The sequence below is a fragment of the Myxocyprinus asiaticus genome, chromosome 7, assembly GCF_019703515.2.
Source record: "Myxocyprinus asiaticus isolate MX2 ecotype Aquarium Trade chromosome 7, UBuf_Myxa_2, whole genome shotgun sequence".
NCBI classification, from domain to species: Eukaryota; Metazoa; Chordata; class Actinopteri; order Cypriniformes; family Catostomidae; genus Myxocyprinus; species Myxocyprinus asiaticus.
The window spans coordinates 28,253,558-29,406,990 of record NC_059350.1 but is presented as its reverse complement, the minus strand read 5'-3'; the positions used below and the strand labels follow the sequence as shown (position 1 = coordinate 29,406,990).

Here is a 1,153,433-nt window from a genome sequence, read left to right as displayed (position 1 = left end):
CGAACACTGCCTCCATGAGGGTCGCGCCCAGACACGAAGACAGCGATCATGACCATCCAAAGTTGAGAGATAACGAATGCAACCAGGAATAACACAAAATCGGAAAGGCATCTTTAAAAAGACGTTCCGTGTGTGCAGCTCTTTTAGAGAAATATACTCTTTTAAAGAAATAAACTCTTTCAGAAAATATACTCTCTTATTTCTGCCGAAGCGCCCAGGGGTGTTCTCTGCAGTGCACCAGTGCAGAGGAGGGAGAAGCCCCTGAAATGCACCGTCAGATCCAGCAGAGGTGAATGAACAGTAATAATTCAGCTCAGTGAGCATGACCGTTCGGATCCGAAGAGAAAATCTGAATGAGTGGTTGCATACCAGCTCCTTTTATACCCGTATGTCCGGGGGAGTGGCATGCAAATACCACTCGCCAATTTTCATTGGCCTTTTATCAAAGACCAGAGGTGTCTCGGGCTCCCAATAGTGACCCTAGTGTCTCCACATCGACACAACGTTGAGTGAGTGACAGATAGGGAATGTCATGGTTACTTGTGTAACCTCTGTTCCCTGATGGAGCAGCCAGGGAACCAAAAACCACTAAAAATAATGGACCAAAAACCTCTAAAAATAAGATGCTAAAATATAATTTGACTCTCAATGGATATACTGTTACGTCGACTTCTACAGTGAAGAAATTACATGTTATATTTGATACCAATCTTTCCTTTTAAAATCAAATTTCCAATGCTTGTATAACAGCATTCTTCCACCTCAGAAATACTGCTAAGTTACGACACAAGCTCTCTGAGACAGATGCCTCGAATTTGGGCTGGTGCACTGTGTGCAATGGGCAAGCAGTACTGGGGCTCTGGACAGGGCCCCGCCTTCAGTGGCACATCAACTGCCTAGAGTTGCTGGCAGTATCGCTGGCCCTGCTGAGGCTTTGGCCATTGATTCAGGGCAAGCACGTATTGGTCCGGACGGACAACACAGGCACTGTGGCGTACATAAACCACCAGGGCGGCGTACGCTCAATTCATATGCCTTCAACTCACCCGCCGCCTCCTCCTTTGGAGTCAGCAGAGCCACTCACCTCCCGGACATCCTCAACTGTGCAGCAGACGCACTCTCATGGCAGGTAGCGCTCCGCGGAGAGTGAAGACTCCACCCTCGTGCAGTTCTGCTAATTTGGGAGAGATTTGGGGAGGCGCAGGTGGACCTATTTACCTCCCGAGAGTCCTCTCACTGCCCTCTTTGGTACTCCCTGTCCGAGACTCCCCTCTGCACAAGTATGCGTTTCCCCCAGTGAGCCTCGTTGTACAGACGTTGTGCAAAGTCAGGGAGGACGGGTAACAAGTCCTGATGGTTGTGCCATACTGGCCCAACCAGACTTGGTTTTCAGACTTGATGCTCCTGGCAGTAGCCCCTCCCTGGCACATTCCCCTTAGGCAGGACATTCTCACTCAGGGGCAGGGCACGCTCCAGCACCCGTGGCCAGACCTCTGAAATCTCCACGTCTTGCTCCTGGATGGGATGCTGAGGACCTAGCAGGCCTTCCGCCAGCGGTGGTAGACATGATCACTCAAGCCAGAGCCCCCTCCACAAGGCGGCTGTACTCTCTGAAGTGGCATCTCTTCATGAATTGGTGTTCTTCCCACGGGGAAGATCCACGGAGATGCGCAGTCGGGTCTGTGTTGTCCTTCTTACATGAGGGGCTGGAAAGGCAGCTGTCTCCCTCTACCCTGAAGGTGTTCGTGGCTGCTATAGCAGCATATACACCGGATGGGAGACCCTCTCGGCAGCATGACCTGATCACCAGGTTCCTCAAAGGCGCAAGGAGATTGAATCCCCCTAGACCGCACTTGATTCCCTCTTGGGATCTCTCTGTGGTCCTACCTGCCTTACAGAGAGCCCCCTTTGAGCCCCTGGAGAAGGCCGAGCTCAGCACTTTGTCGCTGAAGACGGCCCTACTGGTGGTGCTCACTACTATCAAGAGGGTTGGGGACCTGCAGGCGCTCTCTGTCACCGGCACACTCTCACGTGATCTTGAGACCCCGGCCCTGTTATGTGCCCAAAGTTCCCAACACTCCCTTCAAGGATCAGGTGGTGAACCTGCAAGCGCTCCCTTCAGAGGAGGAAGACCCGGCCTTCTCGTTGCTGTGTCCAGTTTACGCCATGCACATCTATCTGAACCGCACACTCTTTGTCTGTTTTGGAGGGCAGCAGAAGGGGAAAGCTCTCTCCAAACAGAGGATGTCCCATTGGATTGCGGATGCCATTTCTCTGGCTTACCAATCACAAGAACTGCCATGCCCTTTGGGAGTCCGGGTGCATTCCATCAGAGGTGTTGCGTCCTCCTGGGCACTGGCGAGGGGTGCCTCTCTAGCAGGCATATGCAGAGCAGCGGGTTGGGCTACACCCAATACATTGCGAGGTTCTACAACCTGCGCATAGAACCAGTTTTACGAGGTAACAACAGGTAGGCTGGGCAGCCGGTCAGGTGTATTGCTTGCATTGTGCCTTTCCCCTTTTAAGGTGATAATGTGCGCTATCTTGTCCTCAACAGTTCCCCGCAACTGGTGAACACTGGACGCCTCTTTAATTCTTTAAGCACTATTCGGTGGCGAATGGTGTAGGAGTAACAACACCAGGCCCAGTACTCATGGTATGCCCCTTTTCAGGTGAGCCCGTGTACTTGGGCTCAGTGCTCCATATGTGGTGATTCCCCCTTGGTAATCCCATATGATGCATTTCCACAGCTCGGTTTCCCCTCTGGTGAACACTGTGTTTCCCCTCGTCAGAGCTCTGCTCTGCCTCGGCCACTGTTGTTGTGTAACCTCTCCGTAGATAGGGTCCTCCCCAGTGGCATCTTTCCATATGTGTACTTCCCCGTCGGTAAGTCCATGTGACGTATTCTCCACATGTTAACCTCCCTCTGGTAGGATGTGGTCTCCGTAGTGCTCTCCCTCCTGGAGAGGGAAGAGCACTTCCCTAGCATTATCCTAGCAGGTGCTCGGTGGGAATTGCTTAATACAAAAATCAGGAAAAGCCACCACCTGTAGCTTCCTCGGGTAAGTGCCTCCTCCCACCCTTATCAGGACCAGGGAGACGCCTTCCCTAACTCGCTGGAAGGTCACGACTTGGTCGAGCGCTCGCTGTGAGGCACACAGCAGCCTGCCCATGTCTGCTCCTCCGTACCTCGTAACACAGTTCAGTGCCTGCGGCATTTCATATAGGAACCCCTAGTGTCACTACATCAACACAACGTCAAGTGAGTGACAGACAAGGAATGTCTTGGATACTGATGTAACCTCTGTTCCCTGATGGAGGGAACGAGATGTTGTGTCCCTCCTGCCGCAGCGCTGAACCGACTGCTGACATGGCCAGGACTCTCTCTCGACTCCTCAGCACAACTCTGGATGAGTGGTGCAAGCCATCTCCTTTTATACCCATATGTCCGGGGCGGAGAGTGGCATGCAAATTCCACTCGCCAATTTTCATTGGCCTTTTCTGAATAAAGCAAAGGTGATTGGGGCTCTCAAGAGCGAACCCCTAGTGTCACTACATTGACACAACGTCTCGTTTCCTCCATCAGGGAACAGAGATTACATCAGTAACCAAGACATTTCAGTTGGTGTGGGGTTCTTCTTCTCAAATGCAGTGTTTTGTTGTTGTTGTTTGTTAGTTTGTTTGTTTTTTGCCAAACTCTACTTTTCTGGCTTCCCATGTAAATAAGATTAGTGCAGTCTCTTTGTAATGGTTGATTTGTGCACTTTTTTCTATTGACTGTTGCTGGAGCTGCCCGTAGATCCCTTGATAACTGGGATTTTTTTTAAACTTGAAGCATTTTGTTCTCTGCACTTGGACTATATTTGGTGGAATGGCCTGACCTGTTCAGATTCCTAGTGGTAAAACCATGTTCATTTGTAGAGTATCTTAGCTCATCATAAAGCTCACAAATGGCTTTAAATCCTTTTCCAGACTCATTAACATTAAAAACTTTACTCCCTAGAGCCTTAGGCAGCTCTTTTGATCTTGGCATGATGGCACAATGTATTTAAATAACTATTGAGGTGTAAATGGCACTTAAATCTATTTTAAGGCATTTTATGTAGCAATAAATGTTTTTTACTTTTTCCCACAAAAAAGTATTTTTATGTATTTCTGTCAAACTTATTATGAAATGTAAATTTCTAATTTTATTTGTTAAATTATATTTCCATTATCCATCAATATTGTTGACATGGCAGTCTTATATATATATATATATATATATATATATATATATATATATATATGTCTTAGTATGTTTAAAAAGACTAAACTTTTCATGGGGTGTCCTTACTTTTCCACAGCACTATGTATTTACTGTATACCTATGACAAAGGTTTGTGTTTAGATACTGTACATACATATAGAGCCTAATGGTTTCTGAGAACATGCTGCATAAATACAAAACAGCCTTCACTTATTTGTCGATAGTCACACTGTAATAGTGTGAAGCTTGTAATAAATGCTTTAAAATGTCACTCCCTACTGGTCTACTGTCTTTTACTACCACAACCCTGATACTATGGAACTGTTAACTCAGTTAATAACAATAAATACCAATAAAATAGCACTGGTGCAGTAAATGTGTGCTTTAGAAACATGGCCATTGGTTAAATAATGGAATAAAGGACTCAAGATGGCGCCGAGTATGGCTGCTGCGTTGCGAGCTCCGACACAACATAGCAATGGTTTGTTTGTTTTGTTTACAATTCTTATGTTTTTTTTGTCTTGGATGTTGTCTGCCTTATTGTCTACGACAGACAAACACTTTTGGACATTGGTTCAGCGATCTCACACCGAAAACCGGACTTCACATTCCTCAATGCCGACCCGCTGTTTACAAACACGCAAGCGGAGCCCTTTGTCTGGGCAGCACGGCCGCGGAAACGCAGGAGGAAAAGGGGAAACAGAGCCGGCGTTCTCATCAGAGTAAGACGCCGCGCAAATCGACCCCCGCTACCCACTATTCTACTGGCAAATTTTCAGTCTCTGGATAACAAGCTCTGCGAGCTGAAAGCGCGGATCTCTTTCCAACGAGAGACGAGGGACTGCTGCATTATCTGCCTTACGGAAACTTGGATGTCTGCGGAGATTCCAGACTCAGCCATTGAACCCACGGGGTTCTCCATGCTCCGAGCGGACAGAGCGAAAGACCTCTCAGGTAAAACTAGAGGAGGTGGTGTATGTTTTATGATCAACAAATCCTGGTGTGATCAGAGGAACGTACATTCCATCAAGTCTTTCTGTTCTCCTGATCTGGAATTTCTTATGCTTCTGTGTCGACCATTCTGGCTACCGAGGGAATTCACAGCGGTCATTATCACTGCTGTGTACATTCCCCCACAAGCCGACACAGAGGAACTCAAGGAACTGTATGGGAGCATAAGTGAGCAGGAAACCGCGCACCCTGAGGCCGCGTTCATTGTGACCGGGGACTTTAATAAAGCCAGTTTAAAATCAGTCGCACCAAAATATCACCAGCACATTAGTTTCAACACACGAGGGGACCGGGTTTTGGACCATTGCTACTCTCCGTTCCGGGATGGCTACAAATCCCTTTCCCGCCCACCATTTGGCAAATCGGACCACTCTTCCATTCTGCTTCTGCCCGCTTACAGGCAGAAATTGAAACAGGAAGCACCCACCCTCAGAACGATCCAGTGCTGGTCGGACCAATCAGACTCTACGCTACAAGACTGTTTTGATCGCACGGACTGGGAGATGTTCCGGTCCGCCTCTGATGACGACATCGAGCTTTACGCTGATAGCGTAATGTGTTTCATCAGAACGTGTGTAGAGGAAGTGATTCCGACCAGAACTGTGCGAATCTATCCGAATCAGAAGCCGTGGATCAATAGCGATGTTCGCGCAGCACTTAATGTGCGGACCTCCGCTTTTAATTCCAGGAACGCGGAGGAGCATAAACAAGCCAGTTATGCCCTCCGAAAAACTATCAAAACAGCAAAACGCCAGTACAGGAGCAAGATTGAAGGACAGTTTAACACCACCAACTCTAGAAGCATGTGGCAGGGAATTAACATCATCACGGACTTTAAAGGGAATAAAAACTCCGCCATGAACACCGCTGCCTCTCTACCGGATGAGCTAAATACTTTTTATGCTCGTTTCGAGGGAAATAACACCGCCCTCGCGGAGAGAGCTCTCGCGGCTGAAGCTACAGAGGTTAGTTCACTCTCCGTCTCTGTAGCGGATGTAACCCGATCCTTCCGACGGGTGAATATCCGCAAAGCCGCGGGTCCAGACGGCATTCCGGGCCGCGTCATCAGAGCGTGCGCGAACCAGCTGGCTGGTGTTTTTACGGACATTTTCAACCTTTCCCTCTCTTTGTCTGTAGTCCCCACATGCTTTAAAACATCCACCATTGTGCCTGTTCCAAAACAATCAAAAATAACGTGTTTAAATGACTGGCGTCCTGTTGCTCTGACCCCCATCATCAGCAAATGTTTTGAGAGACTAATCAGAGATTACATCTGCTCTGTATTACCACTCAATCTTGACCCGCTGCAGTTTGCATACCGCAACAACCGCTCCACTGATGATGCCATTGCATCTACAATACACACTGCTCTCTCCCACTTGGAAAAAAAGAACACTTATGTGAGAATGTTGTTTGTAGACTACAGCTCAGCATTCAACACCATAGTGCCCTCCAAGCTAGATGAGAAACTCCGGGCTCTGGGCTTAAACAGCTCGATGTGCAGCTGGATCCTGGACTTCCTGTCAAGCAGACGCCAGGTGGTTAGAATAGGCAGCAACATCTCCTCATCACTGACCCTCAACACTGGAGCCCCACAGGGCTGTGTTCTCAGCCCACTACTGTATTCCCTGTACACACATGACTGTGTGGCAACACATAACTCCAATGCCATCATTAAGTTTGCTGATGACACGACGGTGGTAGGTCTGATCACTGACAATGATGAAACAGCCTACAGAGAGGAGGTGCACACTCTGACATGCTGGTGTCAGGAGCACAACCTCTCCCTCAACGTCAGTAAGACAAAGGAGCTTGTGGTGGACTTCAGAAGAAAAGACAGAGAACACAGTCCAATCACCATCAATGGAGCACCAGTGGAGAGAGTCAGCAGCTTCAAGTTCCTGGGTGTCCACATCACTGAGGAACTCACATGGTCCGTCCACACTGAAGTCGTTGTGAAGAAGGCTCATCAGCGCCTCTTCTTCCTGAGACGGCTGAGGAAGTTTGGAATGAACCGCCACATCCTCACACGGTTCTACACCTGCACTGTGGAGAGCATCCTGACTGGCTGTATCTCCGCCTGGTACGGCAATAGCACCGCCCACAACCGCAAAGCACTGCAAAGGGTGGTGCGAACTGCCAAACACATCATCGGAGGTGAGCTTCCCTCCCTCCAGGAAATATATACAAGGCGGTGTGTGAAAAAAGCTCGGAGGATCATCAGAGACTCCAGCCACCCGAGCCATGGGCTGTTCTCACTGCTACCATCAGGTAGGCGGTATCGCAGCATCAGGACCCGCACTAGCCAACTCCATGACAGCTTCAAGCAATCAGACTTCTGAACTCTTGATCTCCCACGATCAAAATACATCAGCCCTGCACTTTATTACTCTTTTATCTCACACCGGACTGTCATAAATTATATTACTGTTATTATATTATGTCTCTCTTAACAACTGACTATCAACCGACAGCCTGAATGTCAATACAGTACAATACTGTACATTCTATATATATATATATATATATATATATATATATATATATATATATACTTTTTTTATATATTTTTTAATTTTTATTGAATAATGTGTATCTATATAGTATCTATATAGTAAAAAAAAAAAAAAAAAAAAAAACAGCATATTGTATACTGTACAGTGTATGTTATTATTTGTATATTGTTGAGTGTAATTATGTGTATAACAGATGTTTAAATTGTGTTGTATTAATTTGATGTTTTAAGTTGTGTAATTATGTATAACAGATGTTTAAATTGTGTTGTGTTAATTTGATGTTTTAAGTTGAGTGTAATTATGTATATAACAGATGCTTAAATTGTGTTGTGTTAATTTGATGTTTTAAGTTGAGTGTAATTATGTATAACAGATGTTTAAATTGTGTTGTGTTAATTTGATGTTATTGTAAATTGGTATATGTCTCATCACTGTCACGACTGCTATGTTGATCGGAACTGCACCCAAGAATTTCACACACCATTGCACTTGTGTATATGGCTGTGTGACAATAAAGTGATTTGATTTGATTTGATTTGATTTAATGCAACCAAAGCATTAAACACTTTAACCCACTTGGTACAAGGAGAGATTAAAATAGTCTGAGTACCTGAGTATAGTTGCCCCTTTTTTTCAAATACACAAAGAAAACGTTAACAATTTAAAAAGAAGGAAACTAAAAAACAAAAAACAGGACAAACAACAAACTGAAATCAAAGCCACTCCAAAGAGCTGAGTGTTGTTTTGGTGTGTTAAAGGGGTCATGGGATGAGGAATCAAATTTTCCTTGATCTTTTAACATATAAGAGTTCACATAAAACATACTGTAAGTTTTAGAACTCACAACATCCTCAATGCAAAAAATAAAATAAAATTTTTTTTTATTGAAACCAAGCTGCATAAACACCTCTTTGTCTGCTTCCATGACTTAATGACTTCACACGGGGGCTCCTTAATGCATGACTGCCTCCACAGCAAGACAACAGCTCCTACTTTTACATAATCGCACCCATGGTCCGCCCACTGACGTTCAGTTGGAAAGGTGAAGAGGAGAGAGCAGGTCATATAGACCTACTATTCTGGCACACCAAAGAGAACTTGCACAGGGCAGCTACTTCTGCCCATCTGGACTGTGTTTAATTATTTTTCTAACATGCACTAGGTGTCTCATGCCACTGTGTCAAGTTACTCTTAAAGGGGTTATGTTTTTTGCACCAAAACAGTCACAGTTTAGTAATACTGTATATGATCATTTTCCACCCTGTTTTTGGCCCACTGTCTGAAACACTTTGTTTTGGCCTAAGCGCCTCTTTAAAACTTCAATGTAAACGCACACTGTTTGTGATGAACTGGCCATGGAGATGGTGTTAGGATCCATGTGCTGGAAGTTAATTAGAACACAAGCAAACAATCCAAATCGACAGGCAAATAGAGATAGTCGTTATGCAGGCGACTTAATTCAATAAACCAAAAAGACAGTCCAACAAGGCAAACAAAACAAAGGGGTATCCAAAAAACAGAAAATCCAGGAATCAGGCAAAGGTCATAGCAAATAAACAATCAGCAATGGCAATGGAAAAAAGCTCGATAAGGCAGGGTAAGCTGGCAATACTTCACAACGTGACAGTGGAAACAGCATGGTATTTATATAGTTCAGACAGGAAGTAACCAATGAAGAAACGGTACAGAGTTAGTATTCGGGAGAGGGCTCCCTCTGGTGGTTGGTAGGAGGGGTAACAACCTCGGATGTTACACTGTTATGATTGGCTAACATCATGCAGCCCCTCAAATTCAGCAAACTCAGTCGGAAGTGAATGAATCTCGATATTATAAAATAAAATTGCAGGGCTTACACATAATGCACATCCAACACATTTCATCTGAATATATTAAACTGTTCATCTCAAGCACAACTGTTAACACAGCACCATAAACTATCAAACAGTCATGACATTTTAAATATTCATGAATGAAATGGTTTACTTACATTTTAGAAGTGTTTTAACTGCCCAATCCTTCAATAACAGTTCCTTTGCAAAGCTTGAATCATATTATTACAGTTCACAAGCAATCCATGTTGACATGAGCCAAAAAAACGAACACATCATAGCCCAAAGAATGGTGAAATGACACACACACATACTGTAGGCACACTAAGATGAACCACCGGAAACACACCAAAATGGTCAAAGACGTCCATCTTCAAAGACGTCTTATGTTTACATACACCAACAACTGAAAATAGCGCAGATGGCCAAAAGAACGCGTCCATGACAGAGGCAGCAACTGAATGAGAGAATTGCTTCTCCCTTTCAGAGTTGTAACTTGGTCAAAGAGCCTGTGTAGTTTGTTTATATACAAAATAATTCAAAATAGTCCAGATGGTTCCCCTTAGGTGTTATGTTAGGAATAGTTAGCCACACAAGGCCTGCTCTCTTGACTTGAACTGTGCGCCAGTGGGCGGGGCCAAGGGTGCGATGATGCATGTTGTGGGATGTGTAAATACAAATGAGCAATGTTTCGTGATGTCACGAACAGACAGATTTCAAAACAAGATATTTCAGCAGGGTGGTAACTATAAATGCTCTTTTTAGACTGGGGAGGAAGTTTTGAGTTCTGAAATTTATAGTATGTTTTTATAGTACAGTTACCTCTTAAATGTCTAAATATCAAGGAATATTTGATACTCCATTTCATGATCCCTTTAAAAGGTGACCCCTTTCTGTTTCATTCTGCTGTACTGCATCTTGCTGTTTTGAGAACAAACACGTCCTGGATGTGTTCTTGCACTCATCTGCCCTACTTTTAATTGCTGGTCTATGTAAAAATGGACGAAATGGACGTCTTAGATCGATTTTATGTGTTTCTGGCGATGTGTGCCATGGATTAAGAGCGGAACAAGTTCAGTTTATAAAAACGCATCTCGTTCTGCTCCATTCCACTGCTGCCTTTGGCTGCGAGAATCGTATCCCATCCTGTTCATAAACAGACACAGAAGATGTGAGATGTTGTGGCTGTGAGAACCGCATCTTGTCTTGTGTGAAAACAGACATGGAAGATATGAGATGTTGTGGATGCGAAGACCAGTTTCTCAACTTTGGCCTCTGTTGAAACAGCCTAACATTTGGAAAGAGCACCTGAAGTTTAACAGTTCCTGATCATGTCAGATGCAGGATTATGTGTGTGTGGCACATTTATCAAAGGATTGTATAGGTGTTCGGATCATTTCAGCATGTATTATATGTGGTTTTGACTCAGTCAGCGTGGATTACTTATGAACCAGTCACATTATGATTCAAGCTTTGCAAAGGAATGGTTATAGAAAGATGGGGCAGTTTAAAACACTATTTGGCCCGACTCTTCAAAACGAACATTTCTGTAGGGTTTGACTGATGGACACTTCGCTGTCAAGTGGACCAGAACCGGACCATACCTCATAAATCTGCAGGTTTGCCAAGTGTAATGTTCAATAAACCAGTTACAACTGCAAGGTTCTATAAACAAAAACGTGACATCTCTTAATCTGGAGGGTAAACCCTTCAAAGGGATTAGTACATTGGGATAAACCCTTAAAGAGGATGTTTTGTAGGACTAAGAACAATGAGTGGTACAGTCACTAAGACATTGGACTGTCCACAGAAATTCTTAAAACCATACCTAGAGACATGTTAAAGTTTTTTAAATTAACATTTTTTATTGATTCATACAGTAAATAAAGAAAAGCAAAACATATATACATAGAATCAACATTTAAACCCCACAATTACCCCTCCCAATCCCCAACCCCACCCTGACCCTCAACAAACATTCCTGTGGTCACACATGAGTATATACACACAAAAAAAGCAAATAAACATACAAAAATACATCATGATGGCACCGCTGGTCAGGCTCCATTGGCACGGCTTTCGAACAACACTGCCGAGCATTCATCTAGCAAATCTCAGCTCTCTCCCTAATAAAACGGACAACTACATCTCCTCACCCGCACAATCAAGGACTTTTCAAACTCTGCTGCCTTGTGCTTCACAGAAACCTGGCTGAGTGAAGCCATTCCGTACAGCGCGTTACATCTGCCGGGCTTTCAGCTGTTCAGAGCAGATCGCATCGCGGAGTTAACGGGGAAAAAGAGAGGCAGTGGAACATGCTTTTGTATCAATGAAAGTTGGTGTACAGATGTAACAAAGTTAAAGAGGATTTGCTGTCCTAATTTGGAAGCGCTCTTTATTAACTGTAAGTCTTTCTACTCGCCACGGGAGTTTTCCTCGTTTATTCTGGTGAGTGTGTATATCGCGCCAAACGCGTGTTTGAACACAGTGCTGCAACAGCTGACTGATCAAATCACAGACACAGAACAACAATACCCGGACTCAATTATTATTATTCTTGGGGATTTTAACAAAGCATACCTCACATGTGAACTGCCCAAATACAAACAGCACATTACATGCCCAACCAGAGACAGAAATATACTGGATCACTGCTACACAACAATAAAGGATGCATATCGCTCTGTTCCTAGAGCAGCTTTGGGACTATCTGATCACTGTCTGGTTCATCTTCTTCCAACTTACAGACAGAAATTAAAATCTGCTAAGCCTGTATTAAGGACTGTAAAGAGATGGACCAATGAAGCAGAGCTGGAACTACAAGCCTGCTTTGACTGCACTGATTGGAGTGTTTTTGAGGCTGCAGACACCAATCTGTACGAGCTCACAGATACTGTTACATCATATATCAGTTTTTGTGAGGATATGTGCATTCCTACTAGGACTTATTTAACATTTAACAATGACAAACCATGGTTTACAGTGGAACTCAGGCAGCTTCGTCAGGCCAAAGAGGATGCTTACAGAGTCGTCAGGCACAGGAACAGTTTTTTCCCTCAGGCTATCCATCTCATGAACAGTTAAATTGCCCCATTGAGAAATAACTATGTGCAATACACAGTTTAGTCTTTCTTATATTTATCCAACACATCCAACCTCTTCTGCCATTTCAGTCCTCTGAAAAAAAAAAAAAAAAAAAAAAACATTTGCACTGTACATAACAGATTGTATTAGATTTGCACAACCCATGTGTATGTGTGTATGTATGTATGTGTGTGTCTGTACGTATGTGTATAATTATTTTTTTATTTTTTATTATTATCTATGTCTTGCTGCTGTTTTTGTATTGTTTTTGTATGGTTGTACACTGGAAGCTCCTGTCACCAAGACAAATTCCTTGTATGTGTAAGCATACTTGGCAATAAAGCTCATTCTGATTCTGAATTTTATATATATATATATATATATATATATATATATATATATATATATATATATATATATATATATATATACACACTATATTGCCAAAAGTATTCGTTCATCTGCCTTTAGATTCATATGAACTTAAGTGACATCCCATTCTTAATCCATAGGGTTTAATATGACGTCGGCCCAGCCTTTGCAGCTATAACAGCTTCAACTATTCTAGGAAGGCTTTCCACAAGGTTTAGGAGTGTGTTTATGGGAATTTTTGACCATTCTTCCAGAAGTGCATTTGTGAGGTCAGACACTGATGTTGGACGAGAAGGCCTGGCTTGCAGTCTTCGCTCTAATTCATCTCTAAGGTGCTCTGTCGGGTTGAGGTCAGGACTCTGTGCAGGCCAGTCAAGTTCTTCCACACCAAACTCGCTCATCCATGTCTTTATGGACCTTGCTTTGTGGACTGGTGCGCAGTCATGTTGGAACAGGAAGGGGCCATCCCCAAACTGTTCCCACAAAGTTGGGAGCATGGAATTGTCCAAAATCTCTTGGTATGCTGAAGCATTCAGAGTTCCTTTCACTGGAACTAAGGGGCCAAGCCCAGCTCCTGAAAAACAACCCCACACCATAATCCCCCCTCCACCAAACTTCACAGTCAGCACAATGCAGTCAGACAAGTACCGTTCTCCTGGCAACTGCCAAACCCAGACTCATCCATCAGATTGCCAGATGGAGAAGCGCGATTCGTCACTCCAGAGAACGCATCTCCACTGCTCTACAGTCCAGTGGCGGCGTGCTTTACACCACTGCATCCGACGCTTTGCATTGCACTTGGTGATGTATGGCTTGGATGCAGCTGCTCGGCCATGGAAACCCATTCCATGAAGCTCTCTACGCACTGTTCTTGAGCTAATCTGAAGGCCACATGAACTTTGGAGGTCTGTAGCGTTTGACTCTGCAGAAAGTTGGCGACCTCTGCGCACTATGCGCCTCAGCATCCGCTGACCCCGCTCTGTCATTTTACGTGGCCTACCACTTCGTGGCTGAGTTGCTGTCATTCCCAATCGCTTCCACTTTGTTATAATACCACTGACAGTTGACTGTGGAATATTTAGGAAATTTCACGACTGGACTTGTTGCACAGGTGGCATCCTATCACAGTACCACGCTGGAATTCACTGAGCTCCTGAGAGCGGCCCATTCTTTCACAAATGTTTGTAGAAGCAGTCTGCATGCCTAGGTGCTTCATTTTATACACCTGTGGCCATGGAAGTGATTGGAACACCTGAATTCAATTATTTGGATGGGTGAGCGAATACTTTTGGCAATATAGTGTGTATATATATATATATATATATATATATATATATATATATATATATATAATCATCACACACATTTATACCTATACCTCTCTCTCCACTGCCCTTCTACGAGAGCCCTCCAAAAACTCCAAATAGTTGCCCCATTTCACAACAAACAAATCTAAGTTACCCAGTCTTATAAATGATACTTCCTCAAAAGCTGCCACCCTCCCCATCTCCGTGCACCACTCTTGAAATGGGGGTGCTCCAGCCGACCTCCATCCCCTTAAAATAATTTGCCTGGCGATCATTACACTGGTCAGAACCCAATTTTTTATGTGTTTATTCACCACATCGATGACCGCCCCATCGCCCAAAACACAGAGTCTGGGACAAAATGAAATCCAAGTGCCCAATAAAACACATAAAACTCTGAACCTTCAACCAAAATTCTTGAATCTTAACATACCACCAAAAAACATAGGTTGTGTCTCTATCTTCTGATTGGCATCACCAGCAGGTGGGTGTGTCTTTAAGACCAAGCCTATACAATCTAGAGTGGGTCCAATAGAATCGATGTAAAATCTTGAATTGCATAAGGTGCACCCTTGCATCTCTAGGTGCAGACTTGACGTTTTTTAGAATCCTAGCCCACACTCCATCCTCCAATACAAAGTTTAAATCTTTCTCCCATAATCGCTTGATAGAAGTTAAAGCTCCGTCCCCCAGACTCTGAATTAGCAGAGACTAATACACTGATGCCTCATGACCTTTTCCAAAAGCAGTAATCACCATTCCCAGAATATCTGCCGCTTTAGGGGGGGTGTATGCTACTCCCAAAAATAGTACAGAGCAGGTGGCACAGCTGTAAATACCTATAAAACTGAGATCTGGGAATCCCAAAATGTTGAACCAAATTTTCAAAAGATCCCAACACTCAACACCCGCCACCACCCCTGGCAAATCATCCTCCTTTCTTTTTGCAGCTGCTAATGGTTCCAGGGCAAGACAAAACAATAATGGGGAAAGAGTGCAACCCTGCCAGGTGCCCCTATCCAGAGTAAAATAATCTGAAAATATAGCTGCAAGCAGCAATGATGGGCCCAAGCACCGAGGGTCCATTTCCACTCGGTGTCTTTCGGAAAACAATGCATGATGGACACAGCAACAACTCAACATTAATGTAAACTTGGACCCTAATCATACAATGTGTAATAGATATATGCCATCATTCCAGTCTGACTGCAACTTAAATGTAATTTAATCCGTTGACATGACAACATTATTAAAGCTATCAAGCATCCCTTCAAAATTTTCCATCAGCAGTGTCTAAACAATTTTGAAGCAATTTGGGTAAATGTTAGATAACTTTTTAAAAGTCTGTTTTAAGTGCCTCACTTTTGCTGCCAGTTGGTGGCGCTATGACTGTGACCCACAATAGCCACATCCATGTGATTAGCCCCCAAGAAAAAACATACAACTCAATTTTGATCTAAATTACACAATGCACGCAGAAGATAAGAGACACTTCCTGTTTCCTTATTTTTGCCATTAATTTAGTGAATCGCCATAGCAACATCGTTTGATATTTCAAAATCTGTTCGCAGTTTAGCATCTTCGATATCTTGGCATAATGTTGTCTTAATGTGGTGACAGTCTCATTGAATCACCTAGGAGTATTTAAACATTCAGAGAATTCAGAGAATCTATCTATCTATCTATCTATCTATCTATCTATCTATCTATCAATTTTTAATTTTAATTTTAATTTTTTTTGCTAACTGATTAATTTGACATTTTTGCTATAATTTAATATAATTATTTATTGGAAAAAATATGTAGATCTAAAGATTATATTGTAATGAAGTTATTTACCATTTTTATTTATCCATAAAACGGCTTTAAATTAAATTAACAAATGTAATTCATGGCATTAGGTGTTAAGATAGACTAGGTACATTTTAATATGAGCACAGAAGTCATTTAGGCTTGTAATTTCGTTGCAATTCTGTTGTTTTTCTCTGTTCACTGTCAAAATGAATGAAGTATATTAACTTTGAGTCTGCATTTGTTACTCATACACACAAATGTTTATATAGCCTCTAAATTAATGTTGGGCAAATGAGGACATAAATTAGGTTAGAATACTGCATGTTTGCCATTAGAATCATTATTCAAAGCATAAATTACCAACTGGTTACCAACAAACAACTATTTGTCACGGTTCCAGCAATTCTGCCAGCTCATACTGTTGTTTGTTTTTCTCTCTCCCTCGTGTCTCACAGGTGGAGCCGGCACGTGATCACCATTTCCATGGGATGGTGATCGATCTCGGGGAGATGCTGATCACAGCAATGATTTACTCGCCCGTTACTATCTGCTTCACTTTGATTGTGCTCCCTACTTATTCCTCGTTTGTCACCTCATTATTTGCCCATATATTGTTCACGGTCATGTTAACTGTGCTCTCTTGTGTAGTTGGAGCATGCTCATTTGTCTGTTGGTTGCTCTTCTGTAGAGGTGCGGTTACCTTCCTGTTTTCCGTCGACCTCGCCAGTTCTGTGCCCAGTTCATGTGGAGAAGGATTCCTCGGTCTCTGCCCACGTCTCGGGACTATATCATCTGGGCTTTGCTTTGCACCACACCAGCTTCAACAGACTCTCTTCGGATTGTTCCTGACTTCCACAAAGCACACATTTATCATACGAACACACCCTTCACTAGCCCAATGCGGCTCAATTTCAACGTTCTGCAGCCGGCGCCAGGTGCGCCTTATCTTGACATTAAGAACTTTGTTAATAAAACCATTCAACCATCATCTCTGCTTTTGGGTCCTTTGTCCCCCCCCGTGACACTATTGATCCACAAACTTGCCACAACGTTGTCATGATGGATTGGCACCGTTCCAAAGTTACATTGTGGCAACGAATACAGGAATTTCACTTTTCTGGTTGTCACAACGTAATCAGTTACATTGCCACAACTAAAGTTTGGTCATCAAATTAGTCTAGTGGTTACTTTTTGCGTCTAGTTTTTAGAGGTTCTGGTTTCTGATTCACCCAATTATAAAGTGTTACTGTAATAAACCAAGATTGCATCTGTATGTCAGTGGATGGGTGTTACACTTTAAAAATAAAATGCAATAAAAGATGCGGGGAGACAAGAGTAGCGGAAACACAGACAAATTTATTGACCGTTCTACCTTTGAAAGTAAAAGAAAAAAAAATTTGCACGAGAGCATCGGTAACCAAGATGGCACAGCTCACAGCCATGAAACACTCGGTTTATATAGGAAGGAAACACACCAGTGCTCTCCATTAACAATCAGCTCACCTGGTTACCCCACACCTGAGAGTGATTAAGAGAGAGAGAGAGAGACATAAAGACAAAACACACGCTCTACATACACACAAACAATACGGCGGAGAAGGCAGTCACAATGGAGGACATATTTCGCTTTTCTATTTCCTGGAAAAGAGCGTGAGCTGCAGAAAAAACTGCTGACACTATAACAGCTACAACAAACTTTTATCATAAATTCAAAATAACACATTCCAGCGCCGGATCAACAAACAAAACATACACAGATCAGATGAACCAGAAACTCCAAATCAAGAACTGGAGATGTTTAACACATGAAATGAGAAATATAGTTAACTGAAGAACGTAGTTACACATACTTCATATACATAACGTTTGAAAGAGGGATCTCTTCTAGACAGGACATGAAAAATCTTCTCAAGTGTTATTTTGGGATTCATTCAACAATGTTTCTTGGCTGCCCTCTACTGGACATTTCTTGTAATTGGCACTCAGAACTGGGTTAGAAATATGGCAAGATTTTCTAGTATTTTTGCATTTCAGTTGATATTTTTATTATATTTTAATTATATAAAAAATGAGAAATATGTTTATTAACAATAAACTTGAAAATTCAAGCATGCCAAATACCTCAAAACATGTGAATATACACAAAAAGGAATGATGACGTTTATTGCATTGCCATGGCAACAGTATTTAAGATATCAAGAATCCCTTCAGAATTTTTAATCTGCACTGTCTTGTCATTATTCTAAACTTTTTTGAAGCAATTCAGGTTAACATAATAGGGATATTTCAAGTCTGTTAAAAGTGACACACTTCCTTCCGCCAGTTGGTGGCGCTACGACCATGACCCACAATAGCCACAACAATGTGATCAGCCTACATGGACAAACATTTGGCTCAATTTTGATGTAAAACTCACCATGCAAACAGAAGATATGAGACATTTCCTTATTCCAATTTTTTTACATTATTTTATCACGTCGCCCTGGCAACACCGTTCAATATATCAAAAATCCTTTCACAATTTAGCATTGTCAATGTCTTGGCATGATGTCGCCTACATTTGGTACCTGTAACCTGAAATCCCTGGGAGGAGTATTTCAAATTCCAGAGCATGCATTTTTCAAACAATCCAGAATGGCCAACTTCCTTTTGGGCAGAGCTTATGACTGTCAGCGCTAAGTTGTCCGGCTTGATGAGATCTATATGTGTACAAAGTTTGGTGACTGTAGCTCAAAAGGGATGTGCTACAGAGCCCCCCGAACATGCCCATGTTCTAGCCTGTGCTATGGAGCCCCCCTGCAAGGCCTCCCCTGCAACTTTGCCAAGCCCTAATGGCCAACAACTCTGATGTGTGTGCAAACTTTCATGAGTTTTCACACATGTTATGTACCCCAAAAGTACAAAAAACCTTGAAAAGAAGAATAACGAGGGGTCCCCCTGTCACAGGGGGACGTAGGGCCCTCGCAAAATGTAGCCAGGGCAAACTGGCAAACGTGTGAGATGTGTCCTGAGCAGGAGTCAGAGTGCTTGGAATGTCAATAAGAAATTAGAGATTCATCAAAGGAACTTGATGAGCATGTTGATATAATTCCTGATCTATCCATTCAAAATGAAAGAAGCAATTGATTTTAATCTAGTTTGAATGTCTTGTGTAGATCAGATGCTCTCAATCTACTTAGGTCTCTGAACTCCAAACAAAAATATATTTTCTATCAAGTAAGACAGTGGTGCTTAGAGAAAGTTAGTGGTAAAAAGCCAGAGTCTTTCCATGTATTTGTTACTGGAGGTACAGGAACATGAAAGTCACATTTAATCAGAGCTATTCATTATGAAGCGGCCAGATTATTATCCCAAACTGCAACTGCACCAGACAAAGTTTATGTTCTATTGACAGCACCTACTGGAATTGCTGCTTTCAACTTGGGTGCCAAGACCGTCCATAGTACATTTTCAGTCGGGACAGATGTAAAATTGCCTTACACACCTTTAGGAGAAGAAAAATAAATACAATGCATGTGGTATTTATTGACCTGTATGTACTGATTATAGATTAAATTTATATGGTAAACCACAGCCTACTAGCCTATGTCCATGGTAGGCTTAGACAAATAAAGCAGACAGGTGACTACTCTCCATTTGGTAAAGTTAGTATAATTGCTGTGGGAGATTTTTTCCAATTGCCACCTGTGAGAGGAAAACCACTGTATTTGCAAAATGCTCCATTGGATTTGTTTAACAGCACATTTGCACTGTCAGAATTAACAATCATTGTTAGACAAAAAGACTCAGCTTTTGCGTAAATATTGAATGATTGCGCAAGAGATCTCCACTATCACTTAATGACTTAAATATGCTCAAAAGTAGGGAAACTGGTCAAACCTCTACCGCTTTACACATTTCCCAACAAATATGCAAGTGGAAGAGCATAACAACAAACAGATAATTGCATATTGCCCAGACCACATTTGTGTAGAGGCTCAGGATTTTGAGAAAATCAACAAACTGGACAAATGCAACTTAAAAAGGGACACTTTTCCAAAGTATTTAATTCCTGTTTACCAGAAATATTTCTATTAGGTAAAGGTGTGCAAATCATGTTAATTAAGAATATTGATGTCGCTGATGGGCTTGTGAATGGTGTCTGTGGTACTGTAACAGACATGGCCCTTAATACAAACAACACAATTGTGAATGTAGTATTTGTTCAGTTTGATGATGATAAAATTGGGAACACCACTAGAAAGCGTACACCACCACCTAGAAACATCATGAATTCCACTCCAATTATTTTAGAGAAAGAGCGAGTTAACAGCAAGGGTGGGTTGCATAAGCAGTTCCCATTAAAGTTGGCATGTGCTTGCACTGTACACAAATTGCAAGTGTGGTGAACATCAGTTAAGATGGCATTCCAGGGACCAGTTTATGGCAGGTCCCATCTCTAACTGTCAGTGTGGAAGAAGATGTACCTCGCTGATCCTTGGTGAATGAACATAAACAAATGTTCAGCAACATCAGATAAGATGCTAAGACAACTGCCAGACACCTCTTACAGGGCAGAAAGGGGGACCTTCTGCTTCACCAAACTCATTTCTAAGTTTTGGCAAGAACTGCCATAAATTCCTTCAGGACCTCCCGGATGCAGCAGCAGTGAAGAGCCACAGAGATCTATTCTATAGGTTTGGAGGCCTTAAATTAATATAAACTGCAACACAACCACTCCATCTTCATGCAAAGCACAGTTTATGTTAATGGTTATTGACTGTTAACACAACAGTTCATGGGACAGACCTATTAACAGATAAACAAATGCATGGACGATGACTTAACTGTTTCTTATCGTGTTTGCTATCTGTTCCATACGATGCCTTTAATAATTTGAAGAGGTTTGGTAAAGAAATAATGCATGGGTAAAACGTTAAAGACTCTGTTTTAACACTGTACTTTATGCTATGCAAATGAGTTCCATACTAGGGTGGGCAAAACTGTGGCTATTTCAGACACCAGTGGCCAATCACACTCCAGGATCGGAAAGGCACCAGATTTCAGTCACCTCCTCATCAGAAAGGGATAAATATGTCCCTCGGGAAGACACACCCTTGTCCTGCATTTCCAACTCGACGGGGAAGGAGACATTAGCAGACACACCACGTCGTGAGTTTCTGACCTGATGAGGAAAGAGGCTACAAGATAGTTGAGGTTAAGCTTTTGCGAGCAAAACCTTTTATATTGCTTTATTGCTATATTGCTGCACTCTAGCTGAAAAAGGGCCCCAGCATTGAGGGACCTTATCTGACCCTTACAGCCTCTCCAGCAGCGCAGCCCAGTCCACAAAAGACCTCTGCATCGGCAGACATTGCCTGTCCCACACGGCTCCTCAGTGATGCAGCCAGCCTGCAAAGGACCCTGTGAAGATTCAACTGACCCAGCTGCCCAGTCCACTCTTTAAGGACCCTCTTGGCACAACCAAAGTTCAGCATCCTACAGCCCAGCGTGGCAATGACTACTAGATCACAACTCTGCGCCCTTCCACTGCACGTTACCCGCATTGCCAGTGGAAGACGTCTCTATTGCTGGACTGATCACCAGACTGTGTGGAACATAAATATATACTTTCTAGAGATCTTGGCATTAGTTTATACCTGCAGCATATGTTTTTCTAACTTGCTTAGATAACAGTTAACTGGGGTCAGCTTGTTACAAATAATAGGTATATTATTTGTTTAATGATAAATAAGCAGTATTTATCACCATTTTGCCAGAGCCATTAGGTGGTTTCTCATAAGGAGCATTCCCATACAATTCTCTCCCATTGCTATATTCAGTTCAACAGGATTGCATTTATCCACTCTGTGTTCAAATCATTTATTTGTTTTATTGTTTAATTCAGTACTTTCCTTTTTGGTTATAGGTTTATTATCCTTTAGCAGTGCATCTTCGTTATTAGCATTATTAATCGTTGTGGTATTTACTCTTGCATATCTATTGTTAATAAATTTCATTAATTTTATTACAACTGTGTCTTCATTGTGTTGATGACCAAAGACTCTACTAGTTGTCCAGACTCTCACAAATCCTTCAGATAAATCAGCTGACCAACTCCCTCTAGTTTACATTAATTCTAAATTATTGAACAGCTCTTTTGGGAGTGTTCTTAAATTGTTAAGATAGTATTCTTAACTGGTGCTCTGTATTGCAAAGGGGGAGGGGTCATCTGATACACTCATAACCACACCTTAAGTGACATGTGATCAAAAATCACTACATCATCTGTGAATTGAGTAGAAATCACTACACAAGGATTAACTGTCAATGAAGCAGTCATAGCACTAAAAAAGATTTTTGCAGCTGGACAGGCATATGTTGCTTTAAGACGAGTCAAGACTTTAAGTGGGTTGATCATTCAAGATTTTGCTGATAAAGCAATTTATTGCAAAAACAACATCCAAGAATGTATCAACACAATGCCACAGTTTGAATTTTATAATATTTCAACACATAACACCAACAAATCTTTTTCAATTTTCCTAATGAATGTTCAGGGTTTACACTGCCATTTGCTAGATTTAACGGCTTCAATCCAATCCTATAATTATAGCTGTATAGCTGTAACAGAAACATGGCTGCCTGCAAACATGTCAAGTGAATCCACTTGCATTGAAGGCTACCACTTTCACAGTGCTCCACGTTGTTTTGCTTACAGTATAGACAACCCTCTGTTAAACTCAGTTCAACACCAAAAACATGGTGGTGTTGGCATATACTGTAAAACTAATAATGATTACAATATTTTCGACATTCCCAATGTTAACAGAGAGTGCATAATATGTCAGCTCAACAAACTTGATATAATCATAGTTGTCATTTACAGGCCAACACAATATCGCTTATCTTTGTTTCAAAATTGTATTACCAAACTCTGCAATACATTAAACAATATGTCAGATAATATCTTTTTAATTGGTGATTGTAACCATGATGAATCTACATTGATGGCAAACCTAGGCTATGTTCAGTGTGTCAAAGAACCTACCACTGAAAATGGAACATTGATTGATCATGTGTACAAGAAAATGACATCTAAATATACTACCATTGCACGAGTTATGCCAGTATATTTCAGTACACATGAAGCAATTCATTGTACATTTTCACAAACATAACCATGTTTCTATAACATATAAAATTGTGTAACTGAATACAGCATCTGCCTCGTAATTGCCATGTTGTGTAATTAGGAATGGCCCATTTGTAACCATGCACAATTTGAAGCTGATCAGACCAAGTTATATCCACTTCCTGGCCGACTTCCTGTTGGGCAGGGCTTAAGACTGTCAGCACGAAGTAGTCCGGCTTGATGAGTTCTATATATGTACCGAGTTTAGAGACTATAGCTGAAGAAAGGTGTGCTACAGAGCATCCCAAAAATTCATATTTTAAAGGGGGCAAAACCAATGTGAACTTTTGCCCAGCCATAATGGTTAACAGCTCTGATATGTGTGCGAAATGTCATGTAAATTTAAGCATTCCAAGTGCCTCAAAACACACCTAATATATAAAGAAAGGAATAATAACATTCAATGTGTTGCCATGGCAACCTTATAAAATAAATCCTTACCAATTTCACATCAGCATTGTCCTGACATTATTTTAAATAAGTTTAAACAGTTCAGGTAAAAATTAGAGTGCTATTCTAAAGTCTGTAAAAAGTGCTACACTTCTTGCTGCCAGTCGGTGGCAGTATGACCGTGCCCCACAATAGTCACATCCATGTGATCAGCCCACATATATAAATATAAATCACAATTTTGATCTAAATCACACAATGCACTCCAAAGATTTGAGCACTTCATGTTTCTCATTTTTCACCATAAATTTATCGCCTCGCCATGGCAACACCGTTCGATATATAAAAAATCCATCGCAATTTAGCATCTTCAGTGTCTTGGCATGATGTTGGCCACGTTTGGTGTCTATCACATAAATCCTCTAGGAGGAGTATTTCAAATTCCAGAGCATGCATTTTACAAACAAACCAAAATGGCCGATGGGATATATGTCTGTCATGGTGAGAACAATGTCCTCACCAAAACTTGTTAATATCAGACAAACTCTGTGGCAACCACAGCGATAAACTCATTCAAAATGTTAGGGGGTGCTATGGAGTCCACTGGCCACACCCAAGACAAATGACAAAAGAATTATAAAATCTTGCCAAACTTTGATGGGTGTGCCAAGTTTCAATAGTTTTTAAACATGTAATATGCATTTACGAACTAGGGGGCGCTGTGGAACCGATGAGGCACATCTATGCTGAGTTGCAATATCAAATCAAAAGATGTCCTCAGACAAATGTGTGTGTAAACTTTCATAAGTTTTCAGCCATCGTAAGCCCTTCAAAACACCACGGGAAAATGTGAAAATCCCACATTTCATCCAACATGGCTGACTTCCTGTTGTCTAACATGATGAGAGCAGTAACCATACCAAATTTTGTGCACATCTGTGCAACTTCATCCCAACCATTGCCTGCGTTTGGAGCCGCTGTAGAGCTCCTCGACCACACCCAAGCCTAAACACTACATAATTTTTTGATTTTACACATGTCTGATTTGTGTGCCAAGTTTCTTCAGTTTTCAAGCATGATGAATGCCTTATAAATGGCTGAATGTGTTAAAAATAAAAATAATTATAATAAATATAGATGCGAGCAGCAATGACAGGCCCAAGCACCATGGGTCCATTTCCACCCGTTGGCTTTCGGAAAACAATGCAAGTTGGACACAGCAACAACTCAACATTAATGTAAACTTGGACCCTAATCATACAATGAGTAATAGATATATGCCACCATTCCAGTTTGACTACAACTTCACAAAATTTTCCATCAGCAGTGTCTAAACAATTTAAGCAATTTGGGTAAATGTAAGATAACTTTTTCAAAGTCCATTGTAAGTGCCACACTTCCTGCTGCCAGTTGGTGGCGCTATGACCATGACCCACAATAGCCACATCCATGTGATTAGCCCCCAAGAAAAAACATACAACTCAATTTTAATCTAAATCACACAATGCACGCAGAAGATAAGAGACACTTCCTGTTTGCCTATTTTTGCCATTAATTTAGTGAATCGCCATGGCAACACCGTTCGATATTTAAAAATCTGTTCACAATTTAGCATTTTCGATGTCTTGGCATAATGTTGTCTAAATGTGGTGACAGTCTCATGAATCACCATTCAGAGAATCAATCAATCAATCTTTCTATCTATATATCTCAATTTTTAATTGTTATTTAGCTAATTAAGTTAATTGCTAACTGATTAATTTGACATTTTTTGCTATAATTTATTATAATTATTTAATGAAAAAATATGTAGATCTAAAGATTATATTGTAATGAAGTTATTAACCATTTTTATTTATCCATAAACCAGCTTTAAATTAAATTAACAAATGTAATTCATGGCATTAGGTGTTAAGATAGTCTAAGTAGATTTTAACATGAGCACAGAAGTCATTTAGGCCTGTAATTTCATTGCAATTCTGTTGTTGCATTTTTTTTCTCTGTTCACTGTCAACATAAATGAAGTACATTAACTTTGAGACTGCGTTCGTTATTCATACGCACAACTGTTTAAATAACCTCTAAATTAATGTTGGGTAAATGAGGACATAAATTAGGTTAGAATACTGCATGTTCACTATAGAATAAATATTCAAAGCATAAATTGCCAACTGGTTACCAACAAACAACTATTTGTCATGGTTCCGGCATTTGTGCCGGCTCATACTGTTGTTTGTTTTTCTTGTCTTGTGTCTCACAGGTGAAGCCAGCACGCGATCAGCGTTTTCATGGGAACGGTGATCAATCTCAGGGAGATGCTGATCACAGCAATTATTTATTCGCCCATTACCATCTGCTTCACACTGAGTGCACTTCCTACTTGTGTGTCACCTCGTTATTTGCCCGTTTATTGTTCACTGTCATGTTAACTGTGCTCTCTTGTGTAGTTGGAGCATGCTCGTGTGTCTGTTGGTTGCCCTTCTGTAGAGGTGTGGTTACCTTCCTGTTTGCCGTCACCCTTGCCAACTCTGTGCCCAGTTCATGTGGAGGAGGATTCCTCTGACTCTGCCCGCGTCTCGGGGACAATATCATCTGGGCTTTGCTTCGCAACACACCAGCTTCAACAGACTCTTTTTGGATTGTTCCTGACTTCCACAAAGCACACACTTATCATACGAACACACCCTTCACTAGCCCATTGCGGCTCACTGGATTTCAGCCTTCTGCAGCTGGTGCCAGGTGCACCTTATCTTGACATTGAGAACTTTGTTAATAAAACCATTCAACTGTCATCTCTGCTTTTGTGTCCTTTGTCCCCCCGTGACACTATTGATCCACGACCTTGCCACAGCGTTGTCATGACGGACTGGCACCATTCCAAAGTTATGTTGTGGCAACAAATACAGGAATTACACTTTTCCGGTTGTCACAACGTAGTCAGTTACATTGCCACATCTAAATTTTGGTCATCAAATTATGTTGTATGTAGGAAATGGCCACGTAATTTGGCTAGCTGGAATTACAAAATGGCTGAATTTGCTGCTGCTTTTCTCAAATTTTGCAATGCAATTTGCTGTATTTTGGGGGGTTGTTTTGCAGTGAAATCTTACAAATCATCATTATATACCTCTGTAATTGAGTTAATTACATTTTAAATGCAATTACATGTAAATAGTTTGGTGCATAATAACTGAATATGCAGTTAGCAACCAAAAAAAAAAAAGAAAAGAAAAAAATGCACACATAAATATCATACATTTAGGTGAAAGCTGTGGGTATTGAAAGACCCTTAATTATTTTTGTATTATAATTATCTGCCTCAGAGAATGCAATAAAACTTATCTAAGTTTAAAATAGACGTACAATAAATCTGTAAGCTAAAAGCACAAATGAGGATTCAATAATTAGGCCTGTTGCCATTATTACATTGTCTGATATTTAAATCTGGTACATGGCCATATACAGCCACGGCCTGTGCATTTTAAGTCTGATTTTTCACGATGAATAAGACACCGTATGCCCATCATACATTATGTGGCAGTCAACTAATAATACCAAATGACATTTTAAAAACATGTCCATGCACGAAAGCCAGAACCAAGGAGGTCTAGCTCTCTAATTATATTTGTGATTTAAATTTTGCTTGCAATACATTTTATTTCATCAGCGTACATGGTTACTTTTCAAAACTTGATCCGACACTGAATACTCAAGCAGCCTAATTTACACTTAGAAAACTCCTGATGTTGCTATAACAATGCAAAAAGCACCAATTTGCTTGAAGTGAAAATCAGCCCTCCTTTCCTGTTTAATATCAATTGCACGATCATGCAGAACGTCTCAGGTTTGTAAATCCATAAGGATCTCTTTCTCAAAGGCAATACCAGAAGTGACAGCCGACTCATCAGCAAGGTCTTGCGCTCTTTGCTTTCAAATTACGTACATCACTTAAAGCGTGATTGCATCACTCAAGGCCTGGACTGGGACATATCCTAAAGACCACACCCACAAGAACAAATATTCAATCTGATTGGCTGATGAATCAGACAATCTGACTTTAGATGCCTATTCACTTACACTGTTGAGGGATTCTGTGGAATTCTGAAGACCTGACGGGGTGGAGCTCAGACTCACGTGCTTCTTCAGATAAGGATCATGGCTTCGGGCATGCGATTTATGAAACAGTTGTCACACTTTGCTTGTAAGCATCGAGGAATAAATTCTGATTGGATACATTTTTTGCTATTCGTTTGTAGATAAATTAGGAGTGGAAAGCGACTGAAAATACATAGGGGAAAAGGTCATTGAGAATGAAAGGATGAAAAAATATTTAATTATTAGGCATGTTACGCCAGCAGAGAAGGCTTTGCTGGCCCTGAGAAATCACCACTGTATGAATTTAAATGTGTGCATATATGGCCCATATACCAACAAATACAATTAGAGTTCATATATTTGAGCATTTATGTACACATTTAAATTCCACAAGTGTTTAAAAAAACATGTTACTTATATGAAAATTGTAATTTTTGTCATATTGTCATATTCTGTATACTGCATATATCTGTTGTACTGTATATAATTTATATTTTTATATCAGTAAAAACATTTATGAACACTAGTGTTCAGCATATATTGCCATTTTCAGATTCTTCAAATTCTAATCACATTTTATTAAACAACTAATGGGGATTTTAAGTGAATGTTAGGGATTCTTTGTATAAACGTGGGTTTTTGTGTCCCATTCGCAGCACGCAGGGTGAAGATTAAATGCTAGCTGTGATGTATATGTGTTGTCTCCGGTCCCGTGAAAGTTTAGAAGGATTTTGATAGTGACAGCACAACATGGAGGAGACACTTACACTGTTACTATATACAGGTGCATCTCAATAAATTAGAATGTCGTGGAAAAGTTCATTTATTTCAGTAATTCAACTCAAATTATGAAACTCGTGTATTAAATAAATTCAGTGCACACAGACTGAAGTAGTTTAAGTCTTTGGTTCTTTTAATTGTGATGATTTTGGCTCACATTTAACAAAAACCCACCAATTCACTATCTCAAAAAATTAGAATACATCATAAGACCAATAAAAAAATTTTTTTAGTGAATTGTTGGCCTTCTGGAAAGTATGTTCATTTACTGTATATGTACTCAATACTTGGTAGGGGCTCCTTTTGCTTTAATTACTGCCTCAGTTCAGCGTGGCATGGAGGTGATCAGTTTGTGGCACTGCTGAGGTGGTATGGAAGCCCAGGTTTCTTTGACAGTGGCCTTCAGCTCATCTGCATTTTTTGGTCTCTTGTTTCTCATTTTCCTCTTGACAATACCCCATAGATTCTCTATGGGGTTCAGGTCTGGTGAGTTTGCTGGCCAGTCAAGCACACCAACACCATGGTCATTTAACCAACTTTTGGTGCTTTTGGCAGTGTGGGCAGGTGCCAAATCCTGCTGGAAAATGAAATCAGCATCTTTAAAAAGCTGGTCAGCAGAAGGAAGCATGAAGTGCTTCAAAATTTCTTGGTAAACGGGTGCAGTGACTTTGGTTTTCAAAAAACACAATGGACCAAGACCAGCAGATGACATTGCACCCCAAATCATCACAGACTGTGGAAACTTAACACTGGACTTAAAGCAACTTGGGCTATGAGCTTCTCCACCCTTCTTCCAGACTCTAGGACCTTGGTTTCCAAATGAAATACAAAACTTGCTCTCATCTGAAAAGAGGACTTTGGACCACTGGGCAACAGTCCAGTTCTTCTTCTCCTTAGCCCAGGTAAGACGCCTCTGACGTTGTCTGTGGTTCAGGAGTGGCTTAACAAGAGGAATACAACAGCTGTAGCCAAATTCCTTGACACGTCTGTGTGTGGTGGCTTTAGATGCCTTGACCCCAGCCTCAGTCTATTCCTTGTGAAGTTCACCCAAATTCTTGAATCGATTTTGCTTGACAGTCCTCATAAGGCTGCAGTTCTCTCGGTTGGTTGTGCATCTTTTTCTTCCACACTTTTTCCTTCCACTCAACTTTCTGTTAACATGCTTGGATACAGCACTCTGTGAACAGCCAGCTTCTTTGGCAATGAATGTTTGTGGCTTACCCTCCTTGTGAAGGGTGTCAATGATTGTCTTCTGGACAACTGTCAGATCAGCAGTCTTCCCCATGATTGTGTAGCCTAGTGAACCAAACTGAGAGACCATTTTGAAGGCTCAGGAAACCTTTGCAGGTGTTTTGAGTTGATTAGCTGATTGGCATGTCACCATATTCTAATTTTTTGAGATAGTGAATTGGTGGGTTTTTGTTAAATGTGAGCCAAAATCATAACAATTAAAATAACCAAAGACTTAAACTACTTCAGTCTGTGTGCACTGAATTTATTTAATACACGAGTTTCACAATTTGAGTTGAATTACTGAAATAAATGAACTTTTCCACGACATTCTAATTTTTTGAGATGCACCTGTAGATGATACAAACGGCAACTGTGCATTTGGATTTGGAATGCTTCAAGCTTTTCAAGCATTTGTTTTGCCGATGTCAAACATGAAGGAAAGTGATGGGAATCCTTCAGATTTATGATATATAATTTATTTATTTTTTTTCTGAAAATTTGCGAGAATTAAAAAATAATCGGTTTGTGTCTAGAAGGGAACGCTCTTTCATCAACTCGCACATGCGCAGTCTGTTATGTATAGTCTGTGTAACTGCGTTCATCAGTTAACTGTGTTTATCAAAAGAACGACGTGTAAAGTTATAGATCAGTTTAAGATGGCTACCAAAATAACAACAGCATGCTCATGAAACACAGCGTTTGAAGTTGCACAGCAACGATGAGCGCTAGTAAAAGATTATATGGTCTGCTTTGATAAAAAGTCATTCTTGATGATCAATTCAAGCTCTAAAATAAATATTTAACATAATAAATTTGATAACTTAATCTCTATTGTGCCATTGTCAGTCATGAGATATTGTAAGTCAGTGGAGAAGTACACCAATCAGCGCCAGTGTTCTGACAATCTGTGCTACCTGCTCAGGATGCGCTACCAGCAGTAAAAACAGTGATATGTAAAGTTAAAACATGGGTAGCACATGTCGGGAGGCACAGGAGAACCTGTCAGTATGTACTAAAACAGCATGAAATGTGTTAAAAACCTAGGTAGCACATCTTGTCAGGCAGATAATACCCATTAGATAGTGTGATATGGTGTAAGGCTGTATTAAGCCCTAACCCAAACCCTAACCCCAACCCTAAAACTATGCAAATATAGTGTTGGTAGCACACCCTGATAGGTAGCATATATTTTCAGGACACCGGTAAAAGGAGTCTGACTGGGTGGTTGTTACAAACCCCTAGTAATTTAAAAGATATATGTAGAAGGGGAAGGTAACATAAAAAGGATTCGTGCAACTTTGATATGGAAAAACCATAAGTATTTATTAAACACCCATAGTCATAAGAAAACCAAGAGAGAAAAAACAAGTATCATAACGAAAGGTAAGGAAGATTAACATAACACCAAACTCGACACAGCATAAACTAAACAAACAATTGGAAACAAAATACCTTAATTTCTCGAACATATGAGGATGAATCAAAGTAGAAAAATTAACAATTAAACAAATGTTGAATGTAATAATAAATAAATTATAAAACACTACTGAGAAAAGGACTTCTGTGCTGAACTGGTTAAAATATCTTCTCCCCTCTTTCATGCTCTGCTTCAGTGTATTGTTTCAATCAGTGTAGCTCAGAGGAGCAAACGAGTCACATGTGCACAAAGGTAGACCTAGGAGAACACACGCTCAGAAAGAAAAAGAGGGAGAGCGAGAGCGAGTGAAAGAGAGAGAGAGAGAGAGAGAGAGAGAGAGAGAGAGAGAGAGAGAGAGAAACTCCACTCCATTGTCAAGGACCGAAACAGTGGTCTAGTGGTAATTAGTTAACATGAATTAACAATGAACAATACTTTTACAGCATTTATTCATATTAGTTAGTGTTAATTAAAACATATACTAATAATATTTTTAATCAAAAGTTGTATTAGTTAACATTAGTTAATGCACTATGAACTAAAATGAACTAACATTGAACAATTGTATTTTTATTAACTAACATTAACTAAGATTAATAGATTCTGTAAAAAATATATTGTTCATTGTTTGTTCATTATACCTAATGCATTAACCAATGTTAACAAATGGAACCTTATTGTAAAGTGTTACTCATTCAACAATGGAGCTTGGCTGTCCTCTACTGGACATTTCTGGTACTGCGTTTGATCAAGTTCAACTCAGAACTGGGTTAGACATAGACATGGTATCAGGGATTCACCTGACTCTCCCGCCACACACACACAACCTTCCCTCTCTCCCGAATACTAATCACCTGCACCTGCCTTCCATCACCACGTCAATCAGCTCCACTACATAAGCCCCACTCACTCCTCACTCGATGTCTGGTCTCCCATGGAATATAGACCCACTTACCTGTGACTTACCTGTTCTCCTGAAATTCTCCAAGTTTCCTCTCCAACGTCATTCCAGCGATCTCTCCAAGTTTCCTCTCTAACGTCATTCCAGCGATCTCTCCAAGTTTCCTCTCCAATGTCTACTTCAACTTGTTTGTATGTCATCTCAAGGATAATCACTCCCTACATCAACACGAACTATCATCGGGTTTCTGTTCATCACACCAGCTCAATTCTGCATGTTTGTCACTCACCTGTTTCCCTATTTGTGTTTGTTCAATAAATACCTTCCTTCGGGTTCAAACACCATCATCGAGTCTGGGTTTCCGTAACACATGGCTTTGATTTTCTAGTATTTTAAAATTTCAGTTGATATTTTTATTATATTTATTTATATAAAAAGTTTGTGCAGTACATTTTCATTACATTAAACTTATATAGCTTTTTTATTTCACTTTAAAAACTGCTTTCACTTACACAATAAACTGCTATGGCAACAGTATTTAAGATATCAAATATCCCTTTACAGATTTACATCAGCAGTGTCTTGACATTATTCTAAAGAATTTTGAAGAAATTCATGTAAGCACAAGAGGGCTATTTCAATGTCTGTTAAAATTGCCTTATTTCTTGCTGCCAGTTGGTGGTGCTATGACCATGACCCTAATAGCTGCATACATGTGATCAGCCCCCATTACCAAACATACAGCTGAATTTTCATCAAAATCATACAATGCACACAGAAGATATAAGGAACTTCCTGTTTCACATTTGTGCCCTTAATTTATTGCGTCGCCATGGTAACACCATTCAATATATCAAAAATCAGTTTGCAATTTAGAATCTTCAATGTCTTGGAGTGACTTATTGCCTAAGATTGGTGCCAGTCACATGAATCCCATAGGAGGATTATTCAAAAGTTCAGGGCTTGTGATTTTAAAAAATGCACATTCAATCAAAATGTCTGACTTCCTGTTGGGTGGAGCAAATGACTGTAATTTTGAAAGTTATCCAGCTTGATGAGACCAATATATGTAGTAAGTTTGGTGACCGTAGAGAAACTGACCCCTCTACTTTTAACAAAAGATGGTGCTACAGATCTCCCCAGCCACGTCCATGTGTTAACTTTTGCCCAGGCCTAATGGCCGACAACTCTGATGTGTGTGCAAAATATCATGAAAATTCAAGCATGACAAGTACCTCAAAAACATGTGAATATATATAAAAATGAATAATGACATTTAATGCGGTGCCATGGCAACACTATTTAAGATATCAAGAATCCCTTCAGAATTTTAAATCTGCACTGTCTTGACATTATTCTAAATTTTTTGGAAGTAATTCAGGTAAATATAAAAGGGATATTTCAAATCTGTTAAAAGTGCCACACTTCCTTCCGCCAGTTGGTGGCACTACAATCGTGACCCACAATAGCCACATCAATGTGATCAGCCCGCAAGGCCAAACATACGGCTCAATTTTGATGTAAATCACACGATGCATGCAGAAGATATGAAACACTTCCTGTATCCCATTTTTTTACATTAATTTATTGCGTCGCTATGGCAACACCATTTGATATATCAAAAATCCATTTGAAATTTAGCATCATCAATGTCTTGGCATGATGTCGCCCACATATGGTACCTGTAACATGAACCCACTAGGTGGAGTATTTCAAATTCCAGAGTATGCATTTTTCAAACAATCCAAAATATCCCACTTCCTGTTGGCCGGAGCTTATGACTGTCAGCGCGAAAGTTGTCCCACGAACATGCCCATCTTCTAGGTGGTGCTACAGAACCCCCCCCTGCAGCTTTGCCCAGCCCTAATGGCCGACAACTCTGATGTGTGTGCAAACTTTCAAGAGTTTTCATGCATGTTAAGTACCCCAAAAGTACAGTAAACCTTGAAAAGAAGAAGAATCCTTAAAAGAACAATAGGGTCTCCGTACTTTAAGTGCTTGGGCCCTAATAATCCTTAGAAGAACAATAGAGCCTCGCACTTTCAGTGCTTGGGCCCAATAATAATAATAATAATAATAATAATAACAATCCTTAGAAGAACAATAGGGCTTCCGCACTTTCAGTGCTTGGGCCCTAATTAATCCATTAATTTGTACCACTACCAGGTGTCTATAAAGTAACTTAATCCAACCAATAAAAGTATTCCCAAACCCGTACATTCCCAAAATCTTAAAAAGATAATCCCATTCTGCCATATCAAATGCCTTTTCAGCGTCAAGAGATGGCAGTGACAGGAGTCTGATCATTCACCACTGACCACATGATATTGATGAAATGCCTAATGTTATCAGAAGAGCTACAGCCCCGAATAAACCCCACCTGATCTATATGTATAAGAGATGTCATAACCTTAATCGGTTAGCCAAAAATATTTACAATATTTTAACGTCTAGCTGGATCAGGGAAATTGGACGGTAATTCTTAACTTAACTGTATCTTTCTCCTTGTTAAGAATCACACTGATCCGGGCTTGCATCATGGTTGGCGGAAGCTTTCCATTCTTTAATGATTTAATGAGCCCCCGCGTCTGGTGTCTGGTGTTTCTATACAAATTTTGTGAGACAGAATTACACAACAAAAGATAATCTATAAGACAAACTCCAGCCAATAGGTGGAATAAACACTAAGAACGTGTAGATTCATCCACATAATTGTCCCGAAGGTGTGTTCCTCCACAAAACAAACTCCAGCCTCTAGGTGGAACCAGCACAAAAATAAATAAATAAAATAAACATAAATAAAAATTTAAAAAAGTCAAACTAATGTTCAGTGAGCTGGCCCATTCAACTGCTACATGAGTGCAACAAATGACCTAATCACTCCAATGTGTTGCAAGAAATACTCCACAAAACAAACTCCAGCCAATAGGAGGCATAAGCACAAAGAACGTGCAGATTCATCCACAACACTGTGAACACTGAAAGAGTGTTATTCCACAAAACAAAGTCCAGCCACTAGGCGGAACCAGCAAAAAAAGAAACAAAAATGGCGCTCAGTTCCTCAAACAATCAAGTGAATGTTCAGTGAGTCAGGGCCACTTGGCTGCAACGTGAGTACCACAAAACCTACTCACTCCATTGACTTTATGAAGGACAATGCTTGCTGTGGGCATGTGAATGTTTTACGGCCTTCCTTAGCATCTATTCTCAATTTGGCTGGGAACATCAGTGCAAAAGTGAACTTCCACTGATGTAAGAGTTTCTTGCATTCTTGTTTCTCTCTTGTCGAATTCGCAAAGTCTGGGAACAAGAAAATGCTGTGTTTTTTCCAAGAAAGCCTTCCTTCACTCCTCGCCTCGTGTAACACGAGATCTTTATCGGATGATCTCAGAAAGTTGGCCAGAATTGATCAGGCCTGTCTCCCTCCCAAACCCTGTGAGCTCACTCGATTTCCAGCTTATGGCCTGTTATTTCGAGCAGACTCTGAAAGAGCCCGTCCAGGAATTCCACCATATTCTGACCCTCTGCTCCCTCAGGAATTCCAACAATATGGACGTTATTCCACCAACTACGATTCTCCATATCCTCCAGCTTCTCCCAGACGCGCTCCAAATCCATTTTGGTCACTAGCGGGTTAGCAGCTAATTCCCTCTCCGATGTATCCAGATAATCAATCCGTCTCTTGATATCCCCCACTCTTGTAACCACCTCAGTGAATTTCATCTCCATGGCAGTGATTGACTGACGTATTACAGCAAGATCCTCCAAGTCAGCAACGACCTTCGTCAGCATTGCCGACACGTTCAACAATTCATGCCAAATTTCCTTCACTTCTCTGACCAAGTCTGCGGCCTTGTCAGTGGCGTCAGCTTGAGCACGTAAGTGTCTTTTAATGTCTCCAGAGCCTGAGGATTTTGAATTCTTTGACATACTGTCTTCCTAGAACAGTTATGGAACAGGGTGTATCGAATCTTAATGGTTTTATGACAATAATAGTGTTAAAACTAGCAAAGTGTGCAGAGCTCACCATTCACACGTCCGAACCTCGCATGGCGTCGTCACGTGACTCCCGACATTTTCAAGTTTTAAAATTTTAGGAATCATTCTGTTTTCATTTTCAAATAAGTCATTTTAAAACATGTAATCAAACTATTATTTGGATGATTGGATCATAGTCAGTGCTGCCTGAAAGTCATTATTTGTAAAAACAAACAAATAAACAAACAACCTCTGCATTATAAATTTGACACGGGACTATTAGTTTTTCTGAATGAACATTTTTAATCAGTATTAGAATTCAAAACTCACTGATGTGTTACATATGTACAATTTGACACTTGTATATACTGTATATGTGTGTGTGTGTGGGGGGGGGGGCGGGTTTGGGTGCTTTACGAGGACATTTGTTTAGGTTACAAACTGGTAATTACAAGGGTATTATGCTATAAATGTGGTTTATGAGGATATTTCTAGTGTTTCCATTATTAAAATTGCTTAAATAAACATACTAAACTATGTTTTTTTGAAAATGTAAAAATGCAGAAAGGTTTTTGTGAGGGTTAGGTTTAAGGGTAGGGTTAGGGGATAGAATCTATAGTTCGTACAGTATAAAAATCATTATGTCTATGGAGAGTCCTCATAAGCCAGCCAGCAGTCCCCATGAGGGAAATGGCTTATTAAACATACTAAACAATGTTTTTTTTTTATTTTGTTATTTAAAAATGCAAAATGGTTTCTGTGAGGGTTAGGTTTAGGGGTAGGGTTAGGTTCCCTGTCTGTCACTCACTCGACGTGGTGTCGATGTCACTAGGGGTTGGCTCTTGAGAGCCCCAATCATCTTTGCTTTATTCAGAAAAGGCCAATGAAAATTGGCGAGTGGAATTTGCATGCCACTCTCCTCCCCGGACATACGGGTATAAAAGGAGATGGCGTGCACCACTTATTCAGACTTGTTCTTCTGAGCCAAGCGCACATTTGTGTTCGGCCCGTCACCACGCTATTTGCTTCTAGAATTACGGCGTGTATCAGCGGTCACCCTCGCACGATCAAGTGTTGTGCTTCCCTGGGCGCTTCGGCGGAGTCCACAGGTGTAAAAAAGAGTATATTCAAGAGAGTATATTTTCTCTAAAAGAGCTTGCACAAACAATTGCCCTCTTTTTAAAGATGTCCTTTCGCCTTTGTGCTACTGGGTGTGGCCGTTATCTCTCCCCACCAGATGGCCACGAAATCTGTCTCGAGTGCTTGGGTCACCAGCACACCGAGGCAGCTTTTGTGGAGGAGTCATGTTCTCACTGTGACAACATGCCCATGAGAACGTTGAGATCATGGCTCTCTTCCTTCTTCGTGAAGAAGAGAGCCACCGCGGCTGCTTCCTGACCCGGTCCGTCTTGGGAGAAGGGCATTCGCATCCTCAATTATCTCGATGACTGGCTGAACCTAGCTCACACGCAAGATCCATTGTGTGCACACAGGTACCTTGTGCTTCAGCACCTCGACCGACTGGGGCTTCAGGTCAACTGGGAAAAGAGCAAGCTCTCCTCTGCACAGAGCATCTCTTTTCTCGGTATGGAGTTGGACTCGGTCACCATGATGGCACGCCTTACAAACGAGCATGCACAGTCGGTGCTGGCCTGCCTGAAAACCTTCAGGCGGAGGGTAGCGGTGCCATTGAAACAATTTCAGAGGCTCCTGGGGCATATGGCATCCTCGGTGGCAGTACTACCCCTCGGGTTGATTCATATGAGACCGCTCCAGCACTGGCTACAGACTTGAGTCCCGAGGTGGGCATGGCGCCACGGCACCCAGTGTGTGACTATCATGCTAAGTTGCCGCCATACTTTCAGCCCTTGGTCAGATCTGGCATTTCTATGGGCATGAGTTCCCTTAAAGCTGGTCTCGAGGCACGTCGTGGTCATGACAGATGTCTCGAATTCGGGCTGGGGCACCGAGTGCAACGGGCAGGCAATATTGGGGCTCTGGAAAGGGTCCCACCTGCAATGGCACATCAACTGCCTAGAGCTGCTGGCAGTATCACTAGCCCTGCGGAGGCTTCGGCCATTGATTCAGGGCAAGCATGTGTTGGTCCGGACAGACAACACAGCGACCGTGGCATACATAAAACACCAGGGCAGTGTACGCTCGCGTCGCATGTTGCAACTCACCCACCGCCTCCTCCTTTGGAGTCAGACACGATCACTCAGGCCAGAGCCCCCTCCACGAGGCGGATGAATGCCCTGAATTCACATCTCTTCGCAAATTGGTGCTCTTCCCACGGGGAAGATCCACAGAGATATGCGGTCAGGTCTGTGTTGTATTTCCTACAGGAAGGGCTGTCTCCCTCCACCCTGAAGGTGTACGTGGCTGCTATAACAGCGTATCACGATACACTGGATGGGAGACCCTCACAGCAGCACGTCCTGATCAACAGGATCCTCAAGGGCGTGAGGAGATTGAATCCTCCTAGGCCGCACCTGATTCCCTCTTAGGATCTCTCTGTGGTCCTACCTGCCCTACAGAGAGCCCCCTTTGAGCCCCTGGAGCAGGCCAAGCTCAGCACTTTGTCACTGAAGACGGCCCTCCTGGTGGCGCTCACCTCTATCAAGAGGGTTGGGGACCTGCAGGCACTTTCTGTCACCAGCGAATGCCTAGAGTTTAGGGTGGCACACTCTCACGTGATCTTGAGACCCTGGCCCGGTTACGTGCCCAAAGTTCCCACCACTCCCTTTCGGGATCAGGTGGTGAACCAGAAAGCACTCCCTTCAGAGGAGGAAGACTGTGTCATTGCTGTGTCCAGTTCGCACCCTGCGCATCTATCTTGACTGCACACAGAGCTTTAGATGATCGGTGCAGCTCTTTGTCTGTTTTGGAGGGCAGCAGAAGGGGAAAGCTGTCTCCAAACAGAGGCTGGCCCATTTGATTGTGGATGCCATTTCTTTGGCTTACCAATCACAAGACCTGCCGTGCCCCTTGGGAGTCCGGGCGCACTCCACTAGAGGTGTTGCGTCCTCCTGGGCACTGGCGAGGGGCGCCTCTCTAACAGACATATGCAGAGCAGCGGGTTGGGCTACACCCAATACCTTTGCGAGGTTCTACAACTTGCGCATAGAACCGTTTTTGACCTGAGTGTTACGGGGTAACAACAGGTAGGCCGGGCAACCGGTCGGGTGTATCGCTTGCATTAGCACCTTTCCCCTTTCAAGGTGATAATGTTCGCTATCTTGTCCACAACATTTCCCCGCAACTGGTGAACACTGGACACCTCGTTAATTTCTTAAGCACTGTTTGGTGATGAACTTGGTGGAGGAGTAACACTACCAGGCCCAGTACTCGTGGTATGCCCCTTATCAGGTGAGCCCGTGTACTTGGGCTCAGTGCTCCATACATGGTGATTATATCTAATATTAAAAGTGACTGATAGCTCTTTGATCTTATCTGCTGGTGGAATCCCCAAACTGCAAATGCAGGAACTGAGCTTATACTTTGCGTCGAGAATAGATGTGGTTCACAGACGTCTTAGTGCAATTCCCTATATATCTGCAAATTGTGTTTGCACCACTGCATTAACATAAAATACACCAACAGTTTGCACACATACTGTTATCAACTTTTTCCTGACTTCTACATGGGCGGAGCCATTGCAGCAATAGACTTTCTCTTAGATGCGCCGCACTTCCGCTTAGTTGATGTTATCAGATAGACGTTACTGGTGATGCCGAGCAGCGGAGGCTCTGGAGGAATACACTGATCAGCCACAACATTAAAACCGCTGACAGGTGAAGTGAATAACATTGATTATATCATTACAATGGCACCTGTCAAGGGGTGGGATATATTAGGCAGCAAGTGAACAGTCAGTTCTTGAATTTCATGTGTTGGAAGCAGGAAAATGGGAAGCGTAAGAATCTGAGCGACTTTGACAAGGGCCAAATTGCTGAAAACTTAATGCTGGCCATGACAGAAAGGTGTCAGAACATACAGTGCATCGCAGCTTGCTGAATATGGGGCTGCATAGCCACAGACCGTTCATAGTGCCGAAAGCGCCTACAATGGGCACGTGAGCGTCAGAACTGGACCATGCAATAGAAGCAGGTGGCCTGGTCTGATGAATCACGTTTTCTTTTAGATCATGTGGATGGCCGGATGCATGTGCGTCGTTTACCTGGGGAAGAGATGGCAGCAGGATGTACCATGGGAAGAAGGCAAGCCTGCGGAGGCAGTGTGATGCTCTGGGCAATGTTCTGCTGGGAAAACTTGGGTCCTGGCATTCATGTGGATGTTACTTTGACACATACCACCTACCTAAAGATTGTTGCAGACCACGTACACCCCTTCATGGCAACGGTATTCCCTTATGGCAGTGACCTCTTTCAGCAGGATAATGCGCCCTGCCATACTGCACACATTGTTAAGCAATTGTTTGAGGATTATGACAAAGAGTTCAAGGTGTTGACTTGGCCTCCAAATTCCCCAGATCTCAATCCGATTGAGCATTATGGGATGTGCTAGACCAACAAGTCCAATCCATGGAGGTCCCACCTTGCAATAGGACTTAAAGGATCTGCTGCTAATGTCTTGATGCCAGATACCACAGGACACCTTCAGAGGTCTTATGGAGTCCATGCCTCGATGGGTCAAAGCTGTTTTGGCAGCACAAGGGGGCCCTACATGATATTAGGCAAGGGGATTTAATGTTGTGGTTGATCGGCATATGTGCTGTTAGAGGGTGTTATAACAACTACAGGTGGCTTTAAACCTACTGGAAAATGAATGTTGCAACGATAAGGCCCCCCAAAAACTGCCACTTTCTGAAACATTGCGGGTTGCACCAGATGTAATAAGCAGAGGCTGCTTTAACCTAATTCTCCATCACTTGCCTATTTTTTTTAAAACATTGATGGATAATTCCAAATGCTGTCTGTCATTTTGGCAGATAACAAAGATAAAAAACATTTAATCCAAGCTTCTCATTTTTGTTTTAATCATCTTTATGAGGTTTGTATCTCATGTCACACTGTGAGTGTATGTGACAGCAATTTCTCAGCAGTCTGCGTGAGAAGGCGGCACTTGTGAAAACAGAAATCATGCAAAGGTATGTCCATTAAATCTGAAGATTTTTAAATGGAACCTATGGTGTCCATATGTCCTCTTTTCGCAGACATGTCCTCTTTTTGAACCTAAAAAAGCATCCGTTCCTTTTTTTTCTTGATTCCATAAATGTCCAGGATTTAGGTGTTTTCATATTGCAGTGCTCAACAAAAAACCTGATGAAATCTAACGCATTATTTATATGGATCCTCTCACTCTCTGCGTGATGTACGTCTGTCTCTCTCTCTTTCACACACACACATACAGGGTGCATGCAGAGAGTGCTAGAGCCCAGTGGAGTAACTTTACCATGTAAATGTGTGTGATTGTGTACTTAACCATTTGGGGGCCAAGTAGGATCAGTGACCTGCGTATCCAACTGAGGCATGGGAGCCTCCTGCACTTGTGTACTATGGCCCGATGCAAGTCCCAACTGAACTGTGATTGGACCGGAGGTTGTGTAGGTACACTGCCATTCAAAAGTTTGGGGTCACTTGACTGAAATGTTTCTCATGATCTTAAAAACCTTTTGATCTGAAGGCATATGCTTAAATGTTTGAAATGAGTTTTGTAGACAAAAATATAATTGTGCCAACATATTAATTTATTTCATTACATAACTAAAATTGTACTGAACTGAACTGCTTGTTCATCTGTCTCTGATGGCGGGCAACAGAAGCTCTGACACCCTTGAGGGGTTTTTGGGGGCAAGGGGGGCTATAATCCAAGTCTTCAGAAGACATATGATAGCTTCATGTGAGGAACAGACCCAAATTGATTTGTTTATTCAGTGATCATCATCGTCCCCATCTTCTGTAGGGTTAATGTGGGGTTTGGAGCTCAAAAATATCTATAAAATAGTAAAAATAATTTTGAATTTTGACCAGCACCTCCTCCATTTCACACTTTTTTTTTAAACCTTTCTTTTTTGTTCTTTTCTGGACAGATGGAAAACATTCTGCATCTTTTACTTATTAGATGTCCTGCATGGCAGTTTCATCTTTGCTGATCTGTAGAATTGTGTGCAAAATATGAATCAATACATTTTTCTAATGAGATATTTTGATGCAGTTTAATCATAAATGTTATCCAAAGCCACTTACAACTGATGAATGCAGTATTAGGAACCAAATAAAAGTATTAGGAACCCCCAGCAAACTCACATATTAACAGTTCTAATGCACATGCATACATACTCAAATCTTTATATTCTGTAACAAGCAACATCAGTAACAAATGGATACTGTATGGCAAAAGTGTGGATGGCCAGATGGTTGGCACAATTTAAACTCTGGATATTCATCGTCACTGAACATTTTTTAAAAGGGGGAAATACATTATTTGGGTGACAATTTTGATGGAAATTTCACCCATTACACCTGTATAGGTTAGACTCTTGAGGCCTCAGTTCATTAAATGTGATTAGTATATAGCTATCAGAACCAGTTCTTTGTTTTTTTAATTTCTCAAAAGTAGCAAGAATTGTAATGTGAACTACAAAAGCCCAGTTACTGATGTACTCTTGCCTGTTAGCTGCTAAAATTTGACTGTGCATAAGGAAACTGCTGAACATGCAAATAATTACTCCTAATGACCTCTATTTTGAGACATGGGCTTACTGTATATTTCACAACAGCAGAGTGTGACTTGAGAGGGAAAACACAATTAAAGAGTTTGTTATTTGTCATGGCCACTTGTTTGTTCAAGGGAATTCAAATATACATATAGTATAGTATTGTGCAAATTTTAGGCTAAGTCTTCAGTTGTGAGGAATGTTGTATAGTGAGGATGTTTAGTTATCAATGAACATCATACAAAATGCAGTAAACATAAAAAATAAATAAAAAATTAAACCAATATTTGGTGTGACCTCCCTTTGCCTTTAAAACAGCACCTATTCTCCCAGGTACACTTGTGCACAGTTTTGTTGTTGGCAGGTGGTTTGTTCCAAGCATCTTGGAGAACTTACCACAGTTCTTCATGTAATCCCAGGCTGACTCAATGTTGAGATCAAGGCTCTATGGGGGGCATACCATTTATTGTAGGACTCCTTGTTCTACTTCGATTCTAGTTTATTTGCAAAAGGAATATTTGGAATTCAAAATGTATATTTCCTATTGACACACTAAAGCATATACTGTATATAGATATAAAGTCACCGTCTGAAGACAAATGTTTTTGTAAAACATCTAATGTGCCTACTGTATTACAAATAAATCCATAAGCAAATTATGAAAACCTTTTTTGTCAGCACCTATCAACTAATTTAAAACTGCACCATGTATGAATTTTTGGTTAAAAATGAACAAATTGCTATTACTGATTGAGTACCTAAACAATCAGTGTTCAAAATAATGTCCTTACCTTATCCCGATTCACTACATTAAGCCTATAAAAATTATTTTTATTTTGAGCTGTCGGGTCGGATTTGGTGTGAAATCGCTGGTCTATGTTGTTCATCCTTGTGTCATTATGTTGTGTCTGTAAACAAAGGAAAGAAGTACTGACCGTCACATGTTTATGTATGACTTCTGAAATTTACTTCTTGTAATTGTTACATTGCATATTTAAGCATATTATTTTCATGTTTAATAAAGTATATTTTATCCCCATTGTAACAGGTAAAGGTCGGGCAAGGAGGAGGCGGGAACCAGCTGAACCATCAAAATAATATTTAATGAAAAGTTAAAAAGACACAAACATAAACACACATGGCAGCTGGGTGTGTCTCTCTCTCTCCCGAACTGCCATATCCGGCTCGGCTTTATCCCTCTCCTCGGCTGATTAGCCCGTTTGGGCTAATCCCTCCTCCTCGTCACACCCATCATAATTGAATACTCATTTTATGTTTTTAGTTTACGGTGATACTATTGTAGTATTATGGTTCACTTGCATTATCAAGTGAGGTTGTACAATATAATATAAAAATAATAGAGTCTTCCACTGAAATTGTATCAGCCATAACATGAGTTTCACTTCTTAAATTTAAAAGTGTAGTACAATAGAAACATTTATAGTAGATAAAACACTTTAAAAATCATATTAAAATACACTGGAAACTGGTGTTGGTTGAGGAGAGTACCCTGTTCTCAATGTAAAAGCGCTTTGAGTGTAGTGTAAAAAAAGCGCTATAAGTGTAAAATTCATGAATTCATATGTAAATAATAGTGTTTTTATCTTCATCAAAGCAAGTAATATTTAAGTTTTAAATGTTTAATTATATAACATAATATAAACATGAAAATAGCATGTTATGACTCTGGTTCTGAATAACTCCAGTCATGATCACACACATGCAATGTCAAGTGAAGCTCAAATCATGAGATTCATCCACCAGAAGAGCAGTGCTGAAACACGACTGACGTAATATGTTCTTCTGCAAATTGCTTGCAGTTTTAACTAAATTTAAATAAAGCTGAGGCTGCGGCCTACCATCTGTGTACCTCAGCAGAAATTGAGATTCATCTGACCAAGCTATGTTTTTCCAGTCTTTAACTGTCCAGTTTTGGTGAGCCTGTGCCCACTGCAGCCTCAGCTTTCTGTTCTTGGCTGACTGAAGTGGAACCCGACATGGTCTTCTGCTGTTGTAGCCCAGTTGCCTCAAGTTTTGACATGTTGTGCATTCTGATATGCTATTCTGCTCACTGTAATTGTACAGAGTGGTTATCTGAGTTGCCGTAGCATTTCTGTCAGCTCGAACCAGTTTGGCCATTCTCTGTTGAGCTTTCTCATCAACAAGGCATTTAAGTCTGCAGAACTGCTGCTCACTGGATGTTTTTTTTATTTTTGGCATCATTCTGAGTAAACTCAAGGGACTGTTGTGTGTGAAAATTAGCAGTTACAGCCCGTCTGGCACCAACAATCATGCCACTGTCGAAATCAATGAGATCACATTATTCCCCATTCTGATGGATGATGTGAACATTAATTTGAAGCTCCTATATTCGCATGAATAAGTAGGTGTACAGGTGTACCTAATAAAGTGGATGGTGAGTGTATATGAATGACATGAAAAATGATGTTTTAAATATCAAAATATTTATTAATACTTAAAATATGTCTCTCTTTTTGGTCAACTTTAGTCAATTTTACATTTACACTGTTTTTGGAACTCATTAAAAAATATGTTTTCTTTTTATATTATATTATATTATATTATATTATATTATATTATTGTGATGAGGAGGAGGGCGTGGCTGGGCCGTGATGGAGCACGGCCGGCATTGAATCAGCTGATCAGCGGGAGAGCGAGATAAGGGGCAGCCGGATATGGTGGTTCGAGAAAGAGAGATGCACACAGCCGTGTTGGTGTCTGTGTTTTTTTACGTTTGTTTATGTTGAGTTTTATCATTAAACTTTATGTTGACTGTTCAGCCGGTTCCCGCCTCCTCCTTGCCCGTCCTTATCTGTTACAGTGGTGCCAAAACCAGGGAGACAGGAGCAGCCATAGCCGTCTGTCTGGGGATGGAACCACGGCCATCTACCGAGAAGGGGAGGAGTGGTTCCGTCCGCCAGCGGCCCGGAGGACTCGCTGCCATCAGCCGGGGGAGGAGCGAGCTGGTGTTCACCAGAGGGCGGAGGAGCGGTTGAGGACCAGGCAACAGCACATCCAGCAGCCGGCGAGCAAGTTCTTTTCTCTCTCTCTCTCTGTGTGTCTCCACTTACCCTTTCCCTCTTGCCCCGCCTCCCCTCGTCTCTCCCCCCAGGTTCACAGGAGGCGGGGTGGACCACCGGCTGACAGAACGGCCAAGGGCAGCGTCTCCCCCCCAGAGATGGGGGGGAGTTAGTCAGACCGGTGGCGCCCCGGCCTGAATTGGGTGGGGGAGGAGTGTGACAAGGAGGAGGGCATGGCCGGGCCATGATGGATCATGTCCACCACTGAATCAGCTGATCAGCGGGTGAGCGAGATAAGGGGCAGCCGGAGACGCCAGTTCAAGAGAGAGAGAGAGACACACGCGGCCGCATTACATATGTGTCTGTGTTTGTTTACGTTTGTTTTATGTTGAGTTTTATCATTAAACTTTACGTTGACTGTTCAGATGTTTCCCGCCTCCTCCCTGCCCGTCCTTACCTGTTACAGTTATACAGTGGCATGCAAAATTTTGGGCACCCCTGGTCAAAATTTTTGTTGCTGTGAATAGTTAAGTGTGTAGAAGATGAACTGATCTCCAAAAAGCATAAAGTTAAAGATGATACATTCTTTTCAACATTTTAAGCAATATTAGTGTATTATTTTATTTTGTAAAATTTTAGAGTGAAAAAAGGAAAGGAGCACCATGCAAAAGTTTGGGCAACCCAAGAGATTTGAGCTCTCAGATAACTTTTACCAAGGTCTCAGATCTTAATTAGCTTGTTAGGGCTATGGCTAGTTCACAGTCATCATTTGGAAAGGCCAGGTGATGCAAATTTCAAAGCTTTATACATACTCTTGACTCCTCAAATCTTGTCCCAACAATCAGCAGCCATGGGCTCCTCTAAGCAGCTGCCTAGCACTCTGAAAAGTAAAATAATTGATGCCCACAAAGCAGGAGAAGGCTATAAGAAGATAGCAAAGCGTTTTCAGGTAGCCATTTCCTCAGTTCATAATGTAATTAAGAAATGGCAGTTAACAGGAACGGTGGAGTTCAAGTTGAGGTCTGGTAGACCAAGAAAACTTTCAGAGAGAACTCCTCGTAGGATTGATAGAAAGGCAAATCAAAACCCCTATTTGACTGCAAAAGACCTTAAGGAATATTTAACAGACTCTGGAGTAGTGGTGCACTGTTCTACTGTGCAGCGACACCTGCACAAATATGACCTTCATGGAAGAGTCATGAGAAGAAACCTTTCCTGCATCCTCACCACAAATTTCAGCATCAAAAGTTTGCAAATGAACATCTAAACAAGCCTGATGCATTTTGGAAACAAGTCCTGCAGACTGATGAAATTAAAATATAACTTTTTGGCCGTAATGAGCAAAGGTATGTTTGGAGAAAAAAGGGTGCAGAATTTCATGAAAAGAACACCTCTCCAACTGTTAAGCACAGGGGTGGATCGATCATGCTTTGGGCTTGTGTTGATGCCAGTGGCACAGGGGAACATTTCATTGGTAGAGGAAAGAATGGATTAAATTAAATACCAGCAAATTCTGGAAGCAAACATCATACCATCTGTAAAAAAGCTGAAGATGAAAAGAGGATTGCTTCTACAACAGGATAATGATCCTAAACACACCTCAAAATCCAGAAAACATTCTGCAATCCAGAAAAAAGGGTGCAGAATTTCATGAAAAGAACACCTCTCCAACTGTTAAGCACAGGGGTGGATCGATCATGCTTTGGGCTTGTGTTGATGCCAGTGACACAGGGGAACATTTCATTGGTAGAGGAAAGAATGGATTAAATTAAATACCAGCAAATTCTGGAAGCAAACATCACACCATCTGTAAAAAAGCTGAAGATGAAAAGAGGATTGCTTCTACAACAGGATAATGATCCTAAACACACCTCAAAATCCACAATGGACTACCTCAAGAGGCGTTTGTTGAAGGTTTTGCCATGGCCCTCACAGTCCCCCGACCTAAACATCATCAAAAATCTGTGGATAGACCTCAAAAGATCAGTGCATGCAAGACGGCCCAAGAATCTCACAGAACTAGAAGCCTTTTGCAAGGAAGAATGGGCGAATATCCCTCAAACAAAAATTTAAAGACACTTAGCTGGCTACAAAAAGCTTTTACAATCTGTGATACTTGCCAGGGGGTGTTACTAAGGACTGACCATGCAGGGTGCCCAAACTTTTGCTTTGGGCCCTTTTCCTTTTTTTTTTTTTTTTTTTTAAACTGTAAAACATGAATATAAAAAAGTAAAATTGCTTAAAATATTAAAGAAATGTGTTATCTTTAACTTTAAGCCTTTTGGAAATCAGGCCATCTTTTGCTCGCTGGGCTATTCACAGCAACAGAAATTTTGAACAGGGGTGCCCAAACTTTTACATGCCACTGTATTATGTAATAGTAAAATATGTCTGTTCTAATTTCTTCACTTTTCATTTTAATGCTCTTTGATTAAACCACAAGCCCTAATTTCTCAAGAAGCAAAACTTTTCTTAATTTTATCACTGAGTAAGACTGTGTCTCCTCTTCTGTGTCACTGTGTGTCATTAACACTGCGTATAACTCATTTCTGCTTTGAATCTTATGTGCAAAAATAAAAGGACAAAAAAATATATATATTAATTCTGTCATATACCTGCATATTCCCCACTTCTCTAGCCATACAATCTAACCTCTCAATTGTTTTTAATGAACAATGTAAGAACAGCAATGAATATAGACATGATGTTGGTGCTTTTTTTGTGTGCATCCCAATGTAGCAGCTTTTTTCTGTCTATCATGACAATCCCTAATCCTTTATCTATATATTTTTTTTTTTTATAAACATGAAATGCATTTATTTGGATTTCAATAGAATACTATGTATGAGTGCTCTGGCTGATCTATTTATTTGTTGTAGTACGAAGGAAGGGCAGCCTTGTGAATGGACTCAGAGCAGACCAGATGGAAACAGAAAAGACCAGACATGAGACTGAAGAAAGTTTGATACTTGCATAAATCAGTACCACTCAGCAGACAGAGACTCCACTCACCAAACGGAAGAATGGAGATCAGTCACCTGAGGTCTTTTTTTCTCAGCAGCTCAATGGGGACACCAACTGGAGATATTTCAAGCACAGCCCAGAGGTCTACCCAATGAAACAACAAGGGGAGAATTGTTCCAGCCCAGCTAACATTCAGGGGATATTTGATCAAAATATGTATGAAATGAATGGAGAGATGAAGCATGTGCTCAGTGAACAGACATTTGACTTTCACAAACCTAAAAAGCACTGCACTGATTCAGATATGAATGGAGATGAAAACCTGGGGCTTTGGGATAAAAGAGAGGCAGGAGTGGAGCACCGATTAGAGGAATTCTCCAAGCACAACAAGCCCGGGGATTCTGAGTTAAAACTTAAAAATAGAAACTGTAATTTTCCCAATGGAGATATCTTCTCACTATCTAGGAACAAGCAGGTTACAGTGCCCAGTGGTGCTACAATGGCCCCACCTTCAGAGAAGGGTACAACTGGTGACCTGTTAGAAAAAACTTTGTCTCAGTATTACCCAGAACACATTTCTATTGCTCCTCAAACCTACTCATCTAAAGTAGATCAGGTCACCAGCAACCTGTCTGAGCAGGCAATTCCTTCACCTTCATTTACCTCAGGTTTTCCTGTTTCACAACAAACATCTGTCTCTGAGCCACTTGCCAAAGCAATCCTTGAGGTGCAAGGCAGCAATGGCTACAACCCAGAATGTACAGTGAATAGACACTCTATTAGCTTTGCAACTGAGCAAAAGAAGCCTACTGAGATGGGAACACATTCACTGAGTCAAGCGGGTTTGGAGTCCAATGTCACATCACAAACAGGCATCAATGGTAGTACACAGATTCAGAATGATAGAGAAGACCTTTCAAATGACACTGAGTGTTTAAGCATGTTCTCTAAGTACAACAGTGATTTCAACCAGGAGTCTTACAAATTTCCCCCAATGATGGCAGGTGCCTCCTTTTCAACTGATAAGGATCCTATGTTTAATGTATTAAGCAGCCCAGCCAGCCCTCAGGCACAAAGCACTCAGACAGGTCAGCAGAATCTACAGTTTAAGATACCACAGAAAATGCAAATGGTTGGAAGCATCCAGGGCGATAGAGATTCTTTACTGCAGCAACAGACTTTTGAGCCTCAAACAGTAGACAACAGGATAATGTCCCAGGCCTTTTCAGCAGCTCATCGGAATCAGTGCAGTGAGCAAGATAATACTCCACATCCAGGTAAAAAAAAGTCAATGTCAAAGAGTATAGATCACTCATCTCAGATGGACTGGATTGATTTAAACTCAGCTTCAACACCACAGCAACCTACCAACCACCCTCACATATGGGATTTTTTACTTACACAAGCCCAAATGCAGCACGATACCATCCAACAGGGTCATAGTAATCTAATAAATTCTGTACACTCAAACAGCTTCCAGTATCAAAATTTCAGTAAGCCCAGCTTTGCCTCGCATGAAATTCAGACACAAGAATGTTACAAATATTCCCCACCCAGTACACAACTTCCCCACAGTTCTAGCCCTGTATGTCAACAGAGAAATTCTGGTTTGCATGGTCACATTAACATGCAATTTAACAAAACCCAGCAATAATGCAAAAATGATAAAGAAGTGGACCAGATTCGAACCCCAGGCTTGTTCTCTGAGCCACCACCTGTTGAGCCTCATCGGCAGACCACCAGCACATACCCCAATCAGCTCCCTCAGGATGTGCAGAGAATACAAGCAGCTCCACAATCACAAGACACTTCCCAGAGCCAGGTAGATGCACCACTCTTGAAAAGGCTTAAAACTGAGGGCTTTCTTAATTCAGAATCCCAGATGTTACCTCTAGCTAACAAAACAACAGAACAAACTCAGTCTAGTCCAATTATGAGATCAAGCTCTACATTTCCAGACTCTTCTAAGTCAAATGTACAGCCTTTGTCAAATGAAATGGAAGCTAAGCTTAGTGATGCAATACAGATCCAAAAGAACCTCCAGCAGAACATACAGTACTCTCAAAACACCAGTAAGCAAGTGAACTACCAGCAACCTATCCAACACAGGGTACACAATCATTTAGAATTATCCCAGAATCTGGATTCACAGTCACAACAAGTTCCAAATGGTCTACAGATACCTCAAGCAGATTTACAGAGATGTGCAGCCTTGCGAATGCACCTTCTACAGAGGCAGGAGAGGCAAGGCCTTAACTACATCAGGCCAAGTATGCAGGACATGAAAAGTGAAAACTATGCAAGTTTAGAGGCCCCAGCTCAACTGCCAACCCTTCAAGTGCAGCAGCAAGATCGAGACAAAACCAAATTCAAGCCTCTGCTAGTAACGCAGGAGTGTCCTTCTTCAGTCTGTGAACAAAGCCAACGGAGGAGCATTCTAGCTACCTTGGAACAGCAGTTACAACAGTATCAGCTCTCACCTGTGTTTGAAAGAAAGCCTTTGGTAATCAAGTCACCCAATAAGGTGAAAGTCGAGATGGCTGGGGGAGTGACAGTGCTCTCCACAAGTGCTGAGTGGAATATTAAGGACCAGTGCAAACCACAAGACTTCACCCCACCTAAAAAAAATGGGTTACAAAGCTTTCTGGAGTCCCCCATGAAGCTGCTTGATACACCAATAAAAAACATGCTGAATACACCCGTGAAAACACAGTATGATATCCCATCATGTCACTGTGATGGTAAGAGGTTTTACACAGCTCTTATTAGTCTAGTTTATACAAATCTAAACATTTCCACAGTTGTTTACCATATTTTCCGGAATATAAGACAACTCTTGTGTCATCTGAAAGGTCCTTCAACTTACTGTCCAAAGAGACTTATACTGTATATTGTAATTGATGCCACCCTTACAAAAAATCTAAACTAGCTGCAAATTTGCCACTCATTATTTTCACATGCAAATGAGCTTTTGATTCGCCAGCAAATGTTTGCCAGAAGTTTGCAGCTCTTCGCCAGTAGTGGTGAACTTCCGGCAAACCTTTGGTAACAATGGACAATTTGCCCCAAGTTTGCCACAAAGCTCATTTGCATGTGAAAATTATCAGTGGTGAATTTGAGGCAAGTTTGCTGCAAATTTGCCATGAAATCTCAATTTCCGTAAGGGCAGGCAAATACACTGCACATTAAAGCACATATGCTTACACACAAACATATGAAAAACTACCGTCATATATTCTCTCTGTAGAGGTCCGTAGAGCACAATCTATTCAAAGCATTATTCCTATACAAAGTATTTTATGCAACCAGTTTAAATATTATTTCCACCATAGCATTATTGTGCATACAAACAGGATTACTCTAAGACCGCTGTCACACGCAACATTATTGTGCATGTCAACTGTGCTTCCCTCATTATCCACGATTTATCACTATTTGCGCAGAGATAGGATAGCTAATCACATGCTAGATTCAACCAGGCTTCCCTCAATATTGTGGTGTAGATCACAAAACGTATGCAGCCTATTCAAAATTTTACATAGATTGTTCTACATTACAGTGCTTTGATGGAAGTCAAACATCTCAAACGGCTAGACAGCCTTGAAATTATAAACAGCGCTGACAAGAAAAAGGGGGAAACAACACCGAGGCATGTGCTAACATAAATTACAAGATTTTTCAATCATTTTTCAATCATCACCCTTACTAAAATGTATCAAATTGTTTTCTGTAATAACATTAACTGGCATTATGAGAGGAATGTTACATATTCGTATGAAATCTATTAGACTTTTGTGAAACTATGAAAGTTGTATTTAAAATTTCTAAATGTGTTTAGGCTATTAATTTTTACATAACAAATATTATAATTTATTTTTCAGAAAGACTATCTACATTGACCTAACCACAGTAATGTGGAACCATCAATGGTCTTCCCTGTGGTTATGGCCTTATTATTACAAATGCCACTGTTAAACAATGGAAGAACAATGGTAAACTTTCATAGGGGCAAGCCCTGTACAATTTTGAAATAAAGGGGTATAAAGTCTGGACTTCCATGAATTATTGAAAAAGTTTCCTCCTGTTCTATGCTACACCTGTTCTGGCTGGTCATGTTTGCTTTCAGATATTCCAAGAGATGACTTAAATCGTTAGGCCTGTGTCTTGCTTAACTTATGTCCTTCTCATTCAAATAAAATGTTCAAATAAATGCATTTATTGTTAAAGTCTCCAGTTACCTTTATCACTTTTCGTGAAGTGGAGGATTTTGGCTAGAGAAAATGATGAGTGACTAATGACTTTGAAGCACCACTAGCCACAGTGGCTGGTGAGCCAAAAAGTTAATGTCAAGCCCTGATTACAACCCAGTGCAAAAATGCATATGTCTTGTCACTCTACTGTATGAACAAATAATTATTTTAACAAAAAGAACACAACAGCAAGCAATATTTGAATGTTAAGGCATGATTTTCAGTGATGTTTTAAAATGAACCTGCTGGAGGACATTAAGACATTTAAGACATAACAGACATTACAGCATAATTTTCTGTAATGCTGGTTTGAAACAATGTGTATTGTAAAAAGCACTATACAAATAAAAATGACTTTTTAAAATATTGTTTCACTCACAGACTAAATATTGAGTAAAAGCTATTTGCACTGTATGTTAAATCTGAGTTTCACATATTATAAACAAATAAACATGTTCTAAGATTTTTATGAAACATCAAAAATATGTAAAATGGTTGCACACATGATAAAAACGAGACTACAAATACAATGTGATATGATCTTGATATCCTTCAGGGAGTGACTTGACAAGCTAAGTAGCTAGAGGAAATCAGCTACTCCTGGGTCCTACTGCCGTCGGATGCAACCTTTGTCAGACTATCAGTGCAACTTATACACAGTTGCGACTGCTTTTGTTTGTTTGTTTGTTTTTTCTCAACAACACAATTTTGACCTGGTGTAACTTATTTTCCAGAAAATATGGTAAACATTAGAAGTGCACATCCATGTTTGTTGATGTGTTATTCAGAAGATGGCATTTTAATAATATTTAAAAGTAATAATTTAATATTTTAATTCAGTTAATTCTGTGTTATTATTAATGACATCAAATCATGTCAACAGTAGTTATTCCTACCATTTAACAGTTTTAATAATGAATATCTCCTCCAAAATGCACAACACCATTCTAATGTTATATTCTGTAACATACAGAGCAAATCAGTGAAAGGGATGAAGGCCCATATTATACTCACTTAGGATCAGCCCCAACTATTGCAGGTATCCGCAAAGTTATGGAGAAAAGGTATGATATTAAAAAACTCATATCATGCTCAAAGTGAATTTTCCTTCATAACCTACTCTCTCAGTACAACAGGTGAATTTTACATTATATTTCCCCTGACAGGTCTGGACTGACCGGAGGTGCTATTAGGATTGAGAAAGTTGTTTATACAGGCAAGGAAGGCAAAAGCACACAGGGCTGCCCCATCGCCAAATGGGTATAGGCAATTTTTTAATCCTTTAGGTTCTCTTTTTGAGTGCATTACATGTGTATTGCTTCTCTTTATCTTAGCAGTTCTGGTTAATCAAAGCATGCATGTTTTTCTTATCCGCAGCATCTTCTATGGAAAAAAAAAATTACATGAAAGAAATCACAAACTACTGTGAACTATGTGAACTGTTTTGTGTAGGTAATACGGAGGGCAAGTGTGGATGAGAAACTCCTGGTCTTGGTGCGAGAGCGGGTTGGTCACTCATGCGAGGCATCCTGTATAGTGGTGGTCATCTTGATTTGGGAAGGCATTCCAACCAACCTGGCTGACAGTCTCTACTCAGAACTCAGTGGTACTCTAACAAAGCATGGCGCCCTAACCAACCGCAGATGTGCTCTCAATGAGGAGTAAGGACAAGTGCTTGATATTGCTTTTCACAGAAAAAATGGACATTCACTTGCCCAAACTCATTATTATTATATTATCAGTGGCAGTGCCTTTCAAAAGTGATGAAGCACAAACTATTGTTTTTTGGTATCTGCAGTGTTGCTCCCAAAAGCTGCTCAGACTGATATAAAAAAGCCAGGCTTCCAGGCAGAGCAAAAATACATTGATTGAAAGCCCAAAGTTTAATAGGCAATCAGATGCCGATCCAATTTAAACAGCAGTCATGAAGCTCCCGTAGAATCTAGGAGAATCATAGTGTCCAGGCAGGACCCAAAATGTTGTGTTTAGAGACTCTCGTCCAAAGAACATTGTTTTTTGCGCTATTGATTTGAATGGTACAGGTATCTGCCGTAGACACCGTGCTTCATTGGGGCTCAAAAGGCCATGCACCCACAGATTTCTATTGACATATTCATGTAGAAAAAACTAAAATGTTGCTACAATAAATTACAATACACACAAAGAGTGACATGTAATTTATATAGATTATTTGTACATATATTAAACTTGTCATTGCCGCATTTCTTGTGAAATTTTAGGGGAAGCTGTATTTCCCCATATAGTCTTAAAGTAATCTCCACTGCATACTATTGTCAGTTCAGATTGAATCCAAGCAACGAGTCCATTATGGCCTATTTGGTCATTAATGACTTTGGTTAATAAAGATTCACATCATGCTAAACATGTCCCCAGGACACACACAGAAATCCTGAATATTCTAAGATATGTTTACAAAAGATTATTTATATCTTCCAACTTCGTCATCCTCAGGAGAACATGTGCATGTCAGGGTTTTGAGCCTGATGCCTGTGGAGCCTCTTTCTCATTTGGTTGTTCCTGGAGCATGTACTATAATGGCTGCAAATTTGCAAGGAGTAAAGTCCCTCGAAAGTTTAAACTTCTTGGGGATGATCCCAACGAGGTGAGATGCTCAAACACAAACATAGGACTGATTTAATTATCACAAGATAGCACTATGATTTGTTTAAAGGGCATAAGAAATTAGAGCTAACGTAAGTATTTTGATTCCCTTACAGGAGGAGAAACTGGAACAAAACCTCCAGGGTCTTGCAACTTTGATGGCCCCATTGTATAGAAAAATGGCACCCGATGCTTACTGCAATCAGGTATACATTGAAATTTACATCAGCTCTCTTTTTTGGTCACTTACTATTATCAACAATATATACAGTTATGTGATTATTTTGAAATCCTTAAACATCAGCATTAAAAAAAAATGTAAGCTTTCTTACATGTAAATAGAATACTTTGTAGCAGGAATGTTTCATTGAACATATCTAAATATGTTACTTTTATGTTTATTATTTGTCATTTATCTTAGTCAAGTGCAACAATTCACAGCATCTAAATTTAAGTGGAAATTAAACCAAAAGAGTTTGGGGGCATTTTGCTGTATTTCAATCATAGGACAAAAGTATGAACACGTAAAAAATGAAAACTATAGAACTGTTTGCAAATCGAAGATTATGATATTTTGTTCAAACTTTTAAAAATAAAATGAGAGCAAGCATTGCCAACAAAACAAGAACTGCTTAGAGACTCAACATAAATTCATAGATATTTATTCTTACAAGGAATGTTTCAGGTTTAATACAAGTTAAACTCTACTGACAGCATTTGTGGCATAATGTTGATTACCACAGAAAATTATTTTGACCAATATGGAGTTCAGTCAGGCACATATAATGAAAATAAATTGGTCCAATACACAAACCATTAAAATACATACTGTTTCAAAAGTATAGCCACAATACTTAAACAAATACAGTACTTGCAAACATGACCCTAGTGTAATAAAGTCACTTACTAACTTATTCTGTGTAAAGTTATCCAGTATTTCAAACAGGAATGTGGCCAAAGCTGAATACCTTATATTCAGCATAACAAATTCTACCGAATAATAGAAAAAAAATATTCATAAGACTGATTATCCAACAAACAAGCACTATGATGAAGCTATATTTTTAATAAACATCTAAAATGACAAAACAATGATGAGTCAGTGAAGATAATATGATTATAGTGTAAACTTTATGAATGTAAATGCGCAATCATTGATCTCAAATCAGATGCCAGCGTTGCAAGATACTCTATCATACACATTTTCCACTTTTTGAAATTTCTGTGTTATGTTTAAAACCTTTCGAGTGAGATATACGTGAACCTGCTTCTGAGATTCTCACCCGCTCCTCAAGCAGGTGAGCAGGCAGTGTGTGAGGTGAGGGAGGGGTTAAAGGAATATTCCGCGTTGAATACAAGTTAAACTCAATCGACAGCATTTGTGACAAAATACTGATTACCACAAAAACATTTTTTTTGATCCTTTAAAAAAACAAAAAAACAAAATCAAGGTACTTATAGAAGTGAATGGGGCCAATCCGTAATCGTTAAAATACTCACTGTTTCAAAAGTTTAGCCACAAGATGTAAGCAATATGCGTTACCATGATTTTAGTGTGATAAAATCACTTACTAACCTTTTCTGTCAATTCCTAGCCAATTTTTACAACTTTGTTGTCATGACAACATAATGTCAACAAACCTTAAAACCCTAAAATGACTGAAAAAATTACAATTTAAACAATTTTACAGCTCAAATAATGCATGAGTTTTAACAGAAAAATTATTGTAAGTGCTTTTCTAAATGTCACGATCAGAGAATGAGGCTCAGGACCCAAACGCAGATTGATAATAAATCCTGACACAGACTGAAACCGAACCAGACAGGAAGTCAGAATCCAGACACCGTGCTCCCGACATGAAACAAGATGGACCGTAGAGTGCACGGCAGGGAATACAACCATACACAAGACAGACATAGGACGATGATGCCACTGTCCTGCCAAACAAAAACTCAGATTGACAGAGTGACAGGACCTTGACAGTACTCCCCTCCCGGCGTCCCAAAACAGGAACATCAAACAAAACACCTCCAGGAACGCTGGCAGCGACTGCGGAACAGCCTCCGTGGAACAGCCTCCGTGGCCGGGAGCATTGGCAGCGACTGGGGAGCAGGAGCCCTTCTCCTCCTCCTCTTCTGGGTGGCCAGGAGCACTGTTGTGGGACCGAAGAAGCTGGCACTGGGACAGCCGAGGCTTCAGGCGCTGGCTCTGCCTCTGGGATGGACGAGGCTTCAGACACCGACTCTGGGACAGACGAGGCTTCAGGTGCTGGCTCTGGGACGGATGAGGCTTCAGGAACTGGCTCATTGACCGTGTAAGACCTGGGCGCTGGCTCATTGACCGTGGCATGCGTGGGCGCTGGCTCATTGACCGTAGCAGGCGTGGGTGCTGGCTCATTGACCATGGCAGGCATGGGCGCTGACTCATTGACTGTGGCCGTGGACACTGGCAGCAGCAGGGGAATGGCCTCCGTGGCTGTGGGCACTGGCAGCAGCAGGGGAATGGCCTCCGTGGCCATGGATGCTGGCAGTGACTGAGGAGTAGGTGCCCTCCTCCTCCTCTTCTGGGCGGCGAGGGGCACTGCTGCTGTAGCAGCCTCCACCTCCTGGTGGTCAGCAGCAGTGGGCTCGGCTGAGGCATCCACTTCCATGTTCGGGGTGCCCTCGTCCTCGGGTTGTGATGAAAATTGGAAGTCCTCCGAGGCACAGGCCGTGATGTTCTCCTCCCATTTAAGAGCAAGCCTGTCTGCCTCTGGAAACTCCGCATCCTCACCCATTTCTGGGACAATGGATCTAATGGGCTTGTTCAGACCTGCCCAAAAGAGGTCAATAAGGCAGGTCTGATCATATCCCAGACCCGGGGACAATGATACAAATTCAAGGGCATACCCCACACAGACTTATCATCCTGCCATAGCCTGAAAAGCTGCTTAACTAGCGATGCGCGTTGGCGGCCAGTTGAAAGAACATCTCAGCTAGGTCCATCTTGGCCAGTTTGTAATATCACGATCAGAGAATGAGGCTCAGGACCCAAATTCAGAGTGAAAATAAATCCCAAAAAAGACAGAAACCGATCAGGGAATTTATTCAAACAAAAGGGGGAAAAAACAAACATAAACTACCCCGAAGGAGAAAAACACAAAGTAAATAATCCAGGCAGGGGAAACAGGGAAAAGGACCAACCGGACTGGGCTATGGGAATCAGGGTAGAAGGAAACAGACCGACTGACAGGACTGACATGAGATAAACAGACTGGAAACATGATGAACTGGCACTGGACAGCAAACACGAGGAGACTAAAACAGGGAGAGAAATAAACAGGTTAGCAAGACAGAGCAGGTGTGACTAATAATCTAATAATGGGCAAACAAGGAGGCGGGGTATGACGTAAAACAGAGAGACATGCGGCAATACAGAATCAAAACAAACCCACGTACTCTCACAAGACAACAAAACAGCTTAATGGCATGAGCGCACATCGCAAAGACAATAAGGCAATAGACGCCCATGCCAATCGACAAACAAGACAAGAGAATGCGTAGCAATGCCAAACAAAGCGATGCCACGCATTCTCACACTAAACAAAACCTGAGTGTACATCAAGAGGCAAACGCCATGCTATGCACTCAACAGGCGACAAAAAAAAAAAAAACAGGACACCTGTGCGAGAGTTCAGCCACACACACACACACACACACACACACACACACACACCCGACACCTTAGACCAAAGTGACCGAACCTCAGCACAACATGAAGACAGCTTGCAACCCGGGCACACAACGCAACGTAAGCGTGATGCTAGGCGCACCTGTGTTCGCGAAAAACAGACAAACTATTGATGCAAGTGCATGCTGCCAAGATGACATAAGCGCAATGCACCCACATCAATAACAGACAGACATGGAGCACAAGTGTCTGGATCCTGACCCAGACCGAAACCGAACCAGACATGAAGTCAGGATCCAGACACCGTGCTCCCGACATGAAACAAGACGGACCGAAGAGCACATGGTTTCGGTTGTATTCCCTGCCATGGTCCCGTCAGACAAAAACCCAGACTGACAGAGTGACAGGACGTGACAATAAAATTATTTTATTATTATTATTAGAATTAAACTTCACATTTCTGCCAAAACTCTGCTAGATGCTAAAATATAATTTGCCCCTCAAATGGATAAACAGTTAAGTTGTCTTCTACAGTTCAGAACTTGGTTGTTAGGTTTGTTAGCAATCTGTCCTTTGAAAATCACATCTCCAATGTTTGAAGAACAGCATTCTTTCACCTCAGAAATATTCAATGAAACAGCTCAATGCGGTTTTCAATGACAGACATTACAGCAAAATTTTCTGTAAAGCTGCTTTGAAAATATGTGTATTGTGAAAAGCGCTATACAAATAAAAATGACTGACCTGACTTCCCTGATAGCACATGTACATCACTCAGACATCTATTTGATGTGTGTTTTCATCTGGAAGATGTATTTTTTAGAATGTTTGCTCATCTGCAATACGTCTATAAGACGTTTGCTCTCGGATTTCAAACGGACATTCAGCAGATGTCTTTGAGATGTTTATGATTTAGAATGAATGTAAATCTGATCTTTGTAAGATGTTTATCAGATGTTAATTAGAATGTGATGCTTTCCAGATGAAACGCTCTTAAACAGACATCTTGGAGATGTACGTGTTTTATCTGGATTGACTTGGGATAGATATTGTGGTAATGATTTGGCTGGCGATATAAAATGAAGCAATATTATTGCAATGATTTAACGCACATATTATTTGGTTTAAATTGTTTCCGAGTTGGGAGGAGACATAAACTTTCAACATGGCAGAGGAGAGTACGATAGGTTTTATTAATTTTTGTAAATGCTGCAACCTTTAATCACTTTTACACAGAGAAAATAGCATATGTTTGACCAAAATTCCCTTATCGTCAGCAAGCTGGCTAAAATCTTAAAATGTATTATGTAACTCTTACTTGAGTTCCTCAAGAAATGATGATTGAACCTGGCATCCTCAATGTTTCCTATTCTCTCTGACAACAAAGCACTTGAATGTGATGTACTCATAATTACAACTTCAGAACTGGGAAGTAGGATAATTTCGATAGCATGTGAAGGCATCATAAGACGCAGATTTTTATGCTGAAATACCATGAGTAAAAGTGACATACCTGTTTGGTGAATTTGCCCCAAAATGTCTTATATCTACTGATATTTGACAGGTGGAGCATGAACACAGAGCTCCTGATTGTCGTCTGGGCCTAATAGAAGGACGTCCATTTTCTGGAGTGACAGCCTGTCTAGACTTCTGTGCCCATGCTCACAGAGACCTGCACAACATGCAGGGAGGCAGTACTGTGGTAAGAATAAAAATTTTTCAGTGATTATTAAGACTGATACATTATTAGTTGTCAGTACCTTCTTATGACAAGCATTCACCAAAGCAATCCGCTGAATTAATGATTACAACCCTATGCAAATTAGACATTAATTGTGCTTTATACTCTGATGGTAGAGAACAAAAGGTGGCTAGAATAAAGTAGTGTCTACAATATCACAAAATAAACACACTAAGTCTTCCTCCCTTTTCTCCTATCGTAGGTCTGCACGCTAACACGAGAGGACAATCGCGAGATTGGAAAAATTCCTGATGATGAGCAACTGCATGTGCTTCCCTTATACAAGGCTTCATCCAGTGATGAGTTTGGCAGTGCTGAGGCTCAGCTGGAGAAGACCAAGGATGGTGCCATTCAGATGCTCAGAGCCTTTCGTCGACAGGTACGTATGCTGCCAGAGCCTGCTAAGTCATGCCAGCAGAAGAAGCTGGACGCCAAGAAAGCTGCCACTAACAAGCCAACCCACCCCAACACACCGAATTCCAAAATGGACAACACCCAGCAAGCAAAGGAGAAACAAAGTGCTTATGAGAATCCAGGCCAGAACACACCTGTAAAAGGTATAGAAGCAAGGCCTTAAAACTTACAGTATATATAAAACTAAGACTCAGAAAATTTTGAAAGTTGGGGAAAAGGCTAATACATAAAAAGAATAACTATAAATATTAAAGGATGTGACTGAGTAATGCAACATATTCCAATGTTTATAAAAAAAAATGTAACACCAAGAGTTTACATTTTTATACAATGTTCCCATTCTTCATATATTTCATCCAGGCCCAGGTAACATGAAAATTATTGCGGACTCTGGGCAGTCCTCAGATGTTCATGCAGTCCATCCGCCTCAGCAGCGGCACCAGCAGCCAACATGTACCAATCCTGCTCCTACTTACACTGGCCCAGCATTCTCTAGATTCTCAAATCCACCAGGATCCTTGCCAAACAGTTTTAAACCAGCAAAACTGCATCCTCAAACACCTTCCTCTGCCAGTCCTTTTCCCGCTTTACACGTTTCCAACTCTTACATCAATGTGTCTTGTTCATCCACACCATTTTCAGGGTCTTATACACCCAACACCCTTTACACAGGTTACCAGTGTAATGGGGGAGGGCCCATGGACAACTACCACCCTTACTACTCTTCCAATCTAAAGCATAATTATATGTGTCATCCCCAAATAAATTCATTGCACTCAGAGCAGCAGTACAGTGCACCTCAACATTATGGGGTCAACTATCCACCACACTATGGAGAGCCTAGCCTGGCAGTCAAGGGTTATAGCACTTGTATCATGAGACCTGGAATGCACTCTATGGGACATTACCCAGGTTATAACCCTAGTATGCCACCTGATGCCTTCTCCAGGCCTCCCTCAGCCCATTCACATTTAGACTATGAAGCTGTTGGTAAAAGCAGCCAGTTTGAAACTTACCCCAAGCCTCATATGTCCCTGAATCCTCAGATGTTTTCTCCAAATCTAAATACATTAAGTATGCAAAGTAATAAAGATTCTGAGATAAACTCACATGGAGCAAATGGTACCTCTCAGGTGTTTCATCCTTTGGGCAATGAATTCTTCAACCCGAACCAACCTCCAGAGTTGAGGCATTCCACTGATAATGCCTTTAATCCCCTCGTCAAACAGGAACCATGTTCGCAGACTTTAGAGCAAAAAGAAAAGGAAGATATGTGGTCTGACAGTGAACACAACTTCCTTGACTCTGAAATTGGAGGGGTGGCAGTGGCACCTAGTCATGGATCAATCATTATTGAGTGTGCTAAACGTGAGCTCCATGCAACTACGCCACTCAAGAAGCCTGACCGCAACCATCCCACACGTATCTCTCTGGTCTTCTATCAACACAAGAACCTCAATGAGGCAAAACATGGACTGGCTCTGTGGGAGGCCAAAATGGCAGAGAAAGCCCGGGAGAAAGAGGAGGATGCTGAGAAGCAGGGTGCTGAAAACACATCCAGCAAAAGCAGTGGAAAGAAGGTGAAACGAGAACATACAGAACTTTTGGAAACCTCAGAGCCTCCATCTAAGCGATTCCTCCTCATGCTTACTGGACGGTCAATGTCATGCACTACCAATACATACGTAAGCACAACTCCCTGTGCCTTTACCAAGGTGACTGGGCCTTACAGTAATTTCCTGTGAAAACCTACATAGGTTCAGAGCATTCACAGAAATGGTGCTACAGAATAGTGTTGCTGACCTTAGTGCCACTGGCCATATAACCCAGAATGCTTGTTCAGTTTGTGTGAGGTTACTGACAATAGACTAGTAAGATCCAGTTTCACATTTTGTAGAAAGGCATAGCAGATATAGATCAATGGAATTTTACACATCGGGCTTGTCAGCTTTTAAGAGGTCAAGCTGTACTGTTTGACCAATTGGAAGTTTTTATTTATTATTTTATTACTTTCTTATGATAACACACTGTTGTTCTTCCATGGTGCTTATAGTCCAAAAAATCTGGACAAATTACTGGAAACAAAGTACGAAGTACTGGCTACTCATGGTGCTAGAGAATGTTTTGAAAGCAGATGTCTTTTCAAATGCATTTCTTTACAAGTACACAACAAAACACCTTGTTAGTATAATATTTACACAATTATTTTATTATTTTGATAACTTATTGATGTTTAAAAATGAGAAAGTAAGACAATATGTTAGCCAAATAAACTAGCTTAATTAGTGTTTTTAGAAGCACTTTTTTTTTAATAGTGAGGATTTTATAATAGTCCGCCAATCTGAAGAACCAGACATTTTTGAATGCCACTCAATTATTGAGTTAGGCTTAATCCTCTACACTGAAGTCTCATTTTAATTTCAAAATGTGGAAAACATGTGGAAAAATTCATGATGAATTCCATTGTTTGACAGTTGAACATAATGTACAAAACCTTTTTTACAGAATTTCTCTGGTGCTCTAACAATTTCACAAATACTTTATACTTATATTTATATACTGTATATTGAGCCATATATATTGTAACCATTATGTTCTTGAAATTTCAGAATGCTGGACCGCAGATCTATAACAAGATGACTTTCTTTCTTCTGTGAAAAATTAAAGGAGATAATTCAATAATAATTTAATCCAGTTCTGTTGGCTGAATTCAAAACAGTGGTGGTAGACAGTAACTCACCATTTTATAAAACACCCAAAGGTGTCATAAAAGTAGTCCATGCATCATATTTCAACAAGTCATTTGTTCTTGTGTGCCTCGAGACCACCATTTGCTAATGAGACGTGCAAGGTTTGATGTTATGAATGTTGCCATCTTACTGGATTCAGCATTGTTTACATAGTTTATGTAATGATTTCATTTAATTTGAGAGTGAAAAACAATTTAAATTACGGTCTTTTCATCATACAAAATAATAATTTGCTTTCAGGAGACTTGGAATATGATATATTTGACTTTTATGGCACTTTTTGGTGCTTTATTAAATGAGTCATTGTCTACTGCCATTGTACTGAATTCAATCAACAAGAGAATTTTCATTTTTGGGTAACCTTTTCTTTTAAGAGTCTAGGGGAAATGACGGTCAATATTATCTCCTCAAAGCATTTATCAAGTAACACATAAGAGGGTTACCTGTACATCTGTATCACTGTTTCAAAGACAGCTGGCTCGGCTTGCTGTGGAGGTTCTTAGCTGTATAAGTTGAGATTTGTACAGTAAATGATACTGTATATTATACAGTAAATCAATTATTTTCTTTCTGGAATGTATGCTTGTAATTTGGTTTAATTAAGAAGATAACTTTTTCTTTGGGTTTGAATTGATCTTATTTGAAATGGTGCTGCTTGACCTGCTATAAATAGAGTATAATGTGAGAAGGGTGGTGAAAATGCTTATGAATTATGTAAATAATCTACTTATCATATACCTCAAATCTAGTTTGGCAATAGAATTATAATACCAAGGTGTTTCTTTTCTTTTATTTCCAAACACTTTGTAAGCAAATATGACACATACCATCAGGCCATCGTTCAATCTTGATATACAAGAAAGTATAACTTGAACTTCAAGTTTCAATGGAATTGTAAAATCAGGGATATGTTAGCTAATTTCTTTCACTTGTGTTATTGTTGTCTTCTCTAATTCAGGTATCAGCCTTTGCATCTTAAATCCTAATGAATTATGGAATTGTATATACCACACACAAATCTAACTTTGTGAGAAAAATAAAATGACCCTCATTTTTGTATGGTTTTCAAGTGGAATGCTGATAAACCTTTCATGAAGTAGTTTGAACATATGTTAACATGCACTGAGTTAATGAAAGAGAAAGTGGCATTGACATAAAACATTGCTTTTGCTTTTTGCTGAAAGATTAGACCAAGTCAGTTAAAATATTTAATTCACATTAAGGTGCTTGTGTAAAGTTAGAGGCTAAAGGAATTTACAGCCATTAAACATAAGTCAACGCCTTTTATTCTCCCCTGTCTATTCAAATAAATTAGATGTTTGATGAGTCATTATTGGTAATAAATTAAAAACAACTCATTCCACTCTGACATTTAACAAAATGAAAGCACTTCAATTTATTTTTCAGCAAAAAATATGTAAATTCGAAATAGATAGGTTATTGTAAATGCATTATGCCATGTTGAATATATCACATGCATTGCAGAAATCCTTTCTTCTTCATTCTAAGTCCAGCTTTTGTTATGTACAAATTTCCTTTGTTGGTTAAATGTACCATTACCACACACGTCTATTAGTAGTGTAATTTATTAGTATCACAGACAGCAATAAAACCTTTTTCTTGTTGGTTTTCGGTTTACCAGAGAGCGGTTTTAACCAAACAGAAAAGTTTACTATATACCAGGTTTCCTGTTAAAAAATACTTTTATGTATTGACTAGTTATGGAAGAAGTTTCCAGTTTTGTAGGTTCAATTAGATGTTAAGTTTCAGTGTACAGGACCCTTCGTAAGTTGTGTATGAAGCAAGAGAAAGGAGTGATTAGGATATAGCAGGTAAAAAGAATAGCCATACTTGAAGTTTCCTGAGTGTTTCTGAGTGTAGCCAACTTTACTTGAATGACTTTCTGACTTCAACTAATGTACTGTGGTGCACAACATACATTAAGCTATAGCAGCCATTAGACACTAAAGGCTTAAATGTTCTTTTTTTCTGCCTTGTTTGTATTGCTTCCCTTGTACCCTTAAAGTTTGTTATGCTTAAATGTTGAATTAAGTATGGCTTTGAATACTTAAGTACTGTTATGTGCTGAAGAGCTGAATGCAGTTTATTTGAAAGCAGTGTGTTATATCATTCCTAATATTGCTGAAATGTGGGTGTTTTTAATAAAATTTATATTTATTTCAAGCATTTACATTGTCCTTTTTTACTTTTACAAATAACTTGCATGGATTTTAAGCATTTTTATTAGTTTTTTTTATTTATTTTTTTTATAAAAACATATAATTATTAAAATAATTAATGCTTATAATTAATACATTTAAAAATACATTCCACTTTTAGTGCCTTCAGAAAGTATCCAGGCATATGATTTCAAAATGAATTCTTAATCAACACACAATAGTATACCACATAATAATGCAATTAAAAGTTAATTATTATAGAGGGGGGAAAAAGTCATTTTCTGTGGTGGGAATATTTCTGATGCCAACACATTTCCACATAGGTAAAGCACTATGTAGTTTTTCACCAGTTATGACACTTGGTATCCTTGTTCAAATTCCAAATTATAGATCTGGTGGTTCCAGTTTTCTTTTGTTTGTCAGTTACAGAAGCCTTGGACCCTTTTCACATTTCACAGTGGGATATAATTCACTAGTGGTAAATGAGAGACCACAGCAAAACATTATTTTTGCATTCCCATTTGCTCCAATAGCAAAATAAAAAATACCTATATGATTCAACAATGTTTGAGAAGAGGAAAACAATAGGTGGATTACAGCAGTCAGAAGACAGAAAGATCTGTCACGAAAAGAAATGTGACAAAATTAACTGTCACTAGTCTAGTTTCCATCCACTTTTCGTGCTATTTTGTTATCGGCAAAGTGAAAATGCGTAAAGATTTTTTTGGGAAATTTGCCGTCTTCTGCCTGTTTCCATTCAAATGGCCTTTTATCAATAAAAATTGTGTGCATGATGACGTCATGCCTAAAAAAAATACTTTGTTGCATAAGTTTTGGTTTAGCGCAAAAGAAATCTACCCTGAAGCCGTTTCCATACAGAAATGTGTGTTTATCGCTAATTCGCCTCCCAGATTCTAGATCCCCTTCAATTTGCTTATCGAGCAAACAGGTCTGTGGATGATGCAGTCAACATGGGATTGCATCATATCCTGCAACATCTGGACAGACCAGGGACATATGCAAGGATCATTTTTGTGGACTTCAGTTCAGCTTTCAACACCATCATCCCAGCTATACTCCAGAATAATTTACACCAACTCTCTGTTCCCATGTCTATCTGTCAGTGGATTACTAGCTTTCTGACAGACAGGCAGCAGCTTGTGAGACAGGGGAAACTCACTTCCAATGCTTACAATCAGCACTGGTGCCCCCCAGGTATGTGTGCTCTCCCCACTACTCTTCTCCCTCTACACCAATGACTGCATCGCCAAGGACCCCTCTGTCAAGCCTCCTGAAGTTTGCAGACGACACCACTGTCATCGGCCTCATCCGAGATGACGATGAGTCTGCATACAAAAGGGAGGATGAACAGCTGGCTGTCTGGTGCAGTCAAAACAATCTTGAGCTGAACATGCTCAAAACGGTGGAGATGATTGTGGACTTTAGGAGGAACACCCCAACACTGACCCCCCTCACCATTCTAAACAGCACTGTGGCAGCAGTGGAGTCATTCAGGTTCCTGGGCACTACCATCTCACAGGACCTGAAGTGGGAGACCCACATTGACTCCATTGTTAAAAAGGCCCAGCAGAGGTTGTACTTCCTTCACCAGCTTAGGAAGTTCAACCTGCCACAGGCACTGCTGATACAGTTCTACTCAGCAGTCCTTGAGTCTGTCCTCTGCACTTCAATAACTGTCTGGTTTGGTTCAGCTACGAAATCAGACATCAGAAGACTACAAAGGACAGTTCGGACTGCTGAGAGGATTATTGCTTGCCCCCTTTTTTTCCCACAGGCTGTCCATCTCATGAACAGTTAAATTGCCCCATTGAGCAATAACTATGTGCAATACACAGTTTAGTCTTTTTTTATATTTATCCAACACATCCAGCCTCTTCTGCCATTTCAGTCCTCTGAAAAAAAACAAAAAACATTTGCACTGTACGTAACAGATTTGTATTTTGCACTGTACATAACAGATAACAGATTTGTATTAGATTTGCACTACGTATGTGTAGGGCTTTACTGGTTGTTGAGATCAGTGTTACTATCAGAAATAATTAATAATTATTTCTTTAGTTATTAATTAATATTTAAATTAATTAATTGAATCTAACTCATTAAAACCTCATATGGGGCTCCAGTAAATGTAGTGCGCAACATTTAGGGGCGGGTTTGGTTATTAGCAATAATTATCAAAGACAATTATTAATTATTAAAATCAATAGAACATTGATGAGAATCAATGTTAGCTTTTCTAATCCTTTAAATCAACAATTATCAAAGATAATTGTTAATTGTTAACATCGATGAAACATTAATTAAAATTAACACTAGCTTATTGATCATTCAAATTCAACAATCATCAAAGATAATGATCAATTATCAAAAATCTATAGAATATTAATAAGGATTAACACTGACCGGGCGCCACCCTGGAATCAGGTACTAATAAACAGATAGTATAACAGTCTCAATATTAGATTGTTTTCTTAGGAAAATCAACATCCGAAGAATATCGATTTTCGGAAAAAAACAATGAATGAAGGCTTGAATCCGAGCACTGTCATCCCGTCAGCATGACACAGGAGTATGCAAAACAAACCAAAACACTTCTCTTTGTAATATAACAAAGTTTATTTATGCGGCAATATCAATTAATAATTAATACAATGCAGTCAATAAACTTACAGTGACTACAAACTAAACAGTGATATGATTAGATATGGAAATCAAAATAATCCTACAACACATGAGGGTGTGGGTGTGAGACTGAGTGTGTGTGTGTGTGTGTGTGTGTGTGTGTGTGTGTGTATGTGTGTGTGTGTGTGTGTGTGGTTAGTATGAGAGAGAGAATAAAGTGACAGCCCTAAAGCTGATTTCGCGATCGTGGGAGAGAAAGCAGCTGTTAGTTTATCGCTCAGAGACGTGGTGGACGGCTCGTAAACAGTCCCGCATTCTTTGACTCTTTAATGGATGAACTCAGTTTACCAGTCTCACCCGCGATGGCGAAATGGCACAACAGTCCAAATTTGGTTGGACCACAATACAGCAAAACAAATTTGTGATAATTAATACCCTGAGTATTAATAATGAGCGGACATGGCGGTCCATAAAATGTACAAGCAAAAAACAAAATTGAAATAACACACTATATTATTCTATCTCTGCCCAGACGTAAACCTCTTACTTGAATCGCATTAGGATGCAGAATGTGTGTTCATCCGTCCTTTAATTCATGAATGTTTGTGACCCCTCACAAACATTCTGGCACACATTTTTGGCTCGTAGATAGCTTCGTGCTAAAGCTCAGCTTTGTCCCTAAGCTATCGTACAAGCGGATACACACGGTAACTGGTAGACGCCATTGACTGGTTTCTCTCCGCCCACATTCACGGTCATATTCCCTGGCCGGAAGTCTCGCGTGACATACTCTCCACGAGAGTCACGTCCGCCATTTTGTGCGCGTCCCTCCTTACACACACACAGACACACACACTCGCTCTCTCACACACACACACCCTCATGTGTTATAGGATTATTTTGATTTCCATATCTAATCATATCACTGTTTAGTTTGTAGTTGTAAGTCGGAAGTTTATTGACTGCATTGTATTAATTATTAATTGATATTACTGCATAAATAAACTTTGATTATATTACAAAGAGAGGTGTTTTGGTTTGGTTTTTTGCATACGCCTGTGTCATGCTGACGGGATGTCAGTGCTCGAATTCAAGCCTTCATTCATTGTTTTTTTCTGAAAATTGATATTCTTTGGATGTCAATTTTCCTAAGAAAACAATCTAATATTGATACTGTTATACTATCTGGTTATTAGTCCCTGATTCCAGGGTGGTGTCTCGTCAATGTTAATCCTTATTAATATTCTGTTGATTTTTGATAATTGATCATTATCTTTGATAATTGTTGAATTTGAATGATCAATAAGTTAGTGTTAATTTTAATTAATGTTTCATCGATGTTAACCATTAAGGATTATCTTTGATAATTGTTGATTTAAAGGATTAAAAAAGCTAACATTGATTCTCATCAATGTTCTATTGATTTTAATAATTAATAATTGTCTTTGATAATGATTAATTATTGCTAATAACCAAACCTGCTCCTAAACATAGCACACTACATTTACTGGAGCCCCATATGAGGTTTTAATGAGTTAGATTCAATTAATTAATTTAAATATTAATTAATAACTAAATAAATAATTAACAATTATTTCTGATACTAACGCTGATGTAAACAACCAGTAAAGCCCTACATAATAATTGGTGCCCCGTGTGAGGAATCAGTCGGTTTGAAACGCAAGGTGGCATGACTGAAAACTGACTGAGGAGGGCAACTATAAGGAGGGGCACCTGCATCCAACCAGCGGGCGGCTGGAGGAGCTTGAAAAGTGTCTTGGAGTACGAAGTCAGAGACTGTACCACCAGGGGCAGCTCGGCTCCTAGCGGGTGTCCCTAGGTTTTCTCAGGGGCACATTTCTACATGTAGCGCTAAAGAGGAGGCCCTCTTCTATGTCAGATGTTGTGCTGTGCATTTCAGCTGCGCTTACCTGATCTGACTCTACTCTTAGCTGGGCAGCTTGAAGCTGCCTGCGCAGGGTTTCGTTTTCCTCCTGCATCCAGGCATTATCTTCCTTTTACCTGGACCTTCTCAGCTTGGGTGCACCTAACGTCTTGGTGCAGGCTGATATTTTCCCTCTGCACCGCTTGGTAGCTGCTCTGCAGCTGGGCGAGCTGGGCCTGGTGCTCTGCGGTTTGCAGTTGGGTTCTGCGGTGATGAAGAAGGAACATTTAGCCCACCAGGTCCGGGATTGTGCGCTTTGGCTTCCCGACCGGGTTGTTGACATAATCAACTAGTTCCCGCAATGCTTCATCACAACGACTAATATTGTAGCTGTTAAGGTTATCTCTCTCCTCTACAGAGAGACGGAGGACAGCAGCGACCACATCTTGCAGTGCTGGGTCGACTAACCTCTGTGGAGCTTCAGCTCCAGTCACGCGGGGCGATTGGTTACTCATTTTACTGGGGCAGTAAAAATTCTTGCAACACAGTGGCTCTGATAGCTTGTTGTTTTACAGTTTCTATAATGCTAACACGAACGCACAGGTGAGAGGCTTCGACCTGTGGCTTACGGGCTACTGTTATGTAATGTGCAAATTTCACTGCGTTCTCTCTTTGGTGGACGTCGATGAAGTGACTTGGCACCTCTCTGTAACATTTAGATGAAAGCGTTAGGAGTTAAATAACAACAACAGCAGGTTTTAAGCAGACTATAGTGAATTTACCAACCCCTAATTCACTCTTAAGAGCACTTTCACACCACACTGGCTTATGTTTGGCAAGTTGAGAAGTAAATTGTCAAACAGAACCAAACTTTGAAGTAATGATTCAAGTTATTAGTTTGGATTTTTATGCATACACACTGTGACAGAACTGGCATGTAGGATGCCTCACATGGGGCACCAATTATTATGTAGGGCTTTACTGATTGTTTAGATCAGTGTTACTATCAGAAATAATTGGTAATTATTTATTTAGTTATTAATTAAAATTTAAATTAATTAATTGAATCTAACTCATTAAAATCTCATATGGGGCTCCAGTAAATGTAGTGCGCTACGTTTAGGAGCGGGTTTGGTTATTAGCAATAATTAATAATGATCAAAGACAATTATTAATTATTAAAATCAATAGAACATTGATGAGAATCAATGTTAGCTTTTTTTAATCCTTTAAAACAACAATTATCAAAGATAATCGTTAATGGTTAACATCAATGAAACATTAATTAAAATTAACACTAGCTTATTGATCATTCAGATTCAACAATCATCAAAGATAATGATCAATTATCAAAAATCAATAGAATATTAATAAGGATTAACATTGACGGGGCACCACCCTGGAATCAGGAACTAATAACCAGATAGTATAACAGTCTCAATATTAGATTGTTTGCTTAGGAAAATCGACATCTGAAGAATATCGATTTTTGGGAAAAAACAATGAATGAAGGCTTGAATCCGAGCTCTGACATCCCTTACACACACACACACTCACTCTCTCACACACACCCTCATGTGTTATAGGTTTATTTTGATTTCCATATCTAATCATAACACTGTTTAGTTTGTAGTTGTAAGTCGGAAGTTTATTGACTGCATTGTATTAATTATTAATTGATATTACTGCATAAATAAACTTCGTTTATATTACAAAGAGAAGTGTTTTGGTTTGTTTTGCTTATGCCTGTATCATGCTGACGGGATGTCAGTGCTCGGATTCAAGCCTTCATTCATTGTTTTTTTTCCGAAAATCGATGTGCCACTCACACAATATCAGGGCAATCTGATGTTGAATTTCAAAATTAAAGCCCTCTAAAATGTAATATATATGCTGTGTTCCTTCTACATTCAAATAGATATTAAAAGGAAACTCCCTGTTTCCAAAGAACAGTTTCACTTCGGAGTGATAGTACACCACCCCAAAGTGCCACTCACACAATGTCAGGGCAGTCTGATGTTGAATTTCAAACTTAAAGCCCTCTAAAATGTCATATACAACATGTGTTTCTATAAATTCAGATAGATATTTAAAGGAAACTCCCTGTTTCCAAATAACACTTTCACTTCAGAGTGATAGTACACCATCTCAGAGTGCTACTCACACAATGTCAGGGCAGTTTGATGTTGAATTTCAAAATGAAAGCCCTCTAAAATGTCATATACAAGATGTGTTTTCTATCAATTCAGATAGATGTTTAAAGGAAACTCCCTATTTCCAAAGAACAGGTTCACTTCAGAGTGGTAGTACACCACCTCAGAGTGTCACTCACACAATGTCAGGGCAGACTGATGTTGAATTTAAAAATTAAAGCCCTCTAAAATGTCATATATAAGATGTGTTCCATCTACATTCTACGTTCAAATTATTTCCTTATAATTTTCATTACATAAATGCAGTCAACCTCACAGTATTTCTGGTGGATCCTGCAAAAAGTTCCAAAGAGGAAGCTGATTCCAACCTTGCAACAAAAAGATTCAGGTGTTCATTCATTTAATCAATTAGTATTACATCCTTTAGAACTGTGGCTATTTGGTGTACCATGTGTGCAGTTGCGCAGCACTGAAGAATTTTTTCCCACCCTCCCAATTAGGAGGGCCCCACCTATGTCCATTTTACCACATGAACGTGCTGGAGTTTTTCATGGTGCTTCTAGTGCTAGTGCAACTGATAAGCCATATGTGGCATCAGGTTGGGATCCATTTGGTGGTGCTAGGGACCATTCCATCAGGGGCTTGTCATCTTCCAAGGGCCTCCAGAGAGTGTTGTCAGTAGAGGATATATGCACAGCAGCATCTTGGTCTTCCTCATTCTCATTCGTCTGCTTTTATCTGTGAGATGCTTCTCAGCCCATGATGACCCATTCGCTCTTGGGTGCGCTTGGAGAGGACTAGAGATGGTCAGCGGCTGTTACACTGGCCCCTCCATTACTGTGTAGTGGTGTACACTTTCTGTGAATAGTTGCTATTTTTCATATGTTGTTCGGTTCTGTTCTGTTGTTGTGGTGCATATTATCACCCACACTGTTCTACTGACAGTTACAGCTTGTAACCTTTTAAAAATATACAGTGCTGTAATAGTTTTTAAGTGATGGCTGTTGCCCATTAACACTCTGTGGAGAGCGGGGCAGGCTGAGCGACGATTGTGCGGAGCGAGTTGTTCCGCCCAGCTGTTGGTGATTGCGATGTTGGCGGGTGGGGGATAAAGCCGCGACGAGAGCTGCAGTCGAGAGAGACTCCGGGAGAGAGAGAGATACAACGAAGCTGTGTGTGTGTGTGTGTTTATGTGGAGCTGAAAAGCACCTCATTACTGTGTGTCCCTGCTGCTGAAAAGCAGTGGTGTTGAATGTCTTTGTTACACTGAAAAGTGCTGACAATAAAGTGTCATGCTAGATGTTTGACCAGCTCCCACCTCCTTCAGAAAGTCCACTTCCTTACACACTCCTAATGGAGCCACTGAGCCAGTGGGATATTTGCCTACATCCAGCTTCAGCCTTTATCCCAGTAGCGACAGCCCTAAAGGAGGGATCCCAACATGAAATATAATGTGACATACAATCTGTGACTTCTGATTCAATGAGTGCAGGCAGAGCCTGTTAGGGTAGGGGCCCCACCTGCTTTTTGGGGCGTTGAATTTAAGGCTTTGCTTCGGGGAGCAGAACTATCTCGTCACAGCACTTATGTTCAAGGTGTGGACGTTGGTAGGGCCCTCATCAGGAGGGTGGTAAACAAAAGTTTTCAGTGATGAGCATGCACATATAAACCCAATAGCTACACCTACACTCAAGGAATTTAGACATATAGTTGGTCTATCATGTTTTTTTTTTGTTTGTTTTTTTTAATGTATTAACAGTTTTTATTGATTCCATACATAAATCATACAAACATAAAATACGGAATCAATTATATACATTAAATCCCTCCCCCCGAACATTCCCCCACACCCCCACCTGACACAAACACGCACTACATTGGTCACCAACAATTAAAAAATAAAAAATAATCCCTCGCGCGCCCCATCAGGCTGATTGGGACCGGGTGTGTCTCATTCCAGCCCGGCCCCGCCCTCCTCGGCTCTACACTCCTCCCGGCGTTGCCTCAGGCCGGGGAGCCCCCGGCATGACGTACATGACGTCCCTGGGGGGGGGGGGGGGTGGTGTGCCTTATGCCCCGACTGCCGGCGGGTCCTCCCCGCCTTCCTCAACCTGGGAGGAGACAGGAGGGAAAAACAACAACACAAAATGGCGAGGGAAAGGCCAACACGGAGCGACAGAGAGAGAGAGAGAGAGAGGAGAGAGAGAAAAAGAAACTCGCCAGTTCTCTGATGCGCCGTCGCGTGGTCCTCGATCACTACTCCACCCTCTCAGGCGGACTGCAGCCGCTCCTCCCCGGGCGGACCGGAGTCAGACCTCCGACCCCCAGCGGACAGAATGCCCCTCCGCGTTCCCGGCGTCCCGTGGGGACTCTCCTCTGCCCCTGGCAGCGGCCCTACCACTCCAGGCGGTCGGGGAGTCGCTTCCCTCCTCCCCCCGCGGACGGCAGTCTTCTCTCGACCCCTCCGCGTTCCCGGGGGACGGCAGGGCACTCCTCCGCCCCCGGCAGCGGCTCCCTCGCTCCAGGCGGTCGGGGAGTCCCGTCCCCACTCGCCTCGCGGACGGCGGCCGTTCCCCGCGTCCGGGTGGTTGGGCTACTCCGTCCCCCGTCGGACGGCAGCGGCGCTCCCCTGGGTGGACGGCAGTGTCGAGGATCCTGCGACGGGAATCCCTCCTCCTTCCCGGGTTTCGGCACTAGTGTAAGGGGGTTTCGAGGAAAGGAGGAGGCGAGAACCGGCTTGACAACTTAAATAATAATTTATTAACCAAAAACACAACCAAAAACACACAACTAAAAACACAGCACAGCTGTCTGTAATTCTCTCTCTCTCGAACTGTCGTCCCCGGCCGCCTTTATCCCTCGCGCGCCCCATCAGGCTGATTGGGACCGGGTGTGTCTCATTCCAGTCCGGCCCCGCCCTCCTCGGCTCTACACACCTCCTCGAACGTTGCCACCCCGCCCATCTCCCCGCACCACTCCCCAAACGAGGGTGCCCGAGCCGACTTCCATCCCCTGAAGATAATTCATCTGCCAATCATGACTCTGGCTAGGACCCAACTTTTTAAATATCCATCCCCAATGTTTATTACGGACCCATCGCCCAGGATACAGAGTCTGGGGCAAAATGAAAATTGAGTGTCTAATAACCCCCCTCACAATCCACTCTGACCAGCAGAAAGGGGACTTATTAATACATAATTTTGGGTTCCGCCAACATTTAAATAAATGTCCAAATTAAACACTCTGGACACTTTCGTCCATACCGCGTGCAAATGCGAGATAAGGGGGTGTGACTTAACTTCTCCAGATAGCTTAGTAGAAAGGCTTTGCAATGGCGAAATGGGGCAAGGACTTCCTGTTCAATACAAAACCAGGGAGGGGCTCTCTCAGGTGGAAGCGACCAATGAGCCAAATGTCTGAGACCGAATGCATAATAATAAAACAAAATCTTGGGTAGGCCTAGCCCACCTTTGTCAATCGGCCTATGTAACACTGAAATGTAATCTGGGACGTTTACCATTCCAAATGAAGGACTTTGCTATTGTATCAAATTGCTTGAAATAAGAGATGGGGACATCTACAGGGAGAGAATGTAACAGGTAGTTGAATTTTGGAATACAATTCATTTTAATAACATTAACCTTCAAAATCATAGATAAATGTAATGAAGCCCACCTATACACATCACTCGAAAATCTTTTTATTAAAGGGTAAAAATTAACTCTAACTAAATCACACAAATTTGCTGGAAATAAAATGCCCAAATACTTAATGCCCTGTTTGGGCCACTGGAAGGTGCCTGGTTGAAAAGCTGTTACTGGGCAGTACACTGTCAGAACCAAAGCTTCAGATATAGACCAATTGACTCTGTATTCTGAGAACTTAGAGAAGGAATTAATAATCCTGTGGAGGCAAGGCATAGATCTAGTGGGGTTGGAGACGAATAATAAAATATAATCTGCATAAAGCAAAAGCTTATGCGCCATACCTCCCGCCACCACCCCTGGAAAATCATCCTCCTTTCTTATCGCGGCTGCTAATGGTTCCAGGGCAAGACAGAACAATAATGGGGAAAGAGGGCAACCCTGCCAGATGCCTCTGTCCAGAGTAAAATAATCTGAAATTAATCTATTTGTTGATACCGCCGTAACAGGGTGTCTACAAAGTATCTTAATCCATCCAATAAAAGTATTCCTGAACCCGTATATTTCCAAAACCTTAAAAAGATAATCCCATTCTACCATATCAAATGCCTTTTTCTACCATATCAAGTGAGATGGCAGCAACCGGAGTCCGATCATTCGCCACTGACCACATGATATTGATGAAATGCCTAATGTTATCAGAAGAGCTACGGCCTGAATAAACCCCACCTGATCTATATGTATAAGAGATGTCATAACTTTACTTAATCGGTTAGCCAAATTTTTGACAACATTTTTACATCTGGTTGGATCAGGGAAATTGGATGGTAACTCTTACACTCGCTTGGATCTTTGTCATTTTTAAGAAGCAGACTGAATCCGGGCTTGTGTCATGGTTGGCAGAAGCTTTCCATTCTTTAATGATTCCATATAAACTTCTAACTAAAGTGGAGCCAGTTCTGTAGCATAAGATCTCAAATATTCAGCGGCAAATCCGTCTGGCCCCGGAGCCTTGCCTGTAGGTAAAGACTTTCTCTGTTTATATATCTAGCCAAAAGCTTCCCTGCTTTGTCCCCCGACGCAAAGTATGACTGTCTTGCCCTGAATAGCCATTACTCCACCTTCCATGACAAAATAGTATTATATCTGTATTTCAATTGGGTGAAATCTCTGAGGCCATCAGATGACATTCGGCACTTCAGCTCTGCCTCGGCACTTTTAATATTCCCTTCCAACTCCACAAGTTCTTGTGCTTTAGATTTTTTGATGAATGAGGCATTCTGTATGAGCCGACCCCTAAGAACCACCTTAAGTGCCTCCCAAGCCACGCCCACAGAGGATATTGAGGACCAGTTGGTCTCCATATAAACATTGATTTCAGTCTTTAACGTTTGTTGGAAATCAGGATTTTGCAAAAGGGATACATTAAAGCGATGATTTCTTTATCTCCGTATGTGGCAACATCTCTAAACTCACCAGGGCATGATCTGAGACTAAAATGTTTCCAATTGAGCAATCAAGAACAGATGAAATGAGAGACTTAGATATAAAAAAAATATCTATTCTAGAATAAATCTTATGGACTAATGAAAAAAATGTATAGTCCCTCCCAGATGGGTTCAAAAGTCTCCAAATATCTGTAAGACCAAGATATTTACACATCCTGTGAAGCGTCATTGTTGCTCTAGGGGGCTTACACACTTTTGCTTTTTTGATAAAGGACTGAGTCCATCATAAGATTAAAGTCTCCTCCCAATATTATATCATGAGGGGTGCCAGCAACTTGCAACATCCCTTCAAGATCTATAAAAAAGCCCTGATCATCAGCGTTAGGTGTGTATATATTAGCCAAATTCAATCTTTACCCCTGATTTTCTGCTAAAACAATAATGACTCTTCCTAATTTATCTTTAATCTGTTTGAGACATTTGGATTGTAGAGGTTTACTTATCAATGTAATGACTTCCCTGCTCTTACATGAGCCAGCACTAAAGAAAACATGTCCACCTCATATCTTCCCAAATTTCAGCTTCCGGTGATTCCATGAACAATGCCTGGACATGGACGCCAAGGACCTAGAACAGGCCAGGGCAGACAGCTGGAATTGCAGTATGTGCCCTTAAATCCCTCTGTGTTCCCTCCTCGTTGATATATATATATATATATATATATATATATATATATATGTGTGTTTGTGTGTGTGTGTGTGTGTGTGTGTGTGTGTGCCTTTATGTATATACATATATATTTATGTATATACATAATACATTTTTTAACTATTTTTATACCATTTATATTTTTTGAGATGCTCAGTTTTAATATTTATTTAATATTTATTATTTTATTTATCTTGTTTTTATTGTGTTGTGAAACTCTTTGTAACACCTCTTTTGAAAAGTGCTATGCAAATAGAAATTAGTTATTTATTATAAATATAATTTCATAAAAATGCACTCAGCACCTAGTTCACTGTGATTCAACAGATGGTTGCTGAAAAACAAAAATCTAAATTTCAAGAGTGCAAGACAGCAGTACAAAATTATCACTCTTTATTGCCACTCGGATGTTGCAGGTTTCATCATTGCTCCTTTTGGGCAAACAGTTGGCAATACAGTTCACTCTGTAGTGATTTCGATCACTCTGACATGTGACACATATAACGCATAATATTGACATACTCCACCTCCTATCTGAGTCCCTGTAATAATAAAGAATATTGTTGGAGTATAACAAACAACATGGGGTTAGGTATGAAAATAATTGAAGTTATAGAAAACACATATGATATTTTATAGGGCTTTCATTTTGAAATTCAACACCAGACTGCCCTGACATTGTGTGAGTGGCACTTTGAGGTGGTATACTATCACACTGAAATGAAATTCCTCTTTGGAAACAGGGAGTTTCCTTTAAATATCTATTTGAATTTATAGAAAACAGAGCATGTATATGATATTTTATAGGGTTTTAATTTTGAAATTCAATATTAGACTGTCCTGACATTGTGTGAGTGGCACTCGGAGATGGTGTATTATCACTCTGAAATGAAATTGTTCTTTGGAAACAGGGAGTTTCCTTTAAATATCTATCTGAATTTACAGAAAACACATCTTATATATGATATTTTATAGGGCTTTAATTTTGAAATTCAATATTAGACTGTCCTGACATTGTGTGAGTGGCACTCTGAGATGGTGTATTATCACTCTGAAATGAAATTGTTCTTTGGAAACAGGGAGTTTCCTTTAAATATCTATCTGAATTTACAGAAAACACATCTTATATATGATATTTTATAGGGTTTTAATTTTGAAATTCAATATTAGACTGTCCTGACATTGTGTGAGTGGCACCCTGAGATGGTGTACTATCATTCTGAGGTGAAATTTTTCTTTGGAAACAGGGAGTTTCCATTAAATATCTATCTGAATTTATAGAAAACAGAGTATGTATATGACATTTTAGAGGGCTTTAATTTTGAAATTCAACATCAGACTGCCCTGACATTGTGTGAGTGGCATTCTGAGGTGGTGTACTATCACTGAAGTGAAATTGTTCTTTGGATACAGGGAGTTTCCTTTAAATATCTATCTGAAGTTATAGAAAACACATTTTATATATGATATTTTATAGGGCTTTAATTTTGAAATTCAATATTAGACTGTCCTGACATTGTGTGAGTGGCACTCTGAGATGGTGTATTATCACTCTGAAATGGAAATAGGGAGTTTCCTTTAAATATCTATCTGAAGTTATAGAAAACACATCTTATATATTATATTTTATAGGGCTTTAATTTTGAAATTCAATATTAGACTGTCCTAACATTGTGTGAGTGGCACTCTGAGATGGTGTACTGTCATTCTGAGGTGAAATTTTTCTTTGGAAACAGGGAGTTTCCTTTAAATATCTATCTGAATTTATAGAAAACATATCTTATATATGACTGTAACAGACCTTAGTTCTGTTAACATGGTTTATAGTATGATGTCATAGCAATTCTGTCCACTAGGGGCTCTAAGCTGCTCTCCTCTAGCATAAAACCAGGTAAAGTAGAGAGGAAGAGAGGTTAGCTTCAAAAAGATACCTGTAATGGAGGAAAACAAGGCTACAATGTTGGCTCAAACATTTGCTAAAGCTTATAGCATTGATTCAACAAATTAAGAATATATATGGAAATACTTGCAAGAAAAAGCAACATTTTAATAGTAGTTTGGATGACGAGTTTAATTATTTTGAGTTAAAAACAGCTATTAATAACACAAAGAATACAACACAAGGTAAAGATATGATAAGTTATAAAATCTTAAAGAAATTATCACCAAAAGCATTAGAAACATTATTGGACTTATATAATTATATATGGAATATGGTGTCCTTCCTAAGCAATGGAAAACTGCAATTGTGCTCCCTCTAGCTAAGCCTGGAAAGATACAACAAAACCTAGTATTTATAGACCCATCACTCTTACCTCTACGCTATGTAAAGTAATGGAAAAAAATGATTGTGAGGCGACTGAATTACACTTTGGAGAAAAGGGAAGTGTTATCAATGTTTCAGAGTGGTTTTAGGAAAAGTAGGTCTACAGTAGATCCTTTGGTATTGTTTGAAAATGAAGTTAAAAAAAGCTTTTGTAATGAAAGAGTACATGATTGCAGTCTTCTTTGATATAGAAAAGGCTTATGACACTTTGTGGAGGGAAGGTTTGCTAATTAAACGGAATAAAATTGGAATAGGTGGCAAATTTTATAACTGGGTTTTAGACTTTTTATTCGAACGCACTTTTCAGATTAAAATGGGAGAAGAACTATCAGCTCCTTATAACATTCTAAATGGAACTCCGCAGGGTAGTGCAATTAGCCCAATATTGTTTAATTTAATGATTAATGATGTTTCTGATAAAATTAAAAAAAACAGGAATAGGATTAGCTCTTTATGCAGATGACGGAGCATTATGGAAGAGAGGCCGTAATATTAAAAATGTAGTTAAAGTCATACAGGAGTCAATTAAAGAAGCAGAGGAATGGTCACTGGATTGGGGTCTAAAGTTTTCAGTCTCAAAAACACAATACATGTTATTCACAAAGAACAAGAGGACTGAACATTTAGATCTGAAGTTGTATGATCAAACATTGGAAAGAGTACCCGTTTTTAAATATCTTGGTTTATGGTTTGATGAAAAATTAACATGAAAATTGCATATAAGTAAAACTGAATCAAAGTGTAAAAAGATCATAAATTGCATGCGTACGGTTGCTAGTCACAATGGGGGAGCTAGTCATAGTGCATTGTTGTGCATATATCAAGCATTGATTCGTTCTTGCTTTGATTATGGATGCATTGTAAATGAGTCGGCAACCAAGTCTTTACTGAAAAAACTAGATGTTATTCAATCCAGAGGATTAAGAATATGTTGTGGAGCAGTTAAAACATCCCCTGTAGATTCAATTGGGGTAGAAATGGGAGAGATGCCTTTAGATCTTAGAAGGGAAAAATTGGTAGTGACATACTGGGTGAATCTTCAACAATCAACGAATAATCATCTTACTCGCAAAGTATTGGAGGAGTGCTGGGAATATTCATATGACGGAGGACATAGTTTTGGATGGAAGAGTAGAATGTGGGCTAAGGAATGTGGCATGGACAATAAGATCTTCTGTCCTAATGTGCCGCTTACTGATGCTCCACCATGGAGAGTCCCTGAACTGCTTGTAGATTTGAGCTTACCAGACAAGTCCAAAAATGAATACATTGGAAACGAGGTTAATGCTATTTTAAATAACAAATTTTATTCAATTTTACAAATATTTGCAGATGGTTCTAAGGAACCTCTCAGTCAAAAGGTTGGAATAGGTTTATATATTCCAAAATTTAAAAAACAAATTAGTTTGAAATTGCCCGATGAGTTATCTGTGTATACTGCAGAGTTAATTGCTATAATAATAGGACTACAGTGGGTTGAACAAGTCAGACCAAACAAAGTAGTAATATGCTCAGATTCTTCTTCAGCTTTAATTAGTATAATACATGCAAGATCAGACAGAGAAGATTTATTAATGGAAGTATATTTATCATTATACAGACCGAAAGAGGCTGGGATAGTGGTGTATTTTTGTTGGGTACCAGCACATGTTGGGGAATCTGGTAATGAAGTTGCTGATAAACTAGCAAAAAAAGCACTAGACAAGAGGGAGGTGGATGTTAAAGTACCTATGGGGAAAAAGGAAGCAAAATCAATTCTAAAGAAAAAGTTAAGGAATAAATGGCAAATTAGATGGGACAGTAGTAACACAGGGAGATGGTGTTATAGTATTACACAGACAGTAGGGAGGATAAAATGCCAGGGAGGAAATAGAAAAGAAGACGTATTGCTAGATTAAGACTGGGACACACAGGGTTGAAATCAACACTGGCACTTATGGGTTTGCATGAAAATGGATTATGCGATGTGTGTGGTGTATCTGAAAATGTATGTCATGTGCTTTTTATGTGTAGTAAATATAATGTATATCGTGATATATTATTTGGTCACTTTATGAATCGGGAGGACAGAATGAAGTATGAGGATATTTTAGGAAAAGGTTCAATGGACAGACAGGTATACAGAGCACTAATTAAATTTATATATGACTCAGGTCTAGGGTCTAGAATATAATATGTGTGGATGGAAATACTCTACCTAATCTGGAGCATGAAGAGCTAATTGTGAATGTTAGAGGAGCTGAACACGCAGCGCTAGTATGAGCATGCACTCTGATTGGTCCACGAATTGGGAAGGAGTATGAAACATCCATAGAGATTTTAAACTTCAGACTCATCACCCATGCAAGTTTAATTTTACATCCAGTACATTAGGTGGCGATAATGCTTCTAAAGAGTTGATCGCCATTAAACAAGAAGAAGAAGGAGGAGGAGGAGGAAGAGAGGTTGTTTGGATAGAAGGAAACATGGCTTTCTAGAAGACGTTATCACCAATGCTGAGAGTCCAGATTGAGAAACATATGTGTTTCAAGCTCAGTCAATGACTCTTTAATATTGGTAGTTTTAGTGCTACTAATATGTTCATTGAGTGGATTGTTTGGGATCAATCGCTCAAGGTTACAACCTTTGTTTATTTGGGAGCATGTGGTGGATTGTTATCGTTTGGGCTATCGTTTGACGTTCATGGGACTGTATTTCATCACCATCATCAGTGGACATTTGTGCTTTCTCATTGGACAATGGTCAGATAAGGTTTTTCTTCTAATTTATTATTCTCAACTCTAGCTATGATGTTTATTTCTCTGTCAAATGGTTTCATTCATATGGGTTTCTAAGTCTGTTTATTGTTAATGCTGCATCAGTGGTCATCATCATCTGTTTTGATATCATTTTCTATTATTCTCAAAGGTGTCATGCTCATATACCTCATCTGGTCATTTTGGATTTGAGTACAAACGTTATTAGTGATTGATTAAATAATACACTGTTGTAATCATCAATATGAATGTGTTTAAATGATGTATCTTTAATGGTGTACAATGCTTAGTGGAAAAACTGAGGTGACAAAATAATGCTTGGTATAAGACTTGTTTTCTCTCAAACTCAAAAATAGTGATTGATTAAATAATATAATGTTGTAATCACCAAGATGTTTTCAACAATGACGACGTAATATGGGGTAAATAATATTATCATTATTAAAGTAAAAATAAAATGTAGTATTACCATGTTAAGGAGCTGTGGTGTGTTCCAATTCACAATGATGTTTATCCTTTGATTCAAGATGGCGCCGCGGATGACCGCCTCGATATGTAGCTCTTCAGTTCTTTTGTTTGTTTGTTTGTCCTGTGTTTAGTAATATTTTTCCAGTCAGTTTTACCAGGGATGAACTGCTGAACGTTCGGCAGCATATACCAGACAACCTTTTCCCGGTTTTTGAATATTCAGACGTTTTGCCTGACATTTTAGTTGGAGGCGCGGCTATGTTGTTTAAACACACTATGAGACGCAGGTGAGGGAGACGAGCAGGCGCGCTGGTCAGGCTCCGTCGGCACGGCTTTCGAACAGTGCTGCCGAGTATTTATCTAGTGAATCTCTGCACTCTTCCTAACAAAACGGACAATCTATATCTCCTCACCCGCACAAACAAGGACTTTTCAAACTCTGCTGCCTTGTGCTTCGCAGAAACCTGGCTGAGTGAAGCCATTCCGGACAGCGCGTTACATCTGCCGGGCTTTCAACTGTTCAGAGCGGATCGCATCGCGGAGTTAACGGGCGATGGAACATGCTTTTACTGCATGATCTGATGACTGATCCCAACAATGAAAGTTGGTGTACAGATGTAACAACGTTAAAGAGGATGTGCTGTCCTAATTTGGAAGCACTCTTTATTAACTGTAAGCCATTCTACTCACCGCGGCGGTTTTCCTCGTTTATTCTGGTGAGTGTGTATATCGTGCCAAACGCGTGTATGAACACAGCGCTACAACAGCTGACTGATCAAATCACAGACACAGAACAACAATACCCGGACTCAGTTATTATTATTCTTGGGGATTTTAACAAAGCAAATCTCACATGTGAACTGCCCAAATACAAACAGCACATTACATGCCCCACCAGAGACAGGAACATACTGGATCATTGCTACACAACAATAAAGGATGCATATTGCTCTGTCCCTAGAGCAGCTTTGGGACTCTCTGATCACTGTCTGGTTCATCTTCCAACCTACAGGCAGAAATTAAAATCAGCCAAGCCAGTAGTAAGGACTGTAAAGAGATAGACCAATGTAGCAGAGCGGGAACTACAAGCCTGCTTTGATTGCATGGATTGGAGTGTTTTTGAGGCTGCAGACACCAATCTGGATGAGCTCACAGATACTGTTACATCATATATCAGTTTCTGTAAGGATATGTGCATTCCTACTAGGACTTATTTAAAGTTCAACAACAACAAACCGTGGTTTACAGCAGAGCTCAGGCAGCTTCGTCAGGCCAAAGAGGATGCTTACGGGGTGTGGATATAGTCTTGTACATCAGGCCAGGAACACACTGAACAAGGAAGATATTCTGAGAAGCTGAAAAACAAGTTTTCAGCTAACGACCCTGCATCAGTGTGGAGTGGCATGAAACAACTTACAAATTACAGGACTCCTACCCCCAACCCTGTGTTCTTCTACAGATTTGAAAGGCCCAATCAAACACCCCACACCCACTCTGACCTTCACTTCACACAAACACCAACACCTCCTGCAACCCCCCCCCCCCCCCCCTGCTACTCAACCTGCACTTAAGATCTGTGAAGATGATGTGAACCGGGACTTTCAGAAACAAAAGACGAGGAAAGCTTCAGGCCCAGATGGTGTCTCACCAGCGTGTCTTCGATCCTGTGCTAACCAGCTGGCCCCCATCTTCACACAGATCTTCAATAGATCACTGGAGCAGTGTGAAGTCCCATGCTGCTTCAAACGTTCCACTATCATCCCCACCCAAAAGAAAACAAAAATCACAGGACTTAATGACTACAGACCTGTTGCCCTGACGTCTGTGGTCATGAAGTCATTTGAGAGACTGGTGTTGGCCCACCTGAAGGACATCACTGGACCCTTTCTAGATCCCCTTTAATTTGCTTATCGAGCAAACAGGTCTGTGGATGATGCAGTCAACATGGGATTGCATCATATCCTGCAACATCTGGACAGACCAGGTACATATGCAGGGATCCTTTTTGTGGACTTCAGTTCAGCTTTCAATACCATCATCCCAGCTATTCTCCGGACTAAATTACACCAACTCTCTGTTCCCACATCAATGTGACAGTGGATTACCAGCTTTCTGACAGACAGGCAGCAGCTTGTGAGACAGGGGAAATTCACTTCCAGCACCTGTACAATCAGCACTGGTGCCCCTCAGGGATGTGTGCTCTCCCCACTACTCTTCTCCATCTACACCAACGAGTGCATCACCAAGGACCCCTCTGTCAAGCTCCTGAAGTTTGCAGACGACACCACTGTCATCGGCCTCATCCGAGATGATGATGAGTCTGCATACAGAAAGGAGGTTAAACAGCTGGCTGTCTGGTGCAGTCAAAACAAACTTGAGCTGAACACACTCAAAACGGTGGAAATGATTGTGGACTTTAGGAGGAACCCCCCAACACTGTTCCCCCTCACCATTCTAAACAGCACTGTGGCAGCAGTGGAGCCATTCAGGTTCCTGGGCACTACCATCTCACACACATTGACTCCACTGTGAAAAAGTCCCAGCAGAGGTTGTACTTCCTTTGCCAGTTGAGGAAATTCAACCTGCCACAGGAGCTGCTGATACAGTTCTACTCAGCAGTCATTGAGTCTGTCCTCTGCACTTCAATAACTGTCTGATTTGGTTCAGCTACGAAATCAGATATCAGAAGAATACAAAGGACAGTTCGGACTGCGGATTATTGGTTGCCCCCTGCCCCTCCCCCCCCCCCCCCTTCAAGAACTATACACTTCCGATGTGAGGAAAAAGGCTGGAAAAATCATTCTGGACCCCACTCACCCTGCCCATTACCTTTTTGAACTGTTGCCTTCTGGCCGACGCTTCAGAGCTCTGAGCACCAGAACCGTCAGGCACAGGAACAGTTTTTTCCCCCAGGCTATCCATCTCATGAACAGTTAAAACTGCCCCTTTGAGCAATAATTAATGTGCAATACACAGATTAGTCTTTTTATGTTATCCAACACATCCAACCTCTTCTGGCATCGTGTTCATAAGTTGTTTCATGCCACTCCACACTGATGCAGGGTCGTTAGCTGAAAACTTGTTTCAATATTGATCTATTATTTTTATTCAATTTTAATTATTTTTTAAAAGTCTTGTTGCTGTTTTTGTATTGTTGTGTACTGGAAGCTCCTGTTACCAAGACAAATTCCTTGTATGTGTAAGCATACTTGGCAATAAAGCTGATTCTGAAGTTTAAACAGGAAGCTTCAGATTACCCCTCTCACATAGTCTCTGAGGACAAAAAGGCTTATATCGATGATTATTTAAAAAAAAGAGGGTATTAAACTCGATCCTGAAAAGATCTATCACAACCCAGCTCAGAGGTCTATCAACAAATTGTTGCTGAATAGTCTGTGGGGTTGTTTTTCAATTAGGGAGAACCTAACCACTTCTAAGCTTTTGAAAGACCCAGAAGACTTTGCTCACATCATAATCGTATTATGTTAAATATTTCACATTTGTGTCTGACGAAGTTGCTCTGGTACAGTATCGACACGCTGATGGTGCTATGTATGCCACACATGACTTGAATATATTTCTGGGGGCCTTTACAACAGCACATGCCCGGTTAGAGTTGTATAGCCTTATGGACAAGCTGGGGGACAGATTATTGTATAGCGACACAGACAGCGTTATCTCTAGAGAAGGTGACTGGGAACCACCTCTGGGGCCTTATTTAGGAGAGCTGACTGATGAAATAGGCATTGATGATTACATCACAGAGTTTTGCTCAGGAGGCCCTAAAACAGATGGATATCGCAGTGCGAAAGGTAAAGCATGCATGAAAGCAAAGGGTATAACGTTGAATGCAGAAAATTCCATAGCCATTAGATTAGACACTTTGGTCTTGTTGACAGCTATGTAAAATCACATGACACCAGACACATCCTAGCCTACACAGACAACATTGTGAGAAATAAAAAGAACTTCACTTTACAAAACAAGTCAGTTGTTAAAAAGTTTCAAGTGGTGTATAATGAAAGGCATCTACTCTCTGATTATACAACGCTACCATATTGCTACTAATCATTTTTTAAATCACCACAGGGTGCGGGGGGTTGATGGTTTTGATTTTAGACTTCAACATCCTTTTTCATGTGTAATAAGTGGACCTTCAAATTCTGGAAAGTCTTATTTTGTAAAAAATGTTGTTGGAAATGTTGTGGCTTCTGCCACCTCTGTGAAACATCACTCTTGAAGTCTTGGGGTTTTGATGCCAGAAGATAGACTTTATTATCAGAGATAAAAAAGCCGAGTTGTTCCCATCACAACAACAACAACAACAACAACAACAACTACAAAATGGTTTGCACCTGCTTATATATATATCATCTACCAAGGAGTGGCCAATACATTCTATACATGTCACCATTCCTATTCTTTGACTCCAATCTGTTTATTTTAAGAAGTGGACAGGAGACACCTGTGGAGGAACCTCAACATATATTTTCTCAGCAGTCATGAGAGCAGTTTACTATATGTGAGCACATTCCTTTCATACAGAGGCTTCTCCACACACACACTAAGATTCATGTTTGACCATCAGAAATAATTGTAAATGAAATGGCTTTATTAACATTGATTATACTTTGATTAATTTATACTCAACCTGATAAAAATATTCTACATTATCGCCCCTCTGAGACTTACATAAGTCTCACCTTCACTGTCCTTATTCAGAGTGCAGTTTCATAATTCAGTATCCTCAGTTATGCTTTCTAGCGACTTAGTTAAGTCACACAGCTTCACCACCAATGACCAGATTATGCAACCGCACTCCGGTGGAGATTTCCGAATCAAACGTCTCCATCCAAGTTTGATTAAGAATGTAGTACAATTTTCTGTCTCATTATTCCTTCATTCAATAAATGAAACCTATAAGCATGTTATACTGTAAGCATGAGCGTGCAATTGGTTCAGCCTTGTCTTTGGTTGTCACAGTTATGTAGAGTATATCAAACATAAAACAAAATATTCATCATATTCTTTTTTGTAGTGTAGATATCTTCAACCCAGATACTTAGCGCATCATAGAGGGTCACCCTTTGGGGAGAGGTTAGGCTAGGGTATGGCTCGTTATTCATCTCCTAATACATATCTTCACTGGAGGAATCAATTTCCTCACAATCTGGTATTTCTGTCCATCCAGAGTAGGTGTCATTGCATTGGACCGTTCACATTGATCAATGTCATCTGCTTCACTGTTGCACGGATCAAGAATGATTTTACTAATGGTATCACACAACAAAATATTATTCCTTCCACAAGGATTGTTATTCCAATCATTATATTAATTTTAGCCAATCGTGTACCCCATTTCTTAAAGAATTCTATTTAAATTGTTATAAACAAACAAGACAAGCAATGTTAATATTTAGTCACCAACATGTTTTTCCATTCTTCATTAATATTAAAATGTGCATGAGTTCAATAAAAGCATAAGTAAAAGTAATAAATCCTTTTTCAATCTTAATCCTTCAACATACAAACATTCCCAGGTTTGTTTAATATTACTTAAATAAGTCAGGCACTCCTTTGTCTGCAAAATTTCTCAAAACTTTACACCTAAAACCAATCTATAAATAATTTTCTACACAGGGTATGATCCCCTGATGGCACAGTGACAGAATGCTTGGTATTTAACACTGTGATAAGTTGTTTTAGTAAAGCAGTTATTAAAATGCAGCCGGGTTGAGTGGAACTCACAGTTTTAGGCAGGTTTTTTCTAGACCTCCCGTTTGATGCTTCTGACCTAAAAGCATCCATCCACTTCCTTAAACCCATCTCATGCATTCTTGGGCAGGCTAACAAGGGCGGTGATGCCCTGCCTTAGGTTGCCCCCCCTTCTTGCCATTGGAGAGTCTTACCCGTCATTGGGTCATCACCTCATGCCACTAGTCTCGATACCGCTCAGTCCTATTAGCCAATTATTAACAATTTGGTATCAGTAAACAGATATTTTCTTTTGTTTCAGGGAGTATCACCTGAGAACAGTCACAGCCAATGGAACCATCAACAACTGCTTAAATATGGAGACAATTCAAAACATGGTCAAATTCAAAAAGCATTATTCAAAATTTAACAATTTATTAAAATTGTCCAAATTAAAAGTAAAATAACAATGCTAAAATTGAACTTATTACAGATAATTAATTTCCATTCAGGTTGTATTTCTTCTCCTTTAGCAAACATCACAAAAGACCATGTATCATGGTGGGGACTAACATCAGAACAAAACAAAATAAAGGTAGCCTCTGTCAAACTTCTAGGAAGCTTAATTTAAAAACATCACCTTAATTCAATAATAGTCTCTAGATTGTTTTGAACCTACATCCATTCTTTCAGATTAACGTTCAACTGAATCTCTTGTCTTTAGTATAAACCCTTAACTTCAAATTGCCCTCTGAATATATAAAATCATTAATCATGATGAGGAAAGCTGTTTGAACCTCTCCTTCATATCACTGTATCTAACATTATTATCAAATTACATCATTTTCCACATACAGTAAGATAAAATCAAAAGAAAATAAAACAATTTAGAGATGTGCCTTTAGCACACTTCAAAAACTTATACTGAGAGTGAGAGAGAGGGCGGGGAAGGAATTCGGAGGGGGACATTCCACTCCTTCGCACTGTTTCTATTCTCATTACAGCTATTCCTTCTTTTTCATTTTAGATAATTTAAGTGATTCTTCAACAGTGAAAATAGTGATAATTATACAACACCTATCTTGTAGTCCTGTCATCTTATTGCTAAGTCAATTAACTCTCTTATGATTACTTTCTCCCTTTTCTTAGTCTGTCTCAGGAGAAGGAACTTTCATTCTATCTAATGAAGCAACACAAATCACCTTTTTAAACAAAAAGAAAAGTAATTAAAAATTTTAAACAAAATAAAGTAGTAATGAGGCACAGTGGAAATTCAAATAAAGCTTTTTCTTGTGTTTTGAAATAATTGCTCAGTAAAATACACTACATCCTTTTAATTTCTCATGACTCTTATTTTTTTATATCCTAATGTTTATCATCATTTAACAATAAGATTTTTCATTTATTATTCTCTTATACTTCTCAGCATTTCCTGACAATTATTCAGTTAAATAGTAGAGACAAACATCATTGTGCAGAAACTGTATGCCTCTAAAGTGATAATTTCATGGATTCATCTCAAAATAGAAATAGTTTACTAGAAAAATACACTCAATCAACTCTTTGTAGCACCCACTAACCATTTTCTTTAAAGTGAGGGTACTCTCTGGAAAATTTGGGGGGTAACCAATCCAATAGGTAACTCTAACTTTGCCATCAAGTTTGTAATATTTAATCAATGAATCAGCTGTTAGATGCTGGATTTAAATTTAGACCCTCAGAAAAATTTAGACATGGGTCTTGAACCCATGGATGGCAATCTGGAAGTACAAGACTGAAATCAACTTATCCAGATAAATTTGAATCCACATTTGAAATGTTAAATCAGTATTGATTGCCAGCAATCATGAGAGTGGGAGGGCCAATCAGATAATAGCCCACATCATTTTCAGTCTTTTATCCTTCTGACTTCCTCCTGCAGTATTAATAACTTCAATAAATCATCTGGCCCAGCCATCTGCAATGGTGAGAGACTGGTTCCAGAATGAGTTAATGAAACAACATACACAATGATGACAACAGAATGGGTAAAACATAGTATCAAAGACACTGTCAGAATAGACGCATGTATATGAAGTTATTAACATTCATAGTTGAGGAATTTACGATGTTCAATTTAATCTTAACGTTTCTCCATGGGTTTCACCTGCTACCCATGACCAATTTTTCCTTAGCATTTATCAATAATTTTTTACAAATACGTCACAGATATTTCTTAAGTCTTCAAATCAGAACTTCTAGCACGAATAACATTATTTTATGCATGTCCAAAAGGAAAAAACTTTTGTTAAATATCAGAGAATCTGAGCAAAATTGTTTACAACGTTTGCTTAGTTCTGCCTCCTTATTGGAGGTTGGGACTTTATTTTCCATTTTATCTGGCATGATTGGTCACAGAACAAACCCAAGGAAAAAGCATCACAATATTGGCAAGGGTGCCACACATAAAGATCAGAAAACAAGTATTAAGGGCACACCTTCAGCAAATTGGAATTGCAGAGAACATGAAATGATCCAAATCATTCTTAATTTTCTTTCCTTTAATTTTAGTCTCAACCACAGCCATAAAATGCTGAACTTGTTTAGCTGAATATTGAATGTAAGTTGAATTATTTTTTAGAAAGTCAATGATTGATACAGGAAAACGGATAAAATCAGGACTATTACCGAAACTGTCAAATAGAAATGCTGCACCATCCTTATTTATGTAAATAGCCAACCAGTGTTCACTGGGGAGGTGTGAAGGATGTGTTGATTATGGCTGTCGTGGGTAGTGTTCTTAACGGATCGTTCGGTAAATGATCACATGGTAGTACACCAAGAAAATGTGTGTTTTGTGAGATTCTGTCTATAATAGCCGTAAGCTGTATGGTGTTCATGTTTCAATTAATAGTAGTCAACAAGCACCTGCCTTCAGTTAGAAACATCAATAATGTTGTCAAAAACAGCATAAACAATCAGATTAATGGTTCTTGTGAGCGGCTGTCTGAACCGCACTTCTAGTCTGATATTCCCAGACTTAACAAGCGAGATGTGTTGCCCACAATCTTCGTCTGGAACCATAAAGGGTATACCCCTGCAGAAAATCTTCTCTGTCGATTACCAAAACCTGTTTTTTTAGATGTCTTCCAGACAAAAGCGCAAGTTGGTAAAATTCTCGCACGGCGGTGCCTGCTCCAAAGTCAGGTTGTAATGGTTTGGCGGGGTGTTGCTGAACATCCACATAAACAGCTAGAAATTCTAGATCGGAATGTTTAAATGCAAAAGGGTTTTTGTCGTATGCCACTATAAACTCATCATTATCGACCATACCCAGTATGATAGATTTGGGCAACATCCAAAGAACAGGTTTTCCTGGTTTGATACACGACCCCCTGCAGCGATGGAGAAATTTTTCAGGCAAACCCTATCAATGGGGTACTTGGCTGAGGTTGAGAGCAATGCTTGAGCGTGCCCCAGCCTCACAGCTGGTAATACAAATACTTTTTTGACAAACAGGGATGCTGACAAAATATTTAGTTTGTATGCTATAGCATCACTTCTCATTAGACAAAATTCATCTTTGCCTCATGTCAACCAGATTTTAATGTCCACATCATTAAGCATTAGTTTTGAGACCATTCAGGATCAAACAAACATGTATGCTGGAGCTGACTGGGGTGGTCCACTTCACAACCATAGCACAACTCTTTTAACTTTATATCGACGAGATGATTGAATGACCACGATGACTGCTTTTATCAAATTGAACCCCTTTACACCAATAATGCCGACCGTGTCGTCGTCTCCCTTAAGGGTTGCAGCATCTGGAAGTGGGCAGCCTGATCCATGAGTTATGAACGTTAGATTGCAGTAGCCAAGTTCCATACAAAATATGTCAAACCAGTTGCTGATATCTGGGGTCCCTACAGGGACATCATCCCCTGCCGAAGTAGGCACGCCTTTGGGTGATGCGCTGGGTCAAGGGAGGTTTGTAGTAACATCTTGAGACATGTTGGTTTGAATGCTGACAGTCACCACCAACTTTTAATGCTTATAGTAGGTGGGCAGTGTTATATGGACACTCCTATGGACCCTCACACACATCTCAAGCTCAAACAGCTTTACCTTAATTCGACTGTATTGGTCATATTCGTCACACCATTTAAACGGTTGGTCTGTCTTTGAAAAAATATCATTCAGGATAGGAACATCATTCCACTGAAACAAATTTCATGTGGAAACATTCATTGTGCTCTGCCTCGGGGAAAGGCCAGACTCTGTCACTGAGACCCAGTTTGTCCTCGCTGGTAAGTATGTAGACATAGTCATCCGGCCTCTTGTTGGTGTGATCGCCAAACACACGGTATCTTGGAAATGGGGGTGTTGAACTGTCCCACTCTGCAACGAATAACTGTTCATCTCTAGAGTCATTCAGGTCCCTCCAAACACATTTGTAAAATAAACCTCAGTCCTTTTTTGTGAAATACAGAAAAGGGTCTTCATCCCATGTATAACGATCAAATGCCCCTGTTGTATAACTTCGTACACACACAAATGCCTGCTGTCTAGGTGAAATTCATCAGATTTCCTTGGTCAAACTTGGTCAGACATGGACCATGTCTTCTCCTCGGAGCATGATATAATACATCAGTCATTTCTATATCATTTACCACCATTTTTGTTTAGGAGTGCTGGGAGCAGAAAGCGAAAATCACAAAAAGAAAATGCTTGTTGAATAGTTTTGCAATGAACAACACAAACTCTTTTAAATACACAGATGGCACGGCTACAGCGTGGGAATATCATAACAGCTGACCAAACACATCATACCATATCCTGTACAACAGCCGAAGGGAAGGAGAGGAAGCAAAGGTCAAATGCCAGAATACACCTGTTAGGTCATAAATCATAGGGTCATCAATCATGTTTTGACACTTACTGAATCATATTTTCTTCTGAAATTTTATAGGGCTTTAATTTTGGAATTCAACATCAGTCTGCCTGACATTGTGTGAGTTAGACTCTGAGGTGATGTACTGTCATTCAGAAATGAAATTGTTCTTTGGAAACAGGGAGTTTCCTTTAAATATCTATCTAAATTTATAGATAACATCTTATATATGATATTTTATAGGGCTTTAATTTTGAAATTCAACATCAGACTGCCTGACATTGAGTGAGTGACACTGTGAGGTGGTGTACTATCACTATGAAGTGAAATTGTTCTTTGGAAACAGGGAGTTTCCTTTAAATATCTATCTGAAGTTATAGAAAACATATCTTATGACATTTTAGAGGGCTTTAATTTTGAAATTCAATATCAGACTGCCCTGACATTGTGTGAGTGGTACTCTGGGGTGGTTTACTATCACTCTGAAATTAAATTGTTATTTGTAAACAGGGAGTTTCCTTTAAATATCTATCTGTTTTGTTTACAATTCTTATGTTTTTTGTCTTTGTTGTCTGCCTTATTGTCAACGACCGACAAACACTTTTGGACATTGGTTCTGCAATTACACACCGTAAACCAGACTTCAAATTCCTCGATGCCGACCCGTTGTTTACAAACACAGCAGAGCCCTTTGTCTGGGCTGCCCGACCGCGGAAACGCAAAAGGAAAAGGGGAAACCGAGCCGGCGTTCTCATCAGAGTAAGACGTGGCACAAATCGACCCCCGCTACCCAGTATTCTACTGGCAAATGTTCAGTCTCTGGATAGCGAGCTGAGAGCACGGATCTCTTTCCAACGAGAGACGAGGGACTGCTGCATTATCTGCCTTACAGAAACTTGGATGTCTACAGAGATTCCAGACTCAGCCATCGAACCCATGGGGTTCTCAGTGCACCGAGCGGACAGAGCAAAAGACCTCTCAGGTAAAAGCAGATGTGGTGGTGTATGTTTAATGATCAACAAATCCTTGAGCGATCAGAGGAACGTACATTCTATCAAGTCTTTGTGCTCTCCTGATCTGAAATTTCACATGCTTCTGTGTCGACCATTCTGGCTACCGAGGAAATTCACAGCGTCATTATCACTGCTGTGTACATCCCGCTACAAGCCAACACAGACCGGGCACTCAAGGAACTGTACAGGATTATAAGCAAGCAGGAAACCGCACACCCTGAGGCCGCATTCATTGTGACCAAGGACTTTAACAAAGCCAATCTCAAATCAGTTGCACCAAAATACCACCAACACATCAGTTTTAACACATGAGGGGACCGGGTTTTGGACCATTGCTACTCTCCCTTCCAGGATGGCTACAAATCCCTCTCCCGCCCACCATTTGGCAAATCGGACCACACTTCCATTCTGCTTCTGCCCGCTTACAGGCAGAAACTGAAACAGGAACCACCCACCCTCAGAACGATCCAGTGCTGGTCGGACCAGTCAGATTCTGTGCTAAAGGACTGTTTTGATCACACGGACTGGGAGATGTTCCGGTCTGCCTCTGATGATGACATCGAGCTTTACGCTGATAGCATAACATGTTTCATCAGAAAGTGCGCAGAGGACGTCATTCCGACCAAAACAATACGGATCTACCCAAACCAGAAACCTTGGATTAATAGCAATCTTCGCGTGGCACTTGATGCGCGGACCTCCTCTTTTAATTCTGGGAATGCGGAGGAGCATAAACAAGCCAGTTATGCCCTCCGAAAAACTATCAGAACAGCAAAACATCAGTACAGGAACAAGATTGAAGGACAGTTCAACACCACCAACTCTAGAAGCATGTGGCAGGGATTTAACATCATCACGGACTTTAAACGGAATAAAAACTCTGCCGTGAACACCGCTGCCTCTCTCCCGGATGAGCTAAATATTTTTATGCTCATTTTGAAGGAAATAACACCGCTCTCGCGCCGAAGCTACAGAGGTTAGTTCACTCTCCGTCTCTGTAGCGGATGTAAACCGATCCTTCCGACGGGTGAATATCCGCAAAGCCGCGGGTCTAGACGGCATTCCGGGCCGCGTCATCAGAGCATGCGCAAACCAACTGGCTGGTGTTTTTACAGATATTTTCAACCTTTCCCTCTCTTTGTCTGTAGTCCCCACATGCTTTAAAATGTCCACCATTGTGCCTGTTCCAAAGCAATCCAAAATCACTTGCTTAATGACTGGCGTCCTGTTGCTCTGACCCCCATCATCAGCAAATTCTTTGAGAGACTAATCAGAGATTACATCTGCTCTGTGCTGCCTTCCTCACTTGACCCATTGCAGTTTGCTTACCGCAACATCCGCTCCACTGATGATGCCATTGCATCTACAATACACACTGCTCTCTCCCACCTGGAAAAAAACAACACTTATGTGAGAATGCTGTTTGAAGACTACAGCTCAGCATTCAACACCATAGTGCCCTCCAAGCTTGATGAGAAACTCCGGGCTTAAACAGCTCGCTGTGCAGCTGGATCCTGGACTTCCTGTCAAGCAGATGCCAGGTGGTTAGAATGGGCAGCAACATCTCCTCATCACTGACCCTCAACACTGGAGCCCCGCAGGTCTGTGTTCTCAGCCCACTATTGTATTCCCTGTACACACATGACTGTGTGGCAACACACAACTCCAATGCCATCATTAAGTTTGCTGATGATACGACGGTGGTAGGTCTGATCACTGACAATGATGAAACAGCCTACAGAGAGGAGGTGCACACTCTGACACACTGGTGTCAGGAGCACAACCTCTCCCTCAACGTCAGTAAGACTAAGGAGCTTGTGGTGGACTTCAGGAGAAGAGATAGAGAACACAGTCCCATCACCATCAATGGAGCACCAGTGGAGAGAGTCAGCAGCTTCAAGTTCCTGGGTGTCCACATCACTGAGGAACTAACATGGTCCATCCACACTGAAGCTGTTGTGAAGAAGGCTCATCAGCACCTCTTCTTCCTGAGATGGCTGAGGAAGTTTGGAATGAACTGCCACATCCTCACACGGTTCTACACCTGCACTGTAGAGAGCATCCTGTCTGGCTGCATCTCTGCCTGGTACGGCAATAGCACAGTCCACAACCACAAAGCCCGGTGCGAACTGCCAGACACATCATCAGAGGTGAGCTTCCCTCCCTCCAGGACATATATACCAGGTGGTGTGTGAAAAAAGCTCGGAGGATCATCATAGACTCCAGCCTCCCGAGCCATGGGCTGTTCTCACTGCTACCATCAGGCAGGCCGTATCGCAGCATCAGGACCCACACCAGCCGACTACATGACAGCTTCTTCCCCCAAGCAATCAGACTTTTGAACTCTTGATCTCCCACGATCAAATACATCATCACTGCACTTTATTACTCTTATATCTCACACCGGACTGTCATAAATTATATTATTATTATATTATATTATCTCTTAACAACTTACTATCAACCAGCAGCCTGAATGTCAATACAGTACAATACAACCTACTGTACATTCTATGTATACTATATATACTTTTTTTTATTGTATAATGTGTATTCTATATTGTGTGTATTGTATACTGTACATTGTATGTTATTATTTGTATATTGTGTTGTGTGTAATTGTGTATATTAGATTTTAAATTGTGTTGTAAATCTGATGATTATTGTAAATTGGTATATGTCTTTATCACTGTCACGACTACTATGTTGCTCGGAACTGCACCCAAGAATTTCACACACTATTGCACTTGTGTATATGGTTGTGTGACAATAAAAGTGATTTGATTTTGATTTGGATGCATAATTCTGTGGTTACATTTATTCTTGTCTGTGTTAGAATCAATAAAAAATGTTAATAACAAAAAAACAAAACAAAAAAAAAAAAAAACACTGGAAGTACCAGAGGATAAGACACCACAAAATGAAGAAAGACTCGACAAGCACCACAGTGCTTAGCAGCAAGAGCAAGACTCAAATGGTGGTTTAAAAACCCGCTGTCTGCTCCAACACCACCACATAGCACTCCAGGCTACTGGAAATGTCTGAGAGTTCCTCTGGCACCATGGGACGTATCATATGCTGAGTAATTTGCTGATATTGTTTAATCACTGAAGTATGCTAACCTACTGAAATAAGTCTAATCACTGATGTACTCTACATAATGCAAGGCTAAATCTGCACACACATGCTTTTGTACAAAAAGTTGATTTGTTTTTGATTGATGTCACCCCCAAGAAAGAACTTAGTTAGGGAGATGGAATCTTTTACTCCCTCCTAGCCAAATGTGGGGGGAGATGTTTGGTCTTATTTCTCCTCTGGAGTGCAGTTCCATAAGATCAGTCATTGTTAGAGGAATATGTAACTTATATTAGTCACTTGGTAGGAATGAAAGAGACTGACTTATGAGGTTGCACTCTGGGTAAGGGCAATAGAGGTGAGACTTTTAATAATTCTCAAAGGAGGGAATATATAGTATATTTTTATATGTCAAACATAGAAAAAGTGCTTGTATAGAATAGTTTGAGCATTATTTTAATTCAGGAAAATAAGGATGAGACTGTAAGGTCTTCATGACCTTGCTGAGAGACTTGGGCACTCAGCCATGACATAAAAGTACTAGGGAGAGAATAGTCTTCAAAGCACTGAATGGCACAGACAATAGTCAAAGTTATTGTTTACTTTCATAATAAATGAATTTAAAAGGTTATTTTTAAGAACAGACTAACTGCCAGAATTCCACCATTAAAAAGGAGTCAGAGAGTCTGTGAAATAATGGTAGCGAACAAGGAGAGTGGAGAGGCATGCTTATTGGTTAAGATAACAGGAGGGGTGTGCTTGTGAGGTAATGTGTGATAACAGAAGTGTATAAACAAGTAAGCTTTGAATGAGAAGATCAGACGATACAGCTGGCGTCTTGGCTTTGTTGTTTTGCTCAATAAAGTCTAACCTTTGACGTCTGGAACCCCTGACTTCGAGAGTTTTCTTACTGAGAGGGAAAGAGACTTCAATATTTCACAACAGCAGCTTTTAGTGCCTGTCTGTAGCTACAGACATTATCCTTCCAAGCACCGCAAAATACCTCTAATTTTGTATTCTTCCACTTGTGCTCCATTTTCCAAGCTGCTCTCTTGAGAGTATGAGTGTGATCATTGTACCATGGTGCAGGGCTTTTTTCTTTAATCGAAGGGACACTATCAAGAGTGCTAAGAGAAGACGGTATTTATATTTTGTTATTTCATGAAGTTCTTCTAGACTTTGGAGCGTATTGAGTGTATGAGATAGATCTGTAAGATTATTAGTGAAGCTATCTTTAGTGGTCGAAAGAATAGTTCTACCTGAACGATAGCATGGTGTAGATTGAGTAACATTAACTGATCTCAGCATACAAGAAACAAGGTAATGATCTGAGATTTCATCACTCTGCGGAAGAATTTCTATAGTACCAACATCAACTCCATATGACAGAATGGAGTATCTATCGTATGATTATGGCGATGAGTTGGTCCTGTCACATTTTGTCTGACTCCAAGAGAGTTGAGAATATTGATAAATGCTAATCCCAATGTGTCATTTTTATTATCTATGTGAATGTTGAAGTCACCAACAATTAAACTCTATCTACAGTAACTACAAGATCTGATAAAAAACAATTAACAAAATCACCAAGGAAATCTGAATAAGGCCCGGGTGATCTATATACTGTAGCAAGGGCAAAAGACGACAGAGTTTTTTATTTATTTATATCTAACGGTGTCACATTGGACTGTCATGAAATATATTCTCTCTTAACAACACACTGGCAACTGACTATCAACCGACAGCCTGAATGTCAATACAGTACAATACAACCTACTGTATATTTTATATATACTATTTTTTTATTGTATAATGTGTATTATACATTGTGTGTATTGTATACCGTACATTGTATGTTATTATTTGTATACTGTGTTGTGTGTAATTATGTGTATATTAGATTTTAAATTGTGTTGTGTAAATCTGATGTTTATTGTAAATTGGTATATGTCTCATCACTGTCACGACTGCTATGTTGCTCGGAACTGCACCCAAGAATTTCACACACTATTGCACTTGTGTATATGGTTGTGTGACAATATTAGTATTTTTTTTATTTTTATTGATTTGATATTTATAAGGCTTTAATTTTGAAATTCAACATCAGACTCCCCTGACATTGTGTGAGTGACACTGAGAGGTGATGTACTATCACTCTGAAATTAAATTGTTCTTTGGAAACAGGGAGTTATATCTATCTGAATTTATAGAAAACACAGCTTATATATGATATTTATAAGGCTTTAATTTTGAAATTCAACATCAGACTGCCCTGACATTGTGTATGTGGCTTTCTGAGGGGGTGTACTGTCACTCTGATGTTAAATTATTCTTTGGAAACAGGGAGTTTCCATTAAATATTTACCTGAATTTACAGAAAACAGAGCATGTATATGACATTTTATAGGGCTTTAATTTTGAAATTCAACATCAGATTGCCTGACATTGTGTGAGTGACACTGTGAGGTGGTGTACTATAACTATGAAGTGAAATTGTTCTTTGGAAACGGACTTTCCTTTAAATATCTATCTGAATTTATAGAAAACGCATCTTATGACATTTATAGGGCTTTAATTTTGAAATTCAACATCAAACTACCCTGACATTGTGTAAGTGGCTTTCTAAGGGGGTGTACCATCACTCCGAAGTGAAATTGTTCTTTAGAAATAGGGAATTTGCATTAAATATGTATCTGAATTGATAGAAAACAGATCATTTATATTACATTTTAGAGGGCTTTAATTTTGAAATTCAACATCAGACTTCCCTGATATTCTGTGAGTGACACTCTGAGGTGGTTTACTATCACTCTGAAGTGAGATTGTTCTTTGGAAACAGGGAGTTATATTTATCTGATTATATAGAAAACACAGCATGTATATGACATTTTAGAGGGCTTTAATTTTGAATTTCAAAATCAGAATGCCCTGACATTGTGTGAGTGGTACTCTGGAGTGGTTTACTATCATTCTGAAGTGAAATTGTTTTTTGGAAACAGGGAGTTTCCTTAAAATATCTATCTGAATTTATAGAAAACACATCTTATGACATTTATAGGGCTTTAATTTTGAATTTCAACATCAGACTGCCCTGACATTATGTAAGTGGCTTTCTAAGGGGGTGTACTATCACTCTGAAATGAAATTGTTCATTGGAAACAAGGATTTTCCTTTAAATATCTGAATTTATAGAAAACACGCCATGTACATGATGTTTTACAGGGCTTTAATTTTGGAATTTAACATCAGACTCCCCTGACATTGTGTGAGTGATTCTCTGGGGTGGTTTACTATCACTCTGAAGTGAAATTGTTTTTTTGTAAACAGGAAGTTTCCTTTAAATATCTATCTGAATTAATAGAAACCAGCATGTATATGACATTTTAGAGGGCTTTAAATTTGAAATTCAACATCAGACTGCAATGACATTGTATAAGTGGCTTTCTGTGGGGGTGTACTATCACTACGAATTGAAATTGTTCTTTAGAAACAGGGAGTTTACATTAATTATTTGTCTGAATTTACAGAAAGCGGAGCATGTATGTGACATTTTAGAGGGCTTTAAATTTGAAATTCAACATCAGACTGCAATGACATTGTATAAGTGGCTTTCTGTGGGGGTGTACTATCACTACGAATTGAAATTGTTCTTTAGAAACAGGGAGTTTACATTAATTATTTGTCTGAATTTACAGAAAGCGGAGCATGTATGTGACATTTTAGAGGACTTTAATTTTGAAATTCAACATCAGACTGCCTCGACATTGTATGAATGGCACTCTGAGGTCATGTACTATCACTCTGAAGTGAAATTGTTCCTTGAAAACAGGGAATTTCCTTTATATATCTATTTGAAGCTATAGAAAACACATCATATATGATATTTTATAGGCCGTAAGTTTTGAAATTCAACATCAGACTGCCCTGACATTGTGTAAGTGGCACTCCTGAGGTGGTGTACTATCACTCTGAAATGATATTGTTTTTTGTAAACAGGGAGTTTCCTTTAAATATATATCTGATTTTATAGAAAACACAGCATGTATATGTCATTTTAGAGGGCTTTAATTTTGAAATTCAACATCAGACTGTCCTGACATTGTGTGATCGGCACACTGAGGTGGTGTAATATCACTATGAAATTAAATTGTTCTTTGGAAACTTGGATTTTCCATGAAATATCTATCTGAAATTATAGAAAACACATCTTATATATGACATTTTAGAGGGCTTTAATTTTGAAATTCAACATCAGACTGCCCTGACATTGTGTGTGTGACACTTTGAGTTGGTGTACTATCATTCTGTGGTGAAATTGTTCTTTGGAACAGGGAGTTTCCTTTAAATATATATCTGAAGTTACAGAAAACACATCATATGTGATATTTTATAGGCCGTAAGTTTTGCAATTCAACATCAGACTGCCCTGACATTGTGTAAGTGGCACTCTGAGGTGGTGTGAAATCACTCTGAAATGAAATTGTTTTTTGTAAACAGGGAGTTTCATTTAAATATCTATCTAAATTTACAGAAAACATAGCATGTATATGACATTTTAGAGGGCTTTAATTTTGAAATTCAACATCAGAGTGCCCTAACTTTGTGTTAGTGGTACTCTGGTGTGTTTTAATATCATTATGAAGTGAAATTGTTTTTTGAAAACAGGGAGTTTCCTTTAAATATCTATCTGAATTTACAGAAAACAGAGCATTTATATGATATTTTAGAGGGCTTTAATTTTGAAATTCAACATCAGACTGCCCTGACATTGTGCGATTGGCACTCTGAGGTGGTGTACTATCACTCTGAAATTAAATTGTTCTTTGGAAACAGGTAGTTTCCTTTAAATATCTATCTGAATTTATAGAAAACAAATCTTATGACATTTATAGGGCTTTAATTTTGAAATTCAACAAAAGACTGCCCTGACATTGTGTGAGTGGCTTTCTGAGGGGGTGTACTATCACTTCAAAGTGAAATTGTTCTTTGGAAACAGGGAATTTCCATTAAATATATATCTGAATTTATAGAAAAAAATCTTATATATGATATTTTATAGGGTTTTAATTATGAAATTCAACATCAGACTACCCTGGTATTGTGTGAGTGATACCGTGAGGTGGTGTACTATCACTCTGAAGTGAAATTGTTCTTTGGAAATAGGGAGTTTCCTTTAAATAACTATCAGAAGTTATAGAAAACATTTTATATATGATATTTTATAGGGCTTTAATTTTTAAATTCAACATCAGACTGCCCTGATATTCTGTGAGTGGTACTCTGAGGGGGTGTACAATCACTCTGAAGTTAAATTGTTCTTTGGAAACAGGGAGTTTCCTTTAAATATCTATCTGAATTGATAGAAAACACAGCATGTATATGACAATTTAGAGGGCTTTAATTTTAAAATTCAAAATCAGACTGTCCTGACATTGTGTAAGTGGCTTTCTGAGGAGGTGTACTATCACTCCGAAGTGAAATTATTCTTTGGAAACAGGGAGTTTCCATTAAATATTTATATGAATTTACAGAAAACAGAGCATGTATATGACATTTTAGTGGGCTTTATGGTTGTGTGACAATATTAGTATTTTTTTATTTTTTTTTCTTGATTTGATATTTATAAGGCTTTAATCTTGAAATTCAACATCAGACTGCCCTGACATTGTGTGAGTGGCACTCTGAGATGGTATACTATCACTCTGAAATGAAATTGTTCTTTGGAAACAGGGAGTTATATCTATCTGAATTTATAGAGAAAACAGCATGTGTAAGACATTTTAGAGGGCTTTAATTTTGAAATTCAACATCAGACTGCCTGAAATTGTGTGAGTGTCACTGTGAACTGCTGTACTATCACTATGAAGTGAAAATGTTATTTGGAAACAGAAAATACAGCATGTATATGACAATTTAGAGGGCTTTAATTTTGAAATTCAACATCAGACTGCCCTGACATTGTGTGAGTGACACTCTGAGGTGGAGTATTATCACTCTGAAATGAAAATATTCTTTAGAAACAGGGAGTTTCCTTAAAATATCCATCTGAATATATAGAAAACACATCATTTGACATTTATAGGGCTTTAATTTTGAAATTCAACATCAGACTGCCGTGACATTGTGGAGTGATACTCTGGGGTCATTTCAAATAATTCTGAAGTGAAATTGTTTTTTGGAAACAGGGAGTTTCCTTTAAATATCTATCTGAATTTATAGAAAACATCTTATATATGATATTTTATAGGGCTTTGATTTTGAAATTCAACATCAGACTGCCCTGACATTAAGTGAGTGACACTAAGAGGTGGTGTACTATCATTCTGAAGTGAAATTGTTCTTTGGAAATAGGGAGTTTCATTTAAAATTTATCTTAATTTGCAGAAAAGAGAGAAGGTATTTGACATTTTAGAGGGCTTTAATTTTGAAATTCAACATCAGACTGCAGTGACATTGTGGAGTGATACTCTGAGGTGGTGTACTATCACTCTGAAATGAAAATGTTCTTTGGAAACAGGGAGTTTCCTTTAAATATCTTTCTGAACTGATAGAAAAAACAACATGTATATGATATTTTAGAGGGCTTTAGTTTTGGAATTCAACATCAGACTGCCCTGACATTGTGTGATGGTACTCTGGGGTGGTTTACTCTCATTCTGAAGTGAAATTATTTTTTGGAAACAGGAAGTTTCCTTTAAATATCTTCCTGAATTTATAGAAAACACATATGACATGTATAGGGCTTTAATTTTGAAATTCAACATCAGACTGCCATGACATTGTAGAATGATACTCTGGGGTCATTTCAAATAATTCTGAAGTGAAATTGTTTTTTGGAAAGGGGAGTTTCCTTTAAATATCTATCTGAATTTATAGAAAACATCTTATATATGATATATTAAAGGGCTTTAATTTTGAAATTCAACATCAGACTGCCCAGACATTGTGAGTGGTACTCTGAGGTCGTGTACTATCACTCTGAAGTGAAATTGTTCTTTGGAAACAGGGAGTTTCCATTAAATATTTATCTTAATTTACAAAAAACAGAGCATGTATATGACATTTTACAGTGCTTTAAGTTTGGAATTCAACATCAGACTGCCCTGACATTGTGTGAGTTGTACTCTGGGGTGGTTTACTATCATTCTGAAGTGAAATTGTTCTTTAGAAACAGGGAGTTTCCATTAATTATTTATCTGAATTTAAAGAAATAAGAGCATGTATATGACATTTTAGAGGACTTACATTTTGAAATTCAACATCAGACTGCCTGACATTGTGTGAGTGGCACTGTGAGGTGGTGTATTATCTTTCTGAGTTGAAATTGTTCTTTGGAAACAGGGAGTTTCCTTTAAATATCTATCTGAAGTTATAGAAAACTTCTTATTTATGATATTTTATAGGGCTTTAATTTTGAAATTCAACATCAGACTGCCCTGATATTGTGTGCCAATCCCCCGGACATACAGGTATAAAAGGAGCTGGTATGCAACCACTCATTCAGGTTTTGTGCTGAAGAGCCAAGACCAGGACCCGGCCATTTCAGTGGGTAGTTCAGCATTGTGGCAAGAGGGACACAACATCTCGTTCCCTCCATCAGGGAACGGAGGTTACAAAAGTAACCATGATGTTCCCTATCTGTCACTCACACGACGTTGTGCCGATGTAGTGACTCTAGAGGTCCCTATACAAAACACCACAACTAGCTGAACTGTGTTATGTGAACTGGCGGTGTGAGACAGGCAGACCGCTGTGTGCCTCATAGCCAGCGCATCAGGCCGTCACGTAACCTCCCCCAACGCTCTTATGAGCATCGAACAGTCCTTTGGGAACAAGTCGACTGCCCAACAATAGGGACAGGCTAGCCAGGCCGAGGCCTGTTTTCCTCTTTTCTCCCGAAAAAAGTGGAATTTGTTAACCGACTGGGGGCCATAAGTGTCTAGGTCGTGGGGTGTCCCTCCCAAGGGGAAGACACCGCGGGACCACACCCCGCCCAAAAAGTGGGGGGGGGGGGGGTGGGGGGGGTATTTTGAGTGGAATACGTCACATGGTCTTACCGAGTCTTGTCGGAAGTATGTCATGTGAAGAGGTCCCATGGTAGGTCCTACCCGAAGGGGGAGAAGTTTCTACAAAGCATGGCGACCGGGGCCAAGGAAGATGGAGTTTACTGACAGGGAAACAATTTTGTGGAAGATATCATATGTGGAGCACTTACCTCAGTACAGGGACTTATTAGCACACATACTGGGCCAGCAGCGAGTTTCTCCACAAACTCTACTGCCAGAGGGCTAAGGAGGAAAGTCATCCAGGGATCACAGTCTGTGAACACGACTGGGATTCAAGAGCACACGTCTTCTCCTCAAGGGAGGGGAAAGGCGCTATGCGCAAGCGGTACAGCTGGCCAGGAACTTACCTGCTCGTGCCTGACAATACATGAGATGAGACCGGCTCAACCCGGAGATTGTAGGACCTCGCAAAGGTGTTGGGTGCTGCCCTGCCCGCTGCTCTGCAGATGTCTGCCAAAGAGGGGCCACTGGCCAGGGCCCAGGAGGCTGCCACACTCCTGGTAGAGTGGGCTCGTAACCCCACAGGGGGTGGCACATCCTGAGCCTGATATGCCATCGCGATGGCGTCAATGGCCCAGTGGGCGATCCTCTGTTTGTAGACAGCGCTTCCTTTCCGCTGTCCACCAAAGCAGACAAAGATCTGCTCGGAGCTTCTAAAGCCCTGCGTGCTATCCAAATAGATGCGTAAAGCTCGCACCGGACACAGCAACGCCAAGGCTGGGTCTGCCTCCTCCTGGGGCAGCACTTGCAGGTTCATCACCTGATCCCTAAAAGGGGTCATGGGAACCCTGGGCACATAGGTCAGGGTCTCAGGACCATGTGAGAGTAACCCGGACCGAACTCCAGGCACGATTCACTGACAGAGAACACCTGAAGGTCCCCTACCCTCTTGATGAAAGTGAGCGCAGTCAGCAGGGCAGCCTTCAAAGAGAGTGCCTTAAGCTCAGCTGACTCCAAGGGCTCAAAAAGAGCTCCCCGTAGACCCCGAAGTACTACAGAGAGGTCCCACAAGGGGACGAGGTGGGGTCTGGAGAGATTCAACCTCCTAGCCCCTCTCAGGAACCTGATGATCAAGTAGTGCTTCCCCAAGTACTTACCATCTACTGCATCGTGATGAGCCGAAATAGCGGCTACATACATCTTCAAGGTGGAGGGGGACAGCCCCTCCAGCCTCTCCTGCAGGAAGGAAAGCACCGATCCGACTGCGCATCTCTGGGGGTCTTCGCGTCGGGAAGAACACCACTTAGTGAACAGACGCCGCACCTCGTAGAGTGAGCCCTTGCCTGAGTGATCGTGTCTACCACCGTGGGTGGTAGGCCACTTAGGTCTTCCGCATCCCATCCAAGGTCCAGACGTGGAGATTCTAGAGGTCTGGTCATGGGTGCCAGATGGTGCCCGTCCCTGAGAAAGAAGGTCCTTCCTCAGGGGAATTCACCGGGGGAGGGCTGTCGCAAGGAGCATGAGATCTGAGAACCACATCTGGGTGGGCCATTAGGGTGCTACTAGGACGATCTGCTCCTCATCCCCCCCGACCTTGCACAGGGTCTGTGCAAGTAGGCTCACTGGGGGAAATGTGTATTTGCGTAGTCCAGGGGGCCGGCTGTGTGCCAGCGCATCTATACCGAGGGGTGCCTCGGTCAGGGCGTACCAGAGCGGGCAGTGGGAGGATTCCCCGGAAGCAAACAGGTCTACCTGTGCTCGACCGAATAGACTCCCCTGAGGGTAACCTGACATGACAGTGTGTCTGCTGCGGCGTTGAGGTCGCCCGAGATGTGAGTGGCTCGTAGCGACTTGAGGCACTGCTGACTCCAGAGGAGGAGACGGCGGGTGAGTTGTGACATGCAAAGGGAGCGTAGACCGCCTTGGCGATTGATGTACACTACTGTTGCTGTTTTGTCTGTCCGGACCAACATGTGCTTGCCCTGGATCAACGGCCAGAACCTCCGCAGGGTGAGCAGTACTGCCAACCACTCTAGGCAGTTGATGTGCCAATGCAGCCTATCCAAGAGCCTATCCTGCCCATTGCATACGGCGCCCCAGCCCATCTTGGAGGCATCTATTGTAAGCACGACGCGCCTGGAGACCTGCTCTAGGGGAACTGTTGCCTGTAGAAATGCAAGGTCGGTCCAAGGAGCGAAGAGGCAGCGACAGATTGGCGTGATGGTCATGTGATGTGTCCCGTGGCACCATGCCCATCTCAGAACTCGAGTCCGATGCCAGTGCTGAATCGGTCTCATATGCATCAACACGAGCGGTGTGGCCGCCATATGCCCCAGGAGCCTCTGAAAAAGTTTCAGTGGAACCGCTGTCCTCCATCTGAATGCCTCCAGACTCGTTTGTGAGGTGCGCTGTCATTGAGACTGAGTCCAACTCCAAACTGAGAGATGCTCTGAACCAGGGAGAGCTTTTCCCAGATGACCCGAAGCCCCAGTCGGCTGAGGTGCCGGAGCACGAGGTCCCTGTGTGTGCACAGCAACTCTCGAGAGTGAGCTAGGATTAGCCAGTCGTCGAGATAGTTGAGGATGCGGATGCCCACTTCCCTTAGTGGGGCAAGGGCTGCCTCTGCGACCTTCGTGAAGACGCGAGGGGACAAGGACAGGCCGAAGGGGAGGACCTTGTACTGGTATGCCTGGCCTTCGAAGGCAAACCGCAGGAAGGGTCTGTGTTGAGGTAAGACCAAGACGTGGAAGTACGCATCCTTCAGGTCTACCGCCACAAACCAATCTTGATGCCGGACGCTCGCTAGAATGCGTTTTTGTAGCATCTTGAATGGGAGTCTGTGCAAAGCCCGGTTCAGTACTCGCAGGTCCAGGATTGGTCACAACCCACCGCCTTTCTTCGGTAAGTGAGGCCTTAATTACCTCGTCAAGCTCCTCCAGGGTTATCTCAGAATCAAGAGAATTTTTTTTGCTCAGTCGTCAATTTAGGAAGTTCTAATGGTTCCACAAAATTTCTAATATCTTTCAAATCAAATCAAATCACTTTTATTGTCACACAACCATATACACAAGTGCAATGGTGTGTGAAATTCTTAGGTGCAGTTCCGATCAACATAGCAGTCATGACAGTGATGAGACATACCAATTTACAATAACATGAAATTAACACAACACAATTTAAAGTCTAATATACACAATTACACACATATACAAATAATAACATACACTGTACAGTATACAATACACACAATATAGATACACATTATTCAATAAAAAAAGTATATATAGTATATATAGAATGTACAGTAGGTTGTATTGTACTGTATTGACATTTAGGCTGTCGGTTGATGGTAAGTTATTAAGAGAGAATATAATATAATAATAATATAATTTATGACAGTCTGGTGTGAGATATAAGAGTAATAAAGTGCAGTGCTGATGTATTTTGATCGTGGGAGATCAAGAGTTCAAAAGTCTGATTGCTTGGGGGAAGAAACTATCATGGAGTCGGCTGGTGCGGGTCCTGATGCTGCGATACGGCCTGCCTGATGGTAGCAGTGAGAACAGTCCATGGCTCGGGTGGCTGGAGTCTCTGATGATCCTCTGAGCTTTTTTCACACACCGCCTGGTATATATGTCCTGGAGGGAGGGAAGCTCACCTCCGATGTTGTGTCTGGCAGTTCGCACCACCCTTTGCAGTGCTTTGCGGTTGTGGACTGTGCTATTGCCGTACCAGGCGGAGATGCAGCCAGTCTGGATGCTCTCTACAGTGCAGGTGTAGAAACGTGTGAGGATGTGGCGGTTCATTCCAAACTTCCTCAGCCGTCTCAGGAAGAAGAGGCGCTGATGAGCCTTCTTCACAACGACTTCAGTATGGATGGACCATGTGAGTTCCTCAGTGATGTGGATACCCAGGAACTTGAAGCTGCTGACTCTCTCCACTGGTGCTCCGTTGATGGTGATGAGACTGTGTTCTCTGTCTTTTCTTCTGAAGTCCACTACAAGCTCCTTTGTCTCACTGACGTTGAGGGAGAGGTTGAGCTCCTGACACCAGTGTGTCAGAGTGTGCACCTCCTCTCTGTAGGCTGTTTCATCATTGTCAGTGATCAGACCTACCACCGTCGTGTCATCAGCAAACTTCATGATGGCATTGGAGCTATGTGTTGCCACACAGTCGTGTGTGTACAAGGAATACAAGAGTGGGCTGAGAACACAGCCCTGTGGGGCTCCAGTATTGAGGGTCAGTGATGAGGAGATGTTGCTACCTATTCTAACCACCTGGCGTCTGCTTGACAGGAAGTCCAGGATCCAGCTGCACAGCGAGCTGTTTAAGCCCAGAGCCCGGAGTTTCTCATCTAGCTTGGAGGGCACTATGGAGTTGAATGCTGAGCTGTAGTCTACAAACAACATTCTCACATAAGTGTTCTTTTTTCCTGGTGGGAGAGAGCAGTGTGTATTGTAGATGCAATGGCATCATCAGTGGAGCGGTTGTTGTGGTAAGCAAACTGCAATGGGTCTAGAGAGAGAGGCAGCACAGAGCAGATGTAATCTCTGATTAGTCTCTCAAAGCATTTGCTGATGATGGGGGTCAGAGCAACAGAATGCCAGTCATTTAAGCAAGTGATTTTTGATTGCTTTGGAACAGGCACAATGGTGGATGTTTTAAAGTATGTGGGGACTACAGACAAAGAGAGGGAAATGTTGAAAATGTCCATAAAAACACCAGCCAGCTGGTTCATGCATGCTCTGATGACGCAGCCCGGAATGCCGTCTGGGCCCGCGGCTTTGTGGATATTCACCCGTCGGAAGGATTGGGTTACATCCGCTACAGAGACGGAGAGTGAACTAACCTCTGTAGCTTCGGCCGCGAGAGCTCTCTCCACGAGGGCGGAGTTATTTCCCTCAAAACGAGCATAAAAAGTATTTAGCTCATCCGGGAGAGAGGCAGCGGTGTTCATGGCGGAGTTTTTATTCCCTTTAAAGCCCGTGATGATGTTAATTCCCTGCCACATGCTTCTAGAGTTGGTGGTGTTAAACTGTCATTCAATCTTGTTCCTGTACTAGTGTTTTGCTGTTCTGATAGTTTTTCAGAGGGCATAACTGGCTTGTTTATGCTCCTCCATGTTCTCGGAATTAAAAGCGGAGGTCCGCACATTAAGTGCCGCGCGAACATCGCTATTAATCCGTGGCTTCTGGTTCGGATAGATCTGTGTTGTTCTGGTTGGAACGAAGTCCTCTGTGCACTTTCTGATGAAACACATTATGCTATCAGCGTAAAGCTTGATGTCGTCATCAGAGGCGGACCGGAACATCTCCCAGTCCATGTGATAAAAACAGTCTTGTAGCGTAGAGTCTGATTGGTCCGACCAGCACTGGATCGTTCTGAGGGTGGGTGCTTCCTGTTTCAGTTTCTGCCTGTAAGTGGGCAGAAGCAGAATGGAAGAGTGGTCCGATTTGGTCGGACCACTCTTTACAAGTCCGGGAACAAGAAAATATTGTGATTCTTCCAAGAAACCTTTCCTTTGCTCCTCGCCTGGTGCAACACGAGATCTTTATCGGATGATCTCAGAAATTTGGCCAAAATTGATCGGGGCCTGTCTCCCTCAGCAGATCTGCGAGCAGGGGAGCTGTTATGTCTAGCAAACTTGGGAAGAGCTCATCCAGGAATTTCACCATATCTCTGGCCTCTTCAAGCTCAGGAATTCCAACAATCCGTATATTGTTCCTTCGATTCCTATTTTCGAGATCTTCCAATTTTTCCAAAATGTATTCCAAGTCTATTTTAGACGCGGGCAGATTAGCGGATAATTCCCTTTCTGATGACTCCGGATAATCGATCTGTCTCTCAACTTCTGCCACTCTTGTGACCAACTCAGAGAATTTTGTTTCCATCACCATAATCAATTGATGTATTACAGCGAGATCCTCCAAGTCAACCTTCATCAGCATCACCGAGATGTTGGACAGTTGACGCTGTATTGCTTCTCCCGACGAGTCTTCCAAATCGAGTCCCCGGCTTGCAGGGGGCACGTAAGTGTCTTTTAATGTCTCCAGAGTCTGAGGATTTTGACTTCTTTGCCATGTTTACCTCAAAGAGCAAATATGTAACTGGGTGTATCGAATCTCACTGGATTAAACATGAAAATAATTAAAAACTAGCAAAGTGCGCAGAGCCAGTCGCTCACACGTCTGCTTCTCGCATGGCATCACATGACCTCGTCAAGATAGAACTCTTTAAAGGCACTATTAACATCAATGGCTGAGCTAAAAATGTCACCACCAGAGAATGGTAGAAAAAGACTCTCTCTGCTTTATATATCTAGCCAAAAGCTTCCCTGCTTTGTCCCCCGACTCAAAGTATGAATGTCTTGCCCTGAATAACCAAAACTCCACTTTCCGTGACAAAATAGTATTATATCTGTATTTCAATCAGGTCAATTCTCTGAGGCCATCAGATGACATTTGGTGCTTCAGTTCTGCCTCTGCACTCTTAATATTCCCTTCCAACTCCACGAGTTCTCGTGCTTTGGATTTTTTGGTGAATGAGGCATACTGTATGATCTGACCCCTACACAGGAAAAATGGCAGAGTAGTTTTTCCAGAGTTAATTTTTTTCCCCTAAAAAATAGTTGATTTTGCTCTATTTTGAGTGTACAGAGTAAAATGTGTCAGTAGAGCGGGAGCGAAATTAAAGAGTAACTGTGACTCCTCCCCAAAATTATCCTCGCAAAGTTTAGTTTATCCGCCATTACTGTTCGTCACGGCCATCGCGATCGCTGCCGTTTGTGGGTTTAGAAGAGAAGGTGCGCTTCTACTGGATGTTAAAGTAAGTAAAGTTTCAAAGTCTTATTCATTTTCATAATATTCGCCTCTGTTTTGAGATCATTTTGCCACGTTTTTTGAATATTATAGAGATAGCTTTCTTATGTTAACTTGATGCGAAGTTTAACGTGAACGTTAGTGCTCGACACAATGCTAGCTAATGAGGAAAAATCACTAATCACTTGTTAGATGCTGTGGTGCACCAAAACTTTACTAAAACCTACTTTAGCTAATTTAATGTTAGCTTCACTGTGGAGGCAAACACATATCCTAACCTTAATTTAAGCTGGCCTCAAGAACTAAGTTAAGCAAAGTTATATTGAAAGCAAAAAGCTAACATATAGATTACATGAACATTAACTGACAACAGTGAAACTAGCTAGCTGCCTATCAAATGTTTGTCCACTAAACTATTGTGACCAGCGGCTCGAGTTGTGCACCACATGTACTTGACTCTGTAAAGAGTTAAGTTAACGTTAGCCTTAATTGGATTGCTGGAGGCAATTTTTATGTGGGTGAGCATTGAGCACCATGCCTTAACAGAACTATTTAGTTATTACAAATTAAAAACACATTAGTGAACAAAGATAATTCATGTTGTGTAGTGCACTAATGCCTGTTTGGTAACACTTTAGAATACTGTTCCGTCATTAATGAATAATGGGAAACACAGGAACAAATAACCCACTAGTAATGACTCAAGTATTACCAAATCCTTCAGAAGGAATTACTAATTATTTTGATCAGTATTCTAAAGTGAAAAGCATGATAACTCGCTAATATTGACTGAAGTCACTGTAAACTTTTGAGTCTTTTGTAAGGTTTTGGATAGTAATGACTCAAGTGTTACCCTACTACATCCTTCAGAAGGAACTACTTATTATTTGGATCAGTATTATAAAGTGAAAAGCATGATAACCCCCTAGTAATGACTGAAGTTTTTGAGATTTTAGTAAGATTTTGAATAGTAATTCCTTCAGATGAATTTGGTAATACTTGAGTCATTACTAGTGGGTTACCATTACCTTATATTATACATTATTCACATTAATTACGAACCTGTATACAGTAGTTCTTAGTAGTCCTCTGGGAGGTATGAAAAAATAGTTATTGAGTAGCTAATAGTGAACTACCTCATTCAACTGAACGCTATTTCTTACTAATTCGTTAATCAGAATTTCTTGTTAGTTAATAGTAGTTACTAGAATGTTAATAGTGCATTACTCATTTGTTCCTGTGTAGTTATTCATTAATGACCGAACAGTATTCTAAAGGGTTACCGAATGTTCTTTTTTTCATCTGATCGTGAGTGTTATCGCCTTATGTTTAACTTTGTCTTTTTGGTTCCTTCAGGATGCAAACCAACAATGTTGTCAGAGTGAAGTTCAAAGATAGCAAGAAATATATTTTTTCTCCAACACCTTTTACATTTCAGATGTTTTTGGAATGTGGTGAGAAATAACAAACTTTAACATTGTTAAAATCTTTAATAATTTTCCCTCTGAAAAATTAGTTTTTAATAGTAATAAAATAAGTGTATGATTGTGAATTTTGCCAATGGTTTGTCTCCCTTCAGTTGCCAAGAAATTTGATCTTCCTACAATGGACGTTAAAGTCTTTGATTACTCGAAGACAGAAGTTGATGAGGAAGCATTTGAATATCTGCTGACAGGACCAGACCTTGGTGTCTTAGAAATTTTCATCCCAGGCACAGCAAGTTTTGATGGTAAATTGTTTGACATGCTTATTAAGTTTTGTGTTTATTCTCAGCAATATTCACCAATTCACTGATATGCACAGGCTAATATGTCTATTGGACTAATTCTTAATAGCTGTGTAGCATGCTATCAAAGTAGTATGAACGGATAATCAGACCATTGATATGGTTTATATTGAAGATTCTTTAAGCTCAAGCTCATTAGGAGATGCTGGGGGCACATCAGAGTCTGATGACACAGCAATGTTGATTAGAAGTCCTCCTGAAAAAATCGAGCTGAGGAACGTCGTCTTGCCCAAGTAAGGATCACCAATCTTGCCTCTGAATTACATCTACAGGTGCATCTCAATAAATTAGAATGTCGTGGAAAAGTTCATTTATTTCAGTAATTCAACTCAGATTGTGAAACTTGTGTATTAAATAAATTCAGTGCACACAGACTGAAGTAGTTTAAGTCTTTGGTTCTTTTAATTGTGATGATTTTGGCTCACATTTAACAAAAACCCACCAATTCACTATCTCAAAGAATTAGAATACATCATAAGACCAATAAAAAAAACATTTTTAGTGAATTGTTGGCCTTCTGGAAAGTATGTTCATTTACTGTATATGTACTCAATACTTGGTAGGGGATCCTTTTGCTTTAATTACTGCCTCAATTCAGCGTGGCATGGAGGTGATCAGTTTGTGGCACTGCTGAGGTGGTATGGAAGCCCAGGTTTCTTTGACAGTGGCCTTCAGCTCATCTGCATTTTTTGGTCTCTTGTTTCTCATTTTCCTCTTGACAATACCCCATAGATTCTCTATGGGGTTCAGGTCTGGTGAGTTTGCTGGCCAGTCAAGCACACCAACACCATGGTCATTTAACCAACTTTTGGTGCTTTTGGCAGTGTGGGCAGGTGCCAAATCCTGCTGGAAAATGAAATCAGCATCTTTAAAAAGCTGGTCAGCAGAAGGAAGCCTGAAGTGCTCCAAAATTTCTTGGTAAACGGGTGCAGTGGCTTTGGTTTTCAAAAAACACAATGGACCAACACCAGCAGATGACATTGCACCCCAAATCATCACAGACTGTGGAAACTTAACACTGGACTTCAAGCAACTTGGGCTATGAGCTTCTCCACCCTTCCTCCAGACTCTAGGACCTTGGTTTCCAAATGAAATACAAAACTTGCTCTCATCTGAAAAGAGGACTTTGGAACACTGGGCAACAGTCCAGTTCTTCTTCTCCTTAGCCCAGGTAAGACGCCTCTGACGTTGTCTGTGGTTCAGGAGTGGCTTAACAAGAGGAATACGACAACTGTAGCCAAATTCCTTGACATGTCTGTGTGTGGTGGCTCTTGATGCCTTGACCCCAGCCTCAGTCCATTCCTTGTGAAGTTCACCCAAATTCTTGAATCGATTTTGCTTGACAATCATAATGCTGCGGTTCTCTTGGTTGGTTGTGCATCTTTTTCTTCCACACTTTTTCCTTCCACTCAACTTTCTGTTTACATGCTTGGATACAGCACTCTGTGAACAGCCAGCTTCTTTGGCAATGAATGTTTGTGGCTTACCCTCCTTGTGAAGGGTATCAATGATTGTCTTCTGGACAACTGTCAGATCAGCAGTCTTCCCCATGATTGTGTAGCCTAGTGAATCAAACTGAGAGACCATTTTGAAGGCTCAGGGAACCTTTGCAGGTGTTTTGAGTTGATTAGCTGATTGGCATGTCACCATATTCTAATTTTTTGAGATAGTGAATTGGTGGGTTTTTGTTAAATGTGAGCCAAAATCATCACAATTAAAAGAACCAAAGACTTAAACTACTTCAATCTGTGTGCACTGAATTTATTTAATACACGAGTTTCACAATTTGAGTTGAATTACTGAAATAAATGAACTTTTCCACGACATTCTAATTTATTGAGATGCACCTGTATATAGAATTACTTAAATAGTAAAGATATTTGGAACTATATACATTTGTCAGTTGTTAATTTCTCATCTCTGCTCAATATTAAATCATTTCCCTCTCCAGATGGTCGAAGATATCCTAAAGAGCAGCCCTGGAGGCGAGAAGGTCATAAATGAATATGCTCGCACTAAAGTCTGTCAGATGGCAGAAGACGTGACATGGTGAAAATCTTGGTAGCACATTTGACAAATGAACATGGGTAGGTTGTTCATACAGTAATTTGTAAATTGATGTTTATGATGTTATGGGTTGTAATTGGTTTATGTTTTTGTGTGTAGAACAAGCCCTTCCCGACGTTTGAAGGAAGAATACGCGAAGGGAATCATCTCCCTATTCCCATACTTGGCTGACGCCAGGAGCAAACTTGGTTATGTAAGTAGCTTTTGCCTGTCAATCTTTTTGATTTACAGGAGGAGGATATACTCTGTATATTGCAGAGTAAAGATTATCTACATTATAATTGATATGGCATTTATTTCCTTAGTCGTGTAATGTATAACAACTAGCTCTGTGTATTGTTCTGGTCATAGGAGCATTATTACAATGCAGAAGATGGAAGTGGATATTTGGCATGGAGAATTAAAACGCTGCAGAAAGAAGGATCAGAGGGACGGATGAAATGCCCACGGCAACCACAGACAGGTGCAATATTTGATGTTTAGTCCGTGCTTTTATTAGCTTGGCTGCAAGGCTTGAATAACTTTTTTTTTTTTTTCAAATGAACATACAACTTGATTATTTTACTCATCTTAACATTTGCAACTTGTCTTTGAAGTATTCTTTTGTTCCAAATTGGTCTGTCATTAAGTCATATTGTGAATGAGGTCAAGTGTTACATAGTATCTCTACAAAATATAAGCGCTGTTCTTTTTAAATGCAAACATGCTTTGCATAATCACCAACGTTGGGCAAATTTAAATGTCACTCTAGGATATATGCATGTTTTCCATGTTATTTCCTGTCATGTATCTAGTGTTGGTATGAATATGTTGTGCTTTGGAAAGAAAAGGGACTACAAATGTGGTTTTCATATTGTCTTAAACACTTTCAGGTGGGCCAACTGCTGACAGGGATCCCTACAAAGAAGACAGCTGGTTGAATGATGAACGTCAGTGTCAGGAAGCAATTGCCCTGATGAAGCATACAGCTGATGAGGCAGTGGTAAAGGAAAAGATGAGGTTAACACTGGCCTATCGCCAGAAGATGTTGCACGACCCTAAAGAGGCATCTGATATTCTATCCATTTTCCCGCGATTCATGAATATACCAGGCTTGGTATGTGAGACTTCAATTCTTTAAACAAACATACAAATATGAAATCAAGTGCTATTGTTGTTCTGCAGTAACACAGACTCGTTAGGTAAACAAAGTGAGTTCCTAATGTGGTACCTACTTTAATTATCTTTGTTATTTTGTACAGATTGATCAAGATTTTGGACTTCTATTTGGTGATGCAACCTCTGCAAAGTTGTTGGAGAAGTGGTCTACCAACATAAAACCACAGGTTATTGCACAGAGCCGTGGCCTCACACAGACTAATGAGCTCCAAGACCTCATCCAAAATGCTGAAGCCACTGAAGTTGAAGAAGGTAACTATTGTGCTATACCCTAAATTGTTTTAGAGGAAGTTATGCATTCATGAAAAGCATAGCTTTATTCAGATATATAGAGTTTAAATTTTGATCACAACTTTACCCATTAGACATGCATGATTCATATGCAAGTTATGCAACACAGACTTGCAATGGGTAAACTGTCAGAATGATAATTACCTGTTTCTCTAACATTTCTACCCTGATCTTTTCTCAAAGGCCTAGTACAGGAGTTGCAGATTTACAGTTTGAAATTGTTTTCATTTGGGACGCATGGTTGACATGTTGTAGATAAAGTTTAACTGTATGACCGCATTTCAGTATCTGTAGAGGTTTCACCTTAATTCATCCACACATCTGTTGTTATCAAGACTTGGTCATGAATGTGCTGTTAATACTGAATCTGTGTGCAGTATAAACTAAAGTACTGGAGTGGTTAATGTATTTATACCAGCACATCATCCAAGTTGAAGTTAAGTCAAGTTAAAATGAGTAGGAGGGTATGTTCAACCCCTTCTACCTAAAAACCAAACCTAAAAGCCTATTTTTTATTATTTTTTTGTTTATTTTGTTTTCCGTGTCTCCAGGTTGGGACAGCGATATGTCTTCCATTCTGATGCTGGTTCACCTTTTGCCACCCTCAAGTCAAGGCCGCAAAAGACCGGGAAAAATCTCAGCTAGACAAGCATGTGATTGTCTTGTGAAATTCGTCAAGGTGAAGCTACTGATGAAGCTGATCAAATGACACTAGTTCATAATGTCGTGTTACTATGTGACCTTGAACTTGCTTACTTCTCATACAGGTTCTTAAAGATCACCTGTCCTTTAAATGATTGTTCTTGTGCTATTCTTTTCTACTTAACACATACTTAGTAACAATCTGTTGGAAGTATGTAATAGAGAAACTTTGGTGGAAGACATCACTGTATCTTTATTCATGCTGTATATTGACTTTATCTATTAAGTCACATTGGCACTAATGTGTTTTCATTCTTTTACAGACCGGAACCAGTATCCAAGGGCACTTGGATAGCATTGGAGAGAGTCTCCAGCCATATCTACTTGTTGTTGGGCCGAAGAGAAGTAGGGTCCAGTCTTGTTTTATTGTAATTGGCCAACATGCTCTACCCTGTAAGGCCTCTAATTCACTGGCCTGTGTTGATGAGCTTTTCAAAGCTCACTTTGTCTTTGGCACCTCATACTGTCAGGAACTGACCAATGTGTATAGCTTTCTGCAAACCACTGTCTATGACATAGATGTTGAAACCACCAAGGTGAATCCCAGAGTGGCTGAGTTGAGAGCTAGAATGCTCCAGTGAGCAGATGAATTGTTTCATTTGTAAAAGGGGGCATGCTAGTGCCAGTGCCCTTATAAGGCACTTTAAGTTAGTTCATGGCCTTTGTCCAGGAAAAAGTCTGAAGTTAAAATGTGCTCAAAGAGGTTGTTCACATGTTTACCATAGTTTTTCTGGATTACGAAAGCATCTCAGCAAGTGTTGTGCAATTGAGAGTTCACACACCAATTATGGTGAAAGCTTATCCACCACCAACTCCATTTCAGTAGGGGATGTAGGTGTTTTACCAAATCAAAATTCACCTTGTGAGTCTGTACTCTTAAAAACAAATATAGTAAACAGTTGTGCAACAGTGGTAGCTGAACTTAAAGTTGCTGGTGTCGCAGAGACAACTATTAACTATGTTGTTAGTGCTCTAGAAGAAGTGATTGGAGACGTTCATAGTCAAACTCAAGAATCTGTGAAAAACAGCCTATCTTTAGAGGAGCCCATAAAGAGTGCTGTTGAGTCTCAAATTGATCAGTGTTTTGAAAAAATGCAAAATCCTTTTGTGGCACTGCGAGCAAGAGAATGCAGTACTTTTCAGAGAAATGGGGAAAAATAGATCCTGTTGAATATGTTCTCGGAACAAGATTTGCTACACGGCATAACAGAACAACTGGAACTTATGCCCAAACCATTGTTAAGGATAAATTTGTATATATACCAATTCTTGAGACATTACAGTCCATTTATAAGCACCCTAACATTAAAGATATGATGACGAGAGATTCACAACAAAGACCAAATTGTCTTTATGACATACACGATGGAGAATTCTTTAAGAATCATGCGCGCTTCTCAAAACAAAGACATGCAGTTCAGATCCAGCTTTTTTTTGATGAATTTGAATGCTCAAACCCCCTTGGATCAAAACAAGGAATACATAAGTTAGGAGCTATCTATTTTACCCTTAGAAATATTTCCCCTAAATACAACTCGAGTTTACTAAATATCCATTTAGTTGCTTTATTTCATGCACAAGATATCAAAATTTATGGGTTTGATAAAATACTAGGGCCGCTTGTCCGGGATATCTCAACACTGGAAACCAATGGAATTCAGATTCCTTTATTTGATCATACAGTTTATGGAAACATTGTCCAAGTTACTGGTGACAACCTTGGTGTCCATTCTTTATTTGGTTTTGTGGAATCGTTTAGTGCTAGGTACTGTTGCCGCTTTTGCCTACTAGAGAAAGAAGACTTTCAGACAGAGTTCAGTGAAGATAGTCCAAAGATGTCAGTGCGAACTAAAGAACTTCATGCTGAACACTGTCAGAATATGCAGAGCAATCCCAGTCTACCTTATGTAATGGGAGTAAAAAAGTCTTGCCTTTTAAATTCTTTGCAATATTTCCACACCACTGCAAATTTTTCGGTTGATATCATGCGTGATATATTAGAGGGGGTTGCACAATATGAGATGAAATTACTTATTCAGCACCTGATTGACAATTACACCACATCAGCAGAAGTACACAGACGAATTCAAAGTTTTAATTATGGCTTCATGGAACAAAACAACAAACCTCCTGGTGTAGCATTAAGAGAGGTTTCCAATGACCTGGGCTTAAATGCCACTCAGAGCTGGTGTTTACTGTGTCATCTACCCATTATATTTGGAGATCTTGTGCGTCCTAATGATCAACACTGGTATTTGTTCATTTTATTGCTTCAGATAGTCAATATAGTGTTTTCTTCAGTTATATCCACTGGTATCACCATTTATTTGAAACACCTGATTGCAGAGCACCACAGTTTGTTTAAGCATTTGTTTCCTGATACGTACTTGTTGCCAAAGCATCATTTTATGGTGCATTACCCCAGTTGTATGCAGAAAATTGGACCACTGCTACATTGTTGGTGCATGCGTTACAAAGCGAAGCATAACTTTTTTAAAAAGCAGTTGAAAAGCTTTAAAAACATAATGAAAACATTAGCAAAGAAACACCAGTGCCAAATGGCTTACATTTGGCAAACATTTGATCCAAATGACATGAAATTAGGTCCTGGGAAAATGGCCCCCTTGAATGAAATGGAAGTTGGTGCTGAGATGGCTGAGAAACTTAATGTACCTATGTGGACTAAGGTCCTAAATGTGAAATGGGTCAAGCGCTGTGGAAATACTTATCAGTTAGGGTTAGCGGTTTGTGTTCAAGTTCAGAATGACATGCCTGTATTTCATGTAATCCAGAATATTGTTATCAAAGATGAGCAGGTCCTTTTGATAACAACTGCACTGAAAACGTTTTGTTTAGCTGAACATATCCATGCTTACAAAGTTGCACATACCACAGAAGCACCTTCTGTTTTGGAGATTAAGGATATTTTGCACCACAAGTTGTTTGACATTCTGATGTCTTATGGTTGTGATTCTGATTTGTATATTGTACCATATTGTTTCATGTAATTCTTCTTCGTCTTCTCTCTTACATTATCACTATCACAATTTTTTTTTATTTTTTTTTTAGTTTTATTGTTTTCATTATTTATTTTTTTATGATCACAAGCGAATTAAGTGTAAGTGTAATATTGTTTAAACAGGTGCTTGAAAAATAAAATTGTGAGACATGAGTATACAGTTTGTTGTTGATTTTATTTTCAGACTGAAAAGCAAGTTTTTCATTTATATTTTAGGGCTTTTTGAGGGTAAAACATGAATGTTGTAATTCAGAAGAATAACTCTGGATAGAGTTATTCTTTGTAGTTCACTCATAATTGATGATAAACAACTCTAGAGGGGAAGTAAATTGTGGCAGAGTAAATTTGAAGATCCTCTGAACAGAGTTAAAAAATTGCAGAGTCAGTTTCTTTTAGCTCTGAACTGAGTAAAATTGTACGAGAGTTGATTTAAAAAAACACTAGAGTCAAATATCACAGGAAAGAGTCAAATATTATCACTAAATTGAGCATAATTAACTCTGGAAAAACGGTTCTATCAAAAGAGTAACTTTTACTCTTTTCAGAGAGGGACCAAATGTTATCTGGCATAGAGTAAAATTTTCTTCAATTTGAGTAAATTTTACTCTGACAAATTTACTGTGTAAGAACTGCTTTAAGTGCCTCCCAAACCACGCCCACAGAAAATACTGAGGATCAGTTGGTCTCCATATAAACATTGATTTCAGTCTTTATCATTTGTTGGAAATCAGGACTTTGCAAAAGGGATACATTAAAGCGCCAACTATATGATTTCTTTTTCTCCGTATGTGGCAACATCTCTAAAATCACCAGGGCATGTTCTGAGACTAAGATGTTTCCAATTGAGCAATCCACAACAGATGAAATGAGGGACTTAGATATAAAAAAAATCTATTCTAGAATAAATCTTATGGACTTATGAAAATGTATAGTCTCTACCAGATGGGTTCAAAAGTTGCCAGATATCTGCAAGACCAAGATTTTTACACATCCTGTGAAGCGTCAATGTTGCTCTAGGGGGCTTACACACTTTTGCTTCACTATGATCAAGGACCATCAAAAGATTAAAGTCTCCTCTCAATATTATATCATGAGGCACGTAAATATTAGCCAAAACCAACATTTGCCCTAGAATTTCTGCTAAAACAATAATGATTCTCCCTAATTTATCTTTAATCTGTTTGAGAGATTTGAATTGTAGATGCTTACTTATCAATGTAATGACTCCCCTGCTCTTACTTGAGCCAGCACTAAAGGAAATATGTCCACCCCATATCTTCCCAAATTTTTCAGCTTCCTGTGAGGAAAGATGTGTTTCTTGAAGAAACACAATCACATCTCTTATGCTTAAGAAAATAAATAAACTTCCTTCTTTTGCCCCAACCCATTCACATTCTATGTGGAGAAAGATAACACACTCATATTAACATTTGACATTTTGATATAATAGACAAAATCAATTGTGTGTCAAAAACAAGATAGTACAGACCACATTCCAACATTAGTGCAACAATCAAACCCCGAACCCCCCCCCCCCCCCGAACCAAACAAACAGAAAAAAGTCAAACATGCGCATTAACTCTGTGCACGACAGTGCCTACCGGCTTCAGTCCCTCTAAACTCAAAAGGTCCATGTACGCGTACGAGAGCCCCCGCGACAACTTTGCCATCGGGTTGCTTCTGCACAAATTTTGTGAGGCAAAATTACATAACAGAAAATACTTTGTAAAACAAACCCCAGCCAATAGGTAGAATAAACACAAAGCACATCTCGAAGGTGTGTTCCTCCACAAAACAAATTCCAACCAATATAAAGCCGTTCAGTTTCCTCGGACAGACAAACAAGTGTTCAGTGAGCCAGCTGTTTATGAGTGCAGCAGATGATGTAATAATTCCAATGTCCCGCAAAAATACTCCACAAAACAAACTCCAGCCAACAGGAGGCATAAGCACATGGAATGAACAGATTCATCCACAACTGTCCCAAAGCAGTGTTATTCCACAAAAAAACTCCAACCGCTAGGTGGATCCAGCACAAAAAGAAACAAAACAGGCATCCTTGGATGGTCAAGAGTCAAATTCACTCGGAGGCCGCATAAAAAAATACACCATGACTTACTCAGTGAGGCCGGAAACATCAGTGCAAAAGCGATCTTCCGTTGATGCAAGAGTTTCTTACACTCCTTGAAATGATCGCGTTTCTCTTATCAAATTCGCAAAGTACGGGAACAAGAAAATATTGTGATTCTTCCAAGAAAGCTTTCCTTTGCTCCTCGCCACACACAACACAAGATCTTTATCGGATTATCTCAAAAATTTGGCCAGAATTGATCAGGGCCTGTTTCCCTCAGCAGATCTGCAAGCCAGGACTCTGTAAGCTCGCTTGATTTCCAGTTTATGGCCTGTTATGTTGAGCAGACTCAGGAAGATCTCATCTAGAAATTTCACCATATCTCTGCCTTTTTTATGCTCAGGAATTCCAACAGTCCGTACGTTATTTCTTTGGCTCCTATTTTCGATCTTCCAATTTTTCCAAAATTTTTTCCAAGTCTATTTTGGTCATGAGCGGATTAGTGGATAATTCCCTTTCCGATGACTGCAGATAATTGATCCGTTTCTCAACATCTGCCACTCTTGTAACCAACTCCACGAATTTTGGAATTTTGTTTCCATCACCGTAATCGATCGATGTATTACAGTGAGATCCTCCAAGTCGGCAACAATCTTCGTCAGCATCACAGACACGTTGGACAGTTGACGCTGGATTTCTTCTCCCGCCGCACCATCCAAATCGAGTCTCCGGTCCGCAGACCCCTCAGAGGTTTCAGCTTGAGCACGTAAGTGTCTTTTAATGTATCCAGAGCTCGAGGATTTTGACTTTGCCATATTTATCTCAAAGAACAGATATGTAACTGGGTGTATCAAATCTCACCAGATTATAACATGAAAATAATTAAAAAACTGGCAAAGTGCACAGAGCTCGTCGCTCACATGTCTGCTCCTCGCATGGCGTCACGTGACCTCCACTTCCAGTGTTTTTAATGTTTAAACATGCATGCTATATTTAATTTAAAAGTAATTTACTTGGTTAATAGTACCTTCAGAAATGATTCAAACAATAAATGATATTCAAGGAGTACATAACTTGATTAAACAATGAACATCATAAATTGAATGATTAAAAGAAAAGGATAAATTACTTAAGAAAAATTCAAAAAGTAAAAGAGTAATAACTTCAGGAAGGGGCATATGCTAAAATAATAAACATAACACCCTCTATCCTCCTGCTTACTCTATCCATTCTAAAGTACTATCTAATTTTGTTATAAAAGAAAATACAATGAGTATGCTGACTCCCTTTCTATCCAAAAACAATAGAAAAGTGAAAATAAAGAGTCAGAAATAAAAGGCTCCCCTTCCCTTCCACGTTTTGTGTAACAAAGTTTTACATTATTTTGTCCAGTGCATCCAGTCCAGGACCTATGGAGTACACAGTGGCCCCAATGTCATTTCCAGATGGTTTTACTGACACTGTGTTGTCATATGTTAATATTAGGTCAAGTTAAATCTGAGTTGGCTCCTTTAAGATTTCGCTGCATACTGATGATGTCATCAATGTTAGACCAGCTTCAGTCAGTTGTTATGGGAAGTTTGTCTGTTTATGTCTGTTTATTTCACATATATATATATATATATATATATATATATATATATATATATATATATATATATATACATATATATGTATGCTGATCATACATGTGGTTATTTTATGTGCGCTCATATTTATGAGATACTTTCTTTCTTCAAACCATTTAGATTCATACATTTGTAACTTGTATCATATTCCTTTTTTCTGTTTTACCCTACTTCCAGTCATCCATTAAATGAAGTGAACTCGGTATATGCTTCAGTGTGGTGATTGGTAGAGGAGTTATCTGTCTGTCAACTTATGTAAGGAGCACTGGGGTGACAGAACAGTAAAACAACACCTTCATTGCAGACTGATCTACAGCAGTGAAGGTCAGAGTGTGTTCTGAGTCAAACAAGCAGACATTCTGAAGATAAGCTCCCTCTACATTATGGAAGATTCAAAGCTACCAACTCAAAGCAGCTTAGTGACTTGGTCTAATCAGTCAACAATATCTTAATGCTCAAAGGGGTCGAAAAGGAAATGCAGATAAAAATGCAACGGGCATGCTTGAAAGAGCATTTTTAGAGGCACAGTTAGCAGTTTTGGATGTTGAAAGAGAAGCCGCGGTGGCAGTAGCTAAGGCTGAAGCTCTGACAGCATTAAGTTGTGACAAAGAACCAAGCTGTAAATCCAACAGTCATCACAATTCTAGTTCTCACGTTTCTGCTCAAAGAACTAAAGAGTATGTAAGAGATCAAGCTAGACTACAAACTAACGCTCAGCGCAGTCCATCGGTGGATTTGGAAGATTTGTGGCTACCACCTCTGCCAGCAGAACTTTTTCAAGAGAGTCAGCCACAACTGCAGCCATACGTAGAGTCTTGACACAGATAAAGACTTCAGTCATTACGAGGTCTCAAAGAATGTTACTGACACTGAAGCATATCTCCCAGACAAACATTCTGTAAGATTGTCACAATAATTATCTGCATCACTTCCGGGAAAGTCAAAGAACTCTGCGAGAACCAACGTCATAAAACTATCACACAGAGGAGCATCTCCACCTGAGAAAACACACCCCACTGATTGGGGACCATAAAACACAAATCACACTCACATCTGCTGTCTCTCTCTCTCACCTTAGGTCACTTTAAGGACACTAAAAACTAAGTTATGACTTATCCTGTTCTGTAATGTAAAAGGTTTTCTGATCATACATGTTTGGTATCATTCAAGAGGTCTCAGTGCAACTGGTAAAACAGTCTCATTCCTTTTCAGCAAAGTCAAATCACAAGTAAGATTTAAGAACTTAATAAAATACAGTATCCTATCCGGGGCATGCCCCTCCCAAGTCTCACACAGAGACCAGATGCTGTATGCAGATTAGGTGTATTCTTTGTAAACATCAAACAACCTACTCAATCAAAGGTTGACTTACAACTCCCTAAATTATAAACCAAATCCTAAATAACATCAAACACACACATCTGAAATAACAATGGAATCGTTTGGTACTTAAGGAGGGATGGCAGAGAAGCTCGGGGATTCTGCAAATCAGATCTCCCATGCTTCATCGTTTGCATGTAGTTTTTTTCACTACCAGGTAATTGCAATTTGTATTTCTTATGTTTGGTAAATGTTTGAATGGAATACAACTTTAAATATATTATTATGTTTGGTTCACTGATAGCTTTGAATTTGATTTATTATTTTAATTGGATTGTTTGAATATATTACTATTACCTGGTAAATAAATTGTTATTATGATTCATTCTGAAGGACTGTTTTCTAGTATATTTCTTGTTAACTACAAATCTATGGTCAGAGTTGGCTTAATTAAGCTACTTCAGAAGTAACCCATTAGTTAAGTATGTAAGAGGCTAAACGGTAAACCGAGAATCTATAATAGATCTTAGCCAAGTAGAATTAAATGGGAATACTCAATGTAGGACCGAGAACCTGTAAAACAGGACTTAATTGACTGGGGTTAAACGGTAAACCGAGAATCTATAATAGAACTTAGCCAAGTAGAATTAAATGGGAATACTAAATGTAGGACGGAGAACCTGTAAAACAGGACTTAATTGACTGGGGTTAAACGGTAAACCGAGAATCTATTATAGAACTTAGCCAAGTAGAATTAAATGGGAATACTAAATGTAGGACCGAGAACCTGTAAAACAGGACTTAATTGACTGGGGTTAAACGGTAAACCGAGAATCTATTATAGAACTTAGCCAAAAAAGACTAAATGGATAAAGCTGAGAACCTATATGGACTTAGTCTAAAACTTACTAATATCTGAAACTGATGAATTTGTAGTTGAAAGGACCTGTGTCTGACCAGCACAGGACCCAAATAACATTGAAGTAACAAATGCAGTCTAGAAGAGAGAATTACTAAAATTCAGAGCATAGATACATCAATGAGGTTTTTCATAATTGGAGTCAGATGAAATAAAGAAAATAATTAATGATAAGATTAATAAAAAACATGGAACTCAAATCAAATAATCAAAGTATTATTTAATGTCACGCACGATAAGACAGAACACGCAAGAGACCTTCAGCCTACCGTCCTTGGGCCAGTGGGTGACTTCCCCCTTACAATTCTGAGGAAGCAACCAGATATGCGCTCTACCCTGATGGGTACGATATTAGACCATCACAGAGCGTAAAACTTTTTCCCTCTGTCAAGTATAGACAGGATCCTTACCCACCGCACTAGAGGAGGACATGTGAACTACATGGGATGGGCAGTGATGTTCACCTGCTTAACCATTAGAGCTGTCCATATCGAGGTAATAGAGTCTATGGATACATCTTGCTTCATAAATGCCTTGAGACACTTCATTGCCATTCGTGGTCCAGTAAAGCAAATACTCTCAGATCGAGGGACTAATTTCATGGGAGCATGAAGAGAATTGAACATTCCTTCCAACTTGGATGAAGCTAAGGTGACTAAATTTCTCATGGAACAAGGATGCTCTTGGATTTTTATCCCTCCCCATGCTTCCCACATGGGTGGAGTGTGGGAACGGATGATCGGGATTACCCCAAAGATCTTGGACTCCATGATACTTCAGCTGGGGCCGTCAAGAATCACGCATGAGGTTCTCACAACTTTTATGGCAGAGGTAATGGCAATAATAAATTCCAGACCGTTGGTACCCATTTCTATGGACCCTGAGGATCCCCTCATACTCACCCCCTCAACTTTACTTACTCAAAAGTATGGTCCTCCCGGTGAGTTTGACCGTACTGACCTCTACCTGAGACAGTGGAAACAGGTCCAAAATTTGGCATGCACTTTCTGGGACAGGTGGCAGAAACAATACCTCTCCACACTACACCCTAGGAAGAAGTGGCAACTGAAAAGGCAAGACATCACAAAGGGCAATGTGGTTCTCATGAAAGACAGTCAGTCCAAACGTAACCAGTGGCCTTTAGGACACATTACTAAAGTGTTCCCAAGTGAGGATGGAAATGTACGAAAGGTTGAAATCAAAGTTGTGGACAAGGAAGAGCCAAAGTTGTTCATCAGGCCCATAACTGGAGTGGTGATGCTCATTCCCTCAGACTAAATCAGAGACTGATTTATTTCTCCTTTTGTTTTAGTTATTATAGAATTTGGTATCTCACAATACCAAAATATGACAGTGTTGTCATATGTTAATATTAGGTCAAGTCAAATGTGTGTTGGCTCACATACTGATGATGTCATCAACGTTAGACCAGCTTCAGCCAGTTGTTATAGGAAGATATCAGGCTCTCATGCAGCTCTTCTCATCCTAATTCATCTGCTACATTTCATGTCTTTTGGAGGTATCGTTGATTTGTAAATTCATGTTAAGAAGTTATTTAACTATATTTGATAGTATTTTGTGTTCAGTGTAAGATTTCATTTTAGTCTGAAACTATCTTTCAGTCCTATTAGCATGCATTCAGACATGTTATCTATGATGTAATCGCCTGTCATTAAGCATTTATCTGATGCAATTTGATTTGTTTACTATACAATTGAAAGCACTAACGTTTCAGATGCCTATTTCACATATATATGTATGCTGAACATACATATGGTTATTTTATGTGCACTCATATTTATGAGATACTTTCTTTCTTCAAAGCATTTAGATTCGTACATTTGTAACTTGTATCATATTCCTTTTTTCAGTTTTACCCTACTTCTAGTCATCCATTAAACAAAGTGAACTGGGTATCTGCTTCAGCGTGGTGATTGGTAAAGGAGTTATCTGTCTGTCAACTTGTGCAAGGTGCACTGCACTGGGGTGACAGAACAGACACATTGATCATCTGTTTGGCTGCAGCATTTGCCAGCATTGATCTGAGGAGTGGCACAACACAACAAAACAGCAACACATAAGTAATAACAGCTACAGCTATTTTTACTCCCACTTTAGTAAGCCATTCTTACCAAATAGTTTGTCAAACCAGTTTCCAATATGCTGGTCTCTTCCCGCATTGGCAGTCACCTCTGAAGGATCCATCAGGAGCTGTATTATTTAGGATATACAAACATTACAAAACCCCCTCCTTTTTCCGCCAGCAGCCAATTTAGTGCATGTCTATTTTACCATGCCATTTTACTTATAGGTCCTAGTTGTTCTCTTAAGGCCTTCAATGCTTCATCAGTGTAATTAATGAATCTTTGCTGATTGTAATAAATGTAATTAATCCATTCTGTATTCTCATTAACCGGTATATAGACTCAAAGCCTGATTTTACTTGATCTCTAGCTTTAAATTTATGAGGTATTCCTCTTGGTTGACGAATTGCATCTAAGTATACATCAGGGTCTGGCTGGTATGCTCTTTTTTTCTGTACAGTTTCTCTATGTTCATCCAGGTTTTCAGATTCTTTTAGGTTCCAGTCTAATATTATTTCTTGCACTAATCTTACTCTGGTACACCTTTGGGTAATGTAGCCCACAATCGTCTTCCTCCACAGATCCAAAAGTAGTCTGCTATGGCTACTGTTTGTTCCTCAAATGTTCTTATCCTAGGAAAAACTAGAGTTTGGTTTTCACAATTTAAATGGCATCCTGGAGCTTTGTGGCTGTTGCAAATGGGGCTTCTTTTAATGTGAAATTTTGGGGACCAATATCCCTGTCCTTTTATTTTTCTAATTAACTCCCCCCTTGCGCAATGGTCAAAACCATGCACATCTGAGATTAGAATAGTAAGGAGTGTTGTTGGAGCAATCATGTGTCCTTCATGTGATCGCCATATACCATTTACATCTCTGCTGGCTGTTACACATTTATACAGTTTCTGTTCCACCTTCTCTCTTTCAGCTGGTCATCCAGACCCAACTTGCTTCAGTGATGGTAACAACATGACTATTTCAATTTATATGCATAAAGCACACTGTAATCACCTCATATGGTTACATATTTTATATTAACTAACAATCATTACTTTCTGCATTAATTTGATTAGTATATTAAATGATTTGTTTGGTTCGGGGGGGAGGGGGGGTTCGGGGTTTGATTGTTGCACTAATGTTGGAATGTGGTCTGTACAATCTTGTTTTTGACACAATTTATTTTTTCTATTATATCAAAATGTCAAATGTTAATATGAGTGGATTGTCTCTCTCCACGTGGAATGTGAATGGGTTGGGGCACCCTATAAAAAGAAGGAAGGTTATTTATTTTCTTAAGCTTAAGAAATGTAATATAGTGTTTCTTCAAGAAACACATCTTTCCTCACAGGAAGCTGAGAAATTTGGGAAGATATGGGCATGTTTTCTTTAGTGCTGGCTCAAGTAAGAGCAGGGGAGTCATTAAGTAAACATCTACAATTCAAATGTCTCAAACAGATTAAAGATAAATTAGGGAGAATCGTTATTGTTTTAGCAGAAATTCAGGGGCAAAGGTTGGTTTTGGCTAATATTTATGCGCCTAATGTTGATATCAGGGCTTTTTTATTGATCTTGAAGGGATGTTGCAAACCGCTGGCACCCCTCATGATATAATATTGGGAGGAGACTTTAATCTTTTGATGGACTCAGTCCTTGATCATAGTGAAGCAAAAGTGTGTAAGCACCCCAAGCAACATTGATGCTTCACAGGACGTGTAAAAATCTTGGTCTTGCAGATATTTGGCAACTTTTGAACCCATCTGGTAGGGACTATACATTTTTTCATCAGTCCATAATATTTATTCTAAAATAGATTTTTATATATATATATATCCAAATCCCTCATTTCATCTGCTGTTGATTGCTCAGTTGGAAACATCTTAGTCTCAGATCATGCCTTGGTGAGTTTAGAGATGTTGCCACATACGGAGAAAAAGAAATCATATAGTTGGCGCTTTAATGTATCCCTTTTGCAAAATCCTGATTTCCAACAAATGTTAAAGATTGAAATGTTTCCAACTGGTTCTCAGTATCTTCTGTGGGCATGGCTTGAGAGGCACTTAAGGCAGTTCTTAGAGGTCGGATCATACAGTATGCCTCATTTACCAAAAAATCCAAAGCACGAGAATTCGTGGAGTTGGAAGGGAATATTAAATGTGTAGAGCCAGAGCTGATGCGCCAAATGTCATCTTGATGGCCTCAGAGAATTGACCCGATTGAGATACAGATATAATACTATTTTGTCGTAAAAAGTGGAGTTTTGGTTATTCAGGGTAAGACAGTCATACTTTGAGTCGGGGGACAAAGCAGGGAAGCTTTTAGCTAGATATATACAGCAGAAAGAGTCTTTTTCTACCATTCCCTGGTTCCACTTTTGTTAGAAGTTTATATGGAATCATTAAAGAATGGAAAGCTTCCCCCAACCATGACACAAGCCCGGATCAGTCTGATTCTTAAAAAAGGACAAAGATCCAAGCGAGTGTAAAAGTTACCGTCCAATTTCCCTGATTCAGCTATATGTTAAAATGTTGTCAAATATTCTGGCTAACTGATTAAGTAAAGTTATGACTTCTCTTATACATATAGATCAGGTGGTGTTTATTTGGGGCCGTAGCTCTTCTGATAACATTAGGCGTTTCATCAATATCATGTGGTCAGTGGCGAATGATCAGACTCCGATCGCTGCCATCTCACTTGACGCCGAAAAGGCGTTCGATATGGTAGAATGGGATTATCTTTTTAAGATTTTAGAAATATATGGGTTTGGAAATCCTTTTATAGGATGGATTAAGTTACATTATAGACACCCTGTAGTGGCGGTATAAAAAAATGAATTAATTTCATTGCTTTATGCAGATTATATTTTATTATTCATCTCCAACCCTACTAGATCTATGCCTTGCCTCCACAGAATTATCAATTCCTTTTCTAAATTTTTGGGATACAAAGTTAATTGGTCTAAATCCGAAGCTTTGGCTCTGACTGCGTACTGTCCAGTAACAGCTTTTCAGCCAGCCGCTTTTCATTGGCCCAAACAGGGCATTAAGTATTTGTGTATTTTATTCCCAGCAAATTTAAGTGATTTAGTCAGAGTTAATTTTGACCCTTTAATAAAGATTTTTTCGAGCGATGTGAGCAGGTGGGCTTCATTACATTCATCGATGATTGGGAAAGTTAATGTTATTAAAATGAATTGTATTCCAAAATTTAACTACCTGCTACAATCTCTCCCTGTAGATGTCCCCCTCTCTTATTTCAAACAATTTGATAGCATAGCAAAGTCCTTTATTTGGAATGGTAAGTATCTCAGGTTACATTTCAATAAGTTACATAGGCCGATTGACAAAAGTGGGCTAGGCCTACCCAAGATTGTGTTTTATTATTATGTGTTTGGTCTTAGAAATTTGGCTCATTGGTCACTTCCACCTGAGAGAGCCCCTCCCTGGTTTCGTATTGAACAAGAAGTCCTTGTCCCTATTTTGCCATTGCAAAGCCTTTCGATCAAACTAACCGGAGAAGTTAAGTCACACCCCTTTATTTCACATTTGCACGTGGTTTGGACAAAAGTTTCCAGAGTGTTTAATTCTGACATTTATTTAAATGTTGCTTCAAGCATATGGCTGAACCCTAAATTACATATTAATAAATCCCCTTTCTGTTGGTCAGAGTGGATTGGGAGGAGGGTTACTACACTAAAACATTTTTTATTGATTCATATATTAACAAATAAATGCAAGAACATTTACAAACAGAATCAATATTTAACCCCCTTTATTACTATTACTATATAATCTAGAGGGGGTCCAGTAAAATCTATGTAAAATCTTAAATTGCATAAGGCGAACCCTTGCATCTCTAGATGCAGACTTGACATATTTTAGAATCCTAGTCCATACTCCTTCCTCCAATACCAAATTTAAATCTTTCTCCCATAATCTCTTGAAAGAAGTTAAAGCTACATCCCCCAGACTCTGAATTAGCAGGGAGTAATACACTGATGCCTCATGACCTTTTCCAAAAGCAGTAATCACCTCTCCCAAAGCATCAGCCATGTGTGCTACTCCCAAAAACGGTACAGAGCATATGGCGTTGCTGTAAATACCTATAAAACTGAGATCTGGGAATCCCAAAATGATGACCCAAATTCTCAAAAGATCTCAACACTCCACTCTCATACAGGTCTCCGAGTGTAGTAACCCCCCTCACAATCCACTGTGACCAACAGAAAGGGGACTTATTGCTACATAATTTGGGGTTCAGCCATATACTTGAGGCAACATTTAAATAAATGTCCGAATTAAATACTGTGGCCACTCTTGTCCAAATCACATGCAAATGTGAAATAACGGGGTGTGATTTAGCTTCTCCAGTTAGTTTGATCGAAAGGCTTTGCAATGGTGAAACAGGGGCAAGGACTTCCTGTTCAATGAAAAAACCAGGGAGGGTCTCTCTCTCAGGTGGAAGAGACCAATGAGCCAAATGTCTAAGACTGAATGCATAATAACAAAACAAAATCTTGGGTAGGCCTAGTCCACCCTTGTCAATCGGCCTATGTAATTTATTGAAATGTAACCTGGGACGTTTTCCATTCCAAATAAAGGACTTCGCTATGCTATTAAATTGTTTGAAGTAAGAGAGGGGGACATCTAAAGGGAGAGACTGTAGCAGGTGGTTGAATTTTGGAATAGAATTCATTTTAATAACATTAACCTTCCCAATCATAGATAAATGTAATGAAGCCCACCTGCCCACATCGCTTGAAAACCTTTTAATTAAAGGGTCAAAATTAACTAACTAAATCACATAAATTTGCTGGGAATAAAATGCCCAAATACTTTATGCCCTGTTTGGGCCAATGAAAGGTGCCTGGTTGAAAAGCCATCACTGGGCAGTACGCTATCAGCGCCAAAGCTTCGGATTTAGACCAATTAACTCTGTATCCCGAAAATGTAGAAAAGGAATTAATAATTCTGTGGAGGCAAGGCGCAGATCTAATGGGGTCGGAGACGAATAATAAAATATAATCTGCGTAAAGCAGAAGTTTATGCGCCACACCTCCTGCCACCACCCCTGGAAAATCACCATCCTTTCTTATCGTGGCTGCTAATGGTTCAAGGGCAAGACAGAACAATAATGGGGAAAGAGGGCATCCCTGCCGGGTGCCCCTATCCAGAGTAAAATAATCTGAAATTAATCCATTTGTTTGATCAGCTGCTACAGGGTGTCTATAAAGTAACTTAATCCATCCAATAAAAGTATTCCCGAACCCATATATATCCAAAATCTTAAAAAGATAATCCCATTCTAACATATCAAACGCCTTTTCGGCATCAAGTGCGATGGCAGCGACTGGAGATTGTTCATTCGCTACTGACCACATGATATTGATGAGATGCCTAATGTTATCAGAAAACCCTGAATAAATCCCACCTGATCTATATGTATAAGAGGTGTCATAACTTTACTTAATCGGTTAGCCAGAATTTTTGACAACATTTTTACATCTAACTGGATCAGGAAAATTGGATGGTAACTTTTACAGTCACTTGGATCTTTGTCCTTTTTAAGAATCAGACTGATCCAGGCTTGTGTCATGGTTGGCGGAAGCTTTCCATTCTTAAACTCAGCAGCAAAACCGTCAGGCCCTGGAGCCTTGCCTGTAGGTAAGGCCTTAATAACCTCGCCAAGCTCCTCCAAGGTTATCTCAGAATCAAAATAATTTTTTTGCTCAATCATCAGTTTAGGGAGATCTAATGGTTCCACTTCATCAGTAGACGAAGACATGGAACTATACAGCTCAAAGCAGAATTCTTTAAAAGCATTATTAATATCAATGGCCGAGGTAAATATTTCACCACAAGCAGATTTCACTGAGTGAATGGTAGAAAAAGACTCTTTCTGCTGTATATATCTAGCCAAAAGTTTATTATATCTGTATTTCAATCGAGTCAATTCTCTGAGGCCATCGGATGACAAATGGCGCTTTAGCTCTGCTTCTGTATTTTTAATATTTCCTTCCAACTCCACGAGTTCTCATGCTTTGGATTTTTTGATGAATGAGGCATACTGTATGATCCGGCCCCTAAGAACCGCCTTAAGTGCCTCCCAAGCCACGCCCACAGAGGATACTGAGGACCAACTGGTCTCCATATAAACACTGATTTCAGTCTTTAACATTTGTTGGAATTCAGGATTTTGCAAAAGGGACACATTAAGGTGCCAACTATATGATTTATTTTTCTCCGTATGTGGCACCACCTCTAAACTCACCAGGGCATGATCTGAGACTAAGATATTTCCAATTGAGCAATCCACAACAGATGAAATGAGGGATTTGGATATAAAAAAAAAAATCTATTCTAGAATAAATCTTATGGACTGATAAAAATTTTTTTTATAGTCTCTACCAGATGGGTTCAAAAGTCTCCAAATATCTGTAAGACCAAGATTTTTACACATCCTGTGAAGCGTCAATGTTGCTCTAGGGGGTTTACACACTTTTGCTTCACTATGATCAAGCACTGAGTCCATCAAAAGATTAAAGTCTCCTCCCAATATTATATCATGAGGGGTGCCAGCGGTTTGCAACATCACTTCAAGATCAATAAAAAAGCCCTGATCATAAGTGTTAGGCACATAAATATTAGCCAAAATCAACCTTTGCCCCTGAATTTCAGCTAAAACAAAAATGACTCTTCCTAATTTAATCTGTTTGAGACATTTGAATTGTAGATTTTTATTTACCAATATAATGACTCCCTTGCTCTTACTTGAGCCAGCACTAGAGAAAACATGCCCACCCCATATCTTCCCAAATTTTTCAGCTTCCTGCGGGGAAAGATGCGTTTCTTGAAGAAACACTATATCATATTTCTTACGTTTAAGAAAATAAATAACCTTCCTTCTTTTTATGGGGTGCCCCAACCTATTTACATTCCATGTGGAGAGAGATAGTACACTCATATTAACATTTGACATTCTGACATAGTTGTAAAAAAGAAAGAAGGATATAATTTTCTATCCGTTCCGGAGCGGAACTTCAATAAATTGCCCTTGAAGGTCTCTGCGTTGTTCTGTCTTTTCTGAGCGCTGAAGTAAATCAATTATTGTTAATTCACACATTTAATTCCGTTATTCATTTTATCTGACTCCAATTTTATATTAATCTGACTCCAATTTTAAATTGACCTCTAATTTATATTTAAGCTCAAATTAATTTCTGATCATTCTTTTAATTTAACATTTTTAGGTTATTGATTACTCTTAATCCTCTTCTATTCATTGTCCTTTTGATCTTTGGAGACTTACGCCAGCCGTTATTAAATTACGTAAACCTCCAGAAAATGGATAGCCAGTTCCGTTCTTAGTCAGCGGTTGTAGGGTTAACTAATATCGTCTGGTTTGGCTTTTCTCATAACCAGACGATATTGCCGCTTAGTCACGTACATACAACTTGCAAAGACGGGCGGTGAGCAGTGACAGAGTCTTTAAATGGCTTTCTCCTACCCGGTTGTCCTGAGTGGTTTCTCCTATATTAAAGCTCTAGTATGGTCTACCCTGGTCTACTGAAATTCAAATCCTACCCGGCTGTCCTAGGTGGTTGTCCTACCTGGTTGTCCTAGGTGGTTGTCCTGAGTGGTTTAAATTCAAACTGAGAGTCTTTAAATGGCTTCCTCCTATATTAAAGCTCCAGTAATGATTTCAGAGGAATTCAGAATAAATCAAATAATAACAATTTATTTGTCAGGTAGGATATAAAACATTGTTGCAGAAATTCAAATCAAAGCCAATTTCACATGATCAGAATAAACAAGCATTACTAAAAATAAAAGACAAGTCAAAGAAACATACCTGACAAAACTACATGCAGCGGTACAGCATGGGAGATCTGTATACAGATTCCCAGAGCTTCATGCCAACTTTCCTTAAATATCTAGACAGAATAAACACTGTGTACCAAATGGTATTATCCTTTGAACAGTGAGGATTTGGGGGTGAATGGGTTCTTGACTTCCTGGGGTTTAACCTTGTTAACATACAGGAGATAATTTCAATTGTATGTCAAGGAGGGGGAGACACCTCCAGAATTATGCAGTATTTGGCAAAGACCTTATAACTTTGTTACCATTGGTTTTATCAACATGGGAAAGAGACCACTATACCAGTCGCACAGAGACCTCTTAAATGATAACAAACACATACAGTTGCATTCTTTGTTTTCATGGTATTTGTTATATTTATACATATAAATCTTGTGTCTTTTGTGTTGGTCCAGAGCTGATGAAGGTGAGAAGGGGGAGAGAGAAGGGGGGGCAGCAAGGTGATTTGCAATTTATCACACTGTGGTGATATTCAGGTGTAGATTTCAGCTTTTGTGAGAGAGTTCTATGACGTTGATTCTCGCAGAGTTCTTTGACTTTTACCGGAAATGGCGCCTTTTGGTTGTAGACATTCTGGTGCCAGCCTTACAGTTTCCTCCGCTTGGCCCCTGGGGACAATTCCAGAAGAGTCCCTGTGGGGTCATTGTGTCTTTTTTTTTATTTTTTATCTCAGTTGCTGAAGTGTGTGCAGTTGTAATGTGCTAAGAGCCAGAGCAACTTCAGTTGACCTTCTCATGGATCGGATGAGGTACCGGAAGTAACAGCACTGGCCCAGTGTAAAAGTGAAGATTAGAGCACAGCCCACCGCGCATCCATGGATTATCCAGTCCCACCAGGTGTAGGCGTATTGTGCAGAGCAGGTGGAAGAGCTGGACAGGATTTTTGCAGTCTTTTGGGCTAGGTTATCCTCCACCTGTGCTTGAGCAAGGTGGTACTCAGTTTGTTGGATGATTCTTTGTGCCAGTTCCACTGTGTCAACCACAGCTTGGGTGCTTTGCTCATAGAAGGTGTCATCCCAACATGGCGAAGCCTCTGCGTCCAGTGGTGCTCTCTGCAGAATGCTTATCTGTCCCATGGAAAAGTCCTCCGTTACTTCAAAACAAAAAGAGTGATTGGCAGAGCAGGACAATCCCCCGTAGGTGAAGGAATTCATTTCACTGACTACACACCATTGTGTATGAGATACCTGAATGGTATTAGAATGACCATGCAGCGACTGAACATTTATGAGTTTAGTGTCATTTGGGAAAAAAAGGTTGTAAGGTGTTACATGTACAAACAACATAGTTATGAGTTTCATGACAGCAAGTGCGACTAGTAAATAAGGTCTCAGTACCCCTCAAGGTCATGTACCCAGTAAGGTGGTCCCATTTGATGATATGATCATTCACTACTATACCAATAGAGCGTATGGTAGTGGAATTTGGAAATACTTGGTCTGGATGGATTAAAGGAAAGGTGGCAAAAAACCCAAGACAACCAATGCATTTATTTCAAGTATACATCATAATGGTGGTTAATAACTCAGAATAATTGATATTTTTCATTTTGTCTGAAGCATGCCATCTGATAAAATCTAAGATTTCTATTAGATCATTTAGAACATGTCTAGGTCTAAAATTTCTTGTCTAGCAGCAGTAAATAAATCTTGTGCATATGATCTGCAGGCTAAGTCACGTTCGATGGTATGGGTCTGATTGAACAATGTGTGGCTGACCAACAGAAGTGCCTGCGCTTCTGATCTAACCGCTTTGATTATATTTTCATTGCTATTGGTGATATGTTGGAAGCCAGTGGCCACCTGGTCTGCCATCCATGTTGGAAATTGAGATTGTTTAGTTATTTTGAAGGTGTTGACTATAGAATTGACTGAACCGAAGAGGCCTGCAATATTTCCAAGCAGATCTCGTTTGGAACGGGTGTATGGTATTTTTACAGCAAGTCTGTCTTTGTAATCAGAAATTAAATCATCGATGTCATCATAACCGTTATAATGTTTTGTATAGGCAGATAGAATACTGGATATGTTGTAAGTTACATAAGTCATCACCAAATTTACATCATGAAACAAAGTCTTATTAATGTTCCCTTTGATAAGTCCACCAGGAGGAATTGGGTATAGCTTTGGGCATTGCTTTGGTTTACTACACCCACAGGTGGTTAAATTAAAACAGTGATTGGCAGTCCATGAACAGTTTTGTGGGCTAGTGAAACTGTTTTCACTAGCTTTACATTTTCCTACACAATTAATTCCTTCCTTTCGGCTAGTCCAGATGAAGGTTTTTGGTTTATTGTCATAGGGTTTGTATAATGTTAAATTGAATTTATATTCTGTGTAATTTATGTGTGTGGTGTTTAGTGTTTCTGTGTGAGTGCACCTATATGTGGCAGGTTCCAAATTGTTAACAAAAAAGCAGATTTTAGGGTTTATATGCCGTCATTGTTTTTTCATATAAAGTGCGCAGCCCACCTTCTTTAGCCCCTGGATATTCCTTTAGTTCATACCAGGCAGTGATATTGTGTTGGGATGGCCATGCTGGTGTGTGTGTTGACATGTTTATGTATGCGGGATGGGTGGAACCTAATTTACAACAGATTTGTGGTGTGCAATTTTGTTCCGGTGCTACTCCGGGAGGCCATGTAACTATTTCTTTGGGTGTAATAAGAATTTGAGAGGTGTATGGCCCCTTCGTATATTTCTATACCCATCTGCCGCATCCTAATGTGTGTGTGAGCAATACCCGTTGACCCAGCTTGATGCAGGTGGGTCCGGACACCTTTTGGCATCTGTCCCTCACGAGACTGCAACCTGAAATGGGAACAACCACAGAGAGAAAACAGTTAATGTTGAACCTTTAATTAATTTGCATTTAGACATGTGGTACTTTATTTTCCTCTGATGGTCACAGCCAAACTGTTACAGACAGCTTTAGTCTCATACTGTATGGCTCGTGCCATCAGGGGGAAGATGCATTTTGCTTTACAAAAACATGTACCATTACAATGTCTAATGCAAATTTAGTTTCAGAGATCAAATTAGACTGAGCATCTTTGGTGAGATCTGAATTACTGCTGATATTTTAGTGCAGTTTGAAGTGTGTAGCACCTTAAGCTGTTCTTGCAGTTGAGCCTGCAGAGTCTGCTGTTGTGAGCAATTCCCTTCCTTACATTAGCTCAAATGAGCTGATGCCCATAGCTTTATTTATTTATTTTTTATTGTTCTCAACACAGCTCTGTGGTCAAAGAATCAGTTCACCTCTTTTTGGTGATGTTTTGTCTGCTTAACATTTTCTAAGGGTGATATTCACACGTTTGATCATCTATGATCTCTGTGGTCTGTCAGGGTTGTGAAATTTCTGTCTGATGTTTAGCATTTTACTCATGTTTTTCATAATTTGCCCAGTGAAATGGGTTACCTGATCAGACTCGATTTGGACGGGCACACCCCAAAGCAGGATGATTTGGTTGGCCATCACCCGTGCCACAGTGTTTGCAGTGTTATTGCGGGTGGTAATTGCTTCCACCCGCTTTGAGAATTTATCAATGATCACTAAGCAATAACGATATCCCCCTTTGGCACTGGGGAGTGGACCAACGAAATCCAACTGTAAGGATTCTTCAAGGCTTGTAAGGTTGTTCGGTTGGCAGTGTCATTACAAATATACATGGCCATGCATGGCCATTATAATATAATGCATATTATAATGTGATTATAATACAATTATATTATATTAAAAATAGTATAAATTAAAATAATTTTATTACTGGTCTCTGGAGGTTTTCTAGAATGAGATATTTGTCATCTCGCTGCTCTTTTGAGAATACATGCCTTTTGATTTGGCCCTGTATCAGATGCAGGATCATGTGCATTGAATGCACAGGTCAGGCTGAAAGCCTTTGGACATGCTGCTGTAAACACCCAATGACTGCAGGCACATACTTACATGGGTCAAATTTCTGCTCAAGCTGCAGAGCTTTTGCGATTACAATATGAAATTGAATGCAATTTTCTCATTTTCTTGAGTTAAGATGTCATTAGGTTTATTCTCATGCGAATCTATTTGAATATGAAAAGGGGGCTGGGCAAAGTCAGAGGTGATGCAAGGCGCAAAGAGTATTCTTGAATTTTAAAGTCTTAATGAAGTTCTTCAATCTTTTTAAAGTTACTGAAGGTTAATGTTAACTGTGTAAAACTACTGAGAATTTGGTAATTGTGTAAAACTACTGAGAGTTTGGTGATTGTGTAAAATTACTGAGAGTTTGGTAATTGTGTAAAATTACTGATAGTCACATGGAATTAATAATAGCACAGTGTGCCATATCAGAGACAAACGTATCCGACATAGTAACACATTCAGCTTGAAACAGATGAACAATTTCAAGAGAAACGTGATTACAGTTATTTCAACTTTACACAAGAGGAAAAGTCTAGAATGTCTGAAGCATTTACAACCTCTAACCTAAGTGTTTCTTGTAACACTTACAGCAGAAACAGTAAAGTGTTTTCAGAAATAAACAGCATTAACTTATGTGTACATGCAGTATCACAAACAACTATCATCACCTGTGTTCTATGATAACAAATTAGCATAGTTTCAAATGTAAAAATAGGTTGATATAGTACTTTTTACTGATTTATAAATTAGTGACATTTCTTTTGTTACTATTTATTTTTTTCATTACATCACTCTGTTTTCCCTGAAATTAAAAATCTTTGTACATGGGGACCCATTATAAAATATTTACTGTTCATCTTCAGCTCTTCTCGACCTTCATATTCGAACCATTCTGCAAAGTGAAATCGTCTTTGCCAAGAAGTGCCATTTGTCCATTGTGATAAAGAAATATAATCAAATATTAAAAGATATCTGAAATAAATGTCTCCGTGTTATGAATTCAGCATTACAAGATGATAATGAAAGAGTTATATCTCATACAAATATAGAGTTGTGAAATGTACCTTCAGAAGATAAGTTTTGACAAGAGAAAGAAGAATATCAATATAATTACTTAATAAAACATTTAATGTCTTTTTGCTTCACAAATTTCTACCCACAAAATGAGACACAGAAGATCTCCACTGTCATATAATAGTTCTAAAAATAAATATCAGATAGCACTCACCAAACCTTTTCTTCATGTGCTTCTCAATTACAGAGCTGATAAATAGTTCTATTAGGGAAGCAGCTTTTCCTGATAGTTTAATATTTGTTATTATCGCACAAATTTATTTTAACCTCCTGGTGACCACTTTGTCCCCAAATATCATCCAGGACAGACAATCATGCCCACCAATTTTGTTTACGATTATAGTTAAACTTGTCTAAAAGCACTTGACTTTGTGCTTTTTCCCCATAATAACCAAATCGTTGTAGGGTTTTAACTTCGCTACCTTTGTAATAGTATGAAAACTGACATGAGCTTTGTCACTTAAACACTTGTATTTTGAAGTACGTTAATTGAAATAAAGTACAGAAACATTATATATCATGTTACTGAAAAAAACAATATTGCAATTTGTGATAACTGTTATATTTATGTCATATGAAAAAAAAAACTTGCTCATTCGATTCCATATAACACCTGATAAATAAATAGTAGGTAATGGTGTGCTCATGCTGATAATATAAGACAGTAATGAAAATTAAATATCTTTGTACATGGGAACCCATTTATTGTTCATTTTCAGCTCTCCTCGACCTTCTTATTCGAACAAGGTGAAATCGTCTTTGCCAAGAAGTGCCATTTGTCCATTGTGATAAAGTAATATAATCAAATATTAAGCGATACCTGACATAAATGTGTCCATGTTATGAATTCAGCATTTCAAGACGATAATGAAAGAGTTATATAACTCATACAAATATATAGTTGTGAAATGTACCTTCAGAAGATGTTTTGTCAAGAGAAAGAAGAATATCAATGTAATTACTTAATAAAACATTTAATGTCTTTTTGCTTCACAAATTTCTACACACAAAATGAGACACAGAATAGTTCTAAATAGTTGAATAATTCTTAAATAAATATCAGATACCACTCACCAAACAATTTCTTCATGTGCTCCTCAATTACAGAGCTTATAAATAGTTCTATTAGGGAAGCAGTTTTTCCTTATAGTTTAAAATTTGTTATTATCGCACCAATTTATTTTAACCAACTGGTGACCACTTTGTCCCCAAATATCATCCAGATCAGACAATCATGCCCACCAATTTTGTTTACGATTATCGTTAAACTTGTCTAAAAGCACTTGACTTTGTGCTTTTTCCCCATAATAACCAAATGGTTGTAGGGTTTTAACTTCGCTACCTTTGTAATAGTATGAAAACTGACATGAGCTTTGTCACTTAAACACTTGTATTTTGAAGTACGTTAATTGAAATAAAGTACAGAAACATTATATATCATGTTACTGAAAAAAACAATATTGCAATTTGTGATAACTGTTATATTTATGTCATATGAAAAAAAAACTTGCTCATTTGATTCCATATAACACCTGATAAATAAATAAGAGGTAATGGTGTGCTCATGCTGATAATATAAGACAGTAATGAAAATTAAATATCTTTGTACATGGGAATAAATTAATAAATGTCTCCATGTTATGAATTCAGCATTTCAAGACGATAATGAAAGAGTTATTTAACTCATACAAATATATAGTTGTGAAATGTGCCTTCAGAAGATAAGTTCTGACAAGAGAAAGAAGAATATCAATGTAATTACTTAAAATTTTTAATGTTTTTTTGCTTCACAAATTACTACCCACAAAATGAGACACAGAAGATCTCCACTGTCATTTAATTGTTCAAAAATAAATATCAGTTAGCACTCACCAAACAATTTCTTCATGTGCTCCTCAATTACAGAGCTGATAAATAGTTCTATTAGGGAAGCAGCTTTTCCTGATAGTTTAAAATTTGTTATTATCGCACCAATTTATTTGAACCTCCTGGTGACCACTTTGTCCACAAATATTATCCAGGACAGACAAAAATGCCCACCTAGTTTCGTGACAATTGGTTAACGATAAATATGTCTAAAAGCATTTGACTTCATGTTTGGATCCCCTAATAATCAAATGGTTGTATGGTATTACCTTCTCTAACTTTGTAATTTGAAAACAGACATGAGCTTTGACACTTAAACAAATGTATATTGAAGCACGCTAATTGAAATGAAGTACAGAAACATTATAAATAATGTTACTGAAAAAAACAATATTGCAATTTGTGATAACTGTTATATTTATGTCATATAAAAAAAAAAACTTGCTCATTTGATTCCATACACCAGATAAATAAATAGTAGGTAATGGTGTGCTCATGCTGATAAGACAGTAATGAAAATTTAAAATCTTTGTACATGGGAACCCATTTATTGTTCATCTTCAGCTCTCCTCGACCTTCTTATTCGAACAAGGTGAAATCGTCTTTGCCAAGAAGTGCAATTTGTCCATTGTGATAAAGAAATATAAGCAAATATTAAACGATACCTGAAATAAATGTCTCCATGTTATGAATTCAGCATTACAAGATGATAATGAAAGAGTTATATCTCATACAAATATACAGTTGTGAAATGTTCCTTCAGAAGATAAGTTTTGACAAGAGAAAGAAGAATATCAATGTAATTACTTAATAAAACATTTAATGTCTTTTTTCTTCACAAAAATCTACCCACAAAATGAGACACAGAAGATCTCCACTGTCACTTAATAGTTCTAAAATAAATATCAGATCGCACTCACCAAACAATTTCTTCATGTGCTCCTCAATTACAGAGCTGATAAATAGTTCTAATAGGGAAGCAGCTTTTCCTGATAGTTTAAAATGTGTTATTATCGCACCAATTTATTTTAAGCTCCTGGTGACCACTTTGTCTCCAAATATTATCCAGGACAGACAAACATGCCCACCAAATTTTGTTTACGATTGATTAACGTTAAACTTGTCTAAAAGCACTTGACTTTGTGCTTGTTTCCCCATAATAACCAAATGGTTGTAGGGTTTTAACTTCTCTACCTTTGTAATTATATGAAAACTGACATGAACTTTGTCACTTAAACACTTGTGTTTTGATGTACGTTAATTGAAATAAAGTACAGACACATTATAAATAATGTTACTGCAAAAAACAATATTGCAGTTTGTGATAACTGTTATATTTATGTCATATGAAAAAAAAAAACTTGCTCAATGGATTCCTTATAACACCTGATAAATAAATAGTAGGTAATGGTGTGCTCATGCTGATAATATAAGACAGTAATGAAAATTAAATATCTTTGTACATGGGAACCCATTTATTGTTCATCTTCAGCTCTTCTCGAACTGCTTATTCGAACAAGGTGAAATCGTCAGTGCCAAGCAGTGCCATTTGTCCATTTTGATGAAGTTATATAATCAAATTTTAAGCGATACCTGAAATAAATGTCTCCATGTTATTATTTCAGCATTTCTAAGAAGATTATGAAAGAGTTATATAACTCATACAAATATACAGTTGTGAAATGTACCTTCAGAAGATACGTTTTCACAAGAGAAAGAAGATTATCAATGTAATTACTTAATAAACCATTTAATGTCTTTTTGCTTCACAAATTTCTGCCTCACAAAATGTTACACAGAAGATCTCCACTTTCATTTAATTGTTCAAAAATAAATATCAGATAGCACTCACCAAACAATTTCTTCATGTGCTCCTCAATTACAGAGCTGATAAATAGTTTTAATAGGGAATCAGCTTTTCCTGATAGTTTTAAATGTGTTATTATCGCACCAATTTATTTGAACCTCCTGGTGACCACTTTGTCCCCAAATATTATCCAGGACAGACAAACATGCCCACCAATTTTGTTTACGATTATCGTTAAACTTGTCTAAAAGCACTTGACTTTGTGCTTTTTCCCCATAATAACCAAATGGTTGTAGGGTTTTAACTTCTCTACCTTTGTAATTATATGAAAACTGACATGAACTTTGTCACTTAAACACTTGTGTTTTGATGTACGTTAATTGAAATAAAGTACAGACACATTATAAATAATGTTACTGAAAAAAACAATATTGCAATTTGTGATAACTGTTATATTTATGTCATATGAAAAAAAAACTTGCTCAATGGATTCCTTATAACACCTGATAAATAAATAGTAGGTAATGGTGTGCTCATGCTGATAATATAAGACAGTAATGAAAATTAAATATCTTTGTACATGGGAACCCATTTATTGTTCATCTTCAGCTCTTCTCGAACTGCTTATTCGAACAAGGTGAAATCGTCAGGCCAAGCAGTGCCATTTGTCCATTTTGATGAAATATAATCAAATTTTAAGCGATACCTGAAATAAATGTCTCCATGTTATTATTTCAGCATTTTAAGAAGATTATGAAAGTTATATAACTCATACAAATATACAGTTGTGAAATGTACCTTCAGAAGATACGTTTTCACAAGAGAAAGAAGATTATCAATGTAATTACTTAATAAACCATTTAATGTCTTTTTGCTTCACAAATTTCTCCTCACAAAATGTTACACAGAAGATCTCCACTTTCATTTAATTGTTCAAAAATAAATATCAGATAGCACTCACCAAACAATTTCTTCATGTGCTCCTCAATTACAGAGCTGATAAATAGTTTTAATAGGGAATCAGCTTTTCCTGATAGTTTTAAATGTGTTATTATCGCACCAATTTATTTGAACCTCCTGGTGACCACTTTGTCCCCAAATATTATCCAGGACAGACAAACATGCCCACCAATTTTGTTTACGATTATCGTTAAACTTGTCTAAAAGCAATTGACTTTGTGCTTTTTCCCCATAATAACCAAATGGTTGTAGGGTTTTAACTTCTCTACCTTTGTAATTATATGAAAACTGACATGAGCTTTGTCACTTAAACACTTGTGTTTTGAAGTACGTTAATTGAAATAAAGTACAGAAACATTATAAACAATGTTACTGAAAAAAACAATATTGCAATTTGTGATAACTGTTATATTTATGTCAAATGAAAAAAAAACACTTGCTCAATGGATTCCATATAACACCTGATAAATAAATAGTAGGTAATGGTGTGCTCATGCTGAAAATATAAGACAGTAATGAAAATTAAATATCTTTGTATAAGGGAACCCATTTATTGTTCATCTTCAGCTCTCCTCGACCTTATTCGAACAAGGTGAAATCGTCTTTGCCAAGAAGTGCCATTTGTCCATTGTGATAAAGAAATATAATCAAATATTAAGCGATACCTGACATAAATGTCTCCATGTTTTGAATTCAGCATTTTATGAAGATAATGAATGAGTTATATAACTCATACAAATATACAGTTGTGAAATGGACCTTTAGAAGATACTTTCTGACAAGAGAAATAAGAATATCAATGTATTTACTTAAAATTTTTAATGTCTTTTTGCTTCACAAATTACTACCCACAAAATGAGACACAGAAGATCTCCACTGTCATTTAATTGTTCAAAAATAAATATCAGTTCGCACTCACCAAACAAGTTCTTCATGTGCTCCTCAATTACAGAGCTGATAAATAGTTCTATTAGGGAAGCAGCTTTTCCTGATAGTTTAAAATTTGTTATTATCACACCAATTTATTTGAACCTCCTGGTGACCACTTTGACCCCAAATATTATCCAAGACAGACAAACATACCCACCAATTTCGTTTACGATTATCGTTAAACTTGTCTACAAGCATTTGACTTTGTTTTTTTTTCCCCATAATAACCAAATGGTTGTAGGGTTTTAACTTAGCTACCTTTGAAATAATATGAAAACTGACATGAGCTTTGTCACTTAAACACTTGTATTTTGAAGTACGTTAATTGAAATAAAGTACAGAAACATTATAAACAATGTTACTGAAAAAAACAATATTGCAATTTGTGATAACTGTTATATTTCTGTCATATGAAAAAAAAACTTGCTCATTTGATTCCATATAACACCTGATAAATAAATAGTAGGTAATGGTGTGCTCATGCTGATAATATAAGACTGTAATGAATATTAAAAATCTTTGTACATGGGTACCCATTTATTGTTCATCTTCAGCTCTTCCCAAACTGCTTATTCGAACAAGGTGAAATCGTCAGGCCAAGCAGTGCCATTTGTCCATTTTGATAAAGAAATATAATCAAATTTTAAGCGATACCTGACATAAATGTCTCCATGTTATTATTTCAGCATTTTAAGAAGATAATGAAAGAGTTATATAACTCATACAAATATACAGTTGTGAAATGTACCTTCAGAAGATACGTTTTCACAAGAGAAAGAAGATTATCAATGTAATTACTTAATAAACCATTTAATGTCTTTTTGCTTCACAAATTTCTCCTCACAAAATGTTACACAGAAGATCTCCACTGTCATTTAATTGTTCAAAAATAAATATCAGATAGCACTCACCAAACAATTTCTTCATGTGCTCCTCAATTACAGAGCTGATAAATAGTTTTAATAGGGAATCAGCTTTTCCTGATAGTTTTAAATGTGTTATTATCGCACCAATTTATTTGAACCTCCTGGTGACCACTTTGTCCCCAAATATTATCCAGGACAGACAAACATGCCCACCAATTTTGTTTACGATTATCGTTAAACTTGTCTAAAAGCAATTGACTTTGTGCTTTTTCCCCATAATAACCAAATGGTTGTAGGGTTTTAACTTCTCTACCTTTGTAATTATATGAAAACTGACATGAGCTTTGTCACTTAAACACTTGTGTTTTGAAGTACGTTAATTGAAATAAAGTACAGAAACATTATAAACAATGTTACTGAAAAAAACAATATTGCAATTTGTGATAACTGTTATATTTATGTCAAATGAAAAAAAACACTTGCGCAATGGATTCCATATAACACCTGATAAATAAATAGTAGGTAATGGTGTGCTCATGCTGATAATATAAGACTGTAATGAATATTAAAAATCTTTGTACATGGGTACCCATTTATTGTTCATCTTCAGCTCTTCCCGAACTGCTTATTCGAACAAGGTGAAATCGTCAGGACAAGCAGTGCCATTTGTCCATTTTGATAAAGAAATATAATCAAATTTTAAGCGATACCTGACATAAATGTCTCCATGTTATTATTTCAGCATTTTAAGAAGATTATGAAAGAGTTATATAACTCATACAAATATACAGTTGTGAAATGTACCTTCAGAAGATACGTTTTCACAAGAGAAAGAAGATTATCAATTTAATTACTTAATAAACCATTTAATGTCTTTTTGCTTCACAAATTTCTCCCCACAAAATGTTACACAGAAGATCTCCACTGTCATTTAATTGTTCAAAAATAAATATCAGATAGCACTCACCAAACAATTTCTTCATGTGCTCCTCAATTACAGAGCTGATAAATAGTTCTAATAGGGAAGCAGCTTTTCCTGATAGTTTAAAATGTGTTATTATCGCACCAATTTATTTTAAGCTCCTGGTGACCACTTTGTCCCCAAATATTATCCAGGACAGACAAACATGCCCACCAATTTTGTTTACGATTATCGTTAAACTTGTCTAAAAGCACTTGACTTTGTGCTTTTTCCCCATAATAACCAAATGGTTGTAGGGTTTTAACTTCTCTACCTTTGTAATTATATGAAAACTGACATGAACTTTGTCACTTAAACACTTGTGTTTTGATGTACGTTAATTGAAATAAAGTACAGACACATTATAAATAATGTTACTGAAAAAAACAATATTGCAATTTGTGATAACTGTTATATTTATGTCATATGAAAAAAAAAACTTGCTCAATGGATTCCTTATAACACCTGATAAATAAATAGTAGGTAATGGTGTGCTCATGCTGATAATATAAGACAGTAATGAAAATTAAATATCTTTGTACATGGGAACCCATTTATTGTTCATCTTCAGCTCTTCTCGAACTGCTTATTCGAACAAGGTGAAATCGTCAGGCCAAGCAGTGCCATTTGTCCATTTTGATGAAATATAATCAAATTTTAAGCGATACCTGAAATAAATGTCTCCATGTTATTATTTCAGCATTTTAAGAAGATTATGAAAGTTATATAACTCATACAAATATACAGTTGTGAAATGTACCTTCAGAAGATACGTTTTCACAAGAGAAAGAAGATTATCAATGTAATTACTTAATAAACCATTTAATGTCTTTTTGCTTCACAAATTTCTCCTCACAAAATGTTACACAGAAGATCTCCACTTTCATTTAATTGTTCAAAAATAAATATCAGATAGCACTCACCAAACAATTTCTTCATGTGCTCCTCAATTACAGAGCTGATAAATAGTTTTAATAGGGAATCAGCTTTTCCTGATAGTTTTAAATGTGTTATTATCGCACCAATTTATTTGAACCTCCTGGTGACCACTTTGTCCCCAAATATTATCCAGGACAGACAAACATGCCCACCAATTTTGTTTACGATTATCGTTAAACTTGTCTAAAAGCAATTGACTTTGTGCTTTTTCCCCATAATAACCAAATGGTTGTAGGGTTTTAACTTCTCTACCTTTGTAATTATATGAAAACTGACATGAGCTTTGTCACTTAAACACTTGTGTTTTGAAGTACGTTAATTGAAATAAAGTACAGAAACATTATAAACAATGTTACTGAAAAAAACAATATTGCAATTTGTGATAACTGTTATATTTATGTCAAATGAAAAAAAAACACTTGCTCAATGGATTCCATATAACACCTGATAAATAAATAGTAGGTAATGGTGTGCTCATGCTGAAAATATAAGACAGTAATGAAAATTAAATATCTTTGTATAAGGGAACCCATTTATTGTTCATCTTCAGCTCTCCTCGACCTTATTCGAACAAGGTGAAATCGTCTTTGCCAAGAAGTGCCATTTGTCCATTGTGATAAAGAAATATAATCAAATATTAAGCGATACCTGACATAAATGTCTCCATGTTTTGAATTCAGCATTTTATGAAGATAATGAATGAGTTATATAACTCATACAAATATACAGTTGTGAAATGGACCTTTAGAAGATACTTTCTGACAAGAGAAATAAGAATATCAATGTATTTACTTAAAATTTTTAATGTCTTTTTGCTTCACAAATTACTACCCACAAAATGAGACACAGAAGATCTCCACTGTCATTTAATTGTTCAAAAATAAATATCAGTTAGCACTCACCAAACAAGTTCTTCATGTGCTCCTCAATTACAGAGCTGATAAATAGTTCTATTAGGGAAGCAGCTTTTCCTGATAGTTTAAAATTTGTTATTATCAAACCAATTTATTTGAACCTCCTGGTGACCACTTTGACCCCAAATATTATCCAAGACAGACAAACATACCCACCAATTTCGTTTACGATTATCGTTAAACTTGTCTACAAGCATTTGACTTTGTTTTTTTTCCCCATAATAACCAAATGGTTGTAGGGTTTTAACTTAGCTACCTTTGAAATAATATGAAAACTGACATGAGCTTTGTCACTTAAACACTTGTATTTTGAAGTACGTTAATTGAAATAAAGTACAGAAACATTATAAACAATGTTACTGAAAAAAACAATATTGCAATTTGTGATAACTGTTATATTTCTGTCATATGAAAAAAAAACTTGCTCATTTGATTCCATATAACACCTGATAAATAAATAGTAGGTAATGGTGTGCTCATGCTGATAATATAAGACTGTAATGAATATTAAAAATCTTTGTACATGGGTACCCATTTATTGTTCATCTTCAGCTCTTCCCGAAATGCTTATTCGAACAAGGTGAAATCGTCAGGCCAAGCAGTGCCATTTGTCCATTTTGATAAAGAAATATAATCAAATTTTAAGCGATACCTGACATAAATGTCTCCATGTTATTATTTCAGCATTTTAAGAAGATAATGAAAGAGTTATATAACTCATACAAATATACAGTTGTGAAATGTACCTTCAGAAGATACGTTTTCACAAGAGAAAGAAGATTATCAATGTAATTACTTAATAAACCATTTAATGTCTTTTTGCTTCACAAATTTCTCCTCACAAAATGTTACACAGAAGATCTCCACTGTCATTTAATTGTTCAAAAATAAATATCAGATAGCACTCACCAAACAATTTCTTCATGTGCTCCTCAATTACAGAGCTGATAAATAGTTTTAATAGGGAATCAGCTTTTCCTGATAGTTTTAAATGTGTTATTATCGCACCAATTTATTTGAACCTCCTGGTGACCACTTTGTCCCCAAATATTATCCAGGACAGACAAACATGCCCACCAATTTTGTTTACGATTATCGTTAAACTTGTCTAAAAGCAATTGACTTTGTGCTTTTTCCCCATAATAACCAAATGGTTGTAGGGTTTTAACTTCTCTACCTTTGTAATTATATGAAAACTGACATGAGCTTTGTCACTTAAACACTTGTGTTTTGAAGTACGTTAATTGAAATAAAGTACAGAAACATTATAAACAATGTTACTGAAAAAAACAATATTGCAATTTGTGATAACTGTTATATTTATGTCAAATGAAAAAAAAACACTTGCGCAATGGATTCCATATAACACCTGATAAATAAATAGTAGGTAATGGTGTGCTCATGCTGATAATATAAGACTGTAATGAATATTAAAAATCTTTGTACATGGGTACCCATTTATTGTTCATCTTCAGCTCTTCCCGAACTGCTTATTCGAACAAGGTGAAATCGTCAGGACAAGCAGTGCCATTTGTCCATTTTGATAAAGAAATATAATCAAATTTTAAGCGATACCTGACATAAATGTCTCCATGTTATTATTTCAGCATTTTAAGAAGATTATGAAGAGTTATATAACTCATACAAATATACAGTTGTGAAATGTACCTTCAGAAGATACGTTTTCACAAGAGAAAGAAGATTATCAATTTAATTACTTAATAAACCATTTAATGTCTTTTTGCTTCACAAATTTCTCCCCACAAAATGTTACACAGAAGATCTCCACTGTCATTTAATTGTTCAAAAATAAATATCAGATAGCACTCACCAAACAATTTCTTCATGTGCTCCTCAATTACAGAGCTGATAAATAGTTCTAATAGGGAAGCAGCTTTTCCTGATAGTTTAAAATGTGTTATTATCGCACCAATTTATTTTAAGCTCCTGGTGACCACTTTGTCCCCAAATATTATCCAGGACAGACAAACATGCCCACCAATTTTGTTTACGATTATCGTTAAACTTGTCTAAAAGCACTTGACTTTGTGCTTTTTCCCCATAATAACCAAATGGTTGTAGGGTTTTAACTTCTCTACCTTTGTAATTATATGAAAACTGACATGAACTTTGTCACTTAAACACTTGTGTTTTGATGTACGTTAATTGAAATAAAGTACAGACACATTATAAATAATGTTACTGAAAAAAACAATATTGCAATTTGTGATAACTGTTATATTTATGTCATATGAAAAAAAAACTTGCTCAATGGATTCCTTATAACACCTGATAAATAAATAGTAGGTAATGGTGTGCTCATGCTGATAATATAAGACAGTAATGAAAATTAAATATCTTTGTACATGGGAACCCATTTATTTTTCATCTTCAGCTCTTCTCGAACTGCTTATTCGAACAAGGTGAAATCGTCAGGCCAAGCAGTGCCATTTGTCCATTTTGATAGAAATATAATCAAATTTTAAGCGATACCTGAAATAAATGTCTCCATGTTATTATTTCAGCATTTTAAGAAGATTATGAAAGTTATATAACTCATACAAATATACAGTTGTGAAATGTACCTTCAGAAGATACGTTTTCACAAGAGAAAGAAGATTATCAATGTAATTACTTAATAAACCATTTAATGTCTTTTTGCTTCACAAATTTCTCCTCACAAAATGTTACACAGAAGATCTCCACTTTCATTTAATTGTTCAAAAATAAATATCAGATAGCACTCACCAAACAATTTCTTCATGTGCTCCTCAATTACAGAGCTGATAAATAGTTTTAATAGGGAATCAGCTTTTCCTGATAGTTTTAAATGTGTTATTATCGCACCAATTTATTTGAACCTCCTGGTGACCACTTTGTCCCCAAATATTATCCAGGACAGACAAACATGCCCACCAATTTTGTTTACGATTATCGTTAAACTTGTCTAAAAGCAATTGACTTTGTGCTTTTTCCCCATAATAACCAAATGGTTGTAGGGTTTTAACTTCTCTACCTTTGTAATTATATGAAAACTGACATGAGCTTTGTCACTTAAACACTTGTGTTTTGAAGTACGTTAATTGAAATAAAGTACAGAAACATTATAAACAATGTTACTGAAAAAAACAATATTGCAATTTGTGATAACTGTTATATTTATGTCAAATGAAAAAAAAACACTTGCTCAATGGATTCCATATAACACCTGATAAATAAATAGTAGGTAATGGTGTGCTCATGCTGAAAATATAAGACAGTAATGAAAATTAAATATCTTTGTATAAGGGAACCCATTTATTGTTCATCTTCAGCTCTCCTCGACTCTTATTCGAACAAGGTGAAATCGTCTTTGCCAAGAAGTGCCATTTGTCCATTGTGATAAAGAAATATAATCAAATATTAAGCGATACCTGACATAAATGTCTCCATGTTTTGAATTCAGCATTTTATGAAGATAATGAATGAGTTATATAACTCATACAAATATACAGTTGTGAAATGGACCTTTAGAAGATACTTTCTGACAAGAGAAATAAGAATATCAATGTATTTACTTAAAATTTTTAATGTCTTTTTGCTTCACAAATTACTACCCACAAAATGAGACACAGAAGATCTCCACTGTCATTTAATTGTTCAAAAATAAATATCAGTTAGCACTCACCAAACAAGTTCTTCATGTGCTCCTCAATTACAGAGCTGATAAATAGTTCTATTAGGGAAGCAGCTTTTCCTGATAGTTTAAAATTTGTTATTATCACACCAATTTATTTGAACCTCCTGGTGACCACTTTGACCCCAAATATTATCCAAGACAGACAAACATACCCACCAATTTCGTTTACGATTATCGTTAAACTTGTCTACAAGCATTTGACTTTGTTTTTTTTCCCCATAATAACCAAATGGTTGTAGGGTTTTAACTTAGCTACCTTTGAAATAATATGAAAACTGACATGAGCTTTGTCACTTAAACACTTGTATTTTGAAGTACGTTAATTGAAATAAAGTACAGAAACATTATAAACAATGTTACTGAAAAAAACAATATTGCAATTTGTGATAACTGTTATATTTCTGTCATATGAAAAAAAAACTTGCTCATTTGATTCCATATAACACCTGATAAATAAATAGTAGGTAATGGTGTGCTCATGCTGATAATATAAGACTGTAATGAATATTAAAAATCTTTGTACATGGGTACCCATTTATTGTTCATCTTCAGCTCTTCCCGAACTGCTTATTCGAACAAGGTGAAATCGTCAGGCCAAGCAGTGCCATTTGTCCATTTTGATAAAGAAATATAATCAAATTTTAAGCGATACCTGACATAAATGTCTCCATGTTATTATTTCAGCATTTTAAGAAGATAATGAAAGAGTTATATAACTCATACAAATATACAGTTGTGAAATGTACCTTCAGAAGATACGTTTTCACAAGAGAAAGAAGATTATCAATGTAATTACTTAATAAACCATTTAATGTCTTTTTGCTTCACAAATTTCTCCTCACAAAATGTTACACAGAAGATCTCCACTGTCATTTAATTGTTCAAAAATAAATATCAGATAGCACTCACCAAACAATTTCTTCATGTGCTCCTCAATTACAGAGCTGATAAATAGTTTTAATAGGGAATCAGCTTTTCCTGATAGTTTTAAATGTGTTATTATCGCACCAATTTATTTGAACCTCCTGGTGACCACTTTGTCCCCAAATATTATCCAGGACAGACAAACATGCCCACCAATTTTGTTTACGATTATCGTTAAACTTGTCTAAAAGCAATTGACTTTGTGCTTTTTCCCCATAATAACCAAATGGTTGTAGGGTTTTAACTTCTCTACCTTTGTAATTATATGAAAACTGACATGAGCTTTGTCACTTAAACACTTGTGTTTTGAAGTACGTTAATTGAAATAAAGTACAGAAACATTATAAACAATGTTACTGAAAAAAACAATATTGCAATTTGTGATAACTGTTATATTTATGTCAAATGAAAAAAAAACACTTGCTCAATGGATTCCATATAACACCTGATAAATAAATAGTAGGTAATGGTGTGCTCATGCTGATAATATAAGACTGTAATGAATATTAAAAATCTTTGTACATGGGTACCCATTTATTGTTCATCTTCAGCTCTTCCCGAACTAATTATTCGAACAAGGTGAAATCGTCAGGCCAAGCAGTGCCATTTGTCCATTTTGATAAAGAAATATAATCAAATTTTAAGCGATACCTGACATAAATGTCTCCATGTTATTATTTCAGCATTTTAAGAAGATAATGAAAGAGTTATATAACTCATACAAATATACAGTTGTGAAATGTACCTTCAGAAGATACGTTTTCACAAGAGAAAGAAGATTATCAATGTAATTACTTAATAAACCATTTAATGTCTTTTTGCTTCACAAATTTCTCCTCACAAAATGTTACACAGAAGATCTCCACTGTCATTTAATTGTTCAAAAATAAATATCAGATAGCACTCACCAAACAATTTCTTCATGTGCTCCTCAATTACAGAGCTGATAAATAGTTTTAATAGGGAATCAGCTTTTCCTGATAGTTTTAAATGTGTTATTATCGCACCAATTTATTTGAACCTCCTGGTGACCACTTTGTCCCCAAATATTATCCAGGACAGACAAACATGCCCACCAATTTTGTTTACGATTATCGTTAAACTTGTTTAAAAGCACTTGACTTTGTGCTTTTTCCCCATAATAACCAAATGGTTGTAGGGTTTTAACTTCTCTACCTTTGTAATTATATGAAAACTGACATGAACTTTGTCACTTAAACACTTGTGTTTTGATGTACGTTAATTGAAATAAAGTACAGACACATTATAAATAATGTTACTGAAAAAAACAATATTGCAATTTGTGATAACTGTTATATTTATGTCATATGAAAAAAAAAACTTGCTCAATGGATTCCTTATAACACCTGATAAATAAATAGTAGGTAATGGTGTGCTCATGCTGATAATATAAGACAGTAATGAAAATTAAATATCTTTGTACATGGGAACCCATTTATTTTTCATCTTCAGCTCTTCTCGAACTGCTTATTCGAACAAGGTGAAATCGTCAGGCCAAGCAGTGCCATTTGTCCATTTTGATAAAGAAATATAATCAAATTTTAAGCGATACCTGAAATAAATGTCTCCATGTTATTATTTCAGCATTTTAAGAAGATTATGAAAGAGTTATATAACTCATACAAATATACAGTTGTGAAATGTACCTTCAGAAGATACGTTTTCACAAGAGAAAGAAGATTATCAATGTAATTACTTAATAAACCATTTAATGTCTTTTTGCTTCACAAATTTCTCCTCACAAAATGTTACACAGAAGATCTCCACTTTCATTTAATTGTTCAAAAATAAATATCAGATAGCACTCACCAAACAATTTCTTCATGTGCTCCTCAATTACAGAGCTGATAAATAGTTTTAATAGGGAATCAGCTTTTCCTGATAGTTTTAAATGTGTAGTTATATATAGTTTATAGTTATAAACACTTGTGTTTTGATGTACGTTAATTGAAATAAAGTACAGACACATTATAAATAATGTTACTGAAAAAAACAATATTGCAATTTGTGATAACTGTTATATTTATGTCAAATGAAAAAAAAACACTTGCTCAATGGATTCCATATAACACCTGATAAATAAATAGTAGGTAATGGTGTGCTCATGCTGAAAATATAAGACAGTAATGAAAATTAAATATCTTTGTATAAGGGAACCCATTTATTGTTCATCTTCAGCTCTCCTCGACTCTTATTCGAACAAGGTGAAATCGTCTTTGCCAAGAAGTGCCATTTGTCCATTGTGATAAAGAAATATAATCAAATATTAAGCGATACCTGACATAAATGTCTCCATGTTTTGAATTCAGCATTTTATGAAGATAATGAATGAGTTATATAACTCATACAAATATACAGTTGTGAAATGGACCTTTAGAAGATACGTTTCTGACAAGAGAAATAAGAATATCAATGTATTTACTTAAAATTTTTAATGTCTTTTTGCTTCACAAATTACTACCCACAAAATGAGACACAGAAGATCTCCACTGTCATTTAATTGTTCAAAAATAAATATCAGATAGCACTCACCAAACAAGATCTTCATGTGCTCCTCAATTACAGAGCTGATAAATAGTTCTATTAGGGAAGCAGCTTTTCCTGATAGTTTAAAATTTGTTATTATCGCACCAATTTATTGGAACCTCCTAGTGACCACTTTGACCCCAAATATTATCCAGGACAGACAAACATACCTACCAATTCTGTTTACGATTATCGTTAACCTTGTCTACAAGCATTTGACATTGTTTTTTTTCCCCATAATAATCAAATGTTTGTAGGGTTTTAACTTCTCTACCTTTGTAATTATATGAAAACTGACATGAGCTTTGTCACTTAAACACTTGTATTTTGAAGTACGTTAATTGAAATAAAGTACAGAAACATTATAAACAATGTTACTGAAAAAAACAATATTGCAATTTGTGATAACTGTTATATTTCTGTCTTATGAAAAAAAAACTTGCTCATTTGATTCCATATAACACCTGATAAATAAATAGTAGGTAATGGTGTGCTCATGCTGATAATATAAGACTGTAATGAATATTAAAAATCTTTGTACATGGGTACCCATTTATTGTTCATCTTCAGCTCTTCCCGAACTGCTTATTCGAACAAGGTGAAATCGTCAGGCCAAGCAGTGCCATTTGTCCATTTTGATAAAGAAATATAATCAAATTTTAAGCGATACCTGACATAAATGTCTCCATGTTATTATTTCAGCATTTTAAGAAGATAATGAAAGAGTTATATAACTCATACAAATATACAGTTGTGAAATGTACCTTCAGAAGATACGTTTTCACAAGAGAAAGAAGATTATCAATGTAATTACTTAATAAACCATTTAATGTCTTTTTGCTTCACAAATTTCTCCTCACAAAATGTTACACAGAAGATCTCCACTGTCATTTAATTGTTCAAAAATAAATATCAGATAGCACTCACCAAACAATTTCTTCATGTGCTCCTCAATTACAGAGCTGATAAATAGTTTTAATAGGGAATCAGCTTTTCCTGATAGTTTTAAATGTGTTATTATCGCACCAATTTATTTGAACCTCCTGGTGACCACTTTGTCCCCAAATATTATCCAGGACAGACAAACATGCCCACCAATTTTGTTTACGATTATCGTTAAACTTGTCTAAAAGCAATTGACTTTGTGCTTTTTCCCCATAATAACCAAATGGTTGTAGGGTTTTAACTTCTCTACCTTTGTAATTATATGAAAACTGACATGAGCTTTGTCACTTAAACACTTGTGTTTTGAAGTACGTTAATTGAAATAAAGTACAGAAACATTATAAACAATGTTACTGAAAAAAACAATATTGCAATTTGTGATAACTGTTATATTTATGTCAAATGAAAAAAAAACACTTGCTCAATGGATTCCATATAACACCTGATAAATAAATAGTAGGTAATGGTGTGCTCATGCTGATAATATAAGACTGTAATGAATATTAAAAATCTTTGTACATGGGTACCCATTTATTGTTCATCTTCAGCTCTTCCCGAACTGCTTATTCGAACAAGGTGAAATCGTCAGGCCAAGCAGTGCCATTTGTCCATTTTGATAAAGAAATATAATCAAATTTTAAGCGATACCTGACATAAATGTCTCCATGTTATTATTTCAGCATTTTAAGAAGATAATGAAAGAGTTATATAACTCATACAAATATACAGTTGTGAAATGTACCTTCAGAAGATACGTTTTCACAAGAGAAAGAAGATTATCAATGTAATTACTTAATAAACCATTTAATGTCTTTTTGCTTCACAAATTTCTCCTCACAAAATGTTACACAGAAGATCTCCACTGTCATTTAATTGTTCAAAAATAAATATCAGATAGCACTCACCAAACAATTTCTTCATGTGCTCCTCAATTACAGAGCTGATAAATAGTTTTAATAGGGAATCAGCTTTTCCTGATAGTTTTAAATGTGTTATTATCGCACCAATTTATTTGAACCTCCTGGTGACCACTTTGTCCCCAAATATTATCCAGGACAGACAAACATGCCCACCAATTTTGTTTACGATTATCGTTAAACTTGTCTAAAAGCAATTGACTTTGTGCTTTTTCCCCATAATAACCAAATGGTTGTAGGGTTTTAACTTCTCTACCTTTGTAATTATATGAAAACTGACATGAGCTTTGTCACTTAAACACTTGTGTTTTGAAGTACGTTAATTGAAATAAAGTACAGAAACATTATAAACAATGTTACTGAAAAAAACAATATTGCAATTTGTGATAACTGTTATATTTATGTCAAATGAAAAAAAACACTTGCTCAATGGATTCCATATAACACCTGATAAATAAATAGTAGGTAATGGTGTGCTCATGCTGATAATATAAGACTGTAATGAATATTAAAAATCTTTGTACATGGGTACCCATTTATTGTTCATCTTCAGCTCTTCCCGAACTGCTTATTCGAACAAGGTGAAATCGTCAGGCCAAGCAGTGCCATTTGTCCATTTTGATAAAGAAATATAATCAAATTTTAAGCGATACCTGACATAAATGTCTCCATGTTATTATTTCAGCATTTTAAGAAGATAATGAAAGAGTTATATAACTCATACAAATATACAGTTGTGAAATGTACCTTCAGAAGATACGTTTTCACAAGAGAAAGAAGATTATCAATGTAATTACTTAATAAACCATTTAATGTCTTTTTGCTTCACAAATTTCTCCTCACAAAATGTTACACAGAAGATCTCCACTGTCATTTAATTGTTCAAAAATAAATATCAGATAGCACTCACCAAACAATTTCTTCATGTGCTCCTCAATTACAGAGCTGATAAATAGTTTTAATAGGGAATCAGCTTTTCCTTATAGTTTTAAATGTGTTATTATCGCACCAATTTATTTGAACCTCCTGGTGACCATTTTGTCCCCAAATATTATCCAGGACAGACAAACATGCCCACCAATTTTGTTTACGATTATCGTTAAACTTGTCTAAAAGCAATTGACTTTGTGCTTTTTCCCCATAATAACCAAATGGTTGTAGGGTTTTAACTTCTCTACCTTTGTAATTATATGAAAACTGACATGAGCTTTGTCACTTAAACACTTGTGTTTTGAAGTACGTTAATTGAAATAAAGTACAGAAACATTATAAACAATGTTACTGAAAAAAACAATATTGCAATTTGTGATAACTGTTATATTTATGTCAAATGAAAAAAAAACACTTGCTCAATGGATTCCATATAACACCTGATAAATAAATAGTAGTTAATGGTGTGCTCATGCTGAAAATATAAGACAGTAATGAAAATTAAATATCTTTGTATAAGGGAACCCATTTATTGTTCATCTTCAGCTCTCCTCGACCTTCTTATTCGAACAAGGTGAAATCGTCTTTGCCAAGAAGTGCCATTTGTCCATTGTGATAAAGAAATATAATCAAATATTAAGCGATACCTGACATAAATGTCTCCATGTTATGAATTCAGCATTTTAAGATGATAATGAAAGAAATGAATAACTCATACAAATAAAGAGTTGTGAAATGTACCTTTAGAAGATAGGTTCTGACAAGAGAAAGAAGAATATCAATGTAATTACTTACAATTTTTAATGTCTTTTTGCTTCACAAATTACTACCCACAAAATGAGACAAAAAAGATCTCCACTGTCATTTAATTGTTCAAAAATTAATATCAGTTAGCAGTCACCAAACAATTTCTTCATGTGCTCCTCAATTACAGAGCTGATAAATAGTTCTAATAGGGATGCAGCTTTTCCTGATAGTTTAAAATTTGTTATTATAGCACCAATTAATTTTAACCTCCTGGTGACCACTTTGTCCCCAAATATTATCCGGGACAGACAAACATGCCCACCAATTTTGTTTACGATTATCGTTAAACTTGTATAAAAGCACTTGACTTTGTGCTTTTTCCCCATAATAACCAAATGGTTGTAGGGTTTTAACTTCTCTACCTTTGTAATTATATGAAAACTGACATGAGCTTTGTCACTTAAACACCTGTATTTTGAAGTACGTTAATTGAAATAAAGTACAGAAACATTATAAATAATGTTACTGAGAAAAACAATATTGCAATTTGTGATAACTGTTAGATTTCGGTCATATGAAAAAAAACTTGCTCATTTGATTCCATATAACACCTGATAAATAAATAGTAGGTAATGGTGGGTTCATGCTGATAATATAAGACAGTAATGAAAATTATATATCTTTGTACATGGGAACCCATTCATTATTCATCTTCAGCTCTCCTCGACCTTCTTACTCGAACAAGGTGAAATCGTCTTTGCCAAGAAGTGCCATTTGTCCATTGTGATAAAGAAATATAATCAAATATTAAACGATACCTGACATAAATGTCTCCATGTTATGAATTCAGCATTTTAAGATGATAATGAAAGAGTTATATAACTCATACAAATATACAGTTGTGAAATGTATTCAGAAGATACGTTTTCACAAGAGAAAGAAGATTATCAATGTAATTAATTAATAAACCATTTAATGTCTTTTTGCTTCACAAATTTCTGCCCACAAAATGAGACACAGAAGATCTCCACTGTCATTTAATTGTTCAAAAATAAATATTAGATATCATTCACCAAACAATTTCTTCATGTGCTCCTCAATTACAGAGCTGATAAATAGTTCTATTAGGGAAGCAGCTTTTCCTGATAGTTTAAAATTTGTTATTATCGCACCAATTTATTTTAACCTCCTGGTGACCACATTGTCCCCAAATATTATCCAGGACAGACAAACATGCCCACCAATTTTGTTTACGATTATGGTTAAACTTGTCTAAAAGCACTTGACTTTGTGCTTTTTCCCCATAATAACCAAATGGTTGTAGGGTTTTAACTTCTCTACCTTTGTAATTATATGAAAACTGACATGAGCTTTGTCACTTAAACACTTGTATTTTGAAGTACGTTAATTGAAATAAAGTACAGAAACATTATAAATAATGTTACTGAAAAAAAACAATATTGCAATTTGTGATAACTGTTAGATTTCTGTCATATGAAAAACAAACTTGCTCATTTGATTCCATATAACACCTGATAAATAAATAGTAGGTAATTGTGTGCTCATGCTGATAATATAAGACAGTAATGAAAATTAAAAATCTTTGTATATGGGAACCCATTTATTGTTCATCTTCAGCTCTTCTCGAACTTCTTATTCGAACAAGGTGAAATCGTCAGGCCAAGCAGTGCCATTTGTCCATTGTGATAAAGAAATATAATCAAATATTAAGCGATACCTGACATAAATGTCTCCATGTTATGAATTCAGCATTTTAAGATGATAATGAAAGAGTTATATAACTCATACAAATATACAGTTGTGAAATGTACCTTTAGAAGATACGTTCTGACAAGAGAAAGAAGAATATCAATGTAATTACTTAAAACTTTTTAATGTCTTTTTGCTTCACAAATTACTACCCACAAAATGAGACACAAAAGATCTCCACTGTCATTTAATTGTTCAAAAATAAATATCAGATAGCACTCACCAAACAATTTCTTCATGTGCTCCTCAATTACAGAGCTGATAAATAGTTCTAATAGGGAAGCAGCTTTTCCTGATAGTTTAAAATTTGTTATTATCGCACCAATTAATTTTAACCTCCTGGTGACCACTTTGTCCCCAAATATTATCCAGGACAGACAAACATGCCCACCAATTTTGTTTACGATTATCGTTAAACTTGTCTAAAAGCACTTGACTTTGTGCTTTTTCCCCATAATAACCAAATGGTTGTAGGGTTTTAACTTCTCTACCTTTGTAATTATATGAAAACTGACATGAGCTTTGTCACTTAAACACCTGTATTTTGAAGTACGTTAATTGAAATAAAGTACAGAAACATTATAAATAATGTTACTGAGAAAAACAATATTGCAATTTGTGATAACTGTTAGATTTCTGTCATATGAAAAAAAAACTTGCTCATTTGATTCCATATAACACCTGATAAATAAATAGTAGGTAATGGTGTGCTCATGCTGATAATATAAGACAGTAATGAAAATTAAATATCTTTGTACATGGGAACCCATTTATTATTCATCTTCAGCTCTCCTCGACCTTCTTACTCGAACTAGGTGAAATCGTCTTTGCCAAGAAGTGCCATTTGTCCATTGTGATAAAGAAATATAATCAAATATTAAACGATACCTGACATAAATGTCTCCATGTTTTGAATTGAGCATTTTAAGATGATAATAAAAGAGTTATATAACTCATACAAATATACAGTTGTGAAATGTACCTTCAGAAGATACGTTTTCACAAGAGAAAGAAGATTATCAATGTAATTACTTAAACCATTTAATGTCTTTTTGCTTCACAAATATCTGCCCACAAAATGAGACACAGAAGATCTCCACTGTCATTTAATTGTTCAAAAATAAATATCAGATAGCACTCACCAAACAATTTCTTCATGTGCTCCTCAATTACAGAGCTGATAAATAGTTCTAATAGGGAAGCAGCTTTTCCTGATAGTTTAAAATTTGTTATTATCGCACCAATTAATTTTAACCTCCTTGTGACCACTTTGTCCCCAAATATTATCCAGGAAAGACAAACATGCCCACCAATTTTGTTTACGGTTATGGTTAAACTTGTCTAAAAGCACTTGACTTTGTGCTTTTTCCCCATAATAACCAAATGGTTGTAGGGTTTTAACTTTACCTTTGTAATTATATGAAAACTGACATGAGCTTTGTCACTTAAACACTTGTATTTTTAAGTACGTTAATTGAAATAAAGTACAGAAACATTATAAATAATGTTACTGAAAAAAACAATATTGCAATTTGTGATAACTGTTAGATTTCTGTCATATGGAAAAAAAACTTGCTCATTTGATTCCATATAACACCTGATAAATAAATAGTAGGTAATGGTGTGCTCATGCTGATAATATAAGACAGTAATGAAAATTAAATATCTTTGTACATGGGAACCCATTTATTGTTCATCTTCAGCTCTCCTCTACCTTCTTATTCGAACAAGGTGAAATCGTCTTTGCCAAGAAGTGCCATTTGTCCATTGTGATAAAGAAATATAATCAAATATTAAGCGATACCTGACATAAATGTCTCCATGTTATGAATTCAGCATTTTAAGATGATAATGAAAGAGTTATATAACTCATACAAATATACAGTTGTGAAATGTACCTTCAGAAGATACGTTTTTACAAGAGAAAGAAGATTATCAATGTAATTACTTAATAAACCATTTAAAGTCTTTTTGCTTCAAAAATATCTGCCCACAAAATGAGACACAGAAGATCTCCACTGTCATTTAATTGTTCAAAAATAAATATCAGATAGCACTCACCAAACAATTTCTTCATGTGCTCCTCAATTACAGAGCTGATAAATAGTTCTAATAGGGAAGCAGCTTTTCCTGATAGTTTAAAATTTGTTATTATCGCACCAATTTATTTGAACCTCCTGGTGACCACTTTGTCCCCAAATATTATCCAGGACAAACAAACATGCCCACCAATTTTGTTTACGATTATCGTTAAACTTGTCTAAAAGCACTTGACTTTGTGCTTTTTCCCCATAATAACCAAATGGTTGTAGGGTTTTAACTTCTCTACCTTTGTAATTATATGAAATCTGACATGAGCTTTGTCACTTAAACACTTGTATTTTGAAGTACGTTAATTGAAATAAAGTACAGAAACATTATAAATAATGTTACTGAAAAATAAATTATTGCAATTTGTGATAACTGTTAGATTTCTGTCATATGAAAAAAAAAACTTGCTCATTTGATTCCATATATCACCTGATAAATAAATAGTAGGTAATGGTGTGCTCATGCTGATAATATAAGACAGTAATGAAAATTAAATATCTTTGTACATGGGAACCCATTTATTGTTCATCTTCAGCTCTCCTCGACCTTCTTATTCGAACAAGGTGAAATCGTCTTTGCCAAGAAGTGCCATTTGTCCATTGTGATAAAGAAATATAATCAAATATTAAGCGATACCTGACATAAATGTCTCCATGTTATGAATTCAGCATTTTAAGATGATAATGAAAGAGTTATATAACTCATACAAATATACAGTTGTGAAATGTACCTTCAGAAGATACGTTTTCACAAGAGAAAGAAGATTATCAATGTAATTACTTAATAAACCATTTAAAGTCTTTTTGATTCACAAATATCTGCCCACAAAATGAGACACAGAAGATCTCCACTGTCATTTAATTGTTCAAAAATAAATATCAGATAGCACTCACCAAACAATTTCTTCATGTTCTCCTCAATTACAGAGCTGATAAATAGTTCTAATAGGGAAGCAGCTTTTCCTGATAGTTTAAAATTTATTATCGCACCAATTTATTTTAACCTCCTGGTGACCACTTTGTCCCCAAATATTATCCAGGACCAACAAACATGCCCACCAATTTTGTTAATGATTATGGTTAAACTTGTCTAAAAGCAATTGACTTTGTGCTTTTTCCCCATAATAACCAAATGGTTGTAGGGTTTTAACTTCTCTACCTTTGTAATTATATGAAATCTGACATGAGCTTTGTCACTTAAACACTTGTATTTTGAAGTACGTTAATTGAAATAAAGTACAGAAACATTATAAATAATGTTACTGAAAAATAAATTATTGCAATTTGTGATAACTGTTATATTTCTGTCATATGAAAAAAAAACTTGCTCATTTGATTCCATATATCACCTGATAAATAAATAGTAGGTAATGTTGTGCTCATGCTGATAATATAAGACAGTAATGAAAATTAAATATCTTTGTACATGGGAACCCATTTATTGTTCATCTTCAGCTCTCCTCGACCTTCTTATTCGAACAAGGTGAAATCGTCTTTGCCAAGAAGTGCCATTTGTCCATTGTGATAAAGAAATATAATCAAATATTAAGCGATACCTGACATAAATGTCTCCATGTTATGAATTCAGCATTTTAAGATGATAATGAAAGAGTTATATAACTCATACAAATATACAGTTGTGAAATGTACCTTCAGAAGATACGTTTTCACAAGAGAAAGAAGATTATCAATGTAATTACTTAATAAACCATTTAAAGTCTTTTTGCTTCACAAATATCTGCCCACAAAATGAGACACAGAAGATCTCCACTGTCATTTAATTGTTCAAAAATAAATATCAGATAGCACTCACCAAACAATTTCTTCATGTGCTCCTCAATTACAGAGCTGATAAATAGTTCTAATAGGGAAGCAGCTTTTCCTGATAGTTTAAAATTTGTTATTATCGCACCAATTTATTTGAACCTCCTGGTGACCACTTTGTCCCCAAATATTATCCAGGACAAACAAACATGCCCACCAATTTTGTTAATGATTATGGTTAAACTTGTCTAAAAGCACTTGACTTTGTGCTTTTTCCCCATAATAACCAAATGGTTGTAGGGTTTTAACTTCTCTACCTTTGTAATTATATGAAAACTGACATGAGCTTTGTCACTTAAACACTTGTGTTTTGAAGTACGTTAATTGAAATAAAGTACAGAAACATTATAAACAATGTTACTGAAAAAAACAATATTGCAATTTGTGATAACTGTTATATTTATGTCAAATGAAAAAAAAACACTTGCTCAATGGATTCCATATAACACCTGATAAATAAATAGTAGGTAATGGTGTGCTCATGCTGATAATATAAGACTGTAATGAATATTAAAAATCTTTGTACATGGGTACCCATTTATTGTTCATCTTCAGCTCTTCCCGAACTGCTTATTCGAACAAGGTGAAATCGTCTTTGCCAAGAAGTGCCATTTGTCCATTGTGATAAAGAAATATAATCAAATATTAAGCGATACCTGACATAAATGTCTCCATGTTTTGATTTCAGCATTTTAAGAAGATAATGAAAGAGTTATATAACTCATACAAATATACAGTTGTGAAATGTACCTTCAGAAGATACGTTTTCACAAGAGAAAGAAGATTATCAATGTAATTACTTAATAAACCATTTAATGTCTTTTTGCTTCACAAATTTCTCCTCACAAAATGTTACACAGAAGATCTCCACTGTCATTTAATTGTTCAAAAATAAATATCAGATAGCACTCACCAAACAATTTCTTCATGTGCTCCTCAATTACAGAGCTGATAAATAGTTTTAATAGGGAATCAGCTTTTCCTGATAGTTTTAAATGTGTTATTATCGCACCAATTTATTTGAACCTCCTGGTGACCACTTTGTCCCCAAATATTATCCAGGACAGACAAACATGCCCACCAATTTTGTTTACGATTATCGTTAAACTTGTCTAAAAGCAATTGACTTTGTGCTTTTTCCCCATAATAACCAAATGGTTGTAGGGTTTTAACTTCTCTACCTTTGTAATTATATGAAAACTGACATGAGCTTTGTCACTTAAACACTTGTGTTTTGAAGTACGTTAATTGAAATAAAGTACAGAAACATTATAAACAATGTTACTGAAAAAAACAATATTGCAATTTGTGATAACTGTTATATTTATGTCAAATGAAAAAAAACACTTGCTCAATGGATTCCATATAACACCTGATAAATAAATAGTAGGTAATGGTGTGCTCATGCTGATAATATAAGACTGTAATGAATATTAAAAATCTTTGTACATGGGTACCCATTTATTGTTCATCTTCAGCTCTTCCCGAACTGCTTATTCGAACAAGGTGAAATCGTCAGGCCAAGCAGTGCCATTTGTCCATTTTGATAAAGAAATATAATCAAATTTTAAGCGATACCTGACATAAATGTCTCCATGTTATTATTTCAGCATTTTAAGAAGATAATGAAAGAGTTATATAACTCATACAAATATACAGTTGTGAAATGTACCTTCAGAAGATACGTTTTCACAAGAGAAAGAAGATTATCAATGTAATTACTTAATAAACCATTTAATGTCTTTTTGCTTCACAAATTTCTCCTCACAAAATGTTACACAGAAGATCTCCACTGTCATTTAATTGTTCAAAAATAAATATCAGATAGCACTCACCAAACAATTTCTTCATGTGCTCCTCAATTACAGAGCTGATAAATAGTTTTAATAGGGAATCAGCTTTTCCTGATAGTTTTAAATGTGTTATTATCGCACCAATTTATTTGAACCTCCTGGTGACCATTTTGTCCCCAAATATTATCCAGGACAGACAAACATGCCCACCAATTTTGTTTACGATTATCGTTAAACTTGTCTAAAAGCAATTGACTTTGTGCTTTTTCCCCATAATAACCAAATGGTTGTAGGGTTTTAACTTCTCTACCTTTGTAATTATATGAAAACTGACATGAGCTTTGTCACTTAAACACTTGTGTTTTGAAGTACGTTAATTGAAATAAAGTACAGAAACATTATAAACAATGTTACTGAAAAAAACAATATTGCAATTTGTGATAACTGTTATATTTATGTCAAATGAAAAAAAAACACTTGCTCAATGGATTCCATATAACACCTGATAAATAAATAGTAGTTAATGGTGTGCTCATGCTGAAAATATAAGACAGTAATGAAAATTAAATATCTTTGTATAAGGGAACCCATTTATTGTTTATCTTCAGCTCTCCTCGACCTTATTCGAACAAGGTGAAATCGTCTTTGCCAAGAAGTGCCATTTGTCCATTGTGATAAAGAAATATAATCAAATATTAAGCGATACCTGACATAAATGTCTCCATGTTTTGAATTCAGCATTTTATGAAGATAATGAATGAGTTATATAACTCATACAAATATACAGTTGTGAAATGTACCTTCAGAAGATACTTTCTGACAAGAGAAAGAAGAATATCAATGTATTTACTTAAAATTTTTAATGTCTTTTTGCTTCACAAATTACTACCCACAAAATGAGACACAGAAGATCTCCATTGTCATTTAATTGTTCAAAAATAAATATCAGATAGCACTCACCAAACAATTTCTTCATGTTCTCCTCAATTACAGAGCTGATAAATAGTTCTAATAGGGAAGCAGCTTTTCCTGATAGTTTAAAATTTATTATCGCACCAATTTATTTTAACCTCCTGGTGACCACTTTGTCCCCAAATATTATCCAGGACCAACAAACATGCCCACCAATTTTGTTAATGATTATGGTTAAACGTCTAAAAGCAATTGACTTTGTGCTTTTTCCCCATAATAACCAAATGATTGTAGGGTTTTAACTTCTCTACCTTTGTAATTATATGTAAACTGACATGAGCTTTGTCACTTAAACACTTGTATTTTGAAGTACGTTAATTGAAATAAAGTACAGAAACATTATAAATAATGTTACTGAAAAATAAATTATTGCAATTTGTGATAACTGTTATATTTCTGTCATATGAAAAAAAAACTTGCTCATTTGATTCCATATATCACCTGATAAATAAATAGTAGGTAATGGTGTGCTCATGCTGATAATATAAGACAGTAATGAAAATTAAATATCTTTGTACATGGGAACCCATTTATTGTTAATCTTCAGCTCTCCTCGACCTTCTTATTCGAACAAGGTGAAATCGTCTTTGCCAAGAAGTGCCATTTGTCCATTGTGATAAAGAAATATAATCAAATATTAAGGGATACCTGACATAAATGTCTCCATGTTATGAATTCAGCATTTTAAGATGATAATGAAAGAGTTATATAACTCATACAAATATACAGTTGTGAAATGTACCTTCAGAAGATACGTTTTCACAAGAGAAAGAAGATTATCAATGTAATTACTTAATAAACCATTTGATGTCTTTTTGCTTCACAAATATCTGCCCACAAAATGAGACACAGAAGCTCTCCACTGTCATTTAATTGTTCAAAAATAAATATCAGATAGCACTCACCAAACAATTTCTTCATGTGCTCCTCAATTACAGAGCTGATAAATAGTTCTAATAGGGAAGCAGCTTTTCCTGATAGTTTAAAATTTATTATTATCGCACCAATTTATTTGAACCTCCTGGTGACCACTTTGTCCCCAAATATTATCCAGGACAAACAAACATGCCCACCAATTTTGTTTACGATTATGGTTAAACTTGTCTAAAAGCACTTGACTTTGTGCTTTTTCCCCATAATAACCAAATGGTTGTAGGGTTTTAACTTCTCTACCTTTGTAATTATATGAAAACTGACATGAGCTTTGTCACTTAAACACTTGTATTTTGAAGTACGTTAATTGAAATAAAGTACAGAAACATTATAAATAATGTTACTGAAAAATAAATTATTGCAATTTGTGATAACTGTTAGATTTCTGTCATATGAAAAAAAAACTTGCTCATTTGATTCCATATATCACCTGATAAATAAATAGTAGGTAATGGTGTGCTCATGCTGATAATATAAGACAGTAATGAAAATTAAATATCTTTGTCCATGGGAACCCATTTATTATTCATCTTCAGCTCTCCTCGACCTTCTTATTCGAACAAGGTGAAATCGTCTTTGCCAAGAAGTGCCATTTGTCCATTGTGATAAAGAAATATAATCAAATATTAAGCGATACCTGACATAAATGTCTCCATGTTATGAGTTCAGCATTTTAAGTTGATAATGAAAGAAATGAATAACTCATACAAATAAACAGTTGTGAAATGTACCTTTAGAAGATACGTTCTGACAAGAGAAAGAAGAATATCAATGTAATTAATTTAAAATTTTTAATGTCTTTTTGCTTCACAAATTACTACCCACAAAATGAGACACAAAAGATCTCCACTGTCATTTAATTGTTCAAAAATAAATATCAGATAGCACTCACCAAACAATTTCTTCATGTGCTCCTCAATTACAGAGCTGATAAATAGTTCTAATAGGGAAGCAGCTTTTCCTGATAGTTTAAAATTTGTTATTATCGCACCAATTTATTTGAACCTCCTGGTGACCACTTTGTCCCCAAATATTATCCAGGACAAACAAACATGCCCACCAATTTTGTTTACGATTATGGTTAAACTTGTCTAAAAGCACTTGACTTTGTGCTTTTTCCCCATAATAACCAAATGGTTGTAGGGTTTTAACTTCTCTACCTTTGTAATTATATGAAAACTGACATGAGCTTTGTCACTTAAACACTTGTATTTTGAAGTACGTTAATTGAAATAAAGTACAGAAACATTATAAATAATGTTACTGAAAAAAACAATATTGCAATTTGTGATAACTGTTAGATTTCTGTCATATGGAAAAAAAACTTGCTCATTTGATTCCATATAACACCTGATAAATAAATAGTAGGTAATGGTGTGCTCATGCTGATAATATAAGACAGTAATGAAAATTAAAAATCTTTGTACATGGGAACCCATTTATTGTTCATCTTCAGCTCTCCTCGACCTTCTTATTCGAACAAGGTGAAATCGTCTTTGCCAAGAAGTGCCATTTGTCCATTGTGATAAAGAAATATAATCAAATATTAAGCGATACCTGACATAAATGTCTCCATGTTATGAATTCAGCATTTTAAGATGATAATGAAAGAGTTATATAACTCATACAAATAAACAGTTGTGAAATGTACCTTCAGAAGATACGTTTTCACAAGAGAAAGAAGATTATCAATGTAATTACTTAATAAACCATTTAAAGTATTTTTGCTTCACAAATATCTGCCCACAAAATGAGACACAGAAGATCTCCACTGTCATTTAATTGTTCAAAAATAAATATCAGATAGCACTCACCAAACAATTTCTTCATGTGCTCCTCAATACAGAGCTGATAAATAGTTCTAATAGGGAAGCAGCTTTTCCTGATAGTTTAAAATTTGTTATTATCGCACCAATTTATTTGAACCTCCTGGTGACCATTTTTTCCCAAAATATTATCCAGGACAGACAAACATGCCCACCAATTTTGTTTACGATTATCGTTAAACTTGTCTAAAAGCACTTGACTTTGTGCTTTTTCCCCATAATAACCAAATGGTTGTAGGGTTTTAACTTCTCTACCTTTGTAATTATATGAAAACTGACATGAGCTTTGTCACTTAAACACTTGTATTTTGAAGTACTTTAATTGAAATAAAGTACAGAAACATTATAAATAATGTTACTGAAAAAAACAATATTGCAATTTGTGATAACTGTTAGATTTCTGTCATATGGAAAAAAAACTTGCTCATTTGATTCCATATAACACCTGATAAATAAATAGTAGGTAATGGTGTGCTCATGCTGATAATATAAGACAGTAATGAAAATTAAATATCTTTGTACATGGGAACCCATTTATTGTTCATCTTCAGCTCTCCTTGACCTTCTTATTCGAACAAGGTGAAATCGTCTTTGCTAAGAAGTGCCATTTGTCCATTGTGATAAAGAAATATAATCAAATATTAAGCGATATCTGACATAAATGTCTCTATGTTATGAATTCAGCATTTTAAGATGATAATGAAAGAGTTATATAACTCATACAAATATACAGTTGTGAAATGTACCTTCAGAAGATACGTTTTCACAAGAGAAAGAAGATTATCAATGTAATTACTTAATAAACCATTTAAAGTCTTTTTCTTCACAAATATCTGCCCACAAAATGAGACACAGAAGATCTCCACTGTCATTTAATTGTTCAAAAATAAATATCAGATAGCACTCTCCAAACAATTTCTTCATGTGCTCCTCAATTACAGAGCTGATAAATAGTTCTAATAGGGAAGCAGCTTTTCCTGATAGTTTAAAATTTGTTATTATCGCACCAATTTATTTGAACCTCCTGGTGACCATTTTTTCCCAAAATATTATCCAGGACAGACAAACATGCCCACCAATTTTGTTTACGATTATCGTTAAACTTGTCTAAAAGCACTTGACTTTGTGCTTTTTCCCCATAATAACCAAATGGTTGTAGGGTTTTAACTTCTCTACCTTTTTAATTATATGAAAACTGACATGAGCTTTGTCACTTAAACACTTGTATTTTGAAGTACGTTAATTGAAATAAAGTACAGAAACATTATAAATAATGTTACTGAAAAATAAATTATTGCAATTTGTGAAAACTGTTAGATTTCTGTCATATGAAAAAAAAACTTGCTCATTTGATTCCATATATCACCTGATAAATAAATAGTAGGTAATGGTATGCTCATGCTGATAATATAAGACAGTAATGAAAATTAAATATCTTTGTACATGGGAACCCATTTATTGTTCATCTTCAGCTCTCCTTGACCTTCTTATTCGAACAAGGTGAAATCGTCTTTGCTAAGAAGTGCCATTTGTCCATTGTGATAAAGAAATATAATCAAATATTAAGCGATATCTGACATAAATGTCTCTATGTTATGAATTCAGCATTTTAAGATGATAATGAAAGAGTTATATAACTCATACAAATAAACAGTTGTGATATGTACCTTCAGAAGATACGTTTTCACAAGAGAAAGAAGATTATCAATGTAATTACTTAATAAACCATTTAATGTCTTTTTGCTTCACAAATTACTACCCACAAAATGAGACACAAAAGATCTCCACTGTCATTTAATTGTTCAAAAATAAATATCAGATAGCACTCACCAAACAATTTCTTCATGTGCTCCTCATTTACAGAGCTGATAAATAGTTCTAATAGGGAAGCAGCTTTTCCTGATAGTTTAAAATTTGTTATTATCGCACCAATTTATTTTAACCTCCTGGTGACCACTTTGTCCCCAAATATTATCCAGGATAAACAAACATGCCCATCAATTTTGTTTACGATTATGGTTAAACTTGTCTAAAAGCACTTGACTTTGTGCTTTTTCCCCATAATAACCAAATGGTTGTAGGGTTTTAACTTCTCTACCTTTGTAATTATATGAAAACTGACATGAGCTTTGTCACTTAAACACTTGTATTTTGAAGTACGTTAATTGAAATAAAGTACAGAAACATTATAAATAATGTTACTGAAAAATAAATTATTGCAATTTGTGAAAACTGTTAGATTTCTGTCATATGAAAAAAAAACTTGCTCATTTGATTCCATATATCACCTGATAAATAAATAGTAGGTAATGGTATGCTCATGCTGATAATATAAGACAGTAATGAAAATTAAATATCTTTGTACATGGGAACCCATTTATTGTTCATCTTCAGCTCTCCTTGACCTTCTTATTCGAACAAGGTGAAATCGTCTTTGCTAAGAAGTGCCATTTGTCCATTGTGATAAAGAAATATAATCAAATATTAAGCGATATCTGACATAAATGTCTCTATGTTATGAATTCAGCATTTTAAGATGATAATGAAAGAGTTATATAACTCATACAAATAAACAGTTGTGATATGTACCTTCAGAAGATACGTTTTCACAAGAGAAAGAAGATTATCAATGTAATTACTTAATAAACCATTTAATGTCTTTTTGCTTCACAAATTACTACCCACAAAATGAGACACAAAAGATCTCCACTGTCATTTAATTGTTCAAAAATAAATATCAGATAGCACTCACCAAACAATTTCTTCATGTGCTCCTCATTTACAGAGCTGATAAATAGTTCTAATAGGGAAGCAGCTTTTCCTGATAGTTTAAAATTTGTTATTATCGCACCAATTTATTTGAACCTCCTGGTGACCACTTTGTCCCCAAATATTATCCAGGACAAACAAACATGCCCACCAATTTTGTTTACGATTATGGTTAAACTTGTCTAAAAGCACTTGACTTTGTGCTTTTTCCCCATAATAACCAAATGGTTGTAGGGTTTTACCTTCTCTACCTTTGTAATTATATGAAAACTGACATGAGCTTTGTCACTTAAACACTTGTATTTTGAAGTACGTTAATTGAAATAAAGTACAGAAACATTATAAATAATGTTACTGAAAAATAAATTATTGCAATTTGTGATAACTGTTAGATTTCTGTCATATGAAAAAAAAAACTTGCTCATTTGATTCCATATATCACCTGATAAATAAATAGTAGGTAATGGTGTGCTCATGCTGATAATATAAGACAGTAATGAAAATTAAATATCTTTGTACATGGGAACCCATTTATTGTTCATCTTCAGCTCTCCTAGACCTTCTTATTCGAACAAGGTGAAATCGTCTTTGCCAAGAAGTGCCATTTGTCCATTGTGATAAAGAAATATAATCAAATATTAAGCGATACCTGACATAAATGTCTCTATGTTATGAATTCAGCATTTTAAGATGATAATGAAAGAGTTATATAATTCATACAAATAAACAGTTGTGATATGTACCTTCAGAAGATACGTTTTCACAAGAGAAAGAAGATTATCAATGTAATTACTTAATAAACCATTTAAAGTCTTTTTCTTCACAAATATCTGCCCACAAAATGAGACACAGAAGATCTCCACTGTCATTTAATTGTTCAAAAATAAATATCAGATAGCACTCTCCAAACAATTTCTTCATGTGCTCCTCAATTACAGAGCTGATAAATAGTTCTAATAGGGAAGCAGCTTTTCCTGATAGTTTAAAATTTATTATCGCACCAATTTATTTTAACCTCCTGGTGACCACTTTGTCCCCAAATATTATCCAGGACAAACAAACATGCCCACCAATTTTGTTTACGATTATCGTTAAACTTGTCTAAAAGCACTTGACTTTGTGCTTTTTCCCCATAATAACCAAATGGTTGTAGGGTTTTACCTTCTCTACCTTTGTAATTATATGAAAACTGACATGAGCTTTGTCACTTAAACACTTGTATTTTGAAGTACGTTAATTGAAATAAAGTACAGAAACATTATAAATAATGTTACTGAAAAATAAATTATTGCAATTTGTGATAACTGTTAGATTTCTGTCATATGAAAAAAAAAACTTGCTCATTTGATTCCATATATCACCTGATAAATAAATAGTAGGTAATGGTGTGCTCATGCTGATAATATAAGACAGTAATGAAAATTAAATATCTTTGTACATGGGAACCCATTTATTGTTCATCTTCAGCTCTCCTAGACCTTCTTATTCGAACAAGGTGAAATCGTCTTTGCCAAGAAGTGCCATTTGTCCATTGTGATAAAGAAATATAATCAAATATTAAGCGATACCTGACATAAATGTCTCTATGTTATGAATTCAGCATTTTAAGATGATAATGAAAGAGTTATATAACTCATACAAATATACAGTTGTGAAATGTACCTTCAGAAGATACGTTTTCACAAGAGAAAGAAGATTATCAATGTAATTACTTAATAAACCATTTAAAGTCTTTTTCTTCACAAATATCTGCCCACAAAATGAGACACAGAAGATCTCCACTGTCATTTAATTGTTCAAAAATAAATATCAGATAGCACTCTCCAAACAATTTCTTCATGTGCTCCTCAATTACAGAGCTGATAAATAGTTCTAATAGGGAAGCAGCTTTTCCTGATAGTTTAAAATTTATTATCGCACCAATTTATTTTAACCTCCTGGTGACCACTTTGTCCCCAAATATTATCCAGGACAAACAAACATGCCCACCAATTTTGTTTACGATTATGGTTAAACTTGTCTAAAAGCACTTGACTTTGTGCTTTTTCCCCATAATAACCAAATGGTTGTAGGGTTTTAACTTCTCTACCTTTGTAATTATATGAAAACTGACATGAGCTTTGTCACTTAAACACTTGTATTTTGAAGTACGTTAATTGAAATAAAGTACAGAAACATTATAAATAATGTTACTGAAAAATAAATTATTGCAATTTGTGATAACTGTTAGATTTCTGTCATATGAAAAAAAAACTTGCTCATTTGATTCCATATATCACCTGATAAATAAATAGTAGGTAATGGTGTGCTCATGCTGATAATATAAGACAGTAATGAAAATTAAATATCTTTGTACATGGGAACCCATTTATTGTTCATCTTCAGCTCTCCTCGACCTTCTTATTCGAACAAGGTGAAATCGTCTATGCCAAGAAGTGCCATTTGTCCATTGTGATAAAGAAATATAATCAAATATTAAGCGATACCTGACATAAATGTCTCCATGTTATGAATTCAGCATTTTAAGATGATAATGAAAGAGTTATATAACTCATACAAATAAACAGTTGTGATATGTACCTTCAGAAGATACGTTTTCACAAGAGAAAGAAGATTATCAATGTAATTACTTAATAAACCATTTAAAGTCTTTTTGCTTCACAAATTACTACCCACAAAATGAGACACAAAAGATCTCCACTGTCATTTAATTGTTCAAAAATAAATATCAGATAGCACTCACCAAACAATTTCTTCATGTGCTCCTCAATTACAGAGCTGATAAATAGTTCTAATAGGGAAGCAGCTTTTCCTGATAGTTTAAAATTTGTTATTATCGCACCAATTTATTTTAACCTCCTGGTGACCACTTTGTCCCCAAATATTATCCAGGACAAACAAACATGCCCACCAATTTTGTTTACGATTATGGTTAAACTTGTCTAAAAGCACTTGACTTTGTGCTTTTTCCCCATAATAACCAAATGGTTGTAGGGTTTTAACTTCTCTACCTTTGTAATTATATGAAAACTGACATGAGCTTTGTCACTTAAACACTTGTATTTTGAAGTACGTTAATTGAAATAAAGTACAGAAACATTATAAATAATGTTACTGAAAAATAAATTATTGCAATTTGTGATAACTGTTAGATTTCTGTCATATGAAAAAAAAACTTGCTCATTTGATTCCATATATCACCTGATAAATAAATAGTAGGTAATGGTGTGCTCATGCTGATAATATAAGACAGTAATGAAAATTAAATATCTTTGTACATGGGAACCCATTTATTGTTCATCTTCAGCTCTCCTCGACCTTCTTATTCGAACAAGGTGAAATCGTCTTTGCCAAGAAGTGCCATTTGTCCATTGTGATAAAGAAATATAATCAAATATTAAGCGATACCTGACATAAATGTCTCTATGTTATGAATTCAGCATTTTAAGATGATAATGAAAGAGTTATATAACTCATACAAATATACAGTTGTGAAATGTACCTTCAGAAGATACGTTTTCACAAGAGAAAGAAGATTATCAATGTAATTACTTAATAAACCATTTAAAGTCTTTTTGCTTCACAAATATCTGCCCACAAAATGAGACACAGAAGATCTCCACTGTCATTTAATTGTTCAAAAATAAATATCAGATAGCACTCTCCAAACAATTTCTTCATGTGCTCCTCAATTACAGAGCTGATAAATAGTTCTAATAGGGAAGCAGCTTTTCCTGATAGTTTAAAATTTATTATCGCACCAATTTATTTTAACCTCCTGGTGACCACTTTGTCCCCAAATATTATCCAGGACAAACAAACATGCCCACCAATTTTGTTTACGATTATGGTTAAACTTGTCTAAAAGCACTTGACTTTGTGCTTTTTCCCCATAATAACCAAATGGTTGTAGGGTTTTAACTTCTCTACCTTTGTAATTATATGAAAACTGACATGAGCTTTGTCACTTAAACACTTGTATTTTGAAGTACGTTAATTGAAATAAAGTACAGAAACATTATAAATAATGTTACTGAAAAATAAATTATTGCAATTTGTGATAACTGTTAGATTTCTGTCATATGAAAAAAAAACTTGCTCATTTGATTCCATATATCACCTGATAAATAAATAGTAGGTAATGGTGTGCTCATGCTGATAATATAAGACAGTAATGAAAATTAAATATCTTTGTACATGGGAACCCATTTATTGTTCATCTTCAGCTCTCCTCGACCTTCTTATTCGAACAAGGTGAAATCGTCTTTGCCAAGAAGTGCCATTTGTCCATTGTGATAAAGAAATATAATCAAATATTAAGCGATACCTGACATAAATGTCTCCATGTTATGAATTCAGCATTTTAAGATGATAATGAAAGAGTTATATAACTCATACAAATAAACAGTTGTGATATGTACCTTCAGAAGATACGTTTTCACAAGAGAAAGAAGATTATCAATGTAATTACTTAATAAACCATTTAATGTCTTTTTGCTTCACAAATTACTACCCACAAAATGAGACACAAAAGATCTCCACTGTCATTTAATTGTTCAAAAATAAATATCAGATAGCACTCTCCAAACAATTTCTTCATGTGCTCCTCAATTACAGAGCTGATAAATAGTTCTAATAGGGAAGCAGCTTTTCCTGATAGTTTAAAATTTATTATCGCACCAATTTATTTTAACCTCCTGGTGACCACTTTGTCCCCAAATATTATCCAGGACAAACAAACATGCCCACCAATTTTGTTTACGATTATGGTTAAACTTGTCTAAAAGCACTTGACTTTGTGCTTTTTCCCCATAATAACCAAATGGTTGTAGGGTTTTAACTTCTCTACCTTTGTAATTATATGAAAACTGACATGAGCTTTGTCACTTAAACACTTGTATTTTGAAGTACGTTAATTGAAATAAAGTTTAGAAACATTATAAATAATGTTACTGAAAAATAAATTATTGCAATTTGTGATAACTGTTAGATTTCTGTCATATGAAAAAAAAACTTGCTCATTTGATTCCATATATCACCTGATAAATAAATAGTAGGTAATGGTGTGCTCATGCTGATAATATAAGACAGTAATGAAAATTAAATATCTTTGTACATGGGAACCCATTTATTTTTCATCTTCAGCTCTCCTCGACCTTCTTATTCGAACAAGGTGAAATCGTCTTTGCCAAGTGCCATTTGTCCATTGTGATAAAGAAATATAATCAAATATTAAGCGATACCTGACATAAATGTCTCCATGTTATGAATTCAGCATTTTAAGATGATAATGAAAGAGATGATATAACTCATACAAATAAACAGTTGTGAAATGTACCTTTAGAAGATACGTTCTGACAAGAGAAAGAAGAATATCAATGTAATTACTTAATAAATTATTTAATGTCTTTTTGCTTCACAAATTATCTACCCACAAAATGAGACACAAAAGATCTCCACTGTCATTTAATTGTTCAAAAATAAATATCAGATAGCACTCTATCAAACAATTTCTTCATGTGCTCCTCAATTACAGAGCTGATAAATAGTTCTAATAGGGAAGCAGCTTTTCCTGATAGTTTAAAATTTATTATCGCACCAATTTATTTTAACCTCCTGGTGACCACTTTGTCCCCAAATATTATCCAGGACAAACAAACATGCCCACCAATTTTGTTTACGATTATGGTTAAACTTGTCTAAAAGCACTTGACTTTGTGCTTTTTCCCCATAATAACCAAATGGTTGTAGGGTTTTAACTTCTCTACCTTTGTAATTATATGAAAACTGACATGAGCTTTGTCACTTAAACACTTGTATTTTGAAGTACGTTAATTGAAATAAAGTACAGAAACATTATAAATAATGTTACTGAAAAATAAATTATTGCAATTTGTGATAACTGTTAGATTTCTGTCATATGAAAAAAAAAACTTGCTCATTTGATTCCATATATCACCTGATAAATAAATAGTAGGTAATGGTGTGCTCATGCTGATAATATAAGACAGTAATGAAAATTAAATATCTTTGTACATGGGAACCCATTTATTGTTCATCTTCAGCTCTCCTCGACCTTCTTATTCGAACAAGGTGAAATCGTCTTTGCCAAGAAGTGCCATTTGTCCATTGTGATAAAGAAATATAATCAAATATTAAGCGATACCTGACATAAATGTCTCCATGTTATGAATTCAGCATTTTAAGTTGATAATGAAAGAAATGAATAACTCATACAAATAAACAGTTGTGAAATGTACCTTTAGAAGATACGTTCTGACAAGAGAAAGAAGAATATCAATGTAATTACTTAAAATTTTTAATGTCTTTTTGCTTCACAAATTACTACCCACAAAATGAGACACAAAAGATCTCCACTGTCATTTAATTGTTCAAAAATAAATATCAGATAGCACTCACCAAACAATTTCTTCATGTGCTCCTCAATTACAGAGCTGATAAATAGTTCTAATAGGGAAGCAGCTTTTCCTGATAGTTTAAAATTTATTATCGCACCAATTTATTTGAACCTCCTGGTGACCACTTTGTCCCCAAATATTATCCAGGACAGACAAACATGCCCACCAATTTTGTTTACGACTATCGTTAAACTTGTCTAAAAGCACTTGACTTTGTGCTTTTTCCCCATAATAACCAAATGGTTGTAGGGTTTTAACTTCTCTACCTTTGTAATTATATGAAATCTGAAATGAGCTTTGTCACTTAAACACTTGTATTTTGAAGTACGTTAATTGAAATAAAGTACAGAAACATTATAAATAATGTTACTGAAAAATAAATTATTGCAATTTGTGATAACTGTTAGATTTCTGTCATATGAAAAAAAAAAACTTGCTCATTTGATTCCATATATCACCTGATAAATAAATAGTAGGTAATGGTGTGCTCATGCTGATAATATAAGACAGTAATGAAAATTAAATATCTTTGTACATGGGAACCCATTTATTGTTCATCTTCAGCTCTCCTCGACCTTCTTATTCGAACAAGGTGAAATCGTCTTTGCCAAGAAGTGCCATTTGTCCATTGTGATAAAGAAATATAATCAAATATTAAGCGATACCTGACATAAATGTCTCCATGTTATGAATTCAGCATTTTAAGATGATAATGAAAGAAATGAATAACTCATACAAATAAACAGTTGTGAAATGTACCTTTAGAAGATACGTTCTGACAAGAGAAAGAAGAATATCAATGTAATTACTTAAAATTTTTAATGTCTTTTTGCTTCACAAATTACTACCCACAAAATGAGACACAAAAGATCTCCACTGTCATTTAATTGTTCAAAAATAAATATCAGATAGCACTCACCAAACAATTTCTTCATGTGCTCCTCAATTACAGAGCTGATAAATAGTTCTAATAGGGAAGCAGCTTTTCCTGATAGTTTAAAATTTATTATCGCACCAATTTATTTTAACCTCCTGGTGACCACTTTGTCCCCAAATATTATCCAGGATAAACAAACATGCCCATCAATTTTGTTTACGATTATGGTTAAACTTGTCTAAAAGCACTTGACTTTGTGCTTTTTCCCCATAATAACCAAATGGTTGTAGGGTTTTAACTTCTCTACCTTTTTAATTATATGAAAACTGACATGAGCTTTGTCACTTAAACACTTGTATTTTGAAGTACGTTAATTGAAATAAAGTACAGAAACATTATAAATAATGTTACTGAAAAATAAATTATTGCAATTTGTGATAACTGTTAGATTTCTGTCATATGAAAAAAAAACTTGCTCATTTGATTCCATATATCACCTGATAAATAAATAGTAGGTAATGGTGTGCTCATGCTGATAATATAAGACAGTAATGAAAATTAAATATCTTTGTACATGGGAACCCATTTATTGTTCATCTTCAGCTCTCCTCGACCTTCTTATTCGAACAAGGTGAAATCGTCTTTGCCAAGAAGTGCCATTTGTCCATTGTGATAAAGAAATATAATCAAATATTAAGCGATACCTGACATAAATGTCTCTATGTTATGAATTCAGCATTTTAAGATGATAATGAAAGAGTTATATAACTCATACAAATATACAGTTGTGAAATGTACCTTCAGAAGATACGTTTTCACAAGAGAAAGAAGATTATCAATGTAATTACTTAATAAACCATTTAAAGTCTTTTTGCTTCACAAATATCTGCCCACAAAATGAGACACAGAAGATCTCCACTGTCATTTAATTGTTCAAAAATAAATATCAGATAGCACTCTCCAAACAATTTCTTCATGTGCTCCTCAATTACAGAGCTGATAAATAGTTCTAATAGGGAAGCAGCTTTTCCTGATAGTTTAAAATTTATTATCGCACCAATTTATTTTAACCTCCTGGTGACCACTTTGTCCCCAAATATTATCCAGGACAAACAAACATGCCCACCAATTTTGTTTACGATTATGGTTAAACTTGTCTAAAAGCACTTGACTTTGTGCTTTTTCCCCATAATAACCAAATGGTTGTAGGGTTTTAACTTCTCTACCTTTGTAATTATATGAAAACTGACATGAGCTTTGTCACTTAAACACTTGTATTTTGAAGTACGTTAATTGAAATAAAGTACAGAAACATTATAAATAATGTTACTGAAAAATAAATTATTGCAATTTGTGATAACTGTTAGATTTCTGTCATATGAAAAAAAAACTTGCTCATTTGATTCCATATATCACCTGATAAATAAATAGTAGGTAATGGTGTGCTCATGCTGATAATATTATAAGACAGTAATGAAAATTAAATATCTTTGTACATGGGAACCCATTTATTGTTCATCTTCAGCTCTCCTCGACCTTCTTATTCGAACAAGGTGAAATCGTCTTTGCCAAGTGCCATTTGTCCATTGTGATAAAGAAATATAATCAAATATTAAGCGATACCTGACATAAATGTCTCCATGTTATGAATTCAGCATTTTAAGTTGATAATGAAAGAAATGAATAACTCATACAAATAAACAGTTGTGAAATGTACCTTTAGAAGATACGTTCTGACAAGAGAAAGAAGAATATCAATGTAATTACTTAAAATTTTTAATGTCTTTTTGCTTCACAAATTACTACCCACAAAATGAGACACAAAAGATCTCCACTGTCATTTAATTGTTCAAAAATAAATATCAGATAGCACTCACCAAACAATTTCTTCATGTGCTCCTCAATTACAGAGCTGATAAATAGTTCTAATAGGGAAGCAGCTTTTCCTGATAGTTTAAAATTTGTTATCGCACCAATTAATTTTAACCTCCTGGTGACCACTTTGTCCCCAAATATTATCCAGGACAGACAAACATGCCCACCAATTTTGTTTACGATTATCGTTAAACTTGTCTAAAAGCACTTGACTTTGTGCTTTTTCCCCATAATAACTAAATGGTTGTAGGGTTTTAACTTCTCTACCTTTGTAATTATATGAAATCTGACATGAGCTTTGTCACTTAAACACTTGTATTTTGAAGTACGTTAATTGAAATAAAGTACAGAAACATTATAAATAATGTTACTGAAAAATAAATTATTGCAATTTGTGATAACTGTTAGATTTCTGTCATATGAAAAAAAAACTTGCTCATTTGATTCCATATATCACCTGATAAATAAATAGTAGGTAATGGTGTGCTCATGCTGATAATATAAGACAGTAATGAAAATTAAATATCTTTGTACATGGGAACCCATTTATTGTTCATCTTCAGCTCTCCTCGACCTTCTTATTCGAACAAGGTGAAATCGTCTTTGCCAAGAAGTGCCATTTGTCCATTGTGATAAAGAAATATAATCAAATATTAAGCGATACCTGACATAAATGTCTCTATTTTATGAATTCAGCATTTTAAGATGATAATGAAAGAGTTATATAACTCATACAAATATACAGTTGTGAAATGTACCTTCAGAAGATACGTTTTCACAAGAGAAAGAAGATTATCAATGTAATTACTTAATAAACCATTTAAAGTATTTTTGCTTCACAAATATCTGCCCACAAAATGAGACACAGAAGATCTCCACTGTCATTTAATTGTTCAAAAATAAATATCAGATAGCACTCACCAAACAATTTCTCACCAAACAATTTCTTCATGTGCTCCTCAATTACAGAGCTGATAAATAGTTCTAATAGGGAAGCAGCTTTTCCTGATAGTTTAAAATTTGTTATTATCGCACCAATTTATTTGAACCTCCTGGTGACCACTTTGTCCCCAAATATTATCCAGGACAGACAAACATGCCCACCAATTTTGTTTACGATTATCGTTAAACTTGTCTAAAAGCACTTGACTTTGTGCTTTTTCCCCATAATAACCAAATGGTTGTAGGGTTTTAACTTCTCTACCTTTGTAATTATATGAAATCTGACATGAGCTTTGTCACTTAAACACTTGTATTTTGAAGTACGTTAATTGAAATAAAGTACAGAAACATTATAAATAATGTTACTGAAAAATAAATTATTGCAATTTGTGATAACTGTTAGATTTCTGTCATATGAAAAAAAAACTTGCTCATTTGATTCCATATATCACCTGATAAATAAATAGTAGGTAATGGTGTGCTCATGCTGATAATATAAGACAGTAATGAAAATTAAATATCTTTGTACATGGGAACCCATTTATTGTTCATCTTCAGCTCTCCTCGACCTTCTTATTCGAACAAGGTGAAATCGTCTTTGCCAAGAAGTGCCATTTGTCCATTGTGATAAAGAAATATAATCAAATATTAAGCGATACCTGACATAAATGTCTCCATGTTATGAATTCAGCATTTTAAGTTGATAATGAAAGAAATGAATAACTCATACAAATAAACAGTTGTGAAATGTACCTTTAGAAGATACGTTCTGACAAGAAAAAGAAGAATATCAATGTAATTACTTAAAAATTTTTAATGTCTTTTTGCTTCACAAATTACTACCCACAAAATGAGACACAAAAGATCTCCACTGTCATTTAATTGTTCAAAAATAAATATCAGATAGCACTCACCAAACAATTTCTTCATGTGCTCCTCAATTACAGAGCTGATAAATAGTTCTAATAGGGAAGCAGCTTTTCCTGATAGTTTAAAATTTATTATCGCACCAATTTATTTGAACCTCCTGGTGACCACTTTGTCCCCAAATATTATCCAGGACAGACAAACATGCCCACCAATTTTGTTTACGACTATCGTTAAACTTGTCTAAAAGCACTTGACTTTGTGCTTTTTCCCCATAATAACCAAATGGTTGTAGGGTTTTAACTTCTCTACCTTTTTAATTATATGAAAACTGACATGAGCTTTGTCACTTAAACACTTGTATTTTGAAGTACGTTAATTGAAATAAAGTACAGAAACATTATAAATAATGTTACTGAAAAATAAATTATTGCAATTTGTGATAACTGTTAGATTTCTGTCATATGAAAAAAAAACTTGCTCATTTGATTCCATATAACACCTGATAAATAAATAGTAGGTAATGGTGTGCTCATGCTGATAATATAAGACAGTAATGAAAATTAAATATCTTTGTACATGGGAACCCATTTATTGTTCATCTTCAGCTCTCCTCGACCTTCTTATTCGAACAAGGTGAAATCGTCTTTGCCAAGAAGTGCCATTTGTCCATTGTGATAAAGAAATATAATCAAATATTAAGCGATACCTGACATAAATGTCTCTATGTTATGAATTCAGCATTTTAAGATGATAATGAAAGAGTTATATAACTCATACAAATATACAGTTGTGAAATGTACCTTCAGAAGATACGTTTTCACAAGAGAAAGAAGATTATCAATGTAATTACTTAAAATTTTTAATGTCTTTTTGCTTCACAAATTACTACCCACAAAATGAGACACAAAAGATCTCCACAATTGTTCAAAAATAAATATCAGTTAGCAGTCACCAAACAATTTCTTCATGTGCTCCTCAATTACAGAGCTAATAAATAGTTCTATTAGGGAAGCAGCTTTTCCTGATAGTTTAAAATTTGTTATTATCCCACCAATTTATTTTAACCTCCTGGTGACCACTTTGTCCCCAAATATTATCCAGGACAGACAAACATGCCCACCAATTTTGTTTACGATTATGGTTAAACTTGTCTAAAAGCACTTGACTTTGTGCTTTTTCCCCATAATAACCAAATGGTTGTAGGGTTTTAACTTCTCTACCTTTGTAATTATATGAAAACTGACATGAGCTTTGTCACTTAAACACTTGTATTTTGAAGTACGTTAATTGAAATAAAGTACAGAAACATTATAAATAATGTTACTGAAAAATAAATTATTGCAATTTGTGATAACTGTTAGATTTCTGTCATATGAAAAAAAAACTTGCTCATTTGATTCCATATATCACCTGATAAATAAATAGTAGGTAATGGTGTGCTCATGCTGATAATATAAAACAGTAATGAAAATTAAATATCTTTGTACATGGGAACCCATTTATTGTTCATCTTCAGCTCTCCTCGACCTTCTTATTCGAACAAGGTGAAATCGTCTTTGTCAAGAAGTGCCATTTGTCCATTGTGATAAAGAAATATAATCAAATATCAAGCGATACCTGACATAAATGTCTCCATGTTATGAATTCAGCATTTTAAGATGATAATGAAAGAGTTATATAACTCATACAAATATACAGTTGTGAAATGTACCTTCAGAAGATACGTTTTCACAAGAGAAAGAAGATTATCAATGTAATTACTTAATAAACCATTTAAAGTCTTTTTGCTTCACAAATATCTGCCCACAAAATGAGACACAAAAGATCTCCACTGTCATTTAATTGTTCAAAAATAAATATCAGTTAGCAGTCACCAAACAATTTCTTCATGTGCTCCTCAATTACAGAGCTAATAAATAGTTCTATTAGGGAAGCAGCTTTTCCTGATAGTTTAAAATTTGTTATTATCCCACCAATTTATTTTAACCTCCTGGTGACCACTTTGTCCCCAAATATTATCCAGGACAGACAAACATGCCCACCAATTTTGTTTACGATTATGGTTAAACTTGTCTAAAAGCACTTGACTTTGTGCTTTTTCCCCATAATAACCAAATGGTTGTAGGGTTTTAACTTCTCTACCTTTGTAATTATATGAAAACTGACATGAGCTTTGTCACTTAAACACTTGTATTTTGAAGTACGTTAATTGAAATAAAGTACAGAAACATTATAAATAATGTTACTGAAAAATAAATTATTGCAATTTGTGATAACTGTTAGATTTCTGTCATATGAAAAAAAAACTTGCTCATTTGATTCCATATATCACCTGATAAATAAATAGTAGGTAATGGTGTGCTCATGCTGATAATATAAAACAGTAATGAAAATTAAATATCTTTGTACATGGGAACCCATTTATTGTTCATCTTCAGCTCTCCTCGACCTTCTTATTCGAACAAGGTGAAATCGTCTTTGTCAAGAAGTGCCATTTGTCCATTGTGATAAAGAAATATAATCAAATATCAAGCGATACCTGACATAAATGTCTCCATGTTATGAATTCAGCATTTTAAGATGATAATGAAAGAGTTATATAACTCATACAAATATACAGTTGTGAAATGTACCTTCAGAAGATACGTTTTCACAAGAGAAAGAAGATTATCAATGTAATTACTTAATAAACCATTTAAAGTCTTTTTGCTTCACAAATATACTGCCCACAAAATGAGACACAAAAGATCTCCACTGTCATTTAATTGTTCAAAAATAAATATCAGTTAGCAGTCACCAAACAATTTCTTCATGTGCTCCTCAATTACAGAGCTAATAAATAGTTCTATTAGGGAAGCAGCTTTTCCTGATAGTTTAAAATTTGTTATTATCCCACCAATTTATTTTAACCTCCTGGTGACCACTTTGTCCCCAAATATTATCCAGGACAGACAAACATGCCCACCAATTTTGTTTACGATTATGGTTAAACTTGTCTAAAAGCACTTGACTTTGTGCTTTTTCCCCATAATAACCAAATGGTTGTAGGGTTTTAACTTCTCTACCTTTGTAATTATATGAAAACTGACATGAGCTTTGTCACTTAAACACTTGTATTTTGAAGTACGTTAATTGAAATAAAGTACAGAAACATTATAAATAATGTTACTGAAAAATAAATTATTGCAATTTGTGATAACTGTTAGATTTCTGTCATATGAAAAAAAAACTTGCTCATTTGATTCCATATAACACCTGATAAATAAATAGTAGGTAATGGTGTGCTCATGCTGATAATATAAAACAGTAATGAAAATTAAATATCTTTGCACATGGGAACCCATTTATTGTTCATCTTCAGCTCTCCTCGACCTTCTTATTCGAACAAGGTGAAATCGTCTTTGTCAAGAAGTGCCATTTGTCCATTGTGATAAAGAAATAAAATCAAATATCAAGCGATACCTGACATAAATGTCTCCATGTTATGAATTCAGCATTTTAAGATGATAATGAAAGAAATGAATAACTCATACAATTAAACAGTTGTGAAATGTACCTTTAGAAGATACGTTCTGACAAGAGAAAGAAGAATATCAATGTAATTACTTAAAATTTTTAATGTCTTTTTGCTTCACAAATTACTACCCACAAAATGAGACACAAAAGATCTCCACTGTCATTTAATTGTTCAAAAATAAATATCAGTTAGCAGTCACCAAACAATTTCTTCATGTGCTCCTCAATTACAGAGCTGATAAATAGTTCTATTAGGGAAGCAGCTTTTCCTGATAGTTTAAAATTTGTTATTATCCCACCAATTTATTTTAACCTCCTGGTGACCACTTTGTCCCCAAATATTATCCAGGACAGACAAACATGCCCACCAATTTTGTTTACGATTATGGTTAAACTTGTCTAAAAGCACTTGACTTTGTGCTTTTTCCCCATAATAACCAAATGGTTGTAGGGTTTTAACTTCTCTACCTTTGTAATTATATGAAAACTGACATGAGCTTTGTCACTTAAACACTTGTATTTTGAAGTACGTTAATTGAAATAAAGTACAGAAACATTATAAATAATGTTACTGAAAAAAACAATATTGCAATTTGTGATAACTGTTAGATTTCTGTCATATGGAAAAAAAACTTGCTCATTTGATTCCATATAACACCTGATAAATAAATAGTAGGTAATGGTGTGCTCATGCTGATAATATAAAACAGTAATGAAAATTAAATATCTTTGCACATGGGAACCCATTTATTGTTCATCTTCAGCTCTCCTCGACCTTCTTATTCGAACAAGGTGAAATCGTCTTTGTCAAGAAGTGCCATTTGTCCATTGTGATAAAGAAATATAATCAAATATCAAGCGATACCTGACATAAATGTCTCCATGTTATGAATTCAGCATTTTAAGATGATAATGAAAGAGTTATATAACTCATACAAATATACAGTTGTGAAATGTACCTTCAGAAGATACGTTTTCACAAGAGAAAGAAGATTATCAATGTAATTACTTAATAAACCATTTAATGTCTTTTTGCTTCACAAATTTCTGCCCACAAAATGAGACACAGAAGATCTCCACTGTCATTTAATTGTTCAAAAATAAATATCAGATAGCACTCACCAAACAATTTCTTCATGTGCTCCTCAATTACAGAGCTGATAAATAGTTCTAATAGGGAAACAGCTTTTCCTGATAGTTTAAAATTTGTTATTATCGCACCAATTAATTTTAACCTCCTGGTGACCACTTTGTCCCCAAATATTATCCAGGACAGACAAACATGCCCACCAATTTTGTTTACGATTATGGTTAAACTTGTCTAAAAGCACTTGACTTTGTGCTTTTTCCCCATAATAACCAAATGGTTGTAGGGTTTTAACTTCTCTACCTTTGTAATTATATGAAAACTGACATGAGCTTTGTCACTTAAACACTTGTATTTTGAAGTACGTTAATTGAAATAAAGTACAGAAACATTATAAATAATGTTACTGAAAAAAACAATATTGCAATTTGTGATAACTGTTAGATTTCTGTCATATGGAAAAAAAACTTGCTCATTTGATTCCATATAACACCTGATAAATAAATAGTAGGTAATGGTGTGCTCATGCTGATAATATAAGACAGTAATGAAAATTAAAAATCTTTGTACATGGGAACCCATTTATTGTTCATCTTCAGCTCTCCTCGACCTTCTTATTCGAACAAGGTGAAATCGTCTTTGCCAAGAAGTGCCATTTGTCCATTGTGATAAAGAAATATAATCAAATATTAAGCGATACCTGACATAAATGTCTCCATGTTATGAATTCAGCATTTTAAGATGATAATGAAAGAGTTATATAACTCATACAAATATACAGTTGTGAAATGTACCTTCAGAAGATACGTTTTCACAAGAGAAAGAAGATTATCAATGTAATTACTTAATAAACCATTTAAAGTCTTTTTGCTTCACAAATATCTACCCACAAAATGAGACACAGAAGATCTCCACTGTCATTTAATTGTTCAAAAATAAATATCAGATAGCACTCACCAAACAATTTCTTCATGTGCTCCTCAATTACAGAGCTGATAAATAGTTCTAATAGGGAAGCAGCTTTTCCTGATAGTTTAAAATTTGTTATTATCGCACCAATTTATTTTAACCTCCTGGTGACCACTTTGTCCCCAAATATTATCCAGGACAAACAAACATGCCCACCAATTTTGTTTACGATTATGGTTAAACTTGTCTAAAAGCACTTGACTTTGTGCTTTTTCCCCATAATAACCAAATGGTTGTAGGGTTTTAACTTCTCTACCTTTGTAATTATATGAAAACTGACATGAGCTTTGTCACTTAAACACTTGTATTTTGAAGTACGTTAATTGAAATAAAGTACAGAAACATTATAAATAATGTTACTGAAAAATACAATTATTGCAATTTGTGATAACTGTTAGATTTCTGTCATATGGAAAAAAAACTTGCTCATTTGATTCCATATAACACCTGATAAATAAATAGTAGGTAATGGTGTGCTCATGCTGATAATATAAGACAGTAATGAAAATTAAATATCTTTGTACATGGGAACCCATTTATTGTTCATCTTCAGCTCTCCTCGACCTTCTTATTCGAACAAGGTGAAATCGTCTTTGCCAAGAAGTGCCATTTGTCCATTGTGATAAAGAAATATAATCAAATATTAAGCGATACCTGACATAAATGTCTCCATGTTATGAATTCAGCATTTTAAGATGATAATGAAAGAGTTATATAACTCATACAAATAAACAGTTGTGAAATGTACCTTCAGACGATACGTTTTCACAAGAGAAAGAAGATTATCAATGTAATTACTTAATAAACCATTTAAAGTCTTTTTGCTTCACAAATATCTGCCCACAAACTGAGACACAGAAGATCTCCACTGTCATTTAATTGTTCAAAAATAAATATCAGTTAGCAGTCACCAAACAATTTCTTCATGTGCTCCTCAATTACAGAGCTAATAAATAGTTCTATTAGGGAAGCAGCTTTTCCTGATAGTTTAAAATTTGTTATTATCCCACCAATTTATTTTAACCTCCTGGTGACCACTTTGTCCCCAAATATTATCCAGGACAGACAAACATGCCCACCAATTTTGTTTACGATTATGGTTAAACTTGTCTAAAAGCACTTGACTTTGTGCTTTTTCCCCATAATAACCAAATGGTTGTAGGGTTTTAACTTCTCTACCTTTGTAATTATATGAAAACTGACATGAGCTTTGTCACTTAAACACTTGTATTTTGAAGTACGTTAATTGAAATAAAGTACAGAAACATTATAAATAATGTTACTGAAAAATAAATTATTGCAATTTGTGATAACTGTTAGATTTCTGTCATATGAAAAAAAAACTTGCTCATTTGATTCCATATATCACCTGATAAATAAATAGTAGGTAATGGTGTGCTCATGCTGATAATATAAAACAGTAATGAAAATTAAATATCTTTGTACATGGGAACCCATTTATTGTTCATCTTCAGCTCTCCTCGACCTTCTTATTCGAACAAGGTGAAATCGTCTTTGTCAAGAAGTGCCATTTGTCCATTGTGATAAAGAAATATAATCAAATATCAAGCGATACCTGACATAAATGTCTCCATGTTATGAATTCAGCATTTTAAGATGATAATGAAAGAGTTATATAACTCATACAAATATACAGTTGTGAAATGTACCTTCAGAAGATACGTTTTCACAAGAGAAAGAAGATTATCAATGTAATTACTTAATAAACCATTTAAAGTCTTTTTGCTTCACAAATATCTGCCCACAAAATGAGACACAAAAGATCTCCACTGTCATTTAATTGTTCAAAAATAAATATCAGTTAGCAGTCACCAAACAATTTCTTCATGTGCTCCTCAATTACAGAGCTAATAAATAGTTCTATTAGGGAAGCAGCTTTTCCTGATAGTTTAAAATTTGTTATTATCCCACCAATTTATTTTAACCTCCTGGTGACCACTTTGTCCCCAAATATTATCCAGGACAGACAAACATGCCCACCAATTTTGTTTACGATTATGGTTAAACTTGTCTAAAAGCACTTGACTTTGTGCTTTTTCCCCATAATAACCAAATGGTTGTAGGGTTTTAACTTCTCTACCTTTGTAATTATATGAAAACTGACATGAGCTTTGTCACTTAAACACTTGTATTTTGAAGTACGTTAATTGAAATAAAGTACAGAAACATTATAAATAATGTTACTGAAAAATAAATTATTGCAATTTGTGATAACTGTTAGATTTCTGTCATATGAAAAAAAAACTTGCTCATTTGATTCCATATATCACCTGATAAATAAATAGTAGGTAATGGTGTGCTCATGCTGATAATATAAAACAGTAATGAAAATTAAATATCTTTGTACATGGGAACCCATTTATTGTTCATCTTCAGCTCTCCTCGACCTTCTTATTCGAACAAGGTGAAATCGTCTTTGTCAAGAAGTGCCATTTGTCCATTGTGATAAAGAAATATAATCAAATATCAAGCGATACCTGACATAAATGTGTCCATGTTATGAATTCAGCATTTTAAGATGATAATGGAAGAAATGAATAACTCATACAAATAAACAGTTGTGAAATGTACCTTTAGAAGATACGTTCTGACAAGAGAAAGAAGAATATCAATGTAATTACTTAAAATTTTTAATGTCTTTTTGCTTCACAAATTACTACCCACAAAATGAGACACAAAAGATCTCCACTGTCATTTAATTGTTCAAAAATAAATATCAGTTAGCAGTCACCAAACAATTTCTTCATGTGCTCCTCAATTACAGAGCTAATAAATAGTTCTATTAGGGAAGCAGCTTTTCCTGATAGTTTAAAATTTGTTATTATCCCACCAATTTATTTTAACCTCCTGGTGACCACTTTGTCCCCAAATATTATCCAGGACAGACAAACATGCCCACCAATTTTGTTTACGATTATGGTTAAACTTGTCTAAAAGCACTTGACTTTGTGCTTTTTCCCCATAATAACCAAATGGTTGTAGGGTTTTAACTTCTCTACCTTTGTAATTATATGAAAACTGACATGAGCTTTGTCACTTAAACACTTGTATTTTGAAGTACGTTAATTGAAATAAAGTACAGAAACATTATAAATAATGTTACTGAAAAATACAATTATTGCAATTTGTGATAACTGTTAGATTTCTGTCATATGAAAAAAAAACTTGCTCATTTGATTCCATATATCACCTGATAAATAAATAGTAGGTAATGGTGTGCTCATGCTGATAATATAAGACAGTAATGAAAATTAAATATCTTTGTACATGGGAACCCATTTATTGTTCATCTTCAGCTCTCCTCGACCTTCTTATTCGAACAAGGTGAAATCGTCTTTGTCAAGAAGTGCCATTTGTCCATTGTGATAAAGAAATATAATCAAATATCAAGCGATACCTGACATAAATGTCTCCATGTTATGAATTCAGCATTTTAAGATGATAATGAAAGAAATGATATAACTCATACAAATAAACAGTTGTGAAATGTACCTTCAGAAGATACGTTCTGACAAGAGAAAGAAGATTATCAATGTAATTACTTAATAAATTATTTAATGTCTTTTTGCTTCACAAATTATCTACCCACAAAATGAGACACAAAAGATCTCCACTGTCATTTAATTGTTCAAAAATAAATATCAGTTAGCACTCACCAAACAATTTCTTCATGTGCTCCTCAATTACAGAGCTAATAAATAGTTCTATTAGGGAAGCAGCTTTTCCTGATAGTTTAAAATTTGTTATTATCCCACCAATTTATTTTAACCTCCTGGTGACCACTTTGTCCCCAAATATTATCCAGGACAAACAAACATGCCCACCAATTTTGTTTACGATTATGGTTAAACTTGTCTAAAAGCACTTGACTTTGTGCTTTTTCCCCATAATAACCAAATGGTTGTAGGGTTTTAACTTCTCTACCTTTGTAATTATATGAAAACTGACATGAGCTTTGTCACTTAAACACTTGTATTTTGAAGTACGTTAATTGAAATAAAGTACAGAAACATTATAAATAATGTTACTGAAAAAAACAATATTGCAATTTGTGATAACTGTTAGATTTCTGTCATATGGAAAAAAAACTTGCTCATTTGATTCCATATAACACCTGATAAATAAATAGTAGGTAATGGTGTGCTCATGCTGATAATATAAGACAGTAATGAAAATTAAAAATCTTTGTACATGGGAACCCATTTATTGTTCATCTTCAGCTCTCCTCGACCTTCTTATTCGAACAAGGTGAAATCGTCTTTGCCAAGAAGTGCCATTTGTCCATTGTGATAAAGAAATATAATCAAATATTAAGCGATACCTGACATAAATGTCTCCATGTTATGAATTCAGCATTTTAAGATGATAATGAAAGAGTTATATAACTCATACAAATAAACAGTTGTGAAATGTACCTTCAGACGATACGTTTTCACAAGAGAAAGAAGATTATCAATGTAATTACTTAATAAACCATTTAAAGTCTTTTTGCTTCACAAATATCTGCCCACAAACTGAGACACAGAAGATCTCCACTGTCATTTAAATGTTCAAAAATAAATATCAGATAGCACTCACCTAACAATTTCTTCATGTGCTCCTCAATTACAGAGCTGATAAATAGTTCTAATAGGGAAGCAGCTTTTCCTGAGAGTTTAAAATTTGTTATTATCGCACCAATTTATTTGAACCTCCTGGTGACCACTTTGTCCCCAAATATTATCCAGGACAGACAAACATGCCCACCAATTTTGTTTACGATTATGGTTAAACTTGTCTAAAAGCACTTGACTTTGTGCTTTTTCCCCATAATAACCAAATGGTTGTAGGGTTTTAACTTCTCTACCTTTGTAATTATATGAAAACTGACATGAGCTTTGTCACTTAAACACTTGTATTTTGAAGTACTTTAAATGAAATAAAGTACAGAAACATTATAAATAATGTTACTGATAAAAACAATATTGCAATTTGTGATAACTGTTAGATTTCTGTCATATGGAAAAAAAACTTGCTCATTTGATTCCATATAACACCTGATAAATAAATAGTAGGTAATGGTGTGCTCATGCTGATAATATAAGACAGTAATGAAAATTAAATATCTTTGTACATGGGAACCCATTTATTGTTCATCTTCAGCTCTCCTCGACCTTCTTATTCGAACAAGGTGAAATCGTCTTAGTCAAGAAGTGCCATTTGTCCATTGTCATAAAGAAATATAATCAAATATTAAGCGATACCTGACATAAATGTCTCCATGTTATGAATTCAGCATTTTAAGATGATAATGAAAGAAATGAATAACTCATACAAATAAACAGTTGTGAAATGTACCTTTAGAAGATACGTTCTGACAAGAGAAAGAAGAATATCAATGTAATTACTTAAAATTTTTAATGTCTTTTTGCTTCACAAATTACTACCCACAAAATGAGACACAAAAGATCTCCACTGTCATTTAATTGTTCAAAAATAAATATCAGTTAGCAGTCACCAAACAATTTCTTCATGTGCTCCTCAATTACAGAGCTGATAAATAGTTCTAATAGGGAAGCAGCTTTTCCTGATAGTTTAAAATTTGTTATTATCGCACCAATTTATTTGAACCTCCTGGTGACCACTTTGTCCCCAAATATTATCCAGGACAGACAAACATGCCCACCAATTTTGTTTACGATTATGGTTAAACTTGTCTAAAAGCACTTGACTTTGTGCTTTTTCCCCATAATAACCAAATGGTTGTAGGGTTTTAACTTCTCTACCTTTGTAATTATATGAAAACTGACATGAGCTTTGTCACTTAAACACTTGTATTTTGAAGTACTTTAATTGAAATAAAGTACAGAAACATTATAAATAATGTTACTGATAAAAACAATATTGCAATTTGTGATAACTGTTAGATTTCTGTCATATGGAAAAAAAACTTGCTCATTTGATTCCATATAACACCTGATAAATAAATAGTAGGTAATGGTGTGCTCATGCTGATAATATAAGACAGTAATGAAAATTAAAAATCTTTGTACATGGGAACCCATTTATTGTTCATCTTCAGCTCTTCTCGACCTTCTTATTCGAACAAGGTGAAATCGTCAGGCCAAGCTGTGCCATTTGTCCATTTTGATAAAGAAATATAATCAAATATTAAGCGATACCTGACATAAATGTCTCCATGTTATGAATTCAGCATTTTAAGATGATAATGAAAGAGTTATATAACTCATACAAATATACAGTTGTGAAATGTACCTTCAGAAGATACGTTTTTACAAGAGAAAGAAGATTATCAATGTAATTACTTAATAAACCATTTAATGTCTTTTTGCTTCACAAATTTCTGCCCACAAAATGAGACACAAAAGATCTCCACTGTCATTTAATTGTTCAAAAATAAATATCAGTTAGCAGTCACCAAACAATTTCTTCATGTGCTCCTCAATTACAGAGCTGATAAATAGTTCTAATAGGGAAGCAGCTTTTCCTGAGAGTTTAAAATTTGTTATTATCGCACCAATTTATTTGAACCTCCTGGTGACCACTTTGTCCCCAAATATTATCCAGGACAGACAAACATGCCCACCAAGTTTCGTGACAATTGGTTAACGTTAAATTTGTCGAAAAGCATTTGAGGTCATGCTTGGATCCCCTAATAATCAAATGGTTGTATGGTTTTAACTTCTCTACCTTTGTAATTTGAAAACTGACATGAGCTTTGACACTTAAACAATTGCATTTTAAGTACGTTAATTGAAATAAAGTACAGAAACATTACAAATAATGTTATTGCAAAAAACATGATTGCAATTTGTGATAACTGTTAGATTTCTGTCATATGGAAAAAAAACTTGCTCATTTGATTCCATATAACACCTGATAAATAAATAGTAGGTAATGGTGTGCTCATGCTGATAATATAAGACAGTAATGAAAATTAAAAATCTTTGTACATGGGAACCCATTTATTGTTCATCTTCAGCTCTTCTCGAACTTCTTATTCGAACAAGGTGAAATCGTCAGGCCAAGCAGTGCCATTTGTCCATTTTGATAAAGAAATATAATCAAATATTAAGCGATACCTGACATAAATGTCTCCATGATATGAATTCAGCATTTTAAGATGATAATGAAAGAGTTATATAACTCATACAAATATACAGTTGTGAAATGTACCTTCAGAAGATACGTTTTTACAAGAGAAAGAAGATTATCAATGTAATTACTTAATAAACCATTTAATGTCTTTTTGCTTCACAAATTTCTGCCCTCAAAATGAGACACAAAAGATCTCCACTGTCATTTAATTGTTCAAAAATAAATATCAGTTAGCAGTCACCAAACAATTTCTTCATGTGCTCCTCAATTACAGAGCTGATAAATAGTTCTAATAGGGAAGCAGCTTTTCCTGAGAGTTTAAAATTTGTTATTATCGCACCAATTTATTTTAACCTCCTGGTGACCACTTTGTCCCCAAATATTATCCAGGACAGACAAACATGCCCACCAATTTTGTTTACGATTATGGTTAAACTTGTCTAAAAGCACTTGACTTTGTGCTTTTTCCCCATAATAACCAAATGGTTGTAGGGTTTTAACTTCTCTACCTTTGTAATTATATGAAAACTGACATGAGCTTTGTCACTTAAACACTTGTATTTTGAAGTACGTTAATTGAAATAAAGTACAGAAACATTACAAATAATGTTATTGCAAAAAACATGATTGCAATTTGTGATAACTGTTATATTTATGTCATATGAAAAAAAAAAACTTGCTCATTTGATTCCATATAACACCAGTTAAATATATAGTACGTAATGCTGTGCTCATGCTGATAATATAAGACAGTAATGAAAATTAAAAATCTTTGTACATGGGAACCCATTTATTGTTCATCTTCAGCTCTTCTCGACCTTCTTATTCGAACAAGGTGAAATCGTCATGGCCAAGCAGTGCCATTTGTCCATTGTGATAAAGAAATATAATCAAATATTAAGCGATACCTGAAAGAAATGTCTCCATGTTATGAATTCAGCATTTCAAGACGATAATGAAAGAGTTATATAACTCATACAAATATATAGTTGTGAAATGTACCTTCAGAAGATAAGTTTTGACAAGAGAAAGAAGAATATCAATGTAATTACTTAATAAATCTTTTAATGTCTTTTTGCTTCACAAATTTCTACCCACAAAATGAGACACTGAAGATCTCCACTGTCATTTAATAGTTCTAAAATAAATATCTGATAACACTCACCAAACAATTTCTTCTTGTGCTCCTCAATTACAGAGCTGATAAATAGTTCTATTAGGGAAGCAGCTTTTCCTGAGAGTTTAAAATTTGTTATTATCGCACCAATTTATTTTAACCTCCTGGTGACCACTTTGTCCCCAAATATTATCCAGGACAGACAAACATGCCCACCAAGTTTCGTGACAATTGGTTAACGTTAAATTTGTCGAAAAGCATTTGAGGTCATGCTTGGATCCCCTAATAATCAAATGGTTGTATGGTTTTAACTTCTCTACCTTTGTAATTTGAAAACTGACATGAGCTTTGACACTTAAACAATTGCATTTTAAGTACGTTAATTGAAATAAAGTACAGAAACATTACAAATAATGTTATTGCAAAAAACATGATTGCAATTTGTGATAACTGTTATATTTATGTCATATGAAAAAAAAACTTGCTCATTTGATTCCATATAACACCAGTTAAATATATAGTACGTAATGCTGTGCTCATGCTGATAATATAAGACAGTAATGAAAAATAAAAATCTTTGTACATGGGAACCCATTTATTGTTCATCTTCAGCTCTTCTCGACCTTCTTATTCGAACAAGGTGAAATCGTCTTTGCCAAGAAGTGCCATTTGTCCATTGTGATAAAGAAATATAATCAAATATTAAGCGATACCTGAAAGAAATGTCTCTATGTTATGAACTCAGCGTTTCAAGGTGATAATGAAAGATTTATACAACTCATACAAATATAAAGAGTTGTGAAATTTTACCTTCAGATGATACGTTTTGAGTTGAGAAAGAGGAATACCAATGTAATTACTTAAAACATTTATTGTCTTTCTTGCTTCACAAATTTCTACCCTCAAACTGAGACACACAAGATCTCCACTGTCATTTAATAGTTCTGAAATAAATATCAGATACCACTCACCAAACAATTTCTTCATGTGCTCCCCAATTACACAGTTGATAAATAGTTCTATTAGGGAAGGAGCTTTTCCTGATAGTTTAAAAGCTGTCATTATCGCACCAATTTTTTTTACCTCCTGATTACCACTTTGTCCCCAATTGTTACCCAGGCCAGACAATCATGCCCAAGAAGCTTCATGACAATTGATTATCGTTAAACTTATCTAAAAGCAGCTGACTTTGTGCTTGGACCCCCTAATAACCAAATGGTTGTAAGGTTTTAACTTCTCTACCTTTGTAATATGAAAACTTACATGAGCTTTGACACTTAAACACTTGTATTTTGAAGTATGTTAATTGAAATAAAATACAGAAACATTACAAATAATGTTACTGCAAAAAACATGATTGCAATTTGTGATTACTGTTATATTTATGTCATATGTATAAAACACTTGCTCATTTGATGTATAAAACACTTGCTCACAGCAACGCCTCAGACTGCTCCTCGCCATGTCACAGCCACGCATGAGCCTGCTCCACGCCATGTCACAGCTACACCTGAGCCTGCTCCACGCCATGTCACAGCTACGCCTGAGCCTGCTCCATGCCGTGTCACAGCCACACCTGAGCCTGCTCCATGCTATGTCATAACCACATCTGAGCTATTGGACCTGGAGATGGTTCCCGCCCTTGTACCCACTCTTAGTTCTCCTAATCAGGAGAGGGGAACTTTCGACCCTCCGACCCCACCTAGACTTCGCTTTGGCCTGTCAATCCCTCGACATCACCTCGGCTCTACGTTCCCTCGGCTCCACTGCGGTCCTTCAGCCTGTTGGCTTTACCGGGGCCCCTCTACCCTCCAGCTCTGCCTTGGCTCTCCAATCCTCTGACTATGCCTCATCCCTCCGATCCGTCTGCTCTGCCGGGGACCTCCTTCCCTATGGCTCCACCTTGATCCTCAGTCCCACCAGCTCTGCCTAAGGCTTCCGATCCCCCAGCTCCACCTTGCTCCTCCGAGCCTCCGCCCTCTCCTTGGTCCTCCCTGCCTCCGGCTCCACCCTGGCCCTTCAAGTCTTTGGCTACTCTCCGGGTATCCAGTGCTCCATGGCTCCACCCCTCGAGTCTCTCACGGCTCTGCCTTCCATGGCTCCGCCCCTCGAGCCTCTCATGGCTCCACCCCCCACGGGCTCCACCCTGATCCCATGCTCCACGCCCTGCCAAGCCATGCCTCAAGATCCCCCCCCCAGCTCCCTATTGAACTTTGAAAATTATGCTATGTTTTATGTGTTTTGTTCATGTGTTGGGGCGTCAGGAGCTGCCCCTTAGTGGGGGGATATGTCGTGTATTTTGTTGATTCATGTTTTTCATGTCTTTTTATTTTGAAAAGTTTAGTTCCTGTTTCATGTCATGTGGTTCCTTTGTTATGTGATTTCATGTTTCCCTCCAGGTTCATGTGTCTTGTTTTCATTGGTTTATTGTTTGATTATCTTGTTATCAGTTCTGTCTGTACATTGGTTCCCTCATCTTTGTTTTACCCCTTGTCCATGTATTTAAGCCCTCATGTTTACTTTGTCAGGTATTGTGTTTGTGTAGCGTAGTCTAGTCTAGTCAAGTCTATGTCAAGTCGTTTATGTTTGTTTTGGTTTGGATTCATGTTTTGGAGATCACTTATGTAAATATACTGCACTTGGGTTCATCTTTACTTCATCGTCAACGTCTTCATCATCGTCATTGCCAGCACCAATGTTACAGATGCCATATAATACCAGATAAATAAATAGTAGGTAATGGTGTGCTCATGCTGATAATATAAGTCAGTAATGAAAATTAAAAATCTTTGTACATGGGAACCCATTAGAACCCATTTATTGTTCATCATCATCGGCTTCATGTGCTCCCCAATTACACAGTTGATAAATAGTTCTATTAGGGAAGCAGCTTTTCCTGATAGTTTAAAAGCTGTCATTATCGCGCCAATTTTTAAGGGAGGAGATCAGTCTGAGCTAGCCAACTATAGACCAATTAGTATCCTTCCAGTAATATCAAAAGTGATTGAAAAAGTGGTGGCTAAACAGTTAATAGACCATTTGAATTATGGTCAGCATTCTCTTAATACAATGCAGTTTGGTTTCAGATCACATCATTCAACAGAAACAGCTCTTTGCTATTTTGTTGAACAGTTGAAATGCATGTTGGATAAAGAAGGGGTGGTAGGAACCATATTTATAAATTTGAAAAATTCATTTGATACAGTGAATCACAGTGTACTGTTATCTAAAATATCAACTCATCAGAAAAAACATAAAATGGGTGCCATCATATTTGAACAATACACAATACTGTACAAAAATTAAAGGATAAATATCGTAATCTTTAGAATGTTCTATCAGTGTCCCCCAAGGATACATTTTAGGCCCTCTCTTATATAGTATTTATATTAATGATATATAAAGTTAATATCCAGATGTATGCAGACGTTACAGTAATTTATGTACATGCTAATTCTAAACAACAAGCTGCATCTTTACTTATAGGGGCTATGGAGAAAATAGCAGATTGGATGACTCATTCATGCTTGACATTGAATTTGTCCAAAACTTTTTGTATGATGTTTTTTTTTTTTTTTCTATTAGAAGAAGCAATTCCCCTCCTCCTAAAATTATTGTAAAAGGGCAGAGGGTGTAAAAGGGCAGAGGGTGCAGGATTAACGATTGCTAGTCTGATTAGGTCAAACGTTGTAAAGCATGTTAAATATTTAGGTGTGGTTGTTGATAGTAGGTTAACCTTCAAAAAACATTACAAAAATATCAAAAATAATTAAGTATAATCTTGCTCAGTTTAGATTTATAAGAAATCAAATGAGTACAGATGCAGCAAAACTGTACATGCACTCAGTGATACTCTCACATTTTTTATACTGTATCACAACCTGGTATCAGACAAATAGTGCATCAATGCAATCTCTTAATAATCTGTGTAAGCAAGCGCTGAAAATAATGGATAAAAAATCTAACTCTCATCATTACTGTAATATAGTTAAAAAGTATAATCATTTGAAAATGTTCTGTTTATGGCAAATGTTGGCTTATTGTATAAGACCATTCACAATCTAGCTAGCACCACAACCTCTTAAAGCTACACTATGTAACTTTTGGCTCTCTAGCGGTTATAAAATAAAACTGCATGCGTCTTGTGGAAGAACATTGTTTTGGTTGTGCTTCGGCTCTGCACCTCTGAGTGGATGAGTGTGGTTCAAGGCACATGGATACAGGACATCTTATCAAAGTGAATAGACAAATAATTAACGAAAGAAAGGAAAAGACAGATATCCGAAAATCATGTCATCTGAGCAGGTAAGTGCCATATCTTATGCTGTTAGGCAACGTTCATTAACATTAAACATAACGATTGCTAGTCTGATTAGGTCAAACGTTGTAAAGTTTTTATTACTGCAGGATATTCTGGCCAAATAGACCACAGTAGTAACTAATTTATAGATTGTCATTGTTACCAACCAGTGGTGAGCATAATTTCAAGACTCACCTGTCCTTGGCAAGCCTAGGACTAAAGTATTTATACAAATCATTGCCGTTATAAAGAAAAATACACACGTGGGTTAGCAAGTGAACATTTCTGCACTGATTACAGTATAATTATTGTTTTAGTGTGTGATTACACAACTATACCTAAAACATATCAATATCTTACCTCTTGTACTGATGAAGTATTTGTTTTTTTTTTAAATGGTGTTGGGAGTGCTGATAGTGTCCTTCCTAATCAAACTAGTTTTTAAAAAAAATAAATACATTTTTTTTTATGTATGGTGTTGTATTGTATCTGTTTTTCAAAGTGTAAGGTTTTGATTTACTACAACTGATTGTCATTTCTTATGTCTGTAACCTGCACATCATTAGTGGCCTCCGCCCAGGGACTGCAGATGAAAATTAGCTTTTAGCTACACTTGTGGCCAAAAGTTTGGAATAATGTACAGATTTTGCTTTTATGGAAAGATATTGGTACTTTTATTTACCAAAATGGCAATCAACTGATCACAATGTATAGTCAGGACATTAATAATGTGAAAAATTACTATTACAATTAAAAAACAAAAAAATGAATCTTCTTAAACTACTTCAAAGAGTTCTCATAAAAAAATCCTCCACATGCAGCAATGACAGATTTGCAGATCCTTGGCAATCTAGCTGTGAGTTTGTCCAGATACTCAGGTGACATTTCACCCCACGCATCCTGTAGCACTTGCCATAGATGTGACTGTCTTGTCGGGCACTTCTCACACACCTTACAGTCTAGCTGTATCCCACAAAAGCTCAATGGGGTTAAGATCCATGACACTCTTTTCCAATTATCTTTTGTCCAATGTCTGTTTCAAAAGTGGCTTCTTCTTTGCAGTTCTTCCCATTAGGTCTGCACCCCTGAGTCTTCTCTTTAATGTACATGAAACTGGTGTTGCGCTTGTAGAATTCAATGAAGCTGTCAGCTGAGGGCATGTGAGGCGTCTATTTCTCAAACTAGAGACTCTGATGTACTTATCCTCTTGTTTAGTTGTACATCTGGCCTTCTCTTTCTGTCCTTGTTAGAGCCAGTTACAGGTGCATCTCAATAAATTAGAATGTCGTGGAAAAGTTCATTTATTTCAGTAATTCAACTCAAATTGTGAAACTCGTGTATTAAATAAATTCAATGCACACAGACTGAAGTAGTTTAAGTCTTTGGTTTTTTAATTGTGATGATTTTGGCTCACATTTAACAAAAACCCACCAATTCACTATCTCAACAAATTAGAATACATCATAAGACCAATAAAAAAAACATTTTTAGTGAATTGTTGGCCTTCTGGAAAGTATGTTCATTTACTGTATATGTACTCAATACTTGGTAGGGGCTCCTTTTTCTTTAATTACTGCCTCAATTCGGCGTGGCATGGAGGTGATCAGTTTGTGGCACTGCTGAGGTGGTATGGAAGCCCAGGTTTCTTTGACAGTGGCCTTCAGCTCATCTGCCTTTTTTGGTCTCTTGTTTCTCATTTTCCTCTTGACAATACCCCATAGATTCTCTATGGGGTTCAGGTCTGGTGAGTTTGCTGGCCAGTCAAGCACACCAACACCATGGTCATTTAACCAACTTTTAGTGCTTTTGGCAGTGTGGGCAGGTGCCAAATCCTGCTGGAAAATGAAATCAGCATCTTTAAAAAGCTGGTCAGCAGAAGGAAGCCTGAAGTGCTCCAAAATTTCTTGGTAAACGGGTGCAGTGGCTTTGGTTTTCAAAAAACACAATGGACCAACACCAGCAGATGACATTGCACCTCAAATCATCACAGACTGTGGAAACTTAACACTGGACTTCAAGCAACTTGGGCTATGAGCTTCTCCACCCTTCCTCCAGACTCTAGGACCTTGGTTTCCAAATGAAATACAAAACTTGCTCTCATCTGAAAAGAGGACTTTGGACCACTGGGCAACAGTCCAGTTCTACTTCTCCTTAGCCCAGGTAAGACGCCTCTGACGTTGTCTGTGGTTCAGGAGTGGCTTAACAAGAGGAATATGACAACTGTAGCCAAATTCCTTGACACGTCTGTGTGTGGTGGCTCTTGATGCCTTGACCCCAGCCTCAGTCCATTCCTTGTGAAGTTCACCCAAATTCTTGAATCGATTTTGCTTGACAATCCTCATAAGGCTGCGGTTCTCTCGGTTGTGCATCTTTTTCTTCCACACTTTTTCCTTCCACTCAACTTTCTGTTAACATGCTTGGATACAGCACTCTGTGAACAGCCAGTTTCTTTGGCAATGAATGTTTGTGGCTTACCCTCCTTGTGAAGGGTGTCAATGATTGTCTTCTGGACAACTGTCAGATCAGCAGTCTTCCCCATGATTGTGTAGCCTAGTGAACCAACCTGAGAGACCATTTTGAAGGCTCAGGAAAACTTTACAGGTGTTTTGAGTTGATTAGCTGATTGGCATGTCACCATATTCTAATTTTTTGAGATAGTGAATTGGTGGGTTTTTGTTAAATGTGAGCCAAAATCATCACAATTAAAAGAACCAAAGACTTAAACTACTTCAGTCTATGTGCATTGAATTTATTTAATACACGAGTTTCACAATTTGAGTTGAATTACTGAAATAAATGAACTTTTCCATGACATTCTAATTTATTGAGATGCACCTGTATCCTTTGTCTTTGAAGACTGTAGTGTACACCTTTGTATGAAATTTTTTGGCAATTTCAAGCATCGTATAGCCTTCATTCCTCAAAACAATGATTGACTGATGAATTTCTAGAGAAAGCTCCTTCTTTTTTGCCATTTTTGACCTAATATTGACCTTAAGACATGCCAATCTTTTGCATACTGTGGCAACTCAAAAACAAACACAAAGACAATGTTAAGCTTCATTTAACCAAATAGCTTTCAGCTGTGTTGATATAATGGCAAGTGATTTTTTAGTACCAAATTAGCAATTTAGCATGATTACTCAAGAATAAGGTGTTGGAGTGACGGCTGCTGGAAATGAGGCCTGTCTAGATTTGATCAAAAATTACTTTTTTCATATAGTGATGGTGCTGTTTTTTACATCAGTAATGTCCTGACCATACTTTGTGATCAGTTGAATGCCACTTTGGTGAATTAAAGTACCAATTTCCTTCCGAAACAGCACGATCTGTACATCTTCTGGCTGCCAGTGTATATCTGGTACAATATATGTATTGTGCATTGTCCCTGCCAAATAAACAATCAATAATAATAAATAAATAAATAATATGATTAATATTTCTTCCCCTCTTCCATATGGCCCCATCATCTGCATATAATGCAGTTGCTGTTCCTGGAACTACCTCTTCAAATATGTCATTTATCATTATGTTAAATAATAAAGGGCTGATAACACTGCCCTGTGGCACACAACATTCTACATCATATTTTTCTGATATTGCAGATCCCACCTTTAATCTAAATGTTCTCTTATTCAAAAACTGTGATATCCAGTTATACTTTCTTCCTTCAATCCCCATTTTCTGTAGTTTAACAAGTAACCCCTTCCTCCACACTGTATTATATGCTTTTTCTATGTCAAAGTACACTACTGCCACTGTTTCTTTCATACTAAATACCTTTTCTATTTCATTATTGATTCTTGTTAGTGTATCTAATGTTGACCCTTTCCTGAAGCCTCATTAATAATATCTAATCAATCCTTTTGATTCTAGGAAATATGACAACCTATGTACTATAATCTTTTCCATCACTTTGCATAAATTGGATGTAAGTGCAATTGGTCTATTATTCCTGGGACTTGAAAGTTCTTACCCTGGCTTAAAAATGGAATTATCAGAGTATTTTATCAACTTTTTCGTATTTTGCCTTCTTTCCATATCCTGTTATAGAGGTTTGCTATCTTTTTCTGAGCCTCTGTTGACATGTGTTTAACATATTGTAGCATAACTGATCCTCTCCTGGTGCTGAGTTCCTACATCCATTTAGTGCTATCTTGAATTCAGACATATTAAACTCCATATGCAGTGTTCCATCTGCTGGAAACATCTGTGAATTTTGTATCTGGATATCTGCTTGTCAGTTTTTCTCTTGTTGTATACTCACTATTATTGTTTAGTTTATACACTTCCGCAAAACACTTACCTACAATATCGGCCTTTTCTCTGTCATGTACATAATATTTTTGATCCTCTGTGACTACTGGTATACCTGTATGTTTCCCTCTTCCACTTATCTTTTCTAATTGCAGGCTTTTGCAGTTTAATAATTACTTTGTCACGTAGTGCCCGGCTTTTTTAGACTGAAATGCTACTGTCATCACACAGAAATACTTAAAAATAAAAACTGTCAAAATAAAAGCTCAATATAAATGAAAAAACCAAGTATGACAGAAATATATCACTACTGTAAAGTTGTGTAATATTCACCATTATTGTATTACTACTACTAATAAATCAATGGTAATAGTATTATATTTAAGCAATATCTCACATCTGTGATGCTCTGTTATGCAGCACTTTATTTGATAAAATATTACTCCATGTTACACCGAGACAAGGTGTAGAACCCAAATGCAGTTTATTGCACAACTCAGGAGTAAACAGAGAAACACAGGGAAAACTACAGATTAAATCAGGATTCTAATTAACAAAGAAAACCGATAACCAACTGGCAAATAACTCACAAACAGAGGATTCAAGGAGGCACTGAACACACTAAAAGAGGATCCAAAGAAGACTAGACAATGACTGAGGGAAAGTGGTGAGACTTTATAGTGTTCTGAGTGATGGTTTGATGGGGAGCAGGTGGACGTAATTAATAATCAGGAGAGTGAGAGGAGTTTGGAGGAGCAGAGGCTGACAGGGGCATGACACTCCAATGCTATATTTTGGATTGTGCTGTGAGGTTCTGTATATAAGCACTTCATTTGCTAAAAAAATAATACAATATTAAGTTGAAACTGTATTGTTATATTTTAATTTGATTAAAGTTTTAATTCATTTATTTAAACAATTTTTATGACAAAATTGAAATAAACTGCTGATATGGAGTTCAGAAAAAAAAACAAAAAACAGGAAACAAACAGGTATCGGACTCTGTATTGGCGAGTATCAGAAAGAAAGTATAGGTACACGTACTCGTTATCAAAAATTTTTTATCAGTACATCCCTATTTTTTATTTATTTTTTGACGACCATTGATGACCACTGAATGTGTTGTGTGCACAGCTGAGTGTTGTTAAACTCACCTCTGAGTTGAGCGCAGAGAGTGATCTGATGATCAAAATCAGACAGAGGGCCAGATAAAGATGATTGGCAGGCCGGATTTGGACAGAGAGCTAACAAATGAGTAGCCCTGCTATACATCACTTGGAAGGAAATGTGTATTTCCGTAAGAGGAGTATGATTATGCCCCATGAATTGAAACTAGTGCAGTGGCGAATACATTGTGGGAGGGCTGGATTTAGAGGGGGCTGGGGTGGCCTTTACCCCCTTAAATTATCCCCTCTGAATCTTAAAGATCGGTTTTTATTTCCTCATTTCGGCACCCAATCAGGTAGCGCTTTCCTCATAAATCTTTCTTGAAAATGGACTACTCCGCTTGCATGCTGAAAACACAGTAAAGTGTAGAGTACATGTTAACCTGCTGAGACCCGAGCTTGACTGTTGTGTGCATTTTCCATTCCCCTTTTTAATTTGTAACTAGTAGCCCCTAAAAAACATGCAAAAAAATTTTTTTTTTAGACCAAATACTTTTCCTAAAAATTGATGTTCACACAAGTTGTGAAATTTTAAATAATAACAAGCTATAGAAAGTCAGATTTTTTTTTTTTATCAAGTTGTTCATTATGCTTCCAGGAGTGTTCGTTATTCATGTTTTTGAGATGTTACAGACATTACATCAAAAATTAGCATAAATAATTATGATTCAAAGTCATGGGTAGCATCATCCAATCACTGCCAACCACATTAAAATACAATTGTATTAAAAATGTTTAATGTACTGATTACAATTGTTCCATGTCAGCCAAACATGTTGAGTGGTCCAAACACCATCTGCAGCCTGAAACGTCCTGGTTACTTTCATAACCTCTGTTCCCTGATGGAGGGAACGAGACGTTATGTCAATGTAGTGACACTAGGGTTCACTCTTGGGAGCCCCAACCACCTCTGCTTTTTTTTTAAAAAGGCCAATGAGAATTGGCGAGTGGAATTTGCATGCCACTCCCCCGGACATATGGGTATAAAAGGAGCTGGTATGCAACCACTCATTCAGGTTTTGTGCTGTGGAGCCGAGGCCAGGTCCCGGCCATTTCAGCGGGTAGTTCAGCATTGTGGCAAGTGGGACACAACGTCCTGTTCCCTCCATCAGGGAACGGAGGTTACGAAAGTAACCAGGACGTTCCCTATCTGTCACTCACTCGACGTTGTGTCGATGTAGTAACACTAGGGGTCCCTTTACAAAATGCCACAACTAGCTGAACTGTGTTACGTGAACTGGTGGTGTGTGACGGGCAGACCGCTGTGTGCCTCGTAGCCAGCACACCAGGCCATCGCGTAACCTCCCCCAACGCTCTTATGAGCGTCGAACGGTCCATCAGGAACAAGTCGACTGCCCAACGATAGGGACAGGCTAGCCCTGCCGAGGCCTCTTTCCCTGTCTTTTCTCCCCAAAAAGAGTGGAATTTGTTAACCGACTGGGAGCCATAAGTATCTGCGTTGGAAGACACTGTGGAGACCACACCCCGCCCAAAAATGGGGGGGTATTTTGAGTGGAATACGTCACATGGTCTTACCGAGTCTTGTCAGAAGTATGTCATGTGGAGAGGTCCCATGGTAGGTCCTACCCGAAGGGGTAGGAGTTTCTACAGAGCATGGCGACTGGGGGCAGAGGGGCCTTTGCCCAAGGAAGATGCAGTTTGCTGACAGGGAAACGATTTTGCAGAAGATATCACATGGGGTCGCCTTTGGGGAACCAGCACATATGGAGCACCTACCTCAGTACAGGGGCTCATTAGTGCACGTACAGGGCCGGCAGCGAGTTTCTCCGCAAACTCAACTGCCAGAGGGCTAAGGAGGAAAGTCATCCAGGGATCACAGTCTGTGAACACGACTGGGAGTCAAGAGCGCACGTCTTCACCTCAAGGGAGGGAAAGGCGCTATGCACAAATGGTACAACCGGCCAGCTGTCCCAGAACTTACCTGCTCTGTGCCTGCCAATACCCGGGACAAGACCGGCTCAACCTGGAGATTGTAGAACCTTGCAAAGGTGTTGGGTGTTGCCCAGCCCACTGCTCTGCAGATGTCTGCCAAAGAGGCGCCACTGGCCAGGGCCCAGTAGGCCGCCACACTCCTGGTGGAGTGGGATCATAACCCTGCAGGGGGTGGCATGTTCTGAGCCTGATATGCCATCGTGATGGCATCAATGACCCAGTGGGCGATCCTCTGTTTGGAGACAGCGCTTCCTTTCCGCTGTCCACCAAAGCAGACAAAGAGCTGCTCGGAGCTTCTAAGGCTCTGCGTGCGATCCAAATAGATGCGTAAAGCTCGCACCGGTCACAGGAATGCCAAGGCTGGGTCTGCCTCCTCCTGGGGCAGCGCTAGCAGGTTCACCACCTGATCCCTAAAAGGGGTCATGGGAACCTTGGGCACATAGCCCAGTTGGGGTCTCAGGATCACATGAGAGTAACCCGGACCATACTCCAGGCACGATTCGCTAACAGAGAATGCCTGCAGGTCCCCTACCCTTTTGATGGAAGTGAGCGCAGTCAGGAGAGCAGTCTTCAAAGAGAGTGCCTTAAGCTCAGCTGACTCCAAGCGCTCAAAAGGAGCTCCCTGTAGCCCCTGAAGGACTACAGAGAGGTCCCATGAGGGGATGAGGCACGGTCTGGAGGGATTCAACCTCCTGGTGCCTCTCAGGAACCTGATGATCAAGTCATGCTTCCCCAAGTACTTACCATCTACTGCATCTTGATGAGCCGAAATAGTGGCTACATACACCTTCAGGGTGGAGGGGGACAGCCGCCCCTCCAGCCTCTCCTGCAGGAAGGAAAGCACCAATCTGACTGCGCATCACTGGGGGTCTTCGCGTCGGGAAGAACACCACTTAGTGAACAGACGGCACTTCAAGGCATACAGGCGCCTCATAGAGGGTGCCCTAGCCTGAGTGATCGTGTCTACCACCACGGGTGGTTGGCCACTTTGGTCTTCCACATCCTGTCCAAGGGCCAGACATGGAGATTCCAGAGGTCTGGTCACGGGTGCCAGATGGTGTCCCGTCCCTGAGAAAGAAGGTCCCTCCTCAGGGGAATTCGCCAGAGGGGGGCTGTCGTGAGGAGCGTGAGATCCGAGAACCATGTCTGGGCGGGCCAGTAGGGTGCTACTAGGATTATCTGCTCCTCGTCCTCCCTGACATTGCACAGGGTCTGTGCAAGTTGGCTCACAGGGGGAAACATATTTGCGTAGTCCAGGGGGCCAGCTGTGTGCCAGCGCATCTATACCGAGAGGTGCCTCGGTCATGGCTTACCAAAGCGGGCAGTGGGAGGATTCCCAGGAAGCAAACAGGTCTACCTGTGCTCGACCAAATCGACTCCAAATCAGCTGGACCACCTGAGGGTGGAGTCTCCACTCTCCCCTGAGGGTAACTTGATGTGACAGCGTGTCCGCTGTGGTGCTGAGGTCACCTGGAATGTGAGTGGCTCATAGTAACTTGAGGCACTGCTGACTCCAGAGGAGGAGACGGTGGGCGAATTGTGACATGCAATGGGAGCATAGACCACCTTGACGGTTGATGTACGCTACCGTAGCTGTGTTGTCCGTCCGAAACAACACGTGCTTGCCCTGGATCAATGGCCGGAACCTCTGCAGGGCGAACAGTACTGCCAACAACTCTAGGCAGTTGATGTGCCAACGCAGCCGCGGGCCAGTCCAGGAGCCGGCAGCTGTGTGCCCATTGCATATGGCACCCCAGCCCGTCTTGGAGGCATCTGTTGCAACCACGACGCACCTGGAGACCTGCTCTAGGGGAACCCCTGCCCACAGAAATGCAAGGTCGGTCCAAGGACTGAAGAGGCGGCGACAGATCGGCGTGATGGCCACGCAATGTGTCCCGTGGCACCATGCCCATCTCGGGACTCGAGTCTGAAGCCAGTGCAGAAGCGGTCTCATATGCATCAACCCGAGCGGTGTGGCCACCGCTGAGGATGCCATATGCCCCAGGAGCCTCTGAAAAAGTTTCAGTGGAACCGCTGTCCTCTGTCTGAACACCTTCAGACAGTTCAGCACCGACTGCGCATGCTCGTTCGTGAGGTGCGCTGTCATCGAGACTGAGTCCAACTCCCAACCGAGAAAAGAGATGCTCTGAACCGGGGAGAGTTTGCTCTTTTTCCAGTTGACCCGAAGCCCCAGTTGGCTGAGGTGCCGGAGCATGAGGTCCCTGTGTGCGCACAGCAACTCTCGAGGGTGAGCTAGGATTAGCCAGTCATCAAGATAGTTGAGGATGCAGACGCCCACTTCCCTTAGCGGGGCAAGGGCTGCCTCTGCGACCTTCATGAAGACGCGAGGGTACAAGGACAGGCCAAAGGGGAGGACCTTGTACTGGTATGCCTGGCCTTCAGAGGCAAACCACAGGAAGGGTCTGTGTCAAGGTAAGACCAAGACATGGAAGTACGCGTCCTTCAGGTCTACCGCCACGAACCAATCTTGATGCCGGACACTCGCTATAATGCGTTTTTGTGTCAGAATCTTGAACGGGAGTCTGTGCAAAGCCTGGTTCAGTACTCGCAGGTCCAGGATTGGTCGCAACCCACCGCCTTTCTTCGGTACGATGAAGTAAGGGCTGTAGAACCCTTTCTTCATCTCGGCTGGAGGGACAGGCTCTATCGCACCCTTGCGCAGAAGGGTAGCGATCTCCGCATGCAAGGTAGCGGCGTTCTCACCCTTCACCGAACCTTGGCAGGTGCCTGGTGAACTGAATCGCATAGCTGAGTCGGACGGTCCGGGTCAGCCATCGCGATGGGTTGGAAAGCGCGAGCCAAGCGCCCAAACTCTGGGCAAGGGGGACCAAGGGAATTATCATGTCGGACGTACCGGCGGGTGGGGCCTCATGGCGGGGCGGATCTCGAGGTGCCACGTCGAGGGGATTCGAGCCCCGTGGCTGTGCTGAGTCCAGTGACATCGAAGCACTTACCTGACTCCTGCCGCCCACCGTAAGATTGGCTGAGGAGGGGGGAGGAGGAGTCTCGTCCCCGTAGTCCACCGGAACCAATCCCGTGTGGGCATGTTTGTGCCACAGCTGGGCACACAGGGGCATGGGGTTCGCCGCTGGGGCACCAAACCTGCAAAGATGGGATGGTGGACGGTGGTCATGATGACGGCCGTGTGCACCAGACATGTGACCCAGGAACAAGAAAAACACTCTTTTGTTGAATTTTTGGGTACCGCAGCCTCTTGGACATGCGGTGAAATTAAATGAAAATGAAACAAAAGATTCTCCTCCTGGCCCTCCACCGGGGGATGGAGTGGTCTGCTCATCAGCTCCAGAGAAGCGGGTCTCCTCATCCCTGGGTTGCCTGTCTCAGGGGCACTTCAAAGCCTTCCTCGGGTTCTTAGCGGCCGACCATGAGACGTGTGGCGTCTGCTTCCTGTGTTGGGCTCCACACCGGGGCCGGGCCAAAGGGGCGGGCTGAGGCGGAGCCGGTGTTGTTGCTGCAGGAGGATGCCCTTGGCAATGAGCAGACGGGGTGCGGGGTCTTGAGCCATGCCGGGGCAGGATGTGTTGTATGGCCTCCGTGTGCTGCTTCACTGCTGAGAACTGCTGGGCAAAGTCCTCGACGGTGTTGCCGAACAGGCCAACCTGGGAGATGGGGGTGTCAAGGAACTGTGCCTTGTCAGCCTCTCACATCTCAACCAAGTTGAGCCAAAGGTGGCGCTCCTGGACCATCAGGGTGGACATCGCCTGCCTGAGAGACCTTCGTTGCCCGGAGAGCGAGGTCGGTCACCGAGCACAGTTCCTGCATCAATCCCGGGTCAGAACTACCCTCGTGCAGTTCTTTTAGCGCCTTGGCTTGATGTACTTGCAGGAGAGCCATGGTGTGCAAGGCGGAGGCGGCTTGTCCAGCGGCACCGTAGGCCTTAGACGTCAGGGATGGCATAAACCTACAGGCCCTGGACGGGAGCTTCGGGCGCCCGCGCCAGGTGGTGACCCTCTGCGGACACAAGTGCAGCACCTTATCCACCTGGGGGATCACGAATACCCCCTGGCCACTCCACCATCGAGGTTAGTGAGAGCGGGGGAGCCGCAAGACCGGGACCGGGCAGTAAAAGGTGCCTCCCATGATCTTGTCAGCTCCTCGTGCACTTCCGGGAAGAAAGGAACAGGGGTGGGGCATGGCGGTGGGCGGTGACCCGAGCCCAGGAACCAATCGTCGAGCCACGAGGGTTCGGGTGAAAGTGGAGGGTTCCATTCTAGCCCGACACTCGCGGCAGCCCGGGAAAGCATGTCCGTCATTTCTGCGTCGGCCTGGGACTGGGCGACCATTCTCAAAGGAGGAAGCCCATTCGAAGCCTCTGCGTCCAACTGGACAAGCCTGATCTCTGATGCTGCGCTCGATAACTCGTCTTCTTCCCGGGCTCCGAACAAGAGGTCAAACTCACCCTGAGACGAGCCGGCGATCTCGTCCGAGCACCCGACTGGGGCAAACGAGTGTGCTGGGGAATGGGAGGTCCGTGGGGGATACCCAGCAGAGGTGGTCCCATTGATGTCCCCAAATTGCCCCAAGTGCTAACCGGCATGGCTTCATACCCGTAGGTAGAAGGACCGAGGTGGGGAGCCGCTGGGGTGGCTTGCTTTCTTACGAATGCAAGTCGTGACCGCAACGTTGCCATGGTCATGTTCTCGCAATGAGGACAAGACCCATCCACAAACGATGTCTCCGCGTGGGCAGCGCCCAGACATGTAAGACAGCTATCGTGGCCGTCAGAAGTGGAGAGATAATGACCGCAACCTGGAATGACACACAAACGGAAAGGCATCTTTAAAAAGACGTTCCATGTGTGCCGCTCTTTTAGAAAGAAAATATACTCTTTTTAGAATATACTCTTTTAGTTGTTTCTGCCGAAGAGCCCAGGGGCGTTCTCTGTACTCCATGGGTGCAGAGGGGGAGAAGCCGCTGAAATGCGCCGTAGAATCCAGCAGATGAGGTGAATGAACTTCGCGGATGAATTCAGCTTCAATGAGTAGAATCGCTCGGCTCCGAAGAGAAAATCTGAATGAGTGGTTGCATACCAGCTCCTTTTACATCCGTATATCCGGGGGAGTGGCATGCAAATTCCACTCGCCAATTCTCATTGGCCTTTTTTCAAAAAAGCAGAGGTGTTTGGGGCTCCCAAGAGTGACCCCTAGTGTCACTACATCGACACAACATCGAGTGAGTGACAGATAGGGAACTGAACTTTTAAGCAGACTTTAGGGGTAATGCACTTGATACATAGGAAAGCTATAGGATGCTCCCTTGATTTAACCTCCAGTGTGCTGTCTGTCTGCACTGGTCTCAGAAGAGTTTGAAATGCACCTTATTTTCATCACAACTCAGTATACAGCCTCTGAAAGCAACATTTTCCAGCTTTTGGATGCATCCATTGATTCTCAATGTGATAATGCATAGTGAATATAGGATATTTTAAGGAAAATTAACCTATAGTCCATGTACATGGTTATTGTGTTTAACAGCATGCCATATCATGATAAATCAATAACATTTTTAAAATGGCATATCGGATGAAACTAGAGACTCCACTCTTTTGACTAAAGCAGGTTTTAATGTAAAAACGTATGAGGTTTTTTACCAGCTGTAGTTTTGTTGCCATTTCTCCCAAAGAAAACTGAGATCACCGCCATGTTGTTTTGTCACATGACTCGGTGCGTCAAATGTTTAACCCTGTAATGACAGCCTAGAGTCTCTTGAAATGAGATTAGTTGGTTTAAATGAAATGAAATAATGGAGAGCCTATATCGAAGCCCATTTGCATAGCTTAAAACCTTAATCCACGCTAAGAATACTCGTGAGAGCGCAAGTAGTATGTGAGTATAGTGAGTCTCGCGAGAGTTTCGCAGCCCTAGGGTTATCATCTTAGAAATGACCGAAAACTAACTTTAATTGGTGTGCGCAACTGAAATTTTTTCCATGTGTTATGGTTGCAAAGAGAGAGATTCATGTATTTTGCCAAAGAAAAAATGTATTTTGCCAAAGAAAAAAATAATAGAAAAGACATTGCAATAGCTCAGCTACTCTGACTGACAGACGGCTTCTTTTTGTGTGCATGTGCTTTGAGAGCGCTCACGGTAATGCAAACACCTGCATGACAAAATACACTTGCAAATGCCTGTCTTTGAGAGGTATTAATAGAAACACAGTAAGTAATGTGTAGAAAATCCTAATGACTCTGAGCTAATTGAAGCCCCACCCACTACCAACAGCTAATTAAATGGCAGGAGAGTGTGTGAGCATGGCAGCAACTCTTTGTCCATCCATAGTGGGACCATCATTGTTGGTATCTTGTTGTATGAATGACATAAAAACAACTTCAATGCCACCAGTAAACAGATTCAACAAACAACCAACAACTAATAAAGGGCTTTGAAAGATTTCAGATCATGTTTTTTAATCAATAGCCCATTGTGTTGGCAGCCTAACCTCCTTATCAGGGCAGTCCCAATATTTTTCTATGGTCCTTCCAAAAAATGGATGACTGAAAACTTTCAGAGTTGAGATGAGGCAGTTAAGGCAGTTGATGGATTTGAACAAAGAGGTGAGAGATATGAGAATAGCAGATGTGTGATCATTTTCTCACTCACACACCAAAAGTAGTAGCTATCCGGTTCAGACCTTCTCTGTTTTGCAGCTATCGGCAGCATTACAACTCTCAATCCCCACCTTGCGGCCTCAGCCCTTGATCCATTACCCTCGGCTGGAGGTCAGATACTGGTGCAGCCTCAGCTCTTGATCCAGCCACAGCTCTCAGGCCCTGGACCTTAGCTTAGTTCCTGTTGGCACAGAGAAGCCATGCCTTACCCTCTGCTGGTGGTCAGATTCTGGTGCAGCCTCAGTCCTTGCATTCTATCTCAACCCCTGCTTGCACAGAGAAGCCAGCTCAATCCTTGGACCTTGGACGAATTTGCTGCATTTTTTGGGGTTGTTTTGTAGTGAAAACTCACAAATCATCATTATATGCCTCTGTAATCATGTTAATTACATTTTAAATGTATAAGTGCATAATAACTGACTATGCAGTTAGCAACCCAAAAAAAAAAAAAAAAGCTGTGGGTATTGAAAGACCATCAATTATTTTTGTATTATAATTTTCTGCCTCAGAAAATGCAATAAAACGTATCTAAGTTTAAAATAGGCGTACAATAAATCTGTAAGCTAAAAACACAAATAAGGATTCAATAGTAAGGCCTGTTGCCATTATTACATTGTCTGATATTTAAATTTAGTATATGGCCATATACAGCTCGTGCATTTTAAGTCTAGGCCTTCAGTGTGATTCATGCCATTAAGAAAACACAGTTTCACAATGAATAAGACACCGTATGCCCATCATACATTATGTGGCAGTCAACTAATAATATCAATTGACAATTTAAAAACACGTCCACGAACGAAAGCCGGAACCAAGGAGGTCTAATACCAAGGAAAAGCTCTCTAATAATATTTGCGATTAAAATTTTGCTTGCAATAAATTTTGTTTCGTCAGGGTACACAGTTACTTTTCAAAACTTGATCCAACACTGAATGCTCAAGCAGCCTAATTTACACTTAGAAAACTACTGATGTTGCTATAACAATGCAAAAAGCACTTACCAATTTGCTTGAAGTGAAAATCAGTCCTACTTTCCTGTTTAATTAATCAATCGCACAATCATGCAGAAGATCTCAGGTTTTTAAATCCATAAGGATCTCTTTCTCAATGGCAATACCAGCAGTGATGACAGCCAACTCGTCAGCAAGATCTCGTGCTCTTCACTTTCAAATTACGTACATCACTTAAAGCATGATTGTGTCACTCAACACCAGCTAGTAGGCCTAGATTGGGAAATATCCTAAAGACCACACTCACAAGAACAAATAAATCAATCTGACTTTAGATGCCTATTCACTGCAGTGTTGAGGGATTCTGTGGAAATTCTGAAGACCTGATGGGGTGGAGCTCAGACTCACATGCTGCTTGGGCTAACGAGCATGACTGATTGCATATATCTACTGCATATAATTGACATTTTTATATCAGTAAAAACATTTATAAACACTTACTTTCAGCATACAAGTGTTCAGCATATATTGCCATTTTTAGATTTGTAGCCTACTGTATTAATAGCACTTCAAATTCTAATCACATTTTATTACACAACAATTACGATTTTAAGTGAATGTTACGGATTCTTTGTATAAATGCGGGTTTGTGTCTCAATCGCTACAGAGCCCCCCCCCCCCCCCCGTTTTCACGCATGCTCTGTGCCACAAAAGTACAGAAAACCTTGAAAAGATGCTTAATAATAAGAAACATAATCTTTAAAAGAACAATAGTTCCTCGCACTTTCAGTGCTTGGGCCCTAATAATGCTTATTAAACATTAAGGGTAAAGTATTTTCTCTTAATTTCAGTCACATTTTATAACTTTGAACGTTCTTCATAACAAATCTATTCACTCCACTTAAGAAAAACAATATGTTTTTTGGGTGCCTTTAGCCCCTGCAACAGGTGGGTTTTTTACCCCAAATACAATCCTTTCACTTATTGTACAGTTATTAAAAAAGCTCTTTTGATTTAATCTGCTTGAACAAAACTGAAAATGACTAATAATTATTTTGTCTCTAAATATATGTGATAATTTCACGGATTCTCATTAGCTACATAAATTTGCAACATTTTGAAAATGATAAAATATGAGATTAAATTACCTTAAAATCAAATTTTGGACATTGCACACAATCATCTCATGGATTAGGAATATTTTGCAGTGCAGGTGTTTCGGAAAGTACTGTGGTCATTTTTTTGCTGTTGAGTGTTTTCTGAGAAAATAAAATCAAAAGTGCCTTTTAACCCGGGGGTTTGTTCCCTACAATTTTTCTGGAAATGTGTTAATTCTTAAAGTAAAACTGAGAGACAGATGCTTTGACACAAACACTATTTAATTTATACAGACTGTGTATAGTTAACAAAGTGGAATACAGTAATGTCTATATGAATATTTTTAATGTTTTCTTCATTCAGTATGATTTTTTATTGGAAAGCCCAATTTGTTTGACATGTTCCCTATCTGTCTCTCACTCGACGTTGTGTCGATGTAGTGACACTAGGGGTCACTCTTGGGAGCCCGAGACACCTCTGGTCTTTGATTAAAGGCCAATGAATATTGGCGAGTGATATTTGCATACCACTCCCCCGGACATACGGGTATAAATGGAGCTGGTATGCAACCACTCATTCAGATATTCTCTTCGGAGCCGAACGGTCATGCTCACTGAGCTGAATTCCCAAGACTGTTCATTCACCTCTGCTGGATCTGACGGCGCATTTCAGCGGCTTCTCCCCCCTCTGCACTGGTGCACTGCAGAGAATGCCCCTGGGCACTTCGGCAGAAATAAGAGTATATTTCTCTAAAAGAGTACATTTCTCTAAAAGAGCGGCACACACGGAACGTCTTTTTAAAGATGCGTATTTTTAAAGATGCCTTTCCGATTATGTGTTATTCCTGGTTGTGCTCGTTATCTCTCGCCTTCTGACGGTCATGATCACTGTCTTTCATGTCTGGGTACTGCTCACGCGGAGACAGCGTTCGTGGATGGTCATGTTCTCATTGCGAGGACATGTCCATGGCAACGATGCGGTCGCGGCTCACCTTCGTAAGAAAGCAAGCCACACCAGAGGCTCCCCGCCTCGGTCCTTTTACCCACGGGTATGAGGCCAGTGCGGCTGGCACTGGGGGCGATTTGGGGACCCCAATGGGACCGCCTCTGCCGGGTATCCCCCCGCGGACCTCCCGTTTCCCAGCACGCTCATCTGCCCCGATCGGGCTTCCGGATGAGTCCGTCGGCTCGTCTCATGGCAAGTTTGACCTCTTATTCGGAGCCCGTGAAAGTGATGAGCTCTCGAGCACAGCATCGGAGAGCGGGCTCATCCAATCGGACGCGGAAGCCTCAGCTGGGCTCCACCCTTCGGGGATGATTGCCCAGTCACAGGCTGACACGGAGATGATGACATGCTTTCCCGGGCAGCCGCGAGCGTCGGCTAGAGTGGAACCCTCCGCTCTTCTCTGAACTCTTGCAGCTCCATGCTTGGTTCCTGGGCTCGTGGTGCCGCTCAAAGCCACGCCCCACCCCCGTTCCTTTCTTCCCGGAAGTGCACGAAGAGCTGACAAGGTCGTGGGAGGCACTTTTTTACTGCCCAGTCCCGATCTTTTCAGCTTCCCTGCCCTCACTACCCTCGATGGTGGGGCGGCCAAGGGCTATTCGGCAATCCCCCGGTTGATAAAGGCACTCGCGGTGCACCTATGCCCGCAGAGCACCGTCACCTGGTGCAGGTGCCCAAAGCCCCAGTCCAAGGCCTGTAAGTTTACGTTGTCTCTGACGGCCAAGGCCTATGGTGCCGCCAGACAAGCCGCCTCCACCCTGCACGCCATGGCTCTCCTGCAATTCCACCAAAGTGCTAAAGGAACTGCACGAGGGTAGTTCCACCCCGGGATTGATGCAGGAACTGCGCTCAGCAACCGACCTCGCTCTCCGAGCGATGGAGGTCATGGCGCGGTCTCTTGGGTGGACGATGTCCACATTAGTGGTCCAGGAGCGCCACCTTTGGCTCAACCTGGTCAAGATGGGTGAGGCCGACAGGACACGATTCCTTGATGCCACCATCTCCCAGGCTGGCCTATTCGGCGACACCGTCAAGGACTTTGCCCAGCAGTTCTCGATGGTGGAGCAGTAGACGGAGGCTATCCGGCATATCCTGCCCCGGCGCGGCTCAAGATCCCGCACCCCGTCTACTCGTCGCCAAGGGCGTCCCCCTGCGGTGACTGCACCAGCTCCGCTGCAGCCCACCCCTTCGGCGTGGAGCCCACCACAGGAAGCAGACACCACCCGTCTCGTGGTCGCCCAGAACCCGTGAAAGGCTTCAAAGTGCCCGCTGCTCTGGAGCTGGTAAGCAGACCTCTCCATCTTTTTGTTACCTTTGCATTTAATTGTGCTGCATGCCCAAGTGGCTGCAGTATTCAAGAATTCAGCAAGAGTGGTTTCCTTGTTCCCTGGGTCATGTATCCGGTGTGCACAGCCGTCATCACGACCACCGTCCACCACTCTATTTGGCAGGTTTGGCGCTCCAGCGGCGGTCTCCCACCCCTGAGTGCCCAGCTGCGGCACAAATCCGCCCCCGATGTGACAGTCTCCACAGGTCACGAGGACAGGCCTCTTCCTCCCCTGTCCCAGGCTGTTCCGGGGGTGGTCACAAGGATCCAGGTAAGTGCTTCAATGTCCACCGCTGTTCTCCAACTGAATGCCTTCAGACAGTTCAGCACTGACTGTGTGCGCTCGTTCATGAGGCGCGCTGTCATCGAGAATGAGTCCAACTCCAAACCGACAAAAGAGAAGTCTCGTCCCCGTAGTCCACTGGACACAATCCCGTGTGGCTGTGTTTGTGCCACAGCTGGGTGCACAGGGGCGGGGGGACCGCTGCTGGAGCGCCATACCTGCAAAGATGGGACGGTGGATGGTGGTCGTGACATGTGAGCCAGGGAACAAGAAAACTGCTCTTTTGTTGAATTTTTGGGTACCGCAGCCTCTTGGACATGCGGTGAAATAAAAAAAATGAAACAAAAGATTCTCCTCCCGGCCCTTCACTGGGGGATGGAGTGGTCTGCTCACCAGCTCCAGAGAAGCGGGTCTCCTTTCCCCTGGGTTGCCCGCCTTGGGTTCTTGGCAGCCGGCCATGAGACGGGTGGCATCTGCTTCCTGTGCTGGGCTCCACACCGTGGCCGGGCCATGGGGGTGGGCTGCAGAGGAGCCGGTGTTGTAGTTGCAGGAGAACGCCCTTGGCGACGAGCAGACGGGGTCTTGAGCTGCGCCGGGGTAGGATGTGTTGTATGGCCTCCATCTGCTGCTTCACCACTGAGAACTGCTGGGAAAAATCCTCATGCACTTCTGGGAAGAAAGCAACGGGGGCCACGGCCATGCCCCGAGCCCAGGAACCAATTGTCGAGCCACGAGGGTTCAGGGGAGAGTAGAGGGTTCCACTCTAGCCCGACACTCGCGGCCGCCCGGGAAAGCATGTCCGTCATTTCCGCGTTGACCTGGGACTGGGCGACCATTCCTGAAGGAGGAATCCCAGACGAAAACTCTGCGTCCGACTGGATGAGTCCAATCTCCGATGCTGTGCTCGATAACTCGTCTTCTTCCCGGCTCCGAATGAGAGGTCGAACTCACCCTGGGACGAGCCGGCAATCTCGTCCAAGTGCCTGACCGGGGTAAGCGAGCGTGCTGGAGAATGGGAGGTCCGTGGGGGAATACCCGGCGGTGGTGGTCCCATTGAGGTCCCCAAATTGCCCCCAGTGCTAACCAGAACAGCCTCATACCCGTAGGTAGAAGGACCGAGGTGGGGAGCCGCTGGGGTGGCTTGCTTTCTTACGAATGCAAGCCGTGACCGCAACGTTGCCATGGTCATGTTCTCGCAATGAGGACAAGACCCATCCACAAACGATGTCTCCGCGTGGGCAGCGCCCAGACATGTAAGACAGCTATCGTGGCCGTCAGAAGTGGAGAGATAATGACCGCAACCTGGAATGACACACAAACGGAAAGGCATCTTTAAAAAGACGTTCCATGTGTGCCGCTCTTTTAGAAAGAAAATATACTCTTTTTAGAATATACTCTTTTAGTTGTTTCTGCCGAAGTGCCCAGGGGCGTTCTCTGTACTCCATGGGTGCAGAGGGGGATAAGCCGCTGAAATGCACCGTAGAATCCAGCAGATGAGGTGAATGAACTTCGCGGATGAATTCAGCTTCAATGAATAGAACCACTCGGCTCCAAAGAGAAAATCTGAATGAGTGGTTGCATACTAGCTCCTTTTATACCCATATGTCCAGGGGAGTGGCATGCAAATTCCACTCGCCAATTCTCATTGGCCTTTCTAAAAAAAAGCAGAGGTGTTTGGGGCTCCCAAGAGTGACCCCTAGTGTCACTACATCGACACAATGTTGAGTGAGTGACAGATAGGGAACTACTCATTAAATATATATATATATATATATATATATATATATATATATATATATATATATATATATATATATATATATATATATACATATATATAAAAAGGGGGTAGTATTCAAGTGTATGAAACTTCACTGATGGGCAAACTTAACAAGTTCAGCTTTCACTCTATCAGGAAGAAATCCGACTGCCTGACGGGCTATTTCAAGATTTTTATTGGTGTTGAGCCGCAGGTATTTTCATGAAACAAGGCAAAAGTAATCATTTACTCGAGCCTCTGTAAATCAGTGTCCAAGTCAGTGTGTTGTTGTTGTTGTTTGTCACTTCTCCACAGGTGAGAGATTAAGCGTTTGACAAGGAGGAAAAATTTTCCATTGCCTTGAGAAAGCTGTGAGACAGCTGGTGAAAAAACATCAATTTTTACCTGCTCTACACTCAGGTATGAAGACAATGCAATGTTTGTTTTTAAAGTTTACAACTTTGATTTGTTTTGGTATATCTGAGACCTGAATTTTCCCAACAGGAACAACAGTAAAGCAAATGAACAATTCCCCAGCTGTTCACATCATATGTTGTTTTTCATACGTCTCTTTAAATTACAGATGACATCCATTGCGGATCAGAATGCACTGGGCCTAGAAGCTATTATGAAGAATCCAGACAAAATAGACACAAATTACTTTCAGCAAAAGAGGAATGACAATGACCCATACAAACAATTTGTAAGTGATGTTTCCCCTCATCAAAAGAGGTACTTGCAGAAACAATGGAGTAAAATGTAGTAAGTTCACTTCATGAACAATCCTCTTTAACAAACCTTTAACTGAACAAAGTTTTTCTTTCAAATAATCCCTTTAGAACCATGCCTAAGAACATTGCTTGACCAAGCACAACTTGTTATTATGATAGGGCACCTCAGATGAGCTCTTAAAATGTCTTAATCTGCAAAAATGATGTGCCTGGGGAAAAGTTTGGAGGGTGGAAAGAAATTTTACCCATTTACCAAACCAAAAGGTCAAAAGGAGAGATGTGGAATGTGGAGAAAAGAGTACTAGCTACCAATTTACACTTGTTAATACAGTAAATGCTGATGTTAACTGTACAATGTAAAGTTTGTATTTCTTTCTCAGTGTTTACTCATGAATGTTCATACCTCGAATGCATACTGTAGTGTAGACCTTTAACTGTCTGCTTCGGTCTGAAAGTGATGATGAACTTGTTCACAAATGAAAAAGAACTTCACACTGTCTTACAAATGTAGCGTTTATAATTCCATTGCTGCCTTTAACCACTGAAGTACACGTCATGTTGATGATGTTTTCTCGCTCTGTGCTGGCATGTCTGATTTACAATCTTCACAGTTTTTCTCACTTTAATTGCCTAACTTAACTATTTCATTTAAGGAACACAGCAGATAAAAATGCTTTGCAGTGTCACTATTTCAGCCAAATTAAGAATAATATTCATTTGGTTTATGAGCATATTTTGCCAAAAATGGTGACATCCATAGTAATCTTCCATTCTATGGGACTTAAAGCAAAGCTTGTCTGAGCAAGCAGCACTAAACAATGTGGGCAAAACATAGCGAAGGATCAACTGCATTTCACAAGCAGTTTAATTTTGGTGTCAAACAGTTAGAAACAATTTAAAAACAATTTAAAAAAAGAAAGATCAGTGGTGACTGAGAAGTACTGTGATGAAAGAACAGAGCACAATATGAGCTCAGAGTCCTCACCACACTGTAAATACTATTAGTAATCTTAAATTGTAAACAAATAGTTTACTCAACTTAAGCTTCAGTTTTTACTATTCTTTACTATATAATTAAGTTACCGTTAAATCCTCTCTCTAAATCTCTAAATACTAAAGTTGTCATTATTAAAACATTTAAGTGGTCCTAATTAAATAGTACTTGTAATGTCACATTTTGGAATCATAACTCAAATATATACATTCTTTAAACTTTGGCATCGAGTACTACTAACTCAAAATTATCAAGTACAAAATTGTGGCTGTGTGGAATACCTATAAGCCCTTGCGCTTGAATAAATTATGTATGTTTGTTTAAAACAAGGGAACTTATGTAGAAAAAGAATACTTTTTTTGGTTAAACATGTACACTGGTGTCCAAACGTTTGGAATAATGTACAGATTTTGCTCTTATGGATAGGAATTGGTACTTTTATTCACCAAAGTGGCATTCAACTGATCACAATGTATAGTCAGGACATTAATAACGTGAAAAGTTTGTATTACAATTGAAAAAAATGTTCAGAACTTCTTAAACTACTCCAAAGAGTTCTCATCAAAAATTCCTCCATGTGCAGCAATGACATCTTTGCAGATCCTTGTCATTCTAGCTGTCAGTTTGTCCAGATATTCAGATGACATTTCACCCCATGCTTCTTGGGGTGAAATGTCTTGTCGGGCACTTCTCACGCACCTCACAGTCTAGCTGATCCCACAAAAGCTCAATGGGGTTAAGATCCATAACACTCTTTTCCAATTATCTGTTGTCCAATCTGTATCTTTGTTTCTTTGCCCACTCTAACCTTTTCTTTTTCTTTTTCTGTTTCAAAAGTAGCTTTTTCTTTGCAATTCTTCCCATAAGGCCTGCACCCCTGAGTCTTCTCTTTACTGTTGTACATGAAACTGGTGTTGAGCGGGTAGAATTCAACGAAGCTGTCAGCTGAGGATGTTGTGAGGCGTTTTTCTCAAACTAGAGACTCTGATATACTTATCCTCTTGTTTAGTTGTACATCTGGCCTTCCACCTCTCTTTCTGTCTTGGTTAGAGCCAGTTGTCCTTTGTCTTTGAAGACTGTAGTGTACACTATTGTATGATATCTTCAGTTGTTTGGCAATTTCAAGCATTGTATAGCCTTCATTCCTCAAAACAATGATTGACTGATGAGTTTCTAGAGAAAGCTCTTTCTTTTTTGCCATTTTTGACCTAATATTGACCTTAAGACATGCCAGTCTATTGCATACTGTGGCAACTCAAAAACAAAACAAAGACAATGTTAAGCTTCATTTAACTAAAGTGATTTTCTAGTACCAAATTAGCAATTTAGCATGATTACTCAAGGATAAGGTGTTGAAGTGATGGCTGCTGGAAATGGTTTGTGATCAAACTATACTTTATGATCAGTTGAATGCCAATTTGGTGAATTAAAGTACCAATTTCCTTCCGAAACAGCAAAATCTGTAGATTATTCCAAACTTTTGGCTGCCAGTGTTTTAATTATTATGACTATTAGTGCTGTTTTGTTGTAGCTGGTTGATATTGTTGTGAAATCACCATGAGGGTGAAGTGTTACCTCTGGTGAGCTTGGAGCCTGTTAATTTTAAGCTGTTCTTCTTTACTCAAATGTACTTTACAAAAGTGCAGATTTATGTGCACTAAGAAGTACTGAGTAGAATTTAATATGCTTTATGGCTAGTCCAGTCCAGTCATAAGTTCCTTTACACTGTATAATACATGTTATAACCCAATTTAAATAATTTAATCTACACAACAATGAATCATCTTTTTTTTTTTTTTTTTTTTGCAGGCTTTTAATGACAGAGTTAGTGGAGAGGAGACAGGAAAAGACAGGGGAGAAGAATGGGATTGGGAAAGGACCTCACGAGCCAGGATTCAAACTCGGGTCACCTGCAATACACCAGCACCACATGTCATGAGCACAGCCTGCTAGGCTACAGCTCTGACATGATTAGTCATCTTTAATCACAGATGAGTTAAGTTCACTTCTAACTAGTTAATGTTACTTAAACAATTATGTTCAGTTTACTTGAGCCAAATAAGTATATTTACTTAGAAAAAGCATGCAAACCAATTGCCTTGAAAAATCTAAGTGAGGTCAACTAATTGGATTTTACAGTGCAAAATGGCCAACATTAAAATTTCAATTAAATGTTTGTATTTGCAAAAAACAAAAACAAAAAACAAAACAAAACAAAAAAACCACATCCAGGTCCAAAGAGATTACCAGGCCCTTAATGCCCAGCTGCTTGAAGAGCTGCACTGCTTCAACCAAGATGTCAGGAAGATCCTCACTAACTGCTTGGTCTTTATAGTGAAATTAATTAGAGAGCTGATGGATGCAGCCCGACCACCTGTTCACCAGCTACCGGTGAGTTAAAGATGACAGTCCAAAAACAATCACGGGTGGAATTTTGTCTAAAGCAACTGACAGAGAACTTGTTTCAGGTACAATCCCACTAGAAACCTCAGGGATAAATGTCTTGCCCAATGGCAAAATTGTGATTTTAGAACTTCTCAAGTTACTGCTAATGTATCTCTGTCTGGACCCAAATCTGCAACTTTTGTGTCATTCTTAATGACACATTGTCTCCTAAGCAAAAAACAACTGCAGGTATGCAAGTATAGTTTCTCAGGGAAACTAAAACAGAAAAAAACACAAAAGTCCCCATTCATGACATCATAATAGTTAGTTTCACCATTTAGACTTTCAGTTCCTGAAAGTAAATGTCACAATCCAGCCATAAATATGCAAATACATATAAAACATAGTGCAGTTGTTATGTTTAATGTCTTATTATACCATTGTACCATTACAGTGGTTGCTGCATCTAGGTTCCCTTGTCAAACTTTATTGAAGTGCAAAACTCTATCATGGAGGAGTTGAGCAACCTAGCATTTGTCAAGGAAAATTCCCAAAAACTGATGGAACGAAAAGTCAGCTTTGAGAAACGGGACAGAAAAATGGTAAGATTTTAAATTATTAAACTAATAAATATATTTGGTGTACATGTAGTGCCATTAAAGTAATAGTTCACCCAAAAATTTACATTCTCTCATCATTTACTCACCCTCATGCCATCCCACATGTGTATGACTTTCTTCTGAAGAAAACAAACAAATATTTTAAGAATAATATCTCAGCTCTGTATGTCCATACAATGCAAGTGAATGGTGACAAAAACTTTGAAGCTTCAAATAGCATGTAAAGGCAGCATAAAAGTAATCCATAAAACTCTGGTGTTTTAATCCATGTTTTCTGAACAGATCCAATCAGTTTAGGGTGAAAACAGACCAAAATGTAACTCCTATTTAACAATAAATCTCGACATCAGCAGTATCCTTGGCGATCATGATTTCAAGTTCGTTTACACTTCCTAGCGCCATCTAGTGCTCTGTGCAGGCGTCGAGCACTAGGAAGTGTAATCGAGCTTGAAATCAAAATGTACAGTGAAAAAAAGAGTTACATTTTGGTCTGTTCTCACCAAAAATCAATTTGATTACTTCAATGGATTAAAACACTAGAGTCATATGGATTGCTTTTATGTTGCCTTTATGTGCTTTATAGCTTCAAAGTTTTTGTCACCATTCACTTGCATTGTATGGACCTACAGAGCTGATCATTTCTTCTAAAAATCTTTGTTTGTGTTGTGCAGAAGAAAGTCATACACATGTGGGATGGATAAGGGTGAGTAAATGATGAGAGAATTTTCATTTTTGGGTGAACTATCCCTTTTAGGTCCCAGTGCAGAGAATGCATTAAACAGGAACAGTAGTATGCATAGTTTCAGTCAGTACAGCAGTTCAGACAGTATGCCCCCTCTGTCTGGACCACAGGACGAGCAGGACCAGACTGAGGAACAGCACCTAAGACACATGAAGAGTGTGTGTGTGTGTTGTACACTAGCCTTATTTAGTTCTATAGGATATAAAGGTGTCCAGTGTACAGGGATTGACTGGGACTAAAAATCAGCCCAGGACCTATACAGGTCTATCACTACTTCCCTGCAGATCACTATTCCCCTATTGGATACACAGCACCATCTACTGGTTATGACCTGGATATATTTTTAGGAGGACAAACTATGTAATTAAGAGACAAACTGGGTTCCTTATCTGTCACTCACTCAACGTTGTGTCGATGTCACTCTTGGGTGCCCCAAGCACCTCTGCTTTTTTGAAAAAAGGCCAATGAGAATTGGTGAGTGGAATTCGCATGCCACTCCCCCAGACATACGGGTATAAAAGGAGCTGGTATGCAACCACTCATTCAGATTTTCTCTTCAGAGCCGAGCGGTTGTATTCAGTGCACTGAATTCAATTCCCTCCAAAGACACACCTCAAAACTGCTGGATTTATGGTGCATTTCAGCAGCTTCTCCCCCTCTGCACCCGTGGAGTGCAGAGAATGCCCCTGGGCGCTTCGGCAGAGCAAAAATAAGAGAGTATATTCTAAAAGAGTATATTTTAATTCACAATCATGACATCAATGGGACCACCTCCGCCGGGTATCCCCCCACGGACCTCCCATTCCCCAGCACGCTCGCTTGCCCCGATCGGGCTCTTGCACGAGACCGCCGACTCGTCTCAGCGCAAGTTCGACTTCTCGTTCGGAGCTCGGGAAGACGATGAGTTATCGAGCGCAGCATCGGAGAGTGGGCTGCCCAGTCTCACGCCGATGCAGAAATGATGGACATGCTTTCCCGGGCGGCCGTGAGAGTTGGGCTAGAGTGGAACCCTCCACTCTCCCCTGAACCCTCGTGGCTCGATGATTGGTTCCTGGGCTTGGGGCGCCGCCCACAGCCATGCCCCACCCCCATTCCTTTCTTTCCAGAAGTGCATGAGGAGCTGACGAGATAGTGGGAGGCACCTTTTACTGCCCGGTCCCGGTCTTTCAGCTCCCCCACTCTCACTTCCCTCGATGGTGGAGTGGCCAGGGGGTATTTGGTGATCCCCCAGGTGGATAAGGCGCTCGCGGTGCACTTGTGTCCGCAGAGCGCCGCCACCTGGCGCGGGCGCCAGAAGCTCCCATCCAGGGCCTGTAGGTTTACGTCGTCCCTGACGACTGTGGCCTGCGGTGCCACTGGACAAGCCACCTCCGCCCTGCATGCCATGGCTCTCCTGCAAGTACACCAAGCCAAGGCGCTAAAAGAACTGCACAAGGGTAGTTCTGACCCAGGATTGATGCAGGAACTGCGCTCGGTGACTGACCTCACTCTCCGGGCGATGAAGGTCACAGTGCGGTCTCTCGGGCAGGCGATGTCCAGGAGCACCACCTTTGGCTCAACTTGGTCGAGATGGGAGAGGTGGACAAGGCACGGTTCCTTGACGCCCCCATTTCCCAGGTTGGCCTGTTTGGCGACACCATCGAGGACTTTGCCCAGCAGTTCTCGATGGTGAAGAAGCAGACGGAGGCCTTACAACATATCCTGCCCCGGCGCGACTTAAGACCCCACACTCTCGTCACCAAGGGCGTCCTCCTGCAGCAACAACACCGGCTCCGCCGCAGCCCGCCCCCATGGCCTCCGCAGGAAGCAGACGCCACCCGTCTCGCGGCCGTCCGCTAAGAACCCAAGTAAGGCTTCGAAGTGCCCCCCGAGACAGGCAACCCAGGGGCGAGGAGACCCACTTCTCTGGGGCTGGTCGACAGACCACTCCATTCCCCAGTGGAGGGCCGGGAGAAGAATCTTTTGTCGCTGCATGCCCAGGAGGCTGCAGCACCCAAAAGCCTGACAAAAGAATGGTCAGCACGGCCATCGTCACGACCACCGTCCACCATCCCATTTTGGCAGGTATTGCGCTCCAGCGGCGGACCCCCCGCCTCTGTGGGCCTAGCTGTGGCACAAACACGCCCACATGGGATTGGTTCCAGTGGACTACGGGGATGAGATTCCTCCTCCCCCCTCCTCGGCCAATCTTATGGTGGGAGGCAGGATGCAGGTAAGTGCTTCGATGTCCCTGGACTCAGCACGGCCATGGGGCTCGAGTCACCATGATGTGGTACCTCGAGATATGCCCCGCCATGAGGCCCCAGCCCCAGTACGTCCGATGTGATCGTTTCCTTGGTCCCCCTCGCCCGGAGTTTGGGCGCATGGCTCGCGCTTTCCAACCCGTCGCGATGGCTAACCCGGACCATCCGACTCGGCTATGCGATTCAGTTCGCCAGGTGCCCGCCCAGGTCCAGCGGCATCCACTTCGCATCAGTGAAGGGCGAGAACGCCGCTACCTTGCATGCGGAAATGACTACCCTTCTGCGCAAGGGCGCGATAGAGCCTGTCCCTCCAGCCGAGATGAAGAAAGGGTTCTACAGCCCTTACTTCAATGTACTAAAGAAAGGTGGTGGGTTGCAGCCAATCCTGGACTTGCGAGTACTGAACCGGGCTTTGCACAGACTCCCGTCCAAGATGCTGATGCAACAATGCACTCTAATGAGCGTCCAGCATCAAGATTGGTTTGCAGCGGTAGACCTGAAGGACGCGTACTACCACATTTTCGTCTTACCTCGACACAGACCCTTCCTGCGGTTTGCCTTCGAAAGGCAGGCATACCAGTACAAGGTCCTCCCCTTCGGCCTGTCCTTGTCCCCCCGTGTCTTCACAAAGTTCGCAGAGGCAGCCCTTGCCCCGCTAAGGGAAGTGGGCGTCCGCATCCTCAACTATCTCGACAACTGGCTAATCCTAGCTCACTCTCGAGAGTTGCTGTGCACACACAGGGACCTCATGCTCTGACACCTTAGCTGACTGGGGCTTCGGGTCAACTGGGAAAAGAGCAAGCTCTCCCCAGTTCAGAGCATCTCTTTTCTCGGTTTGGAGTTGGACTCAGTCTTGATGACAGCGCACCTCACGAACGAGAGAGCGCAGTCGGTGCTGAACTGTCTGAAGGTGTTCAGGACCGTGTCTGAATACGGAGGACAGCAGTTCCACTGAAACTTTTTCAGAGGCTCCTAGGGCATATGGCATCCTCAGCGGCAGCCACACCGCTTGGGTTGATGCATATGAGACAGCTTCAGCACTGGCTCCAGACTTGAGTCCTGAGATGGGCATGGTGCTGCGGGACACATCGCATGACCATCAAGCTGATCTGTCGCCGCCTCTTCAGCCCTTGGACTGACCTTGCATTTCTATGGGCAGGGGTTCCCCTAGAGCAGGTCTCCAGGCACGTTGTGGTTACAACAGACGCCTCCAAGATGGGCTGGGGCACCGGAGGCAACGGGCACACAGCCACCGGCTCCTGGGCTGGCCCTCGGCTGCGTTTGCACATCAACTGCCTAGAGTTGTTGGCAGTACTCCTCGCCCTGCAGAGGTTCCGGCCGTTGATCCAGGGCAAGCACGTGTTGGTCCGGATGGATAACACAGCGATGGTAGCATACATCAACTGTCAAGGCAGTCTACACTCCCATTGTATGTCACAACTCACCCGCCATCTCCCCCTCTGGAGTCAGCAGAGCCTCAAGTCGCTACGAGCCACTCACATCCCGGGCGACCTCAACACCGCAGCGGACGTGCTGTCACATCAGGTTACCCTCAGGGGAGAGTGGAGACTCCACCCTCAGGTGGTCCAGCTGATTTGGAGTCGATTTGGTGGAGCACAGGTAGACTTGTTTGCTTCCTGGGAATCCTCCCAATGCCCGCTTTGGTACGCCCTGACCGAGGCACCTCTCGGTGTAGATGCGCTGGCACACAGCTGACCCCCTGGACTATGCAAATATGCGTTTCACCCAGTGATCCTACTTGCACAGACCCTGTACAAGGTCAGGGAGTACGAGGCACAGGTCGTCCTAGTAGCAACCTACTGGCCCACCCAGACATGGTTCTCAAATCTCACGCTCCTCGTGACAGCCCCCCCCCTGACAAATCCCCTGAGGAAGGACCTTCTTTCTCAGGGACGGGGCACCATCTGGCACCCGCGACCAGACCTCTGGAATCTCCACGTCTGGCCCCTGGATGGGACGTGGAAGACCTAAATGGCCTACCACCCGCGATCCACCCCTACCACCCCTGGTAGACACGATCACTCAGGCTAGAGCTCCCTCTATGAGGCGCCTGTATGCCTTGAAGTAAAGTCTGTAAACTAAGTGGTGTTCTTCCCAACGCAAAGACCCCCAGAGATGCGCAGTCGGATCGGTGCTTTCCTTCCTGCAGGAGAGGCTGGAGGGGAGGCTGTCCCCCTCCACCTTGAAGGTGTATATAGCCGCTATTTCGGCTCATCACGATGCAGTAGATGGTATGTACTTGGGGAAGCACAACTTGATCATCAGGTTTCTGAGAGGTGCTAGGAGGTTGAATCCCTCCAGACTGAGCCTCGTCCTCTCGTCGGACCTCTCTGTAGTCCTTCGGGGTCTACAGGGAGCTCCCTTTGAGCCCTTGGAGTCAGCTGAGCTTAAGGCACTGTCTTTGAAGGCTACCTTCCTAACTGCGCTCACTCCATCAAAAGGGTAGGGGACCTGTAGGCGTTCCCTGTCAGCGAATCGTGCCTGGAGTTCATTCCGGGTTACTCTCACGTGACTGCGCTATGTGCCCAAGGTTCCCACGACCCCTTTTAGGGATCAGGTGGTGAACCTGCAAAGCCCAGGAGGAGGCAGACCCAGCCTTGGCGTTGCTGTGTCTGGTGCGAGCTTTACGCATCTATTTGGATCGCACGCAGAGCCTTAGAAGCTCCGAGCAGCTCTTTGTCTGCTCCATCCCCAGATTCAACCCTAATCTACAGATTATGTGAAACTTTATTAGTGGTTTAGGTTAAGCTTTTCCAGTTTTGAAATTTACAATAATAAGTAATAGCACAAATTAATAAATATACACCACATAATACAGTATACAGCTTTTCCAAGGATCTTTTCTCATCTTCTTTCTTGGTCTTCTCTGCGCTGCTTGGTTTATTGCTGCTGGTGGTGGATGATGATGATGATGAACTGGAGGAGGACTTGGAGTCTTGTTTGGTCCTTTTTGATGACTCTTTGTTCACTTCAGATTCCTAATGAGTTGTACATTACAAGCAGTTATGCATATATACACCAATCGGTAACAACATTAAAACCACCTGCCTAATATTGTGTAGGTCCCCCTCGTGCCAACAAAACAGCACCAACCCACATCTCAGAATAGCATTCTGAGATGCTTTTTTTCTCACCACAATTGTACAGAGCGGTTATCTGAGTTACCGTAGACTCTGTCAGTTCAAACCAGTCTGGCCATTCTCTGATGACCTCTCTCATCAACAAGGCATTTCCATCCACAGAACTGCTGCTCACTGGATGCTTTTTGTTTTTGGCACCATTCTGAGTAAATTCCATAGACGGTTAAAGAAAAATGGCACCAACATTGAAACATTTCAGTGGTGACAATAGTCTTATGTATCATAGCAATTGTTATTGATGATAAAAGCTGCAGCCCTGTCTTTGGATGCCAGGGTTGGGTTGGTTCTTGTAATTTGTTTTTTTGCCATCTTGAAATTTTCAGTTGTTGTGAAGTTTAACTTTATTGTGACCACCCTTTGGTGCCACACCAATATTGTACAGGTACATTGCTCATGTTTTGTTTTGTTGTTTTAATTCTGTTTGTTGCTGTTTAAAGCACTTTTAATGGTGCTTTGCACATTGTTAAATGAATTGTTGTCATGTCAGTGTTTTAGTCTGTTAAACTGTTTAAAGCACACAAAAGCCATTGAATGCACTTTTATGAATCCATTTACATGAGGTAAAATAAACATGTTCAATTTGTATATATTGTGGTGGATTTATTTGATCATGTTGCTGTATTAGCTGTTTGAATAGTTATTTTATCACATTAGAATACTACATTGGTCTGGTGATGGATAACAGTCATTATTGTATTTTAGCATTGTTTTAGAGTGGAAGAAAATACATGTATATTTACCAGAAAATGTAGGCTACTATAGTGACTATACAGAATTTTACATTTCAGCTTTGAAGAAACTGTCCAAAGAAATGGTACAGATTTGATAATTAGAATTTTCAATGGTGAAGAAATGTTCTGCAAATGCTACTGAGGATATGCTGTAGTTTTACAGAAATTTCTGCTTAATGATTTGACGGAAGTGTCCATGAATGATAGAGAGGATATACTGTTAATCTACTGAATTATCTGTTTTAGGAATAAGAGAAGTGTCCATGAATGGTACAGATAATATTCTGTAAATCTACAGAATCATCTGTTTTTGGATTAACAAAAGTGTCTGTGAATGGTACAGAGTATATACTGTAAATCTACAGAATTTCCATTTTAGGGTTGAAGGAAATGTCAGTAAACTTAATGGAAAATATAATGGTAATTGACTGCCAGGACATTATCAGATTTTCTACGGATTTTTTACTTACAGTGAAATTCATTTAGATTATGACATTATTAACAGTTACCAGAGAGTAAAGTTGATTTTAAATCATCAGTGCCTTTATCACACTGCTTAATGGATTGCACATGCAGCTCTCATTTAAAGTTTCATAAATTATAATTAATTAAATGTGACTCATTTAACATTCTTTGATGTTTAAGATATAATAATAATAAATACAAGGCACAAATTTCCCAATGCGTTGAGCTTAATTTTTATCTGAAACATTTCTTTTGTTTTAAAGCATTGGACTTTTTAATGTTCATATTATAATTTTTATTTTATTTTTGTACTTTTTAGCAAAGAAATGGTGATGAAGAAGCCCAGTCCCCTGCTGGTAGGGCGTTAGTTTGTTAGACAGTATTACACACTGCTTAATAAAGCACCAGACTTCCTGCACAAGTATGCTGCTGAAAATATTAATTCCCTATCTGTCACTCACTTGATGTTGTGTCGATGTAGTGACACTAGGGGTCACACTTGGGAGCCCCAAACACCTCTGCTTTTTGAAAATAGGCCAGTGGGAATTGGCAAGTGGAATTTGCATGCCACTCCCCTGGACATACGGTTATAAAAGGAGCTGGCATGCAACCACTCATTCAGATTTTCTCTTTGGAGCCGATCGGTTCTATTCATTGAGCTGAATTCATCTGCTGAGTTCATTCACCTCATCTGCTGGATTTACGGCGCATTTCAGTGGCTTCTCCCCCTCTGCACCCGTGGAGTGCAGAGAACATCCCTGGGCACTTCGGCAGAACAACAACAACAAAAAAAAGAGTATATTCTAAAAAAAAAAAGAGTATATTTTCACTTCTAAAAGAGAGGCACACAAGGAATGTCTTTTTAAAGATGCCTTTCCGCTTGTGTGTTATTCCTGGACCACCAGAGTGGATATTGCCTGCCCGAGAGACCACGCCGTGAGCAGAGGTGTTTGGGGCTCCCAAGAGTGACCCCTAGTGTCACTGCATCGACACAATGTCTTGTTCCCTCCATCAGGGAATGGAGGTTATGAAAGTTACCAGGACGGTTCTTCAAGACATTCTATGCGTAACTGTTCTTTTCTCATGATTCAGATTTTATGGGCGAAATTCAGCCTATGTCCACAGTGGACTGGAATCCAAAGGAAAGCTATCAGAAGCAGTCTATGGGCAAAATGTAAGTCTTAATTTTGGTCAAGTGATCAGTTAAAACCTGTGAAAATATAAGGATTATAAAGATAAACACCCGCATCTGTTGTCCTTCTGTTAAGGAGATCCATAACAAGGTTATGTCCTTGCAATTCAGTGAGTGCCACACAAAAATTCGGCATGTGAATGCCCATGACACTCTGATTGATGGTGTTGTTGTCCAGGTGATGGGAGAACCTTCCGATAATGGACAGCCCATGAGGAAGTTGCTGCAGACATTTGTGTTGGCCTCAGAGGTGTGTGAGAAATAACATGCCATTGTACTTTCCAATTAGGGATGTCCCTATACTGATACTGGTATTGGAATCAGATCCAATACTGCACTCATGTACTTGTAGTACTTGTGCTCATAAAAATGCTCTGATACAAAAACCAGTACCATCTGATGTACGAATGTCTTTGTGTAAACATTCAGCTCACAAATTAAAATCATGTAATTACCTGGACTTTATGTTTCTAAATGAGACTTGGTTAGATAAAAGCTGCAGTGCAACAGTCCTCAATAAATCAGCCCCTCCAAACTTTACTTTTATGAGTGTCTGCAGAGCTGTTAGGAGAGGTGGAGGATTAGCGGCAATATTTAAAGATGTCTTTCTTCAATTAACATTTTTTATTGATTCATAGACATCACAAAGATAAAAAACACAACATATATACATTGAATCACATTTAACATTTAACCCCCACTCTTAACACACCCCCAAAAAACATGGGTTGTGTCTCCATCTTCTGATTGGCATCGCCAGCAGGTGTGACTTTAAGACCAAGCCTAAACAATCTAGAGGGGTTCCAATAGAATCTATGTAAAATCTTGAATTGCATAAGGCACACCCTTGCATCTCTAGATACAGACTTAAAATTTTTTCGAATCCTAGCCCACACTCCCTCTTCCAATACCAAGTTTAAATCTCTCCCATAATCTCTTGATAGACGTTAAAGCTCTAACCCCCAGACTCTGAATTAGCAGGGAGTAATACACTGATGCATCACGATGCCTCATGACCTTTGCCAAAAGCAGTAATCACCTCTCCCAGAGTATCTGCTGCTTTAGGGGTGTGTGTGCTACTCCCAAAAACAATATAGAGCAGGTGGCACAGCTGTAAATACCTAAAGAACTGAGATCTGGGAATCCCAAAATGTTGAACCAAATTTTCAAAAGATCTCAACACTCCACTCTCAAATAGGTCACCGAGTGTAGTAACCCCCCTCACAATCCACTCTGACCAGTAGAAAGGGGACTTATTGGTAAATAATTTAGGGTTCAGGCATATGCTAGAGGCAACATTTAAATAAATGTCCGAATTAAACACTCTGGACACTTTTGTCCATACCGCATGCAAATGTGAGATAACGGGGTGTAACTTAACTTCTCCGGTTAGTTTGATAGAAAGGCTTTGCAATGGTGAAATAGGTGCAAGAACTTCCTGTTCAATACAAAACCAAGGGGGGGCTATCTCAGGCGGAAGCGACCAATGAGCCAAATGTCTGAGACCGAATGCATAATAATAAAACAAAATCTTGTGTAGGCCTAGCCCACCTTTGTCAATTGGCCTATGCAACTTACTGAAATTCAATCTAGGATGCTTACCATTCCAAATGAATGACTTCATTATGCTATCAAACTGCTTGAAATAAGAGAGGGGGACATTTAAAGGGAGAGACTGTAGCAGGTAGTTGAATTTTGGAATACAATTCATTTGAATAACATTAACCTTCCCAATCATAGATAAATGTAATGAAGCCCACCTGCCCACATCGCTCGAAAACCTTTTTATTAAAGGGTCAAAATTAACTCTAAATCACACACATTTGCTAGGAATAAAATACCCAAATACTTAATATCCTGTTTGAGCCACTGAAAGGCACCCGGCTGAAAAGCCGTTACCGTGCAGTACGCTGTTAGAGCCAAAGTTTCGGATTTAGACCAATTGACTCTGTATCCTGAGAACTTAAAAGAAAGAGAAGAGAAGAGAAAAGGAATTAATAATTCTATGGAGGCAAGGCATAATGGGGTCGGAGACGAATAATAAAATATCATCTGCGTAAAGCAAAGCTTATGCACCACACCTCCCGCCACCACCCCTGAAAAATCATCTTCCCTTCTTATTGTGGCTGCTAACGGTTCCAGGGCAAGACAGAACAATAATGGGGAAAGAAGGCAACCCTGTCGGGTGCCCCTATCCAGAGTAAAATCATCTGAAATTAATCCATTTGTTTGTACCGCCGCTACCGGGTGTCTATAAAGTAACTAAATCCATCCAATAAAAGTATTCCCGAACCCATATATTTCCAAAATCTTAAAAAGATAATCCCATTCTACCATATCAAACGCCTTTTCGGTGTCAAGTGAGATGCCCGCGACTGGAGTCATTCGCCACTGACCACATAATATTGATGAAACGCCTAATGTTATCAGAGCCTTAATTACCTCGCCAAGCTCCTCCAAGTTTATCTCAGAATCAAGAGAATTTTTTTGCTCATTCATCAATTTAGGGAGTTCTAATGGTTCCACAAATTTCTAATGTCTTCATCAGTAGACGAAGACGTGGAACTATAGAGATCAAGATAGAATTCTTTAAAAGTATTATTAATATCAATGGCTGAGGTAAATATTTCACCACCAACAGATTTCACTGAGGGAATGGTAGAAAAAGACTCTCTCTGCTTATCTAGCCAAAAGCTTCCCTGCTTTGTCCCCTTACTCAAAATATGACTATGCCCTGAATAGCCAAAACTCCACCTTCCGTGACAAAATAGTATTATATCTGTATTTCAATTGGGTCAATTCTCTGAGGCCATCAGACGACATTCGGCACTTCAGCTCTGCCTCGGCACTTTTAATATTTCCTTCCAACTCCACAAGTTCTCGTGCTTTGGATTTTTTGATGAATGAGGCATACTGTATAATCTGACCCCTAAGAACTGCCTTAAGTGCCTCCCATGTCATGCCCACAGAGGATACTGAGGACCAGTTGGTCTCCATTTAGACACTGATTTCAGCCTTTAGCATTTGTTGGAATTCAGGATTTTGCAAAAGGTATACATTAAAGCGACAACTATATGATTTCTTTTTCTCCGTATGTGGCAACACCTCTAAACTCACCAGGGTGTGATCTGAGACTAAAATGTTTCCAATTCAACAATCAACAACAATGAAATGAGGGAAAAAAATCTATTCTAGTATAAATCTTATGGACTGTTGAAAAACATTTATAGTCCCTACCAGATGGGTTCAAAAGTCTCCAAATATCTGTAAGACCAAGATTTTTACACATCCTGTGAGGTGTCACTGTTGCTCTAGGGGGCTTGCACACTTTTGCTTCACTGTGATCAAGAACTGAGTCCATCAATAGATTAAAGTCTCCTCCCAATATTATATCATGAGGGGTGCCAGTGGCTTGCAACATCCCTTCAAGATCTATAAAAAAGCCCTGATCATCAGCGTTAAGTGCGTAAATATTAGCCAAAATCAACCTTTGCCCCTGAATTTCTGCTAAAACAATAATGACTCTTCCTAATTTATCTTTAATCTGTTTGAGAAATTTGAATTGTAGATGCTTACTTATCAATGTAATGACTCCTCTTACTTGAGCCAGCACTAAAGAAAAAAGTCCACCCCATATCTTCCCAAATTTTTCAGCTTCCTGTGGGGAAAATACGTTTCTTGAAGAAACACTATATCATATATCTTATGTTTAAGAAAATAAATAACCTTCCTTCTTTTTATGGGGTGCCCCATCCCATTCACATTCCACATAGAGAGAGACAATGCACTCATATTAACATTTGACATTTTGACATATTAGAGAAAATAGATTGTGTGTCAAAAATACAATTATAACGACCACATTCCAACATTAGTGCAACAATCAAACCCTGAACTTCCCCCCGAACAAAAAAAGAAAAAGAAAAAGAAAAACGTGCGCATTAACCCTGTGCATGACAGCGCCAACTGGCGTCCATCCCTCTAAACTCAAACAGTCCATGTATGCCTACGAGAGCCCCCCGTCGGATTGCTGAAGTCCGGTGTTTCTATACAAATTTTGTGAGACAGAATTACACAACAGAAAATAATCTATAAAACAAACTCCAGCCAATATGAGGCATAAGCACAAAGAGCATGTAGATTCATCCACATAACTGTCCCAAAGGTGTGTTCCTCCACAAAACAAGCTTCAGCCACTAGCTGAACCAGCACATAAAAGAAACAAAAAGGCGCTCAGCGTCCTTGGACAGTCAATGAATGTTCAATGAACCACAAATAACTTACTCAGTCATTGACTTTATGAAGGACATTGCTTGCTGTGGGCATGTAAATATTTTGTGGCCATCCTTAGTATCTATTCTCAGTTTTGGCCGGGAACATCAGTGCAAAAGTAACCTTCTGTTTATGTAAGAGATTGCATTCCTTGAATCGATCACGTTTCTCTTGTCGAATTCGCAAATCTGGGAACAAGAAAATGTTGTGGTTCTTCCAAGAAAGCCTTCCTTTACTCCTCGCCTCGCGTAACACGAGATCTTTATCGGATGATCTCGGAAATTTGGCCAGAATTGATCGGGGCCTGTCTCCCTCCGTGGATCTCCGAGCCGAATCTCTGTGAGCTCGCTTGATTTCCAGCTTATGGCCTGTTATGTCCAGCAGACTCGGGAAGAGCCTGTGTAGGAATTTCACCATATCTTGGCCTTCTTCGTCCTCAGGAATTCCAACAATTCGGACGTTGTTTCAACAGTTACTATTCTCCAAGTCTTCCAACTTTTCCCAGATGCGCTCCAAGTCTGCCTTGGTCGCTAGCGGGTTAGCAGCTAATTCCCTCTCCGAAGACTCCAGATAATCGATCCGTTTCTCAACATCCGCCACTCTTGTAACCATCTCAGTGAATTTTGTCTCCATGGCAGTGATCGATCGACGTATAACAGCAAGAACCTTCGTCAGTATTGCCGACACGTTCATCAATTGATGCCGAATCTCTTTCACTTCACTGTCCAAATTGACTTCCAGGGTTGCGGCCTGCTGCTCAAGGACTTCAGCTTGAACACGTAAGTGTCTTTTAATATCTCCAGAGCCCGATGATTTTGAATTCTTTGACATATTGTCTTCCTAGAACTGTTAAGAATCAGGGTATATCGAATCTCACCAGTTTATGACACAAAAGGTATTAAAACTAGCAAAGTGCGCAGAGCTCGCCGTTCACATGTCCGAACCTCGCATGGCGCCATGCAACTCCTCCTAAAGATGTCTTTCAGTGCAAGCAAGTGTCACTTGGTGATTACTTGACCTTTTAATATCTAAGTATTGTACTAAAAGGTGCTCTACGCATTCTATTTATAATTATTTATAGGCCTCCAATATACTCTCTTGGATTTGTTAATGATTTGACAGAACTGTCATCAACAACTTCCTCTGAATTTTACTGTTTTGTTATTGCAGGGGATTTCAACATTCATATAGATAATCCTGAACACAACACTGCCAAATAACTCAAAACAGTTTTAAATACTTTTGATCTGACTCAACATGTAGATAGACTCACACACAATCACGGACACACTCTTGATCTGCTCATTAGCAAGGGTCTGAACATTTCGTCCACTGTTTTTAAGGACATTGCGCTATCAGACCATTTCTGTATTTTCTTTGAAATATTGATTTCTCCTGCCACTTAAGTTAGATCTGTCTCTGTCAAAAAGAGGTACATAAATGAGAACACTAGTGTGCAATTTATCAAGGTTACATCTTTGAAGCCGAGTATATCTGCAGACTGTGTTGATGATCTCCTCGATAACTTCAACTCAAAAGTTAAAAATGCTATTGATGGCATTGCTCCTGTAAAGGTCCGGATGATCACTGGCAGGCATAAAGCACCTTGGAGAAACACAACAGCAGTGAAAAACATTAAAAGGAATGCAGGAAAGCAGAACAAATGTGGTGGAAAACACAACTTGAAGTCCATAATAATATATATAAAGACAGCCTTCATGTTTTCAATTTGGAATTAGGGACAGCTATGATCAATGATATTAGAATGGTGATCAGCTCGTCTTCATGTTGCACTGAGGTCAGACAGCACCCACCACAAAAATTTCAGAAATTAGTCACAATGTCCAATTTTGAGGAATTTGACAGCAAAACCCTGGAAGAAATAGTACAGCATCTTAAAACTTCAACCTGCTGTCTTTATACACTCCCCACAACATTTTTCAAAAATGTGTTTAACTGTCTGAAAAAAGATCTTTTAGAAATAGTAAATGCGTCGCTCCATTCAGGCACATTTCCAAAGTCCCTGAAAACTGCAGTTGTCAAGCCCCTTCTTAAAAAGAACAATCTAGATAACTCAATATTGAACAACAACAGACCAATTTCAAATCTTCCTTTCATAGGCAAAATCATTGAAAAGTCTGTTTTCAATCAGCTGAACAAATTCTTAATGGCTACTTGGACAATTTACAGTCTGGTTTCCAACCGCATCATAGCACAGAGATCATAAAGATCCTAAATGATATTTGGCTAAATACTGATTCAGGCAAAATATCAGTGCTGGTATTATTAGATCTCAGCGCTGCTTTTGACACTGTTGACCGCAACATTCTCCTAGACAGATTGGAAAACTGGGTAGGGCTCTCTGGGAGGTCCTCAGCTGGTTCAGGTCATATCTAGAAGGTAGGGGTTACTATATGAACATAGGCAACTATGAATCTGAGTGAACATTCATGATGTGCGGAGTCTCACAAGGCTCAATTCTTGCACCGCTCTTGTTCAACCTGTGTATGCACCCACTAGGCCAAATTATGAAAAAGAAACAAATTGCATACCATAGATATGCAGATGATACCCTATCACCAAATGACTGCAGCCCCATAGACTCTCTGTGCCAGTGCATTGATGAAATTAACAGCTGGATGTGCCAAAACTTCCCAAAATGACTATTAGACCTGCAGCTCATTCAGAATGCCACTACCATGATTCTCACCCAAACCAAAAAATCTGAGCATATTACTCCAGTCCTCAGGTGTTTACACTGGCTTCCAGTTACATTTAGAATTGATTTTAAAGTACTATTACTCGCTTATAAATTGCTCAATAGCCTAGGACCTAAATACATTTCAGATATGCTTGTTGAATATAAACCTAACAGACCTCTCAGATCATTAGGATCAAGTCAGTTAGACATACAGAGGGTTCATTCAAAACAGTGTGAGACTGCATTTAGCTATTATGCACCCGCAGCTGGAACCAGCTTCCAGAAGAGGTTAGATGTGCCCCAAAAGTAGCCACATTTAAATCCAGACTGAAAACACTTCTGTTTAGCTGTACATTTTCTGACTAAGCATTGTGCTGCACTTATTGATTTCACTGAATAATTTTGCTTTTGTCTTTCATTTTAATTCTTCTATTGTATTATTTTATTTTATTTTTATATAACTTTTTCTCAATGTGTGTATTACTTTTTTATTCTTATTTCATGTTCTTAATAGTTTTTATTTTTAAATTTTATTTTATTTTTATGTATCTTGTATTTTCTTTCAAATTTATATGTAAAGCACTTTGAATTGCCATTGTTATGAAATGTGCTATATAAATAAACTTGCCTTGCCTTGCCTAATGTCCTAGTGTGATTTTTAAACCACAAAGGCTGCGATTTAATGAGATAAATATGTAGTTTGCATGTGCTGCACAAAGAAAATAGATCTTGTTCAAAGAATTTTAAATGTGAAACCGGCTGCTCATACCAAGGAGCTCTAAAACACCATAATGCAGGTGACAGTGAGCAGAGCGCTTATTCACTATGTAGCATGCAGCACATACATACTACATTAGGGCTGTCACGATTACTCGATTTAATTCAGTTACTCGATTAAAAAAATTCCTTGATTACAAAATTGCTAAATCGACAAATCAAAAATAAGGGGGAAGTGATGCGGTCCATGGACGAGAATCCAAACACATAACAAGAGTTGTCAGCTGTGTGAGAAAACATTATTTTGATGTGAAAAACAATGCAGTCAACCATAACATCACTTCAGCAATGCAACAGCACTTGAAAAGATGACATCCAGTTTTCACAGACCTGCCGGACACAACATGGTAAGTTCATTGCATGCGAGTTGCGGTGCTGCGCGTCCAGATGTGCGAGAGAAGTTGAGCCTTTAGTTTCTTTGCAGGACACGCTGAACTCAGCAAAAAATAAAAATAAAAATAACACATTGGAATGCACTTTAAACCTATTTATCTACACAATAATTTGCAATATAGGCTTTTATGAAGCAACATAAAATCATGTAATGAATAAGACATATTAACATGGTTGCATATTAACATACAAATGGAAAGAGATTCACAAATATAAAGTTGGTTAAGAAATAAATTGAATAAGACTGACAAATAAATGTAAGGAGTTTCACAAAAATGAAGTTAATTCACAAATAAAAAGAATGAGATTTATAAATATATGTTAGGAGTTTCACAAAAATAAAATGAGATTTGCAAACAAAATAAAAATTTCCAAATGTATTTTTTAACTCACAAACACAACGCTGTCCATCATTCATTTGTGAATCATGCGCATTTATCTGTGGATTTTGAAACAAATCTAGCGTCAAGATGTGCACACAAATTTACAAATAGATGGACTCCTGATTTTGCCAAGTGGTTGTTGTCCTGAGACCAACATTTTGTATGATAGCCCTGGGACAACAACTGCCTCAGCCAGTCAACGTTTGTGATGTCATCACGCAGAGCCCTGCTCCCCTGCCGATTCCTGAAAAAAAACCAAAAAAAACAAAACGCTCTGCAAAAACGTGCAAGTTACAAGGTGAGACCAACATCAAAGTTGTCATCTTTTCTTATTAGTTTACACAACTCTGCTACTACTGCTTTATTATTATGATGATAATAAAATGCATATTTGCTTTTTAGATTAGTATTTTTCCACCATGGAAGTAAGGTAACATTAGTTTGCATAGGTGAGTTAAGAGTTAACCAGGTTGATAACAGCCAAAACTGATAAGCATTGCTAACTTTCTGGCTCAAACTGAAACAATCTGAAAGTAATATTTAGATGTTGATATTTTTTATAGCGTGCCTAGGGGTATGCAAAACAAACCAAAGTACTTCTCTTTGTAATATAACAGTTTATTTATGCAGTAATATCAATTAATAATTAATGCAATGCAGTCAATAAACTTCCGACTTACAACTACGAACTAAACAGTGATATGATTAGATATGGAAACTAAAATAATCCTATAACACATAAGGTGTGTGTGTGTGTGTGTGTGTGTGTGTGGTTAGTACGAGAGAGAGAGAGAGAATTAAGTGACGGCCCCAAAGCCGATTTAGCGATCGTGGGAGAGAAAGCAGCTGTTAGTTTATCACTCAGAGACGCGGTGGACGGCTCGTAAACCGTTCCGTGTTCTGTGATTCTTTAATGGATAAACTCAGTTTGCCGGTCTCACCCGCGATGGCGGAAATGCACAACAGTCCACTATGGTTGAACCACAATACAGCAAATCAAATTCGTGATAATTAATACCCTGAGTATTAATAATGAGCGGACATGGCGGTCCGTAAACTGTACAAGCAAAAACTTGATACACAAGAATAACTCACTATAATATTCTATCTCTGCCCAGACGTAAACTTGAATCACATGAGGATGCAGAATGTGTGTTCATCCGTCCTTTAACTCAGACTCGGTTCCTTGAGGCTCGGGTGATGACGGGAGGCCGTTTCCTAGCTCTGTCGGCGGGCGGTACGGCTGCTGATTCTCGGCGGGCTGGCGGAGAAATCAGAAATGTCGACTTGATTGAAGATGGAAGAGAAATCTTTAATCTCTTCACTTCTGCAGGCAAACGGATGAAGATGCGGATTGCTCGGCGGTCTCCTTCGGATCTGTTAGATGAGCTATGTCTATACACGGCGAACAAAGTTGCTGGAAGCAAATCCCGGAAGCATTTCAGAGGTATTTCTACTCCTGATGATGTCATGGTTGAGGGACGTTCTGTTGTGTGCCTCATCCAATAGGAGTTGAGAGTTCGATCCTTTAGTGAGCAAGGCTTCATGGGATTTGTAGTTTTGGACTCCCTTTGTTTGATTTTGGCGCGGTTTTTATCAGTAAGATTTACGACTTGGTATGTGGGGGCATGAGTTAGGTTTTACGACTGTGTTAGGCCTGCCTTTGTCTTCTATCTGAATACATGAGGCCCAACACTGCTTTATTCTGTTACATGATGTTGTCCTCAGACCATCATTTCAATGTTGACCTCAAGTCATCACTGCTTCATTCTCTGTTACATGATGTTGACCTCAAGTCATCACTGCTTTATTCTCTGTTACATGATGTAGTCCTCAGACCATCATATCAATGTTGACCAAGTCATCACTGCTTTATTCTCTGTTACATGATGTTGTCCTCAGATCATCATATCAATGTTGACCTCAAGTCATCGCTGCTGTATTCTCTGTTACATGATGTTGTCTTCAGACCATCATATCAATGTTGACCTCAAGTCAACGTTACTTTATTCCCTGATGGGGTGCCTCTACAGTATTACAAAGATGTGTGATAATGTGATAATGCTGTGATAATGACCTTAAACTATTTTAGAATATGTTGTCCCCAATAATCCTGGTTACTTTCATAACCTCTGTTCCCTGATGGAGGGAACGAGACGTTGTGTCGATGTAGTGACACTAGGGGTCGCTCTTGGGAGCCCCAAACACCTCTAATCATTGAGAAAAGGCCAATGGGAATTGGCGAGTGGAATTTGCATGCCACTCCCCCGGACCTATGGGTATAAAAGGAGCTGGCTCGCAACCACTCATTCAGGTTTTATGCTTAGGAGCCGATACAGGGTCCCGGCCATTTCAGCGGGTAGTTCAGTGTTGTGGCAGGAGGGACACAACGTCTCGTTCCCTCCATCAGGGAACGGAGGTTACGAAAGTAACCAGGATGTTCCCTATCTGTCACTCACTCGATGTTGTGTCAATGCAGTGATACTAGGGGTCACTATACAAAACGCTACAACTAGCTGAACTGTGTTACGTGGACTGGTGGTGCGAGACAGGCAAACCATTGTGGCCAGCGCACCTGGCCATCACGTAACCTCCCCCAACGCACCTCGGGGACAGGTCAACTGCCCAAAATGGGGACAGGCCGCCCCAAAAAAAGAGTGGAAATCGTTCAGCTGGGGGCCATAAGCGTCCGCGTTGGGGGGGTGTCCTTTCCCAAGGGGAACACACCTCGGAGACCACACCCTGCCCAAAGGGGAGGTAATTGTGTGGAAATACGTCACATGGTCTTACCGAGTCTTGTCGGCAGTATCGCATGTGGAGAAAGTCCCCGTGGTAGGTCCTACCCAGAGGGGACGGAGCTCTACAAACAGGGCGACCGGTGGCAGACAGGACTCTGCCTAAGGATGACGTGGGTTTACCAATGGGGAAACCATATCGCAGAAGATACATCACATGGGGTTATTTACAGGCAACCAGTGCATGTGGAGCACCTACCCCAGTACAGGGCCGGCATCTAATTTCTCCGCGAATTCGCCTGCCACAGGGCTAAGGAGGAAGGACATCCAGGGTCCACAGTCTCGTGAACTCGGCTGGGGGGTAAAAAGCGCACGTCTCCCCCTCCAGGAGGGGAAAGGTGCTGTGCGCAATCAGTACACCCAGCCAGTTGTCTTACCTGTTCATACCTAACAACACACGGGATGAAACCGGCTCAACCTGTAGATTGTAGAATCTCACGAAGGTACTGGGTGTTGCCCAGCCCGCTGCTCTACAGATGTCTGCTAAAGAGGCGCCATTGGTCGGGGCCCAGGAGGCCACCACACTCCTGGTGGAGTGTGCTCGAAGCCCCAAGGGGGGCGGCATGTCCTGGGCATGGTATGCCAAAGCGATGGTGTCAACGACCCAGTGGGCGATCCTCTGTTTGGAGACAGCGTTTCCTTTCCGCTGTCCTCCGAAACAGACAAAAAGCTGCTCAGAGCATCTAAGGCTCTGTGTGCGATCCAAGTAGATGCGCAAAGCACGTACTGAACACAGCAATGACAAGGCTGGGTCTGCCTCCTCCTGGGGCAGCTTCGCTTGCAGGTTCACCACCTGATCCCTAAACGGGGTCGTGAGAACCTTGGGCACATAGCCCGGTCGGGGTCTCAGGATCATGTGAGAGTACTCCGGACCGAAATCCAGGCAGGTGTTGCTGACAAAGAACGCCTGCAGGTCCCCAACCTTCTTGATGGACGTGAGCGCAGTCAGGAGGGCAGTCTCCAATGGGAGCGCCTTTAGCTCAACTCACTCTAGGGGCTCAAACAGGGCTCTCCGCAGGCCTCGCAGGACCACAGAGAGTTCCCATGAGGGAATGAGGTGCGATCTGGGAGGATTCAGCCTCCTCGCACCTCTAATGAACCTGATGATCAGGACGCGAACCGTCCTTGTGATCCGTCACAACTGCTTGGCCGTGGGTGTGTGTGTGCCGCAGCACAAATATTTACATGTAATTGCATTTAAAATGTAATTAACACAATTACAGAGGTATATAATGATGATTTGTGAGTTTTCACTGCAAAACAACCCCCAAAAATACAGCAAATCGCATTGCAAAATTTGAAAATAGCAGCAGCAAATTCAGCCATTTTGTAATTCCAGCTTGCCAAATTACGTGGCCATTTCGTAAATACAGCGTAATTTGATGACCAAACTTTAGTTGTGGCAATGTAACTGATTACGTTGTGACAACCGGAAAAGTGAAATTCCTGTATTCGTTGCCACAACGTAACTTTGGAACTGTGCCAGTCCATCATGACAATGTTGTGGCAAGGTCGTAGATCAATAGTGTCACTGGGGGGACAAAGGACCCAAAAGCAGAGATGACGGTTCAATGGTTTTATTAACAAAGTTTTCAATGTCAAGATAAGGCACACTTTGCGCCGGCTGCAGAAGGCTGAAATCCAGCGAGCCGCAATGGGCTAGTTCGTATGATAAGTGTGTGCTTTGTGGAAGTCAGGAACAGAACGAAGAGAATCCGTTGAAGCTGGTGTGTTGCGAAGCAAAGCCCAGATGATATAGTCCCCGACGGCAAACAGGAAGGTAACCGCACCTCCACAGAGGGGCAACCAACAGACACACGAGCATGCTCCAACTACACAAGAGAGCACAGTTAACATGACAGTGAACAATGAACGGGCAAATAACGAGGTGACACACAAGGAATGCAATCGGAGTGAAGCAGATGTTATCGGGTGAGTAAATCATTGCTGTGATCAGCATCTCCCCGAGATCGATCACTGTTACCATGGAAACGCTGATCACGTGCCGGCTCCACCTGTGAGACATGAGGGAGAGAGAAAAACAAACAACAGTATGAGCCAGCACAAATGCCGGAACCATGACAAATAGTTGTTTGTTGGTAACAAGTTGGTAATTTATGTTTTGAATAATTATTCTATGGCTGAACATGCAGTATTCTAAACTAATTTATGTCCTCATTTACCCTACATTAATTTAGAGGCTATTTAAACAGTTATGTGTATGAATAACGAATGCAGACTCAAAGTTAATGTACTTCATTTATTTTGACAGTGAACAGAGGAAAAAAATGCATCAACAGAATTACAAGCCTAAATGACTTCTGTGCTCATATTAAGATCTTAGACTATTTTAACACCTAATGCTATGAATTACATTCCTTAATTTAATTTTAAGCTGGTTTATGGATAAATAAAAATGGTAAATAACTTTAGATCTACATATTTTTTCCAATAAATAATTATATTAAATTATAGCAAAAATGTCAAATTAATCAGCTAGCAAAATATTTTAAATTACAATAAAAAAATTAGATAGATTGATTGATTCTCTGAATGGTGATTCATGAGATTGTCACCACATTTGGACAACATTATGCCAAGACATCGAAGATGCTAAATTGCAAACAGATTTTTAAATATCAAATGGTGTTGCCATGGCGATTCACTAAATTAATGGCAAAAATAGGTAGATAGGTAGTGTCTCATCTTCTGCGTGCATTGTGTGATTTAGATTAAAATTGAGTTGTATGTTTTTTCTTGGGGGCTAATCACATGGATGTGGCTATTGTGGGTCACAGTCATAGCACCAACAACTGGCAGCAGGAAGTGTGGCACTTACAACAGACTTTGAAAAAGTCCTCTTACATTTACCCAAATTGCTTAAATTGTTTAGATACTGCTGATGGAAAATTTTGTGAAGTTGTAATCAAACTGGAATGGTGGCATATATCTTTTACTCATTGTATGATTAGGGACCAAGTTTACATTAATGTTGAGTTGTTGTTGTGTCCACCTTGCATTGTTTTCCGAAAGCCAACGGGTGGAAATGGACCCATGGTGCTTGGGCCCGTCATTGCTGCTTGCAGCTATATTTATTATTATTTTTATTTTTATTTTTAGGGCCCGATCACCGAAGATGCAGGCCGAGAGGCCTGCACCGGAGGTGCTAAAGCCCTATTGTTTTTGGAATGTTTTTCACAATTATTATTATTATTATTATTATTATTATTATTATTATTATTAGGGCCCAAGCACTGAAAGTGAAGACCCTATTGTTCTAAGGATTATTATTATTATTATTTTTATTATTATTTAAGGTTTTCTGTACTTTTGGGGTACATAACGTGTGAAAACGTCATGGTTACTTGTGTAACTACCGTTCCCTGATGGAGGGAACGAGACGTTGTGTCGATGTAGTGACACTAGGGCTCACTCTTGGGAGCCCGAGACACCTCTGGTCTTTGATAAAAGGCCAATGAAAATTGGCGAGTAGTATTTGCATGCCACTCCCCCAAACATACGGGTATAAAAGGAGCTGGTATGCAACCACTCATTCAGGTTTTATGCTGAGGAGCCGATATAAGGTCCGGCCATTTCAGTGGGTAGTTCAGCGTTGTGGCAGGAGGGACACAACGTCTCGTTCCCTCCATCAGGGAACGGAGGTTACACAAGTAAAAATGATGTTCTCTATCTGTCACTCACTCGACATTGTGTCGATGTAGTGACACTAGGGGTCCCTATACGAAACGCCACAATTGGCTGAACTGTGTTACGTGAATTGGCGGTGTGTGGTGGGCAGACTACTGTGTGCCTCATAGCCAGCACACCAGGTCGACACGTAACCTCCCCCAACATATTTATGAGTGTCGAATGGCCCTTTTTGGGGATAAGTCGACTACCCAAAAGATAGAGACAGGCTTAACCCAGTCGTGGCCTCTTTTCCCCTTCTTTTTTTTCCACTCCCTAAACAAGAAGGGGGATTATCCGACTGGGCCTTCCCAAGGGGAAGACACCATGGAGACCACACCTCGCCCAAAGAGAGGGGGGATATTTAAGTGGAAAAATACGTCACATGGTCTTTCCAACCATGTGGGAAGTCTTCAAGGTAGATCCTGCCCAATGGGGGAGGAGTTACTACAAACATGGAGACTGAGGCAGAGGGGTTCTGCCCAAGGAAGACGCAGTTTGCTAACAGGGAAACAAATTAGCGGAAGATATATAATCGCATGGGGTTAGCCTTACAGGGAACCACCACATGCGGAGCACCTACCCAAGAACAGGGCTCTTAGTTATCGCATGTACTGGGCTGGCAGCGAGTTTCTCTGAAAACTCGACTGCCACAGGGTTCGGAGGAAGTCAACCAGGGAACAAAGTTTGTGAACACTACTGGGAATTAATGGCGCACATCTTGAGCTCCAAAGGAGGTGGAAAGCGCTGTGTGCAAGCGATACACCCGGCTAGCTATCCCGGGCTTATCCGCTTGTGTTGCGTGCCACTACCTGGGACGAAACCGGTTCCACCTGGAGGTTGTAGAACCTTGCACAGGTGTTGGGTGTTGCCCAGCCTGCTGCTCTGCAAATGTCTGTTAGAGAGGCACCCCTGGCCAGGGCCCAGGGAGCCGCTACACCCCTGGTAGAATGGGCTTGTAGCCCTAACGGGGGTGGCATGTCCTAGGCGACATATGCCAGTCATGGCGTCAATGAGCCAGTGGGCGATCCTCTGCTTGGAGACAGCGCTTCCTTTCCGCTGTGCACCAAAGCAGACAAAGAGCTGCTCAGAGTTTCTAAAGCTCGGCGTGTGATCCAAATAGATGCGTAAAGCGTGCACCGGACACAGCGACGACAGGGCTGGGTCTGCCTCCTCCTGGGGCAGCGCTTGCAGGTTCACCACCTGGTCCCTAAAGGGGTGGTGGGAACCTTGGGCACATAGCCCGGTCAAGGCCTCAGGATCACGTGAGAGTAACCTGGACCGAGCACCAGGCACGTTTTGCTGACAGAGAATGCTTACAGGTCACCTACCCCCTTGATGGAAGTGAGCGCAGTCAGGAGGACAGTCTTCAAGGAGAGAGCCTTAAGCTTGGCTGACTGCAAAGGCTCAAAGGGGGCTCTCTGTGGACCCTGAAGAACTACAGAGAGGTCCGATGAGGGAATGAGGCATGGTCTGGAGGGATTCAGCCTCCTGGCGCCTCTTAGGAACCTGATGATCAGGTCGGGCTTCCCTAAGGCCTTACCGTCGACTGCATCATGGTGTGCTGCTATGGTGGCAACGTACACCTTCAGGGTGGAAGGGGACAGCCTCCTTTCCAACCTCTCCTGCAGGAAGGAAAGCACTGATCCGACTGCGCATCTCTGGGGGTCTTCCCGATGGGAAGATCACCACTTAGTGAACAGACGCCACTTAAAGGCATACAGGCGCCTCGTAGAGGGGGCCCTAGCCTGAGTGATTGTGTCTACCACCTCAGTACCGTCCAGGGGCCAGACATGGAGATTCCAGAGGTCTGGGCGTGGGTGCCAGATGGTGTCCCATCCCTGAGAAAGAAGGTCCTTCCTCAGGGGAATTCACCAGGGGGGAGCTGTCGCGAGGAGCGTGAGGTCTGAGCACCACGTCTGGGTTGGCCAGTAGGGTGCTACCAGGACAACCTGCTCCTTGTCCTCCCTGACCTTGCACAGGGTCTGTGCAAGCAGGCTCACTGGGGGAAATGTATATTAGCGCATGCCAGGGGGCCAGCTGTGTGCCAGCATGTCTATGCTGAGGGGGGCCTCGGTCAGGACGTACCAGAGCAGGCAGTGGGGAGGATTCTTGGGAGGCGAACAGGTGCACCTGTGCCTTGTCGAATCGACTCCAAATCAACTGGACCACCTGAGGGTGGAGTCTCCACTCTCCCCTGAGGGTAACCTGTCATGACAGCATGTCCGCTGTAGTGTTGAGGTTGCCCGGGATGTGAGTAGCTTGCAGCGACTTGAAGTGCTGCTGACTCCAGAGGAGGAGACGGCGGGCACGTTGTGACATACAACGAGAGCGCAGAATGCCTTGGCAGTTGACATACGCTACCGTTGTCATGTTATCTGTCTGAACTAACACGTGCTTGCCCTGGATCAATGGCCGAAACCTCCACAGGGCGAGCAGAATTGCCAACAACTCAAGGCAGTTGATGTGCCAATGCAGTTGCGGACCCGTCCAGAGGTGAAGCCGAAATGTGCTGTCAGATCCAGCAGAGGTGAATGAACAGTAGTATTCAGCTCAGTGAGCATGACCGTTCGGCTCCGAAGAGAAAATCTGAATGAGTGGTTGCATACCAGCTCCTTTTATACCCGTATGTCCGGGGGAGTGGCATGCAAATACCACTCGCCAATTTTCATTGGCTTTTATCAAAGACCAGAGGTGTCTCGGGCTCCCAAGAGTGACCCCTAGTGTCACTACATCGACACAATGTCGAGTGAGTGACAGATAGGGAAATCTTGAAAGTTTGCACACACATCAGAGTCGCTGGCCATTATGGCTAAGCAAAGTTGCTGGGGGGGTCATGCAGGGAGGGTCATTGCAGCACCACCTAGAACATGGGCCTGTTCGGGGGGCTCTGTAGCACATTCCTTTTGAGCTACAGTCACCAAACTTTTTACACATATAGATCTCATCAAGCCGGACAACTTTCGTACTGACAGTCATAAGTTCTGCCCAAAAAGAAGTTGGCCATTTTGGATTGTTTGAAAAATGTATGCTGTGGAATTTGATATACTCCTCATAAGGATTTCATGTTACAGGTACCAAATGTGGGCGACATCATGCCAAGACTGTGACGATGCTAAATTGTGAAAGGATTTTTGATATATCGAACGGTGTTGCCATGGCGACGCGATAAATTAACGTAAAAAATTTTAATAATGAAATGTCTCATATCTTCTGCGTGCAGAAAATTAAAAACATCAAAACTGAGCCAAATGTTTGTTCTTGCAGGCTGATCACATTGATGTGGCTATTGTGGGTCACGGTCATGGCTCCACCAACTGGCAGAAGGAAGTGTCACTTTTAACAGACTTTGAAATATCCCTATTATGTTAACCTTAATTGCTTCAAAAAATATTTGAATAATGTCAAGACAGAGCAGATTTAAAATTCTGAAGGGATTCTTGATATCTTAAATACTGTTGCCATGGCAATGCATTAAATGTCATCATTCCTTTTTCTGCATATTCACAGGTTTTGAGGTATTTGACATGCTTGGATTTTAAAGTTTATTGTTAATAAACATATTTCTTAATTTTTATATAAATAAAATATCAAAAATATCAACTGAAATATAAAAATAATAGAAAACTATGTCATAATGTGTATATGTAATGAGTGGCAATTACAAGAAATGTAATTAATAATAATTAATTAATAATTAATTAATTAATAATAATAATAATTTTCTTTATTTATCACACATTATACATTTTTGCACATATACGGTGAAATTCTTCTTTTTCACATATCCCAGCTAGGCTGGGGTCAGAGTGCAGGGTCAGCCATGATACGGCGCCCCTGGAGCAGATAGGGTTAAGGGCCTTGCTCAAGGGCCCAACAGTGGCATCTTGGCAGTGCTGGGGCTTGAACCCCCGACCTTCTGATCAGTAACCCCTACCAGTGTCCAATAGAGGGCCAATAGAGGGCATCCAAGCTCCATGAATGATTCCCAAAATAACACAGAGATGATTTTTGGTGTCTTGTCTAGAAGGGATCCCTCTTTCGTCCATTATGTACATGAAGTATGTGTAACTATGTTCTTCAGTTAACTATATTTCTCATTTCATGTGTTAAACATCTCCAGTTCTTGAGTTGGAGTTTCTGTTTAATCTGATCTGTGTATGTTTTGATTGCCGATCCAGCGCTGGAATGTTATTTTGAATTTATGATAAATGTTTGTTGTGGCTGTTCAGAGTCATTTAGTGTCAGCAGTTTTTTCTGCAGCTCGCGCTCTTTTCGAGGAAATAGAAAAGTGAAATATGTCCCGCATTGTGATTACCTTCTCGGCCGTATTGTTTGTGTGTATGTAGAGTGTGTTTTCTCTCTCTCTCTCTCTCTCTCTCTCTCTCTCTCTCTCTCTCTCTCTCTCTCTCTCTCTCTCTCTCTCTCTCTCTCTCTCTCTCTCTCTCTCTCTCTCTCTCTCTCTTAATTGCTCTGAGGTGTGGGGTAACCAGGTGATCTGATTGTTAATGTGCAGCGCCGGCACACAGTGTGTTTCCTTCCTATATAAACTGTATAAGTGTTTCATGGCTGGGTTGTGCGATGGGCGTTCGTAAGCTGTGCCATCTTGGTGATCTCGCGCTCTCGTGTTGATATGGCAACAAGTAAACAAATGAAGTTTCGTCTTACCAGCATGTGTGGAAACGTTTAAATCACGTGTGTGACAACTAACCCCGCGTTTGAGTTTGAGCTCTTTTCCAGTCGAATCCCATAGAAAAATGCAATCAAATGTGTCCCCACACAATATATATATATATCAACTGAGGTGCGGATGCAGTCTTTGTTAATTAAAACATATAGTTTTATATGGACTGATTAGAACCTTTAACCTCTTATGCAATGAGCAAATTAATTACCACTAGACTACTCAGTCGGACTCCTTTTACCAGCGCTGATTTATGTACTTCTCCACTGACATACAATATCTCATGACCGACAATAGCACACATAGATATGAAGTTATCAAATGTATTATGTTATTATGGGATTCCCATCTCTTTCCTTTATGTTTGACAGCGGCAAATCAAATGCTTAAAGTCTGAAGCAGTCGCAACATTTCCAAATATACAGCAGTTGTTTGTATAATCTACATATTAACTGTGTATCCTTCTAAACATTCGCGGCACCGCAGACAGCACACATTCATCACAGCTCGAGTTTTATCTTCACCCTGCGTGCTGAGAATGAGACACAAAAACCCGCATTTATACAAAGAATCCCTAAAATTCACTTAAAATCCCCATTAGTTGTGTAATGAAATGTAATTGGAAGCGGGGCACAAACTAACACTTTTTGGTTTTCTTACGTTTGTGTAAATGTACTTGGGGTTCGATGTATTTTTCTTTGTTCACATTAATTTCACACGTACACAAGTACACGTGTACTTTTTTCACAATCTACCTCGAAAAAAAGAAAGTGAAACGGCGGGCACGTTGTAACAGGAGGGGCACATTGTAACAAGATTATATAACAGCTTAAATCCCCCCTCTAACAACTGTATCTGATCTAATTAAAAAGCCTAGAAGATAAACTAAATTTTCATGAAAATAAAAGCCATTTATTAACTTTATAATAATTTTAACACGACAGTAAATACACAACAAAGCCACAGCACTTACCGAAATAATGCATGGATTGATGACAAAACACGGGGAATTATGTAAATTACATATCTGACTGCATGGAATTGCATATAGTTTTTTGGAATTGGGGCACATCGTAATGCAGTGTTACAACGTGCCCCGTCGGCGCAACTGGGATTTAAACCTGGCTGATCACTTCTGCTGGCTATCTGAGAATTAAAAGACTATGTAAGATGCTAGCTAAAAGATTGGAGATTAAAATTATCCCAAGTTTGCCTAATTTTAAATAAACAGTAAAAACAGAGATGAAAATGTACTTTGATGTGAATTTTTACTTTTGCTACTTTAAAATGAACTTTTGGCGATACCTTCCAAAGTTTGTTTTTTTATTTTTCTGCAATTTTTTTTTATCTACAGTGTTGATAATGGCAACAAGTAAACAAATGAAGTTTATTTTACCAGCGTGTGTGGAAATGTTTAAACCACGTGTTTGACAACTAACCCCTCTAGGCTACAAATCTGAAAATGGCAATATATGCTGAACACTTGTATGCTGAAAGTAAGTGTTCATAAATATTTTTACTGCTATAAAAATGTCAATTATATACAATAAATATATGCAATATACAAAATATGACAGTATGACAAAAATGACAATTTTCATATATGTAACATGTTTTTTAAACACTTGTGGAATTTAAATGTGTACATAAATGCTCAAATATATTAACTCTAATAGTATTTGTTCGCAGTGGTGATTTCTCAGGCCAATCAGATTTATTTGTTTGTTCTTGTGGGTGTGGTCTTGTGCACTTATTCTTGTGGGTGTGGGTGTGCACTTATTTTGACAGTGCACAGAGAAATAAATGCAACAACAGAATTGCAACGAAATTACAAGCCTAAATGACTTCTGTGCTCATATTAAAATCTGCTTAGACTACCTTAACACCTAATGCCATGATTTACATTTCTTAATTTAATTTAAAGCTGGTTTATGGATAAATAAAAATGGTAAATAATTTCATTGCAATATCATCTTCAGATCTACATTTTTTTTTTCAATAAATAATTACATTAAATTATAGCAAAAATGTCAAATTAATCAGTTAGCAAAACATTTTAAATTACAATTTAAAAATAGATAGATTGATTGATTCTCTGAATGGTGATTCATGAGACTGTCACCACATTTAGACAACATTATCCCAAGACATCGAAGATGCTAAATTGCGAACAGATTTGTAAATATCGAACGGTGTTGACATGAAGATTCACTAAATTAATGGCAAAAATAAGCAAACAGGAAGTATCTCATATCTACCGCCTGCATTGTGTGATTTAGATCAAAATTGAGTTGTATGTTTTTTCTTGGGGGCTAATCACATGGACATGGCTATTGTGGGTCACGGTCTTAGCGCCACCAACTGGCAGCAGGAAGACTTTGAAAAAGTTCTCTTACATTTACCCAAATTGCTTAAATTGTTTAGACACTGCTGATGGAAAATTTTGAAGGGATGCTTGATAGCTTTAATAGTGTTGTCATGGCAGTGGATTAAATTACATGAAGTTGTAGTTAAACTGGAATGGTGGCTTATATCTATTACACATTGTATGTTTAGGGTCAAAGTTTACATTAATGTTGAGTTGTTGCTGTGTCCATCATGCTTTGTTTTCCAAAAGCCACCGAGTGGAAATGGACCCATGGTGCTTGGGCCTATCATCGCTGCTTGCAGCTATATTTATTATTATTATTATTATTATTTTTAACGCATTCACCCATTTATAATGCATTCATCATCCTTGAAAACACAAGAAACTTGGCACGCACATCAGACCTGTGTAAAATAAAAAAGTTATGTAGTGTTTAGGCTTGGGTGTGGTCAAGGAGCTCTACAGCGCCTCCAAACGCAGGCAATGGTTGGGATGAAGTTGCTCAGATGTGCACAAGATTTGGTATGGTTACTGCTCTCATCATGTTAGACAAAATTCACTTGGTTGTATTTGACTGCACCTAACAGGAAGTCAGCCATGTTGGATGGAATGTGGGATTTTCAAATTTTCCCACAGTGTTTTGAGGGGCTTACGATGGCTGAAAACGTATGAAAGTTTACACATATATTTGTCTTAGGACATCTTTTGATTTGATATTGCAATTCAGCATATACGTGCCTCATCAGTTCCACAGCACCCCCTAGTTCGTAAATGCATATTATATGTTTCGAAACTATTGAAACTTGGCACACCTGTCAAAGTTTGGCAAGATTTTATCATTCTTTTGTCATTTGTCTTGGGTGTGGCCAGTGGACTCCGTAGCACCCCTTAACATTTCAAATGAGTTTATCACTGTGGTTGCCACGGAGTTTGTCTGATATTCACAAGTATTGGTGAGGGCATTGTTCTCACCATGACAGACATATCTCCCATTGGCTTGTAATAGCACTTTTTACAGACTTTGGAATAACACTCTCATTTTTACCTGAATTGCTTCAAACTTGTTTAAAATAATGTAAGGACAATGCTGATGTGAAATTGGTAAGGATTTATTGATATCTTTTATAATGTTGCCATGGCAACACATTGAATGTTATTATTTCTTTATATATTAGGTGTGTTTTGAGGCACTTGGAATGCTTACATTTACATGACATTCGGCACACACATCAGAGTTCTTAACCATTAGGGCTGGGCAAAAGTTCACATTCGGGGGGCTCTGTTTTGCCCCCTTTAAAATATGCATTTTTGGGATGCTCTGTAGCACACCTTTTTTCAGCTACATTCTCTAAACTCGGTACATGTATAGATCTCATCAAGCTGGACAACTTCGCGCTGACAGTCTTAAGCTCTGCCCAACAGAAAGTCGGCCAGGAAGTGGGTATAACTTGGTCATGCTTGGTCTGATCAGCTTCAAATTGTGCATGGTTACCAATGGGGCAAACAATTTTATATATTATAGAAACACGGTTATGCTTGTGAACATGTACAATTAATTGCTTCATGTGTACTGAAATATACTGGCATAAATTGTGCAATGGTAGTATATTTAGATGTCATTTTCTTGTACACATGATCAATCAATGTTCCATTTTCAGTGGTAGGTTCTTTGACACACTGAACATGGCCTAGGTTTGCCATCAGTGTAGACATTGTGTGTTTCAATTCAACATGGTTCCAATCACCAATTAAAAAGATATTACCTGACATATTGTTTAATGTATTGCAGAGTTTGGTAATATATTTTTGAAACAAAGATAAGCGATATTGTGGTGGCCTGTAAATAACAACTATGATTATATCAAGTTTGTTGAGTTGACATATTATGCACTCTGTTAACATTGGGAATGTTCAAAATATTGTGATCATTATTAGTTCCACAGTATATGTCAACACCACCATGTTTTTGGTGTTGAATTGAGTTTAACAGAGGGTTGTTTGTACTGTAAGCAAAACAATGTGGTGCACTGTGAAAGTGGTAGCGTTCAATGCAAGTGGATTCACTTGATATGTTTGCATGCAGCCATGTCTCTGTTACAGCTATACAGCTATTATTATAGGATTGGATTGAAGCTGTTAAATCTAGCAAATGGCAGTGTAAACCCTGAACATTCATTAGGAAAATTGAAAAAGATTTGTTGGTGTTTTGTGGTGAAATATTATAAAGTTCAAACTGTGGCATTGTGTTGATACATTTTTGGATGTTGTTTTTGCAATAAATTGCTTTGTCAGCAAAATCTTGAATGATCAACCCATTTAAAGTCTTGACTCGACTTAAAGCAACATATGCCTGTCCAGCTGCAAAAATCTTTTTAGTGATATGACTGCTTCATTGACAGTTAATCCTTGCACTTTGTGTACAGTGCAAGCCCATGCCAAATTTAACGAGAACTGCTTACACAAACCACCCTTGCTGTTATCTTGCTCTTCCTCTAAAGTAATTGTAGTGGAATTCATGATGTTTCTAGGTGGTGGTGTAAGCTTTCTAGTGGTATTTCCAACTTTATCATCATCAAACTGAACAAATACTACATTCACAATTGTGTTGTTTGTATTAAGGCCCATGTCTGTTACAGTACCACAGACACCATTTCCAAGCCCATCTGCGACATCAATATTCTTAATTAACATGACTCATGCACCTTTACCTAATAGAAACTTTTCCGGTAAACAGGAATTAAATACTTTGGAAAAATTTCCCTTTTTAAGTTGCATTTGTCCAGTTTGTTGATTTTTCTCAAAATCCTGAGCCGCTACACAAATGTGGTCTGGGCAATATGCAGTTATCTGTTTGATGTTATGCTCTTCCAAAATGTGTAAAGCGGAAGAGGTTTGCCCAGTTTCCCTACATATTTAATTAATTAAGTGATAGTGGGGAACTCTTGCTATGTGTACGCAATCTATTCAATATCTCCGCAAAAGCTGAGTATTTTTATCTAACAATGATTGTTAATTCTGACAGTGCAAATGTGCTGTTCCACAAATCCAGTGGAGCATTTTGCAAATACAATGGTTTTCCTCTCTCAGGTGGCAATTGAAAACATCTCCCACAGCAATTATACTAACTTTACCAAATGGAGAGTAGTCATCTGTCTGCTTTATTTGTCTAAGCCTACCATTGACATAGGCTAGTAGGCTGTGGTTTACCATAGAAATTTCATCTATAATCAGTATATGCAAGTCACTAAATACCACATGTATTGTCTTTACTTTTTCTTCTCCTAAAGGTGTGTAAGGCAATTTTACATCTGTCCCGATTAAAAATGTACTATGGATGGTTTAGCACCCAAGATGAAAGCAGCAATTCCAGTAGGTGCTGTCAAAAGAACAGAAACTTTGTCTGGTGCAGTTGCAACTTGGGATAATAATCTGGTCACTTCATAATGAATAGCTCTGATTAAATGTGACTTTCCTGTTCCTGCACCTCCAGTAACAAATACATTGAAAGGTTCTGGCTTTTTACCTCTAACTTTCTCTAAGCACCACTGTCTTGATAGAAAATTTATTTTTGTTTGGAGTTCAGAGACCTAAGTAGATTGAGAGCATCTGATCTACACAATACATTCAAAATAGATTCAAATCGATTGCTTCTTTCATTTTGAATGGATAGATCAGGAATTATATCAACATGCTCATCAAGTTCTTTTGATGAATCTAGAGCCACCTAGAAGATGTTCGGGGGGCTCTGTAGCACATCCCTTTTGAGTTAAAGTCACCAAACTTTGTACATGTATAGATCTCATCAAGTCAGACAACTTTTGCGCTGACAGTTATAAGCTCCGCCCAACAAGTAGTCAGACATTTTGGATTGTTTGAAAAATGCATGCTCTGGAATTTGAAATACTCCTCCGAGGGATTTCATGTTACAGGTACCAAATGTGGGAGACATCATACCAAGACATTGACGATGCTAAATTGCGAACAGATTTTTGATATATCGAATGGTGTTGCCATGGCAACACGATAAATAAACATCAAAACATTAAGTGTCTCATATCTTCTGCATGTATTGTGTGATTTACATCAAAATTGAGCCAAATGTTTGGCCTTGTGGGCTGATCACATTGATGTGGTTATTGTGGATCATGTTCGTAGCGCCACCAACTGGCGGAAGTGTGGCATGTTAAACAGACTTTGAAATATCCCTCTTATGTTTACCTGAATTGCTTCAATTTTTTAGAATAATGTCAAGATAGTGCAGATTTAAAATTCTGAAGGGATGTTTTATATCTTACACAGTGTTGCCATGGCAACGCATTAAATGTCATTATTCCTTTTTATGTATATTCACATGTTTTTGAGGTACTTGGCATGCTTGAATTTTCATGATATTTTGCACACACATCAGAGTTGTTGGCCATTAGGACTGGACAAAAGTTAACACATGGGTGTATCTGGGGAGCTCTGTAGCACCACCTTTTGACAAAAGTGGTGGGGTAAGTTTCTTCTACGGTCACCAAACTTGCTACATATATTGTTCTCATCAAGCTGGACAATTTTTGAAATTACAGTCATTAGCTCCACCCAACAGGAAATTGGTTATTTTGGATTGAATGTGTATTTTCTTTTAAATTGCAGGCCCTGAACTTTTGAATACTTCTCATAGGGGATTCATGTGACTGGCACCAAACTTAGGCAATATTATTCATTAAAGATGCTAAATTGCGAACAGATTTTTGATATTTTGAATGGTGTTGCTATGGAAATAAATGTGAAACAGGAAGTTCCTTATAACTTCTGTGTGCTCTGTATGATTTTGATGAAAATTCAACTGTATGTTTTGTAGTGGGGGCTGATCACATTTATTATTGTGTTCTCATGAATTGCTTCAGAATTCTTTAGAATAATGTCAAGACACTGCTGATGTAAAATTGTAATGGGATATTTGATATCTTAAATACTGTTGCCATTGCAATTTATTGTGCAAGTGAAAACAGTTTTTTGAGTGAAATAAAAAGTTATAGAAGTCTAAGTTTATTGTAATGAAAATGTACTGCACATATATTTTATTTTTTATATAATAAAAATGTCAACTGAAGTGTAAAAATACTAGAACATCAAAGCCAGATCTGTTTCAAATTTTAGGTAGAGTGCCAAAGTGCTCAGACGCAGTACCAGAAATGCTCCATTGATGAATGATTCCTAAAAGTGTACATCTGCACAATTATCTGAGTAAACTAGGCAGGAATTGGCATAAAAACACAATATGAATTTGAGAACAATAATACAAAAAGATCAGTTATATGAAAGCTTTTTCTAAAGACAGGACAAGTAGTTTTTTGTTCATAAAATGCCATAAAGTTTGGACAGTAGATATAAAGTAATAAAAACCTGATATTATAGATTAAAAAAAAATCTAATATTTTAGAAGATGATAAAACATCACGGTTGTTTAAGCCAATGAGCATTAAGCTGTGTCGTCAGCAAGTAATTTCCTATCGTGCTTGCATTAGCTCCGCCCAACAGGATGTTGGCCATCTTGGATTAAATGTGCATTTTTTTTAAATTGCAGGCCCTGAACTTTTAAATACTCCTAGAGGATTTACAATTCTCACCAAATTTGGTCAACATGATGCCAAGACATTGAAGATGCTAAATTGTGAATGGATTTTTGATATCTTGAACTGTGTAGCCATGGCTAGGCAATACATTTATGGCAAAAAAAAAAAAAAAAAGGGAAATAGGAAGTGTTTCATATCTTCTGTGTCCATTGACAGATTTAGATCAAACTTGTGCAGTATGTTTGGTCATGTCATCTAATCGCATTGATGTGGCTATTGTGGGTCACGGTCATAGCGCCACTAACTGACAACAGGAAGTGTGACACTTTGTGTGACTTTGAAATAGTCCTCTTATGTTTACCCTCTCAAATGCATGCACCCACTATGCTTTGTTTCCTAGAGCCACCAGGTGGCGATGATGCCGTAGTGCTTGGGCCTGTTATCGCTGCTTGCAGCTATATATATCTATATCTATATCTATATCTATATATATATATATATATATATATATATATATATATATATATATATATATATATATATATATATTTATATAATTTTTTTTTTTTTTTTACTTTCAAATAACATTTTTCTTTTGTTATTTGGGTACATTTCATCAATCATTTTCTGTCTCTGTTCTCAGCTAACTCTGTCTCAGCGGGACAGCTCTTATGTGGAGGTCTGTTCTCAGTGGACTCCCTGTCAAACTGGTGTGCTGCTGTGGCTGTGGCTCTGGCTCATGTGCTGCAGGATATCCTCACCCAGAAAGAGTAGCTGCAGTTGGCCACCTGTCTGGGCAAGCCACCCATTTCACTTCTGCAACAGTGCACCAACATCCTATCCCAGGTACTTAACTTCAAATTGCCTGGATCCATGACTGTTTACTTGTTAGCTTTTTGAGGTTTAATGCTCTGGACTCAAGGACTGGCTGCATAAAAGCATTTTAAAGTCAAGAGCATTGAACCTTTGAGGTAACTCTTTTTGCCTTAGTATTTCAACCTTATCTGCCTTCTTTCGAACACTCCTTTTGAAAAAGGAACTCCAAACTCATATGGGAATGGTAGCTTGTAGTTGTTACTGATTTTTCTAAATGAAATGTGCTGTGATTTTTGCAGGGTGATAAGCTCAACCGGAGGGTGAGTATCTGTGTGTGGGTTATTTAGTGTGATGGTGTGGCTTGTCCTCAGCAGGGTGGCCCTTCATTTTCCATGTTGGGGGTTCATTAGCTTTTTGTGTACCTTCTGCTTGCTATTTCTGCCCTGTTGTGTTCCCTTACTGACCCTGGCAACCCTAGCTTGGACATTTTGATTTTTACTGCTGACCGCATGCTGTGGTTTTTCAGGCTTGTTCTAAAACAGAGACATTTCTGACTTCATCAGGAAAACCCCTTTTAGATGACTGCTAAGTCCAAGACAGTAAATAATCACTCCTTTCACATGAACAAAAAAGACAAAATCAATGTTTCCAATTACTTTTTACTGCATTCCTCTTTTGCTATTTACAAATAAGATCCAGATTGGTCTTATAAACCTAGTTATCTTTTTTTTTCATATTCAAACCATTTATCCTCTCCCAACAACTCTATACTCTATCCCATTTCTTTTAAAATGATTATTAGATTATGCCTTTTTTTTTTAATTTTCCCCAAAACCCACCATTCACTTGTTACCCCTTTAAGAGGCTGTTGCTTTTGTTGGATTCGAAAATATGTTATAAATGAGAAGGTAGTACTTGTGGGGCATTGTGATTTGAACAATAAAACTTTTTCAATGCTCTTTGAAAGGGACAATGAAAGTTGTTCAGCTATAATCATTTGATGTAATGTGCTCATATGATCCGTTCATAATCACAAATAATATTTTTTTCTTTTTAACTACGGTCACTTTATGAGATTACAATTTACGATAACATACAACTTTTAGTTATTATAAGATTATGAAATGCATTACAGACCACAACGATATGAGTAAATCACTTGCATATGTGATTAAATTGCGCGGCTAGTACATATTCAGATTTTCCAGTGATTTAGCTGAGTAAATCTGATTTGGCTGCAGTGGGTCTGGAGCTGTCTGGAGCCATGATATGCCATAGTTACAGTTACATTGCAATGAACCACGTCAACTCTAATTTTGGTTAAACTTTTCCATGGACTGTTTTCACAACAATCTCCATTTTACAGCATGGCTACAGACCAGTGTAACGCCTGTTGGACGTCTATTAGAAGGTAAAAGTGTTGCAAAACTTTGAACGCATGTAGATTTGAATTTGAGAACTTCTACAATAAATATTTGTACAAGTCAATACACATTATGCAAGTAAAAGTTTCCTTTTGGCTCTTTCCGTGTGTCCCAAGATGAAATGCACGCACTTTCATTCCATGTCTCTTAATATCCTTTCTGTTAAAATACGCTAGCTACCACCCCTGGAGTTCACTAGTTCGAATCCCAGGGCGTGCTGAGTGACTCCAGCCAGGTCTCGTAAGCAACCTAAATTGGCCCGGTTGCTAGGGAGGGTAGAGTCACATGGGGTAATCTCCTCGTGGTCGCTATAATGTGGTTTGTTCTCGGTGGGGCGTATGGTGAATTAAGCGTGGTTGCCGCGGTGGATGGCGTGAAGCCTCCACACGCTCTATGTCTCCGTGGCAACGCGCTCAACAAGCCACGTGATAAGATGAGCGGGTTGACTGTCTCAGATGTGGAGGCAACTGGGATTCGTCCTCCGCCACCCGGACTGAGGCGAATCACTATGCATCCATGAGGACTTAGAGCGCATTGGGAATTGGGCATTCCAAATTGGGAGAAAAAAGGGAACCCCCCCATCCCCCCCCCCTTTCTGTTATTTACAGTCAGTTGTTGAATAAAAAGTAAAAGAGAAATATACATTTTAATCACACATTGCATGGATGAGGTAAAAACAACTCTGTACCTTCTCTTTCATGTCTTTAATGTGCGCCGTAAATACTTGCTAGCGGAAGCTCATGCAAACATTCTCTTAAATAGACATCACCAATTTAGAACTTGTTATACCAAAGTCTTTCTAGCAAGTCGGTCTATTGACAGGAAGCTATTTTTAGTCATGAACAGTGTTGGGTAAGTTACTTCCAAAAAAAAGTAATCTGCTACTGATTACTATTTATTTCTCTAAAAAAAAAACTTTACTGATTACTTCATGTGGAAAGTAATCAGATTACTAATTTACTTTTGAAGTTACTTTCTAAAACCAATCAAACCTGCGAAATAAACAAACGTGACACTAATAGCTCTTTTAGTACTTTAAAATTGACTGAAAACAATAACAAAATTACAGCAACATGACAAAGACAGCAACTTGGCTAAAGAGATCCAATGCATTTCTAAAAATGCAACTTAATTTTCTTATCTCAAATATGCTGTAGTAGTATCTTCAGGTGTGTGTGTGTCCGCTATCTACAACCTTCTTAGCTGTGTGTGGCATGTATGCGTACAGTATGCTTGTTTACCTGTGTTTGTGTTTGTGTGAAAGACAGAAAAAGAATACTAATGAACTGATAACATTTCTGAAAACACATTTGCAAACAACTTTGATAGTAAAACCATTGTGTATTTGAATGCTTGTTTCTTTTTGGTGTGCATATACAGGTTTGCTTGTGTGTTGCATCATGCATGTGTATGTGTGCATGTACAGTATGTCTGTTTGTGTGTGTACATGTGCAGCATATGTGTGTTTACACAACTTTACAGTGTGTGAATTATTTCTGCCTCCCTGCTTATGCTCAGACAAATTGAGTATCCTTTATCACTTGCGCATCTGTCACGCTATTGCATTGTGTTTGTGTTTTATTGTGTACAGTACATAAAAAACCATAAAAGAGCCGTTTGCTTAGCAATGTTTTTTTCAAGACGCTGTTCTGCAAATGTTTCCACCTTGTGAGTGATATATCACTCTGTCTGATGGGAATGAGCACTGTTTTCCATAAACGCCCGAAGCCGATCCCCTCTCCTCCCATGGCAGCTGCAGAGGGACACATGAGGGAGGCACGCGAGGATGGGGTAGAGCATGGAGATTTGAGAAGCATTTGTCGCTGGCCCAGTCTTATGTCCCTCTCTCCTCCAGCCAGGGCTGGGAGCATGCTGACACAGCACTCGCTGAGATTGATTGTGAGCGTATGAAAACTTGAAACACTTCGCTTTGTTTTTAATTTGAACACACAACTACACTCCGCTGCATCCATAGTAACGTCGCTCGCTCATCTGCCATCGCCTCTGTGTCTTCTATGCCATGGTGGTTTGTTAGAGCACATGCTCATTAGCTGACACAGCAACACGCATAAAAGTACTAACATAGGAACACAATACATTTTAATAGTAACACGTTACATTACTGTGTTACCACTAAATATAATTAGATTACAGTAACTACTAATTACTTTGTAACGCGTTACACCCAACAATGGTCATTAAAGTGCAGGTCCTATATAGTTGAATGAGGAAAGACCAAAATCTCCAAAATGGTTGGCCAAGATTACGATCAAAGAAAACATTTCAAATCAGCAATAAAATCTGACAGCACTGGACTTCTTTTCTATTTTAAGTTAATAGAATTTGCCCGTCTCTGCTAAATAGCAGTCTTTCTAGCAAGTCAGTCCAATGTCAGCCATCTTTGGAACACTCCCGGGAGGCTATTTCCAGTCATGACAGTGCAGCTCCTACCTACTTGAATGGGGAAACACAGAAATCTCAAAAACAGTTTGTCAAGATTATGATCAAAGAACATATTTCAAATCAACAGTAAAATCTGACAACACTGGAATCATAATTTGTGCTGCTTTACCTCAGATTACGCAAAAAAAAAAAAAAAAAGAATTTCCCCGCTTGTATAGCTAATGCGCATGCGCGTTGATTGACAGGCAATGTCTGTATCTAAAATGTGATTGGCTTTTACCTGTAAGGCGTGACTTCCTTTCTACATTCGTTGACCGTTGGTCGTTCCAATTTCTCCCATTCATTTTAATAGAAGTGGCCTGTCTCTGCTAAATAGTCTCTGTAAATAGTCTTTGGTTATACATATCAATGTAAACTCAATGTAAATCGTACAAGTGCATATAAACAAATGTAACAAAATGTAGTAAGTGTAAAATTTGTAAATTATAAATATTTAAAGGCACAGTATTACATTATGAATTTTTTTACTTAAACATTTTAAATATTAAAGAATTTACAAATAAACTGTTGAAGCATTTTGATAAACAAAAAGTTGCATAGTTTTGGTATAGTACATTTATTTTTGTAATATAATTTTAAAATAATTGTGTAATATGTGTAATTCTGTTTTCATTATTAGGTTCCAACCTTTTGAATATTTTGTTAAAAATGTGTATGAGGAGTTTTCCGGGGACGCCATGCGAGAAGCAGACTTGTGAGACACGAGCTCTGCGAACTTTGCTAGTTTTTTAAAATTATTTTCATGTTATAATCTGGTGAGATTCAATACACCCAGATAAATATTTGCTCTTTGAGGTAAACATGGCAAAGAAGTCAAAATCCTCAGACTCTGGAGACATTAAAAGATACTTACGTGTTCAAGCTGAGGCCTCTGGCAGGACTGCGAGACGGGGACTCGATTTGGACGGCACGTCGGTAGATGAAATGCAGCATCAACTGTCCAACATCTCGGTGATGTTGACGAAGGTTGTTGCTGACTTGGAAGATCTCGCTGTAATACGTCAATCGATTACGGCGCTGGAAACAAAATTCTCTGAGTTGTTTACAAGAGTGACAGAAGTTGAAAAACGAATCGATTATCTTGAGTCATCGGAAAGGGATTTATCCGCTAATCTGCCCGTGTCCAAAACAGATTTGGAATTAATTTCGGAAAAACTGGAATATTTTGAAAATATGAGCCGAAGGAATAACAAACGAATTGTTGGAATTCCTGAGCATGAAGAGGGCAGAGATATGGTGAAATTCCTGGACGAGCTCTTCCCGAGTCTGCTCGACATAACAGGCCAGAAGCTGGAAATCGAGTGAGCTCACAGAGTCCCTGCTCGCAGATCTGCTGAGGGAGACAGGCCCCGATCGATTTTGGCCAAATTTCTGAGATCATCCGATAAAGATCTCGTGTTGCGCCAGGCGAGGAGCAAAGGAAAGCTTTCTTGGAAGAACCATAATATTTTCTTGTTCCCGGACTTTGCGAATTCAACAAGAGAAACGCAATCGGTTCAAGGAATGTAAGAAACTCTTACACCAACAGAAGATCACTTTTGCACTGATGTTCCTGGCCAAACTGAGAATAGAAACGAAGAATGGTCGCGAAGTATTTACATGTCCAAAACAATACATTGGAGTGAGTAAGCCATTTGATGTTTCTTATATTAGTGGACTGACTCGCGGTTCAGGCACTCTATTATCTGAGGAAGCTGGGTGCCATTTTTGTTTCTTTTTGCACTGGCTCCGCCAAGCGGCTGGAGTTTGTTTTGTGGCATGACTCCAAGAAACTTTTGCATTGACGGAAGATCTTTTTTACACTGAAGTTTCCGGCCAGATCGAGAATGGACACTTTGGATGACCGCAAAATATCTACATGCTCACATAAAGGACGTCTTTTATAAAGTTGACGGGCTGAGTAAGTTATGGTGTATTTTTCTTTTTTTTTTCTTTTTTTTTTTTTGTGGCCTTCGAGTTAGTTTGGCTCTTGATCATCCGAGGAGCTGGGATGCTGGTTTTGTTTTTCATGCTGGCTCCGCCTAGCAGCTGGAGCTTGTTCTGTTGAATATCACTCCTTTGGAACAGCTGTGGATAAATCTGTTTGTTCTTCGTGCTTATTCTTCATGCTGGCTGGAGTCTGTTTTGTTGAGTATTTTTACGGGACATTGGAATGATTATGTCATCTGCTGAACTCATAACAGCTGGCTCACTGAACAATTGCTTGTCTGTCCGAGGAAACTGAACGGCTTTATATCAGCTGGAGTTTATTTTGTGGAGGAACACACCTTTGAGATGGTTCTGTGAATGAGTCTACATGTTTTTTCTGTTATTCTGCCTGTTGGCTGGGGTCTGTTTTTCTGTTATGTAATTTTGCCTTACAAAATTTGTATTGAAGCACCGGACTTGAGCAATCTGATGGCAAAGATGTCGCGGGAGCTCTCGTAGGCGTACATGGACTCTTTGAGTTTTAAGGGATTGACACCAGTTGGCGTTGTCGTGCGCGGGGTTAATGCGCACGTTTTTCTTTTTTCTGTTTGTTTTGATTGGGGGGAAGTTCAGGGTTTGATTGTTGCATTAATGGGGAATGTGGTCTGTGTAATCTTGTTTTTGACACAATTTATTTATTTTTATTATATCAATATGTCAAATGTTAATATGAATAAGTTGTCTCCACTTGGAATGTGAATGGGTTGGGGCACCCCATAAAAAGAAGGAAGGTTATTTCTTTTCTTAAACGTAAGAAATATGATATAGTGTACTTCAAGAAACACATCTTTCCCCGCAGGAAGCTGAAAAATTTGGGAAGATATGGGGTGGACATGTTTTCTTTAGTGTTGGCTCAAGTAAGAGCAGGGGAGTCATTATATTGATTAATAAACATCTACAATTCAAATTTCTCATACAGATTAAAGATAAATTAGGAAGAGTCATTATTGTTTTAGCTGAAATTCAGACTTTAAACTTTTGATGGACTCAGTCCTTGATCATAGTGAAGCAAAAGTGTGTAAGCCCCCTAGAGCAATGGTGACACTTCACAGGATGTGTACAAATCTTGGTCTTGCAGATATTTGGCGACTTTTGAACCCATCTGGTAGGGACTATAAATTTTTTTCCATCAGTCCATAAGATTTATTCTAGAATAGATTTATTTTTGGTATCTAAGGCCCTCATTTCATCTGTTGCGGATTGCTCAGTTGGAAACATCTTAGTCTCAGATCACGCCCTGGTGAGTTTGGGGATGTTGCCACATACGGAGAAAAATAAATCATATAGTTGGCGCTTTAATGTATCCCTTTTGCAAAATCCTGATTTCCAACAAGAACAAAATCAATGTTTATATGGAGACCAACTGGTCCTCAGTATCCTCTGTGGGCGTGGCTTGGGAGGCACTTAAGGCAGTTCTTAGGGGTCGGATCATACAGTATGCCTCATTCACCAAAAAATCCAAAGCACGGAACTTGTGGAGTTGGAAGAGAATATTAAAAGTGCAGAGGCAGAGCTGAAGTGCAGAATGTCGTCTGATGAATTGAAATAGATTGAAATACAGATATAATGCTATTTTGTCACGGAAAGTGGAGTTTTGGTTATTCAGGGCAAGACAGTCATTCTTTGAGTCAGGGGACAAAGCAGGGAAGCTTTTGGCTAGATATACAAAGCAGAGAGAGTCTTTTTCTACTATTCCCTCAGTGAATCTGCTGGTGGTGAAATATTTACCTCGGCCACTGATATTAATAATGCTTCTAAAGAATTCTATATTGATCTTTATAGTTCTACGTCTTCGTCTACTGATGAAGATATTAGAAACTTTGTGGAACCATTAAAACTTTCTAAACTGACGATTAAGCAAAGAAATTGTTTTGATTCTGAGATAACCTTGGAGGAACTTGACGAGGTAATTAAGGCCTTACCTACAGGCAAAGCTCCGGGGCCAGATGGTTTTGCTGATGAATTTTTTAGATCTTATGCTACAGAACTGGCTCCACTTTTGTTAGAAGTTTATACAGAATCATTAAAGAATGGAAAGCTTCCTCCAACCATGACACAAGCCCAGATCAGTCTGATTCTTAAAAAGGACAAAGATCCGTGTGTGTGTAAAAGTTACCGTCCAATTTCCCTGATCCAGCTAGATGTAAAAATTTTGTCCAAAATTTTGGCTAATCATTTAAGTAAGGTTATGACATCTCTTATACATATAGATCAGGTGGGGTTTATTCTGGGCCGCAGGTCTTCTGATAGGATGGAGCTTTAGCTTCTATCAGGAGATTATGGGAAAAAGATTTGAATTTGGTATTGGAGGAAGAAGTGTGGACTAGGATTCTAAAAAATGTCAAGTCTGCATCTAGAAATGCAAGGGTTTGCCTTATGCAATTTAAGATTCTACATTTTACTGGACCCCCTGTAGATTATATAGGCTTGGTCTTAAAGACACACCCAACTGCTGGCATTGTCAATCAGAAGTTGGAGACACAACTCATGCTTTTTGGGGGTGTGTTAAGAATCAAGATTTTTGGATGAAGGTGCAGAGCTCTTTGTTTGACGTTTTGGGCACTCAAGTTTTGCTTCGCCCCAGACTTTGTATTTTGGGCGATGGATCTGTCATATATTTGGGGGACAAATTTATAAAAAATTGGGTTTTAACAAATGTTATGATTGGCAGACAAGTCATTTTAAGGAGTTGGAAGTCCAACGGAGTGCCTTCATTTCTAGAGTGGTGTACAGAGATGGGGAGGGTGGGAGAGTTTGAAGAAGGGGTATCTAGAGGATTGGGTAATTTGGACTTGTTTATGGGAAAGTGGGGCAAATATTTAGCATTTCTGGAGGGCTCTCGGGGAGGGACAGTGGAGAGAGAGATGTAGAGGTTATGTGTGTGAATTATTATATTTTATTAATTATTTTATTTTTTAATATTTGTTTTTGTGTGTCTATAATTATGTGGAACCACTGGGATGAAATATATATGATATATATGTTCTTAACATTCCAGGATTAACATCTACATACTTTTAGAATGTCCTTTTTTAAATTTATTTATATATATATATATATTTTAATTATGTATTGCTTTTATTTCTTTAAATTCTATAAACTATGGTTTAAGTAAACTGTAGTTTCAGTAGATACTGTTCACAGTCTGAATGGTATCTTGTTTTATCTTTGGAGGTTTTGTTTAGACTCCATTCACATTGAGGCACTTCAGATTTTTGTTTTATTAATGGGAAGTTGTTGATCTAATCTAAAGTCATCTGTTTTTCCTGCTGTCATTTTATCCTCAAAAACTAATTAACCCTAGATATGTGCATACCTTTTAGCATATTCCAACCTCCACCTCCGGTTCCTTCTGCTTGGCTCACAGATGTTGAAAAACATTTGGTTATTTCACCCACTTGACACCATTATCAAACTTTTTTTTAAATTTATACTTATTCTTATCTGCAGACTAATTAGTAAGGAGAAAAAAACTTTGGTTATACAGTTTCATGTAAGGTCAACTGTAAAAGTCCAAATGCTCAGCTATATAAAAAAGATTTGGTGGACCTTGGAAATGTTGTCTAAAATGGCTTGATGAAAGTTTTACAAAGTTAAGTTAGCCTTAAAGTAGCCTAGTTCCTCTATCAACTAATGTGCCCATTTCATAGTTAGCTCAGTGTAAATCGATGTATTGTGACAGTATGTCTGTGTGTTTGATTAAGACTCTAATTGTGTGTTTGTGTATTTTCTGTGTACAGGGCAGTAGGGTACAGACAAAGGTGGGCCTTCTTATGCTGCTCTGCACCTGGATCAGTAACTGTCCAATTGCTGTCATGCACTTCCTGCACAATCAAGACAATGTTCCCTTTGTATCCTTTTGTCCAGATTAGAGGATAATAGACTTGTCCATGATTTTGATGGAAATAAATTCATAGTAAGCATTTTATAGTAAACTTTAGCTTCAGGTGAGTCCTGTAGAGTTACCTGTTTGTCAGAGGACTAATGTGTGAGTTCTACGTTCTTACCTGGAAGTGCACAGCTGACAGGTCATATCTCAGAAAACCTGGGTGAGTAGGAGTGTCTGATTCAGGGTCTGTGTGCTGTGTTATTGGGGATTTGTATCTACTATAATGACAACAGCTTAGAGAATTACACAAGGTATTTTCATACTGTATTCTTTCTCTCTCTTTTTCAGTCTTAATAAACTAGCAGTTAAGACCAGCTTTATCCATCATTTACTGATAAAGGAAAGCCTGGCTATAGGTCTGTTGTGTCCGACTATTGAACTCGGACACCTGTGCTGAAGCTTTTGCAAAAGATCTGACTACATAGCACAAAAGTGCTGCTGTCGGCCATCTTGGTTCTGGAAGTATTTTTCCCATTTGTTTCTTTCATAGGTATTTTATAAAAGAGTTCTAAGCCATGAACTAAACCAACCAGTTCCAAGGTGAATCATGCCATTACAAACTTTGGTTAAAAGCAAAAAAGTATTTGAATATCAGACAAAAAGACAAAGGACTTTCATGAGGGCATGTACAGTCCCATGAAGCATTGCAAGTGACGTAATTGAATTTGAAAACTATGGACAAATAAAGACTAATTGATTTAAAGTTGTTGATTAGAAGTATAGAAACTATATATTTTAATTTTATTGCAAAATAATCAGATATTTATAAATGTATAAGTAGTTTGAGAGTGTAATATGAGAGTTTGATTGCATTATTCACAGTACATCATGCGAATGGGCCCTCGCTGCAGCGCTCATTTGGCGTGGTTTGTTAGTCACAATTCTGTAACTGGTAGAGCATTTCTGTTTAGGATCATGGCTAATTTAGTTCTTTACCAGGAATTCCGGTTTCTGAAAAATTTGGTTGATATAAAATGGACTAATGGCTTCAACAGGAGCATATACCATCGAAGCTCATGGTGGGTCTGTCCTTGAAGGTTTAGAAGTAATCGTTAGAAATGTATTCAGCTATGGAAAAAAAATAAATGGGATTTATTTTCTTCTGGAACCCAACTGTTGAACACTATTCCAAACTGTCTTTAGAGAGCAGAAAAAACTGGAGCCTATATTATGTGAAATTGTGTACCTGTGTAATTGGGTAAATTTACAGTGTTAAACATATCTAATTATTCTCATAAATTAGCAGCTCTACTTATAACATATGCCCCATTATTGACAGTTGTGTGTCTTTCTATCTATCACTGTTTCACATTATATTTTTATTTTCCTCTCTATAGAGAAAAGCTGAAGCAGTTGATTGAGAAGCGCATCGGAAAGGAAAACTTTGTGGAGAAGTTGGGCTTCATAACCAAATATGAACTGTATTCCAGTGCTGCTCAGAAACCTCAGCCAACATTTTCCACACCAGAACACATGCTGTTTGATCATGAATTCACCAAACTTGTCAAAGAGTTAGAGGGTCAGTGTTGGAGTCCTGGACACAAACAAAGACCCAGGTTCCCTGGTATTAACATCTATCTCGGGTGATAACATGTGGACAGAACTAAATACAGGGGGAAACAGGATGCATTTTATCTGGAGACGCAATGTGATTCAATCACTCAAACCACCTTAAGAGGTAGTCAGGGGCACATGTATTTTATATATTATACCGTATGTACAAAGCTTGGCCCAAAAAAAGTTGCATACTCTAATATTTCATTGGACCGCTTTTAGCTTTGATTACGGCACGCATTCTTCGTGACATTGTTTCGACAAACTTATGCAACGTCACAACATTTATTTCCATACGGAGTTGCATTAATTTTTGTGCAAAATCTTGTATTAATGACAGGAGAGACGAACCACCCCATAAAGTCTTCTCCAGCACATCCCAAAGACTTTCATTGGGGTTAAGGTCAGAACTCTGTGGTGGCCAATTCATGTGTGAAAATGATTTCTCATGCTCCCTGAACCACCCTTTCACAATTTGAGCCCGAAGAATCTTGGCATTGTTATCATGGAATATGCTCGTGCCATCAGGGAAGACATTTATTTATGGGATAACCTAGTCATTCAGTACATTCAGGTAATCAGCTATCGCCGTACAATTTTGCTGAGCCTAGACCTGACCAATTGAAGCAACCCCAGATCATAAAAGTGCCTCCAGAGGCTTATACAGTGTGCATTATGCACGATGGGTGCATCACTTCATGTGCTTCCCTTCTTACCCTGATGCGTCCATCGCTTTGGAACAGGGTAAATCTGGACTCATCAGACCATATGACATTGCTCCACAGTCCAATCTCTATGCTCCCTAGCGAAGTCATTTTTTCCCCGATTAGCCTCACTAACAAACGGCTTTCTTGTGGCCACACAGCTGTTTAGTCCCAAAGTTCTTGTCACACTGTGACAATGCTCTTACTTTCACAGTAAACAGCCGTGAGTTGTACTGTCTATTTTTTACGATGTGACTTCAAGCATTTTAGTGATCTCCGATCATGATCATTCAAGATTTTTTCAAGATTTTTTCCCAACCACATTTCTTCCATGAAGCTGACGGTTCACCACTTTCCTTCCAGATTTTAATAATGCGTTGGACAATTCTTAACCCCATTCCAGTGGGGTTTCAGCAACCTCCTGCATCAAGCAGAGAAAACCAGTTGTTTTCTTTGTTTGATGCAGGCCAATAATTTGCCCCTTCTGATACACAATAACATTTTTTCCACGACCATGGGATATGTCTTCCGACATGGTTGTTTAAAAATTGAGAAGCTACACACTGCATCATTTAAGGTTAAAAGAATTGTTGCCAGCTGAAACATATTAATCATTGCAATAATGATCCAATCATAGGCTCTTAAGTATCTGCATCCAAACGGCTACTTTTTTTTGGCCAGGCAGTGTGAATGTATTGTTTTGTATGTATGTATGTTGTAAATGCTTATGCGTCCCAGACAAATTCAATGACCACCTACTCGTGTAACATCATTACTATTGTGCCAAAACAAGGGTAAGTTTGCCAAGTATGGTTTTAAAAAGAAAGCAACATTTAAAGAAGACTTCACAGAACATTTTAATTGTTCCCGAAATCAACATGCAGTGGCAATACTGACATATTAAATGATGTACATAGTCAAAAACGATAAGATACCCACCCCTCAATCAGAAGTGAATACTGCAAACAGAGCACCTGAGACAGATGTTAACAGATGTATTTCAGACACATGTAATAAACTTAATTGTACTGTACCTTTAAAGGGTTAGTTCACCCAAAAATGAAAATTCTCTCATCATTTACTCACCCTCATGCCATCCCAGATTTGTATGACTTTCCTTCTGCAGAACACAAACAAAGATTTTTAGAAGAATATCTCAGCTCTGTAGGGCTTTACTGGTTGTTTAGATCAGTGTTACTATCAGAAATAATTAATTATTTCTGTAGTTATTAATTAATATTTAAATAATTAAAACTCATTAAAACCTCATATGGGGCTCCAGTAAATGTAGTGTGCTACGTTTAGGAGCAAGTTTGGTTATTAGCAATAATTAATAATTATCAAAGATAATTACTAATTATTAAAATCAATAGCTTTTTAAAATCCTTTAAATCAACAATTATCAAAGATAATCGTTAATTGTTAACATCGATGAAACATTAATTAAAATTAACACTAGCTTATTGATCATTCAAATTCAGTCATCAAAGATAATTATCAATTATCAAAAATCAATAGAATATTAATAAGGATTAACATTGACGGGGCACCACCCTGGAATTAGGGACTAATAACCAAATAGTAAAACAGTCTCAATATTAGATTGTTTTCTTAGGAAAATCGGCATCTGAAGAATATCGATTTTCGGGGAAAAAAAAACAATGAGTGAAGGTTTGAATCCGAACACTGACATCCCGTCAGCATGACACAGGCGTATGCAAAACAAACCAAAACACTTCTCTTTGTAATATAAACAAAGTTTATTTATGCAGTAATATCAATTTATAATTAATACAATGCAGTCAATAAACTTCCGATTTACAACTACAAATTAAACAGTGATATGATTAGATATGGAAATAAAATAATTCTATAACACATAAGGTGTGTGTGTGACAGTGTGTGTGTGTGTCAGTGTGTGTGTAAGGAGGGACGTGCACGAAATAGCGGACGTGACTCTCGTGGAGAGTATGTCACACGAGATTTCCGGCCAGGGAATATGACCGCGAATGGGGGTGGAGATGGCGTCTACCAGTTACCACATATATATCCGCTTGTACGATAGCTTAGGGACAAAGCTAGGCTTTAGCATTTAAGCTATCTACGAGCCAAAATGTTTGTGAGGGGTCGCATGCCTGCATGTGTGTGTGTGTAATTAGTACGAGAGAGAGAGAGAAGTGACAGCCCTAAAGCTGATTTCATGATCTTGGGAGAGAAAGCAGCTGCTCATAAACAGTCCCGCGTTATTTGACTCTTTAATGGATGAACTCAGTTGCTGTCTCACCCGCGATGGTGAAATTGCACAACAATCCAATTTGGTTGGACCACAATAAAGCAAAACAAAATCGTGATAATTAATACCCTGAGTATTAATAATGAGCGGACATGGCGATCCGTAAACTGTACAAGCAAAAACCTTGAAACACAAGAATAACACACTATAATATTCTATCTCTGCCCAGACGTAAACCTCTTACTTGAATCGCATGAGGACACAGGTAGAATGTGTTTTCCTCCGTCCTTTAACTCTGACCCAGGCTCGGGTGATGACGGGAGGTAAACCATCATTTTATCCAAACAGCCTTTTTAGCAAAGTAGGTAGCAAAGTAGGTTCAGTATTTTAAAGGCATTAAATAAAAATCTGTTTAATAATAATGAAGGGATGTTTCCCACAGTTTTTCACAAGGGAGAATGAAATTTAATTATTTTCATTGATATGCACTTTATATTTAAATTCTATATACAATAATACATAGAAGCTTAATAAAAAGCATTGTTTATCTTATATTTTTACTAAAGCCAAGCATACACTACATGACTCGCAGTTGGTGCCCTACGACGTGTTTTTCGATGTGTTGGTGCAAACAAAGTACAGTACTGTAGTGTATCAGCTACATGACCATTCGTCCCCAACTGAGGCCATGTTTACACTTGGCTTATGCAAGCGATTAACAAGCAAGACATCACCGTTACACCTGGTCGTCTCTTTTGACCACTTGTGTTTGGATTTCGAAGGGATAGTCTCTCATTTCATGAGGATATACATAAATCATTATGTCTATATATTACTGCATGATGATAAATCACAAAAAAGTAAAAGATGGTGCACATTTTCTCGTAATTATTTGCAAACATGACGTTTAGAGCAGAATTATTTTAGTGCAGTACATGTAACTTAGCTTCTAATGTGCGTGCTTCTCATATCTGTGTCCCTATTGTGCATGTTCATGCATTTGCTTTTTTAAATTTTCCAATTGTATGCTTATTTCCCTTTAAATCAGCATGTAACCGGTGAAAAACCGGCCATTACAGCTGCCTTAAGCGTTTTCCTGTTTCAAACGGATCGCCCAAAATGCATCTTAAAATTAAGATAACGAAATTCATTCACAAACTCGCGCAGTTCATTTTTTAACATGTCAACAAACATGAAAGAATGGCTCGCTCCAGTTTTTACACATATTTGAGCTAATTTGCAAAAAAACAGCTGAAAAAAATAAAGATCGCAGATAGGAAGATGTGGGTGAAGTTTTATTTTATTTTATAATTCTTTTTTGTCTTCTGCTTCCTAATACCTTGCCATCCTCTTGCGCTCTCTCTCAATTTAATTTGCTGTGGCTCATTGTCTCTCGCTCGTAGGGACGGTGCGCTTACCTGGCGACAAGACATCTAGATATCAAGTTGTTTTGAAAATTGTTGTAGCATCTGGGACTCATCTCAGCATGTTGCAGTAGTGCGCACACAACAAGACTGTTCATCGTGAGATCTGAGACTTCTCGTCGCAAACCAGTCGCTGACTCAAAACATTAAAGGAGACGAGCTTGAGTTGTGCAGTATACACTAGGCTTAAAACATCTGTTTATTTACATTAACCATCAGAACTATCTGATTTATTAGAATGAATCTGGCTTTTCAGTGCTACATATGAGAGAGTGCTGTTTATGAGGGTGCACTTAATTATTGCCTCAGCTCATTTGGCTGTATGTTTGCGCACACAATATAAGGACACATTAAAACCAGTGATGTAGTCTTTTGTCGGGCTATACCATCACTCTTTTTCTTTTTCTTTTTTTTTCTTCTTTTTTTTAAAGGGAACTAGTTAATGGAAAAGCTACCCTATTTTCAAATTAACTGAATATTATGGAAAAATGTAGTCAAGTTAGTGGTGTCACTACTGAGTTTTTTAATCCCTAAGGCTGCAAACCTGTGTTGATAACTCACATCTCACCTGAGAACACCATCCCTACAGTGAAGAAAGGTGGTGGTCATGGCATCATGCTTTGACAATGCTTCTTTAAGGCAGGATGAGGGAGATTCAAAGACAGAAGGAAATAGATTGGATAACAGACAATCCTCATGCTCCAATGTGCAAGTGCATTGAGCTTGTGAAATGTGGCCACGGAGAATTGGCTAAGAGTCTTACCTAAAGGAGTTGTAATTGCTGCCATATGTGGCCCTACCACTTATGTTTAAAGTTAGTCTCAGCAAACTGAGTTATCCGTGTCGGCTGCTCACTTTTTACACATGTTCTATTAACGTTGACTGTGGACTGATGGGTTGTTCATATTCTCAGCCTCAGGCAGCATGCCCACAGACCTCCCACAGTCCATGCTCTAACCAGGCTAGAGGTTTTAGTCAAAGGCCTGGCTACACAAGACTATGTTGTTCATGGCTGTGATGCCAGCTGGTTTGCCTCTTTTAGTAATCCTGAACTGTGTCTGACATAACACTAATGTTGCACTCAGTAACGGTCTGACCATTGTCAGACCGTTACAAAGCGATGTATATTTTATTTTACCCCTGCTTTAGGGTACTTATCCTGAGGTCCACAAGTCCCTGTTTGCAGATCCAGGCCTGTCTCTATGAAAATCCCATGCTTTATATACAGTACTGTACAAACATCTTAGGGTCATAAGATGTTTCTCAAAAACATTTGTCTTAAGATGGTTATTTATTTCTTCAGCTTTAGTGTGTCAATAGGAAATATACATTTTAGACTCCCAAACATTCCTTTTGCAAATAGAACAGAATAAAAGAACAGGGAGCCCTCCAACAGATGGCATGGTCCCCACAGAGCCCCCCACTGAACATAGAGTCAGTCTGGGATTACATGAAGAGACAGAAGCAATTGAGACAGCCTAAATAGCTAGAAGAACTGTGGCGAATTCTCCAAAAGCTTCGAACATCCTACAGTGCTGTTAAAAATGATTTGCCCCATCCTGATTTCTTCTGTTTTTGTGTATATCTCTGTTGTAGCCCATTCGCCTCAATATTCAATGTGTTGTATGTTCAGAAATGCTTTTCTGCATAGCACTGTTGTAATGCATGTTTATTTGGGTTACTGTCACATTCCTGTCAGCTTGGACCAGTCTGACCATCCTCTGACCTCTGTCATTAACAAGCCGTTTTCGCCCACAGAACTGCTGCTCGCTGGATGTTTTTTTGCACCATTCTCTTTACACTCTAGAGACTGTTCCACGTGAAAATCCCAGGAGATCAGCAGTTACAGAAATACTCGAACCAGCCCGTCTGGCACCAACAATAATGCCATGGTCTAAATCACTGAGATCACATTTTTTCCCCATTCTGATGGTTGATGTGAACATTAACTGAAGCTCTTGACCAATATCTGCATGATTTTATTCATTACATTGCTACCACATGATTGGCTGATTAGATAATCGCATGAATAAGTAGGGGTACCTAATAAAGTGGCCAGTGAGTATATATCAACAGGAAATTATGCTTCCCTAGCCCCTTTCTGAGACCCTCCAGTGGTCTCTGGTAGACTCTACAGTGGCATTTCTTTCAGACAATCTATAAACTTCCCACTTTTGATTGACAGCTATATTTTTGTAATCAAATGGCTAATATTATAAATATTAAATATTGCTACCATTATAATTGCCATAGATAATGTATTCAATTTGTGTCTGCCAGAGAAGAATGGGTTCTCCTGCTGAGCACTGGCTCTTCCAAAGGTTTCTTCCTCTGTAGGGATCCAAGAGGGGTAATTATTTTTATATTTGGGTACATGGGCTGGGTGATTTGTTCATTTTCTCTTTCCACTCTTTTATCCTCCTTTGCAGGATTCTCAAATAAAGGAGCTGAAGGAACAAGTATCATCGCTGTCGTCTCAGGATGAAAAGATTCAGAGTTCCCTAACACAGCAACTCTCTCAGATCCAGCAGCACAAAGACCAGTACAACATTCTTAAACTCAAACTAGGTACTAAGACTAAGATAAATATCAGTAAAAAAGTTTACTTTCTTTTGTACACCTGTATGGATGCAGAGTGACAAAGTCTTGAATCGTATAAAGTAACACTTTAATACAATAGCATGACTTTACTAAGTCTTTAACAATATACTGTATCCAAAGTTCATAGACATTTAAATATTAAATGAAAACATGAATAGTACTTCAATGACATCTGAATGTACAGTGGTGATCTGCTAAGCATTATAATAAAATAATGTTTGCTGATGTTCATGATTGTCATTATTTGACGAGATTTTGAAGAACTCCATAATAAGTTACTCTATTTATTCTATTCGAAAATCTTATTCTAAACCACTCTTGCCTTCAGTTGTCTGTTAAAATTGCCCCTCTTTCCTTTATGTTCTGTAGGTAAAGATAATCAACAGACAGGTAATCAGGCAGAGGCAGCCCATGTGAATGGCCTGCAGCCAGAAGAGCTGGGCCAGCTCAAAGAACAGCTTGAGGAACTACAGAGACAAAACCAACTTCTTGCAGAGAAGGACACTCTAATTACCAGCATGGTATGTGTGCGTTCAGTCCTTCAAACCCCCACCCCAAATGTTTGTACTATTAGTATTCTAGTGTCCTCGCCTTGTACAGATGTGTCATGAAATAGTGTGGTATATTTGGATGTATTTTGTCTTTGCCACACAGAATGCTGAGAGTGTATCATCAGCAGAAGAGTCAACTTCAGAGAGCACAGAAATACTTAAGATAAAGTTTCATCCTTTCCTTTCATTATGCTCTGTACCTGATCACCAGTTTTGTTTCTGTGGTTGGTTGCAGGAGGTGGAGACACTGAAAGCTCAGTTGCAGAGCCAGACAGCAGATATCACACAACTGCAGACTGAAAGGCAGGAGCTTCTCAGAAGTTCTGAGACCACGGTGAGCGAGTTACACTTATTGATCAGTGTAGAGATTGTGTTTCATTAATGACACTACAGTCCAGCACACTGCAGTCTTAGACGGCACTTCCACAAACTTCCCGCAAACTGTTTGTTGTATATTTTGTCCAAAAATAGCGAGAGCTTTCTCAAAATCGCAAGCTTCAATGCGGTTGGCTTGTAAGCAGTGTCAGAATGCCTTTTTTTTTTTCTTTTTATGTGAAGCTATTTCTATTAATGTGTGTATTAAAATAAGTTCAGTTTTGTCTGTCTTTCAGGCTGCAGTCCTAGTCTCTGGAGATGATAGTACCTACACAGAGAAGATAGCAGAGTTGGAGAGCAGACTTTCCACTCAGACTACCAAGACACAAAAACTCAAGGTGTCTTGCTCTGGAGGATGGGTTGCCTTCTTGTCCTTCATTTAATTCCTGTTATTAATTTACATTTTGCCTTTTTTGTTTAACCCAATTGCTGATCTTTCCTTTTTTTAATTGCTCATACTCACTGTTTCTTAGGAAGAGTTAAAAACTCTTTTGGAAAGCTGGGAATCAATGGAGAGAGACCTTGCTTCAACCACAAGCACTGCAGCTATCCTGCAGGCAGAAAAGGGCAAGTTGCAGCAGGAGGTGCAGGAGTCTATGAAGGAGCAGGATGATCTTCTCATGCTACTTGCTGACCAGGATCAGAAGATTCTGAACCTCAAACAAAGGCTTAAGAGTGATACATTCCTCACTGAACCCCAAAACCTTACAATTCATTAATTTATTGTTTCACAGGCTTTTATCAAATATTCTTTTGTGGTTTTGTGTTTTTAGCTATTTTTACATTTGTTCTGCTTATTCTTGGTTTTGATTTTTCACTTTTACCCTGCAGATTGAAGATGAGGATGATCTGGACATGAGGGACCAGTTTGATGAAGATGAGGAGGAGGAGGATGAGGAAGAGTGTGATGAATAAAAAGTATTGACATGAGTGGAAGTGAAGGAATGCTAATAACATAAACCTCTCACTTAAATGCTTAGAGAAAGAGACAAGGCTTGGGACTGTAGAGCGGATCTTCTGATTATCAAACAATTCACTATTCTTTCCTTTCTCCAAACCAATCTCTTAGTTTTTAAAATGTATTTCTCTGTTTGCAAACAATTCAAGGATTACATTTACCCACCTAATTGAACTGGACATATCTAATTTCAGAGAAACATGAAATGGCAATTTATATTATATTTATAATTTAATAATCCATCCCTAGGATAATAAACACAGGTGAATCCTTTCTTTTCTATCAGAATTCCTAGTGCTTATGTCCTGATCACACACCGATGTTTGTGATTCCATCTGGATAGCTCTTTGCACTAAAGATGGAGAAGAGAAAATAAAAAAAATATTAGCTCCTCTTTTGCATTACCAACTGCAAAACCACAGAGTATGTTCAATCTGCTTTTGCCAGGCATTATGGAACTGATGAGTGTCTTTATCATGTATTTTGTATAGTAAGACTTGCCTTCTGTGCTCAGATGCACAGTAATAAACTCTTCTGAACATCTCATTCAAGTTTTGTTCACCTCCACTTGCTGTTTGGCAATGCAGGTCAGATGCCATTAAAGGGATAATTCACCCAAAAATGAAAATTCTATCATCACTCACCCTCATGCCATCCTAAACTTGTATGACTTTTTTTTTCTGCAGAACACAAACAAAGATTTTAGAAGAATATATCGGCTCCTTTGGTCCTTGTAATGCAAGTAAATGATGGCCAGAAATCTGAAGGTCCAAAAAGCAGATAAAAGCAGCATTAAAGTAATCCATAAGACTCCAGTGTTTATATCCATATCTTTAAAAGTGATATAAGTGTGGGTAAGAAACAGATCAATATTTAAGTCCTTTTATATATATATATATATATATATATATATATATATATAATTTATTTATTTTTTTATTTTTTTATTTTATTTTATTTCTGTAAATTTCTTTTGAAGATATGGATGGCAGTGTGTAACAGCAAGAGTGATACTGCTTTTTGATGAGACATGGTTGTGAGAGAATTTTGGGGGTTAAGCATGATAGAAGCATGATAGAATGGGAAATGTTTATTTAAAAAAAAATGTGTCTTGCTCTGTGAAGCAAGAATGTCTGGGACATGATACGTCTGACAATATGAGGAACTGTGAGCAGCCACGGCTGGATTTGTAGCTGTTTTTATACATTTACATTTGACAACAAAAAAAAAGTCAGGAACTGTCTACTGCTTAGACAGATGCTGCGTCCCAATTCTCATACTTACACTATGCCCTTAAAGGGTGCAGTGTTTTTGTAATGGGAAAAGTGGCTACTTTTTAGTGTATCAAAAAACAGTGCAAGTATTGGGACATACTATAACCTAATAAAATCGCGTCTTGAAATTAAGACCCTTCAGTCACATTTGTTACGTGTCACCGTACACAGAGCCTGTCTGAGGGGGGATTCTACACACTTAGCCTAAAACAGCACAATGCAGTGTATGGCAGGAACTCCGTGCCAAAACCCAAGCGTCTGACTGAACGTTTTGTGCTATGAGCATCTTACACAGAATATGAGCTACTTATGACGTCATGTGACGACCTGACGTGACGTCAATGTCTTGAAATTAGCAGGTTTTTAACTAGGTAAGGAGCCTAGCTGCTGTTTAAAGACTAATGGACAATACAGGCACTAGATGTAGATATGTTATACCTAAAAACAGGGTTGGGGAGTAACAGCATACATGGTGTAGTGGGCTAAAGCACTGAACTGGTAAGTAAAAGGTTGTTGGTTCAATCCCCACAGCCACCACCATTGTGTCCTTGAGCAAGGCACTTAACTCCAGGTTGCTCCAGGGGGATTGTCCCTGTAATAAGGGCACTGTAAATTGCTTTGGATAAAAGTGTCTGCCAAATGCATAAATGTAAATGTAATGGGATTATGTATTTGAAATACAAAATATCAGTAATTGTATTCCACTACAGTTACAATTTAAATCATTGGTAAGTAGAATAAAGTTACATTCAAAAAGTACTTTGATTACTGAAGAGATTACTTTGCATTTTATTGTCATTTGTTTCATTTAATATTTAGTCCTTTCAGATGGAAAACATTTATACATATAAATGATGTGATCCAAAGTGCATTTGAACAGCGGTGAAACACTTTCTTATGATGTGTTACATTCATATGAGGAGACAGAGAAGTTTGGAGCTGAAGAAATAGAAATAAACCTAGTGTCAACTGTCAGCTTTACACTAAGCTAAAATGCTGTTTCTAGCCATTTTACATGCACGTTACCAGGCATGATCATATTTTATTTCAAGAAAATTCACGTTGGATCAGAATTTCTTTTTTTCTAGAAAGACCTTTGATATTAGGGCAAAAATCTAATTCTTGATAATTTTTTTATTGTTTTCTTGAAAAAATATCTAAAAATCCTTAAAAACAAAATTGATTTATCTTGTTTTAGAAGCAACACTGCATAAGATATTTAGGTTTTTCAGAGAATGTATTTTTAACGTGTATTTTGTCTTACTGTACTGGCAATTTTGAGTTTTTATAGTCAAAAGAAGTGAAAAAATCTACCAGTACTGAAGAAGTAATCCAAAGTATTTAGAATATGTTACTGACCTTGAATAATCTAACGGAATACATTACAAATTACATTTTACAGCATGTATTCTGTAATCTGTAGTGGAATACATTTCAAAAGTAACCCTCCCAACCCTGCCTACTCAACCATATTTCCTGCATCCTGCTGTACATCCCTCAATAAGCATTTAGAGAAAGGTGTTGTAGGCTATTCTAAGTCATTCATCACAGTCATGAGTGATGAACTGATAGCTATAAAAAAACATACCACATGTCTATCATGACTTTCTCTGATAATTTTGAAAGAAACTTATCATTTAACATATTCCATGACAGAAGGATCTAAAGTTCTGTTTTCATTTTTCAAAGGCAAGGTGTGTTTGTGAGTCTGTGTGTGTGTGCTTGTGAGTTACTTAAATAGAGCAAGCACTGTACATACTAAGTCTTAATTCATTTCTATTTTTTTTATATTATTTTATTCATACATATATCATTTATATATAATAATTTTTTACTAATTTTTCATATTGTTATTTGTCAAATTCTTTAATTTTATGTTGTGTGCTATATTGTCTCAAGTTAGCGACAAAGAGTTTCAATTTCAAGGTCTTCAGTGTCATGGCATGATGTGAAGTAATTGTCCATTGACTTTGCATGGTATAGTAACACTTGTTGAATTAGTGCTGAATTAGTGGTCAGACAAAGTAGACTGAGCATTGAGAAAGATGCAATTAAGATTATTCAATAAACTCTGCTAATTTTTACCATCACTTCGTCTCCTGCCTTCTGCTGTATTCCCCCTGCTGACTCTTGGGCTGGAAGGAGAGTGAGTTAACGTAACAAGCTCTTGATGTTGACTGGTTTTGGATAGACAGAACTCTGATATATAGATATCTTCTGATGGAGAGAGGTCTTATGAACACTGCCTCATGTTTTCATATTCTAAGCACTAAGGATTTACTTAAAATTAAGAAATAAATAGATAACATTTAAAATGCAAATAACATTTTCCCATCTGAATCCATACATTAATTTCAAGATTTTCAAATTGCAGGTTCTGCCTACTGTACAATGTTCACATTCCATATAAAACACTCCGAATGAATACATTGTTGATTATTGTTATTTGCACAGACACCGGTATTCATATTGATAATTATACATCTCAAATTGATGCCTATCAATCCATCATTCTTTATATTGGTCTTGTCACTCCAAATAACAGTGTGCCAGAAGCTTTGAGGCGTGTCAAGGTGTTATTGGGCATATTGCAACCGGGCTTTTTTGTGGCATTGGCAACTCGACCATGCAGCTCATTTTTGTTCAAGTATCGTCGTATTGCGCTCCTTGAAACAACCACACCGTCCAGAGCAGCCTGTATTTCTCCTGAGGTTACCTGTGGGGTTTTCTTTGTATCCCGAACAATTCTTCTGGCAGTTGTGGCTGAAATCTTTCTTGGTCTACCTGATCTTGGCTTGGTATCAAGAGATCCCCGAATTTTCCACTTCTTGATAAGTGATGCAACTTTGAATTTTTCCTCTTTTTCACCCAATTTGGAATGCCCAATTCCCAATGTGCTTTTAAGTCCTTGTGATCATGTAGTGATTTGCCTCAATCTGGGTGGCAGAGGACGAATCCCAGCTGCCTCCGCGTCTAAGACCGCCAACCCATGCATCTTATCACATGGCTGATGTTGAGCGCATAGCCATGGAGACATAGCGTGTGTGGAGGCTTCACGCCATCCACCGCGGCAACCACGGTCAACTCACCATGCGCCCCACCAAGAACGAACCACATTATAGCGACCATGAGGAGGTTACCCCATGTGACTCTACCCTCCCTTGCAACCAGGCCAATTTGGTTGCTTAGGAGACCTGGCTGGTGTCACTCAGCATGCCCTGGGATTCAAACTAGCGAACTAGCAAACTCCAGGGGTGGTAGCCAGCGTCTTTTACCACTGAGCTACCGAGGCCCCCGAATTTTCCACTTCTTAATAAGTGATTGAACAGTACTGACTGGCATTTTCAAGGCTTTGGATATCTTTTTATATCCTTTTCCATCTTTATAATGTTCCATTTCCTTGTTACGCAGGTCTTTTGACAGTTCTTTTCTGCTCCCCATGGCTCAGTATCTAGCCTGTTCAGTGCATCCACTTGAGGGCTAACAAACTCATTGACTGTTTATACACAGACACTAATTGCAATTTAAAAAGCCACAGGTGTGGGAAATTAACCTTTAATTGCCATTTAAACCTGTGTGTGTCACCTTGTGTGTCTGTAACAAGGCCAAACACTCAAGGGTATGTAAACTTTTGATCAGGGCCATTTGGGTGATTTCTGTTACCATTATGATTTAAAAAGGAGCCAAACAACTATGTGATAATAAATGGCTTCATATGATCACCATCCTTAAATAAAAGACAGTTTGTTTTTTTGCATGATCAGTCATATTTTCAAAATCAATGCCAAAATTTCACAATTTCTGCCAGGGTATGCAAATTTTTGAGCACAACTGTATCATTCAAAAATCATATAGTTCATGGAATAATTGTTTAGTCTGCTTTGCTACTTACTCAATAGTCTAAAACAAAGCATAGCAGAATAATATTTCTTCAAACGGATCTGGGTATCAACCGCCATTGGTTAGTGGATCACAAGGTACACCATCTTATGCCATTACTCGGAGTCAGCTGTCATTTCAGAGGTCTTGAAGTTTTAAAGTACCACAGATGGCAGATATTCTCCATACATCTTTATCTACAATCAAAAGACGATTAAGGTAAGTTGTGATTGTATTACATACACTGTAAAAAGTGGAAACCTGCAATGTTTACTTGCTCTTTATTCATGATCTAACCCATAAAATTTGTTTTGTTGGCGTAACAATGTATTGAGGCTGATTCAGTCATGTTAAGTCATATTTTTGAGTTTAAGAAAATTAATAAATTTTAATTTTACTGAGGTCGGGTGATGCCATGCAAGGAGCAGACGTGTGAGCGACGAGCTCTGCGCACTTTGCTGAATTTTCGATTATTCTCATGTTATAATCTGGTGAAATGTTATACACCCAGTTACACATTTGCCCTTTGTTGCAAAACATGGCAAAGAAGTCAAAATCCTCGGGCTCTGGAGACATTAAGAGACACTTACGTGTTCAGGATGAAAGCCCCGACAGGCCTACAGACCAGAGACTCGATTTGGATGGCGCGGCGGGAGAAGGAATCCAGCGTCAGTTGTCCAACATGTCGGTGATGTTGACGAAGATTCTTGCTGACTTGGACGATCTCGCTGTAATACGTCGTTCGATTACGGCGATGGAAATAAAATTCTCTGAGTTAGGTACAAGAGTAACTGATGTTGAAAAAGAATCGATTTTCTGGAATCTTCGGAGAGGGAATTATCCGCTAATCCACCCGTGACAAAAGTTGATTTGGAACATCTCCTTGAAAAGCTTGAAGATCTTGAAAATAGAAGCCGCAGGAATAACGTTCGAATTGTTGGAATTCCTGAGCATGAGGAGGGCAGAGATATGGTGAAATTCCTAAACGAGTTTTTCCCCGAGTCTGCTCGACATAACAGGCCACAAGCTGGAAATCGAGCAAGCTCACAGAGTCCCAGCTCACAGATCTGCTGAGGGAGACAGGCCCAGACCGATTCTGGCCAGATTTCTGAGATCATCTGATAAAGATCTTGTGTTGCGCCAGGCGAGCAAAGGGAAGCTTTCTTGGAAGAACCACAAGAGAGAAACGTGACCGGTTCAAGGAATGTAAGAAACTCTTACATCAGAAAAAGTTCTCGTTCGCTCTGACATTTCCGGCCAAACTGAGAATAGAAACGAAGGTCGGTCGCAAAGTATTTACATGTCCAAATCAGGCAATATCTTTTATAGAATCAATGTCTGAGTAAACCATTGGATGTTTCTCATGTGAGTGGGTCTGACTCGCTGTACTTACTCTTGAGGAAGCTGGGCGACATTTTGGGTTTTTTGCGTTGGCTCCGCCGAGCGGCTGGAGCTTGTTTTGTGAATAACACTTTTCCTTAAAGAAACTTTTGCATTGATGAAAGATTACTTTTGCATTGAAGTTCCCGGACAGATTGAGAGTGGACACTACGGATGACCGCAAATTATCTACATGCTCACACAAAGGATGTCTTTTATAAAGGTGACAGATTGTGTAAGTCATGGTATATACTTTTATGCAGCCTCCGAGTGAACTGACGCGATCATCCGGGGAACCGGGATGCCGGTTTTGTTTATTTTGTATTGGTTCCACCTAGCGGCTAGAGCTTGTTCTATTGAATAACACTCCTTTGGAACAGCTGTGGATTAATCTGTTCGTTCTTCATGCTTATTCCTCCTGCTGGCTGTAGTTTGTTTTGTTGAGTTTTTTTTTACGTGACATTGGAATGATTACGTCATCTGCTGAACTCATAACAGCCGGCTCACTAAAGATTCGTTTGTTCGTTTTATATCAGCTGGAATTTGTTTTGTGGAAGATCACACCTTTGAGACAGTTCTGTGAATGAATCTACACATTCTTTGTGTTCATTCTTCCTATTGACTGGGTTTATTTCACAAAGTATTTTTATGTAATTAAAATGTTATGTTATGTAATTTTGCCTCACAAATTTGTCCAACATTATTTTGTAGTATCAAACTTTTGTTTCTAGACTACTGCTTTGACTATAGTCAAAAAATATTTCAAAAGTATTTTTCCAGAAGTACTAAACATTTTATTTACAGTCAATAGCATAAGTTTACACATCTCTTTCATAATTTATATAAATATTAGAGATATGAGATAACATTTTAATGTACTGTAGCAATGCCCTTTATAAGCTGCATAATAGATATGTATGTAAATCCCACAAATACATATTAGACAGGGAAAGTATAGAGGAGACAGGAAATGATGGGAGAAGAGTGGGCATGGAATCAGGAAAGGACCTCACAAGCTGGGATTTGAACTCAGGTCACCTGTGATTCATCTGCACCATGTCAGAGCATTGCCCACAAGGCTACAGCTCAGATGACATCCACTTGTTTTTTAATGTAGTGTGTTGCCTTACTGAGAATCAATGAATGTTTGCACATTTTGAAATAGTTATGTTTCAGTGCCTTAATTGTCTTTAGTGGACAAGTAATTTTTGAGAAGAGCTACAGTTTGCAGAAGGTGCTGGGAAACCAAAGAATATGCAGTAACTTAAGGATTTTTGTGGTCAGATACAATGCTCAGGACAAATCAGGGACTTTTACACAACTATCTTAAAAGACAAACAGTCACTGATCATCAAGGAAGCAACACACAAAATTAAGAATCAAAGGGATATAAACCTTTGAACAGGATAATTTGTGTAAATGCAGTTATTTTGTTTTCTGTAAGATACAGTAGGTAAATATCTATCAAAGCTTCATCAGGGCAGTAATAAGTAAAATGCAAATTTTAAGATTGCCCTTTTCAAATGATTTTACAAGAGAAATGTAAACTTTTGTTTTATTTCAATTTTATGTGATGCAAAAACTAAATATTCAAGTGTGTGGATCAGATTAGAGGACCGGAACTAGCTGTTGTATAAATATTGTTTTACTGACAAAAAATTGTTAACCTGTGTGCATGTAGTAAAATGAAAATTTATTCATTTTATTAAACTCAAAAATATGACTTAACATGACTGAATCAGCCTCAATACATTGTTACACCAACAGAACAAATTGTATGGGTTAGATCATGAGTAAAGAGCAAGTAAACATTGCAGGTTACCACTTTTTACAGTGTATGTAATACAATCACAACTTACCTTAATTGTCTTTTGATTGTAGATAAAGATGTGTGGAGAATATCTGCCATCTGTGGTACTGTAAAACTTCAAGACCTCTGAAATGACAGCTGACTCCGAGTAATGGCATAAGATGGTGCACCTTGTGATCCACTAACCAATGACAGTCGATACCCAGATCCATCTGAAGAAATATTATTCTACTATCCTTTGTTTTAGATTATTGAGTAAGTAGCAAAGTAAACTAAACAATTATTCCATTAACTATATGATTTTTGAATTATATTATGATTGTCTCAATAATTACTATTCAGAACAACCTCAACAACAACAACAAAAAAAAGCATTTTTATTTTAATCTTTGAATGAGTTTCATTTCAGTGTGATGTCGTTTAATCTGCAGCCTGAGCATTTATAAACCAACCCCTTGTCCACTCCAGACTCCTATGCATGGTTTCAATTCTGAAAATGTAAAAATAGTTATGAGAATGAGTACATCAATGCTTTTCCAATACTTGCAACACATACTCAACTATTCAGGAATTTGGAATCACTAAGAATGTTTTTCACGTTTTGAAAGAATTTGCTATTTTAGTTAGCTTGCAAAGTTTGTGAAAACCAATAGCCAGTTTAGTTAGTCACCTAGCTGTTAAAACTGAACTCAAACCATGAGTCAAATTCTGTGTGAGTAGTTGAATAAACAGTTTTGAACAGCGGAGACAAAATCCTTAGCTATTAAGTGATGACAGAAGGACATCAGGTCGTGGATTATGTGTCAACAAAAGTCAGGTGCAGTCATTTAATGTGTGTTTGCACAGTGAAACAAAATAAATCGTTGCTGTTAATGATTTGAATCCTCTGACTTGCCAGATCCCTCAAACGCGATAGAGGAGGAGTTATGTACATAAGCAAATAAATGCGCTAATTAAGTTACGTGAGGAGCTAAAATAACACGCGTTAACTTAACGCGTGACGGCGTACGGCGTTTATGTAATATGGAAAGCCAAGAGGGTCAGCATTCACGGGTTTTGTATAGCCGTATTAAGCTTTGAAACGTCGTTTTCTAAACGCCGTAAGGCGTTAAGTAAACGGCGTTAGGCGTTACATAAACGCCGTATGCGTCACACGTTAAGTTAACGCGCGTTATTTTAGCACCTCACGTAACTTAATTAGCGCATTCATTTGCTCCTGTACATAACACACTTGCCGTAGATCCCTCAAACACGACAGAGGAAGAGTTATATACATAAATTAATGCGCTAATTAAGTTACGTGCGGCGCTAAAATAACGCGCGTTAACTTAACGCGTGACAGCATACGGCGTTTATGTAAAGCCGTATGCGGGGTTCTCCGTGCACCGAGCGGACAGAGCGAAAGACCTCTCAGGTAAAAGCAGAGGTGGTGGTGTATGCTTTATGATCAACAAATCCTGGTGTGTTCAGAGGAACGTACATTCTATCAAGTCTTTCTGCTCTCCTGATCTGGAATTTCTCATGCTTCTGTGTCGACCATTCTGGCTACCGAGAGAATTCACAGCGGTCATTATCACAGCTGTGTACATCCACCCACAAGCCGACACAGACCAGGCAATCAAGGAACTGTATGGGAGAATAAGTGAGCAGGAAACCGCGCACCCTGAGGCCGCGTTCATTGTGACCGGGGACTTCCATAAAGCCAGTTTCAAATCAGTCGCACCAAAATACCACCAGCACATTAGTTTCAACACACGAGGGGACCGGGATTTGGACCATTGCTGCTGTCCCTTCCGGGATGGCTACAAATCCCTCCCCCACCCACCATTTGGCAAATCGGACCACTCTTCCATTCTGCTTCTGCCCGCTTACAGGCAGAAACTGAAACAGGAAGCACCCACCCTCAGAACAATCCAGTGCTGGTCGGACCAATCAGACTCTATGCTACAGGACTGTTTTGATCACATGGACTGGGAGATGTTCCGGTCTGCCTCTGATGACGACATCGAGCTTTACGCTGACAGCGTAATGTGTTTCATCAAAAATTGCGTGGAGGATGTAGTCCCGACCAGAACAACATGGATCTATCCGAACCAGAAGCCATGGATAAATAGCGATGTTCGCGTGGCACTTAATGTGTGGACCTCCGCTTTCAATTCCGGGAACGCGGAGGAGCATAAACAAGCCGGTCTGACTGACCAATAATACACATAAAGAGCTCATAAATAACTCATGTAAAGACTACAGTCACAGCACAAACACACAGGTTAGCCATATATATAACTTCAGCTATTGAACATATACATCTGTAAAATGCTTTACACACCTCCGTCATTAAATCAGAAAACATGGCATTTAATATTTCATGTCAATATAAAGATAACATGTTGAATGTGGTGTAGGGTCTAGCTTACTCTTTAACCTAGCTACTGTAACAATGAAAAAATGTTTTCACATTCACATGGAAATTTGGGATAAATTAAACGTTAGATTAGATGAACATACCTCTCAAATAACAGCTTTCTTTTTGACCACAAATCGACGTCGTCAACTCATTGGAAGTTGGAGGTAGACGCTAGCTCGTGTCAGTTTCGTGCTTCTGACTGACCATTATACTCCATACCTGGCGCCCGCTGCCCGCGACCTGCGGCACCTGCCTGGCCACCCGCGGCCTGCCCCTCCCCCCACTGATCAAAGATCAGCTCACACAGCTTCGGTCCCTCCACTACTATAATGGTCAGAAATATAAAACTGACCCTGGGTCAGTGTGGCTCTAAATCAACAAATGACCTGAGATGTCATCTTTGATTGACAGGTGTTTCTATTGGTTCTTCGTTTTTGTGTTGATGAACATGATGAACTACCAATCAGTCCTGGGGTGGCCACAGAGTGGCCAATGAGATTTCAGGGGTAGCCCAGGCCACCACAGGCCACCCCCTAAAATTGCCACTGCTGATGATGCCATAGGCAGCAACATCTCCTCATCACTGACCCTCAACACTGGAGCCCCACAGGGCTGTGTTCTCAGCCCACTCTTGTATTCCTTGTACACACATGACTGTGTGGCAACACACAGCTCCAATGCCGTCATTAAGTTTGCTGATGACACGATGGTGGTAGGTCTGATCACTGACAAAGATGAAACAACCTACAGAGAGGAGGTGCACACTCTAACATACTGGTGTCAGGAGCACAACCTCTCCCTCAACGTCAGTAAGACAAAGGAGCTTGTGGTGGACTTCAGAAGAAAAGACAGAGAACACAGTCCCATCACCATCAATGGAGCACCAGTGGAGAGAGTCAGTAGCTTCAAGTTCCTGGGTGTCCACATCACTGAGAAACTCACATGGTCCATCCACACTGAAGTCATTGTGAAGAAGGCTTATCAGCGCCTCTTCTTCCTGAGACGGCTGAGGAAGTTTGGAATGAACCGCCACATCCTCACACGGTTCTACACCTGCACTGTAGAGAGCATCCTGACTGGCTGCATCTCTGCCTGGTATGGCAATAGCACAGCCCACAACCGCAAAGCCCTGAAAAGGGTGGTGCGAACTGCCAGACACATCATCGGAGGTGAGCTTCCCTCCCTCCAGGAAATATATACAAGGCGGTGTGTGAATAAAGCTCGGAGGATCATCAGAGACTCCAGCCACCCGAGCCATGGGCTGTTCTCACTGCTACCATCAGGCAGGCGATATCTCAGCATCAGGACCCGCACCAGCCAACTCCATGATAGCTTCTTCCCCCAAGCAATCAGACATTTGAACTCTTGATCTCCCACGATCAAAATACATCAGCACAGCACTGCACTGCACTCTTATATCTCACACCGGACTGTCATAAATTATATTATTATTATATATATTCTCTCTTAACAACTCACTATCAACCGACAGCCTGAATGTCAATACAGTACAATACAACCTACTGTACATTCTATATATACTACATATACTTTTTATTTTTTTATTTTTATTGAATAATGTGTATCTATATTGTGCGTATTGTATACTGTACAGTGTATGTTATTATTTGTATATTGTTGTGTGTAATTATGTGTATATTAGACTTTAAATTGTGCTGTGGTAATTTGATGTTATTGTAAATTGGTATATGTCTCATCACTGTCACGACTGCTATGTTGATCGGAACTGCACCCAAGAATTTCACACACCATTGCACTTGTGTATATGACTGTGTGACAATAAAAGTGATTTTTGATTTGATTTGATTTGAAACACTTCAAGTGATCATTGTGTAATTTGATTAAAAATTAAATAATTAAATAACTAAATAATAATTGTATTTAGAATCCCTGTGAGCAAGCTGAAGGCGACTGTGGCAAGGAACACAAAACTCCATAAGATGTTGGTTAAAAAAAACAGGCTCACTGTGTGGCCAGTTCCCCTCTGGCTAAACAACATGAATATATTGCCATTATTAGTTATTTGTGTGCAGTGCAAGTCATGGTTTAAAAAAAATGTAATTAAGTAAGCGTTAAGTTCCAGTGTTTTATGAACTTTAAGATTAATGACTAATGTCTTTAAAGTCCATCCTGGTTTAACTGCAGTTCACATAGATGCATTGTCCTTTGTTAGTTGGCTGATGAAGGCTTTTGTTGGCAATTAATAGATAGTCTATGTATTCCATTTCAAGAGTTTAGTCCATCAATATACAAAGGTGATGCAGGCAGAGATCAGTGTGGTGCATCGCAGTCAAACGGCAGGTTATTTCGGTGAGGTTTGGTGGGGTCCATCCTATGTCCAAGGTTCAGGCAGTTACATATGAAGTATCTGATGTCTTATAGTTGGAGTTGGCATCAGTTCATCCTCTGAAGTCAAAAGACTGAAGTGATGTCTGGCTAGCACCAGCTGTAGTTTGTCATCATCACTCAGCGACACAGCAGTGGAGTCCGACACCAAGCAGGAACGGAGCTGGATCTGGCCGGCTCTGGTAACCTTGGGATATGAATCCCGAGGTTGAGACATGGAAACAAATAGAATAATATTAGCGTAGATGCCATTCAATTTTATGCAGTGTTGTAGATCATGATAGATGTTTCTGGTCCTAACTAAAGCAGCCTAATTGTGAGTTGATGGATAAATTAGGTGTATGCCTGGCTAAATAGATGAGTCTTTAGTCTAGGCTTAAACTGAGTGAGTGTGTCTGCATCCCGAACAGTGTTAGGGAGACTATTCCATAGTTTAGGAGCAAAATATGAAAAGGATCTACCCTCTTTTTGTGGATTTTGATATTCTTGGAATTATTAACAAGCCAGAATTTTGTGATCGTAATGAACATGACAGAATATAGTATGTCAGAGGGTCACTTAAGTACTGTGGAGCTAGACCATTCAAAGCTTTGTATGTAGCTAACAAAATCTTAAAATTAATATGAAATTTAACAGGTAGCTAATGTAACAATGACAAAAATTGAGCTAATATGATCATATTTCTTGGTTGTAGTCAGCACTCTGGCAGCTGCATTTTGAACCAATTGAAGTTTTTTTTTTATTGAACTTGCTGGACATCCTCCCAGTAATGCATTCTTCTTTTCTTTTCTTCTTTGATCCCTAGTCAACGATAGGACGGGGTTTCCTCCGGAGCCCATACGCTACTGTGGGTGCCGCTGGATTTCAGACTTCACTCAGAACACTTTCCCATGCTTTTCGATCCATGGCAATTGCCTTGGCATCACAGACGGTGGACCGCCGGTTTTTCAGGTCTTCTTCAATTTGTTTTGACCATCTCTTCTTGGGCACTGCTCTTGGACGTTTTTGCCAGAGAAGCTGGTACGGTTTCCTGGTGATGCTCATTCTGCAGATGTGCCTGAACCATCTCAGTCTTCTTAGTTGGATTGCTTCCTCTACCGTTGCCTGGTGGTCGCATCTTATTTGGATGGTTTCATTTCGGATGCGGTCGCGGAGGGAGATACTAAGGATCATGTTTCTGACCTGTATAAAAGGCGTATTTTGGTCTTAACGAAGATGTTGGCCCTTTTCCATAGGCACCATTTGAGTGAAATGAATGCCGTGGTTGCTTGGCTGATTCTGCCATGGATATCAGTTGAAGACATCACTTTCTTCTCCTACACCATGGATCCTAGGTACTTGAATTTATGAACCTGTTCGATCTGGGCTCCGTCGAGGTGGACATTGGCCAGCGACCCATCCGTTGTTAAAACTTTGGTCTTGTCTGCGTTGATTTTGAGGCCATACGGTTCGGTGATGCGGGCGATGCTAGAAAGAATGTCAGTAGCTTCGACATCGGTATCGGCGAAGATCGCGCTGTCGTCGGCAAACATCAAATTGGTCACGTAAGTGTTCTCATCACACTGAACTCCATGCCTTTCCTTGAATGCTTTTCTCATGACAGCATCAATCACGGTGTTGAAGAGCAGAGGAGAGCCGACATCTCCTTGGCAGACTCCGGTTTGGATGGGAAACTCCTCTGACTTTTCAGGAGTCGAATGATCTTGTCGGGGACATGCTCGGTCTCCAATGCTCTCCATAGGGCTGGCCAGTGGACACAGTCGAACGCAGACTTGAAGCCTATAAAGCGTACCAATGATGGTATGCTTCCCACATCTAATCCTTTCTTCCATCAGTTGACGAATGCATCACAGCATCCACGGTTCGGCCTAAATCCCACATGTTCTTCTCGACTGGTCTGTTCACGATGTTTCTGCAGCCTGGATTGTATGATCTTCATAAAAGCTTTGCTGGTAATGGACAGGAGGCTGATGCCACGGTAGTTTTTGCACTCCTGATTATCGCCTTTCTTCAGTATTGGCACTATCATGGCATTTTTCCAAGCAGATGGTATTTGTTCGGAGTGCTAGATAAGTTACAAGAGTGCATGAAGTCGGTGCAGCAGGACATCTCCTCCTGCCTTGATCGCCTCGGCGGTGACCTGATCGACTTCGGGTGCCTTTCCGTTCTTCAGTGATCTGACGGCGGTTTTCACTTCGTCAACTGTAGGCTCGTCATCGAGGAATGGATTCACTGGTGGGTTGATAGGTGGTGGCTCTGCTGGTGGTCCTTGAGGTGGATCGTGATTGTATAGTTCTTGGAAAAATTCTTTCCACCAATGCAGGCATTCGCTGGGAGACCTCACAAAGGTTTCTGATTCAAAGAGGCCACAAAGTTCACAGTTAGGCATTACAATAATCTAGTCTTGAGATCATGAACGCATGAATTAGTTTTTCGGCATCAGCAACAGAGAGCATGTGTCGTAACTTAGCAATATTTCTGAGGTGGAAGAATGCTGTTCTACAAACATTGGAAATTTGTTTTTCAAAGGACAGATTGGTATCAAATATAACACCTAATTTCTTTGCTGTAGAAGATGACATAACAGTACATCCACAGTCATTTGTAACTCAAATGATATTTTAGCTGCTTATTATTGAGGTTTTTGGTCCTATTATTAGTACCTCTGTTTTGTCGTAATTGAGTGGAAGGAAGTTTCTGGCCATCCAATCTTTGATTTCATTGATAAACTCGGCTAATTTGGAGAATTGTGAATTTTCGTTGGGTTTAGAAGAAATATAAAGTTGGGTATCGTTGACATAACAATGAAATCTCATGGTTACTGGTGTAACCTCTGTTCCCTGATTGAGGGAACGAGATGTTGGTGTCGATGTAGTGACACTAGGGGTCACTCTTGGGAGCCCGAGACACCTCTGGTCTTTGATAAAAGGCCAATGAAAATTGGCGAGTGGTATTTGCATGCCACTCCCCCGGACATACGGGTATAAAAGGAGCTGGTATGCAACCACTCATTCAGGTTTTACGCTGAGGAGCCGATATAAGGTCCGGCCATTTCAGCGGGTAGTTCAGCGTTGTGGCAGGAGGGACCAACGTCTCGTTCCCTCCATCAGGGAACGGAGGTTACACCAGTAACCATGACGTTCCCTATCTGTCACTCACTCGACGTTGGTGTCGATGTAGTGACACTAGGGGTCCCTATACAAAACGCCACAAGGCTGAACGGTGTTACGTGAACTGGCGGTGTGTGGTGGGCAGACTTGCTGTGTGCCTCATAGCCAGCACACCAGGTCGACACGTAACCTCCCCCAACACAGTTATGAGTGTCAAATGGCCCTTTTGGGGACAAGTCGACTACCCAAAGACAGAGACAGGCTTAACCCAGTCGTGGCCTCTTTTCTCCTTCTCTTTTTCCACTCCCTAAAACAGAAGGGGGATTATCCGACTGGGCCGCCAGGTCTAGTCGGGGGGTGTCCCTCCCAAGGGGAGGACACCGCGGAGACCACACCTTGCCCCAAGAGAGGGGGGGATATTTTTAATTGGAAAAATACGTCACATGGTGTTTCCAACCAAGTGGAGAGCCTTCAAAGTAGATCCTGCCCAATGGGGGAGGATTTACTACAAACATGGAGACTACAAACATGGAGATTCTCCTCCTAGGAGATTCATGTGAACTTAGGCAATATTATGCCAAGACATTCTTTAAAATAATGTCAAGACACTGCTGATGTAAAATTTTAAAGGGATATTTGATATCTTAAATACTGTTGCAATTGCAAGTGAAAGCAGTTTTTAAAGTGAAATAAAAAGCTATAGAAGTCTAAGTTTATTGAATGAAAATGTACTGCACAAACTTTTTATTTTTTATATAAATAAAATATAATAAAAATATCAACAGAAGTGTTAAAATACTAGAAAATCAAAGCCATATGTCTAACCTAGTTCTGAGTGGCAATTACCAGAAATGTTCAATAGAGGGCAGCCAAGCTCCATTATTGAATGATTCCCAACCTAACACTTCTCAGTCAAGAATGGGTGGTGAGCGCTTCTTGTGGCTGCGAGTTCATGAGTTTGCACTATTTTCCAATTGAATCCCAAAGAAAAATGCAAACAAATGTGTCCCCACTCAGTATATACATCCACTGAGGTGCAGATGCAATCTTTGTTAATTAAAACATATAGTTTTATATGGACGGATTAGAACGTTTAACCTCTTATGCAATGGGTGAATTAGTTACCACTAGACCACCCAGCCAGACTCTTTTATACCAGCGCTGATTGGTGTACTTCTCCACTGACATACAATATATCATGACCGACAAAAGCACACACAGAGATAAAGTTATCAAATGTATTATGTCCCATCGCTTTCCTTCATGTTTGACAGCGGCCAAACAAATGCTTGAAAAGCCTGAAGCAGTCGCAACAACCAAATGCACAGCTGCCGTTTGTATCATCTCCATAATAACAGTGTAGCGTCTCCTCCATGTTGTGCATTCACTATCAAAATCCTTCTAAACTTTCACGGGACCACAGACAGCACACATACATCAATGCTAGCATTTAATCTTCACATTGCATGCTGAGAATGAGATACAAAAACCCACATTTATACAAAGAATCCCTAACATTCACTTAAAATCCCCATTAGTTGTGTAATAAAATGTGATTAGAATTTGAAGTGCTATTAATACAGTAGGCTACGAATCTGAAAATGGCAATATATGCTGAACACTTGTATGCTGAAAGTAAGTGTTCATAAATGTTTTTACTGATATAAAAATGTCAATTATATCAGTAGATATATGCAATATACAGAATATGACAATATGACAAAAATGACAATTTTCATATATGTAACGTTTTTTTAAACATTTGTGGAATTTAAATGTGTACATAAATGCTCAAATATATGAACTCTATTTGTATTTGTTGGTATATGGCCATATACCGGATTTAAATATCAGACAATGTAATAATGGCAACAGGCCTAATTATTGAATCCTCATTTGTGTTTTTAGCTTACAGATTTATTGTATGTCTAATTTAAACTTAGATAAGTTTTACTGTATTCTCTGAGGCAGAAAATTATAATACAAAAATAATTTCCACAGCTTTCACCGAAATGTATGCTATTTTTGTGTGCATTTTTTTATTTTTTTTTATTTTTTTTTGGCAAACTGCATATTTAGTTATTATGCACTAAAATATTTACATGTAACTGCATTTAAAATGTAATTAACGCAATTACAGAGGTATATAATGATGATTTGTGAGTTTTCACTGCAAAACAACCCCAAAAAATGCAGCAAATTGTATTGCAAATTTTAAGAAAAGCAGCAACAAATTCAGCCATTTTGTAATTCCAGCTAGCCAAATTACATGGCCATTTCCTATCTACACCGTAATTTGATGACTAAACTTTAGTTGTGGTAATGTAACAGATTACATTGTGACAACCGGAAAAGTGAAATTCCTGTATTCGTTGCCACAACTTAACTTTGGAATGGTGCCAGTCCGTCATGATGATGTTGTGGCAAGGTCGTGGATCAATAGTGTCATGGGGGGACAAAGGACCCAAAATCAGAGATGACGGTTCAATGGTTTTATTAACTAAGTTCTTAATGTCAAGATAAGGCGCACCTGACAGAAGGCTGAAATCCAGTGAGCCGCAATGGGCTAGTGAAAGGTGTGTTCATATTATAAGTGTGTGCTTTGTGGAAGTCAGGAACAATCCAAAGAGAGTCCATTGAAGCTGGTGTGTTGCGAAGCAATGCCCAGATGATATTGTCCCCGAGATGCAGGCAGAGACCAAGGAATCCTCCTCCACATGAACTGGGCACAGAACTGGCAAGGGTGACAGCAAACAGGAAGGTAAACACACCTCTACAGAGGGGCAACCAACAGACACACGAGCATGCTTCAACTACACAAGAGAGCACAGTTAACATGACAGTGAACAATAAACTGGCAAATAACGAGGTGACACAAGGAATAAGCAGGGAGTACAATCAGAGTGAAGCAGATGGTAACGGGCAAGTAAATCATTGCTGTGATCAGCATCTCCCCGAGATCTATCAGCGTTTCCAAGGGAACGGCATGCTGGCTCCACTTGTGAGACAAACCGGAACCATGACAAATAGTTGTTTGTTGGTAACCGGTTGGTAATTTATGCTTTGAATAATTATTCTATGGGCGAACATGCAGTATTCTAACCTATGTCCTCATTTGCCCAGCATTAATTTAGAGGCTATTTAAACAGTTGTGCATATGAATAATGAATGCAGACTCAAAGTTAATGTACTTCATTTATTTTGACAGTGCACAGAGAAAAAAAATTAAACAACAGAATTGCAATGAAATTACAAGCCTAAATGACTTCTGTGCTCATATTAAAATCTACTTAGTCTATCTTAACACCTAATGCCATGAATTACATTTGTTAATTTAAATCCAGTTTATGGATAAATAACTTAATTACAATATAGTCTTTAGAGCTACATATTTTTCAATTAATAATTATATTCAGTTATAGCAAAAATGTCAAATGAATCAGTTAGCAAAAATTTTTTAATTACAATTAAAAATTGATAGATAGATAGATAGATAGATAGATAGATAGATAGATAGATAGATAGATAGATAGATAGATTGTTCTTCTAAGGATTGTTATTATTATAAGGGCCCAAGCACTGAAAGTGTGAAGACCCTATTGTTCTTCTAAGGATTATTAGGGCCCAAGCACTGAAAATGCGAGGCCCTATTGTTCTTCTAAAGATTCTTATTAGGGCCCAAGCACTGAAAGTGCGAAGACCCTATTGTTCTTCTAAAGATTCTTATTAGGGCCCAAGCACTGAAAGTGCGAAGACCCTATTGTTCTTCTAAAGATTCTTATTAGGGCCCAAGCACTGAAAGTGCGAAGACCCTATTGTTCTTCTAAGGATTATTATTATTTTTATTTTTATTATTAGGGCCTGAGCACCAAAGGTGCAGGACAAGAGGCCTGCACTGGAGGTGCTAAAGCCCTATTGTTTTTGGAATGTTTTTTTCACAGTTATTATTATTAGGGTCCAAGCACTGAAAGTGCAGAGGCCCTATTGTTCTTCTAAGGATTATTATTATTTTTAGGGCCCAAGCACTGAAAGTATTGAGAGTCTATTGTTCTTCTAAGGATTATTATTATTATTATTTTTATTATTATTATTATTATTATTATTCTTTTCAAGGTTTTCAGTACTTTTGGGGTACATAAAATGCGTGAAAACTCTTGAAAGTTTGCACACACATCAGAGGCTATTGTGGGTCACGGTTGTAGCACCACCAACTGGTGGAAGGAAGTGTGTCCCTTTTAACAGACTTTGAAATATCCCTATTATGTTATAATATCCCAACCTGAATTGCTTCAAAAAAAAATTTTGAATAATGTCAAGACAGTGCAGATTTTTTCTTTTTTGTGTGTGAGTGTAGATTTTTCCCCCTTTTTCTCCCAATTTGGAATGCTCAATTCCCAATGTGCTTTTAAGTCCTCATGGTTACCTCAATCCAGGTGGCGGAGGACGAATCCCAGTTGCCTCTGTGTCTGAGACGTCAACCCACGCATCTTATCACGTGGCTTGTTGAGCGTGTTGCCACGGAGACATAGCGCGTGTGGAGGCTTCACGCCATCCACTGCAGCATCCATGCTCAACTCACCACGCGCCCCACTGAGAACGAAACACATTATAGCGACCACGAGGAGGTTACCCCATGTGACTCTACCCTCCCTTGCAACCGGGCCAATTTGGTTGCTTAGGAGACCTGGCTGGAGTCACTCAGCACGCCCTGAGATTCAAACTAGCTCCAGGGGTGGTAGCCAGTGTCTTTTACCACTGAGCTACCCAGGCCCCCTAAGACAGTGCAGATTTAATATTCTGAAGGGATTCTTGATATCTTAAATACTGTTCCCATGGCAATGCATTAAATGTCATCATTCATTTTTGTGTATATTCACATGTTTTTAGGTATTTCCCATTCTTTAATTTTCAAGTTTATTGTTAATAAACATTTCTTATCTTTTATATAAATAAAATATAATAAAAAATATCAAATGAAATGTAAAAATACTAGAAAATACTGCCATTTGTCTCTGCTCAGGTCTGAGTGGCAATTACAAAAAATTTCCAATAGAGGTCAGCCAAGCTCCATTGTTGAATGATTCCAAAAGATTCAGTGACACTCTCCTTTCAGGCCTGGTTCTATTGGGGTGCTTGAGGGTGCTAAATACAGCTTTACTTACTCACAGCACCCTCAATTGCAGACCAGGGCAAACTACTGCCTGCAGGTCGAATTATCATGAACGTTTTTTATTAGATCTTTCATTTATCTGGCTTTGGGACCTATGGTGCATCCACAAGCTTGTGATATGCTCAGGGTTGCCAGATAATAGTGCAAAACACCCCAAGCATAGATTTATACTTGCACAAATAGTAAATATTTCACCTTTTGTCATACTTAATTTATGCAATCTGGCAACCTTGCATGCGAGTGCGGTCTCCCTCTCTCATCTTTGAAAAATAAATAAATAAAATACTTAGCCCTCAATAGTGCAATATTATGCTCAAAGAAAAGTGTGACGCAGCCACTCCGTGTCCATTTGTGAGGCTGCATGTGCTGTTTAGTGCCAAGTCTGTGAGCAAACCTTTTCAATGAGGAACTTTAGTAAAATCCCAACAGATCTTCGCATCATTCGCACACGGAGGGGACACGCGAGCAAAACCAAGTGAGAGGAATACTTTGTTCTTTGTGTTATTTGTGAAATTCTGAAGTCCCTCACACCTGTATGCAAATGTTACTCTGGCAGTAATCATTTATCAGTGTCATGCAGCCTGTTTTATTCAAGTTATGTGCTCAATGGGATGCCAAACAACAGGGTACCCGCGGGTCCTTAAAATGTCTTATAAAGTCTTAAATTTACTTTTTAAAATTTAAGGCCATAAAAAGTCTTAAATATCTTAAATAAATTACAAGAAGTCTTACATTTCGTTTGCTGAGGTCTTAAATTTTGGGGCGTGAATAGAAGACATGCAAAAAACAGCAGAATCTGCGCTAGTCATAATCATCTCTCTCTCTCTCTCTCTCTCTCTCTCTCTCTCTCTCTCTCTCTCTCTCTCATTTAGCAGCTGCTTGAGTTTAGTTTGAGCGCACACAGGGAAGCGCATTTTAACTGAATTTACGATGTTACACATGAATAAACCTTCAGAAACCCGTTAGTCAGAAAATGCCGTTATTATGTGTCTCAGTAAGCAAGCGATACGACAACACTGTCGCTCCTGCTTATAATCGACAAAGCTGTCAACATCGCAATTTGCAAGCACGCGAGGTTGGAGTGTCTTTTGACGCCTTTCAAATCATGGTGCTTCCTCATTTCACATTACCTTTGACAAGAATTATAAAGCTAACAGAACTACTCATCTGCAGAGTTACACCTGTTATATCTCTCATCTTATATCTCTCATCTCATGTTACGTGCCGTTCACATGCTTGAACGCGTTTGTTGTTGCCCTAAAATTACACGCAGCAAAAGAGCAAAACGTTTGTGTCTAAACTCGAGACGTTTAACAGTTTAAGCTATTTTAAACTTGACATGGCGTCTAAAAACACAAACAAGCCATCAAAGACGTCTATCTAGCGCACGTTTACATTGAAATCATTTATAAAACATCGCAGACGGCGCATATTTGTTTATATGAGCCAATTATTATCCAGTTTATTTCCTCATTTCAAACATCATTCAAATAGAACATACATATTACACAGGAGAAAAGGATCCTCATTACCATGGTTAGGTCAATGTAGCTAGTCTAATAGTAATAATAAATTATATTATTTATTAAGTACTAGCCAAAACACATTTTGAAACTTTAACTACAAATGCCACTGCTGAAATAAAAATGAGGTCTAATAGATTCTACCTATAGATTATTTCATATGAAACTATAACATTTTGTCGAAATATAACAGTTACTCAGGTAAAATCGTGAAACAATTATGTAAAGGTGATGAGGTGTAATTAATTTTTTATTTTATTTTTTATTATTAGCACATAGCACAGTGTTGCTCTTTCCTCCTCAATGCTGTTTGGCATGTCTGGGCTGCCTACTGTTTGAAAGGTTTACTTGACTTCCTCCGTAACGCTTTAAACTAGAAAAGTCTCACTAGAATTGAAATGGGTCTCATCAGTTTTGGGGTCTGCGCAGTGTGCACCACAATATCAAGGGAAGCCAGGTTGTTGAACGCGTGTGCCAGAGAGCAGAGCAGATCATGAGCGTGAGCTAGTTCCATTACACTCGCGCGAAAGCTTTAATCGGACCGCGAAAAATATTGTAGCGCGGATGAGAAGCCTTTAGCTGAATGCTACATTTTCATTACATTTGCCTGGGTAGTCCTAAATGGGCTATCACTTGGACAGTCGCCATAAAAATCTTCAACTGGAGAACCATGGCATTGTTCTTTCCCTGCGGTCCGCGACCCAGTCCGAATAGACGTGACCCACTTTTGGGCCACGACCCACCAGCTGAGAAACACTGCACTAGACCAATCAGTCATGTTCTTGATTAAATTGCTGATCTATGTGTTCATCTACTGACTAACAAAATCCCAAGACTGATAGTGGCAGATGTAGAGATAAAATGACCATATTATGTGAAATATCTATTTGAGTGATTGAGTAGGTCATTAAGAACGACTGTTTATCAAAATAGGTGATTTAAAAGAATCTCTTATTGTGCATAAAATAATTATATTTATGACTTTCGCAGCACTGCCACCCAAGGTACAGTTTTCCTATAGTTTATTTTTATTTAGAACTAACTTTATGTTCCCTTTCAAATGGCTTATTCCAGCTGTTAAAAAGTTGATAGGCCTACAGGGTTTTATTAGCAGAATAACATTGGATATGCATACTCTCTCCATCCATGGGTACACTTAAAAAAAATTGTCCTGCATAATGTGAAGGTTATTCCAGATTGCCAGTTTTATGTCAAGCTAAGGAACATTTAGAATTTGTTGATGTGTTTAATAGACAATGTCTTGGTACTCTGGAGATGTATTTTTTTTTTTTTTTTTTTTTTTTTTTGTGTTGGCAAATCAGTAGCAGAATTGTTACTAAGTGATTCCTGTGGAAATGCAGCTGTATCACAAATTCATGGATATTTATAATTTGATTGTAACTCCAATTAATGAACTAGTATTTGTTGCAATGAAGCTTGGTACCTTAATCCATAAGATCTACGCATGGATGCTTGCTTTGATGTTGCCATCCCTCATAGTATATAGTACATAGTACAAACTCTAATTGTATTTTTTTTGTATATGGCCATATACCAGATTTAAATATCAGAAAATGTAAATATTGCAACATTCCTAATTATTTAATTCTCATTTGTCTTTTTAGTTGACAGATTTATTGTACATCTATTTTAACCTTAGATACGTTTTCTTGCATTACCTAACTGCACCGTAATTTGATGACCAAACTTTCGTTGTGGCAATGTATTTGATTACGTTGTGACAACCGGAAAAGTGAAGTTCCTATATTCGTAGCCACAACCGGTGCCAGTCCATCATTACGACCTTGTGGCAACATCGAGGAACAATAGTTGTTTGTTGGTTACCAGTTGGTAATTTTTGCTTTTAATGATTATTCTGTGGGCGGACATGCAGTAGTGTAACCTAATTTATGTTCTTATTTTCCCCAAATAATTTAAAGGTGTAACACTTAAAGATGGGATAGGAGGAAACTTGACAAACACATAGAAATTTAATAACACTTTTCAGCGTCCAAAGAAACAAAAACACGCACTGCTTTTCAGCCAGCTGCGTCACATCCTAAAGACACACGGACAAGTTTCTTACACCTCTTTCCCGTCTGCCGCTGTCTCTTCTCCTTAAATACTCCGACCTCCCCTCGCTAGAATGCGAGACAGGCGCGCAAGTGGAAGTCATTCGCCACTTATCTTCCTGGCCTCGCTCTGCACAGACGCCGCTCGGCTCCGCCCTGCTCACCACAAAAGGCTATTTAAACAGTTGTGTATGAATAACAAATATAGACTCATGGTGCGTTCAGAGCGTCAAATCGACCGGAAGTCATTCATTTTCTATATCAGCCAACGTCTCTCGGCGGCGAGAAGCGGCGCGTCTTGGGTGTTGTGGGCATCAGAGGAAAGTTCAAGTGCGGGCAACATTATGGTAATGAGCTTTGACGCGGTTCGGCGGCAACCTTTTGGAATATAGAAGTGCTCCGCTCTAGCGAAGTCTAGCGAACACAACAGTGTAAACTTTGGTTCCTACCAGACAATAGTTCCAAAGACTAAATGGAGGAGAAACTAATTATTGCCGTGGCGGGTTTTCCCATAATATACGATCTGTCCCTGTTTGCTTACAGGAATATAAATAATAAAAAAAATAAAAATAAAACGATGCGTGGACAAAGGTGTCTGAAATTGTTGGTGTGCCAGGTGAGTCGATGAAGTGGATATTATGGTTTATGAAATATTATATATAATATATTGCATGCTAATTTTGGCACCATAGCATGCAAAACCATGCTGCCTGATCAATCGGTAACACATTTATACCATCAGCGTTTGTCTTTTTATATTTAATTACTTTCTGCCATCGATCGATTTCTTACTTCACATTTAAAAATTTCACGAGGATATACGCTACTTGTGATAGGTTGGCAAAAAAAACAAAAAAAAAAAAACCGGTCGATTGTCTGGATGTTTTGCGGCCCCTTTAAATATAGTTCACAAAACCAAGCATGCCGAACGAACGTTACCGCATATTTCAACTACGTCAGAGCCAGTGGCGATTTTAGGGGGTGGCCTGTGGTGGCCTGGGCCACCCCTGAAAGCTCATTGGCCACTCTGCGGCTACCCCAGGACTGATTGGTAGTTCATCATGTTCATCAACACAAGAACGAAGAACCAATAGAAACACCTGTCAATCAAAGATGACATCTCAGGTCATTTGTTGATTTAGAGCCACACTGACCAAGGGTCAGTTTTATATTTCCGACCATTATAGTAGTGGGGGGACTGAAGCTGTGTGAGCTGATCTTTGATCAGTGGGGGGAGGGGCAGGCCGCGGGTGGCCAGGCAGGTGCCGCAGGTCGCGGGCAGCGGGCGCCAGGTATGGAGTATAATGGTCAGTCAGAAGCACGAAACTGACACGAGCTAGCGTCTACCTCCAACTTCCAATGAGCTGACGACGTCGATTTGTGGTCAAAAAGAAAGCTGTTATTTGAGAGGTATGTTCATCTAATCTAACGTTTAATTTATCCCGAATTTCCATGTGAATGTGAAAACATTTTTTCATTGTTACAGTAGCTAGGTTAAAGAGTAAGCTAGACCCTACACCACATTCAACATGTTATCTTTATATTGACATGAAATATTAAATGCCATGTTTTCTGATTTAATGACGGAGGTGTGTAAAGCGTTTTACAGATGTATATGTTCAATAGCTTAAGTTATATATATGGCTATAACCTGTGTGTTTGTGCTGTGACTGTACTTTAAGTCTTTACATGAGTTATTTATGAGCTCTTTATGTGTATTATTGGTCAGTCAGACCAATAAAATCTTCAAAGTTTTTACACCTTATTTGACATTTTAAATATGTAGTGGCAGGGCAAATTGCACTTAAATGATGCAAATGATTTGACTAACTATTTTATTTGGTAATATTCAAAGTAATTGAAGCTATCAGAACAAGTGGAAAATAAACCTGAGTAGACACTGTAAGTTTAGTTTTTTACTGTATTCAGAGCTCAATCTGCAATTTTGGGGTTTCCAGACAGACACCTAGAAGCCCTCGTAGCCAATTTCACACACTGATTTGTACCCAATTTAACAATATTTCTGCTGGACAGTGCAATTATAGCTAATAAATGAATGAATAATTGATTGAATGATTGATTGAATTGCGCCTCAATCAGTTATCACCTGTACTTTTGACATGTATCTTTTTATGATTATACAGTATACCTAATGTTATACGCAGATTAATTCTTTACAATGAGAATAGCTCTTAAAAATGTGTAACTGACTTTTCCTAACAATTACTGATTTAAAAATGGATGTTGTGTTAAAATAACCAGAGATTCCCAGAAACTGTAATGGGTTGAAATAGAACAGGAATAGAAAACTGTCAAATGTCAAAACAACAGTCTGATATTGAATACAAACAATTCAGTTAATGCTAACATGAGTTTAAGAATTCATTTATTCTACATGTGTAGATGTTGAAGCAAAGCAATGCGATATTTACACATTTTGATCATGTGCCATTCATAAAGGTTCTCCTGGTATTGCCACCCCACACTAGGTCTGTGTCCCATCTTGGCCACCCCAGTAAAAATGTCCTGGATACGCCACTGCTCTTGGAGGGGGCATTTTTGCTCAGCCAATGTGTCTGTGATTTTTTTATTTTATTTTTGATCGTCATTTATGTAAAAACCATAAGTCGGATCAGCTAGAAAAGATATAGCAACAAACTTCAGAACAGTCCCAAGGTCTGTGGTGCTTGTAGCATTAAAGCTCTAGGGGGAGTAGCAGTTGAAAATTTTAGTCTCAGAAGAATAAGAATTATAATAATAAGTTTAAATAGCATAACAGTATGTTGGCTTTGTCAAGCCAACATAATAAGCTTATGTAGTAGAACAGTATGTTGGCTTTTTCAAGCCAACATAATTAAATTATAGCAAAAATGTCAAATTAATCAGTTAGCAAAACATTAACAATTACAATTAAAAATGGATAGATACTGTAGATAGATTCTCTGAATAGAGATTTTTTAAATATCGAATGGTGTTGCCATTACTAAATTAATGGCAAAAATAAGGAAACAGGAAGTGTCTTGTATGTTCTGTATGCACTGTGTGATTTAGATCAAAATAGAGTTGTATGTTTTTTCTTGGGGGCTAATCACATGGATATGGCTATTGTGGGTCACTGCCATAGTGCCACCAATTGGCAGCAGGAAGTGTGGCACTTACAACAGACTTTGAAATAGTCCTCTTTTACCCAAATTGCTTCAAAATTGTTTAGACACTGCTAATGGAAATTTTGAAGGGATGCTTGATAGCTTTAATAGTGTTGTCATGGTTCAATTACATGAAGTTGTAGTCAAACCGGAATGGTGGCATATATCTATTACACATTGTAGTTTAGATTAATGTTGAGTTGTTGCTGTGTCTATCATGCATTGTTTTCCGAAAGCCACCGAGTGGAAATGACCCATGGTGCTTGGGCCCATCATCTCTGCTTGCAGCTATATTTATTATTATTATTATTAATTTTATTTTTTAACGCATTCACCCATTTATAAGGCATTCATCATGCTTGAAAACTCAAGAAACTTGGCACACACATCAGACCTGCATAAAATCAAAAAATTATGTTGTGTTTAGGCTTGGGTGTGGTCGAGGAGCTCTACAGCGCCTCCAAACGCAGGCAATGGTTGGGATGAAGTTGCTCAGATGTGCACAAGATTTGGTATGGTTACTGCTCTCATCATGTTAGACAAAGTTCACTTGGTTGTATTTGACTCCGCCCAACAGGAAGTCAGCCATGTTGGATGGAATGTGGGATTTTCACATATTTCCACTGTGTTTTGAAGGGCTTACGATGGCTGAAAACTTATGAAAGTTTACACACACATCTTTTGATTTAATATTGCAATTCAGCATAGATGTGCCTCATCGGTTCCACAGCACCCCCTAGTTCGTAAATGCTTATTACTTTTTTCAAAACTCTTGAAACTTGGCACACCCGTCAAAGTTTGGCAAGATTTTAGAATTGTTTTGCCATTTGTCATGGGTGTGGCCAGTGGACTCCATAGCGCCCCCTAACATTTTGAGTTAGTTTATCACTGTGGTTGCCACAGAGTTGTCTGATATTCACAAGTTTTAGTGAGGACATGTTCTCACCATGACAGACATATTTCCCATTGGCTTGTATTAGCTCTGTCCAACAGAAAGTCAGACATTTTGGTTTGTTTGAAAAATGCATGCTCTGGAATTTGAAACACTCCTCCTAGGGATTTCATGTTACAGGTGCGCGACACCATGCCAAGACATTGACGATGCTAAATTGCGAAAGGATTTTTGATATATCGAACGGTGTTACCATGGTGACGCGATAAATTAACGTAAAAAAATTGGAATAAGGAAATGTCTCGTATCTTGTGCGTGCAGAAAATTAAAAATATCAGTTAATATTTGTTCTTGCAGGCTGATCACATTAATGTGGCTATTGTGGGTCACGGTCATATTGCCACCAGCTGGTGGAAGGAAGTATGTCACTTTTAACAGACTTTGAAATATCCCTCTTATTTTTTACCTGAATTGCTTAAAAAAAAAATGGAATAATGTCAAGACAGTGCAGATTTAAAATTCTGAAAGGATTCTTGATATCTTAAATACTGTTGCCATGGCAATGCATTAAATGTCATCATTCATTTTTGTGTATATTCACATGTTTTGAGGTATTTGCCATGTTTTAATTTTCAAGTTTATTGTTAATAAACATATTTCTTATTTTTTATATAAATAAAATGTAAAAATACTAGAAAATCAAAGCTCTCTCTCTCTCTCTTCTCTCTCTCTCTCTCTCTCTCTCTCTCTCTCTCTCTCTCTCTCTCTCTCTCTCTCATATATATATATATATATATATATATATATATATATATATATATATATATATATATATACATACAGGTGCATCTCAATAAATTAGAATGTCATGGAAAAGTTCATTTATTTCAGTAATTCAACTCAAATTGTGAAACTTGTGTATTAAATAAATTCAATGCACACAGACTGAAGTAGTTTAAGTCTTTGGTTCTTTAAATTGTGATGATTTTGGCTCACATTTAACAAAAACCCACCAATTCACTATCTCAAAAAATTAGAATACATCATAAGACCAATAAAAAAAACATTTTTAGTGAATTGTTGGCCTTATGGAAAGTATGTTCATTTACTGTATATGTACTCAATACTTGGTAGGGGCTCCTTTTGCTTTAATTACTGCCTCAATTCGGCGTGGCATGGAGGTGATCAGTTTGTGGCACTGCTGAGGTGGTATGGAAGCCCAGGTTTCTTTGACAGTGGCCTTCCGCTCATCTGCATTTTTTGGTCTCTTGTTTCTCATTTTCCTCTTGACAATACCCCATAGATTCTCTATGGGGTTCAGGTCTGGTGAGTTTGCTGGCCAGTCAAGCACACCAACACCATGGTCATTTAACCAACTTTTGGTGCTTTTGGCAGTGTGGGCAGGTGCCAAATCCTGCTGGAAAATGAAATCAGCATCTTTAAAAAGCTGGTCAGCAGAAGGAGGCATGAAGTGCCCCAAAATTTCTTGGTAAATGGGTGCAGTGACTTTGGTTTTCAAAAAACACAATGGACCAACACCAGCAGATGACATTGCACCCCAAATCATCACAGACTGTGGAAACTTAACACTGGTCTTCAAGCAACTTGGGCTATGAGATTCTCCACCCTTCCTCCAGACTCTAGGACCTTGGTTTCCAAATGAAATACAAAACTTGCTCTCATCTGAAAAGAGGACTTTGGACCACTGGGCAACAGTCCAGTTCTTCTTCTCTTTAGCCCAGGTAAGACGCCTCTGACATTGTCTGTGGTTCAGGAGTGGCTTAACAAGAGGAATACGACAACTGTAGCCAAATTCCTTGACACGTCTGTGTGTGGTGGCTCTTGATGCCTTGACCCCAGCCTCAGTCCATTCCTTGTGAAGTTCACCCAAATTCTTGAATCGATTTTGCTTGACAGTCCTCATAAGGCTGCGGTTCTCTCGGTTGGTTGTGCATCTTTTTCTTCCACACTTTTTCCTTCCACTCAACTTTCTGTTAACATGCTTGGATACAGCACTCTGTGAACAGCCAGCTTCTTTGGCAATGAATGTTTGTGGCTTACCCTCCTTGTGAAGGGTGTCAATGATTGTCTTCTGGACAACTGTCAGATCAGTCTTCCCCATGATTGTGTAGCCTAGTGAACCAAACTGAGAGACCATTTTGAAGGCTCAGGAAACCTTTGCAGGTGTTTTGAGTTGATTAGCTGTTTGGCATGTCACCATATTCTAATTTTTTGAGATAGTGAATTGGTGGGTTTTTGTTAAATGTGAGCCAAAATCATCACAATTAAAAGAACCAAAGACTTAAACTACTTCAGTCTGTGTGCATTTAATTGATTTAATACACGAGTTTCACAATTTGAGTTGAATTACTGAAATAAATGAACTTTTCCATGACATTCTAATTTATTGAGATGCACCTGTATATATATGTGTGTGTGTGTGTGTGTGTGTGTGTGTGTGTGTGTGTGTGTGTGTTATATATTGTCTTATCCTGTATTCTATATATACTTCATTTTCTATTCAAATAAAAAAAAATGTATTCAATTTTTAATTATTTTTTATTATTATCTATGTCTTGTTGCTGTTTTGTATTGTTGTGCACTGTAAGCTCCTGTCACCAAGACAAATTCCTTGTATGTGTAAGCATAACTGGAAATAAAGCTGATTCTGATTCTGATCCTATTTGTCTAACCCAGTGCTGAGTGGCAATTATAAGAAATGTCCAATAGAGGTCAGCCAAGCTCCATTGTTGAATGATTCCCAAACACTGTCAGATGACTAGATGGGAACCCTCGTTTGTCAACTTCTCGCACATGGGCAGTCTGTTATGTTTGTCTAAGCAGTGGCGATTTCTCGGGGCCAGCAAAGCCTTATTTTTCATCCTTTCATTTCTCAATCACCTTTTTGGCTATGTATTTTTAATCGCTTTCCACTCTTAAATAATCTACAAACAAATAGAGAAAAACGAAAAGTTTATCTAGTCAGAATTTATTCCTTGATGCTTATGTAACAGGTGTTATATTTATTTATTAATTTCACACAAAATCTCTCTTTTTGTTATTATCATTTGTTATATTTATATAATTATTTTGTATTCTGGAAATTCTTTTAATATTTCATTTAATTTATTCTTTTAATATTGATTTCTTTTATTTGAGATGTCATGTTTCTATGGTTATATGGTACTTTTTCAGTATTGTTAAAAATGGCGCGTGGCTCCTTTAAGACTTATGTTCCGGTTCCGGTTGCTCTCCTTCAGTTCGCGGTAAGCGTGACTGAAGAGAGGTTAGTTGTGCTGAAGCTCCGTCTAAAAAGTTTGATATGAGTTTTGTTTATTGTAATAAAACATGTAATTTTGTTCTTAAATTCAATTTACTCTTATTTAAACATGTATGAAGTTTGTGTGAATGATATGGAGCATGTATTTTTGGAGAGAGTTCATTAAGCATGAGTGTGCAAGCTCTGTGGCTAAAATAATGCTTTTCACGGACAGGCTGGTGTTCCAGTTGTGAGAGAAGGCCACAGATTTGAGCTTATTTTGATAAATTTGTTTCTTTATTCATGCAGAATAAAATCTGGCCTGAGTAATTCCTGTTGCCCGGTCTTGTTCATTTATCCACACAACGCAGAGCTAAACGAAGGCCGGTCACATTGGTGCCGTGACTTTTATTTGATGCAAGTCATCGTGGATCCTCCTTGATCAACGTCAGCTTGGTCGCTGGGGTTTGCTGCATTCAAACGTCCTAATTCTGCCTGTACCTGTGTAAGAAAAAAAAAAAAAGGTTGGACATTAGACTGTACATAATTCAGAAAAAAGGTTGAAAGTTCATATTTACAGAAGAGAGAAAAGAAAAAGGTTGAATTTGTAATACCATTTTGTTTGATTATTTGGTTGCTATGATCATTATCTGTTCTAATTTACTTATGTTGATCTGTAAAACTCAAAATGTCAAAAAATAGTGAGAAGACAAGTTACTCTCCTAATGATGGGTTTGAATTGGGTTTTGCCAGGGGGCGTATCTTTGGTGAACTTGAACAGACACCACTCAGAAGGACAGTTAATATTGGTTCTCCTGATTTCTGTTCTACCCGTAACCCCGGTAGAGTACATAATACTGAATCAGAAAAGTGTGAAGGTGCTGCTTCAGACAACCGAGACTACAGTAACACTGACTTAAGTAGTTTAATCACACAGCTTGCTCAACAAATAGGGCAGTCAGTATCTGATCAGCTGAAAAAAAGCAGTGAAAAAAATGAGTGTCCTGATATTCAAACGCAGAGCATAGGGACGAGCCAGGTTCTCGTGGAGTCACCTTCTCTAAATTTGACTGGTATGAAGTTGGTGATGAAGCCTGATGTTAAGGCACCTCCTTGTTTCAGAGGGGATGGATCTGACAAATTATCAGTACACGAATGGGAAGAATTCATGGATGTTTATTTGAGGAAGAAAGGTGTTCCTTTAGCTGAACAAGCCGATGAGATCATGTCGAACTTAATGGGGAGAGCTAAAGATGTAATCAAGATAGCACTACGCAGCAATCCATCACTGAAGCCTAAAACAAACCCAAGGATTGTCACAGACATACTCAAACAGCACTTCAGCGAATTGTCATATTCATCTATGCCGCTTGCTGACTTCTATGGCACTTTACCTGTAGCAGGAGAGAATGCAATGGAATATTGGATTCGGCTTAATAAAGCTGTTGATGTAGCTGACGAGTGTTTGAGAAGACAGGGCAGAAGTATTGAAGATCCTACCCGTGAGGTGACACAAATGTTTGTTAAGCATTGCCCTGACCAATCTCTTTCTGCTATCTTGAAGTTCAAGTCTGCTGATAGGTGGACGGCGGCTGAAATACAAGAACGTCTTGATGAATATCAAGCTGAGAAAAGAGCACAAATGAAGGCACAGTCTAACCATTCTGCCTTTACGAAGACTGTAGTTACCAATGCCCAAATGTCAAATTTAGGTGATGGAACATCTGGGAATGTGCCGAAAGTATCAGCAGGTCAAGGTGGGCTGTCAGTTACACCATCAGTTCAGACAAGTGACAGCTGTACTCAGTCCCTTATCAGTTTGCTCGATCGTGTGCTGAAGCATAACATGCAAACCCCCTCTGTACCTGTAGATTCATTTAGGCATGGGAATGCGAGCAGGAAGTTTTGCAAAGTGTGCAGAGGCATGGACCATTCTACAGTTGCACATTGTAGAAGAGATGGTTTATGCTTGTTTTGTTTTGAACATGGACACAGAAAAAGAGAGTGTCCGAAGTGGAGTAGTCATGACAGTCTGGAGGTAAACTACTCGCCACGAGGAGCTGGTCCTTTAAACCATTAGACCCACATTTGGAGAGGGGATGTGTGGGTGAGGATCAAACCCTCATAAGTGATCTGGAACAGCAGAATGAGAATGCATGTCATACAGCATCTGATGGTACTTGCGTGATATACGCACAAAACATGCAGAAAATAAAGGCTTTTGATGATCTTTTCTATACTTCTGTGATTGTAAATGACCAGTTCCACATGAGAGGAATGCTTGACACTGGCTCTATGTCTTGTACTCTTAGTGAGACAGCTGAACAAAAGTTGTTGGCTGAAAATGTTGTCTTGGACAAAAGATCACTACCTGAGAATATCATTCTTGTCGGTGTTGGGGGTAAGACCGCACAGCCAAAATGTTTGTACGAAGTTAGTATGAAAGTGAATGGCATCAGCTGTCGAGTTCCAATTCTTGTTGTTCCAGGACAACATGATGGTTTAATTCTTGGCACCAACTTGATCAAGCATATTGTGAATCAAATGAAGAACACAGATGAGTATTGGGACTTCATATCGCAAAGCGCTACACAGTTATCACCGGATGGTGAACACTTTTTGGATGTGATGTCAAATCTCACTCGCTGGCGACATGATGAGATCCCTAGCAAAATCGGAACAATAAAGCTTCATCATGCTGTCACTCTTGCTGCTAGACAAGAACATTTAGTGTGGGGAAGACTGCCCAGCGACACTTTATTGTCCCTCGGGAGTACCATTCTTGTTGAACCAACTACCTGTATGCCAAGAAACATCATGGTAGCTCGTGTGATAACATCTATGTGGGGTGATAGGTGGGTACCTATGAAAATAACCAATTTGTCAGACCAACCTGTCACGCTAAGAAAGAATCGGAAATTGGCAGATGTTTCACCTTGTTTGGCTGTTGACGATTTCCCAGTTTTGCAGGGCACTGGAAAGATAAAGGAGGTTAGTTCAGAGATGCAAGCTTCTCCAAATTATACTTCAAATTTGAGACTGCAAGATGTTGGGTTAAGTGAAATTGACATTGATCTCTGCAAAGTTACTGATGCATCCAAAGAGAAACTTGTACAGTTATTGGTGAATTACAATGATGTGTTTTCAAAGCATCCCTTAGACTGTGGTGAGGCTAAGGAGTTTGAACACCGTATCCGACTTACAGATGAGAGGCCTTTCCGGTTGCCATATCGAAGGATCCCTCCTGCTCATTACCAGAAGCTGCGTCAGGTGTTAATTGAGATGGAGGAGCAAGGGATAATTAGAAAATCGGTAAGCGAATATGCATCGCCTTTGGTGCTTGTGTGGAAAAAGGATGGAAACCTCCGCATCTGTATGGACTTCAGGTGGCTTAATGCGAGGACACTCAAGGATGCTCACCCACTCCCTCATCAGTCCGACTGTCTCGCTGCTTTAGGAGGTAACAATTACTTCAGCACCTTGGACTTAACCTCCGGATTCTACAATTTGCCTATGCATGAACAAGACAAAAAATACACCGCGTTCATTACTCCTATGGGACTACATGAGTATAACCGCATGCCACAAGGCTTGTGCAACAGTCCAGCTTCGTTCATGCGGATGATGCTTAGCATTTTTGGGGATATGAACTTTAGCAGTCTGCTCTGCTATTTGGATGATTTACTTGTGTTTGCACCCACGGAGCAAGAGGCTTTAAGCAGGTTGGAAATGGTTTTTCAGCGGCTTAGGTTATATCACCTGAAACTGAGTCCCAAAAAATGTCATTTCTTGCGTGATTCAGTGAGATTCTTGGGTCATATTATTTCTGGCCATGGCATCTCAGTGGACAGACATGCATTTGGATAATTTGTTTTCACATCAATCTACACTCCATACCCCATAGTGACAAAGCAAAAACCAGATTTTTGATCACTTTGAAAATGTATAAAAAATAAAAATAAAAAAATGAAATATCACATTGACATAAGTATTTAGACCCTTTGCTATGACACTTGAAATTTAGCTTGAAACTTTGCAAATTTATTAAAAAGAAAAAAATGGAAATTCTTCTCTACAGATCCTCTCAAGCTCTGTCAGGTTAGATGGGGACCGTCGGTGGACAGCCATTTTCAGGTCTCTCCAGAGATGTTCAATTGGGTTCAAGTCCAGGCTCTGGCTGGGCCACTCAAGGACATTCACAGAGTTGTCCCTAAGCCAATTTTGTATTGTCTTGGCTGTGTGCTTAGGGTTATTGTCCTGTTGGAAGGTGAACCGTTGACCCAGTCTGAGGTCCTGAGTGCTCTGGACCAGGTTTTCATTAAGGATATCTCTGTATTTTGCTGCGTTCAGCTTTCCTTCGACTCTGACCAGTCTTCCAGTCCCTGTCACTGAAAAACACCCCCATAGCATGATGCTACCACCACCATGCTTCACTGTTGGGATGGAATTGCGCAAGTGATGAGCGGTGCCTGATTTCCTCCAGACATGATGCTTGGAATTGAGGCCAAACTAAATCTTCGTTTAATCAGACCAGAAAATCTTGTTTCTCACAGTCTGAGAGTCCTTTAGATGCTTTTTTTTATGCTTGTTTTGCAAGGCCATAAAGCCCAGATCAGTGGAGTGTTGCAGTGATGGTTGTCCTTCTGCAAGTTTCTCCCATATCCACACATGATCTCTGGAGCTCAACCAGAGTGACCATCAGGTTTTTGGTCACCTCTCTTACCAAGGCCCTTCTCCAACGATTGCTCAGTTTGGCCGGGCGGCCAGCTCTAGGAAGAGACCTGGTTGTTCCAAACTTCCATTTAAGAATTATGGAGGCCACTGTGGTAACCTTCAATGCAGCCAAACATTTTTTATAGCCTTCTCCAGATCTGTGCCTTGACACAATCCTGTGTCTGAATTCTGCAGGCAGTTCTTTTGACCTAATGGCTTTGGTTTTTCCTCTGATATGCATTTTCAGCTGTGAGACCTTATACAGACAGGTGTGTGACTTTCCAAATCATGTCCAATCAGTTGAATTTGCCACTTTAATCAAGTGTAGAAACATTTCAAAGATGATCCAGAGAAATGGGATGCACCTGAGTTACATTTGTCATAGCAAAGGGTCTGAATACTTATGTCAATGTGATATTTCAGTTTTTTCCTTTTAATACATTTCCAAAGTTATCAAAATCAGTTTTTTGCTTTGTCATTATGGGGTATGGAGTGTAGATTGATGTGAAAACAAATTATTTAAAGCATTTTAACATAAGGCTGCAACATAACAAAATGTGAAGAAAAAAATGAAGGGGTCTGAATACTTTCTGAATGCACTGTATCCCAAGGTTAAGACAGGGAAACAAATAGAATAATATTAGCGTAGATGCCATTCACTTTAAAAACAGGATTATAGAATATGATAAGTTTTTCCAGTTCCAGCAGCTGATGGATAAATTAGGTTTATGCCTGGCTGAAAAGATGATCTTTAGTCTAGACTTAAACATGGAGAGTGTGTCTTAGTCCCGAACCATGTTAGGAAGACTATTTCATAGTTTAGGAGCCAAAAAGGAAAAGGATCTACCTTCTTTTGTGGATTTTGATATTCTAGGTATTATTAACAGGCCAGAATTTTGTGATCGTAGTGAACATGATGGAATATAGTGTGATACAAGGTCACTTAAGTACTGTGGAGCTAAACCCTTCAAAGCTTTATAAGATTTTTTAAATGAATAAGAAATTTCACAGGTAGCCAATGTAGCGACGATAAAATTGGGCTGATATGAACATATCAGCACTCTTGCTTCTGCATTTTGATCCTATTGAAGTTTTTTATTTTTTTACTTGCAGGACATCCTCCCAGTAATGCATTACAATAATCTAGTCTTGAGGTCATGAACGCATGAATTAGTTTTTTGCCATTAAAGACAGAGAGCATATGTTGTAACTTAGCAATATTTCTGAGATGGAAGAATGCTGTTCTACAAACACTGGAAATGTGATTTTCAAAGGACAGATTGCTATCAAATATAACACCTAAGTTCTTCGCTGTAGAGGATGACGTGACAGTACATCCACTGAGAGTCAAATTATATTTAAGTGGCTTATTTTTAGAGGTTTTTGGTCCAATAATTAGAACCTGTTTTGTCGGAATCGAGTAGAAGGAAATTTCTAGCCATCCAATCTTTGATATCATCGATAGACTCTGCTAACTTGGAGAATTGTGAAATTTCGTGAGGTTTCAAGGAAATATAAAGTTGGGTATTGTCTGCATAACAGTGAAAACTAATTCCACGATTCCTGATAATGTCTCCCAGGGGAAGCATATATAAAGAGAAAAGCAGAGGCCCTAAAACTGATCCTTGTGTCACTCCATACTTAACTTTATTTTGATCTGACAATTCCTCGTTTACACAGACAAAGTGGAAAATCCAGTAAGAGGTAAGCGCCTTCAGTTTGAGTAATTAATCAGTCTGTTGTGTCTCTCAGTTGTGATGAGCCTTTATGCTGAAGTTATTAATTTAAAGCCGTTTAAAGCTATTTCCTAGCTTTAATAGTGTAGTAGTAATATGAGCGATCACGGAGACTGTTGACTATAAACATTGAGTGACGCTGACTCACTTCAAGTCACCAACTGGCTTATATTACACACAAAAATGATACCTTTTGATCTAGCCACCTGCTGGCAAAAATATGTAGTGCCAAAAAAATGTATGTAAAGAGACAAACAGTAGCTCTTAACACATTTGCATTGCTCTTACACTTTAGTTTAGAATGGCACGAACACAAGCGGAGTAATACACACAGTGAAGAGTCCGAGTGCTGATGGTGTGAGACCATCAGTACTCATGGAACGTCTCTCGTCCAATCAGATTCGAGGACCGGAACTAACGGTTGTATATCACAAAAATAAAACATGAACATCGGAGGGCATATTGAATGATACAGTACAACTTTTATGAATGTATTGTCTCGTGTAATGACTTCTGAACAAACCGTCACCTAATGTTATGTTACCCCAGGAAAGTTAGGACTTTAAAATTTGCTAGAAAAAATTTACTCTATAGAGGAGCATACCGCTAAAATTATAAATACATTATTAATATTTGCAGAATAATATATATATGCATTATATTTTTACTTACATGTGATTGATTTTAATATAGCCTACTGTTTGAATAAATCTCCTAATTCTGTCAAATGTCAAAAAATAGTTTGAAATTTTTATGACAGTCACAGTTTAAATTATTAAATCTAAACAATGATTCGAAACGTAATAATTATATAATCAGAAACCTGAGACTTTCTTTAATTCAGTGCACAAAGCACAAAATGTGTTTCTGGGTCAAAGCGACTCAAAATGATGGAGCAGGTCACAATCACAAAATTATTACATATTTATGAAAATACAGCTCTGGAAAAAATTATCAGTTTCTCTGGATTTACTATTTATAGGTATGTGTTGGAGTAAAATGAAAATTTGTACTCAAACGCATACCTATAAATAGTAAATAATTTTCTCTTATTTTTTCCAGAGCTGTATTTCAGTTCAAAATGTAGACTTACAGGCATATATTTCTCTTAATGTAATAACCTATTAAATTTAGCAAAAATATCTATATATATTATTATGTTTTGTGCTCATAACGTTATTATGTTGAGAGAAAAGTATTATATTATACACATTGTTTCATTTATGCATTGTGTGCTGTTACATTACATTAAATTATTAAAGAAAATTATTACATTATGAACATTTATTAAATTTAATTTATTACATAATGCTTTGTTATTACATTATGAGTTGCTACGTGCTCGTCTGTCCGCTGTCGCACAGGAGGAAACTCCACATGCTGTTGTTCAACAGCAAAGAGTAGTAATCGCTGAATCGCCAGAGCACCACATGGAGTAGAAGAAAAACTCAGATCCACCCGCTGTGAAGAGTGCAAATCTTGACAGTGATTCTAGCAGAGAAAATCAACTTGACGTGCAGAGTACAAGTGAGTTATCACTACCCTGAAGGAATTACCCTGAACATTCAGATGAGATAATGTTGTGTGTTGCCGTATATATGCCCGATGACTTGCATGAAGGAGGGGGAGCACAAAGTGCTATTTACCAATTAAAATTTGTGTGATTTTAAAGAGTTTCAGAGATCGGTTACACTTGCGAAGATAATCCTTAGCGTAAGCAATGACGCAGCATCGAAATTACCGACTTCAAAGGAAACTGTTAAATTTTTCCGATCTGCTCAATAGAGAACTCATTTGCTTGTCTTGTTTGTTTTGCAAACTTGTCAAGTGGTTATTTCTTCTCATACATTGATGGGCAGTGGGCGGACCAGCTCAAAAGGTGCGTTGAGCCACCTACCATACACGGGTAAAATTGCTTGTCGATTAGCGCCACCTATTAAAAAGGTGTAAATGTGCTAACGGTGAACGTTCACATCACTTTATTAGGTACAACTGTACACCTACTGATTCATGCGATTTATCTAATCAGCCAATCGTGTGGCACCAGTGCAATGCATAAAATCATGCAGATACAGGTCAGGAGCTTCAGTTAATGTTCACATCAACCATCAGAATGGTGAAAAATTTAATCTCAGTGATTTTGACTGTGGCATGATTTTTGGTGTCAGATGGGCTGATATTCTGGAATTTTCACACACAGCAGTCTCTAGAGTTTACTCAGAATGGTGCCAAAAACAAAAAACAGCCAGTGAGCAGCAGTTCTGTGAATGAAAATGCCTTATTAATGAGAGAGGTCAATAGAGAATGGCCAGACTGGTTCGAGCTGACAGAATAACTCAGATAACCCCTAACAACTGTAGTGAGCAGAACAGCATCTCAGAATGCACAATATGTCAAACCTCGAGGAGAATGGGCTTTAACAGTAGAAGACCATGTCAGGTTCCACTTCTGTCAGCCAAGAACAGAAAGCTGAGGTTGCAGTGGGCACATGCTCACCAAAACTGGACAGTTAAGGACTGGGAAAACATAGCCTGGTCTGATGAATCTCAATTTCTGCTGAGGTACACAGATAATAAGCCCATTGCAGCCTCAGCTTTCTGTTCTTGGCTGACAGAAGTGGAACCCGACATGGTCTTCTGCTGTTGTAGCCCATCCGCCTTAAGGTCCAATGTTTTGTGTATTCCAAGATGCTATTCTGCTTACTACAATTGAAATGGCAAATTGTTTTTTTTGTTTGTTTGTTTGTTTTATTTAAAAAAATTGAATTCTTGTAAAGAGTAAGGGTGTACCCCGATGTACTGGCCAAATTCCCCCCATTGGCCCTTATCTACCATGGCCTCGTAATAATCCCCATCCTTGAATAGGCTACATCACTCTACTGTCCTCTCCATCAATAGCTGGTGTGTGGTGAGCGTACTGGTGCACTATGGCTGCCGTCGCATCATCCAGGTGAATGCTGCACACCGATGGTGGTTGAGGAGATTCCCCTATACTTTGTAAAGTGCTTTGAGTGCCTAGAAAAGTGCTATATAAATGTAATGAATAATTATTATTATTACAATCGTACAAGGGGTTATCGTAGCCTTTCTCTCAGCTCGAACCATTCTGGCCATTCTCTGTTGACATCTCTCATCAACAAAGCATTTATGTCCGCAGAACTGCCGCTCACTGGATGATTTTTGTTTTTGGCACCATTCTGAGTAAACTCTATAGATTGTTGTGCATGAAAATCCCAGATCAGCTGTTACAGAAATACTCAAACCAGTCTGTCTGGCACCAAAAATTATGCCACAGTTGAAATCACTGAGATAAAAATTTTTTCCCTATTCTGGTGGTTGATGTGAACATTAACTGAAGCTCCTGACCCATATATGCTTGATTTTATACATTATACCGCTGCCACATGACTGGCTGATTAGATAATCGCATGAATAGGTAGATGTACAGGTGTACCTAATAAAGTGGCCGGTGAGTGTATATATATTGTTATGATTAAGTGCCCCAGTCTAGATTGGGGTACACCATAAAGGTAAAGGAGTCCTTTATGAATAAAGGAATCCTGGAGTCCCGTCTCCTGCTCTCAAACACACACTGAAATAGATATCAAAATAATGATTTGTTTATTTACAAAGGAAAGGGGAGCAGCAGAAACTTCAGGAGGGGGAAAGGCCAAAACAATATACAAAACTATCTATAGGGGAAAGTCTTACCTGACGTTTAAAAAGAAAAATTAAATAAACAAGTCAAGTAATTTTTATTTGTATAGCGCTTTTCAGAACACACATCATTTCAAAGCAGCTTTACAGGAAATCATGCATTAACAAAAAAATGAAACTAATATCTAAATGTCTTAGAGTGATAATTGTGTAGTTTGATTAAATATGATTTTAAATTGTGTATAAAAATTAAATAATTAATAATTGTTAACAAAAAACAACAAAGGCTTGCCTCCCTCACTGGCAATACACAGGAGAAAAAGTAGTTAAAATGAACTGGTACACACCTCCCTACAAAAGCTCCCAATAGTAGCTAACAACTTTAAGTGATACAACAATACCAGTTAACATCTTTATACGAAGCTTAATAGCTATACAGCAAGTCACGAGACACAAGTAGCTCAGCACGTCTGAGACAGGAGAGGGGAGTCAGAGAATTGCGTTTCCCAGCAGCTTTTATCCCCACTGCTCACAGCCAGACCAATCCAGGCACCTCTCATTAGTGGTCTCACCTGGTAGTTATTAGAGTGATAGAGCTAGTGAAAGAGTAGGAAACATTCCCACCCCAAAATACACAACCAAAACAAATTATATAAAAAGCCCACTTGAATACGTCTTAGGATGTAACACCTCGCCACTGAAAAAGAAACAAAAAAATGTGTTTGTAGCTACAACAGCAAAAGGTTTACTACCCCCAGGACCTGTCAGTTGTCAGCACTGTGGGCTCTGGACAGCGCATCTGCAACAATGTTCTCTGCACCCTTTCGATGGCAGATGTACAGGTTAAACTCTTGAACTATGAGAGACCAATGCATCAAGCGTTGATTAGAGTTACAAAGACAAATGGGTTATGGTCAGTGTATACAACAATTGGAAATGAACTACCACCCAAGTAGGGCTGCACAATTAATCGAAAAACTAATCACAATTACGGCTGTCACGATTATGTAACCGTGAAAACTGATGATTACAGTGTTCAATTTAAGTCTGCTCCTGTTGTGTCAATGGTTTCTATTTACATCGTGTTTTTGCAGTGGCTGAGTATTCTAACCAATAACTAACATGTCCATTGAGCAGTGAAATGGCAATGGACAATCAGAGCCGCTTAAATTAGTCCACCGTCCTATCAGTAATGTCAACTGATCCTAATGCGCAAGTTTTTAACCATTTGAATGTCCAGATGCTTGCTTTATGTTCCACCTCTGTTCGCGGTGGCACACGAAAATTAATATTGAAGAAACATCACCTGACACTTGAAAAGAAGCTGTAGAACAAGAGCGAAAAGCACTTTGGAATTATTTTGGATTCATTGCATATTGCACTGCTCGCTTTGAATGTAGATTTAAAAATACACTGCAAATGAGCAACACTACAAAACTAAAATGCTCCCGTTCTAATCAAGGCATAGACATGGTGTAAATAATTGATTTATTATGCTGATTAGACAGCTTTGTTTTAAATGAGAGCACTCGCAAGAGTGCAGAACTTTGTGTGGAGCGTCATTGAGCTTGTGTCGAAATGCAGGTCTCAAACAGTGTAAACCTGCAGTGAGTGACAGCAGTCATTGTAATAGGAGAGTTTGTCGCGTTGCTCGATTTCTGTGTACAATTTATTAAAAATGTAATAACAGTTTTGTTTTGTCATGGTAATAAGTAGGCCAATGTCAATTTGATTTGTACAAAATAGCAATAAAGTAATTCAGCTTAAATGTTCTAAGTTTGTTTTGGAGGTGTAGTCAACATAAAAAATATGGCATGAATAGCATATTTCAGGAATCACCATCATTGTTATCACGTCTGCTCTAATAAGACCCATTTGCCACAAAGCTGGTATTAGTAGATTTAACATTTTCACAAATCGCACAAACTCCGATCGCAAATGACTGTTTTTAATTTCCAAAGTGCAACCACTGAGGCCAAAAATGATCTAATGATTATCTTACACAAGATCACCATTGAAGATCTAATGGGATGAATGGTCCCCTGCTTCGCCACCAAAGGGCTTACTGAACGCAGTAAGTAACTTGGTCAATTTAAATCGGCTGTTAATACGTTTTAATATTGAATATGTCATATTATTTACTGTACGTGGACTAATAATTTAAGCAATAATTTAGCAATCATTTTATTTATTCTATACCATACATATCCATTTAAAATGATGTTTATTTGGCCTGACATTAACAAACATTATTACAATATTTAATGCTTAAAAAATGCTTAAAAGAAACTGGAGCGCAGCTCATATTCACCAATGAAATCTGCTACTCTGAAGAACCACACGGTTGCTTACTTTGTAATGTCAAAGTAATTTAATATTTTAATCGACATTAATAATTGCGATTACAATATCAAGGGCAATAATCGACAATTATGATTTTTGCTATAATCGTGTAGCCCAACACCCAAGTATATTTCGGAATGCTGAAGAGCCATCAACAGGGTAAGGGCTTCCTTTGTGATGGTGTTATACCTGCACTGGCACTGGGATGTTTTTTTTAACTTAGCAAATTGGGTGATCAACATTGGTTTCACTCTCTTGCAATAGGACTGCTCCAGCTCCAGTACTAGCTATACAACCTTGCATCAACCTCCAACTTACACAGATGAGAAAAGTTAGGCATGGCCAGTACTGGAGCATTACACAGCAGATCCTTGGCTATGTTGGAGGCATGCTCACACACAGGTGTCCACCTAAATACCTGGGAGGCACTGAGGAGGTCAGTTAAAGGTGAAAAAATGGTTGCACAATTACGACAAACCCCCCAATAATGTCCGGTCATCCCCAAGAAGTGACGCAACTCACGCTTATTCACTGGTGTGAGGAACTCAACAATGGCAGAGACTTTTGCATCCACTGGACGTACCTGACCTTGGCCAACCTGTTTACCCAGGTAGGTGACTGTAGCTTTTGCAAATTCACACTTGGCCAAATTCAGTGTCAATGAAGCTCTTGCAAATCGAGAAAACGCAGCCTGTAGCATTTCTACATGTTCTTCCCAACTGGATTAATAGACAACAACATGGTCTAAATATGCTTCGCACTTCTGCACTTCATAAAACTACCACCCAAGTAGGGCTGCACAATTAATCGAAAAAAGGCACTGAAAGGTAGCAGGGGCATTGCGCATACCGAAGGCCAAAACGGAGTACTGCTGGAAGGTGTCAGGTGTAACAAAAGCAGATATTTCTGAAGCAAGTAAGAGGGACTTGCCAGTATCCTTTTAAAAGATCTAGCTTTGTTACCAATTTTGCCCACTCGGTCAATGCAGTCTTCCATTCGTGGTAGTGGAAATGAGTCAGGCCTCGTAACTGCATTAACTCTGCGATAGTCAGTACAAAAACGGAAGGACAAACCAGACTTCGGAACTAGCATACAGGGCGAACTCCACGCACTCTGACTGGGAACAGCAAGTTTGTTCTGCAACATATACTTAACTTTAGCTCTCATAATTTTATGTTTTCTTGGACTGACTCTATTCGGGTGTTGTTTTATGGGAAGGGATTCACCAACATTGAAGTCATGACAGATTGCATTGGTTTGGGTTGGAATGTCAGAAAAGAGAGTGGAGTGACTTTCAATCAGTGTTACAAGGTCATTCCTCTGAGGTTGAGCTAAATGACTCAGGTGTGACTCCAGATTGTTAAGGATGACAGAGTTTTGCAGACACATGCACGAAAGATTTTTGTAACTGACTCATCGTCCTCACAGGAGAGAGACTGTAATGCAGCAACAGAAATGGGCTTGGCAGGGATAGATTCATCTCTGGGGTGGTAAGCCTTCAACATATTGTAGCAAACACAAGATTTTCTCATACGATCAGGGGTGCGAATTACATAATTTGTGCCACTTAGTTTCTTAACAATAGCATACGGTCCTGTAAACTTTGCTTGAAGTGCAAAACCAGGCACAGAGAGCAGAACTAATACAGAATCACCAGGTTGAAACTAACGCGCAACACTTTTGTGGTCAAACTGGGTTTTCATCAGAGTTTGCGAGGTTGCCAGGTTTGCCTTGCTACTTCACAAACATTTTGCAGATGTTCATGGAAATAGTTCACATACTCTGACACAGAAGTGAGTGAAGAGTCGGCAGTAAGAAGCTGTTCACTTAGTACTTTCAGGGGACCTCGAACAGTATGACCAAATACTAGTTTGACAAGGCTGAACCCAAGGACTCCTGAACAGTTTCTTGGATCGCAAACAGAAGCAAGGGAAGTCTATCAGCCCAGTCTTTGCCGGTTTCCACACAAAGAGTATGCAGCATAGACTTGAGCGTTTGGTGAAACTGCTTCAAAGCTCCTTGAGACTGAGGATGATAGTCACTAGACATTTGGTGAGTTAAAGATATTACCTTAAATACCTGCAAACAATTTGGAGGTAAAATTAGTGCCCTGATCCGTTTGGATCACATGTGGTAAGCCAAATACAGAACAAAATTTAATGAGCTCTTTAGTGATGGCTTTTGCTTTAAGGTTTTGCAGCGGTACATCCTTGGGGAAGCGTGTGGCAGCACACATAAGTGTAAGAATATACTGGTGACCAGATTTCGATCTAGGAACTGGGCCAACACAGTCCAAGATGAGTCCTTCAGACGACTCCCCCATAACTGTAATGGGTTGCAAGGGGGCTGGTTGAATGACTTGATTCGGTTTACCTGCGAGTTGACACGCATGGCATGAATGACAGTACTTTAAGATGGCTGCTCTTAAGCCAGGCCAATAAAAATACTTGGCTACATGCTGAAAAGTTTTGTTAATGCCTAAATGACCAGAAAGAACGGGATCATGGGCGAGTTTAAGAAATGCCAGACGCTAACCTGTAGGCAGCACAATTTTATAAGTTGGACTTAACTCAGCTTCTCTAGCAGCTTGAGACATCCATTTACGCATCAGAATGCCTCTATCCCAAAAATAGCCAACACCTACTTCATCGACACTATCCACAGTCCTCACAGCAGCCTCAACACAGCAAGCTAAGGAGGGATCAGATTTTTACGCAGCACCAAGCTGTTCTCTGCCTATTTTCAGAGAAGGGTCTCCTTTAACGGTATATCCAAGGTCTGCCTCAACATTTTTGTCTACAGATAGACCAAGCTCGACAGGGGGGCCTGAGGAAGTGAGAAATGAGTCAGAATGGTCAATCACATCTTCATAGAAGGGAAACACCTGGGCATATCCACCTAACCGCAACAAATGGGTTAGGAAATACTCTGCCACCTGCTAGATCATTTCCCAGAATAAGGCTCAATCCCTCCACCGGCAGTTTAGAGTGCACACCCACCTTCACTGGCCCAGAGACCAGGTCAGAGTTTAAGAAAACTGATTGGACTGGAACCTTAACACAGCCCAGTTCAATGCCATAAATTAATACATCAGTTTCTGTGTATGTCTCGCTTGAAAGGGGCATGGAATTCTCAAGAATATAGGATTGCGCAGCACCTGTATCTCTTAGAATTGAGAAGTTTTGCAGCGGAGTTAGGGGAAATAGAAACACTACCCTTCAATACAAAGGGATCAAACACAGAGGAATCAGACAAATCATGATCCTCCACACTAGGCAAAGGAATGAGAACAGCATTCGCAATGCTTTTAGTTTTAGAGGCAGCATTCTTTTGTTTCCACGCCTTATAGTCAGAGATGAGGTTACTGGGATAAAGGCAGTAAAAACAAATGCGTTTATCCTCGGAGCATTTAGGTTCATCCTGGCATTTAGTTGAATGCAGCTCACTTTATAAATATATTACACACAAACACTTTTAGGTATGTCACATGTCTGGTGTCCTGGGCATTATTTATTTTTTATTTTTCAGAGAATTCGCACAATTTGTAAATGAGGGCAAATCTGTGACTGTAGTGTAAATAGTAAGATAAGCAATCTCACTGCTCCAAACATGCACAGGGGTGTCATCATGCACCTATTTTTTGAGGGGGCTGAATTTAGGGTCATACAGCACAACTGCTAGTGTGTTATTGCTTATATACAACAGTTCAACGAAAAAGTAATTAAAACAATGAGGAAAAACTAAGGACTGTCACAAAAGAAAACGCACTTGTGTATGGAAATATTTTCTTACACCACAGATCAGAATCAGCCGTTGCTAGTTCAAAAGATGTGCCCAAGCCTCCGTTACTAATTCAAAAACATCACTTTAGAACTAGTAACGGCGGCTTGGGCTGTTTCTAACAAGTTATTGGAGAAAGAAGGGTGTGTGTGTTTCTTTTGAGAGAAAGGGAGACCAAGAGCAATTAAGCATGTGCGATTACCTCTGTCTGTCGCGCCTCCCAAGCAGAGATAAACATTAAAGATATAGCTGTTAACTCTATTCCTCATCTTTAGTGTTAGTCAGCTTGCTGAAGATATTTTTCTCTGTGTAAAAAATAATTGTTTGAGCGGGGTCTTCCCTGAGTATTGCTGATCTTTTTCCCCAAACCATGTCCTGCAGTCATGATTAAACCCTCAGAAATCAGATTTTCATTGGTCATCTCAATCACAGTCACATGTGAATAGTTCAGACTCCAAAAAGATAGTGAATGGATATGATGCCAACCAACAGTAAGATAAGCCTGCCGGTAGTTTTCAAAAAGGGCGTGGCTTGCGAAAAAAATGTCACACGTATTTCACAGTAGCCGGTTCATTTCTCTCCTCTGCCATGTTGAATGTTTACATCTGAATTCTGCTCCCAACATGGAAACTCCGGTAGGTAAGCACCTTGAGTATGTGCGATTACTTTGTCTGTTGTGTCTCTTAGCTGTGATAATGCTGAAGCTGTAGTTCCCAGTTGTAGTCTAGAAGTAATCCGTGCGATCATGGAGTGAGGCAATTGCTGATGACTTCAAAGAAACTGCTCCTTGACTGGCAGCGCTGATTCAAATGAACATCTGTTCAGCTCGCTCATAACACATAAAAATGGTCTTTTGTCACCACCTGATGGCTACAATTTGTAATGTCACAGGGAAAAATGAAAAGACACATCTAGACACATCTGCACTGCTTTTATATTTTAGTTTAGAATCAGATTCAAGGACTGGATCTAACTGTTGTATATTATTTATATATATATATATATACACACACACACACACACACACACACACTACCGGTCAAAAGTTTTGAAACACTTACTCATTCTTTATTATATATATATATATTTTTTTTTTTTCACATTTTAGAATAATAGTAAAGTCATCAAAACTATGGAATAACAAATGGAACTATGGGAATTATGTTGTAACTAAACAAAATCCAAAATAAATCAAAACTGTGTTATATTTTAGCATCTTCAAAGTAGTCACCCTTTGCCTAGAATTTGCAGACATGTACTCTTGACATTTTCTCAACCACCTTCTTGAGTTATCACCCTGGGATGCTTTTTAAAACAGTATTGAAGGAGTTCCCATCTATGTTGGGCACTTATTGGCTGCTTTTCTTTATTATTTGGTCCAAATCATCAATTTCAAAAACCTTTTTTTTTTTTTTTTTTTTTTTATTAAATTAGTTTTATAATGAAATAAATTAATATGGTGGCACAAGTTTATTTTTGTCTACAAAACTAATTTCAAACATTTAAGCATACGCCTTCAGATCAAAAGATTAAGATCATGAGAAACATTTCACATATATATATATATATATATATATACACATATATACACAAGCGCACACACACACACACTGTTACAACCCGTCCAGTGGTCACTCTAATGGGTCACAACAAGAGGGAAAAGAAAAATAAACAAAAGAAACTTAACTCAAAATATTAACTCAAATATACAGGTGCATCTCAATAAATTAGAATGTCGTGGAAAAGTTCATTTATTTCAGTAATTCAACTCAAATTGTGAATCTCGTGTATTAAATAAATTCAATGCACACAGACTGAAGTAGTTTAAGTCTTTGGTTCTTTTAATTGTGATGATTTTGGCTCACATTTAACAAAAACCCACCAATTCACTATCTCAAAAAATTAGAATACATCATAAGACCAATAAAAAAAAACATTTTTAGTGAATTGTTGGCCTTCTGGAAAGTATGTTCATTTACTGTATATGTACTCAATACTTGGTAGGGGCTCCTTTTGCTTTAATTACTGCCTCAATTCGGCGTGGCATGGAGGTGATCAGTTTGTGGCACTGCCGAGGTGGTATGGAAGCCCAGGTTTCTTTGACAGTGGCCTTCAGCTCATCTGCATTTTTTGGTCTCTTGTTTCTCATTTTCCTCTTGACAATACCCCATAGATTCTCTATGGGGTTCAGGTCTGGTGAGTTTGCTGGCCAGTCAAGCACACCAACACCATGGTCATTTAACCAACTTTTGGTGCTTTTGGCAGTGTGGGCAGGTGCCAAATCCTGCTGGAAAATGAAATCAGCATCTTTAAAAAGCTGGTCAGCAGAAGGAAGCATGAAGTGCTCCAAAATTTCTTGGTAAACGGGTGCAGTGACTTTGGTTTTCAAAAACACAATGGACCAACACCAGCAGACGACATTGCACCCCAAATCATCACAGACTGTGGAAACTTAACACTGGACTTCAAGCAACTTGGGCTATGAGCTTCTCCACCCTTCCTCCAGACTCTAGGACCTTGGTTTCCAAATGAAATACAAAACTTGCTCTCATCTGAAAAGAGGACTTTGGACCACTGGGCAACAGTCCAGTTCTTCTTCTCCTTAGCCCAGGTAAGACGCCTCTGATGTTGTCTGTGGTTCAGGAGTGGCTTAACAAGAGGAATACGACAACTGTAGCCAAATTCCTTGACACGTCTGTGTGTGGTGGCTCTTGATGCCTTGACCCCAGCCTCAGTCCATTCCTTGTGAAGTTCACCCAAATTCTTGAATCGATTTTGCTTGACAATCATAAGGCTGCGGTTCTCTCAGTTGGTTGTGCATCTTTTTCTTCCACACTTTTGCCTTCCACTCAACTTTCCGTTAACATGCTTGGATACAGCACTCTGTGAACAGCCAGCTTCTTTGGCAATGAATGTTTGTGGCTTACCCTCCTTGTGAAGAGTGTCAATTATTGTCTTCTGGACAACTGTCAGATCAGCAGTCTTCCCCATGATTGTGTAGCCTAGTGAACCAAACTGAGAGACCATTTTGAAGGCTCAGGAAACCTTTGCAGGTGTTTTGAGTTGATTAGCTGATTGGCATGTCACCATATTCTAATTTTTTGAGATAGTGAATTGGTGGGTTTTTGTTAAATGTGAGCCAAAATCATCACAATTAAAAGAACCAAAGACTTAAACTACTTCAGTCTGTGTGCATTGAATTTATTTAATACATGATTTTCACAATTTGAGTTGAATTACTGAAATAAATGAACTTTTCCACGACATTCTAATTTATTGAGATGCACCTGTAGTTCTTAAAAGGTGTCATGTTTCCATGACACCCACTAAAGAGTCCAAATAAAGATAGAGGCAAACTTCTACCTCTGAGAGGAAAGAAATCAGAATTCACAGAATTTTCAAGAAAGTAAAATGTGTGGAGAACAGTCTGATTAGCTGCTACAACCTCAACATCTACTCTGCCTGCTATGCACAAAAGAACAGGCTATTATGCCCTGCATACTCAGCAGCACACCTGCTGAAAATGATTAGTTGATCAGCTTGATTAGGGCACAAGGGAGTGTCAAGAGTATTTGGAGGTTGATCAAGTCTCCAACCACTCACACTCACCACCAACCCCCAAACTAACCAAAACACAGGCAAACTCGTAACAATACATACATTTACACACACTCTACCATTCAAAAGTTTGGAATCACTAAGACATTTTTGTTTTTAAAAGAAATGTATGCGTCTGTTCTCCACGGATGGATCAAATTGATAAAAAAAAAAGAAAAAAAGTGACAAACATTAGTAATGTTGACAGTTGTTATTACTGTTTGAAATAACTTTTATGTTTTTATTGATTTTTAAATTTAATGTTCACCTGTGATGTCAAAGCCCCATCTCAGGGGCGCAACTACACATTTGTTGAGGGGTATGCAACATCAATGTTGGCGCAGCGCAGCCCTCGTGGCTATTGCTTTAGTTAACATTGGCCTCTAATTGTGTTTCTTATCTCTTCTGCATGGTCAGTTTTCCAACAGTTCACAAAATAATATACACAGAAATTATTTATCATCTTTTCCCCACTGATTTGGCTATTCAGGCTGCAGTCTCTTTTGAGTTTATGTGCTCAAATGCAGTGCTGCGATGGTTTTGTCACGCTATATATACTCCCAGCACAGATGCAAAAATACAAATACAATTCAATATGTCTAACTGAACCTCATATGAAACTCCCAAAAATATTAAATGCATTTAAAAAAAAAAAAAAAAAAAAAAGTATAAATAATCAAATTTAGTAATGAAACCAAGTCATCTTGTCCCGTTTAAAATCTACTTACCTATTTTCATAAATTGACAGTTTAATTACAGTGTCAGAAGCATGTGAATGTGATGAAATATTGGAGAGAGAGAGATGACAGAAATGTCCCTATTTATGAAAGTGTCCATGGTGCGAGCGATCGGACGTGCTCGCACTACTTCTCATTCTGGAGCTGTACAAGGAGGGGGGAGCAGGCTTCCAATGATTTTCTCTGCACACAACGTGCAGTTTTTACTTGCGATAATGCAAAGCCGACCCAAACAGACAGAGAATGAAATCACATTGAATTCACAAGTTATTATAAAAGGTGTAGTCTAGGGCAAGTAGCAGCTCGAATTACTCACTGAATATGCTGGCTTCATTCACGTTTTGCCTTCCTCAAAGTTGTCAAAATGTTCTTTTACCATAATCAAGCTCCTAATTAGAGCTCTGAAGAGTATACAACAAAAAAAAAAAAAAGTCAGATCAAACATTTACACGCTATTTAATTTGTGTGAAGACTTTGATTTCAGCAGATCTTGCTCACGTTTGAATGGCCGTTGTTGATAACGGAAGTACGTTTACCCTGCGAGGGGCACCCACGGAAGTGAGAAACACAGAATTGTGAAAAAGGCCTATGGATCTCTAGAGAGTTGCTGCATCCCAATCCGCACCCTATCCACACTAAATAGTATCCGAGATTAGAATTAGTGTGTCCCAAATCGTAGTATGTTGAAAGAAGCATCCTTATGTTACCCGCATGGTTTACTATTTCCGGTAGATTTTCGAAGTGTGGATCGGTGAACACTTTTTCGGTTAATGTTGCCCACAATACTTTGCACAATGGAGGGCAGAGTTGAGATGGTTTGCAATTGAACAAACATGCCGGATGATGGCACTGCATCCTAAGGACCTGCATCCTCTGTTTTCAAGTGTAAGAACTTAAACAGAACTTATTAAATAGTAACAAAATATTTTTATTGTCATGTAGGTTGATTGGTAGAATGCTGTGAGTGAAATGATTAGTTTGTTTACCTTAGGGTCAGATGAGGAGACTGAACGCCTCATCCAATAGCGCATTGCCAACAACTCGCTTTTCACCCGCAAGAGAAATGCTGCTCTTAAAGGATTTGAGTGAGAACATTTCCAGCTTATGTTCCTCAGCATGTTCCTTTTATATGTACTGTTCTAAATATGTAATAGACATAATCCAGTACGCTCTAGCCGTTGGGGTGGGGTTTAGCAGCTCCAGTACTGAACAAAATGCATTCAAAACTGGACCAGAGTTGAGGTGTGTCCCTCGAGCATCCCTTGAGCTGAACTTGAGCATCCAATAGGCATGCAATATGGGACATCCCAGCTAACAGAACAGTTGACAATCCAAAAATTTGTTCATACATTAATTTAGTAATCCACTTAATAATAGTAAAATGTTTTATGCTTAGGCTATATGGCCTTGTTTATCTTTAGTTTTAGTCAATTTAACAACTTCGTTGCCATGAAATCATAATGCTGTAAAACCTTTAAATAATGATTTAAATAACTTTACAGCTCAAATAAAACACAAATTTTAACAGAAGAATTAATGTTTTTATAAAATTATATGCTTCACATTTCTGCCTTTAAATCCTCCAAAAATTGGCTTCTGTTCACTTCCTTTTGTTTCTTTTTGTTTTCCCACACCTGTTACAGGATCTTAAGTGTCCACAGTCAGTGGTCAGCACAGAGGGAGGGGAATCCACAGCAGCATCCTGGAAGTGGTATGGGGTGATAGACGCTGCATTAGGATCCAAGCCATCCATCACTCCACCACTGCTAATCCAGTCTGGCAGCCAGGATGTTGCTGTTGATACCTCTCCCTCTGATGCTGGTCCATTGGAAGAAACGTCAATATTTTATGTAGTGTTTAAAATATTATTTAAAGTAATATTATATTATTTTATTTATTAATGCAGATATCTAAAACCAAGAATAATGATTTTTAATGCTATTAAAGTCAAATATGAATTTATTGTTATGTTTAATCTAGTGTGTGAGTTTTCAGAACTTTATTACAGGGGAAAGTTGAGATGGATGATGGGAACTCATGGTTCCTTATTTGTCACTCACTCGACGTTGTTGTCGATGTAGTGACACTAGGGGTCACTCTTGGGAGCCCGAGACACCTCTGGTCTTTGATAAAAGGCCAATGAAAATTGGCGAGTGGTATTTGCATGCCACTCCCCCGAACATACGGGTATAAAAAGAGCTGGTATGCAACCACTCATTCAGATTTTCTCTTCGGAGCCGAACGGTCATGCTCAGTGAGCTGAATACTACTGTTCATTCACCTCTGCTGGATCTGACGGCGCATTTCAGCGGCTTCTCCCTCCTCTGCACTGGTGCACTGCAGAGAACGCCCCTGGGCGCTTCGGCAGAAAAACTAGAGAGTATATTTTCTGAAAGAGCATTTTTCCCCTCTAAAAGAGTATATATTTCTCTAAAAGAGCGCACACACAGAACGTCTTTTTAAAGACGTGTCTTTTTAAAGATGCTTTTCCGATTGTGTGTTATTCCTGGTTTTGCTCGTTATCTCTCGCCTTCTAATGGTCACAATCACTGTCTTTCGTGTCTGGGCACTGCTCATGCGGAGACAGCGTTCGTGGATGGTCATGTTCTCATTACGAGAATATGTCCATGGCAACGTTGCGGTCGTGGCTCAACTTCGTAAGAAAGTGAGCCACCCCAGAGGCTCCCGCCTCGGTCCTTTTACCCACGGGTTTGAGGCCAGCGTGGCTAACACTGGGGGGCGATTTGGGGACCCCAATGGGACCGCCTCCGCTGGGTATCCCCCCGTGGACCTCCCATTCTCCAGCACGCTCGTCTGCCCCGATCGGGCTTCCGGGTGAGTCCGCCGGCTCGTCTCACGGCGAGTTCGACCTCTTATTCGGAGCCCGCAAAAGTGATGAGCTCTCGAGCGCAGCATCGGAGAGCGGGCTCGTCCAGTCGGAAGCCTCAGCTGGGCTCCTCCCTTCGGGTCGATCGCCCAGTCACAGGCTGACGCGGAGATGACGACATGCTTTCCCGGGCAGCTGCGAGCATCGGTTAGAGTGGATTCACCAGCCCTTCCCTGAACCCTCGCGGCTCGGTGATTGGTTCCTGGGCTCGCGGCGCCGCTCAAAGCCACGCCACGCCCCAGTTCCTTTCTTCCCGGAAGTGCATGAAGAGCTGACAAGGTCGCGGGAGGCACTTTTTACTGCCCGGTCCCGATCTTTTCAGCTTCCCTGCCCTCACTACCCTCAATGGTGGGGCGGCCAAGGGTTATTCGTCAATCCCCCGGTGGATAAAGGCGCTCGCGGTGCACCTATGCCCGCAGGGCGACACCACCTGGCGTGGGTGCCCAAAGCCCCAGTCCAAGGCCTGTAGGTTTATGTCGTCTCTGATGGCCAAGGCCTACGGTGCCGCTGGACAAGCCACCTCCGCCCTGCACGCCATGGCTCTCCTGCAAGTCCGCCAAGGCGCTAAAGGAACTGCACGAGGGTAGTTCCACCCCGGGATTGATGTAGGAACTGCGCTCGGCGACCAACCTCGCTCTCCGAGCGACGGAGGTCACGGCGCGGTCTCTCGGGCGGACGATGGCCACACTAGTGGTCCAGGAGCGCCACCTTTGGCTCAACCTGGTCGAGATGGGTGAGGCCGACAAGACACGATTCCTTGCTGCCCCCATTTCCCAGGCGGGCCTATTCGGCGACACCGTCGAGGACTTTGCCCAGCAGTTCTCGATGGTAGAGCAGTAGATGGATGCTAGCTGGCATATCCTGCCCCGGCGCGGCTCAAGATCCCACACCCCGTCTACTCATCACCAAGGACGTCCCCCTGCGGTGACTGCACCGGCTCTGCCGCAGCCCGCCCCTTCGGCCCGGCCCCGGCGTGGAGCCCACTGCAGGAAGCAGATGCCACCCATCTCACGGCCGCCCAGAACCCATGAAAGGCTTCAAAGCACCCTTGAGACGGGCAACCCAGGGACAACGAAACCCGCTGCTCTGGAGCTGGTAAGCAGATCTTCATCTTTTTGTTACTTTTTGCATTTAATTGCGCTGCATGCCCAAGTGGCTGCAGTACTCAAGAGCTCAGCAAGAGTGGTTTCCTTGTTCCCTGGGTCACGTATCCGGTGTGTACGGCTGGCATCACGACCACCGTCCACCACTCCATTTGGCAGGTTGGCGCTCCAGCGGCGGCCTCCCACCCCTGAGCGCCCAGCTGTGGCACAAATCCGCCCCCGATGTGACAGTCTCTATGGGTCATGAGGACAGGCTGTTCCGGGGGTGGTCACAAGGAGCCAGGTAAATGCTTCGATGTCCTTAGACTCAGCACAGCCACGATGTGGTGTGGCACCTCGAGCTCCGCCCCACCACGAGACCCCACCTGCCGGTACATCCGATGACGTTGTCCCTTTGGTCCCCCTTGCGCGGAACTTGGACGCATGGCTTGCGCCTTCCAATCCGTCACGAGGGCTGGTCCGGACCGTCCGACTCGGCTGCGCGATTCACTTCGCCAGGCATCCGCCCAGGTTCAGCGGTGTCCACTTCACCTTAGTGAAAGACGAAAATGCTGCTACCTTGCGCAGAGATCGCTACCCTCCTATGGAAGGACGCGATAGAACCTGTCCCTCCAGCCGAGATGAAGAAAGGGTTTTACAGCCCCTACTTCATCGTACCGAAAAAAGACGGTGGGTTGCGGCCAATCTTGGACCTGCGAGTACGGAACCGGGCTTTACACAGACTCCCATTCAAGATGCTGACGCAAAGACACATTCTAACGAGCGTCCGGCATCAAGATTGGTTCGTGGCGGTAGACCTGAAGGATGCGTACTTTTCACGTCTCGATCCTTTTCGACACAGACCCTTCCTGCGGTTCGCGTTCGAGGGTCAGGCGTATCAGTACAAAGTCCTCCCTTTCGGCCTGTCCCTGTCTCCTCGCATCTTTACAAAGATCGCAGAGGCTGCCCTTGCCCCGTTAAGGGAGGTGGGCATTCACATTCTCAACTATCTCGACGACTGGCTAATCCTAGCTCACTCTCGAGACGTATTATGTGCACACAGGGACCTGGTGCTCTCACACCTCAGCTGACTAGGGCTTCGGGTCAACTGGGAAAAGAGCAAGCTCCTCCTGGTTCAGAGCATCTCTTTTCTCGGTTTGGAGTTGGACTCAGTTTCCTTGATGGCGCGCCTTACGAACAAGCGCGCCCAGTCAGTGCTGGCCTGTTTGAAGGCGTTCAAACAGAAAACAGCAATTCCACTGAAACTTTTTCAGAGGCTCCTGGGGCATATGGCATCCTCGGCGGTGGCCACCCCGCTCGGGTTGATGCATATGAGGCCACTTCAGCACTGGCTCCAGACTCGAGTCCCGAGATGGGCATGGCACCACGGGACACACCGCGTGGCCATTACATCGGTCTGTCACTGTCTTTTCAGCCCTTGGACCGACCTCTCATTTCTACGAGCAGGTGTTCCCCTAGAACTGGTCCCCAGGCGCGTCGTGGTCACAACAGACGCCTCAAACGGGCTGGGGTGCTGTTTGCAATGGGCACGCAGCCGCCGGCCTCTGGACGGGTCCGCGACTGCATTGGCACATCAACTGTCTCGAGTTACTGGCAATTCTGCTCACACTGCGGAGGTTTCAGCCGTTGATCCAGGGCAAGCACGTGTTAGTTCAGACAGACAACACGACAACGGTAGCATATGTCAACCGCCAAGGTGGGTTGCGCTCTCGTTGTATGTCACAACTCACCCGCCGTCTCCTCCTCTGGAGTCAGCAGCACCTCAAGTCGCTGCAAGCCACTCACATCCCGGACAACCTCAACACTACGGCGGACGCGCCGTCACAACAGGTTATCCTCAAGGGAGAGTGGAGACTCCACCTTCAGGTGGTCCAGCTGATTTGGAGTCTATTCGACAGGCACAGGTGCACCTGTTCACCTCCCAAGAATCCTCCCCACTGCCTGCTCTGGTACGCCCTGACCGAGGCCTTCCTCGGCATAGACGCGCTGGCACACAACTGGTCCCCTGGCATTCGCAAATATGTGTTTTCCCCCAGTGAGCCTGCTTGCACAGACCCTGTGCAAGGTCAGGGAGGATGAGGAGAAGGTCGTCCTGGTAAGCACCCTACTGGCCCACCCAGACGTGGTGCTCGGACCTCGCGACGGCTCCCCCCGGGCAAATTCCCCTGAGGAAGGACCTTCTTTTTCAGGGAAGGGGCACCATCCGGCACCCGCGCCCAGACCTCTGGAATCTCCATGTCTGGCCCCTGGACGGGACACGGAAGACCTAAGCTGTCTCCCACCTGCGATGGTAGACACGTTCACTCAGGCTAGGGCTCCCTCTATGAGGCGCCTATATGCCTTTAAGTGGCGTCTGTTCACTAAGTGGGTTCTTCCCATCGGGAAGACCCCCAGAGATGCGCAGTCAGATCAGTGCTTTCCTTCCTGCAAGAGAGGTTGGAAGGGAGGCTGTCCCCTTCCACCTTGAAGGTGTACATTGCTGCCATAGCAGCACACCACGACGCAGTCGACAGTAAGTCCTTAGGGAAGCATGATCTGATCACCAGGTTCCTAAGAGGCACCAGGAGGCTGAATCCCTCCAGGCCGTGCCTCGTTCCCTCATCAGACCTCTGTAGTTCTTCAGGGTCTACAGAGAGCCCCCTTTGAGCTTTGCAGTCAGCCGAGCTTAAGGCACTCTCCTTGAAGACTGCCCTCCTGACTGCGCTCACTTCCATCAAGAGGGTAGGTGACCTGCAAGCGTTCTCTGTCAGCGAAACGTGCCTGGAGTTCGGTCCAGGTTACTCTCACGTGATCCTGAGACCCTGACCGGGCTATATGCCCAAGGTTCCCACCACTCCTTTAGGGACTAGGTGGTGAACCTGCAAGTGCTGCCCCAGGAGGAGACAGACCCAGCCCTGTCGTCGCTGTGTCCGGTGCGTGCTTTACGCATCTATTTGGATCGCACGCAGAGCTTTAGAATCTCTGAGCAGCTCTTTGTCTGCTTTTGGTGCACAGCGGAAAGGAAGCGCTGTCTCCAAGCAGAGGATCGCCCACTGGCTCGTTGACGCCATAACTATGGCATATCTCGCCCAAAACATGCCACACCCAGTAGGGCTACGAGCCCATTCTACCCGTGGTGTAGCGGCTTCTTGGGCCTTGGCCAGGGGTGCCTCTCTAACAGACATTTGCAGAGCAGCAGGCTGGGCAACACCCAACACCTTTGCAAGGTTCTACAACCTCCGGGTGGAACCGGTTTCATCCCAGGTAGTGGCACGCAACAAGCGGATAAGCCCGGGATAGCCAGCCGGGTGTATCGTTTGCACATAGCACCTTCCACCTCCTTTTGAGCTGAAGATGTGCGCTGTTAATTCCCAGTAGTGTTCACAAAATTTGTTCCCTGGTTGACTTCCTCCGAGCCCTGTGGCAGTCGAGTTTTCGGAGAGACTCGCTGCCGACCCAGTACACACACTAAATAATAGCCCGGTTCTGGGATAGGTGCTCCGCATGTGGCGGTTCCCTGTAAGGCTAACCCCATGCGATCTATATCTTCTGCTAATTCGTTTCCCTGCTGGCAAACTGTGTCTTCCTTGGGCAGAGCCCCTCTGCCCCAGTCTCCATGTTGTAGTAACTCCTCCCCCATTGGGCAGGATCTACCTTGAAGGCTCTCCACATGGTTGGAAAGACCATGTGACATATACTTCCACTTAAATATCCCCCCCTCTCTTGGGGCGAGGTGTGGTCTCCGCGGTGTCCTCCCCTTGGGAGGGACACCCCCCAACTAGAACTGGTGGCCCAGTCGGATAATCCCCCTTCTTTTTTAGGGAGTGGAAAAAGAGAAGGGGAAAAGAGGCCACGACTGGGTTAAGCCTGTTTCTATCTTTGGGTAGTCGACTTGTCCCCAAAAAGGGCCGTTCGACACTCATAACTGTGTTGGGGGAGGTTACGTGTCGACCTGGTGTGCTGGCTATGAGGCACACAGCAAGTCTGCCCACCACACACCGCCAGTTCACGTAACACCGTTCAGCCTTGTGGCGTTTTGTATAGGGACCCCTAGTGTCACTAAATCGACACCAATGTTGAGTGAGTGACAGATAGGGAACATCATGGTTACTGGTGTAACCTCCGTTCCCTGATGGAGGGAACGAGACGTTGGTCCCTCCTGCCACAACGCTGAACTACCCGCTGAAATGGCCGGACCTTATATCGGCTCCTCAGCGTAAAACCTGAATGAGTGTTGCATACCAGCTCCTTTTATACCCGTATGTTCGGGGGAGTGGCATGCAAATACCACTCGCCAATTTTCATTGGCCTTTTATCAAAGACCAGAGGTGCCTCGGGCTCCTAAGAGTGACCCCTAGTGTCACTACATCGACACCAACATCTCGTTCCCTCCATCAGGGAACGGAGGTTACACCAGTAATCATGACGTTGTTTTACTGCTAAGCAGTTCTCATGTTCCATTAGAGCGGGAACGTGGATACCAGGTGCGGAAACTGCTGCTACCAGATGGTTCCTCATGACATCACCACACACCACTTCTCTGGGTTCGGCATTGTCGTCGTCGTTGACACCATCCACATCTGCTTCAATGATGTCACCGATGGCAAAGCACATGTTATGTAAAATTACACAGCATGTCACAACAATGAAGTTTGGGCTCACCTCAAGAACTCCCACCTTGTTTTTTACTTGCCAAAGGCCCTCTCAATGACACACCTGGGCCTGGAATGGTGCCTGTTGTAGCGGGCCCCAACTGGGGATGCAACAGGCTCCTGATAGGGGGACATGATGGTGATGGGGAATGTCAGGCAGGGGTACCCCCCATCTCCTAGGAGGCACTTGCTCTCAGGTGTGTACAGCTGCTTGCTGTGAATGGTGCTGCTCTTAAGGGCCCTTGCATCGTGCACAGAACCAGGGAAGCCAACACAAACATCCAAGAATTTTCCCTGGTGGTCACACACAGCCTGGAGTTGCACAGAGTAAAACAATTTTCTGCTGAAATAGCAAGCTGCGTTGACTGCTGGGGGCTTTATGCGGATGTGGCAGCCATCAATTGCTCCGACTGCCACACTGAAAGCAGGAGAGCCTGCCAGCCTGGCAAATGCTGCACCCACCTCCTCTAGCGCCTCACACTGAGGAAGCTGAACAAGAATTTCTTGCCAGGCTAGAAAATAATAATGAGATCCAGTAGTGTCATGCAAATGTATGTGGTTCTCTCTTGTCATGTGCTATTGTTTTGTCATTTCTAATACTAGATTTATACAAGTAACTTAACAACTTTATTTTATTATTCATATATTCTTTTAATTATATTACTAAATTATTTTATAAGCCAAAAGGTAACTCTTAAAAAAAAATTCCTATCCAAGTAATTCTGTGTATAAATACACTATATTGCCAAAAGTATTCGCTCACCCATCCAAATAATTGAATTCAGGTGTTCCAATCACTTCCATGGACACAGGTGTATAAAATGAAGCACCTAGGCATGCAGACTGCTTCTACAAACATTTGTGAAAGAATGGGCCGCTCTCAGGAGCTCAGTGAATTCCAGCGTGGTACTGTGATAGGATGCCACCTGTGCAACAAGTCCAGTCGTGAAATTTCCTCACTACTAAATATTCCACAGTCAACTGTCAGTGGTATTATAACAAAGTGAAAGCGATTGGGAATGACAGCAACTCAGCCACGAAGTGGTAGGCCACGTAAAATGACAGAGCGGGGTCAGCGGATGCTGAGGCGCATACTGCGCAGAGGTCGCCAACTTTCTGCAGAGTCAATCGCTACAGGCCTCCAAAGTTCATGTGGCCTTCAGATTAGCTCAAGAACAGTGCGTAGAGAGCTTCATGGAATGGGTTTCCATGGCCAAGCAGCTGCATCCAAGCCATACATCACCTAGTGCAATGCAAAGCGTCGGATGCAGTGGTGTAAAGCACGCTGACACTGGACTCTAGAGCAGTGGAGACACGTTCTCTGGAGTGACGAATCACGCTTCTCCATCTGGCAATCTGATGGACGAGTCTGGGTTTGGCGGTTGCCAGGAGAACGGTACTTGTCTGACTGCATTGTGCCAACTGTGAAGTTTGGTGGAGGGGGGATTATGGTGTGGGGTTGTTTTTCAGGAGCTGGGCTTGGCCCCTTAGTTCCAGTGAAAGGAACTCTGAATGCTTCAGCATACCAAGAGATTTTGGACAATTCCATGCTCCCAACTTTGTGGGAACAGTTTAAGGATGGCCCCTTCCTGTTCCAACATGACTGCACACCAGTGCACAAAGCAAGGTCCATAAAGACATGGATGAGTGAGTTTGGTGTGGAAGAACTTGACTGGCCTGCACAGAGTCCTGACCTCAACCCGATAGAGCACCTTTGGGATGAATTAGAGCGAAGACTGCGAGCCAGGCCTTCTCGTCCAACATCAGTGTCTGACCTCACAAATGCGCTTCTGGAAGAATGGTCAAAAATTCCCATAAACACACTCCTAAACCTTGTGGAAAGCCTTCCCAGAAGAGTTGAAGCTGTTATAGCTGCAAAGGGTGGGCCGACGTCATATTAAACCCTATGGATTAAGAATGGGATGTCACTTAAGTTCATATGCGTCTAAAGGCAGATGAGCGAATACTTTTGGCAATATAGTGTATGTGTATATATATATATATATATATATATATATATATATATGTGTGTGTGTGTGTGTGTGTGTGTGTGTGTGTGAGTGTGTGTGTGTGTACAGTATATACTATACACACACACACACATATACTGTATATGTATACATATACAGTATATGTTTGTGTGTGTGTGTGTGTGTATGTGTGTATATATATATATATATATATATATATATATATATATATATATATATATATATATATATATATATATATATACTGGTAGTGTATGTGTATATATATATATATATATATATACACACACACACATACACTACCGGTCAAAAGTTTTGAAACACTCGACTAAAATGTTTCTCATGATCTTAAAATTTTTTTGATCTGAAGGCATATGCTTAAATGTTTGAAATTAGTTTTGTAGACAAAAATATAATTGTGCCACCATATTAATTTATTTCATTATAAAACTAAAATTTTATAAAAAAAAAAAAAGTTTTTGAAATCGATGACTTGGACCAAGTAAAAGAAAAGCAGCCAATAAGAGCCCAACATAGATGTTTGGCTCCTTTTTAAATCATAATGATAACAGAAATCATCCAAATGGCCCTGATCAAAAGTTTACATACCCTTGAATGTTTGAAACAACCACACCATCTTTCTCCAGAGCGACCTGTATTTCTCCTGAGGTTACCTGTGGGTTATTCTTTGTATCCTGAACAGTTCTTCTGGCAGTTGTGGCTGAAATCTTTCTTGGTCTACCTGACCTTGGCTTGGTATCAAGAGATCCCTGAATTTTCCACTTCTTAATAAGTTATGAGAAACAGGGTTGGGCAAGACAGAGCGAGACAATGGCAACAAAGATTGATGAACTCGAAGAGACTAGAAACTCGTAACTGAGCTCCGGTTCAAGAGCCGAATCAGAGGGGTCCAATAAACGTTCAAGAGCCGAATCAGAGTAGTCCAATAAAAATGAGAACAAAGGCTAATAAAACAAATAAAAAATCTGTTAGGGTCGCTGTAATAAAAACAATGACAAACACAGACGATGAAGTGACAACAATCAGCCGGCCACTAACCTGTGAAGAATGCACTAATCATAAAGAGGTGGTAGGAATAATGCCAAGGAAAGGTCCGTTTCAACCATACTGGGATTCATTGATGTTACAAGCTTCCATTTATAAACTGGAAGTGAGGGATGTTTAGCAAATAGCTCTACTCACCATCCCAGAGGAGCTCAGACCTAATCTGACTCAGGAATTTAAATCTGGGACCATTCTAAATAGGCTAGATTATGAAACAGATGAGGATATTTATGAACGACTGAAACAGACATTGTTGGAATTACAGGGGACAACACCCGCAGAGTGGGAGAAAATCATAGGAATGAGGCAGGCAAACAAAGAATCATTTGAGACATATGCCGAACGAATGTGGATCACGTTTAAAGAGCATTCAGGTCTAGAAGACGCAACCCACAATGAAGAGGTTCTATTACAGCTCATAAAAAACAAAGCAGGCCAGCCAATCCAGCAAGCTCTGCTAAACGGTGTAGATCCAGCAGAAAACACATTCAGGTCATTAGTTCAGTGGGGCTCAAAAATAGAGAGCAGATGGAAATCAAAATCTCGCTCAATCGCATCAAATCAATGGGTAGCAGAAGTAAAAGGTTCAATAAGACAAACAGACCCAAAAGAAACTGAAAAATATTGTTTTTTATTGCAAAACTAATACCCATCTCACAAGGAACAGCCATAGAAAACACGATAAGCAAATTCATTCAAAACAAGACTCCGAATTGATTAAGGGTTTTGAGAAATTACTGACTGGAAATCAAGAACAAAACAGACCTGATGACAAACTACGTGCTGATTTGATCGCCGTATTAGAAAAACATAATCACCAATAGGGGTGCGTGGCCTCCATAGCTGTTGGGAGCATAATCATGAGCGGAAACCGGATAAAAATAAGAGCTAACCTAGGAGGCCGGTTAACTAATATTCTTATTGATACTGGCGCAACGTGTTCCTGTACAGATATTGCACTACCCCTAACCAACGAAACAATTCAGATCAAAGGCATCCGTGATATGCTAATGATAGCAACAAAAACACAGCCAACTCGACTTGATTTAGGTGTGGTGGTACTAGAAGAGTCCTTTTGGTACCAACCAAATGACAGCGAAGGAACTGTACTGGGAATGGACATCATGAAAAAACATGGCTTTGTAATTCATTGTTTTGAAAAACAAATTGAATTAAAAACAAACAAAACGGTAAAAATGCGTTTATCACACAATAAAGCCAGCATCATGTCCATCTCCACTACAGATCCAATTCAACAGCTAATTCAAAAACACAGCAGCATTTGGGCTAATCATGAACATGACTGCGGCCTGATTGACTTTGTCATGTGCATTGAAGGGGAACCCCATCCCCCACAAAAACAATGCATCAAATCAGAAGCAGAATCTGCCGTTCATGAAATAGAGAAACAACTGGAAGTCAGTGGGGTAGTTCGGCGGTGTAGTTCAACAACAAATTCTCCATGTCTTCCAGTACCAAAACCAAATGGTAAATGGCGTTTTTGTATTGATTATCAGCATCTCAACAAAGTATTGCCCACGGCTACAGCCATAGTGGCAAATCCGTCAACTTTGCTTTCACAAATCTCAACAAAAGCGTCGTGGTTTATTGTCCTCGACATTAAGAACGGCTTTTGGTCCATTAAAGTGAGACACGAAGATCAATGGAAATTAGCCTTTACGGTAAACCAGATTCAGTACACATGGGGAAGGATGCCGCAGGGTCTCCACAACAGCCCAGCCATTTTTCACAGAGCGGTGGAGTACACACTCATACCATTGTTAGATGCAGGCAACGTAATCCACTATGTCGATGACATTAATTTCAACAGAGGGGTCAATGGATGAACATTTACAACTTGCTGACGAGGTGTTATTGACACTTGGTAAAACCAAGTTTTTAAACTAAACAAAGAGAATGCTCAAATCGCGCAGAGAGAAGTGCAATATTCGGGCTACACAATAACTAAAAGTCATCGCGCATTGACAGGCGGAAATGCATAGCCGAACTACCCTGACCACACACACTGAATGCATTACAAAAAGTTCTAGGAACAGCGAACTATTTAAGAGACTTTATTCCTGATTTTGCAAACACAACTGCACTGCTGTACTCGCTCGAAAAAGGGAAAACAAAGCCTTCCGATGTTCTAGAATGGACAGAAGAGCATGAGCAAGCTTTTACAAGTTTAAAACAAAACTTGTGCGCTGCACCCGCCCTGGGTTTGCCCAACCCATCAAAATCATTCCATATACAAGTAGATGTTCATGAAAATATGCTAAGCTGAGTGCTAGATCAAGAGCATGGAGAGAAATTGCGTCCGATTGCCTATTACAGCCGAAAGAAATCTCCTGTCGAACAGGGATTCGATCCATGCACGCAGCATGTTCATTGGATTTTAACCACAACAGAACCTATTGTGGGTTTCCAACCTGTTGTTGTGCATACAATGCACACGCCAGTGCAAATGTTGCTGCAGGGCCGAATTAAAGGGGTATCATCACAACGATTAGCAAGGTGGTTAGCAGACATACAAGCACGCGATGTAACCACGGTTAACACTCATATTTTACCGCACCTATTAGGGGACGTGGAGGGCCACCCACACACATGCCAAGCAAAACCAGAAACGCAGGGTCCGGTTCATGACCAAAAACTCCTGAACCAGACCAGGTCCATACAGGGTGTGCAGTGTGGACTCCTAATCCTCTCAATTCAGATGCTGACCAATTGTTACTCAAATTACCCGCAAACATGTCTGCACAAGAAGCAGAACTCATTGCGTCAGGACACATCACAAATCGCTGTGTGTGTTTACTGATAGCAGATATGCGTTTGGTGTAGTGCATGATTTTATGGCTCATTGGCAATTACGCAAGTATCTAACATCCGCCGGGACACCGATAAAACATTTTAATATAATCATCTCGATTTGGCAAGCGATCAAAACACATGATTCCCCGATCTCAGTTGTTTAAGTGTGTGCGCACATTAACTAAAACCCAGACGAACATGAACAAAAATAACAACATTGTTGACAAGCTAGCAAAATTAGCAGCTATAAAAGGGGATGAATGGCAGCCCGATATGCTAATTGCACCTGCTGTGAGTGTGGTTCAGGCTACTCCCATCGACTTAAAACAGTATCAACAGGAACAGTGGATCTCTGATGGAGAGCTTGCACCGCAATTAAAGCAGGATCAATTAATCAATGTCACAGAGGGCATGATTTTAAGAGATGGGAAATACGTTGTCCCAGAGGCCCTCCAGAAACCAGTGATAAAACTATACCACGATTATGCACACGTATCAGCTCCCAAAACACAACAGCTGATACAACAGAATTTCTGGTGGCCGAGAATGGCATCAGACATTGAAAGATGGTGCAATACATGCATCGTATGTGCCACCATCAACCAAGGTAGACCTGGTCGAAATAAACTCTGCAGACCAGACCCACCAAAAGGACCTCGGCAATTATTACAGCTAGATTTTATTGGTCCACTACCCAGTGCCAAAGTGGGGTATCGCTATTGCCTAGTGATAGTTGACAAATTCTCTAAATGGGTTGAAGCAATTCCCACTCGCAATAACAGTGCAAACACAGTGGCACGAGTGATAGCGAACCATATCCTCCCACTCTGGGGGGGCGCCAATACAGATCGAATCAGATCAAGGAACACACTTCACTGGACAGATAATGAAACACATATGCAAAATGCTGAACATCAAGCAAAAATGTCATGTTCCATACAGGCCACAAAGCTCTGGAATGGTTGAGCGTGTGAATCGCACCATCAAAGAGAACATATCGAAACAGATCACGCAGCATGATAACAGGTGGACTGACGCGTTGCCTACAGTTCTGACAGTCTTGTGAGCAACCCCGTCCAAAGCCACGGGTATCAGCCTGTTCGAGCTGATGACTGGACGAGTCATGAAGCTCCCCATAGACCCAGAAATCACCCCAGCAGACCTGGGGCCCCTTGTGCTCGCATCTCAGCAGACTGTGTTGAAACAATTACAAGAAAGGCTGAAAGTGTTACATACACAAGCCACCTTGAAACAGTAACAGTCAGACCTGATTAATGATGCACAGTTCAGTCCAACCTCTGAAGTGAAATTTACTGAAGGTGACATGATAATGGTGCATGTCTTTGTGAAGCAAGGCGCATTCACACCCAGGTGGCATGGACCATACGAAATCAAAGCTGTATGCAACAGCTGTGTGGCCACAACCGTAAAAGGGAAACTAAGATGATACCACATGTCTCAATGTAAATTGTTCAAAGGGCCACAAAAAGACTAACTGTGTTCTTTTTCTCTGTCTCAGGACCACCACAGCGATTCCATGGAGACCGCACACAAGACAGGTGTCCGGGCCCACCTGCATCAAGCTGGGCCAAAGGGTATTGCTCATGCACACACTGAAATGTGGGAGATGGGTGTGGAAATACTCAAAGGGGCCTCTCACACCTCAAATTACCATTACACCAAGAGAAATAGTTACATGGCCTCCCGGTGTAACACCGGAATCAAACTGTGCACCACAAATCTGTTGTAAATTAGGTTCCACCCATCTCCCGACCATGAACATCTTAACACACACTCAACACACAGCGTGGCCATCCCAACACAACATCACTGCCTGGTATCAATGAAAAAAATATCCAGGGGCTACAGATGGTGGGTTGCGCACCCTATGTGTAAAGAACAATGACGGCATAGACCCAAAAATATGTTATTTTGTCAACAATTTGGAACCTGCTACATATAGGTGCACTGACACAGAAACAATAAACACCACACACATTAGCTACACAGAATACCTATTCAACTTAACACTATACAAACCCTTTGACAACAAACCAAAAGCTTTTGTTTGGACTAGCCAAAAGGAAGGAACTTATTGTGTGGGAAAATGCAAACATAGCATAGACAATTTCACTGACCCACACAACTGCTCATGGACTGTTAATCATTGTTTCAATTTAACCACCTGTGGGTATAGCAAGCCAAAACAATGCCCAAAGCTTTACCCTATTCCTCCTGGTGGACTTATTAAGGGAAATGTCAACAAAACTCTAATGTATGATGTAAATTTGGTTATGACTCATGTAACATACAACATTTCAAATATATTATCTGCTTATGTAAAATATTGCAATGATGATAAAAAAACATATGCATGGCTACAGACACGAATCAATGATTTAATCTCTGATTACAAAAGGCAGACTTGCCATCCAAATACCACCTGTACGTACTAAACGGGACCTGCCTGGAAATATAGCAGGCCTCTTTGGTTCAGTAAATTCAATAGCCAACACATACAAGATAAACAGTCAATCACAATTTTCAACGTGGTTGGCTAACCAGGTAGCCACCGGTTTCCAACACATCACAAATAGTAATGAAAATATCATAAAAGCGGTCAGATCAGAGGCGCAGGCGCTTCTACTGATCAGTCATGCATTGTTCAATCTGACCCGTACTATCGAACGTGAAGTAGCCTGCAGACCATATGCACAAGATTTATTTACTGCTGCAAGACAAGAAATTTTAGATCTACACCTGTACAAGATATCTAGGCATGTTCTAAATGATCTTATGGAAATTTTGGACCTGTGCAGGTGGCTTGCATCAGAAAAAATAAAAGGCATTAATTATTCTGAATTATTATCCACTGTAATGATGTATACTGGTGCTGAATGTTCTGGTTGCCTTGGATTCCTTGCCACCTTTCCTTTAATCCATCCAGATCAAGTTTTTCCAAATTCCACTACTATATGCCCTATTGGCATGGTAATGAAAGATCAGCTAGTCAAATGGGATCACCTTACTGGTTACATGACGGTGAAGGGCACTGAGACCTTGTTTACCAGTCGCACATGTTGTCATGAAACGCATAACTATGTTATTTGCACATGTAACACATTACAACCTTTTTCTTCCAATGACACTAAGCTTATAAAAGTTCAGTCATTACATGGTCATTCTGATGCAATCCAGGTGTCCCATACTCAGTGGTGTGTCATCAGTGAGATGAGTTCCTTCTCGTATGGAGGACTGACCTGTCCTGCCAATCACTCCTTTTGCCTGGAGGTAACAGAGGACTTTTCTATGGGTCAGATCAACATCCTAGGGAGGATACCCCTGGACACTGAAGTTTCCCCATGGTGGGATGACACATTCTACGAGCACAGTGCACAAGCTGTGGCAGACACAATGGACTTGGCACAAAGAATGATTCTGCAGACGGAATACCACCTCAACCAGGCACAGATAGAAACAAATCTGGCCAAAAAGACTGCACAGATCCTCTCCAGTTCCTCTACATCAAATAAAAAAAAATCAAATCACTTTATTGTCACACAGCCATATACACAAGTGCAATGGTGTGTGAAATTCTTGGGTGCAGTTCCGATCAACATAGCAGTCGTGACAGTGATGAGACATATACCAATTTACAATAACATCAAATTAACACAACGCAATTTAAACATCTGTTATACATAATTAAACTCAACTTAAAACATCAAATTAACACAACACAATTTAAGCATCTGTTATACACATAATTACACTCAACTTAAAACATCAAATTAACACAACACAATTTAAACATCTGTTATACATAATTACACAACTTAAAACATCAAATTAACACAACACAATTTAAACATCTGTTATACACATAATTACACTCAACAATATACAAATAATAACATACACTGTACAGTATACAATATGCTGTTTTAGTTTTTTTTTGTTTTTTACTATATAGATACTATATAGATACACATTATTCAATAAAAATTACAAATTAAAATATATATAAAAAATATATATATATATATATATGTATATATATATATATATATATATATATATATATTAGAATGTACAGTATTGTACTGTATTGACATTCAGGCTGTCGGTTGATAGTCAGTTGTTAAGAGAGACATAATATAATAACAGTAATATAATTTATGACAGTCCGGTGTGAGATAAGAGAGTAATAAAGTGCAGGGCTGATGTATTTTGATCGTGGGAGATCAAGAGTTCAGAAGTCTGATTGCTTGGGGGAAGAAGCTATCATGGAGTCGGCTGGTGCGGGTCCTGATGCTGCGATACCGCCTACCTGATGGTAGCAGTGAGAACAGCCCATGGCTCGGGTGGCTGGAGTCTCTGATGATCCTCCGAGCTTTTTTCACACACCGCCTTGTATATATTTCCTGGAAGGAGGGAAGCTCACCTCCGATGATGTGTTTGGCAGTTCGCACCACCCTTTGCAGTGCTTTGCGGTTGTGGGCGGTGCTATTGCCGTACCAGGCGGAGATACAGCCAGTCAGGATGCTCTCCACAGTGCAGGTGTAGAACCGTGTGAGGATGTGGCGGTTCATTCCAAACTTCCTCAGCCGTCTCAGGAAGAAGAGGCACCGATGAGCCTTCTTCACAACGACTTCAGTGTGGACGGACCATGTGAGTTCCTCAGTGATGTGGACACCCAGGAACTTGAATCTGCTGACTCTCTCCACTGGTGCTCCATTGATGGTGATTGGACTGTGTTCTCTGTCTTTTCTTCTGAAGTCCACCACAAGCTCCTTTGTCTTACTGACGTTGAGGGAGAGGTTGTGCTCCTGACACCAGTGTGTCAGAGTGTGCACCTCCTCTCTGTAGGCTGTTTCATCATTGTCAGTGATCAGACCTACCACCGTCGTGTCATCAGCAAACTTAATGATGGCATTGGAGTTATGTGTTGCCACACAGTCATGTGTGTACAGGGAATACAGTAGTGGGCTGAGAACACAGCCCTGCGGGGCTCCAGTGTTGAGGGTCAGTGATGAGGAGATGTTGCTGCCTATTCTAACCACCTGGCGTCTGCTTGACAGGAAGTCCAGGATCCAGCTGCACAGCGAGCTGTTTAAGCCCAGAGCCCGGAGTTTCTCATCTAGCTTGGAGGGCACTATGGTGTTGAATGCTGAGCTGTAGTCTACAAACAACATTCTCACATAAGTGTTCTTTTTTTCCAGGTGGGAGAGAGCAGTGTGTATTGTAGATGCAATGGCATCATCAGTGGAGCGGTTGTTGCGGTATGCAAACTGCAGCAGGTCAAGATTGAGTGGTAATACAGAGCAGATGTAATCTCTGATTAGTCTCTCAAAACATTTGCTGATGATGGGGGTCAGAGCAACAGGACGCCAATCATTTAAACAAGTTATTTTTGATTGTTTTGGAACAGGCACAATGGTGGATGTTTTAAAGCATGTGGGGACTACAGACAAAGAGAGGGAAAGGTTGAAAATGTCCGTAAAAACACCAGCCAGCTGGTTCGCGCACACTCTGATGACGCGGCCCGGAATGCCGTCTGGACCCGCGGCTTTGCGGATATTCACCCGTCGGAAGGATCGGGTTACATCCACTACAGAGACGGAGAGTGAACTAACCTCTGTAGCTTCGGCCGTGAGAGCTCTCTCCACGAGGGCGGTGTTATTTCCCTCGAAACGAGCATAAAAAGTATTTAGCTCATCCGGTAGAGAGGCAGCGGTGTTCATGGCGGAGTTTTTATTCCCTTTAAAGTCCGTGATGATGTTAATTCCCTGCCACATGCTTCTAGAGTTGGTGGTGTTAAATTGTCCTTCAATCTTGCTCCTGTACTGGCGTTTTGCTGTTTTGATAGTTTTTCGGAGGGCATAACTGGCTTGTTTATGCTCCTCCGCGTTCCCGGAATTAAAAGCGGAGGTCCGCACATTAAGTGCCGCGCGAACATCGCTATTGATCCACGGCTTCTGATTCGGATAGATTCGCACAGTTCTGGTCGGAATCACTTCCTCTACGCACGTTCTGATGAAACACATTACGCTATCAGCGTAAAGCTCGATGTCGTCATCAGAGGCGGACCGGAACATCTCCCAGTCCGTGCGATCAAAACAGTCTTGTAGCGTAGAGTCTGATTGGTCCGACCAGCACTGGATCGTTCTGAGGGTGGGTGCTTCCTGTTTCAGTTTCTGCCTGTAAGCGGGCAGAAGCAGAATGGAAGAGTGGTCCGATTTGCCAAATGGTGGGCGGGGGAGGGATTTGTAGTCATCCCGGAACGGAGAGTAGCAATGGTCCAAAACCCGGTCCCCTCGTGTGTTGAAACTAATGTGCTGGTGATATTTTGGTGCGACTGATTTTAAACTGGCTTTATTAAAGTCCCCGGTCACAATGAACGCGGCCTCAGGGTGCGCGGTTTCCTGCTCACTTATACTCCCATACAGTTCCTTGAGTGCCCGGTCTGTGTCGGCTTGTGGGGGGATGTACACAGCAGTGATAATGACCGCTGTGAATTCCCTCGGTAGCCAGAATGGTCGACACAGAAGCATAAGAAATTCCAGATCAGGAGAACAGACAGACTTGATGGAATGTACGTTCCTCTGATCACACCAGGATTTGTTGATCATAAAACATACACCACCTCCTCTAGTTTTACCTGAGAGGTCTTTCGCTCTGTCCGCTCGGAGCATGGAGAACCCCGTGGGTTCAATGGCTGAGTCTGGAATCTCCGCAGACATCCAAGTTTCCGTAAGGCAGATAATGCAGCAGTCCCTCGTCTCTCGTTGGAAAGAGATCCGCGCTTTCAGCTCGCAGAGCTTGTTATCCAGAGACTGAACATTTGCCAGTAGAATAGTGGGTAGCGGGGGTCGATTTGCGCGGCGTCTTACTCTGATGAGAACGCCAGCTCTGTTTCCCCTTTTCCTCCTGCGTTTCCGCGGCCATGCTGCCCAGACAAAGGGCTCCACTTGCGTGTTTGTAAACAGCGGGTCGGCATTGAGGATGCTCAGCATTGTATGCTTACACATGGTGGGACTGGGTATTCTGGGGATGTGCAATTGGCAGCGCCTTCATTTTCACCTTCACACTGTTCCAGTGTTGCTATTTCAGATGCCACATCAGATCCTTACGAACATCAACCAACTGGCTCTCAGCCCACTGCATCTGCACACGCTTCAACGACTAAGATAAAAAAAAATGTGACTAAGACCCAGCAGACATTTTACAATGACCCCACCTGGATGTTTCTGGAACTGTCCCTGGGGGGCCAAGCGGAGGAGCTGTAAGACTGGCACAAAATTGTTTGCATCACTTCCGGGAAAGTCAAAGAACTCTGCGAGAACCAACGTCATAAAACTCTCACACAGAGGAGCATCTCCACTTGAGAAAGCACACCCCACTGATTGGGGACCATAAAACGCAAATCACACTCACATCTGCTCTCTCACCTCAGATCACTTTAAGGACACCAAAAACTAAGTTATGACTTATCCTGTTCTGTAATGTAAAAGGTTTTCTGATCATACATGTTTGGTATCATTCAAGAGGTCTCAGTGCAACTGGTAAAATGGTCTAATTCCCTTTCAGCAGAGTCAAATCACAAGTAAGATTTAAGAACTTAGTAAATATGCTGTATTCTATCCAGGGCATGCCCCTCCCAAGTCCCACACAGAGACCAGATGCTGTACGCAGATTAGGTGCATTCTTTTTAAACATCAAACAACCTACTCAATCAAAGGTCGACTTACAACTCCCTAAATTGTAAACCTAATCCTAAATAACATCAAACATACACATCTGAAAAAACAATAGAATCGTTTGGTACTTAAGGAAGGATGGCAGAGGAGCTCAGGGAATCTGTAAGCCAGATCTCCCATGCTTTGCCGTTTGCATGTAGTTTTTCTCTACCAGGTATTTCTTATTATTGATAAATGTTTGACTCTGTGTCTCTGTAGCCAGATGATCCACACAGTAAACATTGTGTGTAGTTTTTTTCTCTACCAGGTAATTGCAATTTGTTTTTCTTATGTTTGGTAAATGTTTGAATGGAATGCAACTTTAATTATATTATTATGCTTGGTTCATTGATAGCTTTGAATTTGATTTAATATTTTAATTGGATTGTTTGAATATATTACTATTACCTGGTAAATAAATTATTATGATTCATTCTGAAGGACTGTTTTCAAGTATATTTCTTATTAACTACAAATCTATGGTCAAAGTTGGCTTAACTAAGCTACTTCAGAAGTAACCCATTAGTTAAGTATGTAAAAAGCTAAACGGCAAACCGAGAAACTATAATAGAACTTAGCCAAGTAGAATTAAACGGGAATATTAAGAGTAGGACCGAGAATCTGTAAAACAGAACTTAACTGACTGGGGCTAAACAGTGAGTCGAGAATCTATATGAACTTAGCCAAATCAGACTAAACGGATAAAGCCGAGAATCTATAAGGACTTAGTCTAAAACTTACTAATATCTGAAACTGATGAATTTGTAGTTAAAGGACCTGTGTCCGGCCGGAACAGGACCCAAATAACATTGAAATAACTAATGTAGTCTAGAAGAGAGAATTACTAAAATTCAGAGCATAGATACATCAACAAGGTTTTTCATAATTGGAGTCAGATGAAATAAAGAAAAGAATTAATGATAAGATTAATAAAACATGGAACTCAAATCAAATAATCAAAGTATTATTTAATGTCGCGCACGATAAGACAGAACACACAGGAGACCTTCAACCACGCCATTAGATACCGTCCTTGGACCAGTGGTTGACTTCCACCTTACACCATGTCAAGGTTGCGGTCGCGGCTTTCCTTCTTCTGAGGGAAAGCCACTCTTTGGGGAGTTCAATGGCCACGGTCTCACCGGATAATTCCCCACGGACCTCCCAGCACACTCATTTGCTCCCGTCCGGTTCCGAAATAAGAGCAGCCCACCTCATGGCCGGCTTCACATCTCTTTCGGGGCCCGCGAGCAGGATGAGTCTTCGATTGCTGCATCGGAGAGCGCACTGGTGATGTTGGATGCCGAGGACTCAACTGGGCTGCCACCTTTGGGTCTGCCCGCCCAGTCTGAGGCCGACGCAGAGCTGACCGCCATGCTTGCCCGGGCCGCCGCAAGTATCGGGTTGGACTGGAACCCTCCAGCCTCCCCTGAGTGCTCGCGGCTTGATGATTGGTTCCTGGGTTCAGGGTGCCGCTCACGGTCTCAACGATAGCGCGCCTCACAAGCGAGCATGCGCAGTTGGTGCTGAACTGCCTGAAGTCATTCAGGCGGAGGACAGCGGTTCCACTGAAACACTTTCAGAGGCTTCTGGGGCATATGGCTTCCTCAGCGGCAGTCATGGCGCTCGGGTTGATGCATATGAGACAGCTTCAGCACTGGCTTCAGCACACATCGCGTAGCTATCACGCTACTCTGCCAACACTTATTCAGCCCTTGGACAGACCTTGCATTTCTACGGGCAGGAGTTTCCCTACAGCAAGTGTCCAGGCATGTCGTGGTCACCACAGACGACTCCAAACTGGGCTAGGGCGCCGTATGCAACAGGCATGCAGTCGCTGGTTTCTGGTCAGGACCGCGCCTGGGTTGGCACATCAACTGCCTAGAGTTGCTAGCTGTACTACTCGCCCTGCGGAGGCTATTGCCATTGATCCAGGGCAAGCATGTGTTGGTCCAGTCTGACAACACAGCGACAGTAGCATATATAAATTGCCGAGGCGGCGTACGCTCTCATCGCATGTTGCAACTCGCCTGCCATCTCCTCCTCTGGAGTCAGCAGCAGCTGAGGTCAAGGCAGGCAATGCTCAGCGGAGAGTGGAGACTCCACCCCCAGGTGGTCCAGCTGATTTGGAGTCGATCCGGCAAAGCACAGGTAGACCTGTTTGCTTCCCAGGAATCCTCCCACTGCCTGCTCTGGTATTCCCTGACGGGAGCCCCCCTTGGGACAGACACGCTGGCACACAGCTGGCCCCGGGGGCTGTGCAAATACGCATTCCCCCAGAGAGCCTTCTTGCACAGACCCTGTGCAAGGTCAGGGAGGACGAGGCCCACTCAGACTTGGTTCTCGGACCTCACGCTCCTCGTGACAGCACCTCCCTGGCGGATTCCCCTGAGGAAGGACCTTCTTTCTCAGGGATGGGGCACCCTCTGGCATCTGCACCCAGACCTCTGGAATCTCCATGTCCGGCCCTGGACGGGACGCAGAAGGTCTAAGCGGTCTACCACCAGCAGTCGTAGACACGATCACGGATGACAGAGCTCCCTCTACCAGGCAGCTTTATGCCCTAAAGTGGTGCTTATTCATGAATTAGTGTTCTTCCCGAGCCCCAGAGATGCGCAATCGGGTCAGTGCTCTCATTTCTGCAGGAGAAGCTGGAGGGGCAGCTGTCCCCCTCCACCTTGAAGGTTTATGTAGCTGCTATAGCAGCTCACCACGACGCAGTCGATGGTAAGTCCCTTGGACAGCATGACCTGATCATCAGGTTCCTCAAAGGCGCCCGGAGGCTTAATCCTCCCAGGTCATGCCTCTTCCCCTCATGGGATCTCACCGTGGTCCTCCTGGGCCTTTGGAGAGCCCCATTTGAGCTGCTAGAGTCAGTCGAGCTGAAAGCCCTCTCCTTAAAGACAGCCCTCCTGATTGTGCTCACCTCCATCAAGAGGGTGGGGGACCTGCAAGCGTTCTCTGTCAGCGACACTTGCCTGAAGTTCTGTCCGGCAGATTCTCATGTGATCCTGAGACCCCAACCGGCTATGTGCCCAAGGTTCCCATGACCCCCTTCAGGGATCAGGTGGTGAACCTCCAAGCGCTGCCCCGGGAGGAGGCAGACCCAGCCCTGTCGTTGCTGTGTCCGATACGTGCTTTGCACACCTACTTGGATCGCACGCAGAGGTTTAGACGCTCTGAGCAGCTCTTTGTCTGCTTTGGTGGACAGCGGAAAGGGAACACCATCTCCAAACAAAGGCTTGCCCACTGGATTGTGGACGCCATTGCATTGGCCTACCAGACCCAGGCCGTTCCCGCCCCCTTGCGGATTCGAGCACACTCTACAAAGAGTGTGGCGTCCTCGTGGGCACTGGCCAACGGCACCTCTCTAACATCTGCAGAGCAGCGGGCTGGGCAACACCCAATACTATCGCAAGATTTTATAATCTCCGGGTTGAGCCGGTTTCGTCCCGTGTTCTTTCAGGTACGAACAGATAGAGTCCGGTAATACAGAACAGCTGGCCGGGTGTATCACTTGCGTATAGCGCCTTTCCCCTCCCCTGAGGCAAAAACGTGCACTTTTATCCCCAGTCGAGTTGACAAAGTCGTGGGCCCTGGATGTCTTTCCTCCCTAGCCCTATGGTTCGCGAACTCGGTGGAGGAGTTCGCAGCCAGCCCCACTACGGAGTCTAATATACCCTGTACTGGGATAGGTGCTCCACAGGTGCCGATAACTCCGGTAAGCCCTGTGATGTATATTCCGCGGTACGGTCTCCCTGTCGGCAGACCCGCGTCTCCCTTGGGCAGAGTTCTCTCTGCCCCCGGTCGCTGTGTTTGTAGAGCTACCCCCCCCCTTTTTTCGTGGCAAGACCTACCACCATGCCTCTTCCATGTGCGGCTGCTGAGCCCATGTGTCGTATTGCCACATGCTGACCTCCCCTTTTGGGCAGGATGTGGTCTCTGCAGGGTCTTTTCCCCCTGAAAGAATAGGAAACGAAAAGAACACCTTCCCCGATGCGTATGATAGCATTAGATGGCCCCAGCTGAATCTAATACTCTGTGGAGAGAAAACACAGAGAGAAAAGGCCGCGGCTGGCACGGCCTGCTCCCATGCTAGTTACGTCGCTCCCCCCCCCAGGGATGTGGGGAACTACATGACATCTTTTGGGGCATTGGGGGAGGTTACGTGCAGTCTGATGCACCTGCTATTACGCACGCAGCAGTTTGCTTGCACCTGCATCGGCAGTTCACGTAAAACACGGTTCAGCTGTTGTGGCGTTTTTCCATAGGGACCCCTAGTGTCACTACATCGACACAACGTCGAGTGAGTGACAGAAGGGGAACGTCTCGGTTACTGTTGTAACCTCCGTTCCCTGATGGAGGGAACGAGACTTTGTGTCCCTCTTGCCACAACGCTGTACTAGCCGCTGAAATGGCCGGGACCATGTCTCGGCTCCTCAGCACAAAACCTGAATGAATCCTGCATTCTAGCTCCCTTTTATACCCGTATGTCCGAGGGAGTGGCATGCAAATTCCACTTGCCAATTCTCATTGGCCTTTTCTCAAAGATCTGAGGTGATCGGGGCTCTCAAGAGCAACCCCTAGTGTCACTACATCGGAGGTTACGACAGTAACCGAGATGTTTTTTTTGCATGATCAGTCATATTTTCAAAATCAATGCCAAAATTTCACAATTTCTGCCAGGGTATGCAAATTTGAGCACAACTGTAAATATGTATATATATATATGTATATACACAATCAACATTTATATATATATATATATATATATATATATATATATATATATATATATAAAATCATAATCACTTAAAACTATACTACACTACTCTCTCCACGTTCCACCCGAGAGCCCTCCAAAATCTCCAAATACCTGCCCCATTTCCGGACAAACAAATCCAAGACACCCCATCTTCCCAATGACATCTCCTCATAATTTTGAATTGCATAAAATGCACCCTTGCATCTCTAGATGCAGACTTAACATTTTTAAGTATCCTAGCCCACACTCCCTCCTCCAATACCAAGTTGTAATCTTTCTCCCATACTCTCTTGAGAGAAGTTAAATCTCCGTCCCCCAAACTTTGAATTTACAGGGAGTAATACGCTGATGCCTCATGACCTTTTCCAAAAGCAATAATCACCTCTCCCAGAGTATCTGCCGCTTTAGGGGGGTGTGTGCTACTTCCAAAAACAGTACAAAGCAGGTGGCGCAGTTGTTAATACCTATAGAACTGAGACCTGGGGATCCCAAAATGTTGAACCAAATTTTCAAAAGATTTCAACACTCCACTCTCATATAGGTCACAGAGTGTAGCAACCCCCCTCACAATCCACTCTGACCAGCAGAAAGGGGACTTACCAATACACAATCTTTGGTTCTGCCATATGCTCGAGGCAACATTTAAATAAATGTCAGATTTAAACATTCTGGACACTTTCGTCCATGCTGAGTGTAAATGTGAAATAACGGGGTGTAACTTAACTTCTCCGATTAGTTTGATAGAGAGGCTTTGCAATGGCGAAATAGGGGCAAGAACTTCCAGTTCAATAACAAACCAGGGAGGGGCTCTCTCAGGTGGAAGTGACCAATGAGCCAAATGTCTGAGACTGAACGCATAGTAATAAAACAAAGTCTTGAGTAGGCCTAGCCCACCTTTGTCAATCGGCCTATGTAATGTATTGAAATGCAATCTGGGATGCTTACCATTCCAAATGAAGGACTTCGCTATGCTATCAAATTGCTTGAAATAAGAGAGTGGACATCTACAGGGAGAGATTGTGGCAGGTAATTTTGGAATACAATTAATTTTAATAACATTAACCTTCCCAATCATCGATAAATGTAATGAAGCCCACCTGCCCACATCGCTCGAAAAACTTTTTATTAAAGGGTCAAAATTAACACTAAACTAAATCAGACAATTTTGCTGGGAATAAAATCCCCAAATACTTAATGCCCTGTCTGGGCCACTGGAAGGCACCCGGCTGGACAGTACGCTGTCAGAGCCAAAGCTTCGGATTTAGACCAGTTGACTTTGTATCCTGAGAACTTGGAAAAGGAATTAATAATTCTGTGGTGACAAGGCATAGATCTAGTAGGGTCAGAGACAAATAATAAAATATCATCTGTGTAAAGCAGAAGCTTATGCACCACACCTCCCGCCATCACCCCTGGAAAATCATCCTCCTTTCTTATCGCGGCTGCTAATGGTTCCAGGGCAAGACAGAACAATAACGGGGAAAGAGGGCAACCCTGCTGAGTGCCCCTATTCAGAGTAAAATAATCTGTAATAAATCCATTTGTTTGTACCGCTGCTACAGGGTGTCTATAAAGTAAATTAATCCAACCAATAAATGTACTCCCGAACCCATACATTTCCAAAATCTTAAAACGATAATCCCATTCTACCATATCAAACGCTTTCTCGTGAGATGGCAGCGACCGGAGACTGATCATTTGCCACTGACCACATGATATTGATGAAACACCTAATGTTATCAGAAGAGCTAAGGCCCCGAATAAACCCCACCTGATCTATGTGTATAAGAGATGTCATAATGTAATCGGTTAGCCAAAATTTTTACATCTAGCTGGATCAGGGAAATTGGACTGTAACTTTTACACTCGCTTGGATCTTTGTCCTTTTTAAGAATCAAACTGATCCGGGCTTGTGTCATTGTTGGGGGAAGCTTTCCATTCTTTAATGATTCCATATAAACTTCTAACAAAACTGGAGCCAATTCTGTAGCATAAGATCTAAAAAATTCAGCAGCAAAACCATCTGGCCCCGGAGCCTTGCCTGTCCTTGCCTCAAGCTCCTCCAAGGTTATCTCAGAATCAAGAGAATTTTTTTTTGCTCAGTCGTCAGTTTAGGGAGTTCTAATGGTTCCACAAAGTTTCTAATATCTTCATCAGCAGATGAAGATGTGGAACTATAAAGATCAAGGTAGAACTCTTTAAAGGCATTATTAGTATCAATGGCCGAGGTAAAAATTTCACCACCAGCAAATTTCACTGAGGGAATGGTAGAAAAAGTCTCTCTCTGCTTTATATATCTAACCAAAAGCTTCCCTGCTTTGTCCCCCGACTCAAAGTATGACTGTCTTGCCCTGAATAACCAAAACTCCACTTTCCACAACAAAATAATATTATATCTGTATTTCAATCGGGTAAATTCTCTGAGGCCATCAGACGACATTTGGCGCTTCAGCTCTGCCTCTGCACTTTTAATATTCCCTTCCAACTCCACGAGTTCTCGTGCCTTGGATCTCTTGATGAATGAGGCATACTGGATGATCCGGCCCCTAAGAACCGCCTTAAGTGCCTCCCAACCCACGCCCACAGAAGATACTGAAGACCAGTTGGTCTCCATATAAACACTGATTTCAGTCTTTAACATTTGTTGGAAATGAAGATTTTGCAAAAGGGATACATTAAAGTGCCAACTATATGATTTATTTTTCTCCGTATGTTGCAACACTTCTGTTCTGTGATCTGAGACTAAGATGTTTCCAATTGAACAATCAACAACAGATGAAATGAGGGACTTAGATATATATATAAAAAACAATCTATTCTAGAATAAATCTTATGGACTGATGAAAAAATGTATAGTCCCTACCAGATGGGTTCAAAAGTCGCCAAATATCTGCAAGACCAAGATTTTTACACATCCTGTGAAGCATCAATGTTGCTCTAGGGGGCTTACACACTTTTGCTTCACTATGATCAAGGACTGAGTCCATCAAAAGATTAAAGTCTCCTCCCAATATTATATTGTGAGGGGTGCCAGCGGCTTGCAACATCCCTTTGAGATCAATAAAAAAGCCCTGATCATCAACGTTAGGTGCGAAAATATTAGTCAAAACCAATCTTTGCCCCTGAAATTCTGTTAAAACAATAATGATTCTCCCTAATTTATCTTTGATCTGTTTGAGAATTGTAGATGTTTATTTATCAATATAGTGACTCCCCTGCTCTTACTTGAGCCAGCACTAAAGAAAACATGTCCACCCCATATCTTCCCAAATTGTTCAGCTTCCTGTGGGGAGAGATGTGTTTCTTGAAGAAACACTATATCATGTTTCTTACGTTTAAAAAAATAAATAACCTTCCTTCTTTTTATGGGGTGCCCCAACCCATTCACACTCCACGTGGAGAAAGATAACCCACTCATATTAACATTTGACATTTTGATATAATAGAAAAAATAAATTGTGTGTCAAAAATAAGATTATACAGACCACATTCCAAAAGTAGTGTAACAATCAAACCCTGAACCAAACAAACAGAAAAAAGAAAAACATGCGTATTAACCCCGCGCATGACAGAGCCAACCGGCGTCAATCCCTCTGAGCTCAAAAGGTCCATGTACACCTATGAAAGCCCTCGCAACAACTTTGCCATCAGATTGCTTGCACAAATTTTGTAAGGCAAAATTACATAACAGATAAATTTGTAAAACAAACCCCAGCCAATAGGCAGAGTAAACACAAAGAACATGTTGATTCTGTAGGGCTTTACTGGTTGCTTAGATCAGTGTTACTATCAGAAATAATTAATAATTATTTCTTTAGTTATTAATTCATATTTAAATTAATTAATTGAATCTAACTCATTAAAACCTCATATGGGGCTCCAGTAAATGTAGTGTGCTACGTTTAGGAGCAAGTTTGGTTATTAGCAATAATTAATAATTAACAAAGATAATTATTAATTATTAAAATCAATAGAACATTGATGAGAATCAATGTTAGCTTTTATTTAATCCTTTAAATCAACAATTATCAAAGATAATCGTTAATTGTTAACATTGATGAAGCATTAATTAAAATTAACACTAGCTTATTCATCATTTAGATTCAACAATCATCAAAGATAATTATCAATTATCAAAAATCAACAGAATATTAATAAGGATTAACATTGATGGGGCACCACCCTGGAATCAGGGACTAATAACCAGATAGTAAAACAGTCTCAATATTTGATTGTTTTCTTAGGAAAATCGACATCCGAAGAATATCGATTTTCGGGAAAAAAACAATGAATGAAAGCTTGAATCCGAGCACTGACATCCCGTCAGCATGACACAGGCATATGCAAAACAAACCAAAACACTTCTCTTTGTAAAATAAACAAAGTTTATTTATGCAGTAATATCAATTAATAATTCATACAATGCAGTCAATAAACTTCCGACTTACAACTACAAAATAAACAGTGATATGATTAGATAGAGAAACTAAAATAATCCTATAACACATAAGGTGTGTGTGTGACTGTGTGTGTGTGTGTGTGTAAGGAGGGACGCACACAAAATGGCGGACGTGACTCTCGTGGAGAGTGTCACGTGAGACTTCCGGCCAGGGAATATGACCGCGAATGGGCGCGGAGAGAAACCAGTCAATGCCGTCTACCCGTTACCGTATCCGCTTGTACGATAGCTTAGGGACAAAGCTGGGCTTTAGCATTAAGCTATCTACAAGCCAAAAATGTGTGCCAGAATGTTTGTGAGGGGTTGCGTGCGTGTGTGTGTGGTTAGTACGAGAGAGAGAGAGAGAATAAAGTGACGGCCCTAAAGCCGATTTTGCGATCATGGGAGAGAAAGCAGCTGTTAGTTTATCGCTCAGAGACAAGGTGGACGGCTCGTAAAAGTCCCGCGTTCTTTGACTCTTTAATGGATAACTCAGTTTGCCGGTTTCACCAGCAATGGTGAAAATGCACAACAGTCCAATTTGGTTGGACCACAATACAGCAAAACAAATTTGTAATAATTAATACCCTGAGTATTAATAATGAGCGGACATGGCTGTCCGTAAACTGTACAAGCATAAACCTTGAAACACAAGAATAACACACTATAATATTCTATCTCTGCCCAGACGTAAACCTCTTACTTGAATCCCATGAGGATGCAAAATGTGTGTTCATCTGTCCTTTAAATCCGACACAGTTTCTTGAGGCTCCTGTGATGAAGGGAGGCCATTTCCTTGCTCTGTTGGCGGGCACGGCTGTTGATTCTCGGCGGGCTGGCGGAGAACTCAGAAATGTCGACTTGATTGAAGATGGAAGAGAAATCATTAATCTCTTCACTTCTGCAGGCAAACGGATGAAGATGTGGATTGCTCAGCAGTCTCCTTCGGATCCGTTAGAGTGTTCGGTTGAACACAGAGTAATCTCAACTCGTCCAGCGAGATGGAGATTGTATGGCCACAGTTTCAAGTCGGACGTTACTTCCTTGTGCCACGAGGTTGCACCTGAGAGCAGCGATGAGCTACATCTATACCCGGTGAACAAAGTTGCTGGAAGCAAATCCTGGAAGCATTTCAGAGGTATTTCTACTCCTGATGATGTCATGGTTTGAGGGATGTTCTGTTGTGTGCCTCATCCAATAGGAGTTGAGAGTTCGATCCTTTAGTGAGCAAGGCTTCATGGGATTTGTAGTCTGTTTTGGACTCCCTTTGTTTGATTTTGGCACGATTTTTATCAGTAAGATTTATGACTTGGTGTGTGGGGGCTGAGTTAGGTTTTACGACTGTGTAAGGCCTGCCTTTGTCTTCTATCTGAATACATGAGGCCCAACATTCCCCCCTTTGGTCTGAAGAGTTGGTCATTGTCCAGCATCTTTAGAACAACTGAAGTGCCGAACAGTTCTTGTCGGTTCACAGTAACCTGTGGGTTACGCCATCCATGTATTCCTGATAGGAAAGAAAATGGTTGCACAGTCCATACAGTTCATTAGAGTTCACAGAGGCTTTATTGTCTGGACAGAGATTGAGGCACATCTGGGCATAGAACTTCTAGCTAAATCTAAAACTACATTCATCACACATAAACATTTCAAGTTATTGGAAGGCACAGCATTAACCATAGCACAATCCTTTGTTGTTCTTTGGCCTTAACACAAAATCAAAGTAGAACCTGACATTGGTTACTAGGAACAAAATGTTAGAGGAAAGGAGGGTTAAAGGTTAAAAGGCTTATCCTTGGAAATGATGGGGTTAACCTGTGGGATGGGCTCAGACTGGTGTGTAAAACGCGGCTGTATGAGAAGTGAGTCCAGTCTGGCCTGTAGGTGTTGAGTGTACCTGTACATGGCGTGTACAATGATGATCTAACCACTAAGGAGGAGCCAGAGGGCAACCAAACTGATAGGGTGTTCTCGGTAAGATGACAATCTGCTTATGTGACTAGGAAATATAGTGGTCAAGCCAGTCGGTTTGAGACTGAACTTCACTAATTTCATCCCTTCAGCCTGAAGCTGCTGTCGAAGGGTGTCACCAATGGTAAGGCTGTGACCTCTAAATGCGTCCATGATCTCAATTTCTGCGTCATGTTTGTCGACGTTGAGATGATGGAGGACAATATCATCAATGTGCACGGTGGCCCCTTGGGGAACCATTAACAACACCGTTTGGTTTGGTAGCCTTAGTTTAGTAGCTGTATCATGGCAGTCGTATGACATTGGGACTTCGGTGGCTGGTGTGTTAATGAGCCAGCGATTGCTTGCTCGCTCTACCTTTGTCTCTATTCCTTCATCTTTGATGTACATGCTACAATGACACTTGTTCAGGGAGATAGTTAGTCACCTCTCTAACAAAGGGGTTGCGTTTTGACAAACCCAATGAATGTACTTTGTCTTGGTACACATGTTTAGGTTAGGGATAAGGTAGAGTGTGGGGTCCTCATCATGGTAGGCGAGTGTTGGTGTTTTTAGGTGAATGTGTGCATTACCTCTCTGAAAACCAACATCAAATACAGACTTTAGTCTATATGTATTTTGCATATGATGGTAGATTGAGGATAAATCCTATTTTGAGGTTCTGAGGATTTACATGGATTGGAATTTCAATGCCAAAACTATATGCCATGTGTATCTGTGAAGGTTGCACAACGGAGATAGTAGCAGATCTAAGGATTTGTTCGATAAGGTCTAAGGAGACCAGGTAAGCTGGAATCCTTCCACCACTCAGACTGTTGACTGAGGAGCTAATTTCCTTGAGGTCCTGCATTAGATCTCTAACGATACACGCATAAGTTGTTTTCTCTGACAAAGCCCGTAAAGCGTGCAAAGTGTTATTGATAAGAACGGATTGCAAATTTACAGTGACTATAGTACCCTGAAGGGTTTTACCCAGGCCCTGTAATTGTTCTTATTGGAGTCGTTGTCTCTGCTGGATTTTTGGACGATGGCGACATGTGCATCTGAAGCTGGCGAACTGTTTTCTGGACCAAGTGGTCTCGGTATGTCAACCTGAGCCCACATGTGTCCACGACGGCAGTCAATGAGCGAAGCCAATCGGTTCAGTAGGTCCTGCCCAACTAACAGTGGTTCCGTATTAATGGGACATATGTAAACAGGGTCTATTAGCATCATCCCTTGAAAGGTGTCAATCCAGGCCTGTTTTGTGATAGACGACCTATCTTGCGTGTAGCTTGTGATGCTTACGTTGCAGGTCTCTGTCTATAACGGTTTGTCAAGGAAGAGCTTTGCTCTAGCCACCTCTGCAAAGGTGTTGGAACCCATTAGACTATTTCGGAACCGGTGTCGAGTAGTGTGTGGGAGCTGAATGACCCATGTGTCAGGCATTGCCCTTACGGTACAGATCGCCCAATAAGATCAGAAAAGGAGGGTGTGGCATGTTAGGAGTGACTGTTTTGGGGAGCAACTTGGACCCTGTTCCCCTTTTCTCGACCTACAAAGTAAACTTTGGCCTTAATAGGAGGGGGTACATCGTGTAGTCATACTGACGGGGTTTCAGTGCCATGTTCCTTTGAGGAGGTCAGCGGACCTGGTGAACAATGGAGCACGTCAAGTTTAGTTACTAACTCAGTCAGGCGTCTCCTTATATCCTCCATTTCCTCTCTCAAATCTTGTTCTCTGAGGGGATTTGAAACCTTGCCTACCCACTCACCTTCTTGTTTGGGTTTTCGTTTGAACCGCGCCTTTCCTTTCGGCCGCTGAACGTTTTGTCGTTTAGGCCTGCCGTGACCCTGGGGGTGTGTCTGGTTAACACCACCCTGGTTCTGTTGCCTACCCTGCTGGCGGGGTGATCGGCACCTCTGGGATCCGGTTCTAGCATTCACCTTAACGCGAGGCATTTTGTTGCCTTCAAGCGCTAGGTCTGCATATGAGGCTTGGATCCCCAGGGCTCTGGCGTCGCCTTCGTGCCCTCGGGCAGGGCGCACGCGTCTCCCTTCTAATTTCCTGCATGGTGGGGTTGCCCATTCTGCAGTGCATCGTGACTTCATATCGCACGCACTCGTGGAGTTTGTAAAGGAAAAGAGACTTGAAAGCTCGTTCCTCCTCCAGACCTGGTGCATTACTTCCTTGGAAGTACGTGGTTCTCAGGCATCTATAATACTCATGCAGAGGCTCATGCCTCTTCTGGGTGATGGCGAAAGCAGCTATGGTAGCGGAGGCTTCGTCAATATACAGCGAATACTCCTCGCGTAGGGCTTTACACAGAACTGAGTAGTGGTTTCGTGTACCACACGTGTACCTGGCTAATGGGATCTTCGAGCCGCTTACACCACTCTGGGCTTGAAAATAATTGTCCCCCCTCCGTGGTGTGGAAACAGTTGGTTTGAAATGCACGGTGGTGTGACTGAAAACTGACTGTGGAGGGCAACTGTAAGGAGGGGCACCTGCTTCCAACCAGCGGGCCGCTGGAGGAGCTTGAAAGGTGTCTTGGAGGACGAAGTCAGAGACTGTACCACTAGGGGCAGCTCGGCTCCTAGCGTGTGTCCCTGGGTTTCTCAGGGGCACATTCCTACGCATATTGCTAAAGAGGGGGCCCTCTTCTATGTCAGATGTCGTGCGGTGAGTTTCAGCTGCACTTACCTGATCTGACTCTACTTTTAGCTGGGCAGCTTGAAGCTGCCTGCGCAGGGTTTCATTTTCCTCCTGCATCCAGGCATTATCTTCCTGTGCCTGGACTTTCTCAGCTTGGGTGCACCTAATTTCTTGGTGCAGGCTGAGATTTTTCCTATGCACCGCTTGGTAGCTGCTCTGCAGCTGGGCGAGCTGGGCCTGGTGCTCGGCGGTTTGCAGTTGGGTTCTGCGGTGATGGAGAAGGAACATTTGGCCCACTAGGTCCAGGATTGTGCGCATTGGCTTCCCGACCGGGTTGTTGACATAATCAACTAGTTCCTGCAATGCTTCATCACAACGACTACTATTGTAGCCGTTAAGGTTATCTCTCTCCTCTACGGAGAGACAGAGGACAGCAGCGACCACATCTTGCAGTGCTGGGTTGACTAACCTCTGTGGAGCTTCAGCTCCAGTCACGCGGGGCGATTGGTGACTCATTTTACTGGGGCAGTAAAAATTCTTGTGACAGTGGCTCTGATAGCTTGTTGTTTTAGTTGCTATAATGCTAACACGAAAGCACAGGTGAGAGGCTTCGACCTGTGGCTTACGGTCTACTGTTACGTAATGTGCAAATTTCACTGCGTTCTCTCTTTGGTGGACGTCAATGAAGTGACTTGGCACCTCTCTGTAACATTTAGATATAAGCATTAGGAGTTAAATAACAACAACAGCAGGTTTTAAGCAGACTATCGTAAATTTACCAACCCCTATTTCACTCTTAAGAGCACTTTCACACCACACTGGCTTATGTTTGGCAAGTTGTGAGAAGTCAATTGTCAAACAGAAGCAAACTTTGAAGTAATGATTCAAGTTATTACTTTGGATTCTTATGCATACACACTGTGACAGAACTGGCAAGTAGGATGCCTCACACGGAGCACCAATTATTATGTAGGGCTTTACTGGTTGTTTAGATCAGTGTTACTATCAGAAATAATTAATAATTATTTCTTTAGTTATTAATTCATATTTAAATTAATTAATTGAATCTAACTCATTAAAACCTCATATGGGGCTCCAGTAAATGTAGTGTGCTATGTTTAGGAGCAAGTTTGGTTATTAGCAATAATTAACAATTATCAAAGATAATTATTAATTATTGAAATCAATAGAACATTGATGAGAATCAATGTTAGCTTTTATTTAATCCTTTAAATCAACAATTATCAAAGATAATCGTTAATTGTTAACATCAATGAAACATTAATTAAAATTAACACTAGCTTGTTGATCATTCAAATTCAACAATCATCAAAGATAATGATCAATTATCAAAAATCAACAGAATATTAATAAGGATTAACATTGACGGGGCACCACCCTGGAATCAGGGACTAATAACCAGATAGTAAAACAGTCTCAATATTTGATTGTTTTCTTAGGAAAATCGACATCCGAATAATATCAATTTTCGGGAGAAAAAACAATGAATGAAGGCTTGAATCCGAGCACTGACATCCCGTCAGCATGACACAGGCATATGCAAAACAAACCAAAACACTTCTCTTTGTAATATAAACAAAGTTTATTTATACAGTAAAGTACAAAATATATTTTGAATGTCCCTAGATCTGTAGCCTACATACAAAAAGCCAGTATTGGAAAAAGGTTGTTGTTGTGGACGTTGGTGAATGAATGCATGAGGAGACAATAGAAAATTAGACAAAAAGCATCAAAATAGATCAGACCAGGATTGCCATTGGTACGCTTTATAAAGAAGCTGAAAAGGAGGCTGCCCACCTGAGGAGGCAAATCCATCAAAGAAGAGCCAGGATGCAGTGGAGGATGGAGAGGAGACGTGCCATATTAGCATCTCTCTAGCTTTGTACATTTGTCTAATCATTATGCTTTTTTGTTAACCTGTCTACGCATTTATATGTAGACTTGATAGTTTACATTGTACACCTAAATAAAAACGAATGCAGTTTAATATTGTATAAAGTCTTTAATGTTTTAGAGAGTTATTTATTTATTTTTTGTGTCAGCTATAGTTTGTGGTGCTGTTGAACTGTACTGGGTTATACTGAGTCTATCCGCATTCATATAAATGGGATGGACAAACACCTCTCAAAAACAGATTACCTAAAAAACTTAACCTCAGCAAGGCTATAATGTTAACATTTATTGCAGGGCTGTTGTATTAGACAACATTAGATTTATAATAAACTGGCAAGTACAGGGGAGGTTTGACAGTTAATAATACTGAAATGGATTAGCCTACATTCCACATACATACCTTGGTCTTCTTGGTACTCAAACTTCAAGAGGTTGATTTTTAGTCTGACAGGCTTTGTACAGTTAGGTGCACAAACATAACTGTACATTAATGCAAGAAGTACCTGTGCCTCATCTGTGTCACATACATCATTAGTCATTGACCAGGACAGACTTAAACACAAACAGGACATTTCAAGTCTATGATACAGTAATATGCATCCTCAATAAAATGGGTGGAGCAAGAACACATCTGGGGATTTGGACTGTACTTGGCTAGATGTGCACTTTGAATTGGAATAGTACTTGGGCTGCGACTGATGACGTTTCACAAGTCCACATGAACACAAGTACAGACAAGAACGTATACTGAGAAATGCCTACAGTTTACAAACAAACGCTCTGCCCCGCCCCTTCCGGGTTCTTTTGGTAGCCCAGAAAAGAACTGCTGTCTATGGGTGCTTTGCTCAAATTGCATTGAAACTGCCCAAAAACTGCTGTTTGTGGGGTTGGAACACCCTATTTTCCCCGGAGAGTGGAGTTTCTTTAAATTTCCACCAGATCGTTGCATCAGGAAAAACACAGGATTTTACATAAATTAGGCACTCTATTAGTGTTACTAATTCTGCTCTATTAGACACAATTGACCCACAGCAGCTGTTGGTTGATATTAACTTTTACGATGAAATTACGTAAATTCTGATTGCAGACTGCTTTTTGTCTCCAAAGTGCTGTCACTGTGACAAATATGAGGTCAAATATGATCTAACAATGATCTTAACTGATCAAGACCACCATATAGGATATACCAGGAGGAAGGTCACGTTTCCACCACCGCAGCACATGGACTACTTTTTGTGAAAGGATAAGTGAATAAGAATGTCATACAGCGAAAATGAAGTCTTTGAACAATATTATTTACTGCATTCAAAAAATGCAATCAAAAACAGCTGTTATAAATTTTTGATATGGAAAATGATCATATTGAAGTAAGAATATTATTATTTATTGTATGTGGGTTAATAATTTAAGCAGTAAAGACACATATTGCATGTCTAGTGGTAGCTTTTCTTTTTATATATCACATTTCTTAGGCTTTAGAAGCGTGTTAAACATGAAAGGATGTGTATTCATCAACCTGTTACATGTCAGACATAATCATTCAGGCTCATTGAAACAAGTTTAAACTTGTTTTGCTGATATTTCAGAAAAGAACCCACATAATTTCTTCACTGTAAACCATAGATAAACCATTTATAATAACTTTTATTAACATTAAAAGACATCATTAGCGTGGTTTCCTGCAGTGTGATGTAAGAGTAATTTCATCTATATGGTAGGATGCATTTTCAGGGAAGCGTAAATTAATTGAGGAAAAAATAAATCAAAGGGGAGGGTAAATGGAATTTTGTAATTTATATTATAACTGATCATCATGATGGCGCCGCGGATGGCCGCCTCGGTGTGGAGCGCTCCTATTGTTTTGTTGTTTTTGTTTGTTTGTCCTGTGTTTAGTAGTCTTTTTCGTTTTACCAGAGACGAACTGCTGAACATTCGACAGCATATACCAGACAATCTTTTCCCAGTTTTTGAATATTCAGATGTTTTGCTGGACATTTTAGTTGGAGGCGCGGCTGTGTTGTTCAAGAGACGCAGGCGAGGGAGACGAGCAGGCGTGCTGGTCAAGCTCCGTCGGCGCGGTTTTCGAACAGCGCTGCCAAGTATTCAATCTCTGCTCTCTTCCTAACAAAATGGACGAACTACATCTCCTCACCCACACAAACAAGGACTTTTCAACCTCTGCTGCCTTGTGCTTCACAGAAACCTGGCTGAGTGAAGCCATTCCGAACAGCGCATTACATCTGCCAGGCTTTCAGCTGTTCAGAGCGGATCGCATTGCGGAGTTAATGGAGAAAACAAGAGGCGGTGGAACATGCTTTTACATCAATGAAAGTTGGTGTACAGATGTAACAATGTTAAAGAAGATGTGCTATCCTAATTTGGAAGCGCTCTTTATTAACTTTAAGCCTTTCTACTCGCTGGGGGAGTTTTCCTGGTGAGTGTTTACATCACGCCAAATGCGTGTTTGGATGCTGCACTGCAACAGCTGGCTGATCAAATCACAGACACAACAACAATACCCAGACTCAGTTATTATTATTCTTGGGGATTTTAACAAAGCAAACCTCATACGTGAATTGCCCAAATACAGACAGCACATTACATGCCCCACCAGAGACAGAACTATACTGGATCACTGCTACACAACAATAAAGGATGCATATCGCTCACTCTTTGATCACTGTCTGGTTCATCTTCTTCCAAACTACAGACAGAAACTAAAATATGCTAAACCTGTAGTAAGGACTATAAGGACTGATTGTCTTGTACAATCAGGCCAGGAACACACTGAATAAGGAAATCAGAGCGGCTAAAAGAAGATACTCTGAGAAGCTAAAAAACAAGTTTTCAGCTAACGACCCTGCATCAGTGTGGAGTGGCATGAAACAACTTATGAATTACAGGACTCCTACCCCCAACCCTGTGGTGGACCAACAACTGGCTGATGACCTGAATGTGTTCTACTGTAGATTTGAAAGGCCCAGTCTCACACCCGCTCTGACCTTCATTTCACATAAACACCAACACCTCCTGCAACCCCCCTCCTGCTACTCAACCTGCACTTAAGATCGGTGAAGATGAAGTGTTCCATGCCTTTCGAAAAAAAAAGATAAGGAAAGCACAGGGACCAGATGGCATTTCACCTGCATGTCTTAGATCCTGTGCTAACCAGCTGGCAATCATCTTCACACTGATTTTCAATAGATCACTGGAGCAGTGTGAAGTTCCCTGCTGCTTCAAATGCTCAATCATCATTCCTGTCCCAAAGAAACCAAAAATCACAGGACGTAATGACTACAGACCTGTCACCCTGACGTCTGTGGTCATGAAGTCATTTGAGAGACTGCTGTTGGCCCATCTGAAGGACATCACTGGACCCCCTCTAGATCCCCTTCAATTTGCTTATCAAGCAAACAGGTCTGTGGATGATGCAGTCAACATGGGATTGCATCATGTCCTGCAACATCTGGACAGACCAGGGACATATGCAAGGATCCTTTTTGTGGACTTCAGTTCGGCTTTCAACACCATCATCCCAGCTATTCTCCAGATTAAATTCCACCAACTCTCTGTTCCCACGTCTATCAGTCAGTGGATTTCCAGTTTCTGATGGACAGGCAGCAGCTTGTGAGACAAGGGAAATTCACTTCCAGCACCTGTACAATCAGCACTGGTGCCCCCTAGGGATGTGTGCTCTCCCCACTACTCTTCTCCCTCTACACTAATGACTGCATCGCCAAGGACCCCTCTGTCAAGCTCCTGAAGTTTGCAGACAACACCATTGTCATCTGCCTCATCCGAGATGACGATGAGTCTGCATACAGAAGGGAGGTTAAACAGCTGGCTGTCTGGTGCAGTCAAAACAACCTTGAGCTGAATACACTCGAAACGGTGGAGATGATTGTGGACTTTAGGAGGAACACCCCAACATTGTCCCCCCTCACCATTCTAAACAGCACTGTGACAGCAGTGGAGTCATTTAGGATCCTGGGCACTACCATCTCACAGGACCTGAAGTGGGAGACCCACACTGACTCCATTGCAAAAAAGGCCCAGCAGAGGTTGTACTTCCTTCGCCAGTTGAGGAAGTTCAACCTGCCACAGGCGCTGCTGATACAGTTCTACTCAGCAGTCATTGAGTCTGTCCTCTGCACTTCTATAACTGTCTGGTTTGGTTCAGCTCCGAAATCGGATATCAGAAGAATACAAAGGACAGTTCGGAATGCTGAGAGGATTATTGGTTGTCCCCTGCCCTCCCTTAAAGAACTATACACTTCCAGAGTGAGGAAAAAGGCTGGAAAAATCACTCTGGACCCCACTCACCCTGCCCACTACCTTTCTGAACTGTTGCCTTCTGGCCGACGCTTCAGAGCTCTGAGCACCAGAACCGTCAGGCACAGGAACAGTTTTTCCCCCAGGCTATCCATCTCATGAACAGTTAAAACTGCCCCATTGAGCAATAATTAATGTGCAGTACACAGCTTAGTCTTTTTATATTATCCAACACATCCAACCTCTTCTGCCATTACATTCCCTTGCACTGTATATAACCAATTTGTATTTAAATTTGCACTACATATATGTATATATATATATATGTGTATGTGTATATATATATATATATATATATATATATATGTATATATGTGTGTGTATATGTATAGTGTGTGTGTGCACATATATATTGTCTATTGTGTATTCTATATATATATTTTTCTTTTCAAAATGTATTTATTCAATTTGTAATTATTTTTAAAAAAAGTTTTGTTACTGTTTTGTATTGTGTACTGAAAGCTCCTGTCACCAAGACAAATTCCTTTTATGTGTAAGCATACTTGGCAATAAAGCTCATTCTGATTCTGATATAAATTACATAAGAAATAATTCATGAAGGGATGTAGAAATGAGATGTGAGGAATCTGTTGTGTACATTGACGACTTAAGTGTGTACTGTTTACAAAAAAAGTACACAATTTTAGGACATAGTATAAGTAGGCGAATTAGAATGCAGCCAGTGTCAGATTCCATATTTGGACAATCCACGTGTCACGTGTTCGGTGGAGGGTCAAAAACAGAACCAGAGCGCACATACACAGACTGCGCACAAGAGGGCGCTCAAAGCACATTTTTGGAGTGATGGAATAAGTTGGCAAAGTGGGTCATAAGGGACATAGTTGATAAATGTTCTATATTTTTTTTTTTTTTTTTTTTTTGCATTCATAGTTTTCCGTTATTCTGTTTTTATGTTCAATAAAACACATGCATTACGGTTTGGAGAGGTTATTTGGACACTTTGATAAAAGTCCACCATTGTTCCATATTCTAAACTTTGGATTACTTTGTCCTATCCACAAAATATTTTGTCCTGGTACAGTTGACATGTTGGAGAACACCACCAAAAGCTTCTTAAATTTTGAAAGGTTTTCTAAAAATTGATATCATGCAATTGACATTTTTTGCAAAAAAAATAAATAGTTACTTTTGGGTATGCGATTTTAGTGGAAAACCATCAAAATGCCTTTAGGGTGTACGGGGTTAACTTCAAGCCTGTGATAAACTTCAAGCCTACCAATCTCTCTTTGGCCACTGTTTTCTTATTTTTTCATTTTCAATCTTTCTTTTTCTGTTCTGCACCCCAGGCCAGAACACGTTCCCCCTCTGACCATTTTTTTTCAAGTTACAGTCAATCGTCAGCAGACAGAGAGTGGAGTGGTAGCTATGAAGGTACTTCATTTATTAAAATGTATTTTTTTTTTTTTACCCATTTAAAATGCTAAGAAATTAAGTAAAATAAAATTCAAAAAATAAATAATAAAATAAAATAAATACTTTCATTATTGTTTTAAATTGTGCTTATGGTTATTTGCAAGGTATTATAGGAGATTTAAAAAGTAAGATTTTGACAATTTCTGACAATGGCAAACAAGTAAAGGGTATGAGCAAAATAACTTTGGATTGTAAATTGTTAGAAATAAGTATTATGGATGGATAACCCACATTTTGAACTGGTGAGCTGTTAGAAAAGTTTAATGGTAAAAATCAGTGACAAATGTTCTACAAACCAATTACATGTTTGGGAAGTGCTACAGATAGCATTGGATTAAACTTAACCAGAATATCTTGAACTGATTGCTAGAATGCCAGAGGTTTCATTGTTGCAAGCAAATTTAACAAACACCCACTGTTATGATTGACTAATATCATGCAGCCCCTCAAATTCAGCAAACTCATTCAGAAGAGAATGAACATGCCCCTCAACATTATAGAACAAAAAAGGCAGGGTTTACACATAATGCACATCCAACACATTGCATCCAAATATATTAAACTGTTAATCTCAAGCACAACTGTTAACACTCAGCACCATAAACCATCAAACAGCCATGACATTTAAAATATTCATGAATGAAACTATTTACTTGTGTTTTTGATAGGGTCCAGTGTTTTTAACTGCCCCATCCTTCAATAACAGTTCCTTTGCAAAGCTTAAATTATATGTCCGGTTTCACAAGCGATCCACAACGACATGAGCTGAAAAAAACATGCACATAAAGTCCAGAGCGGTGAAACTAGACGCACAAACATACATACAATATAATCCTGCACTGAGGCGCACATCGCTGGAAACACATCAAAACGGTCAAAGACTCCCATCTTAGTACGTTTACATACACCGATGAGCCAAAACATTATGACCACTCACAGGTGAAGCGAATAACGTTTATCATCTAACAAGGCCACATAGAATTGCCTTTCAGAGTTGTAACTTGACACAGTGTCTTTTAAAAGCGTAATGAGATATGTATCAAGATTCAAAGATGTCTGTCTAGTGCATGAATATATTCAAAAATAATCCAAAACAGTCCAGATGTGTCCCCTTTGGTGACCTGTGCACCAGTGGGCGGGTCCAAGGCACCCTTGAAGCATGTTCTGGGATGTGCAAATACAAATGAGCAATGTTTTGTAGCATCAAGAACAGACAGATTTCAAAATGAGACCTTTCAGCAGGGTGGCAACTATAAATGCTCTTTTTAGACTGGGAAGGAAGTTGAGTTAAAACTTTCAGTATGCTTTTATAGTAAAGTTACCTCTTATATGTCTATATATCAAGGAAAATTTGATTCTCCATTTCATGACCCCTTTAAAGCATCCTTGGTGAAATATCTTTTTCCTTAAAAAAAAAATATATATATATATATATATATATAAAATAAAAAATAATAATAATAATTCAGAGTGATTCCAAACTTTCAAATGGTAGTGTACATGAGTTATATTGTATGCTTCCTAGCAATCATACAATCTTCACTCCTGCTTTATGATTCTGGGCCAGAATTTGGTACTTTATGAAAATACATAGGTCCTTAATTGGCCATAAAGCCATTCTCTTTTTCTGTCTTATGCTGATTGTTGAGACAAAAAACAGATACATAGGAGAACAAGTAAAGCACAAAATGTTATTTTATTTACAAAGTTTCTTTTCATCTTACACAAAGTAAAAATGTAGCTACAACCTTGATTTGCACCACAAGCTGCCACACTAAAATTATGGCTAGCTTGTTACACAGCTGCTATAGCAATCTTATTGGGAATTTTGGAAAAAACTAAAGGGGGAGAAAATGTCAAAAAAGGGGTGCAAAAAAATAAAATAATTCAACAAAATATTAAAAGCACGGACCCAAAACTAAATACCTGTCCCCAAAGTCCTCACAGGTTTTGAAACACAAATGGGCAGGGGGTTGACAGTGAACTTGTGGAATGCTGAGTAAGCCAATGATTCAGAAGGTTCTCATTCAACTTGTAGGCTCCATTTGAACAGCTCCACATGCTCCACTCATCTGGTGAAGTCTTGCCCCCACAAGGAGATGTGCATGGGTAAAGGAGGAGTTGTGGAGGGGTAGTAAGGTTGATTGGATAGCTAAGTTTTTGAAAAGGAGGGGGAAGGAAAGAGTAACAAGGGTTGTTTATTGGCTCTTAATCATCCTCCTCATCATCCTCATCTTCATCTTCTCGTTTTCTCTTTTCACCCTTTCCTCCTTGCTCTTCTTTTAAGAAAACCATTGTTAGACTTTTAATCACTTAGACACCAAGGGAACCAAACTAAAAGTCATAACATCAGAAAAAAAGAGGCCTTATTTCAATTTGTTAAAAATTACCTTCATCATCATCGTCATCATCATCGTCATCATCTACCTCTCCATCCTGGCCAAAGTCTTCCTCCTAAAACCAACAGGCCCATGCTGATGAATCTGTTTTCTGTGTTCTTAGTTTCCATAAGTGACAGACAGTGCTGGGAAAATTACTTTGGCAATGTAATATGGTACAGATTATAAATTATGACTTTATTGTTATCAGTTTATTAATCTTTTAGATATCAGATTTTTTAGGTAATATAATGTGATTACTTTTTGATTACTTATTGGATATTTTGATTAAAATAATTTAAAAGTACCAATTAACACACTTTTCATTAAACATTATTAAAAACACAAAAACAAATATACAGAACCTCCAAGTGCTTCTTAAGATTAGTTATGGAGTTTTTAAAGGGATCAAATTTTTGTAATGCAAAGATTGCAGTGCTCAGTCATTTTCCCCTGTGAAGTTATTTCTGTGCGTGGTTATAGGAGGAACAGAACAACACTGTCTTCAATGTAGTGCTACCTGGTCAATCAATTTAGTGTCAATCATGTAATCCATAAAAAAAGTAATTGTAATCTGATTATGCACATTATAAATTGTAGTACATTCCAATTACAAGTACTCAATTTTTTTAATTTTATGTAATCCAGATTACATGTAATCTATTGCTACCCAGCACTGGTGGCAGATTAGAGAGATAACCCCTTACCTCATCCTCTCCACTGGCATCCTCGTCATCCTCCTCTCCTTCAACCTCATCTTCATCATCATCATCATCATCTTCCTCTTCATCAAATTCCTCCTCTCCATCCTCATCCTCTTCTTCTGCATTGAAAGTAATATTAATTAATACGATTCCCCCCAAAATTCTCAATAACTATTTATGAACATTGAAACTGCAAGCTGGGTACTCTCACCCTCATCATCATCGACTCCATCAGCTTCCCCATCAGAGTCTGATGCTTCTTGGTCATCTATATCATAGCCATCCAGGTATGCGAGTTGTGGAAGAAGCTTGAAGACACTTTCCCGGTAGTCATTCAAGTTTGTGACTTCACAATTGAAAAGGTCAAGACTCTTCAAATGGTCAAGTTTTTTCTGCCAAAGAGAACAGATTGGTCACAAGTATTCATAATTTTTATTTCCATCACAATTGTTGTCGACAAGTGGAGCTTATAAAATATTTGTTGTACAATTAGACTGTTGTAAAGATAATGTGTAAAACCATGACATATGTAGGGATCCATGCGAGGAATAATGTACAAACCAAGGGTTCCAGTGTACTGATGTCTTTCAGTTTGTTTCCACTCAGATTTAGATGTGTGAGATTGGACAGTTTTTCAGCTAAAATATCAAGGCCACCAGAGATTCTGTTGTCACTGAGTTCCAACTAAATAAATAAAAAAAACATTCCATATCAGAACAGAAATAAGACTATTGTTGGACACTACACGTGCTTAACACAGACAAGGAAAAGCTATGTGATTACCTTTTTAAGTTTTCCAAGTTTAGGAAGGTTGGAAACTGAAAGTAGACCAACATTTATCAAGCTTAGAAATTCAAGATTAACAAATTCTACTGTGAGGCCTTCAATTTTCCCTTCATTTGATCTGCAGTTGTCCAGGACAAGTTCTCGTACCTAAAAAGAACCAAGAGAGAAAAACATTTAAATACTATAGCTACTATGTTAAAAACTTAATCAGCTATAATATTACTATACTTTTAATAAAACTTGGACATGTGTATTGTGTTTACAGTCAGGGGGGTTTGACACCTTGGTCAACATGGACATGAAAAGATATGCTGACAAAATATTATTGAAAAGGTTGCTCAACTGAAAAAACACGAATTCTGGTTTTATTTGTTTTAAAAACTCTTCTTTATAAGGCGTGGCGTAGATTTTTGGACGTTTTGATGCGCCATAGTTTGTTCGTCTATATCTTTGGCTCGAAACCATTATTATAAATTAATTTAAATTAGAGTCTGCTGCTGTTGTTGTGTGGCACTATGGTTGAGACTGTCGTAGCGAGTCACCAATGAGAAGAGTAGATTACAAGTCGACAACATGGATATAATCCGAAGACAACACCGTCTTCAGTGAGATTCTGCCTGACAAACTACAAAAGGATGTCATTTTAAAGCTTTTGTAAAATGGAAGCGAAATGTCAATAGCGTATTCCTGCTGCGAAAGGCGAAAGACGAAGACAGAGCGGAAATTAGTGAGACAAAAATGGAGAGTTTCTCGCTCTCTCATGACAACATGGCGCCTCATCAGATACACTATATTCACACTTATCTTCACATTAAACAAAATGCAGACGCCGAGTTCGAAAACTCGACAATACACTATTGTTCTGCTTTACACTGTGTTTACTTGATTTTATAACAGCTCTAAAACATTTTCACTGGATATTCCAGCCACACTAGCACATGTAGCTTCTTTTTACTAGGTTGTTCGTACGGACTTTTCGCAATTTGTGCTACAATTGTTATATTTCTAAAATCCTCAAGGCGAGTATATACAGAATGAGTGTTCGTTTAGTCAGTAGTGGCGCGTGGGGTGTAATGGTAAGTGATGGCGGGAATCCTCGTCTCATAGCAGCGAGTAACAATATAACGAATACAACGTAACACTCGTATACGTATTTTTAATATTACCACTTTGAGATTTTGCAGTTTTATATACATTTAATTCAGTGTTACTTTTTAATTGTCTTTTCTTGATTGTAAACCACAAACCGTCGGTCACCATTAAGAAGCAAATTCGTAATGGGACTGTATATTAATCAAGCTATGTTTTTACTTATTTTGGTTTAAACCAGTGCTATTTTTACTCTTCACAAACAATGCAGAAAAAAGCCACGCTGAAAGGCGACGGTTCAGAAATGTGACCGGATTAAAAAAATTGTTGGCGTTTGACTTTCTTTAGGAGTATTTTAAGGCTATTATTTGATCTTTTAAGTGCGGTGTAATAAAAGGGCGCCTCATGTTGGCAACAAACATGGCTTCCACGGTGAAATAAACCATCCCATCCATATCCAACCACACCGATGTTAAAATGAGCAAATATTAAGCATATGACCATACTAATCATGAATACACATCCAGCACGGGGGCTTAAAATGCTGCAATAACTCCTTCAGCTTTCCAAACTAACTACTTATCTTATATAGTCTAAATTATATTTACATAAAAAACAGATGAACATTAATGATGTGAATTTGCACGCATACTTTCCCTTCCAGCTCTGTGGCAGAGGCATTACCCATGTGCTTACCAATAAACTACTCACAGGTCAGTTGAAGTAAAAGTAGCACGGCTAGCATGGCTCGGCACAAAACTAAAGGTTTGGCTAAAAATCGCTTACATCAGATGGTGTCCTGTTCCTCAGTTCCAAATGAATCCTCTTTTTCATATCCATGTCGCCCCGCAAAAGTTGGACTCTTGCCTCTTGGGTTCTGTAGGAATTTCTGTTCAACTCAAAGAGGTAGAAAGATGCCTTAATGGAGGAAGAATTTGGGACTGTAGAATGATCTGAGCCCAGCGCCAAGTTGGTCTGGGAGCAGAAACCATGGAGGGAAACGGCACTGAAACAAATATATACTCAATAGCGCCATCTCTGGCCAACGACGCCCATTGCAGTCTCACAAACACATGAGAAACGCCATTTAACTACTGCATTAGAGTTTGTGACATGAAAGGTTTGCACTCGTATTTTGTCTCAATTTACGTAAATTGTACTATGTTGGAAATATCACTTGTAATTATTTTATGCAGTTTATTGCTTGGTCAATGAAAAATGGTATTATGGCAATTGAATATAGAATCATGCAAATTAATTTCATATTGGGGACTTGAATTAGACCAGTACAGAATCCTGTTTTTCTATCTGGTTTGCAATGTGTTGATCATTATTTTTGGCATATCTGTATTAAAATGTGTCAGTATCTACATTTTATTTTCCTTGTTACATCAGTATTTACACTATCTTGAATTTTATTTAAATGATTAAAAATGTATATTTCACTTATATTTAATGGTTAATTTACTTCAAAAAATGTAATATGTTTATTAGGCTAGTTGAAAATAGTTTGCAAAAAGACATACCATAATGTTTCCTATTTGTTTCAATAAAGACATTGTTGCATGTTTGTGTTGTATGTTCCCTATAATGTATGCTTTATGTAGCCTGCCTTTGTACACGTCCCAAAACAGTTAGCCCAGTCCTGAAATAAAATACTTTAATACATTTGGTTCAATATTAGGTTTATTATTTAGAGGTTTATTCTTTTTTTAGGACTACACATTTTGTTTATACTTACCAATATATATATAATTTTAAATTATTAATACAGTAAATATTACAATATAGTATATATATATATTTGCATATATATATATATGGTTATAAACATTGTGTGCTGTTAATAAAAAAAGTACATAATTGGAAAACTTGCCAGAAGATGGCATCATTTTGTTTCTTTAAACCTGTCTTTGTCATTTCTCTTATAGCCTTCAAAGCAAAGTCTATAAAAGCTGAATGAAACCAATGGTGGACAAAAGTTAAATTAAAGAGAAATTCCAAGAAGTTAGCTAAAACAATTACAAAAGCATCTGCAAAGGGTCAGTGCTTGAATGGCAACAACATGTTTTAAATGTTTAAAGGGAAACCATTTTAGAAAAATAACATGATTTGCCAAACTGAAGAAGAACAGTGGTCAAAGGTTACCTACAGCAATAGACATTAAATAGTATAGTGCTAAATAGCATAAAATACAGCCTCAGAAAATACCACAGAATTAAATCAGGACCTGTGAGAACCTCACAATTTCAGTGTAACACTTCTCAGTGGAAGGAGGAGGCGAGAAGCAGATTTCCTGGTTCAGGTAAGCGTTTTATTCTCCTCACTGCAGCAAATACACTCATTCAGGGCTCTTACACTGTTCAATGACTCACTCTAAAAATACACAAACTACTTAACAAAAATAAACTCTCAACTCAATAATAAACTCTTGGCTTCACAATTGGCTCTCTGGTGCCCAGGCTCTCTCTCTCATCTACCTGCGGTGTGGCTCTATTTATGCCGCTCTCCCCGTCCTCACTGAAATTAGAGACAGGTGTTAGACATAATTTAACTCAGGTGTAAGCACCCTAACTGCTTTCTCTCTCTCCGGAGAGATGCCTGACCACGTCCCCGCTGCCACATATCCCCACCGGCATCCGGCCTGCCTACCATCACCCCCCCCCCCATTCCTGGAAAGGAAGTCAGCGACAGCCATCTGCGCTCCTGGTCTGTGGACCACCTTGAACTTAAACGGCTGAAGAGCCAGATACCAACGGGTGATCCGGGCATTGGTATCTTTCATGCGGTGGAGCCACTGGAGTGGGGCCTGATCGGAACAGAGGGAAGGCCCGCCCCAACAGGTAGTATAGGAGAGTGAGGACCGCCCACTTGATGGCAAGACACTCCTTTCCCGGTTTTAACTTGCGTGAACGCCCGCTGACACTGCTCCGTCCACTGGACCGGGTTTGGAGCTCCCTTTTTAGTGAGATCAGTCAGCGGGCTGGTGACGTCCGAATAATTAGGTATGAACCTTCTATAATAGCCAGCCAGCCCCAGGAACTGTCTCACCCCCTTTTTGGTCTTGGGCCTAGGGCAGGTCGCAATCGCCGCTGTCTTGTCAATTTGGGGACGCACCTGCCCATGGCCCAAGTGGAACCCCAGATACCGTACCTCCACCCGCCCAATCGCGCACTTCTTTGGGTTCGCTGTGAGTCCCGCTCGGCGCAGCGATCTCAGAACCGCCCTCAGATGTTGCATGTGCTGCTGCCAATCACTGCTATAAATGATGATGTCATCTAAATAGGCAGCGGCGTAAGCTGAATGCGGTCTAAGGATTCGGTCCATGAGACGCTGAAACGCAGCCGGGGCTCCAAACAAACCGAACGGAAGTGTCACAAATTGGTGTAATCCAAACGGTGTGGAGAAGGCGGTTTTCTCACGGGAAATTGGTGTCAAGGGGATCTGCCAATAACCCTTCGTCAAATCCAATGTCGAATAAAATTGAGCAGTGCCCAACCGATCGAGCAACTCATCAACGCGAGGCATTGGATACGCATCAAATTTAGACACCACGTTGACTTTCCTATAATCCACACAGAACCGTACAGACCCGTCGCTCTTAGGCACTAGAACAACTGGGCTGGACCAATCGCTGTGGGATTCTTCTATCACCCCCATATCGAGCATTGCATCCAATTCTTCCCGAATGATTTTCTTCTTGTGTTCGGGTAATCGATAGGGGCGGCTACGTACCACGACCCCCGGCTCAGTCTCGATGTGGTGATGGATGAGGTTTGTACGTCCCGGTAGAGGGGAGAACACATCCGCAAACTCCTGTTGCAACCTAGCAACCTCCGCGAGTTGACTCAGTGAGAGGTGGTCTCCGCAAGTGACCGGGGTGAACTGTTCATGTTTTGAACTCATATCCGGTCTGAGCTCTGCCTTCTCGGGAACTACCATAGCCAACGTCACGGGAACCACCTCCCTCCACAATTTCAGGAGATTGAGTTTATATATTTGATGTGCGCCCCCTCTATCGGTTCGTTTAACCTCATAATCGAGATCTCCCACTCGTCGTGTGACCTCAAAGGGTCCTTGCCACTTGGCGAGTAATTTAGAGCTCGATGTGGGAAGCAATACAAGCACTTTATCTCCCGGTGCAAATTCCCTTAGCTGAGTTCCCCTGTCATACAGTCGGCGCTGTCGTTCTTGAGCTTGGAGCAAATTCTCCTGTGTTAGCTGCCCCAAAGTGTGGTTTTGCTCTAAGATCAAGAACGTATTGAATTTCATTTTTACTGTTTGAAGGTCCCTCCTCCCAGGCCTCTCGCAATACATCAAGCACACCGCGTGGGCGTCACCCATACAGCAGCTCGAATGGGGAGAAGCCAGTGGAGGCTTGCGGGACCTCTCGTACTGCAAATAACAGGGGGTTGAGCCATTTATCCCAATTTCTAGCATCGTCATGCACGACTTACGAATCATGTTTTTGAGGGTTTATTAAATCGTTCCACCAGGCCATCGTTTGAGGATGGTATATGCTGGTGCGAATCGATTTAATACTTAACAACTCATACAGTTCGCGTAGTGTCTGTGACATAAACGTTGTGCCCTGATCGGTGAGGATTTCTTTCGGAATCCCCACCCGGGAGATTATTTTGAAGAGTGCCTCCGCAACACTGCGTGCTGAGATGTTGCGAAGGGGCACTGCTTCTGGATATCGCATTGCATAGTCCACTAGGACCAATACAAAGCGATGTCCACGTGTTGACCATTCTAATGGCCCGACGAGGTCCATCCCAATTCTCTCAAAGGGGACCTCGATCAAAGGGAGAGGGCGCAATGGCGCTTTTGTGGTGGCCGGTGGGTTAACCAGCTGGCATTCGCGGCATGCCGCACACCACCTGCAGACGTCGCCGCCAATGCCCGGCCAATAGAAACGGGCTATTAGACGGTTCAGTGTTTTCCTTTCTCCTAAGTGACCCGCGATGGGATTATAATGAGCCGCCTGGAATACCATTTCCCGACGGCTCCTTGGAATCAAAAGTTGGGTTGTATACTCTTTAGTCTGAGCGCGTCCTGTGTCACTCTATACAACCGCTCATTTATAATCACAAAATAGGGGTATGAAAGGGCGATGTCTGGCTGGAGTCATTGACCATCGATGACTCTCACTTGGCCGAAGGTGTGTTTGAGGGTTTCGTCTCGCGACTGCTCCAAAGGGAAATCCCCCTCAGGGAATTCCCTGAGAAGGGGAGGGGCTGCAGCCTCTCCCCCTCTCTCGTATTATGACATGGAGCTGTTGAGGACGGCCCTGGCTCCGCCTCCCCTGCCAGAGCATCGCACATTGCACATCTCCCTAACTTCATACAAGACCCATCCGTGCAAATTCCCTTTAATAAAACTCTAATATCAGGCCAATCAGTCCCCAAAATCAGCGGATGGGTGAGGCAGGAACTAACCGCGGCCTCCACTCTATGCTTTTTCCCCCGGAATTTAATCGTCAGGGTCACCACCGGATACACCGGATACCGTTTTAGTTGTGTCCAATGCTTCGGGTTGAACCAAGCATTGGTGGATAGTGGTTTGATTACACCCGGTGTCCACCAACGCTTGGTGAGTACCCCCCTTGACACTTACCGGTATCCGGTACGCTCCAGCTCGGTCGGGGGCAGCCTGTGGGAGGTCAGAGACCCACACCACCATCCCCAGCTCCATCAGAGGGCACTGATCCCGGAAGTGGTCCGGGTCCCCACACCTCCAGCAGGCTGGCCCAGGCGCTACGCCCACACTTGCGTTGGCAGGGCATCGGGATAGGGGAAGGTGTTGGCTCCCACACCCGGGGAACTGGTCTCAGTGGCTGAAGTCCTCCTCGTCTGCATGGGGCAGGAACGGGACCTGGAGAGAGAGCAGAACGAGAGGAGATAGGGGAGGGGAATGAGATAGGGGGAAGAGAGAGAGAGTGGGAGGGCTCTTCCTCCCTCGGGATCGCCGCCATGTGGTCCTCCGCAAGCCGGATGGCTTCCTCCAGCGACGCCGGGCGGTGGCACTGGACCCACTCTGCCATCCCTTTTGGCAGTTGATGTATTAATTGCTCCAGTACCACCTGGTCGATGATCCCGTCGACCCCGCTAGCAACCATCTTCGGCAGGCGTCGCGGAGCCGTTGGGCGAAGGCAAACGGGCGGTCGGAGTTCTCCAGCTTCAGGCTCTGGAAGAGTTGACGACTTTCTTCCGGACTCCGACCAACCTGTTGCAGGATGGCTTTCTTTAAGTCTCCGTAAGCCAGGAGGCTCATCGTTGGTAGTTGTTGAGCCACGAGCTGGGCTTCCCCGGACAGCAGCGGTATGAGTCGGGCCTCACAATTGGCTCTCTGGTGCCCAGGCTCTTTCTCTCGTCTACCTGCGGTGTGGCTCTATTTATGCGGCTCTACCCGTGCTCACTGAAATTAGAGACAGGTTTTAGACATAATTTAACTCAGGTGTAAGCGCCCTTACCGCTTTCTCTCTCGCCGGTTGCCACATTCAACAAAACTGTCACGCCAACATGGTGGAAGATTCGTAATTGTATGGGTAACCATCTTTCACAACGGTAAAGGAATATGAGGCTGTTTTACACAAAGAGGAGCATAACATGGTGCAAACCCTGTTCTTTCACCATGTTCTAGGAGGATAACAACACAACATTCACTGTGAAACAAAAGGTAAACCTTCCATGGCCTTCATGAGATGAAGCATCTTTGTGTGACGATTTAATCCCACAAAGAACTAGAAGCTTTTCTTCATGAATAATAGTGCAATAGATACAATTCAGGACTTATAAAACAACATTGTAAAAACGGCTTCCTAAGGCAAAGGGTGACCCTGCTTATTAGTTTCTTGATATTAAAATATTGTTCATTGTGTCTGTAATTGTATTATGATGATGGTAACATCATTTAAGCATGGATGGAGAGAGAAATTAACATTTACTTTAAATGTTATGAAACAAAATGTAATGAAACAAAAAGGTTGGGGAATGGGGGGAACTCTCATTACTGTCAGAGATAAACAGCGATTGCCTACACTAATATTTTATTCACTAACTCCAGAGATGTTCAAGAGGAGGTGACAGTATCTACATGGTGGGACAGCAGACCTCAGTGTGTTTCGAAAAGTTTTTGAACACACCCAGAAAATGAGCAGCACAGATAAAATGGTTGTTTGACTGGTCTGAGAGGGCAGGCATCTTGCTGTTCTTTTGGGTATTCAAATTGCATGGAAATACAGAAGACAAAAATGCATTTAATGTCAGATTCTGTGTATGTGTGTTTTTTATCAATTAAAAAATACAGCTTATTGTGGGAGGTATAGTTTGAAGTCTTTACTTATTTTAACAGTACTGTACTGTACTGCGGTGTGTCTTTAAAATACAAGTCTAAGAATCAAAGAGGCAGAGTTTGTGGGTTCATTCATTTATGTCAATAAAGGAAGTGTGCTGGATGCATGATTATGCATGCAGATCATAGTCTTTAGTGTCAACAGTAACTGACCCATACTTAGGCTACATCTCATCAGAAAAACCTTGCCCAACTGCTATGTTATTAAGTTACTTAACATAGTTAAAGTTAGTTCTTCATATGGACAAATAGTTCAGGATTTTATATACCATAATAGCATTTCTAGTCTTTGCCAATCTACACCTGCTGACCTCATTTAAACTTAATGTTGACCTTTATTGGTTAAGCATTTTTTTGTTTGTTTTTTTGTTTTTTTTTAACAGATCTTTTGACTACATGTTGGTCTATTGGCTCTAATCTCTCCTGATAGCAGACAAACAGTCACATAAACCCACACAAATATATCAAAACACAAATGCCATCAGGGCTGAGAGCCAGCAGCATGACCTCTTTTTTACTTCTGTGCCAATTTCTCCACCTTTGCAAATAAGATAAGAGCACAACTGCAAGAACTCTCCCAGCACTATGGAAATGTTTAACTAGATAATTATTCTCTTAGGGCAAGAAAAGTGAATGGGCTCAATTTCTTTCTGTCCTATCATTTCAATACTTCTATTTCATGTTATAGGGCAACAAAATGGAAGAGACATTGGAGAACGAGAGCATACCATCTGAATTAAAAGCTTCTGATGAAGGTATGACTTTTGAATCAAAGTTTTAGAAATGAATCACTATGAAAACAGCCTGATGGCCTGAATTTGTTCATTTAGATTTTGTGTTTTCAAAAGATGAAATGATAAACATTTTGATATCAGATGAAGAGTAGAAAACTGTGTTCTTACATGCATAATTTGTTGAAGCCTGTTCCTTTTCATGTGTAGTTCTTTATTCTGTTGGACTTTTAATTAAAGTCAGGTTTTTGTGCTTGTTTATATGGCTTTGATGAGTTAGATATTTATAAGACTTTAGGACATTGTTGCAATAAACAGGGTGTGATTCTTTTCATATGTCAGCACATCTACCTTTCCTCTGAGAAAACAGCCATTCAAACCTTGCACTGAGCACCTGTTAGATACATGTATGACTGAAAAAGACAATGCTGTATACTTTTATTTGGTGCTATTTAAATGCTTTACTGCAATACCTGCTGTATTAAGATAGCAGACAAATAGCAAAGGACTGAGTGGTTTGTTTATGTAGTAGGTGGAAGTCGGCTACGGCTGAGAGACAGAGACCTGCTAAAGAAACTGAAGGCTGAGGCAGAGGAAAAGGCAACCAACAAGTGGGTTTATGGGTAAAGATAGTATTGAGATGGAAAAGGCTAATGAGCACTGATTATTTATCAGTTCAATCACATTGTTGTACTGACGGATGCATAAATTAGGTATTCTAAAGTTTAATGACGTATTCTGTATAATATACTACTAACTTTGACTGCAGGGCACAAAGCATTAAAAGAGCAAGAAAGAGGACCAGCGGTACCCCAGGAAGGAAAGGTCAACCAAGAAAAGAGCAGCCCAAAGTAGAGGAGCAGGCCATACCAGAAGATCTCAGTCTGGTTCAGGAAACAGACCCTTCCACTGCCACACTTCCCAACACTCTACCTATATTGCCCAAGGTACCTGAGACAGTGACCCTACAAACTGAGCCACAACCAGAGTTGGTGCCTCTGGAAAGAATGAGTGATACACCTCTTGAGGGGTTTCTGATCGAGGATCTGGGGCCTGATGAGGAGGAAGACAAACCAACACTTCAAAAAAGGCTGATTGATACAGTTAAATGCAGAAATGCCCTTACAAGTTTCAAATGAACTATTTTTGTGTAACCAACCAAGTGTATGTTGGTTTTCAGGTTATCTGCCTGAAGAGAGTCAAGTCTCTATCCCAGTGTTTCCTCCAGTTACGGCAATCCATGCATTTCCTGCAGCACCTGCTCCTCCTTATCCAGACAGCTTACCTGAGAGTTTACTTTGAGTCTCTTATGAGTGTCACTGTGCTGAAGAAAGCATGGAGACTAACTTAAGTGAATAGCCAAATTATATTTATTTCAACAACAAAACAAGAACAAATGTATATTTATTCAAATTATTTCTTCTTTTTTTGTGTGTGTATATTTGCCACTCATCAATACTCTGTCAAAAGAAAACAATCCAGACATATTGCTTAATAAAAAATAAAAACAGAAAACAACTGAATGTGTGTAAAATATTGTATTTGTGTGCCCCATGGTGACTGTAAATTGACTCACACATTGCAAAAGTGATGTTTTTCTATGACAAATCTTTATTTAAAACTATTTAAAATTAAATGGGTTTTATATTTTGTATATTTTATATTTTTATATATATAAAATTATAAAAATATATATATATATATATATATATATATATATATATATATATATATATATATATATATATTTTGTATATTTTATATTTTATATTTCACTTCTAAAACCATTTTCCTCTCACTTCAAATATCTGGATCAACATTTTATTTGTAAAATTTGGAAAGAAATAAAAAAGTACTCCACAACAAAATCATTCACCAATTTAACATAATTAAAGGTATAGTTCACCCAAAAATGAAAACGATCTCATCATATACTCACCCTCACGCCATCCCAGATATGTATGACTTTCTTTCTTTAAAAAAAAAAAAAAAAAAAAAAATTCTCAGCTCTGTAGGTCCATTCACTGCAATTGAATGGTGGCCAGAACTTTGAAGCTTCAAAAAGCATATAAAGACAGCATAAAAGTAATCAATATCACTCCAGTGGTAAAATCCATAACTTCAGAAGCTATATGATAGGTGTGGGTGAGAAGCAGATCAATATTTAAGTCATTTTTTACCATGAATCTCCACTTTTACTTCCACATTCTTCTTTTGTTTTTGGCAATTTCTTCCACCTATGGGGCAGAGAGTAGAATTGATAGTAAAAAAAAAAAAAAAAAAGGACTTAAATATTTATCTGTTACTCGCCCACACCTATCATATCGCTCCTGAAGATATGAATTTATAGAGATATTCTTGTAAAAATATTTGTGTTCAGAAGAAGGAAGTCATACTCAATTGGCATGGCATAAGGTTGAGTAAATGATGAGAGAATTTTCATTTTTGGGTAAACTATATTTTTAACTATTCAGAAAGTAACAAACACTAAAAATGATAAAATAGTTTAACTACGAAACTCTAGTAATCCTGTCCTTAGCAAAAAAGCGAGGAAACTGTATTCTAATCTGCAGAAAGTAACTAATATACACTCACTGAGCACTTTATTAGGAACACCTGCACATCTAATTATTCATGCAATTATCTAATCAGCTAATCATGTGGCAGCATTCCAATGCATAAAATCATGCAGATACGGGTCAAAAATTGTGATCTCAGTGATTTAGACTGTGGCATGATTGTTGGTTCCAGACAGGCTGGTTTGAGTATTTCTGTAACTGCTGATCTCCTGGAATTTTCACACACAACAGTCTCTAGAGTTTACTCAGAATGGTGCCAAAAACAAAAAAACATCCAATGAGTGTCAGTTCTGCATATGGAAAGGCCTTGATGATGAAAGAGGTCAACGGAGAATGGCCAGACTGGTTCGAGCTGACAGAAAGGAGTACTTAAGTGGTTATGATCCAAATATTGCTGTAAATCTTCTTTTGTTTTTCAAAATGGTGAGTATATGTTTTTCCTGGATGCCTTAACTGAAAGAATGGTTCAAGCATAAGGAAATGTGAAATGAGACTTCAATTTTGGTCTGTTTCTCACCCAAACCAATTGTATGGCTTCTGAAGATTTACAACTCAAGTCGTATGGATTACTTTTTATGCTACCTTTATGTCCATTTTTGGAGCTTAAAAGTTTTGATCCCCATTGACTTTATTTGTATGAAAGAAAATAGGTCACATAGATTTGGAACAGCATACGGGTGAGTAAATAAGGAGAGAATTGTCATTTTTGGGTGAACTATTCCTTTATATCAGAGCCCTGGCACATCCAATCTCTTTAACTTGACTGCCATTCTGGTCAGAGAGCCATTTCCTGTTCTATTGTTGTAGACAAGCAACGGACCAAGGCTGTTTTAGTCTGTATTCAATCAATAAGAAGAAATATGTCATGGTTTCTTCTTATTGAAAACACTGACATTAAAGTGTTTTCAGACAAAGAGAGACCACCATAAGAAAGACAAATTCAGGGTTTTTTACCTAAACCTCACACAACATCAGTGAGTTCTGAACTCTGCATGGGTTTGACTCTCACGACCTCTGCAAAGCCATTTCCAAACCAGCAGGTGATGTCAGCTGTATCCAGAGTGAAGAAGATCAGACGGTCTTGACAACGTGTGTGGTGATACACTGAATCTAGGTCAGCTGAGAGAATGCCGCAGATAGCTGACGCTGCCTCATCAGGTCCTTTCAAGAACTGGAACCTTGGCATTTTGCTGTCTATTAAATCAAAACTTGATTAGATAAATGACAACTACCTCCATTGGAAAAAACAAATGTATCAGTGAGGTGTACTCTATGGTCTTACAGATAACAAATGTTCACTGCACATAAAGCAGTATTGTGTGGTATGCAAAAGTTCAATTCAAATGACCAAAATAATAATGGATAAATTCCTGTGAACGCATGCATCCAAAATAAAAAGTTATTAAAAATCTTAAAATTCTTTTAACTGTTTAATGTTTGTTTATTCTGCACTGACAATAACACATGCAAATTCATTTAATGTGTGAAAAGCATTTATACAAAGCTTATTGGCTGCACTTACATCTAATCTTAGTATGCGTGAGAAACTCGAATACCTGTACTGTCGCATGGAACAAACTCTAGAAGTTCTTTTTCAGCATTCACAGTAAGGTGGTTTTCACACTGGGCACGTTTGCTGTGGTCCGAACTGTTCCCGGCGCCCACCGCAGTGTTGGTCTGGTTTCACACTCACTTGATTCTATCGAACCCCGGTTCATTTGCATTCATCTTACATCATCACAAACACGCATGTAGAACACAACGCGACTCATACTTTTTGTTATTTTGGTGCCGTTATGCACAGCAGAGTGAACGACATCTGCGTATATGTGGGCTTCATGGCTTAACTCATCAGATGTCCAGGGGAAGGCTGACAGCTGTTGAGGAGACAGCTGATTGCAAGGAATTCATTTGCATCTTTGTTTACACTGCAAGCTTATGCTCGTGTCCAAGGTGAAGTTATCGCCACTGTCATCTCCTATTATACCCTATATTTATTAGTCGAAACTAATGATGTCGTCATTGGCTAAAACGCATGCGCAGGTTACTTTACTTCCTGAACGAGTGCGCACCCGAGTCCGAGTTGCTTTCACATTCACACGAATTGCGTTACAGTTCCACTGCAACCGAACTCAGACCACCTCCTACAGGTAGTCTCGGGTTCGGTACTATGGTGCACTCCCTGGTCCGCATAACAGCTTTCACATTACCAATTTTTCATGCGAACCGTGCTCTGTTTCAAACTAAACTTCCAGTGTGAAAGCACACATCTAGGTTACTGATAGGGGGTGCCCTGACCCAGGCAGTAATAGTGCTGTAATACTCCTGTCCATAACTGAGCCTGGATGAACTGACAGGGGCTGTGTCTGTAAAACAGCACTCAGAAGCACCCTTGTTTTTGTCCTCAGCTGAATTTTCAAGGAAGAGCTGCCCTTTTTGAGGTAATCTTTCACCTCTGCTGGCACATCAGTCACATCTCTGGATCCAGACCTCTGTGACCAAGAGAAATCTGAGTCACTGACTGGACTTGTTTTTGGGCAAAGCTGTGAAGAAGGCTCAAATGATGTCTGTAAGATTTCTGGTTCTTCATCTAGCTCCATCTCCTGGGCAATCAGAGGGTTTGTGCATGATGTTGTTAGTCTGTGTTCACTATCTGTATTGTCTGTCTTTGTTTTAGGAGAATCGTAGTCTGGAATATATGGTTTGATGTCCAAGACAGGTGTTCCAGCGATAATTTCGACCCCTGACAAGTGGAGTCTATCCCCTTGAAAATCAAATTACCAGGGATTATTACAAATTGTATATCTAAAATGTTATAGTCAAAGGATCTTTCCTATCTTTCCACATGACTTGGAAAAACATTTAAATTGTTCACCCAAAAATGATAACTCGCTCATCGTTTAATCACCCTTATGCTGTCTCAAACTTGTATGACTTTCTTTCTTCTGTGGAACACTGTGACAAGGTTCTTGTACTCTCTCAAGGAGGAAGCGGGGGCCAGGTGAACAATGCTTTTCAGCGTAAGTCAAACGGTTTGCTTTTCAGCCCACATAAAAATGCGCACACACACACACACACACACACACAAGTTCAGGCTCAGTTCTCTCTTCCCCCCTCCGGCGGTCTGGATTGCCCTTTAAATCCCTCTCTGCTCTCACTGCAAACATAAAACAGCTGTTAGAGGTGATTTCCCACAGGTGTCAATCCTTACCGTACTCACTCCCTGGCCTCGCTCTCCACAGACGTCGCTCAGCCATGCCCCCATCACCACAAACACAAACAAAGATTTTTTTGAAGGAATTATGTTGTATGGACAAGAACACATAAGTCAATGGGGTCCAAAACTTTCAAGCTTCAAAAAGGACATAAAGGAAACATAAAATTCGAGTGGTTTAATCCATGTCTTCTGAAGCAATACAATCACTTTGGGTGAGAAAATTAAAGTCCTTATTCACTATTAATCTTGAAATCCGGCCCAATTGGAACACAGTGCAGGCTTCAAGATGGTGATTCTTTGATGTTGCACATGGTTGGCAGGTCCTCATCTCTGGTACCACACACAAATGAGATGTTGCATTTTTATTTTCTAGTGTTTATCATCAACCTTTTGGTGACTGCAGTACATTTTCAAGCTGAAAATTCCATTCTTTTAACTTGCATCTCTATTTCCTAAATAGCCCAGGTGGGTGTGAAAACTGCGAACCTGGCAACACTGTGTCTGGTTCATGTAGAGCACTCTGCGGATGCCTCAAGCATGTGGAAGTGTGTGAAAGAGCTTCTCTCATGAATGCACTAAGGAGACTGCGGATTTCAAGATTTATAGTGAATAAGGACTTAAATGTTGTTGTTTTTCACCCAAAGTGATCGTATCGCTTCAGAAGACATGGATTAAACCACTCTTGTGTGGATTACTTTTAACATTGCCTTCATGTCCTTTTTGGAGCTAAAAACGTTTGGACCCCAGTGACTTACGTTGTATGGACAAGAAAATACATAATACATCCTTCAAATTATCTTAATTTGTGTTCTGTAGAGGAAAGAAAATCATACGAGCTTGAGACGGCATGAGGGTGAGTAAAAGATAAGAGAATTATCATTTTTGGGTGAACTATCCCTTTAAGTGCAGCTCTGTCCTGTTCTGAAAGGTGTCTTTTTTTCTTCTTCCAATTAAATTTTTTTTTTTTTATGAAAAAAATACACAACAGAGAAAAACACAACACATACACATCGAATCAACATTTAACATTTAAACCCCACTAATATCCCTCCCCAATCACCAACCCCACCCTGACCCCCAACAAACACCCCTGTGGTCACACATAATAATACACACACAATATGTTTTAAAAATAAATAAAAAAAATATATAATAAACATATATAATTAAACTAAACTTCTCTCTCCTGATCCCCTCCCCGAGAGTCCCCCAAAAACGCTAAATAATTACCCCATTTCTTAACAAACAAGTCCTCAAACCCCAGACTTCTACTTGTCACCTCCTCAAAGGCTGCCACCCTCCCCAGCTCCACACACCACTCCGGAAATTATGGCGCTCCGTCCGACTTCCATCCCCTTAAAATAATTTGTCTGCCAATCATAATACTGGTCAGAACCCAATTTTTTTATAGGTTTATCCCCCAAATTTATGACTGCCCCATCACCCAAAATACAGAGTCTGGGGCAAAGTAAAATCTGAGTGCCCAAAATGTCACACATACAACTCTGAACCTTCAACCAAAATTCTTGAATCTTAACACACCCCCAAAAAACATGGGTTGTGTCTCAATCTTCTGATTGGCATCGCCAGCAGGTGGGTGTGTCTTTAAGACCAAGCCTATACAATCTAGAGGGGGTCCAACAGAATCTATGTAAAATCTTGAATTGCATAAGGTGAACCCTTGCATCTCTAGATGCAGACTAGACATTTTTTTTAGAATCCTAGCCCCTACTCCCTCCTTCAATACCAAATTTAAATCTTTCTCCCATAATCTATTGAGAGAAGTTGAAGCTCCATCCCCCAGACACTGAATTAGCAGGGAGTAATACACTGATGCCTCATGACCTTTTCCAAAAGCAGTAATCACCTCTCCCAGAGTATCTGCCACTTTAAGGGGGTGTGTGCTACTCCCAAAAACAATACAGAGCATGTGGCACAGCTGTAAATACCTATAGAACTGAGATCTGGGAATCCCAAAATGCTGAACCAAATTTTCAAAAGATCTCAACACTCCACTCTCATACAGGTCACAGAGTGTAATAACCCCCCTCACAATCCACTGAAAGGCATCTTTAAAAAAAAAAAACACTGCAGAATAGAGCTAAAGGGGCAAAGTACAACAGTTCTGTTGGGGCTATGAATTCCTTTTAGACTTTTACCCCAAATTCCAGGAAACAACCATTGTAACACACATTCCTCAGGACTAAAAGAATGGTGTAGGTGAGTCACGTGACTCCATGCGAGGATCGGACGTGTGAACGGTGAGCTCTACGCACTTTGCTAGCTTTAATACCTTTTAATGACATAAACCGGTGAGATTCGATACACTCTGTTCCATAACTGTTCTAGGAGGACAATATGTCACAGAATTCAAAATCCTCTGACTCTGGAGACATTAAAAGACACTTATGTGCTCAGGCTGACACCCCTGAGCAGGCCGCGGACCAGGGAGTCGATTTGGTCGGAGAGTAGCGGGAAATGTGGCGAGAGATGTTGAACATGTCGGCAATGTTAACGAAGGTCGTTCCTGACTTGGAGGATCTTGCTGGGATACGTCGATCGATCACTGCCATGGAGGTGAAATTTACTGATGTGGTCACAAGAGTGGGGAATGTCGAGAAACGGATCGATTATTTGGAGTCATCGGAGAGGGAATTATCTGCTAATCCGCTAGCGACCAAGGTGGATTTGGAGCGTATCTGGGAGAAGTTGGAGGACATGGAAAACCATAGCCGGCGGAATAACATCCGTATCATGGGAGTCCCGGAGGGAGTGGAGGGACAGAATATGGTGGAATTCCTGGACAGGCTCTTTCTGAGTCTGCTCAACATAGCAGGCCATAAGCTGGAAATCGAGCGAGCTCACAGGGTTCCGGCTCAGCGATCCACTGAGGGAGACAGGTCCGATCGATTTTGGCCAGATTTCTGAGATCATCCGATAAAGATCTTGTGTTACATGAGGCGAGGAGTAAAAGAAGGCTTTCTTAGAAGAACCACAGCATTTTCTTGTTCCCAGACTTTGTGAACTTGACAATAGAGAAACGTGATTGATTCAAGGAATGCAACATTTACATCAACGGAAGGTCACTTTTGCACTGATATTCCCGGCCAAATTGAGAATAGTTGCTAAGGAGGTCCGTAAAACATTCACTTTCCCACAGCAAGCAATGTCCTTCATAAAGTCAATGGAGTGAGTGGGTCATGTTGTGGTGCTCACGTTGTGGCCGGGTGGACCGGCTCATTGAACATTCGCTTTACTGTTTGAAGATTCTGCGCGCTCTTTTTATGCTGGTTCTGCCTAGTGGCTGGAGTTTATTTTGTAGAGCAACACACCTTCGGGATGGCTTTGTGGATGAATCTTCACGCTCTTTGTGCTTATTCCGCCTATCGGCTGGAGTTTATTTTGTGGAGTACTTCTGGCAAAGTCATTGGAGTGAGTAATTCATTTGCTTACACTCACATTACAGCCGAATGGGCCAGCTCACTGAACATCCACTTGACAGTTTGAGGAACCTGCACGTTTTTTTTTGTGCTGATGCCACCTATCGGCTGGAGTTTATTCTGTGGAGTATTTCTTGCAAAGTCATTGGAGTAAGTAATTTACTTTTATTCATGTTGTTGCCGAATGGACCGGCTCACTGAACATTCGTTTGACGAATCTGCGCTTTCTTTTTGTGATGATTCCACCTAGCGGCTGTAGTTTATTTTGTAGAATAACACGCCTTCAGGACAGTTTTATGGATGAATCTACACGCTCTTTGTGTTTATTCTGCCCATTGGCCAGAGTTTGTTTTATATATTATCTTTTGCTGTGTAATTCTGTCTCATAAAATGTGTATAGAGACACCGGACTTAAGCAATCCGACGGCAAAGTTGTCGTGGGGATTCTTGTAGGTGTACATGGACTGTTTGAGTTTGGAGGGATGAGTGGCAGTTAGTGCTGTCGTGCGTGGTGTTAATGCGCACGTTTTTCTTTTTTCTTTCTTTTTTTATTCTAAGGGATGTTCAGGGTTTGATTGTTACACTAATGTTGGAATGTGGTCTTTATAATCTTGTCTTTGACACATGATCTATTTTTTCTTATATGTCAAAATGTCAAATGTTAATATGAGTGGATTGTCTCTCTCCATGTGGAATGTGAATGGTTTGGGGCACCCCATAAAAAGAAGGAAGGTTATTTCTCTTCTTAAGCGTAAGAAATATGATATAGCGTTTCTTCAAGAAATGCACCTTTCTCCGCAGAAAGCTGAAAAATTTACAAAGATATGGGGTGGGCATTTTTTTATAGTGCTGGCTTGAGTAAGAGCAGGGGAGTCATTACACTGATAAGTAAACATCTACAATTCAAATGTCTCAAACAGAGTAAACATAAATTAGGAAGAGTCATTATTGTTTTAGCTGAAATTCAGGGACAAAATCTTATTTTGTCTAATATTTATGCACCTAACGTCGATGATCAGGGCTTTTTTATAGATCTTGAAGGGATGTTGCAAGCCGCTGGCACCCCTCATGATATAATATTGGGAGGAGACTTTAATCTTTTGATGGACTCACTTGATCATAGTGAAGCAAAAGTGTGCAAGCCCCCTAGAGCAACAATGACGCTTCACAGGATGTGTAAAAATTTTGGTCTTACAGATATTTGGAGACTTTTGAACCCATCTGGGAGGGACTTTTCATCAGTCCATAAGATTTACTCTAGAATAGATTATTTTTTATATCTAAGTCCCTCATTTCATCAGCTGTTGATTACTCAGTTGGAAACATTTTAGTCTAGTCGTGGCAGATCGAAACAACAATCAAAGCACAGTTGAGTCAAAGATGTCTCGGAGGCGCAAAGTTCTGATTCCAAAAATAGACTTTTATTAAAAAGTAACAAAGCTGAGGTGTTCCATGGAGCATCTAAAATTACACTTCAGAATCATGCATTTTTTTTATACAGTTTCTGTTCCCCCTAATCTCTTTGAGTGATGGCCTCTTCATCCAAATAAAATCATCTTAGTTTTGTCATCACCGTCTCCCTTCTAGCTGGTCATCCTGACCCAACTTGCTTCAGTAGTGGCAAAAGCATGACTATTTCATTTCATATGCATAAAACACACTGAAATCACTTCATATGGTTACATATTTTATTTTAACTAACAATCATTACTTTCTGCCAGTGGCGATTTTAGGGGTTGGCCTGTGGTGGCCTGGGCCACCCCTGAAATTTCATTGGCTACTCTGTGGCCACCCCAGGACTGATTGGTAGTTCATCATGTTCATCAACACAAGAACGAAGAACCAATAGAAACACCTGTCAATCAAAGATGACATCTCAGGTCATTTGTTGATTTAGAGCCACACTGACCCAGGGTCAGTTTTATATTTCTGACCATTATAGTATTGGAGGGACTGAAGCTGTGTGAGCTGATCTTTGATCAGTGGGGGGAGGGGCAGGCCGCGGGTGGCCAGGCAGGTGCCGCAGGTCGCGGGCAGCGGGCGCCAGGTCTGGAGTATAATGCACGTCAGAAGCACGAAACTGACACGAGCTAGCGTCTGCCTCCAACTTCCAATGAGTTGACGGCGTCGATTTGTGGTCAAAAAGAAAGCTGTTATTTGAGAGGTATGTTCATCTAATCTAACGTTTAATTTATCCCGAATTTCCATGTGAATGTGAAAACATTTTTTCATTGTTACAGTAGCTAGGTTAAAGAGTAAGCTAGACCCTACACAACATTCAACATGTTATCTTTATATTGACATGAAATATTAAATGCCATGTTTTCTGATTTAATGACGGAGGTGTGTAAAGCGTTTTACAGATGTATATGTTCAATAGCTTAAGTTATATATATGGCTATAACCTGTGTGTTTGTGCTGTGACTGTACTTTAAGTCTTTACATGAGTTATTTATGAGCTCTTTATGTGTATTATTGGTCAGTCAGACCAATAAAATCTTCAAAGTTTTTACACCTTATTTGACATTTTAAATATGTAGTGGCAGGGCAAATTGCACTTAAATGATGCAAATGATTTGACTAACTATTTTATTTGGTAATATTCAAAGTAATTGAAGCTATCAGAACAAGTGGAAAATAAACCTGAGTAGACACTGTAAGTTTAGTTTTTTACTGTATTCAGAGCTCAATCTGCAATTTTGGGGTTTCCAGACAGACACCTAGAAGCCCTCGTAGCCAATTTCACACACTGATTTGTACCCAATTTAACAATATTTCTGCTGGACAGTGCAGTTATAGCTAATAAATGAATGAATAATTGATTGAATGATTGATTGAATTGCGCCTCAATCAGTTATCACCTTTACTTTTGACATGTATCTTTTTATGATTATACAGTATACCTAATGTTATACGCAGATTAATTCTCTACAATGAGAATAGCTCTTAAAAATGTGTAACTGACTTTTCCTAACAATTACTGATTTAAAAATGGATTTTATGTTAAAATAACCAGAGATTCCAGAAACTGTAATAGGCTGAAATAGAACAGGAATAGAAAACTGTCAAATGTCAAAACAACAGTCTGATATTGAATACAAACAATTCAGTGAATGCTAACATGAGTTTAAGAATTCATTTATTCTACATGTGTAGATGTTGAAGCAAAGCAATGTGATATTTACACATTTTGATCATGTGCCATTCATAAAGGTTCTCCTGGTATTGCCACCCCACACTAGGTCTGTGTCCCATCTTGGCCACCCCAGTAAAAATGTCCTGGATACGCCATTGCTTTCTGCATTAATTTGATTAGTATATTAAATTATTTCCCTTATTACAGTCATTGGTTACACATATTCCTGTAAGATGGGAAATGTGTACACACCCACATACATTCATTTCATCTCGTTTTTAGCACTAATTAACAAACATATATCCTCTGCCTCTTTCAGGCAGGTACCAGACAGTGCCTGGCTCTGTTCTAATTAAAACATTAGATCATCCTTTTAGTATCAACACACATCTTTTCTGGGTCATTAACAGAAAGGGTCATACAGAGAGATACAGAGAGAGGCTGTAATTCTCCATAGAGAAGTTAAGTTGTAGTTTTTCATTGATTTGCACTTTTGACTGAGTAAATGATAATTAAATCAATAAATGAATGATTAAATATCTAACACATTGAATAACATTCATAATGCAGTTATTCATAGTACATTGATTACACATTGTCATTTTTAGATCATTGCATATTACATACATATTAATTCAGTTATCAGAAATGGATTAACTGAATGATTAAATAAAAATATTCCATAGTCTCAGATCACGCCCTGGTGTGTTTAGAGGTGTTGCCACATATGAAGAAAAGGAAATCATATATTTGGTACTTTAATGTATCCCTCTTGCAAAATCCTGAATTTCAACAAATGCTAAAAGCTGAAATCAATGTCTATATGGAGACCAACTTGTCCTCAGTATCCTCTTGGGAGGCATTTAAGGTGGTTCTTAGGGGCCGGATCATACAGTATGCCGCTTTCACCAAAAAATCCAAAGCACAAGAACTCGTGGAATTGGAAGGGAATATTAAAAGTGCCGAGGCACTCAGAGAATTGACCTGATTGAAATACAGATATAATACTACTTTGTCACGGAAGGTGGAGTTTTGGCTATTCAGAGCAAGACAGTCATTCTTTGAGTCGGGGGACAAAGCAGGAAAACATCTGGCTAGATATATAAAACAGAGAGAGTCTTTTTCTACCATTCCCTCAGTGAAATCTGCTTGTGGTGAAATATTTACCTAGGACACTGATATTAATAAGGCTTTAAAAGAATTGCATCTTGATCTTTATAGTTCCACATCTTTGTCTACTGAAGAGGATATTAGAAACTTTGTGGAACCATTAGAACTTCCTAAACTGTCGGCTGAGCAAAGCAATTCTCTTGATTCGAAGATAACCATGGAGCAGCTTGGTGAGGTAATTAAGGCCTTGCTTATAGGCAAGGCTCCGGGCCAGACGGATTTGCCGCTGAATTTTTTAGATCTTATGCTACAGAACTGGCTCCACGCTTGCTAGAAGTTTATACGGAATCATTAAAGAATGGAAAGCTTCCGGCAACAATGACACAAGCCCGGATCAGACTGATTCTTAAAAAGGACAAAGATCCAAGCGAGTTACCGTCCAATTTCCCTGATGCAGCTAGACGTTAAAATATTGTCAAAAATGTTGGCTAACCGATTTAGTAAAGTTATGATATCTCTTATACATATAGATCAGGTGGGATTTATTCAGGGCCGTAGCTCTTCTGATAACATTAGGCGTTTCATCAATATCATGTGGCAGTGGCGAATGATCAGACTCCGGTCGCTGCCATCTCACTTGACGCAGAAAAGGTGTTTGATATGGTAGAATGGGATTATTGTTTTAGGATTTTGGAAATGTACGGGTTCGGGAATACTTTTATTGGATGGATTAAGTTACTTTATAGACACCCGGTAGCAGCGGTACAAACAAATGTATTAATTTCAGATGATTTTACTCTGGATAGGGGTACCCAGCAGGGTTGCCCTCTTTCCCCTTTATTGTTCTGTCTTGCCCTGGAACCATTAGCAGCCGCAATAAGAAAGGAGGATGATTTTCCAGAGGTGATGGCAAGAGGTGTTACGCATAAGCTTTTGCTTTACGCAGATGATATTTTATTATTCATCACCGACCCCACTAGATTTATGCCTTGTCTCCACAGAATTATTAATTCCTTTTCTAAGTTCTCAGCGTACAGAGTTAATTGGTCTAAATCTGAAGCTTTGGCTCTGACAACGTACTGCCTGGTAAAGGCTTTTCAGCCAGGCGCCTTCCAGTGGCCCAAACAGGGCATTAAGTATTTGGGGATTTTATTCCCAGCAAATATGTGTAATTTAGTTAGAGTTAATTTTGACCCTTTAATAAAAAGGTTTTCGAGCGATGTGGCAAGTGGGCTTCATTACATTTATCTATGACTGGGAAGGTTAATGTTATTAAAATGAATTGTATTCCAAAATTCAACTTCCTGCTACAATCTCTCCCTATAGATGTCCCCCTCTCTTATTTCAAGCAATTTGATAGCATAGCAAAGTCCTTATTTGGAATGGTAAACATCCCAGATTACATTTCAGTAAGTTGCATAGGCCGATTGACAAAGGTGGGCTTGGCCTACCCAAGATTTCGTTTTATTATTATGCATTCGGTCTCAGACATTTGGCTCATTGGTCGCTTCCACCTGAGAGAGCCCCTCCTTGGTTTTGTATTGAACAGGAAGTTCTTGCCCCTATTTTGCCATTGCCTTTCTCTCAAACTAACCGGAGAAGTTAATTTACACCCTGCTATCTTGCACTTGCATGCGGTATGGACAAAAGTGTCCAGAATGTTTAATTCAGACATTTATTTAAATGTTGCCTCGAGCATATGGCTGAACCCAGAATTATGTATTAATAAGTCCCCTTTCTGCTGGACAGAGTGGATTGTGAGAGAGGTTAATACGCTCGGTGATCTATATGAAAATGGAGTGTTGAGATCCTTTGAAAATATGGTTCAACATTTTGGGATTCCCAGGTCTCAATTCTTTAGATATTTACAACTGTGCCACCTGCTCTGTACTATTTTGGGAGTAGCATACACCCCCCTAAAGTGGCAGACACTCTGGGAGTGGCGATTACTGCCTAATGTTCAGGGGGAGGGATATATAACTTGATATAATTTGATTCGGTATGTGTATGTTCTGTTTCTTCAATCCTGAAGACTATCCAAATTTGTTTAAAAGTAAATACACAACAACAAACCATGCATAATCATACTTTGACCACAACCTGATCAGATCTGTGATTCTTTCCAGCTTAGCCAAAGTCAGTCCCAAAGCATTAGGCCTGTGGGGGCTACGGGTGGAGTACACCCCGACCTTCTGGCCATTTAGATGGGGCGGCTTTCCTTTGGCTTTATAACTCATTTGCCCATTCTTATGGAAGAGGAAAATGATCCTGAGAATGTGAAAGATAAAGACAAAAGAATTCACTTAAAAAATGTGTGCTTAGCTTCAATTGTATTCATTTGAAACAGTACCTGGTAAGCATAAAATGTTCTTCTTGAAATACCTAAACCTATCTTTTGATAGCGCCAGTAAGATTAGCTGTTCCCTAAGTGTACTGGTGATATATAGATAGCACAGCTCTGTCAAGCCTTATTGGACTATAAGTTATAACAAACCATTAAAGCAATAGTTCACCCATAACTGAAATACAAAAGATTACATTTTAAAAAGTCTTCACAAGGTTTATTTTGCCGTGTGTGTGTGTGTGTGTGTGTGTGTGTGTGTGTGCTTTGTTTTTTTAACCATAAAACTATTAAAAGTAATTGATACAACTTAGGGGTGGGCGATATGACCAAAATCTTATATCACGATATGAGTGCTTTCATATCATGATAATGATATATATTACAATATAGAAAAAGTTTTCTGGAAAATCAATAAAATATTTATTATATATATTAAATAACCAAATTGTAATGCCTATTTTTGGAACTATTTTCAGTGAATTAAATACTTTATAAATGAAAACGACTTCCTCTTTATTTGGACAAACAATAAAAATCAACTTGTTTTTAAAAATTAACCTTACCAAAATGCTATACTTCACAGACCAAAATTATTATAAACATTCCACGAGAAACCTAATATCTTCTCAAAGCAATGCAACAAAGAAAATGAAACATATGTTAAAAAATATCCAATGAAAATAAACACTTCTTGAAGAAAATATATATCAAATAAATATCACCTCTTGCAACCATAAATAAATAAATAAATGACTGAATTAATGTGGAGATCATCTTTTGGCTTCCATAATATTCTTTTGCGTGCTTCATTTTGAGGTGGTAAAACAGATTGCTTGTATTACGAGTGATTATTGTCATGCGACACAGTTTACAGATTACATTTTTCCCTGTCCACTGATAGATAAGCCCACGCTGTGCACATGGATATTTACATTTTGCAATATACTTGATACAGCAGAATCTCTTATCGATTGACACTTTATATTGTCGCCATGATATATATCGTCACATCTCCCAGCCCTAATACAACTCATGCACTATGTTCCAAGTCTTCTGAAGCCATACAATCACTGTGTGATGAGCAGAACGAAAGTTTTCACTCTCAAATCAAATCTAGTGCTGCAATCTAGAGCAAACCATAAAAACATAATAAAATAGTCAATAACATTAAACATTAAAGGGATAATTCACCCAAAATTGAAAATTCTCTCACAATTTAATCATCCTCAAGCCATCCCAGATGTATATGACTTTCTTTCTTTTTGCTGAACACAAAGATTTAAAAAAAAATAAAATATCTCAGCTCTGTAGGTCCTCACAATGCAAGTGAATGGGTACCAAACTTTCAAAGTCCAAAAAGCACATAAAGGCAGCGTAAAAGTAATCCATAAGACTCCAGTGGTTAAATCCAGAAGTGATATGATAGGTGTGGGTGAGAAACAAATTAGTATTTAATACTATAAATTCTTCTTCTTGCCCAGTAGGTAGCAATATGCACGAAGCATGTGAATTGCCAAAAGCAAATGAAGAATGTTAAGGTGGGGATTCATCGTAAAAAGTACATACAAAGGTAATTGTTTCACACCCTCACTTATCATTTAGCTTCTGAAGATTTAACCATTGGAGTCCTATGGATTACTTTTACACTGCCTTTATATGCTTTTTGGACTTTCAAAATTTTGGTACCCATTCACTTGCATTGTATGGACCTACAGAGCTGAGATATTCTTCTACAAATATTCGTTTGTAATCAGCAAAAGAAAGAAAGTCATACACATCTGTGATGAGTAAATGATGAGAGAATTTTCATTTTTGGGAGAAACAGCCCTTTAAAAATATTTTATCAACAAAAACATATACATTAGCGCTTTTAATCATTTAATTTATAAATAATGATTTCACTTCTGTTCATCACAAAGTTATCGAATGGCTTCAGAAGACTTGCGTTATAGTGCAAGAATGGTATCACTTACTTTTACTGTGGTTTTATGGTGTGTGTGTTTTTTCCCCATCCTTTCTGGAGCTAAATAGACCAGAGTCACTATTCACTTTAGTGTAGAATACTATAAAAAAATACTATCCTTTTGTGTTCCACGGAAGAAAGTCATATGTGTTGGTAGTATCATTAGTGAATGAATAAATAATGATTTTGGGTGAACTATTCCTTTAAATTATTTTCTCTAAGGTGTCGACTGACTCCGTGGAGTCCTTTAGTGTGTGGTGAGCAGTTGTGCCTTTACAACACACCAGATATGGAAGTACTGTTCCAGTCCAACTAAAGAATGCTCAGGGTTATTGAAGACTGATGGTTCAATCTTCAAGCTACAATGTGAATATGCTGCAAGACCTGAATTGATTTCACAAACTCCTGCTGGATCAGAAGTGAATGTGTGTCCTATAATGTATGGCTTTATTAATTACATTCATTTTACCTTGCTCTAATAATTGATTCATCCCACTTGGGCTCTGAGATGGGCTTTTGCTAATTGCCTGTAATCTGTCGTGTTTCATACAATCTATCAGCATGGACTGAAGAGATGACATCTGCTTCTTATGTACTCGGATGGATCCATCTATCTGCTCTGTTTGATTAACAATCCAATAATGAACAGTGGCAGCGGTTTCCCCCAAGAATATATTAACTCATATGTAAGAATCGTGCTGATTTGAGAACCTACCTGAGGTTTTTTTTTATTTTATTTTTTTTTATCCCCTTTTCTCCCAATTTGGAATGCCCAATTCCCATTACTTAGTAGGCCCTCGTGGTGGCTCGTTTACTCACCTCAATCCAGGTGACGGAGGACAAGTATCAGTTGCCTCCACTTCTGAGACAGTCCATCCGCACATCTTATCACATGGCTCGTTGTGCATGACACCGCAGAGACTCCGCATGTGGAAGCATCCACGCACAACTTACCATGTACCCCATTGAGATAGGGCCAATTTGATAGCTTAGGAGACCTGGCTGGAGTCACTCAGCACACCCTGGATTCGAACTCGCGACTCCAGGGGTGGTAGGCAGCGTCAATACTCGCTGAGCTACCCAGGCCTCCCCACCTGAGGTTATTAATCTCTCTTCTCATCACTGATACCTGCGGTGTCGGCTTTCTAACTTGTTCAGCACAACTGCGTAATGACATCGATATTTTAGTGATAGCAAGCAAAGTATGCTTACACTTTAGAAAGTAATTTATTTTATTCTGTGATGGTACACTGGTTTGTTTGTTCCATCAGCTACAGCTGGCTTCAATGCAGTACATTAACACATGTTTTTCTGCTATAAGTAAATTGTTGGATGACCACTTATGCAGAATTCTAGTACTATGAACCAAATCAAAGACGGTTTAGCCCAATATGCACCACTTGTATTAAAATGAATTGCGGATGTAGAAAAGGAAGTCCCGCCTTACAGATAAAAGAGCCAATCACCTTTTAGATATAGACATCACCTTTCAGTCAGCTCGAGAACATACATGCGCATTAGCTGGACCAGCCTGAAAAAATAGTGCTGTTTTGTTTTGCTGTTATCTTGAGATATAAAGAAACACAATTTGTTATTACCATTGTTGTCAGATTTAACTTCTGATTTGAAATATGTTCTTAGATCGTTATCTTTACCAAACCCATTTGGAGCTTTCGGTCTCTCAATTCAAATAGATAGGAGCTGTATTTCTATGCCACTTGTATACACGATCAGCCACAACATTAAAACCACCTACCTAATATTGTGTAGGTTCCCCTCATGCCGCCAAAACAGCACCAGACCGCATCTCAGAATGCTATTCTATTCACCACAATCATCGATGTGATTATCTAATCAGACAATCGTGTGGCAGCAGTGCAGTGCATAAAATCATTCAGATATGGGTCAGGAGCTTCAGTTAATGTCCACATCAACCATAAGGTTGGGGGAAAATTTTTATCTCAGTGATTGAAGCGTGGGATGATTGTTGGTGCCAGATGGGCTGGTTTGAGTATTTCTGTAACTGCTGATCTCCTGGGATTTTCACGAACAACAGTCTCTAGAATTTACTCCGAATGGTGCCAAAAACAGAAGACATCCAGTGAGGGGCAGTTCTGTGGATGGGAATGCCTTGTTAATGAGAGAGGTCAACAGAGAATGGCCAGACTGGTTAGAACTGACAAAGTCTACGGTAACTCAGATAACCGCTCTGTACAATTGTGGTGAGAAGAATAGCATCTCAGAATCTTATTCTGAGATGCGGGTTGGCACTGTTTTGGTGGCACGAGGGGGACCTACACAATATTAGGCAGGTGGTTTTAATATTGTGGCTGATCGATGTACATAGAAAATAGTTGGCCGGGAGCGGTCCAAAGATGGCCGACTTGCCTTGAAAAGGACCTGGACCAAATGCAGTGAACTAAAATAAAAGGCTGAGTTCGGAATGGCATACTACCATACAATTCGTACTATATCTGTGATAGACACACATGGCAGAAGTAGTAAGAGTAGTATGGGTAGTATGCCATTCTGAACGCAGCTAAAGTTATCATCCTTTAGGGGGCGCAAGGGGGCTCGGAAAGCCGAATCCTTTAGGACGCATTGGACCCCATTTACACCTGATATTAAATGGATAGTTCACCCCAAAATGAAAATTTTCAGATAATTTACTCACCCTCATGCCATCTGAGATATGTATGTCTTTCTTCTGCAAAACACTTTTGAAGATTTGTAGATATAAGATCCAGGCTCAGCAGGTCCTTGGGAATGGGAAAGGATGATGATTAGACATTTGTAGGTCCAAAAAGCACAGATAGTCAGCATAAGAGTAATCCATCCTATCTCCAGCGGAGACATTAATGTCTTCTTAAGTGAATCAATCACTTTGTGGTCGAAAAAGAACAATATTTAAGCACTTTTTAACCATAAAAGATTGCTTCCAGTCAGGCATTGACTAATGGCTGAATTTACAGAGTGCTCCGGTGACATTAAGCGCGATGGCACGTAAACTGACACACACACAACCAATGAGTCGAAGGAATGTGCCAATGCGCTTGCATCACAAGAGCACTCGGCCATTCGTCAACGCCTGACTGGAAGCGATCTTTTATAGTTAAAAAGTTCATTCATGTAAGACTAATCAAAAGCACTTTTGACAAATGATCCACTGTTACAGAAATGAAAACTGTTGTAGTTTAGACTAACTTGGCCAATGCTTCATTACCTTTATGAAATAATCCTTCGGACAAGTTGAACTTGATTCACATTTTCAGTTCCACTTCAACACGCATGTCAGGATAATTCATGAATATTAATGTGTGCTCCACCCATTGAAACCAAATATTATGGGAACTGAATATATATTAGCAAGCAAACAGGTAAATTACAAGAAAATCATTGGGTTGCCTTTACTGGTAAATATATCATATGTGCTGTTCACACAGACCATCAATGTGGAAATTTAGCTATAGGTAATGATATAACTTCTCATTAAGGGAAACTGCCAGAGCAAAATTTACCAGAATTTTCAAAAGGGTTGTGTTTACACATGACATCTAACCTGAAAATTGCAGTACATTTTCTGGAAAAGGCTGTATGTGTGAAAGGGGCTATTATTGTAACACTTGGATGCATACAGGACGGATTAGCGTTTACACCTCAAATGCATTTAGGGCCGACCACATGTGATAGGATCACCCAAAACTCAACTTAATACCAGGTGGAAATGGGGTCTTAGATCTCAGGATGTTTTTGTTTTATTGGAGCTATTTGGACATCAAAAGGTGTAAAAGTTGTAATCTATTAATGCAAAAGATTGGTCCCTGGCGTACATATGTAAATCTGCCACAGCAAGAATCACAGGGTGCTTCTCAATCAGAAGGCCACGTTAGGCTGGATATCTCGGCTGCCACATCAAGCACCATCGAAGGCCACCTCAATTGAAAGGACTAGTAGAACAGGGTTTCTCAAACTTTTTTGAACCAAGGACCCCTTTCATAACCCCAAATTCTTCACGGACCCCCGCCCCATCACCACCATCACAACAAATATATTATTTACTATAAGTATAAAAATGATCTCAGTGAGTTCCAATACGAACAGCCAGGCACTGCTGTACTTTTGTGTCAGGCTTCTGTGTACAAAGTGTTTCAATTACATTTACATCCAGCGACTGTACAGCAATTTACAAGTGAGAAATACAACAACACAAATGATTAAAATCAAACATAGCACAAACAAACACCATAAAATGAAGTTAGGGAGACAGTCTGTTGCTCAGCTGAGGTTTTAGCACCATCCGCAGGAGTTTTTTTTTTTTTATAATTAACATTTTGTATTGATTCATCTATTAAACAAAGAAAGGCAAAACATCAATATTTAACCCCCACTATTACCCCCAGCCACATCACTCGAAAACCTTTTTATTAAGGGGTCAAAATTAACTAACTAAATCAGACAAATTTGCTGGGAATAAAATGCCCAAATACTTAATGCCCTGTTTGGGCCACTGGAAGGTGCCCGGCTGAAAAGCCGTTACAGGGCAGTACACTGTCAGAGCCAAAACTTCGGATTTAGACCAATTGACTCTGTATCCTGAGAACTTAGAAAAGGAATTAATAATTCTGTGGAGGCAAGGCATAGATCTAGTGGGGTTGGAGACGAATAATAAAATATCATTTGTGTAAAGCAAAAGCTTATGCGCCATACCTCCCACCACCATCCCTGGAAAATCATCTTCCTTTCTTATCGCGGCTGCTAATGGTTCCAGGGCAAGACAGAACAATAATGGGGAAAGAGGGCAACCCTGCCAGGTACCCTTATCCAGAGTAAAATAATCTGAAATTAATCCATTTGTTTGTACTGCCGCTAGCAGGTGTCTATAAAGTAACTTAATCCATCCAATAAAAGTATTCCCGAACATGTATATTTCCAAAATCTTAAAAAGCTAATCTCATTCTACCATATCAAATGCCTTTTTGGCATCAAGTGAGATGGCAGCAACCGGAGTCTGATCATTCGACACTGAGCACATGATATTGATGAAACGCCTAATGTTATCAGAAGAGCTGCGGCCCAGAATAAACCCCACCTGATCTATATGTATAAGAGAAGTCATAACTTAATCGGTTAGCCAGAATTTGACAATATTTTAACGTCTAGCTGGATCAGGGAAATTGGACGGTAACTCTTAAACTCGCTTGAATCTTTATCCTTTTTAAGTATCAGACTGATCCGGGCTTGTGTCATGGTTGGCGGAAGCTTTCCATTCTTTAATGATTCCGTATAAACATCTAGCAAAAGTGGAGCCAGTTCTTTAGCATAAGATCTAAAAGTTCAGTGGCAAAGCCATCTGGCCCCGGAGGCTTGACCGTAGGCAAGGCCTTAATTACCTCGCCAAGCTCCTCCAAGGTTATCTCAGAATCAAGAGTATTTTTTTGCTCAGTCATCAGTTTAGGGAGTTCTAATTGTTCCACAAAGTTTTTAATATCTTCATCAGTAGACGAAGACGTGGAACTATAAAGATCAAGATAGAATTCTTTAAAAGCATTATTAATATCAATGGCCGAGGTAAACATTTCACCACCAGAGATTTCACTGTGGGAATGGTAGAAAAAGACTCTCTCTGCTTTATATATCTAGCCAAAAGCTTCCCTGCTTTGTCCCCTGACTCAAAGTTTGACTGTCTTGCCCTGAATAGCCAAAACTCCACTTTCCACAACAAAATAGTATTATAACTGTATTTCAATCAGGTCTATTCTCTGAGGCCATCAGATGACATTTGGCGCTTCAGCTCTGCCTCAGCACTTTTAATATTCCCTTTCAACTCCACGAGTTCTCGTGCTTTGGACTTTTTGATGAATGAGGCATACTGTATGATCCGACCCCTAAGAACTGCTTTAAGCACCTCTCAAGCCATGCCCACAGAGGATACTGAGGACCAGTTGGTCTCCATATACATAATGATTTCAGCCTTTAACATTTGTTGGAATTCAGGATTTTGCAAAAGGGATACATTAAAGTGCCAGCTATATGATTTATTTTTCTCCGTATGTGGCAACACCTCTAAACTCACCAGGGTGTGATCTGAGACTAAGATGTTTCCAATTGAGCAATCAACAACAGATGAAATGAGGGACTTAGATATATTAAATAAATCTATTCTAGAATAAATCTTAGGGACTGATGAAAACATTTATAGTCCCTACCAGATGGGTTCAAAAGTCTCCAAATATCTGTAAAGCCAAGATTTTTACACATCCATGATCAAGGACCGAGTCCATCAAAAAATTAAAGTCTCCTCCCAATATTATATCATGAGGGGTGCCAGCGGTTTGTAACATCCCTTCAAGATCTATAAAAAAGCCCTGATCATCAATGTTAGGTGCGTAAATATTAGCCAAAATCAACCTTTGCCCCTGAATATCTGCTAAAACAATAATGACTCTTCCTAATTTATCATTAATCTGTTTGAGACATTTGAATTGTAGATGTTTACTTATCAATGTAATGACTCCCCTGCTCTTACTTGAGCCAGCATTAAAGAAAACATGTCCACCCCATATCTTCCCAAATTTTTCAGCTTCCTGCGGTGAAAGATGCGTTTCTTGAAGAAACATAGTATCATATTTCTTACGTTTAAGAACAGAAATAACCTTCCTTCTTTTTATGGGGTGCCCCAACCCATTCACATTCCACGTGGAGAGATACAATCCACTCATATTAACATTTGACATTTTACATATTAGAAAAAATAGATTGTGTGTCAAAAACAAGATTAAGACAACATTCCAACATTAGTGCAACAATCAAACCCAAAACTTCCCCCTGAACCAAACAAACAGAAAAAAGAAAAACATGCACATTAACCCCGCGCACGACAGCGCCAACCGGCATCCATCCCTCTAAACTCAAACAGTCCATATACACCTACGAGAGCCCCTGTGACAACTTTGCCATCGGATTGCTCAAGTCGGGTACTTCTGTACAAATTTTGTGAAAAAGAATTACACAACAGAAAATAATCTATAAAACAAACTCCAGCCAATAGGTGGGATAAACACAAAGACGTGTAGATTCATCCACATCTCTGTTTCGAAGGAGTGTTCTTCCACAAAACAAACTCCAGCTGCTAGGCGGAACCATTACAAAAAGAAACAAAAAAGGTGCCCAGTTTCCACGGACAGTCAAGTGAATGTTCAGTGAGTTGCATGGCTGTTACATGAGTGCAAAAAAATGCCATAATCACTCCAATGTTTTGCAAGAAATATTCCACAGAATAAACTCCAACCAATAGAAGGCATCTGTCACTCACTCGACGTTGTGTCGATGTAGTGACACTAGGGGTTCGATCTTGAGAGCCCCAATCACCTTTGCTTAAAATAGAAAAGGCCAATGAGAATTGGCGAGTGGAATTTGCATACTACTCTCCACCCTGGACATATGGGTATAAAAGGAGATGGTGTGCACTCAGTCAGATTTTTTCTTCGGAGCCGAATGCATGTGTGTTCATCCCTATTATCCTTTGCTTACGCTGCTGGATTTTGACAGCGCATATCGGCGGTCACCCTCGCACGGTCGAGTGTTGTGTTTCCCTGGGCGCTTTGGCGGCTGAGTCCACGGGTGCTAAAAGAGTATATTCAAAAGAGTATATTTCCTTATATTCCCATGGGCGGTAGAGCACAGGATGAGGCGGATGCTGAGATGGCAGCGGTGCTTGCCCGGGTGGCTGTGAACATAGGGTGGAGTTCCACTTTAGCCCGGCCCTGAGCGTTCACAGCTGGATGATTGGTTTCTGGGCTTGGAGCGCGACTCACGGCTGCGCCCCGCCATGGAGCATTTCTTCCCGGAAGTGCACGAGGCGCTAACGAAGGCATAGAAGGCATCTTTTTCTGCCAGTACACACTTCGTGGGCTCGTCCACTCTGACTACCCTTGATGGCAGAGCAGCTAAGGGATATGTCGAGCTTCCCCAGGTAGACAGAGACATGTCGAGCTTCCACATAGCGGTGCATTTATGCCCGCAGGGCGCAGCCACCTGGTGCGACCGACCAAGGCTCCCTTCCAAGGCCTGTAAGCTCTCTTCCTCTCTAATGACAAAGGCTTACAAGGCTGCGGGTCAGGCCGCTTCCACCCTGCAAGCCATGGCCATCCTGCAGGTCCACCAGGCCAAGGCGCTGAAAGATCTGCACGAGGTTAGGACCGACCTAGGGCTGATGCAGGAACTCCGCACTGAGACCGACCTCACCTTGCATGTGACGAAGGTCATGGCACATGCCCTGGGCTGGACGATGTCCACTCTTGTGGTCCATGAGCGGCACCTGTGGCTCAACCTTGCGGAGATGCGTGACGGTGAGAAAGTCCGCTTTCTCGATGCGGCCATCTCCCAAGGGGGGCTTTTTGGTGACACTGTCAAGGATTTTGGCCATCAGTTCTCGACAGTGAGGAAGCAGACCGAGGCGATTAAGCACATCATGCCGCGGCGCGAAGTCCTGCGTTCTGTCTGCTTCTCACCAGAGCTGTTCTCCTGCGGTGCCGGCCCCGACTCCCGCACCATCGGAGCCTGTATGCCGGCCTCAGAGAAGAAGATCCTCCCACGGGAAGTCGGCTTCACCTGCTGATCAGTCGGCCCCCAAGAACCTCAGATGGGCTTTGAGGAGGTCATGACACGGGCAGCCCAGGGATGAGGCAACTACTCCTGACCGGTCTGGCCTGGGTGATCTCTCCAGCCCCACCGTCGCCCCTGGGCCAGCATATGGTGAGTATTATACCGCCAAGGGCCCTTCAGGATGATTCACCTCGGCTACGCGATCCGGTTTACCAGACACCCGCCCAGGTTCAGTGGCATCCTCTCCACTACGGTGCAGGGCGAAGGGAGCAATAGAGCCCATCCCCATTAGCCAAGTTGCGCAAGGGCTTTTATAGCCCCTATTTCATCGTGCCAAAGAGAGTGGGAGGATCGCTCCCAATCTTGGATCTGCGTGCCTTGAACAAAACCTTACACAGGCTTCCATTCAGGATATTTTCAAAGAAGCGCATCCTGGCATCAGTACAACATCAGGATTGGTTCATGGACATTGACCATCGTACTTTCATGTATCGATCCTTCCTCGACACAGACCCTTTCTCCGGTTTGCCTTCGAGGGACGAGCATACCAGTACAAGGTCCTCCCCTTCGGTCTGTCCCTGTCCCCTCACATCTTTACCAAGTTTGCAGAGGCTTGAAGACCTTCAGGCAAAAGGTAGTGGCACCAGTGAAACAATTTCAGAGGCTCCTGGGGCATATGGGATCTTCGGCGGTGGTTCTCCCCCTCGGGGTGATGCATATGAGACTGCTTCAGCACTGGCTACAGACTCGAGTCCCGAGGTGGGCATGGCACCACGGCACCTGGCGTGTGACCATCATGCCACAGTGCCATCAGACTTTCAGCCCTTGGTCGGACCTGGCATTTCTATGGGCAGGTGTTCCCCTAGAGCAGGTCTCACGGCGCGTTGTGGTCACAACAGACGCCTCAAACTCAGGCTGGGGCTCTGTGTGCAATGGGTAGGCAGTGTCAGGGCTTCTCATTCAGGGGCAGGGCATGCTCCAGCACCTGCGGCTGGACCTCTGGAATCTCCATGTCTGGCTCCTGGACGGGACATGGAAGACCTAGTAGGTCTTCCACCAGTGGAGGTAAACACAATCACTCAGGCCAGAGCCCCCTCTACGAGGCGGCTGTATGCCTTGAAGAGGCGTCTCTTCACGAATTGGTGTTCTTCCCGTGGGGCTGTCTCCCTCTACCCTGAAAGTGTATGTGGCTGCCATAGTAGCTCACCACGACACACTGGACGGGAGACCCTCACGACAGTGCAACCTGATCAACAGGTTCCTCAAGGGCACGGGGAGGTTGAATCCTCCTAGACCATGCCTGATTCCCTCTTGGGATATCTCTGTGGTCCTACCTGCCCTACAGAGAGCCCCCTTTGAGCCCCTGGAGCAGGCCGAGCTAAGCACTTTGTCTCTGAAGACGGCCCTCCTGGTGGCGCTCACTTCCATCAAGGGGGTGGGGGACCTGCAGGCACTCTCTGTTACCAAAGAATGCCTGGAGTTTGGGCCGGCACACTCTCACATGATCTTGAGACCCCGGCCTGGTTACATGCGCAAAGTTCCAACCACTCCTTTTCAGGACCAGGTGGTGAACCTGCAAGAGCTCCCTTCAGAGGAGGAAGACCTTGTCGTTGCTGTGTCCAGTTCGTGCCCTGCAAATCTATCTGGACCGCACGCAGAGCTTTAGACACTCGGAGCAGCTCTTTGTCTGCTTTGGAGGGCAGCAGAAGGGGAAAGCTGTCTCCAAGCAGAGGCTGGTCCATTGGATTGTGGATGCCATTTTCCTCGCATATCAATCGCAGGACTTGCCGTGCCCCTTGTGAGTCCGGGCGCACTCCACTAGAGGTGTTGTGTCCTCCTGGGCACTGGCAAGGGGGGCCTCTGTAGCAGACATATGCAGAGCTGTGGGTTGGGCTACACCCAATACCTTCGCAAGGTTTTACAACCTACGCATAGAGCCAGTTTCGACCCGAGTGTTACGCGGTAACAGCAGTTAAGCCGGGCGGCCGGTTGGGTGTACCGCTTGCATTGTGCCTTTTCCCTTTTTCAAAGGTGATAATGTGCACCTTCCGTAACAGAACCCCGGATGCCTCTTTAATTCTTAAGCACTGTTCGTTGATGAACTCGGTGGAGGAGTTACGGCACCAGGCCCAGTACTCGTGGTATGCCCCTTTTCAGGTGAGCCCGTGTGCTTGGGCTCAGTGCTCCATGGCGATTTCCCTTGGTAATCCCGTATGATGAGTTTCCACTGTTAGGTTTCCCCATAGGTGAACCCTGTGTCTCACCTGGGGTGATGGTCAGACTCGCGTTTATCGTCGAAGGAATGAGCATTACACCGAGGCCTGTACTCTGGAGCAGGATCGATTTGGAGGTGGAGGGTCCATCATGGTCTGGGGCGGTGTGTCACAGCATCATCGGACTGAGCTTGTTGTCACTGTAGGACCTGAGATAGATTGAGTGAGATTAAAAAAGTTGTACAAAATCTCTTACAAGAGGCTTTGAAGGACATAAAATCGGCAAGAATCAGTAGGTTATCAGACCTTGGGACCACATAGGATGAAAAGTCTGAAAACTCCTTTAAAAAGTCATTGTTTGATTTCGGCGGTCTGTATATCAGAGCACACAGCAAAGGACTAGTTAGTTCGACTTTACATAATAAAACCTCGAAACTAGTGTAAACATCAACTGGTAAAAGCCTACATTTAAACAAGTCCTTAAAAATAACCGCAACGCCCCCACCCCGGCTGGAAGTACTAGGGCAGCTGAAGTAGTTACAGTTGGCAGGGGAGAGTTCAGACAGAGGACTTAGCTCATTTGCCGTAAGACAAGTTTCAGTAATAAATAAAAAGTCCAGGTTGTTTGATGAGAAGAAATCATGTAGTAAAAAAGTTTTGTTTGATACATATCTTGCATTTATCAAAGCCGTTTTAATTTCCACCAGATTGTTTTCTCTCGGTGCAGAGTTGAGCAGGGACATGTTTGCTAGCGACCGAAGTAAATTGCGCTGCACTGAGACATACAATGGCGCCACATTGATCGCTCAGTGGACCATCCAATATTATAATATTATTTTAAACTTACAGTATGTTTTTATAGCAAAATTACCTCTTATATGTCAAAATATTAATGAAATTGTATTCCTCATGACATGACCCCTTCAATGCTTCAGTAAGAGATTTTGGTTCCTTGAGATAGAGAATGTTCAAACATATTGACTAATAAGAAAAATGTTTGAGAATTTCTTATAAAACTCAATTGGAATCCCATCAGGCCCTGGGCTTTTGCCACTCTGCATTGAAGAGATTGCTTTAGTAATTTCCTCAAGTTGAATGGGTTGATCCAACTCCTCTTTTTGTTCAGATGAAATGATTGCAACCTTTATTTAGTGTTGGGTAAGTTACTTAAAAATAGTAATCCATTACAAATTACTAATTATTTCTCTAAAAATTGTAATCAGATTACTTTACTAATTACTTAATTGAAAAGGTAATCAAATAACTAAGAACTTTACTTTTAAAACACTTTTCTGCTCAACAAATTCAAAATAATGTCTATTTCAAATATAATGTCTATATTTCTTGTTACACACAAGTCATACACTCAGCACCTCTCATTCACAGTGACTCATGATGAGGCCATAATTCATATATTCTACATAAATAATATATTAGAAATAAACATAACCTTATAATTTATTTACAAATAAATAAATTAATTGAAAGTCAGTACCTATAATCTGATTACAAGAATTTATAATATAATGCATTACATTTCTTGACTAAAAAGTAATTAGATTACAGTAACTAATTAATTTGTAATTGGATTATACCCAACACTGCCTTTATTTAATCAAACAGATGTCGCTAGAGTGCACAAAGTTTCGTAGTGCAGCTTTAAATGTGTCATGAATTTGATTTTTTATATTATTTTATAATGTTAGTGTGAAATTTTAGTTATTTATTTTTTAATTAAAAGTAATCATAATTTAGGAATAATTTTCTATCCAGTTTTTGTGCTTCTGATTCAAACGCTCCGTTTTTTGGGGCGTGTGTTCTTGAAGTATAAACGACCACTGCTCTGATTGGGTAACATATTTGCATGTGGAATAAGTGTAAACGCCCCTGCTATTAGGCGCATGTGGGGTTGTTTGGAAAACTTAGGATGGTTAAAATAATGACAACCGGAAGAATTCATTCATACATGTTTGAGCCATAGTCTGGTCCCTACTTTGAAGAAAATAAACCCTCTCCACAAACACCACGGATACTGCAGTCTGTGACAGCGTGGTAAGTAATTACTGTAACTTACTTGTCTATTTGTGTAATAGCTATTACTTTTATTCTTGTTTAAACCAAGACCCGACGCAGCGATGTGTATGTTGTTGCATAGCTGGGGCATTTCCCAACAATGAAACATTTCCGTGTTTTACAAATACTGAGTAACGCATGACAGTACCAAATGAAGTGTAAATACATGGTGCCATCCCATTTATAACTGTGAAAGGATACACTTACCTTGCAACAAGTAAACGTATACAGGATACAGTCACCGGTGTTTGTCGCGCTGTCGTTCGTCATATAATCATCTTTAAAATATTCAGTGTAGTGACAAATGCATACGTTGTTCACTACAATAAGATTGTCAAAATATATTGCTATCAATACTCTTTAGGTGCATCTGTGGCAATTGTGCCATCATGCCAACACAACAAGAAAATATACGCTGCTTAGAGATCCCTGTGTTAGGTACACTGTGCAGTATGTCTGTTTACTTACATGTATCGATATAATCTACATTGCAGAATTAAAGTTTGACCACATTGGTCTTCTCTGTAAGTTGTTAAAAGGATTACCCAGGAACCAGTCACCCTCACCTGTATGACCCATCACCCTAGCTTTGAACCTGTTTGCCTGAACGTGTATCCACTTAAGAATGCACTAAATGTTTAAAGAGCTGACTATGGCCCTTTGAGGCTCAGAGGAATAGAACAGTAAGTACTAAAAGTACTAATAAAATTACTGGAATTTTTACTAGAACCGTTAAAGGGATAATTCACCCAAAAATGAAAATTCTCATTTTCTTAACCTCATGTCATCCCAGATGTGTATGACTTTCTTCTGCTGAACACAATGCTTTTTAGAAGAATATTTAAGCTCTGTAGGTCCTCACAATGCAAGTGAATGGTACCAGCATTTTGAATCTCCAAAATGCACATAAATGGAGCATAAAAGTAATCCAAGAGTCCAGTGCTTAAATCCATATCATCATAAATGATATACAGTGGTGTGAAAAAGTGTTTGCCCCCTTCCTGATTTCTTATTTTTTTGCATGTTTGTCACACTTAAATGTTTCAGATCATCAAACAAGTTTAAATATTAGTCAAAGATAACACAAGTAAACACAAAATGCAGTTTTTAAATGAAGGTTATTATTAAGGGAAAACAAAATCCAAACCTACATGGCCCTGTGTGAAAAAGTGATTGCCCCCTAAACCTAATAACTGGTTGGGCCACCCTTAGCAGCAACAACTGCAATCAAGTGTTTGCGATAACTTGGAATGAGTCTTCTACAGCGCTGTGGAGGAATTTTGGCCCACTCATTTTTGCAGAATTGTTGTAATTCAGCCACATTGGAGGGTTTTCGAGCATGAACTGCCTTTTTAAGGTCATGCCACAGCATCTCAATAGGATTCAGGTCAGGACTTTGACTAGGCCACTGCAAAGTCTTCATTTTGTTTTTCTTCAGCCATTCAGAGGTGGACTTGCTGGTGTGTTTTGGATCATTGTCCTGCTGCAGAACCCAAGTTCGCTTCAGCTTGAGGTCACGAACAGATGGCCGGACATTCTCCTTCAGGATTTTTTGGTAGACAGCAGAATTCATGGTTCCATTTATCACAGCAAGTCTTCCAGGTCCTGAAGCAGCAAAACAGCCCCAGACCATCACACTACCACCACCACTTCTGAAATGCGGTGTTACTTTTACACCAGATGTAATGGGACACACACCTTCCAAAAAGTTCAACTTTTGTCTCGTCAGTCCACAGAGTATTTTCCCAAAAGTCTTGGGGATCATCAAGATGTTTTCTGGCAAAAATGAGACGAGCCTTAATGTTCTTTTTGCTCAGCAGTGGTTTTCGTCTTGGAACTCTGCCATGCAGGCCATTTTTGCCCAGTCTCTTTCTTATGGTGGAGTCATGAACACTGACCTTAACTGAGGCAAGTGAGGCCTGCAGTTCTTTGGATGTTGCTGTGGGGTCTTTTGTGACCTCTTGGATGAGTCGTCGCTGCGCTCTTGGGGTAATTTTGGTCGGCCGGCCACTCCTGGGAAGGTTCACCACTGTTCCATGTTTTCACCATTTGTGGATAATGGCTCTCACTATGGTTCTCTGGAGTCCCAAAGCTTTAGAAATGGCTTTATAACCTTTTCCAGACTGATAGATCTCAATTAATTTCTTTCTCATTTGTTCCTGAATTTCTTTGGATCTCGGCATGATGTCTAGCTTTTGAAGATCTTTTGGTGTACTTCACTTTGTCAGGCAGGTCCTATTTAAGTGATTTCTTGATTGAGAACAGGTGTGGCAGTAATCAGGCCTGGGTGTGGCTAGAGAAATTGAACTCAGGTGTGATAAACCACAGTTAAGTTATGTTTTAACAGGTGGGGCAAACACTTTTTCACACAGGGCCATGTAGGTTTGTATTTTGTTTTCCCTTAATAATAACAACCTTCATTTAAAAACTGCATTTTGTGTTTACTTGTGTTAGTTTTGACTAATATTTAAACTTGTTTGATGATCTGAAACATTTAAGTGTGACAAACATGCAAAAAAATAAGAAATCAGGAAGGGGGCAAACACTTTTTCACACCACTGTATGTGTGGGTGAGAAACAGATCAATATTATAGTCCATTTTTACCATAAATTCAACTCCCTGCCCAGTAGGTGGCTATATGCATGAAGAATGCTAATCACCAAAAAAACAAAATTAGAATGTGAAAGTGGAAAGTGATAGTAAAAAAGGAATTAAATATTAATCTGGGGACTTTTGTAAGTCATCGAATTGGAAGAATTACCCAAATACATTTTGAGATATAGGCATCGTAGGTGTTAGAACATTTGCTTGATTATGTCTAAAGCTCACTTGAAACTGTTCAAGAGCATTATTAGACATGACTAAAGCTGTGACCTTACTACACAATTTTTGATCAGATTTTGCTGTCGCAGACAGATTACCGAGGTTTGTGACAAAACCCCCGGATCATTGCCAAATCGGCGCTTACTACAGTCGGTGAAGCACGTTAAGTATGAGCAGTTCAATGACGTGATCTGTGCCAGTCTTGAGCAGTCACAGACACTGCAATATTTTCAAGCATGCTTGACATTATCGCCACATAATCTTGTAGTGGGAGCGATGCAGCGACAACAGCGAACTGCTCCAGTCAATCACATCTTATCATGCATCTTTGTACAGGAATGGAAAGCCACAAATTTGATCCTAACTGTGTTTTATTCACTTCTGTGGAAACTGATTACATCAAAATATTTAAGTTAACCAACTCAATTTAAGTTAATTACAATTCAGTCAAACTTAAATGTTAACCTTTAATTTTTTTATATATTTAAGTGCACTGTACAAAACATATTGTTTAGCATATGTAATGTTTTTAGTTTCTCCATACTTAATTGTTTTGATAAAAATCGTAACTCAAAAAATACACCTGTGCATAACTCATTGGCTAATGATTTTTTTAAAGTACAGAATACTCATATAAAAAACACACACACACACACACACACGCAACTTTAGCTGTATAATTAAAAAAAATATATATATATTTATTCAGTCTTAAACTCGTTTGATCTAAACATGTATGAACATTTAACAGCAATAATGAAACCCTGAGACTGTGTGTGAACGTGTGCCACTACATGCCAAATACACTGGAACAAGAGAACCAGGATCTGAGCATCTTAAAGTGCTTATTGTAAAACTTGTGGCCTGATTTCTTAAAACAGCAATTCATATTATCTTACAGCTATGGCCATCTAACTGCAAATGAAATTGAGAACAAAACATAAATCAAATGAATCAATAATAAAAAAAAAAGAAGAAAAGAGCACTGATTATGGTTTTTAAACGTGCCTAGTTTTGTTTTAAAGGTCTCATACAATAGATTTACATGCATCCAAGGTCAATAAACACTTTAATTTGCTCAATTTAAATTGCAGCATTAACTTTTTTCCCCAGTGACAAAAATGACTCATTCAATGATCCGTTCTGAAAGATTCATTCTAAACTCCACCTTTCAGAGAACCTACTCTGCTCTGATTGGTCAGATGTCCCTGTCTGTTGTGATTGGTCTACCGCTTGCAGCGCGTGTCGGAAAGGAAATGCCCACTACCGTATCCGAGTTTCAGCTCCGTCTGAAAAAATGTCAGTTTTACCTTACCAATTTGAGCCCGAGTCTGATAGTGATACATCGGAAGATCAACACAAACCACCATCGCAAACACAACGAGAACAGGATGTTTCTCAGTGGTAAGTTTATATGTAGTTTGACAATAACGTGAGTTAGCCGGTTAGCAGAGGCTAACAGGCTAACGGCGTGCACTGGCTGTACACGTATACAGACCAGAGGCGGGGGTTTTTTTTGTTACCAAATTATGTAGGTTAGTACAGGAATTAAGTCTGGAATTACTAACGACTCATTGAAGGTGTTCAGAATCAGTTCTTTCTTTTGGGAGTCAATAACTCCATTTGTCGTGCACTTTGATTTTTGAAACTTTGCAGTCTTTTTATATTGACAAACAGCTATATAACACACTACATGAAAGGTAATATTTGAAAAACCACAATAGGTGCTCTTTAATAAAACAAGAAATCAACTAGATAAAAAAGTTTGTCAAGACAAACTTTGATGTTGGCTTGAGAAAGCTTAGCCTGAAAGTTTGAAGTAGTTGTAAAAGCTTGAAGTTTGAAGGTTTTAAGTTTGAAGTAGTTACAAGTTTAAGTACTAGTTTTAAAAGTTTAAAGATTAGAAGACCATTCAGTCTATCAGATAGATAAATAGATAGATAGATAGATAGACAGCTCATTTGATTGCTAGGCAGTTACCAAGGTGATACTTCTCAAGGCTCCTTGCCATCCAGAGTGAAATAAGTCAACCCGGAAGTCTCTACGATGTTCTGGTGCAGAGATATGTGATTTGTTACTTGGTTATTAGGGTAACCCCATCTGGTTGCTATGCAGTAACCAGGGTGATACTTATCAAGCCTCCTTGCCATCCTGAGTGAAATAAGTCGACCCGGAAGTCTCTACGATGTTCTGTTGCAGAGATATGTGATTTGTTACTTGGTTGCTAGGCAGTTACCAAGGTGATACTCAAAATTCTCCTTGCTGCCCTGAGTTAAATAAAAGAAACCCAAAGTGTCTACGATGTTCTGGATCAGAGAAATGTGATTTGTTACTTGGTTGCTAGGGTAACCCCAACTGGTTGCTAGGTAGTTAACAAGGTGATACTCACAAAGTTACTTGCTACCCTGAATCCAATGAATGAAACCAGAAGTCTACGATGTTCTGGTGCAGAGATATGTGGTTTGTTACTTGGTTGCTAGGGTAACCCCATCTGGTTGCTAAGCAGTTACCAGGGTGATACTTCTCAAGGATCCTTGCCATCCTGAGTGAAATAAGTCAACCCGGAAGTCTCTACGATGTTCTGGTGCAGAGATATGTGATTTGTTACTTGGTTGTTAGGGTAACCCCATCTGGTTGCTAGGCAGTAACCAGGGTGATACTTATCAAGCCTCCTTGCCATCCTGAGTGAAATAAGTCAACCCGGAAATCTCTAAGATTTTCTGGTGCAGAGATATGTGATTTGTTACTTGGTGGCTAGGGTAAGCCCATGTGGTTGCTAGGCAGTTGCCAGTGTGATACCAAGAAGGCCGCTTGCTGTTCTGAGTCATACAAGCCAACAATGATGTCACTACGACATTCTAATCCTGAGATTTTAAATGGAAGTCAATGGGGTTTGGTTGCTAGGGTGCTCTAAATGGTTGCTAGGGCGTGGCTAAGTAGTTTCCATGATGATACTTGAAGACTGATTGCTCACCCAATTCAAACAAGCCAACTCTCATGTCTGTAGGACATTCTGATCTGTAGATATCACACTCAGCCTTTTTGAATGGAAGTCAAAGGGGTTTGGTTGCTAGGGTGCTCTAAATGGTTGCTAGGGCGTGGCTAAGTATTCTCTGCCTTCACAAACTTCACAAACTCATCAGCTTCACAGGCACGTAGTCACTTAAACTCATTAGCCTCACAGGCACGTAGTAAATTAAACACATCAGCTTCACAAACATAACAGATTAAACGTAACAGCTTCAGGAGCACAGTGGCCTTCCTTGTGCCAGACTCTCTCTCACCCCTCTGCTGGTGGCATGGCTGCTTATATGCTGCTCTCCCCATGCTCACTGGAATTAGAAACAGGTGTTAAACATAATCTAGCTCAGGGGCAAGCGACCTTACCACTTTCACTCTCTCCAGACGGACGCTTGACCATGCCCTCACTGCAACAGTGTCATAGCTCTGCTTTATAAATCGGGAGTTAAAAAGATGCAATTAAATTAAATGGTGATTTGCAACTAACATACTCCCTAACATCTCTTTCCACAGAGGAAAGTAATACAGGTTTAGAACATGAGGGTGTGTCATTAAAGAATTGAAATTTTGGGATGAACTACCTTCTAAGTAAGGTAGAGGTTTATTAACTAGGTGATTGAAAGTTGCGCAGGTTAGCACTCTTAGATGACTTGACTGCTAGAATCTTCTGTTTTATGTATTTTTTATACTAAACATCTGTTAAGAATTTCAGCTTTTGCAAATAAATAGTTCATCAAATATTAAATGAGAAATCTGATTAACAATCGTTCGCTTCATTATTAACAACCCATAATTGGAGTCACGTGACACCATGCGAGGAGTGGACGTGTAAACGGCGAGCTCTGCGCACTTTGCTAGTTTTTTTTTTTTTTATTAACATTTTTTATTAAATCATACACTAGCAATGAAATGTAAACATATATATATATATATATATATATATATATATATATATATATATATAAAAATCAACATTTAAACCCCACAACCCCCCTCCCCGACCCCCCCACCCCTGGAAAATCCTCCTCCTTTCTTATCGTGGCTGCTAATGGTTCCAGGGCAAGACAGAACAATAATGGGAAAGAGGGCAGCCCTGCCGAGTGCCCCTATTCAGAGTAAAATAATCTGAAATTAATCCATTTGTTTGTACCTCTGCTACAGGGTGTCTATAAAGTAACTTAATCCAACCAATAAATGTACTCCCGAACCCATATATTTCCAAAATCTTAAAAAGATAATCCCATTCTACCATATCAAACACCTTTTCGGTGTCAAGTGATATGACAGCGATCGGAGATTGATCATTCGCTACTGACCACATGATATTGATGAGACGCCTAATGTTATCAGAAGAGCTATGGCCCCGAATAAATCCCACCTGATCTATATGTAAAAGTGATGTCATAACTTTACTTAATCGATTAGCCAAAATTTTTGACAATATTTTTACATCTAGTTGGATCAGGGAGATTGGACGGTAACTTTTACACTTGCTTGGATCTTTGTCCTTTTTAAGAATCAGACTGATCCAGGCTTGTGTCATGGTTGGAGGAAGCTTTCCATTCTTTAATGAATCAGTATAAACTTGTAGCAAAACTGGAGCCAGTTCTGTAGCATAAGATCTAAATATATCTGGCTTTGCCAGTAGGTAGGGAATTAATTACCTCGTCAAGCTCCTCCAAGGTTATCTCAGAATCAAGAGAGTTTTTTTGCTCAGTCGTCAGTTTAGGAAGATCTAATGGTTCCACAAATTTTCTAATATCTTCATCAGTAGACGAAGACATGGAACTATATATTCCATATATATATAACTATAATTCTTTAAAGGCATTATTAATATCAATGGCTGAAGTAAAAATTTCACCACCAGCAGATTTCACTGAGGGAATGGTAGAAAAAGACTCTCTCTGCTTTATATATCTAGCCAAAAGCTTCCCTGCTTTGTCACCCGACTCAAAGTATGACTGTCTTGGCCTGAATAACCAAAACTCCACTTTCCGCGACAAAATAGTATTATATCTATATTTCAATCGGGTCAATTCTCTGAGGCCATCAGCTGACATACAACACTTCAGCTCTGCCTCTGCACTTGTAATATTTCCTGCCAACTCCATAAGTTCTTGTGCTCTGGATTTTTTGATGAATGAGACATACTGTATGATACGACCCTTAAGAACTGCCTTAAGTGTCTCCCAAGCCACACCCACAGAGGATACTGAGGACCAGTTGGTCGCCATATAAACATTGATTTCAGTCTTTAACATTTGTTGGAAATCAGGATTTTGCAAAAGGGATACATTTAAGCACCAACTATATGATTTCTTTTTTTCTGTGTGTGGCAACACCTCTAAACTCACCAGGGCGTGATCTGAGACTAAAATGTTTCCAATTGAGCAATCAACAACAGATGAAATGAGGGATTTGGATATAAAAAAAAAATCTATTCTAGAATAAATCTTATGGACTGATGAAAAAAAATGTATAGTCCCTACCAGATGGGTTCAAAAGTCTCCAAATATCTGTAAGACCAAGATTTTTACACATCCTGTGAACCATCAATGTTGCTCTAGGGGACTTGCACACTTTTGTTTCACTATGATCAAGGACTGAGTCCATCAAAAGATTAAAGTCTCCTCCCAATTGTACATCATGAGGGGTGCCAGCGGTTTGCAGCATCCCTTCAAGATCTATAAAAAAGCCCTGATCATCAGTGTTAGGTGCGTAAATATTAGCCAAAATCAACCTTTGCCCTTGAATTTCAGCTAAAACAATAATTACTCTTCCTAATTTATCTTTAATCTGTTTGAGACATTTGAATTGTAGATGTTTATTTACCAATATAAATGACTCCCTTGCTCTTACTTGAGCCAGCACTAAAAAAAACATGTCCACCCCATATCTTCCCAAATTTTTCAGCTTCCTGCGGGGAGAGATGTGTTTCTTGAAACACTATATCATATGTCTTACGTTTAAGAAAAGTAATAACCTTCCTTCTTTTTATGGGGTGCCCCAACCCATTCACATTCCATGTGGAGAGAGATAGTACATGTAGAGCAGAGGAGGGCGGGGCCGGGCTGGAATGACGCACGCCCGGTGCCCAATCAGCCTGATGGGGCACGTGACGGATAAAAGAGGCCGGGGATGACAGTTCGAGAGAGAGAGAATTACAGGCAGCTGTACTGTGTGTGTTTATGGTTGTGTGTTTTTGGTTAAGTTGTTCATTAAATTTATTATTTAAGTTGTCAAGCCGGTTCTCGCCTCCTTCTTTCCCTCTAACCCCCCTTACACTGGTGCCGAAACCCGGGAGGAGGAGGGATGCCCGTCGCAGAGTCCTCAACACTGCCATCCACCCAGCGGAGCGCCGCTGCCATCCACCAGGGGATGGAGTAGCTCGACCACGGAGGAGTGCCCTGCCATCCCCTAGAAATGCAGAGGGGTCGAGAGAAGACTGCCGTCCACGAGGGGAGGAGGGAAGCGACTCCCCGACCGCCTGGAGCAGTAGGGCCGCTGCCAGGGGCGGAGGAGTGTCCCCACGGGATGCCGGGAACGCGGAGGGGCGTTCTGTCCGCTGGGGGTCGGAGGTCTGACTCCGGTCCGCCCGGGGAGGAGCGGCTGCCGTCCGCCTGAGAGGGTGGAGGAGTGATCGAGGACCACTCGACGGCGCATCAGAGAACCGGTGAGTTAGTTTCTTTTATCTCTCTCCTCTCTCTCTCTCTCTGTCGCTCCGTCAATCCCTCTAAACTCAAAAGGTCCATGAATGCCCACGAACCCCCAAGACAACTTTGCCATCGGATTGCTCAATTTTGCCTCACAAATTTGTGACTCGACAAGAGAGAAACACGATCGGTTCAAGGAATGTAAGAAACTCTTATATCGGCGAAAGATTACTTTTGCTCTAATGTTTCCGGCCAAACTGAGAATAGAAATGAAGGTCGGTCGCAAAGTATTTACTTGTCCCAATCAAGCAATGTCTTTTATTGAATCAGTGTCTGAGTAAACCATTGGATGTTTCTCATGTGAGTGGGTCGACTCGCTGTACTTACTCTTGAGAAAGCTGGGCATAATTTTGGTTTCTTTTTTCTTTTTGCGTTGGCTCCGCCTAGTGGCCGGAGCTTGTTTTGTGAATAACACTTTTCCTTAAAGAAATTTTGCATTGAAGTTCCCGGCCAGTTTGAGAGTGGACACTACGGATGACCGCAAAATATCTACATCTTCACACAAAGGATGTCTTTTATAAAGTTGACGGATTATGTAAGTCATGGTATATACTTTTATGTGGCCTCCGAGTGAATTGACCGGGGAACCGGGATGCCAGTATGGTTTCTTTTTGTATTGGTTCCGCCTAGCGGCTGGAGCTTGTTCTATTGAATAACACTCCTTTGGAACAGCTGTGGATTAATCTGTTCGTTCTTCGTGCTTATTCCTCCTGCTGGCTGTAGTTTGTTTTGTTGAGTTTTTTTTTTTTTTTACGGGACACTGGAATGATTACGTCATCTGTTGAACTCATAACAGCTGGCTCACTGAACATTCGTCTGTCTGTCTGAGGAATCTGAATGTTTTATATCAGCTGGAATTTGTTTTGTAGAAGATCACACCTTTTAGACAGTTCTGTGAATGAATCTACATGTTCTTTGTGTTCATTTTTCCTATTTGCTGGGTTTATTTTACAAAGTATTTTCTGTTATGTAATTTTGCCTCACAAATTTGTGAGGCAAAATTGAGCAATCCGATGGCAAAGTTGTCGTGGGGGCTCGTGGGCGTTCATGGACCTTTTGAGGGATTGTCACTGGTTGGCGCTTTCGTGCGTGGGGTTAATGTGCACATTTTTCTTTTTTCTGTTTGTTTTGTTTGGGGTTTGATTGTTTCACTAATGGGGAATATGGTCTGTATAATTTTGTTTTTGACACACAATTTATTTTTTCTACTTTATCAAAATGTCAAATGTTAATATAAGTGTACTATCTCTCTCCACATGGAATGTGAATGGGTTGGGGCACCCCATAAAAAGAAGGAAGGTTATTACTTTTCTTAAACGTAAGACATATGATATAGTGTTTCTTCAAGAAACACATCTCTCCCCGCAGGAAGCTGAAAAATTTGGGAAGATATGGGGTGGACATGTTTTTTTTAGTGCTGGCTCAAGTAAGAGCAAGGGAGTCATTTATATTGGTAAATAAACATCTACAATTCAAATGTCTCAAACAGATTAAAGATAAATTAGGAAGAGTAATTATTGTTTTAGCTGAAATTCAAGGGCAAAGGTTGATTTTGGCTAATATTTACACACCTAACGCTGATGATCAGGGCTTTTTTTATAGATCTTGAAGGGATGCTGCAAACCGCTGGCACCCCTCATGATATAATATTGGGAGGATCCTTTAATCTTTTGATGGACTCAGTCCTTGATCATAGTGAAGCAAAAGTGTGCAAGCCGCCTAGAGCAACATTGATGCTTCACAGGATGTGTAAAAATCTTGGTCTTACAGATATTTGGAGACTTTCGAACCCATCTGGTAGGGACTATACATTTTTTTTCATCAGTCCATAAGATTTATTCTAGAATAGATTGTTTTTTTTTTATATCCAAATCCCTCATTTCATCTGTTGTTGATTGCTCAATTGGAAACATTTTAGTCTCAGATCACGCCCTGGTGAGTTTAGAGGTGTTGCCACATATAGAGAAAAAGAAATCATATAGTTGGCGCCTTAATGTATCCCTTTTGCAAAATCCTGATTTTACATAACAAGCATTCAAGCATTTACATTACAAAATTACATAACAGAAAATACTTTGTAAAATAAACCCAGCAAATAGGAAGAATGAACACAAAGAACATGTTGATTCATTCACAGAACTGTCTCAAAGGTGTGATCTTCCACAAAACAAATTCCAGCTGATATAAAACCATTCAGATTCCTCTGACAGACAGACGAATGTTCAGTGAGCCAGCTGTTATGAGTTCAACAGATGACGTAATCATTCCAGTGTCCTGTAAAAAAAAAATACTCAACAAAACAAACTACAGCCAGCAGGAGGAATAAGCACAAAGAACGAACAGATTAATCCACAGCTGTTCCAAAGGAGTGTTATTCAATAGAACAAGCTCCAGCCGCTAGGCGGAACCAATACAAAAAGAAACAAAACCGGCATCCCGGTTCCCCGGGTAGTCGAGTCAATTCACTCGGAGGCCGCATAAAAGAATATACCATAACTTACATAATCCGTCAACTTTATAAAAGACATCCTTTGTGTGAGCATGTAGATATTTTGCAGTCATCCGTAGTGTCCACTCTCAAACTGGCCGGGAACTTCAATGCAAAATTTCTTTAAGGAAAAGTGTTATTCACAAAACAAGCTCCGGCCGATAGGCGGAGCCAATGCAAAAATAAAAAAGAAACCAAAATTATGCCCAGCTTCCTCAAGAGTAAGTACAGCGAGTCGACCCACTCACATGAGAAACATCCAGTGGTTTACTCAGACATTGATTCAATAAAAGACATTGCTTGATTTTGTTGGGCCTCATGTGTTCAGATAGAAGACAAAGGCAGGCCTAACAGTCATAAAAACATAACTCAAGCCCCCACCTTCTAAGTCAGATGTTGTACTGATAAAAATCGCGCCAAAATCAAACAAAGGGAGTCCAAAACAGACTACAGATCCATGAAGCCTTGCCCTCTAAAGGATCGAGCTCTCAACTCCTATTGGATGAGGCACACCACAGAACGTCCCTCAAACATGACATCATCAGGACTTCAAATAATTCTGAAATGCTTCCAAAGTTGCTTCCAGTGACTTAGTTCACCGAATACGGACGTAGCTTTTTGCTGCTCTCCGGTGCAACCTCGTGGCTTAAGGAAGTAATGTCCGACTTGAAACTGTAGCCATACAATCTCCATTTCGCTGGACGAGTTGAGATTACTCTGTGTTCAACCGAACACTCTAACGGATCCGAAGGAGACTGCCGAGCAATTCGCATCTTCATCCGTTGGCCTACAGAAGTGAAGAGATTAAAGATTTCTCTTCCATCTTCAATCAAGTCGACATTTCTGAGTTCTCCGCCAGCCCGCCGAGAATCAACAGCCGTACCGCCCGCTGACAGCGCGAGTAAACGCCCCCCCCCCCCCCCATCACCCGAGCCTCAAGGAACCGGGTCAAAGTTAAAGGACAGAGGAAAATGCATTCTACCTGTGTCCTCATGCGATTCAAGTAAGAGGTTTACATCTGGGCAGAGATAGAATATTATAGTGTGCTATTCTTGTGTTTCAAGGTTTTTTGCTTGTACAGTTTACGGACCGCCATGTCCGCTAATTATTAATACTCAGGGTATTAATTATCACGAATTTGTTTTGCTGTATTGTGGTCCAACCAAATTGGACTGTTGTGCATTTTCGCCATCGCGGGTGAGACAGCAACTGACTTCATCCATTAAAGAGTCAAATAACAAGGGACTTTTACGAGCCCCGCTCGTAAAACCGCGTCTCTGAGTGATGAACACGGCTGCTTTATCTCCAGCTATCGCGAAATCAGCTTTCGGGCTGTCACTTAATCATCTCTCTCTCTCTCTCTCTCTCTCTCTCACTAACCACACTGACACACACACACACACTGTCACACACACACCCTATGTGTTATAGGATTATTTTATTTCCATATCTAATCATATCACTGTTTAGTTTGTAGTTGTAAGTCGGAAGTTCATTGACTGCATTGTATTAATTATTAATTGATATTACTGCATAAATAAACTTCGTTTATATTACAAAGAGACGTGTTTTGGTTTGTTTTGCATACGCCTGTGTCATGCTGATGGGATGTCAGTGCTCGGATTCAAACCTTCATTCATTGTTTTTTTCCCGAAAATTGATATTCTTCGGATGTCGATTTTCCTAAGAAAACAATCTAATATTGAGACTGTTTTAATATTCGGTTATTAGTCCCTGATTCCAGGGTGGTACCCTGTCAATGTTAATCCTTATTAATATTCTATTGATTTTTGATAATTGATAATTATCTTTGATTGAATGTGAATGATCAATAAGATAGTGTTAATTTTAATTAATGTTTCATCGACGTTAACAATTAATGATTATCTTTGATAACGTCATGGTTACTGGTGTAACCTCCGTTCCCTGATGGAGGGAACGAGACGTTGGTGTCGATGTAGTGACACTAGGGGTCACTCTTGGGAGCCCGAGACACCTCTGGTCTTTGATAAAAGGCCAATGAAAATTGGCGAGTGGTATTTGCATGCCACTCCCCCGAACATACGGGTATAAAAGAAGCTGGTATGCAACCACTCATTCAGGTTTTACGCTGAGGAGCCGATATAAGGTCCGGCCATTTCAGCGGGTAGTTCAGCGTTGTGGCAGGAGGGACCAACGTCTCGTTCCCTCCATCAGGGAACGGAGGTTACACCAGTAACCATGACGTTCCCTATCTGTCACTCACTCGACGTTGGTGTCGATGTAGTGACACTAGGGGTCCCTATACAAAACGCCACAAGGCTGAACTGTGTTACGTGAACTGGCGGTGTGTGGTGGGCAGACTTGCTGTGTGCCTCATAGCCAGCACACCAGGTCGACACGTAACCTCCCCCAACACAGTTATAAGTGTCGAACGGCCCTTTTTGGGGACAAGTCGACTACCCAGAGATAGAGACAGGCTTAACCCAGTCATGGCCTCTTTCCCCTTCTCTTTTTCCACTCCCTAAAAAAGAAGGGGGATTATCCGACTGGGCCGCCAGGTCTAGTCGGGGGGTGTCCCTCCCAAGGGGAGGACACCGCGGAGACCACACCTCGCCCCAAGAGAGGGGGGGATATTTAAGTGGAAGAATACATCACATGGTCTTTCCAACCACGTGGAGAGCCTTCAAGGTAGATCCTACCCAATGGGGGAGGAGTTACTACAACATGGAGACTGAGGGGCTCTGCCCAAGGAAGACGCAGTTTGCCAGTAGGGAAACGAACTAGCGGAAGATATCGATCGCATGGGGTTAGCCTTACAGGGAACCGCCACATGCGGAGCACCTACCCCAGAACCGGGCTCTTAGTTAGCGCGTGTACTGGGCCGGCAGCGAGTCTCTCCGAAAACTCGACTGCCACAGGGCTCGGAGGAAGTCAACCAGGGAACAACCTTTGTGAACACTACTGGGAATTAACAGCGCACATCTTCAGCTCAAAAGGAGGTGGAAGGCGCTATGTGCAAGCGATACACCCGGCCGGCTATCCCGGGCTTATCCGCTTGTGTTGCGTGCCACTACCTGGGACGAAACCGGTTCCACCCGGAGGTTGTAGAACCTTGCAAAGGTGTTGGGTGTTGCCCAGCCCGCTGCTCTGCAATGTCTGTTAGAGAGGCACCTCTGGCCAGGGCCCAAGAAGCCGCTACACCACGAGTAGAATGGGCTCGTAGCCCTACCGGGGGCGGCATGTTTTGGGCGAGACATGCCATAGTTATGGCGTCAATGAGCCAGTGGGCGATCCTCTGCTTGGAGACAGCGCTTCCTTTCCGCTGCGCACCGAAGCAGACAAAGAGCTGCTCAGAGAGTCTAAAGCTCTGCGTGCGATCCAAATAGATGCGCAAAGCGCGCACTGGACACAGCAACGCCAGGGCTGGGTCTGCTTCCTCCTGGGGCAGCGCTTGCAGGTTCACCACCTGGTCTCTAAAAGGAGTGGTGGGAACCTTGGGCACATAGCCCGGTCGGGGGTCTCAGGATCACGTGAGAATAGCCCGGACCGAACTCCAGGCACGTTTCGCTGACAGAGAACGCTTGCAGGTCACCTACCCTCTTGATGGAAGTGAGTGCAGTCAGGAGGGCAGTCTTCAAGGAGAGTGCCTTAAGCCCGGCTGACTGCAAAACTCAAAGGGGGCTCTCTGTAGACCCTGAAAAACTACAGAGGTCCGATGAGGGAACAAGGCGTGGCCTGGAGGGATTCAGCCTCCTGGCGCCTCTTAGGAACCTGATGATCAGATCATGCTTCCCTAAGGACTCACCGTCGACTGCGTCATGGTGTGCTGCTATGGCAGCAACATACACCTTCAAGGTGGAAGGGGACAGCCTCCCTTCCAACTTCTCTTGCAGGAAGGAAAGCACTGATCTGACTGCGCACCTCTGGGGGTCTTCCTGATGGGAAGAACACCACTTAGCGAACAGACACCACTTAAAGGCATACAGGCGCCTCGTAGAGGGAGCCCTAGCCTGAGTGAATGTGTCTACCACCGCAGGTGGGAGACAGCTTAGGTCTTCTGCGTCCCGTCCAGGGGCCAGACATGGAGATTCCAGAGGTCTGGGCGCGGGTGCCGGATGGTGCCCCTTCCCTGAGAAAGAAGGGCCTTTCTCAGGGGAATTTGCCCAGGGGGAGCCGTCACGAGGAGCATGAAGTCCGAGCACCACGTCTGGGCGGGCCAGTAGGGTGCTTACCAGGACGACCTTCTCCTCGTCCTCCCTGACCTTGCACAGGGTCTGTGCGAGCAGGCTCACTGGGGAAAACACATATTTGCGAATGCCAGGGGACCAGCTGTGTGCCAGCGCGTCTATGCCGAGGAAGGCCTCGGTGAGGGCGTACTAGAGCGGGCAGTGGGAGGATTCTTGGGAGGCGAACAGGTGCACCTGTGCCTGACTGAATCGACTCCAAATCAGCTGGACCACCTGAAGGTGGAGTCTCCACTCTCCCTTGAGGGTAACCTGTTGTTACGGCGCGTCCGCCGAAGTGTTGAGGTTGCCCGGGATGTGAGTGGCTTGCAGCGACTTGGTGCTGCTAACTCCGTTGGAGGAGACGGCGGGCGAGTTATGACATACAGCAGGAGCGCAGACCACCTTGGCGGTTGACATATGCTACCGCTGCCGTGCTGTCTGTCCGAACTAGCACGTGCTTGCCCTGGATCAACGGCCGGAACCTCCGCAGGGCGAGCAGAATTGCCAGTAACTCGAGGCAGTTGATGTGCCAACGCAGCTGCGGACCCGTCTAGAGGCCGGCAGCTGCGTGCCCATTGCCAACAGCGCCCCAGCCCATTTTGGAGGCGTCTGTCGTGACCACGACGCACCTGGAGACCAGTTCTAGCGGAACACCTGCTCGTGGAAACGAGAGGTCGGTCCAAGGGCTGAAAAGACGGTGACAGACCGACGTAATGGCCACGCGGTGTGTCCCGTGGCGCCATGCCCGTCTCGGGACTCGAGTCTGGAGCCAGTGCTGAAGCAGCCTCATATGCATCAACCCAAGCGGGGTGGCCACTGCCGAGGACGCCATATGCCCCAGGAGCCTCTGAAAATGTTTCAGTGGAACCGCTGTTTTCTGTTTGAACGCCTTCAAACAGGCCAGCACCGACTGGGCGCGCTCGTTCGTAAGGTGCGCCGTCAAGGAGACTGAGTCCAACTCCAAACCGAGAAAAGAGATGCTCTGAACCGGGAGGAGCTTGCTCTTTTCCCAGCTGACCCGAAGCCCTAGTCGGCTGAGGTGTGAGAGCACCAGGTCCCTGTGTGCGCACAACACGTCTCGAGAGTGAGCTAGGATTAGCCAGACATCGAGATAGTTGAGAATGCGAATGCCCACCTCCCTTAACGGGGCAAGGGCAGCCTCTGCGATCTTCGTAAAGACGCGAGGAGACAGGGACAGGCCGAAAGGGAGGACTTGTACCGATACGCCTGACCCTCGAACGCAAACCGCAGGAAGGGTCTGTGTCGAGGAAGGATCGAGACGTGAAAGTACGCATCCTTCGGGTCTACCGCCGCGAACCAATCTTGATGCCGGACGCTCGCTAGAATGCGTCTTTGCGTCAGCATCTTGAACGGGAGTCTGTGTAAGGCACGGTTCAATACTCGCAGGTCCAAGATTGGCCGCAACCCACCGCCTTTTTTCGGTACAATGAAGTAGGGGCTGTAAAACCCCCTCTTCATCTCGGCTGGAGGGACAGGTTCTATCGCGTCCTTCCGTAGGAGGGTAGCGATCTCCGCGCAAGGTAGCAGCGTTTCCATCCTTCACCAAGGTGAAGTGGACACCGCTGGACCTGGGCGGATGCCCAGCGAAGTGAATCGTGCAGCCGAGTCGGACGGTCCGGACCAGCCCTCGCGACGGACTGGAAAGCGCAAGCCATGCACCCGAGTTCCGCGCAAGGGGGACCAAAGGGACAACGTCATCGGATGTACCGGCGGGTGGGGCCTCGCGGCGGGGCGGAGCTTGAGGTGCCACACCACATCGTGGCCGTGCTGAGTCCGAGGACATCGAAGCACTTACCTGGCTCCTTGTGACCACCCCCGGAACAGCCTGGGACGGGGGAGGAAGAGGCCTGTCCTCATGACCCGTGGAGACTGTCACATCGGGGGCGGATTTGTGCCACAGCTGGGCGCTCAGGGCGGGAGACCGCCGCTGGAGCGCCAACCTGCCAAATGTAGTGGTGGACGGTGGTCGTGATGCCAGCCGTACACACCGAATATGTGACCCAGGGAACAAGGAAACTACTCTTGCGGAGCTCTTGAGTACTGCAGCCACTTGGGCATGCAGCGCAATTAAATGCAAAAGGTAACAAAAAGAAGATCTGCTTACCAGCTCCAGAGCAGAGGGTTTCGTTGTCCCTGGGTCGCCCGTCTCAGGGGCGCTTCGAAGACCTCCGTGGGTTCTTCGGTGCCGGCTGTGAGACGGGTGGCGTCGGCTTCCTGCGGTGGGCTCCACGCCGGGGCCGGGCCGGAGGGGCGGGCTGCGGCGGAGCCGGTGCAGTCACCGCAGGGGGACGCCCTCGGCGATGAGTAGATGGGGGGATCTTGAGCCACGCCGGGGCAGGACAAGCCGGCTAGCATCCATCTACTGCTCTACCATCGAGAACTGCTGGGCAAAGTCCTCGACAGTGTTGCCGAATAGGCCCGCCTGGAAAATGGGGGCAGCAAGGAATCGTGTCCTGTCGGCCTCACCCATCTCGACCAGGTTGAGCCAAAGGTGGCGCTCCTGGACCACTAGTGTGGCCATCGTCCGCCCGGGAGACCGCGCCGTGACCTCCGTCGCTCGGAGAGCGAGGTCGGTCGCCGAGCGCAGTTCCTGCATCAATCCCGGGGCGGAACTACCCTCGTGCAGTTCCTTTAGCGCCTTGGCGGACTTGCAGGAGAGCCATGGCGTGCAGGGCGGAGGCGGCTTGTCCAGCAGCGCCGTAGGCTTTGACCGTCAGAGACGACGTAAACCTACAGGCCTTGGACGGGGGCTTTGGGCACCCACGCCAGGTGGCGGCGCTCTGCGGGCATAGGTGCACCGCGAGCGCCTTTATCCACCGGGGGATTGCCGAATAACCCTTGGCCGCCCCACCATCGAGGGTAGTGAGAGCGGGGAAGCTGAAAAGATCGGGACCGTGCAGTAAAAGATGCCTCCCGCGATCTTGTCAGCTCTTCATGCACTTCCGGGAAGAAAGGAACGGGGCGGGGCGTGGCTTTGAGCGGCTCCGCGAGCCCAGGAACCAATCACAGAGCCGCGAGGGTTCAGGGAAGAGCGGTGAAATCCACTCTAACCGACGCTCGCGGCTGTCCGGGAAAGCATGTCGTCATCTCCGCGTCAGCCTGTGACTGGGCGATCGACCCCGAAGGGAGGAGCCCAGCCGAGGCTTCCGACTGGACGAGCCCGCTCTCCGATGCTGCGCTCGAGAGATCATCACTTTCGCGGGCTCCGAATAAGAGGTCGAACTCGCCGTGAGACGAGCCGGCGGACTCACCCGGAAGCCCGATCGGGGCAGACGAGCGTGCTGGGGAATGGGAGTTCCGCGGGGGGATACCCGGTGGAGGCGGTCCCATTGGGGTCCCCAAATCGCCCCCAGTGCTAGCCGCGCTGGCCTCAAACCCGTGGGTAAAAGGACCGAGGCGGGAGCCTCTGGGGTGGCTCGCTTCTTTACGAAGGCGAGCCGCGACCGCAACGTTGCCATGGACACATTCTCGTAATGAGAATGTGACCATCCACGAACGCTGTCTCCGCGTGAGCAGTGCCCAGACACGAAAGACAGTGATCGTGACCGTTAAAAGGCGAGAGATAACGAGCACAACCAGGAATAACACACAATCGGAAAAGCATCTTTAAAAAGACGCGTCTTTAAAAAGACGTTCCGTGTGTGCGCTCTTTTAGAGAAATATATACTCTTTTAGAGGGGAAAAATGCTCTTTCAGAAAATATACTCTCTAGTTTTTCTGCCGAAGCGCCCAGGGGCGTTCTCTGCAGTGCACCAGTGCAGAGGAGGGAGAAGCCGCTGAAATGCGCCGTCAGATCCAGCAGGTGAATGAACAGTAGTATTCAGCTCAATGAGCATGACCGTTCGGCTCCGAAGAGAAAATCTGAATGAGTGGTTGCATACCAGCTCCTTTTATACCCGTATGTTCGGGGGAGTGGCATGCAAATACCACTCGCCAATTTTCATTGGCCTTTTATCAAAGACCAGAGGTGTCTCGGGCTCCCAAGAGTGACCCCTAGTGTCACTACATCGACACCAACGTCGAGTGAGTGACAGATAGGGAACTGTTGATTTAAAGGATTAAAAAAAGCTAACATTGATTCTCATCAATGTTCTATTGATTTTAATAATTAATAATTATCTTTGATGATTATTAATTATTGCTAATAACCAAACTTGCTCCTAAACATAGCACACTACATTTACTGGAGTCCCATATGAGGTTTTAATGAGTTAGATCCAATTAATTAATTTAAATATTGATTAATAACTACAGAAATAATTATTAATTATTTCTGATAGTAACACTGATCTCAACAACCAGTAAAGCCCTACATAATAATTGGTGCCCCGTGTGAGGCATCCTACGTGCCAGTTCTGTCACAGTGTGTATGCATAAGAATCCAAAGTAATAACTTGAAATCCTTACTTCAAAGTTTGGTTCTGTTTGACAATTTACTTCTCAAAACTTGCCAAACATAAGCCAGTGTGGTGTGAAAGTGCTCTTAAGAGTGAATTAGGGGTTGGAAAATTTACTATAGTCTGCTTAAAATCTGCTGTTGTTATTATTTAACTCCTAACGCTTTCATCTAAATGTTACAGAGAGGTGCCAAGTCACTTCATTGACGTCCACCAAAGAGAGAACACAGTGAAATTTGCACATTACATAGCAGTAGACCGTAAGCCACAGGTTGAAGCCTCTCAACTGTGCTTTTGTGCTAGCATTATATCAACTGTAAAACAACAAGCTGTCAGAGCCACTATCACAAGAATTTTTACGGCCCCAGTAAAATGAGTCACCAATCGCCCTGTGTGATTGGAGCTAAAGCTCCACAGAGGTTAGTCGACCCAGCACTGCAAGATGTAGTTGCTGCTGTCCTCTGTCTCTCCATAGAGGAGAGAAATAACCTTAACAGCTACAATATTAGTCGTTGTGATGAAGCATTGCAGGAACTAGTTGATTATGTCAAGAACCCGGTCGGGAAGCCAATGCGCACAATCCTGGACCTTGTGGGCCAAATGTTCCTTCTTCATCACCGCAAAACCCAACTGCAAACCGCCGAGCACCAGGCCCAGCTCGCACAGCTGCAGAGCAGCTATCAAGCGGTGCAGAATGAAAATCTCAGCCTGCACCAAGAAATTAGGTGCACTCAAGCTGAGAAAGTCCAGGCACAAGAAGATAATGCCTGGATGCAGGAGGAAAACGAAGCCCTGCGCAGGCAGCTTCAAGCTGCCCAGCTAAGAGTAGAGTCAGATCAGGTAAGTGCAGCTGAAACGCACCGCACGACATCTGACATAGAAGAGGGCTCCCTTTTTAGCGATACGCGTAGAAATGTGCCCCTGAGAAACCCAGGAACACACGCTAGGAGCCGAGCTGCTCCTAGTGGTACAGTCTCTGACTTCGTCCTCCAAGACACCTTTCAAAATCCTCCAGCGGCCCGCTGGTTGGATGCAGGTGCCCCTCCTTATAGTTGCCCTCCTCAGTCATTTTTCAGTCACGACACCATGCGTTTCAAACCGACTGATTCCACACTACGAAGGGGGGACGATTATTTTCAAGCCCAGAGTGGTGTAAGCGGCTCGAATATCCCATTAGCCAGGGAGCTGTACGCAACCCGGGGTCCACCCCCACGCATCGACTGGACTCCTTCCCCACCATGAAGGGGAGGAAGTCGTCCTCATCGCTATAGCGATCCGAGTGACTGTGATGTTTCAGATGACTAGGACGACCCGTGGTCATACCGACACCAACGCTTGCGCATCCGACAACTCGAGTCCCTCGCAGGGGACATAGAACGCTTTGACCCAAATAATCGAGATTCAAACATCGACAATTATCTTAGGGAAATTGAGCACTGCCTGATTGATTTGCCTTATGCTTCTTCACGCGAAAAACTCAAGCTCATATGGAAGACCACGGTAAGGAGTGTCTATGCGTTCATGGAAACGCTACCGACTGGTACACGAAACCGCTACTCAGCTCTGTGTAAAGCCCTACGCGAGGAGTATTCGCTGTATATCGACGAAGCCTCCGCTACCATAGCTGCTTTCGCCATCACCCAGAAGAGGCACGAGCCTCCGCGTGAGTATTATAGACGCCTGAGAACCACGTACTTCCAAGGAAGTAATGCACCAGGTCTGGAGGAGGAATGAGCTTTCAAGTCTCTTTTCCTTCACAACCTCCACGAGTGCGTGCGATTTGACGTCACAATGCACTGCAGAATGGGCAACCCCACCATGCAGGAAATCAGAAAGTACGTGCAACTGGCATGGGAGACATGCGTGCGCCCTGCCCGAGGGCACGAAGGCGACGCCAGAGCTCTGGGGATCCAAGCCTCATATGCAGACCTAGCAACAAAACGCCTCACGTTAAGGTGAATTCTAGAACAGGACCCCAGAGGCGCCGATCACCCCGCCAGCAGGGTAGGCAAAAGAACCAGGGGGGTGGTGACCAGACACACCCCCAGGGTCACGGCAGACCTAAACAACAAAACGTTCGCCGGCCGAAAAGAAATGCGCGTTTCAAACGAAAACCCAAACAAGAAAGTGAGTGGGTAGGCAAGGTTTCAAATCCCCTCAGAGAATAAGATTTGAGAGAGGAAATGGAGGATATTAGGAGACGCTTGACTGAGTTAGTAACTAAGCTTGACGTGCTCCGTTGTTCACCAGGTCCGTCGACCTCCTCAAAGGAACACGGGGCTGAAACCTCGTCAGTATGACTAGACGATGTACCCCCTCCTGTTAACGCCAAAGTTTACTTTGTAGGTCGGGAAAAGGGGAACAGTGTCCAAGTTGCTCCCCAAAACAGTCACTCCTAACATGCCACACCCTCCTTTTCTGACCTTCTTGGACGATCTGTACCGTAAGGGCAACGCCTGACATGTGGGTCATTCAACTCCCACACACTACTCAACACCGGTTCCGAAATAGTCTAATGGGTTCCAACACCTTCGCAGAGGTGGCTAGAGCAAAGCTCTCCCTTGGCAAACCGTTATAGACAGAGACCTGCAACATAAGCGTCACAAGCTACACACAAGATAGGTCGTCTATCACAAAACGGGCCTGGATTGACACCTTTCAAGGGATGATGCTAACATACCCTGTTTACATATGTCCCATTAATTAGTTGGCCAGGACCTACTGAACCGATTGGCTCCGCTCATTGACTGCCGTCGTGGACACATGTGGGCTCAGGTTGACATACCGAGACCACTTGGTCCAGAAAACATTTCGCCAGCTTCAGATACACACGTCGCCATCGTCCAAAAATCCAGCAGAGACGACGACTCCAATAAGAACAATTACAGGGCCTGAATAAAACCCTTCAGGGTACTATAGTCACTGTAAATTTGCAATCCGTTCTTATCAATAACATTTTGCACACTTTAGGGACTTTGTCAGAGAAAACAACTTATGCGTGTATCGTTAGAGATCTAATGCAGGACCTCCTCAGGGAAATTAGCTCCTCAGTCAACAGTCTGAGTGATGGAAGGATTCCAGCTTACCTGGTCTCCTTAAACCTTGTCAAACAAATCCTTAGATCTGCAACTATCTCCATTGTGCAACCTTCACAGATACACATGGCATATAGTTTTGGCATTGAAATTCCAATCCATGTAAATCCTCAGAACCTCAAAATAGAATTTATCCTCAATCTACCGTCATAGGCAGAATATATATAGACTAAAATCTGTATTTAATGTTGGTTTTCAGAGAGGTAATGCACACATTCACCTCAATACTCCACCAACACACCTACCATGATGAGGACCCCTCGCTCTACCTTATCTCTAACCTAAACATGTGTACTAAGACAAAGTACATTCATTGGGTTTGTCAAAACGCAACCCCTTTGTTAGAGAGGTGACTAACTACCTCTGCGGTCAAAGAGCCGAATTCCATGAACAAGTGTCATGATAGCATGTCCATCAAAGATGATGGAACAGAGACAAAGGTAGAGCGAGCAGGCAGTCGCTGGCTCGTTAACACACCAGCCACCGAAGTCATACGACTGCCATGATACAGCCACTAAACTAAGGCCACTAAACCAAGGCTACCAAACCAAACAGTGTTCTTAATGGTTCCCCAAGGAGCCAGTGTGCACACTGACGATATTGTCCTCCATCTCAATGTCAACAAACATGATGCAGAAATTGAGATCATGGACGCATTTAGAGGTCACAGCCTCACCGTTGATGACACCCTTCGACAGCAGCTTCAGGCTGAAGGGATGGAATTAGTGAAGTTCAGTCTCAAACCGACTGGCTTGACCACTATATTTCATAGTCACATAAGCAGATCGTCATCTTACCAAGAACACCCTATCAGTTTGGTTGCCCTCTGGCTCCTCCTTAGTGGTTGGATCATCACAATTATTGCACACGCCATGTACAGGTACATTCAACACCTACAGGCCAGACCGGACTCACTTCTCATACAGCCGCGTTTTACACACCAGTTTGAGCCCATCACACAGGTTAACTCCATCATTTCCAAGGATAAGCCTTTTAACCTTTAACCCTCCTTTCCTCTAACATTTTGTTCCTAGTAACCAATGTCAGGTTCTACTTTGATTTTGTGTTATGACCAAAGAACAACAAAGGATTGTGTTATGGTTAATGCTGTGCCTTCCAGTAACTTGAAATGTTTATGTGTGATGAATGTAGTTTTAGAATTAGCTAGAAGTTCTATGCCCAGATGTGCCTCAATCTCTGTCCAGATGATAAAACCTCTGTGAACTAATGAACTGTATGGACTGTGCAACCATTTCTCTTTCCTATCAGGAATACATGGATGGCGTAACCCACAAGTTACTGTGAACCGACAAGAACTGTTCGGCCCTTCAGTTGCTCTAAAGATGCTGGACAACAACCAACTCTTCAGAGCAAAGGGGGGAGTGTTGGGCCTCATGTGTTCAGATAGAAGACAAAGGCAGGCCTAACAGTCATAAAAACATAACTCAAGCCCCCACCTTCTAAGTCAGATGTTGTACTGATAAAAATCGCGCCAAAATCAAACAAAGGGAGTCCAAAACAGACTACAGATCCATGAAGCCTTGCCCTCTAAAGGATCGAGCTCTCAACTCCTATTGGATGAGGCACACCACAGAACGTCCCTCAAACATGACATCATCAGGACTTCAAATAATTCTGAAATGCTTCCAAAGTTGCTTCCAGTGACTTAGTTCACCGAATACGGACGTAGCTTTTTGCTGCTCTCCGGTGCAACCTCGTGGCTTAAGGAAGTAATGTCTGACTTTAAACTGTAGCCATACAATCTCCATCTCGCTGGACGAGTTGAGATTACTCTGTGTTCAACCGAACACTCTAACGGATCCGAAGGAGACCGCCGTGCAATTCGCATCTTCATCCGTTGGCCTACAGAAGTGAAGAGATTAAAGATTTCTCTTCCATCTTCAATTAAGTCGACATTTCTGAGTTCTCCGCCAGCCCGCCGAGAATCAACAGCCGTACCGCCCGCCGACAGCGCGAGGAAACGGCCCCCCCCCGTCATCACCCGAGCCTCAAGGAACCGGGTCAAAGTTAAAGGACAGAGGAAAACACATTCTACCTGTGTCCTCATGCGATTCAAGTAAGAGGTTTACGTCTGGGCAGAGATAGAATATTATAGTGTGCTATTCTTGTGTTTCAAGGTTTTTTGCTTGTACAGTTTACGGACCGCCATGTCCGCTAATTATTAATACTCAGGGTATTAATTATCACGAATTTGTTTTGCTGTATTGTGGTCCAACCAAATTGGACTGTTGTGCATTTTCGCCATCGCGGGTGAGACAGCAACTGACTTCATCCATTAAAGAGTCAAATAACAAGGGACTTTTACGAGCCCCGCTCGTAAAACCACGTCTCTGAGTGATGAACACGGCTGCTTTATCTCCAGCTATCGCGAAATCAGCTTTCGGGCTGTCACTTAATCATCTCTCTCTCTCTCTCTCTCTCTCTCTCTCTCTCTCTCTCTCTCTCTCTCTCTCACTAACCACACTGACACACACACACACACACTGTCACACACACACCCTATGTGTTATAGGATTATTTTATTTCCATATCTAATCATATCACTGTTTAGTTTGTAGTTGTAAGTCGGAAGTTCATTGACTGCATTGTATTAATTATTAATTGATATTACTGCATAAATAAACTTCGTTTATATTACAAAGAGACGTGTTTTGGTTTGTTTTGCAAACGCCTGTGTCATGCTGATGGGATGTCAGTGCTCGGATTCAAACCTTCATTCATTGTTTTTTTCCCGAAAATCGATATTCTTCGGATGTCGATTTTCCTAAGAAAACAATCTAATATTGAGACTGTTTTAATATTCGGTTATTAGTCCCTGATTCCAGGGTGGTGCCCCGTCAATGTTAATCCTTATTAATATTCTATTGATTTTTGATAATTGATAATTATCTTTGATTGAATTTGAATGATCAATAAGATAGCGTTAATTTTAATTAATGTTTCATCGACGTTAACAATTAACGATTATCTTTGATAACTGTTGATTTAAAGGATTAAAAAAAGCTAACATTGATTCTCATCAATGTTCTATTGATTTTAATAATTAATAATTATCTTTGATAATTATTAATTATTGCTAATAACCAAACTTGCTCCTAAACGTAGCACACTACATTTACTGGAGTCCCATATGAGGTTTTAATGAGTTAGATCCAATTAATTAATTTAAATATTGATTAATAACTACAGAAATAATTATTAATTATTTCTGATAGTAACACTGATCTCAACAACCAGTAAAGCCCTACAATTGGGACATGTAAATACTTTGCAACCGACCTTCGTTTCTATTCTCAGTTTGGCCGGAAACATTAGAGCAAAAGTAATCTTTCGCCAATGTAAGAGTTTCTTACATTCCTTGAACCGATCGCGTTTCTCTGTTGTCGAGTTCGCAAAGTCCAGGAACAAGAAAATATTATGGTTCTTCCAAGAAAGCTTCCCTTTGCTCCTCGCCTGGCGCAACACAAGATCTTTATCGGATAATCTCAGAAATCTGGCCAGAATCGGTCGGGGCCTATCTCCCTCAGCAAATCTGTGAGCTGGGACTCTGTGAGCTCAATCGATTTCCAGCTTGTGGCCTACTATGTCGAGCAGACTCGGGAAAAGCTCCTCTAGGAATTTCACCATATCTCTGCCCTCCTCATGCTCAGGAATTCCAACAATTCGAACGTTATTCCTGTGGCTTCTATTCTCAAGATCTTCAAGCTTTTCAAGGAGATGTTCCAAATCAACTTTGGTCGCGGGCGGATTAGCGGTTAATTCCCTCTCCGAAGATTCCAAAAAATCGATTAGTTTCTCAACATCAGTCACTCTTGTAACTAATTCAGAGAATTTTATTTCCATCGCCGTAATCGATCGACGTATTACAGCGAGATCCTCCAAGTCAGCAAGAATCTTCGTCAACATCACCGACATGTTGGACAACTGATGCTGGATCTCCTCTCCCACCGCGCCATCCAAATAGAGTCCCCGGTCTGTAGGTCTGTCAGGGCTTTCATCCTGAACACGTAAGTGTCTTTTAATGTCTCCAGAGCCCGAGGATTTTGACTTCTTTGCCATGTTTTGCATCAAAGGGCAAATGTGTAACTGGGTGTATCAAAATTCACCAGATTATAACATGAAAATAATTAAAAATTTAGCAAAGTGCACAGAGCTCGTTGCTCACACGTCTGCCCCTTGCATGGCATCACGTGACCTCCACTTTGCTAGTTTTTAATTATTTTTATGTGATAAACCGGTGAGATTCGATACACCATGCTACATATCTGTTCTTTTAAGTCAACATGGCAAAGAATTCAAAATCCTCAGGCTCTGGAGATATTAAAACACACTTACATGCTCAAGCTGGTACCTCAGACAGGCCGCAGACCAGGGACTCGGGATGGTGTGGTGGGAGAAATTCACCAGCAACTGGCAAGCATGTCTGTGATGCTGACAAAAGTTGTTGGTTACAAGAATCAGGGACGTCGAGAGACGGATCGATTATCTGGCGTCATCGGAGAGGGAATTAGCTGCTAACCCGCTAGCGACCAAGATAGACTTGGAACGCGTTTGGGAAAAACTGAAGGATTTGGAGAATTGTAATTGGCGAAAAACGTCCGAATTGTTGGAGTTCCTGAGCATGAAGAAGGCAGAGATATGGTGAAATTCCTAGATGAGCTCTTCTCGGGTCTGCTCAACATAACAGGCCATAAGCTGGAGTCCCGGCTCACAGATCCACTGAGGGAGACAGGCCCTGATCAATTGTGGCCAAATTTCTGAGATAATCCGATAAAGATCTCTTGTTGCGTGAGGCGAGGAGCAAAGGAAAGCTTTCTTGGAAGAATCACAGCATTTTCTTGTTTCCAGACTTTGCGAATTCGACAAGAAAGAACCATGATCAATTCAAGGAATGCAAGAAACTCTTACATCAATGGAAGATCTCTTTTGCACTGATGTTTCTGGCCAAACTGAGAATAGATACTAAGGATGGCCGCAAAATATTAAATGCCCACAGCAAGCATTGTCTTTCATAGAGACAACGGGGTGAGTAAGCCATTTGGTGATTTTCATGTGGCCCTGAGTGAGCTCTTCTCGCTGAGCATACACTTGACTGTCTGAGGAAGCTGGGCGCCATTTTGTTTCTTTTTTTATTGGCTCCGCCTAGCAGCTGGAGTTTGTTTTGTGGAATAACACTCCTTCAAGAAACTCTTGCATCGACAGAGGATCGCTTTTGCACTGATGTTTCCGGCCAAATCGAGAATAGATACTAAGGATGGCTGCAAAATATTTACATGCCCACAACAAGCAATGTTTTTCATAAAATCTATGGACTGAGGAAGTCATAGTGTGTTTCTCATGCTGCCTCCAAGTGAGCTTGTCTCGCTGAACATACACTTGACCATCTGAGGAAACTGGGCGCCTGTTTTGTTTCTTTTTGTGCTGGTTCTGCGTGGTGGCTGGAGTTTGTTTTGTGGAGTAACACTCCATCAGGACATTTGTGGATGAGTCTGCCCATTCTTTGTGCTTGTGCCTCCTGTTGGCTGGAGCTTGTTTTGTGGAGTATTTTTTGTAGGACATTGGAAGGATTGCTGCACTCATGAACAGCCGTCTCACTGAACATTCGTTTGACTGTCCGAGGAACGGAATTTTTTTTGCTGGTTCCGCTAGAGGCTGGAGTTTGTTTTGTGGAGGAACACACCTTCGATACAGTTTTGTGAATGAATCTTCACGTTCTTTGTGTTTATTCTGCCTGTTGGCTGGAGTTTGTTTTATAGATTATTTTCTGTAATTCTGTCTAGCAGAATTTGTATAGAAGCACCGGACTTGAGCAAGCCAATGGCAAAGTTGTTGCGGGGACTCTCATAGGCGTACATGGACTTTTTGAGTTTTTGAATTTTTGAAATTTCTGTTTGTTTGGTTCGGGGGAGGTTCGGGGTCTGACTGTTGCACTAATGTTGGAATGTGATCTTTGTCATTTTATTTTTGACACACAATCAATTTTTTCTGATATGTCAAATGTTAATATGAATGGATTATCTCTCTCCACATGGAATGTGAATGGGCTGGGGCACCCCATAAAAAGAAGGAAGGTTATTAATTTTCTTAAACTTAAGAAATTTGATAGTGTTTCTTCAAGAAACACATCTTCCCCCGCAGGAAGCTGAAAAATTTGGAAAGATATGGGGTGGACATGTTTTCTTTAGTGCTGGCTCAAGTAAGAGCAGGGGAGTCATTACATTGACAAGTAAACATCTACAATTCAAAAGTCTCAAACAGATTAAAGATAAATTAGGAAGAGCCATTATTCTTTTAGCAGAAATTCAGGGGCAAAGGTTGATTTTGGTTAACATTTACATACCTAACGCTGATGATCAGGGCTTTTTTATAGATCCTGAAGGGATGTTGCAAGCCGCTGGCACCCCTCATGATATAATATTGGGAGGAGACTTTCATCTTTTTATGGACTCAGTCCTTGATCATAGTGAAGCAAAAGTGTGTAAGCCCCCTAGAACAACATTGACACTTCACAAGATGTGTAAAAAATCTTGGTCTTACAGATATATGGAGACTTTTAAACCCATCTGGGAGGGACTATACATTTTTTTCATCAGTCCATAAGATTTATTCTAGAATAGATTTTTTCTTGATATCTAAGTCCCTCGTTTCATCTGTTGTTGATTGCTCAATTGGAAACATTTTAGTCTCAGATCACGCCCTGGTGAGTTTAAAGGTGTTGCCACATATAGAGAAAAATAAATCATATACTTGGTGCTTTAATGAATCCCTTTTGCAAAATCCTGATTTCCAACAAATGTTAAAGCTAGGGAGGCACTTAAGGCAGTTATTAGGGGTCGGATCATACAGTATGCCTCATTCATCAAAAAATCCAAAGTACGAGAACTTGTGGAGTTGGAAGAGAATATTAAAAATGCAGAGGCAGAGCTGAAGTGCCAAATGTCGTCTGATGGCCTCAGAGAATTGACACAACTGAAATACAGGTATAATACTATTTTGTCACGGAAGGTGGAGTTTTGGCTATTCAGGGCAAGACAGTCATACTTTGAGTCGGGGGACAAATCAGGGAAACCTTTGGCTAGATATTTAGATTAGAGTCTTTTTCTACCATTCCCTCAGTGAAATCAGCTGGTGGTGAAATATTTACCTCAGCCATTGATATTAATAATGCTTTAAAGAATTCTATGTTGATCTTTATAGTTCCACATCTTCGTCCACCGATGAAGATATTAGAAACTTTGTGGAACCATTAGAACTCCCTAAACTGACGACTGAGCAAAAAAATTATCTTGATTCTGAGATAATCTTGGAGGAGCTTGGCGAGGTAATCAAGGCCTTGCCTACAGGCAAGGCTCTGGGGTCAGATGGCTTTGCCACTGAATGTTTTAGATCTTATGCTATAGAACTGGCTCCACTTTTGTTAGAAGTTTATATGGAATCATTAAAGAATGGAAAGCTTCCATCAACCATGACACAAGGCCGGATCAGTCTGATTCTTAAAAAGGACAAAGATCCAAGCGAGTGTAAGAGTGCATCCAATTTCCCTGATCCAGCTAGACGTTAAAATTGTGTCTAAAATTTTGGCTAACCGATTAAGTAAAGTTATGACATCTCTTATACATATAGATCAGGTGGGGTTTATTCGGAGCTGCAGCTCTTCTGATAACAACAGGCGTCTAATTAATATCATATGGTCAGTGGCGAATGAGCAGACTCCGGTCGCTGCCATCTCACTTGATGCTGAAAAGGCGTTTGATATGGTAGAATGGAATTATCTTTTTAAGATTTTGGAAATATATGGGTTTGGGAAGACTTTTATTGGATTGATTAAGTTACTTTATAGACACCTGGTAGCGGTGGTACAAACAAATTGATTAATTTCAGATCATTTTACTCTGGACATGGGCACCCAGCAGGGTTGCCCTCTTTCCCCATTATTGTTCTGTCTTGCCCTGGAACCATTAGCAACCACGATAAGAAGGGAAGATGATTTTCCAGGGGTGATGGCGGGAGGTATGGCACATAAGCTTTTGCTTTATGCAGATGATATTTTATTATTTGTCTCCGACCCCACTAGGTCTATGCCTTGCCTCCACAGAATTCTTAATTCCTTTTCTAAGTTCTCAGGATACAGAGTCAATTGGTCTAAATCTGAAGCATTGTCTCTGACAGCGTACTGCCCAATAATGGCTTTCCAGCCAGGCACTTTCCAGTGGCCCAAACAGGGCATTAAATATTTGGGCATTTTATTCCCAGCAAATTTGTGTGATTTGTCTGAGTTAATTTTGATCCCTTAATAAAAAGGTTTGCGAAAGATGTGGGCAGGTGGTCTTCATTACATTTACCTATGATTGGGAAGGGTAATGTTATTAAAATGAATTGTATTCTAAAATTCAACTACCTGCTACAATCTCTCCCTGTAGATGTCCCACTCTCTTATTTCAAGCAATTTGATAGCATAGCGAAGTCCTTCATTTGGAATGGTAACCGTCCCAGATTACATTTCAATAAATGACATAGGCCGGTTGACAAAGGTGGGCTAGGCCCACCTTTGTTTTATTATCATTACACATTCGGTCTCAGACATTTGGCTCATAGGTTGCTTCCACCTGAGAGAGCCCCTCCCCGGTTTGGTATTGAACAGGAAGTTCTTGCCCCTATTTTGCCATTGCAAAGCCTTTCTATTAAACTAACCGGAGAAGTTAAGCCACACCCCATTATCTTGCATTTGCACGCGGTATGGACAACAGTGTTCAGAGTGTTTAATACGGACATTTATTTAAATGTTGCCTCGAGCATATGGCTAAACCCAAAATTACGTATTAACAAGTCCCCTTTCTGCTGGTCAGAGTGGATTGTGAGGGAGGTTAATACGCTCAGTGAACTATATGAGAGTGGAGTGTTGAGATCGTTTGAAATTATGGTCCAACATTTCAGGATTCCCAGATCTCAATTCTTTAGGTATTTACAGCTGCGCCGCCTGCTCTGTACTATTTTTGGGAGTAGCACACACCCCCCTAAAGGGGCAGATACTCTAGAAGTGGTGATTACTGCTTTTAGAAAAGGTCATGAGGCATCAGTGTATTACTCCCTGTTAATTCAGAGTCTGGGGGATGGAGCTTCAACTTCTCTCAAGAGATTATGGAAGAGAGATTTAAACTTGGTATTGGAGGAGGGAGTGTGGGCTAGGATTCTAAAAAAATGTCAAGTCTACATCTAGAGATTCAAGGGTGCATCTGATGCAATTTAAGATTTTGCATCTATTATACTGGACACCCTCTAGATTGTATAGACTTGGTCTTAAAGACACACCCACCTGCTGGTGATACAATTCAGAAGATGGGGACACAACCCATGTTTTTTGGGGATGAGTTAATATACAAGAATTTTGGTTGAGGGTTCAGAGATTTATGTGTGATGTATTGGACACACAATTTTCATTTTGCCACAGACTCTGCATCTTAGGTGATGGGGCAGTCATTAATTTTGGGGATAGCAATTTAAAAAGTTGGGTCCTAGCCGGAGTGATGGTTGGCAGACAAATTATTCTTAGGGGGTGGAAGACAGCTGGGGCACCCTTGTTTCAGGAGTGGTGCGGGGAGATGGGCGGAATGGTAGCATTTGAGGATGCGATTTTTAGAAGTTTGGGAAAATGGGATTTGTTTAATAGGAAGTGGGGTGGATATTTGGCTTTTTTGGAGGGTTCTTGGGGAGGGGCAGTGGAGAGGGATTTTTAATTTATAGTTTGATGTGTATGTGTATTCATGTTTTTTTGAAAGTATATATTTTTAAGTTTAAAAAAAAAAAACGAATTTATTTTTATGTTATAATTGTAAGTGACCGCTGTAGTGTGTGTTTGTGTCGGGTGGGGGGGTTAATTCATATAACTGATTCCATATTTCATGTTGTGTTTATCAGTCTTGTGGATGGAATCAATAAAAAATGTTAATAACAAAAAACAACCCATAATTAAAACTTTGTACACCTGTGGTCATTCACCATTTTGGCCTACTAGGACCAACATGTTGTAAAAATAAGTTTATCCCATGGTTACCATCATTGTGAAGAGGGTTCACTGTTTGTTGAATTCAATTTGCAGTTGTGTCATTTATATGGAAATTGTTATCTGGAATAACAACATTGTTGTTAGTTTCCAACACAGGAAGAGGGCCATTATCATCAACTTGGAAAACAGCATCAACAGGAGTGTTAGGAAATCCTGCCATACTGAGAACACCTGTCTGCCACAGTTGCAGGGTTGTCTGTCCTCTCTGTGTAGATAAGCCATGGTGCTTCCATTGAGCTCTAAACTCAGCAACAGCTCTCTGAAACCTTGTCAAGTAAATGTAATGTAGGCAAAACATATGAAACTCATTAGAGGAATCTAGAACACCATGAATATAAATAGATTACTAAGATGAAATGTCACAACATGAAGTTCTGCCCACAGTCTCTCAATTCTCTTATTGTGTACACTGCGACCAGTGATGACACTATGTCTGTTAACAGGGTTGGGGAGAAACGGAATATATGTAGGGTGACCATACGTCCTCTTTTTCCCGGACATGTCCTCTTTTCCCGTCCGGCCGGGATTTCTAAATTTGCAAAAATATCTGGGATTCGGTTTTAGTTGCATTATGATGTGCATCTGGTCTAATACTTCATTGTGTGTGCGCGCATATTTGCATTGCTTTAAGTCCCTCCTTCTAGCACACCAATTGGTAGATTATAAGAGGCTTGCAGCAACTATTGGCCAAATTCCTGCCTGTCATTCTCTCTGTGAATGTGCGAAGCGCTTTTGTGTTCGGCATCAAACAGTTGTTTGATAGTAGCAGCAAATGCCAGCTGAGTGGAAACAATGCCCAAAAGAAAGTGCAAATTTACAGAAGAATTGCACAAAAAATTCCCATGTTTTCATCCAGGTCGAGATCCGTGGGAAGCAGAATGTATGACATGTAAAGCTGGCACTTATGTGTCAGTTGCTAATAAAGGTGCAAGTGATTTTGAAGCACACATCAGCTCTGCGAAGCATAAAGGGTCAGCAAAAGGTGAAAGTTCATCAGGTAAATTAATGGACTAATTTTTGCGACCAGGTAAAATTATATAAAATTGGAGTCAGATAAAATGAATAACGGAATTAAATGTGTGAATTAACAATAATTGATTTACTTAAGCGCTCAGAAAAGACAGAACAACGCAGAGACCTTCAAGAGCAATTTATTGAAGTTCCGCTCCGGAATGGACGGAAAATTATCCTTCCTCTCTTTTTTACAGATGCAATTCGCTGCCAGCTCATGCCAAGTGATATGCAATGAGCAATTTGCTGATGAGATAAATCAAAGCGAGGTCGACCTGAATTTCACAGGAAACAGTATGGGGTAATGGATTGTGATTATATTCTTGATCACTGTGTGTGTGTGTGTGTGTGTGTGTGTGTGTGTGTGTGAGAGAGAGAGAGTTTGATAGTTCATGCGTGAGAGCGGTTTGATAGCACGTGAGAGAGAGTTTAACGCCGGGTTCACACATCATCCGTGAGCGAGACCTCCGTGAAGTTTACACACCATATCATTAAATCATCTCCAAAACTATCCCATTCATTTGTGCTGCGTTTGTGCTGATTTGTGCCACTAAAACGAGGGTTTGTTCTGGTTTGGTGTTTGAGATATTAGACATTCTTTTTTTGGCTGTGTGATGTCACTCTCCATCCCATGTGGTCCAAATCGCTCTAAACCGGTGTCATTCGCTTGTGCTCGATTTGTGCTGGTTGGTGCCATTAAAATGATCTTTGTACCTATTTCCCTTTCTTAGAAATAACAGTTCGGATTCAGGAGCAGTGACGTCACTCTCCATCCCATGTGGTCCAAATCGCTCTAAACCGGTGTCATTCATTTGTGCTCGATTTTTGCTGGTTTGTGCCATTAAAAGAAACACTAGCTACTGTCCTTCCTTAGATATAACAAGAAACTTTTTGGGAGCAGTGACGTCACTCTCCACCCCATGTGGTCCAAATTACTCCAAATCGGTGTCATTTGTTTGTGCTCGATTTGTGCTGGTTGGTGCCATTAAAATTATCTTTGTACCTATTTCCCTTTCTTAGAAATAACAGCTTGGATTCGGGAGCAGTGACGTCACTCTCCATCCCATGTGGTCCGAATCACTCTAAACCGGTGTCATTCATTTGTGCTGGTTTTTTGCCATTAAAAGAAACACTAACTATTGTCCTTCCTTAGATATAACAAGACACTTTTTGGGAGCAGTGACATCACTCTCCACCCCATGTGGTCCAAATCACTCCAAACCGGTGTCGTTCATTTGTGCTCGATTTGTGCTGGTTTGTGCCATTAAAATTAACTTTGTACCTATTTCCCTTTCTTAGAAATAACAGCATGTATTCGGGAGCAATGATGTCACTCTCCACCCCATGTGGTCCAAATCGCTCTAAACCGGTGTCATTCGTTTGTGCTCGATGCTTGTTTGTGCTGCTAAAATGGAGTTCCCTTACTTACAAATAAAATAAAGTTCTCAGAGGGAACAGTGTCATAACGAAGCTTCCTCCCAATGCCGTCCAAATCAGTCACCTGTCTCGATCATTTGCGTTCGCATGTTACGATTGTGGTCTTTATATATGAACATTTTATTGTTGCTGACAATGCTGCAATTTGATAATGTACTGTGATCTCTTTTTTGTTTTATATGAAAATTCTATTATTGCTGATAATGCTGTAAGTTGACAATGTACTAATTTACATTGTACTGTAACTGCTCTAGCTGTAATTGTACTGTAGTAGAACTGAAACTTGATTTTTTTTTCTTCAATAAATAAAAAATCTCAGTGTGGAGTCTTAAATTATTTCAATACTTTTGCCAGTTATAAATGTTTGTAGTCTTTCTGTCGCCTTTAAAAAAGGGGTTATTTACCCCAAGCACTGCACTGTGTGAAAAAGGAAATAAAATATGGCTTTGGAGAAAAAAGGTAAGCATTACCATGTGTTGGAGTTACAATACTTTAAGTACTCAAAGCATGTGTGCAGGCCAGGACAATTTATAGCATGTATAAAAAAATACAAGAAAATGAGTTCACAGAGGTGAAAATGTATTATTATTCAGCATTAACTAAAAACGTATTAACATGTCAGTTAACCCACTTATCCTGCATGGGTCACATCAATACATCTTTGTGCCATGCTATAAAACAGTAAGTTATGATGTGCACAATAACACACATTTCAGGGGAGTAAAATTAAAATGTACTGCAGACAAAAAGTGGCATGCAAATGTTTGGGCACCCACAGTAAATTTCTGTTACTGTGAATAGTTAACTGATCTCCAAAAGGCATAAAGTTAAAGATAAAACCTTATTTTCAACATTTTAAGAAAGATTAGTGTATTATTTTTATTTTGTACAATTTTAGAGTGAAAAAAGGAAAGGAGCACCATGAAAAAGTTTGGGCACTCCAAGAGATTTGAGCTCTCAAATAACTTTTACCAAGGTCTCAGACCTTAATTAGCTTGTTAGGGCTACAGCTTGTTCACAATCATTTGGAAAGGCCAGGTGATGCACATTTCAAAGCTTTATAAATACTCTCACTCAAACCTTGTCCCAACAATCAGCAGCCATGGGCTCCTCTAAGCAGCTGCCTAGCACTCTGAAAACTAAAATAATTGATGCCCTCAAAGCAGGAGAATGCTATAAGAAGATCGCAAAGCGTTTTCAGGTAGCCATTTCCTCAGTTCGTAATGTAATTACGAAATGGCAGTTAACAGGAACAGTGGAGGTCAAGTTGACATCTGGAAGACCAAGAAAACTTTCTGAGAGAACTGCTTGTAGGATTGCCATCATGTGAATGGTATAAATGAGTCTGTGCCCTTAGCCTGGGAATTACATTAAAAACATCATCAAAGTCATCAGTGCTGCAAAGAAACAGATTATTGCAGGACGGAACATAGCAGTTCCTTCAGAAAAGGTGTGGTAAATTTAAGTCAACAACTTGACAACAAAGTTTTACCAAAGAACCTTTATACTTTTGTCAAGACAAACAGGCACAATATATGGCAAGTTCTTGGCCTATGCATTAATGACACAAAAGTCCAAGACAAACATCCCAACAGTAATGGCTCAGAATACAGCTCAGATGACATTCATTCAAAAGTGTCAAGATCAGTCACAAATCAATGCTATGACATCCAGTTTGAGATTGAGATGATAATAGATGGCTACAAATCTAGCCTGAGAAAGTTGTATACAATGAAAAATCACTCAACACATGCAAAAGGGAATACACCATCTTGAAAGGTAGAACATGGATTCACATTGTGTATGAAGAGATATGGAAAAGCATCAAGTCCTCATGCACTCTGAGATTCAGGAGAGCAAAAGTTTATCCAAATGTTGCATCTTACTATATAGATTGGGCACTGCACTGAGTGTGATGCACAGCTGTCTATAACAGTTGAGAATATGCCAGTGGCTGACAAACCAGTTGTGCTTAAGTGCATGTTCCAGAATGTTGATGACAGTCTCTACACTGGGAAAGCAAAGCGCAAACCAGCACATGTATGGCGAGCAGTGGAGGCTTGCAAACTGATGAATGTTGGTGACCCAGAGCCAAGCCACCTACCAAATCTGGCAACATTAAGAAAACTCAAACAAGAGATGGGTGATAAATTGCTTGAAGACAGGGACCCAATCATGTCACTACATCTGCTAAAATACAGTGTTCCCCACAGTGGAAGCATTCATGACATTGGCTTTGATAAGTTTTTTTTTTTTTTTTGTCATTGCTGGACACCATCCCAGATGCAAGTTTATCAAATTAAGTCCAAGTATTCAGGCTCCATTGTGAATTTTGATGCCACCGGTACAGTCGTGAAGAAACTGAGATGACCCTGTGGCAGTTCTGGACATGTCTTTCTGTACCAAGGAGTTTTGTGTTCACAGGGAAACCATGTCCCAATAGTGCAAATGCTCTCTGAGAACCACACCATCAATTCTATTGCATACTGGCTCACAGAATGGCAATGAGCAGATGCAGCTGTACCCAAAGAGGCAGTCTGTGATTTCTCCCTAGCTTTGCTTGGAGCATTAGTTAAGGCCTTTACTCCTTACCATGACTTGAAAACATGGTGTTGACAAGGAATGCCTCAAAGCTCCCACCTTGCTTCATCAGAGTGGATGTTGCACACTGCATCAAGCTCATTAGCCGGTGGGAATGCCTAAGACGAAGAGGAAACAGAGTTAGAAAATTCTATCTCAGAGCAATGGCACAACTTTTACAAACTGATTCACTCGAAGATGCAAGGGAGCTCATTCATTCAGTGGCAGCTGTTGCCTTCAGTGAATCAGAAGGGAATGACAACAAAGGCATACCTGTTGTCTCTGAAACATGCAAAGCACAACTGAAGAGATGAATTGCAGAGGGGTGTGTCTTGCCATGTGTCACTGAAGATGACAACTTAGAAGTGATGGGATATGAGGAGACAGGACATGAGGAGACACTCCACACAGATCTAAAAACATGGGTGACAGAAAACTGTGCAGAGAGTCAGATGCTTGCAGCGCATAATGTTGACAGAGATTTCCTTCCAGAGCTTGTCCCAAATATCAAAAGAATGGCATTCTATTTGGCTCTTTGGACAGCCGTGATGGTTCCACACTTCAAAATTGTGCACAATAAAGCAAGCTCTGCAAATGTTGAGGCTGAATTAAAAAACATAAAACACTGTCTCTTCAAACATGAAAGCCTCCCTATCCGAATGGACCACTTTGTCATTCATCACCTTGAATTCCTCGAGGGCAACATGAGGCTCTCCTCTGCACCAGTGAAGACAACAGAGCACACTAAGACAAAGATTCAAAAGACTGAGACAAACATTGACCATAGTGAGCATGATCTAGAGGATACACCACAAATAGTGGAAGACGGCCCTGTTGAAAACTGGAAAGGCCTCAGTGTACCTCCCAAAAAGCGACTGTCCTATCTGACCCCTTGCACAAACCTGAAAAGAAAACGGACCAAAATTAATCTAATTAAAAATGGCAACTACCAGGCTAAAATGCCTATTAGAGTTGACACAATGCTCATAAGTGTCATTAATACCTGTGCTTTTGACTCATTTTGCCAGTGCCTTTGCTCTGCTTTCTGTGACAGTGGATCATTCTGCAATAATCTCAAAAAGGAGCATCCAAAAAACTAAATGTTTGATTTGGTCAAGACCATTGTCACAAAAGGAGTCGGAAAAGAGGTGTATGCAAAGAGGGCAAAAATGCTGTTCGAAATGTTTCAATGTGTTCACTTAAAGTCAGGTGTGAGGTAGGTAGATGCAAATTTCAATGTTGCAAACATAATAACATCAACAATGAAGCAAGTACCAAATGCAACAAGTTATTTTGTCCATACTGCAGTCAAGGTACAAGATCATCAAGGACAATCCCTCTCCTACCAGTCAATGTATATATGCTACAAAGTCAGGGAATGAAAAATCTCCAAGAAGCACTGGAGGATGGACTATACCTCAATAGGTCCAAGTGTCTGAGGCCACTGAAGTCACCTGAGGACCAGAAAGATAATGGATGACTTGTCAAAGAAAATCTTCTGCAGTGGCTCAGTCACACACAGCTGCATCACTGGACAACTACTTTGCATTGTAATAAATGCTGATATTTATTCACTATCTGAAATCCCTGTGAACATGGACCTGGACAGTCATATCTTCACTTTGGGAGGGGTTGTCGCATTCATTCCAGGACCTACATGGGCTTCTATTGGACATTACATGGCTTACTGCAGGAGAACCTCTGTTGGCTGGGAGAAATATGATGACCGGTGTGACCGTGTCACAGCAGTCTCTTCAAAAACGAAGATGCAACCCCATGTCATATTGTTCACCAAGGAGGACTGAAATGTTTTTTTCATTAATATCTTCTACTGACCTCTGCATAAATGAGTAAAGTTAATAAAAGTAATAGTCAATACATTTTCTTTACCAGTCAATTTCCATTATAACATTACATCCGTTTAAACAATTCAATGCTTTTTACATTTCTCTAACATTTCCAGTTGATCCATGGTTCTTTGAGTGATACTTCTTATTTGATTCAAAGTATTTGTTCTGTTAGTTGTATATTTTCCATCTTTAAAAATATATCTATTTTCCATTTGAAAGGATACACGACTTTGGTGTTGTCTGTTCTTGTTCTATGTTTGATGTTTAAAGGGCAATGTAGTGGGCTGCATTCTGCTTGATATCTTAATCTTCAATATTGTTCACATGTGAATATAAAGATACATAACCAGAGATTATTTAGCAGAGACAGGCCACTTCTACTAAAATGAATGGGAGAAATTGGAACGCTCAACCAAGAAGCTCTGAGCACCCAACGGTCAACGGATGTAGAAAGGAAGTCCCCGCTTACAGTTAAAGAGCCAATCACCTTTTAGATACAGACATTGCCTGTCAATCAATTCTAGAACGCATATGTGCATTAGCTATAAAAACTGGGAAAATTGCCGTAAAAATATGTTGTTTGATCGTAATCTTGACCAACCATTTTTTAGATGTTGGTCTTTCTCCATTTAAGTAGATAGGATTTGCACTGGCATAACTGGAAATAGTCTCCCGAGAGCTTTCAAAATTGGACTGACTTACTAGAAAGACATTGACATAACCCAGCAACATTATCAGATATTTAAAAACAAACAAACAAACAACAACAAAAAATCTAAATCCAGCATAACTTTTTTTTTTTTTTTTTTTTTGCTGGTCTTAACTCGACTGCCAGCCTGGTTAGCCTGATTTTTCTTGCTTTACAGATGTTTTGTGCACTATTTAACACTTATCTTATTAGGAGACCAAGTTAAAACAGCAAAGACAAGCAAATCCACTTAGGGTGGTTTAAGATGTTTTTAGACACACTAATTATTGATGTTGGCAGGTAACTAAAAAGTTTGACTCACTGCTTTAAAAAATGCTTTAAACAAAAAGGAATTATACACCTCACCTGTTCATGTTTCACTGGTTATGCAGCTTTCTCAAAGAAATCTAGTATAAAACAAGCAGAAACTTGAAGATAAAATGAGCAAACCTTTAACGCAGTAGTATAAATTATACATATTTCCTGTGGTAAAGTTAGGCTACTCGTTGCTTTGAATAAAATCCTAAACATTACAGTCTTAAACCGCATTCAGTGATGAACAAAAATAAAAGTAGCATCCCCTTTTGATTTCGGCCACTTACATTGTGTCGCTGATGCTTATGGGAAAAACTCCTTTTCTCTGATTTCTTGAACTCCTATTGGATCACGCCAATTCAGATGCAGCTGAACTGAGCCAATGGCGTTCGCGCCCACTTAGCCAATGACATTGAGCGCGTGGTGCTCAGCTCTCTATATATGAGGGTGGCATAGTGCCATCAGTCAGAATTTATCTCCTTCACTCCTTGATCTGGTTCACCATCGAAACACACTTACCTGCAGTGGACAGCACTTTGCTTCCTGAAGACGGCCATTCCCCTGCTGTACTCCGGTGATCTAAAAGGACCATCTTTTTCAAGATGCTGTCATGTAAGTGCAGATGTGGGAAACCTGTTCCCACTTACAGCTGGGCAAGCTGGTGCCGCCTTGCACATGATGGCAGTGCTCCAGGTTTACCAGGCCAAAATTCGGAAAACAATGGACGAATCCGGTCCTGAACCGACTATGTTTAAAGTGCTTGCGTCGTGACCGATTTGGCGCTAAGAGCAACAAAGGCCACCGCCGGAGCAATTGGGCACTCCATGGGAAATCTGGTCATCCTAGAACATTACCTTTGGCTGACGCTGACCGACATGCACGATGGGGACAAGTCGGCCCTTCTCGACGCGCCGGTATCCCCCGCTGGTCTCTCCGGCAATGCAGTGGAAGCCCTATCGGAGCGCTTCCAGACAGTGCAAAAACAGAAGCAGGCTATGAAGCATTTCATGCCTAAACGAGGCAGTGCTGCCGCTCAGCCCAGCCACTCATGCTCCACTTCAGCGCGGCACCCCCCGAAATGGCAGCACTCTACTCCCCAGGCCCCTCCGGGTCCATCTGAGCTGGCCATTTGCCCAAAGAAATATTGGCCGAAGTGCCGCTATCCACAGCCACCATGCCAAGGGCCCCTCCCATCGGGGAAACCTTCTTCTGATCAGCCTCAGCGTTCCTGACAGCTTCAGCAGTGTGAAGAGGAGTCCGCGCTGTTCACCGCGGGGAAGCTCCGCCCCCAAGTGGACTCGCACAGAATCCCTGTTCTCTCCTCCCACGGTTCCTGTTCGGGAGATTGTTCACGATTGTTTGTCTGTGCCAATAAAGTGTATAAAAAATGTGCACTCTGCCTGCCTTGCTGGCAGTGCGAAAAGAAAAATATACACAAATACTCATGAAAAGAGCTGTGTTCCTCTTCACGCACCCACACACAGTCCACAAACCGTCAGCCCCGCCCCAGGGCTGGGCGCCGTGTAAAGCTTTTCAGTGATCTCACTATCCCCGCTGTCCGAGCGAATAAAGGCATGGGAATCCCTTCCCGGCATATCAAATTGGGTGTTAACAACTCTAAAGCACGGTTACACACTTCAGGTTGCAAGATGGCCGCCGCGCTTCAATGGCGTGATGCCGTCAACAATGTCATCTCAAAACGCTCACATTCTGCATGCAGAAATCGACAGCTTACTAGCAGTGTGGGCAATAGAAGCTGTCGAGCTCAGTGAGCATCAAAAGGGACTTTACAGTCGCTATTTTCTTGTCCCGAAAAAAGACGGCGTTTGTGTCCAATTCTGGACTTAAGGCTTCTGAATCGCGCACTGTCAAAGCGCCTGTTCAAAATGTTGACACAAAAGCAGATCATAGCACACATCCGTCAGAACGACTGCTTTGTCTCAACAGATCTGAAAGATGCCTATTTTCATATCCTGATCATTCCTCGTCACAGACGCTTCTTGAGGTTCACATTTGAGGAGACGGCATATCAATTCAAAGTCCTGCCATTCTGTCTTTTCCTCGCTCCGCCCACATTCACGAAATGTGTGGATGCAGATTTAGCCCCTCTGAAAGCGGAGGGGCTGTGCATACTCAATTAACCTCAACAACTGGCTCATTTTAGCACAGTCAGAGACTGTGGCGCACTCGCACAGGGACAAGTTGCTTGCACATTTGAATACACTTGGTCTACGGGTCAATGTGGGGAAGAGCTCATTAATTCCCAGTCAGGAAATATCTTTCCTGGGGTTGCATTTGAACTCTGTAACAATGCACACTTCGCTCTGGGCCAAGAGAATACACTCGATATGCAGTACGGCAGCAAGTTTAAAATTGGGCAGGCCTCTGCCTCTGAAATGCTTTCAGAAACTCCTCGGGCTTATGGCAGCCACATCGGCGGTCACTCCCTTTGGTCTATTACACATGAGACCTCTGCAATGCTGGCTCAACCGCCAAGTTCCTCAATGGGCATGGCGCTACTGGCACCATCGCGTTGTAGTCACCAACCACTGTCTATCTGTGATAGCACCATGGACAGCTCTGGGGTTTACCGGCCTGGGGTCACCTTAGGTCAGGTTTCCAAATGCAAAGTAGTCACTACAGATGCATCCAACACTGGCTGGGGCACGTTATGCGATGGCCACCCGGCATTCAGGGAATGGACGAATGTGAAACAGACCTGGCACATCAACCGCTTGGAGATGATGGTTATATTAGCCCTAAAAGCATTCGAGTCAGAAGTGACAGGACATCATATTCTGATTCGCACCGACAACAAGTCGGTAGTGGCATACATCAATCACTAGGGTGGTGTGCGATCTCCAGCAGTGATGACACTCGCGCAGCAGCTCTTCAAATGGAGCGGCGAGCATCTCCTCCTACCCTGAATTTCAAAGCGGACATGGTCTCTTGACAGGGAGTGATCCCAGGGGAGTGGAAACTCCACCCCCTGACGGTCACGGAGATCTGGAACAGGTTTGGGAGGGCGACGATAGATCTATTCACCTCCCAGGAGACCTCTCATTGTCCCCTGTGGTATTCCTTGATAGGACAAGCTCCACTGGGGGTGGATGCGCTAGCTCACAAATGGCCAGTGGGTCGAAAGTATGCATTCTCCCCGCTGCGCCTCATTCCTCCACTCCTCTCCAAAATCAGGGAGGAAATGGAAACAGTACTACTGATCATGCCAAGGTGGCCGAATCATCTGTGGTTTCCAGAAATATTGGAGCTCCTATATACGCAACCATGGGAAATCCCACTGAGACGGGACCTTCTTTCTCAGGCTCCAGGCTCAATTTCGCAACCGAGCGGGTTGCGTCGGATGACGAAGACCTCTCACAGGCGATAAAGAATACTATTTTGCACGCTAGAACCCCATCTACGAGATGGCTCTATGCCTGCAAATGGAATGTGTTTGTTAAATGGTGCAAAACATGACGTGACGATCCCATTAATTGCCCTATTTCTGTCATTTTGGAATTTTTACAGGATCGCTTAGATGCAGGTCTTACTCCGTCTACGCTAAAAGTATATGTAGCCGCTATTTCAGGAAATCATGCAGCTGTAGGGGGCATGCCAGTAGGTAGACACTGTTTCATGGTCAGCTTTCTAAGAGGCGTGAGGCGATTGAATGCTCCCCGCCCAGCTACAATCCCTACATGGGACCTGGCCTTGGTGCTGGATGTGCTGACTAAAGCCCCCTTTGAACTGATCGAGACTTTCAATCTATGTTCTCTTTCCTTGACAACAGCTCTCTTACTCGCCCTGGCATCCGATAAGAGGGTGAGTGATCTGCAGGTGTTCTCAACGCACAGCTCCTGTCTGAAATTCTGTCCAAGCTAATCTAGAGCCACGCTGAGACCGAAAAAAGGTTATATTCCCAAAGTGCTCTCTACCCCCTTTAAGGCCAGGTAGTCACTTTACAAACCTTTTACCCCCCTCCCTTCCAGTCAGTTGAGCAACGCTACCTTCATACGCACTGTCCAGTCAAACCCCCCCCCCCCCCCAAAAAAAACATCAACCAAACCAGGCTGTGATGGTTTCTGACAAACTATAAACACACACACAATTATTGTGGTGGGCCATTAAGTTTTCTTGTTCAGAAAATTCCACAAACAGCTATATCTATGACCAACTGCGCCACAAATACATACCTAGTGTTGAATTTGAAGCTTGCAATTCACTGCTAATAATAAAAAAAATGGCCATATCAAAAGAAAAAAAATAAAGCAAATGTAATGGACACCCCGTGAGCTCAATGAGACAGGTAACTGACGTAGACCACATGATGTCACTGCTCCCGAAAGGTTTCTTGTTATATCTAAGAATGGGAAATAGGTACAAAGTTATTTTAATGGCACAAACCAGCACAAATCAAGCACAAACGAAGGACACCAGTTTAGAGCGATCAGCACTCCCGAATACAAGCTGTTATGTGTAATTAATTCAGGGAAATAGATACAGTATTTCTTTTAATGGCATAAACCAGCACAAATCGAGCACAAACGAATGGCACCGGTTTAGAGCGATCTGGACTAAGTGGGGTGGAGAGTGACGTCACTGCTCCCAAATCCGAGCTGTTATTTCTAAGAAAGGGAAATAGGTACAAAAATTATTATAACGGCACAAACTAGCACAAATCGAGCACAAACGAATGACACTGGTTTGGAGCGATTTGGAGCACATGGGGTGGAGAGTGACGTCACTGCTACCGAAAGGAGTAAGAGTGTTTCTTTTAATGGCACAAATCAGCACAAATCGAGCACAAAAGAACGACACCAGTTTGGAGTGATTTGGACCACATGGGGTGGAGAGTGACGTCACTGCTCCTGAATACAAGCTGTTCCCTATCTGTCACTCACTCGACGTTGTGTCGATGTAGTGACACTAGGGGTCACTCTTGGGAGCCCGAGACACCTCTGGTCTTTGATAAAAGGCCAATGAAAATTGGCGAGTGGTATTTGCATGCCACTCCCCTGGACATACGGGTATAAAAGGAACTTGTATTCAACCACTCATTCAGATTTTCTCTTCGGAGACGAACGGTCGATGTTTACTGAGCTGACTATTCATTCGCCTCTGCTGGATCTGATGGCACATTTCAGCGGCTTCTCCTTCCTCTGCACTGGTGCACTGCAGAGAACGCCCGTGGGCACTTCGGCAGAAAAACTAGAGAGTATATTTTTCTAAAAGAGTATATTTCTCTAAAAGAGCGTCACACATGGAATGTCTTTTTAAAGACCCATATTTTTAAAGATGCCTTTCTGTTTGTGTGTTATTCCTGGTTGCAGTCGTTACTTCTCAACTTCTGACGGTCACGATCACTGTCTTTCGTGTCTGGGCGCGACCCACACGGAGACAGCGTTCGTGGATGGATCATGTACTCATTGCGAGAACATGACCATGGCAACGTGGCGGTCACGGCTTGCTTTCGTAAGGAAGCCCAGCAGCTCCCCGCCTCGGTCCTTCTACCTACGGGTATGAGGACAGCGCGGCTAGCACTGGGGGCGATTTGGGGACCCCAAAGGGACCACCTCTGCCGGGTATCCCCCCACAGACCTCCCATTCCCCAGCATGCTCATCTGCCCTGATCAGGCTTCCGGATGAGTCCACCGGCTCGTCTCACGGCGAGTTCAACCTCTTGTTCGAAGCCCGCGAGGCTGATGAGCTCTCGAGCGCAGCATCGGAGAGCGGGCTTGTCCAGTCGGACGTGGATGCCTCAGCTGGGTCCCCCCGTCGGGTACGGTTGCCCAGTCACAGGCTGATGCGGAAATGATGGACATGCTTTCCCGGGCAGCTGCGAGCGTCGGGCTAGAGTGGAACACTCTGCTCTCCCCTGAACCCTCGTGGCTTGATGATTGGTTCCTGGGCTTGCGGCGCCGCTCAAAGCAGCCACGCCCCACTCCAGTCCCTTTCTTCCCGGAAGTGCATGAGGAGCTGACAAGATCGTGGGAGGCACCTTTTACTGCCCGGTCCCGATCTTTCAGCTCCCTCGCCCCCACTATCCTCGATGGTGGGGCGGCCAGGGGCTATTCGGTGATTCCCCCAGTGGATAAGGCACTCCTATGCCCGCAGAGCGCCGCCACCTGACGCGGACGCCCAAAGCTCCCATCCAAGGCCTGTAGGATTACATCGTCCCTGATGGGATGTGTGAATCTGGCGTGATAGTTTGCATGCAAGTGTTTGATAGCGCGTGAGAGAAGGTTTGATAGTGCGTGTGAGAGAGAGTTTGATAGTGAGAGAGTATGGTAGTGCATGTGAGAGAGTTTGATAGTGCGAGTGAGTGCTTTGATAGTGCATGAGAGAGAGTATGATAGTGCTTGTGAGAGAGTATGATAGTGCGTGTGAGAGAGTATGAAAGTACGTGTGAATGCTTTGATAGTGCGTGTGAGAGAGTTTGATAGTGAGAGAGTATGATAGTGCGAGTGAGTGCTTTGATAGTGCGTGTGAGAGAGTATGAAAGTACGTGTGAATGCTTTGATAGTGCGTGTGAGAGAAAGTTTAATAGTGCATGTGAGAGAGTATGATAGTGCATGTGAGAGAGTATGATAGTGTGTGTGAGTGTTTGATAGTGCGTGTAATAAGGTATGATAGTGTGTGTGAGAGTAAAGTTTGAAATATGTCTTAATGGCCTCTCATAGAAGCGCTGTATGTTCGCGCTGTAGATTTCAAAAGTACCGGTTTATTAGAATGATTCTTTCAGGAAACGGACAATGCCAGAAGCGGTAGATGTTTTGCTCTGTAGATTAAAAAAGAACCAGCTCATTACAATCCTTCTTTTGGGAATCAAACTATTCCGGAAGTGGCGTATGTTTCACGTTGTAGATTCAAAAGAACCGGTGTCTTGATCAATTGAGTCCACCCATGAAATTGAGTCCCCATCTGACGTCATAGCGATTCCATTGGCTCATAGAAGAATTCTACCAAATCTTTTTATATGTTAATATAACTTTGTAAATACAACATTTAATGGCTTTTAAATCATATGTTACACACAGTAATATGTATAGATTGTGAAATTAAAAGATTATTACATTTGCTTGCAAAAAAGTGTACATTTTGCAAGCTCTCCGCTACAAAATTACTGAAACACAATGTTACAAAATGTATTACATATTTACTTGCATGACAATATTATATGCACACCAGCAATTATGAATGAAAAAAATAATTGTGTCCTGAGCAGGTTTGACTACATTTAAGAACATTTAGGTAAAACCTACTTTTCTAAAACATGTCTTGAATGCATGAATGTTTTTTAAATAAATATGTTCATTATTATATGAAGTCAGTCAAGTTATTTTCATATATGTAGGCTAAAGTGCTTTTCATAATACACGTAGTTTCAAAGCCTTCGCAAAAGGATAGGTTTCTGATTTGGCATTACAAACGGTTACCCCCTGCAGACTCCATTTCAAGGGCGGACTCATTTGATCACCACACCGGCACATAAGACACAAATCAAAATACACTGGTAGAGCTGTGTTTTACGCTGTAGAGTCTGTAGAGGGCAGCGCTGCTGCAGAAATGTGCTGCTGGAAACACTGTCAGAGGGTGCTTCTCATTTCTTAAATTGTGCATCCTTGCTTCCTTTCCTCATTTCATAGCTCCACCCTTTTAGGAAACGAGGAAAGGAAATAAGGACGGAGGAACTGAAGCAAGATTATATTAATTTTTTATGTATTTGTAAAATGAAATGTCCTGCTCACTCACGGGTCACTTCAAAGAGCCATCTGCGCGCAGCTGCATTACTTTGGAGCGCTTGCCATGATGTTGTTGAAACTTTATTAATTGATATTTTCATAATAAAACCTTATATTCAAGATGCGCTGTAAAAGTATGTGACAGTTATGGTTTATTTAAACCGCAAAGGTGAAACATGTTGTGTCAGATATGAAGGGGGTAGAGAATTTATGCTTGCTTCAGGTGCTAAGGTCAACAAGTCCCAATAGGATGCTTCTTTGTTTCCTCGCTCAGTCGTCCTTGGGAAGCTTCCTCCGTCCTCGCCTCCTCGCTGTGCATTTAGAGAACTGATACGTCCTTCATGGTGGCTTGAGGACGGAGGAGTGAGGAAACGAGGATGCACAATTTAAGAAATGAGTATTTCATTATGGTGTTCCAGCCGCATTGGCGGAAAATTGCACGTAGGGTAACCGTTAACGGAACTGAGAGTCATGAAGATTATACGATTCCGGTATTTTTTAATTAATAGAACCGGTTCTCGGTTCCCAACCTTGTTAATAGGCTATGTGACACCTGCCATTGTGAAAGACAACTAAGATTTACCAGGCATATAATAACATTAAACAAATTACTTTTAACAATATTTATCTGCTTTGTTTTAGATTAAAACTAAGGCACCTATTCACATTTAAATAAAAATCATCCACTTGACAATTTGGTCAACAAAGTGTGTTCATTTGGTTTCTGGTTTCCTTGATACAAGTGATCACAAAATAAAAACCACAAATGAGATGCACACAGATTCAGTATTTCATTTCAGTTAAAGATTAAAGCACTAAATCTTTCATTTATGGTTTCTGTTAGGATTAGTTTGTAGTAAATGGTACTGCTTCACGTTTGTTATCTTTTGAAGGATGTGTAAGTGAAAAGGCCATTTTTGTGTGATCATAACTGCCCATGTACCCAGTATACCCAACCACCTATAAATGTATAACCTTCAGTTTCACAATTTAGGCATCACTGGACCTTCAACATTCTACTGATAAATGCAAGTTATCAGAACTAAAGGATCAAGTGTCTAGGAACTTTTTAGGATTTACACCCAGTTTACTTGTTCTGGCTATTCTGCTAATTGATGTCTATTCTAATCTCTTGTACAGTCTAATTTATATCTACTTAAAATTGAAAATTAATGGCTGCCACTAGATCTGAGTTACTTATGCTCAATGACACTGTGAGTGCAGTGGATGGAAAGATTATGAACACATTTGATCTTAATTTTTGAAGCTAATTATTCATTATCCAATTTATATATGGAAATGAGATGATACAGAAACAAAGGAAAAAATTTGCTGTGGCCAAGTTGTTTTACTCCGTTGTTCTACTAATTTGTAGAATCCAACCCGGCCTATTTTTTGATCCTTCAACATGTTCCCTATCTGTCACTAACTCGACGTTGTGTCAATGTAGTGACACTAAGGGTCACTCTTGGGAGCCCCAAACACCTCTGCTTTTTTGAAAAAAGGCCAGTAAGAATTGGCGAGTGGAATTTGCATGCCATTCCCCTGGACATACGGGTATTAAAGGAGCTGGTATGCAACCACTCATTCAGATTTTCTCTTCAGAGCCGAGCGGTTGTATTCAGTGCACTGAATTCAATTCCCTCCAAAGACACACCTCAAAACTGCTGGATATACGGCGCATTTCAGCGGCTTCTCCCCCTCTGCACCCGTGGAGTGCAGAGAATGCCCCTGGGCGCTTTGGCAGAGAGTATATTCTAAAAGAGTATATTTTCATTCACAAAAAGAGCGGCACACACGGAATGTCTTTTTAAAGATGCCTTTCCGTTTGTGTGTTATTCCTGGTTGCGGTCGGTATCTCTCCGCTTCTGACGGCAACGATCGCTGTCTTACGTGTCTGGGCACTGCCCACGCATCGTTCGTGGATGAGTCATGTCCTCATTGCGAGAACATGACCATGAAAACATTGCAGTCGCGTCTTGCTTTCGTAAGAAAGCGAGCCACCCCAGCGGCTCCCCGCACCGGTCCTTCTACCTACGGATTTGAGGCTGCGTCTGTTAGCACTGGGGCCGATTTGGGGACATCAATGGGACCACCTCCGCTGGGTATCCCCCCACGGACCTCCCATACCCCAGTACACTCGCTTGCCCCGATTGGGCTCTCGCACGAGACCGCCGGCTCATCTCAGCGCAAGTTCGACTTCTCGTTCGGAACTCGGGAAGACGATGAGTTATCGAGCGCAGCATCGGAGAGTGGGCTCGTCCAGTCTGACGCAGAGGCTTCGGCTGGGTTTCCTCATTAGAGAACAGTCGCCCAGTCTCACGCTGATGCGGAAATGACGGACATGCTTTCCCGGGCGGCCGCGAGCGTCGGGCTAGAGTGGAACCCTCCACTCTCCCCTGAACCCTCGCGGCTTGACGATTGGTTCCTGGGCTCGGGGCGCCGCCCACGGCCATGCCCCACCCTGTTCCTTTTTTCCCGGAAGTGCATGAGGAGCTGACAAGATCGTGGGAGGCACCTTTTACTGCCCAGTCCCGGTCTTTCAGCTCCCCCGCTCTCACTACCCTCGATGGTGGAGCGGCCAGGGTGTATTCATTGATCCCCCAGGTGGATAAAGCGCTCGCGATGCACTTGTGTCCGCAGGGCGCCGCCATCTGGCACGGGCGCCCGAAGCTTCCGTCCAGGGCCTGTAGGTTTACGTCATCCCTGACGACTGTGGCGCTTCGAAGGGGGCGACCCAGGGGTGAGGAGACCCACTTCTCTGAGGCTGGTCGACAGACCACTCCATCCCCCGGAGGAGGGCCGGGAGGAGAATCTTGTGTCGCCGCATGCCCAGAAGGCTGCGACACCCAAAAGCCTGACAAAAGAATGGTTCCCTCGTCTCCTGGGTCATATATCCGGTGCGCACGGCCGTCGTCATGACCACCGTCCACCGTCCCATTTTGGCAGGTATGGCACTCCAGCGGCAGACCCCATGCCCCTGTGCGCCTAGGATTGGTTCCAGTGGACTACGGGGATGAGATTCCTCCTCCCCCCTCCTCAGCCAATCTTATGGTGGGAGGCAGGAGCCAGGTAAGTGCTTCGATGTCCCTGGACACAGCATGGCCACGGAGCTCGAGTCCCCTCGACATGATCATCAGGTTCCTGAGAGGGGCTGGGAGGTTGAATCCCTCCAGACCACACCTCATCCCCTCGTGGGACCTTTCTGTAGTCCTTTGGGGTCCACAGAGAGCTCCCTTTGAGCCCTTGGAGTCAGCTGAGCTTAAGGCACTCTCTTTGAAGACTGCCCTCCTGTCTGCGCTCACTTCTATCAAAAGGGTAGGGGAACTGCAGGCGTTCTCTGTTAGTGAATCGTAACTGGAGTTCGGTCCGGGTTACTCTCATGTGATCCTGAGACCCCGACCGGGCTGTGTGCCCAAGGTTCCCACGACCCCTTTTAGGGATCAGGTGGTGAACCTGCAAGCACTGCCCCAGGAGGAGGCAGACACAGCCTTGGCCTTGCTGTGTCTGGTGCGAGCTTTACGCATCTATTTGGATCGCATACAGAGCCTTAGAAGCTCTGAGCAGCTCTTTGTCTTTGGTGGACAGCGGAAAGGAAGCACTGTCTCCAAACAGAGGATCGCCCACTGGGTCATTGACATCATCATGATGGCATATCAGGCTCAGGACATGCCACCCCCAGCGGGGTTACAAGCCAATTCTACCAGGAGTGTGGCAGCCTCCTGGGCCCTGGCCAGTGGTGCCACTTTGGCAGACATCTGCAGAGCAGCGGGCTGGGCAACTCCCAACACATTTGCGAGGTTCTACAATCTCCGGGTTGAGCCGGTCTTGTCCTGTGTATTGGCAGGCACGAGCAGGTAAGTTCTGGGACAGTTGGCCGGGTCTACCGCTTGTGCATAGCGCCTTTCCCCTCCCTTGAGATGAAGACGTGCGCTCTTGACTCCCAGTTGCGTTCAAAGACTGTGATCCCTGGATGACTTTCCTCCTTAGCCCTCTGGCAGTTGAGTTTGTGGAGAAACTCGCTGACCGGCCCAGTACGTGCGCTAATGAGCCCCTGTACTGAGGTAGGTGCTCCACACATGCTGGTTTCCTGAAGGCAACCCCATGTGATATCTTACGCAAAATTGTTTCCCTGTCGGCAAACTGCGTCTTCCTTGGGCAGAGGCCCCTCGCCATGCTCTGTAGAAACTCCTCCCCCTTCGGGTAGGACCTACCATGGGACCTCTCCACATGACATACTTCCGACAAGACTCGGTAAGACCATGTGACGTATTCCACTCAAAATACCCCCCCCCCTCCTCCTCTTTTTGGCCGGAGTGTGGTCTCTGCGGTGTCTTCCCCTTGGGAGGGACACCCCCCGACGCAGACACTTATGGCTTCCAGTCAGTTAACAAATTCCACTCTTTTTGGGGAGAAAAGAGAGGGAAAGAGGCCTCGGCTGGGCTAGCCTGTCCCTATAGTTGGGCAGTTGACTTATTACTGACGGACCGTTCGACACTCATAAGAGCGTTGGGGGAGGTTACGTGACGGCCTGGTGCGCTGGCTATGAGGCACACAGCGGTCTGCCCGTCACACACCACCAGTTCACGTAACACAGTTCAGAGAGTTGTGGTGTTTTGTATAGGGACCCCTAGTGTCACTACATCGACACAACGTTGAGTGAGTGACAGATAGGGAACGTCATGGTTACATTCGTAACCTCCATTCCCTGATGGAGGGAACGAGACATTGTGTTCCTCTTGCCACAACGCTGAACTACCCGCTGAAATGGCCTGGACCTGGTCTCGGCTCCTCAGCACAAAACCTGAATGAGTGGTTGCATACCAGCTCCTTTTATACCCGTATGTCCGGGGGAGTGGCATGCAAATTCCACTCGGCAATTCTCATTGGCCTTTTTTCAAAAAAGCAGAGGTGTTTGGGGCTCCCAGGAGTGACCCCCAGTGTCACTACATTGACACAACGTCTTGTTCCCTCCATTTTGGAACGGAGGTTACGAAAGTAACCATGACGTTTCTGATAACCTGTTATTTCAGATGTGACCTGCAGTTGGCGCTGCAGATAGATTCTCAGAGACACATGCTGGAGGTCTCGGAGCTAAGGCAGAATGTGGACAGACTGCAGGCTCAGATGGATTATTATGGACATTTGGATTATCAAACTCCACATTAATAGCTGATGGAAAATCATCATCATCATCTTTTTTACTTTCACTTATGTGGACAATGGTACCAAAAGCTCCACTGACAAGACCATCAGCAACATCAATATTTTTCTTCAACATAACCCTTGCTCCAATACCCAAGGAAACACATTTAGACAAAGATGAGTTAAAAACTTTAGTATGATATCCAACTTTACGTTCCATTCGTCCAGTTTTTGAATTTGTGATATACGCTTCACAATGTAATGGACTTTCTTTATAATTGCACTTCCAGTGGCATGTCCATCATTCCCTTTCAACTCATCTGCATTTCATCCTCTTGTAATAAAGGTACAGCTAGATGGTGGTAATGGAAAATTAAATCTACACACTGTATTTTTCTTCTGGCATGTTTTTGAATGTCTTGTACTGTGTTTCTGAACACTGTTCACTGTTTCAAAAAGTTCAGTGTCATTTTCTGATGGTGTCTCACAAGTGATGTATGTGTCAATAAAGTCAGCAACCACAGGATCATTGTCTTCATCATGATCATTCAGCTTTGGAGCATTTTCCACTCAAAACAGACAGTGAACATGAGGAGAACCATATTGTTGAAATTCTGACCAAAAGGTTTAGCTGATGACATAATTACATCTTTCAGAAAACAATGCCACCTGTGATCAAACATCCTTGCTGCCGTGACAGGATTTCGTCTTATGAGTCCACATTTTTCAGAGCAGTCAAGTTCATCCACATTTGTTTGTTTCCCCTCTTGCTTAATAATGGTGTTCAACATTTCAGGCCATCTCAGATCAGCAGAACTAAAAGATGCAAAGAAAATTGGTATGCCTAGTTGTCTAATCAGGGCAATAAGTTCTTTTTGTGTAGACATCCAATAGGGAGGTGTGCCTCTGACTGCTCTTAAAAACTTATATCCTTCATCATAATTTAATATTCTTTGCAAGGAATCAGAGCTTGTTAGCATTTTGGCTGTTACCTTTGTTAAGACATTTTTCTCAGAACCTTTGCGCGATGCAATTGAGACATTAGAAACAAATTGATCAACTTCCGATATATACTGTGCATAAAAAATGAAGTCTGTGCTCTGTGCAAAACGTCCATCTGCATTTAGTATTCGTGCATTCAGGTATTGTGACAATGTGATTTTTTCTGGTCTTTCATCATGAAATGTTGGGCCACCAGCAGGATACAGAACAGGGAAGCGCTTTGCGTCATTGGTTTTATCTGATAATAATCTAACAGGACTGTTACGTTCATCTGGTGCTATATTTAGTACATCATGAAAATGCTGATCAGTTATTTCTGACCCCAAATCAACAGGTTGTAGTGATGTGTCTGACAAAAGACCACTTTGTTCTTTAATATATGTTATATCATCCTCTGGTTGATCTCCATCTGCTTTCTCATCATCAGTCTTACCTGTAACATCTTCATGCTCCATTTCATAATCATCAGCATCATTGTCTATGTCTTCAGCTGCATTCAAAGAGTTTACCCACTGCTCATTGAACTCCACATCATACCATTTATTGTGTCTCACCAAATAAGATGGAGCATTTCTCACACAATAAGTGTGGACATATTTATATTCATAATGACCTTTATATGTTAATTTCCATTTCAGTTTTATTCTTATCATGTGGTCATCACATTCATTACGTGAAAGGATATTTTAGACATATGTGGTATTAATAGGAATACACATTACGGGACCATGGCAGCCTTTTTGTTTTCCACAGGGAAGACAAAGTAACTTCATAAAAGGAATATTACATGCAATAAGACGTTTTTCCAATGAGTTTAGGCATTTTAATTCTTTTGGAATGTCCACCAAATGCATATCGTTTGCAACACTCTCTTCAGGCAATTTTTTTGCCAACATGTATAGCAAATCCACAATTTACAAGCTGGATTACCAATAAATGGCAAGCATTCTCACATTCAGTGTTGCATACATGTAAATACTTTAGTGTGATGTATCTTTCAGCTAAATCAGCAATTTGTTGCCCTCTGATTTTATAGCAGTCTGTTCTACATTCAATAACCTGTTTTCTGAACAATAAACGATGACATACACAGCAAAAAAATTGTGGACCTATACTCACTTCTTCATGAAACTGATTAATAGTAAAATCAATGTTTTTCTGTCTTTGCCACTGTTTTGCATAAGTTTCAGATCCTTTTTGTATTTTACTCAAATGAACGTTTTCATCATCATGGTATTTCCTTCACAAACACAAATTAGAGTATTCTCAAACACTTGCTTTAAAGGTGGGATTTTTTGCTAAATTTATTCTTGGAATATTCACAAACACTTGCTTTAAAGGTGGGATTTCTGCTATATTTATTCTTGGAATATTCACAAACACTTGTTTTAAAGGTGGTATTTCTGCTATATTTATTCTTGGAATATTCACAAACACTTGCTTTAAATGTGGAATTTCTGCTATATTTCTTCTTGGTATATTTACAAACACTTGCTTTAAAAGCTTTATTAGTTTTATACTTGGTTTGAGAATACTGACGAACTAATTTTTGAAAATGAACATTCCTGGAATACTTCAGCTTTGAACTTTCACACTTGGACTGTTGTACATTAATATCATTCTTATATATACCATGAATGTTTTGCAGTTTTTTCTCCTTATAATCACTGTCTTCACAATATTTTGTTTTAGAATTCTCAATCTTTTTCTGCCTGTATTCATTGTCTTCACAGTATTTTGATTTTTGGCTCTCTATTTTTTTCTGCCTGAAATCACTATTGCTGTGGTATCGCTCACATTCTCTTTTACATTTGGAGTTCTCAGCTGTGTCATTTAACTTCCTTTTTTGCAAATGACGATTTATGCTTTCAAGATCCACTTCAATTTTACATGCTTCTGCACAAACATTTACTTCATTTCTCTGTTTAACACATGTAACAACCTCATAATGATTGCCATTGCAATGCTTCAAATAGATTGCATTATCTGTAAATAACTGTTGAGTAGGAACATATGCATTCCATCTGTCATCATTAAAGGTCATTACATTTATTTTAAAAAAGGTCAGCTGCAGAAAACAATTCTACTTCAGTGCCCCACAATCCAGAATAATACATTTTAGACTGTGTCAAATAATGTTTCACGGACCTGTACTCTTCTCTTAAGTATCTCACAAATTTAGAACTGTTGTCTTCAACATGTTTCACAACTGCAAGTCAAATTTGCAGGTGTTTCTCTTCATTGCCACATACTGCATGTGCTAATGATCTAAATAAGTAATTGCCATCTCTTTTAATGCACTTGGTTTTACATGGTACACCTAAAGAACACACATTTGTGCCTTTAACACTAATACTTTCATTAGTCAATTGTAAACGTGCACACAAAGCATCCTGATCTGCAGAAGTTAAATGTTTGAAACTGAACTCATTATTGACAGTATCTACAATAACGATGTCATCCATCAGTAAATTATCATCAGGTAACTTGCTAACCTGTGTAACTTTTAACTGACTTTGCTCATGTCTCTTCTTATTTGAAAACAGACATGTACGTTCTGATTTGCAAAAAATTGCTGATGTGCCCACACACATTTGTTTACTATTATCACCAACATAATACTTACTATATAAAATAAATCAGTCCTTGGAGGTGAAATATGTGTGACAATGCCTTGTTGACCAGACTTAAGAGTTGTCTCAATAGTTGTAGCCTTACCGATTACTGTTGCTTTCACACCAGTCACTTAAAATGGTATTCCCTGAGCATTCAGTGACGTAGCAAGGTTTATAACATGATTATACAATATGTGTATGTCATCACAATAAGCTACAACACTTGTGCCTGCACCATTTTCACTCAAACCTTTACTGTTCTGTGAATGAGAATCAACCACAGCAAATGTTGACCCTTCCTTTATGACTGCACAAATATTGTCTTTAATGTTTAATAAACATGCATCAAATTGTAACAGAGCCCCCTGAAGTGCATCTTCAAAAGACATGGACACATCTCTTAGTGATTCATCATAAACATCAACACCAACACATCCAGTATATGAATCACTATAGTTAATTGAAAACATGGTATTACAGAATGTGTGCATTGTTGGCAATTCTGCTAGAGCAATATAACCTCATCCTGTTGGATCATGTACAGGTGCATCTCAATAAATTAGAATGTCGTGGAAAAGTTCATTTATTTCAGTAATTCAACTCAGATTGTGAAATTCGTGTATTAAATAAATTCAATGCACACAGACTGAAGTAGTTTAAGTCTTTGGTTCTTTTAATTGTGATGATTTTGGCTCACATTTAACAAAAACCCACCAATTCACTATCTCAAAAAATTAGAATACATCATAAGACCAATAAAAAAAACATTTTTAGTGAATTGTTGGCCTTCTGGAAAGTATGTTCATTTACTGTATATGTACTCAATACTTTGTAGGGGCTCCTTTTGCTTTAATTACTGCCTCAATTCGGCGTGGCATGGAGGTGATCAGTTTTGGCACTGCTGAGGTGGTATGGAAGCCCAGGTTTCTTTGACAGTGGCCTTCAGCTCATCTGCATTTTTTGGTCTCTTGTTTCTCATTTTCCTCTTGACAATACCCCATAGATTCTCTATGGGGTTCAGGTCTGGTGAGTTTGCTGGCCAGTCAAGCACACCAACACCATGGTCATTTAACCAACTTTTGGTGCTTTTGGCAGTGTGGGCAGGTGCCAAATCCTGCTGGAAAATCCCAGCCTCAGTCCATTCCTTGTGAAGTTCACCCAAATTCTTGAATCGATTTTGCTTGACAATAATAAGGCTGCGGTTCTCTTGGTTGGTTGTGCATCTTTTTCTTCCACACTTTTTCCTTCCACTCAACTTTCTGTTAACATGCTTGGATACAGCACTCTGTGAACAGCCAGCTTCTTTGGCAATGAATGTTTGTGGCTTACCCTCCTTGTGAAGGGTGTCAATGATTGTCTTCTGGACAACTGTCAGATCAGCAGTCTTCCCCATGATTGTGTAGCCTAGTGAACCAAACTGAGAGACCATTTTGAAGGCTCAGGAAACCTTTGCAGGTGTTTTGAGTTGATTAGCTGATGGCATGTCACCATATTCTAATTTTTTGAGACGGTGAATTGGTGGGTTTTTGTTAAATGTGATCCAAAATCATCACAATTAAAAGAACCAAAGACTTAAACTACTTCAGTCTGTGTGCATTGAATTTATTTAATATACGAGTTTCACAATTTGAGTTGAATTACTGAAATAAATGAACTTTTCCACGACATTCTAATTTATTGAGATGCACCTGTATATTACCCTGTAATCGCATTAATGTGTACATTTAATTTCCATGCAGCAGAACAGCATTCAAGTCATCTGTTTTCCGTCTTAGCACATGTTTCAGCCGACTACCTACTACTTTACACAAAGGACAAAATGTTACAAAAACAAACAAACAAAAAACACTCCTTTTCACAATGGACAAAACGTGACAAAAGTTATAAATAGTAAGTAGGCATTAGTTTTAAAACATCACTAATAGATGAACTAAAACATTATAAAATGATTTCAACACTTTGATCACTGATCAGCAACATGCCCACCCCTAAAATGCTCAATGTACAGCATAAATGCATTATAGACATAATACCATGACTTTCTGTGAATCTGCTTTGAAAGTATGTTAACAGCAAAATGCAAATAAATGTGACTTGAATTGACTTGCCAACTGTGCAAGTTGAATCTGCTGAATCATTCACAAACGAATCAATCAATTTCTGATTTGTGAACCATTTCAAAGTGTTCAATAAGGGCAAAAAAAAAGACACGGAATTGGCAACCCTGCCGTTATCATACATTCTGCATGCGCATATTTGCATTCCTTAAACCCTTTCTGTAAATCCCGCCTCTCGCACATGGTCGTTTCTACAAAGTCTGCAGCAACTATTGTTCAAAACGCCTGTCAGTCATTACTCTCAGGAAGCGCACGAACTAGTGCTAAACGTAGCGCTCTGCGGCATCAAACAGTAGTGATGGGAGGATCGGATAATTTTACTGACTTGAATCTTTGAGTCACGATCAGCAAAATGAACGAATCTTTATTCAAGTCATTTCGTTCATTTCGTTGATTTGAGCAGAAATAAATTAAAATGTTACATTTTCAATAGCCAAATCCCCCCAACACGTCTACTTACGCAAACTTTGATTATAGTCCCAATAAGGAAAAACTGATAATGCAGCCAAGGACAAATTATGAGAAACAAAATTATTAGTTCACCTCTGGAATCTTCTTGTCCGAGTCATTTGTTCTTTTGTCAATGCATAGCGTATATGGCTGTCACGTGACAAAAGAACGAAAGACTCGGACCAGAAGACTCAAGAGGTAAACTAATAATTTCTGTTTCCTGTGTGAGCAATGCATAGCGTATACGGCTGTCACATGACAAAAGAACAAACGACTTGGACCAGAAGACTCGAGAGGTGAACTAATAATTTATGTTTCCTGTGTGAGCAAAGCATAGCACATACGGCTATCACGTGACAAAAGAACAAACGACTTGGAGCAGAAGACACGAGAGGTGAACTAATAATTTCTGTTTCCTGTGTGAGCAATGCATAGCATATACGGCTGTCACGTGACAAAAGAACGGACTACTCGGACCAAAAGACTCGAGAGGTAAACTAATCATTTATGTTTCCTGTTCAGCGCCTATGCGGTTTTCACTTAACAAACGAACGGAGGTTGCGCAATGCACATGCCCGCACACAAAATGAACGAATCACTCTCTGAGACTGCTCGTTCTTCTGAGTCACATAAAAGATTCTTTCAAAATGAACGAATCGTTCATGAACGACCCATCACTATCAAACAGTAGCTTAACAACAGCAGCAAATGACACCTAAAACAAAATGCCCAAACAAAGATGCAAAATTACAGAGGAATTGCAAACGATCTTCCAATGACTCTAACTGTTCAGGATCCATAGGAAGCAGAATGTTTAACTTGTATAGGTGATTCACACAGAAAGCGTTTTCGCTTTCCATTGCCCTGGACATCTTGCTGCTTTTTCAGGGTATCTCGCATGCATATTAACCATCTGGGGTCTGAGGGTGTTTTGGGTCCTAGAGAAGTTTTGACATGCTTTGACATTTGTGCTTTTTTCAGTTGCTTAAAAACATATTAATAGCTAAAGTCTGATGACACTTTATTCAGCACAAACTGGGCTACAATAATATGTGAACAACATGTATGTACATGTTTGTATTTTTGAGAAAATAACATTAAGTCACTGAAATAAGGCCATATAACACATTCTAAACATTTGTTCACAAGACTTTTGAGAACTGGATCTTGTAGCCTAGAGTTTTTGCTACAGATATTATGTGAAAACCATCCTGATCACTCATTCATACAAAACAATATAGTCATTTAACTTTTGTAAGACACTTTTAGTGTTAGAAAGGCCATATGCGAGGAGGCGTGAATGATCATGAATATTGATGTGATTCACACCTGAGGAGACAAAGACCCCTCCTCTGAGAGAGAATGAATGTGAGGAGACTTAATCATTGAATGAATTGTTTGTAGCTTATTCACAAAATCAAGTTTAAGTTAAAAGAAGTAATCTGATTATACATTTTCTTTACATAAAGACTCAACTTAAAAACTTTAGACCTACACTACCGTTTAAAAGTTTTAGATCTGTAATATTTTTTAATTTTTAAAAGAAGTCTCTTTTGCTCACCAAGGATGCATTTATTTGATCCAAAATACAGCAAAAAGAGTGATATTGTGAAATATTTTTACAATTTAAAATAACTGTTTTCTATTTGAATATATTGTAAAATGCAATTTATTCCTGTGATCAAAGCTGAATTTTCAGCATCATTACTGCAGTCTTCAGTGTCACATGATCCTTCAGAAATCATTCTAATATGCTGATTTTCTAATATGGGCATATTTACAGCACTTTTTACACATTTACACCCAAACAGATATTTGCAAGCACAAGCTTCGTTGATGATAATGAGGCAGGTTAAACACTGGTTAAAATATAATCTAAACATTCATATTAGTTTTATATCATATTACATATCATATTTTTATCATACAGCATACAATTTAAATACCTACTTTAGCCGAAACAACATTTAAATGTAACTAAAACTTGCCTATTAGGATATATTTCAAATTTCAATACTCTGAATCCTGGCTGGCAAGTCTGGAAATAGTCCAACTAGTAAAATATGTACATGTTTATATAAAATAGCATGTCAACTAATATGTAAGTAAAACTAAATGACTTACTCATTCGAAATTGTATCCTCGGCTGGATCAAGTCGCTCTTTAAAATGCAAACGTTCCTTGTTGGATTCCCGCTGTTCTTCTGAGGAAAATGTGAACTTTTCATCACTATCCATGAGCTTCCTCACCTGTGTAGTGTGCCATCTTCGAAATGCGCAGAAAAGTGAATGGACTTGATGTTTTTTAAGGCATTGTTGGGGGCGTTTACCATTTGCATTGATCGCCTCAGCACATTACCGTATGAATAGCGCCCTCTGCCCGTGGGTGGGATCACATTAGGGATAATTAGCTGAGCCAGGAGAAACTGTACATCGCTTTGTTTCATACAGATTACATTGCAGGAGAATATTTGTTTTAAATTTTAATTGTTTTATTTAAAAGTAGACATTTTAAGCTTTCTTTAGACATATGTTTCATGTTTGTCTGATATGTATTCGCGGAGTTTCAGTTCATTTTTGTGATGTGTTTCAGAAAGATGCTCGCGGAGAGAGTCGGCTGAAAGCACACCCTGTTTATTTTCTTTATTTTACAAAAGCACAAGGTTTTGATGTTATTGTGAGTGTACACAAATAAAAGTAGACCCTTTATAGTCTCAAATGATGTCTTACACTTATCTGTATGCCCAAAAATGATGGAGTATTTTAAGTTGTTTCTGCTGTTATGAGGAAAAAATCCAGCAGGACGCACCGTCCGTCGAACCCAGAGAGTTAAGCTACTATTGTTTGTCCTGTTGAATATAATAAAGTTTATATTCATAACTATGGGTTTGGACGCTATGATTTAACACATTTATTAGAGCGCTTGTATTTGCTTGTATATATATGTTACCGTGAAAGCTGCAGCGTGAGAGGGAACAGGATTGGCAAGACCAGTGTGCCTGCAGGGAGTGGAAGCAGAGCCATGTACACACACTGACCTGATCTCGTACATCGACGCAACTCAGGAAATACAGCTCTTATTAAAACGCTGTCATTCTTAAAAGTATCGGTACTAATAAAATGAGGAATCATACCGTTCTTTTATTGGTACATCGTGCAACACTAATACCTTTATTAAACTAATTTACCAAAATAATCACAAAAACACATCAACTAATGTTTTGTTAATTAAACTGACATCCAAATTATCATAGATGATTAATGAAAAAAACAGATGCAAAAGATTAGTCCTAAACACAGAAGCAAAACAGACCATCTTTCCTTGAAAATCACAAGGGGAATACAGTGCATCCAGAAAGTATTCACAGTGCTTCACTTTTTCCACATTTTGTTATGTTACAGCCTTATTCCAAAATGGATTAAATTCATTATTTTCCTCAAAATTCTACAAACAATACCCCATAATGACAACGTGAAAGAAGTTTGTTTGAAATCTTTGCAAATTTATTTAAAAAAAATAAAATAAAAAAAATAAAATAAAAAAAAGATCACATGTACATACAGGTGCATCTCAATAAATTAGAATGTCGTGGAAAAGTTCATTTATTTCAGTAATTCAACTCAAATTGTGAAACTCGTGTATTAAATAAATTCAATGCACACAGACTGAAGTAGTTTAAGTCTTTGGTTCTTTTAATTGTGATGATTTTGGCTCACATTTAACAAAAACCCACCAATTCACTATCTCAACAAATTAGAATATGGTGACATGCCAATCAGCTAATCAACTCAAAACACCTGCAAAGGTTTCCTGAGCCTTAAAAATGGTCTCTCAGTTTGGTTCACTAGGCTACACAATCATGGGGAAGACTGCTGATCTGACAGTTGTCCAGAAGACAATCATTGACACCCTTCACAAGGAGGGTAAGCCACAAACATTCATTGCCAAAGAAGCTGGCTGTTCACAGAGTGCTGTATCCAAGCATGTTAACAGAAAGTTGAGTGGAAGGAAAAAGTGTGGAAGAAAAAGATGCACAACCAACCAAGAGAACCGCAGCCTTACGATTGTCAAGCAAAATCAATTCAAGAATTTGGGTGAACTTCACAAGGAATGGACTGAGGCTGGGGTCAAGGCATCAAGAGCCACCACACACAGACATGTCAAGGAATTTGGATACAGTTGTCGTATTCCTCTTGTTAAGCCACTCCTGAACCACAGACAACGTCAGAGGCGTCTTTCCTGGGCTAAGGAGAAGAAGAACTGGACTGTTGCCCAGTGTTCCAAAGTCCTCTTTTGAGATGAAAGCAAGTTTTGTATTTCATTTGGAAACCAAGGTCCTAGAGTCTGGAGGAAGGGTGGAGAAGCTCATAGCCCAAGTTGCTTGAAGTCCAGTGTTAAGTTTCCACAGTCTGTGATGATTTGGGGTGCAATGTCATCTGCTGGTGTTGGTCCATTGTGTTTTTTGAAAACCAAAGTCACTGCACCCGTTTACCAAGACATTTTGGAGCACTTCATGCTTCCTTCTGCTGACCAGCTTTTTAAAGATGCTGATTTCATTTTCCAGCAGGATTTGGCACCTGCCCACACTGCCAAAAGCACCAAAAGTTGGTTAAATGACCATGGTGTTGGTGTGCTTGACTGGCCAGCAAACTCACCAGACCTGAACCCCATAGAGAATCTATGGGGTATTGTCAAGAGGAAAATGAGAAACAAGAGACCAAAAAATGCAGATGAGCTGAAGGCCACTGTCAAAGAAACCTGGGCTTCCATACCACCTCAGCAGTGCCACAAACTGATCACCTCCATGCCACGCCGAATTGAGGCAGTAATTAAAGCAAAAGGAGCCCCTACCAAGTATTGAGTACATATACAGTAAATGAACATACTTTCCAGAAGGCCAACAATTCACTAAAAATGTTTTTTTTTATTGGTCTTATGATGTATTCTAATTTTTTGAGATAGTGAATTGGTGGGTTTTTGTTAAATGTGAGCCAAAATCATCACAATTAAAAGAACCAAAGACTTAAACTACTTCAGTCTGTGTGCACTGAATTTATTTAATACACAAGTTTCACAATTTGAGTTGAATTACTGAAATAAATGAACTTTTCCACGACATTCTAATTTATTGAGATGCACCTGTAAGTATTCACAGCCTTTGCTCAATACTTTGTTGAAGCACCTTTGGCACCAATTACAGCCTCAAGTCTTTTTGAGTATGATGCTACAAGCTTGGCACACCTATTTTTGGGCAGTTTCTCCCATTCTTCTTTTCAGGACCTCTCAAGCTCCATCAGATTGGATGGGGAGCGTCGGTGCACAGCCATTTTCAGATCTCTCCAGAGATGTTCAATCGGGTTCAAGTCTGGGCTCTGGCTGGGCCACCCAAGGACATTCACAGAGTTGTCCCGGAGCCACTCCTTTGTTATCTTGGCTATGTGCTTAGGGTCGTTGTCCTGTTGGAAGATGAACCTTCGCCCCAGTCTGAGGTCCAGAGCGCTCTGGAGCAGGTTTTCATCAAGGATGTCTCTGTACATTGCTGCATTCATCTATCCCTCGATCCTGACTAGTCTCCCAGTTCCTGCCGCTGAAAAACATCCCCACAGCATGATGCTGCCACCACCATGCTTCACTGTAAGGATGGTATTGGCCAGGTGATGAGCGGTGCCTGGTTTCCTCCAGACATGATGCTTGCCATTCAGGCCAATGAGTTCCATCTTTGTTTCTCATGGCAAACTCCAGGCGGGCTGTCATGTGCCTTTTACTGAGGAGTGTCTTCCGTCTGGCCACTCTACCATACAGGCCTGATTGGTGGAGTGCTGCAGAGATGGTTGTTCTTCTGGAAGGTTCTCCTCTCTCCACAGAGAAATGCTGGAGCACTGTCAGAGTGACCATTGGGTTCTTGGTCACCTCCCTGACAAAGGCCCTTCTCCCCCGATCGCTCAGTTTGGCCAGGCGGCCAGCTCTAGGAAGAGTCCTGGCGGTTCCAAACTTCTTCCATTTACGGATGATGGAGGCCACTGTGCTCATTGGGACCTTCAATGCTGCAGACATTTTTCTGTACCCTTCCCCAGATCTGTGCCTCGATACAATCCTGTCTCGGAGGTCTACAGACAATTCCTTGGACTTCATGGCTTGGTTTGTGCTCTGACATGCACTGTTAACTGTGGGACCTTATACAGACAGGTGTGTGCCTTTCCAAATCATGTCCAATCAACTGAATTTACCACAGGTGGACTCCAATCAAGTTGTAGAAACATCTCAAGGATGATCAGTGGAAACAGGATGCACCTGAGCTAAATTTTGAGTGTCATGGCAAAGGCTGTGAATACTTATGTACATGTGATTTGTTTTCCGGTTTTTTATTTTTAATAAATTTGCAAAGATTTCAAACAAACTTCTTTCACATTGTCATTATGGGGTATTGTTTGTAGAATTTTGAGGAAAATAATGAATTTAATCCATTTTGGAATAAGGCTGTAACATAACAAAATGTGGAAAAAGTGAAGCGCTGTGAATACTTTCCGGATGCACTGTATGGCGGCACTTTTCCAAACAGTAAAGAAGCCCACTGAAAACACAACATGCATCACAGCTCCCCCTAATAATCTACCATTTAAATATACTGCACAACTAAATAGCCTAAATATTTTATTTCCATGAAATTCTACATACTGGTCCATCATTACAGCAAATTATTTACTTACACAAATTATTACTATATTTTACATCATCCATTCAACTCTAAAAATCAGTCCGTTCCCAGCTATAATCTCATCCCCATCATGTCACATTCAAGTTTTACATTCGTAGAACATTCAGTTTTATATGTTTATAAATAAAATACAGTTTAAATTACAAACTTTCACACCACTCTGACGAAAAAACATTTAAAATTATCCCTCTCTCTTACTCTGTTTATAATAATAATAATAAAAAACATAAAATAAAACACAGTATAGGATAATCTAGAGATGAGCTGTTTATTCCCATATAAAATGCACACTATAGTGTTTTTGTTTATATTAGATCAGCATATATTATATATTGATGAGGCTATATATCTATACCTAGCATATTAGGAAATAAAAACATTGTATATTATAACAACCATGAACTCAGCATACCTGACCAATTTTGCTACAGCACCACCAACAAGTAATGCGAAAATAAATGGCTATTTTTGCTTCTAAAACTTTGTAGCGAAATAACAATCCTGATTTTGTATGATTTTTTTAGTGAATACTGAATAAATTGATACCAGGGGCCTGATGTATAAACATTGCGTATGCACAAAATGGGTATTGTAATATGCATACGCAATGTCCTTCACTTATCGGGATTTATAAAAAAAAAAATTTAAAACTTGCCGTAAATATGTGCGTACCGTACGGACACTCTTGACTGTGCGCACGCACTTTTTAATGGTGTGTAAATTGGTGACTCCAGCTGGAGAAATAATGAACTGAACAGATTGATTATAAACTTTGATTTGCATTTTATTCACGTTTAGAATAAAAAGGTACGTAGTTAAGCACTTGAAACAGAAGTAATCGTTATCAAGATAAAAGTTGGCTATATTATTTTAAATGTAACTAATTGAAAAGGCATTCAAACATAAGATGTAAAAGGAAAATATTGGTTTGAGATGCACTGCGTTTGGAGAGCTTTCCTGTGTCATCAAGGAGAAGGACAGCAGATAAAAGACATTTATCATTCAGTAGTCGAACGGACCATTGGAGAGACATGTCTCATCAGAAACAGTATTGTACAACTGCAAACAGGAACAGCAATGCACATAAAATACCAGCCAAATATAAAATCTTAGTAATCCGATGATATCAGACAATACTACACAAATAATTATTCTAATTTTCATTTTGTTTCCACTACTAAATATTTAACTTCTCAATAAAAACACCTTTAAAACCATTTAAAATGTTTTCTGTGAAGTTGCTTACATTAGATTTATGTCTGAAAACATAAAAACATTTTGCCAAGGGAATTTCAAGATATATTCTTTGAAAACAAGTTCATATGTTAATAATGTTTCTTTATGGTGCAGCATCCAACATTTGGGCACATGTGAGATTTACAGCCTTATCTCTTATAATACAGTTCTCGTACAGTTAAACGCAATAATCACGTCTAGATGGTGAAATGCATATGGTAACTGTATGCAGATGAGGATATGCATAGTAAAAACAGGTGTTGTACACTCCATATATGGTTATTTTGGGGAGTAGATGGGTGGGGAATGAATCACGTGCATGTACGCGCAGTCTTCCACTAGCTGGGATTTATAAAAGGAATTTTGCTTCGTTTCTGGCGTAGGGCCTACGTGCGGTTTTACAAATCTGAACACTTTTGTGCGTACACAAAATCTGTCTTTTGTGCGTATCCGCAAAGTTTTATAAATGATGCCCCTGAAATGATGAAATTAAACAGAACAGACACAGCAATCTGCACAGAAGAGACACACTAGGCCTACACAATAAAGATGTAAAAATGACAAAAATGATTGCTTATTTACATTGTGTAAACATCATTACAACTGTTGGACTCATCTTGACACTATGAAGTATTAGTTTCTGTAACAAATGAATAATAGAATAATATCTTAATAAAAACCAAAAACTGTTGTCTCGACAAATCATTTGCACTATAAAAAAAAAAAAAAAAAAAAAAAGCGAATCTGGTAACTATAGTAGGCTATTTCAGAGACTATTGAGCACGTGCTGTTTCATAAAATAACATGAAAAAGGAGGACCCCAGATCAAATAATACTCACAACTTCTCAAGATCTTAATCTTCTTAATAATAATAATATAGTTTATTTTATTCGATTTCAACGTTTTCACTAGGTGGCAAAAATGCACCAAAAGTTACTTTTGCAACCACCATAAGTTCACAAAAGTGCATGCACTTAGCAATACAAATGACAAAAAGTTGCTTCAAAAAACATAGGTAATTATTTTACAACAAAACTTTGTTTCCTCTTCAAAACCAAAAAGCATTTGCTAGCAGTAATTTATTGCAACATTTTCAATGATAATTATCACGTGTCCTATGTGTAAATATGTATAAGTGTATAAGGCTCATTTAATTGGGTTATTTTCTCAGTCTTGGGTAGTTTTTGGGTAGTTTTGTGTAACGCAAACGCTGGGTTAGTGGCTTGGTCATTTTCACTGACAGTTGAATCAATGCACCTCTCCCCTACCCCGACGCATAAGCCCAGCTCCTTGGGTCAAATCAGCTCAGTGCCAGCTGTTTGAATTCGCCTCAGGTGGAGGTAGCAGTTTTCACACGGACAGACTGTTAGATTTATTTGAAGAAACAAGGTTCGTATCAATATATTTATCCATAAAACCATTACTGTGCACTAGAAAAAGCAAAAATGTGCGATAAAAGTCCAGTTTACATGACATTTAATGCACCGCTATCTTCATTAACTTTGGCTTACTTGTTTGTAATGCCCACTGGATCGTAAATTGGTTACTCAGTTTTTTAGATGTTTTAAATGTCTCCTTTGATCAAAATCTGACGTTTTCGTCTTAAATATATGACTTATTTGAGTCATTTACTAAAAGGAATAGTTCACCCAAAAATGAGAAAATTTGCTGATAATTTACTCACCCTCAGGCCATCCAAGATGTATCTGAGTTTCTTTCTTCATCAAAACAGAATTTTAAGACTCTTAGGATTTCATTTCAGGCCTCCTCCTTTAAACAATGCAAGTGAATGTACTCCATTTTTTGACGGTCCAAAATGCATATTTAGGGTGCATCAAAATAATCCACACGACTCAGGTCAACAAATAAAGTTCTTCTGAATGCAAACGATTGATTATTTTGAGAAACAATACTTTTATACTTTTTAACTAGAAATGTTCGTTTCCGTACATCTCTGTGACGTGCGCTCATGAGAGGGATGACGTAAGCTCGTTGGTAAGGTCACGCGTCACGTGGAGGAGGAGTCAGGAGCGCGTCATTGTTTACAATAGAAACTTGCACAGAGCACAGACCAAGCGCCGTTCACAAACCAAAACAGTCCAAAACAATATAAAATAAAAAATAATTTCCAAAATATAGCCACAAGTGGCAATCATCGGGGTCCAAGCACATGTGAAGAAATAACCAAAATAATCAGAATTGACAGAAATGATCCAGTAGATGCCAAATTATACAAACGGACTATATAAAAGCTGCTGAAAGCTGATTGGTCGATGGCGGCCATATTTTTCAAAATATGCAACTGTCCTCATAAACCTTGATGACACCTTGGACAAATAAACTACATGCAAAATGTTTAACCATTGTAGCGCCACCAAGAGGCAGAGGTGCACAATATTTGTGTGTGTCCTCAGAATGACCTCATACATAAGTGTACCAAATTTGGTGATAATATCTCAATCTGTTCAAGAGTTATAACCATTTTAGTAAAAGTGGCCACACCCATTATGAATGGTTTGGCATACCGTTTGACGATAAATTACAATTTTACAATTCCTTCTGCACTGGTTTGGTTCCAATCAGGCAAACGGCCTACGACTAGTTCGAAAAAGTAATCTTTTAAAATAATCTCAAGTATTTTTGAACGTTTTTTTTTTTCAAACCAATAGTACTTAAGGCAAAGTTGTTTAGAATGAGGAGGTTTACAGCATGGTCTGAATAACGTGTTTCTTTTTTAAACAGCGGTATACAACAATTTACATGCATGTAAAAAGCAATAGCGCCTCCAGTTGGCCAATTTTTGTCAAATTGTGCACAGACCTCTTGGGCCAAGAGACAAATAGGCATACCAAGTTTAGTACGATTGCCCTTATTTAACCCTATATAAAAGCTGCTGAAAGCTGATTGGTCGATGGTGGACATGTTTTAAAGATATGCGACTGTGCTCATAGATCTTGATGGCACTTGGACAAAGAAAGTGCATGCAAAATTTCAAGTCGGTCGGACCAACGGTTCCATAGTTAGAGACATTTTTAGTTTTTCAATTATTATAACGCCACCAAGAGGCAAAGGTGTGCTCAAAGGCTCAGCATGAGCCCATACATATGTTTACCAAATTTGGTGATAATACCTCAATCCGTTGAAAAGTTATAACCGTTTTAGTAAAACAGACACGCCCACTATGAACGTTTTGGCATACCGTTTGACGATAAATCAGAATTTCAAAATTCCTTTGATAACTTCTCTTATTGGGACTCTGCTGAATCATTCTCCATTGGTTTGGTTCCGATCGGGCAAACAGCCTAGGACGAGTTTGTTTTGAATTTTTTTCAAACAATCCAAAATAGCGGGAAAACGATGGGGCGGAGCCCTTACAGTTCAAGATTTATGGCCCAAAATGTGATTTTTCTTTGTTTTGTTCGCAATAGCAACACCTAGTGTCTGAAGGATGTGTGTCTGTACACCTGAGTAGTGCCATTGATTTGAAACCATCCTGCCAAGTTTGGAATCTCTACAACTTACGGTCTCTGATGCCCAGACACTTTTAGGGCAGAAAAAAATTATAATAAGAAAAAATATAGCCACAAACAGCAATCATCGGTGTCCAAGCACATGTGAAGAAATAAACAATAGAATCAGAATTGACAGAAATGATCCAGTGGATGCCAAATAATACAGATTGACAGAATAGATCCTCCCTAACCTAAATTTGCTGAAAATTGTGTACCAAAATTTTTACGCTGTAAAACACACATAAAGGAATCATAAAATTAATCCATATGACTCCATTGGTTGAATCCATATCTTTTGTAGCAAAATAATTCAAGAGTTATGGCCCAAAATGTGATTTTTGTTTGTTTTATTTGTTTTGTCTGAGTCAAATGAACGAAACCAGAAGTCTCTGCTATGTTCTGGTGCAGATATATGTTTTGTTACATGGTTGCTAGGGTAAACCCGTCTGGTTGCTGGGCAGTTACCAAGGTGATACTCAAAAGGCTCCTTGCTACCCTGAGTCCAATGAATGACAACGGAAGTCTCTATGAGATATGTGATTTGTAATGTGGCGTAGTGGGCTAAAGCACATAACTGGTAATCAGAAGGTTGTTGGTTCGATCCCCAGAGCCACCTTGAGCAAGGCACTTCACTCCAGGTTGCTCCAGGGGGATTGTCTCTGTAATAAGTGCACTGTAAATCGCTTTGGATAAAAGCATCTGTTAAATTGCATAAATGTAAATGTAACTTGGTTGCTAGGTAACCCCATCTGGTTGCTAGGCAGTTACCAAGGTGATACTCAAAAGGCTCCTGCTACCGTGAGTCCAGTGAATGAAACCAGACGTCTCTATGACATTCTGATCCTGAGATCCCCATCTAAGCATTTTGAATAGAAGTCAATGGTGTTTGGTTACTAGGGTGCTCTAAATGGTTGCTAGAGCGTGGCTAAGTAGTTTCCATGATGATACTTGAAGAATGATTGCTCACCCAAGTTAAACAAGCCAATTGCCATTTCTCTAGGACATTCTGATCCAAAGATATCACTCTCAGCCATTTTGAATGGAAGTCAATGGGGTTTGGTTGCTAGGGGTCTCTAAATGGTTGCTAGGACATGGCTAAGTAGTTTCCATGATGATACCTGAAATCTGATTGCTCACCCAAGTAAAACAAGCCAACTGTCATTTCTCTAGGATATTCTGATCCAAAGATATCATACTCAGCCATTTTGAATGGAAGTCAATGGGGCTGGTTGCTAGGGTACTCTAAATGGTTGCTAGGGCATGGCTAAGTAGTTTTCAAGTGGATACATGAAGACAGATTGTTCACCCAAGTGAAACAAGCCAACTGACATTTCTGTAGTCCATTCTGATCCAAAGATATCCCTCTCAGCCTTTTTTAATAGAAGTCAATAGGGCTGGTTGCTAGGGTGCTCTAATGGTTGCTAGGGCGTGGCTAGCCAGTGACCAGAGAGATTCTTATTGGCTGATTACTAACCTGACTCAAAAGATCCAATCCCCTAGTGTCCACAAAATTCTGTTCTGAAGATATCCTTCTGAGCCATTTTGAATGGAAGTCTATGGGGGTGGTTGCTAAGGTGCCTTAAATGGTTGCTAAGGCATTGCTATGCCATTTCCAAGATGATACTTAAAGACTGATTGGTAGCCCGAGTGAAATGAGCCCGCCCCTATGTCTCTACAACATTCTGATTGGGAGATATGATCCCACAAAATTAATTGTCTTGTCATAGTAGGAAAAAAACAATTGCTTTCATGGGCAAGAGCTTTGCCATAGTATGCCTATGGGGCATTATTGGGCTGGTTTTAAGGAAGCATTTTACAGTTTTTGGATGCAGCCATATAGAAATGACATGAGACAGAAATGGGGATAATGGAAAAATAAACACATAATTCCAGACATATGTAAACATATCCCTAAAACAATGTGACAGTTAATCATGTCTGGCAACTTGACAAATGTGTTTTCAATATTTTTAGGATATGTAAAAATTAAGGTGACATTTGATTATTTATAATAATTTTGGAAATCACAGATTTATTTGCATACTATCATTATAAAAGTCAGAAGACATTGTCAGTGTACAACGTTTCTTCAAATAAATTTATATGCATTCATACACTTATGAAAGCCTTAGACTTAATATGATTTCTTAATCTGTGGCTCCCTCTGGTGGACAAAAAATTAGTATTGTAGCTTTCATTTCATTAGTATTACAGCTTTTCATTGAAATGGCTGATTATTTAAAATTTGCTGTTAGCCCCCCTTTCATCATAAATCCATGAAATTTAGTATGATTCCTCAGAATGTCCTGTTCTCCATATTTGCACAGTTTTGTGAAGTTTGGCATTTTTGCACTCAAGATATAAGAATATTAGTCATAATGGGCCACACTAGTCAAATACACTATATTGCCAAAAGTATTCGCTCATCTGCCTTTAGACGCATATGAACTTAAGTGACATCCCATTCTTAATCCATAGGGTTTAATATGACGTTGGCCCACCCTTTGCAGCTATAACAGCTTCAACTCTTCTGGGAAGGCTTTCCACAAGGTTTAGGAGTGTGTTTATGGGAATTTTTGACCATTCTTCCAGAAGCGCATTTGTGAGGTCAGACACTGATGTTGGACGAGAAGGCCTGGCTCGCAGTCTTAGCTCTAATTCATCCCAAAGGTGCTCTATCGGGTTGAGGTCAGGACTCTGTGCAGGCCAGTCAAGTTCTTCCACACCAAACTCGCTCATCCATGTCTTTATGGACCTTGCTTTGTGCACTGGTGCGCAGTCATGTTGGAACAGGAAGGGGCCATTCCCAAACTATTCCCACAAAGTTGGGAGCATGGAATTGTCCAAAATCTCTTGGTATGCATTCAGAGTTCCTTTCACTGGAACTAAGAGGCCAAGCCCAGCTCCTGAAAAACAACCCCACACCATAATCCCCCCTCCACCAAACTTCACAGTTGGCACAATGCAGTCAGACAAGTACCGTTCTCCTGGCAACCGCCAAACCCAGACTCGTCCATCAGATTGCCAGATGGAGAAGCGTGATTCGTCACTCCAGAGAACGCGTCTCCACTGCTCTAGAGTCCAGTGGCGGCGTGCTTTACACCACTGCATCCGACGCTTTGGATTGCACTTGGTGATGTATGGCTTGGATGCAGCTGCTCGGCCATGGAAACCCATTCCATGAAGCTCTCTACGCACTGTTCTTGAGCTAATCTGAAGGCCACATGAACTTTGGAGGTCTGTAGCGATTGACTCTGCAGAAAGTTGGCGACCTCTGCGCACTATGCGCCTCAGCATCCGCTGACCCCGCTCTGTCATTTTACGTGGCCTACCACTTCGTGGCTGAGTTGCTGTCATTCCCAATCGCTTCCACTTTGTTATAACACCACTGACAGTTGACTGTGGAATATTTAGTAGTGAGGAAATTTCACGACTGGACTTGTTGCACAGGTGGCATCCTATCACAGTACCACGCTGCAATTCATTGAGCTCCTGAGAGCGGCCCATCCTTTCACAAATGTTTGTAGAAGCAGTCTGCATGCCTAGGTGCTTCATTTTATACGCCTGTGGCCATGGAAGTGATTGGAACACCTGAATTCAATTATTTGGATGGGTGAGCGAATACTTTTGGCAATATAGTGTATATCAGATTGTATCTTCTAGATGATTTAATGGATCAAATTCTTTTGATAACTTTTTGCCTGCATGGTCTAGCGCTGACCTGAGCCAAGTTTGGTGAAGTTCTAATTAACGCTCTAGGAGGAGTTCGAAAAAGTAGGGTTTTCAGTAAATTAGAATGGCAGAAACATTTTATAAAATGAAATAAAACTGATATATACATTTCATAGAACTTGACGCAAGGATTTAGAGTTAAAAGCATTTTGATTTTAATGTGCTCGGATGCGGAGTAATTAGCAAAAATGTAAATGTTTTTGTTATAGTGACACTTTGTGGCCGATTCTCACAAAACTTGGTACACAGACTCATTTTGACACTGTGTATGAATATCTCAAGTTTTGTATTGGCTGGCCATTCAGATTTGATGTTATTAGCTGCTGAAATTTGATTGGCCATGTTTGTTGATTTTTCCAAATGATATTTGAGTGATATGTCAGCCTTTGGGCCATAGAAGATGCAAACCAATGTCCGAATCGGACATACGGCCTTGGAGGAGTTCGAAAAAGTAAATTTTCCCGGAAAATTAAAAATGGCGGAAACATTTTATAGACGGAAAGGAAATGGGAGATATACATTTTGTAGGGCTTAACTCAAGTAATCAGAGGATTCAGAATTTTTATTCTAGCCCTTACGGTAACAAAGTTATGAATACAAACGCAAAGGCGCCACCTAGTGTCTGACGGATTGGTGTGTGGGTGCCTGAGTAGGGGGGGGGCGGGGGTGGATTTGGAACCATTCTGCCAAGTTTGGAATCTCTACGACTTACGGTCTCTAATGCCCAGACAATTTTAGGGCAGAAAAAAAATAATAATAAGAAAAATTATAAGAAAATAAGAACAAATACAATAGGGTTCCTGCAACTTCGGTGCTTAGACCCCTAATAATAATTTAAAAAAAAAACAATGTAAACAATGGCATTTCCTGACTCATCCACGTGTCGCGTGACCTTACCAATGAGCTTACGTCATCCCTCTCATGAGCGCACATCACAGAGATGTACGGAAGCGAACATTTCTAGTTAAAAAGTATATAAGTATTGTTTTGTTTCTCAATATAATCAATCGTTTGCATTCAGAAGAACTTTATTTGTTGTGTGGATTATTTTGATGCACCCTAAATATGCATTTTGGACCGTCAAAAAATGGAGTACATTCACTTGCATTGTTTAGAGGAGGAGGCCTGAAATGAAATCCTAAAAGTCTTAAATTCTGTTTTGATGAAGAAAGAAACTCAGATACATCTTGGATGGCCTGAGGGTGAGTAAATTATCAGCAAATTTTCATTTTTGGGTGAACTATTCCTTTAAGCCTATATATAAACACATCTTTAGCAGCTCTAGCAATACATTTCTGATGTTTAGCCCAAAATGTGTTCTGTCCTATATTTACCCAGCCGTTGGGCTAAAAATAACCCAATTTGGATTGTTTTTAACCCAGTGTTTTTTAGAGTGTAGTACAACTGTACAAATGATAGTAATACATGACTTTAACTCTGACTTTTGACCCCTTTTTCAGTGGATACTATTCCTTGGCAGACATATTTAACATAAAATTAACTATTTGTTTAGTTTCCGATTTTCATTATCAAACTGTGATTACATCCAGTCGACAAATATTAAAAGATGTTTGATATTTTAATTTGTCTTAAGATGAATTTACAGTTCAACACTAATGCGTTGTCTACACTTTTAACCGAAAAATGTTGTCTGCATACATAATCCACTTCACAGCACATGTTCAGCATTTTAATGACATCACAATTAGCCCACAAAGGTCTTGTAATAGAAATAGGTCATATAGATTTTGTAATAAAACAAACAGTCGCAGACACTGGGAAAGACGAAGAGACAATGTAGCATCATAGTCTTCCTATAATTTTCATTAAAAATACCGCAAATCCATGTTTTTCAGTCAAAATTGTCAGCACACATACGTCCTGATGTCAGTTTATTTAGTTGAAAACCAGTTTGGTAGTGTATTTTCAGCTTTTTTCTCATTTACACATATGCATGATACCTAGAGTTTTGAATTGTCTTTTGATTTTAAAAGTGATGTATAACAAAACCAATACTTATGTTACATGACATGACATAATGCACATAATTGTAAATAAATGTAGCAATGGAACTTTAACAATGATTAATTAACTGATCTTTTAAATAGCCAGGCTCAATGGAGAAAAAGGCAAAAATAGAAGTGGAAGGATACATCCACCAAGTGTCAGAGGTCATACAAGGAAAAGACCAAACCATATTTTTTACAGCTATCTTACAAGAAACTAAAAAAAACCCCAAAAAACACCAGAGCTATGGTTTTTGATGTACAGTGTCGTCACATGTTCCATAGTGCAGAAAAAGACAAATAAGTGATAAAAGTGTTTAATTATAATATTATACTTTCATGATAAATTAATTTAAAATTTTATTTTTTTAAATGGACTAAAAGCCAGGTTCCCACCATTAAAAAGAGGTCAGAGGCTCTGTGAAATAATGGTGGGAAACAGAACCCATTGGATACCAAAAATATTAAGAGAGCGAAGACATGAGGTAATGCTAGATATAATACTGTATAAAGACTAAGGGTTTTGACCAAGACAGTCAGATCTCAGCTGATGTCTCGGGTTTGTTGGTTAGTTCAATAAACTCTAACCTTTGACAACTGGAACACCTGACTTCGAGAGTTTTCTTACAGAGAGGGGAGAAAAATATTCCATGCTCCACAACATAAAATTGGCGACCATGAAGGGACTGGCACAGGGCCATGGGGAGCTGCTGTGGGCTTACTTGCACAGACTGCACAAACTCACTGGCGCCAAAAACCTGAGGTAAGCAAATTTTTGCTTAAATGCTGCAAATGAGGTCTGTTGCAGGGTTTGGCCCAGGTGGTAATTCTAAGAAAGGCCTTTCCAGTCTCGAACTGAATTAAATGACTAATTGGATGAAATAGAGAACTGGGTTCCAGGTTTCAAAAACTATGCTTGCAAATGTAAATATGTCTTTTAAATAAGTTGAAGCACGCAAATCCTACGGATACTGCACCTCTAGGCAGTGCAGGGGTGAGCAGCTCTGGTAGGTCATGCAAGGGCATGCAAATCCTACAGATACTGCACTTCTAGGCAGCGCAGAAGTGAGCAGCTCTGGTAGGTCACCCAGAAGAGGGGTGTTTTGAATTCTGCGAATAACGTTGAATGCAGTGACACCAGTGAGGATTAGGAGTACACATGGATGGTTGACCTTTGAACTGGCTGAGAAACAAGGAGCCCACATGGATGGTTGGCCTTGTTCTCAAAATAGCACTGCATTTAGGGAAATTGGCAGGCGCTCAAGAGGTGTGGTTGCCCAAGAGGGGCATAGTGATAGTTAAGATGTTTTGATATTGAAAATGATGTACTGAATAGTGTAAATAGGTTGATGTGTTGAATAAGTTGATGTAAATACATACGTATATTGGTTGTGTTAAGTTGTATATAAAATTAATTGCATTGCTGTTGTATGTTGGCTGCGTTGGTTGATGTGTTTATGATGACTGTATTGTTCTTATGCTGGCTGCAATGTGCTATGCTGTATGTGTGTGAGATCAGGCTGTGAATGTGTGTTTGAGTGTACTGATATGTGTCCATGTAATTGTTTTTCTCATGAGAAATGTGCTGTAGAGAAACAGAGATATTAGGCCTAGTATTTGATAGTTATAAAATGAATGAGAAAAATGTTAGAAAAATCATTCCAAGAACTACAAACATTCCAAGATATGGGCTTTGCCGACCATTTGAACATCATCCAAATTGTAGTTGGTGTGATCCAGATAAAGAAACACAATTATTAATAAAGACACTAAATTAAAGTTAAGAAAAAGCACCTGTTTCTCTCTTCCACAGTGGGAGTAAATGAGTACAGGACTGAGAGTGTGTGACTGAGAGAAGAAGGAGAGCAAAGGGAGGGGCTGAAGTCATAGTTTTGTTTTAGGATTTTATTGTATTTTTTGAGAGCTCTGTGTTTACAAAGGCCTTATGTTTGTGAGAATGTTTGTATCTGTGTCTGAAAGTGTGTGTGAAGTGCGACTGTTTGTAAAAGTGTGAATGAAAACTGGCTGGATAAGATTTAGCCTTGGGCTGTTGTTTTCATGCAATGAATGAAGCGTAATATAAGATTAACTAAACTGAGAAAGAGCAAGTGGTATATCTGTGCTTAGAGTTAAAGTTCGTATCACATTATCTGGACAAACAATAAAGTTTTGATTCCAGTGTATTACTTTAAACTAAAGTCAAATAAATAATTGGATTTTAAACAAAAGTTGTATTGAAGATAAGTGTAGTCACATTACAATAAGGTATAATTATGGCAAACACTCTAGTGGAAATACTAACATCTAGAAATCCACTGTGTAAAAATGTATTCATAAAATCTTAAAGAAATGGGAAAGAGAAAAAAAGGTGAAACTGACTAATAAGATTTTTTTTTTTTCCAAAACCAAATTCTATTTTGTAATTTGAGTATCAGAGCAAACTTTAAGTGTGAAAACTTCACATTCATGTGTTGTTTTACATTCTGTCTGGTCCAGTTTATGAGAGAATACAATTTTGAACAATATTAAAATAAACATTGTAAAGTCTTGAGATTTAAATGTAAGAACACATGATTATATGTTTTGTTTTTGATTTTCTATGTGTTTGAGTATGTCTGGAGAGCAAATTTACATGTGAGTTGCAGCTTTATCGGTGTAAACTTGATCAACCAACAAAAATAAGATAGATAGAGTTTATTATTTTGTTAGGTACTGTCTGATGGAGAGATTGAGTGAGACACTGCTCTGTAGGCATAGTGAGCGGGAGAGGTTTTACTCCATACTGCAAATGATTGTTTGCAGACTTTGAATGGGAGAGCTCGTCTCTCTTGATGTCTTCACTCGGACAGGGGCGCCCCGAATTTAGAAAAGATAGATAGCAGATTCTTTTACTTAAGATTAGATATTTTTTATTTTATTTTCTTGTTTTATATGCACAGTGTAGGCATTGGTTGATCATGGGTACACTGAGAAGCTGTCTTTGAGACTAAAATTAAAGGAAAATAAATTTAAGAACGATTTGGATCATTTCATGTACTCTGCAGTTCCAATTTGCTGAAGATGTGTTCTTAATACCTGGTTTTCTGATTTTTATGTGTGGCAACCTTGCCAACATTGTGATGCTTTTTCCTTGGGTTTGATCTGTGACCAATCATGCCAGATAAAATGGAAAATAAAGTTCCAACCTCCAATAAGGAGGAAGAACTAAGCAAATGTTGTAAACAGTTTTGCTCAGATGCTCTGATATCTAATAAAATAGAAGTTTTCTTCTTTTGAAAGTGCATATAATGGAAAAAGTTATTCGTGCTAGAAGTTCTGATGTTAAGAATTAAGAAATATCTTTGATGTTGGGCCTCATGTATTCCAACAGAAGACAAAGGCAGGCCTAACACAGTCGTAAAAACCTAACTCAAGCCCCCAAATTCCAAGTCGTAAATTATACTGATAAAAATCATGCCAAAATCAAACAAAGGGAGTCCAAAAAAGACTACAAATCCCATGAAGCCTTGCTCACTAAAGGATCGAACTCTCAACTCCTATTGGATGAGGCACACAACAGAACGTCCCTCAAACATGACATTATCAGAAGTTGAAATACCTCTGAAATGCTTTCGGGATTTGCTTCCAGCGACTTTGTTCACCGAGTATAGACATAGTTTATTCGCTGCTCTCAGGTGCAACCTCGTGGCACAAGGAAGTAACGTCCGACTTGAAACTGTGGCCATACAATCTCCATCTCGCTGGATGAGTTGAGATTACTCTGTGTTCAACCGAACACTCTAACGGATCCAAAGGAGACCGCCGAGCAATTCGCATCTTCATCCGTTGGCCTACAGAAGTGAAGAGATTAAAGATTTCTCTTCCATCTTCAATCAAGGCGACATTTCTGAGTTCTCCGCCAGCCCGCCGAGAATCAACAGCCGTACCACCCGCCAACAGAGTGAGGAAACGGCCTCCCGTCATCACCCGAGCCTCAAGGAACCGGGTCAGAGTTAAAGGACGGAGGAAAACACATTCTACCTGTGTCCTCATGCGATTCAAGTAAGAGGTTTACGTCTGGGCAGAGATAGAATATTATAGTGTGCTATTCTTGTGTTTCAAGATTTTTGCTTGTACAGTTTACGGACCGCCATGTCCGCTCATTATTAATACTCAGGGTATTAATTATCACGATTTTGTTTTGCTGTATTGTGGTCCAACCAAATTGGACTGTTGTGCAATTTCGCCATCGCGGGTGAGACAGGTAAACTGAGTTCATCCATTAAATAGTCAAAGTACGCGGGACTGTTTACGAGCCGTCCACCGCGTCTCTGAGCGATGAACTAAACAGCTGCTTTCTCTCCCACGATCGCGAAATTGGCTTTAGGGCTGTCACTTCTCTCTCTCTCTCTCTCTCTCTCTCTCTCTCTCTCTCTCGTACTAACCACACACACACACACGCAGGCACACGACCCCTCACAAACATTCTGGCACACATTTTGGCTCGTAGATAGCTTAAATGCTAAAGCCCAGCTTTGTCCCTAAGCTATCGTATAAGCGGATACACGCGGTAACTAGTAGACACCATCTCCGCCCCCATTCGTGGTCATATTCCCTGGCCGGAAGTCTCGCGTGACATACTCTCCATGAGAGTCACGTCCGCCATTTTGTGCACGTCCCTCCTTACACACACACACTGTCACACACACACTGTCACACGCACACCTTATGTGTTATAGAATTATTTTTATTTTCCATATCTAATCATATCACTGTTTAGTTTGTAGTTGGAAGTTTATTGACTGCATTGTATTAATTATTAATTGATATTACTGCATAAATAAACTTTGTTTATATTACAAAGAGAAGTGTTTTGGTTTGTTTTGCATACGCCTGTGTCACGCTGACGGGATGTCAGTGCTCGGATTCAAACCTTCATTCATTGTTTTTTTCATATTCTTCATATTCTTCGGATGTCGATTTTCCTAAGAAAACAATCTAATATTGAGACTGTTTTACTATTTGGTTATTAGTCCCTGATTTCAGGGTGGTGCCCCGTCAATGTTAATCCTTATTAATATTCTATTGATTTTTGATAATTGATAATGGGGGGGGGGGGGGTTGTGGGTGCTATGAAGAATTTTAGAGGCATACAGTTTCTGCACTGTGAATTTGGTTCTGCTATTTAACTGAATAATTTGTTAAGAAATGCTGATAATTATAAGAGAATAATAACTGAAAAATCTTATTATTAAATTATGCTGAAATATTTGGATAAAAAAATGTCATGAGAAATTAAAAGGACATAGTGTAGTGAGCAATTATTTTTAAAAACAAGAAAAGATATTTGTTAGAATTTCCATTGTGCCTCTTTACTACTTCATCCTGTTTAAACTTTTACTTACTTTTCTGTTAGTTTAAAAACTTGATTAATGTTATTTTATTAGATAGAATGGAAATTCATTCACCTGAGAGAGTAAGGAAAGGGAAAAAGTAAACATAAGAGAGTTATTATTACTATTTTCACTGTTGAAGAATAACTTAAATATATTATTGTGGATACTAAAATGAAAAAAGAAGGAATAGCTGTAATGAGATTAGAAACAGCGTGAGGGAGTGGAATGTCCCTCCTCCTAATTTCTCCCCTGCCCTCCACTCTCAGACTAAGTTTGATAAGTGTCTGCTTGAAACAGAAACACAAGAGCAGATTTTGAAGGCACATCTCCGAGTTGTTTTATCTTCCTTTGATTTGATTTGATTTTTATATGGAAAATGATGTGATCTGACAATAATGTTAGATACAGTGATATGAAGGAGAGGTTCAAACAGCTTTCCTCATCATGATTAAAGATTTTATATATTCAGAGGGCAATCTAAAGTTAAGGGTTTATACTGTAGGTTCAAAACAATCTAGAGACTATTACTGAATTAAGGTGATGTTTTAAACGTAAGACTCTCCAATATAAAAAAGGGGGGCAACCTAAGGCAGGGCATCACCGCCCTGGAAACCTGACCAAGAAGGTTTGATATGGCTTTAAGGAAGTGGATGACTGCTCTTAGATCAGAAGCATCAAAAGGGAGGTCTAGAAGAGACCTGCCTGAATATTGTGAGTTCCACTCAGCCCAGCTGCATTTTAATAACCGCTTTACTAAAACAACTTGTCACAGTGTTAAATACCAAGCATTCTGTCACTGTACCATCAGGGGATCATACCCTGTGTAGAAGATTATTTATAGATTTGATTTGGGGGTAAAGTTCTGAGAGCCATTGCAGACAAGGGAGTGCCTGACTTATTAAAAAAGTATTAAACAAACTAACATGGTTGGCTAAAATTGGTATAATGATTGAAACAACAATTCTTGTGTGAGGAATAATATTCTGTTGTGTTACCACTGATCAAATCATTCTTGATCCAAGCTATAACAAAACAGATGACACTGATCAATGTGAATGGTCCAATGCAATGTTACATATTTAATCATTCTTTTATTGATTTAATACTCTGATTTACTCTGATGCAGTCTGATACTATGGAAAACAGCTTAGCTTGCAGTTTCTCTCTGTGTAAGGCCTTTCTGTGTCAAGGGAAAATTAGTTGATGTGATACAGACAGTGAGAGACCTTGGGAAACAGGAGGAGATGGGATGTATGTGATAAGCAAATGAGTAGGGAGTTTTAAGATAAGGAACACCTGTGGCAGTTTACCTCCTCTAAGGAGAATTACAGCCTTTCTGTGAATGACCCTTACTGTTTATGAACCTGAAAAAAATGTGTGTATTGATACTAAAGGGATGATCTAATGTTTTTAATTAGAACAAAGCCAAGCTCTGCCTGGCACCTGCCTGAAAAAGGCAGAGGACACATGTGTTAATTATTGCTAGAAATGAGATGAAACAAATGTATGTGGGTGTGTACAAAGTTCCTATCTTACAAGAATGTGTATATCCAATGACTGTAATTAGGGAAATCATTTAATATACTAATCAAATTAATGCAGAAAGTAACGATTGTTAGTTAATATAAAATATGTAACCATATGAGGTGATTACAGTGTGCTTTATGCATATAAAATGAAATAGTCATGCTGCTGCCATCATGGAAGCAAGTTGGGTCAGGATGACCAGCTGAAAGAGAGAAGGGGGAACAGAAACTGTATTAATGTGTAACAGCCAGCAGAGATGTAAATGGTATATGGCGATCACATGAAGGGCACATGATTGCTCCAATAGCACTCATTACTTATTCTAATCTCAGATGTGCATGGTTTTGACCATTGCGCAAGGGGGGAGGTAATTAGGAAAATAAAAAGACAGGGATATTGGTCCCCATATCTACAGGCCATGGTAGATTAATTTTTGGCTGAATGTGAAATCTGTGCCCAAAACAATGTCAGAAAGGGTACATCGGCACCAATAGGTCACATACCAGTCCCAGAAGGACCATTTAAACATCTAGTAATGGACTATGTGGACATGGCAAAATCAATAAGAGGAAAAAGATACATGTTGGTGATAATTCAGATTCAGCTGATGGGTAGAGGCAGTACCATCAGCAGGAGCTCAAACTGTGATAACATTTTTGACCAGAGATGTCATTCCAAGATTTGGCATACCATCTCAAATAGAAGCTACAAGGTGTGTGGGCAAACTCATGGGAAACTGCTTTATAAATTGTGAGAACCAGACTCTAGTCTCCCCTATAATAAAAATATATGAGGAACGAACAGCAGCCATAGCAGATTACATTTGGATTTGTGGAGGAAGACGGTTGAGAGCTATATTACCTAAAAATTGGAAGGGAATATGTACTAGAGTAAGACTAGTGCAAGAAGTAACCATGTTAACATGGGACCCCCAAGAATCTGAAACCCAGACTGAACCAAGAAAAATTGTCCCAAACAAATGCAGAGTAAAGAGAGCATACAAACCAGACCCTAAAGTTTATTTAGATGCAATTGGTCAACCAAGAGGAATACCACAAGAATTTAAGGTCAGATATGAAATAAAATCAGGCTTTGAGTCTATATTTGTATGGATAACACCCAATAAAAATGCAGAATGGATCAATTACATTTATTATAATCAGAAGAGATTCATTCATTACACTGATGAAGCACTGAAGGCCTTAGGTGAACAGTTAGCTGCAACCAGCAAAATGACATGGCAAAATAAACAGGCCCTAGACTGGCTGCTGGCAGAAAAAGGCAGAGTTTGTGTAACGTTTGGAGCTGTCTGTTGTACTTATATCTCAATTAATACAGCTCCTAATGGATCATTTACCATAGCCATGAAAAAGCTGAAAAACTTACGAGAAGAAGTGACTGTGAATGCTGGGAGAGATCAACATATTGGCAAATGGTTTGACAACCTATTTGGATCCTGGGGAGAATGGCTTACTAAAGTATGAATAATAATGGCTGTAGCTATTGTTATTTTTGTGGTGTTGTTGTGTTGTGCCTCTCCTCAGATCAATGATGGCCACTGTTGCAGCTAAGCAGATGCTCAATGTGTTGGTAAAGCCATCCGGAAAGTATTCATAGCGCTTCACTTTTTTCACATTTTATTATGTTACAGCCTTATTCCAAAATGGATTCAATTCATTATTTTCCTCAATTCTACAAACAATACCCCATAATGACAACGTGAAATAAGTTTGTTTGAAATCTTTGCAAATTTATTAAAAATAGAAAACGAGGGGCCTGGGTAGCTCAGTGGTAAAATACGCTGGCTACCACCCCTGGAGTTCGCTAGTTCGCTAGTTCGAATCCCAGGGCGTGCTGAGTGACTCCAGCCAGGTCTCCTAAGCAACCAAATTGGCCCGGTCCCTAGGGAGGGTAGAGTCACATGGGGTAACCTCCTCGTGGTCGCTATAATGTGGTTTGTTCTCGGTGGGGCGCATGGTGAATTGAGTGTGGTTGCCACAGTGGATGGTGTGAAGCCTCCACACGCGCTATGTCTCTGTGGCGACGCGCTCAACAAGCCACGTGATAAGATGTGTGGGTTGACTGTCTCAGATGCAGAGGCAACTGGGATTCGTCCTCCGCCACCCGGACTGAGGCGAATCATTATGTGACCATGAGGACTTAGAGCGCATTGGGAATTGGGCATTCTAAATTGGGAGAAAAAAAAAATAGAAAATGAAAGAAAAAAATCACATGTACACAAGTATTCACAGCCTTTGCTCAATACTTTGTTGAAGCACCTTTGGCACCAATTACAGCCTCAAGTTTTTTGAGTATGATGATGTAAGCTTGGCACACCTATTTTTGGGCAGTTTCTCCCATTCTTCTTTGCAGGACCTCTCAAGCTCCATCAGGTTGGATGGGGAGCGTCGGTGCACAGCCATTTTCAGATCTCTCCAGAGATGTTCAATCGGGTTCAAGTCTGGGCTCTGGCTGGGCCACTCAAGGACATTCACAGAGTTGTCCCAGAGCCATTCCTTGGCTGTGTGCTTAGGGTCGTTGTCCTGTTGGAAGATGAATCTTCGCCCCAGTCTGAGGTCCAGAGCGCTCTGGAGCAGGTTTTCATCAAGGATGTCTCTGTACATTGCTGCATTCATCTATCCCTCGATCCTGACTAGTCTCCCAGTTCCTGCCGCTGAAAAACATCCCCACAGCATGATGCTGCCACCACCATGCTTCACTGTAGGGATGGTATTGGTCAGGTGATGAGTGGTGCCTGGTTTCCTCCAGACATGACGCTTGCCATTCAGGCTAAAGAGTTCAATCTTTGTTTCTCATGGTCTGAGAGTCCTTCAGGTGCCTTTTGGCAAACTCCAGGCAGGCTGTCCTGTGCCTTTTACTGAGGAGTGTCTTCCGTCTGGCCACTCTACCATACAGGCCTGATTGGTGGTGTGCTGCAGAGATGGTTGTTCTTCTGGAAGTTTCTCCTCTCTCCACAGAGAAATGCTGGAGCTCTGTCAGAGTGACCATCGGGTTCTTGGTCACCTCCCTGACTAAGGCGCTTCTCCCCCGGTCGCTCAGTTTGGCCAGGCGGCCAGCTCTAGGAAGAGTCCTGGCGGTTCCAAACTTTTTCCATTTACGGATGATGGAGGCCACTGTGCTCATTGGGACCTTCAATACTGCAGAAATTTTTCTGCACCCTTCCCCAGATCTGTGCCTCGATACAATCCTGTCTCGGAGGTCTACAGACAATTCCTTGGACTTCATGGCTTGGTTTGTGCTCTGACATGCACTGTTAACTGTGGGACCTTATATAGACAGGTGTGTGCCTTTCCAAATCGTGTCCAATCAACTGAATTTACCACAGGTGGACTCCAATCAAGTTGTAGAAACATCTCAAGGATGATCAGTGGAAACAGGATTCACCTGAGCTCAATTTTGAGTGTCATGGCAAAGGCTGTGAATACTTATGTACATGTGATTTTTTCATTTTTTATTTTTAATAAATTTGCAAAGATTTCAAACAAACTTCTTTCACGTTGTCATTATGGGGTATTGTTTGTAGAATTTTGAGGAAAATAGTGAATTTAATCCATTTTGGAATAAGGCTGTAACATAACAAAATGTGGACAAAGTGAAGCTCTGTGAATACTTTCCAGATGCACTGTATAGGGTTCACAATAGGTCCTGGACTGGATGAGCTGGATGAATTCTAGTAAAACCCTGGAATGACACAAGAATGGTAGGGAGGGGGAGCCTTTTGTTTTGACTCTTTGTTTTCAATTTTCTCTTGTTTTTGGATAGCAAGGGAGTCAGTATACTCATTGTATTTTCTTTTATAATAAAATTAGGTAGTACTTTAGAATGGAGAGAGTAGGTAGGAAGATAGAGGGTATTATGTTTATTATTTTGGCATATACCCCTTCCTGAAGTGATTATTTTCTTTTAAATGATGTTTGTTGTTTAATCAAACCATGTGAATGAAAGGGAATGATGAAGGTCTGAAGCAGATAATTATCCATGTTATGAGGTAATGTAACTAGGTAATGTAACCAGAATTAAAAATTAAAGAAGGTTTACTATGATTATCTGCACTATATGTACTTTATGAATGTTTAAGATGTTCGAATCATCTCTGAAGGTACTAATAACCAAGTAAATCACTATATAATGTGCATTTATGAACTCTAAAAACACTGAAAGTGCCACTGGAGGTCCAGAGAATTAAACATAACAAAGATAGGATAGACAAGCACCTCAGAGCTTAGCAGCAAGAGCAAGACTCTACTGGTGGTTTAAAAACCCACTGTCTGCTCCAACACCACCAGATAGTGCTCCAGGCTACCGAAAATGTCTGTGAGTTAAAATGTTATTTTTCTTGGATTAAAAGCCAGGTTTCCACCATTAAAAAGATGTCAGAGGCTCTGTGAAATAATGGAGGGAAACACAACCCATTGGATACAAAAAATATTAAGAGGGAGTACACATGAGGTAATGCTAGATAACAACTGTATAAAAAAGGAGGGTTTTGACCAAGAGAGTCAGATCTCAGCTGACATCTCGGGTTTGTTGGTTTGTTCAACTCTTTTATGAACTTTAAGAATTGTTCACATTGATGTACATTTTCATTTAAATTTGCCAATAACAAATGGCTTAATTTCTACTTATTTTTTTTTCTGTATTCCAGTGACTGACATTTTGAACAATATCCATGTAAACAGCTTTTGTCTTTGCACATTAATAAGTAAAAAATAACATTCCTTTTTTCACATTTTTGAAAAGTACAAACTGTAGTTTACAAAAGTAAAACATTACAAAGTGTTTTTAACACTGTTTTTGAAGTTCTTAATTTCTTTAAAAAAATCTAAAATATACTAAAAGTAAATAGTAAACAAACAACACTGTGCAATGAAGCTGAGGAAGTAACTTTAAGAGTAGTGTTGTGCAAAAATCATATTTTGTGCAAATAAATGCAGAATGTGCTACATTTATGCTGTTTTTTCAGCTTAATAAATTGTTACTCTGTGGCAGAGTATGGAGAAGTAGCAGCGTTAAAGAGTTTTTCAAGTGTATCTTCATCGATGTCTTCATTGTTGACAGTAGTTGCTTTTTTGTTTGAGGCAGAGGTAGAAGGTTGTTCAGTTTCTGCATCTGTTTTTGTAGCGCAGGCAAGATTTGTTACAAAGGCAGCTGTGAGAACATGTTGTCTCTAAATTTCAGTTGTAGGTCTTCTTTATCCAGAAGTTTGGCAACTAAAACATCAGGTTCTAGTTCCGTTTCATTGGCAAGGTTCAGCAGGATACGTAGCACAGAGTCTTCTAGTACAACTTTGCTTGTTGTTCCACTGGCGAACTGTACACAAAGCATCATGTGCAGTACTGTTGCTACTTTATTTGTTCAACAATATGCAGCACATGTTGGGCATCTTGTCATCAGAGTGGCAAAATTTACGCTTGGCAAATTGTGATTGAGTGGGCAAAGGTAGTTTATTGTTACTTCAGCTATTAGTATTTTTGCATGTGTGGTTTCAGTGTCATCTATGACCGGTGCTGCATCAGAGTCATGATGTTCCAAAATTGTAAATGTAGACTGAGCTGTTGAGGACAAGCAAGTGTTTTTTTTTAAAGTTCCGTACAGATGCGTTGGTGATTTTGTACCATTTTTCAGTTGACAGTAAGTTGTTTCCCCACACTGTCAATGACATGCATCCTGTGCTGTCTGCAATGTTGTATGATCAGAGATGCATTTTTTGCTGGTTTCGCGTAAATGTGTCCTTTTCTTCCCTTAAGTTGACCACTTTGACTGTCACGTTGAACGTAAAAACCAAGGGACTTTCTTCAGCAACATTGTCTAAGTTTTCATGAATGTACCACATTCTGTAGTAAATTAACTATGTTTTAGGTAATCAGGTTCCCTATCTGTCACTCACTTGACATTGGTGTCGATGTAGTGACACTAGGGGTCACTCTTGGGAGCCCGAGACACCTCTGGTCTTTGATAAAAGGCCAATGAAAATTGGCGAGTGGTATTTGCATGCCACTCCCCTGGACATACGGGTATAAAAGGAGCTGGTATGCAACCACTCATTCTGATTTTCTCTTTGGAGCCGAATGGCCATGTTCATTGAGCTGAATACTACTGTTCATTCACCTCTGCTGGATCTGACGGCGCATTTCAGCGGCTTCTCCCTCCTCTGCACTGGTGCACTGCAGAGAATGCCCCTGGGCGCTTCGGCAGAAAAACTAGAGAGTATATTTTCTGAAAGAGCATTTTTCCCCTCTAAAAGAGTATATATTTCTCTAAAAGAGCGCACACACGGAACGTCTTTTTAAAGACGTGTCTTTTTAAAGATGCTTTCCCGATTGTGTGTTATTCCTGGTTGCACTCGTTATCTCTCACCTTCTAACGGTCACGATCACTGTCTTTCGTGTCTGGGCACTGCTCACGCGGAGACAGCGTTCATGGATGGTCATGTTCTCATTGCGAGAATATGTCCATGGCAACGTTGCGGTCGCGGCTCACCTTCATAAGAAAGCGAGCCACCCCAGAGGCACCCTTTTACCCACGGGTATGAGGCCAGCGCGGCTAGCACTGGGGGTGATTTGGGGACCCCAATGGGACCGCCTCCGCTGGGTATCCCCCCGCGGACCTCCCATTTCCCAGCATGCTCGTCTGCCCCGATCGGGCTTCCGGGTGAGTCCGCCAGCTCGTCTCACGGCGAGTTCGACCTCTTATTCGGAGCCCGCGAAAGTGATGAGCTCTTGAGCGCAGCATTGGAGAGTGGGCTCGTCCAGTCGGAAGCCTCAGCTGGGCTCCTCCCTTTGGGGTCGATTGCCCAGTCACAGGCTGACGCGGAGATGACAACATGCTTTCCCGGGCAGCCGCAAGCGTCAGTTAGAGTGGATCTCACTGCTCTTCCCTGAACCCTCGCGGCTCGGTGATTGGTTCCTGGGCTCGCGGTGCCGCTCAAAGCCACGCCCCAGTTCCTTTCTTCCCAGAAGTGCATGAAGAGCTGACAAGGCCGCGGGAGGCACTTTTTACTGCCCGGTCCCGATCTTTTCAGCTTCCCTGCCCTCACTAACCCTCGATGGTGGGGCGGCCAAGGGCTATTCGGCAATCCCCCGGTGGATAAAGGTGCTCACGGTGCACCTATGCCCGCAGAGCCCTGCCATCTGGTGCGGGTGCCCAAAGCCCCCGTCCAAGGCCTGTAGGTTTACGTCGTCTCTGACGGCTACGGCCTACGGTGCCACTGGACAAGCCGCCTCCGCCCTGCACGCCATGGCTCTCCTACAAGTCCGCCAAGGTGCTAAAGGAACTGCACGAGGGTAGTTCCACCCTGGGATTGATGCAGGAACTGCGCTCGGCGACCGACCTCGCTCTCCAAGCGACGGAGGTCACAGCGCGGTCTCTTGGGCGGATGATGGCCACACTAGTGGTCCAGGAGCGCCACCTTTGGCTCAACCTGGTCGAGATGGGTGAGGCCGACAAGACACAATTCCTTGCTGCCCCCATTTCCCAGGCGGGCCTATTCGGCGACACCGTCGATGACTTTGCCCAGCAGCTTTCGATGGTAGAGCAGTAGATGGATGCTAGCCGGCATATCCTGCCCCGGCGGCTCAAGATCCCACACCCCGTCTACTCATCGCCAAGGACGTCCCCCTGCGGTGACTGCACCGGCTCTGCCACAGCCCGCCCCTTCGGCCCGGCCCCGGTGTGGAGCCCACCGCAGGAAGCAGATGCCACCCATCTCGTGGCCGCCCAAAACCCGTGAAAGGCTTCAAAGCACCCTTGAGACGGGTGACCCAGGGACAACGAAATCCGCTGCTCTGGAGCTGGTATGCAGATCTCCATCTTTTTCTTACCTTCTTGCATTTAATTGCGCTGCATGCCCAAGTGGCTGCAGTACTCAAGAGCTCAGCAAGAGTGATTTCCTTATTCCCTGGGTCACGTATCCGGTGTGTACGGCCGTCATCACAACCACCATCCACCACTCTATTTTGCAGGTTTGGCGTTCCAGTGGCGGTCTCCCGCCCCTGAGTGCCCAGCTGTGGCACAAATCCACCCCCGATGTGACAGTCTCCACGGGTCGCGAGGACATGCCTCTTCCTCCCCCATCCCAGGCTGTTCCGGGGGTGGTCACAAGAAGCCAGGTAAGTGCTTCGATGTCCTTAGACTCAGCACGGCCATGACGTAGTGTGGCACCTTGAGCTCTGCCCCGCCGCGAGGCCCCACCTGTCGGTACGTCTGATGACGTTGTCCCTTTGGTCCCCATTGCGCGGAACTTGGACGCATGGCTTGCGCTTTCCAATCAGTCGTGAGGGTTGGTCCGGACCGTCCGACTCGGCTGTGCGATTCACTTCGCCATCCGCCCAGGTTCAGCGGTGTCCACTTCACCTTGGTGAAAGACGAAAACGCTGCTACCCTGCGCGGGGATCGCTACCCTCCTACGGAAGGGTGCGATAGAACCTGTCCCTCCAGCCGAGATGAAGAAGGGGTTTTTCAGCCCCTACTTCATCGTACCGAAAAAGGTGGTGGGTTGAGGCCAATCTTGGACCTGTGAGTTCTGAACTAGGCTTTACACAGACTCCCGTTCAAGATGCTGATGCAAAAACGCATTCTGGCGAGTGTCCAGCATCAAGATTGGTTCGCGGCGGTAGACCTGAAGGTTGCGTACTTCCACGCCTCGATTCTTCCTCGACACAGACCCTTCCTACGGTTCGCTTTCGAGGGTCAGGCGTATCCAGCGAAACCTGGAGTCCGGTCCAGGTTACTCTCACGTGATCCTGAGACCCTGACCGGGCTATGTGCCCAAGGTTCCCACCACCCCTTTTAGGGATCAGGTGGTGAACCTGAAAGCGCTGCCCCAGGAGGAGGCAGACCCAGCCCTGTCGTCGCTGTGTCCGGTGCATGCTTTACGCATCTATTTGGATCGCACGCAGAGCTTTAGAGTGTCTGAGCAGCTCTTTGTCTGCTTTGGTGCACAGCAGAAAGGAAGCGCTGTCTCCAAGCAGAGGATCGCCCACTGGCTCGTTGATGCCATAACTATGGCATATCTCGCCCAAAACATGCTGCCCCCGGTAGGGCTACAAGCCCATTCTACCAGGGGTGTAATGGCTCCCTGGGCCCTGGCTCTCTAACAGACATTTGCAGAGCAGCGGGCTGGGCAACACCCAACACCTGTGCAAGGTTCTACAACCTCCGGGTGGAACCGGTTTCGTCCCAGGTAGTGGCACGCAACACAAGCGGATAAGCCCGGGATAGCTGGCTGGGTGTATCGCTTGCACACAGCGCCTTCCATCTCCCTTGGAGCTGAAGACGTGCGCCATTAATTCCCAGTAGTGTTCACAAACTTTGTTCCCTGTTGACTTCCTCCGAGCCCTGTGGCAGTCGAGTTTTCGGAGAGACTCGCTGCCGGCCCAGTACATGCGCTAACTAAGAGCCCTGTTCTGGGGTAGGTGCTCCGCATGTGGCGGTTCCCTGTAAGGCTAACCCCATGCGATCTATATCTTCCGCTAGTTCGTTTCCCTGCTGGCAAACTGCGTATTCCTTGGGCAGAGCCCCTCTGCCCCAGTCTCCATGTTTGTAGTAACTCCTCCCCCATTGGGCAGGATCTACCTTGAAGGCTCTCCACATAGTTGGAAAGACCATGTGATGTATTTTTCCACTTAAATACCCCCCCCCTCTCTTTGGGCGAGGTGTGGTCTCCGTGGTGTCTTCCCCTTGGGAGGGACACCCCCCGACTAGACCTGGCGGCCCAGTTGGATAATCCCCCTTCTTTTTTAGGGAGTGGAAAAAGAGAAGGGGAAAAGAGGCCACGACTGGGTTAAGCCAGTTTCTATCTTTGGGTAGTCGACTTGTCCCCAAAAAGGGCCGTTCGACACTCATAACTGTGTTGGGGGAGGTTATGTGTCGACCTGGTGTGCTGGCTATGAGGCACACAGCAAGTCTGCCCACCACACACCGCCAGTTCACGTAACACCGTTCAGCCTTGTGGCGTTTTGAATAGGGACACCTTGTGTCACTACATCAACACCAACGTCGAGTGAGTGACAGATAGGGAACGTCATGGTTACTGGTGTAACCTCCGTTCCCTGATGGAGGGAACGAGACGTTGTGTCCCTCCTGCCACAACGCTGAACTACCCGCTGAAATGGCCGGACCTTATATCGGCTCCTCAGCATAAAACCTGAATGAGTGGTTGCATACCAGCTCCTTTTATACCCGTATGTCCGGGGGAGTGGCATGCAAATACCACTCGCCAATTTTCATTGGCCTTTTATCAAAGACCAGAGGTGTCTCGGGCTCCCAAGAGTGACCCTTAGTGTCACTACATCAACACCAATGTCTCGTTCCCTCCATCAGGGAACGGAGGTTACACCAGTAACCATGGAAAGTTCTGTACAAGCTGCTATTAGTTTAACTGTTTGTCTTAGTTTTAATGTGTTTATGGCAGTGTATACTGTTGTGCATCAATAACACAAGTTTTGCTCTAGTATTACAGTGTAGAACTTAAACAAAAACAAGGGGAAAAAACATCATTTCTTGACAATTCAGAAAAATTTATATTTTTTTTATGATATACAGTACTGTGCAAAAGTCGTGCTTAATCAAGAAATTGTAGTTGATGAGTAGCTTCATGGTATCAGCCTGATTGGATTTGTTTGGTTTTGTCATTTCGAAAACAATCCTGTAACCCTGAGTTTGTTCAACTGCCATCATGGTACAGGCCCCAGATCTCTGTGTGGACCATACCGCCTATTGTCAGACTGCTTGTTCATACAAAAATCTCACTGGATTATAACAATAAATGGCAAAAGGAATGTTTGTAAGCTGATATTTTCTACTGGCATACTAAAGAAAAGGGTAGAAATAATTGTCTTATAAAAAACAGTTGGGGTGAAGAATCTTACATGCCTAAGACTTTTGCACAGTACTGTATACTATTAGAGACTTAGTACACTAAAGATACTTATGTTAGTGTGCTTGTGTTTGCATTAAAATGTTGAGATTATCACATATTGTCCAAATGTATGTATCTTTTATTCATTATGTTTACTTATTTGTCCTTAACTAAGTCATGTGTCAGTAAAAAGTTGTAAGGCAGATTTGGCCTAAAGAGTGTAAGCTGCCCATGTGTGCTAGAGAAAGTGACGTTAAACTAATGAGACATTGTAATTAGTGTTGTCAAAAATATTGATATTTTGATACATATCGATTCTGAATATTTGAAATGGTTTCAATACTCATTTCCTGCATCTATCTATCTATCTATCTATCTATCTATCTATCTATATATATATATATATATATATATATATATATACACACACACACACACACACACACACACACACACACACACACACACACACTATACACACACATATAAACACACAATATATAGCCAAATGTGTGTGGACATCTCCTTCAAATGAACAGGTTTGGTTATTCCAGTAATTTCAGTAAGGAACGATCTTAATACTACACCATACAATGACTTTCTTAGAGAAGTGTGTGCTTTCAGCTTTATTGTAATAGTTTGTTGAGGGTATTTTTTGTTCCAGCATGACAATGCCCTTGTGCATTAAGCGAGGTCCATATAGAAAACCTTTGGGATGTATTGAAACCAGTTAGCCAGGCCCCATCCCAAAGGTGTTCGGTGGGGGTTCATTTCTTGGTTTTATGCAGTCCAATCAAGTTCTTCCACACCAGAAAATCATTTCTATATGGACCTTGCTTAGTGCACAGGGTCATTGTCATACTAAAATAGAAATGGACCCTCTGCAAACTGTTTTTTGAACAAATTTGAAAGCACACATTTGTATTTGTGTACAATGTCATTGTATGGTGAAGCAACATGATTTGTCTTCACAAATATTACTAAAATAGCCAAACCCTTTTATTAGAAGATGGTCTCCACAAAGTTTTGGCTATATATATATATATATATATATATGTATATTTATATATGTATGTGTGTGTGTGTGTGTGTGTGTGTGTGTGTGTGTGTTGTCACAATACCAAAATGTTAGTAGTTGGTAACAATACCAGTTAAATTTCATGGTTCTCTGTACCAATTTTGGTTTCACACACACACACACACACACACACACACACACACAGAGAGAGAGAGAGAGAGAGGGAGAACATAGAAAAACATGGTTTAACATATTCTGTTTTATTGCTAACCTCTTGAACTGTCTAATTGTGGTTGGCTTCCAGTTTTCATGAAGAATTAATAAATTTTTCTTTGTGCAATGATGAATCTAGAAATATACATATAACATTGGGAGACAAATGGATTTGAAATGTCATCATTGTACAGGTCAAGGGTAATTTGCAAATTACTTCTGTATTTGGAGTTTCTGTGTTTGTTCGGGGTGTTCGCTGATAACGAGACATTCTTCAGAAACAAAAATATACAAACATGAGAGCACGACTGTATACACAGATGCTGCAGTGCCTGCAGTGTATTAAGCATGTGATCAAAACAGGTTATGTTTTTTGTGTCATCTGTTTACAGTCTGTTTGAAACTAAACATGTTTGCATGAAAATCTCTCCAAGACGAACATTTTGAAATAGTGTATTTAACCACTCACCCGCAGTCACGTACAGCAGTATTATTGCGAGTGTTCTTCAAACACAGAGCATGCAGACAGAGCACTGTTCACAGAGAGCACACACACACATATGCAGCATTTGAATGTGGCGCCTCAGTCAGACAGTGCACAGGTTCCGAACTGACTTGGTTCTAAGTGCTACAAAAATACCGGTATCGTTAAGATTTTTTAAATTTTAGTACTGACTTGGTACGGAAGTACTGGTACTTTTTACTTCACTAGTATATTTTATATATATATATATATACACACACACACACACACACACACACACACACACACACAACACAAAGTTAGTTCTGTTCCTTGAATCTGATTGGTTGAGAGATGTTCTAAGAGTGCTGATATTGGAGCAGTATCAGCACTGGGACTTTTTTTTACTGTTTTTATCACTTCGCTCGTCTGTGTTTGCGCATTCAAGAGAGCCTGTCAGTCCAGTGATTTTTAGGATTTTTCAGTGATTGCAGTGTAATTTAGTTACACAAGTAGGTGGCGACAAGTGACGGAATCATTCATTCAACCAACCGATTTGTTCAAAAACACTAATTCATTTATGAACAAAGCAAGTTGCTGAGACTATTTCAACTTTGAGTGCCGCGTTTTAACGCTCAAACGACACGCAACTCAGCTGATGCTACACACACACACAGAGAATCAATACATCAGGCAGCACTGACATGAGTCATGTGAAAGCTGAAAGGATATTACCACGAAGTTATTGATTTATTCAGTGGACATGGCAAACAATTTTTTCATGAATATATCATCTGACCCGAAGATCGAAAGCTCTAACAGACACAGGTAATCAAACACACACTCAGTCTAACACACACATATAGTACTATAAGGATGTTTAGCATTTTTCCCATCATCAGTGTATCACACACACACAACAATTAGTTGTGGTCGTCGAATCAGATAAAATTTTAACAAAATCAAGCTCAAATGGAGTTACGAGGTTTTTGACCAGTGAATGTCTTTTGAATGCACTCAGCAAATTTAAGTCAATAGTTCAGAGACTATTATTAAAGATTCCACTAGGTGGTGACAAATGACTGTCTTATGTGCTATGAGTGGTTATTAAGAGACTTTAGAGTTTAAGTATTATAAAAACAAAGCAGACCTACAATTTTACTTTCAGTTTGATTATTGCTGACTCTGAGCATCATGTGGTTTGAAGATGAAAAAAAGCACACACTTTGGAAAAATATCCTTTTTTGGTACTAAAACAATATTGGAGTTCTGATCATTAGACCTACTTGTGCTTTCCTCTTCCTTGCTCATTTTGCTGCTTTGCTCAAATGCCTGCCGGATGGGCTGTTCTTGTGATGGCACTGGTACAACATGGCTTTCGAAAAACGATGGTGGATTAAAATGTCACAAGAGCAGACGAGACTTACGCTCCTCTCTTCTTGTTTATAATATCATTGACTGAATTGTTTACATGTAGGATTAAGATCGTGAGGGTGTTTGAATCAAGATCGCGATCTTTTAACGATTAATCATGCAGTTCTACTATCAATGGTAGATTTGAATCAGTGGCAGTAGTAGTTCAGTACACAAAAAGGTTTTTTGGATTACTTTGTGGGTTTTCATATTTTTTTTCCCTCATTTATACCACCGAACTGTTGTATAAAAGCAATATCACACTGACAGTTGTCCAATATGGCTGTATATTAGCACAGCTGTGATTACCTATGGTCTCGTGCCTGCCGGCAAATCATTGGTTTGCTGATATAGAGCCATAACTAATGATTGTGAGTGTGATATTGCTTACACACACACACACACACACACACACACAGACACAGACACACATAGGTTATAAGATGGTTGTGAGGGCTGAATATGTGATTTGTACAATAGTTTGTCAATAGCGCAATGCAACATTTTGAAAATGCAGTTTTGTGGAAAATTGCACAGGTGACAGTTTTTATTTTGTGATAATTACATTTCCTTTAAGCTGCAAAAAATACATAAAATTCAAATTGGTTAAATTTATGTTTTACACGTTTAATGTATGCGTTTTTGAAAACTACGCAATTATATGGAAACATTGCAGAGTAGAAAAGTAGCATATGGTTTACCCAAATAGGGCTACAACAACTAATCGATAAAATTGATAATAATCGATAATGAAAATAATCGATAACGAATTTCATTATCGATTAGTTGGGTCTGTGACATCACTGTGGCAAAACCCGTCTGTGACGTCACTTCACAATGGTGAAAAACGCATTTCTAAGAATAAAACACATCTGAAAAACAGCGTAGGTCACAGAATGAGCTGGTGCGGGAAAAATGCACGATCCAGGTTGTCCCAAACATGAGAATGTTTTATATGAAATGCTTCAAACAAACTTGTATTAACATGGCTTGTCGTGTTAGATGCTGCGGCAGATGCGTGTGATGTTTAATGTGTTCGAGACATGTTTTCCTCAGCATAGAACTTACATTTTATGGTCATATTCTTAATCTGTAAATGTTAGAAATTCACGCCAGTATTTCCATTTTACATAAAGGCTTGTCCTGACAGCCATAGGCATATGCTGACAGCAAGCATCTCTGTTAAACTTCACTGAACGAGCGTGAGTCCATGCATGTGCGTCAATCAGATAGCGCGCAATAGAAAGGAAGCACAATAACTCTGACTAAAATATTCATTTTGATCAAATATTTTGTTTGACGCTATATGTAGCTTTAAAAGTCTACATGAAACAAAAGTAATTGTTTTTTTTTATGAGGGCAGTATGTAATGGGATTATAACATTTAATTTTATAAATGTAAGAAGTGTCATGCATTTACAGAATAAAGTAACATTTTACTGTGTTTGTTGTGGAGCGTGGAAGATTTTTCTCCCCTCTCTGTAAGAAAACTCTCAAAGTCAGGAGTTCCAGATGTCAAAGGTTAGAGTTTATTGAACAAACCAACAAACCCGAGATCTGACTGTCTTGGTCAAAACCCTTAGTCTTTATACAGTATTTTATCTAGCATTACCTCATGTCTTCGCTCTCTTAATATTTTTTGTATCCAATGGATTCTGTTTCCCACCATTAATTCACAGAGCCTCTGACCTCTTTTTAATGTTGGGAACCTGGCTTTTAGTCCATTTTAAAAAATAACATTTTAAATTCATTTATCATGAAAGTATACATTCTTAATGAATAATACATCACAATCTGAGCATATATAGTTACTTTGATTATTGGTTGTGTCAATCTTTTAACTTTGCTGTACTTTCCCAGAGCTTTCTCATGACTCAGTACCATTGTTCTTTGCTTACAGCTGAGCACACTAGAGTATTTCTTGCAAAATTTCTGCTACAGCTGAGTGCAAAGAGAGTTTTTTTAAAACATCAGCATTTCTAGTAACCTCATATGCCCTCTCCTGGGTCACACAAAGCTATTCTATATTAGTACTTTTCTACATTTCATATATAAAAATCTATTATATATTCCCTCCTTTGAGACTTATACAAAGTCTCACCTTCTATCGCCCTTTCCCAGAGTGCAACCCACAAGCCAGGCTCCTTTATTTCTTTCAAGTGACCAATATAAGTCACACATCCCTCTAACAAATGCCTGCACTTATGGAACTGCACCCCGGAGGAGCAATAAGACCAAACATCTCCCTCCATATTTGACTAGAAGGAAGTTAAAGATCTCAGAGCTCCCTAGCTAAGTTCTTTTCTGGAGGGTAACAGTAATTCTTGTATAAAGCATATGCATGCAAAGGTGGCCTTGTGTTATGTAGAGTAATCAGTAATTAGACTTATTTCAGTAGGTTATCATACTATAGTGATTAGACAATATCAGTAGATCATTCAGCATATGATACGTCCCATGGTGCCAGAGGAACTCACAGACATTTCTGATAGCCTGGAGCACTATCTGGTGGTGTTGGAGCAGACAGCGTGTTTTTAAACCACCAGTAGAGTCTTGCTCTTGCTGCTAAGCACTTAGGTGCTCATCGATCCTGTCTTTGTGATGTTTAATCTCTGGACCTCCAGTGGCACTTTCAGTGTTTTAGAGTCCATAAATGCACATTCTATAGTAATTCATTTGGATATTAGTACCTTCAGAGATGATTCGAACATCTTAAACATTTATAAAGTACATATAGTACAGATAATCATAGTACAACTTTCATTTTTAATTCTGGTTACATTATGTACCTAGTTACATTACCTCATAACATGGATAATGATCTGCTTCAGACCTTTGTCATTTCCTTTCATTCACATGGTTTGATTAAACAACAAACATCTTTTAAAAGAAAATAATCACTTCAGGAAGGGGTATATGCCAAAATAATAAACATAATACCCTCTAACTTCCTGCCTACTCTATCCATTCTAAAGTACGACCTAATTTTAGTATAAAAGAAAATACAATGAGTATACTGACTCCCTTACTATCCAAAAACAAGCTCCCCTTCCCTACCATTCTTGTATACTTCCAGGTTTTTTCTAGAATTCGTCCAGCTCATTCAGACCAGGGCCTATGGTATGTACGGTTGCCCCAATATCAATTCCAGATGGCTTTACAGTCACATTGATCATCTGTTTGACTGCAGCTCTGGCCGGCATTGATCTGAGAAGAGGCACAACACAACAAAACAACAATACAAAAATAACAACAGCTATGGCTATTATTACTCCCAATTTAGTAAGCCATTCTCCCCAGAATAGGTTGTCAAACCAATTTCTAACCATGCCATTTTACTTGTATGTTCTAGTTGTTCTCCTAAGGCCTTCAATGCATCATCAATTAATGAATCTTTGCTGATTGTAGTAAATGTAATTAATCCATTCTGTATTCTTATTAACCGGTATCCATACAAACATAGATTCAAAGCCTGATTTTATTTTATTTCTGGCCTTAAATTCTTGTGGTATTCCTCTTGGTTGACCGATTGCATCTAAATAAACATTAGGGTCTGGTTTGTATGCTCTCATTACTCTGCATTTGTTTGGGACAATTTTTCTTGGTTCAGTCTGGGTTTCAGATTCTTGGGGGTCCCGTGTTAACATGGTTACTTCGTGCACTAGTTTTACTATAGTACATATTCCCTTCCAATTTTTAGGTAATATAGCTCTCAACTGTCTTCCTCCGCAAATCAAAAAGTAATCTGCTATGGCTGCTGTTTGTTCCTCGTATATTTTTATTACAGGGGAGACTAGAGTCTGGTTCTCACAATTTATAAGGCAGTTTGCCCACACAACTTGTAGCTTCTATTTGAGATGGTATGCCAAATCCTGGAATGACCTCTCTGTTCAAAAATGTTATCACAGTTTGAGCTCCTGCTGATGGTACTGCCTCTACCCATCTGCTGAATCTGTCTATTATCACCAACATGTATCTTTTTCCTCTTATTGATTTTGCCATGTCCACATAGTCCATTACCAGATGTTTAAATGGTCCTTCTGGGACTGGTATGTGACCTATTGGTGCCGATGTACCCTTTCTGACATTGTTTTGGGCACAAATTTCACATTCACCCAAAAATTCATCTACCATGGCCTGTAGATATGGGGACCAATATCCCTGTCTTTTATTTTCCTAATTACCTCCCCCTTGCGCAATGGTCAAAACCATGTGCATCTGAGATTAAAATAGTAAGGAGTGCTGTTGGTGCAATCATATGTCCTTCATGAGATCGCCATATGCCATTTACATCTCTGCTCACACCTCTTTGTTGCCATACCCCATGTTCATAAGGGCCACCTTGATGTTGCATTCATGCAATGTCAGCTAATTGTGTTTGAGGCTGAAACAAAACTGATACAGTTGCCATTACTGCTATTTGGCATCCTGAGGCCTTTTTGGCATGTAAGTCTGTAGCATTATTTCCTTAAATAACAAAATAATTGCCTTTTTATGTGCTTGACATTTGATGATAGCCAATTTCTTTGGATGCATCTTGGCTGAAATGAGCTTGATTATTTGGTCACCATGCTGAATTGGTGTCCCATCAGTCTTTTTGAACCCTCTTTGTTTCCAAACTGCTAAATGTGCAATCTGTATAAATATTAACAGTTTGATTTTTAGCTAAGAGACAAGCCTCAGTCAGTGTTTTCAATTCAGCCAATTGTGCTGAGCATGACTGCTCATAATGTTGCATCTCAATTGGAACAAAATTTTTGTCATCTCTTTTGACAACAGCATACCCGGCATGATTTCCTAGATGATCTCTGAAACATGACCCATCCACAAAATAATCTGACTCTGCCTCTATGATTGGTGTTGACTCCAGATCTGGTTTTAAACGAGTAAAAGCTAGAGAGTCTATTATGCATTCATGAGGTGTTCCCTCCCCTTCTAGAGGAATGAAACTGGCTGGATTTATTGTTGTACATCGTTTTATGGAAATATCTGGATAAGTTAACAGTGTTGAACATGTCAAACACATGGCTTGCATTAAAACAAATCTACTTTTCTCTAATAACTCTGTTACTTTGTGATGAGTATAAATTATCACTGGATAGCCCATTGTCACAATGGAAGCTTTATCATAAGCAAAATACACTGCTGCAAGTCCTTGATAGCATGGCGGGTAGCCTTGCGCTACATTGTCCAATTTGGTGCTATAATAAGCTATTTTTCTTCCACTACAGGTCTCCTGCATTAAGACTGCTGAGGCATATCCATCTCTTCTATCAAATGAAATGGTTTAGTATAGTCTGAGTTTGCTAATGCTGGAGCTGTCTGAAGCTCTTTTTTCAATGATTCGAAGGCTATCAATGCATCCGTATCCCATGTTAGTCGAGCTCTGAGATTTTGATGCCCTGTCTGTTTCATCAGTGCTCTTAAGGGAGCTGTTTTAATAGCATACTTTTCTATCCAATCAACACTAAAACCTGTCATGCCCAAAAAAGTCATCATTTGTCCCACTGTTTGTGGTTGGGGTGCTTTGCTTATACCTTCCAATTGGCTTGGTGATATAGCTTTAATTTTATGCGCAATGAGTATTCAACCTGTGGTAGGCAGTATTGAAGTTTCTCTTTTGAGACCTTATGATCTCCTTCAGCTAATTTAGTGAGCACTTTAATTCAGTCTTGGTGGCATTGTGTAGAATATTTTTTATCAAGTTAAATATAAATTAATCAAGTATAATCAATGTAAATATAGCCATTTTTGTCTACAATTATTTCTAATGGTTAAGCATGGATTTTACTGTGTGTGTGTGTAGAAGCCTGTGTAAAGGAGGCCCCTCAAAATGGAATATGTGATCACATATGGTACTCATATAAGGTAATCTTGAGTCTCATGTTTTGACACTAGAGGAAATATAGGATAAGGCCCTGTAGAGAGATGGAAAGGGGCCTCTCAAATAGTTTCATGTTCTCTAACAGTCTGAAGACATAGAACAAAATGTATGGGGTGTATTGGTCACGCCATATGTGAATGTGTATATAGGCATGTTTGAATACAGAAAGTTAGTTACTCTGCAGACTGACTCGGCTTTGCTATCTCTTATAATAAAGTCTATCTTCTGGCATCAAAACCTTAAGACTTTGAGAGTGATTCTTCATAAAGGCGGTGGAAGCCACAACAAATTGGTGCCCAACGTGGGGCACTGGAAAGGAGCAGAGTGGAAGCCACAGCGAGCTATCTGGACAAGCAACTCAAACAGTGACCACTTAAAAAAGGTAAGCATTTTTTGCTTATATAATTAGTTTGTGTTGCTTGCCAGAATCTGCCCGTGGTGGTAAGGACATTCAAAAAGCTCCTCCAAATTCAAAGAACAAAATTTTAAAAATAAATAAATAAAATAAAGGGTTCTGATTCCAGAAGAAATAATTGCATGCAATGATCTGTTTTTACTGTTAAGGGGGCCTTGACGGATAACAGTAAATGTAGAGCAGATACAATTTTAAAATTTACAAATAAAAAAGCCAGGAAGGCAAGAGAGACAGGTTTTTGACCAGGTAGGCAAATCTTGCAATGATCTGTTTTTACTGTTAAGGGAGCCTTGATGAATAACAGTAAATGAAGAGCAGATAAAATTTAAAAATAAAAAAGCCAGGAAGGCAAGAAAGACAAATCCTGCAGGTCACCTAAGAGAGGGATAGAATAGTTGTGTTTTAGAATTTTATTGTATTCTTTGAGAGCTCTGTGTTTATAAATGCCTTGTGTTTGTAAAAAGTGTATATATAAGTGTCTGTGACTAAGTTTGTGTCTGTGTGAGTATATCTGTGACTGTGGCTGTATAAGAAAAAAAAAATACTCTGTATCTTGTGGACAGTGGGTGCCTTCTGGACTGTCACGTAAGTGTGATTCAACAGAGGGCACAATTATTGTCACACTTGAGAAGAGTGGATGAGAGAATGAACCCTAAATAATAATAGGGGCAAAGAATGAGAGAATGAGCCTTAAGTAAAAGGACAAAGAATGAGTGTATGAGCCCAAAAAATGGGACATGTATGTATGAAAATAGGTATGTATGAGAATTTGAGCCCCACAAAATAATAAAGGGACTTGTATGAATGCTGTGTATTAAAAAGTGAAGGTGAAAGAAATTAGAAAAATTGTTGGTTTTACAGATTATTTTAGTAGGAAATAAATTAAAATAGTAAAATATACATTCATCTTCTAAATGTAATGATTTATCTAAATGAAGGGTGATAAAATAATTTTTCATTCTTTGTGTGCCAAGTACAAATAACTTGGAAGGAAAAAAGAAGAAAGAATAAAATAAAGAAATAAGGGTTCAGCTTATCTAAGAAAAAGTAGCTGTTATTGTGGTTTGGCACTATTTGGATAGTGATCCTAAAAGTAATTTGACAACATATAGGAAATTTGTACATGTATGTGGTATAATAATAATTAAAGTGTATGTTATAGAAGGTGATAAGGGAAAATTGGTTTATAAATAAATAAAAATAACTGAATTTCTTTAGGAAGATCATATTAATTTAACAAATAAAATTGTCCAAAAATAAAAATTGTCACAAATATTGATACAGTGATATATTTTTCCTAAAGATAGGATTTGGTGTATTATAGTAAAAATTATGGCAGCCACTCCTGTGGACATATTAGGATTAAAATATCCATTGTGTAAAGAACTTATAGATAAGCTTTCAAGTAAATGGCAAAAGAGAACCAAAGATATGATGACAAAATTGCCAAAGGAAGGGACATTTGATGTAGGGTTGTGCGAGGAAATGGAAACGTTGATAAAAAAAACTATAAAACTAAAGATAAGAGTAAAAAAAATAAAAAGAGAGAAACAAAAAGGGAAAAAGAGAGAGAAGTGCTAGCCCTGTTCAAAAAGGAAGGAGATTATTCTCTGAAAAATATAAGACAGGCAAGAAAAATACTGAAGGATGCTGAAAAAGAGATGAGTAAAAAAGGAGAACAAGTCCTTGTTAAACCACCTCCATATGTGCCCACGGAAGGTCAGTTCCCAATACTCAAGGGAACTGTAGAGGTTTTAGGAGAAATGCAGATGGAGGGACATGTCGAGTTAGAAAAAGAAAGACAAACAAAACTGGGAGTGAGACCAAAGAAGAAACAGGATAGAAAAAGTGAGAGAAACTTGCCTTTAGATTGTTATAAACAGGCAAGGACAGCATTAGAGAAAATAAAAGTACAGTATGAAAAAGAAAAAGAATGTGAAGAAGAACCGATCGAGTAAGTGAGAAGAGAACAAGAGGAGATTGAAGCGGAAAAGCAAGTAATAGAAGCACAAATATATAGGAAAATTAGAGAAACAGAAAATTAATACAAGACACAGATAAATTGGTGAGAAATAGAAGTAGACTATTAGACAGTAGAGATATAGAAAGTGAAGAGGAGTCATCATTTGATGAAGGAAGGTGGACACAAGGGAGAGAACGAGGAAGGCTTAGACCATTGGCACAACAACTCCCAATTTTAATTAAAGGTACGCAGGGACATTATGTGCCCTGGGCTACACAGGACCTTGAGGGGCTGGTCACTCACCTCCCTGATATCCACGAGGGGGCTGGGAAGTGGATTAGAGTGTTTGAAAAACAAACAATGGGCAGACTTTTATCTGTGTTGGACATTAAAGCACTCCTGGCAAAAATTGTAGGAGGAGCAAAGATGGAAGAAATCCTTCAAACATCTGGTCTGAATAGAGCTGTGGACTCTTATTACATGGATGGAACAGTTTTTGATGCATACCGTCCAGCAGTGTGGCAGGCAATGCGTGCCGAGTATCCAACCAGAGTGGACCCTAAGGCATTAAAGGGGGAGCAGCTGGGGGAAACAGAAAACCCAATCACATATGTTCAGAGACAACTAAACAGATGGAAGCAAGAGACTGAAGGGGATCCAGAAAGAGACCCATTAATGGCTACATTGTTTAGAAATGCTGTGATAGATGCCATGCCACAAGCTGTAAAGAGCAAGCTGGAGGACATGGTTGGCTTAACCTCCAAAAAAACACAAGTTTTGCGATCATGTGACTCATGCAGTGGAGCAATACAGAAAAAATGAACAAAAGCTTAAGAACCAAGAGAAAGAGCTGCGGAGAAAACTGACTCAGTTACAACTTGAAGAACTAACACATAAGCATAAGAAAAAGATTCAAGCTACAGTAAAGAAAGAAGAATCCGAACAAATGACAGTAATGGCTCCTGTAAATGCTTCACCACCTACTATCGAGCTGAATCCACCTACAGCAATCCCTACAAATACACCCTGCACCCATTGTCAATGTCTATGCTCAACAGCCAGGGACGATGGGTTGGAAAAGCAAACCATCACAAGGGGTACAGAGAGGAAGAGGCAGGCCAAACAATTTTCCTCAGAGAAGGTGCTGGGGATGTGGACAGCCTGGACATAACAAAAATGATTGCCCCATAAGTACATGGCAACAACCACCTGGGGGTGGAAGGCGGGGGGTGGGGGGGTGGGGGGGGGGTTGGGGGGGGGTTGGCAACAGCCCTTTCAAGGTCCATCTCAAGGCCCAGTAAACCCTTGGGGAGATCCAGATCAAGGATATTAGGGATTCCTAGAGAATCCTACAGGGGAGAGTCAGCTTCCAATTTTAACAACCAATGCTGATCAAGAACCTATACTGCAGGTTAAAACAGAGGGAAAAACCACACCCATGCTAGTAGACACAGGAGCGGTTTACACGTGTGTAAATTCAAATTATGCCTCACATCTCCCCTTGTCTGGAAAATTTGCAAAGACAGTAGGATTCTCGGGACAAATGCAGCTAATTCCTATGACTGCTCCAGTGTGTCTACAAACTAAAAACAAAAGTGCAACTATACCTATCCTAGTATAGACTCCTGTTAATTTGTTAGGGAGAGATGCATTATGTAAATTGGGACTTCAAATTTGGTGTTCTCCAGAGGGAGTGTATATAGACTTACAGGGAATAAGAACTCAAATAATGATTTCTGAGCCAAGAGCAAATGTGTACTGGATAGGACAGATAGAAAATGATGTGAGACAAACAATTAATAAATGGGGAAAGTTTATTGAAGCACAAATTCCTGAAGCACAGTTGCCAAAATCAGAATTTCACTGTACAATGATATATGATCCTGAAAGAGATGCAAAAATAGAAAAGAAATGGCAGGAAGGAACTGAAGGACAAAAAATTGAAATGACCTCACAATACATCATAATAAGTAAACAGGGAGCAGCTTTGAGTATAAATGAGAGTGAATTTGTAAATAATTTGTTTAATGTAGCAGATTCTGCTCCACATGTATCATTATATGTAGGGAAAAATTGGAATGCAAAAGATTTGGGGTCAATGATGAAAAAAGTTAAACAGTGCCAATGGGAACCAACAGTAAATCCATTGATTTTTCATTCTGCTGACAAAAATTACATCAAAATCTTGTGTGAAAGTTTGGGTACTCCTCAGGAAGTAGTCATTAGTAAAAAAATACAAACACAGATGATAACAACACCCAAATTGGTAGAGTCTATTAATGCTGAACTGTTTAAGGAAGGGGAGCATCAGGTACCAACTAAGTTATGGTCTCAGCATGACACAGATGTAGGACTGGTAAATTCAGCCAGCCCAGTAAGAATAAAACTTAAGCCAGGTGCATGACTGCCAAGAAAATCGCAGTACCTTTTGTGGCTTGAGGCTGAAACAGGCATAAAAGACACTATTGAAGGTCTAGTGAAAGCAGGAGTGTTAATGGAACAATTTTTCCTGTGATCAAAGCAAACAAATCTAAATGGCGCCTCGTTCATGATTTACGAGCAATCGATGATATAGTAGAGGATTGGCCAGCTGATGTTCCAAACCCGCACACGCTGCTGACAAATGTCCCTCCTGATGCCAGATACTTTACTGTGATTGATTTATGCTCTGCCTTTTTCAGTGTTCCGGCAGCAGAGGAAAGTAGACACTTGTTTACATTCACATATGCTGGTAAACAGTATACCTATACCAGAATACCACAAGGATTTAAACACTCACCACATATATTCAATCAAGTTCTAAAGACTGATTTAGAAGACCTAATTATAGACAGTACTCTGCTGCAGCATGTAGATGATTTGATGATTTGTTCCACATCATTAGAACAATGTCATAGAGATTCTATTAAAGTACTTACTAAATTAGCTCAAGGAGGTCACAAGGCATCCAAAACAAAACTACAGTATTGCCAACCACAGGTTGAGTATTTAGGACGATTGATCTCATATGGCACAAAAGCTATAGCCCCAGATCACTTAGAAGGCATAAGTAAAACACCATTGCCACAAACAGTAGGACAGATGATGACTTTCTTAGGAATGACCGGCTTCGGTTCTGATTGGATAGAGGAATATGCAGTAAAAATAGCTCCACCTAAGAGAAATCATGAAACAAGCAGGACTGCAAAATTTAAGTACTCCAGTAAGATGGAATACAGATGCGATGCTAGCAATTGAATCTATAAAGAAAGAATTACAAAGGGCACCTGCGCTCTGTAATCCCGACTACACTATACCGTTTCACCTATATGTGGCAAACAGAGCTGATGGTTATGCTTCAGCTGTATTGATGTAAGAGACCTGTAGTGGTAGGAAAAAACAATCCATAGCTTACTATAGCACTAAGCTGGACAATGTAGCGCAAGGTTACCCACCATGTTACCGACAAGGCCTTGCAGCAGTATATTACGCATATGAGAAAGCATCTACATTAACTATGGGATGCCCAGTAACCATTTATATGCATCATAAAATTGTGGAGTTACTAGAACAAGGAAAATTTGTTCTGACTCAAGCCCGCACTCTAGCATATTCAACATTACTTACATATCCAGATGTAACCATTAAGCGATGTAATACAGTTAATCCAGAGTTAATTCCTTTAGTTTATGAAGGTGAGCCACATGACTGTGTGGCTAATTCATTGGCATTCACTAGGTTACGACCAGATCTTGAGTCTACGCCAGTCTTTGGGGCAGAAGTCACTTACTTTGTGGATGGTTCCAGTTTTAGAGATTATTTGGGAACTCATACAGGATACTCAGTAGAAAAGAAAAACATGGATGAATTTGTGCCTATAATTTCCCAACAGTGTGTACAGCCTTGTTCTGCTCAATTAGCAGAATTAAAAGCTCTCATGACTGCCTGACAATTAGCAAAGGGAAAGACAGCAAACATTTTCACTGATTCAGCTTATGCTCATGGTGTATGTCATCTGTTTGGAGCAGTGTGGAAACAGAGAGGCTTCAAAAAAACTGATGGAACTCCCATCCAACATGCTGAACAGATGTCAGGCTCATAAAAAAGGAAATGACTATATCATTAAAGGTAACAACAAAGCAGATTTGGAAGCTAAAAAAGCATCAGGATGTCAAGTAGCAATATTAGCTCCAGTAGGTCTTATAGAACCACAACCTCAATTGCATGATATTATTCGAATTCAACAACAAGCAGGTCCTTATGAACACTCCATGTGGCAACTGTAGGGCTTTACTGGTTGTTTAGATCAGTGTTACTATCAGAAATAATTAATAATTATTTCTTTAGTTATTAATTAATATTTAAATTAATTAATTGAATCTAACTCATTAAAACCTCATATGGGGCTCCAGTAAATGTAGTGCCCTACGTTTAGGAGCGGGTTTGGTTATTAGCAATAATTAATAATTATCAAAGATAATTATTAATTATTAAAATCAAGAGAACATTGATGAGAATCAATGTTAGTTTTTTTTAATCATTTAAATCAACAATTATCAAAGATAATCGTTAATTGTTAACATCAATGAAACATTAATTAAAATTAACACTAGCTTATTGATCATTCAAATTCAACAATCATCAAAGATAATTATCAATTATCAAAAATCAATAGAATATTAATAAGGATTAACATTGATGGGGGACCACCCTGGAATCAGGGACTAATAACCAGATAGTAAAACAGTCTCAATATTAGATTGTTTTCTAGGAAAATTGACATCCGAAGAATATCGATTTTCGGGAAAAAAAACAATGAATGAAGGCTTGAATCCGAGCACTGACATCCCATCAGCATGACACAGGTGTATGCAAAACAAACCAAAACACTCCTCGTTGTAATATAAACAAAGTTTATTTATGTAGTAATATCAATTAATAATTAATACAATGCAGTCAATAAACTTCCGACTTACAACTACAAACTAAACAGTGATATGATTAGATATGGAAATAAAAATAATCCTATAACACATAAGGTGTGTGTGTGTGTGTGTGTGTGTGGTTAGTACGAGAGAGAGAATTAAGTGATGGCCCCAAAGCCGATTTTGTGATCGTGGGAGAGAAAGCAGCTGTTAGTTTATCACTCAGAGACGCGGTGGACAGCTCATAAAAGTCCCGCGTTCTTTGACTCTTTAATGGATAACTCAGTTTGCCAGTTTCACCCACGATGGCGAAAATGCACAACAGTCCAATTTGGTTGGACCACAATACAGCAAAACAAATTTGTGATAATTAATACCCTGAGTATTAATAATGAGCGGACATGGCGGTCCGTAAACTGTACAAGCAAAAAAAAACCTTGAAACACAAGAATAACACACTATAATATTCTATCTCTGCCCAGACATAAACCTCTTACTTGAATCGCATGAGGACACAGGTAGAATGTTTGTCATCCGTCCTTTAAATCCGACCCAGTTCCTTGAGGCTATGGTGATGACAGGAGGCCGTTTCCTCACTCTGTTGGCAGACACGGCTGTTGATTCTGGGAGGGCTGGCGGAGAACTTCAGAAATGTTGACTTGATTGAAGATGGAAGATGGAAGAGAAATCTTTAATCTCTTCACTTCTGCAGGCAAACGGATGAAGATGCGGATTGCTCGGCGGTCGGAGTGTTCGGTTGAACACAGAGTAATCTCAATTCGTCCAGCGAGATGGAGATTGTATGGCCACAGTTTCAAGTCGGACGTTACTTCCTTGTGCCACGAGGTTGCACCTGAGAGCAGCGATGAGCTGCGTCTACACACTGCAAACAAAGTTGCTGGAAGCAAATCCCGGAAGCATTTCAGAGGTATTTCTACTCCTGATGATGTCATGGTTTGAGGGACGTTCTGTTGTGTGCCTCATCCAATAGGAGTTGAGAGTTCGATCCTTTAGTGAGCAAGGCTTCATGGGATTTGTAGTCTGTTTTGGACTCCCTTTGTTTGATTTTGGCGCTATTTTTACCAGTATAATTTACATCTTGGAATGTGGGGGCTTGAGTTAAGTTTTTACGACTGTGTTAGGCCTGCCTGTGTCTTCTATCTGAATACATGAGGCCCAACATTCCCCCCTTTGGTCTGAAGAGTTGGTTGTTGTCCAGCATCTTTACAGCAACTGAAGGGCCGAACAGTTCTTGTCGGTTCACAGTAACCTGTGGTTTACGCCATCCATGTATTCCTGATAGGAAAGAAAAATGGTTGCACAGTCCATACAGTTCATTAGTTCACAGAGGCTTTATTGTCTGGACAGAGATTGAGGCACATCTAGGCATAGAACTTCTAGCTAATTCTAAAACTACATTCATCACACATAAACATTTCAAGTTATTGGAAGGCACAGCATTAACCATAACACAATCCTTTGTTGTTCTTTGGTCATAACACAAAATCAAAGTAGAACCTGACATTGGTTACTAGGAACAAAATGTTAGAGGAAAGGAGGGTTAAAGGTTAAAAGGCTTATCCTTGGAAATGATTGGGGTTAACCAGTGGGATGGGCTCAGACTGGTATGTAAAACGCGGCTGTATGAAAAGTGAGTCCAGTCTGGCCTGTAGGTGTTGAATGTACCTGTACATGGCGTGTGCAATAATTGCGATGATGATCCAACCACTAAGGAGGAGCCAGAGGGCAACCAAACTGATAGGGTGTTCTCAGTAAGATGACGATCTGCTTATGTGACTAGGAAATATAGTGGTCAAGCCAGTCGGTTTGAGACTGAACTTCACTAATTTCATCCCTTCAGCCTGAAGCTGCTGTTGAAGGGTGTCATCAACGGTGAGGCTGTGACCTCTAAATGCATCCATGATCTCAATTTCTGCATCATGTTTGTCGATGTTGAGATGATGGAGGACAATATCGTAAATGTGCATGGTAGCTCTTTGGGGAACCATTAAGAACACCGTTTGGTTTGGTAGCCTTAGTTTAGTGGCTGTATCATGGTGGTTGTATGTCATTGGGACTTCGGTGGCTGGTGTGTTAACGAGCCAGCGATTGCCTGCTCGCTCTACCCTTGTCTCTGTTCCTTCATCTTTGATGGACATGCTACCATGACACTTGTTCATGGAATTCGGCTCTTAGGCCGCAGAGGTAGTTAGTCAGCTCTCTAACAAAGGGGTTGCGTTTTGACAAACCCAATGAATGTACTTTGTCTTGGTACACATGTTTAGGTTAGGGATAAGGTAGAGCGAGGGGTCCTCATCATGGTAGGCGAGTGTTGGTGGTGTTTTGAGGTGAATGTGTGCATTACCTCTCTGAAAACCAACATTAAATACAGATTTTAGTCTATATATATTCTGCCTATGATGGTAGATTGAGGATAAATCCTATTTTGAGGTTCTGAGGATTTACATGGATTGGAATTTCAATGCCAAAACTATATGCCAGGTGCGAAAATGCACAACAGTCCAATTTGGTTGGACCACAATACAGCAAAACAAATTGGTGATAATTAATACCCTGAGTATTAATAATGAGCGGACATGGCGGTCCGTAAACTGTACAAGCAAAAAAAAAAAACTTGAAACACAAGAATAACACACTATAATATTCTATCTCTGCCCAGACGTAAACCTCTTACTTGAATCACATGAGGACACAGGTAGAATGTTTGTCATCCGTCCTTTAAATCCGACCCGGTTCCTTGAGGCTCTGGTGATGACGGGAGGCCGTTTCCTCGCTCTGTTGGCGGGCACGGCTGTTGATTCTCGGCGGGCTGGCGGAGAACTTCAGAAATGTTGACTTGATTGAAGATGGAAGATGGAAGAGAAATCTTTAATCTCTTCACTTCTGCAGGCAAACGGATGAAGATGCGGATTGCTCGGCGGTCGGAGTGTTCGGTTGAACACAGAGTAATCTCAATTCGTCCAGCGAGATGGAGATTGTATGGCCACAGTTTCAAGTCGGACGTTACTTCCTTGTGCCACGAGGTTGCACCTGAGAGCAGCGATGAGCTGCGTCTACACACTGCAAACAAAGTTGCTGGAAGCAAATCCCAGGAAGCATTTCAGAGGTATTTCTACTCCTGATGATGTCATGGTTTGAGGGACGTTCTGTTGTGTGCCTCATCCAATAGGAGTTGAGAATTCGATCCTTTAGTGAGCAAGGCTTCATGGGATTTGTAGTCTGTTTTGGACTCCCTTTGTTTGATTTTGGCACAATTTTTATCAGTATAATTTACGACTTGGAATGTGGGGGCTTGAGTTAGGTTTTTACGACTGTGTTAGGCCTGCCTTTGTCTTCTATCTGAATATATGAGGCCCAACACAACAAAGAGGAGCCACGAAAGACACACAATATATTTGGCGTTCACATGAAGGACAAATCGTTGCACCAACCACACTTTTAAACATTCTTATTCCAGATGCGCATGGTTTTGACCATTGTGCGAGGGGGAGAAGTGATAAAAAAAAATTAGTCTAGAGCAATTGCAAATGGAACTTAGGTCTTATATTAAGAAACTAACTGCAATACATAAAGTCATCCATTTACAGGGAAAAAGAAAGGAGTCCAAAGAGGAGACAGAGACATCTTGTCCAGTCGTCCCAGGTGACCAAGTATATTTAAGGATATTCAGGAGAAAGTGGAATGATCCCAGGAGAGAAGGACCTTACAAAGTGGTGACAGCTACTCCAACAGCAGTCCAAGTGGAGGGAAGCACCACCTGGTATCATCTAAACCACTGCACAAGAGTTCCCAGAGTAAGGAAGGAAAGAGAAGGAGAGAGATTTGAAACAGACGATAAGGAAGAAAGTGAGGAGAGACCAGAGACACAGAATAAAAGAGTGCAGAATGGCAAAAGCTCAGAAAGAGATGCACAAAAAACTGAGCATAGCAGAAAGAATCAAGATAGTGGAAGGAATGAGTCCAGTAGCATGTCTAATGATTATCACATGTCTACTGTATCTGATAATACAAGCCCAAGCTACAGCCAACACCACTGCTCAAAATTTAAATCAGATTTCCCTACAATTGATTTTTCAGCCCTCGGTCAGACCCAGTAACAATTCAATAATAACCCCAACAGAACAAGAATTGAATAAAGAACAGAAGATATCAAAACAACGTAGAAACATTGATAATGATATTAATAGTAATGAAAAAATTAATGAATTAGATAACAAATAATAACGAATGGTACGAATGGGCAACGTATACAGCAAGGTATGGAAAATTGCTTACTGTGCTCCAAATCACCCTTAAACAAGGTAATAGTAGTTCCAAATCCACATGACTATCAAAAATTTGCTGAATTTAATAGAAACATTTGTCATCTAGAAAAGCATTTTAGACCCTACTGCTTAGCTGAGTGTTAGGCTTTTGCGGGTAATTCCATCCTTATGGAGCAATTTAATAAACCACATTGGGGAGATTGGTGTAGATATTGGGATGTAAAAAAAAAATGTAAATAAAAGAAAGAAAGGTAGAAATCCCAAAATGGTACAACATAGATCATAGCCAAGAGTATGAGTGCTATAAGCCTGAAGGAACTCTTGATATGGGAAAATTCAAGGGAAGATGTGCTACTATTTGGTACTTAGACAAAACAAATGCTTGGCGATCAAATGTACCTGTAAGAGCCCCAGTACTTCAAGTACAAGAATTAGGAAAGGGAATGAAAACATATCCAGAAGAATGTGAAAATCAAACTATAGTGTCACCTTCAATAGAGTTATACGAGGATCAAACAATAGTGGTGGCAGATTTTTTTGGGGTCTATGGAAAAGAACGACTTAGGGCCTCCTTACCACTAGGATGGAAAGGAATATGTGTTAAGAGTACGACTGATCCAGGAAATTGCCATGGCACAGTGGGAATTAGGACATTTCATAAAGGAAGATAAGAATAGAACTAAGAGAGCTTATAAAACAGACCCTAATGTGTATATAGATTCAATTGGTCAACCCAGGAATATACCTAATGAATTTAAAGCTAGAGATGAAGTCAAAGCAGGGTTTGAATCAATATTCATTTGGATCACACAAAATAAAAACACAGAATGGATCAATTATATTTACTATAATCAACAAAGGTTTATTAATGTAGGGCTTTACTGGTTGTTTAGATCAGTGTTACTATCAGAAATAATTAATAATTATTTCTTTAGTTATTAATTAATATTTAAATTAATTAATTGAATCTAACTCATTAAAACCTCATATGGGGCTCCAGTAAATGTAGTGTTTAGGAACAAGTTTGGTTATTAGCAATAATGAATAATTATCAAAGATAATTATTAATTATTAAAATCAATAGAACATTGATGAGAATCAATGTTAGCTTTTTTAATCCTTTAAATCAACAGTTATCAAAGATAATCGTTAATTGTTAACATCAATGAAACATTAATTAAAATTAACACTAGCTTATTGAGCATTCAAATTCAACAATCATCAAAGATAATTATCAATTATCAAAAATCAATAGAATATTAATAAGGATTAACATTGACGGGGCTCCACCCTGAAATCAGGGACTAATAACCAAATAGTAAAACAGTCTCAATATTAGATTGTTTTCTTAGGAAAATCGACATCCAAAGAATATCGATTTTCGGAAAAAAAAAAAACAATGAATGAAGGTTTGAATCCGAGCACTGACATCCCATCAGCATGACACAGGCGTATGCAAAACAAACCAAAACACTTCTCTTTGTAATATAAACAAAGTTTATTTATGCAGTAATATCAATTAATAATTAATACAATGCAGTCAATAAACTTCCAACTTCCAACTACAAACTAAACAGTGATATGATTAGATATGGAAAATAAAAATAATTCTATAACACATAAGGTGTGTGTGTGACAGTGTGTGTGTGACAGTGTGTGTGTGTAAGGAGGGACGCGCACAAAATGGCGGACGTGACTCTCGTGGAGAATATGTCACGCGAGACTTCCGGCCAGGGAATATGACCGCGAATGGGGGCGGAGATGGCGTCTACCAGTTACCGCGTGTATCCGCTTGTACGATAGCTTAGGGACAAAGCTGGGCTTTAGCATTTAAGCTATCTACGAGCCAAAATGTGTGCCAGAATGTTTGTGAGGGGTCGCGTGCCTGCGTGTGTGTGTGTGTGTGTGTGGTTAATACGAGAGAGAGAGAGAGAAGTGACAGCCCTAAAGCCGATTTCGCGATCGTGGGAGAGAAAGCAGCTGTTTAGTTCATCGCTCAGAGACGCGGTGGACGGCTCGAAAACAGTCCCGCGTACTTTGACTATTTAATGGATGAACTCAGTTTACTTGTCTCACCCACGATGGTGAAATTGCACAACAGTCCAATTTGGTTGGACCACAATACAGCAAAACAAAATCGTGATAATTAATACCCTGAGTATTAATAATGAGCGGACATGGCGGTCCGTAAACTGTACAAGCAAAAACCTTGAAACACAAGAATAACATACTATAATATTCTATCTCTGCCCAGAAGTAAACCTCTTACTTGAATCGCATGAGGACACAGGTAGAATGTGTTTTCCTCCGTCCTTTAACTCTGACCCGGTTCCTTGAGGCTCGGGTGATGACGGGAGGCTGTTTCCTCGCTCTGTCGGTGGACGGTACGGCTGTTGATTCTCGGCAGGCTGGCGGAGAACTCAGAAACGTTGACTTGATTGAAGATGGAAAAGAAATCTTTAATCTCTTCACTTCTGTAGGCAAACGGATGAAGATGCGAATTGCTAGGCGGTCCCCTTCGTATCCGTTAGAGTGTTCGGTTGAACACAGAGTAATCTCAACTCGTCCAGCGAGATGGAGATTGTATGGCTACAGTTTCAAGTCAGACGTTACTTCCTTGTGCCATGAGGTTGCACCTGAGAGCAGCGATAAACTACGTCTATATTCGGTGAACAAAGTCGCTGGAAGCAAATCCCGAAAGCATTTCAGAGGTATTTCAACTCCTGATGATGTCATGTTTGAGGGACGTTCTGTTGTGTGCCTCATCCAATAGGAGTTGAGAGTTTGACCCTTTAGTGAGCAAGGCTTCATGGGATTTGCAGTCTGTTTTGGACTCCCTTTGTTTGATTTTGGCACGATTTTTATCAGTAAGATTTACGACTTGGAATGTGGGGACCTGAGTTAGGTTTTTACGACTGTGTTAGGCCTGTCTTTGTCTTCTATCTGAATACATGAGGCCCAACATTAATTACACTGATGATGCTTTACCTGCATTAGGAGAACAAGTACACGAAACAAGTAGAATGACATGGCAAAATAGACAGGCTCTTAATTGGTTATTGGCAGACAAAGGGGGTGTATGTGTTATGTTTGGAGATCAATGTTGTACTTTTATACCAAATAATACTGCTCCAGGAGGAACATTTAGTGAAGTCATGATTAAATTAAAAAACTTAAGAACCGAAGTTAAAGCAAATGCTGGAAGAGATAATCAAATGTGGGATTGGTTTGATCTAATGTTAGGAGCATGGGGAGCATGGTTTGCTAAATTGGGAATGTTTTTGGGAATTGCAATAATGATAGGAGGGCTATTGTTTTGTTGTGTACTTCCTTTATTGAGGTCACTAGTTATCAAAGCCACAGTTAAGCAAATGGAAGTGCTAAAATGTCAAGATAAGGGGAAAGTGATATTAGAGGGTAACCAAAGTGTATATTATCAGGATTGGCTTTATAAACCAAATTGGGATTCACAAACATTGGATGGGAATTCAAGTACCTCAAATGAAGACGAAGAAGATGAATAAAGATGAGCCACACCCTGTGTGTAAGTGCTGGCCTAACCTCTCCCCAAAGGGTGACCCTCTATGATGCGCGAAGTATCTGGGTTGAAGATATATACACTACAAAAAAAATAACTCTTGATTAGGATGAATATTTTGTTTTATGTTTGAGATACTCAAAGTAACTATGACAAACACAAGCAAGGCTGAACCAATTGCACGTTCATACTTATAACATGCTTATATGTTGCATTTATTGAATGAATAAGAGAACAGAATCTTTTACTCCGTTCTTAATCAAAATTGAATGGAGACGTTTGGTTCTGTAATCTCCACCAGAGTGCGGTTGCATAATCTGGTCATTGGTAATGAAGTTGTGTGACTTAACTTAGTCACTAGATAGCATAACTGAGGCAATTGAATTATGAAACTGCACTCTGGATAAAGACAGTGAAGGTGAGACTTTTCTCAGTCTCAGAGGGGGGATATGTGGAATATATTTTATCAAGTTAAATATAAATTAATCAAGTATAATCAATGTAAATATAGCCATTTTTGTCTACAATTATTTCTAATGGTTAAGCATGGATTTTACTGTGTGTGTGTGTAGAAGCCTGTGTAAAGGAGGCCCCTCAAAATGGAATATGTGATCACATATGGTACTCATATAAAGTAATCTTGAGTCTCATGTTTTGACACTAGGGGAAATATAGGATAAGGCCCTGTAGAGAGATGGAAAGGGGCCTCTCAAATAGTTCATGTTCTCTAACAGTTTGAAGACATAGAACAAAATGTATGGGGTGTATTGGTCACGCCCTATGTGAATGTGTATATAGGCATGTTTGAATACAGAAAGTTAGTTACTCTGCAGACTGACTCGGCTTTGCTATCTCTGATAATAAAGTCTATCTTCTGGCATCAAAACCTTAAGACTTTGAGAGTGATTCTTCATAAAGGCGGCGGAAGCCACAACAATTGCTCTAATGTTTAATTTCCTGGGGCATTCTGGTGTATGTATATTGTTTACCTTGATAGGTGAATGCAAAACGGTGTCTACTTTCCTCTGCTAAAGGGATGCTGAAAAAAAGCAGAGCACAGGTCAATAACAGTAAAATAATTGGCAGCAGGAGGAACATTAGTCAACAGCGTATGTGGATTTGAAACTTCTGCAGGCCAGTCTTCCGTTACCTCATTAACTGCTCTCAAATCATGCACTAAGTGCCATTTTGATATATCTGCCTTAGCAGCTGGCAATATGAGCATGTTGCAATGACTTACTGTTTCAATTAACACCCCTGCCTTATTCAATCCCTCAAATGTCTTTTTAATTCCTCCTACAGCTTCCTGTTTTAACGGATATTGTTGTTTTCTTGGTAGTTTTACTCCTGGTCTAAGTTTAATTCTAATTGGATTAACAGATTTTATTAAACCTACGTCTGTATCATGTTGAGACCACATTTCAGCAGGCACATGTTTTTCCATTTCTGACATTAGTTCAACTGTTTTTTAATCAAATTTTTCTTTTTCTATAGTAGTCACCACCACCCTTGGAATGCCTCCCATAGCAGTGTAACACAGAATTTTTAGGTATGTTTTATCTGCTGATTCAAAGATTAAAGGATTTTCTGTGGCTTCCCACTTTTTCTTTTCCGCTCTTTTCATCATTGGTCCTAGATCTTTTGCCTGACTTCCCTTACTATGGAAACGTTGGTCTGATCAACTGAAAATGGTCCTAAAATATTGCACACCTGTGCCTCTTGGTGGCGCTATAATAATTAAAAAAATAAAAATGGCTCTAACTATGGAAACTTTGGTCAGATCGACTTTACATTTTGCATGCAGTGTCTTTGTTCAAGGTGCCATCAAAGCCTATGAGGACAGTCGTATATCTTTAAAAACATGGTCGCCATTGACCAATCAGTTTTCAGCAGCTTTTAGGTAGGGTTAAATAAGTCCGATCGAAACTAAACTTGGTACACCTATTTGTCTCTTGGCCCCAGAGGTCTGTGCAAAATGTGAAAAAAATTGGCCACCGGGAGGCGCTATCACATTTTACATGCATTTAAATCATTGTATATACCGTTGTGTTTAAAAAAGAAACACGGTATTCATGCCATATTGTAAAACTCCTCATTCTAAACAACTTTGCCTTAAGTACCATTCATTTGAAACAAAATGGTCAATAAATACTTGAGATTATTTTAAAAGATTACTTTTTTGGGTGGTTCACTTGATGCCATGCGAGAGACAGACGTGTGAGACACGAGCTCTGCGAACTTTGCTAGTTTTTTAATTATTTTCATGTTGTGATCTGGTGAGATTCGATACACCCAATTACATACTTGCTCTTTGAGGTAAATATGGCAAAGAAGTCAAAATTCCCAGACTCTGGAGACATTAAAAGACACTTATGTGTTCAAGCTGAGGCCTCTGACGGGACTGCGGACTGGAGACACGATTTGGACGGCACGTCGGGAGAAGATATTCAGCGTCAGTTGTCCAACATGTCGGTGATGTTGAAGAAGGTTCTTGCTGACTTGGAGGATCTCGCTGTAATATGTCGATCGATTACGGCGATGGAAACAAAATTCTCCGAGTTGTTTACAAGAGTGACAGAAGTTGAAAAACGAATCGATTATCTTGAGTCATCGGAAAGGGAATTAACCGCTAATCCGCCCGTGTCCAAAACAGATTTGGAATTAATTTCGGAAAAACAGGAATATTTCAAAAATATGAGCAGAAGGAATAACATACGAATTGTTGGAATTCCTGAGCATGAAGAGGGCAGAGATATGGTGAAATTCCTGGACGAGTTTTTCCTGAGTCTGCTGGACATAACAGGCCACAAGCTGGAAATCGAGTGAGCTCACAGAGTCCATGCTCGCAGATCTGCTGAGGGAGATAGGCCTCGATCCATTCTGGCCAGATTTCTGAAATCATCCGATAAAGATCTCGTGTTTCTTGGAAGAACCATAATATTTTCTTGTTCCCGAACTTTGCGAATTCCACAAGAGAGAAACGTGATCGGTTCAAGGAATGCAAGAAACTCTTAATCAGAAAAAGATCTAGTTTGCTCTGATGTTCCCGGCCAAACTGAGAACAGAAACGAAGAATCGTCGCAAAGTATTTACTTGTCCAAAACAGGCACTCTCCTTTATAAATATATTGGAGTAAGCCATTTGATGTTTCTTATATTAGTGGACTGACTCGCGGTTCAGGGACTTTATTATCTGAGGAAGCTTGGTGCCATTTTTGTTTCTTTTTGCGTTTAGTCCGCCTAACGGCTGGAGTTTGTTTTATGGCATGACACCAAGAAACTTTTGCATTGACGGAAGATTTTTTTCCCCGGCCAGGTCGAGAATGGACACTTTGGATGACCACAGAATATCTATATGCTCACATAAAGGATGTCTTTTATAAAGTTGACGGGCTGAGTTAAGTTATGGTGTTTTTTTTGTTTTTTTTTTGCACGGCCTCCGAGTTAGTTTGGCTCTTGATCATCCGTGGAACTGGGATGCTGGTTTTGTTTTTCACGCTGGCTCTGCCTAATGGCTGGAGCTTGTTTTGTGGAATTACACTACTTCGGGACAGTTGTGGTTAAATATGTTTGTTCTTTGTGCTTATGCCTCCTAGTAGAATGATTACCTCATCTGCTGCACTCATAACAGCCGGCTCACTGATCATTTGTTTGTCTGTCCGAGGAAACTAAACGGCTTTATATCAGCAGGAATTTATTTTGTGGAGGAACACACCTTCGAGACAGTTCTGTGAATGAATCTACATGTTTTTTCTGTTATTCTGCCTGTTGGCTGGGGTATGTTTTACAAAGTATTTTCTGTTATTGTAATTGTGCCTCACAAAATGTGTGCAGAAGCACCGGTCTCAAGCAATCCAATGGCAAAGTTGTCGCGGGGGTTCTCGCATGCGTACATGGACTCTTTGAGTTTAGAGGGATTGTCGCCGGTTGGCGCTGTCGTGCGCAGGGTTAATGCGCATGTTTTTCTTTTTTCTGTTTGTTTTGTTCCGGGGGAAGTTCGGGGTTTGATTGTTGCATTAATGGGGGATGTGGTCTGTATAATTTTGTTTTTGACACACTCATTTTTTTTATTTTTTATTATATCAATATGTCAAATGTTAATGTGAATGGGTTATCTCTCTCCACATGGAATATAAATGGGTTGGGGCACCCCATAAAAAGAAGGAAGGTTATTTCTGTTCTTAAGCGCAAGAAATATGATATAGTGTTTCTTCAAGAAACGCATCTTTCCCCGCAAGAAGCTGAAACATTTGGGAAGCTATGGGGTGGGCATGTTTTCTTTAGCGCTGGCTCAAGTAAGAGCAGGGGAGTCATTATATTGATTAATAAACATCTACAATTCAAATGTCTCAAACAGATTAAAGATAAATTAGGAAGAGTCATTGTTGTGTTATGAGAAATTCAGGGGCAAAGGTTGATTTTGGCTAATATTTAGGCACCTAACGTTGATGATCAAGGCTGTTTTTATAGATCTTGAAGGGATGTTGCAAGCTGCTGGTATCTCTCATGACATAATATTGGGAGGAGACTTTAATATTTTGATGGACTCAGTCCTTGATCACAGTGAAGCAAAAGTGTGTAAACCCCCTAGAGCTACACTGACACTTCACAAGATCTGTAAAAATCTTGGTCTTGTAGATATCTGGCGACTTTTGAACCCATCTGGTAGGGATTATAAATTTTTTTCATCAGTTCATAAGATTTACTCTAGAATAGATTTTTTTTTTTTTTTATATCTAAGTCCCTCATTTCATCTGTTGTTGATTGCTCAATTGGAAATATCTTAGTCTCAGATTACGCCCTGGTGAGTTTGGAGATATTGCCACATACAGAGAAAAGGAAATCATATAATTGGCGCTTTAATGTATCCCTTTTGCAAAATCCTGATTTTCAACAAATGTTAAAGACTGAAATCAATGTTTATATGGAGACCAACTGGTCCTCAGTATCCTCTGTGGGTGTGGCTTGGGAGGCACTTAAGGCGGTTCTTAGGGGTCGAATCATACAGTATGCCTCATTTATCAAAAAATTAAAAGCACGAGAACTTGTGGAGTTGGAAGGAAATATTAAAAGTGCCAAGGCAGAGCTGAAGCGCCGTATGTCATCTGATGACCTCAGAGAATTGACCTGATTGAAATACAGGTATAATACTATTTTGTCGCAAAAAGTGGAGTTTTGGTTGTTCAGGGCAAGACAGTCATATTTTGAGTCAGGGGACAAAGCAGGGAAGCTTTTGGCTAGATATATAAAGCAGAGAGAGTCTTTTTCTACTATTCCCTCAGTGAAATCTGATGGTGGTGAAATTTTTACCTCAGCTATTGATATTAATAATGCTTTTAAAGAATTCTATCTTGATCTCTATAGTTCCACGTCTTCGTTTTCTGAAGAAGATATTAGAAACTTTGTGGAACCATTAGAACTCCCTAAACTGACGAATGAGCAAAAAAACTCTCTTGATTCTGAGATAACCTTGGAGGAGCTTGACGAGGTAATCAAGTCCCTACCTACTGGTAAGGCTCCGGGGCCAGATGGTTTTGCCGCTGAATTTTTTATATCTTATGCTACAGAACTGGCTCCACTTTTGTTAGAAGTTTATACTGAATCATTAAAGAATGGAAAGCTTCCTCCATCCATGACACAAGCCCGGATCAGTCTGATTCTTAAAAAGGACAAAGATCCAAGTGAGTGTAAAAGTTACCGTCCAATTTCCCTGATCCAGCTAGATGTAAAAATTCTGGCTAAAATTTTGGCTAACCGATTAAGTAAAGTTATGACATCTCTTATACATATAGATCAGGTGGGGTTTATTCGAGGCCGCAGCTCTTCTGATAACATCAGGCATCTCATCAATATCATGTGGTCAGTGGCAAATGATCAGACTCCGGTCACTGCCATCTCACTTGACGTCGAAAAGGCATTTGATATGGTAGAATGGGATTATCTTTTTAAGATTTTGGAAATGTATGGGTTTGGGAGTACATTTATTGGTTGGATCAAGTTACTTTATAGACACCCTGTAGCAGCGGTACAAACAAATGGATTAATTTCAGATTATTTTACTCTGGATAGGGGCACTCGGCAGGGCTGCCCTCTTTCCCCATTATTGTTCTGTCTTGCCCTGGAACCATTAGCATCCGCGATAAGAAAGGAGGATGATTTTTCAGGGGTGGTGGTGGGAGGTGTGGCGCATAAGCTTCTGCTTTATGCAGATGATATTTTATTATTCGTCTCCGACCCCACTAGATCTATGTCTTGCCTCCACAGAATTATTAATTCCTTTTCCAAGTTCTCAGGATACAAAGTCAACTGGTCTAAATCCGAAGCTTTGGCTTTGACAGCATACTGTCCAGTAATGGCCTTCCAGCCAGGTGCCTTCCAGTGGCCCGAACAGGGCATTAAGTATTTGGGCATTTTATTCCTAACAAATTTGTCTGATTTAGTCAGAGTTATTTTTGACCCTTTAATAAAACGGTTTTCGAGTGATGTAGACAGGTGGGCTTCATTACATTTATCGATGATTGGGAAGGTTAATGTTATTATAAATGAACTGTATTCCAAAATTTAACTACTTGCTACAGTCTCTCCCAGTAGATGTCCCCCTCTCTTATTTCAAGCAATTTGATAGCATAGCGAAGTCTTTCATTTGGAGTGGTAAGCGCCATTTCAATAAATTACATAGGCCGATTGACAAAGGTGGGTTAGGCCTACCCAAGATTTTGTTTTATTATTATGCATTCGGTCTCAGACATTTGGCTCATTGGTCACTTCCACCTGAAAGAGCCCCTCCCTGATTCTGCATTGAACAAGAACTCCTTACCCCTATTTTGCCATTGCACAGTCTTTCCATCAAACTAAATAGAGAAGTAAAATCACACCCCATTATTTCACATTTACACTCAGTATGGACAAAAGTGTCCAGAGTGTTTAATTCAGATATTTATCTAAATGTTGCCTCGAGCCTATGGCTAAACCCCAAACTATGCATTAATAAGTCCCCTTTTTGTTGGTCAGAGTGGATTGCGAGGGGGGATAATTCACTTGGTGATCTTTATGAGAGCGGTGTGATGAGATCCTTTGAAAATCTGGTTCAATATTTTGGGATCCCCAGATCTCAGTTTTTTAGGTATCTTCAGTTGCCATTTGCTCTGTACTATTTTTGGGAATAGCATACACCCCCCTAAAGCAGCAGATACTCTAGGAGTGGTGATTTCTGCTTATGGAAAGGGCCATGAGGCATCAGTGTATTACTCCTTATTAATTCAGAGTCTGGGGGACGGAGTCTCAACCACTCTCAAGAGATTATGGGAGAAAGGTTTAAACCTGGAATTGGAGGAGAGAGAATGGGCTAGGATTTTAAAAAACATAAAAACTGCATTGAGAGATGCAAGGGTGCGCCTTATACAATTCGTTTTTGGGGGGCTCTCGCAGTGGGTCTGTGGAGAGAGAGGTATAGTTTAGAGTTGTATGTTTATTATAGGTGTATGTGTATGTGTGTGTATGTGTATGTATATATGTGTGTGTATATATATATATATATATATATATATATATATATATATATATATATATATATATGTGTGTGTGTGTGTGTGTGTGTGTGTGTGTGTGTGTGTGTGTATGTATGTGTGTGTATATATATATATATATATATATATATATATATATATATATATATATATATATATTATTTTATTCTCTGTAAATGTGTGTACTTATGTAAGACCACTGGGATGTTCGTTTGGGGTGGGGTTCTTGATCGGGGAGGGGAAGTAGTGGGTGTTAATGTTGAATCACTGTATATATGTTTTGTTTTTTGTTTTTTTGAAAATTAATATAAATGTTAATCACAAAAGATTACTTTTTTGAACTTGTCCTAGGCAGTTTGCCCGATCGGAACCAAACCAGTGCAGAAAGATTCAGCAGAGTTTATATATGAAAAGTTATCAAAGGAATTTTGAAATTCTGATTTATCATCAAATGGTATGCCAACATGTTTGTAGTGGGTGTGTCCATTTTACTAAAACGGTTATAAATTTTGAACGGATTAAGATATTATCACCAAATATGGTACACTCATGTATGGCCTCATTCTGAGGACACACAAAAATATTGCACACCTTTGCCTCTTGGTGGCGCTATAATAATAAAAAAATAAAAATGTCTCTAACTATGGAAATTTTTCTCCAAATGACTTGAAATTTTGCATGCAGTGTCTTGTCCAAGGTGTCATCAAGATCTATGAGGACGGTCGCATATCTTTAAAAACATGGTCGCCATTGACCAATCAGCTTTCAGCAGCTTTTATGTAGGGTTAAATAAGGCCGATCAGAACTTGGTACGCCTATTTGTCTCTTGGACAAGAGGTCTGTGCAAAATTTGAAAAACATTGGCCACCAGGAGGAGGTATCACATTTTACATGCATTTAAATCATTGTATATACCGCTGTGTTTAAAAAAGAAACATGTTATTCATACCATATTGTAAAACTCCTCATTCTGAACAACTTTGCCTTAAGTACCATTGGTTTGAAACAAAACGTTCAATAAATACTTGAGATTATTTTAAAAGAAAACTTTTTCGAACTCGTCCTAGGCCATTTGCCCAATCGGAACCAAACCAGTGCAGAAAGATTCAGCAGAGTTTCACTATCAAAAGTAATCAAAGGAATTTTGAAATTCTGATTTATCATCAAATGATATGCCAAAACGTTCGTAGTGGGTATGTCCATTTTTACTAAAACGGTTATAACTTTTGAACGGATTGAGATATTATCACAAAATTTGGTACACATACTGTATGTATGGGCTCATTCTGAGGACAAACCAAAATATTGCACACCTTTGCCTCTTGGTGGCGCTATAATAATTAAAAAACGAAAAATGGCTCTAACTGTGAAAACATTGGTCCGATTGACTTTAAATTTAGCATGCAGTGTCTTTGTCCAAGGTGCCATCAAGGTCTATGAGGACAGTCGCATATCTTTAAAAACATGGTCACCATCGACCAATCAGCATTCAGCAGCTTTTATGTAGGGTTAATAAGGCCGATTGGAACTAAACTTGGAATGCCTATTTGTCCCTTGGCCCCAGAGGTCTGTGCAAAATTTGAAAGAAATTGGCCACCAGGAGGCGCTATCACTTTTTACATGTGTTTAAATCATTGTATATACGCTGTGTTTAAAAAAGAAACACGTTATTCATACCATATTGTAAAACTCCTCATTCTGAACAACTTTGCCTGAAGTACCATTGGTTTGAAACAAAACGTTCAATAAATACTTGAGATTATTTTAAAAGATAACTTTTTCGAACTCATCCTAGGCAGTTTGCCCGATCGGAACCAAGCAGTGCAGAAAGATTCAGCAGATTTTCAATATGAAAACTTATCAAAGGAATTTTGAAATTCTGATTTATCGTCAAATGGTACGCCAAAACGTTTGTAGTGGGTGTGTCCATTTTACTTAAACGTGATAACTTTTGAATGGATTTATATATTATCACCAAATTTGGTACACATATGTATGGCCTCATTCTGAAGACACACAAAAAATATTGCACACCTTTGCCTCTTGTTGGCGCTATAATAATTCATAAACTAAATATGGCTCTAACTAGGAAAAGTTGGTCCGATCATCTTGAAATTTTGCATGCAGTGTCTTTTTCTAAGGTGCCATCAATGTCTTTGAGGACAGTTGCATATCTTTAAAAACATGGTCGCCATTGACCAATAAGCTTTCAGCAGCTTTTATGTAGGGTTAAATAAAGCCGATCGGAAATAATCTTGGTACGCCTATTTGTTTCTTGGCCCAAGAGGTCTGTGCAAAATTTGAAAAACATTGGCCACCAGGAGGCGCTATCACATTTTGCATGCGTTTAAATATTTGTATATACCACTATGTTTAAAAAAGAAACACGTTATTCATACCAAATTGTAAAACTCCTCATTTTGAACAACTGTGTCTAAGTACCATTGGTTTGAAACAAAACGTTCAATAAATACTTGAGATTATTTTAAAAGATTACTTTTACAAACTTGTCCTAGGCTGTTTGCCTGATCGGAACCAAACCAGTGCAGAAAGATTCAGCAGAGTTTCAATATCAAAAGCAATCAAAGGAATTTTGAAATTCTGATTTATCTTCAAATGGTACACCAAAACATTCGTAGTGGGTATGTCCATTTTACTAAAACGGTTATAACTTTTGAATGGATTGAGATATTATCACCAAATTTGGTACACATATGTATGGGCTCATTCTGAGGACACAAAAATATTGCTTACCTTTGCCTCTTGGTGGCGCTATAATAATTTAAAAAAAAAATGGCTCTAACTATGGAAACATTGGTCCGATCATCCTTAAATTTTGCATGCAGTGTCTTTGTCCAAGGTGCTGTCAAGGTCTGTGAGGACATTCGCATATCTTTAAAAACATGGTCGCCATCGACCAATCAGTTTTCAGCAGCTTTTATGTAGGGTTAAATAAGGCCAATCGGAAATATTCTTGGTACGCCTATTTGTCTCTTGGCACCAGAGGTCTGTGCAAAATTTGAAAAACATTGGCCACCAGGAGGCGCTATTGCATTTTACATGCATTTAAATCATTGTATACACCGCTGTGTTTAAAAAAGGAACATGTTATTCATACCATATTGTAAAACTCCTCATTCTGAACAACTCTGCCTTAAGTACCATTGGTTTGAAACAAAACGTTCAATAAATACTTGAGATTATTTTAAAAGATTACTTTTTGAACTCCTCCTAGGCCATTTGCCCGATCAGAACCAAACCAGTACAGAAAGATTCAGCAGAGTTTCAATATCAAAAGCAATCAAAGGAATTTTGAAATTCTGATTTATCGTCAAACGGTACGCCAAAAAGTTTGTAGTGGGTGTGTCCATTTTATGTCTATGAGGACAGTTGCATATCTTTAAAAACATGGTCGCCTTTGACCAATAAGCTTTCAGCAGCTTTTATGTAGGGTTAAATAAGGCCGATCAGAAATAAACTTCATACACCTATTTGTCTCTTGGTCCAAGGGGTCTGTGCAAATATTTGAAAAACATTTTCCACCAGGAGGCGCTATCACATTTTGCATTCGTTTAAATATTTGTATATACCGCTGTGTTTAAAAAAGAAACACGTTATTCATACCAAATTGTAAAACTCCTCATTCTGAACAACTTTGCCTAAGTACCATTGGTTTGAAACAAAACGTTCAATAAATACTTGAGATTATTTTAAAAGATTACTTTTACAAACTCGCCCTAGGCCATTTGCCCGATCGGAACCAAACCAGTGCAGAAAGATTCAGCAGAGTTTCAATATCAAAAACAATCAAAGGAATTCTGAAATTCTGATTTATCTTCAAATGGTACACCAAAACATTCGAAGTGGGTATGTCAATTTTACTAAAACGGTTTTAACTTTTGAATGGATTGAGATATTATCACCAAAGTTTGTACACATATGTATGGGCTCATTCTGAGGACACACAAAAATATTGCTTACCTTTGCCTCTTGGTGGCGCTATAATAATTAAAAAAATAAAAATGGCTCTAACTATGGAAACATTGGTCCGATCAACCTTAAATATTGCATGCAGTGTCTTTGTCCAATGTGCTATCAAGATCTATGAGGACATTTGCATATCTTTAAAAACATGGCCGCCATCGACCAATCAGTTTTCAGCAGCTTTTATATAGGGTTAAATAAGGCCAATCGGAACTAAACTTGGTACATCAATTTTTTTCTTGGCCCCAGAGGTCTGTGAAAAATGTGAAAAAAAATTGGCCACCGGGAGACGCTATCGTGTTTTACATGCATTTAAATCATTCAATCGTTGTGTTTAACCAAGAAACACGTTATTCATACCATATTGTAAAACTCCTCATTCTGAACAAATTTGCCTTAAGTACCATTGGATTGAAACAAAACATTCAATAAATACTTTAGATGATTTTAAAAGATTACTTTTTCAAACTCGTCCTAGGCCGTTTGCCCAATCGGAACCAAACCAGTGCAGAAACATTCTCTGAGGTCCCAAAATAAAATTTATCAAAGGAATTGTGAAATTCAAATTTATCGTCAAACAGTATGCCAAAACAATCATAATGGGTGTGTCCACTTTTACTAAAATGGTTATAACTCTTGAACTGAATGAGATATTATCACCAAATTTGGTACACTTATGTATGAAGTCATTGTGAGGACACACACAAATATTGCACACCTCTGCCTCTTGGTGGCGCTATAATGGTTAAAAACAAAAATGGCTCTAACTATGGAACCGCTGGTCCGATCGACTTGAAATTTTGCATGCAGTTTATTTGTCCAAGGTGTCATCAAGGTCTGTGAGGACAGTTGCATATTTTGAAAAACATATCGACCAATCAGCTTTCAGCAGCTTTTATATAGTCAGTTTGGTTTATTTGGCATCCACTGGATCATTTCTGTCAATTCTGATTGTTTAGTTTATTTCTTCACATGTTTGGACCCCGATGATTGCTGCTTGTGGCTATATTTATTTATTTTATTTTTTTCTGCCCTAAAAGTGTCTGGGCATCAGAGACCATAAGTCGTAGAGATTCCAAACTTGGCAGGATGGTTCCAATTCCCCCCACTATTCAGGCATACAGACACACATCCGTTGGACACTAGGTGGCACTATTGCGAACAAAACAAACAAAAATCACATTTTGAGCCCTAACTCTTGAACTGTTGACACGCACAAAAATCGTGATAGCACCATGATAAAACTTTGCACAGACCTCATAGGCCAAGAGTCAAATAGATCCACCGAGTTTCATTCCGATCAACCTTTGTTAACCTTGTCTAATAGCTGTTGAAAGCTGATTGGCCGATGACAGCCATGTTTTTAAACATATGCAAATGTCCTCATAAACATTGATGGCACCTGAGACAAAGACACTGCATGCAAAGTTTGAAGTCAATCGGACCAACTGTTTCATAGTTAGAGCCATTTTAATGTTTTTCCCTGTTATAACGACACCAATTTGCAAAACTGCACATATTTTTTTGTGCATCCTTAGATAGAGCCCATACATAAGTATGTCAAGTTTAGTGAAGATATCTCTTTTCGTTCAAGAGTTATAGCATTTAAATAAAATTAGCCACGCCTACTTCCTGTGTTTATTCGCATATCGTAGCTAACGTGAATCAAAAGTTCAAACTTTTTTTTAATAATTGTTGATATTGACACTCCATAGAATAATTTGGCATTGGTTTGGTCCCGATCGGACGAACGGCCTAGGACTAGTTCGCAAAACTATAGCGGAAATTAAATTGGACATAAATTTAATTTATGTCCTTCGGGCTTGAACCCCTAAAAATCCTTGCAAAAATATAGGGTTTCTAGCCCTTTGGGCTTGAACCCCTAATAAAAATCCTTACAAAAACAACAGGGTTTCTAGCACTTCGGGCATGAACCCCTAATAATAATAATAATAAAAATTATTTCAGAAACAATAGGGTTTCTAGCCCTTCATGCTTGGACCCCTAATAAAAAGAAAATCAGTACAAATACCAAAGGGTTCAAGCACTTCATGCTTGGACCCCTAATAAAAAGAAAATCAGTACAAATACAATAGGGTTCCAGCACTTCGTGCTTGGACTCCTAATAATAATAAAAAGAAAATCAATACAAATAAATTAGGGTTCCAGCACTTTGTGCTTGGACCCCTAAAAAGAAAATCAGTACAATTACAATAGGGTTCCAGCAGCTTCGCTGCTTGGCCCCCTAATAAGTAAAAGAAGAAAATCAGTACTATTACAATAGGGTTCCAGCAGCTTCGCTGTTTGGCCCCCTGATAAGAAAATCCTACAAAAACCCTTCAGGCTTGAACCCCTAATAAAAATCCGGACAAAAACAATATGGATTCTAGCCCTTCAGGCTTGAACCCCTATAGAAGAAAATCAGTACAATTACAATAGGGTTCCAGCACCTTCGCTTCCACACCGCTAGGGGCGCTAGAGTGCCTTAATCATTGTATAAATAGTGGTGCTGTAGTAAAGGAAGGGTGTAAAGCATGTGGAGATGGAAGTATGTCTTGCTAGCTGAGCTCATACAATCCTGAGTCTTTGTTGAGAAACGCCTGTTTTAAGTTCAACTGAAAGTAAGGAGTTGTTTTATCTTCCATTGTTCAAGAAATGTATGTTTTTTTTTTTTTTTTTTTGGTTGATATTTCTAAGTTTGCTGAGTTCATGGTTTGAAGTGTTTGTTTGTTTCTCAGAGAGCACTGAGTGCCCGGACATCCAGGCACAAGAACAGTTTTTACCCTCAGGCCATTTTCTTCATGAACAATTAAACTGTCCCAGGACTCCCCATAGTGCAATAATGTAAATACATATCTCATGTACATGCATAAATTCACATATTTAATTAAATAACTGAACATACCCTTACCTTGCACATACAGTACCATTTGCACATGTACATTCTAGGGATGTGCGAGACTAGTCGACTAAACGGTTCGGATGCAGCTAGTCGACACTGGAATTACTGGTCGATTATTTTCAACAATGTCCTGACGGTTTTAATATGCCAAGTAACTTTTACTTGGTCATTTCCGTTTAGAACTGGCTTTTAATGGTTGTTCTATTGATCCTGCAGTATTCATTCAATTGTTTTCAATAAATATGTCTGTTAAATATTTGCTAACTTTGATTCAGTGAATGCGTGTCATGTTCTATATTTAATGTACAATGATCATAATTCAAGGCGAGCACGTCGCAGATAAATGCCCCATTTCAGTGGAATTTAGCATCGGATTTGGAATAAATTTGTTTTTTTTTTAATAACTGTTTTCTGAACTCTTTAGACTAGTGGGTTATTAAACTTCCGTTTAATTACAGTCAACTTAGTCGTAGCGCACATCCCTAGTACATACGCCATTCTGTTATATGTCCTATTATTTGTATGTCTGTTTATACAATTACTTTGTTTTATATTCTGTCTCACTGTTATGTTATATGTGCACTTGTTTCTCCTATCACCAAAAATTTCCTTGTACATGGGAACACTTGGCAATAAAGATCATTATGATATTGAATTGTATTTGGATTATTTAGTATGTTTTGTAGAAGATTTATTGTCAAGATATATGCAAACTGCCTTCAAGTTCTCTTCCATTTCTCTCATATCTGATATTCCATACTGCCATGAACTTTGGTTTTGAGTCTGGGAGTCATCTGGATTGAGAGGATTAACATTTGCGGATATCTACTACTTGGAACACTACTTCATTATAATACTTCAACCTACCTTCACACTGAATCACTCTCCACCAACTGCTAACACTGAACTGTTTCATACTGGGTTCTACAGATTAGATTGTATTACTCATTCACTGCTTTGCATTTTGTGTTAATTTAATTTTGTTTGCATTGTCATGGATTTGTTTTGTTTTTTTCATATTCAAATTCTACATAAGATCTGGTTATGCATTCATTTGGGTATACATGTTTCTTACCTGTTTAATATGCAACATAAAATGTTTAAATCCTCCCTTTATCGTATAGCTGATTTTGAGTTTAAAAACAATGAACAATAGTATTTTGAAAAATTAACATTAAACATGCATTCTATTATTAATAATAATGATAAAATATGTATTTAGAAATATCATCAGATCATTCATTCTGAAGATAGGATGATGTCTTTTAGTATGATGCCTTTAGATAGCTTTAGATGTGTCTCACCTTACCACATGTGATCGGCTCATCAGAGATGCATCTAAATACCAGCCACACTCCAGTTCCCAGTAATGCTTTATGAATAAATTATGCAGATTAGCATGTACGACTTAGCTTTACTGCTTGTCGATTTTAGATACACTGCTGTTATTTTTTTTTGTTTTTTTTTTTAACTTTCAGTTATTTGTCATTTTATGACTCTTCAAAGCTCATCTTATACTTGCTATGTTGTTGTTTTTTTTTTTCCACCATTGTAATTTTTATGTTAAATGATCAGGTCCACGCTGAACGCTGGCGTATGTGTGATGGAAACCATTGGTCTGCGGAGAATTAAAAAAAAAAGGCATTATTTCTTAATCTTATGACTTGTTCGTTTAATATGCACGTATTCGCGGGGACCTAGGCCCTGGTGGGCTACAAAACTATTTTAAAAGCAATATGGACATCAAAACACTGCAATTTAAGACTGCATTAATGGTCTCTGGATAAACTAGACATCTCTAAATGAGTGTGAGCAATGGAACAAAAATAAATCAACATACAGAGAAAGCAGGCAACCAGAGACTTGCATTCCATTTACTTTACAACTTTAATTATATATATATATATATATATATATATATATGGATTTTCTTTTTCAAAACCAACACACTAAGGTCAATATTGATACTAAGAGCCTATTAGAAACATTTGGTCAGTCTTACACACCATCTAAGCACAAAACAAAAGTGGAAGTTTCTTAGAAAAGGTAAGCACAAAAAAAAAAAAAAAAAAAAAAAACAGTACACCTTTCCCACACCCACGCCTTTCATGATGTTTGTTGCTACATTTAGACTGGCAAACTGTTTTATTGCACATTGTCACAGGTGACTAAACAGTGAGGGTTGCGTGTTGTAATGATTGGCCAGGATGGCCGATGGAAGATGCCTTCTTGACCCCAGTCTGAAGCAACATTCCCAAGGTACAGGTTAATAGTGATGATGACAATTTGAATTGAGGCAGACTAAGACCATAGACATCATCGAGGGCGCTTGCGCGTTACAAAAATGAGGACTCGGCGGATAGCAATCAGTCGGTCCTTAAGGGCGTTCATAGCAAGGATGGTGAGCTGAGCTCTGTTTTCCAGTGGCAACACAGCTAACAGCCACCAACACCATGCTGGACCACTGGGGTTCACCTGAGAAAAACAAGACAACAAACCAGATCTGTTAGCTTGTTATTTTTACAAATGTATTGGATAGACAAAATAATAAAAATGCATGGCAGCAATCTAAAAATAAAGATTGGTGTCTTAAGCAAATTATTTGGTGTAAATGTTCACCTGTGGGTCAAAGTCTTTGACAGGCAGCTGGCCAAAGTGGCTGATAATTTGATTCTTCATATCATCTTTAAGGGAGGTAAACCAGGCTGTGGCCTGATCATACACAGATTCATGCAACTTCAGGAGCTCTGTCAACTCCTCTCCTTCAACCTGAACACAGACCACATACAGACCAGGTCAGCATGGAAGATTGCCTATTATTCTCTCCCTCTCTGTGTGAGAGCGTGAGAGAAAAATCGGCAATCCCCACACACAAACGCGCGCACGCGTGCACGCACACACCATGTCTTTCTTGCACTCCTCAAAAGTACATCTATACCTTCATATCCTCTAAATATTCAATCTTGGCTGTGTGGTATCCATCTCTCTGGCCATGACTGAGCACTTTGAAACGAGCAATGCCGATGGTGTCCACCACGGAGCGTCCATCAGGAAAAAACTTAACATCTCTCACCTCCAACATGCAGCCATGGTCTGCAAACCTGTTAAAATCACACACTGCCATTTAACTGCAGGTCACAAGACAAACTGTTTGTCAGATTTAAAACAATTTACCACAAATGCAAATGTTTGTTCAAATATATGTGTGTATACATTTGTAAGGGCAATATTAACCAAATAACCATATCATTCTGTTCTGATTTATAAATAATGATCAGAACCTTCCCAATAGCACCAGTGCAGATGTCTGTTCTTTTAACATAATTCTGATATAGATAACATGAAGATGGGACATTTAACGAAATTAAAGTCATTTGTAGTCTATGTATGGCAGAATTTAATTACCGTCGAAGTTTGACAAGTATGAAATATTACCAAGCGAAACATTGCCGTTAATGCGAAAACCAACAAATCTTACCCTACACAAGATAACGTTCATAAAGGCAAGGCAAGTTTATTTATATAGAACATTTCATAAACAATTATGTAAAGCACTTTAAATTGCCATCGTGTATATATTTTCTTTATAATTTTTAAGAACATGAAATAAGAATAAAAAGTAAATCAAATTAAAAAAAAAAGTTAAACTGCCTGGCACAGCATAGGATAACTACATTATTAAATAAAAAAATTAAAATGAATAAAAAAGAAAAAGAATACAGAAATAAAATTATGCACTGCAATTAGTAAGTGCAGCACAGTGCTCAGTGAATAAATGCACAGCTAAACGGATGCGTGTTCAGTCTAGCCTCGAATGTGACTACTGTAGAAGCACACCTGACCTCTACTGGAAGCTGGTTCCAGCCGTGGGTGATATAATAGCTAAATGCAGTCTCACCTTGTTTTGAGTTAACCCTTGATATTTCTTACTGACGTGATCCTAATGGTCTGAAAGGTCTGTTAGGTTTATATTCAACAAGCATATCTGCAATGTACAGTATTTAGGTCCTACACCATTGAGTGATTTATAAACAAGTAATAGTACTTTAAAATCAATTCTAAATGTAACCGGAAGCCAGTGTAAAGACATGAGGACTGGAGTAATATGCTCTGATTTTGGGGTTCTGGTGAGAATCCTGGCAGCAGCAATCTGAATGAGCTGCAGGTGTCTAATGGTCTTTTTGGAAAGGGTGGTGAGAAGTCCATTGCAGTAGTCCACCCTACTGGTGATGAATGCATGAACAAGTTTCTCCAAGTCTTGACTGGATACAAAACATCTAATTCTCACTATATTTTTGAGGTGAAAGTAGGCTGATTTAGTTATTACTTTGATGTGACTAAGAAACTAAGTTCTGACTCCAAAATGACACCAAGATTCCTGACTTGATTTTTTGTCTTTAGACCCCTGGAGTCAAGGTATGTGTTCACCTTGGGAATTTCACCTTTGTTGCCAAATACAATGACCTCTGTCTTGTCGTTGTTTAACTGAAGGAAGTTTTGGCACATCCAACTGTTGATTTCATCAATGCACTTGCACGGAGAGTCTATGGGGCTGTAGTCATTTTGCGATAGAGCTAGGCTGGGTGTCGTCTGCATAGCTATGGTACGCAATTTGGTTCTTTTTCATAATTTGGCCTAGTGGGAGCATATATAGGTTGAACAGGGGCAGTGCAAGAATTGAGCCTTGTGGGACTCCACACATCAAGGATGTCCACTCAGATTCATAGTTGCCTATGTTTACATAGTAACCCCTCCCATCTAGATATGACGTGATCCAGCTGAGGAGACCATCCAAGAGAGCCCTACCCAGTTTTCCAATCTGTCTAGGAGAATGTGTGGTCAACAGTGTCAAAGGCAGCACTGAGATCTAATAATACCAGCATTGATATTTTGCCTGAATCAGTATTTCCAAACATTAATCCTCCATTTAGGCATACATATTTGCTTGAGTCTTCTCCAAATGAAATAGATTTATGAATATATCGCCATTAATACAGCGACATCTCTGAAAATTTACACAAGGGCTTATTTAAAAAAAAAAAAAAAAAAAAAAAAAAAAAAAATACATTATGAAAACTAAAAGTGAAAAGAAATCTAGTCATAAGCAACAATCATCAGGTCCAAGCATGTATAGCCAGAACATGACCAAAATAATCAAAATGGACAGAATAAATCCTGATGATGCTATGGATACAATCAGGGCTTGACATTAACTTTTTGGTTCACCGGCCACTGTGGCTAATGGTATTCCAAAGTCACTAGCCACTCAGCCTAATGATTTAAGTCATCTTTAGAATATCTGAAGGCAAACATGGCTAGTTAGAACAGGAGTAGGATAGAAAAAGGGGTCAATATATTGTCCATTTGTCCATGGAAGTCCAGCTTTTAACCCCTTTAACCTTTCTAAATTGTACTTGCCTTCATGAAAGTTTACCATATTTCTTCCATTTTTTTAACAGTGGCATTTGTAATAATAAAGGCCATAACTACAGGTCAGACCATGAATGGCTCCACATTACTGTGGATAAGCTAATGTAGATAGTCTTTCGAGAAAAAAATAAATAAATAAAATAAAAATAAAAACTATAGGCTAGTATTTGATATGTTTAATAGCCTTAACATGTTTAGAAACCTTTAACTACAAATTTCACAGTTAATAATTCCATGGAGTACAACAGGAGATATATATTGGGTAGATTAAACTCCAACACCATTCATTTACATTGTATCTTTTTCCGCAAATGGAAAAATACATGAATCTTTTTTTCATTCATGAAAGAAAAAGTCCTACAGATTTGGATCAAATAAAGGTAAGTGAATGATAACAGAATAATTATTAATAATAAAAGTGAAGTCTTACAGACTCGCCCTAATATGCATCTATACTAGGTATCAGCTACTGTTACTGCAATTAAAATGTTTTAGTTTGATTACAATGTTTTTAAAATACACATCATCAAATGTTGTTGATGCATTTCACACTTGTCTCTTTACCCCATCTGTGCTATTTATAATGTCAGGGCTGTCTAGCCGTTTGAGATGTTCGAATTCCCCCACATAGAGCTTTATACTAGGACGTTCTCTTTAGAATTCAAATGTGTCACATACACATTTTGTGGTCTCTGCCAACCGCCACAATATTGAGTGAAGCCCAGCTGAATCACGCACATTTCACTCTGCACTGTGACTGTCCCATAGCTTTGGCTCTATCTCTGGAGCACGCTAATGTGTGCTGTGGAGGTTCGGGCAAAATCACGCTTCATTCGCCCCTGCACAGGTGCGCATGTTTTACTTCGTATAAAGCGCTGAACGCGAGATGAATAAAAGAAAATTTGCTTCTACTGTGGCCACCCGCCAAAGTGGCTAGTAAGAGAGACGAAGTTACATGCCACTGCCAAATTTCTACCCGGATTTGGCAGGTGGGCGGGTGTTAATGTCAAGCCCTGGACACAATTGTAAATGAATTGTTGTATTTTTATTTAATCAAAGAGTCAGTTATATTTTCAACAGATTATTATGAAATTGGTAAAGTTTTGTATATGCGTTTGATAGGCACCATTTTTTATCATGAAATTAAATTAAAACAAAGAATGCAGGACAATTAAATCAGGAAAAACTGAATTTGAGAAATAAAATACATTTCATAGGGTCCTACTCATGTTGGATAGCTGTTGATTTTCTCCTGCACTCACAATACATGACAAGAGCAATATCAAAAAGTCTATCATGTGGACAAAACTGGTAGTACATCCTTCATCTGTCATTCAAAGTTGAAATAACTTGATCATTTCAATTTGCTGTTGACCAATAGAAAGATTAAATTTGGCACATGTCCTCAGACTATCCTGGTGTGCATATGTTTTAAGTTTTGTCATGTTTGGACCTTGTGCACACAAATAAATGCATATAGTTCAAACCCACAGAATTGTCTTATATCTTCTAAACAATTTGACAAATCAAAATTCTTTGAACAACTTTTTGTCAGGTGGGTCTGTAGATGATGTATACCATATTTTGTGTGAATTGGAAAAACAGCCTAGGATAAGTTAGAAAAAGTATGATTTTCAACAAATCAAAGTGGTAGAAATGTTTTTTTTTTTTTAACGGAAATTAAAATCCAAATGACCAAATGATTTGGGGACACTGATGGATTCAGTGTATGCTGCCCATACACTTTTAGGGCAGAAAAATAATAAATATGACATCATCGAGGGCCAAGCTCACATGGAACGTATTCATTGTAGCACCATATTGGATTTTTGACGGTGATAAAAAGGAGACTGTGAGGGACAGTCTCTTCAATGGGTTGTTTCTGTGGACAGAACATTGAAAAAAGCCTCTTTACAAAAAAAAAAAAAAAAAAAGTACTCAATTCACAAAGCACAAGTTCTGAAAATTTTATGTGATCTAAGACCTTTTATACAGCCTCATACAGCGCATGCTGTTAACGAGACTGTAAGTCTATACTGTACCTCAGCCTCGTTTAAATTCCAGTCAAAAACCAAATATGGTGCTGCTGTGAATAAGGTCTATGGCTCATATAGGGTAATAGGTCATCAGAATGTATTGCATTGGACTATTGGAATGTCTCTGACAACTTGCATAGATGAAAATTTTTGGGCTGCCAAAACAAAATTAAAGATATATACATCTCGCCTTCGGCACTTTATATGCACTAAATATGCTTCTCACCTGAGACAAAATAAAGTTTTTTTTTTTTTTAAATACACATCATTACCCCTTGCTAAAATTGATCACGATTTTACAGCAGTAACAGTAACTGTGGTATTTTGACAAAAATGTTGCAATTTCATATTAAATATGCTAATCTATTAGGTGGAATCTATTAACTTTCATTAATAGTGGCAATTGTAGTTAAAGTTTCTTAGTGTTTAGGCTACTATTTTTTATAAATAAATTCAGTATGACTAGTTGTACTATTCTGAATGCTCCCATGAGTAGAACACTTTACTGAGTTGGGACTGTGCTAGTGAAAATTTATGTTTCCTACTCCATAACAGATATCGTTTTTCTGTCATCAGGCTCCAAGTAATCTTTAGGAATATCTGAAGGAAAACAAGGCCAGTGTATTTCCTAATATCCAACATAATTTGAACAGAACATATACGAGAAACAGAAATAAGCATAATAAATATTTGTAAAAAATTAAAACAACAATCCAGCAATGCAATAATAAAAAATAAATGTCATATTACTTGAACAAAACAGGTTTAAAAGAGGTGCAGTAGACAAGAATAAGAACATCTAACACATCTTATAAGCACAAAATGCAGTCATATTAAAGCTAGCGAATGCTGCTGATATGCAGTGTCGGGTTACACAGCCATAGCCCTCTGCACGGACACATGCAGCTGCACTCGTTATAATACTGAAGCATTTATGTGTCAATCAAGCACCAATAAAAATTTTGCTTACAGATATATAACAAATAATGAATTTGTTGAGATAAATAAACACCTTTGATGGGGGGGGCTGGATAGCTCAGCGAGTATTGACGCCTGGAGTTGCGAGTTCGAATCCAGGGTGTGCTGTGTGACTCCAACTAGGTCTCCTAACAACCAAATTGGCCCGGTTGCTAGGGAGGGCAGAGTCACATGGAGTAACCTCCTCATGGTCGCGATTAGTGGTTCTCGCTCTCAATGGGACACGTGGTAAGTTGTGCATGGATCGCGGAGAGTAGCATGAGCCTCCACATGCGGAGTCTCTGCGGTGTCATGCACACAACGAGCCATGTGATAAGATGCGCGGATTGACGGTCTCAAGCGGAGGCAACTAAGACTTGTCCTCCGCCACCTGGATTGAGGTGAGTAACCGCACCACCACGAGACCTACTAAGCAGTCAGAATTGGCCATTCCAAACTGGGGAGAAAAGGGGATTAAGGGATTAAAAAAAATTAAATAATAATAAACACCTTTGATGATAAATAACTGGGAAAGCTGTTGAGTGTATATCATCAGAACGATTACACAGTTCTTACCATGGAAATGTTTGTGAGGAAAAATCAAATTACATTTGCAAGACACTTTTATCCAAAGCAACTTACAGTGCCCTTATTACAGGGACAATCCCCCTGGCCTTGCTCAAGGACACAATGGTGGTGGCTGTGGGGACTGAACCAACAACCTTTTGCTTACCAGTTCAGTGCTTTAGTCCACTACACCACCACCTTATTTTGTCATAAACAAACAGCAACACCATACAAAGAAAAACAGGGTGACTGTGTATTCCATTGCAACAACTTATGATTTTGATAGATTTGACAGAAATTGGTTCTGGAGTTATTAGCAAAAACTAAAGATAGCTTCACTAATAATCTTCCAGATCTATCTCATATACTCAGTAAACCCCAAAGCCTAGAAGAACTTAATAGATCTTAATAGAACTATAAATACAGTCTTCTCCAGCACTCTTGATAGTTTTGCCCCCCTTCGATTAAAGAAAATTAAAGAAAAAAGCCCTGCACCATGGCACAATGATCACACTCATGCTCTCAAGAAAGCAGCTCAGAAAATGGAGCGCAAGTGGAAGAAAACAAAATTAGAGGCATTTCGTGGTGCATGGAAGGATAGTGTCTGTAGCTACAGACAGGCACTAAAAGCTGCCAGGTCAGCATATTTGAGCAAACTCAATAGAAAATAACCACAACAATCCTAGGTGTTTATTCAGTGCTGTGGCTAAATTGGTTAGGAATAAAGCCTCAACAGAACCAGATACTCCGTCACAGCACAAGAGTAAAGACTTAATGAATTTCTTTACTGATAAAAATGAAATAATCAGAAATAAAATTGGAATTATGCAATCGTGTCACAGTACCTCAGAAAATAGTGTCTCATAATTTTCCTCACGTGCAACTTCAATCCTTCGCTGTCATAGGTCATGAAGAGCTAACTAAACTTATCGAAACATCAAAAGCCACAACATGTATGTTAGATCCAATACCAACCAAGCTCTTAAAAGAGGTATTCCCTGTAATCTCAGAACATCTTTTTAATATTAACTCCTCGCTATCCTTAGGAAATGTCCCAAGAAACTTTAAAATGGCAGTTATCAAACCACTTATTAAGAAGCCACAACTTGATCCTGGAGAACTGGCTAATTATTAGGGATGCACCGATCCGATACCTGGATCGGTATCGGCTCTGATACTGACGTTTTTAAATGGATCGGGTATCGGTCCGACAAGCCCGATCCAAATCCGATACTGTGTGTTAGTCATGTTCGTTACTGTCAAGCTAAAAAAATGACAAAAGAACCATAAAAACACAAAGTAGTTCGTACGACTCGTGCATTTTATTCAAAGCCACTTGAAGACATGCGATGGCTCTGTGAATCACAAAAGGCTGTGTTTAATAAGTAAATATATAAAATGCATGCGCAGCTCCATCGCGTTAGTGAATACACACACGCTCGTGGCTATTTTTAGCATTCACAGCTGTGCGCAATATTTGAGCACTACTCACAAACAGCATCTCAGATGTAGATGCTCAAAAGTTCGGTTCACCTATAACATGCATTTAGAATGGCACTGGAGGTGCTTTTTTTTTTTTTTTTTTTTTTTTTACCAGAATTTTGAATAAGAAGCGAATTAAACTACTGTGAACTTGCCTACAAACAGACACATACTCCTGGAGAGTTCAGAATGTCAGAATAAAAGCGTGAGGGTTCAAAAGTTAAAGGTGCACGATTGAGATATATTACTATATATTACTATTATAATATATTATTATTATTATCATTTGTTTACAAATTATAATAATATTTAAGTTGAATGGGTTCCAAAAAATAACTGTGTGAATGAAAATTGAGCTGATATCTTACAACTAAACTGAAAAAAAAAAAAAAAAAAAAAAAGATCTGAAGTCCAGATATAAGTTGAATTTTTTTTTTGCAAAAAACAAAACAAAAAAACAAAACAACAAACGGCTTCTTTTCTACTGATGACTTATACTGGAATTACTGTTAATATTGCAGCTACATTATCCAGTATACTAGTTAACAATAAAGTTTTTCTTAATAAGCTATACATTTATATTGAAATAATGTGTAGTTAGAGGTTTGTGTTTTTTACATATTAAAGAGTACTCCCAATTAGTTCCACACAATAATGTAAAGATATTCTAAACGGATTATGCAAAAAAACAACAACACTGGTATCGGATTGGCTGATACTGAGATTTCTGATATCGGAATCGGAAGAGAAAAAGTGGTATCAGTGCATCCCTACTAATTATAGACCGATTTCAAATCTTCCGTTTATGCTGAAAATACTAGAAAAGGTACTATCCTCCCAACTATGTTCTTTTCTACAGAGAAATAGTATATATATATATACACAATTTCAGTCAGGATTTAGGCCTCATCATAGTACAGAGACTGCACTTATCAGAGTTAGAAATGACTTGCTCTTATCGTCTGATCGTGGCTGCATTTCACTTCTAGTGCTTTTAGATCTTAGTGCTGCATTTGACACGACAGATCACGACATTCTCTTGAATAGGCTAGAAAATTATGTTGGCATTTGTGGAGTTGCATTAGCATGGTTTAGGTCCTATTTAGCAGACCACTACCACTTTGTCTATGTAAATGAAGAATTGTCAAACCAAACAAAAAGTATGGAGTGCCACAGGGATCAGTTTTAGGGCCTGTGCTTTTCTCCTTATATATGCTTCCCCTGGGAGATATTATCAGGAATTGTGGAATAAGTTTCCACTGTTATGCCGATGATACCCAACTTGATATTTCTTCAAAACCTGATGAAATTTCACAATTCTCCAAATTAGCAGTGTTTATCAATGAAATCAAAGATTGGATGGCCAGAAATTTCCTTCTACTCAATTCTGGCAAAACACAGGTACTAATTATTGGACCAAAAACCTCTAAAAACAAGCCGCTAAAATATAATTTGACTATGAATGTACTGTTAAATAGTCTTCAAATGCGAAGAAATTAGGTGTTATATTTGATACCAATCTATCCTTTGAAAATCAAATTCTAATGTTTGTAGAACAGCATTCTTCCACCTAAGAAATATTGCTAAATTACGACACATGCTCTGTTGCTGATGCTGAAAAACTAATTCATGCATTCATGACCTCTAGACTAGATTATTGTAATGCATTACTGGGAGGATGTCCAGCAAAATCAATAAATAAACTTAAATTGGTTCAAAATGCAACAACCAGAGTGCTGACTAGAACCAAGAAATATGATCATAATTTATCATTTTATCATCATACATTGGCTACCTGTTAAATTTCATATTCATTTTAAAATTCTGTTAACTACGTACAAATCTTTGAATGGTCTAGCTCCGTAGTACTTAAGTGACCTACCACACTATATTCCGTCATGTTCATTACGATCGCAAAATTCGGACCTGTTAATAGTTCCTAGAATATCAAAATCCACAAAAGGAGGTAGATCCTTTTAATATTTGGCTCCTAAACTATGGAATAGACTCCCTAACACTGTTCGAGATGCAGACACACTCAATCAGTTTAAGTCTAGACCAGGGGTTTTCAAATTGGGTGAAAGTGAGCCTCCCCCTAGAGAACTTGAAGACAGCTGTTTCAAACACGATTGTCTTTTTAAAACATATTGTGAACACATACTTTGCAACACATTTTTACCACATTCAAGCAATTGGGAAACTGTTAAAATTATCCTCCACAGTCAAAAAACAAAGTATTCTCAAAAGCCCTAAAACCAAAGAGCCAACAAAATCAGACATAGAACGAAATCAGTACGATTGACAGCTCTACTTTCTGATCACTGAGCGGATAACCCTTGACGGTCAAATAACTAAACTGGAAACATGTTCATTAACAGCCACAGGCTACTAACATTATCTCAATTGAATAAGAGCTATATTGGAGATTTTAGGCTACAACATCAACATCAGACATCAAACAACATCAGCAAGATGGACAGTGCTGTTTTGTCACAGTATAAAATGCATAAAAATCACTTCCATATAGGCCTACGTTAAGCAAAAAAAATTAAATAAATACAAATAAAAATCTGATTGCCGATTTTGCCGCTTCATTTTCATCGCCCCTACATCAGTGGGAACAATGAGTCCAACATTTTGATGTGCACAGGTGATCGATGAGGGGCTGCACGGTAGAAAGGAATACATGTAAATCGTCCTCCACCTGCAGCCTTGATCGGTATTTGCTTTTAAGCAGGGTCAAAGCGGAAAACCCGCACTCACATAAGTAAGTGGAGGTGAAGGGAATCTGCCTCCTCTCCTGTAGACTTTTGTATTGTAGACACTACAAAGCGATCAATTTTGCAACACGCATATGCATAACACGCACTTTAACACGCAAGCTAGCAGGACAGATGTGTACAGACGTGAACAGTTAATGTTTTTTTTTCCCGCACTGTGCCTCCCCTGGGGCTCTCTGGCGCCCCCTAGGGGAGGTGCGCCTCACCAATTGAAAACCTCTGGTCTAGACTAAAGACTCATCTACTTAGCCAGGCATACACCTAATTTATCCTTCAACTCACAATTAGGCTGCTTTAGTTCGGTCTGCCAGAACCAGAAACATTGATCATGATCTATAACTTCATATGCCATTGCCTGAACCTTGGATTTAGGATAGACCTCACCGAAATTACCGGCCGGTTGAACTGCGATGCACCTAACTGATCTCTGCCTGCATCACCTCGGGCTTATGATGGACTACACTTTTGAAATGGAATACACAGGCTATCAATTAATTGCCAACAAAACCCTTCATCAGCCAACTAACAAGGACAATTGCATCTGTGCATTTCTGCAGTTAATCCAGGATGGACTTCAAAGACATTAGTCAATCTTACAGTTCATACAAAATCTTTGTTTAAACACTGACCCTTAACACTTAGTTTAATAATTTTAAACCATGACTTGCACTATACATTAGTAATATTGGCATTATATTCATTATGTTAGCCAGAGGGGAACTGGCCCCCACAGTGAGCCTGGTTTCTCCCAAGGTTATTTTTCTCCATTAACCAACATCTTATGGAGTTTTGTGTTCCTTGCCACAGTCGCCTTCGGCTTGCTCTAAATTGTTCTAAAAAAAATTATTTAATTACTTATTTTTAAACACAATTCACAATCGTATTTTATCAAACTACACAATGCTAAGACATTATAGATATTACAGTTTCATTTTCTGTTAATGCATGATTTTCTGTAAAGCTGCTTTGAAACGATGTGTGTTGTGAAAGGCGCTATACAAATAAAATGACTTGACAAAAACGTGAATTAGCTTATTATAGCACCACCATGTGGTGATTAGATATACAGCTTCATGTAAAGACCCTTCTTGTGTATAATAAGTTTCATAACCATTGGCCATTCACAATCCAAAAGTTATTAGGTGCTGAAGTTTGATTGGCTGCTGGCGGCCATTTTTGTTGATTTGTTGAATCGATATTTTAAGGATATGTTAGCACTTGAACCACAGAAGGTACATTTTTAATTTAAACTTTGTCAATCAAACGAATGTGAAGTTATGACTTTTTAAACTTGTAGCACCCCATATGTCCAGAATTGTAAAAAAAAATTGCAAGCATCTTCAAAATGTCCTGTTATCTATTTATTACAGGACTATTTGGGACCATCCTGCCAAAATTGGTGTCTCTAGGACAATTTTTACTGCCCACATGCTTTTAGGGCAACAGGGCAAAAGAATAAGATTTTTTATTTTTTTCCTTTTTCACCCAATTTGGAATGCCCAATTCCCAGTGCGCTTTTTAAGTCCTCGTGGTCACGTAGTGATTCGCCTCAATCAGAGTGGCGGAGAATGAATCCCAGTTGCCTCCGCATCTGAGACCATCAAACCGTGCATCTTATCACATGGCTTGTTGAGCGCATTGCCATGGAGACATAGCGCGTGTGGAGGCCCCGCGGCATCCGTGCTCAACTCACCACGCGCCCCACCGAGAACGAACCACATTATGGCGACCACGAGGAGGTTACCCCATGTGACTCTACCTTCCCTAGCAACCGGGCCAATTTGTTTGCTTAGGAGACCTGGCTGAGTCACTCAGCAAGCCCTGGGATTCGAACTAGCGAACTCCAGGGGTGGTAGCCAGCGTCTTTTACCACTGAACTACCCAGGCCCCAAGAATAAGAAATTCTTAATAAACACAATAGGGTTCCAGCACCTTTGGTGCTTGGCCCCCTAATAATAAGAACATCAGTACAAATATAATAATAATATAAATAATAAGATAAATATAATAATTAGAACACTAACTGATACAATTGCTGTCTATGCACCTTCAATGATTGGCCCCTAAATACAGCTGCAAGCAGCAATTACGGGGCAAAGCACACCAAGATGCCGTAAGGAAGTATGATTGGACATCACTGATTTTGATTTTAAGAAAAGCGGTATAAAAAACATGAGCAGAAAAACATAAAATTGCTTATTATAGGGCCACCTTCAGTGCTTGGCCTCCTTATAATAATAAAACCAGTACAAATACAATAGGGTTCCAGCACGTTCTATGCTTGGCCCCCTAATAAGAACAACACTAACAGAATACAATACAATAGGTGCCTTCGCACCTTCGGTGCTTGGCCCTTAATAATAAGAAAACTTACAGATACAATAGGGACATGCCACTAATTTCAGGTCAAATGTGTTTGCTTTTCAGCAATAACATAAAACTCTGCCTTAAAAAGCCAAATAGCAACTGTATGCTTCATCACTACTGACAATATTTTTTATTTTATTGTCATATGAAATATTTGACTGATGTACAAGAAGGGGGGAGAGAAAAGGGGACAGAAATAAAATCAACTCAGGTCTTCTTTTTAAATGTAATTTTAGAATGGCATTGCATATATTTTATATTTAATAAAATATTTATATATTTTAAAGTGCTCTTACATTTCTTTTGAACATAACTATGTCAGAACTTTCCATTAAAGTCTTTCCATTCTTTCACTAAGCTTGGAAAGAGGTTTATTTTGTCAGAGTAATAAATAGTAAAAAATAGATACAAAATGAAAAGTGCTGTTCCTGTGTGTGTGCATTCACGTAGTGTACTGTGCTCGCATGGCCGAGCAAAAGCAAAAACTCAGGCAGCATTTTCACATAAGGTTGGCATTAACATAACTGCATGAAAATAAAACCTCATTGGATCTGCACAAATTAATAAGTAACTTTTTTTGTATTCAAAATGGTGAATTAAGACTAAAGGTAAGCAGTTTTCATCCTTCGCTTTAACATTGTTCTAACCATTTGAAAAATGAATGTAAGCATCATCTTCTTGCTGGCAATGCAGTTATCCAGTGAAGCAGTTAGTTATAAATGAGTTGTCACCTACTATTACATTTTGGTTGTCTTGATTTATTTATTGTACCATGACTATCTGTAATAACAACAACTAGACCGACTAGTATCCTATAAATGTACTATATACTGTACATACCTTGGGTTTTCTCTGTCAATGTTTTAAATCTGCTACTCAAATGTCCGTCTCTGCATAACCTAGTGACGTGACACAACAAACTCCATGAGGAGTCAGTGATGGTTTTTTATTTAACCTCTAGAGGGCGCTATTATAATGTAGAACCCTCCAGCCCTGGAGGCATTAAACAATCAAATCTGAAACGATCGGCATTGATTTTCTCTGATGCCAATATATATAATGTATGAATAAAAGCAACTATCCACACCAATTAATCGGTAAAACCGATTCATCGGTCGACCTCTAGTAAATTCATATTTCAGTTCCATTTGACGTTTATACAAAGGTTAAAAGGCATATTCCATAACCTTTTAACTTAAACATTTAACAAGCAATCATACTATAATTAATTTGAATGTTCATATTAACGGACCATGCAAAATATTAATGATTAAACAAAGTCAAATCAAAGGGTGTTTTCAGACCTGTAGCTCGTTTGATTTGTGCCAGAACAGGGGCTAAACTTTTTACAGTGTTGCATTTTCTCCTTGGTTCGGTTCGCTTTCACAAGGCAACATTTCAAATGTGAAACTGTCCCCTCATTGGTCCAAATGTTTGAATTATCTCAGGAATAATTAAACAACACCTTTATTAGACATGCAATTATATTCAATATAGTCCCCAAAAAGGTTTCCAGTATTTAATGGAAAGCTAAATCTGTGTTTTGATTATGCAGTGACGTGCTGACCCACAGATTTCTTCTCCAAATATTGACTGGTTGGTCCAATGGGTCGGATTGCATTCTAACCACAAACCCCTCCAGAGTTTGTATGAAATCTGACCAAGACTATCTCATCTGTTTTTGATCAACCATTTTAGTGTGAACAGATTGCTATTGCAGTGCTCATATATGCCTAAACCAACCAAACTAAGGGGGAAATCGTGCCAGGTGTGTAAATGCCTACAGACTCATCAAGTTTATGTATTTTGGTTAGCCAAAGGGGAACTGGCCCTCACAGTGAGCCTGGTTTCTCCCTAGTTTATTTTTCTCCATTAACCAACATCTTATGGAGTTTTGTGTTCCTTGCCACAGTCACCTACAGCTTGCTCACAGGGGTTCTAAATACAATTATTTAATTATTTAATTTGTATACACAATTTACAAATCATATTTAATCAAACTACACAATGATCACTCTAAGACTTCATAGATATTACGGTTTCATTTTTTTGTTAATGCATGATTTTCTGTAAAGCTTCTTAGAAACGATGTGTGTTGTGAAAAGCGCTATACAAATAAAAATGACTTGACTATTTTAGGGGCCAAGCAACGAAGGTGAAGGCTTTGAACTGTAAGGCCTGGAAACTAAATTGCTTTTGCTCCGATTCCTTGGTTCATTCATTCGAATGCATACAGTTGTGCTCAAAAGTTTGCATACCCTGGCAGAAATTGTGAAATTTTGCCATTGATTTTGAAAATATGACTGATCATGCAAAAAAAAAAAAAAAAAAAAAAAAACAACTGTCTTTTATTTAAGGATAGTGATCATATGAAGCCATTAATTATCACATAGTTGTTTGGCTCCTTTTTAAATCATAATGATAACAGAAATCACCCAAATGGCCCTGATCAAAAGTTTACATACCCTTGAATGTTTGGCCTTGTTACAGACACACAAGGTGACACACACAGGTTTAAATGGCAATTAAAGGTTCATTTCCCACACATGTGGCTTTTTAAATTGCAATTAGTGCCTGTGTATAAATAGTCAATGAGTTTGTTAGCTCTCACATGGATGCACTGAGCAGGCTGGATACTGAGCCATGGGGAGCAGAAAAGAACTGTCAAAAGACCTGCGTAACAAGGTAATGGAACTTTATAAAGATGGAAAAGGATATAAAAAGATATCCAAAGCCTTGAAAATGCCAGTCAGTACTGTTCAATCACTTATTAAGAAGTGGAAAATTCTGGGATCTCGATACCAAGCCAAGGTCAGGTAGACCAAGAAAGATTTCAGCCACAACTGCCAGAAGAATTGTTCAGGATACAAAGAAAAACCCACAGGTAACCTCAGGAGAAATACAGGCTGCTCTGGAAAAAGATGGTGTGGTTGTTTCAAGGAGCACAATACGACGATACTTGAACAAAAATGAGCTGCATGGTCGAGTTGCCAGAATGAAGCCTTTACTGCACCAATGCCACAAAAAAGCAGGGTTACAATATGCCCGACAACACCTTGACACGCCTCACAGCTTCTGGCACACTGTAATTTGGAGTGACGAGACCAAAATAGAGCTTTATGGTCACAACCATAAGCGCTATGTTTGGAGAGGGGTCAACAAGGCCTATAGTGAAAAGAATAACATCCCCACTGTGAAGCATGGTGGTGGCTCACTGATGTTTTGGGGGTGTGTGAGCTCTAAAGGCACGGGGAATCTCATGAAAATTGATGGCAAGATGAATGCAGCATGTTATCAGACAATACTGGCAGACAATTTGCATTCTTCTGCACGAAAGCTGCGCATGGGACGCTCTTGGACTTTCCAGCACGACAATGACCCTAAGCACAAGGCCAAGTTGACCCTCCAGTGTTTACAGCAGAAAAAGGTGAAGGTTCTGGAGTGGCCATCACAGTCTCCTGACCTTAATATCATCGAGCCACTCTGGGGAGATCTCAAACGTGGGGCCTCATAGACAACCATTACAAAAGACTGCACGCTGTCATTGATGCTTAAGGGGGCAATACACAGTATTAAGAACTAAGGGTATGCAGACTTTTGAACAGGGGTCATTTAATTTTTTTCTTTGTTGCCATGTTTTGTTTTATGATTGTGCCATTCTGTTATAACCTACAGCTGAATATGAATCCCATAAGAAATAAAAGAAATGTGTTTTGCCTGCTCACTCATGTTTTCTTTAAAAATGGTACATATATTACTAATTCTCCAAGGGTATGCAAACTTTTGAGCACAACTGTATATCCACCAGACTAAATTTTCCAGCATTTAGAATTTTTTTTGTTAACAATTTTATTGATTCAAAACATAAAAAATACAAACACAACATAAAAAATGGATTCAATTATTCACATTAAACCCCCTCCCCCCGAACATCCCCCCACCCATCACAAACACGCACTACTGTGGTCACCAACAACTAGAACATAAAAATAAATAAAAATCTATACACAAACGACATCAATAATACACATACCCAACTAAACTACAAATCTCTCTCCACAGCCCCTCCCCAAGAAACCTCCAAAAAAGCCAAATAACCCCTCCACTTCCTGACAAACAAATCCCATTTCCCAAGCCTTCTAAAAAACATCTCCTCAAATGCCACCACCTCGTCCATCTCCCCACACCACTCCCTAAATGAGGGTGCCCCAGCCGACTTCCATCCCCTAAGGATGATTTTTCTGCCAATCAGGACACAAAGTTCTGAACCCCCAACCAAAATTCTTGGATATTTACACATCCCCAAAAAAACATGTTGTGTCCCCATCTTCTGAATTTGCATCAGACAGACCCTTGCATCTCTAGATGCACTTGATGCTTTTTAGAATCCTAGCCCACACTCCCTCCTCCAATTCCAAATTTAAATCTTTCTTCCATAATCTCTTAAGACGAAGCTCCATCCCCCAGACTCTGAATTAACTGAGTAATATATTGATGCCTCATGACCTTTTCCAAAAACAGTAATCACCACTTCCAGAGTAACTGCCGCTTTAGGGGGTGTATACTACTCCCAAAAATAGTACAGAACAGGTGGCGCAGCTGTAAATACCTAAAGAACTGAGATCTAGGAATATTAAAATGTTGAACCAAATTTTCAAAGGATCTCAGCACTCCACTCTCGTATAGGTTACCGAGTGTAGTAACCCCCGTCCCAATCCACTCTGACCAACAGAAAGGGGACTTATTAATATGTAATTTATAGCCATATGCTTGAGGCAACATTTACATAAATGTCTGAATTAAACACTCTGGACACTTTTGTCCAAACCACGTGCAAATGCGAGATAAAGGGGTGTGACTTAACTTCTACGGTTAGTTTGATAGAAAGGCTTTGCAATGGCGAAATAGGGGCGAGGATTTCCTGTTCAATACAAAACCAGGGAGGGGCTCTTTCAGGTGGAAGCGACCAATGAGCCAAATGTCTGAGACCGAATGCATAATAATAAAATAAAATCTTGGGAATGCCGAGCCCACCCTTGTCAATTGGCCTATGCAACTTGTTTAAAATGTAATCTGGGACATTTACCATTCCAAATAAGGACTTTGCTATGCTAACAAATTACTTGAAATAAGAGAGGGGGACATCTACAAGGAGAGACTGTAGCAGGTAGTTGAATTTTGGAATATAATTCATTTTAATAACATTAACCTTCCCGATTATAGATAAATGTAATGAAGCCCACCTGCCCACATCACTCGAAAACCTTTTTATTAAAGGGTCGAAATTAACTAACTAAATCACACAAATTAGCAGGGAATAAAATGCCCAAATACTTAATGTCCTGTTTGGGCCACTGGAAGGCACCCAGTTGAAAAGCCGTTACTGGGCAGTACGCTGTCAGAGCCAAAGCTTCGGATTTAGACCAAATGACTCTGTAACCTGAGAATTTAGAGAAGGAATTAATAATCCTGTGGAGACATGGCACTGATCTAATGGGGTCAGAGACGAATAATAAAATATAATCTGTGTAAAGCAAAAGCTTATGCGCCACACCTCCCGCCATCACCCCTGGAAAATCATCCTCCTTTCTTATTGTGGCTGCTAATGGTTCCAGGGCAAGACAGAATTATAATGGGGAAAGAGGGCAACCCTACCGGGGGCCCCTATCCAGAGTAAAATAATCTGAAGTTAATCCATTTGTTTGTACTGTCGCTACCGGGTGTCTATAAAGTAACTTAATCCATTCAATAAAAGTATTTTCGAACCCGTATATTTCCAAAACCTTAAAAAGATAATCCCATTCTACCATATCAAATGCCTTTTCGGCGTCAAGTGAGATGACAGCGAGCGGAGTCTGATCATTCGCCACTGACCAAATGATATTGATGAAATGCCTAATGTTATCAGAAGAGCTGTGGCCCTGTATAAGAGATGTCATAACTTTACATAATCAGTTAGCCAAAATAGACAAAATTTTAACGTCTAGCTGGATCAGGGAAATTGGACGGTAACTCCTACACTCGCTTGGATCTTTGTCCTTTTAAGAATCAGACTGACCCAGGCTTGTGCCATGGTTGGCAGAAGCTTTCCATTCTTTAATGATTCCGTATAAACTTCTAACAAAAGTGGAGCCAGTTCTGTAGCATAAGATCTAAAAAATTCAGCAGCAAAGCCATCTGGCCCCGGAGACTTGCCTGTAGGTAAGGCCTTAATTTCCTCGCCAAGCTTCTACAAGGTTATCTCAGAATCAAGAGAATTTGTTTGCTCAGTTATCAGTTTAGGGAGATCTAATGGTTCCACAAAGTTTCTAATATATTCATCAGTAGACGAAGACGTGGAACTATAAAGATCAAGGTAGAATTCTTTAAAAGCATTATTAATACCAATGGCCGAGGTAAAAATTTCACCACCAGCAGATTTCACTGAGGGAATGGTAGAAAAACACTCTCTCTGCTTTATATATCTAGCCAAAAGGTTCCCTACTTTGTCCCTCGCCTCAATATGACTGTCTTGCCCTAAATAACCAAAACTCCACCTTCTGCGACAAAATAGCATTATATCTGTATTTCAATCGGGTCAATTCTCTGAGGCCATCAGATGACATTCGGCACTTCAGCTCTGTCTCTGTACTTTTATATTCTCTTCCAACTCCACGAGTTCTCGTGCTTTGGATTTTCTGATGAATGAAGCATACTGTATGATCCGACCCCTAAGAACTGCCTTAAGTGCCTCCTAAGCCACGCCCACAGAGGATACCGAGGACAAGTTGGTCTCCATATAAACATTGATTTCAGACTTTAACATTAGTTGGAAATCAGGATTTTGCAAAAGGGATATATTAAAGCGCCAACTATATGATTTCTTTATCTCCATATGTGACAACACCTCAAAACTCACTAGGGCATGATCTAAGACTAAAATGTTTCCAATTGAGCAATCAACAACAGATGAAATGAGGGACTTAGATATATATATATATAAAAAAAAAATCTATTCTAGAATAAATCTTATGAACTGATGAAAAAAATGAGTAGTCCCTACCAGATGGGTTTAAATGTCTCCAAATATCCGTAAGACCAAGATTTTTACACATCCTGAGAAGTGTCAATGTTGCTCTAGGGGGCTTGCACACATTTGCTTCACTATGTTCAAGGACTGAATCCATCAACAGATTGAAGTCTCCTCCCAATATTACATCATGAGGTGTGCAAGCAGCTTGCAACATCCCTTCAAGATCTATAAAAAAGCCCTGATCATCAGTGTTAGGTGCGTAAATATTAGCCAAAATCAACCTTTGCCCCTGAATTTCTGCTAAAACAATAATGACTCTTCCTAATTTATCTTTAATTTGTTTGAGACATTTGAATTGTAGATGTTAACTTGTAATGACTCCCCTGCTCTTACTTGAGCCAGCACTAAAGAAAACATGCCCACCCCATATCTTCCCAAATTTTTCAGCTTCCTGCGGGGAAAGATGCATTTCTTGAAGAAACACTATATCATGTTTCTTACGTTTAAGAAAAGAAATAACATTCCTTCTTTTTATGGGGTGCCCCAACCCATTCACATTCCACGTGGAGAGAGACAATCCATTCATATTAACATTTGACATTTTGACATATTAGAGAAATTATATTGTGTGTCAAAAATAAAATTATAAAGACCACATTCCACATTAGTGCAACAATCAACCCCCAAACTTTCCCCAGAACAGGAAAAACTGAAAAAAGAAACCCACGCATGACAGCTCCAACCGGCATCCATACCTCTAAACTCAAACAGTCCATGTACGCCTACGAGAGCCCCCACAACAACTTTGCCGTCGGATTGCTCAAGTCCGGTGCTTCTAAACAAATTTGTAATACAGAATTACACAACAGAAGATAATATATAAAACAAACTCCAGCCCATAAGCGGAATAAACACAAATTTGTAGATTCATCCACTTAACTGTCTCGAAGGTGTGTGCCTCCACAAAACAAGAGCTAGCCGCTATCGGAACCGGCACAAAAAATAAAAAATAAAAAATAAAATTCTTGTCCTGCAAGCAATATTGCACAAAACCAACTCCAGCCAACAGGAGGCATAAGCACCCAAAACGAGCAGATTCATCCACAAGCTGTCCCGAAGAAATGATACTACACAAAACAAACTCCAGCCGCTAGGCGGAACCAGCATGAAACGAAAAAGGCGCTCAGTTTCCTCGGACAGTCGAGTGTACGCTACCGGTCAAAAGTTTTGAAACACTTATTCTTTATTATAATTTTTTTTTTTTTTTTCACATTTTAGAATAATAGTAAAGTCATCAAAACTATGGAATAACATAAATGGAACTATGGGAATTATGTTGTGACTAAACAAAATCCAAAATAAATCAAAACTGTGTTATATTTTAGCATCTTCAAAGTACTCACCTAGAATTTTCAGAAATGTACTCTTGACATTTTCTCAACCAACTTCTTGAGGTATCACCCTGGGATACTTTTTAAACAGTATTGATGGAGTTCCCAACTATATGCTGGGCACTTATTGGCTGCTTTTCTTTATTATTTGGTCCACGTCATCAATTTCAAAAACTTTTTTTTTTAAATTAAATTTTAGATTTATAATGAAATAAATTAATATGGTGGCACAATTATATTTTTGTCTACAAAACTAATTTCAAACATTTTGCCTTCAGATCAAAAGATTTTTAAGATCATGAGAAACATTTTGGTAAAGTGTTTCAAAACTTTTGACCGGTAGTGTATGTTCAGTGAGACAGGTCCACTAGGTGGCAACATGAAAATCACCAAATTACTTACTCACTCCAATGTCTTTATGTAGGCCAATGCTTGCTGTGGGCATGTAAATATTTTACGGCCATCCTTAGTGTCTATTCTCAGTTTGGCCGGAAACAGAGCAAAAGCGACCTCCCATTGATGTAAGAGATTCTTGCATTCCCTGAATCTATCATGTTTATCTCTTGTCGAATTCGCAAAGTCTGGGAACAAGAAAATGCTGTGATTCTTCCAAAAAGCTTTCCTTTGCTCCTCGCCTCACGCAACAAGGAGATCTTTATCGGACGATCTCAGAAATTTGGCCAGAATTGATCGGGACCGGTCTCCCTCTGCGAGCCGGGACTCCTGTGAGCTCACTCGATTTCCACCTTATGGCCTGTTATGTCGAGCTTACTCAGGAGGAGCCCGTCTAGGAATTTCACCATATCTCGGCCTTCTTCATGCTCAGGAATTCCAACAATTCAGACATTGTTTTGCCAGCTACGATTCTCAAGGTCTTCCAATTTTTCCAAAACACATTCCAAATCTCCCTTGGTCGCTAGCGGATTAGCAGCTAATCACCTCTCCGATAACTCCAGATAATCGATCCGTCTCTCGACGTCCGACAATCTTGTATCCAACTCAGAGAATTTCGTCTCCATGGAAGTGATCGATCGACGTATTACAGCAAGATCCTCCAAGTCTGCAACATCCATTGTCAGCACTGCGACACATTCATCAATTTACGTCAGATTTCTTTGTTCACCGTCCCAATTGAGTCCAGGGCTTTCGGCCTGCCGCTGAGGGGAATCAGCTTGAGCACGTAAGTGTCTTTTAATATCTCCAGAGCCCGAAGATTTAGAATTCTTTGACATATTGTCTTCTTCGATCAGTTAAGAATCAGAGTGTATGGGTAGCTCAGTGAGTAAAGACACTAACTACCACCCCTGGAGTTTGCGAGTTTGAATCCTAGGATGCGCTGAGTGACTCCAGCCAGCTCTCCTAAGCAACCAAATTGGCCCAGTTGCTAGGGAGGGTAGAGTCACATGGGGTAACCTCCTCGTGGTCGCTATAATGTGGTTCGCTCTCAGTGGGGCACGTGGTGAGTTGTGCGTGGATGCCGCAGTGGATGGCGTGAAGCCTCCACATGCGCTATGTCTCCGCGGTTGTGTGCTCAACAAGCCACATGATAAGATGCACGGGTTGACGGTCTCAGACGTGGAGGCAACTGAGATTCGTCCCCTGCCACCCAGATAGAGGCGAGTTACTACGCCACAATGAGGACTTAGAGTGCATTGGGAATTGGGCATTTCAAATTGGGGAGAAAAAGGGAGAAAAAAAAAAAACAAACAAAAAAGAACTAGCAAAGTGCGCAGAGCTCGCCGATAGCATGTCCGCCCCTCGCATGGCTTCACGTGACTCCCCCAGCATTTAGAACTTTTACGAAAACTGTTACTCCTTGTACAGTTGTTTTTTTTATTTTTTATTTTTATATATATATATACACATTTTACTTAGATGATCTTAAGACCGAGCCACACAAAATGTATCACCTTGGTTCGTTATCTTGCCTGTCTGGAATTTTGAATTTTAACCAAAAACTTTTTTTTGCTACTTGGCCTACAAATCCTGTCCAGTCTCCACCAAATTTCACTATTGATCTTCAGACCAAGCCGCACAATAGTTATCATTTGAATTTTTTATATTTCAAACAGTTGCCAAGAAATGGCCTTATGTATGTGATGGCCAGGAAACCAAACAGGAAGTGAGGCTGTATCTTAATGCTTTGAGCTATTGATTTGAAACTTTGTACATGTTATCACCACCATGCATTGAAGCTACTTGAGCAGTTTAGAGCCACTTACTGGTCAAAAGTTATAGGCAATTGTATGGTGTTACAAGTAATTGTTCCTATTGCTTTTAAACTGCAAAAATAATCATCGGGGCAAATATTATACTATTCATTTCACTTATGATGGATCTGCCATTGTTGTGCTTGGTTGCGTAATTTGCTGCTTGCAGCTTTATTTATTGTTTTACAGCTCACTCCATGTTTAAAGTCATTTTAAGTTAATTTTGATTGACATAACTAAAAGTGGTGTTGTCTAAGTTAGTTATTTACTCTGCAATTAATCTGTCTACTTCCTTCGGTTTGCACCATTCATAGCAATCTCCACAGATTATTAGAGGCAGGCATTATAGCACTGACAGACTGACAGGGTAAGAAGCCAATCACAGCGAAGTGGAGGAATTGCCTCCTCACGTGACTATTTGCCTGTGTTTCGTCATTACTCCCCATCAAACTCTTGCCATGCTTTAGCTTCCTAATGAGAACACAATGAGCACAAGAGACAGTGTTATTTTAGAAATATGAGTGCAATACACAATATTTTGTGATATTTGGTTATACTTTTGTACAGTCAATTATTTTCTCATTTAAATTTTTTGAGGCAAAGCCACTGGTCTGTTATGATAAAGCAGATCCTTAGGAGTTATGATGATTAAGATAAGTGTGGACATTTCTGTAGCACCTGATTCACTACAAAATGCAAGACGGCTTTGCTCAATCTGAAAGAGTGAGTCATTGTTTTGAATAACGTAAAGTCCTTCACAGTTACGTTTAGTTTAAATTGCAGCCAGCAAAGCCACACACACACACACACACACACACACACACACACACACACACACACCTGCTACTTTTCATGCACAGAGCCTGTGTTCAGCCAGGGAAACTGAGAAGCGATCTCAATACAGAGTCTGACCGCTTTTTCACTAACTTTAGAACAGAACAATGATCTAACTGACCAAGTTATTACATAACCAGCCCACAAACAATCACAGTGCATCTTGGACTTTGCCAAATATCAGGCTGGAGCTAGGGATACATGATATATCGATGGATATATCACTATCTGCTGATAACTGTGAATTTTTTTTTGTTATCGTTATCGGTCCGATAAATTAGGTTGATATATTAAAGCTGATAAGTTATGGCTTATTCCTTCTGGTTAAACTATTTCAGGTGCATGCTACTCGCCATGAGGGTTTTGATCAGTGCCATCAGCATGATGTGACACATCAGCAGCACATAGCAGACCCTGCGCACAAAGAGTTTATGCAGAATCATTTAGCAAGTCAGTCCACTCGGTGGGTATCTTTGGAACACTCTCTGGCAGGCTGGGCAGCTAATTTTCTATGTAAACTAATGGCATACAAGTGCAGCTTCTATCCTTGTCTGTCTCTTTCTTCTGTGCTAGCATCTTTACTACTCCAGCCACTTGGCAGTGTGATACTGAAAATATTGTTGACATTTTTATTTTGACAAATTCCTTCTGTTCCTCATGTGTGAGTCGCATTGTATAAAACTGTCTGCTAAATGACTAAATGTAAATTAATCTCACCACATCTTACAGTTACAACTGAGTCCACTGGGGGACACTGCGCATACACGTGTTGTTGAGGTGTTGGATGAAAGATGATATGGTGTCTGTGCTTTCAAACAAAGACAAATATGGCAATACTTTTAATATTTTGATTCTTACTGAATTATACTCTATTGGTATTTGGTTCTTGATGTGAGTCAATGGACGAGGATTTGTTTTTATGTTGGATCAAATGCAGAGCGGTACGTGAAGCTTATCAGACCAGTATGTATGTGCATTAAGTCTCTGAACACAGACAGAGCGAATTTTATAAAAAGCCAACTTTCACCACTTGTTTTTCTGAATAAGACTGGTTTCATATTCCATTTTTATTAATGCATATTGTTCAATTACATTTTTTCCACCATAAGAAAAGCATAGTTTGTTAAAGTCATCTTATTTTGAAACAGTTCTTGGTAACGTCTGAATAAAAGAAAATATTGATTTCACGTAAGTGTCTTGATATTATTAACTTTTTAATTTACGAGTAAACAATTACTCGTTTTTTTTTGTGGGTTACAGGTATCTCGACTACAAAACTACTTGAAAATGCCCATCCCTAATTTATATCCAAATTAAGATTTATCGGACAACATATCGGTTATCAGCCTTCAAAAATAAAGAATCATTGATTATCAGTATCGGCCAAAATTTCCATATCTGTGCATCCCTAGGAGCTGTTGAATGGAATGGAAGTATGAATGGAAGCGAGTAAATATATCATAATTTATCAATGTTTTGAATCACAATACACTAGGCATAAAGAATAAAGTACACTTACTCATGCTCTACATCCCAATAATCCTCAGAAAAATATCTGCATTAAAAATCTGAATAAACTCCAGTGACTTTCCTCACATCCCTATGCCCTATTCCCTTCGAATACGATCACCCTCCACTGTGAGAGCTTCAGAGGGCTGAAAGGTGATAACGGTCATTCAAAACTCACTTTTTAAGTGATTCTTATTGGAAATTGTGTTTGGAATGCTACAGCATGGATTGTGCTCTCTTCAGAGTGCCCTGGGAAGGCATCATCTGTGCCAGTTAGAACACAATTTGATCATTGGACTAAAAGCATTTATTGAAACCAAGAGAGCAAAAATGCCTCGTTCTCTACTTCCGTGTCTTCCCTACGTCACTAAGGGGCTTATTTATTCATGACCGCCTCTACAGCAACATCAACGCCTACTTCAATAATTGCACCCTTGGCTCCGCCCACTGGTGCTCCGTTCGTAAACAGAGAGAGCAGGACAGACAGGCCTAGTGTGGCCTACTATTCCTGAACGTCAAAGGGGACCCATGTGGAATATTTTGAATTATCTTTGTATATAAACATGCACTAGACAGACCATCTTAGACCATTGTCATGTATCTCACCTCACTTTTAAAAGATGCAGTGTCAAGTTACAACTCTGAAAAGGAGACCCCATTCTGTTTCATTCAGCTGCTGTGCATCTTGTTATTTTGAGCACATACCCACCCTGGACATGTTCGTGTGCCCATCTGTGCTATTTTTAATTGTTGGTGTATGTAAACGTACACTAGATGGACATCTTTGACCGTTTTGATGCGTTTCAGACGATGTGCGCCTGTGCAGGATGATACTATATGTGTGTGTGTCTTGTTCATCGTGCTTTGTACTATGCATATGCAGATTGTTCTGGCTCATATTAGCGTGGATTGCTTGTGAACCAGTCATAATACTATTCAAGCTTTGCAAAGGAACTGTTATTGAAAGTTTGGGCAGTTAAAAACACTATTGGACTCTATCGCAAAATCGTGGGTTATATGTCATGACAGTTTGATTTTGAGTTTATGGTGCTGCTGTGCTTGAGTGAACAGTTTAATATATTCAGATGTTGGATGTGCATTATGTGTAAACCCTGAAATGTATTTTTAAAATGTTGTGGAGCTTGTTCATTCTCTTCTGATTAAGTATCAAAATATGGCTGTACTTGAGGGGCTGCACGATGTTAGCCAATCATAACAGTGGCCGTTTATGTTGCAGTTTAAAAGAGGTGCTTAGGCCAAAACCAGGCATTTCAAACAGAGGGCCAGAGACAAGTTGGAAAATTATCTTATATTACTAAATTATGACTGTTTTGGTGCAAAAAAAATTTAAAAAATAAAAAATAAATAAATAACATTATCACTGGACCTCAGGGAATATAATAAAATTATATAAAAAATAAAAAATAAAATAAAGTTTGTCATGACCCCTTTAATTTCATTTCACAGGTTTTTAAACATCAACCAGGTGCTGCTTCAAAAGTGGGCCATCACGAAGAGTTCAAGCTCTTGTAAAAAAAAGTTTAGTTACTAAATAAAAAACTTCTAATTTAGCGAATGTATTCAAGTTTTGAACTTCAATACCATACAAGGCTTCCATTTTTAAAGAGCACATGAATGTAGAATCAAATAGATTCATTCTAGGTCTCTTACCCCTTTAGTTCATCAGCAATGCACATGCCAAACTGCTTTGTTCCTGTTTCCATGGATCTGCGAATCATAAGCCTGTATCGAGGCTCAAAGACATGCAGTGGGCAGGGAATGGTAGGAAATGCCATGGTGCACACGAAGATGGGCACTTCCAGATTCAAGCTGCAATGAAAAAAAAAAATTATAATTAATATCTGGACATTAAAGTCAAGAGAAAATATTAAATCAATGTAACCAATACAGAACAACTGCAACTCAGTTACCCTAATAGCTATGTGATAAATCATAATCTATTCTGGGTATAAAAAAGATTTTAGTAATTTGCCAAAGCACAAAGGCCTCATTTATAAAACGCACATATGATTAGATTTGATCCAAAATTCCATGGATTTGATCCTACCTCAAAAGTCAAGAAAAAAATCAGGATTTATAAAACGCAATAGTAAGTGGAAGAGAATAGCGGGAATGGAATGTGCATGTCTTGGTTTATACGGAGTATGATTACCATGTAGTCTATGCATTAGTGTTGACACAATACCATAATCATATCTTACAATACAATACCAGCTGAAGTATCATGATATCAAGTAGTACCACAATTAGGGCTGAGCTTATGGCAAATATAAAAAAATATATGGCAATATATATCTCAATAATTATGTATTTGTTCTGATAAAAAAAAAAAAGAATAAAAATCACTTTAAGCCATTTTAGAGGCACCATAATTTCAAATAAAAAAAACATTTTAGCAAAGTATATTCAAAATGTTTAATGCATGAAGTGAAAAATTAGTCAAAATAACGAAGGCATCCACAATTTTTCAATGAATGAACACAAGGAAGAATTATATTTCATTGTTTTCATTTACTGTATATGCACCCATATATATCATACAAAGCAGCCTAATTAAAAAAAACATTATTTGACTACATATATTTTTACTAAAACATTTTGTGAAAAAACAAAAATATTGTGCAAAAACTACAACTTTATGTTTTTGGAACATAGTTGAACAATGTTACTGAATTATTACTGCGTGTATAGCTTTATAAAATTCAATTTATAAATAAATATATTATTGAATAATTATTACTATTATTTAAAGATTTTATTTGTTTTATACAGTTTATTTGTAATTTTTTTTCACCTGGAGCTTTTATTTTGATGGAACAAGTTCACTGGACAATCATCTCTTTAATTTCTGTAATACTGTGTCTTTTTTGAAGATCTGTTTAAAAACTTGTAGCGGTTACACACTTTATAATTGCTTGAATGTGTGAACTGCAGCACTTTGCTTATAAATGTACATAGACTGCTCTTAGAGCGCCAAGAACAACAGGAGCCCTGTGCATGCACAAAGAACAGCACGTCACCCGTTCACTCTGAAGCGCACACAGACCAGATATTCGTTTAATTAAATCACAGCCTTTTGTAGTTTAATGCTGACATAGGACCATATTGCGTTTCTGATGTTATTTTGATTATTTGTGCAGTCCTGAAGGACGTGTAATGAGTCTGGCACCAACAATCATCCATGCGGTTATCTAATCAGTCAATTGTGTGGCAGCAGTGCAGTGAATAAAATCATGCAGATATGGGTCAAGTGCTTCAGTTAATGTTCACATGAACCATCAGAATGGGGAAAAAAATGTGATCTCAGTGATTTGGACCATGGCATGATTGTTGGTGCCAGATGGGCTGGTTTGACTATTTCTGTAACTGCTGATCTCCTGGGATTTTCATGCACAACAGTCTCTAGACTTTACTCCAAATGGTGCCAAAAAAAAATAAAATAAAAAAATTAAAAAAAAAATTAAGTGAGCGGCAGTTCTGTGGACAGAAATGCCTTGTTGATGAGAGAGGTCAACAGAGAATGGCCAGAATGGTTCGAACTGACAGTCTACAGTAACTCAGATAACCACTCTGTACAACTGTGGTGAGAAGAATAGCATCTCAGAATGCTATCCCAAGATGTGTGTTGGCGCTGTTTTGGCAGCACGAGGGGGACCTACACAATATTAGGCAGGTTGTTTTAATGTTGTGGCTGATCGGTGTTAACGGCAGGTAATTCCAAAGGGTTCACATACTTTTTCTTGTCACTGTATACAATATTTAAAAATTTAAAAATATTATATAATTAATAATATACCACACATACAACATTACTTACGATACTACCGAACACTATTCCACCATTTTAAAAAAATACAGGTGGCACTGCCAGTATTTCGAAGCTTTAATACTGCGATACTACTATAGTGCCGGTATACTGTTCGACCCTACTATGCATTTTTTATTAGATGTAGAAGAGCATGTAAACTTCTTTTTGGAATTAAGGTTTAACAATATGGACCTTGATTGAAGAATGGTGTGCATTTACAGTAGGGATGTCAATTTTCAAACATTTGCATAATCGATCGTCGTGGAAATTAACAATCAATTAATCATTAACGTTTATATTGCAAAACGCACGTGGAGGACTCCAAATAATATGTGCTTGTAGCCTAATGTTTATATATAATATAAATTAATAAACTTAAGAAATGGAAGTATTGGCAGTATTGTGGAATATTTCAGACCTTTGGATTTATTTTTTTCATGGAAATTAAGTGAAATAATAGCACGCTGTGTAAACACAGTACATAACATACCGCTTCTCCGGTGATGGAGAGATGTCAGCTGAATGTGCTTTTCCATCGATCGCTGACATAATTGTAGTTTGGGATGAAACAAGGAGATCAACCATGCTTGTTGTCATGTTGTACTTTAACACACTATCATGGTGTGTGCAGAAAACAAGTGTTCATTTATAGAGAAACGCTCCAACACTGTTGAACATCACTCTGATCTGTGCGGCTCTTCTTCCGTGAACTGGAGAAGACATGACATGCAGCGCCAAGCGCCTTCTAGCGAATAATGACTGTATAGACAGCCTTATCAATGTCTGCTGTGATGATTACAGAACACATTTGTCCTGAAATTAATTAATCGACGATCGATAAGCTTAAATCGATAAAATTATTAACGACAATTAATCGATTTTCGATTAATCATTAACATCCTTAATTTACAGAAAATTTGGTCAATGAATGGATTCATAATTTGTTATGAAAATGAATTATTGACAAGAAGTTGTTGAATAGTATATGAGCAGAAACCAGGAAATGGTAAGGCGCCCATGGCTGCACACACTTTTTTTTAGGGAACCTTACCAAGAGAAGAAATTAATGAATGAACGACTTGCGCATGCACTTTAATTGTATTCCGTCTCTCCCTAATAGAATATTTGTGGGCTTATGTAGGTGAAGTCCATGCACTCATATGTGCATGATTTCAAGATTTGCAATTTATGTAGTGTTTGTGAAGAAAATGTTTGTGAGTACCAGCTTTTTATAAATTGTTCAAAATTTACATTTATAAAGATGCATGTTGAATGATCCTAAAACATTTAGGAAATTGTTGTAGGATCATTCAACATGCATCTTTATAAATGACGCCCCAGGTGTGTTTAAAGATTGTACAGGGAACGATCAAACAGGGTATCATTATACAGCAAAATGGTTATGGAGACCACTATAACCAACACCAACTTACTTTGAAAGTTCTTTCATCTCTTCTTCATGCAATATTCTCCTTTCTGCCAGCTCTTCACACAGGTAGCGCTGCAATACTTCTTCCATTAGAAGAGTAATGTTGTACGCTCTAGTAGCCAGATACTGCAGAATAGAATCCAGTCAGATATTTGCATTTTGGATAAAAAAAATCATCTTCTCATTGACTAATGACTAAAACTAAATTCCCAAAAAAGAAATATCATTCAACAATGATTGCCTAGCTATAAGATAAAAGATTGTGCATGTGTTTGTGCAGAAAAAGGGTGTGTATACTTCGAGGAAAGAATAGTGTGTTGTGTATGATAATATCTGGTAGCAGTGCAAGGAGATTATGTCTGATTGTGTGTATGTTTACCTCAGATAGATTCTCCTTGCACAGGGGGCAGTTGGGGTTGTGGTCTAAGCAGCGCTCCAAACACTTGAGGCAGAAAGTGTGTCCACAGGGTGTGGTGACAGGTTCATAATACAGTCTGGGAAAGCAAATGAGTGAGGAAGGGGTTTGGGTCTCTAAAAAGTAAAGCCTTTAACAATAAATGTATCAACTTTTACCTCATGCAGAGAGAACACTCAAAGTCTGCACTGTCCAAAATCTGTGATAGGACCTGCCTTCCTCCGCAAAGAGTAGGGAAAAGTTTGGATGACGATGCCTCATCTGGGAGTGACATAAGGAGAAGTACAGAGAAACAGTGACTGTTTGTACAGCCAAAATCCATAGCTTATATTAGAACAAGTACAACAAAAATTCCTTTATAATATCCATTTAAAATAATCTTTCGTATCTTTTCTTCCCCTCTGAAGAAATAACGTATTTTGTCTACATTATTATACCTTCTTTAAGCTGTTTGCTGGGCGGCTCAAAGGCCTTAGCATCTTCAGTCCATTTCCTCTTCAAGACTGGCAGAACAGGAAGTGAAGATAAGCCAGAGTTGACAACATTTTCAGTTCGTTTTAATAAAGAGGAGCTCCCATCTTTGAATTTACTGCAACCGAATGTCAATTCCTAAAAAGGATGTACATTTATGTTTTTAGCATTTATGTTTTTCACCACCTATGCTGATTCTAAATTTGCCTTTTAAAAGTAAAGTGAGCCCTATTATTAACATTCAGTGTGATGTTATCTCATTTGTTGAATCTGTGCAATTGTTAGTGTTTTTGTGCACACATGCACTAACCTTGGAGCTGCCTGCTCTGGCTCCGTCTCTAGGAAGAGAAGTGTGCAGAGAACTGAGGAGGGATGAGGGTTTGATACGAGGTGAGGGGCAAGCCAAAAGGGGCTGCAGGGATTCGGCCAGACCATCATTCACAAACACTAAGGAGAACATGTCGCTTAGGATCTGCAGAGACACAAATGTGGCCATAAACAGTCAGGTCAGTGAGGTCACCTAACACTAACCACCATGAGAAGAATCTACCAGGGAATGGCATTTTGGTCAGTTTGTTTATTTGAGTACACAGAGTAAATGGACATGAAAATTTATGTATACAATATGTCAGATCCAGCTCCGTTCCTGCTTGGTGTCAGACTCCACTACTACGTGTTTCTGAGTGATGATGACTAAATGCAGCCGGTGCCAGCAAGACATCACTTCAGTCTATTACAATGGACTCCAGAGGATGAACTGATGCTGACTCCAACCATAAGACATGGGATAATTCATATGCCACTGCCTGAACCTTAGACTTAGGATAGACCTCACCGAAATGACCTGCCGGTTGAACTGTGATGCACCTTACTGATCTCTGCCTGCATCACCTTGGTCTAATGATGGACTACACTTTTAAAATGGAATACATAGACTATCAATTAATTGCCAACAAAAGCCTTCATCAGCCAACTAACAAGGACAACTGCATCTATGTGCACTTCTGCAGTTAATCCAGGATGGACTTCAAAGACATTAGTCATCATTCTTACAGTTCATTCAAAATCTTTGTTTAAACACTGGCCTTTAAAACTTACTTTAATTACTCATTTTAAACCATGACTTGCACTGCACATAACTAATATGCCCATTATATTCATGCTGTTTAGCCAGAAGGGAACTGGCCCCCACAATGAGCCTGGTTTCTCCCAAGGTTATTTTTCTCCATTAACCAACATCTTATGGAGTTTTGTGTTCTTTGCCACAGTTGTCTTCAGCTTGCTCACTGGGGTTTAAGCCCTTTTAGACGCGAAGCTGTCCGGTATAAGCGAAATGCAAACACCATTCCTCAGAATTTTCTGACTGAGGGACAAAGAACGCATCGCTCGCACCTCAAAAAAAGCCTGAGTCCGTAGTGCAGCCAGCTTACGCAATGTCTCATTACGTAACCGAGACGTTCCCTTACGATTCAGTTCACTTGACATTGCGTCACTAAGCTGACGCTATGGGGAACAGAGTCCCATCATGCCGCACTACACGACACAACCTTCACAGAGAGGAAACATGACGTAGCAGTCCCACGGGACGGCGACCAACATGAGTATGTTACCCTCATGGTGAGCCAGGAAGGGAATACTCAGAATATATGAACTATGGTCATATAGTATGAATTAACCCTTTCACGAACCTTGTCGGGAATTATGTTTATTTGTAATGAAAGTGCCTGTGACTTCTGGGAAATACAACGGTCTAAATGCAGGTGGTTGTGTAAAATGACAGGAAGCCAGCACTTAAAGAGGAGCATAAGTATATGTTTGGCCAACGAAATAGCAAGTGCTGTAGACAGAGGACTATCGATGAAAGAGACGTTACGACTAGGATGTAAAACATTGCGAATGTGTTTTGAGAAGACCATCCTGCTGCAAAACATATGTCTTGTAAGGACACATCGTTCGTGAAGAGGCCCTATGAAGAGGTGATGCCTCTAGTTCAGTGTTTTAACACCAATTGGGAAAGTCACACCCTGCAACTCTTAAGCCAGGGTGATCGCATCAACGATCCAGTGAGAAAGTCTTTGCTTGGAGATGGACATTCCTTTTGTGCATCCTCCATAGCACACAAAAAGCTGGTCAGACAGTCTGAATTGGTAGGTGCGCTCAATGTACGTGTGTAGCTCTCGCACAGGGCATAACAAATGCAAGGACCGCTCCTCATCCAAATTAAATGGAGGAGGGAAAAAGGCTTGAAGGTGAACCACCTGCGCTCTGAAGGGCGTGGTTAGAACCTTAGGCACATAGCCTCTCCTTGGGTTGACAGTGGCTTTTGAAAGACCTGGACCAAACTCTAGACATGAACTGTCAACTTACAGTGCTTGCAAATCGCCGAACCGTTTTACTGAGGCAAAAGCCAGCAGTAATGCGGTCTTAAGAGAAAGCACACACATTTGAACATAGTACAGAGGCTCGAAGGGGGGCCCCGTGAGGGCTTTAGGACCAAAGTTAGGTCCCAAGTTGGGACTGTAGCCGGGCGAGGGGGATTTAGCCACCTCGCTCCCCTAAGGAACTTTGATTAAATCATGTTTGCCTATTGAGGTGCTGGCTTCAGGTGCGTGATATGCAGATATAGTCGCCACATAAACTTTGAGCATTGATGGAGTGAGCCCCATGTCCAAATCGCACTTAAAGAAATGTACGAATTTCAGGTATGGGGCAGTTCACTGGGTCAGTTCACTGGTCTTTGCTGTGTGAAAAGCACCAATTAGTGAACACATTCCATTTCAGTGCATAAATGCGTCTCGTGGACAGTGCTCTAGCCTGTAAAATAGTGTTCATAACTGACTGAGCCAATTCTGGCTCGTCCGCTGTGCTCCGTTCAGAGGCCACACGTGTAGGCTTCACAGCTCTGGCTGGGGATGCCAAAACATGCCATGTTTTTGAGAGAGAAGGTCTCTCCTCAGTGGTATTTCCCATGGAGGCCCTTCCAGTACTTCTACCATCTCCAGAAACCAGGACTGATTGGGCCATTTTGGAGCATCCTTTATCCTTAATAACAGCAAATAAATGTTTCAGGTAAGTGTTCTCAGTCTTCGGACGCCTCTCTATTAGAATTTTTACACATTTCTCATGAGCAAAAGCTTCCATCTCACTGACATTCTTTGGTTTCTGTGATGCCACTGCTTCCTTGAAATCCCAACAAAGGTTTGCAATGGGATTTTAATAATGGACTGAAAGGGCCATTTAAGGACATTCCACGACCTATCCCTGAACCAGATTTCAGACAACTTGGATGTATCCTTGGTGTTACTGTCTTGCAGGAAAGTCCAGTGATCACTGAGCTTCAATTTACACACTGAAGGAATCACATTTTTCATGCCAAAATGGCCTGATACCTGAAAGAATCCATGGTGTCAGTCACATAGTCAGGATAGCTGTTTCCTGCAGCCGCAAAACACCCCCATAACAGGACCAACCCACCTCCATGCTTGTCTGTGGCGATGGTGTCGTTCTTGTCATCACCTTGTCATCTTACTCCAGACGTACTGCTGACCCATGGGTCTAAAACTAATTTTCAGTTTAGTGTCATACGTCTATAAAACCCTCTTTCAGGACACCACAGGTCTCTCCTAATTACTTCTTGAATATTCAATTCAACATTTCCCTTGAAGTTTTGCTTTCTTCCACATCCCAAGGAGGTTACTTTTGTACCATATTTAAAAAATGTATGAATGGTGCTGCCCACTTTGTCTATTGGAAATTGAAGTGCCTTGGAAATGTACTTTTAGCCATGACCTTTCTTGTGTAATGAAATAATCTCCTCTATTAGCTTTTGAGACAGCTTATTTTTAATTGCATTTTTTGCATAGAAATACATTTTTGCTTACAACGCTAAACTTAAATTTTAAAAGTTAAATAAGTGCCATTGCAGATTGATGACTTAATTTTGTTTTAAAATAATTACTTGTGAAGCCTTACATATTTAAGAAACAGCTACATGCAGTAGGGGTTGAATAATTATGACATGGCTGTATTTTAAAGAAATCCTGCTATTTAGAAATATTAGGTTATATATTCATATTATGACTTTGAATGTGTCACTCAACTGATATAGATGTAAAGTTTAAAAACTCTGGGTCATCAGAAAAGCTTACCTTTGTAAATCCTTATTGTCTTGGGGGGGATTGAATAATTCTGATTGCAACTGTATATATGCCACTACTGTTGTGTTGTCCAAACAAATCAGAATGTGGTGATTCACAATGTTGGAATGAAAAGCTGTCAAAGCTAGAACGACAGCCAGTAGCTCTACGTGGTTGACGTGCCATGCCCGTTTCACACCTGTCCAGGTGCCGAAAGTCGGTCGTTCATCACACACCACACCCCAACCTGTGTCGGATGCATCTGTGGTCAGCACTTTTCTTCTGAAAATTTGACCCAGCATTACACCCTGTTGGTAGAAGGCCGACGCTGTTCATGGTGCTAGAGCAGACAGACAGTGGCGAGTTACTGCGATGCGCATGCGCCCAGGGCTCCAGGCGCAATGTGGAACATCGCTTAAGCCAGTACTGGAGAGGTCTCATGTGTAACAGACCTAACGGTATGATGGCGGATGCTGCTGCCATTAAAACCAGCATTCTCTGAAATTATTTCAGTGGTAATGTTTTCCCAGTTTGAACTGAGACAGACACCAAAGAATGGTCTGTACGCACTCGTACATGAGGTGCACACGCATGCTCAAAGAGTCGAGACGAACTCCTAAAAATGAGATTTACTGGCTGGGGAAAAGTGTGCTATTCACCCAGTTGACATTCAGACCCAGATTTTTCAGATGGCAAAGCAACAAGTCTCTGTGTTTGCTCAGTAGTGCCTCTGATTGGCTAGTAATTACCAATCACCGAGGTAATTAAAAAACACTCACGCCATTAATCTTCAATAGGGCGAGCACCGCATCGATACATTTTGTGAACATGCAGGGAGCCAGAACAGACTGAAAGGAAGTATTTTAAATTGATTCACAGTTCCCCTGAACGCAAATCTGAAAAACCGCCTGCGACACGGTGCAATTGGTACATGAAGTACACGTCCTTCAGATCTATTGAGGCAAACAAGTTCTGAGAACGGATGTGTGATATGTTTCTGAGTTCATATTTTGAATGGGAGCACGCGATTCAAGCATCTCAGAACTAGAATGGGCCGAATCCCGTCGTCCTTCTCCAGAACGAAGAAATAATGGCTGTATATACCGCTGTGTGTGTCACAGTCTGGGAGAGTCTCTATCGCATTTTTTTGCGAGGAGACTGTGAATCTCTGTGTGCAACACCGGCAAATACTGTGGTCAGAGCACAGATTGCAAGAGCCGGTGAAGCGAGGTAGCTGGCGTACAAACTGAATCGTATGACAATGCTCGATCTTTTAAACACCCAGTCGGAGACGCTCATGAGCACTTGCCACACATTCGCGCAGCAGCACAGCAGGCTTATTAATTCGTCTGAAACAACCTCTATCATGTTCTTTGCGAGAAGATTGTGTATTTCGGCTCGTAATACCGGCGCGTCTTTGGAAGGAACCATGGAAGACAGAACTCCGTTGAAATGGAGCAATCGATGTGCAAATGGATTGTATGACCATGTTAGATTGTTTTTGGCATCCAATCGGAAATGCCTATAAGGGCTAGCCACGCATTCACGAATGTGACCGAGGGCGATTTGGTTTGTTCATTATATCATATAATGCGCTGCTCACCATTGGGAAGCATAATGTGTGGGCTTTGAAGTGGAAAAGAGCTCTTTATTGAGAAAGTGCGAGCGACTTGCGCATGTGCAACGAGCGCTGTACTCCTTTATACATTCTTTATTTGAATGTGAGACACAGAAGTAACATTTGAACAACGATATTCATTTCCCGACAAACAGCAGAATAGGAAGAGGGGAACAGCATTGTGTGTCTGTAATCGAGCCTTCTTCAGGACGGGTCCAGAAGGAACGGCGAGCTCTGCATTCCTGCATCATAGAGCTGTGCTAGTCAGGAACGCTTTAGCTGAGCGGGGTGGTTTCCCATCTGCGCAAGACTTGCGCTGAGGTGGCTGCCTACGTTTAGGCCAAGGCTTGCACGGCTTTACCGGCAGCTCAGCGGCGACTTTTGGATAAGCTGAGGCAGCAGGCATGGGGTTGTTAGCCGAGCGCTGGCCCGAGACAGAATGGGAGCGAGCCGGTTGTGATGAAGTACTGCTCCGTTTTGGCATAATATGTCTCATAGCCTGCGAGTATTGCTGAGCGGTGATATAGTGCTCGGCAAATCTATACATAGAGCTGCTGAAAAGACCGGCTGGAAACACCGGAGCATCAAAGAGAGCGGCTTTTTCTGCATCACGCATTTCAGTGAGCGTCAGTGATGAACCATGACCACCAGGTTGCCCACTGACTTGCCATTGGCCTGTGCAGTGACTTTAGTGGCCCGCAGCGCTAAGTCTGTAGCGGAGCTCTTTTAAACGTCTCTGGATTGCAGCCTTGCTCATCCATTTGCTTGAGGAGCTTAGCTTGGAAAACTTGGAGCACCGCCATCATGTGGAGTGCTGAACCAGCTTGGCCCGTCGCAAAGTATACTTTTCCAGCCAGTGCGGACGTTAGTCGACACGGCTTGGAAAGATGAATGGGGTGTGATTGCCATGCTCTGCTACACGTCGGGTACTTGTGGGGTAGAGATGTGCCGTTACCGCCTCTTCCAAAGGGGGTAGTTGGGCATAACCCTAGTCTTCCCCGTGGTCTACTTTTGTCAGGAGAATGGTATCGCTGTGCGAGCAAGCTGAATAGGGCGTGCGCCAGGATTTTGTCAGTTTGTTATGAACTTCCATGAAGAACGGGGTAGATCTGCGATAAGCAGTCATTGACGACATCTGGACTGCAGGAACCATTTATCAAGGTGAGAATTTTCAGGTTTCTCTAGAGACCACTCGAGACCAAGCTCTTCGACCGCCCTTGAAAGGATGCAAAGCATCTCCTTGTCAGTGGGGCATGCATGCTCCTCGCCCAGGGAAGGGACAGCAATGACCTCTATTGACCACTCTCCAGATGCAGCGAGAGACATAACATCATCCCCAGCATCAGAACCGATGAACATGACGAGGCCGTGCGTTCCTGCAGAGGGTCGATGCTCATCACGCACATACTTTATCGGCATAGATGCAGTACATGGAGATTGAGGGGCTCGCAGGGCGTGTGCCAGCATGAGGTCCACCTCAAATTCATCCTTCTCGACCTTGCGGCCCTGCCGTGCCTCTGTGTGATCCCTCGGGAGTCACAGAAGAGGCAGGTGGGAGGGCACAGTGGGCTGAATCGCTCCTCAGAATGAGAGCGATTTGCGAGTGAAGCATTGAGACTCATGCCCTCACAGTGAGGGCAGTCTGTCTCTATGAGAGCTGTCTCTGCATGGGCGTGGCCCAGACAGCGAACGCAGTTCTCATGCTGATCTTATGGCGGGATGTGCCCCTCGCATAAGGAACACTTACGGAATGACATCTTTTAAAGATGCAAACATGTAAGCGCCTCATATACAGCGAAGCGTCAAGCGGCGAGGCAGAGTAAATGTTTGCCGGAACATTGCAGGGGAGCGGAGAGTCTTCTCGTTGCCGTAAAGATCCCGCCCGCTGACTCGTGTATGTTGACAGCTAAGTAGTAGAGGGCTTCTAGATGAGAGATGAATCGCTGTCTTGAAGGAAGAAAGTTCTGGGAGGAATGGTGTTTGCGCACCCGCTTTTATACTGGACAGCTTTGCACCTAAAAGGGCAGGGCTTAAACACCATAGCCGGTTTCCGGGGATGCCATGCGAGAAGCAGACGTGTGAGACACGAGCTCTGCGAACTTTGCTAGTTTTTTAAATTATTTTCATGTTATAATCTGGTGAGATTCCATACACCCAATTACACACTTGCTCTTTGAGGTAAACATGGCAAAGAAGTCAAAATCCTCAGACTCTGGAGACATTAAAAGACACTTACATGTTCAAGCTGAGGCCTCTGATGGGACCGAGAGACGGGGACTCGATTTGGACGGCACGTCGGTAGATGAAATTCAGCATCAACTGTCCAACATGTCGGTGATGTTGACGAAGGTTGTTGCTGACTTGGAAGATCTCGCTGTAATACGTCGATCGATTACAGCGATGGAAACAAAATTCTCTAAGTTGTTTACAAGAGTGACAGAAGTTGAAAAACTAATCGATTATCTTGAGTCATCAGAAAGGGAATTATCCGCTAATCCGCCCGCATCCAAAACAGATTTAGAATTAATTTTGGAAAAACTGGAATATTTTGAAAATATGAGCCGAAGGAATAACATACGAATTGTTGGAATTCCTGAGCATGAAGAGGGCAGAGATATGGTGAAATTCCTGGACGAGCTCTTCCCTAGTCTGCTCGACATAACAGGCCATAAACTGGAAATCGAGGAAGCTCACAGAGTCCCGGCTCGCAGATCTGCTGAGGGAGACAGGCCCTGATCGATTTTGGCCAAATTTCTGAAATCATCCGATAAAGATCTCATGTTGCGCCAGGTGAGGAGCAAAGGAAAGCTTTCTTGGAAGAACCATAATATTTTCTTGTTCCCGGACTGCGAATTCAACAAGAGAGAAACGCGATCGGTTCAAGGAATGTAAGAAACTCTTACACCAGCAGATCACTTTTGCTCTGATGTTTCCGGCCAAACTAAGAATAGAAACGAAGAATGGTCGCAAAGTATTTACATGTCCAAAACAGGCACTCTCTTTCATAAATACATTGGAGTATGCCATTTGATGTTTCTTATATTAGTGGACTGACTCGCGGTTCAGGAACTCTATTATCTGAGGAAGCTGGGTGCCATTTTTGTTTCTTTTTGCATTGGCTCCGCCTAGTGGCTGGAGTTTGTTTTGTGGCATGACTCCAAGAAACTTTTGCATTGACGGAAGATCTTTTTTACACTGAAGTTTCCGGCCAGATCGAGAATGGACACTTTGGATGACCGCAAAATATCTACATGCTCACATGAAGGACGTCTTTTATAAAGTTGACTGGCTGAGTAAGTTATGGAGTATTTTTTTTTCTTTTTTTTTTTTTTTTTTTTTTGCGGCCTCCCAGTTAGTTTGGCTCTTGATCATCCGAGGAACCAGAATGCCGGTTTTGTTTTTCGTGCTGGCTCCGCCTAGCGGCAGGAGCTTGTTCTGTTGAATATCACTCCTTTGGAACGGCTGTGGATAAATCTGTTTGTTCTTTGTGCTTATGCCTCCTGCTGGCTGGAGTCTGTTTTGTTGAGTATTTTTATGGGACATTGGAATGATTATGTCATCCGCTGAACTCATGACAGCTGGCTCACTGAACAATTGCTTGTCTGTCCGAGGAAACTGAATGGCTTTATATCAGCTGGAGGTTATTTTGTGGAGGAACACACTTCGAGACGGTTCTGTGAATGAGTCTACATATTTTTTCTGTTATTCTGCCTGTTGGCTGGGGTCTGTTTTACAAAGTATTTTCTGTTAAGTAATTTTGCCTTACAAAATTTGTATAGAAGCACCGGAATTGAGCAATCCGATGGCAAAGTTGTCATGGGGGCTCTCGTAGGCGTACATGGACTCTTTGAGTTTTAAGGGATTGACGCCGGTCGGCGCTGTCGTGCGTGGGGTTAATGCGCACGTTTTTCTTTTTTCTGTTCGTTTTGTTCGGGGGGAAGTTCAGGGTGTGATTGTTGCATTAATGGGGAATGTGGTCTGTGTAATCTTGTTTTTGACACATAATTTATTTTTATTATATCAATATGTCAAATGTTAATATGAATAGGTTGTCTCTCTCCACATGGAATGTGAATGGGTTGGGGCACCCCATAAAAAGAAGGAAGGTTATTTCTTTTCTTAAACGTAAGAAATATGATATTGTGTTTCTTCAAGAAACGCATCTCTCCCCGCAGGAAGCTGAAAAATTTGGGAAGATATGGGGTGGACATGTTTTCTTTAGTGTTGGCTCAAGTAAGAGTAGGGGAGTCATTATATTGATTAATAAACATCTACATTTCAAATTTCTCAAACAGATTAAAGATAAAATAGGAAGAGTCATTATTGTTTTAGCTGAAATTCAGGGGCAAAGGTTGATTCTGGCTAATATTTATGTGCCTAATGCTGATGATCAGGGCTTTTTTATAGATCTTGAAGGGATGTTGCAAGCAGCTGGCACCCCTCATGATATAATTTTGGGAGGAGACTTTAATCTTTTGATGGACTCAGTCCTTGATCATAGTGAAGCAAAAGTGTGTAAGCCCCCTAGAGAAAAGGTGACACTTCACAGGATGTGTAAAAATCTTGGTCTTGCGGATATTTGGCGACTTTTGAACCCATCTGGTAGGGACTATACATTTTCGTCAGTCCATAAGATTTATTCTAGAAAAGATTTCTTTTTGCTATCTAAGTCCCTCATTTCATCTGTTGTTGATTGCTCAATTGGAAATATGTTAGTCTCAGATCATGCCCTGGTGAGTTTGGAGATGTTGCCACATACGGAGAAAAATAAATCATATAGTTGGTGCTTTAATGTATCCCTTCTGCAAAATCCTGATTTCCAACAAATGTTAAAGACCGAAATCAATGTTCATATGGAGACCAACTGGTCCTCATTATCCTCTGTGGGCGTGGCTTGGGAGACACTTAAGGTGGTTCTTATGGGTCGGATCATACAGTATGCCTCATTCACCAAAAAATCCAAAGCACGAGAACTTGTGGAGTTGGAGGAGAATATTAAAAGTGCAGAGGCAGAGCTGAAGTGCATAATGTCGTCTGATGGCCTCAGAGAATTGACTAGATTGAAATACAGATATAATGCTATTTCGTCACGGAAAGTGGAGTTTTGGTTATTCGGGGCAAGACAGTCATATTTTGAGTTGGGGGACAAAGCAGGGAAGCTTTTGGCTAGATATATAAAGCAGAGAGAGTCTTTTTCTACTATTCCCTCAGTGAAATCTGCTGGCGGTGAAATATTTACCTCGGCCACTAATATTAATAATGCTTTTAAAGAATTCTATATTGATCTTTATAGTTCTATGTCTTCGTCTACTGATGAAGCTATTAGAAACTTTGTGGAACCATTAAAACTTCTTAAACTGATGACTGAGCAAAGAAATTGTCTTGATTCTGAGATAACCTTGGAGGAGCTTGACGAGGTAATTAAGTCCCTACCTACAAGCAAAGCTCTGGGGCCAGATGGTTTTGCTGCTGAATGTTTTAGATCTTATGCTACAGAACTGGCTCCACTTTTGTTAGAAGTTTATACAGAATCATTAAAGAACGGAAAGCTTCCTCCAACCATGACACAAGCCCGGATCAGTCTGATTCTTAAAAAGGACAAAGATCCAAGCGAGTGTAAAAGTTACCGTCCAATTTCCCTGATCCAGTTAGATGTAAAAATTGTCAAAAATTTTGGCTAATCGATTAAGTAAAGTTATGACATCACTTATACATATAGATCAGGTGGGGTTTATTCGGGGCCGTAGCTCTTCTGATAACATTAGGCGTCTCATCAATATCATGTGGTCAGTAGCGAATGAAAAATCTCCGGTCGCTGCCATCTCACTTGACGCCGAAAAGGCGTTTGATATGGTAGAATGGGATTATCTTTTTAAGATTTTGGAAATATACGGGTTCGGGAGTATGTTTATTAGATGGATTAAGTTACTTTATAGACACCCAGTATCGGCGGTACAAACAAATGTATTAATTTCAGATTATTTTACTTTGGATAGGGGCACCCGGCAGGGTTGCCCTCTTTCCCCATTATTGTTCTGTCTTGCCCTGGAACCATTAGCAACCGCGATAAGAAAGGAGGATGATTTTCCAGGGGTAGTGGCGGGAGGTATGGCGCATAAACTCTTGCTTTACGCATATGATATTTTATTATTTGTCTCTGACCCCAGTAGACCTATGCCTTGCCTCCACAGAATTATTAACTCCTTTTCTAAGTTTTCAGGACATAGAGTCAATTGGTCTAAATCCAGAGCTTTGGCTCTGACAGCATACTGCCCAGAAACGGCTTTCATGCCGGGTGCTTTCCAGTGGCCCAAACAGGGCATTAAGTATTTGGGCATTTTATTTCCAGCAAATTTGTGTGATGTAGTTAGTTAATTTTGACCCCTTAATAAAATGGTTTTCAAGTGATGTGGGCAGGTGGGCTTCATTACATTTATCTATGATTGGGAAGGTTAATGTTATTAAAATGAATTGTATTCCAAAATTCAATTACTTACTGCAGTCTCTCCCTGTAGATGTCCCACTCTCTTATTTCAAGCAATTTGATAGCATAGCAAAGTTTTTCATTTGGAATGATAAGCATCCCAAATTACATTTCAATATGTTACATAGGCCAATAGACAAGGGTGGGCTAAGCCTACCCAAGATTTTATTTTATTATTATGCATTCGGTCTCAGACATTTGGCTCATTGGTCGCTTCCACCTGAGAGAGCCCCTCCCTGGTTCTGTATAGAACAGGAAATTCTTTCCCCTATTTCGCCACTGCAGAGCCTATCAAATTAATCGGAGAAGATAAAGTACAGATGCATCTCAATAAATTAGAATGTCATGGAAAAGTTAATTTATTTCAGTAATTCAACTCAAATTGTGAAACTCGTGTATTAAATAAATTCAGTGCACACAGACTGAAGTAGTTTAAGTCTTTGGTTCTTTTAATTGTGATGATTTTGGCTCACATTTAACTAAAACCCACCAATTCACTATCTCAAAAAATTAGAATACATCATAAGTTGAATTGTGAATTGTGAATTAGTGAATTGTTGGCCTTCTGGAAAGTATGTTCATTTACTGTATATGTACTCAATACTTGGTAGGGGCTCCTTTTGCTTTAATTACTGCCTCAATTCAGCATGGCATGGAGGTGATCAGTTTGTGGCACTGCTGAGGTGGTATGGAAGCCCAGGTTTCTTTGACAGTGGCCTTCAGCTCATCTGCATTTTTTGGTCTCTTGTTTCTCATTTTCCTCTTGACAATACCCCATAGATTCTCTATGGGGTTCAGGTCTGGTGAGTTTGCTGGCCAGTCAAGCACACCAACACCATGGTCATTTAACCAACTTTTGGTGCTTTTGGCAGTGTGGGCAGGTGCCAAATCCTGCTGGAAAATGAAATCAGCATCTTTAAAAAGCTGGTCAGTAGAAGGAAGCATGAAGTGCTCTAAAATTTCTTGGTAAACGGGTACAGTGACTTTGGTTTTCAAAAAACACAATGGACCAACACCAGCAGATGACATTGCACCCCAAATCATCACAGACTGTGGAAACTTAACACTGGACTTCAAGCAACTTGGGCTATGAGCTTCTCCACCCTTCCTCCAGACTCTAGGACCTTGGTTTCCAAATGAAATACAAAACTTGCTCTCATCTGAAAAGAGGACTTTGGAACACTGGGCAACAGTCCAGTTCTTCTTCTCCTTAGCCCAGGTAAGACGCCTCTGACGTTGTCTGTGGTTCAGGAGTGGCTTGACAAGAGGAATACGACAACTGTAGCCCAATTCCTTGACATGTCTGTGTGTGGTGGCTCTTGATGCCTTGACCCCAGCCTCAGCCCATTCCTTGTGAAGTTCACCCAAATTCTTGAATCGATTTTGCTGGACAATCATAAGGCTGCGGTTCTCTCGGTTGGTTGTGCATCTTTTTCTTCAACACTTTTTCCTTCCACTCAACTTTCTGTTAACATGCTTGGATACAGCACTCTGTGAACAGCCAGCTTCTTTGGCAATGAATGTTTGTGGCTTACCCTCCTTGTGAAGGGTGTCAATGATTGTCTTCTGGACAACTGTCAGATCAGCAGTCTTCCCCATGATTGTGTAGCCTAGTGAACCAAACTGAGAGACCATTTTGAAGGCTCAGGAAACCTTTGCAGGTGTTTTGAGATGATTAGCTGATTGGCATGTCAAAATATTCTAATTTTTTGAGATAGTGAATTGGTGGGTTTTTGTTAAATGTGAGCCAAAATCATCACAATTAAAAGAACCAAAGACTTAAACTACTTCAGTCTGTGTGCACTGAATTTATTTAATACACGAGTTTCACAATTTGAGTTGAATTACTGAAATAAATGAATTTTTCCACGACATTCTAATTTATTGAGATGCACCTGTACATCCCGTTATCTCGCACTTGAACTCGGTATGGACTAAAGTGTCCAGACTGTTTAATTCTGACATTTTTTTAAATGTTACCTCGAGCATATGGCTGAACCCCAAACTATGCATTAACAAGTCCCCTTTTTGCTGGTCAGAGTGGATTGGGAGGGGGGTTACTACACTCGGTGACCTGTATGAGAATGGAGTGTTGAGATCCTTTCAAAATTTGGTTCAACTTTTTGGGATACCTAGATCTCAGTTCTGTAAGTATTTACAGCTGTGCCACCTGCTCTGTACTGTTTTTGGGAGTGGTTTACACCCTCCTAAAGCGGCAGACAATCTGGGAGAGGCGATTACTGCTTTTGGAAAAGGTCATGAGGCATCGGTGTATTACTCCCTACTAATTCAGAGTCTGGGAGACAGAACTTCAACTTCTCTTAAGAGATTATGGGAGAAAGATCTAAATTTGGTATTGGAGGAGGGACAGTGGGCTAGGATTCTAAAAAATGTCAAATCTGCATCCAGAGACGCAAGGGTTCACCTCATGCAATTTAAGATTTTACATAGAGACTATTGGACCCCCTCTAGATTGCATAGGCTTGGTCTTAAAGACACACCCACCTGCTGGCGATGTCAGTTAGAAGATGGAGACACAACCCATGTCTTTTGGGGATGTGTTAAGATGCAGGAATTTTGGATAAGGATTCAGAGTTTTATGTGCGAGGTTTTTGCCTCTCAAATTTTATTTTTCCCCAGACTCTGTATCTTGGGAGATGGGGCAGTCATTAATTTGGAGAATAAGCACGTGAAAACTGGGTCTTATCTAGTGTCACGATCGCCAGACAGATCACTTTGAGGAGCTGGAAGTCGGCTGGAGCGCCCCTTTTTCAGGAGTGGTGTTCAGAGATGGCCAGAGTGGCAGCTCTTGAGGAGGGGGTATCCAGAAGACTGGGGAGTCTGGACATGTTTGCGAAGAAGTGGGGCAGATATCTGTCTTTTTTGGAGGGCTCATGGGGAGGGACAGTGGAGAGAGAGGTGTAGGGTTTTTTTGTGTGTGATTTGTTTTATTTTATTTTATTTTTTTTATTAATTAATTTATTTTTGTTGTGTGTCTATGGTTGTGTGACCACTAGGGTGTTGTTGGGGGTCGGGTGGGGGATGTATATTGATTCTGTATATGTGTGTTCTGCTATGTATATATTTAATGGTTGAATCAATAAAAAAAAAAATGTTAATCGGAAAAAAAACACCATAGCCAATCCTATAGAAGGGTTTCAACTAGGCCATGTAGAATGACACTACCCATAGCGTCAGCTTAGTGACGCAATGTCAAGTGAACTGAATTGTAAGGGAACCACTGTTGGCTTGACTGGAGACACCAGAACCATCTTGTTTTTAAAACACCACGTTAAGTTGAACTCATTGAAGATCCTGCATTCTGTTCCATTCAGCTGCGCTCCGTCTAGTTATCTGAAGTAAGAACTCACCTTGGACATCATGTATAAACATTGTGTATGCACAAATGTTCGTACGCCGCTTCTCACGCTCACGATGAGATTTATAGAAGGTAAACTTAACGTGAAAATGTACATACCGCCATGCAACTTCTACCCCTTGCGTATGCACTTTTTTACTGCTGTGTGTGAATTGGTGACTCCAGCTGGACAAATAATGAACTGAAGAGACTGATTATAAACTCTGATTTTCATTTAATTCACCACATTTAGAATTTTTTTTAAAAAGTACGTAGTTAAGCGCTTGAATAAGAAGTAATCGTTATCAAGCCAATAGTAGGCTATTTTAATTTTATGTAACTTACTGAAAAGGCATTGAAATATAAGCTGTAAAAATAAATATTGGTTTTGGACACGTTGCGTTTGGAGGACTTTCCCCATGTCATCATAGAGAAGGAACATTCAGTAACTTAAAATGACAGCTAAGATTTCTTAGTTTGTGATATTTTCTGTTCCCAAAGGATATTACAGAAATCATGTACAGAGATAAGAACAGCATTTGAATAAAGATTATCTGATATGCACTTGACTCTGACTGACGTGAAATGTCTTGGTAAATCAGACAGTATAAGACAGGCACTGCTGACCACATTCAGTATTCGAACATTCGAACGGAGCATTGGAGAGTCATGTCTCATCAGATACAGTATTGCACAGCTGCAAACAGATACATCAAATGTGCTGCCTGCTCCACTCCATCCCGACTCTCATCGCAAAGAAACCACCATTCTAGTCTAAAAACTGAGTCAGGTTTGTATGCCTCCTTGCTCACACACGCTTTTTCAATTCTTTCAACAAATTTGAGGTCAGGGCTTTGTGATGGCCACTCCAATACCTTGCCTGTGATGTCCTTAAGCCATTTTGCCACAACTTGAGGTATGATTGGGATCATAGTCCATTTGGAAGACCCATTTGCGACCGATCTTTAACTTCATGTCTGATGTCTTGAATGTCGCTTCAATATATCCACATAATTTTCCTTCCTCATGATGCCATCTATTTTGTGAAGTGCACCAGTCCCTCCTGCAGCAAAGCATCCCCACATGATGCTGCCACCCCCATGGTTCACGGTTGGGATGGTGTTCTTCGGCTTGCAAGCCTCACCCTTTTTCCACCAAACATAACGATGGTCATTATGGCCAAACAGTTCCATTTTTGTTTCATCAGACCAGAGGACATTTCTCCAAAAAGTAAGATCTTTGTCCCCATGTGCACTTGCAAACTGTAGTCTGGCTTTTTTTTTTTTTTTTTTTTAAAATGGCAGTTCTGGAGCTGTGGCTTCTTTGTTGAACAGCCTTTCAGTTTATGTCGATATAGGACTCGTTTTACTGTGGATATAGATACTTGTCTACCTGTTTCCTCCAGCATCTTCACAATCTTTTGCTGTTGTTCTGGGATTGATTTGCACTTTTTGCACCAAACTATGTTCATCTCTAGGTGACAGAATGCGTCTCCTTCCTGAGTGTTATGATGGCTGTGTGGTCCCATGGCGTTTATACTTATGTACTATTGTTTGTACAAATGAACGTGGTACCTTCAGGCATTTGGAAATTGCTCCCAAGGATGACCCAGACTACTGGAGGTCCACAATTTTTTTTCTGAGATCTTCGCTGATTTCTTTTGATTTCCCCATGATGTCAAGCTAAGAGACACCGAGTTTGAAGGTAGGCCTTAAAATACATCCACAGGTACACCTCCAATTGAATTCAATTAGCCTATCAGAAGCTTATTGGCTAATTGCCTAAAGGCTTGACATCATTTTCTGGAATTTTCCAAGCTACTTAATGGCAGTTAACTTATTGTATGTAAAGTTCTGACCCACTAGAATTGTGATATAGTCAATGAAAAGTGAAACAATCCATCTGTAAACAATTGTTGGAAAAATTGTTTGTGTCATGCACAAAGTAGATGTCCTAAACGACTTGCCAAAACTATAGTTTTCTAATATGAAATCTGTGGAGTGGTTCAAAAATGAGTTAATGACTTCAACTTTAAGTGTATGTAAACTTCTGACTTCTACTGTACATTTGCCGTTCAGCTGTTTTTTTTAAATATAAAATACCAGTCAAATATAAAATCTTAGTAATTTGATTATATTAGCCAATGCTGCACAAAAAAATTATAATTTTCATTTTGTTTCCAGTATTAAATATTTAACTTCTCAATAAAAACACCATTAACACGATTTAAAATGCTTTCTGAGAAGCAAAATTGCTTAGGTTAGATTTATGTCTGTAAAAATAAAAACATTTGGCAAGGGATTTAAGATATATTCTTTGAAAATAAGTTCATATCTTATTAAATAATGTTTCCCCATGGTGCAGCATCTAACCTTTGGGCACATGTGACATTTAAAGTCTATATTATATCCTATAATACAGTACTCATACCGTTAAATGCAGTAATCACGTGTCTGGATGGTGAAATGCACATGGTAATTGTATGCAGATGAGGATATGCATAGTAAAAACAGGCGTTGTACAATCCATACATGGCTATTTTGGGGAGGAGACGGGTGGGGAATGAATCACGTACATGTATGCACAATCTTCCTCTAGCTGGGATTTATTAAGGGAACTATGCGCAGGTTCTGCCGTACATACGGTTTTATAAATCTGATTTTATTTTGTGCGTATGCAAAATCTGACTTCTGCGCTTATGCACACTTTTAGGAAGAAACCTAGAGTGTTGAGCTCTCTCTCTCCCAGAAAGTCATGGTGCGCTGTGTTGGAGCTTGTTGCTGTGATTTAGACTGCAAGGTACCACCAAAAATCATAATCTCAAAATTAAAAATAAGGCCCCTCTTTGACACGTTTGTGTAAAGCTGTCACTGAATTTCAAAATTAGTGAAAATTCACGGCACGCTTGATCATTTTGGATCATTGTTTTCATGAGCGATAATTTGTCACTTTCAGGTACTCGAGCCCATCCCTAGAATCTACGACGCAAAAGTTGACACCCTCAAATAAACAGACCAATTTAATTTGCACTCAATATGCATTCAATAATAGATGTACCTTCTGAGCCTCCAGTTTTACAGCGATCCAGTCAGATTTCAAAGCCACACAAAATAAATACTCCTGCAGAGCCTCTTCACTTCGGCCTGCATTCTTTAACGCTGTGGCCTTTATGTAGTAAGCCTAGAAATGGAAAAGATTATAACAATTAGGGCTTTGCACAACAACAAAAATTTTTTTTGCAGATTATTTTAAAAAATATTGTGACTGCGATTTGATTGATAACATAAAAAATACAAATAAAAATAAAAACTAGTAAGTGTTTCCTTTTTACTTAAATTAAGTCATGGACAAACATGCTTTATTGCCAGTAGAAATATTGTTAAAGATGGGTGTTCACACTTGAGTCCTCTTAAAAAGAACCAGACTAAATAAAAAATAAAAAACAGAGTAAAACATGGGGGGGGTGGGGGGTTTGGGAGAGAGAGAGAACATTCACACCATCTTCACAATGTATCTGTTTGCTGCGTATATGTTTTTGTCTACTTTGTGATGGGGTCTCAGCCCACTTTTCATTATTATTTTTTGGAACCCAATAATAAGTTAAATTAAAAAAAATATATAAAAATATATATATTTTTGTATAATAATAATTATGAGTATAATTATAATTATAAAACAGTACCATATTATTAAACAGTACCATATTTATGTAATATTTTCTTAACCTGAGTGCAGCATGGCTACTGGCGGAAGACATTTTTGTTTGTAGTAGAGTTGACAATAACTTTTAATGCAGAGGAACGCACGAGGCTGAATCCAGCTTCTTGTTCCTGCTATCGGTTCCCAACGCAACGCTTCCATGTTTAGTCAAAGGGTCCGTAGCCCCATTTACGAGTGCAATATTTCAACTCTGCAATGTATTATTGCACAATATAATCTTGTTTAATATGCATTGTATGCAATTCACTCTAGTTTAATATGCAATTCACATAGCATATCTGTAAACAGCAAGTTAGCAAGTAAATATGATATTATGTCTACATCTTTACAAATTTTTTATCTTAATTTTTATTTAATATATGGCATTATGTAAGTTACTTTGATAAAAATAATTATACACCCTTAAACTTTACATAGAGAATAATGACTTGCTCCGTATGCCCATAAGGAGTCGCTGTGGTGCAATTACTTTCATGGATGAAATACAATTGGCAATTTGGACTGATATATAGTCAATAAGACTATCCATATGCAAAGTTTAAGTTAACCATTTCATTTATACAACCAGGACAAGAGAAAAAATAAATTTTTCTCAATCTGTCCAGTTGAAGTTGCTGTGGCACTGGAGATTCAGTAGCGGCAGAGCAATGCTGCCGAATACCGGTGCAGGAAACACTGATACATAGTAAGCTGGACTATCCATAAGCAAAGTTGCTGTAACCATTTCATTTTTATACACCCTTAAACTTTACATCTGGCCAATTTAATCTCACCCATGTAATTAGCTGCACCAAAGCGACTACAAATGGGCACACAGAGCAACGTCATTCTTCTCTATTGGGCCAGATGTGAAGTTTAAGGTTTGAGAGTATATGGATAGTGCAGTTTACTATGCATTATCCAACAGTGTCTCACCTTTAATTCACCCTTTAAAAAGGCAGCACTAAATCTATAAAAATAGGCACTGTGATTACTGTCACACGACGTATTCACAAGGAAATAGTATACAGAATCATAAATAGCTTTATTATCAATAAAACACAAATACTACAGAGGGAATACAACAACTAAGCTAAAATTATAAAAATAAGAAATGCAGTCATATACATAAAATGTGTCTAATATACCCTAGATTAAAATAATAAAATATAATATAATTATATATAAAGATAAACATTTGTAAAAAATAAAAATTAAAAAAATGCAGAGAATATCATATTTACTGAAAACTTGCCGTTTATAGATATTTTATGTACAAATGTTAAAAGGGAGAATGTAATGTGCAGAGTGGTGAGCTTTTGCAGATAGTGAGGGTAAGTACAGGTGAATTGCACATTAAACTAGGGCTGGGCGATATGGCAAAAAAAAAAAAAAATGTAATCAAACTTATGAACAATTCATGGGGGCCTGGGTAGCTCAGCGAGAAAAGACGCTGACTACCACCCCTGGAGTCACGAGTTCGAATCCAGGGCATGCTGAGTGACTACAGCCAGGTCTTCTAAGCAACCAAATTGGCCTGGTTGCTAGGGAGGATAGAGTCACATGGGGTAACCTCCTCATGGTCGCCATAATGTGGTTCGCTCTCGGTGAGGCGCGTGGAGAGTTGTGCGTGTATGCCGCGGAGAATAGTGTGAATAGCTATGTCTCTGCAGTAACGCGCTCAACAAGCCATGTGATAAGATGCGCGGATTGACAGTCTCAGACACGGAGGCAACAAGATTCATCCTCCGCTACCCAGATTGAGGCGAGTCACTATGCCACCACGAGGATTGGGACTTTGGCATTCCAAAAAAACATTATTTTTTTTTAAACTTATGGACGATCAATTTTTTTCAACTTTTAAATGTACTCCAACATGATTCAAATTGTATGTTCTTTATTAGAATGCAAGGCAACCTGGTTAGAGAAATCCTAGTTCTTTTCATTATAGGAAACAAAGGTGTGCAAGAAAAATGTAGGAATGCACAAAAGGGGGAAGTTGTCAGAGTGTAAATGTAAAATAAATTAAAATCTAGTAAACCCAGATGTCACAAATAATAGAATAATAAAACTGCTAAATAATTCTTAGCCAGTTTATGTATTCATTATTCAAGTCTATCTAGAAAGTTATCTAGAAATTAATATCTATAAATTATCAAGTTTGTCTAGAAAGTAATGTAGAAAGATCCTACATTTACACTGTGGACATACTGATATGCCTTTGTGCTCATGAAACTCCAAGAGACAAAGTAATTAAAAATATCCCTGTATGATACCTGTGGAAATATTATCATGCCATTCACCCATCGTGTTATAGTTCAGGTGAGCAGATTTTTGAGTGTTAATCCGGGATGGGGTGATACTATATTTTTATACACACTCACACACACACCTCCAAAAGTTTGGAATAATGTACAGATTTTGCTCTTATGGAAAGAAATTGGTACTTTTATTCACCGAAGTGGCATTCAACTGATCACAATGTATAGTCATGACATTAATAACGGGAAAATTACTATTACAATTTGAAAAAATGTCAGAACTTCTTAACTACTTCAGAGTTCTCATCAAAAAGCCTCCACGTGCAGCAATGACAGCTTTGCAGATCCTTGGCATTCTAGCTGTCAGTTTGTCCAGATAATCAGGTGACATTTCACCCCACACTTCCTGTAGCTAGAGACTCCACTGATGTACTTATCCTCTTGTTTAGTTGAACATCTGGCCTTCCACATCTCTTTCTGTCCTTGTTAAAGCCAGTTGTCCTTTGTCTTTAAAGACTGTAGTGTACACCTTTGAATGAAATCTTCAGTTTTTTGGCAATTTCAAGCATTGTATAGCCTTCATTCCTCAAAACAATGATTGCCTGATGAGTTTCTAGAGAAAGCTGTTTCTTTTTTTTGTTGCCATTTTTGACCTAATATTGACCTTAAGACATGCCAGTCTATTGCATACTGTGGCAACTCAAATACACAAAGACAAAGTTAGCTTCATTTAACAAACCAAATAGCTTTCTACTGTGTTTGATATAATGGCAAGTGATTTTCTAGTACCAAATTAGCAATTTAGCATGATTACTCAAGGATAAGGTGTTGGAGTGATGGCTGCTGGAAATGGGGCCTGTCTAGATTTGATCAAAAATTACTCAAATAGTGATGTGCTGTTTTTAACATCAGTAATGTCCTGACTATACTTTGTGATCTGTTGAATGCCACTTTGGTGAATTAAAGTACCAATTCCCTTCCGAAACAGCAAAATCTGTACATTATTCCAAACTTTTGGCCGCCAGTGTATATAAAAGAGTATGATTTATTTTATATTTAATTTACAACATTTTAATCACATTTAAGCCTCTTAAAAATGTGGGGTGAAAAAATCAATTTTAAAAAGTACAAATCATTGCAATTAATGTCATGAACTTGCATATAAAATAATACAAGCTGTCCTATTTGAAATTTCATGTCAACTACACATTTTAACAAATTATTAACAATTTGAAACCTAAAAAATAAGCAGAATTACACGTATAACAATGAAATGCTTGTATTATGAAAAAGTGCAGTGTCATAGCTGTCTGAATGAGATCTGCCAGGTCCAATTTATCTCAGCAGGTGTCGAAAAAAAACGAACATTTACAGTAACAGAAAAAACACATAAACAGGCATTTCCACGTAGTAAAGGGGTTGCGTAGACTCGCACCATCAACTCTTGGGGAAAAATACTTTGTGCTCCTACACGTAATCCATTTTGATCTCAGTACACGCTAATGCAAACAGGAAGTTAGATGACAAAATTCAAAAGAGCAGAGCATGGAAAAGGGGCAGGGCTGAATAAGGTGAATAGATCCAGTACACTTGAAACACGTCACAGAACAAAGCAATAATTAGCGATCTATCTGAATCATCATGGCAAAAAGGAGGGGTGGATGTTTGATTCTCCCATATATAGCCTATCCATATGATTAGAAATTAAGCGCCCATAACGGTCACGTAACTAACGCTTTTTTTTATGGGTAAAAAGAAAAGGAGACCGTTCATCAACATGCGCACTCCAGGGCCAGTTATGGTCTTAAGCCGCTGTATATGGTGCATGATGGACGAAGCTTAGCTACAATCACACTGTGTACAATCGTACTGGGAATATTACCGCTGTCTTTTATATCAGTCTCCGTGTTAAACTGTCACGTTCATTTGGAGGGCGCAACACACGTGCAGCTGATCAGATCGGGAGCGGCATTGAGACAAGCGCTGTAAATTCTCTCTCTTCCTCATTCAGCCTTTGGTGGATTTACAATGTATCTAACTATAGCGTTTGCAATATTTTTTGCAAAATGTCTATTTAAAAGAAAATATAAAAAATCGTGTCAAAACGCAAATTTGAATTAATTGGAAAAACCACCCAGCCCTATATTAAACTCGAGTGAGTTGCATATTAAACATGAGATTATATTGTGCAATAATACATTGCAGAACTGAAATATTGCACATATGAGGACGTTTAATTGTTCACATGAGAAATGGAAAGGGGAACAGATAGCGTGAATAAAAAGCTGGCGAATAAGAAGCTGGATTCAGCCTCATGTAAAATGCTCTCATCCACTCTTCTGTCCACAAAACCCGGTGTTAAAACGTTACTTTAGATTTGGACAATAACTTTTAGCAGCCAAGCATATCTGAAATTACGCAAATGTGCAATTAGTGAATCTAAAAGCGCTGTAAAATGTAACGTGCTCTGCTCATTAGACTCACGCATACTTTTGAGTATGTGTTACACAACAGAGAACAGAGCTGCGCACATTAGTGCAGCAAGCGCAGACTATTTATTTTATGAGATTGCAGTCTTTGCGGTTTAATATTCGCACTACGTAATATCGCGATTTTATTTCGATTAATAACAGATTACGCAGATGCAGATTACGGCTGGTTGGTATGGCGAAATATTTCGTGGCAGAGATAAAATGCATAAACCAGTAGAGATTTTACTATATAGTACAGGTGCATCTCAATCAATTAGAATGTCGTGGAAAAGTTCATTTATTTCAGTAATTCAACTCAAATTGTGAAACTTGTGTATTAAATAAATTCAGTGCACACAGACTGAAGTAGTTTAAGTCTTTGGTTCTTTTAATTGTGATGATTTTGGCTCACATTTAACAAAAACCCACCAATTCACTATCTCAAAAAATTAGAATATGGTGACATGCCAATCAGCTAATCAACTCAAAACACCTGCAAAGGTTTCCTGAGCCTTCAAAATGGTCTCTCAGTTTGGTTCACTAGGCTACACAATCATGGGGAAGACTGCTGATCTGACAGATCAATAATTGACACCCTTCACAAGGAGGGTAAGCCACAAACATTCATTGCCAAAGAAGCTGGCTGTTCACAGAGTGCTGTATCCAAGCATGTTAACAGAAAGTTGAGTGGAAGGAAAAAGTGTGGAAGAAAAAGATGCACAACCAACCGAGAGAACCGCAGCCTTATGAGGATTGTCAAGCAAAATCGATTCAAGAATTTGGGTGAACTTCACAAGGAATGGACTGAGGCTGGTGTCAAGGCATCAAGAGTCACCACACACAGACGTGTCAAGGAATTTGGCTACAGTTGTCGTATTGCTCTTGTTAAGCCACTCCTGAACCACAGACGTCAGAGGCGTCTTACCTGGGCTAAGGAGAAGAAGAACTGGACTGCTGCCCAGTGGTCCAAAGTCCTCTTTTCAGATGAGAGCAAGTTTTGTATTTCATTTGGAAACCAAGGTCCTAGAGTCTGGAGGAAGGGCGGAGAAGCTCATAGCCCAAGTTGCTTGAAGTCCAGTGTTAAGTTTCCACAGTCTGTGATGATTTGGGGTGCAATGTCATCTGCTGGTGTTGGTCCATTGTGTTTTTTGAAAATCAAAGTCACTGCACCCGTTTACCAAGAAATTTTGGAGCACTTCATGCTTTAAAGATGCTGATTTCATTTTCCAGCAGGATTTGGCACCTGCCCACACTGCCAAAAGCACCAAAAGTTGGTTAAATGACCATGGTGTTGGTGTGCTTGACTGGCCAGCAAACCCACCAGACCTGAACCCCATAGAGAATCTAAGGGGTATTGTCAAGAGGAAAATGAGAAACAAGAGACCAAAAAATGCAGATGAGCTGAAGGCCACTGTCAAAGAAACCTGGGCTTCCATACCACCTCAGCAGTGCCACAAACTGATCACCTCCATGCCACGCCGAATTGAGGCAGTAATTAAAGCAAAAGGAGCCCCTACCAAGTATCGAGTACATATACAGTAAATGAGCATACTTTCCAGAAGGCCAACAATTCACTAAAAATGTTTTTTTTATTGGTCTTATGATGTATTCTAATTTTTTGAGATAGTGAATTGGTGGGTTTTTGTTAAATGTGAGCCAAAATCATCACAATTAAAAGAACCAAAGACTTAAACTACTTCAGTCTGTGTGCACTGAATTTATTTAATACACGAGTTTCACAATTTGAGTTGAATTACTGAAATAAATGAACTTTTCCACGACATTCTAATTTGAGATGCACCTGTATATACCGCAATATGTAAATATCTGTGTGCGCAGCGTGACTAACAGGCTGCAGCTCTTTACCTGCACGGGAGATTGAAAGTAATGGGAAAAAAACATGGTGAAAGAGAGAAGATACACGTAAAGCTTTACGTGCATATATGCTATTATAGTCACCAAAAAGTTTTCCAGTATCAAATGGAAGGCTAAGTCAAAAACAAATAGGTGATGGAGGGGTTTGCTTCAGAATCAAAGCAAATTCTTGCCATAACTGCTTAACATATTTATGCCTCATTTTTGTGGGACAAAAAAAAAAAAAAAAATGCAAAACAGATTTAATAGATAAAATATTTGTAATAATTAGTTATCTATTGATAAAGTTGTTTCAGTGCAATAGACATGACAGGTCTACCACTGCTTTGGGTGTTGTTTTAAATAAAGTACCACATCCTTTTTCTTTTAAATCACTTTCCATAAAAATTTATATATTATGATATATACAGTGGCAAGAAAATGTGTGTGAACCTTTTGGAATTACCTAAATTTCTGTATAAGTTTGTCTTAAAATCTGGTTTGATCTTCATCTAAGTTCCAATAATGAACAAACACAATCTGTTTTAACTAATAACACACAAATAATTGTATTGTTCTTGTACATATTGAATACGTCAAACAATTCAGTGTAGGTTGGAAAAAGTATGTGAGCCCCTAGGCTAATGACATCAACAAAAGCTAATTAGAGTCAGGAGTTGGCAAACTTGGCATCCAATTATTTTCCAAGATTGGAGGTGTGGGTTAGAGCTAATCTGACTTCTAAAAAAAGCACTCAAACATTTTGGAGTTTGTTATTCACAAGGAGGCATTTTCTGATGTGGACTATGCCTCGCAAAAAGAGATCTCAGAAGACCTACGATCAAGAATTGTTGCTTTGCATAAAGCTGGAAAGGGTTACAAATTTATCTTGAAGAGCTTGAATAATTCAGCTGTCCACAGTTAGACAAACTGTCAATAAATGGAGACGATTTAGTACTTTGGCTACTCTCCCTAGAAGTGGCCGTCCAGCCAAGATGACTCAAAGGGCACACCACAGAATGCTCAGAGGTAAAAAAGAACCCTAGAGTGACAGCTAAAGACTTGAAGGAATCATTGAAACTGGTTAACATCTCTGTTCATGAGTGTACTATACGGAAAACATTAAACAGGGATGATGTCAACGGCAGGACACCACAAAGAAAGCACTGCTTTCACACAAAAACATTGCTACATGCCTGAAGTCAAGTCATTTTTATTTGTATAGCGCTTTTCACAACACACATCGTTTCAAAGCAGCTTTACAGAAAATCATGCATTAACAGAAAATGAAACTGTAATATCTATAATGTCTTAGTCATCATTGTGTAGTTTGATTAAATATGATTGTAAATTGTGTATAAAAAAAATTAAATAATAATTGTATTTAGAACCCTAGAGAGCAAGCCAAAGGCGATTGTGGCAAGAAACACAAAACTCCATAAGATGTTGGTTAATGGAGAAAAAGTTTGCCAAATACCACCTTGACACTCCACTGGGAACAAATTACTGGGAAACTGTTTTGTGGACTAACGAAACTAAGGTTGAATTGCTTGGGAAGAACACGCAGCACTACGTATGGCATAAAAAAGGGCATTGCATACCAACATGAAAGTACGGTGAAGGGAGCATCATGCTTTGCTGCCTGGACCACTTGCAATCAGAGGGAAAAATAAATTCAAGTTCATCAAGATATCCTACAGGATAATGTCAGGGTGTCTGTGCACCAGCTAAAGCTAAGTAGAAGTTGGGTGATGCAGCAGGACAATGACCCTAAACATTAAAGTAAATCCACTACAGAATGGCTTAAAAAAAATAAATAAATCCACCTATTTGTGTGGCCCAGTCAGAGCCCAGACCTTAACCCAATAGAGATGCTTTGGAATGACCTCAAGAGAGCCATTCACACAAGACATCCTAAGAATATGGCTCAGCTGAAGCAGTTCTGTAAAGATGAATGGTCCAAAATTCCTTCTTAATGTTGTGCAAGTCTAATCCTCTGCTACCGGAAACACTTGGTTGAGGTTATTGCTGCCAAACGAGAATAGACCAGTAATTAACTCCAAGGGTTCACTTACTTTTTACACACCACTGTGAATGTTTAATGGGATTTGTTCAGTAAAGACATGAAAGATTATAATTGTGTGTTGTTAGCTTAAGCACTTGTGACTTTGAAGATTAGATCACATTTTATGACCAATTAATGCAGAAAACCAGCCAATTCCAAAGGGTTCATACTTTTTCTTGTCACCTTATAGACCAAAAATTTCAAGAACAATCATATCATCAATTTGCTTATATCGCCCACCTCACAGCAGATGACATTTTGTTTTAAAAAAGCTATATTTGAATTTAAAGGAAATCATACATCGAACCAGATGTAATACACATCAATTACTAAACACCTCAGTTATGGCCATTTCCTTTGGAAAACACACCACATATAGATGTGTAAGCTTTCTATAAGAACAAAGAATTTTGGGGCCAGTTTCAAAGTTACAGTCAACCCAATTAAACTGATATAAAAGATACAATTAAAAGAGTAACCTAAATCTCCCATTGTGTTTCTGCACAGAATATGCTGTCAAGTTGATGCTTCATTTGGGACAGTTTTCCCACATACATTTACAGTGTGCCTCCTTGGCGTCCCCATTTTGTGTCTAATTTACACACTAAAAAAAGCTGTAGGGTTTTAAAGCTGTTCTTTGTGGATATGTGCATCCTCCTCAAACATTCCTACCTTTGGCCACCGTGGGCGAAGTTGGCACATGGCATCCCCATCCAGGATTGCTTGGCTGAAATTTTTCATTTCCATATGCAGCTCAGCCCGCCGTGCCAGGAGTCTACAGATAGAGGGTGCTATGGAGGAAAAAAAAGAGCTTTTACTCAAAAGATATAGATTGTATTATTTAGATAAAACTGCTGTAGGTCAAACCCATATTACAGTGGCTAAAACATTTCAAAAATGTAGATTTACAATCAAAGCAAAAAAAAATCCATACCAGCATATAAACCATATCACCACTGTACAAAGACTTTTTATATACAGTATAATATAATAATAATAGATAGATAGATATATGAACACCTGTGCACCTACTTATGTGTTTATTCAGTCAGTCATGTGGCAGCAGTGCAATGCATAAAATCATGCAGATACAGGTCAGGAGCTTCACTTAATGTTCACATCAACCATCAGAATGGGGAAAAAATGTGAGCTCAGTGATTTCGACCATGGCATGATTGTTGGTGCCAGACGGGCTGGTTTGAGTATTTCTGTAACTGCTGATCTCCTGGGATTTTCAAGCACAACAATCTCTAGAGTTTACTCAGAATGGTGCCAAAAACAAAAAACATCCAGTGAGTGGCAGTTCGGTGGATGGAAATGACTTGTTGATGAAAAGGCTCAAAGGAGAATGGCCATACATGTTCGAGCTGACAGAAAGGCTATGGTAACTCAGATAACCCCTCTGTACAATTGTGGTGAGCAGAATAGCATCTCAGAATGCACAACACATCAAACCACATGTCAGTCAGCGATCATCCATGCGATTATAAATCAGCCAATCGTTTGGCAGCAGTGCAGTGCATAAAATCATGCAGATACAGGTCAGGAGTTTCAGTTAATGTTCACATCAACCATCGGAATGGGGAAGAATGTGATCTAAATGATTTGGACCGTGGCATGATTGCTGGTGCCAGATGGACTGGTTTGAGTATTTCTGTAACTGCTGATCTCCTGGGATTTTCACGCACAACAGTCTCTATAATTTACTCCGAATGGTGCCAAAAAAAAATCATCCAGTGAGGGGCAGTTCTGCAGATGGAAACACCTTGTTGATGAGAGGTCAGAGAATGTCCAGACTGGTTCGAACTGACATAGTCTACGGTAACTCAGATAACCGCTCGCGGCATGAGGGAGACTAACACAATATTAGGCAGGTGGTTTTAATGTTGTGGCTGATTGGTGTATACAATAAATACATACATACATACACACACACACACACACACACACACACACACACACACACACACACACACACACACACACACACACGTATGTATGTACATATGTGTGTGTGTGTGTATGAACTAGGGCATTGGTTTTCAATTTAAAAGAACATGAGAAAAAGGCACATTTTAGGCTAAATTAATGAAGGATATATATATATATATATATATATATATATATATATATATATATATATATATATATGTATATACATACATACACACATTTTTTTTTATGTATAATTGCATAACTGAGATAGGGCTACACAATAATGGTTAAAATGATCATAATTATACTGTAATGAGAATTTTTTTAAATTACAGGGCTGCACAATTTGGACTAAAAAAAAAAAACCCACTGTTGCCACAGTTTAGATGTCAATCTTAAAACAAAACAAAAAATTGAACAGCAGCTCTCATGTTGAACAAGGTGTTAAAACTAAACTAGTAAATTATTCCAATTGTGCAAAATTCATGTTTTGCCCATGGTTTACTGCCAATATAAGACTTACTCTCTAGGGTTTTTATACTTGAATCCTCTTTAAAAGATCATTTTTTTTACATTCTTACCAATTATTATTATAATAAATTATGATTGCAATATATAATAGTAAAATATTTCTGTAATAATTTAGCACGCTGCATTGCTATATGGTCTCAAGCTTTCATAGATAGTATTAAATTGCATCAAACACACCCCCGCTGCCATAAAGGGTGGAAAAATTGGTAAACAAAGCACTGTGTTTCTCAGGTACCAATGAGGTAAATAAAGAAATTGAAAACCATTAAAATGTATATAGAAATGCTGAATAATATTTCAAAGTTGTTATGAGAAGATAAATATGAAGATGGAAGTAAATGGTGGATTGGATCCTTCCAACTTGTAAGAAAAACCCTTCTGGTTCTGATATTAGCATCGTGCTGCTTTATCCTCAGTACTTGATGCGCACTGTTAGTGCTTGCACGAGTCAGTTTAAGACATTCAAGTCTCTGAAATCATGTACTATTTCATCTTGGTGTTGGACTTAACACGTTTACTGATGGGAAAGAACAGTCCAGACGACCGCATTATTGCCACCGCTAAGGTACTGTACATAACCGACAACAAAACATTGTCGCACACGCTAAATAATACACGCTAGCATGCCAAATGACTCTTAAAGATGTGTGTTTATACTAGGGCTGGGTGATATGTAAAAATGAATTTAGCGATAATCACCTTAAAAAATATTGCGATATACGATTATATCATCAACCCCCTGCTTGACTGATTTTTTTTGCTTTATTGATTTTGCTTTAAAAATTTAATTCATTTATTGAAACATGAAAAACAAAGATTTCTAAAATCCAAATTGCACTTTAAACTACACGAAAAAAAGCCATAAAATAATGGAGCTCAAAAAATCTTATTTAACCACCTCCCCAAATCCAAACATTTACCATCTCCAACGGCTCCATTTGCCATCACGCAAGCATCCGTCAATGACACCAGGTGGAAAATTACTAATAGCCTACAGATTAAGAACTAAAGACAATCATAAATGTAAAGACAATAATAATCATAATAAATAAGCCTAATAAATTCCCTTTGTGTTTCCAAAATAATGCTGCCAAATGTGTGTTCTTATCGAATTTGTGTTTGTATTGCGTTTTGGTACAGTTAATACTGCCTAAAGAAAAGAAAATAGAACTCAATTTTAGGTTCAAGGTGAATGGGTCTTGTGTTACTTTATGATTGAATCACTTTCGTCTTTGTTTCTTTAATACAAAAATACACACCTCTGGAAAAAAATTAAGAGACCACTGCAAAATTTTCAGTTTCTCTGGATTTACTATTTATAGGTATGTGTTTGAGTAAAATGTATATTTTTGTTTTATTCTATTAAGTACTGACAACATTTCTCCCAAATTCCAAATAAAAATATTGTCATTTAGGGCATTTATTTGCAGAAAATGATAACTGGTCAAAATAACAAAAAAGATGCAGTGTTTTCAGACCTCGAATAATGCAAAGAAAACAAGTTCGTATTCATTTTTAAACAACACAATACTCATGTTTTAACTTAGGAAGAGTTCAAAAATCAATATTTGGTGGAATAACCCTGATTTTCGATCACAGCTTTCATGCATCTTGGCATGCTCTCTACCAGTCTTTCACATTGCTGCTGGGTGACTTGATGTGATGATCTGGGGGTGCTTCAGCAAGGCTGGAATCGGGCAGATTCATCTTTGTGAAAGACGCATGAATCAAGCCATGTACAAGGTTATCCTGGAAGAAAACTTGCTTCCTTCTGCTCTAAATCCTGGGAAATTGATAATTTTGCAGTGGTCTCTTAATTTTTCTGGAGCTATATATTACTGAACCTGCAGAGATGCATTCACAATGCATGCTATCCACATGGAAATAAAGCGAACTAAACTCACAGCACTTCCTGAGATGATCGGAGATAATTTGCAGCATTCTCATAGATGACATTATTCTTGCAAACTGTTTTCAGATGAATGAAACAGAAAAGCTTGTGTGTTCCACAAGACAGGCTCGTGCTGCACGCCTCTGAACAAACAGCGAATCAGACACAACCACTGACCGCTTTACTTTTGTCTGTTCTTAAAAATATAATAGTGTTTCTTCTAGCGTGTCTTTGTGACTAACAGCATTTCTTGTCATGTGTCACTCCGTGACTTCACACAGGTCGTCCGCCTGTTGCGGGTAGATGAGCAAAAATTACCCGCACATACATTTGGACGAGGAGCTTGTGAACTGGATTCAGCCTCGCTGCATTTTGCGGGTGACGGTGCTAGTTTCACACCCTGGGCTACAGTTTAATATATTTGGCAACTTCCCAGATCCATGGTTTTGCCATTTCCCGATATTGTCGAAATATCGCTTTTATCAGTTTCTCAGGTTCAACGCCTGCCATGGGATTCCTCTCCATTGTAAATGTGCTGGAAACAGTTTATGTACAGATTTAGCTCCGCTGTACACTGTTAGCTCACTTCATTAACAATGTTCAGAAAATATGAGAAATAAAACTGTTAAAGAGGCTTTTTGTTAGGTATGGGAATCGTAACAAATTTTACGATTCCGGTTCCAATTCCTCTTAACGATTCCGGTTACTTAATGGTTCCAGTAATGATTCCAGTAATTAGTTTAAAACTTTTGAGGTAGAATTATTGGATGAGATTCCTAATATTCTCATTATTAAATGAGAAATACAATTCTTATAGTATTTACTGCCCCCTGCACTCTGTTGCAAAATTATGAGATTGTTTCAGATTTCTACAGAGCAGATATAACAAAATGTTATTATAAATGTAATAATTCTTATAAAAAGGTGTGTTTGCAGTATTGAGACATTAATACAATCCAATAATTGATCCTACGTATGCTTTATAAAGAAAAAAATCTAAAACAAGAAATATGCCATAATTTATTGTTATAAAATTCCACTTATTACAACAAAACATGTGTATCTTTAATTATACATTGTCATATGAACAGGTCAGTAACTGCACTGCTTGATTAAAGTCTCACAGATCTGAATTAACATTACAAAGCAGTAACAGTCCCAGAGACAGTTTACACTGTGTTCTGTTGTCTAATGTTGTACTACGGGCTTGTGAAACTTCATCAGTTCTTTTTTCATTTTGAGTTGGACATTCATAACTTGCGCATCAGTATAAGAATCAGACTTTACCGGAAGCCCTGTATGTTTTGCACTGTAGAATCAAAAGAACCAACATACTGTATTAGAATTGTTCTTTCGGGAATTGGACAATACCGTAAGCACTGTATGCTTCGTGCTGTAGATTCAAAAGAGCCAGCTCATTCATTCAGGAATCAAAATAAACTGGTAGTGCTCTGTGTTTTACGCTGTACACCCAATAGAGGGCAGCGATGCTGCAGAAACACTGAGTATTTTAGTACAGTGTTCTATCCACATTGGCGGGATATTTCACGTAGGGAAAACCGTTAACAGAACCGAAAGTCATGAAGATCATACGATTCCAATATTTTTTAAAGAATGGAACTATTCCCAACCCTATTTTTTGCGTAATCATTACTTTTCTGTTTATTGTCATTTTACGCACTTATAGCATATCAAATTCATAAAACAAGAAGTGTCTCTTTATTCATAATCTCATAGCTCTCTCTTCGCTTCACTGACCTGCTGCATTTACAATGACTGTTTTTTTTTTTTTTTTCTGACTTTAGAGACGAGACCCAGCAAAGTTTTATTACCTTGAATATAACATGGTCTACTTGAAAACAGATGTAATAATGAGATGCGGTCAAACACTTCATAATATCGGATTATCCCCTTAAACTCTATGGAGAGTTTTATCCAAAGGGGGGTGCTATATCGCGAAAAAAGTTTACGATGAAAACTTTAAAGTCCCCATATACATAAATCAGGCATATGAAGTATCATTTGAAAGCTTAGAATCTGAATTTTTCAGAGGGAACCATCACTTCAGTATTTATGTTACCATGTTGTGTTAATACATTTATGTTATAACAAAATAAGGCTTAAAAACATGTGTTGAAAATTTGCGCTTATCATACAATACTCTTAAAATTCTGCAGCTAAGTATTTCAGAGCATGATCGAAATTGAAACATGATTAGTCAGTGGCAGACTTCTGAAGTAGGGAGTGAGAAAAAAAAAATCTAATCAACGATGCATAGCGATTCTCTCTCTAAAGATTCTGAATTGATTCTCAAATTCAGAATTGATTCGGAGTTCAATATAAACCGTGCAGCTTATATGCACACCAGAAAAGGAGTGAGATGCTAGAAACAAATGGTTAGAGATGCATATACTATCGAAATCACTTCGTCTGGACACAGATGGACAAACTACGACCTGCACCATCACGTTTGAAAGCGACTATGTGGGAACATTTTGGGTTTTTTGAAATAGAAGGGAAAAAATGTAACCGATAAAAGCCAAACTGTGTGCAAACACTGTCACAACAAATTCAAATACTTCGGGAATACGAATAACATGAGGAAACATATTACACAATTACACCCAAAGATGGAGAAACAACAGTCTTCTGTTCTGATTTTTGAGTGGAAGCTCGCAGCTTGCATACTGACACAAAAACAAGCTATGTATGTTAGCCATACGGGTGTGAATGCTGTTGAGCTACTGCACAATGTTGCAAAACAATGTCAAATCATGGCAAAAGATTTTGTTTTTGTAACTGATGATGCTTCTAACATGAATGTTGCAGCACCGCTTGACAAGTTTCTACACGTGAGATGGGTGATGCTGTTGTGCTTGCCTAAAGTAGGTAGGTAGGGCAAAAAAGCATGAAAATTCAGACCGCATAGTGAAAGAAGCCAGTAGCCCACAGCCCGAAATCACATAGAACATTTATGTCCTTCTGCTTCCAAAAGGAGGGCTTCATTTTTGCTACAGAGTCTGCTCTGATACTACAGTTCCACCGCATCATCAATCAGTCTATGCCAGAGCTGAAGAGGAGATGGCCAAATATTGGAGTGCCTCACCACTCTCTCCATCCAAGGACCCCCTCAAATGGTGACATGTTAACAAGATTACATTTCCTTTACTTCCACTGGGTTTGGTTTTTCAAAAATATAAAATTCCCTATCACTGCTATGCTGACGACTCCCAATTAGGCCAGACAGTAGTTGCTCTTTTGAAATCGCAGTCATTTTTAACTCATTGCTTTTTGATAAACAGATTAGTTCTGTTATTAAGGAAAGTTTCTTTCATTTTAGGTCTACTGCAAATTTAAAACAGTTTCTCTCTTGAAATCTCTCTAAAGATCTAGAAATTGTGATCCACGCTCTCTTTACATCACGATAAGACTATTGTAATTCTCTGTGCATGGGCTAGATTTTTCACAGGGTAGAAAAAGAGGAATCATTTTCCCCCCATACTGGCATCTCTTCACTGGTTTTCTGTTAAGTTTAGAATTTATTTTAAAATTCTAATTTGTGTGTATAAGGCCCTCTTTGGTCTTTCTCCACAGCACATTAGTGACCTTCTTCACCCTTACTCTCCACCTAGAACACTTAGATGTTGTACTCCTTTTATCTGTCCCCCACTGTCATTGTAAGTCAAAGGGTGATCGTGCCTTTTCTGTCATCGCCCCCAAATTCTGGAGCAGTCTCCCCTTTCACATGAGGTCTGCTCCTTCTCTAGCTATTTTTAAATATTCCCTTAAATCTTATTTTTACTCTTTGGATTGATACATTTTATGTGTTACAATTTTGTGCTTTTATTATCCTGTTTTATTGGATTGTACTGAACTTTGGATCAACTTCTTTTGTTTTTAAATGTGCTTTATAAAAATTTGACTCAACTTACTATGGTAAACTGGTATTTATAGAGGCATTTATGCATATCTGAAACCAGTGTCTCTGCAGAGAGGGTCTTTTCCACTGCAGCAGACATTGACTACGTTTACATGGACACCAGAATGCAAGTTATTGCGGGAAAGCGGCGTATTGCGAGAAAGCAGCATCCCCGTTTACATGCACTGTATAAGCGGCATACTCTTTACTACCGTATACATGCAGCTCGGTCACTAAGCTGCTTTCTCCAACATAATTTCCCCATGACGCTTGTGTAATTAACAAACGTGGTATATGAGGAAGACTTCACTATTGCTTCACTTTATTTTAAGATATTCCAGAGTTGTTGCCGTGTTTGTTTCCTTACCTTTCTATCGCAACCTGCAGTGGAATTGCGCTTCAATGGTGGGGTTTCCCTTAACATAAAACTCTGGGATTCCCTCAATGTACTAGCGCATATATGCAAATGTGAGGGACCGTTGATATTTTACAGTGGTGTCTATAAACATGTATACTTTATGGTGAATGTGCTTTTCCCACTGTACTCCCAGAAATGTTTTGTTGTTGAGCTCCATCCTATGACGTTTGTTATCCAGTCTGTTCCACGCACATGCACACTACTCAAAAACCTGTTAGAAAGGTGCTTGTGTTTACATGGCCACATAAGCAGCTTTCTCCGGGAGAAACTTAGGTGCGTTAAACCGCTTTTTCTTAATCCCTTAAACGGTGAAAGAAAATCAGCGTTCTCGTTTGCATGACATTTCAGAATGCTGCTTTCTGCAAAAACCCTCGAATAACTCGCTTTCTTCAGTGCATGTAAACGTGGCCATTGTTACAGCTAGAGCCCGACCAATATGGGATTTTTGAGACCGATACCGATTTTAGAGAGGGAAAATTCACCGATTACCGATATGGTGGCCGATATAGTTAATTATTGAGCTGGAATGAAAACAGACTTTTTCTATGTGGATTTTTCACTGATTTTGCACCGATATGACTAAGCAAAGGTACTCAGAATGCTGCTTTCTTAAATATTTTTATCAAAGAATATTTGACATTATTATTATACATTGTCAACAAATTCTAGAAATGAACACTGAGAAAATAAATAAAAATACAATAAATAGCTTAAACATCAGTACTGTATGTTTAATATCAGTCAAATGCTGACCATTAAAATAAAGAATAAATACAAATAAAATAAATAGTTAAATAAACATCAGTATTACTGTTTAGTATCAGTCAAATGCTGACTATATTAATACTGCCGAGACGAGAGATAAACAGCTGCGTTACACTGTATTCTGCTATGCAAGTTCAGGGGAATCTTTCAATGGTGGAAAACCAGACTTTTAAATATTACATTTTATAAATGCAATGACTGGAATTGTTTGGCTGAAGGGGGTACAAACTGTGAATCCTGAACAAAACATTTTGGTGAATACATGTTTACTCATTAGCTTCAACTCAGCTGACAACAATGAAAGTAGCTAGGTGATTAGCTAGTTGGCTATAAGCTCGTTGTCATGGAGAGTAAAAGACAGATGTTGTTTATTTTACTTTCCAGCATTGTGTCACACCAAGTAGGTAATAACATAGCATGAAATCAATAATCAACCGACACAATCCACCACCGCACCGATGTCTGCTGAGCTGCAAAAAGATGCTCTGATGTTTACCTTTCAATCTGCTACATTACTGACTGCACTGACAAACTATAGCTGGCTAAAATAGCAAACAATAACAAAGGTAAACATGAGTGACATGGTTGTCAGGGACAGGGTTAACGTTATATTAGTAATACTGAAAACTAGTTAGCAACTTAACGTGAAAACACACCGCTGAACTCCGCCTGTCTGCAGAGCCGCCGTCAGCTCAGCTCTGTAAACAATGGAGTCAGAGTAGGCTCTGCTAGACAAACTACGCTATGACACCAATTATAAAGCATTGTTTTCTGCATTATATTTTCTGAAAAAAAGTTTTCATATCGGCACATAACCCGGCCGGGCAGGGTTTGCTCGCAGACGCAGAGGGAGACTGGGGGTGGGGTTGCACGGAGAGTGTGAGAGAGGAAAGATGCAAACACTGGCATGGCTTTACGGAAGAAACGGGTTATGTAACGCAACATCAAACTATATCGATATAAACGGTATTGTCTCATCCTATATCTCATTTGAAAATATATTGATATACCTTAAGTCGATATACCGCCCAGCCCTAACAGATAGCAGTAAAATTTCACAATTCTCGATACCAATTTCAATACCACATCAAAAATGGGTAACGTGTTTTTTTTAAGTAGGCCCTACTGAAACAACCCCACTATTTAAACCGCTTTAACATCACCTGTGCTAGTGAGGAGAGGAGAAGCTGACATCCGCACTCTCTCAGAAGCAGATAACCCATCTTGGACCAGTAACCTCTAGTTGTGGTTATAGTTAAAAATAAAAATGAACAGGTTTAGCATATATACATTTTAATTAACAATTCAATTATATAAAATAAAAATTAACAATTGATTTTTGAAAACTGCTGTTAAATAAAAAGCTGAAAGAAAAAAAAAAAGAGTTAAAATCTATCTGAGAATGTGTATTGATAAAAAAAAAAAAAGAGGACAAGATGCATAGTGATGCATCAAGAATAGTTTTATAATCAAATCGCTACCCTTTGCATAGTAATCGAATTGTAAGGCCAGTGAAGATTCAGATCTCTAATATTGACTATATTATCACAATGATTTTGCTGGCAATAAAAAACATGGTTCCGTCTGCGTGTGTAGGGCTAATGATACCAAGGAACTCGCATGATACTCTCTTTTCAGTGGTCCCAGAACAGTTTGTGTGCACAAGAGCAAAGTACTGCAGATTTACACATTCACACTATTCCAAACATTTGTAACCGCTAATTCTAAAAACAGGACACGGCATCACAGAAGAGGAGGATGAGACAGCATTTCACCATATTTGTAATGAGCAACATTACAAACTGTCAATTACACACAGACACTGCAATGCACTTTCAGCTGTCCACCAAAATAAAATCTCAAGGTGAAGTAAATATGACAAAAATATACACCGATTAGCCACAACATTAAAACTGATTTTGTGTAGGTCCCCCTCATGCCACCAAAACAGCGCCAACCCGCATCTCAGAATAGCATTCTGAGATGCTGTTCTTCTCACCATCATTTTACAGAGCGGTTATCTGAGTTACCATAGACTTTGTCAGTTTGAACCAGTTTGGCCATTCTCTGTTGACCTCTCTCATCAGCAAGGCATTTCCATCTGCAGAACTGCCCCTCACCGGATGTTTTTTTTCTAGAGACTGTTGTGTGTGAAAATCCCAGGAGATCACCAGTTACAGAAATACTCAAACCAGCCCATCTGGCACCAACAATCATCCATGCGATTATCTACTCAGCCAATCATGTGGCAGCAGTGCAGTGCATAAAATCATGCAGATACGGGTCAGGAGCTTCAGTTAATGTTCACATCAACCATTAGAATGGGGGGTAAAAAATGATCTCAGTGATTTGGAGAATGGAATGATTGTTCATGCCAGATGGGCTGGTTTGACTATTTCTGTAACTGCTAGTCTCCTGAGATTTTCACACACAACAGTCTCTAGAATTTACTCAGAATGCTGCAAAAAAAAAAAAAAAAAAAAAAAAGCATTCAGTGAGGGGCAGTTCTGTGGATGGAAATGTCTTGTTGATGAGAGAGGTCAACAGAGAATGGCCAGACTGGTTCGACAAAGTCTACAGTAACTCAGATAACCACTCTGTACAATTATAGTTAGAAGAATAGCATCTCAGAACGCAATTCTGAAATGTGGGTTAGCGCTGTTTTGGCAGCACAAGGGGAACGTACACAATATTAGGCAGGTGGTTTTAATGTTGTGGCTGATCGGTGTATTGCTATTGTACAAAATATATAATACTCATAATAATAATTCAGTACTATATTGTATTATAATTCAACTGGGCTCCGAAAACTGAGTGAACTTGTAGTTTCTGCACACACTGTTCATTCACAAATTTTTCTTACATATTTTTATTTATGTAAATATTGCTTTTTATTACTGTATTGGTGTAAAATGGAAATGATTAGATATTGTGACTTCCTGTTCAGGTTGCTGCCGGCATGCTGCACGAGTCTGTTTGTAGCTTGCTAGCCTGCATATCACTGCTTATTCCTTTATGTTCATCATTTTATCCTTTGCCATTTTACCACATGCTTCGGTTTTTGTTCCGCTTTTCTACCGTTTCAACTGTGTGTATATTACCACGCGCACCTTTTTTTCCGCTTGTCTACATCTCTCATACATTTTCTCCTCTGTGTTTTACACGGATTATTGCATCAGTCTCAAACCTCTGCTCATGAATTGTCTAGGTGTTGCTGCAATTTACAGTGAAGTCTGTGGTGTTACTCAGAGGACAGGCTATAGGTTTAAGTCTTTTGAACTAATAATGCTTAAGGTTACACCATCAGATACAAATAAAAAATCTATATCGTTTTTTTGCCCTTGCTACAGCATATAGATCACCCAGGCCGTATTCTGATTTCCTTGGTGAATTTGATAATTTTCTATCAGATCTAGTAATTACTGTGGATCGAGTTTTAATTGATGGTGACTGCAGTATTCACATAATGAAAATAACACATTGGGATGCAGGGCTTTCAGTAACTCCACCCCCTGTCATATTTTTAGAATTAACAAGATGTATTGTGACTCAAAGCGGAACGCTGTGTTTCTCAAGTCATACAGACTGCAGCAGGCAACATATGTGTTTTAAGTCAAAGTGCCCAAGGATCATATTGTGAGATGAGAAAACATGCAGCCAACAAACGCCTACACTGCCACCGTCCATGTGAGAGGATGTGAGAGACCAGAAGACAATCTGCCAACATTCTGATTCACAATTGTGGCTGAGAGCAGGATACAGGCTCTAATGCTCTTTGCAGAGATATAAGCTTTCTGTATTTAGACGTGGTCCCTGTGAGCAACCTGCTACTGGATTTCTGTGTGCATTACATGGTTGCTCCTTCCTGTGCCCTTCTACCGCCCCTTATGTACAGGTCAGAATCCAGGGTCTAGCCTGGCAAAATTAGGTCAAGTATGATCAGGGTAATCAAGGCATCCTGAATCAAGAAACAACCTCGTGTAAATATTTTTGCCCTGTTTCATTGTTATTTTAAGATATGAGGAAAATCAAAGTTTGTCAAAATACATGGACACTGGCATTTACACCTTAATCTAAACCATTAGTGTGAATTGTAAAAATCTAAACTAAAGTGCCTGAAAGACAAATAAATTCTAAACATTTTAACAGTTATTTTGCCCATTACCATTTTATGTCTTTAAAAGCATACAGAAAAGAGGTTTTAAATCAAGTTTAATAATGTCTGACTGAGCTGTTTGACAATGCATTTAACCTTCTTGCACAGTCTCTTTGTGTTTCAGTGGTTTCATTGCATTTCTCACACTTCCATGACCTATTTTTGAAAACACAGAAACTTAAGCTAAAACAAGAGCATAAAATCACCAAAAGGAAATAAACATAAAATGCATAAAACATATTCAACTTAATTTAACTAAATTCTAGACATAACTTCATTTCAACAGAGAAATTTCTGCCTCTAATTTAAGGAATATTCCCGATTGTGCCAAAGTGCCAAGAACAGATGTAAAATATTGTCAAATGGTGCTGCATGTTTAGAAGCCTTTGGGTAGAGGATACAACATAAAATAAGATATATTAAAATATTATTAATAACAACGAGCATGTATGTAGTTATAATGTATAACTGAATGAATAAAAGAACTGATACAATTAACCTGCCAACCAAATGAACCCCATTTTAAAATCACAATCATCTATATTAAGTGTAATGGTCACAGTGTTATAACAGCTGTGTAATCTTTGCAACGTGAGATGCTCAATGTCGCCCCCTGCAGCTGTTTCATAACTGTCTCTCAGAAAGTAGGTCAGTCCACTACAAAATACCCGCCGCTGTAAAGTGGGTGAAATATAACACTTCATAATACGTTTAAATGAACCTTACCTTGTTCAACGGCTTTGTTAAACTTCTGTATGGCGTTGGCCAAGTCGTTTTTCTTCCAAAGAGTTTCCCCTTCCAACCAACACCTTCTCGCTTTGCTTTCTGAGTCGAACCATTTTGTAATCAAGCCACTGACTATAACATTTACTCGGAGTTCGTCAACATTAAACACTCTAAGTGATTTGTTAGTTTTTAAACAGCAGCTTTTGCACTCTTTCACCACATCATCTTTTACACAGCGCTTACAGAATGTGTGCCCACACACCAGAGTCGTCGGATCCGTTAACAAGCACTTGCAAATGGGACATGAAAACAAGTCCAAGTTCTGCTCTTCTTCAAACTCATCACTCTCAAAACATCTGCCCTCTGAGTTTGAGCACTTACACTGCTCTTTTGCACATATTGTTTGCGCTATAATATCAACTAAAATGCGCAGTTCATCAGGTCTTAGTTTCTGGAGGTTTGCGGCGATGCAGTAAGAGTCTAACGCCTCGGCAATGCGTCCTCCACGGGCCAGAGCATCGGCTTTCCGCAGGCAGAGGCCGCGATCGGTGTGTTGGAGTTCGGCGATCTGAGAGGAGTATATCTCCACGGCCAGGTCGAAGTCTCCAGCGCTGCACGCCTCATCGGCCACACTGAGCATTTCCTCACACAAAACCGGTGCGCTCGGGTTGGAGAGGTCATGCACGTAATGGTCGATGTGATTTTTAATCCCAGGATCCATTTTCTGCTACAATACATCAAACGCAAAGGATTTGCGAAAAAAGGAAGAGATCAAAGGTACAATGTCCAGGATACTGGTCTGGAGCTTTGGTGTTCTTAATTATTTAACGAATGCAACAATATCTGATTAAATTCTAGCTAAATACAATAATGGTTATATTCAGTCTCCGGAAACAGAATAATTTTCTACCCTATTCTGCTAGGCCCACAACAACGACTGGTGGTACATTTTCCGGTAAAGCAAAATAATGTTGAGTGTATCCTCTGTCAAAACAAGAAATATAACACATCAGTAGATGTTATAATTCCAGTTGAGATGTCAAAACCAAAACAAGCTTTGAAAACGTCTTTAGATAACTATAGAGTGAATTCGTTGGCATTGTTTTGAAATCACAAACGAGTCTCCAAACAGCGTGCTGCTAAACGGTTGAGCAACGAAGAAGATGTTTATCTGAAAACTGATTTTCTTTGAATGCACATACCAACTCCACGTTAATCAGTGCCGCTGATGATTTGCGAGATCTCTGCTTAGTGAAGCATATTCATGGACGATGTTTAGATGACCCATTAGTTTTATGTAAGACCCAATGTCTCCGGGAAAAGCGGCACTTAGCGTAATCCCCCCAAATACGCTTTAAAACGACAATTCCCTGGGTCCCTTTCGCCTTTGTTTCCATTCTATTAGATGCCCATGTCTGATACAATCCCAGTGGAAATCGTGAATTTTGTTGCTCATTTTAATTACACGAAGAGATTTGTAAAATTACCATTCGGACGCACATACACGGGGAAGTGAAAATCTGTCTGTCTCGCTGTCGTTCATGTAAGAAGCACGTGACGTCAGGAATGAGGCCCTATTGGTGTGTTATATAGCTCACTTATATAACGACACAGTTGTGTAACCCTAAAGGGGCATGTATGAGAATAGGAGTCCATGTTATACAAATTTATTTTTGAGAATGTGATACGGTAGACACGTTCAGAGAACTGTCGAAGGTATGAAGTGATAAGACATTCTTCATGGTATTGTTACCATGAGTGACATAACATTTATGCAAAGTTTTATATAATTGTTTACTTTATGTAAGGCGGCATTTAATAGCCTACATTCAGTGTGTAATAGGACAAAACACTGATCATAATAAGGATACCAATATTAATACTTAACTCTAAATCAGGTGTTCACAAACTTTTTTGTCAATCGAACACCTTTGACCTATATTTATTTGCAGTACCTCTTGATATTTTAAGTAACGTTAACCTTTCGAAATATAAATAATGTTACATCTTTGCACTTTATTTTTTGCATTATTGTTATATTTTAATGAAACTTTATTACATCTATTGGTATTTTCTTAAAATATTGATATATTATTCATTTCATTTAATTCACAATTAGCATTTCTACCCCAATCAGAGGTCGCACTATACATGCCCAGTAAAAAAATAAATAAATAAATAAAATCTTGTCAAATGTTCTATTTTTATCTTGGTCTACTTTATTTCTTTATTTGTTTTAATTTCCCTGAAAATGTTATCAATCTATGCTGTTCCATTTGTGTATGTAGCCTGCATGTGATATCTTGATATATGTTCCCAGTTTTTACATTTTCAATAATTAAAATGATCTTTTCATTGAAGTAACAAAGCCAGAACTGTAGCTGCATTATAACCTGGGGTGGGGGGATATGTCCCCTTACTTCTAGAAATATTTTTAGGAAATGAAACGTTGTATTTATATTTTTTAGGCAATTATACATGATTAGCCTATATTTTAAGTTTCGGCAGCCATGCAAGGAAACAGTAGGCGGCAGCCTAATTGATACCTTTAAGACCCATTCGCCTATTGCTTACCTGGCACACAATGTCAGGTGAGGTTAATGAAGGGTTTTTACTTTTAAAACATGATTACGTTGCTTGCTGATAATGAAAGTACTTATGCTACATATGTTGGCTGGAGAGTGGCGCGTAATTTACTTTTGCATTAAAAATTGCCTTTTCTCACCGTCAGTTGATTTGAGAGTACGCACTCCCGCTCTCTTTCTCTCACACACATATGCAGCATGGACAGGGGGAGAGAGAGAGAGAGCGCGCGCGCTCATCTAATTGAGGCAAGACAATTGCACTGAAGCGATATAGACACAAGTTTGGTTTAAAGGAAAATTGACACAATTGGTTGTGTTCTTGTTTTTTATTTGTTTAAATGGTGGACACTATTTGGAATCATCCATTTTTAAAAATCGGTAAATTACGGAAATATTTTCGTATGCAACATCTACACTCTCTCTGGAACCCCCTGGAGTTCCCTCACGCACCCCCGTTTAGGAAACTCTGCTCTAAATATTAAAGATCTGCAATACAACACTCTAAAAAAATATTATGTCTCAAAGATATCTGCCGAATTTCTTAATGGCATTCGAGACATAGGGTACAACGGGGAAAAGGCTCCGCGGAGTAAATGGCTCCTTTGAATTTATGTAGCTAATGAATATCCTGTGAATTATCACATTTATTTTTGAAACAAAATACGTATTTGTAATTTTCAATTTTGTTGAATGCCATTAAATCAAAAGTTTTTTTAATAACTGTCCAGTGAGTAAAATAAATTGATAATCTCCATCACAATGGAGATTAATCTGTTTATAGAATACTTAAGATGTAATGAAAATATCAAATTTTATTGAATTGAACAAGAAATTATGCACCCTTTTGTGAAGTGGTTATTTTGACATTAATTAACATTATCTTAATTTGTTAAAAAAAAAAAAAAAAAAAAAAAGTATATTGCTGTCTCAAAAGTATTTGCTTAATTTGACAAATTGTGCCTTATAACTATTGCCCCGGTATGTACACTATATCAATATGACCCCCCGGGGGCCTTTTACCCCATGTGAGGGAGCCTTTTGGTAAGTCTTCCTCACCACCTTTAAAAAAAAAAATCAAAGTTTTTCAAAACAACCTTCTGTTGCTCCATCAATATTCAATAAAAATAAATGTATTTCTTGAATCTTGAGAAACTCTGTAATCATGAAAAATCTGTCACCGTTCACCAAAGTGGCATTCAACTGATCACAAAGTATAGTCAGGAAATTATTGATGTAAAAAACATCTAAATTACTATTTGACACTATTTGACCCCAAAAAACAAAACAAAAAAACAGGCCATTCAGTTCTTCCGGCAGTCAAACTCACTCCAATGTCCTGCAAGAAATATTGCACAAAACCAACACCAGCCAACAGGAGGCATAAGCACCCAAAACAAGTAGATTCATCCACAAGCTGTCCCGAAGAAATGATACTACACAAAACAAACTCCAGCCGCTAGGCAGAACCAGCACAAAACGAAACGAAATAGGCGCTCAGTTTCCTCGGACGGTCTGTGTGTATGTACAGTGAGTCAGTTCCACTAGGCAACAACATGAAAATCATCAAATGGCTTACTCACTCCAATGTCTTTATGTAGGACAATGCTTGCTGTGGGCATGTAAATTCTTTATGGCCATCCTTAGTATCTTTTCTCAGTTTGGCCGGAAAAATCAGAGCAAAAGCGACCTTCCGTTGATGTAAGAGATTTTTGCATTCCCTGGATCGTTCAAGTTTCTCTCTTGTCGAATTCGCAAAGTCTGGGAACAAGAAAATGCTGTGGTTCTTCCAAGAGAGCTTTCCTTAACTCCTCGCCTCGCGTAGCACGAGATCTTTATTGGATGATCTCAGAAATTTGGCCAGAATTGATGTCTCCCTCTGCAGATCTCCAAGCCGGGACACTGTGAGCTCGCTCGATTTCCAGCTTATGGCCTGTTATGTCGAACAGACTCAGGAAGAGCTCGTCTAGGAATTTTACCATATCTCGGCCTTCCTCATGCTCAGGAATTCCAACAATTCAGACGTTTTTTCATTGATTACGATTTTCCAAATCCTCCAGTTTTTCCTAGACGCATTCCAATCTCCGTTGGTCACTAGCGGATTAGCAGCTAATTACCTCTCCGATGACTCCAGATAATCAATCCGTTTCTTGACGTCCGCAACTCTTGTAACCATCTCAGAGAATTTAGTCTCCATGGAAGTGATCGATCGACGTATTACAGCAAGATCCTCCAAGTCTGCAACAACCTTTGTCAGCATTGCCAACACACTCATCAATTCATGACGGATTTCTTTCAGTTCACCATCCGAATTGAGTCCAGGGCTTTCGGCCTGCTGCTCAGGGGCATCAGCTTGAGCACGTAAGTGTCTTTTAATGTCTCCAGAGCCCGAGGACTTTGAATTCTTTGACATATTGTCTTCCTAGAACAGTTAAGAATCAGGGTGTATTGAATCTCACCAGTTTATGACACAAATAGTATTAAAACTAGCAAAGTGCGCAGAGCTCGCCGATCACACGTCCGCTTCTCGCATGGTGTCACGTTTGTGATGGCTATACAATGCTTGAAAAAACTGAAGATTTCATACAAAGGTGTACACTACAGTCTTGAAAGACAAAGGACAACTGGCTCTAACAAGGACAGAAAGAGAGGTGGAAGGCCAGATGTACAACTAAACAAGAGGATAAGTACATCAGAGTCTCTAGTTTGAGAAATAGACGACTCACATGTCCTCAGCTGACAGCTTCATTGAATTCTACCCGCTCAACACCAGTTTCATGTACAACAGTAAAGAGAAGACTCAGGGGTGCAGGCCTTATGGGAAGAATTGCAAAGAAAAAGCCACTTTTGAAACAGAAAAACAAAAAGAAAATGTTAGAGTGGGCAAAGAAACAGACATTGGACGTCAGATAACTGGAAAAGAGTGTTATGGATCTTAACCCCACTGAGCTTTTGTGGGATCAGCTAGACTTTTAGGTGCATGAGAAGTTGATCCACATCTATGGCAAGTGTTACAGGAAGTGAATGTCACCTGAGTATCTGGACAAACTGACTGCTAGAATGCCAAGGATCTGCAAAGCTGTCGTTGCAGTGGATGATTTTTTGATGAGAACTCTTTGAAGTAGTTTAAGAAGTTCTGAACATTTTTTTCAAATTGTAATATAAATTTTTCAAGTTATTAATGTCCTGACTGTACATTGTGATCAGTTGAATGCCACTTTGGTAAATAAAGTACCAATTTCTTTCCATAAAAGCAAAATCTGTACATTATTCCAAACCTTTGGCTGCCAGTGTGTGTGGGTAAATGGTTCCCTCACCACCTTAAAAAAAAAAAAACGTTTTTCAAAACAACCTTCTGTTGTTATTTCTTTTCACACAAATCATGTTGCTCCATCAATATTCAATAAAAATAAATGTATTTCTTGAATCTTGAGACATTTTGTAACCATGACAAATCTGTCACCGTTTATATATATATATATATATATATATATATATATATATATATATATATATATATATATATATATATATATATATATATTCATAATATTTCCATACTAAATATTTCCAATATTACTGTTTCCATACACTACTTAATACATATAATGTTTATGCACTTCTCTTGCCTCTGCAATCTACATGTATGTACCTGTTTTTTTTTAACAAGAGAACTTGCTGCAACCTCACAATGTAAAGCCTACATCATGCAACTTGCACAACCATATATTAAGAGTAAGATGTCGGGCAGGGTTCCAAAATAGGCAGCCCGCGAGCTACATTCGGCCTGTGAGAGACAAATTAACATTATCTTAATTTGTTAAAAAAAAATAATAAAAAAGCATATTGCTGTCTCAAAAGCATTTGCATAAGTTGACAAATTGTGCCTTATAACTATTGCCCCAGTATGTACACTATATTAATATAACCCCCCTGGGGGCCTTTTACGGCAAGTGTGGGGTAAATGGCTCCCTCACCACCTTTAAAAAAATAATAAAAAATCAAAGTTTTTCAAAACAACCTTCTGTTGTTATTTCTTTTCACACAAATTTTGTTGCTCCATCAATATTCAATAAAAATAAATGTATTTCTTGAATCTTGAGACACTTTGTAACCATGAAAAATATGTCACTGTTTATACACTGTTATATACACTGTTTATATACACACACACACACACACACACACACACACACACATATATATATATATATATATATATATATATATATATATATATATATATATATATATACATATATACACACACACACTACATATATATACACTACCATTCAGAAGTTTAGGGTCACTTACTCATTCTTTTTTTTTTTTTTTTTTTTTTTTTTCACATTTTAGAATAATAGTAAAGTCATCACAACTATAGAATAATAGAAATGGAAATATGGGAATTATGTTGTGACTAAAAAATCCCAAATAAATCATAACTATGTTATATTTTAGCATCTTCAAAGTGGCCACACTTTGCCTAGATTTTGCAGAAATGTACTCTTGACATTTTCTCAACCAACTTCTTGGGGTATCACCCTGGGATGCTTTTTAAACAGTATTGAAGAAGTTCCCATCTATATGCTGGGCACTTAGTGGCTGCTTTTCTTAATTATTCGGTCCAAGTCATCCATTTAAAAAAAAAAAAAAAAATTTAATACAATTTTAGTTTTTAATTAAATGAATTAATATGTTGGCACAATTATATTTTTGTCTACAAAACTAATTTCAAACATTTAAGCATACGCCTTCAGATCAAAAGATTTTTAAGATCATGAGAAACATTTCAGGCAAATGACCCCTGGCAGCACCTTCAGCTGTTAGAGATTAATATACTGAATGCTGTTAAAGCATATATTTACCTAATTTGGCATAACTGTTTCATTATGTTCTTTCCATGGTGTGCATTCTGAGGAGTATACAGTATAATCTGTGTTTTTTATGCGAGTGAGATGAGTAAAATGTTTGATGAAACGAGTGAGATGTTGCATAAATGTACATCCATTTTATATTTGCACATGTATTTTGCTATGAGGATTCCAAACGGACTCGCGAACCCAACCACTATTTTTATAATGTCTGGATTAATGCATGGCCCTGGATAATTTATCACAATGTACTGTGATACAAATAAATGTGCACATTAATAACATGTATAGTACAGTATAAAATATGATGCATAATATTATAAATAATATAAGAAAACTCTGGCTGACAGTCTTTTCTTTATTGAAATTATTGCAATACTGTGTTATATTGTCCTTGCAACAAAAATAGCAGTGTGGTCCTGCTACACTGCTACATGTGGTATGTGTACAATAAAATAGTAAAGAGTCTTTTTTATGTGATATTTTACTGCGAGCTTAGCCAAACAAATTGCCGAACCTCACTGCTATTTTGAATGCCTTGAGAATATAACAGGCACAGTGATAGAGTAAGATAGGGTAACTTTTTCTCTTGGCCATAGATGGCACTAAATGTCATCTCAACACCTTTATTGAATGTCTGTGCTCCTCTTAATCTTGATATTTCATCTGAATATAAACATTTGTGAGATTTATTCCATCCAAACAGTTTTGAGGTTAAATTATCAAATGTTTTGTCATTGCAAACGTCCTGGTTACTTTCGTAACCTCCGTTCCCTGATGGAGGGAATGAGACGTTGTGTCGATGTAGTGACACTAGGGGTCACTCTTGGGAGCCCCAAACTCCTCTGCTTTTTTGAAAAAAGGCCATTGAGAGTTGGCAAGTGGAATTTGCATGCCACTCCCCCGGACATACGGGTATAAAAGGAGCTGGTATGCAACCACTCATTCAGGTTTTGTGCTGAGGAGCCGAGACCAGATCCCGGCCATTTCAGTGGGTAGTTCAGCATTGTGGCAAGAGGGACACAACGTCTTGTTCCCTCCATCAGGGAACAGAGGTTATGAAAATAACCAGGATGTTCCCTCTCTGTCACTCACTCGACGTTGTGTCGATGTAGTGACACTAGGAGTCCCTATACAAAATGCCACAACTAGCTGAACTGTGTTACATGAACTGGCGGTGTGTGACAGGCAGACTGATGTGTGCCTCGTAGCCAGCACACCAGGCTTTCACGTAACCTCCCCCAACGCTCTTAACAAGTCGACTGCCCAACTATAGGGACAGGTTAGACCAGCTGAGGCCTCTTTTCCCTCTCTTTTCTCCACAAAAAGAGTGGAATTTGTTAACTGACTGGAAGTAATAAGTGTCGGCGTCAGGGGGTGTCCCTCCCAAGGGGAAGACACCACGGAGACCGCACCCTGCCCAAAAAGAGGGGGTATTTTGAGTGGAATACGTCACATGGTCTTACCGAGTCTGGTCAGAAGTATGTCATGTGGAGAGGTCCCATGGTAGGTCCTACCCGAAGGAGGAGGAGTTTCTACAGAGCATGGTGACCGGGGGCAGTTTGCCGCCAGGGAAATGATTTTGCATAAGATATCACATGGGGTCGCCTTCGGGGAACCAGCACATGTGAAGCACCTACCTCAGTACAGGGGCTCATTAGAGCACGTACTGGGCCGGTCAGCGAGTTTCTCTGCAAACTCAACTGCCAGAGGGCTAAGGAGGAAAGTCATCCAGGGATCACAGTCTGTGAACATGACTGGGAGTCAAGAGCGCACGTCTTCACCTCAAGGGAGGGGAAAGGTGCTATGTGCAAGTGGTACACCTGGCCAGTTGTCCCGGAACTTACCTGCTTGTGCCTGCCAATACACGGGACAAGACCGGCTCAACCCGGAGATTGTAGAACCTCGCAAAGGTGTTGGGTGTTGCCCAGCCTGCTGCTCTGCAGATGTCTGCCAAAGAGGAACCACTGGCCAGGGCCCAGGAGGCCGTCACACTCCTGGTGGAGTGGGCTCGTAACCCTGCAGGGGGTGGCACGTCCTAAGCCTGATATGCCATCCTCTGTTTGGAGACAGCGCTTCCTTTCCGCTGTCCACCAAAGCAAACAAAGAGTTGCTCAGAGCTTCTAAGGCTCTGCGTGCAATCCAAATAGATGTGTAAGGCTCGCACCAGACACAGCAACGCCAAGGCTGGGTCTGCCTCCTCCTGGGGGAGCGCTTGCAGGTTCACCACCTGATCCTTAAAAGGGGTCGTGGGAACCTTGGGCACGTAGCCCGGTCGGAGTCTCAGGATCACGTGACAGTAACCCGGACCGAACTCCAGGCACGATTCACTGACAGAGAACACCTGCAGGTCCCCTACCCTTTTGATGGAAGTGAGCGCAGTCAGGAGGACAGTCTTCAAAGAGAGTGCCTTAAGCTCAGCTGACTCCAAGGGCTCAAAGGGAGCTCCCTGTAGACCCTGAAGGCCTACAGAGAGGTCCCACGAGGGGACGAGGCACGGTCTGGAGGGATTCAACCCCTAGCGCCTCTCATGAACCTGATGATTAAGTCGTGCTTCCCCAAATACTTTTCCATCTACTGCATCGTGATGAGCTGAAATAGCGGCTACATACACCTTCAAGGTGGAGGGGGACAGCCACCCCTCCAGCCTCTCCTGCAGGAAGGAAAGCACTGATCCGACTGCGCATCTCTGGGGGTCTTTGCATCGGGAAGAACACCACTTAGCAAACAGATGCCACTTCAAGGCATACAGACACCTTGTAGAGGGAGCCCTGGCCTGAGTGATCATGTCTACCACCGCGGGTGGTAGGCCACTTAGGTCTTCCACGTCCCGTCAAGGGGCCAGAAGTGGAGATTCCAGAGGTCTGGTCGCAGGTGCCAGATGGTGCCCTGTCCCTGAGAAAAAAGGTCCTTCCTCAGGGGAATTTGCCGGGGGGGGGGGCTGTCACGAGGAGCGTGAGATCCGAGAACCATGTCTGGGTGGGCCAGTAGGGTGCTACTAGGATGATCTGCTCCTCGTCCTCCCTGACCTTGCACAGGGTCTGTGCAAGTAGGCTCACTGGGGTAAACGCGTATTTGCATAGTCCAGGGGGCCAGCTGTGTGCCAGCGCATCTATACTGAGGGGTGCCTCGTTCAGTCAGGGCGTACCAAAGCGGACAGTGGGAGGATTCCTGGGAAGCAAACAGGTCTATCTGTGCTCGACCGAATCGACTCCAAATCAGCTGGACCACCTGAGGGTGGAGTCTCCACTCTCCCCTGAGGGTAACCTGACGTGACAGTGCGTCCGCTGTGGTGTTGAGGTCGCCCAGGATGTGAGTGGCTTGTAGCGACTTGAGGCGCTGCTGACTCCAGAGGAGGAGATGGCAGGCAAGTTGTGACATGTAATGGGAGCGTAGACTGCCTTGGCAGTTGATGTACACTACTGTCGCTGTGTTGTCCGTCCGGACCAACACGTGCTTGCCCTGGATCAACGGCCGAAACCTCCGCAGGGCGAGCAGTACTGCCAACAACTCTAGGCAGTTGATGTTCCAATGCAGCCGTGGGCCATTCCAGGAGTTTTAATACTTTTTATGACATAAACCGGTGAGACTCGATACATTCTGTTCCATAACTGTTCTAGGTGGACAATATGTCAAACAATTCAAAATCCTCCGGCTCTGGAGACATTAAAAGACACTTACGTGCTTAAACTGATGCCCCCGAACAGGCCGCGAGCCAGGGAGTCGATTTTGTCGGAGAAATGTGAGAAATGCAAAATATGTCGGCTTTACTGACGAAGGTCACTGCCATGGAGGCGAAATTTACTGATGTGGTTACAAGAGTGGGGGATGTCGAGAAACGGATAGATTATCTGGAGTCATCAGATAGGGAATTACCTGCTAATCCGCTAGTGACAAAGGCAGATTTGGAGCATGTCTGGGAGAAGTTGGAGGAGAACCGTAGCTGGCAGAAAAACTTCCATATCGTTGGAATCCCTGAAGGAGCAGAGGGACAGGATCTGGTGAAATTCCTGGATGGGCTCCTTCCGAATCTGCTCGATATAGCAGGCCATAAGCTGGAAATCGAGCGAGCTCACAGGGTTCCTGCTTGTCGACCCTTAGAGGGAGACGGGGCCCTGATCAATTCTGGCCAAATTTCTGAGATCATCTGATAAAGATCTTGTGTTATGTGAGGCGAGGAGTAAAGGAAGGCTTTCTTGGAAGAACCACCGCATTTTCTTGTTCCCAGCAAATTTGATGAGAGAAACGTGATAGATTCAAGAAATGCAAGAATCTTTTACACCAACAGAAGGTCTCTTTTGCACTGATATTCCCAGCCAAATTAAGAATAGATGCTAAGGATGGCCGTAAAACATTCACATGCCCACAGCAAGCGATGTCCTTCATAAAGTCAATGGAGTGAGCAAGTCATCTCGTTGTACTCACGTTACAGCCGAGTGGACTGGCTCACTGAACGTTCACTTGACTGTTTGAAGATTCTGCTCGCTCTTTTTTGTGCTGGTTCCGCCTAGCAGCTGGATTTTGTTTTTTGGAGTATTTCTTGCAAAAACATTGGAGTGATTAAGTCATTTGTTTGCACTCATGTTGCAGCCGAGTGGACCGGTTCACTGAACATTCGTTTGACTGTTTGAAGAATCCGCGCGTTCTTTTTGAGCTGGTTTCACCTAGCAGCTGGAGTTTATTTTGTAGAGTATTACACCTTCAGGACAGTTTTATGGATAAATCTACACACTCTTTGTTTTTATTCAGCCTATTGGCTGGAGTTTGTTTTATAGATTATCTTTTGCTATGTAATTCTGTCTCACAAAATAGAAACACCGGACTTGAGCAATCCGATGGCAAAGTTGTGGCGGGGGCCCTCGTAGGCATACATGGACTGTTTGAGTTTGGAGGGATGGACGCCAGTTGGCGCTGTCGAACGCAAGGTTAATACGCATGTTTTTTTCTGTTTGTTTGGTTCTGGGGGATGTTTGGGTTTTGATTTTCGCACTAATGTTGGAATGTGGTCTTTATAATCTTGTTTTTGACACACAATCTATTTTTTCTTACATGTCAAAATATCAAATGTTAATATGAGTGGATTGTCTCTCTCCACATGAAATGTGAATGGGTGGGGGCACCCCATAAAAAGAAGGAAGGTTATTTCTCTTCATAAGCGTAATAAATATGATATAGTGTTTCTTCAAGAAACGCATCTTTCTCTGCAGGAAGCTGAAAAATTTGGAAAGATATGGAGTGGGCATTTTATTATAGTCTGGCTCAAGTAAGAGCAGGGGAATCATTACACTGATAGTAAACATCTACAATTCAATTGTTTCAAACAGAGTAAAGATAAATTAGGAAGAGTCATTATTGTTTTAGCTGAAATTCAGGGACAAAGTCTTATTTTGGCTGATATTTATGCACCTAAAGTTGATGATCAGGGCTTTTTTATAGATCTTGAAGGGATGTTGCACCGCTCATGATATAATATTGGAAGGAGACTTTAATCTTTTGACGGACTCAGTCCTTGATCATAGTGAAGCAAAAGTGAGCAAGCCCCCTAGAGCAACATTGACGCTTCACAGGATGTGTAAAAATCTTGGTCTTACAGGTATTTGGAGACTTTTGAACCCATCTGGTAGGGACTATACATTTTTTTATCAGTCCATAAGATTTATTCTAGAATAGATTTTTTTTTTATATCTAAGTCCCTCATTTCATCTGTTGTTGATTGCTCAACTGGAAATATTTGAGTCTTAGATCACACCCTGGTGTGTTTAGAGGTGTTGCCAAATATGAAGAAAAGGAAATCATAGAGTTAGTGCTTTATTGAATCCCTTTTGCAAAATCTGGAATTCCAACAAATGTTAAAGGCTGAAATCAATGTCTATATGGAGACCAACTGGTCCTCAGTATCCTCTGTGGGCATGGCTTGGGAGGCACTTAGGGGTCGGATCATACAGTATGCTTCATTCACCAAAAAATCCAAAGCACAAAAACTCATAGAACTGGAAGGGAATATTAAAAGTGCCGAGGCAGAGCTGAAGAGCCGAATGTCACCTAATGGCATTTTGACTCCTAACTGACCCAATTGAAAAACAGATATAATACTATTTACTAGTTTTGGCTACTCAGGGCAAGACAGTCATACTTTGAGTCGGGTGACAAAGCAGGGAAGCTTCTGGCTAGATATTTAAAATAGAGTGAGTCTTTTTCTACCATTGCCTCAGTGAAATCTGCTGGTGGTGAAATATTTTGCCTCGGCCACTGATATTAATAATGTGTTTAAAGAATTCTATCTTGATCTTTATAGTTCCACATCTTCGTCTAGTGAAGAGGATATTAGAAACTTTGTTGGACCATTAGAAGTTCCTAAACAGTCAGAGAGTTATGGTAAATTGTCTGCACTTATATAGCGCCTTTTTAACCTTAGCAGTTCCAAAGCACTTTACACTGTGACTCATACCCATTCACACACACACTCACACACCAATGACAGCAGAGCTGCCATGAAAGGCACTAGCCTGCCATTGGGAGCAACTTGGGGTTCAGTGTCTTGCCCAAGGACACTTTGACATGTGGAGTCATGTGGGCCAAGGATCGAACCGCCAACACTGTGATTAGTAGCCAAACCGCTCTACCACCTGAGCCACAGCCGCCCCAAAGCCAGGGGGCTCTTTGCTATCCTGAGTGAAATAAGTCAACCCGGAAGTCTATGCGATGTTCTGGTGCAGAGATATGTGATTTGTTACTTGGTTGCTTGGTTAACCACATCTGATTCCTAGGCAGTTACCAAGGTGATACTGAAAAGGCTCCTTGCTACCCTGAGTCAAATGAAAAAAACTGAAGTCTCTACGATGTTCTGGTGCAGAGATATATGTTTTGTTACTTGGTTGCTAGGTTAACCCCATCTGGTTGCTAGGCAGTTGCCAGGGTGATACTTATCAAGGCTACTTGCCATCCTGAGTGAAATAAGTAAACCCGGAAGTCTCTACGATTTTCTGATGCAGAGATATGTGATTTGTTACTTGGTTGCTAGGGTAACCCCATCTGGTTGCTAGGCAGTTACCAGGGTGATATTTATCAAGGCTACTTGCCATTCTGAGTGAATTAAATAAAACCGGAAGTCTCTATGATTTTCTGATGCAGAGATATGTGATTTGTTACTTGGTTGCTAGTGTAACCCCATCTGGTTGCTAGGCAGTTACCAGGGTGATACATAACAAGGCTCCTTGCTATCCTGAGTGAAATAAGTCAACCCGGAAGTCTCTACAATTTTCTGATGCAGAGATATGTGATTTGTTACTTGGTGGTGAGGGTAACCCCATCTGGTTACTAGGCAGTTACCAGGGTGATACATATCAAAGCTACTTGCCATCCTGAGTGAAATAAGTCAACCCGGATGTCTCTATGATTTTCTGTTGCAGAGATATGTGATTTGTTACTTGGTTGCTAGGGTAACACCATCTGGTTGCTAGGCAGTTAACAGGGTGATACTTATCAAGGCTACTTGCCATCCTTAGTGAAATAAGTCAAACGGAAGTCTCTACGATTTTCTGATGCAGAGATATGTGATTTGTTACTTGGTCACTAGGGTAACCCCATCTGGTTACTAGGCAGTTACCAGGGTGATACTTATCAAGGCTTCTTGCCATCCTGAGTGAAATAAGTCAACCCGGAAGTTTCTATGATTTTCTGGTGCAGAGATATGTGATTTGATACTTGGTTGCTAGGGTAACCCTCTGTGGTTGCCAGGCAGTTACCAGGATGATACTTAACAAGGCTCATTGCTATTCTAAGTTAAATAAATCAACTGAGAAGTCTATACTATATTCTGGTGCAGAGCTTTGTGATTTGTTACTTGGTTGCTAGGGTAACCCCATCTGGTTGCTAGGCAGTTACCAGAGTGATACTTAATGAGGCTCCTTGCTATCCTGAGTGAAATAAGTCAACCCGAAAGTCTCTAGGACATTCTTATCCTGAGATACCCATCTTAGTGATTCTGAATGGAAGTCAATGGTGTTTGGTTGCTATGGTTCTCTAAATGGTTGCCAGGGCGTGGCTAGCCAGTGAACAGACTGATTCTTATTGGATGCTTACTAACCTCACTCAAAAGAGCCAATCTCCAAGTGTCTACTACATTCTGTTCTGAAGATATCCTTCTGAGCCATTTTGAATGGAAGTTAATGGGGGTGGTTGCTAGGGTCCCATAAATGGTTGTTAGGGCGTGGCTATGCCATTTCCAAGGTAATACTTAAAGAGTTATTGGTATCCCGATTGAAATGAGCCCGCCTCCATGTCTCTATGTCATTTTGATTGGGAGATATGATCTGACAACTTTCTTGCATTGACTGTCATAGTAAGGAAAAAATATCTTCCCATAGTACCCTATGGGACTTTTTGGGATGGTTTTTTGCCCCCCTTTTTATCCCCTGGGGTACATTTTACCTCCAAACACAGGGTATGTTCGAACACGGCTTGCTAGCCCGAATCATATGAGAGCACCCAAATGTGTCTAGGACATTCTGATCAGAAGATATCACACTCAGCCATTTTGAATGGAAGTCAGTGGGGATGGTTGCTAGGGTGCTCTAAATGGTTGTTATGGTGTGGCTAAGTAGTTTTTCAAATGGATACATGAAGACTGATTGCTCGCCCACGTGAAATAAGCCAACTGTCATGTCTGTAGTATGTTCTGATCCAAAGATATCCCTCTCAGCCATTTTTAATGGAAGACAGTGGGGATGGTTGCTAGGATTCTCTAAATGGTTGTTAGGGTGTGGCTAACCATTAAACAGAGTGATTCTTATTGGCTGCGTACTAACCTGACTCAATGGAGCCAATCCACAATATTCTAAAACATTCTGTTTTGAAGATATCCTTCTGAGACATTTTGAATGGAAGTTAATGGGGTGGGGGGGGGGGGGGGGGTTGCTAGGGTGTTCTAAATGATTGCTAGGGCATGGCTAGCCAGTGACCAGAGTGATTCTTAATGGCTGCTTACTAATCTGACTCAAAAGAGCCAATCCCCAAGTGTCTATGACATTCTGTTCTGAAGATATCCTTCTGAGCCATTTTGAATGGAAGTCTATGTGGGCGGTTGTTAGGGTGCCATAAATGGTTGCTAGGGAGTGGCTATACCATTTCCAAGATGATACCTAAAGACAGATTGGAAGCCCGAGTGAAATGAACCCGGCCCCATGTCTCTACGACATTCTGATTGGGAGATATGATCTGACAACTTTCTTGCATTGACTGCCATAGTAGGGGGAAAAAAAAATATTTCATGGGCGAGACCCTTGCCACAGAATGTCAATGGGACATTTTCCAGACATTTATTGCCCCCCGGGGGTGCACCGTACCCCCAAACCCTTAGAAAAGTCATAGCACAGGTGTCGTCAATAGGCCGGTCGATTTGACACCTCATTTGTGGGTCTAAAACAAAAGGTGTGGGACGAGTTATGTTGGGCCTCATGTATTCAGACAGAAGACAAAGGCAGGCCTAACAGTCATAAAAAACATTCCTCAAGCCCCCTCCTTCTGAGTCATAAATCTTACTGATAAAAATCGCACCAAAATCAAACAAAGGGAGTCCAAAACAGACTACAAATCCATGAAGCCTTGCTCACTAAAGGATCGAGCACTCAACTCCTATTGGATGAGGCACACAACAGAACGTCCCTCAAACATGACATCATCAGGACTTCAAATAATTCTGAAATGCTTCCAAAGTGGCTTCCGGCGACTTCGTTCACCGAATACTGACGTAGCTTTTTGCTGCTCTCCGGTGTAACCTCGTGGCATAAGGAAGTAATGTCCGACTTGAAACTGTAGCCATACAATCTCCATCTCGCTGGACGAGTTGTGATTACTCTGTGTTCAACCAAACACTCTAACGGATCCGAAGGAGACCGCCGAGCAATTCGCATCTTCATCCATTGGCCTACAGAAGTGAAGAGATTAAAGATTTCTCTTCCATCTTCAATCAAGTCGACATTTCTGAGTTCTCCGCCAGCCTGCCGAGAATCAACAGCCGTACCGCCCTCTGAGAATCAACAGCCGTACCGGCCGCCGACAGCGCGAGGAAACGGCTCTCGTCATCACACGAGCCTCAAGAAACCGGGTCAGAGTTAAAGGACGGAGGAAAACACATTCTACCTGTGTCCTCATGCGATTCAAGTAAGAGGTTACGTCTGGGCAGAGATAGAATATTATAGTGTGTTATTCTTGTGTTTCAAGGTTTTTTGCTTGTACAGTTTACGGACCGCCATGTCCGCTCATTATTAATACTCAGGGTATTAATTATCACGAATTTGTTTTGCTGTATTGTAGTCCAACCAAATTGGACTGTTGTGCATTTTCGCCATCGCGGGTGAGACGGCAACTGAGTTCATCCATTAAAGAGTCAAATAACAAGGGACTTTTACGAGCCCCGCTCGTAAAACCGCGTCTCTGAGTGATGAACACGGCTGCTTCATCTCCAGCTATCGCGAAATCAGCTTTCGGGCTGTCACTTAATCATCTCTCTCTCTCTCTCTCTCTCTCTCTCTCTCTCTCACTAACCACACTGACACACACACACACACTGTCACACACACACCTTATGTGTTATAGGATTATTTTTTATTTCCATATCTAATCATATCACTGTTTAGTTTGTAGTTGTAAGTCGGAATTTTATTGACTGCATTGTATTAATTATTAATTGATATTACTGCATAAATAAACTTTGTTTATATTACAAAGAGAAGTGTTTTGGTTTGTTTTGCATACGCCTGTGTCGTGCTGACGGGATGTCAGTGCTCGGATTCAAACCTTCATTCATTGTTTTTTTATTCGAAAATCGATATTCTTCGGATGTCGATTTTCCTAAGAAAACAATCTAATATTGAGACTGTTTTAATATTCGGTTATTAGTCCCTGATTTCAGGGTGGTGCCCCGTCAATGTTAATCCTTATTAATATTCTATTGATTTTTGATAATTGATAATTATCTTTGATTGAATTAGAATGATCAATAAGCTAGTGTTAATTTTAATGTTTCATCGATGTTAACAATTGATAAGTGTTGATTTTAAAGGATTAAAAAAAAGCTAACATTGATTCTCATCAATGTTCTATTGATTTTAATAATTAATAATTATCTTTGATAATTATTAATTATTGCTAATAACCAAACTTGCTCCTAAACGTAGCACACTACATTTACTGGAGTCCTATATGAGGTTTTAATGAGTTAGATCCAATTAATTAATTTAAATATTGATTAATAACTACAGAAATAATTATTAATTATTTCTGATAGTAACACTGATCTAAACAACCAGTAAAGCCCATATAATAATTGGTGCAACGTGTGAGGCATCCTACGTGCCAGTTCTGTCACAGTGTGTATGCATAAGAATCCAAAGTAATGACTTGAAATCCTTACTTCAAAGTTTGGTTCTGTTTGACAATTTACTTCTCAAAACTTGCCAAACATAAGCCAGTGTGGTGTGAAAGTGCTCTTAAGAGTGAATTAGGGGTTGGTAAATTTACTATAGTCTGCTTAAAACCTGCTGTTGTTGTTATTTAACTCCTAACGCTTTCATCTAAATGTTACAGAGAGGTGCCAAGTCACTTCATTGACATCCACCAAAGAGAGAACGCAGTGAAATTTGCACATTACATAACAGTAGACCGTAAGCCACAGGTTGAAGCCTCTCAACTGTGCTTTTGTGCTAGCATTATATCAACTTTAAAACAACAAGCTGTCAGAGCCACTATCACAAGAATTTTTACGGCCCCAGTAAAATGAGTCACCAATCGCCCTGCGTGACTGGAGCTGAAGCTCCACAGAGGTTAGTCGACCCAGCACTGCAAGATGTAGTTGCTGCTGTCCTCCGTCTCTCCATAGAGGAGAGAAATAACCTTAACGGCTACAATGTTAGTCGTTGTGATGAAGCATTGCAGGAACTAGTTGATTATGTCAACAACCCGGTCGGGAAGCCAATGCGCACAATCCTGGACCTTGTGGGCCAAATGTTCCTTCTTCATCACCGCAAAACCCAACTGCAAACCGCAGAGCACCAGGCCCAGCTCGAACAGCTGCAGAGCAGCTATCATGCGGTGCAGAGGGAAAATCTCAGCCTGCACCAAGAAATTAGGTGCACTCAAGCTGAGAAAGTCCAGGCACAGAAAGATAATGCCCGGATGCAGATGAAAAAAGAACCTCTGCGCAGGCAGCTTCAAGCTGCCCAGCTAAAAGTAGAGTCTGATCAGGTAAGTGCAGCTGAAACGCACCGCACGACATCTGACATAGAAGAGGGCTCCCTTTTTAGCGCTACGTGTAGAAATGTGCCCCTGAGAAACCCAGGAACACACGCTAGGAGCCGAGCTGCCCCTAGTGGTACAGTCTCTGACTTCGTCCTCCAAGACACCTTTCAAAATCCTCCAGCGGCCCGCTGGTTGGATGCAGGTGCCCCTCCTTATAGTTGCCCTCCTCAGTCAGTTTTCAGTCACGCCACCTTGTGTTTCAAACCGACTGATTCCACACCATGAAGGGGGGACAATTATTTTCAAGCCCAGACTGGTGTAAGTGGCTCTAATATCCCATTAGCCAGGGAGCTGTACGCAACCCAGGGTCCACCCCCATACGTCGACTGGACTCCTTCCCCACCAAGAAGGGGAGGAAGTCGTTCTCATCGCTATAGCGATCCGAGTGACTATGATGTTTCGGATGACTCGGATGACCCGTGGTCATACCGACACCAACGCTTGCGCATCCGACAACTCGAGTCCCTCGCAGGGGACATAGAACGCTTTGACCCAAATAATCGAGATTCAAACATCGACAATTATCTTAGGGAAATTGAGCACTGCCTGATTGATTTGCCTTACACTTCCTCGCGCGAAAAACTCAAGCTCATATGGAAGACCACGGTAAGGAGTGTCCATGCGTTCATGGAAACGCTACCGACTGGTACACAAAACTGCTACTCAGCTCTGTGTAAAGCCCTACGTGAGGAGTATTCACTGTATATCGACGAAGCCTCCGCTACCATAGCTGCTTTCGCCATCACCCAGAAGAGGCACGAGCCTCCGCGTGAGTATTATAGACGCCTGAGAACCACGTACTTCCAAGGAAGTAATGCACCAGGTCTGGAGGAGGAACGAGCTTTCAAGTCTCTTTTCCTTCACAACCTCCATGAGTGCGTGCGATATGACGTCACAATGCACTGCAGAATGGGCAACCCCACCATGCAGGAAATCAGAAAGTACGCGCAACTGGCATGGGAGACACGCGTGCGCCCTGCCCGAGGGCATGAAGGCGATGCCAGAGCCCTGGGGATCCAAGCCTCATATGCAGACCTAGCGTTTGAAGGCAACAAAACGCCTCACGTTAAGGTGAATGCTAGAACAGGACATTTAATGTTGGTTTTCAGAGAGGTAATGCACACATTCACCTCAAAACACCACCAACACTCGCCTACCATGATGAGGACCCCTCGCTCTACCTTATCTCTAACCTAAACATGTGTACTAAGACAAAGTACATTCATTGGTTTGTCAAAACGCAACCCCTTTGTTAGAGAGGTGACTAACTACCTCTGCGGCCAAAGAGCCGAATTCTATGAACAAGTGTCATGGTAGCATGTCCATCAAAGATGAAGGAACATTCCATCCTTAATTATTAATTATTTCTGATAGTAACACTGATCTAAACAACCAGTAAAGCCCTATAGTTAGGTGCTGAAATTTGTACAGAATAATAATAATAATAATAATAATAATAACTAGATTTCCATAAGAAATGTAAGTGGTGCTTGCTGTTGCAAAGTTTCTCACAACAATGTCCCCCCAACTGCCACAAGTTGAAAGAAGCAACCCCCAAAACAGTAGGATGTTCTGGTGCAGAGATATTCGTGTTGTTCTGTGGTTGCTAGGGTGTTCCAACTGGTTGCTAGGCAGTTACCAGGGTGATACTCAAAATGCTCCTTGCTAGACTGAGTCAAACAAGCCAAACAGGAAGTTTCTATGATGAGATATGTGATTTGTTACTTGGTTGATAGGGTAACCCCATCTGTTTGCTAGGCAGTTACTAGGTGATACTTAACAAGGCTCCTTGCCATCCTGAGTAAAATAAGCCAAATAGGAAGTCTCTACAATGTTCTGTTGCAGAGATATGTGATTTGTTACTTGGTTGCTAGGGTAACCCTGTCTGGTTGCTAGGCAGTTACGAAGGTGATACTTAACATGGCTCCTTGCCATCCTGAGTGAAATAAGTTCATCTGGAAATCTCTACAATTTTCTGGTGCAGAGAGATGTGTTTTGCTACTTGGTTGCTAGTATAAGCCCATGAGGTTACTAGGCAGTAGCCAGGGTGATACTTAACATGGCTCCTTGCCATCCTGAGTGAAACAAGTCAACTCGGAAGTCTCTATGATTTTCTGGTACAGAGATATGTGTTTTGCTACTTGGTTGTTAGGGTAACCCCATCTGGTTGCTATGCAGTTACCAGGGTGATACGTAACAAGGCTCCTTGCTATCCCGAGTGAAATAAGTCAACCCAGAAGTCTCTACGATGTTCTGTTGTAGAGATATGTGATTTGTTTCTTGGTTGCTATGGTAACCCCATATGGTTGCTAGGCAGTTAAAGTGTGATACTTATCAAGGCTACTTGCCATCCTGAGTGAAATAAGTCAACCCGGAAGTCTCTATGATTTTCTGGTGCAGAGATATGTGATTTGTTACTTGGTTGCTAGGGTAACCACATCTGGTTGCTATGCAGTTACCAGGGTAATACTTAACAAGGCTACTTGCCATCCTGATTCAAATAAGTCAACCCTGAAGTCTTTATGAAATTCTGATCCTGAGATACCCATCTAAGTGATTTTGAACAGAATTCAATGGTGTTTGGTTGCTAGGGTGCTCTAAATGGTTTTTAGGGTGCTGCAAAGTAGTTTCCATGATGATACTTGAAGACTGATTGCTCACCCAATTAAAACAAGCCAACTCTCATGTCTCTAGGATTTTCTGATCTGAACATGTCACACTCAGCCATTTTGAATGGAAGTCGTTGGGGATGGTTGCTAGGGTGCTCTAAATGGTTGTTATGGTGTGGCTAAGTAGTTTTTCAAATGGATACATGAAGACTGATTGCTCACCCATGTGAAATAAGCCAACTGCCATGTCTGTAGTATGTTCTGATCCAAAGATATCCCTCTCAGCCATTTTTAATGGAAGTCAATAGGGCTGGTTGCTAGGGTGCTCTAAATTGTTGCTAGGGTGTGACTAGCCAGTGACCAGAGAGATTCTTATTGGCTTATTATTAATCTGACTGAAAAGAGCCAATCCCCAAGTGTCTACGACATTCTGTTCTGAAGATATCCTTCTGAGCCATTTTGAATGGAAGTTAATGGGGCGGTTGCTAGGGTGCCGTAAATGGTTGCTAGGGCATGGCTACACCATTTCCAAGATGATCTTTAAAGACTGATTGGTAGCCCGATTGAAATGAGCCCACCCCCATGTCTCTATGTCATTCTGATTGGGAGATATGATTTGACAACTTTCTTGCATTGACTGCCATAGTAGGGTAAATATTTTTTTTTTTCATGGGCAAGACCCTTGCCATAGTATGCCTATGGGAAATTTTTAGGATGTTTTTTGCCCCCCAGGGGTGCACCTTACCCCCAATCCCTTAGAAAAGTCATAGCAAAGGTGTCGTTAATAGGCCGGTCGATTTGACACCTAATTCATGGGTCTACTACAAACAGTGCGGGACGAGTTAGGAGCCGAAGTTTTGTACGGTATAAGAAGAATAATAAGAAGTGTGTGAGATTACAATAGTGATGCTTTGCTCCACAAGCAACAATAATAATAAGTATGTGAGTCAAATCACATATCTCTGCAACAGAACATCGTAGAGACTTCCGGGTTGACTTATTTCATTCAGGATGGCAAGGAGCCATGCTAAGTATCACCACTGGTAACTGCCTAGCAACCAGATAGGGTTACTCTAGCAACCAAGTAATAGATCAAATATCTCTGCACAACAACATCGTAGAGACTTAAGTGTTGACTTATTTCACTCAGGATGGCAAGGAGCCATGTTAAGTATCACCTTTGTAACTGCCTAGCAACCAGATGGGGTTACCCAAGAAACCAAGTAACAAATCACATATCTCTGCACCAGAAAATCGTAGAGACTTCCGGGTCGACTTATTTCACTCAGGATGGCAAGGAGCCTTTTGAGTATCACCTTGATAACTTTATAGCAACCAGAGAGTGTTACCCTTGCAACCAAGTAACAAATCAAATATCTCTGCACCAGAACATCCTAGAGATGTCCGGGTTGACTTATTTCACTCAGGATGGAAAGGAGCCATGTTAGGTATCTCCTTTGTAACTACCAAGCAACCAGATGGGGTTACCCTAGCAACTAATTAACAAATCACATGTCTCTGCACCAGAACATCGTAGAGATTTCCGGGTTGACTTATTTCACAAAAGATGGAAAGGAGGCTTGATAAGTATCACCCTGTTAACTGCATAGCAACCAGATGGGGTTACCCTAACAACCAAGTAACAAATTACATATCTCTGCACCAGAACATCATAGAGACTTCAGGGATGACTTATTTCACTCAGGATGGCAAGGAGACTTTATGTATCATCTTGGTAACTTCTTATAAACCAGATGGGGTTACCCAAGCAACCAAGTAACAAATTACATATCTCTGCACCAGAACATCATAGAGACTTCCAGGTTGACTTATTTAACTAAGGATGGCAAGGATACTTTTGACTATCACCCTGTTAACTGCCTAGCAACCAGATAGTGTTACCTTTGCAACTAAGTAACAAATCACATATCTCTGCACCAGAACATTGTAGAGATTTCTGGATTGACTTATTTCACTCAGGATGGAAAGGAGACTTGATAAGTCTCACCCTGGTATCTGCATAGCAACCAAACAGGGTTACTGTCACAACCAAGTAACAAATCACATGTCTCTGAACCAGAACATCAAAGAGACTTCCGGGTTGACTTATTTCAATTATGATAGCAAGGAGCCTTGAATAGTATAACCCTAGTAACTGCTTAGCAACCAGATGGGGTGACCCTAGCAACCAAGTTACAAATTACATATCTCTTACCATAACATCATAGAGATAAACAGGTTTACTTATTTCACTCAGGATGGCATGGAGCCTTGATAAGTATCACCCTGGTATCTGCATAGCAACCAGAGGGGGTTACTATAGCAACCAAGTAACAAATCAAATATCTCTGCACCAGAACATCTTAGAGACGTCCAGGTTGACTTATTTCACTCAGGATGGAAAGGAGCCATGTTAAGTATCTCCTCTGTGACTGCATAGCAACCAGATGGGGTTACCCTAGCAACCAAGTAACAAATCACATATCTCTGCACCAGAACATCAGAAAGACTTCCGGATTGACTTATTTCACTCAGGATGGCAAGGAGCCTTGATAAGTATCACACTGGTAACTTCTTAGCAACCAGATAGGGTTACCCTAGCAAACAAGTAACAAATCACATATCTCTGCACCAGAACATCGAAGAGACTTCCGGGTTGACTTATTTCACTCATGAAGGCAAGGAGCCTTGAATAGTATAACCCTATTAACTTCTTAGCAACCAGATGGGGTTCCCCTAGCAACCAAGCAACAAATCACATATCTCTGCACCAGAACATCGTAGAGATTTCAGGGATGATTTATTTCACTCAGTATGGTAAGAAGCCTTTTGAGTATCACCTTGGAAACTGCCTAGCAACCAGATAGGAATACCCTACCAACTAAGTAACATATTACATATATCTGCACCAGAACATCGTAAAGACAGCTGGGTTGACTTATTTCACTCAGGATGGCAAGGAGCCTTGAAAAGAATCACCCTGGTAACTTCTTAGCAACCAGATTGGGTTACCCTAGCAACCAAGTAAAAAATCACATATCTCTGCACAAGAGCATCGTAGAGACTTCTGGTTTGACTTCTTTCACTCAGGATGGCAAGGAACCATGTTAAGTATCACTTTGGTAACAGCATAGTAACCAGATGGGGTTACCCTAGCAACAAAGTAACAAATCACATATATCTGCAGCAGAACATCAAAAAGACTTCCAGTTTTACTTATTTCACTCAGGATATCAAGGAGCGATTTTAAGTATCACCTTGATAGATTTATAGCAACCAGAGAGTGTTACCCTAGAAACCAAGTAACAAAAATCATAAATCTCTGCACCAGAACATCGTAGAGACTTCTGGGTTGACTTATTTCAATCAGGATGGAAATGATGTTTGATAAGTATCACCCTTGTATCTGCATAGCAACCAGATGGGGTTACCCTAGCAACCAAGTAAAAAATAACATATCTCTGCACCAGAACATCGTAAAGACATCCTGATTGACTTATTTCACTCAGGATGGCAAGGAGCCTTTTGAGTATTACCTCTGTAACATCCTAGTAACCATATGGGGTTACCCTAGCAACCAAGTAACAAATCACATATCTCTGCAGCAGAACATCGTAAAGACATCCGGGTTGACTTATTTCACTCAGGATGGAAAGGAGACTTGATAAGTATCACCCTGGTAACTGCATAGCAACCAGAAGGGGTTAACCTAGCAACCAAGTAACAAATCACATATCTCTGCACCAGAACATCGTAGAGACTTCCGGGTTGACTTATTTCACTCAGGATGGAAAGGAGCCTTGATAAGAATCACTCTGGTAACATCTTAGCAATCAGATGGGGTTACCCTAGCAACCAAGTAACAAATCACATATATCTGCACCAGAACATCATAGAGACTTCCAGCTTGACTTATTTCACTCAGAATATCAAGGAGCCATGTTAAGTATCACCTTGATAGCTTTATAGCAAGCAGAGTGTGTTACGCTAGAAACAATGTAACAAATAACATATATCTCTGCACCAGAACATCGTAGAGACTTCCGGGTTGACTTATTTCACTCAGGATGGAAAGGAGACTTGATAAATATCACCCTGGTAACTGCATAGCAACCAGTTGGGGTTACCCTAGCAACCGAGTAACAAATCAATAATTCTGCACCAGAACATCTTAGAGACTTCCGGGTTAACTTGTTTCACACAGGATGGAAATGATGCCTGATAAGTATCACCCTTGTGTCTGCATAGCAACCAGTTGGGGTTACCCTTGCAACCAAGTAACAAATCACATGTCTCTGCACCAGAACATTGTAAAGACATCTGGGTTGACTTATTTCACTCAGGATGGATTGGAGCCTTTTGTGTATCACCTTTGTAACTGCCTAGCAACCAGATGGGGTTACCCTAGCAAGAAAGTAACAAATCACATATATCTGCACCAGAACATCAAAGAGACTTCCAGTTTGACTTATTTCACTCAGGATATCAAGGAGCCATTTTAAGTATCACCTTGATAGATTTATAGCAACCAGAGAGTGTTACCCTAGAAACCAAGTAACAAAAAAAAAAATATCTCTGTCAAAGAACATCGTAGAGACTTCCGGGTTGACTTATTTCAATCAGGATGGAAATGATGTTTGATAAGTATCACCCTGGTATCTGCATAGCAACCAGATGGGGTTACCCTAGCAACCAAGTAAAAAATAACATATCTCTGCACCAGAACATCGTAAAGACATCCTGATTGACTTATTTCACTTAGGATGGCAAGGAGCCTTTTGAGTATCACCTTTGTAACACCCTAGCAACCATATGGGGTTACCCTAGCAACCAAGTAACAAATCACATATCTCTGCAGCAGAACATTGTAAAGACATCCGGGTTGACTTATTTCACTCAGGATGGATTGGAGCCTTTTGAGTATCACCTTTGTAACTGCCTAGCAACCAGATGGGGTTACCCTAGAAACCAAGTATGAAATCACATATCTCTGCACCAGAACATCGTAGAGACTTCAGTGTTGACTTTTTTCACTCAGAATGGCAAGGAGCCATGTTAAGTATCACCTGGTAACTGTATAGCATCCAGATGGGGTTACCCTAGCAACCAAGTAACAAATCACAGATCACTGCACCAGAACATCGTAGAGACTTCTGGTTTGTCTTATTTCACTCAGGATGGCAACTAGCCTTTTGAGTATCACCATGGTAACTGCCTAGCAACCAGATAGGTTTACCTTTGCAACCAAGTAACAAAGTACATATCTCTGCACCAGAACAACATAGATCTTTCTGTTTTGACTTATTTCACTCACGATGGCAAAGAGCCTTTTGAGAATCACCCTGGTAACTGCATAACAACCAGATAGGGTTACCCTAAAAATCAAGTAACAAACCACAAATCTCTGCACCAGAACATCTTAGAGACTTCTGGGTTGACTTATTTCACTCAGGATGGAAAGGAGGCTTGATAAGTATCACCCTGGTATCTGCATAGCAACCAGATAGGGTTACCCTAGCAACCAAGTAAGAAATCACATATCTCTGCACCAGAATATCGTAAAGACATCAGGGTTGACTTATTTCATTCAGGATGGCAAGGAGCCTTTGAGTATCACATTGGTAACTGCCAAGCAACCAGATGGGATTATGCTAGCAACCAAGTAAAAAATCACATATTTCTTCACCAGAACATCGTAGAGACTTCCGGGTTGACTTATTTCACTCAGGATGGAAAGGAGACTTGATAAATATCACCCTGGTAACTGCATAGCAACCAGTTGGGGTTACCCTAGCAACCGAGTAACAAATCAATAATTCTGCACCAGAACATCTTAGAGACTTCCGGGTTAACTTGTTTCACACAGGATGGAAATGATGCCTGATAAGTATCACCCTTGTGTCTGCATAGCAACCAGTTGGGGTTACCCTTGCAACCAAGTAACAAATCAAATATCTCTGCACCAGAACATCGTAAAGACATCCGGGTTGACTTATTTCACTCAGGATGGCAAGGAGCCTTTTGAGTATAATCTTTGTAACTGCCTAGCAACCAAATGAGATTACCCTAGCAATGAAGTAACAAATCACATATCTCTGCACCAGAACATCTTAGAGACTTCCGGGTTGACTAATTTCACTCAGGATGGCAAGGAGCCTTGTATAGTATAACCATGGTAACTGCTTAGCAACCTTATGGAGTGATCCTAGCAACCAAGTAACAAATTACATATCTCTGCACCAGAACATCATAGAGATATCCAGTTTTACTTATTTCACTCAGGATGGCAAGGAGCCTTAAATATTATCACCCTGGTAACTGCCTAGCAAACAGATGGGGTTACCCTAGAAACCAAGTAACAAATCACCTATCTCTGCACTACAATATTGTAGAGACTTCAGTGTTGACTTATTTCACTAAGGATGGCAAGGAGCCTTTTGAGTACCACCTTGGTAAGTATCTAACAACCAGATAGGTTTACGCTAGCAACCAAGAATCAAATTTCATATCTCTTCACCAGAACATCGTAGAGACTTCCGGGTTGACTTTTTTCACTATGAATGTCAAAGAGCCATGTTAAGTATCACCTGGTAACTGTATTTAAACCAGATGGGGTTACCCTAGCAACCAAGTAACAAATTACAGATCTCTGCACCAGAACATCGTAGAGACTTCTGGTTTGTCTTATTTCACTCAGGATGGCAAGGAGCCTTTTGAGTATCACCATGGTAACTGCTTAGCAACCAGATAGGTTTACCTTAAAAACCAAGTAACAAACCACAAATCTCTGCACCAGAACATCGTAGAGACTTCCTGGTTGACTTATTTCACTCAGGATGGAATGGAGCCATGTTAAGTATCACCTTGGTAACTGCATAGCAACCAGATGGGGTTATCCTAGTAACAAAGTAACAAATAACATATCTCTGAACCAGAACATCGTAGAGATTTCAGGGTTGACTTATTTCACTCAGTATGGCAAGGAGACTTGTTAAGTATCACCCTGGTATCTGCATAGCAACCAGATTTGTTTACCCTATCAACCAAGTAACAAATCACATATCTCTGCACCAGAATATCGTAGAGACTTCTGGGTTGACTTATTTCACTCAGGATGGATAGGAACCTTGTTGAGTATCAGCATGGTAACTGCCTAGAAACCAGACGGGGTTACCCTAGTAACCAAGTAACAAATCACATATCTCTGCACCAGAACATCGTAGAGACTTCCGGGTTGACTTATTTCACTCAGAATGGAAAGGAGGCTAGAGAAGTATCACCCTGGTAACTGCATATCATCTAGACCGGGTTACCCTAGCAACCAAGTAACAAATCACATATCTCTGCACCAGAACATCGTTGAGACTTCCGGTTGGTCTTATGTCACTCAGGATGGCAAGGAGCCTTTTGAGTATCACCATGGTAACTGCCTAGCAACCAGATGGGGTTACCCTAACAACCAAGTAACAAATCACATATCTCTGCACCAGAACATCGTAGAAACTTCCAGTTTGACTTATTTCACTCAGAATGGAAAGGAGGCTTGATAAGTATCACCCTGGTAATTGCATATCATCTATATTGGGTTACCTTAGCAACCAAGTAACAAATCACATATCTCTGCACCATAACATCGTAGAGATTTCATGGCTGACTTATTTCACTCAGGATGGCAAGGAGCCTTGTTATGTATCACCCTGGTAACTTCATAGCAACCGTATGGGGTTACCTTAGCAACCAAGTAACAAATCACATATCTCTGAACCAGAACATCGTAGAGACTTCCGGTTTGTCTTATTTCACTAAGGATGGCAAGGAGCCTTTTGAGTATCCCTCCGGTAACTGTATAGCAACCAGATAGGGTTACCCAAGCAACCAAGTAACAAATCACATATCTCTGCACCAGAGCATCGTAAAGACATCCGTGTTGACTTATTTCACTCAGGATGGCAAGGAGCCTTTTGAGTATCACTATGGTAACTGCCTAGCAAAAAGATAGGTTTACCCTAGCAACCAAGCAACAAATTACATATCTTTGCACCAGAATAACATAGATCTTTCTGTTTTGACTTATTTCACTCACGATGGCAAAGAGCCTTTTGAGTATCACCCTGGTAACTGCTTAGCAACCAGATAGGGTTACCCTAAAAACCAAGTAACAAACCACAAATCTCTGCACCAGAACATCGTAGAGACTTCCTGGTTGACTTATTTCACTCAGGATGGAATGGAGCCATGTTAAGTATCACCTTGGTAACTGCATAGCAACCAGATGGGGTTATCCTAGTAACAAAGTAACAAATAACATATCTCTGCACCACAACATCGTTGAGACTTCCGGTTGGTCTTATGTCACTCAGGATGGCAAGGAGCCTTTTGAGTATCACCTTGGTAACTGCCTAGTGACCAGATAGGTTTACCCTAGCAACCAAGTAACAAATCACATATCTCTGCACCAGAACATCAAAGAGATTTTAGGGTTGACTTATTTCACTCAGGATGGCATGGAGCCATGTTAAGTATCACCATGGTAACTTTCTAGCAACCAGACGGGTTACCCTAGCAACCAATTGATAAATCACATATCTCTGCAACAGAACATCGTAGAGACTCCCGGGTTGACTTATTTCTCTCAGAATGGAAAGGAGGCTTGATAAGTATCACCCTGGTAACTGCATATCATCGATATTGGGTTACCTTAGCAAGCAAGTAACAAATCACATATCTCTGCACCATAACATCGTAGAGATTTCATGGCTGACTTATTTCACTCAGGATGGCAAGGAGCCTTGTTATGTATCACCCTGGTAACTGGATAGCAACCATATGGGGTTACCCTAGCAACCAAGTAACAAATCACATATCTCTGCACCAGAACATCATAGAGACATCTAGGTTGACTTATTTAACTTAGGATGGCAAGGAGCCATGATAATTATCACCTTGGTAACTGCATAGCAACCAGATGGGGTTATCCTAACAACCAAGTAACAAATCACATATCTCTGAACCAGAACATCGTAGAGACTTCCGGTTTGTCTAATTTCACTCAGGATGGCAAGGAGCCTTTTGAGTATTACCTTGCTAACTGCCTAGCAACCAGATAGGTTTACCCTAGCAACCAAGTAACAAATCACATATCTCTGCACCAGAATATCAAAGAGATTTTAGGGTTGACTTATTTCACTCAGGATGGCAAGGAGCCTTTTGTGTATCACCCTGGTAACTGTATAGCAACCAGATATGGTTACCCATGCAACCAAGTAACAAATCACATATCTCTGCACCAGAACATCGTAGAGAATTCCGTGTTGACTTATTTCACTCAGGATGGCAAGGAGCCATGTTAAGTATCACCATGGTAACTTCCTACCAACCGTATGGGGTTACCCTAGCAACCAAGTGACAAATCACATATCTCTTCACCAGAACTTCCTAGAAACTTCCAGTTTGACTTATTTCACTCAGAATGGAAAGGAGGCTTGATAAGTATCACCCTGGTAACTGCATATCATCTATATTGGGTTACCTTAGCAACCAAGTAACAAATCACATATCTCTGCACCATAACATCGTAGAGATTTCATGGCTGACTTATTTCACTCAGGATGGCAAGGAGCCTTGTTATGTATCACCCTGGTAACTTCATAGCAACCGTATGGGGTTACCCTAGCAACCAAGTAACAAATCACATATCTCTGCACCAGAACATCGTAGAGACTTCCGGTTTGTCTTATTTCACTCAGGATGGCAAGGAGCCTTTTGAGTATCACCTTGGTAACTGCCTAGTGTTGTGGAGCAACAGTAAGAAAACTCTCAGTCAGGAGTTCCAGATGTCAAAAGTCAGAGTTTATTGAGCATACCAACAAACCCAAGATGTCAGCTGAGGTCTCAATCTCTTGGTGTAAACCCTCATCTTTTGTACAATTTCTTATCTGGCATTACCTCATGCAAACGCCCCTTCATTATTTTTTGCTGTCGTGGATAACGTTTGCCGCCATTATCTCACAAGGCCTTTGATTTCTTTTTAATGTTGGAAACCTGGCTTTAATCTCTTTTTAAAAATTAACTTTTTAATTAAAGTAGTATAAAATAACATTACCTTCTATGCATTGTACAGTCACTTTGACCACTAGTTGTTTTCATCTTGTAGGTGCTACTGGTTGTTTAAATCAGTTTTACTATCAGAAATAATCAATAATTAATTGTTATTAATTATGGAATAATTAAATAACAATTAAATAATAATTAAATAGAATTTAACTCATTAAATTCTATTCTCGGGGCACCACTCTTTGAAAAGAGAAAAATGATAGCAAGTTACTGATTGAGTCTCACAAAACAAAATCTACCCTGTAGGTTGAGTATCTTAATTGTTAATCAAAATAATCAAGAAGGGGAAAAACTAGTTAAATTATTGCTATACAAATCTAATAGTAATCTAGTTACAGTTAGTTTCTAACACCAACAAAATAACAGTACTCTGAGGTAACTTGGGAGTTCTTCACATGGCAGAGGTTGGCTTCAACACAATATTCAAACAAAAACAAACAGGAGTACTTATTATAATATAACAAGATTTATTATAATCAAGCAGTAGTGAACACAGCCAATCCTTTCCGAATATAATCCAAAAATAAATCAAGGAAATCCTAAACTAACAGTGGAGCTATATGCTAGTGTGTGTGTGTGTGTGTGTGTGTGTGTCCAGATGCAGTAACAAAGGAATCAAAATGGAGGATCAGGTTCAAAATGGAAGGTTAGATCCAAAATGGAGCTGATACCACGTGAGGGTGGAAATGAGCGGACACACAAAGGAACTGACGAAACAGGAGGGAGAATTTGGTTCACCAGCCTGAGTCAAACATAAACTGTGGCGCTGAATATCAGTGAGAGAGAGAGAATGAGAGTGAGAGAGAGAGGAAAAGTGCATGCAATTTAATTAAGGGTAACCGCTCGTAACAGCGGGACTGAATTACTAGTTCAGATCACTCAACAAAACAAACGTAACTCCAAAAGAAAACTAAATACAAATCTCCCAACTTGAAACAGCAAGCAGAGTTTAACATACAAATATACTCAAAACATCAGCATTTAGAATCAAAAATACGATTTAGTTTCACAAGAAAAATCACAGTTTCTAAACTAAATCTGCCCAGATATCAAGCCTTTCTTGGGAAATCCTGTGTGATTTCAGTAGGGTTGTCCATTGGAATTCCTGTTGCATTGAGCGGTCAGGAGAAACGGTCTGGATGGTCCCTTGTCTTACGCTCGTCAGCGAAAAGACATGTCTCTGCTTTATTCTTCGGATTCAGCGATGGAGAAGAATGCAGAAAGTAGTCAACATTGAATGAAAAAGAGGGAGAAGGGAAACTGGTCGTCTTTCCGTTTTTCAAAATAAATTCACTGTTGCTTTACAGTGAAACTGAACCGGTTGTTATAAGTATACTATAAGACTTGAACAATGCTAAGTTAATCTTACTCTACCGTGGCCAAATGGTGAGGTTAGAAAAACGTGGTCTCTTTGTTCTCAGTCCAAAACGGAGGGAAAACTCCTTCAGTACGTGCACAGTACAGATGTCCCTTAACAGCCAGGCAGAGCTTAGCACAGAGAGGCCGAACTACATCTGTCCGCTGGTTTTATTGACAAGATGACATCATCGGTCGTAGGCCACTTTTGACCAATGGCGTTTGAGACTGGGTCCATGGGTGGGACTTCGCAGCCAGTTGTGAATTTGTGAAGGATCCTGGGAAACTGAGTTCAATGTCTCTCCTTTGATTATAGAACAAAGGGCCATGCGGTCTCTGCTGCCATTTTGAGTGGGCCAAGGCCCTACAATCTTTACCTTCAACTGTGTTTCCCAGGATCCATAACCTCAATATTTCTGTTACAGCTGATGCACTGTGTGGTTTTTTCATCTTTAACACTTTTTGGCAACCTCTTATGCTCTCTCCTGAGTCACACAAAGTCCAGCAACCTCATATGCCCTCTAGAGTGTCACACAAAATCCAAGCTATTCTATATTAGTACTATTCTATGTGATATATAAAATATTCTAGAAAAATATACTATATATTCCCTCCTTTGAGACTTACAAAAAGTCTCACCTTCTATCACCCTTTCCCAGAGTGCATCCTCACAAGCCAGGTTCCTTCATTTCAAGTGACCAATGTAAGTCACACATTCCTCTAAAATGCCTGTACTTATGGAACTGCACTCCGGAGGAACAATGAGACCAAACATCTCTCTCCTCACTTGACTAGAAGAGAGTAAAAGATCCCACTGCTCTCTAGCTAAGTTCTGTTCTGGAGGGTAATCACATTCTTGTATAAAGCATGTGCATGCAAAGGTAGCCTTGCATTATGTAGAGTACATCAGTGATTAGACTTATTTCAGTAGGTTAACATACTACAGTAATTAGACAATGTCAATGAATCATTTAGCATATGATATGTCCCACGGTGCCAGAGGAACTCACAGACATTCCTGGTAGCCTGGAGCACTATCTGGTGGTGTTGGATCAGACAGTGGGTTTTTACACCACCAGTAGAGTCTTGCTCTTGCTGCTAAGCACTGAGGTGCTCGTCAATCCTTAATTCATTTTGTGGTGTTTATCTTCTGGCCCTCCAGTGATACTTCCAGTGTTTTTGAAGTTTAAACATGCATGCTATATTTCATTCAACAGCAATTGATTTGGTTAATAGTACCTTCAGAGATGATTCTAACAACAAATAATACTTTTAAAACATTTAAGAAGTTCAACAAAAAATAAACCTACTTATAATTTCCTTTTAATTCTGGTTGCATTACCTGTTTACATTACCTCATAACAAGGATAATGATCTGCTGCAAACCTCCGTCAGTCTTTTCATTCACATGATTTGATTAAACAACAAACATCAGTTAAAAAGAAAATAATCACTTCAGGAAGGGGTATAGGCCAAAATAATAAACATAATACCCTCTAACTTCCTGCCTACTCTATTTAGTCTAAAGGACTACCTAATTTTAGTATAAAGAAACGTACAATGAGTATACTGACTCCCTTACTACCCAAAAACAAGAGAGAACTGAAAAGAAAAAGTTAAAAGAAAAAGCCTACTATTCTTGTGTCATTTCAGGGTTTTTTCTAGAATTCGTCCAGCTCATCCAGTCCAGGGCCTATGGAGTATATAGTGGCCCCAATGTCAATTCCAGATGACTTTACAGACACATTGATCATCTGTTTGGCTGCAGCATTGGCCATCATTGATCTGAGGAGAGGCACAACAAAACAAAACAATACCACAAAAATAACAATAGCTACAGCCATTATTATTCCTACTTTAGTGAGCCATTCTCCCCAGGATCCAAATAGGTTGCCAAACCATTTGCCAATATGTTGATCTCTCCCAGCACTGACAGTCACTTCTTCTCATAAGTTTTTCAGCTTTTTCATGGCTATGGTAAAGGATCCATCAGGAGCTGTATTATTTGGGATATAAGTACAACAGTCAGCTCCAAACATTACACAAACCCCTCCTTTTTCTGCCAATAGCCAGTCTAGGGCCTGTCTAATTTGCCATGTCATTTTACTGGTTGCAGCTAACTGATCACCCAAGGCCTTCAATGCTTCATCAGTGTAGTTGATAAATCTCTGCTGATTATAATAAATGTAGTTGATCCATTCTGCATTCTTGTTGGGTGTTATCCACACCAATATAGACTCAAAGCCTGATTTTATTTCATCTCTAGCCTTAAATTATTGTGGTATTCCTCTTGGTTGAGTAGTTGCATCTATTATTACATTAAAGTCAGGCTGATATGCTCTTCTCACTCTATGTTTGCTTTTCACAGTTCTTCTAGGTGTAGTCGGGATGTCAGAGTCTTCAGGGTTCCATGTTAGCATAGTCACTTCTTGTGCTAGTCTTAATCTAGTGCATACACCCTTCCAATTCTCTGGTAACGTAGCCCTCAATTTTTTTCCCCCACCACATACCCAGAAATAGTCTGCTATGGCTTCAGTTTTGGCCTCATAAAATTCCCTTACAGGATAGATCAAATTATCCCACCAGGACTTCTTTGAGCATAGAGGACCTGCTGTTATTGCTCCTTGCCGTGTACCTGTTGCAAACATTGTATAGTAGGTACTTGTATTGATGTCATTCAGGGTTTCATCCAAATGCCAGGTTACAGTGCAATTTCCCCTAAATCTATCCACACTGGCCTATCCCTTTGATTTATTAAAACACTCATATTGAAGTCTTGGGTTTATTACATAAGCTACAGGTCTGTCTTTTTTGTTTGCAGGTTCTCAGACATCTAGACTTTTACATTCATTTCTCCACCTCTTTGTTGCATAAAATGCAAAGAAGTATGGATTATTTAATATAGCCAAGCACTCAGCAGGGCAGAAAGGTATTCTTTCTGTATCTGTTGCATTGCAATATTGTTTATAATGCTGTGCACATTGTGTAAAATCACGGGGATTGGGCACTACCATAAGTTCCTTCAAAGGTGATGGTGAACATAACAGACAGTTAAACATTCCTGATTGTTTTGCTGTGTAGTCTGCCCATTTGAACCAATCATTATGATGTGCATTTTCTAATAATTCTTCTCTTAACAATGTCAAATCAGTCTCATAATCTATGTCATCGTTGGGCATTGCTACTAATACTTCTGCAGTCTGATTTTGTGCCCCCTTAGTAGGTTGTAGTGGCAGTGGCAATTTGATAAATTGATAATCTATTCTTCCGTATGGATACTCATAGTCTTCTGTATTTAAAGACCTTCTTTTATTGAATTTGTTTACTGGCATACCTTGAGTTGACTTAATGAAGGAACTGAAAATCACCAAGCTCTGAGAAGTTGATTGTTCAAAACTCTCCAGGCGTCTGGGGAGTGGTCACCAGAGAGTCTTGAGAAGTGTTGGCTAGGAGACCTTGGGAGTTGTTGCAACAGGTGTACCATCAGCAAGATCCATATCAGAACTTTCCTCACCTTCCAGTTCTGACCCCACTGGTTGCCGTACATCCTCCTACAGCTGTACTTCATCTTTAGCTTCAGCGTGCTCAGCTGCCCTAGAATGAGGTGTAACAGTGTCACTACTTTCTCCCTCCTGCTCTAAGCCTTCCCCTGGTCCAGCCCTTTCTTGTTCATGGGTTTCAGGTTCTCCCTCAGTTTCAGGAGATTCTACATCTGAATCTTCTTGAACTTCTGCTCTAACTCTTTGCTCTGCCGGTCTTGGTAACCTCAGCAGAGGAACCCTAGTGCAGTGATTTAAATGGTACCACGTTGTACTACCTTCTATCTGTACTGCTGTTGGGGTTGCTCTCACTACTTTATACGGGCCTTGCCTTCTGGGTTCATTCCATCTTCTCCTAAAAACTCTCAAATACAATTGATCACCAGGAACTACGGGGCACGGAGCTTCTTCGTCCTGTCTGGGTCCCCTGTTCTGTTCCTGTGAATGAATAGCTTCATTATAGCAGTTAATTGTTTCATGTAAGCTCTTAGCTCCATCTGTAATTGTTCTAAAGGTGGGCCTTCATAAGGTCCAATCAGGTAGTGTACTGGCATGGGTTTGCCTGTTAACATTTCATGTGGTGACAGATTAGTGATTCTATTGGTCTGCATATGGTATTTCAGCAATGCAAGGGGTAGAGCATCTACCCAATTGAGTCTAGTGTCATGGCAAATTTTATTGAGAGTTCCATTCACTCTTTCAACCATTCCCTGAGACTGTGGATGGTAGACACACCCCAGTCTCTGTTTGATTCTCAACTGCTGTATCACTGTCTTTACTGTTCTTTGAATGAATGCTGAACCATTGTCAGAACTAATTTGAGATGGTATCCCGAATCTTGGAATGAATTCTCTAGTCAAAAATGTTATCACCGTTTGAGCTCCTTGGTCTGCTGATGGTACTGCCTCTACCCATCTGCTGAATCTATCTATTATCACCAACATGTATCTTTTTCCTCTTATTGATCTTGCCATGTCCACATAATCCATTACCAGATGTTTAAATGGGCCTTCTGTTACTGGTATGTGACCTATTGGTGCAGATGTACCCTTTCTGACATTGTTTTGGGCACAAATTTCACATTCAGCCAAATATTCATCTACTATGGCCTGTAGATACGGGGACCAAAATCCCTGTCTTTTTATCTTTCTAAGTACCTCCCCCCTTGCGCAATGGTCAAAACCATGCGCATCTGAGATTAGCCTAGTAAGGAGTGCTGTTGGAGCAATCATGTGTCCTTCATGAGATCGCCATATGCCACTGACATCTCTGCTTGCACCTCTTTGTTGCCATATTGCATGCTCATAAGGGCCAGCTTGCTGTTGCATTCGTGCAATGTCATTTATTTGTGGTTGGGGTTGAAGCAAAACATCTACATGTGCCATTACTGCTACTTGGCATCCTGATGCTTTTTTGGCATGTAAGGCTGCAGCATTATTACCTTGAATAACAAAATCATTGCCATTTTTATGTGCTTGACATTTGATGATAGCCAGTCTCTTTGGATGCATCATGGCTGAAATGAGCTTGATTGTTTGGTCACCATGTTGAATAGGTGTCCCATCACTCTTTTTGAACCCTCTTTGTTTCCAGACTGCTCCAAATAAATGGCATACTCCATGTGCATATGCCGAATCTGTATAAATATTAACAGTATGATTTTTAGCTAAAAGACAAGCCTCAGTCAATGCTTTTAATTCAGCCAATTGTGCTGAGCATGGCTGTTCACAATGCTGCATCACAATAGGAACAAAAGTTTTGTCATTTCTTTTGACAACAGCATACCCTGTATGATTGCCTAGATAGTCCCTGAAACATGACCTATCTACAAAATAATCAGCTTCTGCATCTATGATTGGTGTTGATTCTAGATCTGGTCTGAGATGAGTAAAAGCTAGAGAATCTATTACACATTCATGAGGTGTTCCCTCCCCCTCTAGAGGAATGAAATTTGCTGGATTTATCGTTGTACATCATTTTATGGTAATGTCTGGGTAAGTCAACAGTGTTGAGTATGTCAAACACCTGGCTTGTGTTAGAACAAATCTACCTTGCTCTAATAACTCTGTTACTTTGTGATGAGTATAAATTATCACTGGATAGCCCATTGTTACAGTGGAAGATTTTTCATAAGCAAAATACACTGCTGCAAGTCCTTGATAGCATGGCAGGTAGCCTTGTGCTACACTGTCCAACATAGTGCTATAATAAGCTATTGGTTGCTTTTTCCTTCCACTACAAGTCTCTGGCATTAAGACTGCTGATGCATATCCATCTCTTCTATCTGCTACATACAAATGAAATGGTTTAGTGTAGTCTGGGGTTGCTAACGCTGGAGCTGTCTGAAGTTCTTTTTTCAATGATTCAAAGGCTATCAATGCATCTGTGTCCCAGGTTAATTGAGCTCTGAGGTTTTGATGCCCTGTCTGTTTCATCATTGTTCTTAAGGGAGCTGTTTTAATGGCATAATCTTCTATCCAATCAGCACTAAAACCTGTCATGCTCAAAAAAGTCATCATTTGTCCCACTGTTTGTGGTTGGGGTGCTTTACTTACAGTGCATCCGGAAAGTATTCACAGCGCTTCACTTTTTCCACATTTTGTTATGTTACAGCCTTATTCCAAAATGGATTAAATTCATTATTTTCCTCAAAATTCTACAAACAATACCTCATAATGACAATGTGAAAGAAGTTTGTTTGAAATCTTTGCAAATTTATTAAAAATAAAAAACGAAAAAAATCACATGTACATAAGTATTCACAGCCTTTGCCATGACACTCAAAATTGAGCTCAGGTGCATCCTGTTTCCACTGATCATCCTTGAGATGTTTCTACAACTTGATTGGAGTCCACCTGTGGTAAATTCAGTTGATTAGACATGATTTGGAAAGGCACACACCTGTCTATATAAGGTCCCACAGTTAACAGTGCATGTCAGAGCACAAACCAAGCCATGAAGTCCAAGGAATTGTCTGTAGACCTCCGAGACAGGTTTGTATTGAGGCACAGATCTGGGGAAGGGTACAGAAAAATGTCTGCAGCATTGAAGGTCCCAGTAAGCACAGTGGCCTCCATCATCTGTAAATGGAAGAAGTTTGGAACCACCAAGACTCTTCCTAGAGCTGGCTGCCTGGCCAAACTGAGCGATCGGGAGAGAAGGGCCTTAGTCAGGGAGGTGACCAAGAACCCGATGTTCACTCTGACAGAGCTCCAGCATTTCTCTGTGGAGAGAGGAGAACCTTCCAGAAGAGCAACCATCTCTGCAGCACTCCACCAATCAGGCCTGTATGGTGGAGTGGCCAGACGGAAGACACTCCTCGGTAAAAGGCACATGACAGCCCACCTGGAGTTTGCCAAAAGGCACCTGAAGGACTCTCAGACCATGAGAAACAAATATTGAACTCTTTGGCCTGAATGGCAAGCGTCATGTCTGGAGGAAACCAGGCACTGCTCATCACCTGGCCAATACCATCCCTACAGTGAAGCATGGTGATGGCAGCATCATGCTGTGGGGATGTTTTTCAGCGGCAGGAACTGGGAGACTAGTCAGGAATGAGGGAAAGATGAATGCAGCAATGTACAGAGACATCCTTGATGAAAACCTGCTCCAGAGAGCTCTGGACCTCAGATTGGGGCGAAGGTTCCTCTTCCAACAGGACAACGACCCTAAGCACACAGCCATGATAACAAAGGAGTGGCTCTGGGACAACTCTGTGAATGTCCTTGAGAGGCCCAGCCAGAGCCCAGTCTTGAACCCGATTGAACATCTCTGGAGAGATCTGAAAATGGCTGTGCACCGATGCTCCCCATCCAACCTGATGGAGCTTGAGTGGTCCTGCAAAGAAGAATGGGAGAAACTGCCCAAAAATAGGTGTGCCTAGCTTGTAGCATCATACTCAAAAAGACTTGAGGCAGTAATTGGTGCCAAAGGTGCTTCAACAAAGTATTGAGCAAAGGCTGTGAATACTTATGTACATGTGATTTTTTTCCCGTTTTTTATTTTGTATAATTTTGCAAAGATTTCAAACAAACGTCTTTCACATTGTCATTATGGGGTATTGTTTGTAGAATTTTGAGGAAAATAATGAATTTAATCAATTTTGGAATAAGGCTGTAACAACAAAATGTGGAAAAAGTGAAGCGCTGTGAATACTTTCCGGATGCACTGTATGCCTTCTAATTGGCTTGGTGATATAGCTTTAGTTTTATGTGCAATGATTCGTCCTAGGTACTCTACCTGTGGTAGGCAATATTGCAGTTTCTCTTTTGAGACCTTGTGGCCTCCTTCTGCTAATTTAGTAAGCACTTTAATAGAGTCTTGGTGACATTGCTTTAGTGTTGTTGAGCAAATTAACAGATCATCTACATATTGTATCAATGTGCTATCCAATCTAAGGTCTTCCAAATCAGTCTTCAAAACTTGATTTAACACGTGTGGAGAATGTTTAAATCCCTGGGGCATCCTGGTGTATGTACAGGTGCATCTCAATAAATTAGAATGTCGTGGAAAAGTTCATTTATTTCAGTAATTCAACTCAAATTGTGAAACTCGTGTATTAAATAAATTCAATGCACAGAGACTGAAGTAGTTTAAGTCTTTTGTTCTTTTAATTTTGATGATTTTGGCTCACATTTAACAAAAACCCACCAATTCACTATCTCAACAAATTAGAATATGGTGACATGCCAATCAGCTAATCAACTCAAAACACCTGCAAAGGTTTCCTGAGCCTTCAAAATGGTCTCTCAGTTTGGTTCACTAGGCTACACAATCATGGGGAAGACTGCTGATCTGACAGTTGTCCAGAAGACAATCATTGACACCCTTCACAAGGAGGGTAAGCCATAAACATTCATTGCCAAAGAAGCTGGCTGTTCACAGAGTGCTGTATCCAAGCATGTTAACAGAAAGTTGAGTGGAAGGAAAAAGTGTGGAAGAAAAAGATGCACAACCAACCGAGAGAACCGCAGCCTTATGAGGATTGTCAAGCAAAATCGATTCAAGAATTTGGGTGAACTTCACAAGGAATGGACTGAGGCTGGTGTCAAGGCATCAAGAGCCACCACACACAGACATGTCAAGGAATTTGGCTACAGTTGTCGTATTCCTCTTGTTAAGCCACTCCTGAACCACAGACAACGTCAGAGGCGTCTTACCTGGGATAAGGAGAAGAAGAACTGGACTGTTGCCCAGTGTTCCAAAGTCCTCTTTTCAGATGAGAGCAAGTTTCGTATTTCATTTGGAAACCAAGGTCCTAGAGTCTGGAGGAAGGGTGGAGAAGCTCATAGCCCAAGTTGCTTGAAGTCCAGTGTTAAGTTTCCACAGTCTGTGATGATTTGGGGTGCAATGTCATCTGCTGGTGTTGGTCCATTGTGTTTTTTGAAAACCAAAGTCACTGCACCCGTTTACCAAGATTTTTTGGAGCACTTCATGCTTCCTTCTGCTGAAAGATGCTGATTTCATTTTCCAGCAGGATTTGGCACCTGCCCACACTGCCAAAAGCACCAAAAGTTGGTTAAATGACCATGGTGTTGGTGTGCTTGACTGGCCAGCAAACTCACCAGACCTGAACCCCACAGAGAATCTATGGGGTATTGTCAAGAGGAAAATGAGAAACAAGAGACCAAAAAATGCAGATGAGCTGAAGGCCACTGTCAAAGAAACCTGGGCTTCCATACCACCTCAGCAATGCCACAAACTGATCACCCCCATGCCACGCCGAATTGAGGCCGTAATTAAAGCAAAAGGAGCCCCTACCAAGTATTGAGTACATATACAGTAAATGAACATACTTTCCAGAAGGCCAACAATTCACTAAAAATGTTTTTTTTATTGGTCTTATGATGTATTCTAATTTTTTGAGATAGTGAATTGGTGGGTTTTTGTTAAATGTGAGCCAAAATCATCACAATTAAAAGAACCAAAGACTTAACCTACTTCAGTCTGTGTGCATTGAATTTATTTAATACACGAGTTTCACAATTTGAGTTGAATTACTGAAATAAATGAACTTTTCCACGACATTCTAATTTATTGAGATGCACCTGTATATTGTTTACGTTGATAGGTGAATGAAAAAAGGTGTCTGCTTTCTTCTGCTAGAGGGATGCTGAAAAAAGCAGAGCACAGGTCAATGACAGTAAAATAACTGGCAGCAGGAGGAACATTAGTCAACAGCCTATGTGGATTTGGAACTTCAGTAGGCCAATCTTCTGTTACCTCATTGACTGCTCTTAAATTTTGACTTATCTGCCTTAGCAATTGGCAATATGGGTGTGTTACAGCAACTTTTTGTTTCAATTAATACCCCTGCCTTATTAAATCCCTCAATTGTCTTGCTAATTCCCTCTACTGCTTCCTGTTTTAACGGATATTGTTGTTTTCTTGGTAGCTTTACTCCTGGTCTAAGATTAATTCTAATTGGATTAGTGGATTTCACTAAACCTACGTCTGTATCATGTTGAGACCACAGTTCAGCAGGCATATATTTTTCCATATCTGCCAGCAATTCAGCTCTTTTTGACTCTAATTTTTCTTTTTCTTTGGTAGTCACCACAATTCTTGGAATACCTTCCACAGCAGTGTAACACAAGATTTTTAGACATGTTTTATCTGTTGATTCAAAAATTAAAGGATTGTCTGTTGCTTTCCACTTTTTCTTTTCTGCCCTTTTCATCATTGGTCCCAGATCTTTTGCCTGACTTCCCTTACTTACATATAAAGTAACATGTGGAAATGAATTTGGTACTTGAAGCCATTGTTCAAGGAAGTTGCTTTTCTCAATTTGTAGTGCTGATCCTTCAGGTCCTACAATTATATATTGGGAACATAATGGCATTTTTTGTTCTTTTGCATCTTTTAACCATCACTTTTCTAGCTCTGGGTCCCTTTCTGAATCATATATTGTGGTACAATGGAATTCAGTCTTTGGCATGGTTGGTTCACGGAGTTGTTCCTTAATGTATTTTCCCTATTTGTTTTCTCTACATCTTGCCCAATATCTCCTAACCAATATATGTTTGCTTGTGGCTCTTGGGATTCTTGAAACTGTGTGACAGTCATTTGTTTGATGCCCCTGTTGTCTATATATATATACCTTCTGGAGTGCACCAAATCTGTAAATTCATTTTACATATAGCATCTGTCCCTAACAGGTTAACAGGTGTTTGTTCCGAAATTAAAATGAGAATTTTAATCTCTGCGTCATTCACTTTTATGCTGACTGGAGCTGTCATTGGAATTAGCTGTGTGAGTCCCGAGCATCCTACTGTCTTTACATATTTTCCAGACTTGGGGAGGTGAGAGGCATAATTTGGACTCCTCTGGGCAACATCAGTAGCCCTGCTGTGGTCCACACCATGGATTGAGTGAACCTGGTGCTGGAGCTTGATATTCTTGCTGCCATGGGGCATTGCTTGGACTTGAGGTTTGGCTACCTTGCCATGGATTTATAGGGCAATCTCTTCTGTTGTGTCCTGGCTGATTACATCCCCAACATACTCCTGGTGGCCCATTGCTTCTGGGGCCACTGTTCTGTCTTCCACGTCCTCGTCCTCCTTGCTGTGGTCTGTTCCAGTTTCCTGGTTGTTCTGGTTTTACATATATCACAATTGGTGCAGGTGGCTTTGATGCATGTCCTGCTGGTGACATTGTGTTCTGGACAACAGGTACAGGTGGTATCAGAGCAGACTGAGCTGCTGATACAGGCGCATCACAGGAGCCATTACTACTGACTGGTCTTCTTTTTCTTTGACCGTGGCTTGGACCTTCTTCTTTTTCCCGGTTAGTTATTCGAGTTGCAATTGTGTTAGTTTTCTCTGTAGTTCTCTTTCTTGATGCTTCAGTCTTGTTTCATGTTTCCTGTGTTGTTCCACAACATGAGTCACATGTTCACAGAACTCCCTGTGTATTTTGGAGTTCAACCCAACTACATCTTCCAGTTTTTCCTTCACTGGGGTTGGCATAGCATCAACTATGTCTGTTCTGAATAATGTAGTCATCACTGGGTCTATTTCTGGATTTTTCTCCAGCTCTTGCTTCCATCTTCTCAGCTGCTTTTGAATGTATGCAGTAGGATTTTCAGTCTCACTGATTGGTTCTCCTTTCAAGGACTTTGGATCCATTCGTGTTGGGTATTCTTTTCCCAGTTCTCCCCACATATCAGTATGATATCTGTCAAATGCATCTCCATCCATCTTTGTATCATCAGTTGCTCCTCTTAGATGTGCCTTTTTAAGGATCTCATTAATCTTGGTTCCTCCAAGACTTTCTTCCATTTCTCTCAGTTTTGCTTGTCTCTGTGACATTTTTTCTTCTTCTTGTCTGCTTTGCTTCTCAGCTAGTGCTGATGTCACATGTTGATAAGCATTCAGGATTTCCACACCTTCTGAGGCTGTGTGTTCCATGTCTTCTCTAATGCTTGCCCCTTCACTATCCCCGTTAAAGCTGTCATTCTCTATGTCTATGTTCCCCTTAAATTCTACTGTTCCTGTAATAGTAGGCATTTGCTTCACAGGTTGGTCAAGGGGTGGTTCATAGGGAGGTGGTCTCTCTATTTTTTCACTTTTATGCTCTACTGAACTTTTTGCCTGCCTCATAGCTTTTATTAATTTTATCCCATGATTTTTAAACAACTGCAAAACCTCTTGTTCTTTCTCCCTCTTGTCTTCCCTTTTTTGTTCTTATTTTTAACTTTGTGATTTGATCAAGGTTTCCATTTCTCTACACATAGCCACATCAAATGTTCCATCTGCTGGCCACTGCGTGTTTAAACCCTTTGTTCTCCTTTCCCATTTGTTAGACAGCTCCCTTATTATGTCTTTACATATTGGATACATTGTGCATATTTGTTCTACTGGTGTTGATGTCATTGTTACTTGGCTTTTATTATGTTGTATTTTAAAGTACCTCTCTAACCCCAGCTCGTGTCTATCCTTAACTAATCTTCACCAGGATGGTCAGACGAGGATCACTAAAAGTATCCGACACCTGACTTCCCCTGGGCTTTTGCTGGGTTGAGGACTTGTCACAATTCCTAATTCAGTTTATTGGTTTTTCTCAGGTATTTCAGAATAGCATTTATTTGTTTTCTATTCAGTTGTTTTACAGGTGTTGCCTCTTCTTCGTCTAACATTGGCCAATGTGAATTATTCTGCATCCAGATAATGTCTCCTCCTAGGCTAATTGTGTCAAAACTCCAAAGTTCATCTGTAGAAAACCAGCAACCTGTAGCAGAGACACCTCCTACCCAATGCATAAAAGTAAGAAATGGGGTTAATTCTACTTGACAACCCCCCACTACAGTTACAGAAACATTTAATTCACTTCTATCACAATATTCTAAATGAAAAGGTTCAAGGAAGTCAATCAGGGCTTCCCTCTCCTTTTTGTTTAAAAGTCCCCTTCCTCTTCTTCCTCTCCTTCTCCCTTTCCCTCTTCTATTTCTATAAAAATCACTCATTATTTACAATGATTAATTGCTGCTATTTCTTTTAACACCCATATGCTTCCACCCACAACTGCTGCATCCGGCTTGGGTCTCTATTCAAAACAATTGCTACCTCTACCTTTCCTACAGTCCAATTTGTTGTATAAACTGGTGTCAATTCTCCATTGCTCTCTCTATTAAATAGCACCTTACTTTTCCACTGCACTGGTCTAATGTCTGCTCTTATCATAAGGCAGCTATTTCTCAGGATTGTCACTTCTCCTATGCCCCCTGGCCATTGAGTCCTTGAATCTCTTTTGATATAAGGCACAAACACTAAGCCAATGGGTATTTCTGCTGATACGCGCAATTGCCTCACTTGTGAAGGACTCCGCATAAAAAGTCTATTCAATTGGACCAATGGCTCAAAAGTCAAGTGTTGATATGCTATGGCTTTCCAGTCGACTAATAGCCATTCCTTCTCTATTGCCTGTAAATTTGTGATTGTAGTCAAGTTTAGCATAAATTATCTTTTCTTTTGTTCTGTCAGGACCCATTTATCCCTTACACAATCTAAGTATTCAGATTCTCTCCAGAAATGATCACTAATTCCTTGTGTTTCAAGTAATAATCTTTCTAAGTTTATTTCCTTCCCTCTTTCGGTTAGTTCCCTCTCATATTCAATAGCAGCCTGCCTCCACATTAGGACTCTCGTCTGAGAAGGAAAACAGAGATGAGAAAGAAAAGGCTCCTCTTTTTCTCTGTCTGCTTACTTAGCCCTCCCACTTCCACTCCGCTTATCTGCCTCGCTCACTGCCCCTCCCTTTCTGTTCTCTCTGTCTGCTGAGTTATTGGTCTCCACAGGACACACAATGCAGCCTTGCAATGTTCCGTGTTACTGCATGAGATTGGATGAGAGAGAAAATCAGGCTTTCTTACTATAAATTATGTCTTAGTCAACAATTGTGTTTCTTATCCAAATTACTCTAACTACAACTTGAACGGTATTCAGACAAGCAACAAAGCCAATGTCTCAAATATTTTAGTGCTTAAATAAGTTTTTGACATCTATTCATATTTTCCTCATTCATTTTAGAACCATTGAATATTAAACCTCATGTCTCTGTTGCTTTACAGTACATTTGTTATGAGAAAAACAATTATATAGACACATATCAACACACTCATCCACACACTCACAGCCTGATTTCACACACACACAACATAACATATTGCAGTCAGCATAAGCAAGCACAACACAATTAACATGAACATCTCATCCAACACAACCAACAAATAACAGCAATGCAATTACTTTGTACACAACTTAACACATCACACAACTAATATATGTATTTACATCAATTTATTCAACATATACATGTTTACACTATTCAACACATACTTTTAAATATCAGACGTCTTAACTATCACTATACCACTCTTGGGTGACCACGCCTCTTGCGTGCCTGCCAATTCAAAATGTAGTGCTATTTTGAGGACAAGGCCAACCATCAATCTGGGCTCCCTGTCTCAGCCAGGTCAAAGGCCAACCATCCTTGTGGGCTCCTTATCATTTACAGGTGTCACTGCATCTGGCGGTATCCGCAGGATTTCAATAATTCCCTCTTGGGAGACCTACCAATGCAACCCATTCCCCTTCTAAGAATGCGGTATCCGTAGGATTTCAATACTTCCCTCTTGGGAGACCTACCAATGCAGCCCATTCCCCTTCTAAGAATGCGGTATCCGTAGGATTTTCAAAACTTGCCCATTCAGCCCTCCCAGGGGTGCAAGCAGTGCCATCCACCAAATTGTGCGCACACCGCTTCTTTACCAGCTCAGGGGCCTCTGCCTATGAAGGCTCCCCTTCTACGCTGGTGCCCCCCTGAGAGCAGTATCCGCTACGTTTTGTGTGCACTTCAACTTATTTACAAGACATATTTATATTTGCATGCATACCTTTTGAAACCTGGAACCCAATTCTCCTTTTCATCTAATTAGTCATTTAAATCAGTTAGAGACTGGAAAGGCCTTTATAGAGTTACCACCTGGGCCAAAACTTGCAACAGACTGCACAAAAACACCATTAAGCAAAAAGCTTACCTCAGTTTTTGGCACCAGTGAATCTGATCAGTCAGTGCAAGCAAGCCCACAGCTGCTCCCCTTGGCCCTGTGCCAGTCCCTTCGTGGTCGCCAAAATATGTTGTGGAGCAGCAGTAAGAAAACTCTCAAAGTCAGGAGTTCCAGATGTCAAAAGTCAGAGTTTATTGAGCATACCAACAAACCCAAGACGTCAGCTGAGGTCTCAATCTCTTGGTGTAAACCCTCATCTTTTGTACAGTTTCTTATCTGGTATTACCTCATGCAAACGCCCCTTCATTATTTTTTGCTGTCATCGATACCATTTGCCACCATTATCTCACAAGGTCTTTGATTTCTTTTTAATGGTGGAAACCTGGCTTTAATCTTTTTTTTTTTTTTTTACTTTTTAAAGTAGTATAAAATACATTAACTTCTAAGCATAGTACGGTCACTTTGAACACTAGTTGTTTTCATCTTTACCTTCAACTGTGTTTCCCAGGATCCATAACCTCATTATTTCTGTTACAGCTGATGCACAGTGTGGTTTTTGCATCTTTAACACTTTTTGGCAACCTCTTATGCACTCTCCTGTGTCACAAAAAGTCCAGCAACCTCATATGCCCTCTCAAGGGTCACACAAAATCCAGGCTATTCTATATTAGTACTATTCTATGTGATATATAAAATATTCTAGAAAAATATACTATACTAGCAACCAGATAAGTTTACCTTAGCAACCAAGTAACAAATTACATATCTCAGCACCAGAACATCGTAGAGATTTCAGGGCTGACTTATTTCACAAAGGATGGCAAGGAGCCTTAAGTATCACCCTGGTAACTGCATAGCAACCAGATGGGGTTACCTTAGCAACCAAGAAACAAATAAAATATCTCTGCACCAGAACATCGTAGAGACTTCCGGGTTGACCTGTTTCACTCAGGATGGAAATGAGACTTGATAAGTATCACCCTGGTAACTGAATAGCAACCAGATGGGGTTACCCTAGCAACAAAGTAACAAATCACATATCTCTGCACCAGAACATCATAGAGATTTCAGGGTTGACTTATTTCACTCAGGATGGCAAGGAGCCTTGTCACCAATCACCCTGGTTACTGCATAGCAACCAGATATGGTTACCCTAGCAACCAAGTAACAAATCACATATCTCAGCACCAGAACATCGTAGAGACTTCCGGATTGATTTATTTCACTCAGGATGGCAAGGAGCCATGTAAAGTATCACCTTGGCAACTGCATAACAACCAGATATGGTTACCCATGCAACCAAGTAACAAATCACATATCTCAGTACCAGAACAATGTAGAGACTTCTGGATTTACTTATTTCACTCAGGATGGCAAGGAGCCATGTTAGGTATCACCTTGGTAACTGCATAGCAACCAGATGGGGTTACCCTAGCAACCAAGTAACAAATCACATATCTCTGCACCAGAAAATCGTAGAGACTTCTGGGTTTGACTTATTTCACTCAGGATGGCAAGGAGCCTTTTGAGTATCACCTTGGTAACTGCCTAGCAACCAGAGAGGTTTAACTAGCAACCAAGTAACACATTACATATCTCTGCATCAGAACATCATAGAGATTTCAGGGTTGACTTATTTCACTCAGGATGGCAAGGAGCCTTTTGATTTTCACCATGGTAATTGCATAGCAACCAGATAGGGTTTCCCTTGCAACCAAGTAACAAATCACATATCTCTGCACCAGAACATCGTAGAGACTTCCGGGTTGACTTATTTCACTCAGGATGAAAGGAGCTTTGAATAGTATCACACTAGTAACTGCTTAGCAACCAGATGGGGTGACCCTAGCAACCAAGTAACAAATCACATATCTCTGCACCAGAACATCGTAGAGACTTCCGGGTTGACTTATTTCACTCAGGATGGCAAGGAGCCATGTTAAGTATCACCTTCATAACTTCATAGCAACAAGATAGGGTTACCCTAGAAACCAAGTAACAAATCACATATCTCTGCACCAGAATAATGTAGAGATTTCCGGGTTGACTTATTTCACTTAGGATGGCAAGGAGCCTTTTGAGTATCACTTTGTTAACTGCCTAGCAACTAGATGTGGTTACCCTAGCAACCAAGTAACAAATCACATATCTCTGCCCCACAACATCGTAGAGACTTCCGGGTTGACTTATTTCACTCAGGATGGCAAAGAGCCATGTTAAATATCACCTTGTTAACTGCATTTCAACCACATGGGGTTATCCTAGCAACCAAGTAACAAATCATATATCTCTGCACCAGAAATTCGTAGAGATTTCCGGGTTGACTTATTTCAGTCAGGATGGAAATGAGACTTGATAAGTATCACCCTGGTAACTGCATAGCAACCAGATAGGGTTACCCTAGCAACCAAGTAACAAATCATATATCTCTGCACCAGAACATCATAGAGATTTCAGGGATGACTTATTTCACTCAGGATGGCAAGGAGCCTTGTCAACTATCACCCTGGTTACTGCATAGCAACCAGATATGGTTACCCTAGCAACCAAGTAACAAATCACATATCTCAGCACCAGAACATCATAGAGACTTCCGGGTTGACATATTTCACTCAGGATGGCAAGGAGCCTTGAATAGTATCACTATGGTAACTGCTTAGCAACCAGATGGGGTGACCCTAGCATTCAATAACAAATCACATATCTCTGCACCAGAACTTCATAGAGACTTCCGGGTTGACTTATTTCACTCAGGATGGCAAGGAGCCATGTTAAGTATCACCTTGGTAACTGCATAGCAACCAGATGGGGTTACCCTAGCAACCAAGTAACAAATCACATATATCTGCACCAGAAAATCGTAGAGACTTCCGTGTTGACTTATTTAACTCAAGATAGCAAGGAACCATATGTTAAGTATCACCTTGGTAACTGCCTAGTTACCAAGCCTTTTAACATTTTTTAAATTTTTTTACTGTAATTTTCTAATGGCAAAATAGACTTCAGGAGATGAAAGTTGAATTTTTAAGCTTTAATTTTATACAAAGTTTGTGAACATTATTGGAGATTTGTATATAAAACTAAACATTTGTTTTATAGCATATTCAAATGGTCCACCTGTTGACCAGTTACAATTAACAGGTAATTTGGCCTCTCTAGCACCCCCATTTTCACCTGCAGTCACCAAAATTGGTAAGTATATAGTTCTCATCAAGCTGGACAACTTTCAGAATTATAATTATTAGCTCCACCCAACAGGAAGCCATCCATTTTGGATTTTTTAAATATTGCATTCTGTGAACTTTTAAATACTCCTCCTAGGGTATTCATGAGACTGTCACCACATTTAGACAACATTATGCCAAGATATTGAAGTTGCTAAATTGCAAACTGATTTTGAAATATCGAATGTTGTTTCCATAGTGAGGCATTAAATTAATGGCAAAAAATTGAAAACAGCAGTGTCTCACATCATGTGCAATGTGTGATTTATGTGACATGTGACAAAATTGAGATGTATGTTGGGGCTAATCACATGGATTTGACTATTTTGGGTTACGGACATAGTGCCACCACAAGGCAGCAGGAAGTGTGGCTCTTACAAGAGACTTTAAAATAGTTATCTTATATTTACCCAAGTTGCTTCAAAATTGTTTAGAATAATGTCAAATGCCAAATGCATGTGTCCACCTTGCATTGTTTTCCAAAAGCCAACAGGTGGAAATGGACCCATGGTGCTTGGGCCCATCATTGCTGCTTGCAGCTATATTATCATCTTGAAATGCATGCCACACAGTTGAACCCCTCTATGTTTAGATTTAGTTCCTGTAGCAAGGAGTGGGTAAAAAATTGTGGTTATAAATGTTTAATTCCTCATGTCAAGCAAAGTTAAGTGGTGTTGCTTATTTACATCGATTTTATTGCATCACATGGTTTCCTTGCTTCCTCTTTTTTTCAAGAGTTTCACAACCTAAAATGAAAGCAACCTTGAGCTTAAGATTTGACATGTTGGTCTTCTGTCTTCTCTAGCCATTTTGTGGAAGTGTGGCACTACAATGAAGATGTCTTTTTTTCTCTATGTATTGAGCCACACTTATTGTGTGCAGACCTTTGGATTTGGCCCCCCTTCGTACACTCAGTGACCCCTCTAACCCCTTCCCCGCATTCACTCCCTCATTGTCCCTTTTATCCAGCTCCCTTTTTTAAGAAACACGCAATGCTTTTAACCTAATTCAGCCCATTGTTTGTCCCTGACCCAAACCACCATCCCCCAGTCAAATAAACAAAGGGGGGAGAGCTGCTGTAGTCCCTGAGCGAGCCAGGTGTTTTCCACTGCCCGCCTGCTCCCTAATGGCTGAGGCCTCGTGCTGCAGCTGCCTGATAAGGCCTCTTTTGTATGGCTCCATTGTTGACCACACACTCCTTGTTTATTCATGGACTATGTGGGGGAAGACCTTTTGGAATGACAGCCACTACTTTATCTCCACCCTCCCTTAGTGTGTAAACTGTGCGTGTCAGTGAGTGAGTGAGAGAGAGAAAGAGAGAGAGAGAGAGAGAGAGAGAGAGAGAGAGAGAGTTTACACTCCATTGTAAGCTCTCTGCTCTCTCATTGGTTTGCAGACAGCTACTGACTAATGGGCAAATGGTAGACATTGTAGCTCCATCTGCTCAAGCTCTCATTGTCCAAACTGTCTTTTGAGGGGAAAAAGATCTACAGCACAGTGTTCCACTTCTTCAGACTTGCTAGGGTTTGAAGGCACTTTATCTGCTTGACTGGATTTGTGTGTCCCTCAGTGTGACATGGTTTCTGCTTCTTGGTTTTGAGTTGGAGTGCAACAAGGGGAAACTGTATTTTCTACATGACAATCTGCTGACTCAGCATAGCTGAGCAGAAATATATTAATTAACCAGGAGCAGCAGCATTTTTTCAAGGTTTGGGTCTGGACTCCCTTCACTTACGGTAAGTCTGGTCATTTATCTGCCATATTTTGTCTACAGTGAGCAGTCTGTTGTTTAAGTTATGCCTTTAGCATCTATATACCATAATATCCATACTTTTTGTAATTTTTCAAAAAAAGTAATGTCTAGTGTGTATAATGTTTTCTCATTGAATAAATATTTGATGTGTTTGCTGCACAAGTTGTTAACAGTAACTAAGTACTTCACTTGATTTCACTTGGTTTCGCTTGGCAAGGAAGCTCTAGGAAGTTCAGGTGTCAAAATGCCTTAAGGGCTTCTATCATAGAGATGCTGCAGCATGATGTCTTCATGCTGATTTTTACTTGTTTTTTCACTCAGTAAAAAAGTTTTGCACTGCAAAGGTGCTGGAGAAAATCTCCCCTTCCTTTTTTTTTTAAATATAAATTAATAAATGAATGAATAAGAGTGCCTTGCAGACTGTCCTAGATCACATATGCTTACAGTAAATATACTTTTGTTTGGATCAGTGAACTCTATTCACTTTGCCTCCTTGAGCATGAACAATGTATTGTTGTACACTTGAGGGATCCCACAGTTTCAGTTAGGGTTAAAACTCCTGAGGTGAAAAAATCAATAGATTTAGAACTTGGCTGGTTGATGTTTGATGTACTTTAGGTTGTAAGCTTCAGCCTTTTCTGTAAGTGTGTGTGGGAGTTCGATACTGAGGTGGTTATCTAGAATCCTATGGCCTCAGAAGTAGGATGTTTGCACTTCAATATTAAGACAAGCTTTCTCAGTCAGTAGAGAAATTGCAGCAACCTGCTCATTATAGTGCTGGAAGAGGATACCAGTTGCTGTTCCCTAGTGGCCTCAGTAGACATCTGTTGCCCTGCTGGCAATGTCCCCTTGTCCTCACTCTCCAATGGCCCTCCCTTTTGTCTTTGCATAGAGCTGGGTAGATGACACAGAAGACCCTCCTCACAACCACAAAAACTTCCAGGGCCCTCCAACACACACATACACTTTCCCATAGGGACTCTATTTGCTCTCTCTCACTACACACACACACACACACACACACACACACACACGTTGGTGTGGCTATCCTTATGAGGACTCTCCATAGACATAATGATTTTTATACTGTACGAACTATAGACTCTATCCCCTAACCCTACCCCTAACCTAACCCTCACAAAAAAACTTTATTTTCTTACATTTTCAAAAAAAAATTGTTTAGTATGTTTTTTAATCTATTTGAATTATGGTGACACTAGAAATGTCCTCATAAACCACATTTATAGCATACCCAAAGTCACACACACACAAGTCTAAACAAACAGCATGTGTTACATATTCATTACAGCTCGGCTAGCATGCTGGCAGCATTTGAAAAATGCCAACAAATCAAACTGACGTGATGCTACTGTCAGACTCCTGGGTGGACGGATAATGGCTCTATGCCAAAGCACAAAGCATTTTTGGAATGAACCAAATTCTAGCACTGGTCAGTTTTGTTTTTTTTAAGCACAAGTGCTGCTGGTTGTCATGGAATAATTCTCCACGTGTCTTTGTTACAAGAAAAAATAGGACTCACTAAAATGGATGATTTAAGCCATTTGAAAACATCACTAATTGATTTTAATGGAAAGTTGTTGCATGTAGTTGTACAAGTCATGTGCACTTTTAAAACATATGGTCTGCTTGTGCTCTCATTTGGGAAACAATGTGTGTAACCAGTGATCTGGAAGGTTTCATTTGCAGAAGTGTGTGGCTAACATTTACTTGCTTTTTACTATGCTATGTGCCTTGGAGAGTACGTCTGAACATTTTTTAACAGTTTCACTTCTCTCTGTTGCATGTGTATCTGTTGATTTACAGGAGGAACTTTATTCTCTCAATGTCAAACTTCCCCTAATGTGGTTAAGAAAGAAAATGGTTTAAACCTCAGTGTGCAAACCCTTTTATTTTTGCCTCTGTCTCTGATGCCCAGATTGGTCTAGCAAACTCTTTTGTTGTAGAATGGTGAGTCAGACACACTTGAGCCACCTCCGCCTTCCCCTATCCCCCTGCCCTCTTTTGTTAAGCCAGACTAAATTATTCAGACTCTGTTGTGGCATGTTGATGGGGCATTGTAAAGCAGCTGCACCCTAGCAACAGTTGGATAGTTGCCAGCAACCCCTTTTGTATGACCCCCCTATGCCCACACCCATTAAAGATAAGCTTTCTGTGATTCCATCTGTTTCCATCTCTCCTAAATTATCACATACCTTACAAGCATTTCGGCTTCCTAAAACCATCACGCTGAAGTGTCTCAGTCTGGTTTACTTGGTATGATAAAATGCAACAGGACCAAGGGCTTTTAAATCTGCAAGATCTTTGATTTAATTATTTGAAAATGATGTTGCAACCCTTTAAAGTTAACAAATACCATCCATATTATACAAACTGCACAGATTGTAGTGCTTTGCTTTATTTAGCTTTTAACCCTTAAATGCTTATGTGCATCGAAATCTGAAATTTGGTCATGATCCAATTCCATCATTTTAGAACAATTCATAATTATTTTCAAAAATATGCAGAAAAAAATATTCAGGAAACGTTTTTACGGAACGTTCTTAATTTAGACAGCACAGGCATACACCAGACTTGAGCACTAGAGTCAGATGCATTTAGGACAGATTCTTTAAGGAGGTTTGGCATATGTACAGCTATTAACAGAAATACAATACTAAGAATGTCAATGTCTGCAAGAGTCTATCAACAATTTTTGATTGAATCACTTTAATCCCCACAAACTGCTAACAAGAATTGGTCAGTTATCTTGTAATATTTATATTCTCTCTGCAATTGAAGTAAAATTCCCGTCTAAAACATAAAACTGATCAAGACCCAAAGAGTTAAGTATTAAGGTAATGCAAATGGCAATGGCCTCAGGCACAAACGAGGTCTTCATCACTATCCTGACTATGGAGCTTGAGAAACAATGCAAATATCTTAAAAAAGATACAGATGTGGCCTTAAAAATGCACGTTCCAGGCTATCCATCATGTGAAAATGTGCAGCATAATGCAGGCAGGCTTCTTAGAATTCAAATACATCTGGTGCACTTCTCACAAAATCAAATCAGGTGGGGCATGAGACACTACAGTAAGAGCTTACGCCCCTCCGCCAGTTACAGCCCTGATAACACACAAACATCACCCAGACATCTATTTGATGTGTTTGTTTACATCTGCAATACGTCTATGTAAAGAGGAGACGAGAAGCAGTTTTCCTGGTTCAGGTTATAGTTTATTTTCTCTCTCTCTGCAGCACAAAGTTAATCATCAATCGCACACCGCTTCACAAAAATAAACTCTCAACATTTGTAAAGAAACTCCTAGCTTCTTGCTTGGGTCTGTCGTGCCCAGGCTCTCTCCCCCTCCTATTTGCGGTGTGTCTCTATTTATGCCGCTCTCCCCGTGCTCACTGAAATTAGAGACAGGTGTTATACATAATTTAGCTCAGGTGTAAGCGCCCTTACCGCTTTTTCTCTCTCCGGAGAGATGCTTGACCACGCCCCCGCTGCCACAGTCTATAAGACATGTCAATAAGTATGTCTTTGAGATGTTTATTATTTAGAATGTTCGTAAATCTGATCTATAGCAGATGTTTAGCGGATGTAAATTAGATTGTTATGCTTTCCAGATGAAAATATCTAAAACAGACATATAGGAGATGTACAGCTATCTGGATGGGGAATAATTATCAAATGAAATATTGTAAAAATATTTTAATTAGAATCACAATTTTCCATTATATGAATTAGGGTGGAAGTTAGTATTGTTGCCATATTATTTGTATAATATTTGTCTCATAACATGCATTTGAGTTTTAGGCTACATGTTATAACCAGAAACAATATGCAGTTCAAAACTGGTGGCAACATGCCTTGTTATTCGTTATCTGTTGTAGTATTTTATTAGTAGTTAATATTTGCTATTAATCAATGTTGCTCCAAAGTGATAACACTGATTATGTTTTCCCATTCTTTTTTACGCTTATAGAAATAATAATAATAATAATAATAATAATTTGCAATTTTGTTTTGTTTAATGTCAGTATAGTTTTGGTCATTAAAAAACATAGGGTATCACAAAAATTGTCTGGGAGAAAATATATTTTATTTGATCTCTGTAGAGGATGTTAGGACAGGCGAGTGATCCGTGTTCTTTCCGTGTTAATACTTTGTTTTTAAATGTGGAAATAAAATGTTTAAAGGGAGTGAGCTATAACTGAAAGTAAACATTGTTCTCTCGGTGATTGGAGGGGCTCAGTGAAGATGGGGCTATGCAGAGAAGGCTATGATTCAGGTAAGGGCTGGCAGTGTGGCGGTCGCTTTCTCCAGCGAGGTGGCCCGGTGTCCTGGGCAGCATTTCCCAAAAGCATTGCAAGCTTAAGTTGACCGTAGAGACCATTGGCGACAATGGTTTCTACAATCTACTTAGGCATATAATGCTTTTGGAAAACGCTACCCAGGTCAATTGGTCGCAACGTGTGCTTTCTGACCAACGAACTGGTTGGGGATCTCGTTCTGTTGACTATTTATGGAGACGCTCCCTTCATGGACCTGCAAGGATACCATTTGCATAAGCCATGCTTAGCTTAAGAATATAATATTAATTAAGTGTACTTACTTTTATACCCACTCGGCAAGTTCATTTGCGCTTTGGGTCAGGTGGAACCAGACAAAACTATGGAAAACCACTGCATTGTTAACAGAGAAGTTGCGTGATTAGAAGAGCATTGGTCTGTGTGGTTTCCCAAACCCACTTTTCTTCCCATCCTCATCTCATGTTAGCGAAGACAGACACTTTCTTTTAAAAACATAGTTTATTGTGGAGACACAAATGGTTCATAGACACATGTGAAACTTGTTTAAACACATAAAAGTATAAGACCAAATACCATGCATAATACCAAACAGAAGACACCAGCCTTGGAGCAAACTGGCATTTTGTGAAAGGGTATGCAAATAAAAACCTTGTTTTGAATGTTTTAGTTGACGTTTAAGTAATCTATATCAAATATTAATATTTATGTGATTAAATTCATATCTATGTACTAAAAGCATGTTGCATGTATGTTGGGTACATTTAACTTTTCCACATGTATCCAAAAAAAAAAAAAAAAAAAAAAGAAGAAAAAAAAAGAAAAAAAGAAAATCAATTTGAGATTGAACCCGGGTTTTCTAATACCACAATCGAACACTTGACCACACAACCAACAACTGCACTGTGATAAATATGAGCTATTATCTACTACTGGTCCAACTGTTCTTCCCATTCCCTGTGCGAAGACAGACTCTTTCTTTTAATAAACATTAACAAAATATTTTAAAGGGTTTTGTTTGTTAAACAATTTCCTGTATGATATTTTAGTGCATTATTTAGGACTTTATTAAAATATATTTTTTAACACTTTAAGCACGTTAAGGCATTTTTTAAATACATTACTTTAAACAGACATAAGTTTCCAACACCCATATAACCTCACATTGTCAGCGATTCAAACCTTAAGGCCTTCGCACACCCAATGTGATGCGATTATGTGAAACGAACCTCTGATGAATTGTCCTTTCACATTAAAAGCAAGGCGAATGATCACCGTTAGCACATTCACACCTTTACAATAGGTGGCGCTAATCGACAAGCAATTTTACCCCGGTACAGTAGGTGACGCAAAGCACCTTTCAGCTGTTCTGCCCATTGCTCATCACGGATGAGAAGAAGAACTTGACAAGTCTAGTAAGCCTATCGAAAAAATAAAACGCATCTCTCTACAAGCTGCAGCAGGGCTGACGAGTGTGTTGTTGATTTGCTCAGTGAAAATATTCGAGACACTTTCAGAGACAATTCACCTATTGGACAAGTTGACTGACAGTATCATCATGTAGACACAGTCTGAGGGTTTAAAATATCTGTATAATGCACACACATAATGACTGTTAAAACAAATATTGTCATTTGAAACAAAACTGATTGTATCTTATTTACATGTATATCAACTTGTACATTTGCTCAAAACCCTACATGTTACCAACAAAAACCATCTTCAGTCTGACCAGTTATTAGATACTTTACTGTTAACAACAGTACAGCTGTTAACGGTAGCACAGCATTAAGAATTACTTAATTATGAGGAGAAACCACCATGTTTTTGGTATAAAAAGGCACACAGTGCACTGCAAGTCACAGTAATAGTATTAATATTATTATATTCACATTTATTCAGATGTAATAAATGTAAATTATTAATATTTTGCAAAGAAATTCAGTTTAAAGAAAGTGATACAAATGCAAAAATTCTACAATATATATTATATAAGAGATACAGAAAAACTCTGGAAAAATTAAATGCATAAGCAAAAAATGCAGCAATATAATTTACATGTTAAGAGAACCCATATGAGTTTCAGTTTTTACAGCATTTGATGCAAATGAAATAAACATCCTCACAGCTGGTTCAGGATTTTTCCTTGAGTTACTACAGCGTTTAATGTTGGTGCTCATACAACTTTCTGTGCTTTAGCAGCACCAGTTACACTAGTTTTGTAACTGCAGCGGCTCCTGACACGCATGCGTATAACACTCCCTGAGCATGCGTGTGACAACCCCAGCAGACATATTCATTATTTTAATATGTATAATTCATTTTAAAAATTGTCATTTGTTGTTATTTATTTTTAAACCCGAATAGACTATCTAATAAAATATCAGCAAGTGATGGAAGACCAGATGGATAAAATAATTGAATGGAAATAAAAGACATTTGCAGTCATATTTTTATTTAATTACCATTGAGGCTCAATATGTAATATTATGAGCATGACAAAATAAAATTAAAGGACAGCAGGAAAAACGGCATTATACAGTATACAGTGTAAGGTAGGAGTTGTTATCTGTAACTATTTCATATTTCCATGGACTTGCTTGCATTCTTGTTTAGATACAGTGAGAAATATAAAAACATCCTGGTTACTTTCGTAACCTCCATTCCCTGATGGAGGGAACGAGACGTTGTGTCGATGTAGTGAGCCCTTGGGAGCCCCAAACACCTCTGATCTTTGAGAAAAGACCAATGGGAATTGGCGAGAGGAATTTGCATGCCACTCCCCCGGACATATGGGTATAAAAGGAGCTGGCTCGCAACCACTCATTCAGGTTTTGTGCTGAGGAGCCGAGACAAGGTCCCAGCCAATTCAGCGGGTAGTTTAGTGTTGTGGCAGGAGGGACACAATGTCTCATTCCTTCCATCAGGGAACAGAGGTTACAAAAGTAATCAGGACGTTCCCTATCTGTCACTCACTCGACGTTGTGCCAATGTAGTGACACTAGGGGTCCCTAAACGAAATGCCATAACTAGCTGAACTGTGTTACGTGGACTGGCGGTGCGAGATGGGCAGACCATTGCGTGCCTCGTAGCCAGCGCACCTGGCCATCACGTAACCTCCCCCAATGCTCCTACGAGTGTCGTACGGTCCCCCGCACCTCGGGAACAAGTTGACTGCCCAAAAATGGGGACAGGCTACCCCAGCCGTGACCTCTTCTCTTCTTTTTTCTCCCCAAAAAAGAGTGGAAATCGATCAGCTGGGGGCCAGAAGTGTCCACGTCAGGGGGGTGTCACTCCCAAGGGGAAGACACTGTGGAGACCACAACCTGCCCGAAGGGAGGTAATTGTGTGGAAATACGTCATATGGTCTTACCGAGTTTTGTCGGCAGAGGGGACTCTGCCCAAGGAAGATGCGGGTTTACCAATAGGGAAACCATCTCGTGGAATATACATTACATGGGGTTACAGACAGGCAACCAGTGCATGTGGAGCACCTACCCCAGTACAGGGCCTACTAGCACACGTACTGGGCCGGCATCAAGTTTCTCCGTGAACTCGCCTGCCACAGGGCTAAGGAGGAAGGACATCCAGGGTCCACGGTCTCGTGAACAAGGCTGGGGGTTAAAAAGTGCACGTCTCCCCCTTCAGGAGGGGAAAGGCGCTATGTGCAAGTGGTACACCCAGCCAGCTGTCCCGCACACTTACCTGTTTGTACCTGACAATACACGGGATGAAACCAGCTCAACCCGGAGATTGTAGAATCTCACGAAGGTATTGGGTGTTGCCCAGCCTGCTGCTCTACAGATGTCTGCTAAAGAGGCACCATTGATCAGGGCCCAGGAGGCCGCCACATTCCTAATTGTGCTCGTAGCACCAAGGGGGGCGGCACGTCCTGGGCGTGATATGCCAAGGCGATGGCATCAATGACCCAGTGGGTGATCCTCTGTTTAGAGACAGCGCAAGAGCTGCTCAGAGCATCTAAAGCTCTGCGTGCGATCCAAATAGATGCGCAAAGCACGCACCGGACACAGCAATAACAAGGCTGTGTCTGTCTCCACCTGGGGCAGCGCTTGCAGGTTCACCACCTGATCCCGAAACGGGGTCGTGGGAACCTTGGGCACATAGCCCGGTCAGGGTCTCAGGACCACGTGAGAGTATTCCGGACCAAACTCCAGGTACGTGTCGCTGACAGAGAATGCCTGCAGGTCCCCTACCCTCTTGATGGACGTGAGCGCAGTCAGGAAGGCAGTCTTCAAAGAGAGTGCCTTTAGCTCAACTGACTCCAGGGGCTCAAACGGGGCTTCCCGCAAGCCCCGTAGGAGCATGGAGAGATCCCTTGAGGGAATGAGGCACGGTCTGGGAGGATTCAGCCTCCTCGCGCCTTTAAGGAACCTGATGATCAGGTTGTGCTTCCCGAGAGACTTACCGTCAACTGCATCGTGGTGCGCCACTATAGCGGTCATGTATACCTTCAAGGTGGAGGGGGACAGCCGCCCCTCCAGCCTCTCCTGCAGGAAGGAAAGCACTGACCCGACTGCACATCTCTGGGTGTCTTCGCATTGGGAAGAACACCACTTAGCGAACAGACGCCACTTCAAGGCATACAGGCACCTCGTAGAGGGAGCCCTAACATGAGTGATCATGTCTACCACCGTGGGTGGTTGGCCACTTATGTCTTCCGCGTCCCGTGCAAGGGCCAGACTTGGAGATTCCAGAGGTCTGGTCATGGGTGCCAGATGGTGCCCCGTCCCTGAAAAAGAAGGTCCTTCCTTAGGGGAATTCGCTGGGGGGGGGGAGTGTGAGGTCCGAGAACCAAGTCTGGATGGGCCAGTAGGGTGCTACTAGGATGACCTGCTCCTCATTCTCCCTGACCTTGTACAGGGTCTGTGCAAGTAGGCTCACTGGGGGGAACGCATACTTGCATAGCCCCCGGGGCCAGCTGTTTGCCAGCGCGTACCAGAGTGGTGTGTGTAAAGCCCGGTTCAGTACTCGCAGGTCCAAAATTGGCCGCAACCCACCGTCTTTCTTTGGTACGATGAAGAAGGGGCTGTAGAACCCCTTCTTCATCTCGGCTGGAGGGACAGGCTCCATCGCGTCCTTCCGCAAAAGGGTGGCAATCTCCGCACGCAGGGCAGCATCATTCTTGCCCTGCACTGAGGTGAAATCGCATAGCCAAGTCAGACGGTTCTGGTCAGCCACTGCGACGGGATGGAGATCGCACGCCATATCAACCGCAATGTTGCCATAGTCATGTTCTCGCAGTGAGGACATGACCCATCCACGAACGCCATCTCCACGTGGGCAGTGCCCAAGCACAGGAGACAGCGATCGTGGCCGTCGGAAGCGAAGAGGTATCGACCGCAACCAGGAATTAAACACAGACAGAAAGTCATCTTTAAAAAGACGCTGTCCATCAGTGCCACTCTTTTAGAATGAAAATATACTCTTTTAGTATAAGAATATACTCTTTTATGCTGCTGAAGTGCCCAGGGGCGTTCTCTGCACTCCACTGGTGCACGAGGGGGAGAAACCGCTGTAATGTGCCGTAAATCCAACAGCTTTTCGAGGTGAATGGACCGGCAGAGGAATTCAGCTCACTGAACACAACCGCTCGGCTCCGAAGTGAAAATTTGAATGAGTGGTTGCGGTCCTTTTATACCTGTATGTCCGGGGGAGTTGCATGCAAATTCCACTCGCCAGTTCTCATTGGCCTTTTCTCAAAGATCAGAGGTGTTTGGGGCTCCCAAGGGTGACCTCTAGTGTCACTACATCGACACAACGTCGAGTGAGTGACAGATAGGGAACTGTTTTTTAAAATAAAAACCGAATGTTGAGTTAGATTGATGTAAAAAAAATCACATTAAATCTGACCTGGCTGTTCAGACTGAAAGCACATGGGAAAAAATCAGATACGCATCCAATTTATTTCCACATATGACAGTGGCCCAGATCGGATATGAAAATGTCAGATTCAAAGCGCTTTTGGCTGTTCATATGGTCATCTAATTAACAGATCTGTGTCACATGTGAGTGAAAAAAATCAGATTTGTTCCATATTCAGCTGCGGTGTGAACGTAGCCTCCCGTTTCCAAAAGACTATAGGAGATTTGGACTTTAGATTTTCTTCCGAAATCTTTGGATCAGGACAAACCTGGAATTTTACACAAATTAAAACGTTAATTAAATTTTATACACATCTCTTAATATTATCACCTCTGATTTATCAAGACCAGATTGCCCTGCATCTTGTGTCTGTGGATTCGTATTTCATTGCAGTGGCAGTGACCCACATGTTATCATGCAAGATCAAACATGGTTGATTAGAGTAGCATTAAATTGGAAAAAAAATAAAAAATTATATATATATATATATATATATATATTCACTGGCGGGCAAAAATTTAGAATAATGTACAGATTTTGCTGTTTCGGAAGGAAATTAGTACATTAATTCACCAAAGTGGCATTCAACTGATCACAAAGTATAGTCAGGACATTACTGATGTAAAAAACAGCACCATCACTATATGAAAAAAGTCATTTTTGATCAAATCTAGACAGGCCCCATTTCCAGCAGCCATCACTCCAGCACTTTATCCTTGAGTAATCATGCTAAATTGCTAATTTGGTACTAGAAAATCACTTGTCATCATATCAAACACAGTTGAAAGCTGTTTGGTTCGTTAAATGAAGCTTAACATTGTCTTTGTGTTTGTTTTTGAGTTGCCACAGTATGCAATAGACTGGCATGTCATAAAGTCAATATTAGGTCAAAAATGGCAAAAAAAGAAACAGCCGTCTCTAGAAACTGGTCCGTCAATCATTGTTTTGAGGAATGAAGGCTTTACAATGCTTGAAACTGCCAAAAAAACGGAAGATTTCATACAAAGGTGTACACTACAGTCTTCAAAGACAAAGGACAACTGGCTCTAACAATGACAGAAAAAGATGTAGAAGGCCCAGATGTTTAACAAACAAGAGGATAAGTACATCAGAGTCTCTAGTTTGAGAAATAGACGCCTCACATGTCCTTAGCTGACAGCTTCATTGAATTCTACCCGCTCAACACCAGTTTCATGTACAACAGTAAAGAGAAGACTCTTATGGGAAGAATTGCAAAGAAAAAGCCACTTTTGAAACAGAAAAACAAAAAGAAAAGGTTAGAGTGGGCAAAGAAACACAGACATTGGACAACAGATAACTGGAAAAGAGTGTTATCGATTGTAAAGGGGGTACAAGGGAAAGGAGGAGGCGAGAACCGGCTTAACAATATAAATAATATTTAATTAAATAAAAAGACACACAAACACATACAGGGCAGCTGCCGTTTTCGGTCACCTTTATCCCTTGCTTGCCTCATCAGGCTGATTGGGATTTGGGCGTCCGTCATTCCGCCCAGCCCCGCCCTCCTCCACGCTACACTCCTCCTTGCGTTGCCTCAGGCTGGGGAGCCCCCGGCATGACATACATCCCCTCCTCCTCTCCGGGGTGGGGGGCGTGCCTTGCGCCCAGCCTGCTGGCAGGTCATTCCCGCCTTCCTCGACCTGGGAGGAGACAGGAGGGGAAAAAAAACAAAAACAAACAAAAAAAAGGTGAGGGAAAGGCCAACACAGAGCGACAGCGCGAGAGAGAGAGGAGAGAGAGAAAAAGCTCACTCACCGGTTCGCTGATGCGCCGTCGCGTGGTCCCCGATCACTCCTCCACCCTCTCAGGCGGACGACAGCCACTCCTCCCCGGGTGGACCGGAGTCAAACCTCTGACCCCCAGTGGACAGAACACCCCTCCGCTTTTCTGGCGGCATGTGGGGACAATCCTCTGCCCCTGGCAGCAACTCCATCGCTCCAGGCGGTTGGGGAGTCCCATTCCTCATCGCCTTGCAGGCAGTTGGGCTACTCCGTCCCCTGGCGGATGGCAGCGGTGCTCCCCTGGATGGACGGCAGTGTCGAGGACTCTACGACGGGCATCCCTCCTCCCTCCCGGATTTCGGCACCAATGTAAAGGGGGTACAAGGGAAAGGAGGAGGCGAGAACCGGCTTAACAATATAAATAATATTTAATTAAATAAAAAGACACAAAAACACATACAGGGCAGCTGCCCATAATTCTCTCTCTCTCTCGAGCTGCTGTCTTCGGTTGCCTTTATCCTTCGCTCGCCTCATCAGGCTGATTGGGGTCCGGGCGTCCGTCATTCCGCCCGGCCCTGCCCTCCTCCTCGCTATATGGATCTTAACTCCATTGAGATTTTGTGTGATCAGCTAGACTGTAAGGTGCGTGAGAAGTGCCCGACAAGACAGACACATCTATGGCAAGTGCTACAGGAAGCGTTGGGTGAAATGTCACCTGTGAATCTGGACAAACTGACAGCAAGAATGCCAAGGATCTGCAAAGCTGTTATTGCTGCACGTGGAGAATTGTTTGATGAGAACTCTTTGAAGTAGTTTAAGTTTTTTTTTTTAATTGTAATAGTAATTTTTCATGTTATTAATGTCCTGACTATACATTATGATCAATTGAATGCCACTTTGGTGAATAAAAGTACCAATTTCTTTCCATAAGAGCAAAATCTGTATATTATTCCAAACGTTTGGCCTCCAGTGTGTGTGTGTGTATATATATATATATATATATATATATATATATATATATATATATATATATATATATATATATACATATAAATAATAAAGAAAAGTAATAAAACACACAATTTTGTATAACTGAGTCGAAAACATAATGATGATATGAATGGATGGCATCGCTCTGTATTGTATTTTGTACTCTTTCATTTTTTTCCCCATGTGTCCATGTAAGAAATGTGCCTTATGACCTTGGTACCCTAAATATGGTTGTATTGTTGTATACATGCCTGATACCAAACCTTCCAAAAAAAGAAATAAAAACTTTAATAAAAAATAAATAAATAAATAAAAACATAACGAGGAACAGCTGCAATTACCTAAATATTTTAATTAAAAAAAAAAAAGTATTAAGACAGTTACTTTTATGCAGCAGCTCAAGTGAGTCTGTGATTTTTTTATTTGAAATGGTTAATTTATATGAACTGCCCAAACGAATCACCAGTACACATCAATTTTAAAGATCGACTACTGACCCTCACGTCCACGTTTGCGCTTGCTTGCGCTCAAAAATGAAGTAAGGGGGAACCCCTAATAATGGCGGTAGGCATGGTGAAATGTCAAGGAGCAAATGCAGCAGCAACTGTTGAACATTTGGAAATAAAGTAAAGAATTGGAGAACAATATCTTCTGAAGTCCTCCTCAGAAGTCACGTTACTTACGCAAGCATCGCTGGGCTCAATGTCTCGGTTCGGCTGTAGAGTGAGCAACACAGTCTGACAAAAAGCAAGTGTTTTGTCATCTTACACCATTGCTTGTTGTAAAAAGTAGCTTGTTCATGGAAAAGCTACACTTGTAAAAATAAGGGAACTACTCTCACGCTACTGAACAGTAGCCTATAATGTAATTAAGTTGAATCAGAAACTTTATCAAATCAATCAAATCAAATCAAATCACTTTATTGTCACACAGCCATATACACAAGTGCAATGGTGTGTGAAATTCTTGGGTGCAGTTCCGATCAACATAGCAGTCGTGACAGTGATGAGGCATATACCAATTTACAATAACATCAAATTAACACAACACAATTTAAACATCTGTTATACACATAATTACACTCAGCAGTATACAAATAATAACATACACTGTACAGTATACAATACGCACTATATAGATACACATTATTCAATAAAAGTAAAAATATATTAAAAAGTATATATATATATATATACACTATATTGCCAAAAGTATTTGCTCATCTGCCTTTAGACGCATATGAACTTAAGTGACATCCCATTCTTAATCCATAGGGTTTAATATGACGTTGGCCCACCCTTTGCAGCTATAACAGCTTCAACTCTTCTGGGAAGGCTTTCCACAAGGTTTAGGAGTGTGTTTATGGGAATTTTTGACCATTCTTCCAGAAGCGCATTTGTGAGGTCAGACACTGATGTTGGACGAGAAGGCCTGGCTCGCAGTCTTCGCTCTAATTCATCCCAAAGGTTCTCTATCGGGTTGAGGTCAGGACTCTGTGTAGGCCAGTCAAGTTCTTCCACACCAGACTCGCTCATCCATGTCTTTATGGACCTTGCTTTGTGCACTGGTGCGCAGTCATGTTGGAACAGGAAGGGGCCATCCCCAAACTGTTCCCACAAAGTTGGGAGCATGGAATTGTCCAAAATCTCTTGGTATGCTGAAGCATTCAGAGTTCCTTTCACTGGAACTAAGGGGCCAAGCCCAGCTCCTGAAAAACAACCCCACACCATAATCCCCCCTCCACCAAACTTCACAGTTGGCACAATGCAGTCAGACAAGTACCGTTCTCCTGGCAACCGCCAAACCCGGACTCGTCCATCAGATTGCCAGTTGGAGAAGCGTGATTCGTCACTCCAGAGAACGCGTTTCCACCGCTCTAGAGTCCAGTGGCGGTGTGCTTTACACCACTGCATCCGACGCTTTGTATTGCACTTGGTGATGTATGGCTTGGATGCAGCTGCTCGGCCATGGAAACCCATTCCATGAAGCTCTCTACGCACTGTTCTTGAGCTAATCTGAAGGCCACATGAACTTTGGAGGTCTGTAGCGATTGACTCTGCAGAAAGTTGGCGACCTCTGCGCACTATGCGCCTCAGCATCCGCTGACCCCGCTCTGTCATTTTACGTGGTCTACCACTTCGTGGCTGAGTTGCTGTCATTCCCAATCGCTTCCACTTTGTTATAATACCACTGAGAGTTGACTGTGGAATATTTAGTAGCGAGGAAATTTCACGACTGGACTTGTTGCACAGGTGGCATCCTATCACAGTACCACGCTGGAATTCACTGAGCTCCTGAGAGCGGCCCATCCTTTCACAAATGTTTGTAGAAGCAGTCTGCATGCCTAGGTGCTTCATTTTATACACCTGTGGCCATGGAAGTGATTGGAACACCTGAATTCAATTATTTGGATGGGTGAGCGAATACTTTTGGCAATATAGTGTATATATATATATATATATATATATATATATATATATATATATATATATATATATATATAGCATGTACAGTATTGTACTGTATTGACATTCAGGCTGTCGGTTGATAGTCAGTTGTTAAGAGAGAAAATAATATAATAATAATAATATAATTTATGACAGTCTGGTGTGAGATATAAGAGTAATGGTAATAAAGTGCAGTGCTGATGTATTTTGATCATGGGAGATCAAGAGTTCAAAAGTCTGATTGCTTGGGGGAAGAAGCTATCATGGAGTCGGCTGGTGCGGGTCCTGATGCTGCAATACCGCCTACCTGATGGTAGCAGTGAGAACAGCCTATGGCTCGGGTGGCTGGAGTCTCTGATGATCCTCCGAGCTTTTTTCACACACCTCCTTGTATATATTTCCTGGATGGAGGGAAGCTCACCTCCGATGATGTGTCTGGCAGTTCGCACCACCCTTTGCAGTGCTTTACGGTTGTGGGCGGTGCTATTGCCGTACCAGGCGGAGATACAGCCAGTCAGGATGCTCTCCACAGTGCAGGTGTAGAACCGTGTGAGGATGTGGCGGTTCATTCCAAACTTCCTCAGCCGTCTCAGGAAGAAGAGGCGCTGATGAGCCTTCTTCACAACGACTTCAGTGTGGATGGACCATGTGAGTTCTTCAGTGATGTGGACACCCAGGAACTTGAAGCTGCTGACTCTCTCCACTGGTGCTCCATTGATGGTGATGGGACTGTGTTCTCTGTCTTTTCTTCTGAAGTCCACCACAAGCTCCTTTGTCTTACTGACGTTGAGGGAGAGGTTGTGCTCCTGACACCAGTGTGTCAGAGTGTGTACCTCCTCTTTGTAGGCTGTTTCATCATTGTCAGTGATCAGACCTACCACCGTCATGTCATCAGCAAACTTAATGATGGCATTGGAGCTGTGTGTTGCCACACAGTCATGTGTGTACAAGGAATACAGTAGTGGGCTGAGAACACAGCCCTGCGGGGCTCCAGTGTTGAGGGTCAGTGATGAGGAGATGTTGCTGCCTATTCTAACCACCTGGCGTCTGCTTGACAGGAAGTCCAGGATCCAGCTGCACAGCGAGCTGTTTAAGCCCAGAGCCCGGAGTTTCTCATCTAGCTTGGAGGGCACTATGGTGTTGAATGCTGAGCTGTAGTCTACAAACTGCATTCTCACATAAGTGTTCTTTTTTTCCAGGTGGGAGAGAGCAGTGTGTATTGTAGATGCAATGGCATCATCAGTAGAGAGGTTGTTGCGGTAAGCAAACTGCAGCAGGTCAAGAGAGAGTGGCAATACACAGCAGATGTAATCTCTGATTATTCTCTCAAAACATTTGCTGATGATGGGGGTCAGAGCAACAGGACGCCAGTCATTTAAACAAGTTATTTTTGATTGTTTTGGAACAGGCACAATGGTGGATGTTTTAAAGCATGTGGGGACTACAGACAAAGAGAGGGAAAGGTTGAAAATGTCCGTAAAAACACCAGCCAGCTGGTTCGCGCACGCTCTGATGACGCGGCCCGGAATGCCGTCTGGGCCAGCGGCTTTGCGGATATTCACCCGTCGGAAGGATCGGGTTACATCCGCTACAGAGACGGAGAGTGAACTAACCTCTGTAGCTTCAGCCGCGAGAGCTCTCTCCCCGAGGGCAGTGTTATTTCCCTCGAAACGAGCATAAAAATTATTTAGCTCATCCGGTAGAGAGGCAGCGGTGTTCATGGTGGAGTTTTTATTCCCTTTAAAGTCTGTGATGATGTTAATTCCCTGCCACATGCTTCTAGAGTTGGTGGTGTTAAACTGTCCTTCAATCTTACTCCTGTACTGGCGTTTTGCGGTTCTGATCATTTTTCAGAGGGCATAACTGGCTTGTTTATGCTCCTCCACGTTCCCGGAATTAAAAGCGGAGGTCTGCACATTAAGTGCCACGCGAACATCTCTATTGATCCAAGGTTTCTGATTCGGATAGATTCGTACGGTTCTGGTCGGAACGACGTCCTCTACGCACGTTCTGATGAAACATATTACGCTATCAGCGTAAAACTCGATGTCGTCTTCAAAGGCAGACCGGAACATCTCCCAGTCCGTGTGATCAAAACAGTCTTGTAGCGTAGAATCTGACTGGTCCGACCAGCACTGGATCGTTCTGAGGGTGGGTGCTTCCTGTTTCAATTTCTGCCTGTAAGCGGGCAGAAGCAGAATGGAAGAGTGGTCCGATTTGCCAAATGGTGGGCGGGGGAGGGATTTGTAGCCATCCCGGAACGGAGAGTAGCAATGGTCCAAAACCCGGTCCCCTCGTGTGTTGAAACTAATATGCTGGTGATATTTTGGTGCGACTGATTTTAAACTGGCTTTATTAAAGTCCCCGGTCACAATGAACGCGGCCTCAGGGTGCGCGGTTTCCTGCTCACTTATACTCCCATACAGTTCCTTGAGTGCCCGGTCTGTGTTGGCTTGTGGGGGGATGTACACAGCAGTGATAATGACCGCTGTGAATTCCCTCGGTAGCCAGAATGGTCGACACAGAAGCATAAGAAATTCCAGATCAGGAGAGCAGAAAGACTTGATAGAACGTACATTCCTCTGATCACACCAGGATTTGTTGATCATAAAACATACACCACCACCTCTGCTTTTACCTGAGAGGTCTTTCGCTCTGTTCGCTCGGTGCACGGAGAACCCCGCTGGTTCAATGGCTGAGTCTGGAATCTCCGCAGACATCCAAGTTTCTGTTAGGCAGATAATGCAGCAGTCCCTTGTATCTCGTTGGAAAGAGATCCGCGCTTTCAGCTCGCAGAGCTTGTTATCCAGAGACTGAACATTTGCCAGTAGAATAGCGGGTAGCGGGGGTCGATTTGCGCGGCGTCTTACTCTGATGAGAATGCCGGCTCTGTTTCCCCTTTTCCTCCTGCGTTTCCGCGGCCGTGCTGCCCAGACAAAGGGCTCCGCTTGCGTGTTTGTAAACAGCGGGTCGGCATTGAGGAATGTGAAGTCCGGTTTACGGTGTGAAATTGCTGAACCAATGTCCAAAAGTGTTTGTCTGTCTTAGACAATAAGGCAGACAACATCCAAGACAAAAAACATAAGAATTGTGAACAAAACAAACAAAACATTACTATGTTGTGTTTGAGCTCACAACGCAGCAGCCATACTCGGCGCCATCTTGAGTCCAATCATTTAATCAGTCATGAACGCTGCCGCCCTATGCAACTGTACGCCTATGATTTTAACTTTAAAACACAATTGTGGCGACAATTATAAGATTAAATACCATGTATCAATTATATACAGTATAATACCAAATGACCAATAATGATCTTACAGGACACAGTGTCAGTACCAACCACAGTGCAAGGTGGCTTTTTGTGAAAGGATATGCAAATAAAAACCATGCTATCCTGAAATAATATGTCTGCATTTGTTCTGAATGTTGAAATTTACTTAATATCAAATGTTACTGTTTATGCAGGGGCGTTGATTAAAAATCAGGACTAGCAAGTACAACCCCCTCAGCCCCCATACCCCACTTCACAATACAACCCCCCAATGTTCAAACCATATCTACACCCTTGTATTTATGTGATAAAATGTGTTTTTAATGCAATAATGGAATATCGCTCGTCTGCTGGTTGCATTTTCTGTCAACTCTTCATTCCGCTCAAAACAATAGAAAAGACGCTATAGCCTATTTAGGTGTGAAACTTTCCCTCCTCCATTAGGATAACATTCCTATAAGCATGGTGCGAATTATGGGGGTAATTTACAAAAGCAAATAATAATAATAAAACAGTAACAAATAACAATAAAAAAAGGTGCCAAGTAATGGTATTAAAAATAATAACAATATAGAGTTTACAATCTAAAATACAAATTTAACAAGACATTTATCTCTAACAAAATTTTTTTTTGCCTAATTTAAAGATTTATGCATTTCAATTTCATAAAATTAAATGAATAAAACTTAAAACATGAACGTTTTTTAAATTTGTATTTTGTTAAAGATTTCTCAATTCAGTCTGATGGAATTTAGTTATGAAATTAAAATGTGTAAATCTTAAAATTATTTTTTGAGTGCATAAATACATTTTTGGTAATGAACATAAATAATCTTTCACAAAATGACAAAATGTTTTTCTGCATAATTTTCAATTTCCCCTGGCATTTCCATTTCCCCTGGCATGTTGCTCCTAATGAGAAATACCTGAAAAATATATTTTATTTTAATATAGGCCTATGTAAAGTAATTTATAATTATTTTAATCTATTTATAATATCACACAGAAAAATACCTGCACACATAAAGGAAAATGTCTCTTTTTGGTAACATATTTAGCATGTTTATTTAGAAGGTGATTCAGCTTAAGAAACTTTCAATTTCATATTTTTATTATTGGTCTCTGTGATCATCAGTATTATTCTATATATTGAGGACTTGTATAATGACACCGTGATTCAAGGAGAATATCTTTTTACGTTAAGCCTTTTCCTTCCTAGAAGTCCACAAGAAAAACGCTTAATGTGGCTTAACATTTCTCTTTGGAGAAAACAAGAACTTCACATTAAACTCTACACTTCTAGTTGTGTCACCCATATGTTTATAGACAAAATTCTTATTCCAACCAAGACAACTGTATTAGTATGTGAAGTATTTTCTTTATAATAGTTTTTAAAAAAACTTGACGTAATACTTTGTGTTTATATTATGGTTCTTCAGTAAAAAATATAACATTTCTCCCTGAATTATGGTGTTGTTGTTTTGGCAGTAATTAGTGTATTAAACAAAGAAAGTGTGATACAATTTGTTTTCTACCTGGTCATTGTTTTTATTACATTAAGCCACATTTTAGAATGTCCTTTGAACTTCATAAACCGGAGCATAATAAAACCAAGCACTATGTAATGTGTTTATTTATGCATCAATAATCAAAACGTGCATGGCAAACACAAAAAAAAAAAAAAAAAAAACTGTGAGCAACTGAATCTATAGTTTTATCGGCATGTGCGCAGTATGGCAAAAATAAAATGTAATTTGGCTTGTCCACGTTTAACATGCTTTGCTGCTGCCCGCTGTCAAGGTATTGGACAATCATCTGAACAACCAGCCAATGAGGTAAAGAGCTGACTGTGGACCGAGCACACAAAGCGAGGGTTTTTGAGTTGTTGAATGTTCCACTCTGCTCTTCAGTGTGTGTGTGTGTGTGTATATATATACATATATATACATATATATACGTATATATATACATATATATACATATATATACGTATATATATATATATATATATATATATATATATATATATATATATATATATATATATATATATATATATATATATATATATATATATATATATATATATATATACATATATATATATATATACAGGGTTGGGGAGTAACGGAATATATGTAACGGGATTACGTATTTAAAATACAAAATATAAGTAACTATTCCACTACAGTTACAATTTAAATCATTGGTAATTAGAATACAGTTACATTCAAAAAGTATTTTGATTACTAAAGAGATTACTTTGCATTTTATTGTCATTTGTTTCATTTAATATTTAGTCCTTTCAGATGGAAAACATTTATACATATAAATGATGCGATCCAAAGTGCATTTGAACAACGGTGAAACACTTTCGTATGATGTGTTACATTCATACGAGCAGACAGAGAAGTAGGTTTGAAATAAGTTTGAAGCAGAAGAAATAGAAATAAACCTTGTGTAAATTGTCAGCTTTACTCTAAGCTAAAATGCTATTTATAGCCATTTTACATGCACGTTACTAGGCACGATCATATTTTTTAATCAAGAAAATTTACACTGGATCATAATTTCTTTTTTTCTAGTAAGACCTTTGATATTAGGGCAAAAATCGTATTCTTGATCATTTTTGTATTGTTTTCCTGTAAAAATATCTAAAAATCCTTAAAACAAGATCAATTTGATTAATTTTGTTTTAGAAACAACACAGCATAAAATATTTAGGTTTTTCAGAGAATGTATTTTTAACGTGTATTTTGTCTTACTGTACTGGCAGAGTGTTTATTCAAAACAAGTGAAAATTTCTACCAGTGCTGAAGAAGTAATCCAAAGTATTTAGAATACATTACTGACCTTGAGTAATCTAAAGGAATATGTTACATATTACATTTTACAGCATGTATTCTGTAATCTGTAGTGGAATACATTTCAAAAGTAACTCTCCAAGTGTCCAAGGAACCGGGATGCCTGTTTTGTTCCTTTTTGTGCTGGTTCCGGCTAGCGGCTGGAGTTTGTTTTGTGGAACACTCCTTAGAGACAGTTGTAGATGAATCTGCTTGTTCTTTGTGCTTATACCTCCTATTGGTTGGAGTTTGTTATTTTTGCAGGACATTGGAAGGATTAAGTCATCTGCTGCACTCATGAACAGCTGGCTCACTGAACACTCATTTGACTGTCTGAAGAAAATGAACGGCTTTATATTTTTTTTATTATATATATATATATTTTTTTTTTTTTTTTTTGCTGGTTCCGCTAGTGTCTGGAATTTGTTTTGTGGAGGAATATACCTTCGAGACAGTTCTGTGAATGAATCTACATGTTCTTTGTGTTTATTCTGGGGTTTATTTAACAAAGTATTTTCTGTTATGTAATTTTGTCTCACAAAATTTGTGCAGAAGTTTGGGCTGTCATGCACGGGGTTAATGCGCACGTTTTCTTTTTTCTGTTTGTTTGGTTCGGGGGGAGTTCAGGGTTTGTTTGTTGCACTAATGTTGGAATGTGGTCTTTATAATCTTGTTTTTGACAAACAATTTTTTTTTTCTATTATATCAAAATGTCTAATGTTAATATGAGTGGGTTATCTTTCTCCACGTGGAATGTGAATGGGTTGGGGCACTCAATAAAAAGAAGGAAGGTTATTTATTTTCTTAAGCATAAGAAATATGAAATAGTGTTTCTTCAAGAAACTCATCTTTCTTCGCAGGAAGCTGAAAAATTTGGGAAGATATGGGGTGGACATGTTTTCTTTAGTGCTGGCTCATGTAAGAGCAGGGGAGTCATTACACTGATAAGTAAACATCTACAATTCAAATCTCTCAAACAGATTAAAGATAAATTAGGAATAGTCATTATTGTTTTAGCAGAAATTCAGGGGCAAAGGTTGATTTTGGTTAATATTTACGCACCTAACACTGATGTTCAGGGCTTTTTTATAGATCTTAAAGGGATGTTGCAAGCCGCTGGCACCCCTCATGATATAATACTGGGAGGAGACTCTTTTGTTGGACTCAGTCCTTGATCATAGTGAAGCAAAAGTGTGTAAGCCCCCTAGAGCAACACTGACGCTTCACAGGATGTGTAAAAATCTTGGTCTTGCAGATATTTGGAGACTTTTGAACCCATCTGGTAGGGACTATACATTCTTTTCATCAGTCCATAAGATTTATTCTATAATAGATTTTTTTTATTTTTTTATATCCAAGTCCCTCATTTCATCTGTTGTGGATTGCTCAGTTGGAAACATCTTAGTCTCAGATCACACCCTGGTGAGTTTAGAGGTGTTGCCACATATGGAGAAAAAGAAATCAGACAACTGGTGGTTTAATGTATTCCATTGCAAAATCTTTTCCAACAAATGTTAAAGACTGAAATCAGTGTTTATATGGAGACCAACTGGTCCTCAATATCTTCTGTGGGTGTGGCTTGGGAGGCACTTAAGGCGGTTCTTAGGCGTTGGCTCATACAGTGTAGGGCTTTACCGGTTGTTTAGATCAGTGTTACTATCAGAAATAATTAATAATTATTTCTGTAGTTATTAATTAATATTTAAATTAATTAATTGGATCTAACTCATTAAAACCTCATATGGGGCTCCAGTAAATGTAGTGTGCTACGTTTAGGAGCAAGTTTGGTTATTAGCAATAATTAATAATTATCAAAGATAATTACTAATTATTAAAATCAATAGAACATTGATGAGAATCAATGTTAGCTTTTTTAATCCTTTAAAATCAACAATTATCAAAGATAATCGTTAATTGTTAACATCGATGAAACATTAATTAAAATTAACACTAGCTTATTGATCATTCAAATTCAATTATCAAAAATCAATAGAATACTAATAAGGATTAACATTGATGGGGCACCACCCTGGAATCAGGGACTAATAACCAAATATTAAAACAGTCTCAATATTAGATTGTTTTCTTAGGAAAATCGACATCCGAAGAATATCGATTTTCGGGAAAAAAACAATGAATGAAGGTTTGAATCCGAGCACAGACATCCCGTCGGCATGACACAGGCATATGCAAAACCAAAACAAACCAAAACACTTCTCTTTGTAATATAAACAAAGTTTATTTATGCAGTAATATCAATTAATAATTAATACAATGCAGTCAATAAACTTCTGACTTACAACTACAAACTAAACAGTGATATGATTAGATATGGAAATAAAATAATCCTATAACACATAAGGTGTGTGTGTGACAGTATGTGTGTATGTGTGTCAGTGTGGTTAGTGAGAGAGAGAGAGAGAGATGATTAAGTGACAGCCCTAAAGCTGATTTCGCGATAGCGGGAGAGAAAGCAGCTGTGTTCATCACTCAGAGATGCGGTTTTACGAGCGGGGCTCGTAAAAGTCCTGCGTTATTTGACTCTTTAATGGATGAACTCAGTTTCTGTCTAACCCGCGATGGCGAAATTGCACAATCCAATTTGGTTGGACCACAATAGCAAAACAAATTTGTGATAATTAATACCCTGAGTATTAATAATGAGCGGACATGGCGATCCATAAACTGTGCAAGCAAAAACCTTGAAACACAAGAATAACATTATAATATTATAATAAACGCTATAATATTCTATCTCTGCCCAGACGTAAACCTCTTACTTGTATCGCATGAGGACACAGGTAGAATGTGTTTTCCTCCGTCCTTTAACTTTGACCCGGTTCCTTGAGGCTCGTGTGATGATGGGAGGCCGTTTCCTCGCTCTGTCGGCGGGCGGTACTGCTGTTGATTGTCGGCTGGCGGTACGGCTGTTGATTCTCGGCGGGCTGGCGGAGAACTCAGAAATGTCGACTTGATTGAAGATGGAAGAGAAATCTTTAATCTCTTCTGTAGGCAAACGGATGAAGATGTGAATTGCTTGGCAGTCTCCTTTGGATTCGTTAGAGTGTTTGGTTGAACACAGAGTAATCTCAACTCGTCCAGCAAGATGGAGATTGTATGGCTATAGTTTCAAGTCGGACATACTTCCTTGTGCCACGAGGTTGCACCTGAGAGCAGCAAAAAGCTATGTCTATATTCGGTGAACTAAGTCGCTGGAAGCGAATTCTGGACGCATTTCAGAATTATTTCAACTCCTGATGATGTCATGTTTGAGGGACGTTCTGTTGTGTGCCTCATCCAATAGGAGTTGAGAGCTCAATCCTTTAGTGAGCAAGGCTTCATGGATTTGTAGTCTGTTTTGGACTCCCTTTGTTTGATTTTGGCACGATTTTTATCAGTAAAATTTACGACTTAGAAGGTGGGGGCTTGAGTTATGTTTTTTAAGACTGTGTTAGGCCTGCCTTTGTCTTCTATCTGAATACATGAGGCCCAACAGCAGTATGCCTCACTCATCAAAAAATCCAAAGCATGAGAACTCGTGGAGTTGGAAGGGAATATTAAAAGTGCAGAGGCAGAGCTGAAGCGTTGAATGTCATCTGATGCCCTCAGAGAAATGACCCGATTGAAATACAGATATAATACTGTTTTGTCATGGAAAGTGGAGTTTTGGTTATTCAGAGCAAGACAGTCATACTTTGAGTCAGGGGGCAATGCAGAGAAGCTTTTGGCTAGATATATAAAGAAGAGAGAGTCTTTTTCTACCATTCCCTCAGTGAAATCTGCTGGTGGTGAAATTTTTACCTCAGCCATTGATATTAATAATGCCTTTAAAGAGTTCTATTTTGATCTTTATAGTTCCACGTCTTTGTCTACTGATGAAGATCAGTAGAACTCCCTAAATTGACGACTGAGCAAAAAAATTCTCTTGATTCTGAGATAACCTTGGAGGAACTTGACGAGGTAATTAAGGCCCTACCTACAGGCAAGGCTCCGGGGCCAGGTGGTTCTGGCGCTGAATTTTTTTAGATCTTATGGTACGGAACTGGCTCCACTTTTGTTAGAAATGTATACGGAATCATTAAAGAATGGAAAGCTTCCGCCGACCATGACACAAGCCCGGATCAGTCTGATTCTTAAAAAGGACAAAGATCGGGGGCCTGGGTAGCTCAGTGGTAAAATACGCTGGCTACCACCCCTGGAGATCGCTAGTTCGCTAGTTCGAATCCCAGGGTGTGCTGAGTGACTCCAGCCAGGTCTCCTAAGCAACCAAATTGGCCCGGTTGCTAGGGAGGGTAGAGTCACATGGGGTAACCTCCTCGTGGTCGCTATAATGTGGTTTGTTCTCGGTGGGGCGCATGGTGAATTGAGCGTGGTTGCCGCGGTGGATGGCGTGAAGCCTCCACACGCGCTATGTCTCCGTGGCAACGCGCTCAACAAGCCACGTGATAAGATGCGTGGGTTGACTGTCTCAGACGCGGAGGCAACTGGGATTCATCCTCCGCCACCTGGACTGAGGGGAATCACTACGCCACCACGAGGACTTAGAGCGCATTGGGAATTGGGCATTCCAAATTGGGAGAAAAAGGGGAAAAATCCCCCCCCAAAAAAACAAAAAAAGGACAAAGATCGAAGCGAGTGTAAGAGTTACCATCCAATTTCCCTGACCCAGCTAAATGTAAAAATTTTGTCAAAAATTCTGGCTAACCGATTAAGTAAACTTATGACATCTCTTATACATATAGATCAGGTGGGGTTTATTCGGGACCGCAGCTCTTCTGATAACATTAGGCGTTTCATCAATATCATGTGGTCAGTGGCGAATGATCAGACTCCAGTCCGCTGCCATCTCACTTGACACCGAAAAGGCATTTGACATGGTAGAATGGGATTATCTTTTTAAGATTTTGGAAATGTATGGGTTCAGGAGTATGTTTATTGGTTGGATTAAGTTACTTTATAGACACCCTGTAGCAGCGGTACAAACAAATGGATTAATTTCAGATTATTTTACTCTGGATAGGGGCAACCGGCAGGGTTACCCTCTTTACCCATTATTGTTCTGTCTTACTCTGGAACCATTAGCAGCCGCGATAAGAAAGGAGGATGATTTTCCAGGGGTGGTGGTGGAAGGTGTGGCACATAAGCTTCTGTTTTACGCAGATGATATTTTATTATTCGTCTCTTACCCTACTAGATCTATGCCTTGCCTCCACAGAATTATTAAATCCTTTTCCAAGTTCTCAGGATACAAAGTCAATTGGTCTAAATCCGAAGCTTTGGCTCTGACAGCATACTGTCCAGTAACGGCCTTCCAGCTGGGCGCCTTCCAGTGGCCCAAACAGGGCATTAAGTATTTGGGTATTTTATTCCCAGCAAATTTGTCTGATTTAGTTAGTTAATTTTGACCCTTTAATAAAAAGGTTTTCAAGCGATGTGGACAGGTGGGCTTCCTTACATTTATCGATGATTGGGAAGGTTAACGTTATTAAAATGAATTGTATTCCAAAATTCAACTACCTGCTATAGTCACTCCCTATAGATTTCCCCCTCTCTTATTTCAACAATTTGAGAGCATAGCAAAGTCTTTCATTTGAAATGGTAAGTGCCCAGATTACATTTTAGTAAGCTGCATAGGCCGATTGATAAAGGTGGGATAGGCCTACCCAAGATTGTGTTTTATTATTATGTGTTCAGTCTCAGACATTTGGTCACTTCCACCTGAAAGAGCCCCTCCCTGGTTCTGTATTGAACAGGAAGTTCTTGCCCCTATTTTGCCATTGTAAAGCCTTTCTATCAATCTAACCAGAGAAGTTAAATCACACCCTGTTATTTTGCATTTGCACTCAGTATGGACAAAAGTGTCCAGAGTGTTTAATTCGGATATTTATCTAAATATTGCCTCGAGCTTATGGCTAAACCCCAGACTATGCATTAATAAGTCCCCTTTCTGCTGGTCAGAGTGGATTGTGAGGGGGGTTAATACACTCGGTGACCTATATGAGAGCAGTGTGTTGAGATCCTTTGAAAATTTGGTTCAACATTTTGGGAACCCCAGATCTCAGTTTTTTAGGTATCTTCAGCTGCGCCACTTGCTCTGTACTATTTATGGGAATAGCATACACCCCCCTAAAGGAGCAGATACTATGAGAGTGGTGATTGCTGCTTTTGGAAAAGGTCATGAGGCATCAGTGTATTACTCCTTGTTAATTCAGAGTCTGGGGGACGTAGCCACTCTCTAGATTATGGGAGAAAGATTTAAACTTGGAATTGGAGGAGGGAGAGTGGGCTAGGATTCTAAAAAACATAAAAACTACATCTAGAGATGCAAGGGTGCACCTTATACAATTCAGGTTTTACATAGGTTCTATTGGACCCCCTCTAAATTGTATAGGCTTGGTCTTAAAGACAAAGATTAAAGATTGACTCTGTGTATATATGTTTTGTTTTACGGTGTTCATTTATGTGAATCAATAAAAAATTGTTCATCTGAAAAAAAAAAAAGAAAAAAAAAAGAAAAGGAAAATGTGTAGACATTGGACCAGCCACAGAAACACATGTTCAGTAAACTCTTAAGACACAGTCGTTGCCGGTGTCCTGTTACAACTTTACGGCAAAAGTTGGAAACCTGAATACTGCTCTAGGAGACTGACAAATGCGGAAACCAGGTATGCACAAATTGAGAAGGAATACTTAGCAAGCAGATGGGAATGCGAAAGATTCCAAAAATACTTAGCGGGCATAGACAAATTAAGATTGATCATGGATTATAAGCCCCTTGTTCCACTGGTTAATAGCAAAGACCTGGATACAGTTTCTGGAAGCTGTCAGAGACATTTGATGAGACTTATGCGGTTAAATGCAAAAGCCTTATAAAAGTTTAGCAGTTGCTGATGCACTGTCGCGGAGCCCTCTAAATACCAAGGAGAACTTTAAAATGAGTTGTCACATTAACACTGTCTTTGGTTGCTTGCCGATATCTTAACGGAAGCTGAGTAACAAAGTCTGAAACTCAAAAGGATTAGCAGCTTAAGGTAGTGGAGTGATTTGTTACTGAGGGATGGCCAGAGTATGCTACTCAACTGGAAAAATTCACTAACAGTAAGCGACAGACTGATTGTGCTGGGGAATCGCACAGTAAAAAACGAGGCAATGCAGCATGAATTGCTTACCAGGATCCATAATGGGCATCAAGATTTGTCGAAGTGCAGAGCGCGTGCCAAAGAGACTGTGCGGTGACCTGGAATTTTGGATGACATAAGGCACAAAATAAAAATATGCAAGTTTTGCATAGAAAACAAACAAGCGCATCACAAAGAGCTGCTACAACCCACTCCACTTCCAGACAAACACTGGCAACGAATAGCCACAGACTTGTGTGTGCATAGAGGTAAACAGTACTTGGGGATATTTGACTGTTATTAAAGCTATCTTGAAATCTTACAACTGCCAGTTACCTTAACCAAACACATCATTCAGAGACTTAAAGTAACTTTAGCTAGATTTGGTGGGTTAGAACAAATAGTCAGTGAAAATTGCCTGCAATACACAAGCGAGGCTTGGAGAAACTTTAGCAGTCAGTACCATATCCAACATATGACATCAAGCCTGCATAACCCGCAAGGCATTGGGCTGTTCAGACAGCAAAGTGGATACTTAAACAGGACGATCCACTGTTAGCGCTTATGTGCTTCCAAGCCACGCCAACCATGCCCATGGGAGTCAGCCAAGCCGAACTGCTTATGGCATGGAAAATTTGCACTACTCTCCTTACACTACTGAAAAACCTCAAACTGAAATGGCCAAGCAGAGCAATCTTTAAGGAAAGAGACAATGCCGCAAAGAAACAACAGACATACTACTTCAACAAATGATAAACAACCAGCCATTGAGGTCAAGAGCTGACTATAGACCAAGCGGACATGTGCAGTCAGACATGTTCCATTGTGCTCTTCAATAAATATATAAACTCAGCAAAAAAGAAATGTCCCTTTTTCAGGACACTGTATTTTAAAGATAATTTTGTAAAAATACAAATAATTTTACAGATCTGCGGAACAGGTACAGGATGGCAACAACAACTGCCCGAGTTAACCAGGAACGCACAATCCCTCCATCAGTGCTCAGACTGTCCACAATAGGCTGAGAGAGGCTGGACTGTGGGCTTGTAGGCCTGTTGTAAGGCAGGTCCTTACCAGACATCATTGGCAACAATGTTGCCTATGGGCACAAACCCACCTTTGCTGGACCAGACAGGACTGGCAAAAAGTGCTCTTCACTGACGAGTCGCGGTTTTGTCTCACCTGGGGTGATGGTCAGACTCGCGTTTATCGTCGAAGGAATGAGCATTACACCGAGGCCTGTACTCTGGAGCAGGATCGATTTGGAGGTGGAGGGTCCATCATGGTCTGGGGCGGTGTGTCACAGCATCATTGGACTGAGCTTGTTGTCACTGCAGGCAATCGCAATGATGTGCATTACAGGGAAGACATCCTCCTCCCTCATGTGATACCCTTCCTGCAGGCTCATCCTGACATGACCCTCCAGCATGACAATGCCACCAGCCATACTGCTCGTTCTGTGGATGATTTCCTACAAGACAGGAATGTCAGTGTTCTGCCATGGCCAGCGAAGAGCCCGGATCACAGTCCCATTGAGCATGTCTGGGACCTGTTGGATCAGAGGGTGAGGGCTAAGGCTAGGGCCATTCCCCCCAGAAATGTCTGGGAACTTGCAAGTGCCTTGGTGGAAGAGTGGGGTAACATCTCACAGCACGAACTGGCAAATCTGGTGCAGTCCATAAGGAGGAGATGCACTGCAGTACTTAATGCAGCTGGTGGCCACACCAGATACTGACTGTTACTTTTGATAACAGTAATCTTTTGACCCCCCCCCCATTCAGGGACAGATTATATTTTAATTATTGTATTTCATTGAATTATAAAAGTTTTTACTGTTTTATGGTGTTTTTAATTTAGGGATAACCGAGAATCCTTTCCTGGCCAAAATAATCTCATCTTGAACTGTACTATATAAACAAACAAGCAGATTGCAATCTGTGTTATAGCCAACCAGGGATTTTTGTTTCGTTGCTGCCATCATGCTGCTACAACTTGGGCCGTTTTTATGGATTACTACTGCAAGTCTTTCATCAGGATTCTTTAGCATCGTATCCACTTCATCAGAGTTTCCACCGCTAATAATTCCTCTGGACCTGGTTCTCTAGTGAGTGAATATCTTCACGGGATTTCGACTATGACTTTGTACTCCATCTGCTAGCCTTTTTTGACCGTTCTGGTAACTATCGTCTCTTGGAATAGTGAACAATACTCCTACTATGTTTTCTCCTCACCTGCCTCCAGTAGTATGGCAGTTACTTTTACATTCCCAGAACTTTTGCGGCTGAACCATCGGTCAGTGTCGCACCTGCTTTCAGACATTTATATACGGTGCGCTGATCTGAGGATTCTCCGTCGCCTACGATATGTTCACCAAGGAGCTCGCTCTACCCGGTCAATTACCACTGCTATATCGGATCATATTCCTGTTATATGGTCCACTGAGCGATCAATGTGGCGCCATTGTATGTCTCAGTGCGGCGCAATTTACTTCGGTCGCTAGCAAACATGTCCCTGCTCAACTCTGCACCGAGAGAAAACAATCTGGTGGAAATTAAAACGGCTTTGATAAATGCAAGATATGTATCAAACAAAACTTTTTTACTACATGATTTCTTCTCATCAAACAACCTGGACTTTTTATTTATTACTGAAACTTGTCTTACGGCAAATGAGCTAAGTCCTCTGTCTGAACTCTCCCCTGCCAACTGTAACTACTTCAGTTGCCCTAGAACTTCCAGCCGGGGTGGGGGCGTTGCGGTTATTTTTAAGGACTTGTTTAAATGTAGGCTTTTACCAGTTGATGTTTACACTAGTTTCGAGGTTTTATTATGTAAAGTCGAACTAACTAGTCCTTTGCTGTGTGCTCTGATATACAGACCGCCGAAATCAAACAATGACTTTTTAAAGGAGTTTTCAGACTTTTCATCCTATGTGGTCCCAAGGTCTGATAACCTACTGATTCTTGCCGATTTTATGTCCTTCAAAGCCTCTTGTAAGAGATTTTGTACAACTTTTTTTAATCTCACTCAATCTATCTCAGGTCCTACACACAAGTTGGGTCATACAATAGATCTTGTCTTATCATCAGGGTTTTCCATTACAAACATCATTGTAAATGATGTTGGTTTGTCCGACCACTGGCCGGTTATGTTTGACTGTTTGATTTCCTGTTCAAATCCTGTTAATCAGCCTTCTACTTACCTCTCCCTGTCTATTAACCCCAATACTGCCGTACACTTTATGGAAGCCTTTCCAGCTTCTCTAGCTGGTAGTAGTGCACTGACCGCACAGTGTTTAGATGTTGAAGAGTTGGAAAAGAGCTTTAATACCTCCTGTACAGTGATTTTAAATATAGTTGCCCCTCTCAAAACCAAGAAAACTAAACCGAAAAAACAGCCTTGGTTTAACAATGATGTTCGAGCTTTAAGGAAGGAATGCAGAAGGGCAGAAAGAAAATGGAAAAGGGATAAATTACAAATTTCATTCAAATTTACAAGTCTCAATTCCAGGAAGCTGTTTCTTTGCAAAGGGCAAAGTATCCCTCCAATTTCATCTAAAAAAATTCTCACTGCCCTTAGATTCTGTTTTCTACTTTAAATTCTGTGTTAAATCCTACTAATGCAGCTGGTCCAGATCCAAGTTTAAAGTCATGTGAGAAGTTTTGTAGTTTCTTTATAAATAAAATCACTGGCATTAAATTGCAGATTTCTTCTAAGTTACCCCAGAATTTCCAATATTCAAATACTAGTCCGTCCTGCTTTTCTGAGTTGTTGGACATTATTTCCAGCATGAAATCAACCACCTGTTCTCTCGACATCATTCCTACAAAGTTGCTCAAGGTCGTACTGGTCCTAATGTGCTCTCTATTATTAACGGCTCCTTACAGAAAAGTATTGTTCCATCCTGCTTTAAACATGCTATGGTCCAGCCTTTACTCAAAAAACCTAATCTTTATCCTTCCGATCTCAACAACTATAGACCTATCTCAAAATTGCCATTTTTGTTTAAAGTATTGGAGAAGGTTGTATTAAACCAGCTATCTCCTTATCTACTTTCAAATGATATTCTGGATCCTTTTCAGTCAGGTTTCAGAGCTAAACACAGTACTGAGTCTGCTCTTCTAAGAGTAGTAAATTACCTTTTACTATCTGTAGACTCTGGTAACTGTGCCATCCTGGTATTGATGGATTTAAGTGCAGCCGTTGATATTGTGGATCATCGCATCCTTCTAAATAGGTTAAATCTCGAGGTCGGTATCCGTAATGCTGCATTAGAGTGGTTTTTGTCTTATTTCACTAATAGGAGTTTTTCGGTGGAAATTGGTGACTTTTCATCGAGCGCAGCTCCCATTACCTGTGGGGTGCCTCAGGGCTCTATTCTGGGTCCAACCTAATTTTCTTTATACATGCTCCCTCTCCGTTCTATATAAGAGTATCATAAGGTCCCCTATCATATCTATGCTGATGATAACCAGCAATATTTACCTCTGAAATCGGGTACGGATTCAGTCTCCTCCTTGTTAGCATGTTTAAAGGACATTAAAGGCTGGATGGCTGATAATTTCCTCCAGTTTAACCAAAAAACACTGAAGTCATTTTGTTTGGCCCCCCACAACAGTCAGACAATTTTAGCCCTTCCCTGGGTTCCCTTCAAGAAAATATTTGTGACCATGTTAGAAACCTGGGGGTTATTTTCTATCCTGAATTAAAATTTGATAAACAAATAAATTCTGTAGTCAGAGCCAGTTTTTTCAGCTTTTCTTACTTTTAATGATTTGGAGACTGTCATTCACGCATTCATCTCAACCAGGCTGGACTACTGTAATGCTCTTTATGCCGGAATTAACCAGTCCTCACTCTCGCGTCTACAACTGGTACAGAATGCTGCAGCCCGTTTTTTAACTGGGACAAAAAAGAGGGAGCATATCATGCCTGTGTTAGCATCACTTCATTGGTTACCTGTTCAATACGGAGTTGATTTTAAGATTTTAGTATTTGTATTTACAGGCACTACATGGACTTGCTCCTACTTATATTTCAGATCTTCATCGTCCCTACTCTTCTCAGAGAATGCTCAGATCCTCCTCTCAGCTGCTACTGACTGTTCCAAATTCATGATTAAAAACCAAAGGTGATAGGGCCTTTTCAGTTCGGGCTCCAAAGCTTTGGAACACCCTACCTCTTTTTATTAGATCATCCCCTAATCTATCTACATTTAAATGATCTCTTAAAACATATATTTTTTTCTCAGGCTTATTCGTAACTTGTTTTCACCATTAGTACAATTATGTTTTTATTTTCTGTCTGGTAATGCTTTGTATTATGTTGATTAGATATTTTCTTTTTTCCTATATTTGTATTTAAATTATTTTCAATTTTATTTTCATTAATGGATTTCATTGTAGGGGGATGTGTTATTTTATGTCTGTTGTACAGCACCTTGGCTAGCACTCATGGTGCTTTTAAGGTGCTATATAAATAAACCTGACCTAAATAAACCTGACCTTGATTATTCCATTTCTGATAGTCACATGTCTGTGAAACTTGTTCAGTTTAAGTCTTAGTTGTTGAATCTTTTTATGTTCATACAAATGTTTACACATGTTAAGTTTGCTGAAAATAAAAGCAGTTGAAAGTGAGAGGACGTTTCTTTTTTTGGGTTGGGAGTTATAAAACTCTAATTTAATAATCATCTAATAATCATCTAATCTGGGGTCTCCTTCCCTTATTGGAGACCCTTAAAGTTGTCATCAGGGGAGACATTATATCATACTCTGCACTTGTGAATAGAGAGAGAAGAAACTCAAATTATATATAAAAGCACCAGATTTCAGCAAAAGTCTGGAGGTAATTGTACTGGTGTTATGTTGTTTGCATTGAAGTCCTTTGGTTTGATTCAGGGATGTCTTTGTGCAAGGAATTATTCAATTCCTCTGCCTGTAATTTCCTACAGCCTGAACTTTGTAAAGAAAGAATTGCTCTTCAGAATCAAGATGATTTGATATCTATATCTCAAACTGAGCAGCTTATTCTTCGTTTACATGGAAAGGCTGGTTTACACTTAGCCCATCAATTTAAATCTAGATCTGCATCACAGATTATTTCACAAATTGAACATGAGTCAGGGGAATTGTCCATGAATCCCCTCAAAATTAATATATAAAAAAAAAGATTATGCTAACTTGTATGAATCAGTCACATGGAGATCAGTCGTTGCTCATAGAATTCTTTGATTAAATAAAGGCAGTGTTGGGTGTAATCAAATTACAAATTAATTAGTTACTGTAATCTAATTACTTTTTAGTCAAGAAATGTAATGCATTATATTATAAATTCTTGTAATCAGATTATAGGTACTGACTTTCAATTAATTTATTTATTTGTAAATAAATTATAAGGTTATGTTTATTTCTAATATATTATTTATGTAGAATATATGAATTATGGCCTCATCATGAGTCACTGTGAATGAGAGGTGCTGAGTGTATGACTTGTGTGTAACAAGAAATATAGACATTATATTTGAAATAGACATTATTTTGAATTTGTTGAGCAGAAAAGTGTTTTAAAAGTAAAGTTCTTAGTTATTTGATTACCTTTTCAATTAAGTAATTAGTAAAGTAATCTGATTACAATTTTTAGAGAAATAATTAGTAATTTGTAATGGATTACTATTTTTAAGTAACTTACCCAACACTAAATAAAGGTTCCAATCATTTCATCTGAACAAAAAGAGGAGTTGGATCAACCCATTCAACTTGAGGAAATTACTAAAGCAATCTCTTCAATGCAGAGTGGCAAAAGCCCAGGGCCTGATGGGATTCCAATTGAGTTTTATAAGAAATTCTCAAACATTTTTCTTATTAGTCAATATGTTTGAACATTCTCTATCTCAAGGAACCAAAATCTCTTAGTGAAGCATTGAAGGGGTCATGTCATGAGGAATACAATTTCATTAATATTTTGACATATAAGAGGTAATTTTGCTATAAAAACATACTGTAAGTTTAAAATAATATTATAATATTGGAGCTAAAAATATCCAGTCTTGCCCAAAAAGAGCATTTATTGTTTCCACCCTGCAAAAATTACTCGTTTTGAAATCGCCCCCCTTGTGATGTAGAAGATAGGAGTCATTTGCATAGTCCACGCCACCACAACATACAAAATCGTTGAAGCCGGTGAGCTGACATAGAGAGAAAGCAGCTAGGATACTGTAACACTGAAAGTGGTACTATTGTAACTAGTTTGCTTTTTACCAGCGTAAACAGTAAAGTTAGTTCCCCAGACGTTGTTGTGTTCCTGTTTGTGGAAAAAACTGTATCTCTGTGTGGCCTTCTGAAGGATCCCAACATTAGGAATGAGTGGCTAATTGAAATGAAGTTCCTAAATGCATAAATGTGGGAATAAATGCTTGTATTCTTTGGATTCATTGATTAATTCTTCTGAGAACCAAGGATTCAGGCTTTTCAAAGAAACATGTGTTGAAAGATGTAGCAGTGACAACAATATTGGACACGACAGTAATGCTGGTAAGTAACAAGTTTAATTCTTATGTTTCTTTTAATTTGTTTGATATGTAAGGAATTGTATAGTCAGCCTCACAAAATATTGATTTGAGATCAGAAGAACGTGGAGTGCAATAGTGTAGGGCTTTACTGGTTGTTTAGATCAGTGTTACTATCAGAAATAATTAATAATTATTTATTTAGTTATTAATTAATATTTAAATTAAATAATAGAATCTAACTCATTAAAACCTCATACGGGGCTCCAGTAAATGTAGTGCGCTACGTTCAGGAGCGGGTTTGGTTATAAGCAATAATTAATAATTATCAAAGATAATTATTAATTATTAAAATCAATAGAACATTGATGAGAATCAATGTTAGCTTTTTTTATCCTTTAAATCAACAATTAACAAAGATAATCATCAATTATTAACATCGATGAAACATTGATTAAAATTAACACTAGCTTATTGATTCTTCAAATTTAACAATCATCAAAGATAATTATCAATTATCAAAAATCAATAGAATATTAATGAGGATTAATATCGCCGGGGTACCACCCTGGATTCAGGGACTAATAACCAGATAGTATAACAGTCTCAATATTAGATTGTTCTCTTAGGAAAATCGACATCCGAAGAATATCAGTTTTCGGAAAAAGAACAATGAAGTCTTGAATCCGAGCACTGACATCCCGTCAGCATTTGACACAGGTGTATGCAAACAAACCAAAACACTTCTCTTTGAAATATAACAAAGTTTATTTATGCAGTAATATCAATTAATAATCAATACAATGCAGTCAATAAACTTCCGACTTACAACTACAAACTAAACAGTGATATGATTAGATATGGTAACCAAAATAATCCAATAACACATGAGGAAGGTGTGTTTGTGTGTGTGTGTGCGTGTGTGTAAGGAGGGACGTGCACAAAATGGCGGACGTGACTCTCGTGGAGAGTACGTCATGCGAGATTTCCAGCCAGAGAATATGGCCGCGAATGTGGGCGGAGAGAAACCGGTCAATGGCGTCTGCCCGTTTACCGCATGTCTCCACTTGTACGCTAATTAAGGGACAAAGCTGAGCTTTATCACGAAGTTATCTACTAGCCAAAAGTGTGTGCAAGAATGTTTGTGAGGGGTTGCGCATGTGTGTGTGTGTGTGTGGCTAGTACAAGAGAAAGAGAGAATAAAGTGACGGCACCAAAGCCGGTTTCGCGATCGTGGGAGAGAAAGCAGCTGTTAGTTTATCACTCAGAGACGCGGTGGACGGCTCGTAAACCATCCCGCGGTCTTTGATTCTTTAATGGATAAACTCAGTGTGCCGGTCTCACCCGCGATGGCAGAAATACACAACAGTCCAATGTGGTTGGACTACAACACAGCAGATCTCATTCATGATAACAGTACATTACAGTAATACCTTGAGTATTATTAGCAGCAATGAGCGGACTCGGCGGTCTGTAAACTGTACAAGCAATAACCTTGATACACAAGAATAACACACTATAATATTCTATCTCTGCCCAGACGTAAACCTCTTACTTGAATCTTATGTGGACGCAGACGAATGTGTGTTCATCCACCCTTTAAATCCGACTCGGTTCCTCGAGGCTCGGGTGATGACGGGAGGCCATTTCCTTGCTGTGTCAGCGGGCGGTACGGCTGCTGATTCTTGGTGGGCTGGCGGAGAAATCAGTGACGTCGACTTGATTGAAGAGGGAAGAGAAATATTTTTTCTCTTCACTTCTGCAGGCAAACGGATGAAGACGCGGATTGCTCGGCGATCTCCTTCGGATCCGTTAGAGTGTTTGGTGGAACACAGAGTAATCTCAACTCATCCAGCAAGATGGAGATTGTATGGCCACAGTTTCAAGTCGTACGTTACTTCCTTGTGCCACGAGGCTACACCTGAGAGCAGCAATGAGCTGCGTCTACACACGGCAATGCAAAGTTGCTGGAAGCAAATCCCAGAAGCATCTCAGAGTTATTTCTACTCCCGATGACGTCATGGTTGAGGGCCGTTCTGTTGTGTGCCTCATCCAATAGGAGTTGAGAGTTCGATCCTTTAGTGAGCAAAGCTTCATGGGATTTGTAGTCTGTTTTGGACTCCCTTTGTTTGATTTTGGCGCGGTTTTTATCAGTAAGATTTATGACTTTGTATGTGGGCCTCAGTTAGGTTTTACGACTGTGTTAGGCCTGCCTTTGTCTTCTATCAGAATACATGAGGCCCAACAATAGAAAACAATGGCAAACTATATGAGGCTGTCTTTCTCGTCTGTCCCGTTTTAGCCATGATGTACCACATTTTGGCCAAAATAAATACTTTTCCCATACTTAATCTGCAAATTTATGAAGGGAGACTCCCTTCATAATATCCCCAGAACAATCTGGGAACCAAAAATTGTTTGCTGGGTTACTTCCTGACATGGGATGCGTATTGAATTTCCAGGAGATCAAACAGTGGAATCCCCGGGCCGGCGTCTCCCTACAGCTTGATACACATTTATTAACCTTTCACATTCACAGCTTGTGTTCGACTATTTTCACTGTTTAAATAACATTATTTTATCACCAAATCTTGTATGCCTGATAAGTATTGGGGAAACGTCCTGGTTACTTGCGTAACCTCCATTCCCTGATGGAGGGAACGAGATGTTGTGTCGATGTAGTGACACTAGGGGTCACTCTTGGGAGCCCGAAACACCTCTGGTCTTTGATAAAAGGCCAATGAAAATTGGTGAATGGTATTTGCATACCACTCCCCCGGACATACGGGTATAAAAGGAGCAGGAGAGACACAACGTCTCATTCCCTCCATCAGGGAACGGAGGTCACACAAGTAAACAGGATGTTCCCTATCTGTCACTCACATGACGTTGTGTCGATGTAGTGACACTAGGGGTCCTTATACAAAATGCCACAACTGGCTGAACTGTGTTACATGAACTGGCGGTGTGTGATGGGCAGACCACTGTGTGCCTCATAGCCAGTGCACCAGGCCGACACGTAACCTACCCCAATGCTGTTATGAGTGTCGAACAGCCCTTCGGGGATAAGTCAACTGCCCAAAAGATGCCCAGTCTTGGCCTCTTATCCTCTTTTTTTTCCTCTCTCCCAAAAAAAGGAATTAACCAACCGGGGCCACCAGGTCTACGTCGGGGGGGGGGGGTTGGGGTGACACTGCGGAGACCACACTCCACCCAGCGGGGGGGGGGTATTTTGAGTGGAAATATGTCACATGATCTTGCCGAGCTTTGACGGAAGTATGTCATGTGAAGAAGTCCCATGGTAGGTCCTACCCTATGGGGGAGGAGTTTCTACAAGCATGGTGACTGGGGCAGAGGAGCCTCTGCCCAAGGAAGACGCAGTTTACCAACAGGGAAACGAATTAGTGGAAGATATATGTTGCATGGGGCTACCTATGGGGAACCAACACATGCGGAGCACCTACCCCAGTACAGAGCTTAGTTAGCACATGTACTGGGCCAGCAGCGAGTTTCTCTGTGAACTCGTCTGCCACAGGGCTCAGAGGAAATCATCCAGGGAACACAGTTTGTGAACACTCCTGGGAGTCAACAGTGCATGTCTTCACCTCAGCGGAGGTGAAAGGCGCTATGCGCAAGCGATACACTCGGCCAGCTGTCCCAGACTTACGTGCTTGTGCCTGCCTCTACACAGGATGAAACCGGTTCCACCCGGAGATTGGGTGTTGCCCAGCCCGCTGCTCTGCAAATTTCTGTTAGAGAGGTGCCACTGGTCAAGGCCCAGGAGGCCGCTACACTCCTGGTAGAATGGGCTCGTAGCCCTGCCGGGGGCGGCATGTCCTGGGCGTGATATGCCATTGTTATGGTGTCAATGAGCCAGTGGGTGATCCTCTGATTGGAGACAGCGCTTCCTTTCCGCTGTCCACCAAAGCAGACAAAGAGCTGCTCAGAAACTCTAAAGCTCTGCGTACGAGTAGGGTGCTACCAGGATGACCTGCTCCTCGTCCTCCCTGACCTTGCACAGGGTCTGTGCAAGTAGGCTCACTGGGGGAAACGCATATTTGTGAAGTCCAGGGGGCCAGCTGTGTGCCAGCGTGTCTATACCGAGAGGTGCCTCAGTCAGGGCGTACCAGAGCGGGCAGTGGGAGGATTCTTGGGAAGTGAATAGGTCTACCTGTGCCTGCCTGAATTGACTCCAAATCAGCTGGACCACCAGAGGGTGGAGCCTCCACTCTCCCCTGAAGGTAACCTGCTGTGACAGCGCATCCGCTGCAGTGTTGAGGTCGTCCGGAATGTGAGTGGTTTGCAGCGACTTGAGGTGCTGCTGACTCCAGAGGAGGAGACGGCGGGCGAGTTGTGACATACAACTGGAGCATAGACCGCCTTGACGGTTGATATATGCTACCGTTGCCGTGTTGTCTGTCCGAACTAACACATGCTTGCCCTGGATCAACGGCCGAAACCTCCGCAGGGTGAGCAGAATTGCCAGCAACTTGAGGCAGTTGATGTTCCAACGTAGCCGCGGGCCCGTCCAGGAGCCGGTGGCTGCGTGCCCTTTGCATACAGCGCCCCAGCCCGTTTTGGAGGCGTCTGTCATAACCACGATGTGCCTGGAGACCTGCTCTAGGGGAACACCTGCCCGTAGAAATGTGAGGTCGGTCCAAGGGCTGAAGAGGCGGTGACAGACCAGCGTGATGGCCACGCGATGTGTCCCACGGCACCATGCCCATCTCGGGACTCGAGTCTGGAGCCAGTGCTGAAGCAGTCTCATATGCACCAACCCGAGCGGAGTGGCCACCGCTGAGGATGCCATATGCCCCAGGAGCCTCTGAAACAGTTTCAGTGGAACCACTGTCTTCTGTCTGAACGCCTTCAAACAGGTCAGCACCAACTGTGCGTGCTCGTTCGTGAGGTGCGCCATCAACGAGACTGAGTCCAACTCCAAGCCGAGAAAAGAGATGCTCTGAACCGGGAGGAGCTTGCTCTTTCCCAAGTTGACCCGAAGCCCTAGTCGGCTGAGGTGCGAGAGCACCAGGTCCCTGTGTGCACACAACACATCCCAAGAGTGAGCTAGGATTAGCCAATCGTCGAGATAGTTGAGGATGCGAATGCCCACTTCCCTTAATGGGGCAAGGGCTGCCTCTGCGACCTTCGTGAAGACGTGAGGGGACAAGGACAGGCTGCAAGGGAGGACATGACATGTCCGTCATCTCCGCGTCAGCCTGTGAGCTGAGGCTTCCGCGTCTGACTGGACGAGCCCGCTCTCCGATGCTGCGCTCGAGAGCTCATCACCTTCGTGGACTCCGAACAAGAGGTCGAACTCGCCGTGAGACGATCCGGCGGACTCATCCGGAAGCCCGATCGGGCAGACGAGCGTGCTGGGGAATGGGAGGTCTGTGGGGGGATACCCGGCGGAGGTGGTCCCATTGGGGTCCCCAAATCGCCCCCAGTGCTAGCTGCGCTGGCCTCATACCCATAGGTAGAAGGACCGAGGCAGGGAGCCGCTGGGGTGGCTTGCTTTCTTACACGACCAGTTGCCATGGTCACATGCTTGCAATGAGTACATGATCCATCCACGAACGCTGTCTCCATGTGGGTCGCGCCCAGACACGAAAGACAGCAATCGTGACCATCAGAAGGCGAGAGATAATGACCGCAACCAGGAATAACACACAAACGGAAAGGCATCTTTAAAAAGACGCGTCTTTAAAAAGACGTTCCGTGTGTGCCGCTCTTTTAGAGAAATATACTCTTTTATTTCTGCCGAAGCGCCCAGGGGCGTTCTCTGCAGTGCACCAGTGCAGAGGAGGGAGAAGCCGCTGAAATGCGCCATCAGATCCAGCAGAGGTGAATGAACAGTCATGGAATTCAGCTCAGTGAACATCAATCGTTCAGCTCCGAAGAGAAAATCTGAATGAGCGGTTGCATACCAGCTCCTTTTATACCCGTATGTCCGGGGGAGTGGTATGCAAATATCACTCGCCAATTTTCATTGGCCTTCTATCAAAGACCAGAGGTGTTTCGGGCTCCCAAGAGTGACCCCTAGTGTCACTACATCAACACAGTATCGAGTGAGTGACAGATTTCGATTATTATATAAGTCAAACAACAGCTGTTGTAGTTTGATTGTGTGCTCTACATAGATAGGCTCATGTTCATATCAATGATTGCCTGGACTGAGTGCTTTAGGGGATTTCATAAATGGCTTGAAAGTTTTCATTCTTTCATTCTTTTAAAATACAGTTCCACACTTGAAATGGCGGGAGGGTGTCTGCTGTTCAACGATGTTAGCCAATCATAACAGTGGGCGTGGCGTGTCTTAAAGGTGAAGTACACACAAAAATGAGCATTTCAGACAGAGGGCCAAAGACAGGGTAGAAAAAGATCAAGTAATACTACATTATGAATGTTTTTTGTGCAAAAAACTTTACTAACATTATAAGTGAACCTCAAGGAATAAAATAAAATAAACAAAAATATGCATGTCATGGCCCCTTTAATTACACTTTTATTGAAACCCAACAAGGAGGCAACCAAGTGTACTTGGCAACCAAGTGTACTGTATCTGCCAATGTCTTTGTTGAATTACGATGTAAAATATTTTAGCAAAGTTACTGGCTATTTGATTGAGACACCCTTGGCCAATATAATTTCATCTGATCAGAGTGGTTTCATTTAGGGATGGCACTTATTTTCTAATGTCCACAGACTTCAAAATGTCCTCCACATTCCCCCATCTTATACAATTCCAGCGGTTATAGTGTCAGTTGACGCAGATTAGGCACCTGACTGCGTTGAGTAGAATTATCTTCTTCTTTTTTTTTTTTTTTTTGCTTTTTTTTTTTTGTTGCTTTGGACAATTTCATTTTGGTGACAAATTAATAGAATGGATATGTCTTCTGTATACCTCTCCTAAAGCATCAGTGATTACAAATAAGTTGCGTTCAGAAAATTTCTACCCATCAAGAGGTACCTGCCAGGGATGCCCATTGAGTTCCTTACTGTTTACTATTGAACAGGGGCGGATCTACCGAGGTGGCAAACGGTATAAGTATACAAATGTATAAAATATAAATGTAAGATGTTGACATTGTATAGGGGTTTATTCATGCAGAACTGCCTCAACTCTCACTGGACACACAAATGACTACACAGACTGATTGTGTGATTGATTACAGCGGCAGCCAATCATGTGAAAGTATATCAGTGGTCAATTGCGTGATAGGTTAAAGAAGCTGCCAATGGCATAATGGGTTACAGCAGCAGCCAATCGCATACTTGCTGCTGCAGCACATGTGCAGTGTTTGTGTACTCGTGGGCTTAGGTTTTTTGAGCTTATTTCCTCAACCACAACAACATGACAATATGAACAAATGCATGGAGAAAAAAAGAGGAAAGAGATTAATTTCTCTTTTTTTTTTTTTTTTTTTAAGTTTTTGATATATTGCCATCAGTTGAGATATGTCCTCAGCACTTTCTGAAATAGCTTTCGTCAGGTATGTGTATAATCCTGATGAAACATCTCCAGTTCTTGAGTAGGAGTTTCTAATTCACCTGATCTGTGTATGTTATGATTGGCGATCCGGCGCTGGAATGTGTTATTTTTAATTTTATGATAAATGTTCATTGTGGCTGTTATCAATGTTGTTTAGTGTCAGCAGTTTTTTTCTGCAGCTCACGCTCTTTCCGGGAAACAGAAAAGCAAAATATGTCCCCCGTTTGTCTTGGTAACAGGAGCTTCCAGTACACAACAATACAAAAACAGCAACAAGACTTTAAAAAAATAATTAAAATTGAATAAAAAATAGATAAATATTGAAAAGAAAAAAGTATATATAGAATACACAATACACAATATATATATATATATACATACCATACATACACACATACATACATATACAGTTGTGCTTAAAAGTTTGCATACCCTGGCAGAAATTGGAAAATTCTCCTTGAAACAACCACACCGTCTTTTTCCAGAGTAGCCTGTATTTCTCCTGAGGTTACCTGTGGGTTTTTCTTTGTAACCCAAACAATTCTTCTGGCAGTTGTGGCTGAAATCTTTCTTGGCCTACCTGACCTTGGCTTGGTATCAAGAGATCCACGAATTTTCCACTTCTTAATAAGTGATTGAATAGTACTGACTGGCATTTTCAAGGCTTTGGATATCTTTTTATATAATTTTCCATCTTTATAAAGTTCCATTACCATGTTACACAGGTCTTTTGACAGTTCTTTTCTGCTCCCCATGGCTCAGTATCTAGCCTGCTCAGTGCATCCACGTGAGAGCTAACAAACTCATTGACTATTTATACACAGACACTAATTGCAATTTAAAAAGCCACAGGTGTGGGAAATTAACCTTTAATTGCCATTTAAACCTGTGTGTGTCACCGTTATGATTTAAAAAGGAGCCAAACAACTATGTGATAATAAATGTCTTCATATGATTACTATCCTTAAATAAAAGACAGTTTTTTGCATGATCAGTCATATTTTCTAAATCAATGGCAAAATTTCACAATTTCTGCCAGGGTATGCAAACTTTTAAGCACAACTGTACATACATATACACACACATACAGGTGCATCTCAATAAATTAGAATGTCGTGGAAAAGTTCATTTATTTCAGTAATTCAACTCAAATTGTGAAACTCGTGTATTAAATAAAGTCAGTGCACACAGACTGAAGTAGTTTAAGTCTTTGGTTCTTTTAATTGTGATGATTTTGGCTCACATTTAACAAAAACCCACCAATTCACTATCTCAAAAAATTAGAATATGGTGACATGCCAATCAGCTAATCAACTCAAAACACCTGCAAAGGTTTCCTGAGCCTTCAAAATGGTCTCTCAGTTTGGTTCACTAGGCTACACAATCATGGGGAAGACTGCTGATCTGACAGTTGTCCAGAAGACATCATTGACACCCTTCACAAGGAGGGTAAGCCACAAACATTCATTGCCAAAGAAGCTGGCTGTTCACAGAGTGCTGTATCCAAGCATGTTAACAGAAAGTTGAGTGGAAGGAAAAAGTGTGGAAGAAAAAGATGCACAACCAACCGAGAGAACCGTAGCCTTATGATTGTCAAGCAAAATCGATTCAAGAATTTGGGTGAATTCACAAGGAATGGACTGAGGCTGGGGTCAAGGCATCAAGAGCCACCACACACAGACATGTCAAGGAATTTGGCTACAGTTGTCGTATTCCTCTTGTTAAGCCACTCCTGAACCACAGACAAGGTCAGAGGCATCTTACCTGGGCTAAGGAGAAGAAGAACTGGACTGTTGCCCAGTGGTCCAAAGTCCTCTTTTCAGATGAGAGCAAGTTTTGTATTTCATTTGGAAACCAAGGTCCTAGAGTCTGGAGGAAGGGTGGAGAAGCTCATAGCCCAAGTTGCTTGAAGTCCAGTGTTAAGTTTCCACAGTCTGTGATGATTTGGGGTGCAATGTCATCTGCTGGTGTTGGTCCATTGTGTTTTTTGAAAACCAAAGTCACTGCACCCGTTTACCAAGAAATTTTGGAGCACTTCATGCTTCCTTCTGCTGACCAGCTTTTTAAAGATGCTGATTTCATTTTCCAGCAGGATTTGGCACCTGCCCACACTGCCAAAAGCACCAAAAGTTGGTTAAATGACCATGGTGTTGGTGTGCTTGACTGGCCAGCAAACTCACCAGACCTGAACCCCATAGAGAATCTATGGGGTATTGTCAAGAGGAAAATGAGAAACAAGAGACCAAAAAATGCAGATGAGCTGAAGGCCACTGTCAAAGAAACCTGGGCTTCCATACCACCTCAGCAGTGCCACAAACTGATCACCTCCATGCCACGCCGAACTGAGGCAGTAATTAAAGCAAAAGGAGCCCCTACCAAGTATTGAGTACATATACAGTAAATGAACATACTTTCCAGAAGGCCAACAATTCACTAAAAATGTTTTTTTTATTGGTCTTATGATGTATTCTAATTTTCTGAGATAGTGAATTGGTGGGTTTTTGTTAAATGTGAGCCAAAATCATCACAATTAAAAGAACCAAAGACTTAAACTACTTCAGTCTGTGTGCACTGAATTTATTTAATAAACGAGTTTCACAATTTGAGTTGAATTACTGAAATAAATGAACTTTTCCACGACATTCTAATTTATTGAGATGCACCTGTATATACCCACACATGCACATACAAACATAAATATACATATACATACATATACAAACACATATACACATATATGAATATATTTACATACATATACATGTAAATCTATATGCAAATCTAAATACAAATCGTTTATGTACAGAGGTAGGATGTGTTGGATAATATAAAAAGACTAAGTTGTGTACTGCACATTAATTATTGCTCAAAGGGGCAGTTTTAACCGTTCATGAGATGGATAACCTGGGGGAAAAAACTGTTCCTGTGCCTAACAGTTCTGGTGCTCAGAGCCCTGAAGCGTCGGCCAGAAGGCAACAGTTCAAAAAGGTAGTGGGCAGGGTGAGTGGGGTCCAGAGTGATTTTCCCAGCCTTTTTCCTCACTCTGGAAGTGTATAGTTCTTGAAGAGGGGGCAGGGGGCAACCAATAATCCTCTCAGCAGTCCGAAATGTCCTTTGTAGTCTTCTGATGTCTGATTTCGTAGCTGAACCAAATCAAACAGTTACTGAAGTGCAGAGGACAGACTCAATGACCGCTGAGTAGAACTGTATCAGCAGCGCCTGTGGCAGGTTGAACTTCCTCAACTGGCAAAGGAAGTACAACCTCTGCTGGGCCTTTTTTGCAATGGAGTCGATGTGGGTCTCCCACTTCAAGTCCTGTGAGATGATAGTGCCCAGGAACCTGAATGACTCCACTGCTGTCACAGTGCTGTTTAGAATGGTGAGGGGGGACAGTGTTGGAAGATTCCTCCTAAAGTCCACAATCATTTCCACCGTTTTGAGCGTGTTCAGCTCTAGGTTGTTTTGACTGCACCAGACAGCCAGCTGTTTAACCTCCCTTCTGTATGCAGACTCATTGTCATCTCGGATGAGGCTGATGACAGTGGTGTCATCTGCAAACTTCAGGAGCTTGACAGAGGTGTCCTTGGCGATGCAGTCTTTGGTGTAGAGGGAGAAGAGTAGTGGGGAGAGCACACATCCCTGGGGGGCACCAGTGCTGATTGTACAGGTGCTGGAAGTGAATTTCCCCTGTCTCACAACCTGCTGCCTGTCCATCAGAAAGCTGGTAATCCACTGACAGTTAGACGTGGGAACAGAGAGTTGGTGTAATTTAGTCCGGAGAATAGCTGGGATGATGGTGTTGAAAGCTGAACTGAAGTCCACAAAAAGGATCCTTGCATATGTCCCTGGTCTGTCCAGATGTTGCAGGATATGATGCAATCCCATGTTGACTGCATCATCCACAGACCTGTTTGCTTGATAAGCAAATTGAAGGGGATCTAGAAAGGGTACAGTGATGTCCTTCAGGTGGGCCGACACCAGTCTCTCAAATGACTTCATGACCACAGACGTCAGGGCGACAGGTCTGTAGTCATTAAGTCCTGTGATTTTTGGTTTCTTTGGGATGGGGATGATAGTGGAACGTTTGAAGCAGCATGGGACTTCACACTGCTCCAGTGATCTATTGATGAAGATGGGGGCAGCTGGTTAGCACAGGATCTAAGACATGCAGGTGAAACGCCATCTGGGCCCTGTGCTTTCCTTATCCTTTGTTTTCAGAAGCTCACATCATCTTCACAGATCTTAAGTGCAGGTTGAGTAGCAGGAGGGGAAGGAGGGGGTTAGAGGAGGTGTTGGTGTTTGTGTGAAGTGAAGGTCAGAGTGGGTGTGGGGTGTGAGATTGGGCCTTTCAAACTTTAGTATGAATGTACCACTTTTTTGCCAAAATACTATAGTACAGTACAGTACTAGTGTTGATATAGTTGGTAGTGTGTTGGCATAGTAAATCAATGGTAAATGTAGGGTGGTGGTGTGTGGATTGAAAAACATTCTAATGTATATCTGTGTATGCAAAAGTGTTCTGTTTTTCTTGTCAATGCTGTTTAGAATGGCAGGCTGTTACATATGATTTTAAACTAGTTTAATCACCGTGACATTTAGGGTTTTCGTAGGGCTTTTCGTGACAGAGAATTCTGTACCGAATTCCACGCCACGCTTCACAGTGGTTTTTGCAGCGCTGTGCGGTTGAGACTAGTCCATGGGTAAACGCACACTGCGTTAGTGCTCTGTCCATTAAACCATGCTGATAATTGGTCAAATTAGTGGATAGCGCTGTTACGTTCCGCTTTTTGGCTGTTTAACATTTAATGTTTCTCATACACAACAGAAAAAAGCAGCACATAATCAAAGAGAGAGTGACCATTTTGTAGCAGTCTGAAGCCCTTGATCTTTTCATCGTCTATCCGCTGTCTTTAATATACATATTATTGTCTTTAAATAAACATCATAACTGATTTAGAAGCAAGGTTCCCTCTTTTAGGATTTAGTCTGTTAACATTTTAGTGCATTTTGTCAACTTTAAAGCTGGTGTTCATTGAATTGAACTCTTAAAGAGATAGCGCACCCAAAATAACAATTCTTTCATCACTTCAACTTTTCATGTTTTTCAACCCATGGCTTTCTTTCTTTTGAGGAACTCAAAAGGAGATGTTAGGCAGAATGTAAGTCTCAGTATTCACTTTTATTGTATGGGGAAAAAATGCAGTGAAAGTGAACGGTGATAGACTAACATTATGCCTAACTTCTTTTGTGCTTCAGAGAGAAATTCATGTAGGGAACAAAATGAGGTTGATTAATGACAGAATTTAAATTTTTGGGTGAACTATCCTTTTACTTACATGTTTTAAGTATTTGTAAAAGGTATCTGCCAAGAACAACTTTATAACTGAAAAGTCAGCACACTTGCTGGGGAACAAGTGACAGACGAAAAGGGCCATAATGTAGGCTCTATGCTTAAATAATAATAATAATAATTTAATCTGAATAAAAAGGTTGCCCCCTGTGAGATTTAGGTGAGGTGTTCCTCACGCAGTAAAACATGTTCAGGATAACTTTATGAAATGTAACTTTAAGAATTTCAGCTAGTGCTGTGACACGTGAACACATCTTTTAGAAATGCTTTGTTGGGGGTTGTTACTATTCATTAAATGTATTGTCTACAATTAATGAATTGTAACATTAAAAGATTTAATAATGGCCATAAAATAAAATATAACAAAATAAAAACAGAAAAAAACAGAACACTTTTCTGTTCTCTTGCTGTGACCGGTGTACTTAATGATCAAATTTTTTATTACAAACTCTCCTTTGGCTGAGGTTTTGTTCTGGTCACATAATATTTTTAATGGGTAGTGTGTGAACAGAGGGCTTGTTTCTCCCCTCACATAGCCTGACCTGTGTTCTTGTTCATTGTATTTTCTGACTTTTTTGCCATTGAAATGCAAGTGCCAGCTTTACAGGTCATATATAGAGGTAGCACTACAAATATCTAAAGGACTGCGTTGTAAAATTTCCATCATGGTCTATTTTTATCTATCATATTAGTTAAAATTTCCCTGATATGTAGTATATTTGATGTTGTCTCGATATTGTCCACATTTCCAGTAAAAAATTACAATGTGTGGCAAGCACGAGTCCGTGGACATGCGCTAGATGGCCGCTTTTGGCTTTTGTGTCGCATCTCTGATTTGCAGGGCAGCGGATGTCTCTAAAAACGAATACTTTTATTTAAATTTGTTCTTTAAATGTGTAGGCTAAAAATGTAGGCTGTCCCACTTACAACAATTGCTGCACAGCTATAATATATATAAGAATTATAAAAAGTGACTCCTTAAACTGAATGTATGAAGCAAGCTGTCTGCCAAAATTTACCATCCACAGGGAGAAAGAGCCAGAAGAGTTTGAGTTTTTGCTCCAATTACAAAATCCATCAGATCCAGCTAATGTATAGTACAAATCACAAAATAAAAAACATTTTGGCCTTCATAACTTTTTCAAATTTAAACTGACTTAGATGGGTACAGATCCAAACAGTTGTAAATAGTTTTTATTATTTCAAGTGTATTCTTGCAATCAGCAAGTAACTGTGATGTTTCTTTTTTTTTTCTTTTTTGTTTTTGTTTTAAGTTATCTGAAATAAAATATGAATTATAAAAGTTTGGTAAATGTCTTCCTTTTAATCATAAATTTGATACTGAATAGTTACATGTCAATAATCATAGGAGGGAATGGGGAATCACTTGAGTCCCTCCAATGAATCTTGGCCATTTCCAGCACTGACTACATGGCAGGGCACTTCAACTACTTTCTTGCAGGGGCCAGATTATTCAGATGAAAACTCAACAGGGCCCAAACTTTTTTTCCCATATTTATCTGACTTAACACTTTAATTGTAACTAACATGTTAACATGAAAAACAAAACACTGTTAATAATATGTGTTTATTTACATTAAAATAGTCAGGGGTATTTATTTAACTTTTTAAGATCTGTTCATAAATTCCTTCTTAAGATCTGGCTGAAGAACAAACATGACCTCACACCCTCAATTAAAATATAGGCAGGGTTGGGAGGGTTACTTTTGAAATGTATTCCACTACAGATTACAGAATACATGCTGTAAAATGTCATTTGTAATGTATTCCATTAGATTACTCAAGGTCAGTAATGTATTCTAAATACTTTGGATTACTTCTTCGCACTGGTAGATTTTTTAACTTATTTTGACAATAAAAACTCTGCCAGTACAGTAAGACAAAATACATATGTTAAAAATACATTCTCTGAAAAACCTAAATATCTTACGCAGTGTTGTTTCTAAAACAAGATAAATCAAATTTATCTTGTTTTAAGGATTTTTAGATATTTTTACAGGAAACAAATACAAAAATTATTATCAAGAATACGATTTTTGCCCTAATATCAAAGGTCTTACTAGAAAAAAGAAATTATGATCCAACGAGTATTTTTTTTTTTTGATAAAAAAAAAAAATGATCGTGCCTGGTAACATGCACATGTAAAATGGCTAGAAATAGCATTTTAGCTTAGCGTAAAGCTGACAATTTACACAAGGTTTATTAGGGGTCTAGCCCCGAAGGGGCAAAGACCCCTATTGTTTTCGTTAGTTTTCTTCTTATTATTATTCTTCCGCTCTTGAGTCTATGGCAGCCCATAGAACCGCTTGTGGGAAAGATATGAAATGTACACAAATAGAGGACAGTCTGATGTGTTACCACAGCAAATTTGGCATCTCTACCTCAAACCCTCTAGCACCACCAACTGCCCAAATTTGCACTCATGTTTATGTTAATAACTTTTGAACCGTGAGACCTAGAAACTAAATTATTTTTTTCTCTGGTTCCTTGGCTCAAGATGATTCGATTGCACCCTATGACATAATTTTCTGTCATGAAAATGTTTCGCCATTTTGAATTTTTTGTAAAACCTACTTTGTCGAACTCGTCTTAGGCCGTTTGTCCGATTTGCACGAATACTGACCTGCATCACCTAGAGGCACTCATGACAAAAATTATTCACAGAATTTTGATAAACCATACCGTTTTCGATTGGCGTTTCAACGAATTCGACAAAGAACGCGCAGAGTTGAACTTGAGGCTGTATCTCCGCAACGCTTTGAGGGATTGGGGCAAAACTTGGTATGTGTCATCAACATTAGGCCCTGAGGTTACCTGCAGCGTTTTGGCGCACTGCCCCCTACTGGTCAGGAGACAGAAAAATGGCTATTGTGGCTTATAACTCCAAAATGCTTTTCTGCATGATAACCATCATGCTCAGATACTACCTGAGCAGTTTCAGAACAGTGCCACATACTGGACAAAAATTCTAAGAAATAGCTTATTTTAGTTATTTATAAAATAAATGGGGGTTTTTAATGATTGAAAAGTTACTTTTTCTAACTCCTCAAACACTGTTCATCGGACACTAACCAAAAACATGTCGCAAAGCTTCTTTTGCTGCTCATGGTGCCGATAATTGGCTTGACCCCGGTATCGCTGCTTGCAGCTATATTTTCTATTTCTTCTGCTCCAAACTTACTGTCTGCTCGTATGAATGTAACACATCATAAGAAAGTGTTTCACTGCTGTTTAAATGCACTTTGGATTGCATCATTTATATGGATAAATGTTTTTCATCTGAAAGGACTAAATATTAAATGAAACAAATGACAATAAAATGCAAAGTAATCTCTTCGGTAATCAAAATACCTTTTGAATGTAACTGTATTCTAATTACCAATGATTTAAATTGTAACTGTAGTGGAATACAGTTACTTATATTTTGTATTTTAAATACGTAATCCTGTTTCATGTATTCCGTTGCTCCCCAACCCTGAATATAGTTATTAACTTTACTTTGAAAATAAAAGCATACAATATAGGGTTATTGTTTATAAAACCTGAGGTATCTTTGACAATATCAACCCACATAAGAAAACAATGGCAATCTAATGTAGAACTGTCTTTTAAATAAAATAATATAAATGTACAACTGAAAAAATAGCAATGTCTGTTCTTCCATTTTCTCTATTATCCTCCCATTCAATGAGGGAAAATTAGTCTTTCCTTGTCCTGCACATATGGTGAATTTGTGCAGGAGCCAGATACTTGTGCAGATAATCATAAGTAAACAAAGAACAAACTGATTTGATGATGTTCGGAATTGAGAATGCTGACACACATCTGTATATAGAACCAAACACAATCAGGAAATATGCCTGTATGTTATCACTTTTTATGAGCACTACAGACACTCAACAGATGAGACGTGCCCATTAAACACTTGAAGAATGGAAACTAGAAGCAAAATTTTTTCTTTTTTTTAATCATAGATTTATCTTTCGTTGAAAAAGGTTTGTGCATATGAGCTGACATCACTTCTGTAAAAACTGCTGTGTAAGACGCAATACAATTTGCTGACCTAAAAGTTGCTGGTTTATGTTTTGGAGAGCAGTGTAACTGAACTATGCCCAGAAAAGCTTAAATGCACTCTCCTGTCCGAAACTGGACCACGGATCGCTTCTGACGACCACTGATGCTTTTGCACACACTGCTGAGTGTTTTTAAACTCACCAGTGAATTTTGCACAGAGAGCACTCAGATGTTTAGACTGTAATGCGATTTTCAGATACAAAGTGATTGGTAGGCCACATCAAATCATTCACTGGCTTACATTAAGTAAAAAAATAAAATCGTACTGCGAGACTCTGAGAAGTGGTGGTACGCAAGAAAAACGAAATTATAGAAGTGCAGGTACTGCGTACTGATGAAATTATACATACACACCAGTGGCTGTACGTGACAGAATTTTCTGAAGAGGCAAATATATAAATTAGTATTGAGAAATAAAACCAATAAAAGATTGCTGTGTGTCTAAATATTATGTATTACGATATGCTTTTGCTGGTAATTATACTCCCGTACACAAATTATGTCCTTTCCCTGATATCTTAAAATAGTCTTGATAACTACTGATATATTATTCCGATCACCAACTCAACACTTGTAAATACAACAAACGAATGGAACACATGACACAGCTACAGACTACGATCAATGCAAACTTTTTTAAATGAATGAAGGGCCCCATTCCATATACAGTAACATCTGCTCAACTAATAGGCCACTGTATATGCAGACAAACTCAATCCTCCACTGCTTCATTGCATCAAATAAAAATATGATCATGTAATTCAGTCTTTCATGTTTTTAGATCTTCCAGTAACTTTTATTCCATCAATATTTTGCCATATTTGAAAGTTTCTCTTCACCTGTCGCTTTATCCACAAGTAGCCTTGATGAAGTGTAAATGTGATACTGAAAGCTGATTGGCTTGAATGGTTACCTCTGACAATGATTGGTTACGTTTGGCCTTTTTTTGACACATTGTGAACAGAAGCAGCTGACGTTGCACCATTTGAATATCCATTTTGATTGGTCAGTTTACTAATGAGAGGAGGCTTTATGCCATCAGCCACCTCTGGCATTCATAGTGATTCATAGAGTAATTTAAACTCACCTGTCTACCGCACATGAAAGAAAAATAAATAGAAAAATATATTTTTCCATTAAAGGCATCTGAGTTGTGTATGTTAGTAGGTAAACTGATTAAAACATGTTTTTTTATCTATCTATCTATCTATATATGACAGTGCTGTATAATGGCTGGTAGATGTTATAACTGATAGCACAGAGTTTAGCCAGCATTCTCCTCTTCATGACCACCTCCAGAGGATCGAGGCAGGTACCCAGAACAGAGCTGGCTTTCCTAATCAGTTTGTTCAGTCTGTTAGCATCGCAAGCCCTAATGCCACTGCCCCAGCACACAACAGCCTAGATAGGTACTGCTGCCACCACTGACTTGTAGAAGGAGTTTTTTATTTTTTATAAAGGAAAAAAAAAAATGTCAATTGTGAACGATTCAGTGGCCACACTTACACTTTGCATTAACATGCACTTCATATCCGGATAGCATCGGGATATTTTTTAGCTGGATTGTATTTACACCTTGCAGTTAAATGGGTCTCGCCATTCAGTGCATCGGTTGCACCACCTTAAGGAGGGCCCTGCCTGTGACACTTAATGGGCCCTATTTTAAGAGTGCTACATCTTAAGTGCAGTGCTATGTAATACGCCATACGCACATAGTCAGTGGGCATGACCATGACATTTCTGTATTTTCGTGCAAGCATGCACGTAGGCGCAAATGGGTTGTCGAAATCAGGAGCTAATGGGCTGGGTCAAGTGCAATTTACTTCCGAGGTTCTCCTCTGGTTATCGCACCATGTACATCCTATAATATATTCCATTCCCTGTCAAGCACCAGTGATCTAAACAAAGACAGCACATTCATAAGAAGTTGGTAGTGTAAATGGGTTGTATGCAATGCATTAGAAGAACAGAAATATGGGCTTAAGTTCTTTTGCTCATTAACTGTGTCATTATTGAATGCCATGCACGTCATGCTCCTTATATATGCATGGAACATGTGGTGCTTGTCAGGACTAATTGGATGTGGGCTCCGTTAAATTATAGAGAATGTATGTATAATTAATTAATTGAGCTACTGACACAAAAATCATGGCTAGTATTAACAGTGATTGTCAGGAACATAATGTGATGTTCCACTGTATTTTCAGAGTTTGGACTTAATTACCACCTATTGGTGGAATCTCCAAACTATTTCTATTTGGAGTGGTGGTGGTGTAGTGTGCTAAAGCACAGCACTGCTAAGCAGAAGGTTGTCAGTTCAATCCCCACAGCTACCACCATTGTGTCCTTGATGCAAAACTCTTCCTGTGAGAACAGCCCTTAAAGTTCTCATGAAGTGCCTTGACAAGCTCAGTTTGATTTGGTGTTTTGACATATTTCCCACAGAAACAGGAAAAGGGGGCAGGACATGTCAAACAACTCATCCCATTTAATAAAAAACAGCCAGTAGGCTTTGGTTGACAGCCACACACACATACCCATTTTCTCCATGCTGCTCATGTCAGAGCCGCTTACTGGGGAAATTTGAGAAGCAATCTCAATACTGGCCAGCTTTTCCAAAGACTTGAGAACCGCCATTTGATCTAACTGACAAAATTAATCCATAACCAGCCCACAAACGCAAATAGCACAATGCAGTCTTTGCTTACAATAAGGCTGGAGCCACTGAGCAAGTCCAATACAGATGACTGAGAAACAAGCGAGTAAAAGATAATGTATCCCAATACACTAAGCATTAAGATTAAAGAACACTTTCTCGAGCTGTCCCAAGAAACCTCCTGCTGAACAAAAACTATAAATAAACTTCAGCAACTTTCCTCGTGTCCAGCTCCCGCATTGGCCCATCCCATTCAGAGGTGATCATCCCTATGCCCTATCCCTTCAAAGGCAATTACCCTCTACTGTGAGAGTTTCAGATGGCTGAAAGGTGATAACGGTCAGTCAGAACTCACTTTTTAAGTGATCCCTATTGGAAATTCTGTTTGGAAGGACCCTACAGCATGGATTATGCTCCCTTCTAAATGCCCTGTGAAGGCACGATCAGCACCAGTTAGAACACAGCCAGATGTGTTGAACAGTTGTAGAAGAAGGGTGTGTTCTCATTCTAGAAATAATTTGATTGGACAAGGTTTCTCAACCTCTATGTGACATCATGGATGTTCCTGAGTCTTTTTAGCCGGAAGAGAGAGACTGATGATTTTAAATGCTTATATCATCTGGAAAGAAATTGTCAACATTTAAAATATTAACTGAAGCTCCTGACCCGTATCTGTTGATTTTATGCATTGCACTGCTGCCACATGATTGGCTGATTAGATAATCGTTTGAATGAAGTAGATGTACAGGTGTCCCTAATAAAGTGCTCTGTGAGTGAACATCCTTCATTACCTGAATAAACAGTACAATTTAGAGAGTAAATCCAATACACTCAAATTCTCCCTCTATCGTTCTCCAGGTTCACATGAGCAAGGCGAACTGAGGGCTCCATAACAGGTGGCAAGGGTCAGCAGGGCTCACAGTCAGTACTGCGCTGGATGTCTGTGGAAGCTTCATGGGCCTGAAGGAGCATCTGGATGATGGAACAGGCCACATCCTTGAACTGGGGCTGGATCTCAACTACCTCCATGTTAAAGCAAAAGACCAGCAGGCTGGCACTGATGCTGGACCTATTATGGACAGTGGCTTGTCAGACACTGTTGATAATGCAGCCCCCTGCACCAGAAGCAGGAGTTCTTCCCAACAAGGGGATTCAGATGAAAGTGCAGGGTCAGATTGCGAGTCTGAGCAGAGTTGTAGTAGTCCTCATGTGCTCAGCGACGAGTCTGTCCATGCAGTCCACCCACCACTCTGTTGGTCTCCATGCCTGGATTTGGATTCAGTGGTTCTGGACATGGTACCCGGAGAGCCAGGCCCTGCTGATACGCTCAGGAAATACCAGACAAAGATGGAGTTTGCCCTTAAGCTCGGTTATGCGGAAGACTTGGTTCAGCTGGTTCTGAACAAGCTAGGGTCAGATGCACTGATTAACGACATTCTCGGTGAGCTGGTGAAACTGGGAAGTAAGTCAGAGAATGAGGGTGGGACACAGTTTTCCTCCCAGTTAACTTCCACATCATCATCCTCTGGTTCATCGTCTTCCTGCAGTTTCTCAGACTCTGTTTACTCCCACTTGTCAGAATCTCTCTCTTGGACACCTATGGATGATAAGGATAACCTCCGCCCCATTGTTATTGATGGAAGCAATGTGGCCATGAGGTGAGAATCCAGAAAAGAAGCAGTATCTGCATTAAAGTTTCTGTTCTAATTATGAATCAAATACGTAAAGTTGTGTTGGCTTCATATTTACTAAACATTAAGGAATCCATCTAAACCATCTCAACGATGATTTACTCTGTGGTTTTGCTTGTGTTTATCTAAACAGATAATTTTTTTAAATTGTTGTAATATCTTACAAATTACAATAGCAAAAGCAGATTCAGATTTTACATATTTAGCTGATGAGAATTAACATAAACTGAGCCTTTCTGTGCATTTTAGAGTCATTAAGACTAGACTCTAGAACTGCTAATTGTATGAGAAAATTTATAAGTCAAGTTTACTTGCCAGATTGTCTGGACAATGATACTCTCTGCCCCATAGTTAATCATAGTTTAGGAATCCTTTATTATTACTACTATTATTAGTAGTAGTATTAGTAATAGTTTTTTATTGCATTTTGCATTTCTCTGCAAGCAATTATGACCTATGCAAATTCCATGATTTTTCTATTTATTTTTCTGCATGTTAGATTTTGCAAGAGGGCTTTGAAGTAGAATAAAGGAATATCTGTAGACACTTTTTAAAATGGCACCACTTTCTTTCTTTCTTTTACAGCCATGGCAATAAGGAGGTGTTCTCCTGTCATGGCATTCAGCTTGCAGTTGATTGGTTTCTTGAACGCGGCCATCGAGACATTACAGTATTTGTGCCTGCTTGGAGAAAAGAACAGTCCCGCCCTGATGCTCTCATCACAGGTGAAACACTTGCCAGGATTTCCACAGATCATCACTTGAGACCATGTAGGAATTTAAACTGTGAAGCTTTTTTGTTTATTCAGGCTATCACAGTATGTAAGACAGAAATTAATTTGTAATTAATTAATTTGTAACCCTAACTCAATTTGATTTTTTATTAGTTGAAGTTTTAGTAATTGCCAGTGGATGAATTCTACAATAAATTTTAGTTATGTGGACAAAGCATCATCAGACCTGTCTGGTTTGATAACCGAAATGTTGCAGAGAGTCCATAAACTGGAGAGAACCCTAATACCATTGTGCGCTTAAACAAGAACTCAACCCCAAATTGCTTTAGGGGGTCTGTTAGAACAATTAATATTTTATGATTGACATGGGACTGCTAAAGGATCCTAACTTTTGCCTAAACAAACCAATTTTTTTGGTGGACTTTGCAACATGATAAGAGCTTGTCGCTTGATAGAAGCTAACAGTTATCAAAAGCCTGTAAGTTGTAACCAAATCTACAAATTAAACTGACATTAAAAAAAAAAAAAAAAATTCCCTACAGATCAGGAGATTTTAAGACGGCTGGAAAAGGATAAAATTCTGGTTTTCACACCCTCACGTCGTGTCCAGGGCCGCAGAGTGGTTTGCTATGATGACAGGTTTATTGTTAAGCTGTCTTATGAATCAGATGGCATCATTGTCTCCAATGACAACTACAGAGACTTGGCTGTTGAGAAACCAGAGTGGAAGAAGTTTATTGATGAACGACTTCTAATGTACTCCTTTGTTAATGATAAGTGAGTATGTGAGGTATAGATATTTATAGAATGAAAATCTCAATTTCAATGTTGTTTACTTCTATTAGCTATTTTTGCCTTTTATGACAATGAGAATACTAATGTAAGAAAAAAATCACTCAGGTTCATGCCTCCTGATGATCCTCTGGGTCGTCATGGGCCAAGTCTGGAGAATTTTCTCAGAAAAAGACCCATCATTCCAGAGCATAAGAAACAGCCCTGTCCATACGGTAAGCGATGACCCTGTTTTTGACTGTGTTAAGGTTAGGGTATACCTTATTGTTCCATGTGCCGTTACACGCACAGTCATGTACTTTAGCCCTGGAAAAAAGTATACTTAAAACGTATACTCTTTTGAATATGAGTCCACATGGATGCCTTCAATGCATGTGCACTACTCTTTAGTAGTACTGTGGGCACAGGCACATTGTTTTTATGTTTAGAAAAATTGGGGTGAACCCGGACTACTGTACGCTGATGACTAAATTTACCTGTGCGTAAGAAGTAGCACAAGGAAAATCGAAGTATAGTTTAGCCTTCAGCCAGTCATCTGAAATGTAATTTAGTTATTAACAATGTGTTTATAGATACAAGTGTGTTTTGTATATAAAATGATTTGTTCATTCCTTTTTTCTATTAGGAAAGAAATGCACCTATGGGCACAAGTGTAAGTTCTATCATCCAGAGCGTGGCACACAGCCACAGCGTGCGGTCGCAGATGAGCTCCGCGCCAATGCCAAGAGCTCCACAGTTAAAAATGTGGGTCAGTCAGGTCTTGTGAAAAGTCACAGTTTGCCTGGAGGCTCCCGCAATGACAAAGCCTGTGACAGTAAACGAGTTCAGCCAAAGAGGCAACCTGACCCTAGCATCCGTGCCCTCTCTTACAGTGATGTGGAGGACAAGCTATGTTCCAAAACCAAAGCAGACCTGTATAAGAGCAACTTTGCTCTGCCCCCTGCACCGGGAGGCCCCCCTTCCTGTCATGGGCATACCCAGGACCAGAAGGATCATACTATTTGTTTGGTAAAGAATACAGAAGCTTCACCATTGTCTCAAGCAGAACTGTATCCAACCTGTGAGTCTTCAGATCTTTATTACTCCATGGTTAGGGCATATTCTGGCCTAAGCCTGCCCTCTCAGAGGAGTCCAGATCACCACTTCCTGTCTGATGTTGATCCTCGGACCAGCTCAATGGCGTCAGACTGCAGCAGTGACAGCAGCGTGAGCTCAGATTCTTATGGCATGGCAACCCACAGCGAGCATTCTTGCATGAGCTCTCCTGATTTTTTCCTGGATGATGGTATCAAGTGTCATCACCAACATCACCGCAGACATTACCAATTACCCTCTGTCATTTCTCCAGCACGCATGCTCTCCCCTGCTACACATAACCAGCCAAGATTTCGCCACAGCATGCCGCATGTTCATAGCTTAGCTCTAGAAGACCAGCAGGAGAGCCACTTCAAGCACTCTGTCTCCTACAGGACTCCACACCTTCAGCATCAAGTGATAGGAGCCTGTTCAAGCTGTCCTGGAGACTTCCCTCCTGTTTCCCAGGGAAACACCTATTCCCAGAACTCTCCGCTGGGTTGTAGCCTTGCCTCCACATGTGTGGACAGCGTGTCAGACTCCAGGCTTTATGAACACTCTCTGTTACTGCCCAGAAAGTCCAACCTATCTCAAGATAGCAAGAGCAGCTGGGATTCATATTACAGACAGCACTCACAACTTTGCTACAAGCCATTCAGCTTCCAGGACTTTTCAAAGAACCGTGAGCAGATGTGGCGGATGCCTCGGGGCTGTCCCTTTCCTCCTCCACCTTCCCACCCTTCGCAACCACCCCACATTTTAGCACACCAGCACCAAGAGCCACCAGCCTTAAATCGTTATCAGGAAGTACGAGAGAAAGTATTTTCCAATCTTTGTAACATTTTTCCCTCTGAGCTTGTACAGTTGGTCATGGGTCAGTACCCTCATGTGACCGACGCCCAGCAATTGGCAGCAGCCATCCTAGCAGAAAAGATCCATGCAGGAGTACTGAGGTCAGGGACGGATTAACCACCGGGACAATTGGGCCGTTGCCCAGGGGCCTCTAAACCCAAGGGGCCTCAAGCTCTAAACCAATGTGTGCTGGTCTACAGCAGCGCGATCACAACCACTCTAGTGCATGGCTGCGTGATCAGGGAATCTCCCTCTCACAGGCGCAGCACGTTTATTTGAAGGACTACAGAGAACAGTGTTTGATTCATTCAGCGCTTTCAAACACAAAGATAAGGTGCAGTTTACCCTGGCTCTGTGCAAATCTGATGGTTTAAATTCATATAAGTGACAGAATTCATGCAATAGTATAGGGACTTTAAAATGTTTAAGTCCTGCATGCATTTAATGTTTAATCATAAAGCGAAAGATCAGATGCCTTAATACACTAAATATGTGCACGGTAACCTTTTGTAATATTTGGTTAACAGCAAGAGTTCACAAACGGTTATTCTGTTACTTGTCGGGACTCGGGAATAAAGAATGTTTATTGCCATGGATGCGTCAAACACAAACTCAGACTAGCAGGGAATAAAGGGCACATTGAGTTATGAGCCTAAATAGCACAATACATAGATCTTCAAATGATAAAATCACATTAAAGTCAAACAAAAACAATCTCTGTCACTGCCTGCAACATAGTAGGCCTATTAATCATTGAAAAAAGCATAATTCTGCCCGGGCACTTTCCATGAGGCAGTGAATGCTACTGTTAATAAACCTCTTGGGGATGCTTTGATTTTTAAATGATTTAGCATTTAACTTGTGTAATTATTTTCTGCACACCAGAGCAAAAGGGGGAAAAAAACACTGGCTCACCGATTATCAAACGCTGAAACTTTGCCAGGTGATAAACAATCAGGAATCATGTGTAAGTGTAACAGTCACATTAAGTCCTCTTTGCAACCTGAACTTCATCAGAATGTCGATTTGTGACACCAGCGCCACAAATGGTGAAACAGAACGCAGGTGTCTTGAGATGCGTTTATAAATATTGAAGTTCTTTTAAACTTAACACGGTGTCTAAAAAATGTGACGGTCCCGCGCAGTACACAGAAAAAAGTGAGTTGTGGTGCAACGATCAAAGATGTCCGTCAAGTGCGTTTACATAGAAAAACAATTGAAAAACAGCACAGCATGTAAACAGCCCATAACTTGCCCTATAGCCTACTTGAAAAACTGACCCGAGCCTTGCCCAAAACCTGTAGGTTTGTTGGGTACCATCGAATCGGGTTGAAGACCTCTATAAACGTGCAGAATAGCCGAATAGTGATTTTGGAAGGCTATTTGAATACAGGCGCTGTGCACATCCCTATTAGTAACGCATGGTTTTAGATTGGTTCATAATTAAAAAGTACAGATAATTAAGACATTACTCCAAACTTTTCTTCTGTCTATTTGAAAAAATCCAACCAAATCTGCCAAGCGTCCTATGATGCATAAAAGTGAATGTAGTCACGTCATGGAGGGCCTCCATGGTGTACTGGCCCATGGGCCTCGCAGTTCTTAATCTGTCCTTGACTGAGGTATCCAAAGCAGCTGTAAAAGACAGCTGTTAAAGGTGTGAATGTTGTGATGCATGTGATATTTATTTTCGTCTATTTATTTTCTAATATGTTTTACTTCATGTTAATGTTTATGTTCAGGTGAGAACATATTGAATCACAGGGCACTTTTTCAATTCAATACAGTATGGTAAGAATAGAAGGAAGGCCACTATTTGTAGGTGTTGATGGTCCATAATGAAAATAATTAGGACAACTTGGCATTTTCCTTTTTGGATCACACAAACAGATGTTTGCAGGACTGCATTAATTTGCATTAACATATAAAGGCATCAGATGAAAAGCAAGTAAAGGGCAGGACCCTTTGTGCTTTTCTAGTCCAATGTGACAATTACTTTTTTGACTTAAATATTTTTGAGGATTTTTATTTTATTTTATATTTGTTCACATTGCCCTATAATTAGGTAGAGGAGACTGGGGGAAATTGTAATATTTAGTATTTCCTTCCTAACTCACTGACTACGAAAAATTAATTGTTTCCTTAATTGCATTTGGGAATGCAATTTGTATTACATAACTAGTAGTTCAATTGCCCATGACCTCACAGCAAGTGTTAGCATCTGTCAATTGTTTTAATTTTGAACAACTAATAGATAAAACTAGGGATAAAACATATATGTTTAAATTCAAAGAATCAAAATCTTGGACAGCAGAAGAAAAATATTGGACATGTTGAAATTAAGACATGCAATTTGTATTATATTACTAGCATATCAGCTAGTGTTCGCAAAGTGAAATGATAAAAAAAATAAAAAAAATTCTCAGAGAGAGAAATATACTGACCATGTGCTGAATAAGTGTCATCACTCTAGCTTTTTTTTTTTTTTTCAGAGAAATGTAGTGTTTCAATTGCCTCTGGTCTCCCCTAGTATGTAAAATTTAATGGTGCTCAGCAAATAATGGCTAGTCCAGTGAAGTAACTTGCCTATTACTGATTGCTTATATTGCCATTATGATTTACTGTTTACTTTCTGTTTCTGTTTTGTATTGATTTTTGTTTTAATCTTTTATAGAGAGAAATGCTTATTCTTGAATGTGTTTGTGTGTGTGTATGTGTGTATTTGTAGTTTTGGAAGTTGGCTTGGGGTTTTTGTAGTTCTCTCAGTGTTATGATCACAGAAAGGGTCTGAATGTAGCCGCAGGTGTAGTGTAGTACAGACAGGTTGCACTAGCTCTTTCTGAGTAGCTTTTTAGTTTTAGCTACTTGATACTACAATATATGCCAATTATATCCTGCTCTTCTAAAAGCAACTGAAGTTAAACTCTGATTGGATGCAAATTCATTATTATTTTTATTATTATTTTTTTATCAAACTTCCTTATCAGGTATGAATTATTTCAGAACTGTTTTAATTTTTGATGTTATCCATGGTAATCAGAGAATACCTGTCCTTGTTGATACAAATTGTATCTTTTTAACTTAAATTCAGAGATGTTTATATGATATATGGAAAAATATAATCACACACAAAGCTATGTACAAAAAGGTAATACATATGTAAATTAAGAAATCATTTGGCAACATTTTATCAGAAAGAGAACTTGTCAAATCAGAAGTTTATGAGCGAGAGGTGGAGCAAAAAATTGTCTTGTTTCGAAAAGTTTAAATAGGGTTATTGGGGGTAAAAAAAAAAACTGAATTTGAGGAACTTTTGCTTCAGCACTGGTCGATGAAACCAAGTCTGAAACCTACATTTATAAAATACAGTTGAATAGTCTCACACTTTTCATATTCCATAAACTACTGAGTTTCATTCATGTCATTTTTGATGCAGGGCTTGACTTGAGGTCATTCTTAAGAGGGCTGGACTTGAGGTCCAAGAAATGAGCTGCGCTATACATTGGGGATAAAATGTTGCCTGAAAAATATTTGATAGGAGAACCTTTATTTTGGATAAAGAAGAGCCTTCCCTCTTGCCTTGTGGCACTGTGTGCCATTGTTGGCGGTGGTGTGGGCATAAGAGTATTGCCTCTACATGGCATTGTGCTTAAGACACATCTCAATAATCTGAACCATGTTCAGCCTACAAGTTTTCAATGATATAAAATGTTAACAAGTTTCCATAATTTCAGTGTCATTTTAGTTTAGTTAAATATCAATGTACTTAAATAGAAGTATTGCTAGTGCTTAAAAGTGCATGTAAAGTAACGTAGTATTAGCTAATATGTTTAAGTGTGGGATAATATTCTATAATTGCATGCAGTTGAACAGACTGATTGTATGCTTATTTCTGGTGTTCATCATGTAAATACACATTTGTCAGGGATACTTTAAGTCGAACCAGTGTTCATGACAAGTTTAGATTTTTATTTTTATTTTTTTTTTTACTTTACCGTTGCATTCAAATTGATTTAGGCTTTTTGAGATATTGTAATGCTAGTGTCACACATATCTCAAGCATTAGTGAGCCTTTCAGCTTGCCTTCAGCAGTCTAAGAATGCCAAGGGGGAGCTGAACAAAAGCTGATTGCTGGAGTCTGTGATTGTGATAATTGTGACACGTACAGTAACTGATAGAAGCAAAGACATACTAAATAACAGACTGCGCCATCTCTAACAGGTGCATTGAGGCTTAATATATGATATATCAGTGGGCTTTATGCTTAAGGACCAAAGGAAGCAATGAGTAAGGTAAAGTTAGCATTTTAATGGCCCCTGGCAATAATGCATTAGTTGTTCAAAGTAGAGTTTGAGTTTCAAAAAGAGTTATGTTAGAGGTAAATGTGTGAATTATTTGTTCATTGATGCAATGGATTTAGTTGTATATCATTATGTTTCCAAATATGTATCTTTCATCAAAATAAAACTGCAAAAAGAGCATTTTGTCGATTTTTATGAAATACTTCCCCGCATTGCCTTTTGAATGAACTAGCAGTTTATCATGTTATCAGTTTAAAACTGCTGAAAGCAATTAAAGAAAAATAAATTCTCAACCCTAAAAATCTGTGCGCATCATATTTGATACATGATTTTCGAAAGCCTCTACATCAACATGATGAATACTTTGCTTAAAAACATGTTGTATGCAATGTATTAGAAGTCTACTGACCCCTGGTTAAAATTTAAGCGCTCTTCTCAAAGTAGAAGACCTTGTCATATAAATATCCAAAACGGCTGCCTTTGTATTGTGATGCACATGTCTTTATGCTGTGAAATCTTTGCTCATTTTCATAAAGTAAAAAAAAAAAACTGTTCATACTGTTACTGATTATTTAAAATGAGTATTTGAAGCAACTTGTGCTTGGTTAAAATTCTGTACATTATTTTATATAAAAAAAAAAAAAACACATTGAAACGCGTGTATCAAATATGATGCAACAGGCATTTGAGGTATATCTCTCAATCCTCATAACCTTTTATTCATGCCCACTACAATAAACACAGAGCTTTGAAAATACTGATATATAAATTTTAAAAGATTAAAGTAGGAACTGATATCTATATTTTTATATATGAAGCCTGCTCTTCTTTTCAAGTAGGCTATTGAGGTCTTTATAAAGATCTCAATGTTTTAAATTACAAGCTATTATGATGTCATCTTGCTATAACCTGAGACCAAGAGAGAGAGAGAGAGAGAGAGAGAGAAAAAGTTTTACAATTTCAGTCATTGCTGAACTCCCAAACATGTGTTCTCTCTAAAAAGCCCAGGGAGTCCTCTAAAGATACCCTAAGATTTACTAATTTGCCATTTATGGGCTAAGATAAACTTTAACAAAAGTCTTATACAAAAATGAATTGCTGGTCTCAGGAGCATAATGATCTTTAAAGCCTGATGTATCAAATATGAAATATAATATAAAATCACATTTTCATTATATATATATATACACATACACACACACATATAAATTGGCTACAGGTAAAAAAAAAAAAAAAAGTCAGGCGTTATAGGGTTAACATTTTATTACCCTTACCTGATTTGCATATTTACCCTTCTGGTTTTATTTTTTACATGAAAGCAAAATGTATGAGTGATTGACAAGTTAATCTTAAACCTTACAATGTGCTCTGTCGCTCTCATAATCCTCTCAGGGGACCAATCATAGCTATATAAATGTAAAGTGAGTGCTATTAAATTTGACTCTGCGGCTAAATGCTGGGGCAGGTTATGCAAAGCACGCATCAAAACTGGATTACATTTTTAAACACTTTACATCAAAGCATCCAACTGCCATTGCAGATAAACACATCTTTATTTACATTTTCCCCTTCTGTCTAATTTTATACAGTTTTAAATACATGTATCTGTAAAATTAGGGTAATAAAAATACTATGAAGATGTTTAGATATTCAGACTGGAATAACAGGAAAAACAGGTTGAAAATATTAAGCAGGATGAAAAGAACAAAAAAGCAAAAAGTACGCATTTCATTTTTATTGTGAACCAAATATTTACTCATTGACAACGTACCCCTGTGTTATTTCTATGTAACAGAAAGCTATATGAACAAAGGTAGAAAAAAAAAAAAATTAAACAACCATGACAGCTAGCCCTAGAGTGTTATTTTGCTAATTTACTCTGGTGGTTTCCCCCATCACTCCCATGCTAGTAAGTCAAAATCCAGCCACCAAAACATATACAACTAAAACAACTCAACTATTACTATTACAAGAAAAAAGCAAACAAATATGCAACAACTTTCACACCATTGTGGCCTTTAGGTGTTATTTTCCCTCCCCTTTAGTGAATGCAAATGCTGATGGTTCAGTTTCAGAAAGCCTTAAGAAAAATAATAATTTGGAAGCACATTATTTATCTTGCTATGGCAAATACATCTCATCAACATCATCTGAACCCAAACAAGTGCTTTTGAACTTTCCTGAACATTCTGGCATAAAGGTCGGGTCTAAACGTTCCATCACCTGTCTTTACTTACATAAAAACAACAAATAAACAGCAAACATCTCAGCGCAAAATAAAAAAAACGAAAAAGTTTTATTCAAAACACTCCTGTGAAAACCTTCAATAAGGTAAGCCTTTCAAATGGGGCTGCACTACAGCACACATACTGGCTGAGCAGAGAAAGATCTTATGAGCGCCAAAGACTGAATGGAGTCCACTGTAAGTGGTGGATGTGAGGCAGAAAAAAAGATTGGCTAAAATTTAAGGGCAAAAGATGCATTAAGAAATTGGAGAAGGTGGACAGAAAAAAAGTGTTCTAGGTGGACCACAAAAAAAGGCTCCTCCTACATCCCCCAGCAAAACAAGGGGGGCAACATATTATTTCAAAGTGTTTAACTTTCACAATCTCACCAGCAGTAATAGACCATAGTGCTCAGTAATGGACCAGATTCCATGACCAAAAATACTGGTTTTATTTAGAGGAAAAATAGACTATGATACCAAAAAGCAGGGACTTTCTTCCCAGTAACAATAGGAAGACATTTATGTTCTAAACAGACAGACTGCATTGTGGGACAGCCAACCCATTCTAACTGCCCTAGAATAAGAATCACTCAAATGATGTTTTCACAATTGTTTGTAGAGACTCCACTGTGTGAATAAGTTGATGAGAATTAACAAATACTGACAATATAGCAATGGTATCAAATTACAGTATTTGTAGTATGAAGTGTCAGCCACATCTCTATTTCATATTATCCTGCTAAACTTATTGAGTTCAAGCGTAAGACTACATCTACCACCATTAAAATACTTCAGACAATTAAAACCAACAAGTGCTAGCGGCAATTAAAGAACATCAATCACAACACTTGCCCCTCTCCGCCAGTTTGCACTGCATAAATGGGAACAACACACTGAGTGTTTGATTAACCAGTCACCATGTTTTACAGTAATGAGGTAGGGAGCCATCCTGAGACCAGGACTGATGTTTTCACATGCTCCCCAGCCAGAAAGGCCACAGGTGCTGGAAAACACAACCACACATCTATGCAGATGCTACCAACACACTCTCAGCATAATGTCAAAAACAGATGGACAGAGAGATGCAAAGATACACACACACACACACCTCTTTCCTATTATTCACAAAATTAATTTCCTCATACATAATCACCCCACAATCACACATTCACTAATAGAGGCAGTTTGTCTGTCTGTCCGTCTGTTAGCCCTGGCCTTTGTGAGCCGGCAGGACATGAAACAGTGTGTTGGAGAGGTTTTTCTTGCAGAGGTCACATGATCCATCCTGACACAGTGCTCCTCACATTATGTTACAGGGCCTCTATTGAGCTACATCTTATTTAACCTGATTCGAGAACTTCTCCTTAAACTGAGATAAATAAAGCCTGTAACAATAGTCTTTTTTCCTTAATCATGATCCAGTAAGGATGTAAGTATATTTTCGACATGGCTGGTGAGAGTGATGGCTTCCCTTTGGTGATCCTTAGTTTTGGTTATGGTTCACATTAATTCGACAGACAGACACGTCTGTTCAGACATTCTTTATTTGACTTCGGTGGCTCTGAATTTCCACTTGATGCCTGGGGTTTTGGCGTGGAGAAGTGCTATGTATGCTCTTCAGGGAATGTGGGTGTGGCTCTGCTGATTTCGAAGTTGCTGACAACCTTCACGACCCTGAAAAACAGCTTCTTTTCAAACCTCGACTTGCTAACCAACTTAAATTAGCAAAAGAAACAAAAAACAGGGAGTAAATAAAATGGATGAGAGAAGAATATTGTTTTAAGCATTTCAGGCATATAACTGTTGCCAAATATTGAAAAAGAAATGGCCATTTCATAAAATTTAATTCTGCTTTAACTCCTTTTAGGCTTCTTCTAAAATGACATATTTCCAAGCATTTATATTAAATCAAAATCATTTTTCAAGAGTTCATAATGATATGATACATCACTTGCTCTGGACAATTTTGGAGTAGGGCTATGAGGAGCTCAACACATGGACAGCCTGATTGACTGACCACAGGCAGAGAGAGCTTTGGCAAAGCATGATGGAGTGGAAGCCATGCCCATCAAGCCTCTCTGAAGGGGTCAAAGATCAGGGATTATGGGTTTTTGGGGAGGGCAGGTAAAAGCTGCACTTGTAAGCCAGCCATCAAGGCATCAGGGCTACAGGGAGCAGAGTGGGGCAATGAGAGGGGATGGGACAGCCCTCACATGGACTCAAACTCATCGATACGCTGCTTGGTGTTGCCCTGGCGGATTTGGCGTAGGGTTTTGTACTTATCCCGACCCGCCTTCACATTCTCTGCATGCAAAACATCGTTCTGGGTCTTCTTGGTATCATCACGGGCCTGGGCCAGTTCTGAGCTCAAGGCCTGCAAGGAGAAGAGTGTGTTTTCGGTAAAATTCACAGGTATATAATCTCTCATTGCCTTTTCATCACAAAATCTAAATTCATGGTTCCCATACCTTTAGACCAATGAATTTCCATTACTTTTCCAGTTGTTCGTGATTACTTAAGTTTAATAAAGTTTTTTTTACAAAGAGTAATTTCCAGCCTATGAAATGTTTTAGAGCTGACCATAACTAAAAACATTTATAGTCACAATAGAAATTTCCATTAATTTCACTGGCTTGAAAAAAATATACAGTTCTTGCAAACCCCTGTGGCAAAAATGACGCAAATTCTTAACACCTCCAAATGTTTGCTGTAGTTTCACCACTACATGTGAAGAGCTGCAAATGTCTGGAAATTATTTGTGGCAAATTATTGTTTGCTGCTAATTTACCATATATTAACTGCCACTTTGTTGCAAATAAAAACATTTTGCAAGGTAAAGCACCCGGTGTATTTTCCAAAAATAAGTCTGTTAGTTGCATCATTTACTCATACCTGCAGCTGTTTTTTGACACGTTCATTCTTTTGGGTCTCAGTGAGGCGTTCCTCCTCACTGCGCTGGTGAGCCACTCCATCATTAGAGAGCTCAGCACTGGCTTCTGCACTGCTTTCATCATGCTCGTCATGCTCATTCTCTGTCGCACCACCTGGTGGAGCCATTATCACGGTCTTCAGCTCCTCTTTGGTCTTCTCCAAGTCCTCCTGAGCAGACAACGCCTACAAGAAACAAGTGAGAAATTAATACATCAACCACAGTTCACCCTATGCTATATAATGACCCAGCTAATAATGTGCAATTACCTACAACACATCTGTTGTGGAGGTGTTTAAGCACTAAATAAATGTCAGCCCTTTCATTACTAGATATCACATTCCCTCCATCCCACAGCATGGGGGCAACCATCACTACAAAACAAGAGTTTAATTCCCACTTAGCGTATTGAAGTTCATAAGCAGATGATCATTTTAGAGCAAATCATATTCAAGTGTATAGGTGAGGTTATGAATCTGACCCCATTTCTCTGCTTGGGAGTCTTTTATAACCCGTACCAATTTAACTGGATTGATTTAAAGTTAAGAGGCCCCTGGAAGACAGCCATGTGTGCAGAGTTTAAGTATTTGACAAGAATACTGACAATGCATTAAAGTAATACCTGAAAATTGAATAATAAATTCTTCATTATTGCTGTAGCATTCATCTATTGTAAATAGCGCCATGATTGTGGTTGTATCAAAAACCATGCTCAAGTGAACTTGAAATCACACATGATTCAAGCCTAAAGATGTATGAATGAGCTCCTCTCATGAACGTGCCAAGGAGAGTTAGGGCAGTGAAATTTTATAGCGAGTAAGCATTTAATTTTGTCTTTTTCCTCACCAAACTTTAAGCTCCATGTCCGTTTGGAGCTTGAAAATTTTCATCCCCATTGATATACATCGTATGGAAAAAGACAGCTAAGACATACTTCAAAATATGTTGTGTTCCAGAGAAGTCAGTCAGTCATATGGGTTTGGACATCAGTAAATTGAGAATTTTCATTTTTGGGTGAACACTTCCTTTACGATGTTGACCAAACTGACATGATTGCTGTAACATGATACGCTTCAACAGTAGACTATGTATTGATTTACTCCAGTGGTTTGTTGATTGCATTGCACTGAGAAATATAAAGAGCCATTTATTATACCTACACATTACGGTCCCTTACAACAGCTGATGCACTGAAGAACCTGAAAGTCCAGAAAAAATTGTGTCTCAATTCAACACTTAACCAAAGCCACTTTATTTTGTTTTTAGCTATCATTTACATGCAACACATAATACAATATGTACAGTAAACACCTCATTCAGAGGTGCACGTTTCCTCCTGATAATGGACAATGCCTGTACACAAGAGAGGTGGCCAGGATCACAAATTTAAGCTTGCTGCCTATCACAAAAAAATCATACAACTTATACAGTGCATCCGGAAAGTATTCACAGCGCTTCACTTTTTTCCACATTTTGTTATGTTACAGCCTTATTCCAAAATGGATTAAATTCATTATTTTCCAAAATTCTACAAACAATACCCCATAATGACAACATGAAAGAAGTTTGTTTGAAATCTTTGCAAATTTATTAAAAAGAAAAAAAAAAAAATCATGTTCATAAGTATTCACAGCCTTTGCCATGACACTCAAAATTGAGCTCAGGTGCATCCTGTTTCCACTGATCATCCTTGAGATGTTTCTACAACTTGATTGGAGTCCACCTGTGGTAAATTCAGTTGATTGGACATGATTTGGAAGGGCACACACCTGTCTATATAAGGTCCCACAGTTAACAGTGCATGTCAGAGCACAAACCAAGCCATGAAGTCCAAGGAATTGTCTGTAGACCTCCGAGACAGGATTGTATCGAGGCACAGATCTGGGGAAGGGTACAGAAACATTTCTGCAGCATTGAAGGTCCCAATGAGCACAGTGGCCTCCATCATCCGTAAATGGAAGAAGTTTGGAACCACCAGGACTCTTCCTAGAGCTGGCCGCCTGGCCAAACTGAGCGATTGGGGGAGAAGGGCCTTAGTCAGGGAGGTGACCAAGAACCCGATGGTCACTCTGACAGAGCTCCAGCGTTTCTCTGTGGAGAGAGGAGAACCTTCCAGAAGAACAACCATCTCTGCAGCACTCCACCAATCAGGCCTGTATGGTAGAGTGGCCAGACGGAAGCCACTCCTCAGTAAAAGGCACATGACAGCCCACCTGGAGTTTGCCAAAAGGCACCTGAAGGACTCTCAGACCATGAGAAACAAAGATTGAACTCTTTGGCCTGAATGGCAAGCATCATGCCTGGAGAAAACCAGGCACCGCTCATCACCTGGCCAATACCATCCCTACAGTGAAGCATGGTGGTGGCAGCATCATGCTGTGGGGATGTTTTTCAGTGGCAGGGACTGGGAGACTAGTCAGGATCGAGGGAAAGAATGCAGCAATGTACAGAGACATCCTTGATGAAAACCTGCTCCAAAGCGCTCTGGACCTCAGACTGGGGTGAAGGTTCATCTTCCAACAGGACAACGACCCCAAGCACACAGCCAAGATAACAAAGGAGTGGCTACGGGACAACTCTGTGAATGTCCTTGAGTGGCCCAGCCAGAGCCCAGTCTTGAACCCGATTGAACATCTCTGGAGAGATCTGAAAATGGCTGTGCACCGACGCTCCCCATCCAACCTGATGGAGCTTGAGAGGTCCTGCAAAGAAGAATGGGAGAAACTGCCCAAAAATAGGTGTGCCAAGCTTGTAGCATCATACTCAAAAAGACTTGAGGCTGTAATTGGTGCCAAAGGTGCTTCAAAGTATTGAGCAAAGGCTGTGAATACTTATGTACATGTGATATTTTCGTTTTTTATTTTTAATAAATTTGCAAAGATTTCAAACAAACTTTTCACGTTGTCATTATGGGTACTGTTTGTAGAATTGAGGAAAATAATGAATTTAATCCATTTTGGAATAAGGCTGTAACATAACAAAATGTGGAAAAAGTGAAGCGCTGTGAATACTTTCCGGATGCACTGTATTAAGGTCCTTGAAGCTAGGCTGGATTTCTGCAGGTCGCAAATGAAAAGCGAGGACAAGAGTATTGCATTTGAATTTTTTCCTCTATTATTCACATCAACGTGAAAGCTTTGCAATGAAGACACACTGAGCAAACGAGACGCAACATGACCCTACTTGAGTCATAGAGTTTAGCATAGCTATAATGACTGGCTAGACAGAAAACTAATCTGATTGGTTGAGGATGCCTTTGAAAAAACAATTATTTGTGAATAGAAATCCAGCAGGGAACTATTAAAACAGCTAAACACAAATCTGAGATCCACAAATGTGTGATGACTTGCAAATGCAGATTCAACTACCAATTCGTAAAATCAATCAATGTAAAGATATAAAATTGTGAATGTAAATTGTTATGAATGTGAATCGTATTTTGTGATTTTTGTTTGAGATCATTCTGGCTCCATAATTGTACACTTTGAAGATATAAGAACAGTTTAGAGGAACCATGTTATGACTAAAGAAACATCCTGATATAAAGTTTAGACTGACAATATTGTTATGTCCCCAGTTAAATCTAGGGGAGAAAGGGGAGTAACAAGTAAATGTTTGAGCGTTGATCTGTCCCAGCACCACAAACAACGACTTCAGTTTGAGTTATTTGCAATTATATACACAATATAATACACTTAAACAAATCAAAGATGGAAGCAATAGACTTCAGAAGGGGGAAAAAGGCCAAAACAAACAAAACCCTCTACCTAGTCAGCGAGTAAAATCTTAACTAAAGAACCAACAACAAATGCACACTAACTCCCTGACTGGTCCAAAAACAGGAGAAAACAGTGGAAATGTAACAAAAATGGCACCCACCTTCCAACAGCTTCTGTAATACACTTTACATATAACTAATAAACTTAAGAGTAAGCTTCACCAACTGCAAGAACTGAAGATATCAGGCAATAAAACACCAAGGCTACAAAGCCACACTAAGGCATAACACAGTAGATCAACCAGAACTGGGGCAGGAGAAAGACACCACTCTGGAAGCCAAGCTTCAACTTCTGCGTTTTCCAGCTCTTTTAAGCAGGCAGCCTCCTGATGACAATGAGGTTCAGCTGGTGACAATCAGCAACCTGTTAAGCAGAGTAGGAGGAGCCTAGAAAACAAAACATGCACAGAGACATCACAAAGCAACTAAAAATGAACACACATCGACATGCAACACCATGTAAAATGAAGATGACAGCACTAATAATAATAAATGCGTCCCCAGGGATGTAACACCCCCACCCATAAGTTTCAAACACCACTCATGTTTGAAAACACAATAAATCTACACAATTTATAATACTTAGATAAAATTACTCACCAGCACTATATACTCTAGACAAGGCATCCACCACGCTATTCTCAGCACCTTTACAATGTCGGATGTCAAGATAGTGCTCTTGAATAATAAGGGACCATCGCAAAAGATGTTGGATTGAATTACACATTCTTGACAAGAATACCAGGGGATTATGGTCTGTGTATACTACCACAGGGGTACGGCTACCTCCTACGTAAATGTCAAAGTGCTGCAAAGCCAAAAGCAGAGCTAAGGCCTCTTTTTCAATGGTGCTGTATCGTTGTTGGCACTTTGAGAATTTTTTTGAAAAATAACATACAGGATGTTCTACCCCACACACATCCTACAGCTCCAGCACCCATAGAACTTGCAACTACCTGCAACTTGAAATGGCAGAGTAAAGTTAGGAGCTGAGAGGATAGGAGCATTGCACAACAGGAACTTCCACAGGAACTTCTTGGTAGTGCTGAGAAGATCTGTTAATGGAGCAACTATGGCAGCGAAATTCTTACAAAAGCTTGTATAATAACCTACCATACCAAGAAAGCGGCATAGCTCTCTTTAATTCGTGAGTAGGAAAACTGAATTGCGGCTAATTTTCTTCCATGGGTTTCACTTGGCCTTGGCCCACCTTTTTGCCAAGGTAAGTAAGTACAGCTTTTGCAAATTCACATTTTAACAAGTTTAAGGTCAACGATGTATCAGCTAGTTGACTAAACCTGTTCCATTACTTCGATGCTCTTCCCAAGTATGAGTGTAAAAAACAATATCGTCTAAATAGGCTTCACAGTTAGAGACCCCACACAAAACTCACCGCATTAACCTTTGAAAGGTGGCAGGTGCATTCCACATACCAAAGGCCATGATAGAATACTGGGGAAAGTTGTTAGGAGTGACAAAGGCAGAAATCTCAGATGCACGAGCTGTCAAAGGCACTTGCCAATATCCTTTTAGCAAGTTCAGTTTAGTGATGTAGTGAGCAGAACCAACTCCGTCAATGCAGTCCTCCATTCTCGCAATGGGAAAGGAGTCTGGTTTAGTGATGCTATTCACATTGCGGTAATCAGTGCAAAAACGGAAGGATGAGTCAGATTTAGGCACTAATAAAAAAGGTGAGCTCCAGGGACTGTGGCTAGGTGTAGTTAGACCATGTTTCAAAAGACACTCAACTTCGTTTTTCATCCCATCACGTTTTTGAGGGATCACGCAATAGGGATGCTGTTTGATTGGGACGCAATCACCTACATCTGTCGTGGGTGAGAACCGTAGTTCGACATCAGAGAACAACGTGGGATATTTACCTATCAATTTATTAATAGCCACGCTTTGTTATTTGTTTGATTATTGTTGAATGGAAGCTGAAAAATATCAAATACAAAATATGTATTATATATTTGTCCAGTTCAACGAGAGGTTCTTTAATTAACTAAGCTTAATTATTAAAAAAATAATCAAAATTGAAGTGTTTATTTTAATAAAATCATTCACATTCAAAATGCATGGAGGGCTTATTTGGAAAACATGCTTCAAAAGTAAAATTTTAACATTTAAGCCTATTATGGCTTTTCACGTACAGTATGCAATCAAACAAATAACTTAATTTTGTTTGTTTAGATGAGATAAATCTTTGATTTAATACCCTTTTTACTGGAAGGCTATTTTGACATCTACAGTGCTGTGAAAATGTATTTGCCCCCATCCTGATTTCTTCTGTTTTTGTGTATATCTCATACTAAATTGTTTCAAAAATTCAAAAAAGCAATTTGAGTTAACACAAAATGCAGTTTTTAAATTATAATATTATTTATTGAAACAAATTTGTGAAAAAATATTTGCCCCCTTAATTACTAAATCCCCAAATCTATGAAACTGCATTCATAATGGGGTCCAGCTGGACTAGACACACCCAGGTCAGAACTTTTTCAGCAACATGAAGTAGGCTAAATAGTCTCATCCAGTAGCACACTATGCCAAGGTTGAAAGAAATTCCAGAAATGAGGAGGAAAAAGGTGATTAAAATACATCAGTCTGGGAAGGGTTACAAAGCTATTTCAAAGGCTCTGGGACTCCGATGAACCACAGTGAGAGCCATTATCTCCGAATGGAGAAAACTAGGCATAGTATTGAACCTTCTCAGAAGTGGCCGACCTTCCAAAATTCTTCCAAGAGCACAGCGACGACTCATCCAGGAATGCTGCATTTTGAACTAACTGAAGTTTATTTATGGAACATGCAGGACATCCTCCCAGTAATGCATGACAATAATCTAATCTTGAGGTCATGAGCACATGAATAATTGTTTTGGCATTAGAAACAGAGAGCATGTGTTTTAACTTAGCAATATTTCTGAGAAGAAAGAATGCTGTTCTACAAAGATTGGAAATGTGGTTTTCAAAGGACAAATTGCTATCAAATATAACACCTAAATTCTTCGCTGTAGAAGACGAGTCAAATTATATTGTAGCATCTTATTTTTCAGAGGTTTTTGGTCCAATAATTAGTACCTCTGTTTTGTCGGAATTGAGCAGAAGGAAATTTACAAGTGTTGGCTAATGCTAAATGTAGATTTTCTAAGATTGTTATTCATGTCGGCACTAATGAAGTCCGGCTTCGCCAGTTGGAGTTTTTTCTCCAACTGGCGAAGCCGGACTTCATTAGTGCCGACATGAATAACAATCTTAGAAAATCTACATTTAGCATTAGCCAACACTTGTAAATTTGATTTGATGTCAGATGTTCTGGCACACAAAATGCATTTTACTATGGTGGGTGGAGTCTCTATTTCCACGTTCCTTACAATAGAATCACCTATAACCAGGGCATTTCCAACAGGCTTCTCAGTGGGTGCATCACTGAGTGGGTAGAATCTATCCTAATAGGAATGGGAGAGTGGTATCGCTTTGCCCTACGAGTATGCTGCCGAGACATCACCCAAACGTCCTGCTGCAGGGGCTCTACAGCTGGAACTGATGTGTGTGTGTTGCTCACTGTACTAACCGCATCCGAAAAAATATCTACAGGCTTCTCTTTCTCAATGACCTCCACTAGCGTTCAGATGCATGTCTCTAACACATTAATCTTCTCTGTCATCCTGACTAATTCCTTACATTTATCACATGTAAATCCCTCACAGCTGACAGATGAAGCTATCATAAACGTGGCATGCAGTGCAAATAGCAATAATGTATGCTGATGCCATGACTTACCGCAATTGTTTGTTGTTGTGGTGCTTCTCGGTCAGTGTGGGTTTGAGACACCCTAGTAACCACATATTGTAGCATCAATGTGCACACCCTAGTAACCACATACTGTAGCATCAATGTGCTAGAAACCAAAGAGAACACTTTGGCACACTGTTGCCAATTTAGCGGCTTTTTGACACTCCTTCGCGTGTAAAAGACCCATCTAGGGCCTAGCGACAATTTTAGAGACATTTGTAGTCTGCTTTAGCAACATTCTTCCACATCTGGCAACAGAAAAAAACATTAGCTCTATCCTGAATGATGTCTCATTCATTTTTCTTTTCCTGTGTTGTAGCGCCTCCCTATGTTTCAAGTAATATGATTGACCTGCATGCCATCAGCAGTTGGACTTATGTGCAAACAGATGTTCCATAAATCGAATGACTGATGAGCTTTCGTGTTGTTTGCTGCAACAGTCTTATCCTCAATTCACATGCATGCTCTAGATTTAGAGAATAAAAGTCAGCCTACAGTGATAGAAGAGCACTGAGAAATGATCCAGCAGGGCGAGATAGAGAGAATGGATATAAACCCCTGATATAGAGTATAGAGATAAGTAATATGAACAGATGAGGTGTCACTGTCAAAAGTCATTGTGAAACATTAACACAGGCACAAGCAATAAACACTGATGGTTCAGCATCACAAACCAGATATTTAAAAAAAATAAGACATTACATATTATCTCCAAAATAGCTCCAGGCATTATTAGGCATAGGATCTATGTTTAAAAAACAAACAACAACAACAACCCCAACACTACACCGCTGCCTAACCCTAGTGGCTATTGCTATGATAATTTTGGATAGCTTGTTCAATTACAATATAATATATATACACAGTTGTGCTCAAAAGTTTGCAAACCCTGGCAGAAATTGTGAAATTTTGGCATTGATTTTGAAAATAGGACTGATCATCCAAAAAAACTAAAACTATCACAGCTGACAGTTGAAACAACCACACCGTCTTTTCCAGAGCAGCCTGTATTTCTTCTGAGGTTACCTGTGGGTTTTTCTTTGTACCCCGAACAATTCTTCTGGCAGTTGTGGCTGAAATATTTCTTGGTCTACCTGACCTTGGCTTGGTATCAAGAGATCCCCGAATGTTCCACTTCTTAATAAGTGATTGAACAGTACTGACTGGCATTTTCAAGGCTTTTGATATCTTTTTATATCCTTTTCCATCTTTATAAAGTTCCATTACCTTGTTACGCAGGTCTTTTGACAGTTCTTTTCTGCTCCCCATGGCTCAGTATCTAGCCTGCTCAGTGCATCCACGTGAGAGCTAACAAACTCATTGACTATTTATACACAGACACTAATTGCAATTTAAAAAGCCACAGGTGTGGGAAATTAACCTTTAATTGCCATTTAAACCTGTGTGTGTCACTTTGTGTGTCTGTAACAAGGCCAAACATTCAAGGGTATGTAAACTTCTGATCAGGGCCATTTGGGTGATTTCTGTTATCATTATGATTTAAAAAGGAGCCAAACAACTATGTGATAATAAATGGCTTCATATAATCACAATCCTTAAAAAGTTTTTTTTTTTTTTTTTGCATGATCAGTCATATTTTCAAAATCAATGCCAACATTTCACAATTTCTGCCAGGGTATGCAAACCTTTGAGCACAACTGTGTATATATATATATATATATATATATATATATATATATATACGCACACACACACTTACAGGTGCATCTCAATAAATTAGAATGTCGTGGAAAAGTTCATTTATTTCAGTAATTCAACTCAAATTGTGAAACTCGTGTATTAATAAATTCAATGCACACAGACTGAAGTAGTTTAAGTCTTTGGTTCTTTTAATTGTGATGATTTTGGCTCACATTTAACAAAAACCCACCAATTCACTATCTCAAAAAATTAGAATACATCATAAAAAAAACATTTTTAGTGAATTGTTGGCCTTCTGGAAAGTATGTTCATTTACTGTATATGTACTCAATACTTGGTAGGGGCTCCTTTTGCTTTAATTACTGCCTCAGTTCGGCGTGGCATGGAGGTGATCAGTTTGTGGCACTGCTGAGGTGGTATGGAAGCCCAGGTTTCTTTGACAGTGGCCTTCAGCTCATCTGCATTTTTTGGTCTCTTGTTTCTCATTTTCCTCTTGACAATACCCCATAGATTCTCTATGGGGTTCAGGTCTGGTGAGTTTGCTGGCCAGTCAAGCACACCAACACCATGGTCATTTAACCAACTTTTGGTGCTTTTGGCAGTGTGGGCAGGTGCCAAATCCTGCTGGAAAATGAAATCAGCATCTTTAAAAAGCTGGTCAGCAGAAGGAAGCATGAAGTGCTCCAAAATGTCTTGGTAAACGGGTGCAGTGACTTTGGTTTTCAAAAAACACAATGGACCAACACCAGCAGATGACATTGCACCCCAAATCATCACAGACTGTGGAAACTTAACACTGGACTTCAAGCAACTTGGGCTATGAGCTTCTCCACCCTTCCTCCAGACTCTAGGACCTTGGTTTCCAAATGAAATACAAAACTTGCTCTCATCTGAAAAGAGGACTTTGGAACACTGGGCAACAGTCCAGTTCTTCTTCTCCTTAGCTCAGGTAAGACGCCTCAGACGTTGTCTGTGGTTCAGGAGTGGCTTAACAAGAGGAATATGACAACTGTAGCCAAATTCCTTGACATGCCTTGACCCCAGCCTCAGTCCATTCCTTGTGAAGTTCACCCAAATTCTTGAATCGATTTTGCTTGACAATCCTCATAAAGCTGCGGTTCTCTCGGTTGGTTGTGCATCTTTTTCTTCCACACTTTTTCCTTCCACTCAACTTTCTGTTAACATGCTTGGATACAGCACTCTGTGAACAGCCAGCTTCTTTGGCAATGAATGTTTGTGGCTTACCCTCCTTGTGAAGGGTGTCAATGATTGTCTTCTGGACAACTGTCAGATCAGCAGTCTTCCCCATGATTTTGTAGCCTAGTGAACCAAACTGAGAGACCATTTTGAAGGCTCAGGAAACCTTTGCAGGTGTTTTGAGTTGATTAGCTGATTGGCATGTCAAAATATTCTAATTTTTTGAGATAGTGAATTGGTGGGTTTTTGTTAAATGTGAGCCAAAATCATCACAATTAAAAGAACCAAAGACTTAAACTACTTCAGTCTGTGTGCATTGAATTTATTAATACACGAGTTTCACAATTTGAGTTGAATTACTGAAATAAATGAACTTTTCCACGACATTCTAATTTATTGAGATGCACCTGTATATGCACATAGGTAGACCAAGAAAGATTTCAGTCACAACTGCCAGAAGAATTATTCGGGATACAAAGAAAAACCAACAGGTAACCTCAGGAGAAATACAGGCTGCTCTGGAAAAGGACGGTGTGGTTGTTTCAATACAGGCTACTCTGGAAAAAGACGGTGTGGTTGTTTCAAGGAGCACAATATGACGATACTTGAACAAAAATGAGCTGCATGGTCGAGTTGCCAGAAAGATGCCACAAAAAGACACTAAAATAAAATATTTGATGCCATGAGTGTACCTTCATTTACTATTACTATTATTTTGAATGGCCATGGAAAATGAAGCAATGTGATAACAATTTTACCTGGTCGCAAAAAGTAGTCCATTAATTTACCTGATGAACTTTCACCTTTTGCTGACCCTTTTATGCTTCACAGAGCTAATGTGTGCTTCTAAATCACTTGCACCTTTATTAGAAACTGACACGTAAGTGCCAGCTTTACATGTCATACATTCTGCTTCCCACGGATCTCAACCTGGACGAAAGCATGGAAATTTTTTGTGCAAATCTTCTGTAAATTTGCACTTTCGTTTGGGCATTGTTTCCACTCAGCTGTCATTTGCTGCTACTGTCAAGCAACTGTTTGATGCCAAACACAACAGCGTTTCGCACGTTTGTGGAGAGATTGACAGGCAGGAATTTGGCCAATAATCCTTGGCAAGCCTCTTATAATCGACCAATTGGTGTGAGAGAAGGCATACAAAGAGGGGATAAAGTAATACAAATATGCGTGCACACAATGAAGTATTAGACCAGATGCACATCATAATGCAACTAAAGCCGGATCCCGGACATTTTCGCAAATTTAGAAATCCCGGCCGGACTATTTTTTTAAGGTCCGAAAAAGAGGACATGTCCAGGAAAAAGAGGATGTATGGTCACCCTAATATTGTTAGATATTTTCATGAGTGCTGGTAATATTCATACACATACACGTCGCACCTTGGTTAAATGTAAAAGGTACATGCGTTTGACTGACTTTTATATGAACAGGTTTCCTGGAAAGGCTTAAGACTGACAGCACATAACTTCATTATTTCACAGCTTTCATAATGTTTAAGGCTAAACTTATCAAATTCATTTGTCAAAAAACTAATTTAAACGTACATGAGCAGTTTCTTTTCTTCACCAGTGGAGACGATGTAGCACACATTATCTGGTATGTGCTTCGTAAGTGATTTTGATTCAGATTTGTGATTTGCAAAACGACTCAAAGGATTCTCACAAATTGATCTGCATGCAATTTGCACATACAGCTGTTATTTTTTTTATGGTTTTCAGTCCAAACGTCCAAAGAAACTTTACTTTATACTCAAGTAAAGTACAAATATATATATAAAAAAAACTGTACTTCTGTACAGTAACGAAGTTACTATACACCTCTGTTAAAACCACACCCATTACAGTGACCGTCATATTGGATTATGTCATTTACTGTTTAAATATTTCACATCCAAACTTTTTTCAATTTTCCCAAACAATGTCTCAAAATTATCTCCAGATGGAGCCATATAGAAGGGACCAAATATAATTTTGATTTGTGCTACCATTCGGAAGTTATGCCAACACAAATTTAACGAGGTCAACATAAATCACGAAGTGAGGCTATAGCTCTGCAACGCTTTGTCCTAGCGAAACAAAACTTGGTATGCTTCATGTGGTCCATGATCTGAAGGTACATACAAAGTTTGGTGACAGCACCACCTATGGGTAAAGAAATGTCAAAAATAGCTTTTTTTGCCTGTAACTTTTGCACCGCATGTGCTAAAATCACGAGGTTGGTGTCTATTGATTCCTTGGGTCATGAGGATTCCAGCAATATGAATTACCTATATTGGCCATACTGCCTCTCAGCAATATAAAATTTTATTAAAAAGTGATACATCTTTTGAATGCATTATCTGATTTAAGACAATTGGTATGTATCATCTACATCATGTCCTGAGGATACCTTAGCAGTTTGGAGAGAGCGCAACCTAGGTGTGTCACGATTATGAAATTTGGGTGATGATTATCAAACAAATAATTATGCAGTTTTATGGCTTTCACGATTATGACAATTGATTGTCATACAAACTGTCAAGCTTTTGTCATAGATGTATGTGCTTCATAAACCTTTAGAAATTATTTATTCATATATATTTTTTTTTCCAATTAACATTTTTTATTGATTCATAGACATATCACACAGAAAAAACACAACTGTGGCATGGAGGGGGCATGGTCATGTGTCTGTCTGCAGGAGACGGAAAGCGGTATGGCTCGTCACCTGGGCTGTAATTACTCTAACACCTCTCTCTCATTATAGTGATGGTGGAGGGAGACCTGATAAGGCCCGCCAGAGTGGCAGAGGAGAGAGAGAGAGTGGCCAGAGCAACAGACCACAGAGAAAAAGCTATTTGAGTTGGCCACCCAGAGCCGTTTTGTTTTATGTTTTTGAATGTGTGTGAAGCTGACGAGAGAATAAACACTCAACTGTTCGCTGTCTCCTGACTCCTCCATTGCCTACAAACCTATCTTTATCACAGTGGTGCCGAAAACCCAGCTTTGGAGGAGAATGCCGTGATGGGCAAAGTCTTCAAGACCCTCATCAGCATCCAGCAGAACCAGCATCAAGCCCTCATGGAGGTACGCCTGGAGCAGGAACAGCGCTTCCAAGTCCTGCTCAAGGCACAAGCGGAGGACCGGTAGGTGCTCCGGAGCCTGATTGCCAGAGAGGGGGCTGGCGCTGCGACCATCCCGGAGCCTACCCCACCTGTGGCCCTGATGAAGATGGGGCCAAATGATGATCCGGAGGCCTTCCTCGACCTGTTCGAGAGGACAGCCGAGGTATGGAGGTGGCCTCCCGATCAGCAGGCGGCCAGCCTGTTGCCCTTACTCTCTGGGGAGGTGCAGCTAGCGGCACAGCAACTTCCCGCCACCAGCCTCCTTAATTACAGCCACCTGAAAAAGGCCATCCAGCAACGGGTTGGTCGGACCCCGGAGCAGAGTCGGCAGCTATTCAGGTCCCTGAGCTTTGGGAAGCATGGCCGCCTGTTTGCTTTTGCGCAGCAGCTCCGTGACGCCTGCCGGAAATGGTTGCTGGCGGGGGGAACCCGTAGCGCCGTGGAAGTTATCGATCTGGTGGTACTGGAGCAGTTCATCTCCCAACTTCCTCAAGGCATGTCCGAGTGGGTCCAGTGCCACCGCCCGGGTCGCTGGAGGAGGCCATATAGCTGGCAGAGGACTACATGGCAGTGTTTCCAGGGGGCAGCGAAGCAGGGTTTTCTTCTCTCTCTTCTCTCTCTCCACCCCCTGTGCGGTTAATTCCCACCTCACCTATCCACTAATTCTGGGAACCAATTGGCCTGGCTTTAAAAATGTATTGAGGGTAATGTGTGTGGATGGGTCCTGCAAAGTAGTGTTGCAGTGTGTGACATGCAATGCTGTGGCTGGAGAGGCAGTGCCAGGGCTGTCAATGTCTGCTCTGCTTCATGACGACGCAGACGAGGGAATTCCTGTACTCAGGGGTTTCCCTGAGGGGGATTTCCCTCTGGAGCAGTTGCGTGACGAGTCCCTCAAGCACGCCTTTGACCAAGTGAAAGTAATTGATGGTCAACAGCTTCAGCCTAATGTTGCGCTCACATACCCATACTTTTCTATTATTAAAGAGCGGTTGTATCGAGTGACGCAGGACACTCAGACCAAAGAGAATACAACTCAGCTGTTAGTACCAAAAAGCCATCGGGAAACACTCTTCCAGGTGGCTCACTATAACCCAATGGCTGGTCACTTAGGTCACGAAAAGACTTTGAACCGTATAATGGCCCGTTTCTTTTGGCCGGGCAATGGTGTACGGCGTGCTGTGAATGTCAGCTGGTGATTCCTCCGGCCACCCCAAAAGCGCCATTGCGCCCTCTGCCATTGATCGAGGTCTCCTTCGAAAGAATTGGCATGGATCTCGTCAGGCCATTAGAGAGGACTGCACATGGCCATCGCTTTGTATTAGCTCTGGTGGACTATGCAACACGATATCATGCAACTACGCAACATCTCAGCACATAGTGTTGCAGAGGCACTCTTCAGAATTATCTCCCGAGTGGGGATTCCAAAGGAAATCCTTACTGATCAAGGCACAACATTCATGTCATGTACACTACACGAACTGTATGAATTATTAGGCATTAAATCTATTGCACCAGCATTTACCACCCACAAACCGACGAGTTGGTCAAACGATTTAATAAGACCTTAAAAAACATGATTTGTAGATTCATACACATAGACGCTAAGAACTGGGATAAGTGGCTCGAACCCCTGCTGTTTGCAGTATGAGAGGTCCCACAAGCCTCCACGGGGTTATCTCCATTTGAGCTGCTGTATGGGCACCAGCCATGCGGCGTGCTCGACATCATACAGGAAGCTTGGGAGGAAGGACCTTCGAATAGCAAAAACCAAATTCAATACGTTCTTGATCTTAGAGCAAAACTCCACACTTTGGGGCAGGTAACACAGGAGAATTTGCTCCAAGCGCAAGAACGTCAACGCCAACTGTACAACAGGGGCACTTGACTACGGGAATTTGCACAGGGAGATAAATTGCTTGTATTGCTGCCCACCTCGAGCTCCAAATTACTCGCCAAGTGTCAAAGACCCTTTGAGGTCACACAATGAGTTGGAGATCTCGATTATGAGGTTAGGCGAACGGATAGGAGAGGGGCACGTCAAATCTACCACCTCAACCTCCTCAAACCGTGGAGGGAGGCGGTGCCTGTAGCCTTGGCGACGGAGAGGGCGGAGCTCGGGCTGGAGGTATTTCCCAAATCAAATATTTCCCAAATTCACCCCGGTCCCTTGCGGAGACCACCTCTCGCTGTTGCAGCTTACAGACATTGCTTGATTGCAAGTGGAATTCGCAGACGAATTTTCACCCCTACCCGGTCGCATGAACCTCAGAGCACCACATCGAGTCCACCCCAGGGGTGGAAAACACAAGAAAAAGATTGTTCAGGAAGAATTGGAGGCAATGCTTGAAATGGGTGTAATACAGGATTCGCACAGCGATTGGGCCAGCCCGGTAGTTCTGGTACCGAAGAGCGACGGCTTGGTCCGGTTCTGTGTTGACTACCAGAGAGTGAATGCGGTGTCCAAATTTGATGCTTATCCAATGCCGCAAATTGACGAGTTACTCAATCGGTTGGGCGTGGCTCAATTTTACTGGACGCTGGACTTAAAGGGTTATTGGCAGATCCCTTTAACTACAATATCCTGAGAAAAGACGCTTTTTCCACACCATTCGGATTACACCAATTTGTGACGTTTGGTTTGTTCAGTGCCCCGGCCATGTTTCAGCACCTCATGGACAAGATCCTCAGACCGCACACGGCATATGCCGTCATATATCTGAACGATATTATCATTTATAGTAATGATTGGTGGCGGCATATGCAACATCTGAGGGCTGTCCTGAGAGCGCTGCGGCAGGCGGGACTCACGGCCAACCCGAAGAAGTGCGCAATTAGGTGGGTGGAAGTTAGGTATCTGGGGTTCCACTTGGGTCACAGGCAGGGGCGTCCACAGGTTAACAAAACCGCAGCGATCACAGCCTGCCTGGCGCCCAAGACCAAAAAGGAGGTAAGGCAGTTTTTGGGGCTGGCTGGCTACTACCAAAGTTTTGAGCCTAGCTATTCTGATGTCACAGCTCGCTGACTGACTTTACTAAAAAGGGGCTCCCGATCCGGTCCAGTGAACAGAGTCGTGCCAACAGGCTTTCCTTAAGTTAAAGTTTGCACTGTGTGGGGGGACGCTTTTACATGTACCTAACTTCTCTCTCCCCTTTATTTTACAGACTGATGCATTTGACAGGGGGCTGGGCACAGTGCTCTCACAGGAGGTGGGAGGGGAGGAACGGCCAGTGCTATTTATTAGTCTCAAGCGCTCCTTCAGGGAGACAAAGTATAGTACCACTGAGAAGGAGTGTCTTGCGATTAAGTGGGCTGTTCTTACCCTCCACTACTACCTGCTGGGGTGGGCCTTCACCCTCTGTTCCGATCACACTCCTCTGCAGTGGCTCCACCGCATGAAGGATACTAACGCATGGATCACCCGTTGGTATCTGGCTCTTCAGCCCTTTAAGTTTGAGGTGATCCACAGACAGGGGACACAGATGGTTGTCTCTGACTTTCTCTCCAGAAATGGGGGGGAGAAGGCAGGCCGGATGTTGCCCCGGCTTGAGTCGGCAGTGGGGGTATGTGGCAAGGGGGGGGGGGGTCATGTGTCTGTCTGCGGGAGAGGAAAAGCGTTAAGGCTCGTCACCTGGGCTGTAATTACTCTAACACCTGTCTCTCATTATAGTGATGGCAGAGGGAGACCTGATAAGGCCCGCCAGAATGGCAGAGGAGAGAGAGAGAGAGTCACCAGAGCAACAGACCACAGAGAAAAAGCTATTTGAGTTGGCCACACAGAGCCATTTTGTTTTATGTTTTTGAATGTGTGTGAAGCTGATGAGAGAATAAACACTCAACTGTTCGCTGTCTCCTGACTCCTCCATTGCCTACGAACCTATCTTTATCACAACAACATATATACATTGAATCACATTTAACCCCCACTATTACCCCTCCCTATAAAATAATTTGCCTGTCAATCATTATATTGGTAAGAACCAAATTTTTTGTGTTTATCCCCCAAATTTATGACCGCCCCATCGCCCAAAATACAGAGTCTGGGGCAAAGTGAAATTTGAGTGCCCAAAACAACACACATAAAACTCTGAACCTTCAACCAAAATTCTTGGATCTTACCACACCCCCAAAAACATGGGTTGTGTCTCCATCTTCTGATTGGCATCGCCAGCAGGTGAGTGTGTCTTTAAGACCAAGCCTATACAATCTAGAGGGGGTCCAACAGAATCTATGTAAAATCTTTAATTGCATAAGGCGCACCCTTGAATCTCTAGATGCAGACTTGATGTTTTTTAGAATCCTAGACCACACTCCCTCCTCCAATACCAAGTTTAAATCTTTCTCCCATATTCTCTTGATAGAATTAAAGCTCTGATCCCCAGACTCTGAATTAGCAGGGAGTAATACACTGATGCCTCATGACCTTTTCCAAAAGAAGTAATCATCTCTCCCAGAGCATCTGTCGCTCTAGGGGGGGTGTGCTACTCCCAAAACAATACAGAGCAGGTGGTGCAGTTGTAAATACCTAAAGAACTGAGATCTGGGAATCCCAAAATGTTGAACCAAATTTTCAAAAGATCTCAACACTCCACTCTCATACAGGTCACCGAGTGTAGTAACCCCCCTCACAATCCACTCTGACCAGCAGAAAGGGAACTTAATAATACATAATTTAGGGTTCAGCCATATGCTTAAGGCAACATTTAAATAAATGTCTGAATTAAACACTCTGGACACTTTTGTCCATACTGAGTGCATATGTGAAATAACGGGGTGTGATTTAACTTCTCTGGTTAGACTGACAGAAAGGCTTTGCAATGTCAAAATAGGGGCAAGAACTTCTTGTTCAATGCAGAACCAGCTAGGGGCTCTTTCTGGTGGAAGCGACCAATGAGCCAAATGTCTGAGACCCAATGCATAATAATAAAACAAAATCTTGGGTAGGCCTAGCCCACCTTTGTCAATCGGCCTATGCAGCTTACTAAAATGTAATCTGGGGCGTTTACCACTCCAAATAAAAGACTTCACTATGCTCTCAAATTGCTTGAAATAAGAGAGGGGGACATCTACCAGGAGAGACTTAGCAGGTAGTTACATTTTGGAAAACAGTTCATTTTAATAACATTAACCTTCCCAATCATCGATAAATGTAATGAAGCCCGCCTGTCTACACTGCTTGAAATCGTTTTTATTAAAGGGTCAAAATTAACTAACTAAATCAGACAAATTTGTTGGGAATAAAATAACCAAATACTTAATGCCCTGTTTGGGCCACCGGAAGGCACCTGGCTGAAAGGCCGTTACTGGACAGTATGCTGACAGAGCCAAAGCTTCAGATTTAGACCAGCTGACTTTGTATCCTGAGAATTTGGAAAAGGAATTAATAATTCTGTGGAGGCAAGGTATAGATTTAGTAGGGTCAGAGACAAATAACAAAATATCAAATAATAAAGTCCCCACTCTCACCTGAGCATGACCTGTCACAACAGCGTGTCCACTGCGCCGTTGAGGTCGCCCAGGATGTGACATGAGGCAGTTGATATGCCAACGCAGTTGCGGCCCTGTCCAGGAGACTGGGGCTGCGTGCCCGTTGCACACGGCACCCCAGCCTAGCTTGGAGGTGTCTGTCGTAACAACGCAGAAGCTTATGCGCCATGCCTCCTGCCACCACCCCTGGAAAATGATCCTCCTTTCTTATCACGGCTGCTAATGGTTCCAGGGCAAGACAGAACAATAATGGGGAAAGAGGGCAACCTTGACGGGTGCCCCTATTCAGAGTAAAATAATCTGAAATTAATCCATCTGTTTGTATTGCCGCTACCGGGTGTCTATATAGTAACTTGATCCAACCAATAAACGTACTCCCAAACCATACGTTTCCAAAATCTTAAAAAGATAATCCCATTCTACCATATCAAACACCTTTTCGGCGTCAAGTGAGATGGCAGCGACCGGAGTCTCGGAATCCGAGAACCAAGTCTGGGTGGGCCAATAGGGTGCCACCAAGACAACCTGCTCCTCGTCCTCCATGAACTTGCACAAGGTCTGTGCAAGCAGGCTCACTGGGGGAAACTCATACATGTGCAGCCCCCGGCGCCAGCTGTGTGCCAGCATATCTGTGCTGAGGAGAGCCTCGGTTAGGGCGTACCAGAGCAGGCAGTGGGAGGATTCCTGGGAAGAGAACAGGTCTACCTGCGCTTGGCCAAATCGACTCCAACTCAGATGGACCACCTGGGGGTGGAGTCTCCACTCTCACCTGAGCATGACCTGTCACAACAGCGTGTCCGCTGCGCCATTGAGGTCGCCCGGGATGTGAGTAGCTTGCAACGACATGAGGCAGTTGATATGCCAATGCAGTTGTGGCCCTGTCCAGGAGACTGCGGATGCATGCCCACTGCACACGGCGCCCCAGCCTAGCTTGGAGGTGTCTGTCGTAACAACGACGCACCTGGACACTTGCACTAAAGGGACCCCTTCCCGCAGAAATGCAAGGTCCGTCCAAGGGCTGAACAAGTGGCGGCAGATTGGCGTGATGGCCATGCGATGTGTGCCATGGCACCATGCCCATCTTGGGACTCGAGTCTGAAGCCAGCGCTGGAGTGGTCTCATATGCATCAACCCGAGTGGCATGACCGCCGCCGAGGACGCCATATGCCCCAGGAGCCTCTGAAATTGTTTCAGTGGGACCACCGTTCTCCGCCTGAATGACTTCAGGCAGTTCAGTACCGACTGCGTGCGCTCGCTCGTGAGGCACGCAATCATAGAGACCGAGTCTAACTCCATCCCGAGAAAATGGATACTCTGAACTGGGGAGAGCTTGCTCTTTTCCCAGTTGACCCGAAGCCCCAACCAGCTGAGGTGCCCGAGCATGTTGTCCCTGTGCGAACACAACAAGTCTCGAGTGTGAGCTAGAATCAGCCAGTCATCGAGATAATTGAGGATGCAAATGCCCACTTCCCTTAATGGGGAAAGGGCTGCCTCTGCAACTTTCGTGAAGACACGAGGCGACAGGGACAGACCGAATGGGAGGACCTTGTACTGGTACGCCCGGCCCTCGAAGGCAAACCGCAGAAAGGGCCTGCGCTGAGGTGAAACCGAGACGTGGAAGTACGCGTCCTTCAGGTCTACCGCCACGAACCAATCTTGGTGCCGGACGCACGCCAAAATGCATTTCTGCACAACCACCTTGTCCACCTGGGGAATTGCCGTGTACCCCCTGGCTGTCCCACCATCCAGGGTAGTGAGAGCGGAGGAGCTCAGAGATCAGGTCCAGGCAGTTAAAGGTGCCTGCCACGATTTCGTGAGCTCCTCATGCACCTCCGGGAAGAATGGGACCGGGGCGGGGTGCGGCTGTGAGCGGCGCTCTGAGCCCAGGAACCAATTGTCAAGCCGCGAGGTTTCAGGGCAGGGTGGAGGGTTCCAATCTTAATAAGAATTAATATTGCCGGGGCACCACCCTGGAATCAGAGACTAATAACCAGACAGTATAGCAGTCTCAAGATAGGATTGTTCTCTTAGGAAAGTCAACGTCCGGAGAACATTGACATTGAAAAGTGGAACAATGAAGGCTTGAATCCGGGCACTGTCATCCCCTTGGCACAGGTGCATGCAGAACAATGCCAAAACACTTCTCTTTAAAGTATAACAAAATTTATTGGTGCAGTAATATCAATTAATAATCAATACAATGCAGTTGATAAACTTCCGACTTCCAACTACAAACAGTAACATGATTAGATATGGTAACAGATAAGCTTATAATACATGAGAGGAGGGTAGAGGTGTGTGTGTGTGAATGGGTGTGTGTGTGTGTGTGTGTGTGTGTGTGTGTAAGGAGAGAAGGCGTGCATAAAATGGCTCCCGTGGCTCTCGTGGAGAGTGCGCACGCGAGGTTTCCAGCCAGAGAATGTGGCCGTGAATGTGGGCGGAGAGACTGGTTAATGGCGTCTGCCCGTTTAACATGTCTCTGCTGGTATGATAACTTAGGGACAAAGCTGGGCTCTATCACCAAGTTATCTGTTCACCAAATGTGTGTGCGGGTGTGTTTGTGATGGGTCGTGTGTGTGTGTGCGGTTAGTACGAGAGAGAGAGAACAGGGTGATGTCACTGAAGCCGGTTAAGCGATCGTGGGAGAGATGGCAACTTTTAGTTTTATCACTCAGAGACATGGTGAACGGCTCGTAATCTGTCATTGGTTCTTTAATGGATAAACTCAGTATGCCGGTCTCACCCGTGATGGCGGAAATGCACAAACAGCCCAATGTGGTTGGACGACAACACAGCAAATCTCATTCATGGTAACAGTAAGTTACCGTAATACCTTGAGTATTATTAGCAGCAATGAGCAGACGTGGCACTCCGTAAACTGTACAAGCAATAACCTTGATACACAAGAATACCACACTATAATAATCTATCTCTGTCCAGACTTAAACCTCTTAGATAATTAACCTCTTAAACCTCTAGTCACATGAGGACGCGGGTAGAATGTTTGTTCATCCGTTGTTTGACATGATGGATGATGACGGGAGGCCATTTCCTCGCTCTGTCGGCAGGCGGTACGGCAGCTGATTCTCGGCGGGTTGGTGGAGAAATCAGCGAAGTCGACTCGGTTGAAGGAGGAAGAGAAATCTTCTTTCCTCACTTCTGCCGGGAAAAGGGTGAGACGTGGATTGCTCAGTGGTCTCCTTCGGTTCCGTTAGCATGCTCAGTGGAACATGTAGAATCTGGCCAAAGTTCAGGTATGTACGTTACTTCCTTGGGCAGCAAGGCTACACCTGGGAGCAGCAGGGCTGCAACTAGACGCGGCGAATACTGTTGCTGGCAGCAAGCTTAGGAGGAGTTTTATACTCTCGATGACATCATGGTTGAGGGACGTGTTCTGTCGTGCGCTTCATCCAACAGGAGTTGAGAGTTCGATCCTTCAGAATTTCACACCTAGGTGTAAAGTTAGCAGGGCTTGATGGGATCTGTAGTCTGTTTGGACTCCCTTTGTTTGATTTTGGTGGCTGATTCCGTGTTATCAGGCTTTGAGTGTTCCTACAGGTCTGGGGGATCTAACACCACCAGGTTGTGACTTTTTAAATTCCCCACGGACTTCAGGATGAGGAGGTGGTGTTGCCACTGTTTTTAAAAACTCTTTTAAATGCAGAATGCTGCCTATTGGCATGTATTCCAGTTTTGAGGTCCAATTGTTAAAGACTGACATCTTGTGTCCTGCTTTCTGTGCACTTGTGTACAAACCTCCCAGATTTAATAAGGACTTCATCCAATAATTTTCAGACTTTCTCTCTCGACTGGTGTCTCGTGGTGACAGACTACTGATTCTTGGGGATTTTAATATTCATGTATGCTGTCCATCAAAACCTCTGGTAAATGAATTTATCTCCCTCACCGAGTCTTTAAATTTTGTACGACATGTCACTGGTCCTACTCACAATATGGGTCATGCATTAGATCTGGTGTCTTCATATGGTCTTTCTGTGTCCAACTTAGAGGTCTTAGATATTGGCATTTCTGACCATTATTCAGTAATATTTGCGTCTGTGTCTACGTGTCCTCTCCCTACTTTTTCTCAGCCATTACGTCACTCCCAGTCCATTCACTCATCTACTGCCAATCTTTTTTCAGAATTGTATCTAACGCATTTCACAGATGATGTCTTTGCTGGACTCGACACTGAATCATTGGTTGAAGCTTTTAATAAATCTTGTACTTTTACACTTGATAATGTCACTCCGCTCAAGCCAAGGAGAATTAAGGGTGTTTCACAGCCTTGGTTAAATGATGTCATCCGCGCTCTCAGACAAGAGTGCAGAAAAGCTGAGCGCAAGTGGAAACGAGACAAGCTTAAGGACTCTTATGATATTTTAAAGGAGTGTTTAACAAACTATCAGAGAGCTGTAAAGGAAGCTAAAGCCAAGTTTTTCTCTACATTAATCTCTGATAACACAAATCGACCAAAAGTTTTGTTCAAAACAATTGATTCTGTTTTAAACCCAACTAAAAATGCTTTTCTGGACGCCACCCAAGAGAACTGTGAAACATTTTTAAACTTTTTACTCACAAAACTGAGCAGATTAAAGGTGCGATTGTACCTTCACAATTTGATCAACCACTAATTCCTTCCCTGTCCAGCTCCCTGACTCACTTTGAACCAGTTACATCAGAACAGTTAGCAGATGTAATCTCCAAGATGAAGTGTTCCAGTTACAAGCTGGATATTCTTTCTCCACGCCTTCTTAAAGAAGTTTTCGTGACTATCAGTTCCAGTGTGACAGCTTTAATTTACAGCTCATTAGCAAGTGGAGTTGTTCCAAGTAGTTTTAAACATGCAATTCTTTTTGGATCCGGCAATACACAACAATTACAGACCAATCTCCAAACTGCCTTTTATTTCCAAGATTTTGGAGAGAGTTGTTTATTCGCAGCTCTACTCCTATCTAAATACATTTAACATTTTAAATACATTTCAGTCTGGTTTCAGACACTTGCACAACACTGAATCTGCATTGTGGAAGGTCACTAATGATATTTTACTCTCCATGGATTCAGGTTCACCTGTTGTCTTAGTTTTATTAGATTTCAGAGCCGCGTTCGATACAAGCGACCATAATATTCTCCTCAATCATCTAGAATGTATGGTTGGCATCCAGGGGATGACCCTCCAGTGGTTTTCCTCCTTCCTAAAAGAAAGGACGTTCTCTGTGAATTTAGGTAATTTTTCTTGTACTTTGGCTCAATTACAGTGTGGTGTCCCTCAAGGGTCAATCTTAGGATCCTTGTTATTTTCACTGTATATGCTTCCTCTGAGCTCTGTTTTTAAAAAGTTCAGCATATCTTATCACTGTTATGCTGACGATTCCCAATTTTATTTCCCAGTGAGTGTAGACAAGAATTGTTCATTTGAGAACACCCTAAATTGCTTCAAAGATATTAAACATTGGCTGGCAAACAATTTCTTACAATTAAATGAAAGCAAAACCGAAGTTCTGATTTTAGGTTCCTCTATGTTCTACTTACCTGGCCTGGTTGCCCAGTTAGGTCCTCTGTCGTCAAATGTACAAGATCATGTGAGGAGTCTTGGAGTGATTTTAGACTCATCTTTACTTTTCAATAAGCAGATCAGTGCTGTTGTCAAGGGTAGCTTTTTCCAGCTTAGATCTATCGCTAAAATAAAACATTTGCTTTCCCATAAAGACTTAGAAATTGTGATCCACTCACTTATTTCATCAAGGTTAGACTATTGCAACTCATTGTACATTGGTCTGCCCCAAAATGCATTTTCCTGCCTACGGCTTGTGCAAAACGTGGCAGCTAGGCTTTTAACAGGGTCAAGAAAGAGGGATCACATTTCTCCAGTTTTAGCATCTCTACACTGGCTTCCGGTGAAATTCAGGGTCGATTTTAAAATTCTGATTTTTGTCTACAAGGCACTATCTGGTCTCGCACCCCAATATATCAGTGAACTTCTACACCCTTACTCCTCCACCAGAGCGCTCAGGTCTTCTGATCAACTTTTATTGAGGGTTCCTCATTGTCGCTATAGATCTAAGGGTGACCGTGCCTTTTCTGTGATAGGTCCTAATCTGCGGAATAGTCTCCCTTTCCGTGTGAGGTCAGCTTCATCATTAGCCATTTTTAAATCTTCTTTAAAAACATATTTTTATTCTGTGTCTTTTGAATAGATCATTGAATAGGTTGAAGTGGATTAATACATGATGTTGTATTTAAACGTTTTTATTTATTGTTGGGCCTCATGTATTCAGATAGAAGACAAAGGCAGGCCTTACACAGTCGTAAAACCTAACTCAGCCCCCACACACCAAGTCGTAAATCTTACTGATAAAAATCACGCCAAAATCAAACAAAGGGAGTCCAAAACAGACTACAAATCCCATGAAGCCTTGCTCATTAAAGGATCGAACTCTCAACTCCTATTGGATGAGGCACACAACAGAACGTCCCTCAAACCATGACATCATCAGGAGTAGAAATACCTCTGAAATGCTTCCGGGATTTGCTTCCAGCAACTTTGTTCACTGAGTATAGACGTAGCTCATCGCTGCTCTCAGGTGCAACCTCGTGGCACAAGGAAGTAACGTCCGACTCGAAACTGTGGCCATACAATCTCCATCTCGCTGGACGAGTTGAGATTACTCTGTGTTCAACCGAACACTCTAACCGATCCGAAGGAGACTGCCGAGCAATCCGCATCTTCATCCGTTTGCCTGCAGAAGTGAAGAGATTAAAGATTTCTCTTCCATCTTCAATCAAGTCGACATTTCTGAGTTCTCCGCCAGCCCGCCGAGAATCAACAGTCATACGCCCGCCGACAGAGCGAGGAAACGGCCTCCCATCATCACCCGAGCCTCAAGGAACCGGGTCGGAGTTAAAGGACGGATGAACACACATTCTACCTGTGTCCTCATGCGATTCAAGTAAGAGGTTTCCGTCTGGGCAGAAATAGAATATTATAGTGTGTTATTCTTGTGTTTCAAGGTTTTTTTGCTTGTACAGTTTACGGACCGCCATATCCGCTCATTATTAATACTCAGGGTATTAATTATCATGAAGTTGTTTTGCTGTATTGTGGTCCAACCAAATTGGACTGTTGTACAATTTCGCCATCGCGGGTGAGACAGGTAAACTGAGTTCATCCATTAAAGAGTCAAAGACGCGGGACTGTTTACGAGCCGTCCACCGCATCTCTGAGCGATAATCTAACAGCTGCTTTCTCTCCCATGATCGCGAAATCGGCTTTAGGGCCGTCACTTTATTCTCTCTCTCTTTCGTACTAACCACACACACACACACACACACACACACACACACACTCGCTCTCTCTCACACACACACACCCTCATGTGTTACAGAATTATTTTTATTTCCATATCTAATCATATCACTGTTTAGTTTGTAGTTGTAAGTCAGAAGTTTATTGACTGCATTGTATTAATTATTAATTGATATTACTGCATAAATAAACTTTGTTATATTACAAAGAGAAATGTTTTGGTTTGTTTTGCATATGCCTGTGTCATGCTGACGGGATGTCAGTGCTCCGATTCAAGCCTTCATTCATTGTTTTTTCCCCGAAAATTGATATTCTTCGGATGTCGATTTTCCTAAGAAAACAATCTATTATTGAGACTGTTATACTATCTGGTTATTAGTCCCTGACTCCAGGGTGGTGCCCCGTCAATGTTAATCCTTATTAATATTCTGTTGATTTTTGATAATTGATCATTATCTTTGATGATTGTTGAATTTGAATGATCAATAAGCTAGTGTTAATTTTAATTAATGTTTCATCGATGTTAACAATTAATGATTATCTTTGATAATTGTTGATTTAAAGGATTAAAAAAAAAGCTAACACTGATTCTCATCAATGTTCTATTGATTTTAATAATTAATAATTATCTTTGATAATTATTAATTATTGCTAATAACCAAACTTGCTCCTAAACATAGCGCACTACATTTACTGGAGCCCCATATGAGGTTTTAATGAGTTAGATTCAATTAATTAATTTAAATATTAATTAATAACTAAAGAAATAATTATTAATTATTTCTGATAGTAACACTGATCTAAACAACCAGTAAAGCCCTACATTATTTTATTTTATATTTAACTTTAAATCAATCTGTTTTTATATATTTTGTTTGATCTGTAAAACACTTTGGGTCAACTTCTGTTGTTTTTAAATGTGCTCTATAAATGAAGGTTGACTTGACATCATCAGTTGCACAAAAACCAAAACACGTGCATCATGAGTGGCAGGGAAATGCTGCGGGACACAGAAAAGGTTAGGTGCCTTTTATATATGTGAGTGAGTGAGTGTGCAACCAGCTGTGTCCTCAAAAAAGATAATTTGTGAGCATCAGATATAGTCTCCTTCCCCTGGACATGTATAACTGCTGAATTACAGCATGTGAAGCACAGAGGCACAAGTGTCGTTCACTCTGGTGTGCATAATGACACAAAATGAATAACAAACACACAAATATAGCAACCCACGTTGTGCTTTCCATCATGTTCTCGTTTATGATGATGCAAGACGGAAAAGCACCGGGTTTCGACAGAATCATACATCAGTCTGAAACCAGACCAACGCTGTGGGGGGTGCCGGGAACAATCGCGCTCAGATTCGGACCACAGCAAACGTTCCCAGTGTGAAAACCCTCTTAATGTGTCCCTGAGCAATTCTGAGTTGAAGCTACCCTTTTAAAAAATAGTTACTACACTACAAGCTATTAACAAAAGGGACTAACTACACTGAAGTACTATCTTTATTTAAAAAAATATAACTATCAGTATTAGACAGCATTTTAAGAGATAATGTAAACACGCCCAAGTAAATTGTTGAAAACAGTGGTGAACAGTAGCATTTAACTAAATATTCAACAACAAATAAGTAGTAAGTAGCTGTAAAAATAGGGTATTCGGCATGAAACTCAGATGAATCGTCCTTTAATATGGTTCATGTTAATGAATCCTCCAAACAAACTGATTCACTCAAATGAATCGAACTTCCCAATGCTTCATATGAGAGGGAGAGAACAGAACAGTTTTGGTGAGCTTCATACACATGAATCGTCCAAAAGAACCGACTCAATAAAATGAATCAGAGTTTCTAAAGATTCATGAGAGAGCGGTTTAGCAGAGCACGTTTGATCAGTCTTCTTGTCTTGAATACTGTGCACATAAACAACAAGTGTTCATATGGTAAAAGCGTCAGGAAAATTTTCAAATTCCGGGACATTTTGGAAATGGAATTTTATTTTTCCAGGACAGACTGCCAAAAAAACGGGACAAACCCAGGAAATCATGGACGGGTGCAACTTGACATGAGCGCTCTTTACAGCAGACACAGACATAAGCACACATCATTTGAGAGTTTGAAACCAGCACCTTCTGTCAGTTTTTCACAGCATCTTAGAAGAGTCCTCCATTGTTTCTGTGTTCCTCGTATTCTGAGGCTTATATATAGCAGTTAATACATTTAGACCGTGAGTTTTGTACACAGCTAGGGTAAATTGCATCTTATCTGTGCGTTTGGAAGCGCGTTTAGGCTTATTTAAGTTTAGACATTCACTAAAGTCCTTCATATAAGCACACCGAGCTGGTCTGACAAAGACTCCATGAGCGCAAGTGCTGAGTGTCTGTGCTCGTACTGGCTGCTGTCAATCAAACACACTGCACTCTGTTTATTAGCTGCTCTCTTTTTGCAAATAATGAAACAAACTTTTTTTAATCCGGGTAATGAGTAACGAGAGGCTCTGTATCAGAGTAAAAAGTATTTATTTGGCTAAAAAATTTAACAAAGTAAAAGTAAAGCTGCAACAAATTTAAATACTCAAGAAGGTACAAATTCCGAAAAAAGCTACTTAAGTACAGTAACAAGTACACCTCTGGTCCTGATCCACTGATCCTGACAGAAAGTAAAGAAGCCCAACTCTCCAAAAAAAAAATTTGGAAAAGGGGTTTCAAAACACCACAAACAGCAAGTTATTGGTATTTTCAGCTCAATTTGAACAAAGCAACCTTTGACAGCAGTTCTTTTCTGGGGTGCCAAAAGAACTTGGAAGTGCCCCCACCTTGCGTTTGTTTGTAAACAGTAACTTCATCTCTATGAAATGGAATGGATTGGCAAACAAAACTGCCAATCAATTTTTTTCTTTTTTTGAGGTTGCCAGAACACGAGTTTCTGCCCACTTTAACTCTTGGAAGCAAGTATGTGTCTCTTACTTTATGCTGCCATTCTGTTGCCTCCTCTTCCTTTTTCCTCTTGGCCTCCTCCAGCAGGGCAATTTTAGCAGTAAATTCTCCCAGCTCAGCAGCCTGTAGAGCAACGCAGACAAAGCAGAGAACTATCACAGCGCCTACACATGTATTTACACACTGGAGCCACAAGCCTTTCAGTATAAGTTAATTTACAATCAATCTAAATCAAATGAAGCAAATCAACTGGGATGCAGACCCATTCAAATGGGTTGCCATCTAGTAACTAAGTTAAAAAAAAAAAAAAAAATGCTCTGCTTTCAGTCTATTGAGGAATACATTTATGGATAAATTAAGACGGGATGAAGAAACTAAGAAAAAAAAAACATTTTGGAGAGCATGTTTTTATTTGGGTTACAGGTTAAAACTGTAATCTTTGTTTAATTAAAGACATACAGTACACCAGGTGTGCTTACACTTCTATAGCATGAGATCTACTTTTTTATAATGCTATTACAGTAAAATCTACCAAGCACAATTTAAATATACATTGTAGGCAGTGTTGTCACAATACCACCATTTCAGTAGTCGGTACCATTACCGGTCAAATTGTAGGATTTTCGATACCAAAACTAATACCAACTAACTTGTTAATTGGGTAAACATTTCACATTTCAAGTTCTCAAGTATTATTCAAGACAAGGTAACAGTCAGTTATTAAATAAGAACAAATAAACAAATTAAGAAAACTTAAGCGCATAAAGTTTCTAACAGCAGTATCAAGTATTCAAGTAAATATTAAGAAATTGAAAACAAAAACTAGGCCTAATGAAATGTAACAAAACTACATAGATTACAGGTATTCACTGTGTGATCATAATTAATGTATACATTTTAAAGCTACAAAAGTTATCCAGTCAAGAGCAATTGATGTTTTTCTTGTTTTTATTAATCATTGTTTGATTAATATAAACAACATAGGCAGTGGCAGGTCTATTAGGGTGCATTTAGGGCACTTTCACACAAGCACTTTTGGTGCATACCCAGGGTCAAATGACGTCAAAGTTTGGTTCGTTTGGATAATGTGAATGCTGTTTTCCGAACTCGGGTGTGCACCCGCGAACCGCACCCGGGTCCGCTTGAAAAGGTGGTCTGGGGTATGGTTCATGTGAACTCCAGTATGGTTTGCTGATGATATGAATGCAATTGTACCAAATCGCGGAAGTGAACCGCTTGTGATGACATTTAATTTGCATCTTTGCAGGTTCCTGATCGCAATTATTATGGTATAATGCATTTCTCATACCTGCTTGTGTCCAAATACACTGCCTTCAGAGAGCAGCTCACATTCTTCACATCTCTTGCAATGCATCCGTGGGCTTGTGGCAGACAAACGCTAATATTCATCACATCATTGCACATTCAGTGCATCCGCGGGAGACAAACACAAGTGTTCTTCGGTGCATGGCAAGTTTTCTTGGTAAATCCAAAGAGACCAACTTTAATACTTAACACAGTGATGTCTTCTCGAGTTGTTACCTAGATACAGTGGTAAACAGCCGTCGCTTGTACTCACGTTGATGATGTAATCGAACCGCAGTTCGGACCCAAATAATATGATGTGAACAGAGACCAACGGGGGCAGTGGGAGGGGGAGGAAGCAAATGCTGCAAGCACCCTTACACTGCAGTCCTAATGCACAGATCTGAAATTTTGAGAAATATTTTTTTTTTTGTCCTAGTGTTTATGTTTACTTCAGACATAACTGACTGTGTTTCTATTAATACCTCGCCAAGAAAGGCATTTTGAAGTGTATTTGATTGTCATGCAGGGGCTCTCAAAGCACACGCACACACAAAAAGAAGCCGTTGGTCAGTCAGACTGTACACAGGGGGCGAGTTTCCAAAACGTAGCATGGCGGGGGAAGAGTTATTTATATTCATAAGGAAAGCGAAACCCAATTGGATGATTCAATTATATCTTTCAGGACATGGCTACCGAATTGGTTGGAGAAACTATAACCCAAACTTAACTCTTCCCTTAAAAACTTAACCGTAACCAAATCGGGTAGATCTTTCTTTATAAATATGAATAAGTCTTCCCCTGCCATCCTACGTTTTGGAAATCCGAATTTTGATTTTTAAGATTCTCATTATTTTTGTAGTTTAACTCTCTACATCCTTTCCCTTTTGACCTGTTAATGCAATCGGCGAAATGGGCATCCCTGATCTACACAAACTTTTCTCCATCCTTCACATAAAAAAACATTTATACAGATGCATACAGAGAAAAACATACCAGTTGTTCCTGGTTTTTCATCTGGTCAGCTGCCTGTTTGGCCAGCGCTACTTTGGCTTCCTCCGCTGCCTGTTTCTCTTTCTCCAGCCTCTCTGCCTCCTCTTTCGCTTTCTTCCGCTCCTGCTCAAGCTCTAGAGCTCTGCGTGTTTGCTCCTCCAGCTCTACACAAACACACACAAATACACAAACACACACACACACACACAAGCTTATATTAGTCACACCCTGTCAAATAAGTACAAAAAGCAGCATTATTTTAATTCCTTTGACAACTCCCATAATGCTTTCTCTACATCAGTACACTGACTGGGAAGGAGAAGTCTATAAGGACACGATCCCCCATTAAACAAATTATTTGCTACAGTACATCAAACATCAATGGACAACATCATTAAGACCTCTTGAAACTTCTTTAAAACTACTGGTGTGATACTACAGACTGCCCTTGTAGCCAACACAGTCCTAAGATTGTTTCAGATCCCTTGTATCTTTTATATGAACTGGCCAAACACAGAAAACCTGCCAATTCTTGAGAACTTTATACAAATGCAAAGCATGCTAGTGGGAAACACGGGAACTTGTGGGTGAGGGGTGCTGCACAATGAAAACACATCTTTAGTTTAAGAATAAGATAATATGGGGCTTTGGCATTTCCTGGTTTATGAAAGTTTACCTTCCTTAGAAGACAGCCCTATGAGAGGCGAGAGATTTAAGTTTAGTTAGTATTATCCTCCACTTCAGTGGAGAAAGTCATTTAGCCCTTGACATCCCTTATTTGTACTCAGTATACTGTACATTATGTGCAATAAGTTTAAAAAGATGTAAAATGCAGTTGCTCTCAGCTTGGAAAAATTCACATATCTACAGAAGCTGTTGCATTGCATCAATAACAGGTTTATCTGAAATTGAATCCTCTGTTTGAGCTACAAGATTTTAAAAGTGTTCTAATCCCTGGCATAAGAGGGAGACAAAGGGAGGGATCTAATAGCACAATGAAGTCCGGATATGATTGTACCTTTCTGTGCTTTTATCGTCTGTTCCTCAATCTGTCTCAGTCTCTCTATCAATTCATCCTTCTCTCGCTCAATTCTCTCCTTCTCCTTCTCTGCGTGCTCTCGTTTCTTCTTTTCATTCTCAAGCTGAGCTCTAATGGAGAGAGAGAGAAAGATGTGGTGAAATGTGAATCACATACCAAAACCTGATGAAGTTTAGAGAGTTATCACTTCAGAGTAAACATTTAGATCTCTTTATGCTTTTACTGGTCTGTTGAATACGGCCCTCTCATGCAGTGTTTCTCAAATGGTGGGTCGCGACACTATTCGTAATGTGTCGCGATAGCAGGGAAAGAACAACGCCATGGTTCTCCCTTTTACATTTTTTTGGAGACCGGCCAAGTGAAATTTAGCACAAATTTAATGATAATCTCACGTTCAACTAAAGGCTTCTCATCTGCACTGCAGTATTTATGCAGTGCGATTAAAACTTTTGTGCAAATGTAAGGGAACCAGCTCGCGCTAATGATCTGCTCTGCTATCTCTCGTATGCATGCGCAGCAGCCGGGCTTCCCTTGATATTGTGGCATACAGACCTCAAAACTGATGTGACTCATTTGAATACTAGTGAGAATTTTCTAGTTTAAAGCGCTATGGAAGAAGTCAGGTAAAACGTGAAACAGTAGGCAGTCCCGACATGCCTAACAGCACTGAAGAGTAAAAGATTTGGTGCTATGTGCCAAAATAAAGTTTTTTAAATGTATTTTTATTACACATCACCTTTACATAAAGGGCTTAAAAGTCTGGACCTCCAAGACTTGGCAACAAATTATGTTTTCCTCCCATGTAATATATGTTCGGTTTTAAATTTGTTTGAAATGAGTAAATAAACGGGGTAACAAATATAATGAGCTCATATATGTAAAATAGGCTCTTCAATTTTTAAAAGGGGGGGGGGGGCTGGATTTACTGTATCTTTGCTATTGACATCAAAACAATGCAAGATAAAAGAAAATCAGATCCAGGGTACATTCAATTCAGGTAACATTTTTTACTATTGGTCATGAAGCAAAACCAGTTGAGAAACACTGCTCTAATGCATGTAAAAATATCAAATTTTATTCAGCTAACTACTAGGCAGGACTAATGTTAATACAATTAATAATAGTACCGGTTGTACCGTTTGCAATACTTCACACCAGGGGCAATTCTAGGGTCAGTGGATATTCAGGGCTTAGCCCAGACCGATGTGGAAACGTGTGAGGTCATCCTTTGATGAAATATTAGGATTTAATACACTATATAACAAAAGTACAACTCTTAAATATGTGAGGTGTCACTAAAAGATCCCATTAACTTTTGTCTCAGCCTCAGATACATTCAAATATCAGAAGTGGCATGCTTTTAAAACACTCTTAAAAACATGATTTAAAAAACACACTTTTAGTCACTTTCGACTTTGTAGTTCAATGTATTGAGTACAATGATGATAGTTTTGCATTACTGATTTGTCAAAAGTTTAAGTTAGTTTAGAAGTCAGAAGGATGTAAATATGCTAAAACAGGTGCTTATGAGAAAAAAAAAATGCTGGATTTGCCAAGTGTGCAAGGTTCATGGCATCTTGTCTTTAAAAAAAAAAATAAAAAAACATTTGTGAGTTTTGCAAAACATAAATGTCTTGGCTCATGTCTTTAAGTTTGCAAATTTCTCAAGCACATCTGTATATTACTCTTTGTTTTGAGGGTTATATATCTCAATATTTGGTACTTACTGCATCTGGATGGACAAAGTCTATGGGATGTATTGCGGTCACGGATCCGAAAATAATAAGCGCAAAAATAAATAAAAAGCGCAGATCAAAATAATAAGCAAAGATCAAAAAATAACAAGCATGAATCAAAAATATATAAACACATTTAAAATATGCTGCAAAAAAACGACAAAAAAATTAAAGCAAAGTCACCAGAACTGCAAACAAACTCATGTTTTCCTTGGTTATATTACTGTTTTTTGTGCTCTCTGACAATTTTGCTCATATTTTCATTCTTTTTTTGTACGCTTACTCTGTATTTTTCTTTGCTTTTGTTTCCAAGTTCTGCACTTGATTTTCCAAAACTTGTGAGTAGAGTTTCATGTAAATAAGGGGCCGTTTTGCGTTCCTATTGGTCCACTAGTTCTTGATCGACAGCTCGTCCTCTAGCCAATCATTCGAAGAGGGGAGGTGATGTCACTCCAATGCAACTCTGACAGCTGCTGCTCAATATTATATTATTTGTGGTTGATAGATACGCTGCTTGTGTCTGTTTTGAGTATTTTCTGCCAGCTCTAGGAAACAATGTGTTGTCCGAGTAGGCCATTATCATAGTCCGTTAACACATGTATCATGTCAGCTGAATTTAGTTAGCAGAGTTTTAGTTAGGCATTATTTAAGACTTGATCATGCATATCCAGTGTTTTTCTACTAATAAAATCCTGTAGGTCTATCAACTTTGTTACAGCTGGAATAAGCCATTTGTAAGAGAACATTAACACAAAGTTAGTTCTAAATAAAAATAAACTCTAGGAAAACTGTACTTTGGGTGGCAGTGCTTCAAAACTATATTAATATTAATTATTTTATGCACAATAAGAGATTATTTTAAATCACCTATTTTGATAAACAGTCATTCTTAATGACCTATTCAATCACTCAAATAGATATTTCACATTATATGGTAATTTAATCTCTACGTCTACCACTATCAGTATTGGGATTTTTTTAGTCAGTAGATGAACACATATATCAGCAATTTAATCAAGAACATGACTGACTGGTCTAGTGGTTACTTTTTGCATCTAGTTTTTAGAGGTTCTGATTTCTAATTCACCCAAATATAAAGTTTATTGTAATAAACCAAGATTGCATCTGTATGTCAGTGGATGGGTGTTACACTTTAAAAATAAAATGCAACAAAAGATGCTGGGAGACGAGAGTAGCGGAAACACAGACACATTTATTGACCATTCTGTATTTAAAAAAATAAAAATAAAATCCCAGAGAACTCCAAAGTTCAGACAGCGACGGACACAAACTGTCTGCTCCAGCAGTGGGAATTTGCACGAGAGCATCGGTGACCAAGATGGCACAGCTCACGAACACTCATCGCACAACCCAGCCATGAAAAACTCTGTTTATATAGGAAGGAAACACAATGCATGCCAGTGCTCTCCATTAACAACCAGCTCACCTGGTTACCCCACACATGAGAGCGATTAAGAGAGAGAGAGAGAGAGAGATAAAGACAAAACACACGCTCTACATACACAAACAATACGGCCGAGAAGGCAATCACAATGGGGGACATATTTCATTTTTCTATTTCCTGGAAAAGAGCGTGAGCTGCGGAAAAAACTGCTGACACTAAACACAGCCACAACAAACATTTATCATAAATTCAAAATAACAGATTCCAGCGCTGGATCAGCAATCAAAACATACACAGATCAGATGAAACAGAAACTCCAACTCAAGAACTGGAAATGTTTAACACATGAAATGAGAAATATACTTAACTGAAGAATGTAGTTACACATACTTCATATACATAACATATGAACGAGGGATCCCTTCTAGACAGGACACGAAAAATCCTCTCAGTGTTATTTTGGGAATCATTTAACAATGGAGCTTGGCTGCCCTCTATTGGACATTTCTTGTAATTGCCACTCAAAACTGGGTTACATTTATGGCATGGTTTTCTATTATTTTTACATTTCAGTTGATATTTTTATTATATTTTATTTATATAAAAAATAAGAAATATGTTTATTAACAATAAACTTGAAAATTCAAGCATGCCAAATACCTCAAAATATGTGAATATACACAAAAAGGAATGATGACATTTAATGTGTTGCCATGGCAACAGTATTTAACATATCAAGAATCCCTTCAGAATTTTAAATCTGCATTGTCTTTTGAAAATTTGAAGCAATTCAGGTTAACATAATATGGCTATTTCAAAGTCTGTTAAAAGTCACACACTTCCTTCTGCCAGTTGGTGGAGCTACGACCGTGACCCATAATAGCCACATCAATGTGATCAGCCTGCAAGGACAAACATTTGGCTCAATTTTTATGTAAATCACACCATGCACGCAGAAGATATGAGACATTTCCTTATTAAAAATTTTTGACGTTATTTTATCGCATCGCCATGGCAACACTGTTCGGCAACACCGTTCGATATATCAAAAATCCTTTCGCAATTTAGCATCGTCAATGTCTTGGCATGATGTCGCCCACATTTGGTACCTGTAACATGAAATCCATGGGAGGAGTATTTCGAATTCCAGAGCATGCATTTTTCAAACAATCCAGAATGGCCAATGTATTTTTGGGCAGAGCTTATGACTGCCAGCACGAAAGTTGTCTGGCTTGATGAGATCTGTATGTGTACAAAGTTTGGTGACTGTAGCTCAAAAGTGATGTGCTACAGAATCCCCCGAACATGCCCATGTTCTAGGTGGTGCTGCAGAACACCCCCTCCCCCCCCCCAACTTTGCCAAGCCCTAATTGGCCAACGACTCTGATGTGTGTGCAAACTTTCAAGAGTTTTCATGCATGTTATGTACCCCAAAAGTACCGAAAACCTTGAAAAGCAGAATAATAGGGGGCCTGGGTAGCTCAGTGGTAAAATACACTGGCTACCACCCCTGAAGTTCGCTAGCTCACTAGTTTGAATCCCAGGGCGTGCTGAGTGACTCCAGCCAGTTCTCCTAAGCAACCAAATTGGCCCGGATGCTAGGGAGGGTAGAGTCACATGGGGTTAACTCCTCGTGGTCGCTATAATGTGGTTCGTTCTCGGTGGGCCGCGTGGCGAGTTGGGTGTGGTTGCCGCGGTGGATGGCGTGAAGCCTCCACACACGCTATGTCTCCGTGGCAGCGTGCTCAACAAGCCACATGATAAGATGCGTGGGTTGATGGTCTCAGACGTGGAGGCAACTGGGATTTGTCCTTCGCCACCCGACTGAGGTGAATCACTATGCGACCACGAGGACTTAAAAGCACACAGGGAATTGGGCATTCCAAATTGGGAGAAAAAGGGGAAAAATCCCCCAAAAAAGAAAAGCGGAATAATAATAATAATCCTTAGAAGAACAATAGGGCTCTCGCACTTTCAGTTCTTGGGCCCTAATAATAATCCTTAGAAGAAAAATAGGGGTCTCACATTTTCAGTGCTTGGGCCCTAATAAAGAGTGGCACACAAAAACAGAAAGGCCAAATTACTGACATCAGCTCAGATGATCACTATTGCACACTCACACCTGAGCTGCACACTATCTTCTGTATGGGTTTACCACCCTTTTATAACACACAGTTCATACCACTTTTGGCATTATTAAATTAATAGTTATACAATCAAATACTTCCATATCCGACAATGATTTCTAACAAGAAAAATAACAGACATTTTAGACATTTCTAAAGTATCAATTGTAATAAATAACCAATATATCTTTATTATACATCCCCCCGTAAGTATAATACTTATGGATGCACCCACCTCAACGCGAGTACGCGTGCCATAACAATGCACTCTACTAGCACTCCGATTTAACCATTTGAACTGGCATTCCCTACCTGGTAAGTCCCCACATTACAATGCTTCCCAACATATTACCCAAGCAATAAAGGATGATAAACAAAGTAATTCCAAACATTCAGAAACAATACTTACATACACAATTTAAACATCCTTAGCCCGCTGCATAATGTGCACCTTATACACCGCACTTGTTTTACACGTGCATGCTTGTAACTTTGTTCTCTGTTTGAATGAATATTACATTTCACTCCTACACTGTGGTATCCCCCCAATAATTCCAATAAAGCACATAGTTCCTCCAAATGTCAAACTATCAAACTATTCAGTATTCTAAATGCGCATGCAGCATTCTTACATTGACAGCGTGTATTCACATCAACAGAGTTATACTTGATTTTAAAATATATTTATATTGTAGTATTGACTTGATACCGAAGTACTGGTATTTTTAACATCCCTGCAAGATGATAAACATTCTGGCCTTTACTAAAAACATTAAGGGCTTATGCCCTGGTACACTGCCTGGCCAAAAAAAAATTTGCCATTTGGATTTAAATAAGCAGATACTTAAGAGCCTATGATTGGATCATTATTGCAGTGATTAATAAGTTTCAGCTGGCAACAATTATTTTAACCGTAACTGATGCAGTGTGTAGCTTCTCATTTCTTAACATTGTCGGAAGACGTATCCCGTGGTCGTGGAAAAGATGTTACTGTGTTTCAAAAGGGGCAAATTATTCGTATGCATCAAGCAAAGAAAACAACGAAGGAGATTTCTGAAATCACTGGAATTGGGTTAAAAACTGTCCAACACGATTAAAACCTGGAAGGATAGTGGTTAACCATCAGCTTCGCGAAAGAAATGTGGTCGGAAAAAAAATCAGGAATGATCGTGATCGGAAATCACTTAAATCTTGGTGAAGTCACATCGTAAAAAATCGACAGTAGAACTCACAGCTATGTTTAATAGTGAAAGTAAGAGCATTTCCACATGCACAATGTGATGAGAACTTACAGGATTGGGACTAAACAGCTGTGTGGCCACAAGAAAGCGATTGGCGCGTCAGGGTAAGAAGGGAACGCATGAAGCGATGCACCCATCATGCGCAGTGCCCACTGTACAAGCATCTGGAAGCAGTGTTATGATCTGGGGTTGCTTCAATTGGTCAGGTCTAGGCTCCGTAACATTAAGCACTATAATATGAAGTCAGCTGACTACTTGAAACTACTGAATGACCAGGTTATCCCATCAATGGATTTTTAATTCCCTGATGGCACGGGCATATTCCAAGACAACAATGCCAAGATTTATTGGGCTCAAATTGTGAAAGAGTGGTTCAGGGAGCATGAGGAATCATTTTCACACATGAATTGGCCACCACAGAGTCCTGAACTTAACACCATTGAAAGTCTTTGGGATGTGCTGGAGAAGACTTTACAGAATGGTTCGACTCTCCCGTCATCAATACAAAATCTCTGCCAAAAATTAACGCAAATCTGGATGGGAATAAATGTTGTGACATTGCATAAAGTTGTCGAAACAATGCCATGAAGAATCAAAGCTAAAGGCGGTCCAACTAAATATTAGAGTATGCAACTTTTTTTTGGCCAGGCAGTGTAGATAACCTCTATCACTGTCCATGCTATTCTCAATGGAATCAAATGAATTGTAGACCAGGAATCCTATACTTTTGGCCTTTACAGTGCATGTCATAAAAATGGCTTAAAGTCCACTATCATATGAACAAAATAATAATAATAGAAACAGAAATGCATTAAATGATAAAAAGCAAGATCTCATTCTAGCATTTAAAGTGCTATTGGACCCTTGTTAAAAGCAGGAATTGATATCTATAAGATCAGTAATCACCTCTCTATCTGTTTCTGGTGTTTCTCTTCTCTGGCCTGAGCCTTCATCTGCTGCACCTCGATGGTATCGGGCTTTCTCCTCCTCATGTACAGCTCATGATTGCCCATACAGAGAGCCAGGATGCGCTTGTTGATTCGCAGCCGAGGTGCATAGAACACAAAGTCCTGCATGATCAGAATTGAAGAGATTTAGTCAACAAGTTCATATCTTAAAACCTCATTTCATTTCCTCTCAGCTCATTCTTAATTTCATCTGAATGTATTGTATTTTAAGAGCCAGCTGCATTCCTGGATGCAAAACAAAGAATTGAACAACTCTAAATCACTGCAACTAAGATGTAACAGTGTTAACATGCACACAAAAATTCTGATTGACATAGGAATTTGTACACGATTAAGCCAATATTCCAGTTTCTAGAAACCTGAAGACAGGTGGCTTATAACTGTAATCACTGGTAAACTGTGTCATTTAAGCAGAACAGTATTTGCAATATCCACTGTCCTTTTTGGAGCAAGAAGACAGATGAAAATAAAAATCAACATACAGATAGGTTAAATCACAATAAGAGATGCATGACCTAAACCTCTGTTGACAAGGAAATCAATGAGAATTAATGGGTTAATTAAATGAATGAGCAAATTACTAAAATGCTTATAAATGTAAAAAAAAAAAAAAAATAATAAAAATATTTTTTAAGAGAATATAGGCTTAACCAAAATGATGTGCAAGTAAACATGGTTAGCAAGTCTTTAGAATGTATTGTAACACTTTTCTGGAGCTTGTCAAAATGACAAAATAATAATGTAAAGGCTTACTGGTGCTTTCTTATCAATAGGCTTGATGACAAACTTCTTATCATTGAAAGAAATGTTTCGGATCTCACTCCATGGGAAACCAATCTTTGGTGTGAGCCTGAAAACAGAGAGGGGATAAGCTTGAAAATTTATAGTTTACTCAACAAGTAAATCATGTTACAAACAGCCAGCAGAGGGCAGCAAAGAAAGAAGTTTTGTTCACCTGCTGAGAGAGGGTTCCTACTCTTTTTCAGAAATCATTTTCCAGGACAAATCCAGGACATTTTTAATAATGCGAGGAATAAAAGACAGGTATCGCACCCTACATTCTTCTCTCCAGAAGTCTTTAAACGATGTGCAGTTTATGACATTCATCTATGAAATCAGCTCATTAATATGAGCTATTGAGCTCTCAGACATTGACAAATTGATTACAGACAATTACACACACAGCTTCCACTGTTAAACTCTTTATTAGCATCACCGAGGGTTGTTCTACTGCTGAAATAAAATATTCATAGTTGTTGGTTGACTGTTTTATAAACTTCCTGTTCAATACAAAACCAGGGAGGGCTCTCTCAGGTAGAAGCGACCCATTTGCCAAATGTCTGAGACCGAATGCATTATAATAAAACAAAATCTTGGGTAGGCCTAGCCCACCTATGTCAATCAGCCTTTGTAACTTATTGAAATGTAATCTGGGATGCTTACCATTCCAAATGAAGGGAGAGACTGTAGCAGGTAGTTGAATTTTGGAATACAATTCATTGAAGCCCACCTGCCCACATTGCTTGAAAACCTTTTTATTAAGGGGTCAAAATGAACTAACTAAATCAGACAAATTTGCTGAGAATAAAATGCCCAAATATTTAATGCCCTGTTTGTCAGTCAATCAATCAATAACAGATGAAATGAGGGACTTAGATATAGAAGAAAATCTATTCTAGTATGAATCTTATGAACTGATGAAAAAAATGTATAGTCCTTACCAGATGGGTTCAAAAGTCTCCAAATATCTGTAAGACCAAGATTTTTAGACATCCTGTGAATTTCCCCAGCAAACGATGTCCTTTATAAAGTCAATGGAGTGAGTGGGTCATTGTGTGATTCTCACATTGCAGCCGAGTGGGCCTGAGTCACTGAACATTCACTTGACCGTCTGAGGAAACTGGGCACCTTTTTTTTTTGCTTTTTGCACAGCGACAATGTTGCTCTAGGGGGCTTGCACACTTGCTTCACTATGATCAAGGACTGAGTCCATCAAAAGATTAAAGTCTCCTCCCAATATTATATCATGAGGGGTGCAACATCCCTTCAAGATCTATAAAAAAGCCCTGGTCATCAGCGTTAGGTGCATAAATATTAGCCAAAACAAGACTTTGCCCCTGAATTTCTGCTAAAACAATAATGACTCTTCCTAATTTATCTTTAATCTGCTTGAGACATTTGAATTGTAGATGCTTACTTATCAATGCAATGAATCCCCTGCTCTTAACTGAGCCAGCATTAAAGAAAACATGCCCACCCCATATCTTCCCACATTTTCAGCTTCCTGTGGGGAAAGATATGTTTCTTGAAGCAACACTATATCATATTTCTTACGTTTAAGAAAAGAAATAACCTTCCTTATTTTTGTAAAAAATAAACACAAAGAACATGTAGATTCATCCACATAACTGTCCCAAAGGATTGTTACTATACAAAACAAACTCCAGCCGCTAGGCCGAACCAGCACAAAAAGAAACAAAAAAGGCGCCCAGTTTCCTCGGACAGTCAAGTGAATATTCAATGAGTCAGGCCCACTCGGTTGCAATGCGATCACCACACAATGACCCACTCACTCCATTGACTCCATGAAGGACATTGTTTGCTTGGGACAATTGAATACTTTGCGGCCATCCTTAGCATCTATTCTCAATTTGGCCAGGAACATCAGTGCAAAAGCGAACTTCCGTTGATGTAAGAGTTTCTTGCATTCCCCAAATCAATCACGTCTCTCTCGTCGAATTCGCAAAGTATGGGAACAAGAAAATGTTGTGGTTCTTCTAAGAAAGCCTTCCTTTACTCCTCGCCTCACGTAACACAAGATCTTTATCGGATGATCTCAGAAATTTGTTCGAGGCCTGTTTCCCTCAGCAGATCGGCGAGCCGGAACTCTGTGAGCTCGCTCGATTTCCAGCTTATGGCCTGTTATGTCGAGCAGACTCGGAAAGGGCCCGTCCAGAAATTCCACCATATTATGACCCTCTGCTCACTCAGGAATTCCAAGAATTCAGACGTTGTTCCGCCGACTATGATTTTCCATATCCTCCAACTTTTTGCAGACATGCTACAAGTCCGCCTTGATCGCTAGCGGATTAGCAGCTAATTCCCTCTCTGATGACTCCAGACAATCGATCCGTTTCTCGACATCCACCACTCTTGTAGCCACATCAGTGAATTTCATCTCCATGGCAGTGATCGATCTACATATTGCAGCAAGATCCTCCAAGTAAGCAACAATCTTTGTCAGCATTGCCAACATGTATAGCAATTCACGGCGAATCTCTTTCACCTCTCCAGCCAAATTGACTCCCTGGTCCGAGGCCTCCAGAGGGGCTTGAGCAAGTTTTTTACCTCAAACAAAAATGCCAGCAGCTCTTTCAGCTTAAGCAAGTTTTTTAATAGTGTTTTTTAATGCCTCCAGATGTTGTCTTCCTAGAACAGTTATGGACCAGGGTGTTTCAAATCTCACCGGTTTATATCATTAAAAGTATCAAAACTCTGTGAATCACTGTTCACACGTCCGAACACCGCATGGCATCATGTGACTCCTGGCAACATGAATTTTTGGTTAAAATGCACTTTTCCCCCTCAATTTTGCATGCTCCGTGTCTGCTGCGAGAGCACTCGTGTAATCAAAGACTCTATATTACATTTGGTATTATGATAGAATAATTAAGTTAAATTCCATAATCGAAGCATCAAAATTTCACTGTCAGATCGATGCATTGCGATTACACTCCTAACAACTGTGTCAATATAATCAGAAACTGATCCAAATAATAGACTTAGACCGTAGCAAGATTATTAGAAAACAAGTCACCAAATTACTTACAAGTTAACAAGGCTAGCTCGCTGGTTACCAGTTAAAATTCACTGCAAACATTCAAGCATAACATTATCTACAGGTAGCTGCTGCATGAGCCATGGACATGACATGAGGTGCATTCAACAGTGGGGTTTCAACGCATTGCGTTTCCAAAATATAATAAGATAATGAGTCAAAAACTCTGCGTCCCTGAACATTGTGCTTTTAACTACTAATGACTGATTTAGGGGCTTAAGGTATTAGTTCTCAGCAAAGGGAAAATGCTGATTTTTTTTTTCTTATTTTCCAGGACAACAAGATTTTCCAGGACATTTCACATTGTCTTTCATTTTCCAGGTGTTTTCCAGGACTGGAAATAAGTCATATATTTTTCAGGTTTTCCAAGACACGTGGGAACCCTGTGACAGCCAATCAAATCAGCTGACCTGTGGGAAGTCAGCACACAAGTATGGATTATCTTTTGAACTATAGGTGGCGCTGTCTTTAATCTGCTCAGGTATCCTCAGGACATTATGTCGATGATGCATACATATTTTTTTTTAATTCCGACAAAGCATTTAAAATATATATCTCTTTTCAATTAAATTCAATATGGTGGAGTGGCAGTATGGATGATATGGGAAAAAATGATACAGTTGAAATTCGCATGACCTACGGAATCCATGAATTTAGAACACAGGGTTTCGTTGAGATAGGACAAAGTGTTCCTGAGATACAGCCTCAAATCCATTTTCACATCAACCTCGTTAAATTTGCGATGCTGTAACTTTTGAACAAAGGCGAAAATCTAAATTCTGTCTGATCATTTCTGTGCGGCTCGGTCTGGAGAATATTTCAAAACATTGTTTGGAAAAATCAGACAAAGTTTGAAGGATGTGAAACTTTTAAACTGTAAACATCATAATCTAAGAAGGCGGCCATTGTAGTGGGTGCAGTTTTTAGGAGTTCAAGCCCGAAGGGCTAGAAACCCTATTGTTTTTGAAAGGATTTTTATTGTTAGGGGTTTCTAGACATTCTAGCTCCCAGCACCCCCTGGCATCCTTTGAAAACCCCCTGGGGGGTGGTACCGCCCCATTGAGAACCCCTGGATTAAGTGATAGAAAGACTAAGGAACTCTCAAAAGGTATGGGAAACCTGTCTAATTTGTTGCCTATTAGACGTCAATCTGAGATTGCTGTGCGGTCAACAAGTCATTTTTAGTCAATGACCTCATCACCACAAACAACCTGGATTTTATGTTTCTAAATGAAACTTGGTTAGATAACAGCTGCAGTGCAACAGTTCTCAATGAATCAGCCCCTCCAAACTTTACTTCTATGAGTGTCGGTAGAGCTGTTAGGAGAGATGAAGGATTAGCTGCCATATTTAACCCTTTCCAGCCGGAGCGTTCAAATTTGGGAACAATTATATTCCCATGGTTCCTGTCTCAATATCTTTGCTGTCCATTCACCGATTTTATCTCTGAAAACTGCCAGATACTCATGACAATATAAGCTAAAAGCACATATGATTAGTTAAGGGGTTACTGGGCAGGAATAATAAATGTATTGTCATCAGCATCATCCACCACTTGCCTAAGCAGAGCCAGAGAGGATATCACGGGAGATTACCTCCAGTGTTGGATTTACTGCTTCAAATTGAAAACTGAGGCGATCTTTCGAGGTAAGACAAGTTATTTAACATGTGTTATCATTATTGTCTATTGAAAGTCAAAACATTTTAGTTACGAAGCATTTATTTGTAGGAGTAATGCTAGTTATTTCTGGAAAAAATGACATGACCGTCGGCGTTCATCGGACAGGCAGCTAGCCTCTATTTTTAAGCAAATTTCTGTGAAACTTGCTAAATAAACATTAGCTAGCAATACTGTGTACATTTTTAGCTAAATATCAATAACTTTTTTGGCCAATTTTGTCACTTGTGAAAAATCCACCTGAAGTAATGTGAGGCAGAGAGCAGATGCTGTTCAGACCTTTTTTTTTTTTTCCACTGTTCAGACCTGCCTGGAAACTAGCCTGCTATTTAGATAAGTTATCTAGCTTGTTGATTTTCCCTTGTAATAAAAAAATGGTAGATACACTCACAGAAATATTTAAGCCTATTTGTAAGATTTATGTAATTTAATTGCATATAGCATTTCCATTCATTTGCATTACATAGTTTTCATATATTAAAACTATGTAATGCAAATGAATGGAAATGTTCTTCTTTCTATAATTTAGCAGATAGCCTTACCCATCCATCACACAGACATGATTTTAGATTGTGTGTAGCTTCCTGTTCACAAGGAAAGTGTGAGAGGGCTGTCTGCAGTTGGACATTCTGGTTAGTCTGCAAGCCTTTGGTGACTATTCAGTGTACGGATTTGTGAAGAACAAACTGCTGGCTACCAATTGTGTACTTTTTTCTGTTGTAGAGATGGATAGAGACTATGGCTCCCTGCTCAGCACCCTCAAGAGGAGGAGGCAGCTGACTGCTGATGAGCTTAGGTTCATAGCATAGGAGGACATGGCTCATGAGGGCATGAGCACACAGGAGGAAGATCTGCTGGACCAGGAACTACTGCAGGAAGACCCGAACCACGAGGAGATGGAGAATGAGATGGAACCTGATCCCCAGCCAAGAACATCAAATGGGTATATACAGTATGAATGTGTATGTATTGTTTGTTTCTATTTCTCATATGACTGATACTCACAGTAACATTAAAACTGTTACTCTTATTATTTTGGGTATGGCTAGCCATTCTTGCACAGGTCCAAAGTCAGCTAGAAAGCATAAACGCTTCCCTGACTCTGTTTCTTATCCCTCATACTCTGACATCGATTCACAGGCACCAAAACCTCTCCCATTTAAGCCTAGCCGTCCATTCGGTATTGACTTAGGTAGCGTGCGTCAGTCTGCGTGGTCAACCTCCAATATGATGTTGCGAGAAATTGACTTTTCATGCTGTTTTTTACTCAGGCTGTAGTTGCCGAGATATGCAGCTTTACAAACCATCAGGGGTGGGAGCTCATGCTAAACTGTCCATCATATTCCAGCTACCAAGGAGCTTGGATGGAGGTGACCCCCGATGAATTTTAAAAATTTCTTGGGTTGCTCATATACTTGGGGTTTTCAATTCTCCCTGATTCCCATCGTCATTGGGGAACCAAGTCACTTCAGGGCTTGTGGGCAAGGGGATTTATGTTGCGTGACCACTACAAGGCTCTTTTAGCAGCTCTACATGTTGTAGACCCTACCACAGAGGATAATCAGGATTGCCTTAGGAAGTTGCGTTATCTTATGGACCACCTCAAACAAAAATGCCAGCAGCTCTTTCAGCCTAACCAAAATCTTGCAATAGATGAACGTATGGTCAAGTCTAAAACTCGGTCAGGATTTAAACAATACATGAAGGGCAAGCCTACTCGGTGGGGTTTTAAATTATGGGTAATTGCAACATCAGACTCGGGGTATGCCCTCGACTTTAATGTTTACACAGGTAGTCATGATGGGCATGTCACTGACTTGGCGACCAAAGTAGTTGAATCGTTACTGCAGCCATTCAAAGACCAGGGCCACAATATTTGGTTTGACAACTTTTACATGTCCCCAGCTCTTATGGTTTAGTTGTTAGAAATGAGAACTAATGCCTGTGGGACATGCAGGGTGAATTGTAAACTGTTTCCTGCAGAATTTAAAGATATCAAAAGATGGAAATGCAAGACAGCAATAGGAACTGTTTTCAGTCTTGGCACTTAGCTGAGTGTGACCAGTTTCGCGAAGAGGCCTAGGTTGGGCTGTGTTTACTGGTGTTGTCATCCTCCCCCTCCCCCTCCCCTCTTTTCTCCCTCTCTTCTCTCCACAGGTATTGCAGTTGTTGAGTATTTATTAATTTATATATATTCTGTTCCTGCACTCTTTATTAAAAATGTATTTACTGTAGATAGTTCGAAAGTTTGATTTTGTATGTTTTGCTGTGTAATTTGTGTGTAATTCTAATGTTCAAATTAAATAAAGTGTGTGTTTTATTGAACACATAAAATGCATATTTCAGTGTTTGTGTCCTTCAATTTCAGATGCAATCTCAATTTATTTATTACAGGTGCTCAAAAGGAGTATTTGAGGAGTGGTCATTTGAAATGTATCTTAACATTCTAAATGTTTGTTTTATTCCGTTTTCCCACGCATCCTCACACGGTTCTACACCTGCACTGTGGAGAGCATTCTGACTGGCTGTATCTCCGCCTGGTACGGCAATAGCACCGCCCACAACCGCAAAGCACTGCAAAGGGTGGTGCGAACTGCCAAACACATCATCGGAGGTGAGCTTCCCTCCCTCCAGGAAATATATACAAGGCGGTGTGTGAAAAAAGCTCGGAGGATCATCAGAGACTCCAGCCACCCGAGCCATGGGCTGTTCTCACTGCTACCATCAGGTAGGCGGTATCGCAGCATCAGGACCCGCACCAGCCGACTCCATGATAGCTTCTTCCCCCAAGCAATCAGACTTCTGAACTCTTGATCTCCCACGATCAAAATACATCAGCACCGCACTTTATTACCCTTACTCTCATATCTCACACCGGACTGTCATAAATTATATTATTATTATTATATTATGTCTCTCTTAACAACTGACTATCAACCGACAGCCTGAATGTCAATACAGTACAATACTGTACATTCTATATATATATATATATATATATATATATATATATATATATATATATATATATATATATATATACTTTTTTATATATATATATTTTAATTTTTAATTTTTATTGAATAATGTGTATCTATATAGTAAAAAAAAGAAACAAAAAAAAAAACAAAAACAAAAACAGCGTATTGTATACTGTACAGTGTATGTTATTATTTGTATATTGTTGAGTGTAATTATGTGTATAACAGATGTTTAAATTGTGTTGTGTTAATTTGATGTTATTGTAAATTGGTATATGTCTCATCACTGTCACGACTGCTATGTTGATTGGAACTGCACCCAAGAATTTCACACACCATTGCACTTGTGTATATGGCTGTGTGACAATAAAGTGATTTGATTTGATTTGATTTGATTTGAATCACTAGAATGGTCATAACTTTTAAACAATAGATTCTATTTTTAATCTGTCTGCTACTCTACATTGCCACAAAATTATGTATATTTCATACACTCTAAGTTTCCCTCTAGCTTGTAATTAAAATGGTTGAAAATGCAGTTGTCTGATGAAGTATGGTGACCGGAGAAGATTTTTGTAAAAATTGCTGTGTTAAATCTTATTAATAAAGGATGATTAGCCTTAAATAATCATACATATATTTATATCATTTGAAAGCCCTAGTTCTTATCTTCAATATGGTATATACAGTTCAGGTGTGTGATGTTATATGAATATGAATGTAATATGAATATCATATTCTGGCACAGAATGGAATTTTTTCGGAATTTTGGGCTCGGGCATTAAAGGGTTAAAGATGTATTTCAATGCAAGCAAGTGTCACTTGGTGATTACTTGACCTTTGATTATCTAAGTATTGTACTAAAAGGTTCCCCACACATTCTATTTATAATTATTTACAGGCCTCCAAAATACTCTCCAGCCTTTGTTGATGATTTTACAGAACTGTTATCAGCAACTTCCTCTGAATTTGACTGTTTTGTTATTGCTGGGGATTTCAATATTCATATAGATAATCCTGAACACAACACTGCAAAAGAACTCACAATAGTTTTAAACACATTTGATCTGACTCAGTATGTAGATGGATCCACACAATCATGGACACACTCTGGACCTGCTCATTAGTAAGGGTCTGAACATTTCATCCACTCTATTAAGAACGTAGTGCTATCTGACCATTTCTGTATTTTTTTTTTATATATTGATTTCTCCAGCCACTGAAGTTAGATCTGATTCTGTCAAAAAGAGGTACATAAGGATCAATCAGGGTGCCATGCGAGGGTCGGATGTGTGAACGGCGAGCTCTGCGCACTTTGCTAGTTTTAATAATATTTGTGTCACAAACCGGTGAGATTCGATACACCCTGATCCTTAATTGTTTTGGGAAGACAATATGTCAAAGAATTCAAAATCCTCGGGCTCTAGAGATATTAAAAGACACTTATGTGCACGAGCTGATTCCCCTCAGCGGCAGGCCGGAAGCCCAGGACTCAATTCGGATGGTGAACTGAAAGAAATCCGGCGTTAATTGATGTGTTGACAATATTGATGAAGGTCGTTGCAGACTTGGAGGATCTTGCTGTAATACATCGATCGATCACTTCCATGGAGATGAAATTCACTGAGATGGTTACAAGTGTTGCGGACGCCGAGAGACGGATCGATTATCTGGAGTTATGGGAGAGGAAATTAGCTGCTAATCCGCTAGCGACCAAGGTGGATTTGGAGTGCGTCTGGGAAAAACTGGAGGATTTGGAGAATCGTAATCGACGAAACAACGTCCAAATTGTTGGAATTCCTGAACATGAAGAAGGCCGAGATATGGTAAAATTCATAGATGAACTCTTTCTGAGTCTGCTCGACATAACAGGCCATAAGCTGGAAATCGAGCGAGCTCACTGAGTTTCCGAGACAGGCCCAGATCAATTCTGGCCAGAATTTTGAGATCATCCAATAAAGATCATTTGTTACGTGAGGTGAGGAGTAAAGGAAGGCTTTCTTGTTCTCAGACTTTGCAAATTCGACAAGAGAGAAACGTAATCGATTCAAGGAATGCAAGAAACTCTTACATCAATGGAAGGTCACTTTTGCACTGACGTTCCTGGCCAAATTGAGAATAGATACTAAGGATGGCCGTAAAATATTTACATGCCCACAGCAAGTGATGTCTTTCATAAAGACAATCGAGTGAGTAAGCCATTTGGTGATTTTCATGTTGTTGCCAAGTGGGCCTGACTCACTGAACATACACTTGACTGTCCGAGGAAAATGGGCGCTTTTTTCATTTCTTTTTGTGCTGGTTCCACCTAGCAGCTGGAGTTTGTTTTGTGGAATTAACACTCCCTCGGGACAGTTGTGGATGAATCTGCACGTTCTTGGTGTTTATGCCTCCTATCGGCTGGAGTTTGTTTTGTGGAATATTTCTTGCAGGACATTGGAGTGATTAGGTCATGTGTTGCATTCGTGTAAAGACCGACCGGCTCACCTGCCCTTTTTTGTGTATGTGTGTGTGTGTGCCGGTTCCGTTAGCGGCTGGAGTGTTTTTTTGTGGAGGAACACACCTTCGGGGCAAGTGTTTCTTCTGCTTATTTGCTGGAGTTTGTTTTATAGAATATTTTCTGTTGTGTAATTCTGTCTCACAAAATTTGTATAGAAGCACCGGACTTGAGCAATCTGACAACAAAGTTGTTGCGGGGGCTCTCGTAGACGTACACGGACTGTTTGAGTTTAGAGGGATGGACGCCATTTGGCGCTGTCGTGAGCGGGGTTAATGCTCACGTTTGTCTTTTTTATGTTTGTTTGGGGGGGAAGTTTGGGATTTGATTGTTGCTCTAATGTTGGAATGTGGTCATTATAATTTTCTTTTTGTTATACAATCAATTTTTTCTAATATGTCAAAAGTAAATATGAGTGGATTGTCTCTCTCCATGTGGAATGTGAACGGGTTGGGGCACCCCATAAAAAGAAGGAAGGTTATTTCTTTTCTTAAACGTAAGAAATATGATAGTGTTTCTTCAAGAAATGCATCTTTCCTCGCAGGAAGCTGAAAATTTGGGAAGATATGGGGTGGACATGTTTTCTTTAGTTCTGGCTCAAGTAAGAGCAGGGGAGTCATTACATTGATAAGTAAACATCTACAATTCAAATGTCTCAAACAGATTAAAGATAAATTAGGAAGTATCATTACTGTTTTAGCAGAAATTCAGGGGCAAAGTCTTATTTTGGCTAATATTTACACACCTAACGTTGATGGTCAGGGCTTTTTTATAGATCTTGAAGGGATGTTGCAAGCCGCTGGCACCCCACATGATATAATATTGGGAGGAGACTTTAATCTTTTGATCATAGTGAAACAAAAGTGTGTAAGCCCCCTAGAGCAACAATATTGCTTCACAGAATGTGTAAAAATCTTGGTCTTACAGATATTTGGAGATTTTTTTAACCCATCTGGGAGGGACTATACATTCTTTTCATCAGTCCATGAGATTTATTCTAGAACAGATGATGTTGTTTGAAAGTATATCTTTTTTTTATGGTTTGTTTATTTATTATATTTTTATTGTTGGTGACCATTGTAGTGCATGTTTGTGTCGGGGAATGTTCGGGGGGAGGGGTTTAATATATATAATTGATTCTGTATTTTATGTTATGTTTGAATGATGTATGGAATCAATAAAAATTGTTAATACAATTTTTTTTTTTTTTTAAAAAAGAGGTACATAAATGAGAATACTAGTGTGCAATTTACGAAGGCTGTATCTATGACACAAAGTATATCCACAGACTGTGTTGATGTTCTCCTTGATAACTTTAACTCAAAAGGTAAAATGCTATTGGTGGAATTGCTCCTGTAAAGATCAGGAAGATTACTGGCAGTCGTAAAGCACCTTGGAGAAACACAACAACAGTACAAAACATGAAAAGAAAATGCAGGAAAGCAGAACGAATGTGGTGGAAAACAAAACTTGGAAGTCCATTATAACATTTATAAAGACAGCCTTCGTGCTTTCAACATGGAACTAGGCAGCTAGGCAGACCTTCTTCTCAAACATTATAAACAGCAATATAAACAACACCCACACACTTTTTGCTACTGCAAAGAGACTAACTAACCCCCAACACAAGTTCCCTGTGAAATGCTCTCTGACAGTAAATGCAACGAGTTTGCATCATTTTTCATGCAGAAGATCAATGATATTAGAATGGCGATCAGCTCGTCCTCATGTTGCGCTGAGTTCAGGCAGCACCCACCACAAAAACTTCAGAAATTAGTCACTATGTCTGATTTTGAGGCAATAGATGGCAAAACCCCGGAAGAAATAGTACAGCATCTTAAAAAGTCGACCTGCTGTCTAGACACACTCCCTACTTCATTCTTAAAAAAATGTGTTTAACTGTTTAGAAAAAGATCTGTTAGAAATAGTCAATGCCTCACTCCTTTCAGGCACGTTTCCGAAGTCCCTGAAAACTACAATTGTCAAGCCCCTTCTAAAAAAAAAAGCTAACTGGTAACACTATATTAAACAAATACAGACCAATCTCAAATCTTTCTTTTATAGGCAAGATCACTGAAAAGGTTGTTTTCAATCAGCTGAACAAATTCTTAAACTCAAATGGCTACTTGGACAATTTCCAGTCTGGTTTCCATCCGCATCACAGCACAGAGAAGGCGCTCATAAAGATACTTAAAGATATTTGCCTAAATACAGATTCAGGCAAAATATCAGTGCTCATATTACTAGATCTCAGTGCTGCCTTTGACAATGTTGACCTCGACATTCTCCTAGACAGACTGGAAAACTGGGTTGGGCTCTCTGGGATGGTCCTCAGCTGGTTCAGGTCATGTCTAAAAGGGAGGGGCTACTATGTGAACATTGGCAACTATGAATCTGAGTGGCCATCCATGACGTGTGGAGTCCCACAAGGCTTAAGTCTTGCACCACTCCTGTTCAACCTTTATATGCTCCCACTAGGCCAGTGGTTCTCAACCCTGTTCCTGGAGGCACCCCAACACTAAACATTTTGGATATCTCCCTAATCAAACATACCTGATTCAACTCATCAGCTCGTTAGAAGAGACTCAAAGACCTGAATTGGGTGTGTCAGAAAATGGAGATATACAAAACGTGCAGTGTTTGGGGGGGGGGTGGGGGCTCCAGGAACAGGGTTGAGAAACACTGCACTAGGCCAAATTATGATAAAGAAACATATTGCGTACCATAGCTAAGGAGATGACACCCAAATTTACCTAGCCCTATCGCCAAATGACTACAGCCACATAGACTCTGTTCCTGTGCATTGTGAACACATACATTGACTCCAACTGTCTAAAGACAAAAAAATCAAGTAAGGAATCTTGGTGTCATTTGAGTCAGACCTAAGTTTCAGTAGTCACATCAAATCAATAACTAAATCAGCCAACTATCATCTCAAAAATATAGCAAGAATTAGATGTTTTGTATCCAGTCAAGACTTAGAGAAACTTGTTCATGCGTTCATCACCAGTAGGTAGGATTACTGCAATGGACTTCTCACCGACAATCCCAAAAAGACCATTAGACTGCTGCAGCTCATTCAAAATGCTGCTGCCAGGATTCTTACCCGAATAAAAAAAATCTGAGCATATTACTCCAGTCCTCATGTCTTTACACTGGCTTCCAGTTACATTTAGAATTGATTTTAAAGTACTATTTCTAGTTTATAAATCACTCAATGGCCAAGGACCTAAATACATTGCAGATATGCTTGTTTAATATAAATCTAACAGACCTCTCAGATCCTTAGGATCAAGTCAGTTAAAAACAGGGACTAAAAACGATTCAAGGAACAAAAACTGAAAATGAACGAAATTTTTAGCAGAACGGAACCGAAAACCAGAACAAAGTGATTTTTAATTGTTCTGGAGTGAAAACGCTAGTAACCGGTTATAACCGGTTAATTTTGTTCCAACATGAAACTAAAGGCCAAAGGGTTTATCAAAGTATATTTTTGGAACTACACCACTTCATGTTGCCCAAAAAAATGTTTTACGTGCTTTGATGCTGTGGATGCTGCATTCTCTGAATGAAGACCTGTAGAACTATGTATAAATACTACATATACATGCATGGTTAATCCAGATACAAGGAAAACATTATTAGTAAATATTGCTTATTTTTACTTATTTTGGTGAGGTAAGTGGCTTATTATGTGCTTGTTTTCCAAGACCATACTGCTTGTTTCTCTTGCAAGATCTGGCAACACTGCAATTGGTAAAACTTTTGGCGCAGAGTACTGTCATTTTTAAAAGAACGTTATTAACCATTCTTTTATTTTATTCTAACTGGTATCCTTTTGGAAAGGAGGCTGCAGAACTTCTGAACCAGAACGAAAAAATAAAATTTTTGCTCAGAATGAAACAAAGTGAGACAGCGTTTAGCTATTATGCCACCCACAGCTGGAACAAGCTTCCAGAAGAGGTTAAGGTCTGCTCCAACAGTAGCCACATACAAGTACAGACTGAAAACACATCTGTTTAACTGTGCATTTTTTCACTTAGCACTGTGCTGCACTTACTGATTGCACTGCATCATTATTTATGTTTTCTTTTTATCTTTTATTCATTTTAATAATTTCTACTTTTTTTAAATGTATCTTATTACTTCTAATTCTTATTATTGTTCTTAATTGATTTTAAAATTATAAATTATATATATTTTTTTTATCATTTTTATGTAAAGCACTTTGAATTGCCATTGTGTATGAAATGTGCTATATAAATAAACTTGCCTAGCCTTGCCTTAATACTTAGCCCTCAACAGTGCAATATTATGCTCAAAGAAAAGTGTGATGCAGCATATCCTTGTCCATTCGCTGCGTGTGCTGTTTAGTGCCAAATCTGTGAGCAAATCTTTTCAGTGACGAACTTTAGTAAAATCCCAATAGATCTTTTCATCATTTGCACACGGAGGGGACACGCATTGTGTTATTTGTGAAATTCTGACGTCCCTCACACCTGTATGCGAATGTTACTCTGGCAGTAATCTTTTATCAGTGTCATGCAGCCTATTTTATTCAGTTGTGTAGTAGGCTATTCAGGTACATAAGTATTCACAGCCTTTGCTCAATACTTTGTTGAAGCACCTTTGGCACCAATTACAGCCTCAAGTCTTTTTGAGTATGATGCTACAAGCTTGGCACACCTATTTTTGGGCAGTTTCTCCCATTCTTCTTTGCAGGACCTCTCAAGCTCCATCAGGTTGGATGGGGAGCGTCGGTGCACAGCCATTTTCAGATCTCTCCAGAGATGTTCAATCGGGTTCAAGTCTGGGCTCTGGCTGGGCCACTCAAGGACATTCACAGAGTTGTCCCGGAGCCATTCCTTTGTTATCTTGGCTGTGTGCTTAGGGTCGTTGTCCTGTTGGAAGATAAACCTTCACCCCAGTCTGAGGTCCAGAGCGCTCTGGAGCAGGTTTTCATCAAGGATGTCTCTGTACATTGCTGCATTCATCTTTCCCTCGATCCTGACTAGTCTCCCAGTTCCTGCCACTGAAAAACATCCCCACAGCATGATGCTGACACCACCATGCTTCACTGTAGGGATGGTATTGGCCAGGTGATGAGCCGTGCCTGGTTTCCTCCAGATATGACGCTTGCCATTCAGGCCAAAGAGTTCAATCTTTGTTTCTCATGGTCTGAGAGCCCTTCAGGTGCCTTTTGGCAAACTCCAGGCGGGCTGTCATGTGCCTTTTACTGAGGAGTGGCTTCCATCTGGCCACTCTACCATACAGGCCTGATTGGTGGAGTACTGCAGAGATGGTTGTTCTTCTGGAAGTTTCTCCTCTCTCCACAGAGAGACACTGGAGCTCTGTCAGAGTGACCATCGGGTTCTTGGTCACCTCCCTGACTAAGGCCCTTCTCCCCTGATTGCTCAATTTGGCCAGGCGGCCAGCTCTAGGAAGAGTCCTGGTGGTTCCAAACTTCTTCCATTTACAGATGATGGAGGCCACTGTGCTCATTGGGACCTTCAATGCTGCAGAAATCTTTCTGTACCCTTCTCCAGATCTGTGCCTCAATACAATCCTGTCTCGGAGGTCTACAGATAATTCCTTGGACTTCATGGCTTGGTTTGTGCTCTGACATGTACTGTTAACTGTGGGACCTTATATAGACAGGTGTGTGCCTTTCCAAATCATGTCCAATCAACTGAATTTACCACAGGTGGACTCCAATCAAGTTGTAGAAACATCTCAAGGATGATCAGTGGAAACAGGATGCACCTGAGCTAAATTTTGAGTGTCATGGCAAAGGCTGTGAATACTTATGTACATGTGATTTTTTCGTTTTTTATTTTTAATAAATTTGCGAAGATTTCAAACAAACTTCTTTCATGTTGTCATTATGGGGTATTTTTTGTAGAATTTTGAGGAAAATAATGAATTTAATCCATTTTGGAATAAGGCTGTAACATAACAAAATGTGGAAAAAGTGAAGTGCTGTGAATACTTTCCGGATGCACTGTACTGTACTCTTCAAAAGCCGCCACTCTGCCCAACTCATGAAATGAGGGTGCACCCGGTGACTTCCATCCCCTGAGTATCACCTGCCTGCCGATCATCACGCAGGTAAGGACCCAGTTTTTTATGTGTTTATTTATAATATTAATACCCGCCCCATCACCCAAAATACAGAGTCTGGGGCAGAATTAAATCTGAGTGTCCAAGACTTCGCAGACAAATCTCTGAACCCCAGACCAAAACTCCTGAATCTCAACACAGGACCAAAAAACACGGGCCATGTCCCCATCCTCCAACCGGCATCGCCAGCAAGTAGGTGCGTCTTTAAGACCAAGCCTGTACATTCTAGAGGGGGTCCAATGATGCAGAATCTTAAATTGAATGAGGCGCTTGTAAAAATGTAGACTTTACATTTTTAAAAATCCTACCCCATTCTCCATCTTCTAGTACTAAATTCAGGTCTCTCTCCCATAACTTCTTAAGAGATGTTAGAACCCCATCCCCTAGACTCTGAATTAGCCAGGAATAGTACGCTGAAGCTTCATGACCTTTTCTAAAAGCAGCAAGCACCATCTCAAGAGTGTCTGCCGCTTTAGGGGGCTGCGTACTACACCCAAAGGTGGTACAGAGTAGATGGCGCAGCTGTAAATACCTAAAACATTGAGATCTGGGAATCCCAAACTGCTGTATAATATTTTCAAAGGATCTCAATGCTCCATTTTCATACAGGTCACCCAGTGTAGCAACACCCTTCTCAATCCATTCTGTCCAGCAGAAAGGGGACTTGTTAATGCACAATTTTGGGTTTAACCAAATACTTGCGGCAACGTTCAGATAAATGTCAGAGTTGAACACTCGAGAAACTTTTGTCCACACTAAATGCATGTGTGAGATGACGGGATGTGTCTTTACTTCTCTGGACAGCTTGGTGGAAAGACTTTGCAATGGCAAGATAGGGGCAAGGAACTAGAATAAAGGAAGGAATAAAGAGCCAGAGAGGGGATCTCTCAGGTGGAAGTGACCAATGTGCCAAATGTCTGAGACCAAAAGCATAATAGTAATACAATATCTTGGGGAGACCTAACCCACCTTTGTCAACTGGCCTGTGTAACTTGTTGAAATGCATCCGAGGACGTTTACCCTTCCAAATAAAGGATTTAGCAATACTATCAAATTGTTTAAAATAAAAGAGGGGAACTTCAGTGGGGAGAGACTGTAGTAGGTAGTTGAATTTTGGAATAGAATTCATTTTAATAACATTAACCTTCCCAATCATAGATAAATGTAATGAAGTCCACCTGCCCACATCGCCCGAAAACCTTTTTATTAAGGGGTCAAAATTAACTCTAACTAAATCAGACAAATTTGCTGGAAATAAAATGCCCAAATACTTAATTCCCTGTTTGGGCCACTGGAAGACGCCCGGCTGGAAAGCCATTACTGGGCAATACGCTGTTAGAGCTAAAGCTTCGGATTTAGACCAATTGACTCTGTATCCCGAAAATTTTGAAAAGGAACTGATAATTCTGTGGAGGCAAGGCATAGATCTAGTGGGGTCGGAGATGAATAATAAAATATCATCTGCGTAAAGTAAAGGCTTAGGCGCCATTCCTCCAGGCATCACCCCTGGAAAATCATCTTTCCTTCTTATTGCGGCTGCTAATGGTTCCAGGGCAAGACAGAACAATAATGGGGAAAGAGGGTAACCCTGCCGAGTGCCCCTATCCAGAGTAAAACAATCTGAAATTAATCCATTTGTTTGTACCGCTGCTACAGGGTGTCTATAAATTAACTTAATCCATCCAATAAAAGTATTTCCAAACCCATACATTTCTAAAATCTTAAAAAGATAATCCCATTCTACCATATCAAACGCCTTTTCGGCATCAAGTGAGATGGCAGCGACCGGAGTCTGATCATTCCCCACTGACCACATGATATTAATGAGACGCCTAATGTTATCAGAAGAGCTGTGGCCCCGAATAAACCCCACCTGATCTATATGTATAAGAGATGTCATAACTTAATCGGTTAGCCAGAATTTTTGCCAAAATTTTAACATCTAGCTGGATCAGGGAAATTGATCCAGCTAGACGGTAACTAGACGGTAACTTTTACACTCACTTGGATCTTTGTCCTTTTTAAGAATAAGACTGATCCGGGCTTGCGTCATGGTTGGGGGAAGTTTTCCATTCTTTAATGATTCTGTATAAAATTCTAACAAAAGTGGAGCCAATTCTGTAGCATAAGATCTAAAAAATTCAGCGGCAAAGCCGTCTGGCCCGCCTGTAGGTAAGGACTTAATACCTCGTCAAGCTCCTCCAAGGTTATCTCAGAATCAATAGAATTTTTTTGCTCAGTCGTCAATTTAGTAAGTTCTAATGGTTCCACAAATTTTCTAATATCTTCCTCAGTAGACGAAGATGTGTAGCTATAAAGATCAATATAGAATTCTTTAAAAGCATTATTAATATCAATGGCCGAAGTAAAAATATCACCACCAGCAGATTTCACTGAGGGAATGGTAGAAAAAGACACTCTCTGCTTTATATATCTAGCCAAAAGCTTCCCTGCTTTGTCCCCTGACTCAAAGTATGACTGTCTTGCCCTGAATAACCAAAACTCCACTTTCTGCGACAAAATAGTATTATATTTGTATTTCAATCGGGTAAATTCTCTGAGGCCATCAGATGACATTTGGCGCTTCAGCTCTGCCTCTGCATTTTTAATATTCCCTTCTAACTCCACGTGTTCTCGTGCTTTAGATTTTTTGATGAATGAGGCATACTGTATGATCCGACCCCTAAGAACTGCCTTAAGTGCCTCCCAAGCCACGCGCACAGAAGATACTGAGGACCAGTTGGTCTCCATATAAATACTGATTTCAGTCTTTAACATTTGTTGGAAATCAGGATTTTGCAAAAGGGATACATTTAAGCGCCAACTATATGATTTCTTTTTCTCTGTGTGTGGCAACACCTCTAAACTCACCAGGGTGTGATCTGAGATGTTTCCAATTGAGCAATCAACATCAGATGAAATGAGGGATTTAGATATTTAAAAAAATCTATTCTAGAATAAATCATATGAACTGATGAAAAAAATGTATAGTCCCTCCCAGTTGGGTTCAAAAGTCGCCAAATATCTACAAGACCAAGATTTACACACATCCTGTGAAGTGTCACTGTTGCTCTAGGGGACTTGCACACTTTTGCTTCACTATGATCAAGGACTGAATCCATCAAAAGATTAAAGTCTCCTCCCAATATTATATCATGAGGTGTGCCAGCGGCTTGCAACATCCCTTCAAGATCTATAAAAAAGCCCTGATCATCAGCGTTAGGTGCATAAATATTAGCCAAAATCAATCTTTGCCCCTGAATGTCTGCTAAAACAATAATGACTCTTCTTATTTTATCTTTAATCTGTTTGAGAAATTTGAATTGTAGATGTTTATTTATCAGCATAATGACCCCCCTACTCTTACTTGAGCCAGCACTAAAGAAAACATGTCCACCCCATATCTTCCTTAATTTTTCAGCTTCCTGCAGGGAAAGATGAGTTTCTTGATGAAAGACTATATCATATTTCTTACGCTTAAGAAAAGAAATAATTTTACTTATTTTTATGGGGTGCCCCAACCCATTTACATTCCATGTGGAGAGAGACAATCCACTCATATTAACATTTGACATTTTGATATAGTAGAAAAAATAAATTGTGTGTCAAAAACAAAATTATACAGACCACATTCCCCATTAGTGAAACAATCAAACCCCAAACTTCCCCCCGAAAAAAACAAACAGAAAAAAGAAAAACGTGCACATTAACCCCGCGCACGAAAGCGCCAACCGGCGACAACCCCTTTAAACTCAAAAGGTCCATGAACGCCCACAAGCCCCCACGACAACTTTGCCATCGGACTGCTCAATCCTGCCTCACAAATTTGTGAGGCAAAATTACACAACAGAAATACTTTGTAAAATAAACCCCAGCCAATAGGAAGAATGAACACAAAGAATGTGTAGATTAATTCACAGAACTGTCTCAAAGGTGTGATCTTCCACAAGACAAATTCCAGCTCCCATTCAGATTCCTTGGACAGACAAACTAATGTTCAGTGAGCCAGCTGTTATGAGTTCAGCAGATGATGTAATCATTCCAATGTCCCGTACAAATACTCAACAAAACAAACTCCAGCCAGCAGGAGGAATAAGCACGAAGAACGAACAGATTAATCCACAGCTGTTCCAAAGGAGTGTTATTCAACAGAACAAGCTCCAGCCGCTAGGCGGAACCAATACAAAAAGAAACAAAACCGGCATCCCGGTTCCCCGGATGGTCGAGTCAATTCACTCGGAGGCCGCATGAAAGTATGTACTATGACTTACTCAATCCATCAACTGTATAAAAGAGATCCTTTGTGTGAGCATGTAGATATTTTGCGGTCATCCGTAGTGTCCACTCTCAAACTGGCCGGGAACTTCAATGCAAAAGTAATCTTCCGTCAATGCAAAAGTTTCTTTAAGGAAAAGTGTTATTCACAAAACAAACTCCAGCCGCTCGGCGGAGCCAACGCAAAAAGAAAAAAGAAACCAAAATGACGCCCAGCTTCCTCAAAAGCCAGAGTAAGTACAGCGAATCGACCCACTCACATGAGAAACACCCAATGGTTTACTCACCTATTGATTCTATAAAAGACATTGCCTGATTGGGACATGTAAATACTTTGCGACCGTCCTTCGTTTCTATTCTCAGTTTGGCCGGAAACATCAGAGCAAAAGTGATCTTTCGTTGATGTAAGAGTTTCTTACATTCCTTGAACTGATCGCATTTCTCTCTTGTCGAACTCGCAAAGTCTGGGAACAAGAAAATATTGTAATTCTTCCAAGAAAGCTTCCCTCTGCTCCTCGTCTGGCGCAACACAAGATCTTTATCGGATGATCTCAGAAACCCGGCCAGGATTGATCGAGGCTTTCTCCCTCAGCAAATCTGTGAGCTGGGACTCTGTGAGCTCGCTCGATTTCCAGTTTATGGCCTGTTATTTCGAGCAGACTCGGGAAAAGCTTGTCTAGGAATTTCACCATATCTCTGCCCTCCTCATGCTCAGGAATTCCAACAATTCGAACATTATTCCTGCGGCTTCTATTCTCAAAATCTTCAAGCTTTTCAAGATGTTGTTCCAAATCAACTGTGGTCACGGGCGGATTAGCGGTTAATTCCCTCTCCGAAGACTCCAGACAATCGATTCATCTCTCAACATCAGTCACTCTTGTAACTAACTCAGAGAATTTTATTTCCATCGCCGTAATCGATCAACGTATTACAGCGAGATCCTCCAAGTCAGCAAGAACCTTCATCAGCATCACCGACGTGTTGGACAACTTACGCTGGATCACCTTTCCTGCCGCGCCATCCAAATCAAGTCCCCGGTCTGTAGGCCTGTCGTGACTTTCATCCTGAACACGTAAGTGTCTTTTAATGTCTCCAGAGCCCGAGGATTTTGACTTTGCCATGTTTTGCCTCAAAGAACAAATGTGTAACTGGGTGTATCAAATTTCACCAGATTATAACATGAAAATAACAGAAATTTAGCAAAGTGCGCAGAGCTCGTCGCTCACACGTCTGCTTCTTGCATGGTGTCACGTGACCGCCATCCATCCCATTGATCAATATAATTAAAAAAGTTGCGTCAATTTCTATAAAAGCCCCATGAGTTAACAGGAGTTAACACAAGTTTATGTTTGATATTTAATAATATATTTAATAAATGTTCATCCAGGCTGAGGCAATTACGTCGGCAGCACACTCTATCAGCAATCTACGGCTTGCAGAAATTAACATTGCACTTCTGGGGATAGGGTGACTAGACGTTCCAATAACAGGGACCTGATTTTACATGCCATGTCCCACTTCCCGATGGACTTACAGATGGGACTCCTTGTGTCCGAATCTTAGCTATTTGAACTTTATGTCCACTCCAATCCATATTCATGATGCAATAGTAGTATATTTAGATGACATCTTCTTGTACACATGATCAATCATTGTTCCATTTTCAGTGGTAGGTTCTTTGACACACTGAACATAGCCTAGGTTTGCCATCAATGTAGACATTGTGCGTGTTTTCAATTCATCATGGTTCCAATCACCAACTAAAAAGATATTATCTGACATATTGTTTAATGTATTGCAGAGTTTGGTAATATATTTTTGAGACAAAGATAAGCGATATTGTGGTGGCTTGTAAATAACAACTATGATTATATCAAGTTTGCTGAGTTGACATATTATGCACACTCTGTTAACACTGGGAATGTCCAAAGCAACATATGTTTAAAGCATAATGTTTAAAGCAACATATGCCTGTCCAGCTGCAAAAATCCTTTTTAATGATATGACTGCTTCATTGACAGTTAATCCTTGCATTTTGTGTAAAGTGCAAGCACATGCCAAATTTAATGGGAACTGCTTATGCAACCCACCCTTGCTGTTAATTCACTCTTCCTCTAAAGTAATTGGAGTGGAATTCATGATGTTTCTATGTGGTGGTATATGCTTTCTAGTGGTATTCCCAATTTTATTATCATCAAACTGAACAAATACTACATTCACAATTGTGTTGTTTGTATTAAGTGCCATGTATGTTACAGTACCACAGACACCATTTACAAGCCCATCAGCGACGTCAATATTCTTAATTAACATGACTCGCGCACCTTTACCTAATAGAAACGTTTCTGGTAAACAGGAATTAAATACTTTGGAAAAGTGGCCCTTTTTAAATTGCATTTGTCCAGTTTGTTGATTTTTCTCAAAATCCTGAGCCTCTACACAAATGTGGTCTGGGAAAAATGCAATTATCTGTTTGATGTTATGCTCTTCCACTTGCGTATTTGTTGGGAAAATGTGTAAAGCAAAAGGGGTTTGCCCAGTTTCCCTACTTTTGAGCATATTTAAGTCATTAAGTGATAGTGGGAACTCTTGCTACCTGTACGCAATCTATTCAATATTTTTTTGCCTTTTTTTCTAACAATGATTGTTAATTCTGACAGTGCAAATGTGCTGATCCACAAATACAGTGGAGCATTTTGCAAATACAATGGTTTTCCTCTCACAGGTGGCAATTGGATACAATTTCCCACAGCAATTATACTAACTTTACCAAATTGAGAGTAGTCACCTGTCTGCTTTATTTGTCTAAGCCTTCCATGGACATAGGCTAGTAGGCTGTGGTTTACCATAGAAATTTCATCTATAATCAGTATATGCAAGTCACTAAATACCACATGCATTGTATTTATTTTTTCTTCTCCTAAAGGTGTGTAAGGCAATTTTAGCATAGTACATTTTCAATCGGCAGCAATTCCAGTAGGTGCTGTCAATAGAACAGAAACTTTGTCTGGTGCAGTTGCAGTTTGGGATAATAATCTGGTCGCTTCATAATGAATAGCTCTGATTAAATGTGTCTTTCCTGTTCCTGCACCTCCAGTAACAAATACATGGAAAGGCTCTGGCTTTTTACCTCTAAATTTCTCTAAGCACCACTGTCTTACTTGATAGAAAATATATTTTTGTTTGGAGTTCAGAGACCTAAGTAGATAGAGAGCATCTGATCTACACAAGACATTCAAACTAGATTCAAATCGATTGCTTCTTTCATTTTGAATGGATAGATCAGGAATTATATCAACATGCTCATCAAGTTCTTCTGATGAATCTCTAATTTCTTGTTGACATTTCAAGTGCTCTGACTCCTGCTCAGGACACATCTCAAATGTTTGGCAGTTTGCTCTGGCTATATTTTGCGAGGGCCCTACGTCCCCCTGTGACAGGGGGACCCCTCTTTATTATTATTAGGGCCCAAGCACTGAAAGTGCAGAGCCCTATTGTTCTTCTAAGGATTACTATTTTTATTATTACACTTCTTTTCAAGGTTTTCGGTACTTTTGGAGTACATATCATGCGTGAAAACTCTTGAAATTTTGCACACACATCAGAGTTGCTGGCCATTAGGGCGTGACAAAATTGCAGGGAGGTGGGTGCAGGGGGGGGCTCTGCGGCACCACCTAGAACATGGGCCTGTTCGGGGGACTCTGTATCACATCCCTTTTGAGCTACAGACACCAAACTTTGTACACATATAGACCTCATCAAGCCGGACAACTTTTGCACTGACAGTCATAAGCTCTGCCCAAAAGGAAGTTGGCCATTTTAGATTGTTTGAAAAATGCTTGCTGTGGAATTTTATATACTCCTCAGAAGGATTTCATGTTACAGGTACCAAATGTGGGCGACATCATGCCAAGACATTGACAATGCTAAATTGCGAAAGGATTTTTGATATATGTGTTGCCAAGGCGAAGCGATAAAATAACGTCAAAAACATGGAATAAGGAAATGTCTCATATCTTCTGCATGCATGGTGTTATTTTACATAAAAATGTAGCCAAATGTTTGTCCTTGCAGGCTGATCACATTGATGTGGCTATTGTAGGTCACGGCCATAGCGCCACCAACTGGCGGAAGGATGTGTCACTTTTAACAGACTTTGAAATATCCCTATTATGTTAACCTGAATTGCTTCAAACATTTTTAGAATAATGTCGGACAGTGCAGATTTAAAATTCTGAAGGGATTCTTGATATCTTAAATACTGTTGCCATGGCAATGCATAAAATGTCATCATTCTTTTTTGTGCATATTCACATGTTTTGAGGTATTTGACATAATTGGATTTTAAAGTTCATTGTTAATAAACATATTTCTTAATTTTTATATAAATAAAATATAATACAAATATCAACTGAAATGTAAAAATACTAGAAAACCCAGGCTATGTCTAACCCAGAAATGTCCAATAGAGGGCATCCAAGCTCCATTGTTGAATGATTCCCAAACTAACACTGAGAAGATTTTCATGTTGTCTCTAGAAGGGATCCCTCTTTCGTATGTTATGTATATGAAGTATGTGTAACTACGTTCTTCAGTTAATTATATTTCTCATTTCATGTGTTAAACATCTCCAGTTCTTGAGTTGGAGTTTCTGTTTCATTTGATCTGTGTATGTTTTGATTGCCGATCCAGCGCTGGAATGTGTTATTTTGAATTTATGATATAAATGTTTGTTCTGGCTGTTACCAGAGTCGTTTAGTGTCTCTCGGACGTATTGTTTATGTGTATGTAGAGCGTGTTTTGTCTTTATCTCTCTCTCTCTCTTAATCGCTCTCAAGTGTAGGGTAACCAGGTGATCTGATTGTTAATGTGCAGCGCCAGCACGCAGTGTGTTTCCTTCCTATATAAACCGAGTGTTTCATGGCTGGTTTGTGCAGTGGGTGTTCGTGAGCTGTGCCATCATGGTCACCAGTGCTCTCGCACAAATTCCCGCTGCTGGAGCAGATTTTTCTGAGATTTTTTTTTTTATCTACACAGTGTTGATATGGCAAAAAGTAAACAAATTAAGTTTCGTCTTTCCAGCATGTGTGGAAACATTTACATCACATGTGTGACAACTAACACCGTGTTAGTTTGTGCCCTGCGCTCCTCTAGGCTATGACTCTGAAAATGGCAATATATGCTGAACACTTTTATGAACACTTACTTTCAGCATACATGTTTTTACTGATATAAAAATGTCAATTATTTACAGTAGATATATGCAATATACAGAATGACAATGACAAAAATGACAATTTTGATATGTATCTTGTTTTTTAAACACTTGTGGAATTTAAATGTGTACATAAATGCTCAAATATATTAACTCTAATTGTATTTGTTCGTATATGGCCAGTGGCGATTTCTCAGGGCCAGCAAAGCCTTCTCTGCTGCATAACATGCCTAATAAATATTTTTTCATCCTTTCATGAAAAAAAAGACCTTTTTGCCTATGTATTTTCAATTGCTTTCCACTCATAATTCATCTACAAATGAATAGCAAAAAATAAAAATGTATCCAATCAGAATTTATTCCTTGATGCTTACAAGCAAATGTGACACCTGTTTCACAAATCGCATGCCCGAAGCAGCATCTGAGTATGAGCTCCACCCAATCAGGCCTTCAGAATTCCACAGAATCCCTCAACACTGCAGAGAATAGGTATGTAAAGTCAGATTGTCAGATTCATCAGCCAATCAGATTGATTTATTTGTTCTTGTGGGTGTGGTCTTTAGGATATGTTCCAGTCCACTTGCCTTCTGGCTCGCCTTGAGTGACGCAATCATGCTTTAAGTGATGTAGGTAATTTGAAATCGAAGAGCGTGAGATCTTGATAAAGAGTCTGTCACTTACTGCTGGTATTGTCGCTGAGAAAGAGATCCTTATGGATTTACAAACCTGAGATGTCATTCTCCGAGGCAGAAAATTAAAATACAAAAATAAAAAAGGGTCTTTCAATACCCACAGCTTTCACCTAAATGTATGCTATTTTTGTGTGCATTTTTATTTTTTATTTTTTTGGTTGCTAACTGCATATTCGATTATGCACTAAAACATTCACATGTAATTGCATTTAAAATGTAATTAGCACAATTACAGAGGTATATAATGATGATTTGTGAGTTTTCACTGCAAAACAACCCAAAAAAATGCAGCAAATTGCATTGCAAAATTTGAGAAAAGCAGCAGCAAATTCAGCCATTTTGTAATTCCAGCTAGCCAAATTACGTGAACTTTAAAACTTTAGTTGTGGCAATGTAACTGATTATGTTGTGACAACCGGAAAAGTGAAATTCCTGTATTCGTTGCCACAACGTAACTTTGGACCGGTGCCAGTCCGTCATGACGACGTTGTGGCAACATCGAGGAACAATAGTTGTTTGTTGGTTACCAGTTGGTAATCTTTGCTTTTAATGATTATTCTATTGGCGGACATGCAGTAGTGTAACCTAATTTATGTCCTTATTTTCCCAACATAATTTAAAGGTGTAACACTTAAAGATGGGAAAGGAGGAAGCGCTTAGTGATGGGTCATTCATGAACGATTCGTTCAATTTGAAGGAATCTTTTATGTGACTCAGAAGAATGAGTAGTCTCGGAGTGATTCGTTCATTTTGTGTTGGCCGCTCCGTTCATTTGTTACGTGAAAACCGCATAGGTGCTGAAATTATTAGTTCATCTCTCGAGTCTTTTGGTCAGAGTCGTTCATTCTTTTGTCACGTGACAGCCTTATATAGATTCCAGAGGTGAACTAATCTTTCTGTTTATCATAATTTGTCCTTGGCTGCATTTTTTGGGACTATAATCAAAGTGTGCGTAAGTAGACATGTTGGGGGGGGGGGGGTGATTTGGCTATTGAAAATTTAACCTTTTAATTTAATTCTGCTCAAATGAACGAAATGACTTAAATAAAGATTCATTCATTCTGCTGAACGAGACTCAAAGATCCAAGTCACATGGCCGAGCAGTGTCAGGGCAGAGTGAGGCCGGAAAGATAAGTGGTAAATGATTTCCACCTGTTTGTGTCTTGCGTTCCAATGAGGAGTGGCGGGAGTATTAAGGAGAGAAGACAGCAGCAGATGGGGAGAGACAGACGCACGGAGCTGTGTGTGACTGTGCCACGGTGACTGCTGAAAAGAAAGGCTGTTGAGTGTTGTTGAATGTGTTTGTTTATTGTGCAGAAAAGCAGGTTTATGTTTTGATGTACATTGAAAAGTGTGGCATTAAAGTCTTATGTGGATAGTTCATCTGGCTCCCGTTCCCTCCATAGGACAGGCAGAGGTCTGCCATATATATCTCACACACACTCAACCACAGTGTATATATACATTCATGTTTAATTTTTAATTTTATTGCTAACTGATTAATTTGACATTTTTGCTATAATTTAATATAATTATTTATTGAAAAAATATGTAGATCTGAAGATTATACTGTAATGAAGTCATGTACCATTTTTATTAATCCCTAAAATTGCTTTAAATTAAATTAACAAATGTAATTCAATGCATTAGGTGTTAAGTTGGTCTAGGTAGAGTTTAATGAGCACAGAAGTCATTTAGCCTTGTAATATTGTTGCACTTATGTGGCAATAGGTCTCAGTTTCTTTTATTGTTGCATTTTTTTCTCTGTTCTCTTTCGAAATAAATGAAGTACATTAACTTTTAGTCTGCATTCGTTATTCATACGCAACTGTTTAAATAGCCTTTTGTGGTGAGCAGGGCGGAGCCAAGCGGCGTCTGGGCAGAACAAGGCCGGAAAGATAAATGGCGAATGACTTCCACCTGCGCGCCAGACCGGCCTTACGTTCCAGCGAGGGGAGGCAGGAGTATTTAAGGAGAAGAGACAGTGCCAGTAGTGATGGGAAGATCGGATCATTTTACTGACTTGGATCTTTGAGTCTCGTTCAACAAAATGAACAAATCTTTATTCAAGTCATTTCGTTCATTTAAGCAGAATTAAATTAAAATGTTACATTTTCAATAGCCAAATCCCCTCCCAACACGTCTACTTACACAAACTTTGATTATAGTCCCAAAAAGGAAAAAATTATAATGCAGCCAAGGACAAATTATGAGAAACAGAAAGATTAGTTCACCTCTGGAATCTGTATACGGCTGTCACGTGACAAAAGAACAAACGACTCGGACCAAAAGACTCGAGAGGTGAACTAATCATTTCTGTTTCCTGTACAGCGCCTATGTGGTTTTCATGTAACAAACGAACAGAGCAGCCAACACAAAATGAACGAATCACTCTGAGACTACTCATTTTTCTGAGTCACATAAAAGATTCATTCAAACTGAACGAATCATTCATGAATGACCCATCACTAAGCGCCAGACGGGACAGAGATGTACGAAGCTTGTCCTCGTGTCTGAATGTCGTTATGATTTGATGCAGCTGGCTGAAAAGCAGTGCGTGTTTTTGTTTCTTTGGATGTTGAAAAGTGTTATTAAAATGTCTATTTGTTTGTCAAACCGATCCCAGCTTCCTCCTTTCCCATCTTTAAGTGTTACACCTTTAAATTATGTTGGGAAAATAAGGACATAAATTAGGTTAGACTACTGCGTGTCCGCCTATAGAATAATCATTAAAAGCAAAGATTACCAACTGGTAACCAACTATTGTTCTTCGATGTTACCACAACGTTGTCATGACGGACTGGCACCGGTCCAATGTTACGTTGTGGCAACGAATACAGGAATTTCACTTTTCCGGTTGTCACAACATAATCAGTTATATTGCCACAACTAAAGTTTGGTCATCAAATTACGGTGTATTTAGGAAATGTCCACATAATTTGGCTAGCTGGACTTACAAATGGCTGAATTTGCTGCTGCTTTTCTCAAATTCTGCAATGCAATTTGCTGCATTTTTTGGGGTTATTTTGTAGTGAAACTCAAATCATCATTATATACCTCTGTAATTGTGATAATTACATTTTAAATGCAGTAACATGCAAATATTTTAGCACATATTAACTGAATATGCAGTTAGCAACCACACAAAAATAGCATACATTTAGGTGAAAGCTGTTGAAGGACCATTAAATATTTTTGTATTTTAATTTTCTGCCTCGGAGAATGAAATAAACGTACAATATATCTGTACAATTACAGCTGCAGTCCGTGCTATAAATTGTTTCATCAGGGTACACAGTTACTTTTCAAAACTTGATCTGACACTGAATGCTCAAGCAGCCTAATTTACACTTAGAAAACTCCTGATGTTGCTATAACAATGCAAAAAGCACGTACCAATTTGCTTGAAGTGAAAAGCAGCCCTCCTTTCCTGTTTAATTAATCAATCGCACGATCATGCAGAACATCTCAGGTTTGTAAATCCATAAAGATCTCTTTCTCAACGACAATGCCATCAGTGAGTGACAGACTCGTCAGCAAGATCAGCAAGATCTGACGAGTCTTCGATTTCAAATTAACTACATCAAAATTGTCATTTTTGTCATTCTGTATATTGCACATGTCTACTGTACATAATTGACATTTTTATATCAGTAAAAACATTTATGAACACTTTCAACATACAAGTGTTCAGCATATATTGCCATTTTCAGATTCGTAGCCTAAGAGTGCGTGGCACAAACTAACGCGGGGTTAGTTGTCACACACGCTGGTAAGACGAAACTTAATTTGTTTACTTGTTGCCATAACAACACTGTGTAGAAAAAAAGAAAAGAGAAAAAAAAAAAAAAACGCAGAAAAATTTGCACGAGAGCACTGGTGAACAAGATGGCACAGCTCACGAACACCCATCGCACAAACCAGCCATGAAACACTCGGTTTATATAGGAAGGAAACACACTGCGTGCCGGCGCTGCACATTAACAATCAGATCACCTGGTTACCCCACACCTGAGAGCGATTAAGAGAAAGAGAGAGAGAGAGAGAGAGAGAGAGACAAAACACAGACTCTACATCCAGACAAACAATACGGCCGAGAGACACTAAACGACTCTGATAACAGCCAGAACAAACATTTATCATAAATTCTAAATAACACATTCCAGCGCCGGATCAGCAATCAAAATATACATAGATCAAACGAAACAGAAACTCCAACTCAAGAACTGGAGATGTTTAACACATGAAATGAGAAATATAATTAACTGAAGAACGTAGTTACACATACTTCATATACATAACGTACGAAAGAGGGATCCCTTCTAGAGACAACATGAAAATCTTCTCAGTGTTGGGAATCATTCAACAATGGAGCTTGAATGCCCTCTATTGGACATTTCTTGTAACTGCCACTCAGAGTGGCAATTACAACACTCTGGGTTAGACATAACCTGGGTTTTCTAGTATTTTTACATTTCAGTTGATATTTGTATTATATTTTATTTATATAAAAATTAAGAAATATGTTTATTAACAATGAACTTTAAAATCCAATTATGCCAAATACCTCAAAACATGAGAATATGCACAAAAAGGAATGATGACGTTTAATGCATTGCCATGGCAACAGTATTTAAGATGTCAAAAATCCCTTCAGAATTTTAAATCTGCACTGTCTTGACATTATTCAAAAAAATTTTGAAGCAATTCAGGTTAACATAATAGGGATATTTCAAAGTCTGTTAAAAGTGACACACTTCCTTCCGTCAGTTGGTGGCGCTATGACCGTGACCCATAATATCCACATCAATGTGATCAGCCTGCAAGGACAAACATTTGGCTCAATTTTCATGTAAATCAAACCATGCACGCAGAAGATATGAGACATTTCCTTATTCCAATTTTTTGACGTTATTTTATCGCGTCGCCATGGCAACACTGTTCGATATATAAAAAATCCTTTCGCAATTTAACATCGTCAATGTCTTGGTATGATGTCACCCACATTTGGTAGCTGTAACATAAAATCCTTGGGAGGAGTATATCAAATTCCTGAGCATGCATTTTTAAAACAATCCATAATGGCCAACTTCCTTTTGGGCAGAGCTTATGACTGTCAGCACAAAAGTTGTCTGGCTTGATGAGATCTATAAGTGTACAAAGTTTGGTGAATGTAGCTCAAAAGGGATGTGCTACATAGCCCCCCGAACAGGTCCATGTTCTAGGTGGTGCTGCAAAGCCCCTCCCTGCATGACCCCCCTGGCAACTTTGCCAAGCCCTAATGGCAGCAAAAGAAGCTTTGTGACATGTTTTTGGTTAGAGTCCAATCAACAGTGTATGAGGAGTCAGAAAAAGTAAACTTTCAATCATAAAAAACCTAGATTTATTTTAATATTAACTAAAAATAGCTAGTTCTTAGAATTTTTGTCCATTATGTGGCACTGTTCTGAAACTGCTCAGGTAGTATCTGGGCATGATGGTTATCATGCAGGAAAGCGTCCAAGAGTTAAAAAGCCAAAATAGCCATTTTTCTATCTCCTGACGAGTAGGGGGCAGTGTGCCAAAATGCTGCAGGTAACCTGAGGGCCTAAAGGTGATGACATGTACCAAGTTTCGTCCCAATCCCTCAAACCGTTACGGAGATACAGTCTCAAGTTCACTTTTGCACGTTCTTCGTCAAATTTGTTGAAGCACCATTCGAAAACGGTATGGTTTATCAAAATTCTGTGAATAACTTTTTGTCGTGAGTGCCTCCAGATGATGCAGGCCAATTTTCATGCAAATCGGACAAACAGTCTAAGAGGAGTTCAAAAAAGTATGTTTTCAAAACATTTAAAAATGGCGGACAGGAACTTTACTCGATCATGACATAATTGGCATCATTGTTCTCAGCATGAACCACAGAATCTATCAAGACCAGTCTCATGACAGTAGGCAAAAGGAGTCAATAGCTATTAGCATTTTTAGAAATAGCATTATAATTTTTGAAGGTGGCACTGTCCTGAAACGTTTTGAGTCCCTTCAGAGCATGGCGCCAAAGACACATACAGAGTTTCGTAACGATACGCCAAGTCATTCACAAAATACAGCATTTTATGCTTAAATTCAAAATGGCCGACATAGGACTTTTTCATATCGCTGGACTCGCTATACCCCACTGAATCTAATGAGACCAATTTGATGATTTTATGACAAACTGTTCAGAAGTTATAAGCAAAAATTTTCTTTTTTCATATCTCGTGACCAGTAGGAGGCACTGTTCCGAAGCTCAGCAGGCACCCTCAAGTCATGGTGCCTATGAAAAATAATAAGATTGGTATGAATACGCTAAAGCGTTACGGAGATATACCCTCATGTCCATTTTGGCGTGCTCTTCGTCAAATTCATTGAAGCGCCATTCAAAAACACTATGGTTTATCAAAATTCTGTGAATAATATTTTTTCGTGAGTGCCTCTAGATGATGCAGGCCAATTTTCGTGCAAATCGGACAAACAGCCTAGGACAAGTTAAAAAAAGTAGTTTGTTTTAAAAAGATTCTAAATGGCCGACATCCTAAATGGCTGACATAGGAATTTTTCATATCGTTGAACTCGTTATACCCCACTGAATCTAACGAGACCAATTTGATGACTTTATGACAAACTGTTTAGAAGTTATAAGCAAAAATTTCCTTTTTTCATATCTTGTGAACACTACGTGGCACTGTTCCGAAACTGAGCAGGCACCCTCGAGTCATGGTGCCTATGACAAATAATAAGTTTGGTATGAATACGCTAAAGCGTTACGGAGATATACACTCACGTCCATTTTGCCGTGCTCTTCGTTGAAGTGCCATTCGAAAACGGTATGGTTTATCAAAATCTGTGAATAACTTTTTGTCATGAGTGCCTCAAGATAATGCAGGCCAATTTTCGTGCAAATCGGACAAACAGTCTATGAGGATTTAGAAAAAGTATGTTTTCAAAACATGTAAAAATGGCAGACAGGAAGTTTGCTCGATCATGACATTATTGGTATCATTGTTCTCGGCATGAACCACGGAATCTATCAAGACCTATTTCATGACAGCAGGCAAAAGGAGTCAATAGCTATTAGCATTTTTAGAAATAGCATTATAATTTTTGACCACAAGGTTGCGCTGTCCCGAAACTTTGAGTCCCTTCAGAGCATGGTGCTAAAGACACATACCAAGTTTCGTAACGATACGCCGAGTCGTTCATAAAATACAGCATTTTATGACTAAATTCAAGATGGCCAACATCCAAAATGGCCGACATAGGAATTTTTCATATCGTTAGACTCGCTATACCCCACTGAATCTAATTAGACCAATTTTATGACAAACTGTTCTGAAGTTATAAGCAAAAATGTGCTTTAGGGGCTTGACCCATAATAATAATAAGAAGAAAACTAACGAAAACAATAGGGGTCTTTTGCCCCTTCGGGGCTTGACCCCCTAATAAGAAAACTAACGAAAACAATAGGGGTCTTTTGCCCCTTCGGGGCTTGACCCTAATAATAAATATAGCTGCAAGCAGCGATGACGGGCCCAAGCACCATAGGTCCATATCCACTCTGTGACTTTCGGAATGCATGATGGACACAGAAACAACTCAACATTAATGTAAACTTGGACCCTAATCATACAATGAGTAATAGATATATGCCACCATTCCAGTTTGACTACAACTTCACAAAATTTTACATTAGCAGTGTTTAAACAATTTAAGCAATTTGGGTAAATGTAAGAGAACTTTTTCGAAGTCTGTTGTAAGTGCCACTCTTCCTGCTGCCAGTTGGTGGCGCTATGACCGTGACCCAAAATAGCCACGTTCATGTGATTAGCCCCCAAGAAAAAACATACAGCTCAATTTTGATCTAAATCACACAATGCACGCAGAAGATATGAGACACTTCCTGTTTGCCTGTTTTTGCCATTAATTTAATGAATTGCCATGGCAACACCATTCGATATTTAAAAATATGTTCGCAATTTAGCATCTTCGATGTCTTGGCATAATGTTGTCTAAATGTGGTGACAGTCTCATGAATCACCATTCAGAGAATCTATCTATCTATCTATCTATATAAATTTTTATTTGTCATTTTAAATTTTTTGCTAACTGATTAATTTAACATGTTTGCTATAATTTAATATAATTATTTATTGAAAAAAAAATATGTAGATCTAAAGATTATATTGCAATGAAATTATTTACCATTTGCATTAATCCATAAATTGTCTTTAACAAATGTAATTCATGGCATTAGGTGTTAAGGTAGTCTAAGTAGATTTTAATATGAGCACAGTCATTTAGGTTTGTAATTTCGTTGCAATTCTGTTGTTGCATTTTGTTCTCTGTGCAGTGTCAAAATAAATTAAAAGTATATTAAATTTGAGTCTGCATTCGTTATTCATATGCACAACTGTTTAAACAGCCTCTAAATTAATGTAGGGCAAATGAGGACACAAATTAGTTTAGAATACTGCATATTCACACTGACCATACCCACAAGAACAAATAAATCAATCTGATTGGCTGATGAATCTGACAAACTGACTTTAGATGCCTATTCACTTGCACTGTTGAGGGATTCTGAAGGCATGACAGTAGAGATGGACGATGCCACTTATTTACTTTTCGATCCGATACCAAGTACTTTTAGGCCAATATCACCAATATCGATATCAAAACTGATACCTCTATTAAACAGAATTTTTACGAATTCTTTGGATAACTGGAAGTGTACAGTTCTTGAAGGGGGGGCAGGGGGCAACCAATAATCCTCTCAGCAGTCTGAACTGTCCTTTGTCGTCTTCTGATGTCTGATGTCGTAGCTGAACCAAACCAGACAGTTACTGAAGTGCAGAGGACAGACTCAATGACTGCTGAGTAAAACTGTATCAGCAGCACCTGTGGCAGGTTGAATTTCCTCAGCTGGCGAAGGAAGTACAACCTCTGCTGGGCCTTTTTCACAATGGAGTCAATGTGGGTCTCCCACTTCAGGTCCTGTGAGATGGTAGTGCCCAGGAACCTGAATGACTCCACTGCTGCCACAGTGCTGTTTAGAATGGTGAGGGGGGTCAGTGTTGGGGTGTTTCTCCTAAAGTTTTGAGCATGTTCAGCTCAAGGTTGTTTTGACGGCACCAGACAGCCAGCTGTTCAACCTCTCTTCTGTATGCAGACTCATCGTCATCTTGGATGAGGCCGATGACAGTGGTGTTGTCTGCAAACTTCAGGAGCTTGACAGAGGGGTCCTTGGCGATGCAGTCATTGGTGTAGAGGGAGAAGAGTAGTGGGGAGAGCACACATCCCTGGGGGGCACCAGTGCTGATTGTATAGGTGCTAGAAGTGAGTTTCCCCTGTCTCAAAAGCTGCTGCCTGTCTGTCAGAAGGCTGGTAATCCACTGACAGATAGACATGGGAACAGAGAGTTGGTGTAATTTATTCTGGAGTATAGCTGGGATGATGGTGTTGAAAGCTGAACTGAAGTCCACAAAAAGGGTCCTTGCATATGTCCCTGGTCTATCCAGATGTTGCAGGATATGATGCAATTCTATGTTGACTGCATCATCCACAGACCTGTTTGCTCGATAAGCAAATTGAAGGGGATCTAGAAAGAGTCCAGTGATGTTCTTCAGGTGGGCCAACACCAGTCTCTCAAATGATTTCATGACCACAGACGTCAGGGCGACAGGTCTGTAGTCATTAAGTCCTGTGATTTTTGGTTTCTTTGGTACAGGAATAATGATTGAGCATTTGAAGCAGCATGGGACTTCTCCAGTGCTCCAGTGATGTATTGAAGATGGGGGGGCAGCTGGTTAGCACAGGATCGAAGACACGCTGGTGAGACGCCATCTGGGCCTGAAGTCTTCCTCGTCTTTTGCTTCCGAAAGACGCAGCTCACATCATCTTCACAAATCTTAAGTGCAGGTTGAGTAGCAGGAGGGGGGAGGAGGGGGATTGCAGGAGGTGTTGGGTGTTTGTGTGAAGTGAAGTTCAGAGTGGGTGTGGGGTGTGAGATTGGGCCTTTCAAATCTGCAGTAGAACACATTCAGGTCGTCAGCCAGTTGTTGGTTCCCTACAGGGTTGGGGGTAGGAGTCCTGTAATTTGTGAGTTGTTTCATGCCACTCTGCACTGATGCAGGGTGGTTAGCTGAAAACTTGTTTTTCAGCTTTTCAGAGTATCTCCTTTTAGCCACTCTGATTTCCCTGTTCAGTGCGTTCCTGGCCTGATTGTACAAGACTTTATCCCCACCCCTGTAAGCATCCTCTTTGGCCTGACGAAGCTGCATGAGCTCTGCTGTAAACCACGGTTTGTCGTTGTTGAACTTTAAATAAATCCTAGTAGGAATGCACATATCCTCACAGAAACTGATATATGACGTAACAGTATCTGTGAGCTTGTCCAGGTCTGTGGCTGCAGCCTCAAAAACACTCCAATCCATGCAATCGAAGCAGGCTTGTAGTTCCCACTCTGCTTCATTGGTCCATCTCTTTACAGTCCTTACTACTGGCTTGGTTGATTTTCATTTCTGCCTGTAGGTTGGAAGATGAACCAGACAGTGATCAGAGAGTCCCAAAGCTGCTCTAGGGACAGAGCGATATGCATCCTTTATTGTTGTGTAACAATGATCCAGTATGTTCCTGTCTCTGGTGGGGCATGTGATGTGTTGTTTGTATTTGGGCAGTTCATGTGTGAGATTTGCTTTATTAAAATCCCCAAGAATAATAATAACTGAGTCCGGGTATTGTTGTTCCGTTTCTGTGATTTGATCAGCCAGCTGTTGCAGCGCGGCATTCAAACACGCGTTTGGTGCGATATACACACTCACCAGAATAAACGAGGAAAACTCCCGTGGCGAGTAGAAAGGCTTACAGTTAATAAAGAGTGCTTCCAAATTAGGACAGCACATCCTCTTTAATGTTGTTACAACTGTACACCAACTTTCATTGATATAAAAGCATGTTCCACCGCCTCTCGTTTTCCCCGTTATCTCCGTGATGTGATCCGCTCTGATCAGCTGGAAGCCCGGTAGATGTAACGCACTGTCCGGAATGGCTTCACTCAGCCAGGATTCTGTGCAGCACAAGGCAGCAGAGGTTGAAAAGTCCTTGTTGTTGGGTGAGGAGATGTAGTTCGTCCGTTTTGTTAGGAAAAGAGCGGAGATTCGGTAAGTGAATATTAGGCAGCGCTGTTCGAAATCCGCGCCAACGGAGTTTGACCAGCGCACCGGCTCGTCTCCCTCGCCTGCGTCTCCAGAAAAACAAAGCCGTGCCTCCAACTAAAACGTCTAGCAAAACGTCTGAATATTCAAAAACCGGGAAAAGATTGTCTGGTACATGCTGTCGAATGTTCAGCAGTTCGTCTCTGTTAAAACTGACCGGAAAAAGATTACTAAACACAGGACAAACAAAGCTCCACACCAAGACAGCCATCCACGGCGCCATCAGTTGGTGGCGCTACGACCATGACTTTTTCTGTTTCTGTTTCATCTGATCTGTGTATGTTTTGATTGCCGATCCGGCGCTGGAATGTGTTATTTTGAATTTATGATAAATGTTTGTTCTGGCTGTTATCAATGTTGTTTAGTGTCAGCAGCTTTTTCTGCAGCTCGCGCTCTTTTCCAGGAAATAGAAAAGAGAAATATGTCCCCCATTGTGATTACCTTCTCGGCAGTATTGTTTGTGTGTATGTAAAGCGTGTTTCGTCTTTATCTCTCTCTCTCTCTCTTAATCGGACTCAGGTGTGGGGTAACCAGGTGAGCTGATTGTTAATGTGCAGCGCCGGCACCCAGTGTGTTTCCTTCCTATATAAACCGAGTGTTTCATGGCTGGGTTGTGCGATGGGTGTTCGTGAGCTGTGCCATCTTGGTCACCGATGCTCTTGTGCAAATTCCCGCTGCTGGAGCGGAGAGTTGTGTTCATCACTGTCTGAACTTCGGAGGTCGCTGGGTTTATTTATTTATTTTTTCAAATATAGAACGGTCAATAAATGTGTCTGTGTTTTATTGCATTTTATTTTTAAAGTGTAACACCCATCCACTGACATACAGATGCTACTTTGGTTTATTACAATAACACATTATATTTTGGTGAATTAGAAACCAGAACCTCTAAAAACTAGACGCAAAAAGTAACCACTAGACCAATCAGTCATGTTCTTGATTAAATTGCTGATATATGTGTTCATCTACTAATAAAATCTGAAGGGTGGAAACACCAAAGCAAGCGCCCATTTGTAGATCTTATGGATTAAGGTACCAAGCTTCATTGGAACAAGTACTGGTTCATTAATTGGAGTTACAATCAAATTATAAATATCCATGAATTTGCAAAACAACTGCATATCCACAGGAACCACAAAGTAACAATTTTGCTACTGATTTGCCAACATAAAAAAATAAAAAAAATAAAATAAAAAAATCTCCAGAGTACAAATACATTGTCAATTAAACAAATCAACAATTTCTAAATGTTCCTTAGCTTGACAAAACTGGCAATCTGGAATAAACTTCACATTATGCAGGACAATTCTTTTTATTTTTTTTTAAGTGTACACATGGATTGGGAGTGCATGCATATCCAATGTTATTCTGCTAATAACATCCTATAGGCCTATCAACTTTGTAACAGCTGGAATAAGCCATTTGAAAAGGAACATTAACACAAAGTTAGTTCTAAATAAAAATACACTCTAGGAAAATTGTACTTTGTATGGCAGTGCTGCAAAACTCATGAATATTAATAATTTTATGCACAATAAGAGATTATTTTAAATCACCTATTTTGATAAATAGTTGTTCTGAATGACCTATTCAATCACTCAGATATTTCACATTATATGGTAATTGTTTCAATTGTTTAAACACTGCTGATGGAAAATTTTGTGAAGTTGTAGTCAAACTGGAATGATGGCATTTATCTATTACTCACTGTATGATTAGGGTCCAAGTTTACATTAATGTTGAGTTGTTGCTCTGTCCATCATGCTTTGTTTTCCGAAAGCCACCGAGTGGAAATGGACCAATGGTGCTTGGGCCCGTCATCGCTGCTTGCAGCTATATTTATTATTATTATTATTATTATGATTAGGTTATTATTATTATCAAATGAATATTACAAATGATTTCCACCTTATTATTAAAAAACACCTTATTATTAAGAACAGATGACAGAAAAGCCGTCTATGCGCACGTATGATACGCCGTTTGTTCGGAGGTGTGCAGTCTCGTGGAATATGCGCATGTAAAAGGTTCTCACTCTTTCTTTGTTTCAGTCTTCTGAAATTTTTTTGCAAGAACAGTATCGTCTATGAGTGCTGCAAATGACCTCAGACATCTCAGCTTAGATGTTTTGAGTTCAGTTCACTTTATTTCCACAGAGCAGTTCATTGTGACCACAACTCTGCAGCCTATACATCTGTGATTAAAACATAAAATAATACAAAAACACGTTCAGCTCAAACCATGATTTATATTTCAGTGATAATTATCATCATTATAATTATTATTTTTACATTTATAATTGTTTTTATGTCTTCATTTATGTAAGTAAGTAATTTTCCACCTGCATGTTTACTTGCCTGATGGTAGATGGAAAGGTGGTAATATTATTTTTTTGATCACTTCATTATTATAATTGCTTTTTGTTTCATTTGGAGTACAGTTTGAATTTAGAAATGTATTTAAGTTTTTAATTTTTTAAATAAATTAATTTAATTTTCAATGCAAATGTAATTGCAATGTAATTAGATATTGTGATATATATATATATATATATATATATATATACAGGTGCATCTCAATAAATTAGAATGTCGTGGAAAAGTTCATTTATTTCAGTAATTCAACTCAAATTGTGAAACTCGTGTATTAAATAAATTCAATGCACACAGACTGAAGTAGTTTAAGTCTTTGGTTCTTTTAATTGTGATGATTTTGGCTCACATTTAACAAAAACCCACCAATTCACTATCTCAAAAAATTAGAATACATCATAAGACCAATAAAAAAAACATTTTTAGTGAATTGTTGGCCTTCTGGAAAGTATGTTCATTTACTGTATATGTACTCAATACTTGGTAGGGGCTCCTTTTGCTTTAATTACTGCCTCAATTCGGCGTGGCATGGAGGTGATCAGTTTGTGGCACTGCTGTGGTGGTATGGAAGCCCAGGTTTCTTTGACAGTGGCCTTCAGCTCATCTGCATTTTTTGGTCTCTTGTTTCTCATTTTCCTCTTGACAATACCCCATAGATTCTCTATGGGGTTCAGGTCTGGTGAGTTTGCTGGCCAGTCAAGCACATCAACACCATGGTCATTTAACCAACTTTTGGTGCTTTTGGCAGTGTGGGCAGGTGCCAAATCCTGCTGGAAAATGAAATCAGCATCTTTAAAAAGCTGGTCAGCAGAAGGAAGCATGAAGTGCTCCAAAATTTCTTGGTAAACGGGTGCAGTGACTTTGGTTTTCAAAGAACACAATGGACCAACACCAGCAGATGACATTGCACCTCAAATCATCACAGACTGTGGAAACTTAACACTGGACTTCAAGCAACTTGGGCTATGAGCTTCTCCACCCTTCCTCCAGACTCTAGGACCTTGGTTTCCAAATGAAATACAAAACTTGCTCTCATCTGAAAAGAGGACTTTGGACCACTGGGCAACAGTCCAGTTCTTCTTCTCCTTAGCCCAGGTAAGACGCCTCTGACGTTGTCTGTGGTTCGGGAGTGGAATACGACAACTGTAGCCAAATTCCTTGACACGTCTGTGTGTGGTGGCTCTTGATGCCTTGACCCCAGCCTCAGTCCATTCCTTGTGAAGTTCACCCAAATTCTTGAATCGATTTTGCTGGACAATCATAAGGCTGCGGTTCTCTCGGTTGGTTGTGCATCTTTTTCTTCAACACTTTTTCCTTCCACTCAACTTTCTGTTAACATGCTTGAATACAGCACTCTGTGAACAGCCAGCTTCTTTGGCAATGAATGTTTGTGGCTTACCCTCCTTGTGAAGGGTGTCAATGATTGTCTTCTGGACAACTGTCAGATCAGCAGTCTTCCCCATGATTGTGTAGCCTAGTGAACCAAACTGAGAGACCATTTTGAAGGCTCAGGAAACCTTTGCAGGTGTTTTGAGTTGATTAGCTGATTGGCATGTCAAAATATTCTAATTTTTTGAGATAGTGAATTGGTGGGTTTTTGTTAAATGTGAGCCAAAATCATCACAATTAAAAGAACCAAAGACTTAAACTACTTCAGTCTGTGTGCATTGAATTTATTTAATACACGAGTTTCACAATTTGAGTTGAATTACTGAAATAAATGAACTTTTCCACGACATTCTAATTTATTGAGATGCACCTGTATATATATATATATATATCGTGAAGGAGGAAACAAAACAAATTTATTCACACACAGGATGTATTTTCCTGGACAATGAAATACCTGACTGGTACAGAATGCACAGATGAAGTAGGTTCTTTGCCAGAGAGATGTTGCCCTTCACAACTGTTGTAAAGTCATCTTTCAAAAAGCTGAACAACACACATTTTAATTGCACTTAATTTTTTTCCAGTTTCATTTACATTTTTAGTTAAACTAAATAAAAAATAAAGTTCAAAGTTTGAAATCAAGGGGTCTTGCTTTATTGTGTAGGCTTAACCCTAACCCTGCTTAAGAAAATTACCCCATAGTACCACCTTGCATCCAACCAGCGGTAATATCGGTGTTCGTCGGTTTCCTGTGGAGTTTTTTTTTTCTGCGACCAACCGACCAATCAAAACTTGGTTGACCAAGACTCTTCTCATCGACTAACGTTTGGTCGACTATTAGGGGGGGCAGCTCAATAAAGAACAAACACACCAAATTTCAAGTCACCTCAGGATGGATTTGAACCTACAACATTTCTGTTTCACAGTTCAGGGAACGATCCACTGCACCATGGGAGATATTGGGACTCTTCATTTAATCAGACAAAAAATTAACGGTGTTCAAAAGATTCAACGGTTCAAAAGATATGCACAAAAGAAAAGTGACATTTGAACTGGTGGAGGCACTACAAAGTTTGTTCTAGAGGTACCAAATTTGCTATGGGACTACTCATGCACACCCCTATCAGTGGGCAAAATTTCATAATTTTCCTAAGAACGGTTCTTTGGACTGCCATAGACTCCCAATGAGGAGGAATAATAATAATATTACTAACGGATACAATAACCGTCGGTGCTTGGCCCCTAATAAAGTAACTGATATTAAATATACTTAATTATCAAAAGTAAAAGTAAATTGTATTGATTACAGCAAAACTGATTATACCCATGGCAATTTAGTTGAGTGGCGGTGCCATGCTGGAGACCAATTCAGTCAGCGAATAAATGTACTACTCATCTGGCGCTAAATAGTAAACAATATGAATTAATGGTGTGTTCGTGCCATATCGGAATGATCGTATTTACAAGATGAGCAGAAATTAATGGCACCATAAAATTACCGTAATTACCAGTGAGATTTTCTTGGATCCCCAGTTTTTGAGTTGAGGGTGTGTCAATTAAAGAATCAGGCAAGAATCAAGCAAACTGGTATTGGACATAATTGTGTTGTACTGTACAGTTTAGATTTTATGCATTTTTGTACCATTATTGAAGAATAAATCTTGCCACAAAATAAGACTTGTTTAGTTGGTTTTTAAGGTGACAGGCCTAACCCTAACATTTACCATCAGTATATGTGATGGCACAAGAGTGACAAAATACGATAAAGCATCAATTAAAAGCATTAAACTATGTGAATCATTTAATTTTGTTGCATTAGTGCTAAAAAAGCAAAAAACAAAAGTGAAAAAAGTGAAAAAGAGAGAAAAAAATAAGCCCACCCTCAGATGCCACGACCGTAAGCTCATCCTCGTCACGAGCAACACATTAAACCCACCCTGAGGCAGACTGCCTGCATCCAATGACAGCTCATCCGGACAGAACGAGCGTGCTGGGGGATGGGAAGTCCGTGGGGGCTGAGCCGGCGGAAACGCTCCCATGTCCACATCCAGATCGCCCGCGGTGCTTGCCGACCTGGCCAGCTCAGCGTCAGCCCAGGACGGACAGGGTTGGGGAGCAGCCATGGTGGCTTCTTGCTTCATGAAAAAGGAAGTGAGCCGCGACCGCAACGTTCTCATGGGCATGTTCTCGCAATGAGAACATAACCCTTCCACAAAAGCCGCCTCGGCGTGCTGGCGCCCCAGACCCTCGAGGCAGATTTCATGGGTATCCGGAGGGGAGAGATAACGGCCACATCCAGCAGTGCAAACGCGGAAGGACATCTTTAAAAAGATGCCAAGTGTTTGCGATGAGCTCTTTTAGAAGGAAATATACTCTTTCTAATATACTCTTTTATCACCTGCAGACTCAGGCTGCCGAAGCACCCAGAGGAACACAGCACTCGACCGTGTGAGGGTGACCGCTGATATGCGCCATAAGAATCCAGCAGTAGAGCAAAGGGTGAGAGGACGAACACACAAGCATTCGGCTCCGAAGATAAAATCTGAATGAGTGATGCACACCATCTCCTTTTATACCCGTATGTCCGGGGCGGAGAGTGGCATGCAAATTCCACTTGCCAAATTTCATTGGCCTTTTCTATTTTAAGCAAAGGTGATTGGGGCTCTCAAGATTGAACCCCTAGTGTCACTACAACGACACAATGTCGAGTGAGTGACAGACAGGGAACAGGCCTTTTCTACCTCATGCATGTTTTACAATTTCACAATGTGAATGCATTGTCTCACAAAATTTCCAAAGGGGAGATGGATATGATGATGCAACAGTCATGGTATGCTCCAGGTTTCAGTAGTGTGGTTGAACAGCTCTGCAAGACATGCACATGCACAGCAAATAACGTGGGAAGATGAAGCAAGCCAAAACCTCACTCCACCCAACCCAAACCTGCTCTTCCTTTAGAAAGCACAGTGATGCATTTCATGGAGCCAACTCATTTTCTGAGATGCAAATAATGTTGTAATGTTTTCAAAATGGGTTGAATGTTTTCCAAGCAGAAAAGCAAATGCAACTACAGCTGCAAAAGCACTGATATGGAGAGATCATGCCCAGGTGGGGGATACGAAAAAAAAAGAATTCTATGACAATGGCACACATTTGTGAACAGTGTAATCACTGCACTGTCAGAAGGGCTAAAAATAAATCTGAGAACTCACTGCACCCATCACCCACAGAGTGGAGGGGCAGTAGAAAGATTGAATCAGACCATCAAAACTAAACTGACAAAAAAGTTATAACAAAAACAGATCTGACATGGTTCCAAGGTCCGCTCCTAGTTTTAATGGCCATGAGAGGTAGAATGAAAGCTAAGACAGCACTCAGCCCATATGAGATCTTAATAGGAAGACCAATGAGAGTTGGGTTTAATCCAGTTGTTCTCAACCCTGTTCCTGGAGCCCTTGGATATCACCCTAATCAAACACACCTGATTCAACTCATCAGCTTGTTAGTAGAGACTCCAAGACCTGAACTGGGTCTGTCAGAAAAGGGATATACAGTTTTGCTCAAAAGTTTGCATACCCTGGCAGAAATTGTGAAATTTTGGCATTGATTTTGAAAATAGTACTGATCATGCAAAAAATGTATTTTATTTAAGGATAGTGATCATATGAAGCCATTTATTATCACGTAGTTGTTTGGCTCCTTTTTAAATCATAATGATAACAGAAATCACCCAAATGGCCCTGATCAAAAGTTTACATACCCCTGAATGTTTGGCCTTGTTACAGACACACAAGGTGACACACAGGTTTAAATGGCAGTTAAAGGTTAATTTCCCACACCTGTGGCTTTTTAAATTGCAATTAGTGTCTGTGTATAAATAGTCAATGAGTTTGTTAGCTCTCACGTGGATGCACTGAGCAGGCTAGATACTGAGCCATGGGGAGCAGAACTGTCAAAAGACCTGCGTAACAAGGTAATGGAACTTTATAAAGATGGAAAAGGATATAAAAAGATATCCAAAGCCTTGAAAATGCCAGTCAGTACTGTTCAATCACTTATTAAGAAGTGGAAAATTTGGGGATGTCTTGATACCAAGCCAAGCTCAGGTAGACCAAGAAAGATTTCAGCCACAACTGCCAGAAGAATTGTTTGGGATACAATGAAAAACCCACAGGTAACCTCAGGAGAAATACAGGCTGCTCTGGAAAATGATGGTGTGGTTGTTTCAAGGAGCACAATATGACGATACTTGAGCAAAAATGAGCTGGATGGTCGAGTTGCCAGAAAGAAGCCTTTATTGTGCCAAAAAGCCCGGTTACAATATGCCCAACAACACCTTGACACACCTCACAGCTTCTGGCACACTGTAATTTGGAGTGATGAGACCAAAATAGAGCTTGATTGGAGAGGGGTCAACAAGGCCTATAGTGAAAAGAATACCATCCCCACTGTGAAGCAAGGTGGTGGCTCACTGATGTTTTGGGGGTGTGTGAGCTCTAAAGGCACGGGGAACAATTTGCATTCTTCTGCACGAAAGCTGCACATGGGACGCTCTTGGACTTTCCAGCACGACAATGACCCTAAGCACAAGGCCAAGTTGACCCTCCAGTGGTTACAGCAGAAAAAGGTGAAGGTTCTGGAGTGGCCATCACAGTCTCTTGACCTTAATATCATCGAGCCACTCTGGGGAGATCTCAAACGTGCGGTTCATGCAAGACGACCAAAGACTTTACATGACCTGGAGGCATTCTGCCAAGACGAATGGGCAGCTATACCACCTGCAAGAATTTGGGGCCCCATAGACAACTATTACAAAAGACTGCACGCTGTCATTGATGCTAAAGGGGGCAATACACAGTATTAAGAACAAGGGTATGCAAACTTTTAAACAGGGGTCATTTCATTTTTTTCATTGTTGCCATGTTTTGTTTTATGATTGTGTCATTCTGTTATAACCTACAGTTGAATATGAATCCCATAATAAATAAAAAAAATGTGTTTTGCCTGCTCACTTGTGTTTTCTTTAAAAATGGTACATATATTACCAATTCTCCAAGGGTATGCAAACTTTTGAGCACAACTGTATACAAAATGTGCAGTGTTGGGGGGGGGGGGGGGGGGGTCTGCAGGAACAGGGTTGAGAACCACTGGGTTTAATTCACCAGGTGAAAGAATACCAGAGGTGGAAGTGGAGCCAAGGAGATCTATGGTGGAGCTTTGTAATATCATTCACAGTTGAAAGAGACCCTGCCAACAACTGCAATAAGGACCTATCATAACTACAAGCCTGGCAACAGGATCTGGGTCAAGGACCTGAGGAGACCTTTAACAATCCACGATAGTTAGTTTCATACGAGGTCATTCTGATCACCGAAACAGCTCTACGGTTCGCGGAAAGGGAGACCTGGATACATGCGGCCCATTACAAGCCCATTACCCCAACATCTAAGCCCAAATTTCCCCTCATCCAAGCCAAGCCCCATTTTCCTGCTGCCCCATTTCCCTATTGTCCCATTTTCCTCATCACTTCACTAAAATCTCAATTTCTCTATCATCAAATCTTTGTTGCCCAACCATTCTGAGTGCAGGGATAAACGGACGTGCTAGTACCGACCCCCTGCACAAATCCTCTTCTGGCTTGCAAAGGGTCAAAAGGGGTGAAGAACATGAATGTGTGGGGACAAATTGGATCTGAGGAGCCGAAACAGAACCTTCATCTGGAAGAATAAAAGATACAAATCACCAGTTGTCATTTTTGCATTTATAAGTGTAATTTTTGTGATATCATGTTTGTTTGAATCTTTCCAAAAAGCCTGGTCAGGTCAGTTGTGCAAAAGCTAAACAAAACAAAACAATGTGCAGTCCCATTTCTGATGTACACAGCACTTCTCAGGCTCTCTGATAGAAGAGACGTCAGTAGGGAATGCTTCTGAATATCTGACTAACATTTTAGATTCGAACTGTTGTGTCCATGAACCAGTCCCAAATTTAGACTCTGAAGTACAAAGTCTATTGTTCAAATGGGACTGGACTGATGATAGAAGATCCAGTCACCCAGCCCCTGGCACTTTAGCTCAATAAATTTAATTGGCTGTTAGGCAGAGACTTGATATCAAAATTGTCTGTTCAGCCCTAGTAGGCATATATCACTTGAGAACCAATGTGTAAATTTCACACTGATAAGCCAAACATGAAAGGACAGGGTCAATATATACTAATTCCAGAAGAAAATTTTATGATATGATATAACCCATTTGACACTAGACTTTTCGGGGTTTGTTGGGCAAATGCAAGAACCGTATTAACTAAACAGTTTGATTGGTATGGCTGTTGTTACCCTGCTTTTATGTCACCGGGAGTTTCAGTGTTTTCTGAGAACCCGTGGGATAAAAAGCTACATTTGGTCAATGATGTAGGTAAATCTAGACTAACAAAGCGATTCAAAATAAACCCTGTTAAGAAAAATACTACAAAAGACCTGAGAAAACTTAGATAAATGCCTTAGCACAGGACAGAAAGCGATAATGAAAAGGGGGCTATTTTTTAGCCTTTGAAATCTACCATGTATGTAACAAACACTTCTTTTTCTCATCGTTGCCTAACAACTAACACCTAATAAGGGAATGAGTTTGCTCTGAACAACTGTATTCTGCCACAAGCGTTGAACTGATATTAGAAAACTACATAATGTGATGTACCCTTTGGTAATTTGAGACTTCTACTTGTGAACTCTCCCGGCCATTTTGTTATTAAATCTTTTGGAAAGGAGAAAATCTGACTCCGAGCATCATTCTTAGAAAATTCTTTTAAATCTTCAGTTAAAAAAAAAAAAAATGCATACAAACTAAACTGCACAGTCAAAATCCTCAAGTAAAACTGAATTATTACCAATAACAATTTTCTACCACCATAATTCTTAAATCGACAGCCCCCACTCGGAAAGTCTGGGTCGAAGGAGATCCAGTTTCCCACTTGTTATTACAACTTGTGGTGCTGTTCATGTGCACTCAAACCATTAATATGATAATTCCGACATGACTTGAACGCACCATACCTGGACAAGAACCTAATAAAACTGGCAAAGGTGGTTATAACTGAAAAACTCGAATCCTAAAAATACATCAAAACTTGCAGGATAAAAAAACAAAACAAAAAACAATTATGATTGTACCATTGAAAAACAAACATTGGTGTATATCAGACGTTTAAACTGTGCTCTGTTAATTTGATGTTATTGTAAATTGGTATATGTCTCACCTATGTCTCATCACTGTCACAACTGCTATGTTGATCGGAACTGCACCCAAGAATTTCACACACCATTGCACTTGTGTATATGGCTGTGTGACAATAAAGTTGATTTGATTTGATTTGATTTGTTTTTAACTTTTCTTATAATATCTTGGAATGTAAAGTATTATTGAGCTTTGAAAAGTCGGTAAAAAAAAAAAAAAAAAAAAAACATTGATATAAGGGATGTGCCAGGGTTGTTGATTAATCGACTAGTCGTCTAACAACTGACTCATTGATAAGTGGGGTCGACCACTAACTTTAATATGTTTAGTGGTGGTTTTAATGGGAAATGTAATTCTCAAATGAATTGAGAGACAACATTTTAGAGAGCTGTAACACTTCTCAGTGGAAGGAGGCGGCGAGAAGCAGCTTTCCTGGTTCAGGTAAGGGTTTTTATTTTCCTCTCTGCAGCAGATATACACTCTCAGGGCTTTTATGTTGTTCACTAAGTTAGTCTAAAAAAATACACAAACTATTTCACAAAATAAACTCTCAACTTTTCAATAATAAACTCTTCGCTTCACACTCGGGTCTCTGGTGCCCAGGCTCTCTCTTGTCCAGCTGCGGTGTGGCTCTATTTATGCCACTCTCCCCGTGCTCACTACAATTAGAGACAGGTGTTAGACATAATTTAACTCAGGTGTAAGAGCCCTTACCGCTTTCTCTCTCTCCAGAGAGATGCTTGACCACGCCCCTGCTGCCACATATCCCCACTGCCCGACTCAGGCCGGGGTGGCATCCGACCTGCCTACCACTCCCCCCCCATTCCTGGAAAGGAAGTTGGCGACAGCCATCTGCGCCCCCGGTCTGTGGACAACCTTGAACTTAAACGGCTGAAGAGCCAGGTACCAACGGGTGATCCGGGCATTGGTATCTTTCATGCAGTGGAGCCACTGGAGTGGGGTGTGATTGGAACATAGGGTAAAGGCCCGCCCCAACAGGTAGTATCGAAGAGTGAGGACTGCCCACTTGATGGCGAGACACTCCTTTTCCCGGTGCTGTACTTAGTTTCCCTCAACGAGAGCTTACGGCTAATGTACAGCACCGGGCGCTCCTCCCCCTCCACCACCTGTGAGAGCACGGCCCCCAGCCCTCTGTCTGAAGCATCTGTCTGTAAAACAAAAGGGAGAGAGAAGTCAGGTGAATGTAAAAGCGGTCCCCCGCAAAGTGCAGCTTTAACTTGCGTGAATGCCCGCTGACACTGCTCCGTCCACTGGACCGGGTCTGGAGCTCCCTTTTTAGTGAGATCAGTCAGCGGGCTGGTGACATCCGAATAATTAGGCACGAACCTTCTATAATAGCCAGCCAGCCCCAGGAACTGTCTCACCCCCTTTTTGGTCTTGGGTCTCGGGCAGGTCGCAATCGCCGCTGTCTTGTCAATTTGAGGACGCACCTGCCCGTGGCCCAAGTGGAACCCCAGATACCGTACCTCCACCTGCCCAATCGCGCATTTCTTTGGGTTCGCTGCGAGTCCCACTCGGCGCAGCGATCTCAGAACTGCCCTCAGATGTTGCATGTGCCGCTGCCAATCATTGCTATAAATGATGATGTCATCTAAATAGGCAGCGGCGTAAGCTGAATGCGGTCTGAGGATTTGGTCCATGAGATGCTGAAACATAGCCGGGGCTCCAAACAAACCGAACGGAAGTGTCACAAACTGGTGTAATCCAAACGGTGTGGAGAAGGCAGTTTTCTCAAGGGAAATTGGTGTCAAGGGGATCTGCCAATAACCCTTCGTCAAATCCAATGTCGAATAAAATCGAGCAGTGCCCAACCGATCGAGCAACTCATCAACGCGAAGCATTGGATATGCATCAAATTTAGACACCGCGTTGACTTTCCTATAATCCACACAGACCTGTCGCTCTTAGGCACTAGAACAACAGGGCTGGACCAATCACTGTGGGATTCTTCTATTACCCCCATATCGAGCATTGCATCCAATTCTTCCCGAACGATTTTCTTCTTGTGTTCGGGTAATCAATAGGGGTGGCTATGTACCACGACCCCCGGCTTGGTCTCGATGTGGTGGTGGATGAGGTGTTCTCCAACTCCTGTTGCAACCTAGCAACCTTCGCGAGTTGACTCGGTGAGAGGTGGTCTCCGCAAATGACCGGGGTGAACTGTTTATGTTTTGAACGCACCTCCGGTCCGAGCTCCGCCTTCTCGGGAACTATCGTAGCCAACGTCACGGGAACCGCCTACCTCCACAATTTCAGGAGATTGAGGTGGTATATTTGATGTGCGCCCCCTCTATCATTTCGTTTAACCTCATAATCAAGATCTCCCACTCGTCGTGTGACCTCGATGGGTCCTTGCCACTTGGCGAGTAATTTAGAGCTCGATGTGGGAAGCAATACAAGCACTTTATCTCCCGGTGCAAATTCCCTTAGCTGAGTTCCCCTGTCATACAGTCGGCGCAGTCATTCTTGAGCTTGGAGCAAATTCTCCTGTGTTAGCTGTCCCAAAGTGTGGAGTTTTGCTCTAAGATCAAGAATGTATTGAATTTCATTTTTGCTGTTTGAAGGTCCCTCCTCCCAGGCCTCTCGCAATACATCAAGCACGCCGCGTGGGCATCACCCATACAGCAGCTCGAATGGGGAGAAGCCAGTGGAGGCTTGTGGGACCTCTCGTACTGCAAATAACAGGGGTCGAGCCATTTATCCCAATTTCTAGCATCGTCGTGCACGAACTTACGAATCATGTTTTTGAGGGTTTTATTAAATCGTTCCACCAGGCCATCCGTTTGAGGATGGTACACGCTGGTGCGAATCGATTTAATATTTAACAACTCGTACAGTTCGCGTAGTGTCCATGACATAAACGTTGTGCCCTGATCGGTGAGGATTTCTTTTGGAATCCCCACCCGGGAGATTATTTTGAAGAGTGCCTCCGCAACATTGCGTGCTGAGATGTTGCGAAGAGGCACTGCTTCCGGATATCGCGTTGCATAGTCCACCAGGACCAATACAAAGCGATGTCCGCGTGCTGACCATTTTAATGGCCCGACGAGGTCCATTCCAATTCTCTCAAAGGGGACCTCGATCAAAGGGAGAGGGCGCAATGTCGCTTTTGGGGTGGCCAGTGGGTTAACCAGTTGGCATTCGCGGCATGCCGCACACCACCTCGGACATCGCCGCCAAAGCCCGGCCGATAGAAATGGGCTATTAGACGGTTCAGTGTTTTCCTTTCTCCTAAGTGACCCGCCATGGGATTATTTTGAGCCGCCTGGAATACCATTTCCCGACGGCTCCTTGGAATCAAAAGTTGGGTTGTATCCTCTTTAGTTTGAGTGTCCTGTGTCACTCTATACAACCGCTAATTTATAATTGCAAAATAGGGGTATGAAAGGGCGATGTCCGGCTGGAGTCATTGACCATCGATGACTCTCACTTGGTCGAAGGCGTGTTTGAGGGTTTCGTCTCGTGACTGCTCCAAAGGGAAATCCCCCTCAGGGAATTCCCTGAGGAGGGGAGGGGCTGCAGCCTCTCCCCCTCTCTCGTCATTATGACGTGGAGCTGTCGAGGACGACCCCTGCCAGAGCATCGCACATTACACATCTCCCTAACTTCATACAGGACCCATCTGTGCAAATTCCCTTTAATAAAACTCTAAAATCAGGCCAATCAGTCCCCAAAATCAGCGGATGGGTGAGGCGGGAACTAACCGCGGCCTCCACTCTATGCTTTTTCCCCCGGAATTTAATCATCAGGGTCACCACCGGATACTTGTGAATATCCCCATGCACACATTTCACCCTCACCGTTTTAGTGGTGTCCAACGCCTCAGGCTGAACCAAGCGTTGGTGGATAGTGGTTTGATTACACCCGGTATCCACCAACGCTTGGCGAGTACCCCCCTTGACACTTACCGGTATCCGGTACACTCCGGCCCTGTCGGGGGCAGCCTGTGGGAGCTCAGAGACCCGCACCACCGTTCCCAGCTCCATCAGAGGGCACTGATCCCGGAAGTGGCCCGGGTCTCCGCACCTCCAGCAGGCTGGCCCAGGTGCTACGCCTACACTTGCCTATGCCCTGGCGTCAGGGAGAGCGGCAGGGCATAGGGGAAGGGGTCGCCTCCCACACCCGGGGAACTGGTCTCAGGGGCTGAAGTCCTCCTCGTCTGCGTGGGGCAGGAACGGGACCTGAAGAGAGAGCAGAACGAGAGGAGAGAGGGGAGGGGGATGAGACAGAGGGAGGAGAGAGTGTGTAGGAGGGCTCTTCCGCCCTCGGGATCACCGCCATGTGGTCCTCCGCAAGCCGGATGGCTTCCTCCAGTGACGCCAGGCGGTGGCACTGGACCCACTCCGCTGTCCCTTTTGTAAGACGATGTATTAACTGTTCTAGTACCACCTGGTTGATAATCCCGTCGATGTCACGGTCCCCCGCTAGCAACCATCTTCGGCAGGCGTCACGGAGCCGCTGGGCGAAGGCAAATGGGCAGTTGGAGCTCTCCAACTTCAAGTTCCGGAAGAGTTGACGACTTTCCTCCGGAGTCCAACCAACCCGTTGCAGGATGGCTCTCTTTAAATCTCCATAGGCCAGGAGACTCATCGCTGGCAATTGTTGAGCCGTGAACTGGGCTTCCCTGGACAACAGCGGGATAAGTCGGGCCACCCACTGGCCGATCGGCCAGCCCCAGATCTCGGCGGTTCGCTCAAACAAATCCAGGAAGGCCTCGGGGTCGTCCGCCGCCCCCATTTTCTGTAATGCGGGTAGGGGTAACGGCGTGTGAATGTCCGGGGTCGCGGCTGGGGACGCCTCCTGGCTGAGGAGGCTCCAGATCGCCTGCCGGTCCTCGGCTTGAGCGCGTAGGAGCTCAACAAACCGGCGATCTTGGTCTTGTCGGAGCTCAAGCAGTGTTTGCTGGTGGTTCTGATGTAGGCCAGCAAGGGCTTAGAGGATCTCCGCCAACTGGGAGGACTCTACGGGGCAACTTCCATCCATCTTCAACCAAACTTCAATCCCGGGTTTCGGCACCAGTGTAACACTTCTCAGTGGAAGGAGGAGGTGAGAAGCAGCTTTCCTGGTTCAGGTAAGGGTTTTTATTTTCCTCTCTGCAGCAGATATACACTCTCAGGGCTTTTATGTTGTTCACTAAGTTAGTCTAAAAAAATACACAAACTATTTCACAAAATAAACTCTCAACTTTTCAATAATAAACTCTTTGCTTCACACTCGGGTCTCTGGTGCCCAGGCTCTCTCTCATCTAGCTGCGGTGTGGCCCTATTTATGCCGCTCTCCCCGTGCTTACTAAAATTAGAGACAGGTGTTAGACATAATTTAACTCAGGTGTAAGCGCCCTTACCGCTTTCTCTCTCTCCGGAGAGATGCTTGACCATGCCCCCGCTGCCACAAGAGCATTTTTGCTTGATGATAGCTTGCTGTACTTAACAGTGAATAACAGTCAGCATGGTAAAACCCTCTGAAAGAAGTTCCATCTCTTTAATGCTTAAGGTTTAGTCTTTTTATGTACTGTTGTTATCAAAGTAGTGAATCAACAATACATTTCAATGTGATCACTGTCAGACATGAAATCCTCTGCTGTGAGTAATATTCCCATATTTATGAGGTGCTGTGGAGAGCTTTAAGTCTTTTGCTGATTCTGTCTGACACTGCTTAAATAGTTGAAGTACAAAAGGTTTAAACTGCTTAATGTTGTGAACTATACATGTACCCGCAATATTATCTTGGAGCTCTGAGCTTTTGAATGTGCAGCGAGGATTGGCCTAAAGCACTCTGGTTACATTGAAGCGTGTCCTTCTGCGTTTAGGATGCACATAAGTGGTTTTGTGCTACTTTGTATTTGAGCCTTTCATATTTATTTCTTTGATAGATTTGTGCACTAAGATGTTATAGTTATTTAGCCTACTTCATCCATATATCCCTCTAAATGGCGTCTGATCGGGGTCACGTGACCATAGCGGAGCCTATTTATAGATTATTATCCTTAGCACCAACTAGTCATTCAAACAACCAACCAACTAGTCGATTATGAAAATTGGTAGTTTTGCACATCCCTACTTGTTATACTTTAAAAGGCTGAGCGCTCAACCATACACAAGAATGGCACATGGAAAAACGAAGTATACCTGAGCCTTAACACACAGCATCTCGTACCTTATTATTTTAGGCCATGTCCACACTTTCTTTTAAAAACACATTCATTTAATATTGTGTCGTGCCATGTACAAGTGTCTCATGACTATGAACAGTGTAAAATTAAAAGTCACGCCATGTGAGTGGCCGATCATTACTGTGAAAATTCCCTATGAATGTGTCAGGGGCGCTCTACCCTTGAGTTTATCCTGCATTTCCCACTGTGGGTTTGTAATTTAATGTCTTCTGAAAGCAGATGACCTCACTAAAACATGAACTTGGTGGGTTTGAGGTTTCCAGGTCCTCAGATGTGTTTGTGGAAAATAAATTAAATGAAACTGGCAAAGGTGGTTTTAACTGAAAAACTCAAATCAGCAGTGAGATTGAGTTCTAAAAAAATATATTTTTTTATTATTATTATTCTATTTTATTTGTGATGAAAAATTCTAAAGGGGAGATATTAAAGGGTCCTCGCTAAAAGGCAAGCAAATGGAAAAATGTTAAAGGCAGTAAATAAATACAAATTATTTATCATAATTATTATTATTTAACTGCTGCCTAATTTGATAAGAAAACATTATTTCAGAATAAGACATACTTGTCTTCATGTTCATAAATGTTGAGACCAAGAGCATCCACTCCCAGCCAGAGTTCTGTTCCCTTCTTATTCTTGATCTCAAAGTAATTCACTCCATACATCTCTAAATCCTGAGCAATCTTCAGATACTCCATCACAGAGTCCTCTCTGTAAACAAACAGACACATTCAGACACGCACATAACAAACTGCTAAGAACATGTATACGTGTCTTTTATGTGTAACTGGGGGCTATAAAAGATGATAATTACCTGAGCATACCCCTGTGTTCCTTGTGCCACTTCTGTATTCTGTCTTCCCATTGTTCTTTAGTCAGTTTATGTTGCTCCAAAACTCTACAAAAAGTAAAATAAATAAATAAATAATATTAATATTGAGAATTACTATTATGCTTCCATCTATGGAGATGATGGAAATTATCAGGAACCTTACTCAAAATAAACTTCGCTGTTCTTTCCTTACATAGGAATTGTTTGGAAGGGTTATGCAGAGCAGCAGGTGCTACACGAAGCTAAGAACAAAAGAAAGTATGACATACTTTCCCACATTTTACTCTTATTAGTTCTTCTGGTGTTAGGAATAATGGCACCTATCCTGCTTTCCCTTTATTACCTCAACGTGGCATCACTGACCTATAGGCAGTCATCCATTTTGGTTTCAATAAATAGTCTTTTTGGACTAGGGAGTAGATTTTGAGTTATGGTATGTTTTCCTAGTACAATTTTTTTTTATCTCCAAACATGAAGGAAATTGATTCCTTATTGATATAATAAGTCCCCTTTAAGGATGTATACATTCATTTTAATTTTAATTGTATTCATTTTAGCATCACTGTATAGGTTTACACAGTTGTCAGTAAGTCAAAGTAAGGTAATTTAGTCACAGTAAGGTCATTTAAAGGAATACTTCACCCAAAAATGAAAATTCAGTCATTGTTTGCTCACCCCTGTGTTGTTATAACACCATATGAAGGGTGAAATTTTGAACAAATGTTGTGCTCAGTGATGTCACACAATGCAGTGACTAACCCTTTAAACTTCAAAAAAGGATGCAAAAATATAATTCAGAAGTCTCATAAATTACTGTATGCCTTGATCTGAAGGCATACAATAAGGTTTGGTGCAAAACAAACTGAAATCTAATGTATTATTTAGTAAAAATCTTCACCGACTGTTGCTCTCGTGTGCATTCATGAGAGTGCACAAGAGCAGCGTTCAAGCGAAAACCCGTTTTTGTTTATCTGACTGTACGTGTCCACTGGAGCTGAGCGCGCATTTTTTTTAAAATTCATATGGGAGTCAAGACCCACACTTGTGACATGGATTATGGGATCAACAGTGGTGCGGAGAAAGCATTAAGGGTGGTCAAGAGTCAAAAAGTTGAGAAATTCATGACATTATGCAAATGAGAAGCGGAAAACACCGGGCACTAACCCTTTGAGATAAAAGCAGTGATGTCTGTCATAAGCGCTTCAAAATCTGCCTTTAATGGTGATGTTTCTGCTGTATTCAGTGTTTTAATCACATCATTATGTTTAATTCAGATTTGAAACATTGTATTTTGGTTCAAACACATAAGGCTGGGCATAGAAATGGTTCTCCTCTTCAAATTCAAACTCTTCAGACAAGTTTGGTAAGTTCTGTTCTCTGGTTTGTGTGCAGCTGTGTTATGTTGTTACTATCGCTGTGGCGGACCATTTTTTAGATAAATAAAACATGTTTTCGCTTAAACACCCCATCTCACGAGCGGGGGCTGTGTATTCTGTTGCTTTCGTGCACTCTCATGAATGGGCACAGGACAGCAACGGTCGGTGAAGATTTTCACTAAATAATACATTACATTTCGGATTGTTTCTCACCAAACCTTATTATATGCCTACAAGGTATGAGTTGCATACAATAATTTATTAGAAGTCTGAATTGTACTGTTGTGTCCTTCTTGGAGCTTGAAGTGGTAGTCACAAGGGATGTGCATGAGTAATCGAGTACTCATTCTGCACCAGCTACTCGAATATTAAAAACACTACTCGAATATCGCAAATTAATTTTCTTTTAAGCATTTGCCTGCTGTGAGCAGTGCTGAATTACACAGTTTTCCCTCTGAATCTATCACCGAATCTCGAAGCTACAATTCAAATAGAGTCCACTGAGGGGTGCTGTGGATGCGTGTCATCGAGGTGTTGGGTGAGAGAAGAAATATAATGGCGTCTGTGCTTTTGAAAGCAAAGTTTGGCAATACTTTTGATTCTTATCGTATTCTACTCCATTTGTATTGTACTCTTGTTGGAGTCATGCAAACCAACAGATGAGGATCAGCTTTTATTGGTGGAAAGAAAATGCAAAGCGAACTCGGAAGCAAATTCAGATCAGTATGTATTGTTTAATGGTGTTAAATCTCTGAACACCGGCAGAGCGCATTTTATAAATAGCAAACTTTTCCCATTTGTTTTTCTGAATAATAACATGTGAAATTATACAAATATAAGAGCCTTTATGTAGACTCAGAGTTTATGTCTGTGCATTACCTTCATGCCATCAGTATTGGGTTCTATGTAAGCTCCAGGTGAGTGCAAATGTTTTTTACGGTTAATTTTATATATTTTTTTGTTTTCCATTTTTATCAATGCATATTGTTTATTTAACATTTTCCCAAAAGAAGTACATAGTTCCCTATCTGTCACTCACTCGACGTTGTGTCGATGTAGTGACACTAGGGGTCGAATTTGGGGTCGAACTTGGGAGCCACAAACACCTCTGATATTTGAGAAAAGGCCAATGAGAATTGGCGAGTGGAATTTGCATGCCACTCCCCCGGACATACAGGTATAAAAGGAGATGGCTTGCATCCACTCATTCAGATTTGTTCTTCGGAGCCGATCAGTGTGTATAATCCACTGGCGTTCCATTCACCTCTGCGAGAGTGTAAAGGGCTGAGGGATATATGGTGCATTACAGCGGGTTCTCCCCTTTCCGCACAGATAAGTGCAGAGAATGCCCCTGGGCGCTTCAACAGCCACACTAAAAAAAGAAAAAGAGTATATTTTCTCTAAAAGAGTGTGCACTGATGGAGAGCATCTTTTTAAAGATGCCTTTCCGTTTATGTGCAGTTCCTGGGTGCGGTCGTTATCTCACTGCCTCTGACAGCCACGATCGCTGTCTCACGTGAATGGGTCGTAGTCATGCTGAGACAGCGTTCGTGGATGGTTCATGCGCTCACTGCGAGAACATGACCATGGCGAAGTTGTGATCGCGGCTTTCTTTCTTTCATAGAGAGAAAGCCACTCCAGTCGCTCCCCGCCCTGTTCCTTCTGCTTACGTGCACAAGGCCACGGCGGCTAGTGCTGGGGGCGATTTGGGGGCTTCAATGGGAGCATTTCTGCCGGGTGAATCCCCATGGACCTCCCATTCCCCAGCAACCTCGTTTCCACCGGTCGAGTTCACGGACGAGTCAGGCGACCAGCCCCATGGCGGGCTTAATGTCTCGTTCGTGCTCAAGAGGAGGATGAGGTATTGATCACAGCATCGGAGAGCGGGCTGATACAGTCTGATGCTGAGGACTCGGCCGGGCTCCCACCATCTGGTGCGATCACCCAGTCAGAGGCCAATGCGGAACTGACGGCCATGCTTGCCCAGGCTGCCGCGAGCGTCGGGCTGGAGTGGAACCCTCCACCCTGCTGAGCGTTCGCGGCTGGACGACTGGTTCCTGGGCTCAGAGCGCCGCACACAGCCATGCTCTGCCCCAGTTCCTTTCTTCCCGGAAGTGCATGAGGAGCTCACGAAGTCGTGGCAGGCACCTTTTACTGCCCAGTCCCATCTCATGAGTTCCTCCGCTCTCACTACCCTCGATGGTGGGGCAGCTAGGGGGTACAAGGAGGTTCCTCAGGTGGAGCAGGCGATTGCGGTGAACCTGTGCCCGCAAAACGCCGCCACCTGGCGGAATTGTCATAGGCTCCTGTCCAAGGCCTGTAAGTCCACATTATCCCTGACAGCCAAGGCTTACAGTGCTGCTGGACAGGCTGCCTCTGCCTTGCATGCCATGGTTCTCCAAGGCACTGAAAGAGATGCACGAAGGTAGTCCTAACCCGGGATTGATGCAGGAGCTGCGATCAGTGACCGACGTCGCCCTGCAGGTAATGAAGTTACGGTGCGGGCTCTCGGGCAGGCGATGTCTACTATGGTTGTCCAGGAGTGCCACATGTGGCTGAACACTTTCTTGACACCCTCAACTCTGAAGGTGGCCTGTTTGGCGACACTGTCGAGGACTTTGCCTAAAAGTTCTCGGCAGTCAAGAAGTAGACGGAGACCATCAAGCACATCCTGCCCTGGCGTGATTCCACCTACAGGCCACCGAGATCGCGCAACCCATCTGCTCATCGCCGAGGGCATCCACCTGTGGCAGCAACACCGGCTCCAGCACAGCCAATGACTCGGACTCAACGTAGAGCCTCCCGCAGGAAGCTGACGGCACCCCGTCCCTCTGTCTGGCGCCAAGAACCCCAGGAGGGCTTTGAAGTATCCCTGAGACGGGTGACCCAGGGGTGAGGAGACCCACTGTAAACCAGGAGGTGGTACACAGACCTCTCCATCCCCCGGTGGAGGGCTAGGAGGAGAATCTTTTGTTCCCTCTTATTTTGATTTCGCTGCATGCCCAGGGGGCTCTGGCACTTTCATTTAAAAAAAACAAAAGAGTGGTTTCCTCATTCTCTGGGTCACACACTCGGTGTCATTGTCACGACAGCTGTACATCGAACACTTGCAGCAGGGGCACTGCAAACGCGAATCCTCCACACACCCAGCTGTGACACACACACACACACACGATCAGGCGTATGTGACGTGCCACGAGGATGCCCAGCCTCCTCTCCCGTCGCAGATCGGTCCTACGGTGGGTACGCAGAGCAAGGTAAGTGCTCTAACATCTCTCTCAGCACAGCCACGAGTTCGGGACACGAGGCCTCTTGACATGGCAGCTCCTGCTCCACCCTGCCGCGAAGCCCCATTCGCAGGTATGTCGAAGGCGATTGTACCCTTGATGCCCCTTGTACGGAGTCTGGAGGTGTGGTTAGCGATCTCCAACCCATCGTGCTGGCTGGTCAGGACGATCCGACTTGGCTACGCTATTCAGTTCGCCAGGCACCCGTCCAGGTTCAATGGCGTCCGTTTTACCTTGGCAGCAGCGAGGATGCCACTGTTCTGCATGTGGAAATTGCAGTCCTTCTAGAGAAGGACGCGATAGAGCCTGTCCTTCCAGCCGAGATGAAGAAGGGGTTTTACAGCCCCTACTTCATCGTACCGAAGGCGGTGGGTTGCAGCCAATCTTAGACCTGTGAGCTTTGAATCGGGCCCTGCATAAGCTCCCGTTCAAAATGCTGATGCAGAAGCACATTTTGTCATGCGTCTGGCATCAAGATTGGTTCGTGGCGTAGACCTGAAGGACGCTTACATTCATGTCTCGATTTTGCCTCAACACAGACCATTCCTTCAGTTTGCCTTCGAGGGTCAGGCATATCAGTTCAAGGTCCTCCCCTTCGGTCTGTCCCTGTCACCTCGAGTCTTTACTAAAGTCGCAGAGGCAGCCCTTGCCCCGCTAAGGGAAGTGGGCGTCTGCATCCTCAATTATCTCGACAACTGGCAGATTCTGGCTCACTCTTGAGATTTATTGTGTGCACAGGGACCTGGTGCTCAGACACCTCAGCTGATTGGGGCTTCAGGTCAACTGGGAAAAGAGCAAGCTCTCCCCGGTGCAGAGCATCTCTATTCTTGGGATGGAATTGGACTCAGTCACTATGAGCTAACGAGTTGGTGCTGAATTGCCTGAAGTCATTCGGGGGAAGAACAGCGGTCCCACTAAAACAATTTCAAAGGCTCCTGGGGCATATGGCATGGTTGATGCATATGAGACCGCTTCAGCACTGGCTTCAGACTCGAGTCCTGAATTGGGCATGGCGCTGCGGTACGCATCGCGTGGCTATCACGCCGATCTGCCGCCGCACGTTCAGCTCTTGGACGGACCTTGCATTTCTACGGGCAGGGATTCCCCTAGAACAAGTGTCCAGGCATGTCGTTGTCACAACAGACGCGTTCAAGTCAGGCTGGGGCACCGTTTGCAATGGGCAAGCAACCTCGGGCTCCTGGACAGGACCTTGACTGCTTGGCATATCAACTGCCTCGAGTTGCTGGCGGTATTGCTGGCTCTGTGGAGGTTTCGGCCGTTGATCCAGGGCAAGCACGTGTTAGTCCGGACAGACAACATGGCGACGGTAGCATATATAAATCGCCAAGGCGGTTTACGCATGTCGCAACTCGCCCACCATCTCCTCCTTTGGAGTCAGCAGTGACTGAAGTTGTTGCGGGCCATTCACATCCCAGGCAAACTCAACCACACAGCGGATGTACTGTCACGACGAGTGACGCTCAGAGGAGAGTGGAGACTCCCCCCAGGTGGTTCAGCTGATTTGGAGTCGATTCGGCAAAATGCAGGTAGACCTGTTTGCTTCCCAGGAATCCTCCCACTGCCTGCTATGGTACGCCCCACTCGGCACGGACATGTTGGCACACAGCTGGCCCCCGGGGCCTGCGCAAGTATGCATTTCCCCCAGTGAGCCTGCTTGCACAGACCTTGTGCAAAGTAAGGGAGGACGAAGAACAAGTTGTGTTGGTGGCACCTTACTGGCCCACCCAGACTTTGTTCTCAGAGCTCATGCTCCTCGCGTCAGCCCCTCCCTGGCGAATTCCCCTAAGGAAGGACCTCCTTTCTCAGGGACGGGGCACGATTTGGCATCCATGCCCAGACCTCTGGAACCTCCATGTCTGGCCCCTGGATGGGATGCGGAAGACCTAAATGGGCTACTATCACTCAGGCCAGAGCTCCCTCTACGAGGCAGCTGTATGCCTTGAAGTGGTGTCTGTTCATGTATTGGTGTTCTTCCCGAGGTGAGGACCCACAGATATGCTCAGTCAGGTCGGTGCTTTCCTTCCTGCAGGAGAGGTTGGAGGGGTGGCTGTCCCCCTCCACCTTAAAAGTGTATGTGGCCGCCATAGCGGCACACCGCGATGCAGTAGACGGTAAGTCCTTAAGGAAGCACAACCTGATCATCAGGTTCCTTAGAAGCGCCAGGAGGTTGAATCCTACTAGGCCATGCCTCATTCCCTCGTGGGACCTCTCTGTAGTCTTGCTGGGCCTACAGGGAGCCCCGTTTGAGCCCCTGGAGTCAGTCAAGCTAAAAGCCCTCTCATTGAAGATGGCCCTCCTAACTGTGCTCATTTCCATCAAGAGGGTTGGGGACCTGCAGGCGTTCTCTGTCAGTAGATTTCGGCCTGGCATACACTCATGTGATCCTGAGACCCCGGCCGGGCTATGTACCCAAGTTTCCCACTACCCATTTTAGGGATCAAGTGGTGAACTTGCAAGCGCTGCCTTGTCATTGCTGTGTCCAGTACACGCTTTGCGTGTTTACTGAGCAGCTCTTTGTCTGTTTTGGAGGACAGCAGAAGGGGAAGGCTGTCTCCAAACAGAGGATTGCCCATTGGATTGTGGATGCCATCGCTTTGGCATACCAGGACCAGGGTGTGCCGTGCCCCCTGGGAGTACGAGCACACTCCACTAGGAGTGTGGCATCCTCCTGGGCCCTGGCGAACAGCGCCTCTCTAACAGACATCTGTAGAGCAGCAGGCTGGGTGACACCCAATACTGTTGCAAGATTTTATAATCTCCAGGTTGAGCCAGTTTCATCCCGTGTGTTAGCAAGTACGAACAGGTAAATATGCGGGTAGCTGGCTGGGTGTACTGCTTGCACTCAGTGTCCTTCCCCTCCCTGAGAGGATAAAGTGCGCTTTTTCGTCCACGTGAGTTCCCGGGACCAGCAAACCCTGGATGTCTTTCCTCCCCCAGCACCCTGCGGCAGGCGAATTTGGCGGAGGAATTCGATGCCAGGCCCAGTACTCGTGAAGTATGCCCTGTCAGGTCAGCCCCTGTACTTGGGATAGATGCTCCATATGTGGTGGTTCCCTGTCGGTAATCCCATACGAGGTATTTTCCATGGTACAGTTTCCTTGACGGTAAACCCGTGTCTTCCCTTGAGCAGAGTTCTGCTCTGCCACCAGTCGCTGCACTTGTAGAGCTCCTCCCTTCCAGGTAGGACCTACCGTGGGGACTCCTTTCCATGTGCGGTGCTTCCCGGTTGGTAAGTCCATGTGATGTATTCTCCACGTTTACCTCCCCCTCCGGGCAGGATGTGGTCACGGGGGAGTGGCATGCAGATTCCACTTGCCAATTCTCATTGGCCTTTTCTCAAATATCAGAGGTGTTTGGGGCTCCCAAGTTCGACCCCTAGTGTCACTACCACGACACAACATCTCGTTCCCTCCATCAGGGAACGGAGGTTACAACAGTAACCAAGACATATAAGTTATCTTATTTAGAAACCCTTCTTGGTAATGTTTCTGAATAAAACAAAATATAAGATTCACATACATGTCATAAGTGTTATTTTTAATGTGCATTCTAATTTATGAGTAATCAGTGCTCTTTTTTTTTGTGGGTTAGAGTAGTCGATGACAAAATTACTTTTGCTCATCCTTAGTAGTCACCATAAACTGCCATTGTATGACATTACTGAGCACAAAAAAAAAAAAAGTCTCCCATTTTTCTATGGGTTTGCAGCTAATACTTTCATATAAATTTGTCTCGAATAACACTTTTTACCTCTTTTGAATGGTCTGTTTTCCAACAATTTACAATATAATATACATAGAAATTACTTATCATCCTTTCCCAACTGATTCGGCTACTCAGTCTCCGTCTCTTGTATGTTTATATGTTCAAATGCAGTGCTGGGGTGGTTTCTTCACCAGCTCCCATCTCATTAGCAGAAATATTCATTCAACCATTTCCATCCTCGCATCACCTTATCTAAAGAAATTCGTTTTAAAAAGCTATATATTAGTGCCTTAAAAATGTACTCAGCCCCCAGTGCAGTTTTAAAAAATGTTTGACAATTCTAAATTTAGAATATATTAAAGAATGACTTTTCCCCCCTGCTGGTACACAGTATTGTATATCATGACAAATACGAAAAAAAGTCAAAATTTAAAAAAATAAAATAAAACTTATAACAAATTTTGAGAATTTAAAAAAAAAAAAAAGTATTCATACCCTTTGTAATTACTAGGTAATCCTTGCTCAGGAGCAAGATATTGTCTTATAAACACATCCAATTTGTTGCTCTAGTCTCCACTAGTGTTGGAAATTAGTGGATCAGCTGCCTTTAATTACTTCATAACCATAAATATCGAGAAACACTATAATATAGAGAAACACTGGAGTGACATAAAATGAAGAAAATTGATGTCCTTGAGTGTCCCAGAGTCCTGAACTCTGATCTGTGCAGAAACATCAAAAGCAATTTTGCATGGAGGAATGGGATAATATTGCTCCATCACGTTGTGCAAAGTTGACAGAGACTTATCCAAAAGAGACGAGTATTAAAGTAGGGAGGTGAATACTTATAATTGTTAAAAGTATTAAAAGTTTTTTTTTATTTTAATTTTTTATTATTGAATAATTTATTTATTTATTTTGGTTTGCACTGTTGCAGTTCAGTGATTCACAAATACTGAATTACTCAATCTCGGGTTGTGAAAATCATTTGAGTGAAATAATGGTACGGTGCAGAGTACAGTATTTTTCCCAGCACAGATGCAAAAATGCAAATAAAATTAATTGAACTTCATATTAAACTCCCCAAAATGTTAAATGATGCATAAATGTATAAATAAAAGTAATTAAACCAAGTCATCTTTCCCTATCCTTATTTACCTATTTTCAAAACAAATTATATTCATATACACAATGTACATTAACCCCGCCATCCCAGTAACAGAGGAGCAGAGAGCAATAAGGAACTGTGCAATAAACAATGCATGTAATACTAATTAAAACAATATCATCATGTGCAAGTGGCATTAGCACTACATCGGATTTTACAGTGCAGATTTACAAACTTTAAGATGATGATGAGCAGCCACAAGAGCCATTACAGGTAAGGCAAGGCACTTTATTTATATAGCACATTTCATATACAAGGCAGACTCAATGTGCTTCACATAAAAACATTTTATACAATAAAACAGAGTTAACAGAGTAAAACATTAGCTACATACATTTCAAAAAAATTATTAAAAACAGTCTCACAAAGGGAGTCACATGATGCCATGTGAGGAGCGGATGTGTAAATGACAAGCTCTGCGCACTTTGCTGATTTTTAATAATTTTATGTCATAATCCAGTGAGATTCAACACATCCTGCTACATATCTGTTCTTTGAAGTCAACATGGCAAAGAAGTCAAAATCCTCGGGCTCTGGAGATATTAAAAGACACTTACATGCTCAAGCTGAAACCTCTGACAGGCCCGCAGACCAGGGACTCGGTTTGGACGGTGCGGCTGGAGTCATCAGAAAGGGAATTATCTCCTACTCCGCTAGCAACAAAGATAGATTTGGAAAACATTTTTGGAAAATTGGAGGATTTGGAGAACCGCAGTAGGCGAAATAACATCCAAATTGTTGGAATTCCTGAGTATAAGGAAGGCAGAGATATGGTGAAATTCCTAGATGAGCTCTTTCCGAGTCTGCTCAACATAACAGGCCACAAGCTGGAAATCGAGCGAGCTCACAGAGTCCCGGCTCGCAGATCCGCTGAGGGAGACAGGCCCCAATCAATTCTGGCCAAATTTCTGAGATCATCCAATAAAGATCTTGTGTTACGCGAGGCGAGGGCAAAGGAAAGCTTTCTTGGAAGAATCACAATATTTTCTTGTTCCCAGACTTTGCGAATTCGACGAGAGAAATGTGATCGATTCAAGGAATGCAAGAAACTCTTACATCAACGGAAGGTCGCTCTGATGTTTCTGGCCAAACTGAGAATAGATACTAAGGATGGCCGCAAAGTATTTACATGCCCGCAGCAAGCACCATCTTTCGTAAAAACATTGGAGTGAGTAAGCCTTTTGTTGATTTTCATGTTGCTGTCTAGTAGACCTGTCTCATTAAACATACACTCTTCATGTCCGCCTAGTGGCTGGAGTTTGTTTTGTGTAATATAATTTATTAGGGACAGCTTGTGGATACATCTGCTCATTTTGGGTGCTTATGCCTCCTGTTGGCTGGAGTTGGTTTTGTGAAATATTTCTTGCAGGGCATTGGAGTGAGTTTGACTGCCCGAAGAACTGAACGGCCTGTTTTTTTTGGTTTTTTTTGCTGGTTCCGCCAGAGGCTGGAGCTTGTTTTGTGGAGGTGCACACCTTCGAGACAGTTAAGTGGATGAATCTACATGGGTTTTTATTTTATTTATTTTTTTACTTATGGGCTGGAGTTTGTTTTATATACTTATTTTTTGCTGTGTAATTATGTCTCACAAATTTGTACAGAAGCACCGGACTTGAGCAATCCGATGGCAAAGTTGTTGCGGGGGTTCTCGTAGGCATACATGTTTTTTTTGAGTTTGGAGGGATGGATGCCGGTTGGCGCTGTCATGCGCGGAATTAATGTGCACGTTTTTCTTTTTTCTGTTTTTTTCATTCTGGGGGAAGTTCGGGATTTGACTGTTGAACGTAAGAAACGTATGTTTTATGTGAAACATAAGAAATATAATATAGTCTTTCTTCAAGAAACGCATCTTTCCCCACAGGAAGCTGAAATATTTGGGAAGATATGGGGTGGATGCACCATGCGTTCTTTAGTGCTGGCTCAAGTAAGAGAGGGGAATCATTACATTGATAGGTAAGCATCTACAATTCAAATGTCTCAAACAGATTAAAGATAAATTAGGAAGAGTCATTACTGTTTTAGCAGATATTCAGGGGAAAATTTGGCTAATATTTACGCACCTAATGCTGATGATCAGGGCTTTTTTATAGATCTTGAAGGGATGTTGCAAGCCGCTGGCACCCCTCATGATATAATATTGGGAGGAGACTTTAATCTGTTGATGGACTCAGTCCTTGATCATAGAGAAGCAAAAGTGTGTAAGCCCCCTAGAGCAACTCTGATGCTTCACAGGATTTGTAAAAAGCTTGGTCTTACAGATATTTGGAGACTTTTATCAGTCCATAAGATTTATTCGAGAATATATATATTTTTAATATTTTTTTTAAAATCCCTCATTTCATCTGTTGTTGATTGTTCAATTGGAAACATTTTAGTCTCAGATCACACCCTGGTGAGTTTAGAGGTGCTGCCACATACAGAGAGAAAGAAATAATTTAAAATATTGCTGGCGCTTTAATTTAGCAAAATCCTGAATTCCAACAAATGTTAAAGGCTGAAATCAATGTTTATATGGAGACCAACTGGTCCTCAGTATCCTCTGTGGGCATGGCTTGGGAGGCATTTAAGGCGGTTCTTAGGGGTCGGATCATACAGTATGTCTCATTCATCGTGGAGATGGAAGGGAATATTAAAAGTGCCGAGGCTGAAGTGCCGAATGTCGTCCGATGACCTCAGAGAATTGACCCGATTGAAATACAGATACAATACTATTTTGTCACGGAAGGTGGAGTTTTGGCTATTCAAGGCAAGACAGTCATATTTTGAGTCGGGGGACAAAGCAGGGAAGCTTTGGCTAGATATATAAAGCAAAGAGAGTCTTTTTCTACCATTTCCTCAATTTACATTTTTACCTCAGCCACTGATATTAATAATGCTTTTAAAGAATTCTATCTTGATCTCTATAGCTCCACGTCCTCGTCTACTGATGAAGACATTAGAAACTTTGTAGAACCATTAGAACTCCCTAAATTGACGAATGAGCAAAAAAAATCAAAAAAAAAATCTCTTGATTCTGAGATAACCTTGGAGGAGCTTGGCGAGGTAATTAAGGCCTTGCCTACAGGCAAGGCTCTGGGGCCACACAGTTTTGCCACTGAATATTTTAGATCTTATGATACAGAACTGGCTCCACTTTTAGAAGTTAGAAGTTAGAAGTTTATACAGAATCATTAAAGAATGGAAAGCTTCCGCCAACCATGACACAAGCCCGGATCAGTCTGATTCTTAAAATGGACAAAGATCCAAGTGAGTGTAAGAGTTACCGTCCAATTTCCTTGATCCAGCTGGATGTAAAAATACTGTCAAAAATTCTGGATAACCGATTAAGTTATGACATCTCTTATACATATAGATCAGGTGGGGTTTATTGGGGGCCGCAGCTCTTCTGATAATATTAGGCATTTTATCAATATTGCCTTGCCTCTACAGAATTATTTATTCCTTTTTTAAGTTCTCGGGATACAGAGTTAATTGGTCTAAATCTGAAGCTTTTGCTCTGACAGCGTACTGCTCGGTAACGGCTTTTCGGCCAGGCGCCTTTCAGTGGCCCAAACAGGGCATTAAGTATTTGGGTATTTTATTCCCAGCAAATTTGTGTGATTCAGTCAGAGTTTATTTTGACACTTTAATAAAACAATTTACAGCGATGTGGATAGGTGGGCTTCGCTACATTTATCAATGACTGGAAAGGTTAATGTTATAAAAAATGAATTGTATTCCAAAATTAAACTACCTACTACAGTCTCTCCCCATTGAAGTTCCCCTCTTTTATTTTAAACAATTTGATAGTATAGCTAAATCTTTTATCTGGAATGGTAAACGTCCTCGGATGCATTTTAACAAGTTACATAAACCAATTGACAAAGGTGGGTTAGGTCTCCCCAAGATTTTGTTTTACTATTATGCTTTTGGTCTAAGACATTTGGCGCATAGGTCGCTTCTGCCTGAGAGAGCCCCTCTCTGGCTCTTTATTGAACAGGAGGTCCTTGCCCCTATCTTGCCATTGCAAAGTCTTTCTACCAAGCAGCCCGGAGAAGACACATCCCATTATCTCGCACATGCATTTAGTGTGGACAAAAGTTTCCCACGTGTTCAATTCGGACATTTACCTGAACGTTGCCACAAGTATTTGGTTAAACCCTAAATTGTGCATTAACAAGTCCCTATTCTGCTAGACAGAATAGATTGAGAAGGGAGTTGTTACGCTAGGTGACCTGTATGAAAATGGAGCGTTGAGATCTTTTGAAAATATTATACAGCGGTTTGGAATTCCCAGATCTCAATTCTTCAGGTACTTACAGCTGCGCCATCTACTTTGCACAACATTTGGGTGTAGTACGCAGCCCCCTAAAGCAGCAGACACTCTTGAGATGGTGCTTGCTGCTTTTGGAAATTTAAAACAATGTCAAGTCTATGTCTAGGGATGCAAGGGTGTGCCTCATTCAATTTAAGATTCTGCATCGTTTTTTTATTGGACTCCCTCTAGATTGTATAGGCTTGGCCTTAAAGACACATCTACTTGCTGGCGATGCCAGTTGGAGGATGGGGACATAGCCCATGTTTTTTGGTTCTGTACTAAGATTCAAGAGTTTTGGTCGAAGGTTCAGAATTTTATTTGTGAGGTCTTGAGCACTCAGATTTTATTTTGCCCCAAACTTTGTATTTTGGGTGATGGGGCAGGTATTAATATAATGAATAAACATATCCTTACCAGCGTGATGATCGCCAGGCAGGTAAAGCTAAGGGGATGAAAGTCGGCTGATGCGCCCTCATTTCCACCGTGGTGTGCCGAGTGCTGCACCGAGTTTGGCAGAGTGGCGACTTTTGAAGAAATGTCACATAGACGGCTGGGCAGTTTGGGCGCATATGGGAAGAAGTGGGGCACTTATTTGGCCTTCTTAGAACGTTGCCAGGGAGGAGCAGTGGAGAGGGACAGTTTTAATTGAAATTATATGTGGAACCCTTTTTCTTTTATGTTGGTTAATTTTATATGTTTTTATGTCATCGAGTATTTTCTTTGGATTGTTTGTTTATGTGTGTCTGTTGTTATTTAATGTTTGACCACTGGGATGTATGATGGGTGGGGAGGGGCACATAATTGTTCAAAATTGATTCCGTGTATTCTTGTGTTGTTTATTTAAATTGTATATGGAATCAATAAAAAAACTTAATAACAAAAAAAGACACCCACCTGCTGGCGATGCCAATCAGATGATGGAGACACAACCCATGTTTTTTGGGGGTGTGTTAAGATCCAGGAATTTTGGTTGAAGGTTCGAGTTTTTTGTGTGACATTTTGGGCACTTGAATTTCACTCTGCCCCAGACTTTGTATTTTGGGCGATGGGGCGGTCATAAATTTTGGGGATAAACACAAAAAATTGGGTTCTGACCAGCATTATGATTGGCAGGCAAATTATTTTAAGGGGATGGTTGTCAGATAGAGCGCCTTCATTTCTGGAGTGGTGTGCGTAGATGGTGAGGGTGGCTGCTTTTGAAGAGATGTCAAGCAGAAGGCTGGGGGTTCAGAATTTGTTTGACAGGAAGTGGGGCAATTACTTGGTGTTTTGGGCGACTCTCAGGGAGGGGCTGGGGAGAGAGATGTTTAGCTTTAATTATATATGATTATTATGTTTTGTTTTTTCTTGTTTTTTTGTGTGTGTCTATTTGTGACCACAGGGGTGTTCGCTGGGGGTTAGGGTAGAGTTGGTGATTGGGAAGGGGTATTAGGGGGGTTAAATGTTAAATGTTGATTGAGTGTATATATGTTGTGTTTTTTATTTTGTTTTATGTTTATGAATCAATAAAAATGATAATTGAAAAAAAAAAAAATGTCCTGACTATACATTGTGATCAGTTGAATGCCACTTTGGTGAATAAAAGTACCAATTTCTTTCCATAAGAGTTCCTGTACATTATTCCAAACCTTTGGCCGCCAGTGTATATGTCCAATTGCATTTTTGTCAGGAAAAATTTTCCACCATACTGGATTTTTTGCAAAACTTACTTTAATCAAACTAGTCCTAGGCCATTTGCCCGATCAGAATAAAACCAGTGCAGAAAGATTCTCTGGAGTCGCAGTATTAATAATTATTAAAAAGAGTTTGAACTTTAAATTAATCATCACAACACTACGCCCAAACGTGAGAAATGGCCGTGGACACCTGTACTTTAAAACGGTTATAATTTGTGAACGGAATTTGATATTTTTACCAAATTTGGGACACTTCTGTACAGGCTTTTTCTGAGGACTCATGGAAAAAAATGTGCTCCTTGGCCATGTGACAAACAATAAAATAGCTATAACTATGGAACCGTTGGTTCAACCAACTTTACATTTTGCATATAGTGTTTTTGTCCAAGGTGCCATTAAGGTCTATGAGAACCGTCGCATATCTTGAAAAACATGGCTGTCATTGACCAATCAATTTTCAGCAGCTACTAGGCAAGGTTAACAAAGGCCAAATGGAACGAAATGTGGTGGGCCTATTCGACACTCAGCCTAAGAGGTGAAAAAGTTGAAAAAGTCATAGCAGGTGTTTCAAGGGTATATTTTCATTTGATTTGTTTGTTGTATTTATTAAAAAAAAAAAAAAAAAAAAAAAAAAAAATTATAAATTTTTTTTTAAATGACATTCAGCATCATACAGACATTTCCATCAGATGTATTTCAGATACTGTATGTATATAAAATATTCATATTTACCGTACATCTCAAAATAGTACTTTTCAAAAATATGCACATATAATAGGAAAGAACAAAATAAAAGTGAAAACAAAAAAGAACTATATACAGGTACGGAGTGATCTTTTCTTTGCATCATATCACTGACTTGTGAAAATAAAATCAGGCCTATGGGGTGTTACATAGTTAACCAATATTTCCCAGTGTGAAGCAAATGGTTCCAGTTTATGATTGACGAATGCTGTTATCTTCTCCATTTTGTAAATGTCCATTGTGATTTCCATCCATGTATTTAGAGTTGGGCTCTCCTGTGACAACCATTTCCTGGTAAGAGTCTGTTTGTTAGCCACCAGCAGTATATTTGTTAAATATTTATCTCTTTTCTCCCATTCTTGAGGTATATATAGGGGTATTACACATTTAAAAATATATTGTAGGGCACTGTGTATCCCTCTCCAATAGTCTTTGATAACGAGGCAATCCCAGAAGATATGGGATTTCTCTATGCTGACTATACCCAAATTTATCTCCCTTTAAAGCGTGACAACCATCATGCCTTACAGCCCATATTAGACTGTTTAGATGAGCTCAAATTATGGCTTATGATTAACTTTTTAAAGCTGAACGAGAGAAAAACAAATCATCCTGTTTGGCTCGAATAACAACAGTGTATGTGATTTTGACCTAGACTCTCTCTCACCTTATAGGATCGTGTGCGCTAGGAACTTGGGTGTTCTGTTTGACAGCAACCTTAAATTTGATAAGCAGATAAGCACTGTGGTAAAATCATGTTTTTATCGTCTTCGTTTGTTAACTAAGGTTAAGCAATTCTTGTCATTAAGCAAGTTTGAAACAGTGATCCATGCTTTTGTTACTTCTCGCCTGGATTACTGTAACTCGCTTTACATTGGTGCCCCTCATTCATCTACAGGTGCATCTCAATAAATTAGAATGTCATGGAAAAGTTTTTATTTCAGTAATTCAACTCAAATTGTGAAACTCGTGTATTAAATAAATTCAATGCACACAGACTGAAGTAGTTTAGGTCTTTGGTTCTTTTAATTGTGATGATTTTGGCTCACATTTAACAAAAACCCACCAATTCACCATCTCAAAAAATTAGAATACATCATAAGACCAATAAAAAAAACATTTTTAGTGAATTGTTGGCCTTCTGGAAAGTATGTTAATTTACTGTATATGTACTCAATATTTGGTAGGGGCTCCTTTTGCTTTAATTACTGCCTCAATTCGGCGTGGCATGGAGGTGATCAGTTTGTGGCACTGCTGAGGTGGTATGGAAGCCCAGGTTTCTTTGACAGTGGCCTTCAGCTCATCTGCATTTTTTGGTCTCTTGTTTCTCATTTTCCTCTTGACAATACCCCATAGATTCTCTATGGGGTTCAGGTCTGGTGAGTTTGCTGGCCAGTCAAGCACACCAACACCATGGTCATTTAACCAACTTTTGGTGCTTTTGGCAGTGTGGGCAGGTGCCAAATCCTGCTGGAAAATGAAATCAGCATCTTTAAAAAGCTGGTCAGCAGAAGGAAGCATGAACACCAGCAGATGACATTGCACCCCAAATTATCACAGACTGTGGAAACTTAACACTGGACTTCAAGCAACTTGGGCTATGAGCTTCTCCACCCTTCCTCCAGACTCTAGGACCTTGGTTTCCAAATGAAATACTAAACTTGCTCTCATCTGAAAAGAGGACTTTGGACCACTGAACAACAGTCCAGTTCTTCTCCTTAGCCCAGGTAAGACGCCTCTGACGTTGTCTGTGGTTCAGGAGTGGCTTAACAAGAGGAATACGACAACTGTAGCCAAATTCCTTGACACGTCTGTGTGTGGTGGCTCTTGATGCCTTGACCCCAGCCTCAGTCCATTCCTTGTGAAGTTCACCCAAATTCTTGAATTGATTTTGCTTGACAATCATAAGGCTGTGGTTCTCTTGGTTGGTTGTGCATCTTTTTCTTCCACACTTTTTCCTTCCACTCAACTTTCTGTTAACATGCTTGGATACAGCACTCTGTGAACAGCCAGCTTCTTTGGCAATGAATGTTTGTGGCTTACCCTCCTTGTGAAGGGTGTCAATGATTGTCTTCTGGACAACTGTCAGATCAGCAGTCTTCCCCATGATTGTGTAGCCTAGTGAACCAAACTGAGAGACCATTTTGAAGGCTCAGGAAACCTTTGCTGGTGTTTTGAGTTGATTAGCTGATTGGCATGTCACCATATTCTAATTTTTTGAGATAGTGAATTGGTGGGTTTTTGTTAAATGTGAGCCAAAATCAACACAATTAAAAGAACCAAAGACTTAAACTACTTCAGTCTGTGTGCACTGAATTTATTTAATACACGAGTTTCACAATTTGAGTTGAATTACTGAAATAAATGAACTTTTCCACGACATTCTAATTTATTGAGATGCACCTGTATTTCACGCCTTCAGCTTGTTCAAAACTCTGCGGCTAGGTTCCTTAAGGTGAAACGCAAATTTGAGCACATCACACCAGTCTTGATTTCATTGCACTGGCTTCCTGTTAAATTTAGAATTGATTTTAAAATTGTATTGTTTGTATTTAAATCTCTCCATAACCAGGCGCCACAGTACTTATCCGACTTGCTGCACCCGTACACTTCATCGAGATCTCTTAGATCTGGTGAATCTGAATTGTTTTGTGTTCCCAGGTCTAAACTTAAGAATAGTGGTGATCGTGCTTTTGGTGTTGTTGGACCTAAGCTATGGAACAGTCTTCCAGCACATATTAGAACTGCCTCAACTATCTCGGCTTTTAAAACTAAACTTAAAACGTATCTATTTTCCTTGGCTTTTAACATTCCTTGAACTTTTTTCTTTTTATCTTTGTAAGTTTATTGTTTATTGTTATTACATGTTTTGATTGTTGTTTTTTATATATTGTGCAGCACTTTGGTCAACCTCGGTTGTTTTTAAATGAGCTATATAAATAAACATTGATTGATTGATTGATTGATATGGTAGTGGTTTGCATTTTGGTTTCCAAAGTTTCTCCAGCAAACAAGAAGGTTCCTATCATAATGGAATTTCTGATAGGGTGTAATAAAATACCTTATCAGGTTTTCCAACCAAACTCCCTCCATTTCTGTGAACTGGTGCACTTCCATTGATACATCCATATTGTTATCCATTCTTCCTCAGATATAATCATCCCTCCTTTTTTTCCCCATTTTGTTTTAATGTAAAAAGTCGAATGTGTTTTAAGATTTAACAGACCTTTATATATGCATGAAATGATTCTACTATCAATATCTGAGTTATATGCTTTTCTAAACAGTTCTATCATATATGTACTTGCCTCAGTCACATTTTTTACTTTCATATTAACATAATGTTGCATCTGCAGGTATCGATAAAAGTCTTGTTTTTCTAGTGAGTGTTTCTCTTTAAGCATTTCAAAAATGGGCAGTGTGCCTTCTTTCATCATATTGCATAGAACGGTTATTCCTTTAGCTGTAAAATCCTTAAATCTAGTATCCAATTTGTTTGATGTAAAATAATCGGTGAGTCAGATGCACACCATTTAAGAAGTACAATATCGCCCTCTAGTTCATATTCTTTTATAATAGTTTTCCATACTTCAAGAGTTCATTTCACCCATGGGTTATCAATAGTATTTCTATGACTTTGTTATCTGCCAAGATTGCCTGAATGGGGATGGAGGGTATTTTCTCTTCAATGTTTTTCCATTGAGCCTCATATGATGGGTTGCACCAGCATATCATAGCTCTCATCTGTGCCGCCAAATAATAATCTCTAAGAGAAGGTAGGCCCCATCCTCCCTTTTCTTTGGCTAATTGTAAGGTTTTGAAATGAACCCTAGGTTTTTTACCCTGCCATATATACCTTGATAACATCTTGTCCCATTCATTGAATTGATTTAGGTAAATCTCTATTGATAGGGTCTGAAATAGATATAACAGTATGGACAATATATCCATTTTAATAGATTCAATCCTTAAACTGAGACTAGAGAAAGGAATTAAGCTCCATCTTGTTATTATCTTCATTATTTTTTTTTATTTTTATGTATAGGCAAATAGTTGCATTCTGATAGTTTTGCAAGATCTTTTGGCATATTGATGCCCAGGTATTTAAATAACTCTGTTTGCCATGCTAAGGGGTATCTGCTTTCAATTTCTCTTGGTGGGCTATAGTTATATGAAAGTAACTGAGTTTTACCTATGTTAATCTTGTATCCTGACAATTGATTGTATTGTTCAAATGACTGCATCAATTTAGGTAAAGAATACGTTGGTTGCCCAAGACAGATCAAAATGTCATCCGTGTAACAGGCCAGTTTTGCTGTCCCTTTAATATTAATTCCCCTGATATCTTCATTTTGTGTAATATATTGAGCTAGTGGCTCCAGATATAATACGAAGAGCAGCGGTGACCATGCACAACCCTGTCTCGAGCCCCTTTCTAAAGTAAAATTATTGATAAATATTCATTGATTTTAATCCTGGCAGTGGAATTGTCATATAGTGTCTGTATAATTTTCATAATTTTGTCATGTAAACCAAATCTGTGTAAAACTCTGTAAAGAAAAATCCAGTTAACTGAATCAAATGCCTTTCCAGCGTCCACGCTTATCACTATTGCTTCGATTTTATATTTTTGTATGTGATCCATGATGTGTAGTGTCCTTCATATATTATCTTGTGTTTGTCATTGTTGTATAAAACCTGTCTGATCATTGTGTATCAGCATGGGTAGGAACTCTTCTAATCGTTTGGCCATGATAGCGGTAAATAATCTATCATCTACATTTGAGAACAGATATTGGTCTAAATGACCCACATTCCATTTTGTCCTTGCCTTCTTTCGGTATAGCTGAGATTATCGCCTCCTTCCAGCTGAGTGGCGTTTGTGCTTTTTATAAAAAAGCAGTTCAGTGTGGGGAGTATGACAGGAGTTAGCTCATTTTTAAATTCCTTATACCACTCTGCCATATAACCATCTGATCCTGATGACTTGCTTAACTTAAGCCTACTAATTGCAGTTTTTAGTTCACCTTCAGTTATGTCAGCAGTCATCCTTCTATTTTGTTCTTCGTTTAAAGTGGGTAGCTCTAGGGCAGGGGTTGGGAACCTTTATTACTAAGGAACCAATTTTTGTATTTTTGGTTGATGCATTTTTTTGAAAGAGCCATACCACAAACGAATAATTTACTATTTTCAAAAACAATGTTTTTCAATAAAATAAAATGTTTATATTGCCCATAGACTACCCAAAAACAAACAAATATGCAAAAATTAATAGGTAACATGTTGCAATATGGAATTGAGTACACGTATTTGTGCGGGTCTCCATAAAATTACTTAATTTCACAATTGTTCATGAAAAATTTTACTTCCCTTTTGTGCTGGGCGATATGTAAAACATATTTTAATGATAATCGCATTTAAAATATTGCGATATCCGATTATATGGTCAACCCCCAAGGTCGGTGAATATTTTTGCTTTATTGATTTTGCTTTAAAAATTTAATTAATTTATTGAAACACGAAAAACTTAAGACATTTCTAAATTCAAATTGCACTTTAAACTAAACAAAGAAAGCAATTAAAATAACTAAGTGATTAAAAAATCGTATATATAACCACCTCACCAAATCCAAACATTTACTGTCTCCAGCGGCCCCATTTGCCATTACACAAGTATCAGTACGCAGCAACAGGTGAAAAATTACTCATAGCATACCATTTAAGAACTAAAGACAATTATATATGTAAATATAATTATAATAATCATCATAATAAATAAGCCTAATAAATTCCCTTGTGTTCCCAAAAATGCTGTCAAATGTGTATTCTAAATGTATGTGTTTGTATTGCGTTTTGGTAATACAGTTTATGCTGCCTAAAGAAAAGAAAATAGAACTAAATTTTAGGTTCAAGGTGAACATGTCTTGTTTTACTTTATGATTTAATCACTTTCGTCTTTGTTTCTTTAATAAAAAAGACACCTGTATATATTACTGAACCTGCAGAGTTGCGTTCACAATGTGTAAAAACGAATTGCTCCCTGGAAGATCATTTGCAGCATTCTCATAGATTTACACTATTCTTCCAAACAGTTTTCAGTCGAATGAAACAGAGAAAAAGGAGTGATAACTCTTTACATGCGCTTGCTCCACGAGGTAGGGTCCCTTTGCACGCCTCTGAAAAAACAGCAAATCAGACACGAGCATTGACGGCTTTTCTTTTGTCTGTTCTTAAAAATATAATAAAGTGTGTTTCTTCAAGCAACAGCATTTCTTGTCATGTGTCACTCCAAGATGTCTTACATGTCACCTGCCTGTTGTGGGTAGATGAGCAAAATTACTCATGCATGATATACATTCGGACGAGAAGCTCGCGAACTGGATTGAGCCTCGTCGCATTTTTCGGGTGGCGGGTGCTATATCACACCCTGGGTGCACATAAAAAAATAACGAACATTCATAAAATCGCTCGTAGAAAATGCGCTTAACAGCTAAGATCAATAGTTTTTGGGAAACGAGGCCCACAACTCTATGCATGTGCGTGTCTAGGAGAAGTGCTTTCATTGCACTCATGAACAGCTGAGCTCACTGCGCACATATAAAATCAGACACGCATCGGCGGCTTTTCTTTCGTCTGTTCTTCAAAATATAATCACGTTTTGTCAAACATGCATCTTTGTGTATAATTTCTTGTAATATATCACTCCGAGAAGTCTTACAGGTCGCCTTCCACAGTGGCTGGTACATCAGCAAAATACTCTGCATGAAAAATCTGCATTTGGCGGGTGTTCATATCAAACCTTGTTCACCAGGAGTAGGCTGTACGACAAATTCGGAAGAAAGGAAATCAAAACAGTGTCATTGACTTCAAGCTTTGCAATCGCACTCACACTTTCTGCTGGAAAATTCTCTCTAGAAAATTTTAAACAATCACTTGTTGGTGAATGGTGAGACACCCGGCGAGCCACTTGATTTTTAACAAAGAGCCACTTGTGGCTCGCGAGCCATAGGTTCCCGACCCCTGCTCTAGGAAATTCATTAAATATTTGTTTAATGATTTCAAGAAGTTTAAAGTACCCATTTCAAGTGATTTAATAAGTACAATTTAGAAAATTGTACCAAACAATTGGGCAAATTAGCTTAAGCCCTTGGTGTCAATCAAGTCATTTGTTAAAAATTTGAGATTATTAAAAAAAAAAAAAGAAAAAAAAAAACTTTTGCAAACTAGTCCTTGATTTTTTTATCGGACATCAACAAAACACATTGTACTCCTATTGAGATACAATGTTATGCATTTATATGGTTCTTGTATCTTTAAAGCCCAGAAATAGTTGTGTACTCATTCTAATGCATGATGCACAATTTTCTTAAGTGTATATGTAACTCATGGGACTATTCTGCAATTGCCTAAAGTACTGTTCTACAAAGGTAGATACATTTTTTTAATCAAGCATTAAAAAAATCAAACCGAATAAAGGCTGAGCATAATTATAAATTGTTTATTTGACCATCTCTACATCCCTGGTAATTTATTATTCAATTTAGCACTTGCTACATCAGGGGTTTGTTTCAATAAAAAATTTTAAAAAATATTCTGAAAGCTTATTTTAATGTTTGACGCAAAACAGGCCCGTTTACACGCTAAAAGGGTCATGATGCTGGTCTCGTCAATGGTTTGTCCGTCAATGGTTTTGCTTTCCATTCAGCACACAACTAAATAAATCAGGCTGCATGAATATGATAAATGATTACTGCAAGAGTTAGATTTGCATTCAGGTAGGTGCAAGGGACTTATGTTTGGATTTTATTAAAGTTCATGACTGAGAAGGTTTGCTCACAAACTTAGCAGCACCAAACAGCACAAGCAGCCTCAAAAATGGACACAGAGTCACCGTATCACACTTTTTCTTGAGCATAATATCAAACTGGAGATTGCTTTAGAGGGTTTAGAAGTTTAGGGGGGAAAGCGAGAGCTGGAAAGAGCACACTCACATGCACGGTTGCCAGATTGCACAAAATAAGTATAACATTAGGTGGAATATTTCCAATTTGCACAAGTATAAATCTCTAATTCGGGGGTCTGCATCTCTTATCTGGCAACCTTGAACATGTTAAATGCTTTTGGAGGTGCGTTAGGTCCCAATGCAAGATAGCTGAAATATATAAAAAAAAAAAAAAAAAAATTCAGGGTAAACGAAACGCAGGCCAGATCAAACCACGTGGGGGGACAGATCTGGCCCGCAGGCCGTAGTTTGCCCAGGTCTGGCCTAGATCACTAATTATAAAAAAAAAAAATTGAACTTTTTATTTGGCATGGCTAAAAAGGTAATTTAAAAATGTGGGTGTGGCCTAGTTTAACCAGAAGTATATAACTCCTAATCGACAATTCCGATTTTCATCAAATTTAGTACACTATATACAACATGTGATTCTGAAGAAGTCTGTAAAATTGGGTGAAGATCAAACAGTATTTGGCGCTAAAGCAGTCAGGAATTTTAAAAGGCCACATCTCTGTAGTCCTCAACCTGATGGTTCTGAAAATTATGGCAATTTATCTCTATTTTAGGTGCTAACGGACTGTCTTGTTAGTACTTGCAGTATGTACTCAACCAGAATATGCTTAGCTTGGTTCATAACAGCTTGCCTGGGTGAACTTTTAGCAACACATCTTACTGGCTGCTAAACACTTTCTTACTGCCATTGGTCCACATTATTGGTATGTGTAACCTGGAGCTCCACCTACCTTGAGGCCAACAGCTAATTATGTTTATGTTGTTCAGTCAGTCAACATGAACACACCGGCATGCAGTTATTAGCGAGCTGGTGAAAATGTACCTTCATCTGTACAATCGGTCACATAAAGACATTTTCCAAGAACATGCCATGCCTTTTTTTGTTTAATTAGTCTATAAAAGGAATCAAACCTACTCAAATACTCTTAAGTGCCTGTTCACTCTTTTGTTTTAAATGCTGCTTCATTCATGTGCCTTCTGCAGTGAAAGCCATTCACAAATCTGCCCATAGTAAGGTATGACCCTCTTATCATTAATTTGTCTGTATTCTGAACATTAACACTCTTTTATCAGTGTCATCATAAATTACAATAACAGAGTGTAATCGGTGCATATTATGGCCGTGTATAGTGTGTTAGCGTATTAGCGTCATGAACTCAGAATGTAAACAAGAAAAATAGTGCATTTTCTACTGCATATATTACTTTAAATCATCATCGAGTGGTTAAAAAGGCATATTTTACTGATCTAGTGTAAATTCTACATATAAAATGAGGCATACAGTCATTGATAACACATTTTAATGTCACATTAGTTAAGGTTTTAATGATTGTCCTCATATTTAAATGTACTTCTAAATGACTCCCACAGGAGTGTGGTGGGTGTCTAAATGTTTGCAAACAGCATACCGTTGCTTAGCTGTTTCGAAATTATTTTTACCCCTGAACGAATATCTTCTCCGGAAGTATATCTGGGCCTTTAGTCCTTAGCAGCTCTAACCCCTGAAGGGCGTTATAACCATAGAATTTCAACAAGCCAGGGCTGAACACGTACCTCAAAGCTGTCTTTATAGCAATGTCACGACCATTTAGTTGGAGGCGGCAAGGCATGTTAAGCTTGCTTTGCCAACCGCGGAGGAGGAGCAGAAGGAGGAGAAATGAGAAGGAGAAGAAAGAGAAGAAGAAAAAGGAGGAAGACGACGAAAAGGAAGAAGAATAAAAAGAAGAAGAGGAAGAAAAAGAGAAAGAACAAACGCAAGAAACAAACAATCATGCCACGGTCGAAATCACTCAGAACATATTTTTTCCCCATTCTGATGGTTGATGTGAACATTAACTGAAGCTCTTGACCAGTATCTGCTTGATTTTATGTATTACACTGCTGTCACATGATTGGCTGATTAGATAATCACATGAATAAGTAGGTGCACAGGTGTTCCTAATATAGTGCTCAGTGAGTGTACAGTATATAATTGTGAATATGTTAAATTCTCCTGCCAATAAAAGTAAAAAGTTAACAGAATGTTTCTTTATGGGAGCAGAATAATTATCAAATGAAATATTGTAAAATATTTGAATAAGAATCGCAATTTTCCATAATATGTATTAAGCTGGAAGTATTGTGACCACATTATTTGGATAATATTTGTCTCAATACATGTGTTGAGTTGAGTTTTTAGGCTACATGTAACAACCAAAAAAAAAATTTTTGTAACCTCTGTTCCCTGATGGAGGGAACGAGACGTTGTGTCGATGTAGTGACACTAGGGGTCACACTTGGGAGCACCAAACACCTCTGCTTTTTGAAAAAAGGCCAATGGGAATTGACGAGTGGAATTTGCATGCCACTGCCCCGAACATACGGGTATAAAAGGAGCTGGTACGCAACCACTCATTCAGGTTTTGTGCTGAGGAGCCGAGACAAGGTCCCGGCCATTTCAGCGGGTAGTTCAGTGTTGTGGAAAGAGGGACACAACGTCTCGTTCCCTCCATCAGGGAACGGAGGTTACGAAAGTAACCAGGACGTTCCCTATCTGTCACTCACTCGACGTTGTGTCGATGTAGTGACACTAGGGGTCCCTATACAAAATGCCACAACTAGCTGAACTGTGTTACGTGGACTGGCGGTGCGAGACGGGCAGACCGCTGTGTGCCTCGTAGCCAGCGCACCAGGCTGTCACAAAACCTCCCCCAATACTCTTATGAGTGTCGAACGGTCCTTCGGGAACAAGTCGACTGCCCAACAAATAGGGACAGGCTAGCCCAGCTGTGGCCTCTTTTCCTCTTTTTTATCCCCAAAAAGAGCAGAATTTGTTAACTGACTGGGGGCCATAAATGTCTGCATCGGGGGGGTGTCACTCCCAAGGGGAAGACACCGTGGAGACCACACCCTGCCCAGAGAAGGGGGGGTATTTTGAGTGGAAATACATCACATGGTCTTATTGAGTCTTGTCGGAAGTATGTCATATGGAGAAGTCGCATGGTAGGTCCTACCCGAGGGGGAAAGAGTTTCTACAAGCATGGTGACCTGGGGCAGAGGGGCCTCTGCCCAAGGAAGACCCAGTTTACTGACAGGGAAATTATTTAGCGGAAGATATATCACATGGGGACACCTATGGGGAACCAGCGCATGTGGAGCACCTACCCAAGTACAGGGCTTAGTTAGCATATGTACTGGGGCAGCAGCGAGTTTCTCCGCAAACTCGTCTGCCACAGGGCTAAGGAGGAAAGTCACCCAGGGATCACAACTTGTGAACACGACTGGGAGTCAAAGGCGCACGTCGTCACCTCATGGGGAAAGGTGCTATACGCAAGCGGTACACCCGGCCAGCTGTCCCAGAACTTACCTGTTCGGACCTGACAACACACGGGACGAAACCGGCTCAACCCGGAGATTATAGAACCTCACAAAGGTGTTGGGTGTCGACCAGCCCGCTGCTCCGCAGATGTCTGCCAACGAGGCTCCACTGGTCAGGGCCCAGAAGGCTGCTACACTCCTAGTAGAGTGAGCTCATAGCACCGGGGGGTGGGGGGGGGGTTAATGTCCTGAGCATGATATGCCATCATGATGGCATCAATGACCCAGTGGGCGATCCTCTGTTTGGAGACAGCATTTCATTTCCACTATCCACCAAAGCAGACAAAGAGCTGCTCGGAGCTTCTAAAGCTCTGTGTGCCAAATAGATGTGTAAAGCACGCACCGGACACAGCAATGCCAATGCTGGGTCTGCCTCCTCCCGGGGGAGCGCTTGCAGGTTCACCACCTGATCCCTAAACGGGGTCGTGGGAACCTTGGGCACATAGCCCGGTCAGGGTCTCAGGATCACGTGAGAGTAGCCCAGACCGAACTCCAGGCACGTTTCGATGAGAGAGAACGCCTGCAGGTCCCCTACCCTCTTGATGGAAGTGAGCACAGTCAGGAGGGCAGTCTTCAATGAGAGTGCCTTAAGCTCAGCTGACTCGAAGGGGGCTCCCCATAGAGCCCGAAGGACTACAGAGGGGTCCCATGAGGGGATGAGATGCAGTCTGGAGGGATTCAACCTCCTAGCGTCTCTCAGGAACCTGATGATCAGGTCGTGCTTCCCTAAGGACTTACCATCCACTGTGTCTTGGTGTGCCGCTATAGTGGCTACATACACCTTCAAGGTGGAGGGGACAGCCGCCCCTCCAGCCTCTCCTGCAGGAAGGAAAGCACCGATCCGACTGCGCATCTCTGGGGGTCTTCGAGTTGGGAAGAACACCACTTAGCGAACAGACACCACTTTAAAGCATACAGGCGCCTCTTAGAGGGAGCCCTAGCCTGAGTGATCGTGTCTATCACCGTGGGTGGTAGGCCACTTAGGTCTTCCTCGTTCCATCCAAGGGCCAGACATGGAGATTCCAGAGGTCTGGTCGCGGGTGCCAGATGGTGCCCCGTCCCTGAGAAAGAAGGTCCTTCCTCAGGGGAATTTGCCTGGGGGGGGGGGGACTGTCGCAAGGAACGTGAGGTTCCGAAAATCACGTCTGGGTGGGCCAGTAGGGTGCTACTAGGACGACCTGCTCCTCGTCCTCCCTGACCTTGCACAGGGTCTGTGCAAGTAGGCTCACTGGGGGAAATGCGTATTTGCGTAGTCCAGTGGGCCAGCTGTGTGCCAGCGTTGGAAAGCGCAAGCCACGCGTCCAAACTCCGGTCGAGGGGGACCAAAGGGATAATCACGTCGGACATACCGGCGGTTGGGGCCTCGCGGTGGGGCGGAGCCTGAGGCGCCACATCCCGGGGGCTCGAGCCCTGTGGCCATGCTGAGTCCAGGGACATCAAAGCACTTACCTGGCTCCTGATACTCACCATAAGATTGGGGGAGGAGGAACATTGTCCCCACAGTCCGTCAAAGCCAACCCGGTGTGGGCGTGTTTGTGCCACAGCTGGCCATGCAGGGGCGGGGGGTCCGTCGCTGGAGCGCCAAACCTACCGAAATTTGCCGGTGGACGGCGGTCGTGACGACGGCCGTGAGCACCTGACATGTGACCCAGAGAACAAGGAAACCACTCTTTTGTTGAAGTTTTGGGTACCGCAGCCTCTTGGGCATGCGGCGAAAAATGAAACAAAAGATTCTCCTCCCGGTCCTCCACTGGGGGATGGAGTGGTCTGTCTACCAGCTCCGTAGAAGCAGATCTCCTTGTCCCTGGGGAGCTTCGAATCCTTCCTAGGGTTCTTGGCGGCCGGCCGTGAGACGGGTGGCGTTTGCTACCTGTGGTGGGCTCCACACCGGGGCGGGCTGCGACGGAGCCTGCCGGTGCTGTTGCTGCTGGATGACGCCCTTGGTGACGAGCAGACGGGGTGCGGTGTCATGAGCCACGCCGGGGCAGGATGTGCTGTATAGCCTCCGTCTGCTTCTTCACCACCAAGAACTGCTGGGCAAAGTCCTCGATGGTGTCGCCAAACAGGCTGACCTGGGAAATGGGGTGTCAAGGAACCGTGCCTTGTCAGCCTCTCTCATCTCGACCAGGTTGAGCCATAGGTGGCACTCCTGGACCACCAGGGTGGTCATCGCCTGCCCGAGAGACCGCGCCGTGACCTTCGTCACCCGGAGAGTGAGGCTGGTCGCCGAGCGCAGCTCCTGCGTCAATCCCGGGTCAGAACTACCCTCGTGCAGTTCTCTTAGCATCTTGGCTTGGTGCACTTGCAGGAGAGCCATGGCGTGCAGGGCTGAGGCGGCTTGTCCAGCGGCACCGCAGGCCTTAGTCACCAGAGACGACATAAACTTACAGGCGCTGGACGGGGGTCTCAGGTGGCCCTGCCAGGTGGCGGCATTTTGCGGGCACAGGTGCACTGCAACCACCTTATCCACCTGGGGTATCGCTGAGTACCCCCTGGCAGCCCCACCATCAAGGGTAGTGAGAGCAGAGGAGCTCAGAGACTGGGTCCAAGCAGTGAAAGGTGCCCGCCAAGACCTCGTGAGCTCCTCGTGCACCTCCGGGAAGAAAGGGACCGGGGTGGGGCGTGGCCATTAGCGGCGCTCTGGGCCCAGGAACCAATCGTCAGGCTGCTAGGGTTCAGAGGGGGTGGAGGGTTCCAATCCAGCCCGACACACGCAGCCACCCAGGCAAGCATCTGAATGAGTGGTTGCATACCAGCTCCTTTTATACCCGTATGTCCGGGGGAGTGGCATGCAAATTCCATTGTCTTCCCCTTGGGAGTGACACCCCCCCGACACAGACATTTATGGCCCCCAGTCAGTTAACAAATTCCACTCTTTTTGGGGAGAAAAAACGAGGAAAAGAGGCCACGGCTGGGCTAGCCTGTCCCTATTTGTTGGGCAGTCGACTTGTTCCCGAAGGATCGTTCGACGCTCATAAGAGCATTGGGGGAGATTATGTGATGGCCTGGTGCGCAGGCTACGAGGCACACAGCGGTCTGCCTGTCTCGCACTGCCAGTCCACGTAACAGTTCAGCTAGTTGTGGCGTTTTATATAGGGACCCCTAGTGTCACTACATCGACACAACGTCAAGTGAGTGACAGATAGGGAACGTCCTGGTTACTTTTGTAACCTCCGTTCCCTGATGGAGGGAACGAGACATTGTGTCCCTCTTGCCACAACACTGAACTACCCGCTGAAATGGCCGGGACCTTGTCTCGGCTCCTCAGCACAAAACTTTTATTAGTGGTTGCATACCAGCTCGATAACATTGTTTTTTCATTCTTTATCAAGCTTATAGAAATAAGAGACAGCCTACAGACCCAACCAATGGGGGGGGGGGGGGGGGGCGGTCACTATAAAGTGTTTGGTGCTTAAGAAACATAGGCACATCCACTATAGTTGTTTCAACCTTTGTCTCCTGTTGTTTACCATCGATTAAATCTTCTTGCGCTTTTTCGTAAAAAGCAACAGCTCAATTGTGAGTGTTGCCATCTTGTGGACCCACTAATTAGTGCAAAGAATTTCATGCGCATGTGCATTTTGCACGTTCAGAGTAAATCGGTTACAAAAATCGGGCCACATGCATTCAGTGCAAAATTAGCATCATGCGTCCTGTATGCAGACCCCTAGCATTCGTGTCTAACCGAAGTATACTTTGGGCCTTACACTGAGCAGGTCAAACCAAATTTTTACACTCATAATGGGCATTAAATATCCAACAGTCAGATTACACTGGTCTGTAGGGTCATATGAGTAAAAAGGGAGAATGCTGTGAAAACAGTTTGTGGTAAAGTTGACCTCATTAAATGCAATGTAAATGTAGCTACAGCATCTCACGGCTCAACTAAAGAGATGGTGACATTTCATGCAGAAAATCCATAAGTTACATTTCCTTTACAGTGCACGCTCATGTGACAAAACACAGAAACAGGATGTCGGTGCTGAACTTAATCACAACTACATGACAGACATTTTTGTCAACTAGTGCAAAATTTGGCTGCATGTGCGAGTGACTACTTGCACTGTAGAGGTCTGTGTATCCACACTTGTTTGGCAACAACATAAAGCAGAGACCTTTTTTACCCGCTCCACATGCCACATAAAAATAAAATAAACTGTGGTTGAATTATGTGTGTTGTGTGCAGGGATATTGCAAATATAATCAAAGATATGTGAAATATGTGTTTCTCGGGCATGCTAAATGTATAGAAATGTTCAGTTTTCATTTCAAGCACTTCAAGGACCTTGTGCGAACAATGCATATTGCTCTGAAGAATGTTTTCAGAGCTCACCTCTGTGGTAGCAGCCTGTCATTGCTGAGGTAACCGGGCTTGTGGATGTCTTTGCTGTAGTCAGCATATTTGGCCTGAACAGAGTAAGATGCCAGTAGGACTGCGGTCTCTGGAGGGCAGTAAACTTCATCATTTAAAATGGCCTCCTTCACCTAAACAGCACAGATGGTTTAATTCCATGTAGCAAAAACAAAACCTTCCATCGTGTTTGAAACAATGATCTGATTTATCACTAAAATTCATATTAAAAACATAGGTTCTCTGACTAATGTTCAATAAGACAATCATCTGAGTTTTTGCCCAGTTGGGATGGACTGGACACTGTCCAAACAGATTTTAGCTGTGCCAAACCAAAAACATACTATCTGCTGTGTGTGCCAATACATGTTGTTTGTAAAATGTAACTTAACAAATCCTGTTTAATTTTAAAAACCATAATATTGTACCAGATAATGCAATCATTTGCATTATATAGTATGAAGATCTTACACCAGGTCCTCTATTACCTGTAGGAAGAACAGACGTTGTGTGATCTCCTGGATTAGCTCCTCAGAAACATCTTCTGGAAAAAACTTTGCTCTGAACTTGAACTGCAGAGGATTTTCCTTTCTTACATCCTGCTGAGTTACCTACAAAATGGTATCACAGAAACACATTATCAGCTCTGCATAAATAATGGTCAAGCCTGTGTCAGCTGTGCCAGCTAATTTCAAATGTAGTATAAAAACAACACACAAGCTAGTTGTACACCAAGGTAACAGTCTGACACCCAAATCCAGTACCCAAGCCTTCTTTATTTAGTCTCTTAAAGCTGTGAACATCTGTGATGCAGCAACTTGCAGCAACAAACTGACATGATCTCATTCATTTTCAGTAAGAGCTGGCGACTTCCGGTGAAATGAGTGACAACGATTGCTGGCTACTAGATGTTGGCATGTCCAGCAACTTCAGAAATTTGAGAAAAGTTTAACTTTATGCAAATGAGGAGCAACTTTCAGCAGCGGTGTCAATGGAGCTCCTGTCATCTGTCTCATGGGAGATAACGGTGCCGAGTGCAGGCAATACAGAGTAGAAGTTAAAGTTTCTCTTGATATTTCACAGTTCTATATGATTTGTCTGTAACTGCATACATGGATATAATAAAAAGAATTATGCCTAGAAAATAAATTGTGGGCAGTCTGAGTGAGTTTGATTTTTACACTGATACTATAGATCATTAATCCTGTTAATGATATGATTCATGAAAATAATGGCTGATGAAAGCATTCGCCTCAGCAGAATTTTTAGTGACAAGAAAACTAATTCCTTGTCAAATTAGAATATATTATGCTGCCTTCATGTGGTATCAGAAAACTCGAAAGTTGCTCATGAATTACTGCTCAAGTCGGAATTACGACTGGGAAACTCTGAGATAATTTTGACAACCTAGTTTCCCAGTTGGGAGATGTAAACTTTCAACATGGCAGTGGAGAGTACAGTTTCAGTAGTGAATGACAGGTTTTACTCATTTTTCTAAATACAGCTTATTGTTAGCACTTGTAGTTTAGTTTTTATTCATATATGTCAGAAACCATTTGATGAATCTTGTATTTGACCAATATTTCATTATTGTCAGCAAGCTTACTGAGTAATATGTATTATGGTGTCAAAACAAAAGTTCCTCAAGAAATAAGTATGAATGAACTTGACGTTATCCATGTTTTCTGTTCTTTCCGACAACAAAGCACTTGAAAATGATGTACTCCTAAATACCACTTCAGAAGTGGGAAGCAGGATAATTCGATAGCACATGAAGGCAGCATTAGTTTCACCAGCATTATGTCTCTTCTGTAAATAGATTTTCAAAAGATATGGCCAGACGTGCAGTCCACCAATAACGTTAGAGCAACAGCTGTAGGAAAACCCACTATCGATGTAAAGTACATGGACTAGCGACATAAAGCGATAATATCAAGTTTGGGATTTTGGAGGTGGAGAGACCCTAAAATCTAGTGGTAATTCTAGTGACATATAGGCAACAAACTTAAGGCACCAATATATCTCTAGCGAAATCGAAGAATAAACAGGTGTGGCATCATTTCAAACAAAATCTGGCCAAAAGAAGGTGTTTTCGAGTTTGTTGTGGTGGTTCAAAACAGCTTGCCAGTGCAAACTCTCAGGAAAACTTTGTACCAGCTGCTAACACCCTCTTACTGCCATTGGTCCATGTCATTGGTGGATGTGACCTGGAGCTCCACCGCAAACTTACCTATGTCTGTTTGATTGTTCGCATAACCATGGGTGCTTCTCAAATTGTGCATCCTCATTTCCTTTCCTTGCTTCCTAAAATCCTCCCTCTTAGGAAATGAGGAAAGGATGCAAGGAAAGGAAATGAGGATGGAGGAATCGAAGCAAGACTGATTTCTTAATTGGAATGTCCTGCTCACTCACGCGTCACTTAAGAGCGCTGTCTCTGTGCAGCTGCATTACATCGTAGTGCTTTGTTATGTTGTTGAAACTTGATTAATTGATATTTTCATAAAATAAATTCCATAAATAAAACCTTGCAATTCAAGATGCACTGTTAAACTATGTGATAATATTGGTTTATTCAAACTGCAAAGGTGAAACATGAATTCAAACTGTTGTGTCAGATGTGAAGGGGGAGGAGAAGTAATATGTGCATCAGGTATTTAGTCCAAAAAGTGTTCCTCATAGGATGCTCCTGTGTTTCCTCGCTCAAGCGTCCTCGGGAAGCTTCCTCTGTCCTTGATCCTGGCCTCCTCACGGTGCATTAAGAGAATTGATATGTCCTTAATGATGCTGGACTTTGATCGGTTTCTGGGTCAAAGGCTCGAGGACAGAGGGAGGAAACAAGGAAGGACAATTTAAGAAATGAGAAGCACCCCAAATCTCCACAAATACTTTTAAGTGCCAATTTGCTCTGTTGTTTGATGCACTGATTCATTCATTTGCCCTCTGCAGCCAAAAAATATTCACATATCTGCCCAAAGTAAGATATGCCGCTAATCATCATTCTTTTGTCTGTACTGTTCACATTGACACCTGTCTGGCACCCTTTTATACACCCATCTTTGTAGTAGTATCAGCATCATCCTAAAATACAATAACAGAGGTTAAAAATAAGCACATTTGTGCTATGAATGCAGAATGTAAAAATGGCAAATTACACATTATATACTGCATAAACAGTACTATGCAAAAGTTTTGGTAGTTGTAAAAAATGTTGTATAGTGAGGATGTTTTCAAAAATAATGCCATGGATAAAAACATTTTTGTCAATAAACTTCATACTGAAAGCAGTAAACATGAAAAAAACTAAATCAATATTTGGTTTGACCACCCTATGCCTTTAAAACAGCACCAATTCTCCTAGGTACACTTGCGCACAGTTTTTCAAGGTTGTTGGTAGATAGGCTGTTCCAAGCATCTTGGAGAAATTGCCACAGTTCATGTATTACATGTATTTAGGCTGTCTCAGTTGCTTCTGTCTATTCATGTAATCCTAGACTGACTTGATGTTGAGATCCGGCCTCCGTTGTTGCCATACCATCTGTTGCAGGACTCCTTGTTCTACTTCTATTTGCAAAATAAATGTTTGGAAATATAAAACATATATTTCCTATTGACACACTAAAGCAGAAGATATAAAATAACCATCTTAAGACAAATGTTTTTGTAAAAACATCTAATGTGCAGGAGTCCTTTTTCATAACGCAAGCGTGAGCAGTGCATATGTTGTTGTTTTTTGGCACCCATGTTAACAGGTTAGAGCATTCACGATAGAAGCTGAAGCAGCACAGAGTGTATTTATGCAGCGCTGCTCACACTCAATTAAAATGACAGCACATCATGAATCTAATTTGAGACGAAAAAGTAGAAATTGTACAGAATATGCATATATCTGTAGTCTAGTGTGTTTTTATATGAATTCAATTTGGGGGGGGGGGGTACTATTGTCAGATGTAAAATGACAAAAAACAAAATAAAATAATTTTACTTATATAGCTTAAGCAGAAGTACAGTTTTATCATTTCAAACTAAAAAATATAGGCTTAAACAAAATAAAACTTCCTATTATATACATCTGAAGTCAGAAGTTTACATACACCTTAGCCAAATACATTTAAACTCAGTTTTTCACAATTCCTGATATTTAATCGTAGACAACATTCCCTGTCTTAGATCAGTTAGGATCACTACTTTATTTTAAGAATGTGAAATGTCAGAATAATAATAGAGAGAATTATTTATTTTAGCTTTTATTTCTTTCATTACATTCCCAGTGGGTTAGAAGTTTACATACACTTTGTAATTATTTAGTAGCATTGCCTTTAAATTGTTTAACTTGGGTCAAATATTTTGGGTAGCTTTTCACAAGCTTCTCACAATAAGTTGCTGGAATTTTGGCCCATTCCTCCAGACAGAGCTGGTGTAACTGAGTCAGGTTTGTAGGCCTCCTTACTCGCACACGCTTTTTCAGTTCTGCCCAAAAATTTTCTGTCGGATTGAGGTAAGGGCTTTGTGATGGCCACTCCAATACCTTGACTTTTTGTTGTCCTTAAGCCATTTTGCCACAACTTTGGAGGTATGCTTGGGGTCATTGTCCATTTGGAAGAACCATTTGCGGCCCGAGCTTTAACTTCCTGGCAGATGTCTTGAGATGTTGCTCCAATATATAAACATAATTTTACTTTCTCATGATGCCATCTATTTTGTGAAGTGCATCAGTTCCTCCTGCAGCAAAGCACCCCCACAACATGATGCTGCCACCCCCATGCTTCACGGTTGGGATGGTGTTCTTCGGCCTGCAAGCCACACCCTTTTCCCTCCAAACATAACGATGGTCATTATGGCCAAACAGTTCAATTTTTGTTTCATTAGACCAGAGGACATTTCTCCAAAAAGCAAGATATTTGTCCCCATGTGCACTTGCAAACTGTAGTCTGGCTTTTTATGGCGGTTTTCGAGCAGTGGCTTCTTCCTTGCTGAGCAGCCTTTCATTTTATGTCGATATAGGACTCCTTTTACTGTGGATATAGATACTTGTCTACCTGTTTCCACCAGCATCTTCACAAGGTCCTTTGCTGTTGTTCCGGGATTGATTTGCACTTTTTGCCCCAAATTACGTTAATCTCTAGGAGACAGAATGCATCTCCTTCCTGATGGCTGTGATGGCTGCGTGGTCCCATGGTGTTTATACTTGCGTACTATTGTTTGTACAGATGAACGTGGTACCTTCAGGCATTTGGAAATTGCTCCCAAGGATGAACCAGACTTGTGGAGGTCCACATTTTTTTCTTCTGAGGTCTTGGCTGCTTTCTTTTGATTTTCCCATGATGTCAAGCAAAGAGGCACTGAGTTTGAAGGTAGGCCTTACAATACATGCACAGGTACACCTCCAATTCAGTACACCTCCTATCAGAAGCTAATTGGCTAATTGTCTAAAGGCTTGACAGAATTTTCTGGAATTTTCCAAGCTGCTTAAAGGCACAGTTAACTTAGGGTATGTAAACTTCTGACCCACTGGAATTGTGATATAGTCAATTCAAAGTGAAACAATCTGTCTGTAAACCATTATTGAAAAAAATGACTCATGTCATGCACAAAGTAGATATCCTAAACGACTTGCCAAAACTATAGTTTGCTAATATTAAATCTGTGGAGTAGTTAAAAAATTAGTGTATGTAAACTTCTGACTTCAACTGTACTATTATTTAGAGAGTAGGTCTATAGGCTTAACAGCAATACCCATACACAGCAGAGTGTGCTGCCAAAGTTAAACAAATGCATGTGACAACCTGTATGGTTGGTCATTTCAGAAATTACCTCATTCTTGCATAGACGATGGATGACACAGGATTTATTCTGGAGAGTGCTCTATGAAGTGCAATAGGAAGTGCTAGATGACACTCAACTTACTATTTATAAGGATTAATTAGAGTAAAAAGAGTGGAATGCAGTTGCTTCAGCTGTTGGTGCAGATGGCAAGTTAAACAATTTTTGGAAGTGTATCCTTATTTTTATGAAGAAAGTGTTCAACACTTAAAAGTTTTGGCTGATGTTTGAACAAAGACATATCACCATCCAATTGTTGTACTATATAATAACTTACTTCTGACTATTATAAATCCAAACTGAGTGATCGCATCCTGAGAGCTGCAAAGCAACTTTCAAAGGCTGGTCACCAATCCCCCTTCTCCTCATGTAGGGCTGTCACGATTATGAAATTTAGCTGACAATTAATTGTCAAACAAATTGTTATATTTCTTAAGGTGTATAACTTTGAATATATAAATCAAATAATAAAATGGGGATATATGATTCCCTTTTAAGGCTTTAAAACTTATGAATGACATGAAAAATGATGTTTTAAATATCAAAATATTTCTAAATACTAAAAATATGTCTCCATTTTTGGTCAACTTTAGTCTTGGTCCATTTTACATTTACACTAAGGTTTTTGGAACCCAGCCAACCTGAATAGCAATATTATATTACATTTTTAATAGTGAAATATTTCTGTCCTAAATTATTTCGCTTTAAGTTCCTCCAATTAAACCTATGAAGGAAAACCTTTGAGATTCTGTGTTTCTTTTATCATCTTGTTGAGCCTCATGTATTCAGATATAAGACAAAGGCAGGCCTAACACAGTCGTAAAACCTAACTCAGGCCCCCACATAAGTCATAAATCTTACTGATAAAAACAACGCCAAAATCAAACAAAGGGAGTCCAAAACAGACTACAATTCCCATGAAGCCTTGCTCACTAAAGGATCGAACTATCAACTCCTATTGGATGAGGCACACAGCAGAACGTCCCTCAACCATGACGTCATCAGGAGTAGAAAAACATCTGAAATGCTTCCGGGATTTGCTTCCAGCAACTTTGCTCGCCGTGTGTAGACGCAGCTCATCGCTGCTCTCAGGTGTAGCCTCGTGGCACAAGGAAGTAACGTCTGACTTGAAACTGTGGCCATACAATCTCCATCTCGCTGGACGAGTTGAGATTACTCGGTGTTCCACCGAACACTCTAACGGATCCGAAGGAGACCGCCGAGCAATCCGCATCTTCGTCCGTTTGCCTGCAGAAGAGAAGAGAAAAGATTTCTCTTCCCTCTTCAATCAAGTCAACGTCACTGATTTCTCCACCAGCCCGCCGAGAATCAGCAGCCGTACCGCCCACCGACTGAGCGAGGAAACGGCCTCCCGTCATCACCCGAGCCTCGAGGAACCGAGTCTGAGTTTAAGGACGGATGAACACACATTCTGCATCCTTTTGCGATTCAAGTAAGAGGTTTATGTATGGGCAGAGATAGAATATTATAGTGTGTTATTCTTGTGTACCAAGGTTATTGCTTGTACAGTTTACGGACTGCCATGTCTGCTCATTATTAATACTCAAGGTATTAATTATCACGAATTTGATTTGCTGTATTGTGGTCCAACCACACTGGACTGTTGGGCATTTCCGCCATCGTGGGTAAGACTGGCAAACTGAGTTTATCCATTAAAGAATCAAAGACCGCGGGACATTTTACGAGCCGTCCACCGCGTCTCTGAGTGATAAACTAACAGCTGCTTCCTCTCCCACGATCGTGAAATCGGCTTTGGGGCCATCACTTTATTCTCTCTCTCTCTCTCTCTCTCGTACTATCGCGCATGCGATCCCACACAAACATTCTCGGACACATTTTTGGCTAGTAGATAGCTTCGTGATAAAGCTCAGCTTTGTCCCTAAGCTATCGTACAAGCGGATACACGCGGTAAATGGTAGACGCCATTGACTGGTTTCTCTCCGCCCACATTCGTGGCCATATTCTCTGGCCGGAAGTCTCACGTGACATACTCTCCACAAGAGTCATGTCCGCCATTTTGTGCGCGTCCCTCCTCACACACACACACACACACACACACACACACACACACACACACACACACACACACACACACACACACCCCCTCATGTGTCACAGGATTATTTTGATTTCCATATCTAATCATATCACTGTTTAGTTTGTAGTTGTAAGTCGGAAGTTTATTGACTGCATTGTATTAATTATTAATTGATATTACTGCATAAATAAACTTTGTTGTATTACAAAGAGAAGTGTTTTGGTTTGTTTTGCATACACATGTGTCATGCTGACGGGATGTCAGCGCTCGGATTCAAGCCTTCATTGTTTTTTTCCCCGAAAATCGATATTCTTCGGATGTTGATTTTCCTAAGAAAACAATCTAATATTGAGACTGTTATACTATCTGGTTATTAGTCCCTGATTCCAGGGTGGTGCCCCGTCAATGTTAATCCTTATTAATATTCTATTGATTTTTGATAATTGATAATTAGCCTTGATGATTGTTGAATTTGAATGATCAATAAGCTTGTGTTAATTTTAATTAATGTATCATAGATGTAACGATTGGTGATTATATTTGATAATTGTTGATTTAAAGGATTAAAAAAGCAACATTGATTATCATCAATGTTCTATTGATTTTAATAATTAATAATTATCTTTGATAATTATTAATTATTGCTAATAACCAAACTTGCTACTAAACATAGCGCACTACATTTACTGGAGCCCCATATGAGGTTTTAATGAGTTAGATTCAATTAATTAATTTAAATATTAATTAATAACTAAAGAAATAATTATCAATTATTTCTGATAGTAACACTGATCTAAACAACCAGTAAAGCCCTACAATCTCCACAGATAAAGTAAGTAGTCTCTGTGTCACTGCGTGTCATTAACAACGCCTGTATGAATGAACGGCCCCGCAATGACCTGGATTCAGAATTATTTGCCATTACAAGATGGTTAAAGTAAAGTGAAACTGGAGTGCTTTACATTCACTATCAAAGTTTAAGATAAGTTTATACCTCCCCATTTATATTTTTGCAGGAGTTTGGTTAATCATCACGAGCAATTCATGAGCTCTGGGTGACATCTGCGGTGCGATAAAGTGAACAGAAGTTTACCCTTTTCGCAGACCTGTTATGACGTGTTTCCCCCTTTTTTAATAATGTAAATGTAGCTTTTTTTTTATTTCCAATTTAAACAAATATTTTGTGTAAATTTATAACATTGTATTATATTACCCTGGAATACGTTTTAAAAAAAAAAAAAAAAAAAAAAAAAAAGAAGTCAGTTACCATATCTGCGATGAGTCTTCTAACACAGCTGCTGAGGGAGTGACAGACAATTTGGCCCATTTCTCTCTTTTTACTGCTGTTATCCAGCATTCTAAATTTTATCTTTTTTTGCAAAGCTGTGAAAGCATAATTGTTCTTTTTTTAGGGGTCCAAGCACCGAAGGTGCAGGAACGCTATTGTATTTCTTCCGATTTCCTTATTATTAGGGGTTCAAGCACGAATAATTTTTTTTATTAGGTGTTCAAGCGCTTAGTGCTGAAACCCTATTGAAATTGTTAAGATTTTTAGGGGATCAAGCGCTTAGCGCTGAAACCCTATTGTAATTGTTACGATTTTTATTAGGAGTTCAAACGCTTAGCGCTAAAACCCTATTGTAATTGTTATGATTTTTATTATTATTATTAGGGGTTCAAGCGCTTAGCGCTGAAACCCTATTGTAATTGTTTTTACAATAATAATAATAATAATAATTGTTATTATTAAACCATAAAACTGATCGGGCAGAGCAAACCATAAGGCCTAAAGACTTGAAACTAGGTCAGATGGTAGTTGTATTGCTCGCTACTCAGAAACACGGACTCTGCGAAATTGGTCAATAGGGGGCGCTACAGCGATCAAAAACGTGAAACTGCTCATACCTTCTAGACCGTTCGTCATAGACTCAAGTGCTTTATACCAATGGAATCTTTGAATTTTTGGAATCCTTGGCTCAAACCAAACAAAACGTATATCTCCGATTTCATTTCCGCCTATAATAATTTTCCACCATCTTCGATTTTTCATAAAACCTACTTTTGCAAACTAGTCTTAGGTTTTTCGTCCGATCGAGACCAAACCAGTGCCAAACGATTCTATGGAGTCTCAATATCAAAAGTTATCAAAAAAAAGTTTGAACTTCCGAATGGAGCTAGCTAAGGTATGTGAAAACATCGGAAGTAGGAGTGGCCAATTTGACGTAAATGGCTATAACTCTTGAAGTAAATGAGATATCTTCACCAATCTTGGCATGCTTATGTAAAAGGTCAATCTTTGGTGCGGTTTTGCCACATGGTGGCGCTATAATACCCAAAAAACATGAAATTGGCTGTAACTATGAAACAGTTAATCCTATTGACTTCATAATTTGCATACATTATCTTTGTCTCAGCTGCCATCATTGTCTATATGGACATTCACGTATGTTGAAAAACATGGTCGCCATCGGCCAATCAAATTTCAGCAGCTATTACACAAGGTTAACAATGACCAATCAAATGTGCCTGTTCGACTCCTGGCCCTAGAGGTCTGTGAGAAATTTGAAAGAAATCGGACAATGGATGGCGCTAACGAGTTTTACGCCTCTGTAATCACGTGGTGTTTCACACAGACACACAATGGCTGTGTCCCAATTCAAAGGCTGCATCCTTCGAAGGACTCGGACTTCAAAGGCCGTGAATGTTAGACTGAGCATTGTTAATTGGGACAGTCTAGCCTACGGAGGACTGTTCTTGTCACCTAACAACTGTGACAGCTGCCGACTGTACGAGGTGACTGTAACGTTTGTACTGGACTTTTTTGAAAGTTATATTAAACTGTCTGAAAACAAAACGGTGTTCACAAACTGTCTAAATATTTTCACCATGGTACATTTCTGTATATAATAGAGAGTATAAACTATATATAATCGCATCTTAGCAAGATATAAGTCAACATTTGAACCACTTTAAAGTTTTTTTTTTTTTTTTTTTTTTACATTTGTATCATTAGATATTTGAGTAAGTTGAAACCCAATACTTACATTTAAAAGTGCAATTCGGCAATTTCTCAAATAAATCCTGTCGTCACTGGCGCACAATGAATTCTGGGGTAGGCGAGGCCGCGAAGGATCCATCTGTTGTATCCTTCATTTCACGGGAAACGAAGGACGCATTTGGAGGCCACATTTGAAGGAGTCTCCGAATTGGGACAGCCTTTGTCGCACAGCAGTGACACAATCGACCTTCGAATGCGACCTTTGAAGGATGCAGCCTCTGAATTGGGACGCAGCTATAATTAATATCATTATTAGATCTCCTCATACTGAACAACTTTGCCTCAAGAACCACTGCTGTCAACCAAATCGTTCATTAAATATTCACAATTATGTAAAAAACCTACTTTTGTGAACTAGTCCTAGGTTTTTCGCTCAACCTCAATAAAACCTATGCAGTACAATTCTCTGGACTCTCTAGGTCAATAATTATCCAAAATAAAAATGTTGAACTTTACCCTTTGGGTAGCTATAACAGCGTCATTTAGAAAATAGGCGTGGTCAAGTGTACAAATAAGCCCATAATTCCTAAAAAAAAACTCAGAACTTCACGAAATTGTGTGAGCACATGCGACATATGATTCTAAACAAGCATGCAGACTTTTATGGAGATCGGACCATAGGTGATGCTATGAGCTTTAAAAAGCTTTAAAAACCATGTATTTCCTTAGTAAATTGCCTGTATTGGCTGTAAATGGTCTATTCCATCTATGATCTAGGTGGTTACATGCTTGCAAAATAAAACATTATACTTTTTACGCATGTGCTTAAAGACCTTAAACCGTTTGAACCCCATTAATATATTTATTATTGTCATTATTAGTGGTAGTGTTGCAAGACACAGTGTCATATGGTGTCATGTGCTGCATTATGGCAGCTCCCTTGAGTGGGTGATTCGTTCCATGTAAAATTAAACAGCTATTATTTCAGTACTGATATGACTGGAGTCTCCATCTCATGTGAGTGTACATCATTTTCAACATATTTCTAAAAAGAAAATGCTATTCAGGTCTTTGTGTAAAACCTTTTTTATTAAGCAAAAATACCTTTCTGATTTAGACTTAAAGACTGTTCTCACTGGACTTGTTCTTGTGTTCCTTCTGCATTATTTTAATTGTTCATCTACAAATGCATCAGACGGATGTCTCACTTTGGTTGCGTCACATCTCACTGGTTTTCAGCTTTTCAGCGCATTTTTAGTGTCAAGTTTGAACATAGTTTGAAACTTTGATAAACAAGTCTGGAGACCACTGCATTCTATTGTGCTCTGTCCAGCTATGTTTGAACGCAAGTGCGCTTCTGCCCAATGCCGATCTCCGATTTTTTAACACAAAGACCGGCTGATACCAATTTTTTTTAAGTGCCATTTGCCACACTTTTGCAAGTTATATGTGCAGTTATATGTTTATGCCCCACAGAGTAAAATTATGGTAACACTTTACCATAAGGTTCCATTTGTTAACATTAGTTAACATGAACTACTGAACTTAATGTTAGTTACAACATATACATTTTTAAAATCAAAAGATGTATTAGTTAACATTAGTTAATGCACTATGAACTAACATGAATAATTATATTTTTATTAACTAACATTAACTAAGATTAATAAATGCTGAAAAAATATATTGTTTATTGTTTGTTCATGATACCTAATGCACTGACTAATGTTAAGGAATAGAAACCAATTATAAAGTGTTACCAAAATTACATTAAAATTACATTAATTGTGAATTGCTAACATTTATCTGTATTGAAAACAATCACGAATAGTTCTGTTCTGTCACTATCAAAGGTTATTGTGTCACTGGTAACCAGAAAACATCATGAGAGCATCACACACTGCAGAGATACATTCAAAAATAAGAAAGATATATCCATTACAAGGTCCAAAACTGCTTCAGTGAAAAATCATTAATCTCTATGATTTGTTTATTTGTAATGACTAGAAAATGGGCAACTTAATATTCATACACATGTCATTATTACAATTTTTTTTTAGAACAAACTGGCATATTCATATGAATTGGAGCATTTCTGAAAATGCTCTGACTTTCTCTGTGCTTCCCTGTCACATGGAGATCGGCGAAATAACTGGAGTACTGCATGAAAATATACAGTGGTAACAGACTGAATTTGGACATGGTTCATAAAGTAACTTTGCCCTGAGTATGTGTGTTACTGTGTATTTATCCCCTCTAGGTTTGCTGTAGAAAGCGTTTGCCCATACGCAATAAACACACTGTTCTGTCTACATTTTATTTTCAATTATCCTCATTTTAGTGTATGAATATCGTGTCTAGTGTAGACCAACAGATTGCTTGTCGCTGGAATTTTATCGCTTCATGTCTAGTTAGGACAAGGTGTAACAGCCGTGGCTCTATGCAAAAAATAAAGTGCTTTCTATGTAACTACATTGAGCGTTTTCTTTATTCGTGACCATAACGTATACAATGGTTATCATTTAGTGGCAGCCAAAACAATAAGGTCTGATCCTCACAAGCATCATCATTTATTGGAGAAACTATGTTTGTACATGAGGATAGGCCTGTCACGATTATTAAATAATCGTCTAATTGCGGTTATTTGATTCAACTGCGGTTATTTGAGATAACCGCAATTATTGTGCACTTGAAATTCCAATCACATTTTAATGTCCAAATAAGGGAGTTTTAAGCGAATATATAAATGCTATGAACAGCGCTTTTGTGCGTCTCATAGACCTTTTTCACGGAGGCTAGTTCCGGTCAGCACACTAGTATGAGCTCTCCCCGTTAAAAAACAAGTGCATGCTTTCATACAGTCATATAGCATAACAATATTTGTTTCATCATCCATGGGAAATCATTTGAACCCGAGGTAGGGTTGTTTAGATTAAGTATTTGTTATTAATCATATATTAAAAGCAACAGCAATTCCATCCTGTGGTCACTACTATTGATAAAGGCTATACTGTAAGTTTCTATACCCAACAAACACTCAACAGAGTGGACCGGAACTAGCCTGCGACCCTGCGTGAAAAAGGTCTATGGATCCTTTTCACATATACGGGTTGGAGAGCGATAGTAGATGCGTAGCAGGGTAAACTTGAATGGTGGTGAACGGGAGACTACAACAAATTACATTTTTGCTTACCTGTTTGCTCCAACAGCAATACAAAAATATAGCCACAAACGGCAATCATCGGGGTCCAAGCACATGTGAAGAAATAAACAAAATAATCAGAATTGACAGAAATGATCCAGTGGATGCCAAATAATACAAATTGACAGAATAGATCCTGCCTAAACTAAATTTTTGAAAACTGGGTACCAAAATGTTGAAGCTGTAAAAAGCACAAAGGCAGCATAAAATTAATCCATACGGTTAATCCAGTGGTTGAATCCATATCTTTTGAAGCAAAATTATTAAAGAGTTATGGCCCAAAATGTGATTTTTGTTTGTTTTGTCTGAGTCAAATGAACGAAACCGGAAGTCTGTACTATGTTCTGGTGCAGAGATATATGTTCTGTTACTTGGTTGTTAGGGTAACCCCATCTGGTTGCTAGGCACTTACCAAGGTGATACTCAAAAGGCTCCTTGCTACCTTGAGTCAAATGAATGGAAACAGAAGTCTCTACATTGTTCTGGTAGAGATATGTGATTTCTAACTTGGTTACTAGGGTAACCCCATCTGTTTGCTAGGCAGTTACCAAGGTGATACTCAAAGGCTCCTTGCTACCCTAAGTCAAATGAACAAAGCCGGAAGTGTCTACGATGTTCTGGTGCAGAGATATGTGATTTGTTACTTGGTTGCTAGGGTAACCCCATCTAGTTGCAAGGCATTTACCAAGGTGAAACTGAAAAGGCTCCTTGCTACAGAGTAAAAAAAAAAAAAACTGAAGTCTCTATGATATTCTGGTGCAGAGATATGTTTTGTTACTTGGTTGCTAGGATAACCCCATCTGGTTGCTAGGCAGTTACAAGGTGATACTCAATAGGCTCCTTGCTACCCTGAGTCAAATGAATGAAACAGAAGTCTCTACGATGTTCTGGTGCAGAGATATGTGATTTGTTACATGGTTGCTAGGGTAACCCCATCTAGTTGCTAGGCAAATAGCAGGGTGATAACCAAAAGGCTCCTTGACAGCCTGAGTCAAATGAGCCAACCTGGAAGTGTCTACGATGTTCTGGTGCAGAGATTTATTTTGTTACTTATTTAATCAGTATAGTAAAGTATTAGAACCTTTGTAACTGTGCTGTGGATTCTTCATCCTAGGGACATATTAATTATTCATTTTAAGAGACTTTTTGATTATTTACATAGCTCATTATGGCAACGGCATATTCATAATGTGAGATATGCATTAAACACTCAACTCAAGCCAAGTGCACACCACGACTAGGTGTAGGCTATCAACTACACATCCATTTGTCCCCGACGGAAGTTATAATCCCAAAATTCCTTCACAACTCACAGGAGAGATTATTCGTGATAACATGCTAACACACAACATTAAAGAAAGGGCTCGCACCTGTTTTTGTGCTCTATCTAGAAGTCAAGCTCGGTTGCGAATTCACTTCAATGAAGATTTACGTTATAGGCTAATATTATACAGTATTTATGTTGCTGATATACACTGCCTGGCAAAAAAATAAAAAAATAAATGCAGTTTGGATTTAAATTAGCAGATACTTAAGAGCCTATGATTGGAACATTATTGCAGTGATTAATACGTTTCAGCTGGCAACAATTCTTTTAACCCTAACTGATGCAGTGTGTAGCTTCTCATTTCTTAAACAACCATGTCGGAAATGTATCCCGTGGTGGTGGAAAAGATGTTACTGTGTTTCAGAAGGGGCAAATTATTGGCCTGCATCAAGTAAAGAAAACAACAAAGGAGATTGCTCAAATCACTGGAATTGGGTTAAGAACTGTCCAACGCATTATTAAAACCTGTAAGGATATTGGTGAACCATTAGCTTCGTAGAAAAAATGTGGTTGGAAAAAAATCTTGAATGATCGTGATCGGAGATCACTAAAACGCTTGAAGTCACATCGTAAAAAATTGACAGTAGAACTCACGGCTATGTTTAATAGTGTAAGTAAGAGCATTTCCACATGCACAATGCAACGAGAACTTGCAGGATTGGGACTTAACAGCTGTGCGGCCACAAGAAAGACACTTGTTAGTGAGGCAAATTGGAAAAAACTACTTCAATTTGCTAGGGAGTATAAAGATTGGACAGGAGCAATGGAAAAAGGTCATGTGATCTGATGAGTCCAGATTTACCCTATACCAAAGCGATGGGCATGTCAGGGTAAGAAGGGAAGCGCATGAAGTGATGCACCCGTCATGTATAGTGCCCACTGTACAAGCCTCTGGAGGCAGTGTTATGATCTCCAAATTAAATGGAGGAGGGAAGAAGGCCTGAAGGTGAACCACCAGCACTTTGAAGGGCGTGGTTAGGACCTTGGGTACATAGCCTTTCCTGGGCTTGACAGTGGCTCTTGAAAGACCGGGGCCAAACTCCAGACATGAATTGTTGACTGATAGTGCATGCAGGTCACCTAACCGTTTTACTGAGGCCAGAGCCAGCAGTAGTACGGTCTTAATGGAGAGCATGCGCAAATCAACAGAGTCCAAAGGCTTGAAGGGGGGCCCTGCGAGAGCTTTTAGGACTAAAGTTAAGTCCCAAGTCGGGACTGTAGACGGCTGAGGTGGGTTTAATCGCTTTGCTCCCTTAAGGAACTTTATGATTAAATCATGCTTGCCTATAGAGGCGCCGGCTTCATGTGCGTGATACGCAGATATAGTTGCCACATACACTTTGAGCGTTGACTGGGTGAGTTCTGCATCAAATCGCTCTTGAAGAAATATTAGAATTTCATGTATGGGGCAGTTTACTGGGTCCTTGCCATGTAAGAGATGCCATGTGAGAGGAGATCGCTCCTCAGTGATATTTCCCATGGCGAGCTGTACAGCATCTCCATAATTTCTGGAAACCATGACTGGTTGGGTCATTTCGGTGCAACTAATAGAACCGTTTCCTTGTCCTCTTGGACTTTGCATATGACAGAGTGAATCGGGCATACCTGCGGAAATGCATATTTGCCTTTCGTCAGCCATTTGTTTGCCATTGCGTCTGTTCCCAGAGGGGCTTGGGACTTAGAGTACCAGAGGGGACAGTGGGCATTCTCCACTGAGGCAAATAGATCGATTTCCACTTTGCCGAATATTTCCCAAATCCTCAATACAGTTTGAGGATGAAGTCACCATTCGCCCGGCTTCACCCCTTGGCGTGACAGTAGGTCCGCACCGTAATTCAGGTGGCCTGGGACATATGTTGCTCTCAGGGAGAGGAGATGATGCTCACTCCATAGGAGCCGGCGACGTGTCAGTCTCAACAGTGGTGGTGAATGAATTCCGCCTTGGCAGTTTATATATGCCACAACTGTCATGTTGCCTGAGCGAACCAGGACAAGACAGCTCGCTATTTCTGACTGAAAAGCCTTTAAGGCTAGAAATACACCCGATAGCTCTAGGCGGTTGATGTGCCATGCCCTCCTCGCACCTGTCCAGGTGCCGAAAGTCGGGCGTTCATCGCACACCACCCCCCAATCTGTGTTGGAAGCATCTGTGGTCACTACTTTCCGCCTGACAACTTGGGACTTTGAGTACCAGAGGGGACAGTGGGTATTCTCCACTGAGGCAAATAGATTGATTTCTGCTTTGCCAAATATTTCCCAAATCCTCAATACAGTTTGAGGATGAAGTCTACTGAATTCCGCCTTGGCGGTTTATATATGCCACAACTGTCATGTTGCCTGAGCGAACCAGGACAAGACAGCTCGCTATTTCTGACTGAAAAGCCTTTAAGGCTAGAAATACAGCCGATAGCTCTAGGTGCCACGTGACAACTTGCCCCAGCATGACACCTCGCTGGTAAAACGCAGGAGCTATCCATGGTGCAAAAGCAGCTACACAGCGGTGGGATATAGTGATGCGCATGCACCCTTGGCGCCAAGCACATCGTGGCACACAGCGCTTCAGCCAGCACTGAAGAGGTGTCATGTGCAAGAGGCCTAATGGATGCCGCTGCCATAAATCCCAATGCTTTCTGAAACAGCTTCAGTGGAAGTGTTCTCCCCAGTTTGAACTGAGACAGAGACTGTAGAATTGCCTGAACATGCTCGCTCGAGATGTGCGCGCACGTGGGGTCAAGACGGACACCCAAAAAGGAGATTTTTTTTTTTTTGGCTCACACTGAGGCCCAAGCTGTTTAGATGCTGAAGCAGTAAGTCCAGTGCTGGCATAACAGATACTCTGATTGTGCCAGTAACAGCCAATCATTGAGGTAGTTCAAGATGCGCACGTCGCTCAGTCTCAGAGGGGCGAGAACACTTTGTGAATGTGCGAGGAGCCAGAGACAGTCCGAAGGGCAGGACTTTAAATTGATACGCTGTTCCCTCGAACACGAATCTCAAAAACATCCTGTGATGTCGTACAATTTGGATATGAAAGTACGCATCCTTCAGATCTATCAATGCAAACCAATCGTGTGGGCATACATGCAATAAGATCCGTTTCTGAGTAATCACTTTGAATGGCCACTTTATGAGTGCGCAATTTAAATGTCTCAGATCCAGGATTAGCCGAAGTCCGCCGTCTTTCTTTGGAACAATAAAATCATGGCTGTAAAACCCTTTTTGTGCTTGACAATTTGGCATAATCTCTATTACGTTTTTCCCGATGAGACAGTGTATTTCGACTCGTAACACTAGCGCGTCCTCGGGTGAAACCGCGGAAGACAGAACGCAGTTGAAACGGGGTGGCCAGCGTGCAATTGGATCATATAGCCATGTCGTTTTTTGCACCTATTCTGAAATACCCATTAGGGCTCGCCACGCATCTGCGTAATGGGACAGAGGACAATTTGGTTTGCTCACTGAATAATATGATGCGATGCTCACTATAGGGAAGCAGTTGCGCATAATGTGTGCTCTGAAGAGGAAAAGGGATCTTTTTTGAGAATATGTGAGCATCTCGTTCATTTGCTGTATTCTTTTTTGCACTTATTGCATTTTTTATTGCATTTATTTGAGTGCAAGACACAGAAACAACATTTTGAACAATATTGTGAACAACAATATTCCTTTCCCGGCAAACAGTAGTGGGGAACAGTGTTTTGTGTCTCCAATCAAGCCTTTTTTGGAGCAGACCCAGAGGGAACCGCGGGCTCTGCTTTCCGCTTCAAAGGGTTGTGCCCATCAGGAACGCTTTTGCTGCGCATGCTGATACGCAGGTGCCGGCGCTGAGGCAGCAGGTATGGGGCTTTTAGTCAGATGCTGGCTCGAAACAGAACGAGGGCAAACCGGCAGTGATATACTCCATTTGGGCATAAAGTGTCTCATGGCCTGTGACTGCTGCTGAGTCACGATGTAATGCTCAGCAAACTTATTCACAGAGCCGCCAAAGAGGCCGTCTGGAAACACTGCAGCATCAGAGTGGCTTTTTCCTTATCACTCATTTCTGTGAGGGTCAGCCATATACAGTTGTGCTCAAAAGTTTGCATACCCTGGCAGAAATTGTGAAATTTTGCCATTGATTTTGAAAATATGACTGATCATGCAAAAAAAAATGTCTTTTATTTAAGGATAGTGATCATGTGAAGCCATTTATTATCACATAGTTGTTTGGCTCCTTTTTAAATCATAATGATAACAGAAATCACCCAAATGGCCCCGATCAAAAGTTTACATACCCTTGAATGTTTGAGCTTGTTACAGACACACAAGGTGACACACACAGGTTTAAATGGCAATTAAAGGTTAATTTCCCACACCTGTGGCTTTTTAAATTGCAATTAGTGTCTGTGTATAAATAGTAAATGAGTTTGTTAGCTCTCACGTGGATGCACTGAGCAGGCTAGATACTGAGCCATGGGGAGCAGAAAAGAATTGTCAAAAGACCTGCGTAACAAGGTAATGGAAAAGGATATAAAAAGATATCCAAAGCCTTGAAAATGCCAGTCAGTACTGTTCAATCACTTATTAAGAAGTGGAAAATTCGGGGATCTCTTGATACCAAGCCAAGCTCAGGTAGACCAAGAAAGATTTCAGCCACAACTGCCAGAAGAATTGTTCAGGATACAAAGAAAAACAGACAGGTAACCTCAGGAGAAATACAGGCTGCTCTGGAAAAAGACGGTGTGGTTGTTTCAAGGAGCACAATACAACGATACTTGAACAAAAATGAGCTGCATGGTTGAGTTGCCAGAAAGAAGCCTTTACTGCACCAATGCCACAAAAAAGCCCAGTTACAATATGCCCGACAACACCTTGACAAGCCTCACAGCTTCTGGCACACTGTAATTTGGAGTGACGAGACCAAAATAGAGCTTTATGGTCACAACCATAAGCGCTATGTTTGGAGAGGGGTCAACAAGGCCTATTGTGAAAAGAATACCATCCCCACTGTGAAGCATGGTGGTGGCTCACTGATATTTGGGGGGGGGGGGGGTGAGCTCTAAAGGCACGGGGAATCTTGTGAAAATTGATGGCAAGATGAATGCAGAATGTTATCAGAAAATACTGGCAGACAATTTGCATTCTTCTGCACGAAAGCTGCGCATGGGACGCTCTTGGACTTTCCAGCACGACAATGACCCTAAACACAAGGCCAAGTTGACCCTCCAGTGGTTACAGCAGAAAAAGGTGAAGGTTCTAGAGTGGCCATCACAGTCTCCTGACCTTAATATCATCGAGCCACTCTGGGGAGATCTCAAACGTGCAGTTCATGCAAGACGACCAAAGACTTGGCAAAATGCCTCCAGGTCATGCAAAGACGAATGGGCAGCTATACCACCTGCAAGAATTTGGGGCCTCATAGACAACTATTACAAAATACTGCACACTGTCATTGATGCTAAAGGGGGCAATACACAGTATTAAGAACTAAGGGTATGCAGACTTTTGAACAGGGGTCATTTCATTTTTTTCTTTGTTGTCATGTTTTGTTTTATGATTGTGCCATTCTGTTATAACCTACAGTTGAATATGAATCCCATAAGAAATAAAATAAATGTGTTTTGCCTGCTCACTCATGTTTTCTTTAAAAATGGTACATATATTACCAATTCTCCAAGGGTATGCAAACTTTTGAGCACAACTGTATGTTGATCCAGAACTGCCAGGTTGCCCATAGACTTGCTGATGGCTTGCGCAGTGTCTTTCGTGGTATGCAGCGCTAAGTCTGTAGTGGTGCAGAGCTCTTTGAATGTCTCTGGATCGAAGCCGTGCTCGTCAATTTGCCCGAGGAGCTTGGCTTCAAATACCTGGAGCACCACCACTGCGTGGAGTGCTGATCTAGCTTGTCCTGCCGCTAAGTAAGCTTTTCCCGCCAGTGTGGATGTTTGTCGACACAGTTTGCAAGGATGTATGGGCCGTGATTTCCACGCCCTGTTACTCGCTGGGCAGAGGTATGCTGCTACCGCATCCTCCACAGGGGGTAAATGGGCATAACCATTTTCTTCCCCGTGATCCACGTTAAAGAGGATGGCGTCACTGCGCGAGCGCGCCGAAAAGGGCGCGTGCAAGGACTTAGATAGCTCGTTCTGAACTTCGGGGAAGAATGGGGCAGATTTGCGGGACGATGCCATTTGACGGCGTCCGGACTGCAGGAACCATTCATTGAGGCAAGACTGTTCAGGTTCCTCTGGGGGAGACCACACAAGGTAAAGCTCTTCAACCACCCTTGTAAGAACGCAGAGCATCTCCCTGCCACTGGCGCGTGCACGTTCCTCTCCCTCGCTGGGGGGAGGGGCGGCAGCATCATCCACTGACCACTCGCCTGATGCAGCAAGAGACATGACTTTGTCATTATCATCCCCAATGTCAGAACCGCTGCACGAGACGAGGTGGCCCGCTCTTTCAGGGTCAGAGCTCGTCTTGCACATAGCGTATCGGAAAACATGCGCTTCAGAGAGATTGAGGGGCTCGCAGGGCATGTGCCGCCAGGAGGTCCACCTCAAAGTCATCCTGCTCGACCTCGTGGCTCCACCGTGACTCCTCGTGTGAATCCTCAAGTATCACAGAAGAGGTGGGTGGGAGGGCGCATGAGACTGAATCATCCCTCAGAATGAGGGCGATTTGCGAGCGAAGCGTCTTGAGACTCATGCCCTCACAGTGAGGACAGTGTGTCTCCATGCGAGCTGACTCTGCGTGGGCGCAGCCCAGACATAAAAGCAGCTCTCATGCTGATCTAATGGCGGGATGTGCCTCTCGTACAAGGAACACCTACGGAATGACATCTTTAAAAAGATGCGAACATGTAAGTGACTCTTTTAGATATATATATATAAATGAATATATATATATCACACAATATACAATACTCAATATACAATTGTTTTGTAAGGATACACAAACCCTGCCGAAGTGCTGTGGGGAATCAGGATGCTGAGGCCTGTTCACCAGCGAAGCGGTGTGATGTTCGCCGGAGCACTGCAGGGGAGCGGAAAGTCTTCCCGCAAAGATTCTGCCCGCTGACACGTGTATATCGACGGTGAAGGCAGAGGGATTCTAGACAAGAGATGATTGCTGTCTTGAAGAAATTATGAGGAAATGGTGTTTGTGCACCTGTTTTTATAGCGGTCAGTTTCACGCCAAAACAGGCGGGGCTCAAACACCATAGCCAATATTAGAATATTGGCATTATTGTAGAGAGGTTTCAACTAGGTCGAGTAAGAAGGCTCTCCCCATGTGCGTTACTACGCAATGTTGAGTGCACTGAGTCGTAAGGGAATCAGGGTTTCTGGTGAGTTGTTTAAGACTAGTTTATTCTCTTTATATGCTTTAGACATGAACAAATCCGCGTTTGTGCATCAGTGTCTGCATTGGTTGCAAAACTTTAATCTAGGAAACGTATCCAAGATGTAATCAATATTTGTCATTCATATTCAACATGCAGGATCACAGAATGAAACACTGATGACAACAGATGCCATTATTATTATAAATTAATTGAATAAAAGGTAATAATCAGCAATATGTGTTCACGTATGGCTTTATTTAAATGTTTGAGAGTGAAAATCATGACTCCGGGATGTCAGAATTACGTACTAGAGACCTCATTACGTGATGACGTAAAAGAACCGCTGAATTGGTTTTTTAACTGGTTCGTGGAAACAAACTGTCTGAAAGAACCGAGTTCCAATCACTAGATTATAATAAAAACCTCTTCACAGGACATGCCGGTTTATACTCGACGCAGCCGCTTGTTATTGAGATTGCACAAGACACAAATAATGTGTACAGACATTACATGTAAAGATGAATATCGCATAAAGATGTCAATACCGCGTGTACGCCTTATAGCGTCTAAACACAGAATTTCGTTTACAGCTCATATTACACACAAAAATTATCTTTTGCCACGACCTGCTGGCTAACATATGTAATGTAAAAAAAAAAAGACAAACAGTACCTCTTAACACATATGCACTGCTCTTTCACTTTAGTTTAGAATGGCACGAACACAAGCGAAGTGATACACACACAGTGAAGTGTCCGAGTGCTGATGGTGTCAGACCATCAATGCTCATGGAACGTCTCTCATCCAATCAGATTCGAGGACCGGAACTAACTGTTGTATATTTTCTATTATTTATCGATTCATTCATTTTATATGTTTTCATGAATTTAATATTATTTAATACTTATAAATACATTTGAATTAAATTATTAGATTAGATATAAATTATTTGATATTATTTAGTGATATTGATTAATTCAATATGATATACATTAATTTATATATATTTATATTATAAATTCAACAATATATTACATATAACTAAAAATAAAATAAAGATTAATTTCATTAAAGTCTCACATAGAGTGTAAGCATTCTAACTGTATTATGTTTAGGTGTAATTTTGTTGTTGTCCGGCAGGTGTCCTGCAAGAGTCCGTCAATTTACAGTGCAATTGGCAATCTACCATTACTCCAGTCCAGAGCACCTGTAGACCTATAATGATTTCAAGAGCTAAGTTAAGATGCTTTGGGAAACGCACCCAGAGCTGAACTTTATTAACAGTTTCATTAAAAAGAGTAGACTCAAAAGAATGACTATTTCATAAATCTGACAACGTGTCTAGTCTAGTAAAGATTCCACAATTTTCAGTTAATAATGAGAAGAAAACTTGGAATAAAGTCATATAACCTACACTGATACCTGCACTATGTTTGTTTGTTTGTTTGTTTGATTGATTGTTTTGATTTTAGACCTTGATAGCACTAGCAGGCCTACTTATTCACTTGAGTTGTATTTAAGTCAGACGATAACGAACAGGGTGAGTAAATGATTATTATTATATTTTATTATATTATATAGAATATAAAGCTAAAGAGCTTCATTTTATATGTATAACTTGTAAATTAATGAAAAAATAAAAATGTAAATTAAATATCCACACTACGGATGATTCACTAACCCTCACTGTGGTGTACTCAACTCTGTCTTTAAAATATTCGTTGTTCACCAAAATGCTTTGGAATGTAATGTTTTGTCATATTAACTTATGTTAAAGAGTATATATATCATCATTTTAATGAATTTTAAGGCAACCAAGTCATAGACAATTGTTGTAACAAACTGTAGTTGACCTGAATTAAGCTTTAGTAAACAATAGGCATTGCAATTATACATGTTTAAAGTTGAGTTAACTTTTATAAGGTTTTATCTCATGTGAGTGCTCATGATTTTTATTAATAATTAATTTGTTGTAACTGAAGTGCCGAATGTCATCTGATGGCCTCAGAGAATTGACCCGATTGAAATACAGATATAATACTATTTTGTCGCGGAAGGTGGAGTTTTGGTTATTTAGGGCAAGACGGGACAAAGCAGGGAAGCTTTTTGCTAGATATATAAAGCAGAGAGTCTTTTTCTACCACTCCCTCAGTGAAATCTGCTGGTGGTGAAATTTTTACCTCAGCCACTGATATTAATAATACTTTTAAAGAATTCTATCTTGATCTTTATAGTTCCACATCTTCATCTATTGATGAAGATTTTAGAAACTTAGTGGAACCATTACATCTCCCTAAACTGACGACTGAGCAAAAAAATTATCTTGATTCTGAGATAAACTTGGAGGAGCTTGACGAGGTAATTAAGGCCATGCCTACAGGCAAGGCTCTGGGGCCAGACAGTTTTGTCGCTGAATTTTTTAGGTCTTATGCTACAGAACTGGCTCCACTTTTGTTAGAAGTTTATACGGAATCATTAAAGAATGGAAAGCTTCTGCCAACCATGACACAAGCCCGGATCAGTCTGATTCTTAAAAAGGACAAAGATCCAAGCGAGAGTAAGAGTTACCGTCCAATGATCCAGCTAGACGTTAAAATTTTGACAAAAATTCTGGCTAACCGATTAAGTAAAGTTATGGGGGCCATAGCTCTTCTGATAACATTAAACGTTTCATCTATATCATGTGGTTAGTGGCGAATGATCAGACTCCGGTCACTGCCATCTCACTTGACGCCGAAAAGGCATTTGATATGGTAGAATGAAATTATCTTTTTAAGATTTTGGAAAGGTAATGGTTCAGGAATACTTTTATTATTAAGTTACTTTATAGACACCTGGTAGCAGCAGTACAAACAAATGGATTAATTTCAGATTATTTTACTCTGGATAGGGGCACCCGGCAGGGTTGCCCTCTTTCCCCATTATTGTTCTGCCTTGCCCTGTAACCATTAGCAGCCGTGATAAGAAAAGAGGATGATTTTCCAGGGGTGATGGTGGGAGGTGCGGTGCATAAGCTTTTGCTTTACGCGGATGATATTTTATTATTTGTCTCTGACCCCATTAGATCTATGCCTTGCCTCCACAGGATTATTAGTTCCTTCTCTAAATTCTCAGGTTACAGAGTCAGTTGGTTTATATCCGAAGCTTTGGCTCTGACAGCGTACTGCCCAGTAATGGATTTTCAGCCGGGCACCTTCCGGTGGCCCAAACAGGGCATTAAGTATTTGGGCATTTTATTCCCAGATAATTTGTGTGATTTAGTTAGTTAATTTCGACCCTTTAATAAAAAGGTTTTCGAGTGATGTGAGTAGGTGGGCTTCATTACATTTATCTATGATTGTGAAAGTTAATGTTATTAAAATGAATTGTATTCCAAATTTCATAATAATCATAATAGAGGAGGTTAAGTATTGATTCTGTTTGTATATGTTTTTGCTTTTATTTGTTTAATATATGAATCAATAAAAAATGTTAATCACAAGAAAAATATTTAATTTGCTGTTAAGTTATTGTTCAGTTCATTGAATGTTCAGAATTTTCAAAATGTTATTCTAGTCTTGTTGAATGTTCACACCTGTTCATTTCTGTTTATTGTTGTTGTTTTTATTGACATTTTTTATTAATATCTTCTTCTTAACTTATTAACTAATGAATTATTAAACCGGGATGTTTGAAACAAATAGGTGACTAAAATCTTACTCTAAATGTAATCTTTGTAGTTCCATGGTCTGTAATCATTTATGTGGCATCATTGCAAAAACTGACACTTCAAAACACCTTAAACAAAAACATGCTAAAATTTGACAAATATGCTGATTTTGATAAAGTCTTTCTATATATTTCCAAGTCATAGGCGGAGGGTGAACGAACTGCAGGGTAAGGCTTCTCTCGCGAAATACTGTGTGGAATCAACTGCTCACTCATTTCTGAGATCAATATGCTGTAGCAATTTTGCTTAGTTTATTTCAAAGCTGTACACCCCTTAAAAATGTGCATTTACTTTTGAATAGTAAAATAATTGGATAGTTTAGCATGTTCAAAGGCAAGGTGACACCTTACCTCGGGCAAGAAGATAAACTTGTCCCAGCTGTCATCTGATTTTCATCAAATGCAACTGATAAAATTATTAAACAATTATTTTTGTCATTTAATGTAAATCAAATAACTATTTTCTCAATTAAGTAAAAAAATAAAAATAATTAATTGACAAATTATATAATATAATCCCAGTCAAACAGATTAATCTGAGAGAAAAAAAAATATATATATATGAAATACCATACACGGGCCTATAAATGTATGCATATTTAGATGCCTATATTTTTAATAGAATGTATGTTATAACAGCCATCACACAATTAAGGTTCCCCACCTCCGAAATCTCAATTTAACCCCTGCATTCAAGACAAACTATTTGATTAAATTGCAGTTATCTACTACCAACTGTTAATGTTCACACACCATACAAAAACTTCCAGATGAACAAATGGTCAATTATTATTTACACAGATGCAAGTAGGTTACTCATATTAATAATTATTTTTGAGACTCAGTATTACAGCAAGCAAATATGCACGATTTATTTTATGTGCATAAAAGCAAATTAAAATATAGCTGCAAGCAGCAATACCGGGGTCAAGCCAATTATCGGAACCATGAGCAGCATAGCATTTTTAGAAATAGCATTATAATTTATGACCACAAGGTGGCACTGTCCCAAAACTTTATGAGTCCCTTCTGAGTATGGTGCCAAAGACACATACCGAGTTTCGTAACGATACACCAAGTCGTTTGTAAAATACAGCATTTTATGACTAAATTCAAAATGTCCAACGCCCAAAATGGCCGACATAGGAATATTTCATATCATTGGACTCGCTATACTCCACTGAATCTAATAAGATCAATTTGATGATTTTATGATAAACTGTTCAGAAGTTATAAGCAAAAATGTGCTTTTTTCATATCTCATGACCACTAGGTGGCACTGTTCCGAAACTGAGCAGGCACCCACGAGTCATGGTGCCTATGACAAATAATATGCTTTCATCAACTTCGTTGAAGCGGCATTCGAAAACGGTATGGTTTATCAAAATTCTGTGAAGAATTTTTTGTCGTGAGTGCCTCTAGATGATGCAGGCACATTTTCGTGCAATTCAGACAAACGGCCTAGGACGAGTTTGAAAAAGTAGGTTTTTCAGAAAATTCTGAACATCTGAAAAATTTTCAAGCCGAAAAAAAAAAGAATTTCAATTCTAGGACTTGCAGTTCAAAAGTTATTAACATAAACGTGAGTGCAAATTTGGGCAGTTGGTGACACTAGATGGTTTGAGGTAGAGACGCCAAATTTGCTGTGGTAACACATCAGACCTTCGGGGCTTGACCCCTAATAATAGGTAGTAAAAACTCTTTGCTAACCAGCAAAATCAAATAAACAAAATAAAAAACGGAACTGTATGGACCTGCATATGCCGTAAAAATAAAAAACGGAAATGTATGGACCTGCATACGCCGTTAAAAATGATCCCCACACCTGTGTCATCTAGTTGAATTAAAGTTAAGATAAAATCCAGTGGAGAGAGCCTTTTTCACATGCTCAAGGAACGATGATGAATTTATTTTCAGTCGTATTCATGCTGGATCCTTTCGAGTTTTATTGGATGCTTATTGATATAAACGTGAATGGATGCCATTAAAAATGAATGTTACAAATGCAGACTCAATTCAATGCTACAATAATCTAATAAATATTATTAATGTTAGAATTGCACTGCATAATTTTATACATAAACAAGTGAGTGCATTCTTGAAAAACGCGTTTGCAATTATTCATAAAATTTTGTAAAGCCATGTTTCCACTATGTATTTTGAAAATCGTCCTTTATCTTGTTCATAACACCCCGTCATCATCACGTGACTTTAGATAGCATTGGCATATATGGAAAGAAGAAATTACATGACTACGTACAATGTCACACATGACAGCACATAATCTTCATACACATTATTCTTTAGTGACATACTACTACGTAAATGTTTAGGTCACCATCACATGATTAATGAATTTTATGTAAATAAAATTTTCGGGCTCGCCATTGGCCAAAACATAGACGTCTGTACACGAAATTACGTGTTTAGGCGCAATAACGCATACACATGCTCTGTCGTCTGTACACGTTACGTGTCCACAAATAAAAAGCTCTCTGGCCTTCCATACACAAATGACATCATCATGGCATTGCCGGAAGTGCACGTTGGCGCCGCAAGCTCTCATTTCACGCAGTCATGCACGCTCCATTTTTTTGTGACTCGGGCAAACAGTGCGTACAGCGCCACATTTCACTTCGAGGCAAAATTGGCTGAACTGATACGTCTGTACAGGCACATCTATAACCCGTCCATGCGGATAAAAGTGATAAAAGTATTATATAATACAAGTAATAATAGTAATAAAATAAATAGAGGGGTTTCAAAAGACAAATATAATGAGTCTGTTAAGTTAGATAAAAACAAACATTTTAGCAAATCGGTTTGCTTTATTATCTTTACATAGCTTTACCATCTTATGATAGCATTGCAGTTCTATCAGAAATACATTAAAATTAGGCTTATTTTCTTACCATTTTGTCTTATGGATAAAGAATCTTCCATAAATAGAAATAGAAGTTTGTTGCTTTTTATTACAAAGGTTCGTAAGACTTTTACATTGGCAAAATACATTAAGGGCACAAAAAACACAGGTTAATGAAAATTACTTATAATTTGCCTTATTCAGGAATCACAAGCAGAACAAATTTGTTTGCAAATCGTTAGTAAAAACAATTATTGTGGAAATTGCCCCATTCATTTCAATGGGACAATTTACAAGCATACACACAAATTTGTTTTGCTCATGTTTCATGATTAAGGCCCCATGAGTTTGCTCAGTCACTACACTGCATTTCAAGCACTAAGCATTTCAATGTAAATTTTATAAGAATAAAATACAGGAACAATGCCTAGAATGAATGACTGTTGCATTGCTCTTTAGATTTAAATTCTTTTGTTTAGTTTGTTTAGAAAACATTATAAGAATATAAGGACAAGAAATATTCAATAAGGATTTATAAGTGTTTTGAGGCATAAATACAAGTATTTGTGTCTAGTGTCTTTTATTGTATACTGAATAAAAACTAGATTGAAGTTTAACACTTATTAAAAAAAAAAAAAAATCTAACAGATCAATGAAAATTTAGTCAATTTGCCTTATTCATGACACGTGAGCAAAACACACTTTTTTGTGTACATTTTTAGTAAAAAACATCTTGCATAAATTGCCCCATTTAGTTAAATGGGACAGTTTACATAAGAATGCATTTACACACACATTTATTATTCTCATGTTTCATGAATAAGGCTCAATGAGTAGTCTCAGTCACTACACTGCATGTTTTAGATTGCATATCTATAAGAGTATATATGGGTGCAAACATTTCAATGCATATTTTATAAGCATAAAATATAGTAGCAGTGCCTTCTACACCTTGAATGTCACAGAGACTGTAGCATTGCTCTTTAGATTTAAATTGTTTTGTATAGTTTGTGTGATTTTTTTTTTTTTTAATACTGCAGCATATCTATATGATTATGTACATTTAAAGGAGTATAAGGTCTCCTTTTCAGTGTATAACAAGACAAAAACATGCACTGCTTTTCAGCCAGCTACATATGAACATAAAGACACAGACAGGCTTCGTGCATCTCTCTCTCCCATCTGCCGCTGTCTCCTCTGCTTAAATACTCCCGCCGCCCCTCACCGGAACGTGAGACCAGTGTGGCACACAGGTGGAACTCATTCACCACTTATCTACCCAGCCTTGCTCTGCCCAGACGTTGCTGCCCCCCCCCCCCCCCCCGCTCACCACAAATTATTTGTCCAGTGCTTTAATATCGAATAAAAATAAAACCAGTTTGAAGTTTGATGCTTTTATTACAAAGATTCTTGTAAAGGTTTAAGTTGTTGTGATCTGACATTGTTCTGGCAAACTACTACTTCTCACTATTACTTTCTGCTGATTCAGATGTTTTCTCTGGGCTGCCCCCTGTCATTTCACAGAATAGTTCAACTGCGGGTGCATTAAGTATAAATGCCTCTAGAATTTGGGGAGGTGCGTGCGCAGTCTGCGGTGCCAGGCGAAAGTATAAACAAGGCTTAAATAAAACGTTTAGTGCACGTAAGCAAATGCAACCGAACTCTGAGCACTTCTGTTATTCTAAGCTTGAGATGGAGTTGTGGAGCACAGATCCGCTCTAAAAACACAGTAATAATGCTCTAACTTAATATAGACTAGACAGAGCAGCGTAAATGAACTTTGAAGCGACCAGATTATTTATTTAATTAAATCGCAGCCCTAATAATCGCACAAGGTCATATCACAATTTCGATTTTATTTTGATTAATTGTGCAGCTCTAGACACAGGCATTTCAAAATCAGGAATGAAATGCATTATTCTGGTACACTGTCTACAGAAGAGAGTATCATGATAGAACCCTTTTTCACCAATGTAATGCTTTAGCAGTATGCTGTTAGTTGAAAGAAAAATAGAGCTCTTTTAGAGGTTGATCAATATATCGTTTTTACAGATTAATCGATGCCAATAGTTGCTTTTCGGAGGAATAATAAAAAAAAATAAATAAATATTGGCAACTATAGGAATAGATTTTTCCAATAGTTTTTTAAAATGTTTTATTATTTCTCCGTGTTCCGTTGATAATAATGTTTTATTTATTTTTTTATTAACGCGAGGGCATGCAATGAAAAATATGACCATATGGAAACGTCCCTCATCAGCACATTGTGTCCATTGTGAATAATAATAAAAGGCTATAAAAAGCTTACTTTGGTAAATATTAAAAAAAGCATTGCAGCTGAGCCAAATCTCCATTTCAAAACAAGAGTCTCCGGTTTGTTTCAGGCTTGTTTAGTGTTAAAAGTCCCATGTTGTGGACCCAATCTTATTTGTTTCTGATTATTATTATTTGAAAAATAAACTACATCTGGGATTTTATTCATTTTGTACTCTGACACTATGTCTGTGCCGACTATGAAAATATTCATATAAATATCCTATGAATCAATTTTAAAAACTATCGGCCTTTCCCACCACCTTAGTTATCGGTATTGGCAAAATCCACTATAGGTCAAACTCTAGTCTCTTTGCAGCTTAATTTCTCTACTTCTCTCCCAGCAAACTCATTCTGGGTTCGGACTGAATTTTCCACTATTTTTTTTTAATCCATTTTTTTCTCCCAATTTTGGAATGCCCAATTTCCACTACTTACTAGGTCCTCGTGGTGGCGCGGTTACTCACCTCAATCCGGGTGGCGGAGGACAAGTCTCAGTTGCCTCCGCTTCTGAGACAGTCAATCCGCGCATCTTATCACATGGCTCGCTGTGCATGACACCACAAAGACTCACAGCACAGGAGGCTCACGCTACTCTCCACGATCCACGTACAACTTATCACGTGCCCCATTGAGAGCGAGAACCAATAATCGTGACCACGAGGAGGTTACCCCATGTGACTCTACCCTCCCTAGCAACGGGGACAATTTGGTTGCTTAGGAGACCTGGCTGGAGTCACTCAGCACGCCCTGGATTCAAACTCGCGACTCCAGTGGTGGTCGCTGAGCTATCCAGGCCCCCCTCACTGGAGCCACTTGTTAAAAAAATACTGCTATAGACCATAGTGACAGTTTCATGTAAAAGGGTCTTACCTTTTTATTCAGCTTCAGCCATGTGGTGTAGCCCTTACTGTCCATGTACTGCAGGCCAAAAAACCAGACCTCACGCAGACCCACCGTCTTCACCACCTACAAGAGGACCACAGACCACAAACAAATGTGATATCTTAATCAAGTTCCAATATAAATCTGAAATAGCTGTACAGATGAAGTGTATAAAGCTAACAGACATTATTTACAAAGAAATGTAATATCATATATTTGCATTTACCATGATTTACACTATTGTAGATGTGCTGAAAACAGTAAGCTCCTCTTGAGAGTTTGAGAAAGCTACTTTTGAGAATTCTCACTGTTTCAGATTATTAATAATGAATTAGCCAAGTTGGGTTATTTTCAATGGAAATAAGAATAAAAGAATGAATGCCTGATATAGCCAAAATATGTTCTAAACAGGAAACCATCTTTCAAAATGTTTGCAATTACCAAACCTTGATTGAGAATCTGAGTGGAAAAAGTCCATTCAGAAAGCTTAGGTCTGGAAGCTTTTAGGGGTAGAGGACGAAATGAAAATTCTGGACACAATGGGCTGAAATACGAAACCCAAAAATGATTATTTAAAATTTGCCTTTGTTAGAATAACTACAATTCTAAATATTACATTTAAAAAAAAAATTAAAAAAAAGTGATTACAATTGTTCTTCTTTCAGGTGGCACTACTATCATAACACTAAAAATTTTGGATAATATTTTTAAATATTCCACAACTCTATAGCTGTAAAAACTGACTTCTGGCTAAAATAATCACATCTTTAGCCAACAAAGTGCTAATTAAGTGCATAAGAACATAATAGACAAATGCATACTTTCCATTTCTTATATTTTTCCTTGTGTACATCATGTTGTCCATTATTTTGCTCTGAATGGGTAAAAATAAACTGGGGTTCTCTGTGACATCGTCACTCACAGATCCCAGTGTCAGATGAAATGTGTGTTTTGTGTGTGATGTGTTGGGCACTCAGGTCTTGTTTTTCCCCAGACTCTGTATTTTGGGAGATGGGGATGTCGTGGATTTGGAGGATAAGTACATGAAGGACTGGGTTTTGACCAGTGTGATGATTGGTAGGCAGGTTATTTTGAGGAGTTGGAAGTCGGATGGAGCACCCTCGTTCCCGGAGTGATGCACGAAGATGGGGAGGGCGGCTGCCTTCGAGGAGGGGTCTAGCATAAGGATGGGAGTTAGGGATTCTTAAAATAAGAAATGGGGCAATTACTTAGCATTTTTGGGGGAATCTCAAGGAGGGGTGGTGGAGGGAGTAATTTAGAGTTTTTTTTGTTTTGTTTTTTATACTTGATTATTGTATTTTATTTTATGTTGTTGTTTTAGTTTTGTGTTTTTTTCTGTGTGTGTGTCTATATTCTATTGACCACAGGGGTGTTCGTGGGGGGGTCAGGGTGGGGTGGGAGTTTAATGTTTAAAGTGTTTGATTCAATATGTTGTTTTGTGTTAATTTATGAATCAATAAAAATGTTAATAACAAAAAAAAGGAAAAAAAAAGGAGATGGGTATTTTAATGTGCACAAATACTGAATTTGCAATTGCATTTTAATTTTGTACTGCAGTATGCTTCCATTTGTACTACTGGGGCCATACGTTTGGATTTCTTTGCGTGAGTCTCATCATACACAGAGAGATGCATGTGTCTCAATTGCAAGCGCATGTGTCTCAACTGTAAGCATTTGCGTTACATTTTATTTAACCTGGTTAAATATTGTTTTTTCTCCTGGTCAATGTTTCCGTTATTGAAATTTTAAGTAGAAGTTTCTGTTCACATTTTACTGCATTTTTTAGGTAGCCAAAATTTTTGTGCATCCTTACAATAAAACAAAAATTAAAAAACAAAAAAACTAATTTAAAGGCATAAGGCATTAAAATTATTGCATTTGTTAACTTTTACAGCCTTAGTGACTGTGTGCAGAGACGCATGACACCAAGGACGTGCACAGGGGGTGGCTACAGTGGCCCGAGACACTGCCCCTTTGCAGTACCCCTTTAAATAAATTTACATTTATTAATTTATCAAACACTTTTAAAGTGAATAACACATCTGAAATAGCTTGTATGATTGTTTTGTGGTGTTTTAGTTTATGTACAATTTTGATTCATATTTTGTACTGTTTTACAACAGTTGTTTGTTATATAATTATAACCATTCATATAATGATAAACAGGCACATATTTCCCCTGTTTGCACTTATGCCAGTTAAAATGCTCAAATAATGCCCTAACACATTTTTATTTAATTTAATTTAAAGTTACCTTTATTTGTATAGCCAAACAACTATGTGATAATAAATGGCTTCATATGATCACTATCCTTAAATAAAAGACAGTTTTTTCGCATGATCAGTCATATTATCAAAATCAATGCCAAAATTTCACAATTTCTTCCAGGGTATGCAAACTTTTGAGCACAACTAAACGTCCTCTCACATTCAACTGCTTTTATTTTCAGCAAAATTAACATGTAAATATTTGTATGAACATAAAAAGATTCAACAACTAAGACATAAACTGAACAAGTTTCACAGACATGTGACTAACAGAAATGGAATAATGTGTCCCTGAACAAAGGGGGGGTCAAAATCAAAAGTAACAGTCAGTATTTGGTGTGGCCACCAGCTGCATTAAGTACTGCAGTGCATCTCCTCCTCATGGACTGCACCAGATTTGCCAGTTCTTGCTGTGAGATGTTACCCCGCTCTTCCACCAAGGCACTTGCAAGTTCCCGGACATTTGTGGGGGGAATGGCCCTAGCCCTCACCCTCCAATCCAACAGGTCCCAGACGAGCTCAATGGGATTGAGATCCAGGCTCTTTGCTGGCCATGGCAGAACACTGACATTCCTGTCTTACAGGAAATCATGCACAGAGTGAGCAGTATGGATGGTGGCATTGTCATGCTGGAGGGTCATGTCAGGATGTGCCTGCAGGAAGGGTACCAAATGAGGGAGGAGGATGTCTTCCCTGTAACGCACAGCATTGAGATTGCTTGCAATGACAACAAGCTTAGTCCGTTGATGCTGTGACACACCGCTCCAGACCATGACGGACCCTCCACCTCCAAATCGATCCCGCTCCAGGAGTACAGGCCTTGGTGTAACGCTCATTCCTTCGACGATAAATGCAAGTCCGACCATCACCCCTGGTGAGACAAAACCACGACTCATCAGTGAAGAGCACTTTTTGCCAGTCCTGTCTGGTCCAGTGAAGGTGGATTTGTGCCCATAAGTGACATTGTTGCCAGTGATGTCTGGTAAGGACCTGCTTTACAACAGGCCTACAAGCCCTCAGTCCAGTCTCTCTCAGCCTATTGCGGACAGTCTGAGCACTGATGGAGGGACTGTGCATTCCTGGTGTAACTCGGGCAGTTGTTGTTGCCATCCTGTACCTGTCCCGCAGGTGTGATATTCGGATGTACCGATCCAGTGCAGGTGTTGTTACACGTGGTCTGCCACTGCGAGGACGATCAGCTGTCCTTCCTGTCTCCCTGTAGCACTGTCTTAGGCGTCTCACAGTACGGACATTGCAATTTATTGCCCTTGCAGTCCTCATGCCTCCATGCAGCATGCCTAAGGCACGTTTACGCAGATGAGCAGGGACCCTGGGCATCTTTCTTTTGGTGTATTTCAGAGTAAGTAGAAAGGTCTCTTTAGAGTCCTAAGTTTTTATAACTGTGACTTTAATTGCCTACCATCTGTAAGCTGTTAGTGTCTTAATGACCGTTCCACAGGTGCATGTTCATTAATTGTTTATGGTTCAATGAACAAGCATGGAAAACATTGTTTAAACCCTTTACAATAAAGATCTGTAAAGTTAATTGGATTTTTACAAAATTATCTTTAAATACAGTGTCCTGAAAAAGAGACGTTTCTTTTTTTTTTTGCTAAGAAACCACCTGCCTAATATTGTGTAGGTCCCCTTCGTGCCGCCAAAACAGTGCCAACCCGCATCTCAGAATAGCATTCTGAGATTATATTCTTCTCACCACAATTGTACAGAGCAGTTATCTGAGATACCATAGACTTTTTCAGTTCAAACCAGTCTGGCCATTCTCTGTTGACCTCTCTCATCAACAAGGCATTTCCATCTGCAGAACTGCCGCTCACTAGATATTTTTTTTTGGCACCATTCTGAGTAAATTCTAGAGACTGTTGTGCGTGAAAATCCCAGGAGATCAGCAGTTACAGAAATACTCAAACCAGCCCATCTGACATCAACAATCTTCCATATGATTATCTAATCAGCCAATTGTGTGGCAGCAGTGCAGTGCATAAAATCATGTAGATACAGGTCAGGAGCTTCAGTTAATGTTCACATCAACCATCAGAATGGGGGAAAAAAATATGATCTCAGTGATTTGGAGCGTGGCATGATTGTTGGTACCAGATGGGCTGGAGGCAAAGTCTACACCTTGAACTCATTGTCATGTTCCTCAAACCATTCCTGAAAATTTTTTGCAGTGTGGCAGGGCGCATTATCCTGTAGAAAGAGGCCACTGCCATCAGGGAACACCATTGCCATGAAGGGGTGTACGTGGTCTGCAACAATCTTCAGGTAGGTGGTACGTGTCAAAGTAACATCCACATGAATGCCAGGACCCAAGGATTCCCAGCAGAACATTGCCCAGAGAATCACACTGCCTCCGCCGGCCTGCCTTCTTCCTATAGTGCATCCTGCTGCCATCTCTTCCCTAGGTAAACAACGCATACGCACCAGGCTGTCCACATGATATAAAACAAAATGTGATTGATCAGACCAGGCCACCTTCTTCGATTGCTCTGTGGTCCAGTCCTGACACTCACGTGCCCATTGTAGGCACTTCCGGCAGTGGACAGGGGTCAGCATGGGCACTTTGACCGGTCTGCGGCTACACAGCCCCACACACAGCAAGCTGCGATGCACTGTGTGTTCTGACACCTTTCAATCATGGCCAGCATTATGTTTTTCAGCAATGTGTGCTATAGTAGCTCTTCTGTGGGATCGGACCAGGCGGGCTAGCCTTCCCTCCCCACGCGCATCAATAAGCCTTGGGCACCCATGACCCTGTCGCCAGTTTACCGGTTGTCCTTCCTTGGACCACTTTTGGTAGGTACTAACCACTGCATACCGGGAACACCCCACAAGACCTGCCGTTTTGGAGATGCTTTGACCCAGTTGTCTAGCCATCACAATTTTCAGTGATGTTAATTTTGTGGCCGATCAGTGTGTGTGTATGTATGTATGTGTATATATATATATATATATATATATATATATATATATATATATATATATACATACATACATACATACATACATACATACATACATACATACATACATACATACACACACACACACACACACACACACACAATATATATATATTCATACTATTCGATTTTCAGCTAAACATTACAGATAGATTCCTTAATTTGTAACACGTTATAGCATACTTCTTTGTTATAGCATAAGTGGTACAACATTACGCGCGGCAGCTCTGCATTTGCACATAAGCAAACACGGCTCATTTGGGGGGCAATTTATATCTTTACAAAGGTATTTTTTTTTCTAACCTTATGAAATTACATCTTTTTTGTCAACATTTTAAACAATTCATTAAAATGGCCCTTCTTCAATTATTACAAAATTGCATGATCTCTACATTGCATAATGTGCATTGCTATTGAAACAAAACAAAAAAATTCTCGTTCACATATTTCCAAATATTTTGGCTATTAAATTAACTTAGCCTACAAAACTAATGCACCGACACACAGGAGTAAATGACAGCATTTGTCCAGATTTGGAATGAGGTGCTTATAAAAACTTGCCAGTTTAATAAAACATTGCAAAAATAGCCATTTAACAATTAACATTAGTCAGAGATATGATTCTTACAGCAAAAGTGGTTAATGTTCTGTAAAATCATGATTGTATCATTAGCAACGTTTTATTTAACAACAAGGTTATTTAACACATCTAGATATTTATTTTAATTTTATTTTTTTGTTAACATTACTATTAACTACATTGAAGCATTTTGTAACGACACCGAACTGATGTGGATCGTGAGAAGTGGAGTGACCGTTTGTGCACATTTATGTTGCGAGCATCCGCCACTGACTCGGCAATTTCTGAAAAACGGACGTCACAAATCAAATAATATTTAGCAAAAATTCAAATGAAGATCGTGATGGATATATTTGGAACTATATCCGATGGCAGGGGATTTTTTATTTTTTTTGCCCAGAGCCCCCATTAATTTCCGAAAATTCATGGATGGAACTAGAGATGGATATGAGAGATGTAACAGGTATTTAACAGTCTCTCTTCACCATGCAGTTGGTACATTACACAAAGCATTTTTGCTATTTCTGGTATTTTTGCAAATGTGCCGCATTATGAATAATGAGGGAGCTGCTTTATGAATAATGAGGGAGCACCAAGATATTAAAGGCATTCGCCGTCACGCGCTTGAAACGTTAACAGCTTTGTTGAATATTAACAGGAACGATACAGTTTTATCACGTCGCTCACTTACGGAGATGCGGTATAACGGCATTTGTATGTCAAATTATCAGGTTTAGAAATATTTATACATGTGTAACATCTTAAGTTCAGTAACTATGCGACAAAGCACTTCCTCACTGTGCACGCATACACTAAATTCAACAAGTGCTCAAATGCACTGCTGACAGCTGCACGACGGGAATTTTCTGCATTATGAATGTGGAACTTGCGGGAATGATTAAAATTGTGTGCAAAACCTACAATCCCGTGCCGAATTTCAGGCACTGCAAACTGTATTATATTAAAATATAAAAGTTGCCCTGGTTCCCCACCTTTATGATTTTATTATATATATATATATATATATATATATATATATATATTATATATATATATAAAAAACATTACTCTACAATCTGCTAAATTAATGCAATGAAAAGCTGCGTCAATAGAATTTTTTTTTTCTTCTTTTTAATCTTGTCATATACGGCAAGGCGGGTCAAATCAAAAATCATCATGTGCCAACTTTGGCCCGCAGGCCCTGGTTTGGGCATCTCTGCACTATATAGTGCACTATTTTGGGTGTCGGCCATTTTGTAGTAGTGTCTGAATTCCTTCCCTACATCTCGTTCCCTACACTGTAAAATATGTAAAAATGCTGCAGTAAATAAATTGAATTGGTAAACAGGCAGTTACCTTAAAGTATACAGTAAAAAATTATAATATATTTAAAAAGACAATACATGTAATTTTACAGTACAATGTTGTAAAAAAAAAAAAAAATTTCTCCCCAATTTGGAATGCCCAATTCCCAATGCGCTCTAGGTCCTCGTGGTAGCGTAGTGACTCGCCTTAATCCGGGTGGCGGAGGACGAATCTCAGTTGCCTCCACATCTGAGACCGTCAATCCGTGCATTTTATCACGTGGCTTATTGAGCGTGTTATGGCATCCATGTACAACTCACCACGTGCCCCACCGAGAGTGAGAACCACAATATAGCGACCACAAGGAGGTTACCTGTGACTCTATCCTCCCTAGCAACCAGGCCAATTTGGTTGCTTAGTAGACCTGGCTGGAGTCACTCAGCATGCCCTGGATTCGAACTCGTGACTCCAGGGGTGGTAGTCAGCGTCAATACTCGCTAAGCTACCCAGGCCCCCCAATGTTAAAAAGTATGATTTTATTATATGATTAACTAAATTAATTGGTTATTAACCGGTTACCAGCATTTAAAAATAATGTTTCCACTCCAGAACAACTGAAAGGGACTTTGCTCCCATTTTCAGTTACATTCTGTAAAACATTTTGTTCTTTTTTGTTTTGGTTCCTTAAACCGTTTTTATTTCCTGATTTTGAGTAGCGTGAGTGATCCTGCTCTCATTCTGGAGCATGCTCCATAGGTAGCGTGCAAGACACTCACGTGAAACACAGATGCGCGTGTCAGATGAGAAGCATATTTAGAGTTCTAGAACGCAAGATGAATGTCATTGAATTTGCTGAATTTCACTGAAATTGTCAATGCCAGAAAAACCCTGTCAGTATCTTTTTGATTCGCTCAGTCTCACGAGAAGATCTGCCCACTCATAGATACGCACACACCCCGCACATAGATATTTCTGTTTCGTGATATACACAATATTGCAAAATCTCTATCGATTGACACTTTATATTGTCGTAACTATATATTTCGCCCAGCCCTAATTTCACATAAACTACGTTTCCAACCAAAGATTTTTTGCGAAAAAATTTTAGCGCATCAAAATTAAACTGATGGAAACTAAAATTTCACAAGTGTCGACAAAATATTTTTCCATTTAACTCTAGCACATAAACTCTATGTTAATAAATGAAATGTCGCAAAAAACTGGTTTGGAAAGACTTTTTTTTTTTTTTTTGGGAGAAAATTTGCATTAATGCAAAAATGTAGTGTCACATGACAGAATTTGCTCCAATCGTTAGCCTGTGTTAATCATGACGACAAGGTATACATCCTTGAAAGCCAATTTATTGTACATGATTATGGACTGATCTTAACAGCATATAGATCTGATGCTGCAAACATGACACTTCCAGGAGTGCCAACACAAATATCTCGTATCATGCACATCGACAAGTGCACGGAGAACAAATGAATGGCCACTGTTTGCGATTAATTTAATCATGGTAGACATCCGTTCATTTATTAAAGCTGCTTTTCCACACCATTCAAAATAATAGACGGCAGTCATGGAATTAGTCCACAATACAAAAAACATATAATTTCTATGCACAAAGATGTTTTAAATGAAAAATAATTACACAATACAAGGAGAAAAACATCAGTGTGCTTTTTTGGAACACTAACATATAGCCCAATTATATTAAATTATTGTTTATACTTTTGAAAATATAACGGCAAAATTCCCTGTATTAAATTAAATAAATTACCAAACGAAAAAGGCATTAAATTAAAAAAATAAATTACACAATGAAATGTTTTTTATTTTTAGACCTATATATTCCTTTTCTTTACACAAACTTAAATTAGCCTTACCCTGTTCTGTAGACAAAAAAAAGTTGGCTGAATGACATTCTCAGAATGTTCTAGACTTTTTTCAAGACTATAAACTATCAGAACTATTTGTCCAATGCTGAGTTCACTTTCAGAAAACTAGCTTTTGAACATTTTAAAACTTTTAAATACTTTAAATCTAACCCTCTTGACCTCGGATCACATTTACTGAGCTTCTTCAGAAAATTATAATTTGAGATGACAATCAAGTTCAGTTGGTCATTAAAAGTTGCTGGACAAATATGCGGGACATAATGCAGTTGTGATGGCGATGCTTTAGATTAGATGATTGTTCAAAATAGCCTATTGAATATCAGGAATGTATCATATGTAAACCCTGATATTACACCGCATTATTTTTTTCTTTAATAGCTGTGCACACAGCATAAACACATCGATGGATGGTCCTTATACTAAGACCGAAATTTTACCCCACAACTTGGTGCAGGTTGCCAGCTTGAACAGGGCCATTAATATTTGCTTTTTTTTTAACCTGCACAACATTAGGACAAATATTACAGTCCTATCAGATGGGCAACTGTTCCCTTTTGATTGCAATTCCTCCTCTTCTGATTGCTTTTATTTGTGAAATCAAAATGACAGTAAGCTGGCTAATTTCAATAAATTGTCTCACTACCCTCCCCATTTTACCAAAACTTCGGAGGAAAAAAATTAGGGACATCTGGGAGGCAAATTTGCGATAAACACACATTTCTGTATGGAAACGGCTTACGGTCAGATTTCTTTTGCGATAAACCAAAACTTATGCGACAAAGCTTTTTTTTTTAGGCATGACATCACGCACACCATTTTTATCGATAAAAGGCCATTTGAATGGAAACATGCAGAAGATGGCAAATTTCGCAAAAACTTTACGCATTTTCACTTTGTTGATAGCAAAATAGCGTGAAAAGTGGATGGAAACTAGGCTATAGTAGCATTCACACAGGATGTACTTTTTTCAATTAAAAACAGAACGCAGGCAGAGGTTTTGAAAATATTCCATCATTTACCATATTTTAAAACCTAACATGGATAATCAAAACGTCTGTCATTAGTTAGTTTGAATGGTTTATAAATATTTTTAATTTTGTTTGTATTTTTTGAAAATGGCTATTTTTAGTTTTTATTTAAATTTTAGTAAAGTTTAAGTATTATAACACCACAAAATATTATCTGGAACACTATACAAAAAGTTTTTTGTTTTGTTTTACATTAATAGACTACATTTATTAACAATGAACAACACTTACAGAACTTATTTGTCTTGGTTAGTTAAGTTGGTTAGTTGGTTAGTCCAACATTCTAGTAGTACATCAAGCACACAAGTCATGTTAATATAAAGTATAGGTTAACATTAGTTAATACATTATAAATAAACATGAACTAGAATGAACAATTGCAAATTTCTCAATTAAAATTAACCAAGATTAATAAACACCATAAAAATATTGTTCTTTGTTAGTTTGATACCAACTGCATTTACAAATGTCAATGAATAAAACCTTATTGTAAAATGTTACCATATTGTCTGCATATGGTGACACTTGATCAGAAACTACTCAAGCTCAAAATAATACCATTAAAGCTTAAGTTAAAATTTTTGTTTTTAAATTCACAAAAATGCATCCTACTGGAGCACTTGCTGAGTCTGACACAAATAAAGTGCTGATACATTTAGCAGAACCCGCAAATCTCAGCAGCAGTTATCAGCAGCATGGACTGGAAACACACAGGTCTTTTGCAAGATGGCCCACATGGGAGAACAACTAGTCCCTTATTTGCCAAAGTTTCTGAAGTTAATGGAATGAAATATATTCAGAAATTTTCTTTTGAGGTCAACTAAAGACTATATTTTCTTTTGTGTCGTCCTTACAATGTTTCAGAGATGGCAGTGCCATTGTTTTCCTCCCTGTAAGTCCTCCCTCTGACAAAATCTACAAGCTGCCAAAACAACTCGTTCACTACTTCCTCCACATTGTGATGAAGAGGTTGACCGATAGTGGGTTTTGCCAATATGATAACTAAGGTGGGTAAACAGGCCGATAGCCAATTAATCAGCCCGATAGTTTTAAAATTTTATGGACGGAAAATGTGGTTCTCATCAGGATTTGAATTTACACTCCATAAAATTATAGAGAATGTAAATTTTAAAAATCATTTTCATCTACTTACACACAAATCATGGCTAGTAGCCTACTAACAGTGATTGTACCCCACCCCCATCCCCAATCCCACACCGACCCCCAACAACACCCCCAGTGGTCATACATGATTATAGACACACACACACACACAAAAATAATATATATATATATATATATATATATATATATATATATATATATATATATATATATATATATATATAATCACACACATTAACCACTACACCTCTCCCTCCACTGACCCTCCCCGAGAGCCCTCCAAAAATGCCAGATATTTGCCCCAATTCCCAACAAACATGTCCAAATTCCCCAGCCTTCTAGATCAGTGGTTCTCAATTGGTTTTGCTTCGGGACCCAGATTTTACACTGGACATCAAATGGCAACCCACCATAGTAAAAAACATAACCTGTATTTAATGTATCCTGGGTCGCATTTTATTTTATCTTGCATAGTTTTCAAGTATAAATGCATGTATCAAGTGACAATTTTTTGTTGTTGTTGATGTCAACAACAAAAAATTATCTTCCCCCTTTTAAAAGTTGATGAGCATATTGATGAGCCCATTATATTTATTATCCAGTTTATTTCCTAATATCAAACATCATTCTAACATAACATTTATTACACAGGAGGAAAACTTGTCCACAATTCTTGGAGATCCAGATTTTAAAGCCATTTATGTATTTGCCCTTGTATTTACAGTGTAATGACATAAGCACAGGCATAAGACCATGATGGCCCCTCATTTCTACGGCTATAGGTCAATGTAGCCTGATTTTCTAATAATAATAATATAATAATAATAAATTATAGTGTTAATGAAAAATACTACAGATTCTACCTAATAGATTATTTAATATGAAACTATAACATTTGTGAAAATATCACATTTACTACTGTCAAATTGTGACACATTTTTGTATGGGTGAGGTGTAATTTTAAAAACAACTTTATTTTGGCGCATAGCACAGTGTTGCTCTGTTCCACCTCACTGCTGTTTATAATGTCGAGGCTGCCTGTTTGAGAGGTTTGACTTCCTCCATAGCGATTTAATCAAGAAGAATTCAAATGGGCGTTGATGCGTGGTGGGCGAGCATACACGCCAGAGATACAGTGGATCAGAGAGCAGATCATTGGCGCGAGTTGTTCCATTACACTCACACAAAAAACAAGCTTTAATCACACCGTGAAAATATCACGTTGCAGATGAGAAGCCTTTTGCGTGTATAAAGCGCTAAAATTTTATTTAGGTGGCTGGTGAAACATTTTCAATGGGAAATCATGCATGTTCTTTCCCTGATGTCCGCGACCCAGTCCGAAAAGACCTGCGACCCACTTTTGGGTCGCGACCCACCAGTTGAGAAACACTGTTCTAGATGACCCTTCTTCAAAAGCCACCACCCTCCCCATGTCCGAGCATCACTCCTGAAATGGGGGCGCTCCAACCAACTTCCATCCCCTTAAAACTATTTGTCTGGCGATCATGACGCTGGTTAGGACCCAATCTTTTATGTGCTTATTCTCTATATTGATGACCGCCCCATCGCCTATAATACAGAGTCTGGGGCAAAATGAAATTTGAGTGCCCAGTACATCACACATAATACTCTGAACCTTCAACCAAAATTCTTGGATCTTAACACACCACCAAAAGACATGGGTTGTGTCTCCATCTTCTGATTGACATCGCCAGCAGGTGGGTGTGTCTTTAAGATCAAGCCTATACAATCTAGAGGGGTCCAATAGAATCGATGTAAAATCTTGAATTGCATAAGGTGCAACCTAGACCACTCTAGATGCAGACTTGTTTTTTAAAATCCTAGCCCACACTCCCTCCTCCAATACCAAGTTTAAATCATTCTCCCATAATCTTTTGATAGAAGTTAAAGCTCTGTCCACCAGACACTGAATTAGCAGGGAGTAATACACTGATGCCTCATGACCTTTTCCAAAAGCAGTAATCACCACTCCCAGAGCGTCTGCCACTTTAGGGGGGTGTATGCTACTCCCAAAAACAGTACAGAGCAGGTGTTGCAGCTGAAAATACCTAATAAACTGAGATCTGGGAATCCCAAAATGTTGAACCAATTTTTCAAAGGATCTCAACACTCCACTCTCATATTTGTCACCGAGTGTAGCAACCCCCCTCACAATCCACTCTGACCAGCAGAAAGGGGACTTATTAACACATAATTTTGGGTTCAGCCATATACTCAAGGCAACATTTAAATAAATGTCTGAATTAAACACTCTGGACACTTTTGTCCATACCGAGTGCAAATGCGAGATAACGGTGTAACTTAACTTCTCCGGTAAGTTTGATAGAAATGCTTTGCAATGGCGAAATAGGGGCAAGAACTTCCTGTTCAATACAAAACCAGGGAGGGGCTCTCTCAGGTGGAAGCGACCAATGAGCCAAATGTCTGAGACCGAATGCATAATAATCAAACAAATCTTGGGTAGGCCTAGCCCACCTATGTCAATCGGCCTATGCAGCTTACTGAAATGTAACCTGGGACGTTTCCCATTCCAAATGAAGGACTTTGCTATGCTATCAAATTGCTTGAAATAAGAGAGAGGGACATCTATAGGGAGAGACTGTAGCAGGTAGTTGAATTTTGGAATAAAATTCATTTTATTAACATTAACCTTCCCAAACATCGATAAATGTAATGAAGCCCACCTGCCCACATCACTTGAAAACCTTTTTATTAAAGGGTCAAAATTAACTAACTAAATCACACAAATTTGCTGGGAATCAAATACCAAAATAATGAATGCCCTGTTTTGGCCACTGAAAGGCAACCAGCTGAAAAGCCGTTACCGGGCAGTACGCTGTCAGAGCCAAATCTTCGGATTTAGACCAATTAACTCTGTATCCCGAAAATTTAGAAAAGGAATTAATAATTCTGTGGAGGCAAGGCATAGATCTAGTAGGGTCGGAGACGAATAATAAAATATAATCAAAGTAAAGCAAAAGCTTATGCGCCCTACCTCCCGCCACCACCCCTGGAAAATCATCTTCCTTTCATATAGGGCTGATTTTTTATAATTATTACTTGATTAATATAACAATTAATTAACCCAAAATAAATATAAAAAACTTGTCTCATTAATATTTCAATATTTTATTAAATCATCTTCTCTTAAACACAAACAAATGTACAAGAAACAAAGTGTGCACTGCAGGGCATTATTCTGTAACAAAAATAGCCCTGTCTTAACTGGTAATCTCCATTTTACAGTCCAACATAAAATCTCTCTAAAATAAAAGTAAGAACTTGTTCAATTCAAGTAAAAGGAAAGTGCAATCTACATTTAGCAATCCAACAACAAAATAAATGAAACAAATGCAAAATTCAAGTCAATTTCAGGAGGAAAGAGGATTTTGGTTTTCCAAAAAGAGGACACCTTTTTTTTTCGCGGGGGGTGGGGGTGGGGATAATAGGGTTCAAAACAGTGTTACTATGAATGCAATACAGTGAAAAAGACACTCTATTAGCATAACATAAATATATATAAATAAATAAAAATTTCCAACATTCTTTTGAATGTCCATGTACTAAAATAAAATATTTGATGTCATAAGTGTACCTTCATTAACTATTAGTAAAATTTTGAATGGCCATGGAAAATGAAGCAATGTGATAACAATTTTACCTGGTCGCAAAAAGTAGTCCATTAATTTACATGATGATCTTTCACCTTTTGCTGACCCTTTATGCTTCGCAGAGCTAATGTGTGCTTCTAAATCACTTGCACCTTTATTAGCAACTGACACATAAGTGCCAGCTTTACATGTCATACATTCTGCTTCCCACGGATCTCGACCTGGACGAAAGCATGGGAATTTGGCGCAAATCTTCTGTAAATTTGCACTTTCGTTAGGGCATTGTTTCCACTCAGATGGCATTTGCTGCTACTCTCAAGCAACTGTTTGATGCCGAACACAACAGCGCTTCGCACGTTCACGGAGAGATTGGCAGGCAGGAATTTGGCCAATAGTTGCTGCAAGCCTCTTATAATTGACCAATTGGTGTGTGAGAAGGTGGGACTTACAAAGAGGGGTTAAAGCAATGCAAATATACGCGCACAAACAATGAAGTATTAGACCAGATGCACATCATAATGCAGCTAAAGCCAAATCCTGGACATTTTCGCAAATTTAGAAATCCCGGCCGGACGCTTTTTTAAGGTCTGAAAAAGAGGACATGTCCGGGAAAAAGAGGACGTATGGTCACCCAACGGTAGCAGCGGGGCAAAAATTACTTTTAACATGGGGGCGATGAGGAAACATTTAGAAAATCTATTTTAAGTGACTACTACTAACAGAAACACGTGTTGTAATACTAATATGTCATGCTTGGGTGGAGACAAAAAGTAAACAGGATTTATGGTGTTGCCTTGCTGCCGTCTTGACAAAGTGCTTCGGGATGCTTTCGCTTCAAGTGTTCGTTCATGGCGGTTGTACTGCTGTGATAAGCCATTTTCAATTTGCATAGCTTACACAGCACCACATTGTTGGGTCTCTGGCTAAAATACTCCCACGCTTTAGATGGCCGTGGGCGAGTTTCTTTTAGCTGCAGCTTGTTCTTCGTGGACCGGGCGCTGCCATTTAAATTACTCCATTGCGACGCGCTGATGCATGTTATGCAAATCGACGTATTTCTGTAATCGATTACGTTGATGAATCGTCCCAGCCCTACTTTCATATCACGGCTGCTAATGGTTCCAGGGCAAGACAGAACAATAATGGGGAAAGAGGGCAACCCTGCCGGGTGCCCCTATCCAGAGTAAAATAATCTGAAATTAATCCATTTGTTTGTACCGCCGCTACCGGGTGTCTATAAAGTAACTTAATCCATCCAATAAAAGTACTCTCGAACCCGTATATTTCCAAAATCCTAAAAAGATAATACCATTCTACCATATCAAATGCCTTTTCGGCATCAAGTGAGATGGCAGCAACCGGAGTCTGATCATTCACCACTGACCACATGATATTGATGAAAAGCCTAATGTTATCAGAAGAGCTGCAGCCCCAAATAAACCCCACCTGAACTATATGTATAAAAGATGTCATAACTTTACTTAATCGGCTAGTCAAAATTTTTGACAATCTTTTAACGTCTAGCTGGATCATGGAAATTAGACGGTAACTGTTACACTCGCTTGGATCAGATGGGTTCAAAGTCTCTAAATATCTGTAAGACCAAGATTTTTACACATCCAGTGAAGTGTTAATGTTGCTCTAGGGGGCTTGACCACTTTTGCTTCATTATGATCAAGGACTGAGTAAGCGGTGCATATTCTTTGGTTGAGAGATGCTGCAACAGTGTTTTTTAATTCAGTCACTCTCTGTGATTCTCCACTGCTCATCTGAAGGTGTCTGTAGATACAGATTAAATAACAAATAACTGAATAAGAAAAACTGAATTGTAGCCTTATTCAGCATTGCCCATTTATATAATTTAATTTGTAAGAAACCTTTTTAGTTACAAATCATTTATTTGTAGGAGTAGCGCTAGCTAGTTTTTTTCTGGAAAAATTGACGTGACCGTCATCGGCGAGCCTCTTTTTATATATATATATATATATATATATATATTTTGGCAGTTTCTGTGAAACTTGCTAAATAAGCATTAGCTAGCAATACTATGTACATTTTTAACTAAATATCAATAACTTTTTTTGCCAATTTTGTCACTTGTGAAAAATCCGCCTGAAGTAATGTGAGGCAGAGAGCAGACGCTGTTCAGACCTGCCTGGAAACTGGCCTGCTAGTTAGATAAGTTATCTAGTTTGTTGATTTTCCATGTAATAAAAAAAAGGTAGATATCTTTCTATAATTTAGCAGATAGCCTTGCCCATCCATCACACAGACATGATTTTAGGTTGTGTGTAGCTTCCTGTTCACAAGGAAAGTGTGAGAGGGCTGTTTGCAGTTGGACATTCTGGTTAGTCTGCAAGCCTTTGGTGACTATTCAGTGTATGGATTGTGAAGAACACACTGTTGGCTACCAATTGTTGTACTTTTTTTCTGTTGTAGAGATGGATATAGACTATGGCTCCCTGCTCAGCACCCTCAAGAGGAGGAGGCAGCTGACTGCTGATGAGCTAAGGTTCATAGCAGAGGAGGACATGGCTCATGAGGGCATGAGCACACAGCAGGAAGATCTGCTGGACCAGGAACTACTGCAGGAAGACCCGGACCATGAGGAGATGGAGAATGAGAAGGAACCTGATCCCCATCCAAGACCATCAACTGGGTATGTATGAATGTGTATGTATAGTTTGTTTCTATTTCTCATATGACTGATACTCACAGTAACACTAACACTGTTACTTTTATTATTCTGAGTATGGCTAACTATTCTCATACAGGTCCCAAGTCAGCTAAAAAGCGTAAACGCTTCATTAACTCTGTTTCTTATCCCTCGTACTCTGACATCGATCACAGGCACCAAAACCTCTCCCATTTAAACCTAGCCGTCCATTCGGTATTGACTTAGGTAGCGTGCATCAGGCTGCGCGGTCAACCTCCAATATGATGTTGCGAGAAATTGACTTTTTCATGCTGTTTTTTACTTAGGCTGCAGTTGCTGAGATATGCAGCTTTACAAACCGTCCTAAGGGGTGGGAGCTCGTCCTAAACTGTCCATCATATTCCAGCTACCAAGGAGCTTGGATGGAGGTGACCCCCGATGAATTTTACAAATGTCTTGGGTTGCTCATTTACATGGGGTTTTCAGTTCTCCCTGATTCCCATTGTCATTGGGGAACCAAGTCAATTCAGGGCTCATGGGTGAGGGGATTTATGTCGCGTGACCGCTACAAGGCTCTTTTAGCAGCTCTATACGTGGTAGACCCTACCACAGAGGATAATCAGGATCGCCTTAGGAAGTTGCGTTATCTTATGGACCACCTCAAACAAAAATGCCAGCAGCTCTTTCAGCCTAACAAAAATCTCGCAACAGATGAACGTATGGTCAAGTCTTAAGCTCGGTCAGGATTTAAACAATACATGAAGGTCAAGCCTACTCGGTGGGGTTTTAAATTATGGGTAATTGCAACATCAGACTCGGAGTATACTCTCGACTTCAATGTTTACACAGGTAGTCATGATGAGCATGTCACTGACTTGGCCACCAAAGTAGTTGAATCATTACTGCAGCCATTCAAAAGACCAGGGCCACAATGTTTGGTTTGACAACTTTTACACATCCCCAGCTCTTATGATTAAGTTGTTAGAAATGGGAACTAATGCCTGTGGGACATGCAAGGTGAATCGTATACTGTTTCCTGCAGAATTTAAAGACATCAAAAGATGGGAACGCAAGACAGCTCGTGGGGATATGAGGTGGTGTATGATTGAGGGGAATATACTTGTAATTCAGTGGAAAGAGACGCATGCAGTTACATGCCTCTCCAATTTCCACAATGCAAATGGCTCAACCGAATTTACTAGGTTTGTAAAAAAATGATGGCGACTGGACAAAAGAAGTTGCCCTCCAGCCCACTGTTATCAGTAATTATAACAAAAACATGGGCGGTGTTGATAGGTCACACCAAATGATAAAACCCAATATATGTAGTCTATTGTGTATTCTATATATACTTTTTTCTTTTCAATATTTATCTAATTTTTATTCAATTTTAATTATTTTTTAAAGTCTTGTTGCTGTTTTTGTATTGTACTGGAAGCTCCTGTCACCAAGACAAATTCCTTGTATGTGTAAGCATACTTGGCAATAAAGCTCATTCTGATTCTGATTCTAATAGTGTTAAAACTAGCAAAGTGCGCAGAGCTCGCCGTTCACACGTCCGAACCTCGACTCCACCAAAAATATTTCTAAATTCAAATTTCAATTCAAAAGAAACAAAAATATAAATCAAAATAACAAAGTGGTCAAAATCATACCAAATCCAAACTTTACTCTATCCAACTTCTTCCACCGGTCCCTTTTGCAGTGACTTAAAAATCACTTTATGACAACAGGTAGAAAAATACCAATACAAATTAGATCATAAATACAATTGTAAGTATAAACATTATAATAGTAATAATAGAAAAATAAACCTTGACCTATAGATAGTTTAACACAAATCTCATAAATATTTGTTTCATTAAAACAGCTACAACAGTGTTCATCAGGGACATAATTTGATGTTCTGTTAACATGATGACTTTGTGCTGCAAACAGACCTGCTTTTGAAACATCTGCAATGTGCAATGACCTATTTTTCAGGGAATTAGCAATTTGTGCTTTGCACACTTCCGGTGGCACGTCTCAGCTGCGACTTGGGAACAAGGCTTTGCAGTTTGTTTGTTTTGCTGTTTTGTTTGTGTGTTGTTCACTGTGCCAAGAAATCAGCAAGATGATGAGCATTGCAGGAGTGGTGTTTTTAATGCTTATCTTGGATACATAGGGACAATGAATGGGTTATGTTCCCAATGAGTAGGGAGGAAACATGGTGCTGGTCTATGGTCATGAACTGCTGTTAGGCCTGAGGAGCAACAGAGCACCGGATCTGGGACTGCTGAGTGAAATACCGAAGGAGATTCAGCACCGTTATCGGAAGCCGAGGAAAATAGGCCAAAGAGGTGGCGTTTGCCAACATTTATGATGGAGAAATAACAGACTGCCACTGCCGTCTACTTTACTCAGCAATGTTCGCTCATTACGGAATAAGATAGAGGAGCTGCGATGGAATAAACGTGTCTGTAATGAATACCGTGAGTCCTGCCTTATGATCTAAACAGAGTAGTGGCTGCAAGGTGATGTTTCAAACTCACTGATATCACTGGATGGGTTCACCACTGTCTGGGCGGACAGGAATATTTAATCGGGTAAGACCAAAGGAGGAGGTATCTGCATATACATAAACGACAACTGGTGTAGGAATGTCACCATCAAAGAAAAGGTATGCGACCCGGACCTTGAACTATTATGTCTAAGTGTAAGACCTTTATATTTTCCCAGAGAATTTGGGAATATTATCATATGTGCTCTATATGTTCCACCAAGTGGCAATGCATCAAGGGCGGCTGTAAGGCTGGCAGATTGTGTGCATCAACAGTTACAACTAAAACCAGATAGCCCAATATTCATATTGTGTGATTTTAATCACTGCCAGTTAGAATATTCCCTTCCTGGGTTTGAACAGTATGTTAAAGTCAATACGAGGGGCAATAGAATATTGGACAAAAGTTATGATGCACTCACTGCCAGAATTAAACCACCTCATGGCAAATCGGACCATTATATCATCCAGTTAATACCAACATATCAGTCTGTTCTAAAAATAGCTAAACCTGTGTCGAAAATGTATTAAGGATAGCACTGAGGAGTTGCGAGGGTGCTTTATGTCCACGGACCTGGACGTTTTCCATTAAGATCAGGAGAAAGATGAGGACAGTATAGACTATACTGTGGAAGTGATTACAGGATATATTTACTACTGTGTGGACACTGTAATTAAAAACTATTACAATCTACAAGAATAACAAAAAATACATAATATCAGAAAAAAAAAAAAAAAAAAAAACTGTATTAGGAAAAAGAGGCAGGCTTTCTTATGACAAGGATGTGTTGGGGTTAACAGAGGTCCAGAAAGAATTAACTAAGAAATTAATGGAAGCGAAGGAATAACACAGACAACGGGTCAAAAATAACTTTTTTTTATGGTCCTATTAAAGTGCCTGACGTTGTCTTCTTCTGTTGTAGCCCTTTCGCCTCAAGGTACGACATTTACATTTATTAATTTGTAAAATCATGCTGTGCATTCTGAGATGCTATTCTGCTCACTACAATTGGAAAGAGTGGTTCATCCAAGACAGGTATTTCATTAGAGGGTAAGTTTGCTCATTTACCTGCAACAGTGGTAGATTACCTGAAAGGATTCTTGGAGTAACAGATGAAAAAAAATGCTGTTAAACAAAGACACACGCTTGAAAAAACACACTTTATTATATTTTTAAGAACAGACAAAAAATAGCCGTCAATACCAGTGACATATAAGTGAGCTATTTGTTCAGAGGCATGCAGCAGGAGCGTTACATGGAACATGTGCATGTAAGACTTATCACTCTTCTCTGTTTTAGTCATCTGAAAACTGTTTTCAAGAATAGTGTCATGGGAGATTCACGTGGCGCCATGCGGAGGTCGGACGTGTTATCGACGAGCTCTGCGCACTTTGCTAGTTTTTAATTCTTTTTATGTCATAGACCCTGCTACATGACTGTTCTATGAAGTCAACATGTCAAAGAATTCAAAATCCTCGGGCTCTGGAGATATTAAAAGACGCTTACGTGTTCAAGCTGATACCTCAGACAGGGCCGCAGACAAGGGACTCAATTTGGACAGTGCGGCGGGAGAAATTCAACACCAACTGTCCAACATTTGTAATGCTGGCGAAGGTTGTAGCAGACCTGGAGGATCTGGCTGTAAAACGTCGATCGATTACGGCGATGGAGGCGAAATTCTCTGAGTTGGTTACAAGAATAGGGGACGCCGAGAGATGGGTCGATTATCTGGATTCTTCGGAGAGGGAATTAGCTGATAATCTGCTAGCAACCAAGGCATATTTAGAACGTGTTTGGGAAAAGTTGGAAGACCTTGAAAATCGTAATCGGCGAAACAATGTCTGAACTGTTGGAATTCCTGAGCATGAGGAAGGTCGAGATATGGTAAAATTCCTAGATGAGCTCTTTCTGAATCTGCTCGATATAACAGGCCATAAGCTGGAAATTGAGCGAGCTCACAGAGTCGCGGCTCGCAGATCCACTAAGGGAGACAGGCCCCGATCAATTCTGGCCAAATTTCTGAGATCGTCCGATAAAGATCTCGTGTTACGCGAGGCGAGGAGTAAAGGAAAGCTTTCTTGGAAGAACCACAGCATTTTCTTGTTCCCAGACTTTGTGAATTAGACAAGAGAGAAACGTGATCGATTCAAGGAATGCAAGAAACTCTCACATCAATGGAAGATAGATTTTGCACTGATGTTTCTGGCCAAATTGAGAATAGATACTAAGAATGGCCGCAAAATATTTACATGCCCACAGCAAGCATTGTCTTTCATAGAGACAATGGTGTGAGTAAGCCATTTGGTGTTTCTCATGTTGCCCCCAAGTGAGCTTGTCTTGCTGAACACACACTTGACTGTCTGAGGAAGCTGGGCGCCATTTTGTTTCCTTTTGTGCTGGTTCCGCCTTATGGCTGGAGTCTGTTTCGTGTAGTAACACTCCTTCAAGAATCTCTTGCATCGAAGGAGGATCGCTTTTGCACTGATATTTCCGGTCAGATTGAGAATAGATACTAAGGATAGCCACAAAATATTTACATGCCCACAACAAGCGATGTCTTTCATAAAATCAATGGACTGAGGAAGTCATGGTGTGTTTCTCAGGTTGCTCCCAAGTGAGATTGTCTCGCTGAACATACACTTGACCGTCCGAGGAAGCTGGGCGCCTTTCTTGTTTCTTTTTGTGCAGGTTCCGCCTAGTGGCTGGAGTTTGTATTGTGGAATAATGCTACTTCGGGACAGTTGTGGATGAATCTGCTCATTCCTTGTGCTTATGTCTCCTATTAGCTGGAGTTTGTTTTGTGGAGTATTTTTTGCAGGACATTGGAAGGATTAGGTCATATGCTGCACTTATGAAACAGCCGGCTCACTGAACATTCGTTTGACTGCCCGAGGAAACTGAATGGTGTTTGAGTTTGTTTTGTGGAATAATACTCCTTTGGGACATTTGTGAATGCATCTTCGTATTCTTTGTGTTTATTCTGCCTATTGGCTGGAGTTTGTTTTATAGATTATTTTCTGTTGTGTAACTCTGTCTCATAAAATTTGTACAGAAGCACCGGACTTGAGCAATCCGATGGCAAAGTTGTCGTGGGAACTCTCGTAGGCGTACATGGACTGTTTGAGTTTAGAGGGATGGACGCCGGTTGGCGATGTCGTGCGCAGGGTTAATGCGCATGTTTTTCTTTTTTCTGTTTGTTTGGTTCGGGGGGAAGTTCGGGGTTTCACTGTTGTACTAATGTTGGAATGTGGTCTTTATAATTTTATTTTTGACACACAATCTATTTTTTCCTCATATGTTAAAATCTCAAATGTTAATATGAGTGGATTGTCTCTCTCCACGTGGAATGCGAATGGGTTGGGGCACCCCATAAAAAGAAGGAAGATTATTTATTTTCTTAAACATAAGAAATATGATATAGTGTTTCTTCAAGAAACACTTTTTTCCCCGCAGGAAGCTGAAAAATTTGGGCAGATATGGGGTGGATATGTTTTCTTTAGTGCTGGCTCAAATAAGAGTAGGGGAGTTATTATATTGATTAGTAAACATCTACAATTGAAATGTCTCAAACAGAGTAAAGATAAATTAGGAAGAGTCATAATTGTTTTAGCAGAAATTCAGGGGCAAAGTCTTAATTTGGCTAATATTTACGCAGCTAACACTCATGATCAGGGCTTTTTTATAGATCTTGAAGGGATGTTGCAAGCCGCTGGCACCCCTCATGATATAATATTGGGAGGAGACTTTAATCTTTTGATGGACTCAGTCCTTGGTCAATTGGTCTAGTGAAGCAAAAGTGTGCAAGCTCCCTAGAGCAACACTGACGCTTCACAGGATGTGTAAAAACCATGGTCTTACAGATATATTTGGAGACTTTTAAACCCACTTGGGAGGGAATATACATTTTTTCATCAGTCCATAAGATTTATTCTAGAATAGAATCATCTGTTGTCGATTGTTCAGTTGGAAACATCTTAGTCTCAGATCACGCCCTGGAGAGTTTAGAGTTGTTGCCACATATGGAGAAAAGGAAATAATATAGTTGGCGCTTTAATGTATCCCTTTTGCAAAATTCTGATTTCCAACAAATGTTAAAGGCTGAAATCAATGTTTATATGGAGACCAACTGGTCCTCAGTATCCTCTGTGGGCATGGCTTGGGAGGCACTTAAGATGGTTCTTAGGGGTCGGATCATACAGTATGCCTCATTCATCAAAAAATCCAAAGCACAAGAACTCATGGAGTTGGAAGGGAATATTAAAAGTGCCGAGGCAGAGCTGAAGTGCCGAATGTCATCAGAGAATTGACCTGACTGAAATACAGATATAATACTATTTTGTTGCGGAAGGTGTAGTTTTGGTTATTCAGGGCAAGACAGTCATACTTTGAGTTGGGAGACAAAGCAGGGAAGCTTTTTGCTAGATATATATAAAGCAGAGAGAGTTTTTACCATTCCCTCAGTGAAATCTGCTGGTGGTAAGATATTTACCTCGGCCATTGATATTAATAATGCTTTTAAAGAATTCTATCTTGATCTCTATACTGCCCTACAAAGGCAAAAGACCTTAACTCGCTAGAGTGTGGAACTGAGAAAAATGACTTTAAAGTTTTTTTAGTTGTCCAGCCAAATGTATTATAGGTAGGACACTGAAAATCTGGTAATTAGATGTTTTAGTAATGAAATTTATCTACATAAAAAAATCTTGAGCTCAAACTTTACTTTTGACCCCTATTTTGAAGTTACTGTACTCTGCCTTTGTATTGTCTGCAAAAAGTGAGAATTCACGCCAAGGCAAAAGGCAGTAACTTCCACATTATCAATATTTTGTTGCTGATCACTATTTACAAAATCATTATAGTAACACCTGTATAAAATCTAGTGATCATGGCATTTATTTTGGATGATTTACAATTACTTATAGCCATGTACTTATTGCTATCCTGTGCTTTGGTTGTATTCTGATGGCATTTTTAATACATTAGACATGACACATACCTCCACAGCGGTAAAGAATATCTTCAATTGGTGTGCAGCAAAACTAACAGGTTGACTGCAGATAGGTGACACTTAATTATATGAATAAATACAAGATAAGCATATTTCTAATGAGTAAACATAATTTAATTAAATATGGAATGCAAAGATATAACAAATCATGTACAAATTTAAAATGCATGGATTGGAATAAGAGATAATAAATACAGCCACAGGCCTACAAGTTAGTGCCACAGCTGGTTAATCAAGGGTTAAATTTAGCTACCATGCTCCAGCTCTCTGACTGGTGGACTGGACTGGCCAATCTCAAAGGCTATAATATAGAGTATGTGACTATATTTATTGTTTTTCTGAATCTGACCGTAACTGACATCCAGACAAAAAGTTATACATGTGGTTGGATACCATTTTGAAACCAATTTATTTATTGCAGTGTTCACTAACATAGAAGGATACAAGACATAAGTTAGCCTAAGTGCTTTTACATCGAATTGAATGAAAGTAGTCTAGCCTAAAAGATCGACTTGTGGATTGATCTAAACGCCAGCAAGTAGGAATAATGCTCAGAAATCAGAATGCTTGTGGATTGTTGTGGATTAAACATCTGCGATGACGTTCATTGCCATGGATTTTATCGGGTTACCAGAAAAGGTAGGACAGATTTAATTGCGAACTGTTACTACTGATTTTATGTGTGATCATGCTACATGCTACACTGTCATGGCATTCAAGTCCACACTCGTGCAACTAGTGGGCAGACCCAGACTCACTGACACTGATGTTGACAGCAGTCACTGATATAGGCTGGCACTGACTGAATAATCTGCATTATGAAAAAAAACAAAAAACTTTGAGAATATTTACGATTACTTATTGCTGGCAAGTTATCCAGTCTCTGCTTGTTTACAGTGCTTTGTTATATGGAGCAGTTTGGTACCTATTCATTGGATAGCCGAGTAGCCTATTTATGCTATAGGCTGCTAGCTAGCTAAATGAAGTAGATTGCAATCTATCTATCTAATTAGTTTGTCTAATGCATCTTTTGTGTTACACACTTTCTTACCTTGACCTTTATGTCGGCATTTCAAAGCCATCTCAACCATCATTTTCCCTTAAACGCTATAGAAAACACTCAACAATATTTGTTTACTACACTTTTATTCAGGTATCGTGTGTGTCAGATTGCTTCAATGACAGATGTATGACAGTACACAGGCTACACCGTAATTTAAACGTGGTAAACTTTAATGTAAAAACAAAGGCAGAGTACAGTAACTCCATGCCGGCACAGTAACTTCATTTTGAACCACGGCTAAACAAAGGCAGAGTACCCTAACTCAATTTGAGCGTTCCAAAACAAAGTCAGAGAGCAGTAATTTGGAGTTACGGAGTTCTGCCTTGGTTTCTCTTGGGCTTTTGGAAGTTACTGTTAAGACAACCCATTATTTTCTCGAAAAAACAACGGAATTGACTCAAGATAATTATCCACATGATAAAGGAGGTCTTGAAAGTCTCAAAAATATCAATAACTCATTTTCGACCAAAAACGAAGTTACGGCCTTTTGCCTTTGCACGGCAGTATAGTTCCACGTCTTGGTCTACTGATGAGGATATTAGAAATTTTGTGGAACCATTAGAACTCCCTACACTGACGACGGAGCAAAAAAATTCTCTCGATTCTAAGATAACCTTGGAGGAGCATGGCGAGGTAATTAAGGCCTTGCCTACAGGCAAGGCTCTGGGGCCAGATGGCTTTGCCGCTGAGTTTTTCAAATCTTATGCTACAGAACTGGCTCCACTTTTGCTAGAAGTTTATACTGAATTGTTAAAGAATGGAAAGCTTCCGCCAACCATGACACAAGCCCGGATCAGTCTGATTCTTAAAAAAGACAAAGATCCAAGCGAGTGCAAGAGTTACCGTCAAATTTCCCTGATCCAGCTAGACGTTAAAATATTGTCAAAAATTTTGGCTAACCGATTAAGTAAAGTTATGACATCTCTTATACATATAGATCAGGTGGGGTTTATTCGGGGCCACAGCTCTTCTGACAACATTAGGCATCTCATCAATATTAATGTAGTCAGTGGTGAATGATCAGACTCCGGTCGAGGCCATCTCACTTGATGCTGAAAAGGTGTTTGATATGGTAGAATGGGATTATCTTTTTAAGCTTTTGGAAATATACATGTTCAGGAATACTTTTATTGGATGGATTAAGTTACTTTATATACATCCGGTAGCGGCGGTACAAACAAAGGGATTCATTTCAGATTATTTTACACTGATAGGGGCACCCAGCAGGGTTGCCCTTTTTCCCCATTATTGTTCTGTCTTGCCCTGGAACCACTAGCAGCCACGATGATTTTCCAGGAGTGGTGGCGGAAGGTGTGGTGCATAAGCTTTTGCTTTATGCAGATGATATTTTATTATTTGTCTCCGACCCCACTAGATCTATGCCTTGCCTCCACAGAATTTTTAATTCCTTTTCTAAGTTCTCGGGATACAGAGTCAATTGGTCTAAACCCGAAGCTTTGGCACTGACAGCGTACTGCCCAGTAATGCCGTTCCAGTCGGGCGCCTTCCAGTGGCCCAAACAGGGCATTAAGTATTTGGGCATTTTATTCCCAGCAAAATTTGTCTGATTTAGTTAAGAGTTAATTTCGATCCCTTAATAAAAAGGTTTTCGAGTGATGTGGGCAGGTGGGCTTCATTACATTTATCTATGATTGGGAAGGTTTATGTTATTAAAATGAATTGTATTCCAAAATTTAACTACCTGTTACAATTTCTCCCTGTAGATGTCCCCCTCTCTTATTTCAAGCAATTTGATAGCATAGCGAAGTCCATAGTAAGCGTCCCAGATTACATTTCAGTAAGTTACATAGGCCGATTGACAAAGGTGGGCTAGGCCTCCCCAAGATTTTGTTTTATTATTATGCGTTCGGTCTCATTTGGCTCATTGGTCGCTTCCACCTGAAAGAGCCCCTCCCTAGTTTTGTATTGAACAGGAAGTTCTTGCCCCTATTTTGCCACTGCAAAGCCCTTCTATCAAACTAATCGGAGAAGTTAAGTTACACCCTGTTATCTCGCATTTGCACTCGGTATGGACAAAAGTGTCCAGAGTGTTTAATTCAGACATTTATTTAAATGTTGCCTCGAGCATATGGCTGAACCCTAAATTATGTATTAATAAGTCCCCTTTCTGCTGGTCAGACTGGATTGTGAGGGGGTTTACTACACTCAGTGACCTATATGAGAGTGGAGTATTGAGATCTTTTGAAAATTTGGTTCAACATTTTGGGATTCCCAGATCTCAATTCTATAGGTATTTACAGCTGCATCACCTGCTCTGTACTGTTTTTGGGAGTAGCAGACACACCCTAAAGTGGCAGATACTCTGGGAGAGGTGATTACTGCTTTTGGAAAAGGTCATGAGGCATCAGTGTATTACTCCCTGCTAATTCAGAGTCTGGGGGACGGAGCTTTAACTTCTCTCAAGAGATTACGGGAGAAAGATTTAAACTTGGTATTGGAGGAGGGAGTGTGGGCTAGGATTCTAAAAAACATCAAGTCTGCATCTAGACATGCAAGGGTGCACCTTAAGCAATTTAAGATTTTACATCGATTTTATTGGACCCCCTCTAGATTGTATAGGCTTGGTGATGCCAATCAGAAGATGGAGACACAACCCATGTTTTTGGGGGGTGTGGGAAGATCCAAGAATTTTGGTTGAAGGTACAGAGTTTTGTGTGTGACGTGTTGAGTACTCAAATTTAGTTTTGCCCCAGACTCTGTATTTTGGGAGATGGGGTGGTCATAAGAAATGGGGCAACTATTTAGTGTTTTTGGGGGACTCTAGAGGAGGGGCGGTGGAAAAAGTAAAAAGAAATAAAAGAAATGTGTTTTGCCTGCTCACTCATGTTTTCTTTAAAAATGGTACATATATTACCAATTCTCCAAGGGTATGCAAACTTTTGAGCACAACTGTATATACATATATTTGTGTGTGTGTGTGTGGATTCCTATTGACCACAGGGGTGTTCGTGAGGGGTCAGGGTGGGGTGGGTGATTGGGAGAGGTTATAGTGGGGGTTTAATGTTAAATGTGATTCATTATATATATGTTGTGGTTTTTTCTTTGTGTTAAGTCTATGAATCAATAAAAATTTTAATTGTTAAAAAAAAGAAAGAACAGTGTCGTGTATGAGAATGCTGCAAATGACCCAAGACAATCTCTGGAGGGGCTCAAAGTTTAGTTCACTTTATTTCCACGGAGCATTTCACGCTTAACAAGCATTGTGAACACAACTCTGCAGGTTCACTCAAATATATATTTGTATTAGAGAAACAAAGACAAAAGTAATTAAACCATAAAATAATACAAGAACACATTTAAAATTGAGTTCTATTTTATTTTCTTTAGGCAGCAAATACTGCATTAACGAAACGCAATACAAACACAAATATGATAAGAACAAATTTGGCAGCATTATTTTGGGAACACAAGGAAATTTATTAGGCTTATACACTGCCGTTCAAAAGTTTGGGGTCACTTACTCATTCTTTATTATTATTTTTTCTTCACATTTTAGAATAATAGTGAAGTCATCAAAACTATGGAATAACAGAAATGGAATTATGGGAATTATGCTGTGACTAAAAAAATCCAAAATAAATAAAAAATGTGTTATATTTTAGCATCTTCATAATAGCCATTCTTTGCTTAGAATTTGCAGAAACGTACTCTTGGCATTTTCTCAACCAACTTCTTGAGGTATCACACTGAGATGCTTTTAAAACAGTATTAAAGGAGTTCTCATCTATGCTGGGCACTTATTGGCTGCTTTTCTTTATTATTCGGTCCGTCATCCATTTCAAAAACTTTTTTTTTTTTTTAAATACAATTTTAGTTTTGTAATGAAATAAATATGTTGGCACAATTATATTTTTGTCTACAAAACTAATTTCAAACATTTAAGCATACGCCTCAGTAGAAACATTTCAGTCAAGTGACCCCAAACTTTTGAACGGCAGTGTACATAAAATAAAAACTGGTGTTTTCTATTTGTTTAAGCACAGACTAAGTGAAGTAACAAACAGTTTTAGCTGTTTTCAAAGTAGAAATTATGTGGGTTGTGTTGAACTTTCTATAGGTAATGGTTTTATTTTATTTTTTTATATTATTATAATAATTATTATTATCTTTACATTTATAATTGTCTTTAGTTCTTAATTTTTAGGCTATTAGTAATTTCCCACCAGTTGTCATAGATGAATACTTGCATGATGGCAAATGAGGCCATTGGAGAAGGTAAATGTTTGGATTTGGGAAGGTGGTTATAAAAGTCTTTTTTGATCACTTTGTTATTTTAATTGCTTTTTTCGTTTAGTTTAAAGTGCAGTTTGATTTAGAAATATATTACGTTTTTTGTGTTTCAATAATTAAATTTTTAAGGCAAAATCAATAAAGCTAAAATATTCAACGACCCTCAGCAGGGAGGCTGACGATATAATCATATGTAGTAATATTTTTTAAGGCGATTATCGACAAAATATTTTTTACATATCGCCCAGCCCTACCTTGGTTTGCAAAGGCCTTTAGTTTGTGAAATAGTTTGTACCTATCACTTTGGGACTGAATGAAATTCAGACCACAAATCTACAAATATTTCAACTATTCCTTCAGTTTGTGTTCTGTGCATTCCTTCTGAGGAGATTATTTGAATGAGCTAACAGGCTGGTTTGCAAGCTACCTAATGATCCTCTTCCCAAGAACAGTTTAGAGTAGGCATATTAAACTAGTGGCTCATGACCAGATTACTTATTTTCTACCTCACAAAGTGACAGATGGCATTTTAAATTATCCATCAGTGTTAGTGACAGAAGTCTGTAAATGACAAAAAATGTCCTGTTCCACCGAAATCCGAATGGACTGAAGAGCAACACAAAAGCAACGAGTTCTCTGTTTATTATGTAACAAGACTGTAACCTTAGTAAAGGAGAGAGTTATGTGTATGTCACTGTATATAGTGTGTCTATGGCACTGTATGTTGATGCAAAACACTTTCCAACAGTCTTATTTATTATTAATGTAATGGGTTAGTTCTGAAAGCAATTTTTTTTTTGCTGACTTTGTATGTTTCTTTTGTCTTAAGTGGAAATATTTTACATGACAAAAACACATTAAAGCTAACATATTTTATTTATGTAGTGAACAAATAATTGGAACTTTTATCTGTAGATTTGAGCTTTTTGTTAACCAAAAATTATGGCTTGGCCTGAATGCCCTGAAGGATTCTTCCATCTGGCCCATTAGTTGATAAAGTTGAATAGCCCTGGTTTAGACAAATAATAGCTCTAAAACTTACCTAGGAGAGACCCTACTTAAAAATCAAAACATTTGTATGAGGAACACAAAGCAAGATCCTGGCTAGAAAATTGGCACTATATTCACAACAATTAAAACAAATACCTGATCGAAAAGCTGCTTGCCAGTGGTGTTGGGTTGGATGGCAAACTCCAGTTCCGCATCCATTGTAGTTACACGGACATTTATCTGTGAAACAGAAACAAATTATAAATAATAACAATTTAAACCCATGTCAGTCAAAAGATATGGATCATCACTTTTTCAAAACACCTTCTTTCTACAAATAACCGAAAAAGATTTGGATCAGAGTTTCCACTAAGTAAATTTGGTGCCAGTCAACGTGTCCAGGAATGATTCATTTTGTTGGACAAATAGTAAAAAAATCTGTTCATCTGTTCTCATTGCAATGTTTATTTTGCACTGTAACGTAGTAGACTTTACGCTGTGGCAATAACATTTCCCATCATTTACAATATTTTTCAAACACTGACAGATAATTTCAAATGATGTCTGCTGTTTTGACAGGTAAAATAAGAGGGAAAAAACGTGTGTGTGTGTGTGTGTGTGTGTGTGTGAGAGAGAGAGAGAGAGAGAGAGAGAGGCCCTGTTTACACCTGTTATTGCGTCAGGGTGATCCAATCACGTGGTCAGACGGGACACATTGCTGTTTATACCTGGTCGCTTAAATGCGTCCCTGTAACCATTTGCGTTCGTATTTCGAGGGGAGGGTCTCTGATTTCATGATGACATACATCAATCACTATCTCAGTGTGTTACTGCATGATAAACTGCAACAAAGTCATTAAAATAAATGGCATATTGTTTCTCCCAGCTGCAGTTGAAATTTAATCTAAGCACAAACAACATTTCGAGCAGAATACTCTTTGTTATTTTAGTGGAGTACCTGTTTCTTAGGTGTGACAGCATGTTGATTTCAGATCCGTGAAGCTCTCATGCTTATGTAATCTCTTTTTTTAATTTTCTGATTGGACAGTTACTTCCTTTGAAGGGGTCATGACAAGAGGAATCAAATTTTCCTTGATATTTTGACATATAAGAGGTAATTCTACTATAAAAACATACCAGGGATGTGCCATCCATATAAGCAAGGTAAGCAGTGCTTACCTAACAGAAGGATGAAAAGAAAAATGACATTATTAAATATTTAAATGTAATTGTTAATATGAACTACTGTTTTCCTTCAAATTAGTCATCTTTCATCTCAGTTGAGCAGCGCAGACAGTTATTCATTTATTCGCTTTGGCGCCACCCTCAGGTACAAGCACTTTATGTTATGCTTTCTCTGATTCAAAGCATTGTTTACCACCCTTTCATTCAACACTGTATGGTCATTCAAACTGAATCACGCCCACTACTACAAATGACCATGGTAAGCATGCTTACCAAAAGGAGAGAGATGTGTATTTTGTGTTCAAGTAAAGGTAGGTCAAAATATTATTAAAAATCTGTTACTGATACTAGGTCATAGATACTAGGTCATTGTATCTGGTTAGTCTGAGGCTATGAAGTACTGATCTGGCAATCATGTCCGTCTTGTGTTATGATCTGTCTGTTTTATAGTTATAACATTAGGGTGCAGTGTCTGTTTAAAAAATATATATTAATGGATGTAGACTGCCAGTGGTTCTGAACTGTGGGAAGAGTGACGTGTGAGTGAGGCCTATGATGTTGAAACATATAGCCTGCTAGTAACTGGCAATCTTTTCTTTTTTTTGTTGTATGTCAAAACAAGCTCTGCTGGCACTATGGTTCATTGTATGATTTAATGGACATAAACATGCTTGCTTAATATATGACAATCTTTAATTTGTGTAATATGAGCAATATTAATGTCCTGAATTTAAAACAATTTGGTCATGAAGTTCGCAACTGTGACATAATTGTTTCCATTGACTGGTGGGTTCTAAGGCAACAATTTACGTCTATAACATTTCTGCGACATTACATTCACCCGTACAATGTGTTTTGGGCGCAGCATTTAATAATGTGTATTAAAAATCTTTGATGCTTGCCCAGTCTCAAAGCCCACGGCACGTGCCTTAAGTCTGAGAACTCAAAACTTCCTCCTCAGTAGATAAAGGGCATTTATTTAAACCAAGCTGCAAAAATGGCTTGTTTAGAATTTGTGGATTTTGTGATGTGACAAGGACCAATACATCAGCAAAAGACTGCCTCTACAGCAAGACATCAATGCCCACATTTTCACAATCAGCGATGTGTGCCACGTTTCAGCAAATTTTAAAGACATGTCTGTTCTGCCCTATTCAACTACTTATCCACTGGCTGAAATGAGTGTAATATGTTGTAGGCATGTCGTATGTAAACAGACACATAAGATGTGAGATGTCACGCCTGTGAAGACCAGTGTCTTTGCTTTGGCCTGTTGAAGCACCCCAACATCAGGAAAAGAGCAACTGAAGGTGTTTGATCGCGTCAGTGCAGGATTACATATGTGTGTTTCAGCATGGATTGTATTATGTTTGTGTGTATTATGTTTGAACATTTCATCGTGGATTGTATATTTTTGGCTCATATCAACTTGGATTGCTTGTGAACCAGTCACAATATGATTCAAGCTTTGCAAAGGAACTGTTATTGGAAGATGGTGCATGTAATATATTTAGGGGTGTAGGAATGATGAATCGTAGGGGGACTATCACAATTGTGTGTCCATCAAAACACCATAAGATGCATATCCATTTACATCATTAATTTAAATGACCAATGCCATTAAACTACAGAATTACTACAGATGTTATAGATGGTAAGACAAGTTGTTGGTGGTAACTGTGTGTTTGTTGCTGTTGGTCTTATTTCATTCATTCACGCAACAAGACAACAATGAAAGTTCTAAGCTGGTGGATCATTAGCTGGAGAGGAACAAAAGAGCTGCTGCCATGCTCAAGCACACTCACTTTTAAAGGGCTACTCATTAGTGGCAATGAGTAACAGCTGTTGGGAGTGGGCGGAGCTATAATTAGAGCAGAGTAATTTGCCCTGCATCCCATTTTGGACCATATCCACCTTAAACAGTATTCAAGATGAGAATTAGGGTGTTCCAAATCACTTTAAAGGCATATTATAAGTAGGCAAATTTGGATGCAGCATAGGATTTTCAACAGGACAGTTAAATTACTATTGGACCAGACTGCAAAACCGCAAGTAACCAGTTCCATTCATGAATGTTTCAAATGTCATGGCTTTTTGATAGTTTATGGTGCTGCTGTGCTTGAGTGAACAGTTTAAAATATTCAGATGAAATGTGTTGGGTGTGCGTTTTGTGTGAACCTTCATATTTAGTTTTGTATTATTGTGGAATTGGTTAATTTTCTTCTGATTGAGTTTCAAATATAGAGTATGTGGCTGTGTATTCGAGAGGCTGCACAATGTTAGCCGAACATAACAGTGGCTGTTAACATTGAAGTTTAAAGGAAATGCTGAGACCAAAACCAAGCATTTCAGAAAGAGGGCCAGAGACAGGGAGGAAAATAATATATTACAAAATTATAACTGTTTTTGTGCAAAAAAAAAAATAAAAAATAAAAAAAAAAACTTAATTAACATTATAAGTGGACATCAAGGAAGGAACACTAACCGGCAAAGTTTTAAACTATTGCTTTAGTGCAGCAGTTGTTTAAACAGCGAGGGGTGGCGCTTGGCTGCTGTCTTGGATGCATCAACACTTCAAATGCGATGACAGTGGGCAGAGTTTGTGATGTCGACCTGTGAATGCAGATATGATGACTAGATTGCATTTAGATTACACTGATATCCGATCCCAATGCTTTCCCGACTAACTCAGGATCAGGACAAGCAGATCAGAAAACATTCTGATCACAAATGCATTTGCACTTGTCTTTTGAATGTATATGTGGACAACATTCAGATACAGGTAACATTTTAATGCCAAGTGTAAACAGGCCCAGAGCTCTCAGCAGAGTGATTTGTGAGAAAAAGGCACTTTTTAATGTAAAAAACAAAAACAAAACAAAAAACCAAGCTTTTTTTTTTTTTTTCATACAGTACTTTCCATACAAAGTAATGTGAAAATTACTTGGATTACTTGAAAAACTTGCAATGTTTAGGCTACTCAATTGAGAAATACTTGAAGGCTACATGCTAATGTTTTATTTTAATTTGTACATATTTATACAAATATTTAACTTTTATTTAATATTTAATCAAATAGTATATTAGTTTTAGCTGTTGTTGTCTTGAACAAGGTCATCTCTTTTATTTACATTAACTCAGACCCCACTGCTGATCATCTGGCAGCTCAGTGGGCGCCTGGCTGGCTGTGCTACCAGATGACAGCCAAATTTAAACCAGCGTCTCACTAGCAGACTCGAGACAACTTGATTTTAGCCGAGGGTGTCACACTTACCATCTAATTTGCTGAGATCTCGCTCTCTTCAGTCAGAGGTATGAGACACTTGCCGATTAAGAATGGGGAAGGGAGGACAGATATACCAACAGGAGTACCGTGTGAGCATAAATAATTGTAATAGAGTGATTTAGGGGGGAGAGAGAGAGCCACTGACTTTCTGCTCTCTCAGCACTAAAAAAAAAAAAGTGTTCCACTTAACTTTCCAAGCCAAACATAATAAGTATCTATCTTACTCTTCCTGTCATACACACAAACAAGCACATACAGATAAGTGAAAGGCAATCCAGGGAGCCAGCCTGCTCAGATAGAGTTACAGCAGAGTTTTTAGTGGTTTAGTCTGCCATGTACTGAAGCCAGGCCTTCCTTTCTCCACTCTCTTCCTCTCTCTGTCATTAATTTCTAATGAAAGTTCTAGGATGCATCACATACTCTCTCATTTGCCTTTGCCCCAATCTGATCAATGTCTGAACAGCAGACTTTGCCAGCTCCTGACTTTCCAGCCAGCTTTCATGTAGTAGTTTTCTCCAACTAATGGCTCCCTCACATATATTATACACACAAATCCAATAAGATAATTTATTATTATTATTTAAAACTAGCTACATTGATTTAACCAAGGTAATGAGGAGCCATCCATGGTCTTACCTGTGCTTACAAGTCATTGCACTGTTTAAGGGCAAGTTCAAGGACTTTAAGTTTTCCTCCTGTGTAATATCTGTTCTCTTTCAATGATGTTTGACATTAGGAAATAAACTGGATAATAAATATAATGGGCTCATTTAAATAAATACGCTTTTCAGTTTTTAAGGTGGAAGAGGAAACATCCTGTATCTTGTTATTAACATCAACAAAAATAATTTTACTTGATACATGCCCTTACAGCCTAATTGAAATCCAAGAACAAAACTATGCAAGATAAAAGAAAATCCAACCCAGGATACATTACATACAGGTTAAGTTTTAATTTTTTATATACGGTGGGTTGTTACTTGACGCCCAATGTAAAATCTGGGTCACGAAGCAAAACCAGTTGAAAACCCTAAAATGTCAAATCTTTTTCAAGACTACCAAACACGAGAGATCGCCAAACTGGGAGAGGAAAGGGAGAGGAAACTAGAATTTTTAGGCTGTGAGTTATTTTATTCATTAAGTTAGCCATTTTTGAACATAAGGAATAATTAATGACGAACAGTTGAACTACTGAAAATTAATGCAAATTCCGAGGTGGTAATCCGCCCGCAAAATGCAGCAGTCATTACACCTCTGGTGTTCATTTATCTTTTCAAAACTTCAAAGGTTTGGATTCAGTTATTTCGCTGAGCAACAACAGGGCGGCACCATGATGACTCTAATTGCCTGTTTTCTGTTTCTGGTCTCGAGACGCAATGTAAAACTAACCAAAACGAGCAGTTTAGACGGAGGACAACAACCGTTTAAGTGTTATTTGGAGTAAAAATTAATTTCACGCTCAGCTTATGCAGTTGTTGGCTGTCATAACTCAAAGTAGTTAATGATATCAATGGAACTAACCTCGGAGCTCGCTTCATGTCATCTACATACTTGGGTGAGGCACAGTAAAAAAAAAAAAAAAAAGGTCATCTTGACTCTTTGAAGTATTGGCACTATAAAGCCACATGTTTTTTTGACAATTTCTACAAATATAATACTATACCCGCTAAGAATATACGTCAGTGCGGGTGAAACACTGGAGACCGGAAAATGAAAACAGGCGAATTGTGGAACACTTCTGAATTCATGAAAAAGGTGTATACATTTGTTTGTCTCAGTTTGGGTTGATATCTGTTTACTGTATAACCTGTAACTTAGCAGTGCTTTGTTGCGGATGCAGGCGTGAAATAGATGCAAGCCACAGAGAATTTCAAACATCCTTGAAGACTGAAGAGTGTGAAAGACAGATGATGGACCAACGCACCACTGCGTTTGTGCATTCAACAGTCTGAAATCAATTATTCCGCTTATTCCATGGTCATCACACACATTTATTTTAGCACATCTTTCCGATTTTCATCCTCTGGATGCTCTTTTGTGTAAACCAAATTTCTTACAGCAACATTTAAATCTTAACTAGCTATTTTTTTGCACCCTAGTGTTTCATTGAAGAAATAACCACATATGAGTTTAGTATGGCATGAGGGTAAAGTAAATAATAACTGCTGTAGTAAAAGAGTTGGATTCATACTAAAAGTAATGATAGAATTTTCATTTTGAAGTATTCCTTTAAGATACTTTTAAAAATAATTTCATATCACACATCCAAATGTCATAGCAGTAAAATTTTCTTAACAAGACGTCCACTTTTGTGGTATACATTGAACAATTGTACATTTTCTTTTTATTAAAGACAAATAAGGTGATATTGCCCTTCTGGTTCCTGCTGTACTCTCAACATTGGTGTACACGATTGGAAGGAAAATATTCGGACAAATCTTTGCATGGAACCAGGAAAGCTTTCATTGATATGCAGATTATAAATTATCACAGACATTTATAAAATCATAGGATTAAGTATTTACATGTACACATTTGCATGTACACATATCCACGCTCGGTTGCATGATGCCCCACCTTCAAAACTACCCTTAGATCAAACAATATCCTGAAAATTGCATTGTATGTCCACAAACAGAATGCTGTTGCTCAGCTCTTTTGAACTCCTTTTTGGTTCGAAGCGAAGAATGAAAAAGAACGCTTGTTACATATGTAATTGTGGTTCTGTGAAATCCGGATGACTGCCAGAGGCAGTGTTAAGCACTAATGGATAATCGCAGTGGCAGCTAGATAGGTCGAGAAAATATAACAACAAAGTCACGTCGTGACGTAGACCGAGCAAGAATATAATCCACAGTAGCTCGGTACTCAGTCTCGGAATGCTTTCTCGCACATTCCGAATGACAAAGGACTCTGGCGGTCATCCAGAATTCACAGAAACACAGTTACATACATAACTAGCATTCTGTGAATTCCGGATGACCGCCAGAGGCAGTGTTAAGCACTAATGGATGACACATACCAACACAGTCATGAGGAATGCCACCCACCTGAAGTCATCAAGGTTGCTCCAGAAGAACTGTAGAACTCACACCATGAGAAGCAGCCACATTAACCTTGTAGAACCATGCAAAGGTACATGGAGAAGCCTAGGTAGCAGCAGCAAAGATATCTGCCAAGGAAACGATGCCCAAGATGAAGAGACCACCCTAATAGAATGGGAAGTAACACCTTCTGGTAAGAGTATTTGATCCTAATCATATGCCAATTTTATCACTTCTACAATCCAGCACGACAGTCTCTGCTTAGACAAAGGAGCACCCTTACACACACTGCCATGACAGACAAATAACTGATATGTCTGTCTGAAAGATGCGGTATAATTAATATTAGACTTTAAAGCATGTACGGGGCACAGGAGATGATCTCTCATAACCAAACTGGATGGAGATGAGGGCAGACGAAAAGCAGCCAGATTAATAGACTGATTCACATATTGTGGTAACAGTACTTTTGGAAGAAAGGTTTGATTAGGATGAAGAATGACCCCTGAATCCTCTTGCAACCAGCACAAACACAACTCACAGAGAGTGCATGGATCTCACTTTCACATTTAGCAGAAGCAACAGCTAACAGGAATGCTGTCTTTAAAGACACCCACTTAATATCTGCCTCACCCATTGGTTCGAATGGTGATGTACTAATAAAGTCTAAGACAAGTGGCAAGTCCCACACAGAAAAAAAAGAGTCCCACGGACCAGCTTTAAGCACCTTGCCCCCTTCAAAAAATTGCAAACAAGATTATGAGACCCCACAGAAGAACCATCAATTGGGGCATGATGTGCAGATATGGCAGCGACATACCCCTTTAAAGTAGAAGCCGCTTTGTTGTCCAATAAGTGTTGCAAAAATTCAAGACCTTTGGCACAGTACAGTGAAACGGATCAATTCCCTTAGCTCCACACCATGAAGAGAATGTTCTCCAACGAGCAGCATAAAGCTGTCGCGTTGAAGCAGCTCTGGCATTATCCACAGTAAAGACTATCGCCGGATCACAATCTGCTAGAAATGGGTTGGCCCCATCGGCCAAACCCAAAGCTGAATGCAAACCGGATCCGGATGCCAAATGCGCCCATCCATCTGGGAGAGGAGATCTCTCCTTGTGTGAAGCTGCCACGGCTCACCTTCTAACAGAAGGAGAGGGAACCATGGTCTGGCCGGCCATCGAGGCGCCACTAGAAGTACCCTGCACTTGTATAGGGATATTCTGTGTAATGTCTCCCACAACAGTGCAAAAGGAGGGAATGCATACAACAGGCATTTCGGCCACTCGTGGGCCAGAGCAACCTATCCCAATGGACTTGACTTTTCGGTCCTCGCAAACCACCAACGGCAATGAGTCGTCAATTCCGATGCAAACAAATCTACCTCTGCCTCGCCAAAGTGCTGCCAGATCAACTGTACAACATCCGGTTGAAGCCTCCATTCTCCCGGCTGTAGTAGATCCCTGGATAGAGTGCCTGCCACCTGATTGTTTGATCCTGGCAGATGAACCGCTCTCAATGATGCCAGTCGGTACTGAGACCTAAGAGGATCCGTCGAGTCAGTTTTAAGGACTTGAGAGACCTGGTGCCACCCTGATGATTCAGAGGAAAAACCGTCAATGTGTTGTCCGAACGGACAAGCACAAGGCGGCCTACAAGGGCTGGTAAATTAGTCATTAGATTAATCGACTAATCGGAACAATAATCGTTAGATTAATCGATAAAAAAATAATCGTTAGGTGTAGCCCTATAACAGACAGTTGTAGGAACTGAGGTACCGAAGTGTCTACATTTGACGACCCCAATGTGGTGTTGCAGGCAAGAAGTAGCTGGCAGATAGTATTCTCTGCTCAAGTTATATAGGCCACTGATTCGTAAGCCTTCTTTAATAGAGTGTCAGTACGTCCACACTGTGCTTGGACACCACACATTGCCTCTTAAAGCCTCATCCGGTGAAACTACTTAAGCTGCCACTGGTTGTTCGATTTCCGGAGCCCACCCCACACCTATGGAGTCGGCCTCAGCCATTGAAGCTAGGGTACAGGCCGTCTTTGATCTCCTTTTAGGCACACTGGAACCTGTCAGAACGCTTAAACTCTGAAACAAAGACTTTACATGGTGGCATGGCAAATGCGTTTGTATCTGATGTTTGCTTGATAAACACATTAGCCTGAATGAGTTGGACAGGCGACTTGTCCAGGCCCAAATGTGCCACAGCCATCTGAAGCACAGTCAAAGTGTCATCCGCAGAGGACGTGCCCATCCCGGGTGAATGAGCCGAACCCCCGCTTGAGCCACCTGTAACAGACAGGCTGGAAAAAACTTCTAGAGGAGGAGGAGGATTTATAACAGCATCAACCAACTCCTCGTCATGAAAATGTGAATTGGAGGCACTCATGGAAAGAACATCCAAATCAATATTATGTGGAGGCTGGAAGAAACCCTCTTCCACTGGTGTGTTCCCAGAGGATGCAGGTAACACTGGAGGTTGAAGAGCTTGAAGAAGACTTCATTTCTGCCATTTCTGATGAGAGATTAGCGACAGTCTTCGACAGCAAATGCTCAGAATTGTCGGTTTGTGGAACAGATTTCTTCTTCGCCTGTGGAGCACCAGCCGCTGCCGACACACGGTGCTTCTGAGCATGCCGTGGGGCTGAATCATGCTGTGCGAGGCTAACAGGCGAGTGAGGATCTAACTCGGCGAGGTGAAGCTGTCTCTCTGACATAGGCAGCATACTACAGTGCAAACACAGATCCGTCAAAGCTTCTCTTAAATGCTGGATTCCTAAACGCAATGGGCAGCGATCGTGTCCGTCATCAGGGAGAAGAGTGTTCGAGTCAGCCGATTACTGCACGCCCTCGGTTAGGACCGCAGGGAATCAGACAGCCAAGATATAATCAATAAAAACTTGGACTATCAATTATAACTTTGGATAGAACCAAAAATAGTAAGTTGTGAATGACAAGCAAGCCAGAGAAACACGAGAACAAAATAACTGGCCGTCGGATAGCACCGTATGACCCTGTAGGGCTTTACTGGTTGTTTAGATCAGTGTTACTACCAGAAATAATTGGTAATTATTTATTTAGTTATTAATTAATATTTAAATTAATTAATTGAATCTAACTCATTAAAACCTCATATGGGGCTCCAGTAAATGTTGTGCGCTACGTTTAGGATCGGGTTTGGTTATTAGCAATAATTAATAATTATCAAAGATAATTATTAAAATCAATAGAACATTGATGAGAATCAATGTTAGCTTTTTCTAATCCTTTAAATCAACAATTATCAAAGATAATCGTTAACTGTTAACATCGATGAAACATTAATTAAAATTAACACTACCTGATAATTATCAATTATCAAAAATCAATGGAATATTAATAAGGATTAATATTGACGGGGCACCACCCTGGAATCAGGGACTAATAACCAGATAGTATAACAGTCTCAATATTAGATTGTTTTCTTAGGAAAATCGACATCCGAAGAATATCGATTTTCAGAAAAAAAAACAAAATTTATTTATGCAGTAATATCAATTAATAATTAATACAATGCAGTCAATAAACTTCCGACATACAACTACAAACTAAACAGTGATATGATTAGATATGGAAATCAAAATAATCCTATAACACATGAGGGTGTGTGTGTGAGTATGTGTGTGTAAGGAGGGACGTGCACAAAATGGCAGACGTGACTCTCGTGGAGAGTATGTCACGCGAGACTTCCGGCCAGAGAATATGGCCGCGAATGTGGGCGGAGAGAAACCAGTCACTGGTAGCTTAGGGACAAAGCTGAGCTTTATCACAAAGCTATCTACTAGCCAAAAATGCGTGCGAGAATGTTTGTGAGGGGTCGCGTGTGTGTGGTTAGTACGAGAGAGAGAGAGAGAATAAAGTGACGGCCCCAAAGCTGGTTTTGCGATCGTGGGAGAGAAAGCAGCTGAGAGTTTATCACTCAGAGATGCGGTGGACGGCTTGTAAACCGTCCTGCGGTCTTTGATTCTTTAATGGATAAACTCAGTGTGCCGGTCTCACCCGCGACGGTGGAAATGCACAACAGTCCAATGTGGTTGGACTACAATACAGCAAACCTCATTCGTGATAATTAATACCCTGAGTGTTAATCGCAATGAGCGGACTTGGTGGTCCATAAACTGTACACGCAATAACCTTGATACACAAGAATAACACACTATAATATTCTATCTCTGCCCAGACGTAAACCTCTTACTTGAATCGTATGGGGACGTAGAATGTGTGTTCATCCGTCCTTTAACTCCGACCCGGTTCCTTGAGGCTCGGGTGATGACGGAAGGCCATTTCCTCGCTCTGTCGGCGGGTGGTACGGCTGTTGATTCTCGGCGGGCTGATGGAGAAATCAGCGACATCGAACTGATTGAAGATGGAAGATAAATCTTTTCTCTCTTCACTTCTGCAAGCAAACGGATGAAGATGCGGATTGCTCGGCGGTCTCCTTCGGATCCGTTAGAGTGTTCGGTGGAACACGGAGTAATCTCAACTCGTCCAGCGAGATGGAGATTGTATTGCCACAGTTTCAAGTCAGATGTTACTTCCTTGTGCCACGAGGCTGCACCTGAGAGCAGCAATGAGCTGCGTCTACGCACGGCGAGCAAAGTTGCTGGAAGCAAATCCCGATAGCATTTCAGAGGTATTTCTACTCCTGATGATGTCATGGTTGAGGTGCGTTCTGTCGTGTGCCTCATCCAATAGGAGTTGAGAGTTCGATCCTTTAGTGAGCAAGGCTTCATGGGATTTGTAGTCTGTTTTGGACTCCCTTTGTTTGATTTTGGCATGGTTTTTATCAGTATGATTTATGACTTATGTGGGGGCCTGAGTTAGGTTTTACGACAGTGTTAGGCCTGCCTTTGTCTTCTATCTGAATACATGAGGCCCAACAGCCCGCAATAAGTTATCACTGGAAATAACCATGAAATGGCAGATGAATCGATAAATAATATAGGTTACGGGGCAACCGTTACCTTTAGCATGGTCAGATACCAGCCACCGGATAGTACCGTGAAGCTTAGTGGATCTCCAGCACTAACAATCAGAAACTGAAATGATATACACTCACGAAAGATGAAGTTCTGTCCAGATGAATAGTGACGAGCGCGCTGTCACAGCAAGTCCTCACTACGCAGGTAAGCTGCACTGAACAGCGCGGAGAAACGACCTATCATAGAGTGAGAAAGCGAAAGAGGCTAAGTACCGAGCTACTGTGGATTATATTCTTGCTCGGTCTACGTCACGACGTGACTTTGTTATATTTTTTCGACCTATCCAGCTGGCACTGCCATTAGTGCTTAACACTGCCCCTGGTGGTCAGTAGGAAAGAAACAGAACTTGTCAGCGAGTACGCCGGGGCCTTTAGTTTAGTCTTCAGAGGGAAATACAGTAACACTACAATAAGGTTCTAGGCCTATTTGTTAACGTTAGTAAATGTATTCCTTGCCCTTGACCCATGTGCAGATCACTGTACATGCTAGTGTTGTCATGGTACCAAAATTTCAGTAGTCATACCGATACCAGTGGGATTTCACGGTTCTTGATATCAATTTCGGTACCACAGCATAAATATGCTAATATGAATCAGAATGAGCTTTATTGCCAAGTATGATTACACATACAAGGAATTTGTCTTGGTGACAGGAGCTTCCAGTGTACAACAATACAAAAACAATACAAAAACAGCAGCAAGACATAGATAATAATAAAAAATAAAAAATAATTATACACATACGTACAGACACACGCATACATACACATACACATGGGTAGTGCAAATCTAATACAATCTGTTATGTACAGTGTAAATACAAATCTGTTATGTACAGTGCAAATATTTTTTTTGTTTGTTTTTTTTTCCAGAGGAATGAAATGGCAGAAGAGGTTGGATGTGTTGGATAAATATACTGTATAAAAAGACTAAACTGTGCATTGCACGTAGTTATTGCTCAATGGGGCAACCAATAATCCTCTCAGTAGTCCAAACTGTCCTTTGTAGTCTTCTGATGCCTGATTTCGTAGCTGAACCAAACCAGACAGTTATTGAAGTGCAGAGGACAGACTCAATGACGGCCGAGTAGAACTGTATCAGCAGCACCTGTGGCAGGTTGAATTTCCTCAGCTGGCGAAGGAAGTACAACCTCTGCTGGGCCTTTTTCACAATAGAGTCAATGTGGGTCTCCCACTTCAGGTCCTGTGAGATGGTAGTGCCCAGGAACCTGAATGACTCCACTGCTGCCACATTGCTGTTTAGAATGGTGAGGGGGGTCAGTGTTGGGGTGATCCTCCTAAAGTCCACAATCATCTCCACCGTTTTGAGCATGTTCAGCTCAAGGTTGTTTTGAAAGCACCAGACAGCCAGCTGTTTAACCTCCCTTCTCTATGCAGACTCCTCGTCATCTCGGATGAGGCCGATGACAGTGGTGTCATCTGCAAACTTCAGGAGCTTGACAGAGGGGTCCTTGGCGATGCAGTCATTGGTGTAGAGGGAGAAGAGTAGTGGGGAGAGCACATATCCCTGGGGGGCACCAGTGCTGATTGTACGGGGCGAACGGGAGCCCGGCTGTTTGTGAAAGGAATGTGAATAAAAATAATGTAATGCTTCTAATCTTATGCTTTTGTATTTATTTTGAATGCAGCAAGTCATTTGTTCAATTGAAATCAGCTGTACTTAAGTTTGAATATGAAGATATGTAAGTAAAATATAATAAATTATTTGGTATGTGAAAAAAATATTCAAGTTGACATTTCATGTCTCATTTTAGCATTTCTTTTTATATGCCACATTTCTTAGGCATTAGAAGTGCATCATGTGAGGATTTGTATTCATCAACCTGTTACATGTCCGACATTATCATACAGGCATATTGAACCAAGTTAAAACTTATTTTGCCGACAGTTCAAAAAGACCCTTTAAATAGCCTATTTCTTCACTGTTAACCAGATATCCACTGAAAATAACTTTTATTGAAATAAACATTATTCAATTATATCATTCTTAAAAGATACTGACTACTGGTAGGCTATAAATGTATGAAAGTCTCAAGTTCCACTTGGACATAGGCTACTCATTTTTCACTGAAGCAGTGCTGTACTCCTGCTGAAGCTGATGCTTGGCTTATGCTTGGCCAGGGGATCTGTGAATGCAGTGGGCAGTGGCAAATCACATTAAACATGGACAAGCAAAATTCAGTTTTTTTGTGGGAGTACTTGCACGCATGCCAATAAAACACTAATTATTCCATTATTGATCATATTTTTTTACTCTTGGCATGCACATTATCGTTACTGATGCATGAATACCCACATTGCATAGCGCTCAGTTTAATTATGCTACGGTTTATGAAGTTCAAATAACATTCTAAAACGTGGCTAATGATACTCCAAACAACAAGGAAGAAACAGTTGTCATCACTATTTATGCACTATTTACTGCCAAAACAATGACACCGCAATCCAAGGAGAAAGAAAATATTTTTTACGTTAAGTGTTTTCTCCCCCAAAGAAACCCATTAAAAGCTTAATACTGTTTTAGTCCATTGGGCCATGTTAAGTAGTCCTAAATCTAGGCTTCATTTAAATTAAAAATAACTTTTATGCAAAGTATAATTTATTTCTTTTGATTTTGGGGTGAAATGTGACACAGGCATTTCTTAACAGTTTTTATAAGGTTTTCCAGATTACATTTTATTGAAAGATATGAAGAAACATTTTTGCCCTATGTGTTTTCTCCCCCAAAGAAAACCATTAAAAGCTTAATACTGTTTTAGTCCATTGGGCCATGTTAAGTAGTCCTAAATCTAGGCTTCATTTAAATTAAAAATAACTTTTATGCAAAGTATAATTTATTTCTTTTGATTTTGTGGTGAAATGTGACACGGGCATTTCTTAACTGTTTTTATGAGATTTTCCATATGACATTTTATTGAAAGATATGAACAAAGATTTTTGCCTTATTATATATTAATAATAGTCTGAATGTTACCAAAAAGGGCCATTTTCCTTTATGTGTGCATTTTTCTACGTGATTTCTGTTCCATCATTTTGTGTAGCCTATAGACTGAAAACATTTTTAACAAAAACGACTGCAGTAAATATAGCTTGCGGTTTAAAATTCAGATGTCTTTTGGCTATAAATCTGCCATGTGCTGTAGACATGTGAATTCAGGTGACATTATCTTTTGCCCCACAATCGGTCAATTTAACATTGCAACTTTATTTTATAAACCAAAAGTTAAACATCCATTGTCTATTATTACACAAGGCGATGGGGGTAGGGGAGTAAGACGCAATCAAACGCCACCAAATGCAGTTTTTACAAATCAGGCTCGGTCCAAATCAACTGAAGCATGAAATAAACTGTTTATTGGAAGTAGCATTAAAAGTGAAATGTGCTTATTTTTCACCTTCTCGACTCACAGACTTGATTAAAAGTCAAACACTTTGCTGTGAAACAAATCAGACTGGTTAAGAGTGGTTTCTTATATAGGTGTTCAACTTTTGGAGTTATATGTATTATAAAATAAAGAAGCATTATTAAATTAGACTAAAGTTTGTAGACAAACTTTGAGGTTGGCTTGAAAAAGCCTGTTCTGAAAGTTTAAAAAACTTTTTGTTTAAACATATTTCTGACATGTTGCTAGTATATTTTAGCACTTATTTAGGCATTGCTAGCATGTCTTACCACTTTGCTAGCATGTATTAGCATGATGTTAACATGTTGCTAGCATGTTTCAGCATGTTGCTAGTATGTTTTAGCACTCAGCTAGGTGTTGCAGCATGTTTTAGCATGTTGCTAGCATCTTACTTGAAAGCTCTAAGAGGAGTTAAAGTCAGACATTTGTGGACAAACTTTAGGTTGGCTTGAAAAAGCATGGTCTGAAAGTTTCAGATAGATAGACTACTCGGTTGCTAGGGTGATCCCATTTTTTTGCTAGGCAGTTACCAGGGTGATACGCAAAAGGCTCCTTGCTATCCTGAGTCAAACAAGCCAACCCGGAAGTCTCTACGATGTTCTGGTGCTGAGATATGTTTTGCTACTTGGTTGCTAGGGTAACCCCATCTGGTTGTTAGGCAGTTACCAGGGTGATACTCAAAAGCCTCCTTGCCAGCGTGAGTCAAACGAGCCAACCTGGATGTCACTACGATGTTGTGGTGCAGAGATATGCGTTTTGTTACTCGGTTGCTAGGGTGAGCACATTTGGTTGCTAGGTAGTTGCCAGGGTGATACTAACAAGGCTCATTGCTAACCTGAGTCAAGTGAGCCAACCTGGAAGTCTGTACGATGTTCTAGTGCAGAGATATGGTTTTTCTACTCAGTTGGTAGGGTGAGCTCATTTGGTTGCTAGGCAGTTGCCAGGGTGATACTCAAAAGGCTCCTTGCTAGCCTGAATCAAACGAGTCAACACAGAAGTCTGTATGATATTCTGATCCGAAGATATCCCACTGAGCCAATTTGAATGGAAGTCAATGGGGTTTGGTTGCTAGGGTGCTCTAAATGGTTGCTAGTCCGTGGCTCAGTAGTTTCCAGGGTGATACTTAAAAGCTGCTTGCTAGTCTGATTCAAAAAAGCCAAATTTGAAGTCTGTATGATGTTGTGGGGCAGAGATATGGGCTTGGCAATATGGTTGCTAGGGTAAGCCCATCTGGTTGCTAGGCAGTTGTCAGAGTGATACTAAAAAGACTGCTTGCTGGCTTGAGTCATACGAGCCAACAATGAAGTCTCTACGACATTCTTATGTGGATATACCCATCTAAGCCATTTTGAATGGAAGTCAGAGGGGTTTGGTTGCTAGGGTGCTCTAAATGGTTGCTAGGGCATGGCTAAGTAGTTTCCAAGTGGATACCTGAATACTGATTGCTCACTCAATTAAAACAAGCCAACTCTCATGTCTCTAGGACATTCTGATCCGAAGATATCCCTCTCAGCCATTTTTAAAGGAAGTCAATAGGGCTGGTTGCTAGGGTGCTCGAAATGGTTGCTAGGGCATGGCTAGCCAGTGACCAGAGTGATTCTTATTGGCTGCTTACTAACAAAGCCAAAGTATCGGCTATGCATTACATGAACTTTCCTTGTAAGAATGCTCTTCTAAGAAGGTATTTCACACCTTAAAAAATATACCCTCCCCCAATTCAGTGTGAGACAAAAGAATCATGAATGGGGCCATTTTAAGCTAATGTATCAAGCCACACAATAGGAAAAAGAGACCTTTTCAGTTTCATTTTAGGAAAATAAGGGGCACAAAATTTTACACACCACTTATGCTATTTGAGATTTAAGTAATCCGTTTGTGGCAGGGGAAAACCACTATAAAAAAGTAACACTTTATGCCTACAGCAATGTGTGTAAAAAATATTTAATTACTGAATTATATGATAAAATGCATCTTAAATGCACTTAATTTAATTCTGCTTTACTACTTCGTTACATCTGTTGTAAAAATACATTATCTGATAACACTTTACATGGTTTTATTTGTTAACAGTTGTTAACAACTTTAGTTAACAAGAACTAACAAGGAATGATACTTTTGCATATACTAATATGTTTTTAAAATCAAAAGCTGTATATGTTAAAATTAGTTGTCATTCTTAGGCATACATTCAACACATAAGATTTTTCAAATTGCAGGTAGGTCTACTACCAGTGGTGTAGTCGGGGCCATATGCAAGTATACGCCGTATGCTTACTTCTTTCCCAGGGCTGTTTGCATATATTTTACTTCTAAGGATCAATATTTGCGTATACCCTCGGTATAGTCACTTGTTTTGCTGCTTCATAAGTCCATAATCTACTATCATTAGTTTCCCATTAACTGTATTAAATGCTGTTTTGTGAAACTGGAGACTCTTTGTTGTAATTGGTGCATTATCACTTTAATTCTGCCATTCTCTGCCCCTGACAACCTGAAACACACACACCTTTCGCGTGAGTTGTGTGAGATATCGGCTGTTGCTTTACACAGATGCTACACTTGACAGAAACGGCTGGTGGAAAGATGAGTGACAATCAGCCCGTGTTTTCTGTCAGAAGCAAGATCATTTTGTCAAAATCATATAGCACTCGATGCATGTTAATTGCTTCCCACCATTGGGATTTTAAAACACCAGTAAACGCACCTATTCATGACATGCCATTACATTTTATTGCATATGTCAGAGCTTGTTCTGGAAGAGAGAAAGAGAGAGAGAGGGGGGGGGGGGGTAAGAAAAACTGCATTACTGAATTAATTCAAAATAAAAGCACAGTAGTACAGGTTTAGTTAAAACACAATGGGATTTTCTTGCATTTCCCTTATGATAAACACTATTTACTGCCAAAAGAACGACACTAATCCAAGGAGAAATACACTATTTTCATGTTAAGCCTTTTCTCTCCCTTTCTTCTTCCTGGTCATTGTATTAAAGCGTTTTTCATTTTAAGTTTAGTAGGGGACGTTCGCACTGAACACATTTTTGCATCCGTCCACGCTGTTTTTCAATGTTAAGCAGCGTCTCGCACAGGAACGCCTGTAAATATGGGTCATTCCTACAATTCTGTGTCATTTAAGTCCCCATTACAAGTCTGTGTGGTATTTATATTGTTTAATTTCACCCGATTCCAATTTTGATAGGCTTGTTAAAAAGAATAAAGACATTTTTATAATGTTACACACTTCTGTGGGCTTAAGTTACATTTTAAATCATCTATTGCACTGTGTCATTTTCTCATGTCCCAAAAACTGCACGTCAAACATCTTTGACATACATAAATGCTAAATCGTTGGATTTCTATTTTTCCCCCTACATACAGTTAAGAGTTTGTTACATTCTCTTACTAACATCAGAATCAGAATGAGCTTTATTGCCAAGTATGCTTACACATACAAGGAATTTGTCTTGGTGACAGGAGCTTCCAGTACACAATACAAAAAACAGCAACAAGACTTTTAAAAAATAATTAAAATTGAGTACAAAATAGATAAATATTGAAAAGAAAAAAGTATATGTAGAATACACAATAGATAATATACATATACACACACACACACACACACACACACACATATATATATATATATATATATATATATTAATTTGTGGTAAATGTGTAATTTTAACACTGATAGTGGAGGTTTTTTGTGTCACTGGAGGTGTACATCAGCAGTTCTGCAAAATTACTTTGAAGTTTATAACTCTATTGTTTTATTTATGTTTTTCTTTATTTTATGGTGTTAGTCATATGTGGTCAAGCATAACATGTCCACCCTTTTATGGGAAGATATATGGGAAATTAATATTTAATTTAATTTAAAATGTCAATATACAGTATTTATGTTAACAGAAATAAAATAAATATTAGTTTACAAATATGTTTCCTAGATATCAATCACAGACCATGTAGTGGCTAATTTATCCACTGAATGTCCACCCTGTTATTGTCCACCCTGATGCTGCCCATTTAACTGGATGGACATCTGAATTTTTTAATAATTTAGCTTGACCAGTATGGGTAATACAATCTTTATTATGTCCCTGTAATGATGAAACGTGAAGAAACTTGTAAAAGTATGAAAAATAAAACAAAGGTTTTGTAATGTCACCAAATTGTAGAAATGACCCATTTACGATATGTACAGAGTTGCAGTTTCGCCGCTCTCTATACGTAGATTACAGTAACAGTAAAGTACAATCTATAGTAAGAGATTAACATCTTTAACGAAGGAATGAACCGCCTGCTACTCATCTCATTAAGAATAGTGAATGATGAAAATCCAGAGGTTCTCAAATGCAATAATCCAACTCCCTCTAAGAAATCAGGGAAGAGTCTGTTTTTAATCTATGAAATAAGACAAGCATTCATAAATGCTCTTTGCAGTAAAATTAACAATGCTTATCCACATAAAACATGATTTAAAAATGACAAATTTGCCCTACACAATAAAATTGTAAAATTTTTCAAAGAACTCGTGGCCTCCCTGCAATAAACATGTAGCAGCCTACACTTTGGAAACACGCGTATTAGAATCAGTCTCACTTTCAATCCCCTTTGCATTCCAGCATTTCTCATCATATCAAATTTTAGCCTATATATTTAATATTTTCTGTTTCCTTTCATACAAAGTTATAAATAAAAATGCGCATGAGATACTGTTTGACACACCCACAAAAGACACAGCAGACGACCTGTCACTTTAACTGGACAGAGGGGCATGAGTTCTTACTCTAGTGTTCCATGGATTGTCTGATGGCACATGAAAAAACGTGTTTTCAAAGGCCGCATCCGCACCCCAAACAGTACGTTTGAGTGAATTTACTACAACCCAGCACTGTCACTGACGACAACAGTCCAACAGTTAGGATAGTCAGTGAGGGAGTAGAGGTCCATACAGATGTTTCTGATGTGAAGACAAATTTACCTTTAGGTTTTGTTGCATATAATATTTTTTAATTATTTTTTGTTAATAGTCTTCAAGTAGGTCTTTGTAGTTATGTTTTAATGTTTTAGTTTGGCATCGGCAAGTCCAAATGTTTTTTTTTGTACGTAAAAATCGCTAATTGGATTAGTAGCTGACAATTTTTATGCACATTCCACTTAGTTTTAAAGTTTGCAAAATGCATGTGTCTTTGTGGCAGAATTTTTTTTTTTTTTTTTTTTTGTATGTGATGTTGCTGCAACATTGTAAACTACATATGTACCATTGTCTAAACTTTGTTTATTATTTTAAATACATTTAGACAAAATGTAAGTGTAGATCATGTTAAAACAACTGTCTTCTTGTATTATTTTGATACCAATCCTTGTACTCATATTTGTGCCTTTTGGTATGTGTTGTAGTATTATCATTTTTTAAACAGCCTCTTAGATACATTTACAAATGTATTGCTGTTGAAATGTTGTAAATGAATTTATAACATTGTAAACTGAATAAATATTTAGAATTTGTTTTTACTACATGTTTTAATTTTTATAATAAATAGGCTATATTAGGAACTTAAATTTAATGCATCTGATTTAATGTAACTAACTTAAAAATATCTGTAGCTTATCAGAAAAATTAAGTAAATATGACCTGAAATGGTAGTTTCCTACAAGAAAAATATTGCCATTACAACTTAAAACAATGGCCTTTAAATTTATAAATTTGAGTTGGCATTACTTAGGGTTACATGTTGAAAACGTGAAGTCTAATATGTCAAAATACTCAAAAAGCTGATGCAAATAGTTGCCTCATTACAAAGAAAAACCCACAGGTGACCTCAGGAGAAATACAGGCTGCTCTGGAAAAAGACGGTGTGGTTGTTTCAAGGTGCACAATACTTGCTGACCCCTCTCCAAACATAGCGCTTATGGTTGTGACCATAAAGCTCTATTTTGGTCTCGTCACTCCAAATTACAGTGTGCCAGAAGCTGTGAGGCTTGTCAAGGTGTTGTCGGGCATATTGTAACCTGGCTTTTTTGTGGAATTGGCTTCTTTCTGGCAACTCGACCATGCAGCTCATTTTGTTCAAGTATCGTCGTATTGTGCTCCTTGAATCAACCACACCGTCTTTTTCCAGAGCAGCCTGTATTTCTCCTGAGGTTACCTGTGGGTTTTTCTTTGTATCCTGAACAATTCTTCTGGCAGTTGTGGCTGGAATCTTTCTTGGTCTACCTGACCTTGGCTTAGTATCAAGAGATCCACGAATTTTCCACTTCTTAATAAGTGATTGAACAGTACTGACTGGCATTTTCAAGGCTTTGGATATCTTTTTATATCCTTTTCCAGCTTTATAAAGTTCCATTACCTTGTTATGCAGGTCTTTTGACAGTTCTTTTCTGCTCCCCATGACTCAGTATCTAGCCTGCTCAGTGTATCCATGTGAAAGCTAACAAACTCATTGACTATTTATACAAAGACACTAATTGCAATTTAAAAAGCCACAGGTGTGGGAAATTAACCTTTAATTGCCATTTAAACCTGCGTGTGTCACCTTGTGTGTCTGTAACAAGGCCAAACATTCAAGGGTATGTAAACTTTTGATCAGGGCCATTTGGGTGATTTCTGTTACCATTATGATTTAAAAAGGAGCCAAACAACTATGTGAAATAAATGGCTTCATATAATCACTATCCTTAAGACTTTTTTTTTTTTTAGTCAATGCCAAAATTTCACAATTTCTGCCAGGGTATGCAAACTTTTGAGCACAACTGTGTGTGTGTGTGTGTGTGTGTGTGTGTGTGTGTGTGTATATATACACACACACACACACACACACACACACACACATATATACACACACAGTACCAAGCATAAATGAGTACACCCGAACAGATTTCTCAGAAACTCATCTGTCTCTTTTTAGAATGAATACTTTCTATGGGATCCTATTCAATAAAATATTCCAGCAACTCTGGTGTATTGGTTGCAAATGAGATTTGTCAGTACAAAAAAGAAAATTCGAATTTTTTTTAACCAAAATGATTTAAGACCATGGTGCAAAAACGAGTACACCCCAACGAAGGTTTTAGGAATAAAACTTGATAAAATGCTAATTAATGGGAATGCAACAACAGATGAGTCTAATCAATCATCACACAGGTGGCTGCCAGATAACTGACAATTAAGGGTGGTATTTAACCTGTTAAATCCCCTCCCATTCAATACTGACAATAATGGCGCCACATGGAAGAGAAATGTCACAAGACTTGAAAGTAATTTCTTTACACAAAAAAGGTCAGGGCTACAAGAATATTAGTAAAGCATTGCTAATCAGTCAGAATACAGTAGCAAAAGCGATTCAAAAATTAAAAAAAGATGGACTTGTGGCAAGCTCTCCGAGACGTCCAGGCAGTCCAAGGAAGCTAACACAGAGATGAGCGTTTTGTGCTAAGAAGAGTTGAAGAAAATTGCCATGCAAGTTCATCAAAGTTAGCTAATGCTGTAGAAAGTCAAACTGGGGTGACTGTTTCACGTGACACAATACGACATACGCTGCAGAGGAGTGGAATGCAAGGGTGTCGTCCACGAAGGAAGCCACTGCTAAATCCCATGCACAAAAAAAGCCTGTTTAGCATTTGCCAGGGCCCATGTTGACAAAGGTGTAGAATATTGGGACTCCATACTTTGGTCTGATGAGACAAAGGTAAATCGTTTTGGAACTGATGGTATCCAAACTGTATGGCGTCGCAAGGGCGAAGAGTACAATGAAAAATGCATGCTACCCACAGTAAAACATCGAGGTGTGGGGTTGTATGAGTGTTGCAGGTGTCGGGGATTGCACTTCATTGATGGCATCATGAATTCAGAGATGTACTGCAAAATACTGAAAGAGAAGATGCTACCATATCTCTGCTCCCTGGGTCGTCGAGCACTCTTTCAACATGATAATGACCCAAAGCATACATCCAAGGCCACTGCTGCATTTCTGAGGAAGAACAGGGTAAAAGTGATTCAGAGGCCAAGCATATCACCCGATCTCAACCCAATAGAACACCTGTGGGGAGTTCTGAAAAGACAGGTCGAGCATCATTCTCCATCCAGCATCCAGGCTCTGAAAGAGCTCATTCTCCAAGAATGGAGAAAAATAGACGTGGCAGTATGTCACCAACTTGTTCACTCTATGCCTAGAAGAGTTGGTGCTGTTCTGAAAAATCATGGAGGCCATACAAAATATTAGATTGGTAGAATTTGATGTAGGGTGTTTTGATCTACATCAATCTACATCAATCATCGATCGATCTGGATCGATGCATCGATCCAATAACCAACGACCCAATGTTATCGATACAATGTGTAAATATAGATCTAGACATTTTTTTAAGATGTACCTTTATTTTAATACTCTCATGTCAGCCACGTCCCTACGCATTTCCGTCAGGCGATGAAGCAACCTTTTTACATTCATTTCACTTCATGAGTGCTAAATATGCTTTTCATTGATATCTTTGTGCATGCCACCCAATTGAATTTTATATAAGAATTTGCCATTTTAAAGGACCATTAAGTTCAACCATGTGAAACGTCTTGACAACGCCCGACATTCTGAACAGCACTAATGAGGGAAAGAGAAACACCTGCTCAGCTCCACCATCAGTTAAGACTTCACACATTTACACATCAACCCTTACTTATTTTTCATTACAACTGTGGAAGTTGTAGCCAAGAAAACTGTGGATAGCAGGAAACAAGTCATGGGTAAGTACTTTGAATTGGATTAAACTGAAAAATAAGCTGTAATCAAAGGATTGATGATCACTTGTGTGTGATGTTATTTTTTATTATTATTATCTCATCTGTATAATTTTTTTTCAACATCTGAAGTACCTTATTTTGTTGTGGATGTCCCAATGTGGATACTAAATTTGCACTTTTCAGAGAGCTCAATAAAATATTCAAATTATATTTTGGGCAAAAAAAAATGTAATTGATTGTGTAAAATAGGCACATAATATCAGAATATCGATCGCAGGGCCCTGAATCGAATCAAATCGAAATCATATCGCAGCAGACTTTGAAGTATTGGCAAATATCGGATCGCAGGCCAAGAGAATTGATATAAGATCGTATCATGATGAAACGTCTGATTTACACCCCTAATATACAGGTGCATCTCAATAAATTAGAATGTCGTGGAAAAGTTCATTTATTTCAGTAATTCAACTCAAATTGTGAAACTCGTGTATTAAATAAATTCAGTGCACACAGACTGAAGTAGTTTAAGTCTTTGGTTCTTTTAATTGTGATGATTTTGGCTCACAAATAACAAAAACCCACCAATTCACTATCTCAAAAAATTAGAATACATCATAAGACCAATAAAAAAAACATTTTTAGTGAATTGTTGGCCTTCTGGAAAGTATGTTCATTTACTGTATATGTACTCAATACTTGGTAGGGGCTCCTTTTGCTTTAATTACTGCCTCATTTCGGCGTGGCATGGAGGTGATCAGTTTGTGGCACTGCTGAGGTGGTATGGAAGCCCAGGTTTCTTTGACAGTGGCCTTCAGCTCATCTGCATTTTTTGGTCTCTTGTTTCTCATTTTCCTCTTGACAATACTTCTCTATGGGGTTCAGGTCTGGTGAGTTTGCTGGCCAGTCAAGCACACCAACACCATGGTCATTTAACCAACTTTTGGTGCTTTTGGCAGTGTGGGCAGGTGCCAAATCCTGCTGGAAAATGAAATCAGCATCTTTAAAAAGCTGGTCAGCAGAAGGAAGCATGAAGTGCTCCAAAATTTCTTGGTAAACGGGTGCAGTGACTTTGGTTTTCAAAAAACACAATGGACCAACACCAGCAGATGACATTGCACCCCAAATCATCACAGACTGTGGAAACTTAACACTGGACTTCAAGCAACTTGGGCTATGAGCTTCTCCACCCTTCCTCCAGACTCTAGGACCTTGGTTTCCAAATGAAATACAAAATTTGCTCTCATCTGAAAAGAGGACTTTGGAACACTGGGCAACAGTCCAGTTCTTCTTCTCCTTATCCCAGGTAAGACGCCTCTGACGTTGTCTGTGGTTCAGGAGTGGCTTAACAAGAGGAATACGACAACTGTTGCCAAATTCCTTGACATGTCTGTGTGTGGTGGCTCTTGATGCCTTGACCCCAGCCTCAGTCCATTCCTTGTGAAGTTCACCCAAATTCTTGAATCGATTTTGCTGGACAATCATAAGGCTGCGGTTCTCTCGGTTGGTTGTGCATCTTTTTCTTCCACACTTTTTCCTTCCACTCAACTTTCTGTTAACATGCTTGGATACAGCACTCTGTGAACAGCCAGCTTCTTTGGCAATGAATGTTTGTGGCTTACCCTCCTTGTGAAGGGTGTCAATGATTGTCTTCTGGACAACTGTCAGATCAGCAGTCTTCCCCATGATTGTGTAGCCTAGTGAACCAAACTGAGAGACCATTTTGAAGGCTCAGGAAACCTTTGCAGGTGTTTTGGGTTGATTAGCTGATTGGCATGTCACCATATTCTAATTTTTTGAGATAGTGAATTGGTGGGTTTTTGTTAAATGTGAGCCAAAATCATCAAAGACTTAAACTACTTCAGTCTGTGTGCATTGAATTTATTTAATACACGAGTTTCACAATTTGAGTTGAATTACTGAAATAAATGAACTTTTCCACGACATTCTAATTTATTGAGATGCACCTGTATATACACACACACACACACACACACACACACACACACACACACACACACACACACACACACACACACACATACACATACACACACTACCGGTCAAACGTTTTGAAACTCTTGACTGAAATGTTTCTCATGATCTTAAAAATCTTTTGATCTGAAGGCGTATGCTTAAATGTTTGAAATTAGTTTTGTAGACGAAAATAGAATTGTGCCACCATATTTATTTCATTATAAAACAAAAATGTAATAAAAAAAAAAAAACAGTAGTTTTTGAAATTGATAACTTGGACCAAATAATAAAAAGCAGCCAATAAGTGCCCAACATAGATGGGAACTCCTTGAATACAGTTTAAAAAGCATCCCAGGGTGATACCTCAAGAAGTTGGTTGAGAAAATGTCAGGAGTACATGTCTGCAAATTCCAGGCAAAGGGTGACTACTTGGAAGATGCCAAAATACAACACAGTTTTGATTTATTTTGGATTTTGTTTAGTCACAACATAATTCCCTTAGTTCCATTTGTTATTCCATAGTTTTGATGACTTTACTATTATTCTAAAATGTAAAAAAAAAAAAAAAAATTATAATAAAGAGTGTTTCAAATTCTTTGACCGGTAGAGTGTGTGTGTGTGTGTGTGTGTATATATATATATATATATATATATATACACACACAAACACACACTGTATCTTTATTTGACATACATGAGACACAAATAAACAATACTGTAAGCATGTTTAAAAGTAAACAGCTTTTTAAAATTCTTTTATTTTATTGTTTATGAAATATTTAACTGCCTGAAAGTCCATTTAGATTTTTTTTTTTTTATAATTATTTAGTTATTACAACAAAACTACATGAGCCTTAAGTTCAGTGCACATGACACAGTAACAGTTCTTGGTTTATTGTGAGTGACTCAATTAATTCAGTCAGATTCATCCAGTCAGCTCTGCTGATCCTGCTGAAGTCTTTTTGATTTACTAAAAAGAGCAGACTCGTAAGAGTCATCTGTTCTGGGATCAGACAACCCTGGTAGTGCTGTAGTTGTTGCTTCACTAAAAAGAACTGGCACATCAGAGTCATTTGTCATTTTTAGGAGGACTCAAGTGTGAACCCTTAAAGAGTTGCTCAAATCTTTTTACTGGCAGTAGAGCATGGGCAAAACATGACCTAATTTTGGTCAAAAGGAATCACTTAATATTTTTTTTTTTTTTTGTTTATCTGGGGTTTTCCTTCATTTAAACATTTTCAGTGGCAGCCCAAGCTAAATTTCGGGCCACCGAATCAAAATCAATGATATTCATTCGCATTCAGCGCTTTATACGCGCTAAATATGCTTCTCATCTGTTTGTGCAGCACAAATGAAGCCTGGTTTTAGTGGGAGTGTGGTGCGACTCACGCAAGCCAACACAGAAATCAATCGCAAAAGGGATCCGCTCTGCTGGATTATTTTGACATGCGCCAAAATAAAGGTTTTTCAAATACACATCACCCTTACTAAAATGTATCATGATTTTACAGCAGCAACAGTAAATATGGTATTTTGACAAAATGTTGCAGTCTTAGGTGGAATTTATTCAACTTTTTTTATTACAACAGTGGCAGTTGTAATTAGTTTCAAAATATGTTTAGAATACAATTTTTCATGAATAATTTTCAGCAAAATAAATATTTTCATAAATTCAGCAAGTCGAATTATAATATTCTGACTGTTCCCATGAGTATGACACTTTACTGAGTTGGGACTGTGCTAGTGAAAATGTTTGTTTCCTACTGCCTAAAAGATTATTATTTATTTTTTTTCCCTTTCATCAGGCTCCAAATAGTTTTAAGTAATCTTTAGGAATATCTGAAGGCCAACAAGGCCAGTTTATTTCCTAATATTAAACATCATTCGAGCAGAACATAGATACAGTTGGCACCGGTTATTTATAGCCTGTGTGTTAATGCAAGACTTTGGTTGTAATAGTTGTAAGGATTCCAGTCTTGGCTTTCTGTTGGTGTATAGGAATTCTTGAAACTTAATTTTTTTTATTTTTTATGATTAACATTTTTTATTGGTTCAACCATTAAATATCAATAGCAGAACAAACACATACAGAATCAATATATAACACCCCCCCCCCCCCCCAATCCCCCACCCAACCCCTGACAACACCCCAGTGGTCACACAACCATAGACACACAACAAAAATAAATAAATAAATGAATTGATAAAAAAAAATAAAAAACAATCCCTACACCTCTCTCTCCACTGTCCCTCCCTGTGAGCCCTCCAAAAAAGACAGATATCTGCCCCACTTCTTCACAAACACGTCCAGACTCCCCAGTCTTCTGGATACCCCCTCCTCAAGAGCTGCCACTCTGGCCATCTCTGAACACCACTCCTGAAACGGGGGCGCTCCAGCCAACTTCCAGCTCCTCAAAGTGATCTGTCTGGCGATCATAACACTAGTTAAGACCGTTTAAGACCAAGCCTATGCAATCTAGAGGGGGTCCAATAGACTATGTAAAATCTTAAATTGCATGATGCGAACCCTTGCATCTCTGGATGCAGATTTGACATTTTTTTAGAATCCCAGCCCACTGTCCCTCCTCCAATACCAAATTTAGATCTTTCTCCCATAATCTCTTAAGAGAAGTTGATGTTCCATCTCCCAGACTCTGAATTAGTAGGGAGTAATACACTGATGCCTCATGACCTTTTCCAAAAGCAGTATTCACCACTCCCAGAGTATCTGCCGCTTTAGGAGGGTGTAAACCACTCCCAAAAACAGTACAGAGCAGGTGGCGCAGCTGTAAATACTTACAGAACTGAGATCTAGGTATCCCAAAAAGTTGAACCAAATTTTGAAAGGATCTCAACACTCCATTCTCATATAGGTCACCGAGTGTAGTAACCCCACTCCCAATCCACTCTGACCAGCAAAAAGGGGACTTGTTGAGGCATAGTTTGGGGATCAGCCATATGCTCGAGGCAATATTTAAAAAAATGTCAGAATTAAACAGTCTGGACACTTTTGTGCATACCGAGTTCAAGTGCGAGATAACGGGATGTAACTTAGCTTCTCCGATTAATTTGATAGGCTCTGCAGTGGCAAAATAGGGGCAAGAATATCCTGTTCTATACAGAACCACGGAGGGGCTCTCTCAGGTAGAAGCAACCAATGAGCCAAATGTCTGAGACGAATGCATAATAATAAAATAAAATCTTGGGTAGGCCTAGCCCACCTTTGTCAATCGGCCTATGTAACTTATTGAAATGTAATGTGGGATGCTTACCATTCCAAATGAAGGACTTTGCTATGCTATCAAATTGCTTGAAATAAGAGAGGGGGATATCTACAGGGAGAGACTGAATTTTGGAATACATTAATTTTAATAACATTAACCTTCCCAATTATAGATAAATGTAATTAAGTCCACCTGGCCACTTCACTTGAAAACCGTTTTATTAAGGGGTCAAAATTAACTAACTAAATCACACAGATTTGCTGGAAATAAAATACCCAAATACTTAATGCCCTGTTTGGGCCACTGGAAAGCACCCGGCTGGAAAGCCGTTTCTGGGCAGTATGCTGTCAGAGCCAAAGCTTCGGATTTAGACCAATTGACTCTATATTCTGAAAATTTAGAAAAGGAATTAATAATTCTTTGGAGACAAGGTAGATCTACTGGGGTCAGAGACAAATAATAAAATATAATCTGTGTAAAGCAAGAGTTTATGCGCTATACCTCCCGCCACCACCCCTGGAAAATCATCCTCCTTTCTTATCGCTGTTGCTAATGGTTCCAGGGCAAGACAGAACAATAATTGGGAAAGAGGGCAACCCTGCCGGGTGCCCCTATCCAGTGTAAAATAATCTGAAAATAGTCCATTTGTTTGTGCCGCCACTACTGGGTGTCTATAAAGTGTAAGGCTGGCACCAGAATGTCTACAACCAAAAGGCGCCATTTCCGGTAAAAGTCAAAGAACTCTGCGAGAATCAACGTCATAGAACTCTCTCACAAAAGCTGAAATCTACACTTGAATATCACCACATGTGATAAATTGCAAATCGCCTTTTGCTGAAATCTACACCTGAATATCACCACAGTGTGATAAATTGCAAATCACCTTGCTGCCCCCCTTCTCCAGCTCTGGACCAACACAAAGACATAAGATTTATATGTAAAAAATATAACAAATACCATGAAAACAAAGAATGCAACTGTATGTGTTTGATATCATTTAAGAGGTCTCTGTGCGACTGGTATAATGGTCTCTTTCCCATGTTGATAAAACTAATGGTAACAAAGTTATAAGGTCTTTGCCAAATACTGCATAATTCTGGAGGTGTCTCCCCGTCCTTGACCTACAATTGAAATTATCTCCTGTATGTTAACAAGGTTAAACCCCAGGAAGTCAAGAACCCATTCACCCCCAAATCCTCATTGTCCATAGGATAATACCATTTGGTACACAATGTTTATTCTGTCTAGATATTTAAGGAAAGTTGGCACGAAGCTCTGGGAATCTGTATGCAGATCTCCCATGCTGTACCGCTGCATGTAGTTTTGTCAGGTATGTTTCTTTGACTTGTCTTTTATTTTTAGTAATGCTTGTTTATTCTGATCATGTGAAATTGGCTTTGATTTGAATTTCTGCAACAATGTTTTATATCCTACCTGACAAATAAATTGTTATTATTTGATTTATTCTGAATTCCTCTGAAATCATTACTGGAGCTTTAATATAGGAGGAAGCCATTTAAAGACTCTCAGTTTGAATTTAAACCACTCAGGACAACCAGGTAGGACAACCACCTAGGACAGCCGGGTAGGATTTGAATTTCAATAGACCAGGGTAGACCATACTGGAGCTTTAATATAGGAGAAACCACTCAGGACAACCGGGTAGGAGAAAGCCATTTAAAGACTCTGTCACTGCTCACCGCCCATCTTAGCAAGTTGTATGTAGGTGACTAAGCGGCAATATCGTCTGGTTATAAGAAAAGCCAAACCAGACGATATTAGTTAACCCTACAACCGCTGACTAAGAACGGAACTGGCTATCCATTTTCGGGAGGTTTACGTAATTTAATAACGGCCGGCGTAAGTCTCCAAAGATCGAAAGGACAATGAATAGAAGAGGACTTAGAGTAATCAATAACCTAAAAATGTTAAATTAAAAGAATGATCGGAAATTAATTAGAGCTTAAATATAAATTAGAGGTCAACTTAAAATTGGAGTCAGATTAATATAAAATTGGAGTCAGATAAATGAATAACGGAAATAAATGTGTGAATTAACAATAATTGATTTACTTCAGCGCTCAGAAAAGACAGAGCAACGCAGAGACCTTCAAGGGCAATTTATTGAAGTTCCACTCCGGAACGGATAGAAAATTATAGATTCCCTTTTCTTTTTTTTACAAAAGTAACTTAATCCATCCAATAAATGTACTCCCGAACCCGTATACTTCCAAAACCTTAAAAAGATAATCCCATTCTACCATATCAAATGCCTTTTCAGCATCAAGTGAGATGGCAGCGACCGGAGATTGTTCATTTGCTACTGACCACATGATATTGATGAGACGCCTAATGTTATCAGAAGAGCCGCGGCCCAAAATAAACCCAACCTAATCTATATGTATAAGAGATGTCATAACTTTACTAATCGATTAGCCAGAATTTTTGACAACATTTTTACATCTAACTGGATCAAGGAAATTGGACGGTAACTTTTACACTCACTTGGATCTTTGTCCTTTTTAAGAATCAGACTGATCCGGGCTTGTGTCATGGTTGGCGGAAGCTTTCCATTCTTTAACAATTCAGTATAAACTTCTAGCAAAAGTGGAGCCAGTTCTGTAGCATAAGATTTGAAAAACTCAGCAGCAAAGCCGTCAGGCTCCGGAGCCTTGCCTGTAGGTAAGGCCTTGATAACCTCGCCAAGCTCCTCCAAGGTTATTTCAGAATCAAGAGAATGTTTTTGCTCAGTCGTCAGTTTAGGGAGATCTAATGGTTCCAAAAAGTTTCTCATATCTTCATCAGTAGATGAAGACGTGGAACTATAGAGATCAAAGTAGAATTCTTTAAAAGCATTATTAATAATCAATGGCCGAGGTAAATATTTCACCACCAGCAGATTTCACTGAGGGAATGGTAGAAAAAGACTCTCTCTGCTTTATATATCTAGCCAAAAGTTTTCCTGCTTTGTCCCCTGACTCAAAGTATGACTGTCTTGCCCTGAATAACCAAAACTATCTATTCTAGAATAAATCTTATGGACTGATGAAAGAAACGTATAGTCTCTACCAGATGGGTTCAAAAGTCTCCAAATATCCGTAAGACCAAGATTTTTACATATCCTGTGAAGCGTCAGTGTTGCTCTAGGGGGCTTACACACTTTTGCTTCACTGTGATCAAGGACTGAATCCATCAAAAGATTAAAGTCTCCTCCCAATATTATAGCATGAGGGGTGCCAGCGACTTGCAACATCCCTTCAAGATCTATAAAAAAGCCCTGATCATCAGCGTTAGGCGCATAAATATTAGCCAAAATCAACCTTTGCCCCTGAATTTCAGCTAAAACAATAATGACTCTTCCTAATTTATCTTTAGTCTGTTTGAGACATTTGAATTGTAGATGTGTATTTACTAATATAATGACTCCCTTGCTCTTACTTGAGCCAACACTAAAGAAAACATGTCCACCCCATATCTTCTCAAATTTTTCCGCTTCCTGCGGGGAAAGATGTGTTTCTTGAAGAAACACTATATCATATTTCTTACATTTAAGAAAAGAAATAACCTTCCTTCTTTTTATGGGGTGCCCCAACCCATTCACATTCCATGTGGAGAGAGATAGTACACTCATATCAATATGTCAGTTGTTAATATAATAAAAAATAAACTGTGTATCAAAAACAAAATTATACAGACCACATCACCCATTAGTGAAACAATCAAACCCTGAACTCCCCCCCGAACAAAACAAACAGAAAAAGAAAAACGTGTGCATTAACCCTGCGCACGAAAGCGCCAACCGGCAACAATCCCTCTAAATTCAAAAGGTCCATGAACGCCCACGAGGCCTCATGACAACTTTGCCATCGGATTGCTCAATTTTGCCTCACAAATTTGTGAAGCAAAATTACATAACAGAAAATACTTTGTAAAATAAACCCAGCCAATAGGAAGAATGAACACAAAGAATGTGTAGATTCATTCACAGAACTGTTTCAAAGATGTGATCTTCCACAAAACAAATTCTAGCCGATATAAAACCATTCAGATTCCTCGGACAGACAGACGAATTTTCAGTGAGCTGGCTGTTATGAGTTCAACAGATGACGTAATCATTCCAATGTCCCATAAAAAAACTCAACAAAATAAACTACAGCCAGCAGGAGGAATAAGCACGAAGAACGAACAGATTAATCCACAGCTGCTCCAAAGGAGTGTTATTCAATAGAACAAACTCCAGCCGCTAGGAGGAGCCAACACAAAAAGAAACAAAACCGGCATCCCGGTTCCCCGGATGGTTGAGTCAATTCACTCGGAGGCCGCATAAAAGTATATACCATGACTTACACAATCCATCAACTTTATAAAAGACATCCTTTGTGTGAGCAAGTAGATATTTTTTGCGGTCGTCCATAGTGTCCACTCTCAAACTGGACGGGAACTTCCATGCAAAAGTAATCTTTCATCAATGCAAAAGTTTCTTTAAGGAAAACTGTTATTCACAAAACAAGCTCCAGCTGCACGGCGGAGCCAACGCAAAAAAAAACAAAATGTCGCCCAGCTTCCTCAAGTGTAAGTACAGCGAGTCGATCCACTCACATGAGAAACATCCAATGGTTTACTCACCCAATGATTCAATAAAAGACATTGCCTGATTGGGACATGTAAATACTTTGCGACCGACCTTCGTTTCTATTCTCAGTTTGGCCGGAAACATCAGAGCAAATGAGATCTTTCGGCGATGTAAGAGTTTCTTACATTCCTTGAACCGATCGCGTTTCTCTCGTCGAACTCACAAAGTACGGGAACAACAAAATATTATGGTTCTTCCAAGAAAGCTTCCCTTTGCTCTTCGCCTGGCGCAACACAAGATCTTTATCGGATGATCTCAGAAATCTGGCCAGAATCGGTCGGGGCCTGTCTCCCTCAGCAGATCTGCGAGCCAGGTCTCTGTGAGCTCGCTCGATTTCCAGTTTGTGGCCTGTTATGTCGAGCAGACTCGGGAAAAACTCGTCTAGGAATTTCACCATATCTCTGCCCTCCTCATGCTCAGGAATTCCAACAATTCGAACGTTATTCCTGTGGCTTCTATTCTCAAGATCTTCAAGCTTTTCAAGGAGATGTTCCAAATCAACTTTGGTCACGGGCGGATTAGCGGTTAATTCCCTCTCTGATGACTCCAAAAAATTGATTCGTCTCTCAACATCAGTAACTCTTGTAACTAGCTCAGAGAATTTTATTTCCATCGCCGTAATCGATCGACGTATTACAGCGAGATCCTCCAAGTCATCAAGAATCTTCGTCAACATCACCGACATGTTGGACAACTGACGCTGGATCTCCTCTCCCGCCACGCCATCCAAATCGAGTCCCCGGTCTGTAGGCCTGTCGGGGCTTTCATCCTGAACACGTAAGTGTCTTTTAGGATTTTGCCCGAGGATTTTGACTTCTTTGCCATGTTTTGCATCAAAGAGCAAATGTGTAACTGGGTGTATTAAAATTCACCAGATTATAACATGAGAATAATTAAAAATGTAGCAAAGTGCGCAGAGCTCGTCGCTCACACGTCTGCCCCTTGCATGGCGTCACGTGACCTCTCGAAACTTTCATTTTTATAGATGGGACAATGTTTGAAATTACATAGAATGTTTTATTTTTTTATTGTATTTTTGTCAAGTAACATTTAAAACTGGTCAATATTTAAAGCTTCAAGGTGCTGGAAAAAGATCTTTTAGGTACTTTGAAAGTGCTTGAATTTTACTCTTAAAAAGCTGTACAAACCCTGTATTACTTGAAGGCATGCTAGCAGCCCCTCTTAAGGCTTATGTTAACAATTTAGTCTAGAAAAAATGTCTAATACTTACTGGTTTAGGCATCTTTGTCTCCTTTCCTCGCTTCCCACGTAACCAAGAAAAAAAGAACTTGTCCTCTTTCACAGAATTGCGAGCCCTTAAAGAGAGAGAAAAGAATAAGACCACTTATCTCCTAATTTTTACACCAGTGTAAACAGTTCTAATAATCACTAAACTGTTCTTATTCTCAACAATGCATGTGTCTCTAAGAGGTTGGCTGTCAGAGGCAGCCTATATAATATGTTAGATCTGTTAGATAATATGCTAGAAGAATGTGTTGTAAATGTAATTAGGGCTGCACCTAACGATTATTTTTTTATTGATTAATCTAACGATTCTTTTTCCAATTAGTCGCTTAATCTAATCACGACTAATTTGCAGATTATTCTAAAGATTTTTTATAATTATTACTTGATTAATATAACAATTAACCCAAAATAAATATAAAAAACTTCTCATTAATATTTCAATATTTTATTAAATCATCTTCTCTTAAACACAAACAAATGTACAAGAAACAAAGTGTGCACTGCAGGGCATTATTCTGCAACAAAAATAGCCCTGTTTTAACTGGTAATCTCCATTTTACAGTCCAACATAAAATCTCTCCAAAATAAAAGAACTTGTTCTATTCAAGTAAAAGGAAAGTGCAATCTACATTTAGCAATCCAACAACAAAATAAATGAAACAAATGTAAAATTCAAGTCACTTTCAGGAGGAAAGAGGATTTTGGTTTTCCAAAAAGAGGACACCTTTTTTTTTTCAGCGGGGGGGAATAATAGGGTTCAAAAAAAGTGTTACTATGAATGCAAACTTTAATACAGTGAAAAAGCATAACATAAATATATATAAATAAATAAAAATGTCCAACATTCTTTTGAATGTCCATGTACTAAAATAAAATATTTGATGTCATAAGTGTACCTTCATTAACTATTAGTATTATTTTGAATGGCCATGGAAAATGAAGCAATGTGATAATTTTTCCTGGTCGCAAAAAGTAGTCCGTTAATTTACCTGATGAACTTTCACCTTTTGCTGACCCTTTATACTCCACAGAGCTAATGTGTGCTTCTAAATCACTTGCACCTTTATTAGCAACCGACACATAAGTGCCAGCTTTACATGTCATACATTCTGCTTCCCACGGATCTCGACCTGGACGAAAGCATGAGAATTTTGCGCAAATCTTCTGTAAATTTGCACTTTCGTTAGGGCATTGTTTCCACTCAGATGGCATTTGCTGCTACTGTCAAGCAACTGTTTGATGCCGAACACAACAGCGCTTCGCGCGTTCGCGGAGAGATTGACAGGCAGGAATTTGGCCAATAGTTGCTGCAAGCCTCTTATAATTTACCAATTGGTGTGCGAGAAGGCGGGACTTACAAAGAGGGGTTAAAACAATGCAAATATGCACGCACACACAATGAAGTATTAGACCAGATGCACATCATAATGCAACTAAAGCCAAATCCCGGACATTTTCGCAACTGTAACGATGCTGCTGACACTGGCAATGACAATGATGAAGACGATAAATTGAAGAACCCAAGTGCAAATTTATTTATAAAGTGAGAACCAATAAACCCTAACTATAAACATGAACAACTAACATGAACATAAATTTGACTTGACTTGACTAGGACTTAGCATGACACGTTACCAAACACAATACCTGACCAAAGACAATGGAAAACATGAGGGCTTAAATACTTGGACATGGGGAACACATGACAAAGATAACCAAAACAATGAACCAATGAAAACAAGACACATGAACATGGAGGGAAAACAGTACATCACATGACCAGGAACACATAACATGAAACAGGCAAAACATGAATCAACAAAATACACATGACATATTCCCCCCACTAAGGGGTGGCTCCCGATGCCCCAAGACATGAACAAACACATAAAACATGAATCAACAACATACACATGACACTAACACTGTTCGGGACTCAGACACACTCTCTCAGATTAAGTCTAGACTAAAGACTCTCACATTCTGTAATCCTGTTTTAATGTGAATGGCATCTATGCTAATATTATTCTATTTCTTTCCCTGTCTTAACCTCAGGATACATATCTTGAGGTTACCAGAGCCTGCCAGATCCAGCTCTGGTCCTGCCTGATGTCCGACTCCCACTACTACGTGTTGCTGAGTGATGACGACTAACTGCAGTCTGTGCCAGCCAAACATCACTTCAGTCTACTAAGATGGACTTCACAGAGGATGAACTGATGCCATCACCAACCGTCAGACATGGGATAATTCACTGGACACTGCCTGAAACTTCGACTTAAGATGAACTTCACCGGAAATTAATCTGCCACAAGCTTACAGTCGAACTGCAGTGCACCTTACTGACCTCTACTTGCATCACCTTGGTCAAAGGATGGAATCTTAAATTGGAATACATAGATACAGTAATTGCAGCCTTTAACAGCCATATAACAAAGGACAATGCATCTGTGTGCACTTCTGCAGTTCATTTAGGATGTTAATTCTAAGACTTTAGTTATTACTCTTACAGTTAATACAAAATATTTTTGTTTAAACATTGGCCCCTAACACTTAGGCTATTTACTTTACAAATTTTAAATCATGACTTGTACTACACATAAATAACTAATATTGGCATTAGGGCTGGGCGATTAATCAAATTTGGTTTTCAATTAAGATTTTGGCTTCCAACGATTATGAAAACAATATAATCGAGATAAAACGATTATTGTGCTGCATTCCGTTTCGCAATGTAACACCCGGGTGTCATATCTTTAAAGCATCCTTTATTAAAGTTCAAATAATAAGGAAGCAGGTTATAAAAATAAACTCAGAAACTGGCATTTTTCTGTGCGGTGAGCACCACGTCTATGAGTTGCTTGAAGTGACCGGGGAAGAGACTGAATCTTCTCCCGGCAGACGCACACTCTGGCGCGGGGACGTTCGTCACTTGTGCATTTGCCGCAGCTAGATTTTAACGTGATGGCTTGCGACGTAGTGAATCATAATATGTGTGTCACGTTCACTGTGTGTATCTTATCATGAAGCAAATCCACAATCCGCAGCTCTGTTAAGAAGAGAAAGTTTGTTTTTTGTGAGTTAAAGATGGATCGAAGTGAACAAAGGTGAGAGAGTGTAGTCTTAGCCCATTATACACTGGAACAAAATAAGTTTTTTGGCTTGTTTTCCAAAATAATATCTAAAACTCTTTTAAAAAAAACATACATTTACTTTAGGAGCTATACTGCAGAAGAAAAAATAGTTATCGGAGAATATTGAATACAATATTTAATCAGGGTTCAACATTAACCCTTGTGGATTTTTGAAGGGGCAAGTGAAAAATAATTTTACTTGCCCGACCGGACAAGCAGACTGATTAAAACATCAATAACGAAAAAATAACTGGCTATATTTGTGATAGCCTTGGCCTGTGTCACTTATTAAAAAGTTCATATTCTTATTTTGCTGTTGAAAGTAGTCCAGAGCTAGTAATTTTATAATTCGTATGTGTGGCGTATGTGTGTGCGCTGAACATGCGCATGTTCTGAAAATGTTCACGCTAATGCGCACCTGATCGATCAAATACATTTCAAAATTCTGCCAAAATGCCAGTCTTGGTGAGGTATTCATGTAAACACAGAGAGTGATGTCTAAAGTGAACGTAAACAGTGGAGAAAAAAGCAGATTTGTATTAAAATGTCGGACTTGTAAGGATAAATGTAAGCTAATAGACCTGCTGCCATCTAGTGTAGTGTGCCATTATAAAAAACAACCATAACAAGAAAATGAGAAAACACTTACTGCTCTTGACTGGGTAACTTTAGTAGCTTTAAAAATTATTAAATGTATTATAATCATACAGTGAAGACCAGTAGTAGTTTTATGTTGCATTTCATTCTGAATGTTTACTTCAATACTTGATTGATGTTTACCAGCCTACTGCTGGTAAAAACTTTTAAAGCTGTTAAAAAAAAGCACTGAATTTTCCAAATTTGTATTTTTTGTTCTATTATTTTTAACCTATTTCTATTCATTGCTGTTTTTTTTTTTATTTTATTACTGACTGTTTACTAGTCTTGAATAATTACTTATTTTTATAATTACTTGAAACCATTCTTCCATAATTAACATATTAGTTAGGGCCCAAGCACTGAAAGTGCGAGGACCTATTGTTCTTCTAAAGATTATTAGGGCCCGAGCACCGAAGGTGCAGACCGAGAGGCCTGCACTGGAGGTGCTAATTCCCTATTGTTTTTGGAATGTTTTTTCACAATTATTAGGGCCCAAGCACTGAAAGTGTGGAGCCCTATTGTTCTTCTAAGGATTATTATTAGGGCCCAAGCACTGAAAGTGCGGAGGCCCTATTGTTCTTCTAAGGATTATTATTTTTATAATTATTATTATTATTCTTTTTAAGGTTTTCAGTACTTTTGGGGTACATAAAATGTGTGAAAACTCTTGAAAGTTTGCACACACATCAGAGTCTCTGGCCATTAGGGCGTGACAGAGTTACAGGTGGAGGGGGTGTGGGAGGGGCTCTGCGGCGCCACCTAGAACATGGGCATGTTCGCGGGGTTATGTAGCACATGCCTTTTGAGCTACAGTTACCAAACTTTGTACACATATAGATCTCATCAAGCCGGACAACTTTCGTGCTGACAGTCATAAGCTCTGCCCAAAAGGAAGTTGGCCATTTTGGATTGTTTGAAAAATGCATGTTAAGGAATTTAATATACTCCTCCCAGGGATTTCATGTTACAGGTACCAAATATGGGCGACATCATGCCAAGACACTGACGATGCTAAATTGCGAAGGGATTTTTGATATATCGAACGGTGTTACCATGGCAAAGCGATACAATAAAGTCAAAAAAATAGAATAAGGAAATGTCTCATATCTTCTGCGTGCAGAAAATTAAAAACATCAAAATTGAGCCAAATGTTTGTCCTTGCAGGCTGATCATATTGATGTGACTATTGTGGGTCACGGTCGTAGCGCCACCAACAGGCGTAAGGAAGTGTGTCACTTTTAACAGACTTTAAAAGGGATATTTCATGTTAACCTGAATTGCTTCAAAAATAATGTCAAGACAATGCATATTTAAAATTCTGAAGGGATTCTTGATATCTTAAATACTGTTGCCATGGCAATGCATTAAATGTCATCATTCCTTTATGTGCATATTCACATGTTTTGAGGTATTTGGCCAGCTTGGTTTTAAAGTTTACTGTTAATAAACATGTGTCTTAATTTTTATATAAATAAAATTTAATAAAAATATCAACTGAAATGTAAAAATAACAGAAAACTGTCATAATGTGTATATGTAATGAGTGGCAATTACAAGAAATGACCAATCAAGGGCATCCAAGTTCTATGAATGATTCCCAAAATAACACAGAAGATTTTTGGTGTCCTGTCTAAAAGGGATCCGTTTCGTACAGTATGTATATGAAGTATGTGTAACTATGTTCTTCAGTTAACTATATTTCTCATTTCATGTGTTAAACAACCATTTGTTGAACTGCTCCAGTTACTCGAGTGGTGCATGGAGATGGGGAGGGTGGCTGCCTTCGAGGAGGGGTCGAGCAGAAGGATGGGATTTAGGGATTTTAATAATAAGAAATGGGGCAATTACCTAGCATTTTGGGGGGAATCACGAGGAGGGGCGGTGGAGGGAGTAATTCAGAGTTTATTTTTACTATACTTGATTATTGTATTTTCTTTTTTTTTTGTTTTATTTTTTTTATTTTTTTGTGTCTATATTCTATTGACCACAGGGGTGTTCGTGGAGGGGTCAGGGTAGGGTGGGAGTTTGGTAGGGGGAGGGGATATGGTGGGGGTTTAATGTTTAAAGTGATTGATTCTTTATATATATGTTGTTGTTTTTTTGTGTGTGTTAATTTATGAATCAATACAAATGTTAATAAAAAAAAAAAATCTGCTAGAAGCTGGCGCGATTTGTGTTGACGGTGTTGGTGTAATCATATAGCCCTATATATTAGCTAATATTCAAAATATTTTTTAAAAATGCCAGCGCAGTGTTTGAAATAATTTTACAAGCCGTTCACATGCTTTAATGCATTTGTTTTTGCACTAAAATAACACGCAGCGCCACAAATGAGCAAAACGTATGTCCTGACTCAAGACATTTAACAGTTTGTTCTTTTTAACTTGACATGGCGTCTAAAAACAAGAACAAGCCGTCAAAGACGTCTGTCTAGTGCACGTTTACGTTGAAATCATTTTTAAAACAGCACAGATGGACACAAACATGCTCAATGTGAACGGCCCCTCATTGTAAGACTAGAACTCAAGTCAAGTGAGCTTTGTCGTCATTCCGCTACATGTAGAGACATACAAGGGAACGAAATGTTGTGCCTCACAGGACCACGGTGCTACATATATAAACATATTACATATAGACCTATCTAACTTACATACTTTACATATACTTTACATTGCCTATACTTTATTATTTGCTACTGCACATCTTCACCCTGTGTGCTGAGAATGACACAAAATTATGACACACTTATTATTTAGATTACATGAATATTAATGCATTTCATAAGCTTCAAAGTGGAAAAAAGTATTAAATGAGCGAACTGTTGCATGACACCAGAACTATTTTTTCTTTCACTCATCTTGATGCGCAGAAATGCACAAATATACCAGCAGTCAGACAGCGCTCACCATTTCAGTCACAGCGCTCGTTCAAAGAGGGAGCATTGCTTTCCTGAGGTAATGACAGAAAAACAGCATCTGGAGTTATACACACTAAGTAATGACAAACCTAGACGTAACGTATTATAATGGCCTTGTTGGACAATTTGTACAGGTTTATTTAAATTCAGAGTTGTTAAACATTGATAATGATCTTTAATCCTCATTAATAAATTATACCCTTATCAAAACTTACCATGGCTTTACTCTAGTAATATTGTATTAGTATCCACGTCTGTAGTTACCATTTTTTTAATTATTATTTTTTTGTCAGTAACCAAGGTTTTGATACAATTAACCATGGTTTTACTACAGCATTACTGTAGTATCCATATGGTAACTTGGTTTTAGTAATAATAACCATATAAATATAGCTGCAAGAAGCGATGACGGGCCCAAGCACTACGGCGCCATCACCACCTGATGGCTTTAGGAAAACAAAGCATGGTGGCTGCATGCATTTTAGAGGGTAAATATAAGAGGACTTTTTCCAGTCACACAAAGTGTCACACTTCCTGTTGTCAGTTGATGGTGCTATGGCCGTGACCCATAGTAGCCATATAAATGTGATCAGCCCCCATTACCAAATATACAGCTGAATTTTCATCAAAATCATACAATTCAAACTGAAGATATAAGGATTTTCTCGTTTCACATTTTTACCCTTAATTTATTGCATCACCATGGCAAAACTGTTTGATGTATCACAAATCCGTTTGCAATTTAACATCTTCAATGTCTTGGCATATTACTGCCTAAATTTGGTGACAATCGCATGATTCCCCTAGGAGGAGTATTCAAAAGTTCAGGGCCTGCAATTTTCAAAAAATTCACATTCAATCCAAAATGGCCGACTTTCTGTTGGGCGGAGCTAATGACTTTGAAAGTTGTCTGCCTTGATGAGAACAATATATGTAGCAAGTTTGGTGATCGTAGAAGAAACTGACCCACACAACTTTTGTCAAAAGGTGGTGCAACACAGCTCCCCAGCGTCAAAAACGCCCATGTGTTAACTTTTTCCCAGGCCTAATGGCTGACAACTCTGATATGTGTGCAAAATATCATGAAAATTGAAGCATGCCAAGTTCGTCAAAAACATGTGAATATACATAAAAAGGAATAATGACATTTAATACGTTGCCATGGCAACACTATTTAAGGTATCAAGAATCCCTTCAGAATTTTAAATCTGCACTGTCTTGACATTATTCTAAAATTCTTTGAAGCAATTCAGGTTAACATAATAGGGATATTTCAAAGTCTGTTAAAAGTGACACACTTCCTTCCACCAGTTGGTGGCGCTATGGCCGTGACCCACAATAGCCACATCAATATGATCAGCCTGCAAGGACAAACATTTAGCTAAATTTTTATGTAAAATCACACCATGCATGCAGAAGCAACATTTCCTTATTCCATTTTTTTGACGTTATTTTATCGCTTCGCCATGGCAACACTGTTCAGTATATCAAAAATCCCAATTTTTGCATAAATTTAGCATCGTCAATGTCTTGGCATGCTGTCGCCCACATTTGGTACCTGTAACATGAAATCCCTGGGAGGAATATATAAAATTCCAGAGCATGCATTTTTCAAACAATCCAAAATGGCCAACTTCCTTTTGGGCAGAGCTTATGACTGTCAGCACGAAAGTTGTTCGGCTTGATGAGATCTATATGTGTACAATGTTTGGTGACTGTTCAAAAGGGATGTGCTACAGAGCCCCCCGAACATGCTCATGTTCTAGGTGGTGCTGCTGAGCACCCCCTGCAATTTTGCCAAGCCCTAATGGCCAATGACTCTGATGTATGTGCAAACTTTCAAGAGTTTTCACGCATGTTATGTACCCCAAAAGTACCGAAAACCTTGAAAAGAATAATAATTAAAAATAATAATAATAATAATAATAATCCTTAGAAGAACAATAGGGCCTCGCACTTTCAGTGCTTGGGCCCTAATAATATCTATGGTTAATTTTGAGGTTTTATATGTGGCTTATACTAACTAATTTTTTAAGGGTTAACAAAGCAGCCTAATAATTTTCTGTTTAGGCCCATAAATATATATAAAAAAATTAGGTGATAATAAAGTTACTAATTTTATCCAAAGAATTCGTAAAAAATTCAGTTTAATAGAGGTATTGGGTTTGGTATCGATATCGGCGATATTGGCCTAAAAGTACTTGGTATCGGATCGAAAAGTAAATAAGTGGTATGGTCCATCTCTACTGTCATGCCTTCAGAATCCCTCAACAGTGCAGGTGAATAGGCATCTAAAGTCAGTTTGTCAGATTCTTCAGCCAATCAGATTGATTTATTTGTTCTTGTGGGTGTGGTCAGTGTAAACATGCAGTATTCTTAACTAATTTATGTCCTCATTTGCCCTACATTAATTTAGAGGCTATTTAAACAGTTGTGCGTGTGAATAACGAATGCAGACTCAAAGTTAATGAACTTCATTTATTTTGACAGTGCACAAAGAAAAAAATGCAACAACAGAATTGCAACGAAATTACAAGCCTAAATGACTTCTGCGCTCATCTTGGCCACCAATGATCTCGTGCAAATTTCCGTTGCTGGAGCGGAGAATTTGTGTTTGTCGCTGTCTGATCTTCGGAGTTTGCTGGGTTTTGTATTTATTTATTTTTTCAAATATAGAACGGTCAATAAATGTGTCTATGTTTCCGCTACTCTCATCTCCCCGCATCTTTTATTGCATTTTATTTTTAAAGTGTAACACCCATCCACTGACATACAGATGCAATCTTGGTTTATTACAATAACACTTTATATTTGGGTGAATTAGAAACAAGAACCTCTAAAAACTAGACGCAAAAAGTAACCACTCGACCAATCAGTCATGTTCTTTATTAAACTGCTGATATATGTGTTCATCTACTGACTAACAAAATCCCAAGACTGATAGTGGCAGATGTAGATTAAATTACCATATAATGAGAAATATCTATTTGAGTGATTGAACAGGTCATTAAGAATGACTTTTTATCAAAATAGGTGATTTAAAATAATCTTTTATTGTGCATAAAATAATTAATATTCATGAGTTTTGCAGCACTGCCACCCAAAGTACAGTTTTCCTAGAGTTTATTTTTATTTAAAACTAACTTTGTGTTAATGTTCCCTTTCAAATGGCTTATTCCAGCTGTTACAAAGTTGACAGGCTTACAGGATTTTATTAGCAGAATAACAATGGATATGCATGCACTCTCCATCCATGCGTACACTTAAATAAAATTGTCCTGCATATTGTTGTAGAGCTTTACTGGTTGTTTAGATCAGAGTTACTATCAGAAATAATTGATAATTATTTCTTTGGTTATTAATTAATATTTAAATTAATTAATTGAATCTAACTCATTAAAACCTCATATGGGGCTCCAGTTAATGTAGTGCGCTACGTTTAGGAGCGGGTTTGGTTATTAGCAATAATAATTATCAAAGATAATTATTAATTATTAAAATCAATAGAACATTGATGAGAATCAATGTTAGCTTTTTTAATCCTTTAAATCAACAATTATCAAAGATAATCACCAATCATTAACATTTGATACATTAATTAAAATTAACACTAGCTTATTGATCCTTCAAAATCAACAATCGTCAAAGATAATTATCAATTATCAAAAATCAATAGAATATTAGTAAGGATTAACATTGACGGGGCACCACTCTGGAATCAGGGACTAATAACCAGATAGTATAACAGTCTCAATATTAGATTGTTTTCTTAGGAAAATCAACATCCGAAGAATATCGATTTTCGGGAAAAAACAATGAATGAAGGCTTGAATCCGAGCACTGACATCCCGTCAGCATGACACAGGTGTATGTAAAACAAACCAAAACACTTCTCTTTGTAATATAACAAAGTTTATTTATGCAGTAATATCAATTAATAATTAATACAATGCAGTCAATAAACTTCCGACTTACAACTACAAACTAAACAGTGATATGATTAGATATGGAAATCAAAATAATCCTATAATACATGAGGGTGTGTGTGTGTGTGTGTGTGTGTGTGTGTGTGTGTGTGTGTTAGTACGAGAGAGAGAGAGAGAGAGAGAATTAAGTGACGGCCCCAAAGCCGATTTCGCGATTGTGGGAGAGAAAGCAGCTGTTAGTTTATCACTCAGAGACGCGGTGGACGGCTCGTAAACCGTCCCGCGGTCTTTGATTCTTTAATGGATAAACTCAGTTTGCCGGTCTCACCCGCGATGGCGGAAATGCACAACAGTCCAATGTGGTTGGACTACAATACAGCAAATTAAATTAGTGATAAATAATACCCGAAGTATTAATAATGAGCGGACATGGCGGTCCGTAAACTGTACAAGCAATAACCTTGAAACGCAAGAATAACACACTATAATATTCTATCTCTGCCCAGACGTAAACCTCTTACTTGAATCGCATGAGGATGCAGAATGCGTGTTCATCCGTCCTTTAACTCGGACTCGGTTCCTCGAGGCTCAGGTGATGACGGGAGGCCGTTTCCTCGCTCTGTCGGCGGGCGGTACGGCTGCTGATTCTCGGCGGGCTGGCGGAGAAATCAGCGACGTCGGCTTGATTGAAGATGGAAGATAAATCTTTTCTCTCTTCACTTCTGCAAGCAAACGGATGAAGATGCGGATTGCTCGGTGGTCTCCTTCGGATCCGTTAGAGTGTTTGGTTGAACACAGAGTAATCTCAACTCGTCCAGCAAGATGGAGATTGTATGGCCACAGTTTCAAGACGGACATTACTTCCTTGTGCCACAAGGCTGCACTTGAGAGCAGCGATGAGCTGCGTCTACGCACAGCGAGCAAAGTTGCTGGAAGCAAATCCCGGAAGCATTTCAGAGGTATTTCTACTCCTGATGATGTCATGGTTGAGGTGCGTTCTGTCGTGTGCCTCATCCAATAGGAGTTGAGAGTTCGATCCTTTTGTGAGCAAGGCTTCATGGGATTTGTAGTCTGTTTGGACTCCCTTTGTTTGATTTTGGTGCGGTTTTTATTAGTAAGATTTATGACTTATGTGGGGGCCTGAGTTAGGTTTTACGACTGACTTTGTTAGGCCTGACTTTGTCTTCTATCTGAATACATGAGGCCCAACAATGTGAAGTTTATTCCAGATTGCCAGTTTTGTGTCAAGCTAAGGAACATTTAGAATTTGTTGATGTGTTTAATAGACAATGTATTGGTACTATGGAGATTTTATGTCGGCAAATCAGTAGCAAAATTGTTACTATGTGGTTCCTGTGGAAATGCAGTTGTATCATATTTATAATTTGATTGTGACTTCAATTAATGAACTAGTACTTGTTGCAATGAAGCTTGGTACCTTAATCCATAAAATCTACGCTTGGGTGCTTGCTTTGGTGTTGCCACCCCTCATAGTATATAGTACATAGTACAAATATATGAACTCTAATTGTATTTGTTCGTATATGGCCATATACCAGATTTAAATATCAGAAAATGTAAATAATTTGAATTATCATTCTAATCTAATAATTCTAATTCTAGTCCTAATTATTATCTATTTTAACCTTAGATAAGTTTTTCTTGCATTGCCTAACAGCACCGTAATTTGATGACCAAACTTTCATTGTGGTAATGCATTTGATTACATTGTGACAACCAGAAAAAAGTGAATTTCCAATATTCGTAGCCACAACGTAACTTTAGACCAGTACCAGTCCGTCATTACGATGTGGCAACATCGAGGAACAATAGTTATAATTATGTGTAACTACATTCTTCAGGTAACTGTTTATCAATAGAACAACAGATAAAGTTAAAGATCCGTTTAAGATGGCTAGCAAAATAACAAAGTCTGTATCTTAGAAATAACAGCTTGTATTTCCCAGGGCCAGCAAAGCCTTCTCTGCTGGCATAACATGCCTAATAAATAAATATTTTTTCATCCTTTCATTTACCTTTTTTCCTATTTATTTTAAATTGCTTTCAACTCCTAATTAATCTACAAACGAATAGCAAAAAACAATGTATCCAATCAGAATTTATTCCTCGATGCTTACAAGCAAAGTGTGACAACTGTTTCACAAATCGCATGCCCGAAGCCATGCTCCTTAGCCGAAGCAGCGCTTGAGTCTGAGCTCCACCCCGTCAAGCCTTCAGAATTCCACAGAATCCCTCAACAGTTGCTGTGTCTCATTTCGAAGGCTGCGTGCTAGGTAGGATGCATCCTTTGAAGGCTACAGTATACCGAGCGTCCTCCTTTAAACAAGTCTCGTTTAAATGAGACGGCCTTCGTAGGATGAACGGAAACATAACGTAACATGGTTGCTATGACAGCACACCAACGAACGCTTCGAGAAGGTAACAAACTCCCTTTGGAAGGGAATGTATGAGGTCAATTTTAGGAGAGTTATAATGATGTTAAGAGAAAAGAAAATAGATTTTTCAGGTGTACTTTCAGTCTAATACTTTATTATATATTAATATAATTACACATATTATATACTCTGCACCCATCTACTGAGGTACTTCAACTTGGGAATTAACATTACTTGTGTTTGAACATAATATTTACGGGCAAATTAATTTCCGTTGAAGCAAAGAATGGTGGTTTGTGAGTGCCCACAAAGGACACACCTCTTGCATCCTTCGAATTCCCGTGAAAGAAGGTTGCATTCGAAGGCTGCATTTGAAATGTCCTACTCGCTGTTATGAAACGAGACAGCCTCGATGACATATGTGGCCGACAAATGCAACCTCCGTAGGATGCAGCCTTCCAAACGAGACACAGCAAGTGTAAGTGAATAGGCATCTAAAGTCAGACTGTCAGATTAATTTGTTATTGTGGGTGTGGTCTTTTGGATATGTCCCAGTCCAGGCCTTGAGTGAAGCAATCACGCTTTAAGCGAAGAGCGCGAGATCTTGCTGATGAGTCGGCTGTCACTGCTGGTACTGCCGTTGAGAAAGAGATCCTTATGGATTACAAAACTGAGATGTTCTGCATGATCATGCGATTGATTAATTGATTTTCACTTCAAGTAAATTGGTAAGTGCTTTTTGCGTTGTTATAGCAGCATCAGGAGTTTTTTTAAGTGTAAATTAGGCTGCTTGAGCATTCAGTGTTGGATCAAGTTTTGAAAAGTAACCGTGTACCCTGACGAAACAAAATGTATTGCAAGCAAAATTTAAATCGCAAATATTATTAGAGAGCATTTTCTTGGTATTAGACCTTCTTGGTTCTGGCTTTCGTGCATGGACGTGTTTTTAAAATTTTAAATTGTATTATTAATTGACTGTCACATAATGTATGATGGGCATACGGTGTCTTATTCATTGTGAAACCGTGTTTTCTTAATGGCATGAATCGCACTGAAGGCCTAGACTTAAAATGCACGGGCCACGGCTGTATATGGCTATTTACCAGATTTAAATATCAGACAATGTAATTATGTCAACAGGCCTAATTACTGAATCCTCATTTGTGTTTTTAGCTTACAGATTTATTGTACATCTATTTTAAATTTAGATAAGTTTTATTGCATTCTCTGAGGCAGAAAATTATAATACAAAAATAATTAAGGGTCTTTCAATACCCACATCTTTCACCTAAATGTATGATATTTTTGTGTGCATTTCTTTTTTTGTTTTGGTTGCTAAATGCATATTCAGTTATTATGCACTAAAATATTTAAATGTAACTGCATTTCAAATGTAATTAACACAACTACAGAGGTATATAATGATGATTTGAGTTTTCACTGCAAAACAACCCCAAAAAAATGCAGCAAATTGCATTGCAAAATTTGAGAAAAGCAGCCATTCAGCCATTTTGTAATTCCAGCTAGCCAAATTACATGGCCATTTCCTAACTACACCGTAATTTGATGACCAAACTTTAGTTGTGGCAATGTAACTGATTATGTTGTGACAACCGGAAAAGTGAAATTCCTGTATTCCTTGCCACAACGTAACTTTGGAGCAGTGCCAGTCCGTCATGACGACATTGTGGCAAGGTCATGGTTCAACAGTGTCACGGGGGGTACAAAGGATCCAAAAGCAGAGATGACGGTTCAGTGGTTTTATTAACAAAGTTCTCAATGTCAAGAAAAGGCGCACCTGGCGCCGGCTGCAGAAGGCTGAAATCCAGCGAGCCGCAATGGGCTAGTGAAGGATGGGTTTGTATGATAAGTGTGTGCTTTGTGGAAGTCAGGAGCATTCTGAAGAGAGTCTGTTGAAGCTGGTGTGTTGCGAAGCAAAGCCCAGATTATATAGTCCCCGAGACATGTGCAGAGACCGAGGAATCCTCCTCCACATGATCTGGGCACAGAACTGGTGAGGGTGACGGCAAGCAGGAAGGTAACCGCACCTCTACAGAGGAACAACCAACAGACCCACGAACAGGCTCCAACAGCACAAGAGAGCACAATTAACATGACAGTGACCAATAAATGGGCAAATAACGAGGTGACACACAAGGAATGAGTAGGGAGTGCAATCAGAGTGAAGCAGATGGTAACGGGCAAGTAAATCATTGCTGTGATCAGCATCTCCCCGAGATCGATCACTGTTCCCATGGAAATGCTGAACGCGTGCCAGCTCCACCTGTGAGACACGAGGGAGAGAGAAAAACAAACAACAGTATGAGCCAGCACAAATGCCGGAACCATGACAAATAGTTGTTTGTTGGTAACCAGTTGGTAATTTATGCTTTGAATAATTATTCTATGGGCGAACATGCAGTATTCTAAACTAATTTATGTCCTCATTTGCCCTACATTAGAGGCCATTTAAACAGTTGTGCATATGAATAACGAATGCAGACTCAAAGTTACTGAACTTCATTTATTTTGACAGTGCACAAAGAACAAAATGCAACAACAGAATTGCAACGAAATTACAAGCCTAAATGACTTCTGTGCTCATATTAAAATCTACTTCTATCTTAACACCTAATGCCATGAATTACATTTAATTTAGCCCTTACCAGCCGGAGTGTTCAAATTTGAGAACAATTATTCCCATGGTTCCTGTCTCAGTATCTTCGCCATCCAATCACCCATTTTATTTCTGAAAACTGCCAGATACTCATGACAATATAAGCTAAAAGCACATATGATTGGTTAAGGGGTTACTGGGCGTGAATAATAAATGTATCGCCATCCGCGTCATCCTCCATTTGCCGAAGAGGATACGCCGGGAGATTACCTCCAGTGTTGGACTTACTGCTTCAAATTGAAAACTGAGGTAACCACTCGAGGTAAGACAAGTTATTTAACATGTGTAGTCAATATTGTCTATTGAAAGTCAAAATGTTTTAGTTACGAAGCATTTATTTGTACGAGTAACGCTAGTTATTTCTGGAAAAAATGACATGACTGTCGGCGTTCATCGGACAGGCAGCTAGCCTCTATTTTTAAGCAAATTTCTGTTAAAATTGCTAAATAAACATTAGTTAGCAATACTATGTTAATATTTAGCTAAATATCAATAACTTTTTTTGCCAATTTTGTCACTTGTGGAAGATAGTCAAACCTTTTTAGTTATGAAGCATTTTTTTGTAGGAGTAGCGCTAGCTAGTTTTATTCTGGAAAAATTTACGTGACCGTCATCGGCGAGCCTCTTTTTAAATCAAATTTTTTTGGCCGTTTCTGTGAAACTTGCTAAATAAACATTAGCTAGCAATACTATGTACATTTTTAACTAAATATCAACAACTTTTTTGGCCAATTTTGAAGTAATGTGAGGCAGAGAGCAGACGTTGTTCAGACCTGCCTGGAAACTGGCCTGCTAGTTAGATAAGTTATCTAGCTTGTTGATTTTCCCATGTAATAAAAGTAATGGTAGATATCTTTCTATAATTTAGCAGACAGCCTTACCCATCCATCACACAGACATTATTTTAGGTTGTGTGTAGCTTCCTGTTCACAACAAAAGTGTGAGAGGGCTGTCTGCAGTTGGACATTCTGGTTAGTCTGCAAGCCTTTGGTGACTATTCAGTGTATGGATTTGTGAAGAACACACTGCTGGCTACCAACTGTGGTACTTTTTTCTGTTGTAGAGATGGATAGAGACTATGGCTCCCTGCTCAGCACCCACAAGATGAGGAGGCAGCTGACTGCTGATGAGCTTAGGTTCATAGCAGAGGAGGACATGGCTCATGAGGGCATGAGCACACAGGAGGAAGATCTGCTGGACCAGGAACTACTACAAGAATACCCGAACCACGAGGAGATGGAGGATGAGATGGAACCTGATCCCCAGTCAAGACCATCAACTGGGTATGTATGAATGTGTATGTATTGTATGTTTCTATTTCTCATATGACTGATACTCACAGTAACACTAACACTGTTACTCTTATTATTTTGGGTATGGCTAGTCATTCTCGCACAGGTCCCAAGTCACCTAGAAAGCGTAAACGCTTCATTAACTCTGTTTCTTATCCCTTGTTCTCTGACATCGATTCGCAGGCACCAAAACCTCTCCCATTTAAGCCTAGCCGTCCATTCGGTATTGACTTAGGTAGTGTGCATCAGGCTGTGCAGTCAACACATTTTGCGAGAAATTGACTATTTCATGCTGTTTTTTACTCAGGCTGTAGTTGCTGAGATATGCAGCTTTACAAACTGTCAGGGCTGGGAGCTTGTCCTAAACTGTCCGTCATATTCCAGCTACCAAGGAGCTTGGATGGAGGTGAACCCCGATGAATTTAAAAAATGTCTTGGGTTGCTCATTTACATGGGGTTTTCAATTCTCCCTGATTCCCATCGTCATTGGGGAACCAAGTCAATTCAGGGCTCGTGGGCAAGGGGATTTATGTTGCGTGACCGCTAAAAGGCTCTTTTAGCAGCTCTACATGTTGTAGACCCTACCACAAAGGATAATCAGGATCGCCTTAGGAAGTTGCGCTATCTTAGGGACCACCTCAAACAAAAATGCCAGCAGCTCTTTCAGCCTAACAAAAATCTCGCAATAGATGAACGTATGGTCAAGTCTAAAGCTTGGTCAGGATTTAAACAATACATGAAGGTCAAGCCTACTCGGTGGGGTTTTAAATTATGGATAATTGCAACATTAGACTCGGCGTATACTCTCGACTTTAATGTTTACACAGGTAGTCATGATGGGCATCACTGACTTGGCCACCAAAGTAGTTGAATTGTTACTGCAGCCATTCAGAGACCAGGGCCACAATGTTTGGTTTGACAACTTTACACGTCCCCAGCTCTTATGGTTAAGAAATGGGAACTTATGCCTGTGGGACATGCAGGGTGAATCGTAAACTGTTTCCTGCAGAATTTAAAGACATCAAAAGATGGGAACACAAGACAACTCGTGGGGATATGAGGTGGTGTAAGATTGAGGGGAATATACTTGTAATTCAGTGGAAGGACACGCGTGCAGTTACATGCCTCACCAATTTCCACAATGTGATAGGCTCAACCGAAATTACTAGGTTTGTAAAAAATGATGGCGACTGGACAAAAGTAGCAGCTCTCCAGCCCACTGTCATCAGCGATTATAACAAAAACATGGGCGGTGTTGATAGGTCAGACCAAATTATAAAATCTTACGACGTCCTACAAAAAACTCAGAAGTGGTGGAAGACTCTTTTTTTTTCCCACTTCATAGACAATGCCGTCGTCAATAGTTTCATATTGTTTAAGGAATGGCAACACATTCATGCGGCATAAGGGGGTGAGCGTAGACCGGTGAACTTAACCCAGATAGATTTCAGAGAAAACCTGGCTCGTCAGCTGGGAGGTATCAATATTCACATAAGTTTCCCTTTGCATACACTAAAGCCTGTAGTCCCTCCTTCGTCATCACTCCACACAGCCCATGTCCCTAAATTTGAAGAGTCCTCTAAGAGATGTTGGATAAGCTATCGGAAAAGTAGGACTGAAAATAAAACTAAAGTAGCTTGTTGCGTGCCGGAATGTAATAGCAAAAGACTTTGCTTGGTTCGCGATAGGAAATGTTTTCAGTCTTGGCACTCAGCTGAGTGTGACCAGTTTCGCGAAGAGGCCTAGGTTGGGCTGTGTTTACTGGTGTTGTTGTCCTCCCCCTCCCCTCTTTTCTCCCTCTCTTCTCTCCACAGGTATTGCAGTTGTTGAGTATTTATGAATTTATATATATTCTGTTCCTGCACTCTTTATTAAAAATGTATTTACTGTAGATAGTTCGAAAGTTTGATTTTGTATGTTTTTCTGTGTAATTCGTGTGTAATTCTAATGTTCAAAATAAATAAAGTGTGTGTTTTATTGAACACATGAAATGTATATTTCAGTGTTTGTGTCCTTCAATTTCAGATGCAATCTCAATTTATTATTACAGGTGCTCAAAAGGAGTATTTGAGGAGTAGTCATTTGAAATGTATCTTAACATTTTAAATGTTTGTTTTATTCCCACTAATCACTAGAATGGTCAAAACTTTTAAACAATAGATTATATTTCTAATCTGTCTGCTATTCTACATTGCCCACAAAATTATGTATACTTCATACACTCTAAGTTTCCCTCTAGCTTGTAATTTAAATGGCTGAAAATGCAGCTGTCTGATGAAGTACGGTGGACGGAGAAGATTTTTGTAAACATTGCTGTGTGAAATCTTATTGATAAAGGATTATTAACCTTAAATAATCATAAATATATTTATATATATTTGAAAGCCCTAGTTCTTCTCTTCAATATGGTATATACAGTTCAGGTGTGTAATGTTATAAGAATATAAATGTAATATGAATATGGATATGGATATGAATATCATATTCTGGCACAGAATGGAATTTTCTGAATTTTGGGCTCGGGCTTTAAAGGGTTAAAGCCGGTTTATGGATAAATAAAAATAGTAAATAACTTTACAATATAATCTTTAGATCTACATATTTTTTCAATAAATAATTATATTAAATTATAGCAAAAATGTCAAATTAATCAGCAAAAAATTTAAAATGGATGGATAGACGGACGGATAGACGGACGGACAGACGGATGGATGGATGCTCTGAATGGTGATTCATGAGACTGTCACCATATTTAGACAACATGCCAAGACATCGAAGATGCTAAATTGCGAACAGATTTTTAAATATCGAATGGTGTTGCCATGGTAATTCACTAAATGAATTGCAAAAATAGGGAAATAGGAAGTCTCTCATATCTTTTGCATGCATTGTTTGATTTAGATTAATTTTCTTGGGGGCTAATCACATGGATGTGGCTATTGTGGGTCACGGTCATAGCGCCACCAACTGGCAGCAGGAAGTGTGGCACTTACAACAGACTTTGAAAAAGTTCTCTTACATGTACCCCAATTGCTTAAATTGTTTAGACACTGCTGATGGAAAATTTTGTGAAGTTGTAGTCAAACTGGAATGGTGGCATATATCTATTACTCATTGTATGATTAGGGACCAAGTTTACATTAATGTTGAGTTGTTGCTGTGTCCAGCATGCATTGTTTTCCGAAAGCCACTGAGTGGAAATGGACCCATGGTGCTTGGGCCCATCATTGCTGCTTACAGCTATATTTAAGTGTTATTATTAAAAAAAAAAAAAAAAAAAAAGGTGTTATAATTTGTTGTGGTTTTGAAGCTGGTATTGAGAATCGTAAAATTTCACAACAGACTACTGAAATGTTGGTACTGTGATAATGTATAGCCTTTATTGTACATGGCAGATCTTGCTGCAATAACATGATGAACAAAGCAGATCTAATTCCATAGAAGTGTGAGCACTCCTGCTGTAAATGATTACTTGTATCGTGCCTTAAAAATGCTAATAGTATATTTATTGACCTTATACCTCAAAGATATGCAGAAACATGCAGTGTAGTGACTGAGACAACTCACTGAGCCTTATTCATGAAACATGAGTATAAAACATTTTTGTAAATGCATTCTTATGTAAATTGTCCCAATGAACTAAATTGCGCAATTTATGCAAGAATGGATTTACTAAAAAGCAGGGCTCCAGACTAAAAAACATTACTTAGGAGCCATTGGCTCCTAAACTGAAACATTAAGGACCCAAATGGCTGTTTTTAGTAGCCAAATCACAAATTTTCTCGATTTAGATTGCTGTTCAAAACCAAGATGGAAAGCCAAAGAAAAGGAAGACAGTTGATAACCCATTAATCAGAGGTTTAATAAACAGTATATAGTTGAGAAGCTAAGTTTGCATTCCCTTTTCTCTCATACATGTTCACACCCTTTTCATAATTTATACAAATATAAGAGATTTTTTTTTAATTTAGTACTGCTCTTCAGATTCTACATTACAGATATCAACATAAATTATAGTATGCATATAGTAGTGTGTTGTCTTCTTGAGCATCTATGAATGCTTGCACCTTGTGTAATAGTTGTGTACAAGTCCCTCAATTGTCCTAAGTGTCAAAACCTTGATTATATATACACACACAAACACACACACACACATATATACATACATACATACACACACACACACACACACACACACACATATATATATATATATTATACACACATACATATACACACATACATATACATATATATATATATATATATATATACATATATACACACACACACACATGCATACATATATAATATATATATATATATATATACACACATGTATACACATGTGTGTGTATGTATATATATATATATATATATATATATATATACACACACACACACACATACATATACGCATATACATACATATATATATATATATATACATACATACAGGACACTAAAGAGACCTTCTACTGACTCTGAAAAACACCAAAAGAAAGATGCCCAGGGTCCCTGCTCATCTGCGTGAACATGCCATAGGCGTGCTGCATGGAGGCATGAGGACTGCAGATGTGGCCAGGGCAGTAAATTGCAATGTCTATACTGTGAGATGCCTAAGACAGTGCTACAGGGAGACAGGAAGGACAGCTGATCGTCTTCGCAGTGGCAGACCACATGTAACAACACCTGCACAGGATCGGTACATCCAAATATCACACCTGCAGGACAGGTACAGGATGGCAACAACAACTGCCCGAGTTAAACCAGGAATGCACAATCCCTCCATCAGTGCACAGAATGTCCGTAATAGACTGAGAGAGGCTGGACTGATGGCTTGTAGGCCTGTTGTAAGGCAGGTCCTTACCAGACATCACTGGCAACAACATCGCCTATGGTCACAGACCCACCTTTGCTGGACCAGACAGGACTGGCAAAAAGTGCTCTTCACTGATGAGTCGTGGTTTTGTCTCACCAGGGGTGATGGTTGGACTCAGTTTATCGCCAAAGGAATGAGCGTTACACCGAGGCCTTTACTCTGGAGCAGGATCGATTTGAAGGTGGAGGGTCCGTCATGGTCTGGGGCAGTGTCACAGCATCATCGGACTGAGCTTGTTGTCATTGCAGGCAATCTCAATGCTGTGCATTACAGGGAGAACACCCTCCTCCCTCATGTGGTACCCTTCCTGCAGGCTCATTCTGACATGACCCTCCAGCATGACAATGCCACCAGCCATACTGCTTGTTCTGTGCATGATTTCCTGCAAGACAGGAACGTCAGTGTTCTGCCATGGCCAGCGAAGAGCCCAGATCTCAATCCCATTGAGCATGTCTGGGACCTGTTGGATCGGAGGGTAAAGGCTAGGGCCATTCCCCCCAGAAATGTCTGGGAACTTGCAAGTTCCTTGGTGGAAGAGTGGGGTAACATCTCACAGCAAGAACTGGCAAATCTGGTGCAGTCCATGAGGAGGAGATGCACTGCAGTACTTAAAGCAACTTTCATCGGACAGAAATCAGCAGTATGCACCAGATACTGACTGTTACTTTTGTAATTTTGACCCACACTTTGTTCAGGGACACATTATTGCATTTCTGTTAGTCACATGTCTGTGAAACTTGTTCAGTTTATGTCTTAGTTGTTGAATCTTTTTATGTTCATACAAATATTTATACATGTTAAGTTTGCTGAAAATAAAAGCAGTTGAAAGAGGACGTTTTTTTGTTTAGTCCCCGAGTTTATACACACACACACATTTATATTATATATATATATATATATATATATATATATATATATATATATACAGGTGCATCTCAATAAATTAGAATGTCGTGGAAAAGTTCATTTATTTCAGTAATTCAACTCAGATTGTGAAACTTGTGTATTAAATAAATTCAGTGCACACAGACTGAAGTAGTTTAAGTCTTTGGTTCTTTTAATTGTGATGATTTTGGCTCACATTTAACAAAAACCCACCAATTCACTATCTCAAAAAATTAGAATACATCATAAGACCAATAAAAAAAACATTTTTAGTGAATTGTTGGCCTTCTGGAAAGTATGTTCATTTACTGTATATGTACTCAATACTTGGTAGGGGCTCCTTTTGCTTTAATTACTGCCTCAATTCAGCGTGGCATGGAGGTGATCAGTTTGTGGCACTGCTGAGGTGGTATGGAAGCCCAGGTTTCTTTGACAGTGGCCTTCAGCTCATCTGCATTTTTTGGTCTCTTGTTTCTCATTTTCCTCTTGACAATACCCCATAGATTCTCTATGGGGTTCAGGTCCGGTGAGTTTGCTGGCCAGTCAAGCACACCAACACCATGGTCATTTAACCAACTTTTGGTGCTTTTGGCAGTGTGGGCAGGTGCCAAATCCTGCTGGAAAATGAAATCAGCATCTTTAAAAAGCTGGTCAGCAGAAGGAAGCCTGAAGTGCTCCAGAATTTCTTGGTAAACGGGTGCAGTGACTTTGGTTTTCAAAAAACACAATGGACCAACACCAGCAGATGACATTGCACCCCAAATCATCACAGACTGTGGAAACTTAACACTGGACTTCAAGCAACTTGGGCTATGAGCTTCTCCACCCTTCCTCCAGACTCTAGGACCTTGGTTTCCAAATGAAATACAAAACTTGCTCTCATCTGAAAAGAGGACTTTGGAACACTGGGCAACAGTCCAGTTCTTCTTCTCCTTAGCCCATGTAAGACGCCTCTGACGTTGTCTGTGGTTCAGGAGTGGCTTAACAAGAGGAATACGACAACTGTAGCCAAATTCCTTGACATGTCTATGTGTGGTGGCTCTTGATGCCTTGACCCCAGCCTCAGTCCATTCCTTGTGAAGTTCACCCAAATTCTTGAATCGATTTTGCTTGACAATCATAATGCTGCGGTTCTCTCGGTTGGTTATGCATCTTTTTCTTCCACACTTTTTCCTTCCACTCAACTTTCTGTTAACATGCTTGGATACAGCACTCTGTGAACAGCCAGCTTCTTTGGCAATGAATGTTTGTGGCTTATCCTCCTTGTGAAGGGTGTCAATGATTGTCTTCTGGACAACTGTCAGATCAGCAGTCTTCCCTATGATTGTGTAGCCTAGTGAACCAAACTGAGAGACCATTTTGAAGGCTCAGGAAACCTTTGCAGGTGTTTTGAGTTGATTAGCTGATTGGCATGTCACCATATTCTAATTTTTTGAGATAGTGAATTGGTGGGTTTTTGTTAAATGTGAGCCAAAATCATCACAATTAAAAGAACCAAAGACTTAAACTACTTCAATCTGTGTGCATTGAATTTATTTAATACACGAGTTTCACAATTTGAGTTGAATTACTGAAATAAATGAACTTTTCCACGACATTCTAATTTATTGAGATGCACCTGTATATATATAATTTTATTTTATTTTATTTTTTATTGTTTTAAAATATTGCCTTTTTGTCTTTCTTTACCGTTACTGAAATTGAATGAAATCCCAGTTGCAGTTTATTGTGCTACTCCAATCCCAATCAATAATTACCAGGAAAAAAAAAAGTGGTACACAATATGGGACTTTCAATTAAAAAGTAGCCCAAAATACACATGGGACTCTTATTTTGAAATGTCTGCACTCCCAGTTATGAACACACTGACGGCTGAAAGAGGAAGTAAATCTGATTCAAAGTGCTGACCTGAGCTCCTGAGTTCAAACCCTCAATTCTTTTCAGGTGATTCATGAAAAAGACCCGGTTCAAAAGAGTCATTTGGTCACATTTGCAACCATTTTAGTCACAGTCTGGAGCCCTGAAAAAGTGTGTTCTGCTCATTTGTCATGAATAAGGGCATTTTAATCTGTGTTAGGTTTTTTTTGTCAAACATGCAGTGTAACTCATTGGGCCTTATTCATGAAACATGAGCAAAAAAAATAGTGTGTAAATACATGCTTGTAATTTGGCCCATTGAAATTAATGGGACAATTTCCACATTAATTGTTTTACTAACGATTTGCACATGAATTTGTTCTGCTCATGTTTCCTGAATAATCTAATTTTAATGTATTTCTGATAGAACTGCAATGTTATCATAAAATGGTAAAGCTATGTAAAAATAATAAAGCAAAAGTATTAGTTAAAATGTTTGATTTATCTAACTTAACAGATTAATGATCTTTGTCTTTTGAAACCTTATTGTATTACTATTATTAGGCTACTTGTATTATATAACACTTTTATTACTTTTATCCGCATGGACGGATAGCAGATGTGCCTGTACAAATGTACCTGTTCAGCCAATGTTGCCTCGAAGTAGTTCATTTTGAATGTGCCGCCACGTGCACTGTTCGCTTGAGTCAAAAACTGGAGTGTGAACGATCACGTGAAATGAGGGCTTGCGGCGCCAACGCGCACTTCCGCTAACGCCGTGATGACATAATTTTTGTTGCGCAACCTCGCGAACAAGCGGCTGTGTCAAGTATAAACCAGGCTTTAGAAATAGGGGTGTAACAATCCATTGATCTGGATCAATGTATCAATCAAATAACCAAAGATGTGATGTTATCAATGCAGCACGTAAACATCGATGTGTATTTTTTAAGATGCATCTTTATTTTAACACTCTAATGCCAGCCACATCCGTACACAAGTGCGAAGCAAGCGGCATATGATCCAGCAACCTAGCACTCTGAGCAGTAGCAGCCAAGAAAAAAAGCAAGGACAACTTATAGATGAAGTTACGAAACGCTTCGCTCCAGCACTCCCGGGTTCTTTTGGCAGCACAGAAAAGAACTGCTGTCTATGGGCACTTCGCTGAAGTTGTCAGGATCAGGATAGACTCAAGATTTGATATAATTTATGATATTTCACTGATCACCGTCATTGTTTTCGCACCTGCTTTTTTAAGACCCATTTGCCCAGCAGCTGCTGTTAGTAGATTTAAACTTTTCACGTGAAAAATCACACAACTCCTAATGCAAACAGCTGTTTTCAATTTTCAAAGTGCAGTCATTGTGACGAATATTAGGCCAAATTTCACCTAATGATGATCATATGAACAAGACCTATGGAAAATAACGGGAAGAACAAGACCCCGTTTCTACCACAGCAGCACATAGGCTACTGTGTGTGAAAGGATATGCAAATAAAAATAATGTAATACTTCTAAAATTATGTCTGTGCATTTATTTTGATTGTAGTAAGTAACTTCTTCAGTCGAAACTAAGGCTGAAAGGATTAGACGTTAGACAAAAAAAAAATAAATTGCGACAAAAATCCCATTATCGAACAGTCGTTTGATCTTATTATAACGCAACATGAGATCGTATGAAACTCTAATGATGACGAGAGGAGCACTTCAGCTCGAGAGTGCAAGAGAAGAGAGGAAGACACCGCTCACAGTCCAGACACACTTCAAACTTTGCATAATTCCATCCTACTTGCAATCTACATCACCTACAATTTACAGAATACAGTAAATCAATACAGAAGCAATGTCATTGAGAAATAAAGTGGAGCTGGAGCAGGCGTTCAGCTGGAGCAAAACTTTCATGTAAGAGTGTCTAAAAAGGAAACACCCCTGCATTATATCTTTAATGCATCCTTTATGAAAGGGTTCATGAAATGAAGAATCAAATTTTTCTTTATATTTAGACATAAGTAAATGTACTATAAAAAAATCAAATTTTCAGAACTCAAAACTTTCTCCCCAGTCATAAAAGATAATTTATAGTTACCACCCTGCTGAAACTTCTCGTTTTGAAATCTGTGTTCGTGACATCACGAGACATTGTTTATTTGCATGTACACGGCACACAACGTGTCATCGTCATGGATGTACTGTTAAGGAGAGAACAGCTCAAGTTACTGCTGGGCAATTCCACAAAAATGTCAACCATACCATGTAAAAATGGCGATTTCAATCAAATTTCAATTCATCATGCAGCCTTGATGGGATTTATAACATAATATAATATGATGAAAATTATTATATTTTATTTGATTAATGCTTTATATATTCATTTGATTAAACACTGTTTTTGATGACAACATTTAAATTAAAACAAAACACTGAGTCCAGAAAAATTTTAATGGAAAGTGCAGAATTTGCAACTGCAAGACTTAATGCAGTTATTTTAATCAAATCATTTTCTGTGTCATTTCATCAGTAATCTGAGGCTATTTATTTGTTGCAGAAGTATCGATTTAATATCAATACCGAGGTACCAGGGCTGGTATCATCCCAAAGCCAAAATTTTGGTATTGGAGCTAGGGATGCACCGATACCACTTTTTCTCTTCCGATCCGATTCCGACATTGGAAATCTCAGTATCGGCCAATACCGATCCCAAGCCGATACCAGTGTTGTTGTTTTTTTTTGCATAATCAGTTAAGAATATCTTTACACTATTGTGTGGAACTAATTGGGAGTACTCTTTAATATGTAAAGAAACACAAACCTCTAACTACACATTCTATATGCAGTTTTATTCAGCATATAGAAAAGGCTACACATGTACTCGGGCACACTCTTGACCTTATGTCTTATGGGTTTTCCATTGATAATATAAACATTGAAGATGCATGTTTTTCAGATCACAAGCCTTTTGTATTCAATGTCATACTATCCAGCTCTATGTGTACTGTTAAAACTACAGGTTTTCTCAATTCTCTCACTGTAAATCAGTTTTCCGACATGTATCAAAGTAATGTCTCATCATCAATTTCATTTGCTGCTGAGCATTTTTCAAGCCTGGATGATCTAATTTCTCTCTTTAATTCTTCTTGCACATATATCTTGGACTTTATAGCACCTTTTAAATATAAATGCCCTACTTTTAAATCACAACCATGGTTGGATGACTCTACTCGTTCGCTTAGACAGACTTGTCGGAAAGCAGAGCGGAGATGGAAAAAAGATCATCTTACTGTTTCATTTGATATCTTTAGAAACTGTCCGGTGAATTTTCAGAAAACAGCCAAAAAAGCTAGAGCTAAATACTTCTCTGATACTATCAGTAAATACTGTCATACCCCTAAAATCCTGTTTAACACTATAAATTAAATAATTAATCCTCGCATCTCTTATGAAGTAGAACCATCTCCTGATATTTGTGAGAGATTTTCTAGGTTCTTTATTGAAAAGATTGATGGCATTCGATCCTCCCTCACTCCTTTTCACTCTAATACTTTGCTCGACTGTTCGGTTACTACAGCTACCTTGAACAGCTTTCAGCCGGTGTCTTTTTCTGAGTTGAAGGACTTAGTGATGCAGATGAAATCTACAACTTTGTCTAACAATGTTGTTCCCTCTGACATCATTAAAGTTGCTTTTGATACAACTGGGCCTAGTGTCCAAGTAGTTATTAATTCTTGCTTAGTTTCCGGCATTGTCCCTGCATGCTTAAAGCATGCAGTTGTCCAGCCGTTGCTCAAAAAGCCCCAACTTGACGCGAAGTGTTTGAATAATTATCATCCCATTTCAAAATTGCCTTTTGTTTCAAAAGTTATGGAAAAAGTTGTTTTGTCACAGTTACTTCCACAGATACAGTAACTCGACTCAGGTACTTGAACCATTTCAATCAGGTTTTCCGACTCATCACAGTACTGAAATAGCTTTGTTAAGAGTGATGAACGATTTGTTACTTGTAGTTGATTCTGGTGATAATGCAGTTTTGATTTTACTGGATCTAAGCGCCACTTTTGACACGGTAGATCATAACATCCTTCTGTCATGCCTTGAACAGTGGGTGGGCATTAAGGATACAGCACTACTCTGATTTGATTCATATCTTAAATTCAGGACATTCTCAGTGGCTATTGGCCAGTTCTTTTCATCATCTGTCTCTGTCTCCTGTGGGATTCCTCAGGGGTCTATTTTGGGGCCACTACTCTTCAATCTGTACATGCTTCCACTTGATAACATCATTAGGAAATATAACATCTCTTTCCATTTCTATGCCGATGATTCTCAGCTGTACCTCCAATTAAAATCTAGAGACTCTTTGCAGCCTCTCATGGACTGTCTTGAGGATATTAAATGCTGGATGGCAAATAACTTTCTCCAGCTCAACAATGATAAAACTGAGGTGATTATCTTTGGTCCCTCCAAAACTAGAAGCTCTATAGTTAGTTACTTAGACAATCTCACTCCATATGTTAAGTCACATGCAAAACATTTAGGTGTTATCTTTGACTCTGAGCTTTGTCTTGAAAAACAAATTAGCTCAGTTGTTAAAAACAGCTATTACCAGTTGAGAGTCATCTCCAGACTTAAATAGTCACTTTCCTTTCAAGATCTGGAAAAAGTCATTCATGCATTTATTACATCACACCTGGACTATTGTAATTCTGCATACCTTGGTCTTCCCCAATCTTCATTGGCATGTCTGCAGATGGTAGAAAACGCAGAGGCTAGACTGTTAACGAGTGAAAAAAAAGTGATCATATCACTCTAATTCTAGCTTCTCTTCATTGGCTTCTGATCTTTTTTAGAATTCAATTCAAGATTTTGCTGATTGTTTTTAAAGCTCTTAATCGACAAGCCCCATCTTATATTTCTGACCTTATTTATTTGCATTCATCTCATAAGTCTCTCAGGTCTGCCAATAAAGCTCTCCTTTATGTCCCACGGTCACGTCTTAAATTAAAAGGTGACAGAGCCTTTGCAGTTGCTGCTCCACGCTTATGGAATCAATTGCCACCTGACATCAAGTGTGCTCCTTCAACCTCTATCTTTAAATCTAGACTTAAGGCACATTTTTACTCTTTGGCCTTCCCTGGCTATTAACTTGTTGATTAGTAATTGTTATCTTTTTATTTTATTTTTTTGTATTTTATAATTGTTTTTGTACAGCACTTTGGTCAGTGTAAGCTGAATTTAAATGTGCTTTATAAATAAAATTGTATAAACTTACACATTATTTCAATATAAATGTATAGCTTATTAAGAAACACTTAATTATTAACTAGTATACTGGATAATGTAGCAGCACAATTAACAGTAATTCCAGTCTTCAAGTCTTAAGTAGAAAAGAAACCAGTGTTTTATTTTTGCCTCTTTTTTTTTTTTACAAAAATGTTTCAACTAGCATCTGGACTTTAAAGTATTCAGATCTCTTTTATGTTCAATTTAGTTGTAAGACATCAGCCCACTTTTCATTCACAGAGTTATTTTTTGGAACCCATTCAACTTAAATATTGTTATAAATTGTAAACAAATACTAATGATGACAATAATAATAATAAATTGTTATTAATATTATTATTGACTTTTAATTGTAATTTTAAATACAACAGTAATATATTTAAATCGTGCACTTTTTAAACCCTCACGCTTTTATTTTGACATTCTAAACTCTCCAGGAAGTCCTGTATGTGTCTGTTTGTAGGCAAGTTCACAGTAGTTTAATTAGCTTCTTATTCAAATTCTGATAATATGCACCTCTGGTGCCATTCTAAATGCATATTATAAGTGAACCGAACTATTGATCATCTACATCTGAGATGCTGTTCTTGAGTAGCGCTCAAATATTGCACACCGCTGTGAAGGCTAAAAATAGCCACGAGTGTGTGTGTGTAAACAGAGCAGCGCCATTCACTAACGTGCAGCTAATTCACCAACTAACACAGCTTTTTGTGATTCACAGAGCTATCGCATGTCTTCAGGTGGCTTTGTATAAAATGCACAAGTCATATGAACTGCTTTAATGGTGTTTTTCTGGTTCTTTTATGCCATTTTTGGAGCTTGACAGTAATGAACATGACTAACACGCAGTATCGGATTTGGATCGGGCTCATCGGACCAACACCCGATCCGTCTAAAAGCTTCAGTATCGGAACAGATACCGATCCAGGTATACTATTTTCCCAATGCAATGACCTTAGCTAATCAGAACAGTGGCCGTTTACTTTCCAGTTCTAAAAGAGAAGCAGCCAAAAACCGAGCGTTTCTGACAGAGGGTCAGAATGAAGATGGAAAGATTTTGTGCAAAAAACTTCTATATCATTATAAGTTAACCACAAGGAACATAATAATAATTTTAAAAAAAAGCATTTAATGGGGGTCTGGGTAGCTCAGCGAGTAAAGACACCGATTACCACCCCTGGAGTCACGAGTTCGAATCCAGGGTGTGCTGAGTGACTCCAGCCAGGTCTCCTAAGCAACCAAATTGGCACGGTTGCTAGGGAGGGTAGAGTCACATGGGGTAACCTCCTCGTGGTCACTATAATGTGGTTCTTGCTCTTGGTGGGGCACATGGCGAGTTGTGCATGGATGCCGCAGAGAATAGCGTGAAGCCTCCACACGCGCTATGTCTCCGCGGTAACGCACTCAACAAGCCACATGATAAGATGCATTGATTGACTGTCTCAGACACTGAGGCAACTAAGTTTCATCCTCCGCCACCCGGATTGAGGCGAGTCACTACGACTTAAGAGCGCATTGGGAATTGGGTATTCCAAATTGGGGAGAAAAAAAAAACATTTAATGAGCCTTTAAAGTTTCAATAACAAGGAAGCGGGTCATGTAAAGAAGCACAAACTCAAAACTGGCATTTCTCTGTGTGGTCAGAGCCGCTTCTATGAGTTTCGTGAAGTGACCCAATCTAAGGGGGAGAGACTGAAACTCCACCTGGCCAACGCGCTCTTGTGCGCAGATGCTCGCAATGTATCGGATCATAATATATGTGTTGCTGTGTGTATCTTATCATAAAGAAGTGAAACGTAATCAAATAGGAAAATAATTAATTTGGACAGTTGTTTTTAAAATGGAACATACAGTATGGTATGTGAAAATTGCTTTTTTATGGAATGTATGGTGAAAATTTCAATACAGCAGCTTTTTAAACGACCTCAACAGATTAAATATGTGTTTAAGATATTTTAAAGGGGTCATGAAATGCTCTTTTTTTTTTTATAGTTTTATTATCTTCCCTGAGGTCCACCGATAATATTTGTAAAGTTTTTTTGCATTAAAATGGTCATAATTTAGTAATTTATGAAATGCTCGGTTTTGGCCTAAGTGCCTCCTTAAAACTTCAACGTAAACACCCACTGTTATGATTGGCTAACATCGTGCAGCCCCTCAAAGAGAGACATTTTTTTAAAACTCAATCGGAAGAAAATTAATAAGTACCAATACATTATGTTAGTGTTTACACATAACGCATATCAAACACATTGCATCCAAATATTTAAAGCTGTTTATCTTAAGCTCAACTGTTAACACTCACACTCTGTCTACACAGAGAGTCGTGTCAAAAGCAATAGAACCCATTATAATCAATGATGTTGTCTACTATGCAAACACCCGTTGCGGCACATCGCGTTGACAGTAAACAGATGTCCCGTTTCATTTTGCGCTGGATGCGGTGGCGCTACTACTGCCTACAACACAAATAAATGGTTTAGAAAGTTTGTCGACTCGTCCAGTGTAGACAGCCACAAGTCGTTGCATCGCGTCGCGTCAACGGATGCGCCCGGTGTAAACAGCGTGTCAGCACCATGAACTATCACACAGTCATGACATATGAAATATTCATGAATTAAACTTTTTACTCACGGTTTTGCAATTGCATCCAAGTGTTTTTAACTGCCCCATCCTTCAATAACAGTTCCTTTGCAAAGCTTGAATCATATTATGAGCCGAACATACAATCCACTCTAAAATACACTGAAGACACATCCACATCCAGTTTCATTCCATCATGTTTTCACATACCAACTACTAAAATTAGCGCAGATGGGGAAAGAACGCAAGGCAGCAGCTTAATGAAAGAGAGCTTCTCCTCTTCAGAGTTGTAACTAGACACCACGTATTTTAAAAACGGCCCCACATATGTATCAAGCAGTCAGAGACATCTGTCTGTACATGTTTATGTAGAAAAACATTTAAATTCAGACAGGCACATAAAGGTGTCCAAAGTCCACTTAAAAAAGAATCTCCCATGACAGGCCCATCTCTCTGCTCTTCACCTGTGTGACTGACTCTGAGCACCAGTGGGCAGGGCCAAGGGTGCAATGACAGAAAAATAGGCCTATGCAGATGTATTTGCTTCTTGTGACAATTTCCAAACGAGCCATTTTTGCAGTTTGGTTTAAATAAAGGCTCTTTTTCTATTGAGGAAATTTTCAGTTCTGAAAACTACAGTATGTTTTTATAGTACAATGACTTCTTAAATGTCAAATGTGTCATGTCATGACCCCTTTAAAATGGAAAACAGGATGAAAACATTCAATAACAATAGTATTTTTTATTTTTGGCTGTGAATGTTTTACTGTATTAAACATTCAAGTATTTTTTCTTGTAATTTAGTAAAGGCAATTTAGGTGTTTTTAAAAGATGCATTTGTTCTCATTTTTTAATTTTTAGTAACCATGTATTGAGTAACTCGAAGCACAAGCTGAATTGTCGGTTAAGAGCTAATGATTAATCTTTGTAATAATCACCCAAATAGTCTAATAATCGTTCTAATAATCGTTAGATTAGCCGATTATCAAAATAATCGATAGTTGCAGCCCTAGTCGAAACCGGCTGTTATTAGGTTTGAAAATCGATGACCACTGAAGATCATTTAAGATCACACGTCTGTGACTTTATTATTTTTTTTTTTTTTTATAGTTATTGTTCTGAATTATTGTTCTCAACAACTGAAGTACCTTATTTTGTTGTGGATGTCTCAATGTGGATACTGGATTTGCACTTTTTAGAGAGCTCAATAAAAATGTTAAACTTTTGGTTTCATTTGTGAGATCATATGTAAAATAGGCACATAATACAGTTTCATATCGATTGCAGTTCCTGAATCGAATCGAAATCGCATCATAGCAGACTTTGAGGTATCTGCAAACATTGGATCGCTGGCTAAGAGATTCAATATAAGATCGTATCGTGATGAAATTTGTAAAGTAGGACAGAACAGGAGGAAAACAGTCAATAATGTGTCCATAATTAATGGAAGTTTTAACCCCTTTATTCTCAATTGTACTTGCAAAATTTACCATTGTTCTACTATTGTTTAACAGTGGCTTTTGTAATGATAAGGCCATTACCACAGGTAAGATCATGGATAGCTCCATATTACTGTGGTTAGGTTATGTTGATAGTCTTTTCTAAAAAATAACTATAGTATTTATGAAAAAAGAATAGCCTAAAAACATTTAGAAGCTGTAACTACAACTTTCATTATTGTAATAAAATAAAGTCTAATACATTCGCCCAAATAGATTTAATATGAATCTATACCAGTTAGTGAAAGAGGCAGAATACATAATGAATACAATCCAAATAAGATCAGAGTTTTTTTTAAAGGGGATGCAAGGCAGTGAATCAGCATTATCATTTACATGTTTTACAAGAGAACCCATATGAGAAAAAAACATTGCTTTAATTTTTAAGCCTTTGATGCAAATGAAATACACATCTTTATTTCTTCCTTGAGTTACTTCAGCATTTAATGTCGGTGGTCAAAACAGTTTTCTGTGCTTTAGTGCCACCAGTTGCACTGGTTTTGGTAACTGCAGTTGCTCCTGACATGTTATCCAAAGCTCATTTTATTCATTTTATCGTCAGGCAGTAAAAACAAAACTGATTCCAATTCCCGACTCCAGCGGAATCGACTCCTCAACACAATTTATTTTTAATCAGGATAGTGTCAAAATTCAGGGTCGTCACCAGGGTTGGCCATTTGTGGGCAGTGCCTTTCCAAGTGACATATTTTCACCCCTCAAAATTGCTTGTCAGACATGAGCGGAAAATCAATGGAATTATAAAAATCATCATTAATTTTCACTCGTATATAGCTCGCTCAATCCACTGCTTACTGCACCCGATTGCTGTTCCGTGATAGTTGAGCTTTTTCTGTAACTTTTGGTCAGTTTCTCCTACCCAAATCCAAACCCTAACTGTTAGTGGGACAGGAGAAGCTGACTCTCGATGGCTTTCATGCTGATGGAAAAAAATCACGCATAAATTCTTGCTTGATTCACTTCAATAGACATAGTATGGAGGCGTAATCAAATAAGAACATTGTTAATTTGGATCGTTGTTTTTAAAATGGAACATACAGTATGGTAAGCAAAATCGCTTTTTTATGGAATGAAAAATGGTGAAATCTTAATAAACGACCTCAACAGATTAAATAGAAATGGGTTTAATTAAGATATTTTGGTGTGGTTATTGCTTTAAAAACTATCACTAGCTTACCTACATGTTTTAGATAATAGTGTTTCTTATTCCATATTTCCTATTCTTATTCCATATGTTCTGACGATGGCCCTGTGACTAAACTATATTTAGTGTCTTTATCGCACACTAAATGTAGTTTTTATTTTCTCTTAAGAGTTTTTTAAATGTGTGACATGAAGACATCATCTCCTGCTATTATTTCAGCACACATTTACAGTGCTGTGAAAAAGTAGTTTGTGTATATCTCATACTAAATTGTTTAAAAAATTCAAACCAAATTTAACATAAAACAAAGGCATTCTGAGGAAACACAAAATACAGTTTTTAAATGATAATGTTATTTATTGAAGTAAAAAGATATCCAATACCAACTGGGCCTGCATGAAAAATTATTTGCCCCCTTAATTACAAAATCCCCAAATGTATGAAACTGCACTCATAATGGGGTTCAGCTGGACTAGACACACCCAAGCCTGATTACTGCCAGCTTTGTTCAAATCAACACCTAAATAGAACGTTTTCAGCATCATGAAGTTGGCTAAAAGGTCTCAGTAGCACAGTATGCCAATGTCGAAAGAAGTTCCAGAAATGATGAGGAAATAGGTGATTGAAATACATCAGTCTGGGAAGGGTTACAAAGCTATTTCAAAGGCTCTGGAACTCCAAAGAACCACAGTGAGGGCCATTATCTCCAAATTGAGAAAACTTGGCACAGTAGTGAACCTTCCAGAAGTAGCCGACCTTCCAAAATTCCTCCAAGAGCACAGCGACTGCTCATCCAGCAAGTCACAAAAAAAGCCAAGGACAACATCCAAGGAACTGCAGGCCTCTCTTGCATCAATAAAGGTCACTGTTCATGACTCCATTATCAGAAAGACACAGGCCAAAAATGGCATCCACGGAAGTGTGGCGAGGTGAAAACCACTGATAACCCAGAAGAAGATTAAGGCTAAGTTTAAGGGGGCGTTCGTTTTTCACATGGGTGATATAGGTGTTGGATAACTTTTTTTGCTTCAATAAATAACATTATCATTTAAAAACTGTATTTTGTGTTTACTCAGATTGCCTTTGTTAGATTTTGTTTGAATTTTTGAAACATTTTAGTATGAGATATACACAACAGAAGAAATCAGGATGGAGGCAAACAGTTTTTTTTACAGCACTGTAGTACTGTTCAAATTAGTCTAATTTAGAGACACTGCGTAACTTTACATCGGTAACAACATCATTCCCTAGTTGCTGCTTATATCCAATTTTAAGAGGGAAAATAACAAGAAACAGGCTGAGTCAGAAATCTGTTTCATTGTCAAATGAACTAGACTAATAGGAATAATCCACTTCCCCAACAACTGTCCCATGCATTGATGTAATAATACTACACAAAGTTCCGAAAGTTTGGAAATCTGTCACACACCCTCTCTCTCTTTTGCACGCGCGAACATTATCTCTCACTCAAACGCACATGATGAATGAGTGTCCCACTAATAAACAGGTATTTGAGGAGGATTTGATTGGTTCTTAAGAACACTTAATTGATTTGAGCCAATAACAACGTCCTGTTGCAGTACAACCTAAAGTTACGTAGTCGAACAAAAAATGTATTCTTGCAGTGCCAGACCTGCCTATTAAAGAATAGTTCACCCAAAAATGAAAATTCTCTCATTATTTACTCATGCCATCCTCATTACTCATGATGTGCATGACTTTCTTTCTTCTGCAGAACACAAACAAAGATTTTTATTAAAAAAATCAGCTCTGTAGGTCCATACTATGCACTTTGTGAATTGTGAATTGGTGCCAAAATTTGGATACTCCAAAAAGCACATAAAGGGTGCATAAGTAATCCATATGACTACAGTTGTTAAATCCATATCTTCAGCAGTGATATGATCATTTTGTGTGAGAAACAGATCAATATTTGAGTAAATTTTTGTAGAAATTCTTCTCCCTACCCAGTAGGTGGCATATGCATGAAGAATGTGAATCACCAAAAACACAAGGAAGAATGTGAAAGTGAAAATTAAAGTGAAAATTGACTGAACAGGGAGAAGAATTTATAGTGAAAAAGGACTTAAATATTTATCTGTTTCTCACCCACACCTATCATATTGATTCTGAAGACAATGATTTAACCACTTAGTCTTATTACTTTTATGCGGACCTATGTGATATTTGGAGCTTCACAATGTTGGCCACCATTCACTTGCATTGTTTGGACAAAAAGAGCTGAGATATTCTTCTAAAAATCTTCATTTGTGTTCTGCTGAAGAAATAAAGTCATACACACCCAGGATGGCATAAGGCTGAGTAAATTATGAGAGAACTTTCATTTTTGGGTGAACTATTCCTTTAAGCGACATATGCGGCATCCCTGCTACGACGGGTTCAGTATAGCCACATAATTATTTGCAATAAGTGTAAATAGCACTGGGCACACAGCCCAGCTATATGGATGCCAATAATCCAATGGTACGTATCAAAACTTTTTAAAACATTGCATACGTTTTGAGGAAAACACATGGAGAGATAAGTATGTGAATTTGACCTGTCTCAGCCTAATGATGTGGTGACATTAGTAAAACAGTTGGTTCATGTTTGGGCAATTTCACTATTCTCCCCTTATCAATCCATGCAAGCGAAGACAGACAGTGGCTGAATATGCCATTGGAAAGTCATTTATTTTAAATAAAAATGAACACAAAAGGTGTAAATAAAGAGTCAAAGGGGAGTCTGATATCACTGAAAGTATACACGGTGTTCTCGTTGTGATGGGGTGCAGTGAAGGGGGTGACGGCGCACACACGCCTTTCCCGGTCTGGAACGCATGGTTGGTGGCTTTTTCCAGAAGCCAGGCATCTCACATGCCGACAGAAAGTGAGGGTCATGGCGGTGACTCAGTCACCCATTTCCTGGACACGAGGAGAATGCTCTAAAGCCGTGCTCTGCATTGAAAGATAGCAGTGACGAGGTACCATTACGTGACACAACAGGTGCGTTTCTTCCCACTGCCAGCGATATAGTTAAGTTCAGTCACAATACTTATACTACATACACAGATGTTAGATTATATACTATTTTATTATACACCAGGGTGCAAATAGCATATGCCACTATTTACAGAAAGTGTAAATATCATCTACTGTAGCCTACCATACCATAATTTGGTAATTTAATTCTCTTATTCATTTGCACATAATTTCATTAATATATTTATTAATTCGTGCATGTGATATGTTTGTTTGTTAAAAAAACTATGTTCTTTCTTGTTTGTACTTCTGAAGAACAGGTGCATCTCAATAAATTAGAATGTCGTGGAAAAGTTCATTTATTTCAGTAATTCAACTCAAATTGTGAAACTCGTGTATTAAATAAATTCAATGCACACAGACTGAAGTAGTTTAAGTCTTTGGTTCTTTTAATTGTGATGATTTTGGCTCACATTTAACAAAAACCCACCAATTCACTATCTCAAAAAATTAGAATACATCATAAGACCAATAAAAAAAAACATTTTTAGTGAATTGTTGGCCTTCTGGAAAGTATGTTCATTTACTGTATATGGACTCAATACTTGGTAGGGGCTCCTTTTGCTTTAATTACTGCCTCAATTCGGCATGACATGGAGGTGATCAGTTTGTGGCACTGCTGAGGTGGTATGGAAGACCAGGTTTCTTTGACAGTGGCCTTCAGCTCATCTGAATTTTTTGGTCTCATGTTTCTCATTTTCCTCTTGACAATACCCCATAGATTCTCTATGGGGTTCAGGTCTGGTGAGTTTGCTGGCCAGTCAAGCACCATGGTCATTTAACCAACTTTTGGTGCTTTTGGCAGTGTGGGCAGGTGCCAAATCCTGCTGGAAAATGAAATCAGCATCTTTAAAAAGCTGGTCAGCAGAAGGAAGCATGAACACCAGCAGATGACATTGCACCCCAAATTATCACAGACTGTGGAAACTTAACACTGGACTTCAAGCAACTTGGGCTATGAGCTTCTCCACCCTTCCTCCAGACTCTAGGACCTTTGTTTACAAATGAAATGCAAAACTTGCTCTCATCTGAAAAGAGGACTTTGGACCACTGGGCAACAGTCCAGTTTTTCCTTCTCCTTAGCCCAGGTAAGATGCCTCTGATGTTGTCTGTGGTTCAGGAGTGGCTTAACAAGAGGAATACGACAACTGTAGTCAAATTCCTTGACATGTCTGTGTGTGGTTGATGCCTTGACACCAGCCTCAGTCCATTCCTTGTGAAGTTCACCCAAATTCTTGAATCGATTTTGCTTGACAATCCTCATAAGGCTGCGGTTCTCTCGGTTGGTTGTGCATCTTTTTCTTCCACACTTTTTCCTTCCACTCAACTTTCTGTTTACATGCTTGGATACAGCACTCTGTGAACAGCCAGCTTCTTTGGCAATGAATGTTTGTGGCTTACCCTCCTTGTGAAGGGTGTCAATGACTGTCTTCTGGACAACTGTCAGATCAGCAGTCTTCCCTATGATTGTGTAGCCTAGTGAACCAAACTGAGAGACCATTTTGAAGGCTCAGGAAACCTTTGCAGGTGTTTTGAGTTGATTAGCTGATTGGCATGTCACCATATTCTAATTTTTTGAGATAGTGAATTGGTGGGTTTTTGTTAAATGTGAGCCAAAATCATCACAATTAAAAGAACCAAAGACTTAAACTACTTCAGTCTGTGTGCACTGAATTTATTTAATACACGAGTTTCACAATTTGAGTTGAATTACTGAAATAAATGAACTTTTCCACGACATTCTAATTTATTGAGATGCACCTGTAGATATACCTGTGCTGATAAACTACAGCTGATAGGTATTCATTTTATAAGCTTCATGCTTTTGAATAAATAGACTTATCTATTTGCACAATTTAAACTTGCTTGGTTATTGATGTTGGGTGTGTTTGGATAGGTGTACTTGTAGGCAGGGTTGGGAGGGTTACTTCTGAAATGTATTCCACTACAGATTACAGAATATGTGCTGTAAAATGTCATTTGTAACGTATTCCGTTAGATTACTCAAGGTCAGTAACGCATTCTAAATACTCTGGATTACTTCTTCAGCACTGGTAGATTTTTTCACTTGTTTTGACTATAAAAACTCTGCCAGTACAGTAAGACAAAATACACATATACTTGGTGAAATTCCTAGACGAGTTTTTCCCCGAGTCTGCTCGACATAACAGGCCACAAGCTGGAAATTGAGCGAGCTCACAGAGTCCCAGCTCACAGATCTGCTGAAGGAGACAGGCCCCGATCAATTCTGGCCAGATTTCTGAGATCATCCGATAAAGATCTTGCGTTGTGCCAGGCGAGGAGCAAAGGGAAGCTTTCTTGGAAGAACCATAATATTTTCTTATTCCCGTACTTTGCGAGTTCGACAAGAGAGAAACGCGATCGGTTCAAGGAATGCAAGAAACTCTTACATCAGAAAAAGATCTCGTTTGCTCTAATGTTTCCTGCCAAACTGAGAATAGAAACGAAGGTCGGTCGCAAAGTATTCACATGTCAAAATCAGGCAAAATCTTTTATAGAATCAATGTCTGAGTAAACCATTGGATGTTTCTCATGTGAGTGGGCCTGACTCGCTGTACTTACTCTTGAGGAAGCTGGGCAACATTTTAGGTTTTTTGCGTTGGCTCTGCCGTGCGGCTGGAGCTTGTTTTGTGAATAACACTTTCCTTAAAGAAACATTTGCATTTAAGTTCCCGGACAGATTGAGAGTGGACACTATGGATGACCGCAAAATATCTACATGCTCACACAAAGGATGACTTTTATAAAGCTGACGGATTGTGTAAGTCATGGTATATACTTTTATGCAGCCTCTGAGTGAATTGACTCGATCATCCAGGGAACCGGGATGCCGGTTTTGTTTCTTTTTGTATTGGTTCCGCCTAGCTGCTGGAGCTTGTTCTGTTGAATAACATTCCTTTGGAACAGCTGTTGATTCATCTGTTCGTTCTTCATGCTTACTCCTCCTGCTGGCTGTGGTTTGTTTTGTTGTTTTTTTTTTTTTTTTTTTTTTAACGAGACATTGGCATGATTACGTCATCCATTGAACTCATAACAGCCGGCTCACTGAACATTCATTTGTCTGTGCGAGGAATCTGAATGGTTTTATATCAGCCGGAATTTGTTTTGTGGAAGATCACATCCTTGAGACAGTTCTGTGAATGAATCTACACGTTCTTTGTGTTCATTCTTCCTATTGACTGGGTTTATTTCACAAAGTATTTTCTGTTATGTAATTGAGCAATCCGATGGCAAAGTTGTCGTGGGGACTCGTGGGCGTTCATGGACCTTTTGAGTTTGGAGGGATTGTCGCCGGTTGCGCTTTCGTGCGCGGGGTTAATGTGCACGTTTTTCTTTTTTCTGTTTGTTTTGTTCGGGGGGTTGACTGTTTCACTAATGGGGAATGTGGTCTTCATAATTTTGTTTTTGGTACACAATTTATTTTTTCTATTTTATCAATATGCCAGTTGTTAATATAAGTGTACTATCTCTCTCCACATGGAATGTGAATGGGTTGGGGCACCCCATAAAAAGAAGGAAGGTTATTTATTTTCTTAAACGTAACAAATATTATATAGTGTTTCTTCAAGAAACACATCTCTCCCCGCAGGAAGCTGAAAAATTTGGGAAGATATGGGGTGGACATGTTTTCTTTAGTGCTGGCACAAGTAAGAGCAAGGGAGTCATTATATTGGTAAATAAACATCTACAATTCAAATGTCTCAAACAGATTACAGATAAATCAGGAAGAGTAATTATTGCTTTAGCTGAAATTCAAGGGCAAAGGTTGATTTTGGCTAATATTTACGCACCTAACGCTGATGATCAGGGCTTTTTTATAGATCTTGAAGGGATGTTGCAAACTGCTGGCACCCCTCATGATATAATAATGGGAGGAGACTTCAATCTTTTGATGGATTCAGTCCTTGATCATAGTGAAGCAAAAGTGTGTAAGCCCCCTAGAGCAACACTGATGCTTCAAAGGATGTGTAAAAATCTTGGTCTTTTGGATATTTGGAGACTTTTGAACCCGTCCGGTAGGGACTATACATTTTTTTCATCAGTCCATAAGATTTATTCTAGAATAGATTTTTTAAAAAAATCCAAATCCCTAATTTCATTTGTTGTTGATTGCTCAATTGGAAACATTTTAGTCTCAGATCATGCCCTGGTGTGTTTAGAGGTGATGCCACATATAGAGAAAAAGAAATCATATAGTTGGCTTAATGTATCCCTTCTGCAAAATCCTGATTTCCAACAAATGTTAAAGACTGAAATCAATGTTTATATGGAGACCAACTGGTCCTCAGGATCCTCTGTTGGCATGGCTTGGGAGGCACTTAAAGCGGTTCTTAGGGGCCGGATCATACAGTATGCCTCATTCATCAAAAAATCCAAAGCACGAGAACTTGTGGAGTTGGAAGGAAATATTAAAAGTGCAGAGGCAGAGCTGAATTTTTTAGATCCTATGCTACAGAACTGGCTCCACTTTTGTTAGAAGTTTATACTGAATCATTAAAAAATGGAAAACTTCCTCCAACCATGACACAAGCCCGGATCAGTCTGATTCTTAAAAAGGACAAAGATCCAAGCGAGTGTAAAAGTTACCATCCAATTTCCCTGATCCAACTAGATGTAAAAATATTGTCAAAAATTTTGGCTAATCAATTAAGTAAAGTTATGACATCACTTATACATCAGGTGGGGTTTATTCGGGGCCGCAGCTCTTCTGATAACATCAGGCGTCTCATCAATATCATGTGGTCAGTAGTGAATGATCAATCTCCAATCGCTGCCATCTCACTTGATGCCGAAAAGGCGTTTGATATGGTAGAATGGGATTATCTTTTTAAGATTTTGGAAATGTACGGGTTCGGAAGTACATTTATTGGTTGGATTAAGTTACTTTTTAGACACCCTGTAGCAGCGGTACAAACAAATGGATTAATCTCAGATTATTTTACTCTGGATAGGGGCACTCGGCAGGGTTGCCCTCTTTCCCCATTATTGTTCTGTCTTGCCCTGGAACCATTAGCAGCTGCGATAAGAAAGGAGGATGATTTTCCAGGGCTGATTGCGGGAGGTGTGGCGCATAAGCTTCTGCTTTACGCAGATGATATTTTATTATTTGTCTCTGAACCTACCAGATCTTTGCCTTGCCTCCACAGAATTATTAATTCCTTTTCCAAGTTCTCAGGATACAAAGTCAATTGGGCTAAATCCGAAGCTTTGTCTTTGACAGCATACTGCCCAGTAACGGCTTTTCAGCCGGACGCCTTCCAGTGGCCAAAACAGGGCATTAAGTATTTGGGGATTTTATTCCCAGCAAATTTGTCTGATTTAGTTAGTGTTAATTTTGACCCTTTAATAAAAAGGTTTTCGAGCGATGTCAGCAGGTGGGCTTCATTACATTTATCGATGATTGGGAAGGTTAATGTTATTAAAATGAATTGTATTCCAAAATTTAACTACCTGCTACAATCTCTCCCTGTAGATGTCCCCCTCTCTTATTTCAAGCAATTTGATAGCATAGCAAAGTCCTTCATTTGGAATGGTAAACGTCCCAGATTGCATTTTAATAAGTTACATAGGCCGATAGACAAAGGAGGGCTAGGCCTACCCAAGATTTTGTTTTATTACTATGTGTTCAGTCTCAGACATTTGGCTCATTGGTCACTTCCACCTGAGAGAGCCCCTCCCTGGTTTGTTATTGAACAGGCAGTTCTTGCCCCTATTTCGCCATTACAAAGCATCTCTATCAAACTAATCGGAAAAGTTACACCCCGTTATTTCGCATTTACACTCGGTATGGACCAAAGTGTCCAGACTGTTTAAATTGTACAATTATTTAAATGCTGCCTCGAGCATATGGCAGAACCCAAGACTGTGTATTGGCAAGTCTCCTTTCTGCTGGCCGGAGTGGATTGTGAGGGGGGTTGCTACACTCGGTGACCTATATGAAAGTGGTGTGTTGAGATCGTTTGAAAACTTGGTCCAACATTTTGGGATCCCCAGACCTCAGTTTTATAGGTATTTACAACTGCGCCACCTGCTTTGCACTATTTTTGGGAGTAGCACACATCCCCCTAAGAGAGGTGATTGAGGCTTTTGGAATAGGTCATGAGGCGTCAGTGTACTACTCCCTGTTAATTCAGAGTATGGGGGACGGAGCCTTAACTTCTCTCAAGAGAGTATGGGAGAAAGATTTCAACTTGGCATTGTAGGAAGGAGTGTGGACTAAGATTCTTAAAAACATCAAGTCTGCATCTAGTGATGCAAGGGTGCGTCTTATACAATTCAAAATTTTGCATAGATTTTATTGGACCCCTCTAGACTGTATAGGCTTGGTCTTAAAGACACACCCACCTGCTAGAGATGCCAATCGGAGGATGGAGACATGGCCCATGTTTTTTGGTGGTGTGTCGAGATCCAGAAATTCTGGTCGAAGGTTCAGAATTTTGTGTGCAACGTGATGGGCACTCAGGTTTCATTTTGCCCCAGACTTTGTGTTCTGGGCGATGGGGCGGTCATCGATGTGGGGGATGGCCATATAGGGAACTGGGTTCTGACATGTGTGATGATCGCCAGGCAGGTTATTTTGAGGGGTTGGAGGTCAACTGGTGCACGGAGGTGGGGAGGGTGGCAGCTTATGAGGAGGTGTCATCTGGAAGACAGGGTGGCTTGGATAAGTTTGTTCGGAAATGGGGCAGGTATTTGGAGTTTTTGGAGGGCTCTCGGGTGGGGTGTGGAGAGAGTAGTGTATTATAGTTTGTATGATTCTTATGTGTGTGTATGTATGTATGTAGGTATGTGTATATATATATATATATATATATATATATATATATATATATATATATGTATTTATGTTTGTATATGTATGTATATTGACCACAGGGTTGTTTTTTTTTTGGGGGGGGGGGGAGTGGGCAGGGAGGGGGGGTTGTGGGGTTTAAATGTTGATTTTATATATATATATATATATATATATATATATATATATATATATATATATAATGTTTACATTTCATTGTAAAAAAAATTAAATAAAAAAAAAAAAAAAAAAAGACACCCACCTGCTGGCGTTGTCAATCAGAAGTTGGAGACACTACCCATGTCTTTTGGGGGGGTGTTAAGATCCAGGAGTTTTGGTTGAGGTTTCGGAGTTATTTGTGTGATGTTTTGAACATTCAGGTTTTGCTTTGTCCCAGACTCTGTATTTTGGGTGAGGGGCGGTCATGAATTTAGGGGATATTCACATTAAAAATTGGGTTCTGACCAGTCTTAGGGCAGTGGTAGCTCAGCGGTTAAGGCTCTGGGTTACTGATCAGAAGGTTGGGGGTTCAAGCCCCAGCACCGCCAAGATGCCACTGTTGGGCCCTTGAGCAAGGCCCTTAACCCTATCTGCTCCAGGGGCGCTGTATCGTGGCTGACCCTGCACTCTGACCCCAGCCTAGCTGGGATATGTGGAAAAAGAAGAATTTCACCATATATGTGCAAATGTATAATGTGTGATAAATAAAGAAAATTATTAATTATAATTAATTATAAAATTATAATTATTATAATTATTATTATGTCTCATGTAATTTTAAGGGGTTGGAAGTCAAGTGGAGCACCCTCTTTTTCGGAGTGGTGTGTGGAAATGGGGAGGGTAGCTGCATTTGAGGAAGCGGGAGGCTGGGGTTTAGGGACTTATTTGTTAAAAAAAAATGGGGCAAATATTTAGTTTTTTTGGGGGACTCTCAGGGAGGGGATGTGGAGAGTGTAGTTTAATCATGTATGCTTATTATTATTTTATTTATTTATATATATTTTTTGGATTGTGTGTGTGTGTTATGTGGGACCACAGGGGTGTTCGTTAGGGGTCAGGGTGGGATTGTATTAGTGGTGTTTAAATGTAAAATGTTGATTCTTTATATATGTGTTGAGTTTTTCACTGTAATGTGCTTATGAATCAATAAAAATGTTAATTAAAAAAAAAAAAAAAAAAATTAAAATTAAAAACCCATATTCACAGGTGGGTAGCAACATGCCACATTTACTTGAGTAACTTTTTGGAGAAAATGTACTTTTAAGAGTAGGTTTAAGAGTAGATAGTGAGTACTAATTAAATAGGAAGTGAAATTCTAATTAAAACAAAATTACTCTTACAATGGGGAAGGTTACTGTCCTTACATTACTGATATTAATTTAATGTGTTAATAAATGCATAATTTATTGAGAGATTTTTTAATAGTACTTTTATAACACTGGAACTTTACAGCGGAACTATCACTCGACTCGAGTTCATCACTTTTTGTCTTGTTGGTGCAGCGCAAAATAGAATGGGGCATCCGTTTACTGTCCGGACACATCCATTGTAGACAGCATCATTTATGATCATGGGAGCTATTTGCTTTTGTCACATTGTGCCGCTCGCATCTGGCGTTGACAGAGCATTATTTTACTCTGCTAAATGCGTGTTTGATTAACACAGTGCAAGTATTAAGCAATACGCATTATACAGCACGCGTGTGGTGCGTTTTTCTTAAGGACAACAAAGAACAAGCTCTGAACGGCCTAAACTCCCCTCTATACACAGAGATAATGTGCAACAACTTTTCATTTTACAAAACAAATTATCTAAATTCTGCTATCACTGTATATACTGTAAGCCACAGAATATACTGCATTAAGAATACATGCAGGACTTTAAAACGTTGTGAAATAGCAACAGTGGGCATTAATAATGCATGATCTTGCTTTGATTCATAGTTAAGAATATATAATACATAATAATATTATTGAGCCTGTGAGACACTGTTTAAATTTTTCATTGTAATAATTACATGGGAAGTTTTCAAACTTTTCTTCTAATTTTCAGATTCTACCAAATCTGTCAAGCATCCTTAAAGAGATCATTCACCCATAAATGAATATTCTGTCATCATTTTGACTCGCTCTTTTTGTTCCAAACTTGTTTGACTTTGTCTTCTCTGGAACCCGAAACAAGCTGTTAGGCAGAATGTTAGGGACTGACACCCTCAGTCACCATTCACTTTCAAACATGAGAAACAAATAGAAGTGAAAGGTGACTGAGGTTAATATTCTGTCTAACATCTCCTTAATTGTTTTCATTTTGTTCAAGTCATACAGGTTTAGAACATGAGGGTGAATAAATTATATCATAATTTTCATCTTTGAACTATCACTGTAACAGATGGTATATAGGATGACACAGGCACAGATCAGATGGGAAGTAACTAGTTACTCTTGAGAATTCTTTAATTTGATACTTTATTAGTCTTACTCAACTAATTATTAACATTAGAACTTTTACTTCTACTTGAGCAATTATTTTTTTAAAGACTTAGTACCTGAGTACAGTTTTTGGCTACTCTACCTCTGCCCATATTTAACTATTATTCTATTTATGGTAGTTATGGTTAGCTGATTATTTGCCCATGTCAAAAACCTTAAACAAAGCCATGCAAGGTAAAAGAAATAAGTAAATTTTTATTATTTCAGGGTAATATTAATACTCACTATTTTCGGTGATAATGCCTCTGTTTAAAACAAATGATACATTTCTGGTTATCCAGCCATTTGGTACTGCTGCATACACGTAGTTTGTTGGATGAACAAGGCTGTCTGCAGTACTCTGAACTCTGCATGCTAGAACGAATTTGCGCAAAGCTTCTAACCTCATGCACTCATGCGTTCACTGAATATTCTGAGGAATTTAATCGGCTTACTTAACCTTAATTTCTGAAATGGCCACCTTCGAATTTGGGAACAAATTTACAAGATTAGACTCTATAAAATTAGCTGATGCTACGGTTTATTTCACAACGTTTGACTGAATCCTTTAATGTTGCTCTTAAGCCCCCTTTAAAGAATACGTAAGATAGACGGACCGCAGACCGACCTGTGAGGAGAAAAAAACAAGTAAATGGTCCGATAACCTAGAACTGTCTCTATTTGGGTGAGTTACACTGGTCAGCCATAAACTATGCGGCCCGCCAAAGCATGTCGATTATGATTTTAAAACAAGATTGCGACAGCAATTCCAACCTAATCACAGTAGTAATATGCCGCCAAACGTTGTGGCCGTTAGCAGATGTTAATGGATGTCAACGACATTTTTTATAATAGGTGACTTGCCCTTCCCCTCTTTAAGTTGTCAAGCGTAAATTAAGCCATTCGTAGTTTGCACGAAATGAATAATGGAAAGAGATAATGTGCTCCATCTTAGTAGAAACTGCTCAGTAAAACACACAAAATAATATGATAAAACTCACCTCAGAAAAGGAATGTCTTCTAAAATAAATGAATATTTTCTCCAATTTCTACGAGATTTAACCACACTACTAAAACCAACGTGAACAGTTAATTCCACCTCGCGATCACTTTCCCGTTGCACTATTCTAACGGTGATGGTTAAAGAAACAGAGCTCTGTAAAGCCCCGTGCTAGGAGAACAAGGTAGTCAATATGGCCGGCGTTAGGAAGTCAGCTTGAGGCGTGGTTTGCTGATAGATGAGAAGGGGAAACGTGCGCCTCTCGATGTCATTTCAGTGGTAGTTCAAATTTAGAGAGACCACATGCAGTACGCCACTAACAGTATTTAGTGCTGTTTTACAACATTATTTGCCCACACATGTAACGTGTTTATCACGTTATCTTTGATTTGTCAACATTTGGAGTTATATATGTGCCACAATTCTGAGCAAGATGATATTTTCAGTGTGCAAGATATTTTGAGTGCACAAAAAGTTATTTTGCACACGCAAGATGATATTTTGAGCAAAGAAAAATGTTCTGCGTGCGCAAGATTATATATTTTGATCACAAAGAAAATTCACGTGTAGGCACTTGAACTCGGTTTTGTAAAGCAACGTGTCTTCTTGCAAAGATTAATTCATATTTTGTGTGTGCAAGATCCTCATATGCGCTCAGGACTTTAGACTGCTCGCTCGCTTTTCCACCTGTATTCTGACAAGTCCCACCTTCTATGTCAGCATTGGCTATTATGAGCTGCTTACAAGCGCTCTGCGATTGGACAGTTGAGGTAGCTACAGCAACCACGAACATTTCAGTGTAAATGTAGCAGAACAGCCAATAGGCACAAAACTCCAAGTTCAGTGCACACTTGTATATACTGTATCATTACAAAAAATATAACCATGTGGATTACAGACATACCAGAAATACTGTAAATCTTAACTTACTGTAATGTAAGTTTAAAAAAAGAAAAAAAAAAAAAAACATATATATATATATATATATATATATATATATATATATATATATATATATATATATATATATATATAGTAGCCTGGGATCATGCAATGCCAAGGAATATTTTCCTTTTTTATCTTTTCCTTTTTGCTGTCTTAAACAACTGAGGTTATACTATACATTTAATTTTCCCCAAACTATGACAGGTGACATAATTAGCCACTTTTGCCATAAGGGTTCTGGTAGAATGCATAATTCAGAAAAACAGCATACTGAACATTTCAAGATACCCCACAGGTTTGAAATGCAAACATAAACAGCTTTACTGATTTATCATCAAGAATAGAATAGAACAGAATATTTTAATTTAGGCAATATTTATAATATTCATAATATTTATAACAAGGCTGTCATCACGCCTGACATATAGGCCATAAGAAAATGGGATAGGACACACTAAAGAATGTGGACAAAATAAAATATAATTTTCTTTAGTAAACATGTTATGTAATAATAACAAAAAGAAGAAGAAATTTCAGTGGTTACTGATCCATGGTACACTGTAATCTGGTCACATTTATTTTAATAAACTGCTCTATCCTGTGGGATAGATAAAAGTCAAATAAGTTCCCCCAAAACTACACTATTATGTAAGTCTTAAAGAGTGTACACATGGGAGAGATTAAATTAATATAATTTCAGATGAAAGTGGTAGCTAGCATGGCCAAGCTAGTAGCTATGTAAGTGTAACTTGGTAACCTACATAACCAAATACTAGCCAAGAGAACCAAATACTAATACAGACTATACTCAGAGAGCTAGCTAGTAAGCCTATTGGCAGTGTACAGACTAAAAAAACATATTTCATAAAGGCTTAATAAAAACAGTTCAACAAAAGAGCTGCTTCGTATGGTCATAGTCAGTGTTGGGGGTAACGCGATAAAAGTAACGCATGTTATGTAATCAGATTACTTTTTCAAGTAACGAGTAAAGTAACACAATATGTTTTATTTTTTACCATAATATCTGAGTTACTTATTTTTTTTCATTTCATTCTGAAAGTTTTTTTGAATACTTAATACTGCTGTTAAAAACTTTTAAAGTGGGGCCTGGGTAGCTCAGCGAGTAAGAAGACGCTGACTACCATCCCTGGTATCACGAGTTCGAATCCAGGGCATGCTGAGTGACTCCATTCAGGTCTCCTTAGCAACCAAATTGGCCCGGTTGCTAGGGTGGGTAGAGCCACATGGGGGAACCTCGTCATGGTTGCTATAATATGTGGTTCTCGCTCACGGTGGGGTGTGTGGTGAGTTGTGCGTGGATGCCGCAGAGAATAGCGTGAATCTTCCACATGCGCTACATCTCCGCGGTAACGCGCTCAACAAGCCACGTGATAAGATGCGCGGAGTGACTTGAGTCACTATGCCACCATGAGGACTTAGAGCGCATTGGGAATTAGGCATTCCAAATTGGGGAATAAAGGGGAGAAAACAAACAAAAAAAAAGTTTTAAATGTTTTTTTCATCTGTAGTTTTTGTTCTATTGTTTTATTTTTTTCTGATAATTTTTTTTATTGATTTAAATATTGAACACAGAAAAACAAAACATATATGTACAGAATCAAGAGTTATCCCCCACTATCACCCCAACCCCACCCTGGCCCCCAACAACATCCCAGTGGTCCTACATGATTATAGACACACACACACAAAAATAAATAAAAGAAAAATAATAACAATCACACATCCAGCAATGTCAGATATCCGCCCCATTTCTCCATAAACAAATTAAATTTCCCTAGTCTTCTAAATGACCCTTCTTCAAAGACTGCCACCCTCCCCATCTCCAAGCACCACTCCTGAAATGAGGGCACTCCAGCTGACTTCCAACCCCTTAAAAGAATCTGTCTGGTGATCATGACACTGGTCAGGACCCAACTCTTTATGTGTCTATTCTAAACATCGGTGACCGCCCCATCACCCAGAATACAGAGTCTGGGGCAAAATGAAACCTGAGTGCCCAATAAATCACACACAAGACTCTGAACCTTCAACCAAAACTCCTGGTTCTTAACATACTCCCAAAGGCATGGGTTATGTCTCTATCCTCTGATTGGCATCACCAGCAGGTGGGTGTCTATAAGACCAAGCCTATACAATCTAGAGGGGTTCCAATACAATCAATGTAAAATTTTGAAATGCATAAGGTGCACCCTTGCATCTCTAGATGCAGACTTTAGAATCCTAGCCCACTCTCCCTCTTCCAGTACCAAGTTTAAAACTTTCTCCCATAATCTCTTGAGAGAAGTTGACTCTGAATTAGCAGGGAGTAATACACTGATGCCTCATGACCTTTTCCAAAAGCAGTAATCACCACTCCCAGAGTATCTGCCGCTTTAGGGGGTGTATGCTACTCCCAAAAATAGTACAGAGCAGGTGGCACAGCTGTAAATATCTAAAGAACTGAGATCTGGGAATCCCAAAATGTTGAACCACATTTTCAAAGGATCTCAACACTCCACCCTCACATAGGTCACCGAGTGTATTAACCTCCCTCACAATCCACTCTGACCAGCAGAAACATCTTGGTTACTGATGGAACCTCTGTCCCCTGATGGAGGGAACGAGACGTTGTGTCGATGTAGTGACACTAGGGGTTCACTCTTGAGAGCCCCAATCACCTTTGCTTTATTCAGAAAGGGCCAATGAAAATTGGCAAGTGGAATTTACATGCCGCTCTCTGCCCTGGACATACGGGTATAAAAGGAGATGCGTGCACCACTCATTCAGATTTGTGCTGAGGAGCCGAGAGAAAGTCTCCGCCATGTCAGCGGTCGGTTCAGCACCGCGGCAGGAGGGACACAACATCTTGTTCCCTCCATCAGGGAAGGGAGATTACATCAGTAACCCAGACGTTCCCTGTCTGTCACTCACTCAACGTTGTGTTGATGTAATGACACTAGGGGTTCCTATACGAAACACAGCAGGCGCTGAACTATGTCACGAGGTAAGTGAGCACTCGACCACGTCGTGACCTTCCAGCGAGTTAGGTAAGGCGTCTCCCTGGTCCCGTTAAGGGTGGGAGGAGGCACTTACCCAAGGAGGCTACAGGCGGTGGCCTTTCCTGATTTTGCATGAAGCAATTTCCCACCGAGCACCTGACAGAACAGCGCTGGGAAAGTGCTCTTCCCTCTCCAGGAGGGAGAGTACTACGGAGACCACATCCTGCCGGAGGGAGGTTAACACGTGGAGAATACTTCACATGGACTTACCGACTGGGAAATTCACATATGGAACGAAACCCCTATCTATGGAGAGGGTACACAGCAGAGCTCACCAAGGGGGAGACACAGGGTTCACCGAGGGGGAAACCGAACAGTGGCAATACATCATACGGGATTACCGAGGGGGGAATCACCACATATGGAGCACTGAGCCAAAGTACACAGACTCACCTGAAAAGGGGCATACCATGAGTACCGGGCCTGGCGGCGTTACTCCTCCGCTGAATTCGTCACCGGACAGTGCTAAAGAAATCAAGAAGGTGTCCAGTGTTCACCAGTTGCGGGGAACTATTGTGGACAAGATAGCGCACATTATCACCTCGAAAGGGGACAGGCGCTAATGCAAGCGATACACCCAACCGGCTGCCCGACTTTACCTGTTGGTACCCCGTAACACTCGGGCAGAAGCGGTTCTATGCGGAGGTTGTAGAACCTCGCAAAGGTATTGGGTGTAGCCAACCCACTGCTCTGCATATGTCTGTTAGAGAGGCACCATTTGCCAGTGCCCAGGAGGACGCAACACCTCTGGTGGAGTGCGCCCGAACTCCTAAGGGGCATGGCAGGTCTTGTAATTGGTAAGCCAAAGATATGGCATCCACAATCCAATGGGCCAGCCTTTGTTTGGAGACAGCCTTCCCCTTCTGCCGTTCTCCAAAACAGACAAAAAGCTGCTCCGAGCATCTAAAGCTCTCTGTGCAGTCCAAATAGATGCGCAGGGCACGAACTGGACACAACAACGATAAGGTCGGGTCTTCCTCCCTTGAAGGGAGCGCTTGCAGGTTCACCACCTGATCCCAAAAGGGAGTGGTGGGAACTTTGGGCACATAACCGGGCCGGGGTCTCAAGAACACGTGAGAGTGTCCCGGGCCAAACTCCAGGCATTCGCTGGTGACAGAGAGTGCCTGCAGGTCCCCAACCCTCTTGATAGAGGTAAGCGCTACCAGGAGATCCGTCTTCAGTGACAGAGTGCTGAGCTCGGCCTGCTCCAGGGGCTTAAACTGGGCTTGACTTTTCCCAGTTGACCTGAAGCCCCAGTCAGTCGAGGTGCTGAAGCACGAGGTCCCTGTGCGCACACAGTAGATCTTGCGAGTGAGCTAGGACCAGCCAGTCGTCGAGATAATTGAGGATGCGAATGCCCTTCTCCCTTAGCGGGGGCCAGGGTTGCCTCTGCGACTTTGGTAAAGACACAAAGAGACAGGGACAGACTGAAAGGGAGGACCTTGTACTGGTATGCTCGTCCCTCGAAGGCAAACCGAAGAAAGGGTCTGTGTCGAGGAAGGATTGATACGTGAAAGTACGCATCCTTCAGGCCGATGGCCACGAACCAATCCTGATGTCGTATTGTTGCCAGGATGCGCTTCTGTGTCAGCATCGCAGGTCCAGAATTGGGCACAACCCACCCACTCTCTTGGGCACAATAAAATAAGAGCTGTAGAAGCCCTTGTGCATTTTGGCTAGAGGGACGGGCTCTAGACCTCCACCCGAAGGACCGAGGCATCCTTGTCTCGCACCGAGGTGGAGAGGATGCCACAGAACCTGGGCGTCCGTCTGGCGAACTGGATTTCGTAGCCGAAACAGATCGTCCTGATAAGCCATCGCGACAGGCTGGAGAGCGCTAGCCAGGCTTCCAGCTTCTGCCCTAATGGCACCAGAGGAACGATTGGTTTTACCATGTCCGGGGTGGGTGGTTCGTGATGAGGTAGAGCCAATGCCCCACCGGGAAGATCAACAGGGGGAGGCGTGCTTCCCGTGTGACCCGTGGCATTGGTAAGCCTTCGCCACTACTGACAAAGAAAACTTACAAGCCTTGGAAGGGAGCCTTGGTTGGTTCCTCCAGGTGGCTGTGCCCTGCAGGCATAAGTGCACCGCCACAGCGTGCTCTATCTGGGGAAGCTCGACATATCCCTTGGCCGCTCCGCCGTCGAGGGTAGTCAGGGCGGATGAGCCCACGACGCGTGTATGGGCAGAGAAAGGTACCTTCCACGACTTCGTGAGCTCCTCGTGCACTTCGGGGAAGAAGGGCACCGGGACGTGGCTGTGAGTCATGCTTCGACCCCAGAAACCAATCGTCCAGCCGCAAAAGCTCAGGGCTCAGATGTTCGCAGCTGCCCGGGCAAGCACGGCTGCTAACTCAGCGTCCACTTCATCCTGGGCTCTACCGCCCGAGAGCAGGAGCTCAGTAGATTCGTTCGCTTCCGAAAGCAGGAGCCCACCCTCCGATGCTGTGACCGACAACTCATCCTCATCGCGAGCCCCGAACGAGACATTAAATCCGCCCTGAGGTGGACCACCTGCCCCGCTCATGAACTCAACCGGGCAGAACGAGCATGCTGGGGGATGGGAAGTCCGCGGGGACTGAGCCAGCAGAAAAACTCCCATATCCACATCCAAATCACCTACGCCGCTTGCCGTTTCAGCCACCTGTGTTTCAACACAGGATGGACCGGGAAGCAGCCACGGTGGCTCTCTGCTTCATAAAGAAAGAAGAGAGCTGTGACCGCAACATTCTTATGGGCATGTTCTTACAGTGAGAACATGATCTATCCACAAAAGCTGCCTTGGCGGGCTGGTAACCCAAGCACTCGAGACAGATTTCGTGGCCATCCGGTTGTTGTTATTAACATTTTTTATTGATTCCAATAAATTTAACCACAAACTTATACATAAGGAATCAACTTAAAACCCTTTATAACCACTCCCTGCCCGCACAATATAAAATAACTAAATACCCACATAAAAACAGACACACAAATAGTACATCAAAAAAAGACAAAGTTCAACATATAGAAAAGTTTTTTTATAATAATAATAAATAAATAAATAAATAAATAAAATGTGTCTCCCTCCACTGCCCCACACTAGAACCTCTCCAAATGAGACAAATAACTGCCCCATTTTCTGCCATAACTCGACAGGTTCCCCAGTCGTCTGGAAGTCATCTCCTCGAAAGCTGCCACTTTACCCAACTCGGTGCACCACTCACAAAATGAGGGTGCATCAGTTGACTTCCAACCCCTAAGGATTAGCTGTCTGCCAATCATCACGCTGGTTAGGACCCAGCTTTTCATATATTTATCTGCTATATTCAGGACCCCTCCATCACCAAAAATACAAAGTCTGGGGCAAAATGAAAACTGAGTGTCCAGTACGTCACACACAAAATGCTGGATCCTCAACCAAAATTCCTGAATCTTAATACAACCCCAAAAAACATGGGTTATGTCCCCGTCTTCTGACTGGCATCGCCAGCAGGTGGGTGAGTCTTTAAGACCAAGCCTGAACAATCTAGAGGGGGTCCAGTAGAACCGATGCAAAATCTTAAATTGCATCAGACAGATCCTTGCATCTCTGGATGCAGACCTGATGCTTGTTAGGATCCTAGCCCACTCTCCCTCCTCCAATAACAAATTTAAATCTTCCTCCCATAATCTTTTGAGAGAATTTAAAGCTCCGTCCCCCAGACTCTGAATTAACAGGGAGTAATACACTGATGCCTCATGACCCTTCCCAAAAGCAGCAATCACCACTTCCAGAGTATCTGCCACTCTAGGGGGGTGTATGCTACTCCCAAAAACAGAGCAGAGCAGGTGGCGCAGCTGTAAATACTTATAAAATTGAGATCTGGGAATCCCAAAATGTTGAATCAAATTTTCAAAAGATCTCAATACTCCACTCTCATATAGGTCACCAAGTGTATTAACCCCCTCACAATCCAATCTGACCAACAGAAAGGGGACTTATTAATATATATTTTAGGGTTCAGCCATATGCTCGAGGCTACCTTTAAATAAATATCAGAATTAAACACTCTGGACACTTTTGTCCATATCGAGTGCAAATGCAAAATAAAGGGATGCGACTTAACCTCTCCAACTAGTTTAATCGAAAGGCTTTGCAGTGGCGAGATAGGGGTAAGAACTTCCTTTTCAATACAAAACCAGGGAGGAGCTCTCTCAGGTGGAAGCGACCAATGAGCCAAATGTGTAAGACTGAATGCATAATAATAAAACAAAATCTTGGGTAGGCCTAACCCACCTTTGTCAATCGGCCTATGTAACTTATTGAAATTTAACCTGGGACATTTACCATTCCAAATAAAGGACTTTGCTATGCTATCAAATCGCTTGAAATAAGAGAGGGGGACATCTACAGAGAGAGACTGCAGTAAGTAATTTTGGAATACAATTCATTTTAATAACATTAACCTTCCCGATTATAGATAAATGTAATGAAGCCCACCTGTCCGCATCACTCGAAAACCGTTTTGTTAAGGGATCAAAATTAACTCTGACTAAATCAGACAAATTTGGCGAAAGGACATCTTTAAAAAGACGGCAATCGTTTGTGCGAGCTCTTTTAGAGAAAATATACTCTTTTACACCTGTGGACTCAGCCGCCGATGTGCCCAGGGGAAGCACAACACTCGATCGTGCGAGGGTGACGCTGATACACGCCGTAAATCCAGCAGCAAGAGTAAGGTGACAGGATGAACACACATGTGCGCTCGGCTCCGAAGAACAAGTCTGAATGAGTGGTGCACGCAATCTCCTTTTATACCCATACGTCCGGGGTGGAGAGCGGCATGCAAATTCCACTCGCCAATTTTCATTGGCATTTTCTGAATAAAGTAAAGGGGATTGGGGCTCTCAAGAGCGAACCCCTATTGTCACTATATCGACACAACGTCGAGTGAGTGACAGACAGGGAAGGGGACTTCTAAATACATAATTTGGGGTTCAGCCATAAGCTCGAAGCATCATTTAAATAAATGTCCGAATTAAACACTCTGGACACTTTTGTCCATACCGAGTGTAAATGCGAGATAATGGGGTGTAATTTAACTTCTCCGGTTAGTTTGATAGAAAGGCTTTGCAATTGCGAAATAGGAGCAAGAACTTCCTGTTCAATACAAAACCAGGGAGGGGCTTTTTCAGGTGGAAGCGACCAATGAACCAAATGACTGAGACTGAATGCATAATAATAAAACAAAATCTTGGGTAGGCTTAGCCCACCTTTGTCAATTGGCCTATGCAGCTTACTGAAATGTAATCTGGGATGTTTCCCATTCCAAACGAAGGACTTCGCTATGTTATCAAATTGCTGAAATAAGAGAAGGGGACATCTATAGGGAGTGACTGTAGCAGGTAGTTGAATTTTGGAATACAATATGTTTTAATAATATTAACCTTCCCAATCATCGATAAATGTAATGAAACCCACCTGCCCACATCGCTCAAAATTTTTTTTATTAAAGGGTCAAAATTAACTAAGTAAATCACACAAATGTGCTGGGAATAAAATACCCAAATACTTAATGCCCTGTTTTGGCCACTGAAAAGCACCTGGCTGAAAAGCTGTTATCGGGCAGAGCCAAAGCTTTGGATTTAGACCAATTAACTCTGTATCTCGAGAACTTAGAAAAGGAATTAATAATAAGGCATAGATCTAGAAGGGTCAAAGATGAATAATAAAATATAATCTGCGTAAAGCAGAAGCTTATGCGCCACACCTCCCGCCATCACCCCTGGAAAAACATCTTCCTTTCTTATCGCGGCTGCTAATGGTTCCAGGGCAAGACAGAAAAATATGGGGAAAGAGGGTAACCCTGCCGGGTGCCCCTATCCAGAGTAAAATAATCTGAAATTAATCCATTTGTTTGTACCGCCACTACCGGGTGTCTATAAAATAACTTAATCCATCCAATAAAAGTATTCCCGAACCCATATATTTGCAAAATCTTAAAAAGATAATCCCATTCTACCATATCAAACGCCTTTTCAGCGTCAAGTGAGATGGCCGCGACCAGAGTCTGATCATTCGCCACTGACCACACAATATTGATGAAACGCCTAATGTTATCAGAAGAGCTGCAGCCCTGAATAAACCACATCTGATCTGTATGTATAAGAGATGTCATATTTTTACTTAATCGCTTTGCCAGTATTTTTGACAGTATTTTTACATCTAGCTGGTTCAGGGAAATTGGACGGCAACTTTTCCACTTATTGGATCCTTGGTCTTTTTAAGAATCAGACTGATCCAGGCTTGTGTCATGGTTGGAGGAAGCTTTCCATTCTTTAATGATTCCGTATACACTTCTAACAAAAGTGGAGCCAGTTCTGTAGCATAAGATCTAAAAAATTCAGTGGCAAAACCATCAGGCCCCGGAGGCTTGCCTGTAGGCAAGGCCTTAATTTCCTTGCTAAGCTCCTCCAAGGTTATCTCAGAATCAAGAGAATTTGTTTTGCTCAGTCGTCAGTTTAGGGAGTTCTAATGGTTCCACAATGTTTCTAATATCTTCATCAGTAGACAAAGATGTGGAACTATAAAGATCAATATAGAATTCTTTAAAAGCATTATTAATATCAATGGCTGAAGTAAATATTTCACCACCAGCAGATTTCACTGAGGAAATGGTAGAAAATGACTCTCTCTGTTCTATATATCTAGCCAAAAGCTTCCCTGCTTTGTCCCCCGACTCAAAGTATGACTGCCTTGCCCTGAATAGCCAAAACTCTACCTTTTGCGACAAAATAGTATTATATCTGTATTTCAATCAGGTCAATTCTCTGAGGCCATCAGATGACATTCGCTTCAGCTCTGCCTCTGCACTTTTGATATTCCCTTCCAACTCCACGAGTTTTCGTGCTTTGGATTTTTTGATGAATGAGGCATACTGTATGATCTGACCCCTAAGAACCACTTTAAGTGCCTCCCAAGTCACGCCCACAGAGGATACTGAGGACCAGTTGGTCTCCATGTAAACACTGATTTCAGCCTTTAACATTTGTTGGAATTCAGGATTTTGCAAAAGGGATACATTAAAGCAGCAACTATATGATTTCTTTTTCTCCATATGTGGCAACACCTCTAAACTCACCAGGGCATGATCTGAGACTAAGATGTTTCTAATTGAGCAATCCACAACAGATGAAATGAGGGACTTAGATATATATATATATATAAAAAAAAATCTATTCTAGAACAAATCTTATGGACTGATGAAAAAAAAGGACAGTCCCTACCAGATGGGTTCAAAAGTCTCCAAATATCTGTAAGACCAAGATTTTTACATATCATGTAAAGCGTCAATATTGCTCTAGGGGGTTTACACACTTTTTTGCTTCACTATGATCCAGGACTGAGTCCATCAAAAGATTAAAGACTCTTCCCAATATTATATCATGAGGGGTGCCAGCAGCTTGTAACATCCCTTCAAGATCTATAAAAAAGCCCTGATCATCAACGTTAGGTGCGAAAATATTTGCCAAAAGGATAAAGGATAAACACAAAGACACGTAGATTTATCCACATAACTGTTCCGAAGGTGTGTCGCTCAACAAAACAAACTCCAGCCTCTAGGCAGAACCAGCACAAAAAGAAACAAAGGTGCTCAGTTCCTCGGATGAACAAGTGAATGTTCATTGAGTCAGGTCCGCTCGGCTGCATAGAAAGTATCAAACAATGACCTACTCATTCCATTGACTTCATGAAGGACATTGCTTGCTGTGGGCATGTAAATATCTTGCGGCCATCCTTAGTATCTATTCTCAATTTGGCCGGGACATCAGTGCAAAAGCGACCTTCCGTTGATGTAAGAGTTTCTTGCATTCCTTGAATCGATCACATTTCTCTCTTGTCGAATTCGCAAAGTCTGGGAACAAGAAAATGTTGTGGTTCTTCCAAGAAAGCTTTCCTTTACTCCTCTCCTTGCGTAACATGAGATCTTTATCGGATGATCTCAGAAATTTGGCCAGAATTGATCGGGGCCTGTCTCCCTCAGAGGATCTCCTAGCCGGAAGCCTGCGAGCTCGCTCGATTTCCAGCTTATGGCCTGTTATTACGTCTAGGAATTTCACCATATCTCGGCCTTCTTCGTTCTCAGGAATTCCAACAATTCGGACGTTGTTTCGCCAGCTACGATTCTCTAAGTCTACCAACTTTTCCAAAACGCACTCCAAGTCTGTTTTGGTCATCCTGCCTTGCAGGTAAAAGAGCCAATCACTTCTTACATATAGACATTGCCTGTCAATCAACTCGCTAACGCGCATGCGCATTTCATGTTTTAAAGTAATATGAGGTCAGCATTCGATTTAGTGAAACGCGGTTGATTCATGTGTTAATACACACTGCATTAAAAAATCAGTAAACGCATTTAGGCAGAGGGATTATAGGACTAGTCTTCCACTGGACATGACATGATGCACAGGGTGAAATACTCGCTCAATTCACTGACTTATGCAGCCGAACTGCTCCGTGTTGCAGCTCCATGTAACTGGGAGAATGGGATGAGAAAAGACTCTGGATCAGTGGCTCCAAGCAACGTTCTACATCGATTGTGTATGCAGAGAAAATGTCTTAGTTTCTAAAAATATTCTACATTTTTGTTTTATAATAAACAAGTAGTTTGATTCATGCAACAAACCGTTTTTATGACATTTTGGTAGCATTAAAAACTATTCCATTCAAGTTGTATCAAAAAATAAGTGTGCACTGAGTGAAAAATATTTATTTATTCATTATACTTATTCCTTGAACATGTTAGACTGGCATTCCACACTGAATTTTATCCTGACTTCTGAAGAACATCTTAAGCTGTCTCTGGCATTGTCAATGGACACAGCACTTGATGAAATATATGATGCAGGTTCAAGTGCTGGACTTTGCTGCTTTAGGTAAGACAGTGGTTATTCTTCATTATACATATTGGTTGCCATGTTGATGTAAAACCAAATCATGCATATTCATGTTATTGGTTCTTTATTATAAATATGATGTGAAGACCAACTTTCTAAATATCTGTTTGTTTACTATGTTGTTTTGACATGAGTGTTGTACAGTAGCTAGCATGACCTGGTATGTCTCTTGTATGCAATGCATGGCTTATTTGTATGGATTGCATAGCATTGCAGAAGAGAAAGTGGCTGTGAGAAAGAAGTAACACAAAAGTAAAGTAATGATTACTTTCCATAAAAATAACTTTTTAATTAAGTTACTTTTTTAAGGAGTAACACAATATTCGAACGAGTTACTTTTAAAAGTAACATTACCCAACACTGGTCATAGTGTGTTACACATTTCCTTTCTTGAAATCTATCCCCCACCACCTTTTTGTATGCTCTAAACATCATCTTGCCTTGCAGAACATTTTTGTGTGCACAAAATATAATATTGCACGCTCAAAGTATCCTTTTGCACATGCAGAATTGTGGCACAAATATATCTCCATACCATGTACTCTACAGTCCCTATCCGGGGACAGGCACAATTCTGTTACAGTTGCTTTTGTGATGAAATCTAAGGTTTGCAAACCAAATTGTCTGACATAATGCTAAAATTTGTTACTTTATTTCTTCTTGTGGGAGGTATTAAGTTTATCTTTGGTGTAGTTAACAGAGTTAGTAAAAGTTATAGAATTAGACTCTCTTATGGCTAAGCCTGACTTGCTGTCTCATTGCCTAGTCATGGGGCAGTCACACTACACTTCACGCTCCATTCACTCCCATTCAAACGCATCCGAATGCAGTAGAGCGGAAAAGCAAGCTCCTGCGAAGAAATTTTGTACTACAATGCATACCAAAGTCCAAGTTTGGTGAATTCTGAACTGTAAATTAGTACGACAAGAGGACGCGTGACCAATAGGAGACTGAAATGTCACACGCTGACCTCTTGGCTCAATTGAAAGGATACATAATTCAAAGCTGCAAGATTTATTGTTGCAGGAAAGAGAGTAGACAATGTGTTTTACATTTTTTTATATTATGTTATTTGTTTTTTGTTATGTATTATTTACTTACACCAGAAGTCCTCCAACGTGACATCATATCCTGGTCCGTTGCATTGTATGAAAAAAATTAGCATGCTCTGAGCCGAGTGTGACCCATTCAGTTGAGCACATTTACATGCAGAATCTTACACTGATTATGCTTAAGACCACAGTGTGTAAGGTCATGTAAATAACTTAAATGGTTTCTCTTTATCGGGGTAAGGTTATAAACTGTTTAAGCAAAAACTGGCACACATAGATTTTTGCCCAATACCCCGATTTCACTTGGCATGTAAACACATTGACTGCCGTTCTTAGTTTTATCCAATGTGTGCAAGTGTTGTGCACATAACTATTCACATTTTGACGCAAAAAGGAGAGAATAATCAGATGATTTCAAATTAGTTTAAAATGTAAACTGTCGTGGAATATTGAAGTCTCTTCCCTCTTAGCAAGAAAACTCTCAAAGTCCAGGGGTTCCAGGTGTCAAAGGTTAGACTTTACTGAGCAAAACAACAAAGCTGAGATGCCAGCTGTATCATCCATAGTCTCATACAAAGCTTACTTGTTTATACACTTCTGTTATCACACATTACCTCATACGCACACCTCTCTTTGCCATTTTAGCCAATAAGCGTGCTTTTCCATTATCTTTGTTCGCCACCGTTATTTCACAGACTCTGTGGCTTCTTTTTAATGGTGGAATCTTAACACTTAGCTTATTTTTAAAAAGAACTTTTAAATTAATTTATTATGAAAGTATATATTCCAAGTAAATAAAATATAACAATCTAATAGATAACTTGGCTATTGGCTATGCCATTCAGTGCTTTGAAGAGTACTTTTCTGTCATGGCTAAGTGCCCAGGTTTCTCTCAACAAGGTCACGAAGATCTTACAGTCTCATCTTTGTTTTCCTGGATTAAAATAATGCTCAAACTATTCTCTATAAGTACTTTTTCTATGTTTGATATATAAATTCCCCCCTTTGAGACTACCCAAAGTCTCACCTCTATTGTCCTTACCCAGAGTGCAACCTCACAAGTCAGTCTTCTTCATTTCTATCAAGTGATCAATGCAAGTCACACATTCCTCTAACAGTGACTGCACTTATGAAACTGCACTCCGGAGGAGAAATAAGACCAAACATCTTCCCCCACATTTGGCTAGGAGGGAGTAAAAGATATCATCTCCCTAACTAAGTTCTTTCTTAGGGATGACATCAATCAAAAACAAATTAACTTCTTGTATAAATGCATGTGTGTGCAGATTTAGCCTTGCGGTACATAGAGTACATCAGTGATTAGACTTATTTCAGTAGGTTAACATACTTAAACAATATCAGCAAATTACTCAGCATATGATATACGTCCCACAGTGCCAGAGGAACTCACAGACATATCCGGTAGCCTGGAGGGCTATCTGGTGGTGTTGGAGCAGACTGCGGGTTTTTAAACCACCAGTAAAGTCTTGCTCTTGCTACTAAGCACTGAGGTGCTTATCGATCCTTTCTTCATTTTGTGGCCCTCCAGTGGTACTTCCAGTGTTTTTAAAGTTTAAACATGCATACTATATTTCATTTAAAAGTCATTTACTTGGTTAATAGTACCTTCAGAAATTAATCAAACAATAAATGATTTTCAAGGAGAACATAACTTGATTAAACAATGAACATCATAAATTGAATGTTTAAAAGAAAAAGATAAATGACTTCAGAAAAATTCAAAAAAGTAATAACTTCAGGAAGGGGCAAATGCCAAAATAATAAACATAACACCCTCTATCTTCCTGCCTACTCTATCCAATCTAAAGTACTACCTAATTTTTTTATAAAAGAAAATACAATGAGTATGCTGACTCCCTTGCTATCCAAAAACAATAGAAAATTGAAAATAAAGAGTCAAAAATAAAAGGCTCCCCTTCCCTACCACTCTTGTGTAATTCCAGGGTTTTATATTATTTCATCCAGCTCATCCAATCCAGGACCTACAGTACATACGGTGGCCCCAATATCAATTCCAGATGGCTTTAAAGACACATTTATCATCTGTTTGGCTGCAGCACTGGCCAGCATTGATCTGAGGAGAGGCACAACACAACAAAACAACAACACAAAAATAACAACAGCTATGGCTATTATTACTCCCATTTTAGTAAGGCATTCTTTCCAGGATCCAAATAGTTTGTCAAACCAATTTCCAAAGTGCTGATCTCATCCTGCATTTTCAGTCACCTCCTCCCTCAGTCCCTTCAACTTCTTCATTGCTTCAGTAAAGGATCCATCAGGAGCTGTATTATTTGGGATATAAGTACAACAGTCAGCTCCAAACATTACACAGACCCCTCCTTTTTCCGCCAGCAACCAATTTAGTGCCTGTCTATTTTGCCATGCCATTTTACTTGTAGGTCCTAGTTGTTCTCCTAAGGCCTTCAATGCATCATCAGTGTAATTAATTAATCTTTGCTGTTTGTAGTAAATGTAATTAATCCATTCTGTATTCTTATTGGTTGTTATCCATACGACTATAGACTCAAAGCCTAATTTTATTTCATCCCTAGCTTTAAATTCCTGTGGTATTCTTCTTGGTTGACCAATTGCATCTTAGTATACATTAGGGTCAGGCTGATAAGCTCTTTTTACTCTATAATTTGTCTGTACAGTCTCTCTAGACTCATTTGGGGTTTAAACTTAATTTGGGTTCAATGTTAACATTATTGTTTCTTGCACCAGTCTTACTCTGGTACATATTCCTTTCCACCCTTTGGGAAATATAACTCTCAATTGTTTTCCTCCACAAATCCAAAAATAATCTGCTATGGCTACTGTTTGTTCCTCATATATTTTTATCACAGGGGAAACTCACAATTTATAAGACATCCTTCTCCAGATTTACCCACACATCTTGGGGCTTCTATTACTGTAAAATGTTCCTTCATTGTGGCTGTTGCAAATATAATTCTGCTAAACTTATAAACTCCTTCCTGATCATACATTTTTTCATCCAGATGCCAAATTATTGAACCAGACGTCTACTCCCACACTTAACAAGAGAGGAGTAAAAGATCCTGTCTCCTTCAACCCTACACTCAAGAGAGAGAACATATTGTGTTATATGCATGAGCATGTAAATGGTTCAGCACTTGCCTCTGGTTTCACGGTTATGTAGAATATAACAGAAAATACTATTCAAAATCATAAAATTTTGATTAGAGTAGCATAACATCACATTGAATATAACAGCATAAAGATCAAAATCAGTAAATATATCAAAAACATAAAAAACAGTAGAAATAACCCAACACTAAAAGTTCTTTTCTTTCAAAGATCCCTTTGACAAAAGATCTTCAACCCAGTTACTTTGCGTAACGTAGAGGGCCACCACTGGGGAGAGGTTAGGCTAGCACTTACATCCCAGGGCATGGCTCATCATTCATCTCCTCATACATATCTTCATTGGAGGAATCAATTTCCTCCCAATTTGGTCTTTCTGTTCATCCAGGGTAGTTGTCATTGTATTGTATTGCATTGGACCATTCATATTGATCAGTGTCATCTGCTTCGTTGTTTTTCAGATCAAGAATGATTTGATCAATGGTAACACACAACAGAATATTATTCCTCTCACAAGAATTATTGTTTCAATCATTATACCAATTTTAGCCAACCATGCACCCCATTTCTTAAACAATTCTATTTAAATTGTTATAAACAAACAAAAGAAGAAATCTCAATCTTTAGTCACAACCATGTTTCTTTTTTCCATTCTTCATTACTATTAAAATGTACATGAGTTCAATAAAAGCATAAGAGTAATAAATCATCTTTCAATCTTAATTATTCATCATACAAGCATTCCCAGGTTTGTTTCATACTTCTTTAATAAGTGAGGCACTCCTTTGTCTGCAACGGTTCTCAAAACTTTACCCCCAAAACCAATCTATAAATAATCTTCTACACAGGGTATGATCCCCTGATGGCACAGTGACAGAATGCTTGGTATTTAACACTGTGATAAGCTGTTTTAGTAAAGCGGTTATTAAAATGCAGTCGGGTTGAGTGGAACTCAAAATTTTCGGACAGGTCTCCTCTAGACCTAACTTTTGATGCTTCTGACCTAAGAGCATTCATCCACTTCCTTAAACCCATATCAAACCTTCTTGGGTAGGTATCCAGGGCGGTGATGCCCTGCCTAAGGTTGCCCCCCCTTTTTGTCATTGGAGAGTCTTACCCGTCATTGGGTCATCACCTCTTGCCACTGGTCTCATTACCGCTCAGTCCTATTAGCCAATCCTTAATAATTTGGTATCAGTAAACAGATATTTTCTTTTGTTTCAGGGAGTATCACCCAAGAACCGTCACAGCCAATGGAACCATCTACAACTGCTTAAATATGGAGACAATTCACAACATGGTTAAATTAAAAAAATACCATTCAAAATTCAACAATCTATTAATATTGTCCAAATTAAAGGTAAAAGTAAGAATGCTAAAATTGATGCATTTACAGATCATTAATTTCCATTCAGGTTATATTTCTGCTACTTTAGCAAACATCACAAAAGACCAAGTATCATGGTGGGGACTAACATCAGAACAAAACAAAATAAAGGTAGCCTCTGTCAAGCTTTTAGGAAGCTTAATTTAAAAACATCACCTTAATTCAATAATAGTCTCTAGATTGTTTTGAACCTACATTAAGTGTCAGATCACCTTTCAACTGAATCTCTTGTCTTTAGTATAAACCCTTGACTTTAGATTGCCCTCTGAATATATAAAATATTTAGTCATGATGAGGAAAGCTGTTTGAACCACAATGGCCCAGTTGTCATCATGCAAACTGTGCACTCTGACTAGCCCTTCAACAACAATGGTTCTTCTAGCATGAAAGACTTCAGGAGCTTTGCAGTTTTGGGTAACCTATATCAAAGGTACCTTACATACCTTCAAGACTGCTCTATAGCCTTGGAGGACAGGCTGATGATTCAAGGGCTTAGAGGATAAGTACTCAGAGTACAAAGCATTCACAGTGCTAGGGCCTATTAACACTTGAGCATTAGGTCTGAGATCTGAAATGAGTAATGCAAATGTCTGAACTTCAATGTCTGTCCCCACAAACTCTTTGGGGAAAATTATATTTGTCTCAATATATCCCAAATAAGAAACTTCCAGACCATTTGTGCCCTCTACTTCAAGCTAATTATTTAATGGTTTTATGGACTGGTCTGACAAAGTACTTTCATACAATGAAAGAGGAAACTTTGTTACCTGAGACCCTGTGTCAAGGAGGAAATTTATCTCTTTACCAGCAAGGTAAGTGATGCTTGTGTTTTTAAATTGGATGCTTTGATATGGCTCACCCACTGCAATTGTTTTTCTCGCAGCTGGCGTTTCTTGGTGGCAACTAATGAAGGGTTTGGTGTACCTTCATATAGTGATGCTATATGACCGTCTTCATCACACAATACCAGGGCTGTGGTTTACTTGACTTCGTGTGGTAAGGGCTAGCTTCCGTACTAGGCTTCTGAACAGGTGGCTTCCCCAATTCGGTCTCTACATTGGATACATTTGTGGTTGGTTCTTTAGGTTTCTTGTTTTTTTTGTCTAATAGCAACAATTTGACTTTGGAGTTCAGCCACTAGCATCTTAACTCCTTCATTTAGCAGTAGCGGGAGCACCAACGGTTTGTGAATGTGACATGACTCAACTTGGGGGTCCAGAGGTATGTTTGGAACTACCCAAATGTTGGTTTATTCGCATTGCTTTTGCAACCTGTTTATTTTCTTCTGTACGAAGCAGCAAAAGTAACTCTGAGAATACAGGTGGGTTTCTTCTATTCTGCTCTAGCTGGAGTTATTAGAGAATTATCCTAACAACTGCGATAAAACTGCTTTAACAGGTGGTGATCACATTCAGCTGCAGAAGCTCTGCCTCTCTTTACGGCTGCATTCAGCATTCCTTGTAGTCTATGTAAACAATGTGAGGGTTTCTCACCAGCTTCTAGCAATGTGCTCATAATCTATGCAAAGAGCTCATCTCCATCTTCCATAGTGCCAAACGCTGAATCTAAGATCTCCAAATACGATGCTGGAAGAGCAAGAGGACTTAGGTGTTTGACAAGATCAGCTGTGGGTGGAAGTAGGCAATCCAAAATACTTCTTGAACACTGAAGGTCAGAAACTGCTGGATCATTCAAGAGTAGCTCAACATTAGAACACCAAGTGTAATAATCTAACTCATTGAAAAGCTGTGAAGATCTGCCTGAGAAAGCCCTCATATGTAAAGGTGCAAGAGAGTGTGAGGGGGTCTCCTCACTCCTCACAATATGCTCTACAACTAACCTTTGCACTTCAGCTGGAGTCACATCATCTACTGTTAATTTTGGTGCTTTGGCATCCACTTTAGGGCTCAGAGGTGATGAATTGGAGTTGCGGTAGAAAGGTTTCTAGTGATGGGGCTGCTTGTGAGAGTGGTGAGATATCGGGCAGCTGTGTGTTTTTTGTTTAGTCATTACCTTAGGGATCTCAGGCACTTACTTGAATGCTTTCATGAGCAGGGGTAGTTGCCACAACGTTTGATTCCACCTGTGAGGAAGGCATGACAGAAACTGCAAGCTTTTCTAGTTCTTGTTGTAAAAGTACCTCCAAAGTTTTGCCTGTAAACTTTAAAACTTCCTGCAGCTCTTCAGTGTAACTTTTGGTGGCGCTGCTGCTTACAGCGGCTGTATACACACTAGCTAGTGACAATGTTGTATTTGACATTAGACAAGCTAGGGCTCTCAAAGTCACAGGGCTGTAAGGGCTCCAATATCTGCTTCACTTTTTCATGTCTGAACTCAACAATAAGCTGTTTGTGAAAATCAGATTTGGGGTCATCAATACAGACACACATTTCAATTGAGCCATACCCTGCAAGGTACTTCAGCACTTCTTCATCTCTTTCAATAAGAGTGAGACCACTGATTATCACTGCATTTTAAATGAACATTTTCACTCTGTACTACCTCCATTTTAATATCACTCAATCACTATCAATACATCAGATCAGTTTAAAATACACAACAGGCTCCTGGCTAACGCTTGCCAAGTTTGCACTTGTAGCACTTACAAGCAAACACAAGGGAATGTGTGTGCAATCTAGGGCTGTTATATTAAATGGACCAGTATAGGTTTGTCTATTGAGCCTGATAATGTGCAAATAAAGAATCAGAAGAGGTGAGTCGTTTTTATTTTTTATGCCAGCGTGTATTGAAAATAAAAGTTGGGAAGGCTTTTTTGCTGAATTTAGAAAAGTAAAAAGTAAAAGTAGAAATAAATAAAAAAATAAAAAAAAATGACCAAGTATATGATATTCAGTCGTTTAGGCAATACAAACTATTAAATCCTGGGTGCACCCTGAAATATCAGATAATAATAAATTAACATGTATACCCATCGATACGGATTATGCACAACAAACTTCTGTACTCTGTAAAACAGGTTGCATCGCTTTCGGTTAAGGTCCTCTGTACATGCTACGTTGAATATGGCACAGTTTTACTCAAGATGCCTTCAGGAGCTACCAAAGATGAACATAACCGATGTCCATCGTATATGAAGGTTTACATCTAAAACTCCTGCCACCAAAATAGATAAGGGTTTAAGCTATACATTTCCTCATACATATGCAACTACGAGGGTATGTATCTGCTAACGTTAGTAGTCCCAAACTGGAAAAATATAGTATGTCACTAGCTAGCTAACGCTAACATTAACTTGCTAATCTTAGCTGATATAGAACTTGCCACTCTCTGCTAGTATGTTTCTGATTTACCTAAATAATGTAGTATGTCACTAGCACGCTAATGCTAACTAATATTAGCTGATAGAAAACTTGTCACTCTCTGCAAATTTCTGATATCTGATTGCTAGTTATAGACCTACACAATCACATTGTCACTTATTTTTCACACAGTATCAAACAAAGACAGGCTGACTGGTGCTGTCATCATCAGGGCAGCCTGTCACAGGTCTATGAGGAAAAGCGAGAAGCCACACAACCTGAGAGTAATGTTAGGGATGGTTTAGGTGTTCTGTTCAGTTCTCAGTCTGTTCCAGTTCAGGGACAATATTTATCAAGCCTCTCAGGGTAGGAGTAAGAGTAGTCTAATCAGTGATCATGACCGGGTCCCCTTGACTATCAGAAAGGAAAGAACTGTCATATTCTGAGATGCTTGGTAAATGCATGCACAGTTGTTTCAAGTTCACTGTTGTTGTTTGTCTACTTATAGCTGACTCTGACTGTAAATCCTTGATTCCTGAGTGCCACCCATCATTCCATGTTATTCATAATCAGGCCTCCCAAGATTTAAATCTCTCTATTACAGTATTAACAAATCCCGTTATTGTATTTATTGTATTAATATCATTGCCAAACATGCCCCAGCAACCTAAGTAGACTGATTCTCAAATCAGTGGCATCTGTTTGGACCACTGCTCATGTAGGATAAATTAAAGCTCAACCACACTCTCAAATTAGTGTCAATGTTTGTAAAAAAGTCTCTCATATACTTTTGTACAGACAGTGCTTCGGGATTCGGACCCTGTCATTGTAATATCAAATCGGTGCACATGTGTAGCTGGCACCTGGCACCTGGGCCAATAAACAAAATGGCCATCACAAGACTCAGCCGGCTCATGGAAGGAGGAATCAGGTGAGTAAGTTAGCTGCTATTACTGTAATTACTGCATCATACAGGGTTATACAATCTACAGGGTCATAGGCAGTACAGAAAATGTTATTACTATAGCACTCAATGGTATTGTTGAATACCCCTGTTGTACACTTATCACAACAAAGTTGCAAAACTGCAGGATGAGCAGCTGACGGAAAGCCAAAGTGCCATTTTGCATGTGAAGGTATTTAGAATCTACATAGTTCACTTCAGAAACGTGGGATGTCCATTGCAGATGTCTCCCCCACAAACAAGGACCAGTTCCATGGTTCCGGGTGTAATATGTTCTGCCTCCAATTCTCCTTTTGACTTCAGGTTTTTACATTAACATTTGGAGTAATCAGTGGTAAGTAACCAAGTACATTTACTCAACTACTGTATGTGGAATTTTGAGATTATTTACATTATATGCTACCTTACATTTATACACAGTTATATTTCAGAGGCAAATGGTACATTTGGTATATTTGACTCCACAGTTATTTGGCAGTAGAATCAGTTCATGAAGTGTTACAGATTAAAACACCCAAAACACTATATTAAATAGCAGAGTCTGACTGATACTGGTATTCTGAGGTTCATACTGATATTTAAATATTTAAAAAACTGACAATATGCCCAAAGGTGTTACAACAGTGGCCCTTCTCATCACTGGTGCCCATGCTTGCTACTAGTGGTTTCTCCATAACAGAGTTTTCATAGGTGTCAGCAACCTGCAAATATTATTTACAATTTCAGTGTACAATGGGTAGGTAACAATGCCACTTAGTGCAGCAGACAGTGCACTTTTTCCAACATATTTACCTGTGTCAGTGCATGATGGGATGCCTAACATTATTACTGTCTTTCACAGAATTACACTCTACAAGGGCTTGGTTGGAGACACGTACAAAGACTTCGACATTACAGAGAAACCTTTAGCAGCAATTATGGGCATCAGTGACGAGAAGACCCTTGTTAAGACAGCTTTTGGCTTAGCACAAAAGGGGAGTGTGCTCTTGTACCAGCAGCCCATATTATCCACAAAGTCAGTCAAGATGCACCAAAATCCTCCACGTTACCCACCGCTGCCTCTTGGGGAGTACAGGCTTGACCCAACAGAGTGTGTGCATGTGTGCAATGAGGATGAGCACTTCCACCTTAAAAGCTTGATGGTCACACTGGACATGGCCTATATGATTGAGGTGGCGACAAGAGAGCTGGCAGCAGACCAGGAGTGGCATCAGCTCCACCTCCTCACGTTTTAGAGAGGTGTGTTTTGTGAGGGAAGTGAGCTCTGCAGAGTCTCTCACAGAAAGAATCCTCAAAGGAACAAGACAGACTGGAGAAATGAGAAGAGGTGCAGACATGGAGTTTGAGCCAGCAATGGAGTACTGCAGGATGAAAAATTTCAACTACACACCCTGTGGCCTCGTCATCCACCCTGATGCCCCTTGGCTTGGTGCCTCACCACATGGCTTGATTTTCGCATTGATCTATTTGCACAGCCACCATTTCGACTGGTTGAGATAAAGTGCCCTAATGTGAAGAACTGTGGACTGTAAATACCTTCAAATGCAGTATGGTACTTTGGCTCTCCGTGAAAGCCACTCGTACTACAGGCAGGTGCAGGGTCAACTGTTGATCACTGGCCTGCAGTGGTGCAACTTTGTGACTTGTGCCCAGGAAGACATGCTGGTGCAGTGTATCCATGTTGACCCGAAGGTAACAGCAGTCATCAGAGAGAGGGTGGACCAGTTTTACTTTAATGTGTACATGCAAAAGTACCTGTCTGTCTCCAAAAGATTTTACTGATTGATGCAGGATCATTCAAGTGGGGGCCTTTCTATGAAGAAAAATTAAATCTCCTGCAATAAACTCTGTTAATTTGAAAAGAAGCAGGAGGAAATATAATTTCATGCATTTCAGCCTCACAAGTGTTTAAAATAATTATACCACACAGGGGCGCCATTTACTCAATGTTGTCTATTACTTGACAATAAAATATTGTTCTGATTCTTCAAGCAGGTTAACTTTGGGCAATGTTCACATTTGTGTCATTCACATTTTATGCTCTAGAAATGAGACCATAGCCTTTTTTGAGAGCTCTTATGGGCAATTTCAATGTTTCATGCATCACTGTTGGAAGGATTTTCTCTTGTTCAGCCCAACTCTGTGATTTAGATTGCTAAAGAAGTGATATGTCCATCAAAAGATTACTCAATAATTGATATATAAAATAGGTACTGTACATTTTGCAATTAACATAGAGACAAATGTTTTTTTTTCACAAAGATTTATTTGTCAATGACAAAAATTAAAACATTTCATATACAATTTACGTATGAGACTGTGACTGTGTATAAAATATGTTTTCTGATTTCATATATTTTACTGTATGCATGGTTTGATTTCAGTGTTTTCCCAATATGCATTCAGCAGTGGCGCACTGCTAAATTATGAGCGCCACTGCTGAGATTTCACATGGTTCATTAATATTCTTTACGCAATGTAATGTTTGCTAGGCCCAGTCAGTTGTGCGCTTTTTTACACTGCACCTGTTGAATGAGTCTGGTACTATGAAATGTGCCCACCACACACACACACACACACACACACACACACACACACGTACACACACGTAATCACAGTGACGTCACCGTATAGCAGTCCAATGTCAGCATGTCCTGCAACGGAAGTCGAGTGATAGACAACAGGGGCAGAGAGAATTGGAGTTTATGCGGTAGGACTGAATATTTTCTGGTGGATTAGCATAAACTGTACTTTAACTGTAACATCATGTCAACTTGTTCAGATGGAGATAATGGGAATGAAATGGATTGGATGATATCTAGGTCTGCGAGGCAGAAAATAGTGTTGAAATTAAAAGATAGATTAGCAAGAGCGAGAAGCTGGTCGGATGATAGTGAGGCCGGCAGGGGTAGCAATACCAAAAATTAAGAACCAGTCAGCGTGATAGGCAGACAATTATGGATCAAACACAAGAAAATGAGTGGAAAGTAATAATTGAATTCAATCAGGATGGTGGGCACTATCACCCGATTAAACTTACCAGAGCGATAGAAGAAGAAATTGGTAGAATTAAATATGCTAGTTTTTTTTTTTTTTTACAACAAATGAGTATTGATACATGCATCCAGCAAACAACAGCAGGAAAAGATACTCAGAATGGCATCACTTAAAGGGGAAAGGATGAAGGCACACAGCCCTGGTGCAATGGCAAAACTGAGAGGAGTAATTTCAGGAGTCCCATTGAGTATGTCTATGGAAGACGTTAAAAATGAGATCCAAGGAGGCAAAGTAATAGATGCCACAAGATTTCAAAAAAAATGGTTGGCTCACTGAAGGAAACCTTTTTGGTGGTAATTCAGTTTGAGAAAACCCTCCCTAAATCAGTTCAAATGGGCTACGTGAATTTCAGTGTGAGGGAATGCATTCCCAAACCACTCAGGTATTATGCATGTCAAAGAATGGGGCACACAGCACAGCAGTGTAAAGGAACGCTAAGTTGTGTGAGATGTGGAGGCCAACATGCGTATGGAAAATGTGAAAAGGATGCCAAGGTTAAATGTTGTAATTGTGGAGGCGAGCACAGTGCTGCGTATGGAGGCTGGGAGGTACAAAGAGAAGTCCAGAAAGCTAAAATAATGTGCAAAGTTTCATATGCAGAAGCACAAAAGAAAGTAAAGGGGGTGGGAACAAACAACAGGAATTCTAGTGGAATGGCTCAAAGAAATGCAGTTCAAAATGACAGTAACACACCAGAAAATCAGGCTCAAACCCAAGGCCCCATACCTATGCAGAGTGCTTGTGCTCACAAGTGTAAAGTAGATGATGATACACTAGTAGTGGACAAAGTGAACTTCATGGTCTTCATCTGCCACACCATTAAAGTTGCAGCACAGCTGAAAAAGAAAAGTGATAGAATCAAGACCATTGTGGAGGCAGCAGGAAGATTCATAGATATGAGATATGTAAAAGCAGATCAGATTCAAGCATTGCTGACAACAACTGAAGTTGGAGGAAATGTACAGGCTGAGGGTTAAGACCTGAATTATAGTTCTACACATACTACAGTGGAATGCGAGAAGCCTCATAGCTAATGGTCAAGAATTCAAAATATATACAGTATATAAATATGAATTAGAAGTAGTTCCAGATGTAGAATATGTGCAAGAAACTTGGTTACAACCCCATTTAGATTGTGATCTCAGGGTTCAGTTCTATAAGACATGACAGAGCTAACAATCAAAATGGTGGAGGATGTGCTTCTTTTCTCAAAGATGGGATGGCCTATAGGGTGGTTCCCTCCCCTGAGGATACGGAATGGATAGTAGTTGAAATTTGCAGCCCAGGGAAAGAAGGATATATTAAATTAATCAATATGTACCATCCATGTAGAAAGCTAACCGCTGACATAGTCAAGGAAATGGCAGGTACGGTATATAGAAAGGAAATTTGGTGTGGAGATTTTAATGCTGACAGAAGCTAATGGGATAGCGATCACACAGACAATAATGGGAACATAGTAGAATAAATGTTGGAGGAAAGATCATTAGTCTGCCTTAACGATGAACAAGGTACGAAAGTAGATATGAATAGGGGTACAGTATATGCTTGGATCTTACACTGGTGTCAGATAATTTGGTGAATGCCTGCGAATGGTATGTCAAGAATGATACAACAGTAGGAAGTGATCATTTCCCAGTACTCACTATAGTTAATACAAATGTGTGTATACAAAAAGGGAGTACATTCACCAGATGGTTCTTCGATAAGGCTGACTGGGAGAAATTTAGGATATGTTGTGAGGAGTCAGCACACTTGGTAACACTAGAAGGAAGCATAGAGGAGTACACAATGCAAGTTACAGAACATATTCTAAATGCTGCAATACTGAGTATACCCAAAAGAACAACAAAGGGTAGGAAGAAAGTGGTGCATTAGTGGAATGAGGAATGCAGCAGAGCTATAAAAGAACGAAACAAGGCATTCAGAGCATTGAGGAAAAACATGTCACAAGAAAATGTTATAGATTTTCAAAGGAAAAGGGCAATGGCTTGTAGAATAGTTAAAAATACAAAAAAGAGGACATGGAGAGAATTTTTTTCTGCCATTGGCAGAGGAATAGTGTTAGAGGATGTCTGGTCCATGTTTAAGTAAATGAGTGGGAAAAGGAAATTAGTTAAAATCCCAACACTGGTTGATGGAGAGAGGCTGGCAGTGTCAGACAAAGAAAAGGCAGATGTGTTTGGTAGGATATTTGCTGCAGTACATAGTGGGGACACAATGTCTCATTCCCTCGATCAGGGAACGGAGGTTACGCAAGTAACCATGACGTTCCCTATCTGTCACTCACTCGATGTTGTCGATGTAGTGACACTAGGGGTCCCTATACAAAACGCCGCAACTGGCTGAACTGTGTTACGTGAACTGGCGCTGTGTGACAGGCAGACAACTGTGTGCCTCGTAGCCAGCGCACCAGGCCAACACGTAACCTCCCCCAACATAGTTATGAGTGTCGAACGGCCCTTTGAGGACAAGTCGACTACCCAAAAGGTAAAAAAAGGGGGATTATCCGAATGGGCCGACCAGGTCTAGTCGGGGGGTGTCCCTCCCAAGGGGAGGACACCGTGGAGACCACACCTCGCCCAGAGGGGGGGGGGGATATTTAAGTGCAAAATACGTCACATGGTCTTGCCGATCATGTGAAGAAGTCTGATGGTAGATCCTACCCAACGGGGGAGGAGTTACTACAAACATGGAGAGGGGGCTCTGCCCAAGGAAGACGCAGTTTGCCAACAGGGAAACGAATTAGCGGATGATATACATCAAATGGGGTTACCTTACAGGGAACCGCCACATGCGGAGCACCTACCCCGGAAAAGGGCTCTTAGTTAGCATGTGTACTCGGCCGGCACCGAGTCTCTCCGAACACTCGACTGCCACAGGGCTCGGAGGAAGTCAACCAGGGAACATAGTTTGTGAACACTACTGGGAATTAATGGCGCACGTCTTCAGCTCAGAGGAGGTGAAAAGCGCTATGTGCAATCGATACACCCGGCCGGCTATCCCGGGCTTATCCGCTTGTATTGTGTGCCACTACCCAGGATGAAACCGGTTCCACCTGGAGGTTGTAGAACCTCGCAAGGTGCTGGGTGTTGCCCAGCCCGCTGTTCTGCAAATGTCTGTTAGAGAGGCACCCCTGGCCAGGGCCCAGGAGGTAGCTACACCCCTGGTAGAATGGGCTTGTAGCCCTACCAGGGGGGCACATCCTGGGCGTGATATGCCATAGCTATGGCGTCAATGAGCCAGGGGCGATCCTCTGCTTGGAGACAGCACTGTGCACCAAAGCAGACAAAGAGCTGCTCAGAGATCCTAAAGCTCTGCGTGCGATCCAATTAGATGTGTAAAGCGCGCACTGGACACAGCAGCGACAGGGCTGGGTCTGCCTCCTCCTGGGGCAGCGCTCACAGGTTCACCACCTGGTCCCTAAAAGGGGTCTGGGGACCTTGGGCACATAGCCCGGTCGGGGTCTCAAGATCACGTGAGAGTAGCCCGGACCAACCTCCAGGCACGTTTTGCTGACAGAGAACGCTTGTAGGTCTCCTACCCTCTTGATGGAAGTGAGCGCAGTCAGGAGAGCAGTCTTCAAGGAGAGTGCCTTAAGCTCAGCTGACTGCAAAGGCTCAAAAGGGGGCTCTCTATAGACCCTGAAGAACTACAGAGAGGTCCCATGAGGGAACGAGGCACGGTCTGGAGGGGTTCAGCCTCCTGGTGCCTCTCAGGAACCTGATGATCAGGTTGTGCTTCCCTAAGGACTTACTGTCCACTGTGTCATGGTGTGCTGCTATAGCAGCAATGTACACCTTCAAGGTGGAAGGGGACAGCCGCCCTTCCAACCTCTCCTGCAGGAAGGAAAGCACCGATCCGACTGTGCATCTCTGGGGGTCTTCCCGTCGGGAAGAACACCACTTAGCGAACAGACACTTAAAGGCATACAGGCGCCTCATAGAGGGGGCCCTAGCCTGAGTGATCGTGTCTAACACTGCGGGTGGTAGACAGCTTAGGTCTTCCGTGTCCCGTCCAGGGGCCAGACATGGAGATTCCAGAGGTCTGGTCGCGGGTGCCAGATGGTGCCCCATCCCTGAGAAAGAAGGTCCTTCCTCAGGGGAATTCGCCGGGGGAGCTGTCCGAGGAGCGTGAGGTACGAGAACCACGTCTGGGTGGGCCAGTAGGGTGCTACCAGGACAACCTTCTCCTCTTCCTCCCTAACCTTGCACAGAGTCTGTGCAAGTAGGCTCCCAGGGGGAAACGCATATTTGCGCAGGCCAGGGGGCCAGCTGTGTGCCAGCGCATCTATTCTGAGAGGTGCCTCGGTCAGGGCGTACCAGAGTGGGCAGTGGGAGGATTCTTGGGAGGCAAACAGGTCTACCTGTACCTGACCGAATCGACTCCAGGTCAGCTGGACCACCTGAGGGTGGAGTCTCCATTCTCCCCTGAGGATAACCTGCCCTTACAGCGCGTCCGCTGCAGTGTTGAGGTCGCCCGGGATGTGAGTGGCTCGCAGCAACTTGAGGTGCTGCTGACTCTAGAGAAGGAGACGGCGGGCAAGTTGTGACATACAATGAGAGCGCAGACCACCTTGGTGGTTGACATATTCTACAGTTGCCGTGTTCTCTGTCCGAACTAACATGTGCTTGCCCTGGATCAATGGCCAGAACCTGCACAGGGCGAGCAGAATTGCCAGCAACTCGAGGCAGTTGATGTGCCAATGCAGCTGTGGGCCCGTCCATAAGCCGGCGGCTGCATGCCTGTTGCAAACAGCACCCCAGCCCGTTTTGGAGCATCTGTCGTGACCACGACGCGCCTGGAGACCTGCTCTAGGGGAACGCCTGCCCGTAGAAACGTGAAGTCGGTCCAAGGGCTGAAGAGGCAGTGACAGACCGGCATGATGACCACGCGATGTGTCCCGCGGCGCCATGCCCATCTCGGGACTCGAGTCTGAAGCCAGTGTTGAAGTGGTCTCATATGCATCAACCCGAGCAGGGTGGCCACCACTGAGGATGCCATATGCCCCAGGAGCCTCTGAAAGAGTTTCATTGGAAATGCTGTTTTCTGTTTGAACGCCTTCAAACAGGTCAGCACCGACTGTGCATGCTCGTTCGTGAGGCGTGCCATCAACGAGACTGAGTCCAACTCCAAACCGAGAAAAGAGATGCTCTGAAATGGGAGGGGCTTGCTCTTTTCCCAGTTGACCCGAAGCCCTAGTTGGCTGAGGTGTGAGAGCACCAGGTCCCTGTGTGCACACCACACACCCCGAGAGCGAGCTAGGGGCTAAACCATCAGGATAGTTGAGGATGCGAATGCCCACTTCCCTTAGCAGGGCAAGGGCTACCTCTGTGACCTTCGCGAAGACACGAGGGAACAAGGAAAGACCGGAAGGGAGGACCTTGTACTGATACGCCCGACCCTCGAATGCAAACCGCAGGAAGGGTGTGTGTTGAGGTACAATCGAGACGTGGAAGTTTATCGAGACGTTTCAGGTCTACCGCCACAAACCAATCTTGATGCCGGACGCTCGCTAGAGTGTGTCTTTGCGTCAGCATCTAGGACGGGAGTCTGTGTAAAGCCCGGTTCAGTACTTGCAGGTCCAAGATTGGCCGCAACCCACCATCTTTTTTCGGTACAACGAAGTAGGGGCTGTAAAACCCCTTCTTCATCTTGGCCGGGGGGACAATCTCGTCAGACGTAACGGCGGGTGGGAGCCTGAGGTGCCACACCATGTTGTGGCCGTGCTGAGTTCAGGGATATCGAAGTACTTACATGGCTCCTTGTGACCACCCCCGGAACAGCCTGGGATGGGGGAGGAAGAGGCCTGTCCTCGTGAACCATGGAGACTGTCACATCGGGGGCGGATTTGTGCCACAGCTGGGCGTTCAGGAGCGGGGAGACCGCCGCTGGAGCGCCAAACCTGCCAAATGGAGTGGTGGACGGTGGTCGTGATGATGGCCGTGCACACCGGATACATGACTGTAGAGCTGAGGAGGGCGGGGCTGGGCTGGAATGAGACACACCCGGTCCCCAATCAGCCTGATGGGGCGCGCAAGGGATAAAGGCGGCCGGGGACGACAGTTCGAGAGAGAGAGAATTACAGACAGCTGTGCTGTGTTTTTAGTTGTGTGTTTTTGGTTGGGTTTTTGTTTAATAAATTATTATTTAAGTTGTCAAGCCGGTTCTCGCCTCCTCCTTTCCTCTAAACCCCCTTACACCAGTGTAACCCATCAGGCTGATTGGGGACCGGGTGTGTCTCATTCCAGCCCGGCCCCGCCCTCCTCAGCTCTACAATGACCCAGGGAACAAGGAAACTGTTCTTGCTGAACTCTTGGGTACTGCAACCACTTGGGCATGCAACGCAATTAAATGCAAAGGTAACAAAAGATTCTCCTCCCAGCACTCTACCGGGGTATGGAGTGGTCTGCTTACCAGCTCTAGAGCAGCGGGTTTCATCATCCCTGGGTTGCCCGTCTCAGGGGCGCTTCGAAGACTTTTGCGGGTCCTTGGCGGCCGCGAGACGGGTGGCGTCTGCTTCCTGCGGTGGGCTCCACGCCGGGCTGTGGTGGAGCTGGTGCAGTCACTGCAGGGGGACGCCCTTGGCGATGAGCAGATGGGGTGCAGGATCTTGAGCCGTGCCAGGGCAGGATGTGCCAGATAACCTTCGTCTGCTGCTTCACCACTGAGAACTGCTGGGAAAAGTCCTCAGTGTCACCAGACTGGCCAACTTGGGAAATGGGGGCAGCAAGGAACTGTGCCTTGTCGGCCTCTCCCATCTCGACCAGGTTGAGCCAAAGGTGGCGCTCCTGGACCACCAAGGTGGACATTGCCCGCCCGAGAGACCATGCCGTGACCTCGGTCATCTCGGGATGAGCGAGGTCGGTCACCGAACGCAGCTCCTGCATCAATCCCGGGGCGGAACTACCCTCGTGCAGTTCCTTTAGCCCCTTGGTGGACTTGCAGGAGAGCCATGGCGTGCAGGGCGTAGGCGGCTTGTCCAGCGGCACCGTAGGCCTTGGCCGTCAGAGACGACGTAAACCTATAGGCCTTGGGCGAGTTCCTTTATCCACCAGGGGGATTGCCGAATAGCCCTTGGCCACCCCACCATCGAGGGTAGTGAGGGTGGGGAAGCTGAAAGATCAGGACCAGGCAGTAAAAAGTGCCTCCCACAACCTTGTCAGCTCTTCATGCACTTCCGGGAAGAAAGGAACGGGGGCGGGGCGTGGCTTTGAGCAGCGCCGCGAGCCCAGGAACCAATCATCGAGCCGCAAGGGTTCAGGGGAGAGCGGAGTGTTCCACTCTAGCCCGACGCTTGCGGCTGCCCGGGAAAGCATGTCGTCATCTCTGCGTCAGCCTGTGACTGGGCGACCGCACCCGAAGGGAGGAGCCCAGCTGAGGCTTCCACGTCCGACTGGACAAGCCCACTCTTCAATGCTGCACTCGAGAGCTCATCACTTTCGTGGGCTCAGAATAAGAGGTCGAACTCGCCGTGAGACGAGCCGGCGGACTCATCTGAAAGCCCGATCGGGGCAGACGAGTGTGCTGGGGAATGGGAGGTCTGCGGGGGGATACCCGGCGGAGGCGGTCCCATTGGGGTCCCCAAATTGCCCCCAGTGCTAGCCGCGCTGGCCTCATACCCATGGGTAGAAGGACTGAGGCGGGGATCCTCTGGGATGGCTTGCTTTCTTACGAAGGTAAGACGCGACTGCATTGTTGCCATGGACATTTTCTTGCAATGAGTACATGACCCATCCACGAACGCTGTCTCCGCGTGAGCAGTTTGCCCAGACACGAAAGACAGTGATCGTGATCATCAGAAGGCGAGAGATAACGAGCGCAACCAGGAATAAAACACAAAGGAAAGGCATCTTTAAAAAGAAGTGTCTTTAAAAAGATGTTTCGTGTGTGCCGCTCTTTTAGAGATATATACTCTTTTAGAGAAATATACTCTTTTAGAGAAATATACTCTTTTATTTCTGCCGAAGCGCCCAGGGGCATTCTCTGCAGTGCACCAGTGCAGAGGAGGGAGAAGCCACTGAAATGCGCCATCAGATCCAGCAGAGGTGAATGAACAGTCGTGGGAATTCAACTCAGTGAGCATGACCGTTCGGCTCTGAAGAGAAAATCTGAATGAGTGGTTGCATACAAGCTCATTTTATACCTGTATGTCCGGGGGAGTGGCATGTAAATACCACTCGCCAATTTTCATTGGCCTTTTATCAAAGACCAGAGGTGTCTTGGGCTCCCAAGAGTGACCTCTAGTGTCACTACATCGACACAACGTCGAGTGAGTGACAGATAGGAAACAGAAAGATGTGTATTCAGAGAGAATAAGAATGTGTGAGAGAAGAGAGAGGATGATATGTCAACTCTGGATGAGGACTTTACAATTCAGAACACAAAATAACCTTGCAGAATACTGGGTATACAGCCCCAGGACAATGTTATGTTATGCCATGTTCCGACAACTACCAGTGGAAACATTGAAGCTAGTGCTGAGAATTTTTTATAAAATCTGGAGGGATGGAGTTATGCCAAACTGTTGGGAAAAGGCAGTAATACTACCATTTAACAAGCCAGGGAAAGATCCTGCTAATCCTGGTAGCTACAGGCCCATAGCTTTGACATCACAAATATGCAAATGGATGGAGAAGATAATAGTATGTAGGCTATCGCATGTACTGGAATAGAGAGGGCTATTGAGTCATTTTCAGTTCAGATTTCGAAAAGGATGTTCCACAACAGATGCTCTAAATAGAGTAAGTAATGAGGTGGAAAAGACAATAAAAATGAAAGCGTTAATGGCAATAGTATATTTTGACGTTGAAAAGGCATATGATTTTATGTGGAGGGCAGGGTTACTTATCAAATTAAGTAAAATGGGTATTGGAGGAAGGATGTACAATTGGATAATGGACTTTCTAACAGGCAGAAAAATTAGTGCCAAGGTTGGTGCAGAAGTATCTAAGGAATTTGAAATATATAATGGTATCCCCCAGGGAAGTGCAATCAGCCCTGTATTGTTCAACATAATGATACATTTCATCTTTACAAATTTAGACGGATGCATCAAATCAACACTATATGCAGATGATGGGGCCATATGGATGAGGGGAAGAAATGTGACATATGTGTTAGAAAATTTAAGGAAAGCAAGCAAGCATAGAGAAAGTTGAGAAGTAGTCATATGAGTGTGGGTTCAAGCTTTCAGCAAGCAAGTCTTGTTACATGACATTTACAAATAAGCGCAAGGTAGGTGCTTAGAAGCTAACACAATATGGTCAGCTGATGGAGAGGGTGTCTGAATTTAAGTACCTGGGGCTATGGCTAGATAACAAATATATATATAGAAAGTACATATCAAACACCTAGAAACAAAATGCAAAAAAGTAATAAATCTATTACGAGCTGTGGCCGGATGTGTCTGGGGGGCTGACAAACAGTCATTAATTGACATTTACAGGGTGATTATGAGGTCAACAATAGATTATGGTTGCATAGTATATGGAGCAGCAGCAAAGACAATGCAAAAAGTTGACAGACTACAGTATAGAGCACTATGGTTATGTATAGGAGCTATTAAATCAACCCCCATTAACGCAATACTAATAGAAGCAGGAGAAATACCTCTGGAGTCAAGAAGGGAGAAACTCATACTAGCATAATGGGTCAGGTTAAAAGGAAGTAGGGAAGAAAACCCAACAAAGAAGACAATACAGGATTGTTGGGAATATTCCAAGTTCCAGGGGAATGGGTTTGGGTGGATAAGGGAAGAAAGAGCAAGGACATATGGTATGGAAGCCTTAGAATTCACCAGGTCCACCCCAGTTAGTAGCATTCCCCCTTGGCTTTTTCCAGAAGTAAAGATACTTCAGTCCCTGATGAGGGACTGAAAGGAAATGAGTGTGCTGATAAACTAGCAAAAAGGGCATTGCAAAAGGATGTAACATTACTAGTTCCACTTGGAAAAGGAGAAGGAAAAGCTCGGATTAAGAAGAAAGGAATGGAGATATGGCAGAAAAAGTGGGAGGAAGACCAGAAAGGAAGGGGATATCATAAAATATAAAAGTCGGTCATAACAAAGAACTATAAAGAAAGGAACAGAAGGGAGGAAATCATCATAACAAGACTTTGTTGGATCATGGATCACACAGGATTAAATGTAACTCTGTTTATACTGGGGAAAAGGAACATTGATAAGTGTGTGAACTGTGGAGTTATAGAAAATGTTGAACATATCATATTGCATTTTACCATGTATGGAGTGGAAAGAGAAACACTAAGTGATAAAGTCTGAGAGGTGGGATGGGAGTGGGATCTAATGGGGATACTGGGAACAGAAGGAGAGGGGTTAAGAATCACCAGGAAGACACTGTTTACTTTCTTAAATGATAAAAGGCTGGTGGGTAGAATTTAAGATATAGGGTAAAATGACATGATTTTACAAACTCTTGTACAGTAGGTGGCGGTATGCACTTTAAAGTTGTTTGCGATCGCCCAGCAAACTGAGAGAAGAAGAAGTGTCCTGCAAGGGAGAAGCAGGATGCCCACAGGGTCCGAATATCAGTGCAGGATTGCAGGTATTGTGCACAAATTTAATCATTCCCACGTGTTCCACGTTTAGAATATGGGGAATTACAGCACACTTTTATTCACTTTAACACGTAGCTGTGAATTGGTAAACCAATCCATACAGATGATCAATAATCTTGTGTTTGTATCAAACTGTAATTCCAGAATCAGTCCAGAGTAAATCACTTGTTGAATTTCGTGTAAGCGAGCGCAGAGAGAAAGTCACAAGTATGTTTGTCACATATTTACTGAACGTAAGATTTGACGTGCAAATGGCGTTGTACCTCTGTAAGCGAGTGATGCGATAAAACTATTGCTCCTGTTTATAATCAACAAAGCAAAGCTGTAAACATTTCAAGTGCGCAACATCGTAGCGATCTAGTTTCCCCACTTTTCATATCGCCGCATTTTCATATAGCTCCCTCATATCATATTACAGAACCTTTGACAAGAAAGGCAGACACAGCAAAAATGCTTTGTGTAAACTGCTACCAGAACTACTCTGGGTGAAGAGAAACTACTGCAGGGAGAAGAGAAACAATTAAACACTGGTTACATCTGTCATCTCCATCTATCTGGAGCTCCATCTGACCTGTACAGGTATTTTCTCTGCCCTGAGAATCAGGTAATTTAAAATAGTATGTAAAATACGCATAAATAATAATAATATAGTAATATAAATACTATACTATTAATAATATTAATAATTAAAAACATCCTTTTCTATCTTTAATATACTTGTAATATAAGCATGGTTCTCTCTCAGGATTTCTCAGGAATGCATTTTGTCAACATTAAATGGCCATTTTAATGTAATTTGTGAGTATTGACTTGTACTCTTAAAGTGATAGTAATTCTGTCCTCACTTGCAAACGTTTATGATTTCCTTTCTACTGTGGAACTCAAAAGGAGATGTTAGGGAGAATGTACGGAGAAAAAAAAACAGTGACTGAATGGTGACTGGAACTAACATTCTGCCTAACATCTCCTTTTGTGTTCCACAGAAGAGAGAAATTCATACTCATTCTTGGTGGTGAGTATGACAGAAATTTCATTTTGGGGTGAACTGCACTTTAACTACCTTTATAGTCATTGTTAAAGATATTTGCCAAGAACAACAACATAAATGTAAGTCAGCACATGATTGCATCATGTCTTGCTGAGAAACAAGTAACTGAAACAGAGGACCAAAATTAGGCTATATACCTTAAAAATCATTCTATTTGAATAAAACTAGAGGTAAGAATTGTAACCTCCTGTGAGATTTAGGTAAGATTGTGGTAAATGTTCAGATGTTTTAGTAAATTTTACCCCCAGAGCCATCCAGAGCCCTTCAAAAGCTCCCAGTAAACACACACATGACAAGGCGAAAATTAATAACCCATCTGTAATGATTAGAAGGTCGTTTTATGCTATTTCTCCACCGACGTGTGTAAATACGGGTACGGCGTTATGGGCACATGGACGCATGCACAACAAGATTAAGTCAGAGTAAAAAAAAGTTACTTGTCTGGAGACAAAAACAAAAGAAAGGACGTAAGAACGAAAAAAAAAGAAAAAAGAAAAGCCTCCATCGTCATCTTTTACATTAGATAATGCATTAGCTATCATGAACTGACAATGAACAATATTTTACAGCATTTATCAATCTTAGTTCATTTTAGTTACTAAAAAAAACAAAACAAACAAAAAAAAAAACAGTTGTTCATTGTTAGTTCAGAGTACATAAACTAATGTTAACATATACAACTTTTTATTTTAATGTATGAAAATGTAATAATATACTGTATTTTGGAATTAACATTAACCAAGAATAATAAATTATATAAAAGTGATGTTTATTGTTAGTTCCTGTTAACTGATGTAGTTAACTAATTTTAACAAATGAAACCTTTCTGTAAAGTGTTACCAAATTTTCATTTTTGGGTAAATCATCTTTTAGAGAGTATAAGACAATTCTCACCAGTTGCATTAAAAACAGCTGTTTAATATTGACAAAATTCATTGAAAATGAATCTTACTTAATGAAAAGAGAACCTTACTGCTAAATCAGTTATGTTGTATATTCAAAACAGATATGCATATTAAAGATAAATAATGTTTTCATTGTGTGTAATTTATTAATGTTATAGTATTAATATTATTATAATGTATATTGTTCCCTATCTGTCACTCACTCGACGTTGTGTCGATGTAATGACACTAGGGGTCACTCTTGGGAGCCCCAAACACCTCTGCTTTTTTTAAAAAAGGCCAATAAGAATTGATGAGTGGAATTTGCATGCCACTCCCCCGGACATACGGGTATAAAAGGAGCTGGTATGCAACCACTCATTCAGATTTTCTCTTCGGAGCAGAGCGGTTCTATTCATTGAAGCTGAATTCATCCGCGAAGTTCATTCACCTCATCTGCTGGATTCTACGGCGCATTTCAGCGGCTTCTCCCCCTCTGCACCCGTGGAGAAACAACTAAAAGAGCATATTCTAAAAAGAGTATATTTTCTTTCTAAAAGAGCGGCACACACGGAACGTCTTTTTAAAGATGCTTTTCTGTTTGTGTGTTATTCCTGGTTGCGGTCGTTATCTCTCCGCTTCTGACGGCTACGATCGCTGTCTTACGTGTCTGGGTGCTGCCCATGCGGAGACATTGTTCATGGATGGGTCTTGTCCTCATTGCGAGAACATGACCATGGCAACGTTGCGGTTGTGGCTTGCATTCATAAGAAAGCAAGCCACCCCAGCGGCTCCCCGCCTCGGTCCTTCTACCCACGGGTATGAGGCCGTGCTGGTTAGCACTGGGGCCGATTTGGGGACCTCAATGGGACCACCTCCACCGGGTATCACCCCATGGACCTCCCATTCCCCAGCATGCTCGCTTGCCCTGTTCGGGTGCTCGGATGAGATTGCCGGCTCGTCTCAGGGTGAGTTCGACCTCTCGTTCGGAGCCCGAGAAGAAGACGAGTTATCGAGTGCAGCATCGGGGAGCGAGCTCGTCCAGTCGGACGCAGAGGCTTCGACTGGGCTTCCTCCTTCGGGAATGGTCGCCCAGTCCCAGGCCGACGCGGAAATGACGGACATGCTTTCCCTGGCGGCCGCGAGCGTAGGGCTAGAGTGGAACCCTCCACTCTCCCCTGAACCCTCATGGCTCGACGACTGGCGCCCCCGTTCCTTTCTTCCCGGAAGTGCATGAGGAGCTGACAAGATCATGGGAGGCACCTTTTACTGCCAGGTCCCGGTCTTTCAGCTCCCCCGCTCTCGCTACCCTCGATGGCGAAGCAGCCAGGGGGTATTAGGTGATCCCCCAGGTGGATAAGGCGCTCGCGGTGCACTTGTGTCCGCAGAGCGCTGCCACCTGGCCCGGGGGCCTGAAATACCCGTCCAGGGCCTGTAGGTTTACGTCGTCCCTGACGGCTAAGGCCTATGGTGCCGCTGGACAAGCCGCCTCCACCCTGCATGCCATGGCTCTCCTGCAAGTACACCAAGCCACAGCGCTAAAAGAACTGCACGAAGGTAGTTCTGACCCGGGATCGATGCAGGAACTGCGCTCAGCGACCAGCCTCGCTCTCCGGGCGACGAAGGTCACGGCGTGGTCTCTCCAGGAGCACCACCTTTGGCTCAACTTGGTTGAGATGCAAGAGGCTGACAAGGCACGGTTCCTTGACGCCTCCATCTCCCAGGTTGGCCTATTCGGCGACACTGTCGAGGACTTTGCCCAGCAGTTCTCGGTGGTGAAGCAGCAGACGGCGGCCATACAACACATCCTGCCCCAGCGCGGCTCAAGACCCTGCACCCCGTCTGCTCGTTGCCAAGGGTGTCCTCCTGCAACAACAACACCGACTTTGCCGAAGCCCACCCCCGTGGCCCGGCCCCTGCGTGGAGCCCAGCGCAGGAAGCAGACGCCACCCATTTCACGGCCGGCCGCTAAGAACCTTTACCCTGAGACGGGTGACCCAGGGGCAAGGAGACCCACTTCTCTGGAGCTGGTGAGCAGACCACTCCATCCCCCATATGTCCGGGGGAGTGGCATGCAAATTCCACTCGTCAATTCTCATAGGACTTTTTTCAAAAAAGCAGAGGTGCTTGGGGCTCCCAAGGGTGACCCCTAGTGTCACTACATCGACACAACATCTCTTTCCCTCCATCAGGGAATGGAGGTTATGAAAATTTCTGCCTTTCTTGCTGTATTATGAGGGAGTGCCACGATGTGACGAGACAAAATTAGATCTCTCCAAAGCTGCGCTCTTGCGATAAAGACAGCTTTGTTTATTATAAACAGGAGCAATATTTTATTGCATCGTTCGCTTATAGAGACGTGGTACAACACCATTCGCATGTCCATTTAACAGGTTTATACCCATTTATACAGTTGAAGTCAAGTTACATACACCTTAGACAAATACATTTAAACTCAATTTTTCACAATTCCTGACATTTAATCGTAGAAAACATTGCCTGTATTAGGTCAGTTAGGATCACTACTTTATTTTAAGAATGTGAAATGTCAGAATAATTGTAGAGAGAATGATTTATTTCAGCTTTTATTTTTTTCATCACATTCCCAGTGGATCAAAAGTTTACATACACTTTGTTAGTATTTGGTAGCGTTGCCTTTAAATTGTTTAACTTGGTCAAACGTTTTGGGTAGCCTTCCACAAGCTTCTCACAATAAGTTGCTGGAATTTTGTTCCATTCCTCCAGACAGAACTGGTGTAACTGAGTCAGGTTTGTACGCTTCCTTGCTCGCTCTCGCTTTTTCAGTTCCGTCCGCAAATTTTCTATCGGATTGAGGTCAGGGCTTTGTGATGGCCACTCCAATACCTTTACTTTGTTGTCCTTAAGCCATTTTGCCACAACTTTGGAGGTATGCTTGGGGTCATTGTCCATTTGGAAGACCATTTTGCGACCGAGCTTTAACTTCCTGGGTGACTTCTTGAGATGTTGCTTCAATATATCCACATAAATTTCCTTCTCATGATGTCATCTATTTTGTGAAGTGCACCAGTCCCTCCTGCAGCAAAGCACCCCCACAACATGATGCTGCCACCCCCATGCTTCACAGTTGGGATGGTGTTCTTTAGCTTGCAAGCCTCACCCTTTTTCCTCCAAACATAATGATGGTCATTATGGCCAAACAGTTACATTTTAGTTTCATTAGACCAGAGGACATTTCTCCAAAAAGTTAGATCTTTGTCCTCATGTGCACTTGCAAACTGTAGTCTGGCGTTTTTATGACAGTTTTGGATCAATGGCTTCTTCCTTGCTGAGCAGTCTTTCAGGTTATGTCGATATACTGTTTTATACGATTTTACTGTGGATTTAGATACTTGTCTACCTGTTTCCTCCAGCATCTTCACAAGGTCCTTTGCTGTTGTTCTGGGATTGATTTACACTTTTTGCACCAAACTACATACATCTCTAGGAGACAGAATGCGTCTCCTTCCTGAGTGGTATGATTGCTGCGTGGTCCCATGGTGTTTATACTTGCATACCACTGTTTGTACAGATGAACGTGGGACCTTCAGGTGTTTGAAAATTGCTCCCAAGGATGAACCAGACTTGTGGAGGTCCACAATTTTTGTTTCTGAGGTCTTGGCTGATTTCTTTTGATTTTCCCATGATGTCAAGCAAAGAGGCACTGAGTTTGAAGGTAGGCCTTAAAATACATTCACAGGTACACCTCCAATTAAGTACACCTCCTATCAGAAGATAATTGGCTTATTGTCTAAAGGCTTGACATCATTTTCTGAAATTTTCCAAGCTTCTTAAAGGCACAGTTAACTTGTTTGTAAACTTCTGACCCACTGGAATTGTAATATATACAATTAAAAGTGAAACAATCTGTCTGTAAACAATTGTTGGAAAAATTACTATTTCCTAAACGACTTGCCAAAACTATAGTTTGCTAATATGAAATCTGTGGAGTGGTTAAAAAAGGATTTTTAATGACTTGAACTTAAGTGTATGTAAACTTCTGACTTCAACTGTATATGTAACATCTAAAGTTCAGTAAATATGCGTTTCCCCACTGCTCGCACTCACAAGCTGCTGAAAGCTGCACCACGAGTGAAGGCAAGAGGGAGAGAGGGTGACACGATAAGGGATTCCCCACATTTTGAAAGTGAAATGTGGGAATTATTAAAATTGTGCTCAATCCCCACAGTCCTACGCTATTGAGCTACTTGTCCGGTCAGGCAAGTAAAATTCTCTTTAACTTGCCTGTTAAAAATTCCACTCGTCCCGGACAAGCGTTAATGTCGAGCCCTGTCATAGAATATGCATCAAATCTGCAACATCAGAGAATCCAGTTCTTGTTGAAATTGTTGTGTAGTGTTATTTACTATCACAAAGAGAGACAAAAGAAACAGAATTGAGGGAGGCCCATTATCAGTTTAGTGAGCAGATCTGAGACAAGCATGTCATGAGACAGCTTTGACGTTTTACTTAGAAAAAGTGGTGTGTAAATTTTGCAGGACACTAGGTCGTCGATTCTGAATCCCTTGTCCACCATTACAGCCATATCTTTATCCAGAAGAGGGACAGTGCCAGATTGCCTGAACAATTTGTCACTGACAGAGCCAGAATACAATGAGGAAACAAAAGTAACAGCACCATGCGGTGACACACCTATCATTCCTTTCAGGGTAGTGTGGGATTTATACTGTGAAAACATCTCACTCTGTAAGAGTAAAGATGAAGGCATCTGACATCTCATCTCTGTACAGTAAATAAGGACTTGGGTGTCAGAGTACTTGCCGAACACACTCAGCATCTTGGCTCTAACTGTCTCAGGAGACATCCATATCCCAATGGCGCCCAATAAGGTGTACAAAAAAATGCTGACGGTGGACTGATGAATGTTAAAATGATCACCCAGATCTTTCTCCTTCAGACCCAGCGGCAGGAAAAGTTCATCAATCATTGGAAGGAATCGGCTGTGGTGGGGGGGCAGGGGGGACAAGTCTTAGTGGTAATAACGATAATTATTGCCTGGTCATCATAAATGTATGTATGTGTTTTTAATTAGATTGAATTAAATAGTAGTGTTCTCTTGGGTGCTGATTTATCAGCAAGCTGCTTTTATAAACAAAATGATGTAGTATGAACTATGCCTACCGGTCGATGAGGTGGATCAGCGGCCTTGTCAGGAGCTGCTGTTGTGCTGGAAGTGGATGACCGTGTACCAACATGCACGATTCTCCTCGTTGCAGGTTCAGTCTGTCTCCAAAATGCCTGTAGATGGCAGTAGCTGGCAAATCTAAAAGATTAAAAGAAAATGATTACCTTTAAATTAAATCATAAGCCATTATTGATGTTTGCCCTGGTACATCTGCCAGGAGGCTGTGGCAATACACTGGCCTAAATGTTTTGCTCCTGTTAGTTAGAATGAATTACAGCATAATCTGAAATGTAATCACCAGGGTAGGGTTGCACCAGCTGTAAGGTCTCACTTAAGTAGAGACGTAAAGTTCACACTAAGGGCTTAGTAACTACTAGTTAGTTTGCAACTAAGTCAGTGCTTAATTTGGTTGCACCACCTGTTCTTAAGGCAAGACTTAACTAGTAGGTCATAAGTTCTCCGTAAAGTAATGCATAGTCACAAAATATGACGTTTACTTGTATTTATCAAATAAGCAGCCTTGAAATTTGTACACAGAAGTGTTAAACAGCCATGAATTTCAGTTTGATCTTGTTTAAACCTTGTTTGCTCATGTAACCGTCAGCTGTAATAAATTATATCCCCATTGAAATACATTATGTAATAAAACAAGATTTCATTATGGTATATTTAGCCTATGTAAATAACAATATTCAAATATAGCTGCAAGCAGCAATGACGGGCCCAAGCACCATGGGTCCATTTCCACCTGTTGGCTTTCGGAAAACAATGCAAGGTAGACACACGCATTTGGTATTTAACATTATTCTAAACAATTTGAAAGCAATTTAGGTAAATATAAGAGAACTATTTTAAAGTCTCTTGTAAAAGCCACACTTCCTGCTGCCTGGTGGTGGTGCTATGTCCGTGACCCAAAATAGTCAGATCGATGTGATTAGCCCCCAACATACATCTCAATTTTGATCTAAATCACACATTGCACAGAAGCTATGAGAAACTGCTTGTTTCCCATTTTTTGCCATCAGTTTAATATCTCGCTATGGCAACACTGTTCGATATTTCAAAATCTGTTAGCAATTTAGCATCTTCAATATCTTGGCATAATGTTGTCTAAATGTGGTGACAGTCTCATGAATCCCCTAGGAGCAGTATTTAAAAGTTCAGAAAATGCAATATTAAAAAAATCCAAAATGGACGACTTCCTGTTGGGTGGAGCTAATAATTATAATTCTGAAAGTTGTCCAGCTTGATGAGAACTATATACGTAACAATTTTAATGACTGTAGGTGAAAATGGGGGTGCTACAGAGGCCGTCTTACATGCCCATTTTAAACCTGTTAACTGTCACTGGCCAGCAGGTGGGCCGTTTGAATGTGGCTATAAAACAAATGCTTTGTTTTATATCAAAATCTTCATCAGTGTTCACAAACTTGGTATCAAATTAAAGCTTAAAAACTCAACTTTCATCTTCTGAAGTCTATTTTGCAATTAGAACATTACAGTGAAAACATTTAAAAATGATAAAAGAGTTCATTTTTAAAACATGTGACATGTGAGCGACAGTAATTATGTTTCATGTTCTCTGCTTATGATCTAATCCAATGACTGAAGAAAAAACAACATGCATTTCATTGTGAGGGTCCTCTAATGAAAATGCAACAACCACATGAGATTGGTTAAGTAATTATCTTCTAGTTGAAGTTCTGTTAATATTTTTGAATCTGTGATTATTTAGCAGCTTTATTCACTTAAAATGTCCGCAAACATTATGCCAATTATTTTTAACGGAAGTGTATTATACAGGATAAACTTTTATGTATGTAAATATGTTTGATGCTATTTGTTAAAATACAATTGAGATGGCCTCAAGATGGTGCCGAGTATGGCTGCTGCGTTGTGAGCTCCGACACAACATAGCAATGTTTTGTTTGTCTTGTTTACAATTCTTATGTTTTTTGTCTTGGATGTTGTCTGCCTTATTGTCTACGACAGACAAACACTTTTGGACATTGGTTCAGTGATCTCACACCGAAAACCGGACTTCACATTCCTCAATGCCGACCCGCTGTTTACAAACACGCAAGCAGAGCCCTTTGTCTGGGCAGCACGGCCGCGGAAACGCAGGAGGAAAAGGGGAAACAGAGCCGGCGTTCTCATCAGAGTAAGACGCCGCGCAAATCAACCCCCGCTACCCACTATTCTACTGGCAAATGTTCAGTCTCTGGATAACAAGCTCTGCGAGCTGAAAGCGCGGATCTCTTTCCAACGAGAGACGAGGGACTGCTGCATTATCTGCCTAACAGAAACTTGGATGTCTGCGGAGATTCCAGACTCAGCCATTGAACCAGCGGGGTTCTCCATGCACCGAGCGGACAGAGCGAAAGACCTCTCAGGTAAAACTAGAGGAGGTGGTGTATGTTTTATGATCAACAAATCCTGGTGTGATCAGAGGAACGTACATTCCATCAAGTCTTTCTGTTCTCCTGATCTGGAATTTCTTATGCTTCTGTGTCGACCATTCTGGCTACCGAGGGAATTCACAGCAGTCATTATCACTGCTGTGTACATTCCCCCACAAGCCGACACAGACCGGGCACTCAAGGAACTGTATGGGAGTATAAGTGAGCAAGAAACCGCGCACCCTGAGGCCGCGTTCATTGTGACCGGGGACTTTAATAAAGCCAGTTTAAAATCAGTCGCACCAAAATATCACCAGCACATTAGTTTCAACACACGAGGGGACCGGGTTTTGGATCATTGCTACTCTCCGTTCCGGGATGGCTACAAATCCCTCCCCCGCCCACCATTTGGCAAATCGGACCACTCTTCCATTCTGCTTCTACCCGCTTACAGGCAGAAATTGAAACAGGAAGCACCCACCCTCAGAACGATCCAGTGCTGGTCAAACCAATCAGATTCTATGCTACAAGACTGTTTTGATCACACGGACTGGGAGATGTTCCGGTCCGCCTCTGATGACGACATCGAGCTTTACGCTGATAGCGTAATGTGTTTCATCAGAACGTGCGTAGAGGAAGTGATTCCGACCAGAACTGTACGAATCTATCCGAATCAGAAGCCGTGGATCAATAGCGATGTTCGCGCGGCACTTAATGTGCAGACCTCCGCTTTTAATTCCGGGAACGCGGAGGAGCATAAACAAGCCAGTTATGCCCTCCGAAAAACTATCAAAACAGCAAAACGCCAGTACAGGAACAAGATTGAAGGAGAGTTTAACGCCACCAACTCTAGAAGCATGTGGCAGGGAATTAACATCATCACGGACTTTAAAGGGAATAAAAACTCCGCCATGAACACCGCTGCCTCTCTACCGGATGAGCTAAATACTTTTTATGCTCGTTTCGAGGGAAATAACACCGCCCTCGTGGAGAGAGCTCTCACGGCCGAAGCTACAGAGGTTAGTTCACTCTCCGTCTCTGTAGTGGATGTAACCCGATCCTTCCGACAGGTGAATATCCGTAAAGCCGCGGGCCCAGACGGCATTCCGGGCCGCGTCATCAGAGCGTGCGCAAACCAGCTGGCTGGTGTTTTTACAGACATTTTCAACCTTTCCCTCTCTTTGTCTGTAGTCCCCACATGCTTTAAAACATCCACCATTGTGCCTGTTCCAAAACAATCAAAAATAACTTGTTTAAATGACTGGCGTCCTGTTGCTCTGACCCCCATCATCAGCAAATGTTTTGAGAGACTAATCCGAGATTACATCTGCTCTGTCTTGCCACTCAATCTTGACCCGCTGCAGTTTGCTTACCGCAACAACCGCTCCACTGATGATGCCATTGCATCTACAATACACACTGCTCTCTCCCACCTGGAAAAAAAAGAACACTTATGTGAGAATGCTATTTGTAGACTACAGCTCAGCATTCAACACCATAGTGCCCTCCAAGCTAGATGAGAAACTCCGGGCTCTGGGCTTAAACAGCTCGCTGTGCAGCTGGATCCTGGACTTCCTGTCAAGCAGACGCCAGGTGGTTAGAATAGGCAGCAACATCTCCTCATCACTGATCCTCAACACTGGAGCCCCACAGGGCTGTGTTCTCAGCCCAGTACTGTATTCCTTGTACACACATGACTGTGTGGCAACACATAGCTCCAATGCCATCATTAAGTTTGCTGATGACATGACGGTGGTAGTTCTGATCACTGACAATGATGAAACAGCCTACAGAGAGGAGGTGCACACTCTGACACACTGGTGTCAGGAGCACAACCTCTCCCTCAACGTCAGTAAGACAAAGGAGCTTGTGGTGGACTTCAGAAGAAAAGACAGAGAACACAGTCCCATCACCATCAATGGAGCACCAGTGGAGAGAGTCAGCAGCTTCAAGTTCCTGGGTGTCCACATCACTGAGGAACTCACATGGTCCGTCCACACTGAAGTCGTTGTGAAGAAGGCTCATCAGCGCCTCTTCTTCCTGAGACGGCTGAGGAAGTTTGGAATGAACCGCCACATCCTCACACGGTTCTACACCTGCACTGTGGAGAGCATCCTGACTGGCTGTATCTCCGCCTGGTACGGCAATAGCACTGCCCACAACCGCAAAGCACTGCAAAGGGTGGTGCGAACTGCCAAACACATCATCGGAGGTGAGCTTCCCTCCCTCCAGGAAATATATACAAGGCGGTGTGTGAAAAAAGCTCGGAGGATCATCAGAGACTCCAGCCACCCGAGCCATGGGCTGTTCTCACTGCTACCATCAGGTAGGCGGCATCGCAGCATCAGGACCCACACCAGCCGACTCCATGATAGCTTCTTCCCCCAAGCAATCAGACTTCTGAACTCTTGATCTCTCATGATCAATATACATCAGCACTGCACTTTATTACCCTTACTCTTATATCTCACACCGGACTGTCATAAATTATATTATTATTATTATATTATGTCTCTCTTAACAACTGACTATCAACCGACAGCCTGAATGTCAATACAGTACAATACTGTACATTCTACATATATATATATACTTTTTTTTATATATATTTTAATTTTTAATTTTTATTGAATAATGTGTATATATATAGTAAAAAACAAAAAAACAAAAACAAAAACAGCGTATTGTATACTGTACAGTGTATGTTATTATTTGTATATTGTTGAGTGTAATTATGTGTATAACAGATGTTTAAATTGTGTTGTGTTAATTTGATGTTTATTGTAAATTGGTATATGTCTCATCACTGTCACGACTGCTATGTTGATTGGAACTGCACCCAAGAATTTCACACACCATTGCACTTGTGTATATGGCTGTGTGACAATAAAGTGATTTGATTTGATTTATAATATAAATGTGAATCTATCTATCTATCTATCTATCTATTAGGGGTGTAAAGGTTCTCGGTAAAAAAAAACCAAACCGCACGGTTCACCACCCACGGTTCGGTAAGCATTTGCTCCGTGGTTCATCTCTAGTTTAATAACTCATCTGGATCATACACTTTGGCAAAGAAACTAAAATGCCAAATAGACATGCGCAGTTGTAACCTCCGCTAATGCACCTGAATTTCTTTTTAGATGGACGCTCTTCGCCTGTGTTTCACGAGAGTCAACTTTCTACAGGGAGAAGTTCTCCTATTAACTGCAAGTATGTTAAATCAGTTGATGACATCAAAGTTCTGCACGCATTAGTGTGAAGTTTAAAACGGCAAGCTGAGAAAACAAGCCACAAGATAGAAGCTCCTGAATCGTTCAAGTCTCCTGTCTGGAAACTTTTTCTTTTTGCAGTCAATCAAAACAGCGATGGTCAAAAAACATTTACAAAACAGGCATTGTTTGCAGACACTGCTTGACGCGAGTGCCGTATACTGGTAATACATCGATGTTTGATTATTTATGTACACTGACATCACCTGGGAATATATAGCGCGCACAGAACCGCAGGTGAGCCCGAAACTGCACGCAGACACAATCCATTCCGTCTTTAAACAGGCACTTGCTGCTAGTTCGGACAGACATGAAACAAGATCTAAAGCGTTCAGGGTGTTCATTGCAAAAGTTATACTGACCTTACTCTGTTGATGAAGATGTGGGATTTCCGCGTAAATTTTAACAGCAAGGTTATTCATTCTATAGTGATGTACAACTTCTGAATGTTGAATATATGTTGAGTTGAGGATGAAATGCACTTTATGTTGATGCATATAGCATAAATGCAGGTATTAAGTTAAATGTTGAGTTAGTAATTAGAGCATGTTTTTTTTTGTTGTTGTTATTTAAGGACACTAACAAAAATGAACCATGGTTTTATTCAGTTATACTGTAGTAGCCATATATTAACCATGGTTTTACTATAGTAATATTGTAGTGGCCATGACTGAAGTAACAATGACTGCTGTCACCATTGTTTTCTTGGCAGAAATAAAAATTTTGATACAATTAACCATTGTTTTACAATAGTAATACTGTAGTCTCCATATAGTAACCTTGATTTTACTATAGTATTGTAAACATGACAGTAACCATGTTAATTTTGTGGTTATTAAGATTTTACTACAAATACCATGGTTAATCTATGGTTACTGTTGTAAAACCATAGTGATTTGTAGTGAGGGCAAATCTCTTGAAGTGTCTGGTAACAAATAGAATATATTTATTTTGGATTTTGCAATTTTATTTCTTTTTCTGAACATAAAAAATACCGAACCATACTGAAATCGTGACCCTAAAACCATGATACAAACCGAACTTTGAAGCGTTACACCTCTACTGTCTATCTATATTGTGGCAAGCAGGGCATGGCCGAGCGGCGTCAGGGCAGAGCGAGGCCGGGAAGATAAGTAGCGAATGACTTCCACCTGCACGAGAGAGAGATGTACGAAACTTGTCCGCGTGTCTTTAGGATTTGACGCAGCTGGCCGAAAAGCAGTGCGTGTTTTTGTTACTCTGGACGATGAAAAGTGTTAATAAATGTCTATGTGTTTGTCAAGCCGGTCCCAGCTTCCTCCTTTCCCATCTTTAAGTGTTACACATTTAAATTATGTTGGGAAAATAAGGACATAAATTAGGTTAGACTACTGCATGTCCGGCCATAGAATAATTATTAAAAGCAAAAATTACCAACTGTTAACCAACAAACAACTATTGTTCCTCAGTGTTGCCACTATGTCGTAATGACGGACTGGCACCTGTCCAAAGTTACGTTGTGGCTATGAATATAGGAATTATATAGAACTGTTGTCACAATGTAATCAGTTACATTGCCACAACTAAAATTTGGTCATCAAATTATGGTGCAGTTAGGTAATGCAAGAAAACTTATCTAAGGTTAAAATAGATGTACAATAAATCTGTAAACTAAAAACACAAATGAGGATTCAATAATTAGGACTGTTGCAATATTTACATTGTCTGACATTTGAATCTGGTATATGGCCATATACGAACAAATACAATTAGATTTAATATATTTGTACTATGTACTATATACTATGAGGGGTGGCAAAACCAAAGCAAGCACCCATGCATAGTTCTTATGGATTAAGGTACCAAGCTTCATTGCAACAAGTACTAGTTCATTAATTGGAGTCACAATCAAATTATAAATATCCATGAATTTGCGATACAACTGCATTTCCACAGGAACCACATAGTAACAATTTTGCTACTGATTTGCCAACATAAAAAAGTACCAATACATTGTATATTAAACACATAAAAAAAATTTAAATGTTACTTAGCTTGACATAAAACTGGTAATCTGGAATAAACTTCATATTATGCAGGACAAATATTTTTTTTTTAAGTGTACACATGGATGGAGAGTGCATGCATATCCAGTGTTATTCTGCTAATAAAATCCTGTAGGCCTATCAACTTTGTAACAGCTGGAATAAGCCATTTGAAAGGGAACATTAACACAAAGTTAGTTCTAAATAAAAATAAACTCTAGGAAAACTGTACTTTGGGTGACAGTGCTGCAAAACTCATGAATATTAATTATTTTATGCACAATAAGAGATTATTTTAAATCACCTATTTTGATAAACAGTCATTCTTAATGACCTGTTCAATCACTAAAATAGATATTTCACATTATATAGTAATTTAATCTCTACGTCTGCCACTATCAGTCTTGGGATTTTGTTAGTCAGTAGATTAAAACATATATCAGCAATTTAATCAAGAACATTACTGATTGGTCTTGTGGTTACTTTTTGCATATAATTTTTTAAAGTTCTGGTTTCTAATTCACCCAAATATAAAGTTGTATTGTAATAAACCAAGACTGCATTTGTATGTCAGTGGCTGGGTGTTACACTTTAAAAATAAAATGCAATAAAAATGAGGGGAGGGGAGAGTAGCAGAAACACTGACACATTTATTGACCATTCTATATTTAAAAAAACAAACAAAAAACAGCGAACTCCGAAGTTCAGACAGCGGCAACCACAAACTCTCTGCTCCAGCAGCGGCAATCTGCGCGAGAGCATCGGTGACCAAGATGGCACAGCTCACGAACACCCATCTCCCATTGCAACCCAGCCATGGAACACTCGGTTTATATAGGAAGGAAACACACTGTGTGCCGGTGCTCCCCATTAACAATCAGCTCACCTGGTTACCCCACACCTGAGAGCGATTAAGAAAGAGAAAGCGAAAGAGAAAGACAAAACACACACTCTGCGTACACACAAACAATACGGCCGAGAAGGCAATCACAATGGGGGACATATTTTGCTTTTCTATTTCCTGGAAAAGAACGTGAGCTTCAGAAAAAACTGCTGACACTAAAGGACACTGATAACAGCCACAACAAACATTTCTCATAAATTCAAAATAACACATTCCACCGCCAGATAGGCAATAAAAACATACACGGATCAGATGAAATAGAAAATCCAACTCAAGAACTGGAGATGTTTAACACATGAAATGAGAAATATAGTTAACTGAAGAACATAGTTACACATACTTCATATACATAACGTACAAAAGAGGGATCCCTTCTAGACATAACACGAAAAATCTTCTCAAAGTGTTATTTTGGGAATCATTCAACAATGGAGCTTGGCTGCCCTCTATTGGACATTTCTTGTAATTGCCACTCAGAACTGGGTTAAACATATGGCTTTGATTTTCTAGTATTTTTACATTTCAGTTGATATTTTTATAATATTTTATTTATATAAAAAATAAGAAATATGTGCAGTAAATTTTTATTAACAATAAACTTTAAAATTCAAGCATGCCAAATACCACAATATGCTCAAGATGGCGCAGAGTATGGCTGCTGCTTTGTGAGCTCCGACCCAATGTTGCAGTTTTTTGTTTGTTTTGTCTACTGTTCTTATGTTTTTTTGTCTTGGATGTTGTCTGCCTTATTGTCTATGATAGACAAACACTTTTGGACATTGGTTCTGCAATAGCACACCAAAAACCAGACTTTAAATACCTCAATGCCGACCCGCTGTTTACAAACGTGCCAGTGGAGCCCTTTGTCTCGGCAGCCCGGCCGCGGAAACATAGCCGGAAAAGGCGTTCTCATCAGACTAAGACGTCGTGCAAATCGACCCCCGCTACCCAGTATTCTACTGGCAAATATTCAGTCTCTGGACAACAAGCTCTGCGAACCCGTGGGGTTCTCTGTGCACTGAGCAGACAGAGTGAAAAACCTCTCAGGTAAAAGCAGAGGTGGTGGTGAACATACATTCTATCAAGTCTTTCTGCTCTCCTGATCTGGAATTTCTCATGCTTCTGTGTCAACCATTCTGGCTACTGAGGGAATTCACAGCAGTCATTATCACAGCTGTGTACATCCCCCCCACAAGCTGACACAGACCGGGCACTCAAGGAACTGTAAGGGAGTATAAGTCAGCAGGAAACTGCGCACCCTGAGGCCGTGTTCATTGTGACCGAGGACTTTAACAAAGCCAACCTCAAGTCAATTGCACCGAAATACTACCAACACATCAGTTTCAACACACGAGGGGACTGGGTTTTGGACCATTGCTACTCTCTCTTCCGGGATGGCTACAAATCCTTCCCCCACCCACCATTTGCCAAATCGGACCACTATTCCGTTCTGCTTCTGCCCACTTACAGTTCAGTACTCGCAGGTCCAAGATTGGCCGCAACCCACCGCCTTTTTTCAGTATGATGAAGTAGGGGCTGTAAAACCCCTTCTTCATCTCGGCCGGAGGGACAGGCTCTATCACGCCCTTCCGTTGGAGGGTAGTGATCTCCACGCGCAAGGTAGCAGCGTTTTCATCCTTCACCAAGGTGAAGTGGATACCGCTGAACCTGGGCGGGCGCCTGGCGAACTGAATCGCGTAGCTGAGTCGGACAGTCCGGACCAGCCATCGCGATGGATTGGAAAGTGCAAGCCACGCGTCCAAGTTCCACGCAAGGGAGACCAAGGGGACCAGGTCGTCGGGCGTACCGGAAGGTGGGGCCTCGCAGCGGGGCGGAGCTCGAGGTGCCACACCCTGTCGTAGCCGTGCTGAGTCTAGGGACATCGAAGCACTTACCTGGCTCCTTGTGACCACCCCCAGAACAGCCTGGGACGGGGGAGGAAGAGGTCTGTCCTCGTAACCCGTGGAGACACATCGGGGGTGGCTGTGTGCCACAGCTGGGCTCTCAGGGGCAGGAAGGCCACCGCTGGAGCGCCAATCCTGCAAGGAAAAACCCATGGACGGTAGTCGTGATGACGACAGTGCTCACTGGGTATGTGACCCAGGGAAGAAGGAAACCGCTCTTTTGCTGAACTGTTGGGTACCGCAGCCACTTGGGCATGCGGCGAAATCTTACTAGCTCCAGGTGAGTGGGTTTCTGCGACCCTGGGTCACCCATCTCAGGGGAGCTTTGACTACCTCCATGGGTTCTTAGCGGCCGACTGTGAGACGGGTGGCGTCTGCTTGCGGTGGGCTCCACGCCGGGGCTGGGCCGAAGGGGCGGGCTGCAGCGGAGCCGGTGAAGTCACCGCAGGGGGATGCCCTTGGCGACAAGCAGACGGGGTGCGGGATATTGAGCCGTGCCGGGGCAGGATATGCCGGATAGCCTCCATTTGCTGCTTCACCGCCGAAAACTGCTGGACAAAGTCCTCGACGGTGTCGCCGAATAGGCCAGCCTGGGAAATGGGGGCAGCAAGGAACCGTGTCTTGTCGGCCTCACCCATCTCGACCAGGTTGAGCCAAAGGTGGTGCTCCTGGACCACTAATGTGGCCATCATCTACCCGAGAGACCACGGCGTGACCTTCGTTGCTCGGAGAGCGAGGTCGGTCGCCAAGCGCAGTTCCTGCATCAGATCTGGGGCGGAACTACCCTCTTGCAGTTCTTTTAGTGCCTTGGCTTGGTGGACCTGCAGGAGAGCCATGGCGTACAGGGCAGAGGCGGCTTGTCCAGCAGCGCTGTAGGCTTTAGCCGTCAGGGACGACGTGAACCTACAGGGCTTGGATGGGAGCTTTGGGCGTCCGCGCCAGGTGGCGGTGCTCTGTGGGCATAGGTGCACCGCGAGTGCCTTATCCACTGGGGGAATCGCCGTATAGCCCCTGGCCACCCTGCCATTGAGGGTAGTGAGGGCGGGGGAACTGAGGAATCGGGGCCGGGCAGTAAAAGGTGCCTCCCACGACTTCGTCAGCTCCTCGTGCACTTCTGGGAAGAAAGGCACTGGAGCGGGGCGTGGCTGCCTTGAGCGGTGCCATGAGCCCAGGAACCAATCATCGAGCCGCGAGGGTTCAGGGGAGAGCAGAGGGTTCCACTCTAACCCGACGCTCGCGGCCGCCCGGGAAAGCATGTCTATCATCTCTGCATCAGCTTGTGACTGGGCAATCGTCCCCGAGGGGGGGAGCCCAGCTGAGGCTTCTGCGTCCGACAGGACAAGCCCGCTCTCCGATGCTGCGCTCGAGAGCTCATCATCTTCGCGGACTCCAAACAAGAGGCCAGACTCTCCGGCGGACTCATCCGGAAGCCCGACTGGGGCAGACAAGCGTGCTGGGGAATGGGAGGTCCACGGGGGATACCCGGTGGAGGTGATCCCATTGGGGTCCCCAATTGCCCCCAGTGCTAGCCGTGCTGGCCTCAAACCCGGAGATAGAAGGACCGAGGCAGGGAGCCGCTGGTTTCTTACGAAAGCAAGCCGCGACCGCAACGTTGCCATGGTCATGTTCTCGCAGTGAGAACACTAGAATACTATTATGATGCTAGTGATACTTTGTAATACAGCACTTTTTATACCACTGTCTCCTAAGATGATTCGCTTATGTTTTCCTCTTTTGTAAGTCGCTTTGGATAAAAGCATCTGCAAATGAATAAATGTAAATGTAAATGTAAAATGCATGATGCCAATGACTGGTAAGTTAAATGCTAACGCCACAGTTTGCTGAACTAGTTAACTTACGGCCTGGAAACAAACAATGTGTCTCGACATTTATGTTGGTTACTTTTGGCACTTTAATGTCAGCTCGCACTTTTGCAGTTGTTAGTGTGATTTCCAGGGAGCCAAACTATCATGTGTAATGTTAGGCCACTAATTGAACTGCTAATTTGGTAGAGATTTTTTTTTTCAATAGGGACCTAAAGCGTATAGACCGCTAACGTTAATTGCTAGGATATGTTTCCATAGACAGCCAAAGTGTATGTGTAACTGTAGCTAGGCCGCTAAGTTACCTTAGCTGCTAACATTATTAGCAGCCAACTTCGGCTCCCTATGGGAAATTCTGCCGCTTATTCTAAGCGCCATTTTTACACGGTAAAAAAAAAAAAAACTGCCACGAAGTACCTGTATCACATCTTTATAATCATTAATAATTATCAAACGATTGCATTTGTCAGAGTTAAACTGAACTGGTAAGTGCTGCTACTCCATAGCCTGTTTTGTGTGTGTGAATTAATTTATTGTATTGCTGATTTTCAGTTAATTGTTACTGATTAAGTGTTGAGTCTTATTTAACATTTTATCTTTGATTATCTGATGCACATATAAAGCTTGTATTCATATGGCATGTTTCCTATTGCGCAGTTAATGTTGTTAGCCTATATGGTAATAATATGGGCAAATAAAAATAACATTCTTGCGTTACTGAATAACATATGTACTCATTTCCCTTTATCCTAGAATTCCAGAAGAAAGTGCTTTAGATGCTTATAGAAATAAGAGATTCATTAAAAATTGCTATTTTATCCACTGATGGGACAGCATTTCATATGAAGCCAGCCAACACATAGACTTCCAAGAACTGGAGACATGAAGATGAAAGACGCCTTATGTTTCAAATGATTCACAGTCAATTAATTCAACTAGTGCACTGCGTCTTAATTCAACAAAAACTATAAACACTACCATATAAGAAATAATGCAACAGTTCCTAAAGAACCTAAGGTTGGCTGCATCAGTTGTCCATTTAGCACTTTATTCTAAGGCAATCTCTAAATCTATTTGGTGGATTACCACAAATATTAGTGAGCAACTTCATGCTCCTCAGCAGGGCCGTGGGATGATTTAAGTTGGGGGTGCTGTAGCGGGAGGTGCATTTTTGCATGTACATGGGGTTTTAAGGGCCGTATATAGCACTGGCACAGACAAATAGATTTTACTTAAAGAGGACCTATTATGCTTTTTGGGATTTTACCTTTCCTTTAGTGTGTAATATAGCTGTTTGTGCATGTAAACGGTCTGCAAAGTTACAAAGCACAAAGTCCACACAAAAGGGAGTTATTCTCTCCCACAGACAACACTGCTCAAGAACTATAAGAAACTGCTGGATTGTAGTCCTGCCATTTCTTCCGTAATGTATCTACATCACTGTGTAACACATTTGCATAATGCCCGCCTAAGGGCTACTTTGGCCTGCCCTCAAACAAAGGTAGTTATAGCTGAGGCCAGGATGAGTTGGGTTAGTGTTGTCGCCATGTCAAGAAGATGCTGTTTTCTTCACTACAAAAGCAAAACCTCTTTGTTTGGACTTCCAAAGGCAGACGAATTGAAGAAACAGTGGTTAAAATTTATTTGAATCATTTAGCAGTACAACCACAACCAATGCCGGATTTTCAAGACAGTTACTCGTGAAAGATGGTGCAGTTCCCACTTTGTTGGGACAATCTGGCGCTTCAGGATCACAACCTGTAAGTATGCTTGATTATTTGTGGATTTATCTGCTACCAGATGCTCGACCACACCCCCGCCGCCACATATCCCCAACGCCCGACTCAGGCCGGGGAGGCATCCGGACTGCCTACCACTCCCCCCCCCATTTCTAGACAGGAAGTCGGCGACAGCTATCTGCGCTCCCGGTTTGTGGACCACCTTGAATTTAAAGAGCTGGAGTGCCAGATACCACCGTGCGTTGGTATCCATGCGGTGGAGCCATTGGAGTGGGGCATGATCTGAGCAGAGAGTGAAGGTCTGCCCCAGCAGGTAGTAACAGAGTGAGGACCACCCACTTGATGGCCAGACACTCCTTTTCTACAGTGTTTCCCTCAAGGAGAGCTTGCGGCTGATGTACAGCACCGGGTGCTCCTCCCCCTCCATCACCTGCGAGAGTACGGCCCCCAGCCCCCTGTCTGAAGCGTCCGTCTGCAATACAAAAGGCAGAGAGAAATTAGGTGCATGTAAAAGTGGCCCCCAGCAAAGTGCGGCTTTAACCTGTGTAAATGCCTGTTGGCACTGCTCCATCCACTGGACCGGGTCTGGAGCTCCCTTTTAGTGAGATCAGTCAGCGGGCTGGTGATGTCCGAATAGTTAGGCACAAATCTCCTATAATAGCCAGCCCCAGGAACTGTCTTGGTCTTAGGTCTCGGGCAGGTCGCAATCGCCACCGTCTTGTCAAGTTGGGGACGCACCTGCCCATGGCCCAAGTGGAACCCCAAATACCATACCTCCACCCGCCCAATCATGCACTTCATAGTGTTTGCTGTGAGCCCCACCTGTCGCAGCGACCTCAGAACCACCCTCAGATGTTGCATATGCCGCTGCCAATCATTGCTATAAATGATGATATCATCCAAATAGGCAGCGGTGTAAGCTGAATGCGGTCTGAGGATTCGGTCCATGGGGCGCTGAAACGTGGCCGGGGCCCCAAACAAACCGAACGTATGTCACAAATTGGTGTAATCCGAACGGAGTGGAGAAAGCCATTTTTTCATGGGAAATTGGTGTCAAGGGGATCTGCCAGTAACCCTTTGTCAAATTCAGTGTCGAGTAAAAACGAGCAGTGCCCAACCGATCGAGCAACTCATCAATACAAGGCATTGGGTAGGCATCAAATTTAGACACCGCGTTGACTTTTCTATAATCCACACAGAACCTTACAGACCCATCATTGTGGGATTCCTCTATTACTCCCATATCGAGCATTGCATCCAATTCTTCCTGTACTATTTTTTTTTATGTTCGGGTAATCGGTAGGGACAGGTACGTACCACCACCCCCGGCTCGGTCTCGATGTGGTGTTGGATGAGGTTCGTGCAACCCGGTAGAAGGGAAAACACATCTGCGAATTTTTGTTGTAGTTTGGCAACCTCTGCGAGTTGGTATGGTGAGAGGTGGTCTCCGCGAGTGACTGGGGTGACGTGATTGTGTCTTGTGTTTACCTCCAGCCGGAACTCCACCCTCTCCGGAACTACCGTAGCCAACATCACAGGGGCCACCTCCCTCCATAATTTCAGGTTAAGGTGATAAATTTGACGTGTGCCCCCTCTATCGGTTCGTTTTACTTCATAATCGAGATCCCCCACTCAAGGGTCCTTGCCACTTGGTGAGTAATTTGGAGCTCGATGTGGGGAGTAATATGAGTACCTTATCTCCCGATGCAAATTCCCTTAGCCGAGTTCCCCTGTTATACAGTCAGCTCTGTCATTCTTGAGCTTGGAGCAAATTCTCCTGTGTTAGTTGGCCCAGGGTGTGGAGTTTTGCTCTAAGATCAAGAACGTGTTGAATTTCATTCTTACTGTTTGAAGGTCCCTCCTCCCAAGCTTCACGTATGACATCAAGCACGACACGCGGGCGCCGCCCATATAGCAGCTTGAATGGGGAACACCCCGTGGAGGCTTTCAGGACCTCACGTACTGCAAATAACAGGGGATCGAGCCATTTGTCCCAATTCCTAGCATCCTCGTGCACAAACTTACGAATCATATTCTTAAGGGTTTTATTAAATTGCTTCACCAGGCCATCTGTCTGTGGATGGTAAATGCTGGTGCGAATTGGCTTAATGCCCAATAATTCGTAAAGCTTGCATAGTGTCCGTGACATAAAGGTTGTGCCCTGATCGGTAAGGATTTCCCACCCGGGCGATTATTTTGAAGAGTGCTGCTTCCGGATATCGTGTTGCATAGTCCACTAGGACTAATACAAAGTGATGTCCGCGTGCTGACCGCTCTAATGGCCTGACAAGGTCCATGCCAGTTCTCTCGAAGGGGACCTCGATCAGCGGAAGGGGGCACAAAGGCACTTTTGGGGTGGCTGGTGGATTCATCAACTGACATTCGCGGCATGCCGCACACCACCTGTGAACATCGCCGCCAATGCTCGGCCAGTAAAAACGGGCTATTAGTCGGTTCAGTGTCTTTTTTCCCCTAAGTGACCTGCCATCGGATTATAATGAGCCACCTGGAACATCATTTCCCGGCGGCGCCGCGGTATTAAGAGCTGGGTTGTATCTTCCTTTGTTTGAGCGTCCTGCGTCACTCTATATAAACGCTCATTTATAATTGCGAAATAGGGATATGAAAGTGCAACATTTGGCTGGAGTTGTTGACCATCGATCACTCTCACTTGGTTGAAGGTGTGCTTGAGTGTTTCATCTTGCGACTGCTCCAAAGGGAAATCTCCTTCGGGAAATCCCCCGAGGATGAGAGGGGCTGCAGCCTCCCCCCCCCACGCCATCCTGACGTGGAGCTGATGAAGACGGCCCCGGCTCTGCCTCCCCTGCCAGAGCATCGCACATTTCATATCTCATCGCTTTTGTGCAGGACCCATCCTTGCATATTCCCTTTAATACATTTCTAAATTCAGGCCAATTAGTCCCCAAAATCAGCAGATGGGTGAGGCAGGAACTAACCGCGGCCTCCACTCTGTTTTGTTCCCCGGAATTTAATCACAAGGGTCACCACAGGGTAGTTGTGAATATCCCCATGCACACACTTCACCCTCACCATTTTAGCTGTGATCAAAGCCTCGTGTTGAACCAAGCATTGGTGGATAGTGGTCTGGTTACAACCTGTGTCCACCAAGGCTTGGTGTGTACTCCCCTTGATTCTTACTGGTATCCTGTACCCTCCAGCCCGATCGGGGGCAGCCTGTGGTGCGTCGGGGATCTGGACTACAGATCAGCTGTTCCAGCACCACTTGGTCGACCACTCCCTCCATCGCAGTCCCTCACCCGCAGCCATTTCTGACAGGCATCACGGAGTCGCTGAGATAAGGCAAACGGGTGACTGGCCCCTTCCAACTTCGAGTGGAACAGTTGACAGTATTGCTCTGGGCTCCGGCCGATCCGCTGCAGGATGATCTTCCTCAGATCACCGTAGACCAGGAGATTAGCCGCTGGCAGTTGTTGTGCTGCAAGCTGGGCTTCCCTGCGGCCAGCCCTAGAATTCAGCGGATCGCTGAAACATGTCAAGGAAGGCTTCAGGGTCGTCTTCCGCCCCCATCTTCAACAGCGTGGGCAGGGGGCTGCTGTTGTCCGTGGTTGCTGCCGGGGCTTTCTCCAGGGTGAGGAGGCTCCGAATGACCTGCCGGTCCTCTGCCTGAACTCTAAGGACCTCATGGAAGCGCCGTTCCTGATCTTGGCAGAGTTCAAGCAGAGCCTGTTGGTGGGTGTGATGTAGGTTGGCAAGGGACTTGATGTCGGTCAGTGGGAAGGACTCCATGAGGCGTACAGTCTTCAAATCAGATCATGGGTTTCAGCACCAGTGTAACTAGGAAGGACACCAGGAACTGGATTCTTCAAACACAGGTAGGAAACTTTTAATTGACCACTTCTCTGGTTTATAGCTTCACAATAAATCATCAGCTTCACAGTAAAGTTTTTGACCCAGCCTCTCTCTCTCGATGTGGTGCTGGCATGGTCCTTTTATGCTGCTCTCCCCAATCTCACTACAATTAGAGACAGGTGTTAGTCATAATTTGGCTCAGATGTATGCACCCTTACCACTCTCTCTCCCTCGACGGACGCTCGACCACGACCACGCTGCCACAGTGTCAAACTTACAGACCAGTTGAATTTTTTTTGTGTTTCTTTTTCAGCAAGCACATTTGAAAACATTTGCATGTCTGTTTTGAAGAAGTGTGACTAAAAATTGCACATAGGCGAGTTCTTACGTCTTTCCGGACACTCAGATCTGCACCCATTGTATGCAGCTTTGATAAAGTGTCCCTTGACAAAAGTAAATATTTTTAACCCTTTATAAGTTGTACTTAAGCTACATTTGTCATTTTCTATCCAAAATATTACATTCAATATTTTAAACTTTGTTGGTGTTTTTCAGAACTCAAATGGCATGATGGCCCAGATGAGTTTGAAGGGGAAATGTGGGAAGGTGCCATTTTCTCAGTCTCTGCTTTGCCAGACCATCTGTGGTAAGTTAAAAACGTTTTAAATTGAAAATAGGAGCAGGAGGACAACTCCTAAGGACATTTGTGTCCATTTAGTTTTTTGTTAGGTTGTGCTTATCCAAATGACATGACATTTCACCAAGTAGTCCCAAATTGTCATTTCTCATCAGTGATGTAACTTCAACATAAGTTAATGGCTGTCTTTTCATTCATTTTTGTGCCTCTTTTAATTCTAGTGGTCATAAGTGCATACATTTAGTTGAAAAACCAATGATATCATTAATACAAGCAGTCAAATAGGTTAGACAGGTTTCTTGGTTATCCTCTTTGGGCACCCTGTCATTTTTGGTGTGCAGTGAGTAGAATATGGTCCTCATTTGACATGCAATATGGAAAAAGCACACTACATCAACTGGTTGTCAGTCTATCATTACATTTGAACTTGTCACACAAGTGTCATCTATTGTTGGTCCAAAACTTGAATAGGTAAAGTTTTCATGAAATTGGCCAAAAAATGCTGTTGAAGATGCTGGTGACATATTTGAGTGGAGTGTGGTTACCTAGCAACAACAAAGTGGTTTTCTGACTTCACAAATCAAGAGAGTTTGCACACTTTGCATTTCTTAACATAAAAGTGTGACATAAATGTGATCATACTTAAACAACTTTGGTACAGCTTTGGAAAATGGCTGGCAACAACAACAGGATTTTTTATATATGGGCTGAAATGTACAGCATTTTTGAAGATCTAACCTGTGGTTTGTTTTTCCTTTTTAGACGCTGCCATCAGCACATTAAAAAAACACAAACAAAAATAATGGAGACCATGTCCAAATATTTAAAAGTATGCACAGGAGAGGATGGGTGGTGGTGGCCGTAAGACGACTCTCCCTTGACCAATGGCACTTACAGTTTTTTTTTTTTTTTTTAAGTGTTTAAACACCCATATTTCTTTTTGTTTGTTTCATTTATAGTTTCATGTTTTACTGTTGTTGCAGTTACTCCCTGAATAAAAAAATATACATCTATATATATTCTAAAAAAGTGGTTTATGTTTTTATTTTTCATTATGGCATCTTATATTTTTCTCTCACATTCAATGTGGAACATCTCATTCCCGCACTTCAGATAGCTACCAACAGTTTGGAAATCTGACTGTCTGTGAAAGAATGTCTTTACATCTATGGAAGATAAATTGTAACAGCTGCTTTCCCTCATTCAGGAAGGTGCCACAATCTCTTTTTCCAGGTAGTCTCATTTGATCACATTCAAGTTTTACCACTGACTTATTTAGAGGTGTTTGTTTTTGTGTATATGGTATAGGGATAGTAGTGTTGGGCCTCATGTATTCAGATAGAAGACAAAGGCAGGCCTAACACAGTCGTAAAAACCTAACTCAAGCCCCCACATTCCAAGTCGTAAATTATACTGATAAAAATCACACCAAAATCAAACAAAGGGAGTCCAAAACAGACTACAAATCCCATGAAGCCTTGCTCACTAAAGGATCGAACTCTCAACTCCTATTGGATGAGGCACACAACAAAACGCACCTCAAACCATGACATCATCAGGAGTTGAAATACCTCTGAAAAGCTTCCAGCAACTTTGTTTGCAGTGTGTAGACGCAGCTCATCCCTGCTCTCATGTGCAACCTCGTGGCACAAGGAAGTAACGTCTGATTTGAAACTGTGGCCATACAATCTCCATCTCGCTGGATGAGTTGAGATTACTCTATGTTCCGCATTTTCATCCGTTTGCCTGCAGAAGTGAAGAGATTAAAGATTTCTCTTCCATCTTCAATCAAGTCGACATTTTTGAGTTCTCCGCCAGCCCGCCGAGAATCAACAGCCGTACCGTCCGCCGACAGAGCGAGGAAACGGCCTCCTGTCATCACCCGAGCCTCAAGGAACTGGGTCGGAGTTAAAGGACGGAGGAAAACACATTCTACCTATGTCCTCATGCGATTCAAGTAAGAGGTTTACGTCTGGGCAGAGATAGAATATTATAGTGTGTTATTCTTGTGTTTCAAGGTTTTTGCTTGTACAGTTTACGGACCACCATGTCTGCTCATTATTAATACTAAGGGTATTAATTATCACAAATTTGTTTTTGCTGTATTGTGGTCCAACCAAATTGGACTGTTGTGCAATTTCGTCATCGCGGGTGAAACAGGTAAACTGAGTTCATCCATTAAAGAGTCAAAGAACGCGGGACTGTTTACGAGCCGTCCACCGCGTCTCTGAGCGATGAACTAACAGCTGCTTTCTCTCCCACGATCGCGAAATCGGCTTTAGGGCCGTCACTTCTCTCTCTCTCTCGTACTAACCACACACACACACACACACACGCACGCACGCGACCCCTCACAAACCTTCTGGCACACATTTTTGACTCCTAGATAGCTTAATGCTAAAGCCCAGCTTTGTCCCTAAGCTATTGTACAAGCGAATACGCGCGGTAACTGGTAGACGCCATTGACTGGTTTCTCTCCGCCCCCATTTGCGGTCATATTCCCTGGCCGGAAGTCTCGCGTGACATACACTCCACGAGAGTCACGTCCGCCATTTTATGCGCGTCCCTCCTTACACACACACACACACACACAGTCACACACACACCTTATGTGTTATAGGATTATTTTAGTTTCCATATCTAATCATATCACTGTTTAGTTTGTAGTTGTAAATCGGAAGTTTATTGACTGCATTGTATTAATTATTAATTGATATTACTGCATAAATAAACTTTGTTTATATTACAAAGAGAAGTGTTTTGTTTTGTTTTACACACGCCTGTGTCATGCTGATGGGATGTCAGTGCTTGGATTCAAACCTTCATTCATTGTTTTTTTTCCCGAAAATCGATATTCTTCGGATGACGATTTTCCTAAGAAAACAATCTAATATTGAGACTGTTTTACTATCTGGTTATTAGTCCCTGATTCCAGGGTGGTGCCCCGTCAATGTTAATCCTTATTAATATTCTATTGATTTTTGATAATTGATAGTTATCTTTGATGATTGTTGAATTTGAATGATCAATAAGCTAGTGTTAATTTTAATTAATGTTTCATCGATGTTAACAATTAATGATTATCTTTGATAACTGTTGATTTAAAGGATTAAAAAAAGCTAACATTGATTCTCATCAATGTTCTATTGATTTTAATAATTAATAATTATCTTTGATAATTATTCATTATTGTTAATAACCAAACTTGCTCCTAAACGTAGCACACTACATTTACTGGAGCCCCATATGAGGTTTTAATGAGTTAGATTCAATTAATTTAAATATTAATAACTAAAGAAATAATTATTAATTATTTCTGATAGTAACACTGATCTAAACAACCAGTAAAGCCCTACGGTAGTATTGTAAGTTATGCACAGCAAGTTGAATACATATCAGTTCCACTGAAAACATGGAATATGTACAGTGAATCACTCAATCAGTATTGTCATATGTTGATCCAATTGCAAACTAGGTTAAATATAATTGAATGCAAAATTGTGTACAGTGTAGAATAAAAGGGAAAATCAGTCTATAGTTTATTCAATGTTGAAAAGTAAGACGATAATATAACGTCGCGATATCAACCTTGATTCGGTTTGCAAAATCAATACTTCAATGTTAATTCAGCGTTGACGCAAGACCTTAATTCACCCATGTTGAAAAGATGTTGAAACAATGTCGCTATATCAACGCTGATTCGATTTGCAAAATTGAAACCAAATTCAACGGTGATTCAACCTTGATCCATGACGTTGATTCACCTGTGAGTAAACTATGAAATGGCAGCTGGGTGGTTTTACTAAAGTAATACTGTAGTAAGGGTAAACATAACAGAAGTCTAATAATTTTCTCTTTAGGCGCTCATATGTAAATAAAATGCTAAATAAATAAATTAATTAATTAATTTAATAGAAGTATCGGAATCGACGACATTGGACTTTAAATTATTGGTATCGGATCGAAAAGAAAATAAGTGGTTTCGCCCATCCCTACAGTTCGTGGATGACTACAAACTCTCACAGTCCTTCAAAATCAAAGGAAAAGGCAGCTTAGTGTCTAAGGGATCAAAATCCCTTCAAATGTATTGCGATCACGGATCCAAAAATAATAAGCGTGAATCAAAAAAATAAGTGCAGATAAAAAAATAAGCGCAAAAATAAATAAAAGCTCAGATCAAAATAATAGGCGCAGATCAAAATAATTACCGCAGATCAGAATATAACAAGCATGAATCAAAAATATATAAACATTTAAAATATGCTGAAAAATTTTTTTTTTTTTAAAGCAAACAAAATAATGTTTTCCTTGGTTATATTACTGTTTTTTGTGCTCTTTGACAATTTTGCTCATATGCCAGCTCTAGGAAACAATGTGATGTCCGAGTAGGCCATTATCATAGTCCATTATTACATGTATCCAGTCAGCTGAATATAGTTAGCAGAGTCTTTAGTTTAGGCATTATTTAAGACTTCCTTGTTTGTAGGTTATTGGCTGCATATTTAAAAAAAATAATAATAATAAAAAAATAAAAAAAAAATAAAAAAATAAAAAAACAAGGCTGGGTTGGTGTGGATGTTTGATGCATGTTTTTACTAGCTGTACCAGTGTAATCGCGAGTTCAGAACCTAACTTGATCCAATTTTCCATGAAATAAAATCCAGATCCCGACACCAAGGCCTATTACAATACTGATGAATATAGAAATGCTTTACAAATCATTTGACTTTATTATTATTTTTTTTTTAATCAAAAATCTAAAAGGTGTGCATTATTGCTGACACCTACGTGCACACTTTGGAGTTGGTTGTATGCCTGTAAGTCATTTGCTTAAAATGTTACTGAAGCTGTATACTCTTATGTTATGGAAATATTTTGGATATGCATGCTCCAATGTTGCCTGTATCTTTAGAGACGGTCCCTAAATTTGCGACTAATTGTGAATAAAGAACGTCCAACGTCACGCCCACTTTATTGCATTATTTATTGACGTGGGGGACGCTTAGTCACTTGTTTCTGATTTTGCTGCAGTATCGTGAAACTACATGAAGCTGTGCCAACAATGCCAACGTAGGATCAGTACATAACGGCACATTCAGCAACATGGAAAAGCAGATTAAGTTGGGTTCTGAACTCGCGACTACGTTGGTACAGCGAATAAAAACATGCATCAAACATCCACACCAACCCTGCCTTTTTATTTTTATTTTTTATTTTTTTAAGATATGCAGTCAATAACCTACAAACAAGCAAGTCTTAAATAATGCCTAAACTAAAGACTCTGCTAACTAAATTCAGCTGACTCGATACATGTTAACGGACTATGATAATGGCCTACTCTGACAACACATTGTTTCCTAGAGCTGGCAGAAAATACTCAGAACACACACAAGCAGTGTATCTATCAACCACAAATAATTTAATATTGAGCAGCAGCCGTCGTCACCTCCCCTCTTCCAATGATTGGCTAGAGGAGGAGCTGTCGATCAAGAACTAGTGGACCACTGGGGACACAAAACGCCCCCTGATTTACATGAAACTCTACTCACAAGTTTTGGAAAACCAAGCGCAGAACTTGGAAACAAAACCAAAGAAAAATACAGAGCAAGCATACAAAAAAATGAAAATATGAGCAAAATTGTCAGAGAGCACAAAAAAAAAACAGTAATATAACCAAAGCAAGACATTTGAATTTAAGCTTGGCAAACTTACACAATACACAAAAATGAAGCAGTCAAGCCATTTTACTCCATCCAACTACACATATAGTCACTTTGCGCGTCTCACTCAGCATCTATTTCACATGCTGAATTGCGTTTTTTTTTTAGCTCAATCAGTGAATTTATCCATGCAGTGCTGGGGGTGATGAACTTGCGGTCAAGAGCAGCATTAAAAAAATTTGCATGCTACTGAAACACACAGTCTAGTGGACATGCCAGTCCAGTACCGCCACTGATGATGCAGTCTGCGTAGGGCACCAAACCCCTAGGGGGGCAATATCTTTCCCTATTGGGGCACCGAAAATGTCCACTGGCTCCACTTCCATGCACGTTATAAAGCCTGTCGCCGAACACTCCCGCGTCGCAATCGCCTCGCGCAATGCACCGGTCAGCTGCGTGCACACCCCTAATTAACAGCAACCGTGTCACGTTTCTTAAATCCATTTGAACTTCTCGGCCAAACCTCAGATCTTTGGAAACACGAGGTCAGATTCCGCTGCTTCCCAAGTTGACATCTACTAGCTTCAACTTCATCATTATTGATGGTACTCTTCCTCTCCGAATCTTTCGCCATGAATGATTTGTGCTTCTCACGATGATTGGTTTGCAAATGTACTTTTAGGCTGCACGCCATCTGCAGGTATTCCCCTAACAGCCACACAGGTCAGATTTTTCCACCATGTGTTGAGCTTGTTGATTACAAAAACTATTATTTATTTTTTATGATTATTCTTTTATTTCCATTAGTTTTTCAATAACTGTTGTTAGTTTTGTTTAGTTTTAGTTTTTCACTTACTTTGAAATATTTTATTTCAGTTTACAGAAATTTTTTTTGATCAATAGTTCTCGTCTTAGTTTACGAAAATAATCCTGCTACACACCAATAAGCTCTGCTGTATAAACCAATTAAATCAGATGTGGGCCCCAATGTGTCACCACCCATTGACAGGCAGTCAGAAACGCAAAGCTCCCAAAAGAAAAAGGCTGTTCAGGAGGTAAGCAGTCAAGAAGATCATGCGTTATGTAAGTACAATAATGTATTATTTGCGTTAGTTTTAATTGAAAAATATAAGCATCCTGTTCTTGTGGTCAGGTGTAGTTGGCATAGTTAACCTTAAGGAATAAAAATAACTTTACACCGTCAAACAAGATGACGATGAATTGGCAATTAACTGTACATGCAGTTTGAGAAATTACACAATTAACCATGAGATGTGCAGTATGTTATAATAATAATGAATGATAAATTAGTGTAATAATTCAACTTGTGTAATATGTTGATGTGATTTTATTGAGTGAACTGTAGGGAAATTTAGTAGTATAAATGTACACAGTATGGATTAAAATGCCCGCATACCTTCACCAATAATATGTAAGGAATTAGCTTAAGGGAATTATGATTAATTCACTCATTGAAAGAATTACGGTATACAAGACTGACCACACTGTCTGGGGTTATTTTGCAGTAATGACTGAATGGCTGCACATTATATCTTACATAACATACTGTACTAACAACAGAATCAAGTCAGTCACAGTTGTACTTACACATGAATTTACTTTTACTTCTCATTTGGTTAGAGAATAAAGCATCTGGAGAACCTCATGGAAAAAGAGAAAGGAAAAAGAAGGCAAATTAAACATTGTCTGAAAAATAAATTACATTGTACAATAATTAATATCTTCTACTTTAATTATAAATAAACCTATGGTGTGAGCATAACACCTTACCTCTGTGGCAAGTGGTTTCTTTATTTCTTCATTTAACAGTCCAGCATTTAAAATGTCATAAAACTCTGAATGCGGTGCATTGACATCAGCTGAAATATGATTGGCCAGAGAAGACTCAAATGATCCAAGTTGACTGTCTCTCCAATGTTAAAAATGCTGAGGTTGTTATCTCTGTATAAGATCTCTGATAAAGCACAGCTGTTGACCAACCAGCATTCAGGACCGGAACTATCCATTTTATAAGTGTATTTAACAATTATATTACTGTATATTCAGTAGCTCATTGTCTTCTTCTATGACATACATGAGGAGTGGGGCTTTGAACCTTCCGATTTTGGATGAGAACCGCTTTACCTCCTGAGGTGCTGTGACTCAGATTGTGACCTGATTTTACACCTATACATAACAAAAGATTGATGATCACATTGAAAAGAGAGGTGTAAACAGTTCAGTTCAGTAATAGCTGTAATTTTTATAAAAATAACATTACAACTTGCATTTTTTATCAGGCAGATGCATCTAAGAAAGAGGCCCTATTTTTCTTACTATGAGCTCCAGGATATATGCATGCTATATGTAAGTTGTTAATACAGTCCCTCCTCTCCTCCTCACCTGGCAAAGTGGGAATTGCATATCCGACAACCTGTAATGTGTGAATGTCTTTTGAAGTATGTGTGTGATTATGACTTGATAGGCCTATACCATGAAACTTGCAATTTATTTCTAGTTCAGACTGCATATTCCCTGCATGGCGATGAGGCCTCGGCAGAGAGAGGTGGTCTTTCTGGACTCTATGTACCATAAGACAGCAGGAGAATTTGGAAACTTGTCCTACCAAACTGTCCTAAGATTACTTAAGGAAGACATGCATTTTGGCAGCCGTGTTCCCTTAGCTAGCCCCTATTGTGTTTCTTTTGGCTGTCATGTTCTCTGGCCTGCAGTTTATAAGGAACATTTTATGTATGACTGTACAATATATACTGTTCTTGCGTTAAAGTTTATGTTCAAGCTTTTCTTGGTTAATTCACTGTTCTGAGCATAATAAAACAAAACGGAGGACTTAATTAACATAATACTTTTTTTAGTATCAAAAATACAAAACTTTATTAATACAAATTTACACAAGAAATCACTTTTTTAAAATGGCCTCGGAAATAGAGGTGCAATAGCTGACAACTCTGTTTCAAATAACCAAGTAAATAAACAAAAGGAAAACAACACAAACACTTTACATAAAGACTAAGGTTCACACAACTCACAAAAGACAAAAAACACACTACACCAACCTACAGGGCTGAAGTTCCCCACAGAAGAAGTGATCACCAGAGCTAGTTATCCAAAAATACACTGCCACACACACCACCGTGCACTCAGGTCACACCACCAAACACTTCAAAAGGGTCACACGGCACATGTTGAAGGAGCACCACCACCACAAGCAGACAAGATCCTTCCACCCGTGGGACCCCAGCTCCTGAAAAAAATAAGTAAATAAAATAATCTTAATGAACTTTTCATTGCAGTTTGATGGTTTCATACAGCTCAGTCATGAAGCAGACACACAGTGATGGTTTCATACAGCTCAGCCACGAAGTAGACACACAGTGATGAGTAATCACAAAAATGTCACAATAAACTCACAGTTTGATGGTTTCATACAGCTCAGTCAGGAAATAAACACACAGTGATGAGTAATCACAAAAAAAAAAGTATCACAATACAAATATTCAAAACGGAAAAGATGAAGAAACTCATTACCGACAAAGAGAGAGACAGGGTTCACACGGAGCAACCACGTCACTTGTTCTCCAGTATTTAAGTACCCATGCCTCAACCTCAAAAATAAAAATAACCCAACATGAAACCAGACAGCAGCAATCCCCTCCACTATTTACAAAATGATGGCATTCCCACAGCACAGCAGCAGAGAAGCAACAGGGCTGTAAAGAATGATGACAGCAGAGGACAACGATCGCTAGAAACCAGAGGGAGAATCCTACGGCGAATGTAAACAAAGACAAACAATTATACATTACTAATGATTACATATCACACGCTAATATCCCCTGCTCATAATTGCATACAAAGAAACACTTACAAGCAAAGGACAAATCACCCAAATATACAGTCCCTTCACAGGCCAAAAAGCTTACGGCATTTATATAAGGAGGAAAGCCAGACGTAACGCACCACAGGCGGCAACCAACCAGCTTTTTAAATGGAGAGCCTGCCTCGCTGATAGGTGAGTGTCAATCACCACTTACCTAATTTGGTTACAATCCACCCCCAGCTTCTGCACCGTCGCCCTGATGGTGAACTAAACAAAACCTACCCTCAAAACCTTCAGTTCCAAGGTTGGAACCAAGCAACAGCTGCACTACCCATTATACTAGACACCATACCTGCCCCCATTGATCGTGGGAGGTTGTGTACATTAGAGTGCTGCCCAGCAGTACTCCTTCCAGTCCTCCTCATCACACTCTTCCCTATCACAGCAGAATTGGAAGGAAGATTCATTACAAGCTGCAAGTCCACCTCAGAAATTTCTTCTGCCCTAGGGGCTTCACCAGGTGGTACCTCCTCATCACACTGAGGGGCGGAAGGGGCTATACCCCAAGGTACTTGCCTACCACTAGCTTGCGGTGTTTCTGGCACCAAGATAAACAAGTCTTCCTCATCTAACTCCTCTTCCCGCAGCCGCACAGATTCAACTACCGGATTGTCCCGCAAACCGAGGGAAGGGTTCCTGCCGATCAGAGTTTTCAGCAAGGATCAGTGCACATGCTTTACCTTACCTAAATCTGTGGTGGGGGCAATAGTGTACACCACACCACCTTCCTTAGGTGCTTTCATGACCTGATACACCACTGAACTCCACAGATCCTGGATTTTGTGTCGACCCCTCACGCTATAATCACAGAGATGTACCAGCTGACCCTCCTTCAGTGGTGCTTCTCGTACCTGACGATCATGCCTGGCCTTTCGATGATCTGCCACGGCCCCCAACCGCTCACGAGCACCCTCAAAAGCAACCTGCAACCGATCCTGATGCTCCAGGACCCACCTATGTATACTACCTGCCAGCATCTTTTCAACTCTACCAAGCAGGAAGTCGACTGGAAGTCTAGGCTTCTGCCCAAACATAAAAAATAAGGGGATTCTCCCGTAGCTTGATGAGGAGTAGTATTACAAGCAAAAAGTACCTGAGGGAGACAGAGTGGCCAATTCCCCTTCTTTGAAACAGGCAATGTGTGCAAAAGATTGTGCAAAGTCCTGTTAAAACGTTCGCACTGACCGTTTCCAGCCGGGTGATATCGGGTAGTGCGTGACTTTTCAACTTCATATAAACAACAAAGCTGCTGAATGAGAGCTGAATCGAAGTTAAGGCCTTGGTCCGAATGGATACGACCAGGCACCCCAAATTTACAGAACCATTCCAAAACAAGAACCTGGGCCACTGTCTCAGCTCGTTGGTCCCTAGTGGGTACAGCCAGGGTGTACTTGGTAAAAATATCGGTCATGACAAAAACATTCTCAAGACTGGAACTCGAGGGCTCCAACAGCGTGAAATCTAAGGCCAAATCATTAGGCCGTGCAGCCAATAAGTGTCCCATGAAGCTACCTGGGGCGGGCTGGACACCTTTAGCACACTGGCACCTCTCACACTCCTGGCACCAGCGGGCAATGTCCGAGGACATCCCCGGCCAGTAACATCGCTGACGCACCAGCTGGGTTGTACGCTTCACCCCCTGGTGCCTATGCTGTTGGTGAAGTTGGGTCAATACTTCAAACTTCATGGCCGCTGGCAATAACACTTGGAAGCCACGACGATAAAGCACTCCCTCAGTCTCCACCAGGTGATCCCACTGCCGAAGCAGAATCACAGCTGACCTGGAGAGTTTCTTATGCTGTTCAGAGCTAGGAGGTGACTTGCACCTCCAAAACACCAACAGCTCTCTGATAACTGCATTTTCCTCCTGCTGAGTACCCATATCACTTGTGGAATAACAAGGAAATGATGTAATTTGATTTACCTGAGTCACCAATCCACCTTGGGTGGCTTGCTGCAACACAACCGGGACATCTGCACCCAGGCACAAATCCTGAGCCTCTTCCACCACTGGAAGATTTTGTCATGACAAGGCATCAGCATTGAGGTTGCTTTTTCCTGATCTATATTTGATCTCAAAGTAAAAGGCTGCCAACTGGGCAGCCTAACGCTGTTCCATGGCACCTAAATTCACCGAGGTCAGGTAGCTAAGAGGGTTATTATCAGTAAAGACTACACACTTATGCCCCAGTAGGTACTCCCTGAACTTTTCAGTCATGGCCCACTTGAGTGCCAAAAACTCCAGTTTCATAGAACTGTAGTTAGATGTATTGCGCTCAGTGGGCCTAAGACCATAAGCTATGGGACGCACCTTACCTTGCTGCTCCTGTGAGAGAGCCCCCCCTAGCCCCCCATGGCTAGCATCCACCTTCAGTATAAAAGGTAGTGAGAAGCACTGGGGCTGTGGTAAGTTTACCCTTCAACTCCTCAAAGGCACTCTGACACTCTGCAGACCAGGCTCCAGTGAAATCCTGGGACCCATGCTTCAGGCGCTTTGGAGCTGCTAGCTCAGCCACCAACCTATGGAGAGGGGCAGCTAACCTAGCGAACCCCTCCACAAAATGTCAGTAGTAGCTAGCAATCCCTGGCAACACTGGTTGGACGAGGCCACTGTGAGACTGCCTCAATCTTACCTGGAACAAGAAAACCACTCTTTTGTTGAAGTTTTGGGTACCGTAGCCTCTTGGGCATGTGGTGAAAAATGAAACAAAAGATTCTCCTCCCGGCCCTCCACCGGGGGATGGAGTGGTCTGTCCACCAGCTCCATAGAAGTGGGTCTCCTCGTCCCTGAGATGCCCAACTCAGCTGCACTTCAAAGCCTTCCTTGGGTTCTTGGCGGCCAGCCGTGAGAAGGGTGGCGTCTGCATCCTGCGGTGGGCTCCATGCCAGGGCCGAGCCGCGGGGGCGGGCTGTGGCGGAGCCGGTGCTGTTGCTGAAGGAGGACACCCTTGGCAATGAGCAGACAGGGTGTGGGGTCTTGAGCCACGCTGGGGCAGGATGTGCTGTATAGCCTCCGTCTGCTTCTTCACCGCCAAGAACTGCTGGGCGAACTCCTCGACGGAGTTGCCGAACAGGCTGACCTGGGAAATGGGGGCATCAAGGAACCGTGCCTTGTCAGCCTCTCTCATCTCGACCAGGTTGAGCCATAGGTGGCACTCCTGGACCACCAGGGAGGACATCGCCTGCCTGAGAGACTGCGCTGTGACCTTCGTTGCCCGGAGAGCAAGGTCGGTCACCGAGCGCAGCTCCTGCATCAATCCCAGGCCAGAACAACCCTCGTGCAGTTCTCTTAGCGCCTTGGCTTGGTGCACTTGCAGGAGAGCCATGGCATGCAGGGCGGAGGCGGCCTGTCCAGCGGCACCGCAGGCCTCAGTTTCCAGAGATGACATAACCGTACAGATGCTGGACAGGGGTCTCAGGCGGCCCCGCCAGGTGGCGGCGCTTTGCAGGAACAGGTGCACTGCAACCGCCTTATCCACCTGGGGAATCGCTGAGTACCCCCTGGCAGCCACACTATCGAGGGTAGTGAGAGCGGAGGAGCTCAGAGCCCGGGTCCAGGCAGTGAAAGGTGCCCGCCACAACCTTGTGAGCTCCTTGTGCACCTCCGGGAAGAAAGGGACCGGGGCGGGATGTGGCCGTGAGCGGCTGTCAGCTGCACATCAGGCTGCAACTGGGCGACCACACCTGAAGGTGGGAGCCCAGTCGAGTCCTCAGCATCAGACTGGACAGCCCGCTCTCCAATGCTGCAATCGAGAGCTCATCCACTTCGGAAGCACCGAAACGAGATCGCGAACTCACCCTGAGACGAGGCAGCGGTCTCATCCCAGTGGGGCAAACAAGCGTACTGGGGAATGGGAGGTCAGTGAGGAGTTACCCGGCAGAGTGGCTCCCATTGGGGTCCCCAAATCGCCCCCAGTGTTAACCAACGCGGCCTCAAACCCATAGGTAGAAGGACCGAGGCGGGGAGCTGCTGGGGTGGTCTTTACCTCTAACGAAGGAAAAACCGTGACCGTAATGTTGCCATGGTCACGCTCTCGCTGTGAGAACATGACCCGTCCACGAACGCTGTCTCCGTGTGGGCAGCGCCCAAGCACATAAGACCGTGATCGTGGCCATCGGAAGCGGAGGTAACGACCGCAACCAGGAAATATGAATGAGTGGTTGCATACCAGCTCCTTTTATACCCGTATGTCCAGGGGAGTGGCATGCAAATTCCATTTGCCAATGCCCATTGGCCTTTGTTCAATAAGCAGAGGTGTTTGGTGCTCCCAGGAGTGACCCCTAGTGTCACTAGGATTTGACACAACTTCGAGTGAGTGACAGATAGGGAACAAATAAGCCTATAATACATGAGAGGAAGGTATGTGTGTGTGTGTATGGGTGTGTGTGTGTGTGCATGCACGCATGTGTGTGTAAGGAGTGGAGCGCACAAAATGGCAGACGTGGCTCTCATGGAGAGTATGTCATGCAATGTTTCCGGCCAGAGAATATGGCCGCGAATATGTGGCACGCACAAAATGGCGGACATGACTCTCATGGAAAGTATGTCAAGCGAGGTTTCTGGCCAGAGAATATGGATGTGGCCGGAGAGAAGCTGGTTAATGGCATCTGCCCATTTAGCACGTGTCTCTGCTTGTACGATAACTTAGGATAAAGCTGAGCTTTATCGCCATGTTATCTACTAGCCAAATGTGTGTGCTGGTATGTTTGTGAGAGGTCGCATGTGTGTACGGTTAGTACAAGAGAGAGAGAGAACAGAGTGACGGCACCGCCATCTTTGTTTCTTTAATAGATAAACTCAGTGTGTCAGTGTCACCCGTGATGGTGGATATGCACAAACAAATCCAACGTGGTTGGACAACAACACAGCAAATCTCATTCGTGGTAACAGTACATTACAGCAATACCTTGAGTATTATTAGCGGCAATGAGCGGACTCAGTGGTCCGTAAACTGTACAAGCAATAACCTTGATACACAAGAATAACACACTATAATAATGTATCTCTGCCCAGAGGTAAACCTTTTACTTGAATCGCGGGTAGAATATGTGTTCATCTGTCGTTTGACTGTTTCCTTGCTCTTTCAGCGGGCGGTACATCAGCTGATTCTTGGTGGGCTGGCAGAGAAAACAGCGAAGTCGACTCGGTTGAAGAGGGAAGAGAAATCTTCTTTCTTCACTTCTGCAGGCAAATGGGTGAAGACGCGGATTGCTCGACGGTCTCCTTCGGATCCGATAGCGTGCTCGGTGGAACACGGAGAAATCTCAACTTGTCCAGCAAGATGGAGATTGTATGGCCAAAGTTCAAGTCATACGTTACTTCCTTGTGCAATGAGGCTACACCTGAGAGCAGGAAAGCTGCGTCTAGGCACGTACTGTTGTTGGAAGCAACGGCCAGAAAGATCTCCGAGGTTTTTCTACTAACGATAACGTCATGGTTGAGGGGCGTGTTCTGTCGTGCACCTCATCTAATAGGAGTTGAGAGTTCAATCCTTCAGAATTTCACACATAGGTGTAAAGTGAGCAAGGCTTCATGGGATCTGTAGTCTGTTTTGGACTCCCTTTGTTTGATTTTGGCGTGGTTGTTATCAGGCTCTGTGTAGGCCTCAGTCAGGCTTTATGACTGTATGTAGGCCTGCCTTTGTCTCATATCTGAATACATGAGGCCCAACACTGCTATGGAATTGCATTGATTTAATTGGCAAGTGGGACGGAATTGAGGGTTGCGAAGGTTATAGGACCTTGACATTCGATATCCTCAACTGTCATGGGCCCCCGAATCAGGTCCCATAATTTGGAGGCTCTAGATGCTTGTCAAGTACTATAACCTCTGATGAATTAACTGCTGCACACAGGCCTCCCAGGCAGCCAGTCTCATTGGCTTCTATGGCAGAGAAAGAGATCTATTGAAAATACTTTTTTGCATTCTAGACCTTAGTCCTCCTAATATGTTGTTCTGGGGCATGTGGGGATGTGCCACCATGTCAAATTTTGGGTCTCTAGGAACTCTGGGTACGATGCCAGGGCAAATCCTACGTGCAATTTATTCAATTAATTTCAGTTGTGGCTTTGTAGACACCACTCAGAAAGCTCAAAATGACTAGTGTATTTGTTCTTGATTTTTTAAAAGTACTTATTGATTTTCTTAAAGTAGTTCCCAGTCATTGAAAGACACAACTTTTTAATATGTTGTTTCTGAGGGGTCAAAAGGTCAGAGCAGCTTGAAATTGTATAATCTAGAGCCCCAGAGTTTTCATAGTAGATATTAAAGCATAGTGTTATTATTAAAGGGGTCATGACATGCTTTTTTTATTTTTATTATTTTAATATGTTCCTTAAGGTTCACTAATAATATTAGTAAAGTGTTTGGCACAAAAAACAGTCATATATTTATAAAACATGATAATTTTCCAACTTCATTCTGACCCTCTGTCAGAAACGCTTGGTTTTTGTGCTGCTTCTCCTTTAACACTATTATGATTGGCTCTCTTCTCTTGACTGACCTGCTCTCTCTATTTGCCATGTCACTGCTTACTGCTACTGGGTGGGTAACAGAAGTCATTACATGTAAAGTAGGCACTGATGTGTTGTTATGGAGGTGGTCAGATGCAAATGTCTAACACAGTGTGTCATCACAATGTGAAGTAGAGAACAAGTCATTTTGGCAGCATGATTTCAACAAATGCTCTTTTTGCAGTGAGGAGGAAGTTTTGAGTTCTGAAACTTACAGTATGTTTTTAGGGAGCAAATGTTTCAGGGCACTGGAACAATTTTGCGATTGAGACGTCCCTAGAAAAGGCCTACTCCTTGATCAGTGCCCTGACTACTGAAGAAGGTAGCTGATTGAGACTCACCCTCCGTTTCCTTATTGGAAACGTCGTCATGTTTCTGAAGTCTTTCAAGTTGTTAGAAGACGAGAACAAATGTAAAACTATGAAGTCAAAGCCTTATTGTGTCCCATATTTCTGCCAGTCCCGTCTGCCAGAATCGATTCCTGATTCAGTCAGATTTTTTTGGACTGCACATTCACTAAATCATTTGGAGCTGTTTCTCACTCAATTAAACTGTATCAGGATACTTGAGAGCACAGAGAACAAAAAGAGCGCTGGATGAAGTGGATATTTACCTACAGTCAGTTAAAACAAAAGCTTACTTTTTGATAGGTAACTTTGAAAAATGTAAACTAGTGCTGTGTCTTGCGAATGAGGGACCATTCACACCGAACATGTTTTTGCATTCACCTGGGCTGCTTTTTGATTATTTTCCTATATAAACCTGTGCTAGACAGATGTCTTTGGCCACTGAGACACGTTGCTGTGTTTTTAGCATCTATCACAGAAGCACAGAATTTTTTTAGACGGCGTGTTAAGTTAAACAGAACTTCAACTTTTAAAGGGGTCATGAACTGCCTTTTTTATTTTGTACTGTTCTCTGAGATCCACTTATAATGTTATCAAGATTTTTACATTAAAAAAAAAACATCATAATTTAGAAGTAATAGGCTATTTTCTGTACTGTTTTGAGCCCCCCTCTTTGTAACACACCGTTTGAATAGGTGTGGCGGATTGTAGACTCAGAAGTAAATGCCCACTGGTATGACTGGTTAACGGTTTTGCATATTTAAAAATTTTAACTTCTGCATGTATGTTTGACAGCCTACATCCTTCATAGATGGATGCTGCTATGATTTAGGTTAAAAATGCATAAATACTCAGTACATATCAAACGATCTGTAATAACAGACAAAGCAATAGTGACCACGTAATAAAAACAGTTACTCACACTTGTGTGGTGCGACATTACTGTCAGATCCAATATAGTCGGCACAGCATCGTCTTTTAGTTTCAATCTTTCTGAAAATCCTGCGTCGAACTGTGCCTTGTTTGTAAACGAATCCATGGTAAAATTAAGTGAACAAAGGGCAAAGTTCTTACTGATGTGGTCTGGAACTTCATTAAAAATAAAGTTCATCCACTCTTTCCTAATGTTGGGATCAGAAGGAAGGCAATGCAAAGACTGTGTTTTTCCACAACTTGGCAATGCACAACGTCTTGTTGTCTTTGGAGCCATCTTTATCGTTTGGTTTCTGCATAGACCTGCGTTTGCCTCTCTCGTTATTTACCTTCTACATGTGTGAATCGGTGGGCGGGGCTAAACAGGCAGTGATATAGAAGCAGGCGTTGATCTTCTTCTGCGGAGGCGGTGTTTAGCCACACTATTACGTAATAAAGTGGCACATTCCACATCCTGTCATTTTGGAGGATTGGCTTCAATATAAGCTGTTTTTAGACTAATGAGAAAGTTTTGAGTTCTGAATCTTACAGGATGTTTTTATAGTACAATGACCTCTTATATGTCAAAAGATCAAGGGAATTTTTATTTCTCAGTTCATGACCTGCATTCTGCACTATTCGTCTTTTAGAAATGTTTTAGCCAATCAAGAAAATTAAAAAAATTCCTCTCTCAACATCAGCAGAATTGAACACTTTGGTGTGATTTTAATTATTTATTTATTTTTTTGTAAAAAAATCTAATGGGTGAGCATACCCCCAGACCACCCTAGACAGGGTACACTTCTTTACTTGGTCAGGTTTTTGCATACCCTGAGATTAAATCCTGCATTAATTAATGCCTACTATCTCCTTTTTGCTTTTCTATATGATAGCAAACAGCAGAAAGAGAGAAAGCCTAATGGTTTCCAGTACGATGCTTTTTATTTCTTATAACACCCATGATGAATTGTGTGTAATGAGGGAGCTGTTGCCTCAGCTGGAAGGTAAGCAGGGTTGGAGGTTGTGCCTGCATCACAAAGATTTTGAACCAGACAAATCGATCATGGATAATACTGTTCATGGCATTATAGCAGACACAAAACCATCTGTGTGACAAGTCGCTACTTTCTGGAAAGTGAGTGTTCCAGAGAGATTCAGGAGGCAAGTTTCTGTCTTTTAGATGAGGAAAAAAAAAAAAATGTTCTCATTCTGGTATTCTTGAAGAATATTCCAAGTCATCAGCTGTCTCCATACTACAGGATGAGGAGGCTAATCAAGAAGAGGACATATCTTAGCTGGCCCAAAAATATCAGCACGCTAAAAAATATATTTTATTCTTGTTTTGTGTTGTTGTTGACTATCCCAGTACCCTAAGTTGACAATGCAGACTCAAAAACATGCTAAACAAGCGTATTTTTTTTTATTAGAACAAGAGAAGCAGAAAATTAATATGCTTGTGAAAATTGTTGGTAATCAGAAGCTGTGGCCTTGTTGTAGTCTTAGGAGTCTTTATTCTTCACAGCCAAATTTATCTGGGGAGATCTTATGAGGTTGAGGTCTGATCTTGCTCAGAGCCAGAATCATCGGGCTTTTATACACATAGTATTCTGAACCAATAAACACCTTTACGCCATCAGCATCACAAAGGCCTGCATCAACTTCTGGAAAAGGAATAAACCTCTCCTGTTTAACAGCTCGAGGAGTTGCTGCAAGATCGATGTCATACATCTTTTGACCTGAGGAGGAAAATTATTTATTCATAGGAATTTGCCTAGTTAGGAATTGCTCACAGCAGTGAATGAGACAGCAAATTAATTGTTTTATGTTTAATTAGTTTAATTAGTAATGGTTTAAATAATGCTTCATTGTAATATTAATTGTTGTAAACACAAGTCATTGACCCACCTTGATGTGTAAATAAGGTATCTATATATTTTATTTAAATGGCAATTACGTATCATTCCTACCTTGTATGATGTGTACAATGTGCTGATTTGCACACAAAAATGCTGCATCCACAGGACCCTCAATGCCCAGCTCTTCCTTCAGAGGTTTAGGGTAGCCCTCTATGAGAGTATAATGGGCTGCTGACTTGTAGATATAGATTTGATCACCCTGACACACACACAAATATATCTGTTACCACGCTGTGAACATTCACTGAATATAAAGTTTTAAAAGTGAGAGAAAATTTTATTTTCTGAGGACTTCTTGGGGACTTTCATGAGAAGCCACTGAACAGACCCAGTTTCCTTTTTTTTTCTTGTGTCAAAGTACACTTTAGGTTTAACGGATCACTGCCTTCACTCTGTTTAGTTTTGATTGACATTTTTGCTGGTTTGTTGGTTATTGTTTCTCTTAGCAAGACAAGACTCTTCTGTAAACTTTGTTTAAACATTGTCGAAGTCATCAAATCACACTTGGGTCAACATTCTTTAGTTGTAGTCTCATAAATAGAAGCCTCATCATTAAACTCGTCAACACAGTCAGAAAAATATATGATCAAAGTAAAAACTTCTGTTTACTTTTTATGTACTGTTACAGTAAACACAATAGCAAAATATCAGAAATACAATTAAAATAAAAAATGTAAGGCCACCTAAAATAATACCATGTAATTTTTTTATTAACTCCATGTCAACCTGGTTGTGCCTGTTGATTTTACCTGGATGATATACATATTATCACCATAAGAAAAAACTGCATCCACTCCACCAGCAATTTCCTTCCATGACCTGGCAATAGGAAAAGGGTGACTGCCATCACGGTGTGTGTCCAAACGCATATAATTTGAATCTGTATGAGTAAAATTAAAACATTATCAAAAATGAAAAGGGTATATTTATATAAAAGTTAGCAGATTACACTGTCATATAATTATATCATAGAAAACTCCAATTACCAATGAATGCATAAGATCTCCCTTTATCATCTGTGGTGATTGCATTCAGCTTGGTCTCACTGCAGCGCAGCTTTCTGAAACCAGCTCCATGACCTAAGGAACAATTAAATTGGATATATATTAATTAGTCATATCATATTAGTTAGTCAGTCCTTCTAGACGGTCATAAAAACAGAGTGAATCACTCACCAAATCCTTCGCCACACCTCATAAAATATTTTCGAGCATCCTTTGGATATGTTCCTGTCACTTCCCCAGAAACAGGATGGAATCTGGTGAAGTGGTGACCATGGAAACAGTAATAGTGCTCTAGCCAGCGGAATGCAGATGTGCAGTTTGGCAAGTGACTCCACACCTTCTTCTTGACTGACTTTGTCTTGATGTCAAAGTTATAAACTTCATTTCCTGAGGAGGTTTATTGTGATATATCAATATGAGTACAGTGTAACACTAAACTACAGGCCTATTATCAGTGCAATGTCACAAGTTCTAAGAAAAAAAAAAAAAAGTTTCCATGTGGTGCAGCAAACATTTTATCATTTTGTAGTACATGACCATTTTCCAGCCTCTCTCTGACCCTCTGATTTACATTCAGAAACATTCATTTAAGATGAAATCAGAGACTAAAAATCGTACAAGGACCGAAAACAATGTTTTTTGCACACAAAAAAAAAAAAAAAAAGAAAAAAGAAAAAAGCAACTAAAAACGGGAGCGAAATCACTTTCAATTGTTACACCACTTCCTGTTACCTTAAAAAATTAGGATCTCTCTTTAGAATGTGCTTTGATTCTAAAGAAAAAACTGCATCACACATTTCTTTGCCTAATTGCACGTTGTGGATGTAGCCTTCCATGACATTCTGAAGACCTTTTTGACAACTTTATATTATACACAGTGACAAACCACTAGCAGCTGTCAAATAGCCCTTTCCCACCTACAACCCTGGTACTTTTACCTTAGTAACTTGAGAACTCTTACGAGGAACGGCACACCCATGGAGACTTTTCCTCTTTTCATTTGCACTCACAGAAGTCATCCCTGTAATGACGTCATCTAGTATCGACCATTTTTCTTGCAACGTTATTTGCATGCACAACTCAATAGCAACAACAACAAAGTCAACAACACTGATGGAGGACGCTGGGATCAGAGCAACACTTTTGTTAGGGCTGTTTTATACAAACTTTGGCTGCATCCGAAAACGAAGGCAACTGCCTAATCAGTTAATGGTTTAACCAGTTAAGCATTTTTGGATGAATGGAACTCTTAAGAAAACTGGTCTCTAAGCAGTTTAAAAAGCACCTTATTTAAACATACCTTCATCCATCTTTATACAGCCTCCAAATGCAGCATTTTCCAGTTTTCAGACACAGGTCTTCAGGTTATAAAGTTTAAACTGGGCATGTGAGGTGTCCCTGAAGCTCTTTAACCACACAGTACACACTAAACTCAGCGGTCAACATGCTGAAAATGCACTATAACCCTATTTATCATCACGATCTTGTAAAATAAAGGCTTTTATGACATTATGAAATTACTGTACTGAAATACTCATTGACTTAAAAAAGACATCTTGATGCAACCACGCAGTAACAGGCATGCAATACTTCCCATATTTTAACTAGATTTCTTGATGGTTTAGTGTATAATAGAGTTCAATTACCCACTCTTGAAATCAGTCATCCCAGTAAAAATGTTATGCAGTAATCCTGATATCACTTTATTTTCTGTAAATAAATGAGCTCTGCTCAAACACACACACATGTGAAATGGGTGATCCTCTTTGGATACTTTGTTGGTTTTATTTCTGTTAAATTGTAAAGAGAATTGTAAAATTAGCGCAATCATCTGAGTAGCAGGCTAGCAGCTAGTTTGTTTACAAATAGCAGCTGTGGACTCCTCTCAATGCATTGTGCATCATAGGTTTTAGAGCAATCACAGGCTGCAGCACCTCCCACAGTCCCTAAATGCCCCCAAAAGCCTACTCCGGAGTTGGAACTAAAAATATCCCCTAAAACGCCTTCGAGAAACTAACGTTCCTCAGGTGTGAAAACTACGAAAAGTACTAGTCCCGGGAAAAGGTACCTAAAACGGGATTTATTACCTGCTGTGGGAAAGGGCCTAAATATCCCCACCTACTGTTTGAGCCAAACTCTACATCACTGATGTCAAACACACAGTGGAGGAGTCTAATTTAAAGGTAAAAAGTTAAGTTTTTAAATGTTTTCAAGTGATGCGTTAATGCATTTTTTTTTTTTTGTTTGTTTGTTTTTTTTTTGCTGCCAGATTTGGACAAAAATAGACCTATAAGAAAAAATTTTTTTTTTTATTTATTTAGGCCTGTCTTTGTATTAATGTTTTGTTTCATATGGCTTATTGCAGCTAAAGAGCCAAGAGAAATGAGTGTGTGCTTGTAGTTTATTTGAAATATTGTAATAATTTTTGGGGTGTGGCATCATATAGAGTACATACGAAAGAAGCTGAATTCACCAACACTTAATATTACGTTACGTCCCTTTTAAGAGGGAAGAGAAAAGAAATGTATTTCCTTTAATGTAGTGCAAAAGAAAAATAAGTTCTACAGTTCATGGTACAACTAATTTAACATTGTCTGTTTGTTTGACTGAACAAACCCTACATTGGTGACCCTGATGTGATGGTTTTGCTACCATTAGCAGTTTCAAGTAAGGGGTCATTAGAGCATTAGAGCATCAAGCTGAGTCACGGGCAGTACACTCATCTACGCCCCAGTGTCACAGAGGAAATTATGACAAGATAACTCATGTGTGATGAAGAGCAAACTGTCTGAGTGTACAGCATCCACGGCATTCACTGACTGCTGACTTGCCGTCATCCCCCAACCACAAAAATTGCATGGTTGGGTGCATCTCTTGGCTTTGTCCCCAAAACAAGCATGGTAGAAGGATAAAATTTGGTCCCTCTGTCTAGGTGGCATTTGTGCAGGTCAGTCCATCATTTCAACTAGGGGACTGATGGAGGCATTGAAGGGTGTTGATACAGTACACCACTGTGTAGCAGAATGAAGACTATCAGCCATCTTAGGCCTGATTCACACATACTCCAAGAGCAAGGCGTGAGCAACGCAGTTGCATTTGGGCTTTCACATTTGGGCTTTTTGCTGCGTCTCTTCTGCGAGACAGAGCTGTGCAGTGTGCAGAAAAATGTTATATCTACGTTATATACAGTATATCTCCTATATATTGAAGCCCCTTTCAAGGCAAGCCAATTTATTCGGCGGCCATCTTTGGAACGCTCTCGGGCAATCTAGGCAGCTATGTAAAAAGTGACATACAAGTACAGCTCCTATCTACTTGAATGGAGAAAGACAGAAATCTCGAAAACGGTTGGTCAAGATTACGATCAAAGAAAATATTTAAAATCAGCAGTAAAACCAGTCAACAGTAGTATCATAAATTGTGTTTCTTTAGCTCAGAACACATTAAAAAATGCTTTTTTTAGGCAGGTTCAGCTAATGCGCTTGCGTGTTCTCGAGTTGATTGACAGGCGATGTCTGTATCTAAAAGGTGATTGGCTCTTTTACCTGTAAGGCAGGCATTCCAATTTCTCCCATTTTAATACCAGTGGTCTGTCTCTTCTAAACTGTCTCTGTATATATACATAACACGGGCAAAAGTCCTGCAGTTTATTTATTTATTCTTTCCTTTATTTAGTTATTTTGTGTTTGTATGCAGACCTATAGATTGTGGTATATAGTAGGTTGGGTTTAAATATTGTTTATTTGCATTTGCGTCTTTTCTATAATCTCCTGATTATTTTAGCTTTCTACTGCACCCAGAGCCACTAAGTTCAGCATTTTTTGTGAATTCTTGGGGGGCCTGTGTGGCATCATATACATAAAAGAGAAGCAGAATTCACATACCCTTATTACTATGTTATGTCACCTTTAAGAGAGTGGAGAAAAGAGATGTTTTTCCTGTATTGTGGTGTAAAAGATAAATAAAGTTCTAGAGTTCATGGTTCAACTGATTTAACATTGTCCGCATTTGTTTGACCGCACAAACACTAGGGGATACATTATATTTAATATGAAGGATACATTTATTGAAAATACATTATTTTACATTGGCTACTGTGTACAATGCATTTTATGATTTCTATGCTGAACAATCCCCGACACTGTAAAAATTTGATTGATTATTTCGCTTCTTTTGGTGAGGCAAGTCACTTATTTTGGGCTTATTTTTCCAGACCAGGTTGCTTGTTTGTCTTGCGAGAACTGGCTACATTTCAACTGGCATATTACCCACCCTTAGCACAGAGTACTGTCATTTTAAAAAGAACGTTATTAACCATTCTTTTATTTAGTTCAAACTGGTTACCATTTGGAAATGAGGCCATGGAACGCCAGAGCCAGAACAAAACAAAATATTGTTTCTGTTCAGAATTAACCGAAATGAAAAACATTTTACTTTTAGTCCCTGGATGCAATATTAGAATGATCAGTTTAGCAGCTTGGTTTCAATAAATCTTTTTGCATATGGGGAGGATGTTTTGATTCATGAAACTTACAGTACATTTAGATAGTACAATAAACTCTTACTATATGTCAAAAGATCAAGGAAATTTTGATTCCTCATTTCATAATCCCTTTAAACAGTGCACTTTTAGTTGCAATTTACATGAATGTAGAGCATATGATTTACTTATATACCTTTGAAGAACAGCACTGAATCGGTGATGCATTCTCCATTTGGGCACTCAACAGCAGCATTTAAGTGGCTGGGGACACCAGGAAACTCCTGCTGGATCTTTACAGGATAGCCTTTTTCCAGAGTATAGTTGTAATAGCTAAACACTTTGTCATCCTTAAAAAAAAAAAAAAGAAAAAAAAAAGAAACAAATATTCATTAGTATTCAGTTGCAAGTGTTTTGTGAGATACAGGTGTGGGTTTGCACATTTACTATGCAAAGAAATATGTAAAGTAATTTAATAAAGAGCACCAGGAAAAAGAAGATGTGGTCATGAGCTTTAGGATCATCCTGATGGTGTATGCGAAAGGCTGCATCAACATGACCCAGGTGATGATAATCATACAGTTCTTGGAATGTGGTATTTAAGAGCTCAGCTGGCCCAGAGAAACCTTTCCATAGATGGTCACCTAAATAAAATAAAAAAAAATAAAAAAAATAAAATATATATATATATATATATATATATATATATATATATATATATATATATATTTTTTAAAACATTCACAATAATAGCTGTAGCTTGCTTTAACTCTCCTTTTATTCAACTTTAAACCTCAATTTGATCAACCATGGCCAAATATATATATATATATATATATATATATATATATATATATATATATATATATATATATTTTTTTTTTTTTATATACTGATGAATAATAAAAAGAGGAATGTTTCTAGACCTTTAAAAAAGAAAGTGTTTCCTTTTTCATCTGGGGTAATAGCATCAAACTCAATTCCTTCACAGCGGTCAAGTTTTACATCATGTTGGTCCCCCACTTTAGAATGTGAATGGCCCTCAGGTTCATCTGCTAGGAAACGTTTACATGAAATTATCATTAATGTCATATAGAGCATGCAGTAGATCAAGATAATTATATTGCTGTTGCTATAGGTGATAGTCAAGCATGACACGTTTTATTGATAGCACTGATGGGTAATAGTATTGTATTATTAAAAGAACAAAAACAGTGATGGATTTTCATGCCTACCTGCCATGGTGACAGCATGGTGGCTGAAATAAAGAGAAACAATTAAAAAATATTAAGCTTTGAGAAATTTACATCTAGAAACATAAACCTATTGCACTGATAGCACTAAAACAAATATGAATTAAGCCTGGAAAATCTTTAGCTTATTGTGATCCACTGATCAAATGCTGTTTTTCAACATGATTGAAAAACAGCATGATCGAACTAAACCAAAGATGTTGATATGAACTTTGACCAGTCTGTATTTGTGTTATTGACCCTGCTCTTTGTTGTTCAATGTTGCAAACTCCACTAGACCAAATTTAAACTAAAATCAAGCAATCAATGATGTAAGCATATTGGCTAACTATACACTGTTTTATATATATATATATATATATATACACACACACACACACACACACACATATATATGTATACACACTGATCAGCCACAACATTAAAACCGCCTGCCTAATATTGTGTAGGTCCCCCTCGTGCCTTCAAAACAGCGCCAACCCGCATCTCAGAACAGCTACTCTTCTCACCACAATTGTACAGAGTGGTTATCTGAGTTACCGTAGACTTTGTCAGTTCGAACAAGTCTTGCCATTCTCTGTTGTCCTCTCTCATCAACAACACATTTCCATCCACAGAACTGCCACTCACTGGATGATTTTTGTTTTTGGCACCATGCGGAGGAAATTCTAGAGACTGTTGTGCATGAAAATCCCAGGAGATCAGCAGTTAAAGAAATACCCAAACCAACCCGTCTGGCACCAACAATCATGCCATGGCCCAAATCATTGAGATCACATTTTCCCCCCAATCTGATGGTTGATATGAACATTAACTGAAGCACCTTACCCATATCTGAATGATTTTATGCACTGCACTGCTGCCACACGATTGTCTGATTAGATAATCACATGGATGATTGTTGGTGCCAGAGGGGCAGTTCTGGGGATGGAAATGCCTTGTTGATGAGAGAGGTCAACAGAGAATGGCTAGACTGGTTCGAACTGACAAAGTCTATGGTAACTCAGATAACCGCTCTGTGCAACTGTGGAAAGAAGAATAGCATATCAGAATATATATATATATATATATATATATATATATATATATATATATATATATATATATATATATATATATTAGTAATCTAAGTTAAATTGAAGAATTATACAATACTATGTGTCATGGCATCTATACATTTACATTCATGTTTTTGGCAGAAGCTTTCTTTACAAGGTGACAGACAAGAAAGTGAATAGCCTAATAGCCTTTGTAGCAGTTTCTTTTACAAAGAAGAAAGTGATGTAAATAAGAGCAAAACACACTAAATCATACACAAAAAACATAACCCCCTAAGGTTTCAGTCCAAAATCTAAAGAAGAGTCGTGGCTAAACTATGGGTTACTATATTTGTGCCACTGCATTAGAAGATCCTTAGAAAGATATGAAGGAAGGCTGTTTTGGATATCTTTACAGTCTGTTTTAGAAAGAGAGTGACAATACTATCAAATGTATCAAATACTCACGCTTGAGCCACATGGTTCAGAGAAATAGCCAAGCACACATACAGGGAAAGAAAGAGCACTTTCATTATGAGCTGTCCACTTGATCAAGGTTAGCCAAGCACAGTCAAAGGCAGGAAATAGGGGCTGCACCAGACCTTTATACTGGCTCTCTCAGTGGGTGGATGCAATAAATATTGGTACGCTATGTGAGCAGATATCCTTTGGTAAACATGACACAATTTACTGATCGAGCTGGTCAGAACAGGGGTGGAATTTCCACTATTACAAAATCTCCTTTTTAGATGGTCAGTTAACCCTATTAAATAATACAAAAACACAGGTGACATGTGTTCCCCATTTGTTCAGTAAACAGGGGTCAGCAACCTAGTAGCAAAAGTGGTATACATTAATGTGAAAACTTTCCATGGAAATTCCAAAATTCGATACACACTTGAAAAAGAAATGTAAGCCCTGTCTACCAAGTGACAGTCCTTTGAATGCCTCTGTCCCCTGACACTTGAAAAATAAAGATTTTAATTCTTTGGAACTAACGTCTTTCTTTCTTTCTTTCTTTCTTTCTTACATTCACTTGCATGTCATATACTAAAGATAAAGACTGACTCAGTGTCTTAAATGTTTTTAAGCATTTCAACCACAATCTTCTTAAAAATATAATCACAGTGGTTTTGAAGTATGGTGCTCAGTTTATTTAAAACGAAAGACTTCACTTCTTAGCACAGACATATCAAGAAACATAATAAAATATACATAAAATAAAGTTTTAATCCATAATGTGAATCATTTTTGTTTTGTTAATAAAAATGGCTTCCCTTATCTAAGTGGTAGGCTTGGGGACTTTTCCAACAATTGCCATCTGAACACACAACAAAAAATTGGACATGTATTCTATAAGTCTAAGTGTTTAAAAAAAAAAAAAAGTGCAACACTCATCATATTCGTGTAAAATATGACCCACCATAGGAAATTAATTGGTGAACAGAGCAATAAAACAGATCCATTTTTTTTCCAAATAAAAACAATAACTCGGACACAATGCAGAACACACACTCACAAAAATAGTGAGACTATAACAAATCCACAATGCAAAACACACACACACACACATTGGTGCGGCTATCCTTATGAGGACTCTCCATAGACAATGATTTTTATACTGTACAAACTATAGATTCTATTCCCTAACCCTAACCCTTCCCCTACACCTAACCCTCCCAAAAAACTTTCTGCATTTTAAAATTTTCAAAAAAACATTGTTTAGTATGTTTTTTTGTTTTGTTTGTTTTTAAGCGATTTGAATTATGGGGACACTAGAAATGTCCTCATAAACCACATTTATAGCATAATACCCTTGTAATTACCAGTTTGTAAACCTAAAAAAATCGTCCTCGTAAACCACCCAAATCCGCCCGCACACACACACACACACACACACACACACACACACACACACAGAGGTTTGTTTGATTATTTTAGTGAAATTTTACCCCTAAACCTAACCATCACACAAACCGGTGCACATCACTAGATTTGAAAAATCAACATCATCTGACACATTTAGGAGCCTTTTTTTCTGATGGTAACATTTGGCCCTCGCAAATGTAGACAAACCTGTCCACACATACCAAACATACCATACAAGTCTAAGTATGAATCTGAGCCCTCTGTTAAAAAGTTTATGATAGAATTTTGATGTTTGAAATGATAGGTAACAAAGCAATTACTTTCTTTGCTTATTTTCTTTGTAACACAGTCAGATTTGACTATGGCAGCAAAATATGACACTTCAACACAAGTGGTTTAAAAAAATGCTAAAATTTTACAAATAATAGTTTTTTATAATATATATATAAATATACAATGCATAATTTCTAATAATATCAGAAATTAAGTGTTACAGCATTGGGTTATAGAGATCAGCCAATGCAAGGAGCACTGGGGCCATCTACTGGTTAAAATTGTTATTTCATGCAATTGTTATTTTATTCCAACAGATGGCCCCGATATGTGAGATATTTTAATTTCTGAAGCAAATTTTTTATAGAAGTGAAGATAATATAAAATGTGCTTCTTTTATATAAAAATATATGGAGTTAATAAGGTAAAAAAAAAAAACCTTTGATATTCTGAGCTCTATTTTCATGAGTGTACAACGTGCTGTGACCGCGCGCAACATCTTATCCAATTTTCATGAGAACGCTAATTCTAAGTGCAATTTTCATGCCTGCGCAAATGGCCGTGAGTGGGAGTGTTTGCGCTACTCTGGGTTTAGGTGCGCAAACATTGGGTGTATTATTGTATATAATTAAGTGGTGCAAAGCGCAATTTGCTATTTTCCTAAGAATTTGGTCGTTGTGCTAAGATGTTTCAATACCACATCTTAACTCAGTGCAAAGTCCAAATTCAGTTCCTGCATTTGCAGTTTGGAGATTTCACCAGCAGGTGGAAATAAAGTTAATGTCCAAATTCTGAAAGTAGGCTACAGAACATCAAATAATGTCCTTGACGATCACTGTTGAAGCCGTTTGTTGAAACAAAAAATTATGAGATTTGTGTTACATTTTCTAGAGGTCATGGTTATGTTTAAGTCACTGCAAAAGGGGCCAGTGGAAGAAGGAAAGAGTAAAATGTTTGGATTTGGTATGTTTTTTTTTTGACCACTTGGATTTATTTTTTCATGTTTCAATAAATTAATTACATTTTTCAAAATCAATATCGTGGTATTGTATGGCAATACAGTGACTGTTAATACTAGCCATGATTTGTGTGTCAGTAGATGAAAATGATAAATAATGCTTACATTCTAATTTAATTCTACATCCATATCCACATTTTCCATGCGTATAAAAGGTGTCCCATTTAACAAGGACGCACTAAATAATGTAAATCCATATTTTTATTCTTCCAATTCATTGCACACAGTTAATTTACACTACCAACTTCTTATGAATGTTCTGTCTTTGTTTATATTGCTGGTGCTTGACAGGGAATGGACTGTATAATAGGGCGGAGACGGTGCAGGAGAAGAACCTCCATTGACCCAATTAGCGCCTTGCACGTGCGATTTCACCAAACCTACTTAGCACACGCTTGCAAAAAAATTCCAACATTTCATGGCCATGCCCTTTGACTTTGCGCTTGTGAGTTAAGGCATTGTGCTGCACTTAATGCTTGTGCACTTAAAACAGAGCCCTTTGGATCAAATTTGACCCAAACAGTAAAACTGTAAACCTCTAAGAAACAGTGATTAAGGGTTAAACACATCCTTCTGATTAATCACTGGTGATTATTTTTAAACATATCACTATAGTAGTTCCACGATACTCTCTCATTTATGGAGATTGTATATTCAGATATTTTAAACTTGTTGTCTCATTACATTTTTAAAATCATCAAACGTATATTCCTTGTTTAAAAAATAAAATATGGATATTTTTTATCACATCCAAAAATCAAACAATAAGATTTAAATGTAGAGGATTTGCTAAACTTTGTTAAACCAAATGAAAATAAAATAATAAAGAAATTAAACAACAAAGAGAATATCATTTGAAATAATTTTGTTTGAAAATGATAAAACTATTTAATTTTCTAATTATTTAAATAAATACCCTTGAATCAAACCTATATTTTATCTTAGTTAAGATATGTATTTTATGGATATTTCTATGTTTCATATTTTAATGTTATTAATACTATTTAAGTCACTTAAAAAATCAAATAAAATAGGTTAATTACTAATTTTTAAAGGAACTTATAGATGAAGGTTAGCAACACATTTAAGCCTCACTTATAGCTGTAAATCTTAATGCAGTGGTTCATGCTGTCTGATACCACCAGATGGCCATCAGGTAGCACAGCAAGGCCTTTAGGGCTACTTAAACCTTCAGTCACAATAGACAGACCAAGACTCACAGCAGGGTAAAGCACAATACAGTTATCAGCTCTCAGCTATCAGGACATATCCATCTGCATCAATACAAATGCCCCAAGGACTTGAGAGGACAGGACCCATGCCAGAGCAGACACCCAAGATACAAATGGTGTTCCATTCAGGTTGTAACACCTTTATACAGGCTGACCATCCAGTCTCATTGCCCTTCTCAGACACGACCATCAAACCAGATATCAAGCAAGCTGCCATCAAGTAAGGCCTATGGAATCCTGTAACAACTGTGCATTCCATCTTAGCTCCTGTCTTAGTATCCAGCTTTAAGGCTGTTAGGGTACTACGCCAGATATCTGCCACCAAAAATGAATCTTGCCATGTTACAGTGACCCCTCTTGGAGCCTCTAGGTCTTGCTGTGCACCTGCCGACCCTGATCCTCCAAAGGTCTGTAAAAGACCCCGTGGTGGCTAAACATGAGGAGAGTATATTCAGCAGCACAAGTCAGGACAATTAGGCCCTTACTATTAGCTGCAATATCAAAGAAGTTGCGACAGTGTCTGGAGGTACCCTCACATGCTGGAGGAGTGATTTTTTGCACAACATTTCTCTGTAGATCAGTTACCTACACACAGACATTCCCACAGTCCACCACAAAGAGTTGCCCTTGAGGAGTGACATGAACTCCACTGGGTGAAGTGAAGTCAGTACATTCTGAACCTTGTTTGGCAATTTTTTTGATGCTCCTCTTCTCCTCAACCTTAAACAGGCTTAAGTTTGGTCTCTTCCCATGTCTTTTATCATTCTTCTTATCAAATCTGGTCTGCTGCATTGCTTTTCCCTCTATAGCTGACATAGACAAAGATCTGTAAATTCTGCTGGAAGCCTCAGAGCTGCCTGGTGGTGACTGATCTTTTGAATTCCAGATGTCAGTTACTTTAGGACACTGTTCTGTGTTAGTACAGGGAGGAGATAGGCTGCTGCAATTAATCTTTCTCTTTGGATGCTCCCCTTTTCTGTTAATCAAAGAGAGACCCTTGGCAAAATGGTAATCTGTAGAAATAGACTGCCTACTATGACTGCTTGCTGACCTAATTGTGAAAGTGTAGCTGAAATCCGTGCTATCTGCTGGGGAGGAAGTTTGTCTTAGTTCACCAGGGCTCAGACAAAACTGTCCTGGTTCCTTTGAGGGGAGGTCCAAGTAGCTGCGAAAGATTGATTTAGCACCTTTGTAATCTGACATAGCAGGTGGTATATTATCATTGGTATAATGAGACATTCCTCTTTGGATTCCTTGACTTCGATAGTATCCATCTCCATTCTCCTCAGGGGAAAAATAAGGCTCTCTACTTAAGACTGGGACCAGGGTTCTTTGATTTCCATTGCTTTTGAAGAGAGAATGTCTTCTGGCTCCATTTAGTCCAGCTAATGGCCACTTGTTCTCTGACTCTCCTTGGCTTGACACTGGATGAATAACTAGGGACAGGTCATCTCCACGGGTGTCAGAACCAGGCAATTCCAAGTCCTCATCCTTGGACGACTCTGAATTGTCCCATTTGCAATGCAAAAGCTTTTGTTGTTTGGGGCTTTGCAGCTTTACTCCTTTGTCCAAAGTATTCTCTTAAGTCGTTGATATACAAATCTTCCTAACTATACGAGAGTTCCCGCTATTTGTCTCGGAGGACTCTTTGTTCATGCCACCTAGAGCTCTATTACATGGAGCAAGCAGTTGTTCAAACATAGCCACATGGCTCTCATGTGCTAACTCTCCAGAATAGAAAGCACACGTATGCCCTTGTGGTCCACACACACCAACTGGAAAAGTCAGGTTGTTCTCATGCACAACAACCTCTCCAAAAGGTATGATATTGGGCTGTGGGCTAAACTGAAAAATAAAATTTTTTAGAGAAGGAAATCTCCCAGGGCTGTATCAGCTCCCAAACACCCTGTAGTAGCTGACTTTTGTTGGGCCCGCTTGGGCATCTACACCACATGTGGATCTGCTCTCTCAGTTGGCCCATCTTTCACAGCTGCCTGTCCACCAGGAATTGTCCTACCCGAGCTTCAGATGCATTCTTTCTTTTTAGCTGTTGTATTTGTTGTTGTGTCTTCCTATTAGTGCCCGACCGATATATTGGTTGGCCGATATTAGACTTTCACCAATATGTCGGTATCTGCGTATATGTTTACCGATATGCGCCGATATGAATACGTTTTTTCAGAACATATAATGCAGAAAACAATGCTTTAGAATTGGTGTCATTACGTAGTTTGTCCAGCAAAGCGCGCTTTGACTCCACTGTTTACAGAGCTGACTCTGAGCTGACGGTGGCTCTGCAGACAGGGCGGAGTTGAGCTGTGTGTCTTCACGGTACATTGCTAACTAGTTTGTGAAATACATACTGGAAAGTTAATAAACAATGACCCCATCATTTTCCCTTTTCAATATTACTAATATAATGTTAACCCTGTCCTTGACAATCATGTCACTCATGTTTATCTTTGTTATTGTTTGCTATGTTAGCCAGCTATATTTTGTCAGTGCAGTCAGTGATGTAGCAGATTGAAAGTTAAACATCAGAGCATCTTTTTGCAGCTCAGCAGACAACGGTGCGGTGGTGGATTGTGCCTATTGAGTGTTGATTTCATGCTATGTTATTACCAAGTTGGTGAGACACAATGCTGGAAAGTAAAATAAACAATGTCCGTCTTTTACTCTCTGTGAAAACGAGCTTAGAGCTAACTAGCTAATCACGCAGCTACTTTCATTGTTTTCAGCTGAGTGGAAGCTAATGAGTAAACATGTATTCACCAAACCATTTTGTTCAGGATTCACAGTTTGCTACCCCCTTCATCCAAACAATTCCAGTCATTGCATTTACAAAATGTAATATTTAAAAGTCTGGTTTTCCACCGTTGAATGTGTCCTCTGAACTGTGGTGTAACACCACTGCTGCCGTTTATCTCTTGTCTCGGCAGTATTAAGATAGTCAGCATTTGACTGATACTAAACAGTAATACTGATGTTTATTTAGCTATTTATTTTATTTTTATTTATTCTTTATTTTAATGGTCAGCATTTGACTGATACTAAACAGTACTGATGTTTGTTCTACTCTTTCTAGCAGGTAGCGTTCCTCTTTCTGAGTTCTAAGGACCACAGAATCCAAACCTTGGTTAACTTTGTCCATTTCTGCAATTTGCCATTCCCTTAGGTGCTGAAGTTCCTGCTCACCCTGTGCTTGGTCACATAGTGCCTGTGTTATCCAGGTAGGAAATGAGCTGACAGACTGGGAGGAGACCTCATGTTCCTGCTGTGCACTTGCTGTGAAACAGTGGCTGGAAAAAAGCAGAGGTCTGTGTGAACTTCAGCTTCACTGTAGATATTTCTGTTGGGAAAATAAAAAAAAATGACTAGTGTGAAATGTTAAATTCTTGTGACACAACATAACTTTAATGGTCTTTCATCACACTACAATTTATTTTTTGTATTTAATCTTCTGATAAGTGTTAAAATTAGTACCAGCTACTTTATGCCATGGTGGCTAGGTTCCCTGCTGTTGAGTTCAAGTAGAGCCCATCACTTTGTAATACAGTCAGCTTTTGGTTAAACTTTTCCATGAACTGTTTTCACAACATTCTCTGTTTTACAGCATGGCTATAGTCCAGTATCGTGCCATTTGGAGGTCTGTTGGAAGAGCTTGTAGATTTGAATTTAAAAACTTTTACAATACATGTGTTTACAAGCAAGTCAATACACATTTTACAAGTAAAAGTTTCCTTTTGGCTTGTTCCGTGTATTTTGTGTCCACAGACGAGATCCACACAGTCAGTTTTCATTTTATGTCTCTTTTAGTATCCTTTCTGTTTTTTACAGTCAGTTGGTGATCAAAAAGTAAAAAATAAACTTTAATTCTTATCATACCTTGCACAGATGAGGGAAAAACCACTGTCAGGCCCTGTTTTACAGGGGTGCTTATGGGTGCTTATGGGTGCTAAGCACCCTCTTTTCACAAAAGAATGTTGTGAAAACAGTCTGTGGAAAAGATTAACCAAAATCAGAGCTGACGTCAAACGAAGGTAAAAGCACCCTCAGATTAAACTGTTAATAGCATATCAGCAAAGCAGATTTTGCAGACTGAGCGCACGTGCACACACACAAATTAACAAAATCCCTGTATCAACAGGAACTTTCATTTCATTAAGCTTTCATGCCTCCAACATCCATATATTGGCATTTGATGTGGTTATGTCCTCAGTTTGCAAGTGTGAGCTTATCTCTTTAATTGTCCGCTTGTCAGTGTGCCCCGCTCAGGAAATTCGTTTACTGACTTGTGAGACCCGGTTTTACAGTAGCCTTAAATATTCATTGTCCATGATTGACTACAAATAATTGTCAATATGGATATAAGAAACTGGCTAAAGAAAGCCCAAAACATCACAGAGCAAGACGTTCCTCAATCAAGCTGCCAAATAAAACCACCCGCAGATGACAGCATACCCCTTACAACAAATCTAAACTAGCCGCAAACTTGCAGCAAATTTTTTGTCTTTTAATGACTCCAGAGCCCGAGAATTTTGAATTCTTTGACATATTGTCTTCATAGAACAGTTATGAAATGGGGTGTATCGAATCTCACCGGTTTATGACACAAAAAGTATTAAAAACTAGCAAAGTGTGCAGAGCTCGCCATTCACACGAACAACCCTTGCATGGTGCCACGTGACTCCCTTACTTTCACTCTTTTTCTTTTTTTCTCAATTAAAATTTGGTTGTAATTAAATTGTTTTTATTGATTCATATATACATGACAAAGAAAAACCCAACACATATACAAGGAATTGTCCTGTTTACTTTCGTAACCTCCGTTCTCTGATGGAAGGAACGAGACATTGTGTCAATGTAGTGACACTAGGGGTCACTCTTGGGAGCCCCAAACACCTCTGCTTTTTAAAAAAAGGCCAATGGGAATTGGCGACTGGAATTTGCATGCCACTCCCCCAGACATACAGGTATAAAAGGAGCTGGTATGCAACTACTCATTCAGGTTTTGTGCTGAGGATCCGAGACAAGGTCCCGGCCATTTCAGTGGGTAGTTCAGTGTTGTGGCAAGAGGGATGTCTCGTTGCCTCCATCAGGGAACGGCGGTTACGGAAGTAACCAGGACGTTCCCTATCTGTCACTCACTCTACATTGTGTTGATGTAGTGACACTTTGGGTCCCTATACAAAATGCCACAACTAGCTGAACTGTGTTAAGTGGACTGGCAGTGCGAGATGGGCTGACCACTGTGTGCCTTGTAGCCAGTACACCAGACCATCACGTAACCTCCCCCAACACTCTTATGAGCATCGAACGGTCCTTCTGGAACAAGTCGACTGCCCAAAAAATAGGATAGGCTAGTCCAGCCGTGGCCTCTTTTCCTCTTTTTTCTCCCCAAAAAGAGTGGAATTTGTTAACCGACTGGGGGCCATAAATGTTTACGTCGGGGGGGGGTGTCACTTCCAAGGGGAAGACACCGCGGAGACCACACCCCGCCCAGAGAAAAATAAGGCGGGGGAGTATTTTGAGTGGAAATATGTCACATGGTCTTAACGAGTCTTGTTAGAAGTATGTCATGTGGAGAAGTCCCATGGTAGGTCCTACCCGAGGGGGGGGGGGGGAGTTTCTACAAACATGGTGACCGGGGGCAGAGGGGCCTCTGCCCAAGGAAGACGCAGTTTACCAACAGGGAAACAATTTAGCAGAAGATATCACATGGGGTCACCTACGGGGAACCAGTACATGTGGAGCACCTACCTCAGTACAGAGCCTAAGTAGCACACGTACTGGGCCGGCAGCGGTTTCTCCGCAAACTCGTCTGCCACAGGGCTTAGGAGGAAAGTCATCCAGGGATCACAACTTGTGAACACGACTGGGAGTCAAAAGCACACGTCTTCACCTCATGGGAGGAGAAAGGCACTATGCACAAGCGGTACACCTGGCCAGCTGTCCTGGAACTTACCTGTTCAGACCTGACAACACACGGGACAAAACCGGCTCAACCCGGAGATTATAGAACCTCGCAAAGGTGTTGGGTGTTGCCCAGCCCACTGCCCTGCAGATGTCTGCTGAAGAGGCACCAATGGTCAGGGCCGAGGAGGTTGCTACACTCCTAGAAGAGTGGGCTCATAACCCCACGGGGAGTGGCACGTCCTGGGCATGATATGCCATCATGATGGCATCAACGACCCAGTGGGCGATCCTCTGTTTGGAGACAGCGCTTCCTTTCTGCTGTCCACCAAAGCAGACAAAAAGCTGCTCGGAGCTTCTAAAGCTCTGCATGCGGTCCAAGTAGATGCGCAAAGCGCACACCGGATACAGCAACAAGGCTGGGTCTGCCTCCTCTTGGGGCAGCGCTTGCAGGCTCACCACCTGATCCCTAAAAGGGGTCGTGGAAACCTTGGGCACATAGCCCGGTCGGGGTCTCAAGACCATGTGAGAGTATGCCAGACCAAACTCTAGGCAGGTGTCGCTGACAGAGAACACCTGCAGGTCCCCAACCCTCTTGAAGGACATGAGCACATTCAGGAGGGCAGGCTTCAATGAGAGAGCCTTTAGCTCAACTGACTCTAGGGGCTCAAACGGGGCTCTCCGCAGGCCCAGCAGGACCATGGAGAGATCCCAAAGAGGGAATGAGGTGTGGCCTAGAAGGATTCAACCTTCTAGCGCCTCTAAGGAACCTGATGACCAGGTCGTGCTTCCCCAGTGACTTACCGTCCATCGCGTCCTGGTGCGCCACTATAGCGGCCACATACACCTTCAAGGTGGAGGGGGACAGCCACCCCTCTAGCCTCTCCTGCAGGAAGGAAAGCATCGTCCTGACTGCGCATCTCTGGGGGTCTTCACCTCGAGAAGAACACCAATTCATGAACAAATGCCACTTCAAGCCATACAGCTGCCACGTAGAGGGAGCCCTGGCCTGAGTGATCGTCTCTACCACCGCCGGTGGTAGGCCACTTAGGTCTTCCACATCCCATCCAGGGGCCAGACATGGAGATTCCAGAGGTCTGGTTGAGGGTGCCAGATGGTGCCCCGTCCCTGAGAGAGGAGGTCCTTCCTCAGGGGATCTCGCCAGGGAGGGGCTATTGTGAGGAGCATGAGCTCCGAGAACCAAGTCTGGGTGGGCCAGTAGGGTGCCACCAGAATTACCTGTTCCTCATCCTCCCTGACCTTGCACAAGGTCTGTGCAAGCAGGCTCACTGAGGGAAATGCATACTTGTGCAGCCCCCGGGGCCAGCTGTGCACCAGCGCGTCTGTGCCGAGGGGAGCCTCGGTCAGGGAGTACCAGAGCGGGCAGGGGGCAGGTCTACCTGTGCTTCACTGAATCGACTCCAAATCAGCTGGACCACCTGGAGGTGGAGTCTCAACTCTCCCCTGAGTGTGACCTGCCATGACAGCATGTCCGTTGCGTGGTTGAGTTCACCCGGGATGTGAGTGGCCCGCAACAACTTCAGTCGCTGCTGACTCCAGAGGAGGAGACGGAGGGCGAGTTGCCACAAGTGACACGAGCATAAGCAGCCTTGGCATTTTATATACACTACTGTTGCTCTGTTGTCCGTCCCGACCAACACGTGCTTGCCCTGGATCAATGGTCGAAGCTGCCGCAGGGCCAGCAACACCGCCAGCAACTCAAGGCAGTTGATATGCCAATGCAGACTTGGTCCTGTCCAGGAGACCATTGCACACGGCACCCCAGCCTAACTTGGAGGCGTCTGTCGTAACAACGACACACCTGGACACTTGCTCTAAGGGGACCCCCGCCCACAGAAATGCAAGGTCCGTCCAAGGGCTGAACATGTGGTGGCAGATCGGCGTGATGGCCATGCGATGCGTGCCACAGCGCCATGCCCATCTCGGGACTCAAGCCTGAAGCCAGTGCTGGAGTGGTCACATATGCATCAACCCGAGCAGCATGACTGCCACCGAGGACGCCAAATGCCCCAGGAGCCTCTGAAACTGTTTCAGTGGGACTGCCATTCTCTGCCTGAACAACTTCAGGCAGCTCAGCACCGACTGCGCGCGCTCGTTCATGAAGCGCACTATCATAGAGACCGAGTCTAACTCCATCCCGAGAAAATAGATGCTCTGAACCGGGGAGAGCTTGCTCTTTTCCCAGTTGACCCAAAGCCCCAACCGGCTGAGGTACCTGAGCACCAGATCCTTGTGCTCGAATCAGCATAGAGATAATTGAGGATGCGAATGCCCACTTCCCTTAGCGGTGCAAGGGCTGCCTCTGCGACTTTCGTAAAGACGCGAGGCGACAGGGACAGATGGTAGGGGAGGACCTTGTACTGATACATCCAGCCCTCGAAAGCGAACCGCAGAAAGGGTCTGTGCCGAGGTAAAACAGAGACATGGAAGTACATGTCCTTCAGGTCTACTGCCGCGAACCAATCTTGATGCTGGACGCATGACAGAATGTGCTTCTGAGTCAGCATCTTGAACGGGAGTCTGTGCAGGGCCCGGTTCAGCACTCACAGGTCCAAGATTGGCCGCAACCCACTGCCATTCTTTGGCACAATGGCAGAAGGATCGCAATCTCCGCACACAGGGCAGCAGTGTTCTCGCCCCTCACCGAGGTGAAGCGGATGCCGCTGAACTCGGGCGGGCGCCTGGCGAACTGAATCGCATAGCTGAGTCGGATCATCCTGGCCAACCAGCGCAACGGGTTTGAGAGCGCTAGCCATGCCACCAAGCTCCGAGCGAGGGGCACCATGGGGACAATCGCTTCTGACGTACCTGTGGGTGGGGCCTTGCGACAGGGTGGAGCAGGAGCCTCGTGTCCCGGGCTCGTGGCTGTGCTGAGAGAAATGTCAAAGCACTTACCTTGCTCTGCGTGCCCACCATAGGACCGGTCAGTGACGGGGAAGAGGGTGAATGTCCTTGTGACTCGTCACAACTGCCTGGGTGTGTGTGTACCGCATCTGGGCGTGCGAAGGCGCAGAGCCTGCTTCCGTAGTGCCCTGCCTGCCTGCCGTGAATGTTCGGTGTCCGGCGGCCACTGTGAGGAAACCGCTCTTTCTTTGAAAATGTGGGTGCCGCAGCCCCTCGGGCATGCGGTGAAATCAAGATCAAAGGGAACAAAAGATTCTCCTCCCGGCCCTCCACCGGGGGATGGAGTGGTCTGTTCACCACCTCCAAACTTACAGCGGGTCTCCTCATCCCTGGGATGCCCGTTTCAGGGGCACTTCGAAGCCTTCCTAGGGTTCTTGGAGCCAGATCGTGGGATGGGGGGCTTTACGTCGGGGCCGGACATTCATCACCACAGGGGGACGCCCTTGGCGAGGAGCAGACGGGTGCGGGACCTTGAGCCATGCCGGGGCAGGATGTGTTGGATAGTCTCCGTCTGCTTCTTGACCGCCGAGAACTGCTGGGCAAAGTCCTCAACGGTGTCGCCAAATAGGCCAGCCTGGGAGATGGGGGAGTCAAGGAAGCATACCTAGTCAGCATCCTTCATTTTGACAAGGTTAAGCCTGAGTGCCCACACCGTGACCTTCATCGCCCAGAGGGTGAGGTCAGTCGCCGAGCGCAGCTCCTGCATCACTCCCGGGTAAGGACTACCCTTGTGCAGCTCTCTCAACGCCTTGGCCTGGTGCACTTGAAGGAGGGCCATGGTGTGCAGGGCAGAGGCGGCCTGTCCAGCAGCACTGTAAGCCTTGGTCGCCAAGGACGACGTGGACTTACAGCCCTTGGACGGGAGTCTCGGGCAATTCCGCCAGGTGGCGGCGTTTTGCGGGCACAGGTGCACTGCAACCGCCTTGTCCACCTGGGGAATCTCTGTGTACTCCCTGGCCGTCCCACCGTCGAGGGTAATGAGAGCAGAAAAGCTAAGAGGTCAGGTCCGGGCAGTAAAAGGTGCCTGCCACGACTTTGTGAGCCCCTCGTGCACCTCCGGGAAGAATGGAACCGGGGCGCAGCCATGAGTGGCGCTCTGAGCCCAGGAACCATTCATCAAGCCACGAGGGCTCAGGGCAGAGTGGAGGGTTCCACTCAAGCCTGATGCTCGTGGCAGCCCGGGCAAGCATGGCCGCTAGCTCCGCGTTGGCCTCAGACTAGGCGACCACACCCAAAGGTGGGAACCCAGTCGAGTCCTCTGCATCTGACTGGATCAGCCTGCTCTCTGATGCTGTGATCGAGAGTTCATACTGCTCTCGAGCCTGAATGAGACATCAAACTCGCCCTGGGGTGAGCCGCCTGTCTCATCCCAGAACTCAACTGGGGCAAACGAGCGTACTGGTGAATGGGAGGTCCGTGGGGGATTACCCGGTGGAACCACTCCCATTGGGATCCCCAAATCGCCCCCAGCACTAACCGTTGTGGCCTCGTACCCGTAGGTAGAAGGACCGGGGCAGGGAGTGGCTGGAGAGGCTTTCCCCCTTTTGAAGAAGGAAAGCCACGACCGCAAAGTTGCCATGGTCATGCTCTCGCCATGAGACCATAAGCCATCCACGAACGCTGTCTCAGCCTGGCTGTGGCCCATACAGGTGAGACAGCGATCGTGGCCTTCAGAGGCGGAGAGGTAACGACCACAACCAGGAACTATACACAGATGGAAAGGCATCTTTAAAAAGACGCTCTCCGTCAGTGCTCACTCTTTAAGAGGAAAATACTCTTTTAGAATATACACTCTCTTAGCTGTCAAAGCGCCCAGGGGCATTCTCTGCACTTTATCCGTGCACGAGGGGGAGAAACCACTGAAATGCACCGTATTTCCAACAGCATACACACTCGAGGTAAATGGAAGGGCAGTGAAATTCAGTGAATGAACACCACTCGGCTCCGAAGAAAAAATCTGAATGAGTGGTTGCGAGCCAGCTCCTTTTATACCCGTATGTCTGGGGGAGTGGCATGCAATTTCCATTTGCCAAATCCCATTAGTCTTTTCTCAAAGATCAGCAGTGTTTGGGGCTCCCAAGTGCGACCCCTAGTGTCACGACATCGACACAATGTCGAGTGAGTGACAGATAGGGAATTACTTTTTTCAAATAGTGATGGTGCTGTTTTTTTACATCAGTAATGTCCTGACTATACTTTGTGATCAGTTGAATACCGCTTTGGTGAATTAAAGTACCAATTTCCTTCTGAAACAGCAAAATCTGTACATTATTTCAAACTTTTGGCTGCCAAAAAGTGATCTTGTGATGCAAGAATGCTTTTAATTGTAGGGATGCAATTTACAAATAAGGGTTACTTTACCTCAAAACATTTGCAAAACCATATCCATGTGTTGCCTTCTCTCATCAGACATACTGATAACTTGCTAATTTTTCGACAATTTTGTTTTGCAGATTAAGCCTATGGAAGGAATCAGTGGTAAACAAGGAGCTCGAAGCAGCTGGCAACCGGACACATTAACACAAACACGGCCAGACAGACACGCCTACATGTGTGTGAGCATGTTTAAATAGTTCTGCACAATGTTTGAATCTGAAACAAACAACTGTCAGTGGGTGTGTCACTGTATAAAAGTATAAAATCTATTTATATATTATATATATGTCTATTTCACATTGGTTTGTTGTACATCTATCATTGAGGATCACTTAGAGTTTAAATGTTTTATCTTTCAGTGCATTAAAAACTTTCCCACTTCGTCATTTTGTAATTTTAAATGCTCACTTTGTGCACGTCCAGTCTTCCATGAGGCAGCAGGTAACGGAGGTAAATTTACATAATCAGAGAATGTAAACTTCAGCATGGTCAGTTTCACACTCAGAATTTTCATATTTTCTAAACTTTATATTTGTCTGACTTCTGCTCATGAATATCTTATGACACTCACGCAAATGAGCCTGCAGAGTGTCACGGTCCCGTCACTCTGTCAGTCTGGGTTTTTGTCTGACATGACCGTGGCATCATTGTCCCATGTCTGTCTTGTGTTTCATTGTCCGTCTTTGTGTGAGTGCATGGTTTCGGTTGTATTCCCTGCCGTGCGCTCTTCGGTCTATCTTGTTTCATGTTGGGAGCATGGTGTCTGGATCCTAACTTCTTGTCTAGTTTGTTTTCGGTCTGGGTCAGGATCCGGACCCTCATGCTCCATGTCTGTCTGTTATTGGTGTGGGTGCATTGCGCTTATGTCATCTTGGCAGCATGCACTCATGTCTATAGTTTGTCTGTCTCTCGCGAACACGGGTGCGCGACATGAGCTGTCTTCATGCTGTGCTAAAGTTTGGTCACTTCAGTATAAGGTTTCGAGTGTGTGTGTGGCCGAACTCTTGCACAGGTGTCCTGTCTTGTTTTTATCGCTTGTTGCGTGCATTGTGTGCCACGCAGTGTACACTCAGGTTTTGTTTAGAGTGAGAATGCGTGGCATCTCTTTATTTGATGTTGCTACGCATTCTCTCATCTTGCGTGTTGGTTGGCATATTGCCTTATTGTCTTGGCGATGTGCGCTCATGCCAGTTGGGTGTTTTTTGTCTTCTGAGAGCACGTGGCTCAGTTTTGTTTCTATATCGCTGCGTGTCTCTGTCTTACATCATACCCCGCCTCCTTGTTTTCCAATTATTAGTTTATTAGTCACACTTGCCCTGTCTTGTTAACCTGTTGATTTCTCTCTCTATTTAAGTCTCCTCATGAGTGCTGTCCAGTGTCAGTTCGTCTTGTTTTCCAGTCGGTCTTGTGTCTTGTACCAGTCAGTGTGAGAATTACCTTTCCTCATTCTGTTCGTCTGGTCGGTCCTGTTTCCCCGTTACCCTCTGCCCCAGCCTGGACAAATTTTACCCCTATGGGGTAGTTTATGTTTGTTTTTCCCCCTTGTGGGAGTTTATGTTGGTTTTGGTTTTTATAAATAAATCCCATTTTTAACTCTGCATTTGGGTCCTGCCTCTGCATTCGTGACAGCAAAGGTGCTGCCATATTGAGTAAATTATACACAAGGTGAATAGATGTTAAAAGTGACATTACTTTCTCAAAAGTTCATTTCAGGGACAAACCCTGTGGCAATTTCTTCACTAATGTTAACCACAGAGGTCCAAATGAGCATTTCAAAGGTAGAAGTCTCAAGTTATCTTTATTTTATTACAATTGCATGTCACACAACAATATCTACATTTAAAATACATTTTCATCTGCTGTACCTAAAAATTGTGCTGAGAGTGTTTTAACTTAATGAACTTTATTATGATAATTAGTGGTAGGACTGTTCAAATACAGAAAACAGTGGTAATCTTTTTGAGTATTATCTCTTTTATCACGAGATAATGTTTGATATAGGGTGGAGTTAAATATGATAACCTGTTATTTCTGTATAATTCTAGAGTTCACATTCATAATACTTCACTTTATTATTAAATTACCCACTGCTGAAATGCAGTTTCACTGTGATTAATGTCTTTTCTTTTACCTTTCTTATTAAGTGTAACATTGATTACAATTTTCCACCTTTGCAAGCTTTTGTATCTAACCAGAGAGGGTTTGTAAATTCATGGATGAAGCATACATGGTGCAGAATAAAAAAATAAAAAAACTGTTGTCAGTGGAAAGAAACATCACCTGTACACTTACTGGTGCACATTAATTACTTGTAGAAAAAAAATACTTCTAAAATATTTTGTAAGAATTCTGACCATTAACCATTAAAAGGACAGGAACATAAAAATACCTAACAAATTAATTTATACAAAAGTTTTTTCTTTAAAATACTGCTTTTATTGTCAATTTTACAGCATTTTTTTTTACATTTCATGAAAATAACATGTAAAAGGTAGGAACATATACCACAAATGTGAATTGATGCCAAAAGTTTAAATACAAAATCACATGACCTCAGCATTTACAGGGACTCAAATTTCAATTATTTCCACAGAATGTTGGCCAACTTAATTATTGCTCTTCTCCCCAGCCTCTAAAATGCTTGTATCCCCCAGGATACAAAAACCTTTGAAGGGTTTGAAAGGTATCACAAGAGTTGTTACAGTTATGGGAATACTCCTGTGACAAGACTTTGAAATGAGTATGGTCATGTTTGAATTGTATTGTTTTTATTGCAGGTTTGCTGTGATCCCCAGTTGAAGACAGAGAACTAACAGATGTTGGCCTTAACCTGTGTCAACCTGGACAGATGTCTATTCCAGTATTACCTACACCACACCAGGCCTCTCTCTGCTTTAATATGGATGGCTGTCTACAAGTTATCTTCAGAATTAGATGTATGTAAATATGAGTAAAATTGTATCCATGGTTAATCTTTTGGTTATTGTGTTACTACAAAAACCATGGTTAAACTATGATTTCTGTAGTAAAACCATGTTTAATTTTCATAATGGTTAACCATGGTATTACTACAGTAACCATAGTTAAACTACGGTATTTGTAATAAAACCAGAGGAATGACAAAATTATGATTTGTATTAACATATTTTTCAATTGTACTGTATTATTACTGTGGTTTCACTACAAATATGGTTAAAATATGTTTACTGTAATAAAACCATGGTAAAGTTTGTGGTTATGGTTCTACTACAAATGCCATAATTCAACCATGTTTAAAAAAAAATTTTTTTTAGTAAAACAAAAAGAAATATTTGGCCAGGTAACACAAAACTTATTGCAAGGGAATGCAAACTGTTTCAGGGAAATTAAAAATCCATCCCTGTCCTCTCAGTATGTTCCAACCCTGTATTTCTTTCTTTTGTTGACGATATTGACATATTCAGTCTCAGTCACCATACACTTTATATATATATATATAAAGATGCAATGAAATCAATGAAATCCCTAATGTTCTGCCTTATATCTCCTTTTGCATTCCACAGAATAAAAAAGTCTTATAGATTCAGAACAAAATGAGGGAGTGTATATGGTGACAAAATTTCTTTCTTTTTTTTTTTTTTTTTTTGTGTGAACTCTTTAAATCTTTAACTTTGAGACTTGTTAAATTAGCATATCATTGGTTTATTATTATACATCCATCTGTGGTTGCACCAATGTGAAGGCATTGTTCTATATTTGGCTGTTTAGTTTTAAGATTTACACTACCGGTCAAAAGTTTTGAAACACTTGACTGAAATGTTTCTCATGATCTTAAAAATCTTTTGATCTGAAGGCGTATCCTTAAATGTTTGAAATTAGTTTTGTAGACAAAAATATAATTGTGCCACCATATTAATTGATTTCATTATAAAACAAAAATTGTAAAGTTTTTGAAATTGATGACTTGGACCAAATAATAAAGAAATGCAGCCAATAAGTGCCCAACATAGATGGGAATTCCTTCAGTACTGTTTAAAAAGCATCCCAGGGTGATCCCTCAAGAAGTTGGTTGAGAAAATGTCAAGAGTACATGTCTGCAAATTCTAGGCAAAGAGTGACTACTTTGAAGATGCTAAAATATAACACAGTTTTGATTTATTTTGGATTTTTGAAAAAAGTCATTTTTGATCAAATCTAGACAGGCCCCATTTCCAACAGCACACACCCCAACCTTGAGTATCCTTGAGTAATCATGCTAAATTGCTAATTTGGTATTAGAAAATCACTTGCCATTATATCAAACACTGCTGAAAGCTATTTGGTTCATTAAATGAAGCTTAACATTGTCTTTGTGTCTGTTTTTGAGTTGCCACAGTATGCAATAGACTGGCATGTCTTAAGGCCAATATTGGGTCAAAAATGGCAAAAAAGTAACAGCTTTCTCTAGAAAGCTGTCAGTCAATCATTGCTTTGAGGAATGAAGGCTATACAATGCTTGCAATTGCCAAAAAACTGAAGATTTCATACAAAGGTGTACACTACAGTCATCAAAGACAAAGGACAACTGGCTCTAACAAGGACAGAAAGAGATGTGGAAGGCCCAGATACAACTAAATAAGAGGATAAGTACATCAGAGTCTCTAGTTTGAGAAATAGACACCTCCCATGTCCTCAGCTGACAGCTTCATTGAATTCTACCCGCTCAACACCAGTTTCATGCAGAACAGTTAAGAGAAGGCTCAGGGGTGCAGGCCTTAAGGGAAGAATTGCAAAGAAAAAGCCACTTTTGAAGCAGAAAAACAAAAAGAAAAGGTTAGAGTGGGCAAAGAAAAAGACATTGGACAACAGATAATCGGAAAAGAGTGTTATGGATCTTAACCCCATTGAGCTTTTGTGGGATTGGCTAGACTGTAAGGTGTGTGAGAAGTGCCCAACAAGACAGCCACATCTATGGCAAGTGCTACAGGAAGCGTGGGGTGAAATGTCACCTGAGTATCTGGACAAACTGACAGCTAGAATGCCAAGGATCTGCAAAACTGTCATTGCTGCATGTGGAGGATTTTGTGATGAGAACTCTTTGAAGTAGTTTAAGAAGTTCTGAACATATAACAGTAATAGTAATTTTTCATGTTATTAATGTCCTAACTATACACTGTGGTCAGTTGAATGCCACTTTGGTGAATAAAAGTACCAATTTCTCTCCATAACAGCAAAATCTGTACATTATTCCAAACTTTTGGCCACCAGTGTATATATTTTGCATAAATAAAATAATTAGTCACTAAGTGTGCCATTTAATAAATTATCACATATATAGGCTGATTTATTCATTTAGATAGGTATTTGGGATTTCAAAACGAAAAGTATAAAATGTGTTGATTGTATAACATCGCTTCACCCAACAGAAATCAACATAGTTTCAACATAAGGTAACCAGACTATTAGATAAATTTTACGCCCCAAAAGCCGGTTTCGCGATCGTGGGAGAGAAAGCAGCTGTTAGTTTATCACTCAAGAGTGGACGGCTCGTAAACCATCCCGCAGTCTTTGATACTTTAATGGATAAACTCAGTGTGCTGGTCTCACCCGCGATGGCGGAAATGCACAACAGTCCAATGTGGTTGGACTACAACACAGCAAATCTCATTCGTGATAATTAATACCTTGAGTATTAATCGCAATGTGCAGACTCGGGGGTCCGTAAACTGTACAAGCAATAACTTAGATTCACAAGAATAACACACTATAATATTCTATCTCTGCCCAGACGTAAACCTCTCACTTGAATCGCATGAGGACACAGGTAGAATGTGTGTTCATCCATCCTTTCACTCAGACTCAGTTCCTCGAGGCTCGGGTGATGACGGGAGGCTGTTTCCTCGCTCTGTTGGTGGGTGGTACGGCTGCTGATTCTCGGCGGGCTGGCAGAGAAATCAGCGACGTTGACTTGATTGAAGATGGAAGAGAAATCTTTTCTCTCTTCACTTCTGCAGGCAAACGGATGAAGATGCGAATTGCTCGGCGGTCTCCTTCGGATCCGTTAGAGTGTTCGGTGGAACACAGAGTAATCTCAACTCGTCCAGCGAGATGGAGATTGTATGGCCACAGTTTCAAGTCGGACGTTACTTCCTTGTGCCACGAGGCTACACCTGAGAGCAGTGATGAGCTGCGTCTACACATGGCGAGCAAAGTTGCTGGAAGCAAATCCCGGAAGCATTTCAGAGGTATTTGTACTCCTGATGATGTCATGGTTGAGGTGCGTTCTGTCGTGTGCTTCATCCAATAGGAGTTGAGAGTTCAATCCTTTAGTGAGCAAGGCTTCATGGGATTTGTAGTCTGTTTTGGACACCCTTTGTTTGATTTTGGCTCGGTTTTTATCAGTAAGATTTATGACTTGGTTTGTGGCATCTTGGTATGAGTTAGGTTTTATGACTGTGTTAGGCCTGCCTTTGTCTTCTATCTGAATGCATGAGGCCCAACACACCTTTAGGAGAAGAAAAAGTAAATACAATGCGTTTGGTATTTAGTGACTTGCATATGGCCTAGTTACGAATAAGGTTCCCTATCTGTCACTCATTCGACGTTGGTGTCGATGTAGTGACACTAGGGGTCACTCTTGGGATCCCGAGACACCTCTGGTCTTTGATAAAAGGCCAATGAAAATTGGCGAGTGGTATTTGCATGCCACTCCCCCGAACATACGGGTATAAAAGGAGCTGGTATGCAACCACTCATTCAGATTTTCTCTTCGGAGCCGAACGGTCATGCTCATTGAGCTGAATAGCACTGTTCATTCACCTCTGCTGGATCTGATGGCGCATTTCAGTGGCTTCTCCCTCCTCTGTACTGGTGCACTGCAGAGAACGCCCCTGGGCGCTTAGGCAGAAAAACTAGAGAGTATATTTTCTGAAAGAGCGTTTTTCCCCTCTAAAAGAGTATATTTCTCTAAAAGAGCACACACACGGAACGTCTTTTTAAAGACGCGTCTTTCTAAAGATGCCTTTCCGTTCGTGTGTTATTCCTGGTTGCGGTCGTTTTCTCTCAACTTCGGATGGTCATGATCGCTGTCTTTTGTGTCTGGGCGGGACCCACACAGAGGCAGCGTTTATGAATGGTTCATGTTCTCACTGCGAGAACATGACCATGGCAACGTTGCGGTCGTGGCTTGCTTTCGTAAGGAAGCAAGCCACCCCAGCAGCTCCCCGCCTTGGTCCTCCTACCTATGGTTATGAAGTCAGCGC

General features: G+C 40.2%; 6 protein-coding genes, 2 long non-coding RNA genes and 5 pseudogenes across 24 annotated transcripts; 7 read left to right on the top strand and 6 right to left on the bottom strand.

The window, feature by feature from the left end:
* The first annotated feature begins 48,741 nt into the window (after positions 1 to 48,741).
* LOC127443679 (methylcytosine dioxygenase TET2-like) lies at positions 48,742 to 66,434 on the top strand. Its single transcript, XM_051702443.1, is given in 9 exon segments — positions 48,742 to 51,555; positions 54,038 to 54,128; positions 54,231 to 54,324; positions 54,517 to 54,725; positions 55,537 to 55,687; positions 55,803 to 55,892; positions 60,921 to 61,058; positions 61,300 to 61,654; positions 61,872 to 66,434. Coding segments are annotated over 9 exon segments (5,103 nt in total). The 5' UTR covers positions 48,742 to 48,965; the 3' UTR covers positions 63,257 to 66,434.
* Positions 66,435 to 139,536: 73,102 nt separating this feature from the next.
* LOC127443707 (uncharacterized) lies at positions 139,537 to 140,919 on the bottom strand (annotated as a pseudogene).
* A 98,765-nt stretch (positions 140,920 to 239,684) lies between these two features.
* On the top strand, positions 239,685 to 240,815 carry LOC127443550 (ras GTPase-activating protein-binding protein 2-like; annotated as a pseudogene).
* A 25,118-nt stretch (positions 240,816 to 265,933) lies between these two features.
* LOC127443549 (general vesicular transport factor p115-like) lies at positions 265,934 to 289,088 on the top strand (annotated as a pseudogene).
* A 69,676-nt stretch (positions 289,089 to 358,764) lies between these two features.
* LOC127443706 (uncharacterized) lies at positions 358,765 to 363,664 on the top strand (annotated as a pseudogene).
* Positions 363,665 to 387,371: 23,707 nt separating this feature from the next.
* LOC127443730 (acidic leucine-rich nuclear phosphoprotein 32 family member B-like) lies at positions 387,372 to 391,708 on the bottom strand. 8 transcript variants are annotated; one of them, XM_051702575.1, is made up of 7 exons: positions 391,438 to 391,708; positions 389,560 to 389,709; positions 389,338 to 389,460; positions 388,988 to 389,168; positions 388,780 to 388,892; positions 388,085 to 388,218; positions 387,372 to 387,973 (listed from the first exon to the last, which is right to left on the bottom strand). In XM_051702575.1, exons 1-6 carry the CDS (start codon positions 391,489 to 391,491, stop codon positions 388,114 to 388,116), a joined length of 726 nt encoding a protein of 241 aa, XP_051558535.1. In that variant the 5' UTR covers positions 391,492 to 391,708; the 3' UTR covers positions 387,372 to 387,973; positions 388,085 to 388,113. The 8 variants fall into 8 exon arrangements, with proteins under 8 accessions (XP_051558535.1, XP_051558529.1, XP_051558534.1 ...); XM_051702569.1 differs by having other exon boundaries at positions 387,372 to 387,846; positions 388,085 to 388,148; positions 391,438 to 391,692; XM_051702574.1 differs by having other exon boundaries at positions 387,372 to 387,846; positions 388,780 to 388,895; positions 391,438 to 391,681.
* A 10,570-nt stretch (positions 391,709 to 402,278) lies between these two features.
* On the bottom strand, positions 402,279 to 429,687 carry LOC127443548 (tRNA (adenine(37)-N6)-methyltransferase-like; annotated as a pseudogene).
* An 8,298-nt stretch (positions 429,688 to 437,985) lies between these two features.
* On the top strand, positions 437,986 to 1,038,877 carry LOC127443757 (uncharacterized). Its single transcript, XR_007897698.1, has 2 exons — positions 437,986 to 438,081; positions 1,038,613 to 1,038,877. It is a non-coding gene; the product is annotated as an uncharacterized LOC127443757 (long non-coding RNA).
* On the bottom strand, positions 565,756 to 642,269 carry lonrf2 (LON peptidase N-terminal domain and ring finger 2). Of its 3 annotated transcripts, none has more exons than XM_051702483.1 (12): positions 640,721 to 642,269; positions 627,052 to 627,170; positions 617,087 to 617,209; positions 598,744 to 598,905; positions 598,400 to 598,571; positions 598,121 to 598,223; positions 597,927 to 598,041; positions 597,552 to 597,673; positions 593,961 to 594,119; positions 566,653 to 566,815; positions 566,334 to 566,483; positions 565,756 to 566,189 (listed from the first exon to the last, which is right to left on the bottom strand). In XM_051702483.1, exons 1-12 carry the CDS (start codon positions 641,439 to 641,441, stop codon positions 566,031 to 566,033), a joined length of 2,268 nt encoding a protein of 755 aa, XP_051558443.1. In that variant the 5' UTR covers positions 641,442 to 642,269; the 3' UTR covers positions 565,756 to 566,030. The 3 variants fall into 3 exon arrangements, with proteins under 3 accessions (XP_051558443.1, XP_051558445.1, XP_051558444.1); XM_051702485.1 differs by lacking the exon at positions 640,721 to 642,269 and adding an exon at positions 627,412 to 628,286; XM_051702484.1 differs by lacking the exon at positions 617,087 to 617,209.
* LOC127443690 (probable ribonuclease ZC3H12C) lies at positions 694,233 to 759,911 on the top strand. The gene is made up of 6 exons (XM_051702477.1): positions 694,233 to 694,559; positions 751,149 to 751,948; positions 752,567 to 752,706; positions 753,257 to 753,491; positions 753,615 to 753,721; positions 754,132 to 759,911. The coding sequence occupies exons 2-6, from the start codon at positions 751,245 to 751,247 to the stop codon at positions 755,547 to 755,549; spliced, it is 2,604 nt and encodes an 867-aa protein (XP_051558437.1). The 5' UTR covers positions 694,233 to 694,559; positions 751,149 to 751,244; the 3' UTR covers positions 755,550 to 759,911.
* Positions 760,979 to 1,041,799, bottom strand: LOC127443695 (radixin). Of its 7 annotated transcripts, none has more exons than XM_051702493.1 (16): positions 1,041,608 to 1,041,799; positions 993,140 to 993,224; positions 964,892 to 965,050; positions 957,527 to 957,610; positions 926,010 to 926,105; positions 894,011 to 894,133; positions 893,505 to 893,656; positions 861,512 to 861,595; positions 861,262 to 861,408; positions 805,735 to 805,831; positions 804,920 to 805,083; positions 797,485 to 797,615; positions 796,470 to 796,630; positions 794,199 to 794,291; positions 764,853 to 765,074; positions 760,979 to 764,334 (listed from the first exon to the last, which is right to left on the bottom strand). In XM_051702493.1, exons 4-16 carry the CDS (start codon positions 957,587 to 957,589, stop codon positions 764,170 to 764,172), a joined length of 1,698 nt encoding a protein of 565 aa, XP_051558453.1. In that variant the 5' UTR covers positions 957,590 to 957,610; positions 964,892 to 965,050; positions 993,140 to 993,224; positions 1,041,608 to 1,041,799; the 3' UTR covers positions 760,979 to 764,169. The 7 variants fall into 7 exon arrangements, with proteins under 7 accessions (XP_051558453.1, XP_051558452.1, XP_051558449.1 ...); XM_051702489.1 differs by lacking the exon at positions 964,892 to 965,050 and adding an exon at positions 1,019,849 to 1,019,951 and having other exon boundaries at positions 761,454 to 764,334; positions 1,041,608 to 1,041,776; XM_051702492.1 differs by lacking the exon at positions 964,892 to 965,050.
* A 48,778-nt stretch (positions 1,041,800 to 1,090,577) lies between these two features.
* Positions 1,090,578 to 1,104,572, top strand: LOC127443756 (uncharacterized). The gene is made up of 3 exons (XR_007897697.1): positions 1,090,578 to 1,090,663; positions 1,103,503 to 1,103,593; positions 1,104,347 to 1,104,572. It is a non-coding gene; the product is annotated as an uncharacterized LOC127443756 (long non-coding RNA).
* Positions 1,104,573 to 1,122,315: 17,743 nt separating this feature from the next.
* hpxb (hemopexin b) lies at positions 1,122,316 to 1,131,223 on the bottom strand. 2 transcript variants are annotated; one of them, XM_051702526.1, is made up of 10 exons: positions 1,131,076 to 1,131,223; positions 1,129,553 to 1,129,575; positions 1,129,244 to 1,129,372; positions 1,128,804 to 1,128,961; positions 1,128,514 to 1,128,667; positions 1,124,009 to 1,124,224; positions 1,123,820 to 1,123,912; positions 1,123,583 to 1,123,713; positions 1,122,885 to 1,123,032; positions 1,122,316 to 1,122,653 (listed from the first exon to the last, which is right to left on the bottom strand). In XM_051702526.1, the coding sequence occupies exons 1-10, from the start codon at positions 1,131,138 to 1,131,140 to the stop codon at positions 1,122,427 to 1,122,429; spliced, it is 1,344 nt and encodes a 447-aa protein (XP_051558486.1). In that variant the 5' UTR covers positions 1,131,141 to 1,131,223; the 3' UTR covers positions 1,122,316 to 1,122,426. The 2 variants fall into 2 exon arrangements, with proteins under 2 accessions (XP_051558486.1, XP_051558487.1); XM_051702527.1 differs by having other exon boundaries at positions 1,129,244 to 1,129,369.
* Between the last annotated feature and the right edge of the window lie 22,210 nt (positions 1,131,224 to 1,153,433).

What these genes read in the sequence shown, in the direction of transcription:
- LOC127443695 (XM_051702489.1), bottom strand. Translation starts at nt 1,019,892, where the DNA reads ATGTCACGAACACAGATTTCAAAACGAGAAGTTTCAGCAGGGTG. An exon ending in GAACACAGGGGTATGCTCAG is followed by an intron (nt 861,409 to 861,511) that starts GTAATTATCATC and finishes GTTTGTTTACAG; the next exon opens with AGAGGACTCTGTGATGGAGT. An exon ending in CAACAGAATGGCAGCATAAA is followed by an intron (nt 765,075 to 794,198) that starts GTAAGAGACACA and finishes TGTTTCTTGTAG; the next exon opens with GCGTTGTCTGCTCAGGAGGA.
- LOC127443730 (XM_051702568.1), bottom strand. Translation starts at nt 391,491, where the DNA reads ATGGATATGAAAAAGAGGATTCATTTGGAACTGAGGAACAGGACACCA. An exon ending in TCAGTACACTGGAACCCTTG is followed by an intron (nt 389,169 to 389,337) that starts GTTTGTACATTA and finishes TCTCTTTGGCAG; the next exon opens with AAAAAACTTGACCATTTGAA. An exon ending in TGATGACGATGATGATGAAG is followed by an intron (nt 387,847 to 388,084) that starts GTAATTTTTAAC and finishes TCAAAAACTTAG; the next exon opens with CTATCCAATCAACCTTACTA.
- lonrf2 (XM_051702483.1), bottom strand. Translation starts at nt 641,441, where the DNA reads ATGGATCCTGGGATTAAAAATCACATCGACCATTACGTGCATGACCTC. An exon ending in TTCGCCCACGGTGGCCAAAG is followed by an intron (nt 617,210 to 627,051) that starts GTAGGAATGTTT and finishes TTCCATTTCTAG; the next exon opens with GCTTACTACATAAAGGCCAC. An exon ending in TCAAAGACTTTGACCCACAG is followed by an intron (nt 566,190 to 566,333) that starts GTGAACATTTAC and finishes TGTTTTTCTCAG; the next exon opens with GTGAACCCCAGTGGTCCAGC.
- LOC127443690 (XM_051702477.1), top strand. Translation starts at nt 751,245, where the DNA reads ATGGGCCTGAAGGAGCATCTGGATGATGGAACAGGCCACATCCTTGAA. An exon ending in TACTCCTTTGTTAATGATAA is followed by an intron (nt 753,492 to 753,614) that starts GTGAGTATGTGA and finishes AAAATCACTCAG; the next exon opens with GTTCATGCCTCCTGATGATC. An exon ending in GAAACAGCCCTGTCCATACG is followed by an intron (nt 753,722 to 754,131) that starts GTAAGCGATGAC and finishes TTTTTCTATTAG; the next exon opens with GAAAGAAATGCACCTATGGG.
- hpxb (XM_051702526.1), bottom strand. Translation starts at nt 1,131,140, where the DNA reads ATGAAAGTGCTCTTTCTTTCCCTGTATGTGTGCTTGGCTATTTCTCTG. An exon ending in CCATGCTGTCACCATGGCAG is followed by an intron (nt 1,129,373 to 1,129,552) that starts GTAGGCATGAAA and finishes AACGTTTCCTAG; the next exon opens with CAGATGAACCTGAGGGCCAT. An exon ending in GAGGTGTGGCGAAGGATTTG is followed by an intron (nt 1,123,913 to 1,124,008) that starts GTGAGTGATTCA and finishes ATTGTTCCTTAG; the next exon opens with GTCATGGAGCTGGTTTCAGA.